At 47.3% G+C, this 1,051,235-nt stretch overlaps 20 protein-coding genes, 1 long non-coding RNA gene and 4 other non-coding genes across 37 annotated transcripts; 13 read left to right on the top strand and 12 right to left on the bottom strand.

Moving 5' to 3' along the window:
* Window positions 1-17,104: 17,104 nt before the first annotated feature.
* CCDC92B (coiled-coil domain containing 92B) lies at window positions 17,105-30,405 on the top strand. The gene is made up of 3 exons (XM_056127875.1): window positions 17,105-17,390; window positions 23,016-23,063; window positions 29,778-30,405. Exons 1-3 carry the CDS (start codon window positions 17,138-17,140, stop codon window positions 30,386-30,388), a joined length of 912 nt encoding a protein of 303 aa, XP_055983850.1. The 5' UTR covers window positions 17,105-17,137; the 3' UTR covers window positions 30,389-30,405.
* Window positions 30,406-44,230: 13,825 nt separating this feature from the next.
* LOC130035937 (non-histone chromosomal protein HMG-17-like) lies at window positions 44,231-44,602 on the bottom strand. Its single transcript, XM_056127876.1, has one exon. The coding sequence runs from the start codon at window positions 44,600-44,602 to the stop codon at window positions 44,336-44,338; it is 267 nt and encodes an 88-aa protein (XP_055983851.1). The 3' UTR covers window positions 44,231-44,335.
* A 1,820-nt stretch (window positions 44,603-46,422) lies between these two features.
* On the top strand, window positions 46,423-65,273 carry CLUH (clustered mitochondria homolog). Of its 4 annotated transcripts, none has more exons than XM_056127853.1 (26): window positions 46,423-46,638; window positions 52,626-52,828; window positions 53,629-53,800; window positions 55,116-55,259; window positions 55,389-55,528; window positions 55,617-55,771; window positions 55,855-55,980; window positions 56,212-56,359; window positions 56,494-56,586; window positions 57,483-58,177; window positions 58,627-58,850; window positions 58,948-59,052; window positions 59,144-59,244; window positions 59,836-59,988; window positions 60,083-60,145; window positions 60,234-60,478; window positions 60,634-60,718; window positions 60,804-60,957; window positions 61,034-61,173; window positions 61,897-61,977; window positions 62,047-62,172; window positions 62,263-62,384; window positions 62,619-62,712; window positions 62,811-62,945; window positions 63,024-63,097; window positions 63,835-65,273. In XM_056127853.1, exons 1-26 carry the CDS (start codon window positions 46,539-46,541, stop codon window positions 64,019-64,021), a joined length of 4,065 nt encoding a protein of 1,354 aa, XP_055983828.1. In that variant the 5' UTR covers window positions 46,423-46,538; the 3' UTR covers window positions 64,022-65,273. The 4 variants fall into 4 exon arrangements, with proteins under 4 accessions (XP_055983828.1, XP_055983829.1, XP_055983830.1 ...); XM_056127854.1 differs by having other exon boundaries at window positions 58,951-59,052; XM_056127855.1 differs by having other exon boundaries at window positions 55,404-55,528.
* A 4,543-nt stretch (window positions 65,274-69,816) lies between these two features.
* Window positions 69,817-131,159, bottom strand: PAFAH1B1 (platelet activating factor acetylhydrolase 1b regulatory subunit 1). Its single transcript, XM_056127870.1, has 11 exons — window positions 130,782-131,159; window positions 99,028-99,238; window positions 88,856-88,940; window positions 88,572-88,646; window positions 87,127-87,333; window positions 82,453-82,621; window positions 79,528-79,630; window positions 78,719-78,947; window positions 77,040-77,141; window positions 74,744-74,900; window positions 69,817-73,658 (listed from the first exon to the last, which is right to left on the bottom strand). The coding sequence occupies exons 2-11, from the start codon at window positions 99,057-99,059 to the stop codon at window positions 73,585-73,587; spliced, it is 1,233 nt and encodes a 410-aa protein (XP_055983845.1). The 5' UTR covers window positions 99,060-99,238; window positions 130,782-131,159; the 3' UTR covers window positions 69,817-73,584.
* Window positions 131,160-175,248: 44,089 nt separating this feature from the next.
* LOC130036340 (small nucleolar RNA SNORA41) lies at window positions 175,249-175,385 on the top strand. Its single transcript, XR_008794376.1, has one exon. It is a non-coding gene; the product is annotated as a small nucleolar RNA SNORA41 (small nucleolar RNA).
* A 41,935-nt stretch (window positions 175,386-217,320) lies between these two features.
* Window positions 217,321-290,889, top strand: METTL16 (methyltransferase 16, RNA N6-adenosine). Of its 3 annotated transcripts, XM_056127867.1 has the most exons (12): window positions 217,338-217,422; window positions 220,511-220,592; window positions 223,583-223,612; window positions 224,733-224,860; window positions 246,563-246,762; window positions 254,633-254,773; window positions 254,982-255,097; window positions 261,190-261,332; window positions 271,966-272,035; window positions 274,471-274,560; window positions 289,914-290,087; window positions 290,205-290,889. In XM_056127867.1, the coding sequence occupies exons 4-12, from the start codon at window positions 224,733-224,735 to the stop codon at window positions 290,826-290,828; spliced, it is 1,686 nt and encodes a 561-aa protein (XP_055983842.1). In that variant the 5' UTR covers window positions 217,338-217,422; window positions 220,511-220,592; window positions 223,583-223,612; the 3' UTR covers window positions 290,829-290,889. The 3 variants fall into 3 exon arrangements, with proteins under 3 accessions (XP_055983843.1, XP_055983842.1, XP_055983844.1); XM_056127868.1 differs by lacking the exon at window positions 220,511-220,592 and having other exon boundaries at window positions 217,321-217,422; XM_056127869.1 differs by lacking the exons at window positions 220,511-220,592; window positions 223,583-223,612 and having other exon boundaries at window positions 217,403-217,422.
* A 22,139-nt stretch (window positions 290,890-313,028) lies between these two features.
* On the top strand, window positions 313,029-329,901 carry MNT (MAX network transcriptional repressor). Of its 2 annotated transcripts, XM_056127866.1 has the most exons (7): window positions 313,535-313,605; window positions 318,530-318,704; window positions 319,436-320,015; window positions 320,674-320,715; window positions 320,901-321,012; window positions 326,256-326,448; window positions 326,548-329,901. In XM_056127866.1, exons 3-7 carry the CDS (start codon window positions 319,540-319,542, stop codon window positions 327,300-327,302), a joined length of 1,578 nt encoding a protein of 525 aa, XP_055983841.1. In that variant the 5' UTR covers window positions 313,535-313,605; window positions 318,530-318,704; window positions 319,436-319,539; the 3' UTR covers window positions 327,303-329,901. The 2 variants fall into 2 exon arrangements, with proteins under 2 accessions (XP_055983840.1, XP_055983841.1); XM_056127865.1 differs by lacking the exon at window positions 318,530-318,704 and having other exon boundaries at window positions 313,029-313,605.
* A 2,923-nt stretch (window positions 329,902-332,824) lies between these two features.
* On the bottom strand, window positions 332,825-375,324 carry SGSM2 (small G protein signaling modulator 2). Of its 2 annotated transcripts, XM_056127858.1 has the most exons (24): window positions 375,082-375,324; window positions 368,461-368,536; window positions 353,541-353,703; window positions 353,110-353,271; window positions 351,931-351,998; window positions 351,686-351,831; window positions 351,229-351,363; window positions 350,651-350,775; window positions 350,203-350,270; window positions 349,838-349,998; window positions 349,555-349,681; window positions 347,734-347,868; window positions 344,114-344,267; window positions 343,321-343,385; window positions 343,086-343,231; window positions 342,017-342,145; window positions 341,584-341,766; window positions 338,971-339,351; window positions 338,652-338,776; window positions 338,252-338,334; window positions 337,803-337,912; window positions 337,108-337,204; window positions 334,573-334,740; window positions 332,825-334,360 (listed from the first exon to the last, which is right to left on the bottom strand). In XM_056127858.1, the coding sequence occupies exons 1-24, from the start codon at window positions 375,136-375,138 to the stop codon at window positions 334,272-334,274; spliced, it is 3,153 nt and encodes a 1,050-aa protein (XP_055983833.1). In that variant the 5' UTR covers window positions 375,139-375,324; the 3' UTR covers window positions 332,825-334,271. The 2 variants fall into 2 exon arrangements, with proteins under 2 accessions (XP_055983833.1, XP_055983834.1); XM_056127859.1 differs by lacking the exon at window positions 347,734-347,868.
* A 1,007-nt stretch (window positions 375,325-376,331) lies between these two features.
* Window positions 376,332-395,862, top strand: TSR1 (TSR1 ribosome maturation factor). The gene is made up of 15 exons (XM_056127860.1): window positions 376,332-376,466; window positions 376,634-376,737; window positions 377,024-377,240; window positions 377,351-377,485; window positions 377,873-378,297; window positions 379,007-379,166; window positions 380,286-380,443; window positions 381,002-381,198; window positions 385,570-385,732; window positions 386,791-386,901; window positions 389,442-389,574; window positions 392,682-392,798; window positions 394,886-395,026; window positions 395,430-395,504; window positions 395,602-395,862. The coding sequence occupies exons 1-15, from the start codon at window positions 376,370-376,372 to the stop codon at window positions 395,778-395,780; spliced, it is 2,412 nt and encodes an 803-aa protein (XP_055983835.1). The 5' UTR covers window positions 376,332-376,369; the 3' UTR covers window positions 395,781-395,862.
* On the top strand, window positions 387,045-387,136 carry LOC130036365 (small nucleolar RNA SNORD91 family). Its single transcript, XR_008794397.1, has one exon. It is a non-coding gene; the product is annotated as a small nucleolar RNA SNORD91 family (small nucleolar RNA).
* On the top strand, window positions 389,704-389,795 carry LOC130036366 (small nucleolar RNA SNORD91 family). Its single transcript, XR_008794398.1, has one exon. It is a non-coding gene; the product is annotated as a small nucleolar RNA SNORD91 family (small nucleolar RNA).
* Window positions 395,863-395,992: 130 nt separating the features above from the next.
* On the bottom strand, window positions 395,993-421,683 carry SRR (serine racemase). 3 transcript variants are annotated; one of them, XM_056127872.1, is made up of 8 exons: window positions 421,530-421,683; window positions 403,817-403,988; window positions 400,604-400,730; window positions 400,326-400,429; window positions 398,198-398,317; window positions 397,849-397,923; window positions 396,675-396,884; window positions 395,993-396,358 (listed from the first exon to the last, which is right to left on the bottom strand). In XM_056127872.1, exons 2-8 carry the CDS (start codon window positions 403,982-403,984, stop codon window positions 396,143-396,145), a joined length of 1,020 nt encoding a protein of 339 aa, XP_055983847.1. In that variant the 5' UTR covers window positions 403,985-403,988; window positions 421,530-421,683; the 3' UTR covers window positions 395,993-396,142. The 3 variants fall into 3 exon arrangements, with proteins under 3 accessions (XP_055983847.1, XP_055983846.1, XP_055983848.1); XM_056127871.1 differs by having other exon boundaries at window positions 421,525-421,683; XM_056127873.1 differs by having other exon boundaries at window positions 421,570-421,677.
* Window positions 421,684-421,726: 43 nt separating this feature from the next.
* Window positions 421,727-705,530, top strand: SMG6 (SMG6 nonsense mediated mRNA decay factor). The gene is made up of 19 exons (XM_056127857.1): window positions 421,727-421,921; window positions 424,441-426,184; window positions 426,693-426,885; window positions 427,692-427,802; window positions 431,776-431,882; window positions 432,349-432,427; window positions 443,584-443,694; window positions 446,591-446,803; window positions 492,657-492,718; window positions 502,945-503,090; window positions 558,446-558,562; window positions 560,395-560,563; window positions 575,571-575,772; window positions 677,238-677,414; window positions 681,876-682,022; window positions 696,154-696,307; window positions 699,949-700,160; window positions 700,443-700,524; window positions 703,900-705,530. Exons 1-19 carry the CDS (start codon window positions 421,834-421,836, stop codon window positions 704,028-704,030), a joined length of 4,245 nt encoding a protein of 1,414 aa, XP_055983832.1. The 5' UTR covers window positions 421,727-421,833; the 3' UTR covers window positions 704,031-705,530.
* Window positions 649,955-650,087, bottom strand: LOC130036349 (small nucleolar RNA SNORA55). The gene has a single exon (XR_008794385.1). It is a non-coding gene; the product is annotated as a small nucleolar RNA SNORA55 (small nucleolar RNA).
* Window positions 705,531-705,746: 216 nt separating the features above from the next.
* On the bottom strand, window positions 705,747-710,310 carry HIC1 (HIC ZBTB transcriptional repressor 1). The gene is made up of 2 exons (XM_056127211.1): window positions 710,163-710,310; window positions 705,747-708,744 (listed from the first exon to the last, which is right to left on the bottom strand). Exon 2 carries the CDS (start codon window positions 708,722-708,724, stop codon window positions 706,580-706,582), a length of 2,145 nt encoding a protein of 714 aa, XP_055983186.1. The 5' UTR covers window positions 708,725-708,744; window positions 710,163-710,310; the 3' UTR covers window positions 705,747-706,579.
* A 10,437-nt stretch (window positions 710,311-720,747) lies between these two features.
* Window positions 720,748-721,912, bottom strand: OVCA2 (OVCA2 serine hydrolase domain containing). Its single transcript, XM_056127517.1, has 2 exons — window positions 721,686-721,912; window positions 720,748-721,549 (listed from the first exon to the last, which is right to left on the bottom strand). Exons 1-2 carry the CDS (start codon window positions 721,852-721,854, stop codon window positions 721,050-721,052), a joined length of 669 nt encoding a protein of 222 aa, XP_055983492.1. The 5' UTR covers window positions 721,855-721,912; the 3' UTR covers window positions 720,748-721,049.
* A 60-nt stretch (window positions 721,913-721,972) lies between these two features.
* DPH1 (diphthamide biosynthesis 1) lies at window positions 721,973-732,361 on the bottom strand. The gene is made up of 12 exons (XM_056128085.1): window positions 732,280-732,361; window positions 729,521-729,673; window positions 729,379-729,442; window positions 727,644-727,765; window positions 727,204-727,361; window positions 726,989-727,110; window positions 724,394-724,462; window positions 723,862-724,018; window positions 723,648-723,748; window positions 722,702-722,780; window positions 722,235-722,375; window positions 721,973-722,100 (listed from the first exon to the last, which is right to left on the bottom strand). Exons 1-12 carry the CDS (start codon window positions 732,338-732,340, stop codon window positions 722,008-722,010), a joined length of 1,320 nt encoding a protein of 439 aa, XP_055984060.1. The 5' UTR covers window positions 732,341-732,361; the 3' UTR covers window positions 721,973-722,007.
* A 4,984-nt stretch (window positions 732,362-737,345) lies between these two features.
* Window positions 737,346-827,971, top strand: RTN4RL1 (reticulon 4 receptor like 1). Its single transcript, XM_056128086.1, has 2 exons — window positions 737,346-737,839; window positions 824,926-827,971. Exons 1-2 carry the CDS (start codon window positions 737,827-737,829, stop codon window positions 826,230-826,232), a joined length of 1,320 nt encoding a protein of 439 aa, XP_055984061.1. The 5' UTR covers window positions 737,346-737,826; the 3' UTR covers window positions 826,233-827,971.
* Window positions 827,972-861,569: 33,598 nt separating this feature from the next.
* Window positions 861,570-921,847, bottom strand: RPA1 (replication protein A1). Its single transcript, XM_056128084.1, has 17 exons — window positions 921,737-921,847; window positions 907,327-907,377; window positions 906,346-906,424; window positions 905,583-905,691; window positions 894,213-894,301; window positions 887,273-887,371; window positions 883,462-883,594; window positions 882,330-882,432; window positions 879,844-879,912; window positions 879,543-879,735; window positions 879,281-879,420; window positions 878,195-878,343; window positions 874,221-874,353; window positions 870,541-870,717; window positions 867,767-867,874; window positions 864,382-864,468; window positions 861,570-862,541 (listed from the first exon to the last, which is right to left on the bottom strand). Exons 1-17 carry the CDS (start codon window positions 921,767-921,769, stop codon window positions 862,437-862,439), a joined length of 1,857 nt encoding a protein of 618 aa, XP_055984059.1. The 5' UTR covers window positions 921,770-921,847; the 3' UTR covers window positions 861,570-862,436.
* Window positions 921,848-922,080: 233 nt separating this feature from the next.
* Window positions 922,081-970,656, top strand: SMYD4 (SET and MYND domain containing 4). The gene is made up of 11 exons (XM_056128082.1): window positions 922,081-922,220; window positions 923,411-923,554; window positions 932,451-932,595; window positions 940,509-940,598; window positions 943,476-944,634; window positions 957,023-957,205; window positions 957,820-957,983; window positions 960,419-960,551; window positions 961,351-961,470; window positions 961,639-961,762; window positions 969,880-970,656. Exons 2-11 carry the CDS (start codon window positions 923,421-923,423, stop codon window positions 970,034-970,036), a joined length of 2,409 nt encoding a protein of 802 aa, XP_055984057.1. The 5' UTR covers window positions 922,081-922,220; window positions 923,411-923,420; the 3' UTR covers window positions 970,037-970,656.
* A 3,142-nt stretch (window positions 970,657-973,798) lies between these two features.
* Window positions 973,799-986,660, bottom strand: SERPINF1 (serpin family F member 1). 2 transcript variants are annotated; one of them, XM_056127271.1, is made up of 8 exons: window positions 986,550-986,660; window positions 982,513-982,602; window positions 979,639-979,837; window positions 978,860-979,015; window positions 978,222-978,425; window positions 976,618-976,760; window positions 974,753-974,963; window positions 973,799-974,181 (listed from the first exon to the last, which is right to left on the bottom strand). In XM_056127271.1, the coding sequence occupies exons 2-8, from the start codon at window positions 982,594-982,596 to the stop codon at window positions 973,922-973,924; spliced, it is 1,257 nt and encodes a 418-aa protein (XP_055983246.1). In that variant the 5' UTR covers window positions 982,597-982,602; window positions 986,550-986,660; the 3' UTR covers window positions 973,799-973,921. The 2 variants fall into 2 exon arrangements, with proteins under 2 accessions (XP_055983246.1, XP_055983247.1); XM_056127272.1 differs by having other exon boundaries at window positions 982,513-982,693; window positions 986,550-986,624.
* Window positions 986,661-999,608: 12,948 nt separating this feature from the next.
* Window positions 999,609-1,007,064, bottom strand: SERPINF2 (serpin family F member 2). 3 transcript variants are annotated; one of them, XM_056127361.1, is made up of 10 exons: window positions 1,006,930-1,007,064; window positions 1,005,606-1,005,672; window positions 1,005,446-1,005,484; window positions 1,005,269-1,005,331; window positions 1,004,851-1,005,052; window positions 1,004,292-1,004,435; window positions 1,004,012-1,004,215; window positions 1,003,245-1,003,387; window positions 1,001,654-1,001,858; window positions 999,609-1,000,617 (listed from the first exon to the last, which is right to left on the bottom strand). In XM_056127361.1, exons 2-10 carry the CDS (start codon window positions 1,005,666-1,005,668, stop codon window positions 1,000,199-1,000,201), a joined length of 1,482 nt encoding a protein of 493 aa, XP_055983336.1. In that variant the 5' UTR covers window positions 1,005,669-1,005,672; window positions 1,006,930-1,007,064; the 3' UTR covers window positions 999,609-1,000,198. The 3 variants fall into 3 exon arrangements, with proteins under 3 accessions (XP_055983336.1, XP_055983334.1, XP_055983335.1); XM_056127359.1 differs by having other exon boundaries at window positions 1,004,851-1,005,055; XM_056127360.1 differs by lacking the exon at window positions 1,006,930-1,007,064 and adding an exon at window positions 1,006,455-1,006,586 and having other exon boundaries at window positions 1,004,851-1,005,055.
* A 655-nt stretch (window positions 1,007,065-1,007,719) lies between these two features.
* WDR81 (WD repeat domain 81) lies at window positions 1,007,720-1,020,516 on the bottom strand. Its single transcript, XM_056127150.1, has 11 exons — window positions 1,016,486-1,020,516; window positions 1,014,295-1,014,402; window positions 1,013,918-1,014,108; window positions 1,013,645-1,013,835; window positions 1,013,051-1,013,216; window positions 1,012,809-1,012,974; window positions 1,011,454-1,012,152; window positions 1,010,715-1,010,860; window positions 1,010,265-1,010,444; window positions 1,008,066-1,009,116; window positions 1,007,720-1,007,801 (listed from the first exon to the last, which is right to left on the bottom strand). The coding sequence occupies exons 1-10, from the start codon at window positions 1,020,192-1,020,194 to the stop codon at window positions 1,008,796-1,008,798; spliced, it is 5,877 nt and encodes a 1,958-aa protein (XP_055983125.1). The 5' UTR covers window positions 1,020,195-1,020,516; the 3' UTR covers window positions 1,007,720-1,007,801; window positions 1,008,066-1,008,795.
* Window positions 1,020,517-1,029,731: 9,215 nt separating this feature from the next.
* On the top strand, window positions 1,029,732-1,034,612 carry LOC130035569 (uncharacterized). The gene is made up of 3 exons (XR_008794246.1): window positions 1,029,732-1,029,859; window positions 1,031,857-1,032,032; window positions 1,033,528-1,034,612. It is a non-coding gene; the product is annotated as an uncharacterized LOC130035569 (long non-coding RNA).
* A 1,350-nt stretch (window positions 1,034,613-1,035,962) lies between these two features.
* Window positions 1,035,963-1,038,054, top strand: TLCD2 (TLC domain containing 2). The gene is made up of 4 exons (XM_056126502.1): window positions 1,035,963-1,036,138; window positions 1,036,318-1,036,400; window positions 1,036,978-1,037,060; window positions 1,037,602-1,038,054. The coding sequence occupies exons 1-4, from the start codon at window positions 1,035,963-1,035,965 to the stop codon at window positions 1,038,052-1,038,054; spliced, it is 795 nt and encodes a 264-aa protein (XP_055982477.1).
* The last annotated feature ends 13,181 nt before the right edge of the window (window positions 1,038,055-1,051,235 follow it).

The raw sequence follows: 1,051,235 nt of genomic DNA on the forward strand, positions 1-1,051,235 counted from the left end.
CATGCATTCACATTTGTACACAGCTCATCACTGCTGCCATACTAGCAGGGATCAGAGATGCTAGAAGTCAGATTGAGTTTTTGGGGACATTTTGTCCAAGCCACCATTAGGAAAATGTAGGCTGGTCCCAGTTAGAGCTTTTGATCATAAGAGGTTTTTTTCCCCATTATTATTTTGACCCACACTCGGGTATACTCAGGGTTTCCTCCTGGCTCTTCATTCAGGGATCACTCCTGATAGGCTGAGGGGACCATATGGGATGCCAGGGATTGAACCCAGGTTGGCTGAGTAAAAGGCAAATACCTTACCAGCTGCACTGTCATTCTAGCACTATGCTTACTCTTACCTACCATGATGCTGCCCACAGATAATTCTAGTATTGGTGGTCACCAGGATTGTCCAAATAAGGAGGCAGGTGACAGTGTTACAGAAATGACCTCCCTTTGGAGACTCTGGCCATGTTATTATCCTGGTCTCCTCGGTTCAGTTTCGGGGCCCTTTGAGGATCTGTAGCTAAAGAGATGGTACACAGGGAGCTCTTAGGATTGGATTGTTCACCAGGGTTTACTGTGGATGAGACTCTCAGGCAACTTATGATCAAAATCCTGGTGTCCGGAGAGATAATACAGCAGATAGAGCTCTTGCCTGGTATATGGATGACCCAGGTTCAATTCTTAGTACTACCTATGATTCCCCAAGTACCACCAGAAGTGGTTCCTGAACACAGATCCTGTAATAAGCCTGAAAACAGCCAGATAAGCCTCCCTCAAAAAGGGGATAGGGGCTGGAGCGATAGCATAGCGGGTAGGGCATTTGCCTTGCATGCGGCCCACCGTAGTTCGATTCCCAGCATCCCATATAGCCCCCCGAGCACCACCAGGAGTGATTCCTGAGTGCAGAGCCAAGATTCAGCCCTGAACATCGCCAGGTGTGACCCAAAAAAAAAAAAAGCCAAAAAAAGGATAATTTATTTTTCTTTAATTTTTTATTAGTGAATCACCGTAGGGTACAGTTACAGACCTACAAACTTTCGTGCTTGCGTTTCAGTCATACAATGGTCGAATACCCATCCCTCCAACTGGGGAAAAGGGATAATTTCTGAGACAAAATGTACACTATTTTGTGGGGGTTGGGCCACACCTAGAGATACTCATGAGCTACTCCTGAGACAGTGCCCATGGGTTACTCCCAGCAGTGCTCAAAAGAACATGTGGTGCTAGGAATTGAGCTTAGTCAACCCAAATGCAAAGTATGTGCTCCATCTCTTTGAGCTTTTTCTCTAGACCTGTACATTCTCCTTTAAAATATTTTTAATATTTTACTTAACAATACTATTAATAATGGCTTCTCATGGGTATAATTCTAGCACCACATCACTATCAATATACCCATCTTCCTACGCTAAGGACCCCACCTCACTTCCCTCTCACCAGTCCCCCAAGTTAATTATGTGTGTCAGTTGCCCCATTATGTTGCCTTTGGATCTTTGTTGCTGCCTTGCTGTGTATCTTTAAGTCCCACAAATGAGAGAGATCATTCATATCTGTCTCTTTCCTTCTGACTAACCACTCAGCATGATATCCTCTAATTCTTTTCTTTATGTGTGTGTGTATGTGTGGTGCTGAAGTTTGAACTCAAGGCATTCATTCTACCATTGAGTCATATCCCCAGTTGCAGGATGTATACTTTTTATACAACTTTTCTTTCTTTACAACTTTTTTGAGGAGTCACACCTGGCAGTGCTCTGGGCTTACTCCTGTCTCTGTGCTCAGAGATCATTCCTGGAGGTGCTCAGGCAAACTGTCTGGAATGCCAGGGATCAAACCCCAGTTGGCAATGTGTAAAGCATACATCCTACCCACTGTACCATCACTCTGACCCCTCTATTCAACTTTTCTTTATTGTTTTGAGTTTAATTTTGAAAATAAAATTTAAGTGTTCAGCATACTACATGAATTGGAGAAAGGATTTAATAAAATTAATTTTTTATTTTTTGAGGGCCATATCTGATGGTCCTAGGGGTTTACTTAGTTCCCAGTGCTTGGAGCCTGGGAATTGAACTGGCAGTGTTCAGGGAATTGAACGTGGACATCCTGCATACAAAGCTTGTGCTCAGCCCACTAAACTATCTCTCTCACTAAACTATCACTAAACTAAGTTCAATTTGGTGGGGATGAAACTACACGTGGCTATACTCAGGGCTTACTTCTGACTTAGAACTCAGGGATCACTGCTAGTGGTTGGAGGAGCCATATGCAGTGCAGGATATTAAAACCAGGTTGGCAGTGTGCAAAGCAACCCCCTACCCAAAAGTTAATTATTTAAAAAAAAGTTAATTATTAAAGTTAATTCTCATCAACATCATGGTCTCCGGTGTCACCGTGTGCCCATTTCTAATATTTATTCACAACTTCAGGCGGCAACTTTGTTCATTATTCTGTATACTGACTCTATTAACCTCCTCCCAAAAGGCAGTCCTGCGTTCCTTGCCCAAGTCCAGATACAAGCTCTGAGTTAACCCAGGGATCTCTCAGCTCTGCTGGCTTTGTCACTTCTGCTTGCTCCTCTGAACAGATAAGCCGGATCAACAGCCGTGTTCTGGACTTCAGAGTTCATGGAGAATCTTCGCTGGGCTCTTAGGATCTCCACACAGAGAAGACAGCACCTTAGCACCTGGGGCCCAGAGAGGTGCGGGGACTCACCCAAGGTCATACAGCTAGTGAGAGGTCTGGGGCGGTTTTCCTGCCAGCCAGGCACAAAGGAGGCTTCCCGAGGCCGGTGTGGCTCGGTGCCCCCAGCCCAACTCTCCCCAGCCCGGCGCGGGGCCCGGGTGCGGCTCCTGCGCCAGCCTGGGGACCGAGGGCGGAGCGGATCGCGGCCTGCCGCGCTGGGCGCTGTCCGCGGTGCTGATTCGCCGCCGCCCGGGTTCGCCAAGTCGCAGGCGGGTTCCCGGGTTTCCCCTCCACTCCCGGCCCAAGGCAGCTCGGCGACTCGCCTGCCCGCCGGGGTCCTCAGGCCTGGCTCCCGGGGCTCCCGGGGCTCCCGGGGCTCCTCCTCCCCCGACCGCCCCCCGAAAGCCTCCCCTCCCCCCGGCCCCGCCCACGGCCCCTCCCCGCCAGCCCCAGGTCCCTCCCCTCCCCCCTTATCTCTCCCACCCCCTGCTCCCCCCTACGGCTTGTTCGCCAGTTCCGGTCACGTTGCTGGCTGTTTACGCCTGGAGCCAGCCCCGGACCCCCTCGTCGGCGCCCCGGAGCTGCCCCCGGCGCGGAGCCCCGGCCCCCCGGCCCCCCAGCTCGCGGCTGCAGCTGATGGCGCCGCAGCCCCGGCGGGCGCTGCGGAACCCCGGGCGCAGCTAGCGCCGGCAGGAGCCGCGCCGCCCCCACCCAGCCGGCCTGACCCAGGCCCGGCCGGCCTGTGGCTCTCTCGGGTCCCGAAGGTGAGGAGGCCTGTGCGGCGGGGGTGGAGGCCGGGGTGGCCCGGGCCCGGGAGCCGCGCCGCCCGCGATCCTGCTCCCCGGGAGGGCTGCGCGGGGCTGGCGCGGGGCTGGCGCGGGGCTGGGCGCCGCAGCGGGCGGGAGCCCACCGGACCCGCGCGCCGCTGGCAGAAGTTGTCTCCCGCCGCCCAGACGGGCCCTTCCTAGCTCTGGCAGAGAAGTCCCCAGCGGCCGCGCTCCAGCCACGGCCGCCTCCCACCACACACTTCTTTCTTTCTACCTGCAGTTCCCTGTCTCCCCAGTACCTCTCCTCCCCGTCCTCCTCCGCTCCTCCACCTCCCTGCCCCCCACCTTTCTGGGAGTCGTAGTCGAGGTTTAATCAGGACAGAACAACACGGCTGAAAGGAGGTGGGGGTCCCGTTTACCATCTACCCGTCCATCCATTCCGTGTCCTCCAGATCCAGAACTTTACTGAGGTTGAGGGTCCTGGGATCCGCGAGGGAGGGTAGGAACCATAGCCTAAAGTATTTGGGGGTCGAGGGGCCCCACAGTGGACAGATCCCAAGACCCCTAAGGTAGGTGGCCCCACTGCTGGCACAGCGATTTCGTCTTGCAAAGTCCTGCCATGTATTTGTCAGGAACGAACTTCTAGTTCCCAACTCCAGTCCCCAAGGCCACCAAGGACTTGGGAATGGGGGTAGTATTTTTTGTTCTTTGCTTTTTGGATCACACCCGGCAATGCTTAGGAGTTGCTCCTGGCTCTTCACTCAGGAATTGTTCCAGGTGGTGCTCAGGGGGCAGATAAAATGCCGAGGATGGAATCAGGGTCAGAGGAGTAATTCTTTTTAATGCAGCTACTTACTTGCCCTGGCGACTCCCTGTTTCACCAACCTTCATTGGTGCTTGGGATTCCTAGAGACAAAAGTCCTGCCCTCAGGAAGCTTGTGGTAGAGAGAGGACGTCAGACCGGGGTGTGACCCAGGACACAGGGCTAGGAGAACACAGAGGTGGGCCTGCAGATCTCCAGCTTTGTAAGGGTCAGAGAAGCCTCCTGGGTAGGTACCACTGGGGCAGGTTTCCTGACCGCAGGAAGCGTGGATCAGCTTTCAGGAAGAAGAGATGGAGGTGGAGAGAGGGAGGGGATGTCCGCGGATCTGGGGGCTTTGTTGGGAGAGCAGAAAGAGGGAGAATCTGAGTGAAGAGGTCAGATTCTTTTATTGTTAAGGGCGTAAGTATCAGACTGAACATCCAGTGGATGTTCCCAGCTCCAGAGCACTGGAGTTGTGTATGTTAGACAGACTCCTTTTATTGAGGCAGGTGGGGGAGGGGGTCTTGGGCCACACCCAGAGGTGCTCAGGGGCTACTACCTGCTCTGTGCTGGTGTGTGGGTGGAGAAAATCAATCCCAGTACTAATGCTCTGGCCCTAGGCAAACTCAAACTTTTCAACCTGTTTTTGTTGTGGGGGGAGGGATCCACAGTAAACACCCGGCTGTGCCCAGGGGTTACTCCTGGCTCTGTGCTCAGGGATCATTCCTGACAGTGCTTGGGGGACCATAAGGGATGCTGGGAATCAAACCTCGGTCAGCCATGTATGAAGACAAGCATCCTATCCACTGTCCTATCTCTCCAGCCACCCCTCCGCCCCCAGTTAAACCTTTCTGTTTTTTGTTTTTGGACCATACCTGGCAGTGCTCAGGCTTACTCCTGACTCTGTGCTCAGCAATCACTACTGGCAGGGCTTGTGGGATCATATGTGGTACCAGGGATCCAATCAAATCTTGGTTGGTCGCATGCTAGGCTATCACCCTAACCACTGTACTGGGCCCACTGCTCTGGGCCCCCTACCCAACCTTGCTAAACTTATGCTTCCTTGTCTGTGGCAAGATTTAGAAATGGAAGTTAAATTGGTCATTGTCCAGTAAACACTAATAACAGTACCAGCCATTTATTATTATTACTTTGAATTTTATTGCCTGTGCACTGATGACTGGTGCATTAGTGACTGTGCTTGTGAGTCTGAAAGGCTGCTTCAGCTCCTGTTCCCCTCTTTCCGGCCCCCAGAGTTAGGTAGCAAAGAGGAAAAGGACATTAAAAGTAAAGACTGGGGAGTGAGGAGTAAAGAAAGGAGTATGAACTGGCCTGTCTTGCATAGTTGAGGCCCTGGGTTCAGTACCAACACCACATTGCCCCTGAGCATCACTCGGTATGACTTCTACAAAAACAACAGAAAAAGTAAAGGAACATCAACTTATCATTTTTACCGTGCTGCTCATATCTAATATAGCCCTGATTATAATAATGTTAAAAATGAAGAAAATGGGCTGGAGCGATAGCACAGCGGGGAGGGTGTTTGTCTTGCATGCAGCCGACCTGAGTTCGATTCCCAGCATCCCAAATGGTCCCCTGAGCACTGCCAGGAGTAATTCCTGAGTGCAGAGCCAGGAATAACCCCTGTGCATTGCTGGATGTGACCCAAAAAGCCAAAAAAAAAAATTCTTCATTTTTTTTTTATGGGTCTGGAGCAGTAGTACAGCAGGTATAGTGCTAGCCTTACATGTGGTTGACCTGAGTTTTTTTTGTTTGTTTTTGTGGTTGACCTGAGTTTGTTCTTAAGTACCTCAAACGGTCTCCCAAGTACCACAAAATGTGTCTTCTGAGCACTGAACGAGGAGTAAGCTCTGAATACTGCTGGCAACATCTCTGATCACTATGTAGAGTGCTAGGACTCTAGGGAGCAAAATTTGAAAATCACTAACAGATTATCCTGAAGATCACATTGAGCCATAAGGAGAATAATTCGGTAGTTTCTGTGGTTCTTGCACACATACACAATTTTTTTTCCCTTGAAAAAAAGCCTGGGGCTAGGGAGTTTGGTCAGTGGTTAACTCTTACCTTGTATAAGTGAGATGAAAGGAAATAAAGAAGGGAGGGGCACAAAAAAATGTGTTGCACTTTATTTAAACACTGTGGTTTACAAAGTTGTTCATGATGCGTTTGTTACAGGCATTCAATATTCCAACACCAATCCCACTACCATTGTGACCTGCACAAAATAATTTTAACAAAATGTGAAGATTTTGTAATCAGAACAATACAAGGACATTTGCTGACTCAAAGAGAAAAGAAACACTAACAGTGAAGTTGAAAGGGAGAGAGAGATAGCTGAAAGGGCTGGAGCATGGTTGGCATTCAGACACCCCAAGTTTTCACTTCCAGCAACACCCAAGCATTGAACTGTCCCAGTCCAGTAGTGGCCCGTGGGCCCACTAACCACTTCTTGAGAGCCCCCCTCCCCCACAAAAAGCAGTTAAAACTGGTCAGAAAAAGTGATGAGGAGACGAAGGCGACAGCCATGCAGATTCCCTTCATACAGGAAACAGGCTTTTCTTCTAGTTTCTGGCTCCTAGTTCTCTCCCAGTATCACACTAGCCAGAGGGAACACTGGGGCAGCAGGTTACAGGGAACGTGGAGCAGACTTAAGGCAGAGGGGTTAGACACCCAAGGAAAATTTAGGGTACAAAAGTGGTTGATCAGCTTTTGGGTAGCAGAAGACTTTTCACCAGTTAATTTGTACAAACAAGCTTACAGTATAAAAGGAAGCTGGAGAGCTAAATCAACAACTTTAGCACATGCTTCCCACATAAAAGGCCTGGGTTCCATTCCTGGCACCACAAGGTCTCAGGGTCCAGCCCTGGATGCCCCCAAGCACCTCTGAGGTAGCCTGAGTATCCCCTATCCCACTGGCACTGCAAGGCCAAAGCAATATCGCATCGTCGGACCCTTGTATTGAACAGCCAACATGGTTGGGCAAGAATCACTCGTGAAGTCCCTAGATCTCTTGAGCACTACTTGGGAGTCCCTTTCCCCCAAAAAGGAGTAAATCAGTGGTAGGAATTATGAAGTTGTAGGGGATGGAGTAATAGCACAGCAGGTAGGGCATTTGCCTTGCACGTGGCCAACCCAGATTCGATTCCCAGCGTCCTATATGGTTCCCCGAGCACCGCCAGGAGTAATTCATGAATGCAAAGCCAGGAGTAACCCCTGTGCATCGCCAGGTATGATCCAAAAGGCAAGCAAAAAAAAAAAAGAAATTTTGATGAGGTTTTAGGTTCAATCCCCAGCAAAACACACACACACGCACACGTGCGCGCGCACTCACACGCGCACACACACACACAGAGAGTATAAAAGAAGCTTCAAATCTCAAACCTCACTCTTTTGGCAGCATCTGAGACCCCCTCTGCAGAACTGTGGGACCGTAGGGAGCAAAATTGGGAAACCACTAGCAGATTACTCTGAAGGCCTTGTTGACCTTTGAGAGATGGTTCTGTACTTTCTGTGGTTCTTCTAACCCAAAGAACTGGAGAGGGGAGAGGCTAGTTTCCTACTGCCAAGTCCGTTGTAGACTAATAGCTATTGGTGAAAAAACTGTGAGTACCCAGAAACTCCAAAGGGACAGGGCAGAGTCAGATAATACAGTAGATAAGGCACTTGTCTCGCATGTGGCCAACCTGGGTTTGATCCCCTGCACCACCTAGAGATCGATCCCTGAACCATGCCAGGAGTAAGCCCTGAGCGCAGAGTCAGGAATAGGTCCAGAGCACAACCAGGTGTAAAACAAACGAAACGAAAACCCAAAAGGACAAACTAGAGACAAATCACTTGAGGGATCCAGATCCCGGGCCAGTCAGCACTGTGCCAGGTGTGAAGGTTTCTGTACCTGACATTTCCTGCAGTTGCAAACCTGAGCATAGAACACACCTCCTGCCAATGTTCCTGATGAGGAAATAGCTGTACCTTTGAACCTGGTGAGCTGCATGTTAAAATAGCTGGAATTGGGGCTGGAACACATGCTTGCATGCAGAAGTCTTGAACTTGGTCCCCAAGCACCAGTGATAGCAGCCCCCAAATATGGAACTGGAAAGTAGTCCCTGAACACTGTTAGGTGTGTTCCTGAAACCAGACAAAAGTGCTTAGAACAAACTATATAAATTATAAACTCTGTATTACAGGTCTTCTTTTTTCTTTTTTTTCTTTCTTTCCTTTCATATTTTCCTTCTTCCTTTTTTTTTTTCTTTTTGGTGGTAGTTTGGGCCAGTTGGTGATTAGAGGAATATATGGTACCAGGAATCAAACCAAACCAGGGCCTTGCACACATAAGGTCTATGCTCTACCACTTGAGCCCTATTCACAACCCCCTTTTTTATTTGTAATGACAATTTTGGGGGGACACACCCAGCAGTGCTCAGGAATCACTCCTGGTGATGCTGAGGGACCATAAAGGTAAAGGTAAAGGTAAAGGCCCTCCCGTTGATCGTCGATTTGCTCGAGCGGGCCCAGTAACGTCTCCATTGGAGACTTTGTTGTTACTGTGTCTGGCATATCGAATACACTCGGTAGCTTGCCGGGCTCTCCGAGAGGGGCGGAGGAATCGAACTCGGGTCGGCCATGTTGGCCGCTTGTAAGGCAAACGCCCTACCCGCTGTGCTATCACTCCAGCTGAGGGACCATAGAGGGTGCTAAAGCTCAGCCACATGCAAGGCAAGTTCCTTAACCCCTGTACTGTCTTCCCAATCTGACAATTTTTTTCAATATACCCTTTGTCAAATAAGGAAATTAAGTAAGAAAATTAAAACAAAGAACTAGGAGTCCTGGGATCAGGCCAGCAGCAGAAACAAACAGTGTAGGCCTGAGGCAGTCAGGGCAGTGCAGAGAGGTGAGCCTTGAGCTGGGTGTGGGGAGAACACAAAGCTCTGATCCTTCTGTCCTTGGCCTGGGCCAGGTTCTCAGACAGCAGCTTCTGCAGCCAGGAAGTTCCAGGAGTGCATTTCAATGAAAAAAAAAAATATATATATATATATACACACCCTGACATTTTCCTGGCTAGGGTCTTCTGAAGCGCATGTAAAGTCACAGACAGAGGTCCGTGCCCTTGTCTTTCTCATTTCCCACCCATCTCCCACCTGCCATCAAGTAAACAAACAAACACTGTCTTCCCGTTGTTCATCAATTTGCTTGAGCGGGCCCAGTAACGTCTCCATTTTAAGACTTGTTGTTACTGTGTTTGGCATATGGGCGAGATACTCTCGGTAACTAGCCGGGCTCTCCGAGAGGGGCAGAAGAATTGAACCCGGCTCAGCCTGGCTGGCTGCGTAGGCAAACACCCTACCGCTGTGCTATCGCTCCAGCCCCATCAAGTAAACTAAACAGTAATATCTAGGGACTGGAGCAATAATATAGTTAGTAGGCCATTTGCCTTGCATGCGGCCCACCCGGGTTTGATTCCCAGCATCCCATATGGTCCCTCAAGCACCACCAGGAGTAATTCCTGAATGCAACGCCAGGAGTAACTCCTCGGCATCACCGGGTGTGACCCAAAAAGCAAAATAATAATAATAATAATAATATCTAAGAAATAATGTTTTCCAAGGTTGTTTGTGACCCAAATTTCTACCCTGAGAAGAGCAACCCCCCTGAGTTGGAAGCAAATACTCAGATGTTTCTGGAAAGGCATAGAAACAGCTGGCTGACTCAACTGGGCACTGTGGTCAGGAGTCAGTCTCCTGGGCTGTGTGGAAAGAGCTCTGACTCCTCAGAAACATTGGCATGTACATTTTAGCAACTGGAACAGGTATGCTTCCTCGTGGCCCTAGACACAGACCCACATGTTTTTCTCTTCCAGATGCACACACAAGAGATTTGAGAGAAAAAAAGATCTTTCCTCCCACCCCCACTCCTGCCATGCACACACACCCCACCACACTCAGGTACATGAACTGACATACAAGCACACACAGCCCAAACAAGACCTCAGTAGTTTACCTGTTGGGGTCTGGAGAGGTAGTACGGTGGGCAGGGCGCTTGTCTTACACATGGCAGACTCAGGCTGCATCCCCGGAACCCCTAAAGGTCCCCTAAGCCCACCAGGAATAACCAGTAAACGGAGCTAGGAGTAAGCCATGAGCCCCTCCCATTGTGGGACCCCCCAAAAAAAATTCACCTGAGTTTCCTGGGTTATGCACCAGTATCTTCGGCTGCTCTCTTGACATCTATGTCTCCTTATTGGAAGTATGAAATCTAAGATACCTTAGCTGAGTCTTACTTTCTCTGTAAATCTGCTCCTTCATCAGTCTGCTCCCGGGTCCACTAATTCACTCACTTGTGCGCTCTGCAAGTATTTACTAAGTACCTTCCTTGTGCCAGATACTGTGAGAGATTGTCAAGGAACAGGAGAAAACAAAAGAGAGTCCTTCATCTTATCTTGCCAACAATCTGGCAGGGGGAAAGAGACAATAAACAAAAATGCAGTATATTCATGCCTGAAGAGTTCCTGGGGGAAAACCAATGCAGATTTAGGGAGTGATGCTGAGAAATTTTTATTCTGAATTAGATGATCAGGCAAATGCCCTGAGATAGAGAGTAGAAACCTGAATAAAGGAAGGAATGGACAAGGAGAGTTTCTTGCTGAAGGGCATACTGTACAGAGGGCATAGCACATCCAAAATCTGGAGCCAAAGGTGTTCTTGGTGGATTTAACAGTCTTTAGAGTTTATCACCGGTAGCTGGAGCGATAGTACAACCGGTAGGGCGTTTGCCTTGCATGTGGCCAACCTGGGTTCGATTCCCAGCATCTCATATGGTCCCCCAAGCACCTCCAGGAGTAATTTCTGAGTGCAAAGCCAGGAGTGTAACCCCTGTGCGTTGCCGGGTGTGACCCAAAAAGCAAATAAATAAATAGAGTTTATCACCAAGAGTGTACTTCGGTCAAGGAGCAGCAAGAAAGTGGAATGGCTGAAGTGGATGAGAACAAACAAACCAGGAGCCACTGTAGGGTCTGATAAGAACATAGGATTTTGTTTTACTCTGATGGGAAATTTTCAGGTGAGGGTTTGAGAGGGGGTTGGGCTGACGTGACCAGATTGCTAAAGGAACTCTGCTGCATAGAAAACCAGGGTAAGAGTGGAAGGCAGAACCTGCTAGGAGGGTCCTGCCATGGCACAGCGGAGGCATGATGGAGGCTCTGATTAGGGTGACAGTCAAACTGATTGGATTTGGATTCAGGATTTGGAGTCCTGTGGGTCCTTCTGATAACTGTAATCCAGCCATCTGGGCTAGCTGTTCAATGAGAAGGTCGAAGGATGTGGTGCTGTTTGGGCCCTGAAGTGCTCAGGATCATTAAAGCCACCCCAGCAGTATTCAGGGACCTCCAGGGCTGGACCAGCAATGTCCAGAGAACCAGGTGGTACTGGGGATGGAACTGACGTTAGCCACATACAAGGCATAAGCTTGTATGTACTTAAGCCATACCCTTGTACTGGCTCTTAGGATACTTTTTCTTTTTTTTAAAATTTTTTATTATTATTATTTTACTTATTATTTATTTATTTTGCTTTCTGGGTTACACCTGGCGATGCATAGGGATTCTCCTGGCTCTGCACTCAGGAATCACTCTTTGCGGTGCTCAGGGGACTATATAGGATGCTGAAAATCAACCTGGGTCGACCACATGCAAGGCAAATGCCCTACCCACTGTGCTATCGCTCCAGCCCCTAGGATAGTTTTCAAGCTAAGAATGACCGGATTTGAAGACAGATTGACTAGGGAATATAAAGAAAGAGGGGAATCAAAGGTGACTCCTGATTTTGGCCCTAGCAAATGTCGGTGTTATGTATCAAAATGGTGAATCGTGGGTAAGAGCAGGTTTGTGGGTGGGATGGGAACTATGCAGTGTTGGGCTTTGGCAGTTTGAGAGCTCTACTGAATATCCGAATGGAGATATTGGGGCCAGAGAGATAGTACAATGGGAAAAGATGCTTGCCTTGTTTGTGGGTGGAACTGGATTCAATCCCCGGCACACCATATGGTTGCCCAGCCCTCGAGGAGTGATCTCTGAGTGCAGAGCCAGGAATAAGACCTGTGTACCACTAGGTGTGTTTTTGAAAAAATTTTACTTTATCAATTTATCATTGATCTACAGTCTACAATTTTGTGAAATTCCAGAAACTTAACTCTATTCGCCAATGTGTTTAGGTGTCACCAGCTCCATAATTAAAAAGACATTGACCCCAGATATGAGAATAAAAAGAAACATAAAGTAAGTGAACATAAAATGATCAAAGTCATCAAAACTGAAGATTTTTTCTATAGAACTGAGCTTAGGGGAACAGGTGGAAAGAAGCAGAGTCTCCGGGGGCAGGTGTGGATGTTGGAATGATGTGTCTGTGAAAAGTATGAGTAACAATATCTTAAATTCCAGTTCCTCAGTAAAGATAGTATTTTAAAAAATGGAGATGCTAGGGGGCCAGAGTGGTAGTACAGAGGGTAGGATGCTTGCCTGGCATGTAGCTGACCAAGGTTCATTTCCTGGCATCCTATATGATCTCCTGAGTACCACCCCTAAGAATGATTCCTGAGTGAAGAGCCAGGAGTAACCGCTGAGCATCGCAGGGTATGGCCCAAAAGAAAAAAACGTTAGCAGTCAGTTGGCTAACTAGTGGAGAGGTAGTTCAGGAATCAGCATAAAATACTATTTATGCCATGGATTGGACAAGATCACCTAGGGGAAAGAGAACTGATGGAAAAGAGACTGAAAGAAAAGAGGCTGAAAACAAAAGGTGAGGAAATGGGAAATGATGCTAGCAGAAAATTGACTGGTAACCCAGGGATCTCCCTTCCCATTCTCATGACCTAACCTAACCCATTACCAAATCCTGTCATTTTTGTCCTGAAAATGCAGCAGAAGCTTCTTTCCATCTTCATCCTATCACCTGTTCTGGGCATCCATCATGTCTCACCTTACCTGCAGGCACGTTCTTCTAACTTTCCTCCCCGCATCTTCTCTGCTCACAGTCTACCTTCCCCACAACAATCAGCATAATATTTTTTGTTGTTGCTGAAGGGATGTGGTGGGGAACATACCTGGTGGTGCTCAGTGAGGGACAGATCAGGGCCCCATTTGTTGGTGTGGGTTGCACCCAGGGCCTCTAAGTACTTTTGTTTGTTTGGGGGCCACACCTGGTGGTATTCAGGGCTTACTCCCGGCTCTGCACTTAGGGATCACTCCTGGCGGGATTTGAGGACCATATGGTTTGCTGGGGATTGAGCTAAGGTATACTGCATGCATGCAAGTGCCTTATCTCTCTGGCCCTAGTTCTTGTTGCTGCATAACAGATTACCATAAATCACATGTCTAAAGTACTGTTTCTAAGGATCAGGTGTCTGGCACATTTTTATTTATTTTTACTTTTTGGGGGGAGGGGTCACACCTGGAAATGCACAGGGGTTACTCCTGGCTCATGCACTCAGGAATTACTCCTAGAGGTGCTTGGGGGACCATATGGGATGCTGAGAATTCAACCCACGTCGGCTGTGTGCAAGGCAAACCCCTACCCACTGTGCTATTGCTCCAGCCTTTCTGGAACATTTTAGCGGGATTGTCTGCTTAGGGTCCTGCATCCTCATCTGAAATCTCTGCTGGGAAAAGATTTGCTTCCAAGACCCTTTAGTAGATTGTCGATAGGATAGACTTCCTCATGGTTATGGACGACATCTGCTTTTCTTGCTTTTGTTAGTCTGATCCCAGTCTCAGCCCTTGAGGTCTGTCTCAGGTCTTCATCCGCCACCCTTCTCACAGGCACTGTCATCTCACACTGCCAACAGCCTCCTTCAGTTGAGGCTCCACCCAGAGTGATCACTGGGTTAAGGCAAAATCAATGGATTTGAGCTCTTAATTACAACTGAACCCTTGATATGTCCTTTAGGCTCAGGAGTGAGCGAGCTCCATCATATTCGTTCTTATACTCAATGGAGAGGCTGCGGAGGAAGGTGTTCATAAAGGGGTATATCCCAGGGCTTGGGAATCTTAGGGATCATCCTAGAATTTACCTTCCACAAGGTCTTGGTCTAAAATTACTTTTTCGGGAACTGGAGAGACAGGATGGGGGGGTGAAGGCGCTTGCCTTGCATGGCCCCAGTTTGATCCCCAGCACACCATATGGTTCTCCCTCCCCAACTCTCTCCCTCCTCAACACCCCCAGCACAGCCAGGAGTAATCCCTGAGAGCAGAAGCAGAAATAAGCCCCAAGTAGCACCAGGTGTGACCAGGAAAAGCTAATAAATAAATAAAACTTCCCTGTCCCCAAATCTAAGATGCTTCTTATTTTATGTTCTTTAGGTTTCTTTGTTGTTGTTGTTGTTGTTGTTTTGTTTATTTGGTTCTGTTTTGTTTGGCTTTGGATCACACTCAGCATCATCATCAGGGGTTACTCCTGGCTTTGCACTCAGAGATCACTCCTAGTGGTCTCAGGGAACCATAAGAGGGTACTGGGGATTTGGGATACTGGAATCAAACCTGGGTCAGCTGTGTGCAAGGAAAGTGTCCTACCTGCTTAACTATCACTCTTACCTCTATAGGTTTCTTTGGTGTAATATCACAGATTACAATTATGTACTTAATGATATTGTTGTTTGCTGCATTAGTTATTTGTCTGATTCTTTCCTCTTCATCCTGTGAACTCTCTCCATGAGAGCAGGGATTTTGTTTCATCACAGTGTCCCCAGAACCATGTTTGGTAATAGCAAATGATTAAATGAGGGGCTAGAGATATAGCGCAGTGGGGAAAGCTCTTATCTTACACATAGCTGACCTAGATTCAATCCTCAGCATCCCATATGATTTCCCCAAACCATGTCAGGAGTGATCCTTGTGACCAGAGCCAGGAGTAAGCCCTGAGCATTGCCCTGTGTGGACTCAAAAACAAAAGCAAAAAAAAAAAAATCGAGGAGCCTAAGAGATAGTATAGTAGGTAGGGTGCTTGCCTTGCACGCAGCCCACCCAGAGCCCAAATCCCCAGTACCCCTTATGGTTCCCCGAGCCCACCAAGTAGTGATCCATGAGCACAGAGCCAATAGCACGCCCTAACACCACCAATATGACCCAAACACACACATACACATAGAATTTGAATGCATGATAAATAGGTAAATTATTCATATTTTTCTTGACATTTTTCTCCGGTTCTCATCTCCTCACTCTTACTAAATTGTAACTTTGTGAGATTTATCTGTTTCATGTAAATCTTAAAATTATTAGCATAGACTTATTCGTGCTATTAATTTTTTAAATTTATATATCTGTAGGCTCGCTTTTCATGCCTGTATTCTCCCTTGCAAATGTATCCTGCTTGTTTGCCCCTATATTTCTTTACTTGCCTATTTCCACTCTGGATAAGAAGCCTGTGTTCTCTCTTGAACACACACATTTCTTTTTTTTTGGGTACTGGGGATTTGGGATACTGGAATACTTGGGAATTTGTTTTGAAAATATCAAAGGGAAGAAATGGGTAAATCAAGATATGAATTAAACAGTTCACACCTTAAATATTTAGAGAAGACATATTGCAAAATGGAAGCCTTGGGAAAAGTGCTCTTTGTTTCTTACTTTAATACCTACAGCAGTCCTAGTATGGCTACCATTAATAACCCTAGTTTATAGGGAAGTGGGGGAAGGGTTCAGAGAAATTATCTTCCCTACCCAAAGTCACAAAGCAGGTAGCTGAAAGAGCCAGGACTTTTCTCAGTTTGAAACCTTTGGATCCCAAAGACTTGGTTGGAGCACTGCATCCACCACATCATTTACTGGCTATGAACTGGAGCAAGTCCCTTCTTGTCTGGTCTTAGTTTCTTTGTGAAAGCGGGTGGTAATACTACAGAGTGTTTGGCAGAAGTGAGATTATGTGTATAAAGTTCCTTAAACAGTGAGTAATGGCCAGTAAATGTAGCCAGTGATTCCCACAACCCAAAGGGCTATCTTCTCTAAACCAAATGGCCTGTTTATTGGTTGAATTAAGTTGAATCTAAGGAAGATGAAGAAAAGTCCTGGAAGAGAAGCCCATGAACTTGTGGTTCTTGGGTGGACCTGCCTGAGGTCCCCACTGAGTCATATCTCCCGTGACTCTTCAAACTATCTTTAAAAGAAATTCTGGGCTGGAGCGATAGCACAGCAGGTAGGGCATTTGCCTTGTACATGGCTGACCCGGGTTCAATTCCCAGCATCTCATATGGTCCCCCAAGCATTACCAGGAGTAATTCTTGAGTGTGTGAGTCAGAAGTAACCTCTGTGCATTGCCGAATGTGACCCAAAAAGCAAAAAATAAAATTAAAAATTAAAAAAAGAAATTTTGGGCTGGAGCGATAGTACAATTGGTAGGGCGCTTGCCTTGCGCGTGGCCAACCCAGTTTCAATCACCAGTATCCCATATGGTCTTTCAAGCCCCCCAGGAGTGATTCCTGAGTGCAAATCCAGGACTATGTCCTGTGTACCACCAGATGTGGCCCCTTAACAAGTGGGGAAGAAATTTGGGGTGGGAGCTGAGGAGATAATACAGCGGGTAAGATGCTTCCCTTGCGTGTGACTGACATGCAAGGTGCAGTCCCCAGCACCACATATGGTCTCCTCAGCACCACCAGGAGTGACCCCTGAGCACAGAGCCAGGAGCAAGCCCTGAGCACTCTTTGGTGTGACCCCAAAAGCTAAATAAACATACTGGGCAGAGAAATAAAGTCATTTTCCTCTTAGTCTATGTTTCTCCATCTGTTTAATGCAAATATTTTGTACCACCCTGCCGGCCCATGTACTTGTTCATGAAGTTTCCACAGGTAAGTAAAAGGAACTGACCACCTTAGCAGAACTTTTTTTTTATCTGATGTCAACAGGACCCCAGCTTGGAGGAGAATGGGGTGATCAGAAAACAGGCAGGGCAGATGGGTCCAGAAGGTATAGGTTCACCTTGTCATCCTCCCCAGGTGGGGCCCAGGCCGGGGTTGCCATGGATACGGTGTCCCTGGAGCATCAGATCCAGAGTGTGCAACGCCACATCAGCTTCCTGAAAAAGGAGCAGATGGCCCTGCTGCGGGACCTGCACCTGGAAATCCTGAGGCTACAGAAACGCTGCTCAGGTGAGGTTCAGGGGAGGAGCTGGGGCACTGGCCTCAGAGGTGCTGTCTCTGTTGGGTGCCCACCAGGAGCCTCTCCATAATTCTGCCAAGTAGTTGCTTATCACCTTTGGAGGGATCGGGACACTTTGTCTTAGAGAGGTGGGAGTGAGCTACAAGTTTCAGAGCAAACAGCTCTGGTTAGGCAGCAGAGGAAAACCTGGGGTCCATCCCAGGGACGTACACTCCTTTTGTACTAGATGTTTATATCTCACCCCCCAGCCCTCAAGTCTGGGGCCAGACAGAGATAGTACAATGGATAAGGGACTTGTCTTGCATGCAGATGACTCCGGATTGGTCCCTGGTGCTGTTTATGGTTTTGTGAGCACAGAGCCCTAAGCACCACTGGGTGTGGCCCCAAAACAAAGCAAAAAAGAAAAGAAAAGAAAAGAAAGAATCCCTCAGTCTGGCTGGGAGATGCTCCAACCTGCAGGTATCAAGATGTGCAGACAGTGGGTTGGAGGGATAGTACAAAAGGTAGCGCATTTGCCTTGCACATAGCCAGCCCGGGTTTGATCCCAGCATCCTGGGATCAAACCTGGGCTGGCTGATCTCTTGAGCCTGGCAGGAATAATTCCTGAGTGCAGAGCCAGTAGTAATCCCTGAACACTGCCAAGTCTGGCCCCAAAACCAAAATACTACATTAATTAAAACTGAGCACTTCCTGATATGGCACAGAATTTTTAGGGGTGGAGGGAGAGAGAAAGCCCACAGGACTTCTCAGGCAGAACACAGGTGCTTGTGAGGTCTTGGGGGTTGGAGCCTAGCTCCCAGCTCCCAGGGGAGGGAGTATTATTATTCCCTGAATGCTCAGTGTGATTTAGATAGAACTGTTATAAGGAATGAGGGTAGAAAAGGCATTCCAAAGGAAAGGAACAATGTGGCAAAGTCCACAAGGTAGGAAACTCAGAAGCTAAAACTCTGAGGGGCCAGAGCAATAGTTCAGAGGGTAGGGTGTTTGCCTTGCATGCAACCAAGCCAAGTTCAATTCCAGACATCCCAAATGGTCCCCCAAGCCACCACCAGGAGTAACTCCTGAGTGCAGAGCCAGGAGTAAGCACTAAGCATTGCTGGGTGTGACCCAAAATTAAAAAAAAAAAAATGAGAATTGCAAAGCATGGTTTGCATGAGGGGCCCAGGTTGAATTCCCAGCACTAGGGTCCTCAAGCCCCCTTGGGAGTGACTCCTGAGATTCAAGTCAAGAGTAACCCCTAAGCACCATAGGGTGTGGGATCTCCCCAAAAAATTTTGATTTGAAGGTCTGAGGTGATAGTACAGTGTGTAGGCCATTTGCCTTGCGCACAGCCAACCCGACACCCCATATGGTCCCCTGAGCACTGCCAAGAGTGATTCCTGAGTGCAGAGCCAGGAGTATCCCCTGAGCATCGGCAGGTGTGACCCAAAAGCAAAAAAACATTGAGAAATACAACTGAAACCAGATTGTGGATGACATTGACAAATACCAGAACAACTGGGAAGTCACTGGACGTCCTGGAACAGCATCCCACTATTTTGAGAAACTGAGTCTGGGAAACCAGAGACATGGGTAGGGCTCTTGGCTTGAACATGGCTGACCTTCGATTGATACCCAGAACCATGAGGAGTGGTCCCTGAGCACTGCTGGAAGCTGCGTCCCCACCCCAACAAGAAAAAATATATATTTTTAAGAAAAAATAAAAACTCAGTCTGGGTATTAGTTGTAGAGAAGATGAATGGTGAGAGTAGGAGGCAGGTTGACTTGTCACGGAGCTGACATGAAGCTCCAGAGGATGGGTGAAAGGGATGGGAAGGGGAGGACCAGTGGGAGGCTGATGAAAGAACCTGGCAGCCATTTCTTTCCTGAGCAGGACCGAGGAAGGCAGCAGGAATGTAGATAACTCCGGACCTGCCTTCTGCTCTTGAACCCCGGCTGCCTTACTTTCGGAGGCTTGACTGATCCAGATGTTCACCCAGGCCAATGAAAGTATAGGCTTTAGAGCCAAGACTCATAAGAAGTCTCAGCTGGAAAGTATGAGCAGGTCATCTAGGGGCCAGGGATGTGGCTGAGTATAAAAGCATGGGCCTGCATGCATGATAACTGGGCTTCCATTTTTAGTATTGCAAACGGGGGGCGGGGGCGGGGGAGAATCAATAGACAAGCAGGTAACAGAAACGCAGCAAAAAAATGTTAAGACAATGGCAGTGTCAGGATTAGAACCCAGAACCCCATCTGAACCATACCTGCCTTGGAAGCTTTCAGCACATTCTCTCCCTAAGATGCTCAGAATTCACTCCCATCCAACCCTTGCTCACAAGAGGCTCCCTATTCCCCACAGGGAAACTGAGGCCTCCAGGGTGCTAGTGACTTGTCTGGCTTCTCTCTCTGACTCCCGGCTCCTGCAGCCTCCTCCAGCTCCATCTACGCATTCAGCTGTCACAGCCCAAGGCCAGGCTGCTTGCAGTCTCCCCCAAAGACTGGCTGGCAGCCCAGGGACTGTCCACCTCTGCCTGACCTCACCTCTCTTTATCGCAAGCATAACTTGAGAAGAAATTCGAGAATTGCACTAGCCACTGAGAGCCTGAGGGTCCATAGCTTCCCTCTTAATTTCTCTTTGTTTTGCCCCAGTAGCTTTTGGTCAGGACAGCCCAGGAGCCAAAGAAAATGTAATGGGGCAGGAACCAGGGGCCCTCAGCCCCACCCCTCTCAGATGGATATGATCCTGCAGCCACTTGGTTATTGATTCAGAAGATAAAAATATCTCCAGGCTGGCCTGAAGCAGTCAGTCCTGGGGCAGAAAAGACTGAACAGGGCCCCCCCTTCCAGTGGCTGTGGAATGAGGAGAACAGGGCAGGCCAAGATTTCTAAAAAGGAGCTCAGGGCCTGAGAGGTAGCTCTGTGGACTGCAGTCACCCGCTTCTCTCCCACTCTCATGCAGGGTCCTCTGAGCAAGAAGCTGGGGATAGCCCCAAGCACTGGGAGGTGTGGGTTCCAAACAAAACAAAACAAAACAAAAACCCAAGATAAGTATAAAGGAGGTGAAAGAAGGATCCAGAGCTTGGAAGGAGGATTGAAGTAGGAGCTAAGGACCTAAGGCGTGCAGTGGCTGCCAAAAGGTGCCGACACAGATGTTCTGGGCGGGCGCTCAGTGACCCGGATGATCACCAGAGCCATCCCTGTCTATTGGAGCCCCAGCTAAGGTCTCGGCTGATTGTTTTCCCTCGTTTAATCCTGGCAGCAGTCCCTTGAGATATGGTATTTTGTCCCCTTTTTTCAGATGGAAAAACCGAGGGTCAGAGGTGCTGTCATTGTCAGGATCACACAGTGTATCTGACCCCTGAGCGTGCTCCCCTAAATTGGGGCGGGCTCTGGCCAGAAGATGGGCTGGTGGGGGGATTTTCTGGTCTGGGGAGTGGCACCCATCTGGAGTTCTCAGTCCCCTGCCCCAACTCCTGTGGTTAAAGGCTGAGCAGAAACCAGTTCACAAGGAGTTAGTGACAGAGCCAAAATCCCTTGCGCCTGGTCCCTGAACTCAGTCCAAGGTCCCTGGGGCTCCATCACAGCCTTGGAGGAGGTGCCAGAAAGCTCTGGGGAGTGCTGGCAGCAGAGTCCTCCCAGAGGCACCAGGGCCTGAGGAGGTTCAGGCTCAGGTCACAGCAGGAGCCCAGCACCTGGTCCTCGGTCACCTAGCAATGGTTGGCTCCCCAAAATAGACACCTCCAGCAAGCTTCTGGTTTCTAGAAATGCCTGGTGAGGCCAGAGGGGTGGGGCCGGCAGGAGGAGCGCCAAGGTTAGTCTTGGACAATTCTGCTTTGGCGTGTTTGCTTTGGCTTTGGTTTTGGGGACACATCCAGCAGTGCTACTCCTGGCTCTGTGCTCATGGATCACATCTAGCAGTGCTTGGAGGACTATATTTGGTGCTGATACTCAAACCACAAGGTGTGCCATTGTGCAGGGCAAGCACCTTATCCCAATCCTGTTTTTCTGGCCCTTGCTTTTTTCTTTTTCTAATTTAGTTGCTGCGGTGCCTGAATGGATCCCGGGCCTCACACAGGTGAAGCCTGCATGCTGTGACTGACCCACCCCCCCAGGTTAGCCTCTGTGGCCACTGCTAGACCCAAGTTCCGGGAGAGCTGCCTCCTCTGCCCCCAGGCTCACACCTCCTCCCTTTGTGAGGACAGGTACAAGGCTTGCCTTGGGGCAGGCAGTTGTGGCTCCCAGGGCACCTCCTGCTTCTTCCCAGCTCTTTTTGTTTGTTTTTGTTTTGGGGCCATGCCCTGTGAGGCTCAGGGCTTACTCTTGGCTCAGCGATCACTCCTGGTAGAGCTCACGAGGACCATATGGGACGCTGGGGATCAGACACAGATTGGTTGCATGCAAGGCAAGTGCCCTACCTCTGGACTCTCTCTGGTTCCCCTTTCCCAGCTCTGGGCCCCTGGTGGAGTTGGGGGCGTAGAGATGAGGCTGGGAAAGTGATCAGACACACGTGGGCAGCTGGGCGCTAACGCTCTGCGAAGACAGGCAGACCGAAGACAGGTGGTGACTGGATGGTGCCAAAGCCCTGAAGAGATTGGCCTGGTATCCCTGGAGTTGATGGGCTCTGCTGCTTCCCAGCCTTGCCTCTTCAGGTCGGACCAAGACCTATGCTGGCTGTGTAACACCAGGTGGCGCTGTCCTCCCTGAAGCCCCTGTGACCTTGTGGAATTCAGCCCCGCCTACCCTGGGAGAGCGGCAGGCTGAGGTTCAAAAAATAACCGACCCGGCAGTACTAGCTGTGGAAGTGGTGAGGCCATGTGTCTTAGTAGCAGCCAGCCAACCGCCCCGAGTCCCCGCCAGTGTCCCCAGGATACACCAGCCTTCTCACAGCCGCCACTAACCCCCAAAGTCTCTGTGCCCCATGCAGTGGAGGACCCCCAAATGACTTGGAAAATGGTAAATGGTTATATATTGGCTCTAAGAAAGGGAGAATCCTGCTCAGCCACAAAAGCAAGTCAGGGTTGGAGCGATAATTCAGTGGGCAGGGCATTTACCTTGCACACAGCTGACCCGAGTTTGATCCCTGCCACCCTGTATGGTCCCCTAAGCTTGCCAGGAGTGATCGATAATTGAGCACAGAGCCAAAGAAGTGAGCTCTGAGCACTGCCAAGTGCAAAAAAAAAAAAAAAAAGAAAAGAAAAAAAGATAGCCACCACAGCTTCAGCCACAAATCTTGTGCTGGAAAAGATCTCTGGACTTTTAATCAGACAAATCAGCCTCAGAATCTTCATGCTGGTTATTTCTGGGCTCTGACTCCCTGGTTCTCTCTCTCTCTCTCTCTCTCTCTCTCTCTCCCCCTCTCTCCCCCCCGCCTCTCCCTTTCCCTCTTTCTCCCTCACTCATGCAAATACACACACACACTCTCACATACACATACACATTTTCTCTCTCACACACTCACACACAAACACACTCACACACTCACACACACACTCTCCCTCTCTCTTTCTCACACACACACACTGTCTCTCTCTCTCTCACACACACACACACACACACACTGTCTCTCTCTCTCTCTCTCTCTCTCTCTCTCTCTCTCTCTCTCTCTTTCTCTCTACTTTTCTCTCCACCGGCAGAACTGACCCATGATCTGGAGATGAGAGAGGCCCAATCTCACCAGCAAGGTAAGAAAAGGATGAAGGATGCATGCTGGGGAGGTGGGGGAGGTGCCCTGGAGCCCGGCATGCCAGCTCTTCCCCACCACTAACTTAGGAGAACCCCAGTCTACACACCGGGATAGTTGCTCCTCGGCTTGGCATGCAGGGTGCAGCATCAGCCCCACTTGTTTCATTAGTGTGTAACTGCAGTACTCCCCATGCACAGCTGGGCCCCAGGCACAAGCATGACTTCTTGGCACTGTAGTTGTAGCAACTCCACTGAAATAATTGGTTACAGATTATTCCTTCACCCATAAAATGGAGGCAGGGGTGGGATGGGAAATGGGGTTGTGGTGTTCCATGAGTATAGAGTTTCAGTTTTGCAAGATGTTCTAATATTCTATTGCACAACAGTGCAAACATAATATTTCTGAACGTACATCTAAAAAATGATTTGTTAGGGGGAATGTAGAGATAGTACAGTGGGTAAGGTGCTTGCTTTTCACACAGTTAACCTTGGCTCAAGCCCCATCAGATCTTGTGGTCCCCTGAACTTCATGAGGAGTGATTCCTAAGCACAGAGCCAGGAGTAAGCCCTGAGCACCACTAGGTGTGGCCCCAAAATTAAAAAAAAAAAGAAAAATTGAGGGGGGTGGCCACACCTGGCAATGCTTAGGGGTTGGTTACTTCTGGATCTATACTCAGGAATAACTCCTGGCAGTGCTCAGGGGACCATATGCCAGGTCTGTCATGTGCCAGGCAAGTGCCCTACCCACTGTACTATTGCTCTGGCCCCAAAATCAAAAATTTTTTTTTTGCTTTCTGGGTCACACCCAGCAATGCACAGGGGTTACTCCTGGCTCTGCACTCAGGAGTTACTCCTGGTGGTGCTCATGGGACCATATGGGATGCTGGGAATCGAACCCCGGTCAGCCGTGTGCAAGGTAAACGCCCTACCCACTGTGCTATCTCTCCAGCCCAATCAAATTATTTTTTAATTTAAAAAAATTAATGAGGCTGGCGAGTTAGTAGAACGAATAAGGTTCTTATCTAGCACACAGCCAACTGGGTTTTATTCCTGGCACCACATGTGATCCCCTGAGCCCTACCAAGAGTGATTCCTGACCACAGAGCCAGGAGTGACCCCTGCCCCCAAATTCAAGAGGCCAGAGAGATAGTATAGTGGGTAAGGCACTTGCTTTGCATGCATTGAGCCTGGATTCAATCCTCAGTACTGTGTATGACCCCCTGCGCACCACCAGAAGTGATAACCATGGGGTGTGCCTCCCTCCCAAAAAATTATTCAGGTGGAGGCTGAAGAAATCTCGCAAAATGTAAAACACAGACCTGGCATACAAGAGTCCCAGGTTCAAGCACCACTGGGTATGGCACAAAAACAAAGAAAGCGGGGTAGAGTGATAGCACAGTGGGTAGAACATTTGCCTTGCACGCGGCTCACCCAGGTTTGATTCCCAGCATCCCAGATGGTCCCCTGAGCACCACCAGGAGTAATTCCTCAGTGCATGAGCCAGGAGTAACCCCTGAGCATCGCCAGGTGTGACCCAAAAAGCAAAAAAAAAAAAGATAAAAAGATTTAGATGTAAATTATTCCTTTTCGAGGAGCACACCCAGAAATGCTCAGGGGTTATTCCCATCTCTTCATTCAGGAATTACTCCTGGCTTTACTTGGGGGAACCATGATTCGGCTGCATACAAGGCAGATGTCCTGCTTGCATTTTATTGCTCTGGCCCCTGGCATTCCATCTGGTCTTCTGAGCCCCACCAGGAGTAATTCCCTAGTGTAGAACTGGGTATTGCTAGGTGTGTCCCCCAAATAAAACAAAATGAAGAGGGGGGCCAGCAGAATAGTACATGCATTAGGGAGTGTGTTTGCTTTACATGCAGCCAACCCATAAATTCTGTTCTTTTAATCAAAATTTAAACCTTATTTTAATGATGGGATTGCTTTGCTTAGATGTTGATCACTTGATCTCTGGGAATTGGAACTGGGACCTGTCTATTGTCTTCAATTGCAAGACACATCACTTGACATGGTCAGGGGCTCAGGAAACACTTGATTAAAAATGAAGAAGGGGAGGGGCTGGAGCGGTAGCACAGCGGGTAGGGCGTTTGCCTTGCACGAAGCTGACCCGGCTTCAATCCCCAGCATCCCACATGGTCCCCCGAGCACCACCAGGAGTAACTCCTGAGTGCAGAGCCAGGAGTTACTCCTGAGGATCGCCGGTGTGACCCAAAAAGAAGAAAAGTAAATGAAGAAGTGGAGAGCCAGAGCCATAGTACAGTGAGTTAGCATATTTGCCTTACATATGGCTGACCTGGGTTCATTCCCTGGCATCTCATATGGTCTCCTGAGCCCAACCAGGAGTAATTCCTGAGTGTAGAGCTGGCAGAAACCCCTGAGCATTGCCAGGTGTATCCTCAAAACAAAACAAAATAAAATGAAGAGGAGTACCAGAGGGATAGTACAATAGGTAGTGTGTTTGCCTTGCATGTGGCCAATCTGGGCTCGGTCCCCAATACCCCGTATAATCCCTTAACCCAGCAGGACCAATCCCTGAGTGTAGAGTCTGCAGTCAGCCCTGAGCACCACTGGGTGTGGCCCACCCCACCAAAAAAAAAAAAATGGAGAAAGCAGGAAACATAATACAGAGAGGTTCAGAGGTTCAGGCACTTAGGTCGTACTCGGCTGACCCCAGTTTGATCCCTGGAATATGGTCCCCTGAGTACCTCCAGGAATGATCCCTGAGCACAGAGTCAGAAGTAAGCCCTTAGCATTTTTTTTTTCTTTTTTGGGTCACACCCGGCGATGCACAGGGGTTAACTCCTGGCTCTGCACTCAGAATCCTGGCGGTGCTCAGGGGACCATATAGGATGCTGGGAATCGAACCCGGGTCGGCCGCGTGCAAGGAAAATGCCCTACCCACTGTGCTATCACTCCAGCCCCCAACCCTTAGCACTTTTGAGTGCAGATCAAACTCCCTCCAAAATAAAGGGGGGTGTCAAAGGGATAGCTCAAAAACCTAGGAAACATTCTTGCATTCAGGAGCTCCAAATTAAATCACTCGAATTGCAGATCCTCTGAGCACCGATGGAAGCAACCTCTGAGCACTTAGTCTGGAGTAGTCCCTGAGAATTAACAAGGGTGGCCAAAAAACAAGATGGGGGAGGGTATGTATATGGCTCAAGTGATAAGAGCACATGTCTTTTTTTTTTTTTTTTTTTTTGCTTTTTGGGTCACGCCTGGCGATGCACAGGGGTTACTCCTGGCTCTGCACTCAGGAGTTACTCCTGGCAGTGCTCAGGGGACCATATGGGATGCTGGGAATCGAACCCGGGTCGGCCGCATGCAAGGCAAACGCCCTACCCGCTGTGCTATCTCTCCAGCCCTAAGAGCACAAGTCTTTTTCTGATTTGGTTTTTATGCCACACCCAGCGGTGCTCAGGGCTTACTCTTGGCTCTGTGCTTAGAGATCACTATTGGTGGGGCTTGGGGCACCATATGGAGTGCCAATGATTGAAGATGATTGAATCCAAGTGGGTTGTGTGCAAGGCAAATGCCCTGCCCACTGTGCTATTACTCTGGGTCCTAGAGCACGTGTCTAGTACATGGAATGCCCTTTTTTTTTTCTTTTTGGGTCACACCCGGCGATGCACAGGGGCTACTCCTGGCTCTGCACTCAGGAATTACCCCTGGCGGTGCTCAGGGGACCATATGGGATGCTGGGAATCGAACCTGGGTCGGCTGTGTGCAAGGCAAACGCCCTACCCGCTGTGCTATTGCTCCAGCCCCTGGAATGCCCTTTTTGACCAGGGAGCATTGTTACTCCCCACCCTTAACACCACTGGGTTTCGCTCCTATTAAAAAAAAAAGAATTGGGGCCTAAAGATTGTATAGTGAGGGTTGAAGTGCTAGTGCAGTGGGTAAGGAACTTACCTTGAGCACAACCAACTCAGGTTTGATTTCTGGCTTCCAGTATGGTCCCCCAAGCCCTGCCAGGAATGATTCCTGAGCACAGTTCCAGGAGTCAGCTCTGAGCACTGATGGACATAGCCCAAAATCTAAAAACAGAGATAGTACGGTAAGGTGCTTGTCTTGCAGGCTGCTACCCGGTTTTAATCCTCAGCTTCAATCCCTGGTACGGTATCTAGTCCCTCAAGTACCACCAGGAGTGACCCCTGAGTGTAGAGCCAGAAGTAAACCCTGAGCAAGGCAGGTATGACCCCGACACAAAATAATAATAATAATGATTTATGATATTAAATTGTTGGTTTATTAATAAAGTCGATGATTTATTAATTTATTGTTTATCTCAAAGGGGCCAGATAACAACCCAGATAACCAGGTATGGACAATTCTATAGCAGCATTCTCTCTACTGTCCTTCCTCTGAAAGAATTTAAGGTGTCTGGGCCTGAAGAGTTAGTACAGAAATACTTGCCTTGCATGCAGCCAACCCAGGTTCAATCCCCAGTACCACATATGGTTTTCCAAGCACTTCCAGGAGTGACTCCTGAGGAAAGAGTCAGGAGTAAACCGTAAGCATGACCAGGTGTAGCTTAACCTCCCAACACTTCCTCCAAAAAAAAAAAAAAACTTATAAATCTTATAGGTTCATCTCGGCTCAAGGCACTGCACCCATGTCTTGGTTTTTGTTTTCTTTTGTGTTTTGGCTTTTGGGCTACACCCAGCAGTACTCAGGGCTCACTCCTGGCTCTGCACTCAGATATTATTCCTGGCATGCTTGCTTGGAGGACCATATGGTGTGCCAGGGATTGAACTCAGCTCGGCTACTTACAAGACAAACACCTTCTCTGTTGTACTATTGCTCCAGCCCCATGGCTTCTATGTTTTTTAAATTTTGCATCATACCTACAGTGCTCCAGAGGGTCACTCCCAGACGTGTTCCGGAATTATCTCTAGAATCAGATCAGACCTGGGCCTCCTCCACATACTGCATGTGCTCAGCACAAGAGTTCTCTCTCTTGAGCTCATACTCCATACTCAGGTTTTTATCTTTGCTCCCAGTAGGCTTAAGAAGCCTTATCTTTCTCTATCCTATCACTTGGTGATCTTCCTGCCCCTACACTGTCAGCTTATCAACCTCTATTCACAACCTTTCAAAGCTGGGGAGGGCAGGGAGGAAGTAGCCGGAGAGTGAGGGGCTGTGACTCTGTAGTAGAACATTTGCTTTTCTGAGGCACGGGATTTGATCCTGGTCATTTTTTTTTAATTGTTAATATTTGTTTGGTTTTGGGCCACAGCCATGCTCAGGGCTTACTCCTGGCGGTGATTAAGGGGACCATCCGAGGTCCCGGGGATCGAATCTGTGTCAACTGTGTCAACCTATGTCAAATGTCCTACCCGCTGTATTATCACTTCAGCCCCCCAAAATGTAGTTTTTAAAAATGTAAGAGTGGACTGGAGAGATAGGACAGATAGGGCAAACGCCTTGTATGCAACTGACCCAGGTTCAATCCGCAGGATTTCATATGGTCCCTGAGCCTTCCAGAAGTGATTTTTAAGTGCAGAGCCAGGAGTAAGCCCTGAGCACTGCATGGTGAGCCCCAAAACAAGAGAAGAAAAAAAGATGCAATAGCCATCAGGGCTGGAGAGATAACACTATGAGTAGGACGTTTGCCTTGGATGCAGCTGACGTGGGTTCAATCCCCGGCACCACATATAGGTCCCCTGAGCACTTCTAGGTGTAACCCCGCCAAAACAAAATAAGATAAAGGAAAAAAATGTAATAGTGGGGCTGGAGCGATAACACAGCAGGTAGGGCATTTGCTTTGCAGGCAGCCGACCCGGGTTCGATTCCCAGCATCCCATATGGTCCCCTGAGCACCACCAGGAGTATTTCCTGAGTGCAGAACCAGGAGTAATCCCTGTGCATCACCAGGTGTGACCAAAATTAAAAAAAGAAAATGTAATAGTGTGAGCATCAAGGCCAGGGCACTGACTTCCCTTCCCCTACTCCCTACACACTCTCTTCTTGCAGGTCCTTATTCTTGATGCTTCTCCTGAAGAGAGAGGACTTTTGCACAGTTGTTCCATTTGAAGCATCCTGATTTCTCCCCTCCGCACTACTTAACGCCTATTCTTCCTTCAGATCCCAGCTCCCTCTCCATTAGAAAAGCCGTCCTGAATGGAAAACTGTAGTCTCCAGCTACAGCCATGCGCTGACCCCCTGGCACATATGTAACCTCATTCTCATTTGTGGTTGCTGCAAACTGAGAGGAAGGCTGTATGTATCCACTGTCATCAAACACATAGGCTGAAGGCTCAGGAAGTAGGCGCCCAAGAGATAGTACAGCGGGCAGGGTGCTTGCCTTGCAGGCGGCCAGCTCACCAAGGTTCAATCTCAGGAGCCCTATGTGGTCCTCTGAGCCCTGGCCAGTAGTGATCCCTGAGCACAGAGCCAGGAGTAAGCGCTGAGCACCGCCAGGTGTGCCCTCCTCCACCCCCTACCCCTCCTGAAAGAAAAAAGAAATCATTTTGGCCCAGGGGAAGTTTTGCGTTTAAGTCGAAACCGAAACAATTAGAAGGAAGGCAAGCTTCTGGAACAAAAGGAAGGCCAACCGTGGGGAGCGAGGGAGAGCGCTCCAGGACGAGCGGCTCGGGAGACGTGCTGGACTTCGTGACGCCGATCGCGGGTCGGGTGCGGGATGCAGGCTGGGCCGGAGGGAACCTTCAGCGCTCCCCTGTGTGTCCCCTTTGCAGAGGCGGCTACCCGGGCGCTGGAGGACAAGTGCCGCGCGCTGGAGTCGCAGCTGCAGGCGCGGAGCGCGGCCAACGCCGAGCTGCGGCGGGAGGTGGCGCAGCGCGAGGCGCTGGTGTCGGCGCTGCGCTGCAGCCTGCGCGCCGAGGAGCGCCGCTTCCTGGAGGAGCTGCGGCGCCGCAGCCACCGCGCCACCGTGCTGGGCACCGAGCTGCAGAAGCACACCGAGGCGGCCGCCTACCTCTCCTGCCAGCTGCGCGCGGCGCGCCAGAGACTGCAGAGCCCGCGCCCCGGCGCCGCCGCCGAGCCCCGGCCTCGACGGCGCGCCCCGCGGGCCCGACGCCCGCCCCCCGCCGCGGCCGAGGCCAGCGCCAAGGGCCCGGGCCGGGACTGGGCTGCCTGGGACCGCGCGGCCGGCACCCCGGACGACCCCGACGCCATGCCCGACCCCGCGCTCTTCCTCTATGCCCGGAGGCCCCCGCGGCCCCGCGCTCGCAGCCCGCGCCCCCTGCCTCCCCAGGAGCCCCCGGACCACGCCGGCCCGCAGCCTGGGCCCTGCCGGAGCCCCCCGGCAGCGCCCAGAGCCCCGCGTGTGACCGGGGACCCGGAGTAGGCGCTGGGTCCGCGGAGTTGGGGGCGTGGGGGTGAGGGGCGCGGCGCGGGCGGGGCCGGGGCCGAGGGCGCGGCCCCAGATACCCTGCAGGGCCGATCCCCCCCCCACCCCGCCTTTTGTATTCCCCAGCGTTTCCGAAGCTTCGAGTTCCCGCTGCCTCGAGGCTGCACCTCCTCGGGCTGAGCGAATGCACTTTTTCTGTGGCGATTCTCGCCGTGCCCATCCTTATCTGCTCCCCACCCTGCCGTTGGGAGGTGTGGGCTGGCACGCCCTACCCGGGGAAAGCTGACAATCGTTGGGCGGGAGGGGAGGCTGGGACTCCGAGTGGGGCAGAGTACCCCGAAGCCTTTCAGCTCCCCCTTCCACCCGCCCCAGCCCCGCACGGCCCACCCTTCCCACCCTTCCCACCGAGCCTGCCTTGGGGGAGCGGCTCCCAACAGAGACTAGAGGTTTGACCTTTTCCTTGGCAGCAACTTCCTCCTCCCCACCCCACCGGTAGGTCCGTCCAGGTGAGCACCCCAGACTTTAGAAGGGACCTTCTCCCAGAGCCCCGGGAGGAAAGGGGCCTCTTGGAAGTTTGCATTCCTGATTTGCTGTGGTGCCTGTGGGCTGGTTTGGGGTACAGTCGGCCCTGGGACCCCCCAGGCTCATTGCATGGGGGAGAACATGAGGATGTCCTTCCCCTCCAATGTGTTGGGAGCCCTGCAGAGCTGAGATTTCAACCGATGGCTCCCGCATGCAAAGCATGTGCTGCTGCCCTTTGAGCTGTTCTTCTCCCCAAGCCCGCTGATGGCGGCCCTTCCTCCAAGGCAGCCTGCGTCCACCCCAGAGAGAGTGGCAGAACCTGGGGGGGAGGGGGGGCGGAGGAGCTACCTGCCACTATGTTCTCTGCAGTGGAACCCTCCAAAGCCTCCAGCTGTCACAAGAGTCTGTGGGAGCAGGCTGGGAAGCTGCAGTCAGCTCCCAGGGTCCCCAGCCCTGTTTACTGGTGCTAACTCTGCCCAGGTTCCTACGGAGCTGGCTGCAAGAAGGGCCTGAAGGTCTTTGGGAAAGACCGTGGTTGAGAGAGCTGAGGGTTTTGCTAGGGTTGAGGAGAACTCTTCCACTCCAGGAATTTCCCCCCGCGCCTCCCCCCCCAAACTTGATAGCGTGGGGGGGGGCAGTGCTCATTTGTCTAGGTTGGGGAGTGGAGTGATGCCAGGTAGACCTCCCCGCCTCCTCCTCCTCCTCCCCAGGACTCCTGTCACTACCAAAGGCCAGAAGTGCTGCGGAAATGCAGCTTGTCACCCCAGCCCAGAAAGACAGCGCCCTGGTACACCCGCCACTGCCCCCCAGCCACGCCCTCCCTGCTCTGAGGGTCCTATGTCACATCCTAAGTGCCTGTGGGGGCTGTCCAGTGGGGGGAGAGGCCTTCACCTCACAAACCCCCCCATCCTGGCTGGCTGGGCCTGGTGCTCTGTCACCCAGGGCTTGGGGAAGGGAGAATCTAGGAGGACCCCCTTCTCCATCATGTCCCCATGAGGAAAATGCAGAACTGCCCCCATCAGCACCGCTCTCATTCTGTCTGTTAGAGGGAGGGAAACCCCCACCTGGGGTCTTGGCCGCAGCCCACAAGGCCCCTTCCTGCCCACCTCAGACCTGCCCCTGGGTGCACAGCCCCCGACGCCCTGATGGCAAAGGTCTGGACACGCAGTGCATTCCTGTCCAACTTGAGCCCCAGTGACGGCCTGGGGTCTCTCCCTGCCCCCCCTTCCCTGCCCCTCAGTCTCTGGTCGTGCCTCTGCCGTCTCTGTCCCCCCCCCAGAGTGTGACTTTGTCCCCCTCATCCTGTCATGCTCCATCCTGATGTAGCCTGTGAAGAAACCTCCCCTCCCTGCTGAAATCCCTCAGTGGGACTCGGGGGTGGGGTGGGGAGCGGCTCTTCCCTTCCAGAGGAGGTTCCCCAGACCCTCATCTCTCATAACCACACTTCGTTGGAGGGACAGTGTGACTTTGTGATGCTGGCCCTTTTGTGGAGATGGGGGAGTCCTCTGTCCACCTTCCTACCCTCTAAAAGCCATAGCTGTGCCCTCTTGGTCCCCCCTCGGCTCTATAGCAATAGCTGTTGTCCCCTCTTCTGAGTACCCTATTACCTAGCTGGCCCCAGCCAGACCCCCACTCCAGGAGCCTCGGGTGGCCCGCCTGCCTCTCCCCAGGAACCCGTCAGCACTCCCAAAGCCTGTCCCTCTCCCAGAGTCCAGAGATAATGACACTTAATTGTTTGTGGGGTGCTTGGAGATCCCCCAGATGAAAGGTACTGAGTGTTGGGGTGGCTGACTCACTGACTCTCAGTTGAGATGGGGGTGTCTGAAAAAGGAAATAAAGCAGCCCTGTCCGCTCCCTGGAACGAGGCAGAGACCTTGCTTCACCCCTGGCCCCCAGTTTGGGAACAGAACTTTTAGTGCAGCATGATTGAAACTGGAGTCAGCAGGGCCCTTGGCCTTAGCACCCCAAACCTTTCCGCCTTATGATCTGGGAATAACTCCGCTTTGGGCTTCCGGCCCTCCCTGTCCCCTCAACCTGGAAGTACCTGCCAAAGGAAAGGCCCTCAGAGGCCCTGGACCCTCTGGAGGAACTAGAAGAGACAGGATGATTTCTCCCTTTCTCCTCTCTTGTCTACTGAGGAAGCCCCATGGGGGTAAGCAGCAGATTGACTTGGACACTCAGGGGCCCCAAGGATGGACAGACCAGAAGGACAGCCGCAATGGGGCCCCCTTCCCGTCCTGGAAGCCAGCAGCTACCTGTGGGCAACGCCAGCAGGAGATTCTGTGTCTCTGCCCCTAACACCCTATCCCCACCCCCCATATCTTACACATAGAGGCTTCATGGGGGAGGGGAGGTGGATGAGGGCCCGGGACAGCACTAAGCAGCCTGTGGATGAGGTGCCAGCCCTGCCAGAGGGGACAACGCGGTGGCACGCGCCCTATGGGCAGGACAGGAATCAGCTCCCAGTTCACTGTTGGCTGTGCTTTTTAATCCAATGCTTTTCAGAGTGTATTCACTCACCCACAGAAATAGAGCCCTTTGCTTTAGGGGTGACTGTCATATGCCTTATTCTTAATAAAAGATCTGAAAAACACCCCAGGCAGATGTCTGTGGTCACTTGCCTTCTCCACTCTGACTCCCACAGCTTGAGGAGAGGAATGGAGGTGCTAGAGGAAAAATATGAGCGCTGCCCCTTCTCCCTCCAGGCCGCCCCATCCACCATCCGTCAGGCTGGGAGCCGGGGAGCAGGCCAGAAGGGCTCTGTGTGAAAATGGCTCCTTGCTGGCCCTGAAGGAATGCGAGGTTCTGTCCTCGTTAGCCCTGTTGGCTGCTTCTTCCTCGGCACCCTCTGTCACCTTTCTCAGAAGCAAGTGTCCCCACGTGCCAGAGCTACACTCTGTTCTCTGCCACTGTAGAGATTGCCCTGGGCACAGCATACTCATTAGTCACAGGATTTTCAGCCTGAACATTTCATTTCACAGGCTGTGTATGTGGGGATGACTTGGCAGCAAAATCAGCTGTGCATACTAATGTTACAGTGGACATTCTGTTTGTTCTTGATTTTTCATGTTTAGGGGATTTGGGGGCTGGGGCTGTACCCAGTGGTGCTCAGAGTACTGTTTATGGGTGTTGGGGATCAAACCAGAGTCCATTGTATGCAACACAAGTACCTTACCAACCTCTGTCCTAACCCTCGAGCCTCATCGTCCTGCTTTTGCCCGCACCCCTTTTTTGGCCAGCAGGACCCATTGCTTCCTTTTGGAAAACTCCCATTTCAGTCCATGTGTTTCAGGGCTTGACCCCACCCTTATAACCCCAGTAAGGAAGTTCAAGTGACTTTCACTGGCACCACTCACCACCCCAGGTTGGGTACTAAGGTAATAGCAGCAAACTAAACAAGAAACAGAACAAACCCTTGGGTGGTTAAATGACAGAATATTAGTTCTGGGGAGGCAGCTTTAGTGTTGGAATAAATGCTTTGGCTGTTTGGGTTCAATCCCCAGTCCCACATGGTCCACAGAGCACAGCTAGGAATGATCCCCCAAGTACCTTCATGTGTGGTCCCAAAACAAAACAAAAAACTTCACCTGTGTTTACACAGTGTCCTTTTTTTTTTTTTCATTTAGGATCCTATTTGGGCCTGGGGGGCTGGTCCAGGTTCAGCCCCTGCCTCCACATGATCCCCTGAGCAGTACCATGTAGAGTTCCCAAACCAAACAAAAACCCAAAAACAACTGAAAAACTGCCCGTGGCATTTCTTTTTCCTCTGTCTTCCCCAATATGGGACACATGTTTTTGTTTGCATGTGCTTGGATTTTGAACCACAGCCAGCACAGTGCCCAGGAAGACATACTGCATCCGGGGATGTCACACAGGGCTCCTTCTCGTAAGGCATTTGCTCCATTGTGTTGATTTACCTCTCTAGCCCTATGACACATTTCTCTTGGTGGTGGTAGTGTTGTGGGGTCACTCTCAGCATTTATCGGACCTGGTAGCACTCAAGGATCACCAGGGCCACAGTCAGGTGCTCTGGGGGTCATGTGTCCTACCAGTTATGTGGCAATCTCATCTCAATGTGGCACAACTTCTGGGATTGTTTTAAATTTCCCTTCCCTTCAGTCCTTTTTGGCTATTGTTACAATTACCAGGTTGAACTCCTGCACTTGTCCCCATGTATGCTGCTCTCTCTGACTCTGTCTCTTTCTGTGTGTCTGCTTCTGTATGTATCTGTTTCTGTGCCTGTCTCTCTTTGTGTCTCTCTGTCTCTGTCTTTCTGTCTCTGTCTCTCTGTCTCTCTCCTCCTGGCTTGGGTGCTCACCAGGTATCACACACTACTGTTGTGCTCACACACACCAGGCTGCCGTGCACCAGAGAACCCACATTTTGTTGTGGTGTTAGAATCCCAAAAGGCAGAACTGCCAGGAATGAGCTTGAAGAACTTGAGAAGTCTAGAACTTCTACTGAGTAATGCCCAAACCATGTAACTTTTTTTTTTTTTTTTTGCTACCAAGAGTATCTTGCCCGCACGCAAAGCCTGGCAAGCTCCCCGTGACGTATTCAATATGCCAAACACAGTAACAACAAGTCTCACAATGGAGACGTTACTGGGCCCGCTCAAGCAAATCGATGAACATTGGGAGGACAGTGACAGTGACAGTGAGACCTGATAGTACTCAGGGCCTCATCCTAGCTCTGGAAGGTGAGGTTGGGAGCTAGGAGTGAAACATGGTGTTGGAACACACCTAGCACCTTGGCACATAATGCCAGGAATCAAACAGTGTCAGACACATGCAAGGAAACTGCCTTTAAAACCAAAAAAAATTTTTTTTAACAAAGCAAGTGCCTTAATTCCTGTACTACCTCTTTAGTCATCATTCTTTTTTAAGATTTAATTTACTGGCTGTACTTAGGGATCCCTCCTGGTGGTGCTCAGGGACCATATGTGGGTATTGAAACCAGGGTCGCTGTGTGCAAGACAAGTGCTCTACCCCTGTATTATCTCTCCAGCCCCTCTCTGACCCTTTTAAAGCTGTTTTTTTGTTTCAGGGGTTGTTCCTGGGTCTGCAGTCAAAAATCACTCCTGGCAAGCTTGGGATACCATGCTGGGAATTGAACCTTGGTTAGCTGCGTGTAAGGCAAGCTCCTTATCTGCTGTAATATTACTCTAGCCCCTTAACATCATTTTTTTTGTTTTTTAGGGTTTTTTTGTGGTTTTGGGGGTCACACTCGACAATGCTCAGGGCTTATTCCTGGCTCTGCACTCAGGAATTACTCTGGCGGCACTGAGGGGACCATATGGGATGCTGGGGATTGAACCCCGGTTGCCCCGTGCAAGGTAAACGCCCTCCCTGCTGTACTATCACTCCGCCCCACCTTAAAGTCATTTTGAAATGGGGTTTAGTTTTTTGCTGACACCAAGAGTCTTGAGTGTCTAAACGCAAGAAGTCAGTGGAAAATTCTAACCAATAAAATATATGGAATCAAATATTTGCAGAGTTCTGAAAGTAAGCATGTGCAGCTGCCAGGACTAAGAAGGTATTTAACAAATAAAATGGTATCTAAACTTGACTTCAGGGACCAGGGTTGGCTTCCATATCCTCATAGCATTTCTTCAGAAATGACTTTCTCAAGGACACGAAATATAGGTGTCAAGAAAGGGACTATAACTTAATACCTGTATTGCAAACCACAACACCCAAAAAAGGAGAAAGAGAATAAAAAGGAAATGTGCCTGCCACAGTAGCGTGGGAGAGATACTGGGATACTGGGAATATTAGTGGTGGTGAATGGGCACTGGTGGAGGGATGGATACTCGATCATTGTATGACTGAAACATAAGCATGAAAGTTTGTAAGTCTGTAACTGTACCTCCCGATAATTTATTTCATTTCATTTCATTTCATTTCATTTCATTTCATCATCCTGTTATTCGTCGATTACCTTGAGCAGGCCCCAGTAACGTCTCTTTCATCCTAACCCTGAGATTATATTCAAGGCTCTTTAGGAGAATGAGACCCATCATTGTTACTGGTATTTGGCATATTTGGTACGCCACGGGGAGTTTGCCAGACTCTGCCCTGTGGGCAGGCTACATTCGATAGCCTGCAAGTTTGTCCAAAGTAGGAATGAGATAATAAGACGTCATAAAAAGATGTCCTGATAAGATGTCGCGGGGCTGCGAATGCGGCCATGCGGTTCTGGGAGCTGGATTTTATAGTCTCTGAGTCTTGGCCGTTGATGGGATTACACGGCGCCAGGGGGCCAGGTGGTGGGTGTGACCCCCGCCTACTGGAATTTGGAGGATCTGGGTGGAGGATGCTCGACTCCAATCCGAGTAGGCTGGGAGATCTCGGCCCCGGAACCCGCGTGGCTTTGTCCCTCTGCCAGTACCTTCATGTGTGCGGAGAGTGGTCTCGGCATGGTGGTGGCTGGTCCTGGAGGTCTTTGGCTGCCGGAGCCCTGGTCAGGACCAGCCACCACCATGCCGAGACCACTCTCCGCACACATGAAGGTACTGGCAGAGGGACAAAGCCACGCGGGTTCCGGGGCCGAGATCTCCCAGCCTACTCGGATTGGAGTCGAGCATCCTCCACCCAGATCCTCCAAATTCCAGTAGGCGGGGGTCACACCCACCACCTAGCCCCCTGGCGCCGTGTAATCCCATCAACAGCCAAGATTTAGAGACTATAAAATCCAGCTTCAGGACGAGAACAGTGAAGTCTTCTGCTCCCGCGCCTGGCTGTTCCTCGCCGGGGCCCATTGGAGGGGAGGGGGTTGAGGGTTGAGCTTTCCTCCCGATGATTCATTAAAAATAAAAAAAAATAGAGGGGCTGGAGAGATAGCACAGTGGGTAGGGCGTTTGCCTTGCACGTGGCTGACCCCGGTTCGATTCCCACCAACCCATATGGTCCCCTGAGCACCGCTGAGAGTGATTCCTGAGTGCAGAGCCACAAGTAACCACTGAGCATCTCCAGATGTGGCCCAAAAACAAAACGAAAAAGAGAGAGAACACAGTGGAAATAGGCAAGCAAAGAAACAGAGATAAGCAAGGGATGTTCAAGGGAGAACACAGGTTGAAGCGCAAGCCCCAGATAGCTTTTGGGAGAAGCTTTTCTACAATTCTTCCAAATGGTTTTTTTTTCTGGAGTTTTGCATACATAAAAGTTAATTTGGGTGTTGTCACAGGAAGCGTTGAACTGTTGCTCTCTTAATCTCATCCCTGGCACTGTTGGTGGTCTCTTCATAAACTCATAGATTCTTCTGTAGCTTCTCCTTTTCAGAGGGGCTCACTCTTCTCTGGGTAAGGTCTTGGATTTCTGCATCTGTCTCAGTTTTTCCTCTCCAAAGAGCTCAGGATTTGCATGTCAAAATAATGTGGTCTTCATGCCTTTGAGCTATTTCAAAGCTAAACAATTTCTTCTTAAGTTTAATTATTTTCCAAAAGTACATTACCAGGGGCCAGAGGCTTAATATAGCAGGGTAGGGTGTTTGCCTTGCATGAGGCTGACCGGGGTTCAATCCCCAGCATCCCATATAGTCCCCTGAGCGCCACCATGACTAATTCCTGAATTCAGAGCCAGGAGTAACCCCTGAACCTCACTGGGTGTGACCCCCCCAAAAAAAGAAAAAAGTACATTACCAGCCTCCCACATCACCACTATACCATCTTAATACAACAAAGGGATCATCTCAGGATCCACCCCCATGGCCCCCTAGGGGGTATTCAATCCAGTCCAGGTCCACATGACTCCAGTCGAAGACAGGGAGGAGAGGTGCAGTGTCAGCATCAGATAACTCAGAGACCATCTATGCAGCCCTCATCTTACAGATGGGGACACCAAGGCCTAGGTCATCCTTTCTCACCTGGTAGTTCTTTCATACAGGTCCGGGGTTGAGAAAGGAGGCACCGTTCCTCTACTATGGTCCCAGAGTCTGGCCAGTGAGGCAAATCACAAAGTTTCGATCCAGGGGCCTGGAGTTCTGATTCTATCTCTGTAATTCCTCAGGGGAAGTCTGAAAGAGAGGGAGGAAACTGAGATGGCAGCGTGTGGGTGGCACTGTCACAGTAATTAGGGAGGTGGGAGGCTTTAAGCAGCCCAATTATGCAGGCTAGGGCTCAGCCTTGATAAGACTCTCCCTGAACTCTCTCTCAGCATTTTGCTAGTGGGGGGCCTCAAAGTGGAGAAGTGGGACCCTTGCCTTCTATGAGACTGACCCAGGTTCCATACCTGGTATCCCATTTGGTCCCTTGAGTCCACCAAGAATCATCCCTGAGCATAAGCCCAGAGCACCACTGGGTTGCCACCTCCTTCCCCCAAATAAAAAACAAACAAAAAAGTGGAGAAGCAGAGGTGCTCTGGAGTGACCAGCCAGCCCACCCAGAGGTTGGGGACCCTGTCATAGAAACCTGCCAAAGAGAAGGGAAGGGATCCATGGGAACCAAATTTTAGGTTCTAAGGCTTTGGGATGGTTAGTAACAAGCTCTGTGGACACACTGGTCACTGGCCCCTATACTGAACAGAAAGCACTTATAGTCATTGACCAGGAGGGAGTCCAGGGCGTAGTACCAGCTGTGTTCTCCAGACTCAGCTTGGTGGGTCTCACTGGGGCATCCTGGAAATGATCTGAAGCTCTGAAAACTAAGGTCAAAGCTTCCTGTACATAAAGGGACCAGCTGCAAGGAAAGCCAGCCACTATAAACCATGATGGGGTCAAAGGTAAAACCCGGGGCTGCTAGCAACTCTCTCCCCCTTCCATATTCTGGGGCACTTCAAGATGCCACTTGTTCAGCCAACAGATGTACGGGAAGCACCCACCCTGCAGCAAGCTCTGGGAAGATGCTGCACTGTCAAGACACATAAGCTGTGATCCTTGCCTGCTCTAGCTGCTACACTCCCCACCTGAGAACCAGATGACTTGCATTGTTGCTGAAAAGGGCACATGCACTTTCTCTCTCAGATGTGCCTCAGTTGGGTGGTCAGCGACACTACAAGGTCATCTTGTTTTTGTTGTTACTGTTTTGGGGCCACACCTGGCGATGCACAGGGGTCACTCCTTGCTCTGCACTCAGGAATTATTCCTGGCAGGCTCAGAGGACCATATGGAATGCTCGGGATTGAACCCGGGTTGTCTGCATGCAAGGCAACTTACCTGCTGTACTGTCTACATGGTCTTCTTAGCCATAACACTATGTATAGGCCATGGTAGAAAAAGCTGGGAAGGGGAATGGAAATGTCTGTGTGTATCGATTCCCAGGTTTGTTGGTCCCAGTGTTAAAACTGAGCTGTGCTGAATGGGAGACAAACACCCAAGAATAGTTGAGATAAGTACCAGGAAGTTCGCTCCACAGTTTGGAAGCCAGTAGCACATGCTGGGAGCAAAAGCAGATCAGATAGAGAAGGGAACACCAAGTAAAGGGTTCTTGGAGGACCCGCTCGGGATGGGAGATATGTGCTGAAAGTAGACTATAGACCAAATACGATGGCCACTCAATACTTCTATTGCAAACCACAACACCCTAAAGGAAAAAGAGAGCAAAAGGGAATGCCCTGCCACAGAGGCGGGGCAGAAGGGGAGTGGGAGGAGGGTTACTGGGAACACTGGTGGTGGAGAATGGGCACTGGTGGAGGCATGGGTACTCGATCATGGTATAACTGAAACCTAAGCACGAAAGTTTGTAAGTCTACAACTGTACCTCATGATGTTTCACTAATAAAAATTAAATTAAATTAAAAAAAAAACTTAAGAAACTCTAAGGGTAATGTGCCTGGCCATCTTCTATCTGCTGCCTATGTCACAAGGGAGGAGACAGATTTGAATATGTGGGGAGATAAAAAAAAAAAAACTGAGCTGTGCTGGTGGCCAGAGCGATAGTACAGCAGATAGAGCGTTTGCTTTGCACGAGGCTGACCTGGGTTTGATTCTCAGCATCCCATATGGTCCCCCCAGCACCGCCAGTAATTCCTGATTGCAGAGCCAGGAGTAGCCCCTGAGCCTCATAGGGTGTGATCCAAAAAGTCAAAAAATGAAACCAAACCCCAAAACTGAGCTGTGCTTTAGATATGAGTTGCATCATCAACATATAAGCACTTTCAACTCCAGCTTCACAGAATTAGGTACAACTCTCCAAACCCTTAGAGTTTTGTGGATACAAATAAAGTTCCTATCAGCAGACTGGGTAAAGAAATTCTGGTAAACGATCTGAGATGTAGCTCAGTAGAAAGTACTTGTCTTGCATGTGTAAGGCCTTTAAGCAGTTCCAGCCTTGGTACTATGGACAAAAAGAGAGAAAGAAAGAAAGAAAGAAGGAAAGGGAGAAAGAAAGAAAAAGAGAGACAGAAGGAAGGGAGAGAGAGAGAGAGAGAGAGAGAGAGAGAGAGAGAGAATTTTGTAGAGGCCAGGACAATACAGTGGGTAGGGCATTTGCCTTGCACATTCTATTCCCTGTACTCCATACAATCCTGCCAGGAGTAATCCTTGAACACAGTCAGAAGTGAGACCTGAGGGCCTCTGGGTGTGGCCCAAAATCAAGCAAAAAAAGAATTTTGACGCAACAACCGCACAATGGAATAGTCCAGCCATAAAATGGAACAGGAAAGTACTGATTTAGGACAATGTCCAGAATATACTATTAAGTAAAAAGAAAAACAAAACAAGAATGAACAGTAGAAGGTACAGCAAGTTCCCATTTGTGACACTAAAGGGAATACATTTATATGTCTATTCATATGCTTTTATAGTCAAAGAATATCAAAAGAAGATAGAATTGGTAAATTTGGTGATCTGGAGTGGAAACTAGGTGGCTTGAAAGAGGTAAGATTTCACTGCATGACTCTTTGTATTTTTTTTAAAAGTTTGAACTCTAATACCTATTCAAAATCCCAATAAAATAAAATTTCTTTGAAGATAGGTAACTAGACAGAGGATGTAGCTCAGTGTGAGGCTCTGGTTTTGATCCCTGGCCCAGAAAGAAGGGAAGGAAGGAAGAAGAAAAGAAGGGAGGGAGTGAGGAAGGAAAGAGAAATAGTATAACAGGCAGGGTGCTTGCCTTGCTCGTGGCTCACCTGGAATCTGATCCCCAGCATGCCACATGGTCCTTCAGCACTTCCAGGTATGACCCCTGAACACAGAAGCCCTGTGAAATGCAGGGCATGCTGCAGAGAGTGTGGCTAGAAACAGAAGGAAAAAAAAGATGGGAAGGAAGGGAGAAAAGAAAGAAAGAAAGGAGGGGGAGCTGGAGTGATAGTACAATGGGTAGGCGTTTGCCTTGCACACGGTTGACCCGGGTTCTATTCCCAGCATCCCATATGGTCCCCTGAGCACCGCCAGGAGTAATTCCTGAATGCAGAGCCAAGAGTAACCCCTGTGCATCTCGGGGTGTGACCCAAAAAGAAAAAAAAAGGACACAGAGAGAGGAGTGAGAGAGGGAGAGAGAGAAATAAATGATTGGGGCCAGAGTGATAGTACAGTGGGGAACTTGCCTTACACACAACCAATTTGAGTTTGATCCCTCATATTCCAGATGGTCCCCTGAGCACCACACAGAAGAGTGATCCCTGAGTCCAGAGAGTGCAGAGCCAGGAGTAAGCCCTGAGCATTGCTGGTTGTGACCACAAAAACAAAACAAAACAAAAGAAAACAAATCCTTTTTACTCTTTAAAATTTTGTCCTGGGAGTTTTTCTCAGAAATCCTCTGTGATTATCTTCCCTAAGGCAGTCAACCAAATCGTCCTGTGGCAGAGTAAAATCACCATCTTCTCCCAATAGCTACATAAGACTGGACAGGTGAGCAGTTTTGTTTTTGTGTTGTTGTCCCAGCTGGTGCTGGGCCCATGGGGACCAAGGCCACACCTTGCAATATTGAACTTGCCATAATGGACTGTAAGGTACAGTTCCAGGGATGGAATCCAGGTCATTATACATGGCAAAGGATGTGCTCTACCACTCGATCCACATTCCATATATTTGAGAATAGAAGCCCCTGAGATTCAGTGGGGGGTCAAAGTTAAGTAACTTACTCAAGATTCCAAAAAGAGACAAGGTTGAGGTTGTGGGATGAAAATTTCTTTCTTTTTTTTTTTTTCTTTTTGGGTCACACCCGGAGATTCACAGGGGTTACTCCTGGCTCTGCTCTCAGGAATTACTCCTGGCAGTGGTTGGGGGATCATATGGGATGCTGGGAATCGAACCGGGATCAGTTGCGTGAATATTTCTAATCCACTCTAGGGTTAGGATAGCACACACCTGAGTGCTACCTACCTTCCTTGTGCCCCAATAGTCATATCTTGACTTCCAGTCCACTTGGGCAACTGGCCTAACTCCATTACTCTTTTTTTTTCCCAAGCCAAATTGTATCCAGCTTTATTAAAGAAATTTTCATAAATAATCATGGTATTTCAGGCAGGACATGGGCAGACAATCGTTAACAGTATACAGTAACTTTCAAACTTTCTTCTTTAATGGCCTACCAGAATCAGAAAGCCACTATAAAACCAATGACGTCTTCAGTTGATGCTCTGAACAGCGGAAGTTTAGAGTGAGGGTTGACATTTCACATTTAGTATGTTGTTTAGTAACTTTTCACAAGCCGACCCTGACTTTCAGGAAATGAAAGAAAAATGGCAGAATGATCAATCTGAAGTTCCACAATCTTAAAAAAGAAACCGTTCTTTTGAGAGCTGCTGTCTCAGTTGGGACACTGCAAAGTCTAGATGGCCTGACATTGTGCTAACCAGTTTTTGGGAGTCCAGGCTCAACATGTCTCTCTGGGGTTAGGGGAGTCAAGTCTATGCTGAAGGTGGAGAGGAAGACAGGACAAAGAAACACATTTTACTTTTTCCCCACCACAAGGCATTGGGTACCAGGGTGGGTAAGATGTCAAGTCAAGAAATCCCTCCTCTTGGAAATCAAGAGGAAGTCTCTCAAAACTAGTGGGGTAATCAAAACAACGATGAGATATCTAACACCACAGAGACTGGTACACATCAAAAAATGAAAACAAAAAACAAAACTTGTGGGGAAAAGTTTTTCCCCAAGGCAATCCAATTTTGGAGACAACATATTAATGACTTAAGCCCTTCCCCCAAAACAACAATGAAGTGTTCTGTGTGCTAACATCATAGCTTTTTTTTTTTAAAGGGGGGGCATACAGAGAGATAGTACAGCCAGTAGGGCGTTTGCCTTGTACATGGCCAACCTGGGTTTGATCCCCGGGATTCCATATGGTTTCCTAAGCATTGCCAGGAGTAATTTCTGAGTGAAGAACCAGGAGTAACCCCTAAGCATCGCTGGGTGTGGCCCAAAAAGCAAAAAAAAAAAAAAAAAAGTAAAACAAAATTCTGCATTTTCATAACACTTGATAAAAAATAGTATTTCAAACTGTACAGTCAACAGAAGTATACAGTTATCAAAAATGCACACACTTCACTTGGTATCTCCAGCACCTTCGGCTTTCTGTGCCTGGTCTGTTTTGGCATCTCCATTTTCTGTAGGGTGGTTATTTCCATCCTTGCCAGCATCAGCTTTCCCCTTTTTCCCTTTGGGTACCTTCTCTCCCTTCTTTGCAGGGGCCTTTTCAGTCTTGGGCTCTGGCTTTGGAGGAGCAAGTTTAGCTGATAATCTTTTCTGTGGTTCATCCTTCACCTTGGCTTTATCTCCGTTAGCATCCCCTTCAGCCTTTCTCTTGGGCATGGTGGTGAAAGCGGCAAGACCTAGGCACTGGACACGGGATGCAGCACTGCATGGGCTTCAGTCCAGGGGTTCTCACTTCTTCACGCTTCTCCTAACTCTATTACTCTTTCATCAGATTCCATTTCTCTAAGTTCCCACATAGAGCCAGAGCATTTCTCATTTCTTCCTAACTGCTTAAGTGCTCAAAGCTTCTCACTGGCTTGGCTTTTCACCATGTGTACCCCAGGACAAAGTTCAATTTTCCTTGCAATTTGTTTGTTTTGGGTCCCCACTGGTGGTACTAAGGGGTTACTCCTGGCTCTGCACTCAGCAATCACTTCTGGCAGTGCTCGGGGAACCATATGGAACACCAGGGTTGAATTCAGATCAGCCACAAGCAAGGCAAGTAGCTTACCAGCTAAACTATCAAATCTTTCTGGCCCCAGTTCTTTGTAATTTATTTTTATTTACTTTTTTTTTTAATAATTTTGGGATTACACCTGGCAATGCTCAAGGCTTACTCCTTGCTCTGTGCTAAGGAATTACTCCTGGCAGTGCTCAGGGCACCGTATGGGGTGCCAGGGATTGAACCCAGGTGAGCCGCATGCCAGGAAAGTGCACGACTGCGGTGCTATCTCTCAGGCCCTCCTTTGCAATTTTAACCGAAGGGACCCAAGGGCCTGCCTCAGCCCATCTGTGCTTCAGCTTCACAGTTCCCTTTACACCCTGGCAAACATCAGGAATACGACCAGTCTGGGAGGTAACTTAAAGAGCTGGAGCTTTGCATGCTGGAGCCATGATCCAGGGCACCCTCTGGTCTCCCTAGCACTGCTGGTAGCAGGCATTGTGGGGGTGTGTCCCTCCTTTCCATTCCTGCAAAAAAAAAAAAAAGGAAGAAAGAAAAGAAAAAGAAAAGAAGAGAAAAGAAAAGGAAAGAAGAGAAAAGAAAAAAAGTAGTATGCCTTATATGCTTTCAATGTCTTTCTGGACTGGTGTATAGAAGAATCTTTCCCCACTCTTTCTGCCTGGAAAACCTCAGCTCCCTAGAAAGACCTCATAAAATATCAACTGGGTAGCATTCTCTGACTTCATATGTGTCCTAATCAAGCCCTAAACATCTAAAAATATATACTGTAAAGTGACCAGAATGAGGTTTTTGAATCTGTCCGTGTTCATTTCCTGCTCTGTGACCTTGGCTTGGTTTCCTGCACAGTAAAATGCAGACCATGAACCAGTATGAAGGTGAGGTCCCATCTGATGGTGGGGTATGTTGAGGTCCTCAGTGGCTCAGGACAAAGTTTGGGTGTGTGTGGGGGGTGCATTTCTGGCACTTCATTACTTTCCTACCTTAACACCTACGGGCACCCCTGGAGACCACACCCCAGGCTACCCTCCCCCTCCAACTCTTTAAGTGAGACACCCCAGCCCCACCCACTTCGGCGGGAAAGCTCGGGGACCGGGGCGCCGAGGGTCACGCTAACTAAGCTGATTAGAGACCGCGTGGCTGTTTGGCAGATTTGCAATAGGAAGCAGAGGGCCACTGGGGGAGGGGACGGTAAACTTGGGCAGTCCTAGACTAGTCTCCACCCAAGGTCAAGGCGCCCGCCCGAGGGCAGCAAACGGCAAGGACGTCTCTTCAAAGCCCCGCCTCCCCGGGGGCGCGACGTCTCTTTTCCCCGAGTCAGGGTACGTCCCCTTTAAGGCGTTTGGGAAAAAACCCCTCCCGGTTGGTGGACGGCCAACGGCGCGTGGCACGTTTTGTCCCTCGCGGGCTTCCGTGGGCCAGGCCGGGCGCGAGGGCGGGGCAGGGGAGCGGCGGTGGGGTCAAAGGCTACAGCGCGCACCACGTGGGCCGGTGACTCCGTCCTTCCCGCAGCGGCCGCGGCGCGCAGGGCACTTGGGTTAGTGGCGCGGCGGGCGGCGCGGACAGCCGAGCCAGACGCCCGCTCCCGCCGCCATGGTCATCAAGACGGACGAGTTGCCGGCGGCCGCCCCGGCCGACAGCGCCCGGGAGCCCAGCCCGCAGACCGGTGGCAAGGGGCGGCCAGGCGCGGCGGGTGAGCGGGGCCGGGGCCGGCGGGCCGCCGGCGGGGAGGCTGCACCGGGCCGAGCAGGCGGGCGGGGCCGGGGTTGCTCGGGGACCGCCGCCTTCTCTCGGCGCGGGGCCGCTTGCATCCTGCCGAGCCCGCCACCAGGCCGCCCCCGGCCTGAAGGTCACCTTCACTGTCGCCCCCGGCTGCGGTCCCGGCTCCCACGTGGGGTCCCGGCTTCGGCCGGGGCAGCGGGCAGCGGCGGGCGTGCGCGGGCGCGCGGGGCCGTGGGGGACATGTGCGTGCACACGGTTTCGGGGTGCCAGGCCGTCGCCGGCCGATGGACGCGGCGGCCCCACCCCCTCCGCGCTCGCACGGGGAGCCCTCGGGGCTGAGGTCACTGACACTCGGTCCTTCGCGCGTCCGCCGCGCCGGGATCGCAGGCGGGACCCGTGCGCGGAGCTGCAAGCCCTGGGCGCGAGCGCAGCTTGGGGCTTCCAGGGCCGGGGTGCGGGAAGAGCGAGAGTTGAAGCGTGTGTGTGGAGCTGCTTCCCCCCCCAAGGGAGGCGTTCACCAGCGTCTCAGCGTCGGTAGACCCGGGGGTCTGCCGGTCTCGGGGGGCAGTGCTAAAACCCTTTGGCAGGAGGAGGTGTTTGTACCAGAACTTGATCATTAACCCGCCTTATTGCGAAAAGTGGGTCAGCCCAGAGTCGCTGTTTTTTAAGGCAAAGGTCATAGATTGGCGTGGAGCTCCCCAAGCTTGCCCCCCCCCCCCCCGCGGGGCGTGCCTTTGGGAGCTGCTGCAGCACTTCTCCCGCGGGGCCGCTTCTCTCCACTTCTCGGGGCCTCCTCCTATCCCTCTTCTTGCCCTGTGACTCCGATGATGGCTTTGGGACTGGAAACCTCCTCCCAGCCCTGCAGTTGTCACTACCAGATCTTCCTCAGAGCCCTTGGCGGTATTCTGCTTCTGTGGTCATTCTGCAGGGGACTAGGAGCTGCCACTCCTGGGGCTACCCGCTGCAGGACTCTGCGTCGCAGTCCTCACTCCAGTGACTGGACCAGTGTTGGGTGGGCACTCTGCCCCATGCCTCGCTGGACAAGGCCGCCATGTGGGCAGCAGGGCCCAGGCTGATGACAGCAGTGCGCCCTGATGAGGCTATGAATCAGCGAGGCGACTAGATAAGAGCCATCCTCTCCATCAAGAGACTCAAAGAGATGGGTCCACTGATTTGCCCAAGGTCACGCAGTGCTTTTGTTGCTGAGGGGGAACATTGGGATTTCCAGGTCATGGCCAGGGCTGTGCTACCCTCTCCCTGAGGAAGCCAGGACCCAGGGGAGGGGCATACTGGTTTGAGTTGTGAGCTGAGAGGGGAGGGGGCCCGATGGGGCTGGACAGGCATCTCTGAGCACCCGAGGGAAGTATCTTTTCAGCCACACTGGGGTTGTGTCTGGGGCACCCGCGTACAGGGAAGGCCCTGCCAGTTTTTAGGGAAGCTGGGCTCATTTGGGGTGCGTAAGGGCTGGACACTGGCTGACTTTTTAGGTCTCTGGGCAGTTGGCACAGCAGGCTAGGAGTTTGGACTACGTCCATCAGCAGTCTGCTCCAGGAAGGTGGGGGCCTTCATGGAGCCCCCATCAGGCTCTTGTCTGGAATCCTTGCCTCAGGACCCATCTCTGGAAAGCGCTTGAGGCCACTTGAGGAGGAGATCCAGCCCTTGGGGGTTGGGGAACAAGGGTCAGTTCAGTCCTTGGGAATAAGCTGCTTTTAGGGGTTAAGAGCACAGGCAGGTTTTTCAGGTTCATGGTGGTGAGTTTCTTCTGCCTAGGGGAGGGCTCCTTGGAGTGGAGGCCCAGAGGGGAGGAGAAAGGGGCCGGTGGACCAGGCCGGGCTGCAGGGAGCTGGGGACCCAGAGCTCCCCACGAGTGGTCCATAGGCCCAGTTGTGAGCGGCCGTTGGAGGAGCCCTGAGCTGTCCTCAGAGTGGAGACTGCTGGGGAGGGAGGGAACGTGCAGACTGTGGAGGCTCCCGGGGCCCACCTGGGGATCCTTCACATGCTGCCTGCCCCCACGGCTTCCCTTTGAAGTTCTGGGTGCCCAGGATGGGTGGTGTGTCTTGGGCCTGTACTTCCTGCTGTAGCCTCACCTGCAGAGACCTTGGCTGGGGCGGGGCCTACCCTGGCACGGTCTCTGAGCGAGGGAGGCCACGAGGGAGGCCATTTCGGAGTGGGAAAGGCGCTGGCGGCCTCTGGCGATGGCCCGCGTTCCTCTTCGGACTCCTTTGTGCAGCCCGTGGGCTTCCTGTACTCCCAGGCTGGGCAGGGCACACCAGAGGAGCAGGGGGTGCAGGGATGGGGGTGGGGAGCTGGCCAGGGGAGATTGGCAGGCAGGCCATTTTGTGTGGGCGTCCTTCCCCTTCAAGAGTTCCACCTTTCCCCTTTCCCTGCAGCCCAGACTCTCAGGAGTGCCCTCTGGGATGAGGGGAGAGGGTGCCAGGCCACCATTCAGAAGCTTGGCAGAGCTTAGCACTGGACCTGTCTCCTGGCTTGGGCCGGAATGGCTACTGTTTATTGGAGGTGCGGGCGTGGAGGGGGGAGTGGCTCCCAGAGGGGTGAGTTTGGGCAGCTGAGTTTTGTTTGTTTTGGTTTTGGGGCTACACCCAGAGGCTCTTCAGGGCACCCTGGGCGTCCCGCGCCCCTGCCTCCTGCACGCGCGGCGGGTGCTCCAGCCCTTGCCTTTCCCCCTTTACCTGACCTGACTGCTTGTTGCCGTGTCCCTTGGGGACAGTTGAGTTGAGCTGTCAGGAGTGCCAAGGCCAGCAGCATTTGCCTTTCCTCGGCGCCATGAGCTGACTGAGGTACCTGCAGGGGGCTGGGCCCTGAGCAGACACAGGCCGTGGCAGCCCCGTGGAGAAGCTTGGCCAGACTCCTCTGGGGTCATTGCCAAGCTGTCTTTCCTACCTTCTTCTGCAGAGGAGTGGGGTGGGGGGGTGTGGGACAAGGGTCCCCACCCTGGGTAACCTCCTTGGGTGAGCAGTGTGTGCAGGGCCCAGACTGGAGGCTTCGCGCCAGGGCGGGTGGGATGGGCAGGGAATGGGGGGAGAGGGCAGTGAGCACGGCCCCTCCTCCACTCTGGTTAGTATGGATGCCAGAGCAGCCCTGACTGGGCCCTGGCAACAAGTCAGAGGCCCTGGGAAAGCGCCCTGGCGAGGCTGGGCATGTTCCTTCTCAGCCGAACGGCCTTCGGCCTCTTGCTGCCAGCTCTCTTTCCCCCAGGGCAGAGACTTGGTTTTCTCCTGGCAGCACGGGGGCTGCTGGGAAGGGAGAACAGAACCTGCCAGCTTCTTGGTGGAGCCGGAGGCCTGGGGCAAAGATGCATTTGTCCTCTGGGAGACGGGGCCCCTCCCCCTGCTGCCAGCCCAGTGACTCTCAGGAAGGGGAGCGCTGCCAGGTCACCTGCAGGGGGCGGCGGGAGTCAGTGGCCCAGTGGGCCACTTGACCCGCGCAGCCGCCGCCGGCGGGCGCCCAGTGTCTGCAGTGGTGGGGTGGCCGCCTCATGGCCTGGGCCCGGGTCTGTGCCAGCTGTTGCCGGCAGCTGGTGGAAGCGGTCCTGCCTGGCCAGCCTGGGGCTGGGGCCGAAGAGAGGACGCCTTTGCTGGGCCCTGCCCCGGCTGGCCAGTCCCTGCGGCCCTTAATCCTGAGGGGCCCAGAAGCTCCAAACTCCGACTCTGGGCTCTCCTGCTCCCCCGAAGGCGTCACCAGCAGTGATCTCCTTCCTGGGGGGTGCAGGGAGGCGCGTCTGAATGCTGACAGCAGCTCCACCTGGGGTCCTGGAGCCACCAGGGCCTCCTGGCCGGCAGCCGCCCTTCTGGCCGACCTTGAGCAAGATTCGAGGCAGGGGGAGTGTGCCCTTCCTGGGGCTGCTCCGGCAGGCCTGGCCCCGCTGAAACCCGAAGCCAGCTCGGGCCCCGCCAGCTGCACGGGGGACAGGGGAGCGGCCGAGGCTGGAATGAGGGACTCGGGCAGTGCCGGCCCGGGGCCGGAGGGCTCCCCGCCTTGCTGCCATGGTGCTCCCGAGCGTCCCGAGCCCAGGAGTCGACTGCCACCGACCGCACCAGGTGGGCTGGGAGGCGAGGGGCCAGGGGCCCCCTTCAGCCATGCCAGGGAGACTTCCAGGGGAAGAAAACAGAAAGGGGAAGGGACGTGTGTCTGGGCGAGCGGGGACGCTGGGAGCCAGCCAGGTGCCTTTGAAATCGGAGAGGGGGTGAATGCCCCCTGGGTCCAGGAACCTGTTTCAGGGTGCTTGGTGGCCGGGTGCTGGGGCCGGCCTCGCCCACCTTCCCTCCCTGTGCCCCACCCTCCCGCGCCCATTCTCTCGGGGGGAGAACAACTGCTTCTGTCTGGCTTGGGGTTTCTGACTTTGCACTTTTAGGGTCTCACGCCTCAACGCTGCTTGCTGCTTCTTGCACCTCCAGGCTTCCCAGGTGCTCGTCAGCCAACTGCACCTGTCTCCAGGCTCCTGTAAAGCAGGGTTCTGTTCTGGCTGTTCTGACCTGGGTTCTTCCTTTGGGGCCCCCAAACGCTCACTTTCTGGAGGCTTGAGGTCGCCGGTTCAGTGTGTCCTTGTGGCTCTTGGGAGTCTCAGTGTGAAGTTTGGAGAGAGCAGGTGGGGCAAGCTTGGTGCCGGTCAGGGGAGTCTCGTGGCGGCAGGTTTGTGGGGGCCACTTCATGTCCCCACGCATCTAACCCAGGGCCTCTTGACCTTGGGTGAGGCTCTGAGCTGAGCTGGGCCTCAGAAACTTGGGGGGAGGAGAGGGCCCCGTATCCGAGCTCCCGGGTCCTGTTTATCACAGCTTGAGGGACTCAGGAGAAAGGGCGGAGCCTCTTCTCTCCAAGTGCCCCTGGGTGCCCTGCCGGGCTTATCTCTGCCCTGGAGGCCCCTGCTCCAGTTTCCCGTGGGCTGGGTAGGACCCACGTGGACCCACACGCGTGGCCAGGAGGGGGCAGGCTGAGGTCAAAGTGGTGCTCCGGGACAGGTGAAGGGAATGTCCCCCGCACCCCCTCCAGTGGTGTCTGGCAGGCCTGGGTTCCCTGGAGGGTCCTTGAGGTGGGGGGAGGAGCCTGGTCCCCTCTTCTTCCCTCAGGGCACCGAAGGGGCGGGGCATGCTGCTCGAGAGCTTCGGGCTCCAGCCATGCTGCGGAGGACACTAGAGCCACGGGCCCTGTCAGGCAGTCCTGAGTGTTTGAGTCAGGGGACAACGCGGCGCTGTCCAGGGTCATTGGGGCAGGCCTTGGAGGAGGCTCACTTCACCTGGGCTGTGACCGGTGGGTGGGATTTGCCTCAGCAGCTGGGGGGCACACGGCCTCAGTGGCCCAGAGGAGGGAGAGCAGATGCCCTGCCTGGCTGCAGACTCCAAGTCCAACTGTCAGCAGAGACGGGGGCCTTGTCAGCTTGGTGGCCTGAGTCTGGTATCTTGTAAGCCCCCGGGCAGTCTAGGTCCTAAGGGATGGTCTGGAGCAAGCATGAGTGGTGGCTGGGTAGGAGTGAGTGAGCTGGAAGCAGTACTTGGGGAAGGAACTCTGTCCCCAGTGCCTCTCTGATGGCCATGCTTAAAGCTTAATGGCCCCCGGTTGTGTGTGAGCTGAGTAGGGTGTGGGGTAGGAGTCAGTTGAGGCTGTGGGGAGGGGGTGAAGTAAGGGTGAGGAAAGGCCCAGGACCACCTGGGGCTTGGACTCCTAGAACTAAGTGGAGCTGAGAGGGGCGAGAGTGTCATGTCTGGGAACGGCAGTGGTGGGCATGCGGCTGAGGCCAGAGGAGCCTTGGGTTTGGCCCACTGAGCACAGGTGACCTGGAAGAGTGTCCAAATGGACACTGGCTGGCAGGTTGGAGGGCGGGATGTGGAGGGGTGATGGAGGCAGGGGGAGCTGGTGGTGCCTCGGGGGAGGACCCAGATGCCCTCGGCTCCTCCGGTGACTGAGGTGGTCCGTCTGACCTAGTGCCTCTCGGGTGCCCTGCAGAGCTGCCGTCAGTCATGCTGCTGAATGGGGATTGCCCAGAGAGCCTGAAGAAGGAGGAGGGAGCTGCGGAAGCACCCCGGGAAAATGGGCTCGATGAGGCGGAGCCCGGAGAGGAGGCTGCTGGCCAGGAAGTCATCGTCATTCAGGACACCGGCTTCTCTGTGAAGATCTTGGCCCCCGGCATTGAACCCTTCTCTCTGCAGGTAAGCTGGGCAGGGGAGGGGGGCGGCCCAGGGAGTCTGGGACTGGGTTGGGGGGTAGAGGAAGCTGAAAAGCCAAGCTTTGCGCATCCTTGTCCCGGCTCCAGTTCACGCAGCCAGTGTGGTGTACACGGGAGCCCTGGTACATGTTGCTGTCCCCTGACCCCTGGCAGAGGATGGCCCTTTTGGGGGGATGTTCGAGGTGGGTGGAGGGAGGTGGGGCTGGGGTCCCAGGGCTCCCCGACCTTCTGCTTGTGTACCCTTGGGTAAGCCACCTCTCTCTGGTCCTTTTTTTCAGCGTCAGCTTGAGGGAGGGGTAATGGGTGGCCTTCAACCTAGCCCAGGGCCTTACAGCATGATAACTCACTGGGAAGCTAGTCCCAGGCCTTGCTTGGGCCTCCTTCTTGGGTCCAGCAACACTGCTGGAGGTGGGGGTGGCGTTGGGTAGGGCAGGGGCAGGCTGCGCCTTCCTCCCTTTTGTTGTCTTTTGCTGATCTGCTTGGGTCTGGCTCCTGGACTGCAGAGTCACTGAGGCTGAGGACAGGGGCTCAGGCGTCTCCTCACATGTGTGTCTGTGTACCCCACACCTGGTGCAGGGGACAGTCCAGGGACAGGACCTGGCGTCTGGAAACCCCAAATTGGGGGACAGTCCAGGGACAGGACCTGGCGTCTGGAAACCCCAAAGTGTGACTCTGGGGTCTTGCAGACATTGATTTAAGGGACTTGGCAGGAGCAGTCTGCCCATCTGCCCGTCTCTCGCCATATGACTCCTCACAGGGTGGTCTCTGCCTTCTCCCTGGTAGGTGTCCCCCCAGGAGATGGTGCAGGAGATCCACCAGGTGCTCATGGACCGTGAAGACACTTGCCACCGCACCTGCTTCTCGCTGCACTTGGACGGCAACATGCTGGACCATTTCTCGGAGCTGCGCAGCGTTGAGGGGCTGCAGGAGGGCTCAGTGCTGCGTGTGGTAGAAGGTTGGTCTGGAGGACTGCTCAGATGAGGATGTGCGGTGGGCATGGCACCCTGGATTCTCTCGGCCTGGGACGTGCTCTTGTGATATGGGACAAAGAGATGTTGATTTTTTTTTTCTCCCTTAAACAAAACAATGTTGGGCCAGGACATGACTTGGTGACACATCTCCTGGTTTGCTGGATTTGATTCCTGACTTTGCAAAGAGGACCCCCAAACAACCATATAGTGCTAAGCAAGGGCTTAATGTCAGCCCAAGTTCAACAGAGATAAGAGTTAAGTTTGGGGACGCCAGAGAGACAGTACAGGGTGTAGGAAGCTGCCGTGCATGAAACCAACTCAGGTTTGATCCCTGGCATCCCATACGGTTCCCCAGCACTGCCAGGAGTAATTCCTGGGTACAGAGCCAGGAATTATCTCTGAGCACTGCTGGGTATGACTCCCAAACAACAACCACCACAAAAAGTTAAGTTTTGGGAGCCAGTAAGAGGGCTCTAAGGATGAATGCACTTTACCTGCAGGAAACCCACATTCAGTTCACGGCACTGCCTGGTGCCCTGAACATTTCCAGGTATTATCTAAATTCACGGGAGAAAACTCCTGTCTTTATGGGCTCAGGATGTGGTTCAGTGGTACAGTGCTTGCCTTAAGTGTATGAGGCCCTGGATTTGAGCCGTTGCACCACAAGAAGGGGAAAGAGGATTGTCTCCTAAGGAGCTGGTGCTTCAGTAGAGAAGCCGGGTCTGGAATGTAGTAGTTGGCTGGGTGCTGTTGGTGTGGTTTAAAATTAATCCCTGAACTTGGTTCCCTTGGGCTGGGAGTCACTTGGCAGTTCTGGGCAAGTCTGCTTGTAGAAAGCAAATATAGAACGAAATTAGCCCTGATGTGTCCAACAGTTGTTGATCATGTCACCTCTCCTCCCCCTCAAAAGAACCTGCATTAACATTCCACAAAACACATGGTTTTTTGTGTTTTGATTGCTATATTTTTTTGTATTTAGTCCTGGAAAGTCCCTGGTGGTGGGCTGCCCCTGGAGGCCCAGGTCCAAGGATGTCGGCCTGTGGCACTGAGGAGCTGAAGACAGCAGGTCTGGGGTGCACGCACATTTCCAGAGGTGCTGCCTCTGCCTCTGGGCGGAAGGGGATCTGCACACTGGTCCCCGTGAGGCAGCAGCCAGGTGCTGGAAGCCGACTCCAGCTAGCGTGTTCAGAATGGCACCTGTAGGCACAGTCGTTTCCTCGTTGACCCACGCAGAGTGTGCCAGCTGCTTGTGGCTGGGTTCTGGGCCCTGGTGACGCCCCGCCCCTCCCCTTCCTGCAGAGCCATACACGGTGCGAGAGGCCCGCATCCATGTGCGCCACGTACGCGACCTACTCAAGAGTCTGGATCCGTCTGACGCCTTCAACGGGGTGGACTGCAACTCTCTGTCCTTCCTGAGCGTTTTCACCGACGGCGACCTGGGAGGTGCGGGCGGCATTGGCGGGAGGCCAGGGGCTGGAGACGGGGCCGAGGGTCAGGCCTCCCACCGGGTGGAGACCCACCAAGGCAGAGAGGAGGAGGTTGGCCCCTGAGTGGCTCTGTGCTGACCACCAGCCTCTGGTCCCTCAGACAGCGGGAAGCGGAAGAAGGGCTTGGAGATGGACCCCATTGACTGTACACCACCTGAGTACATCCTTCCCGGAAGCCGGGAGCGGCCGCTGTGTCCCCTGCAGCCTCAGAACCGAGACTGGAAGGTGGGGCTTCCTCGAAGAGCGGAGCTGGCTGGGCTGAGGGGCCCATGCCCCAGCTGGCCTCGCTCACTCTGCCCCGCCCTGCGTGCAGCCCCTGCAGTGCCTGAAAGTGCTCACCATGAGTGGCTGGAACCCGCCCCCTGGGAACCGCAAGATGCATGGCGACCTCATGTACCTGTTTGTGATCACGGCTGAGGACCGGCAGATCAGCATCACGGCCTCCACCAGGGGCTTTTACCTGAACCAGTGCGTCCCCAGGGGAGCCCATGCTGGGGGTCCGGGAGCAGAGCTTGGGGCGCCCCTGCACACTGACCGCCCTCCTCCTGCAGGTCCACTGCCTACCACTTCAACCCCAAGCCTGCCAGCCCCCGCTTCCTCAGCCATTCCCTCGTGGAGCTGCTCAACCAGATCAGCCCCACATTCAAAAAAAACTTCGCTGTGCTGCAGAAGAAAAGGTAGGCCTGTGCTCCGTCTGCCTGGCCCTGCCTGCTCAGTGTCCCTGGGAGCTGGCCCTGAGGGGCCTTCCTGTGGGACGCTGTCCACTAGATACCGAATGACCCGTCACTTCTCTTGGACTCTCGAGGGTTGGGGCTTCAGGGTGCCGGGACACCAGATCCCGCTAGGACCCAAGAAGAAAGGGGCCCGGGGCCGGCAGCCTGACCATGCTCCTCTGCCTGCACCCCTAGGGTCCAGCGCCACCCGTTCGAGAGGATCGCCACCCCGTTCCAGGTGTACAGCTGGACGGCTCCCCAGGCAGAGCATGCCATGGACTGCGTGCGCGCGGAGGACGCCTACACCTCCCGGCTGGGCTACGAGGAGCACATTCCTGGACAGGTGGACGCCTCCCCCGGCACCCCCAGCCCCTCCCGGGCCGCTCCCTCTGCTTGTTCACTGCGGGTGGTCTGTGGGAGTAAGTGGAGGGACGCACTCTCTGGGCCAAGTGAGCATGTCCTTCCCTGTCCTTGCAGACCCGGGACTGGAACGAGGAGCTGCAGACAACGCGGGAGCTGCCCCGCAAGAACCTGCCTGAGCGGCTGCTGCGAGAAAGGGCCATATTCAAGGTGCGTCAGGGTGCTGGGTGCCCGCCATGGCACAGACACGGGCCATTCCTTCTGACTGCAGGGGCCACCCTGGGCCACCCGCCCTCCAGGGACAGTATCAGCACTCAGAGACAGAGGGAAGGCGGAGGGAGGGAGGGAGGGAGGGAGGGAGAGACAAGGAAAGGGAAGGAAAGAGGGAGGGAGGGAGAGGGAGGTTGAGAGGGGGAAGGGAGGGAGGGAGGGAGAGGGAGGAGGGATGGCAGAGGCGGGGCAGGGGGAGGAGGGGGGAAAATGCTTAAAGTTAAACTTAGGAAATGACCATTGTCCTCCTGCAGGTCCATTGCCTACCACTTCAACCCCAAGCCCACCAGGCCCTGCTTCTATCTTCCCATAGTCTTATCACTTAGTGACAATGGAAATAAACCCAAATGTTACTGTGCCGTAGGCCTTTTAGACAGTATCTCCTATAATCCTGTAAAGGTCAGTGTCATTACATTATAAACAAGAAAACTGGCCTGAGAGGAAGCCTGTCCAGTTCCTGGAGTATCTGGCTGGTCGGTGCGTCCCAAGAGGTCCCAGCCCTTGCATTCTCTGCTGAGCTCTGAGGATGGTTTTTCAAAAGTGGGTTTCTTGGGTTTGGAGCGGTAGTACAGTGAGTAGGGCCCATTGCCTTGCATGTGGCCTATCCAGGTTTGATCCCTGGCATCCTACGTGATTCCCCTAGCCCAACCAGAAGCTGACCTTGAGCACAGAGCCAGGAGTTAGTCCTGAGTGCTGCCGATGTGGCCCCATAACAAAGGTCTGCCTGGCTTAGGCAGGTCCGGCATCCCCTGTGAACGATCTGCCTTTTCCCAAATGCTCCGGGCTGGGCTCGCTCATCCCCCCCTTGGGGTGACCACTCATCTGTGTGCTCCCAGGTGCACAGTGACTTCACTGCGGCAGCCACCCGGGGCGCCATGGCCGTCATCGACGGCAACGTGATGGCCATCAACCCCAGTGAGGAGACCAAGATGCAGATGTTCATCTGGAACAACATCTTCTTCAGCCTGGGATTTGACGTCCGTGACCACTACAAGGACTTTGGTGGGGACGTGGCGGCCTATGTGGCCCCCACCAACGACCTGAATGGCGTGCGCACATACAATGCGGTGGACGTGGAGGGGCTGTACACGTTGGGCACGGTGGTGGTGGACTACCGTGGCTACCGGGTCACGGCCCAGTCCATCATCCCTGGCATCCTGGAGCGGGACCAGGAGCAGAGCGTCATCTATGGCTCCATTGACTTCGGCAAGACCGTGGTGACGCACCCGAGGTACTTAGAGCTGCTGGAACGCACCAGCCGGCCCCTGAAGATCCTGCGGCACCGGGTGCTCAATGACCGCGACGAGGAGGTGGAGCTCTGCTCGTCCGTGGAGTGCAAGGGCATCATCGGCAACGACGGGCGCCACTACATCCTGGACCTGCTGCGCACCTTCCCGCCCGACCTCAACTTCCTGCCCGTGCCTGGGGAGACGCTGCCGGAGGAGTGCACCCGCGCGGGCTTCCCCCGCACCCATCGCCACAAGCTCTGCTGCCTCCGCCAGGAGCTGGTGGACGCTTTCGTGGAGCACCGGTGAGGCCGCCTGCAGCTGCTGCTGGGCTTGACCCGGGAGGCTTGGGAAAGTGAAGAGCCTCGTTCTGGTCACAGCCGCGCCGGGGCCGGGCCTGGGCCTTGGGAGGAGGGAGACTATTGACTCACCCCAGTGAGTGCTGCTGTTCCCGGGGGGCTGGTGGAAGTCACGAGGTGTCCTTGGTGTCCCGAGGCAGGGCCACGGCCAGCGCTGCTGGGAGTTAGTGCTTGTCCGGGTGTCAGCAGAGTTCCTCTCCCACTGCGAGTGCCGGGGGGTGGGGGTTGAGGTGGGGGTGGGGGTGTCAGCCCTTGTCCCCAGCTGTCCTCTGTCAGGCTGGGCCTGCAGAGACTTATGCTGTGGTCCGCTGCCCCTGCCTGGCAGAGCGTGGCAGGCAGTGACGCGTCCACAGATCCTTTCCTGTCCGTCCTCTGATCCTGCCGTCCTGCTGTAGGTACCTCCTCTTCATGAAGTTGGCGGCACTGCAGCTGATGCAGCAGAAGGCGAGCAAGCTGGAGCCCCCCACCTCGCTGGGAAACGGCGAGCCCCCCTCCTCAGAGTCCAAGCCTGAAGATCTGCCGGGCCCCGAGGCGGGCAGTGAGGAGGAGGGCAGCAGTGCCAGTGGCCTGGCCAAAGTGAAGGAGCTGGCAGAGACCATCGCCTCGGACGACGGCACAGGTGGGAGTGCTGTCCTGCAGAGAGGGGGGTTGTGTGTCAGGCCTGGCCTTGGGGGAGACGGGGATGGGCTGCCTCCCAGCTGACCGTGTCCCCACAGCAGACCCGCGGAGCCGGGCGGTGATCCGCAACGCCTGCAAGGCCGTGGGCTCCATCAGCAGCACGGCCTTCGATGTCCGCTTCAACCCCGACATCTTCTCGCCAGGCAAGTGGGGCCCCTGCATGGAGCATGTCTGAGCGCTAGCCTCTGCGGTGTGCCCACCCGGCTCAGGCCTCTGCTCTGTCCCCTCCTCTAGGGGTTCGCTTCCCCGAGTCCTGCCAGGAGGAAGTTCGGGACCAGAAGCAGTTGCTGAAAGATGCTGCTGCCTTCCTGCTGTCCTGCCAGATCCCCGGCTTGGTGAGGGAGGGGCTGCAGGGTGGGTCACGGGCAGCGGCCGGGAACCTCCTGTCACTCCCATCCGGGAGCTGCTAGAACTTGGTGGCGGGGGGTGGGGGGGGCGTCAGAGCTGTACCAGCTGGGGTCCCGTTCTGGTACAAATGGGGTCCCCGACCCAGAGGCCATGTGAGCGGGGTGGCTCTCCTCTCAGTCTGTGTGTGGGGAAGTGGGGGTGCAGCTGACAGGCGCAGAGGCCTCACAGGCAGCGGGTATGAAAGATAAAAGATGGGAGTGGGGGCGTCCTCTTCATCCCAGGCCCCCTGATGACCACTTGCTCCACCTAGCTAAGGCCGCCACAGTGGGGTGGTCAGTGGCTGCAGCTGCCCTGTGCAGCCCTGATGGGAGAAAGAGGCACTGAGCCGCCAGCTCTCACCCACATTAGGGGTGTAGGCTCTGTGCGTCCGTGGGGCGCGCTCAGCCCTGCCATCCTGTGTCCTGGGGCTAGTGCAAAGGCTGGGGAGCCCACTTCCAAGTCCGCCTGGCTGGGAGCTGGGGCCGCAGGGTAGTGGGGCTGGGCGCAGGGGGTGGGGCCTGACCTGCTGCAGCCCGCAGGTGAAGGACTGCACAGACCACGCGGTGCTGCCCATGGACGGGGCCACGCTTGCCGAGGTGATGCGCCAGCGGGGCATCAACATGCGCTACCTGGGTAAGGTGCTGGACCTGGTGGTCCGGAGTCCGGCCCGAGACCAGCTGGACCACATCTACGTGAGTGGGGTGGGAGGGGGCGGGCAGGAGGGGGAGGGGGCTGGGGTGCATGGAGGCCCGGGCCTGAGCCAGACGGCCCTCTGCACCCCTGCAGAAAATCGGCATCGGAGAGCTCATCACCCGCTCGGCCAAGCACATCTTCAAGACGTACTTGCAGGTGCCGCCCGCCCGCCAGCCTGGGGCGCGTGTGTTGGGGGGAGGAGCCGGGCCAGGCATCTCATGTCTCTTCTGTACCTCCCTGGCAGGGGGTGGAGCTCTCGGGCCTCTCTGCTGCCATCAGCCACTTCCTGAACTGCTTCCTGAGCTCCTACCCCAATCCCGTGGCCCACCTGCCTGCCGACGAGCTGGTTTCCAAGAAGAGGAACCGGAGGAGGAGGAACCGGCCCCTAGGCGCGGCGGACAACACGGCCTGGGCCGTGATGACCCCACAGGAGCTCTGGAAGAACATTTGCCAGGAGGCCAGCAACTACTTCGATTTCAGGCTCGAGTGGTGAGTGTGGCCAGGCTGCGCAGGGGTGCGGGGGGAGGGGGTGGTGTGCCATGTGGGCTCCGAGGCTCTGCCTCGAGTCGTAGGACATTGGGAGCCGCGGAGGGGAGGGCTGGGAGGCGGGGGTTCTGCCTGACCCACCCGCCGCTTCTCCACAGCGAGAGTGTGGACCAGGCCGTGGAGATGTACGGCCTGCAGAAGATCACGCTGCTGCGTGAGATCTCCCTGAAAACCGGCATCCAGGTGGGCAATGTTCCCTGGGCGGGGCAGTGCAGGGCGGGCCCTTGGCTGGGATGGGGGCACTGAGGACACCCGTGGGTCCCTGCAGGTCCTGCTGAAGGAGTACAGCTTCGACAGCCGCCATAAGCCCGCCTTCACTGAGGAGGACGTGCTCAACATCTTCCCCGTGGTCAAGCACGTCAACCCTAAGGCCTCAGACGCCTTCCACTTCTTCCAGAGCGGGCAGGCCAAAGTACAGCAGGGTGCGTGGCCAGGTGTGGCTGGGGGGTGGGGGTCCCACAACCCGGCCCTGACCTTGCCTCCCTCGGTGCCCTGCAGGCTTCCTGAAGGAGGGCTGCGAGCTCATCAACGAGGCCCTGAACCTGTTCAACAACGTGTACGGAGCCATGCACGTGGAGATCTGCGCCTGCTTGCGCCTGCTAGCCCGTCTCCACTACATCATGGGTGACTACGCTGAGGTGGGCCTCGAGCACCCTCTGGGCGGTGTCTGCAGGGACCCTGAGCCTGGCCTGGCATGGGGGGACGCGAGGGATGATGGATGGGGCTATGCCTTCACTCCCTGTAGCAGCAGCGAGTTTGGGCCCAGGAACTGGGGCCTCCTTGCCTTGCAGCCCCACTGGGAGGAGCAGGGCAGACGGACACCCTGGGGCGAGTCCCAGAGTTTGCTACACCCGTCAATCCTGGGCGCCGTAACCCCCGCACCCCCCCTCCCCCACCGCCAAGGCCACATTGGGAAAGGAAGTTTGGAGTCTTGGTACCTGGTGCCTGTTGGGGCCATGTGGAAGCTCTCGTGGGTGTGGGGGGAAGGCGGTTCTCGGCGTGCATCTTTCCCTGCTTGGGGCCTGGAGGCTGTGCTGTGACAAGTGCCCAACGGGGGCCCCCCTCCCCCTGCACCCACAGGAATGCTGGTTTTCTTCTCTGTGTGCACTTTTAAGTCTTAGTATTCATACTTAATCTCTAGCACAGTTTTTTTGTGCTGTTCATAGGATGTATTTGCAGAGCTGGTAGGGGGATAAAGGTGAAGACCAGTTGTCACACCCCACTGGGTTGCCGCAGTCACACGGCTGCCCTCTGACCCCACTCCGCTGCTTTTACACAGAGAACAGAAAGTGTAGCAAGGGGCCCAGTTGAGGTGGGGGTGAACCCCTGCCCCCGGGATGACAGCTCCCCTCCTCTCCCAGGCCCTGAGTAACCAGCAGAAGGCAGTGCTGATGAGTGAGCGAGTGATGGGCATCGAACACCCCAACACCATCCAGGAATATGTGAGTAGCCGTTGGGGGGTGGGCTGCAGGGCCTGGGGTGGCCCTGGCCTCACAACGCTGCCCCCTCAGATGCACCTGGCCTTGTACTGCTTCGCTAGCAGCCAGCTGTCCACGGCCCTGAGCCTGCTGTACCGCGCCCGCTACCTCACCCTGCTCGTCTTTGGGGAGGACCACCCTGAGATGGCATTGTTAGACGTGAGTGCTGGGCCTGGACGCGGGTGGTGGGGGAGAGGAGCCATGGTCCCGGGGAGCGCGAGTTGACCGGGACCATCCTGATCCCCCCAGAACAACATCGGGCTGGTGCTGCACGGGGTGATGGAGTACGACCTGTCGCTGCGTTTCCTGGAGAACGCGCTGGCCGTTAGCACCAAGTACCATGGGCCCAAGTCCCTCAAAGTGGCCCTCAGGTCAGGCTGTGCCCAGCTGGGGGAGGGGCCGGGGGCCCCTGGGACTGGGACCCTCCTCTTATCTTCATCTGATTCCCGAGATGTCCTTCCCACTCCTTTCTCTCCTGCGAGTCTGATGGACTCCACGACCTAGAAGGACTGTCTGCACAGCCCCCGCCCTGGGACCACCCTCTCTCCCCTGGACCCACCTGTTCCTCCTTCACACCAGGCCCCAACCTCTTTCCATCCTTGCAGCCACCACCTCGTTGCCCGGGTCTATGAGAGCAAAGCCGAGTTCCGGTCAGCCCTGCAGCACGAGAAGGAAGGCTATACCATCTACAAGACACAGGTAAGCTTCCGGAAGCCGCAGTCGAGGGTAAGATGGGGCCCGTGGACCCCGAGCAGCCCCGATCCCCGCCTTCTCCTGCCACCTCTCCCCCCATGCAGCTGGGCGAGGACCACGAGAAGACCAAGGAGAGCTCTGAGTACCTCAAGTGCCTGACCCAGCAGGCCGTGGCCCTGCAGCGCACCATGAATGAGATCTACCGCAACGGCTCCAGCGCCAACATCCCACCCCTCAAGGTAGGTCCCGAGCTGAGTCAGGTGGGCTCCACCCTGGCCGCTGTCACGCCCTGGCTCATCTTCCCACCGCCCCCTCAGTTCACAGCCCCCAGCATGGCCAGTGTCTTGGAACAGCTCAACGTCATCAACGGCATCCTCTTCATTCCTCTCAGGTGAGGCCCCTCGCCTGCCCCCCTCGCCTGCCCTGCCCCCCCGACCCCCATCTTTCATTCTTTGTCCTCGGGTGGTCTCTGGGCGGAGCGCAGGGTGGGGCGGGCCAGCCAGCAGTGAGCCAATTGATCCCTCTGAACACGTCAATGCCTAGTTGAGTGGACACCCAACTGTGACTCCCACTCCCCCTCTCCGCAATCACAGCGATTGTCTAGGGGTGCTCCTGGGGGTGTTTCTTCTCACTGAGCAGCAATGCTTGACCCTTTTCGTATCAGGACGTCCACATGGCTTCTCCAGCCTCCTGCCAGCCTGGTGCACGGATGGCCCTGAGGGTTCTGTTCTTCTGATGTGCACGCCCTCCCCCACCCCAACCATGTGGCCCCTGCGGTCACTTTTACTTTTTTTTTTTTTTTGCTTTTTGGGTCACACCTGGCGATGCACAGGGGTTACTCCTGGCTCTGCACTCAGGAGTTACTCCTGGCGGTGCTCAGGGGACCATATGGGATGCTGGGATTAGAACCCGGGTCGGCCGCGTGCAGGGCAAATGCCCTACCCGCTGTGGTATCTCTCCAGCCCCTACTTTTCTTAAAGAGGGAAGCACTTGCACTTTTCCCAGCGTGTCTCAGTGACTGAAGCAAAGAGCCTGATCTTGTCCCAAGTAGAAGCAGAGAGGTGAAAGGTGACAGAGGGCCCATGCCCACTCTGACACCCACCCTTCACCCCCCATCCTTCTACTCAGCCAAAAAGATTTGGAGAATCTGAAAGCCGAGATGGCGCGGCGGCACCAGCTCCAGGAGGCCAGCAAAAACAGGGATAAGGCAGAGGAGCCCACGGCCACCGAGCCAGAGCCAGCAGGGGCCCCCGAGGATGCAGGCTCCCCACCCGGGGCTGCTAAGGATCCTTCTTCCCCGAGCTCGCAGGGGTAGAAAGGGAGAGACAGACGGACAATCAGTCAGCTGCCCCGTTGCCCAGTGATCCAGACTCAGGAGACGGGGCTTGCTCTACAGATCGGGAGCGGAAACAAGTCCCCTTCCACGTTTCCAATCCCAACCCCACCCCAGCATCCTCCTGGGACCCCGGCCTGGCCTGCCTGCCCCCCAAAAGATGTTTTGCACTGGTTCAATGAATATACGATGCAGAGGCCTCATTGAAGACATGTGAATGGAGTGTGTGGACATCAGTTCCCAGCTGGGGGGCAGGTGCCCCCTCGGGCCCCCCATCCTCAAGCAGGTGTGTGCGAGTGTCTTGATCCGTCCCTGTACCTGTACATAGTCCCGAGTCAGTTCTGAGTGGATGACGTGCAGATGAGATTTCTCAGGTCATTTGTATGTTTGACATTACGGCTGCTGCTTTTGCTGCCACTACCCCTGGGGCCAGCCTGGCTTCAAGGCCAGGTTTCAAGCCAAAAAGAGGGGAGCTTTTCCTGTGTCCTGGGATGGGGAACCAGAGCTCTTGTGGTAGGCCTGGAGGTTGGGGTGCACTTTAGCTTTGTGACAAGAAGAGAGCCGTGAGAGCTTTACTAATTGTGACTGGGCCTGGCTCTGGCCGGGGCGCCGAGGAGGCCCGGGGGGGCGAGGCTGCGTTCTCAGCCCCCAGTCCCTGCTGCCTGTAGGTCCCGGCAGAGATGCTGCCTACCCACTCCCTGTCCCCCAGTGGGGGGTAGATAAGCGTGGGGGCTGTGGTCTGAATGTATCCTCCCTGTTTTAACCTGAGCTGCCTAACGCACAGTGGGGGTGGGGTGGGTGAGGGGCTGGGGGGAACCAGGGCTGAATCATGGATCCTGGGGAGAAGTCACCAGATACAGGAGGGAATCTCACCTGTTTACGGCCCCCTCCCTGGCCCTGCCACACCAGGCTCTGTGGGTGGCAGGGCAGGGGCTGCCCCAGCTCGCCTCTCCTGCCTGTCTGTGCTGCTTCTCTGTGCCTGCTGATGGAGCCCTAACGGGTAGGGGGAAATGACCACCCTTGCAAGCAAAAGGGAGCTGGGCGGGCCTCTTCTGGGGGCTTTGCGGGGAGCTGCTTTTGGCATGGTCTTGGTCTGCCCAGACCCTGTTTCAAAGGGAGTGGGCGTGAGCTAGCAAGCAGAGCACCCCCACAGCTGATCAAGAACTTTTTCTTGTTTTTAAACCACCACGTCTTCATTTCACATTGGAATAAAGTGAGTTTTTGAAACCTGCTGCCCCAGCCTCTCCTGTGTATTCTGTACGCCTTGGTTGTGAGGGCTGTTGCCAGAAACGTTGCTAGTTAAAGTTTAAAGCCCTCCAGTGTAGGTCAAACTCAAGGTTACTCCAGAGATCCTGCAGTGGGCGGGGTCCCAGAGCCACCTGCCCCTGGTCCCAAGAAGAAAGGCCTCCATGGGGCCTTCTGTGGGGCAGGCTGTAGTGCCAGCCAGGGGCTGAGGGCTGCCTGGAGGTGTGGATTTTGGGACAGTGAGTGTGTCCCTGTCTCTGCATCTGAGTCACGACTGGGGGGTTCTGTTCCCATAATGGGAGTGCTGGGAGAATGGAGAGGCCTCTCATGTTGGTCGTCTTTGCTCAGGGTTTTGGAGTTGCTAGTGACACTGGGGATGGCAGAACCCCGTGGGGCAGGTTGCTTTGGAACAGAGGGTGGATTATGGAAGGCCCCGTCCCTGTGTCTCCTTACAGCTGGTAGCCACTACTCAGCGTCCACTGCTCAGGTAGGTGTGGAGCTTTGGGCTTTTCCCTCCTTTTTTTTGCTTTTGGTTTTTGGGTCACACCTGGAAGCAGTGCTCAGGGCTTGCTTCTGGCTCCGCATTCAGGGCTCAGCACTGGTGGTATTCAGGGAACCTGCTGGGATTTGAATCCAGGTCTGACAAGGCAAGCACCCTACCCACTGAAGTATCTCCAGCCCCATCATGCACCTTTGAATTACATTTTTGAGCACTTGGAGAGGCTTTTGTGTTTTTAGTATATTTTTTTTAGTTTGCTCTGTTTGGGGGCCATGCCCAGCGGTGCTCAGAGCTTACTCCTGGTACTGCACTCAAGGATCACTCCTGGAGGGCTCGGAGGACCATACAGGATGCTGGGGATCGAACCTGGGTCAGCCGCATGTAAGGCAAGTGCCCTACTCCCTGTCCTATCACTCTGGCCCCATCAATTGCCATTAATATTTTAACACAGGTTCCTTGCCCCCATGGTTGTTTTTATAATCTTGCTTCTCTGATCAAGCCTTCCTATAGTCTTTAGCCTATGAAGACTGTTCAAAGCATTTCTAGATATGGAGCAGTATCTTCCTGTCAGTCTGAGTGCCCCTGTTCGATTACTGTCACTTTTCATGGTCGAGTGCATTTCTGCTCTTAATTACCAAATGACAAAGGGCTGCTTTTTTGTTTACTTTTGATTTTTGCATTTGGGCCACACTCAGTGGTGTGCAGGGACATCACCTGGCTGAGCCACACTTTGCTGTATGGTAAGGGCTCATTCCTGGTAGACTTTAGGGGTCCATATGGGGACCATATGCAGTGCTGGGGATGAAGGGCAGCACTCTATCTCTCCAGCCCCTTAAGGGCTGCTGTTTTATGAAGGAAAAGGGTATAGGTGTGAATTACCCCCTTCTCTCAGTTGATGTGTATATCTTTTATCTTTTTATTATCATATTTCCTTTTGAGCTCAGGTGACCTGGGTCTCCCTCCTAGTGATTCGAACTAGTGGTTCAATGCTTGGGCCCAGTGATGTTTGGGGGCCTAGGTTATCCCCAGTAATGGCCCAGGTGATGCTTATGGGACCATGCCAGATATTGAACTAGGGTCAGCCCACATGCAAGGTATGCACCTTAACCCTAACCCGTGCTATCTCTTTGACCCATTATTTTGTTTTATTTTGGGGCCACATCCAGCAATGCTCAGGGTTTACTCTTGGGTCTGCTTTCAGAGATCACTTCTGACTGCTCAGGGGACCATATGGGATGCCAGGTATTGAACCTGGGTTGGCTACATGCAAGGCAAGTGCCCTACCTGCAATATTCTGTGACTCCTAATTTTTAAAATGAACAGTTGGGGGAGTGGGAGATGGCGGCATAGCTATCAAACCTGGGTCTTCACACCCCCCCAACACCCAATCCAGTCCACTGAGAATCTTTACTCCCCAAATCTCAGTCTTTTTTTTTTGCTCCTAGCCCTACACTCAGGAATTATTCCTGGCAGTGCTTAGGAGAAATAGGGAATCTCAGGGATGGAACCCAGGGTGGGAATGTGCAGGACAAGCGCCTTAGGTGCTGTACTACCTCCAGCTCATATTTCACTTTTTTTTCCCCCCTTTTCTTTCTGGGATCTCCTAAATGGTGCTCAGGAGGTCTAGGGGCCCTCCAGTGATTAGGCCTGTTCAAATGCTAAGTGTGCTGCTAGGGCCCAGTTCTGGGGTTACTGGTCACCCTGGTAGGGTGCTTGTCTTGCACACAGTCAAGCTGGGTTCAATCCACAGCACCCCATGTGGCCCCCTGAGCCTTCCAGAAGCGATCCTTGAGCACAGATGTTTAAAAGACGTTATCAGCTCCCCAAACTCATTAAGAGGGGTGGGCACACACACGAGTAATCATCAGGGAATATTCCTGACTGCTCAACAGTGACCCCTAGTGGCGCTGGGAAACCATACATGGTTCTGGGGATTTGAACCAGGATCCTGCTGCATGCCAGGAAAAGTGCCATTAACTCCGGTACTATTTCTCTGCGCCCACCCCCCATACTCCCAACCATCATTAGTGAGAACTGAGAACTGTTAATTGGATAAAAGGAATTCTTTCTCATGTGGCCCATTTCCTCACCCAGACTTCCAGCCTCTAAGCCAGTGCTTCTCAACCTTTCCTGACCCTGACCCTTGCCAACCTTGTTTTCTTCCTGGGGCATTGCCAGTCTACACTGGCTCCCTAGTTTGTGCTGTGAGCCTCTATGTAGTTCTCACATGTGGTTCCCTTAGAATATCCTGGGGGGCCCCTCGCCGAGTTATGTTTGTCTATAAACTACCAAATAAGCATGAAGAATGGGTGTTTTTCCTCTCAAATGAGAAGTGAAATATCCTTTGTAAGACAAGCAAACACTGCATAAGGAAATCAGACGCAGACCACTCAGAACACCCCCCCATGTGAGGAATGAGGAGCCTCCTGAATTGCATGATTGGTATCGTTCTTGCTTCTTCCTAGCATCCACTCGACTCCTTAATGGCCATCCCATAATGGACTTCACAGTGGAGTGTGATGTGATGGAGCGGTGTCAGAGGTGGGATGGTCTTTCCTGCGTTACTGAACACTTTTACTCCTGGGGGGGGGGGGGGGCCGGGGATTCAACCTGAGTCAGCAATGTGCAAAGGAGTGCCTTATCACTGTACTCTGTGGCCCTGGATAGTTAAGACCTAACTTGTTGGCTCTGGAGCGATGGCACAGCGGGTAGGGCGTTTGCCTTGCACATGGGCAACCCAGGTTCAAATTCAGCATCCTACATGGTCCTCTGAGCACCACTGGGAGTAATTCCTGAGTGAAGAGCCTGGAGTAACCCCTGTGCATCGCCAGGTGTGACCCAAAGAGAGGGAAAAAAAAAAAACCCTCCAAACTTGTTGGACCTTATTTCAGATATTGTAGGTCTGTCGCATTTCTAACATTCTCAATGCTGCTGGCTTAGAGAACACTTTCTAGAGGATTCTGGTGTGTAAATAGTTGAGCCTGTCTGCAGATTAAGAACAACCTCAACAGAGACTAACCAAAGGTAGAGCGGCTACATCCAGGGTACAGCATTATTTCTTTAAGGCTCCCCCCCACCTCAACAGATACAGACACAACCAAGAATTTCCTAAGAACACACACCAGTACCCAGCACATTTTGGACAGCTAACTGCATTTTAGAATGATTGCAGTCTAGAACTACCTCTAGGTAAAGTGGATGGGCTCATCTGGATGGCAGCCTAGGAAAACAGGAAGTACAAGCAAACTTGAAGGTCCTTGGAGCACTATCAGGAGTGATTCTTGAGTGCAGAGGCAGAAAGTTTTGTTTTGGGGGCCATCTGTCAGTGCACAGGGATTACTCCCAGTGGTGTTGTTTGGGAGACCATTTGTGGTTGGTGGTGAAGACCAAATGAGTTGGGTTGTGTACAACCTGACTTATGTGCCCAGTCCTGAACGATCGCTATGACCCTAACTTTAAGCAAATTACTTGGGTGTGCTTGTCTCAGGAAAAGAGGGTATCCCCATTAGAAGACAGGAAAACTGCCTTAAGAAAGGCTGTCACTGAACATGTCTCTTCCATGTAAAAAGCATGGGATATTTCAAGGGTGCCCAAAAGACCCTAGTAGTCTGGTTTGGGGGGGGGGGAGCAGGATGATTACATTTCTAAGATGTAAGGTCAATGAGCGAAGAGAATCATCACTAATAGAACAGCAGGTATGTCACTGATCACTAAGAGGGTGAAATCTTTGTAAGCGATATAATGATGTCGTAGTCACTGTTAGAAAGGATTGCTGAGAATGGTTGGGTATTAAGTCTTGGCGGTTCCTAGCTCTGTCTTCCAATCAGGAATGAAAGTGGTCCATAAAGGCAGCAGCACTGACAACGCATTAGTGAAGTCTTCCATCAAGACTCCAATGCCCCACCAACAATTTGCATCTTACTCTTTCCATGGCCACTGCTGGACAAAGTCCCACTTTCTGTTAGGAATCAATTAGGACCTGACTCCAGAAAGCATCACCCCCCTACCCAGCCCCCGCAAAAAAAATCACATCTAGTTTTATAGGCATTTAATAGTTTACCAATTGGTACAATAAGATTTTTTAATATGCAGAAAACATGAATAAATTTTGTTTTACACAGTCTGAGAGCAACAAATCTTACTGTAAAACACAAGAGCAATATTATATACATTCCTTTACTGATTTTTTTTAAATTGTGTCAATATCTTCAGTTAACTCTTACAATCCGGGGAACTGTTTTCTCCAATCACCTCTGCAACGTTCAAAGAATCAATGCTTGCCTTCATGTCAGTGTCGGAACCAACTTTTACTCGAAGATTTTGTATTTCTATCTTCAAGTGAGCTTTAGGGATGCCTGAAGGATAGGCAGGACAAGAAAGCAGCTACTTACATGATATAGTGGAAAGATAAAAAGGCCAGTCAGTCCAGTCATGACTTGTAAATCCACTTGCCCTCCCCCACACCCCACTAGAAAAAAGAAACCATAACCTTCTTCGCCAATTTCTTGCATGTTTCTCTACCAGGTGATTCTTCTCTGCATCATCTAGATCAATATATTGGACTTATATACAGCTGGACAGAAAGAGTAACCATTTTTAAGTGCCTTTTCCTTCAATTTTAACTTCAGTTGCTTCAGGATTTATCAAGCCACCACTGTCAACAAAACAAACATCCTCTACCTTTAAATAGTTTTTCTTTAAATAAGTTAAAGAAAAACTATTTGATGCATTACTTTACCTGGAAGTTCACATAGAAAACAAAGAGGCAAACAGGAGAGCAGGGCACTGACAATAAGGAGACTGGGCTTGGTGATCTAGAGCCAAAGCTTCCAAAGACTACAGCGAGTGCTCCACAGTCTGGACGACTTGCTAACACTAAGGATTTTTAGAGCAGTGCTCTGGGCACACCATTGGTCACACCACACATAGACAAAACAGGACGGTCTTAAGTCTCCTAAAGTGCAAGACGCCATGTCAAAAAGCAACGTTCTCCAACTGATGTCTAAACCAGTTTCCATGGCTTGCACTTTCAAGAGTGCAGCTAGGACTTCTTGGGCACAATATATAGGGTGGCACTGGAATGTTGTTTTAACACATACAAAAAGTCAATAATCTGAAGATGCAATTCTACTAGTTTTTTTAGTTCTTAAATAAGTGGCCGAATTGAGAAAAGTGACAAAGCAGCAGTGAACCTCTAAACCAATTGATAAATTTCTCTACTTACAATCCAAACCAGTAACCTCATCATTGTCCTTATCCCAGGCAAGGCACAGGGTCAGACAGCAGACAGAGAAAACAGGAAACAGGGCATCAAAGAAAGGGCATCAAAGGGCAGTGTCAAACAACAGTGTAGGAAACTTCTGCAAATCGGATTCCGGATTGTGGATGGATCACTCTCCCCCACCCCCTTTTATGATTCAAACAGGGTTCACTACATGTGGATCCATGTTGAGGACCATCCCTGAGATTCAATGTTTGCTGCTGCTTATGTGGAGGAATTATCTGGCAACTCAACTAAGCAGCAGGCTGTGGCAATCTCCCAAGTAAAGATAACTTCTACAGTCTAGAGAGCCACAGTTTCTCCTCCTTGGTCAACAAAGTCACTGCATGCTGCAGGGGAAAAAAATCCAGTGGACAGCAGCTTTGTTTCGGTACCTTTTTTCCCTTTATTGTTCATATTTGTGAGTGATTTCTAGATGTTGTGGCTTACCCTTAAACAATTTGTGTTGCTACATGCTAAAATTGAATCAAGATACAAGACATTTATACATGTACAAACAAATGTTAAGATGCACCATTTCTATGTACTTATGTCTTAAAATAGAATAGGAAATAGCAGCAAACGAGAACAAAGATATCTTTCATAACTTTTGTAGAAAAATCCAGTCAGAACAGCTAAGGGGAAACAAAAAAGACTTCTCAATGTGAGCAGGGTTGTGAGGCAATATTGTCCTGGAAGTTACTCTATTGTATTCAAGGAATTAGCTTAAGTTGTGATTTTTGTCCTCAAAAGAGCCATTAGTTTTAAAACACTTTTCTTTCCAGAGTCATTTCTCAGGAATTACTAAAAATAAGCAAACAAAAAGACACAAGCTAGATATATAAAGCTGCCTCTAGGAAATATATGGCCTAATCTGTGTGTGTCTACAGGACATAATTCTAACCCTTTGTCTTTTTCAGGAACTAAAAGGGACATTTAAAAAATCACTATAATGCAAATGAATAAAATGCAATTCAGAATTTGTTAAACTGTCTTTGTTATTTAATTTTTGTTAACTTTTCAAATAACCTTAAAAAAAAAACTGTTGGTTAGCTAAGCAATGAAATTATCTACTAATAAATCTGCAATGGAATATTTCTTCCCAAAATCAGAGATAAAAAAATTCCCATTGAACTACTTTAACTCTGGATTATAATATGTATCAGGGATGTGTAAAATGCTAAACAGTCAAATTAGGGGGGCAAGGAAGGGAACAGAAGTGGTTTCATTTAGCTGGGAAAAACTCCCACAGAGTCAAGACATAGTTTTCAAATGCGTTTAGGATGAAAAGAGGGTTTATTCTAAAGCATGGTATTCCACAGCAAGATTTATTCTACTTGTATGCCTTAGCACTTCTTCAAAAATACAGGACCAAAGGACATGGAGGTTGTATGTAATAATTTACATGAAATTATCCACTTCTTGATAGGCCCATATACTTATAAACATTTATATATGAACAAAAGGTGAAAACACAGTACATTTTAATGCACGCTCCATTAAACCCTGTCTTTTTAAACTTGTAAATTAAACACATTTCAAATTGTTATCAGATTCATGTTGAAAAACAAGCTTGTATCCTCTCCCATTCCCTTAAAATGGGCAGACATAACCTTTTAATATTTGTCATTATGAAATGCACATTGCACATCCCTAAAATACATCAAAACAAATAGTGATTTGTACCATGACACACTCAATGTAAGATTAAATTCTACTTGGAAGTCACATCACTATACAGTCTAGGAATATATGAAGAACACAACTAGAAGTGTGTCCAGTGTGGAAAATAGAAGCTTAAGAGTATTACAGTGTTTTTAAACCTGTTTACAGCGCATTAAGATCCAAATGAAACAAATGATTTTCTATTAGCTGCTGAGATTTTTCTCATTTGAGATTTACAGTCATTTTCTTACATAAATATACCACAAGCCTCTGCTTAATAGGCTGCCAAAACAAATGTATCCTATTGATTTGGCAAATGTGTCATGACAAAATTCCAATGTGTAATCCCCATTAATTACATAGATGGTTCAGAAGATTTTTGAATTGTAGCCTTATTATCTAACATCCTTAAAGAAGATTTATTAAGCACACTTAAGTGATGTTACATAGATACACATTTCAGGAAAAGCCCTAATAATCACCACTTTTCCCCAAATGAGGCCATCAAGTCAGGCACCAACAGAGAGCAGAAAGGAAAACAGGAATAACCCAACATAAAATGACACTGTCAACTATTCAGTTTAGTGCCCTAATTCAATTTAATCAACTTCTGCCTTCTTAGGCCTGGTGTGACCAATGCCAGCCCAGGTTTTTAAACCCTATGGTACTTCTAGACAACGTATGTAAATTTACAGTATACAATTTGGATTCACCATGCATGAATACTTTGTGTGTAACATTTAATAAGCTCAATCTACATCCAGAATAATTTACATGAAAGGACAATATTTATTTAAACGGAGCTCAATGGGGTAACCATGGTATCATCAGAGTGCATCCAGAGGAAAAAGGGAGAAGGGATCAACTGAGACTCAATCAACGGCACTCCCACACCTTTACTGTTTGATCTACACTGCCAGTAACCACATATGGGGCCGTCTTATGGAAATCTGAAAGAAAAAGAAAAAGCTTATTTTAAAATTAAACTGAGCCAGATACCATTTCTGAGTATTTATTTTTTAAATTGGGGGGAACAGTTACTGGGCCATACCCAGTATTGCTCAGTGGCTATTCTTGGTTTGGTGCTCAGGGGAACCTAACTGGCAGCACCTCACCTCCTATGCCATCTCTCCAGCCTCTCAGCTGAAGACCTCCGGAACCAGCCACAGCCATGCTTAAGACCACTCTCAGATACTATTTTTTTGGGCGGGGGGGAGGGAGTTTGGTTTTGGGTCACACTTGGTGGTGCTCAGAGCTTACTCTTCACTCTTAGCTCAGGAATCTCTCCTGGGGGACTTAGGAAACCATATGGGATGCTGGTGATCAACTTTATAAAATTCCAAGTTCCTGGTATACAACAGAATATAATTATCTGCCCAAGAAAAAGTTTCCTTTGAAACTTACAAATAGGGAAGAAAAAATACCCAGGAGAATGGTTAAGTATCCTTTTCATAATCCTAGCTTCCAAAACCAGTGTGGTACACAGTGAAAAAAAATTACTTTTCATTATAAGTTAACGATGGAGGTTAAGAAAAGGAGTATGCCCTACCCGTTGTGCTACTGCTCCAGCCTCTATTGTTTACTTTTTGGCTTTGGGTCATACCCAGAAATACTCAGGATTACTCCTGACTCTCTACTCAGGATTTCTTGGGGCTGGTACCAGGGATAGATGTTGGGGTTAGCTGCATGCAAAACAAGCAGTGAACTCTCTGGGTCAGAAAAGGAGAATTTAAAAACAAATGGTAAAAATGGTAAAAACAAACTGAACAAACTCTATTAATGTTACATTTACTTCCTTTTCCCCTTTTTGTTTTATGGGTCACCTGGCAGTGCTTGGGGGTTGATCCTTTTAATGCCTGAGAAAGCATGTAGTACTAGGGATTGAATCTAGGCCTCCAATATGCAAAATTTGTCTTCTCTGTGTGTCAACCTAAAAAAACTTGTTTCTTACCTGGAGAAGTTAACAATTACTTAAAACTGTTATGTCTGGTACTCCAAAATCTAATCACTCAGAAATTTCTTAATTCATACATACCCAAGGAGGTAACAAAGTGTTCATGCGCATTGAGGGTCTTCATGCATCGTTTGTTCTTGTAATCCCATACACGTAGGGTCTTGTCATCAGCACAACTCAAAATAAATTTCCCCCCAGAATGGAACAGAACTCCACGTACCCAGTTATCATGACCCACCTTAAAAATAAAAAGTATTTTTAATTAGTAAAAGGAATAAATATTTCTTTACATAGTTTTTATTTTGAGGCCAGCCAGTGGTGCTCCTGACGGTGCTTGGGGAACTAGGCAGTGCCGAAGATCCTAAGGGCCCTACATGCGATGTGTGTGCTCCAGTCCATTGAGCTATCTCTCCAGCCCCAAATAAACTGTTCAAATAATATCTGTGAAAACAGTAAATCACAACCCAAAGAAACTTAAAAAGTCTATGGAATTCTTCTAGGTGAAAGGAAACTAAAGTTAATTAGATGTGATCAATGTAATGTGTGACGCTTGACTGGTTCCTAAATAAAGTTTACTGGGCCATATCTGGCTAAACTGAAGTAATAAAGGACTAGTGGAATAACTGAAGGAAAACTGAATATGTACTATATTGTTAATTTCTTTTCTCTCTTCCTTTGTTTTATGGGTCACCTGGCAGTGCCTTGGGGTTGTTCCCTTTAGTGCCTGAGAAAGCACATAAGCTAGGGATTGAACCTAGCCTCTAATATGCAAAGCATGTGTGTGCCCTGTCCATTGAGTTATTTTTCTGGCCCCAAATGTTAAACGGAGCCTGTAGCACTGTCCTCCCGTTGTTCGTCGATTTGCTCAAGCGGGCCCAGTAACTTCTCCATTGTGAGACTTGTTGTTACTGTGTTTGGCATATTGAATACGTCACGGGTAGCTTGCCAGGCTTTGCCGTGCGGGCGAGATACTCTCGGTAGCTTGCTAGGCTCTCCGAGAGGGTGGAGGAATTGAACTCGGGTCGGCCAGGTCAGCCACGTGCAAGGAAAACGCCCTACCACTTTGCTATCACTCCAGCCCCAGCAAAACATACACAAAAGAAAGAAAATGTTTGCTGCTGTTGACTCTAGGTGAGGAATATACAAATTTACTGGTATATACTAGCTCATTTAATTATAGCCTGTCCCAATCAGTTCCCTTTTTTGAAGTTTTTCCTTTAGAAATAATTAAGAATGTGCCAAAGATGAGGTAACAAAGATGTTTATTGAGGTACTATCTGTAAACAATGTAAAAAAACATCTAATAATATCAGTGCCATTCCTTCTACATTAAAAGTTTGCTATAAAACAGTATGTATGCCGTTTTACTTAAGAAATACTACATATGGGCCACAGTGATAGTACAATAGACAGGGCACTTGCCTTACACAAGGATGACCTGAGTTTGATCCCCACCATCCTATATGGTCTCCTGAGTGAGCCAGGAATAAGTGTGAGCACATACATTTATAGCCCCTAAACTAAAACCAAACCAGGGATTAAACCTACCAGGTTTAATCTGCCATGCCAAACATGCATATTAGTCCTTGAAGATATCCCTCCAGGCCCCCAATCAATTCTTAATGATACTTCTGCTTGTTTCTACCATTATCTTACAAAGAGATACTCAAGCAAGAGCATTTTTGGTTTGTTTAAGGGCCATACCTAGCTGTGCTCAGAATTCCTGACTCAGAGCTCAGGAAGCACTCCTGAAAAGTGCTCAGGGATCAAACACAGGTTGGAGGTGTGCAAGGCATAGCTTACCCACAGTACTATCTTTCCGACTCATGACATGGTATCCAATCTCTAAAAGTTACTTCAGTTATGTCCCAAGTAAGAATGCCCATAATTCCATTCTAGTATTTACATATCCTAATACTAACATCCAAGTGCTCCTAAATGAAATAGAATTTCCAGGTCGAAAAGCTATAGTACCAATAATTTCAGAGAGGTAAAAAATAAGCCAGGCAAACCTAACCAAAACAGATACTAACACTGGTTTTTTAATTTATTTTTGATTTTTGGACCCCACCACATTCCTGGTAGCCGCTAAGGGGACCATAGGAGGCACCAGGGATCAGACCCGGGTTTGCTATGCGCAAGGTAAGTGCCCTACCTTTGGTACTACTGCTCTGACCCCTTTCCTTTGTTTCTGCTATAGGAATAACTTTTATATCACAGTTAACAACGAGATTAAGAAAGTTGAAAAAAATTTTTTATAGAAACCTTAAATCCTGGAATAGTTATTGTTATTTAATAAGATATCACAAGGCACTAAACTCCAAAATGTCTAAGAACAGTAAAGATGCAAAAACGTAGCAAAATTATACCAACTTACAAGGGTCATAAGGCACATGCCAGTACTGACATCCCACATCTTAATAGTCTTGTCTCTGGATCCTGACAGTAAGAATGGTCCAGGTTTGCCACTTTTTTTAGTCTGTAGGGGAAGAAAAAAGGGAGGAATAGTTTTCCAAATCTGAAAAATGTAATTTTAAACAAATAAAAACTTTTAAGAAATACAACCTCCATGTTTTGAAATAAGTACACACTGTAAAACGATAACCAAATCAAGTTAATGAACATATTGCTGCCTCATATAACTATACTCTAGCCTCTCACTTTTGGTGCTGATAACACTTAAAAGAATTTTTTTTTTTTGCTTTTTGGGTCACACTCAGCAATGCTCAAGAGTTACTCCTGCACTTAGGAATTATCCCTGGTGGTGCTCAGGGGACCATATGGGATGCGAGGGATTGAATCCAGGTCAGCCACATGCAAGGCAAATGCCTTTCTGACTACATTATTGCTCCGGTCCCCATTTACAATCTACCTCAGCAAATTTTAACTACACAATACAGAATTTTAAACTACAGCCACTATGTTAGATAGAACACTAGATCCCTAGGACTTAGTCATCTTATTTTTTTTTTCTATTGATGCTGTAAGTATTTTTATTCTTTGTTTTTGGATTTTGGGCACAGAGGGCAGTGTTCAGGGATCAAATTTGGGTCAGGTGCATGCAAGGCAAGCACCTTACCTGCCACACTATCTCTCTAGCCCATTATAAATGTTCTGATATACCACAATAGCACAGGAAGGAGCCAGACAATATTAAAATAGAAAATCTCCTTTTTTTCAGTTGACTCCGTTTCAACAATACCAATAAACAATAAATTTTGTGGCTTAGGACTTCAATAATCAAGAATTTAAAAATGAATTAAACCTGTATATGATGCCTTACCAGTATCAAATTTATCACGTATGGCAAATAACAACCACTAGAGGGAAGTAAGCAAGTTTTTTTTAAAATCTAACTGAGATTAGGGGCTAGAACGGTAAGTGGGGACCAGAGCGATAATATAGCAGGTAGAGAGACTTCCCTGCATGCAGCTGGCCCAGGTTTGATTTCTGGCCTCATATGGTCCCCTGAGCACCACCAGGAATAACTCCTGAGTGCAGAGCCAGGAGTAATGCCTGAGCATCACTAGGGAGGTCTAAAGACCAAAAAATATCTAATTGAGATTACAACAAAGTTTCATTTAACTGGTGGTTAAAAAAAAAAAGTCAGCTCATATAACTTACATAAATAGCTGATACACGTATGTATATTTATAAAAATACCAAACACACACACACACACACACGTATGTATGTATGTATGTATGTATTTTTGGTTTTGGTCTTTGGGCCACACTTGGTGGTGCTCAAGGTTTACTCCTGGCTATGTACTCAGAGATAATCACTCCTGGTGGTGCTTGGGGACCATAAAGGGTGCTGGGGATGGAACCTAATCAGGTTCATGCAAGGCAAAAATCCTAGCTGCTGTACTATTGCTCCAACCCCCAAAGATGCAGATTTTTAAATGCATCCATGAGCCTAAATTAAGAACCAAAAATTATCTTCTGTATGTTACTGGGCCCGCTCGATTAAACTGATGAACAACAGGAGGACAGTGCTACAGTGCAATGCTACAATAACAGCATAAAAAAATCATGAAATGACACATCAAAGTACCTCAGATCCCGTTGCTTCAGAGATGGAAGAATATGAGCTTTCTGGAGCCCAGGAAATGCATTCTACCACATGCTCATGTTCTCGAAGCTCAGCTTTGCATTCCTTTGTTGCTACAACCCACACACGCACGGTCTGGTCATTGGAACAGCTGGCTATCAGAGTGCCGTCCTGATTTGGTCGCACCATACGTACCCATTCTCTGTGACCTGTGAATGTCTTCACACAGTAGCTGTCAAAATAAGTCATAATTTATATTGTGAATGGCAATCAGGGGAATACTTCCCAAAAAGCAATACAACTAGCTGTGCACTAAAAGAGAATGGTACCAAGTTCAACAAATTATATTTTCTGGTAAATTCCTGGTCAATAAAAGTTTTAAGCAGGAAATATAATAAGCTGATGGGAGCATCATTAAGGAAGTGATCAAATCAACAAAATCTAGAAGGCAAAAATACAGATATACTGGGGGTAAAGCATGCTTTACTCATGATGAGCAAAACAAGTAGGATAAACAATCAAGTGCAATTCTAAGCACAATCAAATTAAGCCTTACATGAATGTGACTATTTACATTACATTTCAACTCACAAAGATTACCTAAAAGAAGATCATAGAAAAAATAAGCCATCACAAAGAAAATGACTCTTAAGGACTAAAGAATTTCTTTTGTTATTTCTGTTTCTTTTTGAGGAGACACTTAGGAATCAAAACTTGTGGGCAAAGCCAAAATTATCAGAACAAAGAGAACACAACTTAGATCTTTTATTTAGCATCTCTCTACCAAAACCCTTTCAGCTAAATCTACTTACCCAGTCTGTACTTCCCACATTTTTATAGTTTTATCCCTTGAGGCAGACACTATATGATCTCCATTGGGCATGATGGCTACTGAAGAAACATTATGATCATGGCCTAAAAAAACACATACACAACACAGTATATAAGTGATATACCACACTAAAGGCAACAAAACCTCAATTTACAATGAGATGTAACCATGGAATTTCAACTATCACAGCATCTTTAAATTCATCCACTGGGCTTTATATAAATTTAGTAAGATACTTAGACTTAGGACCATTTATATATAGTCTAGTGCTAGAGGACCTGTCTGGCTAGAGGACCTGTCTGGAAGTCCTGGAATAGATCTCTAGCAACAAAAAGAAGAGGGAAACAAACAAACAAACAAACCTGGATTAACACAAAGAAGTTGAGGACTCAGTAGTTTAATATAAGTAGTTAAAGTTCAATTTAGACTAAACGCCCATTTGTACAGGGGCCTGGAAGAAGGATCAAAGGGCTGGAGCACATGCTTTACATGCAGGAGTCAAAGTACTGCCAAAGGTTAAAACCCCAAGCCCCTACATTTCACCTGTCTTCATTGTTTCAAAATCAGTTTTAGGAGCCTGAGAGATATTTTAAAGGTTGAAGCACACATCTTACACTCATGAGGCTCCAAGTTTCATCCCTGGCACCACATGCCTCCCCACCGCCTCTTGATCCACAGAGCATATGCAGCACACTGTCACTGGGGCCGAGCACTGACCATCAGGCCAATGGTAATGGCCCTTGGGTCCCCTCAAAATAATCAAATAAAAAAGGGAAGATCATGAGGCATCAGTATCACTTGAATATAAACTTTGAATATATGTTTAACGTTTGAATATGTTGATGTTTATATATGAACAACAAAAAACCTGAATTTTCTCAATTTGTTGATTATAAGATATAAGAAAACTTATTAATCAGAATGTATAAAAAAATGGAGTCTTGGGGCTGGAGTGATAACATAGCGGGTAGGGTGTTTGCCTTGCACGCAGATGACCTGGGTCCGATTCCTAGCATTCCATATGGTCCCCTGAGCACCGCCAGGAGTAATTCCTGAGTACAGAGCTAGGAGTAACCCCTGTGCATCGCTGGGTGTGATCCAAAAAGAAAAAAAAAGGCTTAATCCTAGTTGTTGGAAATGGTTTCTGTTGTTTTTGAGTTATAGTCAGCAGTACTCAGTGCTTTGGGGACCATGAAGTGTTGGATGGGGATTGATCCCTAGCCTCCTGTATGCAAGACATGTGTGATAGCTCATCAAACTCTCTCTCTAGCCATGAAAATCATCCTGTAAAAAAATGCGTTGGGGCGAAGCAATAGTACGCCATTTGCCTTGAAGGACCCGGGTCCAATGCCTTGCATACCAGATGTTCCCCCGAGTCTGCTAGGAGTGACTCCTTACTGCACAGCCAGGAGCACCACTGGGTATGGCCTCAAAACAAAGCAAACATTTTTATGAGGCAACGGGTAGGTAGGGGTTGTTCATAGTCTCTGGGGTTTGATCCCTGGCACCCAGATGGTCCTCCAAGCCCCATCAGAAGTAATCACTGAGCAGAGGTGGGAGTGAAGTTTGAGCAGCACTAGGTGTGTAACCCTCACCCCATTACGTAGGAGCCAGACCCAGTGCTGTTCAGAAACCATGTGGTACCAGGGACACAACACAGTGTCTTGAAAATGAGCCACATGCCTGGCTCCAGAACTTTTTTCAAGTTAGAGAAACAATTGTGTTTCTTAGAGCGTGGCTATATAAACATACACTTGATTTTATAAGAATTCAATGAAAACCCAAACATAAAAGCTTGTAACTATCTCACAGTGATTCAATAAAAAAAAAGTAAAAAAGAATTCAACGGAATTCTGATTTTTAAGCTTCTCAAATACAGCAAAATTTTTGTTTTTTTAAGAGGAAAAAACACTCCCTTCATAGTATGCCTTACTTATATCCTTTATGTTATCATGTTACTTATGTCCTAACATCACTTGGATGATGCATTTTTAGCAGCTGAGCATGTTACTTATTCCTTACTTAGTACTTAGTGAGTACCTTCTATGTGCCAGGTACTTAACAAAATATAATTTAGGATCTCATTTTATCCTCACAACAACCCTATGATTTAGGTATTATTATGTCTATCTTACAGATGAAAGAGGTTAAAATAACATTGTGCCGTAAGTAAACAAGAAGCAATGTGAACCCTGAGATCTGATTCCAAAGCTCAAACTCTTTCCACTAAGTGAAATTGCTCCAGGGAGTAGTATCTAGGACATGATCCAGGAAAACAACAATGAGACTATACTATGTGGCACATTAAGATAGCAAGGAAATCTGGGTTCTAGTTTTCACTATAACTGCTTCCTATAGATTTCCATTTCCTTAATTATAAAAGATAAAAAATCCACTTATTTTTTTCCTCAAAGGTAGATGTTCTAGCAACTTTTCATACCCAAAAGTATTTGTGAAAACAAATATTTTATATAAGCCATTAAGAGATTCTTAAACCTTGTTATAGAAATAATTCTAGCCTACTGTGGATTATCTATGTACTACTACATCACATACCTCTCCACCTTCATGAGCACAGAGCTAGGAAAAAGCCTGGGTCCCCAGGTACACGCTAGGCTGGCAGGTAAGGCGTCTGCCTTGTATGCAGACCCAGGATCGTTCCCCAGACTCCCACATGACTTCCCTGAGTAATTCTCAAGTGCAGAGCTAGAAATAAGTCCTGAGCACTATTGGTGTGGCCCCTAAACAAACAAACAAAACAACCAACCAACCAAAAGAGCCTGGAGCCCAAACAAAAAATAAATAAATAAATGTAAGGAACCTGATATCATCAGACGACAATAGCTTTATTTTCTATGTAGTGCTAGGTTAGAAATCAATTTTCAAATTATCCTCTATTCCTTACCATGCATGGTTCTGATGCATTCAAAGCCCTGAAAATCCCATAGTTTAATGGTCATATCTGCAGAACAGGAAGCCAGAAGTTTGCCACTGTGGTCAAATGAAATATCCTGTACAGAGTCTGTATGCCCCTTAAGAGTTCGTTCAAAATCTCCAGTTTCATAATCCCACACCTGCCAAAAAAACCCAGAAAAGTGGTTAACATCAACAATTCCTTGCTCACTTCACTTCACATGTGCAACTCAGCAGACCAGTCTGGAACGGTATCAACTAAATTAATGGCAAGTGACCGGGTAAATGTCCTAAAAATAGGTATCTTCAAGTATAAATTTATATTTATAAAGAATGTTGGTGTTGTGTGTTGGGGGAAGGAGGGAACGAAACTCAGGGCACCACAAATACAAAGCAAGTTCTCTGTTCCTGAGTTAACATATTCCCAGCTCAATGCTGCAACTATTAGATTAGAACTCTAATATCAAAGTTAGTATGTATCATGCTAGTGATCAAACAAAAACAAGTCCTTTCCCTGTGCCACAGCAGAAAACAGATATGAAAATAAGTATATTTAAATATAAAACAAAAATTTCAGAGGTGAACCATAGAGAAGCACTAAAAATGTACGCGACAAGCAGATCTCAGACATCAAAGTCAAGGAAAGACTTCCTAAGATATAACTGTCTAGGAACAGCTATTACAAAAGTTTAAGTCACTTACAAAAGTTACGAACAGATGAGGGCCAGATGTGGGCCTGGCGGTCCCCAGAACTGCCTGGACTAGTTCCTTACTCCCTGAGCAATGGTTAGGAAGCCCAAAGCAAAAACAGAGGCAGGGTTCAAAAGACTGGAGCACAGGCTTTGCATGGCGGATGCCCAAGTTCAGTTGTTGCTGCCAGGAGCACTGAATCCGGTGGACTGAAAATCCAAGTGGTCAGCACTGCTGGGAGTGGTCCCCAAATAAATCAACCAACCAACAAGGACATTGGTCTGAAGTCCAAGGCTTAACCAAAACTGATTCTAATTATAAAACATAAAATAAAACCGCGCATGAACAGCCTCTCTGGCTCCTGATCAAGCTTCATAACAGCCATGATCCCAGAGACTCAGAAACAAATCTCGGAACCCAAAGGCTTTTGGCAGAAATGGTCTGGTCCCTGCAGTAGGTTACCCATGTTGGGCCACCCCAGGTAGGAATAGGTTCCATGCCTTGACCTGTTCCCCCTCCCCGCGCGGACAGTCAGGCTTGGGTCCGCAGTGACGAGACATGCAGGGCCTCACAGAATGGGGGTGGAACCGCCCTTCCTCCCCACCCCAACGAGACCCCAGGTCGCCACCCACGAATGGCCTCTCTGGCTCCTGATCAAGCTGCTTAACGGCCATGATCCCAGATACTCAGGAACAAATCTTGGAACCCACTAGGTTTTGGCAAAAATCCCCCCAGACTTGTTGTAATTTCAAAATTCCAAAATCATGTGGCCACTACTGCAGTCATACGACATCATGTTATTCATAATCAGCAATTGAAAACAAACTGTCTACTGTTGCCTTTTCAGCAGATCTGAGTGTTGGGGGTAAAATCCCAAATAATAATGGTGGGTCCGATGTCAAAATATTGGATATAATCGAAGTAGAGAGAGAGTAATGTGGAAATCATCTGCCCCACAGGTAGGGGGAAGGTGTGGGATGGAGGGTGTACTGGGGTTTTTGGTGGTGGAGAATGGGCACTGGTGAACGGATGGGTGTTTCATCACTGTATGACTGAGACTTAAACCCAAAGGCTTTGTGACTGCTCTCACGGTGATTCAATAAATAAATTTATATAAAAAAAAAAGTGGGGCTGGAGCAATAGCACAGAGGGTAGGGCGTTTGCCTTGCATGCGGCCGACCCGGGTTCGATTCCCAACATCCCATATGGTCCCCTGAGCACCACGAAGAGTAACTCCTGAGTGCATCGTCAGGAGTAACCCAAAAAGGAAAAAAAAAAAGGAAAAAAAAAAGTAAGGTGGAGTTCATGCCCAATTCAATCAGCCTAATCAATGGCTGAATAAAGAGCAATACTCCTGGGGCTGGAGCAATAGCACAGCGGGTAGGGTGTTTGCCTTGCACATAGCTAACCCGGGTTCGATTCCCAGCATCCTATATGGTCCCCCAAGCACTGTCAGGAGTAATTCCTGAGTGCACAAGCCAGGAGTAACCCCTGTGCACTGCTGGATGTGATCCAAAAAGCAAAAACAAACAAATCCAAAAAAAAAACAAACAAAAAATCCCCACGCAATACTCCTACATTAAAAAAAAAAAGGTAAAATAAAAAACAATTCCATGCTGTGAAATCAAACAAGTAGGGATCAAAGAATGCAGCTCAGTAGTAGTGCATATGTTTCACATGTACAAGGTGCCAGGTTTGATTCCCAAAAGTATCTTAATTAAATTTGTTTAACCTCTCCTAAAACTCTGAGATAAGCATTATTTTCACTTTACAGATGGAATAAAAAAATGTACAAAATTTAATTTGCCTGTGATCACACTCATTCTAAGTGACAGGGTTAGGGGATGGAGAGAAAGTATAGCAGGAAGGTGCTTGCCTTGTAACAAAGATAACTTGGGTTTGATCTGAAGCACCCATAGTCTCCTAAACCCTGCCACGAGTAGTGCTTAAGGGCAGAACCAGGAGTAAGTCCTCAGCACATCCATAGATGGGTGTAGCACAATCCCCCCACCCCCAATAAAGGGTAGTGTTAGGACATGAATACAGAGTCTGTTCTTGATCACTAATTATCCTATAAAATCTTCAAATATAAATTAGAAAATGACAATTCAGGAGCTAGTGATATAACGAAGGGTTAGGTCCTAGGTTCATTCCCTGATAAGCAGCACAGAGGGAGAACAAGAATCATTAGAAACAAAGAAGTACTTATTGAGGCTGAAGCAATAGCATAGTAGGTAGGGGCCTTGCACGAGGCGAACCCGGGTTCAATTCCCAGCATCCCAAATGGTCCCCCGAGTACTGCCAGGAGTAACTCCTGAGTGCATGAGCCAGGAGTAACCCCTGTGCAATTGCTGGGTATGACCCCAAAAGCACTGTCGCACTGTCCTCCCGTTGTTCATTGATTTGCAAGAGCGAGCTCAGTAACGTCTCCATCTTAAGACTTGTTGTTACTGTATTTGGCATATTGAATATGTCATGGGTAGCTTGCCAGGCTCCATGTGCGTCCCTCCCGAAGCTGCGCACTAGGTCAAAGAGGACAGCCTTCCCCGAATAGAGATGGACCAGTCTTCGGTCGAGGGTATATGAGTAGCTGCGCTCCCCTGCTAGAACTCCAAACAAGCTCTCAATGACCCCAAAAGCAAAAAAAAAAAAAAAAAAAAAAAAAGTACTTATAAATTAAGTTTAATCACAGAGAAAACAAAATTAATTATAAAATAGTTTGTTACTACTGCAATAAAGACAGCATTTCAAACCTACTTAAGAATGTGCAGAGCCAGGAGTAACCCCTGAGCATCGCCGGCTGTGACCCAAAAAGCAAAACAAACAAACAAACAAAAAAAAAAACCACGTCAACCTCAGGACCAGGGATGTGGCTCAGATGATGATGCCTTGCATATGTAAGCTCTGGCTTCAATCTCTGGGGTGGGAAGCAGGGAGGAAGGCAAAGGACAGTCTACCTCCACTCTATGCCTTATGGTAGCAGTGTTAAGATTTTATGTATTGTAGTATACAAGACTATCACAAAATCAGTAACTTAAATATGTGTCTACAATCACTTGGAAAAAGCAGAGTATTAGGTATATAATTACTTATAAAACACATGACGAACATATGAATTCAATATATATTTTGTTTTGGGGGCCACACCCAGCAGTACTCAGCGGTTTCTCCTCACTGCACACAGGAATATATTCCTGGAAGAGCTCAGGGTATGATATGGATTGTCAGGGATCGAACCTGGCTGGCGACATGCAAGGCAAGTGCCCTACCCGCTGTACTATTTTTCCAGCCCATGAACTCAGTATTTTTTTTTTTTTCAGTTACTGTGTAGCCCAACTCATGGATCACTTGTCTGCAGAAAAACTGTGTAAGGAAGACATTAAAGCATGTTTAATGTGAAGAACATGCCAAGTAGTTCTGGACTTTTAACTCTAGTCACTTAACATACCACTCACAATTTCTTGGATCTCTCTCTCTGGATGAAATTAAAACTCTAGAATATAACCTGAAATAAATCTTAAAGTACGGTTCCCAGAGCCTGTCAGGAGAGCGCTTCTCTCCTCCATGTGCTTGAAATGGCCTCTGATCCCTGTGCTCTCTTCTGCAGTTCGTTCAGTTTCAGGTATTCTACCTCCCCTTCCAATTCTAGCTGGATTGCAGAGCTGTTGATGATTATTAAATAAAAAGAATAAATTCTTCAAACAATGTGATCACCCAATCCAACCCTAACTAAATCAGTGACACACAATCTTATCTAATGCATCAGTGAACTTGTTTTGCAGTCTTTCAGAAACTACAATTAAATTTTATTCTAATTCTGTCTTTTAAGGGTTAGAACCAACTGTGAATTTCAGAATCCCTTCTATTCTTAGTTTTAGTCCTCATTCTCAGACCTTTTCCTTTCTTCAGCAAATTAACTTTCAATCTACTTTTAACAATTATCCTATTGCATATATTTCTATTTTGAAAATATTACCTTAATTGTAGCATCCTCTGAAGCAGAGACCATAACACTGAACACAGGATGGAAAATGACTCGAGTGACTGGACTCCTATGGCCGCTCAATGCATATTTTTCTGGTGGACGGGGAATCCATTCTTTTGGATCTCGTTTCTGACCAAGAGGTCCACCTGACGTAAATTCTTCTTTTGCTTCATTTAGCTTCGATTCTAATTCCATAACCTTGAGAAGAAACAGTTGTATACACATAAATTTCAACAAAAACAATACAATTGTTTAAGGAAAAAAAAAAGAGTACAGATACTACTTTTAAAAGATGCTTTAATTTTGATGTTTATTTCTGCAGTGTCAGGAACAGAACTCAGGGCTTCACACGAGCTACGTGCTCTCCTCTGAGCCACATCCCTGTTGCAAACAGCCTTCATTTTTGACAGAAAACAGCTCAATAGTCTGAGTGCATGCTTTACTTGTCGAAGTGAAAATACAACTCCAACCCCACATGATTAAAAGAGCATTGCAGAGAACAACATTGAAGCACGGAGTTGGGAGGAGCACCCAGCACCAACAGGTGTGACCCCTCCCCCCAAAATAGGAAAAACCCTGCATTTGTTTTTAATCTATGTATACAGACTACCTGAAAATGTTTCAGTGATTTACAAAACATTAATCAGATTTAAATGAAAATATTCATTATTTACCAGCAGTATTTTATGGTATGACAAAAAGGGAAATAGAAAAAATTCGTACAATCATATCTTTTCTCATCTGCTACTCTTGGTGTATTCTTTTCAAATTACGTGTACATTATATAGGCTAATAGTACCAATGTTTATGTAATACTTATGTGCTAGGAACTGTGTGTATGTGGGTTTTTATTTTCTGGGTCACATCCAGCAAGGCCCACATGCTCTTATGTCTCCTGACAGGCTTGAGAACTGAAATCAGGTTGACCATGTACAAGGCAAGCACCCTACCCACTCTATCATATCTCAATGGTCCCTAGTTTTTTTGTTTGTTTGTTTGTTTTGCTTTTTTGGGGGTGTGCAGTGTGGTGGGGGACACATCCCACAGAATTCAGGGATCACTCCTGACAATGCTAGGTTCCCATATGGGATGCTGGGACCAAACCCAGGTTGGCTTCAGGCAAGGCAAGCTCCATATACTACACTAACTCTATAGTCCCTTCTCAGCCCCATATAGATCCATATCCTCTTCCTATCTAAATGCACAAATAAGCCCTTTCAGACTCAATTCCCTGATGTCAGAGTTGTGTTGATTCAATCTAATCCATTCCTAGACTTCATGAATTATCATGTCTGAACAAAAATCTGTCTAGGTAAGGTTTTAACTAATGAAAAAATATTTTTATTTACTTTTCATAATTAAAAACAATACAAAGTATTTTCAGGAAATACGAGAAAGCCCCATAAATAACTGTGAAGAAAAAAAGACTTCGTTACCTTCTTTTGTAATCTAATAACAGATGTCCACTTTTTTTCCAAAAGACCAGCATACTTCTTATCTAATTCTTCATTCTGGGGGGGGGGAAATGACAGTCCAAGTCAGGTGGCCCATTCATGTCTAAGCTCAAATGTTAATAAAGATCTGATTATATATAAATCAAATTGAATGCTAAACCACAATAACCTACAAGATCTGTAAACGATTGGGGTGACTGTTAACTTGACTTCTGAGTGATAACCACGCAAATAACCATGAATAATTGTAAAAAATTAAAGCATACCATATCTAACTCAGCTTCCTTTTTAAAAACTGAATATGCCTCTTCATAGCCATTTGAACGAAGATAATCTGCTATAGCTCGATTTCTGAAAGAAAACAAATTCAAATATTATCAAACAATGTTATACTTTAATTATGATAATAATAAAAGAAAACATTCAAATTCACTTCTATTCTTTTTTTTTGGTCAAGCAGTGCTCAGGGATCATACCTGGCAGAGCTAGGGGACAATATGGGGTGACGAAGATTGAACAGGTGTCAGCTGCATGAAGTATTATTTCTCAGCTGTTCAAATGATTTCTATTTTGAATACTTTATTTAGAATCTCCTGTCTTGGGTTGGAGAGATAGTACAGTGGATTGGGTGCTTGCTTTTGCATGTTGTTGACCTGGAATTGATCCCTGGAACCCCATATGATCCCTTGAACCTTAGCAGGAGAGATTCCTGACCACATAGCCAGTACTAAGCCATGAATGAGCACCACCAGGTGTGGTCTGAAAATCAAAATCAAAATTTAATTTAAATAAAAAAAAATTTTTTAATTCTGCTTTGGAATTGGCAGGATGATTCAAAAATGGCTGGAATACATACATGCTTTGCATGTGGGAGCACCAGGTTTAATGCTTAATGCTGTATGCCTCTGAGTGCTAAGTTCCTAAGCATAGAGCTGGGAACAGCCATAGAAGAAAAACTCCTGTTTTCGGACACTTTTGGGTTCTTTTGGGGGAAGGAGGCTATGATCAACAGTATTTTGGGGCTACCCATGTCCCCACTCATTGTTAGAGGGGCTCCCAAGCAGTGTTCAGAGACCCTGATGGTCTTGTCCAACCACTGGTAGTTCAATGTGAGGGTGTAATGATAAGCATGGCTTTGCAAAGGTCCTGTGGTTCTAGAAATTAAACAGCCACCCAGGCGGTGCATGGGAGCCTCTAAGGCCACAACTGATAATACTCAGGAGAGTATATGGTGCCAGGGTAGGCTTCATGCAAGCCATGCACCCTAACTCTTATATTATTAACTATCGCTCCAGTCACCCAAGGTATTTTTATTTCTGGGTCCCACCTGGTGGTGCTCAGGGCTTACTCCTGTAAGCACTGTAGCACTGTAGCACTGTCCTCCTGTTGTTTATCGATTTGCTCCAGCGGGCCCAGTAACATCTCCATTGTGAGACTTGTGTTTTTGGCATACTGTTGTTATGGGGACCTTGCCAGGCTCTGCTGTGCGGGCGGGATACTTTGGGTAGCTTGATGGGCTCTCTGAGAGGGACAGAGGAATCAAACCCAAGACAGCCATGTGTCAGGCAAACGCCTTACCTGCTGTGCTATTGCTCCAGCCCTGGCTCTATGCTCAGAAATCACTCCTGACAGGCTCAAGGGACAAAATGGGGTGTTGAAGATCAAACCTGGGTGGTGGTATAAGGCAAGTGTACTATAGCTCCAACCCCAATAACCGTAATTTTTTTTTTGAGGTAAAACATAATTTGGAGGTTTTGAAGGGAAGAGAAAGTGGGAGAGCGGAGAGTAATGTGATCAAGAAAGAACGCAGGCTTCTCCAAGGGTGGAGAGAATCCCTACACACATTCCAGCATTAGACACGGAAGTATGAAAGTACACATCTCAAGAGCGGAGAAGTGGGCGCCACATGTGCTTGGCCACGTGGGCTCAAGCACCACATAGGCTTGGGCAGCTATGTGCCAAAAATCGTAGTCCTAATGAAAAAATTTCTTTGTAACAGTATGCATAGTAACAGTAACTGTCAATTATTAATGAAGGTAGGATTGGGAAGGAAAGAACACCACACCAGAGAAGACTAGGGATGGGGGGAGGGTCACAAGCACTTGGGTAGCTAAGGTGAGCTATAATTTTGTTCATCAATAACAGAAATTTAAACACTATTGAAACTCTATCACCTAAAATAATTTTTTTGGGGGGGATTTTTGGGTCACACCTGGCGACGCACAGGGGTTACTCCCGGCTCTGCACTCAGGAATTACTCCTGGCGGTAGCTCAGGGGACCATATGGGATGCTGGGAATCAAACCCGGGTTAGCCACGTGCAAGGCAAACGCCCTAACCACGGTGCTATCACTTCAGCCCTTAAAATATAATTTGAAAAAATTATTTTAAATTCCAACAAGCAGGGGCTGAAGTACAACAGGTAGGGCATTTGTCTTGCACATGGGAGATGCTTGATCCCCAGTATCACATTGGTCCCCGTGTACTGTCAAGAATAATTCCTGAGTGCAAAGCAACCCTCGCACTGCCAGGTGCGGTCCCAAGCTGCCAACAACTGTAATCTTAATGAAATTTTATTTTGATAAAGGAAAGGTAAAGCAGGTTGAAAATAATACAGGAGTTAAGGCACTTGGCTTGTACAAGGCAGACCCTGATTTGATTTCTGTTGCAACATATGATCCCAAGCACCCTCAGGAAGTGATCCCTGAATACTGAGTCATGTGTAAGCCAAGACTGCTGACAGGTGTGGCCCCTAAACCAAACATTCCCCTACCCAAGAAGGGAAAGATAAAGCAATGGTGATGGGCAGCTCAGATGGAGCAGGTGTTTCCTCTCTGCCTACTCCAAACGAACCCCCAGTGGCAACAAACTTCCAGCAGAAAAACCCTGGTACACAGAACCAGGGGGGACTGAAGACTCCAAGTTTACATGGCAGTGGGGGACAGTCTGTCCCTTCCGTCTCCCCGCCCCTTTGGGGTACTATCACACCCATGAACTGCCTCTGGATCTTATAAGCACACCAACGGCCTTGATCCAGAGACTCACAAATGAATCTCAAAATGGATTAGCTCCCTACAGAGATGTCTTCGGACGCCAGCCATTTACAATTTTAGAATTCCAGGAGTATGCGGCTACAAAAGTGGCTGCACAACCTCTCATGATATTCATAATAAGCAACAGAAAATAAATTATCCAGCATCTCCCTGTGGTAGGCAGGCTTGAGCGGTGGTGGGAAAATTTGAAATAATGATGGTGGAAAAGTGTAATGGTCTTGGGATTGGTGTTGAAATATTGAACGTAATCAATTAATGTGAACAACCTTATGAAAATAAAAATTTAACAAAATAAAGCAATGGTGATACATTTTAGGTAAGAATAATAAAGACAGAGATATACAAGATGACTATTTCTTTTTCCTTATTAAAAAGTAAATCCCAAGATCTTGGATAACCTAGCCTTTTAACAATCAATCTCGTAACCTACTGTACGTATGTAAGTTTGGCTTTGAATCAAATAACTTAATCTGTTTATTTCATTAAACATGTAAAAAAATCTTGTCAGGGCTGGAGTGACAGTACAGAGGGTAGGGCATTTGCCTTGCACACGGCCAACCCAGGTTCAATTTCCAGCATCCCAATGGTCCCCTGAGCACCACCAGAAATGATTCCTGAGTACAGAGCCAAGAATGACCCCTGAGCATGGCCGGGTGTGACCCAAAAGGAAAAAAAAATCTTTTCAGCAAACATGCATTTACAAAAACATAGTTGACACCCAGATTAAGAAGCACTGGCCTCCCGTTGTTCATCAATTTGCTCGAACGGGCCCAGTAACTCTCCATCGTGAGACTTGTTGTTACTCTGTTTGGCATATTGAATACGTCATGGGGAGCTTGCCAGGCTTTGCTGTGTGGGCGGGATACTCTCAGTAGCTTGCCAGGCTCTCCAAGAGGGGCGGAGGAATTGAACCCGGCTCAGCTGGACCGGCTGCGCGCAAGGCAAACGCTCAACCACTGTGCTATTGCCCCACCCCACCCAAATTAAGTAGACTACCAAATTTTATATCAATATCTAGCAATCTGTATTGCTGAACTTTCAGGTGAGGCCTTAACATTTAAATTTTTTCTATTGTTTTTTGGGCTGGAATGATAGTACAGTAAGTAAGGTGCTTATCTTGCAGGCTGCTGATCCAGGTTCCATCCTGGCATCGCCTATTGTTTGCCCAAGCCTCACCAGGTATGGCCCAAAAACAAAACAATTTGATTCTAGCACTTCATATGGTCTCCCAACCCCACCAGGAGTGATCCCTGAACCAAGACAGTAGTCAGGAATAAGCTCTGAGCACCACCAAGTGTGGCTCAAAAAACAAAAAATAAAGAAAGCACATTCAGGATCTGGTAAGGATGATGTTCCTCACTGACTTCCCACTTACTCTTCATCTTTTTGCTTGTCTGGGGGTCTCACTTCGCTTAGTGCTGGAGTCACTCCTGATTGTTCAGGGAGTCGTGCAGTGCCAGGGACTGAAACTTGCAAAGCGTGCACCCATCCCTTCTGAATTATCGTGCACTCAGGATCTATCACCCCCCCCCCCCCAAACTGCCTATCTCCAAGTACTTTAAGAATCAGCTGTCATTAAACCCACCCATTAAACCCAGAGCCTTACACATGCAAGAAAAGTATCTGATCTATGAAACTTTATTACAGCAGTCTCAACAGACTAAGACAAAAGATACACATTTTTAAGGACATTTTGATAGCTATTACCAGATTATTCCCCAGGGGAGTTGTACTAATTAAAATTTCTACCACCAGGCATCACATATGGCCCCTGAGTACTGCTAGGGGTGATCCCTGCACTGAGTCTGGAGTAAGCCCTAAGCAAAGCCAGTTGTGGACCCAAAACAAAAATGCTGTACATGACATATACGTAATAAAAGACTACATTTGAGAAACTGCTTTACGCATATTTGGAATCACACCTCTTAAATTTCTTTTGATAGATAACATCTTTTAAAAATATAGAAAACAGAGGGGCTAGAGCAATAGCACAGCGGGTAGGGCGTTTGCCTTGCACGCAGCCAACCCAGGTTCGATTCCCAGCATTCCATATGGTCCCCTGAGCACCGCCAGGGAAAATTCCTGAGTGCAGAACCAGGAGTAACCCCTGTGCATCGCCAGGTGTGACCCAAAAAGCCCAAAAAAAAAAAAAAAAATATATATATATAGACAACAGAGACAATGGGTGAAAACACAAAAGAACTTAGGGAAGTTTATAAAAGTTATTGTCTAGTCCATATTCATAAGTTACAGAAAGAAAAGCAAGGGCTGTTAATCTTTTTTTTTTTTCAAAGTCAGAAGTGCTGATCCAAATGTTTGAAAGATAATAAATTTGAAGTATTTATTTGGGGCCAGAGAGATACTACAACAGGAAAGATGCTTGTCTTGCATGCAGCTAAACGTGGTTCGATTCCCAGCACCATATATAGTCCCGGAGACCAATCCACCAGAAGTAATCCCTGAAGGCAGAGCCAGGAGTAAACTCCGAGTATAGCATGGTATGGCAACAACCCTCCTCTCAAATTAAAAAAAAAAAAAAAAATATATATATATACACATACATACTTTAGAAGCTAGAAAGAAATCTAAATATAAGAAAAGGATATAGGAAAATTATCAAGTAGGTATAATGATGCAAACCATGTAAGTGGTGAAAGATTTATAAAGTTCATATGGAAAGGAAAAGTAATCTAAATGATGGCTCTTTGAGCAGCATTTTTTTTTCATCATTTCATCATCCTGTTATTCGTCGATTGCATCGAGCAGGCCCCAGTAACGTCTCTTTCATCCTAGCCCTGAGATTATATTCAAGGCTCTTTAGGAGAATGAGACCCATCATTGTTACTGGTATTTGGCATATTTGGTACGCCACGGGGAGTTTGCCAGACTCTGCCCTGCGGGCAGGCTACATTCGATAGCCTGCAAGTTTGTCCAAAGTAGGAATGAGATAATAAGATGTCATAAAAAGATGTCCTGATAAGACGTCGGTTCTCGAGCAGCATTTAAGAAGTTAAAAAGAATGAGTCTGGTAAGAGAACCATGTGGTCAAGTGAACCAGGCAATATGGTATCGAAGAGACCATTGTTTAGTAAGTGTAATTTCAGAAATTAGAACTTCAGTTCAGAACTCCATTTGACAAAAAAGTTTCAGACCAACACTGCAATTATGGTGGTTACAAAATGAATGACAGAGATGGGTTTACTATCTAAAGAAGACAAATAATTTAACATGATAGGTCGAAAGTTTAGATACAGGGCATTAATATAACACTGAACCAATTAAGAACAAGAAGTATGCACAAAAATACAGCAAAAAATTAAAACTATTGTTCAGGGTCAGAGCACTTGTATTGTATGCCATAGGCCCTGGGTTCTATAAGTCAAAAAAGTCAAAAAAGAATCAAAACAGGCTGAATAATTGTAGTGCAATCCTCTATTGTTCATTGATTTGCTAGGCCCAGTAACGTCTCCATTGTAAGGCTTGCTGTTACTGGCATATTGAATACATCACGGGTAGCTTGCCAGGCTTTGCCGTGCGGGCGAGATACTCTCGGTAAAGCCTGGCAAGCTACCTGTGACGTATTTGATACTGTGTTTGGCCTCGTAAATAACAGATATAATTTAGTCATACTTCTAGTCACATGTTAGATCAATGATGTGACTATCTAACAAACGATTAAGATTTCCAAGGTCAGAAATTTTTGTAAGCCAACCCCCCAGCACTAACTTACAACTCATTATCTAAGGTAGCACAGGAACTACAAATCAGGCAAATAAAATAAGAATTATTAAGATGAAAGAATTCTTATTGTTGGTTTTCTGACCACAACTAGTGGTGCTCAGGGGACCAAATTTGTTGCTAAAGAGCAAACCCAGATCAGTAATAAAGCAAGCACTGCATTATCTTTCTAGCTAAATTTAAATTTATGTGTGGGGGGGAGGGGGAGAGAAAAGAGAGTAGAGGGAGGGTCACACCTGACAGTGCTCAGGGGGTCCTATGTGGTTCTTGGGACTGAGCCCAGGGATCAGTATTGGTTGGGGTACCAAACGGGATGTCCAGGATAGAACACAGGTGAGCTCCCTGCAAGGCAAGTACCCTACCTGGTATACTATCAGCTACTATCAGCTCCTATCCTTGAGGCTCAGGTATGGCCCCAAAACAAATACATAATATCCTTTTTAAAAGAATGTTTACTTTTTTTTTCTTTGGGTCACTCCCTGCATTGCACTGGAGATACTCCTGGCTCATGCACTCAGGAATTACTCCTGGTGGTGCTCAGGGGACCATATGGGATGCTGGGAACCAAACCCAGGTCCGCCGTGTACAAGGCAGATGCCCTACCCCTGTGCTACTGCTCCAGTCACAGAATGTTTACTTTTAAAAAAAAGTTTCTGGGTCATACTTAATGATGCTCAGAGTTGACACCCGTTGGAAATCAGGGAACCATATTTGGGGCCGGGGATCAGACAGGAATCAACCCAGGTCGACTGTATGAAACGCAAATGCCTTACCTGCTGTTGTATTCTCCAGCCCCAATGTTTACTTTTGGGGGACCTGAGTGATAGTGTAACAGGTGGGAGATTGCCTTGCAGGCAGTCAGCCAGGGTTTGATCCCTGGCATCCCATATGGTCCCTCAAAGCACTGATAGGAATAATTCCTGACTGCAGAGCTGGAGTAACCCCAGAGCATCACTGGGTGTGGACCCAAACCAAACCAAACCAAACCAAAAAGAATGTCTATTTTCTGGGGTCACACCCAGCAGTGACCAGGGCTTACTCCTGGCTCTGCCATCAAGAATCACTTCTAGGGCTCAGGGTACTGCACAGGGGTGCCAGAATCAAATGCAGATTCGCCACAGACAAAACAAGCATCCTACCTGCTATACAATCACTCCAGTCTCAAGAATATTAATTTTTATAGTCAAATATGAAAATAGCTGTTCTGAAGTTGGGGAGATGGTAATGCAGTCCCCCAGCACTGATGGGAGGGGGCCAAAATAAAATAAACCAACAAAATTTAAAGAAAAATTTTTTTTGAATCATGAAATTTGAGAAAAAAAATGAATTAGTCTCATTTTAGCCCTAGCATTTAATTCATTAACACATTTGTCTCCAAGTACTAAGAACATTCTAATTAACAAGGCAAGTGGCACAAAGTAGTGAAAGGATTTAAATAGCTCTACTTGCAGACTCAGTACTCTTTAATTAAACTGAGAAAGACCTTAAAAAACAATACTTGTTTGAAAGCTCAATGCTTATCAGTATCTAAAACTGCACGAATTCCTTATTACAGATCCTAGAGCCAGACAAGTGCTCAAAATGTTAGGCCATGAACAAGATGTCATGGTTACAAGGTATTATACAGGCTGTCTTCTCAAGTGGGTCCAATTTAAAATTATGTTTGGGAGCCAGAGTGAGAACCGAGTGGGCTGAACACAAACATACACGACATGTAGGAAGCCAGGTTTGCTCCCCAACAGCACTAGTCTCCACAGCCAGGAGCAGCCCTGAGAGCACTGCCAGGTATAGCCCGAAATACAAACAAAAAACCTGTTTGAACCTTACTTTTTGGCAGTGTTAGGGACTGAACCAAAGTCCTCCCTATATAAATCACATCTCTGCCTCCGATACTTGGGGACAGTGGATTTTTTGGGGAAGAAACAAGTGCTGAGGAACTGCTCCCAGTTTGGTGCTTGTGGATCACTGGCTGTGTTTGAAGGACCAGGAGGTAACATAAATTGTATTCAAGGTCTCACATGCACTCTACTAATGAGTCATACCTCTAATTCCTATTTTCCTTTTCCTTCCCCTCCTTTCCTCTATTTTCATTCTTTCTTTTCTGTATTTCTTCCTTTCCTCTCCTGGTTTCTAGAAACGCCCAACAGTACTCAAGGCTTACTACTTTGGTAATGCTTGGGTGTGGTGTGGTGCCAGAAATTGAACACCAAGGTGAGTCACATATAAGGCAAGCAACTTACCTCCAGTACTCTCTCTCCAGACCTCAATATATTTATTTTTAAAATAAGAATCACATGTGGTATGGGGCCATGTAGTAGCAAAGATTCAGTCTAAGGCTTGCAAGACAGGTACTTAATCCCCTAGCCATATTCCAGAGGTAGCACAGAGTGAGTACATAATCTGCATGCAAGGTAGGTTCAATCTCTGATACTTCCTGATACCATGTAACACGAGAAGTTACTGATCCTAAAAACTTGACAGAAGTAGAGCCTAAACTTGAAAACTATCTGAACTTTTAAGTCTGTATGTAACTGACTTTACAATTTCCTCTCTAGTCAATAATGTATTCACATTTTCTATTTCTAAGAAAATCAAGTCAATTACATTTTCAAATGGAACATTTTTGTAATTTAGAAGTGATCTGAATTCATTTTACCTTCTGTTCTCATTATTTAATTGCTAGCTTGCGTTTTTCTAATCAGCGGTTGATCTTAATGGTCTTTTCAAAAACTAGCTGTTTTAAAACTAGGTTACAGTTTGTTTTATTTCTCCCATTTGCTTTGAGTTGTTTTTCTTAGTCGGAAATTCTGAGATAGTACAGGGTTTAAGTACTTAGACCCTGCTGATCCCTGCTTGGTACCACATTAAGGTCCTCTGAGCACCACCAGGTGTCACTTATGAACAGAGTCAGAAGTAGGCACCCAGCACTCCTGGATATGGCTCATCCCAGTCCCGCCACGGAAGGCTACAAAATATGTAATGCAATAAAACACTATAAAATAGCAGTGGTGAACAGCAGCAGCATTTCATGCCTCTCTCATTAATAATTTGCATTAAATATTGTTAGTCACCTCATAAAATTTAAAATCTCGAATACACTGGATAATAAAAGATAAAGACAGTAAGGCAAAGCAAAGTCTTTAGCAATCTCATAAAAATTTTCCTTTTCTAATACATAGACTCCAGGTCAAAAAATTCAGAATTACCTGAAAGTACCCACCCATTTTTACCTACTGAATTTAAGACAAGCTTAGAATGAAACATCCAATAAACTACTTTTGGGAGATTTGTTTCTGGGTCACATCCAGCGGTCATCAGTTACTCCTGGCAGGACTCAAGGACCATATGGGTGCCAGGGATCAAAGTTGGTCAGCCACATGAAAGGCAAACTGCCTTACCCACCATTGCTATCTCTCTGGTCCCTGAACTGTATTTTTGTTCTGCTTTAAATTTACACACAGTAAAGTCACAAAGGTAAATATCGCTATGTCAAAGTACAGAAGCAAATTTAAAAATCAAAACTGTCAAATATATTTGACATATATATGTAACAATAGTTTTAATTTTAGAATAGGCATGCCAGAAGTGGACTTTAATACATATTGATTTTTCCTTTATTAAGAGAATTTTTTGAAAAAACAAACTTACAGTTCATCTCGTTGTCTCTGGGACAGCACCATTTTGGCTGCTTATCTGATAAAGTGGTATGTCCCTTCCTGGGAAATCAAAAATGCGTTGTGATTCCGGGATTTCTAATTAAATGTGCCACTGAGTGGCTTCCACACAGGAAGAAATGATTCTTTCACAAGTGAATCCAATTGGTAACCAGGAGATATTCAACAGGTAAGGTTCATTCCACCTAAGGAGTAACAGAGAAAAAAAAAAAGGTTATTTCCTTTCACTTGGAATTTAAAGAACTTCTATTTTTGCAGTATATACTTTCAAATATGAGGTTTATTGAGATCTAATAAGCATGAGATGTTTTCAACATACTATAAAAACCAATGCCAAGTTATGTTAATATTCTTAAATTATCGTTAATAGTCTACAATCACTAAAATAGCATGATCTTTAATTTTTATTTTTGTGTATGTTTTATAGGATAATGGAGGATAAGAACAGTAACAGGGATAAGACACAGGTAACAGGAATAAGACTTAGGATTCACCTGAGATCTGCTGTCCCATGGCACTACCTGGGTTTGAGGGGATGAAGAGTATAAAGCCTTCCACCCCCACCCCCAAATGAGTGAAAATTACTGCTCATAATGTAATGTGTTCATTGTTGAACAGAAAGGAACTTAGGCTTTTTTTTTTCTTTTCTTTTTGGGTTACACCCGGTGATGCTCAGGGCTTACTCCTGGCTTTGCACTCAGGAATTACTCCTGGCGGTGCTCGGGGGACCATATGGGATGCTGGGAATCGAACGTGGGTCAGCCACGTGCAAGGCAAATGCCCTCCCTGCTGTGCTATCGCTCCAGCCCTGCAAATGAGTGAAAATTAGGCAACAATAATCTTTTAAAAAACTATTATTTGTATTGTAAAATGTGCTACTGACTAGCTTCATACCCCCTTAATCAATGTATTTTATGAGAAAACCTTTAATATTATTTCAGTATTTTAACTGGTGTCCTTGGTTAGGGCACATGTCTGTGCATGCTCAGCACATGGCCACCCAGTACCATCAAAGGACCAAACTAGCAACACATCTTCAGGTGAAACAATGGCCTGGGCTGGTCAAAGTATTGTCAGGAATGGTACCCCAACATGAAATAAAGTAGAAATCTGAAAGGAATGTTTTGTATCCTATGTGCACGCATATCAATCCAATTCTTTAATCTAGTTTGTGTATACTGGTATTTCAAAGCTCCTTCTTTACGTTTACAAACACCAAAAAATCCATTTTTACAAAGATTATAAATAGCTCATAAATGTAGGTAAGAGAAAAATCAATTGTTGGTGGTGTGGTGGTGGTAGTAGATTGACTGCTCAGGGATTATTCCTACCTAATAGGGCTGAAGGGACCAAATAAGGTACTGGGGATCAAATCAGGGCAGCCATGGTGTGCAAGACAAGTATAATGCCTGCTGTATTATCTGGTCCCAAGAATTTTTTTTTAAATTTACCCACTGTGAAATTAAAATTATTTATAATTGGGTTTCAGGCATACAATGTTTCAACACCAATCCCTTCCGTGTCCACTTCCCTCCACCAATGTCCCTCTCCCCATTTGCTTCCCACCCTACTTTTACAAGAGGCGCTTTAAAAATTAAAAAAAAAAATTTTTTGCAACATGACTTAAAATACTATTGTAGATGGGGTTTCATACATAACACTCTGCTACCTTTCTGCACCAACTTCCTCCTGGATGACCACTTCTATCCACCACAGATGTGCTCCTTCCCTGTCCTCTCTTCCAGCCCCTCAAGTAGCATGTTTCCTACCTAATACCAGTGCAAGAAACATTTCTTAAGAATTACTGTCCAGAATTACTGTTCATCCATTGACCCAGTTTTATAGACTCATGATTAAACCTCAAGAGAGATGCAAGCCAAGCCACAAAAATTCACAGGTACACGGATCTCCCAGATGTAAACTGTGGGATGCCCTTGGGAGGGGGGGGCGGTAGAGTGCCCAGGCTGCTGATGCCTCTGCAGCTGCACCCACATTTCACAGCTCCTGCCATGCCAACAGCCCAACTCCACTGCTTCACAACTAATCTCTGCAGAGAAGCCATGCAGACGAAAATTCCAGGTATAGAAGTCTTTAGGCTGAGAACTTGGTTCTTCTCAAGTGGGTGCAAGCAGCCTCCCCCTCCCAAGCTACCAAATCCAAACTTATGGAAGCCCCAGCAACCACAACCATCTACAGTTGCTGCTATGTAAACTCATGGCTTAGTTACATATCCTGGAATTTCTGGAGTTGACACCATCAAACTCTACAACAGCCCAGTAGGAGCACACCAAATTAAATGCAAAAGTAACCTAGAAGCCAACTATGCTCAATAAACTAACACAGAAGGCTCCACAAGCAAGGAATAGTTTAGTAAACCCTCAGACCCCATGGTGAGATAAAACAATTTTCACAAATTTTCTTTTACTGAAATTTTTTTTGATAATTCCATTAGCCATTTGGTTCTGACAAGCAATACAAAAATCAATTATTTTGTGCCTCAGCAGGCTTGAGTAGTAGTTGGGATAATGGAGAGGGAAGGTCACCACTGGTGGTGGGATTGAGTGTTGAAATACTGAAATGCCTATAACTGAACAACTTATTATGAACAACTTTATAAACCAAGATAAAGGGAAAAAATTTAAATTATTGTTCAAATCTATTTTATAGGGCTGGGTACATATGTAGCCCAAAAGGCTAGAGCACATGCCTAGCATGCATAAAGTGTTGATTTGGTTTGATCTTTGGCACTGCTGGGGAAACCCAAGCCTCCCACCAAAAAAACTTCCAAAACCCTACCTAAAAAAAAAAAAAATTAGTTTTGCTTATCACATTCAAAATAACAGAACTTCTGGTGTATTTTGGGAAATATATGGATAACCTTATTCAAAATGAGGACTAGGGAATGAGGATGTGGTTCAAAGGTCTATGTTTCATCCCCAGCACCATAAGCACACCCCTACCCTACTGCTAACTGTGGCCCCCACAGCCACAACAAAATCACTGTAGCACTATCTTCCGGTTGTTCACTGACTTGCTCCAGGGGGCCCAGTAATTGTCTTCATTGTGATACTTGTTACTGTGTTTAACATACTGAATACATCACAGGTAGCTTAGCAGGCTTTGCCATGTGGGTGAGATACTCTAGGCAACAAAATCACATTTAAAAAAAGAAAAAAAGAAGGGTGGGATGGGGGGATGGGGGTGGGAGGGATACTGGGATCCGTGGTGGTGGAGAATGGGCACTGGTGGAGCAATGGGTACTCGATCATTGTATAACTGAAACCCAAGCACAAAAATCTGTAAGTCTACAACTGTACCTCATGGTGTTTCACTAATAAAAATTTGAAAAAGAAAGAAAGAAACAACACATTAAACACAAAGGAAACAGACTAATTTTTAATAGTGTAATAGCGTTTTCATGACAGGCTAGGTAATACTGTAGGCACTAGGAGATACAGTGGTGAATGAGTCAGTTAAAGAGGAAGAAGAAACCAAATCCAGGTTTTAAATATGACTAGTGAGTACTCAGAGACACAGAACTGGTTGCATGCAGCTGATCCCAATTCAATCCCAGAACCACTTGGTCCCCAAGAACCGCAGGTCTGCCTCCATAGCAGAGAGAACCCCAAGCACCAACAGGTCTGGCCCAATTTCCTGCCCTCCAAAGTGACGTGTTCCCAATGACAGCTGTTGATTTCAAGGAGATCCTTCTCTGCTGAGTAATTTTACTAAGAATTTTAAGAAGAATTTACCTTATGCTTTTATTTATCTGGTTTCATTTTGGGGCCATAGCTGGCAGTATTCAAAAGCTACTCCAGCTTTTCACTTGGAGGTGGCAGGAAGTTACTCCTGACCACACGTTGAGGAACTGTATGTGGTGCCAAAAATTCCTCCTATTACTTAAATCATGAGCTCCAGGCCAACTGAACTTTCTTCCCAGTTCTACCTTTTTTTTTTGAGGGGGGAGGGGGTGCTTGGGCCACACCCAGCCGTGCTCAGGGTTTACTCTTTGGTGTACTAGGTGATCAAACCCTGACTGGTATGCACCATACCCGCTGGTACTATCACTCTGGCCCTATTGTGTTATTTTTAATGATCCTTCTGACCAGAGCTCAGCTCAAAATGACAACTAAAACAGTCATCATTACCAGTATGTCTAAATCCCAAACTTATTTGGCCTATCATCCCCTTATGAAAATCTACCTTCTCCAAGCAAACAGAAACCCCCTCCCCCAATTAGATCCAAGGCTATGACCCCACCGCCTCACTTCATTTCAGCACCCTGCCAGAGGTGGAAATCACTTTAGACCTTGTAAACACAGGAAAAACATGACTAGGGGAAAAGAGAGAGTACAGCAGGTAGGTGCTTGCTTTGCACACCACTGACCAAGGTTCAATTCCCAGCAACCTATAGCAAAATAGGAGTAAGTCCTTAGCACAGCTGGTTAAGCCCCTCCTCCCCACAACCCCTGCCCCAAACCCTTTCTTCCAAGTCTCAATGGATACTAAGTCAAAACAACTAGGGATTTATACACTCTTGGCAAAAAGTCACAGTACAGTACAGATTTTATGGTGATTTCTCTGAATATCTGCCGCCTTTTATTATCTAAGATGAGGGCAATCCACTGATAGAGAATTCAAGAACTCAAAGTGGAGTAAGTCCATAGCAAAATTTCCTGTTCAAATGGGGGGAAAAGAACAAAGTATTTATAGGATCCAATTCAACCATGGAAGGAAGAGGCTGCTTATAATCAAAACAAACAAAGAGGCTTCCTCTTCTAGCCTGTTCTCCCTTGAACACATATTCCTTTCCTTTTCACATTTTTTTCAATAAAAGCTATCTTGTTTCACTTAGAATACTAGAATGATTAATGATCAAAACTTTATGTGAGAGGGCCAGACATGCAGCTCAGTGATGTAACACCTGACCTGCATGAGAGCAAGGCTCCAGATTCAATCCCTGACATTACAAACAAAACACAAAATATAAGCACACCACAGAATATAAACTCATGTGCTACAGAAATTTCTCATTCAACATATATATACACCATATGGAAAACACCAGGTTTAAAGAGTGGAAAAGACTTGGTCTTTATATTCAAGAAGTTTCATAACCCAGAAACAGGCAACTGTAGCAGTGTGAAAGTGTGACAAGTACATTGCAGAGCAGTGATAATCCTGGCATGAAGCTAAGGATGTAAGCAGGCGCAGATCACAAAATAATCTCATTCCTTACAATTCATTCTGGGGACAAAGGGGAGCTGTTAGAATAAATTTACAATCTAATCTAGTGACAAAGGAGGATTTTTTGTTTGCTTAAAGAAAAATCAGGGACAGATAAGATAGCTCAAAAGGCTCAAGCACATGTCTGCATGGGGGAGGCCTGGGCATGATCTAAGCATGGTCCCCAGAACACCACAGAGTGGAAGGAAGGTGATAAAATACCAGAAAATCCGGAGAAGACCATAAAGGGTGCAAATAATGATAATTATAGATGATGGACTCTACATTCGTGCAGAATAAAGTAGAAGAATTTACCTATCAAATCTTGGAGTTGGTGACTAGATGTGAACAACAGAAGGTTAGAGTAATCAAGGATAATTTTAAGAGATTTCTGGCTGAGAACTACATTTTTAAAAGATAACTTTTGAAAGGGGGAGGAAAGTAAAAACAATCATTCCATTTTTGAAATGTTGAATCCAAAGTATCTGTGAGCTTTCTAGTAAGTAATTCTAACAGAAAACTGCCAAACAAGTCCACTCTGAAGAAAACCTGCTCTGACCACAATAACAAAAAAGACATGGCAATACTGGTAAGATGGCTTACAGAGGGCTGGAGAGATGGCTCAAAAGGCTGAGATGCATGTAGGAGTCCCAGGTACAATTCAGAGCACCACACAGTCCTCCAAGCACCAAGACATAGTGGCTCCCCATAGTTGGCTGTGTGTGCCCACCTCCCCCACAAAAAAAAAAGAAAGAAAACTTTTTGACTTTTGTTTTCATTTTGGCATTTCGGAGTCACACCTCATCCTACTCAGGGTTTACTCCTGACAGGGCAGCGCAGAGGAACCATATATGCAGGAATAAAGTCAGCTAAATGCACAGCAAGTGTATTAGTACTGCACTATATGTCCAGCCCAAAGGGGAAAAAAAAAGCTTTTAAAAAGTCAGTCACAAGGAAAGGGATAGATACAGAAATTTAAAGAAACACTGTAAGGGAGTAATAAATGACCAAAATCCGTAGAACTGGAGAGCTGGTTCAAAGAACTGAGCTCAGAGGGATGAGGAAGCAGGGGAGTTTGGGGTCTTGGTGAAGGGAAATTGAGTGACGCATGAAACTATCACTAACAATGTATGTAAGTCAGTGCCTCAACAAAGATCTTTTTTTTCTCAATTAAAAAAATTTTAATTGAATCACTGTGAGCTACACTTACAAAGCTTTCATGTTTGAGTTTCAATCATACAATGATCGAACAACCGTCCTCCACCAGTGTACATCTTCCACTTCCACCACCAATGTCCCCAGTATCCCTCTGCCCCCCCCCCCCCCCCCCGCAGCCCACCCCACCCCCTGCCTCTATGGCAGACAATTTCCTTCTTACTCTCTCTCTACTTTGGGGCATTGTGGTTTGCAAAACAAATACTGAAAGGCCATCATGCTTGGTCCTTTATCTACTTTATCTACTATCAGCACACATCTCTGATGATTCCTCCAATCATCATTAACTTAATGATCCCTTCTCTGTCCCAGCTGTCTTCTCTCCCTGCTTACAGGCAGGTTTCCAAAGTGGAACAATCTTCCTGGCCCTGTCTCTACTGTCCCTGGGAGTTAGTGTCATATTATGATATTTTATATTCCACAAATGACTGCAGTCATTCTATGTCTGTCATTTCACTTAGTATGATACTCTTCATGACCATCCACTTAAAAGCAAATTTCATATGACTTCATCTTTCCGAATAGCTGCATAGTATTCCATTATGTAGATGTACCAAAGTTTCTTTAACCAGTTGCCTGTTCTCGGGCACTTGGGTTGCTTCCAGATTCTGGCTACAGTGAACAATGCTGCAATGGACATATAGGTGCAGATGTCATTTCTACTGTGCTCAACAAAGATTTTCTTAAAAGATAACTCACAGACATACAGCAAGATGAATAAAGGCCCAGGAGAGACTTGGGAGGAACAATGCAGAAACAGTCTACAAGTGAAGTTGAGAGAAAGCAATTATAGTAGATGTAAAACAGGAAAAGTATGTCACAGAAGCTGGAAGGGCATATCATAAAGGAATAAGCAATGGGTCTGACTGAAATTCAGTATACAGCTCAAATAAAGTAAATGAAAACTTACAGTAAAATGGCAGGAACTTGATTTAACATGGTAAGAAACCATATTTAAATGGGCTTATGAGTGTAAGAACTGAAGCAAAGATGTACTGTAAATAAGAATCTAGCAGAGGCTGTAGATCTAGTTCAACAATTAAAATTTTTTTGCACGTGACGGAGCTGGTTCAATCCCAGCACCTCAAATATCCCTGGAGTGGCCCCTGAGCACCTTCAGGTGTAAATTTATTTATACCACCAACCCTATTCCACTTCCAAAAAATGTCAAAGGTAGGGGGAAAAAATGCAAATGCTGAAAAGCAGATTTTGTTTTTTTCAACTAAGTGAGATGCTTAACTTATTAGCTTAACTGCTAATAAGGGGAGAAGACAGGGAAACAAAGAACAGGGGCCAGAGAGATAGTATGGTGGGTAGGGAGCTTGACTGGTAGGCAATCAACCAGGCAAGATCCCCCGCATCCGTTATGGTCTCCCAAATCCTACTGGAGTGATTCCTGAGTGCAGAGTAAGGAGTAACCCCTGAGCTTTGCTGGGTGTGCCCCTCCACTCCCCAAAAGAAAATGCAATGCCACCAAAGACTGCTAACTGAATTTCTTTGAGAATATGATTAAAAATTTATTTGCTCAAAGAAACACACGATTATCAAAATATTATAAGCATTTCAAGGGGGCTGACAAATCCTTCCAGAAGACATTAGGGGTAGGGGAGAGTTTGCAAAGGGCATACCCAGCAGTATTCCAGGGAATATGTGGTCCTGGAGATTAAGTCTAGGGTTGCTTTATGCAAAGCATGCAAACCAGTCCTTTGAGAAGTCTCCCAGCCCATCCCACCTTTAAAGTATATTTGTCAGTAATTCATAACCTGTCCAAGTGATTTGTATATATTAAAAATTTACTTTTCAAGAAGAGTTTGATTTATTCATTTGTATGTCAGTATCTACATGTTCTTACAGAACACTTTGCCAAAGGACTAAAAACAGGCTTCAGTATGCCTCTTGAATTCTTAACTATTCTATATTCAAACATTACACACATTTATCCGCTACACTAATGCAGCTCTCTTAGACAATGTGTATTAACTTGAGTTAGCACTACAAAACAGAAAAAAGGAAGTAAGAAAAATGGTGGGAGGGGGGTATTAGTGGAGCATTAAAAATTAATTTATGAAACAGGATAGTTAAGTAAATTGCTAAATTCTCACTTTGTTTCAAAGTGTTAACACAGGTTTTACACTTGTCAAAATCACCTTTCTATTATTTCATTAAAAATCTATTTTGGCACAGACTCAACAACAGTGAAAACATGAGCTCTAAATTGGGACCACAAAACTTTGTAATGTGCCTGTCAAGGTGGCCGGCGGCAGTGGCAGGGGAAAGGTCCTGGAGTATGTGAACACTAGTAGAGGTTGGGTGGAGTGATTGATGTTGAAAGATTATATGCCCCAAACTCAGCTATCAATAACTTTGTAAATCACGGTACTTGAATTAAAATTAAAATAACAAAAATAACACAAAAAATTTTATCAGAAGCTAAAGAAATAATACAGAAGGCACTATACCTTGCATGCAGTCAACACTGGTTTGATCTCTGGCACCCCCATATGGTCCCCTGAACCCTGTGCCAGGAGTGATCCCTAAGTGCAGAGCCAGGAGTAAGCCCTGAGCAATGACTGATGGAATCCAAAAACAAACAAAAAAGCTATTCTGTACATTAGTTTTTACCAACTAGCTTATCTAGTGGCTAAAAATAATACAGAAAATAAAGGATGTGTGTGAGGGAAGCCACCTAATTAACAGTGGAAGACAGTAGAACAAAAAAAAAAAAAAAACAGATTTGGGGGTGTAGGGGCACACCTAGTGGGTGCTCAGAGAACCATATGTAGTGCCAGGAATTGAGTCCAGGTTGCCCACTGTGTAAGGAAGATGCCCTACCTCCTACTGCACTACCACTTGGCTACAAATTTATCAGATTTTATAGGTTCAAAAGCTCCACTAAAGATTTTACACAGTAATCAGATAACTAATAGTTCCTTTTCTCATTAAATTTTCACTCAACAGTGCTTTAAAGAAGGTCAGCTGATTTCCTATCCTGCTAGAGTAGCATGAGCTGTTATAGCTCATAATTCTAATCCAAAATAATCTAGGAGGCCCTTGGGCTGGAGCGATAGCACAGCGGTAGGGCATTTGCCTTGCACGCAGCCAACATTGTTGACCCGAGTTCGATTCCTCTGCCCCTCTCAAAGAGCCCGGCAAGCTACCGAGAGTATCTCGCACGCACGGCAGAGCCTGGCAAGCTACCCGTGACGTATTCGATATGCCAGACACAGTAACAACAAAGTCTCCAATGGAGACGTTACTGGGCCCGCTCGAGCAAATCGATGATCAATGCGAGGGCCTTTACTTTACTTACTTACTTAAAATAATCTAATCTAAAAATAATCTAAATTATTTTCCAGATATAGTAGTGAGGCTGGAAGTACTGTCAATCAATAGTGAGTACTTTTCAAGACTAGTTAATTTCCCAGAATTAAATACTGTTTCTCAATATAACGATATGCATCATGATACCATGAAAATATAATTGTTTTTGTTTTGGGGCCACACTTAAGTGATGTTCAGGGCTTACTCCTGGCTCTGCACTCAGAAATCACTCCTGAGCAGTGCTTAGGTCATTCTGGGGATCAAACCCTGGTCAACTACATATAAGGAAAGTTCCCTGCCCACTGTAAGGGCACCAAAAATATAAAAATTTTTACTAGAATTTTTTCAAAATTACTACTCAAATAGAAGATACTTAATTTGTGACCTCTGATATTTTCAACTATTTTGGTCATTTTACCCAATTCTCTTTACGTGAGTCTTAATTTTTTTTTTAAAATTTTTATTAGTGAGACACCATGAGGTATAGTTGTAGACTTACAAATTTTGTGCTTGGGTTTCAATTATACAATGATCACATCATATTTCATTTTCATTTTCAAAAGGCGCTAATACCTCAAATTAGTACCTTTGGAACGGGTATGCCCTCTCTGCCCACTCCAGATGAAACCTCGGTTTTCCAGAAGAAAAACTCAGGTAGGTGGGTTCAAGGACTAAGACTTCTGGCCACGTGGCAGCAGCAGAGATAGACAGTTCCTTCCTGCCTGTCTCCCCGCTTGCTTTGAGTCCAGGCCAATCTCAACACATCAACAGCCTTGATCCAAATGAATCTCAAAATGGATTAGCACCCTACAGAAGTCTCCGGACCCCAGCCATTTACAATTTTAGAATTCCAGAAGTGCGCAGCCGCAAAAGGGGCCAGGTGACCTCTCATGATATTCATAATAAAAAATCTGAAATAACAATAGTGGGAAGGTGTAATGATGGTGGGATAGGTGTTGAAATATTGAATGTAACCAATTAATGTGAACCTTATGAAAATAAAATTTAAAAAATTTTAAAGTGCTAGTATTTTTAAAAAACAGTTGTAAAAAGGAACAAAAAACGGTGTTTATTTTGGAGTTAGATATACAGCTCTACTAGTAGTACATAAGCTGCACGAGACTGAGTTTAGTAATAAATACATAAACTACATTTTAATAAACTAAGATTTTGAGTTACAAAACTAAAATTACTGGGCTGGAGTGATAGCACAGCGGGTAGGGCGTTTGCTGTGCACGCAGCCAACATGGCCGACACAGGTTCGATTCCCAGCATCCCATATGGTCCCCCGAGCACCGCCAGGAGTAATTCCTGAGTGCATGAGCCAGAAGTAACCCCTGAGTATCGCTGGGTGTGACCCAAAAAAGCAATAATAATTGCTTTTTTAATAATAATAATAATAATAATAATGATAATAATCATAATACTGGCACTGAATATGATGAGGTAGCAAAAAAGTCATAGAATTAGAAATTTTATGTTCCCCATCTGCGCATATCCATTTCAAGGTGATTGTTAGTTTCAAGAATGTTCTAAATGCAAACTAAGCTAGATATTCTTGTGAGATATGTGTGCTGAGTATCACTCCTAAAGGTAGTGAGGGGACCATATATGGTGCACGAGATCAAATGTGGGTTGACCACATTCAAGGCAAGCACCTTTAACCCATGTACTATCTCTCTGGTCCTAGATATAGCCAAGTTTTAAGTAGACCAAGAAAAAAAAAAATTGGCTTTGCCCTTTACCATTGACTGGAAGGCTGGAATCCATATTGTGAGATGGTCTGTTGTATCTCTAGAGAGTTAAAAAAAAAAATTGGCAATGCCAGGGATCAAACCTTACACATATAGCGCAAGTGTTCTGCTGATCCAGTGACAGTTTATTTTATGTGAACTTGGTTGGCTAGGGCATAGAACCCAGATACCTGATCAAACAAACATGAGCTTAGCTGTTGGTATGAAAAGTATTTTTCGGATGATGGTGTACTTAAATTAGTGGCTCTGAATAAAGCATTACTGGAGTGGTAGCACAGTGAGTAGGGCATTTGCCTTACATGCTGCCGACCAGGCTGACTGGGTTTGTTTCCTTCGCCCCTCTCAGAGAGCCTGGCAAGCTACCGAGAGTATCTCGCCCGCACGGCAAAGCCTGGTAAGCTCCCCGTGAACGTATTTCATATGCCAAACACAATAAGAACAAGTCTCACAATGGAGACGTTACTGGGCCCACTTGAGCAAATCGATGAACGGGAGGACAATGACAGTGCTACAGTGCTCTCCCTCATTACACAGGTTGGCTGGCTCCATCCAGTCTACTCCCTCAATTTCAGCTTTTTTTTGTGTGTGTGGGGGAACTAGGCCACACCTGGTGGTGCTTGGGGGAACCATATGGGTGTTAACGGTGAGAACCCTCATTGGCCACGTGCCAGGCAAGTACACTACCACTGTATTATTCCTCCATCACTGAACAGTCCAGCCCAATAGACCAAACACTGCCAGGAGTGGCCCAGAGACGCCCCAAACATTGCTTGGGAGCCTCCATCCAAATAATTTTTTTCTTTTTTGATTTTTGGGTCACACCCAGCGACGCTCAGGGGTTACTCCTGGCTCTGCACTCTGGAATTACTCCTGGCAATGCTCGGGGGACCATATGGGATGCTGAGAATCGAACCCGGGTTGGCCACGTGCAAGGCAAACACCCTACCTGCTGTGCTATCACTCCAGCCCCCCAAATAAATTTTAAAAACTGCTTTTTTTGAGATTCATCCCCCTTAGCCATATGGTAGAATTTCCCATTTCTGTTCAAATTTAGGGCCAGAGAGATGACTCTAAAGACTCAAAGGGCTGGAGTATGCACCAGTATGGAGTATGCTGGGACTAATCCCCAGCTCTGTGGTACACGCACACACTCTCCTAGCACAATGCCAGGGGTGCCCCTATTCCCCTAAAAGACCATCACCACCCCTGTAAAGACTTGCCCAACCAGCTTGCTTTCCTTGGGAGAGGGAGGTACCCTCTTTGGTCTCTGCATCATGTACACTTAACCCACTTACTGGAAACCATTACTCAATAGGTCACTTTCTAAAAAGTTTAGTTCTCACAATTAGCACAGAAATCAGTATCATTTAACAGGTGGAACAGGACAAATAACTAAGGTTAGGCCAAGCAACCAAGTCCAATAGCTATGGACTGGCAGAGTCAGTGAAGATTCAGGTCAGGTTTACCCTACCCCACCCCTCAACCCTGCACCCCAACCAGGCTTATTTCTGACTCCCATACCAATGACTGAAGACATCAAGTACACATGATTAATTTTTAATCTGTTTATGTTAGGCTTCCACAAGAAGGGTTTTTTTTTTGAAGGGGAGGAGTTTCTACTCACAAGATAAACTTGAAAAATCATTTCTTTTACTTTCTGCTGTCTCTCATATTCTTCATAACTCCTATATACATATTATTCTTAGTACCAGACTAACGTCATAGTGGTATGAAATTCAACAAATGCATAATAGAACTCACCTTTGAAAGCAATGCCTTGCAAATTAAATAACTGCCATTTCCATGGTAATAGGCCATTATAAAATAATTTATAATAGTACTTCACAGTTAACAAAAAAGTCAAGTGAAAACTTTAAAAAATATGTTGCAAAAAAAAACAATATTCAAAGCTTTATTTTGGGATTTGGGCCACACCCAGCAGTGCTCAGGCTTTTTTCTGGCCAGCCTGGGGGACCATTTAGGTGCCAAGGATGAAACCTGGGTTGGCTGGGCACAAGGCAAGTGACCTACTCACTCTACTATCTCTCTAGCCCTCATAAAGATAATCTTTATATTATTCTAATACGTAATTGTACTGCGGCAGTCCTCAGCTACTTGCACAAAAATGTCAAGCTCACAGCTTTATTTCTACAGTGCAGATTAACACAGAAAAGTGAAACAGGCATGGCTTTAATCTTTCCTTAAAACTCATTTTGTAAACCCCCCAAACCAACCTCATTTCGTTCCATATTAATATAATAGCTTTTATTTCCCGAGAAATATAATGTTCTATTTTTGAACAGTACAGTTCTGTAGCCTGTTTCTTCCATTTTTCTTAAAAACAGAAATATCAGTGAAGTATTTCTTCAGTAGTATACTATAGCACTAGAAATCTGTTTCACTAGGGAGTCATGCCTATCTAATGGACAACTTGACTCGACTTGGGCCAATAGTTGCCATGGGAAAATGTAGGCTCCACTGTTGCCAGAGCAGCTGATTTTTTTCCTGAATGATCCAAAACTAGATATTTTATGCAAAGTAGCTGATTTTTAATTGTCCATAAAAAAGCAGACCATGCAAGCAATGCATAGACAGAAATGCATTTACAGAATCAGATTGGCCTGTATTTTGCAAATGTATAGCCCCAGTCTGAACTAAAAAACCTGAATCAAAATTTAGGAATTTATAACAGGGAGCCTGTCTGTGGCAATCTCAAGCATTTGCCCAGCAAACACTGAACCACAAGGACAAAACTGCTGGCTAATAGGTGAAGCTCTTGAGAGCTCTAGAGTCTCTGAAATTCTTATGCAGGATGAATGATATATAACAAACCAATTTCAACAATATCATCCAATCTATTTAAGGAATAAGTATGACAAACTTTTTGTTGTTGTTGTTAGGATGAACTGTGCGATGCAAGCAAAACCATGTAGAGGGGCTGGAGAGATGGTGAAAAGGTAGAGTGCTTGCTTTGCACCTGGCTGATCCAAGTTCAACCCCCAGTATCCCCCTTATGGTCGCCAGAGCACCACCAAGAGTGATGCCTCAGTGTAGAGCCAGGAGTAACCCTGAGCACTATCAGGTGTGACCCTCACCCCGCCAAAACAAAGGCCCATTTAGAACAATATATAGGGGCCGGCACAATAGTATAATGGGTAGGGTATTTGCCTTGCAGCAGCCAACCCGGGTTCAATCCCTGGCATCCCATATGGTCCCCCAAGCAACACCAGGAATAATTCCTGAGTGCAGTGCCAGGAGTAACCCCTGAGCATTGCAAGGTGCGCTCCAAAAATAAATAAATAAAAGATTTATAGTATAATATTCACATAAATCCTAAGCATCACTATATATAGCTTATGGATACATAGTTGTATAGTAAAAAGTAGACAAAAGAATAATATAACTTTAAAGCAAAAGTTTCCATATTTATTTGGCCTACTCTCTTTACAGAAAATAACTAATACATTTCCCCTACTGCACCCTCTTCCACCATCAGTCCACTCCAGAAGAGCAGTATCACCCACTTTGGAGCAGCATTTCTTAACCAGTAGCCACAAGGCGGCCTTTGGGTTAGTTTAGTACAAGGGGACCACAGGTGAAAACTGCAAAATCGGGGGCCATGATACAAAACTAGGGAAAAGGTAGGATGGGAGGGCACATAGGAAGGAAATAAGGTCAGAGGGGGAAACAGTAGGAAAAAGGTTGAGAAACAGTTAACCACTGAAAATGATGAAGATGGAAGGATGGGAACTGGATGAAACTACAAAGTAAAAAGCACAGATCAACTGCTTGAGTACGGTACTCTTGTTATTATCAGAGAAATGTATAAACCAAATCAATAATGAGATCAAAACACCGGTGAAAATGGTGTAAACATCAGAAACAGCCGGTGTTGGTGGGGACACACTGACAAAGAAAAAACCCTTATATTGGTGGGAAGGTCTCTATGGAAAATATATGGAAACATCTCAAAATTAAAGAGAGAATGCCCATATGTTAAGCAATTCCACTCTCAAGCACCTGCCCCAAGGGGGGGGGGGGGGGGGGAAATCAGTAACTTGAAAATAAAAGCACATCTATGCTCATTACAGGCTGGAATGATAGCACAGCAAGTAGTGTTTGCCTTGCATGCAGTCGACTGGAGTTGATTCCTCTGCCCCTCTCAAAGAGCCCAGCAAGCTACCAAGAGTACTTCGCCTGCACAGCATAACTACCCTTGACATATTTGATATGCCAAAAACAGTAACAAGTCTCACAATTTGTTGCAAGACATTACTGGTACCCACTCTAGCACTCTAGCAAATCGATGAACAACAGGAGGACAGTGCTACAGTGCTACCATGCTCATTACAGTGCATATCTTGGCAAAAGTCAAGATATGGAAACAACCTAAGTGTCCAATGACATATGAGTGGATAAAGCAGTGGTATGCACATTCAATAGAATACTACTCAGCCATAAGAAACGAATTCTTGCCTTTTTTTCCAACTTGAAACTAGATAGATGAGTGTCAGAGGGAAAAAAATAATCTTACTCAAATGCAATACGTGAAAAAAACAAAGCAAATGAATGGATGGCATTTAATGACAACCATCCTTTAGACTATGAATACAGTACTGAAGATTACCAAGTTTGGGGAAGAGAGGATAGAGGAAGACTAGAAGTATTGCCAGGATAGTACTGGCGTTCAGAAGCATAAATAAATGAAAACACGCTGAAAAGACATGGGGGTGGGGGGAGCTGACAATGGATTTTTTTTGGGGGGGGAATGTGCTTTCAAAATTAATCTGGCTGCTTTATGTACTATCCCACATAATTCCTCCTCTTAATCTCTACTATGGCTAATAAAACAGTTTCTCAATTCCATTCAGTCACCCAGTTACAAATCTGAGTTGTTTCCCTCTTAAAACAGTATTCACTGATAATTTCTACCTCCCTTCTCCAGTCATCAACATTGTTTCAAGCACTAAACTTTGCCAGAAAACGTACAGATAACCTTTAAATGTCAATCAGTACTCTTGATTGCCTTCCACATAAAACCTTCACCTCAGCTCAAAACTGCTTGATTTCCAAATCACCTACAAAGAACACAGGAAAAAAAAACAAATTCTATCAATCTGGTCCTTGTGTACTTTTCCAGTTTCTTATCTGTATAGACCTTAAAATCCCCTCACCTACTTTCCAATGTGTACCTCACAATTCCACTTCTGGGTTTTCTGGCCATACCCAGAGCAGCTCAGGGCTTATTCCAAGCTTTGAACCCTATCTGGTACAAGGAATGGAACCCAGGTTGGCAGCATGCATCCCTCCATCCCAGTTCTTCACGTTTTTCACCTGTGTGTGGTCTCTGCTGAGAATGAACTTCTTCATACCTACTGCAGTAATTCATTCAAGATCAGTTAACTGCCACTTGATAGCATACACAATATCACCTCTTCAATCCAAGACCTAGATTCAAAATAGTATAATGTATTTCCTATCAATTACCTCACCAGAATAGAAAAAAAAATTCAAATTCAATTGTTATAATTTAAACCACATTTTTTCTTTTATAGAACTGAATGGCATATGTATTTAAAATTGGATAAGGGGCGAGAGAGAAAATACAGTGGACAGAACTCTTGCCTTGCATGCAAGAGACCAGGATTTGATCCCCTGAATCTGAGATGGTCTCTTAGCACACGACCTGTCTCCCGAGCACCACTTGAGTGTAGTAAAGCCAAGAGTTACCCCTGGGGCTGGAGCAATAGTACACTGGGTAGGGTGTTTGCTCTGCATGCGGCTGACCCCAGTTGATTCCCAGCATCCCATATGGTCCCAAGCAGCGCCAGGAGCAATGCCTGTGCATCGCTGGGTGTGACAAAAAAAAAAAAAAAAGCTACCCAGTATTACTGGATGTGGCTGAAAAATAAAAACAATTATTTTTTCTTCTGACAAATCCTTGGGTATGGATCAAGTGGTAGAGCACATGCCTAGCATCTGAGAGCTTATGTTGAGGTTTGATCCCCAACACCACATGCCCCCCCCAATTAAAAAAATTGCTTTCCTTCAGAAATGAGTAGGTAACAGGATATGAGAGCGATCTGGTCGTAGCATCTGTCATTCCATTACCACCAGGGTTGATTAGGCTGATCTGGCTGGCTAGGCGAGTGTCCCCTTCCCCTTCCTTCACTGCTCCATTTGCATCCCTCCGGATGCTGTGAGCTGGAAGCTGCAAACTTGGGCCTTACCTGAATAGAGAAGCACCATTCTTTCATTGAGGGTGTATAGGTAGCTGTTCTACCCTGCTAGACCCTCCCAACAAGCTCACAAAAAATAACTAGGTAATGGAATAGTCTACTGAAGTGAAAAAAAAATCCAACTTCGGTTATAATTAACAATCTAATTATTTTTTGGTTTTGGGGCCATGACTCTGCTCAAGGTTAAGCGTCTGACCCCTATCTCTCCAGCCACATAATTAAAATATTAATATATTTAATGATGGGCTGGAGTGATAGCACAGCGGGTAGGGCGTTTGCCTTGCAAATGGCCAACAAGGCTGCCCCTCTCTCTCAGAGAGCCCGGCAAGCTACTGAGAGTATCTTGCCCGCACAACAAACCCTGGCAAGCTACCTGTGATGTATTCGATATGCCAAACACAGTAACAATTGTCACAATGGAGACGTTACTGGGCCCGCTCCAGCAAATGGATGAACAACGGGAGGACAGTGACAATGATAATGATTCTGCAGTCACTAAATTTATCAGAGTACTATCATGGTGCCATTATCATTAAAATCTCAACACAAAAGTACATCAAAACAGAGCCAGGAATATAGCAAAAAGTGATGGAGTATATACCAGGCATGTTTGAGGCTCTAAATTTGTCAGTGGCACTGTGTAGTCCCCTCCCCGCTCCCTAAGCACCATCATCCCAAGCACCAAACCGTAAGGTCTGCACCATTGGACCAAGCATTCCTAGGAGTCACCTAAGCCCTCCAGAGAAAACACTGGGGTGGCCCTGCTTTTCAAATGAATAAAAAATAAAATCACTATTTAAGATTTCTGGCTTTGTGGGCTTCGACTAAAAGAGTTTTCAGCCTAATAGCATATCCTCTGAAATTTATATCAACCTATGAAATAGCAGAAGAGTATAAATTTAGAAAACTAAAAGCTACCTCAGGTCATTTGTTCTCATTTTCTTTCTTTTTCTTAGTTATTTAACAAAGATGGTCCTCATTCCCCTGACCCTGAAAGAGCCCCCGATATGCCATTGGGCTACACTAGCACGTGATAGGGATGGAGACATTACTGGAGTCCGCTTGAGCAAATCGATGAACAACAGGGTGATAGTTAGTGATATTTATTTAGGCTTTTTGGGTCACACCTGGTAACGCTCAGGGGTTACTCCTGCCATTGCACTCAGGAATTACTCCTGGGGATGCTTGGGTACCATATGGGATGCCAAGGCCAATTGAACCCAGGTCAGCTGCATGCAAGGCAAACACCCTATCCGCTGTACTATCTCTCTGCCCCCCTTAAATTCTAAAATTAGCTTTTTTAATCGAATCATAGTGAGATACAGTTATAAGATTGTTCATAATTGGGTTTCACTAATTGTTCCAACACAACTCCCTTCACCAGTGTACATTTACCACCACCAAAGTCCAGTTTCCCTCCCGCTCACCCCCACCATCTCTATGGCAGGCTCCCCTCTCTCCCATCCTCCTCCCCTCTCCCCCATCCCCTTTGGGCATTGTGGTTGCAATACAAATACTGAAAGGCTACCATGTATATCCCTTTACCTACTTTTAACACTCAGTTCTTGTCCAGAGTGATTATTTCCATCCATTAATGTCATACTTCTCTATCCTAACTGCCCTTCGACCCCCGCCCCCGCACCTGTAGCAAGCTTCATTTGTTCTCATTTTAATGACATCCCATAAACTTTACCACAAAAGCCTCAGATACCACTAGAATGTAAAGAACGTCTAAGAATCAAAATATTCTGAAAGAATATAAGCTTTAATATGTTAAAGACACCAGAGATATTAAAGGGTTTAAGCTTGCCTTGCATGCAGCTGATTCCAGTTTGATACCCAGCACAGTATATGATCCCCAGAGCACCTCCAGGAGTAGCCCCTAACACCCACGAAGTTCTAGAAATGCAGGAGCTAGAGATGTGGCTGTTACATATATGAGATCCTGGATTCAATTCCTGGTAGCACCCCATATCACCATTGATAAAAAATGTGAAAAGCCTGCACTGTTAAGAGCAAACCTCTGGTACCACCAATACAAAATGTTACACATAATACTTTATGTGGGAGCCAATCTTCACTTGTTTCTCCCTCCTCTACATCCAATGAATTGCCTTGATGTCCCAAATTCACTTCTTTGACTTATATTGTGTAGGCTTACAATCATCACTACAGATGACACCATTATCTCAAATCTAGACAAATTTCTCTAAATCTAGTCCGGACCTATCTAACCTCTACACAGTTCCCATTCCCATTTATTTAAAATACAATCTGAGGGGCTGGAGAGACAGTGTAATTGTTAAGACAACTGTCTGGCACATTCCAATCCATGTTCAATCCACAGCACTCCATATGGTCCTCCAAACCCTGTTAGGAGTGACCCTTGTGCACAGGGCCAGGAACAAGCCCTGACCACTGCCAGATATGGCCCCAGAATAAAAGTAAATAAATACAATTCAAAGAGCTAGAGAAAAAGCTCAATGGGTTGAAGACATGCCTTTGTATGTACAATCCCTGGCACCACAGTGTCCCCAAACACTGCCAGGAGAAACTGCTGAGCACCAAGCTGAGCAGTTCCTGAGCACCACTGGGTGTGGTCCCATAACAAATAAGACAATCTATCACTTCTCTGCTAAATCATGCTGTCCCCTATTTTTATTTAATGTTTATGTGGTTATTTACTATAGTCACCACTTCAATGTTTCAAATGTGTTCATTTACTCTTTACTACTACTTACAAGAATTAAAATGTGTGTGTTTGTAAGAGCTGCTTACCTCCGTATTAATAAAAGCCCACAGTAAGTTTATAAGGAAAAAAAAAAACAAAAACCTGGGGCTAGAGAGAATACACTGGGATAGGTACTTGCCGTGGCACACAACCGACCCAGGTTCGATCCCTGGCACCGCAAATGGCCCCCCCCAGCCCTACCTGCAGTGATCCCTAAGCACAGCACTAGGGGTTAAGCCTTGAGCACAGCAAAGTATGGCCCAGAAACAACAAACAGTTCACAAGATCTTTAATTAGTACTAGTCCTGGCCACATTTCAAGTCTCATTTCTAATCAAACCAAATTTTCTCACACTCCAGTACAATCTGAGAATCTTTAGTATATGTGCCTTCCTTCTCTGTGACTTTTCTGAAAATATTAGGACTGCTGTCTATTTCCTTAGGTGTTTCTAACACTTCAGCAGTTTCTATAACAGTACACTGAATACACCCTGATGAAACAATGCATTTTAATGCCTCATAAACTGTATTAGCATGTAAAATCTTTTTTTTACAAACACAAAAATACAAAATCTTTTGGAACTCAACTCTCAAACAATTAAAGTTACTTTGTTAAAGCACCAGATAACTAAACAATCTACTTTCACCTAACCTTGGTCTTCCCCTCAACTATTTGTTTCTTCATAATATCCTTAGCTCCACAGCCCAAACTTCATATTCTCACTTTCCTCATTTTTCTATGTTTAATTGATTTACTGATTTTATACTTACCCAATCTTTCTCAAATCCTTTCATCCTGTACTGCCACTTAAAATATTCTCCTCACATGTCTATCTGCTTCCATTCACTACTCCATAATTGTATAATCCACAAAGCTGATAGTGCCCTTCTTTCATTTTTGGGGGGCCACACCTGGCAGTGTTCAGGGGATCACATATGGTGCAAGACACTGAACCCAGGTTGGCCACATGCAAGGCCCTACCCCCTATCACTCCTGCCTGGACTGACAACTGCCTAAACAGTAGTTAACACAACTAGGCCTGAACACTAAACCATCATCAGGCCTGCACCACCATCCCAACAGATGGAAGCAGTCCAATATCCCTAGGTCTGCAGAAGAGACTCTGTAAAAACGTTTAAAAGTCAAATCAATTTTGTTTGCTGTTAGAACATAGAAAACTTTTGGTGAGAAAAAAGAGGAACAGGTATATTCAAATAGCAGACTCAAGCAGGTGAAAAAAGGGGACAGATAGCATAGCTGTTAAGGCATTTGTTTGCCTTGCTTGTGGCCAACCCTGAGTTTGATCCCTAGCACTGTATATAGTCCCACAAACACTCCACAAGTAAGCCATGAGCACCACTGAATATGTCCGCAAAACAAACAAAAACAGAGATGCCCTATTTGCTTTCCTGATCCTAACACAAGAGTAATCCTTTCTGTTTTGGAGATTTGGGGAGTTTTTTGTTTTGTTTCATTTTTGGTAAGTGCACAGGGCTTACTCCCGGCGAGCTTGGAGAATCATAAGGGGTCCAGGGGATTGAACCCAGGTGGGCCCTGTACAAAACATGTGCTCAATCTGCTATACCATAGCTTCAGAAATGTATAAAGAGTATTCCTTCAAACAAATCTTCGAACGGGGAGATCTCTAAAATTCCAATACTGACTTTTAATACGTGATTTCACTTAAATGTATTGTTTGAAATGTTTTTTCTCATATACATTTGTTCTCTAGACTATTGATGTGGCTGGTAGTACAGCGGGTAGGGTATATGCCTTGCACGTGGCCAACCTGGGTTCGATTCTCAGCACCCCATATGGTCCCCCACACACCGCCAAAGTAATTCCTGAGTGCAAAGCCAGGAGTAACCCCTGAGCATCGCCAGGTGTGACCCAAGAAGCACAAATAAATAAAATAAAATAAGCTATTGCTAAGTATTTTTTTTCAATGGACTGCAACACACGCTCATTGGCCCAGGTTTGATCCCTCACACTGAGCTGGCCCCCTCAGAGTCCAGAGTAAATCCCCAGCCTCACCCCAAAAGAAGGGATTAGGGGAAAACAAAACTGGGCTGGAGAGATAATAAACCCAGTAGAGCACTTGCCTTGCATGCAACAGAACTGGGTCCAATCCCCACCATTCCATATGGTCCCCCAAGCACTGCCAGGCATAAATCCTGAGTACAGACCTAGGAATTATACCTCAGAATCACTGGGTATGGCCCCAAAACAAAAATAGGAGAGAGCCATAAAGTTCACCTATAGCATATACTTTATATGTGAAGCTGGTTTTGAAACCCCCAAACCTAACGTCCCCCCAAAAGTGGGAATACTTGGGGGTAATATAATTCTCCTCTGGTCGATTTGTTCTAAGTCACAGAAGAAGCAAGAGGACAAAGGGACCCACCACTGTAGCCTTTTAACCCTCCTTCAGAAGTCAACCTGTGGGGCTAAACGGACAGTTCAAAGGCTGGGCACTGCTTTGTATGTGATAGGCCCAGATCCATCCCTAGCACTATATGGTCCCCCAGCTCCCTCTGCCCCTCATAAAGTCAACCTGTGGCAAATGTCGCTACCCTGGTTAAACGGAAAAGAAAATAAATCTGGAGTGCCAAGGCTAAAAGCCAAAACATCATGGGTTCTGGTTGAAAGAGGCAACAAAAAAAAACCCTGCAGATTCAGCATAGAGTCTGTGAAGGAACATGACTTAAAAAAGAGGGCAACTGTTACAGTCTCCATTTCATTTCCTCTTAAGGATACCAAGGAGTCCTTAACGAATGTTCTGGTTTAAATTTAAAAAACAAAAATAAAACCCAACCCTTTGAACAAAAGCTTTCTGATAAGGTGTAAACTGTTATAAATAGGAGAGAAGTTTTACAAAAGAATTCAAATAATATGTGTAAACATTCCCTGCTCTAGGAACTTGACTCACTTCCAAAGTATAGAGGAAGAAAAAAGAAAAATAACTACAGCAGAGGAACTACCAAATAATGAAGATTAAAATCACCAATGATATTTTGTCGTGACATGTAGCCCCTCACAAGATGTGTGTCATCTCTGGTATTTTCCCCAAAAATTCATCAACCCAGTTTGGGGCATTAGGAGACAGCACAAAGGCCTAGAGTGCATGTTTTGCAGTCTCCTCTTTGATGCGTGGTCTCTCAAGCACCACCAGGAGTGCCCCAAAAGATAAGTAAATAGCCTAGTTTTTCAGTATCTTTAAAAACTGTAAAGGTCATAAAAAAGAAGACTTGAGAAACAGACCAAAGGACAATAGGAGGACAATATAACCGATGCAATTTGGTAGCCTAAATTAAATCTAGAACAGAAAGAATATATTAGTGATACAATCAGTGAAATTCAAATAAAATCTGTCGTTTAACAAACAGTATGAAGCAAGATAGAAAAATGTACCGCAGAAAATTAAGCTGTTGGCAATGGGGGAAACTGGTTGCAGGGCTTATATAAATAACTCTGCATCATCTTTACCTCTTTGAAACTTAAAAGTATGCCAATTTATAGCTAATTTTAGGGCTAAAGGGATAGTACAGGGGTTAAGGAGTGTGCGTTGCATGCAGCTAATCCATTAGATCCCAGCACTGCCAATGAGCACCACAGGGTATGGCCCAACCCCGTGCCATCCCCCAAATTAAAATAAAGTATGTTCAAAATATGCACAGGAAGGCCAGAGAGATAGCTCAATGAGCTGAGTGTATGCTTTGCATGCTGGGGTCCTAGATCTGATTTCCCCTGCTCCTCCCCACCACCACCACAGGGTCTCCAGAGCAGAGCTGGGTCTAGTCCCAAGCAGAGATGGGTGTGGGCCAAAAATAATATAGAATAAAAGCCACACAGGAAGGCAGTGAGGCACATGGTTTGCACCCCTGAGATCAGGGTTTAATTCCTGGTATAATGAGCTCCTCATCCCTCACCCCCAGGTATAGCTCTGGTAGTGCCTGAACAGAAGAGCATCCTCCCACACTAGCACTGAACTTAGCACTGGTAGTGGCCTTCAGCCCCCGAAACACTGCTGGGAGCTAATCCCAAGCAGAGAACAAGGTACAGCCCTTGAGTTACACCTGGGTGTGGCCAAAAACCAAACCAAACCAAGAAACTTTTCTGAAAGCATCTACAGGTCTTTATTTAATATTCACAACTACCCTAAGAGTCTAGGAGTCAGATATCATCAACATTATCCTTTTATGGGTAAACAGACAAAAAAAAATTCTTGCTTAAGGCAAGAAAGCTTATAAATTGTGTAATTAGGATTATCATATTCATAATGGTTTTAGCCAATAGTTTAATTTTCTCTAATATTGCTAATTCCATACATTAAAAAAAAAATAGAGGTACATGGACCAATGTAAAACAAATGCTATATTTCACTGCATAATGACTGCACCTTAATTTTTTACCCCAGCACAACTCTATCTTTTTGGTAAGTTCCACGTAATAGTGGTATCCACTTACATTCAGTTCCCCCAAAACTTTTTGGCATAAAATTTGCAACAACTATGCAGTTAAGTATTTGCAGGAGCCCCTGAATCCATCCCAGGTACCAGGCAGTCCCTAAAGCATTGTAGGAAACAATCACCAGGCACCAAACCAGGTAGGCATGAGTCCAAAATCCAAAGAGGAAAAAAATCTGAATAATCAACACAATTCAATGTTAACCTTCACCTTACCTTCGCAGTCTGCATAATTTTGATAAAATAATGAAAAAATGAACAGATAAAATATACACTTTTAAGGTCCAGAGATATAGTATAAGGGTGTTTGCTCTGCACACCTCTGATCTAGGTTTCATCTCAAGCACCAAATATGGCCCCACAAGCCTGTGCAGGAGTGATCTCTGAGTACAGAACCAGGAGTAAAACTGGAACACCACTAGGTGTGGCCGAAAAATAAAAATTTCAGCATCATCATAAATCATACCCTTGATTTTCACAAATCAAAAGTGGATTAAATTACACTGTGCAAAATTTTAACAATGAAACTTCATACAATAGTTTCAAAAATTAAGTTCACTTAAAATTAACTGCATTCCTTGCATCTGGACTGTGCATCAAACTATGGTGCTGTGCCACCCTGGGAAGGGAAGGGTGTCTGTCCCTCTGCTGCCCCTGCCCCTCACGGCAGTGGCATGGTGGCCATCATCTTTCAAAGCCTAATGGACAGCCAGGTGTGAGACTGCAGTGACAAAGCACGTGGGGATGGGGGGAGGAACCAGTCCTGCTCCCCGCCCTGACAAGGCCCCAAGCTGCCACCCACAAACGCCTCCTCCAGCTCCTGAAAGACCATGATCCCAGAGACACAGAAACCAATCTCAGAACCCAGCAGCTTTTGGCAGCAATACCTCCAGACTTATTACTAGAATATCAGAACCCAAAATCATGATAGCGGCCGCATGACATCATATGCTCTTCATAACCAGCAATAGAAAACAAATTCTCTAATGATGTCTTTTTGGCAGGTCTGATTGTTGGGAGAAATTCCAAATAATAATGGTAGGTCTTTTGTCATAATATTGAACGTGATCAACGTAGAGAGAGAATGAAGTGGAAATCTGCCACACAGGCAGGGGGAGGGGTGGGAGGGGGGTATACTGGGGTTCTGGATCAAATGCAGATCAACCCTATGCAAGGAAAGCACCCTATCCAGTGAACTATTTCTCTGACCCAAGGCAAATAATTTCTGAAAAATGCAGTTAACTGTCAATTCTTGCTATGGCGTTTGCCTTGCACGCAGCCAACATGGCCGACCCGAGTTTGATTCCTCCGCCCCTCTCGGAGTGCCCGGCAAGCCACCCATGATGTATTCGATATGCCAAACACAGCAACAACAAAATCTCCAATGGAGACGTTACTGGGTCCGCTCGAGCAAATCGATGAACAACGGGAGGGCCTTTACCTTTACCTTTACATCAGTTCAAAAAAGCAGATAAATCAAAGTGCAAAGAAGACTACAAAGTACAACTGTAACTTAATTTTCTTCTATTTGTTAAAAATTTGATTCATAGTTGAGAAAATGATCCTGAATGATAGAAGCATGTCAGGAGTATAACCCTGGTTCCCTGGGACAGCATAAAATACCTGTAAAAGAAGTATGAACTCTCTCCTTCCCTTAACTCCCAAGAGATCACTGGATGTTAGCTATCACAAAGAACAGATTATTTCTCTTTATATAACCCTGCATTCAATCAAATGCAACAATGTTTTTAATACCACTTTCCTATATCCAACATTAATTTAGTATTTGTTAATTTGTATTCATTAGTACAAATACCTAGACATATACTATTAACTTATTTAATTGATGCAGGCAGTGTAAATAATTTTTAGCACTTCAGAAACTAATGTAAAAATCATTATAAAGGTCTTTTTTCCCAAAGGACTAAGAATGTTTGATTATTAAAGGCAAAACCAATGACTGAAATATTTACCTTGAAATCTAAATACAAATTTTGTACATTTCAATTCTCTCATTCGCATAATGCCAATTTACCTCAAAAAGATTCTGACAAGACAAATGAAGTACCAATTTCGATATATACACAAAATTCTAGGGAAATGTTTGACTATGTCAACTAACAATTTTAGAGGGCATTTTTCGTCAAATATCCTTGTCAAGTATCCTTGACAAAAGCATAGATCAATCCAAACAAGGGTTGATCTTCTAAGTTTTAACAAAAAGCCAGTATCTTTTGGGGGGAAAAAAAAACACTGAATCAAAATAATAAGCATTATAAAACCTGCATCTAACAAGTAAAAAGCACTTCACAAATATCAATTAAAATCTGTAACTGCTATGGCAAAGTTAAAAATTATATACACAAGTTAAATTAAGGTTTCATTTAAATGACTAGCCAAAGTGTCATAACAAATCAGCAACAAAGAGAAACAGTTTTTAAAAAGCTATCATAGGAGTGATTATATAATACAGTATCTTTCTTCAGGAAGTAGATTTCTCAAAGCAATTGGCTGTAAGCAACTAGGAGCACACAGGGATGCATCTTTAGAAGACCAGTAGGCTTCTTTTATCTTCCCAGAACTACTATGCTCAGGGGGCTGTATGAAGTGACAGGCAAGTATCAAACCTGGGGCTCCCACATGCAAAGAATTTAGATTATGGGGCTAGAGCAATAGTACAAGAAGCAGGACATTTGCACTGGAGGATTTCTGGGTGTGGCCCAAAACAAAACAAAAAATTTCAGGCCAGCCTTGAGCCATCTCCCCAGCCCTAAAATAGAGCATTCTTTAAAGTTAAATTTTAAATTGTACTCTAGAAAACATAAACCAGAGCAAAGAAACTCTCTCTCTTTCCAATTGCTCTTTCTTTGTCGTTTCGGGTCACACCCAGCGATGCTCAGGGGTTACTCCTGGCTCTGCACTCAGAGATAACTCCTGGCGGGGCTTGGGGGACCATTTGGGATGCAAGGAATCACTACCTGGGTTGGCCGCGCGCAAGGCAAACGCCTTACCTGCTGTACTCTCACCTTACCTGCTGTACTCTTGCTACTGCCCCAGCACTTCGAGAGACAGCAGTGGGGAAGGTGTCTGCCTTGCAATCGTCCTACCTGGATTCAATCCAGATGCCCCATATGGTCTCTCAAGCCCATCAAGCCAACCAGGAGTAATTTCTGAGTGCAGAGCCAGGAGTAACCTCTGAGAACTGCTAGGTGTAGCCCAAAATCAAACAAAAAAATCAGACATGGCAGGCTTAATTTACAACTGAGCTACAGGCTGTAAGGATAGGGTTAGAGTTGGCTGACGTTCCGTCACTATCACAGGAAAAAGGTCAGTGCAGACATGGATGTGTACACACATATACATCATGTGTACATGTGTCTCATTTAGAGCACAGACTCCCAAGAGCACCACTACGTGTGATCCTTAAGCAGGTTGTGCCCAACCATTTACCAATATATATATATATATATATATATATACAAATTATATCTATATAACTAAGCTTCAGGTCCCTTTGGCAAAAGAGTGCATGACTCACTGCTTTAGAATTCAATGGGAAAGAATTGGAAAATTCACTGATTGCCCCAATGCTTTTACTGTGGATTTGTTTTTTAATACCTTCCCCCATCTTAAGGCTGATATCTTTCACAGTTTTCATATCAATTATAGTTTATTTAGTTCATATTTATTTTTTAAAAAAGGCAATATACATGGACATCAAAACTACAAAACAGAAACTTTAATACTGATTTTTCCATTCCAAAAACATCAAATCTTATAAACTGGTTACGTCTTATATGTGGAAAAACAAGATACTAAATAGATGCACTAAAAAGTTAAACCCACCCAAGGGGCCGGAGTGACACGTGCACCCGACTTGGGTTCAATCCCCAGCGTCCTACATGGTTCACCAGTGCACTGCCAGGAGTAATTCCTGAGTGCAGAGCCAGGAGTAACCCCTGAGCATTGCCAGGTGTGACCCAAAATATAAAATAAAATAAATAAAAATAAATTAAAGGAGCCCACCCAATCTTATTAAAAGCTTATAAATAAGATTATAAAGAATTTCAAAAATTTGTATCCAAATTAAAAGATTCTACCACATGTATCAGAAACACAGATACTTGGAACTGAAGGTCTCTTAACTCCAATTTTTTTAAGCTTCTGATAAGTAATAATCTACCAAAAGCCACAACTCCGTGCTTTTAAAGCTACAAATACGAAATGTGAGATTAACATAATGAATTCCATCTCTAACCTTAGATCTAACTATATGAACCTGTTTCTTAACCACATTAAAAATAACAAAAATGTAAAAGTAAACCATACATTTACAGTTATAAGGTCTTCAAAATCATTAACCACGTGATTTGACATTCTTTTGAAGATTCTTGTTCACATGAAGGCTTGACACAAAACATTAAAGTGACCTACTCTCTCCTGGTAAAACTGACAAAAAGGTCCCTTTTAAAGGACATGAGAAAAGGTTTATATGAAATAAAGTCTGCAACCCATATTATCTCATGCTTTTTTTTACTCATCTTTGATGTTTTTTTAAAAAAATCAGATACACTGTTTTAATACAAACATAAATATCTTACTAGAATTTTGTAATATTTCTACTATTCCTTAGTTTATGCTTATTTCACTGAAACAATTAAAAAACCACGTAACATGGGTGTGTACATATGTATATATACACATGTGTTTGTTTAAAAGAGGACATTGCTTTTTACCCAATTCATCATCACAACTTAAAAGGGGGTAAAAACAAACAAACAGAAAATCTATTTTAAGATTCTGTTCAAGAGAAACACCTTTGTTGTCGTACCAATTCCAATTAGCATCAAATAATCTTACAAAACATAAGCAAGGGGAAGATGCTATGAAAGGGCAACTGAGCATTTCCTTGCTTCGGCTCTTACTCCACCCAGTCTCCTCAGCTCAACGGCTGTTCACACATCTACAAATATTAGCCGATTTTTAAGAACGAAGATGGGGAGTTGGGGGGAGGGGGGAAGCCAGTTGGCTGCACCAAAATCTACAGAAATATTTTGTAAAAAAAGCTGGGTTTCTTTCTGACTTATAAAAGCAATAGCTTTAAATTTGTTTTAGAAGACCACCCTTTTGCACTATCCACACAACGATCATGTGTAAAAAGAGCATAAAGAGATCATTTATAATAGAACACGAAAGAATAAATCATCCTAAATACAGATTTTTAAACAAAAATTTGCAACTGCTGATTATTTTGCAAAATTGTGTCCAAAAAGATACCCAGGAGATTAAAAGCTAATGCCTCAGAGTCAAATCAGAATATTTACAGTAAAGGCTTTTTTATATATTTTGTAGTCACTACAGACATACCTAAGTAGGAAATTTTCCTAATTGAGAGAGGGTGGACCCAGCACCGACTAAGCCCCGCTGCAGAGTGGGAGGAGAGAAGGCATAAAGTGAGAAGATACAGAAAAGAAATAAGGGGGAGAAAAAACTACTGTGGCAAAAGGGGACGAACGACAAATCACTGACATGAAGGGCACAAGCGAGTCTCCTCCACCCTCATTAGCCTCAAGATGAAATTCACACAAAACAACCCACCGCGCCAGATACAGATGTACCGAAAAAAGGCACAAAAGCTTTGTTTCGCCTTCAAAACGCCACGGATCGCAAGACGCGTGTGCTAAAGCAGACGTGGGAATAACAGCTTTATTCTCTCCCGATTGCCTCTCCGGGGGAGGGGACCTCGGCATGACATCGCCCATTGAGAACGAGACCACAAATCTGGTTCTCCTCTTCAAAGGCACGATTTCCTAACCAAGGGGCCGGGTTAGAAACTGAGCTCCAGCTTCCAGGCCAAGCGAAATTTCCCTGCCCTCCTTCCCGGGAGTTTTTCTCGCCAAGTCACCGAAGAAAGGCGAAATAAACAAAATAAAACCGAGGCCAGCAAGCACCTTGCGCTCGGTCCCGGATCTCGCCAGCCGCCGCCTCCTCCGTTCCGGGGCTAAAAGGCGTCCCGCACGCCAGAGCCTTCGCACCTGGGCAGCTAAAGAAAAAGCACGGCGGGGGGTGCCCAGGGCGGTGGGAGCGGCGGCCGCGGGGCCGGGCGGAGGGCCTCGACGCCAGGGCTTCCAGCGTCGAGAGGCCAAGTCCCGCCGGAGAGGCCGGAGGCGGGCTGGGAACGCGGCCCCGGCTCTGGGTGGATGCTGCGGCGGGGCTCGGTGGTCGGGGCGGGGGATGGGGGTGGGGGGTACGACTGGACCACCGCAGCGCGGCGCGGTGCAAGCCGGGGGTGGGCCCTCCGCTCCGGGATCGGCGTCCCCCAAAGGACAGGCGGGCCTGCGGGGGCGTCGAGGCGGCGCGGGGCTGCGCGCGGTGGCCAGCGGGGCCGAACCCTCCGCCCCGAGACCGGAGTGCGGGGCCGCTTTTCCACGCCCTTCCCACCCAGGAATACTTTTCTTGCTAAGTCACCCAGGGAGGGCGAGGAGCCCGAGCCCGGGCGGGCGCGGGTGGGGCCGCGGCGGCCCCGGCACCCCCCCCCCCGGGGCAGCGCCCTCCGCCGCCCGCCCGCCCGCCCCCCCGCCCCGCTCCCGGGCGCTCACTCAACGGCCGCCGCGGCCGCCATTTTGAGAGCGAGGAGAGAGAAGAAGAAGGAGGCGGCGGCGGCGGGGGGAGGGGAGAGGCAGGGAGGGAGGGGACCGGCGCAGCCGCCTCGTCAGGCCGCCGGCCCGGCCCGCAGCCACCCGGGAACGGCGGGGAAGGGCGCGAGGCCGCCTTACCGAGCGCTGCACCGCCGCCGCCGCAGGGCCTCTTCCGTCCTTCACGCCCATCCACGGCGGGGGAGGGGGAGGGAGAGGGAAGGGAGGAAGGAGGGAGGGAGAGAGGGAGGGGGAGGCTGGCGCGCTGGGCCCGGGCCCGGGGAGGGGGAGGGGCGGCCAGCGGGCGGCCGGGCTCCTCAGCCGTTCCGGGGCGCGAACCCAGGCCCGGCGCTCGCGGTGGTGTCGCTCGCGCCCGAGCGCTTCCCCTCCTCTCTCGCTCCGGCTCCCTGGCCCCGAGGGTCGCTGCTCGCTCGCTACCGCGGCCGCCGGACTCCGCCGCCGCCCCGCCGCTCCAGCTCCGTCTGTCACAGGAGCTGCCCCAACGCCCTGACGTCACCGCGCCGCCGCCGCCGCCGCCGCCGCCCAGGACCCGCCGGGAAGGAGGAAGGGAGGGGGCCGGGAGCGGATGGGCGCGCGCCGCGCATGCGCCGGCCGGGCCGGGCCCTGCGGCGCGCCGCGGGCCGTCTCGCCGGTGGGCGGCTCGGGCGGCCCCGAGGTGCCCGGGGCCCGGCCGGCCAATTTGCATACGAGGCCGCGCTCCGAGCGCCCCGCACGGCTGGGGAAAGGTGCTCGGTGCCTTTTCTCCTCGACGTTTGACGGTTCTGGCACTTTACGGACTCGGGCTCGGGGAGCCTCCACGCCCCGCGCCTGCCCTTACACGGCTCTCTCCGCGTCCCCGGGCTAAGCGCTGGCACCGGCTGACCCGGTGGATTCGGTCCGCGCTGCGCCGCAGAGTAAAGCCGAACCGGGATCAGGCTGTGGCCCATTTTGCCCTCCCGCCTCCGGGTTTATTGCCCATTTTCGGGGTCGCGGGGGGTTGGGATTCTGTTTTGGATTGGGCTGGGAAGAACTGTGGAGGGTAGAAGGCTGATGGGAAGCCTAACTGTCTTCCGTTTTATTGTAGATTTTTAACCGGATTTCGCTTTTAGATGTGAATCAGCTATTATTTTCCTTAGTCACACAAACAATCGGAGACTCGAAGTCTTGAAACTGACGTCCAAAGAAAGACCTGGAACTTTATTCTTCCACGCGTGCGCGTGTGCAAGCTGGTGCGTGCTTGCGTGTGCGTGCGTGTGTGCGTGTGTGTGTGTGTTTGTGCTAAATTGTTAGAATATTGATGACAAAGAAATCTTGGAGATTTGCAGTCAATTTATTCCACACAGACATTTGATTTAAAGAGGGTTGACAACGATTTGAATCATTCAATATGGGATTTTCTTTTAATAAGTATGAGGCGTGGTTATCTCATTAATTTGTATTGTCCGTGGAAATTCTTCCTGAAACATAGGTTATTGATCTTATTTCTTTATATAAATAAATATACTATATTTGGGAAGGTGCTGGGTTAAATGAAAGATAAATTGGGATTAATAAACTATTTCGCCAGCAGTGTGACCTTGGCTGAGTTGTTCTCTGACCTCAGTTTCTGTAAAAAAGATCTAAGGGCCAGAGGTGTGGTTCAGTGGCAGAGTACATGCCTTGCATACAGGAGCCCTGAGAGGCATGCCTGGCAAACCCACCCCCCACCAAAAAAATATATACATATGTCTAAAATAAACCTAACGCATAACTACATTGTGAGGCTTTTGTTTAAAAAGAAGAAGATGCTACCAGAGTTAAATATATCTGCTTAGTGGGGAATTATAGGTAACTTGTAACTATTATTGTTGCTGGATCCCAAAACAAATTCCCCATTATCAAGAAAAGTTGTGTCCCTTCTCTTGGTGTTCAAGGGCCAGTTGTCTGGGGAGTTTCAGTTTTCTCCATGAAGGCAAGGAAAGAAATCCAATGCTCTCTGGAAATTCTTTTCCAGGTTGCTCCAGTTAGGTTAAGGAGAAAATAAGGCAAGGAAACTGCTGTGTCCGGAAACAATCAATAAACAAGAAATAAATTACAACCTTTGTTCTACCAGTTCACCCCCAACCCTTCACCTTTATTTTTGCTTTGCTTGGTTTTGTTTTCTGGGAATATTTGGATCAAACCTTGGACTAAGACACTCATAATATGCACTCTACCACAAAGCTGCATCCTTGCCTCGTACAATAATCGTTTCCCCATCCCTCCACCAGTGCCCATTCTCCTCCACCAATGTTCCCAAAATCCTTCCCATCCCCCCCACCCCATCCCCCACCATCCTTGCCTTTTTTAGTTTTAAAAATACTTATTTGTGTAACTTTTAAAAATATTATTGTCTGGCATACACCACTTAATGTTTAAGTAAATAAGTCATTTATTTTTAATGACTTTTAAGAAAACAAAAATTGTCCAGAAATAATCAGAATCACATTGATAAAAGCACTGAAAAAATACAAATAGGTAGTACTGTAAATCTTTTGAACTTTGATTTTATACATGTAGAAGACTAAAATTTGTATTATATATGCAGTAAATTGATTTGAGCTTTTATTACTATGCAGTACTTCAAAAACCAGTAGAATTCTTTTAGAAAGTGTATAAAAACTATCTCCACCAATTATAATTTTTCTGAGCATAAAACCTTGCTAAGTATTTAAATTGCCATAAAGCTATGTGTTATGATTATGTGCACTTTTTAGTTGCTAAGATTAGAGATCCATCTTAATGAAAACTTGTCTACTTAGAATAGGATAGGGAATTATCAATCATAATTTATCAGGACTTGGACTGAACCTACAAAATCCATCCAGGAAACAATAATATTTTGGTTTTCTTGAAAAATATATAAATATCCATTGTACTTACACAATCTAACAATTTCCTCACTCATTTGAATTGAAAATCTTTATTTTTTCCATTGGAAATTTTCAAAATTGAAGCATTCATTTCAATTGATTCAATTAGTTTCCACAATTCTATAAGTAAGCTGACTGATATAAACACTCCAAAAATACTGGTATTGGAATTGGGGCAGAGAGAGAGGTCAGTGGGCAGGGCATTACCTTGCACATAGCTGACCCAAGTCAGCACCCTAAATGGTCCCCATGCCCGGCTAGTAGTGATCTCTGAGTCCCGAGCTAGGAATAAGCCCTGAGCCCTGAGTCTTCGCTGGGTATGGTCCCCAAACAAAAACTCTGCTACTGTGTGATGTCTCTAAAAGTAGCTCCAAAGCAAAAATTTGTTTACAATGACAACAAATGTTAAAACACTACTGTCCTCTATTAAGCTGTCCTCTAAATATAAACAATTGTTCATTTTTTGGGCTGGAGAGATAGCACAGCAGGTAGGGCATTTGCCTTGCACACAGCCAACCAGGGTTCGATTCCTCCACCCCTCTTGGAGAGCCCGGCAAGCTACCAAGAGTATCTCGCCCGCATGGCAAAGCCTGGCAAGCTCCCCATGACATATTCAATATGCCAAAAACAGTAACAACAAGTCTCACAATAGAGACGTTACTGGTGCCCGCTTGAGCAAATCGATGAACAACAGGAGGATAGTGACAGTGACATTTGATCTGCATATTTGATAAAAAGTAATTAGCATATGGTAGGAAGGTAGCTTTCAGGCATATACAGGAATTAAAAATAAGTGAATCAAAATCCATGTGAAAGAATCATGACTCAACTGGCAAGAGACTCATAGGATGAGATTTTAGCTAATTAATTTGTGTGCCTGCATTTGCCCATAGCACAGCCATGTCAGTGAGGACAGGTCTAACTAGACCAGGCATTCTTCACCTTAGCATCATGACATTCTTATGTGTCATGAACATTGGGAAGCCATAGAAGCAAATTAGAGGCATTTGAAAGGAGATGAGACTTTCATCCTGGATATAGAAGAAATATTTAGAAACCTTTAAAAAATATATTGGGGTCAGAGTGATAGTACATCACATAGGGCATTTACCTTGCACATGGCCAGTCTGATTTCAGTCCCTGGCACCCCATATAGTTCCCTGAGCACACCAGGACTGAACCCTGAGCACCTAGTCAGGAGTAAATACAGAACACTACTAGGTGTGACCAACAAAAACAAACATAAATAACATATAGGAAAAAAAATTGGAAATGGGTGGGTTGTATTGTGGTTGTGTGTGTGTATTGCCAGTGATCAAACCCAAGGCCTCACATTGGCAAGGCAGAAAAACTTTTTATGTATTTTATTTATTCTTAAACTATTTGTTGTTTGGGGGCCACATCTGGCTGTGCACAGGGATATCTCCTGGCTCTGCACTCAGGGATCACTTCTGGTGGGGCTCAGGGGACCGTATGTGGTGCTGGAGATCAAACCTGGGTCAGCTGTGTTCAAGACAAATGCCTGCCTACTGCACTATGCTATGCTCTGGTCCCCCTTTTTTTTCGTTTTGTTTGTTTCATTTTTGATTGCTGGATTCAGAGTCCAGAGTGTTAACCATTACACCATGGCTGGAGCGGTAGCACAGCGGTAGGGCGTTAAACACAGTAACAACAAGTCTCAAAATGGAGATGTTACTGGGCCTGCTCGAGCAAATCGATGAACAAAGGGAGGACGATGACAGACAGTTTTTGAACCAGACCCAGCAATGTTCAGGGCTTACTCCTGGGTCTGCACTTAGGAATTACTCCTGGTGATGCTCAGGAGACCATATGGGGTGCTTGGGATGGAACCTAACTTGGCCTTGTACAAGGCAAATGCCCTATCCACTGAACTATTGTTCTGATCCCAGAAATACTGTTTTTAAAGTGATATCATAAACAATACCAAAAAACTTACCAAATTTGGCCAGAGAGATAGTACAAAGGTTTAGGTTTAGCTGTTCCACAACACTAATTCAAATCAAAGAGTCACATATGGTCCACAGAGCAATGTCAGATTTCATCCCTGAGCATAGGACCAGGTGTGACTGAGCACTGCCAGGTATAGTACCCCACCACCATCCACATACACAAAAGACTTAATCTAATTCATTCATACGTCATCATAGTAGGTCAGGTAAGAAGTTAAAGCAAGCTTTCTTTTCCTTCTTGCCCTTTATGACTAAAGCCTGAAGACTGAAATATTCGTCCCCTCCTACAAGACTTTTATCTAAAGGGTTAATTTTGTTTCATATACGACCACTCATTTTTCCATCCAAATTATTGAAGTACATATTAAATATCCCATTATTTAGCTCATTTATAGATTAGTATGTTTCTCTAAAATAAAAATCTCATTTTAAGAACAATGACAAAAGACTGGAGAGATAGCACAGTGGATTGGGTGCTTTTCTTACATGCAGCCGACCGAGGTTCAATTCCTGGCAATCCATATGGTACTCCAAACACCAACAGGAGTAATTTCTGAGTGCAGAGCCAGAAGCAACCTCTGAGCATCACTGTTTATGGCCCAAAAAAACAAAAACTAATTAAAAACAATGACAATACTATTATTGTACCTAAAATAATAATTTATTTATTATAGATCAAGTATATTTTTCCCTTGCTCTTCAATTCCTACTTCAATGAAGGCATGGGGTGCTCAGAAGTTATAGAGAAATTGAACAAGAAATGCAGTTATGCAACCTTCAATAATCAGACTACGTTGGATTATTTTGAGATCTGCCTATAATATTTTCATGGGTAAATTTTAAAATAGTGTAATTTTTTTATCCAATTAAACTATTTTATCCAATTAACATTACTAGTAGAAATGACTTGAGTAGTATGTAAGTGGCAATGTCTCAAGTGGCACATAAAAAATTTTTTATTTACAAAATTTGACTGAGGGAAATTGCATCCGTTCAAAATTATGACCACATAAGGATAATGATGGTAACAGACAACCATAAAGAGTTTTTTTTTTTAAAGTTAACTTTCTTTATAAAAGCAGTACAGGAAAGAACTGGTCCCAGTGAAATTTGACTAAGATCAAAAGAAAGAGCTAGAGAGATAGTAAAGCAGATAAAGCACTATGGCCTATCCAGGTTAGATTCTTGGCATCTTATGTGGTCCCTGTTGCCCCATGCCCTCAAATGAGCTGATACCTAAGCACAGGGCCAGGAGTCAGCTTTGATGAGCACAGCCAGATGTGCTCCCAATCTCCCAAAAAACAAACAAAAATTAATATAGAAAAAAGGGTATTGGTTTAACACTGAGTTTGTTCTGATAACAAATGCATTTCACCTACAATTTTGCTCAAGTTGATAAAAAATACATCTCATGTAAAATTTTGCTACAGCTGACATAAATCTGATTGCATAATTTTGGTTTACAAATACTGTGGCAACAAGTTCTTATGATCAACATATATAAGGATCTTCCCAATGGATATATATATATATATATATATATATCACTTCACTTAATCACTTAACTTCCCGTTAGTCGGCGAGTTGCTCGAGCGGGCGCCAGTAACGTCTCCGTTTGTTCCTGCCGCATGCTAGTGTAGCCCAATGGCATCTGTTCGCTCCGGGAACATGAAGAGCCTCAAACCGATCGTTCATGATCTTGACGAAGAAGTCTGACCATCTGGTAGGTGGGCGGCCACGTGGTCTTTTGACATCCCGTGGAATCCAGTCGGCAACAGCTCTAGTCCAGCGGTCGTCTTTAAATCTCATTACGTGACCAGCCCATCTGATTTTCTACACCTTGGCAAATGAGACAGCGTCCCTGATTCTTGATCGTCGACGGATGTCAGAACTCCAGATTCTTTCTCTCATTTGAGTGAAACGTGATATTCCAAGCATAGCTCTTTCTATTCTTCTTAGGGAGACCTGAATGGCGTTCTCATCTTGTTTGTGTAGGGCCCAGGTCTCTGAGGCATATGTTAATGCAGGAAGAACAGTGGAATCAAAGAGATGTACCCGGAGCCGGAGGTTCTTCGTCCTCTTAGCTATTTCTTCGACGTTCTTGAAGGCGTTCCAAGCCGCTCTCTTCCTCCTGCGCAGCTCGGGTGCCAGGTCATTTGTCATGTTGACCTCTCGACCTAGGTACACATAGCTGTTGCATTCGGAGATGGTCATTCCATTGAGAGTGAATGGGGTGTCAGGAACGAGGCTGTTTCTCATAAACATTGTCTTCGTAAGATTCAGCTGTAGTCCTACCTTTCCACACTCACGGTCAAAGTCGGCCAGCATTTGTGCCGCTTGGCTGATGTTTGTTGTTATTAAAACAATGTCATCAGCAAAGCGGAGGTGGTGTAGTTGCCGACCATCTATCTTCACTCCCATTCCTTCCCATTCCAGTCGTCGCATGATGTTCTCGAGGGTGGCACTGAACATATATAAGGATCTTCCCAATGGATATATATATATATATATATATATATATATATATATATATAATGTGAGCCATGAAGGTAATTTTTAATTCTGAAGTTGCCACATTTTAAAAAGAGAAAAAAAGTTAAAAGAGGTGAAGTTCAATTTTTTTCTGAAACTATTTGAAATTCAGTGTATATTTTACACATACACTATATATCTCCTTGCACACTAACCATTCAAGTGTTTAATAACTGTGTAGCTAGTGGCTCCCATACTACTCATCTAAGGTCCAGGTGGACTGAATATAATTCGAGAAGGTATGGAGTTATGAATGTTAAAGGCAAGTTCTAAAAGCAATAAAGACCATAAATCTGGGCCGGAGCAATAGGACAGTGGGTAAGGCATTTGCCTTGCATGCGGCCAACCCGGGTTCGATCCCCGGCATCCCATATGGTCCCCTGACCATGCCAAGTAATTCCTGAGGAGTAACCCCGGAGTATCGCTGGGTGTGACCCAAAAAGCAGAAAGAAAAAAAAAGATCATAAACCAACAACCTTCAGCTTCCAAGGAGGATTTTGCCAAATTCCCTTCACAGTCCATTCTTTTTCCCTCCCAACTGCTATTTCTACTGCCCGTCCCCTATTCACTGAACAGAGAAAGGAAGGACTGAATTTCAGGCCTCTAAATGATGGCCCAGAAAACCACTAATGCCAAGTTATATTGACATCCTGTAAATCATGGTTTTCATACTTTCATTTTTTTCCTCAAGGCCAATTTTTCCAAACAAAGTATTGTACAGAAATTCCTAAAGAACTCTAGAGACAGTACGGCAAATAGTGCATTTGTCTTGCGCACGGCCCACCTAGATTTGATTCGTGGCACCATATATGTCTCCCACCCCTACCCAGAACCCCACCAGGAGTAGGCTCTGAGCATAGAGCCAAGTGTGCCCCCTCCAACACAAACAAACAAAAACAATGCCCATAACTAAAACCAAGTAAACAGGGATGGGGCATATGATTCATGTGGTGGATCAAATGCCTCATGTGTGAAGGCCCCAAGTTTTATCCCCAGCACTATACGGTCCTGCTGAGGACTATCACGTGACCTTAGCAATCCAAAACACTACTGCTCCTAGCACTGAAGTTGTGCCAGCGCCCCAGGCCCAGACCAGCACCTCTGGATGTGGCTCCTATAAAACAAAATAAAACAAAAACAAAGCATCCCAATTTGTAGTAGAGTCTGGAATCAAAACAGGCACCACTTCCACCATACTTCATAGTCAGGAAAAATTTTTTTACCATCTTAGTGTAGCTCTCTTTATACGTACATACATACATACTGTCCAAACAAACAAACAAACACTGTCCTCCCGTTGTTCATCGATTTGCTCCAGTGGGCCCAGTAACGTCTCCATTGTGAGACTTGTTGTTACTGTGTTTGGCATATCGAATACTCTGGGGAGCTTGCTGGGCTCACTGAGAGGGGCGGAGGAATACATGCAAATATTTTTTTGTGCCAGGACCTCACATGCAAGACATGGACTCTACCACTAAGTCACATCCCTGGCTCACTCTCTAAATATTTATTTATGATATTTGTCATAGAAAAAAATCTTGGTAAACACAAAAAGTTCTGAGAAAGAAAATGAAAATCATAAGTAACCCCACAGTGCAGACACAATGACAATGAAAGCATGGTATATACACATATATCTATATTATGCAAATACATAAGTAAATATTTTTATGTAATCAAGATCTATGTTTTTATGTACTTTGAAATATTTGGGGGATGAGGGAATGTTTGGGCCACACTGGCTGTGCTCAGGACTTCCTCCTGGCTCTAAGCTCAGGTGACTCTATATAGTACCAGGGTTAAAATAGGGGTTAATTGTATGCCTCATCTATGACCCCACACTTTGTAATATTAACATTTTTACCAAGACGAAGGGTTGGAGCAATAGCACAGCAGTAGGGCATTTGCCTTGCATGCAGCCAGCCCGGCCAAGCCGGGTTCGATTTCTCTGCCCCTCTCGGAGAGCCTGGCAAGCTACCGAGAGTATCCCATCTGCACGGCAAAGCCTGGCAAGCTCTCCGTGACGTATTCAATATGCCAAACACAGTAACAATTGTTACAATGGAGACGTTACTGGGCCCGCTCGAACAAATTGATGAACAACAGGAGGACAGTGACAGTGACAATGACCAAGACGTTAAAAATCAGGTTGAAGCTCAATGAACTGGGCATGTGCTTTACATGCAGGAGGTCCAGATTTTTTCCCTGACACCACACGGTCTCCCACGCATGCCAAAAGCAACCCCAAGTATGAAGCTGGGAACGTCACCAGGTGTGAGCCCCAAACAAAGTAAAATATAAATAAATGAAGGTTGAAAATCAACAGAGACTAGAGAGCTAATCTTGCATGCGGCCAACCCACATGACTTATCCCTTCCCTTTTTTCTTTTAGATTTTGGGTCATTCCTGGCAGTGCTCAGGTCTTACTCCTGGCTCTGTGCTCAGGGATCACGCCTGGTAAGCTCAAGAACCATCTGAGATAAAGGGATTGAACCCGTATTGTTGTGTGAAAGGCAAATACCCTATCCACTATACTATTTCTCCAGCCACTCATGTATATATTTTTGTGTGAAAGTTAGTTTTTATGTCTCTGCGATAATTGTCATCAGTGCAATTGCTAGATCACATGGAGTTGCATGCGTTTCTGTTTGTTTTTCAGTCCACACACAGCTGTACTCAGGGCTTACTCCTGTGCTCACTGATTATTCTTTCTCCTTATCCCAACCTCCATGGGTATTTGGGCCACGTCTGGCTGTGCTTAGGGGTTACTCCTGGCTTTGCACTCAGGAGTTATTTGTGGAGGTGTTTGGGGGACTATATGGGACCAACCCGAATCAGTCATATACAAAACAAACATCCGCTGTACTATCGCTCTGGCCTCACATGGATCACTCTTGGTTGTGTTCAAGGGACAGTTTTGTGTGTTGGGGATCAAACCACATTGGCTGCATGCAAAACAAGCATCCTACCTGCTGAAATATCTCTCTAGCCTAGAAACTGCTTGGTTTTTGTGCTGTTGTTGCTGTTTTGGGGCTACATCCGGTGATGTTCCTGGCACTGCACTCAGGAATGTGGGGTGCCTGGGATTGAACTCAGATTGGTCTCTGGCAAGGCAAGTGCTTTATTGCTATACTATTGTTCTGGCACAAGTTACATGCTTTTGTTTATTGTGCTAGAAATCAAACTGAACTCAAACCCAGTTTCGAGCTTTCACATATGTAGGCATGTATTCTGCCACTGAGCTACATTGCAGGCTATCCACGTTTAGTTTTCTATAACACTGCTAGAAGAACGGGAAAAAATAGTTTAAAGAGCTGAAGTGCATGGTTAGCATTTACTGGACCTCAAGTTTGATTCCTGGCGCCACATGGCCTCTTTGTGCATTGCTGAGTGTAACCCTGGTGGGAGACAGTACCACTGGAAGGACCTCCCTAAAAAGACAAATGAAAATAAATATAAATTTAAACCTGTTGTGGTTTTTTGGGAATAGATATACTATTTTATGTTCCTACTAGCAATGTATAAATGATTCACTTTCTCTGAATCCCTGACAGTTTTCACTTTGTCACAAGTTTTTATTATTGCCATTTTTCTATATGTTTATAGTGGCATCTCACTGTGATTTAATTTGCAATTACCAAATAGCTAATGATGTTGAACTTCTTTTTATGTGCATATTTGTCATCTGCATATCCTCTCCAGTAAAATGATTTTTCATGTCTTTTCCCCACTTTCTACTTTTTAAAACTGTTGAACAAAATTTGTTTTCTTTTTGGGTCACACCCAACAATGCACAGGGGTTACTCCTGGCTTTGCACTCAGGAATTACTCCTGACGGTACTCAGGGGACCATATAGGATGCTGGGAATCGAACCCAGGTCAGCGGGGTGCAAGGCAAACCCTACCCGCTGAGCTATCGCTCCAGCCACTAAAACTGTTGAAATTTTTAAACATTTTAAAATATCATTCATGTACCACAACTTTGTTGGATATGTTTTGCAAATATTTTTCCATTGTGTCATGCTTTTTTATGTTCTTTGTTCACAGAGCAAAATATATTTTAATTTTTAAAGCTTAATTATTCCATTTTCCCCTTTATAAGTTACATTCGCTGTATTCCCAAAGATTTCATTTTATATTTTCCTGAAATTACTTTAGCTTTGTTTTGCATTTAAGTCTATGATTCCACTTTTTTTTTTTTTTTTGCTTTTTGGGTTATGCCCGGCGATGCACAGGAGTTACTCCTGGCTCTGCACTCAAGAATTACTCTTGGTGGTGCTCAGAGGACCATATGGGATGCTGGGAATCAAACCCGGGTCGGCCGCATGCAAGGCAAGTGCCCTACCCGCTGTGCTATCTCTCCAGCCCCTATGATTCTACTTTAAGTGAATTTTATTTTCTCCTCTGGGAGAGGTCTACTTCCAGGGGTCACTTCTGGTGGGTCCCAGTGGTACATATGGTGTCAGAGATAAAACCCAGGTTCCGATATGCAAAGTGTATGCTCCAACCCATTGAGCTACTCTCTTGGTCCTCAAGTTAATTTTTGTTCTTATTTTTTTGTGGGGGAAAGAGTTTGGACCACATTCAGCAGTGCTCAGGTTGTGCTCATAAGAGTTAGAGGTAACATTAGTGTTGGATACATGGAAGGCAATAGTGTGCTTTAACTCCTGCTTCTCCAGCCCTCAAGTTAATTTTTCAGTGCTGTGTGAGACTGTGAGACTAATGGAATAATCAATGCTCTATCCTGTATAGTATCTCCAGGAAGTGGCCAGGGGGAGGCTCTACCCCTAGATTCCCAGGTTTGGGGGGGGACATGACCGCTGGGCCAGCCGGGGCGGCCCGGGGCATGGGAAGATGGAAGGAGGAAACGAGGGCCAAGTCAGTTGATTGATCAGATGCCGTTTATTCTATTCTCCCGGCATGTCTGCCCCAGTCTCTCTGAGCCTCCCATTCTAGTCTCACACTTAGCTCATTCCTGTCTCCTCCCATCTTTCCCGCTCACCTCTCCATGCTCCATCTCGTAGCCTGGGCGCTCTCTCTCTCTCTCTCTCTCTCTCTCTCTCTCTCTCTCTCTCTCTCTCTCTCCCCATGTGCCTGCTCCTGTATTCTTCTTCTACATTCTTCTCCCTCTGTCCCCCTTGCTAGTCTCTCCAAACTCCATCTTGCTGCCCTGAGCCCTCTCTTCTCCCTCACCAGCTCTCTTCCCTCTCCCACACCTCTTCTCTCTAACCCCCTGCACTTTGGACTGACACTGCACCCAGTCAGGTAGCCAAATCAACATAAGAAAGCCCTTCCTTACTGCCAGGCTCAAGGGTGGAAACATCATCTAGTATTCCATCTAGTATTTGGAAGGGTATTCCAAAATCCTTTCTGACTGCCCAAGGGCAAAATACCTCTTAATGTACAGCATACAGCCAAAGAGAAGGGCCACATGGAGGGCGGGGATCCACAGCTCCTGAAGAAAAAAAAAAAAACAGGTTCCAAAAAGAGCCGAGATCATCAGGAAGTCCCAGATGGGGTAGGTACCGCATCCCGCCTCCCCCAGATGGAACCCCGGTAACCAGAAGCCTCTACAAGCACAACTCGAGTATGTGGGAACTAGGACTTTTCCTCCAAACATCTCTCTATATAAAAATTGATCCATGGGAAGTAAACCACCCAACGTTTCTCCCTGAAAATCAGAGTTAAGTTTGGAGCATGGCCACAGCCCCAGAAACACAAGGACTTAATGCATAACCCAGCAGCTTGGAGCAGAAAAGTGAACGGACTATGCGTTAATCCAGGCCATCATGTCTGCCCGGAGGGGAAAGGGTGTTGCCCCAGTCGCCCTCTCTTCTCTGGAAAGGAGGATGGCGGCCGCATGGGAGCCTTGTGGACAGCAGGTATGAGCCGGGGTGTGGGGGCAACTAAAACCTCATGGGAAGGGGGACGTTCCGGTCCGTCCTTCACGCCCTACCGAGGTCACCAGTTGCCCCCCACTAGCGGCTCTCCAGCACAGCCATGGCCCCAGAAGCACAAGGACTTAATGCAGAACCTGGCAGCTTGGAGCAGAAAAGTGAACGGACTATGCGTTAATCCAGGCCATCATGTCTGTCCAGAGGGGAAAGGGTGTTGCCCCAGTCGCCCTCTCCTCTCTGGAAAGAAAGATGGCGGCTGCATGGGAGCCTCGTGCACAGCAGGTATGAGCCGGGGGTGTGGGGGTGACTAAAACCTCATGGGAAGGGGGGCGTTTCGGTCCGCCCTTCACGCCCTACCGAGGCCACCAGTTGCCCCCCACTAGCGGCTCTCCAGCACGGCCACGACTCCAGAGCACAGAAACCAATTTCTTAACTATCTGACTTTCAGTAGAAATACTTCCAGGGTCAATAAGTAAAATAGCAGAAATCCAAAACCAACATTTAATTCTTGAACCCAGCTGTAGAAAGCAAATCACTTCACAATGCTTTTTCAGCATGTCTGATTTGGGGGGGGGGGTAAACTCTAAATAATAGTGGTGAATCTTTTATTGAAACAATGAATCTAATCAAAGCAGATAGAGTGTTAACTAGAATTCATCTGCCTCACAGGGACTGGGAGGGGTGGGGGGTGGTTTTTTATTGGGGTTCTTCATGGTAAAAAATAAGTATTGGTAAAGGGAAATGTGTTTGATATTTGCATGACTGAGACCTAAACCTGAAAGCTTTGTAACCTTTCCCACAGTGATTCAATAAATAAATAAATAATTAATTTAAAAAAATACCTCTTAATGTGTTTTTCTCCTTTCCTCAGTCCAATAACTCTATCAACATCTTAAGACTAGTTATTTTTATATGGACACAGTAAGAGATACACTGAGACTTATAAGGCAGCTCTCCTGGGAACATTTTGCCACAGACTCAGACTACAGAGCTTAGGCCATACTAATCTTTCCTAACCCTAGCAGGGTCCAAATCTAGTTTTCACTTTTTGGATCATGACAGCATTTGTCTATGACCAAGCTCTTAACTTATATTTAAGCATTATAGCTCTTGGGTCAGGCCATCTTGATGCCAGGGTAGCACATAGCTTACCACTTACCCTGGTTCTATCCAGTCCCTCGTTGGGACCCTGCCTTTGGGGGTGCTAGGAAGTAAGGGCAGCTGAGGTTTAGGTTGAAAGACCAGATGCCCAGGCAGAAAATATCACTGAGAGTCACGTTACAAAAGCATAGCATATACTATCTTCTTGTGTTCCTACAAAAAGGACATTCATTCATTCATTCATCATCCTGTTATTCGTCGATTGCCTCGAGCAGGCCCCAGTAACGTCTCTTTCATCCTAACTCTGAGATTATATTCAAGGCTCTTTAGGAGAATGAGACCCATCATTGTTACTGGTATTTGGCATATTTGGTACGCCACAGGGAGTTTGCCAGAATCTGCCCTGTGGGCAGGCTACATTCGATAGCCTGCAAGTTTGTCCAAAGTAGGAATGAGATAATAAGATGTCATAAAAGATGTCCTGATCAGCAGGTATGAGCCAGGAGTGTGGGGGCGACTAAAACCTCATGGGAAGGGGGGCGTTTCGGTCCGCCCTTCACGCCCTACCGAGGCCACCAGTTGCCCCCACGAGCGGCTCTCCAGCACGGCCACGACTCCAGAACACAGAAAACAATTTCTTAACTATCTGACTTTCAGTAGAAATACTTCCAGGGTCAATAGGTAAAATAGCAGAAATCCAAAACCAACATTTAATTCTTGAACCCAGCTGTAGAAAGCAAATCACTTCACAATGCTTTTTCAGCATGTCTGATTTGGGGGGGGTAAACTCTAAATAATAGTGGTGAATCTTTTATTGAAACAATGAATCTAATCAAAGCAGATAGAGTGTTAACTAGAATTCATCTGCCTCACAGGGACGGGGAGGGGTGGGGGGTGGGGTTTTATTGGGGTTCTTCATGGTAAAAAATAAGTATTGGTAAAGGGAAATGTGTTTGATATTTGCATGACTGAGACCTAAACCTGAAAGCTTTGTAACCTTTCCCACAGTGATTCAATAAATAAATTTAAAAAAAAAAGATGTCTTGATAAGATGTTGCGCGGCCGCATTTGCGGCCGCGCGGTTCCGGGAGCTGGATTTTATGGAACAAAAAGGACATTGCTCTGAATAAACTATGCAAAGGACTTAGGGAGAAGAGAAAAACAATATTTATAAGTCAACAGAACACAAAGAAAGAAGTTACAAATAAACACAGAGGAATGGGAGCACTGTGATGGAAGCAACCCAATAAACCTAAACTCCTGAGACTTATCACTGTCCTCCCGTTGTTCATCGATTTGCTTGAGCGGGCTCAGTAACGTCTCCATTAGAGACTTTGTTGTTACTGTGTTTGGCATATCGAATACTTCACGGTACCTTGCCAGGCTCTGCCGTTCGGGCGAGATACTCTCAGTAGCCTGCCGGGCTCTCCGAGAGGGGCGGAGGAATCGAACTCGGGTCGGCCATGTTGGCTGCGTGCAAGGCAAATGCCCTACCGCTGTGCTATTGCTCCAACCCTGAGACTATGCAGGAAGGACAAAACAATGTTATCCTACACTATCCCAGTAGTTGAAATGTCTTTTACACATCTATTAGAAGTTAGTTGGACATGTTTGTATGGCTTTCTCTGGGCTAGCTATGCCAACTCATTGATCTAGTATCTATATCTTCAGCAACTCATCAATACTACAGTCTTGGATCACTGTTAACTATACAATAAAATTTCCCATTGAGAGGATGAATCTTCCTTCTTTTTCTATATTTCCAAGATTGTATTAACTCTTCTAGTCTTTGGCACAGCGGGTAGGGCATTTGCCTTGTACGCAGCCAGCCCAGCCGATCTGGGTTCGATTCCTCCGCCCCTCTCGGAGAGCCCGGCAAGCTACCGAGAGTATCTCGCCAGCACGGCAGAGCCTGGCAAGCTCCCCGTGCCGTATTCGATATGCCAAACACAGTGACAACAAAGTCTCCAATGGAGACGTTACTGGGCCCGCTCGAGAAAATCGATGAACAACGGGAGGACAGTCTTTCCATATAAATTGTAGAAAAAATATATATCTACAAAAGCATTCTTGATGGGATCTTAACAATTGTATTGACATTGAGCCTGCATATTAATTTTTGGGGTTTTTTGGTTTTTTTGTGTGTGTGTGAAACAAAATATCTTTTATTAAAAGAAATTTAGAGAGAGATGTGGGGAGGGAGAAAACGAAAAATATGTGTTTTGAGAAAACATGGACTTCTCCAGAGGGGAATAAATCTGATTTGGTTTCATTTGGGGGTCACATTGATTGGAGCTCAGGAACTATTCCTGGCTCGATGTTTGGGGATCACTCCTGGCGGTGCTCTGGGAACCATGCATCGGCAGGGATGGAACTTGAGTCATCCCTGTAGCAAGGCAAGCACCCTATCCGCTTTTGTTCAGCCTGATTAGTTTTTGTCGATTGCACTTACAGCACTAAATAGCAAATGAGTGATAAGAGCAGAAAGGAAAGCATTCAGATGCCCAATGTTAATTATAAGCTTATGCTAACTGTAGGCTTTAGTGAATGTTCTTGAGCAAGTTGAGAATATTCTCCTCTATTCCCATTCTTATGAAAGCTTTTATCATGAAAACAAACAAAACAACACTGTCCTCCCCGTTGTTCATCGAATTGCTCAAGCGGGCCCAGTTATGTCTCCATTTTGAGACTTGTTGTTACTGTATTTGGCATATTGAATACGTCACAGGTAGCTTGTCAGGCTTTGCCAGGCTTTGGCGTGTGGGCAAGATACTCCCAGTAGCTTGCCAGGCTCTCCGAGAGGGGCAGAGGAATCGAACCCAGCTCGGCCGGGCTGGCTACGCGCAAGGCAAATGCCCTACCGCTGTGCTATAGCTCCAGCCCCTTTATCATGAAAGGGTATTAAATTTTGTTGAGTGATTTTTCTGCAGCAATTATTATGATCATGTGATTTTGTTTCTTCTAACCAGTCAATATGGAAGATTATGTTGATTTTTACATTTTGAACAAATTTGCAACCTTGACATAAACTTCAGTTTGTGAGCTGGAGCAATAACACAGTGAGTAGTACTAGCACTTGTCATTCACACGGCCAACCTGGATCTGATTGCCTAGCATTCCATATGGTTCCCAGGGCACCACCAGGAGTGATTCCTGAATGAGGAGTAACCCCTGAGTATCAGTAGGTGTGACCCAAAATAAAATAAAATAAAATAAAAACTAGTTCAAATAATTAAAAATAAGAGAAAAAATCAAAGAAGCTCTGATATCTAATAAAGCATGAACAAACTTGAGGTTATTGTATTAAGTGAAGTAAACAACTAATAAGACTATATATATATGTATATATATATATATCCACTTATATGAGCTACCTAAAGTGTCATAGTCATAGAATTAGAAGAATGACAATTATCACAGACTGCAGGGAAGGAGAAAAGAATAGTTCTTTGGTGGGAGGCCACATCCAGCATAGCACTCTTGGGTCACTCCTGGTGGTACTCAGAGGACTGAGTGGTATCCAGGTTTGAACCCAGGGCTCCAACATGCAAAGTTATACTCCAGCCCTTTAAGTCATATCCTTGGCTTCCCCAAAAAATAGTTCTTTAATAGGCATTTTATACATTTTTGATTTTGAAAGATGAAAAATTTCTGAAGATCAGGTTTACAACAAAATTATAATTAACACTTCTAGATAGTATACTTACAATGAGTAAGAAAATAATTTGTTATTTTACCACATAAAATGAAACACTGGCATCTCAAATTAAGAAATTACATGAAACAATAACACTATGATGAGAACTACTTATCCAACAAACGTTAGGCTTAACACTTGAGGACATATTCAATTCAGCACACATGGGGCTGGAGCGATAGCACAGCGGGTAGGGTGTTCGCCTTACAAGCGGCCAACATGGCCGACCCGAGTTCAATTCCTCCGCCCCTCTCGGAGAGCCCGGCAAGCTACCGAGAGTATTGGATATGCCAGACACAGTAACAACAAAGTCTCCAATGGAGACGTTACTGGGCCCGCTCGAGCAAATCGACGATTGAAATGAGGAAAATACTGTATGATTATCCCAATTAATGACAAAAAATTAACAAATTACCTGATTAAAAACGTTATAATTGAATAAGAATAGGAGGCTAGGGAGATAACACAGCAGCCCAGGGTGCATACTCTGCAAGTGTAGAAACCCTTCCCCAAAGGTGGGCTCCTTCCCCATAAGCACCACTAGGTTAACCCTGGTGGCCTCCTTTAATACAGGGCCTGAGCAGCACCATATTGAAACTCAGGCCCGAGAGTATCTCTGGGGTCAGGAAGACAGTTCAGTAAGCAGAAAAGCATACTTTGCATGAAGTAACCTTGAGGCTTTTGTTTTGGATTAACACCCAACTGTATTCAGCGCTTACTCCTGGCTCTGTCCTCAGGGATTGCTCCAGAAATGATGTGATACCCAGAAAATTTTTATGTTCAGATTTGATGACTCCTCTGGATTTAAGATGCTGACCAAATGCCATGCATTAATTTGTAAATAGATACTCTCCATGAATTAGCCTTCTTATATTTTCAGCCTTTTTCTGAAGCAGCCCCTGTGAAATTCCTACTCTATCTTACAAGTAGAATTAAATACTGAGGACTCAAGCTCCACTCCCTCTGTAGAATATCAGTTCCTGTCCTTGCCATTCGCTGTGATGACAGAATGAAAGATGCATAGAAGCGAGTTGTTACAATGGGACTGATTCATGCTTTGGGAAAAGAGCAAATTGTCACAGAGCAAACACTAGCCCTCTTTTTTCTGGGGACATAGTCATGTTTAGCTGAAAGAATCTTGTCTGGATCCTTCTGATTAATAGATAAGCACCTCAATGATACCACAATATGGGTGCTCCAAGGGATTTCCTAGGTACGCTTCAAACAATCCTGAGGTACCTTAGGAGAATTTGTGATCTTTGAAAAACTAGCAGAAATGGGTTATTTCATTGTTAATTGGGTTGAAGTTTGTCAATTGTTGGTTTCATTAAGAGACCTAATTTGGGGGTTGGAGGGATAATATTGGGTTGGGCACTAGCCTTGCATGCAGCTGACTCAGGTTCGATCCCTGGCATTTCATATGGTCTCCCGTGCACTGCCAGTAGTGATGTCTGAGCACAGAGCCAGAAGTCAGCCCTGAGCACTACCGACTGTATTCCCACCTCCCCTCCCCCGCCAACCCCCTCCCCCCCAAAAAACAACAATAAAAAAACACCCCTTGGGGCTTCTTGGGACCAGAGAGATAATACAGCAGTAGAGGCACCTGTATTATAGGCAGCTGACCGGAATTCAATTCCCACACCACAGTTTCTGGTTTTCCTTTTCCCTCTCCTGTCTTTCCTTTCACCCTACTTCTTTTCCTTTCCCTTTTCCCTTGTTCCTCACCTCTTTTTCCCTTAGAAACACCTTTTTTTTAGAATTTTAAAAAATTTAGTCACCCAGAAATATACAGTTAGAAAGTTGTTCATGATTGAGTTTCAGTCATACAATGTTCCAACACCCATCCCTTCACCAGTGTGCCTTTGCCACCACCAATGTCCCTAGGTTCCCTCCTGCCTGCCCTCCAGCACCCTGCCTCTGTGGCAGACAATTCTCTCTCTCTCATTTTTCTTTTAGGCACTGTGGTCTGCAATATTATTATTGTTACTGAAAGGGTATCATGTGTTTCATTTTACCTCCTTTTAGCACTCAGTTTGTGTCCAGAGTGATTATATCCACCTGTCATCATCATAGTGCTCCCTTCTCTGTCCTAACTGCATTCCTCCTCCTACTTGTGGCAAGCTTCCTACCATGGACCAGTCCTCCTGGCCCTGTTTTTACTGTCTTTGAGTATTATTCACAAACTATGTTTTTTTTAATATCCCTCAAATGAACGCAATCACTCTGTCTGTCCCTCTCCTCCTGATTCATTTCATTCAACATGATACTCCCCATATTCATCCATTTATAAGCAAATTTCATGACTCCATTTTTCCTTCAGCTGCATAGTGTTCCTTTGTGTAGATTTTTTAAAATTAATTTTTAATTGAATCAAGATGAGATACACAGTTACAGAGTGGTTGGGTTTCAGTCATATTATGATGATAATACCCATACCTTCACCAGTATACATGTCCACCACCAATGTACCATTTCCCTCTCACCCCCACCCCCATGGCAGGCACTTTTCTTCTCTCTCTCTCTCTCTTTCTCTCTCTCTCTCTCATTCATTCTCTTACTCTTTCTTTCCTTTGTGGTTTGCAATACAAATACTGAAAGGTTATCAGGTATATCCTTTTACCTACTTTCAACACTCAGTTCCTGTCCAAAATGATCCTTTCTAACTATTATTGTCATACTGGTCCCTTCTCTATCCTTACTCCCCTTAGTCCCATGCACATTTTTGTGGCAAGAGTCCAACCTTTGACCAATTCCACTAGTCCCTGTAGGCACCACAGTTTCTTTATCCACTCATCTGTTCTCGGGCACTTGATTATTTCCAAATTCTGGCTATTGTGAATAATGCTGCAATGAACATAGGAGTGTAGATGGTTTTTCTGCTTTGTGTTTTGGGACACTAGGGTATATTTCCAGTAGTCCCAAGAATGGTATTACTGGGCCATCTGCAAGCTCAATATCTAGTTTTTTAAGGAATGCCCATATTATTTTCCAGAAAGGTTGGACCAATCAGCATTCCCTCAAGCAGTGAATGAGAGTTTGTTTCTCTTCTCATTCACTTCAGCATTGGTTGTTCTCTTGGATAAGAGCTAGTCTTTGTGGCTTGAGATGATATTTCATTGTTTTGATTTGCATCTCCCTGATAATTAGTGATGTAGAGCACTTTTTCAAGTGTCTTTTGGGCATTTGTGTTTCTTCTTTGAGGAAGTTTCTGTTTATCTCTTCTCCCATTTTTTTTGAGGTGCAGAAGATTAGTTTAATGTAGTCTTATTTGTTTATCTCTGCTTCCACTTCCTTGGTCAGTGATGTTTTGCCCGGCAAGCTACTGAGAGTATCTCGCCCGCACGGCAGAGCCTGGCAAGCTCCCCGTGACGTATTCGATATGCCAGACACAGTAACAACAGTCTCCAATGGAGACCTTACTGGGCCCGCTCGAGCAAATCGATGATCAACGGGAGGGCCTTTACCTTTACCTTTTATTTTATTTTTTATTAAAAATTTTTTTAGTAGTGAGACATCATGAGGTACAGTTGCAGACTTACACATTTTTGTGCTTGGTTTTCAATTACACAATGATCAAATACAGTCCCTCCACCAGTGCCCACTTCCCACCACCACGGATCCCAGTATCCCTCCCACCCCCCCATCCCCCCCATCCCACCCTGTGAGTGGTTTTTTTTTTCCTTATAAGATTCTACTAGTGATTTATATATCTTGGATATTAACCCCTTATCAGACGAGTGCTGGGTAAATAATTTTTGCCGCTCCATGACTGTTTCTGTGTTCTGGTCATTGTTTCCTTTGAAGTGCAGAAGCTTCTTAATTTGGCCCCATTTGTTTATCTTAGTTTCCATTTGCTTGGTGAGCGGTGTTTCATCCTGAAGATGCCTTCAGCTTATATATTTTAAAATTTTTTTATTGAATCACCATGAGATAGGGCGTTACAAAATTGATCATGATTGCATTTCATTGCATAATGTTCCAACACCCATCCCTCCACGAGTGTAATTTCCCAGCACCAGTGTCCCCAGTTTCCCTCCCACCCCTTCAAGCCACCCCCCACCCCAGCCTACCTCTATGGCAGGCATTTATCTTCTCTCATTCTCTTTCTCTGTCTCATTGTAGGCGTTATGGTTTGAAACACAGATGCTGAAGACAAATGATATTTTACCTATATTATATTCTTCCTTGTTCTTTTTGTCCATGCTAATGTTTACTCAACTGATCTGAGCCTTTTGTGCAACTTCTTATAGAGAATAAAGTAAGAGGGACCGGAGTGGTTGTATAGCAGGTAAGGAGGTCAACTTGCACGTGGCAGGCCCAGGTTCAACCCCCATATGTTCATCCCATATGGTCTCTTGAATAGTGCCAGGAGTAATTCTTGAGCACAGAGCTGGGAATAACCCCTGAGAAGCACCACATGTGGCCCAGCCCCTATTGTTTCAGGGGACAGTGCTAGGGACCAAACCCAGGACATTACACATACAAGGCAAATATTTTACCACTGAACTACAACCCTGGTCCATCTCTCCTTTGAAATCTCTCTAAGTCCATTCGCTCAAAGACTATCTTTCTATTTCATGATTACTCAACTGATCTCCATTGTGTTAGTCAGTACTCCTTAGTTGTAACAGAAATCTATTTGAGCTAACATAAGGAAAAAGAAGCCATTTTACAATAATAGTGAGGTGTAACAAAGTCTAAGTATGCAACAAGGTACTACAGGGTCTGTAACCAGGTAGAATAAGAAAAAGAAATAAAAGTACCTATTTTATTTATTTTATCTCTGAATATATTTCTCTATATCAGCTTGCTTTCTCTATTTATATCCCCTCTTCTCTACTTGTCAGAAGATGATTGTTTGTATGTCTCTCAATGATTGTTTGTATATCTCTCAGTTCACATGTTAAAATTTTAATCAACTTCGTACTGAATGTGTATTTCTAAGCTCAACCTTCAGTTTCCTAAATTAATGATGTAATCACCAAACTGAGTGACGTATCCCCGCTAGTCTAAGAAGCCTTAGCCAGAGAGGCAAAGTTGTGCAGTAGCAAATGACTCCCAGGATCTCCTATTTCTCAGAGGAAAGTGGTGATGTGGCTAGTGGGTTAAAACACAGAATATGGGGACCTAAGAGATAGGGTAGGGTGCTTGTCTTGCATGAAGCCAGCCCAGGTTTGGTCCTCAGAATACCATATGGTGCCCCCAAGCATCTCCAGAAATGATCCCTGAGCACAGAGTCAGGAGTAAACTCTGAGTACTGACAGATGTGCCCCTGCTATCTATCTATCTATCTATCTATCTATCTATCTATCTATCTACACTTATATTAAGAACAAGATAAGGAATGACTAAATCTGCTTTGAAAGGGTTCAGTAATGACCTCACCCTACATATGAAAATAACCATTTACCTCTGTCTAGACAATGCTGTGCTCTTATCACATGCCACAATCATGATTCCTTGTCTTTAATGCTTCATAGCATTTTTGTTCAATTGGCTATCTTGGATTGGCACTTTTTAATGTTATTTTTGAAGGGAGAAATGTTAGATTTAGTTTATTTTTTTCTATTTGGCCACTAAAATCACAAGTAGCTCATGAATATTTTGTAGGGGCAAAAGAGATAATACAGCAAGTAGAGCGTTTACCTTGCATGCAGCCGACCTGGGTTCAATTCCTGAGATCCCACATGGCCCCCCAAGCACTGCCAGGAGTAATTTTTGAATGCAGAGTCAGGAGTAACCCCTGAGCATCACTGGGTGTGACCTGAAAAGCAAAAAAAAAAAAAAAATTAAAAAGAAAGAAAATTTTGTAAATGGAGGTTCACTGCACAAGACTAGGGGGCCAGAGGAAAGAATTGTTAGAATGGGAGGAACACAGTCCGAAAAAGGTTAAGAAACACAGACTGTAAAAGGTTAAGAAACACTCCTAGTGAGCTTGGAAGACCATCTGGAATCCTGGTGATAGAACTTGGGTTGGCCGTGTGCAAGGCGAATGCCCTACCCACTGTATTAAACGCTCAGGTCCTCCGATCTTGACAGTTTCCTTTGGTCCTTCATATTTCTTGGCTTCATCTAATGGTTCCAATAGAAGTGGATTATCTGAAAACAGTGAAGATAAGCAGATGAGATATTCAAAAATACATTTGGCAAGATGGGTGAGCTTCTTTTTTTGGGGGGGGGGCGCATGCCAGGCTGTGCTCAGAGCTTACTTCTGGCGTTGCACTCAGGTATCATTCCTGGCTGGTTCAGGGGACCATATGCGGTGCTGGGGATTGAACCCGGGTCAGCTGGGTGTAAAGCAAACGTCTCTATCTGCTGTACTATTGCTTTGTCACATATTTGGCACTGTGAATACTGTCATAAAACTCTGTCATGCTAAATTATATATGAAAAATGAAATTCCACTTTAATTTACATTTTTTGGGGGCCCACACCCAAAGGTGCCAGGGAGTTACTCTCAGATCCTTGCTACCAGTGTTTTAGCAATGTTGGAGTAACCGTCAAACCCAGGACTCCCACAAACACTCCAACACTTTGAGGTAGCTTCCCAGTTCTTTACTTTGCATTCTTTATTATGGATATTGAACATTCCTCATCCCAATGTATTTATGATCCCTTCTTTTGCTTGTTCTTGGGGTCACACTCAGAATTTGCGCCTGGCTTTGCGCTCAGGGATCCCTCCTGGGGATGCTCAAGGAACCACATGGGATACCCGAGATGAAAGATGAAACCTGGGTTAGATGTATGCAAGGCAAGCACCCTTCCTTCCCCTGTGCTATCACTTCAGCCCTATTTTTTTTCTTATTTGTTTATACTCTGTGTATTTTTTCTTTCTATTTTTTTTTCTGTGCATTTTTTCTACTGTGGTACCCATCTCTTATTTATTTAGTCTGTGAACTTACAAAGTTATTCAGGATTGTGTTTCAGACAAACAAAATTTCAAACATTGATCCCTTCACCACTGTCCACTTCCTTCCACCAATGCCTCCTACATTCCCATTTGCCTCCTACCCATCAGTTTGTTTCTACCATCAGCGCTTTTCTTTTTTTTTAAAAAAAAAGTTTTTTCACTGTGGTCTAAAGTGCTGTTGCTAATAGGGTTTCATAATAACTATCACTTTCCCACCTTTCAGCACCACCTCCCCTCCCGGTTGAATGCTTCCCTCCACTACAGACATTTCCCCCTCCCTGTCCTATCCCCGGCCCCTCAAGTGGCATGTTTCCTACCAAATACCAGTTCTTATGTTCTGTTTCCATTGCCTTCGGGCATTTGTTACTCCACCATTATGTTCCTTTATATCCCGATTATGAGAGAGATTTCCTGCATCTGTCTCTCTCCCTGTGACTAACTTCATTCAGCTTGATACTCTGCAGATCCCTCCCTGTAGCAGCCAAATGACTATCTTTTCTTATGACCGAGTAGTTTCTATATGTACCAGAGTTGGCTTAGCCAGTCATGTATCTTTTACTTATTTAGTAAGAGAATCTTAGCTGTTTGTCTATAATATTTATCTTCCATTTTGTATTTTAACTTTGTGTATGGTGGAGTTAGGTATAAAGAATTTTTTCAGGAGGCCGGAGCAATAGCACAGTAGGAAGCTCTGACCACTGCCTAGTATAGCCAACAATAAATAAATTTTAAAATTAATATTATTGTGAAGATATTTCTGCTGCATTGTTTTCCCTTAAATTTTTGTTTTGCTTTGGGGTTATACTTGACTGTGCTCAGGGCTTACTCCTGCCTCTGTGCTCAGAGATTGCTCCTGTGGGGATCTGGGGACCATATGGGATGCCAGGGATGGGATCAGTATTAGTCAGGTGCAAGGAAAACATTCTACTGGCTATACCATCACTCCAGCCACTTATTCAATTTTTGGGGGGTGTATCATAGTTTAAGCAGAGATTTTTATAGTGTTAATATGTATTAAACAAAATACCTTTGGAATTGGCTGATGGCTTAATGGACTGGAGTATATGCAGGAGGCTTAGGTTTGATCCTCAGTACTGCATGGTCCCCTAAGCACTAGGTAAAGGCCCTCCCGTTGATCGTCGATTTGCTCGAGCGGGCCCAGTAACGTCTCCATTGGAGGAGACTTTGTTGTTACTGTGTCTGGCATATCGAATACTCTCGGTAGCTTGCCGGGCTCTCCGAGAGGGGCGGAGGAATCGAACTCGGGTCGGCCATGTTGGCCGCTTGTAAGGCGAACGCCCTACCGCTGTGCTATCACTCCAGCCCCTAAGCACTATGAGGAGCAATTCCCAAGCACTAACCCATGAGTAGCCATTGAGTACCACCAGGTCTGGTCCCAGGACCAAAAAAAATCAAGAAAGTAAAAACAAAAATATATGTTTTTTAATCTTCTCTCTCTTGATAATACAGTTTATTGATTTGTTAGCTTTATCATTTCCTTCTTTCTTGTTCCTTTGGGTTTCCCATGTTTTTTGTAATCTCCTACTTCCACTGCTCAGCTTATTTGCTATTGTTATGGGGGCCACACGGGAAAGTACTTAGCCCAGTGATACAGGGAAACCATGGGATGCTGGGAACTGAACCCAGGATACTACTACCACTTGAGCCACATCCTTGCTTTAAAATGCTTAACTTACTCATTTTCTTTCTTTTTTTCTCTCTTTTTTCTTTTTTTCCCTTTCTTCCCCCCCATTTTTTTTTATGGACCACACCTGGCAGTGCTCATTTCTGGCAGGCTCATGACTATATGGGGTGCTGGGGACCGTATGAAATGGTCTGGGTAAGTCATATGCAAGCAACCACCTTATCTACTATACTATCTGTCTAGTCCCCTCTACATCTTTTTTTTTTAGTTCCCTCTACATCTTAACCAGAATGTGTGCAAGCATCACCGTTAAATGAGTACAACCTTTGGCAAGAACCTTACCCAAGGATGTCGGCACTGCAACCTGCTGTGTGATCCTCATCCAAAACTAAAATGTGTGACACCACAGCCAGGCGTGTGTTATACCCAGTCATCATAGCTATAATCATGAAGAGAAAGAATGGAAGGAGGGATCTTTTAAAATTAAAATACAGTCTCTTTTCTCTAGTTATTTAACTATATCCTCTATATTTCAATGTGCCTTATGAGTAAAGTCTGGCAGGCAAAGATATGAGACATTTACTAAAGTTGAGATAGAAAGGGATAATGAATAAGAAATAATTATTCACAAAGTAGCATCCTTATTGTGTGAAAATGCTTCATTGCATTGAATAGTGTGTCTTTTCATTTTAGACTATGTTTCTTTTGCCATGCAGAAAAGCTGTGATTTAAAGTAGTCCCATTTATTTATGTATCTATTTTGTTTCTGTTGTCTTTGCCCATGGAATCATATTGTTGAAAACTCCTTTGAGGTCCAAATCCTAGAGTTTTCTGCATTATATGCTTGAAATCCTGTTATAAATAACTTTGTAGATCACAAAAATAAGGTAGCTTCTACATCTGTCATACATTGCTGCATTATAAACCACCCTTAAGTAATTGGCTGCTCGTGAGTTTCTGCATTGGGATGAGAATCTGATTTGGGCTGGTGTCACCTGGGTGGTTCTCCCCAGATCCTGCCTGGAGTCATTCATCTGTCTGCAGGCAGGGTACCGGCTGGGGAGCCTCAGTTCTATGGTCTCTCTAGAGGGCTAGCTCAGGCTTGTTCACATCTAGATCTCAGTTTCAGCCACAGCCCTTTTGCACAAGCACCTTTCAAGCTTCTGCTTACATCACATTTTGGCCAAGTCCCAACTCAAGAAGTAAAGGAACGATCCCTACTCTTCAGAGGGCGATGCAAAGTCACATTGCAAAGAGATGAGGGGAAATCATTGCACCATCTTTGTAACCATATGACTGCTCATACCATATAGTCAACATCTTTAGTAAATATTTGTTCCATATATTAGGCTTTACATCATTTTCTGGATCACTTGCTCACGTGGAGGCACATCTTTCTGTGCCTCTTCAAGATGTTCTGATTTAGTGGAGAATCATAAGGCAGCACAACAAAGTACCAGCTAATTCAGAAGTAGGAGGGAGGGTGCGTGATTCACACCGGGTGAGGAACAAAGGAGGAAAGTTTCCTGGAGGAAGTGACAGTGAGGAGATTCCTGAGACCTTTTCTTTCTTACCTTCTCATTGAATAGAGAGGGAGTGAGAAAGAGAACGCAGAGAAATGAGATAAGGTTCAGAGTGACAGTACAGCAGGTAGGGCCTTGCATGCGGCCAACCTGGGTTTGATCCCTAGCATTCCATACGGTTCTCTGAGCATCACCAGGAGTAATTCCTGAGTACAGAGCCAGGAGTAACCCCTGACCATCTCCAGGTGTGACCCAAAGGGCCGAGAGCGAGAGAGCAAGAGAGCAAGAGAGAGCGAGAGAGAGAAATGAGATAAAGGATAAGCATGGGTTTTTGGTTTTTATTTTTGGCTCAGTACTCAGGGCTTACTCCTGGCTCTCTGCTCAAGGATCACTCCTGGTGAGTGGCAGGGGACCATATAGAGTGCTGGGGGTTGAAGCTAGTTCTGGTGCATGCAAGACAAATGCCCTATTTTCTGTACTATCTCTCTAGTCCCAATATAATAGAGTAGTTTTCATCAGCTTTCAACCTTCAACCATCCTCCTTTTGCAATTAAGTATGGGATCACAGAATCAAGACGGAAGCCTGAAGGCAAGTAAAATATGCTGGTCAGAAGATCTATTACAGTAGGTAAGACACTTGCCGGGTTCAATTCCTAGCAACGCTTGTGTTCCCTTGAGCACAGTCAGGAGCAGTGCTTGAGCACAGACACAGGAGTAAGACCTGAGCACCACTGGGTGTGGCCCCAAGCAAAAAAAAAACCAAAAAATTTCCAAACTATTTTTGGTGGGGTTGGGCTTCCCAGTCTTTCAATATCATCAGATTACATTGCCCACAAACAATATTTGTCAAAATGATTTTCTTTTGCTCAGCATTGGGTCTGAAGTAAAGTCTTTCTCATAATTCTCAGCAATGTCACCTGCCACAAGTGTCTGGAAGATGGAGACAGTCAGTATCACAGTCAAAACAGCCCCAACCCAAAACGGAAGAAAGAGGATGAAAAATGTAGCAGCAATACTGGACTGAAGCAATAGTACAATGGGTAGAGTATTTTCCTTGCAAACAGCCTGACCTGGGTTTGATCCCTGGCACCACATATGATCCCCTGAGTCCTTCCAGGAGTGATCCCTGAGTGCAGAGCCAGGAGTACACCCTGAGCACTGCTGGGTATGTCTGCCCAAACAAAACTAAATTTAAAAGTAAAAGTGGTAAACTGTATATGGTAGGTGCTCAATAAATGATTCTTGAATTTTAAAAACTGTTTGAAAGAACATATCCATAATTGTAATCTGTGTTTATCTCCAGCTGGTCACTAGAATTTAAGAAGAGCAGTAACTTTCTTAATTTCCTGTACTTACTTTGATAGTGTTTAAATAGTTTACAATGGATAGACATTACCTCTATTACTATAGTTTAAGAACTTTGAAAGGAGGCCAAAGGTCTGAAATATTTCCCTCTGATGTTTCTACTACTACTGCTAAGTCTTTGTGTATATTTTCTGTGTGCTAAGCATTCTGTAACTGTTAAACATATCACTCTGTAAGTGAGGTACAATGTTTTTTCTTGTTTTATGAATCAGGTACCTGAGCACTAGGTTACATAGCTTGCCCAAGGTGACATGCACAAAATGTCAGAGCAACAGTTTTATTGGGTCGTTTGGCTTGAGGATCTTTTTATTATCTTCACATTATGCCCAAATAACCATATTGGTAGGGGAAAGGGAAAAATATTCCCCTAAATCTGAGAGTCAGACCCAAAGAAGGAATCATAATTTATTCAAAATCTTGAATTTTACAGTGAACTTCATCATAAAGTATCTTGTCTCATAATATATGTATACTTGGTTAAAAAATAAAACAATAAAAATTATTTTCTATCAAGTCAAACAAATGCTTCAGGAAGATGCCCCATGACTCTTGTGGGGCTTCAAAAGTCCTGAACTGGGTATATTCAGAGATGTGCTTGAGAAAAATAAAATCAGTTCTCCATTGTCTCTGAATTCTCTGGTACATCAACTAGATCTGAATGTTTTCCTAAGATCCTGGAGGAAAGCAAACATTAGTTACCTTTGCTCTCTATTCTGGTTTCAGTACAGAGGATAACTTCTTCATCTTAAGAAAAGCATACCAAATAACCTACCCTGTGACAGCTGACAGACAGGCCTGCTGGCCCGAAGGTGACATTTCTCTAGCTGATCCCAGTTGCTCTGACTTGGTCAATTCCTGCTCACAGCACACAAGTCACTTTCTAGGATTTCACAAACAATAACAGCTTCGATGACACTGTTCAATTCAACATATGGTCGAAAAGTGCATGGGAAGTGCAAAAGATTATCAACAAGAAGAAAATGGAAATAAGTAGTCATGATGGTTGCATGACATTGTGAATGTAATTAAAGCCACCAAGTTGTATACTTTAAAAATATCTATGGGGGGGCTGGAGTGATAGTACAGCGGGTAGGGCATTTGCCTTGCACGCGGCCGACCTGGGTTTGATTCCCAGCATCCCATATGGTCCCCCGAGCACCTCCAGGAGTGATTCCTGAGTGCAGAGCCAGGAGTAACTCCTGTGCAATGCCCGGGTGTGAACCAAAAAAGCAAAAAAAAAAAGTCTATGGGGACAGAGATAATGTGGGGGTTAAGGCACTCGCCTTGCATGCAGCCAACCCCAGTTCGATTGCTGGCACTTTCATTGTCCCCTAAGTGTTGGGGAGCGACTACTAAACACAGAGCTGAGAGTTGTCCCTAAGCTTTATCAGAGGGGACCAAAAACCCCACTCCACAGCCCAAAAATAGATGTAAAGGTTAATTTCATGCTATATATTTACCACATCTTTTCACCCTCATTGGTTGCCACTTTCCTTCCTGCCCTTTCTTCTCAAATACACTGACCTTCTTATGTTCAACATATGAAGATCTTCTTCACAACAAGGCCTTTCCTTTCATGGGATTTTTTTCCCTTTGTAGGAAAAGCCTTTCCATTTCACTCTACTCCTGGCTCAATCCTTGACTCATATCACTTTCTCAGAGAAGCCCCAGTATGGATCAGATTTCGTGACAGATTATATATGTGTGTGTGTGTGTGTGTGTGTGTGTAGATGGACAGACAGACAGACAGACAGACAGGCAGATAGATAAAGTCACAAATTGCATTGCCCCATTCCCTTAACATAGGAATTTTGAGGGGACACAAGACCATGTAAGCAGCCCAAGCACTAAAAGCTATAATACTTCCAGCAAAGAGTGAATAAAATAAAAACAAATAACGTTTACTGAGTGTCTATTATGTTCTTGAAATGATCACCTAATCCTCAAGAAAACACTTGGAATAGGGGTTCATTGTTAGACCATTGGTGAGAGCAGGCAGCTGGAGTTTAGGGAGCTTAATGCCTTGCTCAAGGTGACAGTGTTCAGAATAAAGGAGAGTGAGAACTTAACCCTGGAGCTGGAGCAATAGCACAGCGGGTAGGGCGTTCGCCTTACAAGCGGCCAACATGGGCGACCCGAGTTCGATTCCTCCGCCCCTCTCGGAGAGCCTGGCAAGCTACCGAGAGTATCTCGCCCGCACGGCAGAGCCTGGCAAGCTCCCCGTGACGTATTCAATATGCCAAACACAGTAACAACAAAGTCTCCAATGGAGACGTTACTGGGCCCGCTGGAGCTAATCGATGAACAACGGGAGGACCGTGACCGTGACCGTGAGAACTTAACCCAGAGTTCAGCTTTAAAATAGGGTCCTTAGCTGTCACTCAAGTCACCCAGGCCAGCTCCAAATCCTCCTGTGCACCTTTAGCAACATAGGCCAGCTCAGCCTAAATCAGCAGACATCATTCATCAGAATTAAATCACCAACCTGTTGAGAAAGAATAGAAGGTAGAGGAGCTAAAAAAATCTCATAAGTCTGCGTTCATGCCTATTAGGATGTCTGTCACTATCACTGTCACTGTCCTCCCATTGTTCATCGATTTGCTCCAGTGGGGCCAGTAACATCTCCATTATGAGACTTGTTGTTACTGTGTTTGACATATTGAATATGTCACGGGTAGCTTGCCAGGCTTGCCGGCTCTCGAGAGGGGCGGAGGAATAGATCCTGGCTTGGCTGGGCCCGCCGCGCGCAAGGCAAACGCCCTACCATTGTGCTATCGCTCCAGTCCATTAGGATGTTTAAAATTTAAAAAACCTTAATCAGTCAAAAATAACAGGGGAGTCGCCCGGCGCGGCGCGGCTTGGGGTGGGGGTTGAGGGGGTGGGGAAAACAAAAAGCAAACAAAAAAATAACAAATACTGGCAAGGATATGGAGAAATTAGGACCCTCATGTGTTGGAATGCAAATATCATAGCCTCTGTGAAAAACAATATGACAAATCCCCCTCAAAAAATTAAGTGTAGATTACCACAGAATCCAGTAATTACACTTCTGGGCAAATACTCAAAAAGAGTGAAAGTGAGACTGAAACATATTTGGGTACCTGTATTTATGACCGTATTATTTAAAATAGTCAAAAGGTGATTATAAGTCAGATGTTCTTTGAAAGAGGAATATATAAACAAAATATGTCTATGTATTTATTCTTTAGAAGGAAGGAAAGTTTGACACATGTTGTAGTAAATAGCAAGGCCCATGTGAATGAACCTTGAAGCTACTATGCTAAGTGAAATAAACCAAACAGGAAAGAACAAATGCACAAATGTTAGATGATCAGTCTTTTGGAAGAGTCCTAGTGCAGTTAAGTTAAGGGAGACAGAAAGGACTACAGAGAAAGGCTTTGGAATTAGTGATTAATGGACGCAAATACATCTGGAGAATGTGAAAATACCCCAGGGATAGATAAGGTGATGGTTGTACAGTAATGTGTAGGTACTTAATACCACTGAACTGGAAACAATGTAGTTAAGGTGGTAAGTTTTGTTATGTATATTCTAGCACATACCATATACAATCATTTTCCCAATGGGAACCTGACTAGGAAGAGTAGGCAAGGAAGAGGAGGTGTGTTTAGGAACTCCTTCAGTCCTCCTTAGGCAATCTGTCTCCAGTGAGATGGGGTGGGAAGAAGAAGCAGTTCTCTAAAACAGGTGCTGTGAATCTGTCCTGGTCTCTGGATTCTCTCCCAGCAAAGAGTCTGGCCCCTGTAGCTCTCCTACCTCCAGCTGACACACTGCTGGCTCTAGTGGGATGTCCAGTGGCAGTATAATTAACTGATAAAAGCATGCCCTGGGCCAGAGAGACAGTACAGTGGGTAGGGCGATTGCCTTGCAAGCAGTGAACCCAGGTTCTGGCACTCCGTATGGTCCCCCTAAGCCCTACCAGGAGTGATCTCTGAATGTAGAGCAAGGAGTAAGCTCTGAGCACTGCTAAGTGTAGCACCCTACCCCACCCCAAAGAGTCACACCCAGGGTCTTTCCTTCCTCTACACACCCACCCTCTGGTGTTAAGAGTGATGCACTACCACTTGTGAAGGGATGGGTGTTGGGACATTATATGACTGAAATCCAATCATGAACAACTTTGTAAATGTGTTTATCACTGTAATTCAATTAAATTTTTAATTAGATAAATAAGCACCACACACAAAAAAAATAAAATAAAAAAATAAAAAGCCTTCCATGAGAAAAAAAAAGTGATGCACTACCTCATCAATCCATTTTCTTAGGAAAGTCCTTTGATGTGGCTCCACCCAAGACAGTCAGAGGTGAAGGGTGTAGGGGAGCCTTTCTGTCCTTAGTCATGGGCCTGAGAGGGTGAGGTGCACCATACTTGTTTCTGTGCCTGACAAAAATGTGGTCCAACCTGGATGAGACCAGGAAGCAGGGATTCACTTGACATCACCTAAGGAAGAGAAATCAAGGTGGGGCTAGTCTAGTGTTCTAGTCATGTGAGGAATTTTTTTTTTTGGTTGGGCACACACCCAGAGGTGCTAAGGGTTACTCTTACTTCTGGTTCCGTGCTCAGAGACCATTCCTGGAGGGTCCAGGGGACCATAATGGGGTGCCAGTGACTGAATCTTGGTCCACTGAGTGCAAGGCAAGTGCCCTGCTCACCATACTATCTCTCTGACCTTGGAAATTTTTTAAAATTCATTTAAATTTTTAGTTCAACAATGCAGGTTCTTTTATTTTTATTTATTTATTTATTTATTTATTTATTGCTTTTTGGGTCATACCCGGCTATGCTCAGGGGTTACTCCTGGCTTTGCACTCAGGAATTATGCCTGGCTGTGCTCAGGGGACCATATGGGATGCTGGGAATCAAACCCGGGTCGGGCTGCGTGCGAGGCAAACGCCCTATCCGATGTACTATTGCGCCAGCCCCTACAATGCAGGTTCTTTTAAAGCTAAGAAGTCAAATCAAAGAAATAGGATTTAAGGAAAAAACAATAGCTCTCTGCTTCCTCAAGTCCAGTGCCACGGATCCAACCACCATAACTCCTCCATTTTAGAGGTTTCTTCAGATTTTCACTACACATATCTAATATCAAGATGATACTGGTATACATTTATTTACTTTGTTTGGGGGGAGTAGTACCTGCTGTGTTCAGGCTTTGGCTCTGAGGAGCACATGCAGTGCTACTCAGGGCTAATTCCTGGCTCTACACTCAGGGATCACTCATAGGAGAGGCTCCAGGGATTGAATCCAGATTGGCCGTGCCTGCTGTACTATCTCTCCAGCTCCAACATACTGGTATTTCTGTATATATATATGTATATATATTTTTTCAGTGCTGGAGATGGTATCCGGGGCCTCATACTGTTACTGTTATTGTTACTGTCCTTCCTGTTGTTCATCGATTTGCTTGAGCGGGCCCAGTAACATTGTGAGCCTTGTTACTGTGTTTGGCTTATCGAATATGTCATGGGTAGCTTGCCAGGCTTTGCCCTGCGGGCGAGATACTGTCAGTAGCTTGCTGGGCTCTCCGAGAGGGGCGGAGGAATCGAACTCGGGTCAGCCATGTTGGCTGCGTGCAAGGCAAACGCCCTACCCTCTGTGCTATCGCTCCAGCCCAGGGCCTCATATATGCAAAGCAAATAGCAAATGCTCTTCCACTAAGCCACATCCCGGCTGGTATTTCTCTAAAGTTCATTTGCAGATATTACCTGTGGACTTTCTACTAGAGAGTTGAGTGTTTAACTTTTACTTCACCTCTTCACGATTTTGTTCAGAGTTGAACTTCATATCTTCATTATTATGATTATGTAAATATTGATGGCAACAGACTCGAGAATACTTTCCTTTTGTTTTCTCTGGGGTTAATTTCCTCTTTCATTGGAATATGTGTCTTCCAATACTCTCCAAGGTCTAAGCAAACCCATTTTAATCTAACTTTCTGCACATGCAGACTGGTCAGGTAATCTCTCAATTCTTTCTTTGGGTGGTTGGGAGTGGGCCATACCTGATGGTTTTGGGGGTTACTTTCTTCTTTGGGCCTCTACAGCCAGCAGAGCTCAGGAAACCATGCAGAGATGGGATCCAATGTGGGCCTCCTACATGGAGAGTTTATGCTTCACCTTAAGTGAGCATTGCTACTCAGTTCCAGCCACTTGGAGGGCCAGAACTATAGTACAGTGGGTAGGGCTTTTGTCTTACAGAGGGCTGACCTGGGTTTGATTCCTGGCACCCCATATGGTTCCCTGAGCATCTCCAGTAGTAATTTCTGAGTGCAGATCCAGGAGTAGGCCCTGAGTGCCTCTGGGTGTGACCCAAAAATGAAACAACAGGTGGGGGGAGGGAGAGAGAGAGAGAGGGAGAGAGAGAGAAAGAGGGGGGAGGGAGAGAGAGAGAGGGAGGGAGAGTGGGAGGGAGGGAGGGAGGAAGGAAATGGTAGGAAGGAAGACATTGAAGACAACAGTGAGAGTACAGACAAGGTTGTCCCATAGGGAAGTCATCAGTCACATGCATCTACTTAAATTTAAGGGGCCTGGGATAGTTCAATGGTGGGTTATTGCCTGTAGTCACTAGTTTGCCGGTTCAAAACTTGGTTTTTAGAACAAGTGGGATCCAGGTCGCCTTGCCGTTTGTTCTGTTTTGTTTGGAGTTTGGTTTTGAATCACACCCAGTGGTGTTCAGGGATTCCTCCTAGCTCTTCATTCAGAATTATTCCTGGCAGTGTTCGGGGACTGTGTGGGATGCCAGGGATCAAACCCAGGTTGGCAGCATGCAAGGCAAATGACCTCCTCACTACACTCTGGCTCTGGCTCCAGCATTGCCACTTGTGACCTCTGGAACCACAACAAAGTGTGTGATTTCTAGAACACTGCAGCCAAAGGCCTATGAACATCACAACCAAGAGTGTGACCCCCCGGAGATCTCGACCAGTATGTGGCCAATTGTACCACCCTTAATCATTCAAACAACAGAGGAAAAAAGTGAAAAATTGGGGGTCACACTCAGTGGTGCTCTGGGGTTACTTCTTGTTTGGGGCTTGGCGTCACTCCTGATGGTGTTCTCAGGACCAAGCCTCTGCATGAAAAGCAGGTGCTTGGCTCCCAGTCTGAAATTTTTTTTGAAAGTTTTTAATGACACCTGGCAATACTCAGGATTTACTCTTGGCTCCGCACTCAGGAATCACTCCTGGTGGTACTTGGAGGACCAGATGGGATGCCAGGGATTGGTCAGCCTCATACTTCAGGCCTTGAAAAAAATTATTTGAAATGGTATCAAGGGTGAAGGGGACAAATGGTTAAGTACCTTCCTAGTATGTACAAGGACCTAAATTTGATCCCTGACACTGCAGAATGTACCCATGTTGACCCCGAACCACCACATTGGAAGGTAAATTGTGAATTGATAGCACAGAAAAGAAAAACATACCCATCATTGTAGAAAAACGCTTATTGAGTTTCACTGGTCTCACAAAAGCCAGAACTGGCGATGAGCAAACCAAATTTAGCTCCTAGCAGTAAAGCATGATGAGTAAGAGGCTAGCCTCTAGAGCCAGAAGCCTGCTTATTACAGGACTGTGGACAGCTTAATCATTGTGCCTCAGTTTCCTGATCTGTGAGTAGAGATAATGATAGTAACTATCTTATATGTTGTTATAAAGAACAAAATATTTGATACCTACAAATTATATAATAATAAGTAATGTTAGTAATTCTATAAAACACTTAGAAAAATACTTAAAATATAATAAGTATTTAATATTTTGATTTGTCTGTTAGTGACTAACAAGTGAAATTAATAATTTTGAAATAAAATCTTAGTTTTCTGGCTTTTTGTTTTTCTTTTACGAGGTCTGGAAATTCTTGGCTCACATTCCAACTGGATTTCTTGTTTGCTTGTTTTGGGGCCATACCACGTGGTGCTCAGAGGTTATTACTGCCACTGCATTCAGGAATTACTCCTGGTGATGCACGGGGGACCATATGGCTGGGGAGTGAACCCAGGTCAGCTGCGTTTAAGCCTACTGTCCTGGCCCTCCAACTGGCTAGAACTGAGTAATAATGCTCAGTTAAGGTGGCACATAAACTCTCCATGCTCTCAAGCTGCCCTAGAGCTGTTGCACCAGCTCCCCTCATACAGGCATCTTTCTCTAATCTGTACAAAGTCATAGTGGAAACTCAGAATTATCCATATAGAGCATCAAGAAATGTCCCCCAGCCTTTTGATCTGCCATGCAGTGCTCAAGGCGCCCCAAATGACTCCTAGCAATACTCAGCCTGGTTTTAAGTGTTGGGCAATGTGATGCTTCTTGAACCAGGTGTGCTGGAGGCCACCAAAGCCACAGCCACTGGAGAATAGAGGACAACACAGTACCAGGGAATAATCTTGGGGCTCCCATACACAAAGCATGCACTCCTGATTTGGTCTTCTCAATTCCATTAAGGAAAGCCTTTAGGGGCTGGAGTGATAGTATAGCGGGTATGGTGTTTGCCTTGCATGCGGCCCTCCCGGGTTTGATTCCCAGCATCCCATATGGTCCCCTGAGCCCCTCCAGAAGTAATTCCTGAGCACAGAGCCAGGAGTAATCCCTGTGCATCACCAGGTATGACCCAAAAAAGCAAAAAATAAATAAATAAATAAATAAATAAAAACCAAGAAAAGAAAAGCCTTTAGGACAAGTGAGCTTACAATGTTGGTGTGGGTAGATTGAGGGGAGACACTCTGGTGGAGGGTGTGGCGTTGGAACATTGTATGCACAAAACTCTGACGGTATTGTAAATAATAATGAATAAAATTAAATAATTTAAAAAGAGGGGCTGGAGCGATGGCACAGTGGGTAGGGCATTTGCCTTGCACGCGGCTGACCCGGGTTCGATTCCCAGCATCCTATATGGTCCCCTGAGCACTGCCAGGAGTAATTCCTGAGTGCAGAGCCAGGAGTAACCCCTGTGCATCGCTAGGTGTGACCCAAAATGCCAAAAAAATAAAATAAAATAGAAAAAGAAAAAGGAAAAGAAGAGTCTTTAGAAAGTAGAATAGCATTAGATCAGTGTTACCTAGTGAAATTTTGAGCTGTAACCCAGACTGTAGATTATTGTGATTCTAAACCTCAACTTTTCAGTGAAGTCTGTTTCATAGAGTTTGGGTCAACGGTATTTGGTGAAATGAAGGCATAAGGAGATCCATAATAATCAAAAATGGAGGAAACAATAAAGACTGAGAATTGTGGAGCATCCAGAAAAATAAGGCCCACTTACAATCTCTTAGGAGTTTTTGTAAGGGTGGACAGCAACATACAGAGATTTGTGACTGAAGTCACTCTATTGGAAAAATTAGTAGAGCATGACATGACCCTCTAAGGCTGCAGTTGGAGGCAACCTCCAGAGACACATTTGGGTCATAGATTCATAAGGCAGGAGCAGAGAATCAGATTATGTGCAGTGTTGTGATTTCCTTTTATTTAGTTGCTTCTATAATTTTTGTTTGGGACATGCCCTATAATGTTCAAAAGATCCTCTGGCTCTGTACTTGATAGTGCTCTAGGCCCTTATGTGATATCAGGGATATAATCAGGATTGACTGTGTGCTAGGCAAGGACCCTAACCCCTGTATATAGCTCCAGCACTTATTTATTCATTTATTTATCTTGCTAAACCCTGCAGTGCTCAGGGACCCTAAGTAGTGCCAAGATTCAAAACATCATCAAACCAGAATGCAAAGCAAGTGCCTTAACTTCTGTACTATTTTTCTCACCCTTTATTTTTGTTTTATTTTTAATGTTGTGAATATCTTTTCATATCATTGTTCTTTGACATCAGTGATTCTCAAGGAGAGGAGAAGTTAAGGCAGAATCAAACTGTGTAGGTGGTTCTTCAAGCTACACAAGTGTTATCAGTCAGATACTAAGTGAAGGAATAATATTATTTCCAGTATTTAAAACAGAATATATCCCCAGCATCCTATGTGATACCCTGAGCACCGCCAGGAATAATTCCTGAGTGCAGAGTCAGATTTAACTCCTGAACATCACCAGGTTTAAAAAAAAAAAAAAGAAACAATGTATTTAACACAAAAATTAGATGATGATAAAATCCCTGGGGAGGATCAAAACTTGCTTGCAACAGGCTGGAGCTTATACTTTGTATATGCTGGACATATGTTGCACGTGGGCCGGACCTATCATACAGCAGGTGGAGTGTTTGCCTTGCATGTGACCAACCCGGGTTTGATTCCTCCACCCCTCTCGGAGAGCCTGACAAGCTACCGAGAGTATCCTGTCCACACGGCAAAGCCTGGCAAGCTACCCATGATGTATTCGATATGCCAAAAACAGTAACAACAAGTATCACAATGGAGATGTTACTGGTGCCCGCTCGAGCAAATCCATGAAAAACAGGAGGACAGTACTACAGTGCTATGCTGGACATATACAAAGTGTGTATTATCCCTGGTACCACATGATCTCTAGAGCACTGCCAGGAGTGACCCAAGAGCACAGAGCTCCCAAGTACTGCATGGTGTGGGGGGAAAAAAAAGCACACACACATACATGAGAAAAGATAGAGTAATTATCTGTTTAAAGTTATTTTCTTGGTGTCTGCCTTACAGGTAGGCTGTGGGGACAGGGTAAGAAGGAGGACTGGCAGGCGCACAGGAAACCGGAACACTGGTGGCAGGAAATGGACCTGGGTGAAGGGATGGGTGATGGAACTTTATATGACTGAGATTCAATCATGAACAACTTTGTAGCTGTATATCTCACTGTCACTGTCACTGTCCTTCCATTGTTCATAGATTTGCTTGAGTGGACCCAGTAACACTGTGAGACTTGTTACCGTGTTTGGCATATTGAATACGTCATGGGTAGCTTGCCAGGCTTTGCTGCTTGGGCGAGATACTCTCGGTACTTGCCAGGCTCTCTGAGAGGGGCAGAGGAATCAAACTCGGGCCGCGTGCAAGACAAACATCTTACATTGATCCAATTAAAAATAATAAGAAAATTTTAAAGTTCTTTTATTTTTTTGCTGGGAGGTGGTTGGTTTTGGCAACACCTAGGGATGCTTAGGGATTACTCCTGTTTCTGCACTTAAGAATCACTCCTTGATGCATGCTGAAAGTAGACTCTATAGACTGAACATGATTGCCACTCAATGCCTCTTTTGCAAACCACAGCACCCAAAAGGAGAGAGAGAACAAAAGGGAATGCCCTGCCACAGAGGTAGGGTGGGATGGGGGGGGGGCTGGGGGGTTGGAGGGATACTGCGATCATTGGTGGTGGAGAATGGGCACTGGTGAAGGGATGGGTACTCGATCATTGTATAATTATACAATGATCTTCAAACCCAAGCACAAAAATTTGTAAGTCTACAACTGGACCTCATGGTGTTTCACTAATAAAAATTAAAAAAAAAAAAGAATCACTCCTTGTGGTGCTCAGAGGACATGCCAGGAATGCCAGGAATTAAACCCAAGTCGGTCTTGTGTAAGAAGAGCAAGCTCCCTACCCACTGTACTATCTCTCTGACCACTGTTTAAAAAGTTCTTGAAAACTCTGTGTACCTGGAAACCAAACCATTTTCCATGGTGTTCAGTCCTATTTGGTGGAGGGCCTGGACAGTCTATTATGTGACTCAGGCCAGAGTTGGATTCAAATCCAAGTGACCCTTGGTAGTCTCTCTGGGCTTCAGTTTCAGAATGTATTCTAATTTTTATGATTCACAGTCATATATTAGGTGGGTGATGATACAAGGGTACTATTACACAGTAGATAAGACAATTTAGAAATCCTGCATTTATGAAGACCATAAGTGATATTATATTAAAGAACTCTAAGAGTCAAGGCCCAGAGTCTCCTGACTCTTACAGGGTCCTTGGGCATGTCACTTGCTTTCTCTGAGCTGTAAAGGAAGAGGCCTGGAGCATGTGGTGTGTAACAGCTTTCCCAGATTTGATATTCAACTAAAGCCCACATTCTAAAGTTGCCAAGAAGGTGCCAACTGATATTCTTTTCTGGGGAAATAAAACAGAAAAAGTAAATAAGTAAATGTCCTCCAATGGGGCTGCATCTGAGAGGTTTCCTGCCTTCACAGGAACCGTCCCTGCCATCCACTGTGTCCCCTGCCCCATTCTCTGGCAGTGGCTTAAGAGCCTGGGCTACCACGTGAGGCTGGACAGGCTACAGGAGCCGGACCTTGACTTCTGCTGACTCCTCCGCAAGCTGGAGGCCAAGGGTTGGAGGCTGGACTTTTTCAGTAGCTTATCAGGAGACACTACTGGGCCTGCCCAGGTGATGACTTGGCAGTGGACTTTGGTTGATCTATCAAATGCCTCAGAAGTGCCACTCTGGCTGGTCTCTTGTCTATGCTAACCACTTATTCAGGGACTTGGGACCATCAAGGTTAGTAGAAGGGCAGACGGACTGCTTCACATAGGAGTAACAAGGGGAAAATCCATATCTTTTTTTTTTTGGGGGGGTGAGGAGGGATCCAGGGGAGGAGGATCTCCCAAATGGTGCTCAGGTAAGAGGGAAGGAGGTGGGGCCTCTGGGAGATTCTCCATTAATCACCAAACTAACACTGGTTCAGCAATTGGTAGGTTCAGCGTTAGTTTGGTTCAGAGATTGGTTCTGCATGAGGAGTCGAGATTGCAGTGCTGCCCGGCCCAACAGTGCCCACGGATTCCACCGGGCCACTGGATGGGCTGCATGCAAGGTATGTGCCTGACTCCTGTGCTGTTTCCGGACCCAAGCCCAATATTCACTTCTGAAAAAGAACATTGGGCAAGGAAGCCTGGTGGGAAGAGAATATGGATTTGTGTAAGGAAGAGGCAACAACTGGAGGAGAGTGGGGAAATTCAGAAATCTAGATAAAACTCCGAGGGGACCAGCCTGGAGTGAATGAAAAAAGGCATGGAGCCCAAGAAATCTATTTCAGGACAGGCACATCTTTATGTAAATAGCGGCTTAAAGCATATGAAATAACATTCCAAATGACCTAAAAACACGTACTAGTCTCAATGCCTTTCCCCCCACCCCCACCCCCCAGTTAAGAAGGCAAAGCACGTGGCTCTGTGATTAAGCACACGCCTTGCCCCATGAGGCCCTGGCCTCAACCATCACACACACACACACACACACACACACACACACACACACACACACACACACACAAAGTATATAAGGTAAGAAAAACAAGAACAAAAGCAGACACCATGGAAACTAAGAGAAGAGAAAGCATCCATAATCCCACCACCTGCTGATCATTACTAATAATATGTAGGTGTTTCCTTCTGGCCTGTTATTTTTACATATATTTACTCAAAATCTCTTTTAGGTGATGAGCATCAGACATAGAGAATCCTCCAGGTGGGACATGTGCTCTGCCCTTGATTTCTATGTCCAGCCCCTACAAGATCAATCTGAAGGGCTAATATTCAGACGAATCTTTCTAATCAGTTCTGTCACTAAGTGCTGTCATAATTTTTTCTTCTAAATCAGTTTGGATAATTGACACTAAAGGACAAGATCATATAATGGATATAATACTTTAACAATTCTTTAGTGCTAGCTTTTGGGGTGGAGGGCAAAGTGCTTTCCAAGCAGTGCGAGGGAGTCCAGGGCCCATTTCAGTCATACTAAATCATGTTTCAATGCTCAGACCTGGTGAGACTGTTCTGCCCGGACCAAACAGTGTTGAAGGTCACCAGTGCTACACCGAACATCATGCAGGGAATCAAAGTGCTGCAGGGCATTGGACTTGGGGCCTCATGCATGCAAGGCATGTGCTTCAGTCCTTAGAGTTGTCTCGCTGGCCTCTGTGTAGATGTTTAAATCACATCTATCTTCAACTATTATAATCATGCTTCTTTGTACCTCCTGGTCCATACATCCTTGCATATCCAATCATATCTTTCAGATTAATTTCCAAAAGAGAAGGTACTACAAAGTCAATGTTTGTTATACATATTGACAAATGTCCCTGATGAAAGAAAGATATCAATTTATATTCTACCACTGGCAGGCATCTGATCCTTGAGAGCTGTTAACAGCTCTGAAACTTTTTTGTGTTAAAACCATGGCTACAGGGGGCGAGAGCAATAGTACAGTGGATAGGGTGCCTGCCTTGCACACAGCTGACCCGGGCTCAACCCCCCGCACCCTGAATGAGTCCCTAAGTCCTATTTAGATGTAATTCCTGAGCACAGACCCAGAATAACTCCTGAGTACACTGGGTGAGGCCCAAAACCAAAAACCAAACAAATAAAAACCCCCAAAGACAACCCAAAGAATGAACAAAAACAAAAACCCATGGCTATATATCTTTGTGTGTGTGTTGGGGTGGGGGTGGGAGGAGTCATACCTAGTGGTAGTCACAGGCAATAGGACTACCCACTGTTTTAATCACTCCAGCCTTCAAGCTCTTTTTTTTAGCCTCAAAATTATACAGGCATTGGGTCAGCTCAATGGTCTGAAACACGTGTCTTGCATGCACGAGGCCCTGGTTTAATCCCCAGCATCACACGCTCCCCAGGAACTCCAAACAAACAAAAAGTCATACAAAATTGTAGATTTTATTAAATATTTAAATGGTTTTATCCCCTTTGTTCAGTAATTCTGCTCTGGGAAAAATATTTTTAGAAAATATCCAAACTACACACACACACACATGCAAAAAGAGAAATAGATGATAGAGAATACAGACTGTGGGGAGGGCAGGGAGGAGGCTAGTTAAGCCGGTTACTTTGGACAACCATCATTGTCTGTGTGAATTTGAAAAGACTCTCAGTTGTGTCAAGACCTTCTCCCCACCTTTGCTCACTGTGAGTGGAGAGACAGGCAGTTCCTTCTGGTTTCTTGAATGATTCCAAAGTTGTCTGAAGGGTGGGACAACATCTGCTTATACCACTCACCTTCAAGTCTTGGATCACACACAGTTGATTGCCCCACCCTGTTTGACAAAGGTTGCTGCTGACATGTGCCAAAATATTTCTACAGCATTATCATAACAATCATTTACGATATGCTTTCACTTTCTCAATACCCATTTTTTGATAAGAAAAAAAAACATACCATAGCTACTGGTTTGAGACTGCTCTTAAGGCGGCTGCTGTGACATTCCTCTGTGGGAAAGAAATTGTTGCCCAATCAAACACCTCTTTCTTGGAAAAACAGAAAGTAGCCATTCACGTGTATGACAAACAGGAGCAAAAAACAAAACAAAACAAAAAAGTTTAATAAGGATAATGTATTTCTCCTGTATACATGGAAAAAGACTAGTAAAACTAAGTAAGTTGCTCAGATAACCTGTATCAAAATACCAGCCTTGACCACTTAGTACCTGTATTGCAAACCATAACACCCAAAAGGAGAGAGAGGGTAAGAGGGAATGTGCTTGCCACAGAGGCAGAGAGTGGGAGGGGGGGGGCAGGAGGGATACTGGGAACATTGGTGGTGGAGAATGGGTACTGGTGGAGGGATGGGTACTTGAACATTGTATGACTGAAACATAATCATGAAAGTTTATGTCTGTAACTGTATCTCATGGTGATTTATTAAAATAATTTTTTTAAATACCCCCCTTTATTTTTTTTTTTTTAGGTTTTGAATTTTGAGCCATACCCCATGGCGCTCAGGCCTTAATCCTGGTTCTGTGTTCAGGGATCACTCCTGGCAGTGATCGGGTACCATATGTGGTACCGGGGCTCAAATCAGGGTTTCAGCTGAAGCAACCCTATGCAAGGTAAGTGACTCACCTCCTGTACTCTCTCCTGTCTCTCAAAATTCCTTTTTAATCTAAGACCTCCTGTCCTCTTTTTGGACCTAGGGAATTTACTAATATCGAATCATAGAAGAAAGTGCACAAAAATATCTGCTTTTGAACCCAGAAACTCCTAATACTTTAGTCTTACAATAGAGCAAGAAAACAATGAAACTAAAAGTGAAAAGGCAGATCTACATTACTAAAGAAGATCTTTTTTGTTTTGCAAATTTATTTAATTTTCTTTTGATTTTTTGAGCCACACCCAGCAGTGTTTAGTGCTTCCTCTCTATGTTGTGCTCAGAGATAATTTCTAGTGGCACTTGGGGGACCATATAGGGTGCTGGGGATTGAACCTGTCAAGGTGCAAGGTAAGTACCTTACCCACTGGACTATCTCTCTGACCCCTTTGAAAAGAGATTTTTAAATGACTCTCCTGGTAACAAAAGAGCAAGCAAAAAACTCACTAAGGAAATATTTTGGGACTGGAGAGATAAAACAGACATTAAGGTATTTGCTTTTTCATGCAGTTGACCCTGGTTTGATCCCCACCAGCACCACATGATCCTTAAGAACTGCTGGGATTGACCCCTGACCAGAGAGCCAGAAAGTAGTCCCTGAAGACTGTAAGGTATTACCCCCAAACGCAAAAATAATAAAAATTTCAACAGTCAATAAAAAAATTTGATGAATTTTACTAGAACATGCAACAGTTGCAGAATATAAATTAATTGTATATTTAGCAGATAACACATTTATAAAAAGTAAAGTGATAATTTATAACTCAATAAGCTATTTTGTTTTGAACATCATAGCTGGTAGTGCTCAGGGTCTAATGTGCTGGGTGTGGGGCATGTACTTACACCCAGAAGTATTTGGGATCCATGTGTTTCCAGAAGAGAATCTGGTCTCCTGCATTCACTCCAGCCTGTTAAACCATCTCTCCAGCACTCAAAGAAAATTTAAAATTCCTACACCAGGGCTGAAGATACAGTACAGCAGGTAGAGTGCTTGTCTTGCATGCCGTTGGCCCTGGTCCAATCTCCAGCACTCCTAATGGTTCCCTGAGCACACCAGGCATGAGCACAGAGCCAGGAGTAAACCCTGAGCACAGCTAGGTGTGGTCAAGGGCAAACATACCAAAATAAAAGAAAACCCAAATCCTACATTGTCACTGTCACTGTCCTCCCGTTGTTCATCGATTTGCTCAAGCGGGCCCAGTAACGTCTCCATTTTGAGACTCTTTGTTACTGTGTTTGGCATATCGAATACATCACAGGTAGCTTGCCAGGCTTTGCCGTGTGGGCTAGATACTCTCGGTAGCTTGCCGGGCTCTCTGAGAGGGGCGGAGGAATCGAACTCAGGTCGGCCATGTTGGCCCTTGCAAGGCAACACCTTACCCACTGTGCTATCGCTCCAGCCCAAATCCTACATTATATAGCATATTTTTATTGATGAAACTGAACTAACAAATCTAACAAAAGAGATCACTCTATGCCTGGAATATTCTAACATGTTTAAATGACCAATTTTTAGTTCTTAATTTTACTAAGAACTCCCAGTGAAAATTTAAAAAATCATCAACAAAACGATAATATAATTATGATGGGCTGGAGCAATAGCACAGCGGGTAGGGCATTTGCCTTACATGCGGCAGACCCAGGTTTGATTCCTCCGTCCCTCTTGGAGAGCCTGGCAAGTTACTGAGAGATCCTGCCCACATGAAAGAGCCCGGAAAGCTCCCCGTGGCGAATTCGATATGCCAAAAAACAGTAACAAGCCTCACAATGGAGACATTACTGGTGCCCACTAAAGCAAATCCATGAACAACGGGAGGACAGTGTTACAGTGCTATAATTATGATACAGCCAACCTTGTGAGATGTAACCACATGAAAGGAAAGTTTAATCTCTTCTTGAATGTATATAATGGGAGAAAGGAAAGAGAAAGAAAGAGAAAGCAGCATGTGGAAGCAGCCACGTCAAGAAATATTTTAGTGATTAAAATAAAAGGAAATAGAAGAAAATAATTAAGAGTAGAATTTAATGAATTAGAAAGCAAATATACAACATAGAATATTAATAAAACAAATGTTACTATTTTGAAAAGCCTGATGCTAAGCCCTGGCACAGTTGAGGGAAAATGAGAGCAATGTTTAAATACCCAATGAATGAAAATGAAAATGAAAAGGTCTACAAATACTTTTTGGGGGTGTATCACTCCTAGGAGTGCACGGTGTCTACTCTCAGTTCTGGGCTTGAGGGTCACTCCTACAGGTCCTCAGGACTATGTGGTACTGAGGATCAGACCAGGGTCTCCTGCATGCAAAGCATGTGTTTCAACTCCTGGATTGACAAATACTTTTAAAATGATATTTTAAGTTTATTCCAATAGTATCTGCATTTGGTCAAAATGGGGGAAATTAAGATAAAAACAAAACTCCTCCATATAAATACAAAAAGAAATAGAAAAATATAAATCTGTTTATGCTTCATGAACAAAACTGAACCAAATACTTAAAAACACTCCCACAGACTAACTCTAGGCTCATATGGTTCTATTTTTGAATTCTATCCAAAAATATTTCTTGTGTGGTTCTGGGGGCCACATCTGGTGGTGTTCTGGTGTTCCAGAGCTATTCTTGTCTCTGTGATCAGGAGTAATCCCTAGTGGTATTCAGGGGACCAAATGTGGTGCTGGGTATTCGAACCCAGATTGGTATCTGTTCTGTCAGGTCCTTATCCAAGGATGTGATTTAAAATATTTGGCTTTGAGGGGAGGAGAGTTCAGAGTTCTGCAGTTAGTACCCTCCGGCCATCACTGATGATTGAGAGTCACCCAGGTCCTGTTCCTCACTCTCTGTCTATGGGTATTGCCATCTGAAATGAGACGTGTTCTCCTACAGTCCATAATACCCACAACTGTTTTTTACTCCCAGAAGGATCTAGGAAGCATAAATATGTCCTAGAAGAAGAACCCCAAGATAGAGGGGGCAGAGGTTATAATATTAATTACCAAAAAGTTAACTATTCAGAAACTGTCAAATTATCTCCGTTCTCTTGGTTTTGTTTTTGGGCACACCTGGCATGCTCAGGGCTTACTCCTGGCTCTGTGCTCATGGATCACTCGTGATAGACTCGGAAACATAAAGGTTGCTGAGGTTGAACCTGGTTTAGCTGCATGAAAGGCAAATGTTCTACCTGCTGAACTATTTCTCCAGCCCATGATTTTTATCTATAAGCAACAAAATCATAAGCATCTTGCTTAGAAATCATACCAAATATGAGCTGGAGCAATAGTACAGTGGGTAAGGCACTTGCCTTGCACACGGTCGACCTGGGTTCAATCCCTGACTTTACATATGGTCCCCGGAGCATGACCAATAATAATTCCTGAATGGGGCCGGGTTTGATTCCCAGCATCCCATATGGTCCCTGAGCACCGCCAGGGATAATTCCTGAGTGCAGAGCCAGTAGTAACCCTGTGCATCAACGGTGTGACCCAAAAAGCAAAAAAAAAAAGGAATTCCTGATTACAGAGTCAGAAATGATCCCACACCAAACCAAAAATAATAATCATGCCAAATACATTATATATAATCATATATATATAATTGATATTCATTACTATGACTACATTCTCAAGAAAATGTCGTCTCAAGAAAATATACTGTATATATATTCTTTTCTTACAGCATTAAGCTAACAAACATTGTTTAGCATTTTCTTGAGAATGTAGTCATAGTAATGAATATCAATTATTATAATCTTATAGAAGCAATCGGGGGAATTAAAGCACATTTAATTATTTGCTCCTACACCAACCAAATCTTGCCAATTTTCTGGGATTAAAATAAGTTTTCTGTGATTTATTTTTCATTCTTTTCTGTCTTTAAAAATAGAATCTTCTTGTGCTGGAAAAGGTGGCAACAATGATGAAGGGAAGCAGGGCACGGGGGAGGTAAAACATTCCTTACAGTTTTTGTTTTTTAATTTAAAAACTTTTTCTTTATTTAAGTACTGTGGCTTGCAGAGTTGTTCATGATTGTTACAGGAATTCAATACTCCAACAATAATCCCACCACAGTTGCCTTCCCTACCCCACTGTTTCCATTTTCCCAACCAACCCCCAGCCTGCACCCTTAGCAGGCATAAAATAATTTACATTTCTTGTTATCACTAAATGGCTAATGAAATTATTTAAAAAAATACTTCATGGGCCTGGAGCAGTAGCACAGTGGGTAGGACGTTTGCCTTGCAAGTGGTCAACACGGGTTCGATTCCCAGCATCCCATACGGTCCCCTGAGCACTGCCAGGAGTAATCCCTGAGTGCAGAGCCAGGAGTAACCCCTATGCATTGCCAGGTGTGACCCAAAAAAATACTTCAGCAAAAAAAATTTGTGAAAATAGTTGTATGTCACCATAGGGACATTTAAGTCTTTGTCTGAGGATTTACTAAGCTCTTGTTGTTAGTTGAGGCTTCTGTGTTAATGTTTTTGTTCATTGAGTTTAGTTGGCTTCTATGTTACTTTCCCATAGAATTTTATGTGCTCCTATTGGGGTGTCAGTATTGTAGAGTTTGGAGGTGCCACACAGCCTCTAATGCACCAGTGCATTCCAGAAACTCCAGAATATTTAACTAGGCAGTGAGCTACATGACTGCTCACCCTCACTCTGAGAAGACGCCACAGTTCTCAGCCTGGAGATGGGTGTATCTGAAGTTTTCAGCAGTTTGTTGTCTCTGCAGAGCTCAGTCATGAGGCAGTGGAGTTGGTCTATGAACATGGCAGCAGCTGTGGAGTGTGAGTGCGGCTGCTGGGGCTTTGGCAGGGCGGGAACTCAGCTAGACCCCTCCCAAGGGCATTCCAGAATTTTTCAGCTGGGAGACTGGTGTATCTGTGAATTTTTGTGGCTAGTTGATCTCTTCTAAGGTTTTTTTGTTTTCTTTTGTTTTTTGTTTTTTGCTTTTTGGGTGACACCTGGTGATGCACAAGGGTTACTCCTGACTCTGCACTCAGGAATTATTCCTGGCAGTGTCTGGGGGAATCATATGGGATGCTGGGGATGGAACCTGGTTGGCCATGTGCAAGGCAAACGGTCTCCCTGCTATACTATTGCTCCAGCCCCTCTTCTGAGTTTTAATCATGAGTCTGTAAAGCTGGGCAGATAAATGAATGTAAATGGTGGCATTTGTGGGATGTGGATGTGGCTGCCAGGGCTTCTGAAAGTATGGGGGCGGGGGGTGGGTAGCTAAAGTTTTTGTTTTGTTTGGGATCATACTTTGTGGTCATCTGGGGCTACTCCTGGTTCAGTGCTCAGGAGTTACTCTTGGTAGTGGTAGGAGGACTATATGGTTCCAGGGATTGAACCCAGATCGATAGCATGCAAAGTATGTGCTCTAGCCTGTTAAGCTATCCCTCTGGCCCAAAACATTTCCTATATTTTTGGTTGTCTATAGTAACCTGTAGTCACCTCAGATATTATCAGGTGAAGTGTTTGCTTCTATTTTACTATGAGTTAAGGAAAGAGTTTCCTGGGCCAGGGAGGTACTGGCTCAGGAAAGTGGGAGAATGTTTACATGGGTGAGACTCTAGGCTAGATCCAAGTGCCCACCCATTCCCAAGAAAAAGGAAATTAAAAAGTTGATTAGAAATTCTGTGATTGTCCACTGACTAAGAAGTAGGAATAAATAACCTCTGAAAGTGAAGTGTAATTTTGTATTGCACTATTAGCCTAGAAATGCACTCACTTTCCCCTCTCACTCAAGTAGGTCATAGATCTTATGAATCTAGTATAAGGTTAGTGATTCCTATTGAAGAAACAGAACTTAAGAAAGGACGAGTTCCAAAAGGAGAGAGATAACAAAAGGGAATGCCCTGCCACAGAGGTAGGGTGGGATGGGGGTTGGGGAGGGGGAGGGATACTGAGATTGGTGGTGGTGGAGAATGGGTACTGGTGGAAGGATGGGTATTCGATCATTGTATAACTGAAACCCAAGCACAAAAATTTGTAAGTCTACAACTGTACCTCATGGTGTTTCACTAATAAAAATTTAAGGAAAAAAAAAGAAAGGATGAGTTCCTTCTGACCAAGGTCAGTTTAATGCTAGTGCTTGCATAGAGGGAAAATCACATTTATATTTTTACTAGCCTGTAATTGGAGCACTTCTTTTAGTTATAAGCAGAAAACCACTGTTGATTTAACAGTATGTATGCCTTTATCAGCATCAGGAATCAGCTGTTTTCATTTCCTATTGTGGTTGCTGCAATATGTTGAAATATTGTGTGCACTATCACTACTTCAAAAGTTGATGTTATTAGATGTACCACTAGGTCTTTAAATGTAACATGCTTTAAAAAAACACATTGTTACAACACAAGTCTGTTTAAAATTTGTTGTTTAATCATACTTTCATATTTCCCTTTAAATCTGTTGGCAGGAAAGAGGGAGGAAGCAAAGACAGCAGTGAGACTGCGTGCAGGAGCACCGGGTCCTCAGGGAGGTGCTTCCGCACCCAGGGACAGAGTCCCATGTCACCATGTTGGGAATGGAAACAGCTGACAGAGCATTGTGACCTGCAGGGACCAAAGCCTGAGGGCTTAATGGTGCCCCCAACAAGATTCTTCTCCAAACTGTGCATATTTAATGAAAATGTGGAACCCCTAAAATTTCCTATATAACAAAGTTTGAGAGATCTGTGGCAGCTGCAAAGGCTTCTCTAGTGACTGAAACACCTGACATCTGTCACAGGATTTATGGTACTGTAAGCATAAGCAGTAAGAAAAGATTCAATACCTGTGTTAAGACTATAAGGTCAAGTCTGGACTTGCTAAGTGTATTGTAATTTAAATTTTTAAACACTCCTTTGTCTCAGCTCATGACAGTTAAATAACTAAAAACAACACACCAGTAATTGGATTGCTCTGTGGCCTTTGCTGGAATTCCTGAATAGTGGCTGTTTCAGATGGGACTGAAGTATAGGAGTTCGCCACCGAGGTGAGGTCAGGTGAAACCCTGGCCTCTCCATTTGCTGCTTTCTAGGTCAAGAGACCAAACTGGGATCCCAGACAACTTCGCACTAACTTCAATCTCTCCTACTTCCATGGGTCTCCACTGATGACTTCAGACCAACTTAGCTGTCTGTCTCATCTTCCATTTCTTCATTTTCACAGATAAATCTTCAACTTATGGACTGAAACACAGACCAGGCCGAGTGCTTCTTCCTTCTTTCTACCTTACCCATCAATTACTTCTTCCAAATATAAGATTTCTATGTGGATGGGGAAGAGGACCAGACCTGCCCCCTCCAACCTTGATGTATAACTTGCTCTCCTACCCCTGCCTCGCCTCCTTCGAATTCTCTCATACTCAATTCATCTGCACTTCTTGTGGGAGAAGGGGAAGGTCTGAGGGAAAGGTAGGGATAGTGTCCAATTTTTACTCTTCCCTCTACCTGACTTTTCTTCTCTACATCTGGGCCTACGTGTGGGAAGAGGGTTTCAGGCCTCAACTTGCTAGATTGTGTAATGGACCAGCTGACAGGTGAAGCAGGCTCCTCCCGCCCCCAGATAATGCAGCTTCATGGGCAGTTTCAAAAGCAACATCTTCTAAGACTTGAGTGTCTTGTCCTTTTAAGGGACTAGGGAAGGGCTAAATAGTGGCTTCAGGTCTTCCGCCTATGCCTCAGCAAGCAATCAGGTGGCAAAGTGATGGAGAGACAGGTGAACTAGGTTCCTAGCCAGTTTCTAGTCCATCTGGGTAGGCCAGGGACCATCCTGGCTTATCCACATGTCTTCTCCACCTGAGTCTTAACTTTCCCATCTTTGAATCAAAACAAACAAACACTGTCCTCCTGTTGTTCATTGATTTGCTCAAGTAGGCCCAGTAACGTCTCCATTTTGAGACTTGTTACTGTGTTTGACATATTGAATACATCACGGGTAGCTTGCCAGGCTTTGCTGTGCGGGCGAGATACTCTCGGTAGCTTGCCAGGCACTTCGAGAGGGGCGGAGGGATCGAACCTGGCTCGGCTGGGCTGGCTGCGTGCAAGGCATACGCCCTACCACTGTGCTATCTTTGAATCAAATGGGTAAAACTCAATAACTTTTAGGTTCCTTTCTATCTCTTAGTGGTCTTTGATCAGGATGTTTCCCAAAATACAATACTCTTTTATCTCACAAGCAAGTCAATAGATTCTTTGGGGATAATTAAGAACCCCCAAAATGGTCTGTTAGTAGGAAATTGTATATTTTATTGTGATATGGTATTTACAATTCTAATCAGGGACAGGGGAGGGTGGCGGGCGGGGTCAAAGGATTGAAGTATGTACCTGGCATGCAAAAGCCCTGGGTTCCTTCCCCAGCACTACATGGTTATTCTAGCACCAGTGGGCTGGTCCTGGTAGACCCTGGCACTGCTGAACCCTAGAAGTACTGGGATGAGTACCGTGGGGAGCAGATCCAGAGTTCCATAAGGACTGTTTGGAGACAATACATATACACAGAATCCTAACCCATCCAGTCGCATAGGTCAAGACTAAAACCTCACCTCTGAAGCTATGCCATCTTCTTAAATGGACCTTTGCATAAGGAAATACAACAGAAGGGAAATGTTCAATGCCCAGGAGAGCTCTGGGCCCCTGCTGAGCTGAGGGATGTTGAGGAAAAAATGGACCACAAAATACAAAAGTAAACATGAGCATCTGATGGAAAAAGAGTGGACTCGAGGCCAGAGATAGTACATAGGTAGGGTTCTTGCCTTGTACACAGCCTACCAGGTTTGATCCCTGGCACCATATATGGTCCCCCTGAGCACCACTAGAAATGATTCTTGAGCACAAAGCTGGAGAAATCTCTGAGCACAGTCTGATGTGGTCCCCAAACCAAAACAAACAGAAAGAAGAGTGGGGTCTTGGCCTATACTAAGGAGAAGAGAAAACAGGACTAAAATTGCTTGTTCAGAAAACAGTGTCCTGAGGACAGTCTTGCTGTCATCAAAGAAAAATGCCATATTTAATTAGACATATTAATTAGCTTGGCTGAGAAAAGAGGTCACCATTTAGTGACAGGTATAGTCTGTGAGAACCTGTCTGAGAAGGCATGTAACAGGAGTTTGCCCTGACCTTAGAATGGTGAGACAGAGGTGGATTTTTATAAGCTTCCATTGGCTTCTTCAGGCCAGACATCTTGTTTCCTAGTCTGTAATACCTGTGGAAGAAATGAAGAATACAGAGTAAAAAATCTTGGGAGACCACAGTTGTAGCTAGGAAATCTCATCTCTCTCTCTCTCTCTCTCTCTCTATATATATATATATATGTATGTATACATATATAACACATGTGTGTATATACGTATATATGTGTACACACATGTATGTATGTATATATATGGGCTTCTCACAGCAGTGCTCATGGCTAACTCCTGACTCCATGCTCAGGGATCACTACTGGCAGCTCCAGGGACCATCTGGGGTACTGGAGATTGAAGCTGGGTTGGCTACATATGAAGCTAGCACCCTACCTGCTGTAGTACACTCTGGCCCCCTCTCAATATAATGTATTTTAATATTAATTTAATTTTAATGCCAAAAACAGTAACAACAAGTCTCACAATGGAGATGTTACTGGTGCCCACTCGAGAAAATCGATGAACAATGGGAGGACAGTGCTACAGTTCAGTGCTTAATTTTTATGGTGCTAGGGATCAAATTCAAGGCCTCCACATGCAAGGCATGTGCTGTACCATGGAACCACATCTCTGGTCCTCTCTCTGTTTTTTTTGTTTGTTTTTTAATTTTAGGGTTATATCTGGTATGTTACTGTAGGGTCAATTCTCAGGGGACAATTTATTTTCCCAGAGGTGACCATTGGAATTTGTTTCACAATCTTTTACTCATTTTTATATTTTCCCATAATAAGAAATAGCTTTTTGTATGGTTTTGTGGGACTTACCAAGAGGTTCTCAGAGGCCCTGGGGACTCCGGTAACTCTCCGCCAACTGGGCAGGTTGCTGGCTGTTGATGCGGTGTTGTCTGGGCCCTGCATGCTGAGGTTTGCTTAGGCGGCCCTAGCCCCACTCAAGGACCTCCAGGGCTACAAAGGGTGATGCTTAGGGAACCACGTGTCACCACAGATCCAACCTGGGTCAGCTACACAAGGTAGCTTCTGGTCTAGTTCTCCAGTCCTGTTGCTTTTTTAGTTTAATAGCATTTTTTTCTATGAAGTATTTTTTCATTCCTCACGTTTCTAAGATTCATTCAAGATGAGGATATAGTGCATTCATTTGTACTATATATAGTATTCCATTGTGTGAATTTACTATAGTGAATTTATTCAGTCTTTTGTACAAGAGCATTTAGAGTCATTGCAGTTTTTGCTCCTCTGAACAAAAATTCAAGGAGCTTTTCTGGGGTATATAGTTGGGAATTAAATTACTGGTTTCTATTGTTTTTCAGAGTGAGTGATCCAAATTATGTTTCACCCACTACAGTTTATATCAAACCACATCCTTGCCAAGAGTTAGTATTGTTTCCTTTCTTTTCAGAAACATTTTTAGGCTCAGTTATCTCTGTGTTAGTGATGGGGGTGTGAGGTAAGATGGGGAGAATTGATTCCCACCTTTCCTTGGCAGAAGTTTAGTGTTTTGCCATTGCTTCCGGCAGGGCTCAAAGGGATGTGCCAAGGATCAAACCTAGGTCCCTACATACAAAGAATGCACTCAGCCTTTTGAGCTATACATCATCTAAAGAGCCTGTGATATTTTTAATGCCCAGAAAACACACCAAGATGTTTCTATGTATTCCTATATTCCTAAGTAACAGAATACGCAAGGGGGGAGAAAAACACCCATTTGTCGGTAGACTATTTGGAACATAAGATCTTTCTCTTTGATTTCAGAATCACTGGATCCTTCTGGAGAATGAAGGCCAGCTAGTAGATTTATAAGCTCAAACTAAACTGAAGTACACTGGAGCCTAGTCCCCTGGGGAGAGTGAAATGTCTAATTAATTTTCTTTCCTATCAGTCTCCAACTCTCCTCCGATTTCTCAAATGAACACTATTTACCTCTTCCACTCAAAGTCAATATTTCTCCAAGTGCAGCTCCCAGCCACCTAATCAGAATCAGCTGGGACGTGTGTTCAAAAAGAAGATTTTCAGAGTCTTCTTCAGATGGAGTTGGATTCTCTGGGGTATAGCTAAAGAACCTGTAATTTAACAAGTTCCCCAGGTGATGGTGTGTACACAGAGGTTTGAGAGCCTTGCAGTGCAGAGAGCATAGCAGTGAGGTCAGGTCAAGGTCATCTCCAGGCAGACTTAGATACTCTTAGGTAACTCTTCTTCCATTAGAAACGGGTTAAGGGTTGGAGTGATAGTGCAGCAAGTAGGGCACTTGCCTTGCATATGGCCAACCTGAATTTGATTCCCAGCATCACATACGAGTCCCCAGTCCTGCCAAGAGTGATCCCTGAGCATAGGTGGGTGTGACCCCCAAACCAAACAACCTTGTAACTCTCCCATGGTGATTCAAAAATAAAAGGAAAGAAAAAGAAACAGGTTGAAACCCACCTTCGCATGACCTTTCCCTTAATTCCACTGACACCCTCATCCCCGACTGCCCTAGTCAGTATAAGGAGACTACTTGAACTACAGCATCTGTGTGTATAAACTATGCCTCCTTGCACTACATGCAGTAAAGAGAAACTAAAAACAACTGTCTGCTGCTAGAGCTCAGGTCAAATATCAAATGGTATATTTTCCCAACAAAATGCTATGCAACTATTAAAAGTGAAATATGGGGGCCAGAGACAAAGCTCAGTGGGTTAGTGCATACACTTTGTATGTTGGAGGGCTGGGTTTGATCTCTGCCACTGCATGGTCACTTGAGCACAAAACTAGAAGTTGCCCCTGGTTGGGGGGTGTGGTGAAGAGAAGGAAGGAAGGAAGGAAGGAAATGACTTTATAGGTTTATTATTGCATCTCTACCATCACCAAATCTTTTAAAACATGATAAATTTTATACTTCGAGTTTTGTTTTGGTTTTGTTTGGGGGACACACCCAGTGGTACTCAGAGATTACTCCTGGCTCTATATTCAGGAATCACTCCTAGCCAGGCTCAGACGACCATATCCAGTGCCAGGGATCAAACCCAGGTCAGCCACATTCAAGGCTCATGGTAGCCACTATACTATCTCTCCAGCCCCAATTGTTTGAGTTTTGTATATGTGTGCATTATCTTTATAAATAGAAAAACACAAACACAGAACAAACATTCAGAAATATTTTCTGGGTTTTTACATAAAGGAGCTAGTTTACTTGCTTGATAACAAAAATCTCTTTAAATTATCAAAAGAAATTTAAAGAGAATGTTTACAGAATGTTTTATCCAGGTTGGAAGGACCTGTGTTTCCAGATTGAAAGAGTTTACTTAAAGGCTAGCACATCAAACACCAAAAGATGCAGGTGCTCCTCACCAAATTTAGTAATAAGAATAAAAAGCAGATCCTAGGAGTTTCCAAAGATAAATAAGGAACACTGGAGAAATAGTACAGGGGTTAAGGTACTTGCTTTACAAAGAGTGGACCCTGGATGATACTGGTTCAAATCTCCCACATAAGATATGCCTCCCTGAGCACTTCTGGGGGATCATTACTGAGTACAGAACCAAGAATAGTCCCAGAGTACCACAGGGTATGAACCAAACCCCATCCCTCACCCCCCAAATTAAAGAGAAACAAGTCAAAGAGAAAAAGCAAGTCAAGGACGAGTATCTAGATCAGAGTGGCTGGGGCTGGAGACAGTACGGGAGCTAAGGCCTTGCTCATGGCTGACCCTGGTTCTAATACCCAGCACCACATTTGGTCCTGGAGTATCACCATTAGTGATGCCTAGGCACAGAGCCAAGAGCAAGCCCGGACAGCACTGCAGAGCGTGGCCCAAAATACAGCAAAGAATTGAAGTGGCTTTTGGAGTACTAATGGAAGCGATGAATATTAGGAGACTTGAGGGGAGATGACTCAAAAGGGATGGGGGCATGCTTGCCATTCTCAGCACCAAATGGTTCCCCAGCACTGCTAAGAGGCCCCCTGCAAGCACTATGATGGGAATGCCCCTGAGTACCATGGAGTGTGGCCCCAAACAAAGCAATAAAAAATAATAAGGAAAAATGATTTCTCTGTCTATCCTAAACAGTTTAGCATGTGTGGTGGTAGAACAAAAACATACTAGGATATAAAGAGCTCTAGTATTTAATTCCCAAGTACACCATTTTTGAATACTCCTGGGGAATTCTGAGTACAAAGATGTGACTGGAACAAGCAAACCATGCACCCTGGAAACGGAACAACCCAGAACACTGGTGAGGGCAATCCCAGTGGGTCTCAGGCATGTTCAGACCCCATGTGGGTGCAGCCAAAACCCAAAATGGGGCAAGAGGATGGGGCTGAGGGATAGATTAGATGTCTTCAGTATAATAACTTCAAATGAGACCAACAAAGGTTCAAATTACCAAACAAATTTGGTATTTGAAAAAACTATTTACAATCATGTGAAAGATTTTTCAGAGAACATTTAAAGCAAAGTGAAATAAAGGTAGATACTAAAACTAAAAAAAACTAATAAAGTGAAAAATATGATAATAGATGCTCATTTCAAGAAAATAAAAACATTTCATAGCAAGAAATACGAATATTGGCATTGTGCTGAATTGTTGACCCTGTTGGCCGAGAATTTCTGGCGGGTTTCCAGACCTCCTGAGTAAAAGAAGAAGGAAGGGAGGAAGGGATTGGGAAAAGAAGAAAGGAAGGGGGAAGGGAGGGAAGAAAAGGAGGGAAGAAGGGAGGGGAAAGGAAGAAAGACAGGGAAGGAGGAAGGAAGGAAGGAAGGAAGGAAGGAAGGAAGGAAGGAAGGAAGGAAAACCCATAATCTGTATGAATAAAACAATAAAAATTAAAAGGAAAATTGGGAGATATAGTAAAAAAAAAACTGAATGAAATCAACACCTCACCAAGGATAGTTTATCTGGCTAGATTATCATTCAAATTCAAAGGAATGATAAAAAAAATTCATAGACAAGCAGCACTTTAAGCACTTTTTGCCTTGCATGTGGCCGACCTAGGTTCAATCCCTGGCATTCCATATGGTCACTTGAGCACTGCCAGGAGTAATTTCTGAGGGAAGAGCCAAAAATAACCCCTGAACATTGTCAGGTGTGACTCAAAAAGCGAAAACAAAAGAAAAGGAACTTCAGTTTCAAAACCAGTTTTGCTGAAAAACACTCAAGAAGTTTCTTCTCCGAAAGGCTAGAAAAATCACACATAACTCTTACAAAATGACAGCAATAAATCCCTCCATATCAATAATCTCAGCGTCAATGGACTGAACTCACCAATCAATAGAGTGGGAGGAACTTTGTGGTGCCACAACAGACATGCAGGCTCAAAGTTAAAGGCTAGAAAACAATCTTATATGCAAACAATGCCTTTAAGAGGGCAAGGTGGGCATACTTATATTAGACAGCATAAAGTTCGAATTTAAAAAGGTTATCAGGAGGTTGGAGCAATAGTGCAGTGGGTAGGACACTTGCCTTGAATGAGACTGACCCAGATTTGATCCCCAGCACCCTATGTGGTCCCTTGGGCTCTCCAGGAGTGGTCCTTGATGGCAGAGCCAGGAGTAAGCCATGAGCATGGGGGGGGCACCCCGCAAAAATAAAAGATAATCAGAGACAAGAATGACCATTTCTTAATCATCAAGGGATCAACACACCAAGAACTCACACTCCTAAACATACATGCTCGGGGCTGGAGCAATAGTACAGAGGGGAGGGCATTTGCCTTGCACACAGCCGACCCGGGTTCAATTCCCAGCATCCCATATGGTCCCCTGAACACCGCCAGGGGTAATTCCTGATTGCAGACCAGGAGTAACCCCTGAGCATCACCAGGTGTGACCCAAAAGCAAAAAAAAAAATACATGCTCCCAATGATGGTCCATCAAAGTATTTAAAACATCTGCTAATAGGAAGTAAGGAGGGAAGGAAGGAGGGAAGGAAGGAAGGAAAAAAGGAAGGAAGGAAGGAAGGAAGGAAGGAAGGAAGGAGGGAGGGAGGGAAGGAAGGAAGGAAGGAAGGAAGGAAGGAAGGAAGGAAGGAAAAAAGGAAGGAAGGAAGGAAATGATATTATGTATTTATTATTGCATCTCTACCATCACTGAATCTTGTAACATGATAATTGTAAGAGACTTTAACACTCTTCCTTCACTTGTGGATAAATAATCCCATCAACGGCCAAAACTCAGAGACTATAAAAACCAGCATTCGCGGCCGCGCAACATCTTATTATGACATCTTATTATCTCATTCCTACTTTGGACAAACTGGCAGGCTACCGAATGTAACCTGCCCACACGGCAGAGTCTGGCAAACTCCTTGTGGCGAACCCAATATGCCAAATACCAGTAACAATGATAAGTCTCATTCTCCTAAAGAGCCTTGAATATAGCACTTTCTTAAAAATCTCAGGGCTAGGATGAAGGAGACGTTATTGGGGCCTGCTCGAGGCAATTGACGAATAACAGGATGGTCGTGATTCGTGATTCGTGAATCTAGGAAAAAACTCAACAAGGAAACAGTGGCCCTGAAGGAAAAAATAGTAGATATGGGCCTAGTAGACATATACAGGACACTGCACCCACAGAAAGGGGAGTATACATTCTTCTCCAGTGTACCTGGAACATTCTCCAAGCTAGACCACAGATTAGGACACAAAATATATCTTCATAAAAATAAAATAGATAGAAATCCTATCATCTATACTCATACTACAAGGCTTTGAAATGGAAATTAATAACAATCAGAAAACTCAAACACTTATAAATTATTCATGACTGAACAACCAGTGTGTTAGGACCATAGTGATAGTTCAATGGGTTAGGTTACTTGCACACAGTAGACCTGGGCTCAACTCTTGTCATCCCGTATGGTCCAAGAACTGCCAGGACTGATTCCTGAGTGCTGAGCCAGGAGTAACCAACCACTGAGCATTGCCTGGCGTGCCCCCAACCCCAATAAAACAATCAGTGGGTTAAAGAAATCAAAAGATTCCCGAAAACAAATGAGAATGAAGATACAAGTTACTATTACATATGGGACACAGAAAAGTGATATGAAGAGAAAAATTCATAGCACTGCAAGTACTCACTATGAAGCAAGAAAAAGTCCACATAGATAATCTAACAGCACAATTTAAGCAGCTAGGAAAATGACCAACAAAAGGAACCCAAACCTAGCAGAAGGAAGAAAACAATAAAACTAAGTAATAAATAAGTGATATGGAAAATAAATGATACAATTCAAAAGATCAACAAAACAAAGAGCTGGTTATTTGAAAGAATATACAAGATTGATAAATCACTAGTAAGACTCATGAAGGAAAAAGAGAAAACTTAATAAACTGAATCAGAAATGAAAGGGGAGATGTCACAACATATACCACAGAAATTCAAAGGATTATCAGGGATTCTTTGAAAAATCTGGTATGGAACTGGATAACCTAGAAGAAATGGATGCAATTTTTGACTCATAAATTTTTGCAGTTAAATCAAGAGGAAACAGAGCACCTACATAGACCAATTACAATTAAGAAATTCAAAAGTATTTACAAAACCAAATTTCAGGCTCAGACGGGTTAACTAGTGAGTTCTTCAAGCCTTTAAAAAACCCTACTCCTGGGCTGGAGCAGTAGCATAGTGGGTAGGGTGTTTGTATTGCACACAGCCGACCCAGGTTTGATCCCCAGCATCCCATATGGTCCCCTGAACACTTCCAGGAGTAATTCCTGAGTACAGAGCCAGGAGCAACCCCCGAGCATCGCCGGGTGTGACCCAAAAAAATAAAACAAAATAGAAAAAGACCTGCTCCTGGGGGTATGGTGCCGCCAACAGGTCAATCTGTATCTGTGAGGTGAGTGCATCAGCAGCCTAATGGTGCCTTTAGATACCCCCAAATTGCTGCTGTGCCTTTGTCCAGACACCAACAACTTGGGGCCAAGTTTACCAAGAAAGTAAATGGCCAAACATTAGGTATGTAGGAGACACACCCACAAATCACCTCTGTCTCAGCTATATAATTGGAGGCAAGACCTTTCTGGTTCCTGATCAAACTGCTTAACGGCCATGATCCCAGAGACTCAGAAACAAATCTCGGAACCCAGCGGCTTTGGGCAGAAATGCATCTGGTCCCCGCAGTAGGTTACCAGCACTGGGCCACCCCAGAGGGGAAAGGGTGCTGTCCCTCCACCTTCTCCCCTTTGGTGGCTCGGTGGCCACCATCCTCCAGAGTCCATTGGACAGTCAGGTTTGGGCCCTCAGTGACAAGACATGTGGGGCCTCATGAGATGGGGATGCAACCGGCCCTTTCCTCCCCGCCCCAACAAGACCCCGAGTCACTGCCCATGAACTGCCTCTCTGGCTCCTGATCAAGCTGCTTAACGACCATCATTCCAGAGACTCAGAAACAAATCTCAGAACCCAGCGGCTTTTGGCAGAGATGCGTCAAAAGTAGGTTACGGGGGTCGGGCCACCCCAGGGGGGAAAGGGTGCTGTCCCTCCACCTGCTCCCCCTTGGCGACTCTGTGGCCACCATCCTCCAGAGGCCATTAAACATTTAGGTTTGGGCCTGCAGTGACGAGACATGTGGGGCCTCACAGGGTCAGGGTGGAGCCAGCCCTTTCCTCCCTGCCTCAATGAGATCCCAAGTTGCCATCCACAAATGGCCTCTCTGGCTTCTGATTAAGCTGATTAGTGGCCATGATCCCAGAGACTCAGGAAAAAATCTCGGAACCCAGCAGGTTTTGGCAGAAATCCCTCCATATTTAATTGTTAAAATTTTGGAATTCCAAAATCGTGCATCCACTACTGTGGGCGTGTGACATCTTATGTTATTCATAACTAGTGCAACAGAATACAAATTGTCTATGGTTGCCTTTTTGGCAGATCTGAGTGTTGGGATAAAATCCCAAATAACAATGGTGGGTCTGGAGTTGAAATATTAAATGAAATCAAAGTAGAGAGAGAGTAATGTGGAAATCATCTGCCCCACAGGTAGGGGGGAGGGTGTGGGGTTGGGGGTATACTGGGGTTTTTGGTGGTAGAAAATGAGCACTGGTGAAGGAACAGGTGTTTCATCATTGTGTGACTGAGACTTAAACCCAAAAGCTTTGTAACTGCTCTCACGGTGATTCAATAAATAAATTTATAAAAAAGAAAAAAAAGTAAGGTGAAGTCCATGCCCAATTCAATCAGTCATGAACAATTTAATCAATGGCTGAATAAATAGCAATACTCCTACATTTAAAAAAAAGACCTGCTCCTAATTCTTTTCAGGTTCTCTCAGAGAGTTAAAGAAACAGGAACCCTACCAAACGGCTTCTACAAGGCAAATATTACTCTGTACCAAAGGCAGACATCACAAAAAAGGAAAACTATAGATCTATGTCACTGATGAATATTGATGCAAAGAGCCTCAACAAAATATTAGCCAACTGAATCCAACAACACATCAAAAATATCATACACTATGACCAACCAGAATCATCTCAGGGATGTAAGGGTAGTTTAATTAAACCAAGTCAATTATCATAATACACCATATAGGTACAAGAAAAAATAAAAACCATATGTTCATTTCAATAGACTCAGAGAAATCATCTGACAGGATCCAACATCCATTTATGATTTTTTTAAAAATCCCTCTCAATAAAATAGGGGTTGACTTGGTATCAGACCTGAAAATATAGGCAGAACTCTCCATAATATTGGAGCTAAAGGCATGTTCAAGGAAGAAATACCACTGACCAAGCAAGTGGACACAAAGATAAACAAGTGGGACTACATTGAACTAAGAAGCTTCTGTACCTCAATGGAAACAATGACTGAGATATAAAGACAGCCCAAGAATGGGAAAAATTGTTTAGTTGACACTCATCTAATAAGGGGTTAATATCCAAAATATAAGGCACTGGTAGAACTTTACAAGAAAAAATATATAGCCCATCAAAAAAGTGGGAGAAGAGACGAACAGAAACTTCCTCAAAGAGGAAATACAAATGGCTGAAAGACACATGAAAATATGCTCTGCATCACTAATAATCAGGATGATGCAAATCAAAACAACAACCATCTCACACTACAGAGACTTAAAAAAGAGAGAACAGTCAGTGCTGGAGTGAATGCAGGGAGAAAGGAACTCTCGTTTACTGATGGTGGGAATACCAATTGGTCCAGCCTTTCTGGAAAACAATAGCAGCATTCCTCAAAAAACTAGAAATTGAGCTTCCATAGAACCTAGAAATACTACTCCTGGGAATATGCCCTAGATGCCCCAAAACACAACGCAAAAACGTCATCTGCTTTTCTATGTTCATTGAAGCACTATTCACCACAATAGCCAGAATTCGGAAACAACCCAAGGGCTGAGAACAGAGGAATGGATAAAGAAACTATGGTACATCTACACAGTGGAATACTATGCAGCTATTAGGAACAATGAAGTGATGAAATTTGTTTATACAGGCATGAACAAGGAGAATATCATGCTGAATGAAATGAGTCAGAGGGAGAGGACAGACACAGAGAGATATATCATACTCATTTGTGGGATATTAAAAATATAGTATGAGACTAATACTCAAAGACAATAGAAAAGAGGGTGGGGAGGTGCAGAGGGAAAACTGGGGACATTGGTGGTGGGAAATGTGCACTGGTGAAGGGATGGGTGTTGGAACATTATAGTACTAAAATTCAGTCATGAATGTTTCGTAATTGTGTATCTCATATTGATTCAATTTTTTAAAACTGCTACAGCGTTCTCTAATTCCTAGTTTCCTCATGGTGAATAAGAGGCAGAATGGGGCTGGAGAAATAGTACAGGTGGGAAGGTACTTGCTTCTGTGCAGCCCACCCTGATTTGATCCAGGACAATGCAACGTTTCCTCAAGCACCACCAGAGATGACTATGAGCACAGAGCCAAGAACAGCACCCCACCCCCATCTTGGCCGGGTGTCACTTCCCTGTCACAACCCACATAGTAAAAAATAATAGAAGTGGGCAATAACATTCTCTCTGCCTTATCTAGTGGCTGTGAAGTCTACAGGATAGACCATTTTTAGCGCCTCGGGCACAGTGTCTGGCTTGTAAACGCTTAGCACACTGAAATCATAGTAAACACAGTCTCATTTTTAAACACCGAGCGACTTAAATTAGCGTTCAGCTCCCGGCTAAACACAGAGGTTTGGAATTGCCCCTCCAGCTCCTCGGACGAGCAGTTGAGTCAAGCTCCGAGCAGCAGAGCGCGTAGGAGGAGCAGATTTCAGGGGAAACAATGTAGCGCTGAGGAAGCTCCTGGTCGGCCAGTTCTCAGGCCTCCCTGCCTCGGAGCGCTTCTGTCCTGCCCCGCGGGGCCCGGCTGCGGCGGGTTGCGGTGGCGGTCGCTGGCAGCCACGGAGCCGGAGGCGGCGGGAGCGCACGCCAGGCCGTGGGTCCCCGAGGGCGTCCGCGACGCAGAGCCCCCCAGGGATCCGCAGGGCGGGTGCTCCGGGCCTGGGCCGCGTCCCTGGGCCAGTGCGGTGTCGGCGCTCGGCATGGACGTTAGGAAGCCAGATAGACTGGAGACACTGACCCGGCCCCCCCAGAACTTCCCAAGCCCCTTCCCACCGGATGGGCTCTGCGCTGGACACCCCTGGACTGTTTACTCACTGTTTCCTTCCACTAATCTGAGATTGTCAAGTGACCGTCCCCCTTCGTTTCAAAGCGTGGACAAAGGAGGCGAAGTGGACGGCTCCTGTGGCTCCTGTGAGCCCGCCGAAGTCCTGGAGGGCAGCGCTGGGCTTTCCTTGCAGGATCCCCAGGGCCGGCACAGACGGCCTCTGCTCTCCCACTCACCGGCTTGAATGCATAATGAACGGTTTTGTGAGAGGCAATAAAAGATTTTGCCCTGCCTGTACAGAGGAAGAGGTGGAGAGCTGTGGGGGAGGCCTGACCCCTTGGTACTAACAGCTGCTAACATCCCATCCACGTATAAAGATGTGGAAATACCATGCCCCCTCCCACTCCCCCACCGTTGCTCTTTGATGTTCAGAGCCTCGCACTGTTTGGGAAGTGGATGTGGCCGTTACCTCCCTTGACAGGTGAGGAAATGGATATTGAGGGGAGTAAAACAGGCCGATGTGATGTTATGCATGATCCCGCTTTCTGGAGCCCGGCTTGTGAGGCTCCTGCGCGAGCCTTGTAGCTATGAATGTATTGGCTGGCATTCTCCTGCTTTTCCTTTTGCTGGCTGCCAAGGGAGAGCCTTGAACTGGTGACTATGGCAGTAGATGGTAGCATGGGGGTCAGGGTATTGAAATGGGAGAGAACAGTTCTGTCGCTATTTCCAGAGCATGTTTGGCTTTTTTGTTCTTCCCTCCCCCTAATTTATGAACGTTCATGAAAAAAAAATCTGCACAATCACCCCTTTCTAACACCATGCACAAAAGTCAAGTCAAAATGGATTAAAGACCTCAATATCAGGCCTGAATGAATAAATTACATTAAGGAAAATGTAGGCAGATCACTCCATGACATTAAAAGTAGAGGCATTTTTAAAGAGTCAATGCTACTAACCAAGCAAACAGAAATGAAGAGAAACAAACGGTACTACATTCAATTAAAAAGCTTCTGAACCTCGAGGGAAGTAGTGAGCAGAATACAAAGACACCCCACAGACTGGGAGAAATTATTTACAATCATTCATCTGGTAAACAGTTAATATCTAAAACATGCAAAGCACTAACAGAGCTGCACACACACATACACACACACACACACACAATCTAACCCTACAAAAAATGGGGAGAAGAAATAAATAGAAACTTCTTCAAAGAAGACACACAAATGGCCTAAAGACACATGAAAAAATACTCTACATCACTAATCATCAGGGAGATGTCACTGTCACTGTCCTCCTGATGTTGCTCAAGTGGGCCCAGTATCATTGTGAGACTTGTTACTGTGTTTGGCGTATCCAATATGACACATCACGGGTAGCTTGCCAGGCTTTGCCGTGCTGGTGAGATACTATCGGTAGCTTGCCAGGTTCTCCGAAAGGGGCGAAGGAATCAAACCTGGGTCAACTATGTTGGCCACTTGCAAGGCAAATGCCCTACCCGCTGTGCTATCACTCCAGCCCTATCAGGGAGATGGAAATCAAAATAACAAATATCATCTCACACCACAGAGACTGGTACTCATTAAAAGAACAACCAGAGTTGGTGTGGATGCAGTGGAAAAGTTATCCTCATGTATTGCTGGTGGGAATGTGACTGGTACAAACTTTTAGAAAACAATATGGACATTTCTAAAAAAAATCTCAAAATTGAGCTTCCATTTGACTCAGCTTCCATTTTGACCCCAAGGACCCAAAAACACAGTGGCAGAAAAGACATTTGCATCTCTGTGTTCCTTACAGCACTACCCACAATAGCCAAAATCTGGAAACAATCGTGTCCAAGAATAGATGACTGGATAAAGAAACTATGGTACATATACACAATAAAATCTTTTCTATCTCGTAGAGCATCTCTTCTATCTCATAGGAGAGATAAAATCATGCGATTTGCTGCTATGTAGATATATCTGGAGAGTATGGTGCTGAATGAAATTAGTCAGAGGGAGCGAGAATGACACAGAATGATCTCTCTCATATGCAGGATATTATGAAACATAATGGTGGAATAACAAATACCCAAAGGCAAAAGGACATGAGAACTCATCTTCAGCAGGAATCATGCCACTGGGGGAGGAGGAGGGTGAACTAAAGAGGGAAGGAAAAATCACAATAATGGAGGAGGGAAATGTTCAACAATGAAACAGGGAAATGTTCAACCAGGAGGAAGAGAGGGAGCTGAAAGTTAGTGTTATGCATGAAACCCTATTGGTAACATTACTATAAACCACAGTATCAAAAATGATTTAAAAAATAAAAAGTGCCATTTATAGAGGCAGGCTGGTAGGTGAGAGAGAAATGGGGTTAGAGACATTGGTGAAGAGAAGTAGACACTGGTGAAGGGATTGGTGTTAAAACATTGGGGTTTCATATGGGGTGCCAGATCAAACCTGGGTTAGAGGTATGCAGGGCAAGCACCCAGGTAGAGTAGAGTAGATAACTGTACTATTTCTCTGACCCATAAAATCAGTGAGTTTGGAGGTACAGTAGTGGAAACCATTAAAAAAAAAGACCAGCAAAAATGAGAATTAAAAATAATATAAATAACCAAAATCGGGATTCAACCCCGGCATTCCATATGGTCACCCAAGCACAACCAGGAGTAATTCCTGAGTGCAGAGCCAGGAGTAAACCCTGAGCATTGCTGGGTGTGACCCAAAAAACAAAATAAAAATAAAAATAAAAATAAAGGGGCTGGAGCAATAGCACAGCAGGTAGGGCGTTAGCCTTGCATGGGTTCGATTCCTAGTATCCCATATGGTCCCCTGAGCACCACCAGGAGTAATTCCTGAGTGCAGAGCCAGGAGTAACCCCTGTGCATCACTGGGTGTGACCCAAAAAGAAAAATAAATAAATAAATAAATAAATAAAAATTAAAAAATAACCGAAATCTATGTGGGACAACATCAAGTGTGATTCATGCCATAAGGTTTCCAGAGGAAGGATGAGGACAAGTAAAAGGGGAGGAAATCTTTCTCCCTTCCCTTTCCCTTTGCTGATGTTGTTGTTCTAATGGCCAAGGGTATTTGTGGTGCTCATACACTTGGTTGTGATGCTTGCTAGGGGTTGACCATCAGGTTGCAGTGCTCATAGAGGGCTCATTTAGTTGTAGTATTTACATACACATTCAGTGGGTACAACCATTTAGTTGTGGGACCCATGCACATTCTGGTTACAGTGCTTGCCAGGGCTCACTGTGAGGTCACATTTCCTGGGGCAGTGCTCACATATCTTCTCTGGTGCAGTGCTAGCTAGGAGTTGCATCTTTAGTTGTGCTCTCACACACTTGGTGGTGATTTGGTCCAAGTCATTTACTGTTCCAAGTGTCTCAGGTTGCATAGCTGCTGGGTACCACAAGCAGAGTTGTCAGGATCAAACTCAGCATTTGTGGCAACATTGAGGATCCAACTTGTAACCTCATGCTTGCAAGCCAGATTTTACAGAGTCTCCCAGACCCAGGGGCAGAATTATTTTTATTATTAAAATAATTTTTGGATCATTATGAATTACAAGGTTACTAGGATATTTATGATTGAATTTTAGGTGGTATTGTTCCAATGCCAATCCCTTCATGAGTGCTCACTACCCTCTGCCAATGTCCCCAAGTTTCCCTCCTGTTCCCCAGGCTGTCCCTGAGGCAGACACTTTGCCACCCCCATTGTCCTAGTGTTCCCTTCCCTAATTTATCTCCATCACCCCTGCCCTAGTGCAAGCTTCCTACTGAAGACCTCGTGCTCTTCATTTCCAATGCCATTGGACACTAGATATTCCCCTGCAAAAGTTTCTTTATATCCCACATATGAGAGAGATCATTCTGAGTCTATATGCCAGGGACAGGACTCTTATTAGAAGAAATAACTGGTCAAGAACTTTACCCAAACTAAGAAAATGGAGTTAGAGTCCGACATTCAGAAAACTCAGAGTTCCAAACAAAATAACCTGAAAACACACACACACACACACACACACACACACACACACACACATGAAAGAGAGAGAAAGAGAGTGAGAGAGAGAGAGAGAGAGAGAGAGAGAGAGAGAGAGAGAAAGAGAGTAACATATAAGGGAACCCCATAAGACTATGAGATTTCTCAACAGAAACTATAGGCCAGAAGGAGTGACTTATATTTACAAAGAACTGAATGTAGAAGTTCTCCAACAATGCATACTTAATTCAGTTTAGTTATGATTCAGATTTGAAGGTTTTTTATTAAATAACACTTAGAAGAATTCATTGCCATGAAACTAACTCTCTGAGAAATATTTAAGGGACTTGGGAACTGAAGAGATAGTACAGAAGGTAGGGCGCTTGCCTTGGATGCAGCCGACCAGAGTTTGATCCCCACCCCACCCGCAATGGTCCACCAAGCCCCTCCAAGAGTGATCCCTAGTTCAGAGCCACGAGTACATCCTGGCATTGCTGGGTGAGGTCCAAACAAACAAGCCCCAAATCCTGCAGTGCTCCAGAGTCTGCATGTTCTGTTACAGCATCATGTGTCCCAGAGAGAGCAGCTGGGACTACATTTGGCAGGTAAGGACTACACTGGGGATCAAACTCATGACCTTACTTTTGCAAGTCAAGCACTTTTTGCCACTGAGCCGTTCCCCGGGAATCTTCCTTTGGTTCTTTTTAGTAGATTTTATTTCTCTGTTGAGACTTCATGTATATGCATTTAGCATTAACATATTTTCCATTCTAGCACTGAATGTAGTTATAGTAGATTTTTGATGTTATGTTGCTTCATTCAGCATTTGGCTTAAATCAGGTTGTTCTATATTGATTTTCTTTTCTCTTCAGAATAGGTCACGTTGACCTAATTCTTTCTTCCTTGAACAATTTTTGGATTGTATCCCAGATAGTTTATGCATTCTATTCTGAGTTTTTTAAGAGGACATTTATATCTTTTTTATAAGGAGATTGAAGTCAGATTATAAATATACATCAACGAAGAATAATCCATATATGCTGAAAATTTGATAGGTATAACAATATCAATTTGGGAAGACAGAAATAACAGCACTTTTGTAATATCATAGTTGAGGGAAAGACATTAGATTAATATTTATTTAATTTTAGTTATTTATCAAGCATAGTCACAAATAATATATTATCAGCAATTCTAATTTATCTAAGATCATAGTATTAATAATTGGCGTTTAGGCTATGAGTAAAATCTATTCCTCTTTAAATATAGATTACAGGGCCAGAGATAGTATTTGGGTAGGGCACTTGCCTTGTACAGGATCAACCTGGGTTGATACCCAGAGATATTGCTGGCACCACATATGGTCCCTCAAACACAGAGTCAGGAGCAAGCCCTGAACACTACCAGGTGTGGTCCAAAACCATAAAAAAAAAAATAGCAAAATAAAATTAAAATATATTACATATAGCTTGATTCCATTATATATTTTCTTTATTTTATTTTTTCTTTTTGGGTCACACCCATTACTCCTGGTTATGCACTCAGGAATTACCCCTGGCAGGGCTCAGGGGACCCCATGAGATGCTGGAAACAGAACCTGGGTTGGCCATGTGCAAGGCAAACACCCTACCCACTGTGCTATTGCTCCAGCCCCATATCTTTTCTTTAATTCGTTTATTTTTGACATATATATTCCATTCTGAAATGACAGAATTAGAGAATAGAGAATAGATTTGTGAATATCAAGAGACAGGGACGATAGGGGGAGAATGGAAAGGAGAGTATGGCAATAAAAATGTCAACACAGGAGGGATCTTCATGAAATCAGAACTATTTTTTATCTTGAGTTAATGTCACTATCCTGATTTTGATATTGTACTATAGTTTTACAAAATGTTAGAGAAACTGGGTTAGCTTAGAGAAAGTGGGTCATAGCTGCATTGGTTTCTCTGTATAATTTCTGCACATGAATTTACATTTACCTCAAAAATGTAATTAAAAGGGCCAGAATGATAGTATGGGTTAGGGCATTTACCTTACACATGGCCAACTCAGGTTCAATCCCTGGTATCCCATCTGTTTCCTCAAGCCCTCCAGGAGTGATCCCTGAGCAGAAAACAGAAGTAAGCCTTGAGCACAGCTGTATGTGATCCCAAAATAACCCCCCAAAATATAATTTTTAAAAAAGCAAAGTTGGGGGAGAAGGCAGTTGGAATAAAGAAAGGATCAATAAGTCAATGATGGTTGGTGGATTCGTTCAGGATGAGAGATACGTGCTGAAAGTAGATAAAAGACCAAACATGATAACCTCTCAGTATCTGTATTGCAGACCATAATGCCCAAAAGTAGAGAGAGAGTATGGGGGAAATTGTCTGCCAAGGAAACAGGGGGAGGGTTGAAAAGTGGGGGCTATACTGGGGACATTGGTGGTAGAGAATGTGTACTGGTGGAGGGATGGGTGTTTGATCATTGCATGATTGAAACTCAAACATAAAATCTTGTAACTGTATCTCATGGTGATTCAATAATAAAAAACAACAAATTTTTTAAAAAGAGCTTAACCAAGATTTTTAAAAAATAATAAAATAAAATTAAAAAATTTTAAAAAGCAAATTTAAGGGACCAGGAACATAGTTCAGTAGCAAAACATTTGTCTTACATATGTGAGGCTCTCCCTGAGCTCAATCTCCTGCACCACATACAAAAATTCTAAACAAAATGCTAGCAAATAGAATTTAATAGCATATTAAAAATATTTTATATCATGACCAAGTGTAATCCATTCTTGGGATACAAAAATTCATTAAACATTTGTAGATCAATTCATCGGCAAAGCCTGGCAAGCTCCCCGTGATGCATTCGATATGCCAAACACAGTAACAAGTCTCATGATGGAGAAATTACTGGGCCCGCTCGAGCAAAATCGGTGAACAATGAGAGGACAGTGACAGTGACAGATCAATTCATCAATATACCACACTAACAGAAAGGGTAAAACTAAATAAATAATTATCTCAATTGAAGCAGCAGGTCCAGCATTTTTTTCTAATTTTTATTAGAAAATAAACAAACTTGGGGGAAAGGAAACTGCCCAACAAAGGGTATACGTGAAAAGACAACAGCTAACGTCATACGCAAAGAAGAAAAGCATTTCCTTCAAGATTAGCAACAATAGTGCTGGAAAGATCACAGGGATTAGGGCATTTATCCTTGCGTGCAATAAACCTGATTTATCCTGGGTGCTGCATTTTGTCTCCCAATCATTGCCAAGAGCGATCCCTGAGCACAAAGCCAAGAATAAGCCCTGAGCTTAGCTGGGTGTGACACCACCCCAAAAAATTAGCAACAAGACAAGGATGCCCACTTTTGTTACTTCTGTTCAACATGGTACAGGACTAAACAAACAAGAGAAAGGTATCCATACTGGAAAGGAAGAAGTAACATGATCTTGTTTATACTGATATGAGGGTTTTTTTTTTTCTGTCTCTGTGCTCAGAGATCACTCCTGATGGGGTCCAGTGAACCATTAGTGTTAAGGATCAAACGAGTCAGCAGATGCCTTGGGTCTGTATAAATCTGTACTATCTCTCTCGCCCTAAGATGATTTGCTTATGTGTAGAAAACTACAAATAACTGTTAGAATTAAAAAATAAATTGGGGGGCTAGAGCACAGCGGGTAGGGTGTTTGCATTGCACGTGACCAACCCAGGTTTGATTCCCAGCATATGGTCCCCTAAGCACCGCCAGGAGTAATTCCTGAGTGCGGAGCCAGGAGTAAGCCCTGTGCATAGCTGGAAAAAAAAAAAAAAAAGAAGAAGAAAAAAAGAAAAAAGAAGAAAGAAATTTGGCAAAGCTGTTGAATACTGGGACTCAGTGGCTAAAGACCTTCTGTCTCTTTCAAGCCAACTCCCTGGCCTGGTTGGTCTAGATCTTAGTTATTCTAGTATCATGGGGCTGGAGTGATACAGTGATACTACAGTGGGTAGGCCTTCTGCATTTTATGAGGTTTGAGCATTGGCATTCCATATGGTTCTCTGAACATGCCAGGACTAAGTTCTGAGTGCAGAGCCAGAAGTAACAACTGACCATTGCTCGGTGTGACCCTTGAACAAAAAAAGAGTTATTCTAGGATCAGAGAGATAATACAGTGGGCAATATATTTGCCTTGCACGCAGATGACCTAGATTCTATCCCCACCACCAGATATGGTGCCCCGAACCCCAGTAGGAGTAATCCTTGAATAAACAGTCAGGGGAAAACCCTGAGCACTACTGTGTGTGGCTTAAAATTTTTAAAAAGTTTTTTCTTGCTGGAGCAATAGCACAGCAGTAGGGTGTTTGCCTTGCGCACAGCCAGCCCGGCTGAGCCAGGTTCGATTCCTGCGCCCCTCTCAGAGAGCCCGGCAAGCTACCAAGAGTATCTGACCCACACGGCAAAGCCTGGCATGCTACCCATGATGTATTCGATATGCCAAGCACAGTAACAAGTGTCACAATGGAGACGTTACTGGGCCCGCTCGAGCAAATCGATGAATAATGGGAGGACAGTGTTTGTTTATTTCTTGCTGCCTCCTCCTCCTCCTCCTCCTCCTCCTCCTCCTTCTCTCTCTTCCTCCTCCTCATTTTCTTCCTCTTTCTTCCCTTGTATTCTGAGAGTTTTTTGGGCCACACTTGGCTGTGCTACTGGGTATCCCTGGCTTTGTACTTGGGGGTTGCTCCTAGTGTTGCACAGGGGGCCATTGGGTGCTGGGGGTTGAACATGGGCCTCCAGCATGCAAAAGATTCACTCAACCCATTGAACCGTCTCTCTGGTCGCCTTTCTCTTACTCCCTCCCCTTTGTTTTATTTATGTACCATGATTTACAATAGTGTTAATTTAATAATATTGATTTTGGATTATAATGTCACTGCACCAAACCTGCCACCTTAAGGGACCATATCCTTTCACTGTGATCTCTAGGTCCCTGCCTTCTACTCTTTCCCATCTCATTAGCAGATTCAGTACCATAGGCATATTCTCAGGGTCTGCTTTCATTGACTGTTGTCTGACCCTTACTGTGTTTATTCTTACTTCATATATGAGTGAGATCGCTCAGTATTTTTCCTCCTCCCTCTGACTCACATTACTCAGCAGGATAGTCTCCAGTTTTATCCAAAATACAGTGAGCCTCCAGATTTCATATTTTCTTACATCCAGCTTACTTTCTTACTCTCTGGCTATGTGAATAAAGCCAGTCCTAATGGAATGTGAGAAATAATGTGAAGCAGAAACATACCCCCGAGTTAAGGTTTCCCAGACCAGTGGTTGGTAAACTCATTTTGTTAAAGGTCAGAGAGTAAATATTTTCAGCTTTGCAGCTATATAATCTCTTGCAACTCTTCAGCTCTATCACTGTGTTTTGAAAGTTGACATAAAGTATGAATAAAGGCCAGAAGATAACTCAATAGCCTGAGTGGACTGAGTAGGTACTCTGCATGAGGGATGCCCAGGTTCAATTCCTACCACTGGATGGTGACCTGAGTATCTTTGGGAATGATCCCCAAGCACAGAGCTGGAAGTCGCTATAGAACACTGCTTGTGGTAGCTTAAAGACAAAATAAAACATAATTAAATTAGATTAGGCCTGTCTGCTGTAGTTTACTGACTCTCATTCCTGACCAGTCAGTCTGCTAACTGAGGGCTTGTGAATAGTCACCCCAGACCACTGAAGTCTCAGACCACAGAGATCAGTAAAACTAGCCAGAACAGAAAAAAAATGCCTCATTGATGAACAGAATTAGAATCATTAATGGCTATTTACTTTTGTTTTGTTTTGGCAGCACACCCAGCAGCGCTTGGGACTTATTCCTTATTCTGTGCTCAGAGATCCCTCATGGCAGTGTTCAGGAGACCGGAAGTGGTGCCGGAGACTCTGGGTAGGGGAATGAACCAGAAACAACCATATTCGCAGCATGCACCTTCTTGCTGTACTATTTCCTGGCCCAGTGTCTGATTTATTCATTTAATTAATTATTTACATATTTTTGTGGGTCATACCCAGCGATGCTCCCAGATCTGCACTCAGGAATCACTCTTGGAGGTACTCAGGGACCATATGGGATGCCGGTGATCAAACCTGGGTCAGCCACCTACGAGGCAAATGCCTTACTTGCTATACTATCGCTCCAGACCCAGTGTCTTCTTTGAAGTCAAGAAACTTTAGTATGGCTTGTAACACAGCAAAAGTTAATCAGCACACTAACCTTTGATACCAATGAATCTTACCAGTATTTAAATTATTATAGTTTACTGAACATTTTAATAGTTTTCATTTCATTAATCTGGTGTATTATAATGCATATTGTGGTTATTTTATCATGCTTTTCTGTGATTACTTATGTACTTGAGCTTTTTTAAAACTCTATGTGATTGGAAATGATATAGGATTTTTAAAAAGTTTTCTATTCATAACTACTTATCATTTTAGTATTGGGTTATTTTCTTAATGATTCCTTGAGACTTAGAAATTAACCATTTTACACACACACATATATTGCAGATATTTTTCTCCTTCTATTGTCTGTTATTTATAGACCTTTTTGTTATACAGAGGCGTGTGTGTACGTATGTGTGTGTGTATGTGTGTATGTGTGAGTTGTTAGGGGTGACACATAGGCCCCAGGCACAGATGGCCTGTGCTTCGCTTTTGAACCATACACCTAGCTCTATATTGAGGTTTTAAACTTAGCAAGAGGCCATTCTATGCATGGATTAGATCACTGAATTGATGGATAGTTTTGAGTTTTTGAAATGCTTTCCCCTATATCCCTCTGGCCCATCTACCTAACCCTGTCTTATTTAGGTCAAGAAGTGCCATGCCTCTAAAACATCAATGTACATACTGCTATTGCTTTTTATTTCAGGAAGGCATGTACTTTCAACCTGTAACAAAAATATTTGTAATTTCCAATACACTGTGGTATTTTCTGTTTTTGGGGTGTTTATTTTATGACCATACCTGGCAGTGCTCAGGGCTTCCTTCTGGCTCTGCACTCAGAAAACGACCTTTTGTGGTGCGTGGGAGACCATCTGGGGTGTCAAGAATCAAAATGGGGTCAGCCATTTGTAAGGCAAGTGCCATACCCACTGTACTATCTCTCCAACTGTGTAATTTTATTTTTTCCAAGTGGAAAGCATTGTTATTGGCTATTCTTTTCCATTTTATTCTACAGATGAACTTCAAAATCATCTGCAGTTCCCTAAAAAAGTTTCCTGTTATGAGAATGAGACCGAGAAGTTAGCTCAAGTGGTATAACACAAGCCTAGCATATGTGGAGTCCTGAGTTCAACCCCTGATACTGCATGCCTGCCCCGCTGAGCACTGTTGGCAGAGCCATGGTGGTCTCCTAACCAAAATGGCATGGCCAGAAATGGCTTGGGCACCACCATCCCCAGCATCACTGAGTATTGAGCCTGTAAAGCTAAAACTCTTGACATTTTAGGGTTTTGTTTGTTTGTTTTTTGTTTTTCTTTTGGGACCACACCCAGCAATGTTCAAGGGTTTCCTGATTCTGCACTCAGGAATTACTACTGGCAGTTTGGAGAACCTTATGGGATGCTGGGGATCAAATTCAGGTCAGCTGCATGCAAGAAAAGTGTCCTACTCACTGTGCTATAACTCTGACCCTAAAAGTTTCACTGTCACTGTCCTCCCGTTGTTCATCGATTTGCTCGAGCAGACCCAGTAACGTCTCCATTATGACACTTGTTACTGTGTTTAGCATATCCAATACGTCACAGGTAGCTTGCCAGGCTTTGCCGTGCAGGCAAGATACTCTTGGTAGCTTGCTGGGCTCTCTGAGAGGGGTGGAGGAATCGAACTTGGGTCTGCTGACCTGGCCGTGTGCAAGGCAAATGCCCTACCCGCTGTGCTGTAGCTGAATGTCTGTAGGCTATTAACATCATGGTGAAATCTCAACAAGCTCTCTCTTGCTCTTCAGTCAATATTGAAATGCAAACGAAACTTTCAGTCCAAGAAAGTAATCTGGGTACACACAGCATTAAGTCTCCAAACAGGAGACCTCGCCCTAATGACAGCCCCGGAGTAGAAAGCAGAGAGGCAAGGGGAGCTCAGGGTCCAGAAAGGAGACATAAAGAGAGGAAGCAGTGGCTTTGAGATTCACAGCGGGTCTGGCCAGTTCCCTGGAGGACGTCCTTGAGGGTCAGTGACTCTGAAGAGACAGGCCACATGCTCAGGGCCAGAGCGAAAGCAGCTAAGATGCAGTGTGCTTATGAGCTAGGGCTGAGGCCCCCCGCTTCATATCAGTTCTACTTGCCCCCCAAAACCCCCCAAACCTCAGAAGGTTGAGACCCACCAAGATTTCAATGTTGCAGCTGAAGGAAAGGCCAGTCTTCTCCCTGGGAGGTGCTTGTGACCCCCAGAGGGAGAGATGTGTGACAGTGGCCAGGAAACAGGCTGACCCCCAATCCAGCAACCCTAAAAGTTTAGTTATTATTATTTATTCTTTTTTTTCTATTTTTCAGTGTAGTTTTTTTTTCAAATATTTTGTTCTATCAGTGGCACTATTTCTGGGTTTTAATTCCATTATGAAGAGTATTAATTGCATTTTAAAAATTAATATTTTGGGGCTGGAGCAGTAGTACAATGGGTAGGCCTTGGGTTCAATCCCTGGCATTTCTTATGGTCTCCCGAGTCTTGCCAGGAATGATATCTGAGCACAGAACCAGAAGTAAATGTTCAACACCGCCAGATGTGGTCCCAAGAAAATAAAAATAAATAAATAAAAGTTAAAAGTTAATATCTTAAAGGGGCAGGAGGAATAGTACAGCAAGCAGGGCATTTGCCTTTCATGTGTCCAACTCAAGTTCAATTCCCGGCATCCCATTATGGTCTCCTGAGCTCCACCAGGATTGATCCCTGATCACAGAGCCAGGAGTAAGCCCTGAGTTCTGCTGACTGTCCATAGTATAATTGCTAGTACTCTGGACTCTGAGAACTGCTGACCATGCCCCTCTCCATTAATAGCTTCTGTTTTATGGAATTTAAAGTAGGAGGGAGATAATCAGGTTTTTTTAGTTCCCTTTATACCCCCATCTATTATTTTCAGTTTCCTTTATACCCCCAGCTATTAATTTTTGAAATTTACTTTTCAAGTTTTTAAAATAGTTTAGCATGACTTTTAATGATAAATACATTATTATTTCATCATAATAATTTCTCTGGCTTTGGAGTTTCCACTTTTAGTCTTGGTCTGCTGTTTGTGCCGCAGAGACAAAAAACTCAGCTGCAGTGGTGGCTGGTTAATTAAGCACTTTCAACTGGTAAAGAGTCTGTATTAAAATAAATGTCTATGGAGTTGAGGGGCCAGAGTGATAGCACAGTGGCTAGGGTGTTTGCCTTCCACGCGGCCGACCCGAGTTCAATTCCCAGCATCCCATATGGCCACTCAAGCACTGCCAGGAGTGATTCCTGAGTGCAGAGCCAGGAATAACCCCTGAGCATTGCCGGGTGTGACCTCTCCCTACAAGAAAAAAGCAAAAAAATTTAAAAAAAAAGAAAAAGAAAAAGAAATGTCTATGGGGTTAGAGAGATAGTACAACGAGAGGGTGCTTACTTTGCATGTAATCGACCAAGGTTCGATCCCTGGCATCTCATATTGTTCCCAGAGGACTTCCAGGAGTAATTCATGAGTGCAGAGCTAGGAGTAATCCCTGAGCATTGCCAGATGTGGCCAAAAATAAGTAAAATTCAAATATGTATATATATACATATATGTATATACACATATGTCTATATGGTGCTGGAGAGGTAGTACTTGCCTTGCTTGCTGCAGAATCTGATTTGAATCCCTGGCATCGCAAATGATCTCCTGAACACTGTTAGGGTCATTCCTGAGCATAGAACCAGGAATAAGCTCTGAGCACTGCCGGGTGCTCCCCCTCAAAAAAGAAAAATAATAAAATATGTTTATATTTATGAACATATATTACTTCAAAGTGACAGTCATATCCTGCAAAACCTAATTTCATAACCCGTGGCGTATCAATATGTCAAAAACAGTAACTATGACAGGTCTCATTCCCCTGACCCTAAAAGTGCCTCCAATCGTTGGGAAAGACAAATAAGGAGAGGCTGCTAAAATCTCAGGACTGGGATGAATAGCACTACTGGCACCCGCTCGAGTAAATCGACGATCAATGGGATGACAGAGATACAGTGATATGATAAAGACATCTTTCCAAACTCCCAAAATGCACTGTGGTGAATCGTGGATTTTTAATCCTGCCATTTAAAGCAATGTTCTGCATTTGAGATTTTGTGACTGGAAACGTTTTACAAAGAGCTCATCTTTGGAATTAATTTGTGTTCAAGACCAGCCCAACCATCTGAATCACTTTCTCTATTTAGACATGTGAACAGTGAAAATGGCAGAATTCAAAGTGGAGCATAAGAAACAACATTCAGGGGGCTGGAGAGATAGCACAACGGGTAGGGTGTTTGCCTTGCATGCGACCGATCCCGGTTCGATTCCCAGCATCCCATGTAGTCCCCCGAGCACTGCCAGGAGTAACTCCTGAGTGCAGAGCCAGGAGTAACCGCTGTGCATCGACAGGTGTGACCAAAAAAGCAAAAAAAAAAAAAAAAAAAACCAAACAAACAAACAAAAAGGAACACCATTCAGATGATTTTTTTGTTTGCTTTGCTTTTGGGCTACCGAGAGTATCTCGCCCGCAGGGCAGAGCCTGGCAATCTCCCCATGACGTATTCGATATGCCAGACACAGTAACAACAAAGTCTCCAATGGAGACGTTACTGGGCCCGCTCGAGCAAATCGATGATCAACGGGAGGGCCTTTGCTTTTGGGCCACACCTGGCAGTGCTCAGGACTTACTCCTGACTCTTCACTGAGGGCTCAGAAGGCTGTACAGGTTGCCCAGGATTGAACCTGCTGGGCTGTGTGCAAGAAAAGCACCTTAACCATTGTACTATTGCTCCAGGCCCCCCTTCAGATGACTCTTAAGACCCAACTCACCACTGTTCTGGGAGAGTTTGCCAGAGCCTCCTTTTCAGACCTGAGAGAGCAGGGGAAGTTTAAAACAAATAAGTGTCAACACTCGGAAGGTTTCTGTGTATGTCCGTTAAAAACCTGATATATGTAGAGAACACAGATGGTGACAATACTGAACATGAAATATGAGATCATTGGTTCTTAGGTACTTGAAGCACAGAATTGCATCCAGAAATTATAGCTAGAAAAAAGAAAAAAAGTGGGGATTGGGACTAGAAAAAGCAAGGAGGAAAAATCAGGCAGCATTTGCTTTTTCTTCCTTTTTATAATATTCTCTGTGTGTGCTCTGTCTTTCACTGATACACACACACTCTCTCTCTCCCTTTCTCTCTGTCTCTCTCCTCCCTCCCCACCTTAGGTGCTAGGGATTGAACCCAGGGGATCAAACCCCTATAGGCACTCAGACATGCAAGGCAACTGCTCTACCACTGAGCTTTGCTCGGCTTTGTCCACATGCCCAGTCTTGCTTTTACCTTTTTATCAGGTGCTTAGGGCCACTGCGGCCAATCCCAGCAGAGCTTGGTGTGGCGTGGACTAGCTGTGATCAGGTTGATGGTTCTCCCGGACCACCAGGGTTCCCTTCATTGGTAGGGAAGAGGGAGAGCATGAGTTGCTATTGCGAGGAGGCTGATCACAAAAACAAAAGAGCAAAAGGTCCTGGAGATAGCTCAGTGACAAAGGTGCCTTCCTGGGAAGTGTGAGGTTGAGAATTCCATCCCCAGAACCAATCCACGTATGGCAAGTACAATCCTGGCAACATTTGTCCTGTGGGATCACTGGCAGGCACTCAATAAAGTGTGTAATCTTGGTGCATCGCAACAAAGTGTGTCTCACTACAAGATTCAAGTGTGCAGCCCTCAGCAAACATATGTGCAAGCATCACAATCCCATGTGTGAGTATGGGGACCAAATGTGTGTGACCACCAGGCTCCATTGCAACTGTATCACTGTCATCCCGTTGTTCCTCGATTTACTCGAGTGGGCGCCAGTAACATCTATTCCTCCCAGCCTGAGATTTTAGCAGTCTCTCCGTACTTATCTTTCCCAATGATTGGAGGCTCTTTCAGGGTCAGGGGAATGAGACCCATCATTGTTACTGTTTTTGGCATATTGAATACGCCACAGCGAGCTTGCCAGGCTCTGCCTATGCGGGCAGGATACTCTTGCTACCTTGCCGGGCTCTCCAAGATATATATATATATATATATATATATATATATATATATATTTCTCTGTACGGTTTTGTTGCCTACTGTCTGAATCCCATCAAATATGGTGTGGTAATTATGGAAAATGGGTAGGAAGTGTCTAATGTGTCATGCAGCTGCAAAGTGGCCACGCGGTCCAGAAAGTGGCCTGGAGTGTGGTGGCCATTGGGTAGTGGAGGTCAGCTGTCAGGGCTGGGTCCCTTGGGGGTGGAGGGCTCTCACCCGCAACAACAAACATTGCAACAAATGGTTTCCACAAAGTTTGCTACATGTATTTAAAGGAAACAAAATGGGCCCAGGAGATGGCTAAAAGGAATGGAGCACATTTCTATGCTTGGTGGAACCCTGGGCTCCATCCTCAGCACCAAATAGCCCTCGGGGCACTCCTGCACCATCAAGCTTAGAGTATCTTCTGAGTATGCTGGGTGTGGCCCCCAGATCAAAATATATAAATAACAAAAGAAAGACAAAATGGAGTTTCATTCCAAGGCAAGTGGCTGGAGAGCAGGGGGAGAATGTTCTTTCATACTCAGATAGAGAAGGGAGCACCAAATAAAGGGTGTTGGGAGGATCCTCCCAGGATGGGAGAAGCATGCTGAAAGTAGACTATAGACCAAACATGATTGCCACTCAATGCCTCTTTTGCAAACCACAACACCCAAAAGGAGAGAGAGAACGAAAGGGAATGCCCTGCCACAGAGGCAGGGTGGGATGGGGGGGTGGGGGGTGGGAGGGATACTGGGACTTGTGGTGGTAGAGAATGGGCACTGGTGGAGGGATGGGTACTTGATCATTGTATAACTGAAACCCAAGCACAAAACTTTGTAAGTCTACAACTGTACCTCATGGTGTTTCACTAATAAAAATTAAAAAACTTTTAAAAATTAGAAAAAAAAGAAATTGTTGGTTGTGCGATTAATGTGGCTCTTCTGAAACTAAGTTTATGCCAAGTAGGAAGGGGTAAAGGACCAGAGAGATAGCTCAATGTGCTGAACACATTCCTGGCACTTCATGGTCCTCTGAGTACCTCTGGGAGCACAGAGCCAGGCGCTGCTCCTGAGCACTGCCAGATGTACTCCAAGAACCAACAAGAAAATAAATAAAGCGGGGGAGGTGAAACTCTAAACTAGAAAGAATAAAAAAATCATTAAAAATGACACATGAACTTTTGCAACAAATCTTCCCCACGGGTAAATCTCTTACCCTAGGAGGACTGAAGGCAGCAAGCAGGGCCTACACATAAACTTCCAGCTTGACTTCAGATCTGTAGTTACAGATAGATACAAGGCGTTAGCTTAGTTGTTTACTTTCTCTAACTTTGGTTGGGATGAGGTGAAGTAACTGTCCATCTAAAGTAACTGTGTATATCAATTTGTTACAATCTGCTATAATGTATAGTTCAAGAAAACTTCACCAGGGACCTGAAAGATAGCATAGCTGGTAGGGCACTTGCCTTGCACTCTGCTAACTGGAATCCCATCCCTGGCATCACAGGTACTCTGAGAGCTGTGAGGGGTAATTCCTAAGGGAAGAGCCAGGAATAACCCCTGAGTAACCCCTTAGCATCACTGGATGTGGCCCAAATACCCAGAAGAAAGAAAGAAAGAAAAAAAAAGTAAAAATCATTCATATAGTGCTGGAACCAAGGAAGAGTTAAAAGTTTGTAAGATTGGGGCTGGACCAGTCACACAGCGGGTAGGGCATTTGTCGTGCATGCAGCTGAATCAGATTCGATTTCCAGCATCTCTTATGGTCCCCCAAGCACTGGTAAGAGTAATTCCTGAGTGTATGAGCCAGGAGTATCCCCTGTGCATCGCCAGGTGTGACCCCCCCATAAAAAAGTTTGTAAGATTCAAACCCTAAAATTTCAGAGCAATCATCTGTACTGTATGTATAAATCCCTAAGAGACCCTGAGGTGACTCCCTAACAGATTTTGGGATTTACACCCCAGAGTCTAGTAAAGTAAAGGTAAAGGCCCTCCTGTTGATCATTGATTTGCTCTAGCTGGCCCAGTAACGTCTCCATTGGAGACTTTGTTGTTACTGTGTCTGGCATATCCAACACTCTCGGTAGCTTGCCGGGCTCTCCGAGAGGGGCGGAGGAATAGAACTCGGGTCGGCCATGTTGGCTGCGTGCAAGGCAAACGCCCTACTGCTGTGCTATCGCTACACCCCAGAGTCTATGATGGCAAAAAGTATGCCCTGACCCTGATCCATATAGACAATTTGCTCCCGTGTGAGGTATGAAGTTAAGCCTTGTTGATATATGTCTGTAAACCATATTTTGTTTTAAATATAAATTTAAAACTATAATCTTGCATAGTCTTACCTGACACTTTGGAATGTAGTTTTAGAGTATAACTGCAACCTCAGTATCTGAATCATTTGTGGAACAGATTAGAGTCCCATGACCCATTGTGATTCCTGTGCCCATCATGATGAAATAAACTTTTGTTCTATGTATCTTGTCTATCTCATCGAGGTGCGATGAACTTGGGCATAACAACCCAAAATATAGTAATTTTTTTGCTTGATTCTAGGCCACTGCTCAGTGCTTACTCCTGGTTCTGTGTTCAGGGATCACTCCTGGCAGTGCACCCTAGTGGGTGCCAGGGACCAGACCTGGGTTGGACATATGCAACGCAAATATCCTACCCATGTTATTATCAGCCCAAACTACGATTCACTTTTTAAAATGAGAATGCCAAGAGAGTAGGTGTGTGGGTGCTAAGTTATGGTGAGACATTGGCCAAGGTATACTAGGTGTAGGTGTGGAGTAGAAACATGGTCCAAAGCTCTGTTATTAACAATATTGCAATGTCTGTTACAATAACCCAACAGTTTTCTTGTTGTTGCCATGACCACACACACATTTGATTTGTGGTGAGCTGACACTTAGTTGTGGCATCTGGGTTCTTAAACAGCAGAGTCAGTGGATTGTACTCAGGGGTGTGGGACAGCCCAATGCGTTGAACTAGTGACTTTACTGGCCTCAGGCCTGTGTGGAGTTGCTTTTGACACTGGATTTGGGTATTTTGAAAGTCATTTAGCATTTGTCATAATTATAACATGGGCACACTAATGCTTATCTTCTTTTGCTTATTTATTTTAGTTTTAAGGCCATATCCATACGCTCAGGACTTACTCTTAGCTCAGTGCTCAGGAATCACTGCTGGAAGTGCTTGGGCTCATAGTGCCAGGATCCAACTAGGATTGGCAGTGTGTAAGGCAAGCACCTTACTATCATTCTGTATCTCCGGTCTCTAATATTTGTCCTCTTTTAGATGATACAAATTAACATACTTGAGTAAAAAATGAAATTAAATGTACTTGTTAGATTTTCAGTTAGAGGCAAATGAGGAAATAAAAAAAGTGAACTTGAAAGCAGCTTGTTAGAGTGTACTTGGGTGCTTGTCCTCAAGTAGTCATGATTCAAAGCAGAGACTTGGAGACACCAAAATGCAGTAGAAACTCTGAGGAAAGAAAAGAAAAGATAAAAGCTGAGGCATAGGGTATCCTTAAGTAGAAAGCCCAGGTAGGTGGAAAACAATTTTTTATATTCTCTTTAAGGGGTGGGTGAACTCTGGATTGGGTTAAGGCATTCGAGATGGAAAAATAAAGGGACTGGGAAAGATGAGGATATCTGAAAGGATTATTTTCTTTATAGCCTGGGTGCATATACCGGGCTCATTCTCAGAAATTTTTCTCTAGGGTCAATGTTATAGTTTTTTTTTTGAGGTGGGGGCGGTAGGGGAAAAGGGTACTCTGAGGTACTCATCCTAGGAGTGCTCAGGGGACCAGGGTTGGAATCAAGGTTGGTCGAATACAGTACAGGGCCTTCACCCCTGTACTCTCTCTGGTCCTAAGATCGTTCTTTCTTTTAATCTTATTCTATTTTTCTCTTGTATTGGACTGCTCTATCAGTCCAGAAGATGTTAAGACTAGAATTAATATTTCAGACTCCTTGTTCTTCTTCTGTAAATGACTCTCCTATTACCTCACAGTTTTAGCTGCAGTGGTTAAATGACACGAAGCAGGACGAGAGACCTGTTGCATGATAAATACTAATAGGTTTCCAGCAAATCCAAAAGCAAACCCTTCTCCCACCCTTCTTATATTCCACACCCAAACCCCAGAAAGTCATAAAAACCAAACCAAACCAAACCAAACCAAACCAAACCAAACCAAACCAAACCAAACCAAACCAAACCAAACCAAACAAAACAAAACTGTGTTCCCTAGCAGATTTCATTCAGACGTTCCATTTACTACCACGCCCCCTCTCCCGGCCAAAAGGAGACCACGCCCAGATATCGCGACAGCTCCTTCTTTAGGAAGACTCTGGTACAGGTCGCGCGAGAGTTACTCGCCCAATCACAAGGCCGGGTAACTTCCTAAGATGGCGGCGTCCTGAGAGCGTAACATCTGCGTTTCTAGGATCTTCGCGCTGCGGGTGGCTTAAGACTCTCCGGTCGTAGAGGTTCACGCCAGGGTAATAGTCTGGCAGAAACTTTGATCTTTGAGGTGAGTCACTTCATACCGTCCACGCTGTTTGCGGGTTCACTAAACCCACGGATTACACACATTACTCACTCCCTTAGCCTGGGCCAGAGGCGCGGATTTATGGGTCGAGGAGGGAGACCTGACGTGTGTCTGTGTGTGCAGGCGCGCTGCGAGCGTGAGTGCGTGTTGGGGTGGTGGAGGATTGAGGGGTAGGAGGTAGCGAATGGCACGGAGGTCAGTTAAAAATAGGAAGCTGCCCCGGAACTGAGGGGGTGTAGAGAGACCCAGAATTAAGGCGGGAAAGCTGAGGGGTAGATGAGGTCGTGGAAGTAGAAGAGGGAGAACTGACAGGGAAGATATTGAAGGGATAAATCGGATTTATGAAGGAAGGCAAGAGAAAACGGAGACGAGCGTTGAAGTGGGGTGGATATCTGTAGAAAGAATTCGAAATTCTGAAGTGGAATCTAGGCTGCTTTGTATTAAATAGTAGTTGGGGGGTTCTATTGAGGATCTAGGGAAACCAAGGAAACAAACTTAGGAGCTGGGAAAGAGCAAACAGTCAAAACCCATGCTTTCCTGGTACACTACTTTGGCTCTCGGGACCGATTTGATTGGCGTGGAAGAAAAAACTCCTCGGTCGGAACCTTTCAAAAGCCAGGATGGGGATTACTCTTCAAGAGTGGGTGTGAACTCCAGCAAGCATTTACATCTGATTGGAATGACTTGTCTACAATTGATGTACTCCCGATTTTTAAACCAGTTGACTTGTTTTGAACATTGAGATTGTTTTCAGTCTTGCTGTTATAAATGGCGCTGCACTTAAGAAAAAAAAAAAGAATGGGTGTGAAGAATTCCATCGGATTTTTGCACCAAATACTAAGCTCCTGCATTCTCACCTATTTAAGCCTCTGGAATGCCGCAATTACATCATATATAGTATATTTTCCATTATGAAGCTAACTGACAGGACACTTTTTTAAAAAAAAACAAGATATGTGAACTGGGTCAGTTCTTAGTTTTGGGGCCACAACAGGCAGTGTTGGGGCCTCCTCTTGAGTTTGGGCTCAGGGATCACTCCTGGCTCTCTGCTCAGGGGGACAATATGGGATGCTGGGGACTGACCGGCTTGGCCCAGTGCAAGGCAAAGGTCCTTCCTGTTGTACTATCTCTTTGGTCCCCAGATGGTAAGTTTTCTGTGGAAGACTGAAGCTAGTAAAGGAGACAAGGGTTTTGTTCATTTGCTGCACAATTTAGGTGGAGGTGCTCAGGAAAGGCTTCAGTGCCTTCCAGGCGACTGTCCTGGGCTCAGCCCTCAGTATCTTATATGCCCCCCAAACACCGCCAGGAGTAATTCCTGTGTGCAGAGCCAGTAGTAATCCCTGAGCTTCACAGTCTGTGGCCCCAAACAAAAAACCAAACAGAGAGTATTTTTTGTTGTTGCTTGCCAAAATTCCAAGAAAGGAAAGTGGTTTTCTTGTAACTTTTTCTTGGGTGATCTGATGTGCCCTACTTTTATGTTCCCCTCTTCCCAGATCATTTATAAATGGTATGTTAAGGTTAGAAATGTGGAAAATATATACAGTGAATTTCTGTGGTAATGTGAGTGGCAAAAGGCATATAGTACATTTGGGGAAATGCATATAGTGAATTTTTGTGGTAATGTGAGTTTGGTGTGCTAAGGAATTTCCAAGTGATTACAAGTGATTATTTAAACCCACCCCCAGTTATTCATACAACATTCATACAGTAACTTTTTATTGTATACCAGTTACTGGGAGGAAGGTACAATGAAGAATATGATTAATTTGCGGGTGTGTGTGTGTGTGTGTGTGTGTGTGTATGCAGAAAGGTCTGAAGTCTGAAGAAACTGCTGAGTGCTTTGTAGTGTATCAACTAGATCTCTGAGTACATGGTGTTAGTAAAAGCTTGCCTGAGGAAATGGTTTGCAAGGTGTGATTTGAAGGCCTGCCTACTGGGCTGGGCCTTTGTGAAGTGAAGGGATGGTGGAAGTGTGAGGAGAGTCTGGTAAGCAGTATGAACAGCAGATGGTTGACCAGACTGTGAGGCTGCAGAGAAAATATCTGGTGCATAGCGTAGGAGGGGAAAATGAACAAATGAGGGTGGAGGGAAAGAAAAGGTATATATGCCTTGTTGGTGATTTTGGATTTTGTGAGGCTAACTAACAGCTTTAGAAAACCTCTAAGGGGCTTATAAAGGAATGTTTAGATGTGCATGGGTTGGGAGGACTTACCTGTTGGGTGAAGAGTGGATTGTAGATGCCAAAGAGGTTATAATGAGATCAGTTAAAGACTTAAAAATAATCCAAGAGATAATATAGGAGGTAATGCGCTAGCCGTGCACTCAGCCTGCCAGGTTAGAATCCCCAGCATGGTATATGGTCCCTCAAGCACCGCCAGGGTTCATTCCTGACCACAGAGCTGCATGGACTAAGTACCACCTGTGTGCTCCCGTCCTGCCCCCCTCCCCAGTTATAATCTAAGAAAGAAATAATAACCTAGCTAGAGACCTGGAATCATGAAGAGTGAAAAGTGGATAAGGTCAAGAAATAATTAGTAGGCAGAATGTTTAGGGCTGTATATTTGGAATGGCTGAGGCAGGGTGAAAGGGTGCTAAAGATTCTGGTTAAACAACAGAAAGACAGTGGTGTCAATAAACAAAGTAGGGAAGAGAACCAGTTTGAGTTGGATATAAGTGCATAAAGTATTTTTGAGCTACTCAAACGTTAAGGCTGGTAGGCAGTTGAATATGATTTGTGAAGTTCTGGTGTGAGACAGTTCATTTTTGAAAATGGCTGTTAGATTTCCAGTGTAGGAAAATATCCACCAAAACCTATAAATGAAAGCTGTTTGTTGCTAGGAGATAGGGTTTAACTGACCATTTATTTCTGAAGAGGATAGTAAAGAGGGGGAGAGATAATCAGATGAAGGGAGGAAAAAACATTGTAGATCAAAGAAATAAGCTGTGTAAAGATCCTTTTGCCAGAGTGGAGAGACAGAAAGCAAGATGGTATGACTTAAATGCTGAAACAATTGGTGTAGGCCCTCTATGAATTCTAAAGTAATGTGGTTTTAATTTTATCCTGAGTCAGATTTTCAACACGTGGGCAAAGAAGAGGACGTAGAGATTTGTGTTTAGAAATTATTGCTGGAGCCGGAGAAATAGTACAGCAGGTAGGGCACTTTCTTTGCACGCAGCTGACTTGGTTCGATCCCCTGCATCTCATATGGTCTCCTAATCCCACCAAGAGTAATCCCTGAGCACAGAGTCAGGAGTAAATCCTGAGCACTACCGGGTGTGGCCCCCAAACAAAACAAAATAGAAATTATTGCTGCCAGATGGAAAAAGGAATGGAGAGAATAAATTGATTTAGGGAGACCAATTTAGAAACCGTGACTGTCTCTAAATTATCTAGGCTGTCTTGATAATGATGGAAAATCCTCATTCTGGTGATTTCTTGGGATATGTGAGTTACGGAGGACTATCAGGTGACCCCCTAGGTTTCTGGCATATATAGCACCTAAAGAGCAATGTTTAGGTGAGTACTCACTACAGAAAATGTGGAAAATGAAGAACGAAAGTAAAATAAAAATGACCTACCACCCAAGGATACACACTAACATATTTTTAAATTTCTAGCTGCTTAAAAATTCACCAATTTACACAGTAGCTTTTTCAGTATGTATTTCTTGCTGTCGATGCAGTAACTCTTTTCTGTAATCTGTAGGAAGACACAATTTTGCTGTTTTCAAGCATATTCTATTCATCATCATAAATAGATCCTCTGTCCGTTAAACAGTAACAGCATCTCCCCCTCCCTCAACCCTGTGACCTCAATTTTATTTCATACATGTATGAATTCTTATACCTAATCTAAGTGGGTTAATGTTTTTCCTTTTGTGCATGACTTTTCACAGCATTATTTTTAGGGTTCGTCATATTGTAGTGTGGGTGAAATTTAATTTTTTTAAAATTTTTTTTATTTTTTGCTTTTGGGGTCATACCTGGCAATGCACAGGGGTTACTCCTGGCTCTGCACTCAGGAATTTCTCCTGGCGGTGCTCAGGGGACTATATGGGATGCTTGGAATCGAACCCGGGTCGGCCGTGTGCAAGGCAAACAGCCTACTCGCTGTGCTATTGCTCCAGCCCTGTCTGGGTGAAATTTTTTTAAGGGAGGATCCCTCCAAGTATGCTCCAGTTTTGTGGGGGTCTCTCCTAGTGATGCTTGGGTATCCGGGCCTAAAGCCATGCCAGGACCCAAGAATGCAGAGCTTCTTGGACCCAGTGGTGCCAGGAACCACCAGGGCCAACCCTGGCAGTTACTGGGAGCCTCTGGGTTTACTGGCAGTACTCAGAAGCTTCCCAGGCTTTACCCAGTAGAATTCAGGGGGCTTTGGTGCTGGAGTTCAAACTCACGTCCTGGCCCTTGTGAAGCATGCATCCCTGACTGCTGAACTAGCTCTCTAGCTTCCAGAATTTCAATTTTTGTTGCTTTTGAGTTATTCTGCAATGCTCAGGGGCTACTTCAGGAATTTTGCTTAATCGTCACTCTGGTGATTGCTGGGAACCATGCAACGACCTGACCATGCTCCAACCCTCTGAACCATCACCCTGATCGGGGAAGTTCACACACACACACACACACACACACACACACACACACACACACACACGCGCGCGCGCGCGCGCGCGCGCGCGCGCGCGCGCCACTTTTGGATTTTGTTTTGGAGCTACACCCAGTGGGGCCAGTGATAGTCCCAGGGTTCCTGCAGGCAAAATATGCGCTCCAACCCCATGAGTAATCTCCCTACCCTATGTATACCACACTAAGATCTGTTAGATTCTTAATAAACCTCTTATCTTTTGTTAGATTCTTGATAAGCCTCTTTTCCTGATAAGCCATCAGGAAAGATGTTTTGACAAAGAAACTGGAAGTAAATGTTTCAGAGCTAATTTTATCTGATATATATGTATTGCCTTGGGGCAGCACATCACAATGTGATTTTTTACAATTTACAGAGCATTTGATATACATGGAGAAAGGGGATGCCTCAAAGATTGGGAAACTTCACTTGGGTTGTGAAGGAAGGCCTCAGAATTTCTAATAGCGATCCTGCCTATTGCTAATTGTGTCCCTATACACTTGGCATAAAATAAACTTGTTTACTTCAGAAGTGCTATGGGTATTTGCTACCATTTTAAATTTGTATATAGCCCAGTGGTAGGGCATTTGCCTTGTGCACAGCCGACCTGACCGACCTGGGTTCAATTCTTCTGCCCCTCTCAGAGAGGCTAGCAAGCTACTGAGAGTATCTCGCCCACATGGCAAATCCTGGCAAGCTACCTTCGATGTATTCAGTATGCCAAACACAGTAACAAGTCTCAAAATGGAGATGTTACTGGACCCGCTCGAGCAAATTGATGAACAACAGAGGACAGTGGCAGTGATACTTGGCATAAAATAAACTTGTTCACCTCAGAAGTACTATGGGTATTTGCTACCCCGTGTAACTTTAAAAACTGCATTTGGTATTTAAATTTGTATATAGCCCAGTGGTAGGGTGTTTTCCTTTTGCGCGGCCGACCTGACTGACCCGGGTTCAATTCGTCTGCCCCTCTCGGAGAGCCCAGCAAGCTACCGAGAGTATCTCGCCCACGCAGCAAAGCCTGGCAATCTACCCGTGATGTACTCGATATGCCAAACACAGTAACAAATCTCACAGTGGAGATGTTACTGGTGCCTGGTTGAGCAAATCGATGAACAATGGGAGGACAGTGACAGTGATTTTAGGTTGTATCTACTTTATTGGTTGGAGCCATAGCACAGCAGTTAGGGCATTTGCCTTGCAGGTGGCCCACCCGGGTTCGATTCCTCCGTCCCTCTCGAGAGCCCAACAAGCCACCGAGAGTATCCCGCCCGAACGGCAGAGCCTGGCAAGCTCCCCGTGGCTTATTCTATATGCCAAAAACAATAACAACAAGTCTCACAATGGAGACGTGACTGGTGCCCACTCGAGCAAATCTACTTTATTGGTTATTGTGAGATTTGCTGCTTTAAGTATTAGTGTAGAAATCGGTATTTAAATCCCTGTTTTCAGTTGTTTGGGGGTTATGCAGTAGTAATTTTATACTTGACTTTTTTTCTTTTTTTTTGGTACCAGGAATTCACCTCAGAATCTTATGCCTGCAAGGTAAGTACTCTTCTGTCGGGCTTCATCCCCAGTCCTGTGTTGTTGTTGTTTTTAAACTCATTTAAACGCTGTGGTTTATAAAGTTCTTCATAATACATTGTTTTCATCAGTATTCCCATACCAGTCCTCCCTCCATGTGACCTTTCCTCCACCAGTGTTCCCTGTCTTCCACCCAGCCTCCTTCCTTGTTAGCAGGAACAAAATAATTTATTTTATATTACTGTTACAACAAAATAACTAACGGAATTTTTGAAAAGTTCTTCAGTAAAAGAAAATTTGTGAAAATTGTTATATCTCACAGTGGGGTCATTAAAGTCTTGATCTGAAGGTTTTAATAAGCTGTTGCTAGTTGAGCCTTCTTTGTTAATTTTTTTTTTGAGCATAGTTAGCTTCTACTTTCCCATCTAATTTGGTGTGCTCCTACTGGTCTGTCAATATTGTGGAAATTGGAGGTGTCACCCGGCCACATACACAGCCAAATGCTGCAGGAATTCCAAAACTGGGTCGATAAGTTTCAGTGGTTTGATTTGGCTTAAATTTCACCTGGTTTTATATTTAACTTTTTATAGTAATACCAAACTTTTTCTGTAGCAGTTGTGCCATTTCATTTTTATATTACATTGCACAAGGACTGCAGAATTCTCATATCCTTGTCAGTGCTCATTACTTTTTTTTTTAACCTTTTAGTTTTTATTAAAATTTACTTAGATATGAGGGGAGAGAAAGAGGAAGAACGTGTTCAGCAGAGAACACGGGCTTTTCCAGAGTGGAAGAGAGCAAGGAGTAGACTCAAGAAAGTGAGGTATGTGTTCAAGGGACTTGAACACAGGCTTTAAAGGCAAGTTTTTTTTTTCATTTTTCTCTTTCCTTCCTTCCTGAGTGCAGAACCAGGAGTAAGCCCTGAGGATTGCTGTGCCCCCAAAACAAAACAAAAAAAAAGAAAGTTTTGAGAGGTGTTTCCTTGGTGATTAATGATAGTGAGAATCTTTTCATGTACTTATTTGTTGTGAACAACTTAAAATTTATTTTTTTACGTGTTTGGTGAAGATGCGTTGCCGTGACTATTGACTTGGCAACCACTTATACTGACCCTTCTGCTCCTTTTTTTTTTCTTTTAAAGATGGCTCTAAGTAAATCAATGCATGCAAGAAACAGATACAAGGACAAACCACCAGACTTTGCATATCTGGCATCCAAATATCCAGATTTTAAGCAGCATGTTCAGATAAATCTTAATGGAAGAGTGAGGTAGGTAATGGGTAAAGAATGAATGAATACTAGGTTTGATTATGTTCTGTTGTGATTTGTTTGTTCTGGTATGATTTGAATCATCTCCATGTGGAGAGAAGGGTACTGAATGGATAGTGGACCTGAACACTGACCCTATACATTGCATCTAACTTCAGACAAATCCATCTAACTTTGGACAAATCACCAACCTTTCTGGGTTTCTACTTTTCTCTCTCTCTCTAGTATACCCACCACCCCCTTCACTCCCTGCCCACCCCACCCAGGTTTTCTACATTTTTTTAAATTTAATTTTATTTTTATAAGATTGTTCACAATAGGGGGCTGGAGTGATAGCACAGCGGGTAGGGTGTTTGCGTTGTATGCGCCCGACTGGAGTTTGATTCCCAGCATCCCATATGGTTCCCTGAGTACCGCCAGGGGTAATTCCTGAGTGCAGAGCCAGGAATAACCCCTGTGCATCGCTAGATGTGACCCAAAAAGAAAAGGGAAAAAAAACGATTGCTCACCATAATTTAGTACATTCAACATTCCAATACCAGTCCCATCACCATTGGACCTTACTCGTCAACATTATTTTGAACCACTACCAAAGCCTGCCCCTATAGCAGATCTTAAATAATTTATTTTGTAGTGCTTGTTATTAGTAATTCTCTAAAGGTGATCAAAAAAGGTTTCCTTATGAGAAAGCATGTGAAGATTGTTGTATCTCACTCTGGAGCCAGTGAGCCCTTGTATAAGAGATTACTAACAGGGTTGAGTCTTGTGTGCTAATATTTTTTTAATTGAGATCGGTTGCCTTCTATTATGCATCCTATTCAATGTGTACTACTCCTGGTACCTCAGTGATATGGGTTTCTACTTTTTAATCTATAAAAATGAGAGGATTAGAAAGCTCAATCAATAGGAAAGGAGGTAGGGCACTTACCTTGCATGCTGCCATCCTAGGTTGGATCCTCAGAACCCCCCCGCAGCCCGCCAGGAGTGATTCCTGAATGCAAAGAAAGGAGTAAGCCCTTAGCACTGCTGGTTGTGGCCACAAAACAAAAAACAAACAAAAATTGAGAGGCTTACTCCAGTTGCTTTTATGTTTCCTTCTGGTTTATAAAACAAGCAATTTTTTATGCGCAATTATTGTTTACGCAATAGGGGTTTCAGAATAACTGTAGAAACTTTAGTATTGTGCTCTAAAACTTGATGCTTTCTAAGAATCCAAATTCTTTTTTTGTTTGTTTATTTGGGTTACTCTGGGCTCTGCAATCAGGAATTACTCCTGGAGGTGCTCAGGAGACCATATGGGATGCTGGGAATCAAACCCAGATCACCTGCATGCAAGGCAAGCACCCTTCCCACTGTACTATCTCTCTAGCTCCAAGAATCCAAATTCTAATTTTAGTGTGTGCTTACTTTGTTTTGAGGGAGGAAGATACTTGAAAGTTCAAAACTTCACATGGGCTAGAGCACAGCATATACTGAGAAATCTTAGAAACCCTCAAAATCATGAAACTTAAAAAATACACTTATTTTTCTGGGAGCTAGTCCTTAGTTTTATCAGATGCTCAAAGGAGTATGACATCCTTTCTCCTTTAAATACACAGTAGTTAAGATAAGTTGTCCTAGAGATATGATCTTCAGGCTTTTTTTTATCTGCATCTTTTAGAATGAAGTAGGTATTATAAGTACTTGTACAGCTTACTATGTTGCTATATTGAATATATTACATTACATTAAATATAATACATATAAAATTAAAATATGCATTGTAGCACTGTCCTCCCGTTGTTCATTGATTTGCTCGAGCGGGCACCAGTAACGTCTCCATTGTGAGGCTTGTTACTGTTTTTGGCATCTCGAATACGCCACGGGTAGTTCCCCAGGCTCTGCCGTGTGGGTGGGATACTCTCAGTAGCTTGCCGGGCTCTCCGAGAGGGGCAGAGGAATCAAACCCTGGTCGACTGCATGCAAGGCAAACGCCCTACTCACTGTGCTATTGCTTCAACTTCTAGAATTAAAATGCACTTAAAATAATGGGATAGTCTAGTGGGTAGGATGTTTGCCTTACGTACAGCTGATCTGGGTTTGATGCCAGGTGCCCTATATGATCCCCTGAGTACCGCCAAGAGTGACCTCTGAGTTCAGAGCCAGGAGTAAGTCCTGAGCACTGCTGGGTTCCTTAGCACATTTAAATACATTTCATAAGAGTAAAATACACTTAAATAAGACTTTTGACATTTTCTTTGCATAATTGAAAAATTCATATTTGGGTAACTTACTTTGGAGATTCCCCTCTCCAAGCTAGAATTGGTAGTAATTGTTTTTTAGATCATCCATATCATTGTCCTTAAATTTTTGTTTAATAATTATGTATGTGTATATTTATTCTGATAGCTATGGAGCAGGTACATTTTTGTTCATTTCCGCTTTTTTTTTTTGGGGGTACTTATCTGTTGATTAACTCTTGTGCTGAGTTCTAGGAAGACAATAACTAAGAAAGCCATACCCATGTTTCAGGTTCACTCTCTAGTGGGACAAGTGGACAAATAAATGCTTATTTTTTTAGTGTGGCTGAATTTGTAGGATGCATTGCAGAATCATATTGAAGGGTGGGATTTCAAGAATAATTTGAAACAGAAGCAATAATTTGGCTCTCTGAAGAATGAATCGGAGTTAACTAGGTAGAAAGAGAAATGTTGCAGGCAGATGGAACAGTGTGTGCAATGAACACTGAGTAGTGCTGAATTGGAAACAGTATGCCATTATCCTGGGCAAGTGGCAGAGATGGGAATAGAGAGAATCATGTTTCTTTATAATATCCACTTAAGGCTGGCTCAACAGTAGAGCTCTTGCCTTGCTTAAATGAGGCCCCGGGTTTGATACTTGGGTCTGCACAAAATAAAAATAAATAAGATCCCTGAGTGCAGAGCCAGGAGAAAACCCTGAGCACAGCTGGGTGTGGCCAAAAAAAAACAACGAATTTTAAAAAAATAAATAAAAGGCTTATTGGGGGGCTCTTTCAGGATCAGGGGAATGAGACCCATTACTGTTACTGTTTTTGGCATATCGAATATGCCACGGGCTACACCAATTCACCATTGGGCTACACAGTCACAAAACAGGGACAAATGGAGAAGTTACTGGCGCCCACTCGAGCAAATTGATGAACAACGGGACGACAAGTGATACAAGTGAAATAAAAGGCCTCCAATTTATCTTAAATTATTGTCTTCAGGATTTTTTTGTTTGTTTGTTTGTTTGTTTGTTTGTTCAGGGGTGGTGAGGTTTGGGCTTATTTTGGAGGCCATACCTGTTGGTGCTCCGGGCTTACTCCTGACAGTGCTCAAGTACCATTTCTGGTGGAGGTTGGGTCCTCATATGCAGTGCTGGGGATCACACCCAGGTGGGCCAAGTGCAAGGCACGTGCCTTACCCATTTTCTTGTCTATCTGGTGCCCCAATCCCAGAGTTAAAAGCAGGGATATAACATGTTCATGATTGTTTAGATAGGTCCTTCCGTTGTTCATCAATTTGCTCAGCGGGCCCAGTAACATCTCCATCATGAGACTTGTTGTTACTGTGTTTGGCATATCGAATACGTCACGGGGAGCTTTCCAGGCTTTGCGGTGGGGACGAGATACTCTTGATAGCTTGCTGGGCTCTCTGCGAGGGGCGGAAGAATCGAACCCAGCTCGGCCTTAGTGCAGTAGGCAGCGCGTTAGTCTCATAATCTGAAGGTCCTGAGTTTCGATAGGTGTATTCTAGAAATGAAAGATGAAATAGGGAGAAGGGCAACAAAAAAATTGTAACAGAATGAAAAATAAAAAATATTGTATCATTGCAGACAATCATTAACAACTATCTAAAGAAGCCGAATGGGGCTAATGTTTATGAACAGTTAAGATAATTTTTTAAAGGAAAATACATCCCCTCTCTCCTATATATTAACCAATCACATATAAGCTCTTGTTGCCCCCAGTTTAAAAAAAAATAGTTTCTCAAGCTTACTTTATCTCCTTCCCATCCTTCAGAGACAGATTTGTTTTTCCCTGAAAAACATCTTAAAATTACTTTTGTTCATTTGTGTATTTGGTAAAGCAACATATTTAATCACTGTTCTGTGTGGCCCTTATTTTTAAGAAAATAAAAAGAAATTACTTGGCTGGAACACTTCTGTTGCAGTCTACTGCTTTCCTGATTTATTGAGTTATAAACATTAGAAAAAGAAAGTTATTATTTAGGGGAGGCCCTAGCAGTGCTTGAGCTGCTAGTGCTGGAGGCTTCTGGGGCAACATGGTGCAGAGGCTAGTACTTAGGGCCTTGAGTACAAGGGGTCTTGCTTGACTCCTATGAGACATTTTCCTAGCCTTGAGAAAACTTATGTAAATGTACATTTGTATGATACATTTATACAAGCTGATACAAATATGTATATATGTTGAATTATGCATTAGCTATACAAATAGCATATACAGACTTTATAAATATATATATTGTGGGCATATCTATATATCTTCTTTTGTTTTGGGGGCCATACTGGGTAGTGCTTGGGACTACTCCCAGCGTGATTCTCAGGGTTTGCCTCTAGTGGTCCTCAGAGGACCATATGGCATTGAGGGTTGAACCTGGTTGTTTCAGATCTCAGTCATCTCTCTGGTTCAAAATTATGATTTTTATTAGGTGACTGGACTATTGTTATCTGAAAAAATGTGAGAACCTCCTAAAAAATCACTCAGTAAATAATATGATTACTAAATACATAATACAAAAAAGGAATATGAAACACAGGGTAAAGGACATGTCTCAAGAGCTGAACTGTGTGCTTTCCTTGTGGATGCTCTTAAGTATAATCCCTGGCCCCACAACGTCACCTGAGCAAGGGTGTACCTCCAAACAACCCTGGTGTGACCCAAAACAATGCAAACATTAGAAAGCAAAAATGAAAGAAAATTAATAATTTTCCAGATTCTAATTGTAAAACATAATTGCAGCAAAAAAAGATCCCCTTCACAATAGCAAACTAAACAGGCAGAAATTTGGCAGGAATCACAAAGACTATTTGGGCTAAATAGCAGAATTTCCTTTAGGTACCCAGGGGAAGAGATGAACAGACGTAAGGACATACAGTAGTTCTGAATGGGAAGAGTCAATGTACTAAAATTTCATTTCTTCTCAATCATAATTCCTATAGAATTTTGGGGAGAAAAGTGACAGGTTTTCAAGGCCCAAAGAAAAGATGCTCAAAGAAAAAAGATCACCAAAGTGAGTATCAGAGAGGTAGATTAAAGAATTGGAGGGGCTGGAGAGATAGCACAGCGGGTAGGACGTTTGCCTTGCATGCGGCCAACCCGGGTTCGATTCCCAGCATCCCATATGGTCCCCTGAGCACCGCCAGGAGTAACTCCTGAGTGCAGAGCCAGGAGTAACCCCTGAGCATCGCCGGGTGTGACCCAAAAAGCAAAAAAAAAAAAAAAGAATTGGAGCACATGCTCGGCATGTGGGGGACCTGGATTTGATCCCCAGCACTTCATGGCCCTTTGAGTTGAGCGTGGATCTGGGTGTGACTCCAAATCAAATGGAGAGGTAGAGAAGTGTAAGTGAGTTGGTTTTCAGGTAGAGATTGAAATATATTGTTAAGTTAGTGTAGTTGAAATATTTGTATGAAACTGGAAAAAAAGGCTATCGTCTGGCACAGGAAGACATTGGAAAACAAACATATCTAAACAGAGGATTGTAGGTTCAGGATAAACAGTGGAGTGAGGGCCAGAGATATAGCACAGGGGTTAAGGTGCTTGCCTTGCAAGTGGCTGACCTCAATTTGATTCCAAGCACCATGTATGGTCTCTGAACATAGAGCTGAGAGTAAGCCCCGAGCATTGCTGGGTGTTTCCCCTAAACCAAAAAAACAAATGTAAATAAACAAAATAGCGGGTCGGATTCCTGCCTTTTTACTCAGTAGTGCCTTCCAGAGGGAGTACAGAGTGGACCAGGTGAGTCTTTATCAGTCCTTACTTCTGTATATTTCTCAAAATATTATTATCTCACAGTGCTGTTAGAGCCTGTGAAGTAAAATACTCTTTTTTCATATAAAATCTCTGTAGTATAGTGGCCAGAGAGATGGTACAGCAAGTAGGACTCTTGCCTTGCATGCAGCTGACCTGAGTTCAGTTCTTGGCATCCCATATTGCTCCTTGAGCACCACCACCAGGAGTGATCCCTGAACACAGAAGCAGCAGTAGTTCCTGAGCATTGCCAGGTGTGGCCCCTCCAAAAAAAAAAAAACAAAAAACTATAGTATATAGAATAAAAGGTTATTGCATGTCATTAGGGATGGGACTAAGAGTGATGGATTACTTTTTTTTTTCCCAAATAATGGATTTTTAATAGATGCACTTGGGACAACCATGGGGAAGAATTAGATTCCTTTTGCTATATGTTACACAAAATAAATTCCTAATAGTTATACACACATACACTCACACACCTTTTTTGGGGCGGGGGTCGCATCTGGTAGTATTCGGAGTTGATGCTGGCTCTGTGCTACGGGATTGTTCCTGGAGTGCTCAGGGATTCATATGTGGTATCAGGGATCACCACATATCAAGGTTGGTTGTATGCAAGGCCATACCTATTGTACTGTTACTTTGGCCCCATCAATATGTGTATTTTTTAGTATTTGTTTGTTTGGGTTTTGGCGCCACATCCAATGGTGCTCGGGGCTTACTCCTGGCAGGCTCATATGGGATGCTGGAAATCCAGCCCAGTCCGGCTGCGTGTAAGACAACACCCTACCTGCTGTACTATCACTCTGGCCCCATATTTTTAAATGCTACAAAAAATATAGGTAAATGGCTGTAACTTTGGAGGTAGGTTTGAGGTTTCAAGGCATACTGCAAGTATAGGGTTCCTAAAAGATAGTTTACAGCAAAAACTCAGCTTGGAGCATCTGCCTTAAAGGCATGATGCTGTGAGTTTGTTCCCTGACACCTTCTCACATGCTGAGAATGAGCCTGGCAGTCCAACGGAGTATGTGGTCTCCAGTGTACTGTGACCAGGTGTGTGTGAGCACCGTAACTGGATATGTGTGCCCTCACACCTTAATCAACACAACTCAGTGTGTAACCCATGACTAGTACTGTTTTCTAAGTATTTGAGCCCTGCCACCAAGTGTGTGACCCTGGGTAAGTGTGCTAGTACCACAACTGAGTATGTGGAATGACTTCCTTGAAGCAACAAAAATGAAAGGAACTGGAAAAGTAAAAAAAAGAAAGAAAGAAAGTTTAAAAAAAACAGCATTGTCTTTTAGAAAATAAAAGGATGAATGGATGGACAGATTCAACTTACAAGAAGTGAAGATTTCTTGTAAGGGATGTGCCTTAAGAGACCATGGGCTCAATCCCCTATTACTGCATGACTACTTGAGCACCTTGGGTGTGGCCCTGAAAACAGTTATAAAATAAAACGAAGGAAACTAGAGCACATACCATGCGTGTGTGAGGCTCTGTGTTCAATTCCTGACACCACCAAAACCCCCAAAAAGACTAAAAACATTATCTATCAGGAAATTACTAATAGTAAAATATATCAAAACTGAAACTTTTATAATGTATGGCAAATAGTCAAGCTTCATTAATATTGAAAATTTTATAGGATAGTATGAAAAAAAAAGAAAATTTAATAGATAAGGTTAAGGATAAAAATTAGCTACAAAAGAGGAAAGAAAAATGAACCAAGTTGGCAAAGAAAAATACAGCATCAGTGATAAAAATGGCAGGTGGCCGTAGTGGTATAATACTAATGAACCTTCAGAGTTCTAAAAATCATACTTAAGTAGTATACAGTTGAGAGTGCTTTCCCCAAGACTGTCTAGAAAGAGGAAAACAGTAAGCAATAAAATATGCAGTATGTGGCTTCTTACTGTGCAGTTCCCATGTATTGGTATATAATGTGATTAGTGGAATGGATGTTGTAGGTTATTATATAGGTTCATTTCAAACCGAAAACTACGAGTATTGCAATCAGAGTGATGGGTTGAGGGTTTTTTTTTGTTTTTTTTTTTCCAATAGGCAAAAGAAATTTAAAAAAAAAGGGGGGGGGGATTAAATTTGAGGGGATGGGAAGAAGGTGAGGCAAGCTTGATGAGAAACCCTTTGTTTTTCTTTTAGGGAGGAGGAGTTTGGCCTCCACCCTCAAAAGAATAGATGTTTAGGCTCAGTGCTCCGGGATCTCTCCTGGCAATGCCCAGAGGACCGTATACAGCACTTGGGTAAAACTGCTGGTCAGTGGCACTCAAGGCAAGCACCTTAACTCCTTACTATCTCTCTAGAGGTCCCTTGGGGGTTTTTTGTAGGGGGGAGTTTTTTGACAATGCTCAGGAGTTCCTCCTGGCTCTGCGCTCAAGAATTATCCCTGGCAGTGCTATATCCCAGAGGACCATATGGGATGCCAAGATCGAACCTGGGTCAGCCTCATACAAGGCAAGTGCCCTACCCACTGAACTATCACTCTGAGCCCCCCTCAGTTTTTCAAAATTGGAAGCAATGTGAACTTTTATGTGGTTGGCATTACAGCTTATTTAGACGGGGACCTGATGAAGGGAGAAAGGATCGTACTTTTCTGGAATAAATGGTCTAGCTGCTCCTAGACATTATAACTTTCTTGCTTTCTTATGTGGTTGCTGATGATCGGTTTGTTTTGGTTTTGGCTTTTTCCCCCCCATTATTTCAGAGTTGGCAGTGGAAAGGTTTATTGGAAAGTAGAAGGAATAGGAAAAGAAACCCCCCAGCCAGGGAGTAATTTAGTATAGGCCTAAGTTGGTTGTGATGATTGTATTAATAGAATATTCTTTTAAATTAATTTTTTTTTTACTTTTTATTTGTGGTTATCTCCGTTTCTTTATGCTTATAGTAGTATTTTTCTTTATGCTTATAGTAGTATTTTTCTTTTTTGTTTGTTTTTGGGCCACACCCAGCTAGGCTGAAGGCTTACTCTTAGCTCTGTGCTCAGGAATCACTACTGATGGTGCTCCGAGGACCTGATAACCACAGGTGGTACTCAGAATTGAACCTACTGTAAAATTTCTCAGGCCCCAGTAATTACATTTTCATTTGTATTCTTTTTTTCTTAGCTTTCTGAGACTGGATTTCTTCAACTGAGAGAGTATAAAAAAGGCATACTTTGAGTGGTTGTCCAAAAGGTTAACATGAAAAGTGGCCTAGTACCTTATAGATATTTAGTGAATATCTGCTGTTATTAAAACAAATGGCTTTGCTAAGAAGATAGGAATTGCTTATAGCTTACAACGCCACTGATTAGTTTTTAAATCAAATCCCCAATATTGAAGGCATTTCCCTTTAGACTCTGACTAGCATTTTTAGCACTGCTGAATATCAATAGAAACTAAAGCTGAAATATTGATGAGAGACTTCAGCCTTCTTGTTGTTATTGTTGTTGTTGTTTTTATTGTTACATGAAATTCAGCCTCTGCAGTTTTAAAATGGCTATTTTTAGGGTGGATTAGAGTTGGTCTCCTACTAAATTCATCTGTATTGGCAATACTGTATTCATCAGTGGCAAAGCAGGAATCATTCTGGGGAAATGGAAGTGAGCCTGGACAATAGACTATTATGTGAAGCCGGGTGTGTTAAACAACAAAGACTGATGGAATAAATTACTAATTTCCATGTGAGAGCTAATTTTAGTTCCTGTGCCTTCCTGTGATCTCAGAAATGAGACTGAAAAAAGATCTTGCCTGTGTTCAGAGTTTTTGAATGTCCCAGGGTGCTAAGATGACCTAGTTATTTAACTAGTAAAGTTGAAAGACTAGACTTTGTTCTACAAAAGTATTCCCAACCCCCAGATAAATGTCTGTCTTCTTTGAAATAAGAAAATACTCTTTTTGCCAAGTCTATGAATCAGCTCATCATTGATTTTTCAGTTTATGATATTTAATTAGATTAGCCTATGCATGATGGCCTACACATTGAGGATATGGTTCCTTACTAATAAATTCTTTTTTTTTTAAATTTTTTTTTATTTATTGAATCACTGTGGGAAAGGTTACAAAGCTTTCAGGTTTAGGTCTCAGTCATGCAAATATCAAACACATTTCCCTTTACCAATACTTATTTTTTACCATGAAGAACCCCAATAAAACCCCACCCCCCACCCCTCCCAGTCCCTGTGGGGCAGATGAATTCTAGTTAACACTCTATCTGCTTTGATTAGATTCATTGTTTCAATAAAAGATTCACCACTATTATTTAGAGTTTACCGCCCCCCCAAATCAGACATGCTGAAAAAGCATTGTGAAGTGATTTGCTTTCTACAGCTGGGTTCAAGAATTAAATGTTGGTTTTGGATTTCTGCTGTTTTACTTATTGACCCTGGAAGTATTTCTACTGAAAGTCAGATAGTTAAGAAATTGGTTTCTGTGCTCTGGAGTCGTGGCCGTGCTGGAGAGCCACTAGTGGGGGGCAACTGGTGGCCTCAGTAGGGCGTGAAGGGCGGACCGAAACGCCCACCTTCCCATGAGGTTTTAGTCGCCCCCACTTCCCCGGCTCATACCTGCTGTCCACAAGGCTCCCATGTGGCCGCCATCTTTCTTTCCAGAGAGGAGAAGGCGACTGGGGCAACACCCTTTCCCCTCTGGACAGACATGATGGCCTGGATTAACGCATAGTCCGTTCACTTTTCTGCTCCAAGCTGCCGGGTTCTGCATTAAGTCCTTGTGCTTCTGGGGCCGTGGCCGTGCTGGAGAGCCGCTAGTGGGGGGCAACTGGTGACCTCGGTAGGGCGTGAAGGATGGACTGGAACGACCCCCTTCCCATGAGGTTTTAGTCGCCCCCACACCCCCGGCTCATACCTGCTGTCCATAAGGCTCCCATGTGGCCGCCATCTTTCTTTCCAGAGGGAGGAGGGCGGAAGGGACCAACACCCTTTCCCCTCCAGGCAGACATGATGGCCTGGATTAACGCATAGTCCTTTCACTTTTCTGCTCCTAGCTGCTGGGTTCTGCATTAAGTCCTTGTGCTTCTGGGGCTGTGGCCGTGCTGGAGAGCCACTCATGGGGGTCAACTGGTGACCTCGGTAGGGCGTGAAGGACGGACTGGAACGCCCCCCTTCCCATGAGGTTTTAGTCGCCCCCACTTCCCCGGCTCATACCTGCTGTCCACAAGGCTCCCATGCGGCCGCCATCCTTCTTTCCAGAGAAGAGAGGGCGAATGGGGCAACACCCTTTCCCCTCTGGCAGACTTGATGGCCTGGATTAACGCATAGTCCTTTCACTTTTCTGCTCCAAGCTGCTGGGTTCTGCATTAAGTCCTTGTGCTTCTGGGGCTGTGGCCGTGCTGGAGAGCTGCTCGTGGGGGGCAACTGGTGACCTCGGTAGGGCGTGAAGGGCGGACCGGAACGCCCCCCTTCCCATGAGGTTTTAGTCGCCCCCACACCCCCGGCTCATGCCTGCTGTCCACAAGGCTCCACTTGCGGCCGCCATCTTTCTTTCCGGAGAGGAGAGGGCGAATGGGGCAACACCCTTTCCCCTCCGGACAGACATCATGGCCTGGATTAACGCATAGTCCGTTCACTTTTCTGCTCCAAGCTGCTGGGTTCTGCATTAAATCCTTGTGTTTCTGGGGCTTTGGCCGTTCTGGAGAGCCACTCGTGGGGGGCAACTGGTGGCCTCGGTAGGGCGTGAAGGACGGACCGGAACGCCCCCCTTCCCATGAGGTTTTAGTCGCCCCCACACCCCCGGCTCATACCTGCTGTCCACAAGGCCCCCATGCGGCCGCCATCCTTCTTTCCAGAGAAGAGAGGGCGAATGGGGCAACACCCTTTCCCCTCCGGACAGACATGATGGCCTGGATTAACGCATAGTCCGTTCACTTTTCTGCTCCAAGCTGCTGGGTTATGCATTAAGTCTTTGTGTTTCTGGGGCTGTGGCCGTGCTCCAAACTTAACTATGATTTTCAGAGAGAAACGTTGGGTGGTTTACTTCCCATGATTCACTTTGTATATAGAGAGATGTCGCGCGGCCGCATAAGCGCCCTCACGGTTTTGAGGAAAAGTCCTAGTTCCCGCATACTCGAACTGTGCTTGTAGAGGCTTCTGGTCACTGGGGTTCCATCTGGGGGAGGCGGGATGCGGTACCTACCCCATCTGGGACTTCCCGATGATCTCAGCTCTTTTTGGAACCTGTTTTTTTTTTTTTCTTGTAGTCCTTCTCTTTGGCTGAATGCTGTAAAGATGGCGCTGGAGGGCGGGCTGTGGGCGTGACTTCCGGAATCTGAGGTTACCTGGGAGTTGTAGTCCCGGCAGATGTGAGGAAAAGTCCTCGTTCCCGCATACTCGAGCTGTGCTTGTAGAGGCTTCTGGTCACCAGGGTTCCATCTGGGGGAGGTGGGATGCGGTACCTACCCCATCTGGGACTTCCCGATGATCTCGGCTCTTTTTGGAACCTGCTTTTTTTTTTTTTTTCCTTCGGGATCTGTGGATCCCACCCTCCATGTAGTCCTTCTCTTCGGCTGAATGCTGTCTTACTAATAAATTCTATGTTCAAGTTCAGGGCTCCTTAAATTTTTCAACCCCCAAATTCTTATATGACCATGGGCATATCTGTAGCACTGTCCTCCCGTTGTTCATCGATTTGCTCAGGCAGGCACCAATAATGTCTCCATTGTGAGACTTGTTGTTACTGTTTTTGGCATATCGAATACGCCCCAGGGAGCTTGCCAGGCTCTGCCGTGTGGGTGGGATACTCTCGGTAGCTTTTGGGCTCTTCGAGAGGGACGGAGGAATTGAACTCGGATCAGCCGCATGCAAGGCAAATGCTTTATCCATTGTGCTATCGCTTCAGCCCACCATGGACATATAGATACATAAGTATAAGTAGACAAATTAAACATTTATGATAGTAAATTCATCAAAATTTTTTTATTTTGCAACAAATGGCAGGAGAGGGAAGGGGGTTGGGCTGTACTTGGCTGTGCTCAGGCACTGTTGCTGGCTCTGTGCTCTAGAGTGACTCTTGGGGGGGTTGGAGAGATAGCACAGCGGGTAGGGCGTTTGCCTTGCACGCGTTCGACCCGGGTTCGATTCCCAGCATCCCATATGGTCTCCTGAGCACCGCCAGGAATGACTCCTGAGTGCAGAACTAGGAGTAACCCTTGTGCACCGTGAAAAAAGAAAAAGAAAAAAAAATAGAGTGACCCTTGGGCATGCTGGTGGTCTGTATGTGGTGCCAGGGATTTGACTGGGATCTGCTGCCTGTAAGATAAAGCACCATACCTTCTGTACTATTTTTCTGGCCCTCTGTGGCCCTACATCGTCTTTTTATCATTAAAAAATAAATGCTCGGGCCAGAGTGATAGTACAGCAGGTAGGGCGTTTGTTTGCCTTGCATGCGGCTGACCTGGGTTCAATCCTAGCATCCTATATGGTTCAAGCACCGCCAGGAGTAACTCCTGAGTGCAGAGCCCATCGTTGGGTATGACCCAAAAAGAAAAGAAAAGAAAACAAAACAAAACAAAAAACCAAAAACCTATAATTAAATAAATGCTCAGGGGTTACATCTGCTCTGCACTCAGGAATTACTCCTGGCAGTGCTTGGGGGACCATTTGAGATGCCAGGATGGAACCCAGCTCATGTGCATGCAAGGCAAGCACCCTATTTATTGTCTGTACTTTTGCTCCAGCCCCCTACTTCATTACTTTTATAGCAATGTGATTTATCCTCAGAGTCAAATCATGAGACCCAAACATAAAAAGGTGCCTGTCAAGATGGCAGGCTGGGGATCAGCGGGTAGGAGAGGTAACCTGGGAACTCTGGTGGAAGTAAGTAGACACTGGTGGTAGGATTGGTGCTGGAACATTGTATATTTAAAAACCAACTGTAAAAGACTTTGTAAATCAGAGGTTCAGAGTTTCAATAAAATAAAAATTTTAAATGTGATTTTATATATATATGTATATCTGCTTTATAATTTAATTTTTTTTAACTATTTCAAGAAGGAGCCATGAATGTAGCTCAGTAGAACACCCCACCCCCCACTCCATTTAAATCTTTGTTTCAGGCTTAGCTTTTTTTTTTTTTTTTTATAGCATAGTTTATTGTAGTTGGTTTTGGCTTTGGGGTTTTGGCTTTATGATTTAAGCTGAGTCCTGGGAGTTTCACTTGTTTATGTTTATTTTATTTTATTTTACTTTGGCTTTTTGGGTCACACCTCATGATGCTCAGGGGTTAATCCTGTCTCTGAACTCAGAAATCACTCCTGGTGCTGTTCAGAGGACCATATGGGATCCCAGGGATTGAACTCTGGTCAGTCATGTGCAAGGCAAATGCCCTCCCCGCTGTACTCTAGCTCTGGCCCTGTTTATGTTGTCTTAAAATACTTTTTCTTCTCTCTTTTTTCATCTTGAGCTTTTTTTAATGTTACTTTCCTTTACCATCGAAGTTTAGGGTGAAAGGTTTTTTCTCAGCTTTTCTAGTGTTTTGTTTTGACTGGGGACATACCAACTCTGCTCTGGGCTGTTCTTCCAGTGGTGCCCAGGTTGGGGACTGCACAGTGCTGGGCCTCACGAATGGGAAGCAAGTGTTCTACTCAGCCGCACCCCAGTCCCTTCCTAGCATTTTTAGTCTCTGGTTTTTGTCTGTCTCTTTCGAGTGACCACAACCAGTGGTGCTCGGGCGCTACTCTGAGCTCTGCTCAGGGATCACTCCTGACTGTGCTTTCTTCAGGGCACCACGCCAGACATCGAACCCAGAACTCTTGTACTCAAAGCATGCACTCAGCCAGCAGAGCCATTTCTCGGGCTCCTAGAGTGCCTAAGTGTATTGTATACTTATCTCTCATGCTTCATTAGTCAGCTCTAGAGAAATATTTTGATCTCACTCATAAAGATGAAGAAATAACTCACTTTACTATCTTTTCCTTTTTGTTTCCCTCCTGAATTTTAATCAATTTTTATCATAGTTTTAAAATAATACATTTCATTATATAGTTCAGTCACTTTATTATTAAATCATTTAGAATACCCCCCCGCTTTGTCATTGGTGTTGAGATGGGACTAAGCACACACCTCGCTGGGTGCTTGCAAATTTTTTTCTTCCTACAGTGCCAGCTGGGCATCACACATCAGGTTGCAATGCTCATGTCCTCAGCTTTGGTGCTTCCCAGCGTTTGCCTTCTTCTAGTTGTGGTGCTCACCATTGATCACTGTGATCCTCATACATGTACTTGCCAGAGAACACACTTCCTGGCCGTGGTGTTCATCTATAGTTTTAGTTGTGGGCCTTGTCAAGGATTGTCCCTTTTTTTGTGTGTAATGCTTACACATTCATGGTCATGGTCACGGTCCTCCCGTTGTTCATCGATTTGCTCAAGCGGGCCCACTAACATTGTGAGACTTGTTACTGTGTTTGGCATATAGAATACATCACGGGTAGCTTGCCAGGCTTTGCCGTGCGGGCGAGATACTCTCGGTAGCCTGCCGGGCTCCCCAAGAGGGGCGGAGGAATCGAACTCAGGTCAGCCATGTTGGCTGCGTGTAAGGTAAACACCTTACCCGCTGTGCTATCGCTCCACTTACACATTATGGCCAGGAATTGGTTACAGTGCCAGGGTCACAGTCAGCAGAGCTCTCATGCCCAGACATCAGAATTGCCCAGATGATGCTCTGCACATAGGAATCGGGAGGGAGAGGGGGAAGGGAGAGAGGGAAGGGGGATTTGAGCTTATGGTTATATACTTGGAACAAAGAACTATGAAGCAACTCTGAGACATTGTACTATTCCTTTGAGCCCCTCAGTCGTTTAATCTTAGTTGTCTGGTTAAAGTAGGTTTCCCAGGGAGACCCGCTAGATAACTTACAGGGCTAGTGCACATGCTTTGCATGTAAGTTCAACTCCTGACGCTGCATGGCTCCCCTAGCACCACCAGATGTGGCCCTCCAAAACCAAAACACCAAAAATAAATGCTGGTTGTTAGTCCTTTCGCCATAGTTTCTTTTGTCTCTTGTTTTGTCGTAAAAAAAAATTTTTATTAGAAAGTTTTTCACAAAGATCATAGGAATCTCTTTTTTTTTCTTTTTAATTTTTAAAGTCCCATACATTTCTAGGATATGCATTGGTATTGCTAATTCTGTGTTGGTTTTCCTAGAAGCATAGTGAGCATAGTGAACTTTTTGGTTTTAGAAGATTATCTTGAATCATTTCTCTGATAGTTGTTTACTCCATTGGTTCACTAATTCAAAAATACCATGGGAATATTGAAGGCATCTCCATTATCTGCCTTGCTCGGATTTTTTCTAATTTTCAAAAACTTAATGTTTGGGTCGGAGTGATAGTACAGCAGGTAGGGTGTTTGCCTTGCTTGCAGTCGACCGGGTTCAATCCCTGGCATCCCATATGGTCCCCCAAGCAACGCCAGGAGTAATTCCTGAGAGCATGAGCCATGAGTAACCCCTGAACATCGCTGGGTGTGACCCAAAAAGAAAAAAAAATAATGTTTACTTTCATGTTGTTTGTTGAGATACAGTTAACATACTATAAAATTCATCTTTAAATTAATTGATTTTTTTTAGTAATTGACAAAACCTTGTGTAATCATCACCAATCTTAGTCTTGAATTCCATTTCATTTGCATGCATACTTCTTAAAGTCTTGTTTCCTTTTCACTGTCACAGGAGGATATGATTTCAGTTTGTCCCATGATTTGTGATTGTAACTTAGATCACTTGATTTTGGGTGGCATCCATCAGCTGTCTATATTAAAGTTACTGTTTTCTTTGTAATTTATAATTTGTTGGGGAATACTTTGAGAATGTATGCATATTGTTGTTAAACTTCTGTTTGTTTTCGTTTTGGGGATTGTTCCTGAACATGTTTAGGGGCTACTCCTGGCTCTGTGTTCAGTGATCACTCCTGGTGGTGATTAGAGGGACCTTATGTAGTGTCAGGGATCAAGCCCAGGTGCACTGTGTGCAAAGCAGGTGCCTGATTTGCAGTGCACTTTTTTTTTCAAAAATTTTTCTGCTGCTTTTTAGTTTCCATTGATGGCTCGTGTGTGTGTGTGTGCGCGCGCGCGCGCGTGCGTGCGTGTGTGTGTGTGTGAATATTTTTAGGTTTCTTTGTGCTTTAAATTTTTTAGTTAATTTTTTAAAAATTATTGAAGTGCTGGGGGTATTGATGATTCTTAAATTGAAACAATAGGTAAGGGGCTGGAGCAATAGTACTATAGGTAGGGCCCTTGCCTGCAGAACCAGATTTGATTCCCAGCATCCCATTAACCCATATGGTTACTTAAGCAGTGCCAGGAGTAACCACTGAGCATTGCCAGGGGTGGCCCCAAAATCAAAAAAAAGGAAAAAAAAAAGAAATATTAAGTATGAGCTCATGTTCTTTTATTAATTACTAATTAGTGTATAATCCCTTATTAACGTTATTCCTGATTTGGCCATTGGAGGCTCCCTTTAAACTGACCCATGAGCAATTAATTTGTCCCCATCTTCTTGGAGCACGTTCTATTTTCTGATGCAGCAAAATTTTCTAGGCTCTTCCTGTACTTTTCCTACTGCAAAAAAGTAGTCATTCATCCAAGGAAATCTGATTCATTTTCAGTGATGAATATGATATTTGGAAATCAAGACCTAGAACTAGATTGCTTCTCATTCCCTAGTACTTTAGTCATCTCTGCTACCCCAGGATTCTACTACAGTCATTATTATGTCAGGGTTCTGACGTGGAGTATGTTGTGGTTTTGTTCTTCCATTTCCTCCCCAATGCATTAGTATTTGGAAACATTCTTAGGTTGACCTTGGACCTCTGACTACTTTTGGACTAGTCCAGTTACCTGAAAATTCTTAAATGTTGGAGGAAAGTGGATGTTCAGGTATAGGGTGCAGTTTTTCTGTGGACAGCGAGCATATATTATCTCAAAATCGGGTCCTGCCCTTTTCACTAATTCTTTTGCTATTAAAGTTATATTTTTCTAAACTAAAATTTAAAAATGTTAATGTAGGTATGGCAGTTAACAACCACTGCTTTTATATGTTCCTTATTTTGCTTTTGGGTTTGTTTGTTTGTTTTATTTTGGGGCCACACCCAGCAGTGCTCAGGTGTGCTGGGGGACCATGTGGGATGCCGGTGGTCAAACCTGAGTTGGCTGCATGTAAGGCAAGTGCTGTACCTACTGTACTATCTCTATAGCCTGAGTTTTGTTTTTTTCTTAATATGTGTTCAGTTTGGAGGGCTGGAGCGATAGCACAGCGGGTAGGGCGTTCGCCTTACAAGCGGCCAACATGGCCGACCCGAGTTCGATTCCTCCACCCCTCTCGGAGAGCCCGGCAAGCTACCGAGAGTATTCGATATGCCAGACACAGTAACAACAAAGTCTCCAACGGAGACGTTACTGGGCCCGCTCGAGCAAATCGACGATCAAGGGGAGGGCCTTTACCTTACCTTACCTTATTTAATATTTATTGCAAAAGAATAGTTTAAGGAATCAGGCTGTAGGAAAATGGAAATGTTTACTCTTTGTAGCTTTGTACCAGTTCTTTGTAGAGTTTTTACCTTATGAATCCTTACTATATCTAGTTCCTTAATCCTACAGAAAGAACCTGAGATTTATAGCAGAAGCAAAAAAAAAAGTTTTACATTTTTCCCCTTTTGTTGTTGCAGTCACACACCCTGATGATGATACTTTTGCATATTTCAGTTGTGGTGCCCACACACATTTGGTTGCGTTTGCTGGAGATCACACACTTTCCTGTGTTACCAGGGATCCCAACAGGCAGTGTCACTGCGATAACACTGGGCCCCTGAGAGTAACATCGAAAGTCACACTTGCAACCTCATCCCTGCGAGGCAGATGCTGGCCACTAAGCACTCCTCAGGCCCCTGCAGTTTATGAGTATTTGATTGCAAGACCTATCAATTTGGTTGTTAGAGTCCAGGTTTCTGAACTTGCCTATTAGAATATGTCAGTTGTGCATGACAGAGGTAATTGGGTCTATAGTACCTTTCTGGAATTTCCATTTTAGGAATGTGGCTAAAGTGCTTTTGCTTCAGACATCTGATAATTTTCCAAAGGATTAATCACTTGATGACCAAGAAGAGAATAGAAGGATAAGATGCGTTGGGGTTTTTGTTTGTTTGTTTGTTTTTAAGTGTTCTTGTGTGCTCGGTTCCCTTGAGTATCTGGTTCCGGAAGCTCAGCTAAAGGCATGGAGAGTCACTGCCGTCGGCGAGAGGTTCTCACAGTTTGAATTCAGGCTCGGCCCTTGTTTACTAGGCTAACTTGTGTTCTTGGCAGAGAAACAGAAGGGTTAGTCAAGCAACGAGATACAAATTCAAATCACTAATTTTCCACCTCCTTTCCCATTAACCTTTTCCTCTCAATGAACTCTCTACCACTATTGGTTATACTGGTTATATTTTTCAAAATAGGCAAATTTTATAATAGCAAGGCCAGAAAAAGAAATGAATGGTACTGCATAAAAGTTTTAAAGCAATCACAAGATCATACAGTCAAGGAACACACAAGTATATTTATCTAATATTTGGTTATCAAACAACTGTGGAATCTGTCAAGATGTGTTGAGACTCTTCTCTGCCACTCAGCTTCCTGCTTTTAGGAAGGCTCCGACTTCCCAACACCCCATCGGACCCTCTCTTCATGGGGAGTGAAGTCAACTCTCCTTGAGCCCCACTTGCCCCTTGGGGGCACCACAACAGTGCTCAGGGCTTACTCCTGACTGAACTCAGGAAAGGTTACGTTGTTTCTAAGCAGCCTTGTAAAGACACTCATGTTGACCCCTCGCAGCATGAGGCTAGTCAGTGCTGGCCCCAGACGGGAGCACTGGCCAGGCAAGCCATTCACAGGCTCTCCCCAGTGAGTGAATCTTCTCCCCCCGAATTGAATTTTCTGAGACTTTTAACATGGCATTCATTTGCTTCCCAATATAAAAGCAGTCGGTGCCTTTTCTCCACAGAGAAGTGGAAACCCAGCTAATAAGCAGAGATTTTAAAAAAATAAAATGATGAATTAGCCAGTCATCCATTCACTAATCCTACCAGTTTTTGATGGTGAGATGCTAAGCTTCAGCTTTTTATCCAGAACACACCTGTGTATGAGCCTGTACGCATGTTCATTCCTATGTAGAGACAGTGTGCATCTATATGCATGCCTTTTTCCTTGACCTGATTAAGGCACCATGATTTATAAAGTTGTTCATAGTAGAACTGTTTCAGGCACACACTGTTCTTTCCACTATGTGCCCAGGTTTCCTCCTGCCCCCTTGGTAGGTATTGAACAAATTTACTATATGTTGCTTGCTACAACCAGAACTTAAAGGAATGGAGACCTAGCTATAATAAAATACAGCAATAAAATTAATTTTGTATTGTTTGATTACTATATGATTTTAACGTACGTAAGGGGATTAAAATCACTTAATATAATAAGAATACTGCCTTCTCTCATTTACATAAATATGTTTTCAATTCTGGCATCTAAAATATATTGCATTAAATTTTATTTTGTAGTCTGATCTCTCGGGCCAGAGCAAAAGCACAGTGGGTAGGGTGTTTGCCTTGCATGTGGCTGACCCGGGTTCGATTTCTCCGCTCCTCTTGGAGAGCCCGGCAAGCTACTGAGAGTGTCCCGCCCACATGGCAAAGCCTGGCAAGCTACCCATGATGTATTCAATATGCCAAAAACAGTAATAACAAGTCTCATAATTTGTTGTGAGACGTTACTGGTGCCTGCTCGAGCAAATCTATGAACAACGGGAGGACGGTCCTACAGTGCAGTGCTTGTTTTGTTTTAAGATTTTTTCAGTAGCATTTTAACATCAAAACAATTAAAATGGTACACTTTTGCTTTTTGGATTTTGAGCTACATCAAGCAGTAGTAGGGATTATTCCCAGCTCTGTGCTCAGATATGGCTCCTGGCAGTGTGTGGGGCACTGCAGTGATCAGAGATTGAACCAGGGTAATGTGCATGCATGCACCTTGACCTCTATACTCTGTCCGGCCCCATAAATATTTTATACTGCCTTCTCTCTACATTCAAGTATAATTTTCAGAGAATTCTAGTGTTACATGATGTTAATGATAGTAGAAATAGCCGGAATTTATAAAGTAGTTACTAAGAAGTAGACATTATTCTAAGTGCTTTCCTCATACTACCTCCCAGTAGCTCTCTATAGCATAGGTACTATTAATCTCTTTTTGAAGCTGAGGAAGTAATCTTGTAACTTGTCCTGTCAGTCACATAACTGAATAAGGAGATAATCATGTAGGAACTGAAATAGAGGCACTCTTGTTCTCTTTGTGCCATGTGGAATGCATTGTTTCAGTTTGTGTTTTTGATGCTGTACCCTGGGGTCACTCCCACAAGTGCCTGGGGGATCCTGTGGTGTCGGTGATGAAACCCAGGCCTCCTGCATGAAAGCTTGCTCTCTCGGCTGTTTTGCTATCTCTCCAGCACTCAGATGCAATGTTTTAATGAAAATATTTTGTTGCTCATGTTCTTTGATTGTCTTTAACATATATGTATATATGCCACAGTACTGAATCCTCTACAAAGCTTTCTTATGTTTATCTCTTATGAAATTCAAATGGTATTTGCTATTTTCTGTCCGCCATAGAACTTGTGCAGTATAGCAGATCTTACTAGTCAATTCTACTTTTTTTTTTTTTCTCCACCTTAGTCTTAATTTTAAAGATCCTGAAGCAGTTCGAGCTCTGACATGTACTCTTCTGAGGGAAGATTTTGGACTTTCTATTGATATTCCGTTGGAAAGACTAATTCCCACAGTTCCCTTGAGACTCAACTATATTCACTGGGTGGAAGATCTGATCGGTCATCATGACTCTGACAAAAGTACTCTCCGGAGAGGAATTGACATAGGTACTGACATTTATTTATGCAACTAACTGTAACTTAAAATTCTTTTTTGTCCTAATTTAACTTTCTTAAATTTGCAAGGTCAAGTTTGCCATAACCGTCTCTTCTGAGCATCTGGATTGTGTGAAAGAATCTAGTTAGAGGGGCTGAGAGATTGTAGGGTGGGTCAGGTGCTTGCCTTACACACAGCCAACCCATATTTCATCCTTAGCACCCCATATGGTCCCCCTGAGCCCACCAGGAGAGATGCCTGTGAGCAGAGCCAGGGATAAGCCCTGAGCCTAGCCGGATGTGGCCCCAAAACAAAACAACAACAGAAAAGCATCTAGTTACAGATATTACTGATCTTATTAGCTATAGCTGGCCTTTTCTGCTATTGATTTCTTTTAAGAGGAAGGGATTGTCTGCATCAAATCTCAAGAAAAGAAGTACAGAATGGCAACGGGGGAGAGAGTTTCCAGAGCTGGAGTGTGTGCCTCACAGGTGCTGTTCTGATGCTCCTGCTGCTGCTGCTATGACTAGAGCAGCATCTGTGCTTGGCCATGATGCTCACACATTAGGTTGTGGTGCTCAGTTAGGGTTCAGCTCCTTTGCTTGTGCTGTTTGCTGGGAGTCACACTCTTAAATTTGATGCTTTTGCTCAATCTTGCTGTGGTGCTTGCCAGGATTGCTGTGGTGTTCACACGCATACGTGCCAGGGTGTGTACTTCCTGACTGTGAAGCTCACATTCTCTTTTAATGGTGGTCATTGAGGGTTGCATCTCGTTAAGTTGTATTTCTCACACATACCTGCCTGTAATACAGCTGGAATCTGATGAGAGATAGCAGAGCTGCCCAGGCCCACATTTGACACATATGGCACCACTGGGCGTTGAAAACACTCACATGTACAGGGCAGGCACTTTATTTTTCATTTCTACTCTATTTTTGTTTAGGGGCTATGCCTGGCAGTACTCAATGCTTTCTCCTGACTCTGCACTAAAGGGTCAGTACAGTCTAAGTGACAGTCTCTACAGTAACTCCTCAGCTACTCTCTATCCTCTCTATTGCTTCTGTAGTTCATGTACCAGAAAATATGCCAAGGTTCATTATCTGATCACTTCTTTACTACTTTAAAGTGGTAAGGGAGGAGCGATAGCACAGCAGTAGGGCGTTCGCCTTACAAGCGGCCAACATGGCCAACCCGAGTTCGATTCCTCCGCCCCTCTTGGAGAGCCCGGCAAGCTACCGAGAGTATTCGATATGCCAGACACAGTAACAACAAAGTCTCCAATGGAGATGTTACTGGGCCCGCTTGAGCAAATCGACTATCAACGGGAGGACCTTTACCTTTGCCTTTTACCTTATCTTTACTACTTTAATGTTCTGCTATTGCTGCTCTGATAGAAACCTTGATAGGAAACTAAAATCTTAATCTGGCCTATTAGAATATCTGTTGTCTGCTCTCATACCTCTCTGTCTTCTTTTATACACATTAGTCCAATGCAGCATCACCACATAGGTCTCTATATGTTATTCCCTCGGCCTGAGACTTCCTTCACTTCCACCTTAGTAAATCTCAATTATATTGTAGTTGTCAACTGTCCTTATTTTCATTATTTAATTATTTGGTTTTGGGGCCACACCTGGCTGTGCTCAGGGCTTACTCCTGTTTCTGTGCTCAGGGATCACTTCTGGCAAGACTCATATGAAGTGCTAAAGATCGAACCTGGGCCAGATGTCTCAGAGCCAGCGCCCTATCCACTCTACTATCTCTCTGACTTCATGTTCTTATTTTCTTAGGAAAGCCTTTTCTGATCTTCTAACATGACATGTTTGATTCTTATTTTTTTACTTCTTGGGGAAGCCATACCCACTAGTGCTTGGGCAACTTCTAGCTCTGTTCTTGGGTGTCATTCTCTGCAGTTTTGGGGGACCTTATGGTTCTGGGAATCAATCCTATGTCTTCCACATGTAGAGTATGTGTTCTGCCCTTCAAGCTGCCTCTCCATCCCACAATAGATTTCCTAATTATGAGCTTCAGAAAGCCTTATTTCTGGGCAGGTAAGATAGTACAGCGGGTAGGGCACTTGGCTTGCACGTGGCCAGCCTGGGTTTAATCCCCGGCATCCCGTATAGTCCCCAAACACCATGAGGAGTGATTTTTGAGTGCAGAGCCAGTAGGAACCCTGTACATCACCAGGTGTGCCCCCCAAAAAAAAAAATAAAAAAGAGGAGAAAAAAGAATACAAAGACTTATTCCTTGTCTTTTTGTTTTTGATTTTAGCATCTGCTCAACCCATTAAGATAACTCTTTGTGCCCTTGATTGAAATCTTTTTAACCATTAGATAAAAAGCACAAGGCCAAAGGCCAAGCAGTAGTACAGAGGCTTAGAGTATTGGCTTGCACAGGTTCAACCCAGGTTCGATCCCTGCCATCCCATATGATCCCCCAGCACCGCTAGGTGTGACCCAAAAAGCCAAAAACAAACAACCGCAGGGCCTGGTTTTTTTTTTTTTAACAGGTTGGGGGCACACATGTCAATGGTCAGGGGTTACTCCTGGTTCTGCACCTAGGAATTACCTAGGAATTACTCTTGGCGGTGCTTGGGGGATGCTAGGGATCAGACTAGGGTCAGCCTCAAGCAAGGCAAGGACTCTCCCTCCTGTACTATTGCTCTGGCCTATTACTATTTGCTTGCTCTAATATTTCATGATCAAGAAAATTTTCACACACATAATAGGTATATAATAAATAATATATTGAATGATTCATTGACTAGATTCAGCATTCAATTTTTAAATAAAGCATGCAACATTCTGACTACCCCATGTAAATGTAACCTTTGTATAAAAATAAAGCCCTTTTGTGTGTATTGCAGAAGATTGACTGAAGGGTATATAAAAAAGTTGAGAATACATTTGATACTAATTTATTTTATTTCTGCCCCAAATGTTCTAAAATAGCGCATGGGGATATAGGAGGTTAATGGATTTTCACTCTTCACAGGGGCACTCTTGCTGGAATCATATTCATTCTAATTAGGGTTTGATATAAATTCTTCCCCCAGACTCTATAAGTTTGCTCTAATTCTATAATTATAAGCTTTCCATTTTTATCTCATTGCAATGACGACTCATTTCTAAGTTATTTAGCTTCCTGAGTGAATTAGATGTTAGAACACAAGTCCTTGGTTTTTAAAAATTGAGAAATGACATCAAAACCACAATGTTAGTACTAAATTAACCATGTTAATAAAGTTGATGACATCAGGGGTGAGAAACTGGATCAAGGTGTGACTCAGTGATAGGGTGGGATTCGTCCCTGGTACCAATTGTTTATTTCCCCCGACTTCTCCAGTGTCAGAAATGACCCCAAATAACAAGCTCCACTGAATCTGGACCAAAAATTCAACACCACTCCTCCCCCCTGCCATCCAAAAGAATGAGAATATTCCAGCACCTGTCCCTTCACCATGTACATTTCCCATCACCATTGTGCACAGTTGGAACATTATATGACTGAAACCCAGTCATGATCAACTTTGTAACTGTATCTCACTGTGATTCTTTTTTTTTTTTTTTTTTGCTTTTTTGGGTCATACCCGGCGATGCACAAGGGTTACTCCTGGCTCTGCACTCAGGAATTACTCCTGGCGGTGCTCAGGGGACCATATGGGATGCTGGGAATCGAACCCGGGTCGACTGCATGGTAGGCAAACGCCGTACCCGCTGTGCTATCACTCCAGCCCCTGTGATTTAATCTTTTTAAAAGAATGAAAATATTAATGAGGAAAGAAAAACACAAACAAGCAAATAGTTCTTTAAAATAATTTTTTTTTTTGGTCACACCCTGGCTCATGCACTCAGGAATTACTCCTGGCAGTGCTCAGGGAACCATATGGGATGCTGGGAAACGAACCTGGGTCGGCTACGTGCAAGGCAAATGCCCTCCCCTCCCCTGAAAGAATTCTTAGGTGGTAGGTATAAGATGAGCCTGAGTTAATGTCAGTAACCTCCACCTTTTCCAATTAGATCTTTCGTGAAACCAAGATATAATTGGGGAAAGCACACCTGGTATGACTGATATGGCAAACTTCTAGGCCTTTAGTAGAAACACAGGCTTTTCCATCAATGATTATCCTCACATCAGGGAGAATGCTCATATCATAAAGGCCAGAAAGAGGACCAGAGTGATATTACAGTGGGTAAGGCATTTGCATTGCACACATCCCACCTGGGTTCAACCCCAGCAACCCATAAGGTCCACTGAGCACTGCCAGAAGGGATCCTTGAGCACAGAGCAAGGATTAAGTCCTGAGCAGCACAGGGTGTTGCCCCCCAAAACAGAACAAAAAACAAGGGGAAAAAAACAGTGCTGGCAAGGATGCCATGAAAAGGAACTTTCGTTATTCACTGTTGGAATTTTAATCTGGTTCAGCTTGTATGGAAAACAATCTGGAGACTCTCAAAAAGCTAAAATTAGAACCACCTGTCATCCAGTAATTCTGCTCTTTGTTGGTATCTATTCCAAGAACACAAAAACACTAATTTGAAAATACATGTGTACCCTTGTCTTCACCATGCTGAAAAAGCCAAGATTAAACAGCCCAGCTGCCCAAAGGCAGATGAGTAAAGGAGAACTTTATAGTATAAAGGCCAGAGATGATGCTCCCAGTGATACAGCAATGTGCCTTGCACGTTCAAAGGATTCATCCTTCTCACCACATGGTTTCCGCAAGCAGCACCAGAGGTAGCTGTGGTGGTTTCTGATCTCTGTCAGCCTTCTGAGCACTGATCCCCCACAATAATAGCAGCAACAGCAATGAAACAGTTTTGGACCGGGGTTATGACTCAGTAGTAAAATTTCACAATTGCTTTCACAAGACCCTGGGTTTGATCTCCAGTACTACACACATTCAAAGAACAGCAGAGGCCAGATGGATTCTATGGTGGTACTTGCCTTGTAGGTGGCCAACCCAGATTCAGTCCCCAGCACCACACATGGTTCCTGGAGCTCCACCAGGAGGATGCCATGAGCACCACTGAGTGTGGCCCCCAGACCAGGGTGGGGGGACCCAAAAACGAATGGACTCATTCTCCCCCCGGAGATTAGCTCACATCTCAACCCAAAATGTGTACTCTTGGCTTTCCTCTCTGGTAAAGTGCCTGTTCTCTCCTCAGCATGTATCTCTGCTTCTGTCCTCTCATTTCTTAAATAAATTTCTTTCTTTCTTTCTTTTTTTCTTTTTGGGTCACACCCAGCAATGCACAGGGGTCAACTCCTGGCTCTGCTCTCAGGAACCACTCCTGTTGGTGCTCAAGGGACCATACGGGATGTTGGAAATCGAACCTGGGTCGGCCGTGTGCAAGGCAAACGCCTTACCCGCTGTGCTATCACTCCAGCCCCAAGTAGATTTCTTTTAATAAAACTTTTATATCACCAAAAAAATTTTAAAAAACCGGGAAGAGAGATTATGCTATGTTTACACAATGATGGTTTATTGTTCACTTACCTGAAAAGGTAAAATTTGGGATTTTGCTGCAGAATGGCTAGAACTAGAAAGGTGTCATGTTTGGTGAATAAGTCAGAAGGAGAAAGGCAAATACAAGATGATCTCATTCGTATGTGATGCATTAAAAATCAAAGCAAGGGTATAGACAATGGCCAGTGAAAACAAACCTTTAGACTCTGGTAACAGAATTGAGGTTGCCAAGTGAGGGAAGATGGAAGTGGGAGGCTGGAGCTAGAAGGAACTAGGGACTGTGGTAGAAGAATATGGACACCTTGGTGGCAGGTGTGGTATAGTAACTTTTAGCCCTAAAGCATCATTATTAATGCTTTTGTAAACCATGATACCGTAATAATAATAATAAAAAAACAAAAGAAATCATAGTACATGATATAGAGACATAGAGGTGGTATTCTGACTTTTTTTCCTTTTAAATAAGTTTTTCAGCATCTTATTGGCCAAGATTAGTCAATGGGTATAAAAATAGCATTTGTAAGTTAGTATGTAACCCAATTCATGGTTAGGGCTTTTACTTCCAAGTTTACAATCAAAGCTTGGTTGTCTTAGTGCTTTATGCCTGGAATATTTTTCACTGAATTTTTCCCTTGAAACGATGTGGCAAAGTGTGTGTGTGTGTGTGTGTGTGTGTGTGTGTGTGTGTGAGAGAGAGAGAGAGAGAGAGAGAGAGAGAGAAACTACTGGCAGTGCTCAGGGGACTATATGGGATGGTGGGTGTCAAACCCAGTGGACCAAGTGCAAGGCAAGCACTCTACCTGCTACACGATATTTCCAGTGCTGACAATATATTTTCTTTGTTTGGGGCCACACCTGGCAGTGCTCAGGGGTAACTCCTGGTTCTGAACTCAGAAATTACTACTGGTGGGCATGGGGGACCATATGGTGTGCCAGAGATCAAACCCGGGTTGGGTTGGCCATATGCAAGGCAAATACCCTTCCCACTGTACTATCGCTCTGGCTCCCCAAAATATTTTTGATCCACATCAAATATCTTTCTAGATGTCTAAGAAATGAATCATCTTTAGAGGTTTTTGGTTTTTATTGCCAGGGTTGTAGGGGAGGAGTTTGCGCCAAACTTAAGAGTGTTCGGGGGCTACTCCTTTTTTTTCCTCCTTTGAGACCATACCCAGCTGTGCTCAGGACTTTCTCTTGGTTCTTTGTTTATGGATCACTTCTAGTGCACTCAGGATCATGTGGGGCTCCTGTTATCTAATCTGGGTCCTCTACATGCTAGGCAAACGCTCTATGCCTCTATGCGCTGTACTATCTATCTCTCCTCCCTCAGGGCCTCTTCCTGGCTCTGTGGTCAATAGTGATCTTTATATTGCTTGGAGAGTGATGTGATGCTGGGGGTCAAACCAGGTTTGGGCCATATACAAAACAAATGCCTTATCCTCTCTCTCTCTTTCTCTCTCTCTTCATAACTCTCTTTTTCTCTCTCTCTCCCCTTCCCTCCCTCTCTCTCCCTTCTTTCCTCCCTCCCAACTCTTCTGTTTTCAGAGAATGGGATGTTCATTGATCTAAATTCCTTGATCTAATCCAGAGCTTCATCTGTGAGGCATGTTCTGTACCACCCACCTATACTCATGGTCTCTAAACAGACTCTTTTTTTTTTTTTTGCTTTTTGGGTCACATCTGGCGATGCTCAGGGGTTACTCCTGGCTCATGCACTCAGGAATCACTCCTGGCGGTGCTCGGGGGAACATATGGGATGCTGGGAATCAAACCTATGTCAGCCATGTTGGCTGCGTGCAAGGCAAACGCCCTACACGCTGTGCTGTTGCTTGCTCCAGCCCCTAAACATACTTTTAACAAAGTAAATCATACTGAGTTTGGAAATTTTTCAGTAAATTTGTCTTTTTTTTTTTTTTTGCTTTTTGGGTCACACCTGGTGATACACAGGGGTTATTCCTGGCTCTGCACTCAGGAGTAACTCCTGGCGGTGCTCAGGGGACCATATGGGATGCTGAGAATCAAACCCGGGTTGGCCGCGCGCGTGCAAGGCAAACGCCCTACCCACTGTGCTATCTCTCCAGCCCCGTCATGTACTCTCTTATTACCAGCACACTTTGTTTTAAATAACTTATAAAACAAGAGAACAGAAAGAGTTCTGTTCTCTAGGAAATTTATATCTAATTCTGAGGCAAACTGCTATACATGAAATGACTGGAGAATGCAGTAGCCATAGTTCTGTGTATAATCAGGTAACAGCTTGTGTTTTAAACTGTTAGGGCTCTAAGAATTCTAAGAATGACTTTCTCTTTTGCCCTCACCCCCACTCAACCCAAGAATGGCAGTTGTGCTTTCTGTTCTCACCTCTTTTTCAGCTATTCACATTGTGTTTTGCGTTTTTATTTCACTAGGTACTGGGGCCTCCTGCATCTACCCTTTACTTGGAACAACTTTAAATGGCTGGTATTTTCTTGCAACTGAAGTCGATGATATGTGCTTCAACTATGCAAAGAAAAATGTAGAACAGAATAATTTATCTGATCTCATAAAAGGTTAGATCTGCTAAATATATAATGCTTTTTAAACTTTATTAATAACCTTTTTGATTGGATACAACTCACCTTTTATTTATATATTCAAACTGTGTTCATTAAAGATTTGGTAGTTTGGCTTTGCTGTTTTGTTATAAAAGTAAATTACAGACAGATTTTGAAAACTACCACAGAATAACAGGTTAACATTTCTTGTTTTTTCTCCTAGTGGTGAAAGTACCACAGAAAACACTTCTGATGGATGCTCTTAAAGAAGAATCTGAAATAATTTATGACTTTTGCATGTGCAACCCTCCTTTTTTTGCTAATCAGTTGGAAGCCAAGGTAAAATATCTTCTATTTTAAAGTAATTGAATATTAAATTATCTTTGTTTGCAAAGAGAGGAGCAAAGAGCGACTTTTATTTTGGAGCCTGTATCAGGTACTTCAGGTATCAAAGACCCCCAAAACCCAGTTCAGGGCTGAGCGATAATACAATGTGGCTAGGGCATTTGTTTTGCGTGCAGCCGACCTGGGTTTGATCTCCGGCATCCCATATGGTCCCCCAAACTCACCAGGAGTGATCCCTGAGCACAGAGACAGGAGTAATTCTGAAGCATCATCAGGTATTACTCAAATGCCTACAAAATAATAATATAAAAATAAATAACAGTTCAGATTGACTTAAAAATGAAGAAAGCTCCTTGTCATTTCTTTAGTTTTTTTTTTTTAAGCCACATGCAGCAATGCTTAGGACTAACTCTTGGGGTGTACTTAGGGGTCACTTCAGAAAGGACTGAAGGATCATATGGGGTACTAGGGATCCTACCTGAGTCAGCAATAAGCCAAGTGTAATAAACCTTTCATACTGTTTCCTCTTCCAGTTCCTTGTCTTAGAGACATTCAGAGATAGTACAGACTTGATGAACAGTTTGCTCAAGAAATATGATGTGGGGGCTGGAACGATAGCACAGTGGGTAGGGCATTTGCCTTGCACGTGGCTGACCTGGATTCGATTCCCAGCATCCCATATGGTCCCCTGAGCACCACCAGGAGTAATTCCTGAGTGAAGAGCCAGGAGTAACCCCTGTGCATTGCCGTGTGTAACCCCCCCAAAAAAAAACCCCCAAAAAAAAACAAAACAAAAAAAGAAAGATAATGTAGGCTGAGGTTTTCCAGATTTCTCTTGGGTCTAACCTGGTCCTTGGTTATTTTTTTTCTCAGGCTAACTTACTTGTGACAGAGTAGTAACTCCTGTATTGGGTTTATTGACATGAAAAGGAAGTTATTGTTTTGTTTTGTTGATTTTTAGACCATAGCTGACAGTTCCTAGGGACCACTTCCAACTCTGTGCCTGGGGGTCACTTTGTGCTCAGGATACCATCTGGTGCTTGGGGTCCAACCCCAACCTTTCCTTGCATTCAGCTCATTAAGCTGCTGCTCCAGTCCCCAAAGGTCATTTTTATTGCCACCTGCCGCTTGTTAGTAAATAAATATTGATTTGGTCTTCATAACTTAAGTTTTTAAAGTGATTTGCTCATGAATATTGAAAGGTACCCTGGGTTAAAGTAACTAACCTGGGAGACTGGAGCGATAGCACAGCGGGTAGGACTTTTGCCTTGCAAACCAACCAGTTTGCAAAGGCCGACCCAGGTTCAAATCCCAGCATCCCATATGGTCCCCTGAACACTGCCAGGGGAAATGCAGAGCCAGGAGTAACCCCCGTGCGTCGCCGGGTGTGACCCAAAAAGCAAAAAATAAATTAAAAAGATCGTTGATAACCTTGCATACATATTCAGTGCCCTTGGTTTTTAACTTGTTTTCCTCTTGAATAGAGTTCTATTAATAGACTCACGGTCACGGTCCTCCCTTTGTTCATCGATTTTCTCGAGCAGGCCCAGTAACGTCTCCATTGTGAGACTTGGTACTGTGTTTGGCATATCGAATATGTCCCGGGTAGCTTGCCAGGCTTTGCTGTGCGGGCGAGATACTCTCAGTAGTTTGTCAGGCTCTCCGAGATGGGTTGAGGAATCAAACTAGGGTCGGCCATGTTGGCTGTGTGCAAGGCAAACGCCCTACCCGCTGTGCTCTCGCTCCAGCCCATTAATAGACTATGAATAGTAATAAAAAGGAAGGTTATATGCTTAAATATTTTTTTAAAAAATGAGAAAGTTTTTTTCTATATTTAAATTTACCATTGTTATGTAATACTATATGCTTAGGAATATAGATTCACACCTTGATAACCTTGGTATATGTATATATTATACCACACCCACCACCAAAGTTCTGATACCTTTCACCATAATCAGATTAATCCTCCTCTGTAGCCAATCTTTTTTTTTTTTTCTTTGTAGGGAGGGGGTTGTTTAGGCTACACTAAGTTGTGGTAGGGCTTACTCCTGGCTCCTGACTTTGCTCTTAGAGATCACTCCTGATGGGGATCAGGAGACCATATGGGTCTCCAGGGGATCACGCATGTGTTGGTCAGATGCAAGGCAAGCACCCCACCAGCCCTTCCTTCCCTCCCTCCCTTCTTCCCTCCCTTGCTTCCTTTCTTCATTCCTCTCTTCCTCTCCTTCCTTCTTCCTCCTCTCCCTCCTCCCTCCTTTTTTTTTTTTTTTTTTTTTTTTTGCTTTTTGGGTCACACCCAGTGATGCTCAGGGATTACTCCTGGCTCTACACTCAGGAATTACTCTTGTTGGTGCTCGGAATTCTCCTGGAGGGCTCATGGGACCATATGGGATGCCAGGGATCGAACCTTGGTCAGCCGCATGCAAGGCAAATGCCCTGCCTGCTGTAATATCTCTCTGGCCTCCCTCTCTCCTCTCTCCTCTCTCTGTCTTTCTCACTCTCCTCCCCACCCATATCTGTCTGTCTCTGTCTCTGTCTCTCTCCTTTCTCTGTTTGAGCCATAGGGCTTATTACTATCTCTGTGCTTAGTGATAGCTCTGGCGGGCTTGGGGGACCACCTGGGTGTCAGGGATGGAGCCTGGATCAGCTATGTGCAAGGTAAGTCCCTAAGCCACTGTATTCTCTCTCTAGACCCTCTTGCCCCCTCTTGACTAAGTCTTGCCCCATCTTTCCCATAAATTATAAAATCACTCTAATACCCTAAAAGCTTTATTTGCATATTTCACAATAAATTTCTTATGGATTAATTTTGGTAGGTTTTTGTGTGGCAGGGATCCAGGAGAGGTACAGAACTGTAATTCTAGCAACATTCTGATTAAAACATAAATTGTGACTTTTAGAAATCTAAATTGCGGGTCAGAGTGATAGTACAGCTGCTTAGGAGCTTGCCTTGCCTGCAGCCGACCCTGGTTTGATCTCTGACGTCCCATATGGCCCTGTGAACCCTCCAACAGTGAGCACAGAGCCAGGAGTAAGTCCTGAGCACCACTAGGTGTGGCCCAAAACAAAAACAAAAAAAAACCCTAAATTTTAGGGATTGGATATTTAGCTTAATTGCCTGAGCACATGGGCTGGAGCTATAGCACAGCGGTAGGGCGTTCGCCTTACAAGCGGCCAACATGGCCGACCCGAGTTCGATTCCTCTGCCCCTCTCGGAGAGCCCGGCAAGCTACGGAGAATATCTCACCCGCACGGCAGAGCCTGGCAAGCTACCCATGACGTATTCGATATGCCAGACACAGTAACAAGTCTCATGATGGAGACGTTACTGGGCCCGTTTGAGCAAATTGATGAACAATGGGAGGACCGTGTCGACTGTGTCGGCCTGAGCACATGCTTGAGCACTTCCAGGAGTGACTACCCCCCTAACCAATTCCACCCAGCCCAAGTAAAGTCAGGAGTATTTTCCTGAGCACTGCCGGATATGAGCCCTTCCCTCCATGAAAAAGAAAGTAAAAGAAATATAAATTCTAGGGTCTCATTGAGTTTAGTGGTTAAAGGCGCCTAGTCCCAGAAGCTCTTTTCTGGAACCCTCAAACACTCCCCTGAGAGTGTGTGCAATCTCTTATACGACCATAGCTGAAGATGTAGGAGCACTGTGACAAGGAATACAATTCCCAGGAAGCAAGTGCCCACGCCCTTGGCAAGCCCTAAAACCAGAAATGCACTCAAGCCCTGAATCAAAAAATAAATAAATTTTAGCCTTCAATTAAGATCAATTGTAGGAACTAAAATATCCACATTTGGGGTGTTAATTTTTTATTTCGTTCATGTTTTGGTTTTGGGACCGCACCTGGCAATACCCGGGGCACCTTATGGGGTGACTGAGATCAAATCCTGGTCAGCAAGGCAACTGTACTATCTCTTTGGCCCTGGTATTCTTTATTTGCTTGTTCGGATTTTGTTTTAGGGTCACACCCAGCTGTACTCCCAGTTTACTTCTGGGAAGTCTTTTTTCTGGCTGTTAGTTGAGGGATCACTCCTGGCAGTGCTCAGTTCCAGAGATCAAACCCAGGTTGGCAATGTGCAGGCAAGTGCCCTGCCCGCTGTACTGTCTCTGACCCCTGGATATTGGTTTTAAACAGTATCAGGTTACAACACAGGTACATAAAAGAATACATCCCTGTGGGCTGAAAAGGTGGTACAAGCGCTTGCCTTGTTTGCCATGAAGCCTGTTTTAAATCCCTGAAGCTAGAGGTCTCCTGAGCATCACCAAAGTTCGATTACTCCTGAGCAAAGAGCCAGGAATAGCCTCAGGGGGTGTGTGTTCTGCACCCTGCCTCGACCCCCCTCCCCCCTTGACCTTTAAATGAGCTCATATGGTGCACAGAGGTATTTTGTGAACGTGGCTCTCAGGCACCTGGAAGCACAGGGCGATGGGGAGAAGGGTGCCCGTTCCTGACTCCATGCGAGTTCATGATCTTTTTCACCAACCTTTTTCACTGAACGTCTTCCATAGTGAAGCAAGTATCGTTCTTTAGCAAATTCTTAATTTCTTTCCATTGTGTGACTATATCACATTTTACTTATTCATCAACTGATGGACATTTGGATTTTTTTCCACCATTTTTTTCATAAATAATGATGCTCTGAGCATTGGTGTGCAAGTGTTTATTGGACCTGTTTTAATTTTTCTTGGTTGTATACTTAGGAGTATATTTACTGGATCCTACATAATTCTGCAGTAATTCTGTTTTATTAATGAACTACTAGACTTTTCCAAAGTGATTGCATCATTCTCATTCCAGCAGCAGCTGTATATGAGAGTTTCAATTTCTCTACAAACTTGTCAATATTTATCATCTGTCTCTTGATTATAGCCATCTAGTAGATATAAGGTGCTATTTCATTGTGGTTTTTTCGTTCTTTGTTTTTTTTTTTTTTTCACACCAGTGGTGCTCAGGGCTAACTCCTGGCTCTGCACTTAATGGATCACTCCTGGCAGGCCCATGAGACCATGTGGAGTGCCAGGTATTGAACCTGGCTGGGCGGTGTGCAAGGCAAGCGCTCTACCCGCTGTACTATTGCTCCGGTCTTCATGATTGTAATGTGCATTTCCCCAATGACTAATGATGTTGGACATGATTTTATGTTATTTCTCACATATATATTATATTTAGATATTTTCAAACTCAAAAATTGTTACCGTCAAGTGTAGCTCACGGTGGAGCACTTTGCCTTGCATGTGAAGACCCTAGGTTCAATTCCCCAGCACCATACACACATAAAATACTGTTTTGGGGCCAGGGACCCTTCCAAGCAGTACTCAACCAACTGGGTTCGACATGCCGGTGCTAGTGCTTGAGGATACAGATCTGTTGAGGCCTTGTTGTGCCTCCAGGGCCACCTGGTAGTGTTTGGGAACCTCCGGGAATATACCTATGGGTGCTCAGGGGTCCATGAGGTGCTGGGGATTGAACCATGAGCATGATCCTGGGCATGCAAAGCGTGGGTCTCTGGTCTTTGTACGCTCTCACTTGCTCTCTGCCCCCCTCCCTCTCTTCCTTTCTCTCTTTTTCTCTTTCTTTCCTTCTCTCCTCTCTCCTCTCTCTTTTTCTCTCTCTCTCTCTCTCCCCCCTTCCCTTCCTCTCTCTCTCCCCATCTTTCTCTCCCCTCCTGCCTTTCTCTCCCCTCCCTTCTCTGCTGATTTAAAACTTTGTTTATGTGTTCTGGATTCAGGTCCATTATTTTCAAACATTTTCTTCCTTTCTGTGGATTGTCTTAACTTCTTGAATGTGTCCTGTAATGCTAGACTTTTTTATTTTGAGTCATGTCTAGTCCAAGCTTGTGAAGATTTACTCCATGTTTTGAGTCATATCTAGTCCAAGCTTGTGAAGATTTATTCCATGTTTTCTTTTATGAGTTTCATAGTTTTAGCTTACATATTTACATCTATTCTGAGTTCATTTAAATAGTGTGTGGCATAGGAATAGATTACTTTGTGAAATTCTTATAACTAGATTGTGGACAATGACTTAGTTTTTAAGATGTCATTTTAATCAGTATTTGTTACTATTGTTTAGGGAGTAAACTCTAGAAATGCTCGAAGGCCTCCACCTAGCTCTGTAAACACAGGAGGCATTACAGAGATCATGGCAGAGGGAGGTGAATTGGAGTTTGTTAAAAGGATCATCCATGACAGTTTACAGCTTAAAAAAAGATTAAGGTAAGTTGGTTATTGCAGCATGGGAATATTTTCTCCTTTTGTAATTTCAAAACCATGCTAGTTAGATAAATCTGCTCAAAGTAATTCGAAGACAGATGAAACCCAAAAAGTAAGTAAGTTCTGTAGTTTGCCAAGCCCCTGTTCTGACTATGGTCTCATATGAGCCTTTCATTGATTTGTGTTTCCTGTAATCATCTAGACACAGTTAGAAAAGAGGAAACTACCATATGATTGCGTTGCTCCCATTAATATGGTCCTATGATGGGACAAAACTAATTCAAATATGGCTTTTGATTAGAAAACAGATGGGTTCAAATCTGTCCCATGAACCAGAATAAATTAGTCCTGGAAGCAATTTATGTTTTTGGAATCGGTCTCCCAAACAGTGACAGATGCGAGGACATCTAACTGTCAGAAGCTTAATGAAGGGAAACTGAGATCACTAACCAGTTCCAATGGAGATTTAAGGCTGTTGTTTCTTTTTAAAAGCTAATTATTTAAGATACCACACCTGTCATTAAGCAGCATAAGGTTTTCAAAAGAAGCTATTTGTCTCACTTGACTTCTTACCCTCCTCAGTGTTGTTGAAATGATGAACTGAATGGTAGGTCACAGCTAAGAAGATTTTCCACCTTGGATTTAGCTTTGGGACACAGGGATTGTTTTTTAAATTGGGATAAAATGCACATTATCAAATTTATTATCCTACACAATTTAAAGAATGCAGTGTTATATGCAGTGACATATTTGTTCACAACTTGTTCCAGAACTCATTCTTTTCTTGTAAAACTGAAACTATGCCCAATAAAGAGCAGCCCCCCTTCTGTAACACACCCTCTCCCCCAGCAGCCCCTGGCAACTGCCAGTCTGCTTGTCCTCTCTCTGAAGCTGACTTTCCTACATTCTTCATCTTAGTGGAATCAGGCAATTTTTGTCCTTTTGTGACTATCTTCTTTCACTCAGCAGAGTGTTAGCAGGGTTCACCCAGTTAAAAGATATATCAGAATATCCTTCCTTTTTAAGGCTGTATAATATAAACAGTCTGTCATATGCATGTAACCATATATTGTCTATTAATGTGTTGATGGATTTGAATTGCTTTTTACTTTTTGATTATTGTGAGCAAACATAGATATATAAATATCCAAAACCCTACTTTCAGCCCTTTCACCTGTATCAGGAGTGGAATTACTTGCTAAGAAAGGCAAACACAGGTAGTTGGGTTTGTGTTTAGCCAGATACTTAATGCTAGAGCTAGGAAGGTAGCTCAGACGGCTTGCACGCAGAGGCCCTGGGCTAAATCCCAGGTACCACATAGCCTTTCACTATTAGGCCTGGTGGCCCCAGCAGCACCAGCAGTGGCCTTGGGCTCCTCGAGCGCTGCTTGCCCTCCATCGCCTACCTCTTTCAGACCAATAAGCAAGATCATCCCAGGCTTGGAGAGATAGCACAGGAGTTCAGCTGCTTGCCTTGCACGTGGCTGGCCACATTTGACACCCAGAACTGCACATGGTTCCCAAAGCACTGCCTGGAGTGACTCCTGAGCTTAGAGCTGGGAGTCAGTTCGGAGTAGAGCCAGGTACTGTTCGAAAACAACTAACCCAAATATATATTCTAGGTAATGGCTTGAAAACTCTAGGCCTTTGGTAAGAGGAAAGGGATAGGCACCCAGGCAGTGCTCGGGGGGCCACATGATCACCTGCAGTGATACTTGGTCAGCAGCTGCATTGTTCAATGTTAGGGCCTAAGGATGTGGGGCTGCTTGGGTCCAGTGGTGCTGGGGACACTAGAACCACCCAGAGGAGCTCGTGGGCCTCTGGGCCTCCGGGCCTCCACGGCTGTATTCAGTGATACTCAGAGACCGCGTGATATTGGGGTTCAGTCTCACTCCTACACATGCAAGGCATGTGACCCTGATTGCTAAGCTGTCTCTCAAAACCCCTTTCATTGTTTTTTTCCCTTGTGTTCTGGTGATTGAAACCATGTCTTATGAATGTAAGGCATGCATTTTGTCATTGAGCCATATCCTGAACCTCTGAGCATTAATTTTGTAGTGGAAGGGCCACACCTGGCAGTGCTGGGCACCCTGAGCCCACTGCCCACAGAGCTGGGCCCAGCAGTGCTTGTGCCACTTGGTGCCACCAGAACTTGCCTCGCAGTGGTGGGTGGAGAGGCTTGTAGTACCAGGAGATTGAACTGGGGTTTGCATGTGCTAGGCATGTGTTGTGCTGCTCAAGCTATCTTCCCAGTCCTGATCTAGGTCTTTTGAATTTATTGCTGTTTTCTCATTGGTAAAATGGGATTTAAAAAAACTAGCTACCTCAGGGGTTGGAGTGACAGTGTAGCAGTTAGGGTGCTTGCCTTTCACACTGCCAACCCAAGTTTGATCCCTGGCACCCCAGATGGTCTCCCCAACTCCACCAGGAATAAGTCCGACGCGCAGAGCCAGAAATAAACTCTGAACACTGCTGGGCATCCCCACACAGACACACCCATCAAAAAATAGCTACCTCATAGGGTGATGTATGAGAAGAATCCATGTTTGATATAATGAATAATAATAATTGGATCATATCTTACTCCTTTGGCAGGGGGTGAGGGGATTGGACTATACCCAGCAGTGCTTCAGGACTACTCCTGGCTCAGTACTTGGGGGTTACCTCTAGTGCTTCTTGGGAGACTGTGTAGGCTTGGGGATAAAACCTGGGCCTCCTAGGACCAGAGAGGTTGCATAGTGGGTAAGCCATTTGTCTGGCCTGGAGCCAGTTGTGGTTCAGCCGTGGCACCACATGTTGTCCCCAAAACCTGGGATCCATCTTGCCTCCCTGACTTCAGAGCCAGGAGTAACCCTGAACACTGCTGTATGTTGACACCCCTCCCTACCCCACATCAAAATTTTTTAAAAAGCTAGAGAGACAATACAGCAGCTAGGGTGCTTGTGGCCAACCCAGTTTCAATCCCTGGTATCCCATATGGTTCTCCCAAGCATTGCCAAGAATAGTATCTGAATGCAGAGACAAGAGTAATCCCTGCACATCACCAGATGTGGCCCAAAAACCAAAATAATAGTATCAATAGAGAAACCTAGTTGATGCCACCTTGACTGGATGGTCATTTTATGTGGCACTGGAAAGGACAGAACAGTACCGCTGTGCCCTTCACGCTTGGACAACCTGAATCCAGATAGGAGGAAATTCACACAGACCAACTTGCTGGGTTTTGTCAAAATAAGTCTTCAGAAATATTAAGGTCAGAAAAGTAAGAGAAGAACTGTTCCAGATTGAAGGAGACTGCAGAGACTTGACACGTAAATGAAATGCATGATCCTAGATTGAATCTTTCATCAAGGGAGGAAATTGCTATGACGGATCTCATTGGGATAGTTGGTATAAAATCTGAGTCTGTACTCTATTTTAGATGATAGAATTGTTGTGAATATTCCATTTTCTCGGTTTCATTATTCAGTTATGAAAGAGAATATCCTTGTTTTTAAAATCTACATGCCAAAATATTTAGGTTTGAAGGGGCACAGTGATGACTGTAGTCAGATAACTCAAATGCTTTAGGAAAAAGCATCCACACAGATTTTGAGCAAATGGGAGAAAATGTTAATTGGTGAGTCAGGGTGAAGAGTATACTAGAAATATTTGTACTAATCTTGCAACACTTCTGTACATTTGAAATTATTTCAAAATAATTTTCTTTGAAACCTACTGTCTCAGAGGAATTACTAACTGCAGCAATAAGTAGAGTGCTACTTTTATTATTAAAAGAATATAATGGATTTAGAGTCTCTTGGGTAACTAGATCTTTTGTTCATTTTTTTTTTCCTACTTGCGTTTTGATTAGTTGTCACAAAATGCCTGTTGAGAGTACCTCAGATCTACTGGATAGGGTTTTTTTTTCCTCTTAAAGTGAAGCTAAAATAGAATTTCTAGTACATCCAGTTACATCTGCTTTATCTATAAGACATATATCACTTGCAGAGAACTATATATTGATGAGATTAAACTTGAAAAGTTTTACCATGCAGTATTCAAGGTAAAGTAATAAAAAATTAAATTCGGGGCCAGAGAGATAGTACATTGGGTAAGGTACAAGATAGTACCTTGTACACAGCTTACCTGGGTTCAATTTCAGCACCACATATGGTCCCCCACGCTCACCAGGAGTGAATGGCCCAGAAAAATCAAAACAAAGCAAATTAATTAAATTGTCAATAAAAAATTAATAGCCTATGTTAAGTATCAGTGACATTTAACTATTCAAACCTTTACTTAGCTGGATATTTACTTTCCCTCATTTCTTGAGGAATTTTATGCTTTTTCCTCTTTTCTGGACTACTACTTGGCTTCTGGTAACTTTTATCCAATCTATTCAGTATTGCTAGCTTTAATTTTTGGTATTTGATTCACACCTGGCAGCTTTTGGGGCTATATCCAGTGCTTGGTGCTCGGGGAACCAACCAGGGATCCAACTTGGAACTCCTGCCTAAGATGCATGTTCCAGGCATTCGAACCATCTCCCAGCCCAGGGGATGCTGATTTTTAAAAAAAGTTATTAACCTATTTTACTGATACTATATGAGCACCTAATTTGTCTTAATTTTTTTCCCCTTTATCTTGTTCATAGCATACCAAAGGATTTTAACTCCTGGTTAATAAAATCTGCGTCTATACCCTCTCTTCTTAAACAAAGCATATTTTTCTTCCATATTTCCCACCCCCACCCTTTGACCACACCTGCCGGTACTCAGAGCTTACTCCTGGCTCTGTGCTCAGGGAGCAAATCCCCGTTGACCACATGCAAAGCAAGTGCCCTACCCTTTATCTTTGTGCTTGCTTTACATTTGGTTGACCGTGGTTTGAATCATATCACTGAATCCCCCAAGTACTGCCATGGGTTGCTCCTGAGCATACAGCCAGGAATAGCCTCTGACTACCACATGTCTCAAAAAAAGCCAAAGGGGGGAGGGGTGAGCCCCAAATTTTAAACATCCTCTCCAAAAAAGAAAAATCTAAGAAAAATTTCTAAGATAAGATGGTACAGTTGATAGGGTGCTTGCCTTGCATGTGGCCGACCCAGGTTCAGTTCCCAGCACCACATATGGTCCCCAGGCCCTGCCAGGAGTGACCTCCCTGAGCACAGAGTCATGAGAAAACCCTGAGCACCATGTGGTCCATGGTTACAGGCAAAAAAAAAAAAAAAATTAAGAAATGAAAAACTGAACATGTGCTTGGTTAAATTGGTTAATGTGCTGTTTTTAAAAGCAGTATAATCTTGTCATATTTTTAAATAATTTCCTTAATACTGTTAGGTTGAACAATATGAAATCCCAAGTTTCCACCTTTAAAAATGGCAATTTTATATGGTTTTTAACAACATGCATGAGTGGTTTTAGAAGCCACACACCAGCTGATGAAGGAATGGGGATTGTAACATTGTATGAGTGAAACCCAAGTCCTGAACAACTTTGTAGCTTGGGCGTTCTGTCCTCCCATTGTTCATCTATTTGCTCCAGCGGCACCAGTAACTCTCCATTGTGAGACTTGTTACTGTTTTTGGCATATCAGATACACTAATGGTAACTTGCCAGGCTCTCCTGTGCTGGCCTCTTGGTAGCTTGTTGGGCTCTCTGAGAGGGATAGAGGAATGGAACCCGGGTTGGCCACGTGCAAGGCAAATGTTCTACCCGCTGTACTATTGCTCCAGCCTGAACAACTTTGTAACTGAAAAAAATAATAATAAAGAGCAATGATAAGTTATTTTAAAAGGAACAAAAAACATGTACACATTGACTGTCCCTTCTCTTTTTTGTTTCTGTGAACAGGATTCACACACAGTTGCTTAAAGCTTCTCAACACACTTTGGCGGTGAGCCTTGGCTCAGCTCACTTTTAGTATTGGTGCTTAATGCACATTTTGGTTACAGTAGTCTCACACTTGATAATGGTACTCAGTGTTCCCTAGGGACCAGGCTGTTATGTTACAAAAGTTTTCCCTGTTCTAGACTTTCATAAAAGTTAAATCATAGTGGGGCGGGGGGCGGGGGGGAAACAGAGAGAGTGAGTTTCTGGTTCTGTTATAAATTTTAAAAAAGAAATTTTTTTTTTGGGTTACTCCCAGTGATGCACAGGGGTCACTCCTGGTTCATGCACTCAGGAACTACTCCTGGTAGTGCTCCGGGGACCATATGGGATGCTGGGAATCGAACCCAGGTTGGCCGAGTGCAAGACAAATTCCCTACCCTTTGTGCTATTGCTCCAGCCCCTATAAATTAAAATTTTTATATATTATGGTGTTTTGATGTGAAAAACTTTTTTGGGGGCCACACCCGGTAATGCTCAGAGGTTGTTCCTGCCAGTGATCAGGGGACCATATGGGATGCTGGGGATCAAATCCAGGTTGGACATGTGCAAGGCAAATGCCCGACCCACTATACTATCGTTCCAGTCCTGAAAAATCTTTTCTTGCTGGGGTGAGACTACCCTTCTGTAGGTTAGTCAGTTCCTAGGAAGGTGAAGGGACGGCCCGAGCTTGCTCCTTCCATGCAGAGTAAGTGTAGAGCCCAACTTGCTTTGTCTGGCTTTTACACCGTGGCACATAGTGGTCCTTTGCCACCATTCTGGGGCCAAGTGCCGGAGAGTGTGAAGCCACCAGAGTTCACTGTCCTCACTCACACCAGCTCAGCCTGACTGTTCCTGCCCAGCCTCCCTTGTCCTGAGGAATCCCTGCCAGAGCTTGCGGTCTAAGGGTTCCTCTCATTTCTGGCTTCTCCCCGACCACCCTGCTGTCTTTGCGTGGGGCCTCTGTCTCCTCTTAAGGCTGCACCTGACCATTTCCTTAAGGAACACACTCCAGACTTTCTTGAAGCTTTTGTATCAGTCTTTTCTCCTATCTCATTATTAAGTAGCATAAGTGATAGGGATATACCTCAGCTTGTTACCCCATTCACTTCGTTCATGGGTATTTGGTCATTTCAGGTCTTGGCTGCTATAGATCAGACTTCTCTGGGTGCTGGTGAGGTGACTCATTGAGGGAGAGAGAGAATGCCTGCATGTGTAAGATCCTAGGTTTAGTTTCCAGTACTTCAAGACAAATAAAACGCCTCCTTTGAACATTCCCTCCTAAGTCCGTGTAGACTTAACATTTCCTCAGCCTTAAGTAAAAAGACCTAGGAGCGGGGGGCCAGGGAGACAGCACAGTGGGCTGAGCACATGCGGTGCTTGCAAGAGCCTCTGCTTCAATCCCCAGCTCTGCGTGTGCTCTGGGCACTCCACTGGGAATAGCACCCAAGTAATTTTTTTTGGCTTTTGGGGTCACACCCAGTGATGCACAGGGACTACTCATGGCTCTGCACTCAAGAATTACTCCTGGCAGTACCCAGGGGACCGTATGGGTTGCTGGGGATCAAACCCAGGTTGGCCACGTGCAAGGCAAACCCCTACCTGCTGTCCTATCACTCCAGCCCTCCCAAGTATTTTCAGGTTGAATCACATCCCCATCCCAAAGTCTAAAGGAAGGATGCCTGTGTTAGGTTGGCCAGAGTATTTTCAAGTGACTGAAGTATTTTTTTTCTTTTTCTTTTTGGGTCACACTGGCGATGCATAGGGGTTACTCCTGGCTCATGCACTCAAGAATTATTCCTGGCATTGCTTGAGGGACCATATAGGATGCTGGGAATCAAACCAGGGTCGGCCGCATGCAAGGCAAACGCCCTACCCACTGTGTTAGTACTATATGAAATTTTCAGTTGATACCATTGTATGTTTGTTACACGTTTTAAATTTATTCTAGGGGCCAGAGAACTAGTACAAGTTAGGTGCTTGCCTTATATGCACCTGACCGGGGCTCAATCCTGACACCACATATGGTCTCCCAGACCCCACCAAGAATGATGCCTGAACACAGCAGAGTGGTGTGTGGCCCCCCCAAAAAAACTAAGTAATAAAATTGATTCTAGTGACTGGAGATATAAGACAAAGTTTAGAGGACATACCTTGATATGCCCAACTCCAGTTGGGAATGAATGCCCAACATCACATGTCCCTCTGAGCATCACTGGACGTGTCCATGCAAGCGCCTTGAGCACTGGGGTGGCCTTGCCTCTACGAGGCCCAAACTGTGCTGTTTCTCTGGGCTCTGGCATTGGACTTTCCTGCCTGGTTGGCAAAGAATTGTCAGGAGTGACCCAGTCCCCTGAGCACTGATTGGGAAGGGCCTCCCTCTAAAAGAAGTCAGACAATTTTGTTGTTCTTTTTTTTTATTTTTTTGTTTGTTTGTTTGGGCCATACCTGGAGATGCTCAGTGGTTACTCCTGACTCTCCACTCAGAAATTAATCCTGGTGGTAGTGCTCAGGGGACCATATATTATGCCAAGGATCAAACCCGATCAGCCACTTACAAGGCAAATGCCCTACGCACTACACTATCACTCTGACCCCCAGAATTTTATTACTCTAATGGACGTTTAGTAATGTCTTATTCTGGTCTTAATTTGCATTTCCTTGATGAGTAGTGAAATGAAGCATTTTCCAGTGTGCATGTTGGTTATTCTTTGCCTGTCTCTGATGCTTCATCTTGCTCTCTAGTTATTTCCGTTTTGTTGTTACTAGGGTTTTTGAGCCATACCTGGAGGTGCTTAGGGACCACGCATCTGGCTCTACTCAGAAGTGACCCCTAGTGGTGCTGGAGAACAATTTGCAGTACAGGGGATCAAACCAGGGTCGACCACGTGCAAGGCAAGCACCTTATCCCCTGTACTATCATAGACTATACAAACCTAGATTTATTTTTTAGAGCAGTTCTAACTTAATTGTAGAATTGAGTGAAACTCCGATTCCCATATACCTTTACCCCTTATTCGTGTGAAGCCTCTCACCAAAGTAAGACATTTGTTACTACTCTGATATTTCACTATCACTCAGTCCATAGTTTACCTTTGGGTTCACCCTTCGTCTTGTATGTTCTGTAGAGCTGGACAAAAGAATATACATGATAGTATCATGTAATCTTTCTAATTCTTCTTCCTTTGTGTGGAGTTAGGGATTGAGCCCAGGGTCACATGTATGCAAGGTATACACTCTACCACCGAGTGTATAACTGGACTTCATCTATTATTTTCCATATGTTGATTTTTACAAGGCATATGTTCTATCACTGAGTTACATCCCTGGGCTTCGTTCATATTTTCAGAACTGAAAATTTATTTTTAAAGTGATGTTTTTATAAATAACATAATAGTTGAGTTTTTCTTCTTGTTTTGTTTTGGCCGCAGCAGGCAGTGGTCAGATCTTACTGCTGACTATGTGCCCTGGGATCACTCTTGTTGTTGTTTGGGGGATTACATGCAGTGCTGGGTATCCAATTAGAGTTGACCACGTGGAATGCAATCACACCCATGAATTTCCTTTCTCTTTACATTTTTATGGTTCGGGGGCCACACCTGGTGGTGCTCAGGGCTTACTCCTGACCCTGCACTCAGTGATCACTCCTGATAGGGCTCAGAGGACAATATAGGGTTCCAGGGATTGACTCTGGGTCAGTCATTTACAAGGCAAGAGCCGTACCCAGAGAAACAAAATGTCCGGAGCTAGATTTTGCTTCTTGCTCTTGGCAATCTGTTTTCTAATTGGTATATTTAGATCATTTGTGATAGTAATTCTTGTTATACTTTGATGACTCTCATAAATATGGTTACTATTTTCTGTTTGTTGCTCTATTTTTACTCTTTATCTCCCACTCTTTTCTGCCTATTGTGAAGTATTGAGCATTTTTTGTTTGTATTGTTTTATTTTACAGTGCTGAGGATTGAATCCAGATCTCATGTATGTGAGGCATGCACTTTACCATGAAGCCACCTCCCTGGCCCTGTTGAGCATTAATTTTTGTATTCCATTTTTCTTTCCTTTACTAGTATATCAGTTATTCTTAAAAAATAATGTGGGGGGGGCAGAGAGATTATACAATTGGTAGGGCTCTTGCCTTCTGTGAAACTTGCCTAAGTTTGATCCCCAATACCCTATATTATTCTCAAGCCCCCCAGGAGTGATTCCTAAGTGCAGAGCCAGGAGGAATAAGCCCTGAGCATTAGCTAAGTGTGGTCCAAAAAACAACAACAACAACAAAAATCATAACCACTGGACTGGAAATATTGCTCAAAGGTATGGAGTTCATGTTTTGCATGTAGGAGGCCTGAGTGTGAGGCCTGCATTCAATTTTCCCCCAGCACCACCGTGAGTGATCAGCTAATACTGAGCTAGGAGTAGCCCACAAACAAATAAAAAGATAAACGTATACACAAAACTGAGGGGCCAGAGATAGAAAGTAGGGTGCTTGCCTTGCCCTTAGCTGACCCAGGTTGGATCTCCAGCACACCATATGGTCCCCCTGAGCACAAAGCCAGGAGTAAGACCTGGTTTAAAATTAAAAAAAAAAAAATCAAGGAAAAAACACATACATAAAACTGAGGTTAACTAGGTGAGAGTGGGATGAGAACACTGGCAGAAAGGGTCCAGGAGACTGGTAGAACTTTATTTGCATCTTGGTGGTGGGTCTGGTATGGTATATCATCTCCTGAAACAAAAACATTTGCATTCCTATGAAGTGTTTTACCAGTCTAACTTTCCTTCTAGGTGGTACAGCTGTATGCTGGGAAAGAAATGCAGCCTGGCTCCTCTAAAGGAAGAACTTCGTATACAAGGGGTAAGACTTGATCATTACCTTCCTGATATATCTACTTTCATGGTTGTTGAAATACAAAATTTTTCATAGCACAGCGGGTAAGGCCTCTGCCTTGCATGCAGCCGATGTGGCCAACCCGAGTTCGATTCCTCCGCCTCTCTCGGAGAGCCTGGCAAGCTATCCATGACGCATTCCATATGCCAAACGCAGTAACAAGTCTCACAATGGAGATGTTACTGGGCCCGCTCGAACAAATCTCTGAACAACGGGAGGACAGTGACAGTGACCTTAAAACTATAAGCATACGTTTATATATTTTTGCTGTTTTGTTTTTGTTTGTTTGCTTTTGTAAGTGTGAAAGGGATTATTTTGAGATTATTGAAATAAAGCCCTTCTTTCAGTTCTAATAAAGAATAGGTTGGGAAAACTGAATGACTAGAATATTAGAGAGAAACCAGAAAATTGGGTGTCTGCCTACCACTGACTCACTTTGGCTCTTAGCATTGAAGAAACTGAAGGCTGTAAGTTAAGCCTACTCCAGGTCACATGGCTAGATATCATAGAAGAGCTCAAAGTAGAGCCACCTCAGTTCAGAGCACTTCCTGCTGTAGGGCTGGAATGAAAGTGCACAAGAAATCAGTCCCTGGTTTCTGTTTTGAGAAGTAGCTCACAAGCAAATGCTCTCCCTCACCCACCTCCCAATTTATGATGTTTTGGCGTGAGTTAGTGTGAGCAGTAGAATGACTTAAGGAAAGGTCAGTGGTAGAAACCAAGCTTATGATATCTCATATCAACTTTCTCTGAGTCCAGTTTATCTCTGATATACTCTTCATCTATTTTTCTAACACTTTTTTTTGTAAAAAATAAACTTTATTGGATCCCGTGAGATACAGTTACCAACTTTCATGATTACGTTTCAGTCATACAAGGCTCCAGCACCCATCCCTCCACTGTGCACATTTTCCACCACCATTGTTCCCAGTGTCACTCCTGCCACCCCCACCCCATCCCACCCCCTGCCTCTATGGCAGGTACTTTCCTTCTTACTCTCTAATTCTGGGCATTATAATTTGCAATACAAATACTAAGAGGCCATCATGTTTGGTCCTTAGTTTAGTTTAGTTTCAGCACATATCTCCTATCCCAAGCAATTCCTCCAATCATCATTTGCTTAGTAGATGAAATCCCAACTGCCTTTTCCCCCAGCACATGGGGCCGGCTTCCAAACTGTGGAATGATCCTCTTGGCCCTTGCTTCTACTGTCCTTAGGTGTTAGTCTCCTACTCATATTATGCTACTTTATATTCCACAAATGAATGCAGTCATTCTATGTCTATCCCTCTCTTTCTGACTAATTTCACTTAACATGATACTCTCCATGTCCATCCACTTATATGCAAATTTCATAATTTTATCTCTTCTAACAACTGCATAGTATTCTATTGTGTAGATGTACCAGAGTTTATTTAACCAGTCATCTGTTTTCGGGCACTCGGGTTTTTTCAAGATTCCTATTGTGAACGGTGCTGCAATAAACATACAGATGCAGATGTCATTTCTGCTGTGTTTTTTTCATCTTCAGGATATATTCCCAGGAGTGGTATTTCTGCATCATATGGGAGCTCAATTTCTAGTTTTTGGAGGAATGTCCATATTGTTTTCCAAAAAGGCTGGATCAGTCGGCATTTCTACCAACAATAAATGAGAGTCCCGTTTTCCCCGCATCTGTGCCAGCACTGGTTGTTCTTGTTCTTGTCGATGTGTGCCAGTTTCTGTGATCCAACACCGTTTTTTGTTAAAATTATAGCCACTGCAAAATAGTTCTTCCCCCCTTCACCACCCTGAAATTTGAGAGGCAAAAGGAAGTCGACATAGAAGTGCTTAGTCAGCTTTTGGAACTCTTCCAATGGGGGTGGGAGGTGGGGATTTTACTCTTACGGGCCAGAGAGATAGTACAGCAGATAAGGCACTGCTTTCCTTGCACACACCCACTGCCCAACCTAGGTTCGATCCTTAGCACCCCATATTGTCCCTGAACCCTGTCAGTGGCCCAAAGCAAGGGAGTGGGGAGGTAGAAACCTAGCATTTTACTTGTTTCAGGTGTCCTATATTTAGAACTTGAAGCCCATACTATAAATTCTCTCATTTTTTTGTTTTTGGTGGTGTTGTGGATCAAATGCAGGTCTCATGCATGCAGATCACACATTTTATTTTTGAGTCACAACTGTGACCCTCTAGTGTTTTATGGGAACAAAAAAACACACGTTTGTTGGGAAATGATTTATTCTTTGATATTTTCTTTTATTTCTTTTTAAAGGCAGCTACATATAGCTTTGAGGAATAGTTAATATTCAACTGAAAAAGAAATACCAGTGCAATTTAATGTGATACAATTGCAAAGAACATATTGGTGGAACGATTTCAGTTAGATGAGATGCTGTGTTTGTTGGTTTCAGGTTCCCAAAGTCACCTTCACTGAATTTTGTCAAGGTCGGACAATGAGATGGGCTTTAGCTTGGAGTTTTTATGATGATGTAACGGTACCTGTAAGTACAGAATTTGCTTTGGCTTCTTTAAGTGAAAGCACATTTAGTAAGTCATTAATGAACTGAATCAGTGGTGTCTGTTTCCCTGAGGTTTACCCTAAGTACTTATGTCAAAATGGAATGTTGTTGTAAATAGAAAACAACAGAAAGGGCCAGAGAGAACTTCCAGTTCTTGGAAGACTGATCTGGAACTGTTCTCCACGGGTTTAAGTGACAGCGATTCTGACTCAGCAAACAAATGACTTGGAAATGTATTTTTTTACGATTAAAAAGTGCGTTAAGGCCAGAAAAGATAGTACAGTGGGTAAGGTACTTGCCTTGCATGAGGCTGACCTAGGTTTAAATACAAAGATACATGGAAGACTGGGTAGGACAGCTTGTAGAGTGCTTGCCTTGTGTGATCCCTGTCAAGAGTGATTCCTGAGCACAGAGCCAGTTGTGATCGCCAAAACAAAAATGAGTAAATGCAGTGACGTGTGTGAAGCATTCAGGCAGCATCTCAGTGCTCTGATCTCCTACATCTTATCAGTATTCTGCACGCAGTGCTCCTCCTTACTAGAAGCCTACATCACTCTTTTGAACACTTAACAAATGCTGAGCACCAGATATTGACAGTCATGCCTATGGTGCCACCAGTGTCTCACTGGCCCAGCATGAAATACCTCCCAAACTCCTGAACATTCTTGTTCCTACTATTCATTCCAGCACTTAATCATATACAACTTTGAACCAATACTTCATGTCTTTCTTTCCATAAAGCGAATTATCAGACCAGATAGGTAGCTCAGTGGGCTAGAGCACAGGTGTTGCAGCTGGAGCCTATGAGCAAGCCCTGAGTACTGAACACTGAGTACTTGCTGAGCAACCCTGCTCAACAAAAGCTTATCATGTGGGGTAGAAAATCGTTGAGAGTACAGGGGGTAGGGCACCGACCTTGTGCATGGCCAACTTAGGTTCAACCCCTACCATCACATATAGTCCCCCAAGCACCACCAGGAGTGATCCCTGAGTACAGAGCCAAGTGTAAGCCCTGAGTACTGCCAGGTGTGACCTAGAAACCCCAAAAGAAGAAATGATGTCTTGCTTCTTTGTTATAATGGAGAACACATTAAGAAAAGGAACTAAGAAACAAGGGGTTCTTAGTTTGGTTTTGCTCAAAGTTCAGCTCCTTAACTTTTTTTTTTTTCTTTTTTGGGTCACACCCAGCGATGCACAGGAGTTACTCCTGGTTCATGCACTCAGGAATCACTCCTGGCGGTGCTTGGGGGAACCATATGGGATGCTGGGAATAGAACCTGGGTCGGCCGCGTGCAAGGCAAATGCCCTACCCGCTCTGCTATTGCTCCAGCCCCTCAGCTTCTTAACTATTGCATTTTTTTTAATAGCGGAGTATGTGGCCTTGTATAGTACTAGTTTTCAAACCATTTTCCTAACAACAGAATCTTTTCAGTAAATAAAATCAATGCATAAATTAATAAAAGCAGATCAACTCTTAGTTAAAATGAGACTTGAAGTCCAAAAACCAACCTGACCTACCCTCAACAGTCATCCCCATTTGACACTTACATAGAATCCCTAATCTACCTAGAATTAGTTTAAAAGTGGGGAGAAGAGGTGGAGCCATAGTACAGTGGGTAGGGTGTTTGCCTTGCATACAGCCAACCCGGGTTCATTTCCGGCATCCCATATGGTGTTCCAGCACCAGGAGTGATTCCTGTGTGCAGAGCCAGGAGTAACCCTTAAGCATTGCTGGGTGTGACCCAAACCCCCTCCCCACAAACAAACAAGCAAAAAACCCAACAACAACAACCCTATGGAATAGTAAGGGGAAGAGTCTCAGGAGTCCCAAGCTCTGACATTAGCAAAGTTACCTTAATCAGTTTGACACCTTCTCTGCAAAAACCTCCCAGTGGTTACTCCCTAGACAGAAAATTCCAGACTTAAAGGAATGTCCTGAACACAGGAGAATACAATTTTAAATCAGAGTTCCTGCACAAAGCTCATTTTAGGTAGATTATCACTAATAGATACTAATTAAACAGATCGGGGATTCTATGTGGGTGCTACAGGGGATGACAAATGGGGTGAGTCCAAAGCACACCAAAAGCGCACAATTTATGAGAATCACATTATTCTCCCTTTTCCTTTTAACAAGTGTCCAAATCCTGAAAGCAAAGCAAAAGTAAAATAACACCTTGAACAGCTAATTAGAAGAAGCTGAAACAGTGGTTTATCTTAAGTGGTTTACTAAAATTCCCTGAAGAACAGGCCTTGGGACTGGAGAGATAGTACTTTGGGTTAGGTGCTTGCCTTTCATGAAGGTAATCTGAGTTTGATCTCCTGTATCCCATTTGGCCGGTGTGGCCCCGAAGCAAAAAAACCAGGAAGAACAACATTAGCCCTTAATGGGACTGGGATGATAGCTCAACAGGCTGGAATGCATGCCTTCTAGGCATGAGACCTCATGCTTAATTGCTGGCACTGCATTGCCCCTCAGTGCAGCTCTGTATAGGCCTGGAAGTCTCCAAACACTAGCAGGGTAGCACTGATGGCCTGCAGCACCACTGGGCCCAAGCCACATAGCATCAGCTGACCTGAACATTGAACTGTCCAGCTTGTTTGGCCAATTGTCTGGTCGAGTATTACCAGGAGTGGCCTCTGGCCTAGTTGAGCATTTCTCGGAATGCCCCCAAAATATAAATAAATAAATACATATCCCTACAATACGTTTCCTTATAGTCATCATTAATCTGAAATGGTTGTATAAGAATTCTTTCAATGCTAGAGCACATCTTTTCATTTCTAAAATGAATCTAGATCAGTGCAGTGGGCTTACTGAATGCACATGACTCATGTTAGCAGTAAATTAGAATTTTCAACAGAAATGAATCAGTAGCCCTAAGTTGTGGGATGCGGTGGTGAGGAGGGGGCGGGGCGGAGGGGAACTAGGTCAGTAGTTGTGTTTAACTACCTGTGGTCCTTAGCTTCCTCTCATCATCCTCCCTCCCACAATCCCAGCCAGAGCAAGAGAAGAAAGGTAAACAGTTCCAAGAACAAGCTGAAAGAAACCTAGATAGAGGGAAGGAGAACCAAGAGGACGGCTCTAAAACCTCACCGCTGCCGTCAGCACCCCTGGGAAAGCAGTTGCTGATCAAGGGTACCAGTGCTAAGAAACTGTTGCTGGGATACCTCGAATCAGAAATTGCCATTTTCCCTGCAGCTGTTTTAAGTGCTGCTAATGGAACACTTGGGAATGCATTATTAACAGCTGTGGATTGGGGGTAGTGGTGGGGAGGGACCAGTATTCTGGAATGAGAAAAACCAGAGGCCCTTAGCAAGAAGCATTCTTGGATGAGCAAGGCTAAGAATGGCCCTCAGAAGTCAAGGAGACCTAGGTGGTTCCTTTTCAAAATAAGCTGATTTTGCTAACACAGTAGTGCTCTTTGACTTTGTTCTAAAATAGCTACCAACCCAGAACATTAAAGGGCAGCTCTGGTCTGTGAGATGACATGGAGAATGCCAGAGCTCACTATCTGCTCTCTGCCTGCAGTATTAAGAGACGTGGGAAGCAAGCAAAACAGCCCTTGCGAGGATGCACTTCCACGCTGCTGCAGTCATGGTGTGGGCATGGGGGCAACCCAGAGCATTTCTGGTGGCACATGGAATTCTAGAACAGTGGTTTTGAGTGGCCCGTGGGTGCTGCCAGTCTGTAGGTATAAAAACCTAGAATCTTGGTTATTTTTGTTGTTTTGTTTTAGGGCTGGAGCGATAGCACGGCGGGTAGGGTGTTTGCCTTGCACGCGGCAAACCCGGCTGACCCAGGTTTGATTCCTCTGCCCCTCTCGGAGAGCCCGGCAAGCTACTGAGAGTATCTCGCCTGCATGGCAAAGCCTGGCAAGCTACCCGTGACGTATTCGATATGCCAAACACAGTAACAAGTGTTACAATGGAGATGTTACTGGGCCTGCTTGAGCAAATTGACGAACAACGGGAGGATAGTGACAGTTTTGGGGCCACACCTGGCTGTGTTCAGGCTTTTCTCCTAGCTCTGCTCTCAGGGATCGTTCCTGGCAGTGCTCAGGGAACCATATGTGGTGCTAGGGATCCCTGTGTTGGCTATACATGCAAGGCAGGCACCTTATCCACTGAATTTTGTCTCTTGCTCAAAGAGCCTAGCTTCTCAAACTGTGGCTCACAACCTCAAAACTTAAAATTTTGTTTAAAAGATTTTTTCTTTAGACTTATTACCAACAAATGTTGGTAATTTGTAGACCTATTCAATATACCAGTCTCCCTGGGGTTCTATAAAATTTTCTCAGACAAGGGATGGGACAGATAGCTCAAAGGGCTAGTACAAATGTTTTGCAACTAGAATGCCCAGATTTGGTCCTTGGCATCAAATGTGGGAGCAGTGCTTGAGAAACTTTCCAGAGTAAATTTAATAAAAAAAATTTTTAAAAAAACATCTTTTTGGAGGCTGGAGTGATAGAGCAGCAGGTAGGGCGTTTGCCTTGAACACAGCCAACCCAGGTTCAATTCGCAGCATCCCATATAGTCCCCTGAGCACTGCCAGGAGTGATTTCTGATTGCAGAAGCAGGAGTAACCCCTGTGCATTGCCAGGTGTGACCCAAAAAGAAAGGGGAAAAAAAGTATCTTTTTGGGTTGGGGATGTGGCTTAGTGGTATAACACTGTCCTTGCATATATAAGACACTGGGTTCAATTTTCAGCACCACCAAAAATGAGAGAGAATAATTCTTTTAACCTGTGAGTATTTTATTTTGTTTTTGGGGGTTTTTTTGTGGGTTTTTTTTTTTTTTGGTGTGGGTGAGGGGCAAACCTGGCAGTATTCAGCAGTTACTCCTGGCTCTGCACTTAGGAATCACTCTTGGCTTGCTTGGGGGACAATATGGAATGCCAGGGACCGAACCTGGGTCTGTCGCATGCAAGGCAAGTGCCTTACACTGTACTATCTTTCTGGCCCCTAACCCATGAGTATTTTAAGTAGAAATCTAGATATTCTATTATACTGTACAGGGAGTCTAGGCTTCAGGGAACAGGATATTCAAATTTGACTGGGGAACATTTCACCCCAGCAGCATACTAACTGCAGAGTATAGGGTGAACAGGCTCTATTCCGCATTTGAGCCCCGACTCTCAGAAACACCTTAAAATTGTCTGCTTCTGTGCATACTTTTAATCTGCACCATGAGAAGCAAAAGAGCCTAGAGACTCTTAACAGTCACGATGACTCTAGAGGAGCTGGAGTAGATAGGACACTTGCCTTGCCTGCACCTGACACCACATGTGGTCTCCCAAGCCCACCTGGAGTGATCCCTGAACACAGAGTCAGGAGTAAGCCCTGAGTACAGCCTGGTATGACCCCAAAGCCAAAGGGGGTGTTGGAGAAGACTTTGTAGAGATTAAGATTAACTAAGAGCTTTGGAGAAGAGCACCAAAATTTTTGTTTGGTTATTGTATTTAGAACCAGGCTATGTATTTGGAACCTGAAGGGCCAAATATTAGGCTTCCTCTAATACTAGAACAAGAAGAAATAGGTAGGCACAAACTTTCCATGGTCCGGCTTGTGCCTTTTGATAAATAAAAACAAGTTAAAATCATCCCAGTATATCGGGGCTGGAGTGATAGTCCAGCAGGTAGGGCGTTTGTCTTGCCGACCCAGGTTCAGTTCCCAGCATTCCATATGGTCCCCTGAGCAACGCCAGAGTAATTCCTGAGGGCAAAGCCAGGTGTGACCCAAAAAGCAAAAATAAATAAATAAAAATTAGCCCCACATACTAGTTTATCCTTTATGGTTAGTATTAAGTAACAGGTGGTGTTGAGGCAGGGGGGTGGGACCACACCCAGCAGTGCTGAGGGCTTATTCCTGGCTCTGTGCTTAGGGATCAAACTGGGTTGATTGCATGCAAGGCATGTACTATACCCATTGTATGATCTCCCTATCTCTAGAGTTTGTTATGCTTGTACTTCTCTGAGTGCATTTCCAAAGTGTCAACGTAGCAAATGCACTCAGAGCCCCGTCTTTCCTATAAATTTGCATTTCAATGTAGAGGCTTGATCAGACACATACTTAATAAGCGGGTTGTGGCGTGATGAGACTACCCTTTTTCTGTTTGTTTGGGGGCCACATATAGCGGTGCTCTTCTGGCCACAGCTGGCAGTGCTCAGGGAACCATATATGATGCCGGGATTTCCACCAGTAGTGTGCTCACAGACACACACACTAGGCAAAAACTACTTTTTGAGTGTATCTGGTATAATTGCTGAAGAGGTACATATGTTTGAGTTTATATTCTTCTATTTCTTTATTAACTGAAACTGATTTTTCCAGTTTTTTTTTTAAACTTTATTTTGTTTGGGGGGCCACACCCCCAGTGCTCAAGGCTTATCCTGTGCTCAAGGATCATTCCTGGCAGGACTTGTGGGATCAAGTGTGGTGGCGTGCATAGAACCTACGTCTGCTACGTGCAAGACAAGTGCCTTATCCACAGTACTGTCACTTCAGCCCCTTCTGTTTTTAGGGACCATCCCAGTGCTTCCTTTCTGACAATTTGGTGCTCAGGGGCCACCAGAACTATACCCAGTTGTGCTGCGGGCATGTCATGTTGGTTGGGGATCAGTCTCAGAGCCTTGCAGATATGCTAAGCAATAGCCCAGCCTCTGTGCACTTTTAAACACTATTGGTCACAGATTGGGTTCCATCTTTGACAATGGGATGTTTATTCAGTTACCTCTTTTTTCTTTTTATCGTGACTGTGATAGTGTGGTATCCTCCTTGCTTTCCAGCATGACAGGCTAGTCCAGGTCCACATTTTTCCCATAGCAGACCTGGAATCATCCGTATCTCCAAGACCAAGAACCTATGATTCATTTTAGTGGGAAGTAGTTATTTGATTTATTTATCTGGACACCAGGTTAATCGTTCTTGGGTTGATCATTATTTCTAGATTTTTCCAGTGGCTAAAACTAAAATTTACCCTCTCCTTTTGGGGGAGTGGGGGGCCCACACCAAGCTGTGCTCATGGACCACTCCTGTCAGTGCTCAGATGACCATATGTGGTGCCAAGGATCATACCAGGATCTACCACATGCAAAGCAAGTGCCTTAGCCTGCCTGCCTCTTTCTTTCCTTCTTTCTTTCTTTCTTTCTTTCTTTCTTTCTTTCTTTCTTTCTTTCTTTCTTTCCTCCCTCTCTTCCTCTCTTCCTCCCTCCCTTCCTCCTTCCTTCCTTTCATTAAGCAGGAAGCTTTTTATTGAAACTTACTTAGATGTGAGGGGAGAGAAAGGAGAAGCACATGTTTGAGAAAGAACACAGGCTTCTCCGGTGGAAATAAGCAAAGAAACAGACAAGCAAGCGAGATACTTGTTCAAGGGAGTACACGGACTTAAGAGTGAACTTTTATTTTCTATTAAATTATCAGTTGGGGCATCAAAGAGATAGTACAGTGGGTCAGGGGCTTTCCTTGATGCAGCCTGATCCTGATTCAGTTCCCAGCACCCTTCATGGTATGGTTCCAGTGTAGCTCAGAAGCAGAGAACAACAAAAAAGATAATTTATCAGTTGGTGAGTTGATGGGGTGCTTGCCTTACATGTGGCAGACCAGGGTGTTTGGGGTGAGTTGTTTTGTTTTGTTTTGTTTTCACTTTTTAAAAACATTTAGTCATCACGAGATACACAGTTACAAAATTGCCTATGATTGAGTTTCAGTCATACAATGTTTCAGATACCATCCCTTCACCAGTGTAAGTTTCCCCACCATCAGGGTCCCCAGGTCCCCAGTTTCCCTCCTGTCTCCCTCCACCTCACAGCCTGCCTATGGCACTTTTCTTCTCTCTCTCTCTCTCCCCTCCCCCACTCCCCTTCCCCCCCCACTGTGGTTTGCAATACTGTTACTGAAAGGTTAACATTTTACCTCCTTTCAAGTACCCAAATCTTGTCCTGCATGATCATTGTCACTGTCACTGTCTTCCCGTTGCTCATCGATTTGCTCAAGCGGGCCCAGGAACGTCTCCATCGTGAGACTTGTTGTTACTGTGTTTGGCATATCGAATACACCACAGGGAGCTTGCCAGGCTCTGCCGTGCGGGCGAGATACTCTCGGTAGCTTGCCGGGCTCCCCGAGAGGGGCGGAGGAATCGAACTCGGGTCGGCCATGTTGACTGCGTGCAAGGCAAACGCCCTACCCACTGTGCTATTGCTCCAGCCCTGCATGATCATTACCAACTGTCATTGTCATGGTGGTCCCTTCTCCAATCGGAGCCCATCTGGAGTGATCCCTGAGTCCAAAGCCAGAAATAAGCCCTGAACCCTGCTGGGGGAGGCCCAAAAACAAAAACAAACAAAAATTTATTATTTGGCTACCTATTTTGTCCATTGTAAAGTTCTAGTCTATTAATCTTAGTTTTCAGCCATACTGACATAATTGCTAATTTAATGATACATGAAGATTTAAAATCAACATTGCTACCAACAAAATTATTTGTGAAAATAGGTTTTTTTTCATTTCTTTAGTCCTATGGACTGTTATGATGAATTTTGAAGTCATCAAGGCTTGCTTTTCAAGCCCGTGTTCTCCCTTGGACAGATATCTTGCTTGCTTATCCATTTTTTTACTTGCCTTTTCCACTCTGGAGAACCCTATATTCACTCTCATATAGTACTTCTGGGGGAAGGGAGGTGGGAGGGAAACTGGGGACATTGGGAAACTGGGAAAATGTACACTGGTGAAGGGATGGGTTATGGAACATTGTATGACTAAAACCCAATCATGAACAATTTTGTTGCTTTGTATTTCATGGTGATTCAATTAAAAAAACAAAAAAGTAAGAACAAAAGCACTTAGAAATTTAAGCCATTAGAAAATGGTTCTATAAAATAAAGACACAATTACAATTAAATTTTAAAAATGTACTTCTCCCAGGGCTGGAGTGATAGCACAGCGAGTAGGACATTTGCCTTGCACGTGGCTGACCTGGGTTCGATTCCCAGCATCCCATATGGTCCCCCGAGCACCACCAGGAGTAATTACTGAGTGCGTGAGCCAGGAGTAACTCCTGTGCATCTCCGGGTGAGACCCAAAAAGTTAAAAAAGAAAAAAAAGTAGCTCCCTTTATCTCCCCTCACTTTTTTTGGGGGGGAGGCGGAATCAGGTCACACTCAGCGATGCTCAGGGGTCACTCCTGACTCTGCTCCTGACGCTGCTCAGGGGACCATATGGGATGCGAGGGATCGAAACTAGGTCAGCCATGTGCAAGACAAATGCCCTACCTCTTGTACTATTACTCCGACCCCCCTCACATGTTTCTAAATAAAATTTCAATAGAAACTGTGGGCTGGAGCGATAATGCAGTGGGTAGGGTACTTGCCTTACATGTGGCCACCTGGATTCGATTCCCAGCATCCCATAGGGTTCCCCACGCTCACCAGGAGTAATTCCTAAACACAGAGCCAAGAATATGTCCTGAGTATCGCAGTTGTGGCCCAAAAAAACAAACAAATCTGATGATTATTTTAAGCAGTAAGTTGTCATATTAAAGTAGCAATAGAAGTGCCCACTGGTCTGTTAGTAAAGAGGCTGCATCTTTGATTAAATAGTCTACTACATGACAGCAGAAATGCTTCCTGTTCCTTGAGGCTGATGAGTGGTGAGAAAATCTTGCTGTCCATCCCAGCAGCTAGTTCATCAAAGCAATGAGCCGGTGACTACATGCTCAGTTATCTCTAGTCACTGTCTCTCCTTTTCCTGCAGGTACTGGGAGAACTTAATGATTTAATGCCACTTGGCTTTGTTGAGTGTTTTACTTAGCTCTTATTCATAAGCAGAGCTTTAGCAGCAAAGCAGAAGCTATCCTGATTTGTGTCAAATTACATCTCACCTGAAGTATCTTGACTAATTGTACCAGAGTTGGGATTTAAGAAATATACAGACATGGGGGCTGGAGGGATAGTACAGTGGTTAGGAAATTTGCCAAGCTAGGTTTGATCCCTGCGCCCCATATGGCCCATTCCTGTAAACTAACTGCTTTTTCCCAATTTATGCTTCCATTTTAATGATTTTTACATAATAACAGCCCCCAGCCCTGTTGAGTAGTATTCACTGAATCCTTGTCATTCAAAAACCAGGAAAAAGGGATTTGCACTTCTCTACCGTCATCTTTTATATTGTAATTCTAGCTGGGTACATTTTTTTTTATTTTTTAACCGTCATTTTTTAGCACAGCGGTTGAGCGTTTTCCTTGCACGCAGCTAGCCCGGCCAAGCCAGGTTTGACCAAACACAGTAACAACAAGTCTCAAAATGGAGATGTTACCGGGCCCGCTCGAGCAAATCGATGAACAATGGGAGAACAGTGTTTGTTTGTTTGTTTGTTTGATTGTTTTTTAACCTTCAAGCTACTGAAGTAGCTACTGAAGTACTGAAGAAGCCTTGCCTGCTAATATTTATTCTGACACTGAAAGGAGTACTTTTACCCCTGGTTTGGGGGCTTAATCAGCCATTGCTAACTCCTGGCTCTTCTCAGGGATCACTCCTGGTGAGGTTCCAGGGCCCTTCGGGGGTGCCAAGAATCAAACCCAGATCAACTGTGTGGAAGGCAGTTGCCCAACCTGCTGTACTTGCTACCAGTTCCCCAGCTAAGTGATTCTTTTTGATGGGGCCACACCCAGAGTCCTCAGGGCTAATTCCAGTCTCTGAGCTCAGGGATCAGTCTTGGCAATGGTACCATGTGGGGCACTGGGGATCAAATCCAGGTCTGTGGCATCCCGGGCAAGTGCCCTTTCAGCTGTTCCTATTGCTGCTGTCACCCAACTACTATAATTTATTCTGGGCCCTGCCTACCTACAAAAATCTGAAGTACAGATAAGATGACGTGGCTGACCAAGCACAAAAATTTGTAAGTCTACAACTATACCGCAAGGTGTTTCACTAATAAATAAATTAATTAATTAAAAAAAATTAAAATAAAGAATCTGGAAAAAAAAGATGACATGGCTGATTGTTACAGCTTAGCTAGCTTAGTTAATCTTTTTTTTTTTTCTGGTTTTGGTTTGGGGGCCATACCCAACAGTACTCAGTTAATCCTTACTTAAAAACATTGCTCTATGGTAGAGTAAAACTGAACAATTCTGGGGCCAGAAAGCTATTGCAGGAACTGAGATGCTTATTTTGCATGTAGCCAAATCAGTTTGATCTCTAGCACTGTGTCCCATGCACATCACTGGAAGGCCACAGGGTCCAGAAGCAGTTTTGCACTAACACCCCCATCCCACCCCAGACACACACACAAACTTAGATAAAATAATTCTGAGAATATAATGTGCGTGTGTGTGTTAAAACAACTCACTGAAATTTTTCCAAACTTTTCAGATTTTGTGTATTGTAGTAAAAGGGGATGCTTTGATCATCCTTGGCCCTAGTATTTAGAGAGGAGAGAGACAGAGAAGAAATGAAATCAAGGGGGAAGAAGAGATTAATAAGAAGTAATGGACTAACAGGCATCAGGGCTTCGCTATACCAGTGATATGAGTGAGGAATAATAACCATGTACCCAAAATACAGATTCAGCAGAACTGAAAACATGAGAACTAAGTGGGGTTGTTGGGCAGGGGGCAGCAGTGCTTACTTCTGGCTTCCTGCCAGGGTGCATGCAGGCTAAGCCCCTTAACCCCTGTACTATCCCCTCCGGGCCCTCAAAATGATGATTCTCGTTTGTGGACAAAATACTGTAGGCCAGTTATCTCACAGCAGAGGGGAAGCACAGCAGTTGCTAGTTGGAGTTTGTAAACACAAATGATTATCACAGAGCCAGGAGCAAAGAGCAGCTGTTCTTTTTTTTTGGGGGGGGGGGGGACAGCTATTCTTTGAGCCATATTTGTAGGTAATCTTTGATGTTTTGGTGTGAGGTCAAGGGTACCTTGTTTGCATGACCTCTCCATGGAAGCAGCCCTGAATGTTGGGAAGTTGAGTGGAGAATTGGACTGTGTGCCCCCACCCCACATTCTACTACACATCACCATCTCTCTTCCTCCCAATCAGGGCCAGAGTGATATTATAGCAGGTAGGGTGCTTGCCTTGCATACAGCCAACCTGGGGTTGATTCCTGACATCATATATAGTCCCCAAGCACCACTAGGTGTGACCCCAAATTAAAACAAAAGTAATAATAACTTTGGGGCCAGAATAATAATGCAGAGGGTAGGACATTTGCTTAGCTTTTGGCAGGGTTCAATCCATATAGTCCCCCAAGTACCACCAGGAATAATTAATTCCTGAGTTCAGAGCCAGGAGTAACCTCTGAGCATCACTGGATATGACCCCAAAAGCTAAATAAATAAATAAAAACAATAACTTTGAACTCTGTAGTGCAAAGTGAAAGGCTCTCAGTAGACTGGTGGGATTTTTTGTTTGTTTGTGTTTTCGTTTAACACTGGGTGGTTTAGTAATAAATACTTAATGTCAATGTAAATTTTTCTCATCTTGCCTGAAACTTTAAACTGAACAAGCTCAGACTCAGACTGAGTTCGCTATTCATTTCTCAAGAGTAGATTCTTACTCATACACACACCCTTAGTATTTCTTCTGGTGTTCATTAATTGCTTATGTAGAAAGTAAGTGTAGAGTATTTCTTTGTTCTGAGACTTCAACTTTTCTAACAGAATAAAGTGGCTCCTCTTAATGTATAGTGTAGACTGGGGGGCCGCTGGTTCTTGTAAAATCTCAGTTATTGATCTCACGCCTTTGGGTGTGTGCAGATCCTCCCTCACTGTTTCCAGGTCAATTCCAAGTGAGAAGCGTCTTGTCAGTTTCCTTTATGCAGAAAACTATCTTCAAAGCTGACTTTCTATGCTTTGAATCTTTCTCCTAATAATTCTCACCTAGATTTTGACCCAGACCTTAAATTTTACTCCCATCTAAAAACAAGTTTTGAGGACTGGAATGATTAGGTAGAGTATTTGCACGAGCTGACCAGCTTTAAATCTCCACCTCCCCACATGGTCCCCATACCCTGCTGCAAGTGATGCCTGAGTGCAGAGTCAGGAGCACAGCTGGGCGTGGCCCGAAAGGAAAATTTTTTTTAATTTTGATAAATGTTGTCATTACCTGGGCTAGAATGAGAGTACAGCAGGCAGGGCACTTCCCTTGCAATTGGCCGATCCAGTTTCCATCCCTAGCACCCCATATAGTCAGTCCACTTAGCACCACTTGGTGTGGCCAAAAAAAAAACAAAACCAGATTATTATTATTACTTCTTAATAACAGCTAACTCCATACGTTTTTAAAATGGTGTATGAGTCCCCCTAGTGGGTAGTATGTAGTATGTGATTCACCTTCCAAGCTTGAAATAGGTGACAAACTCATCATAGAAGCAGCTTTCAAATCCACTGTCCCCAGTGGTACTCTCTCCCATCCTTTCCCAGCTGAGAGACAGTGCTTGACTAAACTCTGGTGTGGTCCTGATAGCCAGTTATCCAGAAGCCATCCTCCTCTCTAGGATCCTTGGGCCAGGCTGTTCCTAGATAGTGTCTAAGCCCCCGCAAGTATAAACAGACTAGAAGTTAGTGGTTTTGGTATAGTTTTTGTTTTTAGGGCCCACCCCTGACCAGCTTCAGGGACTACCAGATCCACACATTCCAGTGCTCAGACAGTGCCGGGTTTGAAGTTAGAGCCTGTACATGCTAGGCATGTGCTCTGTCTACCACTCGACCTCTCTCCCCTAGCTCCACATGGAAGTTGCTTTTCAGCCATGGGTTTTTCGTTGTTGGGTGGGAGAGGAGGGGTCAGAGTAGGGGATCACACCCTGAAGCACTCAGAGCTTACTCCTGGCTCTGCACTCAGAGGTCACTCTTGTTGGGATTCTGAAGACCATATGAGTGCCAGGTATCAAACCCATATGCAGCTGGAGCGATGGCACAGTGGGTAGAGTGTTTGCCTTGCATGCGGCCAACCTGGGTTTGATTCCCAGCATCCCATATGGTCCCCCAAGCATCGCCAGGAGTAATTCCTGAGTGCAGAGCCAGGAGTAACCCCTGTGTATTGCCAGGTATGACCCAAAAAGCAAAAAACTAAATAAACCCATATGCAAAGCAAGTGCCTTACCTGCTATACATTCTCTCTGACCTTACCCATGAAGGGGTTTTGTTTGTTTAGTTTTTGTGATTTTTTAATTTTGTTCATTTTTTTTGGGGGGGGCACACCAGGAGATGCTCAGGGGTTACTCCCAGCCTTGTGCCCAGGAATTACTTCTGGCCGTACTCGGGAACATATGGGGTTCTGGGGATTGAACCCTTGCTGTGTGCAATGCAAGCTTCCTCCCGTTTGTACCTTTTCTCTGGCCTCTTGCCATGAAGTTCTTTACTGTAAAGAATACAGTATGCCTTGAGTTCCCACAGAAGAAAAAAATTATACATGCTTGCTTTAGGCATGCATAACTGGTGGATTAAAGACATTCAGTCAGGAAAAGGAGCTATACACCAGAAACCAAGAATAAAGGCAGCGTGGTATGGCAGAAAGAACCTGGGTTTGAGATTGAGACCTACTTTGCAATAGCTAATTTTGTGAATTTGAGCTGATTAATTAGTATCTCTCTATTTCAGTTTTCCCTCTGTAAAATGGGGTTGTGATAAATGTGTTTTGTAGATTATTTTAAGTATGGAAAGTGGGGGCAGGACAGATGGTACAGTAGGTAAGCTGTTTGTCTTATATGTAGCTGACTTGGGTTCCACCCCTGACACCCAGGAGTGATCCCTGAGTGCAGAGTCAAAAGTAATCTCTGATCACTACTGGGGGGAGGGAAAGAGGCAGGTGTGTTTTGGGGAGTGAGAGCATACATACAATTACCAGACATATTGCTCACTGGTAGAATGCATGTCTGCGAAAACCCTGGGTTTGATTATGTGGGGCAGGGGGAGAAATGGAAGAAGAGGTAATAAATATGTAAAGGTTTTTAGGTTTTTTTTTTTAGTCCTCTGTAATTTCCATGACAAAACTCATGGAAATGTTTTTCCTCTGTGTTTGTTATAGCACTGCACTGTTCTCCCATTGTTCATCAATTTGCTCAAGTGGGCACCAGTAACGTCTCACCACAAATTGTGAGACTTGTTGTTACTGTTTTTGGCATATTGAATACATCATGGGTAGCTTGCCAGGCTTTGCCATGCAGGCGAGATACTCTCAGTAGCTTGCCAGGCTCTCCGAGAGGGGTGGAGGAATCGAACCTGTGTTGGCCATGTTGGCCACATGCAAGGCAAATGCCTTACCCGCTGTGCTATCGTGTTTATTATAATGCTTAATATTTGGATAACTTTTTCCTTTTCCCATGCCTTCTTTTTCTTTCAGTCACCACCAAGTAAACGAAGAAAATTAGAGAAACCAAGGAAACCCATTACATTTGTAGTATTGGAATCTGTGATGAAAGAATTATCTCTCAAGTCCTCGTCTTTGGGCTCCGAGGCAGAGGAAGGCATAGTAGTTGTGACAACCTGGATCGAAAAAATTCTCACCGATCTAAAGGTACCCATTTAAGCACAGTGAAGATGTACTTATAATCTACCTTTTTTTTTCTTTGCTTTTTTAAAGGTGTTTTGACAGAAAATTTTCTCTAAAAAAACTATTTTGTTCTGCAAACAGGTCCAGCACAAAAGAGTTCCCTGTGGAAAGGAAGAAATTAGCCTTTTCCTAACAGCCATAGAAAACTCCTGGATTCACTTACGGAGAAAGAAAAGAGAACGTGTGCGACAACTGAGAGAAGTTCCCCGAGCTCCTGAAGATGTCATCCAGGCCCTGGAAGAGAAAAAGGCTACCCCCAAGGAGTCTGGCGGTAGCCCAGATTTGGCCAAGGGCACCCTGGAGAGTGCCCTGCGTGGGCCTGCCCTAGCTGAAGGTCCACCCGCTACTGCAGAGTGCCATGGTCCGCACCAGGATTTACTTTCCCAGGAGGAAAACCCAGAGCCCATGGAGGATGAAAGGAGTGAGGAAAAGGGAGGGATGGAGGTTTCGGAAAGTTGTAAAGGCTCTGGTAATGGTGCCCAGGACCAGGAGGCTTCTGAGCGGTTCAGCAACCCAGTGTCTGAAAAAGGAAACCATCTCCAAGGAGTGGCTGGACATTACCTGTTTAAGTGTTTGATAAATGTTAAGAAGGAGGTGGATGATGCCTTAGTTGAAATGCATTGGGTTGAGGGTCAGAACAGGGATTTGATGAATCAGCTTTGTACCTATATACGTAACCAAATTTTCAGGGTGGTTGCTAGTTAACTCGAAGCATCTTGCCCTGTCCGGACTACGATTTTCTATAAAGCAGATTTTTGTGGCGTGACCTGTGGGGTGACTGGAGAAATTCTACCATTAACCCGCTGGTAGCAATATGTAGAATTATCTTTAAAAACAGATACAGGGGAAGGGGACCAGAGAGATAGTACAGGGGATAGGCTACTAACTGGATAGGACCCCAGTTGAACCCCTGGCACCACATATAGTCCCCTAAACACTGCCAGGATTAATCCCCGGAGCACCACTGGGTGTGGCCTAAACTCCCACAAAGGAAATGGCAAAAGTAGATATAAATCAATCCATTATAAATAGAACCCCAGCCCCCCCCTCTTTTTTTAAGTTATAGGGCATTGTATTATGATAATTCAGAAGGAATAATTATGGTTATTAGTATCACCAAAAAATATATATATATCTAAGGAATTTAACCCAGACCTCTACTGATCTCCTTCGCTTTAGCCTGGTCCTCAGAACCCGAGAGAGGATACCTTGAAGTTGATCAAAATAGCACAGATTTCTGACTGTTGGTGTCACCCATCATTGTCCATCCTTCACTCCCTTCCTCCCTCCCTCCCTTCCTCTCTTTCAGCCTTTGTTCCTTCCACCACACCACGCGGTGCTCAGGCCTGGTTCTGCACCCAGGGATCAATCCTGTTGGGTTCGGGCAGACCATATGAGGTGCCAGGGATTGAACCCAGGGCAGCCTCGTGCAAGGCTAGTGCCCTATCTGCTCTACTATCGCTCTGGTTCTTCCCTCCCTCCCTCCCTCCCTCCCTCCCTCCCTCCCTTCCTCCCTTCCTTCCTTTCTTCCTTACTCCTTCCTTCCTTTAACTTAGTGGTACCTGGAATCACACCCAGGGCTTCACACATGCAAGACATGTGCTTCACCACTGTATCCTCTGCCCTGCATGTTTATTTTCATTAACAGTCTGTAAAATATGTGTCTCACACACCTTTTTGAGAAGGGTTGCTTTCTTCTTCTCTGAATGGAGACAGTCCCTGGATAGAAAGCGGTTTACCTTCTTCTAATCAACTCTAAGGTTAACAGTTTCCCTCCAGGTACATAAAGTTAATTTTGCCTGCATCAGTCCTGAGAAAGGAACTGGGCTTGTGGTAGGGCATAGGAGAGTCAGGTAGAGAGATCTTAGAAGGCCAGGATGAAGGGCCAGTCTGAGGAACACCTGGCAACATCACATTACTGACTCACGTCTGTTTTGACGTTACTTATTTCCTAACAGAATTAAGTAAGAAAAACTCCCAGATAGGGCTAGAACATAAGAGCATATAGCTAGCTCCTTACTTCCCTCCTTTTGAAAGTACTGTAATTGTTGCCATTTATTTTATTGTGAATGCATGTAATTTGTTTTGACATTTGACGATGGTGCTTTGTTTTAATACGATTAATCAGAATTGAAAATTTTCAATCTTATTTGAGTCCAGGACTGGAGATAGCATTTTCTTCACTTTAAGTTGGTAATGACTGATGATAGAGGCACCTGCCTTGCACACAGCTGACCCAGATTTGATCCCCAGCACCCCAAATGGTCCTCAGAGCCCACTAGGAATGATCACTGAGCCAAAAACCAAGAGTAAACCCTGAGCACAGCTGGGTGTGGCACTAAAACAAAAACTAGTCTCTGATTCATAGCCAGATAGCTCAGGACTAGAGTGCATGCTTTGCATGTGGGAGTCCTTGGTTCAAATTCCTGCCACTGTACATGGTCCCCAAGCACCACAGGAGTGACCTGAGCACTCTGGTGCTCACGACAAGACAATACAAAAAATCTGATTCAGGGCCAGGGATATAGTTCAGTAATAGTTCACTTTTCCTTACATGTGTGAAGCCCAAGGTCCAGTCCCCAGAGCCACAAATGAAAAGAAAAAGAAAATTTGATCTGTTGGCAGACAGATCGTAGTTGATCAAATAATGCATTTTGTTCCTTTATAATCCTTTCTGTTAATGCTTACCTGTCAGCATTAGAGAATTATGAGGTCCAGTTAACTTAGACCTCATTCTTTTTTCCCTTTTATTTAGTAAGACTTGCTTTTATTGCCATGCAGTCCAACAAACATGAGTAATTGCCACATCAATTCTTTTATTCAGTGACAGCGTAAACACTCACACATTCTGAAATAAAAGAGTTGGTATTTAGAAGCAGGTCTCTTCGTTTTTGTTGTTTTGGGGCCACACATGCTCAGAAGTTACTCCTGGCTCTGCACTTAGGAATCACTCCTAATGGGGTTATGGGGGACCATATAAGATACCAGGAATACAACCCAGATCAACCATGTGCAAAGCAAGCACCCTACCCGCTCCGGCCCTGGTAGCAGTTTAAGGCTGTTCCATTGCAGAAAAGTCCGGGGAAATGCAAATCCCACTCCTTATCGTAACTTTAATTCTCTTGTTACTTTGGTCTCTAAGTACATCCTGCACAGTGCTACATTAATTAGGGTTGCATTCAAAAGCATTCATTTCATTTCCCAAGTCTGTTAACCCAGCGATGCTCAGGGGTTACTCCTGACTCTGCACTCAGGAATTACTCCTAGCAGTGGTCAGGGGATCATAGAGGATGCCAGGGATTGAACACAAGTCGGCCACATACAAGGCAAGCTCCCTGCCCGCTGTGCTGTCTCTCCAGCCCCTGTCATCTTCCGATTTTTCTGTGATTTTGAAATACTACAATTCTGTGATATTCGTTTTCTACTTCTAGTACTTCTACTTCTACTTCCTAGCTGGTATCCTCAGTGTTAACTTCTTGGTTACACAATCCTCATTCTTCCCCCCCTCCCCAATTTTTTTTGGTTTTATTTTTGGGCCATACCCAGTGGAGCACTCAGGGCTTCCTTCTAGCTTTGCCATCGGCAATTACTGCTGGTGATGCTGGAGATGGAACTGGGTTGGCCTCATGCAAAGCAAGCACCCTACCTACTATATTATCTCTCTCTAGTCTCCCAAACCATTTTCTTAACTGCTGTTGAGTATCTATACTTGCATGTTAGCTCTCTTCTATAGCCTGAACTCACGCCAAAGTGGCCTTCGCATAGCTTATTGACATTCGTAATAGGGCTTGTGATTGTTTCATTATGTACGAGGCATATCCAGTATTTAACGAGCTTTTTGGCATCTGGAATATTTTCAGTCACAGCATTTAGTATGGTTAGTACTTCTTTTGAGTCCCCCTCACTCATCAGGTTGAGGGACTCAGAATGTCTTGTTTGCTTTTCCAGTAGTCTTTGTTCATCTTCTGCCATTGTAATCTAAAAGGAGCTATTTTTACATTCTGTCCTATACGTTCAGACTGATTACTGAGCCAGTAGGCCTTTTCAGCATTCTTCTTTTGCCACCTTTCTATTCATTTAGGTGATATTTTCTCTCTTCTGGGCTTTCTTTGAGCAAAAACAACCTATCATCAAGAGTTGCTTTTGCAGTAGTATGTCTACTCTGGTTAGTGGTGTTTTTGTTTTCATTTGTTTTGGTCTTAAGGATACACACAGTTGTGCTTAAGGCTTACTCCTGGCTCTGTGTTCAGGAATGACTCTTGGTGGGCCTCATGGGACCATATGCAGTGCCAAATACTCGATCTGGGTTGTCTGTGTGCAAGGCAAGTGCCTTACTTGCTGTACTATTGCTGCAGCCCCCTAGATCATTCTGTATCTTTTCCTTGCGCTCTGACTGCCTTCAGTCAATACGTTACATATATGTCACTATAAATTGCATGAATTTTTTTCTTTGCTTAGATCTGCATAGTATTCCATTTTATATATATATACATGTATATATCACAACTTCTTGATCCATTCATCCATAGTTGGACATTTGGGTTGTTTCTATATCTTGACTATTATACTAAGTGCTATAATGAACATGGGTTACATATATCCTTTCAAATTAGTTTATTTGTGTTTTGGGGATAGATGCAAAGAAGTAGTATTGGTAGGTTGTATGGAGGTTCTGTTCCTGTAATTTTGAGAGATCTTTTGAGAGATCTTCATATTTTCCTCTTGAAGAGGTTTTTCGAAAAGAAGTAATCTTAGATTGAACATTTTGGCCTCAATAAGATTCAAAGACAAGTTTCTTATTGGCATGTTAACATCTTGCTTTGTTTTTTTGTTTAGTTTTGTTTCTATAGTTGTTCCTATAGCTGGTTTTTTGTTTTGTTTTGTTTTTTATGATTTTTTAAGGTGAAATGCTTGGTTTAAAGTTATATATTGAGGGGCTGGAACAATGGCACAGTGGGTAGGGCGTTTGCCTTGCACACGGCTGACCTGGGTTTTATTCCCAGCATCTCATATGGTCCCCTATGCATTGCCAGGCATGACCCAAAAATAAATAAATAAATAAAGTTAGATATTGATTTTTGGGATCATCTTTAATTGGTAATGGTAGAGTTTGATTATTATCCTCAAAATTCTGTGTATCAGTAGTTTTGGTTGAACTGCACTTATATCCTTAAAAGGTTTTATAGTAATTTTTTTTGCTTTTTGGGTCACACCTGGCAATGCTCAGGGGTTACTCCTGGATCTGCACTCGAGTTAATCCTGGCGGTGCTCAGGAGACCATATGGGATACTGGGAATCGAACCCGGGTCGGCCGCGTGCAAGGCAAACACCCTACCCGCTGTGCTCTCTCTCCAGCCCCAAGGTTTTAAAGTAATTTTAAAATTTTTTTCCACTGCTATATTTTTGCTTCCTGTAGATCTGAAATTTTCTTCATTCGCCTTTTATTTTTACTTTTTTATTGAATCACTGTGGGATAGAGTATTACAAAGCTGTTCATGATTGGATTTCAGTCATACAATATTCCAACTCCCATCCCTTCACCAGGGTACATTTCCCAGTGCCAGTACCCTTAGCTTCCCTCCCATCTCCCCCTACCCCTACCCCCTGCCTGCCTCTGTGACTGGAGCTTTCCTCCTCTCTCTCTCTCTCTCTCTCTCTCTCTCTCTCTCTCTCTCTCTCTCTCCCCCCCCACACACACACACACCTCCTACCCTTTTTGGGCATTGTGGTTTGCAATATTGATAAGGTATTGCAAAATTGATACTGAAAGCATAACAAGAATATCCCTTACCTACTTTTAATCCTCATTCATTAGCCATTTTGTTTTAAGTTTCAAATTTGTCTTTTTGTGGATCTGGTCCTTGGATATTATCACTCTAGTCTTGCCTCAACAATATCTGATTTTTAAGAGATGTTTCTTGATTTAGAGTCCCAGAGTCCCAATATTTTAATGCCAGTTTCCAGATGACACTTAAACTGAGAATCTCTGAGGCCTGCACTTGTCTCCCCATTTCTGTTCACCTGACTCCAGACTTCCTTCTTAAAACATGTTTCCAGGACCAGAGAGGTAGCTCAGGAACTGGAAGAGTGCTTTGAATGCTGTGCCCTAGGATTGGCTCCCTGAGGGCAGAGCCAGGAGTAACCCCTGAGGACCATCAGGTGTGACTCTAAAACAACAACAAAAGCTGTTAATTGGAATGTCAGGGCTTAAGAGGAATGCCTCTAGAAAAGGAGCTTTTTGTTGTTCTCTTGAACTTTAGGTATTTATTCATTGTTGTGTGTGACTTGACACTTTGTTATATCATCAACTTCAGGTTCTGTTTAGACTGAAATCTGAGCATGGTGTGAGATCTTGCTCTCTGAAAAGATGAGGCACTGAGGAAAGCTTCCTTTCTTCCTCCTTCCTTCCTCCCTCCCTCCCTTGCTTCCTTCCTCACTTCCTTCCTATCCTGATCACTTAAGCTACTCTTTTGAATAGTGACTGTTGGTTATAGTAGAACACTAATTACCCAGCATATCTTGGCAACAGCTCTACCCTCAACAAAAGATACAGGGGGTTTCCTGTATAAAGGACCATATTGTTCCTCCCAGTACAGTGAAGATGGGGCTGCAGAAGCGAACCAGCAAGTATTTAACTCAGTCCAGGCATATCTAGAACAATGCCCTCAACTTCTGTGCTGGGCCACAGTTATTAGAAAACACAGTGATCTGGGGGCTGGAGCAATAGCACAGCGGGTAGGGCATTTGCCTTGCCCGCGGCCGACCCGGGTTCAATTCCCAGCGTCCCATATGGTCCCCTGAGCACCGCCAGGGGTGATCCCTGAGTGCAGAGCCAGGAGTAACCCCTGGGCATCGCCGGGTGTGACCCAAAAAGAAAAAAAAAACCACAGTGATCTGCTGCTTTGCTTAAAACGGCTAGTCTAGCACTGGAGAGATAGTACAGGGTAGGTTGCTTGCATGCATCGACCTAGGTTCAGTCGCAGCACCAAATGTGGTCCACAGACCCCACCAGGAATGATCTCTGAGTGCAAAGCCAGGAATAAGCTCTGAGCATTGCCAAGTGTGACCCAAAAATGAAAAAAGCTTACTGCCATGGACTAAAATGCAGAAAAAGTGCCAGTCCACCTGTGTAAAAGAGGTTTAGAGCGCTGGTCTAGAGGATTGTCTCCGAGATTATTTCCAAACGCCCTGTGGACATGGTGTCCCCTCTCAGTTCCCACATGTCCCACAGAGAAATCCTGTGAGATTGAGAAAGAAACCAGTAACCACCGAGACTTGGAGTGTTCCTTCCTGTGAGATAATCCTCTCATGCTCATCCATAGCATTCTGCCATGCTTAATCACCTCTGATACCTCACCTTTGATTCATCTGCTCTGCCAGGGTCTTCAATATTTTATACCCACCTAACAACCCCTCTTTGGGACTGGTGGTAGAAAATCACAGTGCCAAACCCAAATCCAGTTTCCTCCACTTACTTGAATTATGACGGAATTTTAAGGTCATTGGGTTAAGTGGCAATATCTGGTCGTCTACAACAGCGGCTGGCAGAAGAGACCCCCCTTTGCTCCTGGTATGTTTGGTTTTGGCTCCATAATTCATGCAAAGGTGCTCGTGCATGCAGGGCTTCTACTTCAGCCCATTGAGCTGTCTCCCCAACCTAGGGGAGCTTTCTCCGGCAACTTGCCATCTGTTATCTTGCTCCACTTCTGTTGCTCATTTAGCAAGTAGTTGATAAGTATTTATTGTTTGCTTTAGTATAAAAGGGCAGAGCATGCTCAATAAAGATCTGGAACAGTGAGAGTAAGAGATAGCAACAAAGTTGAACAGGATCCTAACACAATCACTCTTGGTATGTTAGTGTTTCCTTTCAGCCTCTGTCTAGAGAGAGGGTGTGTGGATTTAACAATTAGTCATACACATGATGTATATCCATTTTTACGTTTCACTTTTTTTCATTTAGCATTCCTTAGTATAATGCAGTGTATTTATCCACATTCTTCCCTATTGAAATTGTTTTTTAGGTTTAAAATTAGCCCTTTTTTAAGTCTGATGCTTAAAGATTCCCAGAGAATATTCCTCTGAGTAACTAGAGCAGGGGTGGGAAACTTCCTGCAAAAGGCTCTATATAAGACTGGCAGGAGGGGGCTAGAGAGAGAGCACAGGGTAGGGTGTTTGCCTTGCACACAGCTGACTTGGTTCGATCCCCAGCATCCCATATGGTCCCCTGAGCACCGCCAGGAGTAACTCCTGAGTGCAGAGCCAGGAGTAACCCCTGTGCATCACCAGGTGCGACCCAAAAAGAGAAAAAAAAAAAGACCAGCAGAATCCTGCGTCTGACCCAGGTATGTGTTAGACACCTATGCTTCCTGTTGGCTGCCCATCACCCATCTGCCTGTATTGTGCAGCCTGCGAGTAATGTTATAAATGTCACAGTTGCCCCTGGCAGAAAGTATGTTTCCCAACCCTGAATTCCAGGCACCAAAGATTTGTGTTGTGCATCTGTATGTGCTTCAGTGTTCCATGTTTACAGCAGCGATTTCGTAGGTATTAAGCTAATGCTTAAAATTTTAGGGTATGTGGAGCTGGAGCAATTGCACAGCAGGGAGGGCATTTGCCTTATACACAGCCAACCCAGGTTCGATTCCCAGCATCCCATATGGTCCCCTGACCACTGCCAGGAGTGATCCCTATGCATCACCGGGTGTGGCCTAAAAAAATTTTTTTAGGGTATGTGAATGAAGTTTCCACTTAGAAAGCTGTGGGTGCACTTTTTTTATCTGAATTTTTTTTAATTGTTTTTTAATGAATCACTGAGATACAGTTACAGACTTAAAAACTTTAGTGATTATGTTTCAATCATACAATGATCAAGTACCCATTTTCCACCATGCTCCACCAGTGTCCATTCTCTACCACCAGTGTTCTTGGTATCCCTCCCGCCACCCCCATCCCATTCTTTCCCGCCCCCCCCCCCCTCCCCGCAATCGCCTCTGTGGCAGGTGCATTACCTTCTACTCTCCTTTGGGGTGTTGTGGTTTGCAATACAGGTAGTAAGTAGCCATCATGTTTGGTCCATAGTCTGCTTTCAACATGCATCTCCCATCCCGAGTGAGCACTCCAAGCATCTTTCATTCACTTAGTGAGTGATCCCTACTCTATCCCACCTGCCTTTTCCCTCAGGATGTGAGGCTTGCTTCTAAGTCACGGAGCGATCTTCCTGGTGTGGGGGCACTTTTTATAATTGGAAGCTTGTTGCCTTGTCTGGAAAATTTGCTTATTTCTAAGGAGAGAAAAACATTGAAAACAGTTTCAAGAGTCATGAAAACACTTTTGAAAGATATCTAAAATTTGGGCCATGGATGTGGCTCAGTGGTACTTCCTTGCATTGTGGTACATCTTTGCATACTTGAAGCTCTGGGTTTAAAAAAGTTTGTTTAAAGACAATTCTTTGAGGTACTGGGGAGGTACTACAAGGGCTAAGTGGCTGACTGACTCTGGTTTGAATCCAGGCACCACAGATAGTCCCCCAGGCACTTCTAGGTGTGACCCCAAAACAAAACATTTTTCTGGGGACCATTGTGATAGTACGGTGGCAGGGCACTTGCCTTGCACATGGCCAACCCAGGTTCGATGCCCAACATCATCCTTATGGCCCTTCAAACACCACCAGAGTGAGTGATTCCTGGGTGCAGAGCCCTGAGCATTGCTGGTTGTGGCCAAAAAAAAAAAAACCCAAACTTTTTTTTCTTTAGTTAGCACAGCGGGTAGGGCCTTTGCCTTGCACGAGGCCGATACGGCCGACCTGCGTTCGATTCCTCCACCCCTCTCTGTAGCCTGGCAAGCTACTGAGAGTATCTCCCCCACACGGCAAAGCCTGGCAAGCTACCCGTGACGTATTCGATATGCCAAACACAGTAACAAGTCTCACAACGTTACTGGGCCCGGTCGAGCAAACGATGAACAACGGGAGGACAGTGACGGTGACAGTTATATGTATACTTTATAATAAGGTAAGGTAAAGGCCCTCCCGTTGATCGTCGATTGCTCGAGCGGGCCCAGTAACGTCTCCATTGGAGACTTTGTTGTTACTGTGTCTGGCATATCGAATACTCTCGGTAGCTTGCCGGGCTCTCCGAGAGGGGCGGAGGAATCGAACTCGGGTCGGCCATGTTGGCCGCTTGTAAGGCGAACGCCCTACCCGCTGTGCTATCGCTCCAGCCATACTTTATAATGTGATTTGTAAAATATATGTCCCTGGTATTGGGAAACTGTCATGTTTTTTCTAAGAAAGTAGGTTATTGACACATGTCACATAACACTGAGTGACACTTATGTGTATAGTATATATTTATATTGATGGATTCGTTTGGAATTGAATCTTTGTTATTATCTAGAATTCTCTTCTGATTGCTGGCATTTGGCTTCTGATACCTTGATAAATGAACTGGGAGCCGAAACTAAACTTGTTTTCCAAGGAGAACTAAAGCTACTTTTGTTCTTTGGAATCTGCATTACTTCCAGCAGTTTGGCTTTTTCACTGTATATATGCCTGACTGCTCATGCACAGAGCATGGCTGCTTCTCCTGACAGTGTTGACTTCTCCGTGGTAGTGTCAGCTTAATAGTTCATGGTGATTACTTCAAACTTTAATATAGGGACTGAGGCAGACCAGAGCTATAGTACAGCGGTAGGGCATTTGCCTTGTATATGACCAATCCAAGTTCAATCCCCAACATCCCATGTGGTCTCCCAAGCACCTCCAGGAGTAATTCCTGAGTCCAGAGCCAGGAGTAACCCCTGAACATAGCTGGGTGTGACCCAAAAAGCAAAATACGTGCATGCGCGTGCGCGCACGCACACACACGAACTGAGGTGATAACTCAGTGGATTGAACATATGTTTTGCAAGCAGCAGACCGAGGTTTGAATTCCTGGCAATGTCTGGTCCCCCAAGTACAACAAGGAACAACTTCTGAGCTCTGAACTCAGAATAGTCCCTGAGTCTCAGTGCCTCCTGCACCAACCAACTCCCACAAAATAAAAATAAAAACTTTAGTATATATATTTTAAAACTTGGGGGGCTGGAGCAATAGCACAGCAGGTAGGGCATTTGCCTTGCACGCAGCCAACCCGGGTTCAATTCCCAACATCCCATATGGTCCCCTGAGCACCACCAGGGGTAATTCCTAAGAGCAGAGCCAGGAGTAACCCCTGTGCATCACCAGGTGTGACCCAAAAAGCAAAAAAAAAAAAAAACTTGGAAGTATCTCTTTTGATGAAATAAAAATTTGTGATGTAAGCTCACCAATTTGTAATCTCTGACAAGAAAACTGGAGTATGAGAGCTGGAGTGATAGTACAGAGCGTAGGCATTTGCCTTACGCTGGGTTTGGCTGATCTGGGTTTGATCCCTGGCATCCCATATGATCTGAGCACTGCCAGGAGTGATTCCTAAGTGCAGAGGCAGGGAGTGGCCCAAAAACCAGAGAACAACATTAAGTGTGGGAAAGGTGCAAAAAGCCTTGGCTTCCTCTTCCTTGTACAATAACAGCAGTTCCGGCTATAGCCACACGGGGGCATCATTGGCCCTCTTTTCAGTTTTAAAGTCCTTTGCATTAGCTGTGGCAGTAAATAAAACTGTCCTTGTTTTCTTCTTGAAAGATAAATATTTTTATGTAAACAAGTACATGTTCTTCTAGCTAAAAATCTTAGTTTGAATTTAAATTTTTAAAGCCTTTGGACCTACCCTATAGATTTTTTTTTTGTTTAATGGGGTTTTTTGTTGTTTTGTTTTGGGACCTCTCCTGGCTGTACTCGGGGCTTGCTTCCTCCTGTCTTTGCACTCAGAGATGGTGCTTGGGGAACCTTAAGAGATGGAAGGAATCGAGCCTGAGCCAGCCGTGTATCAGACTAGTGCCCTGCCCTCTTTACTATTGTTCTGCCCTCTATACTATTGTTCCAACCTTACCACCTTAGAGTTTGTTTGTTTTGTTTTTGTTTTGTTTTTTGTTTTTTTTTTTTTTTTTTGCTTTTTGGGGTCACACCCGGCGATGCACAGGGGTTACACCTGGCTCTGCACTCAGAAATTACTCCTGGCGGTGCTCAGGGGACCATACGGAACGCTGGAAATTGAACCCAGGTCGGCTACATGCAAGGCAAATGTCCTACCCGCTGTCTCTCCAGCCCCATGTTTTTGGTGTTTTGTTTCCCTTTTGGTGAGGGGGATTGAACCCACCAGGAGCACACATGTGGGTCAGGTGCCTTCCCATTAGCGACATCCTCACGCTGCCCTTTTTAAGTTTCCACAGCGTCCCTGCCCACCATCTTTTCTCATTTTCATCTTTTCTCTTTCCCTTCCCTTTGGCTGTTGTTACTGTTTCTGAGATGATGGGGTTACACTTTTGGCTGTGATACAGCAGAAATGGCACAGCAGGAATCTCAAAGAGCAGTGCCAGCTAGGTGGCACTCATGTGGGCAGTGGGCGGGTGTTGGGGGACTGAGGGATTGAGGTAGCACTGGGCCTCAGCCCCAGCCCTCACTAGTTGTTTTTTGTTTCTTTTCAGTTCTGCCACTTAGAATATATCTTGGTTGTCAGGTTGTATCAGTCATAATTTTGTGTCAACTTCTTACTGCTATTTAATTGGGACTCTGCAGGGTGAAATGTTTAGTGATCTTAAACAGCCAGCACCTTTCCTGAGGATTTATGCTCCAGGAAGAGTAATAGATGGTAGAAAGATTGTTTTGGGGGGGTTGTGTTTGGTTTTTAGAGCACCCCTTTAGTGCTTCAGGGTCACTCAGGATTCTGTCTGGAGCTCTCCCTGTAGTGCTTGGGAGACCAGGTGGTGCCAGGCATGGAAGCAAGCATGTTTTTGTGGCACATGTCACATATTTGCACATTAGGAGGGACAAGGTCCAGTTTGGAAACCTAAGGAGGACTGAGGGAAAGTCTTTCAGAAGGAAAATCTAAAAGGTCCAGTGCCGTACAGAGGTGAAAAAAGAATGTCATCACATTATTTTGCAGGAAAGTTGGTGCTCAGGAAAAGGGGGCATCGAGGTTGGTTTGCTGAACTAATAATAGTTTCTTGTACTAACCCAGTAACAATGAATAGAGACTTGCTAGTGAGAATTCATTGGCCTCTGCCTCCTGGAGCAGGACAGTAACGGTCCAGAGCCTTCCTGTGCCATGAGTACCTATCTCCTAGTGCTGGTGGCAGCATGGTGCTGGAAGCCCAGAGTGGGGTTCCTAGTCCCAGCAGCTCCCCCCTGTGTACAGTCATTCAGCTCCTCTGCTGTGACTCACCCAAATGACTAAAACAGTGGTTTGTTTTTTTAATTGCTGGTTGGAATGGCTAATGCTGCCTTTAGAAACTGTACTTTTACTTTGGGTGACTGTGTTGTGACTGAGTAAAGGCCATACACGTCTAGGTGCCCTTTAGCCTATCAGTGTTTCTCAGTCAAAACAAAATCATCAAGGACTCGAGGTTTTCTTTAGGGAAGTGGCGGTTCACAGGAAGTGGGGGGAATTGAGGTAGGAAGTAGTGGGCCAGACAGGCGTGGCTTCTATGCTGTACTCTTAAGAGGGCAAGAAATAGATCAATCCAGATGCTTTTCAAACTACCACCCAAGGGGGATGGAAAAGATAGGCAGGCACACCTGAGTGCTCATCAACCCTGGTCTCCATCCCAGGCTCTTTATAGTTTAAGTCAGTTGCAGTAAGCCGTGGCTTTCTCAGAGAGATTTCATCCCAGGATTGTTGCAGCAGTGAAGCAAAAGAAGTTTGAAAACACCAGTGGAGTATGGAAACAATGACTTAAAACCTCTGAGTTATTAACTTGTGATCAATAAACCTCCTATAAAGGGGCAGAGTGATAGTATAGCAAGTACGACATGTGCCTTGCACACAACTGACCCAGGTTTGGTCCCTACTGCCCTCCAGGAGTGATCCCTGAATGCAGAGCCAGGAGTAAGTTGAGCGCTGCTGGGTGTGGCCCAAAAAGGGGGTGGGGGGAAGGAAAATAAAGAGACTCAAATGAAAAGGCTGATAATTCACACAGGTGTGTAGTGGGCCACATTTGACCATAAGCAAAACCCAGGTTTTCGTGTAATGGGGGGAAGAACAGGAGACTTTGGTGACCTTCTTACCAGTGGTCTCATTTAGAAACCATACGAAGTGCTGTTCCTGTGTAGTAGTGTGAAGAATGAGGAGCTCCGTGAGCTTCGGTGATCTGCTCCAAGGTTATTCACAGCCCCAAGTCACAGAAATGGAATTTGTACTCAAGTCCAGAGAGTTGAGACGTGGTTCTTGCACCAGACCTCAAGGTTCAGGGCCAGCGCGATAGTACGGTCGGTAAGGCCTTTGCCTTGCACAGAGCTGACCTGGGTTCAGTCCCCGGCACCACATATGATCCCCTGCTACTGTGATTGGCCTCAAAACAAAAACCAAAAATCCCTAATCTTGGTTCATTTCAAGTGCTATACCTCGGATGGAAATGAACTTTTCTGCTCATAGGGAAGGAAATTTCAATTATGAAGACAGAAGAGAGAAAAAGTTTTTTTGTTTTTATCCATCATAGTTTACCCCAACAGGTAAGTTTGTCTGGGGCCAGAAGGATAGTTCAGCGGGTAGAGCATTTCCCTTGAACGTGGCCGATCCAGGTTTGATCCCTGGCATCCCACATGGTCCCCCAGGCACTGCCAGGAGTAATTTTTGAGCTTAGAGCCAAAATCTTTTTTATTTGTTAGAAAGCAGATCTAAATATTTTACTTACTGTATACAAAAAATTGATGTGCATTTTGATCTTGCCAAAGAAGGCAGCATCTTGTCAGGAAAGCAGCACGTCATCTCTGCAGGTAGGGTGAATGAACATGTGTAAATCCGGAGGAAAGAAAAGGCTGTGTGCCATCTGGTGCCCCATTCAAGTAGTATGGCCCAGGAGTCTAGACTAGAGCCAGGAAATTCCCAGCTGGGGCAGTTGGCACGCCCCAGCAGCCAGCCAGCCTCCAGGGAAACGCGGCTTGAGTTGCTGCTGCCCAGAACACTGCTGAGCTGGACCCCTTCCTGGGACCGTGGCGGAAACGGTGGCTCTTGTGAATTTGCTGTTGCAGAGACAAGCTCCCATATGGTTTGACAGAAACATAATTTGGATGTTTGGGGGATTTTTTTTTTTTTGTACCAGGATTCCTCTTTTCAAGGTCAAGTGGGAGGATTTATGGACCAAATACTTGCCTGTTATTTCAGTGAATTCTAGGTGAGCACTAGTAAGGAATTTTCAGTCACAGAAGGAAGCATTTGTCTCTTATACCAGGGGCCAGGCAAGAAGACAGAGAGCTCGTTCCCTAAGAGGAAGTAGCTTTGGTCATTTCCTGCTAATCACTGCTATTTAAAACTAGGTGCCTGGGGGCTGGAGCTGTGATAGAGCAGGAAGGACGTTTGCCTTGCATGCAGCCGATCCTGGTTCTATCCCCGTTATCTCATATGGTCCCCCAAGCACTACCAGGGGTGATTCCTGAGCAAGGAGTAAACGCTGAGCATCAGCAGGTGTGACACACCCTCCCCTAACCCCCACAAAAAGAAAGTAAAACTAGGTGCCCAGTGTTATTTTTATTTTTTGAGTGAAATTGTAGATGAGGATCACACCTGACTGCTTAGGGCTTACACCTGACTCTATGTTGATGGGACCCTGTATGGTACTGGGGATTGATCCCAGGTCAGCTGTGTGCAAATCAAGTGCCTTAACCCGTTCCCTGCTCTGTACCTCTGTCTTCAACCCACTATTTATGAAAAACCAACTCATGTATTTGTTGCTTTTACTTTCCTAACGCATTCAGCTGTTGGAGCCTGCTGTGCAGTCCACCTTCCTTAACTAAGAGTTCTTCCTTTTGTTTTTCAAGGGGAGTGCTTGACCACACCCAGTGCTCAGGGATCATTCCTGTTGATGGGGAGCAGGGGATCATATGGGGTTACAGAGATCATATCTGGGTTGGCTGTGTGCAAGGCAAGTGCCTTACCCGCTCTACTGTCTCTGGCCCAGTTCTATTTTCAAGGGAGAATCTGAAAGTTTTATTCATCTCCTTTGCTCTTTTCTTACACACACTGGCTGACCACATCCATTCCCTTAACTTCATCTGCTGCTCAGCCAGGCCTTTATCATGACCAAGTGGGGAGGCCTTTCCTAAACACCAAACATTTACATTCCCTGGGGTGGTGTCTCTGCCAAACAGACACAGTGTGCAGTAGGCTACCCTGTCTCTTGGATTCTTTCTCTTTGTTTTGGAGCCATACCTGTTTTTGCTCAAAGGCTCTTCCGGCTCTGACCTCAGAAGTGTCCCCTGGCAGTGCTGAGGGACCAAATGGGATGCCAAGATTGAACCTCAGTAGGCTGAATGCAAGGCAAGTGCCCCCCACTCCACCCCACCCCCACACACACCTGCTACACTATCTCTCCACCCCCTCCAACCAGTTGTTTTGTTTTTTTTGGGGGGAGCAGAGGGAGGCCAACACTCTGCAGTGCTCAAGGCTTACTTCTGGCTCTACACAGGCATCATTCCTGGCAGTGCTTGGGCGACTGTATGTGTTATTGGATTGAATCCCTCAGCGTGCAAGGCAAGTACCCTCTCTGCTGTAGTACTGCTCCTGCCCAGCTTTACATGTCTAGAGTAGCACAAAAACCAAGTTCATCCCTGATTTGATCCAGAGCATTAAGTTGGGAGAATCCCCTGAATACTGCTGGGTGTGGCCCAAACCCCCATCCCCAAGTCAGGGTCAGATATTTTCATATTTATACATATTTATGTTAATATTTCCTATTTACTGTTTAAGATGCTTTAAGTGATTTTCTTTGTTCACTTTTCTATCCAGGAATTCTTTGTTACTGAACTGCAAGGAAACATGCTGTGAATAATCCCTCAGTGCTTCTGTTTCTGTCCTTGGCAGCTTTTCCAGGGCTTACATAATCAGATCTGTCATGCTATGCCTTTATCTTCTCTTGGTTTGCTTTTACAGGTAGAACCTCCTTCCCCGCCCCTGGAGCACTGTCCCAGGTGCCTGATGGCCTTTGTGATAATCTGGTTCTAGGATGGCGCTCCCGGGTGTAGGCAGCAGTGGGCACTGCTGGCTACTGAGCATCAGTTCTTTGCTCAGGAGGCTGATCTCGGGATTTGAAGTGATCTGGCAACCTTGTTCTTAGGTGTGACCTTGAAGTGCTGGGATAGGAGAACTATGTCTTCCATGCTTCCTAGATTGCATGCCAGCTCTCTGTCCCATCACTACACCCTGTCCCCCCTCTCAACAGTGTGCTTTTGACTCACATTGAAAGACACCGCCGCTCATCGGTTTGCCCATTCTTACTCCTCTCCTCCGAATGTTTCACTCTCATAAAACCACTTTTTCTCCTTCAAGGAGTAAGTGAAGTCCTTGCCCTTTCTCTTGGGCTCGCCCACTTTGAACTGCTTCCTCTTAACCCACCTTCCAGGCTGCTTAGCTGGATGAGCCTCTTTGGTTTCTCAGAAAAGCTCCGAGTGCATGACTCCTCCCTTTTTACTCCTGAACTGCATTTCTTTCCTTATTACTCAGTGTCCACGCCCAGGGCGGTTGGCTGGATTAATACTCCGCCCCCTTCCCCAATCACCTTTTTCAAAAAGGCAAACACATGAGCCATTTAGATTCTCCCTTAACTCCTCAGACTGATTCTCTTTCTTCACCTCACTCATCAGCGAGGTTTATTTAGTGAGCATCATCAAGCAAAGTTCATGATTGTTCCTGTCAGGAGGGAAGGAATTATCTTCCATTGTTGGCCGTTCCTGTAGAGTTCTTAAGGATCCGCTCCTCCAGAGGGAACTGTCTCACACCGTCCAAGGAGAACCAGCCCCCTTTTTACCCCAGCTGACACTGAGCTACTTTGTGGCCTTGGCTAAGACCGTTCAACTCAGTTATCTCCACTGGTGCCATTGTGACATCTTGTGAGGCAACAAAGAAGGGAAAGGACTGGATGGGAGGTGGAACCTAATTTTACCAGTTTGGTAGGTTCCAGAGGGGCCTTTGACTGCACACAGCCAGTAGAGGCAAGTTGCTAAAGATTTGGGTGGGGTCTCTGGGCTCCAGGGAGCGCATGGAGAATTAAATGATTGTCCACAGGATGCATTTTTCTGTCAGAGTAATTCAGAATCCTGCTCAGCATTCACACTAGGCTTTTTAGGAATGACGTTCAATTGGCTAACCTTAAATTCATATCATTTCTTTTTATCATAGTAGCAAAATTACCTGAGAAGCTAACCCACTGAAAGTGTCTCAATGCCCTTGGGGATCTTTATACAGTTGATCTGTTAGGCTATGTCCAGTATGGTGGGAGATTTTTGTTTATTTGGGGACAGGGGGCACACTTCCCAGTGCTCAGGAATTACTCCTGGCAGAGCTCAGGGAACCATATGGTGTGTGGGAATTAAACCCAGGTCAGCAGTGTGCAAAGCAAGTGTCCTGCCTGCTGTACTATCACTCCAAGTATGGTGGGAGAGAGCAAAACTACCTGTTCCAGGTATTGCTGTGGTGCTGAGTTCAGCTGTGTGACCTTATACTCTACTCTGACTTACCAGAAGTCACCTGGCCTTGACAGCAAGGATTCCTAAGGCAGTACTTGGCACTTGTTAGATACACAGTGACCAGTGAAGTAAATGTTATTTCTGTGTCTCTTCCTCTCATAGCTTTCTCTCTCTGCTCATGTTTTCATGATGATGGGTTAAAAACTAGTTACATTAAAAAAAATAGTTACATTAGGGGTCCCCGAGCCATAATACAGCAGGCAGAGAACTTGCCTTGCATGCAGCTGACCCCAGTTTGATCCCCAGGACACCAGATGGTTCTCTGAGTCCATCAGGAGTGATCCTAGAGTACCACTGGGTGTGGCCCGAAACCCAAAAGAAGTTACTTAAAACAAAATTACAGAATGTGAAGAGTTGAGTCTGAAGAATTAGGACATCTGGGATCTACTCTGATTGCCATGCATTTGGCTTTAGCCCCTGTCTACCATTTCATTATCTTATGCTTCCTGGAGGTCAGAGAACTGTTTTCCTTAAGGGTATGGGGCTGTGTACACATACACATACGCACATACACACATACATATGTAATGCTTCGTTGTGGCAAATGGGTGAGTGTTGGGGATTGGGACAGTTTCAGAGGGATTTGAAATGGACATTGGGATATGCACTCATCATCACGGTCCTCCCGTTGTTCATCAATTTGCTCGAGCGGGCCCAGTAACGTCTCCATCATGAGAATTGTTGTTACTGTGTTTGGCATATCGAATACGTCACGGGTAGCTTGCCAGGCTCTGCCGTGCCGGTGAGATACTCTCGGTAGCTTACCGGGCTCTCCGAGAGGGGCGGAGGAATCGAACTCAGGTCAGCCATATTGGCTGCATGCAAGGCAAACACCCTACTGCTGTGCTATCGCTCCAGCCCGGGATATACACTAAAACTGAAAATACAAATCCTCTCATTAGAAAGCTGAGTGTGACGGATGATCCAGATTTCCTCTTGCCTTGTAGGTTCTAAACACCTAGAAGTCATTCAAACAAAATTTAGATAAAAACATTATTTCTGTTAACTGTTACCTAAATCCCACTGTCCATTCTCCCAACCGAAGAAACCATAGTTGAGGGAATAGACTCCAGCAAGCAACGAGAGGACTTGAGAAAGCCTTCCTGAATCCTTGCCTCGCATCCCCTGGCTTCTGTCCCCATATAACCCAAATAGAAGATCATGTAGAGCCAGTGAGGCTGTTTGTTTTAAATAACAAGCATCTCTGCTAAGCTCTAAAGCAGATGGGGTACTGGAAGTAAGAGACACACTGCCATCTGAATCAGTATTCACCCCACTTTCATCTCCTGTTTCCCTTCCCCTCTCTTGAAGGAAAAGATGTCTTCAGAATTGCTTTTCAGAGGGTGGGCAGGGAAGGGGCCGGGGTCAGGGGTCAAGCAATAGTACAGCCAGTAAGTTGCTTGCCTTGCATGTGGCCAGTGAGGAGGGTTTGGTCTCTGGCACCCTGTGGGGTACCCTGAACCCACCAGAAGTGATCCCTGAGCACAGAGCCAGGAATAAATTCAAAGCCCCGCCGGGTGTGGCTAAAAAAAAAAAAAACGAACAAAAGTATTGTTTTTCAAAGTTGTGTCTTCTGGTCTCTGAGAAGAAGTGTCAGAAAAATTGTTTTTGTTTTGTGGGGGTAGACACCCCGGCAGTGCTCAGGACTCTGTCCTGGTTCTGTGCTCTGGTCATGCCTGTCAGTGTATGGACCATCTGTGGTGCCAGCAGTTGAACCAGGGTCAGGGCCAAAGTGGCTACATGCAGGGCAAGTGCCTCGCCTCCTATACTGTCTCTTTGGCTGTGAAAGTCAGGGCTATACAAGTGTCCCAACAACTGAAGAGGGTATCTGACCCCAAATGAAGGTTAAGATGGGTTCAGGTCACTTTTCTTTTGCAGAGTGGGAGGGCTGGGGGATTTGGGATGGTATCGGTGGTGGTGGACCTGTTTTCAGCTCCTTACTCAGGAGTCATTTCTGGTGGTGCCAAGGATTGAACCTGAGTGCCAGAATGCAAAGCATGCACTCCCGCCCTTTGAATACTCACCCCAGTCCCTAGATATTGCCTTTTATTTTCAGTGGGGCCATTCCATTGCTAGGTGACGCTTAGCCTGGCAGGAATTGATGGCCACCAGGGGCATATGCAGTGGGGGGTGGGAGCGGGAGAAAGGGAGATATTTGGTACTGGGGGCATAACCAGGGCCTCTCACATGATGAGTTCTACCACTTGGACCATATGCCCGACCCCTGCATACTATCTTGAAGCACCCCATTCACACTCGTGCAGGTGGCAGGCATTGCTCTCCCAGGAAAAGGATATTTGCCAGGTGGAAAACTGAATTTTGTTTTCATTACCTGCTGTTTTCATCATAAGCGGTTACTGTGGCACAGGGCATTTCTATGTAATGACTTCTTCATGCCCAGCCACAGTTGCTGGAGCATTAAATGGGCAGTGATAAGAGTTATCTGTTGAATGGTGTTGGGAAACACTCTGCCATCCCCTTCCTCCTGTTCAGAGGTTCATGGTTTCCAGAATCTGCAGATTTTTATTTCCTACATACACTAGACCCTGCAATGAAAGGAGCAAGGCCAACAAGCGTGCATTGCACCAACTTTCTATGTGTCTAGTTCCCTAACTAGTCCCTGGAACAGGGACATGCAAACAAGATCGGCTGCTTTGGCAGATGACCTGTCACTCATTGTTCCTCATAAAAGGTTTCCTCTCTGGACTTGCATAGTGAAGCCAGAGCGTGAAATCCTAAATTCAACTGATTAGCAAAGAAAGGAACTGTGGGGCCAGGATTAAGGGGCTGTCGACCCTACCCTGTCACTGGGATAGCGAACTATACCCCAGGGTGCCGGAAATGTGCCTTCAGCAGGTGAGTGCTGGTACCTACTAATAATTACCAATGGGTTTTGTGCAGTCTTCACCAAAGGCGAACAGCAGGGTTTCTGGTGAAGATGTTGGTGGCCCCAATCGTTATACGTTAAGCAGTCTCTAGGGCTGCTTCCTTATCTGCAAGACTTATGGGAAGATTTGGGCAAGCTGACGCATAGGTCTAACGTTCTGATCCTGTCCTTTGGCCAGGCGCCCCCAAACACTACGACAAGAAGCAGCGGTAAGGTTGCCAGCCGGGATCCCCGCCCTCCGGGCCTAGCACGGGAGCGGCCGGGTCTCCGCACCCCGCCCACGGCCTCCTTAACCGGGCGCGGAAAGCCGGCCTTCCGCCCTCCACGTTGTTCCCTATTTGTGCCACGCCCCCTTAGACTAGGCTTCTAGACTCCGCGTCTTAACCTCCCCCGCCGGGGCCCCAGGAGTCAAGGGTGGACTGTGGAGTCTCCGCCCACATGAGATAAGTGTGGACAAAGAGTTTAGGAGGAGGAAAGAATGAGACTTGACATTCAAGGGAGGACAGTGAAAAGTAAAGGGTGGGTTAGGGCACAACTGCGGAATTTCCCCCTTCAGCGTCCTCAGCTATATAGTTCATCGAGTAACCCCATCCGCACACGAGAATGTGACCCTGTTAGACACTGGCCCTTTAAACAGAAGGCTGGCGGCGCGGGGTGTCCATGTGGAGCTGCTCCATGCCGTGTTGTCCTGTCCGCCCATTGGCCCCTGGCCCGATGACGTCGCCTAATAGGATGCGAACGCACTGCGGGGGGAGGAATGGAGACAAAACACGGACCTGGATCACGACTCCGCTCCCTCCGCTAGTTCCTTGGCAGCCTCCTGCTGTCAGCTCCGCCTAGGGGCGGATCCGGGGGGGATTTGCGACAGCAGGGTAGTTGCAGGAATTAGATCACGTGTGGGGCGGGGCGGGGACTCGGTCAGTCTTTGCCTTCTCTAGGTTTCCCTGCCCCGGAATCTCCTTATTTGAGCTATTTCACTTAATCACTTAAGTGAAATCACTCGGTCAGTCTTTGCCTTCCCTAGGTTTCCCTGCCCCGGAGTCTCCTTATTTGAGCTATTTCACTTAATCACTTAAGTGAAATCACTCGGTCAGTCTTTGCCTTCCCTAGGTTTCCCTGCCCCGGAATCTCCTTATTTGAGCTATTTCACTTAATCACTTAAGTGAAATCACTCGGTCAGTCTTTGCCTTCCCTAGGTTTCCCTGCCCCGGGATCTCCTTATTTGAGCTATTTAGGTCTTGAATTTCCCAACCTTCCCTCCTGCAAGACAAATTTAGTTGTGAATGGCCTACAGACGTAGCCCTCGCTCAAGCTGTGGCTTACAGTCGGGGCGGGGCGAGGAGGGAAAGCGGAAACGAGGGGCTCGAACGCGATCGATCAGTCCCCACCCAGGCCACGTGTGCTCGCGCCGTCTGTAGTGGGCAGGGCCAGGACGCTTAGGACCCCGCCCCTCGCTTTCGTGAGGCGCCGCGGCCCAGCGGGCGGGGGCTCCGGTCCGGGCTTTGGCTGCGGCCCCGGTGTAGTAGCGGGGGCGGCGGCCGGGGGCAGCGCGGCTCCTTCCCTTGTTGTGTGTGTCGGTGCCTCCTCGCCATCTTGTTGCAAAGCCTTTTCTTGTCGGCGGGACTCCCGGGGACCGCGGGGCGGGAGGCATCCAAAGGGAGGAAGAGAGGGAGGGGAAGGAGGGAAGCAGTGCCGCCTTTTTTTTTTGCATATTTTTTTCAATTTGCAAATTCTATTTTGCAAATATTTTGGGAGACATTGATTTTTCTCCCCGTGCTCCCCCGTTCTTCCCTGCGGAGTGAGCTGCGCCGCCCAGCCCTGTCGCCCCCCGGAGGTGATCCCTCCCTCCTGCCTGCCCGCCAGCCTGACCTGTGCTCGGCTTGCGGGCCGCAGTCTCGGCCCCGGCGCGCCCCCGGCTGCTCTCGGCGCGATGAGCATAGACACGCTACTGGAGGCGGCCCGCTTCCTGGAATGGCAAGCGCAGCAACAACAGAGAGCACGTGGTGAGCGGCCGGGCCGAGCCCCTGGGGCTCTGGGGAAGGGGAGGCGAGCGACCCGGTCCCCGAACCCACGGGAATCGGTGGGCAGGACACCTTCCTGGTCGATCCGTGAAGCCGGGCAGCGCAAGGCTCCGCTCAGGAGCCGCTGCCTGGGGAGGAGTGTGGTGGGCAGTGAAATTAATTAATGAATTCATTAACATGCTGCAAGGGACCTGGCTCCTGTGGGCGCCACCCCGCTGCCTACCACCCTGTGCATCTTCCGCGGGGGGCTCCATACGTGTAGGTCAGCAACACCCTGGGTAGAGCTGAAGATATGTGAGCCGGGGGATGGGGTGAGGAATGGTATTGCGTGGAGGCGGCAGACCCGCCTGTGCGTGCGTGTGTGTATGCACGGGGGCTGTGTGATGTGAGCCTTGAGCCAAGCGGATGAACGGACGTGTACATGGGCGAACGTATAGTGCACACAAGTGGGCGTGTGTGTAACCGAGTGAGGGGGATGGGAATTACTCTACGCCGAGCAACTCCCCGGCTTTCCTGGCCGTGGGGAGGGTGCGGGGGGCGCTCCCGGCAGATCTACGCGCCTCTTGGGCGGAGGCGGCCTTTGCAGAATGAAATGACATCGCGTGTCTTATGATCCTGGCCAGCCTCGCCTAACCCCGCCTCCTAGAACTGGGCTGGGTCGCGGGTCCGGGGTTTGGGTGAGAGCTGGCGGGTTAATGTCTGCGAAATGGTCCGCAGGTCGCTGGGGGTAGCCCCCAGCCCCCCTTTGCTGCGCCCCACTTTAACCGGTATGGAATGTGGCGTGTCTGCGCGTTCCAAACCCGCTCTCGGCTGGAATGTTGCGTGTGCCTGCGTTCCAAGCTCGTTGGTTACACCAGGCGGTGACGTGTACGAACCCCGCCTCCGACCACGTGCACGGGGGACACTCCCGCTGGGGACGGCGCGGCCAGGCCCCGCCTCGCCGCCTCGCGCTCGGCCAGGGGCGGGGCCTGGGCGGAGCCTCGCTCCGGGTTGGGCCCTGGCTTTGGCCGCTGGGCATCTCCCTGGGAGAGCCTTTGCCCTGCGAAGGAGGAGCCAAGCTCACCTGCCGGTTTCCCCTGAGCCCCCTTGTTTTGATCTTAGGGCAAGGGAAGCGCTTAGGATCCCAAAGCAACGAGACCTTTAGAGCTCACACATTCCCACTGATCCTAAAAACGCTCTCACCAAGATCTGCTGGCAACACCCCGGGTTGGCCGCGTTGTGGGATAAGCCTGATGGAAAAGGGGCAAGCTTTGATGTTCACGCCCCACTGGTGAAGAGACTAGAACTTTAGATATCTCTCATTTCCACTCTCCCTTGGGGCTCCCAGCTTGGGCATGTTGCAAAAATAAGGACTGTTGGGCATGTTGCAAAAATAAGAAAAGCTCCGTTTTCTCATCTTTAGCGAGGCCCGCAGCCCTAGATTAGTGCAGTATCAGGGAACTCCCGTCCCCTCCAACTCCCCCTTCACAGCCCTTCGACTGCGTTGGTGGTGGTGAGAGTGCTTCGCCCTCCTTTCCTTTTTCTCTGCCTATTGTTGCTTCAATGATGAGTCATGCCGGAGGTAGTAGTGTGTGTTGTGTGCGCGCGCGCGCTCCTGCAGCGCGTGCCTCTGCCGCCGCCGCCGCCGCCGCCGCTGCCGCTGTCGCCGCTGTCAGGGCGGGCGGGGAAGCATTGGGGGCAGGCTGGCGGCTCGAGGCGGAGAAAGCGCGGGCCGCGGTTTCAGTAGGTCTGCTGGCCTCTCAAGGTCGAGTCACTCCGAATAGGAGATTGGGTTTTGTGGAAGTGATGGGCAGGGACTGCTCACCAGCCGACTGGAGCAGGGTCAGGCAATGAGCTATGACTGGTGACCCGGAACGTCCTGCTGAGGGTGTGGGGGGGGGGGAGGGTTGCAAGGATTGAGTCTTCACCTGCTGTCACCATCAACACCTGACTACTGTAGTACCTAATTTGACTCCACTGTGTCCCGGATATTGTATATGCTTGAACCAGAGTGACTCCGTGTTACCCCAAGGGAGTGCTCACTTCACCTTCACTTTACCCCCAGGCAGGTGTCCCTTCAGGGAGAGGGTAGGCAACACCCACTGTCATATCCCTCACCCTTTCCAAGATAAGTGAGACCAGTGCTGGCCATTCAGGAGGACAAGGACCAGGTGTGCAGCATTGTGAAAGCCTGGGAGCTCTGCCCACTTTCAGGTGGGCACTGGGGGGGCAGAGCACTGCACTGGGGCTGCTTTAGTTACAAGGGCAGTAAGTTTCAAGGGGCCTGGAAAACCAGGATCACTCCATGAGCTCTCGGATGCTTCAGACCGGACCTGGCCACAGCAGTTTTATCCATATGGCTTTGCCCTTGTTGAAGTTCTGTCCTCTGATTTAGAATGGGGAAACTCAGGGGGGCGGGGGGTGCTTTCCCAGGGTGATCAGCGGCTCTGAATGAAGCTCTTCTGCCTGTGCCCGGCTCAGTTTCAGGAGTGCTTGTCCTGAGCTGCACAAGCCAGTTCCTGTGAGTGAGAGGGCCGAGGGGAGGACAAGGCCAGCCTGGTGGTCGGCAGAAGACCCTGGTCACTTCTGGCGTCATGGAGATAGCACAAATGGAATCCCCTCTTTGATAGGAGGGAGTTGAACGTGTCCTCCGGCTTACTGGGCCCAGAGCCATCTTAGCCCTTGTCTTGAGCATCTATGGAGAGGGGAGAATTCCCGTGAACGTTCAAGGCCTCCTGTAGAGAACTCTTCAGCCCTGTGCCTGCTGATACCTGGGCAACAGCAGCGTGCAGTGACTGAAGGGAACCAGGGATAAGCCTGGTTCAGGAACCATTGCCCAGTTCTCTATTCCAGCCCTTGGAGGGGCATGCTAAATTCACTGCGGAGTCCCTTTGAGCAGATCCCAGAAAGGTGCCAAAATAAGTCTTGTTCATGTGAGAGAGGAAGAGTGCACCCAGGAGTGCAGCTGAGTGTTCATTTTAAGGAGCATAAACACAGTGGTCCTGAGAAGCACCCCAAGGGACCACAGTTTACTCCCCACCTTTGTTTCCTTCTGCCCAGGCTGCAGAGAGAAAGTTGCTATTCTGTATTTTTGGTTTTTGTTGGGGTCCACTCCCGGTGGTGCTTGAGGCTTACCCTGGCTCTGTCACCCCCTGGATAGGCTCAGGAACCAGAGGTGATGCTGGGGATAGAACTTGGGTTGGCCAGTGCAAGGAAAAAGCCCTAACTGCTGACTATCTTTCCAGACTCCACCCACCCACCCACCCATCTGTTTTGGTTTTAGTTTTGGCTGGGGATCACTGCTGGCTAAGCTCCTGGAACCATGGGATGGGGGTGGATTTGCCAGCGATCAAAACCTGGTTGGCTTTGTGCAAGGCAAGCACCTTACAACATTATCACTTGTTTTCCAACATTTCTGAATGAGCCAAAGTGGGCATGGAGGTGGCAGCTTTGGTGGGCTGAGCTGGTCTGGAACACCCTTTCTTGTTCGACATCAGACCTTACATTCTGATCCTAGTGTGATCGAGTTTGAGTTCTTCCTGGCACCTGTGAGTTATACCCTCCAGTCTGTAGAAGAGGGCATTTAATGAGAAAGAGGTTTACATCTCCTTGGGGTAGGGGGCGTGGTGCAGTTACTTCCAAATATGCAGAACAAGGCTGGAATAGGGTATTTGCCTTCCACAGGTTCAATCCCCAGCATTTCTTATGGTCCCAGGTACAATCCCTGGCATCCCCATATGGTCCTCTGAGTATCACCAGGAGTAATTCCTGAGTGCAGAGCCAGGAGTAACCCCTGAGCAAAGAAAGAGAAAAACCAAGTATGCAGAACATGAGATTTTCTTTCAGTGCAGTATGCCAGGCTCCTGTCCTTGAGGTTAGGGGCCCTATGTTCCCCTGCTTGGGGGAAAGTGAAAACTTGCCCCAAAGCCAATGAAAATGGGGCTTCTGGCTTTAGACAAAATAATGGAAGAACAGGGCTGCTAAGACTCCAGCTTCTAGATCTAGTCTTGAGACTGGAGTGAGGGAAGATAATTGGGGGCTCCCAGCTTGGCTGTGAAGAGTTCGCAGCACTGTCTATGGAAAGCCAGAGCACAGAGAGGTGATTTCTCTCGGGCTGTACAGAAGCCAGCGCTGGCTGGAAAAGTCTGGGTGAGGAAGGCCTCGGCTCACTCGAGCAAGCCTGCACCAGCCTGCCAGCTCCCCTTCCTGAAGGGCAGGGGAGATACGGAAGAGGCCCAGGCTGACCAGTCCAGCCCTTGAACTCTGGCTGCTGGGAAACCACTGAGTGCTTCCCCTCTCAGAACACTCCCCCTCTACTTCCTCTTCTGCTGCCTGTGGGAGGGCGGGTGGAGCTGCCTGTGTTCTAGCCAACCTGGCTCTCCCTGATTGTTAACTGGCCCAAGAGCCCTGAGGTTTTCTGGGATCCCCTGAACCCAAAATATCTGTAAAGGACTTGAGAGGTGCCCGCCCCAGAGACCACTTACCTAATTTTGTCCCCCCACCCCCAACACACACACACCCTCCCTCTTATGGGGTGGGGTGTTTGGGGCGTGTCCACCCAGCCACTGAGCTGACTGTTCTGTTAGTCAGCAGTGTGGCAAACCGAGGCAGGAAGGCAGGCTGGGGGACCCGCCTGCACCCTGGCCTGGGGGCTGCAACTACTTGCCAAGGTTCCTGATCAGAATTTGGAGCTAGGGGACCACACTGAAGGATGACAATGCACAGCACCGAAGGGGGCGGGTGGGCGGGGGCAGGGGTGGGGGAGGTGCCCCAGGAATAGGAGGGGCTTCTCTTGACCTCTCAAGTCAGCTCCTGAGCGGGCTTCACCCTCCTCTTTGGACTTCAGTAGGGTACAAGATTGTCAGACCTCGTTGCCCGCCCCTGTAGAAAATCCAGCTTTCCTTTTATCTGCCTCATTCCTTTGTAGTTTGTGCTACAAACTTGCTGCTGGTGAGGATGTGGGGGATTTGGAGGAAAATGAGTTCAAGAACCGAGGGCAGAAGAAGAAGTTTTCTGTCCGGTCTCTGAGGAGACCAGGAGCATTGGGATATAGCCTGGGAGTCCACAGACCTGGCTCTGGTTTCCTCATGTGTGAGCTGATGGTAATGCCCTGCTGTGTGTGATGTGTGTGTGTGTGTGTGTCTGTGAACTAGTGCAGTGGTTTCAGTTCCCCATGTGTGATGTGTCTGCATGTGTATTAGTGCAGTGGTTTCAATCTTTTTTACACCTGCAGACCAGCACCACTCCTCAAACTGGTTGAAAGCACTGGGTTAGTGACCCTGTGTTGGCAGAGCCAGTGATGCATCTGCCAGGTGGTAGAACTGGCTGGGTCTAAGCCCCAGTCTCAACTGAGTGACCCTCTGCAGGTCACTTGACCCTGAGCTGCTTTGGTACATCTGTGAAATGAAAAGTACTGTTTGCCCACTAGGTGCTCAGTAAATACTGCTGACCCTGGAGCAATGTTCTCTGTAGCCCTCATTTCTCCTACTGGGGCCTGTGAGGTCTTTTGTGAGCTGGCCTCAGCCCACCTCATCACTCAGCACTCCCCTTAGCCTTGTTGCTCCTGGCCCTCTCTGCTCATCACCTACCTCATCCCTTGGCCTTTCATAGTTCCTGTTACACCCCCACCCCCAGGCCATGAGCTCCCCGAAGGCAGGGACAGGTCTGTCTTACTCAGTCCTCAGCGCTTAGCCCAGTGCCTGGCTGGGCATAGGTGGGTATTTGTGGTCGCTGAACATTGGCTGGGATAGGGCTAGAGGATGGGTTGGTCAGAGGACAGGGGAAGCTGGACTGTTAGCCTGCCTGAGATTCCCCTTGTGTTCTCTCTGCGTAGAGGAACAGGAACGGCTTCGCTTGGAGCGGGAGCGAGAGCAGGAGCAGAAGAAGGCCAGCAGCCTGGCCAGGCTGGCCCATGCCCTGCCCTTGGAGGAACCCCGCATGGAGGCGCCGCCCCTGCCTCTGTCCCCGCCTGCACCCCCGCCAGCACCCCCACCCCCACTTGCCACCCCCACCCCACTGACTGTCATTCCTATTCCAGTGGTGACCAACTCCCCGCAGCCTTTGCCCCCACCACCTCCCCTGCCACCCACAGCTCAGCCATTGCCCCTGGCACCTCGCCAGCCAGCGCTGGTTAGCACCCCTGGACTCAGCATTAAGGAATCTGCCCCCCTGCCCACCAGGCCACAGGTGCCCCCACCTGCTCCCCTGCTGACAGACTCTAAGACCACGGTCCCACCCACTGGCAGCCCCAAACCTTTGCAGCCCCTCCCCACGCCCATCCTGACCATAGCGCCACACCCTGGAGTACAGCCCCAGCTGGCCCCCCAGCAGCCACCCCCACCCACCCTTGGGACCCTGAAGCTGGCACCCGCTGAAGAAGTCAAATCCAGCGAACAGAAGAAGCGGCCTGGGGGGTGAGTGAGGGGTGGCCGAATCCAGTTCTGTGGGATAGAAAGAACACCCAGCCCCTGGGCTGTATGTGCTAAGGTAACTCCAGAGCTAGCCCTTGGGGGGAGAGGGGTAGCTGTAGGACAGCTAGCAGGGTGCTTGACTTGCATGTGGCCGACCCAGGTGCAATCCCTGGCACCAAGTGTGCTCCCACAGCACTACTGGAAGAGATCCCTGAGCACTGCTGGGTACGGCCCCAAAACAAAAGAACTAGCCTTACAGAGCCACCTCCTCCCTCCCCTACCTAGAAGGGCCCTCCTCTATATGTGAACACATTCTCACTCATAGTCCCCCGGAGTAGGGCAATGTTCTCAGGAATCTGTGTTTTCTCACATTCCCCCTCCCTACCCCCCATTGGGTCTATGACATTTCTGTGCCTTTGGACTGAGTATTATTGGCTTATGGGCCTCTAGGTGACGCAGGTCTCTGCTGTTTGATTCCCTGGAGCCCGTCTGTGCCCTCCAAGGGTGCCTGTGCCACCACGCAGGGCAAGCATCACTCACTGCTTGCTTTTATTGAGAATATCAGGAACAGAAAAAAGCCGTGGCCTTGGGGAGGGGCGGGGGCAGGAAGGCCGCCTAATCAGACCCTCCTGCCTGAGCCTTCTGTCTGTCTGGGTTTCAGGATCGGAACCAGAGAAGTCCACAACAAATTGGAGAAGAACAGGTGTGTGTGCGTGTGTTTGTAATTCTGGGCTCGCCTCTCCCAACATCTGGGCCTAGCGCCACCCCTAGTTACCCCAAAGCTCTCTGGAGCCTTCCTTCCCTGCCCCTCCCCCCTCCCCCCACTCCATCCACCCCTGGCCTCCCGCCCCGTGCGTGCCAGCTGACCGCGCTGCTCCCTTTCCCCAGGAGGGCCCATCTAAAGGAATGCTTTGAGACCCTGAAGCGCAACATCCCCAACGTGGACGACAAGAAGACGTCGAATCTGAGCGTGCTGCGGACGGCGCTGCGGTACATCCAGGTATGGGGGAGGGCAGGCGGCCCCTCCGAAGGGCGGCGGCGACGCTGCTGCAGCGCTTCCTCCGGCTCCCGCCCGCCCTCCTCCCGCGCCGGCTCCCCCGCCCGCCTCCACGCGGGCGCCGAGCACATGGCTCGGCTGACGTCAGCGGGGCTCCCCGCCCGGGAGGGGGAGGGCGCGTGCGCAGCCGCGTTGTTCCCCTCCCCCTAGCCCCGCCGCCCGCCCCCCCTCGCTGCTCCGTGTCAAACCCGGGGCCGGCCCATCCTTCCTGCCTGCCGCTGTGCGGGCGCCCGCGGGGGAGGAGGGTGGAGCAGCCGGGGCGCGAACCCGGATTGCGCCCGACTGGGGGCGGGGAAGAGCTGGGCGTGGCTGCTTCCACCCGGCGCCGGCCCCTCCACCAACACTTTTCCCTCCGTAAGCATTTCTTCCAGAACTTACGCCTTGAGGTGCCTACCCTCCCAAGTGGGTTAAACCTGAAGGGGAGCCGCGCCTCTCGACAGCTCTGGGGTCATCGAAACTATTTCGGTTTCGCTCCCATTGCCTCGGGGTTGGTTTTTTGTTTTAAAAAGAAGCCCGTTGGGGCTGGAGCAGTAGCATCGGCGGGTAGGGCTTTGCCTTGCACGCGAGCGACCCGGGTTCGAGTCCCAGCATCCCAGATGGTCCCCTGCGCACCGCCGGGGTAATTCCTGAGTGCATCGCTGGGGTGACCCAGAAAGCAAAAAAAAAAAGCCCGTCTTGAGGGTCCCCCGGGCTGTGTCTCGCCCCTTTGGGCTCCAGGCTCCCCGCCGCAGCGCCGGGGGGTGGGCGCCCGCCGGAGAAGACAGTTGCCATGACTGCCCGAGTTTCGGTTTCCCTGGAAACGGAGGGAGGGAGGGAGGGTTCCGCGTGCCGGGAAGGAGGCCGGGGGGGCGGGGGGTGGCGGGCGGCCACGCTTGGCTGCCGCGGAGACGGAGTCAGAACGGAGCCTGTGGGGAGTGGGAGGGACTTAGGGCGCCGGCCCGCGCGGGCGGGAGCGGGGGCGCGGGCGCTTCAGGGTCTCCCTGTCGGAGCTCTCGGGACGCTTGGGGGCTGGCCGGCGTGGGACCCGTGGGAGCGGGTGGCCTAGAGGGTCCGGCCGGGCGCCACCCCTCCCCCCGCCCCAGTTGCGGGTCACAGCCCTCAGGTAACCCGAGCCTGACTCGCCGAGGGCGGGCGCGCCGCTTCCCGGCCGCTCCCCGCCGGCGGCCCCCTCCGCGTCTCCCGAGCGCGCGCCGTTTGCCCGCCCTCCGGCCGAGGGGGAGGGGCTGGCGCGCCTCCAGGTCGCTTCCCGGCATCCGGGCGCGCGGATTGGCGGGCTGGCCGGGGGGCGGGGCCGGCCGCCGGGGGAGGGCGCGCGGGCTGGGAGTGACGCAGCATAGCCCGAGCCGCGTGGGTGCGCGCGTGCTCCCGCTGGGGCGGGGCCTCGCCTACGGGCTCTAAGGTCTGGTAGTGGGTACCGGAACAGGTCTTGGGGCTTGCGGGGTTCTTTGGAGGCTTACGTCTGGAGCTAGTTTTTGTTTGCTGCAGGATGTGGGTTTGTTTGAGTATCAGTTACATGTGGACTGGGAGCAAATCTCTGTTCTGATTGCTGTGACTTGAGGATCAGTTTTTTCTTGTCTGCTGCATTAGTGCTACACAGAAAAGCATAGTATTTTCTCAATAGGGATGTTAGAAAAATAGACAATACAAATATTATTTAGAAATAGCACAAAACGGCAAGTTAATTTTTCGATACACATGCTTTGGAAGGGGAGCTTTGTATGACATATGGGTTTGAAAAAAAATCAGAAATGCAGACTCAGAACCAGTAGTCTTAGGACATGAGCCCAGTCTGAGTAGGAAACAAAATAGGCTGTCTATAAGAGATGATTTATCCTGGTTCTGGCAATGGAAACAAAAAACTTGAAAGGCTAACCATAAATCTTCAACTTCACTATTTTATTCGTTCTATTCATTCAGGTATATTTGGAAAGCCCCGTGCTGATTCACTCCCAGTGCATAATGTTTGTTTAAATATCAACAGTTTTTTTAAAGCTGCATATTGGGGCTGGAGATGTTGTAGGGTTAAGGCATTTGCCTTGCTCTGAGTGGACCTGGGTTTGATTACTGACTCCAAATTCTATCTCACCCCAACCCCCAGCCTCCCCCAGAATGATCTTTGAGCACAGAGCCAGGAGTAAACCCTGAGCATTTCTGGGTGTGGCCCATCTCCCAGCCTCCAAGAAAAGGCTTCACATAATTCTGAAAAAAATGGCAAAAAAGTGGTTATGCTGTGAAATGTGGTAGGTTTGATCTTGTGACAGAGGGATTAAAAGCAATGAGAGCAGTGCTGTAGGGACAAAGATGGAAGGATTTGGGAGAGTGAGGGAAGTTGTTGAGGAAATTTGAGCTGAGGCCTCATGGCCTCTCAGCGATCCAGGCAGAGCGGAGAGAATAGAATCCAGTGCAAGCAAAAGTTGTGTAGCAAGACAGCGCAGAATGCTGTTTTAGAGGCTAAAAATAGTTAAAAGGGCTGCCACGCCAGGATGGCAAACTCCATGGAGCTGAAAGAGGTATGCATCAGGCTGTGCCCAGCGAGAGCTTTGGTTGTGTGTGGAGGTGGGAAGCTGTGAAAAGGCCGTGGTTCCCCCAGCCAGACCCAGAGTGTTAGGGAGTGGATGTATAGGGGTAAAGAATTTGAAGGAAACCACAATGGACAGAAACAAGAGCTGGCGAGTAGTTCGTTACTGAGCCACATATTCAGGTAGATTTAAGAAGGAAATGGGTTTAAAGTAAAGCAATTTGAATAAATAGCAGTACTCCTACATTGAAACAAATAAAGTAAAGCAATATGGACTAAAGTTTGATTCTGGGAAAACTTTCTAGGGGCCTCTTGGCCCATGGAGAGGCTTCATCCAGAGGTTTCATTTGCCTTCCTCTGAGTGGACCTGGGTTTGATTACTGACTCCAAATTCGATCTCACCCCAACGTTGCCCCAGCATCCCCCGGAATGGTCTTTGAGCACAGAGCCAGGAGTAAGCCCTGAGCATTTCTGGGTGTGACCCATCTCCCAGCCTCCAAGAAAAGGCTTCACATAGTTCTGAAAAATTGGCAAAAAGTGGTTATGCTTGATGGGGAGGGGGAGAGTAAGGGGAAATTGGGTCTCTGTTTTTCCAGCAGAAACTGGGGGAAAAGCAGGCTGATCTCATAGGTTGATAGGGCTCTGTGTGGCCTGGGACCAGCTACAGATGTATAAAACTTCCAGGCATCAGACCAACGTAGGTTCCAGAGTGTGGTGGTGCGTGGGTTCTGTGGGACAGGTACTAACAGTTTGAAGTACTTCTCTTTCACTACTAAAGTTGGAAATAAGATTTTAGAGCCACAGGAGTGACAGTAGGTGGTACTAAGGGGGTACTAAGTAGGTGGACTTGAAGACACAGCAATGCCCAGTAGGGACAGTCTATTCCCAAGATGCCAAAGGAAATGCTGTGGGGATAAGTTGAGTCTCAGGGACAGCTGTGATTCTCCTGTGAAGGGGAGGGAGCCCCTTCCCCCAGGTTAAGGCCCTGTGCACTGCGCTGTCATGAGCAGCTGTAGGGGCAGGGAAGAACTAAGCATTGAGTTGTTTTCATTTTGGGCTACTCCCCACCATTGCAGCCTGGCAGGGGCAGTGTTTCTTGAAGGAATGAGAAAACAGAACACTTCGGTCATATGAGCCAGTGTGGACTGGGTATTGCCCCACTAAGTAACTGTTCAGGTGTGTGGGACTGTGCTGAGAAGGGTGGGGCTTGGACAGAACAGCAGGAGGAAGTGGTGCCTGGCCATGACGGTCCGTGCTTGGAAGTGAGGCGCTCAGGAGCAGGTTGGGTGCCAGCGGACGGCAGCTGGGCTGGATTGCCCACATTAGCTGGCAGCTCCAACAGCGGGAGCTCCAAGACTTGGATGAGCTGCTTTACTGCAGTGTCAGTTAAGTCATGCAGGACAGGAGAGATCTGGAAAGGATCTGAGAAATGGGACATGAGATGCTGTTTGGTGGAGCTGCTAACAAGCCTGTGGGAAGGGAAACTGGAATCTTTCTGATAGAAGGTTCCAGAGGCATGGCATCTGGTCTGTGTGAGGGAGTGAACCTGTGGGCTGGGGAAGAGGTTAAGAAGAAAAGGTTCTCTCCCTGAGTTCTTAGTCAAGCGAGGGACCTCAGCATCGCACTGTTAGAACAACTTGAATCCTGGGGGGTGGGACTTGACGGTTCTCTCGGGTGCTCAGGGTGGTATTGAGCAGCCGTCTCTCTCTCAGTTTGGGCACCAGGTTGCGTTTCAGGCAGATGATGTTCCCACTCCAGTCCTACCACCAGTGTCCACATCCCTCCACCACTGTCCCCAGGTCCCTTCCTGCCCCCAGCCTGTCTCCAGGTTCCTTCCTGCCCCCAGCCTGTCTCCTTGATAGATACTTTTTTTTTTCTTTTTGGGTCACACCTGGCGATGCACAGGGGTTACTCCTGGCTCTGCACTCAGGAATTACCCCTGGCAGTGATCAGGGGACCATATGGGATGCTGGGAATAGAACCTGGGTCGCCTCATGCAAGGCAAACGCCCTACCCGCTGTGCTTTCTCTCCAGCCCCAATAGATAAATTTTTAAGTAATTATGGTAGTTCAATCCCTGCTAGTAGCAGTGTGGAGAGCTCTGCCGGTGGTCATTGTAGCTCCAGTCTAGGTGTGAAGGGAGGAGGGGCTCAGTGGGGAGCAGGCCAGATTGGGGGCAGTTCAGGGTGAAGCCAACAGCTTCTGGGGATCAGATGAAGGCAGGTCAAGGAGGTGAAGTGAAAGGTCGCAGAGTCTGGTGAGTCATTCTGAGGTGACAGTGGAGATGATGAATGGTGGGAAGGAAGAAGGGAGTATCAGGTTTCTTTGGGAAATGGGTTCCATCGGTGGCTGACTGAGTGGTGCTGGGGGCCTTGAGCATGACCTGAGGGGTCTTAGCCCTTCTGTCCTCCTCAAGGAATGGATAGCAGAGAGGGGCCGAAACCTTGAGGACAGAGTTGATGTGGAAATGTGGGGGAGTGACCTGCGCTCCCTTCACTGTCCCCCGCCCCTCCCCCACCTCCAGCCCACAGGCAGTCCCCAGCATGCAGGGCCACCCTGAGGCCCGGGGCACCTGGAGGTTAGACCTCCTGGAAGGGGGCTGTTTGACACCCACGGGGCCAGATGACTGCTGCTCAGGGAATCCTGCTGTCCCCTGCCCTGTTCTCCAGTCTCTGAAGAGGAAAGAGAAGGAATATGAGCATGAGATGGAGCGGCTGGCGCGGGAGAAAATCGCCACACAGCAGCGGCTGGCCGAGCTCAAGCACGAGCTGAGCCAGTGGATGGACATGCTGGAGATCGAGCGCGTGCTCAGGCAGACCGGCCAGCCCGACGATGACCAGGCCTCCACCTCCACCGCCTCTGGTGAGCCGCGCCCCCCAGCCACCGTCCCTCCATTTCTCCACCCTTTTGTTTCTCGGGCCCTTCTGACCTGTCTCTGTCACCCCCCCTCCCCCCCAACAGAGGGTGAGGACAACATAGACGAGGATATGGAGGAGGACCAGGCCGGCCTGTGCGCGTCTAAGCTGAGCCATCGCCCTCACCCAGAGCTGTCGAAGCCGCCGCCCAGCGCTGCCCCTGTGCCTCTGCCCCCCCATCCGCACCCCCATTCCCAGTCTGTGGCCCTGTCTCCTGCCCACCTGCCCGGGCCGCAGCCACCACAGCAGAAGACATCACTGCCGGCTCCTCCTCCCCCGCCAGCTGCCCCTGCCCAGACACTGGTGCCCGCTCCAGCCCATCTGGTGGCCACAGCTGGGGGAGGCTCCACGGTCATCGCCCACACGGCCACCACCCACGCCTCAGTCATCCAGACTGTGAACCACGTGCTCCAGGGGCCGGGTGGCAAGCACATTGCCCACATTGCCCCCTCGGCCCCCAGCCCTGCTGTGCAGCTGGCACCTGCCACACCCCCTATTGGCCACATCACAGTGCACCCTGCTACCCTCAACCACGTGGCCCACCTTGGCTCCCAGCTGCCTCTGTACCCACAGCCGGTGGCAGTGAGCCAGCCCGTGGCAGTGAGCCACATCGCCCACACCCTCTCACACCAGCAAGTGAATGGCACAGCCGGGCTGGGGCCCCCAGCGACCGTCATGGCAAAGCCCGCTGTGGGGGCTCAGGTGGTGCACCACCCCCAGCTGGTTGGCCAGACAGTGCTGAACCCTGTGACAATGGTCACCATGCCCTCCTTCCCGGTCAGCACACTCAAGCTGGCTTGAGGACGAGGCCACTCAGAGGCCCCCCAGTGGGGGCAGGGAGGGGGACCGCTCCCCCACTCTCCCACCCACCAGCTCCACACATTCCAGCCAGGCCCACCCCACCCCACCCCACCCACCTCTAGGCCTCTGAGGGGAAGGGGGTGCAGAGACTGAGCCAGGGGAGGGAGGGGCTGCCCCCGGGAGCTAGGCACAGGGCAGGGGACCCCCCCACTGCACTAGAACTTGATAATGAGATTCTCGGGTGAACAGGCTGCCTGTCTGGCCTGGCGCCAGCTCCGGTGCCGTTCCCGCTCCCCACCCTCTGCCCTGCAACCCATGTGATGTGGACCTGTTCTCTGGCGCCCTGCCCTGCCCTGTCCGCCTTCCTGTGCTGCTGCTGCTATTGCTCTAGCTAGTGAGGGCCTGAGTCTCCACCTTCTCTTCCCAGGCATTTGGAGGGGGCAGGGGGACGGGAGCAGAACTCCAGCAGCTGGCCCTGGACAGCTAGAACGGCAGGGGCCCTACTCGGGGCCAAGTGACAACTTCTAGGAAGTGGCTGATCTGGGGGACCCTCCCCCGACGGGGGCTCCCCATAGCAGAAACTAGATGGTTCTCTGCAATAAACCAAACCCAAATTGTTGCCAAGTTTCCAGAGCCCCCGCCCTCCCCCCCAACCCTTAATTGCTGGGCGCTTGACCTTAGTAGGGCAGGCCCAGGGTGGAGTGGAGAGGGAGAGGTTCTGCTCCCCACTCATCCTTGGGGCCTGAGTCTGGAAGAGAGGTGCTGACTGGCTTTTGGCTTCCAGGAGGCAGAGGGGAGGGGTCCTGTCTGCATCTGCTCCTGGGTTCACAGGGCTCTGCTCTGTGCCAGGGGTTTAGGGGAACATCCGCAGGTGTCTCCTGTAGCCTGAAAGACAGGAACCAGCGTCTGGTGTGAGTTCCATAAGCCTGAAGCCTCACAATTGAGGCCATCACAAAGCTAAAGCCCAGAGGTCTGGCCAAAGCCTCCCAACCTCTTCTCAAACCGCCTGGGCCCTGGAAAAGTGGGAGCAAGGCTGGACCATCGAGGGGAGCTGACGCTTCGGCCCAGCTTCTGTCTCTGGCGTCATTTTTCTTGAGACCTCCCTTTCCCCAGTGGGCCCTTCTAGGTGTAGCCTCCTTGGCAGGCCTCTGGGTCAAGGGCAGGGCTGAGTGAGCTCAGAAGGTATGAGGGCATCGGGGGTAGGGGTGCTGCTCTCCCTGCCTCGCCTTAGCACACAGCTCTGACTTCTCTTCCTGTGTGGCTGATTATGACGAGTGGCCTTAGGTGTCAGGCACACTCAGCTCTCCACGTGAACACAAGCCCTCCAATGGCCTTTCCTTGGGAGGAAGTGAGTGTCGGAGGTGTGAGGTCTGCGTGGCCTCAGAATCCCCTCAGGTGTGCAGCAGGATGCCACAGCTGGTGCTACTGTGAGGAGACTGATGCCTCCTCAGGCCCTGTCTGCACTTGCCTGGCCCTGGAGCATTCCCAGGAGCCGTTCCCTGGAGTGACCTCTGCTGGCAAGGGAAAGAGAGCTTTTGATGCCTTAGTGGCCTCCAGGAGGGACCCCTGTACCTCCCCAATGTGGCACTCCCACCTTCCAAGCTAGCTGCTTCCTGCACCCGCAGCCAGCCCCGCCTGCCACCCTGGTTCTTGGGGGAGCTGGTTTTGCTTCCCCAGTGTAACAATGGTTAAAGAGCAGAGGGGCCAGTCAGAGACCTGGCGACCTTGCCCTTCCTTTCATCTCTCTTCTTGCATCCTAAAGCCCTTCCAGAGTGTCAGCCAGATGCCCCTTGGGCCTGCACAGATACCTCATCTGCCCGCCCCCCACCCCCGAGCCATGGGGGCCCCCAAACTAGTGCCGAATGACTATGTCCAGATTGGTGATGATGGGTGTTGTTGCTGTTGTTTTGTTGTTGTTTGTGAATGCTGTGACGCTGTGTGCCCAAGAGGGCAGCCTCGGCCAACCTTTCATTGGGCATCTTCCCTCTGAGCTGTCAGGACCACATCTGTCCTCGCCCCATGGGACTGCCTGCCCCTCCCCGCCCTTGCCCTTCCAGCCTGGGGGACACGCGTGCACATACACACACACATCTTACCTCTCATGCGTGTTTTACTTTTTGATGTCTAGAGTGGCTCACTGGCTGGGAATCTTTACCTCGGGGAGAGGAGGAGATAGTTCCAGGGGAGGGGGGGAGGCAAAGAAGGGCAGGGAATACCTGGAGAGGACTGGGGGGTCACCGTAACCCTTGCTCTCTCTAGGAACAGCTTCTCCCTCCCATCCCAGGGTCCCACCCGTCCCCCAAAGAGGTGGCCCTTGTTTACAGTGAGGACTCGGTCACTGTGTCTCCGTTTCCTGAAATATAAACCGTAGTGACCCCAGACTGTAGAGATTTTTATGTGTTTGGATACATCTGCTGTGTGGGAAAAAAAAAAACTACAAAAACCCTAATTTTGTACATATTGTATTTTTACTATTGAACTGTATTCTAGTGGCTGTTCATGCTCCAAGACTTTAGGTATTGAGACATGAATACTACCCATGTAATAAGCACTTGCCTGGAATAAAATATAAAACTGAAATAAACCTGCACTGAAACCTGAGCAGGAGCTGCCAGCCTGCAGCATCTGGGTCATTTTGTTACAAAAAGTAGCCCACAGAGCTCTTTGTGGAGAGGCCTCAGGTAAGAAATCGCCTGTCCCGGCCCTGCTGAGGAGGTGCGGTGGGGGGACAGGCTTCAAGCGGCTTCCAGTGGGCTATTTTAGAAAACATCTTGAGAACCTACCAGTTTTAATCGCCATGTTCAACCCTCTGAGAACTGCAGTTCTCATCTTCCTTATTCTTTTGCAATGCTTTATACTTCCTCAAACCATTCCTACAAACACTATCTTGTTTCATCTCAGTTGCAGAGTGAGGTAAATAAACCCAGAACTAGCCCTTTCTGGTGGACGAGGAAGCAGGTTTGGGGTGACTGGCTAGTTCATAGCAGAGGCCCTGTGGAGCTGGTCAGATCTCAGCATGGGGCAGTGCCCTCCCGACACTGACCAAATGCTGCCCCACACAGGGACCTTCCATGGGGTCGGGAGAGTGAAAGAAAGTTCCAACGGGATGGTGGACGGGTGCTTCCCGGGAGTATGTACAGAAGGAAAAGAGATTTCCCGAGAGGATGTACATTGGATTGTAGTGAGACCATGTCACCTAGGGGACTGCGGGGGTTCCTTCCAGGGAAAAAGTTATATTCTAAGCTGTGCCTGGAACCATCTCTCTCCAGTCTAGAGAAGAGCGCCTTAGAAGTGGGGCTGGAGTGATAGCACAGCAGGTAGGGTGTTTGCCTTGCATACGGCCCGACCCAGGTTCGATTCCCAGCCTCCCATATAGTCCCCCAAGCACGGCCAGGAGTAATTCCTGAGTGCATAAACCAGGAGTAACCCCTGTGCATCGCTGGGTGTGACCCGAAAAGCAAAAAAAAAAAAAAAAAAAAAAAAAGTAAGTGGGGAGGGCTGGAACAATAGCACAGCGGGTAGGGCGCTTGCCTTGCATGCAGCCGACCCGAGTTCAATTCCCTGCACCCCATATGGTCCCTTGAGCACCGCCAGGAGTAATTCCTGAGTGCAGAGCCAGGAGTAACACCTGTGCATTGCCAGATGTGACCCAAAAAGAAAAAAAAAAGGTAAGTGGAGTACAGGGAAAGAGGGCAGGAACATTTAGCAGGGTCTAAATAGAGATAGTGTATAACTATAAAAGGCTGTTCCTGCCTCTCCCACCCCAACCCCAGCTTTTCAGTAGGGTTCTACTTGCAGCGGATCCCCAAGAAAAGGGGGAGAGGGGTAGTAATGGCTATCAATATCTTGCATGTGAAGTCTGCAAAGGCAGACTCCAGAAAGACCAGGCGCGTGTCCCACCCTCCCCCATCCACTACTCTGCAAGCCAGGAGCCCTTTCACTGGTTAGATGCTGGCTCCCTCTGCTGGTAGCTGCAAGAAGGGGTTAGTCCCTTCCAAACCTGGAATTCAGGCCTAAGGTTAGAATTAGTGTTTCCTAAGCCCTCATAAAGTGTTAGCACTTTTCAGCCCCGTGACAAAGATGAATAGTGCTGGAAGTGATCACCTGAAGTCTATTACTTTATCATGGGACAGGCAAATCCCCTCTCCTCACTCAAAGGTCAGTTCCCCCAGCTCAGCTGGAGGCTGCAAGAGAAGGACCTTGGGCCAGGGAATGAAAACAAAAATGCCAAGTATGAATCTAGGTGCTTCTGTTTGCCAGCTCCTGCTCTGCAGGAAAGAGAATCACTTCCTGGGTTGGAGGGTTCCCTGAGATACTGTTTACAGTGCCCTACTTGCTCCTCTCTCCTGTCCGTAAACACTGCTCCCAGCCTACCCCTTCTGGTGGCTGTAGGATCCCTCTAGTCTTAGAAGCCCAGATGCAAATCTGGGAAATACGGACACCTCTGGCTAGAGCAGGGAAGAAGTGAAAGGAATATGCGAGGGAACCTGGCTACTTCCAGTCTAGTTTTATCTGGGATTTTTGGTGAACTTTTTTTTTTTTTTTGGTGAATTTTTTTTGTGTGTGTGAACTTTCAAGCAGTGGAAACTCTGATTACACTAGGCAACAACATCAATTAGGAAGTAGAAAGTTTTTCCCTTGGTAGGCAAATTAGATTTCCTAATCCCAGAGCTTCCTGTTATCAATTGATTCCCTTGCTTGGACGGCTCTTACTGAGTTGACAGCAGGCCCTGATGCCAAGGAAACCAGTGCCCCTCTAAGAGACCACATGCTGGTGACTTGAGCCATAGGTGATGGAGCAGGAGCCTCTGGGATGAGGGAAGGCAGGAAACCGTTACTATAGTTGGGTTCTTTACTACTCCAGTAGGCTTGACCCTCCTGACACACCCCAGCCTGAAGCAGGTATTTCAAAGACAGTGCTCAGGGGGCAAAACTCAAAGGTCAGAGGAAAAGTTCTTTCCCCACTGGCTGGAGAGGCCTGGAAACTCCTGCCAAATTCCAGAAAACTACAGCTTGGCTGGAAAAGGTAGGCTAAGGCTGCTACTTGAAGGCAAGATGCCTGAAAAGGTACCGAATTCTTGGGGTCTGGTTATCAACCTTCCCCGACCAGTCCTCTACTCTCTTCCGCTGGCTCTATTATACTTCTTCATGGGTCTGGCCCTGTTTTCCATCTATTGGCTAAAGTAGCACTGTAGCACTGTCTTCCCACTGTTCGTTGATTTGCTCGAGCGGGCACCAATAACGCCTCACAACAAATTGTGAGACTTGTTGTTACTGTTTTGAATACGTCATATTGAATACGTCACGGGTAGCTTGCTAGGCTCTGCCATGCGGGCGAGATACTCTGTAGCTTGCTGGGCTCTCCAAGAGGGGCCGAGGAATTGAACCCGCGTTGGCTGCGTGCAAGGCAAACGCCCTACGCTCTGTGCTATCGCTCCAGCCCACTGGCTAAAGTAAATCTACAATATGCCGAGTTACTCACTCTCTAGTTTCAGCCCACAAATAGCCCCGAGAGCCTCAAGCATTGCCAAATACTGTGTTTATTGGTTTGTTACAATGAAGAGTATAGTTTCTGAGCAAAAGAAAGAAAAAAAAATACAAATTTTCTCACAAAACCACTGAGTCGCTAAGGCAGGCACACAAGGGCCACCAAGTTTAATGGAGACCCAAGGACACACAAAGGTCGGCAATGGGGCAGACTGGTTCCCAAAGAGGCCGTGCAGTGCCCAGGGGTAGGGGGAGGCTGGGGAGGCCGTGCTGGATGCAGAAGGGCTGCTCAGCCCTTTTTCCGGTTTCTCAGATACAGGGAGTCTTGAGACCTTAGTGGCAGAGTGGCCTCACCCAGGGACCTAGCCTGCACATAACAGGAGGACGTGGGGATGACGGAGCAAGCAGAGTTCCTAGGTGGGGAGTCAGGAGCCAGGCCCTTCCTAGCAGCCCTTCGAGTGAGCTCCTCTAAGTGGATTTCTGGTCCCTGGGACTCTTGACATCCCAGGGAAAACGTGAGGTCTGGCTCCTACCAGGGCAAAAATAGGAGACCCAGACATCACTCACTTCTCAACCCCATGGGCTCAGCAGATGCCTGGGAGAGCTGTCCCCCAATTCTGGGGCTGTCCCTGAGAGGAGGCTGAGACAGGACTAACTCCCTAAGGAATCACCCTAGGGTTCCTTGGAGGCAGCAAGGCTCCCACTGCATTCCAGTGTCCTCCAGCTGGCAGAAATGTCACCTCTATTTTCAGGGATGCATATATGCATAAAGCAAGGACAGGGTAATGAGCATGAGACTCATACTGGGGGGTACACTGGACGGGCTGGAGCAGTGCAGGGGTTCACCTCAGGTGAACAAAGGCAGTTGGCAGTGCTGCTGGGTGGGCTGCTCTCTCTCAGGACCCACATCTGGTTGCCCTCAGAAAGCCCTGAAGCAGGTTCGGTCTGAGCCCAGGACTGACTCCTGAGACTGCAGCCATCACATTGCCCCGACTGGGGTGGTGTGCGCACACACTCTGGGCCTGCAAAGGGACTCTCAGGAGAGGGAGCAAGAGCCCCACCATCTACCTCACCCTGGTCAGGTGGGGCCCAGGCATGCAGCTACTGCCCTGCTACCTCCAGTAGCGCCGCACTGACCAGGGAGAGACCAGGGGGAACAGCCACGGTTGAGGCTGCAGGTGGCAGTGGGGCTAGATCAGGCCTTTCACAGGGAGCAGGTGTCTCCCTAGGGAGTTGCTCTCTGAGGTTGGTCTGACCCATAACGGCCCTTACCTTAGGGCATTCTGACCCAGCCCACCCTGCAGGGCTAGCACTGCCTGGAGTCAGACCCCAGGCTCACAGCACTTTGTTAGGAACACAGTTAGGCAGGCATAGTTGGCTGAGGGCCAGGGCAGTCTTTGCTGTAACCCCCCTGCACCTCTGTGGGGTCCAGAGACCTGGATTCCCAGGCTCTGACTAGCTGCCACCTCCTGGCTACAGCTCTCATTTGTTCTCTATGAGCATCTGCACCTTGTGGACGAGGTCCCTGGCAATCCGCAGGATCTCTTGGGCATCGTGACGCTCGGCCCGTTCTGGGGAAGACAAGGATAAATGTGGGGATGCTGTAGTGGGGATAGTGGCTGGAAAGGGGCTCCGGTAGTGTCCACCCCGCTTTGTTTGCATCTGTGGAACCCCAGACACCACAGGAAAGGAACTCAGTATTCCCTCATCCCCGCCAACCGGACCAGAGTGGAGGCCCTCAAAGGCCTTCTGGGGCAGCCAGGGGAGCCGGAGCAGTTCCTACCATTGAAGAACTTGATGATGTCAGTGAAGTCCATATTGTTGTCACGGATAATCTCGCGGTAGGCTTCCACCAGGGCCAGGGCAATGAACAGGACGAAGTGCTCTGATGAGATGTGCCGAGCTGCCCAGATCACCTCCCACACGGCAAACACATCCTCATATAGCAGCTCTAGCACAATAAACGGTGAGGGCTTGGGTGGCTGCTCTCAGGCATCCAGATGCACCACAGGTGCAGGTGCAGAGGAGAGCTCCCGGGGCCAAAGTCCGAGGCTTCTCCCAGTTACACACATCCTGGTCTGAAGGGGCGTGTGGGGTTTGGGCCAACACCCTGCCTTAACTTTTATTTACTTATTTATCTACCTTTGGGCCACACCCAGCACTGCTCAGGCTCTGTGCTCAGGAATCATTCCTGGTGGTGCTTGGGGGAGCATAGAGAGGATGCTGGGGACTTAACCCGGGTTGGCTGCTTGTAGCCTTCTAAAGTGTACCACCTCTTCTGACCCTGCTTTCCCCTGCAGTTTAATCCCTGGATACAGCCCTCTGGCAGACTCCACACCCATTCTCTTCTTCGGTTTGATCTGCTGTGGGTTTTGGCCCACACCCAGCTCTTGACAGGGCTTATTCCTTGTTCTGCACACAGGGATTACTCCTGGCAGGGCTGAGGTTCTGGGAAACAACCTGGGTGAGCTGCAGGCAAGGCAAACACCTGACCTACTGCACTGTATCTCTGTCCCGTACCTGTACTCTTGTTGGCTAAGGCAGCCCTTTAGGTGGCAGGAAGATAGTACAATGAGGAAAGTGCTTGCCTTTGCATGCAGCAAGGTTTGGTCCCCTGAGGCCCACGAGTGGTCCCTGTGCAGAGAACCAGGAGTAAACCCTGAGAATAGCCGGTGTGACCTCCCCAGCCAAATAAAAGCATGTGTTCATTCAAATATAGCAGCCAATCTTGATGGTATTTGAGGAGATATGTGGTGGTAGGTCTGTGGGGTACCGGGGATCAAATCTGGGTCAGGCATATGCAAGGCATGTGCCTTACCTGCTGTATCATCTCTCCCCCGCCCCTTAACTAAGGATTTAATTGGTTTTGGGGACACACCTGGCTGTGTTCAGGGTTTACTTCTGGCTCTGTATTCAGGCATTCCTGGGGGGTGGGGGGCACAGGGGGCCACACAGGGTGCCAGTGATTGAATCCAAGTTGGATATCTGCAAGGCAAGCAGCTGACCCACTATACTATCTCTCCAGACCTCTCAACTAAGAATCTCTTAAAAGGCTGGGGACTGGAGAGTTCACTGGTAGGGCACTTGCCTTGTATGCAGCCACTCAGGTTCAATCCCCAGCATCCCAGATGGTCCCTCAAGCACTGCCAGGAATAATATACTGAGTGCAGAGCCAGGAGTTACTCCTGAGCATCACCAGGTATGGCCCAAATAATAACGAAAAACAAAGAAACCCAAAAAACAAAACAAATCTTAAAATATATATATAAGGCTGGGTCCGGAGCTATAATATAGCAGGTAGGGTATTTGACTTGCACACAGTGACCCAGGTTCAATCCCCATGATCCCATATGGTCCCCCAAGCCCTCCAGGAATAATTCCTTAGTAAAAAAATATTCTTGGAGCCGGAGCGATAGTCAGTTGATCTGGGTTCAATCCCCCGCATTCCATATGGCCACCCAAGCACCGCCGGGGTAATTCCTCAGTGCAGAGCCAGGAGTAGCCCCTAAGCATTGCCAGGTGTGACCAAAAAACAAAAAAATAAAATAGAAATTATTCTTACTCAGAGCCAGGAGTAACCCCTGAGCATCATCAGTGTGGATCCAAAATCAAAACAAAGTAAATGAAAATAAATAAAAAATTAAAGGCTGGGAGATAAGGAATCCTGATGGGCCCCAACCACCATTTCTAAATACCTCTGGATTCATACATACATGTGCGCATACTCACGTGCGCGCGCGCGCACACACACACACACACACACACACACACACACACACACACTTAGGAGTGCTGGGCTGAAGAGATAGTATATGGGTTGAGGTAGTTTTGCTTTATTTGCAGCTGACCCTGACTTGATCCCCTGCATCGCATGGCCAGGAGAAACCCCCAAGCATAGAGACACGAGAAGCCCCTGAACACTATAGGATGGTATTCTCCAAATCCCTGCCTACTCAGCATCCCGCCCCCCTCCTCAATTAAGGTCAGGCCACTGGCATTTCTATAAATCTCCCTAGGTAGTTCCAAAAGACAGCTGGGGTAGGGGCCAAAGAGTTAGTACAGGGATTCAAGCACTTGTATTGCATACAGCCAACCAGGGCTCATTACCCAGCACCCCATTATTGTCTTCTGAGCACAGAGCCAGGAATGATCCCTGAGCCCAGACCCAGGAGTAAGCCCTGATTACTGCTGAAGTGTCTCCCCCAGCTCCACAGACACCATTAAAGAAGAAAAGTACAGTTAGAGTTGAGAAACACTCTGTGAAAGAAGTATCTCCAACTGGCTGGGACCCCAGCTCACCATTCAACTGGCTTCTTACCTCTCTTAAAATCGAGCAGAAACCAGCGGTAACAGAAGTAGAAGTGGGTGTAGTCTCCGTTCTGATGCATCAGTTCAAACAGCTCTGAGTCGAGAATCTGAAGTGTCGAAAAGGGAACCAGACTGACCCTCTGCTGCCTCTTTGGGCCACCCTAAGCCGGAATCCCCAATAGCCTGACAGCTGGCACACACACACAGGAACACATACTAGGATTGACACTGTGCTCTATGCCCCACCTGTCTCTCAGGAGTGTATTCTTTCTGAAACAATAACAGTTTCCAGGTGTTTGACTGCATCATCAACCCTACTATTTACCAGAATGTTCACAGAAGCATTCACATGCTGGCAATTCCGCCCAAATTTTGATATTGAGAACAGCTTTTTTTTTTTTTGCTTTTTGGGTCACACCCAGCAATGCTCAGGGGTTACTCCTGGTTTTGCACTCAGGAATTATTCCTGGCGGTGCTTGGGGGACCATATGGGACGCTGGGAATCAAACCCGGGTTGGCCGCGTGCAAGGCAAATGCCCTATCCGCTGTGCTATCGCTCCAGTCCCACAGTTATATTTTTAAATGAAAGAAATTAAACTTATATATGTAAACGACACTCTGAAATGCTCCCCGGGCTCCCTGTGGATGATGGACAAGCCCAGTGGTATTATTTCATGTGATCACATACCCAAAGGCAGAGCTCACCTGGATAAGGGAGCGCATGTTGGCAAAGTGGGTATCCATGGCACCTCCATTGGGGAAGTTCTGGCTCATCCTCTTCATGAGATGGCTGAAGCAGCTGTAGGCCAGCTGATCTGTAGAGAGACATTTGTGAGGCAGCAGGACAGAAGACCCCAGCACCTCACTTCACAGGGGGTATCCTGTGGCTCAGAGGACAAGGCTGGTTTTAACCCCACCCTTCTGGACCCAGTGGTCCTTTTATTTGGTTCGGGGCCACAGCTGGCAGTGTGCGGGGACTACTCCTGGCTCAATTTTCAGGGTGCTACCAGTGGTGTTCAGGGAGTAACTCTGGGGTTCCCACATACAAAGCATGCACTCTAGCCCCCCTGAGTCATATCCCTACCCTCTAATTTCTTCTCCATCAGCTCAAACCCAATTCCATTTTGCAAATACCTCTTCAGCCTGTCCCTTACCGTTATCCAGAATGACCAGGAGAGGTGCCAACAGGTCACACATGCCCTGCACATAGCCCATATCCAGATGCTCCCACACATAGCTGATGGGAATGATAGGAAGAGTCATCATGGGGGAACACCATTCCCTCCCCAGGGACCCTGGGGAGACCATCTGGGGTGTGATGAGAACCAATTATCACCCCTTCACATATTAGTGAAGGAGTGATATATTCCCTTCACATATTAGTGAGGAAAATCAGCTAAGGCTTTCTGAAGAACACGGTAGAGGCTGAGAACTGAAAGACCTCCAGGAATGCTGAAGGGTGAAGTGGGGCACAGTAGCTGACTGTGAGGGGGAGACATTCTGACCCAGTGAGAGGAAAAGGGGGCGGGTCCCTGCCCCGCCCCATAGTGGCACCTGCACATGATGTCTCTGAGCCGCTCCAGGTTGGGGGGTGTGAAGTACCAGTAGTTGCGGTCACATCGCTGTACGTCCTTGTCTATGCGGTGCAGGTTTAAGGCCACAGTGTCCAGTAATTCTATCTGAAAGAGTAGAGGGCCCTCAGGGTGGAGCTGGAGGTCAGAGGTGATACCCAAATATAGGAGTGCAGCAAAAGCAGGGAAGTAGGGACTGAGATGAGGCTGAGCTCAGCGCCACCCTCCAGGACAGTCAGGGCACCCTCACCTTCCAGCCCGCCAGCCTGTCCCCAGCCTTGATGTCAGGAACATCTACATACAGTGTAGGCAGCAGCACACACGGCTGCAAGCTCCTCCCCGGCTTCCAGCTCACTGGCGCTCGAGACCTTCTCCTGGGTGGGATCATGGGACTCGGAGAAAACGTGGGCCGCAGGGCCTGAAGCATCGGGCTCCCCACCGCCATAGTCTTCTTCAAAGCCCACGCTCTGTCCCTCATCTATGCTTGACTGGATGCCTGAGGCCATGGAGTAATTGCGAGAGGAAGGCAGCCCGGAGTCTGGAGAGTCAAACTCCACTGACTGCTGCTGCTCCACCACAGCGGTGCTCGGGGGGCCCCCTCCGGGGGCTTGCTCAAGCTCCACTTGGGAATCTTCAGAGCCCGGGGGCTTGGGGGGCTCCAGGTCATCCACAGAGATAAATACCTGATGGGAGTGAACAGATGGAGGGGTCACGTCTGTACTGTGGCATCTTACCTCAGTTCTTCTCTCCCTTCCTGGGGGTCAAATCTGCGAATAGGAAATTCTCTTCACACCATGATTCTGCTGCCAGGCCTCAGACGTTTCGTCCCCCATTGCCAGGCTGCCACACAGGCAACCAGGGGAAAAGAAATCAGGCTCTCAGGCCAGAGGTGGATGGTCGGCCCAGCTACGGGATGAGATAACATGTATGATTCCCGTCAGCTGTCCTCAGCCTGTTTGCCTATATTGTTTGGCCCATGAATGAGGTTATAAAATCTCCAATGGCCCCCTCTTCAGGTCTCTTCCTGGAGCATGGGAAAATTATGAAGTTGGGGGTTGGAGAGATAGCATGGCGAATAAGGTTCTTGCCTTGCCTGCAGCTGACCCGAGTTCGATCCCCAGCATCCCATATGGTCCCCCAAACGTAGGAGTGATTCCTGAGTGCAGAGCTAGGAATAAGCCCCGAGTATGCCAGGTGTGACCCAAAAACAAATTTAAAATAAAAGGAAAAAAGGAAACTACAAAGCATAGGCTTCCAGGGCTACTGCAGGGCAGGGCACCCGGAGGCCTGTGCGTCAGTGGCTGGTGATGAGAATGTGACTATACACACCACTGCCAGCTGCCTGAGGCCAGGAGAGCTCCTCAGTGGCTCTGTGTGGGGGCATAGGCAGTCTTGGGGAAAGTTGCTAGGGAACAAGTTCTTTACTTCTAGTACTAAATGTTCAGCAGAAGGCGGGAAAGTTCAGTAGCAAGTACAAATCAGCTATACTTTTTAAAATAAGATAAAGGATGACCTGACACAGCATATGGTCCCCTGAGCACCACTGGATGTGCTCCCCTATTACCCCCCAAAAAATACCCATGGGGTTGGAGAAATAGTATAGGGATAAGATGCTTGCCTTGTGGGAGGCTGATCCTAGTTTGGTTCCTAGTACTGCTTATGGTCCCCTATAACCAAGAGAAACCCCTGAGTACAAAACCAAAAGTAGCCCTTGGGCATTGCTGGGTATGGTGCCAACCCCCAGTTGCAGTCCTACCTCCTTTCCTCATCTTTTTTTTAAATTAGTCATTTAAATCTTGCTACAACCTGAGTTTCCTGATAGGAGGATTTAATAAAGTAACAGAATATACATTATCTAAAGTGGCAATTTCACAGGAAAAAAAAACAGGTTAGTTTAAAAATATCCTTTAAAATCCTTTAAAATATATGTATATATCTCCTTAAGGAGATGGGGTTGGCATGTGGGAGATTCTGGTTTGATCCCCAATACCTTACATGTCATGGTTTCTTGAACACCACACAAGAAACAGCTCAACAGCCGCAGAAAGTATCCTTACAACTGACATTACTCCCCCAGGGGCTGCAGAGCCACAGAGTGCCATGAATCCAATCTGAGGCTCCACATACAAAGAACATGCTACAGTCCTTGAGTTGTCTCTCCAGCTCCTACACTGAAAGTTTTTATCAGCTCTAGTTGGGCCCAATAGCTTGTAGTTTGGGACTTGCTATTGGCCAAAGGCAAGAAGTGTGACCCTAGGAAGAACAATATAGGCTCTGACCCGGCGTCTGTACAGTCAGTTCTCTCAGGTGATAGAAACACCTTGGTGATAGTGTTTCTTTGCCAGTAGATACCTATAGAAACTTTCATTCTAAGTGCTTCCCTGGTCACCAGCCAATGGCTGTTGAAGTTCTGTACTAAGGGTAACACTGAGACAGATCGCTGAGGCCCAGAGATGGGAAATCACTCATCTTCTCACAGGAAAACTAGGACTAAGGGGCTGGAACCATAGTACAGCAGGTAGGGAACTTGCCTTGCTCTCAGCCAACCCAGGTTTGATCCCTGGCATCCCATATGGTCCCCTAAGCCCCACCAGGAATAATTCCTGAGTGCCGAGCCCCAGGAGTAACCCCTAAGCATCACTGGATTGACCCTCCCCCCCCAAAAAAAAAGCCCAAACAGAAAAGCAGAATACAATGCACTACCTCACTTTATTCCTACAAAACCCAGACAAACAGGTAGCAGGGGAATAATCATTCCAGTCTCCAGTGGAAGAAAATGATGCACAGACACATTAAGTCATTCTCCCAAAGCTCTACTGCAGCAAGAATTAGAGGTCGAGCTCGTACTCAGGGCTCCTGTAAATATAATCCTGGCACACCCCGGCCCAAACCCGCCCAGGTCCCGCCTGGCTCACGTCATTGCTGATGGTGGAATCTCGGTGGATGAGGCGCTGCACGTGGCTGTCAATGCTGCTGCCCGAGGAGAACTTGGTGAGTGTGGCTGGGTGAGCCTCCCGCTCCCGCTGCCGCACAACTGCTTCGCAGGCCTTCCACTCTGCCAACACCCGCTGGTACCTGGCTGCCACTGCTGTGTCCACCTGTGTGCGAACCACACACAGCCCATAGGGGCAGGGGCGCCCAGCCTTCCTCTGCAAGGGACAGCTGGGTAGGGTCAGGTCCCAGGGTGAGGAGAGGGAGGCGAGTGTCAGTGAATCTAGGCTCCTCACGGAAAGCTAGAATTTTCTGCCTCATGTCTTTCTGGCTGGGAAGAAGCTGGGCTGTCTGGGCCCTCTCCCTGGGGTGCCCTGGCTCTACTCCCCATCTCCCAGGGGAACAAGTTCCCCTTACCTGCTCCATCTCCTTCTTGGACATGCCAAACTTGTAGTGGCCAAGCAGAAAAGGCCAGACGTCCTTGCGGATCTCATGTTCCACACCACCGCAGTACACCTGCCGCAGCAGCTCCAGCTCCTTGTAATTCTGTGGGAGCCAAAGACCAAAGACTGTGTAACCCCTGTGCTCACAGCAGACCTTTGGGTGGCTTCATCCAGTGGAAAGGTGGGGCTAGACAAACTGCTGTAGGCCGAGCAAGCTCTGCTTTGATGTGGTCATGTTCTCCCCACCCCGGATTCTAGTGGAAAGAGGGTCACTTCAGCCCTCCTTCCTTCCAGGGCAGGAAACAGAGCCCAGAGAGATGCAGAATTCTTTTTTTTCTTTTGGGTCACATCCAGTGATGCTCAGGGGATACTCCTGGCTCTGCACTCAGGAATCACTCCTGGCAGTACCTGGGGGACCATATGGGATGCTGGGGATTGAAACCAAGTCAGCCGTGTGCAAGGCAAACACCCTACCCACTGTACAGCTCTGTGTAGCTCTGGCCCCCAAGATGCAGAAATTTGCCCTAAGCTGTGAAACAATGGAATTAGCCCCTTCTCATGGAAGCTACCAGGCTAGGTGTCTGAGATTCTGTCATGATTAGGGTCCTTCAGTGCCATCCCTGACTTGTCAAGCTGACCCCTCACTAGCTCAGTTTTGGAGAGGACTCCCCAGGAGTGCATGGGGACCATCAGAATTACACCCAGAGGTGCCTGAGAGGTGATGTGGAATGAGGAACTGAATTCTGGGTTTCATCTTTGCAATGCATATACTCCAGCCTTGGAGCCTCTTCCCAGAGGCTCTGTGTGCACCTGGTCTGAGACCTGCTCCTGGAGTAGGCTGCTTTGTACTCAGTGTCTCAGGCCCCCTTCCCATCCCTCGGAGTCTGCACCTTTTGTCTCTGTTTGAGGGCCGCATCCAGCAGTGCTCAGAGGTTACTCTCAGCTTGGTGCTCAGGGGACCATGTGAGAGCCAGTGATCAAACCCAGGCCTCCTGCATGCAAAGCATGCGCTCCAGCCCGCTGAGCTTTGTTCTCTGGCCCACCTTTTCGTCTTTCTGGTACTTGCTCCACACGTCCTTGGTGAGGCCTCCGGAGGCCCCTGGGGGGCATGCGGGTGGGATGATGTTGTGATGCACCAGCGCTGACAGGTGGGTCCGCACTGTGGACAGGTGGCGGCAGTATGCCAGCCCTGTGGGGGTCAGGGGTCAGGGGAGCAAGGAGACTGTGACCACTGTGCCTGCCCCTTCCCCCACCCTCCCCACCTTAGCCCACACTCACAGCCGTAGAAGGCCCGGGATACAATCTGCCTCTTCATGCTCTCACACAGTAGCCTGAGGGGCAACCTGTGGAGACAACCTGACTCAGCAGGGTGAGGAGGATGAGGGGGACATTCTGGTGCAGAAGGCAGGCCAGGTGCTCCCTCCCCTTGCCACTGTTGTAGCAGACTGCTTTGGGACCAGCCTGGCTTCCAACCCTCCAGGGACCTCAGGCAACTAACCTCACTTCATGTTAGTGAATCTGGGCTCCCCATGGAAAGTGAAGAGAACCATCTTAGGGTGATCGGTAATAACAGAGTAGTTTTTGTTGTTGTTGTTCTTTTTTGTTTGTTTGTTTTAAAGGCAAAGCAGCAGGCAGAAAAATATCAAGTGCTGGTTGACAAAGGGCACTTGCACAAATACCATATACAGCCTGGCACACGGCAGGTATCCAAGTACCTGTTGTTTTTCCCCAGATATAAAATCTGACGGCAGGACATCCACATGAGAAGAATTAAGAACCTACTATACATCAGGTATAGCTCTAGGCACCCAGATGGTCCTCACAGGTACTTGTTGAAACAAGTAGGGTTATTCCTGATTTACAGGTGAAGCCACTGAGGCTCTGAAACATAGTTAACTTTCTAATACTACACAGGTAGCAAATGTAAAATTCAAACCCAGGTAGATCCAAACCAAGGCTGCCTGGTTCAGGGAAGTGAAATAGCCATTAATGACAGGAAGGCCCACAGGGAGCTATTGTGACAGGCAAAGAGGCCTACAGGGAGCTGTTGTGACAGGACCTGCCCACTCACCGGTCCGGGACACAGTTGCAGTGGCTGGGGGTAGCATACGGGGAGCTACTGGTGGAGCAGGAGAGGCAGGAGGAGCCCTGGTTGCACAAGGGCTCCAGGTGCCACACTGGCAGGCCAGGTCCAAAGCCTTGCATCTCGATCATGTCGCCAGCATCTGAGGGTGGAAAGGTAGGAGAGTGAGGACTTGGAGGGCCTCTTCTCCCATGCACGGTGCACGCCCACCTCTGTGCCAGAGCTACAGCATGAAGTTACCCATGAGTGGAAAACCACAGGGGTGGTTCCTGCCTGGTCCCGAGCCCAGAGATGGAAATGGTAGAAAGAGAGGGCGCCTGACACTTCCCTGCCTCCCCCTAGTCTTTCTGCATGTGATAAAATACGTTGAGTCATGGATGATTACGACTGTTCTCTCCGGCTTGCTCTCAGAAATGGAATAAACATTCACTTTTCTAGAATGAAGAGAAAGAAAGAGAAGGAGCAACAAAAGTCTGAGCTCTCTGACATGCCACCAGCAAGTTTAGCCTTTGAGGATTCACCCTGGTCCTCCTGGACCAACCAACTAAGATTTATAGAAAGGTGCCGGGAAGGTTACAAACCTTCCTGTGCCAGGAAGTCTCCACTCATCAGTCCCTGAGGATCACCTGTCCCTGAGGCGACCCATCCCACTCTGCAAACCTCATCCCCCAAAGGTTCTAGACTTTGCCACTAGTGACTACAGGAGAACCAAACTCTGGGCCCAAGCCAGGTGCTCCTTCCTGCTGCCAGTTCACATTGGGCCTTCCTGAGTTCTCCCCACCTAGCCTGATACTCAGTGCACTGACATCCTGCACACACAGTGAGCTGAAAGAAGGACAAAACTCCCAGGGCTGCCAGGTTGCTGCGAGGATAAGGGAAGAGCCTGGGCTGTGCCACCATCCAGAAGAATGTGCCCAGGGGCAGCCTCAGCAACCAGCTCAAGGGACACGGCTATGGCCTAAGCAGACAGAATCTTCTCAGACAATCCAGCTGCTCTGAATGAGAACTCAAGAGCCTTGAGAGGTTCTTAGGGACAGAGCGTGCAGGCACTGGTCTTGGAGGGGAACTCTGGCTAGTTCAGTAAGTCACAAAGATGAAGCAAAGAGAGGGCAGGAAGAAAAAGGATGGGAGATGACTTCAGGAAGGAGGGAGAGAACAAAGAGAGAGGAAGAACAAAGAGCGAACTATGTATGTGATGAAGAGACCTCTTTCAAGTGGGTTTTTCATTTTTCCCTGTGAATCCTGGCCTAGGCGCTGGCCTGTTAAAATCTGGAACAGACCTAGGCCTGGTTTCTGTGGGACCCAGACTCCACCTGGGTGTGCCTTGGAGTGTGCCCTGTCTTAGCCTGGGGCTCTTTTCCCAGATACTTCCCTACCCCCACCCCGCCCTTACCCTAGGCTGGGATTTTTGTAGAAATCTGGCCCTTCAGCTCCACCACAAAGCAAATGAAGGGAACATACTTGGCAAGGAGGGGCTGTGGCTCTGGGCATGAGGGTTTAGAAGCCATGCCCAAAGGAAGAGGAGGGAAGGGACAAGTACAGGTGGGTGAGGCATGTGCCCAGCCCAGGCCCCTGCAGCAGCAGAGGAAAGGCCAGTGGTGGGGCAAGCTGGGTGGGAGCAGGCCCAGCCAGGCAGGCAGCAGGCAGCAGGCGGGCAGGCAGGGGTCGGGGCGTGGGGGGCAACAGGGACGGGGGCAGAGGTTGGGCACACAGGGAAACAAGCTCATGCTCAGAAAGCAGGGCCCATACAAGGCAAGTCTCCTGGGTCAATGCTCTTCACCTTAATTCTCCAGGAAGGAGCTGAACCAGCCAGCCTTGAATACTGTCTCAGAATGAACCCAGTGCAGACAGCTGGAACTCTGGTGTTACTGGGAGAGGGGCAGCAGGCTAGATGGGGGCGCAGGTGGGGGTCTGCTGGGCCAGCTTGGACTCTGACTCTCTCCTCTGAGCATGAGGAAAGTCTGAAGTAAAACAATCAGGGTGGTTGAACCCCACAGCCCCTAAACTCCGAGTGAAAGGCGCCTGGCCTGGAGCAGAATTAGAGTGAACAGCATTTCTGCTCTGGGAGAAGACAGCAGGACAGGGTCAGGGACAAGGAGGGGAGAGTCTGGACACCCGCCACTTGATTCACATGCACAAGTCAAGCATGTTGCAGGTCTCAAAAGCAATGGCTAGCAGAATGGACTCAACAGTGTTGTCATTATGGACTGGGGTGGAGCTGGGGCTACCACACCGCCTCTCATCTGCCTGCCAAACTGCTCTCAAGTGTCCTCGCTGTTCCCAAGGGACCCTGTACTGGGTTGGTCCGAACTCCAAGTTTCCTGAGAAGTTGCCCAGACAAGCCCTGTGGCTTGTAGGTCACTCTATTCCTAGAGACCCTCTGAGCCTGTAGGTCACTCTAGACCTCAGCTTTAAATCAGGGGTGGGCTTGCTATGCCCAAGTCTCCCAAGACAGGGGGTTCTGTGGGGCACCCCCAGTGTCCAGTCTGACTACCAATTTGTGGACCAAGAAGGGGCTCCTGGCCTCCCCTCAGACTCAGCTTTCCCACACCGCTCAAAGTCTGTATTAGCACCAAGCTCGGTAAGCAGGGCACCAGATGGCAAGCTGCGTGTGGGCAATACTATCAGTCAGGCTCCCGTGTTCCCACCCAGGCCTGGCTACAGTCTCCTATGGCAAGGCTGGGAGAGAATGCAGCTATGTGGTGGGTAAGAGGGCAGCTGAGCTGCTGAGGCGAGGCAGGGGTTGTGCTCTAAGTCAAGGGCTTGGTTGCCCAAACTTGGGGAAACCCAAGGTCAAGGAAATAGGCTCTTTGGTAGAACTTGGAAGCATAAGGAAAGGATTTGGCATATTCTTAGTCATATTCTGGCTGGAGCAGGAAAAGGAGAAAAGAAATTAATTCTGTGGCATGGGAATGGAAAGTTCCCCTAAACTGTTAGAGGCTGACCTTAGCTTCTTCATCATCAGTCTTCCCTTGAGCACCCCAGCCTAGTCCAGACTGGGTCCCTGGTTGATCAGTCTCTTAAAAAAGCTAGGATTTGACCAGAGCAATAGTACAGCGGGTACAGCATATGCCTTACGTTCTTTCTGTAGTGTCACTTGATCCCCTGCTTGACCCACACAGACATGCATGAACTGTCCAACCCTACTCAGGCCCAAGAAGGGCCTGATCCCAAACTCTGATTTGATTAAATCTAGAATCAGAAGCACAGGATCCCAGGCAGCCAGTGAGCGGGACAGATTCTGTCCTGGGCTTGCCATTATGACACCCAAGAGGAGGAACCGGGCTCAGAGGACCACTCGGGGTTCCCAAGAAGCAACTGATAAGACTTTCCCATTGCAAGATCTTCCTTCTCTCCTCAGGCATAAATCCCTCTCCATACAGAGGCACTGGGGACACCCAGAGCTACCTTCTCTTGGCACTGCACTGTCTTCTCTTCTTGCCAGCATCTCATTTCACCCTCTGATCTTCCTCTGTTAGAGGGGATCCACCCTGAGTGTGAATCCCATAATGCCAACACTGCCATTCGAGCCCCTGTGGTGGGTGGCAGGGGCGCCCAGGGGGGAGGACGGGGGATGGGATGGGTCAGGAGAGGGGAGGGATAAAAACCTTTCATCGGATTGGGAGCTGTGAGGTTCCGCGAGCAGATCATTGAGAGCATTGCGTGTAGTTTATCTTCCTCTTCCTCATCATCGTCCACCGAGGCCGGGCGGCTGGCCGCTAGGTGGTGGTAGTTAATAGTGACTGCTCAAAGAAAATATCAAGAGAAGCAGAGGCATGAGGACCCTGCTCCCCAGAGTCCCTTCCTTGGGGGAGTGAAATGGAGTCTGGGCCACCTTGAGCCTGAAGGGCATGAAGAGGGGAAGGGGAAGTGGAGAGCTCTTTCGATGACTTAACCGGGAGGAAGGAAGATCTAGAGGTGCTCCGCTTTTTGGAGGAGGCCTCAAAGAAGAAGAGAGAAAGAGAACTGAAGGGGTACAAGGGCAGTGAAAGGAGGGGATCAAGTGAGGCAGGCAGGCAGCTCAGAAGCTCACCAGCTCTGGCTGAGCCTGGACACAACTGCTACCAGGTGGACCTTCATTAATTCTTCACTTTGGTCTGCTGGACCAAATCTCAAGATTACTCTTAATCCTTTCCTTCAAATTGTAAATCCAGCCTTCCCCAAGGATTTTCCCAGAGCGGCTTCCAAGGATTCTGAGTTACCAGCTGGATCTTAATGCCTTGATGCCCTAGCTTACCCTTAAGGAAAGTGGTCCTTCCTTGAAGTGATGAGAATTGGGAAATGCTAAGGCCTAAAGAAGGGAAGCACTGACTGAGTAATCTAAGCTGAGCTGCATCTTGAGATTAAATGTCATGTTTGCAACACATTCTGGCAAAAGATGTACCTCCTATAAGGCACATTTAGCAGAGGAGGGGAGATCACCCTGTCTCATGCCCTCCAAGCTGTTGGGGCCACTTGTACTGTGACCACGTGTCTGCAGTCAGGGTAATCTGTCTGCTAATACAGAGAAAATTTGTTATCAATGTATTGCACAAGTTATGAAATTAGGGAGCAGGTGAGATAGCTGGCAATAAATGCTCTGAGCTGGCCTTATCCCCAGATCAGTAAGCTAGACCCAGAGCATCTCACAAGCAATAGCAGAACTATGATCAGAAAAGAATCCTGGTGTTGGCAGAAAACTAGAAATGGGTACTCATGGGCTCAGAGGTATGTGTCCAGGACTATAAGGGCCAAACTACCTTTCAACCTTAGCACCCCACTCCTTGGATACCTCCATATCTCTCCCCTTCAGATGGCACCCCCAAATCCTTTCAAAATTCCTCTTGTGAGTAGCTGGTTTGACCTTGGATAATTGGCAGAGCCAGTGGACAATTAATGCTATCCCCCCAAAAAGCCCCAAGCTCCCACCAGGAAGCTCTGTGGTGAGCAGACAAGCTGAGGAGAATGGGTATTCCTTACCTTTTATTGCTAATCTTTTTTTCTTTGTTTTCTTTTGGGCACAGAGATTGGGTCAGACCCAACAGTGCTCAGGGGCTACCCCTGGCTCTGTGTTCAGGAACTGCTCTTGGGTGGTGCTTGGGGGGGACCATGCAGCACCAGGGATTGTACCTGGGCCTCCTGCATGTGAAGCAAGTGCTCAGACCATTGCTCTAACTCTCTGACTCTCCTGGAGCAGGGCATGAAAGGGTGGCTAAGAGAATGAAAATTTAGAGAAACACAGCTAGGTGGAAGAGCAATTTTACAGAGGGATGATTAACAGTAGGAGGGGCGGATCCAATTAGAGGCTAAGCTATGACCCTCTCCACTTGGTCTGGTCAGCCGACCTGTCTGCCACCCTCCGAGGTGACAGTGCACCCACCCCCACCCCCACCCCTGCCTCCCTGAGCATCTTTCCATCCTCTGCCATGCATGAAGTTTGGGACACTCACTGTGCTCGTGCTTGTGGCCTGGGTAAATGATCCGGAACACATAGTCTGTGGCCCGCCCCATGCCCATCTCCTCCACGTCCACAGACCGCATGCTGCTGCGTTTCCGGAGCTTGGGAAACACCTTCCCCTGTGGAGGGCGGGGTGAGGGTCAGCCTCTCCAAGGAACAGCCCATCAAGAATTTCACTGAAGGCTTCTCTGAATCGGTACAGGGAGAGAGGGACACAAAGAAGCCCCCACCCCCACTTCCTCCCTACACCCAGAACCCCCCAAACCAGGAAGTACCTTTCCCTGCTGGGTCCAGAGTGGGGGCTCCAGCTGTCCTCGAGGCAGAAGTCCATTCTCCAGGCAGGACAGAAAGGACAGCAGGTGGCCTCCCTGAGGGAAGTGCAGCGGCGGCCTCTGGATGCCATCCTGGCTGACCAGCACGAGTGTGCCGCCACACTCTGTGGGGTGGGGGGAATGTGGGCTCATGAGGTTGAGACCTCCTGGCTGTGATGACAGCCAAGCTGCACAGGCTGGGAAGGACAACAGTGGGGATGAGTATGCAGACAGGAAGAGGACAGATGTGTAAGGCCACACACAATAAAGAGCTGGGAAAAGACAGTCTCTCTCCCCTCCCCCCTGTGCCCAGGATGAGGGAGGCTCACTTTGCTGGTGGCAGTGGATGCAGACAATCTGACTGAAGGGCACAACCAAAGCATAGTCCCAGTAAACGCTGGAAAGGAACCAGAGCGGTGTCACTCTCTCCCAAGCAAGACCTGCCATCCTGCCTTCCTTCCTCAGCAACCCCAACACCCATACACCTGTCCTGAAGGAAGGATGACCAATGTCACGATGTGACCTCCACCAGTCCCTGTGCTTGTCTTCATGTCACCGTCCAGCAGTCTCAGTTGCCTAGAACTTGGCACCAGCAAACTGCTTCATGCCCAGGCCTGGCCTGATCTTGGAAAACGTCAGACACTACCCGCGCAGCCTCTCCCTCCAATTCTTCACATCTGCATTCTCCTGGAGCAGGATGACCTCCCCAATCCCTGCCCATGGTGGCCAGCCCTGCTCCCTCCGCCAGCCACTGGGCGTGAATGTCAATGCCCCTACCTCTTTTCCAGCTCCGAGTCCCCCAGAGTCCCATTCATAAGCTGGTTGGGGGTCCACTTCAGAGTCAGGCTGTCTGCAGACTGGTGCAGGGAGAGGTAGCCAGGGACAGCCTCCATGTCTTCCTTCTGCAGGGAGGAGACACACAGAAGACAGGCTGTGAGGACTGAGGGAGGCCCCTAGGGATGTCCTGTGAACAATGCACTCAATGAAGGAGCAGGGGAGTGTGTGTGAGAGCTGTCACAGGCCCTGAGCGGGGCTAGGCTCAACAGGAGAGAAGATGAGCTCTCGCAGATGTGGGTCTTTTCTCCCCTGGAGGCCAGCTGTTCTGGGCCAGCCACATCCAACCTGGATATTCACTCTGCATGCAGGCTGTCATTCCTGGCCCTGGACAGTTTAGTCAAAAGAAATGCCATTGCTGGGCAGCAGAGCTCAAGGCTGAGCGAGAACACAGAGAACAGTGAAGAACATCCAGGAACCCTCTTCCATCTCCTTAGTCAAGTCCCAAGGAGAAGGACAGATAGCAGGTCCCAGTCCCGGGACCTTTGAAGAGTGAAGAAGTGGGCATTAGGCTTTCCTACCGGCTGTACCAGCACGTTGTTCTTGCCATAGAGCAGCCGTGTCCTCGAGTTTTGATGTAGGGACTCGACATACTCGCGGGCACAGGCGGCCAGTCTGTCCTCTGATGTGCTGCCACTTGAATGCCGCTTCCGGATCTGTGCAGAAAGCCACAGCTCAGCCCACAGTCCAAGGGAAATGAGCCTTGAGTATCAAGAACCCAAAGCTTCCATGCTGACTCTCTAGAGCTGACCTCGGTCCTCTGCAGCCCTGAGTTTGTACTTAGCTACCCTCTGTTCTGCAGCTCTGTGCTCCTGGTATTTATATGAGTGCCAGTAAGAGGGAAAGGGCCTCCTGAGGCAGATGGGGCACCTCCAAAGACTGCCTTTGTCTGCAAGGAGCCTGGATGCCAGGCTTCCCTCCCTAGAGGCTCAGGGGCATGACCTGGATGAGTACAAGGGCAAGAAGAAGGACACCTACTCCTAGGGCTGGGCGCTTTGCAGGGGAATCCTGGCGATTAGGGGGACCCCGGATACGGTGCCTCTGGACCAGCTCATCAGCAGAGGGGTCAGTCCAGTAGTGATCAGCTGTCTTGAGCTTGGTGTACTCCAAGGCACAGGGTCCCACTGTGGAGACAGGGATATCCAGCTCCGACAATGCCCCCTTAGTACCTGCCCCAGACCACCCCCTAGGCCCAGCATAGGCCTCTCTGCTCTTAGGCTCACCTAGAAGAGAGGCCAAGATGGGGCCAAACACAGGGTCTGCCAGTAATGCCTCCTTCTCGTAGTATTTGCTGCCAGGGAGAGAGACAGGGTGATTTCTGAGTCTTCCAGAGCCATTCCAGGGCACATCCCACAGAGATCAAATTCATGTGAGTCATCAAGAAGAAATGAGGGAGGAGGCTGGAGCAATAGCATAGCAGGTAGGGCATTTGCCTTGCATGCGGACAACCCAGGTTCGATTCCCAGCATCCCATATGGTCTCCTGAGCACCGCCAGGGGTAATTCCTGAGCGCAGAGCCAGGAGTAACCCCTGTGCATCGCCGGGTGTGACCCAAAAAGAAAAAAAAAAAAAGAAGAAATGAGGGAGCCAAGGAGATATCTGGAATACATGCTTTGCATGCAGGGAAACTGGGTTTGATCCCCAGCACCACAGCCCTCTGAGCACTGCCAGGAATTATCCCTGAGTACTGAGCCCTGGGTATGGCCCGAAATGAAAGAAAGAAAATAAGGAGAGGAGACAAAAAGGGGAAAGGAAGGGAGGGAGGAAGGGAGGGAGGGAGGGAAGAGGAAAGGAAGGGAGGGAGGGAGGAAGGGCCAGAAAGATAGTACAGTAGGTCAGATGTTTGCCTTGCATGCAGCCATCCCAGGTTTGATCTCTGGCATCCTATACGGTTCCCAGAGCACCACTGGAGTGATTCCTGAGTACAGAGCCAGAAGTAAACCTTGAGTATTCCCAAAGATGGCCCCCAGACCAATAAATAAATAAATAAGTAAAGTAAAGGCCCTCCCGTTGATCATCGATTTGCTCGAGCGGGCCCAGTAACGTCTCCATTAGACTTTGTTGTTACTGTGTTTGGCATATCGAATACGTCACAGGGAGCAGATACTCTTGGTAGCTTGCCGGGCTCTCCGAGAGGGGCAGAGGAATCGAACTCGAGTCAGCCATGTTGGCTGCGTGCAAGGCAAACGCCTTACCGCTATGCTATAAGTAAAGAAGTAAATAAAGGAAAGAAGGAAGAAAGGGAAGAAGAGAAATAGAGACAAGTAGGAAGAAAGGCGAGCATTTTAGGATGCCTACTGCAGTCTGTGCTTTGTGGGTTCTATGAGGAAGACAGAATGTCTATGAACTGCTGTGGCCAAGCATGCTGTCAGGTGGGGCTACTTGGGGAAGAGGAAAATCACCTGCAATTCTCCACCAGGTACTGTACAACCCTGTCGAGCACTTTTTCGATGAGTGCTGTGCGTACCCATATGTGTTTCAAGGCCTGCAGGCTGAGGGCTGGGGCCTTCCCACTGGCAGAACCCTGTCTCCTCAGGGTTTCCTGGTTGCTCCCCGAGGGTTTCCTGCAAAGAGGGAAAGGGCATCAGGAATGCTAGGGCCAGCACCGGGAACAGGTTTGGTGCTGTAGGTAGGAACCTGGAAGATTGACCAAAAAGTAAGAATGGAGGCTAGGACAGGGCCTTGTGTCTGGAAGGGGCCAATCCCCAGCCTTGGGCCTGCTCCTCACCTAAGAGGCTGGGCAAAAAATGGGCCCAGAAAGTCACCTAGGAAGTGGCAAATGTTCAGGAGAAAGAACAGAAGGAGGAGTGGAAGGGGTTGGTCTATGGCTCACCTGCCCTCCACTTGTTGCTGTAATTCCTGCACTTTGTGACAAATCTTCCCAGTAACTGGGCATGTCTTCCCCACCTTGGTGAACAGGGCTGCCATCTTGTCACTTCGCAGAAAGCCAGCTGCACGGCGTCTCAGCTGATGCAGAAGGCAAGCCTCTACCGCACCTGGATACAAAGGGAGAGGGGAAGTGGAGGGAGGGAGGGAGGGAGGGAGGGAGGGAGGGAGGGAGGGAGAGAGAGAGAGAGAGAGAGAGAGAGAGAGCGCTCAACATGTTTTGCATGCAGGAGGTTTAGCTTGATCCCTGGCACCACGCAGTCCCCCCAAACACTGCCAGGAATGGTCACTGAGCACCATGAAGTGTGCCCCCACAAAAAAGAGGGAGTCCAAAGAGATAGCTCAACAGGCTGAGAGCATGCTTTGCATGCAGGAGGGCTGGGTTTAGCACCTGGAAATACATGATCCCTTAAACACTGTTGCAAGTGACCCCCCCAAAGAGAGCATAGATCCCCAGAGCATTGCTAGTTGTGACTCAAGCCTCCTCACCAAAATAATAATACCTGGAAAGGAGGGTAGAAGGAAGAAATTTACCCTCCTCTTTCCAATACCTATGGAGGGCAGAGAGGCAAGGACAAACCAGAACCATTTAGAACTGGAGGAATGATTCAATCTTAGAACAAGGAAATACACTTTGACCCTCTTCTAAACACTTTCTCCCTGTCCCTCTGCTCCTGTCCTGGGTGCTCCTTTTGGGACTGTGACACGCCCTCCCTCCTCTGGGAAGGTATGTTCAGGCCTCCAATAAGTAGCATACCCCTAGGGCTGTAAGGACCAAAGCTTCTGGTGACTCTTTCCTGACTTCAAGTCACCTTGTAGGGACATGCAGCCAGCAGCCCTCCTGGGGAGCATGAAGATGTGGTTGCTAAGGAACGAAGCTCTGGAGAAGGAACTAAAATATTGATGAAGCCACTGCAGAGATCAGACCTGCCAGCTTCCCTGAATTATTGATGAGTTCAGCAGCTGAAAGTTAGAGATTTCTATTTTCTCTGCTGGGAGGGCTTCCTTTCATTCATTCATGTTTTTAGGAGCTGGACTAATTCCCTCTGGACTGCTTACCACAGACAGACCCTGCGGAAGGAGAGAAGGGTTTGGTAGGGGAGTGTAGATAGCTGCCGTGAGCACGTCTAAATTCTAAAACTAAAAATATAAATATGTGTGTATGGGGGGATGGGCAGAGGAGGGGTAGAGGGCTATCGTCAATATTGGGGCCAAGATGATTGTTTCACAAGCAAGGCATTTGGAAACTCAGATGGTAAGAGATCTATTCACATCACGGCAGAACTAGAACCCCTGGCCCAAGTCCCTATGCTCATGGGTAGGGGCTGGGGGTAAGAAGGAGACAGACAGCACAAGTGGAAGGAGATTTGCCCTTTCCTCCCACAGTACCCTTTTCACACAGGTCTTGAAAACAGTTGTTTACTGGTGTTAGGATGTCAGACAAAATACTTTGGCATAGTCATTCACTACCTTCAGGAAACTTGGGAAATTGATTTACTGATCTGAGGCTCAGTTGTTTCATTTTGTAAAAATTATTTTAATTTAAAAATTGAGGGGCCAGGGCCAGAGTGATAGAAAGATGGGGAGGGTGTTTGCCTTGCAAGCGACTGATGCAGGTTTGATCCCTGGTATCCCACATGGTCTCCTGAGCACTGCTGGGAGTAATTCCTGAATGCAGAGCCAGGAGCATTGTCAGGTGTGACCCCAAAATCAAAACAAATAAGTAAATCATTAAAAAATTAAAACAAAATAAAAATTGAGGGGCCAGAGTGATAGTATAGTGGGTAAGACATTTGCCTTGCAGGTGCCCAGCATCCCATATGGTTCCCCGAACACCACCAAGATTGGTTCTTGAGTGCAGGACCAGGAATAACCCCAGAAGCCTGGTTGGGTATGGCACAAAAAGCTAAAAACATTTAAAAATGAAGAACCAAGGAGAGGGATTGGGGGTCACTTGACAGTGCTCAGAGTCTACTCTTTGCTCCGTGCTCAGAGGACCATATGCAGTGTCAGCAACCAAAACAGGGTCAGACAAAAGCAAGTGCCTTAGCCCTTGTAATACTCCCTCTGAACCTACAAATTTTTACTGCAGTTTAGGTAACTTGGTTAGAATCGTGTTAACATTTGCTTTGATGTACACATTCTGTGCTCTTTCATCACCACCACAGGACCCTCCACCACTGTTCTTATGTCACTTCTAATTCTCCTCTTCCAATCACCGCCCATCTCCCCCACAATTCTTGTTTTGGGGCCACACCCTGCATGACCAGTGTTTGGGGATGGAATTCATGGACCCACTTGATGCCAGGGTTTGAACCCCACGCAAAACATGCACACTAGCTCTTTAAGCTATCTCCCCGTCCAAAACAAAAAAATAGTTTTTTATTTTTTGGATGTTTTTGGCCACAACCCTCAATAGTATTGAAGTCACTCTTATCTATACTCAGGAAATACTCCTGGAGGTACTTGGGGGACAATATGAGATGCCAGAGATTGAACTCTGGTCAGCTGCAGGCAGGGCAAGTACCATACCCACTGTACTATCTCTAAAGCTCCCCAGATAAACAATTTTAGTGGTGATTTCCAGCTCGTTTCTAAAATGCAGGTAAAAATAAAGATAGAATTTGTCTTCCATGATTATTTCTTTTTTCTTTTTGGCTTTTGTTTTGGGACATTCCTGGCTCTGTATTCAGGAATTGCTCCTGGCAGTGCTCAGGGGACCAAATGGGATGACGGCAATTGAACCCGGGTCATTCATGGGCAACGTAAATCCACTGTACTATTGTTCTCTCCCCTCCATGATTACTTTCTAAACCCAGTCTTCATCTCTTATAACATTAATCACAACAAACCTGACGGGGGCAAGATAGAATATAGTGGGTAAGGCTCTTGCCTTGCACATGGCTTACGTGGGTTCAATTCCCACCACCCCAGATGGTTCCCCAAGTCTCACCAGGAATGATCCCTGAGTATTCAGAAGTAAGACCTGGAGCACAGCGGGATGGCACAGAAACAAAACCTAACGGAGATCCCATTTCTCTATCTGTCCCCCCCCTTCCCTTCCCTGTTGTTACTCTTGCAGGTTGCTGTGGCTGGACACTTGACGCTCACACACCTTGTTGTGGCTTTTCAGGGGCCACCCTTGTTGTAGCACTGGGGCTGCTACCAGGAGGGCCAGAGGTTACATTCGGCATCCCAGTGTCTCCACTCCCCTGTTCCTAAGAGAATGGCTTCTCCACCCTCCTCCTGGGCAGCCTATGATCCTCTACAGCATTTCCTCTCTTGGCACCAGCATTGAGAAGTCCCAAGCCTTAATGGTTAGCATTTGAACAGGATATGAAGAAAAAGTGAGTAGTCAGGAATTTACAGGGATCAAGGTCCTGCGTGTCAGATTCTGTATCAGGGGTCTTACATATTAGCAAGTCTTCAAAGAACATCATTTTGTTTAATGTTGTCTAATCATTGTTATAACATCGACAAGAAAAAAATAATCTTGGCCTGTTCTGAATGAAACATGATGAGGACCTGTGTCACAGTTTTACTTAAAGTCAGTGTCCGACAATCTTTGATGTTAGCTAAAAAATTAATGTACTTCCTCTCATTTCACACTAGTCCTAAGATGTATTCCCCAGATCACGGAGAGTGCGCTCCAAGGGATAATAAGCACGTGCTTTGCATGCTTGAGGCCTGGGTTCGATCCCGAGCACTGCATAATCTCCTGAGCACCTTAGGGAGTACAATCCCAACATTTGGGGAGAAAAGTTTTGTCTGGACTTTTTCAACTTGGAAAGTCCACATTAGAAAGTCATTGGGACCAACCTGGAAACTGCCAGTGCAGCACCTCGGAGAGGGAATGCAAGGCAGGACCCCTCCTGCTCCCGGGAGCTTCCTCCCAGGGCTCGTCCCTTTAAATCCATGCCATTTTGGGGGGCTCCCATCCTGAGTGGGAAAGAAGCAGCACTGAACAGAGCGGGGGGGGGGGGGGGAACAAGTGGCACCAGTCCTGTAGGGAATCATGTGCCTCTGAGATGTGACTAAATGCTGGGATAATGAGTCATTAGCCTTCCCACCTTCCCCAGGCAGCTAGGCTGGGAGCCTGGGAATGGGGGCAGCGGCAGTCCCAGCCCACTCAGACTCACCCACATAAGCAGCCTCTGAGCATAAGCCTTAGGGTCCTCTGGGCGTGAGTGGAGCATTCCAAAGAATTACTGAAAGTAGGGGATACTGAGAAGCCCGAATATTACTTCCAAGCCCCTGATCATCCTAGCATCCCTAAATTCATTCTGTGAAATTCAGTCAGGCAATGCCTGGTGGTGGGAGAAATTCCTCTCAACCTTCTACTTTCCAAGTAAAGGAGACAATCCTCTACGCCAGACATCCTTAACCCAGTTCCCACTTGGGTTTCTTGGCCAATGGTAGTTCAAACTACAGTTGCCCTTTCCCATTCCCACAGAGCATAGGACATGAATGAAAAATGTTATTGTAGCACCAGAGAGATATTTCAAAAGGTGCAGGCTTTGCAGGAAGGAGGCCGTTTGATCCCCAGCACCATATGGTCCTCTTAGCACTGGGAAAGTAGCTACTGAATATTGGGGGAGGAGTAGCCACTGAGCATGAATCATTTGATTCTCTATGTTTAAATTTGTGATCGGAGTGATAATACAGTGGGTTGGACACTTGGGGATGACAGGGGCTGCTGAGGACTGAACCTGGGTAGGGTGTGTGCCATACAAACTCCCTACCCGCCGTACTATCTCTCCAGCCCCTAGCACTTTCTTAATATTATCAAATTCCTTAATTTTTTTAAAGAAATTTTTGTCAGATATTCCAAACACTTGGAAATGTGAGTTCCTGATGAAATTCTGAAGAAAGCTTTATAGGGAAGGCTATGATAGTGCTCCCTTAAAGGAAAGTAGCACTGTAGCACTGTCCTCCCGTTGTTCATCGATTTGCTCGAGCGGGCCCAGTAACGTCTCCATCATGAGACTTGCTGTTACTGTGTTTGGCATATTGAATACGTCACGGGTAGCAAGCTACCGAGAGGATCTCGCCCGTACAGCAAAGGAGAGTATATATAAAAAATAATTTTAAAAACAAAATGGGGAGGCAGATTTTTGTCATATTGGGTGATGTTCAGGGATTACTCTGGCTCTGTACTCAGGAATTACTCCTAGCAGTGCTCAAGGGATGTGGGGGATCACAACATTAGGGTCAGCTACATACAAGGCAAGCACCCTACCTGCTATACTAACTCTCTGGCCCCTCTTAAATCTTTTTTTGGAAATGAAATTTTTTGCTTTTTGATCACCACCCGGTGATGCACAGGGGTTACTCCTGCCTCATACACTCAGGAATTGCTCCTGGTGGTGCCCAGGGGACCATATAGGATGTTGGGAATCGAACCCGGGTAGGCCGTGTGCAAGGCAAACGCCCTACCCACTGTGCTATCACTCCAGCCCCTGGAAATGAAAATTTTTTGAAAAATGAAACAGTGGTATACGAGAGTACAAATATTTACATTTTAAGGGTACAATGTTATATTTTCATTAACCTTCTAGGGTAGATAGCCCACTTGTTTAATGAAAAGTCAGGATGTGAACCCAGGTCTGTCAGATTACAAAGTTTCAGCTACAGATCACCACATGTTTTCAGCATTCCCTTAGACAGGACACAGGGGACCAAGTTCCCCAAAGAGCAGGCCTTCCTTCTGACGGGATGATTTGCAGATGGAAGGCAGAAGTCAGGTATCCAGGAAACCAGCTGTCCCTTCAGTGCAGGTGGGAAGAAGCAGAAGGAATTCCTGTCACTGAAGAAAGACCTAAAACTGCCCGGAGTCTGCATCTCTGAATGTGCTAAAATATCTCTGGCTGCAACATTCCAGGTGGGAAGCAACCCTGCTTCTCTCCCAGTCCATTAACATCTTGCCTTCCCCAGAGGTGCTCACTGCAGCCTACCTCGAAGCTAATGAAAGCTGCTCAGCAACAGAACGGGTTCATAAAGCCCTGATGTGGCTCCCAGCTCACAGACTCCACCCCTGTCTCCTATTACAGCTCATTCCTAGCCAGAAGCAACCCGCTGGATGACAGATCAGAGCTGGAGAGCACTGAGGGAAAAAGAATCTGGAAACGAAGGGAAGGCCAGGCCTAGACTACACCCCGAATACCTCAGTTGAAAGTCTGCAAATCTACTATGCCAATAAAGGAACCTCTCAGAAAATCTTGTAAAATCTAGCTCTCTCCAGCAGAGGTTAAAATCCAACCAGATAGTACACAGATTGAGGCCCTTGTCTCGAAGGTGGCCAACCCTAGTTCAATCCCCAAGTACTATATATGGTCCTCTAAGCACTGCCAGAAATGACACCGAAGCAGGAGTAACACCTGAACATTGCCGGGTGTGGCTCCAAAATAGAAAAACAAAACAAAAAGAAAGTCCAACCTCAGCATCCAATTAGAATTGAGCAAACAAATATTACCAGAACTGAACCAGAAAGGAAGACATGCCAGACAAAGAGGCCTCTCTTGTGCTCATGGGGTGTATCTAAATTACCTGAGATCCCTTAATAGGAAGAAAGCAGCTTTGCCCATTTGAAACACATGTATTACCCTACAAATGCAGAGATAAAAAGTGAAACCTTGTACCATCTGCTGTTTAACTCTTACCTAGAGAAGCCAACAAAGATTAAAAGCACCTTAACTACTATGGGAATAGAGGAGTGGCAGGAGAGAGCCCATGTAAGGAGGCTCAAGAAGCCACAGGGAAAATAGGAAGCATTAATCTGTGGGGCTATTTGTTTTGTTTTGTTTTTTTTCACTGGTTTTTGGTTCATATCCAGCAGTGCTCAGGGTTTACTCCTGGCTCTGTGCTCAGGGATTACTCCTTGGAGGGGCTCAAGGGACCACATATGGTGCAGGGAACTGAGCAAATGTCAGCCACATGCAAGGCAAGAGCCTTAATCTCTCTGGTCCTGTGTGAGTTTTTTGGAATTATTTTTGTGTGTATGGTATTAGGGATTGATACAAGGGCCCCACTCATGCAAGGAAAGCACTTTTCCACTGAGCTGCATCTCCAGTCCAGGAAATATTAATTTGATTCAACAATAAGTTTCTACATTAAAGTTCAAAGACCATATTAATGAAGCTGGGGCTGGAGAGATAGCACAGCGGGTAAGGCGTTTGCCTTGCATGTGGCAGACCCAGGTTCGATTCCCAGCATCCCATATGGTCCCCTGAGCACCGCCAGGAGTAACTCCTGAGTGCAGAGCCAGGAGTAACCCCTGTGCATCGCTAGGTGTGACCCAAAAAGCAAAAAAACAAAACAAAAAAACAAAGACCATATTAATGAAGCAAAATAGAAATGATATACTTTTCTTCTTTCTGGAATCCATACCCTGGCGTGCTCAGGGAACCATATGTGGTGTTGAAGATCAACCCCAAGTCTCTCACATGCAAAGTACACATCACACTTGGTGCATTGAGCTATCTCTCTGAACTAAGCTAGAAATCTTGTTGTGGGGCAGAGGGTTAGGGCCAAGCCCATCAGAGCTCAGAGAACCATATATGGTGCTGAGATTTAAACTAGAATTTTTTTTTTCTTTTTGGGTCACACCTGGCGATGCACAGGGGTTACTCCTGGCTCTGCACTCAGGAGTTACTCCTCGAGGTGCTCAGGGGACCATATGGGATGCTGGGAATCGAACCCGGGTTGGCCGCGTGCAAGGCAAATGCCCTACCCGCTGTGCTATCTCTCCAGCCCCTAGAATTCTTTTTTAACTTAGCAGCATGCAAAGCAAGCTTTGGACATCTTTTTAATCTTAAAAAATTAAAGGGATCAGAGTGATACTACAGCAAGTAGGTGTCTGCCTTGAATATGACAGACCCAGGTTTGATCCCCAGCATCTCATATGGTCTCTTGAGCCCACCAGGAGTGATCCCTGAGCACCTTCTGGTGTGGCCCCAAAACAAAAAACAACAACAACAAAATAGGGCTAGATGGGGCCAAAGAGAAAGTACAGCAGGTAAGGTGTTTGCCTTGCACATGGCCCAACCCAGGACCACATATGTCCCATGAACCCTGCCAGGAGTGATTCCTGAGCTCAGATAGTACAGGGGTTAAGGCTGCTTGCCTAGCATTCTATAGACCCTGATTCAAATTCCTGGCATCACATATGGGACCCACAAGCACCATCTGAGCACAGAGCAAGGAAAAGTCCCTAAGCACCCCTGGATGTGACACAAAAACCAAAACCAAACGCCGAAAGTCATAACAATGGGGCTCAAGAGATAGCTCAAAGGACTTGAGCCCATGCTTTACATGTGGGAGGCCTGAGCTCAGTCCCAGGCACAGGGAGAGAGATCTCCTAAGCAGAGTGTTGGGAACGGCCACTGAGCACTGGCAGATGTGCCCCCTCAAAAAAATAAATTAGGGGAACAAAGATGTGACCATGGAACCTTCTTTACAGTGTTAGGTTTGTTTTATTCTCAAAGTCATGCCCTCTGCCAGCAGTCAACACAGGTCCTGATCCCCTAGGTTCTGAAGGCCTTTTCTCTTAGAATAGCACTCAGAGAACTCCTCTCTATCAGGTGGGGGTTGCCAGCAAAGCTTCCTTCCAAGGTTTATACCGGCAAGGACTTGACCAGCATCTGGATAGAGGGGAAACCTAACAAGATTTAGCCCAAAACCCAAATCAGAGAAAACAAATAAAATAAAGCTACTGGGGCCTGAGATATATAAGGGTTCTAAATTAAATTTAATTTTAATTTAATTTTATTTTGCTTTTTGGGTCACACCCAGCGATGCTCAGGGGTTACTCCTGGCTTTTCACCCAGGAATTACTCCTGGCGGTGCTTGGGGAACCATAGGGGATGATGGGGATCAAACCTGGGTCGGTCGTGTGCAACACAAATGCCCTACCCACTGTACTATCACTCCGGCCCCTAAATTAAATTTTTTTCCAGATTTTTTTTTAATGACACTTTTATTTTTATTTATTTGTTTATTTTTACTTTTTGGGTCACACCCAGCAATGCTCAGGGGTTACTCAGGAATCACTCCTGGCTCTGCACTCAGGAATCACTCCTGGAGGTGCTCGGGGGACCAAATGGAATGCTGGGAATCAAACCCGGGTCGGCTGACCATATGTGATGCTGGGAATTGAACCCAGGTCAGCTGCATGCAAGGCAAATGCCCTACTCACTGTGCTATCGCTCCAGCCCCTAAATTAAATTTTAAAATAAAATAAAATAAACCAACTTCCGGACTAAACATTCCTAGAGCTGGAGCAATAGTATAGTGGGTAGGGTGCTTACTTTGAATGTGACTGACCCAGGTTAGATCTCCAGCACCCTACATGGTCCCCCAAGCCATGCCAGGAATGATTCCTGAGTACAGAGCTACAGAGCCAGAATTAGTCTGAGCACCATCAGGTATAACCAAAAACACCCAAACAAACAAAAACACAACTACTTTACTTCATTGAAAAAAAAAATTCTCCCTCTTTTTATTTAGATCTCACGTTTCCAAGCTCCATCTAGCTTTGTACAGCTGGCAGTTACTTTGCTAACAGTTCCCTCAGCGCCTGAGTCCTGAGCCTAAGAAGAGGAAGCAAATTGGAAAAGGCTTGCAGACATCTTTTATTTGGCCCACACAATCATTTTTTTTAAAACTGGAATTAGTTACCAACTTTTTTTTTTTTAATGTAGGAGTACTGCTATTTATTCAGCCACTGATTAGGCTGATTGAATTGGGCATCAACTCCACTAGTTAAGAACATTTTTAAATTGGAAACTTTCTCTGGAGAGAAAGCTCAAAGCGTTGAGCACATGCTTTGTATGCAAGAGGTTCAAGTATGGATTGCTTAAAAAAAAAAGAGAGAGAGGGGCTGGAACAATTGCACAGCGGGTAGGGCATTTGCCTTGCACGTGGCCAACCAGGGTTCGATTCCCAGTATCCCATATGGTCCCCTGAGCACCGCCAGGGGTGATTCCTGAGCGCAGAGCCAGGAGTAACCCCTGAGCATTGCCGGGTGTGACCCAAAAAGCAAAAAAAAAAAAAAAAAAGAGACAGACAGAGAGAGAGAGAGAGAGAGAGAGAGAGAGAGAGAGAGAGAGGTCCAAGTGTCATTGCCAGCACTTCATGGTTCCCCCAGCACTGTTGGGAGCAACCTGGAGCACAGAGATAGGAACAGCCCCTGATCACCGCTGGTTGTGACCCCAACCCCCCTCCCCCAAAAATAATTAATTTGAAAAAGTAAAATAAAACGGGAACGTTTCATATAAAAACTCAGGGTTCTGATTTTTCTTAAAATAAAAGGGATGTCTGAGATAGAGTACAGGGGAGAAGGTTCATGCCACAAATGCAGCTAACTCAGGTTCAACTCAAGCACCTCCATGGTAGCCTGGGAAACCCCTGGAACTGTAGGTATGGCCCTCAAAGGACCTCATTCTCAGGTCCTTGCATGGAACCTTCAGCCCAGCTGGATAAGAATTATAGGTAGAGGGCCAGAGTGATAGTAAAGTAGGTAGGGTGTTTGCCTTGTATGCAGCCATCTTGGGTTCAACCCAGGCATCCCATAAAGTCCCCAGAGCACCACCAGGAATAATTCCCAAATGAAGTGCCAGGAGTAACCCCTGAACATCGCTGGGTGTGACCCAAAAAGAAAGTAAATAAGAGACAGAGAAAGAAAGAAAGAAAGAAAGAAAGAAAGAAAGAAAGGAAGGAAGGAAGAAAAAGAATTACTGTTAGGGGTCCCCCAGGCAATCTGAGCATCTCCAGTGGGCCCAAATTAAAAAGATGACCTGGCCAACAGGTTCAATTCCTCCGCCCCCACCCTCAGAGAGCCCGGCAAGCTACCGAGAGTATCTCGCCCGCACGGCAAAGCCTGGCAAGATCCCCATAATGTATTCAATATGCCAAACACAGTAACAACAAGTGTCACAATGGAGACGTTACTGGGCCCACTTGAGCAAATCGATGAACAACGGGAGGATAGTGCAGTGCAGTGCAGTACCTGAGATAGTGTAGGATTAAGGTGCTTGCCTGCATGCAATTGAGCCTGGTTCCATTCCCAGGCACCATACCATCATCTCCCAAGCACAGAGGTGGGATTAACTCCCAAGCATGGGCAGGTGGCTGCAAAACTCAAAAATAAATAGTATTTTTCAATTAAATATGGGCCCATAAAAGAACTAAAAAAGAAAGAAAAAATTAAAGAATGGATTTAGAAAAGGAGACAAATAACTAAGGAATAGAAAGATCATACAGAAGGTAAGGAACTTGCATACAGACACTTGACCCTGATCATTGTTCGATCATCTCTGGTATCTCAAATGGCCCCTGAGCACTGCCAGGGGTCTCCTGGCTGAGAGGGTAATTTTTTCTCACCCTACTCAGCCTGAATGTGAGACACGCCCTGCCTCTCCCATTCTCCGATAGCCACCCACATGCACAGTCCATGCACAAGATGTTTGCAATATTTTATTGCTTTCCTTTATGTTTGTTGTTATTGCTTTGGTTTTGGTTTTTGTTTTGGGGTCACACCTGGCAGTGCTCAGGGCTTACTCCTTGATCCGTGCTCAAGGATCACTTCTGACAGGGTTTGGGGGATCATATGAGAATCAAAACTGGGTCAGCCACATGCAAAGCCAGCACCCTACCCACCACATTATCATAAGTTCTAGCCACTTATTTTGTTTTCTATGTCTGCTCTATGTTCTCTGGAGGAGGTTTAGCACCACCACATACATAATTGGGCCACCAGCAGAGCCCTTCTGGTGCCAATGACAGATAGTAGCTGAAGTCAGGGAACAAAGAGAGATTGAAAAGAGAAAATTTCTAATACTCTTCAAAGCCACTTACTATTAAGAGTAGCAGGCTTTTCTCCTACTATAGTTTCTGCCTGAGCAAAGGTAAGATCAGACAGCTCACTATAACCCTGGAACTCATCAAACTGGGGAAATTCGGCCAAAAAAGAGATAATGGAATCTTTAGTTCTACAACCTAGCTTTAGGCTCATGAGAAGAAAAGCAGACATTTTCTGAGCTCTTATAGTAGTAGAAAATCATATCAATCCCTTGAGATGGTAACCATCTCCTTGCCTTTTTTTAACTCTCTTGAGCTTTTGGGCCACACCTAGCAGTGCTCAGCAGCTACTCCTGGGTCTGCACCCAGGGGTCACTGGGTCACTGTTTTTGCTCAGAGAATCATATATGGTGGTAGTGATCAGATCCAGGTTGGCAGGGTTGGCAGTATGCAAAGTGGACGTCTTAACCGCTGTACTCTCGCCCCCAATTCAGTACCCATTCTTTTAGAGGAGCAAACCAAAAGTGACAAAAGTTAAAGAAACTGAGGCCACATAAATAGCTCAATGAGCTAGAGTGCATACTTTGCATGCAGTACGCCTGGGTTCAGTACTGCATGGTTCCCTGAGTACCGCCAGGAGTACCCTCCTACACCTAAGCACTGAGCTGAAGGAGACCCTTCCCCCATCAAATGGGAAGATTTTGTTCAATGGGGCCAGAGAGCTGGTACAGGGGTTAAGGTGCCTGTCTTGCACATGGCCAACCCCAAGGACCACCACATATGGTCCTTGAGCACTGCCAGGAATGATCCCCGAGCACAGAGCCTGGTGTAAAGCCTTAAGCAAAGCTGTATTATAGCCAAAAACAAAACAGATAGACAAAAAAATTGAAAGTGTACATGACAACTTAAGATGTAAGCAGATCGCTCGCCCCAACTGCTTTCTCTCTTCTCTGCTTTATTTTCCTTCACAGCTACTTCTCTACATATTGCTACAGAATACACTTACACTTACATTTTGTATCATCACAAAAAGTATCCCCTCCGCAAAAAAACTAAGAGACAGTCCATTTTGTTACTGTTTGTCTATTTAGAAAGAGTATGCTTAACCTGTTCCCCTCAGTGTCTGCTGCTAGACAGAGAGGGAGGGCAGATCTCACTGCCTACCACACTGCTATGGGGTTCCCTTCCTGCATCTGTTCCTTGGACTCCTTTTCTCAGAAACGTATGGCCTCTTATAAATACCAAAATTCGATCTCAAAAGTCAGCATAGGGAACAACACAGAGATAGCAAATGGCTTCTTGTTCCTTCAGAAAGGGTATTAAAAGGTCGGCTAAATTTTTATTGATTAGAAACGAAACTTTGTAGTTAGATTTTCTTTTTCTTTTCTTTTTTTAAAATTAAGTATAGTAGTTTTTATTTTTAAAAAATTGCTTAGAAAGATATTAAAGGAGCCAGAACAATAGTACAACTGCTTGGGCACTTGCCATGCACACGGCCAACCCAGGTTCAATCCTTGGTACCCCATATGCCTCCTGATATGGGTGATGGGATTAGTGTGGTTTTTTTTTTTTTGCTTTTTTGGGGGGAGGTCACACCTGGAGATCCACAGGGGTTACTCCTGGCTCTGCACTCAGGAGTCACTCCTGGCGGTGCTCAGGGGACCATATGGGATGCTGGGAATCGAATCCAGGTCGGCTGCGTGCAATGCAAACGCCCTACCCGCTGTGCTATCTCTCCAGCCCTGGGATTAGTGTTGAGAAACTGTATACTTGAAACTTGATTATAAATAGTTTTATAAATCATGGTACCTCGATTAAAAAAATTTAAAAAAAGAAGATGAGGGACTGGAGTAATAGCACAGCGGGTAGGGCGTTCGCCTTGCACGTGACCAACCTGGGTTTGATTCCCAACACCACATATGGTCCCCCAAGCACTGCCAGGAGTGATTCATGAGTGCAGAGTCAGGAGTATCCACTGAGCATCACCGGGTGTGACCCAAAAAGAAAAAAAAAAGATGTGAGAGAAGAGTGAAAATATGTGTTCAAGAGAGAACACGAGTGTCTCCAAAGTGGAAATGGACAAGCAAAGAAACACAGAGACAAGCGAGTAAGGGAGAACACCAACAGGATCGAAGAGGGAACCTGTAGTCCTACACCCATACAGGCAAGAGTCTTCTTATTTGTGGGAAGGGGCTCGGGACACACCTTGTGGTGCTGAGGAGTTATTCCTGTCTCTGAGCATAGGGGTCACTCCTGGTGGTGCTCTGGATAACTATCATATGTGGTGCAAGGGATCAAATAGGATTTGGTTGTATGTAAGACAAGTACCTTATCCCAGTGCTGTTCTCTCCAGAACCCCCCTCTTTTTTGGGGGGGTCACACCCAATGGTGCTCAGGACTTACACCTGGTTCTGCACTCGGGTATCAACCCTACCAAGGCTTAGGGATCCACAGGAGGTTGCCAGGATAGAACCAAGGTCGGCTGTGTGCAAAGGAAGTGCCCCAACCGCTGTGCCATCTTTCCAAGTCCCAAGAGGTTTTCTTTCTTTCTTTCTTTCTTTCTTTCTTTCTTTCTTTCTTTCTTTCTCTTTCTTTCTTTTATTTTTTTTGATCACACCCATCAGTGTTTAGGGCTGACTCCTGGCTCTGTGCTCAGGGATCACTCAGCAGGGCTTGGGGAACTATACGGTATTCCAGGGATTGAACCCAGGTTGGCTGTGTGCAAGGCAAATGCCCTACCCATTGTACTATCACTTCAGCCTCTATTTAAGATATTTAGGTCCTGGATATCCACTCTTTAGTAGGTTTGTGAAGAGGTCTAAGAAAATTTCAAGAGCTTCTGAGTTGGGACAGGGATATAGCTTAGTGGGAGAGCACTTGCCTTCCTGGGTGAAGTCCTAGGTTTGTGTCCTAGCACCTCGAAAGCAAATGAAAAGAGCTTCTGAGCAATTCTGATTTGCAGTAAGAGTTGAGATTTGTTAAATTTAACAACTCAAATTTCCCCAGTCCCAGCACAGTGTTCTCAATTCTAACCTTCCTCCTACTAACCCCCACTCCCCTTCATCACTTACCACACAGAGCAATGATGTGGCTGCTATCTTCATGTACAAACTTCCTGGTGACAGCCTCCTCCATGATTTGCTTCACCTGTGAACAAATGGGAAACATTGTACTTATTTAGTCTGATCAATGGCCTCTGGAAAATAAATAGCTTGGTTTTGCATTTGTGGTCTGAGTTCAAACACTTGAGGAAGGGCCATGCCATGGAAACAGAATACAGGATGCTGCTTGCTCAAATGTACTGAGGTAGAGAAGGATCTGTGAGCAAATGCCTAATCCTTTAAGGACAAAGAGGTTCAGTACATATTAGAAGTAAACAACCCGTGACACCCGTTTTTCCCCTTCTCTGAGGTTAGAGCAGATCCATTCAGGCCTCAGAGACACTCCCGCATGCTTAAAAGTCCAGCCATATTCTATTTAGGTAAAACACTCATGCTTGGGTTGCAACTTGGATAGAAAAGCTTACAGCTACCTTATATGGTGAGCAGTAACATACTTTCTTTTATTTTCTTTGGGGGGGTAGTGGAGGGGGATGTTGGGCCTTATCCAGTAGTACTCAGAACATACCTCTGCCTCTATGATCAGGGATTACTCTTGCTGGGGGACCATATGTGGTACCAGGGAACAAACCAGGGTTGGTTGTATACAAGGCAAGCACCTTACCCACTGTACTCTCTCCAGCCCCACATTTTTAAAATTTTTTGCTCAGGCATATCTCCAGAACCAGCCAACCATGCTGAGACCACTCTCCACACGCATGAAGGTACCGGCAGAGGAACAAAGGCATGCGGGTCCCGGGGCTGAGATCTCCAAGCCTGCTCGGATCGGGGCTGAGCATCCTCCACCCAGATCCTCCATCTTCCAGTAGGCAGGGGTGACACCCACCAACGTGTAATCCCACCAATGGCCAAGACCCAGAGACTATAAAACCCAGCTCCCGGGAAAAAGTCGCGGTCTCGCGACATCTTATTATCTCATTCTTACTTTGGAAAACCTGGCAGGCTACTGAATGTAACCTGCCCAAATGGCAGAGTCTGGCAAACTCCCTGTGGTGTATGTACCCAATATGCCAAATACCAGTAACAATGATGGGTCTCATTCTTCTAACTCTGAGAGAGCCTTGAATATGGCACTTTGTAAAATCTCAGGGCTAGGGTGAAGGAGACATTACTGGTGCCTGCTCGAGGCAATCGACAAACAATAGGATGATCGTGATCATGAACTCCTGGCTCTATACTCAGAAATCATTCCTAGCGGGATAGAGGGATCATATAGGATGCCTGGGATCGAACTCAGGTAGGCTTCACGCAAGGCATGCACCCTTCCCACTTTACATTCTCTCTGGCCTCTCCAGCCCCACCTTTTTAAGAAGCACATGGGGGAGGGGGGTTGGAGAGAGAACACAAAGGACTTGCCTTGCATGCAAGCTGACCTCAGTTTGATCCTTGACATAGCATATGGTTCCTTGAGCACTGCTAGAAGTGGCCCAAACTGTCCCCACTCCTCAAATAAAAGATAGCATCTAGGGATTAGAGAGACAGCTCAATGGGTGATGCCTGTTTTGTATGGAGGCAGCTTAAGTTCCATCCCTGGCATTCTCCTAGCTCTGCAGGGAATGACCCCCCCCCCCCGCCCCACCCAACACAGAGCCACGAATAGTACCACACCACCACTTAGTTATTAATTCCTCCCCGCAGAAAATCTTTTTAAAAATGCAAAAGGGGCTAGAGCAATAGCACAGCAGGTAGGGCATTTGCCTTACACGCAGCTGACCTAGGTTCGATTCCCAGCATCCCATATGGTCCCCCAAGCACCGCCAGGAGTAATTCCTGAGTGCATGAACCAGGAGTAACTCCACTCCTGTGCATCGCTGGGTGACCCAAAAAGAAAAAAAAAACCCACACGGGGACACAAGAGACAGGAATGTGATTTACTGACAGAGCATTTGCCTTGCATACATGAAGCCCTGAGTCTGATCCCCAGTACCTCAAAACTAATCATCCCCCCACAAAAATTTAAGCATTGGTATGTAGTAGAAATATAGAAAAGGGTATATATCATAACCAGTGATGAATATTCACTGAACCAAACAGTGATAAATACTGAACTAAACAGTGTTCAATGTTCATTGAACAACAGTGAAGCCAGCAGCTAGAATAAGGAACAAATAACCATCATTTCAAAGCATCCCTTCCCATTCTGCCATCTTTCCTTACAGTCACTTTTTCTCACTATCCTTGTACCCACTATCCTGGCTTTTACTTTTGGTTTTTAGGGCCATACCTGGATTGAACCAGGGTCAGCTGCACACAAGGCCAGCACCTTTATTCCTGTACTATCTTTCTGGTTGTGGTCTTTTTTTTTTTGTTTGTTATATGGTATATATAATATATATGCTTTATATATATATATATAATAAATAGATCAAACTACCCACCATGACCCTATAGCTACAAAATGGCAAAACTGTTCAATTACAAAGTTGTGATTTAGAAATGATACTATCTATGTACCCAGGGTTGCTTCACTATCTCAAAGGAACATAGTGTTACCGGCTCTAATTTTGAGTAGAGATTTTTGAGTGGCAAACCTCATATGACTGCGCATGAGTGGAATGAGCCTCAGCAGCTACATTCAACACTCATCAAGTGAGACAGAGAAACCCATCACTTTTGGTCCAATGTTAAGTTGCTGTAAAAATCTGTGACCCGCCCCTCCCACAGAAAAGGGAGGTGTGGACCCAGTTTAAAAAAAAACCCATGTTGAAGAATTTCCCTTCTTGCTACACTATTTCGGTTCTCCAGACTTCTATTAGCAGGCCCTCAGGGCCCCAGAGGAAACAGCTAATTTCACACTCCTCATCACACTAAATGTCTTCTAACTTCCAGTTTCTGGGTCAATTCACACACAAAGAAATGTTTGTAAGAACAAGTTTCCTTAGGAGCCTCGGCCTGAGAAGTTCTGCTTTCAAATATTCCCGCCCTCACCTCCCTCTAAGAAGGAAGGAAAGTTGGTAGTGGTCTTTATAATTCTTTTCTTTATTGTTGTTGTTTTGGGGCCATACTTCGGGGCGTACTCCCGACTCTATGTTCAGGGATCACTGCTGGTGAGACTTAGGGGACTACGTGGCAAGCTGGGGATTGAACCCAGTGCGTTGTGTGCAAGGCAAGCACCCTATCTACTGTACTATCTCTCCGCTCTCTAAAATAGATAAAATCAGTGTGCAGTATTCATGACTGGGTTTCTTTTGCTACCTGATATGTGAGGTTTATTCATGTGGTTTGTAGTCATAGAATATAAATTCCCCATCGTGTTAACACATTACAATTTGACTGGTAGTTTCTGATACGGGGCTGATAGGAGAAGTGCTCTAATTCTTTAGATTTGTTTCTAGGCAGATTCCTATGTACATATCTGCTGTATATGCTCACAGCAATACTGAGGTGTAGTCGCTCTCAACATTTATTTATTTATTCTTTTGGGGTCACACCCACCGGTGCTCAGGGTTGATTCCTGGCTCTGCACTCAGGAATTACTCCTGGTGGTGCTTGCAGAAGTAAGTGGGATGCTGGGGATTGAATCTGGGTCGGCCATGTGCATGGCAAACGCCTTACCCACTGTACTACAGCTCCAGTCCCTGCGCTCAACATTTAAGTCAAGCACTTCTGATGTTCTAGGCAAATCTGCCACGAGATACTAATACTGGACACCAGAGGAATGATTACCTGAGACTCCACCTAACTGTTCTGCCCCTATTCATAATGTGAAATGCTACAGATAAAAGTAAGGACTAGCTTTTAGTCTGCAATTCAGACATAAGGCATGCAGTATCCTTAAGCTATTGGTCACAAGCCCCTCACCTGAGGCTTCACAGTTTGAAAGGTGACAGGGCTATTAAAGCTTGGGGAGGATGAGGGAAGACCTGGAGGTTCTCTGATGGAATCTGCTCAGGTTTATCCATTAGGTAAAGTGGGATCAGATCGATTCTGCCCTTCAAACTGTTAAAATGCTTCCTAGATTACTTCCCAAGGGGTGTCTGCATTAAACAGAGCATAACATCACAGCTCAAAGACTTGTAGGCATCTGAAATAACCGATTCTGTGGTTAGGAGATAGAAATGTCCCTAGGAGCATACCAGAGGTCATTTATGAGAGTCCAAACCTTACTACAACTATCTCCTTGTCTCTACTTGTAGGAAAGAATATGTATCTCTCAGAAGCATGTGCTGGAGGGGCAAGAGAACTAAGAATTTAGATGAGGGCCAATTGTTGTCAATAATATACAGACAATATGTTTACATAGCATGTTTGCATGTATACACATGTGTTTATGTATATATGTGTATATAATATATACGAAGAGAAAGAGGTACAGGGGAATGTTTGGGGCATACCCTGTTGTGCTAGGGGTTTGCTCCTGGTGGTGCTCAGCGTAACATGCAGTGCCAGGGACTGAATGAAGACATCTCGAATGCAAAGCATATACTAAGTCCACTGAGCTAACTTCCTGGTCCAGTGTGTAGCATTTTGGAACATTTTTCACATTTGTTTATGAAACACTCTAGGATTGGTTACATACAGCCTCCTAAGAACTGAAAGAATTACTAGCTCTTCAAAAATATTTCCTATTACCCCTAACCTGGGCTGGAGCGATAGCACAGCGGGTAGGACATTTGCCTTGCACGCAGCCAATATGACCGACCCAAGTACGATTCCTCCGCCCCACTCGGAGAGCCCGGCAAGCTACTGAGGGTATCTCGCCCTCACGGCAAAGCCTGGCAAGCTATCCATGGCATATTTGATATGCCAAACACAGTAACAAGTCTCACAATGTTACTGGGCCCGCTCAGGCAAATCGATGAACAATGGGAGGACGGTAACAGACAGTGACCCCTAACCAATCCCACATTTCGATCACATCAACAGTCCTAGTGTATCTATCCACAGTTTGAAGATAATCACATTTTCTTCTTGTTTATATTATTCATATACGTCTGTCACTCGAATGTTTGCTTCCTCGGAATAAGTGCTGAGATTGGACTGAGATTTCTCTTCCATTAAGGGAGACCATGGTTGGGCTTAAATGCTGATTTCATAAGCCTAAAAACAGCCTGAAAGCTGTTCCTCAGTCATTTCACAGCAAAGACCGGAGGGAGACCAGAAGGTGATTGCTTCAAACACATCTTTGTCAACTACGGGAAAGATACAAATGTTAGGGCTCAGTAGCTATTGTTAATGCAGAAGAGTCATCTAGAGCTTTCCAGGATTTTATGAGAACCCACAAAACAAAAACAAACACTGTCCTCCCGTTGTTCATCGATTTGCTCGAGCCCAGTAACGTCTCCATTGTGAGACTTCTTGTTACTCTGTTTGGCATACTGAATACTCTCAGTAGCTTGCCAGGCTCTTTGAGAGGGCCGGAGGAATCGAACCCAGCTCGGCTGGGCTGGCTGGGCGCAAGGCAAACGCCCTACAGCTGTGCTATCACTCCAGCGGCATCATCTTTAATTCTGAAACACTAGGAAAGGGTGAAGGAACCAATATAGCTTCAATGTTTATATACTGGGTAGATTTCATGATTTGTTTAAAGATAAAGAAGTTGAGATTTTGAGATTAAGTAATTTACTCAAGATAATTCAAGACTCTTCAAAAGTTTATGCATTTCCAACAAATCTTTCTGTCAGCATGATATTGCTGGCCTATTTTCCAAATAATCACCATCTACTGTGTGTCAGGCACGAAATAGGATAATGGACAAAACAGAGGGTTCTCCAGCATTCTTGGAGTTTAAGTATCTGGTAGAAAACAGCCATTTAGGTAGGGTGGGAGGAGTTCAGGGCTCCACAGGCCTTAACTCATCCTAATCCATCTATGGATTTGAGCTCCCAGATAGGGTGAGTCATACATATGCCCCCCGCTCCCCCCCCCGCCCCCCGCAGTTCCCACTAAATTGAAATTGGCTTCTGCGCCGGGTCAAGGTAGACGTCAAAGGCCGTTAATAGAGGAAATTATTCCTTTTCTCTTTCCGCCATGGGGGGGGATGGCGGTAGCTTCGCCTCAAAGGGGGAACAAAATGAGTCTTAGAACCCATTCAAAAAAGAAAGCACCCCCAAACCCTGCTGGTCGGAGGATTGGGAGGTGGGCGTGGAAGGAGAATCTGTGAGCTAGACAGTGAACCCAGTGGCGACTCAGTTCCCAGAGGAATACTGGAGTGCAAAACGCCGCTAAACCCCAAATCTTCCCTCCAGCCCCTTAGGGCTGCGCGGGGTCCCGCCCCCTCCCCAGGCGCGGGCAATGAATGAGCGCCCGGGTTCCCCCAGAAATCGCCGCCACCCCTCCCCCGGCCCCGGTCTCCCGGCGCCGCTGCCGTCACAGGGCGGGGAGCCGTGGGATCTCGGAGCAAACAAGTCCCCCGACACCGACCTAACCCCTGGGGCCAAGGGGGGCTGCCCGGAACCCGGCGGGAGACGGAGCTGCGGCCCGTTTGGGATCCGCCCCCGGCCGCCCGGGCCCGGAACCCAGAGCGCCCGGCCGCCCCAGGCGGGTGGGCGCGAACCTGTCCTCGCCCGGGGCCGCGCGCGGGGCCGGGACGCGCACCCTCGGGGCGGGGGGTGGTCTCCGCCCCGGCTTTACCTCCTTCTTCACGTTCCACAGCAGTTTCTCTTTGACCGCGTCCTCCGCGCTGCCCATGGTGCGGCGGCTGGCGGGAAGGCCGCGCCGAGCGGACCCCCGAGCCCCCGCGCGCCCTCGCCGCCTCCGCGCCTCTCGGCTCAGCGCCCCACGCGCCAGGCGGAGCCCCCGCCCGCCGCGCTCCCCGCCCGCCGCGGCCGCCGCAGCCGCTGCCCGGTGCTCGGCTCCGCAGCCATCTTCCGAGCCCCGCACAGACGTCAGGTGGCTGGCCCGGCCCCTTCCCACAGCGGGGGGCGGGGGGACAGCCACGGCGGGGGTGGGGGAGCTGTCGGGGCGCGGGGCGGGTGCGCGCGCGGGGAGGGCGCCGCGGGCCCGGGCGCGCTCCACCGGGTCGCTGTCATGACAACGCGCCCGCGCCCGCCCCGAGGGCGCGAACCCGCATTGTGAGCGCGGGGCCCCGAGGCCGAGGCGAAAATCCTTCGCGCAGGACCCGCCTCGACCCGGCTAGACGCCCCCTGACTGCTACGCGCTCCTCTTTGCCAGCCGAGAGCCGGGGCGCCCTGCCTCGGGAGCGTGGCCACCGGGAGGCCATCGTCGGTCTTCAGGCCGAGGCCGTTGCTCCAGCGCTTCCCTAAGCCCTGGACCAGCCGGTCGCCCCCCGTTGCAAGCTCCTGGGAGGGGGACCGGGAGCCTCGGTTGGCCAAGAGTAGGGGTCGTCTAGTCCTGCCTGATTTAGGAACTCCGTGGGAAGTGGCGCGGGGAAGGCGGAAAGGGACCGGCGGGAACTTATTCGGAAGCTGTGAAGGTGAAAAATAGCGCCTTCCGTGCGACTCGCCTCGTAGACTGCCTAACGAGGGAATTAAGAGGGAGCGAAACGGGCGCTCAAAGTGACAAACACCTGCTGCTGCATCTGAGGCGTGCAGCACTTGAATCACGGCCAAGAGGAGGGGCTCAGCCCTCCCGCACGAACTGAGACTCTTCCGAGACGTTCCCCTAAGTGCTGCATCGTGACTGCGCGCGCACACACGCACACACAATAAACAAACGGGGAGCAAACATTAAGAGCCTGAATCTCGAGCCCACATCCGGCTTCTAAAAAGCCCCTAACCGCAGACCCGCGTGGGAAAAGTTTGCACCGCGGCTTTGCCGAAACGCTGACGCTGCGCTCGCAGAAGCGGAGAGCGGGACCCTCGCGAGAGTACGAGGAGCGCCCCGCCCCCCGTGGAGGAGACCGGAAGTGGGACGCCAGCCCGGAAGTAGTGTGGAGTTGCTGCCGCACGTGAACGCAAGCATGGCGGCCCATCGCTCCGGGCCGCTGAAGCAGCAGAATAAACCTCACAAAAGCGGGCGGCATCGGAGTCGCGCATCTGCGCAGCAGGACAACAAAGGTGAGGAGAAAAAGCTAACGGAAGGAGGGCTAGTCTATGTTAGACGCTTCTCCTCCTGCCCAGAGTGCGCTCGTCCGGCGCGAGCTGTTAATTTGGGAAGGGAAAGGCCGTCTTTCTGGGCCTTCTATGATGCCCGGCGCGATAATCTCTTCTGATTTGGTCCCCAGGACGTCTAGCACCGAAAACCTTGAGCAAGAAGGTGAGAAAAGAGCTCAGCAGAGTAGACCAGAGGCACCGTGCCAGCCAGCTCCGAAAGCAGAAGAAGGAAGCGGTGAGAAGAGCGGGAGTTGGGGGCATGTTGTGATTTCACAATCTTTCTAGGTGGGAATACCTCGAAGTAGAAAATGTGGCCATGGCAAGGAAGACTGATCCCAAAGCCCATGCAGGCAGTTCTAGGCTCACGTTCGGTCATTCCTTTGACTCGTGCTGTTGCTGATCCCCGCCCCCCCCTCCCGCCATCCCAACTTGAATAAGACATGCTGATTGTCAGGGACATCTGTATCCTTGAAAATGCCCATATATGATTAAGTACTAACTTGAGTACATTCTGTCTTCAGGTTCTGGCAGAGAAGAGACAACTAGGCAGCAAGGATGGTCCCCCGCATCAGGTGTTGGTGATTCCCCTGCACAACAGGATTTCTTTGCCGGAGGCCTTTAGGCTGCTTCAGGATAGCGACACTGGAACTGTGCACTTGAATGCTTGGGGAAGCACCAACTTCATGCTGTTATGCCCTCGCTTTAAACATCGATGGTTTTTCACATCTGCAAGACCAGGTTTGGGCTTACAGTGCTTTTGTTGTTACGTTTTAAATAATGCCATGTTTTTCAATATGATATGCTGCTATCAATCACCTCTCCCTACTAACTTTGTCTTCTATCTCTAGGGGATCTGCACACTGTGTTAGACTTGGCTAAAGTGGCTGACACCATCCTGTTTCTCCTTGATCCGTTAGAAGGCTGGGACAGCACAGGGGATTATTGCCTTTCCTGCCTCTTTGCTCAGGGCCTTCCCACCTACAGTAAGTGAGTTGGGAGTATTGAATTAACCGTTAATGTGATTGTGCCCCTGTATAATTTGCCAAACCCTGTGCCTGACACTTATTACAGGAATACAACTGTATCTTGTATGAACTATTCGTATTTAGCTGATGGTGGATTTTACATGTATGGCCTAAGTTGGCCCATTTTTTTATGGCTCTGTGATGCTTGCTTTTTATTTGGGATCCCCTTGCCCAGAAGAAAAATAGAAAGTTTGGTTTTGCTGTGAAATTTCAGTAGGATAGCTGGGTTTTGAGTTTCCCGGTTTTCTTCTTGATTCACAAATGAACTGTTGACTTGTCTGCTGTGAACTGCACAACTTTGGTTATTGTGAACAGATAATGAAACCCTTTCTCTTTTACTCACAGCATTAGCTATCCAGGGAGTTTCTGGCCTTCCACCGAAGAAACAAATAGATGCCAAGAAGAAGCTAAGTAAAGCAGTGGAGAAGCGCTTTCCTGATGACAAACTTCTCCTGTTAGACACTCAGCAGGAGGCAGGGATACTGCTGAGGCACTTGGCTAACCAAAAGCAGCGGCATCTTGCCTTTCGAGATCGACGGGCCTACTTGTTTGCCCATGCTGTTGACTTTGTGCCTGGTGAAGAGAATAACTTGATGGGGACCTTGAAAATCTCAGGTTATGTTCGTGGGCAGAGTTTGAATGTAAATAGCTTGCTGCATATCATTGGACATGGTGATTTCCAGATGAAACAGATAGATGCCCCTGTGGATCCTTTCCCTCTTAATCCTAGAATGACCAAATCCCAAAAGAACCCAGCTGTAGTGATGGAGGTAAGATGAATGATCGTTCTTCAGATTTGTACAGTGGATTTACGTGTAAACTGGTGCAGGATGAGAACTAACTTTAGGAAAGGTCATCTATTGACCCAGGTAAGTAGTGTAGTACCTGGAGATGAGTAGTAGTTCAAGGGAAACCACCTAAGGCATTTGCACACATGACTGTAATGCAAATCACCTACAGATATGTTGGTATGTCACGTTTATCCCATATATTGTAGGATGCCTCATGTACATTTGACTTGAGTTTGTAGAAGACAGGCAGAATGTGGGGTTTTTTTTTCTTGAATTAGCTTAATTAGGTTAAAAAATGTCAAGCACAAATGGCAGAGGGGGGAAATGAAGTATTGAAGTACCAACCTCCTGTGGAAGCTGAGAAAGTAAATTGGCAAATTTCACAGGGGAGATCAGATGTAAAGGTTTTTGAGAAGTATGAATGAGTTGAAATCAGATGAAAGAGTATTTAAAAACTGCATAAATCTTAGGAAGTTACAGATCAAAGGGTTTCTTTGACGAAACTAGCTTGGAGAGAGTAAGGTAACTAATAAGTGCAGTAGCAATGAGAGAAGATAATGAAATATTAACTCTTGATAAGTCTTTTGTTTCATCCTATTCATTCATCGACTTGGGGACTAAATTATCTCTTAGCTGACTATGCTAGACTTAGTAGGTTTTTGGCTGATCAGATGCTCTTGGTTTTCAGATCTGTGCTACAGATACAGTGGCTGATATGGAGGAAGATATTAAGATTCTGATGAAGGCAGATCCTAATAGACAAGAATCTTTGCAAACAGAGGTTATCCCAGATCCAATGGAGGGGGAGCAGACTTGGCCCACTGAAGAGGAATTGAGCGAGGCAAATGGTTGGTACTAGCACACTTACTTGTAATTCATCTTGTTAGGTAGAGATTTTGTGTAGTTCCTCACAATTAGAACCCTATACAATGAAGTAAAATGTAGGTGTGTTTGGAAGTCTGTCTTATGTCTTACACCCCCTCCTGCCCCCAAAGCTGCATATATTTTTACTGAGAACCACCAAAAACTGTTTTTGCTCTTTTTTGCGGTGGGGCAGGGTTGGGGCCACACTTAGTGGTTTTCAGAGGGCTTAATCCTGGCTCTATGCTAAGGTGGTACCAAGGGTTGAACTGAAGTTGGCTACATGCAAGGCAAGAGCCTTAATCTTTGTACTTGTCCTCCATCCCCAATTTTGCTTTATTTCTCAGAATTCCTAGTTAATGAACAAGGAAAATGGCTCAGGGTGCTGGAGTGCATTCTCAGTATCGTGGAGCCCCATTTTCAATGCCCTGTACCTCATGATACCCAGAGCCCCTCGAGGTATGGCCCTAAAGCTAGGAAAAAAGTTCTTATTGTTGTTTTTTTGTTTGTTTGTTTGTTTGGCCACACCTGGTGATGCTTAGGGGTTACTTCTGCACTCAGAAATTTGTGCTGGCTATGCTTGGGGGAATAGGATGCCAGGATTGAACCCTGGTCAGTCACGTGTAACAACAAGTGCCCTACCCACTGTACTGTTGCTCTGGACCCTGTCTTACCATTGTTTTCTAACAAACAATAAACAACTTTGTATTCCTTGCAGGCTTTTGGGAGGGTGAAGGGAGGTACACCTTTAGTATGCTTGGGCAGATCTCAGCTTGACACCCTAGGGACCATTTGGTGCCAAGAATTAAGCTGTGACAAGCTGCATGCGAAGAATATTCTGCAGCCCTTTGAGCGAAGGCAGCTTCTCAGGCCTGTTTGCCATCTTATTTAGTTGTATATTTGTGCTGCCAATTTTGAGATAACTAAGTAAAGAAAAGGCCCTCCCGTTGATCATCGATTTGCTCGAGCGGGCCCAGTAACGTCTCCATTGGTAAAATCGAGATAACTAAGCTTTAACATAATTTTGTCATAGTGTTTGTTAGTTTCCAGCATTGGCGGCAGTATTTAGTATATTGCCTAATTAAACTTGTCTGTGCTTTTGATAGACCGTTTGAAGGAAAGATCCAAGGTGGTTAAGAAGGTTCCCAAAGGAACATCCAGTTACCAGGCTGAATGGATTTTGGATGAAGACGGTGAAAGTAGTGGGGAAGGAGATGAAGATGATGATATCGAACATGAGCATTTTATGGAAGAGGAATCTCAGGTTAGGAAATTGGGCCTTTTGGCTACACAGCCCCAAATACAAGGCAAAGTACAATCCTTGAAGGTGAATGAGATGGGATGTGCAGGATGCATGGTTCCCAGGAACGAGGCTTGTTTTATGATTTCTATTAGAATTAAATTGGTGTGGCCTGGACATCTGGTAAGTTCTTTTTTCTTACCTTAATGGTCTTGGTTTTTGTGTACCACCTAATGGTGCTTTTGAACTATAGTAGCAATACTTGGGGGACAGTGTACCAGGCATGGAAACTGGGTTTCTTGCTTGCAAAGCATGCACTCAACCCACTAAGTAAACTATCTTTTAGTTTGACTTGGTTTGGTTTGGTTTAGTTTAGTTTGGGGGCTACCTGCAGTGTTCAGGGCTTGCAACTAGTTCCGCGCTCAGGGATCGAACCCTAGTTGGCTGCGTGCAAGGCAAGAACCCTACCCACTGTACTGTCTCTCTGGTCTAAGTAAGTTATCTTTATGGCAATCAGCTTAGTGGCCTTCAGGATAGAAACGTCTATAGGGTTCATTCAAACTATAGTTTTTTATTTTACAGGATGAGAGTAGTGAAGAGGGAGAAGAGGAGCAATGTGAAACAATGACCATAGGGGAGTCTGTGCGTGATGATTTGTATGATGAGAAAGTGGATGAGGAGGCCGAGGAAGAAATGATGGAAAAATATAAACAAGAAAGACTGGAGGAGATGTTTCCAGATGAAGTAGATACCCCCCGAGATGTGGCTGCCAGAATTCGGTTAGTCAACAAGTACAAAATTAGTCTTGTTTGTTTGTTTATAGCTTTTTTGGACCACATCCAGTGATTCTCAAGGGTTACTCCTAGCTCTATGTTCAGGAATTAGTCCTGGCAGTGCTCAGGGGACCATATGGCATGCTGGATATCAAAGCCTGATCAGATGCTTGCAATGCAAACAACCTACCCCCTGTAATAGTTCTCCAGTCTCAGCCAATCAACTTTTACTTAAAGCTTATGCAGCTATGAATTGTGGCGGGTTAACACAAAAAACAAAAGACACATTACCATTAGTCCTGATTCTATTTGAGAAGGTAAGCTATCCATAATTAAAGCAGTAATATGTAAATGAATTCTAGACTGTGTAGTCTAATGTTAAGTACATTAATGAAGAAAAAAAATTCCAAGGTTAATTAGCAAAAGTTTCCTATAAGAGCTAATCCTGGGGCCAGAGCAATAGTACAGCGTGTAGGGTGCTTGCCTTGCATGTGGCCTATCCGAGTTCAGTTGTTGGCAGCTCATATGGTCCCTCGCAATCCCTGGCATCCATCCCATATGGTCCCTCAAGCACTGCCAGCAATAAATTCCCGAGTGCAGAACCAGGAGTAACCCCTGAGGCATTGCCAGGTGTGGCCCCAAAACAAAAGAAAGTTAATCCTCAGTTGAAATAGATAAATGTTTTTGAAGATAGATGCATGGAATAGAAGAAGTAAAAACACAAACATGTAGAGCATGAGGTCTTCTCTGGAGGTCAGTTGAATTAAAATTAGAGTTTATATAGGGGCAGGAGAGATAGCAGAGCAGGTAGGCTGCTTGCCTTGCATATGGGCTACCAGGTTTGAGTCCCTCTGGGAATGATTCCACAGCACAGAGCCAGGAATAAGCCCTGAATACTGCTGGGTATGATCTACAAAAAAAAAAAAAAAACCCTAAATTTTATATTAAGTATTATAGAGTTTAGGCTTTTTGTTAAAATTAAATCACCATGAGATAGACTATTATGAAGGTGTTCGTGATTGGATTTCAATCATACAATATTACAACACCTATCCCTCCACCCATCATTGTTACTGGTATTTGGCATATTTGGTACACCACGGGGAGTTTGCCAGACTCTGCCCTGTGGGAAGGCTACATTCGATAGCCTGCAAGTTGTGAGACCCAATGATGGGTCTCACTCTCCTAAATAGCCTTGAATATAATCTCAGGGCTAGGATGAAAGAGACGTTACTGGGGCCTGCTCGAGGCAATCGACGAATAACAGGATGATGAAATGAAATGAAATGAAATCCCTCCACCAGTGCACATTAATTTCCACCACCAGTGTCCCCAGCTTCCCTCCCATCACCCTTCTCTTCCCACTTACCCCCTATGGCAGGCATCTTCTTTCTTACTCTCTCTCCTTTTGTGCATTATGGTTTGCAATCCAGGTGCCAAGAGGTCACCATGTTTGTTCAGGGTGTTCAATATTTTCATCAGGAATGTGCAGCTGGAGTAGTTTCTTTTAATTGGGTGGTAGCTTTGGGGTTTGGATGTGACTGCCAAGGTTTCTGGAAGTATAGGAAGGTGACAGGTGGTAGCCTGAGAAAACCTGGAGATTTCAGTCACGAAATCCACATACCCGAATTTTCAGCAAATTAATATCTAGATGAGGTTCATCCCAAATGGTGGAGTCTGGTTAGAAGTATTTGGTGATTTTGGATTGTGGAAGCAAGTGGCTACCGAGGGCTCTGGGTGGGCCCCAGGTTAACCAGCCCCCCCTCCAATCTATTCCAGTCTGTTCAGCTTTGAGCGGATCCTAGATTCCCCTCCCGTTGTTCATCGATTTGCTCGAGCGGGCCCAGTAACGTCTCCATTGGAGACTTTGTTGTTACTGTGTTTGGCATATCGAATGCGTCACGGGTAGCTTGCCAGGCTCTGCCGTGCGGGTGAGATACTCTCGGTAGCTTTCTGGGCACTCCGGGAGGGGCGGAGGAATCGAACTCGGGTCGGCCATGTTGGCTGCGTGCAAGGCAAACGCCGTACCGCTGTGCTATCGCTCCAGCCCGGATCCTAGATTAGCTGGCTTTTATTCTCTTTCAAAATTTATTTATGGGTCTCTGGAACAAGGTTGATAAATGACCTTGTATGGTTGAACCAGAGGTGGTTTGTGGGCATGGCTCCCAAGTGCCTAATTTTAGGAGGTTTAGTTTCTCGGAAAACTTGGTCCTGTGTTTGGGGCAGAGTTTGGCCAAAGGCATTGTGGTCAATTTGGGGTGTCAGGAAGACCGAGGGCACCATTAGACTGCTGATGCCCTGGTGCTCCCTCTCTCCCCCCTCAACACACACCTGCTGTGTCCCAGTTGATCTGCTGGTGGCGCTGGGCCCGTGTGGCAGTGGCAGCAATGGCCACAGCAGGGACCAGGACCGGGGCCACGACTGCTACAATTCACAGCTCGGGTACTCTGGGTGGTCTGTAGCTACCAGTCTGGCTGCACCTGACCAGGAGGCACATGCCCTATCCTCAGTCTCCACATAGTTGGCGCTTAGGGAGGTTTTTCTCTTCATAATAAGCTGCGGGTGGCACTGGTGGCGTGGGCTGGTCCAGGGAAGAAATGGTGCTGGGAACACCTTGCCAGCAGCCAGTTGCCTGAGCCAGCCTCTCATGGCGGAACTGGCGCCCCCTCAGCTCCACAACCCGCATTCTTTTGTAGTCCCAAGGTGGACCCCAAGATTCCCTCTCATTCACAGAAACTTCTGCTGACATGGTGGCTGGCTGCCTGTAGGACTCTGGTAGCTCTGGTAGCTCTGTCATCTTCAGAGCCCGCATGATGCTCAGGGGTTACTTCTGGCTCTGCACTCAGGAATTAACTCCTGGAGGTGCTCGGGGGACTATATGGGATGCCGGGGATTGCACCTGGGTCTGCCGTGTACAAGGCAAATACCCTTCTTGTTGTACCATCACTTTGGCCCTGAGAGAAATTATTTAAAGGGCACTTATGCAGAAATTTTATGACCTCAATCAGTCCCGCTTTTCAGAGCGCTGAGAGCTCTGATGCCTGCTGCCATGCCGCCTCCATCTTTTCTTCCCTCCGGTAATGGTTTTTTGAAGCTGGGGGTCGAACCCTGGACCTCACACATGAAGGCAAGTAGGTGCTTTACCACTGAGCCCAACTCCTCAAGGATATTGTTTGCTACAATAACCCCAATAAGTATTTTTGCATTTTTTAAAGTGTAATTTTCATTTTATTTCCCCCTACAGGAATTTGTCTTTAATCCTCAAGGCCTTTAGCTGTTCTACATGGGCTTTGGTGGAGATTTGGAGGCAGCACCCACAGGTCTAAATCCCTGTGGTGGTGTTTGGTCCTTGTAGGCTTCATGAGAACAATTGCTTACGACCTTGGCATGAATGGCACAACTCACACAGTCGTGTAATTTCATGTACAGTTTTGAAACATCGAAGGACCCTTGCTTCGAAAATGCCTCACAGCTGTGGTTGACCTGCCTATGCTAAGAGGTCACTCCTGGCTCTGCACTCAGGAGTTGCTCCTGGCGGTGCTTGGGAGACCACATGGGATTTGAGGGATCGAACCTGGGTTGGCTTGCATACAAGGCAAATGCCTTCCCTTCTGTACTATCGTTCAGTTCCCCTCTATGATCTTTTTTTTTGGCTTTTGGGTCACACCTGGCAATGCTCAGGGGTTACTCCTGGCTCTGCACTCAGAAATTACTCCTGGCCGGACTCTGGGAATCATACGGGATGCTGGGGATCGAACCCAGGTTTGCTGCATGCTTGAATGTGAGGCAAATGTCCTCCCTGCTGTACTATCACTCTGGTCCTCCGTGATGTTTCTGATGATGAACTAATAGACTTGTCCTTGGGCATGGTTGGTGCAGCAAATTTGCTGCTGCACATGCCCATGACCCTTTTTGGCTTGTTTGTTGTTCTTTTTTTTTGTTATCAAGAAGAGAACACAAAAGAGGCAGTATTTTTGTTCTTGTCAGTAGTGAGCTGGGGCTTGGGCCTTCAGTATTATAAGCTGTTCTGGATTGTGGTCTTGACATTCGTTTTACAGGATGAGAGTAGTGATGTGGGGTTTTTTTTTTTTTCTTTCTTTTGGCCCCAGGGATCAACCCAGGATCTCACACTTGCAAAGTCTGTATTAGCATTTAGGGACATGCTCAGCCCGTAATACTTTTTTTTTTTTTTTAATTTCTGTTTTGTTTGGTGTTTTTGAGCTACACCTAGCAGTCCTGGAAGGGGGTACAGAAGGAGATGTCACTCCTGGCAGTGCTTGAGGACTGTGTGGTGCTGGGATCCAACTCTCAACTTCACATGCAAAGCACATGCCTCATAGAAGCTTGCCTATTTCTCTAAAATCTCCTGTATCTTAGATTTCAGAAATACAGAGGCCTCAAGAGCTTCAGGACATCACCGTGGGATCCTAAGGAAAATCTTCCACGAGATTATGCTCGGATCTTTCAATTTCAGAACTTTACTAATACTAGAAAACGCATCTTTAAAGACATTGAGGAAAAAGAGGTTGAAGGAGCTGAGGTAACCGTTTTCCTCTGTGGTCCCAGTAACATGCCATTGCCAAGGTGCCTCCTGCTTTACTCCTCTTGGCATGCACACCTTACTGCGCATAGCTGAATTAGAGGAGCCTTGTGGTCGTTGAGAAGAGTGGTGTTGGGAACAAGAGGGAACAGAAAGTCTGGTGGTCTAAGGCATACTACCCTTCATATTTCTGATCTCATCAAATTGAGGATTCTTGGGGATGGGGTGGGCCACACTTAACTGCTCAGGGCTTCTGAAGGCTCTGCTCTGGGATCACTCTTGGCAGTGTTTGGGGCACCTTATGTGGTGTCGGGGATAGAGCACAGATTGACCACATGCACAGCCACTCTTTATCCCCTGTACTATTTTTGGCCCAGTAACTTAAAAAGTTTTAACTGGGTAGTTGAATTTGTGAAAGACAATTTGGAAAGGGGAAGGGTTGACTTTAAAGTAGTCTGAAAGAGGGGCTGGAGTGATAGCTCAGTGGGTAGGGTGTTTGCCTTGCACACAGCTGACCCGGGTTTGATTCCCAGCATCCCATATGGTTCCCTGAGCACCGCCAGGAGTAATTCCTGAGTGAAGAGCCAGGAGTAACCCCTGTGCATTGCTGGGTGTGACCCAAAAAGAAAAAAAAGAGAAGAAAAAAAGTAGTCTGAAAGATTCTGGAGGTGTATTGGAGGGGGGAGCCACACTAAAAGTGCTCAGAGCTACTAAGTGATCTTGCTCTGGATTCACTTTAGGCATTGCTTGGGCAAACAGTGGATGCCAGGATCTTAGCCCAGACCTGCTACATGCACCGCATGTGTCCAGCGCATTGAGGTATCTAAAAGGTAGTCTGAGATATTTCGAATATATTTGAAGGACTACATCATGGGCCGGAGAGGTTAAGCTGCTTACCTTTAATGCAGCCCATCCTGGTTTGTACTCTGGCACTGCCTATACTTCTTCTGCGCAAAAGCAGAAGTACCACCAGGTGGAGTCCATTTCCCAAAACCCAAAAAGGAGAAGTACTGTATTGAAACCTTCCAGGTAACTGCTTGGTTATTTTCTCTTGGCAGGTTGGCTGGTATGTCACACTCCATGTCTCTGAAGTGCCTGTCTCAGTGCTTGAGTGCTTTAAGCAGGGAAATCCCTTGATTGCATTCTCCTTACTACCTCATGAACAGAAGGTAAGTTAAGAATCTTGTGGGAGCTGTGAAACTTATAGTCAGCTTTGTCTGAGTTTCTAAAATTATAAATAAAAATTATTTCTGATTGACACTTTACTCAAACTGGATATAAAAACTCTGCATTTAGGATTAAGAATCGGGATAAGAGAAGTCAATGATGGTTTCATCTAATGTCTGAACCTGTCTGACGCATCTCAATGATGCAGTGTTTATGGTTTCTGAGACTTCTCTGTATTAAGGATGAACTTGTCAGGTGAGCATTTAACCAGATTGAGAGCCTTAAATTCAAGATAACGTTTGCATCCTGCCAACCCTTATTCGAATGAATCCCTGGCACCAGAGTCCCTCAAGCACCACCAGAGATGACTTCCAGTTACAGAGCCAGGTATAGACTCTGATCACCACCAGGTGGCCTAAGAGACACCTTCTTCCCCCACAAATAGGGGTCCGAGCCAACTTCTGTCTTGGTGCCCAGCAGTTATGGTTGTAGGATAGCATGAGAGAGCTCCGGGCCTGGGTCATTGTGAGTGAAGATTTGTGAAGAAAGACTTGGTGAATATAAATGGGAGATGTGTGAATGAGTGACTTGATGCTGATAGTGTAGCAGGTGTTGAGCTCTTGCTTGTTTTACATGAAACATTGAATTGTCCAGAGGGTACATCAGACTATGAAGATCAGTCTGTGTTATAGTTTGTATGCAGGTGTTGATGGGAGGGGAAACGTGACTATTTCTTATCTATACTCAATCATAGCTTAGCACTGACAGAGTGCCAGTTCTCTCCCCTCCTCCTGCTAGGGAGCAAAACCCAGGCCCTCCTTACACTTGGTATGCAAGTGCTCTACCACTGAAGTACATCCCCAGTAGCATTACAAGTGGTTGTGTTTTTGTTTTTGTTTGTTTGTTTTGTAGGGGTGGTGGGAAGAACTCCACCCAGTGGTGCTGAGGGATCACTCCTGGGAGTGCTTTGGGTACTTTATGCACCAGGGATTGAACTAGGGGTCGGATGCATGCAAGGCAGGTACCTTATCCCCTGTACTCTCACATTAGTTCAGCATTGCCAGTTCATTGAGGGGGAAATGGGCACACAGTTGGCAGTGCTCAGGGCTTACTTCTGGCTCTCGATTAGGGATCACTACTCGCAGGGTTTAGGGAATCATAGGTACCAGGAATCGAAAAGGTCTACTTCAAACCCTGACGTTGCCAATTCTTAAAATTGAAACTAGGCTAAGACTGGAGGGATAGGATATTACATGGGTTAAGATGCTGACCTTGCTGTGCCTGACTCTGGTTGAATCTGTGGCATCTCATGGTCTCCAGTTTTGCAGGGTGTGACCCAACCCTTCCTCCCCCACTTAAAATAAGACAAAGAAAAGAAGCCAAGTATGTGTGCTTGTTCTTCAAAGTGGGGGCAGGGGTAGTGACCAGAGCAATAGTACCAGTAGGAAGTGCACTTGCCTTATATTAAGCTCACCTGAATTTGATCCCTGGCTCCTTGAGTGGCCTCCCTATGTCCTACCAGGATTGATCCCTGAGCACTTCTGGGTATAGCCCAAAATAACTATATATATACATATATGCGATAGCACAGCGGGTAGGGCGTCCGCCTTACAAGCGGCCAACATGGCCGACCCGAGTTCGATTCCTCCGCCCCTCTCGGAGAGCCCGGCAAGCTACCGAGAGTATTCGATATGCCAGACACAGTAACAACAAAGTCTCCAATGGAGACGTTACTGGGCCCGCTCGAGCAAATCGACGATCAACGGGAGGGCCTTTACCTTTTATACATATATGCACTTAGCACTGCCAGGAGTAGCCCCAGATATAGTTAGGTGTCACCTGAATATTACAACTACCAAAAAATATAGTGTGTGAGGTGGGGCTGGAGCAATAGCACAGCAGTAGGGTGTTTGCCTTGCGCGCAGCCAGTCTGGCCGAGCTGGGTTCGATTCCTCTTCTTGGAGAGCCCGGCAAGCTACCAAGAGTATCTCGCCCTCACGGCAAAGCCTGGCAAGCTCCCCGTGACGTATTCGATATGCCAAACACAGTAACAAGTCTCAAAATGGACGTGTTGCTGGGCCCACTCGAGCTCGAGCAAATACATATATGCATCTCGCTCTATATATATTTTTTATTATTTTTATTTATTTATTTATTTATTTTGCTTTTTGGGTCACACCTGGCGATGCTCAGGGGTTACTCCTGGCTCATGCACTCAGGAGTTGCTCCTGGCTGTGCTCAGGGGACCATATGGGGTGCTGGGAATTGAACCTGTGTCGGTCATGTTGGCTGCGTGCAAGGCAAACGCCCTACCCGCTGTGCCATCACTCCAGCCCCTTTTTTAAATTTTTAACTATAGGTTAGGGTGGGAGTTGAAGAAATAGTACGTACAGCAAGTAGGTTGTTTGCCTTGCATGAGACCAGCCTAAGTTTGAACACTGACACCACATGTTGTCCCCTGAGTACTGCCAGGTGTGGCCCAAAAGTAAAGTTGGTGTATTCTATTCTTCATTAATTTCTGTTTTTACTGCTTGGATCCCAGATGTCAGTGTTGAACATGGTGGTGAGCCGGCATCCTGGCAACACTGAACCTGTGAAAGCGAAAGAGGAGCTGATCTTCCACTGTGGGTTCCGCCGCTTTCGAGCCTCGCCTTTGTTCTCTCAGCACACTGCAGGTAACCTACATTGGGGAACCGAACATGGTGGGCTACAGAAATCAATTTCAAACTGTAGGTCTCTGGCTTAGGAGTATTTCCAGTATTCTAGTACTCTGGCTTATTTATTTTCTTTTCCTAGTACTCTGGTTTAGGAGCCAATGATGTGTTCAGAATGTCTGAACCTGTCTGAAGCATCCAGAATGATGAAGCATCTGTGTGCTGCTGAGGCTTCTTTGCCATAAGTTTTTAGGTTATATATGTATATAATTTTTAAAACTGTTAACACCATAGATGATAATACTGTTGATAATAGGGTTTCGTGCATAACAGTCTCTCACCACTTATTCCCCCAAGAGTTCACTTCTTTCTACCATTGTTCCACTGGCCCCCCCACCCCATATAGAGACTCTACTGAAGAACAGTTTTCAATTTCTGTTGCCTTTAGGCATTTGTAATTCCCCTTCGGTTTCTTTATATCCCACTGTGAGAGAGAGAGTTCTATGTCTTTCCCTCTCCTTTTGACTAACTTTACTCAGCATGATATGCTCCAGATCCATCCATATAGCAGCAAATGGCATAATTTCATCCTATACCCAACAGTATTCCATTGTATATGTGTATCATGGTTTCTTTATCCAGTCCTCTTTTTGTATACTTGGATTGTTGCCAATTTTTTGCTGTGCTAATAGTGCTGCATGAACCTAGGCGTGCAGATCCTGTTCTGAATAGTTTTGGAGCCTTTGGGGTAGGTGCCCAGAAGTGGAATTGCTGAGTTGTTTTGGGAGCCTGATTCCTAGTTTTTTTGTTTTGGGACCATACCCGATGATGCTCAGGGGTTCCTCTGAGTCTCCACTCAGGAATCACTTCTGGCAGTGTTTAGTAACCATATGGGGTACTGGAGATAAAACCCAGGTTGGCGTCATACAAGGCAAGTGCCTTTACTCACTTGCCTTACCCCCGATTCCTAGTTTTTCAAGGTGCCCATTTCATATCGTTTTCCAAAAGGGTAGACCAGTCAACATTCCCAGCAGGGAATAAGGGTCCCTTTTTCCCACACCCACACCAGCACTGGTTGTTTTTGATCTTTGTGATGTGTGCCAGTCTCACTGGTGTGAGATGATATCTTAATATTGTTTTGATTCGTATTTCTCTTACGATTCATGATGCAGAGGTTTTTTGTTTTGATTGTTTGCTTTTGATTTCTGGCCAATACCCAGTGGTGCTCAGGATTGACACTTGGCTCTATGCTCAGGGATTACTCCTGGTGGGGCTCAGAGGACCATATGGTTCCAGGAATTGAATTTGAATCAGCTGCATGCAAGGCAAGCACCTACCTGCTGTATTATTACTCTGGCCCGGGTGTAGATTATTTTTTCATTTACCTTTTGGCCATCTGTATATTTTCTTTGGGGAAGTTTTTGTTCATCTCTCTCTTTACCACTCCCCCTCTCATTTTTTTTCTTGTAAAGTACTACAAGAAAAAGTGCTTTATTTATCTTTATTTATGTTCAGATGAATGATGGGCAAATATTCTCCCAATCTGTTGGAGTGTCTTCTTTTTTTTCTTACTTTAAAACAATTTTTATTAAAACACCCTCCAAGCCTGCCTGTGGGGTAAATTTTTAATTATGTTCATCCTATTTTCATTGTGCAGAAGTTTCTTAGTTTGATGTAGACCCATTTGTTTATCTTTGCTTCTCTTTGCTTGGCCAGTAGCATTGAATCAATGAAGATATCTCTAGCTTCAGTATCATTTTTCCATGAGTTTTTGTTCCTGAACAGTTTCAAATGGGTATTATCTGCTTTACAAATTGTGTATAGCTTGGGGTTAGAGATGGTATAGCGAATGGCAGGCACACTTGCCTTGCAAGTGGCTGACCTGAGTTTGATCAGCATCCCATTGGTCCCCCCTGCACTGCCAGGAGTGATTCCTGATGCAGAGCCAGGAATTACCCCTGACCATTGCTGAGTGTGGCAAAAAAAAAAAAAAAAAAGTATACCGCTGGAAAGATAGTATAGGGGTTAAGGCACTTGCCTTGCATGGTCCCCTGAGCACTGCCAAGAACAGCAATATCTAGTCATAGAGCTAGGAGTATCCCTGAGCTCCGCCTTGTGTGGCCCCCAGAACAAAAAAAAACAAAAAACTTTTCTGATAGGAATGGGTTATATATTTTTATTGTAGAGGAGCAAAAAAAAATAGAGATAATTTTTTACTGTTGTTTTTTTTTTTTCTCCCCACTTAATTTAAACACTGGTTTACAAAGTTGTTCATGATGTTACAGGCTTCAGTATTCGAACACCAATCCTACCACCACTGTCACCTTTCCTCCACCATGGTCCCCATTTTCCTAACCACCCCTCATGCCTGTCCTCGTAGCGAACCCACAGTAATTTATTTTATGTTGCTTCTTACCAGTAACAGCTAACAGAATGATCAAAAAATTAGTTCCGTAGAAAAAAAATTTGTGAAAACTGTTTTATCTCACCATCGGGACATTAACTCCTTGTGTGAGGTTTTACTAAGCTGTTGTTGCAAGTTAAGTCTTCCCTGTTAATGTTATTATTAGTTGACACTGGTTAGCTCCTGTGTTACAGTTCATCCATTCTGGTATGCTGGATGTCAGTGTTGAAGAGTTTGGTTAGACGTATCATGTGGCTGGGAATGCAGTTAGTTGCATGCTTCAGAAAATCAGAATATTTAACTGGGAAGTTAACTGGGCAGTTGAATATTTAACTGGGTCTGGCTGCCAGGTCTTCCAGAAGTACGAAGACGTGTAGGGAGGTTGCCTACCCCCACTCTGAGAACACCTGAAATTTTCAACTGAAGAGACCTATGTACCTGGGTTTTTCTAGTGGATTATGTTCTCTGATGCTCAATCCCAATGTGGTGGGGCTCAGCCAGAGGCATGAGAGCACCTTTAGGGTGTGGGAGCAGCTGTTACGGCTTTGTTTGGAAAGAGACTTCTCCCTGCCCCTGCATGGCAGGAAAATATTTTGAGAACTAGATGGGGTAAACACTGGCTGTCTTAGTTTTAAGAATTGTAGTGTTACAGCTTTTCATAGATTTAGATCACCTGTAATTTCTCAGTGTTTTGACTTTTACTTTGTAACATTTATCATGGCAGCGGATAAACATAAATTTCAGAGGTTCCTGACTGCTGACACAGCCCTGGTTGTAACAGTGTATGCCCCAATCACTTTTCCTCCTGCATCTGTACTGCTTTTCAAACAGAATAATGACGGTAAGTTAAATTTACAGAGGTATGATTCTGTTTCCTGTTTGTAGACATAGGAGACTCATGAAATGAAGAAAGTAGTGATATTTTTCAATATATTTCCCATAGTCACTCATTTGGCAGGAATGACAAACAAGTTTTATCTTGCTTGCAAACCTTAACTAATCTGCACAAGCTGTTCAGAGTGCTATATTTAGGATAAGTTCTCAGGATAGGGGCTGGAGAGATAGTACAGGGTTAAGGCACTTTCCTTGCATGCAGCCCTCCTTGATTCATATCTCTAGCACAGGGGCCAGAGCAGTAGTACAAAGGGTAGTGCATATGCTTTGCACGCAGCTGACCTGGGTTCAATCCCTGGCTTCCCATATGATTCCCCCATGCACCACCAGGAGTACTTTTCTGAGCTCAGAGCCAGGATTAACTCCTGAGCACTGCCAGGTGTGGGGACCCAAAACAAAACAAGAACCAGAAACTGGTGACTGGAGAGATAGTACAGTGGGTACAGCACTCGCCTTGCATACAGTCAGCCTTGGTTCAATCCCCGGCATCCCATACAGTCCCCCAAGCACCTCCAGAAGTGATTTCTGAGTACAGAGCCAGTCAGGATTAAGCCCTAAACATTGCTGAATGTGTCTACTCCCCACACACACACTGTTCTGAGGATATGCTCAGAAATATTATCACTTAGTAAATTTTTTTATGGTTTTGTGTAGGATAACACTGTTCTGTCCTTCCTGCATAACCTCAGGAATAGTTGATAGTTTATTGGACTGAGGAAAAGAGAAAAACACCTTAAGAACTATCTTGCCCTTGAGCAGTCAGGAAGGGCTTTCTTATGTTGATTTGGCTACCTGACTGGATGGAGTGTCAGCCCAGACTAGAAGGGAGCTGGAGAAGGAGAGAGCAGGGCTGAAAGATGGACTACCGAGAGACTAGCAAGGGGAACATGTGCTTGAGAGAACCTAGGCCTTCCATAACATAAGTTCTTCTATGGGATAAACTTCCTTGTAATAAACTGCCGCTAAGATCAACCGGCCTGGCCCTCATCTCTTCCTTCATCTGCCCTTGGCCAACAGCCGTCCCGATGCAGGCCACACACAGTGGCTCTAGGGCACCGAACGTGGGACGGTGAGATAGAGCCGTCCAGAGAGCCCGCGAACACACAACCTTCTGCGTGCATAGTTTTTTACAGTTTTGTTTGTTTTTATATGTTTGCTTTTTGGATCACATCCAGCGATATTCAGGGGTTACTCCTGGCTCTGCACTCAGGAATTACTCCTGGCAGTGCTTGGGGAACCATATGAGATGCCGGGGATCAAACTAAGATTGACTGCATGCAAACGCCCTACCCACTGTACTATAGCTCCAGTCCCATCACTTACTAATTTTTTTTGCCATTAACCCAATAGATTTGCTCGAGCGGGCCCAGTAATGTCTCCATTGAAGACTTTGTTGTTACTGTGTCTGGCATATCGAATACTCTCGGTAGCTTGCCGGGCTCTCCGAGAGGGGCGGAGGAATCGAATTCTGGTCGGCCATGTTGGCCCAATAGAGCACCATATTATATATCCTTTATCCCTTTTTTTTTGTTTGTTTGTTTTTTTGCTTTTTGGGTCACACCTGGCGATGCACAGGGGTTACTCCTGGCTCTACATTCAGGAATTAGCCCTGGCAGTGCTAAGGGAACCATATGGGATGCTGGGAATTGAACCAGGTCGGCCGTGTGCAAGGCAAACGCCCTACCCACTGTGCTATCGCTCCAGCCCCCTATCCTTATTTTAAAATTAAGATTTTTTTTTTCAAATTACATAGTTTTTGTTGCAGGTTTTGAAGGGAATGAGGGAGAGAGTGGAGAGTAACTTGCTCAAGAGAGAACCCAGGCTTCTCTGAGGGCAGAGAGAGCCCCTGCACACATCCCAGCATTAGACATGAAAGCATGACAGTGAACATCTCAGGAGGGGAGATACAGGTGACACGTGCTCAGGCACATGGGTGCAAGTAGCATATGCACCTACTGTCTTACATGGATCTTACATAGGTCTTTCAGATAACTACAGCAATAAACCAAATCTTCACTCTGCTTTTCCTCTTAGGAATGCACAGTCTCATTGCCACGGGCCATCTCTTATCAGTGGATCCAGACAGAATGGTCATCAAAAGAGTTGTTTTAAGTGGTCATCCTTTCAAAATTTTTACTAAGATGGCAGTGGTACGCTACATGTTCTTCAATAGAGGTAAGTATGAAGCTGGGACATGATTGCCTTTGTGGTTTGAAGGTTGGGTGTGGTTTTGTTTTATTTTTGGCCATAGTGGGCTGTACTCAGGGCTTCAGGAATCACTCCCAGCAGTGCTGGCAACTATGTGTAGTGCCAGGGATTGAAGCTGGGTTAGCTACGTGCAAATCAAGATCCATACGCACTGTACTATTGCGTTGGCCCTTGAAGGTTGGGTTTATGTTTTTGTATTAAAGTTTTTATCTTGGGGCTGGAGAGATATATAAGGCACTTGCCTTGCATGTAGGCAGCCGGGATTTGATCCCTTGCATCACATATGATCCCTTGAGTACCACTGGTTGTGACCCCAATAACAAAAACACATAAAAGTTTCATGCTGGTCTTCTATGTATTTTATTCTAAGATGATGTGCTGTGGTTTAAACCAGTGGAACTGAGAACAAAATGGGGCCGAAGGGGACACATCAGAGAACCTGTAGGTAAGAGAATTTTCCCAGTGCCACTAAGTGACTTGCGTTAGGGGATCACCACTTTATTCTAGAGCTTTAAATTTTGACTGCTCTATTTTCGTTCTAGGTACTCATGGCCACATGAAGTGCAGTTTTGATGGAAAGCTGAAATCTCAGGACACAGTGCTAATGAATCTATATAAACGAGTTTTCCCTAAATGGACTTATGATGCATATGTGCCAGAACCAGTACCTTGGGTGAAAAGTGAGGTTTCTTCAACAGTGCCTGAAGTGGACATGGAGTAATGGATTAAGTGGGATTCTATCATTGTTGTTAGTTAGCACTCACAACTGTTAGTTAGTTTGTGGGTACCGACAGACTGTTTGGACAAAGTTTGTGTTTTCTACCTTATCCTATAGTTCTTCTGTCCCTTTTTGCAGAGTAACACTTTATGTCCATGACAAGGTGTTTCTGATTAGTACAGATATTTTTCTGTTCCTACCATGTCAAAAAGAAGGAAAAAACACTTAAAGATTTACTGAAATATCTGACTACAGTTAGGATTTTGAAAGCTGTTTAAGCAGAGAAGATAGGAAATTGATTGTGACTAGGAAACAATTTGCAAGTGTCTTAACATTGAATCCCATCTCTGGTTTTACATTATCAATTAAACAGAAACAGATTGATAAGGAACTGGCCTTTCAGCCTCCTTTACCCAAGTGAGGGAAGTTAAGTCTACATTTCCACCACTGAGCACAATACAAATGTTCTTCACTTCTGGAGAAACTGTTTGAAAATGCTGAGATAGCACAGCAGCCATACCAACAGCAGCTGTTGGTTCAATAAGCAGTTTCATTCTTTCCCACACCAGCTGGGTTGCATGCTGTTGGTACAAAGCAGTAAGAGTTAGTGAATGAGAGAAGAGGGGAGAGTCTGCTTCTTGGTATTTTATAAGGCCCAGATGAAGTTAAAAGCCCAGTCTGTTCATTTTTACTGCTCTTACTATGTGTTTGACAATGGAGCAGGGCTTTCCCCCACCCCCCACTTCTGTCTTTTAATTTTTCTACTGTTCAGAGTAGTTATTCTATAATATCCAGGGCATCCTCCCATATGTCATGAAGGTCGTCTACACAAAGCCCTGTCACTCGGTTGCTAGGAAGTGACACCATTTGCAGTTTCCTTGACTGTCAGAACCTCACCTTAATTTCATCCTCTGTGACAGTGAAGACATCATCCACAAGGTCCCTTATAATAGGCCAGGTGTTTAAGCCAATGCTAGATTTGACACCATCTGCTACAGTTTCTGGAGGATGAACGTTGGGAGTCAGCTCCCCTTTCAGCTTGGACTGATAGCAGTCATCTGCATTTAGGGGTTCAGCAGCATACACCTTCACACTAGGTCTTAGCGCCTGGGAAGAGGAACAGTAGACTTCTTAAAGCTAGCCACAACATTTGCTTGCGATAGAATAGGAAGTGGAGACAACACTTTCTGTTTTTGTTTTGGGGCCACACCGAGAGGTGTTAAGGGATCACACCTGGGAGGGCTCAGACTGCCTGTATAGACCCTAGGTCAGTCACGTGCAAGGCAGTAACCCTGCCCACTGTTGCATTGCTTCGAACCAGGTAACATATTTCTTCCTTCTTAATAGGTGATAGAACCTTCAAGCACTTTAAATTGTATACCTAATGCTTCCCTTCGGTTGCCTACTATTATATCTGTTTCTGTGGAAAAGGGTATATTTGAAAAGAATATCGCCTGGTTTGCATAGTAGGTGAGAATTTAAAGAAAGGATGGATTGGAGAGTTTAAAGCTTTCTGTGCCTACAGTTACAGTGTTAAGAAAAGGGTTGTGGGGCTGGAGCAATAACACCAGCGGGTAGGGTGTTTTCCTTGCATGAGGCTGACCCGGGTTTGATTCCCAGCATCTCGTGGTCCCCCAAGCACTGTCAGTAATTCCTGAGTGCATGGATCAGGAGTAACCTGTGCATCGCTGGGTGTGACCCAAAAAGCCAAAAAAAGAAAAGGAAAAGGGTCATGAGGTCCAGAGAGTAACCATAGTGGATCAGGCACTTGCCTTGCATGCAGCTGACCCAAGTTCGATCCCTGGTACCACATATTGGCTCCAGTGCCACCAGAAGTGATCTCTGGTTATAGAGCCAGGAGTGAGCCCTGACCACTGCTGGGTATGACACAGAACAGCAAAAGGCATGGTGCGGGGGGGTTGGGGGGGTTCCACCCCAAATGCCAGGGGATGAATGAAAAAAGTGTCAATATGAGGGAAATGAGGGTGCTAGAGAAGCAGCCTCAGTATACTATGATGTAAAATAAAATGTTTTATTCTCAAAATGAGACTTTCTCCAAAAGTTTTCTCACCTTAATTGTAATTGCTATTCCGGCAACCATTCCTCCTCCTCCTACAGGTACCACCAATGCATCTACCAAGGGAACCTTTAGTTAGAAAAATAAATTATTATTAGCCAGTTTTATATAAATAATAAAACAATTGATCCTAGAGCTAGCCACCAGTTTTATCAGTTGCTAAATAAGAACTATAGGAGTCAGCAATAGTATGCAGCTGACCTGAGTTCAATCCCTGGCATCCCATATGGTCCCCTGAGCCTGCCGGGAGTGATTCCCAAGTGCAGAACCAGTAATAACCCCTGAGCACCATCAGGTGTGACCCCCAAATTTTAAAAATAAGAATTATAACTAGGCTTTTTACCTGGTTCAGCACTTCCAAAGCAATTGTCCCTTGCCCAGCTATCACTGCAGGCTCCTGATTGGGATGTATCATGATGCCTTCTGTTTCTTCCATAATTCTTTTGGTAACATTTTCCCTGGACTGAAAAAATTACCAGCTTAAAGGTTAGCAAATTAAATTCAGTCATTAACACTTTATTAGTCATTTTCTGTTTTTATTTGGGCCACTGTCTGGTAGTGTGGCCTTATTCCACTTTGCTTAGGTACCATATGTTGTGCTGGGGAACTAACCCAGTTCAACTGCATATAAGGCAAGTGCCTCAAAGGACCTAAGGCAAGTATGCCCTGTGCATAGCTGAGTATGGACCAGAAGCAATGCTGTTTTATTTTGGTTTTGGTCTATACTCAGCTATGCACAGGGTATACTTGGCTCTGCTGGCTCTGCTCAGGCCTGTCCTGGAGGGCTTGCAGAGCCCTTAGGGTGCCAGGGTTAGCTGCATGCACTCTGTCTGCTGTACTATCTCCAGCCGCATCTCTCAGATTTTGTTCAGGTATGGGAAATAGTCCCTGTTCAGGGGCGGAATGGTAGTAAGGTAGGTAGGAAGCTTGCCTTCCCATGTGGCTGAACCAGGTTTAATTCCTGGAAACCCATGTGGTCCCAAATATTCTTCCAGGAGTGCAGAGCCAGAGGTAAATCCTGAGCAGCGTCAGTTGTGACTCAAACCCTCTACTCTGAGACAGAAAAATGGGTCTGGGCTCACAGTACAGGGGCTAGAGCATTTGCCTTCCAAGTGGTGGACCCAGGTTTGATCCTCTGCATCTGATAGGGTTCCCTAGCACTGCCAGAAGTAACCAGTGAGCATTGCCAGATGTGACCCAAAAAGCCAAAAAAGAAAATGGGTCTGAAGGCCACAGTACTGTAGCCTAGCTTAGCTTGCACGTTTTAAATCCCTTTAGTTCAAATCCCAAGTGCCCCATAGGGGTGAAGCACAGTCTAGGCAGATCTGTTTGAGCTTGGTAGCTGTACTACCTGTCCCTGCCACTATAGCAAGGAGTGTTAACACCACAGAGGAGTGCAACCCTGGTTAACACTACCACTTAAAACGATGTACAATGATTGGTGGTGGGAGGTGTGCACTGGTGGAGGGAATGGTGTTGGCTCATTGTGTGACTGAAACCCAATCATGAACAGCTTAATGGTCATGGTCTATCTTGTGGATATTCAATAAAAATTTAAAAACAAAAACCCCTAATAAATGACCTGCAGTGGACCAGAGTGATAATACAGCAGATATGTTGCTTCTGTTCCACCGGGCTGACCAGGGTTCAATTCCTGGCATCCTCTGTGGTCCCCAAAACCAAAAATAATAAGATGCAAGCACCATGTACAACCCCTGGTAAGCACCACAACCATAATTTGCCTCAGCTAAATTCTAGTCCTGGCAGGTCAGTGTGTGAACCCACAGCCTGATGGCTGAAACCCTAATAAACACCGGAACTAAATATGAGCACTATGGCCAGCCAGTGCTCGAAACAACAAAATAGGCTCACTTTGGTGATGCTGGGGCTAGAACTGTAGCTGCACACATGCCAACCTAAAAAATTCGATAAAGGGTGTCGAGCTGGAAATGTAGCTCTTTTTGGTAGAGCATTTGCCTTGTTACGGCCCTGAATGTTATTCCCAGCACCAAATGATAGCCCTGAGCATAGGAGGAGGTAGCCCAAAAATAAATGTCTTGGCCCCGAGTAAAATGGCCTGAGCACATACTTTTCTGGAGCATGTTCACCCAATTCTCAGCTTCCATGGACCTGCCTCACAACACTGCTAGGTGTCACCCCTCCCAATTTTTTTGGGGGGTGGAGAGTAAAAGTTGCCATTTACTGAAATAGGGAAGATTAGAAGATGAGCATTACTGGGGAATAAGGTCAGGAGTTCGGTTTTACTTGTGCGTGGCGCTGGGGATTGAACCTAGTACCTCTCACATGCAAGGGTGCAAGGCAAGTGATATACCACTGAGCCACATCCCTGACCAGGAGTTTGGTTTTAGATACTAAACAAGATGGCAATTACGATACTCAAGTGAGAGACTTAAGCTAAAAAGTTTCACGTGGCATATTGTTAGGTTTGAATTAAATACTGCTCTCCTCACCTCATCACTTTGTTCACTGTAGGCTATGAAGGCTCCATAGGCTTGTATTGCCAGCTTTTTACAATTGGGAGCTGTCAGGGGCACCACAATATAAGCAGGAATCCCTGGGAAGGAGAAACATGATTAGCACAAGTAAGGAGAATTTATGATCGAAAACTCTGTTCAGTTGCCTGTAATGAATGATACAGAAGTTTATTTGCCATGGCTATTGTTACTCACTGAAAGTATTTTCCCACTCCTTGGCTCAACCTACCCATAATTTCTGAGAAATCAAGTACCTTCCAACTTGGCAGCATAAGCAAGAGCCTGGCCATGGTTTCCACTACTGTGAGTAACAACGGCTTTGGGCTTCTCTTCTGAAGTGGCAGAAACCAAAATTCTGATAGCATTCAGGGCACCACGAATCTGAAAAAGGGATGGTGAATTCATGCACTTAAATTTCTATGTTTTGTATTTGGACCACACAGGTGGTGCTCAGGGCTTATTCCTCACTCTGCACTCAGGGATCACTCTTGTCAGGGCTAAGAGCCATCTGGAGTTCTAGGGATTGAACCCAGGTCAGCCATGTTTAAGGCAAGCTCTCTGCCTTCTGTACCTTCCAGCCTCTCCCCCAAGGAATTTAAGTTTCTCCTCAAAAAGATCAAGGAACTTTTCTACATTTTCCAATTCTAGTTTTGGGTGTTTTTCCCCCATTTCTTTTCGGCCACTCCCGGTGGTGTTTAGGGCTTGCTCCTGGCTCTGCATTCAGGAATCACTCCTGAGAGACACGGGACTGAATGGGGTGCTGGGGATTGAATTTAGGTTGACTCAAGGCAAACCTCCAGCCCCTCCTGTTTTTGTTTTTGGTTTTTGGTTTTTTGGCTGGCTCTGGACTCAGAAATTTTTGTGGCGGTGTTCAGGGGACCATATGGGATTGCAGGGGTCAAACCCAGGTCTGCTACATGCAAGGCCTTACTCACTGTACTATTGCCCCAGCCCAGCTCTTTGTTTGTTTTTGTCTGGGGACTATACCCAGCAGCACTCAGGGCTGATTCCTGGTTCTGTGCTCAGGGATCATTCCTTGGGGTGTTCGAGGACTGTATGGGGTACAGGAATTGAACCCAGGTGAGTTGTGTGTGAAACAAGCTCCTTATGTATTATACTGTCTCTGATTCGTATCACTAAATCTGACTGATTTTTACTTTTTCATAAATTTGGGGTTTTGGAGTTCACCTTACAGTTTTCATTAGCTACTCCTTGCCCTGTGTTCAGGAATTACTCCTGGCAAGATTTGGGATACCATATGCAGTGTCAGGAACTGGGGTTGGCCACATTCAAGGCACATGCCTTCACCTCATCTCTGACCCTGATTTTATTCTTTAAATATCACTTGTCTATCTTCTATTTTGGTGAAGCCACATTTTTCTACTTATCAAATCTCAACTGATTCTGTGTGAAAGATCATTGTCATCTAATATTTTCACTAGACTATAAAGGTTATCTTTTTCTTGGCGGGGGGGAGCGAGGGGGTTGTTTCACACCCACTGCACTGATGCTGCATGGGAAATCCTGATGTTTGGCGAATCATATGCAGTGTTTAGGATTGAATTGGGGGATATGTCATATGCAAGAGAGATCCCCTAACTCCCATATTCTGTCCAGCACCTGACTGCTTATTTTTTTATTTTTATTTATTTTTTTTTACACAAAAGTCCTCCTGGGGGTCTATTCCACTGAGAAAGTGACATTTTACACACGAAATCATGGACAGACAGATGGGTGGCAGCAGGTCACGGAGCTTCCTTATGTTTTTAAAGATGAAGCACAAACTATAAGCTGAAACCCTTCTGGGGGAGAGAAGGGGCCTGGGCCCAGATACATATGCAGCATGACATGTATCCTATCACTGACTTTCTCACTGTACTGCATCTCTCTGGCCCAAGTTACACAGCATTTCTAAAAGGGATCAAATTATAGTGGTTTGCTACATTAAAATCTTTCTAGTTCCCTTCCTACCAGGTTAGGTCACCTTTTAAGCATGCGGGTACCTTTATCTGTAGGGTTTTTTTTTTTTTTTGGTGGGGGGTAACACACTCAGTGATGCTTAGGGGCATCTCCTGACTTTGTGCCCAGGGGTTGGCCCCAACTGTGCTTGGGGCTCAAACTTGGGTCTCTTGCAATCAAAACATCACTGTCTGTTGACCCATCTCTCCAGTCCAACACGCTTTTAGGGTTGGACGGACGGAATGGGCAATACCCATAGTGCTTGGAGGATTTGGTGTTGGGGATTAAGCCCAGGATAATGCACTAACATCCCTCTGAGCCATCTCTCAGGTCCCTAAGATCCACTCCCTGATTTGGCTAAAAGTACTCATCCTCTGAAAGTTGGTTTTGACTTTTTGAGCTCCACCTGGTGGTACCCAGGGGACAACTTTCAGCTCAGTGATGGGTGTGGGGGCACTTCCAGCAGTGTTCGGGTAAGTGCTAGAGATTGAACTCTGTGCTCCTGCATGCCAAGCATGACTCTAGCACTTTGAGCTGTCTCCCACTTCTGCATCTGTACCAGTTGGATCAAACAGTACTTGGTTCGACTTTATGGATCTTATTGACAAAATTAGTCTCTTTAATCCCCTCAAACAAAAGATATAAAATATTAATATTTTATATCTTTTTGTTGAGGGGACATGCCACATCTGATGGTGCTTGGGGTGCTCCTCGTAATGCTTGGGACTGTGTGGTACTGGGAGTCCAGCATACAAAGCATGTACTCAGGGCATTTCTCTGTCTATATCCCCTTTCATCATGAGACACTTCTCACCAACCTGTTTCTTTTTGCTTTGGGGTTTTGGGGATACGCCCAATAGTACACGAGGGGTTAGTCCTAGCGGTACCTGACGGCTGGGGGAGTGGGGACCATATACAGTGCTGGGGAGTGGTGGACCAAGGTCTGCTACATATAATGCAAGTGCCCCCTGTACTATTTCTCCAGTCCCTAAAAAAAGTATCTTAAAGGTCAATTAAGAGTTAGAAAATCCAGTAGTGCCTCTTGGTTGTTCTCAGCGGACCATATGTGGTGCCAGGGAACAAACACAGGTTGGCTGCTTACAAAGCAAGGCAAGGCAAACTTACTTTACCCTCTATACTACCTCTCTGACCCTTAAACTGGTTTTATACAGAGTAATCACTCCCATTTTGTCTTTAATAGACCAGGCTGATACCTTTATCTCATTAGTTATCTTTAGTCACTACAAGGTACCGTTTCAAATAGCTTGTCTTTCTTTGATAATTGTATGATTACCCTAATGAAAAGAAATTTTGAGATTGTCTTAAAGTGGCTCAATAATACTATAATGTTTCCTTGATCAAAGGAAATGTTCTATAGTCCCTTTTCAGCATAAAAGGTAATAATTTACTTCTACCTACTTCACTGGGTAGACAGGTGGATCAAATAACTTTATACATAACATATTTTAGAAGGCAAAAATGTACCATCAAAAGGGGTTGGTTGTTACCTTAAAAGATCCTGTTTTCTGGAAGAGTTCACATTTGAAGAAAAGATTGCGCCCTGTTACTTGATTCAAAATGGAGCTTGTTAACACTGGTGTGAGGTGGACAAAATCTTGAATGTTGATAAGAGCTTTTTCGACATCAGCAAAGGAGATGCAGTACTGAGGATTCATGGTTCTGAAACCCAGGAATAAGGAAGGGGATCAAAGCAAAACCCGAGACAGTGTATTAATTGGAAAAGATTTTGAAAATGCAAATCATAAGATATACAACACTGGCCTGCATTTCAGCAGACCATATGTGGTGCCAGGGACCAAACACGGGTTGGTTGCTTATAAGGCAAGGCAAGCGTGTTCTCTCTTGAACATATACCTCTATGTCTCTTTACTTGAGAGAGAGAGAGAGAGAGAGAGAGAGAGAGAGAGAGAGAGAGAGAGAGAGGTTTGTTTTTCAAGTCCGTGTTCGTGTTCTCCCTTGAGCATGTATCTCACTTGCTCACTTGCTTGTCTATTTCCACTCTGTGTTCTCTCTGAACACACTTCTGGGGCCAGAGTGATAGTACAACAAGGTAAGGCATTTGCCCTACACACGGATGACCCAGGTTCAATCCTCAGCATCCCATATAGTCCCCTGAGCATCACCAGAAGTAATTTCTGAGTACAGAGCCAGGAGTAACCTCTGAGCATTGTCGGGTATGACCCAAAAAGACAAAAACAAAACAAAAAACAACTTCTCTCTCCTCACATCTTTCTAAGTAATTTTCAATAAAAACTATATTGCAAGGATCAGAGCAATAGTGCAGCAGGTAGGGCTCTTGCCTTGCATGCAGCTGACCTAGGTTTAACCTCTGGTACCACATATGGTCCCCTGAACCCGCCAGAAGTGATCCCCAAATGAAGAGCCAGAAGTAAGCCCTATTGTAAGCACCCCCTGCCCCCAAAGACTGAAACAATGGTGAACTTTAGTGTCAACTATGGACTTGAGATGGTTCATAATCATAATATGGTATGGGTGTGTGGGCACATCAGTTGAATCTGTACCTGTTCATCAACTTGACTGTGAACCTTCACCTTCTCTAGGAAAAAAATTGCTTTGTGTGTTGTGTTGTTTTTAGTGAAGCAAAATAGTTTTGTTTGTTTGGGGGCTATACAGGTGCTCAGGGCTTACGTTCTTCTGCCTCTGCATTCAGGGATCATACAGGCAGTACTTAGGTCTTAGTTCTGGCTCTGTGTTCAGGGATCAGTCCTGCAGAGTTTGTGGGACAACACGGAATCAAACCTGGGTCGACAGGATTCAAGGGAAGTTCCCTACCTGCTGCACTACCATTCCATAATTGTTGTATTCAGTAACTCCTATATATCTCCATTTTTCTCTGTTTCTTTTTATGGTAGTACTGGAAACCATACCCAGGACTTCATCTATGCAAAATGGTTGACTTCATTCTCAATTTTTTTGGCCATACCCAGTGGTGTAAAAATCATTCTTGGAAGGCTCTGGAGACCATATGGAGTGCTGGGGATTGAACCTGCATTGGCCACATGCAACTTACTACCCTTTTTACTGTTGCTCCAGTCCCAAGTATTTGACTTATTCTTGTTGGAGAGCACTGGGTTGTCTTTGCTGCTCCTGCAGGGAGCTTAAGGTCTATTGAGCCATTCCTACAACAGAGCAACTGAGGCACAACTAGTAATCCTATATTGCTTTTCTCTTTCCTTTATGTCATTTGTATGGGGCTTATTTAGCAATAAGCTTTCTGTATACACACAGGAAGACAGTTGATGCTATGCTATGTAACATGGAAGTTAACTGACTCAAAAATAATATTTACTTCTAGGCATCTGTATTTACTTGACTTAAGCCTCAGCTGCCCTTAGTTCGTAGCACTCTAAAAGCAGGGTCCTGATGAGAGACTGATGGATCCAGGGCAAGCTGTGAGCTACCCTGGAATGGAAATGGGCCCAGCTAAGCGCCATAATACTTAACTATAAGTTAAGAGCACAGTCATGGACAAACTCTGTCATGACCCAAAAGAGGTAACTGAATAAGGACCCTGCTGGGATTAGGAAGACTAACCTGGTTTGAGGACTGTGGTCTGGAATATATAGAGAGATGTCCTTGGGAAGAACCAAACTTTAAACTTAATATATCTCTTACTGTGCTCATACAAAATGGCATTGCTAGAAATATTATAAGAAGTAAATTTACTATGACTATTTAAGTGGATTACTAGCTGAGGAAAGAAGAAAGCAACACACCCTAAATGGAATCCTGCTCTTGAGCGAAATCTCCTAGTAATCTGAGTAATCTCTTCAGATGAGATTTTGTCCTTGAGTTAATTTACTGGAGGAATGGTTTTACCTCTCTTTGTTGATTTGTTAATGTTCAACCCCACCTTTGTATCCCCACCCTACATGATTTCTATATAAACTATGCTAAAAGGGACTGGGGAGGTCAGGTCAGATGGTTAGAAGTCAAAGGGTAAGAAGGTTGGGAGAAGTCAGAAGAGTACAAGGTTGCCAAGGTTGCAAGGTCATTAGGGTCACAGGGTTAGAAGAGGTCAGAAGAAGAAACCAGAGACTGAAGAAGACAACGGCAGGAGACAGAAAGTGTGAGACAGAGCACAACAGCATGGATACAAGACAGAGGACTTCAGAGCATAATGCCAAGGTTAGAAGTAGAAGAGTGAAGTTAGAAAAGGACAGACTACAAAGACTGGAGAGACTGAGACCAGAAATGGAGACCAGAGGAGAGACTACAGAGATGAGAGTCAGAGACTAGACAGACAGAAAAGCGCACAACGGCACACACAGAAGCAGAGCACAAAGGAAGAAGATAGAGAGCACAACAACAAAGAGAAGACAAGAAGACAAGGAGGAAAAATGAGACTTTGGAGATTTTGAGGTCTGTGAGGAGACTAGGATGATGGAACTCTGATGACCGAGACTATGGCTGTAACAGACGACTACAACTGCGCCGGAAAAGGAGAGATCAGACAACGCGGTGGGGGGGGGGAGAGGAATATGTCCATCGCCCATCCTTCACCCATCCTCCCTGAAGAGCCTAGGGAGTCTGCTCCCAGCCCACGGAGTGCCGCCTCCACATCCTGCCTGTGCCCGGCCTGCGAGCGGGCCAACCTTCGCCACAGCCTACTGTTTTTTTTCCCCACCGTTTCTTATTTCTTATGTATCCTGTGTTGAGTTGAGTTGTGTGAAAACTCAACAATCTAAGCAGTATCTCAGCCCCCATTTTTTATTACTTACATTGTAGTATTTCTTTCTTTCTCTTGGGTTTTGGGGCCACACTCAGTGGTATGCATGGACTATTCCTGGATCTGTGCTCACAGGGATGACTCCTATAATGCTTGGAGGACCATACACAGTGCCAAGGATTGCAAGATTGAACAGTGGTTAGCCAGGTACAAGTCCCTATGCTCACCGTCACTAGCTCCATTATTTAATTTAATTTATTTTATTTATTTATTTATTTATTGCTTTTTGGGTCACACCTGACAATGCACAGTAACTCCTGGCTCTGCACTCAGGAGTTACTCCTGGCAGTGCTCAGAGGACCATATGGGATGCTGGGAATTGAACCCGGGTCAGCCACGTGCAAGGCAAACGCCCTACCCCCCTACCCGCTGCGCTATCTCTCCAGCTCCTGCTCCATTATTTAAAAAAAATTATTTGTTGTTGTTACTGTTTTGGTGCCACACCCAGGAATGATCATGGATTACCCCTGACTTTGCACTCAGAAATTACTTTTGGAGGTGCTCAGAGTACCATCTGGGATTCCAAGAATTAAACCTGGGTGGCCACATGCAGGTGCCCTAAACCACTGTATATTACCCTGGAAATATTTTTTCTTTTATTTTTGCTTTTGAGATCATACCCAGCAATACTCAGGGGTTCCTCCTAGATCTGCACTAAGGAATTACTCCTGGAGGTGCACAGGAGACCATGTGGTTGTCAGAGATCAAACCTGGTTGGTTGCCTGCAAGGCAAGTGCCCTACCATCTTTTTCTTTTTTTTTTCATTTTTTATAATTTTATTTATTGAATCCCCGTGAGAGCAGTTATAAAGCTTTTGGGTCTAAGTCTCAGTCATACAATGAAACACCCGTACCTTCACCAGTGCCCATTCTCCACCCCCAACAACCCCAGTATACCCCCATCCCACACCCTCCCCCCTACCTGTGGGGCAGATGATTTCCATATTACTCTCTCTCTCTACTTTGATCACATTCAATATTTTGACACCAGACCCACCATTATTATTTGAGATTTTACCCCAACACTCAGATCTGCTGAAAAAGCAACCATAGACAATTTGTTTTCTATTACTGGTTATGAATAACATATGATGTCATGTGGCTGCAGTAGTGACCGTGCAATTTTGAAATTCCAAAATTTTAACAATTAAATCTGGAGGGATTTCTGCCAAAACCTGCTGGGTTCCGAGATTTGTTCCTGAGTCTCTGGGATCATGGCTCTTAAGCAGCTTGATCAGGAGCCAGAAAGGCCATTCGTGGGCGATGACTTGGGGTCTCATTGGGGTGGGGAAGACAGGACCGGCTCCACCCCCATCCCGTGAGGCCCAACATGTCTCGTCACTGTGGGCCCAAACCTGACTGTCCAGTGGCCTCTGGAGGATAATGGCCACCGAACCGCCAGGGGGAAGCAGGTGGAGTGACAACACCCTTTCCCCCCTAGTGTGGCCCGGTGATAGTAACCTACTGTGTGGTCCAGATGCATTTCTGCCAAAAGCCGCTGGGTTTTGAGATTTGTTTCTGAGTCTCTGGGTTCATGGCCATTAAGCAGCTTGATCAGGAGCCAGAGAGGCCATTCGTGGGCGATAACTTGAGGTCTCGTTGGGGTGGGGAGGAAAGGACCGACTCCACCCCCATTCCGTGAGGTCCAAAAAGTTTCATCACTGTGGGCCCAAGTCTGACTGTCCAATGGCCTCTGGAGGATGACGGCCATCGAGCTGCCAAGGGGAAGCAGACGAGTGACAAAACCCTTTCCCCCCTGGGGTGGCCCGGCGACAGTAACCTACTGTGGGGTCCAGACACATTTCTGCCAAAAGACTCTGGGTTTCAAGATTTGTTTCTGAATCTCTGGGATCATGGCTGTTAAGCAGCTTGATCAGGAGCCAGAGAGGCCGTTCGTGGGCGATGAGTTGGGGTCTCGTTGGGGTGGGGAGGACAGGACTGGCTCCACCCCCATCCTGTGAGGCCCTATGTGTCTCGTCACTGTGGGCCCAAACCTAACTGTCCAGTGGCCTCTGGAGGATGGTGGCCATTAGGCCACCAGGGGGAACAGACCAAGGCACGAAACCTATTCCTACCTGGGTTGGCCCAGCACCAGTAATCTACTGCAGGGACCAGACACATTTCTGCTAAAAGCCACTGGGTTTCAAGATTTGTTTCTGAGTTTCTGGGATCATGGCCATTAAGCAGTTCAATCAGGAACCAGAGAGGCCATGCCTCCAATTATATAGCTGAGCCAGAGGTGGTTTGTTTCTTTTGTTTCAGAGGTGGTGTATGTGGGTGTGTTTCCCACATACCTAACTTTTGGCCGTTTACTTTCTTGGTAAACTTTGCCCCAAGTTTTTGGGGTCTGGCCAAAGGCACAGCAGCAAGTTTGGTGTATCTGGAAGTCTGAAGGTGCCATCAGGCTGCTGATGCACTCGCTTCACAGGTACAGATAGACCTGCTGGTGGCACCATACCCCCTGTATTATCTCTTTACTCCCATATTTTTATTTACTTCTTTATTTAGGTTTTGAGGCCACTCCTGGTGGTACTCATCACTCACTACTAGTTCTGTGTTCAGGAATCACTCCTGGTAGAGATTAGTGGTGCATATGTGTGCTCGGGATAGAACCTGCATTGGGTACATGCAAGGTAATGTCCACTGTACTCTCTCTCTCTGGGTCGCCCATTATTATTATTTTGGTTTTGGAGCCACACCCAGTGGTGCTCATGGTCTGCTCCAGACTCTGCTCATAGATCACTCCAGGCTGCTTGAGGGACCATATGGGGTTCCAGGCACTGGATCTGGGTCAGTTGTGTGCAAGGCAAGTGCCTTACCCGTTGTACTCTCTCCCTACCCCATTATTTTTATTATAGTACTTAAACATTTCTCTTTGTTATTAGTTTTTATGTGGCTGTACTCTGCTGCCGTACTGTACATGTGGCTTTTTGTCTACATAGCAGGGATATACTGGTGGTGCTCATGAGCTACTCCCAGTTCGATGCTCAGGAAATCATGTGGTGAGACTGAATTCAGGCCTCCTGCATGCAAAGTATGAACCTAGCCTCTCTCTCGCTCTCTCCTTCTCCCTCACTCTCTCTCTTTCTCATCCAGCAACAGAAAAAATATATCCATATATTTTATTTTTCCACGGGGCCTCTGATGGGGTCACATCCAGCAATGCTCAGAGTTTACTCCTGGCTCTGCACTCAGGAATTATTCCTGACAGTGTTCAGGGAACCGTATGGGTTGCCAGGTATTGAACCTAGGTCAGTCATGTGCAAGACAAAGCTCCATATTTTCCAATTTAATTTTTCTGGTTTTTGTTTTGGGGCCACACCCGGTGGTGCTCAGGCCTTACTCCTGGTTCTGTACTCAGTGGTCACTCATTGTGGTGTTAGCAGGACCATATGGGGTGCTGAGGATCAAACCCAGGTCAGCTGTGTACAAAGCAAACACCCTACCTGCTGTACTATATTGCTCCAGCCCAATTTGTATTGCTCCTACAAATTTACAATTTACATATTTTTGGGGGGGACACACCTGACTATACTCGGGTTACTCCTGAAGGTGCTTAGGGGACCACATGGGAAGGTGCTTAGGGGACAGAACTCAGGTCGGCTTTGTGTAAGGTGTGTCTCCTAATCACTGAAATATCTCTCTGGTCCCCATTTTTATTTTGGGGGCCACACCTGTGTGTGCTCAGGCTTACTCTTGGTATTGTTCTCAGGAATCACTCAAGGTGGTGCATGGGATACCATGCTGGGTACACAAGGCAAGTGGACTGCTGAACTCTCTAGCTCCCTCCAGTAATATTTCTTTTGGGGAGGCCATATCCAGTGGTACTCGGGGCTTACTCCTGTCTCTGTACTCAGGGTTCACTCCTGGTGGGCTCAGGGGACCATATGAGGTGCCCAGATGATCAAACCCAGATCAACCATGTGCAAGGCAAGTGTCTTACCCACTGTACTATCAGTCCAGTCCCTCTGATAACTTTTTCAATGATTTCATAGTAGTGTATGTGAATTTTCTACATCCTGAATTCATTTATGTACTTTTAGCAAAATCACCAAATTTAGTTTAAAATTAGTATAAAGTTGTGCATAGTAATATGTGTCATTTTATTCATATTATTCATTTATATGTAGTATTCATTTATACACCACACTGAACACCTTCTATATATTGAACTCTAATTAGGCCAAAATGATTGTACATTGGGTAGGGTATTTGCCTTCCAAGTGGTGGACCCTGGTTTGATCTCTGGCATCCCATATGGTTCCCTAAACACAGCTAGGTGTAGTTCCTGAGTGCAAAGCCAGGAATAACTCCTGAGCATTGCTGGGTATGGCCCCCAAACAAACAAAAACCCCAAAACTCTTTGGTGTAACTACATACTGTTAGAAAAATAGACTTAAGGCTGGAGAGTACAGAAAGTAAGGTGTTTGCCTTGCATGTAGCTAACTCTGGTTCAATCCCCAACACCACTTATGTATGGTCCCCCTGACAAGTGACCTCTGAGACTAAATCAAGAGTAAGTAAGCCCTGAGCACTGCTAGGTGTGAACCAATTCCTCCCCCCACCCTGCCTCACCGCTCTCTTCACTTCCCCAAAATAGGCTTGTGGCTAGAGATAGGTCAATGGGCTCAGTGTATGCTTTGCATGCAGTCTTGGTTTGATCCTTACCACTGCATGTAGTTCCAGAGCACTGCTAGGAGAAACTCCAAAACACAGAATCAAAAATAGCCAAGAGAACTTCAGAGTGAGGCCCCAGATCCAAAAGAAACATTTATTCTGCCTTCATAGTTTGGTTGAGAGTTGTGTAATATGTAATAAACAATTCAAAATATGTTTGCAAATGTTGACAGATGACTTTGGGTAATTGTTACGATTTCCTATACTTATATAGGAGACCTAAGGATGGTCTAAGGTGTAGGAAGGACCCCAGGGGTGTCAGGGGCTACTCCCAGCTGGATGCTTGTGGGTGGACCTTGGTGGTTATATGATAGGGGATCCAACCAGAGCTCAGGCATGCAAGGCACAACCTCCAGCCCATCAACTATCTCACCAGTAGCAAAAGTATCTTTTCAATTTATTGAATCACCATGATATCCAAAGTTATTCATGATTGAAACCAGTAGTAAAACCTGAATAGGAGGATGAACAAGCAGAACAGAGGGAAAAGTGTTTCAGGTAGAGTTACTATACATTTTGTTGCCGTTGTTCATTTATTACTGGGTGCACACCTAGCAGTGCTCGGGGCTTATTCCTGGCTCGTGTTTCTGGCCCTATGCTCAGGGATGACATATGGTGGTGCTCAGACATATGTGGTGCTGGGGGATGGAAACTCAGATTTGACATGTCCAAGGTAAGCACCACCGTACTCCCTTTAGTCCCAAAACTAACACATATGTATGTTTTAAGGAGAAGGCTTTAAATGTTTCAGGTAGACACACTAACACTTTGAAGGCTTTCAAGAGAAAAAATCTTGGAATATTCCAGAAACTTGTGTGACAGGGCCAGAGAAATAGTACAGTGGGTAGTGCACTTGCATTGCATGTTCCTGACCAGGGTTCAATCCCCAGCATCCCACATGGTCCCTTGAGCACTATCAGGAATAATTCCTGAGTGCAGAGCCAGGAGTAACTTCTGTGCATTGCCAATTATGGCCCCAAAACGAAGTCAATGTGTGTAAAAATAGCGATGAAATGAGAGTTGATACAAGAGTGAAGTTGGCAGGTTCCAGATTATTCAGGGACCATGACTAATACATTTTTTTTTGTCATATCCATCTGTGTTGTGGGGGGCAGGGGCTGGAGTGATAGTATAGTGGGTAGGACATTTGCCTTGCATGTGGCTTACCAGGGTTCAATCCCCAACATCCCATATGGTCCCTTGGGAATTATTCCTGAGTGCAGAGCCAGGAATAACCCACACCATTGGCCTGGGTGGTAAAGGTAAAGGTGGTAAAGGCCCTCCCGTTGATCATCGATTTGCTCGAGCGGGCCCAGTAACGTCTCCATCGGAGACTTTGTTGTTACTGTGTCTGGCATATCGAATACTCTCGGTAGCTTGCCGGGCTCTCCGAGAGGGGCGGAGGAATCGAACTCGGGTCGGCCATGTTGGCTGCTTAGTAAGGCGAACGACCTACCGCTGTGCTATTGCTTGGCCTGGGTATGACCAAAAAAAAAAATACCCCCCAAAACCTCAAAAAACCCACAACACCCCCTCCCCCACCCCCGCCCCTGCACAAACAAACCAGCTGTATTTAGTGGCTACTTTCAGTTCTGTGCTCAAGGGAGTCCTAGTGTTGCTGCAGGACACTGTGGTGCCAGGTAGTAAACCCCCAAAATGTGCATCTAGCACTCTGTACTCTGTCTGGCTCATGGTCTTTTTTGAGGTTATGTGTGTGGTGCTTTGGGGTACATTCATCGGTGCTCAGGGGCTATTCCCAGTTCTGTGCTCAAGGGAGTCCTAGTGTTGCTGCAGGACACTGTGGTGCCAGGTAGTAAACCCTCAAAATGTGCATCTAGCACTCTGTACTGTCTGGCTCATGGTCTTTTTTGAGGTTATGTGTGTGGTGCTTTGGGGTACATTCATCGGTGCTCAGGGGCTATTCCCAGTTCTGTGCTCGGCAGTGACCCCACGTGGTGTTTGGGGGAATCGTATGTTCTGGCAGGTATTTAATGATTGCGTGCAAGGTGAATTCCCTGCCTCCAGTACTATCTTCCTGGACTTTGGTGTTTTTTTTTTTCCTTAAAAGCAATGGACAGGCCAGAGAGGTAGGACATGGATTAATGCCTTATTATTTCACAAGCCAACCCTAGTTTGATCCTCAGAACAACATAAGGTTCCTCAAGTAGCCCAAGGAGTGATCCCAAAGCATAGTGGATTGCACCCTCCCTTCCTCTGCCAGCACCCCCCCCCTCCGACTAAAAAGTAAATGACATGTTAGAACCATATTTTCAGAAAACCACTCTGGTTATGTTGTGGTGAATGAAAAAGAAACAGCAAACAGGGATCTAATTAAGTACTGAAGTTTCAAGGTTTCCATTACATATGCAAAGAAAAGTGCACTCAGATTTTGGGTCACACTTAGCTGTGCTCGAGTTTACTCCTGGCTGTCCTCTGTGACCACAAAAGGCGATTCTCTAGGGACCATACATTGGTGCTGGAGATCTAATTGGGGTTGGCTTCCTGCAAGGCAAGCACCCTTAACTCCTATTTTTTTCTTTAGTCCCATGTTATTGAGCTTTCTGTCTGGTTGTGACAGCCCAGATTATGTATGGGGGAATATAGGAGGAAAATGAGGAATATATGAAACTCAGAGACTTTGTAAGCAGTAACAGTCTGACTTGTAAAAAAGAATCTAAAATTGTTGAGTTTACCAAAATATTAGAATTATTTCCTTGGTTATTTTTTGGTGGAGAATATCAGCTGTGCTCGGGGTTTACTGTTGGCTCTGTGTTCAGGGATTACTGGTGATGTTGGGGATCAAACCAGGTAAGCTGCATACAAGGTACATGCAGGAAACCTATCCAATTTCCCTGATTCTTTCTTGATTGCATCATAAAAGCTAAAAGGTTAAGGATAATTATAAAATACAAGGACTGATAACAAAAAACTTGAAGTACCATAGTCGTACTGACATGAAAATCAGCAGGGGCTTGGGTAGGAAAGTGGAGGTAGAAAAGATACATTTTGGGGGTGGGAGAGAGAGTATAAACATTAAGGTTTTTTGCCTTGTATGCTGCTGACCCTAGTTTGAATCCCTGGCATCAAATAGTCCCCTGAGCATTGCCAGAAGTGACTGAGAGCAGAGAGGTGAGATTAGCCCCTGAACACTGCCATATGAGGCCCAAATACCAAACAAAAAATGCAAAACTCAAATGGCCAACCTTAAAAGATGCTCAGTAGTTATCACTAATGATTAGCCAAGATGCAAATCAAAAAAATCACAATGACAGGTCTGACACATGCTTTGCATATATGAGGGCCAAACCGCTCCCGCCCCCCCACCCCCGAAACCAAAACATACTCTCCTTATACTTATTAGGTTTACTGCTATTTAAAATAGTTTGGCAGTGACGGGAGAGGGGGGGTGGGAGTGGGAAGGGAGGATGAAGAGATAGAGTAAGGTACTTACCTTGTCCATAGCCAAACTGAATTCAATCTTTGGCACCCCAAATGGTCCCAAGCCTACCAGGAGTGATTCCCTGAGCACAGAGCCAGAAATAAGCTCTGAGCGTCGCGATGTGTGGCCCTCTCAACACACATAAAAAGTTTTGGAAGGGATGTAGAGAAATCATAATGAACCTTTGTCAACCTTTGTGCATTTATACAGGAAAAGTAAAATGGTAGTTACTATTTTGGGGAGTGGGACAGGGAGGCCAAACCCAGCTGTGCTCGGGGATTACTCCTGGCTCTGTGTTCAGGGATCACTCCTGGAGTGGATCAGGGATTAAACCTGGGTTGATGCATGTAAGGCAAGCACCCTACCTGCTGTGCTCTCTCCAGATCTAATGTAGTTACTATTGAAAACTGTATGGAAGTTCCTCAAAAAAAAATTAAATTAAATCTAGAATTACAAAGTATGCCAGCAATTCCAGTTTTGGATTACACACCCTTGCGAGTTGAGTCTCAAAGATGTATTTGAATATTATGAACACAGCATTATTTACAATAGCCAAAAGGTGGAAGCAATTGAAGGAATTATTGACAGATAAATGGATAAAGAAAATGTACACACACAATGGATATTATTCAGCTTAAAGGTAAAGGAAATTCTGTTATGTACAAGAATAAAGAGGATATTCTTCTTTTGTTTTGTTTCTGGGCCATACATTGCAGTGCTCAGGACATACTTCTGGTGATACTGGGGATCAAACTTAGAACTTCCACATGTAAAGCAAGTGTTCCAGCCCTCTGAGCCATCTCTCTGGCCCTTCCATGCTCTTCAGCAATATTTTCCAACCAGGAGCCATATGACCCTCCTGTGGGCCTCAGGGTATTCCAAGAGGACCAGAAATGAAAATTGGGAGCGGGGTGAGGGGGAATGGGGGATGGTGATGGTACAAGATAAGGAAGTCAACCAGTGAAAGAGGGGGCTCATAGGAGTAAAAAAGGTTGTAAGGGGACCACAGTCCTGCTCTAGAGGATATTAGGCTAAATGATCTAAGCCAATCAAACACACACACACACAAAACCCACATGGTTTTACTTATGTTGCCAGGAGCAGACAGAAATGGAAGTTGCTTGATGAGCAGTTTTAGTTTTGCAAGAATTCTAGAGATTAGTTATATAACGATATGAATGTACTTAACACCATTAGACAGCACTTAAATCTCAGTAAATTAAAAAGTATTAATGCTATTTATGACTCTGTGTGCAGATGATTTGTTTTTTGGACCACACCCAGCAATGCTCAGGGGTTACTCCTGGCTTTGCGCTCAGGAATTACTTTTGATTGTGCTTCGGTGCCATATGGTATGCTGGGGATCAAAGCCGGGTCAGCTGTGCAAGATAAGGCCTTATCTGTTATATTATGCTTCCAGTCCAGTGTATAGTTTTTTGGTTTTTTTTGGGGGGTGTGTGAAGTGCAGTTGGATGGGAAGAGCACAACTTTCAATACTCAGGGACCACACCTGGTTCTGTGCTCAGGGATCACTTCTGGCTCTATGGTCAGAGGTTACACCAGGCAATGCTCAGGGGATCATAAGCAATCCTGGGATTTGAACCGTTGTTGCAAGGCAAATAAAGGCAAGTAACTTAACCTCAGGGGCTATTCCTGGCTCTGTGATCAGGAATGACTCCTGGCAATGCTCAGGGGATCATCTGTGATGCGGGAAGCCAAACAATTGTGCATTCAAGGCAATGCCAGTACTTAACCCCTGTACTATCTCTCTGGCCCCTGTATCTTTATTTTTAATGTGGTGTCAGGGATTAAATCCAGGGCTTGCAGATGCAAAACATGTATGTTCCTGGTCCCATTACATTATATGCTACATGTATTTTACTACTATTGAAAAAAAGATATTAGGTCCGGAGGTGTATTATTTGTGGGAGAGAGTATATCTTGCAAATGTAAGATCTGGGTTCAATTTTCGGCACTGTAAAATAACAATAAATAAATAAAAACACACCAAATTGAATGAGTATAGAGATTATAATTAGGACCATTGATTACAAGAGACAGAACCCCAACTTGAACTGGTTTAGGCACAAGATGAGGTTGATGAAATTCACTGGCTCATGGTATCCAAGGACAGATGACCCACAAAAATGGCAGGAATATGGAGCTTCAAGGAAAAATTAGAACCAGTAACTTGAGTTTCCAGGATTCTCTCTTTTTTCACCTCTGCTGCTTTCTGCATGTCGACTTCAATTTTTTCATTGCAGACCAGTTGGTTCCACATGACAGGACAGGTGGCTGTTGACAGCTCCTGTATTTTACATTTTTATGATTTCTACAGTGGAGAAGGATTTTCTCAGTTTTAGTTAAAAAAAAAAAACAACTGATGGGTCCCTGCTGGCTTAGGACCAGTGGGCACTTATGAGGACATTTAAGACAATAATATGCAACAGTCAGAAGTTTTTACAGAAATATGAAGAATGATTTCTATAACAATATTAATTATGCACATTTAAAACACATACATATATAAAACAATACCGTAACATTTTTCAAGGTTACATGTATCTTTAAGGAGAGAAACACTGGAGAAGAGGCTACCATTCCACCAGCTGAGCTACTGAAAGGACAGAGCAGGAACAGGAATGAAGGGAAACAAGGTAAACTGAGAAAGGTCTCTGATGACAGTGTGAATCAAACAGTATCACTGCCTTAAATCCAGCAGAGAATGAAAGACAGAAGCAAATATAGTGTAAGAAAAGAGAAATAAGTAAAAAAGAAAACAGAAAGTAGGAGAGATGGCTCAAAGGGCTGGAGCAAAGGGTTTGCAAGCAAGAGCCTTGGGTTTGATCCCTGGCACTACTTGGTTGCCTGAGCTGCCAGGTTTGGCTCCCCTCTAAGACAAAAAACAAAAAACAAAACCACACAAACCAACCAGGGACTGGAGTGATGGTACAGTGGGTAGGGTGCTTGACTTGCAGGCAGTCAACCTGGATTTGATCCCTGGCACCCCATATGGTCCCTGAGTAATTCCTGAGTGCAGGCAAGAGAAAGGCCTGAACACTGCTGAATATGGCCCCCAAATAAAAAATAATTCTGTCACCCCCCAAAAAAGAAATCCCAAAAACCTGACAAACAAAAGTAACAAAAAACCTGAAATAGATTTTTTTTTCTGTTTTTATAGCTAAATACTTTGGAGAGTAAAAGGAGAGAATGTTGAGATTAAGAATTCCATAGCTCTCCACTATATGATACATATCCTGATACAAGAGTGAATGGAGGGAAGGTAGGAGAAAGAGGTGTCAAGGGTATCCCCTGGGTTTTGATTTAGATTTAATTTATTGATAAGCCAGGTGAAGGGACTAGAGAGATAGCACAGCTGGTAGGGAGCTTGCCTTACATGGGGCTGACCCAGGTTCAATTCCTACCATCCCACATGGTCCCTTGTGATCCACCAGGAGTAATTCCTTAGTGCAGAACCAGGAGTAACACCAGAGCATTGCTGGTGTGGCCACCAAACAAGAAAAAAAAGACAAGTGAAGTTAGTATACTAAGAGGAAGCCTGAGACTGATGAACTATGTTTGAATTACTTATGAGATCTCAAAAAAGGACATCCTTTAAGTTCTTTACGGCCAGAAATTTGTCTATTTTTCTTTATTTGGGTGAAGGGGTTTGGGCCAAACCCAGCAGAACCCAAGGGTCACTCCTGGTGGTGGCCAAAGGGCATATTTGTTGCCAGAGATCAAAGTGAGGTTGGCTATGTGGAAGGCAATTGCCTCAATCCTTGTACTTTCTCTTCTGGCCTTCAAATATGTCTATTTTAATGTCTTATTTCTGAATGATGAGTTCTTCATTTTATCTTGTTTTATTCTTTGTTCCCATTGCTGATTTTCTCTCTCTTTCAGTTTCCTTTTATCTTTTATTTCTACATTTGTTGTTTTGTGACTACTTATTTTAAAACATCTTTTTTTTTTCTTTTGGGTCACACCCAGCAGTGCACAGGGGTTACTCCTGGCTTTGCATTCAGGAGTTACTACTGGTGGTGCTCAGGGGACCATATGGAATGCTGGGAATCGAATCTGGGTTAGCCGCATACAAGGCAAATGCCCTATGGGCTGTGCTATCACTCTAGCCCCTATATTAAAACTTTTATTTATTTATTTTTTCTTTTTGGGTTACACCTGGCGATGCACAGGGGTTAATCCTGGCTCTTCACTCGGGAATTACTCCTGGTGGTGCTCCGGGGACCATATGGGATGCTGAGAATCGAACACGGGTCAGCCGCGTGCAAGGCAAACGCCCTTCCTGCTGTGCTATCGCTCCACCCCCCAAAAAGTTTTTTTTTTTTTAAAAAATTTGGAACCACACCTGGCAGTGGTCGGGACTTACTCCTGGCTCTGTGCTCAGGGATCACACCTGGATGGGCTCTGAGGACAATATGGGGAGCCAGGGATCAAACCTGGGTTGGCCATATGCAAGGCAAGTGCCTTGCTGGCTATGTTACGCCTCCAGCTTACTCTTTTTGTTGGGGGGGGGGTTGGGAGGGTAGTGGGGGGCACATCTGCTGGTACATAGGGATTATTTTGGGCTTTGCACTCAAGAATCACTTCTATCAGGCTTGGGGGACCATACTGGATGCTGGGGATAGAAACCAGGTTGGCTACATGCAAGGCAAGTATACTACCTGCTGTACTATCACTTTGACTCCATCCAGTCCCAAGCCTTTACCATCAAATCCAATCTCTTCAACAAAGAAAATGTATTTTGGGGGCAGTGACAGGATTTGACCCAAAGCTTCACTCAGGCAAGGCAGTGCTCTACCAGTGATGCACATACTCAGTCAAGAAATAATTTTGAAATAAAAGTGTTCTTCACACTTTTTCTATTTCTATTAAAATTACATATGCAATAAAACTGTGTTTTGCTTAGATAAGATAGATCCTATTATCCTATTCTATACACTGCTCTGCAACAGTCTTTAAAACAAAATTTTACAATACTTTTTGAAGATTTCCATGCCAATGCTTGTTTTCAGTCTAAAAGTCAGAAGGTTTTGTTGCAATACAGGTCTAGCATGCTATCTTTTCCTTACATTTACCTAGTATTTCCTGAGTCTTTCGGATCTGAGGGTTGAGTTTGTCTTAAAATTTTCTATCAGCTAAGAATAATTTTCTTTGAATTATTGCTCCTTCTCAGTCAGTTCTTGTCATCTTTTGAATTTCATCACCTTGTCATTTTACTTTACCATCTTTGAAAAAGAAAGCTTGTCTCCATTTTCAGTGTGAAAATGAATTATTTTTTTTAACATTTTCTCCCTCTGTTTCACGAAGACTGCCATTTGCTCTGATCAAATAATTTACTCTTCGTTTGAACTGTTAAATATTTGCATGTATCTGCTGACTTGCGTCTACATTTGCTTAACCTGCTGAAGTGTCTGTTACATAATAGGAACTAACCCAGCTGTCAGAGATTCTCAGAAACTTCTAGATCCAGACCAAGAAACTGATTAACTCCTCGATGGCGTATCGGTCCAGTAGACTCCCAACAAACTCAAGAGCAAAGGTGGGGGGGAGGCGACTTGGGGGAGGGAGCTTCGCCATATTTCTGAACAAGAACGGGGCATTATCTGACCGCTCCTAGGTTCCAGCAACATTTTATTTTTTGCTTTTTTGGGTCACACCCGGCGATGCCCAGGGTTCACTCCTGGCTCTGCGCTCAGGAATTACCCCTGGCGGTGCTCGGGGGACCATATGGGATGCTGGGAACCGGAACCCCGGTTCGACCGCGTGCAAGGCAAACGCCCTATTCACTGTGCTACAGCTCCAGCCCCCTCCAGCAACATTTCAAAGACGGAAGTAAATTCTCTAAGAACCCACGGTGACACAAAAATTCCCAGATCGATTTAGAATGCCTCCGGATTCACTTCCCACAACTCCTTCCCTTAGCAAAACTCATTTATAGCAGATGAAAAAGAAAAAGAAGCGAAGCCCGAGGGCGCAGTTTGCCAGAAGGGACTCGGATACTCGGGGACGTATCAGCTATGTCACTCGAGGCAACTGACGAAGGTTCGAGTATTCCTTTACTCCGCGGGGAAAAAGGGGGAACACAAAACTAGAACTGACAAGCTCTTTCGGCCCTCGCGGGGCAAGCCCCGGGCACGAGTCCGGCCGGTGGCGGATGACCCTGGCCTCAAAGACGGGAGGCCGGACCGTGGGGCGTCTCCGTTAAACCGAGCCTCCGACCTGCGCCAGAGTCCTCCGTGGCCACCACCACGGCGGCCACAACGGCCAACGCCGCGAACGCCCGCCTGCCCCGGCCAGGCCTCGCCTCACCTCACCTCTCGGCCGCCGAGCCTCCCGGTCCAGCCTCAGGCTCACCTTGCCCGACCACGCTCTGCGCACGCGCGGCGCCCGCCTCCGCCCGGCCTAGCGCACCGGCGCTTCGCGTCCGCCGGCGGCCGAACGTGCGTGCCGCGCGCGCTTTTCCTCCCAGCGCGGCCACCGTCGTTGAAGGCGGAAAGGCGGGAGGGGGCGGGGAAAAGGGTGGGAGGCGGAGGAGAGCGCGCACCGCCCGGCCGTCGTGGTTTCCTGGCTGCGCGCGGTGGCGGCGGAGTGGCTGCAGCTGGAGCAGCAGCCGCGAAGATGGCGGAGGGGCTGGAGCGGGTCCGGATCTCGGCGTCGGAACTACGAGGGATCCTGGCCACTCTGACCCCGCAGGCCGGGAGCAGAGGTGAGTCGCGCCGCCCCGCTCCGGGGCCGGGCCTGCCCGCCCCGCCTCCCCGGCCCTCTCCACCTCCTCTTCCTCCTCCCGGCGGTGCCCACGGTACTCGGGTGTCCCCGCCCCTGCGCCCCACAGTGGGGGCGGGGGGCGAGGGCGGGCTTCCGCCGCGGTCCTGCCCGAGGGCTGGCGTGGAGTCCTCGGGCTTTCCCAGCGTGGGACCCCTCCGTGAGGACCCAGCCCGAGCTCCTGCCTCCGCCCCTTCCCTCCGCCTCCCTCCCCCACTCCGCCCCGCGAAGGTGACTGTTCCCCTTTGCTCCTGCTCTCAGAGTAGCCGTGGATTCGCAGCCTTCAGCGGACACGGACAGCCCTGGGGTGCCGGGGTCTGGTGGAGGTCTCTGGCGTGTCCTGATCTCACGGGACTCCCCTCTAGGCCTATCCCGCCATCTCTCCAGCAGCGCTGGCGAGAGGAACCGGGGGAAGTTCAGATGATAGAACGGTTGACCCCCCCCCCCCCCCCCACTGGCTTCTGAAGGTTGTGCTCCAGGAGGCTTCCGGGATCCCCTTGAACGCACCTGACACGCGTCGGGCTTCAGCTTGTGTGGGAGCGGTTTGTTTCAGGATGCCCACCTGCGGCTTGAAGTCTCCAGCTTCACCGGGAGAGCCCCACGGAAGATCGTAGTGCCACACTCTTAGGCAGTGGGCTCTTAGGCAGTGGGGTTGTGTAGGATGGTCGCTGTGCTGGTGCAGGTCCGCGGCCCAAGTCTGGGGAGTTAGTTTTCATTGCCAACGAATTGAATTGGATTCAGTCAGGTTCCCTTTCCCCTACTCCAGAAGAAGTCGTAGTAGCGCTTCTCCTGGCCCGCTTCACCCACGTTGCACAAAGGCTGCTGAGGCTGAGCTGTTCTGGAGCCAGACAGACTGTTTTAACTCTCTTCACTTGGTGAAGCAGTCTCTTTCAACCTCTGAAAAATACTGAAGTGATAGCACTGTCTCGCGCTGTTCATCCAGCGGGCCCAGTAACGTCTTCATTTTGAGACTTGTTACTGTGTTTGGCATATTGAATATGTCTCGGGTAGTTTGCCAGGCTTTGCCGTGCAGGGGAAATACTCTCGGTAGCTTGCGGGGCTCTCCGAGAGGGGCGGAGGAATCGAACCGGGCTGCGCCCAAGGCAAACGCTCTGCCGCTGTTGCTCCAGCCCACTGAAGTGATATCTTTCTCATTAGAGGTGCTGCTGGAGGAATATGATTCTTGAGGATTTCGTTTGAGTTGGTGTTTATAGATCAGTCATAGGGTCTTACCTAGCATTCTTTTTGAGTACTGAGTAATCACACTAATTTCTGTTATTTCCCAAAGGACATGTTTGGTGGCTATTTGTAGTAGGCTCTCTCCTTCATAGCGAAAGATAACATACAAAAAATAGATGCTTGCTTCTCTGTCATTCAGCAAGTTCATGGAACCTGGCGAGTGGTGCTGAACTCTCGTAAGCTTCATACTTGAGTGCCTCCGTCCTGAGTATTTTGAGAGCATGTCACAGTACTTCCATCATCTTGCAGGGAAAGCTCCCTCATGGAACTTTTTCCTTTTCATATTCCATCATCATAGTAGCAGTTAGTCTCAGTATTCTAATGATGATAGTCTGGAATGACTCTGCTGGCTGCTGTGAGAGCATTGGTGAGCATGAGTGGAGTTGAAGAATGTGAAAGGAACTGCTTCTTTCTGTTAGCTTCAAGAAGAGGTATGTGCTGTTGGATAATTGGTATAAAGAAGAGGGTTGTTTCAGCCAAGTTCAGAGACTGGAGTTGTAAGTTTTTTCTTGAGAGATGTCCGGAACTGTGGTTATGCATGCCCCCTTCTCCCTCCAGCTCACCTCCCATCCCTGCCCCATTCCATTAATATGTTAAAAGAACTTAGCCACCTGGAAAAATGTAGAGGCAGAAGAACAGGTTAATATGGGTACAAGAACCATGGATACATGGTTCTCTCATAAGAGAACCATCAGTGCTGAAACAGATGTCTTTTATTCTGACAATGATGAGTAGTTTGGGGTCTTAGGCATCTGAATATCGCTTGAGTAGGCATATGCTTCCTTTCCCTCCATTTATGTAATTGTGCTGGTAGTTCTAGTACAGTTAAGTTCTTAGGCCTGTCAGTTGATCAACAAATACTGTACACCTAGTAGAATCTTTTCTTCTACGGAAACTTTGTTTATTGTCCACTAATCTTAGCCCTTATTTTATTTTTGTGGCAGTTGAGCCACACCCAACGGTGCTCAGGGCTTACTCCTGGCTCTGCGCTCAGGGATCATTCTTAGTGGGGCATGGAAAACCACACGTGGTGCTGTGGATTGAACCCATGTTAGCTGTGGGCAAGACAAGTACCTTAATTCCTCTCCTTTCTCTTTGGTCCCAAATATTAGTATTTTTCTTCGTAATTCTTGCTTGACTTTTCTGTTAGTTTGCCAGAATGATCTCCTCCCACTCCCTTCCTCCTTTATTTTAGTCTACTCTTTGCTTTTTCTAACATTACAGAAAACATGAAGGAAACAAGGCAACGTAAAGATAATAGACGTCCAGATCTGGAAATATATAAGCCTGGTCTTTCTCGACTAAGGAACAAAATTAAAATCAAGGAACCCTCTGGGAGTGATGAATGTAAAGATGAAATTGTTAATGACCGAGATTCTTCTGTTGTTGGAAATGGTACACAGCTCATTAAAGATGTTTGTAAGGATTTAAACAACCAACAGCAAAATGGTCCCGTAGAACCAGAAAACCTTCGGGTACAGGATTCCTTTCCTAGGACTGCCGGACAAGAGGATCGAAGTCTAAGAATTATCAAGAGAACTAAGAAACCGGACATGCAAATATATCAGCCTGGAAGGCGTTTGCAGACTATTACCAAAGAAATAAATAGCCGAGTAGATGAGGAAGAAATCCTTAACCAGGTTGAACAACTGAGAGTGGAGGAAAATGAGAGTAGGGCAAATATGAAAGAGGACACTGTGAATAAACCAGACAAAGATGAGGCAGAAAAGAACCCAGACAATGACAGAGTAAGACTTGCTGTAAAGGGAGAAAAAGGAAAGAGGATTGAAAAGGGGGGTGAGGGGGTAAAGAAAGTGACCGATGACCCTGCACAGGGGAAACCTGGTTCTGCAAAGCGCTATTCCCGCTCAGACAAACGAAGGAACCGGTATCGCACTTGCAGTACCAGTTCAGCTGGGAGCAACAATAGTGCTGAAGGGGCTGGCATGACTGATAATGGATGTCGCCGCCGCCGTCAGGATCGAACCAAGGAAAGACCCCGGTTGAAGAAACAAGTATCTATGTCTTCAACTGACTCTTTAGATGAGGACAGAATTGATGAGCCTGATGGGCTCAGGAGGAGCTCAGAAAAGAAGAAACCTTTAGAAAGAAGTTGGTCTGGCCGGGGGGAGGGCGAGCAGAAAGGCAATGGTAAAGAAAACCGAGGCACTCTTCGTGTCACTTTTGATGCAGAAACCATGAACAAAGATTCTACCACAATCAAATCAGCCAGAGAAGTTGTGGAGAGGATAAAGCCTGATAAAGCCATGAGCATTGCTGGCAAGTCTGAGAAGCAGGAGAGCAAAAACCTGAAACAAGAACTTCGAGGTCGTGGGCGTGGCATTTTGATTCTGCCTGCTCATACCACTCTATCTGTTAATTCAGCTGGTTCTCCAGAATCTACATCCTTGGCACCTCGGCTTTTATTTGGATCTGGTAGTAAAGGATCTCGGAGTTGGGGTCGTGGAGGCACCACACGACGATTATGGGACCCTAACAATCCTGATCAGAAACCTGCTCTAAAGAGCCAGACACCTCAGCTACATTTCTTGGACACCGATGATGAAGTGAGCCCTACATCTTGGGGTGACTCACGACAGGCTCAGGCATCTTACTATAAGTTTCAAAACTCTGACAACCCTTATTATTACCCCCGAACACCAGGCCCTGCCTCCCAGTATCCTTATACAGGCTATGGTCCTCTACAGTATCCAGTGGGTCCTACGAATGGTGTGTATCCGGGACCTTACTACCCAGGCTTTCCAGCTCCATCAGGACAGTATGTTTGTAGCCCTCTTCCTGCCAGCTCCTTGAGTCCCGAGGAGATGGAGCAGCACATGAGGAACATGCAGCAACAAGAGCTACACAGGCTTCTCCGGGTGGCTGACAACCAGGAACTGCAACTCAGTAACCTGCTCTCCAGGGACCGCATCAGTCCTGAAGGCCTGGAGAAGATGGCTCAGCTCAGGTATGGTGTGTTCTGTCCTTACTAAAAGGAAATAGGGATAAGCTGGAGGAGTTTAGGCTCCTCTAACCGATAGAGGTTGAAACTGATAGGCCAACACTGGGTGTTTCTCACTTGGTGTTTCTATCAGAGCCATGCTTGGGAAATGAGCAGAAGAGAAAATGATGTTTCTGGTTCTTGAAATGATTATGCTCAGAGTTTCTTTAAGGAAAAAAAGAGCATGGAATTAGGACGTGGTAAAGGAAAGACTTTCCAGAATTCCAAAAAATGAACAACAGCTAACTTGCAAAGATCTTATTTCCACTGTTAAATTTAGGTATAGGCACATGGGGAAAAGCTAATTTCTAAGATATGACTCTTTTTAGAATGACATTCTGCTCTATGGAATGAAAACTAGAGTACTCTACCTGGTGTGGCCATTTGGATTTCCTGTCAAGTAGGGTGTTATTTTTTTTTTTATCTGAAGGAAGCTTAAATAGTGGGTTTAGCATTTGCATGTATTTTATTTCAGAGCTGAACTACTGCAGCTATATGAGCGCTGTATTCTGTTAGATATTGAATTCTCTGATAATCAGAATGTGGATCAGATCCTGTGGAAGAATGCTTTCTATCAGGTGATTGAGAAGTTCAGACAGCTTCTCAAGGATCCAAATGTTGAGAACCCAGAACAGATACGGAACAGACTTTTGGAGCTCTTGGATGAGGTAAACCTTCATTGTCTGTAGGCTAAAGAATTCAGCATCTTGTAGTTGTTATTAGACTTTTGTCACTAGAAATGCTGGGTACTAGAAAGACATTGACAAAAACTGCATGTTCTGTTTTTGGGTTTAGATCTACCCTTCTCTGTTGCTTCCTTGAGGCCATACCTTATTGACAATTTTAGTTCTTCTGTTTTTTTTTTTTTTTTGAATTTGTGTGTTTTGGTCACTGCTAGCAATGCTCAGGGGTTATGCCTGGCTTTGCACTCAGGAATTACTCTTGGCGGTGTTTGAAGGACCACATGGGTTGCTTGGAATCAAACCCGGGTCAGTCAAGTGCAAGGCAAATGCCTTACCTGCTATACTATCACTCTGGCCTCATCAATTTAAGTTCTGAGCTTGCAAGCTTTTTAAATGTCTTTGCGGGGGTAAGGATAATTGTGTGTGTTCATATCTTTTTAAACTATGGAGAGGCTTATGCTATGCATTTGTTTTGTACTTATTTATTGACTGTTAAATGTAAGTGTCTATATGGAGTGGGTAAATACTAACCTGTAAATGTGTTATTTGCCCCAGTTTTTGGTGGGTAGATTTGATCAAAAGGGACTGATTTTATTCTTTTTTTCTTTTTTGAGCCACACCCCGTGTTCAGGGCTTATTCCTTGCTGTGCATTCACGTATCATTTCTGGCAGGGCTTGGGGGACCATATGGGGTGGCAGGAATTGGACCTGAGTTAGTTGCATGCAAAGCAAGTGCCCTACCCATTGTACTATTCTTATAGCCCCAAGTTACTTAATTTTTCCCTTTACAGGGTAGTGACTTCTTTGATAGCTTGCTTCAGAAGCTGCAGGTTACTTACAAGTTCAAATTGGAAGACTACATGGATGGTCTTGCCATTCGCAGCAAGCCATTACGCAAGACAGTAAGCCTTTTTCTTTATCTTACAGATAAATATGTATGTGTGTGTGTGTTTTTTATGTGTGTGTGGAGGGCTGGGCCACACCCAGTGGTGCTTGAAGGTCATTCATAGTGTTCTGGAGGGACTGTGTGGTGCTGGGGATTGAACTGGGGTCCATTTAATGCAAGGCAAATGCCTTATCCTCTGTACTGTCTGTCTCCTTTACCTTATATTTACTCATCTATTAGTGAGCATTTATTTAGAATCAGGTGTTAGGTGCAGTGCTGGGTATTGAAGTTAAAGGAATAAAAGTTTGTTTTGAGAATTACAAGGTAATATCTGAAGTAAACTGATCATGGCATATAAAGAGCCTTGAAGGAGGGGCTGGAGTGGATGGTACAGTGGATGGAGAGTGGCTGTGACCAATCCTGGCATCCCAACTCCCGAACACCACCAGGAGTAATTCCTGAGTACAAAAAGGAGTAACCCCTGAGCATCATCAGGTGTGAGTCAGAAGCCAAAAGCGGCCCCCCCCCCCCAGAAAAAAAAAAGAACCTTAAAGGAGCATAGAGAGAAGTGGATTTGATTTAGTCTGGTGGGCTCAGGTAACTCTAAGAGATTGTCAGGTTGACTTTAATTAGGATCAGAAGTGGCACAGGAAGGAAAGAACCAGGTCTTGGAAAAGTGCAACAAGTTAAATATGCTATTTGTATTTTTTTGTTTGTTTGTTTGCTTTTTGGACCACACTCAGTGATGCTCAGGAGTTACTCCTGGCTCTGCACTCAGGAATTACTCCTGGAGGTATTTGGGGGACCATATGGGATGCTGGGGATTGAAGCTGGGTCAGCCACTGTACTATTGCTCCAGCTGCTGTTTGTAACGTAGAGTTGAGAACAGGAGGCAGAGTAATGAAATAGTAAAGAATAGGTCATAAACTCTAGTATGTTACTTATTTTTTGTCACACATGGTGGTGCTTAAGGCTTTTTCCTGACTCTGTGCTCAGGGATCACTTCCAGCAGGCTCAGGGACCATATGTGGTGCCAGGGATCAAATCTGGTTCTGCTGTGTGCAAGGCAAGCACCCTACCTGTTGTACTATTGCTCTGGCCCTTCTAGTTAGTTATGCTGAAGTCTGGGGTCATTCTGAAAGCTCTGAGATAGATTTTTAGCAAGTGGATAGTATAGTTTTCTTCCTTTTATTCATTTTATTTTTTTTTTTTCGCCTGTTCTTTTTTTTAACGTCTTCCATTCCTCTTTCTCTTTGTTGTAATGGCAGGGGTTGCACACACCCTTGACTGTGGTGCTCTTACATTTTAACTGTTGTGCTTGCACGTTTGGCTGGCAGTGTTCAATGAACTTTGACTCCTTTAGTTGTGTGCGTGCACATATGCTTGCTTGATCTCACACTTTCATTTGAGACACACAGGTTATGGTTGTGCTCATTGGGGATAACCATGATTCTCACATGGCTGCTTGCTAGAGGTCTCACTTCTTGGTCTTGGTATTCACATGTCTTTTTAGTTGTGCCTACTTTTTATTTTTTATTTATTTTTTTGCTTTTTGGTTCACACCCGGCAATGCACAGGGATTACTCCTGGCTCATGCACTCAGGAATTACTCCTGGCGGTGCTCAGGGGACCATATGGGATGCTGGGAATCGAACCCGGGTCGGCTACGTGCAAGGCAAGCGCCCTACCTGTTTTGCTATCGCTCTAGCCCCTGTGCCTACTTTTTAGTTATGGGTTGCACCGCTTTTATTGGTGCTCAGTGGCTGCTGTATGACCAGAAATGTTTTGCAGTGGCAAGGATTGCAGATGGCATGAGTGCATAGTTTGGACAGCAACTTCCAGATCCTCGCTTGGCACATATAGGAACCCCAAGATTTGAACTCATGCTGATACACTTGAAGGGCAGGTGCTCTAAGCCACTATGATGCTTTTTTTTGTTTGTTTTTTGTTTTTAAGCCACCTGGTAATACTCAGGAATTACTTCTGACTTTCACTCAGGAATTACTCTTGGCGGTGCTCTGGGGACCATATTGGATGCTGAGGATCCAATCTAGGTCAACTACGTGCAAGGCAAACATCCTATTTGCTGTACTATTGCTCCGGTGCGGCCAGTGTGTTATTTTTTTGGGTCCTTGTTTATTCATTTTTGTGGTGCCAGGAATTAAAACTAGGGCATATGTCCTGCCATTGAGCCAGCTTTGTTTTTAGAGCAGTCTACTCTGGCAAGTGAATGGATTTGGATCAGGGTTGGGTAAGAATGGTAATAATCAGAAGCCTAGGGGCTTATTTCTGCTGCAGTACAGGGGACCATATAGAATTCTCATTGACCACATGGAAGACAAGTGCCCTTTCTGCTGTTCCATCTCTCTGGCCTGGAACAGTTGACTTTTCAGTGTAGGGGAGGGGAGGGAAACAGATCCGACAGAGTTTGGGATACTCCTGGCATATAATTTAGGAGTAGGGGTTGCCCTCAGTAGTATTCCATGGACTTTGGAGTGCTGGGGTTTTAACCTGGGTCTTCTGCATGCAAAACATGTTTTTAGTGAAACAAGATAGTTTTTATTGAATGAAATTTGCTTAGAAAGATGTGTGAAAAGTGAAAGAAAGGAAATACATGTTCAAGGGACAATATGGGGTTCTGCGTGGGGCCGGAGAGATAGTACAGTGGGTCAGGGACTTGCCTTGCACATGGCTGACTAGGGTTTGATCACCGGCATCCTATATGGTCCCCTGAGCATTCCAGGAGTTAATTCCTGAGCACAGAGCCAGGAGTAACCCTTGAGCAGCACTGGACGTGGCCCCGAAACAAAACCCAAAGCAAATAGAAAGAACGTGGGCTTCTTCAGAGTGGAAAAAGTTAACAAAGAGACAAGAAGTGAGATACACGTTTAAGGGACAACATAGATTTGAAAAGCAAGTACACATACTAACTCTTTGAGCTATCTCCCTCGCCTAAACTATTGTTTACAACATATATTAGTTTATAATTTGCAATGCTATTTTTATACTTGTTCTCTCCTGCTATCCTGTGAAATATACATTTTTATATTCAGGTGAAGAAACTGATTTCTGGAGTCACAAAGACCTAAATTTTTTCTGCAACTTCTTTTTTTGTTGTTCTGGAGTCACATCAGACAGTGCTCAGGGGTTACTTATTCTTGGCATGGTGCTGAGTGGTGTGGTGTGGGGGTTCACTCTCTGGCGGTGTTTAGAAGATCATACAGCACTGGGAATCAAACTTAGGCCTCCAGCATGCAAAGCTTTGAGCTGTTTTCCTGGTCCTTAAAATTTTGCATCTGTTACATAAATCTCCTGACTCTTACTTTCAGAATGTTAACTTTCTCTGCAGTCTGCTAATCTTTCCTTCCTCTCTTCCTCCCTCCCTCCATTTCTTCCTTTCTTCCTTCCCTTTTTTCTTTTCTTTCTTTCCTTTTCTTTTTTGGGTGTGTGTGTGTGTGTGTGTGTGTGTGTGGGAGGGGGCTACACCTGGGGCTGATCAAGGCTGACTCTTGACTCTGTGCTCAGGGATTACTCCTAGCAATCTCTGGAGATGATATGGGATACTGGTTGACTGTAGGCAAGGCAAGCTATACTATTGCTCCAGCCCCAGCACTCTGCTAGTCTTTCTCAGTAAATTTTGATCACATGGTTGGCTATTTTTTTTTTTTTTTGCTTAAGATTAGACTGAATGCTTTGTTTTGATGAGGACCACTAGTGCCTTATTAGTGCTGCTTTGTCATTTTTGTTTTTGGCCACACCTGGCTGTATTCAGGGCTTATATCTGACTCTGTGCTCAGTGACCACTCCGTGTGGGGCTTGGGAGACCATATGGGGTGCCAGCAATTAAACTGGGTTGGCTGCTTGTAAGGCAAGTTCCCTGCCCGCTGTACACTCTCTCCAGCCCTGCTGTCATTTGATTCCATCTTTGTTCTTTGAAACTGAAGTTAGGATTTCTTGGGTATATTATTAACTCATTGTTTCTCTTGAAGGTGAAATATGCCTTGATAAGTGCCCAGCGATGTATGATTTGCCAAGGAGATATTGCTAGGTATCGGGAGCAAGCCAACGACACAGCAAACTATGGGAAAGCACGCAGGTACTTTTGCTTATTGTTCATTGCCTTTCTTTCTTGTGTCGCCATTTTTTTTTTTGTTAATTTTGTTTTGTTTTGCTCTTTGGGTCACACCAGTGATGTACAGGGCTTTCTCCTGGCTCTGCACTCAGGAATTACTCTTGGTGGTGCTCGGGGGACTTTATGGGATGCTGGGAATCGAACCTGGGTTGGCCATGTGCAAGGCAAATGCCCTACCCACTGTGCTATTGCTCCAGCCCCTTCTGTGTGGCTTTTACCTAAATCTTTTATTTTAAAGAGCAATGGGTCAGTTTAGATGCCTTGCATATGAATGTTTTACAGGTGTCCCTGTTGGTCTCTGTAGTCATGCTTTTATGATGCTAGGGTTATATCTGACACTCTGTTTTACATTTTAAGTAATAAGTCTGTCATATGATAAATTGGGAAAGAACTGACACTAGCATTTAAAAGAATGTTTTTTGTATTCCAGTTGGTACCTGAAGGCCCAGCATATTGCTCCCAAGAATGGGCGGCCCTATAACCAGTTGGCTCTGTTGGCAGTATATACGGTAAGAAATCCTGTGGACAGAGGAAGTGATTTTCAGGTTATTTCATGTAGAAATCTGGATTTCATTTAGAGAGTAAATCAGCTCATTTCATCTGATCATTATGGCCCCAGAGAATAGCTCCCACTTTTTTGTTTTGTTTGTTTTTGGTGCTCAGGACTTAACTCCTGGCTTTCTGCAAGACTAGTGCTCCACCCTGCCAACCTACCTGTTACTCTCTTTTTCGTTTGCTTTGTTTTTGGACCACACCCAGCACTACTCAGCTCACTTTGTTTTTGGACTACACTCAGCACTACTCACCCTGACTCTCAGCCCAGTGGTCATTCTTCGCAGTGCTTGGGGACCGAATGTAGTGCCAGAGATTGAACTGGGTTGACTGTGTGCAAACCCACAACCTGTGTACTATCTACCCAGCTTCTCCTTTTTTTTCCCTAAAGGTATGTTTCAGAGTCTTTTTTTTTCTCAGTCATACAATGAAACACCCATATCTTCACCAGTGCCCATTCTCCACCACCAAAAACACCAGTATACCCCCATCGCACACCTTCCTCTTACCTGTGGGGCAGATGATTCCACATTACTCTCTCTCTACTTTGATTACATTCAGTATTTTGACACCAGACCCACCATTATTATTTGGGATTTTACCCCAACACTCAGATCTGCCGAAAAGGCAACAATGGAAAATTTGTTTTCTATTGCTGGTTATGAATAACATACGATGTTGCGCGGCTGCAGTAGTGGCTGTGTGATTTCAAAATTCTGAAATTTTAACAAATCTGAAGGGATTTCTTCCAAAACCTGCTGGGTCCTGAGATTTGTTCCTGAGTCTCTGGGATCATGGCCATTAAGCAGCTTAATCAGGAGCCAGAGAGGCCGTTCATTGGTGGTGACTTGGGGTCTTATTGGGGTGGGGAGGAAAGGGCCGGCTCCACCCCCATTCCTTGAGGCCTCGCGTGTCTCATCACTGCTGGCCCAAACCTGACTGTCCAATGGCCTCTGGAAGATGGTGGCCACTGAGCCGCCAAGGGGGAGCAGGCGGAGGGACAGCACTTTTTCCCCCCTGGGGTGGCCCGGTGACAGTAACCTATTGCAGAGACCAGACACATTTCTGCAAAAGCTGCTTGGTTTTGAGATTTGTTTCTGAGTCTCTGGGATCATGCCATTAAACAGCTTGATCAGGAGCCAGAGAGGCCGTTTGTCGGCGGCGACTTGGGGTCTAGTTGGAACGGGGAGGAAAGGGCTGGCTCTACCCCCATCCCGTGAGGCCCCGCATGTCTCATGACTGCGGACTCAAACCTGACTGTCCAGTGGCCTCTGGAGGATGGTGGCCACTGGGCCTGCTAGGGGAAACAGACCAAGGCACGAAACCTATTCCCACCTGGGGTGGCCTGGCACCCGTAACCTACTCCAGGGACCAGATTCATATCTGCCAAAAGCCGTTGGGTTTCAAGATTTGTATCTGAGTCTCTGGGATCATGGCCATTAAGCAGTTTGATCAGGAACCAGAAAGGTCTTGCCTCCAATTACATAGCTGAGCCGGAGGTGGTTTGTGGGTGTGTCTCTCACATACCTAACTTTTGGCCGTTTACTTTCTTGGTAAACTTTGCCCCAAGTTTTTGGGGCTGACCAAAGGCACAGCAGCAATTTTGGGGTATCTGGAAGTCTGAAGGTACCATCAGGTTGCTGATGCACTCACCTCACAGGTACAGACTGACCTGCTGGCGGCACCATACCCCCTGTTTCAGAGATTCTTTAGTTTGAATTTGTCTTTCATCTTATTCTAGTCTGGAACCACTTTGTTCTTTTTCTTGTTTGTTTTTGGACCACACCTGGTCATGCTTAGGTGTTACTTATGGCTCTGTGCTCAGGGATCACTCCTGGTGAGCTCAGGGGACCAGCCATATGGGGTGCTGGGAATCCAACCTGTGTCAGCCATGTGCAAGGTAAGAGCCCTTTCTGTAGTATCACTCTGGCCCCCAAAGGTAAAGGTAAAGGCCCTCCCGTTGATCATCGATTTGCTCGAGCGGGCCCAGTAACGTCTCCATTGGAGACTTTGTTGTTACTGTGTCTGGCATATCGAATACTCTCGGTAGCTTGCCGGGCTCTCCGAGAGGGGCGGAGGAATCGAACTCGGGTCGGCCATGTTGGCCGCTTGTAAGGCGAACGCCCTACCCGCTGTGCTATCGCTCCAGCCCCCAAAAACCACTCTTAATTGTTTATAAAACTACCAGTTCTCTTTTGGTGGAAACATGAATCCAGGTATTCTGGTTCCTTTTTTGAACTTTCGTGAGGATGGCTTAACCCACATCCAAATAATTTTTTGCTGTTGCTATTGTTTTAGGGGTCACACTCAGCAGAGTTCTGGGCCACTAGGAACACCTGCCATATTGCTGAAGTTAGAGGGCATTTGGTGCCAGGGATTGAACTGAGAGTTTTATATATGTAGGACATGTGCTGTGTTACATGAGCCACATTCCTAGTCTACTTGTTTGTGATTGGGGCCACACCATGCTGTGCTGAGAACTTACTCCTGTCTCTGTGCTCAGGGATCACTCCTGATGATGCTCAGGGGACCACATGAAGTACCAAGGATTGTACCCCAGTCAGTTGCATGCATGTCTTACCCAATGTGTTGTCTCTCTAGTCCAGCACTTTCTGTTTTTGACCTGACTTCTGGTCTGGATCTTGTTCCCTTGCCTATCCTATTGAATTACATTACTCATTTCTAGAAGGAAAATAAGACATTTTAAACCTCTTTTCCTTAAAGTCTTCAACTAGCCCTCACTGGCCAGAGTCTTGGTTCCTTTTTATTCACTGTCACTCTTTTTAAAAAATTTTTGGGCCACATCCATCTGTGCTCAGGACTTTTTCCTGGCTTTGTGCTTCGCTGCCACTCCTGAGTTCTAGGGACTATGTTTGGTGCTGGAGACCTAACTGGGGTTGGCTGCATGCAAGGCAAGCTCCTTAACCCTTGTACTCTCTTTCTGACTCTGATGGTTTCTGGGCCATATCAGCCTGGAGTTCAGGGGACCATGCAGTGCCAGAGATTGAACCCAGGGCTCCAGATACAAAGCATGTACTCTAGGGGCTGGAGTGATAGCACAGCAGGTAGGGCGTTTGCCTTGCATGCGGCCGACTCAGGTTCGATTCCCAGCATCCCATATGGTCCCCTGAGTACCACCAGGAGTGATTCCTGAGTGCAGAGCCAGGAGTGACCCCTGTGCATCACCGGGTGTGACCCAAAAAGCAAAAAAAAAAAACCCAAAAAAACAAAAAACAAAAACCAAAAAAAAAACCCAAAAAACAAAGCATGTACTCTAGCCCATTGGACCATCTCCCCAGGTCAACCAACAAGTAGAAAGTTTTATTTTCATAAAATTAATTGCCTTTCCCCAATTTCTTTGGCTAACATGTATTTATTTTGTTTCTGGTTCACACCCTGTGGTGCTTAGAACTTACTCCTCGGTCATACCTGGGGTGCACGGGGGATCATATGAGATGCAGGGAATGAAGCCTGGTTGGCTGTGTGCGAGGCAAGCGCCCTACTTGCTGTACTGTCACTCTGGCCCCTTGGTTTAATATTTGTATTTATTTCAAAATGGTTATTCAGTTTGGTTATTCAGTTTGGTTTTTGGGCCACACCTGCTAGTTCTCGGGTTAGTCATGACTCCGTGCTCAAAAGTGACACCTGGTGGTGCCCAGGGGATTGTATGTGGTACTAGGAATATGCTGTAGCTACATGAAGGCAACATGTACCATCTTCCCTATTTCACAAACTTTTTTTTTTTCTCCTTGGATTACACCTGTGTTTGGTGATGCACAGGGGTTATTCCTGGCTCTGAACTCAGGAATTTCTCCTGGCGGTGCTTGGGGGACCAGATGGGATGCTGGGAATCGAACCCAGATTTTCTGCGTGCAGGGCAGATGCCTTACCTGCTGTGCTGTTGCTTCAACCCCTATTTAACAAATGTTTTAAAGAAATTCCTAATGATTGTGGACTAAAATTATTGATTCAGTAATGTAATTTCTGATAAAAGTTTCTTCAAATGTATTGATTCTTTTCTTTCTTTTTTTCTTTTTTGAAGCTTTTGGGTCACACCAGGCAATTCTCAGGGGTCACTTATGGCTCTGCATGCAGGAATTACTCTTGGCGGTGCTCCGGGTGACCATCTGGGGTGCCGGGTCAGGTTGGCTGTGTGTAAGGGAAGCACCATATTTGCTGTACTATTGCTGTGGCCCCAGTAGTGTGTTTTTTCATTCCTATCATTGTTTCTTATTTTTCTTTAGTTTTTGGACCACACCTGGTGTGCTCAGGGGCTACTTCTACCTAATTGCTTAGGGCAAATCAGGAGTGGTCAAGTGGGACACTCAGCAGCTAGTCATTGTTAATTTTGTAGGGCAAAAAGTTTAGTTTTATGTAATCCCTTTGTTCATTTTCTTCTTCTTTTTTTTTTTTGATTTTGTATTTGGGGGCCATACCATGGTCTGACGTGTATGCAAGTGCCCTTGTCTCTGGAATATTACTGTTTTTCTGACCTCAGCCCGAATCTTGTTTATTCTTTTGGCTTTTCGTTTTATTTGTTTTGGGGCCAAATCTGGCAGTGCTCAGCTCATGGCTTCATCCTGGTTCTGTGCTCAGAGATCATCATTATTGGCTGTGCTTGGGAAACCATATGGGTATTAGGGATCAAATTCAGGTCTGTTCTGTGCAAGGCAAAAGTGTTTTGGGGCCACACCTGGCAGTGCTCAGGGTTTACTCCTTGTTCTGTGCTCAGAGATCACTCCTGGCATTGCTCTGGGGATTAAACCTGGACAGGGTACATCTAAGTCATCTGCTGCATTAGCTCTCTGGTCCTTGACTCTTTTCCTTCAACACTGTATAGATCATTCTGGACTTTTTCCATTTAAAAATCTGTTGGTGTCTACAAATTATGTGAGTGTGAGATGTATCTCTTTGTGGTTTGATTTGCATTTTCATAGACTAATAATTTTGAGTATCTTTTCACATGCGTATTGGCTATCTGGAGAAATATCATTCTTTAGCTAGTTTCATTTTAAAAATTAGGGAAAGGAGCTGGAGCAATAGCACAGTGGGTAGGGTGTTTGCCTTGCACGCGGCTGATCCAGGTTCGATTCCCAGCATCCCATATGGTCCCCTGAGCACCGCCAGGAGTGATTTCTGAGTGCAAAGCCAGGAGTAACCCCTGAGCATCACCAGGTGTGACCCAAAAAAGCAAAATAAATAAATAAATAAATAAATAAAAATTAGGGAAAAAAGAGACCTGAGTGATAGTTCAAACGACTGGTGTTCATACTTCTTAAGCAGAGGTCCAGATTTGATCTTTAGCAATTTCATGGTCCCCCAGACACCACTAGGGAAGACTCTAAAAAAGTCTTTTTTTTCAGGGGTGGGAGGCCACACCCAGCAGTGTTCAAGGGTTACTCCTATCTCTGTAATCAGGAATTACTCGGACCATATGGGATGCCGGGGATTGAATCTGGGTCACGCCGCATACAAGGCAAACACCCTATACCCTGGCCACCTAAAAATATTTTTTCTAAATTCGTCACTGTGAAATTATGGTTACTTGTGATTGGGTTTTAAACATAAAATGTTTCAACACAAATCCATTTGCCAGTGTCTCTTTCCTTCCACTAATGCCCCCCTGACCCCCAATTTGACTCTTACCTACCAGTTTGCTTCTATGAGAGGCACTTTATTTAAAATTTTTTTTTCTCCTTAAGGATTCCTCCGACCTCAAACCTAGAAGAACTTTCTATTATTATTTTTATTATTATTATTTTGTTTTTTTGTGTCATACCCAACAATGTTCAGGGGTTACTCCTGGCTCTGCACTCAGGAATTACTACGGCGGTGCTTGGGGGTCGATATGGGATACTGGGGATTGGACCCAGGTCGGCCACGTGCAAGGCAAACACCTTACCCCCTACCCATTGCCTATCACCCTGGACTCCTAGAAGAACTTTTTATTTTTTAATTTTTTAATTATTTTTTATTTTTATTTATTTATTTATTTTTGCTTTTTGGGTCACACCCAGCGATGCTCAGGGGTTACTTCTGGCTCTGCACTCAGGAATTACTCCTGGCAGTGCTCGGGGGACATTATGGGATGCTGGGAATCGAACCCGGCTTGGCCACGTGGAAGGCAAATGCCCTACCTGCTGTGCTATCCCTCCAGCCCCTTATTTTATATTTTATTTTAATGTAGGAGTATTACTATTTATTCAGCCATTGATTAGGCTAATTGTATTGGGCATGAACTCCACTAGAAGAACTTTTTAAAAATAAGTTTTTGTACTGCGTTATAATACTGTTGCTCATAGGGTTTCATAAACTAACACTTTATTGCCTTTCAGCATCATCTCTTCCTGGTTGAATGCTTCCCTCCTTGTCCTATCTCCCAGCCTCTCAAGTGGCAGGTTTCCTTCTGAGAGCCAGTTCTCATGTTCTTTGTTTCCACAGTGTATGAGTATTCGTTATTCCACCGTTATGTTTCTTTATGTCCTCCATATGAGAGATCATTCTGTGTCATTCTCTCTCCCTCTAACTAACTTCACTCACGTGATCCTCTCCAGGTCCCTCAATGTAGCAGTAAACTGCATGACTTTATCTTATGACTGAGTAATATTTCATTTTGTGCATGCTTGTGGTATATTTCGTATTCAGGATAATGATTACCTTGAAAAAGAAAATGAGTGTTAGAGTAATCAGATTAAGGATTTCAGTTGTACTGATAACGTTTTATTTTTTAAACTGGGTAATGAACTTTTTCTTTTTTTTTGATTTTTGGGTCACACCTGGAAGTGCACAGGGGTTACTCCTGGCTCTGCGCTCAGGAATTACCCCTGGCGGTGCTCAGGGGACCATATGGGATGCTGGGAATTGAACCCGGGTTGGCCGCGTGCAAGCCAAACGCCCTACCCTCTGTGCTATTGCTCCAGCCCCTGGGTAGTGAACATTAATAATTTTTAAAGCCTAGTGTGTATCTGGGTGGAGTGATAGCACAGTGAGTAGGGTGTTTGCCTTGTATGCGGCCAACCCTGGTTCGATTCCTCTGTCTCTCTCAGAGAGCCTGGCAAGCCATCGAGAGTATCCCACCTGCACGGCAGAGCCTGGCAAGCTCCCCATGGCATATTTGATATGCCAAAAACAGTAACAACAAGTCTCACAGTGGAGACTTTCCTGGTGCCCGCTCGAGCAAATCGATAAACAACGGGAAGACAGTGCTGCAGTGCTAAAGTTAGTGGTATAGATAGGATTGCCATAAATTGGAATGATGGAAGTAATTCCTACTTGGGGAGGTGACAGGTTAAATGGCAGAGCACATCTGGCCTGTGTGATGTCCTGTGCTTGATTGAAGCACCCCCACTCTCCAGTACCATCAAGTGTAGCCTGGGGGTCCCTGAATACCATTGAGCACTGCCTGCTGAGCGCCAACTCAGGATGAGAATTGCTGTGACGTAGAAACCCCTCCTCCCCCCTTTTCCTCCCCTCCAGGTGCTGTGGCATGTGCCTTCTATTAAAAAACTTGCTATAATGTTGTATCAGATATACTAAACAATGCGTGTCACTTGAGTTTTAATATTTTAGAACACAACAAACACTGTCCTCCCGTTGTTCATTGACTTGCTGGAGCGGGCCCAGTAACGTCTCCATTGGAGACTTTGTTGTTACTGTGTTTGGCATATCGAATATATCATGGGTAGCTTGCCAGGCTTTGCTGTGTGGGTGAGATACTCTCAGTAGCTTGCCGGGCTCTTCGAGAGGGGCGGAGGAATCGAACCTGGCTGGGCCGGGCTGGCTGTGTGCAAGGAAAACGCCCTACCGCTGTGCTACCGCTCCAGCCCATAAATATCTCCATTTTATAAATGGAGATTTTTGCTCGAGCGGGCCCAGTAACGTCTCCATTGGAGACTTTGTTGTTACTGTGTCTGGCATATCGAATACTCTCGGTAGCTTGCCGGGCTCTCCGAGAGGGGCGGAGGAATCGAACTCGGGTCGGCCATGTTGGCCGCTTGTAAGGCGAATGCCCTACCCGCTGTGCTATCACTCTTTTTATTTATTTATTTTGGGTTTTGGGTCACATCCATTGGTACTCTGGAACTGACTGGCTCTGCTCAGGGATCACTCATTCCTGGGGTGGGTGGAAGGAGTGGGGCTTGGGGGACCATGTGAGATACCAGAATTGAATCCAGGTTAGCATGCACAAGGCAAGCACCTTACCTGCCAGCAGCATATTCTTGATACCTCTTACTACCTTTCTTTAGAATTTTATCTCACTGGCCTCCATCTTATCCATTTTTAACTATATTGTAGTGTAGTTTAGTTCACTGCTATATAACCAAATCTTCAAAATTCTCATTATCATGCTACACTAAAAATTTTTAAGATATAAATTGAGATTTTTAAAAATTTTATAAAATGAGGTTGACCTGCTTGTGGTTGTACTTAAATGGCAAGACCACATTTACACTTAGGCAAGTGACTACAGAGCTTCTGCCTTTAACTGTTCTAAATGAATGCAAAAATTAAAATTTGGAAAATGAGTAGACGTTATGGAAAGACAGAAACTAGTATTATTTTTATTTATTTTTTATTTTTTTCCAGGGTTGTCAGTACGCGCGCTCTCTCTCTCTCTCTCTCTCTCTCTCTCTCTCTCTCTCTCTCTCTCTCTCTTTTTCTCTCTTTATTAGTAGGTGAGGTAGGTACAGTTACAGGCTTACAGAAACTAGTACTATTGATGCATTTTGTGTCTTTGTGTCAGAAAAAGAGGGTAAAAATGTATTTGAAGAGATAGGAAGTCTTTTGTGATAGTCTTTTCAACTTCGCTTTACTGTCTTTCTCTTTTCTTCTTTTGCCCCTTTCCCCCCTTTTTTTTGATAAAATGGACTTTTTTTTTTTTATCATATCCCCTTTGATTTTTATCACACCCAGTTGTGCTCAGGACGCTTGCTTCTTATTGTGCTCTGGAGGACCATATGTGATGCTAGAGATTGAACCTGGGCAACTTACCTGCTGTATTTTAGATCTGGCCTCAATAGTGTACTTTTTGAAGTACTTGCTGAATTCATTGAGTGATCGATCATTTTATATTTCCTTTTCTCAGCAGAGTCAGCATTTTCACTAAAAAGTGAACTTGGGGCTGGAGGGATAGTACAGCGGGTAGGGCATTTGGCTTGCATGCAGCTAACCCGAGTTTGATTCGCAGCATCCCATTGGTCCCTTGAGCACCACCAGGAGTAATTCCTGAGTTCAAAACCAGGAGTAACCCCTGTGTGTGTGACCCAAAAAGAAAAAAAAATAGTGAACTTATGGCAGGAATGATACTGTTTTGGGTAGGGTGCTTGCCTTGCACATGGCCAATGGGGTTAGATCTCTGACATCCCTTATTGTTCCCCTCAGCCCCGCCCTATCAAGAGTCATCCCTGAGCATCTCTAGGTATGCCCCCTTCCCCCCACCTTTCCATCCCGGAAGGAAGGAAGGAAGGAAGGAAGGAAGGAAAGAAAATGTGAACTTAAGCAGTCAGAACTAGATCTAACTCCTGGCTTATGACCCAGAGAGCTGACTCAAAGGGCTGGAGTGCATGCCTGATATGCACGAGGTCCTGGATCTGATTTTCTTACCATATGGCTTCCTGCTCACTTCCAGCACTTCTGGGGAGATAGATACCCAAACACAAAGAACTGGCATATTCAGGATTTGATCTTTCTTGTTAGTCAAGTTTATAATCTCTTCTTTTTGTTTGTTTTTGGCTCACACCTGGAGGTCCTTATTCCTAGCTCTGTACTCAGCGATTGCCCCTTAGCTTGTGGCTATATGGGGTACTGAGGATCGAATTTGTGTTGGCTTCTTGCAAAGCAAGTGCCCTACTCACTGTACTATCTTTCCAGCCCCCCCCGCCTGCCCTAGCATTCTTATTTTTCTTTTTCGCTGAGGATTGAACCTGGGTTGGCTGCGTGCAAGGCAAATACCCTACCCACTGTACTATCATTCTGGCTCCTGCCCTAATGTTCTTAACTTTAGAGTTTATATTTATGAAATTCTGGTCACTGTTACCTCACAGTTTTGGTCATTAGCGTTGCCATTGTTATTTATAATTTTAGTTTTGGATTTGGGGGCCACACCCATCTGTGCTTGGGAACTATTTATAGTTCATTGTTAGGTTTTTTTCCTGGTGGCTCAGGGTTCCATGAAGTGCCAAGAATTGAAACCGGGTTTCCTGCAATGCAAAGCATGTGCTCCAATCCTTTCTGTGAGCTATATCCCAGGCTAGTCTTTTTCTTTTTTTTGAGAGGGGGCACACCTGGTAGTGCTCAAGGGTTAATGGGCTACTCCTGCCTCTGTGCTCAGGGGTTATTCCTGGTTACTCTGGAGACCATATGAGATGCCAGGGATCAAACCTGGGTGAACCGCATGAAAGGTAAGTGCCCTACTGCCATATTATTTCTAGCTCCACATTTAATAGTTTTTAAAATAATTAACTTCACTGAATAGTAGTACAGCCACTAGGGCACTTACCTTGCATGTGGCCAACCCATGTTTGATTCCTGGCACTGCATAGGGTCTCCCAAAGCTCTCCAGAGTGATCCCTGAGCACAGAGTTAAGAATAAGCTCTGAGCAGCAAAAACCAAAAAATTAAAAATAGATAAGCCTTTTTTTCCTCCTTAGAAACCCAAACATTGCCTCTTATATTTTATGAGACTCTTTATTCTCTTCTCCCTTATTCTGAGTACTTTGCTCCTAAATATTGCCTGTACACTGTAGTATGCTATGCAAGAAGGGATCTCTGATGTCATTATCTCGGATTCTCCCATGGATAGCATCCTATTTTTCTTTTTTTTTCTTTTTTTTGGGTCACACCCAGCGATGCTTAGGGGTTACTCCTGGCTCATGCACTCAGGAAGTACTCCTGGAGGTACTTGGGGGACCGTATGGGATGCTGGAAATTGAACCCAGGTTTGCCGCGTGCAGGGCAAACGCCCTACCTGCTGTGCTATTGCTCCAGCCCCTCATCCTATTTTTCTTATTGGACTTCCTCACAGCTTGGGGCACAGATGGAGAAAGATAGAATTTCCTTTGTCAGCTGATTCAAGTTAACTTAATATGTTTCTGGCTTTTTTTTTTCTTCACAGAGAAGAAAGCTTGATGCTGTGTATTATTATATGCGCAGTTTAGCGGCCAGCAACCCTATCTTGACTGCCAAGGAGAGTCTCATGAGTTTGTTTGAAGAGACCAAACGAAAGGTGAGTGGGGATGCCAGCAGAATCACTCCTTCCTAGAAAAATGTTTTTCTCTGTGCCCTGTTTCCTTAGTGATGACTAATGTCTTTGAGGGGGTCCCATTTGGGTGTGCTGATAGAAACTCAGAACCTGAACAAAACCAAGCTGATTTTGTTTTCACTGTCACTCTCATTGTCCTCCCGTTGTTCATCGATTTGCTTGAGCGGGCCCAGTAACATCTCCATCGTGAGACTTGTTGTTGCTGTGTTTGGCATATTGAATACGTCACGGGGAGCTTGCCAGGCTTTGCCGTGCGGGCGAGATACTCCCGGTAGCTTGCCGGGCTCTCCGAGAGGGGCGGAGGAATCGAACTCGGGTCGGCCATGTTGGCCGCTTGCAAGGCAAACGCCCTACCCGCTGTGCTATTGCTCCAGCCCGATTTTGTTTTATTTTACTTTAATTTTTTAATATAGGCACCATGATATACAATGCTGTTAATAGAAATGTTTCAAGTGTACAGTGTTGCTATACCACATTCACCACCAGAGTACCAGTGTCCCTCTACCACTGTCTTAGGTCCCTTCCAACCTCTACTCCCTTGTAACAAATCTCAGTCAGTAGGCTGCCTCTCATGATGAGTTATCATTTGCTGCTTTTTAATACCTTACTATTTCTTTACCATTACTCTTCATGAGAGCGATCATTCTGTCTCTCTTCCTCTGATTCCATGTGGCATAATACCCTCTAGTTTTATCTACATAGCAGCAAATTGCAGGACTTCATCTTTAATTAATTAATATATTGATTTTGTTTTCTGGTATTGGGGCTGTACTTGGCCATGAGCAGGGCTTATTTCTGGCTCAGCACTCACGGATCACTCCTTATGGTGCTCAGGGATTATATGGGGAGCCAGGATCGAACCTGAGTTAGATAGGTGCAAGGCAAACATATTGCCCACCGTTCTATCACTCCAGCCCTTATCTTTCTTCTTTTTTGAACTTAATTTTGGTTTTGAGACATTCTTAGTGGTACTCAGGACTTACTCCTAACTTTGCACTCGGGAATCACTCCTGGAGGGACTTGGTACCATATAGGATGCTGGGAATTGAACCCAGTTGACCACATGCAAGACAGACATTTTACCTGCTGTATTATCTCTCTAACCAGCATATTATAGTTGCTTTATCTACTTTAATGTTCTTAGGTACTTGGATTACTTTCAGATTTCTTTTCTTTTCTTTCTTTCTTTCTTTCTTTCTTTCTTTCTTTCTTTCTTTCTTTCTTTTTTGTGCCACATGTTGTGGTACAGGGCTTACTCCTGGCTCTCTACGCAGGGATCACTCCTGGTGGGGTTGAGGAACCATATAGGATGCCAGGGATCAGACCAGGTTGGCATGTACAAAGCAAGAGCCCTGCCCACCATGTGATCGCTCTGATCCATGTTTCTAAATATTTTTTTTTATAAAACTTTTTTTTTCTTTTTGGGTCACACCCAGCGATGCTCAGGGGTTACTCCTGGCTCACGCGCTCAGGAATTACTCCTGGTGGTGCTCGAGGGACCATATGGGATGCTGGGAATCGAACCCAGGTTGGCCATGTTGGCTGCGTGCAAGGCAAACACCCTATGCTCTGTGCTATCGCTCCAGCCCCCATGTTTCCAATTCTTTTTTTTTTTTTCTTTTTGGGTCACACCTGGCGATGCACAGGGGTTACTCCTGGCTCTGCACTCAGGAGTTACTCCTGGCGGTGCTCAGGGGACCATATGGGATGCTGGGAATCGAACCCGGGTCGGCCGCGTGCAAGGCAAACGCCCTACCCGCTGTGCTATCTCTCCAGCCCCCCATGTTTCCAATTCTTGACTGTTGTGAATAGTGCTATAATAAACATAGGAATGCAAATATCTTTTCAAACTAACAGTTATGAATTCTTGGGGTAGATGCCAAGAATTGGAATTGCTAAATTGTGCATAGAAGCTCAATTCTTCTTCTTCTTCTTCTTCTTCTTTTTTTTTTTTAAATTTTGGGGGATTGTTTGGGGTTTGGGCCACAGTCGTCTGTCTTCAGGGTTTACTCCTGGCTCTGTGTTTCAGGGATCACTCCTGGTGTTTGTGGAACTGTATGCAGTGCTGGGAATCAAAAAGCACTGAACACGTGCAAAGCAAAACACCTTACCTCTTACTGTCTCTCTAACTTCTCAGTTCTTAATTTTTAGAGAAGTCTCCATACTATTGTTCATAGAGACTAAACCAGAAGACATCCCCCCCAGCAGTGCATGGGGGTTTCTATTTTCCCACATCTGCACAGTTACTGGGAGTTTCTGCTTTTTTTGATGTGTGGCAGCCTTACTGGTGTGAATGATTATTGAAATTATTTAGGTGATCATTGTTGTTTTGATTTGCATTTACTTGATAAGTAATATTTTTAACTTGATATGAGTATTTTTTATATATCTGTTGGCCATCTAGATGTCTAATTTGAGACTGTGTTCAGCTCCTCTTATAACTTTGGTTGTTTTGGAAGGTATTGGGGCACACCTGACTGCTTGGGGCTTAATTCTGGCTCTGTGGTGCTAAGAGATCGCTTTTTGGTGGGGCTTGGTGAATCATATGTGGTTCTGGGGAATGAACCGAGATTGACTGCATGCAAGACAAGTTTGGCTTATCCGCTGTGCTGTCTCTTTGGTCTCGCCTAATTTTTTTTTTCTTTTTGGGTCATACATGGCAATGCACAGGGGATACTCCTGGCTCATGCACTCAGGAATTACTCCTGGCGGTGCTCGGGGGACCATATGGGATACTGGGAATCGAACACGGGTTGCCGCGTGCAAGGCAAACACCCTCCCCACTGTGCTGTCGTTCCAGCCCCAAAGTACTCCTTTTTATTAGTTGAATATCAGGAATCTGAGCTTCTCTGTTGTACAGGCAGAACAGATGGAAAAGAAACAACATGAGGAAATGGAATTGAACTCTGACCAGTGGCGGAAAGGAAAGAGGTCTACTTTCCGACATGTTGGAGAGGACACCACTCGTCTGGAGATCTGGATTCATCCATCCCATCCCCGCTCCTCCCAAGGCACTGAATCTGGAAAGGATTCTGAACAGGAGAATGGGCTGGGTAGCCTGAGTCCCAGTGAGGTAAGTTCCAGAAGCTGATGTAATGAACCAATTTTGAGTCCCTAGGACGTACAGACATTCCCCACTGATTACAACAAATCATTTAAGGCTCTCTTAATGTCCTTGTCAGTTTCCTCTTTGATTGCCTTTTTCTTTTCTTTTTGGTTTAGTTGAGCCACACCTGGTGGTGCTCTGTGCTTGAGTAAATTCTGACAGTGCTCTTTGGATCAGATGTAATACTGGGAGTTCATGCCAGAAAAGCATCTTATCTCCTTTACTATCTCTGGCCCACTTTTTCTTTACTGTGTATTCCCCTCTCTCACCACAATGTGGCACTATAGAATTTAGTAAAAGTAATTTTTCTAAATGAAAAATTCTATAGTGTAGGATGAGAAATTTTTGCTGTTCTAGATTTGGAGTCCTCAGTATAAAATTTCAGAGTTTTGGGTGGGATTTTATATTTATGGTGAGAGATTACAGTTGTAGGGAAACTTAGAATGCCTTGAGGAGTGAAACTCTTCTTAGAAGAGTGTGTAGAGATGGGAAGCTAAGACCAGAGTTTTTTTTTTAACTTATACTTTACTAACACATGATTAGAATAGTCTTAACATTTATGGTATTGATATTCCTGTGACCAGATCTTGAAGGTCAGTAAATAATTTTATGACGTTAATAAGGAGTATTGAATAATTTAGTTAGGGAAAAGATTTAATATGTATTTTAGACACCTAAGTCATACTTTGTGAAAAATTAGGACATGATAAGACTAGAAATAAATGGAGTTGGAGGTGCCATAATCAAGGGAACTGTGGGAAGGATCTGAATAGGAAAGGTTTCAGAGATGTGAAGAAGTGAATAGATAAAAAAATATATTAATGTGAGGCCAAGTGATAGTACCGTGGGTAGGGCATTTGCTTTGCATGTGGTTGACCCAGGTCCAGTCTCCAGCATCCCATATAGTCACCCAAGGACCCCCAGGAGCGATTTCTGAGTGCAGAGGCAGGAGTAACTTCTGAGCACTGCTGGTTGTGGTCCCCTCCCTCCTCCCCTTCCCCCCATTATAAAGAGGTCATATATTAATAAGATAGAATCCAAAGGACTTGGTTGGATCTGAGAAGCTGCGGGAGAAGAGAGAATCAAAGGCAATACCTTGGGTTTTGGCATTTGAGGAATTCATTAGTTTTATAACTTTGTATTTTCAGCCATAAAACCTCACTGCCTTTTTCACTTTAAACCTGCTTTCTGAGGCTCAAATTACCTTCCAGTTTTGTTGATTGCTTTTTGGTCATAGCCGGTAGTGCTCAGGGGCTACTTCTGGCTTATTGCTTGGGTCACTGGTGGCAGTGATAAAGAGATCATGCAGTGTTGGGAATTAGCCTGGACCATATGTGTTCAGAGCATGAGCACTAGCTCTTTGAGATGTCTACGAGATCTGACCTCCCATATTCTTTTTTCTTGTATGCCCAGAAATTCAGCTTGTTTTTTCTGTTTTTTTGTACATAGTTAAAAGGGTGAGATAAAAGGATTTATTTGTGTTCAAGTTTTTGAGTGTTAGACATTGAGGAGCCAGAGATGTTATTTTTGTTGTTTTGGCTTTTCAGTGTCACGGATTGAACCAGGGCCTCACTCATGTAATGCAAACACTTTACCACTGACCTCTGCCCCCAGCTGTAAGGAAATCCAGAGATGAAAACAGCCAAAAATGGGTCTTGGGGCTGGAGAGATATCACAGTGGGTGGGGCGTTTGCCTTGTGCGCAGCCGAACCGGGTTTGATTCCCAGCATCCCATATGGTCCCTTGAGCACTGCCAGGAATGGCTCCTGAGTGCAGAGCTAGGAGTAATCCCTGTGTATCGCCGAGTGTGACCCAAAAAAAAGCAAAAAAAAAAAAAATGGGTCTTAATACTGTGAACAACTTTATGAAAATAAAATTGAAAATTTTTTAAAAAAACCCATTCCAGTTAAGACAAAAGGTAAATACATGATTATAATATATAATGCATAGTTTTAATGCAGTTTGGCAAATGCAGACAAGGATAACCTGAGAGACTCTGGGCGTGGTTAGGGAGGACTCGATGAAAAAACATTTTGCAATTGAAGGAAGAGGCTTAGAAGCTTGAAAGAGGCAAAAAGACTGAGGTAGTTCATTATATAGTTCATTATGATTAGAAGTTAGGATGTGAGAAGTACTTATGCCTAGGTAACTTGCATCATCCTTTTCCCCTTCCTTTTTACCTCTTTTTTCCTCTTCCTTTATACCTCTAATCAATACCAAGAACTCTTAAATCTGTGTTCTAAATATAAGTTGAAATCACCTCCCCTTTTTCTCTTTTCTTTTTTGGAGGGAGGGGCACACCTATTAGTATGTACTGGAGCTACTGCTAGCTTGGTGCTTGAGGGTCATTTCTGGCAGTGCTTGGGGACTCTTGTACAGTACTGGGTATCTAACCTGAAACTCTTGCTTGCAAAACTTGTGCTTCAACCCTTTGAACCCACCTCCCTGAACCCCTCCAATTTTTTAATCTGTTACCACCATCCTAATCAAAATTACCATCATTTCAGTGACCTACAGACTTTCCAAATGATCTTTTCACGTTTTTCCTTGTCCTAATTAGACCTTTTTTGTTGTTGGGCCACATCCAGCTGTGCTCAGAGCTTACTCCTAGCTTTATGCTAAGGGATCACTCCAGGCATTGCTTGGGGAACCATATGGGGTGCCATGGATTGAATTTGTCAGTGTGCAAGGCAAGAGCTGTACATGCTATACTATCTCTCCTGCCCCACCGCTATTAATATTTGATGGAGTTCTTGATTTTTTTTTGCATTTTTTAATATTTTTTATTTTGGATTTTTTTGTTTGTTTTTGGATCACACCCAGCAGTTTTCAGGGGTTACTCCTGGCTCTGCAATCAGGAGTCACTCCTGATGTTGCTCGGGGGACCATATGGGTTGTTGGGACTGAACCTGGGTCTGCTGCATGCAAGGCAAAGCCCTACCCATGGTGCTATCACTCTGATGCCCAGTTTGCTTTTTTAAATGACATGCAGTTCTATTATAAAGTAACACATTACTAAAATGCATTGTGTTCTGCATAATTTCGCCATAGAAACTGCAGAACTTATAGTGAAAATAGGATTAGGGGCACAGCACAAAAAAATCTTCCTTTGTTTATCAGGTCATAGCCAGCAGTATTCAGTGGCTACTCCTAGTTTATCACTAAGGATCACTCTTGGCAATACAAGGATCAGCCTGTGCTTGTTTGGAATTGAACTGGAGTCAGCTGCATGCAGGGCGCATGCTTTAAGCTCTCTGTACTCTCTCTCTGGTCCCATCGCCTCTTCCTCACCCTTCCCTTTGTTGATGTTGCATTGACTGGGTGTTGCACACTTGCCTGGCTGCAGTACTTGCCATTTTTTTTGCAAGGGTTTTCTTGGAAGTCAGATCAGATTTTGGTGCTTGCACAGTCTTGTTCACTAGATTTTGTACTCTTCTAGTTGTGGTGCTTACACATGGCCTGTCTTTGTTGAAGAACGCCAGTTATACTTGTGAAGCTTGCCAGGGTCCCTACAGTGCTCACGCATGTACCTGCCAGAGGTTAACACTTCTTGGCTGTGATGCTCACACTTCTTTTCAGTTGAGTGCTCACAGGTTTCAGAACCATCTTTATGGTGCTTATATACTCCTGGCTGGTATGGCCAAAAAAAAAAAATCGGCAGCACTGGAAATTACAGAGATAGGCAGCATTTAAGATTATAGAGAGCAGGGCAGCTAGGTTCAAATAACACAACTGCCAGGATTGTGCTTGGGATGTGGAACACCAGCAGTTTGAATTCATAATTATAAACTCAGGGAGGAGCTCTAAGCCACTGTACTATTATTCTTCTGAGCCCTAACTTATATTTTTTCATATTTATGTATGTATGTTGATTTAATTTACAAGTGTTTTGAGTTTTTTGTTTCTATTTGTGATTTAATTCCCACCTTTTTTTTTTTTTGGTGGGGGAGCACACCTGGTGTTGCTCATGGCTTATCTCTGCTCAGGGATCACCTGCCAATGAACCATATGGGGTGCCAGAGATCAAAAGAGATTTGCTGGGGCTGGCCTGGCTGAGCCAGGTTCGATTCCTCCATCCCTCTCAGAGAGCCCTGCAAGCTACCCAGAGTATCTCGCCCGCACGACAAAGCCTGGCAAGCTCCCCGTGACATATTCAATATGCCAGACACAGTAACAACAAGTCTCACAATGGAGACATTACTGGTGCCCGCTCGAGCAAATCGATGAACAACGGGAGAACAGTGCTACAGTGCTACAGTGCTGGGGCCAGAGTGATAGTACTGCTGGTAGGGTGTTTGACTTGCATGCGGCTGACCCAGGTTCGATCCCAGGCATCCCATATGATTCCCCAAGCACTGCCAGGAGTCATTCCTGAATTCAGAGCCAGGAGTAAACCCTGAGCATTGCTGGGTGTGACTCCAAAAGAAAAAAATGTTAAAATCTAAAAATAAAAAAATAGAGATTTGCTGTGTGCAAGGCAAGTGCCTTACTCATTGTATTAATTCCCACTTTGGAAGCATCGTGATCTGAAAGGATAGTTGGTATGACTATTATTTTCTTGATTTTTATGGAAATGTTTTATGATCCAGTATGTGGCCTGTAACCCATGTGCATTGCCGGGTGTGACCTAAAAAGCAAAATAAAATTTTTTTGAGATATAACAAAATTGAGATATAACACTTCACTGTATAGGAGCTTTGAGATCTGCGACAATTTGGTGACTTGGCACTTTGATGAAGTTCAGTTGTGTTTCTAGACACTTTCTATGTCTGAAGCTGTTGCGTGTGGATGCTGGATTCTGCACCTTGAGGCAGAAAGGGGAATCTGCCTACCCCCAAACTTCAAGGCTTACTCCTGACTCTGTGCTCAGGGATCATTCCTGGAGGGACTTGGGAGACCATATGGGGTATAGCTATATACATCCTACTGTACTGTCACTTCAGTCTTGAATCTTAAGTGCTTTTCACATCATGGATGTGCCTTTTGCTACACCTCAGAACCTTTGGAAATTAGAAAGGAGTGCTGCTTAACATACAAGCTATTGTTGATAGTAAATTATTGAGTATATTATAGGGCCAGGGATTAGACTCAAAGAACTGGAGCACATGCTTTGCATATGGGATGTTTAAGTTCAGTCCTTGACATGGCATTGTCCTCCTTGCTTTACTGGGAGCAAACTTCAAGCCTGCTGCAAGTGACTTCCAAGCACCATGCTGGGCATGGCTCCTGAGCACCATGGTCCCACAAATAAAATCTATAACATGACAAATGTGAGCATACTATTCCAACATTGAGAATGGTGAGCATCTCTTTTGGAATTGCTGAGGATTGGGGCTGGAGAGATAGCACAGCGGGTAGGGCGTTTGCCTTGCACGTGGCCGACCCGGGTTCGATTCCCAGCATCCCATATGGTCCCCTGAGCACCACCAGGAGTAACCCCTGTGCATTGCCAGGTGTGACCAAAAAAGGGAAAAAAAAAAGAGGAATTGTTGAGGATTTTTTTCAGATTCTATCTATTGCTCTGTTGTCTTTGTTCTGAGTAGAATAAAATACCTGTCTTCTAGAGAAGAATGGTTCAATGCAGAAGGCAGACAATGGTAAGTGTTCTCTCTCAGCTTTAGTGAGTCATGTGCTGGCATGATTTGGTTTACTGTTCCTAACTTTTCTCCCAGCCCTCTGTGACTGTCATACCTACAACATATTTGGTGCTGTGAATAGAAAATCTTTCTTTCCCCCTTCCTTTTGGGATGACCAGGGACTCATAGTTGGTTCCAGTGCTCATGTACTGGGACGACCAGGGACTCATAGTTGGTTCCAGTGCTCATATACTTGGTTGTGGTACTTAACACATTTAGTTGTAGTGCAGAGGTTGCACACTAGTTGTGGTGCTGATGTTGCAAATGGCAGTGCCACAAGATTTCACTCAGTGGTATGGAGCAGTGGTTAGGGATTGATTCCCAGCACCATATGCACCTTCTTTACTCCCCCAGCACTGCCAGGTTATCAGTACATAAACATGGCTCTTGTGGGGAAGGGTATTTGGGCCATATCCAATCTCAGTGGTGCTCCTGGTGAGCACCTGGGATTACTCCTGGCTCTGTTTAGGAGTCACTCCTGGTAGTGTTCAGGGACCATATAAAGGTGTCAGGGACCTAACCCAGGTCAGATACATGCAAGCCTGTACTATCTCTCTGGTCCTACATAAACTTTTTTTTCCTTTTTGGGTCACACTCAGCGATGCACAGGGGTTACTCCTGGCTCTACACTCAGGAATTACTCCTGACGGTGCTTGGGGGACTATAGGGGATGCTGGGCATCAAACCTGGGTCAGCAGCGTGCAAGGCAAACATCCTACCCGCTGTGCTATTGCTCCAGCCCCCATAAACTTGTTTTAATATTTCTGTTTAAACTGTCTTATACAGGGCTGGCGAGATAGTACAGTGGGTAGCGCATACCTATTGTTCTCTGAGCACCACCAGGAGTGATTCCTGAGCACAGAGCCATTAGTTTGAGCATCACTGGGCATGATCCAAAAACAAAACAAAAAAAAAGAAAAGCTGTCTTATTCAGGGCCAGTATATAGCTCAGCAGTAAAAATGCATGCCTTGCATGCATGAGGTTCTGAGTTGGATCCCTGGCACTGCAATTTAAAAAATAAAAGGCCAGGGGCTGGAGCGATAGCACAGTGGGTAGGGCGTTTGCCTTGCACGCGGCCGACCCGGGTTCGATCCCCAGCATCCCATATGGTCCCCTGAGCACCGCCAGGAGTAATTCCTGAGTGCAGAGCCAGGAGTAACCCCTGTGCATTGCCGGATGTGACCCAAAAAGCAAAAAAAAAAAAATAAAAAATAAAAGGCCATATTTAATGTTATTAATTAACATTTTTCTTTTCTTTTTGGGTCACACCCAGCGATGCTCAGGGGTTACTCCTGGTTCTGCACTTAGTAATTACTCCTGGTGGTGCTTTGAGGGACCATATGGGATGCTGGGGATCGAACCAAGGTTGGCCGTGTGCAAGGCAAATGCCCTATCCACTGTACTATCTCTCCAGCCCCTAACTTTTATTTTTTATTTATTATTATTATTTTAAATATAGGAGTACAGCTATTTATTCAGCTATTGATTAGGCTGATTGAATTAGGCATGAACTCTACATTACTTTTTTTTATTCAGAATGTTCATCTTTTTTTTTTATTATTTTTTTTTAATCACCATGAGATACAGTTACAAAGCTTTCCTATTTGAGTTTCAGTCATACAATGATCAATCACCCAACCCTCCACTAGTATATATCTTCCACCACCAAGAACCCCAGTATCCCCCCCATTCCACCCCTCCCCCTGCCTCTATGTCAGACAATCTCCCCCATACTCTCTTTTGTATTGCTTGTTATGAATAGCGTAAGATGTTTCTTTGCTGCAGAGCAGCCACTTGCTCCTGGAACTCCAAAATTCCACATAATTAGGATCTGGAGAAATCTCTGCAGTGATCTGCTGAGCTGCTCAGTTTGGAGATTCTTTTGTGTGTCTCTGGATCTTTAAGTAGCAGCTGGAGGCAGTTTGTGGGTGTGACCTCTAGGTTCCCTTGGGGAGGTGAGGGGGGTAAGAAAGACTGGCCCATCCCCTATCCCTTGAGGCCTGGAGTTTGTCATCACTGAACCTGTGTACTTGCACTTCTCATTAGGTTCTGGAAGTTGGTGGCCACTGGGGTTTTTAGGGGCCAGGTGGAGGGACGACTCCTGCCCCTGTCTGAGGCACCCTGATGAAGTTGCCTTTGGCTTAAAGTCCAGAGGCATCTCTGTAGCGAGCTGCTTGGTTTGGAGATTCTTTGTTGTGTCTCTGGATCTTGTCCCTTGTTTCCATCTTTTCCAGAGAAATAAACTACTGGCATATGCCCTGCAGAGCGCCATGCTGCTGACCCTAACTGAGGTTTTTGATCTCTTTCAAGATTTATGGGTCTCTGAAATAAGGCCAATAAAGGAACTTGTATAGCTGAGCCAGAGGTGGTTTGTGGGTGTGGCTCCCACATACCTAACTTTTTGTCATTTAATTTCTTGGTAAACTTGGCCCCAAGTTGTTGGATTCCGGCCAAAGGCACAGTGGCAATTTGGGGTATCAGGAAGTCTGAAGGCACCATCAGGCTGCTGATGCACTCGCCCCGCAGGTACAGGTTGACTTGCTGGTGGCACCATAACCCCCTTAACTTTTTTTTTTTTTTTTTTTTGCTTTTTGGGTCACACCTGGCGACGCACAGGGGTTACTCCTGGCTCTGCACTCAGGAATCACCCCTGGCAGTGCTCAGGGGACCATATGGGATGCTGGGAATCGAACCTGGGTTGGCCATGTGCAAGGCAGATGCCCTACCCATTGTGCTATTGCTCCAGCCCCCCTTAGTTAACTTTTAAACTAATAGCAGTAGCTGTATAAATCATATCAGACAAAATTTAACATTTTCTTTTTTCTTTTTTCCTTTTTGCTTTGTGGGTCACACACACCTGGTGATGCTCAGGGGTTATTTCTGGCTCTGCACTCAGGAATTACTCCTGACAGTACTTGGGAGACCTTATGGGATGCTGAGGATTGAACCCTGGTCAGTCATGTGCAAGGCATACACCCTAACCTCTGTACTATCGCTCCAGCCCCAACACATTCTTTTCTGTAAATAAGGCACATCAATCTGTTGTGCTTAGGAATGCTAGACAGTATTTCAGCACTACTCTTGTGGACCATTTTAATCTGCAAAATTACTAATAAAAGCACAAAATGTGAAAATCGTGGCCCTAAATAAAATATGCTGTACGTTTTAAGAGTTTAAACAAGAAAGCAGGGAAGTTATGTTGCCTAACTTTAGGTAGTTATGTTGCCTAACTTCAGGTAGTGGGTAATATATGTATCAGACCATTTAAATACTTAGCTACTCTGCACATGTCTTGTAACTACTCCATAAATACCATCAGCACTTATTTTGGTGTCATTAATTTTTAATTAGTAAGCGAATTCCCAGATAAAGGAGACTATATTGTGTGTGTCATGAGGGTTATTTGGTAGTGCAGAAGCACAGAGAAGGCTATGTCATCAGCTTTTGTGTGTGTGTGTGGGGGGGCGGCAGTTTGCAGCCACACCTGGTGATGCTTAGGGGTTATTCCTGACTTAGGAATTACTCCTGGCATGCTCAGGGTCTTTATGGGGTGCCGGGGATTGAACCAGGGTTATCCGTGTGCAAGGCAAACGCCCTCCTCGCTGTACTTCACTCTGGTCCCTGTCGTCAGCTTTTGGAGGAAGTGTAAAATGTCATGAAAGTCAAAGGAGAATGAAAGTTTCCTGGAAACGTTAACCAGGCACAGTGTTCCAATTAGAGGGAACAATATGAGCAAAGACAGGAAGTTTGACACAACAAAAAGTTAGCAGGATGCCGTACTCTGGAATTTGGAGTATAACGTGAGAAAGTTGGAATGGGAAGAGCTCGAGTCTTCTGCAGGAACTACTTTCTCATTTGGTGCTGTTTTATGGGTAGGGAGTGGTCAGTAGCCCTGTTCCATATAGTTACTTCTGGACTCAGGAAATAATTTGTTTCTGGAATTTCTTGTTGATTTACACATCTTTGTTGTTCTTTCTGTATTATTTGTTTTTCTTTTTGGGTCACACCTGGCAATGCACAGGGGTTACTCCGGGCTTTGCACTTAGGAATTATTCCTGGCAGTGCTCAGGGGACCATATGAGACAGTGGGAATCGAACCCATGTCATCCACGTGCAAGGTAAACGCCTTATCTGCTGTACTATCGCTCCAGCCCCCTTTGTTATTATTTTAACCAAAGAAGTACCGTTTCATTCTTTACATTTGGTAGGGTAGAAGGAGAACAGGTGTATAAAGGGTACTTTTTCTACTCCCCTTTCCTTCCCTTTTGTAGTTCTGTCATTGTTGCTGTGACCAGGGATTGCATACTTGTTGAGGTGTTGATGCTTGTATACTTGGCTGCAATTTACCTGGTTGTGCTCCATGAGAGTTGCTCACTTATGACTCTGGGGTTACAGTGGCAGTGCTGGAGGTTACACTCAGTGATGTGGGGGCAGTGCTAAGGATCAAATTTGTGGAACCTCATGCATGTTAGTGATCTACTAAAGAGCCACATGCACAGGCTCTTTAATTGAAATTTTTTGTTTTTTGGGGTCTTTTTCGCCCCCACACAGTGATGCTCAAGGGTTGCTTTTGGCTCTGGGCTCAGTAGTTACTCCTGGTGGTGCTCAGGGGACCCTATGGGATGCTGGGGATTGAACCATGGCTGGCTGCATGCAAGGTAAATGTCCTACCTACTGTATTATCACTCTGGCCATTTATTTATTTATTTATTTATATTTATGTAGGAGTACTGCTATTTATTCAGCCACTGATTAGCTGATTGAATTGGGCATGAACTCCACCTTTTTTTAATAGTTTTATTTATTTATTTTTCGTCTTATATTATTTATTGAATCACTGTGGGAAAAGTTACTAAGCTTTCAGGTTTAAGTCTAGGTCATACAATGATCAAACACCTTTCCCTTCACCAGTACTCACATTTCACCACCAAGAACCCCAATATACCCCCCTCCCACCCCACCCAATGCCTGTGAGGCAGATGATTTCTGCTTAACTCTTCTCTACATTGATTACATTCATCATTTCGACAAAAGATGCACCATTATTGTTTAGAATTCCCGCTCCCCCCCAACAATCAGAATTGCTGAAAAGGCATTGTGAAATACTTTGTTTTCTATTTTGGGTTCCGAGATTCATTTCTGAGCCTCTGGGATCATGGCACCATACCCTTGGGACTCTGGCCCTTTAATTGAATTTTTTGCCCCACAGTTTTTGTTGTTATTCGCAGAGTGTTTTAGAAATTCTGAACTGAAATATACAGAGACACAAGTACCATTCATTCCCTTCCTCCTCCCTCTTTGGAATCTCATAGCAGAGCTGTCCAGATCCCCTTAATACTTGGAGGTGTGCCTTAGGGCTTGCTGGGCAAGCAAGCCATCTTCCAGTCTTTGTGTCTTGGTTGCTTGAGGAAATTATTGATGGCTTAAATTAAATAGTTTCCCACCCCCCTTTTCCATTTTGGTGTTTGCATTGCCTTAACATTTATAAAACCAATAAATGCTTACTGTAGAACGGTGGGTAGGGTGCTTGCCTCACAACCCCCCTTACCCCCCACCACCCCCAAGCACTGCCAGGACCATGAGTAAACCCTGAACATTGCTGGGTGTGGCCCAAAACAAAAATAAAACTTTTTTTGGAGGTGGTGGTGGTGGGATGGTGTTGCTCTCAGTAACTAAACCCAACTCAGTGTCCAGAAGTCACTCCTGGAAGTACTTGGGAACTATGCAGTGCTGGGGATCAGACCCAGGGCTCTTGGATTAGATCCAGGGCTCTTGGATACAAAATATGCACTGCATCCTGTTGAGCTGTTTCCATTGCCCATTACTGTGAAAATTTTGAAGATGCAATTAAATAGTATATATATTTTTACCAATTAGAGATGATCACTATATTAACATCTTAAGGTGTGTTCTACCCATATACTTACATAGTACACAACATTTAGAGTGAAATATCTCAAGTCCATTAATCTGGGAACTATTTCTTTCTTTCTTTTTTTTTTTCTTTTTTTGCTTTTTGGGTTACACCTGGCGATGCACAGGGTCTACTCCTGGCTCATGCACTTAGGAATCACTCCTGGTGGTGCTTGGGGGACCATATGGGATGCTGGGAATCGAACCCGGGTTGGCCGCGTGCAAGGTATACGCCCTACCTTCTGTGCTATCACTCCAGCCCCAATCTGGGAACTATTTCTCTTTTTGTTTTTTTTTCCTGGTACTGTTTAGCAAACTCAGTTCTCAGTTCTCATGCATTTAAGTCTTGCAATTTACCACATCCCTGGATGATACTCTTATTTCTTTGGGCAGTATTATTAATTTGATGGGATGGCGGTGGTGGTGGTAGTTTGGACCTTACCCAGTGGTACTCAGGAGCCATTACCAACTCTCTGCTCTGGGATTGCCCCTGGTTGTGCTGGGGACCATGTGATGGTGGAGTCAGTTGCCTTAACCCCTGTACTATCTCTCCAGCCCTAGATCAACACACTGGTGTCTGTTTCCTGCTGTAATGAAATTGTACAATTAGCGTGATACTCTAATCTTTTCTTGCTCACAAGTAATGAGAAACTTGGTAGTTTCTTAGGTCACATGAATAAGGAAGTGTGAGTTCAAGAAAAATTAGACATAGTCATTAGATAACTCAGAGGACTCTATGCAGGATACTCCTATTTGACTCTGGCACCGCATGTTCCCCTGATGACTGCTGGGAGCAACCCTCATCACTGAAAAGTAGTTCCCAAGCACTGCCAGGTGTGAACAAAAAACAAAACGACAATAACAAAAAAGAGAAGAGTTAGACATGTAAGAGGAGTCATTGAAATTTTTGGAAAATTGTGGGACCAGCAGGTAAGGCATTTGCCTTGCATGTGGCTGATCTGGGTTCAATGCCCAGCAACCCATATTGTGATCCAAGAATGGAAGGAGTATGCTCTGCAATCTTGCTAGGAGTAAGCTCTGAGTGTTGCTCAAAAAAATATAAATCTTTTCAAATTTCTGATGATTGAATCTACAGGGTCTATTTCATGGGAAACATGCTTTAATTAGAAATAAATTGAGGTATGAGGCTCAGATTTCAGGGTAGTTTCTTAGGTCACATGAATAAGGAAGTGTGAGTTCAAGAAAAATTAGACATAGTCATTAGATAGCTCAGAGGACTCTATGCAGGATACTCCTATTTGACTCTGGCACCTATTTGACTGAGGCTTCTGGGCATAAAAAGTGACTTTCAGGGCCCAAGAGATAGTACAGCGGGTGGGTCATTTGGCTAACTGATCTAGTTCAATATCTTGGCACCACATATGGCCCCTAGCACTGCCAGCAGTGCTCTCTGAGTACAGAGCCAGGTGCTCCCTGAGTATAAACCCTGAGCACCCCTGACTGTAGCTCTAAAACAAAAGCAAAAAAGTTGTGACCCTTGGACCTTGAAGCAGTAGTACAGCAGGTAGGGGGCTTTGCCTTGCAAGCAGCCAACCTGGGTTCGATTCTTAGTATCCTATATGGTCCCCCGAGTTTGCCAGGAGTCATTCCTGAGCACAGAGACAGGAGTAAGTTCTGAGCACTGCCAGGTATGATTTCTAAGCAAAAGCAAAAGTTGTGACCTTATTTAGAAAGCAGGATTATAGTTGAAGTTTCTGGGTAGTAATATTTCTAGGTTAGTAGTAAGATTGAGAGGCCTAATAGATGAATAGTTGCTCTTTTAAATATTTTTTTTTGGAGCGTGGTTTGTGATACATCTGGCCTTGCTTAGGGATTACTCCTGCTGCACTCAGGAGTTACTCCTGGTGGTGCTATAGGGACCATGTGGGATGGTCCAGGTCATCTGGTGATTGAATCCAGGTCAATCATGTGCAATACCTACCTGCCTACCTGTTATACTATCTCTCTGGCCCTGCCCTCTAAAATATTTTAATGAAAACAAAAAAATTTTTGTTGTTGTTTGCTTTTGGGTCACATCCTGCTAGTGCTCAGGACTACTCTGTGCTCAGGGACCAGTTCTGGTGGACTTGGTGACCAAATGAGGTGCTGAGGATCGAATCAGAGACAGCTATGTACAGACAAACACCCTACCTTCTGTTTTATAGCTCCAGCTCTAATAAAATGTTTTTCAGTAATACTTTGTATTTACATATATGATTGTTCTCATTTTCTTATATTAGTGGCATATTATAATTCTGTTGTTCTCCTTTGACTTTTCCCCAGCTATGCTAGTATAGGATATCTTTTCTTGACATAGTTCCATCAGGAATGACATTTTCTCTTGCTAGTGGCTGGCAGCTTGGTAGCTTTCATTAATTTTGTCAGGTTTCTAAGATATCTGAGGTAAGATAATATAGAGAAAGGGGACCAGAGGAGGGGGGTATAGCAATTAGGGCATTTGTCCTCCATGTGGTTGATCTGATTTTGGTCCTTGGCACCGTATCTTTACTGTATGGTCTTGGATTCTTTATAAATGATTAATCAATATATGGATTTATTTCAGCTTTTTCCTTTATATTCCATTCATCCATATGGTTCTTTTTGTTTAACTACTTCTGACTTTGCCTAAGGGACCATATGGGATGCTGGGGATTGAACCAGATTGGCTGCATGCAAGGCAAACGCCCTACCTGCTGTACTATTATTGCTCTGGCCCTGTTTCACATCATTGTCAGTTATTTTTGTTTATATTTCAGGGGTGATTTCTGACACTCCCTGACCTTTCCACACCTCACTGGGCACCACCCTGGTGGCCCTCTGGCACCACAGGGTGTGGCTGTCACAGGAATTAGGAACAATTAGAAGTGGTGAAAGTAAACAGCCTTGTATTGTTCCTGGTATTATTTTTTTTTGGACACTTTAGCAGTGCTTATGGGACCATGTGGTGCCAGAACTTTAACCTGGACCGCCTGTATATGAAGCATGTCCAGGAGACTACCCCTTTGAGCTATCCCTGTTCCTGATTAAAAAAAGTCATGTTTTTCCATTGCATATATTAGCTGTGGATTTATCGCATGTGGTCTTTATTATGTTGTGATGTTTTTTTATCCCCATTTTCTTAAATGACAATTTTTAGTCATAAATGTTTGCTGAGTATTGTCACATGCTTTCTCAGCTTCTGTTAATACTGTGATTTGGGGGAGTGGGATGTGGCCACACCTGGCTGTGCTCAGGGCTTATTTCTGGCTCTGTGCTCAAGGATCTATCCTGGTGGTACTTAGGAGACTGGTGCTGGTGATTGGTCAGAGGCTTGCTGCATGCAAGGCAAGCACCTACTCTTGTACTTTCTGTGCAGTGCAATTTAGTGAATTTTTCCTCTTCTTCTTTTGATAGGTAGTTGGTCACTTTTTTTTTTTCTTTTGGTGCCAGGGACCTTACACATGCAAGATAAGTGCTCTAACTCTGAGCTATATCCTTAGCCATAGGTATATAGTGGTTAGGGTTTTTTTTTTTAATTTTTTAAATTGAATCACTGTGAGATATACAAAGTTGTATTGGGTTTCAGCCATACAATGTACTAACACCTACCCCTTGACCAGTGTATTTTTCCCATCTTCAGTGTTCCCAGTTTCCCTCCTGCCCCCCCAACCCCAGCCTGCCTCTGCCTCAGCTTGCTTCTATAGCAGTCATTTTTCTTTTTTTTTTTCTTTTTGAGTCACACCCGGCAATGCTCAGGGGTTATTCCTGGCTCTGCACTCAGGAATTACTCCTGGTGGTGCTAGTGGGACTATATGGGACGCTGGGAATTGAACCCAGGTTGGCCATGTGCAAGGCAAACACCTTACCCGCTCTGTTATCACTCCAGCCCCTGTCATTCATTTTTCTTCTCTCTCTCAATCCTCTCCTCTCCTCTCTTCTCTTCTTCTTCTTCTTCTTCTTCTTCTCTCTCTCTCTCTCTCTCTCTCTCTCTCTCTCTCTCTCTCTCTCTCCCCCCTCTCTTCCTATTCTCTCCTCCCTCTCTTCCTCTTTCCTCTCTCTCCCTCCTACCTTTGGCATTATGGTTTGCATGGTTAGGTTTTTGTTTTGTTTTGTTTTGTTTTGCTTTTTGGGTCACGCCTGGCGATGCACAGGGGTTACTCCTGGCTCTGCACTCAGGAGTTACTCCTGGCGGTGCTTAGGGGACCATATGGGATGCTGGGAATCGAACCTGGGTCGGCCGCTTGCAAGGCAAACGCCCTACCCGCTGTGCTATCTCTCCAGCCCCTAGGTTTTGTTTTTAAGGTATTTAGTGTTTTATATTGATATGTTGAGCTATTCTTGTATCCCTGAAATAAATCCTTCTTTGTCATAATATACTATCCTTTCAGTGTGTTGTTGAAGTCTGCTTAGGTGTTTTGTTTTGTTTTGAGGCCACACACAGTGGTGCTGAGGAATTACTGCTGGCTCTGCACTCAGGAATCACTCTTGGCACTCTCAGGGACCCAAATCTGGCTTGGTCTCATGCAAGGCAAGCACCCTACTTGCTGTACTGTCTTTCCGGCCTATTTGCTAGTATTTTGTTGAATATTTTTGCATCTGTGTTTATTTGAGATTATTGATTTGTTGCTCCTTTTCTGTGATACCTTTACTTATTAAGGAGTCAGGGTAATGTTAACCTCAAAAAATGTCTTTGGAAGTATTTCTTCTTAGCTTGAGTGGTGCCACACCCAGTGGTGCTCAGAGGCTACTCCTAGCTTAGTATTTGGAAATCACAAGGTGCTAGGGATAACATACTGCAGAGTTGCAAGGGTCAAACAGCAAACTGCCTGGATAGTACTTGCTGCATGTGGGACACTGGAGATTTATGCCTACTAGGAAGGGTGCTCTAAGACCTTGCACCCACCCTCCCTCCCTCCCTTCCTTCCTTCCTTCTTCCCTCCTACCCTCCTTCATTTCTTCCCTCCCTCCTTCGTTTCATCCTTTTCTTCCTTTCCCTCTCATTTTCTTTCCTTCTTTCCCTCCCTCTCTCCCTATCCGTCCTGTGCTCAGGGCTTACTCCTGACTTTGCACTCAGGTATCACCTCTGATGGTGCCCAGATGGCCATGTGGTATTCTGGGGATCCAAGTAAGCTGTGGGCAAGGCAAGCACCTTACCCACTGTACTATCTCTCCAACTTACATTATATCCATTCTTAGCTCTTTTTCCCTTTTATTTCTTCTGTCCACTAAGCTAAGATGGATTTCTTATACTTGCTATTGCACTTTTTGCTGTAATGACAATATTAACAGAAGCTGAGAAAGCATTTAACACATTGGTTATGGTGCTCACTTTGTTGTGGTCGCATACTTGATTGCAGTCCCACGGCATTCCTGTCTCTTACTACTTTTTGAAAGTTGAAAATCTAGGTAATCTATAAGTATAGCTGTAAAATCTTATCATGCCAAAGGTTCACGGGCTCACTGGATGGGTCTTTCTTACCGCCTGCGTTCGGTGCTCTTGAGCCCTGTGTGTGGCTGGATCAGGACGGCTGTTTTTTCTCTCAAGCTTGAGCCCCTCTTGCTCTGACTCTCTCCTCCCCGAGCTTACAGTCTTAGTTTATATAGCAATCACGTAAGGCGGTGACATAAAGGTGGGTTGAATATTGACAAATCAACAAAGAGAAGTAAGACCACTCCTCCAGGAGATTAAGGATAAAATCTCATCTAAAGAGATTACTCCAGATTACTAGGAGATCCGCTCAAGGGTGGGATCCCGACAAGGGTGTGTTCTTCCCTCAGTTAGTAATCTACTTAAATAGTTGTAATAAATCTACTTCTAATATTTCTAGCAATGTCATTCTGTATGAGCACAGTAAGAGATATAAACTTAGTTTGGTTCTTCCTGAGAACATCTCACTATACATTTCGTAGTCCTCAGGCCAGGTTAATCTTCCTAGCTCCAGCAGGGTCCTAGTCTCGTCGTTACTTACTTTTGGATCATGACAGCATTTGTCCATGATCATGCCCTCAACTTATAGTTGAGTATCATGGCGCTTTGGCCTGGCCCAATTTCGATGCTAGGATAGCTCACCGCTTGCCCTGGGTCCATTCAGTCCTTCGTCGGGACCCTGCTTTTGGGGTGCTAGGAACTAAGGGCAACTGAGTCAAGAAATCAGATTCCCAGGAGTAAATATTATTCGGAGTCAATCAACTCCCAAGTTACAAAGCATAATATTAACTGTCTTCCTGTGTCCACACAGAAAGGACATTGCTTACAATACAAGTTCAGTGTCCTTAGATGGGTGTGACCCAATAAACCTAAGCTACCTGAGGAAGGACAAAAGAGTGTTATCCTACATATAGTGATACCTGTCTTTTAAAAATCACTATAAGGGGACCAGAGCCTACTCGTATAAGTGAGTGGGGAACTTGTCTTGTACGAGACCAATCAGATTCAATCCATGGAACCATATATGATCCCCAAGCACCACCACCAGGAATAATTTATGAATGGAGAGCCAGGGGTAAGCCCTGATCACCACTGGATATGGCCCCAAAATCAAAATAAATAAAATCACCCTTTGTTTGTAAGATTGTTTTCCAACGTCTTATGTTTAAAGCTTTTATTTGTCTTGGAAACTAATATATATTTCCTATAGACCCAAGAAGTTTTTTTTAAATATCAATAACAAAAATATTTAAAGAACTTTGTTAAAAGTTAGTAAAATTTAAAAAAATATTTTTAATTGAATCACCATGAGCTACAGTTACAAAGCTTTCATATTTGAGTTTCAGTCATATAATGATCGAACACCCATCCTTCCACCATTGTACATTTCCACCACCAGTGACCCCAGAATCCCTCCTTTCATCCCCCTCCCCATTCCATCCCTCCCTCTGCCTCTGTGGCAGACAATTTCCCTCTTAGACTCTCTACTTTTGGGCATTATGGTTTGCAATACAGATACTGAAAGGCCATCATGTTTGGTCCTTTATCTACTTTCAGCACACATCTCCCATCCTGAGTGATCCTCCAACCATTATTGACTTAGTGATCCCTTCTCTGTCCCAGCTTTCTTCTGCCCCAACTCATGAGGCAGGCTTCCAACCATTGAGCAATCTTCCTGGCCCTTGTCTTTACTGTCCTTGGGTGTTAGTCTCATGTTATTTTATATTCCACAAATGAGTGCAGTCATTCTGTGTCAGCCCTTCTTTTTCTGACTCATTTCACTTAGCTTGATATTCTCCATGTCCATCTACTTATAAGCAAATATCATGACTTCATCTTACCTAACAGCTGCATAATGCTCCATTGTGTAGATATACCAAATTTGCCCAAGAAGTTTTTTTTTTTAAAAAAGAAAAAAAACTTTAGGCGGTCAGCCACTGTACATCTTTTAATTGATGAGTTCAGATCATTAACATATAAGGAAATTCTTGAACTATAAGTATTGTCACTATTATTTTTAGACATTTTCTGAATGTAAAAGTAAAAAAGTAAAGGCCCTCCCATTGATCATCGATTTGCTCGAGCGGGTCCAGTAACGTCTCCATTGGAGACTTTGTTGTTACTGTGTCTGGCATATCGAATACGTCACAGGGAGCTTGCCAGGCTCTACCGTGCGGGCGAGATACTCTCGGTAGCTTGCTGGGCTCTCTGAGAGGGGTGGAGGAATCGAACTCGGGTGGGCCATGTTGGCTGCATGTAAGGCAAACGCCCTACCGCTGTGCTATTGCTCCAGCCAAATATTACGAATTAATGAATGTATTAATTCATTTTTGTTTGTTTTGGGTCACACGTGGTGGTGCTGTGCTATCGCTCCAGCCAAATATTACGAATTAATGAATGTATTAATTCGTTTTTGTTTGTTTTGGGTCACACTTGGTGGTGCTCAGGACTTACTCCTGCCTCTTTTCAGGAATCACTTCTGTGGGTCTGAAAGGTACCAAATCGGGTACTGAGGGTCAAATCTAGGTTTGCCACATGCAAGGCAAGCACCCTATTGGCTCTGTTATTCATCCGGCTTGAATACGTTATTCTTTTGTCTTTTTCATATTATTTTCTCTTGTACTTTAATATCTTTTGTGTTAAGCTTAAGTACCTTTTCCCTCTGCCCCTCTTGTATAATTTTTGCATCTTACTGCTTTTAGGTGAGACACTAAGGGGGAAGCAGTGCTTCAAGCTGACTTTTTTGTTTGTTTGTTTTTTTCTTTTTTGGGTCATATTCGGCAATACATAGGTGTTACTTCTGACTTTGCACTCAGGAATTACTCCTGGCAGTGCTTGGGGGACCATATGGGATGCTGGGAATCGAACCCGGGCCGGCCTCATGCACGGCCTATGCCTTCCCTGCTGTGCTATCGCTTCAGCCCCAAACTGACTTCTGAGTAACTCTGGGCTCTGTGCTCAAGGATCACTCCTGGTGATGCTTGGAGACATATGCAGTGTTGAGGATTGAACAGGGTTTGGCCACATGCAAGGCAAGAGCCTTAACCCCTGTTCTGTTTTTCTGGGCTGTGGTTCTTCTTTTTCTTAGACGCTCTCTTACAAACTAAGGATAGTGATTTTATTTCTGACTCCGCAAAGATAGATGTGAATGTTTATATTCTTGCATTTTATCGAGAGTTCGGTGAAGTAAACATTGGTCAACAAAGGAGCACAGTTTCACTGGGATACCCAGGTCAAGTGACCTATACTACAGAATAGTCACAAATTCATCTTAATTGTATTTGCTTTTAAAAATAACTTAGGCAGGACCATTTCTTCAGATTCATTATTGGTCTTGTGCACCACAGCTGCTGCCATTGCAGCTACCACTACTACTGTTTTCTGCTGGGCTGGAGAAACCATACAGAGGTTGCAGCACTTGTCTTGCACACACTGCAGCCTCAGCAGTCATTTAGATCCTGGCACTGCATATGTACTCTGTGCATTTGAGCACAGAGCCAGGAGCTGCCTCTGAGCACTGCTGGGTGTGTCTTGCCCCTCCCCCACCAAAAGATATCTTTTTGGTGTGAGTGGTCAGCATCAATGTGTCCACTTTCCTCTTGTTCCTCTCTGCCCTTCCCCAGGAACTATGTAGATCAGGGCTTGGCTGTAGAAGGCCTACTTCTTTAGGGAGGGTGGTCTGCTTCTATCCTTCCGAGTTCTAATTTCTAAAATTGTGCTGTGAATGTTTGGGTGTGCAGTTCTAGAACTTAGGAAGCTCAGAAAAGCTTTTGACCTGAATTTCCTCTGGATATAGTTAGCAATAATTTAATTCACGGGGACAGAGAAAAAAATGAGTCTCTGCTAGTAGGTATATGTTTTACCTGTGGTAAGTTGATTCACTGTTCTGTAATTATATTGTCATAACAAAACAAATAAACTTAATTTGGGCCATGTAATAATAAAAATTTTCTCTCTGTAAGGTGAATACCATGCAGCTTTTTGGAGTCACCGTGGGAATATATAACTTTAATAATGTGCCCTTTAAAATCTTTTGGGGCGGCTGGAAAGATAGTATTGTGGGTAGGGCACTTGCCTCGCACATGACTGACCCTGGTTCGATCCCTGACATCCTATGTGGTCCCTGTGTCTCACCAGAGTAATTCCTGAGTGCAGAGCCAGAAGTTACCTCAGAACATAGCTGGTTGTCACCAAAACCAAACAAAAAAAAATTTCCCCACTGTGGTGTCAGGAAGATTGAACTCATTTTTTTTTTTTTTACTCCCTTCTCTTTTTCTGCAGTTGTTTTTATGATAAAATAACATTTGTTGTTTTGCATATGGCTGAGGGTGTTGCATATGCTTGGCTGTGTTACTTACACACTTCTTGTGGTGCTTGCTAGGACTTGCACTTCTGTTGCTTTGCCCACAAACATGCTTGCTGGGGGTCACACTCAGTTATGGTGTGTGAACACATTTTGATTGTAGTTCTAGTCAGGAAAGACTGTGGTGCTCACATAGGGCTTGTCAGGAGTTACCCACTTTTTTTTCCAGTTGCGATACCAGGTGTGTGTGAACATTTTAGTAGTTCACATTCACCTGGCTCTGGGCTGGAAATTGCACCTACTGTTGTGGCACCACACCTACTCAGCACATGCAAATGACACCGAGGATCAAACTTTGCAGCTAACATCTGTTGTTAGCTACTCCCTTGAGCCTCCTGTTTGGGCCCCAAGCACCTTTCCTCTTTAAATTAGCTGGCTATATTAATTCCTATTATATTCTTCTTCCTTTGAAAGTAATCTTTTATGAATTGAGATTTGGCATCATGTGATGACAGTAGGTCATAAAAGCCTGATTCTAGTGGGGCAGAGTGATAGCACAACTGGTAGGGCGTTTGCCTTGCGCGCAGCTGACCTGAGTTCGATCCCCAGCATCCCATATGGTCCCCCAAGCACCGCCAGGAGTAATTCCTGAGTGAAGAGCCAGGAGTAACCCCTGAGCATTGCTGGGTGTGACCCAAAAAGCAAAAAGAAAAAAAAAGAAGCCTGATTCTATAAGACACCATAGGTGGATTCTCTTTTTTCCCTTAGACTATAAGAAAAATAGTCTCTCTCGTCCCATTTTTCCTTTGTTTTAGGAACTTCTTCTGATTGTCTCTCAGGGTTTTTTTGTTTGTTTGTTTTTTGAGCCATACCTGATGATGCTCAGGGTTTACTCCTGCTGCTGCACTAAGGAATTACTCTTGGTGGTGCTCAGGGAACTATATGGGATGCTGGGGATCAAACCAAGTTTGACCACATGCAAGGCAAGCACCACATCTCTTCTCTCATTCCAGCCCTTTCCCCCTTCACCCTACCCCAGTTTCTTACTTTAATCTTTGTTTTACCTCCTGCATATAATTTTAAATTTACCTGGCAAGCTACCCGTGACAAATTCGATGTGCCAGAAACAATAACAACAAGTCTCACGATGGAGATGTTACCGGTGCCCGCTTGAGCAAATCGATGAACAACGGGAGGACAGTGCTACAGTGCTTTAGAAAATTAAAAGGGAAAAAAAGGCTTAGTGAGATAACACTGAAAGTCAGAACTAGGTCTGGATATTTTAGATATTGATGATGTAAAATGTGCTGTGAGAAGCAGCCTTTAAGAGACAAGGACAGGGCCTGCTGGCCAGGCACTTCTGGACTCTTTTTCTCTTTGTGGTTGGCAGTAAGTGGAAGTTTCTCAAAGTACATTGGTCCTACCTACAAACCCTTAAGGCCCTGTATGACCTCGGTCACCAAACCACTTCAGGGCTTTATTTTTATCCTAGCCGTTTTGTTTCAAGATGTGAGGTTGGTTTCTTTCCTCTAATACAGCAGAGTTCTGTAGGGGAAAGAAACAGAGTGCCAGGGTGCAGTTGAAACTGGTTAAACACCAAAACCACACTTGTCGTCTTTCTGGGCTTGAGACGTGACATAAACCATGCTGCAAACACCGGCTTCCACACTGTGAAGAAACCTCTTTAGATACTCACTTTGCTTATTTTTTGTTTTGTTTTGTTTGTAATTTTAGACAAGTAAAAGGTAGAAGAAAATGAGGTATCCCCGATTCGTTCTGTTTTAACAAGAAATCTAATCTAACAGCAGACTCCTGTTTAAAATCCATTATTTCCCAACTTAAAGTTTTTCATCTTCCTCGGGGGTGTTGGTGAGAACTCTCTATACTCACCATGTCTCAGGAAATCGGATTACCAACATATCCTGTTCGCGTGCATCTGTGTATTTTGTGTTACCCACAGGCCACTTTCCACCCCACGTGACCTTTAGTTACCATTCGGAAAGTCAGGACCCAGATACCAGTCAGAATTTCCAGACGTTGGTTTGGTTTAGATATTTTAGAAAATGTTAACACTAGTAATTTTAAAGAAACTTTGTGAGTGGCATACATGGTGAATATGAGCTAATCTATCCTAAAGAGAGCGGGAAAGACAGTGCCTTTGCGCCTTCTAGTAATGTGTTTTAAAGGAGTACGAAGATGCGCAACATAAATGCAAGAACTGTTTAATTGATTAGAAGTCACTCACACCTCTTAGTTTTTAGGATTTTAAGGCAAAATTCTGAAGCTTTTACTGCGTGCTTGAAATTGTACACGCTTGTGTAGTTTATAAGACATTCCATCACATCTTAATCAGAATTTCCATATAAAGAGACTATAATGAGTCAGGTTACGCTGTAGAACAGTACATAAAAAGTGCCAGTGGGGGTTGTGGAAATGGCCTAAAGGGACAGAGAACAGTCTTTGCATGCAGGAGCTATGGATTTGGCATCATATGATCCCATGGGTACTGCTGCTAGTGACTCCCAAAGGGGAGAAGATGCCATTGTTCTGGTTTGTTAGGTTCTGGTTTGTTAGGTTTTTTTTAAAAAAAAATTGTTCTGGTTTGTTAGGTTTTTTTTTTTAAAAAAAGAATACATGTGACAGAGATAGACGTGGAACTACAAGGCCTAAACTACTAACTCTATGACCTTTAACAGAAAAGTTTGCCAACCACTCCTCCAGAAGCTATGAAGGTAGGTTCCAAATGCCCCCTCCCCCTCCTTTTTTTGGTTACTGGAGGATCCAGCCCAAGGCTTAACACATGTAAGACAAACTGGAGTGATAGCACAGCAGGTAGGGCTATCTTGCATGCCTTGCATATGGCCAACCCAGTTTCAATTCCTTCGCCCCTCTCGGAGAGCCTGACAAGCTACCGAGAGCTACCCGTGACGTATTTGATATGCCAAACACAGTAATAACAAGTCTCACAATGGAGACATTACAGGGTCTGCTCGAGCAAATTGATGAACAACGGGAAGACAGTGCTACAGTGCTATCTGCAATGAGTCAGATAGAAGATAGTACCATAAGCACATGAAATGAGGGCATTACTGCCTTTTTCCCCATTTTATTTATTTGGGCTGGAGTGGTAACACAGCGGGTAGTGTGTTTGCTTTGCACATGGCTGACCCAGGTTCGATTCCTCCGCCCCTCTCAGAGAGCCCAGCAAGCTACTGAGAATATCTCGCCCACACAGCAAAGCCTGGCAAGCTCCCCGTGACATGTTTGATATGCCAAACACAGTAACAAGTCTAACAATAGAGATGTTACTGGGCCTGCTTGAGCAACTTAAATGAACAATGAATAGAGAAACAAGTTTAGAACTCATGTTTTTATGGCCTAGGGATGAACCATATTGAAAGATAATTTGAACTAGAAAATAGGAATAGACATAGTTTTCAAAGGAGCAGAAGAACGTTTCATTTAATAGGGGCCAGAGTGATAGTACAGCAGGTTAGGCGGTTGTTTGCCTTGCAGGCAGCCAACCCAGGTTCAATAACCAGTGTCCTAAATGGTTCCCTGATCCCCACCAGAAGTATCCTTGAGTATAGAACCAGGACTAAGCCCTGAGTCAGCTGAGTGGCCCCCAAAACAAACAAAAAGATCACCTTGGGGCTGGAGTGATAGTACAGGGGTTAGGGTGCTTGCGTGCCTTGTACACAGCTGACCTGGATTCAAACTCCAACATCCCTTATGGTCCTCTGAGCCCCACCAGGAGTAATTTCTGAATGCAGAGTCAGGAGTAACCCCTGAACATCTCCAGGTGTGGCCTCAACACCCTGACTTCCTCCCCTCCCAAAATTTCATTGAATGCATTTAGTGAGTAAGTTTATAAGCTTGTTCACCTTTCAGGATTGTTGAAATCAACATACAGTTTATGACAGGTTTTGCTGTTGCCCATGCTTTGAAAAGTATGTTTATCTCTGTGAGAGGAAGAGTGGCAGTCTCTTGACTTCAGTGTCCTGAGGATTTTGAGATCTGTAAGAATTTGTATGGTGTGCTTGAGAGACTTATTCAGAGCCAATGTAAAGACGTAGTTTTGGCATCTTGTGAAGAACCTGATACCTAGACTTAAGCCAGAACTCTGGGGTTAGAGAATTTTCCAGCCTGGGAGAGTTGACTGAGAAAAGGCCTTCTCTGGCTTCTCACCAAGTTAGACAAGGGAGCAATCAGCTGCTGAGTTCCAGCCAACTAGAATGTATGTGGGGTGTACTATAAATCTTCCCTTAGGATCCATTGCCTAGTCTATGAAGACCTTCCAAATAAGAATAATACCTTTACCCTGTATCCTTATTCACTCTGCAGCTGTTTTAAGAATAGAGTAGTGAGGTGTGTTACTGTGGGAACAAACACATACATAGTAACATACTGCCTCTTGTGTGGGGTAAGAGATCTTAGTACCCTTGTTATTTTCCTCATGTTGTTTTCTTACCAATTTCCTGTATTGGCTTTGTTTCTGAATATGCTCTTGGGAGATGTATTCATAGTTCTACGATTCTGCAATTCCTTTCTCCTCTTAAGACTCCAGAATTTCATCTATCTCCTCTGTTTTCACTGTCTTGGATGTGATGTTTGGGCTAAGATCGTGAATATGAAACAGTTGTTTTCTTGGCTCATGATCTTTCTCCGTTCAGCAGCCTGTTTAGCTCTAGGGGAAACTTCAGGTTTTTCTCCTTGGAAGATTTTCGTTTTACTCATAAATTTTTAATATTGAAGTTACTACTCAGTTTTATTTTTCCCTAGTTTTAGTATATGGACTGTAGACCAGAGGAACTTAAAATTCTATAGAGACTAGTTATATTGCTTGAGTCCTTGTAAAATGTATTTATCACAGTTTTTTTTTTTTTTAAAAAAAACCACATCATGCAAGTGGTTGTTGGTTACACCCAGTTTGATGCTGGGGTTTGCGCCTGGCAGGACCATCAGGTCCTGGGGATCGAATCTGGGGCTCCTTTATGTAGAACATGCAATCCAGCTCCTTGATAAGCTATCACCTCCCCACCCCTTCACCCACATCTTTATTTTTAAGAGCTTGAATGATTTTTTTCAGTTGTTTGTCCTTTTCCCTACTGACCCTAAGTTCAGTAAGCATCTACCGTGCTAATCACTAGTGGTCTCCCCTATTGTTTTTTCCATGTAATTCATGCCTGGAACCTGATAGTACCTAGGTGATATGCTGGTCCCTAATAGTATTGCTTTCACTAAGTTATAGTTTGGTGTAAATCATCCACCTATATTAACACAAATAAAGTGAAGAGGCCTAGTATTAATTGCTGATTATGTGCATTATGTGATGATAGATTTTTGGAAACACAGGAGAATTTTTTTTACTTTTAGCATTAGAGATAGTTTTTCTGTGTAGGTTTTTTTTTTTTAAATCATTAAATTTGTTATTCAGAATTACTTGTTTCAAAGATCTGAGGCAAAGATATAACATTTACTTGTACATTTTTTGTTGTCTTTTACTGTTACTACTGCTACTTGCTACTGTTTCTACTACTGCTACTACACTATTAGTGAACACAATCTTTGTCTTTCTCATGAAAAAAATTATCTTGGAACCAGAGAGATAGTATAGCAGGCAGGGTGCTTGTCGTGCACACAGCTAACTCGGATTCAATACCCAGCACCCTAGTTGGTCCCCCAAATACCACCAGGAGTGATCCCTGAGCTCACAGAGCCAGGTAAGCCCTGAGCACTGCTGGATGTGGCCCCCAAAACAAAACAAATTTATCTTGTAAACAGCATATAATTTTGGCACTGCCTTAAATAACTGTTTGGGGTTTTTTTTTTAGGGGTGTTCCCTAGAGGTGCCTACTAGGCATTGTGGTCATCACCCAGTGGGTTTTCAAGGTGATCAGGGCCATACATTTGTGCGGCATGAGGTGCCAGGGATTAACTTATAAACTAATGCATGCAAGATCTATGGTCCAGGGCCAGAGCGATAGTACAGCGGATAGGTCTTTTGCCTTGCACATGGCCAACCTGGGTTCAATCCCCAGCATCCCTTATGGTCCCCCAGACACAGCCAGGAGTAATTTCTGAGTGCAGAACCAGGAGTAAACCCTGAACATCGCTGGGTGTGGCTCAAAAAGCCAAAAAAAAAAGGGGGGGGGAGAAGATCTATGGTCCAGCCCTCTTAGCTCTCTCACCCTTATAGTTTCATATGGATACTTTTCTCCATTCTCTTGTTATTTTGTTGGCGTATGATTTGGAGCCATACACAATGGTGCTTAGTGCTTACTTTGGGCTCTCTGCTCAGCTGGTGCTTAGAGGACAATATTCAGTTTCAGGGATTGAACCTGGGCCACTGCATGCAAGGCAAGTACCTAGTACTATATGACCCCTATTATTTTTGTTTGTACAATTGTAAAACCTCTTTTTCTTATTAGTCATCTCCAGGGGATCCAAGTTCTTTCTGACCCCTTTCAGGTTATATTTGTAAATATTTACTGAGTTCTTTTCTTTGTTAATTCTTTTTTTTTTAAACAACTATTCTATTTATTTTTTGGCTTTGGGGTCACACTCAGTGATGCTCAGGGGTGACTCGTGGCTCTGCACTCAGGAATCACTCCTGGCAGTGCTTGGGGGACCATATGGGATACTTGGGGGATCGAACCTGGGTTGGCTGCATGCAAGGCAAATGCCCTACCCACTGTACTGTCACTTCAGCCCCTGTTAATTATTATTCTAAGCATTGTAGATGGGAAGGTTAATAGTATTGATACTTCTCTCAAAGATAGGAAAAACGGGTATAGAAATAAGTATTTAGCAATAAATGCTACAAGAGTAATTACAGCAGTTTGTACATTTTGCAGCAGTGGTACAGAGAAAAAAAAGATTAACTAATGGTGAGTAGTGGAAGCTACTTAGAAAGTCGTGTCCTTAGTTTTAAGGATGAAATTCTTTAGGTAGATGTGGTTAAAAATTTTTTTGGCAGGAAGAACAGGATGAATGAAAACATGGTGTGGTGAGAAAGTATGAGCTATTGCTTATGAGTTTTCAACCAACAGTTTCATTAGAATATAATAGGCTGTGTATGGTACAGATATCCACATTGATGCTATTTGGAATGACAATTCATCACAAAGTAGATACTTTGGACTTTTCATTTGGCCAACACTAAGAAGTCTATCCTTCAAATACTTCTCTGTTTTATTTTATGCATTAGTAAAGATTGAGTCATTCTAAAATCATGCCTTCCATCATTTGGGGAAGCTTTCTGAGCCAAATCCAGCTTGGTTTAAGAATAAGTTATGTTTTGTGTTGTAACCATTGGCAATAATTCCTATTCTTTTCCTTCACATGCACAGTAGGACTGCAACTACTGAAGCATATGGAAAAGAGGTGGGTGATACCTTCGGTGGATTTGCATTTTCTGAGGTATTTCTTGGTAAAGATGTTGAAATCTTGTTCTATCTGAGGAGATTTTGAGCTGACTTGTGCCTCAAACCTCTGGAGCACTAGGTCCTAATTTGTAAAGCAAAACTCTGTGTAAATCAGTTGACATTTTCTCTGAGGAATTTATTTGGCAGATTTTCCTTTAGACTCTGAAGATACCTGTAAAACATTATAGCTTTTTTAATACGTCAAAGTGCCATTTGTCAGAAGTTTGAGTAAGGAAGTAGTAGTTGCCATTGGTAATCCCAAGAAGCTGGCTCTAAAAGCCAGTGCAGAACTAGAAATTAGATCTTCTCACACTCCTAAATTTCTTACTTCCATGAACTCATTTCTATTGTTTGTTTGTTTTTTGGGGGGCTATACCAGTTGTGCTCAGGGCTTACTTACTCCAAGTTCTGTGTTCAAGGATCACTTTTGGAAGGGCTTGAAGGACCATATGCAGTGTTGTAGATTGAAGTTGCATACAAAGCAAATTCCCTGTCGGCTGTACTGTCAGCTCTGGACCTCAGTAATTGGTTTTAACTTGTACTACTCTGGTTATTTTCTTCTGTTCTAACTCTAAACTCATATTCTAAAGAAATTAGGAGAAAGTTAGTGCTCTGTTTTTCCTGCTTCCTGGAATGACTATTAAGATAGATTATAAGGCGCCAAAGTTATAGTATAGCGGGTAGGGAAATTGGCCAACCTGTGTTTTACCCCAAGCATCCATATAGTCTCCCAAGCCAGCCAGGAGTGATATCTGAATGCAGAGCTGGAAGTAACTCCTGGGCACTGCTGGATGTGACCCAAAATCCAAAGGGGAAAAAACAAAAACTAAAAAACCCCAACAAGATAGGGTTTTTTTTTGGGGGGGGGGTTCAACCTGGCAATGCTCAGGGGTTACTCCTGGCTCTGAACTCAGAAATTACTCTAGGCATTGCTTGGGGGACCATATGGGATGCCGGCGCAAGGCAGAAGCCCTACCTACTGTACTATTGTTCTGGCCCAACAAGATAGATTTTAACTGTGGAAAGAGGATAAGAAGAGTAAAGATAATTTAGAAGGTAGAGAGCTAGATTAAAGAGAGAAATTAGCTATGGTTTAAAAACTTTTTTCTTTCAAACTTTTGCTTTTATTTTTTTCCTTGGGCCAAACCCAGAAATGCTCATTGCTTACTCCTGGCTCCGTGCTCAGGGATTAAACCCAGGTCAAAAGCATACAAGGCAGGTGCCCTGCCTACTATACTATCTCTCCAACATTTCTCTTTCAGTTTTTATTTAGGCATCATGATTTCACTACCAAAGTATCAGTGTTCCATCCACTCTGTCTCAAAGTTTTCCCAATTCTTACACTACTTCCTTGACAGACTCAGTTCTATAGGCCAACTAAGTCTGTTAGCATTGGCCTTTTATTTTTCCCTTACTATGTTTATTATTTCCAGACTATATTCCACATATGAGAAAGAACATTTTGTATTTGTCCCTCTTTCTCTGACTCACTTCATTCAGCATGACACCCTCTAGTTCCATTCATATTGCAACAAATGGCTGTGACTTTTTTTTTCTTTTTTGTGGGGGGGGTTTAAAACTGGCAATACTCAGGGGTTACACCTGACTCTGCACTCAGGAATTACTCCTGGCAGTGTTTGGTGGACCATATGGGATGCCAGGAATTGAACCAGGATTGGCCGTGTGCAAGACAAACGTCCTCCCTATACTATCGCTCTAGCCCCCACCTATGACTTTTAAACAAGATAGTTCAAGGAGCTCTGGAGGTAGCTCAATGGCTTGATCCTTGGCACCACGTGGTCTCCTGAGCACTAGTATGACTCCAAAAATCAGAGGCCATAACAAACTAAAAACCACTCCCACCTACACCTCCCCCAACCAGCCCCCAAAGCCTCAAGATACTCTGGGAACCAGCGCAAAAAAAAAAATATGACTGATAAAAAACTAGATGGAAGCAGACCATTCTTTCAGTCACAGTGAAACTGAGTCTCTCACTTAAAATCTGTGGTTTTCAGTTTAATGTTGAATGAGAAATCTATTTGAGAGAGAAAGTGACATCATGGCCTACCTGCTTTTAAAGACGTTTGGACCCAGCTTGGGTTATGGAATTCTACGTGGTATGTTCATAGCCTTTAATGTTAAGGCAAATGCCAGACTATAGCAGGTCATGTTTCCTATGTATGACTTTTTTTTTTCCCCCAGGGGGGTGGAGGGGCAGAGCACATCCACCGGTATTCCACGGTTGTTCCTGGTGGTGTTTTGGGGACCATGTAGAGATCAAATCCAGACCTTCTCCTGCATGCAGATCTGTGCTCCAGCATGTTGAGCTTTCTCTCTGGCCCCTACGTGTGATCCATTTTTTATTTTAACAGTTCTTTTCTCTCTTTCTGCTGCTAGTGCCCACGAGGGTAGAGGTATTTGATAAAGAACAGATACAGAAGTTCACATCCAATCCTGGATAACCATTTTTAACTGAAACACTTTTCCTAGGAGTTGATCACTAGAATCCTTCCCTTATTTGGTGCCTTGTTTAAATAGGAAACTCAACACAAAGTTGCCAGAGATCCCTGTATACTGGTTACTTGCTTTCTGGTGCCCACAGAAGTTTGTGGCCATATCCTTTTGAAATGAACTGAAGTTTCGTTCTCTTGGGTTATTTGATTGATTATTTTCCAGGTTTTTTTTCTGTATTGTGGCAGGCGGGTAGGCAGATAGCTATGTTTTCAGATATTTTCTCTCGACTGCTGACAATCCTTTTAATGATAGTATGTGAGTGCTCCTCTGTTCTTTCACTTTTGTTTGTGTGTTTCTGTGGGGGGAGAGGGCAGGGAGGGGGCACACCTGGCAATGTTCAGAGCTTATTCCTGCTCTGTGCTCAGAGTTCACTCCTGGTGGGCTCAGGAGATCATATGGGGTGCCATGGATGGAACGTTGTACAAGGCAAATGCCTGTTCTCTGACTCTTGAACCTATTTTCTTATTAATAGGGAAGACTGAATTTATTTTTAATTTATTTTTTTTTCTTTTTGGGTCATACCCAGCAATGCTCAGGGGTTACTCCTGGCTCTGCACTCAGAAATTGCTCCTGGCGGTACTTGGGATACCGTATGGGATTCTAGGTATTGGATCCAGGTCAGCTGCATACGAAGGCAAACATTCTGCCTGCTGTCTATCACTCTAGCCTCCTGTGGATTTGTTTCTTATAAAGCATTATATTCTAGCCTTTGAAGTTGCTACCATGGTCCTCCTGCCCCCGCCCCCCCTCCTGGTTTTTGGGCTACACCCTGAAGTACTCAGTACTTTAGTCTACCTGGCTCTTGACTCAAGAGATCACTTCTGGTGGGGCTTAAGGGATTATATGGGGTGCCTGGAATTCAACCTGGATTATCTGCATGCATTTATTTTTAAATTTTTTGTTTTTAGGCAATGCCTTGTGGTGCTCAGGGGCTACTGGTACTCTTGGCTCTGTGCTCAGTGGTCATTTCTGACAGTGGTCAGGGGACCATATATGGTAGTGTGGATTAAACTGAGGTCTGCCACATGCAAGGCAAGTGCATTAACCCCTGTATTCTCTACATCCTCTTTTACTTTTTTTTGGGGGGAGAGGGGTCACACCCGGCGATGCACAGGAGTTACTCCTGGTTCGTGCACTCAGGAATTACTCCTGGCAGTGCTCAGGGGACCATATGGGATGCTGGGAATCGAACCTAGGTCGGCTGCGCGCAAGGCAAACCCCCTACCCGCTGAGCTATTCTTCCAGCCCCCTACATCCTCTTTTAAAACTTTTTTTTAAAACAGAGGGCACACCCACTAGTGCTGGAATTCACCAGGGCCAATCCCAGGGATTTAATTTAGGACTTCACGGCATGTTACGCAAGTGCTTAAGCACCTGAACTGTCCCTCTGACCACTTGGATTTTATTCTTTTTTTTTTTTTTTCCCTTTTTGGGTCACACTCAGCGATGCTCAGGGGTTACGCCTGGCTTTGCATTCAGGAATTACTCCTAGTGGTGCTAGGGGACCATATGGGAAGCTGGGAATTGAACCCAGATTGGCCTCGTGGAAGGCAAATGCTCTACCTGCTGTGCTATTGCTCCAGTCCCCAAGGATTTTATTCTGATGTTAGTTGTGGTCTCTTTTCCAATCTCTTGGACTGGAACATAGTGAATAAAACTGTTACTACTCAGAATCAGAGCCTTAAATCCATCATGACTGAACTCTGTTTTCCTGTGAATACTTTTGTCTGTGTTTTTAAAATATCTTTTAAAAAGATATTTAAGTTCTTACAGATAGAAATGACTGTGATACTTCCCTACTATATATATATATATATATATATATATATATATATATATATATATATTTGCTTTTTGGGTCACACCCGGCGATGCTCAGGGGTTACTCCTGGCTCTGCACACAGGAATTACTCCTGGCAGTGCTCAGGGGACCATATGGGATGCTGGGAATCGAACCCGGGTTGGCCACGTGCAAGGCAAACGCCCTACCTGCTGTGCTATTGCTCCAGCCCCCTTCCCTACAATATTAATGGTAGTACTGCATGTTTTTCCTAATGATTTTTTTTTGTGCATATTATTTGGTTGATCTAGTTATCACTGTCTTGTTTACATATTTTAATAGGTTCTTCAGTAATCACTTATTGAATTCATACTAAATAACAAACATAATAATCACTTAAAAATCTTTTAAAAATAAATTTTGTTTGTAATTGGGCCATACCTGGTGGTGCTCAGGGTTTACGTGAGGACTCTGCTCTCATGGGTCATTCCTGGAAGAACTTGAGAGACCATATGTGGTGTTGGGAAATCAAAGTTTAAGTTCTTTCAGATAGAAATGGCTGTGATATGGGTCAGCCTCATACGAGGCAAGTGTCATACCTATGATACTATCTCTCTAGCCCTAGAATATTTAAAAATGTTATTGGAAGAAAATAAGAATACCCAAATTATTTCTAAATATTAAATCAGTGTTTGATTTAGTTTGTCTTTTTGTTTTGATGTTTGGATCATACCCAATAGAACTGAGGGATTTTCCTGTTTTAGGGCTTGGGGCGTGGGTGTGGGTTTATTCCTGGTAGTGCTCAGGGGACCATGTAATGCTGGGGGTTGAACTGGGTCTTGGCATGCAAAGGATGTACATTCACCCTTTGTGCTATGTCTTTTGCCCTCAGTCCTTTTTTTTTTGCCACACCTGGCAGTGCTGAGGGTTTACAAAAATAAAATTTTGGTCACATAATCTCACAGCTCAAGTCCCTAGGATACTCGTAATATCAAACTCTATTCTTAGTTTTTCTTCTCTTCCCTTTGTTTTATGGTTATTTTTTGCAGTGACCAAGGACACTTTGGTTGTCATACTCTCGCACTTGTCGTGGTATTGGAATTCCAGTGGGATTGCCCCGCACTTGGCATGTGGGGAAGTGCTGGAAATTGAGTGTCTGTGCTCATTTTTGCTGATGTTCTACCACTGCCAAATTCCAGGTCCCGAGATTATTTTGTTTTTTGGTCACACCTAGCTCTGGCCATATGCCTGGCTCTGAACTCAGTTATTACTCTTGGTGGAACTCAGGGAACCATATTGAGTGCCAGTGGTTGAACTCAGGTTGTCTGAGTTCAAGGCAAGTGCCCTACCTGGCCCTGTTTTATTTTATGGCCTCCTAAGCTGTACTCAGAAGATCTGTGGGCCTGACCCTCCTGGCAGTTCTTAGCCAACCAGACTTCACTTTAAAGTGAGGACCCAAGAGGTGATGCTGCTTGGTTCTTGTGGTGCTAATGCTCATGTGGTGTCAGGAATCAAACTAGGATTGACTTCATGCATATCATGCACTTAAAGCCCTTATATCTCTCCAGCCTCAAAATGAAATATCGCTTTTTTTTTTTTTTCAATTTTTGAGGCACGTCTGGCAGTGCTCAGGTTACTCCTGTCCCTGCACTCGGGAAGTGTTTCTGGCAGAGCTCAGCATATGAGATACTGGGGATCGAATCTAGCTTGGCCACATGCAGGGCAAACACCCTACCAGCCCTACCAGCTGTACTATTTCTCCAGTCCCTGATTAGCTCTTTAACATGAACTTCTGAAGATTTGTCCACAGTCCTCCCATGTTTATAACATTCTTGAAACTGCCACATATGTAGTATCTTCTCTAAAACTAATTAATTTTTATTTTGGGGCCAGACCCGACGTTGCTCAGGGCTGATTCTTGGGTTTGCACTCAGGGATCACTTCTGGTGGGCTTGGGCTTGAGATGCCAGGGATTGAACCTTGGTCAGCCACATGCAAGGTAAACACTCTACCTGTTGTACTATTGCTCCTTCCCCCTGATTAATTACCTTTAGATTTCAACTCGGGAATCTTTTCCTTTGATCTCTGATGCTTCTGCTGTGGAAATTTACAACATCCTGTACTTCCCAATGTTGATCCACAAAATAGGGAATATTGCTGCCTTATATACAGTGTCCTGTATAGATGTTCATTAAGTTTTTGTTGAATAAGTAAATGAATGGGCAGAGTGTGAAAAGAACCTTTATTGATTCATTCATTTTGAACAGTGTGTTCAACCTTTCTTTTTGTAGCCCCCCTTTTAATCTCGTTTCCTTCCTGTGCGCCCCCCCACCCCCGCCCCTTACTGATTGGCCTCCTCATTCTCATCCTATGGCTCTCCGTTTATGCGGTTTGCACCTTTGGTTACTGGGGTCATATGGCCCCCCTCTAGTTGAGAAACACTGATTTAAAAGATGGGTTTGAGTTTATATATGTGCCTTTGGAGCAGTATTTTCTGGTTGTCCACAGCATCAGCAAGTGAGAGATTCATCCGTTTTCTTCCTTTTTCACTTTGTGCATTACAATCTTGGGGTGTCCTGGCTCCCCCACTACCCAAATAGAAGGATGGCCATGAGTTCTCAGGCACCTAGAGAGATGAGTCAGAAGGCTCATTCAGAAAGTAACCTAGTCAGAGCAACAATGTTGCCCTCTTGCTGAACTTTCTCTCTGTGTACCTTAAGAGACTAAACTGGTGACATTTTGGAGCTGTTGCTGTGGATTGCCAGACTGTAGCAGTGGGATCATAAACCTTAATCTGGTTTATGAATAAACTTCCCCTTGATAAGGAATGCTTGGGGATGTCCAGTGGTGCTCTGGCCTAAGTGAAATCTTTATTGGCCTCGGGTGTAGTTTCCACCCAGTCACTTAGTTTCACAGTGTGTCCAAGTTGGAAACCTGGAGAGCCCCATTTATATTTTTTCTGTCTTCCAGGGCATTTGAGTTGAAAAGCTTTGAAAGCCAGCAAGTTTTTTGGCTTTTGGTGTTTTTTATATTCTCATAGATTAGAATGGTGTTTGTTCAGAAACTGGAAAGAGGGACCCTAAGCAGTAGTACAGGGTAGTACTATTTGCATTTGCCTTGCACTGTTTTGACCTGGGTTCAGTCCCCAGCATTCCGTATGGTCCCCTGAGCAATACCAGGAATAATTTCCGAGGGCAGAGCCAAGAGTGACCCCTGAGCATTGACTGGTGTGACCCCACCTTCTTCAAATTTAAAAAAAAATAAAAAAGGAAAGAAAAGTTGGATTTAACCATAATCATATGTATTTGGATTTTTAATTGGAAGACACACTGTAGATTGGTGCTTCTTCTGTAGTGGTAGGAAGTAGTTAGGTATCAAAATATTCTGGTTATGGGTATATTTTCCCTCTCCTTTTTGCCTCTCAGCTCACGTAAATCTTTGCTCTGGGGGGTACATATATAGGGAAGCTTTCAGATGTGGTATAGATGGAAAATGTTTCAAGACACCCAAAGTTATAAATCCACATATGTAGCCTAGGTATCAGCAGATTTTTTTTTCTGTGAAGAATCAGACAGTAAATTGGTATTGGAGAGATGGTACAGTAGATAGGGCACAAATATTTTAGACTTTTATGCCATATACTCTGCTGTGGCTGTTCTACTGGTGGAAAGCAACCACAGACATCATGTAAACAAAAATGACTGTAGGTATCGGCGTGATGGTACAATGGGTCGAGCGCTTGTCTTTCATGCAACCAACCCGAGTTCTATTCCCTGCACCCCATGTGGTTCCCTGAGCCCTCCAGGAGTTATCCCTGAGCATTCTGACTGTGGCCCCAAAACAAAAAAAGAAGCATTTTAAAAAATGTCAGTGTATTATTTATGAACATTAAAGTTACAAGTGCTGAAGAGATAGTACAGGAAGTAAGACCCTTATCTTGCATGTGGCTGATCTGGGTTTCAATCCTTCTGAGTACCACCAGGGGTCACTTCTGAGCATAGTGTAAGGAATAGCTTTTGAGAACTGGGGGGCATAGCCTAACATCCCCTCCCCTACTTCATATAATTGCTATGTACCAAAATGTAGCATTGTAGCACTGTCCTCCCATTGTTCATAGATTTTCTCAAGTGGACACCAGTAACGTCTCCATTGTGAGACTTGTTACTGTTGTTTTTTTTTTTTTTCCCTTTTTGGGTCATACCCAGCAATGCTCATTGGTTACTCTTGGCTTTGCACTCAGGAATTACTCCTGGCAGTGCTCAGGGGACCATATGGGATGCTGGGGATCAAACCCCGGTCGGCCACGTGCAAGGCAAATACTCTACCCGCTGTGCTATCGCTCCAGCCCCTTGTTACTGTTTTTGGCATATTGAATACGTCACGGGTAGCTTTCCAGACTTTGCCGTGCGGGCGGGATACAAGTATCCTTAGCACATAGGCCATACAATAGGTAACAAGATAGATTTCATCCAGTGAGATTTAGTTTGTTGACCCTTGATCTGTCTCAGTGAATATCCCAAATCTAGGTCTGTTTCAGAACTACCATATATATTTGTTTTGTTTGTTCTGTTTTGTTTTGTTCTGGCACCACACCTGGCACTACTTGAGGGTTTACCTCTGACTCTGCACTCAGAAATCACTTTTGGCGTTGCTCAGGGAAGTATATGGGATGCTGGTGATAAAACTGGGATTGACTGCATGCTAGGCGAGAATCCTACCTGCCAGTCCCAGAATTACCTTATAACTTTGATTTGTTGAGACCATGGAGATAGCCCAAGTGGTAGAACCTTTGTTTAAGTTGTGTGCAATCTTGATTTGATCCTTGGAACTATATGACTGCCTGAGCCTTCTCTCCTTCCCTTCCTTCCCCTGACTTGGTACTCAGGAAACCATGTAGCAGCAGGATAGAACCTGAGCTTTCTGCATGCAGAAGCACATGATCTAATCCTTGAGCTATTTATCTGGCTCTTGATTCTTTTCTTTATACCTAGTCTTACTTTTCCTTCATGAGAGCCAGTCAGGTATTCTCAGCTCAGCTGTCCTTGTTGTTGCTATCTGGGTTTCTTGGATCTCGCCAGTAATTTGACATTCAGCCTAATTACCATCTGGTCTACTGGCTTTAAGTAAGAAAAATAATGAAGTAATAAGTAGTTGGAAGATGTGGCTTTTAAGAGGCACATTTTACACTTGAATTCGTAGGATAAAATGAATGGTTATATAAATAGGATATCTCTCTGTGGGACTTGTTTTTGATTATCAATTGAGCTGTCATCCTGTTCAAAGTGTTTAGGGGGTTGGCAAACTAAAAGTGAGGCGTTATTGCCATTTTTTTTCTCTACCTCAGCCTAATTGTGGCTTTCTGGACCAAGTTTGTTCTTTCTACAAAGTCTTTGATTTTTTGTTTTTGTTTTTTGGTGATTGGGCCACAGCCAGTGGTGCTCAGGCCTTACTCCTGACTCTACACTCAGGGATCCCTCGTAGCGGGCTCAGGGGACCACCATATATAGTGCTGTCGATCAAACCTGGGCTGGCCATGTGCAAGGCAAACTACCCATTGTACTATTGCTCTGGCTGTCTACAAAGCCTTTGGGTCATTCTTGCCTGTGTATATATATTTTACATATGTATATATATTTTTCTTTTTTTTGCATTCTTAACATCTCCTGGCTCTGCACACAGGATTTACTTCTGGCAGTGCTTGGGGAACCATATGGGATGCTGGAGATTGAATTCAGGCCGGCTGTGTGCAAGGCAAATGCCCTACTCCCTGTGCTATTGCTCTGACCCCCTGCCTATACTTTCTTTCTCTGTATTCAGAAAGTGGAAAACTAAAATTCCTAATGAGTAATTTTCATCTCTACTGATATTACATTACAGACTTAATAATACAGTTTTCCACACTTTGTGTGCTTGAAACTTTTCTCATTAAAGTTTTTGTTTTTTTTAATTTGTTACCATTTAAAAATCTATAAGTTTCTAAATTTACGATTATTTATAATTCTTATTTAGTTTTGGTAACTTGTTTACAGTGGTGTTAATATTTACAGTTAATATTTACCAAAATGCCTAGTATCCTTCGCCATGTCTTTATGTCACTTCTACTCCACATCTTCATCATCTCCCCTTCCTCCTCCCCCATCTGCTTTCCTTCACTTTTTAAAAATGATTTCTTTAAATCTCACTTCCCTCAAAGACTGGTTGGCTGAATATAGGGACAGTGACTTTAAGGGAAACAGTGCATCTTGACACCTTCCTTGTAGGCCTTGTCTTAGAAAAATTTGGAGCATAAATGGGTAGTTGGCAAGTTGGTTATGCATTTGTTTATCTTTTTCACTTGGACTATGTTTCCTTGGCTTTGGGAACGATGTGTTGCTACTTTGCTCTGGATCATACCTGGCATAGGAGTACAGGCAGCGTTACCTCTGGGCCTACATCCTTCTCCACCCTTTGATCTCAGTGCTTTAGAGTGAAAATCCATGATCTTTGATGCCACATTTAGAATATTTTGGACATTACTAATAGGTACAATTGAAAGTATGCTGTGTCATAGCTAAGAGAATAGAATTCCCTTTTTAAGACTCAGCAATGTTGTTTTAAATGGCATATAACGGTAAAGACGTTCTGTTGCCGAAGAGATAATTGTAAGGACTGGAGCACATGCTTTACATATGGGAGTTCCAGATTTCATTCCTAGTACTGTATTGGTCCCCGAGCATTGTTGCGAGGAAAATCCTCTCCCTATCCTGCACCAAACTGGGATAGTTCCCGAACACCTCCAGGTATGGTCCCCAAACGAAGAAAATTAAATTGAAGACATTCTAAACCTATTAAAGAATGATAATTTATGTTTCTGAGACACTTTTCAATGCATTTTGCAATTCCTCTTGGGAGGGGGTCTCTGGGACTAGGTGAATTCTAAATAGTATTCAGGAGGCTTAAGATTGACTACTCTAATTCTTTTTTTTTTCCTTTTTGGGTCACATCTGGCGATGATCAGGGGTTACTCCTGGCTTTGCACTCAGGAATCACTCCTGGCGATGCTCAGGGGACCGTATGGGATGCTGGGATCAAACCTGGGTCAATTGCGTGCAAGGCAAATGCCCTATCCACTGTGCTATCGCTCCAGCCCCAACTACTCTAATTCTTGACCCCATTGTGTGGACCCGAAGTTCACTTCTTGGGATCAACAGGGCCACCCCAACAGTGCTCAAGGGCAACTAGGCTATACCCAGTAGTGACTGGGGGATCATGCATTGCTGAGCATGAAAGGTATGCTTTCATGCCATCTAAGTTCTCACTTCCTCCTGGAATTTCTTTTATTTTCACTTTATCTTTTTGTTTATCTATGGGCCATACCTGGCGATGCTCAGGTGTTACCCTTGGCTTTGCACTCAGAAATCATTTCTGTTGGTGCTCAGGGGACTGTATGGGATGCCAGAGCTCAAAGTCAGGTTGGCCTCATGCTAGACAGGCAGCCTATCTGTTGTGCTATCTCTCTAGTCCAATAAGGCACGTACTTTACCACTGAGGTATACCCCTAACTTCCTAAATTCATCTCTTAAGGTGCACCCAAGAAACATTTTAAGTTTTGGTGACAGACAGATTTGAAAGAATTAAAAAGAATTGGAAGCAGATAGATAGTCTTACCAATAGGGGAACAACATTTTTTCTTTCTTTTTTTTTTCCCAGTAACTTGAGTCATTAGTTACAGGCATTCAATATTCTAACACTAGTCCTACCACCATTACTTCCAGTTTTCCCAACCACCCTTGAGTCTGTCCCCATAACAGATCCTCAGTAATTTATTTTACATTACTTGTTATAATTTGCTAAAAGAATGATCAAAAAATGTTTCTCAAGAAGAAAATTAGTGAAGATTGTTGTGTCTCACCATGAACTTCTTATGCTCTTGTGTGCCCATCTTCAAATAAAAGACTCACCAGAAACTTGGGTTTATTTTCACATTTTGAAAAAAAATCCAGAATGATAATTCCTGATTACTAAGATGTTATTACATGTTAAGCTTTCTGTGTTTACATTTTGTTAATGGAGATTGTTACCTTCTACATTACATCCCATCCAATCTGGTGTGCTTCTCCTGGTTTATCAGTGTTACAAATTTTGAGAGCTATAAGGCAGAAATTGTGGCTATGCTCTGCAGGATGTCCAAAATTTCTAACAGGGTGATACAGTTAAAGTTAAATTCTTAACTGACTGGTAGCTATGGGGCGTGTGCATGAACTGCTGGGCTTCCAAAGTACAGGGAGATGGGTGAGAGGTAGCCCAGCCCAACCCCTTGAAAGCTGGAGATTTCAGTCACAAAACCCACATAACTGAGTGTTTTGTTTAATTTTTGGATGAGGATCAGCCTAGCAGTGACGTCTGCCAGGAGCATGGTGGCGATTGTGGAATATGAAGTTTTTTGGCTGCTGGAGATCTGTTTGGGCGGGTGCAGGGGCTTACATGGCCATGATCTTTTACCAGCCATGATCCAGAGACTCAGAAATTAATCTTAAAAGAGATCTACACGTTAATCCATGCCACCATGCCTGCCCGGAGGGGAAGGGTGTTGCTCCCTTCTGCCCTTTTCCCTCTGGAAAGAAAGATGGCAGCCGCTTCGGAGCTTTGTGGAAAGCCAGGCATGAGTCGGTTGTGGTGGGGCGACTGAAATCTCATGGGAAGGGGGGCGTTCCTGGCTCGTCCTTCACGCCCTACTAAGGTCAGGAGTTGCCCCCCACAAGCCGCTCTCCGGCTCGGCCATGGCTCCAGAGAACAGAAACCATCTCATAATTATCTGACTCTCAGCAGAAATACTTCCAGGCTTAATAAGTAAAATACCAGAAATCCAAAATCGCGCAGCTGCAGTCGGCTATCGCGGCCGCGCGACATCATTTGATTCTTGTAACCAGCTGTAGAAAACTGTGGGTCAGCTGTGGGCAGAGAAAATGAAGTTAAAACAGGAATAATGTGTGTGTGTGTGTGTGTGTGTGTGTGTGTGTGTGTACATATGATTTTAATAGAAAAGTGGAAAGAATACATATATATAACTTTGAGATTTTTTTTGCTTTTTGGATCACATCCGGCGATGCACAGGGGTCACTCCTGGCTCATGCACTCAGGAGTTACTCCTGGCTCTGCTTGGGGGATCATGTGGGATGCTGGGAATCGAACTCGGGTTGGCTGCATGCAAGGCAAATGCCCTAGCCACTGTGCTATCGCTCCAGCCCCCATCACTTTGAATTTTAAAATAGTTTCTATATCGTATCTTTAGAGAAATTATAAGACTGTTACAAAGAACACCCCTATAGCCTACCTTCCAGATCCTCTTGTTAACATTTTGCCACTTGTTTTTCATTTTATTAGAGAGAACATTCAACTAACAATGAAGTTACATCATGCCAAGCTTGCTTTACTTGTCGTGCATCAGCCATTAATATATAAATTCTATTTCCACTGTGTAGAAAGACAAGATTTGGGGGGTGTGTGGGATGGTGGGCATACCACAAGATGCTTAGGTCTTACTCTTAGGAATTACTCCTGACTGTGCACTCAGGGATCACTCCTGGCAGGGCTTTGGAAGACCATATGTAGTGCCAGGGATCAAACCAAGATTAGCTACTGGCAAGACAAACTCCCTTCCTGCTGTGCTCTCACTCAGTTGCCTAAAATCCCTCAGCAGAGTGACGAGTTAGGACTTAAACAGAAGTCAATTTGATGGGAAAATCCAGGTTTTTGATCATCTGTATTTATTAGTAGATCCAGAGGCAAACATTTTTGTGTGTGTGTGTGTGTGTGTGTGCTAAATATTTATTAAAAACTCAAAGCAGTACTCCTACATAAAAAAAAAAAACTTAAGAAAACAACTGCTGTTAATGTCACATCTCTGATTAGGTACAAACCAACTACCTTGTTCCATTATATTTTTATTTTATCTTATTTTTTATTTTCATAAAATTGTTCACAATAATATACTACATTCAGTATTTTGACACCAGTCCACCACCATCACACCTTCCTACCACCATTGTTTTGAATTTCCCACCACCACTCAACCTGCCGAACAGGCAGATGCTAGATAATTTATTTGTATTGCCTGTGAATAGCATAGGAAGCCGTGTGGCATGAGAGCGGCCCTGTGCTCCTGGAAATCTACAATTTTAGATAATTAGAAATCTCTGCAACTAGCTGCTTGGTTCCGAGACTCTTTAGTTTGTCTCTGGATCATGTCCATTAATGAGCTTAAATAGTAGCCGGAGGCATCCATGGTCCCCTTGGGGGCGGGAAGATGGGAAGGGCAGGCTCATCCCCTGTCCCATGAGGCCTGGAATTTGCCGTCACTAATCCTGAGTACCTGGTCTTTTCACTGGGTTCTGGAAGATGACAGCCACTGGGATTCCTAGGGGGCAGGTGGAGGGACAGTGCCTGCTCCCGTCTAAGGCACCTCAGTGAAACTGGCCTGGCACAAAGTCCAGAGGCATCTCTGCAGTGAGCTGCTCCATTCCGAGATTCTTTTGTGTGTCTCTTGATCATGGCAGAGCCCTACGTCTTATCTTAGATTTCGCTATTAGTGGTATAACCATTAACAGTTTATTTTGCAGCTGTGCGTGTGTGTGTGTGTGTGTGTGTGTGTGTGCATGGAACCTAGTATCCCTGGTCTGACTCATTTTAGGTTATTTTCAGTGAAGTACCTCCTTTTTCTCAGTTAAAGTCAATATCGTGAAGACCAGGATAGTCACCCTCTCTGCCCCCTTCCCTACCCTCCCCCCAATCGTGGTGCTTGTTGTGGATTGTGCATTAGATTAAGGTGTTCTTACCCTCAATCTTGGTGCTCACCAGGAGTCACTTGTATTATTCAGACATGCTTCAGTGAGGCTGGAGAGATAGTACAGTGGGTAGGGCTCTTGCCTTGCATGCATCTACCCAGATTTGATCACCAGCACCACATATGACACCCCTCCCCTCCCCTCCCTGCCAAGCCCACCAGGCGTGATCCCTGAGTGCAGAGCCAGGAGTAAGCCCTGAGCACCACTGGGTGTGGGCAAACACCCCATCTTTGCCTCCCCCCACCCCCCACAAAAGAAACGGACCCCAAGACATGTACATCACCAGGGGATGGTATTCCTGGCTATGATGTTCACGCAACTTTTCAGTTGTGGTATGTGCATACACTTGACTATGGTGTAGCCAGAAATCATCTGCTATGCTAGGGATCAAAGACAGCAGAACTGACAGTATCATGCTTATAGCATGTAGTAGCCTGGGGGTTGTATTTCTGGCTTCATGTGTGCAAGATTGTGGATTAGCTATGGATCTATATACCTCCCCCAGCTCTTTATCTATATAAATCAGAGTTTTATTTAGTATTGTTTTCATTTTTTTCATTTCATCATCCTGTTATTCGTCGATTGCCTCGAGCAGGCCCCAGTAACGTCTCTTTCATCCTAGCCCTGAGATTATATTCAAGGCTATTTAGGAGAGTGAGACCCATCATCATCAGAGAGCCCGGCAAGCTACCCAGAGAGCCCGGCAAGCTACCAAGAGTATTCGATATGCCAGACACAGTAACAACAAAGTCTCCAATGGAGACGTTACTGGGCCCACTCGAGCAAATAGACGATCAACGGGAGGGCCTTTACTTTACTTAGTATTGTTGATTAATAATAATTCTAACTAATTTAAATCTAATAATCTAAGCAAAAATAGTAAAGTTTGCATGTAGTTTGCTTGTTGAAGTCATTGATGAAGAGATCGTGTACTTTTTTTCTTGCACCTAGTTTTCATATGAAATAAATTACTGTTTGCAAGGGATTAACCAGAGAATTTTGTTTCCTGGGCAAAGTATCTATATGCTGTTTGGCTTGCATATAATTTCCTCGACTGTTTCTTGACCTAACCATCCCTGTGAGTTCAAGATTCTTGACCTTTTCTTCTTCTCTAAGCATATTGATTTGAAGACCTGAGACGATGACAAGGTTTGCTCTGTGTTTGGAGCTGTATTCTCCCCCCTCGCCCCCGTTTTTCTCAGGGGCGCTGTCCCCTCAATTTTGATAGTAGAGTTTTTAGAACCTTGACTTAAGATTGTAAATTGGTACCACATAGGCCAGCTAAGGTTGACAGGTTTTGGACTTACTGATGTTTAAATTTTAATTCAATTTGTAGCCAATAGTCAGAAGCCAGAGAATTTTTTTTACATAGAAACTCAGCTTCATCTTTTCATCTCTTCTTAAAAGGGAAAAAAAAGATAATTCATGATCTGCCCAGAGCACTTGACTAGTAGAGTGGAAAGTTCTAGGTTGTTACATTCCTCATCTTGTTTCATAGCTGGTCTATAGATGGCTCTTCTATCTTAAACTTGTTTGAAAATCTGGAAGAAGTATACTTTGATGAAGTATTTAATGGTTTTGCTTTCTTGGGTAAAAAGAAAAACTAAGAAATAAGTTCAAGAGCTTCTCTGAAATTACTCTTTCCCCAGTTCTTTAAGTATTTTATTTCCGTCATTAGGGGACCAGAGTGGCTCCTAGATGTCAGAGAGCTGCAGGCGTCTTCTGCTGGTCATAGGTTTATTTTCCTCTTTATGGCGTCATCGTCGCACCCGAACCATGGCCAGCAGAGGGTGCCATCCACTCACTGAGTCTGCTGACATTTTGGCTCAGCTGAGCAACAGCTGTTGGGCATGTGCCCCAGGTCTGTGTGAGAGTTTGGGCATGTCCATTTGGTTCCCATCCATAGTGCCCACCCCTTAGACCCTGGCCAGGTTATTGTGTCACTAGGGACTCTGTTCAGTAACAGGAAACTGGGGAAAGTTTAATTGTTTTCTCCTTTCTCTCTTTCCCATGCAGCTGAACAAAAGGTTCATCCTCAGTTTTCTCCATGCCCATGGGAAGCTGTTTACCCGGATTGGGTAAGTGTGCAGGATGTTTATTTTATTTTCCTACATTACAAGTCATTTTGGAATTTAATATTGTTAGCAACTAGACTGTGTTTGTAACTGAGGGCACAGGGTGTGAATTCTTAGAGGCCTCCACCTTCTCTTCCCTTCCCTCACTCTCCTGCTGTGCTCTGGAGTCTGGGAAACATTGCTCTCTGTTCCTGTCTCTTCTTTCCCTGGCTTTACTGAGATCCCTGCCCCCCTTCACCTCCTTTAAACAGTCTTTTCCCCACCCCCACTCCAATCCCTCTGGGTTTTTCTTTCCACTGCCTTCCGGCTTACCCCCTGGTGAACTCTTCAAGGAAGTCAGGCGCAATCCCTGGGTACAGCTGCTCAGTCCTCCTTGGGAGAATACTGTCCACCAATTTTCTTTTAAAGAGCAGAGCAATGTTTCCTTTTTGCCAACATTTTCCCTTTCCTTATGAACTATTCTGTTTCCATTTGTGCTTAGGTTCCCGCACCATACTGCTGATCTTAGTAAATACCAAGTTTATGGTTCATGGCTTACCATGATGTACATATAAATCTCAGGGAAGGTGGTATATGTGACCCATTAAATCTCTGGAGAGAGGAAAGTTTTGTGTATTCCTTTTGTTGTAAAAGGTGTAAAATTAGTGATGCAGAAACCTAAGCAGTGCCCACATGCCAGTTGGAATGCGCTGAATGCCTCTTCAGTCCAGGAGAGGCATAGGAGACAGTGCTTCCAGGCAGGTCTTCTACTGCATTTCAATATTTTCTGAGTTTTGAGTTTTATTGTGAGCTACCTTCTGAGGTTTATTTAGATCAGAGACCCCTCAGTTGTCGTCAGTATTTCCTTTTCACTTTCTGTCATAACCTGTCTAGGTTACTCTGTAATTCTTTAGGTTTTCTTAGTGGCAGTATGAACTGTTTCAATTTCTGTTTAGTCTTGTACTAAACTTTTTTGTGGGGTGGGCTGGGGTGGGCGTGGGCTACACCTGGCAGTGCTCAGGGGTAATTCCTGACTCTGCACTCAGAATTATTCCTGGCAGGATTCAGGGAACCATATCGAGTGCTGGGGATCTAACCCAATTCAGCCACATGTACACTACCCTCTGTACTGTCACTCAGGCCCCATGTTTATAGTATTTATATATACAAAATTACTGCATACCACCACCACCACCAAGTATTATTTGTTGGTTTTTGTCTTTTGGGGGACCAGCCTGTAGGCGCTCAGGCGCTATTCTCAGCTCTGTGTTTGGGGGTCACTCCTGGCATTTCTTTTTCTTTTCCTTTTCCTTCCTTCCTTCCTTCCTTCCTTTCTTTCTTTCTTTCTTTCTTTCTTTCTTTCTTTCTTTCTTTCTTTCTTTCTTTCTTTTGCTTTTTGGGTCATACCCGGCAATGCACAGAATTTACTCCTGGCTCTTCACTCAGGAATCACTTCTGGCGGTGCTCAGGGGACCATATGGGGTGCTGGGAATCGAACCCAGGTCGGCCATGTGCAAGGCAAACGCCCTACCCACTGTCCTATCGCTCCAGCCCCATCTGGCATTTCTTGAGGATCACATGCTGGGGGTTGAACCTGACCAGCTGTTGAGCTATCTCTTTTGCCCTGTACTTTACTTTTTTTAGTTACTAAAATGCTTTTTTTCTTTTTTTAGTAACATTGTTCCATGAATGGTAAATTAAAAAGTAGGCAAGGGCTACAGTGATAACCTTTACTGGGTAGTCTTGATTTTGATTTGATTTGGGCAACATGGAGTAATGTCATCAATGCATTTCTATTAGTAGAAATAAAGCAAAAGTAATTCACTTAGGGGGGCTGGGGAAAAAAAAGTAATTCACTTAGGAAAACTAAACTAGTAGGTGTGGGTCTTGGAAAGATAGTACAGTCGGTAGGGCACTTGCCTTGCATGCAGTTGACATGGGTTTAATCCCTGGCATTCCATATAGCCCCCTTGAGTTCCACCGGTTGTGATCCCTGAGAGCAGAGCCAAAAGTAAGCTGAGTACTGCTGTGTGTAGCCCCAAAACCAAAAGAAAATGGGAAAAAAAGGAAAGAAAAGAAAAAAACTAGGTGTATCAATATCTTCTTATCTCATCAACATGTAAGCTCTATTCTGGTAAGACTGTTTCTTTAACACTTATTTTCTGGTGTCCAATATATAGTGGTTGCTTCAAAAATACTTGTGAATGAATGAGTAAATCAATTTAAAAAAAAACTGGATAGATTATGAAAATAGACCAGAGGGAAGGATATACTGTTCTTTCGCAAACTATAGTATTCTCAGGTTCTTCATTAGTGTGTAATGCTAAGTTGCACGTGGAAGGTGAATTTAGGGTTGAGGAAATAGCCCAAAAGATTGGAGCACATGCCTTTTGTGTGGGAGACCCAGAGTCAATCCCTAGCACCACATCATCTCCTGGGGAGTAGTGGTGATGGTGGCCAAAAGCAAAACACAATGAAAATAAAAGGTATGTAAGATGACATTGACATCATTTTATTTTATAAACAAATCCTAGCAGGAAATATAATGTGCTGTACTTAAAAAGGCACTATGCTTCATTATTTAATATTTTGTAGCATTCTATCTCTCCCTCTCTTTTCTTCCCCCCTCACCTCCCACCCCCATCTTCATTTCTCTCCCTTAATCCTGTCTCTTAGTTTTGCAGTGCTGGGACCTAAGTCCAGGACTGAACTAAACTATACATCTCTACATGTAAGACAACAACACATGCTTTTTTTCACTGAGCCACATCCCTGGACCTAGTTCTCATTGTAAAAATCTTTCTTTTCCCTTACTACCTTTCCATTCAGTATTTTTTTTTTTTGCCCCCTCATTTCCTGCTTGTTCTTTAAAGTTCATGTTGCTCCAAATCGGAATATTTCAACTTCTGTACTATTGATAGTTTGAATTTTACAGTTCTTTATTATGAGGGATATCCTGTACATTGTAGGATGTTTAGTACCTTTTGTCAAAGCCTTCTACCCACTACATGCCAGAAGCATACCCTCTGCTTCCCTATCTGTGATTCCTTTGTTCCCCTATTTGTGACAATTAAAAATTTCTTCAAATGTGCCGAATGTTTCCTGGGTGGCAGAATTTTCCTGGTTTGGAATAACTGAGCTCTATTACAGATTTGGGGACTTAAGCAGTTATAAATCTTAATCCTGAATGTAGCAAAGTTTCACATAAATTTTTATCAGGTTAGCTTTAGAACATTTTCTTCTTTTAAAATTCTTGTATTTAGAGCCCTGTTAATCGGATGAAGAACCACAATAATTATTAAAAAATTGCGGAATGAAATTTGAGAAGGAAAATTAATCTTAGCAAAAATTAAGGTTAAAAACGTTTTTCAGAGACAGCTATCAGTACCTTAACTGTGTTTAAATATAAAAGAGTTACAACCAGGTACTCTTGATTTTTATGAGATAACGGCAAGAAAAAAGTAGTTTTCAGTTGCAGCTTAAGATATTTGCATTAGATGTAAGAAAATTTCATGGAGGGAAGATCTTTGGAAATTTCTTTTGGGAATATTTAAAAATAAGTATTATCTCATTTGTCAATAAGTTACATGCTTTAATTCCTTTTTTTTCTTTTTTTGGATCTCAACTATTTCTGAATATGACATACTCTGTTGGCAGAAGGATAAGACCAGTCTAGTTCCACCTTCATAGAAAATGAATTATAGTAGTGTGCACATGAGGAAAATGTAAATTCTAGGCACTACAGCCCTTCAACAAATATTCTTTTTATGCTGTTATGCTCTCTTAGAGGTTAAAGAGAATTGAGCCCCATATTTATTCTGGAAAACAGAGAAAGCAAGAATGTTTCTTTTTCTATTGAAAAAAAGTTATAGAAATCTGTAAGACTAGAAAAGCAATGAGCCTAAGCCCCACACAACATCATGGACAGTTGCCTAATTACTAAGAAGATGTGAAATGTGGGAGGCGTTGAAAATGAATTAGGAGTGAGGAGATTGTAATGGGGAGCAGCTGAAGACACATCACTGTTTTTTTGAGAAAAACCCCAACATTGCTCTTCTGGTTTTTGTCTTCTGTATTTAGTGTTCAAAGTTGCATCGGATTACTTAGGTGCCTACTATGTGTAAGTTGAATTTTCTCTCAATATCCAGTGGAAAAAAAGCTTGTGTTAAAGGGTTCCAAAAAAAAAAAAAGGTTTTTTTTTTTTTTGCCATTAACCAGATACAGAAAGAACTTTGTGTGAAGTCAAAACCTCTCTGATGGGGCTGGAGCAATAGTACAGCGGGTAGGGTATTTGCCCTGCACACGGCCAACCCGGGTTCGATTCCCAGCATCCCATATGGTCCCCCGAGCACCGCCAAGAGTGATTCCTGAGTGCAGAGCCAGGAGCAACCCCTGAGCATAGCCGGATGTGACCGAAAAAGCAAAAAAAAAAAAAACCAAAAAAAATAAACAAGAAAAAAAAAACCCTTCTCTGGGCTTCATTTTCCTTATTAGTTGTTTAAATGGATGATTGGGGTCAGAGAGATAGTATAGCAGGCAGGGCATTCCCTTGCCCTAAAACAGAAAGAAGGGAGAGAGGGAGGGAGGAAGAGAGAAGGGAGGGGAGAAAGGAAAGAGGAAATATTATATTCTGTAGTACTGTGATCCTTACACCCTCCCTACCTCCCCATTCATTTCTGTCCTGTAACACAGTTTTGTTTTTGCTACTGGGTTGCTTTCTGTATTGTTCAGTTTTTTAAAATTCAGAAGTTCAGGAGGCCTGATTCTTTTCAGTTGGGCCACACCCAGCTGTGCTTGGATCGTTCTCTTAACTCTGTGCTCAGAAATTGCTCCTGGCGGTGTGTGCGTGAGCATATGAGGTGCCAGAAATCAAACATGGGTGTACCAGGTGCAAGGCAGGTGCTTTACCTGCTATTCCGTCTCTCCAGCCTGGCCCAAGTATTTTCTGCGGAGAATGTTGTCTAGCCCAGAGTGTTGCTCTGCATATGAGAGGTTGGGTCCTGCCTGTTAAGTCACTGTCTGAGTAACTCCCCAAATTAGGTGCCAATGTTACCTGAAAGGTAGCTTTCTTGAAACTGCCATTCATATGAGTCAAAGGGTCTAGAGATCAGCTCAGAAAGCAGTTGCATAAATCAGAAACATTTATCCTTAAAATCATTGTATCATATGTAGTTTTAAAGGGTAGAGAGACAGGATTTCTCTCAAGCTCAGGAAGAAGACTCAGTGAGGGGTGCTACTTGGTTCCTGATAAACACTTGCTTTCCTGGAGAGAGGCAGACCAGACTTGCACTTGGACTCCACTGAGAGAGGTCAGGAATTCAGCAGCCTGTAGACTTTTGATCTGGGTCAAAAAAAGAAAAAAACAAAAATTTTGCTTCTGTTATTACCTTAAAGATAACACTTTAATTTTCACTTGCTTGCATACACCCATTGATTGCTAACTTCTGAGTCTGTTGGAATTCAGTAATATTCTGGGTTTCAGAATTTTTAAATAGAATGTTTCATCTTGATTCATTTTTATTATTTTCTTGATTTTTCTTTTTTTCTGGGTCTCCCTAGTAGTGTTGGGGGCCTCCAGGGCTATAGTCAGTGGCGCTCTACATAAAGGTCATGTAGTGCCAGTGATTAAACCTAAAACCATGTATGCCATGTGCTGCAGGCATGTGCTGCACACCTTTGGGTTATCTACTTTGGTCCTTGGTTTATTTTTAAAATTAGAATTTTTGTTTAATTGAATCACTGTGGGATACACCGTTTCAGCATTGTTCATGATTGGGTTTGATTTGTACAGTGTTCCAACACCTGTCCTTTCTCCAGTGTATATTTCCCACCACTAGTTTTTGCTGTTCAAGGTTGTCCTCTTCCTTCCCCTCTTCCCTCTCCTTTTTCTCTTTTCCTCCCCTTCTTTTTCTCTCCCTTTCCTTTAAGGTATGGAACCCAGATATGGCAAGTGCTCCACTGCCGAGCTGCATCCCTAACGTTGATGTTACCATCTTTTTTTGATTTGTCTCTTCCTCCTACTTTTCCTCTTTGGCTGATGTGATGCTGCTTCTTGGCTAAATTTTTACAAGTTTACATATTTACAAGTTCAAAATATTACATATTTAATATATTATATATCTCCTTTAAAAGATTAGCGTTACAGGACTGGATAGTACAGCAGGTAGGGTGCTTGCCTTGTAAGTGGCTGACCCGGGTTCAATCCGTGGCATCCTATATAGCCCCCTGAGCCCCACTGGGACTCATTTGTCAGCACAGAGCCAGGGGTAAGCCCTGTACATCACCAGGTGTGGCTCAGAGGTGGTTTTTTTGTTGTTGTTTTTTTTTTTTAAATAAACATTACATGGGCTGGAAACATAATGCAGAGGCTAAGGTACTTACCTTGCAAGAGGCTGTGATCATCGCAGTGGTTCAAGTCCTGAAAATGGCACTTCATACAATTCCGCAAGCACCACCAGAAAAACAGCACAACACAACAAACACCCCCCCAAACACACACAAACACCCCCCCAAAAAAAAACACCATTGCAATAATGCTAAATTCTGTCTTCCGCCCTCCTTCTCTTGCTTCCTGTCTCGTTGTTCCATATTATACTTACTCTTGGCTCTATCTAGGGGAACCATGTATAAGTGCCAGGGATCAAACCAAGTTATTGATGTGCAAGACAGTGTGCCTTAACCAATGTAATATCTCTGGCCCCTGACATTTCTTTTAAAAATAAAATTACCCTTTTCTTTGCTGCTGCTGTTGTGATGATGGAGGCTTGCACTTGTGTGGTACTCACACACTTGACCAACATTTTTGACAAGAGGTTGTGTTCATTTTGTTGCAGTACTTGCACACACTTGGCTATGTATGGCAGAATGTGGTCACACTGGAGGTCTCAGAGCAGAGTTGCTGGGATCAAGCTTGGTGCTTATTGGGAATTACACTCATGGATTCAGGCTTATAAGGCAGGCACTCTACCACTGAGTTACTGAGTTATACCCCCCTTGTCCAGCTAAGGCTAAAATGTCTTTCTTTCCTCTGTGCTCCCCAAAGAGATAATACAAAATATCAGAATAATATATGGGCCAGGGATTTGACCCAGTGGTAGAGCACTCACGTTTTATGTGTGAGTCCCAGTTTTGATTTGTAGTACTGTACAGTTCCTTTGCAGTGATTCTTTAACACTTTGGATGTGGCCCCCTGCCCAGAGAACAGAAATCAGGATGTATATTCTTCAAGACCTTTTTGTTTTTGCTTTTGCTTTTTTGTTTCTGGGTCATACCCAGCAATGACTAGGACTTACTCCTGACTCTGGTGGGACTTGGGGGACCATATGGAGTACCAGGGTTTAAACCCAGTCTGCTGTGTGCAAGGCAAGTGCTTCCCCACTGTATTACTGCTCCATTCCCACTTCGAGACCTTTTTTTACTGCATTTACACCTCACCCTTTTTACTGCATTTTATGAACATATATGTATCCATAAAAAACATAATTATGTTTCATGTTTTTTCCTGAATAAAATTTGAATGCTATCATTATCTCAGTTTTATTATGTTCATTTTGTAATATGGGATGCAGCAGAGATTTTCTCAAAGAGAAATGCCTAAAGCTACGTATAATTTGTTTGTTTTGTGGGGATGGGGGGGGTAGCACTCCCAGTAGTGCTCAGGGATCATTCCTGGCAGGATTCAGATGACCATATGGGGTGCTGGGAATCAGACATCCACCCCATGTCATCCATGTGCAAGGCAAGCACCTTCTCCACAGCTACATGTAATTTGAGGTCAAAATCAGACTGCATTTGGCTATGAAATTGGCAACCAGAAACTTCATTATTGAACTCTGAGGAAGTTTTTATGTGTATCCCTCAGTTACTGCCTAACAAAGCTGATCTTGTTTGGGTAGATTCAACTTCTCTCGTATCTCAGAATTTAAATTTCTCTAACAAACTGATGAACATTTGATTTTTTTTTCTCATTTGAATCATATTGGGCTAGTTGAAAAGTAAAGAGATTTTTTTTTAAATAGCTTAAAAAGTGAATGTTTGGCCTTATGCTCATTTGAGACTTCAGTCTGATCTAGGGAGTATTGATGGATCTGTTTCAGTTCCTGTTCCCGGGAAGAGGCTTCCTCAGACACAGCTTCGAAGCAAGACTGTCCCACATGACACTTCTGTCATGTTGTTCTGTGCTGGCTCTCTACTGCCTTTCAACACGGAGACACATGTCTCTGAAACTTGCCCAGCGTGGCTGCTTTTCAAGCAAAGTGAACTCTGCTTTTCTCGTAATGAGAAGTGCTAGCCCCCCTCCCCACCTCCACCAGAAAGAGTGCTGCACAGTGTCAGGATTTAAAATGAAACCTTTGTTATAGCCCATGGGGGAAAATGGAGCCAGTCCAGCCTCAAGACATATCTCTCTCTGCCATTCCAAATCTTCCAAGAGTTTAAAGATTCTGAAACTTTTGGGGGTGTGGGGGAGAGGGCTGGAGGGTTTTGTTGTGAAGCTGGGAGAATTACATGTAATGGAACTCTGCAGAAGTGTGGGGGAGGGGGTGGCAGGAGGAAATGTATGACAAGTTTTGTGCCAGTGAGAATGAGGACAGCTAGCAGAGAAGGGAACTGCAATATAAACTGTAATTGACCCATAGTTGTGGCGTGACTTCTGGGTACCAGAAGGTGAGTAATAGGTTGCCATCTAAGAGTAAGGAATGAAGATTACTAAAATGCCACAAAGCACTGGAGCTTTCTCTCTCTTTCTCTTCTTTTTAAATTTTTTTTTGTGATTTAGGAAAGCTACTATTTAATGGGGAAAGAGACAATGTTTGGGTAAAACTGGAAGTACCTACTCTAGGACTTGAAACTGTTTCATATCTTTGCAAACTGTTCTCTTTCCTGTGGCTTTCCAGAAGCTATTTATTAATCTTGCCTAGAGCTATACCTCACCCCACACCCCAGTGTACCACAAGCAGTTTATTTGTTGCAGGGTGGTTGAGGGATGGTGGTGGCTTGAAGATGGATAAAAGATACTTTGCTGACCGTGGATTGTTCAGCATGGCCCCAAGGCTCATGCCTGGCTTTTCTCTCTAGCACCAAGTTCAAGTTTACTTCTTTGTTTCTGAGGACTTCAGCTGTGGTTTGTTCCTGTTGCCAAAGGAACTGCAGGCATGCACTGCTATTTGGGATCCAGTGGCCACATTTGGCAAGCACTGGTTTCAATGACCTCTCTTTAGGAGCCCTAGGTCACTTGCTGGATTTCTACCTCCCTACTTTACAGGCTCTTCCTGTATTGGGAGTGGCAGTTGGCCAGGGCATTATATTTCCACTGGCCTGAAAATATACAGGCCCTGATGAACAGAGGCCTGTGAGAGGGAGTAGGAGAGCAGCACCAAAACAACTGAAGCAGATCATTGAGGCCCTAGCTTTAGGAAATCTTCAGGGAGAAATTTGTGATTCTTAGATGGAGCAGTTAGAGTGATAGTACCTAATAAGATAGTCCCGGAAATGTTTGTTTAATCCTTGAGAATACTTAGATTCGTTTTCAGAGGTTTATTTTTTATTTTTTAAAATTTTTTTAATTTTTGAGTCATACCCGGCGATGCACAGGGGTTACTCCTTGGCTATGCACTCAGGAATTACTCCTGGCGGTGCTCAGGGGACCATTTGGGATGCTGGGAATCAAACCCGGGTCAGCCACGTGCAAGGCAAAAGCCCTACCTGCTGTGTTATTGCTCCAGCCCCTCGTTTTCAAAGTTTTAATTGAGATAACGTGGTTTACAGTCATTTTAATGTTTATGCTTATGGCATATAAAGTTAGTACACCACCAACTCTTTAGATTCTTTAGATTTCTGAGTCTTGTTTTGTATAATGCAGTTTTCATACCAGAGATTTTAGGAATATGTCTTAGAACGTTAAAGAAATTTTGTTTGCTCTTTAGAAAAAACTGATTGTTTCAGAGAGAAACTGATTTCAGCTTGAATCTAGTTATTGCCAAGGGTTAGGAAATAGCATACCAAAGCATAATAACTCATAGCAATTTATCAAAAAGTTGAGTTGTTTCCATCTCTAAACCTTGAGCACTTTTTTCTCTTAAATTTGTTTACATCGTAGGATCCCAGAAAGGTCTGTGAAAGTCGTAAAGAAACACTCTAGGTGCTAATTTTCTGCTTTCCAAGAGAAAAGATTGTGGAGATCAAGAGTGAGTGTATGTGTATACTAAATACTCTTGGACATGTGCCTTACTGATGGGGTCCTGTGCTTGTAGGATGGAGACATTCCCTGCAGTGGCTGAGAAGGTCCTCAAGGAATTCCAGGTATTGCTGCAACATAGTCCTTCTCCTATTGGAAGTACTCGCATGCTGCAGCTTATGACTATCAACATGTTTGCTGTACACAACTCCCAGTTGAAAGGTAAGGATCGTCCAGTTTTATCTGTCAGTTAAAAGAGTGATCTGGATTCTTTACTCTCTTTCCATATCATGACACACACAGTCTTCCCAGTTATTTCCTACTCAATCTTTAGCGTTCTCTCTGCAATCTGTATGACTCTACGCTTGGGTGGGATGAAAAGAGAGGATCATGGGTATTGAGCTTAATTTGTGAATTCAGAGATGCTGTTGCACATCTGTCCATGCTAAAGGCAGCAGCAAGGCCTCTTGGAGGCTGCAGACCCAGAGCCTCTCCAGAGCCTCTCCCTAGGGAGAGGCATTGCTGAAATGTTTCATTGCAGAGACCATACGCTTGGCAGGGATTGGGAATAGCTGTTTCTGGACTCATGTACCCTGTTTGTTCAATATGGAAAAGTCTGGTTCCCTATGGGATATCCCCTGTGGGAGCCTGCCAGAGACTAAAAACAGAGAATTGATGAGCTTTGGTGACTCAAATCTGGAAGCACAGAAAAAATCACCAGGCCCAGAATTTGTCTAATATACTAATGTGTATTCTGAAATGTTTTTATGAACACTCTAGATTTTTTTTTTTTATAGTGGACCTGGGGTGGAGGGGTGGTTGGTGGGTGGTTGAAGGGATGAAGTAATTGGCATGATTTTTAAAGTTTTCTGATAAAGATGGATGTTCCTAAGGGTCCCTTTCCTTTACACAAGTTAGGTGAAGATGGTGTGGTTTGACTTAATAGAAATATGTAGAAATTGTAATAATGTTTTGTTTTAGTTTGCAAAGCATGTATTCTATCTTTGTGAGCCATCTTCCTAGCCGAGATCTGTAGTTTTAGACAGAGTCTGTACAGTTTTTTTTGTACCCTTTTTTAGGACTGTCTCTTACTTTGAAGTTGATTTACTTTTCTTAATTGTGTTTAGGGGTTATGTGTGAGCTTTCTGGTTATGGGGGAATTTTTCCCCTAATGAGCGGATTTGCCACACTTTTTCTTGAAATCTGACCACTGAGACACTGCAAGATCTTTTGTTTGTCTCTTCAGGTTTTCAATCACCTTGGAATTCTAGAGGAATTTTTCTTCTTATACCTACTACAGGTTTAGATAAGATTTCACAGGCATAGGTGTAATTTTGAAGTTTGCTTATTATTTTTGAGATTTTTAAAATGGAATTGAGGAAGCCCAAAGTTCTGATGAATAGTGGTGGTTTCCAGGAAAGAGGAAATAAAGTTTGTAAAGTGCTGTTGTGCGAAGTTCAAAGGAGAGAGAGAGGGAGTCCTTTAACCTTACTTTGTGGGTTCTTCTATCACAGACTGTTCTCAAGAAATGGGGTTTCTAGAGGTACCATCCTATTCATTTTTCTACCTCCCTCTAATAACCTACAGAGTTTAGTGAGCTGCCTTTCAGAGCTACAGCTTTTGCCAAGGTGTTGTTCTAGTGGTCTCAGGAGATGTGAATATGAAGGACCTGCAGCTCTTCCCTGGAAAGCATTTGTTGTCAACAGCTTTTGCTCTAAAAAAAAATGAATACCTTGAACTTTTCACAAGGCATCAGTGAGTTTTCTTGTAACTCTTGTTAAGTCAAGGCTAAGGAAGTATAGAAAAAGGAGTGAGGAGGGTGAGATGGTAGGACCAAAGAAAAAGGGAAATCTGTGGTTCTCTTGGAGACGAAGGTACGTTTTCTAGGAGGTTGGTCATAGTGAGGATCCACTAACCAGAAAGAAGCATCACAGCCTGTGTTTGAGACCCTAATCATCTGGCCCTGTCATGGCTCTCACCTCCACGAGGCAACTAGGGCTGAATGTAGCATAAGCTGAGGTGGTCAGGAGCTCCAAAGGGTGTTTCAGGGGAAAAACAGCCTGGACTACAGGATATAACACTCAACTAGGACAGAGAGCTCTGTGGATGTGCTGCCAAGTACCCGGTGTGCAGCTGAGGCAGCCGTCCAGACCCCACTGTGTGGGCTGCCATTGGGAGAGGGGTGAGCAGAGCACTCAGCAGGACTGGTTGGTGGGAAGATGCACTTTTCCATTTCCCAGCACATGAGTCATCTTCTCTGGGCCCCTGTGCCGTGCTTGCACGGACAGTGGCAAGAAGGGGGTGTTGTGGCTGAGTAGCAGCATCTGTGCCGGGGGTGGAGAGGGAAGAGGGTTGGGGAGAGGGTAAAGATTTAAATCCTTCACTAATCAGCAGCAGTTTGAATCACATTTTTATGAGTAAGGAAGTGATAAATCAGCCCTGAGTGTTCAGCCCCCAATTCCTGTCAGTTAGTGCCCTTCTAAAGGCTTCTCTCCAGGCCAATCTGTATACTGTCAGAGTTGCCACTCAGCCACATGGGTTCCTGGCTGTCTGGAACTAGGAAGCCAGGGCTTGATATTTCCTGGCCCTCCCAGGTGCTTGGGGTCTGTATTGATTTGGCAGTCACTGCAAATTATAGAACATCTGGTCCATCATTTTTCATTCCATTCCTTTGCAGACATGTCCTTCTGGGTGGGTGTTTATGTATGTCAGATTTTGAACTCTGTAGAGAAGGAGCATTCCATCCTGATGCAGAGGAGATCTGTGGCCCCCAAAGCGCTTGGGATCCTCTTAGTCTATGCCTGAGCCTTCCCTGGAGATATGTTATGTAAGGAGGGTGATTTCGAAGTAACAGGGAAGTTCTTACGAAAAAAGCATATTCTTTATTTTCCTCTAATTCACTTTTTGATGTTCAGAGCTGTATAACTATCCTCTTTTTAAAATACTGAGTCTTGTCATGAAATGATAGTTACTGTACTACAATATGGTTACTTTTCAAATGTTCTTTCCTTGTAGACAGGAGAGATAGAACTTTTTAAAAGTTTTGGCCACCTCACAAGGCAACGTGAGGGGGAAAAACTTAGATGATACTGACAAAAAGAAATCTTAAATTCTTTTGCTAGATTATTATTTTCCCTGGAGCTCATGAAGGCTGAGGTTGTGAGGTAGATTTGTACCCCTCTCCCTCAATTTCCCTCCTCTCAGTAGGGGAAAGTAAGTTGAGTTATGCCACCTCATTTAACTAAATATACTTTCAGGTCTTGGCAGTGATCTTAAAAATCAGGGCTGTTAGTGGGAGCCCTTTATCTGCTCTCATATATACCCCATGCAGAAATCCTATTTCTTGGGAGCTACAGTCTAGAGTTCTAATACTTCATACTGAAGTAACTGGGGATAGATAAATTTGAAGAATTCTTAGTCCTTAGCATAATGCCTGTTATTTATTAAGCACTCAGTAAGTATTTATTCAATACATGGCTGAAGAAGGCCATAGTTCTGGGCAGCTCTCGTTGAACAGTATGTTCCTTAATGGCCATTCTCCAAAATTGTCCTTTGGTGAATGACGGGGTGGTGATGAGATAGGTGGTTCCCAGAGTGATGTCACAATTGGTAATCTCTCTGTAGCATTCCTGAGCCTGAAGGGAGAAATGAGGCCTTCTCCACGTGTCTCAGCATTTAACACTTCAGTAGCCATCTGATTGGCTGCCATGTTGCTGGAGGGTGAACTATTGATCTAAACCACAAGTACTTCAAGAATTTTAATTTAAAAAAAAATTCTGTAATTTAAGGAAACAAAACTCTAGTTTCTTGAAGAGGAATAATTGAAGCAACATTGTGGTAGGGCATCACTGAAACCCCATTGCATCCTCCATCTGTGCCCAATTTATTCCAATCTGGCCTCCCCCCCACCCCACCCCTTTCCTTTTCTCCCCCTTTTTTCCCTCTCTTTAAAAAAAAAGTTTTATAATTCCTGGAATCAAAACCATCTCAGGCACACACTGTTTTATTTTACAGTATTATTGGATTATACTTCCTATAAATCATTGGATGTTATTCATTGGCCACCACTGCAATAACTTCCCTTTTCTTTGCCCTAGCCCCCTCTTTTTCCTCTTTCCCTCTTCTTTTTCCTCCTTTACCAGTTCATGATTACAGTAAGTCATCATTTAGGCCTTGCAGAAAATCTCTGGTGGCAGCAAGAGGGCACCCAAGAGATACTTCTCATGTTTGTTATTGGTGCTCCCTGCTTATAGGGACTTAGGAGCTGAGACTCGGGTAGGGACTGGACTGGCATTCCTTTCGTCCTCTTTTGTACTTGCTCTTACGTTTAGGTTTTAATTCAGAAGGTACAGAATGCCTCTAAAGGGATAGAGAAACGCAACTATGTACTCGGGACTGATGGGGCTTAACTCAGATGGGGGGGATAACTGATGGAATCTCACAACTTGATGGCATTGTTGTGTGTGGAAGTTAGGTTTAGTTCAGACATTTGATTCACAACCAACCCTAGAAACCTTTAATAAACCAGTTTTCTCTATTATAATTTAAGCATCTTATCTAAACAGAGTGTATCAATACCTAATCCTCTGCTTGTCAGAAAAATTGCGAATGAAATCCACCTTTTATAGAGGATAGGTCTGAAATTAGCTGTATTATAAATTGTCCTTTTCATCCTTCCTGTTTCTTTAGTAGTAGAAGCCCTTGGCATTTTTCTCCGTAAGGATCCAATAGATTTCTTTTTTTTTTTTTGCTTGTTTTGTTTTTTTGGGGAACTGTACCTGGTAGTGCTCAAGTTTTCTCCTGACTTAGGGTTCACAGATCACTTCTGGTGGTGCCAGGGAGTGAGCCTGGATAGGCCACATGCAAGGGAAGTTTTTTGCCCGCTCTTCTATAACTCTGGCTTTAGATCCAGTAAGTTCCTGTGGTAATCCATATTACCTAACCTTAATTTTTAGGATTTTTCAATTTTGATTAAAGTAACAAAGTACTAACCTGGCCAACAAATTCTTTGAGAAATAGATTTAAGGATCAGAAGAGACTTTAAATCTGTTTAAAAGATACGTCAGATGAGTACAAATATTTTCAACTCTGTCTTCTGTCTCTGAGGGAGATAGAGCTATCAAGAGGCTTCTATGTCTTTTCTCTTCAAAATTCACTGAGAGGAAAAAAAGGGACCTTTCTACCTTCCTGACTTTGAATTCTAGGTTCCTTTTTGTTTTTATAGTACATCTGTTAGTGAAGCAGTGGAAAACTTAAGAAATAACAAAACTTAATCATATCAATTTAGTAATACTTTATTATAAACTTAGAGTTAGGCCTCTTGTGTCTCTTGAGGAAATTGTTTTTGCCCTGAGGTGATAGTGTGGTTCTGCATCTGTTGCATAGAATCACATTGTTGCCTAGTAGCTACTGTAGGCTTGATACCTCCGCTGGCTTTTTTTGTAACTACTTGTATTGATTGGTTGTTTTGTTGGTTGGTAGCCTTGTGGAGAAATCCCACTGAACTACATAATTGGTCTTTATAACTTCTCAATTAAAAAAAGTTTTTTTCAAGGATGAACTTATTGTGAGATAATATTGAAGTTAACATTGGTAGCAGTATTTACAATTTTTAAACATTAAGTAAGTAAGTAAGTAAAGGCCCTCCCGTTGATCTTCAATTTGCTCGGTTTGCTCGAGTGGGCCCAGTAACGTCTCCATTGGAGACTTTGTTGTTACTGTGTCTGGCATATCGAATACGCTCGGTAGCTTGGTAGCTTGCCGGGCTCTCCGAGAGGGGCGGAGGAATCGAACTCGGGTCGGCCATGTTGGCCGCGTGTAAGGCGAACGCCCTACCCGCTGTGCTATCGCTCTTTTTATTTATTTATTTTGGGTTTTGAGTCACATCCATTGGTACTCTGGAACTGACTGGCTCTGCTCAGGGATCACTCATTCCTGGGGTGGGTGGAAGGAGTGGGGCTTGGGGGACCATGTGAGATACCAGAATTGAATCCAGGTTAGCATGCACAAGGCAAGCACCTTACCTGCCAGCAGCATATTCTTGATACCTCTTACTACCTTTCTTTAGAATTTGCTTCTCCTCCTCCTTTTGCCCCATCCAGTATTTCTTGGTTTGGTGCTTGGTGCTTCCTGGTAGTGCTAGGAGACCTTATGTGGTGCTGAGGATTAAACCCAACTTCCTGTATACTAAGCATATGCTTTTAGCTTGTTGATCTATGTCTCTGGCCCTTTTTAAGTTTATCTTGGGGGAATAAAATAAAAATCTAAAATTTTAAATGAGAAGATTCAGACCAAATATCTACTGTTGAATATGCAGAGGAAGTAGGGTATGGGTTGAGGAATAAATTGTACTTTGGACCCCAAACGAGTTGGTCTAGGGGGAAATTGTAGCCTTTTAGAGGTAATGATCAGTGAGAGCCACTGAACAACTTAACAATTCATAGTTGCTGCATATGTGTTCTCATTTGATATATTCTAACTACCCTCAGAGATGGGTTGGACACATACTTTATGTCCTGTTTTAGAGATGACAAACCTGTCAGAAAGGTTAAGATTTTTAAGCAACGCTTCACAGCTAGTAAATTACACAGAGGTCTCAGAGGGCCAGTTTTATACATTGAAAGATTTGGGAACAGGGGAGAAGAGATTAAAACAATTCTATACCTAATTGAAACAACTGAAGAGTGCACACAATTTCTACCTCACCCATTCCACCCCAAGAGCAGCTGCTGTTCTTTGAAAAGAAAACAATCCTTGAGTTTGATCTTAGAAAAGAGTCAGTTAGAGATGACATTGGGTAGTCAGAATTCTGCCAGATTGCTTAAAGTTCAAGTGGTTCTATAGGTAATAAACTGGCAGAATGATATGACCTGGGCAAACCCAGGCTCTTCTGTCTGGGGTTCATATTTGCTCTTGTTGTGCATGAAGGATATTCTCTTTTAATGAATGTATTGCTCATGACCACTCGGAAAAAGAAATGTTTCGTCTTTCTCTTGTTTAGTATAAATAATTGTGTCTCTTTTTTCTTAATAACTTTTAGGAACATTATTTTTGTTGTTTTCCTTTATTATTATTATTAAGGTAAAGTAAAGTAAAGGCCCTCCCGTTGATCATCGATTTGCTCGAGCGGGCCCAGTAACATCTCCATTGGAGACTTTGTTGTTACTGTGTCTGGCCTATCGAATACCTCACGGGGAGCTTGCCAGGCTCTGCCGTGCGGGCGAGATACTCTCGGTAGCTTGCAGGGCTCTCCGAGAGGGGCGGAGGAATCGAACTCGGGCCGGCCATGTTGGCCGCGTGCGAGGCAAACGTCCTACCACTGTGCTATTATTATTATTATTATTATTATTATTATTAGCCACATAACAGCAGTGCTGTGGGCTTTCTCCTGGTTCTTTGCTCAGGTGGTTAATCTTGGATTGGCTGCACTCAGGGGGCCATATGCAGTGTTGGAAATTGATTCTGTTTGGATCTACTGAGTGCAAGGCAAGAGGCCTTACCCGCTGTACTCTCTCTCTGGCCCCAAAACTTATTTTTATTTAAAATTTTTGAGCCACACCAGGCAGTGCTCAGGGGTTACTCCTGGCTCTGCACTAAAGAGCTGTTCTTGGGAGGTACTCAGGAGACCTAATATTAGATGCTGGGAATCGAACCCAAGTTGGCCATGTGCAAAGCAAATGCCTTACCTGCTGTGTTTTACCTTTCCAATCACTAGTTTTCCTTTTTTATTTTAGGGAAGGGACACACCTGACAGTGCTTGATGGGTGTCGTGGTGGTGTTTGGGAGACCATGAAGTGTCAGGGATTGAATTTAGGACTTCTGTATGCAGAACATATGTGTTCAGCCTTTTGAGTTATCTCCCTGATCCATATCCATTCTTCTGTTTAAAGCTATTTCTCTTTGAAACTCTTATAGTACTATTATGTACTATATATTTTGTTTTATATAGACCATTCTGTATTTTCTTTATTATGGGGTCAGGGGTTTGCATCACATCTGGCAATACTCAAGGCTTACTCCTGATGATGTGTTCAAGGATCACTCTTGCCAGTGCTCAGAGGACTATACTTGGTGCCAGGGATCAAACTGGTTTCAGCTGTCTACAAGGCAAGTGCTTAACCCCTGTGCTAACTGTCCCCAACCATCCTATGTTTTAAAAAAGTTTTTGAGACAGTTTGCATATATTAAAATTCATTAATTTTCAATTTGTGTTTCTATGAATTTGATCACTTTAGACACAAGTAATTACTTATCACTAGATACAGAAGATTGCCACCAGCCCTTAATACTCCTTGGGTTCTCAATTCAGTTGATCTCCATCACTCCTGTGGCCTCAGGGAGCCACTGGTCCACTTTCTATCACCGTATGTCACATGTCTATTTTCTAGAGTTTTTGTTTAGCTAGTTACCAGTCGGTAAGCATTTGGTTTTTTTCTAGTGTTTTTTGATTATGAATAAAATTGTCATGAACATTTGAAAGTGTTTTTCTGAACATCTGGTTATGGTTCTGTTTGTTAGTTTTTGTTTTATTCTTGTTTGTTTGGGTAGCACACCCAGCAGTGCTGAGTGCTTACTCGTTGCTTTGCTCAGGAGGCACTCCTGGTGGTGCTTAGGGGGACCATATGTGGCACTGGGGATTGAATCAGTCACCTGCAATGTATGTACCTTAACACCTGAACTATCTCTCTGGGTCCTTAATGTTTTATTTCTATTTGATAAATACTTAAGGATGACTTCTCTGGGTCATATGGTAAGTGTATGTTTAACTTTATAACAAACTGCTGAACTTTGCACCTAAGTGGTTGGGCCATTTGACATTCCCTTCAGCAGTTGTGTGAGTGTTCCCTTTGCTCTGCATCCATGTCAACATTTAGTATAGTCGCTTTGTTTTTAGCTGTTCTGGTGGATGTACTATTTCATGATGGTTTTAATTTCTCTTCCCTGATGAGTTAGGAGAATGAGTGACTTTCCATGTGTTTACTTGCCATTTGTATATTTTATTTGGTTCCTAATATTTTGTACATCTTTTAAATCGAGTTGTCTTCATTACTAAGTTTCAAGTGTTTGCTGTGTAATCTAGTTATAAGTTTTATCAAAAACATTTTCTCTAGTGCTCTCATTCTTTTGTCTATTTTTTCTTTTCCTCCTTTAAAAAAATTTTTTTTCCCCCACACTTTGCAATGGTCGGGGTTACTCCTGGCTCTTCACTCAGGAATCACTCCTGGCAGTGCTTTGCAGATCGAACGTAGGTCAGCCACATGCAAAGCAAACACCCTATCCACCATACTATCTCTCTGGCCCATTATTTTTCTCCCTTTTTCTACTTTTGCATTTTTCCCATTCTCTTTTATTTTTTGTGGTTACCTTTTCTTTCAGTGGTTACCCTGTGTATTAAACTATACACATATACCTTGCCAAAAATTAAAAGTCAGCCCCTTCGCTTTCTTCCTAAATAATATAAATACTTGTAGGGATAGTGAGTAATAACCAGCTATGTTCAGGGCTTACTCCAAGCAGTTCCTTGGAATCATCTACAGTGCCTGGGATTGAACCAGGGTCAGCCACGTGGAAGTCAAGTGCCTTAACCTCTTTACTATCTGTCTTGCCCCTGTAAACACTTTTATATTGTGTTTAAATTTAACTGTTGGTCCAGAGTGATCTTGGCAGTGGGTAAGGTGCTTGCGTTGCACACAACTTGACCTGGCTTCAGTTGCCAGCACTGTATGTGGTCCTGTGAGCCCTGCCAGGAGTGATCCCTGAGTGTAGAGCCAGGAATTAGTCCTGAGCATAGCTAGATGTGGCCCCCAGACAAACCAAAAAACCCAAAAACTGTTAAGTTAGTGGTAAAACACTAAAATGCCTCACATTTGTAAGACCCTAATTTAGTCCCTGGCACCATTTAAAAACAACTTAACTTAAAATTCTATTTTTTTCCTTCCTATATATGTTGGCAGGTATATTAACCAGTTTTTTCTTTTTTTACTAAGATAAACAATTAGTTTTTGTTTTTCTGATTTTCATTGCTTTTATAGTAAATATTTAGACTCTTGTAGGTATTACTTTTTATTCTTTTTTGTATTTCAGACCCTTACTTGTAATCATTTTTAGGTTGAAGTATATGCTTTAGATTTTATGTAGTCATTTTTTTTTGGGGGGGGGGAGTAGGTGTGAAATGCAACTCCAGACTCACACATGCAGTGCATGTATTCTCCCACTGAATCACATCTCCATGCAAAATTTAGTGAAATTCTTTGGTCCACAAACTTTTTAATGTCTATTTCAATGCCTGTTGTCACTAGTAGCATTCTGTTATTATTTTTATTATCAGAAAGCAGATTTAAGTTATTTTACTGTTTCTAGCACAGTGGTAGGGCGTTTGCCTTGCACGCAGCCAGCCTGGCCGAGCCGGGTTCAATTCTTCCGCCCCTCTCGGAAAGCCCAGCAAGCTACCAAGAGTATCTCACCTGCATAGCAAAGCCTGGCAAGCACCCTGTGAAGTATTCAATATGCAAAACACAGTAACAACAGGTTACAACAAGTCACAACAACATAGCAAAGCCTGGCAAGCACCCTGTGACCTATTCAATATGCTAAACACAGTAACAACAGTAACAACAAGTGGAGATGTTACTGGGCCTGCTCGAGCAAATCGATGAACAACGGGAGGACAGTGACAGTGACTGTTTCAAGAATTTCATTGCTTTCACTAATTTTTGCCAATTAGTGATCAACTGTCAGTTTAGTTGTTTCTTTTCAGCTTTTTTTTTTTTTAAGGGTGTAGGGAGGGCCGGGAAGCCACTCCTGGCAGTGTTTGGAGTCCTTGCAGTGTGGAAATCAAACCTTTGGCTACTATATGCAAAGCTTGGCTCCAGCCCCTTTTTGTCTGCCTAGTTTTTGATGTTGTTTGTGGGTGGGGAAAGTGTGGACCACACCTGGCTCTACTCAGGGCTTACTCCTGGCTCTGGGCTCAGGGATCACTCCTGGCAGTGCTCGGGACTGTATGCAGTGCCAGGGATTGAACTAGGGCTGGCCACATGGAAGTTGAGTGCCTAATCACCTATATTATCTCTGAGGCCCTACTTTATAAAAAAAAGAAAAAGCAATCTTGGTCTCCGCAATCCCAGTTTGATTTTGATACCTCCTGGTTCCCTCAACACTGGGAGTAGTCCAAGCAACACTGGGTGTAGCCTTAAACCCCTCCCCCCCAAAATAATTATTTTAAAAGTTAAAAAGTATTCTCCCTGGGCACTTTTTGGATCTTTGGGCAGGGTGGGGGTGAGGTGGGGTGGGGTTGGAGGGCAGTTGGGAGCACGTGGTATTCTGGGATATTCCTGGCTGTGTGCTTGAGGGCTCAGTTCTGTTGTTGCATTGGGGACTGCAAGGTCATAGAGACTGAACCTGGGCCTCCCACGTGCAAAACTTATAGTCAGTTCTTGGGATTATTTCTTTGGCCTTTTGGATCTTTTTCTCTTCTGTTGTGATGACTGAGTGTGCAAGCACTAACTTGATTGCAGTGGTCACTCTTTCAACTATGCTGTCTGAGGGTTGCAAATTTAAGTTGTGGGGTTGCACATATCTGACTGCGGGGCCAGAAACTTAGTACTTAGTTTTGGCATCAGGAATTACAGCGTTGTCGTTGGGCCACACTAGTCATGTGGGGGCCAGGGAATGAACTTTTGTTTCTTGTGCCTGTAAGGCAGACACTATGCTGAGCCATCTCTGACACCCCCTTTTATTTTTAACTCTTGGATATTATATTATGTTTGTTGTTACAAAATCTAGGGGGTCATATGCTTGGTTGCAGTGCTCTCACACTTAGTTGTATATCCCAGGGTCACATACTGTGCTTTCGGGAATCATAGTGACAGTGGTGCCAGGGTTTAACTCAGCCCTATGTTTTCAAGGCAGGCACTTTACAACTGAGCCATATCCTTGGACTCTTATGTTTCACCGTTTTAATGATTCTTATCTTTTTAGGGGGTTGGGGAATGGCACACCCAGGGATTCTTAGGCTTTTTCCTGACTCTATGCTCAGGGATCACTCATAGTAGGGACCACATGTGATGCTGGGGATCATACTTGGGTCGGTCACATGTAAGGCAAGTGCCTTACCCACTGTCTTATCTCTACAGCTCCAGAGGAATAACTTTTAAGTTACTAACTCATCAGTGAGTTTAATAATCTTATAAGAAGATTTTAAAAATACATTTTTTCAGGGATCAGGGAGATAGCCCAAAGGACTAGGACACATACTTTGAATGCTAGAGGCCCAGGTTAAAGCCCCGGCACCAGGGCCTCTTAGCGCTGGCAAATGTGGCCCGTAAACAAAAACAAAGTTCAACTTTTCCCTCGGTATTGTTATTTGCTTGGGATAGTGGGTTTAAATACTAGAGGAAATGCTGTGACTTCTATTCTCTTTTGCCCTCAGACTTCTGCTCATTTTTTAAAGTGTTGAGAGAGAGAGAAGTGCTGTGGGGGGAAGTGGATAGAGAGAACAGCTATAGAGGCAGGCTGGGAGGTAGCAGGAGGAGAACTGGGGACACTGGTGGTGGGAAATGTGCGCTGGCAAAGGGGTAAATGTTGGAACATTGTATGACTGAAACTCAATCTCAAGCAACTTTGTAAATGCGTATCTCAGGTGATTCAGTAAAAACAAAACCAAAAGGTAGCTGCTGCTTCAATACTTAAGGTCTTTTTTTGTGACATATGTTGTTTCTGGGCTTACCTTTAAAATATTTTTATAAGGAATGCTTTTAAAAATCTGTTCGTTATTGAATCACTGTAAGTCACAAAGTCATAAAGATATTTGTCATTGAGTTTCAGGCATACAATGTTCCAACACCAATTTCTTCACCAGTGTCCACTACCTTCCATCAATGTTCCCAGTTATCTGCCCGCTAGCCTGCCACTTGCCTCAGTGGCAAGCACATATGCCCTTCACAATTGTCCTTGGACTCTCTTCCTTAACTTACCCTACAACCAGTGGCAAACTTCTACTGAAGACCATTCTCCTGCTCTTCATTTTTATTGCCTTCGGGAATGTGATGTTTCCCCTAGAAGTTTCTTTATATCCCACATATGAGAGAGATCATTCTGAGTCTGTTCCTTTCCCTCTGCTCAACATGATACTTTACAGATCCATATAGCAGCAAGTTTCATGACTTAATCTTTCTTACAGCTGAGTAGTATTCCATTGTGTCTATGTAATTTCTTTAGCCAGTCATTTGTTCTTGGGCTCTTGGGTTGTTTTCAGATTTTGGCTATTGTGAATAGTGCTGCAATTAACAGGATAGGAGTGCAGCTATCTTTTCTTATTTATACCTTTTGACCCTTAGGGTATACTTCCCAGTGGTGGAATTGCTGAGGTATATAGAAGCTCAATTCCTAGTTTTTTTAGGAATTTCCATATTGGCTTCCAAAAAAACTGGACCAGTCAACATTACCACCAGCAGTGAATAAGGGTCCCTTTTCCAAACATCCTCACCAACACTGGTGGTGGTGGTTCTTTCTGAAGAGTGCCAGTCTCTCTGGTGTGAGTTGATATCTAGTTGTTGTTTTGATTTGCATTTACCTGATGGTTTTGTTTTGCTTTGTTTTGTTTTGGTGACACACCCAGTGATGCTCAGTGTTACTCCTGTTAGAGCATTTTTTCATTATGTATTTCTTCTTTGAGGATGTTTCTGTTCATCACTTCTCCCCATTTTTTTTATAGGGTTGGATGTAATTTTCTTGTTGACCAGTGCTTTATATATCTTGAATATTAACCCTTTATCAAATAAGTAGTTGTAGTAATAGACGATAAATAGTTTTCTCCCAGTCTGTGGACTATTATAGTATTCTAATCATCAGAGTTTTTATTTATTTATTTATTAATTTGCTTTTTGGGTCACAGCTGACGATGCACAGGGGTTACTCCTGGTTCTGCACTCAGGAATCACCCCTGGCGGTGCTCAGGGGACCATATGGGATGCTGGGAATCAAACCCGGGTCGGCTGCGTGCAAGGCAAACGCCCTATCCACTGTGCTATTGCTCCAGCCCCTCATCAGAGTTTTTAAATTTTATTTAAACTCCATGCTTTACAAAGTTGTTCATAACACAGTTATTATGGGCTTTTGATGTTCCAACACTAATCCTTCCACCTGAGTAACCTTCCCTCCACCATTGTCCCCATTTTCCAAGTCTGCCCCCTTAGCAGGCACACAATAATTTGTTTTTTATTGCTTGTTACAACCAAATGACTAAATGAATTATTGAAAGTACTTTAGTAAAAGAAAATTTGTAAAAAATTATAACAATTACAGCAGTCTCACCACAGGCTGTCAAGGCTTTGTCTGAGGATTTACTAAGCTGTTCCTCACTAGTTGAAACTTCTATGTTAATGTTTTTGTTTGTTGAATGTATTTGGCATCTGTGTTACTTTGTCATCTATTTGGTGTGTTCCTTCAGTACTGTGAATTTGGAGGTGTCCAGAAACTTCAGAATCTGTAGAACTGGGAAGAGTCGGCAGAGATTCTTAGTGAAGTTGCTGGCATGGCAACAGCAGTGAGTGTAAGTGTGGCTGCCAGAGCTTTGGCAGGATTGGAACTCAGCCTATCCCCTTACCAAAGATGCCCCAGTGTTTTCAGCTGGAGGGATTGATGTGCCTATGAAGTTTTCAGATGCTTGACTTGCATCATTTTTTTTTTTAATTCTCTCTTTGGGTCACACTGGTGATGCTCAGGGGTTGCTTCTGGCTCTGCACTCAGGAATTACTCCTGGGAGTGCTTGGAGGGTCCATATGGGATGCCCAGGATCGAACCTGGGTCAACCACGTACAAGACAAACTCCCTACCCGCTGTACTATTACTTTGGTCCTTGACCTGCATCTTGTTGGAGATTTAGTTTGTGAATCTGAGGAGCAGGACCTGTGGGTGAATTGACTTTGTGGAGGCTATGAGTGGTCTAGTCATCTTTTTTTGATGTGCAGAAGCTTCTTAATTTAATGTAGTCCCATTTGTTTATCTTTGCTTCCATTCTACTTGGCATTTCATCTTTGAAGATGCCTCTAGCTTCAGTGTCATGTAAAGTTTTACTTATATTTTCCTCTAAGTGATTATGGATTTAGGTCTGATATCGAGGTCTTTAATCCATTTTGACTTGACTTTATGGCATTAGAAAGAGGCCTAGTTCATTTTTTTTTTTTTTTGCATGTGGCTGACCAATTCTCTCAGCACCACTTGTTTAGAGGCTTTCATTGGGGCTGGAGCCATAGCACAGTGGGTAGGGTGTTTGCCTTGCAAGCGGCCGACCCGGGTTCGATTACCAGCATCTCATATGGTCCCCTGAATATCACCAGGAGGAATTCCTGAGCGCATGAGCCAGGAGTAACCCCTGTGCATTGCCAGATGTGACCCAAAAAGCAAAACAAATAAATAAATAAAAGATTTCCTAGCAGGAAAGCTATTTAAAAAAAAAAAGAGGCTTTCATTGCTCCACATCATATTTTTTGATCTTTTATCAAAGATTAACTGACCATATACCTGAGAGTCTGTCTCTAGATTTTCTAATCCATTGATCTGAGGGTCTGTTCTTATTTCAATACCATCTAAGGAAGTGCTCAAAGTACGGATTGCTACCTTGAAGTACTATGAGGAAGAAAAGTAAAAAGAGGCAGAAGTAGGCCTGCAGCTGAAATATAGAAACTAATTATTACAAAAGACTATTAGCTTCATTCCTGGAAAAGAGTGCTCTCTAGTTTCAGCCACATTACACTACAAATTTGGTGAACACTCTGGCCCATAAAATCTTTTCATTAGTCAAGGCACTCTGCTTTTGTTCTTGACTACTGCTGTTCTTAAACTCTTTGGTTTGCGTGTGTGTCTTGGTTTCTTTTGAGGAGACAGATTGTCATATATTTAGGAATTTATTTACTGTAATTGGAGTTATCTGGTTTCTTTGGCTCCCTCTTTAGATATAAGACTCCCATCTTGAAGAAGCTTATTTCAGAAAATGCCCATGTGATCTCTTGCCCCAAGTGCCAGCAGCAGATGCAACAATTGACACGCTGCAGGGAATTTCCAAATGCTGGGCAGGTTTCTGAAATCCAGACACGTGCTGTTCACACTTTGGCTTCTGCAGCAGGGATCAGTGGTTGAAAGAGGGGAGGGCCTGCCAGGGGACTGTAGGGAGAAAGATCTTATAATGCTTGCCCAGGGCTTAAGGCTGTGTCAGCTTTCTTCATCTCTTCTCCAGCTGGTGTTGGCAGGGTAGAGTAAATCATTTTAGAGTGGTTATGAGCGAGCTCACTGGGGGCTTTTTGAGGCATACCTGTGACGTCATTCTATTATCACGGCTTGTTCTGCATATCCTCCTCTCGCTTCTCCCCTGAGAAAGGGTGATGCCCAGAATTCATGCCAGGGCAATGAGCAGATAGAAATGCTTGGCAGTCATTGTTTTGAGTCGCCTGCAAAGAACACAGTTATAGGCCATTGACACATTCTTCAAGACTGCAGTTGAAGGCAGGAGAGTGTAGAGGGCTAGGGACTTGCCTTGCACGCAGTGAATCCAGGATTGATCCCCAGCATTGTATATGATCTTTTAAGCATTTTCAGGAGTGCCCCTTAGCATAGAGCCAAGTAAGCCTTGAGCATAGCCAGATGTGCCCAACCCTTGCCCCCAAAGGATTTCACATGGGAAAAGAAAACCTTTTGAATACATCTTCAACATGAAAAGAGGCTTCTCTTCAAGCCCATATTCTCCCTTGAATACACATCTTGCTTGTTTGTCTCTATATTTCTTTGCTTGTCTATTTTCACTCCAGAGAAGCCTATGTTTCTCTTGAACACACTCTCCCCTCTCTCTCCTCTCCCATCTTTCTTTTTTAAAAAGAATAAGAGAAAGAATACTGAAAGAATCAACTTTAAGTGATTCTTAAAGTGATCTCTTGAAGTGATCTCTCTTGTTCCACTTGCCTTCCTCAAATCTACACACACACACACACACACACACACACACACACACACACACACGTGCTTTCAGTAACAGTGATTTGTTTTATGGGTCACACTTGGCTGTGCTCAGGAATCACTCCTGGCACGACTCACGATCATACACAGTGCTGGAGATTGAACCCAGGATGACCGCAAGTATAAGCACCTTACTTGCTATAATATCTCAGCAGTGATTCTTCTAAAAACATTAGATCATGTCACTGTTCAAATTCCTTTCCTGGCTTCCAGTTCACTCAGTAAAGGCTCTAATCTTTATAGGACAAGACATTCCTATATAGAACTTTTTTACCTCTTTTAATTACTAATTACTAATGTAGTTGTGAGCATATAGAACAGTCTATAGTGTTCTTTTTATGTATTTATTTATTTATTTTTTGGGGTCACACCTGGCGATGCACAGGGGTTACTCCTGGCTCTGCACTCAGGAGTTACTCCTGGCGGTGCTCAGGGGACCATATGGGATGCTGGGAATTGAACCCGGGTTAGCCGCATGCAAGGCAAACACCCTACCCACTGTGCTATCTCTCCAGCCCCCTATAGTGTTCTTTTTAAATATATTTTGAATTTAGTTTATCAAGAAAAAAGTTTGGCAATATAAAGAAAATTATTTCGGTTCTGCTTTGGGCCAAGGGTTGGGGTTCAGGATGGAAACATCTGAAATATGGTGGTGGGATTGGTGTGTGAATATTAAATGTAATCATGTTGTGAACTACTTTATAAAAAATAAAGTTCAATTTAAAAAAAAAGACAAAGCAAAAAAAAAAATAAAGTTTGGGGTTAGAGAGAGGACAGCAGGTAAGGTGCTTGCCTTACATGTGCCAACCCGGGTTTGATTCCCGGCACCCCATATTGTCCCCCAACACCACTGGGAGTGAACCCTAAGTGCTAACCAGGAGTAAGCCCTGAGCACAGCTAGATTTGAGCCACCCTCCAAAAAAAAAGTCAATAAAGTTTGGAGGTTGGAAATGGGAATGTGACTCAGTGGTAGAGCACTTGCTTTGTAGGTGTGAGACTCTGGGTTCAATTATGATACTGCCTAGACTTACTACTGACACCAAACCATGAGTAGACCCTGAGTACACTGGGGGGAAATGCAAAAAAAAAAAAAAAAGGAATAGGAGCTGGAGAGGTAGTACAGGAGGTAAGGCCCTTGCCTTGCATGGGATCAACCTTGGTTCAAACTTCCAGCACCACATATGTTCCCCTGAGCATCACAAGGGATCAATCACTCCTGAGCACCAGCGTGGAATAGCCTCTGAGTATCATCAGCTGTGGCCCCAAGCCTGAAGGAAAAAAGAGAAAGTTTTGGGGCCTGCAAGATAGTTCAGTGACATAAGGTGCTTGCCCTGCAAGCATAAGGCTTTGGGGTTAAAATCCCTAAACTCTAAAGTGCTTACTGTTATAAATGCTGAAGCTATCCTGATAGTCCCAGCAAGAATGAGCCTGGAAAATGGTTCGATGGCTTCACATGCACCCGGGATAGCATGAGTTCTGAGCTTAAATAATCAATGCCCAGCCTACACTGGGTGCTCAAGGTTAATCCTAATCAACTCACATGGTCTGGGATTGCCTGAGGAGAAGAGAACTTTGTCAGCAAATCAGGTTGGGCAGTGAAAATTGAAAAACAAGGTCAGGAGCATCCATTACCTGGGTCATTGTCTACAATCTTTCTTTCCTTTTTCTATTTTGTTTTCTTTGCTTTTTTGGGGGGTGAAGGGAAGGGGGCACACACAGCATCAGTGCTCAGGGCTTGCTTCTAGCTCTATGCTCAAGGGTCTCTCCCTTGAGGGGACCATATGGAGTACTGAATCTGGGTCAACCACATGCAAAGCAAGCACCCTACCTGCTGTACTGTCTCTCTAGTCCCATCCTGGTGTTTTCTTAAGATAACAATTCTGGAACCACGGAGATAGCTCAGAGGGCTGAAGTTGCATGCTTTGCATGTTAAAACTGAAGGTTTGATTCTTGATATTACATGGTCCCTCTGAGCATTGAGCTAGGGGTGGCCCTTTTAGCACTGCTGGGCATGAAGCTGCCCTCCCCCTCTTCTGCCCAAAAAAACTACATTTCTGAAAATATATAATTTTTAAGTGCATGTTTTATATCTCAGCATTAACTTTTCTCCTGCACCGAGGTGCTCTCTTGGGGAGCAGGGGTTTGGGACACACCTGCTGGTGTTAGAGGCCTACTCCTGGCTCTGTGCTTGATGGCTGCTACTGGAGTTGTCTTGAGGACTATGTGCTACAGGAGATTGAACATGGTCAGCCTTATGCAAATAATACTGGATTTTTAAAAAATGCTTGATTTGCTTTTTATCCCCCTTGTAAGTTATAAAATTTTTGTAAACATGTTTAATGACTAATATTCTTCTGAATATGTAAGTATGTGGTGTCGGTATCAAACTATGGTCAGCTACATTAAACACATATTTCTTAGCCCCTCTACTATCTCTCCAGCCTCTCTAATGCTTTTGATACATGACGCTGAATTTGTGTGTGTGTGTGTGGTGCTTGGGAGTCAAATCCAGGGCCTCACACATGCAAGGCAAGCACTCTGCTACTGGGCTATATTCTCAGGCTTCATTACTTTCTTCTAAGAGATTGTGCCAGTTTATACTCTACCAGCTGTGTTTGAGAATGCCCAGATACCATCTCTTGTTAACATTGAATATATTTTAATGTTTTATGGTTCTTGGCACAAGATAGACAAACATATATTTGTTGAATAAATGATAGAAGAGAGTAATTTTTTATATATATAATAGACTATTTCTTTTTAAAAGGAGTTTCAGGTTCATAGAAAAATTGAGTAGCAAGCAGGAATTTCATCGATTCCTGCTCCCAAAAGGCACAACATTCCCCACCGTCAGCATCCAGAACCAGAGTCATGTATTTGTTATTCCTGAGGAACTTATATTGATGCTTTATATCACCCAGTTCACGGTTGGGTTTGCATTTTTTGATTTTTGTTTTGTTTATCATGAGGCCTCACCCTGTCATGCTCAAGATTTATCTCTCTGATCCCTGGTTGGTTTAATTTTGGTAGTGTACATTCTGTTGGCTTGGGGGGCCAGAGAGATGTATGTTGCTGTATCCATACCCATATCACTTGATCACTTGACATCTCATTACTCATCAATTTGCTCAAGCGGGTGCCAGTAACATCTTCATTTGTCCCTGTCGTGTGCTAGGGTAGCCCAGTGGAGTCTTCTCACTGCTGGAACACGAAGAGCCTCAAATCGTTTGTTCAGAGTCTTGACAAAGAAGTCTGACCATCTTGTAGGTGGGCGGATACACGTTCCTTTGACGTCTCGTGGAATCCATTTGGTAACGGCTGTAGTCCAGCGATCGTCTTCAAATCGCATTACGTGTCCAGCCCATCTGATTTTTCAGTGCCTTGGCAAATGAGACAGTCTCCCTGATTCTTGATCATCAGTGGAGGTCGGAACTCCAGATTCGTTCTCTCACTTGAGTGAAGTATGATACTCTAAGCATAGCTCTTTCTTTTTTTTTTTTTTTTAGATTTTTATTAGTGAAACACCATGAGGTACAGTTGTAGACTTACAAATTTTTGTGCTCGGGTTTCAGTTACACAATGATCGAGTACACATCCCTCCACCAGTGCCCATTCTCTACCACCACTAATCCCAGTATCCCTCTCACTTCCCATCCCCCCGCCCCACACCCCCCCTCCATCCTACCCTGCCTCTGTGGCAGGGCATTCTCCTTTGTTCTCTCTCTCCTTCTGAGTGCTGTGGCTTGCAAAAGAGGCACTGAGTGCCAGTCATGTTCAGTCTAAAGTCTACTCTCAGCACGCATCTCCCATGTTCCCATTTGATTCAGCGATACCACTCCTGGTAATATATCCCAGAGAGGCAAAAAAGTATAGTCGAAGTGATGTCTGCACTTGTTTGTTCTTATAGCACTGTTTACAATAGCTAGAATCTGGAAAAAACCTGAATGCCCAAGAACAGATGACTGGTTAAAGAAACTTTGGTACATCTACACAATAGAGTACTATGTAGCTGTTAGAAAAGATGAAGTCATGAAATTTATATATAAGCATAGCTCTTTCGATTCCTCTTTGGGAGACCCAAATAGCGTCTTCATCCTGTTTTCGTAGGGCCCAGGTCTCTGAGGCATATGTTAGTGTAGGGAGAATGGTGGAGTCGAAGAGATGTGCCTGGAGCCTGAGGTTCTTCATCCTCTTAGTGATTTCTTCTGATTTCTTCGATGCTCTTGAAGGTGTTCCACGCCGCTCTCTTCCTCCTGCGCAACTCAGGTGCCAGGTCATTTGTCATGTTGAGTTCTCCACCAAGGTACACATAACTGCTGCTTTCGGAGATGTTCGTCCCATTGAGAGCAAATGGAACGTCAGGAATGAGTCTGTTTTTCATGATCATTGTCTTCGTGAGATTCAACTGCAGTCCGACCTTTTCACACTCACAGTTGAAGTTGACCAGCATTTGTGCCGCTTGGCGAATGTTTGGTGTTATTAGAATGATGTCCTCAATGATGCGGAGGTGGTATAGTTGCTGACCATCTATCTTCACTCCCATTCCTTCCCATTCCAGTAATAAATAAATATATATATTGCTTTATAAATATATATGTTCTGTATGTGTATAAAATTCTAGATTCTAAGGTACTCGCCTTGCTTGTGCCTGATTTGGGTTCAGTCTTTGGTATCTCGTGATTCCCAAATAGTGCTAGAATGGGTATGACCTAACAACCCCCAAACCAAAAACATCCAGTTGTTTTGACCTGTATCTAATAATACGAATCTACCATTGTGATATACAGACTAGTTAGTTTTACTACTCTAAAAAAATCCTCTTTGCTCTTGCAGTTCATCTCTCTCTCTCTCTCTCTCTCTCTCTCTCTCTCTCCAATCTCTGACAGCTCCTGATATTTTTGTTGTGGTGATGGCCCTCGAGTTGTGTGGTGCTATGACGGGGTGGGGGGGGCATGTAGTATAAGTGGTCATCCCCAGGGTCTCAATGCACATAAGACTTTATGTTACCATTTGAGCCACTTCCCTGGCCATCCACTGGACACTTTTTCTTTAGTTTTGCCTATTGCAGGATGTGGTGAAGTTGAAATCATACAATCAGATGCTAGCCTTTTCAGTTAGCCTCTTTCATATAGGAATATACATTTAAAGTTTCTGCACGGCTTTTCATGATTTGGTAGCTCACTTCGCTTTTGCATTGAATATTACTCCATTGTGTGAATGTATAACAGTTTATTTATCTGTCAACCTACTGAAGCATATCACAGTTGTGTCTAACTTTTGGCAGTAAAGAGTAAGCTGCTATAAAACATCTGTGTGCAGATTTTTGTATGGATATAAGTTTTCAGCTAATTTGGAAAAATATCATGGAGTGTGATTTCTTGATCATATGGTATGAATGTATTTAGTTTTATAAGAAACTGCCCAACTGTCTTCTTTCTCATTTTTTTTTTTAAATTAACATTTTTTGTTCTGTTGGGTCATATCCACTGGTGTTCAGGGGTACTCTTGGCTCTGTGCTGGGGGTTGTTCTTGGCAGTGACTGGAAGGGGATCTGGGGTTGAATACAGGCCTCCCACATACAACGCATGTGCCCAGTGGGCTGTCTCACTGACTCTCATTAGTAGTTTTACTACTCTAAAAAAATCCTCTTTGCTCTTGCAGTTCATATCTCTCTCTCTCTCTCTCTCTCTCTCTCTCTCTCTCTCTCTCTCTCTCTCTCTCTCTCTCTCTCCAATCTCTGACAGCTCCTGATATTTTTGTTGTGGTGATGGCCCTCGAGTTGTGTGGTGCTATGGGGGGGGGCATGTAGTATAAGTGGTCATCCCCAGGGTCTCAATGCACATAAGTTTCAAATTTCGTATCTTTGTTAGCTGTTTACTTTTTTGGTGGAGAGCTTTCCAGTGGTGTTGGGGCTGAAGAGCCATAGTTAGTGATGCTCAACCCGATGGTACAGGCCTCAGAGATGGGCTGGTGATGTGATGCCTGGCCCAAACCTGTTAAAGTCACACCATCAGTTCTTGGTGTTGGCTGAGGATGATCCAATACCAGAGGAAGAACTCGGAGCCTCAAGCCCGTCGGCTTGTACTCCAGCCCTGAGAGGTATCTCCCTGGTACCTAAGTTTCTTTTCTTTGATTATTGGCAAGAGAGTAACTTTGTTTTTTTGAGGGGGGATTTGGGGCTCAAAGGAGCACTCTTGATTCTGCACTTAGGAATTACACTTAACAGTGTTTGGGAGACTGGATGGGATGCCAGAGATTGAACCCAGCTTGGCTGCAAGCAAAGCAAACGTCCTACCTGCTTTATTATCATTCCGGTCTGAGAGTGAACATTTTTCTTTTCTTTGTTAACAATTTATATCTGTGAATATAGATTTCTGCTCATTTTCCTATTGTATCTGATTTACTTGAGCTTTATAGGTCATTATAGTAAGTCCATTGTGTATTTGTCGATCCCCCCCCACACACACTCACATACACACCCCAACCTCCCCCCCACACACACCTGTTTTCTTTTCTTTTGGTTTTGGGGATGCACCTGGTGGTGCTCAGGTCTTACTCCTGGCTCTGCACTCAGGGATCACTCGTACTGGCCTCCAGATACCCCTGCCTGGCTCCAGATACTATATTAGGTGCAGGAGATCAAACCTGGGACAGCTGCAAGCGCAATACTCACTGTGCTATTGCTCTATTTCCTTATTGATAATTTTATTTGCCTTTGATTTTCGTTTTGTGTGGGCCTCCCAACCAGTGCTCGGGGTTCTGGGGAACTGCTTCTAGCTATCATCAGCTGGACTGGTGGTTCAGTGCCAGGACAGAAGTATCTTGTGCTGCTCTGGTTTAGTAGTGCTGGGAAACACCAGAGCTATCCTAACAGTGCTCAGGGACAACCAGTGCCACACTCACCTGTCTTGGGGGCCACCAGGATGACACCCAGTGATTTTCTGGGATTATGTGCACGTGGGATCAAACTGGAGTCAATCTGCATGCTTTGATTGCTCCCCTGTCTCTTGTGCTATCTCCCCAGCTCTGCATTTGATTTCTTATGTTTATGGTTTGGATTTGTTTGGTTTTGGATTTGGTGCCAGGGATTTGAACCCAGGGCAAAGTATATGCCCTGCCACTGAACTATATCCCTAGTCCCAGGTTTTTTCTTAATGTTTAAAGTTGTTTTTAAAATAAGAATAAATATGCCATTCCTCTTTCTATGTGGTTTATTCCACTGATCTTCATTTTTAAAAGGTCTTTCTAATTGATATGTTTTCACCTAGTTTTGCAAATTTATTTTCTTTTCTATCAGTTGGAAACTAGTACAATTTATTAGGTAATTTCTCTCAATTGCTGAGATGTGAAGAATCTTAATTAATTTAAATGACAACACGTGAGAGTAAAATTTTATATTAAGTGTACAAGTTACCAGGACCAGAGAGCTAGGTTAATGGGTTGAAACACATGTTTTGCATGTGGGAGGCCCAGATTTGATCCCAGCAGCACGATTCCCTATGGACTATGAAATGGGACCCCCAAACCAAAAGCTAAAACTTTACTTTCCCCCTTTTTTCTTATCCCCAAAGTATGGGGACCACTTTGAGGATAATAGAAAGTCATAATTGTAAAGAAATTCTAACTAGTTAAATAATCCTCTTTGAAGCCCTGGATGCTGCTTTTCAAGGGAGAACAGAATAGCTCATTCAGCTATTGTAGTATCTGTTGAGTTTTTGCCCCTGCTTTGAAACCCTTAAAGGCAAGGAGAGTTCTGTTGGGAAGTGGAGGGAATTTGTCTACATATGTGTGCTATTTCTTTAAAAGAAAGTCTTACGGAAGTGATGCTGTAGGGAACATCTGCACTTGAGGCTGAGTGGAGAGAGCGAGATGCGCTGCAGCTGGTGTAAGGCCCTGGCAGGCTGAGGCACTGCTGTCTATGGGGGTTTACTTCTGTCTACATTGAAACATGGCCTGGGAGGGGGTTCGTGGCCTGCTGCCAGCCTCAGTTAGCCTGCCTTCTCTTTCCTCTTTCCTCCTCAACGCCCACCCCCCCACCCCCCATGCTTTAAAGTCACATTTCCAGGCCAGACGTAGAATTAATCTCTGGGCACTTCACATTGCTGGCAGCTGAAAGCAGGATGTGGGATCTTTCTTTTTTTCTCTTTCTCTCTGCGTCTTGGCTGACTTTTTTACCTCTCGAAGAATTTGGAAGGCCGTGAGATCCCTCCCCCCTCCCCCCCCAAGTACTGTGGAGTTTTTCAGCACGCTGATCACCCTGCTGCGGCTTCACCCTAATAGACTTCATATGTTGATGCAGTTGACATCAGTATCAAACTATTTTACATGTGATCTGGTGTATTTCCTGAGGAAATCTGCAAGATATTTATTAAGAACTAATAAAATAAACCTCTCCATGAGTTTTTAGGTAGTTTTCAATTTTTCATGTCTCTCTCGTTTCCTCTTATCAATGAGTTGCTATTTTCTCTTTCTACTCTGACCATCGCAAAAGGAAACAAAAATAAATGTTTTAAACTGTTCCTGAAGGGACACAGAAAGAATAGTTCTGCCGTGATGTATCAGCCGGGGCTGTATTTTTAGTGCAGCATTGTAGAAACTAAAAATATCCTGTTATAGTGGATCCTTTTTATAGGTCTGTGTGTGTGTATGTGTGTGTTTATAATGTTGTACGCACAAGTGCCTTTGTGCATCGGCAGCCACTCTTCTCATTACAGCTGGACTCCATTAGTTCCTGAAAATTAATGTAATCCCAGTTAAGAAAAAAATTAATTACTCTACCAGAGCTGCATTTTGTCCAAAGCTAGTGTTAGCTCCCTAGTTGGCAGCTTACTTTGAGAGGCTCCAGGGGCCCATGGAGTTGTGGCTTTGGTATCAGAGCATTTGCTAGAATTCTTCCCGTCGAGAACACTCTTCAGTTCTTTAGGGTTAGACATGTGGCATGTGTGTGGAGAGTAAGTGCAGACCTCTCTTCCTCCGTGAAATGCCATGTCCCCAGTCTAGTCATCCCTGGAAGGGGTGGCCACCATAGGTTTGCCTCACCTGCCATAGCAGAGCTTACTTATTGGGATGCTTTTAAAAAGAGATTCCTTGGCAAGGTTGATTTTCATTGTTCTCTGGAGGAGAAACAGTGTTTTCAAAGTTCAGGGGAGATATGGGGTTTTCCTGGGAGGGTTCTTCGTGCGCTATTAAGTATGGTAGTCATGTTTTGTCTCTATTTTTGCCTAAGATTGAACTCACTTGTTTAATGCACTTTTAAAAAATAAATGAGAGTGTCAGAGTTGACTGCTGGTTTTTAGTCAGACTTCTCAGCACCAGCCCTGGATGAGGGGCTGATTGACTCAATGTGTGAGGATTATTTCCAAGCTTTGTAATCAGTGTTCTGGGATCAGGAGCAGGGCACAACCCAAAAGTTGTTGCAGTCGGCCTCGCCCTCAGATACTGCTCTTATGCAATTGCTTGCATTCGTCGTCGTCGTCGTCGTGGTCGTAGTTGTTGTTGTTGTTTCTCTTTGGGGTCTGGACTAGAGTGGAAAGATAAGAGTGAAATAGGTGGGAAGGACAGTTTGTTTCCTTCGTGGTCAGACTCCCCAGGCTCCCTGCTGAAAGTCCAGCCAGGATCCATCTGTCTTGGACTGTAGTTCTTTTTGTCTTCTGAGCTGAGGCTTGGGGAGCATAGGCCTCTGCAGCTCATGACTGGCCTCCCAGAATGCCTCGATGGCATAGATTCTCACAGTGCTCTTGAGAGCAAAAACAGCGCTAGTACCTTCTTATGTTTGGAGTTTGAACCACATTTGAGCGGTATTCAGGGCTTATTGCTGTCTCTGAGCTTAAGGAATCACTCCTGGCGGGGCTCTGAGGACCATATGGGTATCAGGGATTGGACCCAGGTCAGCTGTGTGCAAAATAAGTGCCCTGCCCACTGTACTATCTCTCTAGCCCTGTTAATGCCTTTTTTTTTTTCTTTTTGGGTCACACCCGGCGATGCTCAGGGGTCACTCCGGGCTCTGCACTCAGGAATCATTCCTGGCGGTGCTCAGGGGACCATATGGGACACTGGGAATTGAACACGGGTCAGCTGTGTGCAAGGCAAATGCCCTACCCACTGTGCTATCACTCCAGCCCCATTAATGCCTTTTTATTTCTTCTTGAGTAGGGACTCTGAGATTTGTCTGGAGCTTATATTCTCTCCTGCTGGTGACTCTGGGTCCTCCTCCCTCCCTCCCTCCCTCCCAGCATCCCCTTGCTGACAGTTGGTTGAGCTTTTGCCTTGCTGTACTTGATCCCCAGGCAATATAGTTCAGTAAAAGTAGTAATTGGGCTTTTAGAAATTAATTTTATTAGTGAAGAGAGTTTGTAGGTAATGGGCTGTAATTCTAAAATAACTAGTTTGGAGATTTAATTAAAAAACAATTTTTTTAAAGACCCATTTTTACCAAAGGCAGTGGGCTTGTCATTTTGAATTCTCAGTTGAGCCGAATTCAGATCAGGTCCTGCCATGTGATCCATGGTAGACTGTGCTGTTAGGAAGACGCAGAGCAATGTTCCTTGTTGTTACAGTCTGTTCAGTGCCCGTCCTTGAGGGTGTTTTACCCTGGCATTGGAAAAAAGGAAACCTTATTTTCCAAGAACTCTGCTCTCTTTCTCAGCTTGATAAGCATTTAAAAATAAAAGCTCCACAATTGAAATTGGCAGTGCATCCTCATTCTTTTGTCTCTCTGTTTATTTTTTCCCCTCATCCCTCAACATGTGTGCTACAGCCCATGGTTATTACACCCTCAAGAATGATGGCCTGGAACTCAGCACACTTGCACCAAGGTCTGCCTGCCCTCCATTTGTCTGAGGCTGCCTGAGCCACCAGGGCCTAGCACTGAGAAGCCTGGGGGATCAGCCTCAACAGCTCCATCTGTGGCACATTTCCCTTTCTCCTGAAGCTGCTGCCTGGAATTCTTAGCGTCTCAAGAATCCTTATTGTCAGCTCAATCTTTCTTGTTAGTTTTTGCAGTTAGCTTAGTTGATTTGTTTACCTCTCTATTGGAGAAGCTGAAAAAGAAAGTGCTTTGGCACTAATCAAGAGCAGCCCTGGCTTTTAAAAATTTCTTCTGAGCTAAGATTTTATAGTACTGACCTAGGAAGAAGAAAAACTACTGTAGCTTAGGCTAATGTAATGTCCAGTTTTCCCAGTTTATGAATGGACATTACACCTTTTTATTCAATTGGTATAAATGGAAGTTTAGACTGAGGGCTTACTGAACTCTAAGTAAATTCAGGGCTTACTTCTGGCTCTGTGCTAACGGATTACTCCTGGTCCTACCCACACGAGGGACTGTATAAGTTGCTGGGAATCAAACTCTGGTCAGCCACATGCAAGGCAAATGCCCTACCCAGTGTATTATCTCCCATTTAGTCAGTAAATTTTAGCATCACTGAAGCTTAAATGATTTTATTTAATTAATTAATTAATTTATTTATTGCTTTTTGGGTCACACCTGGCTTTGCACAGGGGTTACTCCTGGCTCACACACTCAGGAATTACTCCTGGCGGTGCTCGGGGGACCGTATGGGATGCTGGGAATTGAACCCGGATCCGCCGCATGCATGGCAAACGCCCTACCCACTGTGCTATCATTTCAGCTCCACTTAAATGATCTTAGAAAAAACGCATTTAAAAACAACCCACTCACGAAAAATTAATTCTTAGTCTAGAAATGTAATGTTTTTTTAAGTCAGGTCCAAACCCTGTCCTAAGCATTGCATGCAGATTCCCCTGGAGTCATGCACATGTGACCTCAGCATTGCTGTATCTCTGGCTCTGTGACAAAGGACTGGCCTTCCTCCTTGAGTAGGTCCTGGCAGAGCCAACTTTGAAACATCATGTCACTTGTTTTAGCATTTCTGGTTATTATTACTTAATTGATTGAGTCAGAACCTGGAGTTCATTTTTGGTGGGGTGTGTTTTCAGGTTCGCACACATCCCAGTTGATGCCTGTGAAGGGCTGGTACTTGATGTAACTGAGTAGGGTGTTACTTCAGGTTAGTAGTCCTTGTTTTTGCTTGGCTGGTTGGGCTGAACCTGGTATTACTGTTTCCTCAAGAATATTTTTGGTTGAAAAGTAAAGGTCAGCAGTTCGCAAGTGCTGTACCTAAAGCCAGCTCTGTGGTTTGTCTTGTGCCACTGGGCCAGCAGCACTGCACCCTGATCAATTGATCTGCAACAGTATGAGACCATGAGCAGCAACTGCCAGACAAAACTCCATCTCACCCCATTTCCCTGCCCAACCTGTCTCTCTGCCCAGATCCCCTTACTTTTCCCCTGTATGTCTGTCTCACTCTTGGTTATATGTTTCACTTTTTTGGGTCTATCTTTTTCCATCTCCCTGTCTCTTTCCATAACAGTTTTTAATAATGTTTTAGTTAGTTCCAGCCTTTTCCCTGAATGGATCCCATTGGAAAATGCATTTGAAAGGAAACAGTTATACACTTCCCTTCCTTTGAAACTCTGTTGGCACCTTTTCCAGTGCAGTAAACCATACAACATGTATTTTCAAAGTTTCCAAATACAGACATGCTGGCGTTAAATTTATGAAAAAATATTTTATTCAGCTGTATGGTAACTATGACTTTCAGAAATGCTGATCAGATTTGAAATTGGTGCTGACTTTTGGAACTCAAATGGGTTTTCATATGTCTGCGGGAAATATAGCCACACTGGCTCTTGAGGTGTCTGCAGTGCTTTATGCATTGGTCTCTGTGGGTTGGGCAGGAGAAACTGGGACTAGAGATGTAGATATGGGGATCCCCCAGGCACGCCCAAAGGAAAACAGGGAAAGTCAGTGAGTCATTGAAGAATACTGCCTAACTGGGTTTGGCACAGATGCAGAAAGCAGATTTCTCCTATTCTCCTGAACAAAATTTTTTGTTTACTCCATCCAAGTACCTGGTCAAATAGCACCTGTTTATGTGGCATGTTGTTTAAGGTGTCATGGTACAGGAGCATTTATTTATTTGTATTCAAGGCAGTGATAATATTGCTAATATCTACAAGTTACTATTTCACTTCTCTGTTTAAGAAAAATATGTTTTTGGCCAGGGGTGAGGGGGACCGGGGTGGGGGGTATGGAGCAAACCGGCACTGCTCAGGAGTTACATCTGGCTCTGAGCTCAGGAATTACTCCTGGTGGTGCTTAGGGTATCATATGGGATGCCAGGAATTGATCCCACGTCGACTCGGTCCAAGGCAAGCACCCAACTTACTATACTATCTCTTCAGCCCCAGCTTCTCTGTTTTTACACCTATGGGAGAGAAATGTATTCGAATTAAATATCTCTTTGCATGACCATGAGTTTGATTTTGATCTGTAAGGATGAAGATTTTTCTCAAGAATATCACAGGGAATAGTCTTAAAGAAGCCTCTTGAAAGAGAGTTTCTTCCAAATTGCTCGAGCATCTGAATTCTGAATTCTGAAGCTTACTTAGGTATATGTATGACATGTATCATTTAGCTTCCTTGGCTTATGAACCTGATAATTGGTTTGCATCAGCGCATTCTGGTAGATCTGTGCCTTCTGTTTTAGGACAGAAGCTACTAAAGATGACTGAACAAAAACTGAGTAGCCTGCAGGCCATGTGTCCCACTTTATTTCAATTAGCAAGGGTTTACTAAGCATTTGTTACATATCTTAATTTTCAGCTTTTTGGGAAGCATTTGCTTTTGTTGACTGCAAACTTTCTTGAATATTTTCAGTAGTGTAACTGTATTCTCTCTCTGCTCTCCTCTTTATCCCTTTCTTTGGTCTTTCCTTTCTCATTCAGTTTCTTAAATGTCTGCAGTAAGATATTGCCTTGGCCTTCTTTGCAGTCCTGTCCATTCTGATACACTATAAAACCTCATGGTTTTAACTGGATTGTTCTTAAATCTCTTTCCTGCCTAAATCTTTTTCTTGAGCTTTAGCGCGCATTTCTGACTTCTGGATATTTTTCACCTGGAATTTCAAGCTTATTAAAAATTCTTGGGCTGGAGAGAGTGTAAAGTGGGCAGGACACTTTCTCTGCATGTGGCTGACCTGAGTTCAATCTCTGGCACCCCATAAGGTTGGGATACCAACCTTGCCAAGAGTGATCCTTGAGCATAGAGTCAGAAGCCCTGAGCACCACCGGATGTGGCGTCCCCTCAAAACCAATTCATTCTTGGGTTCAGATAGTGTATAGGAGGTAAGATACTCCTGAGCTCAGGGGAATAATTCATCATAAGCATCACGTGGGTATGGCCCCAAAATAAACGAAACAAAACAAAAAACTGATTCCAGCATATGCTTAGCATACAGGAGCCCTGGATTTGATCCTTACTGCCACATGGCTCCCTGAGTTCTGGAGGGAGTAGTCCTCAACCCTGTACCCAGAGTAGCCCCAAGTACCATCAAGTGTAATCCTTCAGAAAGAATTTTGATTTTTCTTATTTCTCATTTGTTTCTAGTCAGAGTTCCCAGGAAACAGAATTTAAGATGGAGATTTTTATTCTCTAGGAAGTCGTTAGAGAATGTACCTGAGGTGGGGAAGTTAAGAAGAATGGGTAAAAGAGAGAAGTCTAACTTCTCTGCAGCCATGGTCAGATTTAAAAGGAACTCTGGAGCTGAACTTTTGGAGCAGTCCCATGTCAGATGAAGTAAAAAAGTGAATCTTTTTTACTCTCTTGCAAACTCCCATCAGCCAACGAGGGAGTGAGTTATCCTAGAGGAAAGCATAGTGATATTAGGAAACATTTCTTCAGTTAAGAGGAAATCTGCGAGAGGGATCAGCTGAGACCTGTGCTTTAATCCTGGAGGGAATCTGAGTGGTGCCCAAATCTTTTACCGCCTCCCTAGTTCTTCCTGTGGTACAGTATTAGTGATACTGATTCTAGTGGTTTGAGACAGTTGAAACTTTACTGTTTCTATTTTTAAGGTTAGTTAAAATTTCTCTCTCTTTTTTTCCCCTTTTTTGGGTCACACCCAGCAATGCTCAGGGGTTACTCCTGACGGCGCTCAGGAATTACACCTCGCGGTGCTTGGGGAACGAACCATATGGGATGCTGGGAATCGAACCCAGGTCGGCCTCGTGCAAGGCAAACGCAAGCTACCGAGAGTATCTCGTCCACACGGCAAGGCCTGGCAAGTTACCCGTGACTTACTCAGTATGCCAAACACAGTAACAACAAGTCTCACAACGGAGATGTTGCTGGGCCCACTAGAGCAAATCAATGAACAACCAGAGGACAGAGCTACAGTTAAAATTTACATAAAAGGGGCTGAAGCGATAGCACAGTGGATAGGGTGTTTGCCTTGCATGCGGTCAACCCAGATTTGATTCCCAGCTTCCCATATGGTTCCCCGAGCACCACTAGGAGGAATTCCTGAGTATAGAGCCAGGAGTAACCCCTGAGCATCGCCAGATGTGACCCAGCAATCAAAAAAAATTTTTACATAAAACAATAATATACATATTTGGAGGGCACACCCACTGGGACTCAGGGCTTACGCCTGATTCACTCAAACCTCAGGGATCATTCCTGATAGGGCTCAGGAAAGCATATGTAATGCGGGGGTCAAACCCAGATTGGCCGCATGAAAGGGAAAAAAATGCCTTACCAACCCTGTGCTATCTCTCCACCCCTCCGTAATGTACACATTTTAAATGTTTAGGATTTTGTGTTGAGTGTGTGTGTGTGTGTGTTTGATTTTGATTTTGTTTTTGAGGCCACACCCAGCAATGCTGAGGGCTTACTCCTGGTTCTGCACTCAGGAATTACTCTTGGCAGTATTTATGGAACCATATGGGGTGCTGGGGATTGAACTCGGTCTGTCGTACCTGCTGTACTATTGCTCTGGCCACTGAAGTGTTCACTAAATCACTTAATCACTTAACTTCCCGTTAGTCGTCGATTTGCTCGAGCGGGCGCCAGTAACGTCTCCATTTGTCCCTGTCGCGTGCTAGTGTAGCCCAATGGCATCTGTTCGCTCCGGGAACATGAAGGGCCTCAAACCGATCGTTCATGATCTTGACGAAGATGTCTGACCATCTGGTAGGTGGGCGGCCACGCGGTCTTTTGACATCCCGCGGAATCCAGTCAGTAACAGCTCTAGTCCAACGGTCGTCTTTAAATCTCATTACGTGACCAGCCCATCTGATTTTCGACACCTTGGCAAATGAGACAGCATCCCTGATCCTTGATCGTCGACGGATGTCAGAACTCCGGATTCGTTCTCTCATTTGAGTGAAACGTGATATTCCAAGCATAGCTCTTTCTATTCTTCTTTGGGAGACCTGAATAGCGTTCTCATCTTGTTTGCGTAGGGCCCAGGTCTCTGAGGCATATGTTAATGCAGGAAGAACAGTGGAGTCAAAGAGATGTGCCCGGAGCCGGAGGTTCTTCGTCCTCTTAGCTATTTCTTCAACGTTCTTGAAGGCGTTCCAAGCCGCTCTCTTCCTCCTGCGCAGCTCGGGTGCCAGGTCATTTGTCATGTTGACCTCTCGACCTAGGTACACATAGCTGTTGCATTCGGAGATGGTCGTTCCATTGAGAGCGAATGGGGCGTCAGGAACAAGGCTGTTTCTCATAAACATTGTCTTCGTAAGATTCAGCTGTAGTCCTACCTTTCCACACTCAGGGTCAAAGTCGGCCAGCATTTGTGCCGCTTGGCTGATGTTTGGTGTTATTAAAACAATGTCATCAGCAAAGCAGAGGTGGTGTAGTTGCCGACCATCTATCTTCACTCCCATTCCTTCCCATTCCAGTCGTCGCATGATGTTCTCGAGGGTGGCACTGAAGAGTTTCGGTGAAATGGTATCACCCTGCCGCACCCCTCTCTTGACATCAACGATCACTACTGAAGTGTTCAGTTTGAATTAAAAAAAAAAAAAGACCTACTGTGATGCCTGAGATCAAATCCAGGAACTCACCAATGTGGGGCATGTACGCAACCACTGAGCCATATTACCAGCCCTCATGAGTTTTGATAAATGCAATCCTCTTGTTTTCTTTCTTTCCTTTTTTCCCCCTTCTTTACTTTATTCTGGTATTTATGTTGAGATATAACAAAAATCTCTTAAAATAGCTTGAATATAAGGGAAATATCAGGTACTTGGGCAAAAGTCCAACTAGGTATCAAACTCACAGCTCACTTTTGCAAGGGGTGTGCTCTACTATTTGAGCCACATCTCTGGACTTTGTGTACCAGTTTTGTGTTGTTGTTTTCTTTGTTTTGTGGAGGTGCCACACTTGGTGCTGAAGGGCTACTCCTGACACAGTTCTTTGGGGTCGTTACTGGCAGTGGTTGGGGAACCATGTGATGTCAATATTTAGGTCTGCATGTAAAACAGTCCCTTAAATTATCCCCCCAGCCCTGCATATGTTTGTTTATTTGTTTTTATTGTTAGGGCTGGAGCGATAGCACAGCGGTAAGGCGTTTGCCTTGTGCGCAGCCAGCCCAGCCAAGCTGGGTTCGATTCCTCTGCCCCTCTCGGAGAGCCTGGCTAGCTACTGAGAGTATCTCTCCCGCACGGCAGAGCCTGGCAAGCTACCCGTGATGTATTCAATATGCCAAATACAGTAACAACAAATCTCAAAAAAATGGAGACATTACTGGGCCCGCTCGAGCAAATCGATGAACAACGGGAAGACAATGGACAGTGTTTTTGTTGTTATGGGAACCACTCCTGGTGATTCTATTTGTTGCAGGGAATATCTCTTAGATAACTAAGTAATCTAATCTTGAACATTTAGGTTGTTCGCTGCATTTTTCTGTGTGTAGTGGTGAATTTCCTTATTTGTATCATTTTTACACATCATTTTTACCTCTCATTTTTCACCTGTTTAGTTTATAATTTAGTGCATGTGTGAATCCTATTAGACTTCAACTACTTGAGAGCGAGTTCTTGTTTGATTCATCTTTGAAGGCTGAAAATCTATGCAAGGCTTCCATATTGTAGCTGATTATTTGAAAAAAGTAATAAATTGATCTGTCAGTAAGTGAGGTACTACTCTAAGCAGATCTGTTCTGATGACCAGTTTCTTTAGTAACGGCTTGAAATTTTTTGGAGTCTGCACTGAAAACCCTGCTTCTAGTAGAATTTACTGACAAGTAAGGGAAACTTGATAGATGATAAATTTATGGTAATCTTTGGCTAGGACAACTGTGAGCCATGTATCTTGTATTAGTTATGGATAGAAATAGTTAAGGTTCTTGTATCTGGCTGACCTCATTTCAGTCCCCGGCACCCCATAGGATTGATTCTCTGAGGATCACCAAGGAGTGGGCCCTGAGCATAGAGCCAGGAGTAAGCCCTGAGCACCTCTGGTTATGCCCCTCTGTCCTGGGGCGGTGGGGAGGGGGAAAGAATATTTCAGTCCTTAACTCAACTACATATAGCACTTGACACTTGGTTTTTTTCTGACCCTTAGTCTCTCTGTTACTGAATACAATGTGTATATTAAGTATCAAGGATTTTTCTACTTAAAAGTTTCTTCAGATCCTTTTGAAATTAGAATGGTCATTTCATCTATTATTTTAATTCAGCTTTAAGGACTTCTTTTTAGCGAATTATTTTATTTTTTATTATTTATTTATCTTTTGAACCATATGGCTGTGCTTTGGGGACTATGTGATCGTGGGGATTGAACCCAGTTCTCCAGCCCTTTGAGTTATCTTGGCAGTCCTCTTTTCTTTTTAAAGTTATTAAAAACTTTTCCCCTTTTCCTCCTCTGTTGCAGCTACTGCTTCTGCTGCTACTTTGATGACCAGAGTTCACATACTATTTGCCAGGGATTACACTATTCACAAATGCACTGCACAGCTCTGGGGTGCACTTTTTGGTTGTGGTGTGCCATAGATCATATATTATGTATTGGCACCAGGATCCCAAACAGCCATGACACTGGGGTCACATTCAATGTGTAGGGCAGTGCCTGGGATAGAACTCAAAGCCTTTCGCCTACAGACTACATGCTTTACCCTTGAACTCTTAGGCACTCTGATTTAGGCATTTTCTTGGCACTCTATACATGCCTGTTAGTAAAATATTCCTGGATCTGATTTTGGAAAAACATTTTAAATATCTTTTATCTTGCTCTACAGGTAAGTTTTTTTTAAGATATCTGTGTTTCATATATTTTTGCCTTTTTGGGGAAGGAGGGACACACTTGCAGTGCTGGGGATAAATCCTGGATATCGTCAAGGAGCCCTGTGCTGGTAATCTGACCTAGAGTTCCTGCGTGCAGAGGCAGGTACTGCAGCTCTTGGAACTATTTCACTTGTGTAATAGTATTTCTTGGGTGTCTGGGTTTTATTATTTGTTTATTTTGGGACCATACCTGGCAATGCACAGGTGTTACTTCTGGTTTTGCATTCAGGAGTCACTCCTGGCAATGCTTGGTATGTGTGTGTGGTGGGGGCCGGGGGCGGCATATGGGACATCGGGGATCAAAACCTAGTTCTGCCGCATACAAGGCAGGCCCCCTACCCTCTGTAGTATTGCTCCAGCCCCTCTTGGGTATCTTTTAAAGTCTACTATAAGCCCATGTATTATGAAGACTTCCTTTTAATTTCACTGTTTTTGTTTTTTGGTCCATACCTGGTTTTGCTCAGGGTTCACTCATGGCACCTCACTCAGGGATCACTCCTGGTGGGCTCAGGAACTATTTGGAGTGCCAGGAGTAAAACCTGGGTCAGCTGCATGCATGACAAGTGCCTTACCTGCTGTACTATCTCTCTGGCCCCCATGAAGTCTTTTTAAAAAGATGATTGCAGGGGTGGGGGAAAAGGACTGAAGCACCCTCTTTGCATGAAGGAGACTTGGGATATTATTCCCAGCATTGCATGGTCTCCTAAGCTATTACCAGGAGTGACCCCTGAGCACCACTCTGAGCATGGTCTCAGAACAAAATAAATAAATGAAAGATTATTGTACACTTTTTTTTTCACACAGTATCCCTTACAGAGACTCCATATTTTAAAAACAATTATTTTAGAACTTGGTGCTGAGAAAAGATTTGTTTTTCCTGAGGAACTGATATACTTACTCCTTTCCAATAATGACAAATCTACAATTGTTGGTGTCTCCTTTTTTCCTTTGACTGCCAGGAAAGCAGGCAGATTTTAAGTTCATTCATGGCAGACTGTTAACCCACATGATTGACATATTTGTATTGACCTTTTTCTTAGTCCTGATCTTTTTAAATGTAATTTCATTTGCCTTAGGTTGATACAGATTATCTGTGGAGTGAAATACAAGAGTAAATATTAAATGTATAGTTTAAAACAGTTTGTATAGGTTTCACTGAGTATTATTGATAAACTAATCAGCCAACTGAACCTTAATTTGAAAGGACTATTTTTAAAGAGATGGCATTTCTAGAACTTCTGAAAAGGGGATATCCTTGATGGGGATCTAGTCACTTTCATTGTATTAGCTTTCTCAACTTCTTCCTTGGCATGATTGCTTGTTTAGTTACCTTTTGTTTTCTTCATCAATGGGATGAACCCCAGCAGTGCTAGGAAGGTCAGCATTCCCTGCCAGCCTGGTGCTCAGTGGGGCAGCTCAAGCCACCCAGGCTGTACCGTGAAGTGCTGGGGGGTGGGGGGAGCATGCAGTGCCGGGGATCAAATTTAGGGCATCACAGTGGCAAGGTACATCTTCTGTTTCTTGAATTCTGTCCATGGCCTGTTAGCTGTTACTTTGTTTATCTCTTTTCTATTTTATTTTATTTTGGGCTTTTGGGGCAAACTTGGCAATATTCAAGGGCTGTTCCTGGGGGCAGTGCTCAGGGGAACGTTTGTGGTATTAGGGTTGACTGCATATAAAGCAAACAAACATATTAACCCCTATATTACCTCTTCAGCACCTCTCTTTTCTATTTTAAAGCTACATGTTCCATAATCTCACATATGTGGTATATAGAATAACAGGACATAGGAATGCAAGATATCAAAAATGGGAATACCTAGATTGCCCTGGTTCCTAGATTATAGAAATCAGAAGGGCTATTGGGAAGGAAATTGAGGGGGGAAGAAGATGTGGACAGGAGGCAACAGGAACAGAGGTCATGCGCCTTGGGCACATCTGTGATATATAGGTGTGGTGTATCTGTATAGCTAAACTGCAGAACCAACATCATGGAAAGCAGGAGATCTGAACTTAAAACGTGCCTGTCAAGGAGGCAAGTTATAGGGTGGGAGGGAACCTGGTTACATTGGTGGAGAGAAGTTGACATGGATGGTGGGATTGTTGTTGGAACATTGTATTCCTGAAACTCAATTATGAGTAATTTTATAAATCACGGTGCCTTAATAAATAGTGAGGTAAAAGTAAAGGCCCTCCCGTTGATCATCGATTTGCTCGAGCGGGCCCAGTAACGTCTCCATTGGAGATTTTGTTGTTACTGTGTTTGGCATATCGAATACGTCACGGGGAGCTTGCCAGGCCCTGCCGTGCGGGCGAGATACTCTCGGTAGCTTGCCGGGCTCTCCGAGAGGGGTGGAGGAATCGAACTCGGGTCGGCCGTGTTGGCTGCGTGCAAGGCAAACGCCCTACCGCTGTGCTATAACTACATGTTCCTCCATGGATGGGGTTGGATGAAATTATTACTTATTGATGTAGTCTGATATTGAAAAGCTTTGAATAACTTTTTGCTGTGGGGAGGTGCTTTTTGTTTGTTTGTGTTTGGGCGCTATACTTTATGATGCTAAGGGGAGAGTGGAAGCAGGCTCTCCAGTTCTGAGCTGCAAGTGGTGCAGAGGTCGTTGTACTCTGCTGTTCTATACAGGTTGTTTAAGGTTGCTCCCAGTGTTGCATGGAGGACCCTGTAAAAACAGGGATTTGAAGCCTGCACCCCAGCTTGTGGAGCCATTTCCCCAGCCCAGAATAACCTTTGAATGTGAGTGTCTAGAGCAGAGCCAGATACATGGACCTCTCTGGGTATTCACAAAGAATCTACACAAGCGTTGTCTTGGCTTCATTGTTCAGTACAGACTCTTCAGTGTTGTTTGATGACTCTAGGTCTTTGTATTGTGGAAACTTTTTGTGAGTAGTCAAAGCTTCTGTTTCTATCCTTGGCACCTCTCTGGCCCTAACTATCTCAGAATTGCTTTATTTGTGGCATTGTTTACAATCTCTTGTCAATTTTTTAAAAACCCTTCAGGAAGCCATAAAATGAGAAGAACTTGAGTAATCTGTTCAGGGGAAGCTGAGCACTTCTCTGCTTTACCACCTGCCGTATCAAAGGAACTTTCTCTGAATCAGGATGTCTGCAGGCATTATCTCTCATTAAGTTTTACTTGAGGCCTAAAGGCCTTGAAATTTCGTACCAACATAGGCGGGTTTCAAGTTGTTTGTTTAAATCAGCTGCCAAAACTTTGCTTGCTCTTTCAGAAGGGATGCAGGTATACCAGTTCTTTTCGCCTTTGCAGTAAAAGCTTCCTTCTAGGTTGGCTAATGGACATGTCTCTTAGGAAGTCTCCTCTCATTGTTCAGAGGTCATTTCTGGCTATGTTCTGGGGGACCCCTTAGGGGGTGCCTAGCTGTGGATTGAACCAAGTTGGTGACAGTCGAGTCCTTATTACTGTATTATCTCTCCAACCCCTTTCACTTCTCCGCAACCTCATATAACTTCTGACACAGGATACCCCAGATCTGAATTCTTAGACTTACATACTTGATAAAATTAAGAAGCTGCCACTTCTACTCTTCCTTTGCTTCCTCTAAATACTGGGATAGAGTCATACTTTCCCAAATGTCTGGCAAACAGTAGAAGCAGAAACTTTGTCTTGTAGGATCCACTTGTAACTCCTGCAAATGAAATAGTGGAATAGCAGAGTCCACTGCTGGCCTCGTTCCTGAGGGACACAACTGATGCTAGCAGGCCGCTCTGCTGGCAGCCGCTCCGCTTCCCAAAGAGGGCACATGCATTCGAATAACCCTGGAATAAGGCAGGACATTCTGAGTGACAGAATTACTAACCAGGAGACAACTTGGATAGATATAACCAGAGTGTATTTTGACTATTGCCTTTTTTGGGGGGATAGGAGTCACTCCCAGAGATACTTGGGAGTTACTCCTGGCTCTGTGCTCAGGAATTACCCCTGGTGGTGCTCGGGGAACCATATGAGATGCTGGGGATCAAACCCAGGTCAGAGCGTGCAAGGCAAACGCCCTACCTGTTGCACTCTCTCCAGTTCAAAGACGAGTGTGTGCTTGCCTTTTTCCCCCTCCCTACACTCCAGAAAATGTATACAAGTTTTCTTTAAAAAAAATAATAAATAAAAATTGCTGTGGGGGCATTCTCAGTATTTGCCTGGCCTGGTGGTTTGCTCAGGCACCTCCACCCCCACTCCCAAGTGGTTGCTTGGGAGGAGGGGATGTTATTACGAGGCAGGCACTGAGAATGAAGATGCCATGCAGTGGCAGTAATGAAATCCGGGCCACACACACACACACACACACACACACACACACACACATATGTCATGTGCTTACCAGTTAAGCCACATCCCTGGCCCAGAAGTACTGTATTTTAAAGTACGTTGGTATCTCCTCAAAAAAAAAAAAAAGTTAAAAAAGTTAAGCACTCCTTTTATTTATTTATTTATTTTAATTCAATCACAGTGATGTACACAGTCACAAAGTTGTTCCTGATTGGATTTCAGTCATATAATGTTCCAACACCTGTCCCTTCCCCAATGTACTTTTCCAACCACCAATGGTCCCAGTTTCCCTCCTGCCCTCCTCCCTGCTCACCCCCTCCTCCCCACATCTGCCATTGTGGCAGACACTTTTATTCTCTCTCTCTCTCTCTCTCTCTCTCTCTCTCTCTCTCTCTCTCTCTCTCTCTCTCTCCCCCCCCCCACCCCCACCTTGGGCGTTATGGTTTGCAATACAGATAATGAAAGGATATCAGGTATATCCCTTTACCTATTTTCAACACTCAGTTCCTGTCCAAAATGATAATTTCCAAATATTATTGCCATGTTGGTCCTTTCTCTACCCTAACTGCCCTTCGACCCACACACAGTCTTGTGACAAGCTTTCAGCCAGTCCTCATCCTCCTGGACCCTGTTTACCCTGGCCATGGATATTAGTCTCATTATATATATATATATATATATATATATATATATGGGTATAGTCATTCTATACCTGTCCCTCTCCTGACTCATTTCACTCAGCATGATATTCTTCATGTTCATCCATTTATAAGCAGATTATATGACTTCATTCTTCCTAACATAAGCACTCCTTTTAGAAATGTTTTCTCATTTTACTTACAGAGAATAGAAATGGTTTGCTCTCTGTCTTGCCAAGATGTAGTGATAGAGCCCTCAGGACAATTTTTGACCTTAAAGCTACATGTAAAGAAGGAAATGCTGCCTTCCAGAGAAGGCCTAACAGTTCTGGAGATCATTTTCTCACCTTCAAAATTTTGGTAGCAGTTATGTTGTATTGCTATTAAGAGCTTTGGAAGTCAAGCAGGTCAAGGTTTGGAATTCTCCACTCAGCTATTTATCAACTGTGTTACCTCGATGAGAAAAGCTGACTTACCCTCTCGAAAGGTTATTTTCCTAGTGTGGGTGCCAGGGTCTGGAGTGAGAGTACAGTGAATAGGCTTTGTATGCAGCCAACCCAGGTTTGATCACCGACATCCCATATGGTCCAGTGAACCTGCCAGTGGTGATCCCTGAGTTTAGAGCAGGAGTAACTCCTGAGCATCAGCTAGGTATGGTCCAAAAAACCAATAATAAGGTGTGGATATGGATACCACTAATTAGGAATTTTCTTAGTGTCAAATCAGGTAATGTAAAACACCTTGTGTAGGGCCTTGGTATATGATAGAAACTCACTGGATATCCGGTTTTCTAAATAAAATCCGCTTCTACTTAATCGATTCTTAAAATTTGAAGTGTTGAATCAGAACGATGACCTTGTAAATATCACGCAACTGTTTTTTTTTTTTTTTGGGTTTCACCCCCCCTTTTCTTCTATTCCCGGTGGGCACTGGGATCCCCAGAGCCATTCACAGTGATACTTGGCATAACTCGTGGGCCTGACTGTTTTGCTGCTCTGGTCAGCAGTATCATGGTCTTCAGGCCCAACTCTACTGTGGGGTCACCAAGGCCAGACCCAGCAGTACTTGGGGGGATGGAGTGGAGTGGGTCTGCAGTATTGGGGATGAAACTTTGAAGCTTTATGCATGCCAAGCATGCACTTCAGCCCTTTGATCCTTCTCCTCTAGTCAGCTTTTGTTTTAAAAATAATCCTTTTAACAGTTGTATTTTAGATCACATCCTTTTAACTGTTGTATTTTAGATTATATGTTTAAACTGTGCTATTTGGTGAAGTTTTATGTATGTATACATTTATGCAGCTACCCTCACAGTTAAGATACTGAACATATTCACCCCAAATTTCCTTTAAAGAATTCTTGTAATCCATTTTCCCTGAACCTTTTACTCTCAGTCCCAGGCATTCACTGCTCTGCTTTTTGTAATTGTGGATTACTTTGCATTTTCTAGAATTTGAAATTTGATGAAATGTTTTTGTTTCTCCCCCACCATACCCCTGGTTTCTTTTTTATGGGGGGGGGGTGGAGGGTGGTAAGCCCGGTGGTACACAGGACTTATTCCTGGCTTTGTGCTCAGGGATCCCTTGTGGTGGTGTTGGGGGACTGTATGGGGTGCCAGGGATCAAACCCAGATCAGTTACATGCTAGGTAAGTGCCTTACCCGGTATACTATCTCTCCGGCCCCGCACCCCTGCTTTTTGTTATGACTTCTTTACTCCATGTAATGAGTTTGATGATCATCCATGTTGTTAAGTGATTTGGTAGTTTGCTCCTTTTTGCTGCTGATTAGTCTTTTGTTGTGTGAATATACCACAGGTTGTTTATCCATTCTCTTGTTAGTGAACCTTTTTTCCTTCAGTTTTTGGCTGTTTTGAATAAAACTGCCTTGAACATTAAATTGTAAGTTTTACGTAGACATATGCTTTCATTTCCTTTAAGTAAATCTTAGAAGTGGCATAGCTGGGTCATTTGGTGTTTCAAGTTTCTTGTGGGAGGACAGTGGTAGGGAATTGGAACTTTTGGGTCAACTCATGGGGTATTAGAAGCTGTTTCTGGCTTGGTGTTTGGGGGTCATTCCTGGGAGTACTTGGGAGATCATGTGGTGTGGGGATCAAATCTGGGGTCTTGGGCCAGAGAAGGGCACAGAAGGCTTGCATGTGGCTAGCCCCTGTTTCAACCCCCAGCACCACATGTGTACATATGGACCCTCTAGCACCACAGGGATTACTCCTGAGCAGAGCCAAGAATAGCCCCCGAGTCCAGCTGAGTGTGGCTCATTCCCTCTCATCCCATCCTGACCCCCCAATTAAAAAGAATAGGTCCCTTGAATGCAAAGATAGCCCTTTGATCTGTCTTCCAGGCTTCAGGTTTTTCAGATTTTTTACCTTTTTGTTTGATTTGGTTTTAGTTGTGGGTATCCTCCCACATCTGTTTTTAGGGTTTGCCTCTCGCACAATTCAGGGGAACTGTATTGCTAGGGATCAAACTTAGTCTCAGGGTTGAAATAGTACAGTAGGTAAGGCACATGCCTTACACTCAAGAATGTGGCCCCAAAACAAACAAAAACCTGGGTCTCCTATATACAAATAATGTGCTCAGCCCTTTGAGCAATCTCTCTGACCCTGGCTTTTTGTTGTTGTTATTGTTTTGTTGTTTGTTTTTTAGGGCCACACCTGGTGGTACTTGGGTTACTCTGGGCCAACTCAGGGGGCCATTTGGGGTACTGGTCATCAAACTTTGGTCTGCCTCATACAAGTCAGGCAGTTACATCCTGTCACTCCAGCCTTTCTCTGACCCTGTCTTGACCTTTTTTGGGGTGTGTGTGGGGAGCATTGTGTCATACACCACAGTGCTCAGGGATCTCTCCTGGCAGGATTTATGAGACATATTTGGTGCCAGGGAGGAAACCCAGGTTGACTGTGAGCACAGCAAGCCCCCTACCCACTGTACTAAAGACATTACTATATGATTTATATCCCAAAGTACAATGTAAGAATTCTCATGACTCCACAACCTCACTGATACTTGTTATTGCCTGTCTTTTTAATGTGCCAAACTACTTGTGTGGTTTTGTATTTTGGTTTTTTCCTTTGTTTTAAAGCTTTTAAAGCTTCTCTCCTGGGGATGTGCTTAAATTTACATCTGAAACCAGAATTCCTCCTAGAATTCAGACTTCTAACTCCATAGGACACATATATATTACCTTGATCAAGATCTGCACCACTGTTGCATAGGTCTTGTACAACTCTCCCATTCTTTTTTTTTGCTTTTTGGGTCACACCTGGCGATGCACAGGGGTTACTCCTGGCTCTGCACTCAGGAATCACTCCTGGTGGTGCTTGGGGGACCATATGGGATGCTGAGAATCTAACCTGGGTTGGCTGCTACAAGGCAAACGCCCTACCCACTGTACTATCACTGCAGCCCCAGCTCTCCCATTCTTTCTCAATCACACCCAACCCACATCCAATCCTTGAGTCTAGTTCCCTTCACAAAGTGTACCTGTTCTTTTGATTTACTGATTTCATTTTTTATGAACCCAAATGAAAGATAATTAATATGACATTCAGAGGTATAACTGCTTTTTTTAAAGGGTTCTGAGTTATAGTGGTTAGTATTTTTTTTGCCATACAGAGAACAAGGGCAATGGGTGATAAACAACACTTTTTCTTGACATGCTAGAATCTTGAGAACCTCAGTTCCATCAGCTCCCCACAAAGCAGATCAAAGTTCTTTGGGTGGTAGGTATAGAATTGTATTTGTAATTTAGATTTTGCATTTCCCTAATGACTAAGAGTTGAGCATTTTTCTTTTTTCTTTTTTGCTTTTTGGGTCACACATGGTGATGCACAGGGGTTACTCCTGGCTCTGCACTCAGGAATTACTTCTTGCGGTGCTCGGGGATGACATGGGATGCCGAGGATTGAACCCGGGTTGGCCGCATGCAAAGCGAACAACCTACCCACTGTACTATAATTCCAGCCCCAGTTGGGCATTTTTCATATGCTAATTTACTCTTCTTGTTCTTCTTACAGTAACAACAAAGTCTCCAATGGAGACGTTACTGGGCCCTTTCGAGCAAATCCACGATCAACGGGAGGGCCTTTACCTTTGGGGCTGGAGCGATAGCACAGCGGGTAGGGCGTTTGCCTTACAAGCGGCCAACATGGCCGACCCAAGTTCGATTCCTCCGCCCCTCTTGGAGAGCCCAGCAAGCTACCGAGAGTATTCGATATGCCAGACACAGTAACAACAAAGTCTCCAATGGAGACGTTACTGGGCCCGCTCGAGCAAATCGACGATCAACGGGAGGGCCTTTACGTTTTTTTTTTTTAATTTACTCTTCATTTATCTGTATTGCGCATTTTTGGTTTAAGTTAAAGAGTTCTGTATACTCGTTATGAATTGTTTGACAGTTATATGCCTTATAGATACTTTCCAGCAGAAAGAAACTTCTCTCTGTCTTCACTTATCATTTATTATTACTATTATTATTGGGGGGAAGGGTTGGACCACACTAGCAGTACTCACTCCTGGCTCTGTACTCGGGATCACTCCAGGAGATGCTGCGGAGACCAAGTGCGATGCTGGGCATTGAACTGGAATTGGCTGCATGTGAAGCAAGCACCTCAACCCCTGTTCTCTCTCTCTAGGCCCCTCTCTTTTTACTTATATATTTTGAAAAGCAAGGGGTTTTATTTTGGGGGGGAGGGGTATAGGGGGATTGATTCTGAAGGTAGCTCAAAGGGCTGAAACATTCCTGGCATGCAAAGGTGCTGGATTCTTTTTTCCAAGTATTGTATGGAGTGACTCTGGGTTCCCCTGAGCATTGCTTGGCTAAATTCCCCCTTCTGGCTGAAAAGAAAAAGAAAAGAAAGTATATTTTAGTTTGATGAAATTTCCTATTTGTTTCAAGTTTGATTTTATTTACAGTTTTATTGGTATTTGGGCGGTTTAGCTTAGTAATTGCAACCAGTGCTACCAAAAGAAATCTTAATGTCTATTTGACTATCATTTCATGTTGTATACTAATGTCATGTTTCTACACCCAACCATTTAAAGTAATAAAAAGTGTGTCAAAGATACTTCAATTTTATATATAAAACCCGATCTGAGTAATGGTCCAATGCCAAGCAGCATCAAAAGTGCACCAACAGGGGCCGCTTGAGTTATAGTACAGTAAATAGGGTGCTTGCCTTGCACACAGCTGACCTCGGTTCAATATTCAGCATCCCATATGGTCTCATGATCATGGCCAGGTGTGGCCCAAGACACTTACCCCCCAAAATATGCACACATGGGCTTGCTCTTCAAGCCCTTGTTCTCCCTTGAACATACATCTTGCTTGCTTTTTCTGTGTTTCTTTGCTTTCCTATTTCCACTCTGGAGAAGCCTGTGTTCTCTCTCGAACATATATTTCCCCTTTCTTCCCTCTCACATCTTTCTAAGCAGGTTTTGTTGAATTAAAAACTATTTTGCCTCACTTTTTAAAAATGCACAAGTGGTTTCATTTATAAAGAAAACCCTGTGAAGCTCTTAGTTAGCAACTTTCCCCTAATTGCCCATATTTGAAGAATGCACATACCATTGTTTTGAGATTTATACCTTTACTTAGTTTTTGAAGCAGCAAGAACATGTTCAAACAGCTCACTTAGCTTCTGCAATTCTTTCTTGTCATCTTTCTTCACTTTCTCATCACCTTTACTTTGTGCCACTTGACATGAATTTTACTGATCTGATGAGTCAGAGCCTTGATAATGAAGTTTCTTGCTTTAGTCCTTATTTTTTAGATGAAGTTCTGTCTTCTGTGAACTTTCTTTTCTTTTTCACTATTCTGTTTTTTTTGGTCTCCTCTGGTGGTTTTTTTCTCAGACCAGATAAAGAACCACACAGCTGGGCATCTAGGCAACCAGGTGGGACAAGATGAATAAAGGACTACTGCATTTGCACAGAATCATTAGCTAACTGGAAAAAACAAAAACAGAAACCTACAAATGTCCAAGAAACCCTTTCTATGAGGAGAATATTTCTAGAATCCTATAAAAATATCTAGATTAGATCATTTTGATTCTTGTCTTCCTTTATTTGCTTTAACCCTTTTGTTTTGAAATAATTATAGTGTCATACATAGGCAGTTGTAAAAAATACATGATAAAGTTTTAAACCTTTATCTCTCTTTCCTCAGTGTTAGTGACTTTTGTTTGGTTAGTTGGTTTTGCCTTTTAATGCACATCCAGTATGCTCAGGGGCTACTCCTAGCTTGGTGCTTGGGAACCCTGGCTCTTGCATATAAAACGTGCATTTCTTCTAGCTGGTTGAGCTATTTCCTGGGTCTCATCTTGCATAGCTTTCATCACAAAATTTGACAGTGGTATGATCCACAGACTTCATTCAGATTTCACTAGTTCTCTATGCACTTGTTTGTGTTGTTTGTGACTCTCCATGTAATTGTATTACACAAGTAGCTTCATATGACTACTTAAACAATCAAGATGCAGAACTGTTACTGTTACTCCTCTCAAGAACCTGAGGTCTCAGGATCCTCTAGAACCTGCCAAGATTTATCAGTGAGAGTCAGAACCATCCTTGTCTTCCTCTAGCCCCACATCCGAATTCCTGCTTTCCCTTTATCTGTATAATTACATTATTTCAAGAATGTTATTTAAATAGAATCATACAGTACGGAGCCTTTCGAAATTGACTTTTTTAGTTCAACACAATTCCCTGGTGGTCTACTCAAGTTCTTGCATGTGTCAGTAGTTCTTTTTATGATGTAGATCTTCAGCACTTTGTTTACAGCCATTCACTCATTGAAGGGCATTTGGGTTGTTTTTAGTTTTAGGCTGTTTTAAATGAAACTGTTAGAAATATTTGTGTACTAGTTTTTGTGCAAATAAGTTTTCGTTTCTCTGGGATAAATGCCCAGGAGAACAATTGCTGGGTCATATCATAAGTGCATTTTTAGTTTCAGAAAAAATTGTCAAACCTTTTCCAGAACGGCTGTATTATTTTATATTCCCATCAGTAATGTTTATGTGATCTAAATTCTCCTCATTCTAGTCAGATTTTAAGAGTTGTTGCTTTTTTAAAAATTCTAACCATTATAATGAGGTATAGTAGTAAATATGTGCTTTGTAGAAATACTCTGTGCCTAGTTACAAGGTCTTAATGTATCTTAGTTACCGTTCCTGGCAACTGCGGAGCATGTAATTTATAGTTAGGGTCCACACATGAAAGCAGCAAGTGTGCCTATATCTACTGTTATGAACATTGATCATTTCATGAACCCCTATCTGATGCTAATTTTTCAAAAACTGTGGAGGCTTGACATAGTCCTTGTCCTCAAGGTGCTTAGAATTTTACTGGGGAAATATGCCATATGTATAAAAATTCCAAGAGGAGGAACCACTTGTAAGTTCTTAAGGCAGGGGGTAAGTAGGGTAGATAGTAGGTGCTCCAAACAACTTTCTCTTCCTGGATTTTGTTTCCTCTTTTGTACATTGTTCGGCAAGGTGACTTCTGAATGTAGCTGATGAGCATGTGTAGGGGTCGGAGGGGGTGTATACAGATTTCAGGGAGGGAAATCATGTGGGACTATGTAATTAATTTTTATACTTTCCCCAGTAAACCATCGACCCTTTTTATGATGTCATGAGGGATTCCTTAATTTTGCAGCTGCTTCCTGATTACGTCAGAGAAGAGCCTCTCACCCCACAGCCTGGAGCTGCACTCCTACAAGAATTGGAAACAAATGAAGTGCTGAATATCTAATGGCTTCCACAGGGAGAACCCCCTCAGATTTCCCAGGCCTCCTTAGGCAAGGTCTTCCTCAAGTATTTCTGACCCCCTGAAGTGTCTTTGTTCTGGAAAGACAAGACTGGCTCTGAGCCAAGTGGTGGGAGCCTGGGGACTCCCTGATACATACTTCCCTAGCTCCAGGTGTTTTGCAGTCCCAAATTTCTTCTTTCTTGATCTCATTTGGTGGGTGGTATATCCTTCCTGAGGTCTCAGGATCCTCTAGAACCTGCCAAGATTATCAGTGCGAGTCAGAACTCTCACTAATCCAGTGACTTCACTGTTCTGTGAGTGAACCCTTTCCCCTCCCCACAGTATCTTCTTCTCTTGGTTTTCTTATTTCAGTTTTTCATGTGTTCACTCTTTCTATTCCCTCTTCCTCGGCTCTTATAAGAAAGATGGTACATTTAATTGACATTATAAAGCTTATGAAGTGTTGTCGGGATAATTCCCCTACCCCTTTTGGGTGTTTTTTTTTTTTTTTGGCTTCTCCCATCCTGGTGCTCAGGAGTCCAGTGCTGTGCCAAGGATTAAACAGGCAAAGTGTGTGCTCTGACCCTTTGAATTATCTCTCTGGTCCTATAATTTCTCTTAATTCAAACAAGCATTCAAAATTCATTCAGTCCCAACTGGACTCCTCTGTTACCTTTTTCTAGTTACCCATATGTATTCTAAATACTTTAAATAGGTTAGTCTTTATAAAACACTCATCTCTGACTTTGTTTAGAAACCATGAGTGAGTTTCTTCCTCACTGCCTATTGAGCCAAGTGTGTGTGTTCCTTTTTGTGGTACCGTAGACGCTGTGCTGTGTAGTCCCCATTACACATGTGGTGGTTAAACATAGAGTTTGCATAACGAGCCTGATGTATCTTGAATGTCTTGCTAGTGCACTAAGTTGGCCCTCCATCCTTCCAGTGCTATATTTGTTCATCATTTGCCACCCTGCTCAGAAGGGCTCTTTTCCACGAAACCACCTCAGCTATATGCTAGCCAGTGTGATAGAAAGCATATTACTTTTCATCTTTGGGAGGAAACAGAGATCTCACAGAGATCTCTTAGGGGGCTGTTCCTGACTCTGTTCAGGAATGACTCCTGGTAGTGCACGAGGGACCATATACAGTACCATGGATCAAACCCAGATCAACCGCATACAAAGCAAGTGACGTTCCTCCTTTACTATCTTTGCGACCTTACTGTCATCGTCTTTATAGCATAAAATAGTCTTGAATTATATTACTTGGGGATCTATGTCTTTATCCTCATTAACTTCTTACAGACAGGATTCTGTTTTCCTTTACATCCTCCATTATAAATATTTATGAAATAAGTTACTTTGTAGAAGTATCTTTCTTAGGAGGTTAAAATTTTCTTTTCCCTACGTCTAGCCACTGGAAAAGATTGTCAGTTTTACAATCATGGAAAAGCCAGAGGAGTAGCAAGCATGAAGATAGGGATGGAAACATTACCTTTCGTGTTTCTTTTTTCTTATTTTACTTTGTTTGTGTTTTGGGGCATATCCATTGGTGCTCAGGACTTATTCCTGACTTTGCACTCAGATCACTCCTGGGTGGTGCTTGGGGGACCCAATGGGGCATGGGAATCAAACCAGGGTCAGATACGTATAAAGAAAGCCTCCTACCCACTGTACTCTCTCTGGCCCCACGTTCCCTCTTGTTTTGGTTATACCAAGACTGTAACTAAACTTAAACTCCTCCTGTGTCTTGCCATTGTACATAAATACTTTCCTTGGGTATACTGGAGCCTGATTTTTCTGACTCATTCATTCTACTCCTTATGGAATAAAATGATGCCGAACATGGACATCTCTGCTTGCACTCTGAGATTTTGTCTGATGCCTGTACTTCTGCCTCCACCTTTTCTTCAGCAAGCAGCTTCCCCAGGGAATTGTATGGCTCAGACAGCAGTAGGGAAGCATCTGAAGATGCTCTCACTGCCCACTTCCTGTAGACAAGGAGGTTTGGGTGAGCTGCTCAGGAACTCTGCCAGCCCTATGTCTGACTGATGACTGACTCATGAGAAAAGCAGCCTTATGTCTGAAAGATAAGAGCCAACAAATCACCTCCAGGTGGTATTAGTTTGGAAGTGACTGGCCTTTTCCTCTCTTTGGGAGGAGGTGGTGGAGCGGGAATCAGGGAATAAGAGGTCTTGCCTACATTTTTCTCCAGCTCTTAGTGAAGCTGCTGGACAGTAGATTCTCTGTTGGAATGGAAACCCCAGTGAATCCCTTCTGCTGCTGACTTAAGTGTCACCCATCCTGTACCTTGCCTTTATTACTCTTCTCATTCCTTAGCCAGGAAGCTAGTTGTATGCTTCAGAGGAACCCTTCTTATCCCACTGCTGCCAGATTTTTCTGTGACCAGGCAAATCTCCCTTCCTCCCCCTTGTCCCTTCCTTACTGGTTTCCTCCAAAACTCTCCCCTACCCAGAAGTTGTTCAAAAGCAATGGTTCTAAACCACTTGTCCCTTGACTGGGCTTAAGGCATGCAGGTAGGCTGGTCTCTCTCTCTCTCTTCCACTCCTCTTCCCTCTCTGCCCCTCCTGCCTTACTCCCATTTCCTGCAGGAGGATGCTTTGCCATCCTGGAGCCGTCAAGCACAGCTTTGCTTTGGCAGCACCAGTGCACACTCACTGGTGGGAGAGGGGACGTGTTTATCACTTTTCCTGGAGATTATCTGTTTAAGCACTTCTCTGACAGTTACAATAACAAGGGCAGTGTGTTGTGTTTCCCAGCAGAAGGACACTTGCTGTTGAAAGATGTATAGCACTAATTAGAAATACATAACATCCGGCCACATGGCAGCCTTCTCCCGGCCGCTCCATTTCCTGATTTCATACAACTTTGACGACAGTTGGTTTATGTTTTCCATGAATATGTTCTCAGAAAAATAAGAAAGTCACCCTGTTACACAGGATTAAGAAGAACACTTCTGCCTGAGTAGGAATTTTATCACTGCAATAGAAGAAACTATGGTCACCTGCCCAGGCGAGAGCACAAGGGAAGGGACAGAACCAAGTTCAGACCTCAGGTGACTTTCTTGGTCAGAAATAGGAATCCTTACCCAAAACCACCCCCCTCAACCCTTGAGCAAGCCTGCTTTTGGAAAGAAGGGGAAAGGCTGTTTCACAATGTTAATGAGTTCCTCAGCTCATGTCAGTCTCCTGCTACCTGACACAAAGCCAGAGGAACCCAGGCAAATACCAAGGCAAACAATGCCTTTTCCTTCCCCACCCCACATCACTTGTTGGTCTAGCCCAGTCCAACTCGATACACACACACACACACACACACACACAAACACACACATGTACATACACACATAGTAAATGCTTCTCAAGGAGTAACACCTTGTGGTTTTTAATACACAGAAGCCTAAACGAGGCAAAGAATATCAAGAATATCTCCTAATGTCATTTTTCTCTCTGGAGGAACTGGGTTCACATTGCCATGGTTACTTGAGCAAATAACTTTTTTTTAAATCTCCTGGCTAACAGATCCTAAGATTTCAGGGACCTTGTTTTATTTGTAGCTATGTTCAACATAGTATCTAGCACAGGTCCATGACAGGTACCTGGCAAATGCTAGAGATAGCCTTGAGCCATGGAGAAGGGTAGATTTTCCACAGAATACTCACTATAAAATACACAGAGGACTGATCCCCAGATCATTGTGATAGTACCTACTGTTTGACCAGTAGATAGAGAATAGAGCAGCTTCTTGGTTAGTACCTCCCTGTTAGAATAGACACCAAACAGGTCCCTTCCTAGGAAGTGGGCAGGGATGAAAGGGTTGAGGTGACATAACCATGACCAGTAACGGAGTAATCGGAACACTGCTTTCGACTGCTCTTAGAGGAGTAGAACTCTTTCAGACCTACCACGAAAAGGAGTATTTGTTTCTACCCAAATTATTGCAGGGATCTTAAAAAAGGAGCCGTCCTGGACTCCCCATAGACCACAGATTTCATTGTTCTAAAGCAGTTCTTAATTCATTCTCCCCCTTAGAACTCTGGAACTCTTAAGAAATAATCTATCCTGAGATAATCATTTATCAAAAAATATAAATGGGTATGGTGAAACTAACCTCGCTCTGCTACATCTTAGCAATCTTGTCCAGGCAACAAGATCATATGGTAGCATTGTGCTTCTTAAAATGCCAGACTCTTACAGCTAAGATATCCTCCTTTATCCATTCTAAGTACCTTCTCTATGTAGATAACTTCTGTCCAGATCCTTGTTGATGAGAGGACACTTGTGTACTCAGTGTGTCACTACCAAGATGTGCCTCAACTCATCTCTATCTGTTCTGGACTCGCTCCGCTGTTTCAGGGTCGCTAATTAGAGGCAGGCTTCCGGCAGTGCTGGCAGAAGCTTGGACTGAGCTGGGGTGGTACAGTGCTGCTGCCTGGGGAAAGGGGGCCGATGGTAGAAGTTCGCAGCTTTTCGCGGAATGGCTGTGTGTCTTCCTGCTTTCTAGCCTCCCTTCTTGGTTCTTGGGTGCTTGTTTTCCGTCTGTCAGAAGTTTAGGACCTTACCCAAAGAAGAATGAGAGTTGTGATCTAATCATACGAATTGTTACTGCTTCCCACTGCCTGTCACAGTTGAGTTGCAAAGTTAGAAGATGACATTTGGGACCAGCGGGCATCTGGAAGGATGGTGGGAAAGCCACAATAGAAGAATTGCTACTCTGATGCTATTCATATGTTGGGGCCTTCTGAGCAGCAGCCTGTTCCTTCTTCCAGGGTTTCCTAAAGTGGTTTGGGGCTGGCTTTGTATACTCCAATCATGTTTGCTCCTGTGGTGAAGACAGTGAGGAATAACTGTGGTTGTGTAGCATCTCCTCGAGTAAAGACTTTAATTAGGCTTCATTGACAAGACTAGTGTCAGTGAAGAGAGAGGGCTCCCCATTGGCTCATGGAGTTAAAATTCAGGCAGGGACACAGATCAAACATGTGGCTAAATTATCCTTTTAGCACTTGGAGATTCTGGATTACAGAGGGAATTAACAGATTAGCTGCTGCCAGAGCCATGAACTCAGCCTCTGATTTTATTTTGGAGTTTATATCTGTCACCTCCTCTGAGGCAGCAGGTGGAACTACCGTCTTCTGTTTGTTTCCAGTTCAGCGGTGGGTTTAAGTAGCTGTCAGGGAGGGTCACTGACGAAACAGAGGCGGGGTAGAGCGAGAAGGGAGAGGAAGTAAAGAGAAAACACGCACTTCCAAAGAGTAGTTCTGAGAGGAAGGGATACTAAGGGGTGTGTGTGTGTGTGTGTGTGTGTGTGTGTGTGTGTGTGTGTGTGTGTGTGTGTGTTCTGCCAAAGAATAGCTCTGGCCATGGTGACTTCTTTCTCTATAGCCAGAAGGAACTTAAGTTAAGTGAGGGGAATGGGTGCTAGTATTAAATGTCAGATCATCTTCTTCTCCTTCTCCTTCTTTTCCTCCTTCTCCTTCTCCTCCTTCTCCTCCTTCTTCTCCCCCTTCTCCCTTTTCTCCCTCTTCTCCCTCTTCTCCCTCTTCTCCTCCTCCACCTCCTCTCCCCCCCCCCCCCGCCCCCGTCCATCTTTTTCCTTTTCTCCTTTCTCTTTTATTTGGAGGAAGTGGGTTTTGGGCCATTCCTACTGGTACTTAGGGGACTGTGCAGTCCGTTTAAGTGTCTCTCCAGCTCCCAGGTTTCTCTTTAGCACAAGGGGAAAGAATTTATGAAACAAAAGCTAATCATGTTTATCACATGCTATGCACCATTCTTTATAAAATTAGTTCATTGGTTCACTATCACTGTCACTGTTCTCACGTTGTTCATTGATTTGCTCGAGCGGGCCCAGTAACGTCTCCATTGTGACACTTGTTACTGTGTTTGGCATATCGAATACGTCACAGGGAGCTTGCCAGGCTTTGCCGTGCGGGCGAGATACTCTTGGTTGCTTGCCGGGCTCTCCAAGAGGGGAGGAGGACTCGAACTCGGGTCAGCCATGTTGGCTGCGTGCAAGGCAAACGCCCTACCTGCTGTGCTATCTCTCCAGCCCAGTTCTTTGGTTAAAAATAAGTTATTTCTAAGTGTCATGTATGTTTTCAGGAAGAATAAAGAAGAAGATAGAATTTTTTACCCCCCAGGGCAGGGCTCAAGGGGCTCTGGTGGTTCAGTGCAAGGAATGTGGTGCTGCTCATGGTGTGAGGACTACCAGGGTTATTTATATTCAGCAGTTCTCAGGATGCATGGGATTGCCAGAAGTTGAACCCAGGTTGGCATATTCCCAAGCTCCTCAAGAAGATCACTTTTAAATTTTATTTTTAAAATCTTAACTGATGGTTGAATCCTACTATTTATATTTTAGAGATATTAAGTATGACTTCTTTTTGCCATGGCGTAGTATTATCAGTAACTAAAAGTAGAGTCTGTAGCTCTGACTCAGGCTGCCCCAGCACGGGCAACTGGTGCTTGGGTTGTGATATGATATAGAGCTGATATAATCACTTTCTGAATGCTTACCCTTATGCCTAGGATCAAGGTAAGTGTTTTACCTGCATTATTTTATCTTAACATTATAACTACAACTCCTTTGAGAAAGGGAATATTACTCCCCTCAATCTTGGATGAGGAAAAGGGTCTCAGTAACACCACCTAGTAGGGAAGAGTAGCCCTCAGACTACTGACAGGGTGCCATTTGCCTCTCCTCAGACTGCTTCTCCGAGGAGTGTCGCTCTGTGATCCAGGAGCAAGCTGCAGCCTTGGGCTTGGCCATGTTTTCTCTCCTGGTGCGGCGCTGCACCTACTTACTTAAGGAGTCTGCCAAAGGTAAGCAGCTGAGGGGCGTCCTGACTGGTGTGCTGTGCAACTTCCCAGGCCTTGTCCAGACAGGCCTCAGAATTCCATGTCGCTTGCTCTGTATCATCTTTCTCTATTCTCCGTTCTTCTGATTTCCCTTCTTTTGTTCACCTAAAAAACTCCCACCTCCTTTTGCAACTTCCAGGGCCCTTTCCTCTTTGAGGAACTCCTTCCTCCTTCCTCTCTCCTATTGTAGTTAGAATTGATTTTTCTCTGTATCTATGAGCTTCTACAACTTTAAAAAAAAAAAAACCTTAAAAAAGTAAAAAAGGGGCTGGAGTGATAGCACAGCGAGTAAGGCGTTTGCCTTGCACGCAGCCAACATGGCCAACACAGGTTCGATTCCCAGCATCCCATATGGTCCCCCGAGCACCGCCAGGAGCAATTCCTGAGTGCATGAGCCAGGAGTAACCCCTGAGCATAGCTGGGTGTGACCCAAAAAGCAAAAAAAAAAAAAAAAAAAAAAAGTAAAAAAGCCAGAAAAGTAAGTTTCCCTTTTTCTTCATAAGGGATGTTTTGGTTCTCCTTGACCTTCCCCACCCCCCCCATGTCCCTTTTTGTCTGTCACCTTGGTGGGTACTTTAACCACTGTGTCCCAGCCAGTTGGGGGTGGGGAGAGAATCATAGCAGGGGTATTTTTTAACCCTTGGGTTGAGTGGCATCCCGTATCCTTTAAAACTGACCTGAGAATTCCAAGCCCGATTGTTGAGAAGTGTGAGATAGGACTGAAGGTTTTCAGCTTCTCGGTCCTGGTGAGTCATAAGGCCCCTCTGAAATTCCCCTGTCATAGCAGCTTTATGAAAACTGCCAGTCTCTGGGACACCTTTGTGTTTTGGAGGAAGGCTAAAGTTAATTTTAAAGTGCCAAACATATTATTAAGAACTCTTGAGGTTAGAGAGATAGTACAGCAAGGTAGAGTGCTTCCCTTGTTCGTGGCTGACCCAGGTTCAATCCACAGCACCCCATATGTTCCCCTGAGCACTGCCAGGAGTGATTCTGTAATCTGGAATGGTCTCCCATTTTTTCTTTGTCCTTCATGACCTAGACTTTTGTTTTGGGATCATACCTGAGGTGTTTAGGGGCTACTGGCTCTGCTCAAGACTCACTCCTGGTGGTGCTCAGGGAACCAAGTGTGGTGCTGAGGATGGAATTGGGGTTGGCTACATGCTGACAAACTCCTTACCCACTCAGCCATCTCTCTAACCTTACCTTGACATTTTGGAAGAATATAGACTGTTTATTTTGCAGAAGAACTATTAGTTTGGGTTCTCTGTTATTTTCTCATAGTCAAGTCCAGGCTATACAATTTTGTTTTGTTTTGTTTGTTTATTTTGTGGCCACACCTGACAGTGATTACTCAGGAATCACTCCTGGCAGTGCTTGGGCAACCAGATGGGGTACTGGGGATTGAACCTGGGTCAGCCACGTGCAAGGCAAACACCCTCTGGAGTGTACTGTCTCTGTGGTCCTAGGCTGTGCAATTTTGATTGGAACGCTGGTGCTATCTCACTACTGGAGGAAAGCTAAAAAGGGTGGGCTAGAGGCCAGGGTAACAACTTCAGCCAGGCCACAGGTGAAGCAGTATTGGCTGTCTGCAGGAGGGAGCAAACCCAGTGCACTCGTTTTCTCTTTGTCCTGCTTTTCAGAATCCTCTTAGGTGCTGGCATTTGTCCTTCGCTTCTGGGCCCAGCTCTCCTGTGGACTTGGTCTCCCTTCCCTAAGAGTTTGCTGCCGTCCCAGCGCCCCAGGCCCACACGGGCCTCAGCAGACATAGGCCCAGTTTTCACCCTTTGCCTCTGCAGCTCAGCTGTCCTCTCCTGAGGACGAGGATGACCAAGATGACATCAAGGTATCTTCCTTTGTCCCGGACCTGAAGGAACTGCTCCCCAGTGTCAAAGTTTGGTCAGATTGGATGCTCGGCTACCCGGATACCTGGAATCCTCCGCCCACAGCCCTGGATCTGCCCCCACAGTGAGTCAGCTTGCTCATTCCTTCACCACTGCTGGCTGTAGCCCACCTGTGCTCTCCCGACTCCCTAGTCCTCCTCTTTGTTCTCTCTCGCCCACACTCTCGGCATTGGAACTTTTGGTTTTTCCCTTCCTTGAACTGTTCTCTTTCCCTGATGATTTGGGTTAATTTTAATTTTGTCTGTTCTCCTCCTCATCCCTCAGATTTCCTTATCTCACCCCAGGGTTTACTCTTGTTTCGTTTTTCATCCTTAACTCTCGAGCACTCATTCACATTACATACTGTGAATACTATATCTGCATTTCCCCCTTAAGTCTGGGTGTTTGAGGAACTGTCTCTTTCTTTCTTCTTCTTTTTTTTTTTTCTTTTTGGGTCATACCTAGGCTGGAGCAGTAGCACAGTGGGTAGGGCATCTGCCTTGCATGCAGCCAACATGGCCGACCCGAGTTCAATTCCTCCGCCCCTCTCAGAGAGCCTTGCAAGCTATTGAGAGTATCTCGCCCACACGGCAAAGCCTGACAAGCTACCCGTGACGTATTCGATATGCCAAACACAATAACAACAGAGTCTCACAATGGAGACGTTACTGGGCCCGCTCGAAAAAATCGATGAACAATGGGAGGACAGTGACAGTGAGTCATACCCGCCGATGCTCAGGGGTTACTCCTGGCTTTGCACTCAGGAATTACTCCTGGTGGTACTCGGTGGACCATCTGGGATGCTGGGAATCGAACCCGGGTCGGCTGCGTGCAAGGCAAATGCCCTACCCACTGTGCTATCTCTCCATCCTTTCACTTTTCTTTTTTCTTATAAGGACAACATCTGGCAGTGCTCTAGAGAGTCATGTGGCACCAAAGGTCGGACTCAGAGCCTCCTTGGTGTAGTATATGAGGGGTGAATGCTTCCGCCTTTCTCTACTATTCATTTTATTCCTGTCTCTTTTAGCATACCCAGCTACCACCTACTGTCTGTTTGAGTGCGGTGCCTGTCAGAATATTTATTGGTATTCAAATGTATGCATTTGGGTATATCTGTGTAGATTTGTTTTTGTTTCTGTGTCATTTCTTTCTTTATTGAAGTTGTGGTAAAATAAAATTTAGATTTTATTTTATTTTGGTTTATTGGGCCACACCTTCTGTTGCTCAGGGCTTCTCCTGGCTCTGTGCTCAGGAATCACTCCCCTGGCAGGGCTCAGGGGACCATATAGGATGCTGAGGACTGAACCCAAGTCAGACACATGCAAGGGCAAGAGCCATACCCGCTGTACTATCTCCCTGACCCTAACATAGAAATTTTACTGTATCATTTATTTGCCATGTTGTTTTGTTTTTTATTGGGTTAGTGTGATTATAAGTTTTTCATGATTGAATTTCTTTTTTTTTGACTTTTTAAAAAATTTTTATTAGTGAAACACCATGAGGTACAACTGTAGACTTACAAATTTTTGTGCTTGGGTTTCAGTTATACAATGATCGAGTACCCACCCCTCCACCAGTGCCCATTCTCCACCACCACTGATCCCAGTATCCCTCCCACCCCCATCCCCCCATTCCACCCTGCCTCTGTGGCAGGGCACTCCCTTTTGTTCTCTCCATGATTGAATTTCTTATTTGCAGTGTTCCAACACCAGTCCCTTCATCAGTGCTCACTTCCATTCACCAGTGTCCCAAGTTTTCCTCCCACCCACCACCTGCCTCTGTGGAAGGAGGCTTTTTTATTTTCCTCTTAGATTTTGTAAGATTTATTATATTTTTACTGATGGTATCATGCATATCACTGTAATGTTCCCTTCCCTGCCTTATTTTCCCCTACACCCCTCACCCCAGTGGCAAGTTCTGAAGGCCAGTCTTGTGTTCTTTGTTTCTTTTGTCTTTAGGCATTTGTTATTCCCCTACTATATTTCTTTATATCACATATATGACAGACCATTTTGGGTCTGTTTCTCTCCCTTTAGCTTCATCCAGCCTGATACTCTCCAGATCATCCATATAGCAGCAAATTGCATGCCTTCACCTTTTCTTAGGGCTAAGTAATATCCATGGTGTATATGTATCATAGCTTCTTATCCAGTCATCTCTTCTTGGGCACTTATGTTGTTTTCAGATACTGGCTGTTGTAAATAGTGAGCAGTGAGCATAGGCATTTTTGCCATGTTTTTAAACACTTCATAGGAGACCACTCTCAGCCATACTTAATCAGCTGGTCTAGACAGGTGTATTCTAGGACCTAGTTGTTTGGGAGGACACCTGGCCATGCTTAGAGTCCACCAGGGTACATCTGACATTACTTGGGAAATCACAGTACCAGTATCAGACTTGGGGCCTGACTCCTGAACTCTTTCCATTGCCCATCTTAGCTATTTTAAAATACAGTTCATCCTTGAGGAGTGTAAGAGTTTTTTGAGTCTTCCCGCCCACGTGTTTTTTGGGGTCACACGCAGAGATGCTTGGGGGTTACTCCTGGTTCTGTGCACAAGAATTACTCCTGGCAGTGCTCAGGGGACCATATGGGGTGCCAGGAATCAAACCCAGATTGGTAGATGCCATACCCTAGTCTTTTCTCTTTTTCCTCTAGAGCACAGGAGTTAGAGGTATAAATTCCCTGTTCTCTGCGGTGAAAAATGTGTATGTATCATTAACTGCCTCAAGACTTAACTATAGTTTTCCTGGGTATGTATGGGGAATTGGTTTCGAGACACCCCTATCAACACCAACGATCTCAGATGCCCAGGTCCCTTGCAGTTGCCCTTCCTGTCTTCAGTTCTGCATTCGTGGATTCAGCTTTTGCAGTTGATAGAATCCCTGAATATAGTATGCTGATATAGAAATACACATGGTCCTGGGGCTGGAGCAATAGTATAGCAGGTAGGGCATTTCCTTGCACATGACTGACCTGTATTTAACCCCCAGCTCCTTGTCTGGTCCCCTGAGCACTGTCAGGTGTGATCCATGATCACAGAGGCAGGATTAAGCCCTGAGTACTGCCAGGTATGCCCAAAAACAAAAAGTAGAAATACACATGGTCTCACAGTTCAAACATGGTATTATTAAGGTTAGTTGTGTGCCTATTATATTTATGCACACTCAGTGGCTTAATATATTTGAACTTTCATACAGCCATGGATAGCTGTTTCACATGTCCATATCTGTATATCTGTACACAATGCCCGTATCTGTATATCTGTACACAGTTATATTTCAGTGTGAACCTGAGTCTGGTTGTGTATATATCTGAGTGTCTATCTGTGAGTATGCATGTGTGATCTGTGGTTCTTTAATATGAGTTCTTTGGCATGCCAAAAGCATATATTTCCACATGTAGGTATCTGTTTACTGTGTCAAAATGTGTGTGTGTGTGTCTGTCTGTCTCATTTACCTCTGAATGTGTGGGTTCTCTTTACAGGTAGCCTCATGAGGGGTCAGTTTGAACGTGTGCTTGTGTCTTCAGCTCTCTGTGTCCATGGCCATTTGTGTCTAGTTCTGTGTTAATATCAGTCTATGTCTGCTTTGATCCTGCCCTTGTGTCTAAGTCTGTCTATGTCTAGTGGGAGCATGTTTTACGTGTTTCTCAATAATTGTGTATGTTCATTGCCCCTGTCTGAGACTGGGTCTCTGTATGGGATTGTGTCCACCTACCTCTGACAACTTTACGTCTGTAAAGTGTTTTGCCTGTCTTACCTGTTTCCTGCCTATTGCCCTGCCTCACTCTGTCTTATCTGCCTCTCTTTATCTGTTTCTGCGCTTTCTGTTCTATGTCAGAGGATAGCAAACTATGTTCCATGAGCTAAAAAATCATTTATATTTTTAAATAAGGTAAAGGCCTTATTTAAAAATATAAATGATTTTTAGATTTTTAAATGGTTTTTAAAAATTAAAAGAACAGTGTTTCAAGACTTGTGGAAAAAATTAAATGAAAGTCAAAATTCAGTGTGCATTAAATCACACTGGAAAGTAGCCATGCTTATTTGTTGACACTTTTTTTATGGCTGCCTTCATACTCTAGTAAAGGTAAAGGTAAAGGTAAAGGCCCTCCTGTTGATCGTCGATTTGCTCGAGCGGGCCCAGTAACGTCTCCATTGGAGACTTTGTTGTTACTGTGTCTGGCATATCGACTACTCTCGGTAGCTTGCCGGGCTCTCTGAGAGGGGCGGAGGAATCGAACTCACATACTCTAGTAGGAAAGTGAAATAGCTGCAATAGAGACTGTATGGTCAGCAAAGCCTAAAATACTTATTAGGCCATTTCAGAAAAAGATTGGGGACTCATGATCGGTAACCTTGTTTCCATATGTTCATTCTTTTCTCTGTTAGTGTCTATGTGTGTACACATTAGTTCTTTAACATAGCTACATGTGATACCTATCATCTCTGGTCAACTCTGTTGATTCTCTCCCTCACTGAATTTCTCTCTCTTCCTCTCCCCATTTTCCCTCTTCTCCCTCTCCTGTCTTCCCCCTTTCCTCTTAAATGTGATCTCCTCTAATGAGATCTCTGGCAGGTGTAGTGCACACAGCTCATCCAGGCTTTATGTTTTGTATATGTGTGTTTATGTGCATTTGTGCGCGCGCACACACACACACACACACACACACACACACACACTTGTGTTTGTATTTTCGAACGCTCATCCATACTAAATGTATCATCAGTTTTCTAGAGCAGCTTCACTAAAAGGGAGAAAATTCTGGATAATAGATTATGAAGATCTTGGTTTCTGCTACTATTTCTAGAGAATAGTAAGGTGTATTTCTCTGAGCCTAGGGCCAGCCCTTCTGAAACTTCTAGACCCATGTGTGATCTGCAGAGGGAAGACTGAAACGGAGTTTTCTGGCCAGTAGTTGTAGATGCTTCCGTATAGAGTATATAGTTTTACTCCCTCTACTTTCCTTCCTCAGATTTCTTATTCCTCATCCAAAGACATTCCCTCCAAACTGTTAAGTCCCCTTTCTGCATTCTCTCCCATCTCTAGCTCTAAGCAGGTGATACCCATGGCATTGAACAATTCTCTGCATTCTTCCTATGAACCCTTCTAGGTTTCCAAAATATAATCAAGGCCAAGGCCTCATGAGCTAGGTTGCCGGGCAGCTGGACAACAGAAAGGAACAGACGTTTCTTCTGACCCGGGTGCAGTTGTTTCCTAGCTTTTTCCCCAAAGAGTTAATGTGTACAGTTCAGACTTTTCAGGCTATTCATCTATAATGCTGAGTGGGCAATTTGCAGCTTTAGAAAATAAATGATAAGGAAAGGGTTCAGCTCTCCAACTCTCTGAAGCCACTGTTTCTGAGCATGTGCAGGAGTCACAGAGCATTTTTCCCTTCCTCTTGGGGAGTGGGAATGCAAACCATTTGTCACGGGAACTTCGGCCTTCCCTGGCTCACCTCACAACTAGAGGTCCTTTACATATGGTCTACCCTGTTTGCCCACATCCTGGGACATAGGCCTGTTAACTCATCTGTGGCCCGCCCATCTCCCTTCATCCAGTCTCTCACTCCCTTTGACTTTGTTTGGCTGAGGAAATGGAAAGCTCACACAGGAAGTGCTGGGCCTCATTTGCTTGAAGTGCTGAGTCTGTTTTCTCTTTGGATGCTGCTGCAAATGGCCCGTTGCCGGCTTATGTGAGCTGCTGCCCATCTTTGGGCAAGGGCTCAGTCTGCAGCTGGGCACGTGGTTCAGACTCTGGCTATCTCAGCTGGGCTTCACCTCCTGGGCTACAGAGAGACAGAGGGGGTTGGGCCACTAGAATGAAATTTGCTTGTTAGTTTTTTCAAATTTTTCTTCAGAGGGAGAGCAACCCTCACCAAATAATATTGAATCAACCCATTATACTAGTCCCTGTAACTCTGGGCACTACTTGCTCTCTAACAAAGCTAGTCTAGTCTAGAAAAATCAGTTTGGTAGAGAATAGAGCCCTCTTCTGTGCTGTCTCTGTTGTTAGGCTCGGCAGTTAGTATTCTCTGGAGTGCAAATTTAAACATAAAGAGGGGCCTTGCTTTTATGAAGCTGGACCCCACCATGGTTTGATAGCTGTACAGTGGTAGATAGAGTATACGCCTGGATGGAGTATAAACCTGGCCCCCATCACCTAATAACCTTCAGATCCAGACTCTGGGATAGTAGAATAAAAACTTACCTTCCTTTTTGCTAGCTTGTATAATAGTTACTGAGTAAATAATTATGTTTGAAAGGTTCACAGGGTAAGGTGATTCTGTGGATCTAGAGGTTGCATCTTATATAAACCCATAATACTGTGGGTCCCTTTCTTTTCTTCCCGAGAACTTCCCTTTCTTTCTTTCTTTCCTTTTTTTTTTTTTTTATCAAATCCAGGGCCTCACACTTGCTCTACTGCTGAGCTACACCCCTGGCCTGGAGCCTTTTAAAGCCATTGGGAATAACATTCTCCAGATAGTTCTATGGATGTCAGAACAATAATCCCTCTGACACTTTTTGGGTCCTTGTGCTGATCTTCATTTTGGGGAGGGTTTAGGAACGCTCTCAGGAGACTCAGAAGGAAATGACTGGATTGCCTATGTTTCAGTTACCCTTTTTTCCAGAACCCCCCCCCCCACTGTCAAATTATTTCCCTGACACATTTGCTCTCTTTTTTCATTCTTGTTCCTTTCATTTGTTCCCTCTTTTAAAATTTGTACCCTCTTTCCTACTACAGTTAAAGAAACAATTCAAAGCATCTTTCACTTCCCTAAATTCACCACTAGAATGCCAAAATTCATCATTCGTTTCCTTGGTTTTCTCTTTATTCCATGTCTTGTTTCTGATCAAATCTGTTCTCTGGCATTAACCAATTCAACATATATGAAATATTTAGGATGACGGTGACAGAACATCACTGACACTGAAGGGTGATAAGGACAAGATAGCAATGCCATTTGTTATACTCAGTGTTTATGCTAGAGTTGGCATGTAATATGTTGACTTCCCATTTGTACCCATGTGGGATGGTAGGAGGAAGGTCTTATATCCCTGGAGATATTGGTACAGAGGGCCTTAGCAAGGTGTGGCAAGTTGTCGAAGGTCACTGTAGAGATCATGTAAAGCACTTTTTCTATTTAAAACAGACCACCAGGTTTGGAGGTCTATTAGTGTTGGCTTGAGAGAGGAGCACAGATCCCAGTTTTTCCTATAAGCTCTTGTTAGAAAGGAGAGGCAGCTGCTTCCCACTTTACCAAGTAAGCACGAGGAAAGTTGTGAATGTCAGGTGATGGAGAGGAACAGAGCAACAAGCATCCAAGAGACTGAGCAGAGTGACCTCTCGTATCCCAGGACCTTTGGCAAGGCCAGGGCAGTGGGACAACCTACCTCATTTCATACTCTCCGCTGAAGCCAAATTTTCCCTCATCTTGATCTCTAGTTCTCAGTAAGTGAAAGAGTCAGGGGACTTTGAGAACATCCAAACCTAGCCCAGCTGTGGCAGTTGGTTTATTGCTTTCAGCTGGTACTTGAACCCAGGTCCTGGTCTTGGAGGTTTTCCCAGGTTTAATCCCCAGAGCTTTCTCTGCAGCTGTATGACACTGCGCTGACCCCGAATGAGGATAGGAAAATAGAACCAGTGCCAAGCCAGAGTCTCTTTTTCATTTGGAGTCTGGCTGTCTGCCCATGACCAGGGTTACATAATGGGAAACATAGCTGGGGCTCTGGAGAGCCCGCGTTTCACCAGGCTGCCCAGACCTTCGCATTCTGATGCTATATATCTTCCTAATTGTAGCTCGGATGCATTTATCACACTGTTGGATTGGAGGACTGTTTTTTAAAAAAAAACAGGCTCCAGAAATTCCTGGACTTGGTGCTTTTCCATGGTTTGTCTTGTATAGTCTGTAGAGCATGCTGTAAGTCTTATAGGGAGCCCTCTGTGGTACTGTCGCAGAGATATGTTTAGGGTTTGCAGTAAGCTCATTTGCTTAGGGAGCCTACATGTAGGCTTCTGTAGACAAGATAGGAAATCTGAGTTTCAAAAAACAGCTAGTTCACTCGTCCTCATAGGGCAAATTTGAAGTAAGAACTAACCCCAAGTCTAATCAGCACCCCTTCAAGGACGCTTAATACATCTTCCCTAAAAGGGCATTTTAGGAGGTCACTAAGTAATAGTCCATCAGCACTTCCCTGAAGGAAGTGGTGGTGACTGTGGGAAGCCCCTTTGCTACCCTGGCTCCCCACCCCGTCTCCCTGGCTCCTGGTCGGGCGTCAGCACTGCAGCCTGGCACCAGGGGGTTCCTCTTCCTCCAAGTGCTGAGTGTGGGGTGCACGTGATCTGTCCCACGATTGGAACCTCTGTCCCCTCCCCACTCCTCCCACAGGACTCCTTATGAGAGGAAGGGGTGTTGGCCTAAGACTTTAGTCTGACCCCAGCGGGGTACAACTGACCCCAGGGAGAGTACTTTCCAGCTCCGGGCTGAGGTTATTCGGGTCCAGTGTGTGCTAAACTAAGAAGATGTGTTGGAGTGGTTACAACTGAAAATTCAGAGAGGCAGGAACCGTGAGAATCCGCACCAGGGAGGCCGCTGAGGGCTCCACTCATGCTGTGGCGATGTTGAGGTCCCCCGGGGGCTGCTCTTTCCCAAACAGAGTGCTGATGGGTTTAACATACCATAATGATATGACAGAGGGTATCCATAGGAGTGTAGCTCGAGAGAACTGAAATCAAATGAGGCATCTATCTGGCTTAGATAGATGTTGAGAGAAGCATACTAGAGGTGCTCCAGTACTTGGGAAATCCTGGAATGAGGTTACTGTGACCTGTTTTGGCAGTAGAGCTCCAGCTGTACAGCTTAGAACATGGGGTTTATATTCTTAGAATAGCGCAGAATGACTGAGCTTCAGAGTTTGATTTGCCCTATAGGGTAGAATTCATTTAACTTGGGCACTCTTTCAAGAGCCCATGTTGACTTGTTTGTATAAACCAGAAAGGCAGAAGGGATCATCTTTAACTGAGTTTTATATTCTTTAGTTGCCATTTAATAAGCAGTTGTTATTCTTGGAGAATGGTTTTTTGCTGTCCATGTCTTAACTCCAGTAACAATGAGCTCTGACACCTTTATCTCTTCTGTGTATCATGGTGAAACCTGGAAGATTCTTTGTAGTTCCTAAATCTCCAAGAGAGCTACATAGATTTCTGCCTCCCCTACCCCCTTTTCAGACCCTTTGAGCTATCTTGCAGGAGATGCCAGCAGAACCAGATCCTTCACTCTCTGAAAACAGATTTGGCCTGATATCTTAGCTTTTCAAGGGCAAGTATTGTAAGACCAGATTCTGTTCTTTTGTTTACTGGGGGGCCACACCTAGCAGTGCTCAAGGGCTTATTCCTGGCTCTGTGTTCAGGGGTCACTCCTGGTGGGGCTCAGGGACCATAGCATTGCTAGAGATCATCTCAGATCTGCCACATGCAAGATAAGCACCTTCACTCCTGTACTATCTTTCCTGTCCCAAACTAGAAAATGTTCTTTGGTGGGGGTGGGGCAGAGGAGGGAGGTGGCACACCTGGTGGTGCTCAAAACCAGGTCTTATTCCTAGTTCTGCACTCAGGGATTCCTCCTGGAGGTGCTCGGAGGACTATATAGGGTGTGGGGGTTGAACCGGGTCAGCTGTGTGGAAGGCTACCCGCTATACTGTTGTTCCAGCCCCAAAACTTTTTTTTTCTGTTTGGGTCACACCCGGCGATGCACAGGAGTTATTCCTGGTTCTGCACTCAGGAATTACCCCTGGCAGTGCTCAGGGGACCATATGGGATGCTGGCAATGGAACCTGGGTCAGCCGCGTGCAAGGCAAACGTCCTACCTGCTGTGCTGTTGCTTCAGCCCCTGGCCCCAAAACTTTTTTTAACCTCCACCTGCCTTACTGGATTTGAGTTTGTGCCTACTGTAAGAGTCTCATGTTGTCCATGAATCCTATGTGGAAAGTTGGGAGCTAGACTATAACAGCCCATCAGCAGACAAGTTTTATGAAGAGGACGTTGCATCTCTTAGAAGCCTTTCTCTTGTATGGCCTTTTGTCTATGTGTGCAGTCCATGGGCTTTCTATTTTTCAGCTTCCTTATGCTTAGTTTCTCTTCATCTTGGCCATATTTCCAGAGCTCTTCACCCCAGGATCCAAAAGACCCAACTCGTTTTCCATCTGTACTACTTCTCTGATCTTCCATAACTCCAAAACACAATGCAGGGCTTCTTCTCACTCAACTCTTTCCGGGTTTGTTCTGCAGCTGTGGAGTTTGAATGTTAGTGTTTAAACAAGCTGGTATTACACAGGAAATGGCCACCTCCACAGGCCCCTGCAGGCTTGTAACATGGGGTCATTGTACTTGATATTAATCACCAGTCAGCCCGTTCCCCAGTAAAAATACGAAGGGGTGTGTGAGGACTCGGTCCTCCTAAGGTTTGCCAGAAAGATGGTGCGAGCTCTGGTAGGGCCTTAGCACTCCACTCTTTCCAAATTGTCCCCCTCCATTGGTCCCGCCCCGGTGGAACTTGCAGAGAAAGATTCTACCTGACCTCTTCCCTATAAAGCTGGCAGATCTGCCTTTCTTTCTAAGTTCTAGGAAGTGTGGTATAACTTGCCTCACATATCTCATACTTGAATCTTTCGGAACATGTTGTAATTGAATAACATCTTGTATGAGAAAACTCCAAAATTGTAGAAACACAGAAACCTCCTAGTCTGCCTAAGATTAAATGGGTTTCTCAGTTCCAGAGACTGAAGCTGCTTTTCTATTGCTGTTTTCAGAACTAACCCCTTCCTAAAGGGTTAATCTGATTCCCCAAGTCAATATCCCCCAAACAACCAGCCAAGAGTGTGTGTTGGTTCATTTCTGTGAAATGTGTTTCCCCAGTCACCTGGGCCGGCCTGGGCTGCATTGTATCGGCCAGCAGCTGCACTACACTCAAACTGACAGCTACATTAAACCTTGGAATTCTGAGGCAATAAAAAGTAAATTAACTCTTATTTTTTTCTTTCCTGGTAGAGTAAGTGAATGCATGTCTGTGGGGAAGTGAGTGAGCCTTGTTCCTGAATGCATACCTCTAACTAGCCACTCCTTTTTGTTCCAAACTAAGATCTGGTGATCAAACTCCAGCAAGGGGTCTGCTTTCCTGGTGTGTGTGGTTCTGTGGGGTTGGGCCTCTGGGTCATCCTGCAACCTCTGATTCCTGTACACTAACCACTTCATGGGTGCTGAGAGCCACCATTCTGAAAGCCAAAAACTGACTCGCTGGGCACAGTTTCACATTCTCTGACTGCTTTGTGTCTGCGTGGTGAAAAGCACACCCTAATTTTACTGGGCTCAGAAAGTCCCCAAAACATGCCTTGGAATCAGAACAAGCCCAGTGTACTCTCGAAGTGTCTATTCTGAATTAATGGTTGGTTGAGAGTGTCTGAAAAACTTTTCAAGCGGTCATTTCCCAAGCACTTCCATAGATTGGGAACTGTTTAAAAGTCATAGACGACAGAATTTGACTTTAGTCTTCTTTCTGCATCCGCACCAGCCTTGACTCCTTTAGGACCCAAGGACTGTGGTGCATTGAAGGTTGGTGGAAGTTGATAGGCCCTCCTACTAGGATAAGGTACTACAGTGAAAAAACTTAGGTTTGTTCCCTTCTACTCAGACAGGAAACTCTAGGTTCACCCACAGAACTTACTTTTCAGCCTAGAGGTCTGATTGAGGTAAGTAAGGGTGATGTATTGACCAAGTTTCAGGAATCACATCTTCCTTTTGCAAATATCTTAATTTCTGAGTTTAGACACCCCCCGCCCCCCCCCACCCCCCCCCCCACACACACACACACCCTTAGTTTCCTAACGCTGTTATAGTCCACATTCACTGTAGAGAGTTACCATGTAGCTTGTGACTCTGGGTTAGTTGTGTTCATGTTCGTGGTGCTCAGTAAGAGATAATGATAAATTGTGAAGTGAGCATGGGCAATCAATCCCACTGCGATACCGAGAAAAAGAGGTAACACAGAATCAGAGTTCAAAAGACCATTTGAAAAGAATTCAAGCAGAAATGGCCTTCTGTTGAAGAGTTTGGTGTGTTCCCTTGGTTCTGCTTGGTCTAGCTTGGCACTTGGTCCATTTTATTTTTCTGAGTTGGGAACTCAGGACACTTCCTATGTCTTTTGGCATTGACTACTGTCGTACAAATCAGCACCGGGGTAGGAACTCTCATCTATTTCATTTTTGCATTGAGTCTTAAGGTTTTGGCACAAGGTGGGTGGTAATGGGCAAAAGGCAGATGTGGGCAGGGGTCCCTAGTGGTGGCCAGTAATCTCTGGGAGGAGTCAGTTTTGGTTTATCTGAGCCTTAGGGAACAGGAGAGCATGGTAATGAGAACCACATGGTACCACATATTTTTTCGTCTTGGATCCAAGATGGTAGGGGTGGGAGGATGAGAGAGGGAAGTGGGGCCTCCCACTGTGGCAGCCGTGGGTAATTTTCTGCCGCCTCTCCCTGGCTTGGGATGCTGCTACCCACACCCCCCACCCCCAGCTATGTCCTGCAACAGCCTTGACCTGCACAGCACCAACCAAGGCCTCCAAGCCAAGAATTCAGCTGGGAGACTTTTCACCTTCTTCCTTCTCACTGTCGTCTTTCCTGTTTATTTTCCAAATTGCTGCTCTGCAGCCGAGCAGTGCCTGTTGGCCAGAGCTCCCCAGCGCTGTGGGATTGAACTCAGGCAGTGGGCTCAAGTGGCCAGCAGGGCACTGGGGGAGGAAGCGGGGAGCTGGAAGAGCCTCCCTGAGCGTCTCCCATGGGCAGCGCTAACCTCGGAGGCGGCCCTGAGCAGCCCTATCACATCCGGTGCTTGTCTCTGCAGCCGGGACTGGAGGATAAACTATCAGAGCTGTGGGGCAGTGCATCATTCCTCTTATTATTTTCTTCTCTGCAGATGGGGTCGTGGAAAGTTCAGTTCCTTTTAACCCTCAAAGTTCTGTTTATTCTACAGCTGGTAGCCTGAATGCCGTGTTTCCCATTACATCACAAAGGGGCTCAGGCAGATCTCTGCACAGAAACGTGTTGCAACTATTTATTTTTTTCCATATTTAAACATTTTTGACAGCCAAACCCAGCTGAGCCAAAAGATGGAGCTTTGTGAATGAGTCTGGTTGTTGGTGTCTGTGCAGAGAGAGACTTTAGAAAACTCTTGTCCCTCTGTCCCTTTGGTGATTCTTCCAAAACATATGCTTTTTCCTAGCAAAGCCTGTGAAGTGAGTTACTTCTGCTGTACACGTGTGTTGATTATGTGCCGTTGTGTGATTAATGGGGCAGTGTTCTGCCTGGTTCCCAGGACACTCTTGAAAACAAGATGTTTCATTTCATTGCCTTTTCCTAGTGCCGTGATTACAGTAAATAAACTAGTGTGAGCTCCTCTCACCTGGGTCCAGTCAAGGCGTCCCCACGCTTCAGTCCACTTTCTCCCCCTGCATCACCTTCAGTAGAATGTTCCTTGAATGCCCTCTTTCCTACTATCTCTCAAAGGTGTCTAGCCTCCAGGGAAACAAATTGCTAAGATCTGAGGCCCCTCCCAAGCATTTTTGGCTCATGCGCAGTAACTCTTCTGGGAAGATTCCAGGATTTCACTCACTGGTATGGCTCTCTTTGCATCTTTCCTCTTGCCACGCCACTTCTTGAACCTAATTAGAAAGCCTTTCTTCATAATTCTCCTATGTATCTCACTCCTTCTGGAATACAGCTTAATATCCATAAGTTACTTTTTGTCCCAGACTTCCTAGTTTGGTGGTCCTCTGGAGAAGAAAGCCAAGTTTGTAGACTTGGCAGGCCCTGGATCTGACCACAGTTTGGCCATTTGAGCTGTGCCTTGGGCAGGCAAAAAGAAAACTGTGAGTTTCTGTAACTCCCACCAAAGCAGGGATCTGAATAACCATAATAGATTTTTGACAGATGATGCTGACAGAGAAATGAATCTTTAAAAAATTTTTCTTTGTTGTTCCTGGCGTTTGAACTGGGCATAGACAGAATTTTGATTTTTATGTATTTTTTTCTAGTTTAGTCAGGTTCTGGTGATAAGCAGCAAGGATGACCAAGTTTGCTTGGGATGAGGGATTTTTGGAAACGTGGACCTTTGCTTTACTAAAACTGGGACAGTCTCAGGCAAATGGGAGTGGTTAGATGTTCGTTTATTAAACCTTCCACAGCTGAGAGAAAGGAGAGGGAGTGAGGTGATCAAGACAATACTGATACTGATTCATCTGCTAAAATGCATGGAAACTTTACCTTCCTGGGAGGATCTTGACTGGACAGGAATAAAGTTTTTGTTGGGTGTGTGTTTGTTTTCCTGCTTATATAGGAAAAGATTTTTTTTAAGGCATTGTTTGTATATTGGTGGCAAGGGGGAAACAGAACTTTCAGTGTTGTGACAGCCCCCACAGTTGTGCAGAGGTAGAGAGATAGGTACTCTGTAGCTGTCTTATGGCACTGACTTGGTTGGATGGCAGTGCAGATTCTGGGAGCTGCCTAAGGCACTGGGTTTCTATAGGATGTTTGAGAAAGTGTCTCAGGCACACTGTCTGGAAAAGCGACAGAGCTGCATTAGGCAACTGGTTGTCTGAATTCTTTTTCCTTTCTGGTTAGGATTAAGAACTCCTTTTAATCAATTTCAACCATTTTTTAAAATGGAGCAGGCATACACCAGATTGCAATAACGGAAATTTTGTATCTAGTTTTGGGGTAAGATTTCTTGGCAGATGCCAACATTAAACTTTTGTCACAAGTTTCACCATTCACATAAGTGCTTAGAATATTTCAACTGGTCCTCTTTTTTTGTTGCTGTTGTTTGTTTGTTTGGTTTGATTGGGGGCTTCATGTGGTGGTACTCTGTTTACTCATGGCTCTCTGCTCAGAGATCCCTCCTGGTGGTGTTTGGGGGACCATACGTGGTACTGAGATCTAACTTAGGTTGGCAGCTTGAAAGGCTAGTGTCTTCACCCTGGCATCTATCTCCAGGCCCTAACCATTACCGTTTAGTGGCACTCATCTTTTCTCTCTCCCTCACAGGGTTGCTGTGGACGTGTGGTCAATGCTGGCTGATTTTTGTAACATACTGACTGCCGTGAATCAGTCTGAGGTGCCACTGTACAAGGACTCGGATGATGACCTCACCCTTCTTACTCTGGAAGAGGATCGACTTCTCTCTGGCTTTGTCCCCTTGCTGGCTGCCCCTCAGGACCCCTGCTACGTGGAGAAAACCTCGGATAAGGTCAGCTCCAGGCCAAACATCCCTCCCCATTCACCCCTCCTCTTAATTCTCCAGACTTTTTTATTCTTGGGAAGTTTTCTGTGCAAACGGAACATGATTAAGTCATTGAGAAGGGTGTTAAGGGAAAATATCGACCTTTTAGCCGTTGACATCCAGCTCTGTGTCCTGAAAAAAAAAAAAGCCCTCTCGACTTCCTTTGGTGTGTGTGTGTGTGTGTGCTCGCTGGCATGTTGTATATACGATCATTTCCTCACTTGTTTAAATAGTGCAGCTTGTGTTGGCAGTGCTCTCACTCAGCTCCAAATGGTTTGCATCATGCTTAAAGCACCCTCCTTCCTCCCCCCTCTCCTCCTTACCCCCAGCCACAAAACTCTGCACTAGGAAAACAGCCAGGGCTTTTTCCCTTCTCTAAGGAGGAGAGTGATAAATAGGTGACTAGAGAGAAGCAGACACCATGTGTTAACTTACAAAAAAAGCTTTTAGGAATATGAAGCATTCCCCACAGCCTGGTTTCTATTTTTTCTTTCTCTAAGGATATATTTTAACCTGAACTCTTTTTCTTGTCTGTCTGTTTATAGAAAACAAAGCGCATTGCCTGTTGCCCTGGTGGGGACTATGGAACTCATAGTCTCTGTTTAATAGTTAGATCTTCAACCAGGTGTGGAGAGTAGGGTCCCTTCTGCTTCACATTCTTGTATAATGGTTGCTCAGACGGGGAAGCAGCACCCTTAGACCCTGGGAGCAGAGTCTCTTGCTCTGGCCCGGGGAACCCTGGGATTGACCTTTCTTCAGAGTTATTAGCTTCGTAATCCCCTAGAGAAAGGCCTTTGGGGGAAGAATCTACAAATGGCTTCTCAGGAGGAAGTGGATTTGACCTAGATGAAAATGTAGAGAGACAGAGGTTGGTCTTTAGTAGTTTTTTGGTTTAGGTTTTTATATTTGTTTTTAAGTCAAATGGTAAAAATAAGTTGAAGACATTAAATTGTAATTAATTAAAAAAATGTTTTCTTAGTAGAAAAGAGTACATGAGCATTATACTCTTTTACAGGTAGAAAGAAGAAAAATTTAACCATATTCCTTCTACCCAGAGTTAGCAGTACTGTTTCTTTGCTCATAATATATAATCATATTTAATTTCTAAGATACGTTACATTTGGCATTTTTATAACAAAATTGGGACTCATATATACTATTTATAATCTCTTTTCACTTAATGTGTTGGAAATGCCAGGGATTGAACCTAGGACCTGATATATGTGAAGCGTGCACTGTACTATTGAGCTATGTACCCATTCTCACTATTTTTTTTAATCACCATTTTCAATAGTCTAATTTGGACTCATTTCTAATGATAACAATATTGTCTTACATAATTTCTTACAAAATTTCTTTAACCAGTCTTTGCTTTATTGAACCAAAGGACTGTTCTCAACTTTTTATTGACTAAAAGGACTGTTCCCAACCAATTTAAACTGTGAATTGATTCTTTACAGCCAGATTCTTTACATACATTCCCTTTGCTTAAATTTTTGTAAGCAGATAATGGTTCTAGACATTGACATATTAAAAACCCACCCACTATGGATACTTCTAATGACTAATGGATCTTTGGACTATGAGAGCTTCTCTTTTCCAAGAGGAATACTTGTTTTTTGCTCTTGCAATGAAAATTTGGAATAGCATTTTGCTCTTCTTATCTCATAAGGGGATAAGTTATAGTATGTGAAAATGAGGACAGCTAAAAACAAGTTTACACTTTTAAAAGATCCAAGTTAGGAGAATTAAAAGAGAAATGGGATAAATGGCTATGACTTGGGCCAGAGGGTCTTATTCCTTTCTTCTTCAGTGGTTTCAAGATAGTTTCGACTCCTGGTCCTTTTGATTATTGGGTCAGCTGTGCAGGATGAGGAAGGTTCTGCATACTTAGTTTCATTCCTGATTAGCTTCATACTTTCTGTGCTTTCTTTTCTTAGCTCTCTGAACTTTGTTGACAGTATGTGATACATATATAATATATGCATGTATTTTTCTAAGTATGATATGCTTTGTATACATTACAATACATATATAATATAGCCAGAGAACACAAGACTGGCAGTCTATCTTCAGGCTGTGGTGGTGATTCATAGACTCCCTGGGACTGTTGCAGCTTATTTAGACTAAGGTAGGTCTCCACTTCAAGGATTGTGAAATAGATGTGAGACATAATGTCTCCAGATTTTGTCTCATTTTCTCTCCCTAAACTTGTTCTTTCTTTAGTTGTCCCATATTAGTAAATGCCATATTTGCCTTTTGGGTGGCCTGCCTCAAAATTCTTGGTTTTTGCTTTTGGGGTACACCTGATGGTGCTCAGGGGTGACTCCTGGCTCTACACTTAGGAGTCACTCCTTGTAGTGCCCAGGTGTTATATGGGATGCCAGGATAAAACCCTTGTCAACTAAGTGCAAAACAAATGTCTTACATGCTGTACCATCTGCTATTCATGTTTGTTTGTTTCTTTAACTGCAAAATTAGTACAAATATAATTCATTCTGAACACTACAGCTTTATTTGATATATTGATATTTGCTATATGGAAATGCCTTTGAGCTGATTTCTCTAGTTCCTCTCCCCTCCTAGTCTACTTCAGCAGAGCACCTGCAGTGGTTGGGGACACAGGAGGACATACCTGACAATGCCCAGGGACTACTCCTAGTTTGGTGCTCTAGGGTTGCTCCTGGTAGTACTCAGTCAGTTCCCACTGACTGGGAATTGAACCTGGGCCTCCTAAATGCAAAGCATGGGCTGCATGCCATTTAACTATGTCTTTAGCCCCTGAAGTGATTTTTTTTCGGTCACGGTCACAGTCCTCCCATTGTTCATCGATTTGCTCGAGCGGGCCCAGTAACGTCTCCATTGGAGACTTTGTTGTTACTGTGTCTGGCATATCCAATACGTCACGGGGAGCTTGCCAGGCTCTGCCGTGCGGGCGAGATACTCTCGGTAGCTTGCCGGGCTCTCCGAGAGGGGCGGAGGAATCGAACTCGGGTCGGCCATGTTGGCTGCGTGCAAGGCAAACACCCTACCCGCTGTGCTATAAGACACACCTGGTAGTGATCACAGGGGCTAATAGCTCTCTGCTTAGGGGTCACTCCTGGTGATGCTTAGGGGACAGACCAATCATATACAGTGCTGGGAATTAAATCATGGATGGGCACATGCAAAGCAAGGATCTTAATTCCTGTCCTATCTATCTGACTCCTGGAATGATATTTTTAAAAAATCAGTAAAATCGTGTCACTTCTCTATTATTAAATAGTGCTCATCTTATTTAGAATATAAGCCAGTTATTGGAGGGGTAGTGTTTGTTTGGTTGGCTAGTTTTGGTTGGGGGCCATGCCTAGCTGTGCTCAGGACTTACTCCTGGCTCTGTTCTCAGAGATTACTTCTGGTGGGCTTGGGCAACCATCTGTGGTGCTGGGTATCATGAACCATAGTCCACTGCATGCAAGGTAAGCACCTTACCCCTCTTAACCATTCTACTTAACTTAATTTGAAGTATTCTTGCTATTCCACAGATAAATCTAGGACTCATGCCTAAGAGTCTTTGTATTTGCTCTCCTCTTAATCTGAAGCACCAGATCCTTGTGTGGCTGTCTTACTCCCTTCTAAATGTCACCTTGGGGGCTGGAGTGATAGCACAGCAGGTAGGGCGTTTGCCTTGCATGCAGTTGACCCAGGTTCAATTACCAGCATCCCAAATGGTCCCCTGAGAACCACCAGAAGTAATTCCTAAGTGCGTGAGCCAGGAGTAACCTCTGTGCATAACTGGGTATGACCCAAAAACCAAAAAAAAAAAAAAAAAAAAAGGTCACCTTGTTAAATTGTTAGGCCTTCTCTAGCTCTCCTGCTTAAAATGATACCCACATTTCTTTTCCTTTTTCTCTGCTTTATTCTTTATGGTAGGAAAAAATAGCATCTGAATATTTAGAGTATTAGTACCTAGACTTAGTAATTCCATGCATCATTCAGTCCTCATTGTAAGCTTGCCAAGTAGGTATTGGGACCTTCATTTTATAAAATAGGTTACTAAAACTCAAGAGAAGACTGAAAAATGATGACAAACCCATATGGGTCATTTTCATGACTAACCCAGAAGATTAGTGTGAATGTATTAGATGGAATCTTAATGACTTCTTGAACTTTTAGAAATATGAGAAAGATAATTATTTTCTCTAGTTTCTAGTATACACACCTAAGAAATGTAAAATAGGTGCCAGGGTGGTAGTACAGTGGGTAGGGCATTTGCCTTGCATGCAGCTGTCTCGGGTTCAATACCCAGAATCCCGTATGGTTTCCCAACCACCACTTGGAGTAATTCTTGATTGCAGAACCAGGAATAAGCCCTAAGCATTGCTGGGTGTGGTCCCAAAACAAAGCAAAACAAAACAAAATTAAAATATCATGAGGACTCATTGGTAGTTTCAACAGGAACAGTTTTATTGTAATAGTGATTAACCAAACATTTGGTTCAGACTTGAAGATCATTCAACAGATACTGAGCATGTCTACATTACACTGTCACACACACACACGCACACACACATACAACATAAAAGATCCAGGCATATAAGACAAATACCTTCTAGTTTGGGACAGTGTAGCATATTTAGCATATTTTAAAGATGTGAGAAGCAATGTAAGTTAATTAGAATCTATAATGAAAGAGGAGCTCTGGAAATTTTGTTGATCTGGTAGTATCTCAATGAAGGTACTGTTTCAAGAATATTGATTTGTTGTTAATATATCATTGTTTTAGGGGCTGGAGATATAGTACAGTAGGTAAGGTGCTTGCTTTGCATGCAGCTTACCCAGATTTGACCCTTGGCACCCAGTATGGTCCCCAAGCCCTGCCAGGAGCGATCCTTGAGTGCAGAACCAGGAGTAAGCCTTGAGCACTGCCTGGTATGGTTTCAAAGCCCCCAAATAAAACTCGGTACCATTACATTCCGTAGTAATGTTACATGGAAATCTGATAAGTAGAATTTCCTTCCTTCCTTCCTTCCTTCCTTTCTTTCTTTCTTTCTTTCTTTCTTTCTTTCTTTCTTTCTTTCTTTCACCCTCCCCCCTCCCTTCCTTTCTTTCTTCCCTTTCTTTCTTTTTGGAGACCATACTTGATTATTCTTGACAGAGTGCTCAGGGGACCATGCAGTGCCAAAGGTCAAATCCAGGGCTCTTTCATGCAAATCAGGCGCTCCAGACCTTTGAGCCATCTCTCCCGCTGCTATATGGGAGTTTTAGACCTTCCTAGACTTGTGGGCTGTTCTGACAAGAAGAAATTCCATCCTCTGATCACTTCCTTTTTAGTGTGGATAGTTTACTTTGGACCTCTGAACTGTGAGTAGTAGTGAAAAACTTTCCAAGAGGTGTTCTACACTTGCCATACGTCCTTACCCTTTAATAAGGCAGAGTAAGAGTAATGTACCAAAAGATGGTTCTCATCTAATTCCCACAACCTATCAAAAGTTTACCTTATAAGGCAACAAGGCTTTTGCTGAGGTTATGGGAAGAAGATCCTTGACTGTCCAGGGGGGTTAATGTTGGAACAGGATCCTTATAAGGAGGAAGTGTCAGAATCAAAAAGGGTCTGATAATGAAGCCAGAAATCAGGTGAAAGGTAGATTGGGAAAAGAGTAGTTTAGAGATGGCATGAAACTGGCTTTGAAGATGGAGGAATGCTGGAAAAGTCAGGAACTATTATCCTAGAACCTAAACTCTTTTGTTTTAAGTCATTAAATTTGTGGTAATTTGTCAGAGCATATATATATATATATATATATATATATATATATATATATATGGCAGAGTGAAAGTACAGTGGGTTGGACATTTAATGCCTTACACATGACTGACCTCAGTTTGATCCCCAGCACCCCATTTGGTCCCCCAAGCCCCACCAGGAGTGATTCCTGAGTGCAGAGCTAGAAATAAGCCCTGAACACAGCTGGATGTAGCCCCCAAACAAAAAACCCAAATTACTCTAGTGCTTTAATATATCAATTACTGCACAATTTATAAATCTAACTCTCCAAATGGACCATTTTACATTCAGTTATCTTTATGCCTGTGCTAAGGATAGGTCAGAACTGGGTGTTCTTTTGGTTCTAGGATAGTAATTCTCTCACTTCAGTATTCATCGGATCACAGGGAGAGCTTGTTGGAAATACCAATCGCTGGATGCACTCTCAAGTTTTTATGATTAATGGGAAAGAGAGATTAATAGTTTTGGATTTCTAATAAGTTTCCAGGTGATGCTCATGGTCTGGGCTCCTCACTTTGATAACCTTTGCTTTTGGGAATTCGGTAGCTGCTAGTTATAGATACCAGGAAGAGATCCCCCCACACACACACCGGTGTAAAATAATAAAGATTTCAAGAATAGTTTTCCTAATTGCATTTCTACTTTGGAATATAGAACCATATTTCTCAACCCTTTTCTCAAGTTTGGCCCCCTTCTGACCCTGTATTTCATCTGTCCTATTAATTGGCACCCCGTTAACGTGATTTTTCACCCATGGCACTCTTTAAATACCCTGCAGTCTCAAAGGGAGCCATGAGGAACCTGCTCAAGAAACGCTGATGTACAGCACATATCTGAGAGTTTATATACTTTCACCTCCATAGCTTTCTGAGCTTTTCAGAAAAAGTGTGTGTGTATGGATAGATAGATTGACAGACAGACAGACAGACAGACAGATCTCCAGAGTATTATAAATACATTTTTCTAATGAACTAGGAAAACATTTCCATGATATATGAGTTGTCTTGTTCTGCTTCCCCAAGAAAGTTCAGAGCTTTGGTTGGAGCAATAGTGCAGCAAGTGGGACTTTTCTTGCACAGGACCCACCCAGGTTCAATCCCTGACATCCCATATGGTCCCCGAGCACCATCAGGAACAATGCCTCAGTGCAGAGCCAGGAGCAAGCCTTGAGCATTGCTGTGAGTGACCCAAAAACCAAGGGGAGGAAAGTTTTGAACCAATCAATTAACTTAGAGCTTATCACGACTAAAGCATTGTTTAATATTTTGTTTTTGTTTTGGGGGCACACCCAGCTGTGCTCAGGGCTTACTTCTGACTCTGTAACCAGGGATCATTTCTGGCAGTGCTCAGGAGACTGTATCCAATGCCAGGGATTTAACCGGTGTCAGCTGCATGCAGGCAAGTGCCTTAACCCAGCTGTCCCTCTGGTCCCATGTATTAATGCTTTATGCTACCTCATTTAAATTGCAGAAAGGCCCATGCGTATTTGAACTGTAGGAAGAACTTGCCCAGAATGACACATCAAAGATTGAAGGAATCAGTTCTAGCAATTCATGTTTAGAGCACACAATTAAATGTCAGTATGGAATAGTTGAGTAACACCACTTAGAGTTCTTTTATTTTCATTGGGAGTTAGATTTCTCACTAGCTTGGAAACTGTTGGTCTGTTTGAGGGAGAGACCATCTGATTTCCCATACTAGTTCCTAAAGATGAACAAAGAAGCATATGGGGGCAGAGAGATAGCCAACATGGAGGGAATGTGGCTCAGTGGCAAAGAATATGCCATACATGTTTGGGAACTTGAGTTTGATCCCTAACACCACATGGCTCCTCAAGGGTCTTAGGATGTTACTCCTATTTCAAGGAAGTAAAAGTCCATATTAGGGGAATGGATACTCAAGTTGAATTTATCTTCTTTTCCCTGAGGTTGAATAATTTTTAATCTTATAATGTCTGGTTATAAAGATGCTATTGTCTAGAATGTAAGTCTCAGAAGAGGGAACCTGATTTTTTATTGGCAAACTCTTGGGAATGCTCATACAGTACATTGACTATATAAGCCCAGGATGATCTGCATTGTTTGGAAGTGTGTTCATGGACAAAAACAATCTATAAAGTAAGGGTAGTGCAGCATCTAAGGATCGTCTAAAGTTCAGAACACTGAACTTCAAACTTGAAGTTAGAGTTGCTTATACATGAACATTGACTCTTGGAGTTAACTGATGGGAATAGCATGCAAAGGAACCTTGAAGATCGGTGAGGTAATCATGCCTGGTGTATACACACACACACATACACACACACACACATATATGCACACACATATTCAGCAGGTCCTGTAATAATGTCATTTTGTTCAGTATCATTTCAATATAAAGTTTATGAGAGAAAAAACAGTTTCAGCTGACATTGAGGGAAATAATGATGTTTCAGAACCTGTTTTCATTATATGTTGTTTTACTTAACATTGCAGTTTCAGGAGACAGCTCAGAGTACTGAGCACCTGCTTTGTACATAGAAGATCCCATTCAGAGACCCCCATTTACTCCCCTCTAGGAGTAGTCCCCAAGCACCAGCAGGTGTGACTCAAAAAAAAAAAAACAGAAAACCATTGTTCTTTTAATTATTTTATCAACTATAACCTTAAGAGAGAACTTACTGTACATGTCTTTTGCGCAATGCTTCATTGTTGGTGGTAGCCAAGGGATATAAACAAGGTGTTCAAATCTCATCACTGGGAGTACTGGAATTCCCAACTCACCTATCCTTATGTGGTGCCCTTCTGTTAAATGTTCTACTCTCAGCTCTACTCTCAGCCTCTAACAGCTGCCATCTGATAAGCGTCTGGTGGTCATGACCTACTTCTGTATAGCCTTCACCTTCCTATTCATTGAGGATTCTCACAAGGACTTGGGTACCCTTTCTTCCTGTTTGTTTCCTTACTGGCAGATTTCAGCTCTTCAGCTGCCTGAAATTGTGCTCTTTGCCTCCTCATCTCAGCAGCACTTCAGTAAGTTTCTTGGGCTTCAACAATCTGTGTCATGGTTGGGATATTATCTCCAAGCTGAAAAACTGAGCGGTCACGGACTTATTTCATGATTTTTTTTTTCTCTCAGGGATTATAGTTTCTGCCTAAGAACAATTGCCTCATGTTTTTTGTTTTTTTGTTTTTGTTTTTGTTTTGCTTTGTGGATCACACCACCAATGCACAGGGGTTACTCCTGGCTTTGCACTCAGGTGGTGCTCAGGGGACCATATGGGATGCTGGGAATCAAACCCTCAAACCCTCAGCCGCCTGCAAGGCAAACGCCCTACCTGCTGTGCTATCGCTCCAGCTTGTCTCATGTATTTTATAGCTGTTTGTAGTGGGAGGAAAGTATAGTACCAGTTACTCTATCATGGTCAGAAACAAAAGAATTGTTACTAACAGCACCTCCCCTTTTGGTTTTGGGTCACACCCAGTGGTACTCGGGGCTTACTCCTGGCTCTGCACTCAGATATCACTCCCGGTGGGCTCAGGGGACCATACGGGGTACCAGAGATGGAATCCAGGTCAGCCATATGCAAGGCAATTGCTCTACCCACTGTACTGACCCTGTTAATTTCTTTTTTTTTTTAATTTTTTTTTATAAAGTAGTTCACAATAGCGATAGCACAGCAGGGCTGGAGCGATAGCACAGCGGTAGGGCGTTTGCCTTGCACGCAGCCAACGTGGCCAACCCAAGTTCGATTCCTCCGCCCCTCTCGGAGAGCCCAGCAAGCTACCGAGAGTATCTCGCCCACACGGCAGAACCTGGCAAGCTCCCTGTGACGTATTCGATATGCCAAACACAGTAACAACAGTCTCCAATGGAGATGTTACTGGGCCCACTTGAGCAAATCGATGATCAACAGGAGGGCCTTTACTTACTTACCTTAATATTCAAACACCAATCCCACCACCATATTTCAGGTATTTCATCCCATACCCCAATCCCTGCCCAAAAGCAGTCACGGTCACGGTCCTCCTGTTGTTCATCGATTTGCTCGAGTGGGCCCAGTAACATTGTGAGACTTGTTACTGTGTCTGGCATATCTAGTACGTCACGGGTAGCTTGCCAGGCTTTGCCGTGTGGGCGAGATACTCTCGGTAACTTGCCGGGCTCTCCGAGAGGGTGGAGGAATCGAACTCGGGTTGGCTATGTTGGCTGGGTGCAAGGCAAATACCCTACCCACTGTGCTATCCCTCCAGCCCCCAAAAGCAGAACCAAAATAATATAATAATTCCCTCAAACGTTGGTTGCCTCTTACTTTGAATCCCATCAAAAGCGGTGCAGTACTCTTGGAGTATGGGTAGAGTGTGTGGTATGTATCCAGGAAAAGGCTCACTCGTGGGTGAGGCTTAGCCAAGAGTGTAGAGAACGGCTGTGAGCATGGCAGCAAGTAAGTTCTGGAGGTTTTCGGCTGGGGCTGGGTCCCTTGGGGTGGAGAGGGGTCTCACCCACCCCCTTCTGGGGCGCCCCGAGTGAAATAGCCTGGCATGGCATCTGGTAGCATGGTTATAGCAAGCGTCATGCTATGCTCCTTTCTGGGAGAGAAGGACATGTGATCTGGATGGTGACCGATGACAAGATTATCTGGCTCCAACCAGGGTTGGCTTAGGGGTGTGACTGCTGAGTCACCAGAGACCAAGGGGGAGAGGCAGGGGGAGTGTGGGGGCTTAACGGAGACTGAGGGAGTGGAGAGCGTGGGGGTGTAACGGGCAGAGGATCTCCGTTCCCAGTCCCATTGAACCCAGAGTTCTCAGTCACGAAGTCCCCCCATACCTGGGTTTTCTGGGGGTTCACTCGTGGGTGAGGCTCATCCTGAGCTGTTAATTGCGTTTTCTATTCTCTCTACAACAATGTTAAATAATAAAAAATGATAGAAAAAGAGTACAGGTTACTCCATTCCAAAGAGGTTGTTGTTAACAGTTTGGTAGCTATATACACATGTACACACGCGCACGTGCACACACACACACACACACACACACACACACACATTTTTCTGATAAAATTAAAATGCATGCTATATGTACATACTTTTGGGGGGGCACACTCAGTGGGGGGCTACTCATAGTTCTGTGCTAGAGGATTGATCCCAGCAGTGCATGGGGCACCATGCTGGGCACCCTACATACAAAGCTTGTGCTCATCTCATTGAACTTTCTCTTCAGTCCTGTATGCATACTTTCTTTTTTGCTTAATCTGCCTTGAAAAACATTTCAAACTTTTAAAATTGGTACATATGAATATATGCTAATTTTCAAATTACATCACTTTCTACTTCAGAGTTGCAATTTATCCAAATGCTTTTTAGGTAGTATTTAGATATGTCCAGTTTTTTTTGTAAATAGTGCTGCAATCAACTTTAAAATCAAATTGGGGGTTGGCAGAAAGATAGTACAGAGGGTAGGGAATTTGCCTTGCATGTGGCCAACCCAAGTTCATGCCTTGCATCCCATATGGTCCTTTGAGCACCACAAAGAATAATTCCTGAGTATAAAGCCAGAACCTTTGGGCATTGGGTGTGCCCACCGCACCCCCTTCCTCCAAATCAAATATGTACTTAGATCATTTCATGTTTGCAGAACTTTTTGTTTTATTTTGTTTGGGGGATGCCTCCCCACCAGTGCTGGAGACCTCCCAAGGCTACTTCTGGCTGTACTTGGGAAGCCATCAGTACCAGGAATCAAACCCGCGGCACTGAGCATGCCAGACTCTTTCTACAAAAGTTATAGCACTTTTTCTGTAAAATAGATTCCTACAGGCATATTTTTTTAAACTTTTTTATTGAATCACTGTGAGATAGACAAAGTTGTTCATGATTGGATTTCAGTCATACAGTATTCCAACACCCATCCTTCCACCAGTGCACATTTCCCAGCACCAGTGTCCCTAGGTTCCCTCCCATCATTCCATTACTGGCAGAATTACCTTGTCAAAGAATAATCATGTTTCCTACTTTGACAAATACTGCCAAAATGTTCTCCAAAAGAGATAGTTCAGTGTATTGACACATACTCTGTCACTGAGTTCGGCGTCCATTGAGCATTGCATGGTTGAACTCAGAGCTAGGAGTAGCTCCTCAGCATCTGGGTATGGGCACCCCGCCCCCCCAAAAAAAACCGAAATAAACGAAAAATGATCTTACCAATTTATGTTCCCATTTAACAGTATATATATATGAGTTTTTTCTTAATACTTTTAGTACAGTAGCACTGTAGCACTGTCCTCCCATTGTTCATCGATTTGCTTAAGCGGGCCCAATAATATCTCCATTGTGAGACTTGTTATTGTGTTTGGCATATCGAATACGTCACGGGGAGCTTGCCAGGCTTTGCCGTGCGGGCAAAATACTCTCCGTAGCTTGCCAGGCTCTCCAAGAGGGACAGAGAAATCGAACCTGGCTAGGCCAAGCCGGCTGTGCATAAGGCAAATGCCCTACCACTGTGCTATCACTCCAGCCCTTTAGTACAGTATTATCTATAATTATTTTCGATTTCTGCCATTAGTCTGGATTGAAAAGTTTCTCATTAAATTGAGGTCTCAAAAAAGAATTTCCTGTATATTTTTTTGTTAGTATTTCTTCCTCTGTAACTTGAATATTTATGGCCTTGCCATTTTGTTGTTGTTGTTGTTGTTGAGTTGTTTATTATTTCTTGGGTTCTACCCATGACCCTCTTCCCCGAAATAATTTCTATTGATTTGTGGATATCTCTATATATCATAGTTTTATTTTTATATAGCAGATAATTTTCTTGGTTCTTTGTTTTATAGTCTTATTTATATTTTTTACAATATTCATTTCATCTTTACAGTTAGATATTTTTTGTTCTATATGATCTCTGAACTTTTTTGTCATGCCTTCCTTTTCTGTATATACACCCTCACTCTCCCTAATTGTTTAAGTTGATTTCTCTAAAAAGAAAGTCTGTTTATTCCCATTTTTATTGATGCACCATGATTTGCAATGCTGTCACTGGTAGCTCCATGCATACACTGTTAAAATACCCACCCCAGCAGCACTGCAGTGTAGGCTTACCGCCACCTCTAGCTCTATCGCAGTGACTCTCTCCAGTAAGCTCGCTTCCATGAGAAGGAAGTTTTGTGATTAACAGGATATAAAATGATTTGCCCAGGCTTCTATTTTATTTTTTGGCTATTAAGTAGGCATTGCCTTTTTTTTGGGCATGGGGGTCATACCCAGTGATGCTCAGGGGTTACTTCTGACTCTGCACTCAGAAATTACTTCTGGCGACATTTGGGGACCCTATGGGATGCCAGGGATCAAACCTGTATCAATCACGTGCAAGGCAAATGCTCTACCCACTGTACTGTTGATCCAGCCCCAAACATTATCACTTTTAACTGCTCAGTAATAAATTAAAGAATTGTAATCATTTAGAACAATGGCTTTTGAAGCTTAATATTTTTATGGACAATTTTTTGTGATATTACTGTTATTGACAGGAAAAAATGCATCTCTAGCAGCTGAAGAGCAAATTCCAATGTTTCTTAACTAAATTCAGAAATAACCTGATAAAAGAATGTAAAACTTCATTTGTAATGAATGTATGCATATCAAGCACTAGATTTTTTTTTTGTTCTTTTTTCATGCGTAGACACCACCTCAATGTGAAGAAGAAAATAGTGGGAAATTGATCTTAAGTCTAGAATGCAGTGGTAAGCATGGTTCGCATATGTGCAGCAGAAAACTTTGGAAGGCTGGAATTGCACAATGAGTGTAGATTGAGCAATGACTTCATAAGGCATACACATTGGCAGGGTGGGGGGCTCTCCTTCTCTCTTGTGCAATTAAGGAACTCCAGAGCTGTCTGAATAGGGGATTTCCTTTTATTTTTTTTCATGCCATTTTGAAATTTCACTTTTTTCTTTTATTTCATTTTTATTCTTTCAATTTATTCTCTTAATCCTTATTTTATTTATGATTTTCTTTTTTTTTCTTTCAAAGAAAGACAGTAATTAGATATCTCCCTTCCATGATGATTAGAAATGTCCAGGTTTGGGACTGGAGAGTACAGCGGCTAGGGCCCTTGCTTGCACACTGCCACCCTAGGTTTGGTTTCCAGCATCCCTTATGCCACCAAGCATTGCCTGGAGTAATTCCTGAGTGCAGAGCTAGGAGTTACCTCTGAGCATTACTGGGTGTGTCTCAGAAACAAAGAAAAAGGGGGCCAGGTTCTACAGGTTGTGGGAGGATAATTGTCGCTGGCTCAAGTATTTCTAGTTTAGTTTCTTCTCCCAAATGCAGTGGTCATCTGGTTCTGAAAGTTTGCTTTTTTGTGGTTTTGTTTTTTATTTTGTGCCCACACCCACCAGTGCTCAGGGCTTACTCCTAGTTCTGTGCTCAGGGATCACTCCTGGTAGGGCTGGTCGGGGGAGCTTTCTGGGGTGCCTAGAATCAAATCAGCTGCTTGCAAAGTAAGCCCCCTACCAGTTGTACTGTTGCTCCAGCCCTTGTAGTTCTGGCTCTTTCAAAATGTTAACTAATTAGTTCTCATTCTCTGACTTCTCAGTACTAGAGTTTTGCAGACTTAGTAGTGAGTATTTTGAGGTTTTCCCTGTTTTGTTTTTGATGGCGACCAACACCTCCTGATGAAGATCAGCTGCAGACTGTGCTAGAAAATAAAGCCAAACTAAGCTGAAAGCATTGGAGCCAACCAGTAAGAGCCAGAACTATACAATACTCTCCGCCTGCCCCCCCCCTTTGGCAAAAAAATTAAATACACAAAAATCCCTTGTTTATTGCCTTCTTCCCTTTTGTTTGCTCAGACACACCCAAGTCAGGTAGTTCTCTGTCCTTATCTTCGTGCTGGGAGCACCAGAATCTCTATACTGTCATTTTTGTTCTATTCCAGAGGAACAAGAGAGGTAGTGGGGCCAGAGTGCCAGAAAATCAGAAGTATGTGGATTTCATAGCCGCATGTATGAGTGTTTGTGGGGCAGGGAACTTCTAATAGAAAACATTTGTGTTGCATCGAAAACAGAGTGAAGCCTGGTTAGAGTCTGTCTGCTCTGTCTGTCAGTCTGTTCCCTACCCGCACTAGTCATTGTTCTCCTGGGAGTCTCTGGCGTATTGTGGTTTCTTCTGCTTTTGCTAGCCCCTGATCTTGCCAGAGTTTTTGTGTCACGGGTGGCCCTGTTTGCAGTTTGGAGTGAGACTGCAGTATGGTGACTAATGGCTTTGAAGGCACTTAAGCCCCATACTGGCTTGGAGACCCTTTCTAGGGTGTGCCAGAGGAGGGGGAAGGGTCTTCAGCACAGACAGTGCAAGAAGCATGCTTAGACACATACAGATGCTTTCTGTGTTCCTGCCCTTACTGCTAGTAAAGCACAGACCTGAAAAATGGAGACAAGAGGGCAAGGCTTGCTGTCAGGGCTTGCCATTTCATTTGTAAGTGCTCGTAAGGGATGCACCTGTGTGTCCCAGCTTGTATCTCACAGGCTGATGTCACTCAGGTTGTGTGGCTGGATCCCCTTTAGAAAATACAGTAAAGAACGTGCTAATTTCCCCGAGGATATCTTGTCACTCCAAGATATGAAGGACCTGTAATTTGAGATGTTCCCCCCTCCTTCACTCTCCTTTAAATTCATATTTGCCCATTCTTTTTAAAAGATAAAGAAACAGAACAAAAGTAAAAAATAGGCAGCGGCTCAGAATTTTCTGGGTCCCCAAGAAGGCACTTTACCAATGTGGTTTTTACATTTTCAAGTTTCTTGGCTGGTTTGTAAGATTGAGCAGAAATGTTCCTTCCCCTGATAACAATGCATTCAAATGCAAGATCAGGACTGTGTGGATTAAAACCAGACGGTGGATGATTAATATTTTTGCTTATGGAGGTGGACATGGCAGCTTCCTCCATTTAAATGAGAAAGCCCTTTTCTGCATGTGTATGTGTGCATTCCTTTAAATGCTTGTGGTCTTTGAAAGTAGCTAAAATTCTTTACCTTAATGATAGTAATCACCAAGTACCATTTTCAGTCTCTTACCTGTAGCACTCGTGAAGTACTAGAAACAGAAGTAGAGATGGGAAAACAGTCCTTAAAAAGGAACTGGCCTGGGGCTGGAGTGACAGCACAGCGGGTAGGGCGTTTGCCTTGCACACAGCCAACATGGCCAACCCTGGTTCGATTCCCAGCGTCCCATATGGTCCCCCGAGCACCGCCAGGAGTGATTCCTGAGTGCAAAGCCAGGAGTAACCCCTGAGTATCGCCGAGTGTGACCCAAAAAGCAAAAAAAAAAAAAAAAAAAAAAAAAAGGAACTGGCCTGTGTTCTCTTCTTTCAAGAAAGCAGTTGCTGTCTCACCTCTCCAGCTATCACTGTGACATACACACACTGTTATTTACTGCACCTTCCCACTCCCTGTACTCCTGTTGGCTTCCTTCTAAGAGGAAGTTTTTCTGTCAAAGGTATATCTTTTGACACCCCATCATTTTGTTATTAGATAACAATGACATTAAAATAAACTATTATTACAGGTATATTTTACTTTTTTTATTTACCTTGTTAAAAACAAAAGTTGCCTCCTGAAGAATACCTTTAATTAAAACGGCTGGAGAGAATAGTATAACTGACGAGGTGTTTGCTTACACGAGGTCGACCCAGGTTTGATCCCCAGCACTCCAGATTGTCCTGCAGGCTCACCAGGAGTGATCGCTCAATACAGAGCTGGGAGTAAACCCTGCGAACCCTTGGGTGTGGCTCAAAATCAAACATACCCAAACCCTCCAAAAAAAAGAATACCTCTAATTAGAGGTTGGCAGGTGCTTGTTTAAAATATATTTACAGGCTCAGAGAGATAGCTCAGAGGACTACGTGCTTTGCATATATAAGGCTCTGGGTTTGATTCCTGACACCACTAGCCCTACCCCATAGGATGTTGCCTCTGTAACTCTTTGCACTATATTGCCAAGTCCTCGCACTGAATTCATTTGGCCCGCACTGCAGTGCCAGTTACATCTGGTGCAGCCAAGGGGCTTCAGCACGGTAGATGAAGCATGGCCCCCCACCCCAGGGGGGGAAATATATATATATAATGCATCTGTAGGCATTCATATATATCTATAAGTATCCAAATATATCTTCAGAATTTATTTTTACTAGGTTTTATGGACATTAACCCATTCAGGCCAAAGCCCTCCTGAGTTGGTCAAGGCTTCTGACTTAATTTGAGGATTTTCAAACTTGCATATACACTTTGCCCTTTGTAAAAACAGCCTTCTTCTCAAATGAAACAGTTACTGAAAATGAGTAGGAAAACCAGACTTAGTATCTCTTTTGTGTGAATAAAGATTAAGTTGTCTCTGAAACATTGAAAAATTTGAGGGACAAAGAGCATCAAAGTTTCCTTTTATTTCAACAGAAATCTGGCTCTGTTTCATGTTACTTCAGTTTTAGGATGAGAGTGGGCTCTATATCATCCCTGTAGCTCTCAAGCTGTGTGCGTTCCCTGATATCACCGTCACCAAATGGAGTCATGTTACTTCAGTTTATCCCCTGCCTAAAGAGCAAGATCTGCTTGTTGTTTACATACATTAAATCTACGCAGTATATAGTTGCCACCACAATCAAGATACAGAATATTGAGGTCAGAGAGATAGTCCAGCAACCATGGTGCTTGCTTGCCTTATTTGGCAGACACAGGTTTGGTCCCTGGGATCCCATATGGTCTCCTGAGCACCACTAGGCGTGATTCCTGAGTGCAGAGCCAGGAGTAAGCCCTGAGCAACACTGGGTGTGACACAAAAATATTGTCACACACATACCCCCCCACAAAAAAAAAAAGATACTTTTTTTTCATCCCAGAGAGTAATTTCATCCCAGAAATAACTTCTTCCTCCTCTTCCTGCATTCCTGTCCCAGTCTCTAGCAACCTCTGGTCTATTTCGTCCCTAAGTAGTTTTAATTTTTTTTTTCTTTTTGGTCACACCCAGCAATGCTCAGGGGTTACTCCTAGTCCTGCACGCAGGAATTACTCCTGCCAGTGCTTGGGAGACCATATGGGATGCCAGGGATCGAACTTGGGTCTGCTGTGTGCAAGGCAAATGCCCTACCCGCTGTACGATCGCTCTGGCCCCAAGTAATTTTAATTTGCATTTCTCTAGTGGCTAGTGATATTGAGCATCTTTTCCATGTGTTTTTTTGCCACTTGGGTATTTTTGACATAATATTCTTAAACTTTTGCCAATACACATGTTTTTATGTGGGTTTTGCTGTTATTGTTGTTTGTTTGGGGGCCACATCTGGCATTGCACAGGGCTTTTTCCTCACTCTGCTCAGGAATCACTCCTGGCGGTGCCCAGGGGACCATGTGGTACTGGGGATCAGTCAGATTGGTTGCATGCTTAAGGTAAGCATCTTTCGTGGTTTGTACTACCTCTCTGGCCCTACCTATTTTTGGGGGGTAAGGGGGTCACACCTGGCGATGCACAGGGGTTACTCCTGGGTCTACACTCAGGAATTACTCCTGGTGGTGCTCAGGAGACCATGTGGGATGCCGGGAATCAAACTCGGGTCAGCCGTGTGCGAGGCAAATGCCCTATCCGATGTGCTATTGCTCCAGCCACCCTACCTATTTTTAAATTCAACTGTTTTGTTTGTTTGCTTTAGTTCTAAGAGGACTTTATACTATCTAGATGCCAGTTCTTTGTTAGATATTTATGAGTTGCAAATATTTTCTCTCGCTTATTTTTTCCCTTTACAGGTCAGTTTTTGACTGATGAAATAGTGAAAGCTAGAGGATTTAGGCATTCTTGATTAAAAAAAAAAAAGAGTAGGTTTATAGGCACATTAGTCAACAGAGAGGAGGCAGGCCAGAGCAATAGTACTGTGGGTAGGGTGTTTGCTCTGTATGTGGCTGATCTTGGTTTGACTCCCGTGACCACAACCAACTGTGACACAAAGACAAAAAAAAAAACATAAAAAAAGAATAAATAAAATAGGGGGCCAGAGTGATAGGTAGGGTGTTCACCTCGCATGTAGCCGACCCAGGTTTGATCCCTGGCATCCCAAATGGTCTCAGGAGCGCTGCCACGAGTAATTCCTGAGTGCAGAGCCAGGAGTAACCACTGAGCATCGCCAGGTGTGACCCAAAAAAAGCCAAAATAATTTAAAAAATAAAAATAAAAGAACACGAAGGGTGAGTCAAGATAGATGAAGCTAAAGAGATATAGTACATTGGGGGGCTGGAGCAGTAGCACAGTGGGTAGGGCATTTGCCTTGCACGTGGCTGACCCAGGTTCAATTCCCAGCATCCCATATGGTCCCCCGAATACCACCAGGAGTAATTCCTGACTGCAGAGCCAGGAGTAACCCCGTGCAATGCGGGGTGTGACCCAAAAAGCAAAAAATAAAATATATTTTCAAAAAAAAAGAGATATAGTACATTAGGTAAGGTGCTTACCTTACACATGGCCAACCTGGGTTCGATCCCCAGCACCGTATATAGTCCCCCAGCACTATAACTAGAGCCATGAATAATCCCTGTGTACTGCCAGTTGTGGCCCCAAAATAAATGTAGCTGTTAGAAAAGATGAAGTCATGAAATTTACATACAAGTGCTATTACATGGCAAGTATCATGTTAAGCGAAATGACTCAGAAAGAAAGGGATAGAAATAGAAAGATTTCATTCATCTGGGGAACATAAAGTAACCAAATAGGAGACTAACACCCAAGAATGGCCGAGATTCGTACCAGGAATTTTATTCCATGGCTTGGAGGCCAACCACACATGCTAGGGGAAAAGGGAGCTCAGATAGAGAAGGGAACACCAAATAAAGGTGTTGGGAGGATCCTCCCAGGATGGGAGAAGCATGCTGAAAGTAGACTATAGACCAAACATGATTGTCACCCATTGCCTCCTTTGCAAACCACAACACCCATTAAGAGAGAGAGAACAAAAGGGAATGCCCTGCCACAGAGGCAGGGTGGGATGAGGAGGATGGGGGGTGGGAGGGATACTGGGATCCGTGGTGATGGGAAATGGGCACTGGTGGAGGGATGGGTATTTGATCATTGTATAATTGAAACCCAAGCACAAAAATTTTTTTTAATTTATTTATTGAATCACTGTGAAAGGTTACAAAGCTTTCAGGTTTAGGTCTCAATCATGCAAATATCAAACACATTTCCCTTTACCAATACTTATTTTTTACCATGAAGAACCCCAATAAGACCCCACCCCCCACCCCTCCCAATCCCTGTGAGGCAGATGAATTCTAGTTAACACTCTATCTGCTTTGATTGGATTCATTGTTTCATTAAAAGATTCACTATTATTTAGAGTTTACCCCCCCCCCCAAATCAGACATGCTGAAAAAGCATTGTGAAGTGATTTGCTTTCTACAGCTGGGTTCAAGAATTAAATGTTGGTTTTGGATTTCTGCTATTTTACTTATTGACCCTGGAAGTATTTCTACTGAAAGTCAGATAGTTAAGAAATTGGTTTCTGTGCTCTGGAGTCGTGGCCGTGCTGGAGAGCCGCTCATGGGGGGCAACTGGTGGCCTCAGTAGGGCGTGAAGGGCAGACCAAAACGCCCCCCTTCCCATGAGGTTTTAGTCGCCCCCACACCCCCGGCTCATACCTGCTGTCCACAAGGCTCCCATGCGGCCTCCATCTTTCTTTCCAGGGAGGAAAGGGCGAATGGGGCAACACCCTTTCCCCTCCGGACAGACATGATGGCCTGGATTAACGCATAGTCCTTTCACTTTTCTGCTCCAAGCTGCCGGGTTCTGCATTAAGTCCTTGTGCTTCTGGGGCCGTGGCTCTGCTGGAGAGTCACTCGCGGGGGGCAAATGGTGACCACGGTAGGGCGTGAAGGATGGACCGGAATGCCCCCCTTCCCATGAGGTTTTAGTCGCCCCCACACCTCCGGCTCATACCTGCTGTCCACAAGGCTCCCATGCGGCCGCCATCCTTCTTTCCAGAGAAGAGAGGGCGAATGGGGCAACACCCTTTCCCCTCCGGCAGACTTGATGGCCTGGATTAACGCATAGTCCGTTCACTTTTCTGCTCCAAGCTGCTGGGTTCTGCATTAAGCCCTTGTGCTTCTGGGGCTGTGGCCGTGCTGGAGAGCCGCTCGTGGGGGGCAACTGGTGACCTCGGTAGGGCGTGAAGGACGGACCGGAACGCCCCCCTTCCCATGAGGTTTTAGTTGCCCCCACACCCCCGGCTCATACCTGCTGTCCACAAGGCTCCACTTGCGGCCGCCATCTTTCTTTCCGGAGAGGAGAGGGCGAATGGGGCAACACCCTTTCCCCTCCGGACAGACATGATGGCCTGGATTAACGCATAGTCTGTTCACTTTTCTGCTCCACCAAGCACAAAAATTTTTTTTAAGTCTACAACTGTACCTCATGATGTCTCACAAATAAAAATTTTAAAAAAAAAAGATCAAATTATACAGGAAGCAAGAGAGATAGTATGGTGGTTAAGGTATTTGTTTGCGTATGGTCCTCTCTAGTTCAGTTCCTGCACGATATATAGTTTGTTCAGAGGAATAACCTGTTATCATCACTGAGCATCACCCCAAAAGCCAAAAAGAGGGGGGGCTGGTATGTTTAGATTGGACCCTATAAGAAATCGAGTTGATGGGCTGGAAATAGCACAGCAGGTAGAGCGTTGGCCTTGCACGCAGCCGACCCGGGTTCAATTCCCAGCATCCCATATGGTCCCCTAAGCACTGCCAGGAGTAACTCCTGAGTGCAGAACCAGGAGTAACCCCTGTGCACTGCCAGGTGTGACCCAAAAAGCAAAAAAAAAAAAAAAAAAAAAAAAAAAAAACAAGTTGAAAAATTTTTGACTTAGTTTTTTCAATGCCTGAAACTTTTTAAAACCCTCCCCTCATTGCAGTCCCATGATGTAGATTCTGGGTTTTTACTGTTAGTTGGGTTCTTTGATTCCTGCCATCCCTCCAAAACTACTGAGGCCTCTCTAGCTCTTCAGACAACAGTAGAGTACTCACTCCAGAGGGCATGCTAGTCTCTTACCCAGAGTATATTCCAGACTGTTCGATAAGTAATCATTCCCGAGCTATAAAGTGATAGCCTCCAAGGAGTCATCCACTTGGAAGAGCTTCTTTCATCTCCAGCTGGACTCTTTTTCCAAACAAGCATCAGCAGAGCCTGTCGGGACTCTGCCACATAGGGTTCTGCCATGAGAAACAAATTGGCAACAACAGGCAGCCGCCCCCTGAGGCGGTGGAATTCAGTTCTCAGAGCATACATTAAATGTAGATGAATATTTATTTATCATAGTACTCTTTCATGTTGCATGGACTTCTTTCCATGGGGCAACTCACTTAGGTATAGGGGAGAAAATAAGTCTTGTCCCATGGACAAAAGTAAAAAAGGGAGCATAAGTGGAATATCTAGCTCACTCCTAGGTCTTTTTGTTAAACAACTAACATTGTCACTGACTATACCCTAGCTGTTTCTTTTCTATGATTTGGATCATTAGCGCTGCTTGTGATGGTTGGAGGAGGCCTGTGGTAGCCCTAGAGGTCTGTTCATTACTCCAGGATAGTACAGTCTGGTCAGGGCTCTCCGGCTTCTGACCCTAATAGGAGTGATGTCTGCAGAGAAGAATTTCTGACCCTTCACTAATCTCAGTTATTTGAATGCCTTTTTATAAACAAAGCATGTTTTAGGCAGGCTTAGTTCCCCCCCCCCCCTTTTCTGCTCATATAAGTACAAATTTCTCACTTTACTAAAGACAAATAAATTCAATTAAAGATAAAACTGAAATGTGGTATAATAGTTCAGGATTTAAAAATAAAGGGAGGAGTTAAAATAAGTTCTGCAATCAATCTGTAAATGTGGAATCTAAGGGAAATGATCCCATCTGGAAAACTGTACCAGTGGTGCCGTGGCTGGTTTGTGGAGCAATGCGGATCGCAGAGTGAAAAAAGACCCTGCAGTCTTGAAAGATGACAAGCTCCTTAATTGATGTCCATTTCAGCTGGTACTGTGCCAGCTTATGTTGGCCCCAATCCAGCGTTCCTGTAATTTGGGAGCCAGGTGTGAAGCATTTTTGTTCTATCTTGTTCCACAGCATCTACAGAAACCTCATGCATCTCACTTGAGGCAGTAGCACTCTGTAGGAAACAGATGTATTTATTGGTAAAGGTGGAAGGAAGTGTCACAGCTGTGTTGTAGACATTTAAAATACAAACACACACACACACACACACACACACACACACACACACACACACACTCTTCTTACCCTTACTCAAATGAGATCTGGGCTTGAGAACTGGGGAAAAGAGTATTTCACAATTTCAGAATGTGGTATGATTATCAAATACCGTAATGACTCTGTTCATTTTTGATTTTTCAAAATACATATGGACTGGAGCGATGGTACAGCCGGTAGGGTGTTTGCCTTACATGCGGCCAACCCAGGTTCGATTCCCAGCATCCCTATGGTCCCCCGAGCACCGCCAGGAAGCATGAGCCAGGAGTAACCCCTGTGTGACGCTGAGTGTGACCCAAAAAGCAAAAAAAAAAAAGTTATTTTTTTTAAAGAGTTATATTTTATATGGGCAAAGATAATAGTGATATGCCTTGTAGCTCTGGAAATAGCTAATGCAATTTGAAGAACATCTTAAGAATTAGATCTCATCAATTCCATAGCATCTAAGAATCAAGGAATCATAATCTTTTTGTTTGGTTTTTGGGGCGCACGCATTGTGCTCTGGCTTATTCCTGTCATGTGTTTAGTGATCACTCCTAGAGGGCAAGTCTCCAGCCCTTCTCTTTTTGTTGTTATTGGGCCACACCCAGCGGTGTTCTGGGGTTACTCCTGGCTCTGCACAGGAATTTCTCCTGGCTCTGCACAGGAATTACTCCTGGTGTTGCTCAGGGGACCATATGGGATACTGAAGATCAAATCCGGATCAACTGCATTCAAGGCAAGTGCCTTAACCCCTGTACCATCTTTCCAGCCCAAAGTCATAAACTTCTGAGATTATCTATTCCTAAGTAGGTGGAAACTTAACTGTTACCTTAATCAGTACATTGGAAAACTCCAACATTTATCCAGTGCCTTGCTATTAGGCCATTGACGCTCAAGAGTGTACATGCATTTGACCTAAGAAAGTTATTCTTCTCAGAATTCAATCTGTGTTCCTAGCCTTGGACTAAACTGAATATTAAATAAAGAACCTTCTGCCTTTCAGGATTACAGATATGGGGCCAGAGGAATAGTACAGGGGTTAAGGCACTTGTGTTGTATGCAACTGAGCCCACTACTTAGGGTTGCCATTATAGCCCAGGGGCCCGGAAAACAGGATTACAAACTTGAGCAGGATCCTCACTGTGGGGATATTAGAATCCTGTGGAAAGAGAACCAAAAAATGTTAGAATTGTCACTGGCTTATGTTTTGATATAAGTTGAGTTTTAGCCTTCTAGAACGGAGAGCTAACCCTTTCCTCCTTTTGGAGGGGGGGTATTGGGACAAGCAACAGCTTCTAAGTGGTGTTTAGGAGACCCAAGGGACCCTGCAATTGGTCATGAGTCACGGAAAGGATCTGAAGATGTAGTCCTGCTCGGGCTCCACAGTGCCAGAATTGCCCCGGGCACCCTGATTGTGTTAGGGAGCCTCCAGGACCATATCCAAGGGTGCTCAGTAGATCAAGTGGTGCTAGGGATGGAACCAGAACCCCTATATTCTCTTTCGAACAGTCACACTCAGCAGTACTTCCTCTGCACTCTGAACTCAGGGATCACTCCTGGCAGTTCTAGGGACCATATTGCGTACCTGGGATTGAGCCTGGATCAGCTATGTACAAGGCAAGTCTCTCATCTCCTCTGTCCTCTCTCCTCTCCCCTTCCTCCCCCCCCCCCCCAACACACACACACACACCTGGCTGTGCTGTGGTTGTGTAAGCACTGGCCCTGTGCCAGGGGGTCATTCCTCGTGACGCTCAGGGGACCTTGCAGTGCTGGGGATTGATCGTCAGCCTCCCTTGAGCAAAGCATGTACTTCAGCTCCTCAGCTCTTAGAAGCCCCAGCCCATAAAAAAAAGACAACTGAAGGAAACCTTGTTGTTCCTTTTAATAACTCAAAATCTACTCCAGACTGAACTAAACGGATTATCTTTGGCCTTGAGAATCAGACAGTGAAGTCAAGGAGTAACCTACAAACCTCCCTCGGTTGGGTTTCACTCAGAATGTTCCAGGGTCACAGGGCAGCCCTGAGTTCACTGGTAACTTTAATCTGTTCTTCATATTACAGATTAAAACTACCTGTAAAATGCCTATGCCAGATGCACAAGAGGGTAAAAACCTTATAAGAAAGTTTTCTTTTATGGAAGTCTTATTCTTTATAGCAGATACATCCCAATTTTTAATTTTTTAAATACATATATAATATTTAAGTGTACAGTTCTGTGGCATTAGATTCATTCATTATTTTGTTGTCACCATCATCATTCATTCGTGCTTTAACAAAAAATCTGTCCTTTTTTCATCTTCTACAACCTTATTGCTGTAGCAGTTAAGAGTAACTCAGTTTCTTCCTTCCTCCATCTTCTGGCAACCACCATTTTACTTTCTGGCTCTGAATTTAGCTACTCATGAGAGGAATTTTTCAGTATTCATGGCTAGCTTATTTCACTTAATGTCAAAGATTCATACTGTTGAAGTACATGTGGTATTGTTCTTTATACTTTTTTTTCTATTCCACTATCAGCAGTGCTCAGGGGTTACTTCTTGAAGTGCTCAGGGTATTACTGTGTGGTGCTGGGGATAACAGAGGCATGCACTCCAACCCATTGAGCTGTCTTTCTGGTCTGTTCTCCCTAATTTTTAAGATATACACAGGTGTATACACATATATATAGATATACGTACATATATATACACACAAATACATACATATCTGATACCACCTTTTATTTATTGATGGAATTTTTGGTTGCTTCCACTTTCTGGTTATTGTGAATAATGCTTCTGTGAACATGGGTGTACAAATATCTGTTCAAGTTCTTGTTATCTCTTATTTGGGACATATCTAGGATGATGTTACTGGATTATGTGGTAATACTAAATCTAATTTCTTATTCTAATTTCCATATCATTTTTCTAAGGTAACCAGCTGTACCATTTTATCTCACTGACAGCATAGGCACAAGGGTTCCAGTTTCTCCACATTTTCACCAATAAAAACTTGTTATATTTTGTTTTGTTGATTGTTTATAATTATGATTCCTAATAGGTGCAAAGTTACCATCTCCTAGTCATTTTCCTTCAGAGTAGGGTTGGTGTCACACACAGTGGTTCTGGGCACTACTTCCATCTTGGTCTTGGGTGTTGCTCTTCGGGGTTGCTCCTGGCAGGGTTTCTGCAGTGCTGAGCCTTGTTCACGTACACTCCACCCTTGTAACTCTCTCCCAGACCCCTCATTTTTGAAGTTTTGATTTGCAGTTCTTTAATGACCCAAGGATGTTGAGCATCATTTCATCACTTTATTATGTTTACTTTTGAAATACAATTTCTGAGCGGGAGCAATAGCACAGCGGGTAGGGTATTTGCCTTGCATGCGGCCGACCCGGGTTCGATTCCCAGCATCCCATATGGTCCCCCAAGCACTGCCAGGAGTAATTTCTGAGTACATAAGCCAGGAGTAACCCCTGTGCATCACCAGATGTGACCCCCAAAAAAAGAAAGAGAAAAGAAAAAGAAATATAATTCCTGCTTTTTCAGTTAATTATCCTTGAGAAGATTGAACGTTATCTTTTCCCCTTTGAACCAAAGGAAGGCAGGGTGGAACAAAAGGTGTCAGATATGTACTCTGATCCAGATTGCAATAGTGTCATTGTCTGGTTTTGGATAATTCATTTAACCTCTGTGGCCTTTTTCTCTTTTTCAGTAAAACTAGGAAACCTGCTCTCTCCCTGTCCAACTAACTCCAAGAGCTATTGTGAAAATAAAAAGTTATCATCTATGAAAATATTTTGTAAATATTTTATAAAAATGCAATGTAGATTATCATCCCAGGCCATTAAGTTAGCTGATCTAAAATTTTTCATCAAACTTGGAAGCAGGACAAATTTACAATCATTTTGTCTTAAGCAAAGGCTATAGCTCTCTTTAGAAGTTGAGAGGGAAAAAGCTTTACTTATTTGCTCATAGTTTATCATCTCCCACCATGGTGCTCATTATCTCCTGAACTCAGGGAATCAGAGTATTTGGTGTAATTTCCCCAAGCAGCCCCAGTGGGACCACAAAATCTCATCACATTTGTTTGGTGCTATGAATATATTAACCTGATCATTTACACATAAATTAAGTTTATTTTGTAGTCAACAGGCTTTTACCACGTACTCTAGGTCAAGAACCAACTTTCATCTTTCCACATACCTAAATTTCATATAATACATATTTGCATTATTATTATCTAGTATTGTGAGCTTCTGTATACATTATTTTTGTTTCATTGAATCTTATGTTCTATGCCCTTTGCCTTGTTACTTTGCTTCAGCAGAGAGAAATTTTTAGTGATATCTGAACAACTAAAAGATATAAAACATTCATTGAGATTTAGGATTGTAACACCATCTTTATTGATGAAAGTTACCCCCTCCTCCCCATGCACACATATTCTAACTTTGAGGTAGATGTACCCTTCAAAACTGTTTTGGGACTGGAGAGCTAATACAGACATTAAAGGCACCTGCCTTGCAATCAGCCAATTCTATTTAATCCCTGTCACCACACATGGTTCCTTGATCCCCATCAGAAGTGATCCTAAGTACAACAGCAGGAGGAAGCCCTCAGCACTGCTGCTGGGTGTGGCGCAAAAGGGAAAAAATACCACCTAATTGATTTACTATACCATTGTCCAGTTTAGTTCAAAATGGGCCAGAAAAGATTTTCCTTCTAGTGACTGCCAATCCAAAGGTGTAAGCTACATACATTGGTCTTTGGGAAATTTTGCAAGAAAATGGAGATTTCAACAAGATTTTGTCTAGTGTGCTTGGGGTAAAGTGTAGGAATGGGGTTGCCAGAATCAAATACACAATACCTACAGTACCTTACGTATTTGAGGCCTAATGCTCAGTGTCATTGAACCACATCCCTGACCCCAAGACTATCTCACTGGCTAGAGAATTACATTATCAAAGTCATGATGTTCTTCCTGTAGCCGCCTTCTGAGCTTTCCAAGTTTGTTTTTGTTTTGGAAATACTCCTGGTGGTGATCAGGCCTTACTCCTAGCTCTGTATTCAGGGATCATTCCAAGTGGGGGTTGGAGGACCACATGGGGGACCAGGGATTAAACCTGGGTTGGCCATGTGCCAGGCAAGGACCCTGCATCCTGTACTCTCTCTCCAGCCTCTATTCAACTTATTTTATTATTTTTAGATTTTTTAAAGTTTAATCATATATACACAGTTACAAGGTTATTCATGATTCGTGATTGGGTTTCAGTCATATAATGTTCTAACACCCATTCCTTCACCAGTGTACATTTCTCACCACCAGTGTCCCCATCACCAGCATCCCCAGTTTCCCTTCCCCCCTACTGCTTCTATGGCAGGCACCTTTCTTTTCTCTCTCTCTCTCTCTCTCTCTTTCTTCCTCCCTCCCTCTCCCTCCCTCCTTTCTCTTTCTTTCTCTAACTTATTTTGATAGGCATAGATTTAATATATTTATGTACAGGGTCCTGGTATATGCCCCTCAGTGGCCTTTTGTTTGTCTGTGGGGCCACACCTGGTAGTGTTCATGGGACCAGGTACAGTACAAGGAATTTAACCTGGGCCTCTGCACCAGCCTGTTGAGCTATCTCTCCAGCCCCAAGTTGGTCAGTGATTCAGAGCACTTGCCTTTGTTGTGGCGAATTGCATGATTTTGTTTTCTTTTTTCTTGTTGTTCTTTCTTAGAGATGCATAGTATGAACAGTTGCATATCTGTTGTTTTAAGTAAAAAAACCAAACTCATTGAGGTTTCTCGGGAGTTCAAGATGCCGCTCTGCTTAACGTTCATTGATTTAAAGAAGGCCTTTGATTCTGTTGAGACGGAAGCGGTCATTGAAGCCCTAGCCAATCAGGGCATTCAAGCCCAATACATCAGGATCCTCCGTGAGCTGTATTGCGGATTCACTACCAGGATCTCACCATTCTACAAAGAAGTGATCGTTGATGTCAAGAGAGGGGTGCGGCAGGGTGATACCATTTCACCAAAACTCTTCAGTGCCACCCTCGAGAACATCATGCGACGACTGGAATGGGAAGGAATGGGAGTGAAGATAGATGGTCGGCAACTACACCACCTCCGCTTTGCTGATGACATTGTTTTAATAACACCAAACATCAGCCAAGCGGCACAGATGCTGGCCGATTTTGACCGTGAGTGTGGAAAGGTAGGACTACAGCTGAATCTTACAAAGACAATGTTTATGAGAAACAGCCTTGTTCCTGACGCCCCATTCGCTCTCAATGGAACGACCATCTCCGAATGCAACAGCTATGTGTACCTAGGTCGAGAGGTCAACATGACAAATGACCTGGCACCTGAGCTGCGCAGGAGGAAGAGAGCGGCTTGGAACGCCTTCAAGAACGTCGAAGAAATAGCTAAGAGGACGAAGAACCTCCGGCTCCGGGCACATCTCTTTGATTCCACTGTTCTTCCTGCATTAACATATGCCTCAGAGACCTGGGCCCTACGCAAACAAGATGAGAACGCCATTCAGGTCTCCCAAAGAAGAATAGAAAGAGCTATGCTTGGAATATCACGTTTCACTCAAATGAGAGAACGAATCCGGAGTTCTGACATCCGTCGACGATCAAGGATCAGGGACGCTGTCTCATTTGCCAAGGTGTCGAAAATCAGATGGGCTGGTCACGTAATGAGATTTAAAGACGACCGTTGGACTAGAGCTGTTACTGATTGGATTCCATGGGATGTCAAGAGACCGCGTGGCCGCCCACCTACCAGATGGTCAGACTTCTTTGTCAAGGTCATGAACGATCGGTTTGAGGCCCTCCATGTTCCCGGAGCGAAGAGATGCCATTGGGCTACACTAGCACGCGACAGGGACAAATGGAGACGTTACTGGCGCCCGCTCGAGCAAATCGACGACTAACGGGAAGTTAAGTGATTAAGTGATTAAGTAAAAAAAAAAATAAAGCACTTGCCTGGTGGTCATAAAGGTTTAATTCTTGATGCCATCATATGTGCTGAGACAATCCTGACAGCCACAGGGTATGGGATCCCCAGCAAGGGGGAGAAAAGACATGGACACACACACACACACACACACACACACACACACACACACACACACTTTTACACTTTTGTTTCCAGAACCAAGAAAGTGCTCCTAAGCAAACAGAAATTGCTACTAAAGAAGAAAACAATTGTTTCCTATGCTTTTTTTTGGTTTGGGTGGTTTTTACTAAAGTATAATACTTATTTCTAGAGATTTTTGAAGATCTTTTTTAACTTGATGCTTCTTGGGAAAAGATGAGGTGGTTTCGGGCCATCAAAGCAATACCTCTCTCAGCAATACCTTGCCTATCTGAGCAGGCTGGACCATTCAGTGCTGTGGTCTGGCAGTGTGGTGCTCCTTGGGACCAGTAGTGTTAAGGGTTCCCAGGGCCTTACCAGGCAGTGGTCTAAAGGACGTGAGGTACTTGGTGCCAGACTTGGGGACTTATAAATGCAAGGCTTGTGCCCCAAGCCTTTGGGCTGTCTCAACAGCCTGATTTTTATTTTTCCTGTACTCTGTCACTTTCTGAAAATTTGAGGGATTTTTGTTTGAAAGCCACACCCAGCAGTGCTCAAGGCTTATTCCTCCTGGCTTTACGCTCAGGGATCACTCCTGGTCCATATGAGGCACCAGGGAATGAACCCAGACAAGCAAAGTATAAGGCAAGGGCCTTATCTGATATGCTCTCTCTACAGCCCCACTCTCTGATATTTTTTTCACTTTCCTTTTTTGTTTTTTGGGCCACATCTGGCGATGCTCAGGGCCTACTCCAGGCTCTGCTCTCAGGAATCTCTCCTCATGGTGCTCAGGGGACCATCTGGAAACCTGGGTATCAATCCCTGGTTGGGGGCATGCATGCAAGTGCTTTATCCACTGTTCTATCTCACCAGCTCCTCTCTGAATTTTTTGAAATATGTTTCTGAAAACAACAGCAACAATAAAAGGCATCTAGTTTTCTGGACACGGCTATATTTGATAATATGCTCACTGTATCACTTATCACTGTCCCATTGTTCATCGATTTGCTCGAGCGGGTGCCAGTAATATCTCCATTCGTCCCAGTTCTGAGATTTTAGCAGCCTCTCCTTACTTGTCCTTCCCATGCTGCCGTAATGGAGGCTCTTTCAGGGTCAGGGGAATGAGCCCCTTTAATGTTAACTGTTTGGGGCATATTGAATACGCCATGGGGAGCTTGCCAGGCCCTGCTGTGCAGGTGGGATACTCTCGGTAGCTTGCCAGGCTCTCCAATATCTCGAATCTCAGATACTCCTATATCTCGGATAGTATGTTAATGATAATTATTTATAATAATACTGATTCTCAGTAGCACTGGCCTCTCAAGTACTGCTCAGGATACTCTGATGATATTTGGTCATCTGGACCAGACGCGCCAGTGCTGTGCAGGCCTGGCAGTGCCAGGGGCCATTCTCAATGGTGTTTATGGGCCTTCAGGGAGAACTTGTCCCCAGTGAGACTTGTAATAATAGTATTATTAAGGGTATGAAATTGTGTATCACAGTGTGCCAGCTACCATATATGTTAAACATTTCATCTGATTTCTTCCTTAAATTCCTATATCAACACTTGGGGCCAGAGCTGTAGAACAACAGGTGGGGAGTTTGCCCTACATGTGGTTGACTCAGGTCCTGTTCCTGGCATACCATATGGTCTCCCTGTGTACCACCAGGAGTAATACCTGAATGCAGAAGCAGGAATAACCCCTGAGCATCACCAGATGTGCCCCTCCCACCCCCAATGCCCCTCCAAAAAAAAAAAATTCCTACATCAACCCTGTGAAAGGTATGATAGAATCAGGAAATCAAAGCTTTTTGTAGAATCAGGAAATCAAAGCTCAAAAAACTGTCTTGCATAAAGTTCTACTTTATTGAAAGACAGAATTGGGTTTGAGCTCCAAATTCCGTAACTCCAGCATACTGAAATACCTCAAAGGACTGGAATGCATACTTTGCATGCTAGAGACCCAAGTTCATTTCCCAGCACTGCTTGGTGCCCCAAGTAGCACTGGGTATGCCCCTCACCTCAAATAAACCAACAGAAACAAAATCCCTAACTTCAGCTACTAAAAGTATAATCCTTCATCTTGAGAAAGGTGATAAATTTATGTATATTGATCTGGGAAGATACCCAAGAAACATTGTCCCATTTTAAATATAAAATATATATTTATAATTCAACTTTTAAGAGAAAAATGATATATAATAAAGATTTTTATTTTACTTTTTGGAAGCTGCAAATGAAACCAGCAGTGGTTACTCTATAGAGGAAGTAGGGATTTAAGAAGAGAGAATGTTTTATTTAACTACACCAACTTTTTTTTTTAACTCTAAAAATGCATTGTTTTTATAATAAAGCACAGAATGGTTTTCAAAGAAACATACTTTTTTTTTTGGCTTTTTGGGTCCCACCCAGCGGTATTCAGGGGTTACTCCTGACTCTGCACTCAGGAAATTACTCCTGGCAGTACTTGGGGGGCCATATAGGATGCCGGGGATCAAACCCAGGTTGGCCATGTGCAAGGCAAACGCCTTATCCCTGTACTATTGCTTCGGGCCCCAGAGAAACACTTTAACCCCCTCATTTTTATATGAGATTGAGACTCAGAGAATTTAACAAGGTTTTTCCAGTTTTAGCACACAAAATTTACCCTATTAATTGAAACAACTAACATACTGTGAGATCATGCATCCTGGGCTGGCATGAAAATAAGAAATCCTCAGATCTTAAAAGTCAAAGAATATGAGATCCCTGAAAGTGAGTGAGTGTGAAGGCTTGTCTGATGATTTTTGTCAAATCCTCAAGACTCTGAAGTTTGGTTTATTTAGTTTTTGTTTTTTCTTTGGTTGGTTTTGGGTTTGTGCCACACTTGGCTTACTCCTGACTCTGCACTCAGGTATCTCTCTTGGTGGGGTTCAGGAGACCATACAGGTGCCAGGGATTGAACCCAGGTCACCTACATACAAGGCAAGCACCCTACCCACTGTACTATTTCTTCAGTCTCTGATTTATTTTATTTTTTCAGTTAATTTATTTATTTTGTGGAACATACCCAGAGGTACTCAGGGATGACTTCTGGGTTTTTGATGGTGCTCAGGGAACTCTACAGTGTTGGGATCAAACCAGGCTCTGCCATGTGCAAAATATGTGCTCAGTCCTTTGAGCTATCTCTCCAGTTCTGGGGCGGGCGGGGATGGGGAGACTTGTTTTGTGGGGATAAATCCAGAGTTTACACATGTGAAGTATACCCTTTGCCACTGAGCTGCATATCCAATCCCTGAGCATACAGTTTAAAAGCTGTTTGGAGGAGGGCCAGAGAAATAAAAGGCATTCCTTGCACATGGCCACACTAGGTTGAATCCCCAGAATCCCATGTGATTGATCCCTCAAGCCCCACCAGGAGTTATCCTTAAACCAGAGTAAGTCCTTAGCACCCCAGGGTGTGGCCCCCAAACAAAAAAATATAATAATAACTTAAAATAAGAGAAGCTGTTTGGAATTTGGGGAGGAGATGTTTGTTTTGTTTTAGAGGTACACCCAGTGATGCTCAGGAATTACTCCTGACTCTGCACTCAGGATTTATACTTTTTTTTTTTGCTCTTGGGTCATATCTGGCAATACACAGGGGTTACTCCTGGCTCTGCACTCAGGAATTACTCCTGGCGGTGCTCAGGGGACCACATGGGATGCTGGGAATCGAACCCGGGTTGGCCGCATGCAAGGCAAACGCCCTACCTGCATGTTATGACTTTTTTTTTTCTTTTTGGGTCACACCTGGTGATGCACAGGGGTTACTCCTGGCTCATGCACTCAGGAATTTCTCCTGGCAGTGCTTGGGGGACATATGGGATGCTGAGAATCAAACCCAGCTAGGCCGTGTGCAACGCAAACACCCTACCCACTGTACTATCGCTCTTGCCTCTCAGGATTTATTCTTGACAGTACTTCCAGGACCAAATAGAATGCTGGGGATCGAATTGAACCCAAGTCAGCTGTGTGCAAGGCAAGTGCCGTACCTAGTGTGCTATCTCTCTGGCCCCACTATTTGGAATTTGAGAATAGACTAGGCAGCCTAGGATTTACCATCACCGCAGAATCATTGGAAACTCTCTGAAGCAAGAACTCCAAAAGACCTAGGTACTCACTGTAAGGGTTATGAAAGAATAAACTTTCTTCAGAATTCATGACCATACACTAACTGTCCCATGGCTTTAAAACTAAATTCATACTGCGTATGAATGCTGAAGAATCTTAAGCAGATAGTTTAATCTAAAATGATATCTCTCTGGAAGAGTCCCAGTGTGACTGACAGAAGTAAAGATAAATCCTCTCAAGAAAGTCAACTTCAACTCAGTTTTCAGTGAATTCCCATGGATAAAGTTCTATGTAAATCAGCCCACAATTTTTACATACTAAGAGAAAATAATTGTTATTTCCAGTAAAACATATCCTTTAAAGAAGAATGTTTAGAGAAACAAAAACATATTTGCAGAGATTTGTGCATAGGATTCATAGTAGCTCTATTTTTGATAGCCTCAATCTGAAAACCAAAATTTCAATCAAGTAAAGTAGATAAATAAATGTATCACAGTTTGATACATATGTACTGTGTATCAAATACTGTGTATCAAGTACTATGGAATACTACTCAGCAGTAAACAGGGATGAAATATTAATTCAGTCACAAAATCTTTATGTTGAATAAAAGTAGTTTTATAAAAAAGAATAAAAAGAATGCATACTATATGATTATATTTATAAACAATGCAAACAACATAGTGATATAAAGTAGATCAGTGGTTGCCTATGAGTGGGTTGAAAGGAGGAATGGGTCACAGAAGGATAATGAATATGTTTACCATCTTGTGATGCTTGTTTGTGTGTGTGCATATATGTGTGTGTATATGTGTTGTGATGTACATATACTAAAGTTTACAATAATCATCACTACCTAATTACAGAATGATTTTATTACCTAAAAAAAAACCTCATTTTTATCATTCTTCTCTCTTCCTAACCCCTGGCAGCTACTAATCTAGTAGTTTCAGCCTCTGGATTTAACTATTCTGGATATATTATACAAAGAAAATTATGTAGTTTTATGTAGTTGATCATATCTGATATTTCACTTGGCATAATGTTTTCAAGGTTTGTGTTGTATGTGTTAATACATTTTTTTTGTGGCAGAATAATATTCTATTGTATGAAGTTCCATATTTTGTATGTCCATTACCAGGTGAAGGACATTTGAATTGTTCCCACAAATGTTTGTCTAGACACTTGGGAATATATCTAGTAGTGGGATTGTTTGGCCATGTATGGGTATGTAGCTTGTGGGGCTGAAATGATAGCACAGCGGGTAGGGCATTTGCCTTCCACGCAGCCAACCCAGGTTCAGTTCCCAGCATCCCAGGTGGTCCCCTGAGCACCACCTGGAGTAATTCCTGAGTGCAGAGCCAGGAGAAACCCCTATGCATTGCCAGGTGTGACCCGAAAAGAAAAAAAAAAAGTAACTTCTTGTTTAACCTGTTTTGTTTTGTTTTGTTTTGTTTGGGATCATACCCACCTATGCTCAGTGCTTACTCGTGGCTCATGGATCACTCCTGGTGGGACTAAGAGTGATAATGGAGATCAAACCCAGGTTCGTGGTGTGCAAAATAAGCACATTACCTTTATGCTATCTCTTGGGCTTTCTGTTTAATTTTTCTTTTTTTTTTTAATGTTACTTCCAGTTTATTTATTTATTTATTTATTTATTTCTGTTGGCACTTCGAGAAATTACCAGATTACCAGACTGTAACATTTTTCATTCTTAACAGCTATACCTGTATAAAGGCTCCATTTCTTCACATTTCAACATTTCTTCTTGTTTCTTTATACTAGGTATGAAGTAGTATCTGTTTTTGATTTGCATTTCTCAAAAACTGATGGTGTTGAGTATTTTTCATGTGCTTGTTGGCTATCTGTATGTTTTCTTGTATTTGTTTTCTTGTTTTTTTTGTTTATTTGTCTTGATCACATTGACTGGTACTCAGAAGTTGCGCCTGGTGGTGCTCAGGGAACCCTGTGGGTACTAGGTATTGAACTGGGGCTTCTGCTTATAAAGCATGTGCTCCTGCTCATTGAGCAGTCTCCCCAGTCTGTGTATCAGCAGACAAATGATTTGCAAACATTTCTTGACAGTCTGTATATCAATTGTCTTTTCACTGTGTTGAAATTTTTTGTTTAAATGAAATCCAATTTGTGTGGGGTTTTTTGCTACATGTAATTTAGTATTATAAAAAGGGTTTTAGTGTAAAAATTGCTTATTAGTTTTGGGTTATGGTCAGCAGTGCTTAGAAACCACCAGGAGCCTCCCCCAGTGATGCTTGGGCATCCAATTTGGTATCAGGGACATAAAGATGCAAGGCAGTTGTTGAACTACATCTCTAACCCTTATAAAGTCATTCTTCAGTGGTAAAATCTGGTAAAGCTTATCGCCGAATATCTTTATTAAAGAATTTCTTTTACCTAGAGTATATACCTCGAGCAGGCCCAGTAACGTCTCCATTGGAGACTTTGTTGTTACTGTGTCTGGCATATCGAATACTCTCGGTAGCTTGCCGGGCTCTCCGAGAGGGGCGGAGGAATCGAACTCGGGTCGGCCATGTTGGCCGCTTGTAAGGCGAACGCCCTACCCGCTGTGCTATCGCTCCAGCCCTAAAAAGGTAAGGTAAAGGCCCTCCCGTTGATCGTCGATTTGCTCGAGCGGGCCCAGTAACGTCTCCATTGGAGACTTTGTTGTTACTGTGTCTGGCATATCGAATACTCTCGGTAGCCCTGGAGCGATAGCACAGCGGGTAGGGCGTTCGCCTTACAAGCGGCCAACATGGCCGACCCGAGTTCGATTCCTCCGCCCCTCTCGGAGAGCCCGGCAAGCTACCGAGAGTATCTCGCCCGCACGGCAGAGCCTGGCAAGCTCCCCGTGACGTATTCGATATGCCAAACACAGTGACAACAAAGTCTCCAATGGAGACGTTACTGGGCCCGCTCGAGCAAATCGACGATCAACGGGAGGGCCTTTACCTTTTACCTTTTAGAGTATATACCTCAGAAAACTGTCTTCAGATACAAGAATGATTTCCTGTGATAGTAAGTAATTATAAGATTGGTTCCCTAAGGATTATAGCGGGACCAGAAATAGGGTACAGAGGGCAAGGCACTTGCATTGCATGCAGCTCACTTGAGTTCAGTTCCTGAGCATCACTGGATATGGCCCCAAATCAAAAATAAATAGCAACAACAAAAAGTTATAAAGTTGTAAATTTCTTGAGCTCAAGGATTGATCTTTGAGGACCTTAGAAACTGACTCCTAAGGTCCTTATAGTCTCAGCTTTAGAGTTTACTATAACATAAGATAATTACTACTTAAAAGGCATTTTTCAAGCTGAACATTATCTTACTATAATCCCCATACATAAGAGAGATTTCTTAGAAATATCAAAACTCATTTTTTCTTTTTCTTTTATTTTGTTTGTTTTGGGTGCCACAGCGTTGCTTAGAGGCTCTGCACTCAGGGATCACTCCTGGCAGTGTTGAGGGGATCATATGGAGTGCCAGGGATTGAACTCCAGTTTGCCGTGTTCAAGACTAGCACTCTACCCACTGTACTATCTCTCCAGCCCCTTCTTTTTCTTTTCTTTCTTTCCTTGCTTTTTTTTTCCCTGGTGTGCAGGTGTGGGATGGGGAAGTGGTGAGAGGCTTCCCTGCAGTCTTCAAGGAACTTGAAGAGATCAGACTCTAGCCCTTTGAGCTATGCTGTGAGAGATCAGACTCTAGCCCTTTGAGCTATCTCCGTAAGCCAAAGCCTGCTCTGCTTTTCTGTTTTTCTGTACGTGAGATACATCTTCGTGTACTTGAAGTTCCTGTTAGGACTGGCCCTCTCTTTCTTACTCTCCCTCTCTCTCCCTCACTGTCCTTCTCTCCTCTTTCTCTTTTCCTCTTTCCCTCTCTCCCTCTCCTAGCACCAGTCCCTTCACTAGTTCCATTTCCTTCAGCAATGTCTCCAGTTACCCTTCTGCCCCATCCCTGGTCTGCCTGTATGGTCTGCCCTAAATATCCCTTCAGACGTTCACTGGTGACATATTTTACCTGTTCCTGACTGTTGCCTTGCCACAAGTATTTTTGAGTACTTGAAATGTACTCAAAATGCACTAGTGAGAACAAGAAACAGGAATTCTAATTTAACTTTGATTCCATGGAAATAGCCACATATAACTAGCAGCAACAATATTGGATACTCCAATTCTAAAGTCATTCTTTTGGCCAGATTACTGTGAACCACTGGTTTCAAATTGTAGTGCTTAATTAAATAAGTATGAGATTTACCTGGGAACATGTTAGGCATGTCACTGAAGGTAGAGATGACATTCTCAACAAATTCTCCTGGTGATGTCAGTGCACTGACACTTGAAAGCCAATTCTAATTTTTTTAAGGTTCCTGTTAAAAGCAGTGGGAAGACATGGACGTGCATGGGTAGCAATTGAAGTTTTAATGGGGACGGGAGAAAGCTCAACAGGCTGATTGTATATTCTGCATGCAGTAGTTTGATCCCTGGCACCATACAGTTTTTTAGTACCATGGTGAGTGACCCCCAACATAAACTGAGTATAGTAATCCTTTAGCACCACAAGGTATGACCCCCCCCTCAAAAAAAAACCAGAAAAATTCAGTGTCAAAAACAGCTTAAACAACAATACTTTCAGAATATTCTGTATGTTATAAAATAAATAAAATGTAGTTACTGAGAATTGGGAGACAGGGAGTGGGCCCCACTGGTGGTGCACAAGGGCCATTACTGGCTTAGGCTCAAGAGTAACCCCTGGCAGTACTCAGGAGACCATAATGCGGTGCCCAAAACCAAACCAGGGTCACAACAGAACCAACCATTTGCAAAGCAAGTACCTTACCACCTGTAATATCTCTCTGGCCCCAATATAGTGAATTTTTATAAAAAAAAAAAATTGGGGCTGGAGAGATAGCACAGCGGGTAGGGCGTTTGCCTTGCACGTGGCTGACCCGGGTTCGATTCCCAGCATCCCATATGGTCCCCTGAGCACCGCCAGGAGTAACTCCTGAGTGCAGAGCCAGGAGTAACCCCTGTTCATCGCCAGGTGTGACCCAAAAAGAAAAAAAAATTTAAGTACAAACTGCAGTTCAAAAGGGAAAAAAAGGAATTAATAAGATTTGCCATCTAATCACACGCAGAATTACAGTACTGGAATTGGAACCCTGAGCTTTGCTCTCAGCCTGGTATGATTTTTATCTGTCAGGCTGTTTCATGAAAATAAGCTCTATTGTTGGGTTTGCTGTCTCACAAGAAAAAAGTTTGATTCCATGGCACATATGGCTTAAGTCCAAAATGTTCACCTACACACTTTGGATGAGAGGAAGTTCCTACCTCTTTCATACCACTTTTTTGTTGTTGGGGTGCTCATAGTCAAACCCATTGCCCTGGCAACACCTTTTCTTTTAAGGTTTAACATTAAGCCTTTACCTGTATGGTTATCTTTCTTTCTTTTCTTTTAATTCTTTTAATATGATTGTTGTCCTCTTATGCTTGAAACCTAGAAAAGGAGCTGACTTGTTCTGTTGCTGGCCTTGAGCCAGATGTCATAACTTCAGGCAGTGCCACGCTACATATCTCCAGCAGCTTGAAATGGAGAACAGAGTTAGAGATAAGATCAGCAGCTTTAGGTGATGGCATTGTTTCAAATAAACCATGCATGACCCAAAGCTTCCACTTCAAATGGGGAATGAAATTGCTTCATCCTTTGACAGCTTGCTCCATGAAAGAAATTTATCTTTGCTTAATTGCTTTAGATCCCAAGAGACTACATACAGTAATTCCTAGGAGATAATTATATCAAAATTTTAAAGTATGTGACTGTGGACGTGAATATTGCAAGTGCAGTGGACAGGGAGGCAGAGCAATGGGGAACTAAAGGTCCTGGCGAACTTGCTGGTAGGTTTCAGGCCTCATTCTTGAAGTTCCTTGGGTCCCTTAGACCATTTGTTTTCTGTGTTTGCTGATTGAGATATAGAGTTCTTGGATATTCCTGTGCTGCTAGGGTTAAAGTATCTCATCTACTATTCATGTGGCTGGGCAGCATTTTGCTCTTAGTCTTCCAAAAGCAGGGAGGGATCAGGCTGCCTGGCTGGCTGACTTCCGGCTGTATGTCTTCATCTAGTCTGGCTGGGCACAGTCTGTCTACACTGTGGGCCAGAGCCACTGGGGGTTCCGGTCAGTGGCAGCTGAAAACCAGCAAACTTGTTGATTTTAAAACATGACTATTTAGATCTTAGGGATAAACTTCCTGTAGATGGGGACAGACTTCTTAATCTAGGCTTGTTTGAATTTCCAGGCCTCCTTTTCCTGGTCTTTATAGATGAGACTAAAGCTTCCATTCGGTCATTTTTACTAATCCCACTACTACTTGCCTTTACCCTGTGTTTTTGGGTTTTATTTTGTTTTTTCCTCTTCTGAAATTTCAGAATTTTTTCCCCAACCCTTACTAAATTAACTACATCTTCATGTTGCTGAATAACAGCTCCTAGAAAGACCAGAGGTATTTTATGTGTATGGACATGCTTCTCGTGGTTCATCTTTCACCCCTCTGTCTACATGTGCTTTTAAGATTTCACACAGATCATTAGCTTGTGAGCTCCATGAAATACTCTCTTAAAGACATAACCAAACATCTGGTGTAGTGCAGCAGTTTTCCTGTGGGTTTGGGAAATGCCTCCTATATGAGTAAGAGCCTGTGGGTATGCTGTATGATATGGGCTCATGGGCACTTCTGCCCTAAAGAGAAAAGAATTTGACTTGGAGGTTCAGGGAACTTTTGGGTCCTGAACTTAAGATCAATGAATATCTTGAGGCAGCAGAAAATAGGGTGACAAAAAACAGGTAGTTAAAATCAAGCAAGAATATAAAGATCCAGGGGCTGGAACAATAGCGCAGCGGGTTGGGCATTTGCCTTGCACGCGGCCTACCGGGTTCGATTCCCAGCATCCCATATGGTCCCTGAGCACCGCCAGGAATAATCCCTGAGTACATGAGCCAGGAGTAGCCCCTGTGCATTGCCGGGTGTAACCCAAAAACAAACAAAATAATCTAAGGATCCAGACATTTTCATTTCCCATCAAATTCTGTCCAGGCCAAGTTCTCACAAAAGTAGTTATCTTAAAGTAGTTTTTGTCCCTGCTTACTTAATAGGGTCAGCCATGCTCCTCAATCACTTACAGGAGCTTTGCTTTTTCTTTTAAGCTCCTCCCCAACATACCTGACAGCTATAATGAGTAAGCTAATTTGCATTTGAAAAAGGTCATACTGGTATGCCTCTAAGGGAAATCTGCAGCAAGTACTGTCACATCATTTCTTGGATTTACATCAAGGAGTTTTTAAAGAAATTACACTTTTGCTCACATCTAAAACATGAGCACCTGAGTAGCAGCCTGGAGGGGTCACCAGGGTCAGGCTGTTCATTGTAGCATGTGTCTTTGCAGCTAGAAAAGCGTAAGTCTGTATTCGCACCCTCTTCTTCTAAAGCTGCTTCTCTATTCTCTATCAGCATAATAGGAGAAACCTCAAAGAAGATTCCCAGTCAAGTACAGACAGACAGATAGACAGGCAGGCGCGCGCGCGCGCACACAAAAAACACACACACACACATATACACACGAGACTAGGGTTTGACAGAAAGATGTAATAAACCCATAACCCTTTGTAGAGTTAAGTTAGCATTGTTAAAAAGTACTAGTCATTCATTAGAAGTTAAATCACCTGTAGTATTATTTTAGATAACTTGCCAACCCTCCCCCCATCATGAAGTTAATAATTCCTCAAGTTGACAGCTTATTTTGACAACTTTATTTATTATACCAAGTCTTCCATGGTCAGTAACCTTGCTTTAGGCCATTTCTTTTAGTTTGATCTCCTAGGATCAAACTGGGATTTTTTCCCTCTTGTTTTATTTAATTAAAAGAGCATATTAGACTTATACACATAAATACTTAGCAAGAAGGATAATTGAATTTAAATATTTTTAGACGTTTACTAACAGGACTTCATTTTATGGTGTATTCCATGAATCTAGTTAATTTGGTATGTTCAGTAAAACTTTACCCTAAGGCATTGTGTGTGTTTCTTGGGGAAAAAAAAATTGTTCCTTCAAGAAGGAGATAAATAACCACAAAATCACAAATGATAAAACATCTCCCCTGGGGGTATGGTGCTGCCAGCAGGTCAATCTGTACCTGTGAGGCAAGTGCATCAGCAGCCTGATGGCACCTTCAGGCTTCCAGATACCCCAAACTTGCTGCTGTGCCTTTGGCCAGACCCCAAAAACTTGGGGCAAAGTTTACCAAGAAAGTAAATGGCCAAAAGTTAGGTATGTGGGAAACACACCCACAAACCACCCCCGGCTCAGCTATCTAATTGGAGGCATGGCCTCTCTGGTTCCTGATTGAACTGCTTAATGGCCATTATCCCAGAGACACAGAAACAAATCTCAAAACCCAAAGGCTTTTGGCAGAAATGTGTCTAGTCCCTGCAGTAAGTAACAGGCGCTGGGCCACCCCAGGTGGGAATAGGTTTCGTGCCTTGACCTATTCCCCCTGGCGGCCCGGTAGCCGCCATCCTCCAGAGGCCACTGGGCAGTCAGGTTTGGGCCCACAGTGATGAGACAAGCGGGGCCTCACGAGATGGGGGTGGAGCCGGCCCTTTCCTCCCCGTCCCAACAAGACTCCAGGTCGCTGCCCACAAACGGCCTTTCTGGCTCCTGATCAAGCTGCTTAATGGCCATGATCCCAGAGACTCAGAAACAAATCTTGAAACCCAGCTACTCTTGACAGAAATATATCCGGACCTTGTAGTAGGTTACTGTCGCCGGGTCACCCCAGGGGGGAATGGGTGCTGTCTCTCTGCCTGCTCCCCCTTGGCGGCTCGGTGGTCGCCATCCTCCAGAGGCCATTTGACAGTCAGGTTTGGGCCCACAGTGACAAGACACGCAGGACCTCATGGGATGGGTGTGGAGCCGGCCATTTACTCCCCACCCCGAGACCCTGAGTCACCGCCCACTAAAAGCCTCTCTAGCTCCTGGTCAAGCCGTTTAATGGCCATGATCCCAGAGACTCAGAAACAAATCGTGGAACCCAGTGGCTTTTACAGAAATGCGTCCAGTCCCTGCAGTAGGTTACCGGCACTGGGCCACTCCAGGTGAGAATAGGTTTTGTGCCTTGACCTGTTTCCCCCTGGCGGCCCAGTGGCCGCCATCCTCCACAGGCCACTGGACAGTCAGGTTTGGGCCCTCAATGGCAAGACACATGGGGCCTCACAGGATGGGGGTGGAGCCGGCCCTTTCCTTCCCGTCCCAACAAGACCCCAGGTCGCTGCCCACAAACGGCACTCTCTGGCTCCTGATCAAGCTGCTTAACTGCCATGATCCCAGAGACTCAGAAACAAATCTCAGAACCCAGTGGCTCTTTGCAGATATGCGTCCGGATCCCGCAGTAGGTTATTGTCACCAGGCCATTCCAGGGGGGAAAGGGTGCTGTCCCTCTGCCTGCTCCCCCTAGGTGGCTCGGTGGCCGCCATCCTCCTGAGGCCACTGGACAGTCAGGTTTGTGCCCTCAGTGATGAGATATGTGGGGCCTCACAAGATGGGGGTGGAGCCGGCCCTTTCCTCCCTGTCCCAATAAGACCGCAAGTCGCTGCCCACTAACAGCCTTTCTGGCTCCTGGTCAAGCTACTTAATGGCCATGATCCCAGAGACTCAGGAACAAATCTCGGAACCCAGCAGGTTTTGGCAGAAATCCCTCCAGATTTAATTGTTAAAATTTTGGAATTTCAGAATCATGTGACACTACTGCAGCCATGCAACATCATATGTTATTCATAACCAGCAATAGAAAATAAATTGTCAAAAAAAAAAAACCCCACAAGGCTTTAAGGGCATATCAAGAGTAAGTTAAGAAAAAGCATTTTAGCGTAGATATTAAAAAGAAATTGCTATCACTACAAAGATAATACGACAAGTAGGATACTTGCCTTGTACAACCCAGCTTCCATCCCCAGCGCCCCGTGTGTCCTCCAGACGTTACCAGGAGTGATCTCTGAACAGAGTCAGGAATAAACCCTCAGCACCATAAGGTATAGCCTAGTAATAATAACAACAACAAATTGTAAGAAATTAAACAGATCAGATAGGAAAAAGGAAACACATGCTTTGCTTCTGTTTCCTATCTCTCACTCTATAGGTTGCACTCTGCCGTAACAGAGGTTGCTGGTCGAGGGAAGGGCCAGGATAGTACAGCAGAGAGGGCACTTGCCTTTCGGGTTCAATTGCTGGCATCCTGGATGGTTCCTTGAGCCTGCCAGTAGTGATTCCTGAGTGCAGAACTAGGAGTGACCCCTGAGCATCACTAGGTGTGACTCCCAAACAAAACAAAAACATGAACAGAGGTGAGGGCCAATACATATAATCAAATTTAAACAAATTTAAAATTTTTTAAGTTTAGTTTTCTGTTACAATAGCTATATTTCATGTCATTAATAACTGTGACTGATAGCTACCATATTTTTGGTTTTGTTTGGGGGCCACACCCTGTGATACTCAGGGGTTACTCCTGGCTCTGTGCTCAGTGGTCACTCCTGGTGGGCTCAGGGGATCATATATGGTGCTGGGGATCGAACTTGGTCAGCCACATTCAAGGCAAGAACCCTACTCATACTGTTGCTCTGGCCCCTACCATATTTTGTTTTTAAATACAGAAAACTTTTACCAAAACCAAGTTCTGAGCTGGAGAAATAGATGAGAGTATTAGAGTATTGCTTCACATTCAAGAGACCTAGATTTGATCCCTAATACCATTTGATCTCGCAAGCACTGCTGAATGTGTCTTTTCTCCTCATCCAAAAAGTAGACTCAAAAACTTAAAATTCTGTTAACAACAGCTGCTTTGTGGTAAAGTCAAAAAATGTGACTGGGAGCCAAAGAGAGAGAGCTCAGCAGACCAGAGCACACACTTTGCATGCAGGAAGTTCAGGTTCTGTCCCCAGCCAACATGGTCCCCCAAATACAGAGCAGGGAGTAGTCCTTGAGCACCCCGGGTGTGGTAAAAACAAACAAATAAAAATAAAAGATGGATTCTTTTTAATTTGTCTTTTTGTATTTCTAATACATCGGTCCTTTTCTCAATCTTGAGACTGGGAAAACATGTGACATGATTTGGGCTTTTAGAAAGATCATATCCCTAAATTCAAGTAGAAACTTGCAAAAGAAGATTGTGATAGATATTAGTTGTTGATAGAGAATTCACAGGTTCCATTTTTGTATCTTGCTAGTAATAATTTTTTTTTCTTTTTGTGTCACACCCGCTGATGCACAGGGGTTACTCCTGATGCATGCACTCAGGAATTACTCCTGATAGTGCTCAGGGGACCATATGGAATGCTGGGAATTGAACCTGGGTCAGCCACGTGCAAGGCAAATGCCCTACCCGCTGTGCTATCATTCTAGCCCCAGAAATTTTGTTTTTAATATAGTTTCCTCCTTTATCTTTATTTCCTTTCCCCTTAATTTAGTGGTTATAGCTGTGACTGGTAAGGGTACCACACATTTACTATTTCATGTGTCTTCCTCTTGAATGCCTCATAGATATATAACCTTGTCATCTCTGCAAAGATTATACATCACCTTTTAAATTATTATAATAAGCTTGATTTCTGCCATTTATATAGCAGTTTATTGATAAGTCACAGAAACAGACAGTGGGCTGCAGGGCATGCTTTGCTGGAGGCCCATGATCAGTCCCCAGCACCAACCAGGAGATGCCTCAGAGTACTGAGCAAGGAGCAGTTCCAGGCATCACCAGGAATATCCCTGCGCCCAATTCAAAAAAACAAAATAAAATGTGTATGAGCACATACTATTTATTTGTCAGGCATTATTTGTGGTGCTTTGCCGTGCAGGCGAGATACTCTGGATAGCTTGCTGGGCTCTCCGAGAGAGGCGGAGGAATCAAACTTGGGTCGGCCGTGTTGGGCGAGCTACCCATGACGTATTTGATATGCCAAACACAGTAACAAGTCTCACAATGTTACTGGACCCGCTTGAGCAAATCGATGAACAACAGGAGGACAGTGACAGTGACTTGTGGTGCTAAGAATTCAGAGGGTGTGGGGGGGATACTAGGGATTTTGGTGGTGGAAAATGTGCACTGGTGGAAGGATGAGTGTTTGATGATTGTATGTCCAAAGCTCAAACATAAAAGCTTTGTAATTATCTCACGGTGAATCAATAAAAAGGGGGGAAATAATAATAATAATAGTAATAAAATTAGGTTCTGAATAAAAAAAAACTAATATGGAGTTCATACCCAGTTCAGTCAGCTTAATCAATGACTGAATAAATAGCAGTACTCCTGCAATTAAAAAAAAAATAAAAGAATTCAGAGTAGTAAATAGGGGTCTGAGCAATAGTACAGCAGTAGGGCATTTGCCTTGCATACGGGTGACCTGGATTTGATCCCTGGTATCCAATATCATCTCCTGAGTAATTCCTGAGTGTATCACTCAGTGTATTGCCAGGAGTAACCCCTGAGCATCACTGTGTGTGACCCAAAAAAGGAGGGAAAAATCAGCGGCTGGAACGGTGGCAAAGTGGGTAGGGCATTTGCCTTGCACACAGCCAACCCGGGTTTGATTCCCAGCATCCCATATGGTCCCCTGAGCACCGCCAGGGGTGATTCCTGAGTGCAGAGCCAGGAGTGATCCCTGTGCATTGCTGGGTGTGACCCAAAAAGAAAGAAAAATCAATAGCAGATAAAGTTGAAAAATGTTTAAAAAAAAAATTCAGAGTAGTAAGGCAGACACAGTCTCTTACCTCATATTCTCTCTAGCTAAAGAATAAGCAATCACTTCACTTAATCACTTAATCCCCGTTATTCATCGATTTACTCGAGCGGGTGCCAGTAATGTCTGCATTCATCCCGGTTGCGTGCTAGCGTAGCCCAATGGTATCTGTTCGTTCTAGGAACATGCAGAGCCTCAAATCAATCATTCAGGGTCTTGACGAAGAAGTCTGACCATCTTGTAGGTGTGCGTCCACGTGATCTTTTGATGTCCCGTGGAATCCAATCAGTAATGGCTCTAGTCCAGCGGTTGTCTGTAAACCTCATTACGTGTCCAGCCCATCTGATTTTTGATGTCTTGGCAAATGAGACAGCGTCTCTGATTCTTGAGCGTTGACAAAGATCAGAACTCTGGATTCTATCTCTCATTTGAGTGAATCGTGATATTCCAAGCATAGCTCTTTCGATTCCTCTTTGAGAGACTCGAATAGCGTTCTCATCCTGTTTTCATAGGGTCCGGGTCTCTGAGGCATATGTTAATGCAGGAAGAACAGTGGAATCAAAGAGATGTGCTCATAGCTGGAGGTTCTTTGTCCTTTTAGTTATTTCTTCAACGTTCTTGAAGGCATTCCAAGCCGCTCTCTTCCTCCTGCGCCACTCAGGTGCTAGGTCATTCATCATGTTGATTTCTCGACCTAGGTATATATAACTGTTGCATTCGGAGATGGTGGTTCCGTTGAGAGCGAATGGAGTGTCAGGAACAAGGCTGTTTCTCATAAACATTGTCTTCGTAAGATTCAGCTGTAGTCCGACCTTTCCACATTCACGGTCAAAGTCGTTCAGCATTTGTGCCGCTTGGCTGATGTTTGGTGTTATAAGAACGATGTCATCAGCAAAGCGGAGGTGGTGTAGTTGCCGACCATCTATCTTCACTCCCATGCTTTCCCATTGCAGTCGTCGCATGATGTTCTCGAGGGTGGCACTGAAGAGTTTTGGTGAAATGGTATCACCCTGCCGAACCCATCTCTTGATATGGATGATTACTTCTTTGTAGAATGGTGAGATCTTGGTAGTGAATCCACAATAGAGCTCACAAAGGATCCTGATGTATTGAGTTTGTACGCCCTGATTGACTAGGGCTTCCATGACCGCTTCTGTCTCAACAGAATCAAAGGCCTTCTTTAAATCAATGAACGTTAGACAGAGCGGCATCTTGAACTCCCGAGAAACCTCAATGAGCTTAGTAATCGTGTGGATATGGTCGATGGTACTGAATCCTTTTCGGAATCCGGCTTGTTCACATGGTTGTCCTTCATCTAGTGTTCTGCTAATCCTATTCAGGATGACTCGAGTGAACAGTTTGTAGACAACAGACAATAGGCAGATTGGGCGATAGTTGCCAATGTCGTGGATGTCTCCCTTCTTGTATAGTAGTACAGTCCTGCTGGTTTTCCATTGGGATGGAACCTTGCATTCAGACAGGTAGCGTGTGAAGAGCCGAGCCAATGTATTGATGAGTACTGATGGTAAGTTCTTCAGGTGTTCAGGTCTGATCTTGTCTGGGCCAGGTGCTCTTTGTTTCTTTACCGACGAGATGGCATGTTGGATTTTGGAAGGGAGAACATTGGGAACGACATATCCATCATGTGGTATGTGGTATGTGGGCAAGTGGATGTGGCTATTAAAGAGATCTGAGTAGAAGTCATGAATAATCTTCTCCATTGCCCTTCTGGAAGATGTGATAGATCCATCATGATGTCGGAGGGCAGTCATCTTGGTTTTTAGTTGGTGAAGGACAGGCGGGCATTACGAATGCTTTTCCCAGCTTCTGCCGCATCTACCAGCACTGCTGCTCTCCTGTTTTTGAGGTCATCCTTGATGGCTTCTCTGCACTGTTTTGCCAGTTCGGATGTTCGCTTGTGGTTGTCTGAGGCATGTGCCAAGCCACGTTGGCGAATAAGTTCAAGAGTGTTCGAAGAAAGGTGGTTTTTTGTGGTTATCTCTCTCTTGGCATTCCTCGCACTATCATGGAGGTGTTGAATCATTCAATCGTATTCCTCATCAATGTTGTCAATGACGGCATCTTCCCATGTTGCCGCAACAGAGCCAAAGAGCTCCCAGTTGGTGGTTGTTCTGGGAGTCCTCTTCTTAAACCTTGCATTCTTTTCTCCTCGTTCTGTGAGGTAGAATTTTGCACGAAGAAGACGGTGGTCTGATCCCGTTTGGAATTTTGGGACAACAGCAACATCGGTTAGGCAAAACCGCCGATTGAATATGATGTGGTCTATTTCATTGTGGAACCGTCCATCGGGAGAATCCCATGTCCAACGTTTAGATTCAGCCTTTTGGAACTGTGAGTTACCATGGAAGGTTTTGGTTGACATGATGAACTCAGACAGTCTGTCACCCTGTTCGTTCCATTCTAGGCCATGGGTCCCGATGTGGAGTTCATCGACTAATCTTCTTGGTCCTTTTTGAAAAAGGACCAAGTTTTTAAAAATTTTTTTAAAATTTTTAGTAAAGTAAATTTTTAAATTTTTTTAAATTAAAAAAAATTTTATAATAGTTTAATAGTTTAAATATATCTTATATATAATAAATTAAATAAATTTTAATAAATTAATTTTAATTTTAACAAATTAATTTAAATTAAATAAAATTAATTTTAATAAATTAATAAATTTAATAAATTTAACTTAATAAATTTATTAAATTAAAAATAAATAAAATAAATTAAATATATAAAAAATTAAATAAAAATAAATTTTAATAATAGTTTAAAAAAAGAAAATTCAGAGTAGTAAAGCAGACACAGTCTCTTACCTCATATTCTCTCTAGCTAAAGAATAAGCAAACAATAAATAAATAAGCAAAATTAATTTATCTTATTTTACCCTAGCACTATAGCACTGCCCTCCCGTTGTTCATTGATTTGCTCGAGTGGGCAACCAGTCCTATTGTGAGACTTGTTGTTACTATTTTTGGCATATCAAATATGCCACGGGTAGCTTCCCAGGCTCTGCAGTGCAGGCAGGATACTCTCAATAGCTTGCCAGACTCTCCCAGAGGGACAGAGGAATTGAACTCGGGTCAGCCTCGTGCAAGGCAAATGCCCTACCCACTGTGCTATCGCTCTGATCAGTCACATAACCTTGTTCCAGTACCTACTATTTTGTTTTTTTGTTTTGTTTTTTTTTTAATTTTTATTAGTAAAACACCATGAGGTAGTTGTAGACTTACAAATTTTTGTGCTTGGGTTTCAGATACACAATGATCGAGTACCCATCCCTCTACCAGTGCCCATTCTCCACCACCACGGATACCAGTATCCCTCCGACCCCCTAACCCCCCATCCTACCCCGCCTCTGTGGCAGGGCATTCCCTTTTGTTCTCTATCCTTTTGGGTGCTGTGGTTTGCAAAAGAGGCCTTGAGTGGCACTCATGTTTGGTCGATAGTCTACTTTCAGCATGCTTCTCCCATCCTGGGAGGATCCTCCCAACACCCTTTACTTGGTGCTCCCTTCTCTATCTGAACTGCCTTTTCCCCCAGCATGTGCGTACCTACTATTTTGGACCACAGCTTTACTACTATCCTTAAAGCAGAAAGACTGACAATGAGTAATGATCATAAACAGGCTGAACCTCCATCCTTACAACACGTTAGAACTGTCATGGTAACTGATTCTAATCTCTACCCAGTTGTTTTGGTGGATCTTTTTCCACCAAAACAATTGTATGTAGAATAATCTTTAAAAATTATTCTTACATAAAGAAATATAGAGGTGTCTCTGTTTCTTTGCATGCTTTTTCCACTCTGGAGAAATCTATGTTGTCTCACATATCCCATGTCTTTCTGACTTCCATTTAAAAAAAAAAAACTACCTTGCCTCTCAACACACACAAAAAACAGGAAAGCTTCTTCAGCAAATAGTTGGGAAAATTAGATGGCCATGAGCAAAGGTAAAACTGGATCCCTATCTCACACCATCCATGGTGAATCAAAGACCTTGAAACTAGATCAGAATCTGTAAGATACATTGAGGTTAAAATAGAAAGAACTTTCTAGACTCTGAACCTCAGAAGTATCTTCAATGATTTGATTCTATTGACAAAATTAAAAGAAAAAGAACTACCTCAAACTAAAAGGCACCCCAGAGGGGGATGGGTGAGCCCACCATCTGACACCCGCCCAAACAGCCCCAGCAGCCAAAAACTCCATAACCCAATCGCCACCATGCTCATGGCTGGATTCCATAGGTTCAGGATGAGCCTCATCCAGGAATGAATCTGTTGAAAAACTCAGTTATGTGGGTTTTGTGACTGAAATCTACAGATTTTCTTGGAGTCCAGGATGGGCGACCTCCCCCCATCCCTCTGTTCCTCCGGGAGCTTGGCAGTCATGCCTATGAACTGCCTCTGGCACCATATGAGCTCATTTACCAGCCATGATCCAAAGACTCATAAATAAATCTCAAAAAGATCAACAAGCTGTAGAGATACTTTTGGAACCCAAAGTCACCATCCAGTTAAAAATTTTAACTCCAGCTGTATCACCTCATGCAAAATTTTAGAATTCCTAGAGCAACATTTCAAACTCTACACCTCTGATATACCAGGAGTAGCACTCCACATTGGATGGGATGCAAAGTAGAATGCAATCAATCTCAATTAAGAAAATATTAACACAAAAGGTTTAACCTGCAACAACATATTAGTAATCTCTTATACAAGGGCATACAAGTAATCTTATACAAGAGAAACAAGTAATCTCTCCAGGGTGAGATAAAGCAATCTTCACACACTTTCTTCTAAGGAAATCTTTTTGATCAAATCTTTTTGATCAAATAATTCGTAACAAGCAATACAAAATAAATTAATTAGGGCCTGCTATTGGGGCAGGCTTGGTGGTAGGAAGGTGTAATGTGGTGGGATTGGTGTTGGAATAAAAGGTAAAAAGGTAAAGGCCCTCCCGTTGATCGTCGATTTGCTCGAGCGGGCCCAGTAACGTCTCCATTTTAGACTTTGTTGTTACTGTGTCTGGCATATCGAATACTCTCGGTAGCTTGCCGGGCTCTCCGAGAGGGGCGGAGGAATCGAACTCGGGTCGGCCATGTTGGCTGCTTGTAAGGCGAACGCCCTACCGCTGTGCTATCGCTCCAGCCCGGTGTTGGAATATTGAATGTAATAAATCATCATGAACTTTAAAAAGCAGAATTTAAAAAACAAGAAATAAAGAAGCAGAACAAAGAAATGCACAGTATTGAATGATTGCAAATCCTGCCTTTTATTACAGAATGGTGATTCTGAATGGGGTTGAGCTAGGGGGATGAAGAAGTAAACTAGGAGTGACAAGGACAGTGGTGAGGCACTTTGGTAGTGAAAGTTCACTAGCTTTGATATCAAACTGAAAGCATTAACACTATTGCAGCTGTGCTGCCTAAACTGTAATTAAAAGTTTGCAAAGATAAAGAAAAATACGAGAACTAACAAGCCCCTGGGTGGTAGCCCCATCAGAGTCCCTATCCTATCAGTCTGGAGTAATCCAAACAAAGCATTGTATCTGGAAGGGCAGGTCATAGAGATGGGCCCCTTGTCACCTTGTCCCCACTTTTTCAGGGTGATATGCTGGCCTTGTTGGGGAACTGCATGCCTGCGTGAAGTCACAGTTCACAACTAGTACCAGGAGCACTGAGGCTTTTGTGACCTCAGCATCTTCAAAGCTTTCCTCTCTAGAATCCTTTCCTGAAAGAAAACATGGGTCAAACTAACATGAAAATTCCAGAAAGAGTATCTCCACCCTTGTGCTTTCAGAGGAGGCACTCATAAGATTGAAACACAGAGACAGACAGGTAGCTCTGCTTAATATATATTTATTTGTGGGGGCTGATAGATAGTGTAATGGATACTTGTATAGAGCACTTACCTTGCATGTGCCCAACCCAGGTTCAATCACTTGAACCCCGTTTAATCCTGAGCCCACCAGGAGTGATCTCTGAGCACAGAGCACTGCCAGATGTGGCCCAAAAACCTGAGTGTGTGTGTGTGTGTGTGTTGTGTGTATTACTCTTTCATTATGCCTGCTGAATCCCTTCTCTAAAAACTTCCATAAAGGTATTCAGTATCGAAATTCGTTGAAACTGTGTATCATTTTAAGATATATACGTGTTGTGTGTTTGTGTGTGTGTATATGTATCTATAAGCAATATATTTTTGCATGTTTATACACATGGCATACTGCTGCTTTGGTTTACTTTTTCTTAGAGTCTTTTGATTCAGTTTATGCATAGTTATATTTCTTTTAATTGATGTATAATATATAGTGATAGAGTATGAACACACTGCAGTTTATTCCTATCAGTGCTTACATTTTTGATTGGGGGTTAGAGGGGGATTGGTTTGGGGACCATATCTGGCAGTGCTCAATGGGTATTCCTGCCTCTTGCTCAGTAGTGCCCCCTAGCAATACTTGGGGGAACATATATGAAGCCACAGATTTAAACCAGGGTCAGCAGAATGCAAGTTAAGCACCTTAACTTCTGTACTCTCCCTCTGGTCCAGATGAATACTTCTTTTTGCTACTGCTAACAATGTGTTAACGTCTTTGTGCTAATGTGTGAGTTTCTCCATGAATTATATCTTGCACAGGGGTTAATGCACTTGATTTGCTTGCCACCGACCCTGGTTCAAATCCCCTGTCCCATATATAGGTCCCCCAGGCACCTTCAGAAGTAAACCCTGAGCACTACCAAGTGTGCCGAACCCTCCCTCAAATAATAATTATTTTTATTATTATATCTAGAAGCAGAGGACCCAAGAGTCCAGAATTCAAGGCACTTACCTTGCATTCCACTAACGCTGGCTCCCATTCCCATCACTACATGTGGTCTCCCGGGCACTGCCAGGGTTCACTCCTGAGCACAGAGCCAGGTCTGGTATAACTCAAAAGCCCAAATTTTAACTTAATTAAAAGTAAAGAATTATAGTAAAGCAGAATTGCTACACTAGGACCACACAGAGATAGTACAGGAGTTAAGGTGTTTGCCTTGTGTGTGTCTGACTCCAGTTAGCTTCTTAGTCTCCTGAGCACCACAAAGGAATGAACTTGAGCATAACTGAGTATGTCTTAGTCCCCAGAAAATTTCTACACTGGAAGCCTGGTCACCATTAGCTTTACCAAGTTGATAATACCAATTTAAGATACCAATAAAACACAGATTCCAAATTTTCACATTCTTATCAATTTTAGTCATTTTCAGAATTAATTTTGCCAGTTTGATGGCAAAATTTAAATCATTTGTTTCACTTTTTAATTTTTTCCATTATTAGAAGTAAAGCATTTTTTTCATGTTATTGGCTTCAGGTTTTCTGTCTGTCTGTCTGTCTCTCTCTCTCTCTTCTGTTTTTTGGGTCACATCCAAATGCGATGTTCATGGGTTACTTCTGGCTCTGCGCTCAGGAATTATGCCTGGCAGTGCACAGAGTTTACTTCAGTGCACTGGGAACCAAATGAGATGCCGGGGATTGAACCCAGGTCAGCCACGTGCAAGGCAAGTGCCTTACCCACTATACTATCACTCTAGCTGCAGGTTTTCTCTTTTTTTAAAATTCTACACTTATATTTTATATTCATTTTATCTTATTTCGTTGGTTCTTTCTTGGAATGAGGGCTTACCTGCAGTGCTCATGGATTACTTTCTGCTTGGTACTTAGGGAATGCTCCCAGTAGTGCTCAGGAAACTGTTGCCCTGTAGCACTGCACAGTAGTACTGTCCTCCCGTTGTTCATCGATTTGCTTGAGTGGGCCCAGTAACGACTCCATTGTGAGACTTGTTATTACTGTTTTAAGTATATCGAATACGTCACAGGTAGCTTGCCAGGCTTTGCCGTGTGGACGGGATACTCTCAGTAGCTTGCCGGGCTCTCCGAGAGGGACACAGGAATCAAACCCGGGCTGCGTGCAAGGCAAATGCCCTACCCGCTGTGCTATCACTCCAGCCCTATTGAGGATTAAATCTGGGACTCTGGAATATACAAGTATGTGTTTCAGCCTTTTGGTCTATCACCCTGACCACTGGTTCTTCTTTTTGTAGGTCAAGATATGAAACCTTGGTCAGCTCTGTACATTTCAAATCTCCCAATCTAGAGTTAATTTTTTTAATGTATAGTGTTTTTATTGCATAGAATTCATTTTCTGATAAATTTATCAACTATTTCCTGTATGGTTTAATATCTTAAGGAATTCTTCCTTGAGGCCAGAGATGTGACTCAGCATCACAAAAGAGAAAGAAATCAGATTTATATACTTAACAGTTTCTACTTTTGTGTTTTTGACATTTTCTATAATAAAATTGTTCTAACTAAGCCTCCTGAAATCCATTTTAGTGACAGATGTACTTAGTTTTATTATCTATAAGTTTTGTAGATTAAGTAATCCATTTACCCCACCAATAATATGTGGAGGTTAAGGGATTACTTTTCTCTATAATTTTTCTGTAACACTTTGTCATTTGATCTCCTTTTGTTTGTTTTGGGCCATACTCGGTGGTGCTCACAGGACTAGCCCTGGCTATGTGCTTGGGGATCACTCCCAGAGGTGCTCATGGGGACCATGTGAGATCAAGGACTGGAGATCAGATCTGGACCTCAAATGCATAGCATGTGTGCACTCTCCCTCGCGCTTTTTCTCTCTCTCTCTCTCTCTCTCTCTCTCTCTCTCTCCCCCCCTCCTCTCCTCTCTCTCTTCCAAGAATTGCTTTTGTACTTGAGGAAATAAGCAAAAGAAAATATACCCACCCTGAGGTCACAAGAATATATACTTAATTTTTTCCTTCAAAATATTTTATTTTACTTTATATATTTAAGTCTTTGATCCATTAGGAATTTATTTTTATAAATCCGGTTTCTCTAGACATTGGTCAGGTTCTAAGTTCTCTCTCCTGTTCTATTGATTCAATATGAGTCACTCTCACCATTCTCATTTATATCTTTAAAACGAGTTAGCAAGTCTTTTCTACCATCTTATTCTTTTAAAGAATGTCTTGGCTCTCCCTAGTCTTTCTTCCAAATGAGATCAACTCTTCAAATTCCACCAAAACTCTGTAGGGATTTTCTTTGTAATCGTACTGAATTCAAAGATTAATTTGGGGAAATTTGCCATATTTATAATATTGAGTCTTCCATCCATGAAAATGATATACTGTTAATTTATTCAGGCCTTCTTTTATGCCTAATGAGAATATTTTTGTAATCTTTTCCATAAAACCCTTATACAGTTTTTATTGCTAATTTGAATATTATATTTTCTAGTCAGCTATTAATGTCATAAATATGAGTGTAATTTTTTATGTTGATCTTATATTTACCAACCTTTCTGTCATTAGTTCTAATGAAAGCAGCCACAACAAATCTTTTTTTTTTCTTTTTACAGTCTTTAATGCAATGTTTCTGAAGTCACCTTATTTGCTGTGGATTTTTTTGTTTTTGTTTTTTTATTTTAGACCCACGCCTAGCAGTACTCAGGAACTAAACCCCATTCTGTGCTGGAGGGATCATGTGGTGCTGGGGATCAATCTTGGGGTCCTGCAAATCATGTGCTTTAAAAAAAATCATGTGCATCAGCCTTTTGAGATAATCTCACTGACCCAGTCATAGGTTTCTAAATATCATCAGGTTAAGGATAGTCCCTTCTGTTGTTTTGCTGAGGTAAAGTAGAACTGTTGTTTCCTTCCTAAAATAGCTCAGTGTGTTCTTATTCTTACTTTCCCAGCTCCCAAATAAACATAGTCTTAACCCTTAGTTGTTTTATAGGATCTGTATCTTACTTTCCATTAGTTTTCTTAAAATGACAAAGATGGTTAGAAATGATCACTCTGGATAAAAACTGCATGCTAAAAACAGGTAAAGGAACAAACATGATAGCGTCTCAGTACCTGTACTGCAAAACCATAATGCCCCAAGGGGGCGGGGGGGGGGGTGGGGGGAAGGGGGGAAGAGAGAGAGAGAGATGGAGAGAGGGAGGGAGGAGAGAGAAGAGAGAGGGGGAGGGAGGAAAAAGAGGGAGGGAGAGAGAGAGAGAAGCACTTTAACCATTGTAATATCTTGGTTTTCTTTTTTTGCTTTTTGGGTCACTCCCAGCGATGCTCAGGGGTTAATCCTGGCTTTGCACTCAGGAATTTCTCTTGGCACTGCTTGGGGAACTATATGGGATACCGGGGATTGAACGCGGGTCTGACACATGCAAGGCGAACACCCTACCTGCTGTACTATCACTCTGGCCCCCTGTAATATCTCTTTGGGTCCTGGCAGTGGCTGAGGATCTTGTGCTATTGGGGTTCAAACCTCGGCTCTCACATGCAAAGCATGCACTCAGCAGTTGAGCTTTTACCTCACCACTCTCCCTTCAACTTTATATTGATGGAACAGTTCAAGGACTTAGGAAATAACATATCAGAATTTGGGGCAGAGAGGACTAATCTGGTAGTAATGTTTAAGAATAAAGAATAAAAAGCAAGAGACCAGATAGGGACAGCTATAGTATCTAAGACTGTGGTCATGAGAATCTAGCTTAGACTAGCAGCAATACCAGAGGAAAGGACAGATATGGGAGCAGCATTGTGACTAAACTTGGTATTTCTTTGCAGATAAAGAGGTTAAAATAGGGAAGAATCTAATATCTTTACGACATTTTGTGACTGAGCTAGAAGATTTTAACTTCTGTTGATTGAAAAATGGGAATGTTGGAAAGAAAACATTTGAGGTTGGAAATTCTTAAGGAGATATTTGCTGATCACCTCTGTACAGCCTCCAGGATATTATCCTGACAGCTCAGTCAGGGAATGCTTTTTCTTGAGTTCAATGCTGGTAAAAGTGACCAGATAGAAGGGTGGAGGGTGGAGAAGGAGGGGAGGGAGGGAGGGGACAAAGGAAGGGATAAGGTTACCAAAGGGAGGAGGGGTGTTGAAAGGGTGGAGGACTGCCAGTGGACTATGATTTAGAGTAGTTGGCATTGGTGATGGGTTTGATATGGTAGCAGTGTGCCCCTAAAACATAATACAGGGGCTGAAGCGATAGCACAACAGGTAGGGTGTTTGCCTTGCGCGCGGCCAACCCGGGTTCCATTCCCAGCATCCCATATTGTCCCCCGAGCACCGCCAGGAGTAATTCCTGAATGCAGAGTCAGGAGTAACCCTGTGCATCACCAAATGTGACCCAAAAAGAAAAAAAAAAGAGTACATAATACAAGTGTGAAACACTAACTCAGTGAAAAAAATTAAAGAATACATTTTTAAGAAGAAAATGTTTGACTCCTACACCCATATATAAAACTGAGTCCTTAATTTTTGGGACTCATAGTCTTTTAGTCTTTAGTTCCTAAGAAAAAAGGAATAATAACACCACTGATTTATTTAGTAGTTTTGAATATTAAATGAAGTAAGGTAAAGGTAAAGGTAAAGGCCCTCCCGTTGATCGTCGATTTGCTCGAGCGGGCCCAGTAACGTCTCCATTGGAGGAGACTTTGTTGTTACTGTGTCTGGCATATCGAATACTCTCGGTAGCTTGCCGGGCTCTCCGAGAGGGGCGGAGGAATCGAACTCGGGTTGGCCATGTTGGCCGCTTGTAAGGCGAACGCCCTACCCGCTGTGCTATCGCTCCAGCAGGTAGAATATTATATACCTAGAATATTATATACCTAGAGTAATATGTTTCAGTAGGACTTTGTGCTGAAGTGAAAATATTCTGCACTGTATCACCAGTATGAGAGTCATTCACCCATATGAAGCTTATAGGCATTTGAAATGTGGCCTGGTGCATCTGAAGAAATGACTTTTTTTAAGTTGTGGTAAGATATATAAAAAATAAATTTTGCCATTAAGTGTATACAATTCAGTATAACTAAATATAGTACAATCATCACCACTATTCATTTTCAGAATTTTTTCATCATTCAAATCAAACTTTATCCATTAAGCCAAAAAAAAACCTTTTCTCAGCTGATGGTAACTTGTAATCTACTTGTTCTCTTACTGTTCCAATTTGAGATGATCAGATAAATAGTATCATACTATTACTATTCTTTCTCCTTTTGTATCCACTTAACATAATGTTTTTAAATTCTTGCCATACTGTAATCTGTATCAGATTCCTTTTTATGGCCAAATAAAATCCTAATTTATTTATATTCTATCTTTCATTCTATATTTATATTTCATTTTTATATTCTATTTTTCATTTCATCATTGGTTAACTTACAAACAAACAAAAACTGTCCTCCTGTTGTTCATCGATTTTGCTCGAGCAGGCCCAGTAACGTCTCCATTTTCAGACTTGTTGTTACTGTGTTTGGCATATTGAATACCTCAAGGGTAGCTTGTCAGGCTTTGCTGTGCAGGTGAGATACTCTCGGTAGCTTGCGGGCTCACCGAGAGGAGTGGAGGAATCGAACCCAGCTCCGCCAGGCTGGCTGCACGCAAGGCAAATGCCCTACCACTGTGCTATCACTCCAGTGCCTGAGATTAAACCCAGGTTGGTGGCATTCAAGGCAAATGCCCTACCCACTGCACTGTCTCTCTGGTCCCTGTTCTTTTTTCACATTGTTTCAGTTATGGTGGCTTTGCATATGGCCAACCCCAATTTATTCTCCAGCACCACATATGGTCTGATCATTATAGTAGTGATTCCTGAACATAGAATCAAGAGTGCCCCTGAACATTGCTGCATGTGTCCCTCCCAAGCAAAAAGATTGTTTTGGTTATTTGGTGTCCTTTGAGAATGTGGCTCAGTGGTAGTGCCCTTGCTTTGCATGTGTGAGCCCCTGGATTGAGTTCTAATATTACCAAAAGATTATTTCTATATGAATTTTAGGATTTTTTTTCTTTCTGCAAAAGTCCCATTGGGATTTTGGTGGAAATTTTATTGATTGTGTAGATCAATTTGGGTAGTATTATCTTAATACTATTAGCCGTCTAGTCTGTAGACATAGGATTCATTCTCTCACTGAACCTAAATTTGTAGTTATGTTTTAGCCACATCTGGCCAGTTGTTACTTTGCTGGACAATATTCCTTAGAGAATCATCCTCAGATTTTTTTTTTCCTGTTTTGAACATTGGAGTGTAGTGACATCTGCAGAGACCTCTGAGTACCTGAATCATCATTGATACCAGTGTGTCTGTCTGAACCGTGGCTAATGAGGTGCACAGGAGGGTCAGGTCCCTTCAGGGGATGGCCACAAGCAGACTTCTGTTTTTCTTCTAAAACATATCTGGCTTCTTCCAAATCAAAAGAGATTCAAATGTTAATTTAATTTTTTTTTTTTTTACTTTAAGAAATTAGAAAGAGGCCGGAGTGATAATACAGCAGGTAGGGCGCTTACCTTGCAGGCAGCCAATCTAGGAGTGATCCTTGAACACATCCACTCGTAAACCTTGAACACCACAAGTGTGGCCAAAAATAAACACAGAAAAATTAGCAAAAGATAGGTTTTCTGCTATCCCACAGAATGGATCTTTTTCTGCCTTTTTTCTATTTCTATATAAGTAGTGACTATGGTGCCCAAAATGGAATGTTCTAAAGGAATCTCTCTCTTCTCCCTCCTTCCCCCTCCTCTCCTCATTTGTCTCTTTGTCTTTGTCTCTCTCCCTTCTTTCTCCCCTCCCATCTTTGTGGGGGGGAGGAGTGATGGGGGATAGCCACACCTGGCAATGCTAGGGGGGTTACTCCTGACTCTGCACTCAGGAATTACTCCTGGCAGTGCTAAAGAACCATGTGGGATATTGGCCACATGCAAAGCAAAAGCCTTACCTGCTGAACTATCTCTGGCCCCTCCCTTCCCATCTTTTGTTGGTGGTGCCAGAGATTGAACCCAGAGTCTCACACATGCAAGCATTGTTCCACTGAGCTACATGTTTCACCCAAGAAATTCTCTTTAAGGGCTGGAGAGCTAGTACAGTGAATAAGGTAATTGCCTTACACACAACCAATGCATGTTCAATCCCTAGCACCCTATACGGTCCCCGAAGCTTGCCAGGAGTGATCCCTGAGCAAAGAGTCAGGAATAAACTCTAGTCATCACCAAGTGTGACCCAGAAAGAAAACAAAAAAGAAACTCCCTCTCCATGAAGATGTTGGTTATTTCAAAGAACTTACATCTTCTTGACATCTCTCATGCTATCTGTTATCAAGGGAATTTTCAAAGTTCCTTTTAGATACCAGTAATTGTATTCCCAAATACATTTTCTTTGAGAGTTAAGTAGTCAAGAAGCAGACCTGGCAAGGCAGGGATGGGGGGGAGGGGGGTGGGAGTGCTGCTGGAAAGATAGTACAGCAGGTTAGATTCTTGGCTTGCACATGGCTAACCCGGATTCAATCCATGGCATCCCATATGGTCCCCCAAGCGCCATCAGGTGTGAGTCCTGAGTGCAGAGCCAGGAGTAACCCCTGAGCATCACTGAGCCCCCGCCCCCCGCCAAAAATAAGCCAGTTGGGGCTAGGGAGCATACCTTGTGCGCAGGATGCCCAGATTAAATCCCTGACACTGCATGATCCACCAAGCACTGAGTTATGTGTAAAATACACACAAGTTCAAGGGGGGAAAAAAATCAAAAAAATAATGAAGAATGAACATTCTACACTGTGATTAATTGATTAAACTAGGATATTCCCTCTTGTGTCCATCTTCTCTTTCTTGTCAGATAAGAATTGTTGAGAGGGAGCCAGGGATGTAGCTTAGCAATAAAAGTATTTGTATGCATAAGACCTGGGTTTGATCCCTGTCACTGGGAGAAAAGTTTAAAAATGTAATAGAGAGACTGGAGTGATAATACAGCGGGTAGGGCGTTTGCCTTGTACATGGCCGACCTGGGATCAATTCCCAGCATCCTATATGGTCCCCTGAGCACCGCCAGGAGTAATTGCTGAGTGCATGAGCCAAGAGTAAGCCTTGTACATTGCCAGATGTGACCCAAAAAGAAAAAAAAAAAAGGTAATAGAGCTCTGTCCTTAGTACTGTTTACATCAGTCTACCTACCTAACTTCCCTCCCTATTATCCTCCTAAAGGTTCCCTAGGGAGGTCAACAGCTCTCAGCATTAATAGAAAAACTTCATAACTTCATAACTTCTTACAGACCATCAGAAATAGCTCTCAAGAAAGAAGATGCCTTGCACATACAGGAGCAGTGTGTTCCTTTGTGTGTGTGTGTGTGTGTGTGTGTGTGTGTGTGTGTGTGTGTTGATGGATTTTCTGGGTTTGGTTTGGTTTGGCTTGGGGACCACACCCGGAGGTGCTCAGGGTTTATTCCTGGTGCTCAGGAATCACTCCTTGCGATGCTTGGGGGGACCATATGGGATACCAGGGATAGAACCTTGATCAACTGCATGCAAGGCAAATGCCCTACCCACTGTACAATCTCTCCAGATCTTGTTTGTGGTGTTTCATTTCAACATTGTTATAACTGACTTACAGAGGAGCCCTCTACCCACTTATAGACTAAAATTGGAACTTTTATTTCCAGTTTGACTGTAATCTGACCATCCGCTTCTCCTGAAAAGAGAGTGGAACATTTCTTTATGTTTAAAGAAATGGACTACTTTAGTAGCTATCCAGTTCTCAAAAAATTCTTTTTCTACCTTACTCTACTGCCTTATAGCTTATACTCCATTCTCCTACTGACTCCCTCATTATGTCGAGATAACCCATAGCCTCTTTATTACAGCATTTGGTGTTTCCCACACTGATGTTGCTCTGTCACCACTTTGCCAAAATGCCAGTGCTAACCACTTGGGTGTTCTGGTGTCAGAACTTACAAGTGTCCCAACTGTCCCACCCAGCTTCCTCAGTTCTCTTCTTTCTCTCCTGGGTTGTTATCCTGGAATGCTGTTCCTCTTGGATTTCAGTGTGTGCAGTCTTACTTGGGTGGAGCTTTGAGCTGTTCACAGGAGTGCTGGTAATGTCTGGCCTTCAGTACTGCCAAAAGGCAAAAAGCTGGCGTCTTCTCAGTTTAAAGCACATAGTTGGATTGCTAGGGCAGTGTTAGATGGAGGGTGGAGTGAGCAAATACCACTCTCTTCCTACTGTGTTTTCAGGAAATGATTATAAAGCAGCTATAAGTGCATAAGAAATCAAAAGAATGCATTGGCATCCTCACCCCCCCAAAAAAAGATTAAATCAGTCTCTTCTCTCCCTCTCTCCCTCTCCTTCCCTCCTCCCACCCTTTTCTCCTTCCTCCTTCCCTCCTCTTAGGCTCTATCCCAGATCCACACCCTTATTGTTCAAGCTGGGCTTGACTTTGGTAGTATTTCACAGCAAAAGGGCTTTTGTTCAACTGTCTCTCTTTTCTTCCCTTGAAGAGAACTTGGCTGTAGCCTGCTGAACGAGAGCTGAACTTTTCCTTTAGGTAAACTGTGGGTTCCACTTCCCTGTCTTTTCCCCTCCCAGGAGGAGTGTGGGCAGAGGCATATAGAGGGGAGGAATAGCCCGTGCCAAATCTGAATCCCTCAGTTAGGGAGTGGAGTTTCAGAACTAGTTGTAAACTGTTCACAGAGACAGTTGTCAACGGAAGGAGTTTGGGCCAGCTACAAAACCCACTTTTTCCTTCCAGCTTCCTTTCTCCCTTTTGTTGCCCCTCTGCTCGCTCCCTCCATGGGGTTTATGGCAAATCTAGGAACTTTGACTGGTGTCTCATAAAGTGATAGATTTTGCTGTGCAGAGTAGACCATCCCTGTGCTGCCCCTCCCGTCTCAGCAGCTGTTTGCCACTGATAGAGGTGGCGACTGAGGCTGTGTGTGTGGCCAGACTCAGTGATGAGCCTCCCACCCAGGCCTGGGGAAGCCCTCAGCCAGTGTGGTTCCTGTGGCAGCAGCCAAACACACCAGAGCTCCTCATACCTTCAGGGCTGCGGTGTAACAGCCAACTTTGTGCGGTGGCATTGTTTAGTATTGGTTGACTTGACTTCTCCGTCCCCGCCCTCTGTCTTTAAAAGAATCTGGCCATCGCCCAGTAGAGAAACTGGCATTTTGCAGAGTGGCTTCCTGCCACCGCTCATAGTGGGAGCCAGGACCACCTTCATCTCTACCCTCCTACCCGTGTGGCAAAAGTCCTTTCTATGCTAAGCCTCCTGTTGTGGGGTTTCAAGTTGCCTATGATCAGGACATGGCTATCTGCCAGGTTATCTGCCCAAATAAACATTTATTGTTTACAGGAATGTGTTTCAGCAGCTGTGGCTGATCCCACTGGTGAGATCCTCTTATTTCTTGAGGTCTGAAGTCAGTCATAGGGCTGAGGTATCCAGATACAGAACTGCTGGAGCTTGACAGACTCTTAAGTGACCAGCCATTTGTAACTTAGATGAGCCATTGCCCCTTCCCCATGCTCTGTCTGCCACAGCCACATTTGTCTTTCAGTTCCCACCCCTACCCCCTAGATATTGAAACTACCTCACCATTTTCAGTAGCCATGGCTTCTAGAATTTTAGGGTTGATATAAAATCTGGTAGAAGCAAAAGCAACTAAAGATTTTTCTCTAGCTGGCCAAACCAGCATTCTGATACATCATAGCCAAAAAACCGTTCAGTGATGGCAATAGAAATGAACACAGAGATTTTTTTTTTAATCCAAACAACTGTTTCCATTGCATCCAAATGTCTTTTTTATCTTGGTCATATACTAGATTTCCAAAACTCTATTATACTCAGGATTTTACCATGAGCTCACATGTTGTCAGCATCTAATTTCTGTCGTTCTCATTTATTTGCTTTATTATGTCTGTCCATCTCTTTCTGCATTCATCATCAATTTTCTTTTCTTTTTTGGGGCTCTTTGGGTCACACCAGGTGATGCTCAGTGGTTGCTCCTGGCTTTGTACTCAGGAATTCCTGACGATGCTTGGGGGACAATATGGGATGCTGGGGATTGAACCCGGGTCGACCACAGGTCGACCACATGAAAGATCGCCATACCCGTTGTACTATTTATTGTTCCAGCCCCACTTTCTCTTTTTTGGTGGGGAGGGACACCCAGTAGTGCTCAGGGCTTACTCCTGGCTCTCAGGCATCATTCCTGGCAGTGCTCAGGAGACCATATTGGGTGCAGGGATTGAACTTGGGTCAGCTGTGCACAAAGCAAGTGCCCTACCATCTATACTATCTCTCCATTCCTGATTTTCAACTTTTTTGAGCTATCCCCATTGGCCTTCGTATTTATAAGAAATTACCAAACTACCTTCAAGGTAGCTATACCATTTTTTATCCTTACAAAACTGTTGCTCCTGGGAGCTGGAGCAATAGCACAGCAGGTAGGGCATTTGCCTTGCACGCCGCCAACCCGGGTTCGATTCCCAGCATCCCGTGTTGTCCCCTGAGTACCGCCAGGGGTAATTCCTGAGTGCAGAGCCAAGAGTAACCCCTGTGCATCGCTGGGTGTGACCCAAAAAAACAAAAACAAACAAACAAAAAAACTTGCTCCTTTTCTTCACTAGTATTTGGTAGTATTTGTCTTGGATTTTAGTTCTCCTCTCATAGGTATTCATAATCACTGTCACTGTCATTGTCCTCCCGTTGTTCATCGATTTGCTTGAGCGGGCTCAGTAACGTCTCCATTGTGACAATTGTTACTGTTGGCATTTCGAATACGTCACGGGTAGCTTGCCAGGATTTGCTGTGCGGGTGCTCGGTAGCTTGCCGGGATCTCCGAGAGGGGTGGAGGAATCGAACTCGGGTCAGCCATGCTGGCCACTTAGTACCTTTATTCTTTATTATTCTTTTGATGTGAGGAGGATGAGATGGTATGAGCCGCTCGCAGTAGTTCTCAGGGAACCATTCAGTGCCAGTGATTGAACCTGGACCTCCTATATGCCAAGAATGCTCTCAGCCCATTGAACTATCTTTCAGGCCCTCTCTTTGTTATATTTATTTTTATTTGTTGATGGGTCTGAGTTAGCATTTAGGCCATTTCTGGAAATATTCAGCTGCTACTTCTGGCTGTGTGCTCAGGGATCATTTCTTGCCATGCTTAAGGAACCATATGTGATGCAGGGATCAAACTGGAGTTGATCACATGCAAGGCAAGTGCCTTAACCCTTGTATTCTCTGGCCCTCAGTGTTTTAATTTCCAGTTTCCTAATGATTTGTCATATTGAGCATCTTTTCATTTGCTAATTTGCCATATCTAGTTTAGTGAGGTGTTCATTCAAATGTTCAGATATCTTGGCCTTTTTTAAAAAAAAAAATTAGTATTAAGAGTCACTAGTTGATTTGTGTGTATTTGTGTGTGGTGCAGGAGTATGTGAGTGGTATGTGTTGTAAGTCTCATACATCTAAGGCGTGTGCATGAAGAGTGAGCCACATCCCCAGCCCTGATTTTGCTGGGGGGAGAGATTAGTGGGAGGGCCACACCTAGCAGTGCTCAGCACTTACTCCTGTCTCTGCACTCGGAAGTCACTCCTGGTGGGTCTCAGAGCCAGGGCTCAAATCCAGATTGTCCATGTGAAAGGAAAATACTCTAACCACTGTAATAATCCTCTTCCCCTGATTTTTAAGTATTAAAATGACCTGGCTTAATTTGAGTAAAACCCTATTCTCTGTGTTAGATTTGCTAATATTTTGGCAAGTATCTTTGTGCTTTTGCTCTTAAGTGATAATTTTGTTGTTGTTGTCTTTGTTATATCTTGTCACATTTTGGCATTAGAATTATGCTGACCTTATTCATTGACTTTGGAAAGTTCTCCATTTGCTGAAAGAGTTGTATTGGTATTAATTCTTTGAATGTTTGTTAGAATTTAATAGTACTATATTGATCGAGAATTTTTTTCCTTTTTTTATAATTTTATTTATTGAATCACCATGAGAGCAGTTACAAAACTTTCGGGTTTAAGTCTCAGTCATACAATGAAACACCCATCTCTTCACCAGTGCCCAAAAACTCCAGTATACCCCCCATTCCACACCCTCCCCCTACCTGTGTGGCAGATGATTTCCACATTACTCTCTCTCTACTTTGATTACATTCAATATTTTGACACCAGACCCACCGTTATTATTTGGGATTTTACCCCAACACTCAGATCTGCCAAAAAGGCAACTGTAGACAATTTGTTTTCTATTGCTGGTTATGAATAACATATGATGTTGTGTGGCTGCAGTAGTGGCCGCGTATTTTGAAATTCCCAAAATTTTAACACTTAAATCTGGAGGGATTTCTGCCAAAACCTGCTGGGTTCTGAGATTTGTTCCTGAGTCCCTTGGATCATGGCTGTTAAGCAACTTGATCAGGAGCCAGAAAGGCCGTTAGTGGGTGGTGACTCAGGGTCTTTTAGGGACGAGGAGGAAAGGGCTGGCTCCACCCCCATCCCATGAGGCCCCTCGTGTCTCATCACTGAGGACCCAAACCTGATTGTCCAATGGCCTCTGGCAGATGGCGGCCACCGAGCAGCCTAGGGGGAGCAGGTGGAGAAACAGCACCCTTTCCCCCCTGGAATGACCCAGTGACAGTAACCTGCTGTGGGGTCTGGACTCATTTCTGCCAAAAGCCACTGAGTTCTAAGATTTGTTTCTGAATCTCTGGGATCATGGCCGTTAAGCAGCTTGATCAAGAGCCAGAGAGGCCGTTCGTGGTCAGCGACTCGGGGTCTCGTTGGGGTGGGGAGGAAAGGGCTGGCTCCACACTCATCCCATTATTTAATAATATAAGTTTGTATTCAGCAGGGGAGACCTAGGCACTTCCCACTCATCTCTGATCATGCTTTTCCTTGACATCTTTTTTTTTCTAATATTAGTATGACTTCTCCAGCCTCTTATGTTTATTATTTTCATGGTATATTTTTCCCAATTCATTTGATTTTAACTATTTTACCTTATATATGAAATACATCTCTTTTCTCCCCCCTTTCCCTCCCCTTTTTTGTTGTGGTGGTAAATGAAGGTCATGCACTTGAATGCACTATTGTATATTTTGTTGCAGTGCACTAGAATTCATACACACTTGTGATCATAGTACTTCTTTTTATTTTCTACCACCAAGAATTTTGCAGCACCAAGAATCATATTAGGAGAATTCATACACACTTGTGATCATAGTACTTCTTTTTGTTTTCTACCACCAAGAATTTTGCAGCACCAAGAATCATATTAGGAGAACCAAAGATTGAACTCACAGCCTCAAAATTGCTCGACAGGCACTTATCACTTAGACACACATCCCAAACTCTGAAATGTGTCTCTTCTTGGAAATATATAACTTGATCTTACTTTTCGATCTATTCTACTTTTCCATGGAGTATTTAGTTTATTAACATTTACTTTAATTAATTTTGTAATTGTATTTAGATTTATAGTTTTGGGGTAGGAGTACTACTGTTTGTTCAGTCATTGATTAAGCTGATTGAAGTGGGCATGAGCTCCACATTACTTATTTTTAAAATATTTTTATTTGGATATCTGTGAGATGGACCATTACAAAGCTGTTCATAATTGGGTTTCAGTCATATAATGATCCAGGTCAGAGTGTCTGTTTAGAGCATTCAGTGTTTGTTTTTAATTTTTTTATTTTAATGAATCATTGTGAGATACAGTTACAAATTTACAAATGTTTATAATTACGCTTCTATCCAACAGTGTTAGAGTACCCATCCCTTCGCCGGTGCCCATTCTTCATCACCTGTGCTCCCGCCAGCCTCACTCCTTCCCACCCACTGCCTCTGTGGCAGACACATTCCCTCTTGCTCTCTCTCTCCTTTTGAATGTTATGGTTTGCAATATAGGCACTAAGCAGCCACTTTCAACACGCATCTGCCATCATGGGTGATCCCTCCAGCCATCATTTACTTAGTGGTCTCTTCTCCATCCCACCTGCCTTTTCCCCCAGCACACGAGATCAGCTTCCAAGCCATGGGGCCTCCCTCCTGACCTTTATCTCTACTATCCTTAGGCGTTAGTCTCCTGTTGTATTACTTCCACAAATGGGTGCAGTCATTCTGTCTGTCCCTCTCTTTCTGACTCATTTCACTTAGCATGATACTCTCTATGTTGATCCACTTATATGCAGATTTCATGGTTTCATCTTTTCTAACAGCTGCATAATATTCCATTGTTTAGATATACCAAAGTTTCTTTAACCAGCCATCTGTTCTCGGGCACTCGGGTTTTTCCCAGATTCTGGGCATTCAGTATTTTTATTGGGACAGTAAGGCTGGAGTAGCTTTTTAATGGGTGGAAGCTTTGGGGTGTGGATGTTACTGCTGAGACTTCTAAAAGTATACTTGGAGGCAGGGGGAGGTAGCCCATCCTGACCCCAAGAAAGCCTGGAGATTTCAGTCACAAAGCCTGCATACCAGAATTTTCAACAGATTATGTCTCCTGAGATGCGGAGCCAGGCTGAGGGTATGGCGGCAATTTTGGATTATGGAAGCAAGTGGCTGCCGGCTACTCTGCTTGGGTGGGCACCAGGCTGACCCACCCCCTCCAATTTACCCTGGTCTGTTCAGCCTTGTGAGGATCTGAGATTAACTATGAATTTTGATCTCTTTTGAGATTTATTTATGGGTTTCTAAAGCAAGGCCAGTATTAGGTTAGTATAGCTGATCCAGATGTGGTCTGTGGGCATGGCTCTCATGTACCTAACTTTTGGCCATTTAATTTCTTGGAGCGATAGCACAGCAGGTAGGGCATTTGCCTTGCACGCAGCCAACATGTTTGTTTGATTCCTCCACCCGTCTCGGAGAGCCCGGCAAGCTACCGAGAGTATCTCGCCTGCACGGCAAAGCCTGGCAAGCTACCTGTGATGTATTCGGTATGCCAAACACAGTAACAAGTGTCACAATGGAGACGTTACTGGGCCCGCTCAAGCAAATCGATGAACAACGGAAGGACAGTGACAGTGATAGTAAATTTCCTGGTTAACTTGGTCCCAAGTTGTTGGGGTCCGGCCAAAGGCACAGTGACAATTTGGGGGTATCAGAAAGCCTGAAGGCACCATTAGGCTGCTGATGCACTTGCCCCTCAGGTACAGGTTAACCTCCTGGTGGCACCATACCCCCTATAGTTTTTTTCTTATTCTAGTTTTGTTTCTTCCCACTTATACCACTTTTTTATACCTTTGAATTTCCTTTCTGGGGTTACTTTAGATATTCTTGTTAAGGGTTCTATTTTAACTTGTTTTTTGGCTTTTTATCTGTGCTTCTGTAGCTTCTTTAGAATAGGTATAGGATGTAGGATACATCCTCAACTTTTCACCTGTATTGTCTCTGTTGTGCCACTTCACATAAAATATAGAAACTTAGTAACTCATTGAACTCCATGTGACAGTGCTATGGAGTTGATCTGGTTTGGGGTTTATAAACATGCAAGGTTTAGTCCTACTGATTTTTGTTCTGTACTTGTAGTGGTGGGGAGGGGAGCCGGGGGTTGGAGAACCTCACCTGGCCATGCTCAGGGGTTACTCCTGGACCTGCACTCCTCAGGGGACCATATGGGATGCCGGGGATCAATCCCAGATTGTCGGCATTCAAGTCAAGCACCTTCCCCACTATAACCATCTCTCCAGCCCTAGTCATACTGATTTACTGTTAGCAAATTGAGTAACACTGAAGTTCTATGCTTATGAGAGTGGTCATATATGATAAAGTACACATAATAAAATTTAATTAATTCAGAGCTAGAGCACTTACCTTCCACATGCAAGGTCAAGGCAACCACACACAATTTTTTTTAATTTTCATTTGTCTTTTATCTTGTTGCTTTTGGTGTTGTGTGCAAGATAGTGTCATAAAACTTTTTTTATGTTTTTGTTTTCTTCTAAAAATTTATATTTCAGCTCTTTCATTAGATCTTTGAACCATTTTGTTTTTTATGTGTTGTTAGGTAAAGATCCAACTTCATTTTTTTTTCTTTTTTGGATTTTGGGCAACACCCGGCAATATTCAGAGGTTACTCCTGACTGCACTCTGGAATCACTCCTAGTGGTGCTCGGAGGACCATATGGGATGCCGGGATAGAACCCAGGTCAGTTGTGGGTAAGGGCTTTACCTGCTGTACTATCTCTCTAGCTGCCAACTTCATTCTTTAGCATGTGGATATATAGTTCTCCCAACACCAATGTAAATTATTATGGTTTTGCTTTGTTTTAATTGTGCTGGGGGCAGAATCCAGGACCTCGCACATGCAAGACAGGTGCACTCCACCACCAAGCCACATCCTGACCTCCTTTTATGAGAAAAGGTCATTTTTATGTCCTCCTTTAAAGATGTCTTCACCAGATGTAGGTATTTTTCAGCACTTTAAGTATGTTTATCCATTGTCTTTTTGTTCTAATGGGGCTTCTGTCAATAAGAACCTCGAACTTATGCTTTCTGGACCTCTGGCACATACTTTGAATGTGCTTAAGGATGGTAAAGTTTAAGGGCTGGAAAGGATAGTACAACAGGTAAGGTGCTTGCTTTGCATATGGCTGCTATATCCCCAGCATCCCATATGGTCCTAATATTCTGATTAGAATTACATTCACTTTCTTAAATTTTTTCAATCTTATTGAAAAATCTCTGACATTATAAGATTTATTATTAGAATAAAGTATTCTTTGTTTATCGATTTTCTGTTTGTGTTTCTTTATTAAATTTCTTGCTATAAGCAGAAGTTTCGGTTTTTAATTTTTTTTTTCTTTTTGGGTCACACCTGGCAATGCTCAGGGGTTACTACTCCTGGCTCTGCACTTAGGAATCACTCCTGGCGGTGCTCGGGGGACCATATGGGATGCTGGGAATTGAACCCAGGTCGGCTGCGTGCAAGGCAAACGCCCTACCCGCTGTGCTATTGCTCCAGCCCCCTAATTTTTTATTTTTAAATGATTTTGGTGGTGCTAAGGATTAAACCTAGTGCCTCATACTGGAAAGCAAGTGCTCTACTACTGATCTACATGAGTGTGTTTTTTTTTCCCATTACACCTTAAAAAAGATACTTGGAAAGTCTGTCTTTTTTATATTACATAAAAACTTTTACTTTTTGTTTTGGTTTGGTTTGGGGCCATATGTGCTGCTCAGGGGGTTATCCATGGCTCTGCACTCACCTGGAGCACTTGGGAACTGTATGGGATGCTGGGGATCAAACCCAAGTCAGCCACATGCAAGGCAAGTCCCCTTCCCACTGTGCTGTCTCTCTGACTCTCTTACGAAGCTGATCACTTTGGGTTTTCTAGATAGATTCACTTCAAGCAAGTACAATTTTTTCTCTAAGTCATACATCTTATTTCCTAAGAATTATATCTGTTTATATTTTGCCTCACTGCCATAACTAACTTTTAGAAGCATTAACTTATAATACTCATACTAAAATTTTTTTAAATTTTATTTATTTTTGGTTTTGGGGCCATACTTGGCTGTGCTCAGGGCTTACCCCTGGGTCTGTGCTCAGGGATCAGTCCTGATTCTTGCTCAGGGGTCATTCCTGGCAGTACTTTGGGACTGAACGTGGTATCTGGGATTAAATAAGGGTTGCAGCCAAAGTGGCAGCATGAAGGCAAGTGCTTTATCTCCTATGCTATCTCTCCATAATGTTACTGTTACTCTATTGTCACACCTGCCATGCTCAAGGTTAGGGATTGACTCCCAGCCTCCCGCATGCAAAACATACATGGAGCCCATTGTGCTATCTCTCTGGTCCCTGTACCTGGTTTGCTTTTTGGATCTGGAGTACAGGGTAGGGATGGGAGGCGGAGTGCCTCACCTGAAGTACTCAGGACTAGTGCTTAAATGCAAGGCACACACTCCAGCTCTCTGAGCAGTCTCCCCAGCCCTGTTCTTGGGTTCTGTTTTTTATTTTTGCTGTTCATTTTTTGTTGTTGAAATTCTCAAACATACCAAAATGAATCACTCTGTACCTTGAGCGAGAATTATCAACATTTTTGCCAATATTTTTCTCAATTACTTTGCTTGTGCCCCTGCCAAATTTTTGTTTTTCAAAATTAAAAAAAAAAAGTATTTACCATTCTAAAAGAGCGATATATTTCTCTAAATCGCAAAATGTTTTTCCTCATAAAGTCTCCATAACGTTACTATATATATCAAGTGATAATTTGTTAATATCAAATAATCCATTTTCATATATTCCAGATTATTTCAAAAATGTCATTTTAATAACAGGTATGTCAGAATTAAGATCCAATAAAAGCTTTATACTGTGTATTTGTTCCCTCTTGAAGGTCTAAAAGTCTTTTTTTTTTCTTTTTGGGTCACACCTGGTGATGCACAGGCGTTACTCCTGTGTCATGCACTCAGGAGTTATTCCTTGCAGTGTTCAGGGAACCATATGGGATGCTGAGAATCGAACCCGGGTTGGCCACGTGCAAGGCAAACACCCTATCTGCTGTGCTATCTCTCTAGCCCCTAAAAGTCTTTTAATGTCTAATTGTTTCACCACTCCAGTCTTTTGCTGTAATTCATTTTCTAAGATACTTTCATTTAAAAACCAACAGCAGGGGCAAGAGTGATATAACGGGTAGAGCATTTGCCTTGCACGTGGCCGACCCAGGTTCGATCCCCAGCATCCCATATCGTCCCCCGAGCACTGCCAGGAGTAACCCCTCAGCATCGCCAGGTGTGACCCAAAAAGTGAAAAATAAAAAACAAAAACCACCAACAACAATGTTCTCTTGGGGGACATGGAGAGAGTTGGGCCACACCCTCAGCAACTGTTCTTGGCTCTCTGTTCAGGAGTGACTCCTAGCAGTGCTCAAGGAACCATACACAGTGCCAGGAATTGAATCAAGATGTGGAGTTTTGTTCTGGTTTGGGTTTTTTGTGTTTTGTTTTGTTTTGAGACCATACCTGGAAATGATCAGGTCTTACTCCTAGCTCTGGCCTCATGGATCTGAAGCAGTTACATGCAAGGTGCCTCACATCCCATGTTATATCTCTCCAACTCTATTCTTTATTCATTCTAAGAGAGAAAATACTACTTACAGTCTTTGCTTGTCTAAGAATCTTGTTCCTGCCTTGTACATAAATGACTAGCTGGTGTTGGGAAAGAAAAGTCTGTCTGGGGCCAGAGAGATCTTTCTTTCTTACACACGGCTGACCCAAATTCACTCCTTGAAACCCCATATGGTCCCCTGTGCCTGTTAGGAGTGATTCCTGAGTGTAGAGCCAAGAGTAAGCTGTAAGCACTACTGAGTGTGGACCCCCCAAAAAAATAAAATAAAAAGATGAGTCTGGCTTTCTGATTTTTTTTTTTTCAAAATGTGGCAGAGTTGTAAAGACAGGCCTGAAGACAAACGGTATGACCTATCAGGATTTCCTCTGCTGGTACTGTAGCACCATGTGTCCCCACACCAGCATGAAGCAGAAAGGAATGGAAAAGATCTAAATGCTGGAATTTTTTCTTATAGAGTGATTTTTTCCCCCCATTTTTATTGGAAGTTAAAAACCAAACCAAGGTATGTGTGGGCCACAGATGACAGTCGTCTGGTAGGTATGCTTTCATTCTGAAACCAAAAAAGGCACTATTGATACCCTTGTAGGATCCATTTTTACCTTTTTAGCAGTGCCACAATACTGCCACAGTATGCATGACTCTTAATCTCTGTTGCTCCAATGTAAGGTCATTAATGGAGTATTGCTGCAAGGTCTCATCATTGTACTTTACCAAACAGGTAAAGGGTTTAACTTCAGTTGTCCTTTTCTTCATTCCTGTCCCATCTGCAGTTAGTGTGACAGAAAATTGACTATATTGGGTATATAATTATCTAGTGGTGATAGATGTTGGGTTATTTTTTTCACCCCAGTCAGTAGAAAACTGGAAAAGTAAATAAAATAATTAGAAATATACTTAAAACCATTCTAATACTGGGACCCATGGTGGTGGGAAATGGGCACTGGTGGAGGGATGGGTATTTGATCATTGTATAATTGAAACCCAGACACAAAAATTTGTAAGTCTACAACTGTACCTCATGATGTCTCACTAATAAAAATTTAAAAAAAAAACATTTTAACTGTAAGGCATAGTTTTTAAAAGTTATTTCTAGGAGCTGGAGTGATAGTACAGTAGGTAGGGTGCTTGCCTTGCACACAGCCAACCCAGGGTTTGATCTTTAGGACATCATATGGTCCCCAAAGCATTGCCAGGAGTGATTCCTGAAAGCAGAGCCAGGAGTAAGCCCCAAGCATCACTGGGTTGGCCTCCCCCACCCCACCAGAAAAAAAAAATTCTAGGCCAGGAAAACGAAATTGCTCAGAGGGCTAGAGTTCATGTGTTGCAGGAGGCCTGGGTTTGATCCTCTATACAGTATAGTCCTCCAAGCACTGCTGGAGATGACCCTTGAGCACTGGTGTAACTCCCAAGCATCACCATTGTGGCCCAAAGAGAAAAAAGGAGTTTCTATCCTGCCAAGTCAAACACTTTAAGAGTCTCTATTCATTTTATTTTATAAGTTTTTTTTTTTTGGCTTTTTGGGTCACACCCGGCGATGCACAGGGGTTATTCCTGGCTCTGCACTCAGGAATTACTCCTGGCGGTGCTCAGGGGAACCATATGGGATGCTGGGAATCGAACCCCGATCAGCCATGTGCCAGGCAAATGTCCTACCCGCTGTGCTATCTCTCCAGCCCCATTTTATAAGTATTTTATTTTTTTTAAAAAATTCTCTTTGTTTTAAGGCCACACCCAGTGGTCTTACTCCTGGCTCTGTGCTCAAGGATTACTCCTGGTGGGCACAGGGCGCACCATAAAGGGTACCAGGGACCAGACCACAGCAAGTCAAGCACCCTGTCCATTATACTATCTTCCTGGCCCCCCAAAGTGAGACATTCTTAAACACTGCTTATGTGGGTCTATGTCTGTGATGTTTTTCATAATAAATAGCTCTGGTACTTTTCCTATGGGCTGGAGCGATAGCACAGCGGGTAAGGCGTTTGCCTTGCAAGCGACCAATATGACCGACCCGAGTTCGATTCCTCCGCCTCTCTCGGAGAGCCCGGCAAGCTACCGAGAGTATCTCGCCCGCACGGCAGAGCCTGGCAAGCTACCCATGAAGTATTCGATATGCCAAACACAGTAACAACAAGTCTCATGATGGAGCTGTTACTGGGCCCGCTCGAACAAAATCGATGAATAACGGGAGGACCGTGACCGTGACCATGACTTTTCCTATAAAATTCAGAAAGGAACAGTCTAGTGATTCATGCATATGCCTTCAGGTTGAGTCTCAACTCTGCAATTTGCTATCTCCTTCACCAGACCCACTTTACACGACCCTCACCACCTTGTGTCTGCTGCCTGATTTTCAGTTAAACCTTTGCCCAAAGGCCCAGTAAACTGCACTGCAAAAGGTAAAGACAGTGACCAAGGAACTGGAGGTAGTGCAGTGATAGCACACTTCCCTTATAGACGGATCACTCTGATTCAATCTCCAGGATCCCTTATGGTCACCTGGTCACAGTATGGCCCAAAAATAAATAAATAAATAAAATAAAAATTACCTTGCACAAAGCTGACCCAAGTTCAGTCTTTGGCATCCCATATTGGTTCCCTTAGCTTGCAAGGACTGATCCCTGAGTGCAGAGCTAGAAGTAAACCCTGAACACATCTGGAAATGCCCCAGAACAAAACCAAGAAAAAAAAAAGCTACCTGGTAATCTTGCTATCTAGATAAAAGAAACTGACTGTGGAATTAGGAATAACCGGAACGTTATGCTCTTGTGCAGCCAGAGCTCATTCCCAGGGCAGCTTTTTGAATATCCATCTGGGGAATAGAAACTGTTTCACATATTCATATAACTCTAGTTCTTGTCACAATTCTTAGGAATTGGTAATTTTTTTTTCTTTTTGGGTCACACCTGGCAATATACAGGCGTTACTACTGGCTCTGCACTCAGGAATTACCCCTGGCAGTGCTCAGGGGACCATATGGGATGCTGGGAATCGAACCCCGGTCGGCCATGTGCAAAGCAAACGCCCTACCCGCTGTGCTATTGCTCCAGCCCCAGAATTGGCAAATTTTAAGAATATCCTATCAGAAGTTTGGAATTCATTATGCCTGCTCTTTTTGTTTCTTTCACTTGTTTGTTTGTTGTACATTGCTGTGAATTGAACCCAAGGCCTTGCGGCCTTACACATGCAAGGCAGACAGCACTCAACCTCTGAGGCATGTCCCTGACCCTGTTTTCCTTTCTATCATGTTAAAAGTATGTATAATTTTAAATTTTATTTTTAATTCTCTCGGACAGAGGTTCCCAAGTCAATTTGGCTTCCCCTCACCCCTTCTCAATTTTTGGTTTGGGTCACACCCTGGCAGCGCTCGGGGGCTGCTTCCCAGTTTGATGCTGGGAGACCATGTATTGCCGGGAGTCACACCCAGATGTGGAAAAAACCCACAGGTCCAAGAACTGGATGAAGAAACTGTGGTACATATACGCAATGAAATATTGCTCGGCCGTAAGGAAAATTAAAGTCATGAAACTTGCTGCTACATGGAGGGACCTGAAGAGTATCATGCTGAGTAAAGTTAGTCAGCAAGAGAGACCAACACAGAATGATCTCTCGTGGGATGGAAAGAAACATATTGGTAGAATAACAAATACCCAAAGACAGTGGAAGCAAAGAACATGAGAATGGTATTCATAGGAAACATGCCACTTGAGGGGCTGGAGGGTAGGAGGGTAGGACAGGGGCGCGGGGGGAACGTCTATAGCAGAAGGAAGCGTTCAGCCAGAAGGAGATGATGCTGAAAGGTGGGGAACTGTTAGGTATGAAACCCTGTCAGCTACAGTAAACCACAGTGCAAGAATATTTTTTTAAAGGCAGACTGGTGGGAGGGAGGCAAATGGAGGGAGGATAGGGTGGGGGGTGGGGTGACTGGGAATTGGACATTGGTGAAGGGATGGGTGATGAGAAATTGTGTGCCTGAAATCTAGTCATGAATAACTTAGTAATTTCATGGTGACTAAATTTTGAAAAATGAATTTTTTTTGCTCTTTGGGGGGGTCGTACACAGTGATGCACAGGGGTTACCTCTGGCTCATGCACTCAGAAATTACTCCTGGTGGTGCTCAGGGGACCACATGGATGCTGGGACTTGAACCCGGGTCAGCCGCATGCAAGGTAAACACCCTACCCACTGTGCTATCATTCCAGCCCTCTAGTTAAGTTTTTTAATGAGAAAAGAATCAAAGCCAGGGCTCCCAAATGGAAAGCATGCATTTCTTGGGGCTGAAGAGATAGTACAGTGGGTAAAGTGCTTGCCTTGCATGTGGCTGACCCAGGTTCAATCCCTGAGCACAGAGCCAGGAGTAAGCCCTGACCACCGCTTACTCCTGACTCTGGTGGGGGGGGGATTAAAAGTGTGCATTTCAGTTCTCTGAGCTATCTTCGTGCCCCTTTTTAAAATTTATTTATTTTTGTATATGTCTGTGATGCTGAAGATTGAACCCAGAACCTTACACATGTGAATCATGAGCTCTGCTGCTAAGCCTCATCCGTCCCCAGCCGCTCTACCATGCCTTTTCAGAAAACAAAATCACCCCTACCGTTTGCATCTGATGCTATTACTGCTCCCAAATTCGGGAGGGATGGGTAGGGTTAGCAGTTTTGCCCACTTTATACTAGAGGAAGGGGGGGAATATTTCATTTTCATTTCTTTTAATTTTGTTATTGGGCCATACCATGTGATACTCAGTCATTACTCCTAGCATTGAACTTAGGAATTATTCCCAGTAGTGCTTGGGAGACTATCTGGGATCCCAGGAGTCTAACCCATTGGCCCTGTGTAAGGCTACCTCCTGTACTATCCTGCAGCTATGAAGTTACACTGTAACTTTGTAACTTGAAACTCAAGAACTTGGACTTTTCAAAAATAGTGATAATTTTTTTGAAAAGGAAAGAGAGCAGTGATAGAAAATTTTATCTAGGAAGACCGTAAGCCTTTCATTATCAATACCTTCCTTCTTTCTTCAAGGTATTAGGACTGATCAGGGTGCAGGGCAACTGATACAGAGTAGAAGTAAGTCACAACTAAAGACATTGGCACGCCTATAAGAAATTTAAATAACAGGCAGACATATAGAGATTTGTAGATTTGTACTTGGTGCCAGCTAAACCACAAAGAAGATACTACATTTATGGTCCAGGGAAGTTAAATATTTGTGGTCAATTTAAAATTCAACATAAAACTCCCGTCTGTGATGGAAGCTGTCCAGAAAATGCATGGAAGGCGTGCAAGTTATATGAACTCTCCACAGGGCCTCTCACCTGGATGAGCTGGAAGAGACTATTCTTCCTCCACACTGGCTAGTTGGCAGCCCTTTCTGGGAGGGAAAGAGCACCCTGCCTCTCCAGTTCTTTATCCAAGAGACGCACTCTTAAGTCCTCTCTTCTTTGTGGTTCACTCCTTCACGTCTGATTAAATGGCAGTTTAGGAGCCATTTTTCAGCTGTCTTGTATAAAATAACTTTATGTAAGTTATATATTATATTCTGACTGGAAAGATAACCCAAGGAACTGAGCGCATGCTTTGTATTCAGGAGACTTTGGATTCGATCCTTAGTACCACATGGTCCCCTGAGCACTGAGTTGGGGGTAGCCTCTGAGCACTGCTAGGAGTGGACCGAAATAAAATTAGTCAATACTTTCTACCACCTCATTACTCTATCCATCTTTATTCTTTTGTTGTTGTTGTCATATTTCCCACTACTTGTCCTATTTATTTAGTTTCTCAGTCCCACAAGAATGTTAAATTCTGTGAAGGCGGGGCCATTTTTATATTCACTTCTCTGTTCCTGATGACTTGAATAAAGCCTTCTCCACATGGCAAGTGGTTAATAAATATTTATTGAATGAATTCAGTGGAATGACTGTGTTTGAATGTTTCAGGAAGTACTGTCTAGGGAAGAAAAAGTTATACTCTGTTGACTGTAAGATCAGCCTGAAACAGCTCTAGCTTATGACTTTCTGTTCTGTGCTAGCTATGTATGCGCCCACATAAGGTACCTCATAGAGTACTAAACTTAAGATATTTAAGGCAACTGGCTGGAGCTATAGCACAGCGGGTAGGGCATTCGCCTTACACGCGGCCAACATGGCCGACCCGAGTTCGATTCCTCCGCCCCCTCGGAGAGCCCGGCAAGCTACCGAGAGTATTCGATATGCCAGACACAGTAACAACAAAGTCTCCAATGGAGACATTACTGGGCCCGCTCGAGCAAATCGACGATCAACGGGAGGGCCTTTACCTTTACCATACCAAAACATAGAGTTACAAGAAGAGATTGAATTAACTCTGTTTAATTTTCACCACAGAAAGTGTCCCCATGAACTCAAGCAGTAGTACAGTGGGTAGAGCACTTGCCTTGCACATGGCCAACCCAGGTTCGATTCCCGGCATCCCATATGGTTTCCCCAAGCCTGCCAGAAGTAATTCCTGAGTGCAGAGTCAGGAGTAACCCCTGAGCATTGCCAGATGTGAACCCAAAATAAGAGATAAGGAAGGAAGGGGGGAAGGGAGGGAGAGAAGGAGGGGAGGCAAGGAAGCAGGGGAAGGAAGGAAATTATGTGTTATTCATCTAAATTTAAAGTATACTCTGTGAAAATGGGTTCCTAATAGTCCAGTCCTTATATTTCAGTTAAGGATTAAATGACATAACATAAATGAAAATGCCATTATTTTAGACCTGGGAATAGCCAGCAGTAGCACCTCTATCACAGAAGCCTGAAATCCATAAGACTTGAATTCCAACTGGCACTGCCCCACATGCCCAAGCACAATCCCAGCCGCTGTACTGTTTGGGATCCTCAGAAATACAACAAAAATAAGTAGTCTCCAGTGCACTGCCACCAAATGTGTAGAGACCCAGATGTTGCAGAAACAATAGAACAAAGGAGGAAAAGAAAAATTTCAAAGAAAAAAATGCTGGGGCCAGAGCAATAGTACAAGCAGATAGGGCATTTGCCTTTCACACAGCCAACCCAGGTGCAATCCCTGGCAGCCTGCATTATCTCTGGGCACCACCAGGAGTAATTCATGAGTGCAGAACCAGGCATAACCCTTGAGCATTACGAAGTATGGCCCAGGTCCCCTTATCATCTTCCCCCCTCAAAAAAAAAGAAAATGCTTTTTAATTTAAATTTTTTAAAAAGTCTTTTAAATGAAAGTATGTCTTTCATAGAGGAGATGACTTCAGATAAATAACCAGAGCCAGCCAAATGCTAAACCAGATTCTCCAGGCCAGAGCTGTAGTACAGCAGGTAGCGTGCCCAAGTTCTAGCCCCAGAACCCAATATGGTCTCCTGATCACTGCCAGGATGACCCAAATAAAACAGATTCCCATGCATCTTTTTTTTTTGCGATTTTTGTACATTTTATTTTCATAATGTAGTTTCATAAAATAGTTTGAATGTTATCTGTAATGAACTATTGTGAACACTAGTTCATTACAGATAACATTCAAACACCCCACTGGTGAGCGTCTTTCTATCACAGTAAGAGGGAAGTGTGTGAAGGTTGTTTTATTTCATTCTGGAGCCTTTTAAGCCATATATAAGAGAATACAAGCAAGTATGTTAAAACCAAATAAACGTGTGTCACTTTAGGTGCATCAGTGAGCTAGAGTTTAAGAGGCCAAGTGCCCACAAATGTGGCCATGTGTTCCAGGAAATATTGCGTTGCTCTCTTCTGGGAGCTTTAGTTTATAGTCTCTGGCTATTGGCCATTGATGAGATTACATAGCCCTGGGGGCAGCTTGTGGGTGTGACTGCCAAGCTACTGGAAAACTGGGGAGCTGGGTGGAGGAGGCCCAGCCGCAATCTGAGCAGGCTTGGAGATCTCAGCCATGGTCCTGCATACCTGGGTTCCTCTGCCAGTTCCTTCATGGGTGAGGCTTGTCCAAGCGTGTGGAGAGTGGCCTTGAGCCTAAGTATCTTTTCGTATCATGCCGTTTCTGTTGCTGTCTAATTAATAAGAATTTCCTTAGAGCTTCCACCATACCTGTTTTCTTCACTTTCGGGTATGGCATCTTGCAGCTCTGGATATAGAAAAATTGTTAGGTTTGCTTTTTAGACAAAGATTTAGGAGCAGCCCACAGCTTGGAAACTGGCCTCATATGCTGCGGGGGAAAGGCAGCTGGGGTAGAGAAGGGACCACTAAATAAATGATGGTTGGAGGGCTTACCCAGGATGGGAAATACATGCTGAAAGAAGACTATGGACCAAACATGATGGCCACTTAGTACCTGTATTGCGAACCATGACACCCCAAAGGACAGAGAGAGTAAGAGGGAATGTGCCTGCCACAGGGGCAGGGGGGGAGGATGGAGTGGGGGTGGCAGAAGGGATACTGGGAACATTGGTGGTAGAGAATGGGCACTGGGGAGGAATGTGTATGCGATCATTATATGACTGAAACGTAAACATGAAAGTTTGTAAGTCTAACTGTATCTCACGGTGATTAATTTTAAAAAAAAAGATTTAGGAGCAGCAAGAAATCAAACAGGACTCAGTTTGTAGGCAGGTATGTTTTATCCCAGGATTCTCCTGTGAGGCATAACCTCAATGAAGACCTTGTAAGAATAAACCTTAAAAGTTAGTGAAGAATAAGCAAAACACCAGTTTGGATGTAAAGTCATGCTCTCCTGGGTTTCCCAGTGTTTCTCACACCAGCCCCCCTTCTGTAACCTTCTTCTAACACACACACTTAGCCCTGGCATATAGTTCCATGAACTTGGGACTTGGCCCCACCCCCACCACGCTCGTTCACTTTCTATCTTTCTCTGCCCCCATCCTTTGACTGTTCAGTTTCATTTTCCACATCCTCAGCCTCTTCCATTTCCAAATTAAATAACCCTCACCAGTGACTTGTTCCATCAGAGCGGTTTAAGAACACAGGACAGTGAACTGAGGTTCAGAAGGTGCTGGTAAAGCCAAGACAGTCCTTCCTAAAGAGGCCCAAGATAGCTTTGTCATCAACTCCCCTAGAAATTCACAGCCGGTGAGCAGAAAGGCTGGCAGTTTGGGTGGTAGAATGTCTCTTTAACACTGTAATCCTCTAGCAGCTAGCAACTAGTTCTCACATAGATTTACAAGTCAGAACCTGGAGCTGGATAGATTGCATACTTCGTTTTCCATAGAAGACAGAGCACTTTGTAGTTGGCATTACTCCCCCACTTTTTTACAGCATGGAAGCCCAACAGGAAATGGCAGTCCTATTTGTGTTTTGGATTGTGGTTTGAGTCCTTACTGAACCCCTTTGTGAACTCCTGGAAAGGTCTAGATCCCTGCCCTGCCTGACCTGAAGGGCAGTATTCCCAGCTGTCAGCACATCCTTGGGAAGAGGGTGAACTTCAGATGCCTATTAGAAATCCTGCAGATGAGAGAAGACCCAGAATTTCACTCTTTCTTTCCTGTCAGCAAGGACATGTAAGTTTCCTGTCTGCCTTGTCATCAGCTTTGGAACACTTTCCTCCTCTGTATGCAGTGATCTGTGAGCGGCTCCATTTATTATCCCAGCACTCCCTTTCACTTTGTCGTAATCAGATGGGTCTGGTTAATTTTTGCCCTGTGACAAGCCGGCCTTTTCCTTGTCCTTGCAGAGTCGTTCCTCTGGGATTTAGGACCTCTCTGACCATAATCTCCTACTCTTTCCTTCTCTCTCTTCCCTTTCAAACTATGGTTCACGTAAGTAGATTCCTCTGAGGTCACCAAGGAAGGTCAGTATGTGTCATTTGCCAGTGTAGGAATCTTTTTCCCTCAGTAAGCAGAGTTCCCTTGAGAGACCCCCTTCCTTCCTCCTTTCATTAAAAACGATGTTGGTGGTTATCTGCTTGAATTCAGGCATAACTGAGCAGGGAACAATGGCATGTTTGGAGTGGTCCAGCCAGACAAAGGGAAGTTAACTCAGCCAGAGAGAGCAGACAGTTGAAAACTTTCCTTGGAAACAACAAAGAAGAGAAAGAGATGGAGTGGAAATAAAAAAAAATTCTGAGGCAGGAAGCTTAATCCGAAATCATCATCTCTTTTCTAAACCAGGTCTTCCTACTGAAAAGTAAGCTAGTCTCTCCTTCTTACTCACATGTTGCTTTAAGATCAAGGATTACTAGAGAACAACACACACTTTGCTTACATAGTAAGTTTCTTGGATTAACAGATTTGTTGATCTTTTGGATGCCAGATGGGCAGAGGGAGCTTTGATTTGATTTGTCTTGTTCCTATGTTCTCTAATGAACTTTCCTCTCTATGCTGCATCCAGAGTTCAAGGCTGTGTAGTGCAGAAAACTTTCTGAAAACTCTCATGGTTTGGATTTTTGGTTTTTGTCTTAAGGTCTTTTAGGTCTCTAGCAATCACTAATTTCCTTCCCATATCCATTCAGCTTCTCAGTTAATCAGCTTAGATCTTGTCCTGATGTTTTCACCATACTGGGAAATGCAGTGAACTGGAATGATCAAACTCTGTAGAAGAGGTGCTGTGAAAAATGTTTAATTGTAGTATCTGTTTTAACCTTGGTTTAGCCAAGCATCTGTTTGTTCAGTTTGTGTTCATCTAAATGCAGATTTACCAGAACTGTTCAATTTGTCCTGGGGATGGACAAGACCTTTCAGTGAGAAGGAATTGGAGTCTCTCTCTCTCTCTCTCTCTCTCTCTCTTTCTCTCTCTCTCTCTTTATTTGTTTTGGGGTCTTATTGAGCATAATCAGGGGTGACACTTGGTTCTGTGCTCAGGGATCACTCCTGATGGAACTGGGAGCCATATGCAGTGCCAGTTGTTCAGAGTGTGGTCAAAGTTAGTGCAAGTCAAACATCTTAACTCCTTTATTATCTCCCAGGTCCAAATACCTTTCTCTAAAGGTCGTTGTGCCCTTTGCAAGAATATTGTTACCTTTCTAAGAGGTCACAAATTTTGGTGGACTGAACTCAGACTCTGGAGTAAAACAAACTGGGTTCAAATCCCAGCTTACTGGAAGTTTATTTCCTCAGAGCTTCGGTTCCTCTTCTTTCTTTCTCACAGGATTATTGTAATATTCGAATGAAATAGCATAGTCTAGTAACCATTGAGTCACCACTTCATCTCCACTAAAGAGTTCCCAGAAAATGGGGTATTTTAGCCACTAAGTGATCAGCAAAAACTGCAGAGGAATGAAATGCTGTTCTACTTGCCTCTACCCTGAACCTCCTTAAAAAGCTTTGGCATGCCTTTGCATTTTCATTTCTAAGATGTGCCCTGCCCTGGGTTTGTTCAGTTCCGTTCCCCCCACCACCCCCACCCTACCCCCCTCCACTTATGAGAATTATTTCATGATCAGTACCCAAGGGCTTTAGAACATCTGGATGGTGGTTCTCCTACAAGGCAAGCCTGATTCCTCTCTGCCGCCACGCCGCAGAGGCGTTGCTGACAGACTGATCTCCAGGGACCACTCCTTACCTCTTTGCACCTTGGCTTTTCTTAAGGGGCCCTTCCTGGCTTTGGAGCCGGTGAGAAGTTAATCCAGAAAGCTTGTCCTTAGCCTCCACAGAGCTCATAGGTTTGGCTTGTACCCACCAAGTGGCCTAGAGGGAGCTACAGGGTGTCAGATACAGCCATGGGAAAGAAACAGCTCACCAAAAAGAAAAAAAAAAAGCCTGGTGTGTGAGCCAGCAGCTCCCTGCTGCCTGCTGGAGCAGACTCCATGAGGCCGCTGACAAGAGTCTTCAGAACACTAAACAGGTGATTAAAACATCAGTATAAGGCTTTCCAAGCCTTGCAGAAAGCCAAAAACTTAGTTTGGACACCAACAGAAATTTTCCGCTCTGGAGCTTTATAAACTGGTCTGCTGTTTCTTCCTCTGCTCCGTGGCCAGAGGGGAGTTCTGTGCTAATGATTCCATAAAACCCTCCAAGTCTTCTTGAGTAGCTTATCGTCTGAAAAGAATGTATACCACCTTTTTCTATCAGGAATTTATCCAGCCTCTCACTGTTAGTTCAGATTCTGAATCGTTATTCCTTTCAGAAAGGCCAGACCATTCTTGGCACTGTCTCTTTTAAAAGAGAGTTGAACTCCAGCATCAAGGTCAATGGCAAACTGTCTTTACTCTCCTCTGTGCCAAGATGACTGCCCAGAATCATAGAAACCTTTAGGAATGGAAAGAGAACTTCGGAATCATCTACATTTTGCAAACAAGATTCAGCAATTTGCCCAAGATCATCCAGATTTGCAGAGCATGAAGTGAACTTTCCTCTCCATCAGTGTGGGTTGCTTGTTGTTTTGGGTCTTGGGTCACACCCAGTGATGCTTAGGGGTTACTCCTGCCTCTGCACTCAGGAATTACTTCATTACTCCATTACTCCTCGTGGTGCTCAAGGGGATCATATCGGATAGCAGGGACTGAACCCAGGTCGGCTGCATGCAAAGCAAACACACTACCCATTGTACTGTGACTCAAGCCACTAGACCAGTGTTTCTCAAAGTAGTTCATAAAGCCTTTGGTGGTTGAGGGAGTTGGGGGGGGAGGGTGGGCAGAGCACAGCAGGGTGCTCTTGCTCAGTTAATGAAGATAGATTTCCTAGAGAATGCTGAATGATTGGTTGGTTTTGATTTGGGGCCACACCCAGCAATGCTCAGGGATTACTCCTTGCTTTGCACTCATGAATTACTCCTGGCAGTGCTCAGACCATATGGGGTGCTGGTGATCAAACCCGGGTTGGCCACATTCAAGGCAAATGCCCTCAAGGCAAATTATCGCTCAACCCTGAATGATTTTTTTCCTCTGAGAAAGGAGGAGTTAGATAAATGTGGTAACCTCTGCACCAGATCCTGCTTTCCCCTGACCCATGGCTTGTCCGCTACCCAGAAGGACTAAAGCTCTTGCTGCACAAACTAGCAGCAAGAGATTGTCTGCTTGAGTTTCTATGTTAAAGTAACTTTTTCTGCTTACGCAAATAATTAGCATAATTTGCCTCACCTAATAAATGCCCTGGATCCTTCAGAGTTAAGGCCAGTTAAAACACTAATAAGGCACAGAGGCACATGCCAGCTCACCCACTTACTGCTGCATGACCTTGAAAAGTTACTGCATGCTACTGTGTTTCGATTCCTTCATCTGTAAAATGGGCATACCAGCAGTGCCTGCTTCACAGAAGTGTGGGACTTAGATGAGTTACTACCTGTAGATCTGTTGGCACTCTGCCTGACTTGTAGCTTCCATTTACTAAATTATTCATAGCTCCCAATGGTAATTAAAGGTCACTAAGGTTTTCTTATGCCCTAGCAGACCCCCCTCAAACTCCCCCGAGAAGCAGCTCCCATAAGAGATAAGGATAGAAGACTAGTAAGTCATCATATCTGACTTCAAATCTCATTTAACTTTCTGGTATTTGTTTCCTCATCTCTATTACGATCTAACATACTGATATTTTTCATAGGTTGCTGAGAACTTACTGGATTTTTGTTCTTTTGTTTTGGGGTATATACCTGACAGTGCATGGGGCTTACTTCTGACTCTGTACTCAGGAATCATTCCTGGTGTAGAGCTCAGGGAACTGTATGAAGTGCCGGGGATGGAACTAAGGACAGCCACGTGCAAAACGGATGCCTTAACCCCTGAACTATATCTCCACACCAGCTTTCTAGATTTTTACAGTGCCATGAAAAAGTGTAATATACTGTGTTTTTACACCACAGCAAAAGTTGTGTTGTGCTTTCAAGAGCAGACTAAAATTGTGACAACCTTCACCTGGCCTTCCGTGCTTTAATGCACGCGACCCTCAAACTTTAGTGTCATAAATATCTGGAACACTTTTTTAGAATGCACATTCCATGGCACTGTCCCAGAAACACTGATTCATTTAGGCCAAAAGAGAGTCCAGGAATCTGCTTTAAAAAAAAAAACTGTTTGGGGGCCAGAGAAATAGTGCAGTGGCCAGGGTGCTTGCCTTGTACCCAGCCTATCCAATTCAGACCCTGGCACCGCATGTGGTCCCCCCAAACACTACTAGGAATGATCCCTGAGCACATACAGAGCCAGTAGTAAGTCATGAGCTTTGCTAGGTATGGCTCTCCTCCCAAAAAAAAAGACACTTCTTGGTGTTCATAGATAACAAAAACAAACAATTCTAATATTTAATAAGATTGTTTTGTTGTCAGCCATTTGCCTTATACTTTTTTCAAAATCTATGGATAGACTTTTTTTTAACCTATTTATTTACTTTTAGCTTTTTGGATCACACCTGGTGATGCTCAGGGGTTACTCCAGACTCTGCACTCACAACCATATGAGATGCTGGGGATCAAACCCAGATCAGCCTTTTGCAAGCCAAACACCCTACTCAATGTACTATTACTTCAGCCCCTATGAGTAGACTTTAGTTAGCTTTAGCTAGCAAAGCTTGTCTTGTTTCTAACTATGAGGCATGGACCATGTTTGATACCAAGGTCTCTAGGTATAGGACCTGAAAATGTAATTTTTTTTCTGAGTCGGGGATCAAACCCATAGCTTCACAAATGCACAGCAAGTGCTCTACTGCTGTACTAAAATCCTGGCCTGAAAAGGCAACCGTAAGTGGCTTTATACCTCAGCCCAGTCACAGAGAAGTTTCTCTGTATCATTTATTTTTTAATGTACTATGATTCTCAATATGTGGGTATGATTTTTTTTTTTAGCACATGACATCAGTGCTTTGAAGAGCATAAGTCTCACCTCTTGTTGAGGAATGGTGTACCTTGCCTTGGGGCAACAGCCTTCAGTGAAGACAAGGCAAGACTTGCCCAGAGCTTGGCTTCTTAGAGTATCAGATTTCAAACTAGAAAGTCTAGGCAGCCTGTCAAGAAAAAGCACCGACCCTCCTGAGCCTGAACATCTAAGGGGAGCACCACCCAAAAAAATCACATCTCGAAGTCCGTCTAGTATGTCTGTGTTGCACAATACAAGGAATATGATTCACATAATATTTATAGTATGACTGGCACCCTTCCGTGATTATAATATCCTGGAATTGCCACCTTTCTCCCATCAGTCATCTGTGTTGTCTAAGGACTCGTAGTGTTCTTTGATTTCTGCAGACATAAATACACACACACACACAAGCACACACACGCTTACATTGATAAGGAAGATATTATTTAGCCACCTATATGTAAACAGTTTGGAGGCTTATTGATTAGCAGCTCAGATGTGTCATTAGTGCAAAGTGATGAACAACAAAACGAGTGCCTTCCCCCACCACCACCCCCACCCCCATTTGTATAATTGAGGTATCTATAACAGAGCAAGGAGGAGATGATTTTTTCTCTGCTGCCAGATTACACATGGATACTTACTCCAGGAGACACATTAGCTTAGTGAAAGTCTTAGTGAAAGAAAACCAAGATATTCAGGAGACAATTGAAGTAAGGAATAGTTGAAGGAAGTGGGACTGTTTAGCCTAGAGATGGCATCATATAGCAGACTTCAGTTAACCTGAGGTCAGTCAGGTAGAAACAAAATTTAAATAGGTTTTGTGGTCCCAGAGAGAACAGAATTGGAAGTCCTTAGATTTAGGCTTAAAAGGAATAGGCAATTCTACCAACTAGGAAAGTCCAGAAATGGAGTGGTCTTCCTAATAGGAAATGAACCCGTTTGAAACTGAAGACGGTTAACAGAGTTCTCATTCCCATGGTCAGGACTTGGAAGTAAATGGGGATGAAAATTTGTTAATGCAGTTAATGGTAAAAATTATATATCTCTTAAATACTCAGTAGAGATGATTTTAAAGATCTCCCACAGTCTTAAATCCTTTCCTCCTGAAATATTCAAGAAATGGAATTTTATAGAGGAGGTTCTAGTGTGGTTTTGAACAGTGGTTAACTATAGTATATGAATAATACAGATGTCCAGGACTGCTAATAAGGCCAGAGAAGATGAATGAAGTGTGGACCTAACCCACAGTTGCTGGAGTACAACTGTGAACCAAGAAGTCAGTGTGGAATCACTGTACAATCCCTTTCCTAACTAAAGCTTCTGTGAAGCCAACGACTTTATGTACTTTTTCCCCATCTTGTGCCAAAGATGTCTGGTATAGCCCCTACCACTTAGTGAAACCTTGAGAAAAAATTGTAGACTAGGCTGACAGACAGTACAAAAGTTTCTTGAAAAGAAAATGAATTGATAGGGCTGCAGAGAGAGTGCAGTGAGTAGGACACTTACCTTGCATGTAGCCGATCTGGGTTTGATCTCTGACACCACATATGGTCCCCCAGGCCCCACCAGAAGTGATTCCTGCGCACAGAGACAGGAGTTGCCCTTGAGCATTGCCAGGTGTACCTCTCCCCCCCCCCCAGAAAAAATAAAAAGGTGAGGGGTTCGAGTGATATACTCAGGGAAGGCATTTGCCTTTCACATGGCTGGCCCAGATTCAATCCCTGGCATCCCATACGGTCCCCCAAGCTGGTCAAGAGGGATGCCTGATCAAGTACCCATCCCTCCATCAGTGCCCATCCTCCACCACCATGGGTGTAACTGAAACCCAAGCACAAAAATTTGTAAGTCTACAACTGTACCTCATGGTGTTTCACTAATAAAAATATATTTTAAAAAAAAGAGTGATCCCTGAGTGCAGAAATAGTAGTAATCACTGAGCACCACTGGGTGTACATCCTCTCTGCCCCCGCCCACAAAAAAAAAATGAGTTGATTTGTATGTTTGGGAATATCTGTGAAATCTCAAATACAAGAAAGAGCAAATGACATGCAGGGAAAGAAGGTTGCTTGGGTCTTAGAATTGAGAATTTGGAGGAAATAGCAAATATCTGATGGGGAGGAGTAAGTGGTAAGGGGTTTGTATACAGATTAAGAAAAATAGAGATTGGGATTTCATTCTGTAGCAGGTCTGAGTCCAAGGGAGTTCTCTAACCTGAGTGCCTCAGGGCCCATTAGCTTAAAATGAGTAAAGAAAGGGAAGCAGGATTAGAATCCTAAGTGCTGTCAGTAAGGTATTGAGGTTTGAGGGGGAATTTATTTCACAATACTGGGAGCCTTTGATGTAACCCAGAAGTTCCCAGACTTTTTTGGCCTGTTGCCCCTTTTCAGGGAAAAAAAAATCAGGGGGCAGGAATAATAATAGTACAGTGGGTGGGGCATTTGTCTTGCATAGCTGCCAACCTGGGTTTGATCCTCGGCACCCCATATGGGTTCTTCAAGCACCACCAGGTGTGGCTCAAAAAACAGAAAAAGTGAGGGGGGATGTGGCGGGGGAGTGGAATTAGTATATATACCTCTGAAAATCAAGGTATGTACACTTCCTTTTTTTTGTAATCTTGGGCCACACTGAGCTATCCTCAGGGCTTAACCCTCCTCGCTCTGCATTCTGGAGTGACTCCTGGGGGAACTCTGGGATCGTATGGAGTGCTGGAGATCAATCCCTGGTCTGCCACATGCAGGGCACACACCTTCCCTGCTATACAGCTCAAAAAAAAAAAAATCTACCTTCTTTACGCAGACAAAGTATGTCCCCTCCGACCCCCGCCGCAAATCATTCGGTTCACCCACTCTGGGAAATACTGATGCAGATAATCAGAATGCGACACCGCTAGCCCTCCCTCCTGAGTGGAGTGGGCATTTTGCTTTGTTGTTGTTTAACCCTGAAGTCCTATAACAGGGCACACAGTAGGCACTTAGTGAATTTTTGTTGAACTGAACATTGGTTAAATTCATTTGAATTTGTTGAATGCTACAGGTGTCTCAGAAAAGGCACTTTTTCCACTTAACACATAAAATAAAACTAGGAATAGATTTGGTAAAGAAACAATACAAACTAAGAGATGATCTCCTGCTCCAGCTTTCTAAAAGGCAAATGAGAATGTGACTCAGAATGACAGGAGCTCTAAGACATACAACTAACAGGTGATGTAGAAAAAGACTGAGACGGGAGGATGTTCATCCACGGGGGCTGAGCTTGTAGCCTCCCCTGCTGGTTCAGTGCAGGCCCCAGCGCCTGTGTTTGTTCCAGGTTTCAAACCAGCTGAAGTCAGACCTGCAAGGCTTGTGTTGGCAGTGCCAGTCTCCGCTGCCAGTGTGGGTGGCTGCTTTCGGGGCACCCTGCAAAGGAAGCAGGTTGGACTGCCGCCTGAGCGACTACGGTCTGCAGTTTGCGATTCTCAATGTACTCACTGTTAAGAATGAACTGCGCTTGATAGCTGAAACACAAGTTCTAGAATACTTTCTTTCCGTGAGGGAATGGTTTGAAAAAAGAATAAACTCTACTCTTCCCAGGAAACCCCAGACTCCTTTCTGACTTTATTCAGAGTGTGCAAGCTCAGGAAATGGAAATTGGTAGGAAATAGCATATAGGCAGTGGGCTCATCATTTCTGTAGTATTGAAAAATTGTGCCGAAGATTCCAGTAGGTCTTTGTTGTTGTTACTGTTGGAAGTTGTTTTCTTTTGGGACGGTGATATTTTTCTTGGGGTTTTTTTGGGTTTGTTCTAGTTTGGGGGTCACACGTGACTGCGCTCAGGGCTTTTGACTCTGCTAACACACAAGGCCTTGGTACTAGTTGAAGGGGAATTTCAGACCTTGCACACCTGGCAGCCCTAGAAATCAAACTCATAGCTTCACACTTACAAAGCAGACCCTCTAGCCATCATCATACTTAATACCTGAACTCATTTCTGACTGGTTTCGTTGTGTGTGCAGTGCGGGGGGGGTGGAAGGGGGGGCCATACACATCTATGACACACCCTGCCTTGCTCAGGCTACTCCCTTGCACTGTGGGTACCCATGCACAGTGTACATTCAGTCCATTTAGCGGCCTTTCCAGCTCACAAGCCCAGTCTCTCGCCAGACCCTTGTTGTTTCAACTTGCCTTTTCCCAGCATGGACCCGTTCTTCTCCAAGATTATTTCCCCTCTCACTGCCTGCCAGTGTATGCTCCATGACTTCTCTGTTCTCTGGACTGCCCTTCCACTGTGAACATCATCACCCACTCAGCAGCCAGCTACCTGTGCCTTTTGGATACTTCTGAAGTAATGAAACTGTTCTCTCCATACACACTCGCCTTGCACACAAGTATCAAATATGTCACATGTGGCAGCTCTGGAAATCAACCTCATAGCCTCACACTTATAAAGCAGACCCTCTAGCCCGTCATTCCTCAGGAGACTTAAAGTCAGTGTGCCCACATGCACCCTCACTCGGAATTGGATGGGACGGACTTTTCAACCATTCTGAACAGGCATCTGTGCCTTGTCAGCTGATTGATAAATTCCCCGATTGCCACATCCCCTCTGCCGAGAAGAAAGTATGGCCAGTTGTGATTGTGACTGCTTTCGTTTAGCCCATGATATTTAGCATTTTTTTGTGTGTTGCTTGAAACCCTTAGCTGGGTGTCTCCCACAGCAAAAAGAACCGGAAGAGGGGCCTATTCTTTGCTACCTTGCTTAGAAACGAGGTTCTACAGAGGCTAGAGAGATAGTACAGCTGACAGAACATTTGCCTTGCACACATCTGACCCAAGTTTTAAACCCGGCACACCATATGGTTCCCTGAGCACCACCAAGAACAATTTCAGAGCCAGAAGTAAGCCCTGAAGGGCTAGAGTGATAGCATAGCGGGTAGGGCATTTGCCTTGCATGGGGCCAACCTGGGTTTGATTCCCAGCATCCCATAAGGTCCCCCGAGCACCGCCAGGAATAATTCGTGAGTGCATGAGCCAAGAGAAACCCCTGTACATCACCAGGTGTGACCCAAAAATTTAAAAATTGAAAAAAAAAAAAAACAGAAGTAAGCCCTGAGCGTTGCTAGGTATAGCCCAAAAACTGAGGGGGGGGGGGGGGAGAAAGAAAGAGAAAAAAAGAAAGAAAGAAAGAAAGAAAGAAAGAAAGAAAGAAAGAAAGAAAGAAAGAGATTCTACAATGTGGAAAGGAGACTTCTCAAGCTTTCTGTGTCAAAGTAGAGGCACTAATTGTGGTCATTGGATTTTTGTTTTGTTTGGGGCCACTGCCACCAGTGCTCAGGCTTGCTCCCAGCTCTGCTGTACTCAGAGACCACTCCTGGCAGGACCCAGGGAACTACATGGGGTGCTGGGCAGGTGTCCTAGCCACTGTTCTGTTATTCCACCCCTGTTGTGATCATTTGTAAACTGACTTGTTCTCCATGAGTAGTAACAGAGTGAGGCTGCCAGGACCCAGTTTTGTTCTCTGATCCTCTGTAGCTTTCTAGCATGATCTGGAAAGTGAAGGAATAGGGGCACACAATTGGGAGCAATGAAATCACAGTTATCTTACATACATGTAGTGTGGCCAGAAAATAAGCTCGTTGGAATAGATACATGCCTTGCATGAAGGAGGACCAGGCTTGACTGCCAGCACCACCAAGAGTGACCCCTAAACATCAGGTACCAAGCCGAGAGTAATGTCTAAGGGCTGCCAGCAAGGTGTGTGGGGTAGGGGGAGCCACACCCGGCAATGCTCAAGGGTTACTCCTGATTCTGTTCTGGAATCACCAGGGTGCCAGGGATCGAATTGGGATAGGCCACCTGCAAGGCAAGCACCCTGCCTGTTGTATTATGTCTCTGGCCGCATACTTTTTTGAAAGAAAGAAAATGAGGACTGAAGAGATAGGATAGTGGGGAAAGTGCTTGCTTTGCACACAGCTGACCTGGCTTTCCCCACACTCCATACGATATCCCAGAAGTGTTCCCTGATCTGGGTGTGGACCAAAAACCAGGGAGAAAAAAAGAGAGAGAGAGAGAGAGGGAAAGAACTGAGATCCTGAGACTAGGGAGAAGTGAGTCCACTTGCCTTGCATGTAGCCAGTCTGGTTTCAATCCTCGGCACCTCATACCTCAGCACCCCCAGTCCCATAAGGAGTGAGTCCTGAACACGGCCCAGTGCAACTCAGAAATGGAAAAAAAGAAGGAAGGGAGGGGGGAAGGGAAGGAGCAGACACTGGAGGTGAGGACAAGACACTGGTAAACAATATGCCCAGAAATTGCAGGGATGTGCTGCATCCGGCACAGGAACCCAGGCCTTTTCTCCCGCTTTGCCATTCAGCATCAGCACAGGTTATTCCTCTCCTCACCCTCCAAGCCTTGACCCTGTCTCACATTACAAAACCAGTTTCTTCAGGTCCACTCTGAAGTTTTGTCTCTCTCCACAATTTACTGTCTCAGAGGGATTGTGCGTCTCTGTGGCCAGTTTCCCTCCTGCCTTTGGCGTCTGCTCCCTGCCTGGAAGCCCCTCCCCCTCAGAATGTGAATAGACCATTTCCTCTGTCCTCCTAACTCCAGAGGATTCCCCGTGTCTGAACTTCCATTGGCAGACCTCCTCTCAGACTGACCCACGCTTAGCCACCAAAGAATTCCCCTACTCATCCTTCAGTCCGTGAGAGTGAGTCGTGAGGTTCTCCGTTTGTAAAAGCACTTTAGTCTGAGTTGTTTCTTGTAGCTAATCCTGCCGGCCTGGCTCATTAAAGATGATAATTAACCCATTGCTAATTGACCTCAGAAGCCAGCCAAGCATCCTGTATTTTACCAGCCTTGGTGGTGGATTTGTAGGCTATTTTAAGATTTCTTAATAATCTCTACATTACCCCACTTTCCTGTCTGCATCCTATTTGCTCTAAGAACATTCTGTAAAATTAACAAGCTATAAAGTTTGATTGAAGGTTTCAACAAATGTGAGAATAATTGGCTCCATTTAAAGAAACAAGAAAAACAACCTGTAAACTTGAGTTTGTAGGGGAAACCCGTGTGATTTTTCGCTTTCAGCCAGCAGAGCAGTAGCAAGAACTTTTTAAGAGCAGAAAAAAAATAGAGCTGGCTGATAAGTGCAAGTTTAAATTCTTGATTCTCCTAAACCAGAAATTTTTAAAAATTTAATAACCTGGCATTATAATATCTGTATCTTCTTCGAAACTTATTTTCGGGGAGGCACACCCTGCTATACTCCTGGCTTACTTCTGACTGTGCTCAGGGATCACTCCTGGCTTTCCTCTGACTGTGCTCAGGGATCACTCCTGGCAGTGCTCAGGGAACCACATGGGGTGCTGGTGATCGAACCCAAGTCAGCTGCATGCAAGGAAAGTATTTTGCCCACTGTGCTGTGTTGCCGACCTGATCCATGAAACTTACTTGAAAAATATTTTCTCCAGAGAGGCATTCCTTAAGTGCAGCAGTTAAGGCACTTGCCTTGCAGGTGGCGAGCTTAGGTTCTATCCCCTGCGCCACATATGGTACCCCAAGCACTGCCAGGAGTAAGCCCAGAGCAACTTATCTCCCCACCCCCCGATAAATAAATAAATAAGTGCTTGTCAAGGGGCCAGGAAGAGAGTACAGTGGAAAGGGCTCTTGCTTTGCATGCAGCTGACCCAGGTTCAGTCCTGGCTCCCCCATAGGGTCTAGGTCTCCAAGTATCTACCAGGAGTGATACCTGAGTACAGACCCAGGAGTAAGCCCTGAGCACCATCAGGTGTTACCCCCAAACCAAAACTTATCTGTGTATCAAGAACCAAAAGCCCTGGTTCAGCTCTCTGATCCTTTCTGTTCCTTTCCTTGGGGGCATTAGACCTCAGTATTCAAGAGTATATCAGTCAGTGGTGCCTGGCTCTCAGTTCCTTCTCTCTCTCCTACCCTCCCCCACCTTCCAGAAGATACATCACTTAGATCTCATTTTCTGTTCCTTCCTGGGTTTGTCTGCCCAACCTAGACTTGACACCTCCCCCACACACACACACTTTGAGGGACTGTGGAAAGTAACCAGTTTTCTGAGAATACCATTTCTCACTTACATATTGCCCCATCAAAGATACTCCAGACCTGTAATCCAGCCTGCCTGCTCTCTTCTCTCTTGACCTAAAGGCTTCTTCCTGCTTTCCTCAGAACCTAACCTTTTGGGGCCAGAGCGATAGCACAGCAGGTAGGGCATTTGCCTTGCATGCAGCCCACCTGGGTTCGATCCCCGGCATCCCATATGGTTCCCCGAGCACTGCCAGGAGTAATTCCTGAGTGCAGAGCCAGGAATAACCACTGAGCATCGCCAGGTGTGACCCAAAAAGAAAAAAAGAAGAACCTAACCTTTTGCTTAGCTGCAACCTCTACTTACCCTGTGCATACATGGTATGTTTAATCTCTCTCTCTCTCTCTCTCTCTCTCTCTCTCTCTCTCTCTCTCTCTCTCTCCCCTCCTCCTCCTCCTCCTCCTCCATTCCCCCCTTTCCCCCCCTCCCCCTTCATTCCCCCCCTTTCCCCTTCTCTCTCTCCCTCTCCCTGGGACAGATCAGGCTTCTGTATCACCCTGCCACATCTCACTTTCAGTTTTCCTTTCAGCTTGGTTCTTGCGTGTAGACTTGATCCGAGTGATAACTGGAGCCCAGAATTCAGAGGTTTCAGTTCCCACTGAAGGGGCAATACTGCCTTAGATGGTTTTCAGGGGAAGGGGAGGGGACTTTCTCTGACTGCCTTTTCTCTGGCCAAACACTCCAGTTTCTTTCTAAAGCTGATGATAGGGCCAAGAAGATAGTTCAAAAGTCATGGAGTGTTAGGCCTCAAGTTCTGTTGCTAGCACTGCAGGTTCTTCGCATCCCCAGGTGGTCTACAAGCACCACTAAGGCACTCCTATTAAATAAATAAAGGACTTGGGACTGGAGCGATAGTATATCGGACAGGCACATACCGCCAACCCCGCTTCTACCCCCAGCACCTCATATAGTCTTCCAAGCACCTCCAGTAGTAATTTCTGAATGCAGAGCCAGGAGTTACCCCTCCAGGTTGACCAAAAAACCCAATAAATAAAGAACAAAGATGTGATTGTGTGAGACACACTATGTCCCACTTGAAATACACCTAGATTCCCCATCACCTTTGTGCACTGTCTTCTTCCAGAAGGGCCAGGACTGCCCCTGAGAAGGTAGAGTCCCTGGTGCTCCAGGGGATTCCCTAGCCAGCAGCCCTTTTAGCTGTTTCTTGCCTCAGTCTAGATCATCCTGTTAATAATTGTCCAGGAAAAGGGCCCTTTCTGCCCAGCTCTTCTCTGGAGAATCTAGATTGCCCAGAGCAAAAATGTACATACCACTTACATTCTGTTTTTCATTGCTATAGAATGGAAAAATGTACTCATGAACAGAGCTCTTGTGGGGATTATGTCATAGACTTCATCTGGACTCCTTTCTCTGCTAGCTGAGAGCCTAGCTTTGACCCCTCTCTTCCCTAGCCAGACAAAGATCATCTTGGAGAAGCTCTTTGTGGGTGGTGTGAAGGGCTTCTTCTGTCATGGTGTTTCAGATTAACTACATGACCCCAGTTCGAGCTCGGGAGGCTTTGTGTAGAATATTCCTGTAATCTCCTATAGAAGTCTTGGATCACGGGTACTGTGGTTTTTCTCCCTGCTGGATTTCAGGCAGATCAGTGGGCTATGTGGAGACAAAAGATTTTTCTGTCCTTCCAGGCAAGTCTTCGGCTTTCTTCCTCTCAGTTCCTCTCTCCACTAAGTAGTTAGAACCCATTCCTGACACCCCAAGTAGATACCTAAGATATCACAACATTTATGGTTCTCTCTGCCAGTTAAGTTCCAGAAGAGAGGCCTCTTCTAAACAGCGAGGTGGCTTTTCTCCAAAGGTAGGGTGCTTTTCAGCTCTGAGCACCAGCTGAGACCCCACTAGACGAAAGCCCTAAATTTTATTTTTAAATAAACCTACCCAGCAAAACTCAGGGCTTACTCTTGGATCTGCATTCAGGGGTTATTCCTGGAGGTGCCTGGAGAACCATAAAGAGTGCCGGGGATCAAACCCTGGTCAGCTGCATTTTTAAGACAAGTACCCTGCCCACTGTCCTGTCTCTCCACCCCCGTAAAATCTTTCGGAAGATCAACCATGTGTCCTCTTACCCTCCAGGGGAATAAGATCCCAACAGACAAACTTCCAAAGGAAAACTAAGTGCTTCTAAGCAGACACGGGATGAGGGGAGACTTCTTTTTGCTTTTGTGTCTGTGAAAATGACAGTTCCTGATCCTCTGAGGATGTGCCACGGGCCGGCTCAGGATGTCTGCAACCCTTGGTCCCTGCTGTGCCTTGGAAATCCCCATCTCCAGGAGTCTCACGTCCACACGTGTGTCCTTTCTCCCTTATTGGCCAGGAATTGTGCCTTCTTCCTGAGCCATCCAGCCTGCCCGAGCTCTGACAGCAGGAAGTCTCCTGCCTGCCCATGGGCACCTCTCCTCTTCCGTGCACATTGCTGTTGCCGTGCTCAGCAGGGGTGTCTGCAAACCTCTCACCACTCAGATAATGCCAGGACCCAGTGGAGGCTTTTTCCCTGTCCACCTCTCATCCCTCAGCCCCTGCCCCCACTCCATTCACCGGCAGTAGCCTCACACCAGAAAGGAAAGGCCTGGACCCATTACATAATTCTTCAGAGTGCAAGCAGTAGCTGGGGCAAAAGGTCAGAGGTCGTGGTGGGGTCAGGTGGCTGACACACACTGTAACGACAAGGTGGTTAAAATTAGACCACAGAGAGGAAACTGGCAGTCTTGTGGAAATGCAGAAGTTTCCTCTGCAAGTGAGAGGCTGGGGATGCAGGGAGGCCACTGTGCGTGCTGCCTGCCAGGCTATTACTCATTTCAACTCTGTTCTTTAATGCCTTTTAGCCCCTGCTTCTGTATTTCTAACCTTCCTCATCACATGTTTGATTACACGCAATGGAACCCATGATAACCTGTGCTGGTTCAAGGAGAGCCTTCTTCCTCCTTCAAGGGGTTGAGCCCAGGACCAGGCACCCCAGACTGAAAAAGAAGCCTTCTCTGGGTCGCTGAGCGCCTGTTAGGTCTGTCTCTCCGATGTGGGCGGTTTAGGTGTCTCGCCTGAGATGCAGGCCAGTAATGCTACCAGTACCACTGGTAAGGACAAGCAGGGACCACTCACTCCTCCGCGGGGAGAGTATCAGGTTTGGCTAGAAAAGGTGGCCGAGGATGGAATCTAGGAGCTGCAGTTGGCTAGTGCGTGTTGAACTTCCCGTGACTGGCTGTCAGGGTAGTACTCAGTTCCCCAGTTTCCTAAAGGGTTGGGTCACACCTGCCACATGTGCTCCCTTCTGACATGACAGAGTTTCTCCGTACATGGCAGTTCTCACTGCAAACCTCCTGTGTGTCCTATGTGGCCCTCTATCCTCGGCACCAGTGAAGTATAAAAAGCAGGAGATGGAGTCTTCACCACCAAGGCGTTCGTTGTCCAGGTGGAGGTAGCATACAGACCCGTGAGCAATCACGAGGAATCCGCCAAAGAGAATCTCCAGTTTTTCACTCCGTGATCAGACACAGAAATCCCTACCACATTGAAGAACAGCCAAGCGTCCAGGGGCAAGGGGACCCCACAAGTGAACTAGAGTCATTGATGATGAAAGGGCTGCCGCCCTGTCCTTTATCTGGTCACTGGAGTATGCTTTCCTATGTGGGGTGACCTTCACCGTCTTCATCCAGCAAGACCCCTTCCTCCTACTTGGTGAGGCCTGCCAGGGGCCAGAGAGGAGGAGACGGGCATGAGAGGGTGTAAGCCAAGCAGAAGACTTTGAAAGTGAGGGCATGCGTGTGGTCTCAACTGGAGAACCCTCGTCAAGATGACCATGGAAACCTCATCTGAGACACTTAAAAATGTGATGATTGCTCAAGATATTGAATTTCATTTCAGCTAAATTAGCCCCGCTTCTCTAACAGCCCTGGCTTATGTGCTGATGTGGCCACATGGGAGCAGGGTGGTGTGCACCCCGGAGAGGCAGAGCTTTGGTGAAACACCCCCACCTGCTTTGCCTGTCTCCCCTCTGACAACAGTTTCCTGCCTGACCCGAGTCTCTTGAGCATGAGAAGCTTGTAGGTGGGGCAGGAACCTGTCAAGGGAAGACCAAAATGATCCGTCTGAAATGAAACAGCCAAGAAAGCCCTCATCATTCATAGTGCACTGAGGCTCGTTTTCCCTGTTGGGAGTCTGGAGAGAGGGGAGCGAGGAGAACGATGGGGGGTGGTGGTGAGCACGCCCAGAGAGCCGTATGCCACGAATGCCGGCGTTTTGCACTCCACCCTTCCTTCTACCAATTAGATACCAAACTAAGAAGAATTTCACTTCATTTGTTATTTTTTTGTTTTGTTTTGGGGGGCCACACCCAGCAGTGTTCAGGGGCTATTCCTGGCTCAGTGCTTGGAGAACCATGCATTGCCAGGAATTGAACCCTGGGTTTCCAGTATGCAAACCAGATGCTTTAGCTCTTGGAGTCATCTCCCCAGCTCTTACTATTTTCTTTGTTATATTATCAGTTATTTTTATTAGATCAAGACTTCAGTAAAAAGGTAAAGCCACAGAGGGCACCTGTCATTGGTGGTGGTGGTGTCTACTACCCCAGAGATGACCTAGGGAGATGGTGACTTTGTTCCTTTAAAATCTTGGTCCTCAGTCTACCTGTGGCCTTCACCCACACAGTCTCTCCTTCCCTCATGCTGCCTCCCTTGGTCAGTCCTTGGACACGGTTCTCATGTGCCCTTCAGCCGACAGTGTCTCTCCTCTCTATCTTCCTTTACAGAAAAACACTGTTTTCTTCTCTCCCTCTCACCCTGTAGGTTATTGCAGCCGACTGCAAAAGGGTCACAGTGCTGAAGTATTTTCTGGAAGCCCTTTGTGGACAAGAAGAGCCTCTGCTGGCATTCAAGGGTGGAAAATATGTGTCAGTGGCACCCGTCCCAGACACCATGGGAAAGGAAATGGGAAGCCAAGAGGGAAAACAACTGGAAGATGAGGTACTATGCGGGAAGAGCCCTCTGTGGCAGAGGGAAGGCTCCTCTCTCCTCCCCCTCCCCTGCCCCCAGCCCTGCTCTGCCATGACTTTGGTTTCTCTACCCCTGGTTATTTATAACTCCTCAGCAGTGTCGAAGTTAATGGACTGGCCAGTTTCTCGAGAGTGCACTCTGCTGGTGCCCCTTCCTGCCAGTCCCACCCCAGTGCCTCCATCTCTCTCTCTACTACGAGTTCCAGATGCTTCTTTTTAATGTTACATTGGAGGAGAAGGAGGGAAGGAGTTTAATAATGTGCAGCTCTGGAGGCTTAGGAGAGGGAGGGGGATGGCGTTAGGGTTCAGGCTGAGGATCAAGTTTATAGATGTGTGGAGCTCAGAGCAGCACAGGCCTGAACTCCAGCCTCCAGCACACATACAGGAAGAGCTGACATTGCTGGCCCTGGGTGGAAAATCACCCCCTCCCCCAGTCTGCCCTCCCTCCCTCCCTTCTGCACATCCTGATGTGATTAAGGAATTCGCCTCTTGTTTGTTTGCCCTTGGTTGTTCCTGTAGACCTTGCTTCACTTTAGAGCCCACGCGTGCACATGCACACACGCGTTCACCAGTGCACCCACTCAGGCCAAGCTGGCAGGGGCCCTGCCATGGGTATATGGATCTTCCAGGGGGGATTGTTGATATGGGTCTGTGTATGCTGGGTTTGTATGTCTGTTTAAATTGCTCACTGCTGCCAACTTCCCTGCTGTCTGTGCGCCCTGAGAAAATGTGAGTATATGATGGTTCAGTGCATGTATGGATTTAGCATCCCTGCCAGCTGCCCTGCTGTGTCTGGGTGTGGGTAACTGTCGGGTGTGTGCTCACATAGCTCACTTTTGCCTGAAGATTGACTACGTTTGTCTTTTTTTCACCCCACAGTGTTAAAGTCAGAGGGAACTTAGGTGGGAAGAACATGGGTCTTGGAGAAGGGACGGAAGTAATTCTAGCCAGAGGCCAGGTCACCCATAGGCCAACACAGTCATTTGGCCCGCAACAGTCTCAAGTGCCTGCTGGAGCAGGGTGGGGTGCAGGGATGAAATCAGCAACAGGCCAAGGAAGCCAGATGTCAGCTGGAAGCTGTCGTTTATGATCTGAAGCAGTGATAGAGTGGCCACCTTTGGTTCAGAGTCTTCAGAGCAGCAAAGTCTTGGACTGGCTGGAGAACCCCACCCTGGCCCTGATGACACAGGGTTTAGCTTCCAGGACAGAGGTGGTTCCAGGGATAAAGCTGAGCCCATGATTCCAGACTCTCCAGATGAAACCTGGGCAGAGAATAATGGGAAAGAATGAGCTGTCAGTCTGGGAGGAGGCAGTTGGATTACCATAGCTGTGGGGTGTCCGTGCTTCAGGCAGAGCAGAGCAGTGCTCCCTGAGCCTCAAGCTCCAAGTCAGGAAGCATGGGTCAAATTTGTTCTTGAACCAGAAGGCTGAGGCAGGCATAGAACAGAAGCAAGGCCAGCTCAGGAAGGTTTCTGTAAGAGGTATCTTCTACCAAATTCTGCTAGGCTAGAAAGGCCCGGGAAGAAGGGCACAGTGTGAAGACCAAGGAGGGTTCTCCACCCTGCCAGGAACAGACCAGCTGTCCATTCACAGATCTTTCGTTGTGTCTCACTCACTCTCCCTCCTTCTGAGGCTGATTGACCAGACAAAGGTTGTGACCCATATACCACACTGCCCACTTCTTCCTTTTCCCACGGGCTCTTGGGTTCCTTTATGTTAATGGCCCTTGGGAAACCCTACCTATCCTGGTCTGTGTCATTTCATAACCCTGCACTTCCCTGTTCGCTGTGAGAGCTGAGCAAACCGACCAGTCTCACTTGACCTCCTTTTGACCTTTGTCAGGCTCCCTCCAAGCCCTGTGATAATCCTGGTATCCCTGATGTGAGCAGGTAGAGACACTGTCCCCCCAGACCAGTCAGGTGTCCTGTTTGATTCACTCTGGTCCAGGTTAACCCCATCAACAGGGAGGATAGATGTAGTCTTCTTCCTTCCCATGGCCTGGGCCTCTCTGGAAGTGACCCCTGAGACACCATAGTCTGTGGGTTGTCAGCTGCCTGGTGATTGTGGACAGCACGCTAGACTCCTCAGACTTCTTAGGACAGTGGCAGTTCTAGCCCCACCCTGAGATCTCATCTCTTGCTAAACTCCGAGACTGAGTCATTTAAGCTGATTAGGAGAAAGGAAAGAGGTTTCCTCAGACATCAGTCTTCCTGCATAGAACAGAGTCCAGTTCCTTAGGAATGCCTGTCTTCCCAGGACTAAGGAACTGCCTTGCTTTCCGCCAACCACAGTTTGATCCCCAGTGCCACCCATGTTCTCCCAAACTCAGCCAGGAATAAGCCCTGAAAACTGCTAGATGTGACCTCAAAACAAACAAACAAAAAAAAAAAATTTAAAGCACCTATCTTCCTATGCCTAGATTTTGCTCCCAAGATAAGCATCACTTACCTACCCGTATACTGTACCAACCATTTTCATCCAGGAGACTACCACAGATGGTCGTTTTTTTTCCTTTTTGGGTCACACCCGGCAATGCACAGGGGTTACTCCTGGCTCTGCACTCAGGAATCACTCCTGGCGGTGCTCAAGGGACCACATGGGATGCTGGGAATCGAATCCGGGTCAGCCGCGTGCAAGGCAAACGCCCCACCCACTGTGCTATCACTCCAGCCCCACAGATGGTCTTTTTAGGTGAACGATGAAGAGGTGAGGGAGATAGTTCACACACACTCTAGTGCGTGCTTTGCATCTGAGAGGCCCAGGTCCAATCCCTGGCATCACATAGTACTCAAAGCACTGTCAAGAGTAGTCCTTAGGCACTGCTAGAGGAGAGTAGTCTGTGCCACACAGGTCCTGGGTTGAGTTTGTGGGATGCCTAGCAAAGGTGAGCCATTAAGGGCCAAACCTGGGCTTTAGTGTCATTGGGCTTACTGTCTAGAGTCAGGACCCTCAGCCTATGCTGCTTGCACATTTTGATAAGTGTACAGACATTGTAATCAGATGCTTTAAGTAGATTCCCTGTTCTGCCACTTACTGGCCTTGTAACCTTGAATAAGTCATTTAGTTCTTTATTTATTTATTTATTTATTTTTTGCTTGTGTTTTCTTTTGGGGCCACACTGGGCTATGCTTAGGCTCTACACTCAGGGATCACACTTGGCAAGATTCAGGGGAACATATGGGGTGCTTGGGATTGAACCTGTATCAGCTGCATACAAGGCAAATGCCTCACCCAGTGTCCTAGCTCTCCGGCCCCACCATTTCACACAATAGATCTTGGTTTGTTCCTTTATAACTAGCATTGGTAAGATTATCTAATTTATAAGTTGTTGCAGTAAATGTGCTAATTTCTGAAAAACTCTCAGCCCAGTACCTGGCCAATAATAAGCATTCAGTAACTTGTAGCTTTATTTTCATTATCACTCTCATTATTATCATTCTGCTTGAAACAAAGCAATCTTCATGTCTTGCAAGTATAAGACTTTGGATTAAATCCCTGACACCACACACACACCAAAAAAAGCACAAAAATTTCTCCGTGTTACCCATGCTAACCCTGTCTCTCAAGGGAAGCTCTCATGGGCAGCTGCATGTTCTCTTCTGACCAAAGCCAAAAGGGAGAGAGGGAGGGAGGAATGGCGCCTGGGACCACCCGGGCAGTGGTTGCTCCTTAGGAGCTGGAGCTGCAGACAGGGAGGTGCCATCCCTGGGGAACACTCCACCAGCCTGGCAAGAGACTCCATAAACTAACCAGCCATCTCCTACTCTTCCCTTACCCCATGACAGCAGCTGAGCAAGGTCATGTCATGTGAATTCCTCTAACAGGAATTCCTATAACAGCATCCCCCACACCACCAAGCTGTGGTCTTAAAAAGAGCCCAGGGCAAGGCCTGCTGAGCTATAGCATCTGCTCCCTGACGTTGTCTGGGGCAAAAGAGCTTCCACGCCTAACTCCCAGCTGTTGGCCAGAATTGATTCCTATCAGATCGTTAGCATAAGTTAGTTTAAAATGGGTGGTTTAACTTTCCCTGTTGTTTTCCCCTTTGGTGATCTCAGAATGAAAGTAGGCCCTTCGCTTGATTTTAGTAGGTGTATGCAAAGAAGAATGAAGAGTGACATGTGTCAGCATGGAAGCGTATGTGAGTGATCCTGGTGAGGATCTATGACTCTATAAAAAGAGCCCTAGAGTACAAAAGGGGAGCAGTGGGGTGGGGAGTCGGGAAGTGGAAGCTTCTATCTCCCACCCCCACCCAGTGGATACACACACACACACACACACACACACACACACACACACACACACGTTGGCGCTTTTTGCAGTGAATGATTCAAAAAAGCATGAAGTGGGTATTCTAGAAGAACAGAAAGATGGGTCTGGTAAGTGCCACGGGCTCATAGTCTTCTCTTTCCCCGATCTGCTCCATCACCCCCAGGAGGAGGATGTGGTGATTGAAGACTTTGAAGAGGATTCAGAGGCTGAAGGCAGTGGCGGTGAGGATGATATCAGGGAACTTCGGGCCAAGAAGCTGGCTTTGGCCAGGAAGATAGCTGAGCAGCAACGCCGTCAAGAAAAGATCCAGGTGGGACCTTGCTTGAGTTGGTGACTCACGTTCAGGTGATGGCTATATAGGATATGAGGGGGGGTATGAGCACACAGTCAGGATGAGGAGGATCCTCTCAAGAAGAGTCTGACAGTTTCCTGTATAATTCACCTCATTCTCACTAAATGCTGGCAACACTTTTGGTACCTGGAAGCACCCTCCTGGGTTCAAGACAGAGGCAGGTTCTCAGGGAATCGGAGAAAGTTTCTCCCCCAGGGTTCAGAGAGATAGGTCAACAGTCTCAAGTACACACTCTGCAGCGGGAGACCCCTGAGCATAGAGCCAGGAGCAAGCCCTGTATATCACAGTTATGACCCAAAAATAAAAGCCAAGAAGTTTCTCCCCCAGTGATCATCTGTGAATGTGTACTACACATGTAGCAAATTTCACACAGTTTCAGAGGATTCAAAGTTACAATGAACCCTAGCCGAACCTTATCCTAGAGAAGCCATGGATTCTCCATCGAGAACTGCTGTTCTCAGGGAAGTCCTGTTATGGCCTCAAACTGCTTGTCTAGATGCCCAGTATTATTACTAATGCCTCTGGACAAGACTCCCTCAGCCATCCCAGAAAGAAACCACACAGTCTCCACACAGGGATTCTTCCAGTACCTGTGAACTATAACTTCATTTCAGCATGTTTTTCTTTAGTTCTTTTGGTTGAATGGAGATTTGTGGCTACACCCAACACTGCTCAGGGACTGCTCCTGACTCTGTGCTCAAGAGTGACTCCTGGTGGTTCTTGGGAGACCATAAGTGTCAAGAATCAAACCAGGATCAGCTACATGCTGATGTAAGACAAGCTCTTTTTTTTTTTTAATGTAGGAGTACTGCTATTTATTCAGCCACTGATTAGCTGATTGAATTGGGCATGAACTCCACCTTACTTTTTTTTTCATAGTTTTATTTTTCGTCTCATATTTATTTATTGAATCACTGTGGGAAAAGTTACTAAGCTTTCAGGTTTAAGTCTCGGTCATACAATGATCAAACACCTCTCCCTTCACCAGTACTCATTTTTCACCACCAAGAACCCCAATATACCCCCCTCCCATCCCTCCCAATGCCTGTGAGGCAGATGAACTCTTCTCTACATTGATTACATTCATTGTTTCAACAAAAGATGCACCATTATTGTTTAGAATTTCCCCCCCCCCAACAATCAAAATTGCTGAAAAAGGCATTGTGAAATACTTTGTTTTCTATAGCTGGTTATGAGAATCATATAATGTTCCGCGGCTGCTATTGTGGCCACGCAATTTTGGATTTCTGCAAAGAGCCAGATAATTACAAGATTGGTTTCTGTGCGTCTGGTGTTATGGCTGTGCTGGTGAGCCACTCGTAGGGGGCAACTCAGGACCTCGGTAGGGCATGAAGGACAAGCCGGTTCCACCCCCCTTCCCATGAAACTGCAGTTGCCCCATCACCGCCGGCTCATACCTGGCTTTCCTATAAGTTTTGAGGCGGTGGCCACCTTGCTGCTGGGGGGGTGGGGGGGATGGAAGGGAGCAACACCCTTTCCCTCCCGGGGAGGCATGGCACCATAGTTTAATGCATGGTCCATTCATTTTTCTGCTGCAAGCTGCCGGGCTCTGAATTAAGTCCTTTTGCCTTTGGAGCCATGGCCGTGCCAGAGAGCTGCTCGTGGGGGGCAACTCTGACTTTGGTAGGGCATGAAGGATGAGCTGGTACCATCTCCCTTCCCAAGAGACTACAGTTTCCTGTCACTGCCAGCTCATACCTGGCTTTCCAATAAGCTCTGAGGTGGCAGCCACCTTGCTGCCGGGGGCGGGGGGGGGGGGGGGGGAGAAAGCCAGAAGAGAGCAACACCCTTTCCCTCCCGGGAGACATTGTGCCATAGTTTAACATATGGTCCATTCACTTTTCTGCCACAAGCTGCCGGGCTCTGAATTAAGTCCTTTATGCCTCTGGAGCCATGGCCGTGTATGTGGTCCAGATGCATTTCTGCCAAAAGCCGCTGGGTTTCCAGATTTGTTTCTGAGTCTCTGGGATCATGGCCATTAATCAGCTTGATCAGGAGCCAGAGAGGCCATTTGTAGGCGGCGACTCGAGGTCTCGCAGGAATGGGGAGGAAAGGGCCGGTTCCACCTCCCCATCTGGTGTGTCCCCGCGTGTCTCATCACTGCAGACCCAAACCTGACTGTCCAGTGGCCTCTGGAGTATAATGGTCACCGGGCCACCAAGGGGAACAGGCCAAGGCACGAAACCTATTTCCACCTGGAGTGGCCCAGCGCCAGTAACCTAACTGCAGGAACAGGACACATTTCTGCCAAAAGCCTTTGGGTTCCGAGATTCATTTCTGAGTCTCTGGGATCATGGCCGTTAAGCAGTTCTATCAGGAACCAGAGAGGCCTTGCCTCCAATTGTATAGCTGAGCCGGAGGTGGTTTGTGGGTGTGTCTCCCACATACCTAGCTTTTGGCCATTTACTTTCTTGGTAAACTTTGCCCCAAGTTTTTGGGGTCTGGCCAAAGGCACAGCAGCAATTTTGGGGTATCTGCAAGTCTGACGGTGCCATCAGACTGCTGATGCACTCGCCTCACAGGTACAGATTGACCTGCTGGCGGCATCATACCCCCGACAAGCTCTTTTAAACTCTGTATTATCTTTCTAGACCTCAGCCAACTTTTCTTGGTAGCTCCCTTAGTCTGTTCTCTTGCACTATAAGCTCAGGTCAGACAGGGAAGAGCAGTCCCAGTTCTCGCCCCCCCACCCCACCCCCATTTAGAATTAGCTACGTGCATAGGGAAGCCGGCTGGCCTCTTTAGGAACAGTCAGTTTCAGCTCTCTCTGCAGCTAACTCTCTCCTTTGGTATAGGACTTGGTGGTATTTGTGGTCAAACAGACCTGGTTACAATCTGGGCTTTAGCTTTACCTCTTGCTAGTTTTTTCACTTTGGGCAAATTAGCTTCTTAGAGCCTGTGTCTGTGTCATAAAAGGAAAGTGGTAATAGCGTCTATCTCTTACAATAGCTCTGAGACTTTCAGGAGACAGTATATGTAAAGTATTTAGCACAGTGTGTGCACACACTATAAAACTTCCTAACTGACCACTGTTGTCTCGTGTTAGTCTAATTACCTGTCACAGATCCCTGCCTTGAAAGGGGAAATGAATGCCCATCAGGATTCATCTGTCTTTAAACATACTCATTTTATCCTGTTGGAATCAAGTGTTGCTGCCATAGTCTGTGTAAACCTCTATCATTGCCCACAACGCCGTCTCATCCTTAGGCTGTTTGTTTTTATGTTTCCTCTCATATTTCCCAAAAGTTCTTTTTTTTAAAAAAATGGTTTTGGGGTTTTTTTTGTGTGTGGTTCACACAGCAGTACTCCTGGCTCTGGGCTCAGGGATCACTCCCGGTGAGGCTCAGGGACCATATAGGGTGCTGGGACTCAAGCCCATTTGCAAGGCAAGTGCCCTGCCCACTGTATTCTCTCCAGCCCCTCCTGCTGATTTCTTACCATATTTCTCATGCATTCCCTTTTCTCTCTGTGCCCAGTGTCAGTGAAGTTATTCTAGTTCAGGTACTGATTTGGATTGTAATAATCAATCCAAATCCTTTGCCTTACGCAACTCCACAGGGTGTCATTTTCCTTATAGTTTGGGAATGATACCTTCTGCAGTTGTGTTCTCAGGGGCTCCTTCCATTGTGGTGCTAGGGTATTTCTCCATACCAGAAATGGACCCAGACTTCTCACAAATAAAGCATCGGTTCTTCAGGCTATCTCCTAGACACATACACTGTCTCTCCCCCCTCCCTCCTCCCTCCTCCTCTCTCTCTCTCTCCTTCCCTGCCCCCTGCCTTCTCTCCTCTCTTTGCACCATATCCCTGTACCCAGAGTGTTCCCAGTGGTGCTGGGGACATAGGCGATGCTAGTTTTTCAACCAGGCCACAGCTGCAAGCTAGACAAGCCTTAACCTTTGTGCTCTCTCTCAGGCCTGGCATCCCCACCCCCCTCCTTTTTTTTTTTCAGTAAGGACCATACCCAGCAGTGTTGTAGCTATGGGTTGTGCTACAAGTGGTCCTCTCTGGTGTGCTACGTTCAGTGCTCAGAAGCCCATGGAACCAAACTCACATGCTAGGAGCCTCTCACATGCTAGGCATGTGTCCCGCCACTTGAGTCCCATCCCCCGCCCCAGTCTCCCTTCACTTCACTGCAGCCAGTGCATCTTATGTGTTTTCATCATACTCTTCCCAAAGGAGCCTCTTCTCTGCTCAGAAAACATCAGTGCCTTTGGCTAATGAAGTCTAATTCCTTATTATGGTATGTAAGGCTTTCTTATCTTCCCAAGCTAGACGTTTTTCGAGCTGCTTCTCCCATTCCCCTTGAGCCCTTGCTTGCTGCTGTATGACTTAAAGACAATTATATAACTTTCCAAAGTCTGCTTCCTCAACTGTAAAATGAAAGTAGTAGTAGCATCTGCCTCAGGAAGATGGCGGCATACAAGTGACTGTTTATAGACACTAAGCCATTGCTCCCTGGACGTATCACCTTTCTCTCTGCCCTCTGACCTGCCTCTGCCCCTGCCTGCTTTCAGGTCTGTTTCTGTTTCGTCCTTAAACCAGTGAACCCTTTTTCTACTCCACATGTCCGTTACCTGTTCATCCTGTCCCCTTTCAGTCCAGAGACAAAACTCCATCTCCCCAGTGAACCCTTCCCTGATCCCCCTTGAAGGAACTCATCTCTCTCCTCACCGTTCCTGTGGCACCAGTTATCCTTCATTCGTGAAAATTATATGATGTCTCATGTTACAATTATTTCTGGACTTGTTTCCCCTGTCTGCAGCTCAGATTAGTAAGTGTAGTCAGAGGACACAGGAGTGAACTGTGAAAGTTCCATCCCGGTGGGGAGAGTGGAGAAGCCAGTGATTCAGAGTGTGAGCAAGCATTGCTCCAGAAAGGGAGTACAGGATGCAGTGGATGCATGTGCTGCCCAGGCCTTGCTGACAGAAGTGCTCGGTCGGCCTCCCCGGTGACAGGCAGCACTGTACAAACAGGAGCCCTCGTGTGAGAGTAGCCTCAGAGCCCTCGAGCACCGCTGCCCCGGAAGCCCGTTCTCTCTGCCTGCTCCTTCTGAAGGGGCTGCTCAGTCCCAGGTGCCCGGGACCCGCTGTGGGCCCTTTAAGAGCAGGCCCCACATGCACTGCTGATGGCAGCCCTGCCTCCTGTCAGCCCTCTTCCTCCAGCCCCAGAGCCACAGGAGGATTTCTCAGCAGAGGAAAAATTCCCCCCTTCCTACTCCCCCTCCTCCCTGCTTTAATGCCCGGGGCCCTTCACTTCCATAATTCTTCATTTTCCAGCCTTGAACGTAAGCCAGACACATCTGTCTGGCCATATGCGTGAACCCTGGAGTCTGTGCCGAGGTGGCTGTAAAACAGGGCCGGTGAAGGCCCTTCTGGGAGAGCGCGCACATGTGTGTGCCCTCGGGCCATTGGCTCCCTGCCCAGAACCACGGGGCTGCAGTGCTGCAAACCCATGTTAACCTTTTCTTATTTTTCCTCTTTTTGTTTAATTTAAGGGGGGAAAATCCCAAGGAAAAGGTATAAATTGTCCTGGGAGTGGGGGAGAGGCTCCTAGCTTGAGAGGCCATTATTGTTGGCAGGTACCTGGGTCACACTAATACAATAAGGAAGAGAGGAGCATCGAGTGAATTAAGATCGGAGAGATGGACTGTAAATTACACTGCTCTGAACTCCATCAGTCTCTAGGGGCGCTAACCGAGAGGTGTGAGGCGAGTCCCCAGCTCCCAGCGCCTTTTACAGATGCAGCAAAACAGGAACCACACATGTTTGGGGAAAGGGATATGAAGATGGGGTTGGGAAAAAATTCTCCTGGCCCCCATGATGGCTGTAAAGTCCAACTGAGATCTGGGATTGTAGCCACACACCCCCCACTCCGCTTCCCTACATCCACCTAGACCCCTGGGCCTAAGCTCATCTGTGGGGCGGGGAGGGAAAGCCCGGCCTGCTCTTCAGCTGTCCCTCCCTCCTTCTGGCGTTGCACATAGTCTGCTGAGTGGGCCTAGTAGAGGTCAGAAGAGGGGTGTGGGCACTTGGACCTCCACGGCTGGGGCTGTGGCACCCACGCAAGCCCCCGGGTGTTAGGGAGCCAAGTGTGTGCACCCGAAGGTTTGCCTTTCCTCTCTGCGAGTTTTGCCTGTTGCCTGAGATTCTCTGTAGTGACTTGATTCTGCCCACCTTGCTGCTTTCCACCTGAGTCCTCTTCACTCCCGGTACCATTCCTGAGAGGTGTCCAGAGCCAGAGCAAGGTGATGGTTTGTCTGGGAAATTGGTCAGAAGTGTTTCATTCCTAACCAGGCCCGCAGAGCAGAGCAGTCACTGAAAATTCTCCTCCAGGCATGAGGCGTGGCCTCTTGGCACCTCTACTGGCCCTGGCCCTGTGAATCCCCCGCCTCCACGAGGCTTTGCTGTGATTTGTGCTGCTGTCGGGTGGGGTCAGGTTTCCTGAGCAGTTGCAAACATCCCACCTGAAACATAACAGGCTCTTCCTCTGGCCACAGCTATTGTTTCCCTCCGTATTATGGCCACAGTCTTGCTCTGTAGCCAGCAATGACATGTGTTCTGAAAATAGCTACACTCCTCTGTCCCCTTCCCGCCCACCCACCCTCCTGAAGATGCAGTCACTCCTTTGTGGTGGCCCCAGGAGTTTCACTCTAAATATAGCTGCAGCCCATTCACACTGCCACCCAGCTGGGGGTGGGGGGGGCACTGTGGAACAATGGAGCCTACACAGAGCCCCCCACACCTGTATGGAAGCTAGCGGAAGGCAGACACTCAGCCCTGGCTCCTAGCTGTCGGAGACAGGGTGGGAGCCAGTGTGCTACCAGGCCAGGGGCACGTTCACGCTAGGGCAGGAAAGCAGATCAGCCTGTGGAGCTGGGCAGCCGCCCTCCTGGGTCAAGCGCATTCCCCAGCCCATCAGCCTGCTTGCAGACTGGTTCTCCAGCTGTTCCTGCCCCCTGCTCTCACCTCCAGTATCCTTGGGCTCCTCTCTTCCTGCAGAATGGTTAGCTAGAACACCCTTACGGAGTTCTTGAAGCAAGCTGAGCGGTTTCCTCCTTAACCCTCCCAGTCCCTGTCTCAAAAAAGGGCAGGACACCATGAGCATTCTCAAAACAGCAGATGAGATTCAGTCAGAGTATCTTTAAAGTGTGCTTCAACTCAGATTCTGTGATTTAGCTCATTTTCTTTATATAAAGAATCAAATTCTGTAGTGGGTGTGGTGAAACTACAAGAAACACATGATAGTTTCTTTTTTTCTGTTTTTGTCTTTGTTTTTTGGGCCACACCTGGAGGTGCTCAAGGTTTACTCTAAGTCTGCACTCGGGGGTCACTCCTGGCATGCTCAGGGGTACATGTGGGTTGCCAGGAATTGAACCCAGTCAGCCATGTACAGAGCAAGTGCCTTACCCACTGTATTATATCACTCCGGCCTCAAAAAATGTAGTTTCTGAACTCTACAGTCTAGTTTGAAAATAAAAGCAGTCCTCAAAAAACAATAATTAGAAGCAACAAGCAAGTCATCAAAATCAAAACTTTTTTTAAGCGGGGAGAAGCTGGAGAGATAAGACAGCAGGCAGGCACTTGTATGCATCTGATCTGGGTTCGATCCCCAGCACCCAGTCTGCTTCCCCCAGTATCACCAAGAGTGATCCCTAAGCTCATACATAGCCAGGAATAAGTCCTGAGTGCCACCAGGTAAAACCCAAAAACAAACAAGCCCCTCAAAAAAACCCTTTTTTGAGGGAAGTGTTGGCCACACCTGGCGGTGCTCAGAGCTTACTCTTGGCTCTGTGCTCAGGATTCATTCTTGGGGGTGCACAGGGAACCATATGCAATGTTGAGAACCAAACCAAAATGACTCAATACAAGACAAATGCCATAACCCCTATGCTATCCTCCAGCCCCAAAGCCTTTTTTCAAAAGTGAGGTTCTATGCTTGGTACTGCAGAGTGCCCCTGAGCACTACTGGGAGCAAACTCTGAGCACAGAGCTGGGAGGAGTCCCCAAGAACTGCAGGGATTAGCCCAGAAACACCACCCCCCTCAAAAAAAAAAGTATTATTTAAATTCTGTGGAACTGATTGTGAACACCAGATATCCTAAACAGAAACTTTGCTATGAGCAGTCCATCCCAGAGATGTTTGCCTGTACTGTCTCCAGGGAAGCTGGTAGCAGTATCTACTTTCTAGAGCAAAGGTGCTCCCTGCTCCTGCTGTCTGCTCCCTTTGATTTCTCCAGCTCAAGAAGGAACTCTCTACCTGCACTGTTGGTGGTTTCTCACCAACTATTCCTATTTTTTATTTCACTTCCATTTTTCATTTTTAAAAAATATATTTACAAGGGCTAAAAAGATCATTCAGCAAGTAGGGTGCTTGCCTTGCATGCTGCCAACCCAGGTTTGATACCAGGCATTCCATTTGGTCCCTTGAGCACCACCAGGAATAATTCCTGAATCCAGAACCAGGAGTACCTCTGGGCATCGCCAGGTATGTGCCACCCCCCCAGCAAAAAAAAAAAAAAAGATAATAACATCCATAGGGGCCAAGGAGAAAACTCAAATTAGGCCACATGCCTTGATGTATGAGGTGCTAAACTAGAACCTCTACTTGGCACAATGCATACCGTGACTCTTAAAAAAAAATGAACTGTTCTCTACCTTATCCCATCTCACTTTGGGTTCTGCTCCTTCATGGTTTCCCCAGAAAGCTACTCTCCTGGATATGTAGAGATGAAAAACTCAGCTAGGCAGGAAGAAATAATGACATTTGATACATTTCTGATAAGTTTCTAAAACTTCTAATACATTTCTAGCACTTTGCTTGATACTTTCAAGTACAAGGTGAATGTGGAAGTTCCTGTATTTCAAAACTTCTCACTTCTGATGACGGCATGACTCTGGCCAGAGGTACCAAAGGAGAGATGATTCTCTCACCCAGCAGAGGGGAGGGGAAGCAACCTCACTCCCTGAGGAGCAGAAGGAGCACCTAAGAATCCCCTTTCTTCATCTTGCTCTGCGTTGGAACGTGGCTTCTTCAAGTTCCACAGCTCCTGTGTCAGCTGATTGCATTGCCTTTATTTGTATTCTCAGTTTCTCAGTTTTTTGGGGGTTTTTTTGTTTTTTTTTTTATGGATTCGCATCCCTAAATTATCCCCACTATCCAGAAGGAATTTAACCTGGGAGCCCATGCCTGTTAGCTTTCTTGTCAGGTATTATTGTCTGTTCTTTCTTTTTTTTGGGGGGGGGTCACACCCAGCGATGCACAAGAGTTACTCCTGGTTCATGCACTCAGGAATTACTCCTGGCGGTGCTCAGGGGACCATATGGGTTGCTGGGAATCGAACCTCGGTCGGCTGCGTGCAAGGCAAATGCCCTACCCACTGTGCTATTGCTCCAGCCCCTGTCTGTTCTGTCTTTCCAGTTCCCTGCCAGCTTGCTCAAGGATGCTCCCATCCTCCAGAGGTGTTAGGTTAGTTAGCACCTTCCAGAAATAGAATTACATCTTTTGGCCGTACATTATAACTTCCTGGTCCTTTTTTGCCACCAGTCCGAATCAGGGTGTTCAGACTTTCCTTCAGCTCCCGGTTTGCGTATCTGAGGACCACTGTGGCACACCCTGAGCTGCAGACAGAAGGCGTCCTATGGAGCACTCCTTCCGGGCCAGCTCGCTGGACTCCGGGCCAGGGCCAGTCCGTCTGAATCACAGCATTCCAGTTGTATCCCCCTCACCCCCACCAGAGGCTGCTCCAGCTTTTTATTCATACAAACAAAAATAAATCTCACTACCGGCCTCTGAACTCCACAGCAGCGTGCTTCCCCCTTCTCCCCAAGTGTCCCATGGCTGTGAGTGGGGACTTGGCACTCTCCCCACCAGCATCACTTTTTCACTCCCTGCGCATCCTGTGTCCTTCTCTCACCGTGCGACCCAGAGATCAGAATGGGACGTGACGGCCGGCACAGGCGCCGTGCACAGCTGCCAGGAATCTGACGGGTAAAATCTGGAAAAGTTGGGAGGGCAAATGCTAAACACACACACACACAGCGCCACTCAGAGAGGACCGGAAACACAGACCCACGGAGGAGGCCTGCAGACTCCCGGCCCCTCTTCAGTCTGCCGTTGTTTGAAGGGAATGGGGCCAGTCTCATGACCCGGGTACGACCCTCGCCCCCCAGAGACCCACGCTGTACCCCAGGAAAAAAAGGGGCAGCTTCATTTAATCTCTTGAGACTCCTTGGGGGCATGTGGGGAACAGGAAGCAGTTGTGTGGTGACTCACTGGGCAGAACCAGGTTAAGGGAAGTTGTCTTCGGGCGTCCCTGGGACCGGATGATGGCAGCACAGCTCCAACCACCCTCAAAGAACTTGACCCCGCATCACCCCCAGGGAACCAGCAAGGCTGTGGCCTCTTCACCTTTCTGGCCCTGAGCCAGAGCTCAACTCCAAGCCTTGCCTGGACTCTTCCTAGAGGTTTTTCTACCCTGCTCAGAATAGGTTCCGTTAGCTCCTAAGCCCTGTGGCCACCTGGCTTAAAAGCACTTAAAAGCACTTTTGCCTGTTGCCAGCTGCAGCCCTCTGTATTTGTCATTGTTGTTTTTGGGAAACCATGCAGCATCAGGGATTGAACCCAAGGCCGCACAAAAGTAAGGCATGTGCTCTGCCTTAAGCCACTTCCCAGGCCCCTGCTGCCAGCTCAAAGGGTAGTTTGATACAAGGGCTGAGGAGCTTCTTATTCACATAACTAAGAAACAGCAGCCAGTTCCACTTCCTTAGAGCCAGACTAATGCTGGAGTGTCATTTCTCGAAGCAGACTTGCCCAGAGCTGACAGGACGGAGTGGAGCAGTGACCGAGGCAGTGTGCAGTCACGTCCCTGACTCTCAACACAGGTGCCAGCTCCCAGTCCTCCCAGTCAGGATCAGTCCATGCATTTTCTGCTTCTCTCGCTCAGATCTGGGTCCTTTACTGTACAGTTGGCTATAGAACACCAGGCTATGAAAAAATGTATAGTAAGAATGTGAGGAGACAGAAGAGAATGGTTAACTGAACCTGTGCAGGGACTGTTTCCTGTTCTTAAGACATGCTTGAGGGGCCAGAGCGATAGTACAGTGGGTAAGGTGTTTGCCTTGTACGCTGCCTACTTGGGTTCAAACCCCAGCATCCCATGTGGTCCCCCACACACTGCCAGGAGTAATTCCTGAGTGTACAGCCAGCCATAAACCCCGAGCATTGCTGGTGTGACCCAAAAAGAAAAAAAGAAAAGATAAAGGCTCAAGCCAGGCCGGAGCAGTGGTACTACTACAGTGGGTAGAGTGTTTGCCTTGCACACGGCTGGCCCAGGTTCTATCCCCTACACATATGGTCCATTGAGCTCACCAGGAGTGATCCCTGAACACACAACCAGGTGTAACTTAACACCCCCTCCCTCCCCCTCCCCGAAAAAAATGATCACGCCACGGTGATAAATGTCTTATATGACATTTATAGCTCAATTAAAAAAATAATAATAATACTGTTAAATGGCCAAGCCAAGTTTGATGCATGTATGTTTGACAGTCCTGTAAAATGGGACAGTAACCCAAGTCCCCTGGGAAAGTGGCCATGGGTACTTTCCCCTCATGAGGGGAGCTCAGTAGAAAGACCTCAGCAGACTGGGCCTCTCAGCCACATTTCTCATGCCTGCCAACGTCCTGTGGTCTGTGCCTTCCACCAGCTGTGGTGGCAGTGGCAGCCACCACTTACTCATAGGGAAAGGTCCCCAGCAGGTCACAGAGAAGCCACCCCCAACACTGAAGGCATGCCCTTTCAGTTTTACTGTCACTGCCAATGAAACCTCAGCAGTCTTCTTCACCGGCTGTTGGTGGCCACAGCTGAGGCACTGGTTCCCGTCACAGTTGGCACGCACATCTACTCCCCCCACTGCCCTGTGCATGCATCTGTGTTCTGCAAGTTGGTATGCGGAGAAAGGCCAGGAGAGGGCGTGACAGTCTGGGACCTGCTTGCCTGCCCCTTGTCAGATTTGTGTTGGCATTTGCTCCTGGTTTTTGGTTCTCAGAGGAGGAAACAACACAATAGTGACCATGTTCTATAGTGACAGCATACCCAGAGCCTTATCTCAGTCAGCTACTGTGTGTTAAGACTCTGTCAGATGTGACAAAAGTGGGTGTCGAAGGGCCAGAGAGATCATATCGGGAGAGATAGTGCTTGCCTTCCATGAAGCCAGCCCCAGTTTGATTGCCAGCACTGCATATGGTCCCCTGAGCCCTGCCAGGAGTGATTGCTGAGCACAGAGCCAGGACTAAATCCTGCACACCATCAAGGTACTGCCCCACCCCCCACAAAAACTGGACTGTGACAGATGTACATGGAACTTCCCTGAAAGATGGGAACATCCATATGACTGACACTCAGGCCTTGTCTCTTCCCAAGTGTGTAGTGGAGGTACTGGTTTTAGAAAGACACAGAGTTTGATTAGTAACATTAATCAAGAGAGGACTAGGTTATTGAATCCTTGATGCCGCAGATATCATTGCTTAAGAGTTCAAAGCAAGAAAGGAAAAACAAGTTAATTTAAAGAAAAAATGTTGAGGGGCTAGGAAGGATGGATGCTTTTATACAGGGGTCCTGAGTTTGATCCCTGGCTTCACCTGGGTTCCCAAGCACAATGTGGTGTAAGTACCAGGTGTGACCTCAAATCAGAATAATGGGGCCAGAGAGATAGTCCACTTGGCAAAGAGCTTGGATCTGACCCAGGTTCAATCCCTGCATGGTCCTCCGAGCACCTCCAGGAGTGATCCCTGAATACTGCCAGGTGTGGCCCAAAACAAAATGTAGAAAAAATAAATGAGGGAATAAGATTCAAGTGGTCAGGCACAGCATAAAAATAAGTTGAGTAAATAATAGTATAACTTGGATATAGTTGGAGGAGAAACCCCAAGTAAAACACAAAAGATAACATTTAGGAAACTGAGGCCAGAATGATAGTACAACAGGTAAGATGTTTGCCGTGCCTGCAGCCAGCCTGGGTTCAATCCCCAGCATCCCATATGTCGTCGTTTCCCCCCCACTCCCACCCAGCACCACCAGGAGTGATTCTTAAGTGCTGAGCCAGGAATAACCCCTGAGCTTAGCCAGGTGTGACTCAAAAAGCAAAAAAATAAATAAATAAAAACACATTTAGGAATCTGCTTCATGGGGGACAGGGGACGGGATGGGATGCTTATCTGATCAGTCTGAGTATTACTCTTTCCAAACATGAATCTGATGATTCTGATCCTGGCTGATCACATTGTAGACTCTTGCTGCTTTGGGAAACTTTGGCATTGTTAGTTGTTGGCATCACTTTCTTTGGTGTAATCTTCGATGCTACCTTTTTTTTTCTCTTCTAATCATGTAAAAGTAGTTAAAATAATTCCTGTTCAGGACTGGAAAGATAATACAATGGGTAGGGCACTTGCCTTCCGTGCACTTGACTCAGGTTTAATCCTCGGTGTCTCATATGGTCCTGTTCCCCCAGCACCACTGAGAGTTAATTCCTGAGTGTATAGCCAGGAGTAACCCCTGAGCATCACTGGATGTGATCCAAAAGACAAAATTTAAAAAATAATAAAATAACTCCTGGAGCATCATATATATGGGGTGGGAAGGGAATAAGAGGAAAAGAGAAAGACTGAAGTGAGAAGTATCTTGTTGTTGTATAGATAAACCAGTTTCATACCCAAGGAACCTAATTTGTTGTTCATGTTCAGCCCAAGGTCTTCATTTATTTTGTTTTTTTTGTTTGTGTGTGTGTGTGTGTGTTTTAATACCCTCAAGGTCCTTTCTCAGTCCTCTGCACAATTTTAATCATGCCCCACTCCCTGGGGCCATTTGGTCTATGTTGATTTTTACTGCAGTGGTTTGCCTAGCCCTTGGGCCTGTCCCTCAGGCCTGGCTGGGCTGGCTGTGGGGAGAGTGAGGAGAAGGGGGGGGGGGGGGCGCATGGGGTGGACAGGACACTGACACACTGTGGAGTCAGGGCTCTGCTCATCCAGTTCCTGCCACTCACTCTGGCTCACCATTCTGTGTCCCTGTAGGCTGTCCTGGAGGATCAGAGTCAGATGAGGCAGATGGAGTTGGAGATCAGACCCCTGTTCCTCGTACCAGACACCAACGGCTTCATCGACCACCTGGCCAGTCTGGCACGGCTGCTGGAGAGCAGGAAGTACATCCTGGTGGTGCCCCTTATCGGTGAGTCAGGCCAGAGCAGCCCTGCACGTGCTCAGCAAGCCCCTCCGCACACATGCCCCTCCGTCTCAGGGCCAGGCAGGCAGCGCCCTGGTGTGTGTGTGAGACAGGATTTGCAGGGAAGTGGGGGAATGGGTGGCGCAAGGAAAATTGTTTAATAATCACAGGAGTTCAAATTATTACAGCTGATCCGTGGCTTAAACTGCTTGAGCAAATGGACTCCTGTGTCCCAGCAACCAGAGGCTGCCTGAGCCCAGCCCTTGTTTTTATCCTTATAAAGCTTGCAGTAAAACAGCAAAGCTGGTTCCCGTTATTGGTAAACACTCAGCCCTGGCAGATAACGGCAGTGCTGCTGGGTGGTCTGGCAGGGAAGCTGGGAGGATTTTGAAGTGGTTAGATGCCTTTGGTCTGATTGTCTTGTAGCTTTTCATGATCATTCTGTTGGTTGGAGGTAGCATTCTTCTGGCCAGTGTCACCCTAAGGCCAGGCTGACAGAAACCTTCCAGAGTAAACCCTTGGCTCATGCCTGTGGATTCCTGTCACTTGGGTTCTTACCACTGTCTGGCCATTGGTGCTGGGGCAGGGTCAGCATCTCAGGACCCAGCTAGTTTGCATCTACCCTAGGAGCAGAGGGAGCCCAGCTGGTCTCCCTCCACGGACTGTCTAGGCACCCCCAATTCTTGGAGCTCTGCACTGGCCAGTCTCAGGCTGGGTTCTGGGCTCCGGGCTCCTATCAAGTGAAGGTGATACAGCGACTGTCACTATTATTAGTGAAGGGGGGTAGTTAGAGAGATGGTTGCACAGCCCAGACTCTCAGTGTCCCTTCCTCCGCAGCCACGATTTGGAGCACGTTCAGGAGCCATGTCCTCTGGAAGGGCTGCCAGACTGGCAGTCTGCCTGCCAAGCCACCTCTGACATGCATGCCAAGATGTTCCACTGGGCCTTCCCTCCCAGTCCCAAGTGTCTTAGTGCCAGATGAGGGTGGAAACAAAGGGCAGGAAACATCCGCCCCTGCACAGGCTGTAGAACCCTGGGGGGTTGTGGGAAGCACGTTAGCACCACCTGAGAATGTTGGCACTGAAGCAGCCCCCGTCCCGCCTCCACCCGCCCTGTCTTCCTTCCCCCTCCCCATGTGGCCTGGCCAGAACCTCCTAAGCCCAGGCCCACAGACCTAAGGGAAAGGTTTGCTGTTCTTCAGAAGTTGAGCGGCTTCTCTCTGAGACAGAGCAGCAGGACATCAAGTTACTCCAGCTTTGCCACCTCCCTCGCTGAATCCTGCAGTGGCATAAGCTTTCAGGAGACTTTCACAAGGACGAAAGTGAATTGATCACTTTTGGGCTACACGCTCAGGAAATGTTCTAACAGAGAGGTTAGCCGGCATGTCAAGAGCCCCCTGAGACAAACTTGAAATGAGACAGTACCATCCCAGGCCAGCAAGGTTTTTATTTCAGTTTTTTTGTTTGTTTGTTTGTTTGTTTTTGGGGGCACGCCCTGCAGTGCTCCTGGTTCTGTGCTTGGGAATCACTCCTGGCGAGGCTCGGAACCATATGGGGTACCAGGAACCAAACCCAGGTCAGCCACGTGCATGGCAAGCGACCTCCTGATCATGCTGATTGTGCCCGACTTTTTGTACTGCGTCTCCCTCCTTGTTCTTCAGGTATCAGGGAGAGGCAGGTTGCAGCAGTTGGCCTTGAGTAGAGGGAGATGCCAGATTTGGTGGGGAGAGAGCCAGGAAGGGACAGAGTCCAGTAGTTAGGAAATATGCCTCGCAAGTCCCCGACCCAGGTTCAGTCTCTGGCACCCTGTGGTTCCTTGAGCACCGCTGGGTACAGCCCTGAAGGCCCTCAGCACTGCTGGTCTAGCGCAAGGAATCAGCACCACGTCCTTGGGCCAGGCCCTTGCATTAAGCCATTGGTCCAGTTGGCTAAAAGAATAAGCAGTGGAGCCCCTGAATCCCTGAGCACCGCTCAGTTGCCATCCTCACCCCACCAAAAATGGGAGTGAATGCCCAGGGAGTATATAAAAGTCAGTAGATGCCCCCCAAGGTATATCAGGAAATGGTAGCCTGGTTCCAGCAGGCCAGGCCAGCGTCTTGAGCAGGGCCCTGGACTCACAGCAGATGCAAAAAGAAAGAATTCTGTGAGGCTTCCTGGGCCAACTCCTACCCTACTCCAAGCACGAAGGGTTAAGGCAGCCGCTTCCCTGCTTGTTTCTTGTGCTCTTTAACCTACTCCATGCTCCTTCACCCTGACCCCCGCACTGAGAAGCCCCGCCTGGTGCAGAAGCACAAACAAGCTTCCCCTTTGAAGCCTGTTTAGTTTGGAAGCAGGAAAGCAGATTTTGGGATGGAATACCAGTTTTTCCTGTTTGATGTTCTCTCTGCTGTACCATACAGCTCCTCAGCCTCAGCCATACATTGTGTGAACATTGCAACCCCAGGTTGCTGAAAGCCTGTGTGCATGTGTCTGTGTGTCTGTCCCTCTGTCTGTGTCTGTTTGTCTCCATGGGCTCTTTCCAGAAAGTATTCCTGAATACTCAGACAGTGAGTGCCAGGCTCACCATGGAACAGCATGCTCATGCCGACTCCCCGAGCCATGAATCATTACACTGAGGAGAGGCCTCAGACCCCAAACTCTCCCGGAGCCCCCAAGGAGTGCATATTTCCCACTTGACCTCAGGCTTTTGGCTGGAATTTTGGAAAGAATCTTCACCAGAAAATGAAGCTGTGTCCCAGACACATAGGCAGACAGGCGCGCACAGGCGCACGTGCAGTATCAGGAGGCAGATGTGCCAAGGGCATGGACATCGGGACTACCAGGGCCCTTGCAAGTCAGCCTGTGACCACAGCATCCCACTGGGTGATGTCCTTGCATACTGCTGAGGGTGGGGCGGGGAACTTTGCCCCTTTTGAGCAGCTGTGTTTAGGGGTACCCTCATGGATAAGGAAGAATGCCTCTTCTCCTTTCCATACCCTTGCTTCTCCTGAGGGATCCTTTCAATTTGATCCTATAGCTAAGGAATGCAATAGCGGGGCCAGGTTTCTTTCTCTGAATACAGCAGCTCCAGAAAATCCTTATAAGATACTCCCAGGAAGAAGCTGTGGGCCCTGGGGGAAGAGGAAGGAAGGGAAGAGTCAACCGTGGACTCAGGGACACAGGCTGCAGAGATAGTGCAGCCGGTAAGGGGGCTTGCCTTGCACAACGCCAGCACCCCACATGGTCCTTCAGCATCCCGTGTGCTTCCCCAGCACTGCCAGCACTGATCCCTGATTCTTTCCAAAATTCTTGCCAGCACAGCTTCTTGTGGCCCCAAATAAACAACAGCAAAAAGTTTAGGACGCTTCATGAGCCAGAGAGGTAGGACAGCAGGCAAGGTGCTTACCTTGCACACAGTCAGCCCTGGTTATATCCCTGGCACTACATATTACTCTTCAGCACCTGAGCACAGAGCCAGGACTAAGCCCTGAGCACCGCCAGCTGTGGCCTTCAAACAAAACTGTATGGGACACTTGTGGCCCTCTAGATTCCCAGTTACTCTCGAAGACCCCTGTGGGGTAGGGTGGATGCTTAACCTGGGAAGATGAGACACAGGGTACTGATGGAAAGCACTTGAGCTATTAACCTGTGGATACTCTTTCTCATCAGTGATCAATGAGCTGGACGGCCTGGCCAAGGGACAGGAGACAGACCACCGTGCTGGGGGCTATGCCCGTGTGGTCCAGGAAAAGGCTCGGAAATCCATCGAGTTCCTCGAGCGGCGATTTGAGAGTCGAGACTCTTGCCTCCGGGCTCTGACCAGCCGTGGCAACGAACTTGAATCCATTGCCTTCCGCAGTGAGGACATCACTGGCCAGCTGGTGAGAGCCCTGTTAGGAAGGGCGAGCCCACAGCCAGCCTTCATAACAGGGCCTACAGGAGGGCCCGCCTGACATGTGGGCCGGGGGGAGGCAGCCAGAAAGGAGGCTTTCCTTTCCTTGTGCTGTAGATTCCACAGCACAGAGGGACGCAGCCCCACAGGGCCTCAGCATGTGCGGGAGGGACTCGGGTGTGGCCTCCAGCACCAGAGGCAGAGGGTACCTGTGCTGCCTCCTCATGGCGCCCCCTCCTGCCCGTGGCACGTCTCACACGGTCTCTTCCAGGGTAACAACGATGACCTGATCCTCTCCTGCTGCCTCCACTACTGCAAAGACAAGGCTAAGGACTTTATGCCCACCAACAAAGGTACTGCAGTTTCGCCTCTCCCAGGGTGACCCATTCCCCTGCCCCCTTGTGTCTCACTGCCCCCAGCCCTAGAGGTTGGATCATTTCACCAGTTTTTAGCTGGGGAACTTGGAGAAAAACCTAAGGCTAGCCCAGTGCCCTTCTTTCCTGGAAATCACATCTCCCTGTCCCAGGCTGCCTCCTTCCCCCAGTCCACTCCCAGAGAAAGTTCTAACCCTGGGCCCACCAAGGCTGGGCCTAGTCCCAGAAGTCAGGCTCTAGCACAGTGGGTAGGGTGTTTGCCTTGCACACGGCCAACCCAGGTTTGAGCCCCGGCATCCCATATGGTCCCCTGAGCAATGCCAGGAGTAAATCCTGAGCACAGAGCCAGGAGTAACCTCTGAGCACCACCAGGTGTGACCCAAAAAAGAGAAAGAAAAAACGCTCTAGGCGGTGAGCTTTCCTCCCCCAGTGCATCCCTTTCCTCTCGTGTCCTCTGACAGTGAGAATGTCTTTTTCTGTTTGTTGTTTGGTTTTTGTTTGGTTTTCGTTTTGGTTTTGGTTTAGGGGCTGTACTGGTCAGTGTTCAGGGCTCACTCCTGGCCGACTTGGGAGATTGAACCCAACTTAGCCACGTGCAAGGCAAGTGCCCTACCTGCCGTCCTATTGCTCCAGCCCCAGTGAGAATGTCTTAATGATAGAAGATCGACCTCAGTCTGACCATGGTCTCCTGAGCCCAGCCCTCTGCAGCTCGGAGGAGGCCCATTTCCAGCGGTTGTACCGCCTTTTTGTTGGCCATGTTCACTCTGTCAGTTCATTCCCGAATGTTTATCCTGGATCACACCAGGGCAGAGGGACTTCCCCAGCATAGTGGATCTTTTCTTCCTGTTTCTGTGGTTGCTGTAGTACTTTGGAGACTGTCTGGAGTTAGGGGCAGGTACGAGTTTAAGCCCTCAGCCGAGTTACGGGATCTTTTTGGTGAGCAGAATCTGAGCAAAGCCCACCTTGGGGCGCTTGCGGGGGCTGGAGCACCTCGCCCTCAGCAGAGCTGCCACCCCTGCCCGGCCCCTTAGAGGCCAGAGTGTGAGTGCTCCCTGCCTGCCTCCCCCGGAGTCTGCCACTTGTCTTTTGGGCAGAATTCCTTGGGCTTCTTGCTCAGTATCATGTGCTGAGCTCCTCTTGTTTCTGTTTGGTTTCTGGCTCCCTACATTGTCTCTTTGAGTCCCTGTTGCCCACCCTTCTTTCTGGTCATTTACCTTGGCTGCCCTGGGCTGTCTCTCCCTGCTCTTCCCCCTCATGGAAGTGTAACCCCTCCCTCTCCCAGAGCAAAGTATCTGTAAAAAGCTGGTAAGGAGTCTTCAGTCAATGGCTGTGTTTTTGAGGGGCCCACCCTGCTGTGTGGCTTGCACAGTTCTGCCCCTGAAGATTCACGTGGTCAAAAGGCTTCCTGGCTGGTCAAGCCTAGCACCGTGGGCTCTGCTTCTGGGCAGCTTCCAAGAGGGAGCAGGGGACAGGGGGGCAGAAAGCTTTGTTGGGAAGCAGAGTTCTGATACTGCTCGCAGCCCCACCCAGGCATTTTGACTTTGACCCTGTGGTCGCCCCACCCCGTATTTCACCCCAAACAGCCTGCAGGAACCCATTGCCATCCTGGGGACCGCCCCTATCAGAATTACATCAGCAACGGCTGGTGTAATCAAACTCCATTTGTCAGTGTGAATTCTTAGCAGATTAACTTGTCAGATTCACAGAGAAACTATCACCAAATGTTTATGTGTAAACGATGTTTGAATTTTAAAATCATGTGGATTATGGCGGATGGGGCCTGACAAGATGACAGTCTCTGGTTTCTAACAAAGTGAAGTTACCAGTGTCAAAACAGAGGATGTTTATTGTTAAAAATGTCTCAAAGTATCCACAGAAACCCCTGCAGACCCCTGCCAGCAAGGCTGAGCCTTGGTTAACTGACCAAAGGCCTGGAACTTTCCTGCTCTGAGTCCCAGGGCCAGAATGGTGGGGCTGCAGACAGACTTAGGCAGCCAGCTGGGAGCCCCACATAACACCAGCACCACACCACACCACACCCCCAAACCACATTCACACACCCCAGAGGAGCCAGGCCCAGACAGTCAAGCGGTTTGAAAACATCCCTTTCCCCATGGCCGCCATCTTCGCCCTGTGCCCACCACAGCCCTGCACTTCCCGCCGTACCTTCTTCCATCGCCCTCTTTCCTGTGCCCACCATTAACCCTGAAAGCCTCTCTCTCCCCCGCTGCCCCAAACTCCTCCAGAGGCTTGTAGCCACCTCCTAGCCACCTGCCTGGAGCTGCCATGTCTGGAAGTGCTCGGACCTGGTCGGACACTTGCAGGCCCCCAGTCCCATGGGACTGACCTGTCTGCCCAGCCTCGTAATGGAAACCCCCCTCCAGGGGTCCTTCGTGGTGTAGGTGGGGCCTCCCTGGGAAGGAGGGGAGAGTCAGGTGTGAGTAAACGTCCCTGGTTTAAATTTTCCCCATACATGGAAAGGTTAGGAAATTGGGGGAATTCATCCTGCTCTCCCCCCCAAATATCTAAAAAGGGAGCATGAATATTAATACCATAAATCACAGTGACTAAATAAGTTTTTTAAAAAAGAATGAGGATCAGGTATTTGTGCCAACATAGATCTTTAGAATATATAAAAACTGAATAAAGTATGTCTAGTATGATCATAATGTTGTGGTGGGGAAGGCTTATGTAACAAGCATGCATACTTGTAAATGTGCAGAAAGACATCTGGAAGCACACACAGATCTCCCCCGGGGAGCAGGACAGACACAGGAAGGGAACGGGGAGGTGACCCTCGCTACCCCTGCTTTCTGCTCTTCTGTACTGTCCCAGGTTTTCATCATGTGTGTAGATTATTTTTATTTGAGAGGAAATTAATTTGTTGCAGCCTCAGGGGCAGCCATCGTGGCACAGCTCTGCCAGAGACCTTTGCCCTGCATTCCTCAGAGTGCCTGTCCCCTTGAAGCTTTGGGTTCACATGTGTCCATCTTTTGTTTCCTGCGTCTTGACTAGTTGAAGTGCGAGGGAAGGGTCCGCAGAGTGTTGTGAGTCAGTCACGCCAACAGGAGTGGAAGGAGAGGTCCTTCTCCTCCCTTAGTCCAGACACAGGGGGTGGCAGGTCTGGGGAGGTGGGGGATTTGGGCAGCCCCCCAGCTCCCCAGTGTGGCTCTGTCTTAGCCAGGAGGCTAGAAACACCTCTAGCTAATTGTCCAAAGGAGGGAAAGACCAAGGAAGAAAATGCTTACCCTCTAGCCCCATCCCTCTGGGAGCCGTGTTCCCTCCAGAGAGAGAGGAGGCAGCTGGTGCCTCTGTCCCCTGCCTCACTGAAGTCCTGCTCTCTCCTGCCGACAGAGGAGCCGATCCGGCTGCTGCGGGAGGTGGTGCTGTTAACTGATGACCGTAACCTACGGGTGAAGGCGCTGACGAGAAATGTGCCTGTGCGGGACATCCCGGCCTTCCTCACGTGGGCCCAGGTGGGCTGAGGGGGCCGCACCAGGGCCCACCCCTGTGGAACCGTTCCTGAGAGGCCACCAGGCGACTAGTGTAGCACAGAAGATGCCCACATGCCTGAGCCACCAATCCACCCAGAAAATAAACCATCCTCTTCCAACCCACGCCGTGGCCATGCTGTGGGGGAGCTGCTCCTCACAGAGCCCCTCCCAAGGGTCGGGCGGAAGATGCTGGGATCCTCCTGGGCTGCCAGGATTTAGCAGGGAGGTGGCTGGCTGCGGTGGAAGCAGGTGGGCCAGCCACACGGGCCGCCCCTGCTCTCGGCCTTTCTCCCTCCTGCTGTCTAGTTCCAGAGCTGGGGAAAGGACTCCTCCGCCAGGGACTCAGCCACTGTGCAGGTGGAGATGGGGCTTTGGGCTTCAGGTTTCCATCAGGTGCAGGTGAAATCCCAGGTCCCTTTCATTGTTTTTGGATGCCCTGTCCTGAGTGTGTAAGAGGCTTTGGCCATGCCACAGAGAGAGTCCCCAGGGTGGTCTCTCCTGAGGTCCAGTTCTCCCGGGGGTCTCCATTGCGTTCTGGACACCCTGTCCTAAACAGCAGCCCCGGTCCCCCACCTCTTCTACTCCACCTTGACCTCAGATACACACACCCCCCTCCTGCTGCTTTTCACCCTACCCGTATCAGCGCAGATCCTTGCACTTGGCCGCTGTGTTGCCCTTGGACAGTCAGGAGTCCAGAGGGAAAGAAGATCTAATCTTGGGCCCATGCTTCCTGGGTGGCCTTTACCTGCTCCCTCACCCCTCATTCTTCCTTTTGCCCTAGTTTCACCTTCACGAAGTTCCTTCATTCTCTGTCAGTTCTCTCTCCTGTCCTGCCCTTCTCCCCTAAAGTATCCCCCTCACCCTCCTTCCTGTTCTGGTCTTCACTCTATTGGTGGTCTCCTCAGTTTCCTCCCTTCAGTCCCTTGCCAGAGGGATTCTCACACCGAATCTTCCTCTTGTACCCATGGCAAGTACCTAATAAAGCTCTTCTACAAACCCTGGCCTTGCACAGGCCTCAGTGGCCCTAGAAATTTCCAGAATTGTACAGCCCAGCCTGAAGGGAGGATGGGCCAGTGCCTGGGAGGAGCACTGTCTAGCTTGGGGTCTTCACCATTTCTAGCTTTGCCTAGAAAAGCTTGACACGGGGCCCTTTGCCTCTTCAGCTGGCACCTGTGTTCAGAGCCTTACTCAGAGGTTTCTTGCTGGGGAACTTGGGGTTGGACAATACATTAGAGGAGCAGCCAGAAGTCAACCTTAGTGGGACCAGTGGGGGAATCCCCCCGAGCCTTCTGTCTTGACTGTAGACTGTACATCCCCTGCCCACAGGATGGCAGCATGGCCCAGTTCTGCCAGAACGAGGAGGGACTGTGCCAGAGCACCAAGGCCAATGGTCTGGGTTCTGAATCCTCCCAGGGCCTCAGAAGAGTGTGCTGTTTGGGGCACAAGGTCCCCAGCCTCGCCTCTCCCACAGACGAAAACGGGTGGGTGGGCGGGGGTGGGGTGGGAGACCGGACTCTCCGTGTGTCCCATTTGCAGCATTGGTTTTGTTTCCTTAATAAATTTTTAGTTAATGAAACATACTGACCTCTTGCTGATCTGTCTCTGGGGCCAGGGAGGGAAGACGCCCCAGGCCCTGTGCGAGGGAACCAAGTCTGGCCCCTCTGCCCGCCCTGGGACCGCGCACCCTGGTCTTTGTGCAGGGGAAGAGAGCAGCGGGGCCGGGGTCACTGGTTACTGCTTTATTGCATTTGGTTCGAGTATAGAAAATGGAAGCGGCTCTGAAAGAGCCTGTGTACAAGGTAGGAAATATACAAATGAGTAGGGAGCTAAAGAGACCAGATCCAGCCCAGCTCAGCCTGGGCTCAGGATGGGGGGCCCCGGGGGCGCATGCAATAAATATGGTCCGGGACCCCAGGGAAATGGGGACACCACAAGAGTGAGAGACCAAGAAGGCCACGGCTGTCTCCTCCTCTAAGAGGAGGGAAGGGTTGGCCCTGGGGCTAGTGCCACTTGTGCAAAATGAGGAACTTCACATTATCAGTCCCGGGGTGTGCGGGAGCGGAGGTGGGGGGCCCCCTCCAGCCGGCTCAGTCCCCTCCCCACTCCCCAACTCTGCCCCAACGCTCCGACCCCCGCGGGGAGATTCACAGTGAGAATGGGTGTGGTCCCAAGGGCCGGAGGTAGGGCTGGGAGCGCCCCAACAGTGACACCCTGCCCCGAAAGCAGCACAGAGCCCGGGGAAGGGGCCAACGAACCACAGGAAGAGGCGGAGTGGGGCTGGGGGTCTCCTTTGGTCAAAGCTGATATCAAAAATATAAATCTCCCTTCCCCCATCCCACCCCCGACCCGAGGTTTCCCCCCAACCCCGGGCTAAGGCACAAAGCAGTGAGGCCAGGTGGGGCGGCGACGCTGCCCGCAGTCGCTACTACAGTTGTCCGGACGGACGCAGAGTGCCAGCTCGCTGCCGCCGCTGCTCCCCGGAGGCGCAGGCGCGGGCCCAGGCCACGCCGCGGCAAGGAGGCGGGCCAGCGAGGGATGCTCTAGGTGGGGGAGAAACGGTCGATGGTTCGGCCGTCGGGTCCAGCGGCCAGGTGCGCGCCCTGGCTCAGCACCTCGGCGGCCTTGTCCGGGCTGAGGCCCAACTCTGCGGTGAACTTTGCCAGCGGGTAGAGGCTCTCGAGCGCCACCTTGGGGTCGTGCAGGAAGTGCGTGGTCTGCGCCAGCAGCTCGGCTGCTGCCGCCTTGTCCTGCTGCTTCAGGCTCAGCTGTTCAGCCGTGAGTCGGGCCACAGCAAAGACGCCCTCGGGGAAGTCGAGTTTGCCCTTGCCGTCGGGGCCAGGGACGCCAGGAAGGCCCCCCAGGCCCGCCAGCGCGCCGGCCGCGCCGGCCGCGCCACCCACGGCGTGCATCTTCATGTGGCTGATGAGGTTGCGTTGCTGTGCGAACTTGCCGCCGCACACCTGGCACTCGTAGGGCTTCTCGCCCGAGTGGATGCGCATGTGCTCGGTGAGGCGATACTGACGCGTGAAGCGCATGCCGCAGGCGTCACAAGCAAAGGGCTTGAGGCCCAGGTGGCTGCGCATGTGGCGCGTCATGGTCCCGCGCTGCGTGAACTTTTTCCCGCAGATGGTACACGGATAGGGCCGGGTCAGCCAGTGCGTCTTCTCGTGCTGCCGCAGCGTGGCCGGGTCCTTGTAGCTCTTGTCGCACGACGCGCAGCGATAGGGCCGCAGCAGCTCACCCAGGCCGCCAGGAGCCCCAGGGACTTTGTCCCCGCTGCTTCCAAAAGGGGGCCCTAGGCCGGCGGCCCCCGCGGCGACCTCAGCCGCCTCGGCTCGGCCATACAGCGCCTCCTCTTCCTCCACGTGAGCTTCCACGTGTGCATTCAGCTGCTCGGAGCTGGGGAAGCCCTTGCCGCACGGGATGCACACGTACAGGTTGTCGCCGAAGCTCTCAGGTTCCCCGTAAGCCAGGTGCGGGCACGGGTAGCCTTCGAGGTGGCCGCCGGGCGGGCTGGGGTCCTCGCTGCTGCCCGTCTCCTCGCTGCTGCTCTTGTAGTCGTCGCCGTCGGCGCCCGGCCCAGGCCCGTCCAGGCTGCCCGAGTAGCGTGGCGGCGGCGCCAGGCCGAGCGGAGGACCCCCGGGCGAGGAGGCCGGGTCCCCGCCGCGCTCGTCGCAGCGCTCGCCGGGAGACCCGCGCTCCCGGACCAGCTCCTCGCCGTAGCCGCCCAGGCCGGGCTCGTGCTTCATCCAGCGGTACAGGAGGCTGGGCCCGTCGGGGCGGCCGTGGGGCTCGGGTCCCGGGCTGCCGCCGCCGCCACGAAACGGATCCGGGGGCGGGACGGCCTCCTCCAGCTTCTGGAAGGGCAGCGGCGGCAGCGGCGGCAGGGCGAGCGGCGGTTCCTTGTAGCCGACGGGGCCGACGCTGGGAGGGCTGTCCGGGCGCGGGGGCAGTTCGCGGTCTCCCGGCGGCCGCTCGGGAGGCGCAGAGCCGGGCGGGCTTTTCTTGGACAGGTCCAGGCCACAGAGAGGGGAGCAGCGGCGCTCCGGGGCGCAGAGGGCGGAGGCCGGCCCCGGGCCGGAGGCGTAGAGCTCGGCGCAGTGCGTGTTCACCGCGGCTTCGGGACCCGACGGCGGCTCGGCGGCGGCGGCCGGCGGAGGCCCGGCCGGGGACGAGTAGCAGGTCTGGATGACGGGCGTGGCGGCGCGCAGTCCCCGGCCCGGCCGGCCGTAGGGCGCGTAGCCGCCGCCGCCGCCGCCGCCGCCCCGCAGGTGGCAGTACTTGCCGTGGCGCTTGAGGCGCTTCTTGCACAGCGCCACGAGGTCGGGAATCTGCAGGTAGCTGGCGGCGGCCAGGACAGCTCCCAGGCTCGGCTCGGCCCCGGGGGCCACGGCCGCGGCCGCCGCGGCCTCGGCGCCATCCGCCAGGCGGCCGGTGTAGATGAAGTCCAGCACCAGGCGGAACACTGCCGGGCTCACCATGTCATGGTCCAGATTGAGCAGGTTGTCGTGCACCACCAGGGACTTGAGGTAGGCGCTGCTGGCCGCCAGCACGTTCTTGTGAGCGCGGAAGAGGGCGTTCTGCACCACGATGATCACGTCGCACAAGAAGCCCTTGGTGCGCTGGTTGTTGAGCTGCAGCAGCAGCTGCCTCGAGTGGCCAGGCGCCTCCATCGTGTCCAGCATCGTCTGCCCAGCACGCTCTCCTGCAGGGACAACAGCAGCCGGGTCAGAGGCGCGCCGAGCCCTCGCTGCCCGCGCCTGAGCCCGCGCGTCTCCCCTCCACTTCCCCTTCCCCGCCGCCAAGCCGGGGCATCGGGGCCCGCGGCCTGGGCGGCCTCCGGGAGCGGGAGTCCGGCCCGGCCGACCCAGGCCAGGAGCGGCCGCAGGAGCCGGGCCGGCAGGTCAGGCGGGACTGCTCCGCGTCGCCAGGCCCCCGTGCTGCCAGGCGCGCAGGCTGGGTTCTGGGGGCTCCCGGGCAGAAAACTTCCTTCGGGCAAAGTGACCCTTGCGGAGACGGTTACCCGATTTGAGGAAAATGTCCGCTTCAGGAAAAGTCACTCTGGGCGGAGGCGTTTGCCCAAGTTGGGACTGAGGGAGCCGGTCAGAAACGCCTCCCGCCTCGGGAGAAGTCACCCAGTTGCGGGGAAGGGATCCGCAGGAGGGGAGCGCGGCGCCGCCCGGCCGGGGGCTGTCAGGCCCTCAGCTGGGGGCCCAGGCGGCGGCGGCCGCGGGGAGGAGGCAGCGGCTGCCGTGGCGGGCAGAGCGCGAAGGCCGGCCCCGGCGCGGGGAGGGCGTTATATCGGGGCAGGAGGCTGAGGCAGGAAGCAGGTGGGGGGGAGGGGGGAGCCACGCAGCTCCCAGGGGAGGGAGGGGGCAGCGCCCCGGGCGGGCACGGCGCGCAGCCGGCAGCGGCCCTGACCCCGGCCTGCGCCCCACCCGCGGCCCGGCCCGGCCTCCCCGGCCCCAGCCCCGCATCCGCGGGCCGGCGCCTCCCTCCCCAGCTCCCCTTGGCCCCTGCTGCGCGGGAACTTCGCCGCCCAAACTTGGGGGAAAGTTTCCCAACTTCAGAGCGGCCCGGAGGCGCGCGCCGGCCCCATCCCTCGGTTCCCAGCCTTCGCTCTCGGCCCCATTCGGGCGGACGGGCGGCCAAGGAGCCGCGTCCAGCCCTGAGCTCCCCCGACCGCGCTCTCACCCTCCCGACCCCGACCCCCGCCTGGTCCGCAGGGCCTCGAGGCCCGTTACCTGCGGCCGCCGCAGCCCAGCGGGGCTTCCCTCCCCGCGGCGGTGGCAGCTCCTAGCCGGCGCCCCACCCGCCCCGCTGCCAGGCGCCGAGCTGTGCCAGGGCAGCGCCCCTGCCAGCCCCGCCCGCCAGCTCCCCTTCTCTTCCCCTCGTCTCTCCAGCCCATGTGCGGGCAGAGCCGCCCCGACCGCTGACCCCGCCGTGAACCCGGCGCAGACCCGCGGCCTGGACGTCCTGGGCGTTCGAGGGGCGACACGCCCCGATCCCTGAACGCCGGTCGTGTCGGGGCGCCCGCGCCTGAGGATGCGCCCGCGGCGGCCAGCGCGCACGGACCGTCTGTCCGAGTGCACTGCCCTCCCCGTCTCCAGCCTGCGGACCCACCTGGGGGGCATGTCGGAAGCCCCGGGCCCGGCTGCCGGTGGATCCAGGGGGGGACGTGGCTGCGCTGCGCTGCCCTCCGCCCGCCGGGCCCCCGGTCGGTCTGTCCTGCTGCTCCGTCCTCCCCGCGTCCTGGTCGCGTCTCAGCTCCGCCGCGCTTTCCGCACACTCTTATCTGGAGCGGCCGGGGCCGGCGGGCGCTGCTGCAGCTGTAGCGCCACCTCGCGGCTGCGCGGAACTTTAGCGGTACAGAGGCGACGTCCCAGAGGCGCACCTGGGGTGCCAGCTGGACCGCAGACCGAGGGTCTGTACACAGGTCTGCCCTCCCAGACGTGTTCATCAAAACCTGAACGTTCCCCTGTACCTATTTCTAGATTTTCACATTGCCCCAGTTTGGAGACGCCCTGCCCGTAAGGAAGGGAACTTGGGTGTGGGGCGGGGGGCGGGGAGAGCAGTAGATGGTGTGATGGAGATTACGGAAAGCGAAAGCCTGCGGGAGAAGCAGGGAAACAAGATCCGGGAGACTCTCCTCAGACATTCCTGGATGGGGCTGTCACTTGCACCCGCCCCCCTATACGTTCACTCACTCAGCCACATGGGTAGGTGTGCACCGTTTGCTCCCACACCCTCTCCAGGCACCGACGCCGAGGGGCGCTGCTGACATTTGCATTAAATACACCCAAGACCCGCCTCTGCTGGGGTTCTCCAAGGGGAACCAAGGGGTTCCACGCAGGAATCTCCGTGAACCTGGGCAGAGACGTTACCGCTGACTTTGAGGTATCGAAAGAAACCCCTGGACAGCCTGCCGGAATTATCTTGGCTGAAGCGAACCCACCATTCAGATAACCTGTCACTCGTTTGTTCGGAGGGGCTGCTTGTACCTCTATGTACGTCTCTAATCCACCGCCTCGCGATTAAGATGATAAGAGGGCCCACACCCAGGCATCCCCCAAAACCCTGAACCCCACGTGAATGTCCGGTTCGTGCAAATGACGCCCATTCTGGGGAGGAAGCGAGGGAGGAGGGAGGGAGCACTGGAGCGCGGGCGCTCTCCTGGCAATTCCGGAAGTGGCCCCGAGTGGCCCCGCGGCTGCTTGAGGCCTGTGAGCTCTTCGCGACCCACGCTCCGCCTCCTCCCCGCATCTCCTGACCCCCACCCACACGTGGGGGTGGGAGTGGGTCCCCGAGAACGCCTGCGGCTTCTGATTGGCTGCGCCTCCCCCAGCGCCCCGCGCCAGAGTCTGGGGCGCAGAGTTACCATAGTAACCGATGAGGTTCGCCCCGATCGCGTCTCTCCGAGGCCTTGGAGAGCTTAGCAACCACGCAGAGCCACTGGGCGAGTGGGGGCAGCGCCCACCGCCCGGCACCGGCTCCTACGGCCGCACGCCCCCGCAGGAGCCAGAGTGAGTCACTCGGCTCCAGCGCTGCTGGTGAGGACACGCGCGGTTCCGACGAGACACCAAGGTCTCGGGCGCCCCCGCGAGGCTCCCTTTCCTCCGCAGACGACTTCAGGACCGCCAAGATATGGCTCGGAGAGCAGCCGGGCCCTTCTCATGATCACAGCCTGGAGCCTTATCCCTTTTCCCCTTTTCCGTCTTATCGTCTCCTCCTCCTCCTCCCCATCGTGTCCTCATAAGGGGAGCAGGTTCCAGGAATAATAATGGGGGCTCCGGAGCTGCGGGGTTCTAGGGGAGATTGCCCATGACGTGCTGTGGACTAAGCTCCCCCCACAAGGTGCTACTTGAGCTGGGCTTTGTGTGATGAATAGGAGTTCTCCACCGGGCCAGGAAGGCATTCCTGGAGAAAGAACCACAACAGAGCAACAAAAGCTTTAAAAAAAAAAAAAAAGTGGGTGGGGTGGGAGGGGATATGGCTCTAGGAGGCCAGATCCAAAGAGTCCTGGCCAGTTTCTACTGTAGTTCTCTCTCCTCTTCACTCCTTTCCTCTCTTTTCTTTCTCTTTTCTACTCTCCTCTCTCTTCTCTCATCTTTCTTCTCTCCTCTCCTCTTCTCTCTCCTCTCTCCTCCCCTCTCTCCTCTCCTCTCCTCTCCTCTCTCCTCCTCTCCTCTCCTCTCCTCTCCTCTCTTCTCCGCTCCTCTCCTCCTCTCCTCTCTCCTCTCCTCTCTTCTCTGCTCCTCTCCTCTCCTCTCTCTTCTCCCCTCTCTTCTCTCTCCTCTCCTCTCTCTTCTCTCCTCTCTTCTCTCCTCTCTCTTCTCCCCTCTCTTCTCTTCTCTCTCCTCCCCTCTCTTCTCTCCTCTCCTCTCTCCTCCTCTCCTCTCCTCTCCTCTCCTCTCCTCTTCTCTCCTCTCTTCTCGCTCCTCTCTCTTCTCTCTCTGTTTTTGGTACACACCAGGCTCCGCTCAGAGTTTACTCCTGGATCTGCGCTCAGGGGTCACTCCTGATGGAGCTTGGGGCTGAACCCAGGCTGGCCACATGCAAGGCAAGCATCCTAAGTGTTGTACTATCTCCCCAGCTCCTCTTTTCTCCTCTTCAGATGTCCAGTCCACTTTTCAATATGGAAGCCAATCACTCCAGAGTCAGTCGTGCCCACATTTACGTTTAGTACTAAGGTTTCTTGCTCCTCACTTGAGTGCACTGCCCTTTGCTCCTACCCTCAAGTGTTTTTTGTTTGTTTGGGGGCCACACCTGTGGGGCAGTGCTTAGGGCTGAGGCATGGTTCTTCACTCAGGGATCACTCCTGGCAGGCTCAGGGGACCTTATGGGGTGCCAGAGATCAAACCAGGCCGGCTGCGTGCAAGGCAAGTGCCCCACCCACTATTATCCACTCTGCCGCCCAGCTCCCAAGTAGTATGGGAGCATCCCACAAACCTGCCTCCAGCCCCCTGCCCTCCTGTGTACTCCCCTCCTCTCTATCCAACTCCCTTCCGAGTTGCACCTGCCCTGCCTGGCACAGTCCCTCTCCAGCCCAGTTCAGCTTTTCTCTCTGAACATGCCCTTCCCCACTTCACTGATGGAGCTGCGCTGGGCCAGCATCTCGTTTCTCTGCTTCTGTTCAGCAGCTCTGGTCCACTCCAGTATAGGTCCTTCCTGCCAGTTCTGACCTACAGGAATTTGAACTCCTCCAGGAAGTGGTTTCTGCCAGATATAGGTTAGAGCCCCCGCTTGGCCACGTTCTTGTTCTTATTCCTCGAGCACCTGCATATGAGCCCCTCTTGCCTTCTGTAATGACCATCATTCCACCAAAGGATCTAACTGGTATTCATAGGGTGCCAGCCTGCGCGGAAAACTGGCGTCATACTCCTTCCCCGACTCCTCATAGAAGACCCCTATTCTCATTTCCGGGGACTCCAAGCCACCCTCTTCTACTATTCTATCTTCTCTAGGGTGTCCAGCTCTCACTGGTACGGTTGGATTCTCACTGGGCCTTCCCTCCCCTGTCCAGCCTTCTACAAACCCGGGGCTTGACTTAGACCCCCGATTCCTCTTCCTCCATTCCCGGGATACCACCGCTCTCCAGAGCGTGGAGACCCCGTTAGTCGGCCCAGGTCCCTTTCCTGCCCCCAGACGGACGGTGATGACACGAATATGACCACGGGTATAAGTCCGCCCGGGGGGCATCCTGTGACGTCACGGAGTCTTCGGGTACAGGAACTGAGGAATGGGAGCGGGGGCGGGGGTGCACCGGCAAGGTGGAGGCGCCCATTGCACACCCCTAGGTGTCCCGGGGTGAAGAATAGTGAAACACACAGCGCGCCTCCGGGCGCACCATCCTCTCCACCTAGCCCGCGGTTCCGGAAGCTTAACCCCTTGAGGGCCGCTAAAGGGGGCGCGGGCACCCCCTCCCCACCTCTGCTTCCGTGCGGCGTCCTCTCTCCGCTCCCCGGCGCCTCCGTCCCCATCCCATCAGCCCCCCCTCCCCGCCCCGCGCTATAAATAGCCGCTTTTCCCGTTTCCTAAATTCCCTGCTGACGTCGGCAGCGCGTCAGTGTGTAGGAGCTGCGGCCGCATGAATGAGCCGCCGCACGAGTACTACGCGCGCCTATAAAAGCCGCCGCGCCAGCCGGACTGCGGGAGGCGAGCGGGCGCGGGCGCGACGCGGCCGGCAGGTAAGCGGGACTGGCCGGCAGACGGGCGCCGGAGGGACGAGACCACGCTCGGGCGGGCGAGAGGAAGGAGGCCGGCAGGAGACAGGTTGGCGGGTCCTCCGGGGTGGGGGTGGGGACTGTGGGGGCTGAGGCTTCCCTCGCGGCGCGGGGACCCGGCGCCGGAGGCGTCCACCGCACCCCGTGCAGCACCTGCCCGCGCCGGGCAGCCACGCAGCCACTTCGGACGAGCTCCGGACCGAGGACGGAGCCCAGAGTTCCCGCGGCTCTTCCTGGGGGGCTCCTGCGCCATCCTCCCAAGAAAGTGGGGCGAAGGTGCGGGTGCCCCAGAAGACGCGCCCCCCCCTCTCCCGCATAGCGGTGACTCAGCCTCGCTGCCCCCGGCAGGCTGGGCAGCGGCGCCCACCTGCCCGCCGCCCGGACACGGCTCTCTCGGGACCCCCCCGCTCCCCCGCCCGCGGCTGGGCCGCCCCCTCCCTGTCTGGCCCCGTCTGGCCGTCCCGGGGCGCCCCCGGTTCGCAGCGTCTGCGCGAGGAGCTGTTCCCTCAGGACCAGGCGGAGGCGGGGCGCGCACCGCCCCCCCGCCCCGCCCCCGCCCCCGGAAGTGCCTCTCCACCGGGGCGTCTTTGACGTCACAGGGTCCTGACGTCAAGGGCCGCGTGCCTGCCCAAGAGCCCCGGGGTCGAGGAGGGCGGGAGGCGCGGGGGAGGAAGAGCTGCGAGCTGCGGGCGACCGGGGCACCCGCCCGGGCAGCGCGCCGGCACCTTGGCTCTAGACTGCTTACTGCCGGGCCGCCCTCAGTAACAGTCTCCAGTCACGGCCACCGACGCCTGGCCCCGCCCCCGGACCGCGCCCCCGGCCGCCCGCCGCGCCCCCGGCCCGTCCGACCCGGGCCCCGCCCCCGCGGCCGCTGTCCGCGGTGCTGATCCCGCGCGGGCTCCGCCAGGGACGCCTCCGGTCCCGGAAAGCGGGGTGGGCGCCGGCCGGACACACGCCCCAGCGGCCCCCCGAGCAGCCAGCCCCGCGCCGCGCGCCCCCGCACGCCCCCGCACGCCCCCGCCCCCCATCCTGACGTCAGCCCGAGCCGAGCCGCCGCGGTGCCGTCAGCGGCGCGCGCCCCGCCCCCGCGTCTCCAGGGCAACCGTGGCTTTCGATTGTTACTGTGGGAACCGGAGGTAACAGTCTACAGCCATGGTCGCCCCGCAGCACGCCCACGCGCCGCGCCGCGCCGCGCCGCGCACTGCCCGCGCGGGATGGAGGAGACCCCGAGCGGAGGAAGCGGAGGCGGTGAGGTCGCATGGGAGGGGGCAGCGGCGGGGGGATGTGGGGTGGAGGGAGGGTGAGCTGCTCCCGGGTCTGTCGGCTGCGCATCCTCCGAGGAAGAGAAGGAAGCGCCTGTGCCGTGCGCTGGGGCTGGGCGTCCGCCTCAGGGACGGACGACCCTCATGAGGTATTGCATCCGGGGGTAGGGAGAGGAGAGGTGGTTCAGGGATTGGTCCTTTGAATCCTTTTGTTTTCCTTGCTGGGGCTGTGTGTGCGGGGTGGGGTGGGATGGGGTGGGGGGCTGGAACTTGAAGGGAAAGTTGGTTGCCTCCTGGGGACTGAAAAGGGAAAATTTTCCTAAGTAAACCACAACCTAAGTCCAGGAACCCGTATCGGTACTGGTACTGGCAGAGAAAAGTGTAACCTTTGAACCCTTTTCCTGTTGAGGTCACATTGCCCCTCCTTGGTTCCCACACCTGAGGCAAGTATGTTTGTACAGTTAACACCCTCCTCTAATGCTTCGCCTGACCATGCTAGTAGCCGCACCTCAATCTAGGTCTGGAGTCCAGCTTGAGAGCTGAGCAAATAAACCCTAATGAGCAGTGAGCTGAGAGGCAGAAGCCCTGTCCTGTTCGTGAAATGCAAACAACACCCTTTTTAGAAATAATTGTGTGTTCACCTCCCATCACACATTGCAGAGGTTGGACATTGGCTCTGGACTTCCTGGGGACAGTGTTCAGAAACGTTAATGCAACTCTGCCCATCTCACTTTTCTTTACTCCCCATGGCTCTTGTCTAAACTACTTATTGTTATTTGATTGCAGTGCCAGGGATCAACGCCGGAACTCATACACATAAGGCATGCACTCTAATACTGAGCTGCACCCCAGCTTCTAAAATACTTCTGGGGGGGACCCAAGACTTACAGTGGGTAAGGACGCTTGCCTTGTATGCAACAGACCCAGATTTGATCCCCAGTATCCAAGAATATCCCTAGTGCAGAGCCAGGAGTAAGTAACCCCTTAGCACAGCTAGATGTGGCCCCAAACACCAAACAAAACTAAGTAAAATTGTACTTTACTTTGGGTTGACACCCTACACTCAGGTCATGCAGTCTGCACTCCAGCCCTTTGAGGTATCTCCCTTGCCCTCTAAGCTGCTTCTAGACAAGTAACTGGTGATTTGACAGCTAGTTCAGTGCCCACATGCTGGCCCCTCGTACCCAAGAATTTTGAGGTCTTTGACTCTGGATTCTGAAGTCCAGTGGACATCTTCAGACTGATTGTAGTGTTGCCGGTAGGAAACTTCATTTCATAAATGGATTCGTTAAGGGATTGTGTTATTTTTAAAGTTTTCTGTAAAATGAGATAGTTTCTTTCATTTCTTTCATAGGCTTGGTAGGATCAAAAAGGATACTGTAAGTAAAAACCTTTCAAAACTGCAGAATGCTTTTCTTTTACAGTGACATGGATTGAACCCAGCGCCACACATTCCCAAGACACGCACTGTACTGCTTAGCTGCTTCCTCAGCTGCCATGCTATTTTGACCTTAAATATTCTATTAGACTACTCTCCATTTTGTGAGGGGGTGATGGCATTGGAAGGAGTCCCAAGCTTTGGGAACTTGGAATGAACAGGAGTGGTTGGCATATTGCTCTGAAATAAGTAACTGGGGCTGTTCTTTGTTAAGGGTCTCTCCTCCCAAGAGCTCTAGGAATCTAAGGTGGAGTAAGAGGTGGAAAAGGAAAATAGAAACAACATTTTCAAAATATTGAAAGGAGATCGAGTCTTCTGCAGTTTGAACCCAGAAGTTGATGGAGGTGGAGGAGTGGGCAGAGAACCAACTGTCCAGTAATGAGTTTCTTAGAACTATTTAGTGCATCTCACCCCAAGCTACTTTATGGATTAGGTGGGTAAAGCCTAGACAGGATGAAAGGAACAAAAGTGATGGCCTCTCTGTTCATCATCTACCATGTTGCAAAGAAACTAACTGGTAACATGGAAGTTAATGGATCTGAACCCAACACTGGTAAGTTATTTAGCCTTTCTTCCTATTCCCTCACGTATTGTGTAAAATTATTGAGTTTCCTCTGGGCTGCAGAAATAGCTAACAGCCTTTGCATGCGGGAGGCTTGGGTTCAAGTCCCAAGTATTACTATGGCCCCCCGAGCAATGCCAGGATCAATTCCCAAACACTGAACAAGGAGTAGCTCCTGAGCATCACCTGGTTTGGGTGCCTCCCCCATAAATAAGGTGTTAAAAGCTCCTTAAGGTAGAGATTAAATTAGTCAGCCTTAAAGCTGGCATCATTAGCATCTAATAATGATATTCCTATTTTTACCCTTTAGTTTTATCAGGGCAAGGGAGATAGCTCAAGTAGTAGAGCACTTGCTTTGCATGTGGGAGGCCCCAAGTTCAATCCCTGGTTCCTCATGTCCCCTCCCTCTTACTTTCAGCACCATTGGCTGTGGCCTTGGTTTCTTATCTTTCATCCCACCCCTTACAGAACCACCAGGGCTGCACAGCTGGGCCAAGTTAAAGACCTCCGGGGATGACCCCTATTTTAGAAAGAAAGAAAGGGGCCAGAGTGATAGTGCAGCGCGTAGGGCATTTGCCTTGCATGCAGCCAACCCGGGTTCAATTCCTAGTATCCCATAGGGTCCCCTGAGCACCGCCAGGGGTGATTCCTGAGTGCAGAGCCAGGAGTAACCCCTGTGCATCTCCAGGTGAGACCCAAAAAGCAAAGCAGAACAAAAACCTCAAATTATTGCTCCCTCCCACAGTAGAATGTATGAAAAGACAAATTTACCAGAAACTTACTTTCTACTTGAATGCAGATGTTTTCAAATATTTGCATGCAAGTGATCAAGGACAACATGAAAATGGATTCCTAGGTCCCAGTAATCAGATGGGTCTGGAGTTGCCCCCAGGAACCTAGTCTTACCATGAATCCTGAGCTGTAAGTATTTCACTCTGGGAGAGTGAGAATTCCACTGTGTAAGTATTCCACTCTGGCTGGGAGCTAGGCATAACTCCCTATATTCTCCTCTTTTGCTTTTGCCCTGGCTGTGCTTGGATGACCTCGTGGCATCAGAAATTGTACCCAGGCCTCACACTTTATGTACCTTACCACTGAGCCATGTGCTCTGTGCCCCCTGCATTCTCTGTTGTGGCTGAGGGCTTGAGGGAAGCTACTTTATTTGCTGGAAGCCAGTGGAACAGGTTTCCTTCTAGCTTGAACATTTTATGATTCCCAGCGAATTCTCACCCCAAGTAGTACCTAGCACTGCTGTTCTGTCCTTTTCCTTCTGATTTTAAGCCTTGTGTTAAAAATCCATTCCCCAGGTCAGAGCAATAGTATGGCGGGGAAGGCGTTTGCCTTGTACACTGCTGACCCGAGTTCAATCCCCGGCATCCCATATGGTCCCCCAAGCACTACCAGGAGTAATTCCTGAGTGCAGAGCCAGGAGTAACCCCTGAGCATCACTAGATGTAATCCAAAAAGCAATAAATAAATCCATTCCCCAATATATAGCATTCCTTCTGTCTCAATTTTCACAGTAAGCAAAATAGCAGCAGCTGACGTACATATCATTCCCACCTCTTGGGACCTTACTAAGGGGGCAGGTGGCCTGTGAATGCCATGAGGCCGCATGAGCTTTGAAGAGCAGCAGCATCATGTCCCGTTTGAACTGTTTATGGTCACAGAAGTCAGAAATCCAGTAGAAAGAATCCAGACCATTTCAACATCTCCTCCTCTTGCTAAGGGAAGAACCCATTTAAAGCACCCACAAGAAGAGACAGACAGTAGCAAAGAATTCCTACTCCAGGGGCTGGAGCAATAGCACAGTAGGTAGGGCGTTTGCCTTGCACGTGGCCAACCCGGGTTCGATTCCCAGCATCCCATACGGTCCCCTGAGCACCGCCAGGCATAATTCCTGAGTGCAGAGCCAGGCAGGAGTAACCCCTGTGCATGGCCAGGTGTGACCCAAAAAGCCAAAAAAAAAAAAATTCCTACTCCATGCCCCACTTTCTGTACAAAGGTCCAAAACCCAGTCATGCCTGAGCGGGTAACTCCAGTTTTCTCTTGTCATTCATGGACCACTGTTATTCAGAGTGAAGTCAGAATTTCAGTTAATTTAGGTTTAATCAGTCTGTTTAAGAAGGGGGTGGGTCACAGGACTTAGGTTGTATCTCTAATCCTAATTCCTGCTCTATTATTAAATAGCGCATCCACACTTGAGAGCCAGATAGGGCCCCTTGCGATCTTCCAGAAAGAAAAGGGCTGGTCCTAATGTTCTGCACAGGTAGATCAGTGTGGGGACAGGCGGAAGAGAAGCGGCTAAATCAACAGTCTTCCAATAAAGCATTGTCTTAATTGTATTCTAGACCTTATCTATGATCTTTATAAAGCGGCATAGTCTCAGAAACTGTAAATGGGGTTATTTGGAAAATGGCTGCTTCTCTGCTTTTGGGGGCATCCAAGTGACCAAACACAACTCTCAGAGATCAAGATGAAAGAAGTAAAACTTTTTTTTTGGGGGGGGGGTCACACCCGGTGATGCACAGGGGTTACTCCTGGCTCTGCACTCAGGAATTACTCCTGGCGGTGCTCGGGACCATATGAATGCTGGGAATTGAACCAGGGTTGGCCACATGCAAGGCAAACGCCCTCCTGCTATCGCTCCAGTCCCAGAAGAAAAAATTTATTTCTAACGTGGCTTAGGCAGAACTTTGCAGGTGACCTCTTTCCAAAATGTCTGCTTTCTTCTAACAAAGAATTTCTGTAAATTTTCCCGAGAGCTTCCTTTCCTTTTTTTGGCCACAACTGGCAATGTTCAGGGATTACTCCTGGTGGTACTCAGGGAACCATATGGGATGCCAGGGATTGAACCCTGGTCAACAGCAGGCAAGGCATATGGCCTACCCATTGTGCTTTGCTATCCTGACCCTCCTTTCCTTCATTTAAGGACTTAAGCCCTCTAACAAACAGGTGTTCATATCTCTGTAGATGCATGGTCTCGCCTGGGGACCCGCCTAGACACTTCCATGCTTGATGCTGCCAGGAGGCTGTGTGCAGGGTCAGAACCTACACTTCTGGGGCAGGGAGGATGGCTTAAAGGGTTGGAGCACATGCAAAGAGCCATGGCACCAGAGCAGCACTACATCCGTGGTGGAGTACCTTGGGGGACCCCCCAAAAAGAAAAAAGAATCTTGACTTTTAAAAGAAATTTTCTGTTTGACAGGGAGGGAAAAAATCGTGCAAATTCAAATTAGTACTTTATTGTGTGGCAGTCACAGTGGGGCAAGCCCCTTGGTTTTCCCATGGTAATCTCTCATTCAGTGTCTGCTGGCCTTTTTTTAATCAGATGCCAAGGCCAAAATCTATTAAGACCATCTGTATCTTGGAATTAACGCGTCTCTTCATCGACGATGAGAAATACAGCAGTGGAAGTCTCAGTGCAGGGGGCAGGGCGCCTGCAGGGACTATAGAGGCTGCCCCAGGTCACGTGGCCACCCCCCAGGAACAAGGGACCTGAAAAAGCAGAGGCATTTACTTCTCTCACCCTGCAAACTGGTCCAAAAACTTGAGGTAGGCCTGCCGCTGGGGCGCAGCCGCTGGAATGAAATGGCCCCCGGCGTGGGTAAGGGTGACGGCCCCGGGGAATCGGCTAGCCAGCCGCATGCTCTCCTGCGCGGGGATGACTCGGTCCGTGTCCCCGAACACGTGGAGGGAAGGCAGGGCGACGGGCGCCTGCAGGACGGGCTCCTCCAAGTCCAGGCCTCGCGGGCAGAAGCCCGACACCAGGATCAGGAACCGCGGCGCGGGGAAGCGGGCGTCTCCCGCCTGGCCCAGGGCGCACACCAGGGCCGCGAGCGCGGCGCCCTGGCTGAAGCCGAGCAGCCCGTCGAACGGGCCGAGCCGCCGCAGCGCGCCGGCCACCGCGGCCAGCGCCGCGTCCAGCCCCCGGCACGCGGCCGGATCCTCCAGCGCCGCGAACTCGTCGGCGTCCGCCTCGGAGAACCACCAGCCTCGAGGCTGCTCCTCCGGCGGGCAGGGCTCTGTGGCGACACGGGGCGCGGGGTTAGGGGGCGCGGGTGGGCTGGAGGGAGCGGGGGGGGATCGGGGGGCGGGGGGTGACCGCGACCCGGCGGGCGACACACGCGGCCGTGCGTTTCCGGGCGGGGCTTCTCTCACCAGGGCCGGGCCCGGCCGCTTCCCGGACCGGGTGCGGGCCGCTGAGGCACACGAGCTCGGCGCGGCCCCGCAGCGCCTTCCGCAGCGCCCCCGTTTTCTCGCGGAAGCCCCGCTCGCTCTGCCGGAACCCCGCCAGACACAACACCCGCAGAGGCCGCGGCGCAGCCATCACGCCAGGCACGGGGCCGGGGCGCCGGAAGCGGCCCGTCCCCGAGCGGAAGTCGACGACGCGGAGGCGGGGCCGAGGGCGGGCGCGAGCCGTGGGCGTTGCCATGACAACGGGGCGGGGGCCGACGCGGATACCTGCGAGAGCCCCAGCCTCTCAAACAGCGGGAGGTGGCGCCGCCGCCTTGTCTCCGCAGCTGCAACTCTCACACGCCGGGGCTGGCGAGGGGCGCGTGGGCCTCTCCTGCACCTGAAGTCACAGATTTTCGTTAGGGTACGCCCCGGCGACATCCTCCACCGGGTCTGGTGCATTTCTCGTGGCGGCCACAAGGCGGCAGCCTTGGCCCGCGTTGCCAGAGGCCCGGCCCCGGAGTCCCCGCCTACCTTCCCCACGCGGGGCTGCCCGGGAGCAGGAGGGAGCCGGTCCCTTCCGTGGTTCACTGTCCAGGGCCCCAAGGAGCTGCTGGCATAGAAATCCATTGGGTAAGGCTCCTGCCAGGTAATGTCCCTTAGGGCCACCGCCGCCTGGGAAAGGAAAATAACATCTGTCGGCACAGAACGTTACGGTTCAGTCCTTCTAAGAACCTACTGTCATTTTTTGTGCTGCTGGGGAAGAACTCAGGGCCTTATGTACACCAGGTACGTGCTCTAAAACTGAGCCACATCCCCAGCCCTGGAAGGCTCTACTAGTCCCCATAACACAGGAAGGACCAGGCCCAGAGATGTTAAGGCATTTGCTCAAGGTCACACAGACCCCAGCTCAGCCATTAAGTGCCCGGCCACACCTGGTCCTCAAGGGAACCAGGTGCAAAGCCCACTCTCTTCCACGGATATTCAGAACTCGATGTTACCTCATAGGGCGTCAGCAGTGGCTTGGGGAAGGCTGTGCCCCAGTCAATGGAGAGGCGTGGACATGCCACCTGCACCCACCTGTGAAGGGAAGCCAAATCAGAATCAAGGTGTGACAGATGGCTCAGTAGCTTCAGGGCTCAGACCATGAATTTAACCCCCTGAGCCACCTACACTGAAGGGATCCTAACATTCCCCCCACTTCTGGGAACCCCAGTGAGGCTGGGAAAGGGGAGGGATAATGATTGTGTGTCCCCAACATACCCCAAATACATACTCTGTATTAATTCTAAACTAAAAATTCACCTATTTGAATAACACTCAAGTGTTTCCTGTTTTTTCCATTCACCCAGTTTTCTGGGAGCAGCTTCAGTTATAGACCAGAAACAAATTCTGGGCAAAATGCAGATGGCAATCAGCCCTCAAACTCATCTCACACAAGACAACCATGATGTGATCAGGGCCAATGAGCCTCAAAGCCCTAACAGGACTGTGACCCACACTGAGGGAAGCCACAACTGGAAAAGTGTTCAGAAAATTCTTGTAAGGCCCCACACAGAGGTGCTCAGGGCTTACCCTTGACTCTGTGCTCAGGAGTCACTCCTGGTGAGGCTTGGGACCATATGGTGTGTCAGCAATTCAAACCGGAGTTGCAGCCACCAGAGTCACATTCCAGGCAAGCCCCTCACCTCCTGTACCACCTCTCTGTCCCTGGAACACACTTTGTATGCAGAAGTCCCAGACTCGACCCTGAGACCCCCCCAAGCACTACCATAAGTGACCCCTACACACCACATCTGAAATAGCCCTGAGCACTGCTGGTGTGGTCCCCAAGCCTCCCAAATAAACTCAGGGTCATGGAACAAATTGCACTGACTCCAGCAGGGCCTAGATTCGAAGCTGCTTTAGCCAGAGTGAAAGCTCGCGAGGGAAGATGGAGCCACTTACACATCCACTTCCGGGAGCAAGCTCAGCTTGCTGGGGAAGATCTCCGAGAGCAACAGCCTCACAAAGGGACGTCCCAAGGCGCGGAGCCGGGACTCCAGGTGCTGTGGGGAGAGGGCAGCGGGGCAGAGGTCACTATAGCCAAGCAGCCAGGGCTACTCCCTGAGCCCACCCATCCTCCCAGCTTCCCAGGAGGCCATCCCCAACCAGCTCAGACCTCCAAAATCTTGGGGCTTCCTTGGCGGCCCAGAGTGCCCAGGATCAGGCCCCAGGTTTGAGCTGTGCGCGCGGTGGTGATGGCTTCTTGGCGATTGGCCTGCATGCGTGGGTGGTCATAGTGCTCCCTGCTCAGGACTTTGCTGTATGGGTCATAGCTGGGAAAGAAAAGGCATTCAGGGCCCTAGATATGACTACCCACAGACTCCAGCTGGACCTGGCTCCTGGATTTCAGTCCCTGGCCTGACAAACTTTTGGGCTCCAGGCTGGCCATTCGGAAGAAGCCAGAGCAGAGACAGCTACAGGGAAGCTCCAGCCATTGGAGAGGCAGGAGAGGGAGGAGGTTTCATTTCTCTGAGCATCCCCGGGCAGGGGAGGGCTCTGCATGGAGGCAGATCCAGGACATAGGTGGTGAGAGCCTTCGGGTGGGGGGCTGAGAAGCGCTCAGGAATTAGGACGCTCTAGCTAACTGAGGGTCTTAGAGGCAGGGAACCCCGCCTCCTCCCACACTGGCCAGTCTGCGCAGCCCGTACCGGTAAGCAGGGATGGTTGGGTTGGCGATCATGACAGACTCCAGATGGAAGCGGCCGTCTCCCAGGTATCTGCAGGGGGAAAGGGACTGTGAATGGGGCGAGCAACGAAGCAGCAGGAACTGGCTTGAAGAGCCAGAGGGTGAAGGACTGGGCTGGTGGCACTGCTGATAGGTGTGGACACTGGGACATGGCATCCTTCTACCTCTTTTCTTTTTTTCCTTTTTGGGTCACACTCAGCAATGCACAGGGGTTACTCCTGGCTCATGCGCTCAGGAATTACTCCTGGTGGTGCTCGGGGGACCATATGAGATGCTGGAAATCGAACCCGGGTCGGCTGCTTGCAAGGTAAACGCTCTACCCACTGTGCTATCACTCCAGCCTCTTGAAGCCTCTGTTTCTCACATGAAAAATCAGGAGTGCGGGCCAGAGTGACAGTACAGTGGGCTCGGTGCTTGCCTTGCACGTGGCTGACCCGTGTTCAATCCCCAGCACCCAAGATTGTCCCTGGAGTCTGCCAGAAGTGATCCCAGAGAGCAGAGCCACGAGTAACCTCTGAGCACCACCGGAAATGGCTCAAAAAACAAAAATTAGGGGGCTGGGACACTAGTACAGTGGTAGGATCAGGTGTTTGACTTGCACATGATGAACCCAGCATCACATATGGCCAAAAAATAGCCCAATTGTATGACTGAAACGTAGCACTAAAGTTTGTAAGTCTGTAACTGTACCTCGTGGTGATTCATTAAAAATTTTTAAAAAGCCCAAAACAAGCAAACTACTCAAAAATTTAAAAAAGAAAGTCAAGGGGGTCAGAGCAATAGCACAGCGAGGAGGGTGTCTGCCCTGGACATAGCTAACCCCGGTTCAGTCCCCAGCACTCCATCTGATCCCCAAGCCTGCCAGAAGAGATCCCTGAGCAGAGCCAGGGGTCAGCCCTGTGCATCCGTCATCCCACCCCTGCCACCAAAAAAACCCCTATTTTGTGAGTTTGAAATGGAAGAGCATGCACCTTCAATGGTTAGTGCAGGGTCTGTGGGCTGCGCTGTGGGAAAAGCGCGCGGAGACAACACTGACACTGCTCAGGGCTCAGGAGACGCTAATGGGATGGGGGGGGACAGTCTCTCCCTGCTGGCGCTGGGCACAGCGTCCAGGGTGTCATCTGTGCCATATGTGAGGTTTCAGACAAATGTGCATCCAGTTCCTGAGCTGTAGCTGGGTCCTGGCCCTCATGCCTATGTCCCAGGCCTGAGCAGAGCAGCCACCACAGGTAACTTCAGTCCCAGCAATCTTCCAACCTACCCTCTCATTGCCGTTTCCCCATTTTCCAGAAGAGACCATTGAGGTTTAAGGATGTTAAGAAATGTGCCCAGGGGGCCACAGTGATAATATAGCAGGTAGGGCATTTGCCTTGCATAAGGCAGACCCAGGTTTGATCCCTGGCATCCCATATGGTCCCCCAAGCACCACCAGGAGTAATTCCTGAGTGCAGAGCCAGGAGTGACTGCTGAGCATTGCTGGGTGTGACCCAAAAAGAAAGAGAAAGAAAGAAAGAAAGAAAGAAAGAAAGAAAGAAAGAAAGAAAGTGCCCAGGGTCGAAGAGAGTGCAGTGGGGAAGGTGCTTTGCCTCCCATATGGCTGACCCTGGTTCAATCCCCGGCACCACCCAGAGTGACCACTGAGCACAGAGCATGGGATAAGTCCTGAGCACAACCACAGCCCACAAACCCAGAAAAAGGAAAAAGAAAAAAAAGAAACGTGCTCAGCATTCCTCTGACATTAAGCAGCAGGGCTGGAAGCTCATGGGGCCCTTGACTGTGGTGAGCATGTCCCAGCAGCCGCTGCCCCTGACGGGCCCTTCCCGGGCCAGAGACGCTCGAGCAGGGCGGGCACCCACCATGGCGGTGCCTCCTCTCTTGCTTAGGACACCACGTTTCAAAAAGCAGCTGACACTTGGGGTGTCCCTCCTTCAGCGCATACTGTGCACCCCCCTCCCGCCCCCAGGGCTCAGCTCCGGGCTCCGAGTTCGGCAGGTGCAGACAGTGGGGGCAGGGTGGAAGAGGGGAAGTGTGGCAGGGAGTGTGTGGGGGCGGGTCCTGTGCTGGGGACCTCCGTGTTTCCCAGAGGTGAGCCTGAGTCCGGGGAGTGCCTCTCCCTCCTCCCTCACCATGAGCTGGGAACGGGGCTCCCCTCCTCAGTTCAGCCGGGGAGCTGTCGGCTCTGAGGCTGGCTGCATTCACACAACATTAAGCATTTCCATTACCTAAAATAATTAGGCAGCAGGAGACACGTTGCTCCTGCTTGTTAGCTGTCCGGATGCTAAATTAATGGGGCTGCAGCCTGGGCGCGCCCATCCATCTTCCCCAATTATATTCCCGCCCTCTCCAGCCCCTGTATCAGGCCCTCTGACTCCCGCCCCTCCCAGGATGTGGCCCTCTGGACGGTGGACAGGGACAGGGAGGATTGGGAGGAGGGGGAGGAGACCTAGAACCCACTTGGGGGTCAACCAATCCTGTGGGTTGACCTTGAGCAAGTGGCGGAGCGCTTTTAGACTCAGTTTCCCCTCCTGCCCCAGGGGTCCCCCCAGTGCTCACTTACATCACAGCCTCCACCTCTTTGGGCAGGCGAGGGGAGGTGCAGCCCAGGATCTCCCCTGGCGACAGGGGCTTGCACTGCGGGACACTCACGCGGTACTCGGCCTTCAGCGCCTGTGCGGCAGCCTGCAGGCAGACAAGGGAAGGGAGCACACGGGCACCGGACACGCGGGGCAGGGAGGGGGTCCCAGGAACGGTTCGGGGAGCGGCTGCTCTTACCTGCAGGGTCGACACAAACTGAATGGTGCTGACTAAGGCAAGGGCACTGGCAGGGGGGAAGGTGAGGCGGACCGAGTCCAGCAAGTGGGCGGTGTCGATCCGGATGTCCACGAAGACGTACAGCACCCGGAAGTCTCGAACTGAGGTATCCATGGGAACTGGGAGGAAGCCGGAGTTTGAGGGGACTCAGTCTGGGAAGGCAGGAGGGGCTGGGGGCCTGGCTGTGGCTTCAGCCTGGGGCAGTCATGGGTCCCTGAGGGGCTCCTGTCACCCGGCCAGCACCCAGTAGTCTTTCCAACACCCGTACCTGGGACCGCAGCTCCGTTTCCAAAGGCAACCAAGTCCCCACCTGAGTAGGAGGGCCCAAGGCCACCCCCCAGAACCAGAGGGTCCCTGTTCCTTGCTGAGAGGAGGGTTCCAAGGAAAAGGGGGGCAGGTACCCAGGCAGCTGTGGCCGTAGTGCACCAGGAAGTCGGCGCCCAGGGCCCTGGCGGTGAAGTCGTCCACACAGCAGGCCCCATAGGTCACGTCACCCATCACCATCGCTTCTGCCTCCGTGAACCTGTGGGCAGGGGAGGGGGAGAAGGGCCCGCAGGCTGAGCAGGGAGGGGGTCACTCAGTGCCCGGGCGCTCTCCCTACCCCGCCCAATCCCTGGGGCTGGCAGCTGCCACTTCTGCCAACAAAGAGTAGGAGGGGCCCAGCTGCTACCTCCCCCAGCTCTGGCAGCAGCTCCTGGCACCATGCTGGATGGAGACAGTGTCTGCGCACCCAGATTCCTCTGCCTGGGCGCAGACAGCAGGGGGGACCCCACCCCTCGGCCTGGCATGCAGCTCAGAAGCAGGCATCCAGGGCCAACAAGTCTCGGCCCCCCAGGAGCCTGAGTGAGTGCCTCCCCCCATCCCACCCACGTGTCAGCGCCGTGGGGGTGTGGGCATGGAGGGGGGGTGGTTATGCGCATGGAGGAGGGGTGTGGGCACACACACGGGGGTGAATTGGGCAGGCACTGCGGTAGGGAGGAGCACGCACACAGAGGAGGGAAGTGGGTGCACAGGGGGTGGGGCTGGAGAGGGGCATCCACGTGGGGGATCGGGTGGGCTCGCGCGCGGGATGCGGGGTGGGCACACACTCATGGAAACAGAGCCGCCCGGTCACTCCCCAGACCTCCGCTGCCTCGTCTCAGTCACGGCTGTGCCCAGAATGGGGGGACCGTGCACAGCTCCCCCGCAGCACATGGCGCCGCCCACGTGCCTGTTTGGCGCCTCGGGAAGATGGGCTCTGGCCAGCACACTGCCGGGATCTGCTGCCAGGCCTGAATCACGGGGGAGAGTGGGGGGGCTGCACCCCAGAACACAGCATAGGAGTGGAGGAGGAGGGCCAGCTCTTCTCTGACTGACCCCTGGGCGGGCTGGGGGGAGGGGTTCTGGTGGGGCAGGCCGAGCAGCCCCGCCCCTCAGCCCCTCTTCCTCCCGCATCCCCCAATCAAGCTGTGCGGGGAGCAGATTCTCCAGCTCCTTAGGATGCAGCCCAGGCGTCTGAGTCAGCCCGAGCACTTAATTTTTTATAGATTAAAATGTATGCAAATTGGCCCGCGCCCCAGAGAGCATCCCCCAGGGGCAGGAGGGTGGGAGCGGGAAGGCGGCTGCGGGCGGCGGGAGGAGGCGCGGGGGGGCGGGGCGGCAGCAGGAGGTGGGAGGTTCCCATCACGCGTTGACCTCCCCTTTCTCCGTCCCCCTCCTTCCCCGCGGCTTCCAGATGGCTGAGCCCCGCCGCCCTCCTCCCCGGGATGGCTCATTGTTTGAAGAACTTCAGACAGACGGAGGCAGGAACTGGAAGCCTCGTCCCGGGCTCTTCTCTCCCGTCGCCAGCGTCCCCTAAACGTGCCCGAGTTTCTCCCTAGCCAGACTCCTCCGTGACCGCCACGCCCAATTCAAGGTCAGCTCGGAGAATTCTCCTTGAGCCCAGCTCTGAAGACACTGACACGGAGGCGAGGCTCCTGCCCAGCCCTGGGGGGCTCTGAGGGGAATCGTAGCAGGCCGGGAGTTTCCTTATGCGTTTTCCTAGGTCGAAGGAGGGCAGGGGCAGAGAAGCTCTGAAGGGTGAACGGATGCCCACAGGCGGGTCTGGGATGGCCAGGGGATGCTCTAAGCCCAGCTTCTTCGGGCCCCAAGCCTCACCTCTCTAAGATATCCACAATGGTGCAGGCGAAGAGCAGGAGGCCTTCAGGCATCTGCAAGGCCACTGGAAGACAGAACAGAGAAGTGAGAGGGGCCTGGCAGGGCCTCTGCTCCACACTCCAGCTCAAGGCTTGGGGCTCACCTTTTTTGGCCTGGGCCTGCTGGATCCTCCAGACAGTCTTGGGAATCTCAAAGTTATAGTTGGAAGGCAGGACCTGGATGGCCGCTTGCAGCTGGGGGTTGTTCAGGATCTCAGGGGGGATCTGATTGGCCACACGGCCTCGAAGGGGCTGACCTACGACAAATACAAAACCTGAGTGGGTGCCTCACCTGGACCTGAGCCAGACCCCGCTCATCGGGCTCCCAGAAGGTTTAAGGCCCAGCTTTGGTCCCCACCGAGCTTCATCCTGAAGTTGCAGAAACAACCTGCTAAGCCAAGAAGAAATCTACATGATTCATTTCCGTGTTGTGAGATTATTAGAATTACACACTAAGCCCATAAATTGGACACGGGTCACCCCTTGTCTCATGTAAGCAAAGAGGAGAGAGGGGACTGAAGGGCAAACAGGAAAAAGTTCACACAACAGTTCCCTGACAGAGAACAACCCTGAGAAAAAGGAGAGCCCAAGAAGTCGAGGAAAACACCCCTCCTCACCCAGTCGTGGGAGCGCCTGACCTCCTGAGACCTTATAGTTATGAGATTTACAAGGAAAATATTTATGAGCACTCCTTTCAAACATACCCTCCTTACTGACGATGTCTGCACTGATGAATTCTATACTCTTCCCTCTCCTCATTTAAAAGGAAAATAAGTTCCCTAGCTTCACTGTTCTATGCCATGTCCCACCCAAAGAAAGATGGAAAGAACAGACTCTCATCAGAACTGAGAGCAAACAGGTTAAGACAGAAACATTTACCTGGCTTTATAGGGGCTAACATTCAAGTGAGAGCAAATGCAGGAAAACTTGATTGAACCTCAAAGGGGGGCGGGGTGGGAGGGGGATACAGTGGAGTGATAGTACAGAAGGTACGGCATGTGGCAGACCTGGATTGGATCCCTGACATCCTATGTGGCCCCCAAGCACCACCAGGAGTGATCCCTGAGTGCAGAGCCAGGAGTAACCCCTAGCATCACTGGGTGTGCCCCCCCCCCAAAAAAAGAGAAAACGAGGCAGAGGGAAACAGCACAGGGGTCAGAAACTTGTATCTTGCACATCTGATGCCCCGTTTGATTCCAGGAACCAAATGCCTCCCCTCCACCCCCCACCTCTACCCCCAGTGGTACTAGTTGTGGCCCTGGGCAGCACCAGAGTTTGGAGTTGAGAAGACTGATAGTCTGTGATGAGCCCCCGCACAGCACAGGCCTTGAGTCCCGCCAGCCCCACTGGGCAGCTGTCAATCCACACCTGACATCCACTTGTGTGTGGCGCAGGATTTAACCCCCACCACCTGATTTCTCGGGGAGCCGTGGACTCAGGCTGGAGTAAGGAATTGCTCTTTTCAGGAAAGAGACAGAAAACAGTACAGGACCCCCCACCAGGGGTAGCATTCCTTCCAGTCTGTCTGTCTAGTCCCCAACAGCTGAGCATTTAACCATTGGGCTTGACTGGTCAAGTATGGCAGGAGAGTGGCCCCCAGCCCCCTGAGCACTTCTTGCTTGGTTCCGCAAAGTAATATGAAACAGTATAGCCCATAAAACAAGGTAGCAGCCCCTAGCTCAACATCTTACCGCCACAACGGAGTTGAGCTCGAACCTAGTATCTTTTTTTTTTTCTTTTTGGGTCACACCTGGAGGTGCTCAAGGGTTACTCCTGGCCCTGCACTCAGGAATTACTCCTGGCGGTGCTCAGGGGACCATATGGGATGCTGGGAATTGAACCCGGGTCGGCCGGGTGCAAGGCAAACCTGCTGTAGCCTGCTATCTTTTTAGGAGCCAGAAGGAAACGTGACAAGGCAAGATATTCAATTTATTGAATACAGATTTATTGAGCCTGTACCCTGTGGCCAAACTTCTTCTAGGGCCCCTTACTAGGATAAGATTCTTCCAAATCTGAACCTCACCCTCAGCAGGGGAGTGGTTATGGCGCTGGTGCCGAATATGGAAAATCAGGGGCCCTGAGACCAGATTTGATTTTTCAGTTTGGTTGGGGGAGAGTCACAACCAACAGTGCTCTGCGGTTACTCCTGCGGCAGTGCTTAGGGGCCTCTCCAGGCTGGTGCTCTGGAGACCATGCAGTACCTGGGGATGGAACCCCAGATTCCCACACGCAAAGCATGTGCTCCTGCCCATGGAGCCAGCTCCCAGTCTTCTGAGACCAGATCTGAATGTTATCATTGCTATGGTTTTTGTTCAGAGGAACTGCCAAGCCCCGCCTCCCTGGTCCCCTCATAGAAACTGCTCTCACGGGCCCAAGTCCCTTGTGCTCCTGGGGTGTGGGAGCCGCTAGTCTTAGCAGCGCAACTCTTCCCCAGGGCCAGCCGGCGCCTCCTCCTTCATCACGGGGCTGTGAGCTTCTGTTTGCATCCGTGCGCCTCCGTGGCTGAGATCCCTGCGGGAACGCGCGCGCTCTCGTGCCGGCCTCTCGCGTGCGGTTGGGTGGGTGCCCAGCGCGTGCCCGGGCCTCGGGCCTCTTCCGGGCAGCCTCCCCGCGCGGGGAGCTCGTCTGCCCCTGTCCGCCCGTCCAGTCGGCCCTCCTCGTGTCTCTCCGAGCATCCGGGACGGGGTAAGAGCTAGGGGCTCCTAAGACGAGCGGCTCCCGGTCGCGCCCTCGAGGCGCAGAGAGAGACGGTCCCCGCGGGCTCCAGTGACAGCTGCCCAGCGCTGCCTCGGCCCTGACGTGGCTTGGGTCCCGGTCCTCTCCCGCGACGCGAGGTCCAGAGGCCGCAGCTGCTAGCACCCACCTGTGCCGGGGCCGTCTCGACTGCGCGGCCCAGCCGCGCCCGCCGCCACCAGCGCCGCCATCGCCGCCTGCCCACGTGGGCACCGAAAAGGCAGCGCTGGAAGATGCCCGAGCGCGCAGGCAGCGCGGTCGATCGCCGATCGGCCGAGAGGGGCGTGTCCCGCGGGGCGGGGCTCTGAGCCGTCCCGGTCTTGGCTGGACCGTCTGGACCCTTGGCGGGCCCCTAGCGGTGTCGCCCCCTGCGCTGGCACACGCCCAGCGACTCTGTCTCCTGTTCCTCCCTCTCGACCCGAACCTGGTACGACTCCACTTGCCAACTCCCCGCCCAAGTTCTGCCGGCAGGGTTTTTTTTTTTCTTTTTTGGGTCTCACCCGGAGTTGCACAGGGGTTACTCCTGGCTCATGCACTCAGGAATTACTCCTGGGGGTGCTCGGGGAACCTATGGGATGTTGGGAATTGAACCCGGGTGCAAGGCAAATGCCCTATCCGCTGTGCTATTGCTCCAGCCCCTGCCGGCAGGGTCTTGCGGGTTTCCTCCCACAAGCTCTCCCCTCTCCCCTCACCACTACCCCATCTATGAGCAGAGGACCCTGTGCAGGTGGGACCAAGTTCCCCACCTTGAAGATCCCACTGCACCCGCCGACACTGGACAGATTCAAGAGCGCTGGGGTGCCCTCGGCACCTTAGAACAATGTGGCATGCACAACTTGTGTAGACCTCAGGGGAACAAGTCCAGGGGTAATTCTTTGGGAGGGTGGGGCATTCTGTCCAATGTTTGCACTGCAGAGGTCGGCCTTCAGGCCTCTAGCACCTTCCTCCCGACCAGTGACACCCCCCTCCCCCACCCCCAGGCTCCTGGCATTCCCCCTGAAGGCCAAGCAATGAGATAGCCTTGACCTTTGGAAGAGCAGGTACCTACAGAAGTGGACTTCAGCAAAATCTGCCCCAGAGACCAACAGTGCCCAATCACTATTTGCCCACCCAGCCCTCTGGCACCATCTTCTTTTCTGCAGAAGATGTGAGCACTGCTGGCCCTTTAAGGCAGCTCTGTGGCCTCAGGCTCCCCTGGAGGCCCTCCCTGCTAGGAAACTCCTAATTAAGGTGCTGGGAGAAGTGAAAAACAAGCAGCCAGGGACAGGCCCTTGCCTGGGAGGCTGCCCGAGAGGAGGAATGGCTGAGCAGGCTGGGAATGAGCAGTCAAGTGGAAGACCAGAAGGGGTCAGTGCTCTACCTGCATACCACTGACCAGTGTTCTTAGATACTCACTTTGGGGTAGGGAATGTTGCCTACATAAGTCTCAGGACTAGCCCTCACACCTTTATTGAGGGTCCAGCTTGGATTTTATCTGCCCAGGGTTCCTTGAAATCCCTGCAGAATTTCAATTCCAGGAATCCCCTAAATTTAGCCCCTTTCCTTTGAAGCTGCTAAGGCCGAAACCATGGGCAACCTTAGCTCTGGTTTTCAGAGGTGAGTTCAAGACATCTTTGTTTCTTTTCTCTCTAAGCCTCCATTTTTCAACTTTCCCTTCAGTCAACTCTCAGTTAACACTCTAATCACCCTTGTCAAGATTCTTTTTTTTTTTTTTTTTGGTCACACTCAGCAATGCTCAGGTGATGCTCAGGGCTGACTTCTGGCTCTGCACACAGGCAGTGCTTGCGGGACCGTATGGGATAGCCAGGAATCAAACCCGGGTTGGCCGTGTGCAAGGCAAACGCCCTACCCGCTGTACTACTGCTCTGGCCCCCTCGGAGGTGAGTTCTAAAGGGGAGAGATTAACTTCAGAAGAGCAGGGGCTTCCCCCAGCAGGTACCTGGGCCTTTTGGGCCTTTCCCTGGGCGGAAGTAGGGTCAGATGATGAAGACTTCCCCACTCCTTCCTCATAGCATCGCCAAGTCTCTGTGCCCGATGGACCACCCTGCTTCCCACTAGGAGATCTGGTGGCATCCAGGAGAACTAGACCTCTGGACAGATGTGAAGGTGTATCCCGGGGGCCCTGCAGTGGAGACGTTGGGATCTGCCATTTAGCTTCTTCTGAGAACACCTCCATCTGTCTGTGGGGGGTCTCCCTGCCTGAGTTACTCAGCAGTCTGAGTAATTACTGCCTGACAAGAAGGCAGCCACAGTGCACCCCCACACTACACCACACCACCAGCCTACGTTCGCCCCCATCCCCTGGATGGACTCCAAAATCAGTACCCAGCCCTCCTGAGGCCTGAAATAACTTTCCTTCTCACACTCTCCCCCAGTCCCAGCCAACTTTTGCTTAAGATGTTGGAGTTTGTGGGGCAGGAGGTCACAAGGGGGCGGTGCGGGGAGGTGGAAGGATTGGCACGCCCTGATTCAGGTCCACGCTTTGCCTCTGACGTGCTGTGTGATATCGAGCAAGTTGTTCAACCTCCCTGGGCCTCAGTTTACTTATGGAAGGCCTCTAAAGCTTGGTGGTGTGGAACTCAGATTTAGTATCTACTTGGCATGGCTCTGGCAGGGTGTGAGACCAGCCCAGCCCTGTCACTGGTTGGGATGAAAAGAATGCCTGGGGTGGGGGGGGAGGTGGCTAGAGAGATAGTACTGAAGGGAAGGGGCTTGCTGTGCACACAAGATTTGATACTAGGCACCACAATGGATACCCAGGTCTCCTGAGCCATGCCAGGAGTGATCCCTGAGTACAGAGTCAAGAGTAAGCCCCGAGCACAGCTGGGTATAGCCCCCAAACAAAAACAAACAGAAAAAAATGCTTAATTTGGACCAAGGAGATGACTCAAAGGCCGAAAGCATGTCCTTTGCATGTGGAAGACCTAGGTTCCACCCCCAAGCATTGTCAAGCGTTGCCAGGCATGTCCCACCCCCCAAAAAAGAATGCTTCACTTTATGTTCTCATGTCAAGATGAAACAATCTCCTCAACCATTATAAAAGATTGTTAGGAAAGAGTTGGGCCACACCTGTATGTGCCCAGGGCTTACTCCTGGCTCTGTGCTCAGTGATCATTCCTGCCAGTGCTGAGAGGGACCATATGTGGTGTCAGGATCAGCTTTCCCTACTTTTTCACTCTCCCCCCCACCCCCCCGGCCCCACCAAGGTTTTTATTTATTTAATTATTTTGCATTTTGGGTCACACCCGTCGATGCACAGGGGTCACTCCTGGCTCTGCATTTAGAAATTACCCTGGCGGTGCTCAGGGGCCCATATGGGATGTCGGATCAGCCAAGGCAAACACCCTACCCGCTGTGCTATCGCTCCAGTCCAACAAAGTTTTATTATTTTTTGCTTTTTGGGTCGCACCCGGCAATGCACAGGGGTTAACTCCTGGCTCTGCACTCAGGAATTACTCCTGGCGGTGCTCAGGGGACCATATGGGATGCTGGGAATCGAACCCTGGTTGGCTGTGTGCAAGGCAAACGCCCTACCCGCTGTGCTATCACTCCAGCCCCCAAAGTTATTTTTTAAACTGCAAGCATGTTTACATTTTCTCCTTCCTGGAATGGATATTTTCCCTTTCAGGTCTGATAACTCGTCCCTCCCCGCCCAACCTAACTCGAACAGCATCTCTTCTGAGAAAACTTCCTTCTCCATCCTTCACAATAGAGTCCACCCATACTCTATCTCCTCGTGTCACTTTTTTTTTGAGGAGGGGAGAGGCAGCATATCAGGTGGTGACTGGGGGCAACTCCTCTGTTTGGGGGACTTTGTGGTGCTTAGGGGATCACACTGCTAATCAAACCCGAGCCTTCTGTATGAAAGCAGGATAGCCAGCCCACCAACTTATATCTTTCCTGCCCTCCTGTCATGTTCCAAGATGGCTAGTGGTATTTTCCTTCCCCACTATGCCAGAAGTTTCTGGAAGCCCTGCACAGTTAGTTAAAAACTGGAGCACCAGTGTCATTGAATGCAAAGACAAATGTTGCTGGTCGTCTTTTTGCTTTCTTCCTCTCTTGCCAAACATTTCTCCCTAGGAATCATCCAGATCAAACTCTCATTTCAACTGGACATCACCTGCTCAGAGGCTCCTTGCCTGACCCTTCTATCAGCCTCAGAGGAATTTCTCTCGTTTTTCTTCCAAGCACCGACTCATGTACCTCGTGGACTGTAAGCCCCAGGAAGGCAGAGACCTTGCCTTTTTCGATGACCACATCCCCAGAAGTGGAATGCCACACATAATGACCCTCAAGAGTGTGAAATGAGGGATTTTGCCCATTTCCCCCTCAGAGCCCCTCTTTTCCCAAGCCAGTAGGGGGTGCTGGCCTCCACGTACGTTTCATCTCGGCTGCCCTAACCCTTTCAGCCCAACCGACCTGCGGTGGGACCCGCGTTCTAGGCGGTGCCTCCATCTTCCGCGAAGCCCGGGGCGGGTCTTGTGGACCGAGACTCGGAAACTCCCCTAGGCAGCGAGAGAGAGAGCCCCCCAACCCCCACTCTTCGCGGTGGGCCCTCCTTCAGTTCAGGATTTGCGACGGGACCAAGGGAGATGTAGACCCGCCTGGGGACACACCGCACCTGTCCTCCAAAGAACAGTGTCCTGGGACGCGGATGCGCGGCGCTGTGTCCGCGGGAGCACTCCCGGGCAGGGAGGAGCCGTCGAGCCTCCCAGGAGGAAGGGGGAGCCAGGCGGGAGAGAAGATGGGCCAGGGGTGTGGACTTGTGGTCGGGGCTCTGGGGATGCGGGGCTCCTGTCCCAGCTGAGCGGCGGAGAGCACGCCCGTAGCGGCTTCTCTCTGTGACCTCCAGCCGAGAAGGGCGAGCGGGCGGGGGTGGGGCTACGGGCGCGAGCTCTGGGAAGCCCGTGGGCCCCGGAGGGTCTTTGGAGGGGCCGGAGGGGCGGCGGGGGGCCCGGGGCGGGGGCCTGGACCCGCGCGGGCCGAGGATCGTCCCGGGGGGCGGGCGACGCGCAAACACCTTGGGAGGCGGCGCCGCGCGGCTGAGCGCGGCCGCCCTGGGAATAGGACGGCGCTCGGCACCGCGAGCTGAGAGCACTTTCATAAATTTTGTATGGGAGGCGCTCCGTGAGCGGGGGCGGGGAGCGGGAGGGAGGGAGGGAGCGAGCGAGCGAGGGAGGGAGGGAAGGAGGGAGGACGAGAGGTGGGGGAAGCCGGGGGGAGGAAGGGAGGCGCCCCGCTCGCCGCTCGCTCGGTCCTGCAAACGCGCGCCGGGCGCTTTCCCCGGAGCTCGGCGGAGCGTGCGAGCGCCCTTTTGCAGCAGTCGCGGCTGCCCGAGGGGGCGGAGAGGAGGGGGCCGGGGGCCGGGCAGCCGTGGGGGGCGGCGTCCCCTCTCAAAATCGCCTGCAAAGTGTTCGGGGCTGCAGAAGCAGGCCGCCGGTTCCGTGGAGCAAACCGCTCGCCCCGCGGTTGCTGGTGGGTGCCGGTGCCCTCGGCGCGGGGCTCGGGCTCACCATGCCCCTGCGGGGCCGGGCCGCCGGACACGAGCAGATTCTTGGCTTGCCCCCGCCTCGACGCGCTCGGATTAGCTGCAGCCGGCGGCACCCGAGGATTTGAATCCGGACCCGGGGAGGGAGCACGCTTAGGCCGACCTCGGAGTGGCGGCCCCGCGGCCAACATGCTTCGCAAAGGTGAGTTGGAGCCGCAGGGGCAAGTTGGAGTTAGATGAGCGCTCGGAGCCGAGCCACGAGCCCCGGAACCGCCGGAGAACTGCTGGGCGCCGGGCTCCGAGCCCGTGGGGATGCGGCCCCTTGCAGGCAGGCAGGCGAGCTTTGTGGGGACGCGCCCGCCGAGGGGCTGCTGCCGGAGCTCAGCCCCCGTCGGTGGCGGCTGGGAGACGAGGAATTTGCTCCGTGCATCTAGCGGCCGGGCCTTAGGAGCTGATTCGGCGCGGTCGTTTGGAGACTCTGGTGAGCTGTCCGCGGTGGAAGCGGAGCCGGCCTCCTGGGGCCTCCGCTTTGCCATTATAAAGTTTTGCACTTGCGGGCTCCAGACCCTGCGCGGGCACACGCCGCCCGCCAGCTCGGCGCTCTGGAGGGGCCGGGAACGACCCGCGCTCGGGTGCAGCCGGCGGTCAGCCCCGGCCCGGCCGGGGCGCTCACCGCGCGCTCTGGCCACCCAGCGAGGCCGCGGGACGCGGGAACCTTCTCGGCAGCCCCGCCTTTGGTCCTCAGAGCCGGGCTCGGGCTACCCAGCAGCCGAGGGGACTGGCTAGCGCCCGGTGTCCGATTCTTCAAACTTCGCTCCGGCCGGGAGCGGAGGGATGCGTGCGAAGGCGGTGACCGCGCCCGCAGCGTGTGCCACCGGCGCTCGACTCGAAGAGCTACGGTCCCGCGAGCACCTTTCGGCGAGCCCCCCACCCGCCCCACCCCCCACCCCGGCAGCCGGGCTCGCTGCCGAGCGCTGCAAAGTTGGCGCGGGCGCCGGGGAAGTCCCGCCGCGCCCCCACGTGGCTGCTGCGCGGGGAACTGTCCCCGGGGCCCGTGGAGGGCAGGTGACCGCGTCGGGAGCCCGCGGGTCCCGCCACCCGTGGACCCGACTTCTCCGCCTGCCTTTTTGCCCTCCGAGTTCCGGGCGGGCGGCGGCGCCCCCTGCCCAGCCTGGGTTGCTGGCAGGCCCGGGCGGCCGGGGGAGCTGCGGCGCCGGCGGCGATGCTGCCCGGGCCCAGCGGGAGCGGCCGAGGCGGGAGCTCAGGTAGCCGAGGGGCCTGATCCCTGAGCTCCGCGCTCCAGCCTTAATCCGCCCCTGTTTCCATGGCAACAGACCGAGGTGTCGTAAGCACAGGATTGTGACCTCACAGTAGGATGGGGAAGGAGACAGCGGGCTGGGGGCGGCGGTGGAGGAGAAGCGGACCCCCCAGGACGGACTAGAGAGGAGTGGATGTGGGGGTGACTGAAAACCAGCGAAGCAGGTTGGACAGGTGCGTGAAGAAGCCGCGCCTGGTTCACTCTGCGAGTTGTGGTGGTCGCTGTGGTGGTTGCCCCCGCTAGTCAGGCCCGCCGAGGAGCCCCAGAAGCCCCCCATCTCAGTTTCACAAACTTGGGAGTGACTTGTGCCCTTCGTGGAGGTGTTTGGTGAGGTGGGGGCGGCGAGGGGCTGGGACGCTGAGTGCCTGGCACTGTGGTGTGCGGCGAATCTGTGTGGCTGCTGGAGAAACCACTCTCTGGCTACATCCTAGTGTCCTTTCCCTGCAGGAAGGGACAGAAACTCAGCTCGGCCTGCAGCGGCGCTGGTCAGTGTCTGCACACAGCGAGGCCTTGTTGGGGAGTTGAGCTCAGGCCGGGGTCTGAGACTCCAGAGCAATGTGCCGGCTGGGAAAGGCTTCCCTACGGGGATGCAGGTTGGCCAGAGGAGAGAGGACCTGCCAGCTCACTTCCTTTTGGGTCTTTTGTCTTTTGAGGTAGTTTCCAGTTAAAAATGAGCCACCGAGCAGCCCACACAGCATGTACTGGGGTGGAAGTGTCCAGAGAGTCTCGAGCAGCCTGTCCCTCCCTTGGCCAGAGGCTTGGCTGGGGATGAGCCCAGTGCATGCTGGGGCCGCTCCCGGGAGGGGCAGGCTTGCTTGCCATGCTCTAGAGGTGGCCACTGGAGGCTTGGCAGTCACGTGTGTTTGACACTCGGGCTCTTTCCCCCTTCCTGAACAGCATGGCGGGCAGGAAAGGTTCTATCTACAAAGATGTTTCCACATGGATTGGCCTGATGGGGACAGCAGAGACCCCTGCCTGGGCAGGGCAGGGCCCCTCTGGCTGGAAGTCAGCTCCTGGGACAGGGTTTTCTGGGTAGGGTTCTCCCTCAGCCCTGATACTCATCCCTGAGATTTTTCTCTCTTGCACCCTTCTGCCGGTTACACAGACTGTGTGGGTTGTAGGTTTGTGTCCAACGTGATGGTGTGCATGGTGCTAGGCCAAGGGAGGCAGCTACTGAAGTTTCTGCTCCCTGAATTGTTCCCAAAGACTCCAAACAAAAATGTGGAGGAGCAGAGACAGAGACAGAGACAGATAGGGAGGAGGAGGAGGAGGAGGAGGAGGAGGAGGAGGAGAGAGAGAGAGAGAGAGAGAGAGAGAGAGAGTGTTACCGTTTCCAGCCTGTCAAGTGCAGAGCTCTGTATGGGGTCTCAGGCCTAAGGGAGTTTCATAGTTTAATTATGATTTGGGAAATAATTTAATAGAAAAAAAAAAGAAAGAGTAGCCTTTCTTGATCTTAGGAGTAAAGAGAGGAGGGGAAAACCTCTCTCTCTCTACTCATGGTCTTGACAGCTGAGTGCTTTGGGGAGACTGGAGCCTCAGTGAGGGGAGGTTTGGGATCAGAGGGTCATCTCTGATTTCCTTCCTCCCTCTCTCCTCTCTTTCTCCCTTTCTCTCTCCCTCTCTTCCTCCCTCCTTCCCTACCTCCCTCTCTTCCTCTCTCCCTCTTCTCCCTTCTTCCCTCCTTCCCTCCCTTCCTTCCTTTTCTTTCCTTCCTATGTGTCTCCCTTTTTCCTTCCCTCTCTTCCTTCTTCCCTCCTTCCCTCTTCCCTTTCACTTTCTTCATCAGGGGTCAAATCCAGGGCCTCATATGGACAGGACCAAGCGCTCTACCACTGAGCCCTATTCCTGGCCCCTCATTTCTTATTTCCGCTCGGGTGCTGTCAGCCAGCAAAACAGGAGAACTCGGTGCCGCCTTGCATCCTGTAATGAGCCGTCTCTCCTGGCCTCAGCGGCACCTCCGTGAACCTGAACAGTCCTGAGCTCAGTGGCTCTTGCTGCTGACAGTGCGAGAGGCTCCAGCAGCAGCTCTGCCTACTTTTCTATCCCCTGGCCTACCTCGGGCAGAAGTGGGGCTATAAAAAGCAAAGCTCTGGTCAGAGATGAGAGGCAGGCAGGCAAAGGAGGCCCCCAGTCACCCAGCAGCATCCAGGAAGGAAGGGCGGCCTGCTGGGGGTTTGCTTTGCCAGAAGTGGACTGCTTAAGGTCAGGATCTATGGTTTTCATTTTTAGAGCTATAAAAACAGAATGCAAATCAACAGCCTCTGGGCTAATACAGAACCTTAAAGTTTTTGTCTTGTTAAGCAAGGAAATAGAGTGCCAAATAGGCTTTGTTAAGTGGCAGTCTAATTAATAATTTAAAATCTTGTAGCTGTCTTTCATTAGAATTTATCTGTACATCAACCACAAAATCAGTCAAACACACTCATTTATAAGTTAATGCCACCCCTGAATAATTCAGCAAGAGCTAGATTAGGGCCTGCAACCCCATAAGATGCATTTTGTTCTTTCGTTTCCATAGCCAGATGGGCCAGACTGGGGACTGGGTTGGGCCTGTTTGTGGGGAAAACGAAAAGCAAAGAGAGGGGGTGCCTGGCTGACTTGAATCCAGGGGTTCCCTACACCCGCAGTTCTCAGCCCTGTGGGTGACCAGGATGTCCTAAGGGGCCACAGGTGACAATCACATTAATGAGAGGGCACAGCACAGGACTTGGGGGAGGGGGTGGGAGAATGGCAGGAAGGGGAACCACAAGAAAGAGACACAATGGGGAAAGGGCCGTGGCCGGGAAAAGCTGGAGAAACGCTGAGCTGGACGATGGAGAGGCCCCCTGGGAGCAGGCACCGTTTCCCACAGCCCAGCTACTGCGGCCCGAGTTGACTAGAGGAGAGGAAGAGAGGCAGCTTCCAGGGTTCCTCTGCAGAAGGAAGTGTAGAAGGGGAACCCTCAGAGGGGAGCTGACTGAGGGTTGAGATAGGAGGATTATAAATCTGTCAGGTGCAGAAGTGGAGTTTTAGTCTCCCCAGCCCCAATTCCATCCTGCTCAAGAAGTTCCTGGGCTTGAGCAAAGTATTGCTGCTGGGGCATTTGCCTTGCACACGGCTATCTGACGGGGCTTGATTTTGGGTGTGTCACACCCCCTCACACACAACAAACAAACAAACAAACAAGCCAAGAAATTGGTTCCTGTTGGACTCCATCTTGCCAGAAGAGTTTCTTCTCTGGGTACTTTGCGGCTTTTCTTTCCACAAAGCTCATGCTCCTTAGAGTCAAAAAGAGAAGCCAAAGCAAAAGGAGGAGTGGTAGGGGACACCCCATCAGAGAGGAGAGACAGGATTTCTAAATAAAACCCTAGCAAATGTTTTCTCATCAGTAGCCAGAATAAAAGCAAGGAAAGCAGAGTTCCTCTCGTGTGAGGAGACAGTGTGGAATTGTGTTTGAGAGTTTGGTTCTTGTCATGCCAGCTGGGAGGCCCTTTTCTCACTGCAGTTCTCAGTCCGTTTTATTTGTCTTTGTCTTTGTCTTTTTTTTTCTTTTTGGGGCCACACCCATTGATGCTGAGGAGTTACTCCTGGCTCTGCACTCAGGAAACACTTCTGGTGGTGCTCAGAGAACCATATGGAATGTTGGTCATTGAACCTGGATCAGCCTCTGCAAGACAAATACCCTACCCGGTACTATTGCCCACCCCCACCCCCTTTAGGTTGTTTTCTGTGACTCCCAGCAGGGGCATCCTGGCTTCCCGACTACAGATATGAATCCTAGAGTCTCAGCCCACCAGCCTTGAGTCCTTTAGAGAGTTAAGTGGCTCTGTTTATGGAGACCAGTTAAATCGCTGGAGCAGACAGTGGACTTGGTGCCAGCAGAGGTTTGGAGCCAAGTTGGAAAAGAGAATGTCTTGTTAGGAAAAGGAAAGGGTAGGGGAAAGGGTGGGTGTTTGCCCCTTGACCTGTGACCAACTTGACAGCAGATGGGACCCAGGAGGGAAGCTTGTGGGCTGAGTCCAACTCCGAGCTCGGAGTCTGGGCCCTGGAAAGGACAGAGCAGAAGTTCAGTTGCAGGAGACAAGAAGGAGGGGGGCACGCATCACGAAAGATGTCAAGAATGGATCTGTTTGGTACCATCTGCAGCAAAGTAGTGGTTAAGGTTAAAGCAGAGAGGAGATGACAGGAGGGAACAGATGGCCAAGGAAGCAAAATAGCTGGAGAAACGGGAGCAGAATCTCCAGGGACAGCAGAAGGCAGGACCTTTGCATCAGAGAGAGCTGGAAGCAGCCTTTTCTTCGGGGTGCTCTGGCCAGGCCACCCTGGCTTGAAGGGAGTCCAAGGGAAGAGACAGGGCACCTCAGGCGGAGGCCTTCTCAAGGCCTGGGAGAAGACCTAGGGGGCAGCAGCGCCAAGACTAGGAGACCCCCAGCAGAAGCCTCCTCAGGTATGATGGACCGCAGGAGGGGGGCACAGCCTGCTTTGGTGTCCATCACCTGAGTGAGCTGGGGTTGCCCCTGCAGGCACTCCTAGCATGCCTGCTCTGATCTGGGACGGGCACTGCCAAAGGGGGAAAAGGCTGTTTCTCCCCTGTGAGGGATGCACTTACCCCTCCCTGCTCAGGTGCTGACAACAGTTACAGAGAATTACTGATATGGTGGGGAGGCGGGCATAGCTCAGTGACTAAAGCACTTGCCTTGTAAACCTGAGACCAAGTTCGAGCCCCATGAGCACCCCACCATGTGCAAATGCTATCCCAGCAGCTCTGCGGTTTGGGATTTCTGGCACCATTGTTACCACCAGGTGTGTGTGCGACAAAGGGGAATTAGAAACAGTGGATCCAGTTAAGGGAACTCTATGGCTTAGTTCCTCAGCATTGTTGCCCTGCAGCATAGGTCTCTGCCCGAACTGCAGGACAGACCAGGAAACAGGTCCAGAATTGAACCCCCCTGCCTTGGGTCACATGGTGGCACAGAGTAATCGAGTTATAATTCTGGGGTCTGTTGGCCACTCATGTGCTTTTGGTATTTCTGCCTCACTGTCCTGGGCCGTTGGCCTTGATTTATATGATATATATATCTAATATAAATGCATATATATACACACACATACACAATATGTCATAAATACTATCACTGTCACTGTCTTCCCGTTGTTCATCGATTCGCTCGAGCGGGCCCAATAACATCTCCATTGGAGACTTTGTTGTTACTGTGTTTGGCATATCGGATACGTCACAGGGAGCTTGCCAGGCTCTGCTGTGCGGGCGAGATACTCTCGGTAGCTTGTCGGGCTCTCCAAGAGGGGCGGAGGAATCGAACTCTGGTTGGCCATGTTGGCCCCCTCTCAAGCACGTGGTAGACTCCAGGAGCATGAGCATCTCTGTCCTCACCCGTAGTTCCCCCAGAGCAAGTGGTGTGTCCTTCCTGCCACCCTAGAGCCTGTATGTGCAAGGCAAACGCCCTACTGCTGTGCTATACTATGCATTATATATATGACGTATATATATATTATATATATATATATATATAATCATGTATGGTTTAGAGCCACACATGGCAGTGCTCAGGGGTTAATCCTGCCTCTGTGCTCAGGGATCACTTCTGGTGGGCTCCGGGGGACCATATGGGTTGCTGGGGATTGAACCTGGGTTGACCATGCAAAGCAATCACCCTCCCCTCTATATTACCGCTCCAGCCCTGATTTACATGATATTTGATTTGCAAGGTGCCGGACACTGCTGGTGCATTTGCTCATGACAGCTTCCGGTAGGTCCATTCACTGCCTACCTGCTGTTTGTCTGCCAGGAGTCCCTCATGCCACAGTCTCAGGTGTCCCCTCCTCCTGCTCCCCCTGTGTGTCTGGGCAGACCCACCCCTCACCTGCTGTCTCAGCTCTGATTTCATGGCATCTGTCCTACCTGCTCTTGTGCCCTTGAGAAAGTCTGGGCCCTCCCGGGGCTTCTCTCCCTGCTGTCCTTCCAGACTCTCATGGTGGACTTGCTAACGCGGTCACATCCCACACAGATCTGTGGTTGCCCATGGAGCTGGCGCCCTGGAACACGCTTGCCCAGGAAGGTGAAGCAGTGGACTGTGTAAAGCCGCCCCTCCACCTAGGCCAGTCCACCTCATCTTGGGGAGCACGCTCCAGAGTCATTGGAGGGTCACTGCAAGACTCCGCTGTCCTTCATGGCCGGATGTTTGGCTGCTTTGACCAGGGTTGGGCTCCAGAGAGGCCAATGCTTGGTGTAGTTTGGAAAAGAAAGAAAATAAAGCAGAGAATGGAGCTGATCTCAGGGTGTAAGTGAGCAGACGGCCATCTCCGAGGGAGGCGCTGCCCTGCACACAGTGGGGGGGGGGGGGTGTCTGATATTTTGGATGCTGCGGGTGTCTCTGAGCTGGTGGTTGCTGTCTTGTCAGGGAAGTTGGGATCCAAACTGCAAACGGAGGCTGCTCCCTGATTCAGAGCCGCCGCTGGCTCTGGGTGCTCTGTGCTGGCCCTGCAAAGGATTGAAGGATGGACAGTGTGTGTGTGTGTGTGTGTGTGTGTGTGTGTGTGCGCGCGTGCAAGCGCACTCACACATGTCTGCCCATGCCCACTCAACCCCCCTCTCAAGCACGTGGTAGACTCCAGGAGCAGGAGCATCTCTGTCCTCACCCGTAGCTCCCCCAGAACAAGTGTGGTGTGTCCTTCCTGCCACCCTAGAGCCTGTATAAGCTCCCAGCATCCACAAAGGTGCCTTAGGTGGGGGGGTCCCTTGAATAGGCGGATGGAGCTCTTTCAGATGGACCACGTGTTGAAACAAAGCTGGGTGCGGGTGTGTGTGGCTTGCCCAGGAAGGGGTGTCAGATTTCTGCCAGAACACAGACACTGGAACCCTGCAGAGAAGGTACCGCTTGGCAGCTTCCAGAAGTCAGTGGCAGGGCCAGAGCTATCATATGGCAGGTAGGGTATTGGCCTTGCACGCAGCTTACCTGGGTTTGATCCCCGGAACCATGTTTAATCCTGGGCCTCGCGTATGGTCCCCAGAGCCCTGCCAGGAGTGATCCCTGAACACAGAGCCAGAGTAAGCCCTGAGCTGGGTGTGGCCCCAAGACAAAAAAATAAAACAGAGAAATCAGTGCCACCATGGTCAGTGTGGGTCAGGAGGAAGTTGAGCAAAAGTCACCCCAAGTCGTGAGAAAAGTGGAGCTGCGAGCTCAGCCCCCTGAGGAGGCCGGAAAGTTTGCTCAGGCCTCTGGAATGGTCTGTCGGGCCCAGCACCTGAGCCAGCCTGTAGTGGCGGGGCCTTCATATCTGCTCAAAGAGAGATTCATGGGGCCCTGGGGGGGAGATTGGCATTCTTCTTACGATGATTTATTTATGGGGGATTGGACAGTGGGGGTGGGGGGTGGAGGCTAAGGTGCCTCTGTTAATGAGACGCACACAGGCAGGAAGCCTCGCTCTGCATTTGACATTTAGGGGGTGACTCCTACCAGGAGCGCCTTTTTCTTTCAGAAGGGTTTGCTTTAATGTTCTATTCATGGGCTTGCAGGAGCTGGAGAAGGAAGGAGTGTGTGGTGAGGGTGGGCTTGGGCCTGGGGCTGGCTGGCTTGGGGCCATAGGGCCCGGGGGTCACTGGGGCAGCCTCGCTCGGGTGCCGGGGAGAGTGGCTGTGCCCGTGCTACCAGCAGCCAGTTGGCAAGAGCTGCATGTGGCCCTGGCTGCGTGGAGCTTGCGCGCCCGTCTGTCTCATTGCTCTTGGGCTGCTGCGTTCTGCCCCTGCCAGCTGCCCTGGGCCTCCCTGGGCTCCTGTACCCACCCTCTGTGCCCACTGTACTACCTCGGACCCTCTGTACCCTCTGCTACCTCATATCCCCCTCTGTTACCCTGTACCCCCAGTGCCCTCTGTATCCCCTGTGCCCCCGTTACCCTGTACCCCCTGTGCCTTCTATCTTTCCCTGTTCTTCTGTGTTGGGAAGAGGACCCCAAACTTGGAGAGTGGGGCCCCAGATAGCCCCTGTGCTGACACTCTAGAATCCGGGCATGTTCCCTCCCCCTGACTCTGTGCTCTCTGTACCGGGACTAACAAGGCTTGGTGGCTTTTCAGAGGTTTTGAGTTTCTTCAAATGATGCATAGTGTCAGAGCCCAGGATAGGAAGCAGATCAGCATGGGGGGGTCAGAACTATGGCTTGGAGCCATCTGGGCCTTACTGCAGCCCCTCCGGGTAGGGGGCTGTGGCTCCCCAGTGACCCCTCTTAGCAAGTCCAGGCTGGTAGGCCCCCCACGGCCTGCAGCCTGGAGGAAGAGCCCCGCACTCGCCTCCCTCTGCGCCCTCCTGAATCTCGCCTTTGTCTACCTTGAGCCTCCTGGCCTCTCTCTGCAGGCTGAATGTTCAGCTCTGCTCCCATCCTCCCTCTGTCCCACCTCTGGCTCGATGCTGACCCCCTCCTCTGACCCCCTCCTCAGACCCCCTGGGAACCTTCCTGTTGGTGTCCCAGCAGGCAGCTGTGGGTCTCCTATTTCTGTGACTGCCCCTTCTTAGTCCTCTGGGCCACATCTACTTCCTCTCTCCCTCCCCCAAACAAGCCTCCTCCCCCAGCGCTGGGTCTTCCTCCCTGGACTGTGGAGAGAGCCAGGACAGCCGGGGGCTGCAGTGCCCACTTGCAGCTTGCCTCCCAGCTCATCTCTAGCTGAGATGTGGCGGGTGAGGTCCAGGACCGCCATCTGTGTGACACAAGCCCCCCCTTTGCCCCTCCCCTGCACTCACCCAGGCCCTCGCCCCACCTGCTTGAGACCATGCTCCCATGCTGGTCCCCATTGGTGCATTTTGAAGAGCAGCCACTCTCTCCCCCCTACCCCCACCACCTCCCCTCCTTGTCCCTCCATCTCTTCAGCCATTCCAGTTCCTTGCTTGCCTTCACCCGGTGCAGGCCACGGTGTCACCCACCCCGACCTCATCCCTTTGCACTTAAAAGCCTCCTTTGGGACAGTCCAGGCTACGCAGCTGGACTGTCACCTCTCCCCCTCCTGCAGCTCCCACTGTCATCTTTCAGGACTCAGCTTGCATATCCCTTCCTCTGGCAAGCTTTCCTCTTCCTCCTCTGACCGGGGAGGGCTCCTGGATGTCCCCTGGCTCCCCACCACCTACTTCCTTGTTGTAATTCAATTGATTTTAATTAGCTGCCTACTCCGGGACCAGGGGGTCCATGAGGAAGGTTGGTTCTCTCAGCCCATCCCTTAGAGTTGCACTTCAGTCCTTTCACTTTTGTGGGCAGTTGGCCTGTCCAGGACGCCACGTCCTCTCCCCTCTCCCGGGCAGTGAAAAATCTCCCTCGGATCTCGGTTCCCTCCACCACCTTTCAGCCAAAGATTCTCTCGGAATACAGCCTGAACCAAAGATTCGAATACAAGTCTAAAGTCGTGTGAGGGCTCCTTGGAAATGCCAGTAGGCCAGAGGGCAAACGGGGATGTGAGACAAGAAGATAGAAGTAGGGCCAGAGAGTTAGTGCAGTGGTCAGGGCCTTGCACATGTATCCAAGCCTGGGTTGATCCTTGGCACCACACACTGTCCCTGTAGCCCCTCCAGAAATGATTGCTGAGCACAGAGCCAGGAGTGAGCCCTGAGCATCGCCGGGTAGGGTCCCAAACGAGCACACAAACAGAAGGTGGGAAGGAGGTTAGAAAGCGAGGAAAAAGTTCAAAGCCTATTTGTATACAGAAGCCAGGGTTTGATTCCCTTGTCCCCCAGACATTGCTAGGAATAGCAATGCCACTCCAGGAATAGTTCCTGAGAGCGCCAGCCCCCCCCCCCCCCGGAAAAAAAAAAGAGAGAGAAGCTTTAGTGATGTAGCTCAGTAATAGAGCATTTACGTGTTTGCATGTGTGAGGCCAGGGGGACATTCCCCAGCACCCCACCAAAAAAAGAAAACAAAAGACCACCACCAGTAGGACCAAGTCATAACGAGTACTTGGTGAAGCACTCAGTCTCGTTGGGATGGTTGAGAAGGTGACAGCTGGAGATCACCGACAGCGCCAGTGTGAGGGAAGACCCTTGGGCCCAGAACGCAGACTCTGGTCTTTGGAATGGGCTGGTGTTGGCCAGGACTGTGGACAGTCAGTCTCTGTTACAGCCGGGGGCCCGCTGTGCTCTGTGCCCACCCTACACTCCCTGTGGGAAGGGAGAGTCACAGCGTTATCTCCTGGGGCCTCCTTACTCCCTGTTCCCATCCGTGTTATTGAGCCATCAAATTACTCAACCCGAGAACAGCCTCTGTGTCTTCCCAGGAGCCAACCGAAGCACTGTCCCACACAGAATAAAAAAGAGCACATATTGCCATTCGGTAAATAGTACGGGATCAATAATGTCAGAGTTTTTATGAGTTAATTGGAAATGTTGATTGAATGATTGTATTCTGAAGTTGGAACCCAAGGCGCTTGGTTCAAAAACCTAATTTTTAAAACTGTCCTGTGAGCATAAGAACAATTAAATCATGAGGGCTTGGAGAGATAACCCAGGGGGTAAGGCACTTACCTTGCTTGCAGTTGCAGCTGTGACAGTGTTTTGGCACCACATAGGGTCCCCCAGCACACAGCTAAGTATGTCCACTCCCCCCCCCAAAAAAAAAAGAACCGCACAAAGAACAAATCATAATAACCTTGGGTTTAAACCGGGAGGCTGGAGTGTGACAGTGGTCAAGTACATGCCTGGCATGTGTGGTTCTTGTTCAGTCCCTGGGACCCTTCTCGCCACCCCCTACCCAACACACACATGAACGAGGGTAAAAGAAAACTTATTACCAGGCCCTAGGAGGATTTTTCTCAGGAGGAGGCCATATTGCAGAGTCTTGCAGATTTCTCTGCCAGTGCAGAGAAGGCAGATGTGACTAGCCTCCGGTCACAAACAAGGACACTGGTTCCAGGAGGCTACATGGCTGCTGCCTGACCCCCTCCAGGCCAGCCACCTTCCTCGTTGGTTGAAGACACATCAGTCGGCCAACTGGACCACAGGGGACGCAGGGCAGGGCAGGAGTGGTGCATGGAAAAGAGACAGCGTGCTTGCTTGGAAAAGTTTTGGGCTGCACTTGGCAGATTTTTATGGAACAAAATTTACACTATCGATTCCATGGCAAATGCAAACCTCTTGTGGACACTCTGGGCTTCAGAGAGCTGAAATGTTTAAATGAGGCTGAACAGGAGGAGATGAAATTGCCCGAAGAAGCTCAGGTGGTGCCAGGGTGGGAAGACTGCCTCTTTTTGTCTTGTCTCCGGTCTGTGCAAATGACTCGTTCCTTGGAACCGCTTCTCACAGCGAGGTCTGGGAGTTGTTGCCCAGATCTGCGGTTGAAATAGAATCTCTGAGTGGACGGAGAGAGAGGCCAGGGCGGTTCACAGGGTCCTGCTGGGGAGAACGCATCAGCCAAAAGAGAAAATTTACCCCCAGATGGTGGGTCTCCATTGTCCCTGGGGTCGCCTCCAGTAGCAGTGCTTAGCAACTTTCTGTCATTGGCCCAGGCCCCTGGCAGTTGCTAGTTCTGCTTTCCAAGGGCAGTTATTTTGTTGCTGTTTTGAGCCACCCCTGATGGCACTCAGGGCTTGCTTCTGGCTCTGTGTGTTCTGGGATCATCCCATCTGAGGACCACATGGGGTGTTGGGGCAGCGTGTGCAAGGCAAGTGCCTACCTGCCGTACTATCCTGGCCCCTCGCAGGGCAATTTTGATTGTAGGGAGACAAGGTGGCTGGTGGGAAATGAAGTGGTTTTAACAAGGTGCGTGACGCACTCCAGAAGCGCCCCAGAAGTGGGCACTCCACAGTGGCAGCCTCTCTGGGGTCCCTCCCAACGCTCCTGGCCTCCCTCCCCACCTCCTGCGGCTCTTGCCTCACGGGCGCTTCCACAGCTGCTAACCTAGCACCAGGCCCAACGTAGCCACGTGGCTCTTTGCCTCATTCTTGGTATTCCCAGCTACACTTCCTGGAAGGAAGACTTCAATAAACCATCCATGTCAGACACTCTAGGTCACGTTCACCTGTGGATTACCTGTCCAAGGATGAACCGGTCACCCTTTGTCCTGTGAACCAAGAGGCTTGTGGGAAGTCTCTCCCCACTGGACAAAACACTTATTTAACAGCTATTTCCAGTCTGCCTGCAAGCGATGACGAAAAACCAAGTCCCTTGTTTGTGTGGTGTTTCGTTTCTGCTGGGGGAGAAAGACAATGGACAATAAACAACATTCACTAGTGAGGGTAGCCGCTAGGCAGAAAATGTAAAGAGGGTTAATTAGAGAGGGGAAAGCTGCGCCTTAGAGATGGGCTAGGCAGACACCCTGATAAATGACCTGTGAACAGAGCTTAAGGGAAGGGAGGGAGCTGCTTCTGGGGAGGAGTCTCAGTGGAGGGGACAGGACAGCAAGAACAAAGGTCCTGAGGCAGGAGTGTGCTTAAGGCAATACCGGGTACCTCTGTACTTGGGACTGGGGGAGGCATTTGGAGGTAGAGCCCATGGACAGTTTCCAGTTTTTCTTTGGAGAAGAACAGACCTTGGGAGTAGCCCCAGGTTCACCAGCCTCTTGGGGAGGGGATGCCACAGCGGGAGAGGGGGAGGAGGATGCAGTATTGTGGTTTTGGGCTCTCTCTCCCCTTTGAGCTCAGACTTCTGTCCTCGGCTGTTAAGGTGGTTAGGTACTGTTGAGTACAATGCTCAGTCCTTCCCTTGTATTGCAGAGCCCAGAGAACAGACTCAGTTTGGTGAGTGGTCTTGTCCTTACATGTGGCCTCACTTAAACATCAGCCATTTCTTCCCAGAGCACATTTTTTTTGAAACTTCCCAAATAATGCAGAAAAACACTGGAAAAACCATGGTTTGCCAAGAAAGAAGAGAATCATTCTTTTCCCAGGAGCTAACCAGTGAAGTGTGGGGAATCCTGCCCAGGCCACTGGGGCACCCTTCGAGGCTTTCTTGCATACAGGCAATAACGCCCTATCTTGTTGACTTAATAGTAGATTTTCAGAGTGGTGATTCTAAACCTGTTTGAATGTTTGCAAAAAGCTCCATTGTGTGGCTACCAGTCCCCCTGGGTTGTGGATGGAAACTTTCCAGCTGTTTTGCTGTCAGAGACTGTGTCAGGACTAACATTTGTGAATATCTTGGCCTTTTTTTCCTTTTTTAAAAACGTGTCCTAACCAGAGAAATAGTACAGTGGGCAGGGCACTTGCCTTGCACACAGTAGACCTAGGTTCAATTTCCGACACCTCAGGTTCCCTGAACACTGCTAGGAGTGACCCCAGACCACAGAGCCAGGAGTAAGCCATGAGCCCTTTTATTGAGTGCGACCCAATAAAACAAAACAAAACATTTTAAACAAATTTTAGGGACTGGAGAGATAGTACAGCAGGTAGGGCTCTTTGCACATAGCTGACCGGAGTTTGATTTCCATTACACCATATGTGGTCTGAGCCTGAATGCAGATCCAGGAGTAAGCCCTGAGCATCACTGGGTGTGGCCCCCAAGTAAACAATTTTTTTTTGGCTTTTTGGGTTACACCTGGCGATGCACAGGGGTTACTCCTGGCTCTGCACTCAGGAATTACTCCTGGCGGTGCTCAGGGGACCATATGGGATGCTGGGAATTGAACCTGGGTCAGCCATGTGCAAGGCAAACGCCCTCCCCTGGATTGTGCTATCAATCCAGCCCCCAAGTAAACAATTTTTAAAAAATATTTCCCTCCCTGTCAGGATCACCTCTGCTACTTAACTGGGGATTACGCTCATGGCCTCTCACTTTCCCTCAGCACTTCCTAAACCACCGAGCACCTTGTGGCCCCCCCTTTTTCTTGGTTCTAAATAATGGAGGAGTACTGCTATTTGTTCAGTCATTGATTAAGCTGATTGAATTGGGCATGAACTCCATATTACTTTTTTATTTTATTGTATCACCGTGAGACAGAGTTACAAAGCTTTCATGTTTGAGATTCAGCCATACAACGATGGAACACCCATCCCTCCACCAGTGCACATTTTCCACCACCATTGTCCCAAGTATCCCCCCCCCACCTCACATGCATACACATCGCAGTCCTCACCCTGCCTCTATGGCAGACAATTTCCCCAATACTCTCTAATTTGGGGCATTAATTTTGCTTGAATTTTCCCACTAACATTCAAACCTACCTGCCAGGGCCAGACACTAGATAAAATATTTTCTGTAGCTCATTTCAAACATCACAAGAGCTCCCGGTGCGATTGTAGATGTAAATTTCTAGATTGTAAATGGTTGGGTTCCAGAGACATCTCTGTATGGCACTAATCCATTTTGGGATTCAATTGGGAACCTCTGGGCCAGGGCTGTTGGTGTGCTAAGATGGTGCCCAGAGGCTCATTGTGGAGATGGCAGTCAGTCTTCTGGGTGGGCGGGGACCTGGGGCGGGCAGGACAGCCCAGGTTCTCTGCCGCCACACGGCCAAATGCTCAGGTTTAAATGCTCAGCTTTTCATTTGCTGGGCTGCACTGTGTTTTAAAGGCCCTCAGCTACCTTTTAAACTTCTCTCCAGGGATCACAGTGTGACTGGGATTGGTGATGTGGCTCAGTGGTAGAGCACTTGCCCTGTACGTGTGTGGACCTGGCTTCTGTCCCTGGCCCTGCAAAAAAAAAATAATAATTTGGGGGCCAGAGGTACAGTACAGCAGGTACGGCGCTTGCTACCTACCTATGGCAGGCCGGGGTTTGATCCTTGGCATCCCATATGGTTCCCTGAGCACCGCCAAGAGCCTGAGTGCCAAGCCAGGAGTAATCCTTGAGCCCTGTTAAGCGTGGCCTCCAAATATGAAGCAAAACAAAACAAATTAATTGTCTTTGGACCAAGGAGATAGCTCAGAGGGCTGGAGTGAATGCCTTGTATAAAGGTTCTCCAGGCTTAATCCCTAGCACCACACGGTCCTCTGAGTACCACTAGGTGTGGCCCCCAAACCAAACCCAACCCAGGCTGTTCTGTTACCTCAATAGTACATGCAGGGGCTGGAGAGATAGCACAGCGCGTAGGGTGTTTGCCTTGCATGAGGCCGACCCGGGTTTGATTCCCAGCATCCTATATGGTCCCCTGAACACCGCCGGGGGTAACTCCTGAGTGCAGAGCCAGGAGTAACCCCTGTGCATGGCTGGGTATGACCCAAAAAAGAAAAAAAAATAGTGCATGCAGCAGCTCTGGAGTTTGAACGCACAACCTTGTGCTGGAAAGTGCTTTAAGCCTCTGAGTCATCACCCTCCTTGACCTGTGTTTAGGTGGGCTTCAGGGTAAAGTGGGGAGAAGAGAAAGGAAGAAAGACCATGGTTTCCCCCAGGAGCAGGGAAGGAGCATGGTGAGAACACTGTGAGGCCCCTTGGGTAGGTAGGCTTGACACTCCCCAGACAGCAGCAGTCAGATCTGAAGGTCCCTGTGCTTTAGAGTTCTGCAGTGTGCGTGTGAGTGTATGTGTGTGTGTGTGTGTGTGTGTGATTATATGTGTGAGTACTTGTTTGTGTGAATGTGTGTGCCTGAGTATGTGTGCCTGTAGTGTTTATGTGTGTGTGCACGAGTGTATGCATGTGGGTTTGTGGCAGCACGTGTATGTGTATGTGTGTGCATGACGAGCTTGCCTAGATCTGCAGTGAAGCAGAAGGTATGGGGGGAGGGAGGAAGAGGCAGTAGTATTTGTTGGATCAGGGTGGCTTATGGCACCAGGAACTCCTGAAGCTCAAGTGTGAGGAGGAGCATGTGCCTGTTTCTGATTTGAACCAGGGGATTTATATGACTTTGACAGATTTCCAGGCTCTTTCAAATTTGATGCTAGAAGGAACTTTAGGACTCAGCTGAGAAGCCCGAAGGCCCAGGTGACATGCTGGTATGTCCCATGTCTCAGCACTGGGAGCTACTGGTGTGATTCCACCACATGTTCAGAGTCGGGAAAATGGCCCAAAGGACTAGGTTCGATCCTTGGCACCGCCCCTGAGCTCAGCAGTTTACCCTCATTCCCAAACAAGACTCTAGCCAAAACACCCCAAGGTGGAGCTGGAGAGATAGTCCAGTGGGCAAGGTACGTGCCTTGCACGTGGCTTATCCAGGTTTGATCCTCAGCATCCCTGAGCACCACCAGGAGTGATTCCTGGGTGCAGAACCAGGAGTAACCCCTGAGCATTACTGGGTGTGGCCCCCAAACAAAACCAGGACCCCTCTCAGCCTCTCCTCACCACAGCAGGGCCCACTGTTGTTGCTTGTCCAGTCTGTTGGCAGTCCTTGCTGGGTAGAAGCTTCCAGCTCCCACACAAGGAAGGTCCCGGTTGCAGGTGTGTGTGTGTGTGTGTGTGTGTGTGTGTGTGTGTGTGTGTGTGTGTGTGCCAAACCTTCACCTCCAGGCAGTGTGGTGGAGCTTGCTAGCTCTGGCCAGACCCAAGTTCAGATTTCAGGAATCACCTTTCTCTGATCTTGAATCTGTCATCTCTATACTAGGGCTAAGGCGGTTCCTCCTTCGTTGGTGGTGATGCCTTTGTAGGTTGCTGAAACTGGCTGGTAAAGCTCTTGGCTCTGTATCGTAACCCAGAATGGGAACTCCATGAATGCCACCTGCACCTCAGTCCTCAGGGCGGGAACTTCCTGTGTGCCCTTTGATCCTCCATCCCAGGTGTCCTGGCTGAGCCCTGTGAGTGGTTCTGGAATCTCAGGACCCCTGCGTGAGGAGAATCAGCTCTCTGCTCCCTGACCAGGGCCGGGGGTTAGGCTCTGAGGCAGAGCAGGGGGGCTGTGGAAAGCGTTTTTGGCTGACTTTGAGATGACACTGAAGGCCTCCCCGGAACAATGATGTTTCTTCCCTCAAGCCCTGCTCCAGCTCTGCGGCCTTTCCTTGTCTCCAAAAATGGGGCCTCCCAGTCAGAAAGGAAAACCAACCCCCCACCCCCAGGGCTTTCGTCTCGAGGCCCGTGTTTCTCCTCCAGTTCCTCTCAGACTTATTTCTGGTCTGCTCAGGTTTTTCCTGTCGCCTCTGGAAATGGAGCCAAGTGGATGAGAGCAAGGATCATGGAGCCAGACAGACGGGAGTCGGGGCCCCAGCTGCTGCTTACCACTTACCAGCCGCCTGGCTTCTGCCAAGTGCTTTCTTCCTTTGGGCCTCAGTTTTGTCATCTGAAAAGTGGGGCCAGTGCCACCTGCCTCTTGGGGTTGTGAGAATTTGTCACCACAGGGAGAGTGCCTTCCTGGCAGGGGGCCAGGCCTCAGTGGGACCCAACAGCCATGTATCAAGGCCAGCCAGCTCTGTGGGCACTCCTGGTGCCAAAATGGAAATGCCGGCCCTCTTCTCCATGGCTTCCTCCCCCACCTTTGTCGTCACTGTAGATGCCACTCTTGGCTCTGTGGTCCAGCTAGCCCGGAGACAGGACCCAGGTCATAAGAGGTGGGGGCTGGGCCCTCTTACAGACTGTGTGGGTATATTTAGTTTAGTTTTTTGGTTTTCTTTTGGGGTCATGCCTGATGGTACTCAGGGCTCACTCCTGGCTCTGTACTCAGGAACTAATCCTGGAAGGCCTCAGGGGACCATTTGGGTGCTGGGGATGGAACCTGGGTCAGCCACATGAGAGGCAAGTGCCCTCCCCACTGTACTATAGCTCCGGCCCCTGTCTGGGTATCTTGACACCAAGCTGAGGACTGGCCCTCTTCACCTGGGCAGGTACAGTCCTGGGAGGATTACGGTATCCTGAGTGCGGGCAGTGCCCCTGGGCAAGGCCCTCTGAAGTCCGGGGTAAGTGCTCTCCGCGCCCCTCAGGAGGAGGCGGCAGAAGGAAATCGATTCTTCCTCTCACTGCCTGAAAAGAGCAGCCACGTGGGGCGAGGTGTGCTATTGGTGGGGGGTCCTGAGAGAGCTGGGAGGGGGGTGATACTTGCCAGCTGGGCCCCACCTGTGCAGCCCAGAATCAGGGTACTGGCCTTTCCCGAGCTGCCTCCCTCCCTCCCCTGGCATGGGGTACCAGCTCCTGTGCAGGCTCTGCCCCCCTCCGGTCCCCAGACCTTCCAGCCATCCACTGGGAACTGGCCAGGACGCTTTCACTAACAAGCTAGGCGCGTTCCAATCTGGATGGAATTAAGCCACAAATAAAAGAAATTCTAAAAAAAAAAGAGGAAGGAAAGGCAAGGTAATAGTCCTCACACTGACGGTGCTGCAGTGTCTGCCGGGACCTCAGATCTGGTGCTATCTATTTTTTAATAATTGAGGGTAATAAATATGTATTTCTTTCTCCTCACCCCCCACCCTCCCCAATCCTCTGCAGCTTGTCAGCTCTCTGTGTCTTGCCTCTGATCAGGCCAAGTCTTCCCCAAGCAAAAAAAAAAAAAAACCCTTTAAGCAACAAGGATTAAAGCCTGAAAGTAGGTCTGCTTGAGATCCCCCCTTCTCCCCCTCCCCCAGGCTTGGTGGGGGGAGCCTCCAGGAGCCACTGAGGACAGGGTAGGTGGGGGTGCGCAGTGCAGCATTGGGGGTGCAGTTCTTTCTCCTCCTGTTCTTTCTGCTGTGACTCTGGGCCAGCTTGGGGGGAGCCCAGGCCCCGAGGAGAGGCTGACCCAAGAACCAGGGTCCCCATCCCCCGTAGCCCAGGATACAGAAAGAAGGGCTAGGGTCTCAGACGGTCCCCACTTAGCGTTGCAACCTGGCCTTGTGCTAGAGGGGCCTGGGAGCCAATACTCAAGTTTCAGTTTCTCTAGCCTTAAAGTTGGGAGCATCAAGGAGGGGTTAGATAAGCTCAAAGCAGCCCAGTCCTTAGCACATAGAAAATGCCACATAGAGTGACTAAGGCATTTGTCTTGCACATGGCCGACTGGGCTCGCCAGGAGTAATTCCTGAGCACAGAGCTAGGGGTAACCCCTGAGCACCATTGGGTGTGGCCCGAAAGAGTAAAACAAAAACCAAACCAACCCAAAATACAAAAAAGAAAAAAAAAGCAACATAATTAATGAAATAAATGCTATTCTTTTTTTTTAATTTTTCAATTTTATTTTTATAAAGTTGTTCACAATAATTCATTGCATTTTGTATTCGAACAGCAATCCCACCACCTTCCCACCACCATATTTCAAATGGTTCTACCCCAAATCCCAAACCGTGCCCCCCTAAACAGAATCGGAACAATTTGTATTGCTTGTTATGAATAATCCGCTAAAAATGGTCCAGTAGAGTTTCCTTAGAGGAAAGTGTGTGAAGATTGTTGTATTTCATCCTGTAGCCATTAAGCCCTTGTATACGAGATTATGAACATGTTTGTTAAAGGTTGAGCCTTGTATGCGCATATATATACATATATACATAGACATATATATATAGTTTTCCCCCCCATGAGATTGGTACATCAGTGGTGCAGAGTATGAGAAGTCACACGCCGGCAAGTGTGGCCGCATGCTCCAGGAATTCTAAAATTCCTGGATTCACTCATGGGTGGGACTCATCAGAGCCTGTGGAGAGTGTCCGTGAGCGTGGCAGCAATTAAGTGCTGGAGGTTTTGGCTACGACTCTATTGGGGCGGGGAGGGAAACTCATCCATCGCACTCCGAGTTGCCTAGCATGGGGTCTGGAGGCATCTCTGCAGCTTGTCGTTCTATGTTGCTCTCTTCTCAAGTGCTGTTCCTTTTCACCAAGTCGGCTGAGCCTCGGAGAGACTGGCCATAGCTGCCCCACCTCATGCACCCCCAGTTCCCATGTGCTGCAAGACACACTGGCATTTTAGGCGTGCCAGCGTTCTTAACGCCCGGAAAAGGGGCTGGAACCCAGGCTGGTGGCCAGCAAGTGGCAGACCGGAACTCAAGGTCATGCCTCTCCTGCTTCTTGCCACCTTTGCTTCCTTCCTCCCCACTCCCTGACTCTTTGGGTAACATACAAACAATGCTCGGGGGTTACTCCTGGCTCTGCCCTCAGGAAGGAATCAACTTAGGGGTGGCTGCCTGGCGGTGCTTGGGGGGCCATATGGGGTGCTGGGGATCGTACCTGGGTCGGTCACATGCAAGGCAAGCGCCCTCCCCCCGTCCTGTTGCTCCTGCCCCAACTGTTGGCTTCCTGACGGAACCCAGTATCTCAGGCCCTGGGTCCAGGATCCAACACAGAGAGGGCCTGGCTTGGCGGGGAAAGGAGCGCCCGGGCAGCTGTGGCTGCTGCCGGGCAACCTCCCCTGCCCACAGAGCCGCCAGCCTCTGCAGTTCTGCTGAGGCAGCAGCGAGGCTAGTGGGCCTTCCTTTCTCCCTCTGTGCTGGGCACGGGTGCACTGAGCTGCAGGTGCAAGGCCCTGCTCCCCTGAACCCTCCCCGGCCAGCCAGACCCCCTGGCCTGCCTCAGTGGCCAGTGCTGAGCCAGGAGACAGCTCAACCACCCCCCCTACCCGCCCCCAGTTGCCTGCCCCCCCCACCCCCAGGCCTACTCAGGCTGCTCTGGGCCCTGAGGCGGGAGCTAGGCAAGGCGGCCAGGCCGGAGGGCAGGAAAGCTGGGAGGGAGGTGGCTATTTATAGCAGGCTTTGCTTTTGTTCCTTTTCCAGCAAGGCTTCTCTTTAAATAGGAGCAGGGCTGGAGGCTGAAGCTCATCCTCAGCCGCCCAACCTGCGCAGGCGTACACGCCTGTGTGTGTGTGTGTGTGTGTGTGTGTGTGTGTGTGTGTGTGTAAACACTTGGGCATAGAGGCACATTGGGGTGGGTGTGTGCAGGGATGGGGTGAGGGGTTGGTTGGCTCTGTGTGTGTGCACTGTCTGTGGGGCCAGAGAGGGGTGTTCTTTGTTTAGTTTTTCTTTTGGGACCACACTCAAGTGGTGCTCAGGGTTTCCTCCTGGTTGTGGGCTTAGGGGACCATCTGTGGTGCTGGGGATCGAACCTGCGTCAACTGCTTGCACTCTCTCTCCAGCCAAATGGGGTGTTCTTGACGTGTGGAGCGTGTGCTGATGCTTATGCATGCACGGGGCAGGGGATTTATATTTATACACATATAAATGGATTTACATTTGTGGGCATGTGCCGGTGGGGGCAGCCACCCCTAAGTTGGTGAGTGTATGCATATAGGTGAATCATGCACAGTCATGGAAAGATGGGGTCCGGGGCAGGCTAGTCTGTGTGTAATTATGCGTGTGGGGTGTGACGTGAAGGGTTTTCTGGGATAAGGGTACATCTGTGGAATGGGGTGTTAGAGGGTGGTTCCTGTGGACATGTGGGTTTTTCTGTATATTTGCACAGCGCACGCCCACCCATGGAGTTCTGGGGCTCTCAGCATATATTCAGCAGAGGGGTGGGCCGGGGACAGCGGAGTGGGGGGAAGGAGGGGCAGGGCACTATGACAGCTGCCCTAAGGTGGAAGGAGAGTCAGGAGCTGTGTGAGGAGGCTGCTCTCCCAGCAGGTGCTGAGAGCCCCCTTTTCCTGCTCAGAGCTGCCAGGTGGGTGAGCGCAGGGCTCCAAGCTAATGGCACACATGCCCCGGACCAAGTCAGCTGGGGAGGACCCCCGATTTGGGGGGCTGATCTGGCCTGCTTCTACCCTCTGCACCTCCAACTTAACATGTAAAGGGAACCTCGGTGGCCTTTGGGGATCACACTCTCTAGTGCCTTTGTGCTAGGAAAGCAGCTTAGCAACTTGTGGGGGTCTGGTCAGTGGAGTCAGGGTCCTGCCACCCTTCCTGGGTCACTTGATGTAGGATGGTTAGGTGGGAGGAAGAGGGTCTTCATACAGACCAGGAGGTTGGGGTCCCCTGACAATGGAACACATTTTTCTGGGTGCAGCGACCCCACACACACATGCTGGGTAACCCAGACATGTCGGCATCTACCTCAGGGGTCAGACAGGGTGGTCCTGACTACTTTGGGTCAGCTCCGGCTGGGAGGTGGGCTGCAGGCAAGCTGGAAGAGGGGAGCACCCAGCCTGGTACCGCCCGGGCCCCTGGGCCTGCCTGGCCTTGCCAGCAACTCAGATCGATGCCACAGCCCTCTCCACCCCCACCCCCAAAGGCCAAACAAAACATAGTAAATATTTAATCCGGGCCTGGGAGCCAAAGAGGCCGCCCTGCCCCCTTCCCAGCGTCTGGCTGCTCTGGGAGCTGGTAATGAGTGCACATTGGCAGGGATCGATGGTGGCCAGGGTCGGTGGGATGGGTGGCGTGTGCCGTCCCCTCCCTCCAGCCCCAGACCCTCCTGTACCACCCCCAGGTTTTCTAAGACTTCCAGGTGTGAACCTCCCCAAATTGGTCTCAGAGGCCCTGTGCCAGCTTGGAGAGGCTGAAAGGGGCAGCTTCCGGGAAGAGGGCAGTGGAAAGAGGGACCATCCCAGCACCCTGTTGGTGCCTGAGCCCCTGTGGGACGAGACCCCTGCTGGGCCAAAGCCATGGAGAGCCCTTAGTGGGGGCAGCCCCAGAGCCAGTGGGGTGGCTGGCTGGACTGCTCTGTCCTGCTGTATTCCAGCCTCCTGAGCATTGCCCGGGAGACGCCTTGCAGGCTGCTCATTCATACATGAGGCAGACACTTACTGGGTGCCAGTCACAGGGTACCAGGCAGGAGACAAGTCGGAGCCTGTGGAGAAATCGTATTCTAAAGGAGGAAACAGTGAACAAAAAAACACATACAGTCATCTCAGAGAGGAGCTGGAATTTGTGTAGAGAATCAACTCTGATATGATACTGAGATGCCTGGGTAGAAGAGCACGCGCCGGACACCTGGGTGGTCAGAGAGCTGAGCCCTGACCAGGGGTTCGGGCAAGAGCAGCGCAGGGGGCTAGCAGCAAGTACAAAGGCCCAGAGGCAGGAAGGGGGTAGACTTTGGAAGACTTAGTCAGGAGCAGCGGGAGAATGAGGCGGTGGCCCTCCAGCAGGGCTGCAGGCTGTGGGAGGAGTTGGGTTTTGTTCTAAGTGCAGGGCAAAGGCATTAGGGGTTTTAAGCTGTGGAATGGCCTGATCTGATTTACATTTTTAAAAGCTTCTGTTGGCTGCAGTGAGGAGAATGGAGGGTTGGGAGCTAAAGAGTGAAGGCAGGAAGTCCTGATTGGGAGGGGGTGGGTGAGGATGAGGATGTGTTAGTGGAGGGAGGGGACACTGGTGCCCAGCCTGAGTGGTACTACTGGCCAGTGGCTCCCAGGGTGGCTGGACTTCTTGCTTCTGGGTCCTCTCCTGAGGGAGCAGAGCTGAGTCCTCGAGCTGCCCCATCCTTCCCCGGGCCAGGCTCCACAGTGGGCAGTCCAGGAAGTTTTTTTAGGAGCATTAGAAAATGTTGACATGTTTTTTGAAACAATTTCAGATCTGATATCTCTGCCAGATTGAGTTCGTAACCAGCTTTATTGTTTAAGCCTGCTGGGATTTCATCAAAGGCCTCTGCTGTTTACCCAGAACCATTTCATTGGAGAAAACAGCAAACAGACCTGCATTTCTATCTGATTTCACTTTTTTCCCTTTTCTCATGAATTTAAGTGTTTGTGAAAAGCAAGGCTGATAAGGCAAAACAGCAAGCCTCACACTCAGAGGAGGGGCCCAAGAAGCTCAGCAGAGGCTTAATAACAGAGTCGGGCAAGCTGGGGGCCGGCTGCCTCCCCCACCCACCCAAAAGCGGGGAAGGGGGGAGATGACGGTGGAGAGAGATACTGGCCCCAATTTCTAGGCCATCTCCTGGTGTCTCTTGTCTTTCCCAGCTTCCAGACTATTTCAGACGCGGGCAGCAATGAAAGCCTGAACATCAGCCCTCACTCGCTAAGCAGTGGTGAGCCAAGCTCGGAGATGGTGACACAGACCCGAACTTTCCTGGGGAAAGGATGAGTGAGGAAGTAGGGCAACTTCAGTGCCAGGAAAACCGAGCTTCCTGGTGTATAGACAGGGCCCGGGAATCAGGGCAGGCCAGGGCAGGGCCCAGGATTCCCTCTCCCTCCCCTGGACACCCCCTACCCTGAGGCTAGCACATTTGGTTCATAGGATGGGAGCCTTGACCCAACAAGTGTCAGGCCAGCAGACAGTCACCGGCCCCGGCCCTGAGCTTGCCTGGGGAAGGTGCTCTGAGAAGTTTGAGTTTCTGTGCCTTGCTCAGATGCTCGAGCGAAAGCTAGTTAAGTGCACAGGTTGCTTGGCACCCGGGCCATCTTTTACCAGTTGTACATTAGACCCACTTAGAAGGTCAATCGATTTGAACCAATTAGCAAGAGGATAAGGACTTGTTTATCTTTAACTGACTGTGGATGTTGCAGGGAGGCTTCTGAGGGTCAGAAGCCCCATTTCAGCCGCATAACCTCTGTGCTCTCCTGAACTCCTCTACACAGCTGGGAGTCGGCCCCCTCTCCTCTGGGATGAGCCCCCAAAGGTGCCAGGGAAGGCCCCAGGCACCGTGCCCCCAGAGTCCATTCTAGGCCCTTCTGCTTATGGGGGCTCCCTCCCGCTGCCTTTTGCAGACAGCAGGACTGTCCAGGGGGCTGCTGGAGCCTCAGGACATAGCCAGTCCTCCTGTGAGTGAACAGGCAGTGGGGCCCCTGCCCTGGCTTGGGGAGAATTCACCGACTCCTCAATGGCCTCCACATGCACTGAATCTTTGTAAGCCCCTCCTTTACCATCCTTCCCCCCTCTCCACCTCCTTGGCAAAAGTCTCATTCTCATTGTTTTTGGGCGGTGCTCAGGGCTTACTCCTGACTCTGTCCTCAGGGATCACTCCTGGTGAACCTAGGAGACCATATGGGTTGGCTGTGTGCAAGGTAAGCGTCCTTGCCCCCTGTCTTATCATTATGGCCCCCAAAGTCTCATTCTTTTTGCCACAAGAGGAAACTGAGGCTGGCAGGTGGCTAGTAGTAGTGTCTGCTTGTGCCGTCTGAGTGAGTCAAACTCCCAAGATTCGGTTTCACGTGGTGGCCCAGTCTGAGCTTGCCCTGAGACTAGGTAGAGCCAGGGGCTTCTTCCACAATACTGGGGAAGTTTCTGGGTCAGGGAGAGGATGAAGGGGGTCCTTTAGCCCTTTCTGGCCTGAGCTTCTCGTGGGCCTTGGAAGGCCATGTCTGACAGGCTGGGGGCCTAGTGAACCTAACTGTTCTCTGTGGCTTGAAATGCCCATCACCCCCACCCCACCCCGCCCCCAACCCCCGGCCAGAACCTGGGCTCCTCCCAAAGCCCCAGAATAGCTGCAGGAAGGCCTGGTCATCTCTCCAGCTCTGGCACATTTCCTTCTCAGCCCCTCATGCCCGTTTCTGGAATTCCAGCGCAACACACATGTTGGAGACAGCAAAATCTGCTTCCTTCCAGGGCTGGGCGGTGTGAGCCACGGAGCAGCGCGTTGGATTTTCTGGCAAAGACGTTTTGAATGGAAGTGTCCCCAGGAATGCGCAGTTCGGAGGGGTCAGTGGTGGGGTATGTGGGGTCCTGGGGAGGCCAAACTCTAATTCCAGTTTTGCTGTGCTGGCTCAAAATCATTGCCGAGTTCTTGGGAAATTGCTTCGGGCCTCACAGCATTTTCCTCTTAATAGCCTCTGTGGGGGCGAATCCTTGACCTCTGAGGGTGGGTTTGATTTTTTTGGAAAAGGCCAAAAGTAATTTGAAGCCCTGTGCTTTAAGTAAAGGGGATGAGCCATTTGCAGAAAGGTTTGTTTTGTTGCTGGGAATTTTCTTCTTCTTCTTTAGGCTCAAAATCTGAGGGGACCCTGTAGGGGTGCAGAACCTTCAAAGGGGGAGTTGGGGTTGATTCCTCCGCCAGAGGGCAGGAGAAGGAATTGATATTTTATTGAGCTGTTGTTATGTTCCATACACTTTACATATATTATCTTAACTGCCTGAAATCATTTTTGGAATAAGGCCAGTCTATAAAAAAAGACCATAAATAATTTATTATCTTTCTTACTCTGCATAGAAATCCTCTTTGCCCATTTCATAGGTGAGGGAATTAGGGCTCTAGAAAGTTCAAGGACTTCTGGGAGTGGCAGAGCTTTGGAAGTACCAGCCTCAGGATTTGAACCCAGGTCTGAATGACACCAAACTCCAGGCCATTTTCCTTTTCCTTTGTTTTTCTGTGTTGGGGCCACATTCAGTGATGCTTGGGGGCTATGCCTGCCTCTGTGCTGGGGGTTGCTCCCAGGAGTGCTCAGGCACTACGTGGCACTGGACTTGTTTTAGCCCACTGGAGTCTCAAGGTTGATTTTCTTTTAGTTTGATTTTGGGGCTACATCTGGCAGTCGGTGCCGGGGGTGAGGGTTTCTCTTGGGGGACCACGTGGTAGCAAGAATCAAGCTGGAATCTGCACATGCAAAGCATGTGGGCCAACCCTCCAGCCCTTTCCCCAGGCCTGGTTCTCTTAATATTGTGTGAGTTCTAATGTACCTACCCTACTTTCCTTTGCCCCCAATAACACACAAATTTAGTTTCATTATGTCACGGTGACATCATTCGGGCTGTACTCGGTGCTTTAAAAAGAAAACAGGTCATGAAGGAGTCGTGTGCGGATGAAATGCTGACTGTGTGCTGTGGCGGACATCGTCAGCGGGTGTCAGGGGATGTGTGGGTGACAATGGCTCGGCATGAAGTATGGTGTTTATTAGGCCCTGGCAAAGCCTCAGGAGTTCCAGATGCCAAGCAGTGATAAGTGGGAACTGCCTGTCTCAGCTCTCGGCGGCTCCAAATGCTGAGCAGGCTTCCAGTCTGAGCTTCAGAAGCCACTGGACTCCTGAACCAGGCAGCTCATTCAGGCCACTGGCAAGACAGGGCTCCCTTTGAAAGAGGAGCATATGGAGAATAACAAGGATGATGATGATGATGATTTGCTTTTTGGGTCATACCTAGAGATGCTCAGGACTTACTGCTGGCTCTGCACTCAGCAACTACTCCTGGTGGTGCTCAGGGGGACCATATGGGATGCTGGGAATCGAACCCGGGTCGGCCACATGCAAGGCAAACAACACCCTACCTGCCGTGCTATCACTCTAGCCCCTGTACCGTACCCTACCCTGTACCCTACCCACTGTACCGTTGCTCCAGCACTGAAAATAATGAGAATTATTATTATTACCCCAACCTCTGGTTAATGGTCACGATTAGTATTCCAGTGGAGCATCAAGTGCCTGCCCTGGTACTAAAGCCCCTCTTGTTCGACTTGGATCCTCTTCCTACTCCTTTTGTTTGTCTTTGTTGGTTTGTGGGCCATCCCTTGTGGGACTCAGGGCTTACTCCTGGCTCTGTGTTCAGGGATCACTCCTGGCAGTGCTCAGGAGACTGTCTGATTGAACCCGGGTCTGCCACGTGCAGGGCAGGCAGGTGGTTTACCTGCTGTACTAGCTCTCCAGGCCCTCTTCTGTATACTCTCAACTTGTTGGAACATGTCCGCCATCTGAGGTCTCAGCTGAGTTCTAATTGCATAGGTTGACTTTCAGAATCCAGAGGGACTCTTTGTCTGTGCAGTCTTTTTGCGGGGTTACTCCTGGCTCAGGGGACCATATGGGATGCTGGGAATCGAACCTGGGTTGGCCGCGTGCAAGGCAAACAATGCCCTACCTGATGTGCTATCACTCCAGCCCCTGTCTGTGCAGTCTTGACCCTTGCTCTGATGTGGCTGCTTATCCGCGAGGGATCCCAGGGGTGGCTTTCTGTGCAAGCAAGGAGGGAAGGTCATGGTTCGGCACATACCCCTCCTCTCCTGAAGCCACAGCTTCCACGCTGGGCTGGCTGGCCACAGCCCATCACATCTCTCTGAGTAGATCAGTGCCACATCAGTGAGTTGCTCTCACAGCCCTTCCACCTGTGGGCAGAAGGCACTGCGCAGCGCCCGGTACAATGGGATTCTCTGCTCCAAGGAGTGGGTGCTTTATGTGCGCCGGCATGGCATGGATGCCAAGACATACTGCTCAGTGAGGAAGCAGGGTAATATGCCACGCGACCATTTGTGTTTTAAAAAGAAAGATATACTTGGATGTGATAGAAATTTTCTGGAAAGGCACAAAGAAACTGTTAACTGTGGGATGCTTCTGAAGAAAGATACTGGGGACTGGAGGTCTGAGAAAGGAAAAGAGACTTATTTTTCACTGTAGACCTTAATTTATTTTCCTTATTCTGTGCATGCATTATCCTTTTGATTAAGAAGAAAGGCGGGGTGAGGTGCTGGGGATACAGCCTTTTATGTGTGGGGCCCTGGGTTCATTTCCTGGTACCAGAAAAAAAAGTAGAAGAAAGTGGGTGGGGGGAGCTTTGGTTGTTCGAATTTGGGGCCACACTTGGCAGTGCTTAGGGCATACCTCTGGTCCTGTGCTCAGGGACCACTCCTAGAGGTACTTGGGGCACCATGTCGAGTGCCAGAAACAGAACTAGAGTCAGCTGTGACAAGGCAGGCAGGCACCTTATGCTTCACTATTTCTCTCGCCCAGTCAGGGGAGGTTTGATAAAGCAAATCCCCAGGCATTATCTGACTTTCTCTGAAAACCACCTACTTTTTCTTTCCCTTTTTGAGCCAGGTCTGCTGCCCCGACTTTCAGGCCATTATTTCCTCTCCCTTAGTCCCAGCCCATGCCTACCCCACCCCCAGGCGCCCATTACTGCCTCTTACAGGTACTTAAAACCTACCTTTTGCCTTCGAATACAAATAACTCTAATCTGGTGTGAAGGCTGAGCTTCGCTGCACTTACAGAACAGACAAAATCGGCTGGCACCGAGATGCTCGATAAATGTTTGCTGAATGGAATTGAATCTGCGACTCGGTTGGTTACACTGAGCAAGGGACTAATTGACCAAGGTCAGACTCCAAATCCACATAGTTTGGTTCTCTCTGAATCCAGGGCCTTTCCCTGGGTGCAGTCAAAAACTTGCTCTGATGTGTCTGCTTGTCACAGGGGAGCTGCCGAAGGAAGAGGGTGGGTGTGGGACTCGGCGCCCCCATCACATAGCCTGGATTCACAGCTCAAGGCCAGAGCAGGAGGATAATGGGGTGATAAGAAGGTCCGGTTTGGGGGCTGGAGCATTGCACAGCGGGTAGGGCATTTGCCTTACACGCGCCGACCCGGGTTTGATTCCCAGCATCCCATATGGTCCCCCGAGCACCGCCAGGAGTAATTCCTGAGTGCAGAGCCAGGAGTAACCCCTCTGCATCGCTGGGTGTGACACAAAAAGCGAAAAAACAAAAGGTCCGGTTTGGGCAAGAGTCTGACTCAGAAGTGGTCACCAACAGCTCCATAATTCGAAAGTTAACCAGCTGGGGGTGGGGGCAATAGTACAGTGGGTAAGGCATTTGTCTGGCACACAGCTGACAGGGTTTGATCCCCAGCATCCATATGGTCCCCTGAGCACTGCGAGGAATGATCCCTGAGCTCAGAGCCAGGAGTAACCTCTGAGCATAGCCCCAGACAAAAACAAATAAACAAATTAGCCAGTCTGATTTTGTTTCAAGAACTTTCTTGTAGAGATAGAAAGAGATGGAATTCTGGGCTCAGGGTAATAGTGAATTGTTGCCTACTGTTGTATCAACCCATAGACTGGGAAGTTACTATTTAGCAGGTCTTTTTCTTTTTGGTAGGGGGGTCCACACCCAGCGATACTCAGGGGTTACTCCTGACTCTGCACTCAGGAATTACTCCTGGTAGTGCTTGGGGGACCATATGGGATGCTGAGACTCAAACAACCCAGGTCGGCCACGTACAAGGCAAATGCCCTACCTGCTATACTATCGCTCTGCCCCCTTAGCAGGCATTTTGGAGGAAAAATTAAGGCATGCTGTAGTTGGTTGTCTCCACAGACTCTAAGGTGTTGCTTTTTAATATTTATATTATTGAGAACACAATTTTCCATTTCGTCTTTTATGCTTCTTTGGAGGCTATACTTGGTACTGCTCAGGGGCTATTTCTTTTTTTTATTTTTTATTAGTGAAACACCATGAGGTACAGTTGTAGATTTACAATTTTTTGTGCTTTGGTTTCAATTATACAATGATCAGATACCCATCCCTCCACCAGTGCCCATTTTCCACCACCATGGATAATATCCCCCCCACCCCCATGCCCCCATCCCCCCCTGCCTCTGTGGCAGGGCAATCCCCTGTGTTCTCTCTCTCCTTTTGGGTGTTGTGGTCTGCAAAAGAGGCATTGAGTGGCAAACATGTTCAGTCCATAGTCTACTTTCGACATGCATCTCCCCTCCTGGGAGGATCCTCCAAACACCCTTTATTTGGTGCTCCCTTCTCTATCTGAGCTGCCCTTTCCTCTAGAATGCCCGGCTGGCCACTAAGCTATGGAGTAATCCTCCTGGTGCTGATCTCAGCTATTCTTGGGTATTAATCTCATATTTTGTTACTTTATATCCCCCAGATGAATGCACTCTTTCTATATCTATCCCTCTCTTTCTGACTCATTTTGCTTAGCATGATACTTTCCATGTTGTATCACTTGTATGTAAATTTCATGACTTCATCTTTTCTAACAGCTACATAGTACTCCATTGTGTAGATGTACCAAAGTTTCTTTAACCAGTCATCTGTTCTTGGGCATTCGGGTTTCTTCCAGTTTCTGGCTATTGTAAACAGTGCTGCAATGAACAAACAAGTGCAGATGTCACTTCGGCTATACATTTTTGCCTCTCTGGAATATATTCCCAGGAGTGGTATTGCTGGGTCAAATGGGAGCTCAATTTCTAATTTTTTGAGAATTGTCCATACTGTTTTCCAGAAGGGCTGAACCAGTCGACATTCCCACCAACAGTGAAGGAGTGTCTCAGGGGCTATTTCTGACTTGGGGTTACTCCTGATTGCATAGCGCATCATGTATGCCAGGGGTCAGACTTGGGACTCTGGCATGTAAGCATGCGCTGTAGTCCTTTGAACCATCTTCCTGGCTCCCAGATATATATAATGTGTGTGTGTGTGTGTGTATTTGGAAGCAAGATAGTTTTTAATTGGAATTTATTTAGAAAGATGTGAGGGGAGAGAGAGAGAAAAATAAGTGTTCAGGAGAGAACATGGACTTCTCTGAAGTGGAAAAGCAAGCAAAAGCAAAGACACATAGAGACAAGCAGGTGAGACACATGTTCGTGGGGGAACATGGGCTTGAAGAGCATTTTTGGGGGCACCTGGCAGTGCTCAGGGGTTACTCCTGGTTCTGCACTCAGGAATCACGGAGTGATTTGGCAGTGCTGGGGATTGATGCTGGGCGGGCCACTTGCAAGGCAAGCACACTACCCATTGTACCTCTCAGTTAGCCTTATTAAATGTTTAGTTCTGTCACATTAAAAACAATCTCATGAGTATGTAATCATAATTATCTTTTCTATTTTCTTTTTGTTTGTTTTGGGCTATACCCAGCAGCTCTAGGGGCTACCCCCAGCTCGGTCTTAGGGGACCATGCTGGAGACTGACCCCTGATCTCCCTCATGCAAAGCATTGTACCAACCCCTTGAACTGTGTGTTCTTCAATTATCATTTTGTGTGTGTTTGGTTTTGTGTGTGTGGTGGGAGGCACCCAGTGGAGCTTAAAAGCTACTCCTGATTGTTCTTTTTTTTTTTTTTTCTTTTTGGATCACACTCGGCGATGCTCAGGGGTTACTCCTGGCTCTGCACTCAGGAATTACTCCTGGCGGTGCTCGGGGGAGCATATGGGATGCTGGGAATCAAACCCTGGTCGGCTGCATGCAAGGCCTTACACGCTGTACTATCACTCCAGCCTCTACTCCTGATTGTTCTTGTGGCAGTTCTCGGGGAACATGCACTATCCTGGAATTTCAACCAGCATCACCACATGCAGGGCAAGTGCCTTGACCACATGCACTATTTCTCTGCAGCCTCCTCCATTTTTTTTTTTAGTTTGTTTGTTTGGGGGCCACACCCAGCAGTGCTCAGGCGTTACTCCTGGCTCTGCACTCAGGAATCACTCCAGGCCGTGCGTGCTGGGGGAACAGATGGGATGCTGGGGATCAAGACATCCAGGTTGATCCTTGGCCTTTGCTGTGCTTCAGACTTCTATACTGTAGCTCCTGGGGTGGATTCCCGTAGGCAGATTCTTTTCCTTTGGTCTCTGAAATCATCTACAGGCACAGGAGGTCCAGTAGACATGAGGGGAGGTGTCATGGAAGGTTCTAGAAACAGAGGTGTCGGTAATATGGTGCTGACATTTCTCTCTTTTTTCCCCTTGTCTCACAAATCCCCTACCATGAAGGAAGGAAGGAAGGAAGGAAGGGGTCTGTGTTCACTGCTTGTAACCCTCAATTCATTTTTGAAACAGACCCCTGTGCCCTTGTCCCCTGAGACTCTCTGGCTGGTTCTCGGTGGTTGGTGCTGTCCTGGAACCTTTGTCCAGGCTGTGACCCAGCAGTCCAAGCCGCTGGGTCACAAAGGCCCCAGGACTCCTTTGAGCTGCTCACACCAGAGCTTTCTTGTCCCAGTGAGACTTGTGATGAGGAAACGTTTGCCTGCTAGCACAGTGAGTCAGAAAGTTTGATATGCCTCTCACCAAAAAGAAGCCTCTGCGTCTCTGGCCACATTAATAGAAGTGTCCAAATCTAGGACGGCGAGGGCCCCACCTGCTCTGCTCCCTGCTGAGCCCACTGAGTCATCCTCTCCCTCCTCATCTTTCACCAGTCAAGTCCATTGCTTACATTCTGCCTCCCCCACTGCCCTTCTCCTCTTCCTGGCCCCTACTCTCCCTCTCCTCTCTCTCTCCCCCTCTCTCCCTCTCTCTGTCTCTGTAACTCTCTGTCTCTCTCCCTCTCTCCTCTCCCTCTCTCTCTCTCTGTCTGTCTCTGTCTCTGTCTGGGCTGGAGAGATAATACAGGGGCTAAGGTGTTTGGCTTCATGTAGCCACCCCAGCAGCACATATGGTTCCCTGGGCCCCACCAGGAGTGATCCCTGAGCACAGAGCCAGAAGTAAGCCCTGAGCACCTCCAGCTGCAGCCCTCAAACAAAGCAAACCAAACCAAGCTATTTCCCACTTTCCTTCCCATTCTTTTTGTTGCAGTGCTGGGGGTCACCCCCACTTGATTGTGGTGCTCGTGCTACTCACGCGGGGCCAGGAATCCCAAATCACTGCTGAGGTTTCACTCAGCGTTTCGGAGGGTGCCAGCACCCACACTCAGCCTCACACCTACCGGGCACTAAGCTCTCTCCGGCCCCTGCCGCTATCACGTCTCCGGGTCGAGCCATTGCTGGCGTCCCTGTTGGTGCTCAAGCTTCTTCCTTGTCTCCCTGGTCCTCTCTGCAGACATGCGATGTTTGGGAATGCAATCTGACTGAACTCCTTTGATGGCTTCAAGTCCCCCCAGTGATTTCCTGCCTCTCTGGCAACAGAAGCCCCATCTTCTAGGAGAGCTTCCAGGCTAGTGTGTGCCGGGCCCCGCCTGCCTCGTGTGCTGACTGATTTCATTTCCTCATCAGGATCCTTGCACAAGCAGATCTTGCTGCCTGCAGAGTTCCTGTCCCATCCCTCACCTGATAGTCACTTCTCTTCTAAAGATCAGGTCAAAGGCACTTCTGTCACAATTCCTCGAGGCTTTCAGTTATATGGACCCACAACCTCCCATGCTTATTTGCGCATTGAACAGATATCTCAGATCACCCAGGGATGGCAGGGGTGGAGTGAGGGTGGGGGAAAGGGCAATAGTACAGCAGGCAGAGCTCTTGCACACAGCTGACCCAGGTTCAATCTCCAGAACCCCATATGGTCCCCCAGCACTGCCAGGAGTGATTCTTGAGTTCAGAGCCAGCAGTAAGCTCTGAGCACTGCTGGGTGTAGCTCAAAAACAAACCAAAACTAAAATAAAATCACCAGCAGGTGCTGAGAACACCGTGGTGAGCAAAGAAAGAGGCAGCCTTCTCTCAGGCAAGGCAAACTTTTTTTGTTTTTGTTTTTTCTTTTTGCGTCACATCCAGCGATGCTCAGGAGTCACTCCTGGCTCTGCACTCAGGAATTACTCCTGGTGGTGCTCAGGAATGCTCTATGGGATGCTAGGGATTGAACCTGGGGTTGGCCCCATGCAAGGCAAATTCCCTCCCCACTATACTATCGCTCTGACCCCCGCAGCCTTCTCTCATGGAGGTCACACTGGGGGGCCGGGTGGGGACAAGAAAGAGAGTGGGGCAAGAGTGATAGTACATAGGGAAGGGCATTTGCCCTGTATTTGGACAGCCTGGGTTCGATCACCAGCATCCCATATGGTTTCCTGAGCCCACCAGGAGTGATGCCTGAGTACACAACCAGGAGTCACTCCTGAGCACCGCTGGGTGTGGTCTCTCCCCCCCAAAAAAAGAGCAGCTGGGCCAATGAGGAGCTTGGGGAGCAAGGGCTGGGAAGGGAGGACTGGCCATTTAAAATGAGGTACTCAGGGACAGAGTGATAGTACAGCAGATCGGGCACTTGCCTTGCACGTGCTGTGTCTTTGGTAGGTTCCAGGAACAGCAGGATGCTGATAGGGCACAAGGATGGAGGGCAAAGAGGGGGCAGCATGGTCAGATCATGCACGTGGGTGTTGCTAAATTTTTGACTTTGTTTTGGCCAAACCCTGCAGCACCCAGGGTCTTCTCTCAGCTCAGTGGTCGGGGTCACTGCTAGTGGTGCTGGGCGAGCCTGCAGTGTCAGGAATCGAATGTGACTCATGCATGCAGAGCATGTGCTCCAGTCCACCGAGCCATCTCCCTGGTCCTGTCAGTGAGGAGTCACTGGAGACTCTCTTTTCTTTCTTTCTTTCTTTCTTTCTTTCTTTCTTTCTTTCTTTCTTTCTCTCTCTCTCTCTCTCTCTCTTCATTTAGGAGTACTGCTATTTATTCAGCCACTGATTAAGTTGACTGAAGCTGCCATGAACTCCACATTACTTTTTTTTTTAACTTTTTATTGAATATCAGTGAAATAGACCATTACAAAGCTGTTCATGATTGGATTTCAGTCATACAATGACCCAACACCTGTCCCTCTACCAGTGTACATTTCCCACCGATGTCCCCCGTTTCCCTCCCACAGTACTCCAACACCCCACCCCCCATCCCCAACCTGCCTCTATGGGAGGCAATTTTCTTTTCTCCTTTTTCTTTCTCTTTTCTCCTTTGCCTTTTGTGCGTTATGCTTTGTGATACAGGTACTAAGAGGTTATCATGTTTGTTCAGGGCATTCAGTACTTTTATCAGGAAGGTAAAGCTGGATAGAAACTGAATGGCAGCTTTGGGGTGTAGACGTGACTGTGACTGCTGAGGCTTCTGGAAGGTGGGGGAAGGTAGCCCATCCCGACCCCAAGAAAGCCTGGAAATTTTAGTTACAAAATCTGCATATCTGGATTTTCAACTGGTTATATCTCCGTGAGATACAATATTTCTGAGATGGGGGCTGGAGCGATAGCACAGCAGGTAGGGCATTTGCCTTGCATGTGGCCAACCCAGGTTCAATTCCCAGCATCCCATATGATCCCCCGAGCACCACCAGGAGGAATTCCTGAGTGAAGAGCCAGGAGTAACCCCTGTGCATCGCTGGGTGTGACCCAAAAGAAAAAAAAATTCTGAGACAGTGAAGTCAGGCTGGGAGTATGATGGCAGTTTTGGATTATGGAAGCAAGTGGCTGCCAGGTGCTCTGCTTGGGTGGGCACCAGGCTGACCTGTCCCCGCCCCCTTCAATTTACCCTGGTCTGTTCAGCCTTGCATGAGTCCAAAATTAAGATTAACTATGACTTTTAATCTCTTTCAAGATTTATTTATGGGTCTCTTAAGCAAGGCCTGCAGAAGAGCTTACATGGTGGCTCTGGGGTTTGTTCTTGGGGGTGATTGCTGGTGCTTCCAGGAGTATACGGAAGTTGGGGAGGTAGCTTAGCCGATCCAGTCACAAAACCCATGTACCCAAATTTTCAGCCGATTATATCTAGATGAAGTCATCCTGAGACAGTGGAGTCCAGTGGAGAGCATGGTGGTGATTTTGGATTGTGGAAGCAAGCGGCTGCTCTGCTTGGGCAGGCTGATCCACCCCATTCCAATGTACCCTGATCTGTTTAACCCTGATCGGTCTGAGATTAACTGAGTCTTTTGATCTCTTTGGAGATTTATTTATTGGTCTGAAGCAAGACCAATAAATGAGTTTGTATAGCTGAGCTGGAGGTGGTTTGTGGGCATGGCCCCCACATACCTAACTTTTGGCCGTTTAATTTCTTGGGAAACTAAGTCTCGAGTTGTTGGGGTCCAGCCAAAGACACAGCAACAATTTGGGGGTATCAGGAAGCTGATGAATCTTCATGATTCCAGCTTCATGGTATCAGCTGATACTATCAGGCTGCTGATGCACTCGCCCCACAGGTATAGGGGTGTGGGGTGACACGACACCCCCAAGGCTCACTTTCAGTGCTGCAGTGCTGCTCAGGCCCAGGGTGTTTGGGGACCACTAAAGCTGTACCTGGAAGTGCTGGGGACTGGGGAAGGGGGTTAATAGGATGTCAGGGGTCAGACTTGGGGGCCTCCTGCATACAAGACATGTGCTCCAGTCCCCATCTGCATCATTTGCCCAGTCCCTGGAGATTTAAACTGGAAAGGGTTCATATAAATGGAAGATCATCATGACTACCACACGGGGAAGAAGCTTCAGGGAAAAGCAGAGGAAGAGGACTAGGAAGGCATGAGACTTGCAGAGCCCCAGACAGGAGAGGCTGTTGGGGCAGGCTGGTGTCTAGAGGGCTCGTGTCTCTGCCAGCTACTGGGGGTTGTGATCAGTCAAGCCTGTCTCTGAGGGGCAAGTGCATGTGGACAAGGATTCTGTTCCCTTTCTGACTATGTTTCTGACTCTTACCTGCACCTGGCACATACTTTTTTTTTTTTCCTTTTTGGTTCACACCCAGTGATGCACAGTGGTTACTCCTGGCTCTACACTCAGGAATTACTCCTGAGCACTGCCAAGAGTAATTTCTGAGTGCAAAGCCAAGAGTAACCCCTGTGCATTGCCGAGTGTGGCTCAAAAAGCCAAAAAGAAAAAAAGGGGGGGGGGCACATTGGAAACTGCACGAACCAGACAATTGCTTGTCCTGAGAAGAGATTTGGGAGGGGCTGGGCAGATAGTACAGCAGGTAGGATTCCTACCTTGAATGAATCTGACCCAGGTTAGATTCCCAGCTCCCTACATGGTCCTTTAAGCACCACCAGAAGTGATTCTTGAGCACAGAGCCAGGAGAGAGTAAGCACTGATCGCAGCTGAGTGTGGTCACAACATCCGCCCTTCAAAAGAACGAAATTAATATCTAAATACCTGAAAAATAAAAAACAAAAACACTGTCCTCCCATTGTTCATCCATTTGCTCAAGCGGGCCCAGTAATGTCTCCATTTTTGAGATTTGTTGTTACTGTGTTTGGCATATTGAATTTATCACAGGCGAGATACTCTCGGTAGCTTGCTGTGCTCTCCGAGAGGGGTGGAAGAATCAAACCCGGCTTGCTCGGGCTGGCTGCGTGCAAGGCAAATGCCCTACCGCTGTGCTGTTGCTCCAGCCCTGAATAATAGCTACTGTTATTATTTATTTGGGGGGCCACACCCAGGGTGCTCAGGAATTACTCCTGGCTCTGCATTCAGAAATCACTCCTGGAAGATTTAGGGAACCATATGGGATGCTGGGGATTGAACCTGAGTTGCTGTGTGCAAGGCAATCGCCCTACCCTCTGTACTATTGCTTCTAACCTATTTTGGTTTCAAGGCCACATCTGGCAGTGCTCACAGGCTACTCTTTGCTCAGTGCTTGAGGTTTGCTCCCAATGGTGTTCAGGGGACTGTGGTGTTCAGGGAAGGGAACCCAGATCTCTTGTACACAAAGCATGTGCTCAGTCCATCTTTTGGCCCTCATAGCCCTTACTTTACAGATGAGGAGGCTGAGGATGAAAAATTTCTCAAGGTCACACACTTAAATAGCAGTGGAGACAGGACAGGCAGCCAGGCCAAGGGGGTCCAACAGTAGCACCCGGTGGGCAGAGCTGAGTCTGAGGTCAGTCCATCAGAAATGAGTCCTATTTCTGCAAATTGTTAGTGGTGGAACTCCAGTAGTTTCTTAGGGCTGCGGGAGCTCATTGGTACCAATTTAGCAGCTGAAAATGGTAGGAATGTGTTCTCACTGTTCCAGGGGTTAGAACTCCCAAATCCAGGTGTTGGCAAAGCTCTACTCCCTCCATGTCTCTGGGGGACAATCTGTTCCCTGCTGCTCCCAGCTTCTGGGAAGGAAATGCCTGGCATTTCCTGTGGCTGTTTCTCTCCGCATTGCTTCTGTCTTCATGAGGCTTCTCAGTTCTCTGTCTTCTGATGCTTACAAGAACATTTGTCTTTAAATTTAGGGCCCATCTGGGTATCCAGGATGATCTCATCACAAAATCCTTAATTAATTACATCTGCAAAGATTTCTTTTTCAAATAAGCTCACATTCACACGTTCCAGGGATTTAGATACGGACATACCTTTTTTTTTTTTCCAGTGGGAGGGGAAATGGAGGGCAAGGGCACCTTCCAGTCCACTCCAGGGACTTTGGGTGACCCAGTTAACCTCTTTGAACCTCAGTTTGTCACTTGTAAAGTGGGGGTGTTAATAGGATTTACTTCAGGCAGGAAAGATAGCTCAGAGATTAGAGGCAGAAGAGATAGCTCAGAGACTAGAGGCAGAAGAGATAGCTCAGAGACTAGAGGCAGAAGAGATAGCTCAGAGACTAGAGTGCATGCATTGCCTGCAGGAACTCTGGGTTTGATTCCTGGCAATGCCTGGTCTATCCCATCCCCTCTAGAGCACCAGGCTGGGAGTAACCCTGTAGCACTGCCGCGTGTTGTTACTTTCAGAGTTAGAGAGATACTCCAGGAATTAAGGTGCACATGCCACTGATCCCAGTTTGATCCCCAGACCACATGGTTCCTGAGAATCTGAGGACCCCAGAATCTGGGATCAGATTCTCAGGAGTCAGGGTGGCCCAGTAATCCCTGGCACTGTAGGGCCCAGGCAGCACTGCAACCTCTGGGCATCGCATCGCTTCACAGGCCTGGTTCCCTGAGGATCACAGCCCTTCCACCAAAGAAAACAATCCCTGCTTCATAGGGTTGGCATGGATTGATCTGAGTAATTCTTTGTCCTGATGACTCTCTGTTCTGGGGTCACACGTGGTGATGCCCAGGAGTTACTCCTGGCTCTCCCCTCAGAAATTACTCCTGGTAGTGGTCAAGGAACCATATGGGATGCCAGGAATTGAACCTGGGCATGCAAAGCAAGCACCCTAGCCACTGTACTATCTTTCTGATGACTCTTATCCTGGCCCCCGGCCCAGTCTGGTCTTCCTGTGGCCTTCTCCCAAGTGTCCTTCTTCCCAGGTTAGTTCAGGTGAGCACAGGTTCACTCCCCTCACCTGAAGGAGCAGAGATGAGTGCTTGATGTCTGGATGAACAGAACTGCCACGCTGAAGTAGAGCGCCCCCTGCTGGTTCTGTAGCCGGGGCGGCTCATTTTGTGTCGGCAGAGTGTGGAGCCCCCTTCCTCCTCTCCTGAACTAAGAGGCAGGAGGGCCTGAGGAGGTTTCCTGCCAGTCACCCTCTCACCTGGGCTCCGCCGCCTAGGAGTTGGTGATGGTGATTGAGAGCTGGAATGTGAATTGCAGAGATGCACGCCTCCCTGTCCACCAACATCCCATCAGCATCTCATTCCCTTACCTGGGGCTCCTCCAGGTCTCGTCTGGTGGATTCTGCCGGCAGAGCACCTCCTCAGCGACATCTATCACACCTGCTCTGTGACAATGTAATTTTTATCTCTGGTTGTTTATTTCTCAGATGGAACTACTTGTAAATTCCAAGAAGAAAATATATCCCTGTGTGTGACAGAACCAGCCAGAGAGATTAATCTGGGCTTTCAGAATGGAACTTCAAACTCGGTGCCTGTGTCCAGTCATCACCCCAGCCAGTCTTGGTACACCCCTCCCCCCCTCCAACCAGAAAAGCGGCATCCCAGGATGGGTCAGGACTTCATCCAGAGGGATGGAACAGGGTCCTCAGTTCTCACCTGCTGGCAGCTAGTAAACCCTTGGACAGAGAGTGGGAGGCAGGTGGCTGGAAGCCAAAGGTACAAGAGGTGGGAGAGAAAGACATATTTTCAGGTTGGAGAGATAGGGGTAGGGCGTTTGCCTTGCATGTAGCCGACTTCTGTTCAATCCCTGGCACTGCATACAGTCTCCCAGGCATTGCCAGGAGTGACGCCTGCGTACACACCCTGAGCACTTCTGGGTATGGCCCAAAGCAACCTCCTCGTCACCACCAAAAAAAGAAAAAAAAGAAAGGAAATTTGTTTTCCAATAAAATATTACAGTTAGAAATAAGAAAAGAGAAAGGAAAAGAAAACAGATGTGTTTCAGTGTTTTGTGCTGGGATTTTGGACCATGCCAGCTGTGCTCCAGTCTTTCTCCTCTGTGCTCAGGAATCACTCCTGGCAGTGCTCAGGAGACCATATGAGGTGCCAGGGATTGCACTCAAGTTGGTTGCTTGCAAGGCAAGCGCCTTACCCCTTGTACTATATCTTCAGCCCCCACTGGCGATGCTCAGGACTAGCGCCTAGTTCGGTGCTTAAGAATTACTCATGGCTGGGGCTGGAGTGATAGCACAGTGGGTAGGGCGTTTGCCTTGCACGCGGCCCGACTCGGGTTCGATTCCCAGCATCCCATATGGTCCCCTGAGCACGGCTAGGAGTAATTCGAGTGCATGAACCAGGAGTAACTCCTGTGCATTGCTGGGTGTGACCCGAAAAAAGAGAAAAAAAAAGAATTATTCATGGCAGGCTCAGCGGACCTGCCATGAATGAGGTATGGGGCTCTGGGGAGATCAAACCCAGGTCATCTATGTGCAAGGAAAATGCCCTACCCAGTGTACTATCCTTCCAGTTTTCAAAAGAGGTATTTCAAGGCAGAAAAACCAGGGTAGGAAGAAGGTGGGAGCAAAGGTAGGGTTGTGGGGTTATGGCACAGAATCATGCAAACCTTGAAACTTTGAGGGAAGTTTCTTATCCATATCCTGACAGAAGACCTTCTTAAATTGAGCAACACGCAAAGGTGCTTAAGGATTGCCTGGGTGGTGCGGAGGGTGGCACCAGGCCTCCAATCCTGTACTCTATCTCCATGGCCATAGAGATTTCTTACTTTTTGTGGGGGGAGAAGGTGGCTAGGCCACTCCTGGCAGTGCTCAGGGCTTACTCCTGGCTCTGTGCTCAGGTTTAACTCCACAGCACTTGGGGAACCATATGGGATGCCAGGGATTGAACCCAGGTTGGTCACGTCCAAGGCAAGTGCCTTACCCTCTGTGTTATCTCTCTGGCCTCAGAGAGGTTTCCTAATAGGTGAAATGGAATAAAGAATATTCATCCAGAGGGAGAAGACAGACATCGATGAGCTCGCTCAGCTGTGGTATGCAGAGAAACGAATAAAGGAGCAGATTGTACTTATGGCAACCTTGGACTTTAAATACAGAACTTAAGTGCCAAGCTGTGGGGGAGGGGACTGGAAGGAGTAGACTAGAAGTGATGACCAGAGAGATAATACAGCAGGTAAAATGCTTGCCTTGTATTCCACTGACCTGGGTTCTAGCCCTGACTTCAGATTAAGTCTGGGTATAGCCAGGTGCGGTCCAAAAGTAAAACAAAAAGACAGTGGTGGAGGGTCTTGGGCATTTTGGTGGGAGTGGGGTGCAGTCACTGCGCAGTAACCAAAGCATAAGCGTCAGCACTACTGGAACTGGACGGATAGTGCAGCATTCACCCTGAACAGGCATCCCATACGGTCCTCCAAGCACTACCAGGAGTGATCCTTGAGCACAAATCCAGGAGTAATCCCTGAGCACTGTCGAGTATGGCCCCAAAACCAGACCAAACACGCACGCACACACATTAACACTATTATAACCACATTACCTCATCTACAATAAAACCCTTTTTAGTTTGATTAAAAATTGTAATATTCACTCCACAGAGTCAAGAGAACTAAATGAGCAAACTTGTGAAAATGTTTATTGCATGAAATGGGGTTACATAACTTTTTTCTCCCATTGTTATCCACAGTGGTCAGGGATTTGAGAGGAGGGGTGCTCAGGTTTGCAGACCATGCAATGTGCAGAAATAATCAGATGTGGGCTGGAGAGATATTGCATGTGCTTGCTTTCACATGACCAATGGGGTTCAATCCTCAGCATCCCATATGGTCCCCCAAGCACTGCCAGGAGTAGTAAGCCCTGAGCATCGCTGGGTGTGGCCCAAAAACAGTCAAAAAAAATTCAGATGTTCAGACTTGGGAGGAATTTAGAGAAAATTCTAGGCAAAGTATGAGGAAGTAAAGAGATTTAGAGGCTGGGCGAGACCCAGGCTCCTGCCTGACACCATTGAACGAGATTGTATAGCACTACCTTTGTGCCAGGGACCTGCTAAGCTCCTTGACTCTTGCTGTCCCCTTGGGGACCAGCCAGTCAATCATGCTCCTGAATAACAGGCCATGTGGGGTATAAGATGAAGAATTTCGGGGCTGGAGAGATGGTACAGCCAGAAAAGTGCTTGCAGCTGACCTGGGTTCAATCCCCAACATCCCATTTGTGCCCCAAGCACCGCCAGGAGTAATTTCTGAGTCCAGAGCCAGCAGTAAACCCTGATGCTCACTGGGTGTGACTCAAAACAATAATACAAACAAAACAGATGAAGAACTTCACTGGCTCTGACACTGATTTTAGGTTGGGGGAGGGAGGCACGGGGAGCTGCCCTCCATGCCCACCTGCATTTGGGGTAGATGTTGTCTTGATGGTGGTGCATATTATGATCTGGGGGCTGCTTGACCTGAGGGCCTTGCCAAGTCTTCTACTTCCTGCTTGGTGCTGTGGTCACTCCAAACCCCCAGCCCTCTCCAGAGCATATCTCCCATGACGTGGGGGGCAGGGTGTGGATGGAGGCACTCCAGGTTTGGGCATTCTGAGCAGAGTTTGTGGAACCCAAAGCTTATAGAATTTGGAGACCCTTCTATTAAAAAGGAAAAAAAGGGACTAGAACAATAGTACAGCAGGTAGGGCTCTTGCCTTGCATGTGACCGACCCGGGGTTGATCCCTGGCATCTTATATGGTTCCCTGAGTACTGCCAGGAGTAATTCCTGAGAGCAGAGCTAATAGTTCTTTGAGTACCGGGTATAGGCCATCCCCCAACCCCAAGTAAATAAATAAATAAAAAGTAAAACAAGTCATGAAACTAGAATTAGGTGCAAGGCCAACAAGAGGAGGGGAGGGTGTCAGGCAGGGTTGGGGTTGGAGGTTTTGCTACTATGGTGGTAAATGGCCCCCACTGGTCTCCTTACTACACAGATCTCCTTGGAAGTAGAACCGGGGGGCCTAGTACTCTACTACTGTCTGCTCACCCCTCACCCCAGCTCAGCAAGGTGCTTGGTGCCCCTACATCCACTTTTAGGAGTCCCCCAAAGGTGGACTTGCCCTGGCAGTTTACCTCCATTCAGAAAGAGAAAAGGGAACTTCCTGGGGGGTTCCAAGGAGGGCACCAGAGCCTGTGGTGCTACTGTCCCAGAGTTTCTACTTAGAGCAGAGGGTGGGAGGCTGGGTCAGGCTCCGACCTAGGGCGAGAGCACTGGATGGTGGAGATTCAGGGTGCTGGGTGCGGTCTGACCTCAGCCTGGCCTTATGTAACATTAAATCAACACCCACTCAGTGGTACCTGGGCTGTGCCTTGCATAGACAAGCTCAGAGCACCCAGCTCGGCTTGCTCTGCTGTGACTGCTGGGAGCAGGGGCATGGTGGGGAGATGTGAGTGTGGCCGCCCTGTGGACCTCTGAGTCCCAGGGTGCCACCTGGGGCCTGGAGACTAACGCCTCCTTGTCAGGGTGTTGAGAAAGGCAGGGATTCTACACATGGAAAGCCAGTCTGGCCCCGTAGTGGATTTTGGTTTTGGTTTGTTTTGGGGAAGCCACACCCAGCTCAGAGTGGTTCTGCTCTCAGGGGTCCTTCCTGGCAATGCCCGGAAGACCATATGTGATGCTGGGATTAAACCTGGTTTGGCCACATGGAAGGCAAGTCCTGTAACAGCTGAGCTATCTCTCTGCCCCAGGCCAACCCAATGGTCAGCACCAGGAAATCCTCATTTCCTGTTTTTTTTATTTTTTGTGGGGGTCACACCAGTGATGCTCTGGTTACTCCTGGCTCTGTGCTCAGGCTTACTCCTGGTTGTGCTCGGTGGTCCATATGAGATGCCAGGGATGGAACCTGTATCAGCTTCGTGCAAGGCAAATGCCTATCCTGTAATCCTCACCTTTTTTTTTTTTTTTTGGCTTTTTGGGTTGACCTTGCAATGACTCAACTACTTTCAGACTCTCGGAGAGCCTGCCAAGCTACCAAGAGTATCTCGCCCGCACGGCAAAGCCTGACAAACTACCCATGATATATTTGATATACCAAACACAGTAGCAAGTCTCACAATGGAGACGTTACTGGGCCCGCTCAAACAAATCAATGAACAATGGGAGGACAATGCTACAGTGCTTTTTGGGTCACACCTGGCAATGCACAGGGGTTACTCCTGGTTCATGCACTCAGGAATCATTCCTGGTGGTGCTCAGGGGACCATATGGGATGCTGGGAATTGAACCCGGGTCAGCCGCATACAAAGCAAATGCCCTACCCGCTGTACTATCACTCCAGCCCCTAATCCTCACTTCTTGTTACCCGTTTGGAAGCTTCCTGCTCCTTGGATGGCTCACCCTGTTCCCTCCAGCATCCTTGAGACTCTCCTTTCTGGCAGGTCCTCGAGCTTCCTGGGAGAGGAGTGTTTAGGCCTGAGACGTGGGCAGAGCTCTTGGCAGTGCTCTGGGCCACGTTGACAACACCAGGTGGGAGGCAGGCCTGGCAGAAGAGAAACAGAGAGCTGGGCAGGGTGGGAAGACGAGACATTGATGGGAAAGAGGGAGGGACAGCCCTCTCTCACCCTCATTTCCCTAACTTCTCCGTTTCATTTTGAGGGTTTTTTGGCCACACTCAGAAGTGCTCGCAAGCTCTTCCTGGCTCTGTGCTCAGGAGTGATCCCTGGCAGTGCTGCGGGGGACCATGTGTGGTGCCTGGGATGGAACCAGACTTGACCTGTCCAAGGCAAGTACCCTGCCCATTGTCCTCTCTCTCCAGCCTCTCCCTGACATCTCTGGAGAGATGGACCTGAGCCATGGGGTGAGGCCAGGATGCAGGCGGCCTAGTTTGCACCCCCCCTAAGAGGGCAGGATTTTGTGCCTGGTGCCCAGATAGGTGGCTCCAAGTCATGACTCCTCACTCTGGCCACCCTGACCATAGCTGTGTCCTCTGGAGCACCCGCCCAGTGAACCCCTTCCTTTCTTACCCCGCACGGCACCATTACGCAGCCTGCAGGCAGGGATGGGGCCAGCTCCGGGTCCCGGGGAAGCCCTGCCACATGCTTCTGATAATAACTGAAACAGGTTTCTGAGTAGGCCTATTAATATACCCTTTGTTTGTTTATTTTTGATTTTGTTATTATATATTTTTTACTGTAAAAGTAATATGTGCCATCTGTGGAACATGTGGAAAGGGTAGGAAACTATGAAGAAGCAGAGGAGTGGGGGGAACCGAGGCATCAAGGCAGGTAATTCATGGTAATATGTTGGCTTTCCATTGAGAGGCAGAGATGATTTTTGAAGGCGGGGGTCCTCCCATGCCCTGCTAAGGGGCCCAGAGGCCACTCCCAGTGATCCTTAGTCAACCAGGTCTGACAGTTCAATGCCAGGGCCCGGCTGCAAGGCAGAGCTTTGAAAACCCCACGTACACAGCTATGTCAAAAGCTGCCCAGGAGTCCCTGGATTAATCTAAGAAAATACATCTGAGCCAAGTAGATTTGAAGTACAGGGATTTGGAGGCACCCCCAGGCCAGGGAGCATGGAGTTAGTCTGGGCTGTCAGTCCCTGGGGCTCAGCCAGGCTTCCCAGGAACCCCCCGGCAGGCTGCAGGGGGCTGCCTCGGTCCGGAGATTTCCTCTTCCCAGAAAACTCACACACTTCCCCGGGGGGCTCTTTCACACTTGATCTGCCTGGCGGCAAGTGGAAGGCAGTGAAGGGTGGAGGAATGCAGGAGGGGAGTAGGGGTTGTGTCCACTGAGAAGGGTTGCCCCACAAGGCTGGCATCCAGGGGCTGGCTGAGCTGCTTCCCCCATTTCCTTTCTGGTGGAGTGGAGGTGGGGTGCGGGGGGGGGGGGGAAGGACCTAGCCCTGTCAAGCTGCATGAGAACAACAACCCCTCTGGGAAGACGGGCTAATGAGGACCCCTGGACGTGTCAGGAAGGGAGAGACAGGGAGTGTCCCCTCATCCTTGGTAAGGATGATTGCAGATAGCACCAGGAGGTGCAAAGGCAGGGTTGGGAGGGCCCGAGGGGCAGAGTGACCCAGAGTCCTTTACTGACCCCTCGCAGGTTACTGTATGGAGGGATGGGGAAGCTGAGTGCCCTGGATGAGTCTCCCCGGCATCTTTATGGCTTTTGTTTGGGGACAACTGCTTTCTAGTCCTAATGGAAACTGTTTCCTTGAGATTCCCTGAGGTCTGAGGATTTGTCAAGCACTATGCTAAACATTCTGGGTGTTAAGTTCATGGGCACAGCCGTGCTGAAAGTGGGTGCTGTTCTCCCCCACTGTCAGAGGAGCGAACAGAAGTGATGTGACTGGCTGAAGGTTTTGTCATGAGCTGGAGTCCAGCTCCCTAGCAGGTCTAATTCCCTCTCCTGGCAGCTGGTGCTGGCGCAGAACCCACCCCACACTGCTCCCTGGATGGTTATTGTGGGAGTCCAACAGTGAAATCCTCCAGGGGCTGCTTCTCCATTAGCACCTTCTTCAGGGACAGAAGAAAGTATTTACTTGCCAAAGGAGAGTCCAGATCCCAAAAAAAGGAGGTGCCCTCAGTCCCCATGCTATGGGTTTCTCTGAAAGACTGGGTGGGTGCACGCCAGAGTGGGGCGCACGTGCGGGTGCAGGTGGCTGGCTTGCACGGGGTCAGGGCACTTGGTCACTGGATCCTGAGCTGGTGACCCAACACCGGATAGGAACAGCCCTGGAGGCAGGGACAGAGGTGCCAGGGGACGGCCCCCAAACCTCACCTTCCCCCATCCCGCAGCTGGTAATGGTTCCTCCTCCTCTGAGAGGACCAGAGAAGGTCAGGAGGCCAGGGAGGGGTTTGGGGGGAGGCAGAGTGGCTGCGGCTGCTGAGGGATGCGGGATGCAGGATGAGGGATGCCACTGCGGGCTCACCCCGCCCCTTTCAATCTGGGCCGGCCCCGCGGGCTCTGGTTGGCTCCCCCGGAGCGCCGCGCGCCCTATCACACACCTGCACGGTTGCCAGGCAACTGGGGCCAAGTAGTAACACCTTGGCGGTGAGAACCAGGATGGTGTTTTATTTCCTGACTGCTCCAGGTTTCTCCTTAGAAGTTGTGGATGGAAGCGTTTGGTTTCTCTCTTCAAAGTGACCCCCGTGTCCAGAACCCCCACCATTCCCCGCCCAGTCCAGGGTTTCCTCTTCAGGGTTCCTCGTGGTTCACTCCTGGGACCCAAGGACCCAGGGGAGCAGGCTTGGGGTGTCTCTCCGCGGCTCCTTCCCGCATTTTGGGCAGGCCTTTTTCAGGAGTGCCTGCGGGGGGTGGGGGCGGCTTCCACCTGTAAGCCCCACCACTTACACCCAAGCGCACGCGCATCCTGGCAAGGGCAGGCGCCAAGGTCTCAGGCCTTGGATGTGGGGGGTGGGGGCGGGGCCTGGCTCTGGTTTACAAACAGGTTGGTATTTGGGTGTTTCCCAAACCCCAGTCTCTGCCTCACACCTTCCCACTGTCTCTGCCGTCTGTGAGCCACCTGCACTATTTTTTTCACTTCTTTCTCTTTTTGTATATTGACCCACTTTAGCTTAAATAAATGTATTTAAAAGGGAAACTTGATAACACTTCTGTAAACAGAGTCTGGGTATCACTTACCATAAATAGAAAGTAACTGCAGAAATAAATACAGAGGAAAATGTTATTAAATTGTAGCACATGGAGTCTGATCTGGAAGGGCCATAACAAAATAACTGCTTATTAAGCACTTAAGCTGCACCAGGCACTGGCTAAGCACTTTGCACAGATGAGCTCATTCTGATTTGCTCTAACATTTTGCAGATGGAGAAACTGAGGTTAGACATGTCAAAGGCTTTGGCCCAGGGGCACAGAGAGCCGCCCCAATGGGGAGTGCCCCTTCTGGACTGGACGTTCAGTCATGATCTCTAAGTTGCCCTCTGGCCCCTGCCCTAGGTGCTGGGCAGGACTCTCTCCGGGATGGGCAGTGATTAGGGTCCCTGCTGAGGTAAATCAACAGCCCTTTATGTTTGTTGTTTGCCTGTTGGGGGAGCTAATGCAGTGGTGCTCAGGGATCATTTCTGCTGGAGCTCAGGGGAGGTTGTTGAACTAGGGCTGGTAGTCTGCAAGGCACATCTCTTCTGCCCCCAATAGCCCTTCAAAGTGTCTCACTGGAAGCCCAGGTTGGGGCTGGAGATAGTGCAGCAGGTGTACATGCCTTGCATGTGGCTGACTGGGTTCAATTCTAGGCCTCCCATATGGTCCCGTTTGCCAGCAAGGAGTGATTCCTGAATGCAGAGCTAGGAGGAATCCCTGAGCATTTCCAGGTGTGGCCCAAAAAACAAATACAAACCCAGTAAACTCAGGGTCCACGCCCAGGAAGGCCAGGCCACTGCCCCAGGCCGCAGTGCCGCTGGGTGACAGGGCCAGGTCCCTTGTCGTGCCAAGTCCTGCTTGCACACTCAGCCTCACACAGAAAGAAGAGTCTTTGGTTCTCAGCAGAATTCTCAGCAGAACAGGGCCTTCCCCTCTTTCAACGATTCAGATCTCCACCCAGGGAAAATGGGTATTTGTCCAGCCCAGCCTGGAGTGTGATTAGACACCTCCTCAAAGCCCTGTCTGGTCTCTGGAAATGTGACCTTCTTTGGAGGGGAGCGCCCCTCGGGCCTCCCCACATATCAGCAAGCTTCCAGCACCCGTGGACAGCCATGCTTGTTTGGCTTTCTTATCTGCCTTCCTGGAAACATAGTCCATCATCTCCTATCAAAACGAGCGACTGCATTTCTCACTCCAGAGCTGCCTCGTTCTTACCTGCAAGAGAGAGAACAAGGGAGCCTTTGGAGAGGGAGGAAAATCATATGTTATTTTTAAAAGGCATTTTGAGTGAGTGCTGAATAGAGTTCAAGAAAATTGCCTTAAAGACCTGCTCTCCATGGGGATGGCATTTCTCATGGCTCCTAAGTATTTGGAAACTTAATTGTACATTTGTACAGGCTACTGTTTTTATTTCTTTCTGGTCTCCGAGGTGGGCTTTGAAGATTGTGCTCGCTCTGTAATGGTTTTCTTTATCTCAAATAAATTTCCACACACCTGCAAGGAAGAGCTGCTTGAAAGAAACGGTGTCAGAATCGGCTCCCGGTTTAATAAATCTGCAAATGGAGCAAATGAGATGACGTGGCCTAGGCTGGCCCTCAAGCCTCCAGCGCTAGGCTCCCGCCTAATCTTGGACCCACTGCCCTTGCCATCCCCCACCCCCAGGCTCTCTGCTGATTCTTTGACTTATAAAGCCTCAGCCCACAGCTCAGATGTCGCCCTTTCCCACCCCAAGCTGGAAGTCAGTCAGTGTGGGGGAGACCCATTTCTGTGTGGGTGTTTAGGGCCTTTTAGGCCAAGATGCTAATAAGAGGCTTTCAGGTTAATTGTCGAACCGCTCGCCCTCTGCTAAGTATTTGCTGAGCCTCCCTTCCTTCCGTGCCTTCTGAAAGAACTGGAAGGTTTGCTTCAGGACTCGACTGTGTAGTGCGCAAGGTAAAGGTTAGCTTGTGATGCTTGGAGTTACAGCCGGCCAGTGTTTAGAGGACCTCAGCTGTGTGTTCCCCCACCTCTGAGCCTCTTTGGCGTGTTCCGTAAAAATAGGGTCTGGAAGGCTTGCTCTAGGGAGCAGGGTGACTGAGTCTGAATGCAGACTTTTGAAAATTTTTGGTTTTGGACACTGGCCGTGTTCAGGGTCTTCTGGCTCTGCACTCGTGGATCTCTCCTGGCAGGCTCAGGGGTGGGAAGCTGGTGATCAAGCCTCGGTCGGCCACAAGCAAGGCAAGCATCTTAGCTTCTGTACCATCTCTGCAGTCTCTGAATGCTGGCAGCACCACCAGCTGGGGGAGGCACTAAGGATTACCCCTTGCCCCTCCCCATGCCCGGAGGCTGGCCTGTGGGGTCCTCAGCCTCTTTCAGTTCAGCCAGTAGAGCACTGGGGAAGAGTACTGAGGTTGTCCTCTCCTTCCTTACAGGTTGGCCCCACCTCTGCCTTGCACATCCTCTCTGCACAACTTCTAGCTTCTGGGTTCTGATTTCCAGTCTCTTCTGCATCCTGGACTCCCTGAGCGTCCCACAGCTTTGGCACTTTGTCTAACTGTCCTTAAATGATATAATAACAGCTAACCAATAGTGACCCTGGGCTGTTCATCTCTTGAACCTTGCCTGTCAGAGAATTTCACTATGGAAGTTTGCTTGTGTGGCTGCAATGAGTGTTTGACCCAGGGCCTGAAGAACTTGCCCTCGGAGCCAGAAATGATCAAGGAACAGTCAGTCATGTCTGTACATGAACCCTGCCCTCTGCTTTTTGTCCATGAGCTTGGCCCTGCTGAGTGGTGGCCGGGCTTAGGTGGAGGGTACTGGGGAGCAGAATCCATAGAACTCAAGAAGTTGGTCTCTGTTTCTCCCAGAGCCTCCAACTGACCCATAGAACCACATTTCCTTGCATCTTTATTTAGTGTTGGTAGGAAGCAAAGCAGCCACTGATCTCAAGCAACATAGTGTGCCCTGAGGAGCAAAAAGAAGGAAGGAAACATTGGACAGCGGACAACCCACTAGCGTGCCAGGTGTGGGCAGGCCTGAGCGTGCTGCTGAAGCCGTGTCCTGGCTATTCCTCAGCATCCGGGAGCCACATTCCATCCATGACAGCCTCTCTGGAGTCTCTGGGTTTGAGAATCCAGGACTCAAAGGAAAGTAGGAAAAGAGGTCTGGAGAGGAATAGGTGAAATGTTGGACTTGGTCTGAGCGCCTGTTTGGGTGGTGAGGAAGGGTGGGACATCTCTGCGCACAGGGATAGAGGACACTGCTAGAACTTTCTGGAGAAATGTGCCTTCTCTGCTGGAGAGGGAATCAGCTTGGGGGAATGGAGCCTCAGGTGAAGACAGTCAAGGGAGCCAGAGTGATTGCACAGTGGGTAGGGCATCTTCCTTGCATGGAGCTAATACGGGTTCAATCTCCAACACCCCATACGGTTCCCTGAGTCCTTCTGGGAGTGATACCTGAGCACGGAGCCAGGGGTAAGCTCTGAGTACCTCAGGGTGTGGCCTCCCCCACCCCCCCAAAAAAAAGACAGAAGGTAAAGGGGAATTTCAAGAGTGGGACTAGAGGCAAGAAGGATCTCAGGGGCCCAGGATGAAGGGAGAAATCCATATGTTCCAGGGGTGACCTGAAATTCAGCAGGGAGCAAGGGAGGAACCGGGAGGCAGAGCTAATTGAAGCTTAGAGGCTCTTGAAGCTTAGAGGCTAGGAAAGACAGAGGAGATAAGACTTTGGGAGCTTTAATGAAGAAAAACATCTGTTTTGTTTTGGGGTCACACCAGTGATGCTCAGGGAGTGCAGTGATTCTTGCCTCTGCACTCAGGAATCACTCTTGGTGATACTTGGGGGACCATATGGATGCCAGGGATTGAACCCATATTGACCATGTGCAAGGCAAGCACATGGCCTGCTGTACTATCCAGCTCAGCCCTGAAGAAAAAGCATTTTTTAATTCTGGGGCTCTAACCCAGGACCTGACACCTGAAAGGCCTGTGTTCTATTCTTTGAGCCATCTCCTTGTCCCAGAGGACGATGGTTTTTGACCTCAATGAATTTCAAAATAAAGTTATTCATGAATGAGATTCAGCCATACAATATTCCAACACTAATCCCTTCACCAGTGTCCTCTTCCCTCCACCAATGTCCCTAGTTTCCCTCCCGCCCCTCAGCCTTCCTCTATGGCAGCCACTCTATATCTACTTCCAGTTTTCTGTCTCCTCAGAGTGACCAATGTCATACCATACCCTTCCCTGACCTATCCCCTTCTGCAGTGGCAAGCTTCCTACTGTAAACCAGTTCTATTGCTCATTGTTTCTATTGCCTTTGGGCATTAGTTATTCCCCTATTATGTCTTATTATGTCCTGCATATGAAGAGATCATTCTGTCCCTCTCCCTCTAATTTCACTCAGTATGATACTCTCCAGATCCATCCACGTAAAAGCAAAATTGCACAACTTCACTTTTTCGTAGGGCTGAATAATATTTCATTGTGTAATATAGCTTTTTTTTTTTCTTTTTGGTTCATACCCGGCGATGCACAGGGGTTACTCCTGGCTCATGAACTCAGGAATTACTCCTGGCAGTGCTTGGAGGACCATATAGGATGCTGGGAATCGAACCCGGCTCTGCCGCATGCAAGGCAAACGCCCTACCCGCTGTGCCATCGCTCCAGCCCCCTACCATAGTCATCTGTTTTTGGGCACTTGGGTTGTTTCTAGGTTTTGGCGATTGTACATAGTGTTGCAATGAACATAGGAGTGCAGATATCTATTTTGCATTTGCTCTGGGCCCATGAGGTATATTCCCAAGAGTGGAGTTGCTGGGTTGCATTGAAGCTCTATTTCTAGTTTTTTAAGGGATGTCCATATTGTTTTCCAAAAAGGCTGGACCATTCGACATTCCACCAGTAGTGAACAAGGGTCCCTTTCCCTTACCAACATCCTCACCAACACCAGTTGCTGTTGTTCTTTCTGGTAAGTGCCAGTCTCTGTGGTGTGAAGTGATATCTCATTTTGATTTGCATCTCCCTGTTGATTACTTTCATGTGCTTTTTGGCCATTTGTATATCTCCAGAGAAGGAATATTTATTTATTTAGGTTTTTGGGTCACACCCAGTGGTGCTCAGGACTTTGTGCAAGGCAAGCAGCTACTTGCTGTATTCTAACTCTGGACACAGAGAAGGAAATTTTTATTTGTTTATTTATTTATTTGCCTTTTGGGTCATGCCCAGAAATGCATAAAGGTTACTCCTGGCTTTGCACTCAGGAATTACTCCTGGCGGTGCTCAGGAGACCATATGGGATGCTGGGAATCGAACCCGGTCAGCCGTGTTCAAGGCAAACACCCTACCTGCTGTACTATTGCTCCAGCCCCAGAGAGGAAATTTTTTGCTTTTTGGGTCACGCCCGGCGATGCTCAGGGGTTACTCCTGGCTCTGCACTCAGGAATCACCCCTGGCGGTGCTCAGGGGACCATATGGGATGCTGGGATTCGAACCTGGGTTGGCTGCGTGCAAGGCAAATGCCCTACCTGCTGTGCTATCGCTCCAGCCCCCAGAGAGGAAATTTTTATTTTATTTATTTATTTATTTATTTTTTTGCTTTTTGGGTCACACCCGGCGATGCACAGGGGTTACTCCTGGCTCATGCACTCAGGAATTGCTCCTGGCAGTGCTCGGGGGACCATATGGCATGCTGGGAATTGAACCTGGGTCAGCTGCGTGCAAGGCAAACACCCTACCCGCTGTGCTATCACTCCAACCCGAGGAAATGAGGAAATTTTTAACCTGGGGAAATTATAGGGTACAATAGTGTACAGACTTGTCTGTTCTCAGTCCCAGTGCTATTTCTTAGTTGCACATTAAATCTTTATTTTTTTTTTCCCAATTCAGAAGAGGTTTTTTTTTTTTTTTTTTTTGTGGAAGTGGGGTTTGGATTGCACCTGGCAATACTTCTCACTCAGTGCTCAGAGATTACTGAGGGACCATATGGGATCCAACTAGGGTCAACTATGAGCAAGGCAAGTTCCTTTATGTCTATACAATCTCTCTAGCACCAGAAGAGATTTATTTAATTTAATTTATTTATTTAATTTTAATTTAATAGGAAATAGATTTATTTAATAGGAAAGAAAGGAGGAAAAGAGAATGAGAAGGCTCCCATCATATGGGAGGGGTCTACTAAGAAGAATTCCCTTGTTCCCTAACTTTCTTTTGTGTGTGTGTAGGGGGAGGGTTGGCGGTGGGTGGTAGGGGCTATTCCTGGTGGTGCTCAGGGAACGGTTTGTGGTGTAGGGGTTTTGAATCAGGGTTGTGGCTGCCATAGCTGCCTGTGAGGCAAGTGCTCTGCCCCTGGGCCCCCTGCCCAGCCTGCAAGTCAGGTAACGGTCATGCAGAGCTCATGGTCCTGGCCGCCGCCAAGAGCTCAGGAAAGGGCAGTGGTCATTGATGTCAGGCAAAATTGGGAGTGATGACAGCAGAGGCACACTTCTCCAGAGAGGGGGTCTCCTGCAGTTCTCCTGAGATTCCCTAAGGGGTCTCTGATTTAAAAAAAATGTTAAGCACCACTCACTGCTTGAGAGGTTTAAAAATAGAAGAGTGTGAAGCAGCAGAGAGTAGCGCTGTGCAGACGAACGCGCTGTGTGCCTGTGTGCCGGGGGCAGGGAAGCCAGGCGGGAGCCTTTCTGTCTGGCTGGCGGACCCCCCACTCATTTACTTGATCCTAAGCCGTGCTGTGCACTGGCTTCCTGCTGGATGCCCAGGGCCCAGAGACCAAGACCAAAGTCAGCAGGAAGCAGGATGTGCGGCTGCCACTCTCCGAAGGAGACCCCCCCACCCCCACCCCACCCCACCCCACCCCCACCTCAGCCTCTTGCCATAGAAAAAGGGATGAGGGGCTGGAGCAATAGCATAGTGGGTGGGGCGTTTGCCTTGCACACAGCAGACTGGGTTCGATTCCCAGCATCCCCTGAGCATCGCCAGGAGAAATTCCTGAGTGCATGAGCCAGGAGTAACCCTTGTGCATTGCTGGGTGTGACCCAAAAGGGGAAAAAAAAAGGGAGGGAATGGTTTCCTCACTGCAGACTGGGGGGGGGGGGCAGAATTCCCTTTAATTTATTTATTTATTTTTGGGCTGGAATGATAGCACTGCGTGCAGCTGGCCCAGCTGAGCCGGGTTTGATTCCTCCGCCCCTCTCGGAGAGCCCGGCAAGTTACCGAGAGTATCTCGCCTGCACGGCAAAGCCTGGCAAGCTACCCGTGATGTATTCAATATGCCAAACACAGTAACAACAAGTCTCACGATGGAGACGTTACTGGGACCGCTCGAGCAAATCGATGAACAACAGGAGGACAGTGCTACAGTGGTGTGGGACACTTAGGAGTGCCTCCTGGCTCTCTGCTGGAGGTCATTCCCAGCAGTGGTGAGAGACCATGTGGCACCAAGGATCGAAGCCCAGTCTCTTGCATGCAAAGCCTGTGCTCGAGCCCTTTGAACCATCTCCCCTGCACCCTTCCCTTCATTGTTGTTGTTGATGTTGTTGGGGTGACGAGAGGTTGCATACATGCCTGGCTGTGATGCTCCCACATTGTTAGCTGTGTTGCTCACCAGGGTTGATGGCATATCAGGTTGGTGCTCCCAACCTCCTCTGCGACACTCTCCCTCCGAGGTTTGTGGTCCTTTCACTGTGGTGCTCACACATGTGCTGGGGGGAGTGGAGCAGGGCTCACACTCTCAGCTGAGGGACACAGTTATGGTCATGTTCACCCTGGGTTGCAGTTACTGGATGAAGTGGTCTCACACTGTTAACAGTAGGGCTGCCAGAGACCATTTTTGTCTGTTGTTTTTTTAGGCCACACCCAGCTGTGCTCAGGAATCATTCCTGGTGGGACCATATGGGCTGCGCCTTACCTGCTGGACTATCGGTCCAGCCCAGGACCCTCTTTTTTGTGGTGCTTACACATACCTGACTAGTGTGGCCAGAAATAGGCTGTGACATGATGGAATCGCAGACATCAGAGCTGCCAGGCTCAACAGCAGAAGCCTGGGTGACACTCTAGGGTCTGAACTCACAGACATAGATTTGCAAGACAGGTGTCCTTAGGCACTGCATTCTTCCAGGCCCCAGGGTTCTGCTTTTGTTTGCTTTGTTTTGGGACCACATCCAGCGGTGTCCAGGCGCTACTCCTGGCTCAGTGCTCAAGGGTAACTCCTGGGAGTGTCTGGGGACTATGCAGTGCTGGGGATAGAACCCAGGACTCTCACATGTAAAGCATGTGCTCCAGTCCTGTGAGTCATCTCCCTGCATCCCTGTTCCCCCACCTCCACCCCCTGCCACTGCCCTGAGTTCTTTTCTTTTCTTTTAAAATTTAAGCTTACTCTGGCTATGTGCTCAAGAATCACTCCTGTGGTGCTTAAGAGACCATAGGCAATGTCAAGAATTGAACCCTGGTCAGTTGCTTGCGAGCAAAGCACCTTAATCCCTATACTATCTCGCCAGATCTCTGCCCCTCCTTTTTAAAAAATTTTTATTAGCGAAACACCATGAGGCACAGTTGTAGACTTATAAATGTTTGTGCTTGGGTTTCAGTTATACAATGATCAAGTCCCCATCCCTCCACCAGTGCCCATTCTCCACCACCACTAATCCCAGTATCCCTCCCACCCCCATCCCCCATCCCATCTTGCCTCTGGCAGGGCATTCCCTTTTGTTCTCTCTCCTTTTAGGTGCTGTGGTCTAAAGAGTTTTCATTTTTAGTTTGGTTTGTGTTTTAAGGACACACTCAGTGGTGCTCAGAGTTTACTCCCATCTTTGTCCTCATGGATTGCTCCAGGCGGTGCGCTAAGGTCCAGATGGGGTGCTGGTGGTTGAGCCAGGGTTGGCTGCATGCGAGCCAAGTGCCTTACCTGCTGGACTCTCTCTGGCTCCCCGGAGTTTCCATTTTTACTGGCAGTGCTCCGGGCATACTTCTGGTTCTGCACTCAGGGATTGGACCCAGGTTGACGAGGAGCAAGGCAAGTCACCTACCCTTTGTATATCTCTCTGGCCCTTTGTTAGTTTGTACTGATGTTTTTTTTTTTAAAATCAACTTATTGAATCCCATAAATTTACAAAGTTACAAAGTTATTCATGACTTAGTTTTAGGGGTAAAATGTTTGAGCTCCCATCCCTTCACCAGTCCCCTTCCCTCTCGGGGCTCATTTTGTATTTATTTTTCAGAGTTCCGTTTTTTACAGTATCACTGTATCGCTGTCATCCCGTTGTTCATCGATTTGCTCGAGCAGGCGCCAGTAATGTCTCCGTTCATCCCAGCCCTGAGATTTTAGCAGCCTCTCCTTACTCGTCCTTCCCAACGGTGCCGCATTGGAGGCTCTTTCAGGGTCAGGGGAATGAGATCCATTATTGTTGCTGTTTTTGGCATATCGAATACACCACGGGAGCTTGCCAGGCTCTGCCGTGTAAGAGCAATAGCACAGGGCTGGAGCCATAGCACAGGGCTGGAGCAATAGCACATCAGGTAGGGCATTTGTCTTGCACACGGCTGACCAGGGTTCGATTCCTCCATACCTCTCGGAGAGCTCGGCAAGCTACTGAGAGTATCTTGCCCACACAGCAGAGCCTGGCAAACTCCCCGTGGCGTATTCAATATGCCCAAAATAGTGACAACAAGTCTCACAATGGAGACGTTACTGGTGCTCGCTCGAGCATTTTTATAGTATAGACTGGAATATGGACCAGTCCTGTGACTTGGGTTATCCAGTAGCTTGCCAGGGGGCTGAGGCCAGGCCAGTTTTGGCCCCCTGTCCTAGGAAGGGTGGCTGTCTCCTGTGAATTTGGTAGACCTGTTCCGCCCTATAGGAAGTTCAACTGTCCAGCTGGAGATCACATACAGGGACTGCACAGAGGAACAAACTAGGAGGAAGGCAGCCTTCGGGGGTGAGGGGTACAGGAAAACAGGAGGGGCTGGGGCAGGGCTGAGGAGGGATATCCAGAGTAGGTCCCCCAGGGCATCAACTAGGCACGTCAAGGGGGCTGCAAGGGGTGCTTGCCCCGGGTCACAGGGCATGGAAAGTGTGGGATTGAGGCATAAGTGAGCATCTGTGTATGGGGTGGGTTGGATTCCAGGTACTGGGACTTGAATGGGAAGCATCTGGTACAATGATGGAACTTTCTAGCAGTTTGTCCAGGCTGAGAAAGGAGCAGGGGAACAGTGGGTAGAGGGTGGGAAGAGGTTCCCTGATCAGCAGGAGAGGCTGGGTCTGTAGGCAGAGAGGGAGTAGTGGGGAGCAGGGGCCGTGTGGAGAGGAAGGGCCCCCAGTCAGGAAGGCAGCTGTGAGGAACTGGGGCCTTGGGTGGATCAGGCTGACGGTTGTGTGGATTCACTTTGTGTTGCTTTCTGTGTGTTTGTCTTCGGGGGCAGCCAATCAATTGCTTGTAAAAATCTCCCTTCTTACCTCTGGCAACTGATAACCTAGCAGCCCTCAGACAGGGCAGCAGGGAGCTGGAACCTGGGGGCTCCCTGCTGGGCCTGCCCTTTCCCCCACAGCTGCCCCCTGCCCCAACCCACTTGCCCATCCATCTCCCGTTTTTGGTGTCGGCTTGGCCCTTGGAGGTCTCTGTACTGAAAGCAGATTGGAGGGGGCTGGCGAGGGCGTCCAGGGGTTAAGGTGCTTGTTTTGCATGTGGTTGACCTGGGTTCAATCTCTGGCACTGCATATGGTTCCCCAGGTCCCTCCAGGAGTGATCCTGAGTACAGAGACAGGAAAGCGGAGTTAGAGTGGGGGGGACAGTAGCCCCGAGGCCCACATGCTAGAAGGTGAGGGGTCAGGCCCACAGGCCAAGGGTTGGGATTTAAGGAGAGAGGGTGGGTGAGGAATGACCGGAGAGGGCAGGGGAAGAGGGCACTCCAGGACCCCTAGAATAGAGCCAGGGCAGCCACACACTGGCCTGGGGACCTGCTAGGGTCACATGGCTGGTGCCAGTTTCAGAGGGCCACCAGGAGCCTGGCCCGGCTCTCTGCTCAGTGTGTCTTGGCTCTATGAGTAGATGTGGCTGTCATTGAGGCTGGGGCCACACACACAGAGCCCCTGAAGACAGACCCTGCCGCACATCCCAGAGACACCCCCAGGTTAAGAAGTTCCGCTAGAGCCAGAGAAGGCAGCAGCCAAGGGAGCCCCTGAGACACCCCCCCACCCCATTTCTTTAACCTCAGAGAACCCCTTGCCCCATCCTCCTCCTTTGCTGTCTCTCCCGTCTGTCCTGCCATGGCTTGAGTGCTAGTTTCAGTCACCCTGGTGGGGCTTGTTCTTGACAGAGGGGGGCACATCCTGGGGATGCCCCAGGTACCAGCTCCACAGCACACCTTCAGAGGAAGATATTCCACCAGCACCCGTTGTGCGAACGACCCCCCCCCTTCCCGGCCTCCTCCCATCTTACCGGGAGTCGCGTGTGGCAGGGACACATGTCATCGTGTCTCGTCAAGCTGGAATGCAATTAGGCGGCGCTGGGAAAGGTTTGGTGTGTCTCCTGGGAATGCTGGAATAATGAGCCATCACAGAGGCCCGAGGAGGTTGGTGGGGGCTGCTGACCTGAGCTGCCGGCACCGATCATTCATTAGCTCCCGAGGTGTTCTCATCCTGGCTGCCTACACCTGCTGGCTCCGTTCCTGGGCAGGAAGCGGGGCTTTGTGGAGAGCCTGAAAGGGTGCTCTGAGCTTTGAAGCAGGCGCAGGGAGCAGGAGAGAGAAGCCATGTCTTTTCATCCCTTTTAGAAGAATTTTCCTTCTGGAGAGGGGCCTCCTGAGCAGTGTTCGAGGGGCTTCTGGGGGCCAGTCCTGGTGACACTCTGCCCATTGGGCCAGATGGCTCAGTTTAGGCCTGGTGTTGAGGCACTGCTCAGGGCTCGATGCTAGGGGCCACCAGAACCACCACTGCAGTGCCAGGGACCTCCAGGGCGGTACCAGGTGGAACCTTGGCATGCTAAGACTGGAACTTGGGTTCTTGCACAGGCACAGTGTTCTGGGGTCCCAGAGCTATCTCCACGGCCCCAGGTGCCACTGTCCTTCCTGGATAAACTGGGCTGAGGTGGGCAGAGAACTGCAAGGTGGACCAAGGAGCAAGAGCTGAGGTACGTGTTGGCTGTGCACTGGGTGGTGTGGAAGGCAGGAGAGATCCCCTAGCCCAGCCCCTGTGGAGTCATGAGGTCAGACCGGCCCACCCAGAAGACTGTTGTCCGTCCCGCTCCCCTGTAAATGGAGCTGGGTAACCCTTCTGCAGACCCCTGGGGGAGCTGAGAAGACCCAGGGAGACACTGCCTGGCCCCGGCTGCACAAACCTGTTATAGCCCTTTCCTTTACCCTCAGGTCTGACTTGTCCCCATGCAGGACCATTCTGCCCCTTGGCACATGGAGGAAAACTCTCCCGACCCCTCCCCATCTCCGGAGAGAAATCTCCTAGGGAACTCGTGCAGCGGTCGTGGCCCACTCATAGCGACTCCTGGGGGAACCAACTCCTTTCTGGACCCCACCCCCACCCCGAAGCAGACACCTAGCTCCTTTCTCCCCTCTCGCCCCCCTTTTTTCCTTCTCCCCATCTCTCTCCTGCTCTTCTTGCTTCCTCAGCCCAGCGATCCTCCTGGTTGGGGATCTGCTACAAGAGAGCCTCTGGGTGTTTGCTCTACCCAGAACCGCCTCCCGGGGCTCACAAATTCATGGGCACTGCTGGGCTGCTGTCTCCTCCCTGCCCCGCCTCAGGGCCAAGCAGAGCTGGCCAGTGCCTCCTTCCGGTAGTGGAGGGACAGTGACAGTACCCTCGTTGGGCAGCTTCCAGGACCTACCAGGGCCACTTCCTAGCCGGAGTCCCTGGGCCCTGACACTTAGTTGTCTCCTCCAATCACTGGGGATCCTGGAGGCTGCTCCGCCCTCTTCCCGCTACTACCCGCCCCCAAAGGGCGGAGTCATGGGTCGGGAGACACGCCCACCCTAAGCCCCGCCCTCCACAGAATTCAGGACAATCTCTGAATTCTGCCCACAGATCAGTGCCAGAGGTGAAATGCACTTAGGAATGTTTTTCTTTAACAAAAAGGCCCCTCCCGTTGATCGTCGATTTGCTCGAGCGGGCCCAGTAACGTCTCCATTGGAGACTTTGTTGTTACTGTGTCTGGCATATCGAATACTCTCGGTAGCTTGCCGGGCTCTCCGAGAGGGGCGGAGGAATCGAACTCGGGTCGGCCATGTTGGCCGCTTGTAAGGCGAACGCCCTACCCACTGTGCTATCGCAACAAAATGTATTAAAAATACTGCCATTTTGCTAGAACAGGTGTTTGCATACTCAATAAAGCCAACATTCTTTTTCACACGGAGTCTTTGAAATAGCCACAGCTCAGGTGTGCAGGAGTCACCTGTGGACATTAACTCCACGTGGCCTTAGACAGTGATTCTCTCTCTCTTTTTTTCTTTTTGGGTCACACCCAGCGATTCACAGGGGTTACTCCTGGTTCTGCACTCAGGAATTACCACTGGCAGTGCTTGGGGGACCATATGGGATGCTGGGAATTGAACCAGGGTCTGCTGCGAGCAAGGCAAACACCTTACCCTCTGTGCTATTACTCTAGCCCCTAGACAGTGATTCTCAACCTTTGTCTGACCTACAGGTTACCCCCGCACCTCATGCCATGGTCCCCCATTACACAACCTCCACCTGTGGCTCTTGGGATGTCCTGGGGGCTCAGAGGAGGCTAGATGGTACCAGCTGAGAAATGAATGCTACCTTAGGCCACACTTAGAACTTGAGACCTTGAAGTTCTCTGCTCGCACCATCTAGCCTGTTTCTGGGGCCCTTCCCCAAGAGGACCCCTGAATGTAGAGTGTGCCTGGTAGGACAGGGCTGAAAGCCAGACTTGCCTCCAAGGACAGACCAATTCCCCTGAGGTCTGCTTTCCTTCTTAGCTTGCATCTGTTTTTATCCTAGAGGCCAGGTGATGGGAAGTGGGTGCAACGGAGGGCAGCCGGGAGCTGGGGGCCCTGGAGCGGCAGGAGGCTGGGACCTGCATGGCAGCCTGGTTAGACCCATCTGGCAGCAGAAGGGGGGGGGGCACCGCAGTCCACAGACAGGTTAATGACTCCTGCCTTGCGCACAATTGAATTTGCCATCCTGAGCCTCCTGGCTTTGGGGAAGGACCTCTCCACAGGGCTTGGGTCAGCTGGGTCTGATTCAATCAGGAGAGATGAAGGGGCACAGCCCAGACAGATGACCCAGCACCCCAAGGGGCTGGGGACTTAGCCTGGCAATATGATACCAGGAAGGCCCACATGGGAGCCCCCCCCTAGCCCCTCGAGACACCTTTGACAATCATCTGCAATATGCATATGCATTACCACCCTTGACTTCCCTGTGTCTGCCTTTAAGGTTGCACTCATTCTGCCTTAAGGATGAGTCAAAACCAGAAAGGGGTTGGAGAGATAGTACAGTGACTAGGCATTTGCCTTGTAAGTGGCCAACCTGGGTTTGGTCCCCAGCATCCTCTGGGGTCCCCAGAGCCCCCCAGGAGTGAGCCTGAAGCAGAGCCAGGTGTTGTCCAAGAACAATAAATAACCAGAAAGTGAGGGGCTGGAGAGATAGTAGAGGGGTAGGGTACTTGACTTGCACAGGGCCAAGGGGTGTTTGATCCCCAGCACCCCATATAGTCCCCTGAGCCCTCCTAGGAGTGATCCCTGAGCTCAGAGCCAGGAGTAATTCCTAGCATCACCAGGTGTGGTTCAAAAACAAAAACCAAACCAAAACCCAAAACCCTAGGAAGCTTTGAAACAGTCTGTTTTCCTGTATCTGTGCTAGTGTTCAGTACAGGCTAGGACTGAGGTGAGGGAAAAGAAACAAATGAAAAAAAACAAGGTTATTTCTTATCTCTAGAGTCCTTAACTCTTAGGGCTGGGGAAATGGTTCAAAGGGCTATAACAGGTGTCTTGCATGCAGGCACTCCATGTTTGATCCCCAGCATGGGACCACAAGCACTAAACCTGGGGTAGCGCACAAGTGCTACAGGGTATGACCCCACAAACAAAAACCAGAACACCCAGAGCAGGAAGGACAGTATAGACAGTATAGTGGATCAGGTGCTTACCTTACCTGTGGCTGACTGGGTTCAATTTTCTTTTTGTTTTTCTCTTTTTGGGTCACACCCAGCAATGCACAGGGGTTACTCCTGCACTCAGGAATTTCTCCTGGCAGTGCTTGGGGGACCAGATGGGATGCTGGGAATCGAACCTGGGTGGCCACGTGGAAGGCAAACGCCCTTCCCACTGTGCTATCACTCCAGCCCCCTGGGTTCAATTTTCAATATCCTATCTGGTCCCCTCAAGGCCTGCCAGGAGTAATTCCTGAGCGCAGAGCCAGGGCAAAGCCTAGTGTGGACCTTAAGCCAAAAATATATAAAACCCCAAAACCCAACCTTATATCTTGTGTCAAATTCAACTCCCTGGCTTACACTTGGCCTTCACTGTGGGAAACTGGTGAAGCAATCAGGACGAATTGCAGATCAGAGACTTGGTGCGAAGACAGACGTGCTCGCTCAGGCCTGCAGGCCTTTGCCCATCAGGTCCGTCTGCCCAGAATGCCTTCCTTCTCCTCTCTGGAGGCCAAACACATTCCTGTTGCGCTGCTTCCTTCCTCCCTCATCCGTGTTTTTTTTTTTTTTTTGCTTGTTTGTTTTTGGGCCAGACCCAGCAGTGTTCAGGGTTTACTCCTGGTTCTGTGCTCAAGGAACCACAGGTCTGCCAGGGATGGAACCCAGGTTGGCATTGTGCAAGGCAAGAAGCACCTTATTCGCTGTACTACCTCTCCAGCCCCTCACCCATGTTTCTAGAACATCATAGCTCCAGCCACAAATAATCGAATGCTTCCCAGATGCCTGGCACTGTCCTGGGACTGGGCACATCAAGGGAGCAAGTAGATTAGGGAAAAGACAACAGCAGTTAAGTAGGACAGTGGGAGAGTGTTAAAAGCTTTGGAAGGCAGGCTGGGGTGGGGGTGGGTGGGGTTGTGCTTGCATAATCCAGAGTGACAGGGTGGATGGTGCCTCTCTTTAGGCCGGGAAGGGAAGGAGGCTGCAGGAAGGAGAGGTCCTGCAAGGGCCTGGGGCAGTGCTAACACTCCAAGCCAACTCAGGTTATCCCTTAGTAGACTATAGACCAAACATGATTGCCCCCAATGCCTCTTTTGCAAACCACAACACCCAAAAGGAGAGAGAGAACAAAAGGGAATGCCCTGCCACAGAGGCAGGGTGGGATGGGGAGGATGGGGGGTGGGAGGGATACTGGGACCCGTGGTGGTGGGAAATGGGCACTGGTGGAGGGATGGGGACTTGATCATTGTATAAAACTGAAACCCAAGCACAAAAATTTGTAAGTCTACAACTGTACCTCATGGTGTTTCACTAATAAAAATTTTTAAAAAATCCTGACGAGGCAGATCTAGAGACAGGAAGCTGAGGGTGAGGTCGGGAGTGACTACTAATAGGGAAAGGGTTTCCCTTTGGGAATATGAAAATGTTCTAGAACTAGAGGCAGGGGTCACATAACGGTATTTTTTGTTGTTTTTGTTTGGGGGCCACACCCAGCATGCTCAGGGGTCACTCCTGGCTTTGTGCGCAGAATTGGGGCTTGGAGGACCATATGGGATTCTGGGATCAAACTCAAGCCCAGTGCAAGGTAATCGCCCTACCTGCCGTACTACCGCTTAGGCCCACCTTGTAAATGTACTAAATTCAAATACCGCTGAAGTGTACACTATGAAATGGAAAAAAACAGTCTATTTGATGCTAAGTGTATTTTACTTGGGGGAGGACCGCACCTTGTGATGTTCATGATGTTCATGCCTTTCTCCTAGCTCTGTGCTCAGGCCTTAGGCGACCCTATGGGGTGCTGAAGATTGAATGCTGGTTGACTGCATGCAAGGCAAGCGCCCTATCCACTGCACGATCGCTCTCTCTCCTTTTTAAAGGACTCCCAAGGGAAGAATATGGCCTTGGAACAGAAAAGTTGGTCCAGCTAGTGATAGGGAGGATGGTAGAGTCTAGGGCCAGAGCCACAGGGTCGACATAAGGACGCTGTGGGTCCGGAAGAGTTTGCATCTCATTCTGTGCAGTGGGAATCTGACCCTGGGTGCTTTCAAGTGGGAGCGTGGCAAGATGGCAGCACTTGCTGGGTTTAAAGATCCTTGTGCGCAGGTAGGGCGTTTGCCTGGCATGCGGCTGACCCGGGTTTGATTCCCAGCATCCCATATACCCCCCCCCCCCCCCAGCACTGCCAGGAGTAATTCCTGAGTGCAGAGAAGGAGTAACCCCTGTGCATCACCGGGTGTGACCCAAAAAGAAAAAAAAAGATCCTTGTGATCCTGGTATGAACCTTGGGAGCAATACCAGTGACACAAAGTAGGGAGAGGGCCAGGGACTGGCTCCGTGGTAGAGCACAGGCCTTGGATGTGTGTGGCACTGGTTTGATCCCTGGCCAGAGCAGGGAGAACAGTGTGTGCATTGGGGGTGGAGTGACACGAATGAGACTTTTTTCCTCTTTTCCTTTTGGGGTGGGACACACCCCGCTGTGGTCAGACACCACTCCTGGCGGGTATTGAGCCTTTCCCGCCGTGCTATCTCTCCAGCTCCACGGAAAGGATTTCAAAGGTGGAACCTTTGAAAGACAATTAGGGAAAGGAAGAATGAGGTCTACAGCTTCACCTTGAACAACCAAGAGATGGAGTTGTGACTGAGATCAGGAAGGCCGCTGTGGGCAGCATCATTAGGGCACTGAGTTTGCACTAGGCTGGACCTTAGATACCTGCAGGTGTGGCTGTGTGGGCAGGTGTGGCCGTATCGGGGGAGCAGAGAGGTGGGCTGACGGGATCAGGACACAGAGACACATCTGAACATCCTGACAGAGGTGAGCTCCCTGTGGAAGAGAGAAGGTCTAAGGGTGGATTCTGGGCGGGGGTGGGGGGGAGGTATAGGGGTGGAGACAGATCTGGAAGAGGAGGAGGGCAGGCTGGAAGGGCAGCCAGCAGAGGAGCAGAGAACACAGCAGAGCCCGCGTGCGAGAGATAGTACAGTGGGGAGGGCACCTGCCTGGCACGCAACTGACCCTGTTTTTTTAAATTTATTTTTATTTATTTATTTTGGCTTTTTGGGTCCACACCCGGCGATACACAGGGGTTAATTTCTGACTCTGCACTCAGGAATTACTCCTGGCCATGCTTGGCGGGGGACCATATGGGATGCTGGGAATCGAACCTGGGTCCGCCGCATGCAAGGCAAATGCCCTACCCGCTGATTCTTGAACAAATGGCCAGAAGTAAGCCTTGAACACAAACAACCAGGTGTGGCTCAAAGAAAACACATTAAAACGTGTTTTTAATAACAGAAAATAGCAGAGCCCTGTTTCTGGGGTGAAGAGAAGAAACCTTTCAGAAGGGGTTGGGGCGGGTGTAACCAAGGCTTGCTCGGAGGTTGAGCTGATGAGAAACACAAAATCGCTCAAGGGGTTTAGAGATATGGTTTGGGGCTGGCCCCTCTGATGCCCTGAGCGCCCAGAGCATGGTAGGTGCTTATTAAAGGTTGGAGGGCTTGAAACAATCCTGGTTAGCCCCATGTGGCATAGTGCCCACGACACACAGGGCTTCAGGCCAGAAACTGAGTATCAAAAAAAGTGAACAAGGGGCTTGGGGCCCCAAGGAGCCCCTGTGGGGAAAGGCTGGGGAGTTCAAGTTCTGCCAGAATTCCGGTTCACCCATCAGCGCATATGGAGAGGACCTTCCCTCCACATCTTTTCTCTTTTTTCCTCTTAGAGGTGATTCATATTTCAATATATTCCAGCTGAAAAAGGATCAGATTTTGAGCAGGTGGTAAGTCAGTACACGGAAATTTGATATATTTTGACTAATGCAGTTTGAAATTTGGAAACTGCAGACAATTTTATTCAAGATCCATTTTTATACCAACTCATTATTGGGGGGAAAAAGGCACAATTTCAGGTTTCTGAGGAGGACGGGTGAGCCGGCCTGTCACCAGCCAGACCGTTAAGCAGGTCTGACCCGCCGGCCTGCCTGCCAGTGCCCGGCTGCCCGTCGCGCCCCGCACATTCTGGCTGGAAAGGCTTTCTTTAGCAACTGCTTTCAAGTATCCCCCTGGGGTTACCAGTCCAATTTAATCTGACCTTCAGCCCCACCTCTGTCGCCCCAACTCCAGCAAGTCCCTGGGGCTGGCACTTAAGACAAGTTTTGTGATACAGACTATGGTATTACACAGAATTTCCACTTCCTTCCCCATCTGCCTTGTCCATTTCCGTGGGCTCATGAGTGTCAAGCATGAGGAGAGGAACTAAACAATGAAGCCGGGGAAGAAGGAAAATTACTGGCCAGGGAGTAATGCTCAGACCCGGGAGGGAGGCTGGGAGAGGGTCTCTGAAGGGGCGGCGGCGGCAGGAGAGCATGTGCTTAGGTGCCAGAGCGTTTGCCTCACCTGTGTGAGGCCCTGAGTTCAGTCCCCCAGAAAAATAAATTTTTCCTTTTTTTTGCTTTTTGGGTCATCCCTGGCAAAGCATAGGGGTTACTCTTGGCTCTGCACTCACAAATTACTCCTAGTGTTGCTCAGGGGACCATATGGGATGCTGGGAATCAAACCCGGGTTGGCAGCATGCAAGGCAAATGCCCTACCCACTGTGCTATCTCTCCAGCCCCCAATTTTTACTTCTTGCTGGATGTCAGAGCAATCTTTGAATCCTGGCTCTGCCATCTTGGGCACATTTCCATTTTTGTTTTGGTTTTGTTGTTTTGGTTTGTGGGCCACACTCGGCTGTGCTCAAGGCTTACCCCTGACTCTGAACTCAGGGATCACTCCAGGCATGCTTGGGGGATCATATGTGGTGCCAGGGATGGGATTCAGGTTGGCCACGTGTGAGGCAAATGCCCTACCCACTGTACTATCGCTCCGGCCCGTGTGCCTCCACATTTGGTTGGCCTTATTTTCCTCTGGGTGTATGTGGATGCCCAGAATGGGCAGGTCTGACACACAGCGGGGTCTCCACACCTGTTTGCTTCCCCACCTGGAGATCTCGCCCTTACACAAGGCAGCTTTCCTGTGTCAAGTGGCTCACGGTCTAGTGGGGGCAGAAAACAAAGAAAAGGGCATCACAGCATGTTTCCTGGGGCAGGGCTTCTGGAAGAAACTTCTGGAAGGGCCTTTGACTCAACACATCTGATTTGGACAAAGAATGAGGTTTTTGGACTAGAGAAACAAGAGGCCAATTTGATTTAATTCCTGGCACCTCAAAGGGTCGGTCCCCTGAGCCTGCCTGGAGTGATCCCTGAGCACAGAGTCAGGAAGTCAGGAATCAGCCCTGGGCACCATCAGGTGTGGTCCAAAATTAAAAAAAAAAAAGAAAGAAAGAAAAAGAAAGATATAAAAAGCTTTCCCCAACATTGGTTTTCACTGGAACTGACTCTTAAAAAAAAAATCACTAGGCGCATTCACGTGGTAATGAACTGGAGCTCTGACAGGTATACTGTGAAGTTCCTCACTCTGCTTCCCAGGAGGCAACTGATATTACCAACTTTGCCATGGTAATTTATGACAGTGAAAAATGAGAAACAATCTAAATGTTTCATAGATAAATAAATTATGAACTGCCCGTATTGTACGATACTCTGCAGTGTCTAAAAATTATGTCTGTTGCCACACACTTTTGGTGGAGGGTGGAGGGGCTTCCGGAGCAGTGCTCAGGGCAGCAGGGGGCGTGGGTGGGGGGCATCCGTTCCCTGCAATGCTCAGCCCAGCTGTGTGGGCCGGATGATTCAGTGCTTGAGCCTGGTGCTGTGGTGCTGTTCCATCTGTGCAGTGCTGCAGGCCACCAGAGCCACACCCTGGTGCTGGGGATGGAGAGACCAGGCGATGCTCCAGGGACCATGGAGTACCAGAGAGCAAACTCAGGCTGAGCACATGCCTGGCATCGGTGGCATCTCTGTGAACTACCCCCTTGGCTCACCATACTTTTTTTTTTTTTTTTGCTTTTGGGTCACACCCGGCGATGCACAGGGGTTACTCCTGGCTCTGCACTCCTGGCTGGGTGCTCGGGGGAACCAGATGGGATGCTGGGAATCGAACCTGGGTCAGCCGAGTGCAAGGCAAATGCCCTACCCTCTATGCTATCGCTCCAGCCCCTCCATACATTATTTTTGGAGCACACCCAGCCATCGGTGCTTAGGGCTTAGGGCTTACTCCTAACTCTGTGCTCAGGGAGCACTCTTGGCAGGGCTCAGGGAGGCATATGTCTCCTGTCTACTGTATACTTTTTTACTTAACACTGTGTTGCCTCTGACCTCAACCCTCAGCCTATGCTGTTCCGTCTGCTTGCACCCGGCAATCCCACTCTCAGCCCTTACCCAAGGGAGCCCTTCTCAATCCTCAGGCTTTTCCAACCCCACTGACAGGGGGCAGAGTCCCGCCATCCTCCTAACTGCATAGACCTCTGCCTGCATGCCTCCTTACAGGGTGGGGTTGTATGTGAATGTGGGCGCTGCATGAATGTCTGCTTCCCATCCAACCTCAGTCTCCAAAGTGGGGTTCACCTGCCTTCTGGAGTCCTCCCCACGCCCCTCAGTCTGCTTTCATGCAGGGTCTTGCAGATGGAGACACCTGGGAAGTTGGTGAATGAATGAATGGTCTCAGCTAAGCAGGAGACACAAGACACTGAGCTGCTTGTATAGCATAATCCCACTTTTATTTCTTTACATAAAAAGTTTACTTACATTTTCTGTGTCCCCACATAAATGCAGGAAATGTTGAAAGAAGGTTCAGCACGCACTGCTCGGCGTGGCTGTCAAAGGGTGGGATTGGACTCATAGCTCCTTTTTACTTCACTGCCATTCATGGTTTTCCACAATTGGCAAGTATTATTTTCAAAGTGAAATAAATGAAGAGTGACTTTCAAGAAAAGCTTCTGGAGAGAAATAGGGTTTTGGAAGCCAGTGCTGAGCACTCCCTGGTCAGAGATCCATGGCAGGGCTCAGAGACTGGTGGGTGCTGGTGGCGAGTCCCGGGGGAACTCTGGGAGGAAATCCAGTGCTCAGGCGAGCGGGAGGAGGAGGTGATTCAAGGGCAGGGCCTACGACTCTCAGCTAGACTCTGCGGGTATCTTTCTTCCCCATGATTTATTTCTTTAATTAGTAAGTACGTGCATCAGCATATAGTATATATAAGGTATAGAGAATAAGAAAATTAATACCCCTGAGCCCATTGCTCATTTGCTTGTATGTGTGGTGTGTGGGGGAGGGGGGCTTGAGCTGGGGACTTTCAGCAGGATCGTTTCCCGTTGGGTGCTGGCGACCTGTAGTAAGTATCAAAGGTCAAACCCTTGCATGTACAAAGCATAAATTCTAGCCCTTTGAGCTACTTTCCCAGAAGCCCTCTGCTTACTTATTTATTTATTCGGTTTTCGGGCCACACCCAGTGGTGTGCAGGGCTTATTCTTGGCTCATCTTTCCTGATGGAGCTCAGGAGACCATATGGGGTGCTGGGGATCAAACCCAGACTGGCTACGTGCAAGGCCTTACTTACCCATTGTACTTTCTCCCCGACCCATTGCTCATTTGAAAACAGAGACTAGAGCAGGGAAGATAGCTCAAAGGACAGGTGAGCAGGCTTTGATGCTGTAGGCCCAGGTTTGATCTCTGGTACCCCATAGTTTCCTGAGCACTGCCAGGCACAACCCTTAAGCACTGTGCTAGGAGCAAAGTCAAGTGTGGCCCCAAACACTCCCTGCACCCCAGTATACACTGAAGCAAAAGAGAGAGACTAGCATAGACCTTTGGAGCATTTCTCGCAGGCTATCTTAGGCCATTCAGGAGGGATCCTGTGAGGGGTCTCAAGAAAAAGGTCTGTGAGGCGAATGGTAAACTCATTTTTCCTCTTAGTCATGAGGTAGTACCCAGGCATCTGGGCGGCTAACTTGAACCTACATTTCCCCCATCAGGTCACGTTGGCTAACTATAGTACCAGGTTTCTTTGCTTTTGGCTAGTGCCTGGGACTTACTAGCAGTGCTCAGGGCTTACTCCTGGCTCAGGGCAGTGTTCAGAGCTTACTCCTGGCTCTTGCACTCCGGGATCACTCCTGGCTGGCTCAGGGGACCATATGGAGTGCCAGGGATCAAACCTGGCTTGGTCACATGCAAGGCAAGCACCCTACCCTCTATATTATCACTCCAGCCCCAAGAATTCAATCTGGTAAATCTTTCATTTATTTATTCACTGGGTATGCACAAATGATGTGGTACAGGCACAGTCTGGTGGTGGAAGGAGGCGACAGAGTAGAGAGTGGGTGAGGGTGAGAGGGGGCACACTTAGGAGGAAGGAGTGTCATCTCAGAGAAGGGTTCCTGTTCCAGCTGCTAGCTGAGCTGTTCCCAGGATGTTACCCTTCAGTTCTTAGAAAGAGAAATCTATTCTTCCTGGCTCAGCAATTGTCACTGGAAAGTGTGTTGGCTGATAGAACATTAAACTAAACTCGAAAATGGACTGTAGATCCAGGCTTTCTCCATCTTTTTGCTGTGTTGTCCTTAACTATCTGGCTTCGGACTGCACGCTTGTGTCCTCAAGATTAAGGTTCTTGAGCCAGAGAGATAGTACAGTGGTTAGGGCATTTGGCTTGTATGGGGATGACTACCCTCAGCACCAAAAATGGTTTCCCAAACTCCACCAGGAGATGCCGAGCAGCCCAGACCTGGGAGGACAGCACCCAGGGTGTCTCAGGGTTTGGATGGAAAGGCCCAGCTGGACAATGTCCTCACCACAGCTCCTGGGTGAAGCAGCAGCAGGACTGTGAAGGGTGGGGAGTTGCTGCTTCCGGTTACTGTCATTCCTGAGGGAGTCTGCGCATCGCGCAGGGGCCCTTGGTTGACTCTGGCAGCCAGTGGGAAGCGGGGCTCTTGAGGGAACTTGGGGAGATGCTCCCACAGGAAGGCAGGAGGAGGGGAGTCACTGAACTGAGTTGATTACTGCAGTGTGGAAATGTGGGGAGCCAGATCATGAATGGACACTGAAGCCAGATACAGCTGTAAGGACCTCACCCCTGGAGGAACCTTATTTACAAGCGACAGATACCAGACTGGTTTACATAAAAAGCAGATTCACTGGAAGATGGCTTTGGGGCAGTTGTTAGAATTTCCCAGATGGTTGGCGGTGCCCAGGCATGAGCTATGCCCCCACATGAAAACAGACACCTCCAGCATGTACCGCCAACGTCCCTACCACCAAGGATTCTGCCACGGGCCCCATTCACATAAGCTGGGATTGTGCTTGGTCCTGGCGGTGCTCAGGGGTGACTCTTGGCACTGTGCTTGGGGCATATGCTATTGCATATTGACCTATCTATCCCTTTTCTTTACTTATTTTTGGGCCAGAACCAACAATACTCAGGGTTTTCTCCTGCCTCTGTCCTCAGGGATCACAACTGGTGGTGCTCGGGGGGCCATATGTGGTACTGGGGATCAAACTGGGAATGACTGCATACAAGGGAAGTGCCTTAACCTCTGTACTACCTCTAAAAGCAAGCTGGTAGTGGTGGTGGTGGTGGTGGTGGTGGTGGTGGTGGTTTTGGGGGAAGGTTGGGGCATTGCTTTGGAATCATCCCTGATGGTTCTCGGGAGACCATATGTGATGGGCCAGGGATCAAACCAGGGTCAGCTAGTGCAAGGCAGGTGCCTAACACAGATAAGGGTCCCTTATCTGCAACATTCACTTCCAATTCAGTGTCGGAGGAGGGTGTGGGGGAGCAGATCCTAGGCCCTGAGCCTCGCCCAACCTGCCTGGGAGGCTTAGGTTGAGGTTTTGACCTTTCCCACCTCATTCTCCCTTAACTGGCCCATTTCCAAACTGTAGGAAGAGGGTCTAGCAGCGAGATGGCCCACACGGGACATATGTGCACAGCACATGATCCTGAAGCCGTGTGGGGAAGACTGAGATGGAGAAAGCTGAGAACTGTGTGTCTGTCCCCAGAGCCAGCCTGGCATGGTGCCAGGCCCAGAGGAAGGGGGAGAGTAAATATTTGTGGAGCTGAATGTGTCTCAGCAGGGGAGTGATGAGACCTGTCAGGAGGGGCCAGAGTCCCTCAATCGTCCAGCAAGAGGCAAGGACTGAGACTGGAGTGTGGGCACCGGAAACCTGGATTTGCCCATGTCTGCATCCATACCCCCTGGGCTCTGCCAGGCGTGGGCAGTGCAGTTTCCCAGGGTCCTCAGTACCTGTTTCATTCTCCTTTCTCCTCAACCCCCCACCCTCAGCCCTATCTTCTCTCTCCTCTGATGACTGCCATTTATTTAGTGGAGAAAAGCTACAGGAGGCTAAGCCTTCCGCATCCATTTTCTCTCTTTCCTTTCTTCTTAAGTCTTGCTCATGGGCAAACAAACGGGCTCTAATTTCCCATCTTTGAAAGCTAACAGGGTCCAGAGATGTGGCTCAGTGGTAGAGGCATGCCTCAGAGGGTGAGGTCCTGAGTTCCATCCCTCGTGCCACAAACTAAATCAGGAAAAAAACAAAAAACAAACAAAGACTGATGTTTAATCATGCAGGGAAAAAAAAAAAGGCAGGACAGCACCACAGGAGTGATCCTTGGAGCACTACCAGGAGTCATTCCTGAGCACAAAGCCAAGAGTAGCCCCTGAGCACCACTGGGCATGTCCCCCAAAAGTGAACAATGCCCCTGCACCCCAAGCCTCTCCAGGTCCTGCCCATTTCCCTACCATGTCACAGCAAAACTCCCTGAGTAAGAGGGTGGGCTGCTTCTGCTCCTGACTCCCCAGGGGGAGTCTTCCCTATTCCTCTGGGGCCAGGCTGGACCATGGGCCTGACTGACCAGTGAGAGGGAAGCAGGGTCGATGTGTGTCCCAGGGAGCAAGCACCCAGCCTCTGTTGTGGAGAGCCACTGAGATTCTGGGGCCACCTGTCCCATCAGCATCCCTAGTAGATCCTTGACTTGCACAGTACTGTCTACCTGCCCTTTCTCACCTGCCAGCCCTGCCATCCCACTGCCCCATATGTCTGCTGCCCCCGCATTTGCAATACCACCAGTTCCCTCCATGCTGCCAACTCTGTTGGACATCTCGCCATTCACTCATGAGTTCTGAACAGCGCTCTCGCTCTTGGAGTTGACTACCCCTCCCTCCTGGAAATGCTCTCAGCTTCAGGAAGACCACACTTGTATATATATATATATATATTTTTTTTTTTTTTGCCACACCTGGCAATGCTCAGGGTTTACTCCTGGCTCTGCATCCAGGAATTACTCCTGGTGGTGCTCAGGGGACCATATGGGATGCTGGGGATTAAAACTGGGTTGGCTATGTGCAAGGCAAGCACCCTACTTGGTATACTATCGTTCCAGCACAAAATAGTTTGCTTTTGTTTTAGTTTTTGTGTCATATCCAGTATGCTCAGGGTTACTCCTGGCTCTGCACTCAGAAATTACTCTTGATGGTGCTTGGGGGACTTTGTAGGGTGCTGGGGATAAAATCCAGGTCAACTGTGTGTAAGGCAAGTGTTCTACCCACTGTACTATAGCTCCAGTCTCTAACATCACACTTCCGCTCTCTGTCTCTGTCTCTCCCTCCCTCCCCCCTCTCTTTCTCCAGAGCTTGAGCCCAGACCTCCCACATGCTAAGCATGTACTCAGCCCTCTGAATTCTGCCCCACAACCCCCGCCAGCCCAGGCTCTCTTGACTCTCACAGGTGACCTCACTCATTCCCACAGATGGAAATACCATCTCTATGCCAATGACTCCCAGGTGTGTCTCACCTCTGGGCTCCAGTTTTGTATATCCACCAGCAGCCTGGCATCACGCACTTCTCAGAGGCTCCCCACACTTGGTCTCTCCACCTGAGCGCCTTTTAGTTTGTTTCTCAGCCACATTTGGCAGTGCTCAGGGCTTACTCCAGACTCTGCACTCAGGAATTATTCCTGGTGAGGCTTGAGGGACCATATGGGATGCTGGGAATTGAAGCCAGGTCAGCCCTGTAAAAGGTGAGTGCCTTCCCCTCTGTACTATTGCTCCAACCCCAAGTTCAATTTCTTTTTCTGTTTTAAATTTAACTTTGTGGGCTGGAGATAGGTACTACAGTGAGTAAGGCACTTACCTTGCTCAGGGCTGACAGAAGTCCAATCCCTGTCACTCTGAGTACTGTCAGGAGTTATTGCTGAGTACAGAGCCAGGAGTAACCCCTGAGCATCGCTGGGCTTGCTCCCGACCAGAAACTTAACTTCTTTTTTTTTTTTTCATATCCCCCCTTCTCTTCCCTTTGTGGTTGTGATGCCAGGGGTGGTGCCATAGGTTTAGTTCTTGCACATTGGGCCACTCTGCTGAAGCCTGTTGGTTGTAGGGTTCACACATATGCTGGCAGCACTCACACACCTGGCTGTGTGTTGCTGCTGAAAATTGCTGGCAGCACCAGGGATCACAGAGAACAGAACTGTCAGGATCCTGACTGGCATGTGTGGGGCACTGGGGATTGAACTCGAAATCTTATACTGGTGAGGCAGGTGTTCTAAGCCAAGGGCTTTTTAGACCTTTCCCACTAGCGACCCCTTTACACCAGAGAAATGCAACACGGGCCCGTGCTGCCAGAAGCACTTAAGATTCATTATGCATTTGATTTCAAATTAAATTTTGGTTTCTGTCCCTTCAGAAACCTTTTACTGTTGCCACACTTGTGTGTTCCCCTCTGCTTCTAATGATGTCACCCCATACGGAGCCCCAACCCACAGTTAAAGAAGTTAGGCCCTAAGCCACCAAGACATTCCTTTGGGCCATGGAATTCAAAGTCTTGCCTAACTGAAGGATTTGGGGGACAGGCTCAGAGTGGGTGATCAGTGTTATCTGAGCTGTGCACAGAGCCCTGGGCATCTTTCCCTTTAGAACATGGAGGAAAGAACATTCTGGAAGGAAGGCTCCTGGTAGATCTTCCTACCTGGCTTCACCAGGGCCAGATTATGTGTCTTGCTTGCCCTGCCCTACTCGGCCTTTGGGTGGGTTCTCTCCGTGATCCCTCACCCTATCCCATTCTGCCCCAGGGTCTCCACATCTCTCCAAGACCCCCTGTGCCAGCAGGTTAAACAAACACTTGCAGATGAGCCTGCCTTCCCCCCGCTGAGGCTCCCTGGCCCCCAACACAGGGAACACCCCCTCAGTCTCCGTGTGCTGTCAGTGGCGGGTGGATCCCAGTTTGTTGTGGTTTGGGGGTGGGAATTCGCAGCCTCAGCAGAAGAGGGCTGAAGACTTTTCTAGAAGGGAGAGTGTTGGGAGACCTGGAGTTGGGATGCCGCAGGTGCTGGGGCTCCCATATTGGAGAGGGAGAGGCCAGGGTGACAACACAGTGGGTAGGGCCTTTGCCTTGCACTCCACTGGCCTGGGTTGGATCCCCGGCATCCCATATAGGTCCCCAAGCCCCTCTAGGAGTGATTCCTGAGTGCAGAGCCAGGAGTAAGCCCTGAGCACCACTGGGTGTGACCCCAAAACAAACCAATCAACCAAGCTAAGAAGGGAATTTGAGTGATAAGAATTTGAGTGTTGGGGCTGGAGCGACAGCACAGTGGGTAGGGCGTTTGCCTTGCACGCAGCCAACCCGGGTTCGATTCCTAGCATCCCATATGGTCCCCTGAGCACCGACAGGAGTAATTCCTGAGTGCAGAGCCAGGAGTAACCCCTGTGCATAGCCAGATGTGACCCAAAAAGCAAAAAAAAAAAACCCAAGAATTTGAGTGACATAGTTCCTGAGCCCAGGAACTAGGTGACAGTGCTCTAGACTTTCTGCAAACACTGGCAGCTGCAGCTTGGGCCTTTCTTCCTCCAAGTGCCAGGGATCAAACTTGGAGCCTCACTCACACCAGACAAGTCCTCCATCCCCTGCTCAAGATTTGGTCACTTGGGATGGGGATGGATGAACAAGGAAAGGGGGCAAAGAAAAGAGGTCCAGACCTTGTCCCCTGCAGGCTAGAAAAATAGTACAGTGAGTAGGGCATTTGCCTTGCATGTGGCTGACATGGATTTGATCCCTGGCATCCCATATGGTCCCCTGAGCCCACCAGGAGTGATCCCAAAGTGCAGAGTTGGGAATAAGCCCTGAGCATGGCTAGGTGTGCCCCCCAAACAAACACAATACAACAACAAATCCCTTGCCTCCTGAATGTGTCTCAGGGGCCACTAAAGCCTGAGATGGTGGCTTTGAACCTTGGAATTGAGCCCCAACTGGGCATCTGATCTGTCGGGTCCTTCTGAGACAACTCTGGGGAAGGCAGGGATAGGATGGGGCCAAATCTAGGTTCTGCTGGAGATTGGGGCACCATGAGGAAGGAAGCAGTAGCCCCTCTTAGGCCAGTCTTCACCCTTGAGAGCAGCCCCCATGCACCTTGCCTGAGTTTCCAACCCCCACGTCCCAGACACTGAGACTTGGAGGCTTGGGGGTCTATCCCAGGTTATCCTGCTGAACTGTGTGTCCACTGGGTCTGGGCCCTGCAGAACGCAGGCAATCTCAGTGAGGCAGGGTAGTGCCAGCGAGGGGAGCCTCAGGTTGTTCCAGCAAGTCCCCCTCCCCACCCAGAACTGGCAGACCTTGTGGCTCAATTAGCAAGGCTGCGTTCCAGTCCAGTTGGGCTTGCTGAGGTTTGTGGGCGCGGGGGAGGAGCTGCAGCAGATGAAAGCTGTTCCGGGAAGGGCTCACCCACTTCCCAGGACGGCTGAGCCGGCTGAGCCGGGGCGTGCGGTGGGGACCTGGAGTGGGTTCCTAACTCAATGTGTTAGGACAGACGGAGCTTATGGCGAGTAGATGTCCCGAGGAAGCATGCCTCTCTCCTCGGAAGGGCTGGAGTGGGGTCTGAAGAAACAAAGCCACCCCCACGTGCCCAAGCAGGTCTCACGGTCTCACGTGTGGACACACACACACACACGCACACACACACAGAGCCGTGGAGGCCCCCCCTCCCCCGCTCGCTCTGACCTGGATGATGTGGGTGTCTGGGAAGCCCACGTGCTTCGCACCTGCCTACCCGGTCCCTCTCTTGCCTTCGCCCAGAGATACTGGAAGCTGGGGAAATTCAGCCCTGCCCCCAGATATGGTGACTAACTGTCCTGGCTTGTTGGGGGCTTACAGTTTTAGCTCTGAAAATCTCAGTGTCCAACCTACCTACCTGGCCCAGAGCTCCCCTTCCCTGCCAGAGACAGGTGGGGGTGCCCTGATTTCCTCTCCCAGGCCTCAGTGCTGGAAAGAACCGGCTGTGTGCCAGGTCCTGGGGGGGGGGGGGGGGCTGCGTGGCGCACCAGTGACATGGGCATGTCATTCAATAACATGGAGAAGTGTGAGATAGACTGGAGAAAGTCAGACAGGGAAGGAGTTGGCTTCTTTATGATGATAATGATGATGATGACGCCAACAATAATGACGATGACGAGGAGGAGGAGGTTTTGGCGCCACACCCATCGGTGCTCAGGGTTTGCTCCTGGCTCTGTGCTCAGGGATCACTCCTGGTGGGCTTGATGGGACCACATGGAATGTTGGGGTTTGAACCCAGTCAGCCATGTGCAAGGCAGATGCCCTAGCAGCTGTACTATCACTCTGACTCACGTTTTATTACATTTTTTTTTCTTTTTGGGTCACACCCGGCAATGCGCAGGGGTTACTCCTGGCTCTGCACTCAGGAATTACCCCTGGTGGTGCTTGGGAGACCATATGGGATGCTGAGAATCAAACCTGGGTCTGCCACGTGCAAGGCAAATGCTCTACCCGCTGTGCTATCGCTCCAGTCCCATGTTTTATTACTTTTTAAAGTTTTATTTATCTGATGATTTATTTGGGATATCTGGGACTATACCCAGTAGTGCTGGGGACCGTTTGCATGGCTGTACTTGTGGGTCGCTCCTGGCAGTACATTGAAGACCGCATATAGTGCTGGGGATTGCACTGGGGTCAGCCACCTGCAAGGCCAGTGCCTAATCCCTGCGTTATCTCTGTGAAAGGGTCCTCTTAAGACAGATGGTTCTGGCTGGGTTGGGACATGGCTCAAAGGACTGAGCATGTGCTTCGCATGCAGAAGCTCTGGGTTTGATTTTTGATACTGTGTGGAACCCTGTGCACCTCTAAACACTGAGCTGGGAGAGCACCCTGGGCACCAGATTAGCTTTTTTTTTTAATTTTGGGTCACACCCAGCGATGCTCAGGGGTTACTCCTGGCTCTACACTCAGGAATTACTCCTGGTGGTGCTTGGGGGGCCATATGGGATGCCGGGGATTGAACCCAGGTTGGCAGTATGCAAGGCAAATGCCCCACCCACTGTGCTATCACTCCAGCCCCAGACTAAAGCATTTTCAATTAAGCAGACTTTTCTGGTAAGTTCCGCAGGAAGGACTTGAAAAGAGGACACTGGAGATGGGGGACAAGAGGCCTGCAGGTCTCTGGAGAGGTGCTCCAAGCAGAGGAAGGGCAAGTAAAGGACTCGGGGCAGGGCCGCCTGACAGATGAGGGGAGAGCCGAGGGGGTGGACAGGCCTCTGGACCCTCCTGAGACCCGTGGCTCTTAGCTGGGAGCCCCACGCTGGCACTGAGGGTCACTGCAGAGTGAGCAGGGGTGAGGAGTGAGGGGCTTGGAACAGGAGGAGATGGTATGACTCAGGGGGGAGCACTGGTGTGAGAGGCAGATGGAGTCCAGCTCGGATTGCAGTGGGCTGACAGGCTGACAGTGTATGGGGGAGAGATGATATTACAGCTCTGAGCCCCTGGTCCTGAGCGAACACAACCAAAGAGCCGCCATCCCCTGAGATGGAGATTTGAGGCAGGAGGCTTTGGGGGGGCGGGTGTGAGGGGAGCAGCGGCTTAACTTTGAATGCCTTGTCTTGAACAGATGCGGATATGGAGGAGATAAGGGACATGCACTGAAGTGTTCGTACCTATTTCACAGGTGCGGAAAGTGAGGCTCACACAGGCTAGGGCACATGTATGTTCAATTGAGGATCTGGGGGCCAGAGAGATAGTACAGTGATCAGGGCACTTCCCTTGCATATGGCCTACCCAGGTTCCATCCTTGGCAGCCCGTATAGTCCCCTGAGCCCACTGGAGTCATTGCAGAGCCAGGAGTAAGCTCTGAGCACTGCTGATCGTGGCCCCAAACCAAAAAGCAAAAAAGGAATTAAGGTGCTGTTGGGGATAGAGAGAGAGTACAGGAGTTGAGGCACTTGCCTTTGGATCAGATCACCCTGATTTGATCCCCAGCACTCCATCTGATCCCTGGGCACAGAGCCAGCAGTAAGCCATGAGCACCGCCAGCGTAACCCCCAAACCAATAAACGAAGAAATGCATAGAGGGCTGGCAGTCACAGCCCCCAAGCTTCAAGGCCTGGAGTCTCCCCACTGCCCCATGTCTGTCCATGGGGGCAGCTTGACCTGGGCCTGGCTTCCTAGCACAGGGCTGGGCCGGGCTGACTTGGGGGACACCCACCAGGAAGCAGCCTGTGCCTGGGTGCGGCACAGAGGGACAGTGCCAAGTGGCCGGAGGCGCCAGCAGCCCTGTAAGTGCAGCTGGCCTGGCCTGAGGCTGTTATCTGACCAGCAGAGCCATTGGGTTAGCATCGATTGGCTTCCCCGGGAACAACTGGTTGGGATGGGGCAGGGGAGGGGTGAGCTCGTCCTGTGCAGGGCGGAGGCGCTGCTGCAGAGGCAGAAGATGGGTTCTCAGGCTCCTCAGCCGCCAGAGCCTCAGAGAGCCCCTCCAGAACTCCCCAAGACTGGGGGGCTCAGCCCTCTGCTTCTCTAAGTGGGTGCAGGGGGAGGCAGCAGCTGGTGCTGGCTGACGGCTCTCAGATCACGGGGAGGCCTGAGGCCTTGGGGTGGGGCTCTGTCCTGCCCTCGCTGAACCCGAAAACCGCCTGTTGCCACCCCCAGCCCCTGCCATGAAGTGTGGATCACCTGGATTCAATCCGTTGGGTGAGGCCCACAGAGAAACCCACACCTGTGTGCGGGGTCAGCAGTGTCCCCAGAAACGCCTGCCCAGTACTTTAATTTTTTTTTTTATTTTAGAGGCCAGCAGGTAGGGCATTTGCTGTGCACATGGCCGACCCGGGTTCAATCCCAGCATCCTATATGGTCCCCCAAGCACTGCCAGGAGTGATCGCTGAGTGCAGAGCCAGGAGTAACCCCTGAGCATTGCTGGTGTGCCTCCCCGGCCACCCCAAAAAAAGCAACTTTTAAACTTTTAGTTAAAGAGCTGGGATTTTTAATGTTATTGATAGTTGGATTTAGGCATATTCTGTTTCAACACCAATCCCATTACCAGTGCCAACTTCCCTGCCCTAGCGCCCCATGCTCGGTCACCTCACTTGCCACCTTGACAGGAGCATTTCGAAGTTCGGTGCTTGCAGCTTAGATCTCCTGTTTCAGTGTTTGGGCTTTAGATCTAAACTGTTCTACTCCCCCACATCATCAGTATAACCAAAGCCCAATCCTCATTACCGTTACTTCCCTTTCTCATCTTCTTCCTTTCCCCTTGATTTCTTTTCACTTCTTTTTTCACCTTTCTTTCTTTCTTTCTTTCTTTCTTTCTTTCTTTCTTTCTTTCGTGGGGAACACACTCGGCTGTGCTCAGGGTTTATTCCTGGCTCTGCACTCAGGAATTGCTCCTGGTGGTGCTTGGGGGACCATATGGGATGCTGGGATTGAACCCGGATCTGCTGTGTGCAAACACCCTCCCTGCTCTACCACTGGTTCAGCCCCACCCACTTTGAATTTTTTCCTTCTCTGCCAGATACTTTCTGAGCATCTCACAGGAATAATGGGGAGGGGGAGGGGGAAAGGGAGGGAATAAGGGAGAGAGAAAGAGAGAGAGAGAGAGAGAGTGAGAGAGAGAGAGAGAGAGAGAGAGAGAGAGGAGAACAGGCTACAGCCTTACATATCCTTCACCAACCCTGGTTCAAACCCCTGGCTCTGCCTATTGTCCCTTGAGCACAGCCCCCATTTTATTTGGTGCCTCCCCCCTCTCCCCCCCCACCCAATTTAAGAACCTGGTGCTTGGGCCAAGCTGTAGCTCAGCAGTGGAATTCTTGCCTTGCATTTGTGAGACTCTGGGTTTGATTTCTGGCACTGCTCTTCCACCCCCACCCCCCCCACAAAAAATCCCAAACCTGGCACTCACTTAGGGTCCATCCTCCCTGGAGAGCTGCGGGGGTAAGTTGCAGGCTCCTGCCACCACCGTGCCCATCCGGCCTGGGCCTTGAGCAGGGGCCCTGTCTGTGCTGATCCCACAGAGCCTCTCTGCCCTTCCTCCCCACCAGTGAGCTCCTTACACAGCCACCTTGGCAGCCCTGGCTGTTTGGAAGCCAGTGGGCGGGGAGTAAGATAGACACGCAGTGCCTTAGCACATACTGTTCCCTCTGCCTGGCACACCCTTCCCAGCTGTCTCAGGAGGCTCCCCCTGGGGGTTCATAAGCACATCTGACCTGGGGACCGTCTGCTTATGCTCTGGCCTCTCCTCAGCCCCTGTCCAGCAGGGGGGAGGTTTAGGTGTGGCAGGATAAGGACGCGAGGACAGCAGCCCCCTCCTTTGCTGCCACTCTGCTGGCAGAGGGCGTCATGGAGGAGGTGTCTGCTATGACCTCTGTGGACATGCCCCATTCTTTCGCAGGCCCCAGCTCCCTGCGACACACACTCCCGACTGAGGGCCCGGTGGATGGGTGTGAAGGAAGCGTGAGAGCGGCTGCAAAGCCTGTGCGAGCTCAGACATGCGGAGGCAGGGGCTGGGAGCAGCACTCTGGCTGTGTGCTCCTGGTCCCGGGTGGCGAGAAGAGCCAGAGGGAGGCTGGGGAGGGGCGGGGGGGAGACGCCTCTTTAGCCCCAGCCCTCAGCACAGCTCCCCAGCCGGGAGGAGCCACAGGAAAGGGGTTCACAGTTCCGCCACAGAAACGCAATCCCCGCTAATTTGCCATCTTAAAATGCACAGCAAAGACACCAGCCTCATTGTTAGCGCATTAATCAGCAATCAGCCACTGGCCAGCATCCCCCCACAGAGGGGGCCTAGGAGGAGCCCAGAGGCTGTGGTGCCAGCCTCCCTGGGCAGGTGCTGATCCAGGGCTGAGCCCCCACTTGCTTAGACAGGGTGTGCCACAAGTGGTTAGGGCGAAGGGGGTGGGTGGGGGTGGCCCAGGCCCTGGAGATGGGGCAGCTTCCAGGCAGGAGACGAGAAGCCCACTGAGAACCGTCCCAGCAAGAGAGGGAGTCGGGGCTAATGCCAGGGTGGCCCCTGGCATCTGTGAGGTGACTCCAGGCCCCTGCTGGGGTTCCTGCCTCTTGGGGCCCCTCTTAGGGGGAGGGCAGAGGGCTCCTGCTCTTGGGCACCCCCAGACTTTTCCTAAGTGCAGACACATGCTGAGAGCCAAGTCCTAGTTTCCATGCAGTTTGCTTTGCCCTACGCCCCGCCCCACCCCCCACCAGTGGTTTCCCCTGAGGGTTTTTTTGGGAATCATTTCCCAAAGTCCCAATTGCAAGCAGAAGGGGTATCTCCCCAAATGCCAGGCCTGGAGGGTGTGTGCAGGAGAACCATCCCCCAGCCCCTTCCCACACGGGCAGCTGTGGGGCTCCGAGGAATGAGTCCATGCGCTCTGTAAACTCCTTAAGCCACACACATGTCAAGGGGATTTCCCAGAGCCAGCCCCGATCAGCCGCCCCACCTCCACCCCCTTCCCCACTTTCCTGGGCCCTTGCAGCACCCTCCCCACCCCCCCACCCCAGATCCTGAGTGGCACTGCTCTCGTCACCAGAGAGTGAAGGAGGCCTTAGGGATGCTGCTGGCTAGGGGTGAGCGCCCAGCTGGGAGAGGTGAAGGGAGCCGGGATGACTGGACCCCCTCCCACTCTTGCTGTTGGGGGACCAGGGCAGAGGACAAGCTCCTGAGACCCAGCTGCTAGCCCCTGCAGTGGAGGGGGGGTGGCAGGTGAGACCCTAGTCTCCAAAGGGAAGGGGTCATCTCCTACTCATGTCACGCAGTGGGAAACTGAGGCTAAGGAAGCCACAGCCTGGAACCTGGCCCCCGTGCCGCCGAGGCACCGCAGGGGTGGCAGAGAGTGGCCCGACCCAGAAAGAGTCCTCACAGCTGCACCGCCCGCCACCACTGCCGAGGTCATAATTGCTCTGAAATCGCAACCGAACCCAATTATGCAAAAACCAAATTATGTGCAATGATTTTTATGTGTTGGAAACGTTCGGTCGAAGCTGGGTGATTACAGGGGGACAGGAAGCAGCTGCCACTCTCTGGGAGCCCATAACTCCCAACAGCTGGAGGCTGTCACTTATTTATGACGCTGGTGCGGCCCCAATTGTGGGGGGCCGTGGCAGCCGTGGCCCCACTCAGCCGGCTGCCGGGGCCAGTGCAGGACTAGAATTGGGGCCTGCCCGAGAGCACCGAATCCTAACCACTAGACCACCAGGGAACTTTGGGGCCCGCTTGAGAGTGACTGGGAACCGGGTTCTCTCTTGCACTTGCTGGGGCAGCCCAGGGCTAGAGTCAGCCAGGCGGCCCCGGGGCCCTGGCTCCCCCCAGAGGCCGGAGGGGATGAGGAAGGAGGCCAGTCTCTTCAGCGACACGCTGGCGGCCTGGGCCTGCGGGTGGGAGTCTGCGTGCCAGAAGTCTGTCTCCTCCCTAGCCACGAGCCTGCTGCACTGCCTAGGACAGCTGCGACCCTAGGAAAAGGCAGGTAATGACCATCGTCCATAATGAGGCGGCTCAATAATGAGCACGGGGCTATTATCCGACCACAGGCTGGACACATCCGAAAATAAATTATTTTAAGGATCCATTTAACGAATGCCTAATTAATGCCCAATTAGAGGAAGCTACAGAGGAAATACTCCGGACAGTCTCGAGGCAAGGCCGGCTTTGCAACCTTGGTCTGAGAGCAGAAGTGGGATGGGAAGCAGGGAGGGGACTGGAAGGAAGATGGAAATGGGAGGGCACCTCAGCCTGGCAGCCCGGCCGCCTCTCCCATGCTCCGCACGCGTGAGTCCCCTTGGTACGTCCTCATGTGAGGTCAGCATAACTCTGGAGAGGCGGGGTGTGTCCTGGAGGACGCAGGGGGCCTGGAAGTGAGACGTCTGCTGAGATGAACTTGGGTGTCACGCATGCACGACTCGCTTATTACGGGGAATCATTTAAATAAAGAGACACCTCAGGACTCCATGTGAGATTCAATTCTCTTTGGTAGAACAAGAGTTGGAAGCGGCGTTTGTTCACACAGAGAATGGCAAGTAAGTGTCGGTCCTGCTGGGACCAGAACATGAGGCTGCTGCCCCATTTAGGGGTTCTGAGCCTCACCCCACGTGGTGGGGGAATGGAGTGGGAGGCAGCAGATGTGACAGCTGTGGGGTGGAAGCAGGGCATCCGGGGGCAATCAGAGCCTTCACCCAGACTCACACCCAGTAATCAAATCAGATGGCGGGGGTAGTGGTATGAGGCCCAGATGGGGGTCTGGCTTGGGCTCGAACTCTCCCTTATTTTGGAAGGGTCACACTCAGGGGTTCTCAGGGGTTACTCCTGGCTCTGTACTCAGAGATCACTACTAGTGGTGCTCAGGGGACCATGATGGTGCCAGGGATTGAACCCTGGTCAGCCCCACGCAAGGCAAAAAACTACCCATGGTATTATCTCTCTGGCCTGAACCCTGCCTTCTTTCCATTGAAAGCCAGACCCTCAGGATGCCACTATCTCAGACCCCTGAGCACAGTCAAGACCAGGACAGAGGGGCCAGAGGGAGAGTATAGTGGGTAGGGAACTTGCCTTGCACTCAGCCGATCCAGTTCAATCCCTGGCACAAATCCCAGTCCTCTGAGCCTGCCGGGAGTGAGCCCTGAGCACAGCCAGGTGTTGCTCCAAGACAAAAACCCACAAAAAAGACCAGGGTCCTGGGGCTGGAGCAATGGTAGGGTAGGGCGTTTGCCTTACATGCGGCCGACCCAGGTTCGATTCCCAGCATCCCCTATGATCCCCCGAGCACCGCCGGGAGTAATTCCTGAGTGCATGAGCCAGGAGCAACCCCTGTGCCTCGCTGGATGTGACCCAAGGAAAAAAAAAAAAGACCAGGGCCCCGTGCCCTCTCTACCCACCGTCTGTCTCCAGCCCCTGACCTGGCCATGCCTTCTCCCCGCAGGGTCCTGTGCGGAGCTGCTGCTGCTGCTGCTGCTGCTGGCCGGGGAGCTGCCCCTGGGTGGCGGCTGCCCGCGGGACTGTGTGTGCTACCCGGCCCCCATGACGGTCAGCTGCCAGGCGCACAACTTCGCAGCCATCCCCGAGGGCATCCCGGAGGACAGTGAGCGCATCTTCCTGCAGAACAACCGCATCACCTTCCTGCAGCAGGGCCACTTCAGCCCGGCCATGGTCACGCTGTGGATCTACTCCAACAACATCACCTTCATCGACCCCAGCACCTTCGAGGGCTTCGTGCACCTGGAGGAGCTGGACCTGGGCGACAACCGGCAGCTGCGGACGCTGGCGCCCGAGACCTTCCAGGGCCTGGTGAAGCTGCACGCCCTCTACCTCTACAAGTGCGGGCTCAGTGCGCTGCCGGCCGGCATCTTCGGGGGCCTACACAGCCTGCAGTACCTCTACCTGCAGGACAACCACATCGAGTACCTGCAGGAGGACATCTTCGTGGACCTGGTCAACCTCAGCCACCTGTTCCTGCACGGCAACAAGCTGTGGAGCCTGGGCCAGGACACCTTCCGGGGCCTGGTCAACCTGGACCGGCTGCTGCTGCACGAGAACCGGCTGCAGTGGGTGCACCCCAAGGCTTTCCACGACCTCCACCGCCTCACCACCCTCTTCCTCTTCAACAACAGCCTGGCCGAGCTGCAGGGCGAATGCCTGGCCCCGCTGGGCGCGCTGGAGTTCCTGCGCCTCAACGGCAACGCGTGGGACTGCGGCTGCCGCGCGCGCTCGCTGTGGGACTGGCTGCGGCGCTTCCGCGGCTCCAGCTCCGCCGTGCCCTGCGCGACCCCCGAGCTGCGGCAGGGCCAGGACCTGAAGCTGCTGCGGCCCGAGGACTTCCGGAACTGCACCGGGCCGGCCTCCCCGCACCAGATCAAGTCGCACACGCTCACCACCACCGACCGCGCGGCCCGCAAGGAGCACCACACGCCGCGCGGCTCCGCGCGGGACAAGGGCCACCCGCACGGCCCCAGGAAGCCCGGTAAGAACTGCACCAGCCACCGCAACCGCAACCAGGTCTCCAAGGCGGGCGCCGGCAAGCAGGTCCCCGAGCTGCAGGATTACGCCCCCGACTACCAGCACAAGTTCAGCTTTGACATCATGCCCACGGCCCGGCCCAAGAGGAAGGGCAAGTGTGCCCGCAGGACCCCCATCCGCGCCCCCAGCGGGGTGCAGCAGGCCTCCTCGGGCCACTCCCTGGAGGCCTCTCTCCTGGTCTGGATACTGGGCCTGGCGGTGACGCTCCGCTGACCACACCTCCCCCAGGGCGCCAACACCCAGCACTGCCACACGTCCACCAAGGAACAGAATTTCTTTTCTTTTTTTAACAAGTGGAGGATCCACTGGGTTTCAGGCAGCAGCTGGTAGAGGCTCTGGCTGCTATGTGGGCCCTGCCCGGAGGATTATAAACCCAAAGTGTACAGTTCTGGAAGGGACGGGTGTGGGCCTCACACACAGCCGGCCCGGCCAGCCCCCGCTGAGCACCCACGGACAGCAGCGAGCCGGCAAGGCGGTCCAAGTCAGGCAGAGGGAATCCTTCACGTGCAATGACAGGACTGTGCTCCCGGGAGCTGGGCTCTGGGGTGTCCCAGTCCTTTGGCGAGGTCTGGAGGGCCCCTGCCGTTCCCAAAGGAAGCAGGACTGGGAGGGGAACAGACCGAGAGGCTGGGCCAAGCAGCCATCTGGGTGCATAGGAGCTGGCGCCTTTGGGCTCTTGCTGGAGGCCGCTCGGTCACCTGCCCTGAAACCAACCATGTGTCACCTGCAGTCCCTCCCTCGGGGGTGAGGCCTCTCATTCCTGACGTCTCAGGCAACCCTGGCCGACCCAGGCCCGAACGCTGGGCTCCAAGAACCAGTTACCAAAGGAAAGGTCGTCAGAGGCTGAAATTGAGAGCTTCCCGTGGAACGAAGTTCTCCCAGAAGGTGCAGTTTTATAACTATGTCCACTTATATATACATATATATATATACACACACACACTCACAGATGCACAGACCCCTCCCCACACCCTTACCAAATTATATGTCTTCTCATGTTCATAAACTATATGGAAAACTATATCTGCTGAACTAAGCATTGTGCTGGTGATTTCTAGTGAGAAGAGAGATAGAGGATTTGTGTTCAGAATCCAAACGTGGGCCCCATGGAACCTGGGCTGGCCAAGGGGGCCAGTGGGGAAGGGTCAGGGAGAAGGAGAAGAGGCAGTGGGAATCACTTCAGGGGACCAATGTTCTTAGATGTTCAGAGCATCACTGGTTTTTATATGCAACACGAACCCATCAGCCACCCCTGGCATTCCCTGGCCTGGTGAGATCGTAGCTGTTGGTGTTAGATTGAGGGCAAGAAGCCGCTTGTGGGTGTTGGGCAGCCAGGCCAGGTGGATGGCCTGGTGGGGAGAAGCAGACGAGGCTGCTGGTTTGGGGGGCCAGCGGGCATTAGGCAGCATTCACAGTGTTAGTCCCCTCACTTGTGCCGTGCCCTCTGCCTGGCGTGTTGCCAGCGATGGTCTGGCCAGGCCAGGGAGACTCTGAGTATGAGCCCAGGCCTCAGCACAGCTCCTCTGCTGACTCACTCCTTAGGAGTCTTGGAGGAGACCCCAGCCAAGGCCCTGAGTTGGGTGGTGAGTAGGAAAGTATCCAGTGGCCTTAGCAGAAGGGAAAGAATGAGTGAGCATGTGGGGGGACCCTTCAAGAGCCATCCCAGATACCTCTGCAGAGGCCTGGTCCCCCAGGGTCCTCCTGAAGATGCCAGAAGTAAGCAGAGGTTAGGGGTTAGAGGTTAGGCCGAGTGCAAGGGCCAGGCTGGGGATGGAGGTGTCCAGGCAGGGTCAAGGTCAGTGGCGCTGCTGTCTGGGACTCAGGAGGGCTCCATCTCCTTTGCGCTTTGCACAGAGCTGAATCCCCCACCGGAGAGAGGTGTGCAAGGAGCAAGAAATGCCGAATCCAATTAAGAGAGACACATAATAACAATAAAAACTCTTGGACAAGAACCTGCGTTCTCATTTCCTTGCCCTGCATTCCTGAAGGGGTGGCAGATCCCGGGCTCTGGTGAGGGTGGGCGAGGATGGCTGGGCACAGCTCTGAGAACACAGCAGATTTGTTGGCAGGAGGAAGCTGTATGGGACCAGGGCAGGGTGACTCACTGCAACTCGCGTGCCTGTGCGCGCCCGCGCCCGCACACTTGGTCTCTGTCCCGCGTTTCTTCCGTCACCCGCGCACATGACTCACTTCCATGCTCTGGCTGCACCCGGGTTGGTGCCATCACTGCAGGGTCGTCTCTGCTGCCTCCTTCCTGACCTGCTCCCAAGACAAGTTGAATGGCAGCTGCTGGCTTAGGAGCTGGGAGGAAAACAGAGATCAGATCTGGGGAATCAGAGGGGTTTCGAGAGGCCAGGGTCCACCCAGCTGCACCTTCCTCTGGCTTCAGAGAAAGGAAGCAAGCGGAGAACATGCTTCGCCTGTGGGAACTCCAGGTATGGTCCTCCAGCACCACATGGAACCCCAAATCCCCCAAATCAGCAAAACCCAGAAAGGAACACATCCCCAGATGGAAGCTAGAAGGCTGTGCTTTTCAGCCTAGATGAACAAGCCTTCTCTCACATAAGACTGCAAGGAAGACTGCAAGAGAGATAACACAGCGGGGAGCGTGTTTGCATTGTGTGCGGCTGACCGAGGTTCAATCCCTGGCATCCCATATGGTCCCCTGAGCACTGCCAGAAGTAATTCCTGAGTGTAGAGCCAGGATTAACTTCTGAGCACTGCTGGATGTGGGCCTGACCCCCAACCTCCCAGAAAAATAGAGACTACAAATGAGCACTCAAGGCTGGCCTGGCAAGGCAGAACCAACCAGCAGGCCTCGGAGGCTCCTTGGGGTTCGGCCCACTCTTCCCGGGCCAGAGCCAGGTTCTGACTGCTCCTTCCCAGCAGAGGCTGGTATGATGCGTGCTTCGTTTCCAAGTGTAGACAGTCTCCGTGGGAAAATCAAAAGTCCGAGCACCTTATTAAATTTTTTAAAAAGACTTAGTAAGTGCTCTAGCATGGGAGTGAGATGTCGGCGGGAGGAACGCTGATGTTTTATAAATGATGCGCCCGTCAAGAGCAGTGCAGTCTGGCTGCCCACTGTGATGAGAGGCTGGCCCCGGTGCCCCGGGTGCCAGGAGTATTTTTAGTAGCTTTCTCCTCGAGGCTCCCCATCACTCAGTGGCTCATGTGCCATCCGGCTGTGCGATGGGGCCCTGATGGCCTCATTGCCCCAATCATTGGCACTGGTGGGAGAGTCAGGGGTGAGCTGAGGTCTCCCCAGACCCCTCAGGAAGGTTCCAAGCAGGGGGCTGGCCCTGGGAATCCTGCCTCCACCAAAGCTCAGCACTTCCTCCAGGGCCTGGCAGGGGCGGGCCTCTTCCTCCCTCATCACTCTCTCTCTTCCATCCAGCCACTGCCCTGTACTGCAGGGGAGGCCCAAGGGAAGTGTGGGTTGTCACTGGGTGGTCTCAGTGTCACAAGCTCCTCTTGTGACTCCAGAACTCAATGGGCTACCTACCTTTCATTCAACAAGTGTGGCTCAAGCCCCTGAGGGGGGCCAGAGGAATAGCACGGGGATGGAGAGCATGTGGGCATGAGTTTGAACTCCAAGTGTCTCACATACGCCAAGCATGACGCTAGCAACTCCAAGAACGGTGGGTGATCCCCAGTGCCACAAGCAATTTTTCTCTTTTCAGTTTTTTTTGGGGGGGCCCACACCAGCTAATGTTCAGCTACACCCATGGCTTTGTGATCAAGGATCACTCTTGGGGAGCCACATGGGATGCTGGAGATCAAATCCAGGTTGGCTGTGTGCAGGGCAAGCACCCTACCTGCTGTACTATCTATCTCACGGGCCCCTACACATGATTAATTTTTTTGGCTTTTGATTTTTGGGCCACACCCGGAGATACTCAGGATTATTCCTGGCTCTGCACTCAGGAATTACTCCTGGTGGTGCTTGGGGGACCATATGGAATGTCGGGGATTGAATCTACGTTGGTGAGTACAAGACAAACACCCTCCCCGCTGTACTAGCACTCTGGCCTCTACAAGTCACTTCTAATGGCCCCATAGCCAGTCATTTCTAATGGCCCCATAGCCCCAAGCACCAGAACAAAGCCATCACCCCTGGCGAACCTCGCAACCAAAGAGACAAGCAAGCGCCACGGCCGGGAAGTGCAGGCGCCACCAGTCACGCGTGCCAGCACCGCAGTTAGACAAGAGCTCACCCTGGCGAGCATCACGGCGGGCAGCGGGTGTGGCACCCCGTGTTTGTCACAGCTAAACATGTATGAGCGAGCGAGTGTCACAGCCAGACACAGCCCCTGGTCATCACAACTTCAGTGACAGAAAACAAAGGGAAAGGAGCAGGGGGAGGGAAGGACAAAGGCAGGCTCTGGCATCGTGCTGGGGGTCTGGCAGAACACGAGGAGGCCTGGGGCTGGGAGGCACTGGGACAGGGGTGAGGTCCCCCATTCAAGTCCCCCTCCCTGCTCTACGCCCAGCTCTCTGAGCATGTGGGTGCCACGGTGGCATGCTGGCCAGTGTCCCTCAGCAGAGGGTTCTGTCAGGGCCGCTTGCCTCTTGCACTCAGCCGGTTCTGCCTCTACAGCCAGCAAGCTGGAGCACTCCCTGGAAACGGTATTGGGGGTATTGGGCCAGAGTCCTGTCCCCAGACACCTGCTGCTTCCGCACTCAGAAAGGCCCCTGAAGCCACCGCTTCCTTTGTCCACTGCCTCCTCCCATCCCTGCAGCCCTCCCCGCCCCTGGCTTCCAAGCACGCTGCCCAGACACCCTCTCAGCACCCTCTCCCCGGCAGCTCGGGCTGATCATTTGCAATCCCCAATTACATCTCCCTCTTTTCTGCCAGGGGAGCCAAGAATCCCATTTAGCAAATGTTTTCTCGTCACCTAACTAATCATCCAGCACTCTGTCACCATGCAAATGGGGTTCCAGCCATCCTGTGGGCAGACGTGGGGGCCGCCAGGGCGCAGGAAGGACGGCTTCTTGGTGGATGAGCTACCGGCCTGGGTCAAAGAAAATGAGTGTGCAGGGAGGGCTCACCAGAGCTGGCTGGAGCCTCAGGGCTCCACAGCTCCCCGCAAACCCTCCCTGGCTCTCACCACTCTGCCAAGCTGGTCCTTCCTCAGCACCCAACTCCCCATGCCTGATTCAACAGCCCTCGGGAGATGTCAGCCTTTTTCTCTGAGCATATTTTCTAACAGACCTGGCAGGAGCTATGGGCAGGGTGGTCCCGCCACTCTACTGTGAAGGCCTCTGACCTGGCTAGGTCACTTTCTGGCTCTTAAGTAGGAGTTCAGTCATCACTCGAGGCCATTGTCATCAATCCCCCACTATCATCGTATAATGGACCGATTTTCTTTTACTTTCTGTCTACTCAGAAAATATCTCAAGAACCCTTGATCATGCATTAAAATATCCCTTACAACTCTCTGCTCCATTTCTCTTTCTGCTCCTCTAATTGTCCCTTTTAACTCACTGCACTCTCAGTATAAATCTCCCGGCCTTCTCCTTGTCAGGCCACTAATAGATACACACTCAGAAAAATACAGAAACATCTATTGTTGGCTAAAGAACTCACTGCACCATCAAGGAGCCCAGGGAAGAGGGAGGCTGGGGGCAGTGGCACCCACCAATTCTCTGCCCAATTTCCTCATCTTTCTCTCCTAGGGGGCCCCAGGGATTAGAGGAGTCTGTGGTTCGGGGCTAAAAGTTCACTGGGCTAAAGGACCACAGATGTCCCTGAGGAGAAAGAGAAGCAAGGAGGTGACCCAATGGGCTGGATGGCATGCCCCAGGTCCAGTCCCTGTGGCACCACATGGTCCCTGAGCATAACCAGGAATTAACCCCGAGTATTGATTCAGGAGTAGACCCCAAGCACCACCAGGAGTGAACCCCAAGTATTGATCTGGGAGTATCAAGTCCATGCGCACCATCACAGGTGAACCCCGAGTATTGATCTGGGAATAGCCCCTAAGCATTACCAGAAGTGAATCCTGAATATTGATCCCGGAATAGCCCCTGAGCAACGCCAGGAGTGAGCCCCGAGTATTGATCCAGGAGTAGTCCCGAGCACCATCAGGGATGAACCCTGAGTATTAATCCAGGAGTAGCCCTTGAGCACTACCAGGTGTAGCCCCAAAGCCAAATGAGAGCAAGAAACAAGGCTCAAGGGTGCCCCTCTGACAAAGCTGCCGAAGGCGGGACAGGGACAGGGCAGCCCCAGTGCAGTGCTGGTATCCCTGAGAGCTGGGCCTCAGCCCCTCACCACAAGAAGTGGGTCAGCCCCGCCGTCTGGGCTGCGGCGGCCCGCCCTCTCTCCAGGCAGCTCCCGTTTCTCATTAGCGCTGTAAGTTTCTAAGCACCGGGAGGGAGGGGCTGTGCCTTTTGTCCCGGATTTCTGTGTGGCAGTGTGCACACTAATGGCACGTCTACACCGCTGCAGGATTCGACACTGCAGCCGCAGGGTATGCTGGGGTCACGGCGCATTTCCCCCACCCCCCACCCCAGCGCCTCGCCACCCCATCCTCCTGCACCCAGGGAGCTGGCACGGGGCGGGGGGAGGGGTGCAGTGAGGGTGGGAGGCGGGAGCCTTCCAGCCTTGGCTTCTGCGGCTGGCTCCCGCTCAGGGCCTCAGAGATGAGAGAGGAAGTGAGCGAGGTATTAAGCTCTTCAATCTCTGTAAGAGCCATTTCCCAGGAGGTAGACTGGAAGGAAGAAGGAAATCACGCGCTCGGGGCCTCAAAAGTGGCGGCCGGAGCTGCTGCATGCCATCGCCCCCTCCCTGGCTTCAAGGCCACCAGCACCCCTCCCCCGCCCCCAACTCCAGTGAAGCTGGCTGGAGATGCGGGTCCGAGAGAGATCTGAGGCGTCGTAACCAAATCTGATGCTGGCGGATGAGGGTCCAGCAGGGCACACCCCAGCGAGCAGAGAGGTGGGCACATGGTCAAGTGGACCCAACGGGGCAAGGGAAGGCGGAGTTGGTGGAACACCCCAGGGGGTGTGTATGGAGAGAGAAAGTAAACCTTCCAGGGTCTTGTGTGGCCAGAGGCAGAGCAGGGTGTCCTGCAGACAGACTGACTGAGGGCTGGACAGACAGGCAGGCATGACAGGGAGACACTTTGCACTTGTACACACACCACTCAGCCGCTGCATCCTGCCGCCTCTTGCCTGAGCAGGCCTGGGACAGGCCACCATGATAAGTAAGGCCGGCAGGGGGACCAGGCGTGCCCCCGTTCGCTCGCGGTAGGGACAGTGGGCAGCAAATGGAGGGAGACTCCTTTCTAGGGTCCTGAAGGGGGTAAGGAGAGGAGCAGAGGGTGCATGCGCCAGCGATCGGCCACCAGGGACCAGGTGAGTGGGTGGTGACAGGCAGATCCGGGCCCTGGTGTTGCCCACTGAGGCGTGACCCTGGTGCACTCTGTCATCTCCCAGTACTTGGAGGCTTTGAGGGTTCTGGTGCCTCTGCCACGTGCCGCCCGTGGCCGCCTCCGGGCTCTGGGTTGGCTCCATCCTGCTGGCGGGCTGCATTGACATTCTCCCTCCACGCTGGGGTCACAGGGGTCTCCAAGGTGTTTTTCTTCTTCATCCCAGCGCCTGAGCCTCCGAGGCCCGAGGTCCCTGACCCCTCGTCCCAGACTGCCACCCAAGAGTCTCTCACTGTTTCATCTGTGTCATTTAAAGTGCCGCTGAGCGTCTGGCACTTTGCAAATCTAAGGAAAAGGCTCTCCTGACTTTCACACCCTCCCCCTTTCCCCCTTCCCCCGGCCCCCAGGCTGCCTCCTGGCTGCCCCCATGCACACATGTCCACACAGGGTGACAGTGGATGCTGGAAATTGCTGGGGCACATTTGCAGTCCCAGACCCTCCGTTCAGACCCGTTGGTCTACTGTCCGCCAAGCACCCCAAACACCTCCTTCCCCCACACGCAGACCATCAGGAAACCTTCTCAGGCAGGTCCAGCTGCATCACAGCCTCAGGGGGTGAGGAGGGCTCCCTACAGCCACAGGCAGAAGTGCTTGCCCCCCACCCCTCCCCAGGCTCACTCCTCCTGCCTCCCTCAGACTTCAGAGGAGAGGCCCATCTCCTCTCCTGAGGCCAGTCACAGTGGAAAGGAAAAGCTACTTAGAACTGGGCAGAATTTTTTTTCCTTTTTGGGACACACCCAGCAATGCACAGGGGTAACTCCTGGCCTCCTGGCTCTGCACTCAGGAATTACTCCTGGCAGTGCTCGGGGAACCATATGGGATGTTGGGAATTTAAGCCAGGTCGGTCACATGCAGGGCAAATGCCCTACCTGCTGTACTATCACTCCAGCCACGGGCAGAATTCTTGTGTTTGTGTTTGTGGGCCATAGATGGGGACACTCGAGGGCTGGCTCCGAAGAGGTGGGGGGCTCATTCCCAGTGGTGCTCAGGAGGCCACATAGTGCTGGGCATCAAACCCAGGCCTCGATGCACCCAGTTCTTCTCTTCCTCTTCTTCCTCTTCCTCCTCCTCCTCCCCCCTTTTCTTCCTCCTTTTATTTATTCTTCTCCCCCTCCTCTTCCTTCTTTATATTTTTCCTCTTCCTCCTGGGGAATGAGCCCAGATCTCATAAGCCCACATTATCATTGAGCCAATCCCTGGTCCCCTGTGTTTTAGGGGGGCCACACCTGGTGACACTCAGGGCTTACTCCTGGCTCTGCGCTCAGGGATCACTCCTGGCAGGCTTGGGGTGTCAGGAATCGAACCTGGGTTGGCTTCATGCAAGGCAAGGGGCTGTACTATCACTAGGGCCCTTTTCATTGTTTTTTTTTTTTTTTAAAGCCCTCATAGACATAGCCCTCCTTCCTCCTAACTCTCCTCCTGAGGAGATTTTGGGAGACATGCACTGCAGTGCTCAGGGCCTATGCTCAACCCTGCTGGGGGGTGACTCCTGGAAGTGCTTCAGGAGCCATGTGCTGCCCAGATCAAGCCCAGACTCCCTGATGCTTGTGAAACCAGCTCTCCGGCTCCCCAGCGATATCTGACTCCCATCCTCATCCTACAGACAAGGAAGGGGATCTCTCAGTTTTTCACACTGGAGCTTTTGAGTCTGAGAGGACGGCCCTCCCCAGTTCTGTGCATCCTTTTCCGAGTAGAAATGACTAGAACTGTAGCACTGGGGGCAGCCCCGGATTACACTGTCACAAGCAGGACCCCCACCATGCCACATGAGCCATGGCTGAGAGAAGGACCACACTGGGGGAACAATATTCATTTTCCACACCCAGGCATTGCATTTCAGAACAGACTTGCAGAAACTGAAGGAAGTCTGAGCTACCTTCCTCCTTTCCCTCTGTTCTCATGACCCTATCACATTCCCAGTTGAAGTTCCTGGGATCATGAACCCAGCTGAGGGCGCCTTCCCGCACACCTGCTTTTTTGCCTTCCTCCTCACCAAGAGTAAGGGTGCAGGAAGAGAAATTCTTCATGCTAGCCAGGGCTGTTTCTCCACTAGTTAGGCAGATGCTCCTGGTCCTGTTTTATTTTTTATTTATTTATTTATTTATTTATTTATTTATTTATGGGGATTGGGCTCATGCCAGCAGAGCTTACTCTTGGCTCTGGGCTCAGGGATCACTCCTGACTGTTTTCAGGGGACCATATGGGATGCCGGGAATCAAACCTGGATTGGCCGCATACAAGGCAAGTGCCCTACCCACTGTACTATCTTTCTGTCCCTTGACCCACGTTTTTTCATAGAATCCCATATGAAGTGCAGCAGACTCCAATACAGAGGGCAGAGAAGGCACTCTGGCCCCATCAAGCACAGCGCCCACCCTGAGTGGGGTGGTGAGGGTTTCTCCTCATGTGAAAGGAGAACTGTGAGCTAATGGTGACCAGGAGCAGACTATCAAGCCTTCAAGGACCCTCGAGGGCTCCTAAGCATCTCAGATGAGCTTCTGGGGCAGCATTCAGATATATGAGGTACACTGGAGATTGAACTCATTCCCTCAGCAGTCTCCTGCTTCACGGACAGCATTGTCATTAAACTCTCAGCCCCAGTGGCTGCTTTTGAAAAACAATTATTTGAGGGCTGGAGAGATAGTACAGGGGTTAAGGCTCTTGCCTTGACTATGGCTGACCTCAGTTCCATTCCTGGCACCACATATGGGCCCCTGAGCACTGCCAGAGGTCATTCCTTAACACAGAACTAGAATAGCCCTTGAGTACTGCTATGTGTGGTCCAAAGCCACCACCAAATAATTCTTTGGGATCATGGAGATGGCTCAAAGAACCTGGAGCACATACAGGAATCCACAGTACAATCTCAGGCTTCACATGATTCCTGGTGTGTCATCAGGTATGACCCCAAAATAAAACAAACAAGTTGAGGTCAAAGCTATAGTACAGTGGGTATAGTGTTTGCCTTGCACTCGGCTGACCTCAGTTTGATCCCCAGCATCCCATGTGGTTCCCTGAGTACCACCAGGAGTGATTCCTGAGTTCCGAGCCAGGAGTAACCCCTGAGCATTGCCAGGTGTGTTCCCCTCACAAATAACAGTAAGCACACCCTCCAAAACCACAATGGGGCAGAAGAGATAAATCAAAGGGCATGAGTTCGAGCAGAACTTGGGAGTCAAATGTTTGAACCATAACACTGTTTGTACCCTCAAGCACTTCAGGAAACAACCCTCAAGTCCTGAGCCAGGACGAGCCCAAACACCACAGGGGGTGACCCAAAACCAAAAATAAATTAGTAAATAAAAACAATATTTTCTGCTTAAGCAAGTTTAATAATCAATACTTGGCCTTGACTTGAGTGTTTTTGTGAGCCTTGGGATGGTTCTAAGAATTTGGATTGTCTTTTCATTGTTTTTGATCATTTGAGAAATTAAAATCATCAAAATAATTTTCAGCCAAATAAGTCATCTTGCTTTTGGGGAATATTTTTGTAAATTTTAAAATTTTATTCCAACTTTTTTTAATGGCCTAATAGCAGATTGACTGAAAAAATGAGAAGGCAATCGCAATGCTTTCAAATTGCTCCTAGAGGCTGGAGAGCAGGTAGGGTGTTTGCCTTCACATGGATATAACTTGGAAGTAATTATAGATTCTATAGACTATAAAGCCCAGCTCCCGGAAGCAAGTGGCTGCATTTGCGGCCACACAACATCTTATTATCTAGTTTTTACTCTGGAGATCCTGGCAGGCTACCAAAAGTATCCTGCCCACACGGCAGAGTCTGGCAAGCTCCCGTGGCGTATTCAATATGCCAAAAACCAGTAACAATGATGGGTCTTATTCTCCTGACCCTGAAAGAGCCTCGAATGTGGCACTTTCTAAAATCTCAGGGCTGGGGCTGGAGCGATAGCACAGCAGGTAGGGCGTTTGCCTTGCACGCAGCCAACATGGCTGACCCGGGTTCGATGAGCACCGCCAGGAGTAATTCCTGAGTGCATGAGCCAGGAGTAAACCCTGAGCATTGCCAGGTGTGACCCAAAAAGCAAAAAAATAAATAAATAAAATCTCAGGGCTAGGACAAAGGGGACGTTACTGGTGCCTGCTCGAGGAAATCGATGAACAACAGGATGACAGTGATACACTGAATTATAGAAAGCCATTCCCTCCTCCTACCAAAAGGTACAGGGGGATCCCTTGTGCCTCACTTACTTTCCCCTGTGATAATATCTTACACAGATGCATATTTTGGAGGGAGCCACACCCTGAAATGCCCATGACTTCCTGGCTCTGTGCTCAGGGACCACTCCGGGTGGGCTTGAGAGACCATATGGGGTGCCAGGGACTGAATCTGGTCCGCCATGTACAAGACAATACAGTGCCTTATCCATCATTACATTGTACTATTTGACCCAACGTGGCCAGTTTTTATCTCGCATATTTCTGAATGAACTTGTGAGGTCTTAACTGTAAATTCATCAATTTCCGTGTTCTTGATGAGATAAAATTTCTTAACAATTTCAATGCTCTTGATGAGAGTCCATGTCAGAATTGGGAGAACGATGGAGGAGTATGTACATAACCCGCAGCGTTCGATGGAAGGCCTCTGGTAACATGCAGGTAAGTTTCGAGAGCTGCGTGTTCCATCCCCTGAAAGGTTAGAAACCACCAATGTAGGCTGCGCTGAATTCCAGTAATCTCAGGCGGTATCCCTGCAGTTTCTCGTCCTAATCCATAGGTGGCGCTCTGCATTTGCGATGACGTTGACAGTTAGGGCAAAGTGGGAATGAAGAACTGCAAAGGCTGTGGTGGAAACATTCATTCTTAACCAAATCTGCTCTAACCGAAAGACTGAAAGGCTATCCGCCCCCTTCTCAAAAAAAAAAAAAGAGAGAGAGAGAGACAGCAACAACATTTTATAACCATGCTCACTGTTTCCTTTCCATTCAAAAAAACTGTGGCACTAGGCAGAGAAGCAGAGCTTCCTGGAACTGTGATTTCCCAGCACTAGTTCGAAAACCAGGAAAAGCTGTGATGGCCATTTTGCCGATTTGCAATGAAACATTAATGCAGCCAGTCTTTTATTAAGCCAAATTTATTTAATCTAAAGATAACCCTTTATTCTGAAATTGTGTCCCTGTTTTCAGTTGGGAGAGGACTTCTAAAAGGGTTTCTTTTTTAAATTTAATAAACTAATGATGCATAGCAGCTACTTGTTCCTCAGTGTTTCTAGTTGGCCAAATAACATGTTGATAACATTAGACCCTGAGTAAAGAGGACCACTAGGATAGACCTGACCTTGGCTAGGCCTTCTAAAGTCTTTCTGGATTCTGGAATTTTACTGTTCTGGAGAAGTCTATTTGTGTAGTATTTGCCTCACACTCTCTGGTCCCAACCTAACCCCTCTCAGGCCTAGGGACCTGCTTACCTGTGTCTGTCCCTTCCCCCGCTTCCTTCCTCTTGATTACCTGCCTCTCAGTTATTTGCAGACAATTATCTGCAATAATTAACCAATTATCCTTAAAGACTATTATACTCTTCCATCAGCAAACATTGATGTTCTTTTCTAGCTTTTTTTTTTTTAATGAAACCAATATTAGGGAGACACCTTATTTACATAAAGCCAAATGTTAAAGTTTTAGAATATGAACAAGGGACTGGCTGCTTGGGGCTGATGATCGAGGTGGAAAGGATTCGGGAGGGCTTTTTACCTCTTGAAACGAGAAGAGCAGCTTTAAAAGGTAAGATGCCCAGGGGACCTGGTACAATGTGCAGCCTGCCCGCCCCAAGCTAATGAGATCTAAGAGTATCAATGCAGTGAGCTCAGCCCTGCTAGTAAAATCATTCAGAAGTGCTGCCCTCGCTCTGCGCCTGCCTCTTCCTGACCACAGCTTAAATCTCCCCCTGGCCACCTCTGGAGACCTCCAGAGCTAATCGCTTCAGGGAGCGTGATTGAAATGTGCTCCTCACCCTTGGCTGCTCATAAAAGCTTTATCCTGGGTGAAGGCAGAGCCCGAGTGAACTGAGGCCGCTCCCAAGTCTGCAGGCCAAAGGTGCCGCTGAGGCAGGAGCCGGGTTTACGGAGAGAACTCCATCACAGTTGTTGTATTCAAAGGGGGAGGGGGGACTGTGATTTTATGATTTTTATCTCCTCCAAAGTACACCTCTCTTTACCTCGTGGCTATTTACACTTGACTCATTGTGGGCAAAACAACAGCAAGATGCGGTTTTCTCTCAAAATTATAAAAAAAAAAAACTCCAAAAAAACAAAAAAGCCCACTCTCTAGCCGGCTCCTGCTGGGTTTATAAAGAGCTGTTTTCTTTCTGAGCTCAATGGCCTGGTGGCTCTAATCTGAAATTTCTTTTTAATCATAGCAGGAGTCCCAATTAGCGTGTTGGGTAATCTTTCAAGTAGAACTGGGGGTTCCGTGACCAGAGAGAGCAGAGGAAATATTGTGTGTGAGGCCCCAAGGACAGGGCTAGAGCAGGCAGAACTGGTGGGCCTGTGTGCTCGCTGTGATGTGGGGCGCGGGACTGTGTGCAGGCTGGGACCTCAGGGCACCGGTCAGGGGAGTCGCTGCTACTGATTTGGGGGGTTGCCCTGGGTTAGGGACCTTCAGCCTTCCTGATCTGCGAGCCAGAGTGCAAACACACCGTACATGTCCCTATACCCACCCATCGGCTACCAGGGGGCACCAAACTCATTTGCAGGGCAGCATGCACAGAGTTCAGGGTGCTCGTCTACCTTCTGCGAGAGGGGCCTCACTCAGCAGGCACCAGGGCCCAGTTTTGACCTGAAACTGCCGTGACCTACTTTCCTTTGTTGTTGTTTTTGGAAGTGCTGATGTCAATGCAGAATTCAGCAGAGAGGCAGAGTGCGAAAGGGAGAGAGGGAGAAGGTGGGGGGAAGAGCAGAAAAGATGAAGGGGAGAGACAGGAAGGGTGGCAGCAAGAGAGCGTCTGAGATTCATAATGGTGGCCATAGGAACGCTTACTCCCAGGCCCCCTCAGCTGACCCGGGGCCAAAGAGAGCACAGTGGGTAGGGCACCGGCCTAGCACATGTTGGACCTAGGTTCGATCCCTGACACCACATATGGTCTCACAAGCCTGTCGGGAGTGGTTCCCGAGCACAGAGCCAGTAGTGAACCCCGAGCCTCTAGGTGTGCCCCCCCAAACAAACAAAAACACCAACTGCAGCTTCCTGCCCAGTCTGCTCCCCATCGGGTGCACAGGGCTGAGTGGGTGCCTAGGAAGGCATCCCCAGAAGCGCCCTCCCTTGGAGAAGGAGCCACAGGGTCTCTGGGGGCCTGGAGGTGCTGTGTGTGCACCCCCGCCCCCTGCCATGCCATCAGTGAGCCACCGGAGCCACGGCCGCCCTGACGCCAGGGACTTGGCAGAGGCTCCGCGCACTTGCTGGGACTGCAGGAAATTGGTCTTTGGGGATGCGCAGGCAGTTTCCTCTGCTCACTTGCTCCCTGGTAACGCACAAGACAGAGCTCCGCTGGCAACTTGCCACCTCTGGGCACCAGTTCTCAGGCGCCCCTGGAGAGCTGCAGGGCCCCAGGGCAAGGAGAGCTCAGGATGGTCCAGGGTGTGGCAGCAGAACCCCAGGAATTCACTCCCAGGTGCTCTCCCCAGGTCTAAATTCCATCCTTTCCTCACTGCGTGGCTTTCCCAGGCTACAGTCAGACTTGAACTCTGGACCCTCTGGTCCTGGACTGACAAAGACTCTGGCACTTGCCAGCTCTTTGCAAAACGCAGCTGCTGTGCCTCTGCCTGCTAGGGGCTGCTGAGAGGACCAGCAGCACCGGCGCTGCCTGGGCCGAGTTCTGAGCCCCTTCTTACAACACTGGGCCAGCAGATTCTCTATTTGCGTTTTGACTTTGGGACACACCCAGCGGTGCTCAGGGCTACTCCTGGCTCTGCGCCCAGGGGACCATATGTAGTGCCGGGGATCGAACCAAAGCTGCCTGCATGCAAGACATGCGCTCGGTCCATTGAGCTATCTTTCTGGCTCAATGGATTCTTAATGAGGAGACCATTTTAAATCATGTTTTCCAGAAGCCTAAGGCTATAAGCCTCCTGATTACACAACATGTTTCCCCTTCCAAGGTTTTCTTCTGTGCCACAGGGACCCCTTCCAGAAGGAGATGGAGTCCAAGCAGAGCGCAGATTCTCTCCCACTCCTTGGCTTGGATCTTTGGTTCCCAGACAAGTTTGCCGTGTGATTCAAATCATTCTTTCCTGGGGCCAGAGAGATAGTACAGCGGGTAGGACACTCGCCTTGGGGCGGAGCCAGGTTTGATTGCTGGCATCCTAGATGGTGTCCCGTGATCTCTGAGTACAGAGCCAGGAGTAAGCCCTGAGCGTCCCTCGATGTGACCCAAAACAAAACAACAACGACAAATTATTCTTTCCTGCTCCTTATGCACATACATTTTCCAGGTAAATAAATACACAGAGCAGACAAAGCCCTCCTCCTATGCTGAAATTAGCCCCCGAAAAATAGGTTACCTGACAATTTCTTGCTTCTTAAGTGGAACATGATCTAGTGGGGGAAGCTCCAGACAGCGGCTGAGACCGCTACCTTCTACTCCCAACTTCCTGCCTCTTGCCCTCGCTCAGTCCCTGGGTTGAGAGCCAGGATAATAAGTGCCTCCACCTCCCACCCTGGGTGGGCTGGTGGAAGGTGTAATGAATCAACGTCTGAAGCACTGTGAAGAGGCCAGGTTCAGGATGCTGTAAGTACACAGCACCACCAGCCACCTCTCCAATCTCCAGTGAGCTGATTTATTTACTTCCCTTGAAAGAGACAACAATCATCATATTTACACTTCAGGCTGCAGCTTCCGCATCTCCCTCTAGCACCCCTCCCCCGCTGCTGCTAAGGACTCCACAAAAGATGCCTCCTTTCTGTGGAAAAACAGAAACAGTGCTCTCCTGGCCTTGCTCCTGTGTAGCCTGCACAAGCTTCTCCCCAAAATCACCTTCTGTTGCTCTGCCTCCACAGTCTCTCCATGGGAGCATGACCAGACAAAAGAGGATTTCCGGGTTTTTGTTTTGTTTTGTTGCGGGTGGCGGGGAGTGCACACCCAGTGGAGCATGGGTGCTACTCTCAGTCCGTCACTCAGGGGTCAGTCCTGTGGTGTTCAGGGAGGCATATGAGGTGCTGGCAATCGAACCTGTATCTTCCACATGCAAGACCAGTGCTCTAGTCCTTTGAACTGCCTCTGTGCCTGAAAGAGACTTCCTGGGAGTCAAACTTGCTGATCACGAAGCAGCGGGAGGAGAGGCACATGGACCGTGCCAGGTGGGCGTAGCATCTAGGAAGCTCAGGGGTCCTGGACCTCCTTTTTTTGTGTGCAGGGCCCATATCAGGGAATAGGCCTGGTCCCCACACACCTTGCAGCTCTCGCTGTTCTGGGTAACCTTCGATTTTCCACTTCCGCTCTGACTTTTGACAGCTGCCTTTATTCTCCACAACATTCTGTGTTTGTTGCTTTCATACAGCCAGAAAAGAATATTAAAAGGCATGTGTGGGGGGCGGGGGGGGGAGAAAGTGAGAAAGATTGACAAGGGTTTTATTTGTTCCAAGAATCAGAAAAGCCACTGCCCCTCAGACATCCCAGCCTGGCCGGGAGAGTCTGAGACAGTCAGTGTTCTACATCCTGAAACAACACGGCCCAGTACGAGAGGTCCATGGGCACCAGCTGCCCAGAGCAGGATAAATGTGTCCTCTCTCCTTCGAGCACAGCCCAGGGACTGATTCCCCGATACTGATGTGGGAAAGAGATGTCAACGGAGGTCCCCTAAAGAGTGATGTCTCCATTTCCATGCTAATCCTGCTCTGTGTAGAGAAGCTACACATCTTTCTGAGAAGCAGCCAGACCACCATAGCTCACAGAGGCTCAGGCTAGAGGTGCTGAAGATCTCCCCAGAGAAAGCAATGGGCCAGCGTGATGGCTGGGTAGGCAGACTGCAATTTCCTGGCACTCTGGTTCCCTTCATACAGTCACCTCCAGACCTCCTGCAGGCTAGCCTCTAGTTTCTAGAAAAACTGTGTTGGTTCAAGCGTGTCCCCAAAGCCATATCACTGCTGGGCCATCCAGCCTCTCTTCCCTAGTGCTTCCCAGATCAAAACCCCCAGACTCGTTAACTGAAAACTTTGCTGAGGGAACAATATCCACTGAGCTGCAGAACACGGTGCCAACGCTTTCATTAAAGTGTCTTTCAATGTGAAAATTCACTGTCAGTGACAATGGGCACTTGCTTGCTGCCGGTTTGAAATAAGACGTGGGAGAAAGAAGAGGAAAACAGCTGTGTCCAGGTCAAAGCAGATTAAATTTATGCCAGGCAGACTGTGGCTAAGAGCTGTGAACCACATGCTGGCTCTGTGTGTGTGTGTGTGTGTGTGTGTGTGTGTGTGTGTGTGTGTGTTGTGTAGATTTTCAGAAACGTCCTTTCTCTGGGTGAGATGCTTTATCATTATTTTTTTTTTTTTGCATGGGGCTCAAGCCATTGGCCCTGTATTCACTCATGCTGGGGCTCAGACATCATTAAGCAATAAAACTCTCACTACTACGAACACAGCCCAATTGTACCTGAAGTGGAAGGAAATGGATGCAGAGCCAGGAAGCCTTTGGGGGAAGAGAAGAGTGACTAGTGCAGAATTGAGAAGCCCAGTGGAACATCCCCAGGAGTGAGGAAGCCCTGCTGTTCGTGGAAACTTGAATTTGCCGGCATTGTGCTGACCCAGGTGAAAGTATACAAGAGAATACAAGGTGGCAGAACCAGCTTTGCTGCTAAAACAACTGCCCACAAACTGTGGGGCTGGGGGCCAGAGAGATTGTACAGCTGGAAAGGCACTTGCTTTACAACTTGCCTGACCTGGGTTCAATTCCCTGTACCCCAAATGGCCCTTCCAGCATGCCAGGAGTGATCTCTTAGTACAGAGCCAGGAGTAAGCCCTTAGCACCTCTGGGTGTGGCCCCAAACAAAACAAAACATACACATACGCACACACACACACACACACACAATTGCAGGACTGAACACAGCTATTCACTCTCTCTGGTTCTTGAGGCAGAGTTTCACAGTGTCCATAGGGTTGTTTTCCACTGGAGGTTCACAGAAAATGTGTACCTGGCTCTCTCTGTTTCAGAGAGTTTCCAGAAGCTGTTGGTACCTTGGCTTCTGAAAGCAGAATTCCAGTCTCTGCTTCTGTCTTCACATCACCTTCTCCTTTGTGTACTCTAAATCCTTCTCTTCTTCTAAGGACATTTGTCATTAGTTTCAGAGTTCATTCTAATGCAAGTCCATTTTATCTTGAAAAACTTAACATAAATATATCAGCAAAGACCCATTTTTAGTTTCTGTTTGTGGGGAAGTCACACCAGGCAGTGCTCTGGGTTTATTCTTGACTCCGTGCTCAGATGTCATTGGCTACATTCAAGGCAAGTGCCTTAACCCTACACTATCTCCCTGGCCCTTGGGGATCCATTTTTTTCAAATAAGATCATATTCATTATTTCTATTAGCGATATCTTTGTGAGCAGGGCAAGATGGGGGGAAAGCACCATTCAGATCACCTGATGGCTTGTGTCTTCTGGAGGACTGTTCTGGGATTTAATTCCTGGAGCAAGCCCACCTCTCACTCGACCCCTGCCTGCTGGATAAATTCCCCAAGAGCCCTGAGACATTATGATTTTTGGTTTCCACACCTTTATTATCATTTTCCATCACGGAGTATGACTCAGCCCTCAGCCCTGGCCTCCCTGCGGTGCCTGAGTGGGGCCTTTGCAGAGCATGGAGGGGAGAAGGGAAGGGAAGGACCAGGCCAGGGGTGCTGCCTCTGCTCTGTGCCATACGGAGCTTCTGAGTGGAAGGGCCAGACTCAGGGCTCCCCCGGGGGCTTTGCAAATGTTTGCTAGCATTTTGTGAGTGAAAAAGGGGTGAAAGTCATTATATTTGAAAGTGACCTGTTATGTCAGCATTTAGTCATGATAATTAGAAAATATTTTTTTCTGTTGACTCCAAACCACCCTTCTTAATGCCTTTCACCCACTGTTCCCAATTTGCCTTCAGAGAAAGTTACCACAAAGCCCCCAGCAGGGGCCTTATTTTGATCTATTGAGGGAATGAAAATCCCCTCTACTAGGGGCCAGAGAGACAGTACAGAGCTAGCCTTGAATGTGTCCCATCTGGGTTAGGTCCCTGACCCTTCATACGGTCTCCGGAACCCCTTCAGGAGTGATCCCTGAGCATAGAGCCAGGTGTAAGCCCTGAGCACTGCTGGGTATGGCCCAAACACACACACACACACACACACACACACACGTAAAGAGAAAGAGAGAGAAGAATACGCAAGAACTTCCACTAGTTCAGTTCTGGTAAAACAGTGCTAAGTTGGATGGTAAGTTTGATTCTTGGCATCACCCACACGCCTTCCTCACTGAATGCACCATTAATGGCGCTGCTGCCTGTGATCCCTGGATCCAGTCAAACATGTGACCCTGGAGAGCAGTGCAAGCGTGTTTGACGTCTCATCATCACAGCAACAACTGCAGGAAAGGATGGGGAGGAGGGGGGATTCATCACTAGTTTGGGTTTTGAAGACCACCCAAAGGCTTACTCCTCACTCTGCACTCAGAGGTCACTCCTAGTGGACTCAGGGGACCACATGTGCCAGGGATCAAACCTGAGTAGGTGACATGCAAAGTAAGCACTCTACCCACTGTCCTATCCTTTTTTAAAAAAAAAAAATCTAAAAAAATTTTTTAGATTTTGGGGCTGGAACAATAGCACAGCGGCCAACCTGGGTTTGATTCCCAGCATCCCATATGGTCCCTCGAGCACCGCCAGGAGTAATTCCTGAGTGAAGAGCCAGGAGTAACCCCTGTGCATCGCCAGGTGTGACCCAAAAAGCAAAAAAAAAAATTTAGATTTTATTTTCATAAAAGTAGTTCACAATAGTTCATTACAGATAATATTCATACACCAATCCCACCACCAAGCACCTTCCCACCACAATAAGAGATGTGTGAGGGTTGTTGTATTTCATTCTGGAGCCATTTAAGCCTGAACATAAGAGAATACAAGCAAGTATGTTAAGAAAACAAACAAACGTGTGCCACTTTAGGTGCATCAGTGGGCTAGAGTTAAAGAGGTCACACAGCCACAAAAATGGCCGCGTGTTCCAGGAAATATTGCATCACTCTCTTCTGGGACCTTTAGTTTATAGTCTCTGGGTCTTTGCTGTTGATGAAATTACATGGCGCCAGGGGCAGTTTGTGGGTGTGACTGCCAAGCTACTGGAAAACTGGGGATCCAGGTGGAGCAGGCCCAGTCCCAATCCAAGTTGGCTTGGAGATCTCAGTCAAGGGTTCCCTTGTACCTGGGTTTTCCTGCCAGTCTACTCTCTAGTGAGGTTCATCCCATCTTAGGTGATTCTGCCTGTCCTATCCCTTTGTCACCAGGGATTAATTTTTTAAAAGAAAATATCTCCCAAGATGTCCTAGGATACTGGCTACCAGGACCGACCTCTGGAAGGAACGCCAGGGGTCCCACATGTCTTCGTGCATACGCCTCCCTGCCTGCTGGGGTGGGGCCTGGAGCTGGGCATGGCTGCCCTCCCTGCTGCAGAGGAGTCTGAGGTCAGGTCAGTGGGAATGTGCTTGCCTTGAATGTGACGTTCTGATCTGAGACCTCAGCTATCTCCCCACCTCCACCTTCCAGCTGCCTCTCCCAGGTGAGAAGGAATGTCCTGTGCTTCCGGGCCAGGAAGTGGGGGGAGAGATGAAACACCTCAAAGGAAGGTGAGGATGAAGGTGAAACTTTAGTCTCACTTTTCAACTAAGCCATCAGGTTTTTCATCAACTTATCTGAACATATAGTTCAGTCACATTTGGTTAAACAACATACACACAACCATTGTTGGAGAAATGTCAAGAATTACATCTCACAGACATGTACGGACAATCAAATCTTTGAGCAGGGGCCAGAGTGATAGTACAGCGGGTAAGGTGCTTGGCACGTGGCCAACCTGGGATCAGTATCCAGCACCCCATATGGTTCCCCAAAGCTGTCCAGAAGTGATCCCTGAGAGCAAAGCCAGGAGTACGACCTGAGCACTGCTGGGTGTGGCGAAAACACAAACACAAAAACATACAAACAAAACCCAACTTTGAGCAGCCCCAAACAGATGCAAAACTTTTTAAGTCTCTTCCCGAGGCACATGACAGAGGTTTGAAAAGGAATTCATGTTGCTAGATTGGTTGACTGGCTCACAGAATAAACTGAATAAACTCAACCTGCAAAGTCTGGTTCACAGAGTAGGAAATGGAAAAAATATTATTGGGGCTGGAGAGATAATATAGGGGCTAAGGTGTTTTACTGGCATGTGCCCGGCCCCGGTTCTATCCGTGGCACCACATATGGTCCCATGAGCACTTCCAGGAGTGATCCCAGAACATAGTACCAGGAGTTAGTCTTGAGCACAACCGGGTGTTCCCCCTCTGCCCCCAAATGGTCTCTCACACACTCGTGGAATGTTAAAGATTTTTCCTTTCCTCCAGTCATTGCAGATGCTCCTCCCTTCTGCCCTCTGCAGAGGGGAGACTGACCATAGCTTCGCCACAGGGTTAGGATGTCAGGGAAAGGTTTGCCCTGCAGGGAGTCTGGGTGAAGGCTCAGCTCTCCTCCCCTCACCGCCTCCTTGGTAGACAGTGGAGGAAACTCATGATCACTTTGACAACCTCAGAGTTCCCCCCAAAATAGGCTGATTTAAAACCAGCACAGTGTTGAGCAGTTGGAGGAAAGAGGGGAGGAGAGGCGGGAGCCTGGCAGGACCAAGAAAGGGCAACCAGGGCCACTGATGCTGCTGGCATCATGCTCAGGTCAGACACTTGATTTCACTTTCCACCAGGAAAGCAGGGGATAAGGGCCTGAGTAATAGCACAGGGGGGAAGGGCATTTGCCTTGCAAAGGCTGACCTGGGTTCAATTCCCAGCATTCCATATCATCCCCCAAGCACTGCCAGGAGTAATTCCTGAGTGCAGAGCCAGGAGTAACCCCTGAGCATCACTGGGTGTGACCCAAAAAGAAAATAAAAAAGCAGGAGATAAGCGAGAATGGTGTCCTTCATGGATTACTCCTGCTCTGCACTCAGGAATCCTCCTGGTAATGCTCGGGGATCATATGGGATGATAGGCATGGAACCCAGGCCTGCTGTGTGCAAGAAAAATGCCCTACCCACTGTACTATCGCTCCGACCCCTAGGTGGGTTCTTTTGGGGGGAGTTGTTGTGGGGTTGTTTTATCTTGGAGGTGGCTGGGTGGGTGAGCATGTACAGTGATGCTCAAGACTTACTCCTGCTGCTCTCAGGGATCACTCCTGGTAGGCTAGGGGGATGATATGGGATGCCAGGATGCCAGGGATTAAACCTGGGTCAACCACATGCTAGACAAGCACCTTATTCAGTATTGCTGTACTGTCTCTCCAGCCCCAAAATGTTTTGAAATGAAATCTTTTTTTTCTTTTTTAAGTTTTTGCTCAGGGTTTACTCCTAGCTCTGCACTCAGGGATAACTCCTGGGGATGCAGGGAACCATTCGAGATGCCAGGAATTAAACCCAGGTTGGCCGAGTGCAAGGCAAGTGTGCCTAATCCACTGAACTATCTTTCTGGCCTCTGAAATGAAATGTTCTTGTCACTTGCAAGACCTCTTCCTTGGGACCATGCTTGACCTCAACAATATCAATGTTGGCGTCAGAGAGACCTGGAAGGTAGCAGCAATGGGTCCCTCTGGTATGCCCATAGTTAGACTCTTAGAAGCACGTGCTTCTCTGAAGTCATGTTGTCTAATGAATGAAGGTCAACAACTCAATAGTGGAAGAAAGGGCACTGAACTTTACTCTGTCACTTCTTTGCTTCTAACTGAATACTTTGGAGATTGCATTGCTTGCCTATAAATGCCAAGCGTTCCACTGATGGTGGCCACCTTCATCCCTTTTGCAAGTCCCATTGGACACAAAAATATGGAACAGTCATGATTCTGTTCAAAGACTTCCATTGGCCGGGAAGATCGCTCCAAGAACTGGAAGTTTCTTGTGCAGAGACCTGGGTTCAATGCCCTGCACTGCACGGTCCCCCACACCACGTGGTGTCTCCATCCTTCAAAAACTAAAGAGAAAAAACAGAAGAGAGTCTGGAGAGATATACAGCAGGTAGGACATTTGCCTTGCGTGCAGTCAACCTGGGTTCTATCTGTGATACCACATATGGTCTCCTCAGCCTGGCCAGGAGTGAGCCCTGAGCACCACTGGGTGTGGCCCCCAAAACACCATAAAACAAAAAAAGAAAGAAAAATTCTGATGGCTTTCTAATTCCCACCCAGGAGGACACCGGCTCTTGTAGCAACAGAACCTAGAACTTGGCTCCCTTCAAGCCGGGGAGAGCCCTCCTCTCAGAATTCCTTGGAGCCCACACTTCCGTTTTGAGGGGGGCACTCTTCTCCAGTACGTGGAAAAAGGAAGAGTAGAGTTTTGCACGGTCATTTTTGTTACCGTAATGCAAGCCTGGAAATGATCACAAAGAGAAAATAGGAAAATATGCCTCTTAAAAAGAGCGGAGGCAAATTATTATAGCAACTGAATCCTAAAAGGAATTTTTCAAGTAAAAAATATGGCTCATGTGAAGTTGTTATGGCAACTGACATTTAAAAGTAACTGGATTTGGGCAAGTTTCTTCCTCCACCCTCTCTGCAAAGTCTTGCAGGAACTTCATGCTAAAATTATGCCTTAATTTTAATTAGCCAAATAGGTCATAAATATAGCTTATTCCCCAATCCTAACTGTTTCTACCCTGCAAGCAGCTGATCTACTAATGAGAAAATATTTCTACAAAACCCCGCTTACCATTAAAAAAAAACCCTATCCAATATTCTTCTAATATAATTTATCAATTTAAACACATTGCATAATGTGATATTCTGTAGCATTCCATTAAAATGATAAATAGCAGCGGGAGGGGGGAAGAAGCCAGAGAGTAAGCGTATTGCGAGCCGTGTAACTGTATTTAAATAGCGCAGGCCATTGTAGAGGAAAGTACTGTCCGTCCTCAGACACAGTCTAACCCCGCCACATACCCTCAACTGGAAGGGTATTAATAGGACACAAAGGGGCGGGGGTGGTGGCGGCAGGAACTGACTGGCAACTTCAGAAGAAATAAAATTTCTATTAGGCTTTGTTATAAGATTACATCAAAGCAATTCATATGTTCTAATCTGGGGAGAGGAGAAGCAACTACTTGGGGTGTGTGCCTGGGGGCTGCCTCAGTGTATTGAACCAGACAGTTTGCATAATGAACAATTTTCATTCAATCAGGATCTCAGCACGGAGAAGCTCCCACTCCACGGCCGAGCCCTGGCTCCTGGTTTCCATTCTCCCAGCTCCCCCTGCTGGAGAAACAGCAGTTAGCAGGGACAAAAGGACGCAAGGGCAGGATTTTCCAAGCCACTACTCTAAATTCCGCAAGGTCTAAGAAGCCCAAAGTTAGGGACCTGGACAGGAACACCCACTTTAGAATCAGAGGGACAGGAAGGGCCTCGGTAGACACCAGGGGCCCTTTCTGTGTTGAATTTCTGTAGGAGGCTGCCAGGCTCCAGGAGCTGTAACCTGAAAATCTTTGCCCTTTTCATTATTTACTAAATTTGGGATTTTAGAAATTGCTGTTTGCATTCTGGGCCAAACCTGGGGAAACTGAGGTTGCTGGCAGTCCCTCTAAAGGAGGCGTCCTAGGATGTTGGGGGAATGTGTTCACCCTTTAAAGCACCAGGTGTCTTCCCTGCTCCCCTCCCCCACCAGGAGTTCTTCCTACCTGACTAATCAATCATGCTTCAAGTTTCCCAGCTTTTCAGGTCTTCACAAGGAAAAAAAATACAAACACCCAAACGGAATTGCACTTTCATGCACAATGAAAAACTTAAAAGCTGAACAAATTGTCTTTTGGAAAATTGGCACAAAGCACACTGGCTTAGAGGAGGGAAAGTCCTGGGTGAGCAGGCTGCGCCAGGACTCGGGGCGGCGGCCTAATCCCCCTTTATCCGAGGGTTTAGCCCGACTCCCGCCGCGCCCAGCCGTGCAGCCGCAGAGCGGCTATGCTCCACCTGGCTCCGGCCCCAGCGCGGCCGCGCCGGCTGCTCTCCGTGGGGAGACGGCGCCGGGAGGGGGAGCGCCGTCAAACCGCGTGAAACTGTTTTTGAAAACCTGGGATGATCATTTAAATGTTTAAAATATGCACATGGTAATTCAAAACTAATTACCCTGAGCACATTTGAAACATTTCTGCCATCGTCTCTGGATCCTGCCTAGAGATTGTGTGCCACGGCTCGGCTCGCTCTGGTGTTTCTATAAACTGCTCCAGTGATTTTTCACTTCCAGGCTAAATCAGGCAGCCACCCGGGCCCTGCCTCCCGCCCCTGGTTGCCCCTTCCCCGAGGACCTGGAGAGGAGATGGCACCCCAATTCCCACGAGAGGCATTTGTCATGTTCATATAGTTCTGGCTGCCAAATCATTGCTCTCATTGCTGTTCATAATTGTCATTTCCATTATTTAATTTAGGCGCAGATGACCTCTCTCCCCAGCCCCCCCGCCCCCACCTATCACCCCCTCCTCAGACTCAGTGTGTGGCTGCCATTCACTGGCTCATTCAGGTGCATCCAAAAGTTGCCTTTCCCACCACATCCAGGGATGGAACAATAGCACAGTGGGTAGGGCGTTTGCCTTGCACCGGCTGACCTGGGTTCGATTCCCAGCATTCCATGTGGTCCCCTGAGCACCGCCAGGAGTAATTCCTGAATGCATGAGCCAGGAGTAAACCCTGAGCATTGCCAGGTGTAATGCAAAAAAGAAAACAAGAACAAAACAACAACAACAACAAAAGAAACCCAAACCCAACCCACCACATCCAATTCAGTTACTTTTTCCTGTGAATGGGAGACATTTTCAGGAAGGTAAAGGGGTGGTCAGTTGGCCTCGTCCACATGCTCTCTTGCAGCCAGAATATAAGCAGGCCAACGTGCTTATCTATCGTAAGCAAGGGCACACCCGCCACATGCCACACGCACAGCATGCTGCCTCCCCCACTGAGCAAACCCTGCTTACACAGGACTAATTAGACCGAGGCAGATCCTGAAGCAAATTCATTTCCCCATTTTCCAGAATAAAATGAGTTTTCTTCCTTTGGGGGCACTAAACCAGCATGCCAGTAACTAAGAGATGGGAAAGGAGGGTGATGTGGCCAAAATGACCTCAAACTCCCCAAGTTTACTCAAGGAGACTGACCTCAGCTGGACAGCTGCGATTGGAAGAGACACCATTCTACAAGAAATGAGCCATCGGCTTATAAATATGCCCCGGAAACAGACAGATGATGGCTGGCTCCTTATTAGTGCTTACAAGATGCTGGTGGCAGGCTCTAGACATTTAGGAATACAAAACTGGGTTAGATTCCCACAGCCGGCTGAAGGTTGACAGAGTGATATTACCAGGTTTAACCAGAGCTATTAAGAGACTCTTCATTATCCCCACACTGCCGCCACCAAAGTTATCACATGAACCATAATGCAAGGGAGAATTTTCATTCCATCAACAAGAGAGGGAGCCAGTCTATCTTTGTCCAAAGAAAATGAGCAGCCCAGCATGAAGCTTGTGAAGAATCGAGTGTACAACACTCCAATAACATCCCCTGCAGGATTTCCTCGGCTATTCCGTTGGCGAAGCAGAGCAGGCTGCACAGGAACAATCTTCACAGTAGCGGGCTTGCCAGGACAGCAGCCAGGGAAGGTCGATGAAGACAAGGACACTCACTGAGACCTGCATGGCAAGGTTCATGCGCCCAGGGGATCTAGGTCCAACCTCCCTGGGGTCACGCGTGGCGCCTGCTCTCTGCCGCCTGCCTCCCTGCCTACGCGACTGTGAGCTGCTCCTCGGGCTTCAGATGGACTTTTCTTCTTCCTTCCAATCATTTTCTCACCTCTTGCGCGACAACTCACACGTTTTGCGCCGGCCCCCACCAGACTCTGCTCCCGCCTCTCCAACGCCCTCCTATCCCCCCACCCCACCCCAGCACACAATCTGCTCTGCGCCGCTTTTTGTTCTTTTGACGGTGGGCCCTCCCCTCTTAGTGACTATTTTGAGAGAAGGGATCAATTTGGGTAGTTTCATTGCAATTCGGGTGACATCTCAAATCAGGGTTTCACTTTAAAGACACGCCGAAGGCTGGAGAGATAGTACAGTGGGTGGGGCTGATCCCCAGCAGCCTAGAATGGTCTCCCAAACCTTCCAGGAGTGTTCACCGAGCACAGAGCCAGGAGTAAGCCCTGAACACAGCAAGGTTTGCGTTCAGAAAAAGACACCCTTGATAGCTATACTGGTTGGGATTTTTCCTCCCCCAATGCTTGGAGGCTACTCCCAGTTCTGCACTCAGGAGTTGCTCCCCCGTGTGCTTTGCACGACTCCAGCCCACTGGGCTCTTGTGGTGTTTTCTGGCTAGTTAGAAGAGCCGAAAGAGGATGCTGGCCTCCCCCCAACCCCCAAGCAAAAATGCACCCCTCATTCAGATGTTCCTGGCAGCCTATAACTTGCCCGAAGCCAGATGTATTGCTCCGGCTGTAAAGTGTATCTTTTCTAAGCCTCCCTTAAAAGCTACCACTTGGCAGAAGATCAAGTTAGAAGTGCAGGATAGCAGGTGATGGCGAGGGTAGGAAGGGGTGGGGAGAGCAGAGCGGGGTGGAGCGAATAATTGAAGCTCCGAGAACTACCAGCTCAATATTTAACCTAACTGGTAATTTGCTGTGACAATTACGCCGCGCACAGAACACTCCTCCTATGCAGGCATGGAGCTCTCTAATTAAGAGCGCTCTGCTTTGCCTGGCCGCCTGCACTTTAATAACACACACACACACACACACACACACACACACACACACACACACACACTGAGGCTGGGCTCCAGGAGCTAAAGGTTCTGTTAGGAGGCCGGTGCAGCCGGCACCGTGGCAGCCCACCCGTAAGGACTGCTGCTGGGCTAGCCACCTAACACCCGTGACTCCCGCCCAGACGAAGCACGTTCAGGCTGCTCGGCACAGACCCCTCCGACGATGGACAGGCATCTTTCTGAAAGCCAAGCGTGCCTCCACTGCAAAGCAACACGCTTTCCTGCTGGTCTCTCCAGCCGGGAAGGCCAGGCCTGGGGTGAGCCCTGAAGAGGCAACTTGAATAAGGATTTCCACGAAAATAAAAAAGTGCAGAGCCACGAATCTTCTTCTGAAAGAGGGAGCAGAAGACAGGGCCCAGAAGACGTCCCCAAAACATCTTCCCCACCGGGCGGAAGACAAAGCCGTGGGATTCAAGTCACCGCACTGAAGAGGGATGCAGCCCCTCTTCCGAGTGGACTGCTGGAGCCATGGACCGTGGCTGCCAAGACAAAGCACTTTCTGCTTAATTAGTGGCTCCTGTATGGAAGGTTTGCTGCCTGGTGAGAACCCATTAGAGGAGAGCTCATTTCGAGGATGCACCTTCTCCTGCTATTCGCATTTGCAAATAAATCGCTGAGAAGGAAATCGCGGGAGTGGGAATACGGGGATGCATGAGCTAGAAGAGCTGCTACAAAGACTGGCCTGGCCTTCCAAGCCCAAGTGCTGAGCGGCTCAGCTTTCCCAGGCAAACAGAGAAGCCACTAAAATTTTGAGGCCAATAGAAATGACCTCTGTTCCTGGCTGACTGAAGATATAAATAAACTTCAACAGGAGCAGCAGTGTCGGTGGAGTGAGAGGAAGGAGGCGAGTCCAGTCAGGGCTTATTTTTTAAAAACCCCAGTTGTTTCAGGTTTGGGCATTCAAGAGCACAAAGCCGCTGCTCCCGGCTGGCTCCATGGAGTCACCCAGCAACTCGGTGAGCAAATTCTGGCAAGGCGGCTGCACCAGCCGAGTTAAATATAGGCTGCAGGATCTGCATGTTACCAGCACCGGGATCTTGTCTGAGGAAGCTGTCATTCTTAATGCAAGTGCAAACTTCCAATTACCAACTGGGTAATCCACTGGGGAGCAGGCCTGGTTTTATAAGAACAGCTCACAATTATTAAGTTTACATGATTATTTTTGAATTGAGTATCAACATTTCTCCTGAAGCTGGTAGGAGGAAGTGTCGTTCACTCCCAACCCTCACCTTCATTCGGTGCTAAAGAAAACCTGGCCTTCTGGAAAAGTCCATGCTTTGGGTGAGAAATGTGGCTCAAATGGTATCGACAGAGCGAGCAGCAGGCTTGTATAAGGCCCTAGGTTCAGGGTGGGCACCAAATGGTCACCAAGCACCAATGGGTTTGGCCACCAAAAGAACAATGAAAATGACAACAAAGGGAATGGTGTATTCAGTGATTTATCAGCGGTTCAGAAGGAGGCGGCAGGAGGTGACAGCTGAAAGTTTGTGTGCAAGTGACCATGATTTACCCAAGTCTCCAACTAACCAGCAAGCCACAACTCTTAGGTTAAGCCCAGTGCAAGAGTTGGGCTTATACAATTTCTTGTGCACCAATAATGACCCAACATTATTCAGGAAAGGGCCAGAGACAGTACAGTGAGTAGGACTTTGCCTTGCAGGTAGCTCACCGACCTGGGTTTGCTCCATGAACCACACATGGTCCTCTGAACCCATCAGGGATGATTCCTTGAGCACAGAGCCAAAATGAAGGCCTGAGCACCGCAGGGTGTGGCCCAAAAACAAAACAATTATTCATGGGCAGAAAGGAAAACCCCTATCTTTTTGGTACTGTCCTCCCAACTCCAGAGCATTTACAACTTCAGCTGTCAGTGATGAAAATAGAATGAATGACTGAGTATCAAGAGTCACAGGCCTTCCATGAAAATCAGACACTCCAACCTGGACAAAAATTACCAAGGACACCACTGGATTCTTTTTTTTTTTCTTTTTATGGGGGGGTCACAGCTGGTGATGCACAAGGGTTACTCCTGGCTTTGCACTCAGGAATCACTCCTGGCAGTGCTCAAAGGACCATTTGGGATGCTGGGAATCGAACCCGGGTTGGCTGTGTGCAAGACAAATGCCCTAACCACTGTGGTATTGCTCCAGCCCCACCCTGGATTCCTTGGGAGACCTTTCTCAGTGATGCAGTCGTCTCAGGGACCCCTCAGTGGCATCGGGGCATGGACCAAGGACCTCACATATGAAAGGCAGATCTGCCACCTCAGCTACATGCCCAGTGCCCACAGACACTGTGTTTGAAGCGCCAGGTACCATACCAGGCCTCACCCATGCAAGGCCAGCACTCTCCCACTGAGCCACATCCCCAGCTCTGTGAACTGAATTTCACTTATATTACTGCTGAACTTCAAGCCTTGCTCTACACAGACCAGTTTTGGGGGACAAGGTATCTTGATTTTAAAGTCACCTTGAAAGAGGGTACGACAGTCAGACAATGAAGTTAAGTTCTATATACTTTTCTCAACTAGCTATAATCATCAAAGACAAAAATAAAATCAGTATGAGGAAGCGGGTCAGAGGAAGCGGGTCAGAGGCCATTTCTACTACATTCACAAAACGCAAGAGGATTTAAGCCCCTTCCTCGCCACACCCCTGTGGCTGGATTAATCGCCGGGTGCTGATGTCGGCCTTCCCCCTCTTTCCCCGACATTAATCTGGCCTCTACTACACTACAGGATTGTTACGCTGCTCAAATTACCTGCCAGTCCGTGATGGCAGAGAGGGCTTGAGGTGTTATCACTGGACTAGGGCAAAGATAAATAATCAGAGAACCTAACAGAACAACAGAAGCCAGGCCTTCTCTCGGTGGCACAAAGAATCAATGTTCCTGCCCATCAAATGTTAGTAACAATTAGAAAACTATACACATCCGGCCAAGGGGAACTGACTCAATAAACTTACATATCCACCAAGCCAAAGACCAATTAAAATTAGGCAGACCTATTTCTATCAAAAGAGAAGTATCTTTCTTCTAGCACTAGGAAAAAGTTACGGATGGGCACAAACACGAACTATCCCAGTATGTAACATGTTAATTGTTTTTGAGAGGCCTCTCCCAGGGATGCCGTCTACTGAGGAAACTGGGGGTGCCCTGTGGCCGCACCCAGTGATGCTGGGGACCAGTGGAATAGTGCTGGGATGAAACCCAGGGCTTCATCCATGCGAGGCTGTCACCGGAGCTCTCTCTATGTACCAATAATTCTAAGTTTGTATTTCTAAAAAGTGGTGAGCTGTTCAACTGGATTTGCGAGTTGGGCTTATGGGTAATTCTTTACTTTTCTGGGGCTGGAGCGATAGCACAGCAGGGAGGGCGTTTGTCTTGCACACAGCCAACCCGGATTCGATTCCCAGCATCCCACCACATGGTCCCTCGAGTACTGCCAGGGGTAATTCCTGAGTGCAGAGCTAGGAGTAAACCCTGTGCATCGCCAGGTGTGACCCAAAAAGCAAAAAAAAAAAAAAACAAACAAACAAAAAAAAAAACCTTCTGTTTTGGTCACACCTAGCAGTGTTCCAGGGGACCACGTGCTGCTGGGGATTCGTGCACATATGCAAAACTCTGGCCACCAGCATACGAAACACATGTACCACATGCATCAGTGCACAGCACTATCCTGCTAGCCTGTGGTTATTTTTTTTCTCATTTGTAAGTTTTATTTTTTTATGTAAATTTGGATAACTTGTGTAAGAAATGATCAATAGCCTCAACAGTCTCCATTTCTTTCCTTTCAAAACCAGATACAAACAATATTCAATATCAGCTTTAAAACATGTCTGCAGGGGGTATGGTGCCGCCAGCAGGTCAATCTGCACCTGTGAGGTGAGTGCATCAGCAGCCTCGTGGTGCCTTCAGATTTCCAGATACCCCAAAATTGCTGCTGTGCCTTTGGCCAGACCCCAAAAACTTGGGGCAAAGTTTACCAAGAAAGTAAACGGCCAAAAGTTAGGCATGTGGGAGACACACCCACAAACCACCTCCAGCTCAGCTATACAATTGGAGGCATGGCCTCTCTGGTTCCTGATCGAACTGCTTAACGGCCATGATCCCAGAGACTCAGAAATGAATCTCGGAACCCAAAGGCTTTTGGCAGAAATGTGTCCTGTTCCTGCAGTTAGGTTACTGTCGCCGGGCCACCCCAGGGGGGAAAGGGTGCTGTCGCTCCGCCTGCTACCCTTTGGCGAACTGGTGGCTGCCATCCTTCAGAGGCCACTAGACAGTGAGGTTTGGGTCCGCAGTGATGAGACACGCAGGGTCTCATGGAATGGGGGTGGAGCCGACCCTTTCCTCCCAACCCCAATGAGACCTCGAGTCATCGCCCACGGATGGCCTCTCTGGCTCCCCATCGAGCTGCTTAATGGCCATGATCCCAGAGACTCAGGAACAAATCTCAGAACCCAGCAGGTTTTGGCAAGAAACCCCTCCAGATTTAATTGTTGAAATTTCGGAATTTCAAAATCACGCGGCCACTACTGCAACCATGCGGTATCATATATTATTCATAGCCAGTAATAGGAAACAAATTGTCTACTGTTGCCTTTTCGGCAGGTCTGAGTGTTGGGGTAAAATCCCAAATAATAATGGTGGGCGTGGTGTTGAAATGTTGAGTGTAATGGAAGTATTGAGAGAGTAATTTGGAAACCATCTGCCCTACAGGCAGGGGGAGGGTGTAGGATGGGTATACTGGGGATTTTGGTGGTGGATAGTGGGCACTGGTGAAGGTACGGGTGTTTCATTGTATGACCGAGACTTAAACCCGAAAGCTTTGTAATTGATCTCATGGTGATTCAATAAAATTATAAAAAATGGGAAAAAAAAAGGCGAAGTTCATGCACAATTCAATCAGCCTAATCAGTGGCTGAATAAATAGCAGTACTCCTACATAAAATAAATAAATAAATAAAACCCATGTCTGCAGCTCAGGTTTTCTCAAACAAATGAAAGAAAAACATTCTTTTGGAAAAAACACAGATTTCCAAGTGTTGATAAAAGCTGAATCTACCAAGAGGCCAACAGTGGATTGTAAGATGAAGAGTTATCAAACCTTAGACATGGGGTTTGGGAGTGGAGAGATCCTCTCTGAAAAAAAGGAAATGATCAATTCCCCAGGACAGAGTAGCCTGCTAACAAGTGTAAAGAAGGAAAGGGGACGGAACAACCTGTTTCATTTCTATAAATAAAACCCTGGGAAGGCATATTGCCAAAGAAAACACAAGTCAATATAAGCCTTTCCATACGGGCTGCCAAACTTCACTTTTAGACAGTATATTAATTATGTAGTCAATAACCGTGGGTTTCATTAGTGTATTAAATACCACGATCAATATTATTTATACTTTTTGAAGACAGGCTGCTCAGGAACACAAAGTGGGGGGCGGGGGAAATTTTTGACCCTGCAGTTCAAAAAGTCAGAATAGCACACGAGAGACCAGCAAGGCTTTAATAGAAAGCATAAAACACTGAAAATATGGACAGAAATCAGATTATTGCCTCCTCCTCCTTCCCCACCTCTTTTGCGATGATGCTGGAGGGAATCCAAGAACCATTAAAATTAAGGTGAAATGATTAGATTTTTCCCTTAATTGTTTCACGCGGATGTCATGGTGCACACAAAATAAACATTGATCTCTAAGTGAAAGATGAGAAATAGAACAACTGAACAGCCTTTCGAGGTAAACTGGATCCGGGAGAATTTTAAGAACCGAGGGCCAGAATCTATTTAGACAATCCTTGGGGACCTCAATCTCTTAAAAGCACCAACAGTGGAGCCAATTTCTGACGCGATTCTACTGGCAAACTGATTTTTCAGTAGAGAAATCTGCTAAACATCCTCCCTGGAGGGAGGTTCTTCCCCACCCCCGTGGATTTCTAATCACATCCCATGTCCATGTCCGGTTGCATCACCCGGCCATTGAGAACTTGACGTGACCACGACAGTGCTTTGGAGTTGTCAGGTGAACACGGCCAGTCCAGCCCTTCCTGGGGGAGACAGGAATCAGGGCGAGGATGGCGTGCCGAGAGCACGAGACACAATAAAAGACTGGTTACTGGACTGAGAGTTAGATTACCACTTCCAACCCTCAATTTGTCAATCCACGATAGTGTTGAAGGCTGTAATTTCCTAGTCAATGCTTTATAAGCAAGGTCAGACAGAAAAGTGCTTCATAAAAACCGTTGCCTTAGCCAGAGAATCCAAGTGCAGCCCAATGACCATCTTCTGAGACTGTGTCCAAACAATGAGTGGGTCTGAGAGAAGGGCCCTCAGTGACTTGAGGTGTAAAATCAACCTGTCTAGAGCTGGTGATGCCTCTCGCTAAGAGGAAGGCAAAGGTTGAACAGAAAGGCACTGATGCAATCTTTTTTTTTTGTTTGTTTTTTGGGGTCACACAGGGGTTATTCCTGGTGCATGCACTCAGGAATTGCTCCTGGCAGTACTTGGGGGACCATATGGGATGCTGGGAATCGAACCTGGGTTGGCTGCGTGCAAGGCAAACACCCTACCCGCTGTGCTATCGCTCCAGCCCCTCTGATGCAATCTTATGCACGAGGGTCTGCCAAGGACCTCGCCAGCCCACCTCTGCATAGATGAAAACCCGGCACTGCAACTCTGCCTGGCTACTTGGGGACTGACGGGCAGCAAATGACGAAAGAGCTGGGTTGCAGCAACCAGTTAGATAATGAATACGATTAGGAACACACAGAGGCACATGCTCTTGCTGACTGCAAAGCCTGGTAGCGTAATTACTATTTTCTTACTAGCTCACTGTCTGTACACATTTCAAAGTCTGCTTGGTGTGTTCAGCTGCTGTGTAAACATCAATAAAATCCCAAAGTGTCGGATCATCAGCATTCCCGGGCACAATGGCTTTTGGTTCATAATGTTTCCTCTCTTTAAGATATATTTCAGTGATACAAACATTAGGAAGAGTGAACTGCATGTCTTGGACTAATCTTTGAATTCTGAAATGAGTTAACATCTCCTTCAAGTGAACATTTATTATGAAGCCTAATTAATTGCTTTCCAGTACCAGAACCCTTTGCAGTCAAAGAAAAGTGGCATTCACAGTGGAGAATATACTGTTTATCAAGACAAGTCAAGAGAAACGAAGGGCTTCTCCCTTAAACTTAACTTTAATCAAGAAATGAAACATACAAATGCAAGCAGTATGTACGGGAAAGTGCACTCAACAACGAGAAAACAACATTAATTGAAGTGAAAACTAAAGCAATGCTTTGTAGTTGCCTAGATATCCCCGGGGGACAGCAAGTCAATGCTTATCAGCCTTCCTCAGAAGAGACAATTTTGATTAATGTCAGACCCATCTGACTCAGCCTATTAAACCCTGAAGGAAGGATATTCTTCAGATATAAAAGATAAGCCTTTGATTAATAATTCCACCGTATTGCCATTCTAAGCATTAACGACGTTCTGGAACCTCTAGAAAGAACGAGCTTTTGAATTTCAGAAAGACAGGCTTCTGAGAACACCCAGGTTCCACACAACCATTTCTCGGTTCTCCCTCCTGAGAAGAAACCCAAATTGGGAAGGGGTCGCCTCGGGGGGCAGAGACCTGAGTTACATAAAAATTTATTTCCTCGATACGGATTTAGGGTGAGTGAGCAGTCACATAATTCTTGCTATGAAGATTATGGAATTAAAAAAAACCCAAACAAACAAAAAAACGGACAAGGGCTTGAGGACAAAGAGCCTGACTGGTACCTAACTGCCGCCCGACCACCCGCGCCGATGGTCTGTCCTGCAGCCACCAGAGCCTCTTTTCCTTTGCCTCCCACTGGTCCTAAGAGGCAGAGAAAGGACGCGGCTTAGTCCCCCGTAAGGAGGCTCTGCCCACTGAGTAGCAGGGGCACGGAGGAAATCAATTCCATTTCAGTTCTTTCTTCTCAAGCTCCTGTCCGCTCGACCCAGCTCTTCTCACATGGCGGCGTTTCTCCTGATGCTCGTGATCAGCCGTCTGCTGTACTCTCGGTAGTCCACGGGCTTCACATCCATCACGGTGGCCTTGATTCTAGACTCATCCTGTAGAAGAAAAAAGCAGTTTGTGAGCGTGCCCTGGAGCAGCGGTGATAACACCGTCTGGTTTATCAACGAGCCCAGCATTACAGACTACAAAAGCATGTTGAATCCAGAGTTTAGGAGTTCCAGTGGGGGTGGGGGGAGACAGGACCCAAAATCTCGTGGGCCAGAAAGTAGACAGATCTTTCCTTTCACACAGGCCCTTTTCAAACTCCTTTCTGCTTGCTCCTAAATACACAGCAAACTAGATCCGAAAGAGATGGACCGTGGTAGGCAGATCGAATTCAGTGGCTTCTCTCTGCAGAGGCAGAAAGAGGAGACCAGAGAGAACCAGTGACTTCCCTCGAACCACACAGCCAGTTCTTGAAAGCTCGTTTTTCATTTCTAGAGCAGCTCAATGTGGTACAGAAGGAAAAGCACCTGTGGCAGAGGAGGAAGATGTGGTCTCAGCTACGTCTCAGTTCTGGGGTGCGGGTTTGTGGTAGGGGTGGGGAGGGGAGAGGCGGGGAAGGCTGCTCTCTGCACTTCATCTTCCCTGGCCACACTCCAACCCATCCGGTCCTCATTGCATCACAGAACTCTGAATTCCTACTGCATCCGCCACTCACAAAAACAAACTTGTAAGTACTATAGTATCACTGTCATCCTGTTGTTCATCGATTTACTCGAGTGGGCGCCAGTAACGCCTCCATATGTCCCAGCCCTGAGATTTTAGCAGCCTCTTTACTCTTCCTTCCTAATGAGTGGAGGTTCCTTCAGGGTCATGGGAATGAGACCTGTTATTGTTACTGTTTTTGGCATATCAAATACGCCATGGGGAGCTTGCCAGGCTATGCTGTGTGTGGGGGATACTCTCAGGTAGCTTGCCGGGCTCTCCAAGAGGCGCACCGGTCCGGTCCGGTCCTGTCCTCCCGTTGTTCATCGATTTGCTCAAGCGGGCACAGTAACGTCTCCATCATGAGACTTGTTGTTACTGTGTTTGGCATAGCGAGTACGTCACGGGGAGCTTATGTATATTTTTCTCTCTGACTTTTTGCCTACTGTCTGTACCCCATCAAATATGGTGTAGTAATTATGGAAAATGGGTAGAGTGTCATATGACACTTATGATAAAGCAGCTGCGCGGTCCAGGGACATATTCACTACAGTAGGACCTAAAACCCCCTAATGCATAAACCCCGGGATAAGCAGAGGTGCTGAGAGTTCACTTTTCATTTATTTCTATCCAGGGATTAAACAGAGCTTTTAGAGGCAGAGGTGAAGGATGCCCAGAAGGAAGCAAAGAACCCAAGATGAGAAGATATATGGAAGATGAGAGTCCACTGGACAAATGATCACTCTTTGTCAATAAACATAAAAACCTTGAGGGTTTTTGTTTTTGAGGGGTTCCTAGGGCACCACACCTTGTGATGCTTTGGGCTTACTCCTGGCTCAGTGCTCAGGAATCTCTCCTAGTGGTGCTCGGGGACCATGTACAGTGCTGAGGATTGAATAGGGGTTAGCTGCATGTAAGGCAAATGCCTTACTTGCTGTACTATTTCTCCAGTCCCAAACCTGGAGGTTTTAGCTGAGGCGGCTACATAGCAAGTTCCTCCTTAGATATCTGTGACACTAAAGAGACATATCACCTCTCAGAGTCTCGTCTGAAAATGGGGATGGGAATGGCACCCAGTGCTGGGGAAATTTAATGTGTGATCAACACACAAGCCTGGGAGTTTCACGCTGGGCACGGTTCGAACAACGAGGCTGGGAGTGGGTCACAGCTGTGGTGACAGCAGCTGTTGCCTGCTCCAACCCTCGGCAGCCCTGGGGGAAGCCCGGCGGGGAGGCTGCCCTCACTTACATTGTATGTCTCGAGTTTGACCCTGATCTTGAATGTGAAAGATCGAAAATTGGCATTCTGGAAGACTTCCTCAAACGCGTGTTCATTCTGCAAAGAAAAAAACGTTAACATGTGTAGGCATGGAAACTACGGGATCACCGAAAATAGATCTGTAAGATTTTTGGAAACACTGAGAGAAATGTGAGAAAAATGATCCAACCCAGTCATTTGAAATTACTTAGGAATGACTAATCGATAGGTGATACTTTGTTACATAAAGCTGTTAAAGCAGAATCTTACTGAAAATTAAAATATTTTACCCTGAACCAGGCTGTTTCATTTGGGGTGAGGTCCCCTCCCCGCCCCAACGAGCCAGCCCTGGCAGCTGAAAACCTCTAGAACTCACCCGCTGCCATGCTCATGGTCACTCTACACACTCAGACAGGACTCACCCATGAGTCAGTCTATTCCTGGACCATGCGGCCGCGAATGCATTCTTTACACCACTGATAAACCAAGAGTAATGCACCATATTTGATGGGGTTTAAAGTAGAAGACAACCAATCATAGGCAGAAATATATTTTTACAGATATCTACTCATCCATCCATCCATCCATCCATCCATCCATCCATCCATCCGCCCATCCACCCACCCGCCCACCCACCCACCCATCCATCCGTCCGTCCGTCCGTCCGTCCGTCCATCCATCCATCCATCCAGCTCAACCTTTAACAACATGTTATTAATCTCCGGCTCCTGCCTGGGAGAAATACTTTCCTCTAAGAATCTTCACACACTTTCTTCTAAGAAACCTTTCTTGGATCACTTCTAGCGGATTATTCATTACAAGCAATACAAAATAAATTATTCCGGTTCTACTTTGGGGGCAGGGTTTGGGGTTCGGGATGGAAATATGGTGGTGGGAAGGTGTAATGGTGGTGGCATTGGCATTCAAATATTAAGTGTAATCAAATATTGTGAACAACTTTATGAAAATAATAAAAAGAATAATAAAATATTTTACCCAGAGTAGTTGTACCTTCACAGACAGGAAATAGGACAATGATTACTGGGGCGGAGGGGCAGGGAGGGTGGAATGGCAGCCATCACTCAATGACTGAGTTTCAGTCTGAAAGGATGGAAAATTCTGGAGACAGACGGCAGTTGTGACTACCCAGCAATGTGACTGCAAGAGCCACTGACCTTATAAAAACCAGAAATGAACTGGACCCTGTCACCTCAATTACATAAAGTAAAAAGGAGGAGTGCCTGAGAGGCCAGGAATGTAGGTCAGCAACAAAGCGCTTAGTGTGCACGTTGTGAGGCCCTGGGCTCTATCCTAACATGCGAGAGCACTCGAATGCACGCACACCCTCCTCGCCATGGACATGGACACACACACACACACACACACACACACACACACACACACACACCTGCACGTACACCCTCCCCACCATGGCAGACACACACGCACACGCACACACACACCCCACACGCACGCACGCCCTCCCTGCCATGGCCACACACACACATGCACGCACGCACGCACGCACCTGCATGCATGCACACCCTCCATCCCTCCCTGCTCTCCTCTCGCCCTCCTGCATTCCCTGGTCCCCCCACTCCCTCCCCAGTGAATTTTCTAGTATGATATTTTACTAGAACAATTTTTTAAAAGCCCCGAAACACTTAAGAAAACACACTTCTCAACCCTCAAAGCTTGTGATGCAACACATCTAAGGCCAAGTGTCTTCATCATTAATTAAAAGCCGAGAGCTGGGGAGATGGCAAACAGGGCTGGAACACAGGCTGTGGCTGTGGGGTGCCAGGCCGGATCACCAACTACGTAGGGTCGCTGAAGCACTGCTGGATGCGGCTCCGACAACACACCAACCAAACAACAGAAACACTCAGGAAAAAGGTTCAAATTTCATAGATAACGTATTATTTTAGCTTCTGTATTGAGAGCTGATTTTTTTCCCGGGGGGATCACACCCGACAGACAATGCTCAGGGGTTACTCCTGGCTCGGAACTCACAAATTACTCCCTGGCAGTTCTGGGGGACCGTATGTGATGCTGGGGATCAAAGCCAGGTCAGCTGCGTGCAAGGCAAATGCCTTACCCGCTCCAGCCTCATTACTGATTTGTTGAGCAAGTAAAGAAGTTGGGTGAAAAATTAGGGAAGTATTTGAAAACAATCCATCCTCTCCCTCTTTCACCCAACTACTATCTAATCTTACTAAAAGCCTGGTAAATTGAGTGGGATTAGAGAACGCATTTTATATAAACACACATAAAAATAAACAGCTCTAATCAGAAAAAAAAAAAAAGACAACCCACCACTCAAACATTAAAAACATTAGAATTTAGTTCCTATCAGCCATGTGTAAGCTTGGCAAGTCACATGGAACATGAAAACAGCTTTCTTATGCAGTAGTCTTATTTATTTGTTTTTTGGGCCACACCCGGCGGTGCTCAGGGGACTATACGGGATACCAGGGATCAAACCCAAGTTGGCAGCATGTGAGGCAAGTGCCCTCCCCACTGTACTATCTCTCCAGCTTCCAGAATTCTCTTTAAAAAGAAAAAAGCCAGTTTACTTTCCTTTCCCCTCCCTGACCACCCCAGTGGGTTTTCAGATACGTAAATACAACAATGAGTCTTCACAAAGTTATACCAGCTGCTGTTATTCTTCTAAGATTGGGGAAAGCTTGGCGCATAGACTCCAGCAATCTATGGTTCCTAAGGGGAGAGTGACTATATTGTCTCATTCAGCAGCAGTAAAAATAGTCAAATATAATAATGTCATAAAAAATCCTGAAAAGCTGCCTCGAGTCTTAAAATCTGATATGAAAAGACCAAGAAAAATGGAGAAAAGAGACCGTTACACTTTAAAGTCAATTCCAGTCATTTCTGTAGAAGTTTGTTGGAATTATGTCTAGCGATCTCATGGACAAAATGATAGAGGGGGAAGGCAGAGACACAGGAATAAATCTTATTCACTCGCTGAGCGCACCCTCGGTGTGCTGGGGCCCTGCTCTCAGCCCCCTGAGCACCGAAAGTCGTCCAAAAAACTGTCACTGTCCTCTCATTGTTCACTGACTTGCTCGAGTGGACCCAGTAACGTCTCCACTGTGACAATTGCTATTGTGTTTGGCATATCGAATATGTCACGGGTAGCTTGCCAGGCTTTGCCGTATGGGTGAGATACTCCCGGTAGCTTGCCGGGCTCTCCGAGAGGGGCGGAGGAATCGAACTCGGGTCGGCCACGTTGGCCGCTTGCAAGGCAAACGCCCTACCGCTGTGCTATCGCAAACAAACAAACAAAAGAAAACAAAAAAGAGAAAAGAGGCGTTACTGCCTAGAAACTATTAGAGCGCTAATGCAAGGTGTGGCCAACCTTCTCCTTTAGCTCTCCAAGGTAACCGGTGCTCTGCCCGAGGATAGCTTCTGCAGACTCCTGGAAACAAGTGACCCACTGGTTGTCATGAAAATCAGCAATGTTTGCCTAAAAGACATAACATTGTTATTTTAGCAAACACAGGAGAAGAGGAAGACACAATCAAGAGATAGGGGGTGGGGTGGGGGTAGGGGAGATAAACTTTTCCCACTCATGAAGACAACTTCCAGGAGAACATTTATATTGTAACTAGAGGTGCTATCTTTCTAAAGGGCCTGAAAAGTGACACAGTTACAATTTAAGTCTGGACTGCAACAGGAAGACAATATGCTCCTGGATGAGTGATTTTAAATCTTGGTAAAGATAAGAGTTTACTCAAAGCTCTTTCTGAGGGAATCCAGACACATTAAAGGGACTTAGTACCCCTAAAGCCTGCTAGCGTGTGCCTTGTTTTTGCCCCCCCTTTTTGCGCAGGGGAGAGGAGTGAGAACCACAGTTGTACTCCTCAGCAGAGGTCAGGGATCACTCCTGGTGGTGCTGGGGGACCCTACGGGGCAGTGGGGATGGAACTAGGGTGAGCTGCGTGCAAGGCAAGTGCCTTAGCTGCTGTACTATCTTCATGGCCCAGGACTGAAATGTTTCTCCCTTTCCCCTTCCCTCTGGGTTGAAGCAATAGCACAGCACATAGGGCATATGCCATGCATGCGGCCGACCTGGGTTCAATTTCTCTGTCCCTCTCGGAGAGCCCAGCAAGCTACCAAGAATATCTCGCCCACATGGCAAAGCCTGGCAAACTACCTGTGACATATTCGATATGCCAAAAACAGTAACAAGTCTCACAATGGAGACGATACTGGTGCCCGCTTGAGCAAATGGATGAACAGCGGGAGGACAGTGCTACAGTGCCCCTTCCCTCTGTTTTGTTGTTGTGGGGATGTGAGCCACTACCACTTTAGTGGTGGTGACTGGGCACACTGTGGATGCAGCAAGTGTGCCTGTGTGAGACCCCGCTGTATTGTGGCACTGGGACACACACAGCCCAGTCTCCACCACGGTTGGGGCGGTTGGGGCTTTGGAGAGTTCCCTGGCCTGGGGCAGTGCCTCAAGGTTCTACAGGAGACTTAGTAAGCCAGGACTGTTTCTCTGAAACTCAAACTGTACATTTTCCCATCGCCAGAGGAGGTGTTCTCTGGAAGGCTCGGCCCCTGTGAGCATCCCAGGCAGCACAAACTAGGACAGGAATGTAGTTCAAGGGGTAGAGCGTGTTGCTCCCCCTCCACACCAACTCTAAAACTATTTAAAAAAAAAATCGCAGTTCACCCTCTTTCTATACAGCTGCAAAGGATACCCAGTCTACATGGCGAGAGCAGCAACATACTAGGTACCTGTCAAACATTTTTAGGCATCTGGGGCCAGAGTGATAGTACTATGAGGAGGGCGTCTGCCTTGCATTCAGCCAACGGGGTTTGATCCCCAGTGTCCCATATGGTCCTCTGAGCACTTGCCAGGAGTGATCCCTGAATGCAGAGTCATAACCCCTCAGCACTGCTGGGTGTGGCATTCAAACAAAACAAAAACAACCATCTTAAGGCTTCTGCCAATCTCCTAGGAAAACCAATGTGCATTTTCTTGTGTATTATTAGAATCACTTGGCACTGTATAGCACTGTCCTCCTGTTGTTCATCAATTTGCTCAAGTGGGCACCAGTAATGTCTCCACTGTGAGACTTGTTACTGTTTTTGGAATATCGAATATGTCACAGGTAGCTTGCCAGGCTCTGCCGTGCGGGCGAGATACTCTCGGGAGCTTGACGGGCTCTCCGAGAGGGGTGGAGGAATCGAACCGGGGTTGGCCCGGGTCTGCTGTGTGCAAGCGCCCTACCCATTGTGCTATCACTCCAGCCCATAATCACTTAACAGTACCATTTTTAGAAAATGGTAATGTTTTCATTTGAAAGGGTCTTTTGCTATTCCGAGGGTAATGCTAGAATGACACCCTGTGTTGGGGGGGAGTGCCAGGGGACAATTCCAGAGTCTCACACTTGCAAGGCACATGCCCCACTGCCTCTGGAGTCACAACTCTGGCCCACACTCTAAGTGCTTTTAAAGCAGAAACAATTGTTACCATGAGAAAAGTCACAATCCTGAATCAGCATGCTGTCCCATTCCTCAAGCAAGCCCAATTTAGGCTAGGGGGAGGATTATCTGTGAGGAAAAACCCAAGTTTCGGCTGTGCAAGTTATCACGTGGCTGCTCTCCAGAAAGGCCATTTCAAATTCATTTACTTAACAGTTGGCAGGCTAGTGACACTGATGCAGTAACTGCCACATGCTCGAGGACTGAAATCACCCAGGTAGCTGCACACAACTTTTCAGTGTGAAAAATAGCTTTTAGTCAAAAAAAAAAAAAAAAAAAAGACCACTGTTTTAAGTTGAGCGAAAATCTCTCCCTTCTGTAGTTATAGGATAATGAACTCTTTAACATCTACTCAGCTGAAGTTTCCCCACCATTAGTGATCTTGTTTTTTACCACTGCTTCCACAGGGACTCAAGAAACCAGGGGCCAGAGCGATAGTGTAGTGGGTAGGGCACTTGCAAGGTTAATCCCAGGTACCACAAAAGCTCCCCTAAGCTCGCCAGGGATGATCCCTGAGCACAGAGCCAGGAGTGAGCCCTAAGTCCCAAGCACAGCTGGTGCTGCCCCAAGCCAGCCAACCAACCAACCGACCGACCAGCCAGAGACACTACTATGTTTTTATTTACTCCTTCTACTTACTGACAGTATCATGCGATACTTGAAATTCGGAAATTCACGGTCACACTTTTCACAGCGGTATAATCCATTCTGCTGATCGATCACTTTTTTATTGCAGTCTGGAGTCGGGCAGGCCTGGTACATACAGTTCTCTTTGCGCAGAAACACCACTGTCGCCACAGAGCTAAAATAGTCTGCCTTCAGAAAAAGACACAAGACCAGCCTACATTTAGAATTAAACTCAGAGGCAGCCTGGAGCTTGCCCTTCCATATAAGCGTGTTTATATATGCCAACTCTAAAGATCACAAGATGAATGCAGGGAACATTTCACTCTGTGTTCGTTTTAGAAGTCAACTGCGAGGACTACAAAAGCCAGAAAGATAATAAACCAATTTTAAGAAACAACATTTCTTAACAAGAAGAGTTAATTCTAGACTTAATTAAAGCTGAAAGAGGCCATTAAAAACAAAGACTGCACCTCCTGTTCTTCTGAAGGGACCTAGAGAATTCAGAGCAATGCAGTAAAATCTAGAGTGCTCAGGTTCGGCCATTCCTCCCCGTCTTCCTTTGTTTTGATTTGAGGCCACCCTGCCTGTGACCAGGGTTTACTCTTACTCAGGGATCCCTCCTGGCGATGCTCAGAGGATCATGTGGGATCAAACCTGGGTTGACGGTGTACAAGGCAAGTAAGTGCCTTACCCACTGTACTATCTTTCTGGCCCAATAGAAATTAAAGGGGGGCTGGAGCGATAGTACAGTGGGTAGGGTGCTTGCCTTGTACGCGGCTGACCAGGGTTCAATCTGTGGCACCCCATATGGTCCCCTGAGCTCCCCTGCTAGTAATTCCTGAGTGCAGAGCCAGAAGTAACTCCTGAGCATTTGCTGGGTGTGACCCCGAAAGAAAAAAATCAAAACTGCCCTGCAAAAGCCACATAATTAGAGGAGGTTGGGATGATGTGGTGGCAGAACATGCATGAGTTTGATTCCTGACACTATAAAATTAAAAACAACAACAACAACAAAAACCACACACACATAAAAACCACAAACAAAACCTGCCTCAAAGAGAGTTTCAGGGCCAGAGTAATAGCATAGCCAGTAAGGTGTTTGCCTTGCACGAGGCCGACCCGGGTACAATTCCTGGCATCCCACAGTGTCCCCCAAGCACTGCCAGGAATAACTCTTGAGTGTAGAGCCAAAAGTAACTCCTGAAAACTGCCAGGTGTGTGCCTCCACGGCTTCCCCCACCAAAGAAATTAAAAAAGATGTATGAAAAAAAGTAAGGAAAGCATTTTATACATGCAGGAGGCCTGGCCGGGTTCAATCCCCGGTACCTGGCACTGCTGGTCTTCAGGGCCTTGTCAGGAATGACCCATGAGCACAGAGCCAAAAATCAAAATCAAAATCAAAGCCAAACAACATTATAGGGGCTGGAGAGATAGTACAGTGGGCCGGGAATGTGTCTTGCACACAGTTGATCTGGGTTCAATCTCCGGTACCCCATATGGTCCCCTGAACCCCGCCAGGAATGATCCCTGACCAAGTCCTGAGTCCAGTAGTAAGTCCTGAGTGCCACTGGATATGGCCCCAACTCCAAATCAAACACCCCTCCCCCTCAAACAAAACAAAACAAATCCATTAAAAAAAAAAAAAAAGAATTCATGGGCAAGCAAGAGGGGGGACCAACACCTCAGGCTCCACAAGCCATTTGGTCATTCTCTGTTGCAGCTACTCAACCAAGTTGTTGCGGGGCGAGAGTGTCCATCAACAAGATGTAAATGAACTGATGTGGCTGTGTTCCAATAGAACTCTGTACACATTAGCAGGTGGCAGGCTGAACTTGGCCTGTGCCAGTTTGTCAACTCCAGGATTAAAAATGCAAAATAATGAACTAAGTGACTTCTAGGTGGAACGTGAGGCTGGGGCACAATGGGACACCAGGGCTGCACCCAGAGCTCTGGGGGCCATGTGCGGTGGGGCTCAAACTTGGGCTTCCACGCGTGCAAGGCACGCACGCCAGCCCTTTGAGCTAGATTCCCAGCCCCTTCCTTTGCTTTTTAACTCTCACCAAAAATCTGTGCAATTTTATGGTAAGCAATTCTTCTCAGTATACTAAGAGCCGGGTCAGCAATCTCCAGGGCTTCCCATTCTCTGAGACTGAAAGAGGCAAAACAATAATGTAGGTAACAGGGAGCTTAGATGAGTCCCTAAATCTTGAAGGCTCTGGGTTGGGGCATGAAGCTGGGAAGGAACTTTCCTTGCTTCACTTTCAGATATTGTCCAGATTCCAAACATGACTTGAAAGTTTGGTACAAATAGGGATGCTCTGGGTTTGATTTCTTTCTTTTTTCTTTTTGATGGGTCATCCTGGAGGTACCAAGGGCTTCAGGGCGATGCCTGTGACACTCAGGAGACCAAACCAGGGTCAGTCACAAGCAAGGTACGTGCCTTAATCCCTGAATTATCTCTCCGACCCCTGTTCTTACTATAGATTTATAAACTTCTTTTACATTTAAGATGAATTCAGTGAAAAATGGTGTATCCCCCACGGATACTCCCAGAACAGGACATCACAATGTTTTATTCTCAAAAAGCCGCAGAGCAGTCAGAGATTGTGACAATGATGAATTCACAGCACAGCAAAATGAGACAGTAAGGAACAAAACCTGTACTGTAGAATAAGAAAATTATAAAGCAGGATTTGCCTGGTGGGGAGCATAAAGGAGAAATGAGATCTACATTTCGGGGGGTGGAGGGGCCAAGAAGTATCTCAAAGGGCTGGAGCACATGCCTCACATGCACAAGGCCCTGAGTCTGTTTGTTTTCAGTGATGCAAGGTAGTTTTCATTGAACAGAACTTGCTTAGAAAGATGGGAGCAGGGGAGACGGAAGAGCACGAGCGTAAAAGAGCAAGCAAGCAAGCAAGCAAGCAAGCAATGACACACTGAAAGATCCAAGCTAGAACACGTGCTTGAAGGACAAGTCATGGCCCCAAGTTTGATCTCAGACCCCACAGGGCTTCACAAGCATCCCTAGATCTGGTGGGCCCAGAGCAGCACTGTAGAATGGGGCTAAGTATCTCTGGGGATGACCCCCAGGCTCCCTGAAGAATGAACCCCCCCCCTCCCCATTAAATATGGAACTGTTGGCAAGACACAAGTTTAGATCAAATAGGAGCATCGTTAAATAACAGTGACGGGAAGCTGCAACTGAAGGTCGATAACAGCCAATTCTTGTCACTGAACACTGACACCTCCCAGCACACAGGAAGTCAATATTCCCATCGGGGAAAGTGCTTGTGAACTGCCCGACTCCAGGCGCTGTGCGTGACGAATGCTCAGCGTGAGTCTCGTCTTCCCAAGCAGGCTTGGGGTATGTGGGCCTGTCAATGGCACCAACAGTCACAGAAAAGAAGTCAGGCCTGGAGGGAGTACTTTATTCTAAGTCACAGTTCGGCGAGAACCACTTCTTTAAGATTCCCCTAGGCTCAGTCAATTTTCTAAGTCAGAGTTCTCCACATTTTTCTTCCTTGATATAAAATAAACGCTGACAGTCAACTCTGCCAGCAATTCTCAACCATCATGCTATGCTCTGGTCAGGGGCCCGAGAAAGAATCTTGGCTGGGAGTTAATGTCTGGCCATGGGTATCAGATATCACAACCCACGTGCTTCTGGGAAGAAAGTCAGGCGCACGAGATACCTTGTCTCCATGGCCCAGGTTCTCCGATTTAACTTCGTATAAGGTTTTCCAGTTGGTGCTGCTCCCCACTGTTCCCCCACTCTTGAGATCAGAGATAGACACACCATCTAAGGTTTGTCCCTCTGAGTCAAACCTGAAAAATAAACCAAAAGGACTGGATTGAGGCACAGAATCTACTTAGGGATTATGCCACTTGTTTATGGCCAGATTTAAGCTAGGAACTTCTTTGTCTGTGTGCTAAGTCTAATCAAGAAAACAATGACCTCTTTTTATTGCAGCTGCTTTGATGCCCCCCAGTGGTCAAGACAGTACTAGGCCAGGGGCAGAGCCCAGGGTCTGGAATGCACAGGGCCCTGGGTTTGATTCCCAGCCCACTTGGCCTCCCGAGCAGGACCTGATATAGTCCTGGTGGCCCCAATATCACTACGGAGGTCCCCTTCTTAAAAAAAAAAAACAAAAACAAAAAACACCACAAGACAGTGCTAGAGTACACAGAACACAGCGGGGCTGGAGTGATAGCACAGCAGGTAGGGTGTTTGCCTTTCACGCGGCAGACCCGGGTTCAATTCCCCTGTCGCTCTAGGAGAGCCCGGCAAGCTACCGAGAGTATCCAGTACGCATGGCAAAGCCTGGCAAGTTTTCCGTTGGCGTATTTGATACGCCAAAAACAGTAACAAGACGTTACTGGTGCCCGCCCGAGCAAATGGATGAACAAAGGGAGGACAGTGCCACAGTGCTACATTACTGGGGGTCATAATCCTGAGGAACACAGGGGCCCAGGGGCTATTCCTGGAGATGCTCGACCTGGCAGCTAACTTTGGTGCTCGGACCAGCAATGCTGGTCACCAGGGCTGTTTCCGGTTCTGCTGATGAGCTGGCGAGGCAAGGCAAGCAACGCCAAGGGCCGAACTCCGGCTCTGTGAACTCCAGGCTGAGGTTCTGCCGCCTGAGCCTTTTCCCAGGCCCCCACAGAGCGAGCTCTTAAATTTGCCCTGCATAGCAACAACACCACAGGGGCCCACGCCTAAAAACAGTCAGCCAGCAAGTCAATACCAAAAAAAGCAATCATGGAAATGGCGTCCTTCTCTCCGTTGCCAATATGTTATCATCACTGTCAGGGCAGAAAGGGTCAGCGTGCTGTAACAGCGTAGCAAAAATGTTTCAGTGGTGAAAGAATTTATAAACCTGATATAGAATCCACGGAGTATATGGCCCAAAGCAATTTATTAGATAAAGTAACTATGTCTTCTTGCAGATTTATTTTCTTAGAGAGGTTTTACTTAGGGCAATGTGAAAGTCAAAATCAACTTAGACGCTGATAATACTTCTTGATCACCCATCAGTTTATTTCGTTTTGGGGCCACACTTGGTGGGCCTCTAGGTCTCCAATACTCTGTATTTAGGGCTGACTCCTAGGGAGTGCTCAGGAAAGCAGGTGGTGCCAGGGACCAGACCTGGGTCCTCCTGCTTGCAAAGCATGCGCTCGACTCTTTGAGCTCTCTCCAGCCCTGATCATAAACCAGGTCATATGAAGAAATGGGCAGAAAGGGGTCCAGAAATCTGCTTGTGACCTGCAGCCTGCAATTTACAAAACACTCGCCAGTGTCATCCCAAAGGAGGGTGACTGAAAGCTAACCACACACGGAGCAGGCTCGCTCAGGAGGCCATCTCACAGAAGGATGTCACCTGGAGCTACAATCGCCTTCTCAGTCTGTCAGGTTAGTGGCTAGATCCATCAGAGGGACAGCAGCGCCCATAAATCTGCTTCCCCACTACTAACGACACAATTTTACAGCTTTAAAGACTGCAAGGAGGCATTTGCCACCAAAGACAGCTCATGAAGAGTCATCAGAGCAAGGAGAGAGCTCTCCTTTCACTAAAAATTCCGCTCTCTGGGGCCAGAGCGATAGCCCGGTTGGCCGGGTGCTTGCTGCGCATGGCAGCAGACCCAGGTGTAATTCCAGGCACCACCCAAGGTTCCCTGAGCACCACCAGGAGTGATTCCCTGAGCACAGAAGCAGAGGGAAGCCCTGAGCACAGCTCTGTGTGCTCCCCCAAATCTCCCCCAAGTCCACACGGGGGGCTGGGAAGATGGTTCAACAGGCTGAAGCACACAGCTGTGATGCATGCGGGACATACAAGCTCAATCCCTGGCACCGTCTGGTTCCCTGAGTACCACTAGGCACCGCCCCCAAGCCATTAAAACACAAATGAAACACCACAGTTATAACAAAGAGCTGAACTGTTCCAATCCTTCCCAAGGTGTGGGATGTGCACTGAACTTGAGCAAAGCTCTCATTTTATCCTGGTGACAGTCTCGTCTTTGTGGTGAATGGGACCATGAATGGTCACTAACAAGCAGAGTGTGAAGTCCTTGGGCTGGAGAGATAGAACAGGGGCTCAGGTACTTGCCTTGCCTGTGGTCAACCCCAGCTAGATTCCTGGCACTACATACTGTCCTTTGAGCAGTGCCAGGAGTTGACCCTGAGCACAGAGACAGGTGAGACCCCAAGCCCCCCGCCCCTCGGCCCTAAGCAAGAAAGCCCTGGCATTCAATTAAGCCAATCCAGGCTCCAGAGCCTGAAAGGGAAAATAAATAAATTAAAAATAAATTAAAAAAATCAATAACAGTGACCAACCAAAGTGGTACGTGTTTCTGGTAAGACTATTAATAGATCTTCAATGGCAGCTACTAGAATAGTTAAATATAGATCCGCGTATTCATATGCCTGAGGTTGGCTTCATGACAAGAACAGTCCAGTCAGTAGATAGTGCATGTAACTTTAAATCCTGGTCCACATGAGCCCGTAAACCAAGTAGAGAGTATATAGTAAGAACTAATTCTTAGGGCTGGAGCAACAGCATAGTGGTAGGGGTTTGCCTTGCATACGACCAACCCAGGTTCGATTCTCAGCATTCCATATAGTCCCTCGAGCACTGCCAGGAGTAATTCCTGAGTGCAGAGCCAGGAGTAACCCCCCTGAGCACTGCTGGGTATGACCCAAATAGCAAAAAAACAGAAACAAAAACAAAAACCCAAAAAAAAAAAAACCCCCCAAAAAAACAAACAAAAAAACCCAAACAAACAAAAAATCCTCATTCTTGGGAAGGGGCACTCACTTGGTGGTGCTCAGGGACTATTCTAGGTTCTGTGCTCAGGGACACACGTAGTTTTGGGGATCAAACCTGGGCTATGGCATGCAAAGCAGACCCTCAGCCCTTTGGGCTCGCTCTCTGGCCTGAGAGCTAATTTTTTAGTTACTTAAACCCCGAGACACAGCTGGAAACCAGCATACTTGCCCCGGCTACTACAGTTATACAAATTATTTAAGCCTGAGCTAGTGTTTTTCCTGACCACATCAATTCTTGCAAAGGGAGCTTCAAGTCTGAAGTGCTCTTTTAAGGCAGAGTTTTAACACCCTAAAAAGCTAGATACAGTGAGGAGATTTTAATAGGCTTTTCTCATCCCTTAAGTGCTTTGGGAACAACAGCATAATGCCAACAAAAGCCCATTGTTCCCCCTGCACTTATCAGAGTGGAGTGAAATCACAAAAGAAGATGCAATCAGCACCAAAGATCGCCAGAAGGAAAACTCCCTCCCCCCCACCCCGCAGAAGCCCAGTAAACCTGGGAAAGAATGATGCCCTCAAATTTACAGCCCTTCAGCACACAGTTGCTAGAGCACGGCCCTCCCCCTGCTCTGCCAGGGCCCAGGTGGGCACACAGCACCTCCATTCTGTCTCCTCCAGCAACCCAGGTTTGTCACAGGATTACAGGTTTGTCAATGTGGGACCCCGTAAGCCAGCCTCCCTCTCAGAAGGAACGATGCCTCCAAGATATATAGGAACTGTTTCCGTTAGAAGTAGGCCCTCTGCTCAGCAGCCAGCTCACATACTGATCATAAACACTAAAGACCCAGCGCTTCTCAAAGTCCCGGCTCAAATGGGCCCTTTGTTCAGTCCCACAAAACCTACCAGCCACGAAGCTTATAGGCCTCTGGGATGTCAGGATTCACAATGATTGTGCTTGAAGATAGGACAGAGAGGCTCCGGCCACCAAAATCAGACAATCTGGCTCCTTTGATAGCCATCACAGGTTGTCTAGAACCATCAAATTTATCAGCCTGTGGAACAACACAAACATCAAATACAAACAAGTGTCACCCACAGGAAGAACACGGGACAGTATCACAGAAAAGAAAAACAGTCAATAGCAGGGCACACGCAATAAACAGTACATACTGTCCACAGAAGGCAAACTCACATGTGAGAATCTGCTCAGAGATATAGGGCAGAGCGAATTTGTGAAGAGTATGTCACTAGGTAAACACAGAAACCCAAGCACATCTCACAGACGCAGAATATAGAATGACTGCATTCATTTGTGGTATATACGTATACATACACACACACACATAAATATAGACATAGATATATGGGGTAGAAGAATAACATGCACGGCCAGGGAAACAGAGGTTGGGTGGACTGGTCAATGGTTGGAACTAACCACAAGTGTGTGTGGGGCTGAGGGTAGGTTAGATAGAGAAGAGATCAGTATGACACTCATAGCTGGAACGATCATGCTGGACAAGAGCTGAGGGTTAAAAGTAGGTAAAGGATATTCTGGATAACCTTTTAGTATCAAGATTGCAAACCATAATGCCCAAAAGGAGGGAGGGAGAGAGGGAGAAAGGAAGAGAGAGGAAGGGAGGGAAGGAGGGAGAAAGGGAGAGAGAAAAAAGCACCTGCCATAGAAGCAGGCAGGGGGTGGGGGGTGAGGGGGTGATGGGAGGGAACCTGGGGACACTGGTGCTGGGAAATGTACACTGGCAGAGGGATGGGTGTTGGAACACTATATGACTGAAATCCAATCACGAACAGCTTTGTAATGGCTTATCTCACAGTGATTCAATAAAAAAGTTAAAAAAAAAAGAAGTAAAACAGACAGGGTTTTACTTAAAGAAGTAAAACATTTACAAATGTGTCTTAAAAGGAGACCACACAACTCAATGGACAAGGCAACCATGGACGGGGTGCTCGGTGGCTCAGGTGAGTACTTACATCCTCACCCCACAGGGTCGTACACACCACCTTCCCTGACGTGTCCATCAAATAAATATTTCTCTTAGAAACTTCTCTGTTGTTGGACTTCACCGTGATTTTGGTGGCATCTTCGCAGCTCTTGCAGACCCCAATTATGTCTAAAACACAGGCATCAGGTCTTAGCAAGGCTCTCATTCACCCAGACCAAAGGTGGAGCAGTGGGTGCCGTCAGGCTGCTGCCTCCCCTCGTGGTCACCACCCTCGGTTCATACAGGCTTACCGATGAGCGAGTCTTTGGGCTTGTTCTCCAGGTCATCAATCCCTATAAAGTCAAACTTAACTGTCGGCAAATGCTGGCCGTCTTCACAGGGAACTACAGAAGTGTCGTTGTTGAAGGTCATCTCGTAGTCGTTCTTAACAGCTGAGAATTGTTTGTTGGCGATCTTCAGGTTGCCCTTCGAGAAGTAATAGACCTGCGAGAGAGACCAGCCATGAACATGGCAGAGTCCACGCAACTGCTCACAAACACAGCCACTAACACCCTACACATTGACAATGAACCAGACTGGACACAGCCATACCTTGTTCACATCAATAAGGGGGAAGAACTTGTCCACTTGTTCATTGAAAGCAGTAGCTCGAATTTCACCCTAAAGAAACATATATGAGAGGAGGTCAGAATTGTAGCACTGTAGCACTGTCCTCTCACTGTTCATCGATTTGCTCGAGTGGGCACCGGTAACTCACAACACGGTCACACACATTTAATCCATTAACCCTAATGAAACGGATCGAGTTAGAAATAGCCACAAAAGCAACCACTTCCTCAACAGCCAGGGCTGGGGCAGTACACTACAGTGAGTGAGGCAATTGCCTTGCATGCAGCTGACAACCTGGTATCCGAAATGGGGCCCCTCGGGACTGCCAAGAGTGATCCCTGAACCCAGAGCCCGGAGTTAGCCTTGAACATCGCCAGGTGTGGCAGAAAACAAAAACCAACAAAATCCCAAACCCCAACGATGAATTTAATATTCTAACAACAAAAACACAACACTTCTGAATACCAAGGGGCACGATTGAAACCCACAAGAAAATGCTGAGCCACAGTGAGTCACCAGCTTCCCTTACGTTTTTGTTCGTCAGGAGGAATTACCTCATCGCCAGACTCGCTGCCAAAAATGTTAGAATATTTTCAAGTTGCTTGTGCTTTTGATTTTCACTGTTACGTTTGCGTCAGTCAGAATGCTACAGATGGCTCAGAAATTTAAACGGCTAAAATGTTCACCCCTCTGACAGATAACATAAATATTAGGTTAAAATAATCTAGGATCTGATAATTAGTCAATACAGTCGGGCTATGAGTCCATCTCCCAAAACCAAAACCCAACCATCTATTTTTCTCTTTCTCTTAGCAGTTTGAGTAAAAAAGGAAATATACAGCACTCTGAAAAAAATAAAGTCTGTATTAGGAACTGAACCAGGTCAGCTACATTTAAGCCCTATTCCTAACCCCAGTACTTGCTCTTTGGTCCCTACCTACGTGCTCTTTGTTCTTGGGGACTGCTGGAGTTAACCCTGGGACATTAGCATGCAAGATACTTGCTCTACTACTGAGCTGTAGCTTCAGCTTCACTGCAATTCCCAACACCTCAGAGTTCCCCAAATAATGCTGTGGGCGGCCTGAGGACCCCTGAATACCATTGGGTAACCCCCAGCACCACAAGGCCCTTGCACTGAAATCGCTGCCTGAGTTGGTCCAGAAACACTGAGTTGGAGGGGAGGCTGAGACTCCTGAGTATCCCTCGAGACCCAACAAAACAAAACAAATGAAACAACCCTCGACCTCTGAAATAGGACAGAGAAGCCAGTGAGCGCTCCAAGGGGTGAGCCCATACCTTGCATGTTGGAGATGCAGATTCGCTCCTGAGCACTGCCAGGAGCACCCCAAGGAACAACCTGTGAATGAACCCCAGCACTGCCAGGTGCAGCCCCACACCAAAACCAACCAATGAAAACCACAGAAACGGCTGACAAGCCCCCCCCCCTTTTTTTTGCTTTTTGGGTCACATCCAGCAATGCTCAGAGGTTACTCCTGGCTGTGCACTCAGGACTTACTCCTGGTGGTGCTTGGGGGACCATATGGGATGCCGGGGATCGCACCCGGGTCGGCCACGTGCAAGGTAAATGCCCTACCCGCTGTGCTATCACTCCGGCCCCCTGACAAGCCTTTTTAAATATTCCTCAACTGGGAGATTTTGCCTTTGCATCATGCATTGGTTTTTAAGTCAAGTGTTTGCACAGCCCAAAGAAACTCCCATAAAAGCATTCCCAGTTCAGGTCTAGCCCGGGCTTGGCTGCCGCCCAAAACTCTACTGGACACATAAACAACATCCCATCTTAATGGCGTCCACTGAGGCTGCCAGCAAGCCCGACAGAGTGTCTCTGGTTTCCACTGTCTGAAGACACGAGAAGACACTTAGGCATGAACTCCTGTAGGTGCTGTTGCAGAAGAGCAAGAATTTTATGTATGACCTTTTTTTTTTTTTTGACTCAGCATCTTGATTTAAGGAGAAACCATTTCTCTGAATTTCTGGACACTTCCATCAATGGCTCTTCCCCTTCTAAAGAAACCCTAACAAGTTTAGTTTTGCTAACTTAGCATGGTTTTTTTTTTATTAGTGAAACACCAAGAGGTACAGTTGTAGATTTACAATTTTTTGTGCTTGGGTCTCGACTATACAATGATCAAATACCCATCCCTCCACCAGTGCCCATTTTCCACCACCATGGATAATATCCCTCCCACTCCCATCCCCCCCATCCCCTGTGGCAGGGCAATCCCTTGTGTTCTCTCTCTTCTTTTGGGTGTTGTGGATGTATGACCTTTTATCCTTTGCACTCAATACACCTGAGGACCACAAGGAAGGGGGGAAAAACAGTAACAAGCAGGTTCCTCTCCGGCCTATTCCTCGGCAGTGAGCTTTTCTATCTCACAGATCCACAGGGAGATGAGCCCGTTAACCCTCGGAGTTAACTACTCCCATCTCTCCACCTGACAAATACTCACAGTTTCATCCACTAGTTCCAGGGAAAAAAGTTTCCCCTCCCCTCGGGAATTGCTCCAGGTGCGGATCTGACTTTTGTTGGTAACCCTTGCACAAATAGTCCACCTAAAAACCAAGCAGATCACACTCATGTTCAAAGTCTTGCTTGGATGAGATCAGAAATCCTATCGTATTGCTAAAGCCTTTCTTAAGCATATTCCATTTTTCAGTGTCAGCTGTATTTTAATTTAGCTCATCAAAACTCTAAGGGGAGACATAGGCTTGACAGTTTAAAAAATAAGCAAATAGTAAAACTACAGGTGATTTCTCACAAACTCATCTTCCTGTCAAATAAGCAAATTTATAAACTCTCCCTTCTCCAAAAAAAAAAAAACATCACCAAGGCAACAATATCCCCTTAATGAAAAGTTCTTAGGTAGAAAATGCAGTAATACCAGCAATTGTTTTCGCCATTATTTTCAATTATGGGAACTGATGTAATTGGTGTCAAATTTCTGTCTCATTTCTACAACACACTAAATATAAACGCAGGATTATGAAGCCGGGTGTTGGTGAGCCACCAAAGGAAAATGCAATAAAGCGGTTTGATAAGACTTCTAGGTTTCTAACATTTGTACCCATTAATCCCTGAAGGGGAAAGAGAGAGCGCTAGAGAGACATAGGGGTTAAGGTGCTTTTGCCTTGCATGCGGCTGACCTCGGTTTCTATCGCCAGCACCCCAAATGGTCCCCCCAGCACCAGGAGTGATCCCTCAGCACAAAGGCAGAAGTAGTTCCTGAGCACCACAGGCGGTAGCTCAACCCATGCCACCCCCTAAAAGGAGAAAACCCATTTTGCGTGTGTGGTGATTCTCTTGAACTCCACATACAAATAACTCAAAAGCCCACAACAACCCTTTTTTTTTTTGCTTTTGCTTTTTGGGTCATACCTGGCGATGCACAGGGGTTACTCCTGGCTCTGCGCTCAGGAATCACCCCTGGCGGTGCTCAGGGGACCATATGGGATGCTGGGAATCGAACTCAGGTCGGCTGTGTGCAAGGCAAACGCCCTACCCGCTGTGCTATTGCTCCAGCCCCCCACAACAACCTCTTAAACTGTGAAAGTATACTCTGAACGGACTCTGGAATCACTCACTTGGACTGGTAAGGTGTGAGACTGGCAATGGGCACCACCTTGGCCTGGGTGCCACCGGGAGTGCTCATTACACTGGATCCTCCGGATTTTCCAAATATCTTTGAGGCTCCACCTGCCTTGGTTGCAAAGGTGCCTGGGGAAACAAACAGAGAGGACAATCATAACAATCATAATTCTACTTAAATTCTGTAAGCTAAATTACTGAGTAATCACTGGTGAACCCATACAAAACAAACAAAAAACCCCGCAAGTTTTTCTTTTTTCAATAACCAAGAAATAGGACATCAAATGGAAATGGAAACAGGAAGGTAAAGAAGCAATCTAATATGAAAGCTGAACACACAGGAATTCACCATAATGTTTGCTGATGTCAAAATGAGTAATATATTATATATATATATATATTTTGCTTTTTGGGTCATACCTGGCAATGCTCAGGCATCACCCCCCTGGCGGTGCTCGGGGGACCATATGGGATGCTGGGAATCGAACCCGGGTCGGCCACTTGCAAGGCAAACGCCTTACCCGCTGTACTATTGCTCCAGCCCCAAAATGAGTAATATTCTTTTTTCTTTCTTTTTTAAAAAAATTTTTATTAGTGAAACACCATGAGGTACAGTTGTAGACTTACAAATTTTTGTGCTTGGGTTTCAGTTATACAGTGATCGAACACCAATCCCTCCACCTGTGCCCATTCTCCACCACCACTGATTCCAGGATCCCTCCCACCCTCCATCCCCCCATCCCCCCTGCCTCTGTGGCAGGGCATTCCCTTTTAGTAATATTCTTGATGGGAAAAATAAAAACCAAGAACAGTAACACACTGCCGTCAAGATAATAATGAAGCAAGTGTACAACCTCCTTAAACTTTTTTTTTTTTAATCTATTACTGGTCGGGAGAGGAGATTTAGTGGGGGTGGGGTGGAAATCAGGGGCCAGAATAATAAGGGTGCTCGCCCTGTACATGGCTGACCTGGGTTTGATCCCCAGCATCTCATATGGTTCCCCCGAGCATCAACAGGAGTAATTCCTGAGTGCAGAGCTGGGGTAACTCCTGAGCATCATTGGGTGTGGCCCAAAAACAGAAACCAAAATCAACCTTTTAGACTGGTAACATAGCTGGTACACCACTAGACACATAAGGAAAAAAACAAAGGGCCAGGGATGGCTCAGTGGTAGAGCACTTGCCATGCACGAGTGAGGTCCTGGGTTTGTTCCCAAAACCACTCGCTTTCTCACCTGCTGGCACTACCAAAGCAACTCATGAGCTCCCAGTCAGAAGCAGCCCTCAAAACACATCTGGGTGTGGTCCAAAAGCAAGAAAGTGAGAAAGGAATGAAAGTTAAGCAAGGGCACAGGAAATGAACCACGAGATGAGGGCCATCATCACAGAGATGTCCCCTCGTGTGTCCTCAGGCAGACAGCCCTGTGGGAGAGCACCTGCCTGCATGGGTGACACCCTGGGGCTCGGACCCAATATACCCCCGCAAAAAAAAAAAAAAAATCATCTCAAAACACGCCCTCCGGAAAATCCAGTCCTCAAGGGGTCTATAAAACTGAAGAGCATAGAACTATGGGAGAATCAGTCCGGGGCTCAAGACAAACGCTGGCCGGTGACCAGGAGCCCTGTCTCCTAAGCCTGTCTTGCCCGCGGAGAGAGCAGGCCACTAAAGACGAGCTCCTTGATATGCACACGGTTTCTGTGAAATTTCAATTTCCCAGTTCAGAGAATATAATCTAGTCCCGCGATTTCATATTTACTAAACTCAACATTTCTTCGGAATGAAATTTGGCTGGAAACACACATCTACTACTATCCAGCATTTATTTATTGAGTTTCTGCAGCATGTACCACACTATTCTAGGTATTTGTAGCACTTTGTAAAAATACACACAGACTGTCCCAGATCTTAAAATTTTCTATTTTAGCTGGGGCATCAAGAGAGACAACTACAGATACACAGTAGTAAATAATTACCTTAAAATTATGCAAGGAAGCACATGTGCCTTGTAAAATACGAGTGTGCACATACTTCCTGATGGAAGCTGCAGACAGACAAGGTTTTTGGAAAAATTATCTGGGGGCGGGAGTTGGAGGGAGCAGGATAATATTAACATACAATTTGTATCTCAGCCTAAGGAAATCACTTTTCTGTTATTTACCATTTTAAAATCCTCTGTCACCAACTTCCTTCAACAATAATTTAAGATTTGTATATAAATAGACCTACTTTTTTTTGGGGGGGTCACACCCGGTGATGCTCAGGGGTTACTCCTGGCTCTGCACTCAGGAATTACCCCTGGCGGTGCTCGGGGAACCATATGGAATGCTGGGAACCGAACCCGGTTCAGCCACATGCAAGGCAAACGCCCTACTCACTGTGCTATAGCTCCAGCCCCTAAACAGACCTACTTTAAAGGAAGACAGAAGAGAGATACTGCAAGGAAGAAGATAAAACATCTCAACCCAGGGAGGAAAAAGTCCTGTGTCCTGAAACATTAGTGACGTCAACCTCACTTTTCTTAGAACCTTAGCACTGAAAAATAGAAACTAATAGGAGAGGAGATAGTGTCTGTGAAGCTGTGACAGAAAAAAAAAAAGCCCTCTAAAAATAAACCCAACTAACTCAACGAATCCCAATTTTCAGCGGTGACTTCCCAAACCCAGACGTTTATCTCATGCCACAGCCAGCAGGCACGGAGGTTACTGGGGCCAGGGACCCTAAATTTGATCCTCAGCACCAGAAGGCCCTTGTGGCCCTCAAGGACAGTGCTTCTAAGCCCAGTCTCTCCTGGTGTGGCTGCTAGGCATCTCAGCACTACTGAGTGCGGTCCCTATGGAAAAAAAAGGGGGGGGGGGGAGATAGGTCACTGGAGTTATAGTACATTGGGTAGGGCACTTGCCTTGCACAAAGCAGACCCAGGTTCAATTTAGGACATCCCATATGGTCCCCCGAGTAACTGCCAGGACTAATTCCTAAGCAATGCTGGGTGTGACCCAAAAATAAACAAACAAAAAAATATTTGTATCCGGTTGGAGAGAGAGAATAGAAGTCAAGGCACTTGCCTTACATGCAGCTAAGTCCTGGCACAGCATATGAACCCTCAGCAGTGCAACATGTGGCCCCCTCAACACGACTGGGTGTGCCTCCCCCAAATCACATCAAATCAAATCAAAAAGGTACGTGAGTCTAGTCAGGAGTTTTAAAAACCAAGGTATAGGAAAGTACAAGATAAGTTGTCTTCAGAGAATAATAGCACATTGTTCTCATGTTTAGAAAGGACATAGTAAGTATCTTTAAAAGACTGTAATTTCATTTCAGTCACTTACTTTACAATAAAATCTGGAGGAGGGCTGAGGAGACAGAGTAGCAGAGCCACAAGCTCTGCAGTCACTGGGGCCTGAGCCCAAACCGGGGTACCACAAGCACCAGGCCTGGATGGCCCAAGTATCCTTGGGAACGGTCCACAGGTGGCCCGAGCATTGCCTGGCACTCCCCACTCCCCGTTCCTGCACCGTCCCCAAATTGGAAGAATTCTTTGCAAGAAAGAAACCTTCATGAATGGATTTTTTTTGCTTTGGGGCCACACCCAGCAATGCTCACGGATCACTACTGGCCCTGCTCTCAGGAATCACTCCTGGCAGTGGTCGGGGATCGAACGCGGGTCAGCTCAGGCAAGGTAAGCACCCTCCCCGCTGCACTGTTATCTCCAGCCCCATGAATGGAATTTTGAAAACTCCCTTTAGTTCCAGATTAAATTTTCACACATCACTCAAACGCTTGACACAGCTCTTATGTGGCCATCTTACCTGTTCCCGAACCCTCGTTTGGCTGTGGGGGCTTGCTGGCAGGGGGATTGGCTGCTGAAACTGCGGGGGGAGCAGCCTGCTGCTGCTGCTGTGCGTGTCCTGGGATCAAAAGAGAAAGTTCATTTTAATGCAAATAATGTGGATTAAAGATTTAAACTTAAGTAGGTGAAAATACTCTAAAGTCTAATTTTCTTATTTGTCAAAGATTCACAAGGGTCAGAATTCACGCAGAGGATCCAACTATGTACAGTGAAATTTGCTAGGGGTTCACTTTTGTTTTCAGTGCATAAAGGGTTGGCTCCATTTACCTTTCACCTGCTTATAATTGATAGCTTTCAGTTTTAATGAGGCTCTCCCCTAAAGTCTGGCCTATTTCTCCAGCGTGAACCTGAAGTAAAGTCACTGGGCTGGATCTGTGACACTGCCACTATTTCCATAGCAACAAATCGATGTCATCAACAGAACTGTGTGTTCACGGCGGGACCTATCAGGAAAAAAGCTGGGTGGTAAGAAAAACCTAAAAGCAGTTCAATTGTCTCTGAAGTGCTCCTGCTTCAAAGGAAAAGGAGACCTTAAGAAAGAATTCCACCCTTTCCCCCCCAAACAAAGCAACCTTATTTTGCAACTGGTTAGTGGAAACAGCTGAAAGAGGCTTCGGTAGTGCTAGTGAACTGTCACAGCAGGGAGAGAGGAGAATGGAGTTCAGAGGCAGGTGCGTTAAGGAAAACAGGAAGATTAAAAAGGAAAGAGGGGAAATGAACGTGTCTCTCAAGCAGAAACAAACGGCACAGCATTACAGAGTTTATTTGCCCTTCATCCGTTCTGCCAACGACAAAGTGTTAAAGCTGTAAAAATACACCTAACTTTAAAATAGATGTATGGAATCTGATTTTGCCTTTATGATGGCCACAAAAAAAGCAGAAGTCAGCTTAATTTGGGCTGTTCCCCAAGGCTGCCTGAGGCACACCAGCAGCTGGAGCCGTTTCCTAGAGAGCCTGCAGAACAGACGTGGTGAGCGCGGCAGGAAATGCTGCTTGCCCCCTCGTCTTGGTCTTTTCCAATGACCGGATTTAGTTCCTGCTGGGTTTTTCCAGGGCCCTAAGTCAACTGGGCACATTATACACCAATTTCATTTCCTTCTGCCAATATTACGCTTAACTGGTACAACTAAATGAGAGTTAACTGTGCCATTGGAGTGAAATAAATTTAGCATAAAATTAAACAGGTTAAATAGGGTTTTGTGTATTCTTTAGCTCTCCCTATGGAAAATTTGAGAGACCATATTTTCATAGGCAAAAAGAGAACCTCGATTATTGGCAATGACTGTTGGTCTTTGTGTTTCCATTATCTCTGAATTTACAAAGCACCGTATAAAATGGCATGGGAGCCCAAAGAAACAGCTGAGTGGCTCAGAGTATCTGCCCTGCAAGCATTAAAATCTCAAATTTAATCCCCTGTGTCACCACAGGGGCCAAGTGTGATCCCAGCGGCTTGGCTGTCTGGGACCCCTGGCAGGAGAAGCAGTTATTTCTGGCCACCCGGCAGCCAGGTACGTGTAACAGCATGACAAAGGGGTGCAACTCCCAGCAGGTACCTACTGTGGCCATGAAGTATAGCCCCGTGTGTGTGAGTACGACAGCAGCCCCCAGCAAGCACCGCACCAAGATGTACAAGAGAACAGCAGAGTGATCCCCGAGCACGCACCTCCCCAAGCGCCCAGGTAATGACCCATAAGGGCAACAAAGGGGACGAGGAGGATCACAGTAAAACAACAATGGTTGGAAAAGTTACCTATTTACCTAGCCTAAGGTCACCAGTTTGACAAACAAATGGGTTATGATTTCTTTCTTTCTTTCTTTTTTTTTTTTTTTTTTGGTGAAGCAAGGTTGTTTTTGTTGAAACTTCTTTAGAGAAGTGTGTTAAGAGAGAACACAGGCTTCTCCAGAGTGGAACAGGCAGGCAAGCAAAACATGTTCCAAGGGAGAGCACAGGCCTGAAGAGAAAGTGCATCCTGATTTCTTTTCAGCAGTAACTAACATGATGGTACATTTTAACCATCATTGGCATCTTAAATTCAATAAACAATATACTTAGCAAGACTCTAAGTAGGCCCGATAATAATAACATTAACAGTGGTTATTCCTTCTTTTTTTTCTCATTGCTAGGAATTGCATCCAGCGTGTCACACACTCCAGGCATATGTTCTACCACGGGGTCACCCCCCCCCCCCGGCCCAGTGACATCATTGTGGGGGAGAGCAGGAACATGGGGTTTGGGTCACACCTGTAGGACCCAGGCACTAATCCTGGCTCTGAGCTCAGGAGTGACCCTTGGCAGTGCTCAGAATACCATAGACAGTGCTGGGGATTTGGACTGGATTGGCTGCAAGCAAGGCAAGCACCTGAACCCTTGTACTAGTTCTCTGGCCCCACAGTCATCATTTTTTTGGGGGGGGGGGGTGCATTCAGGTACGAAGATAATGGATAATGCACCGTTTCATTTATTCCTCAGCCCTCTGATATCGATGGCATCCTGGTTGTGTTCCAGCAACAACTGCCCTTCATATCAGAACACACATAGCTGCTGTCCACAAGAGCTGAAACTGGCATATAATTAAAAATGTTGTTAAAATCCCTTATGTTTTTTGTTTTGTTTTGGGGTCATGCCCGGCGATGCTCAGGGGTTACTTCTGGTTCTGCGCTCAGGAATTACTCCTGGCAGTGCTCGGGTGACCATATGGGATGCTGGGGATCGAACACAGGTCTGTTGTGTGTAAGGCTCTGGCCTCCAAAAATCTCGCTAAAATCTGAAATTAAACAACAGTACTGTGGACAGGTAGGGCATTTGCCTTACACACAACTGACCCTGGTTCGATCCCCAGCATCCCACATGGTACCCTGAGAAATGCAACATGTAATTCCTGAGTGCAGAGTCAGGAGTGACCCCTGATCACCACCAAGTGCCCCCAAAGAAAAACCTAAAATGAAACCCCTGAAAAATAATGCCGAGACTCAGTTCCTGCTAATCTTATGTGCCACCTGCAAGTCAAGCCATTCCAATAAGATTGATTATGGTTATGCTTTTTTTTTTTTTGAGGGACGGGGCGCCCACATTTTGGCAGTGCTCAGGGATCATTTGTGGCAGGGCTCAGGGGACCATAAACAGTGCTAGGGATCTAACCCAGCTCAGCACGTGCAAGGTAAGTACTCTATCCACTACTGTCACTCAATCCCCAAGGTCATAATTCTGAATACTTTTGTACTGAGCCAACTTTTTATGGTTCGCTCTGACCTAGGAGGGACATTTAAAAGCAGATTCTGGAGGATCAAGTTACTCATACTCGCACCCACTAGTCTATCATTGTTACAACTGTAAGTGGTATATGAGTCATCAGCTGAGCAAAATTAGCTAACAGACAACAGAATAATTAAAAAAACCCAAAACACCCCAGTTTCCACTAGTAAACACTTTAACCAAAACAACTACAGAACTGCAGAGTTAATTTAATAATTACAATTTCATGTTGGCAGAAATGGACAGAATCAGGCTGAAAAAAACCCCAACCACTACCTCTCAATACGGAGTAAAACTGATTAAGTATGTTGTAAAAACTTTAAGCCTAATTAAAAGATCAGAAAAAGTTTAGGGAAATAATATATAACCAATAAAATAGACATTGGCAAAAAATAGTGGTACACATGGAAAATTTAAAATAATATGATAGTGAATGAGATAGGACTTGTGTGAAGCTTTATTTCTCATCTTCATAAAATTATTTAAGCATCATTATGCAGCGTGGTACCAGTGCCATACACCGCCACCTACAAACACAGCTTGGCGTTCCTCCACCTCTCCTCCCTGGCCTGGAGCTGGCAGTGGACGTTACTGGTTGCCTGATCCAATCACAGGTATAGGTTCCGACTCTGGTTCCCTACCACCAATAACAGCCTGCTCTCACCATGGGCAGTAAGGTGCTTTCTCTGAAATATACTGCAGTCACCTCAACAAAAGCCATTTTACACCATGGTCCAAGTAACAATGTGGCACTGAACCCAACAGAATGCGATTCAACAGCAAACAGTCCTGAGCAGCAAAGCCTCTGGCTCCTCTGCACTTCACCACACCCTGAAGTGGAGGGGGCTCCCGTGAAACGTACTGAGACAGAGGAACTGTTTCCCTAGTTACAGACTTCTGACTCTTTAGTGGCATTTCTCTTTCAACCCTTTCATCTCCATCCTAACCTCAACTACCTGCCTGTATATAGAGTTATATATTACAACTCTTTATTTTCTTTTGTTTTTAAACGAAAGCCTCTCTCCCCAGCTATGTCCCTGGCCGCATGACAGCACCCTTAATAGCCACAGTTCAAAAACTTGCCAATATCTGTCAATAAAGGACTTGTTCAAATATGAAATAGCCACAATATAGAACTCTACAACTGTTTCTTCTTTTTGAAACAAAGAAAGGCCTCTAAGTATCTCCAGGCTGACGTTTTTTAAAAAGCAGGCAGGGGGCCAGGGGATAACTCATCTAGGTGGAACATATGTCTTGCTTGCTTGCGGCCCGAGTCTGGTACCCAGCTGCACAGGGAGGTAGGAGGGTGGCTCTGGAGCAGCTGAGAGCTGGAAAGGTGCTGCTTGGTCAGTCCCAAGCACTGAGCCAACAGGCCTGTGCTGCCTACGTCCAGAAGCGGCCCCGGTGTAAAGAGAAAAAGGCAGGGGCTGGGGCACCGGGTGAAGATGCTGGCCTGGAATGTGGCCAATGGCATGGTCTCCACCATTGCTGAGAGCGACACCTGAGCACAGAGCCAGGAATGGCTCAATTAGCACCCAAATCCCCCCCCCCCCCCATGGCTGACCCAAGTTCGTTCCCGAGCACACCATACAGTTCCTGGTGGGTATAACCCAGAAAAGCAAAGGAGAGAGAGAAGGGAGCTGAGGGGGAGGAGGAGAAACAAAATGAAGGGAGGAGGGACAGGGAGGAGGTGGAGGAAGGGAAGAAGAGGAAGCCAAGAGTACAGGCTTGGATGTGCAATGCCCTGGGCTCAACTCTAGGCAGTCAATCAACAGAGAAATCTTAAAATGAAGGATAAAAAAGCAGCAAGATACTGTACATGGTATTAATCTCTTTTTTTCCCTTTAGGCTTTCTGGGTCATACCCAGCAATGCTCAGTGCCCTACCCCCTGTATTTTCTCTCCGGCCCAAGAGGGGAAATGTTTCCAACGCCACTGCCCTGGCTGCCCAAGAAGCACGTGGTTGTGTCGACGAGCCACGTGTGATCAGGAGAGGCGGCAAGGGACACACAGGGGCTTCGAGCGCCTGCACTAAAGCACAGATCTGGGAGCTCAGCCCGAGCGCAAAGCTGGTAGCTCTGCTTTCACGCCTGGCTGCTCTGGGACTTCCAGCCACACTGTTCTCGGGTGTGTCTAAACACCACCACCAAGCGGGGTGTGATCCCCAATGAGCACTGCAATTAAAAGATACATGACTGCCATGACCAGGAAGTCTAACCCTGGTGAGTGAGCACAAGTCTTAGCATCACAGCCACCCTGTTAGGCTTAACAGCCAGAATATATAGCACCACAGCTAACGAGTGCGGCCCCCTGCGACCAGGTGTGCAGAACAACCAAAGGCATGTGATCACAGGCTGTGGAAAACTAAATGTCATCCCTGGTCATCACAACTGCAGCAGTGGCAAAGAAAGGGGGAAAGCCCACTGGGGACACAGATAGTTCAAAGGGATGGAGTCTATCTCTTACAATCACTGAGTTCAATGGCCACTCTGCCCCCAGCACACTGTCTGGGTCTGAGCATCAAACCGTCAGGCCAGTATTACTGGAAACCGTCCCAGGGCTCCCAAGGACTGCTAGAAAGAGCCACTCAAACATAAATTTTAAAAAAGGAAAGAAAATAAAAGTGGAGGTGGGGCAGTGAGACAGTAATGGCAGAAAAGGCACTGCCTCGCACACACAGGGTTCAAAGCCCAATACAGCATATAGTTCATTGTTATGCATCCCACCAGGAGAGACCCCCGAGTGCAGAGTAAACCGTGAGCACAGCCAGGTGTGACCCAAAAGTTTCTCCTTTACCCCCAATAAGGGAGGAAAGAGACATATTAGCAAATATATCAAACATTTAAAACTGTCTTAAAAGAACGGAAAAACAAAAGTAAATAAAGTGAGTGCAGACCCATGGGACACCAACAATGGACAACAAAAGGATGAGGTTCAGAGAGCTTCTGAGTAGGCAGACACATGGAGGGGCAAGTTGGGTGCTACACCAGGGGAATGGGAGCTCTGCGTCCCTTTGTCCTCAGCATCGCTTCCAAGTGGCTGATTCGGAGTCATAACAAACGGTTATTCTTGGAAGTGAATTGCTTCTCAAGTTCTGCAAATTAGGCTGCTCCAGCAAATTAAGCAAACCAGGAAAGGAGGGGTGTGTGTGTGGGGGGGGGGGGTAGGGGGGCGCCTCCTCTCGTTTACAGCTAGCTGGTCAGAAGCATGGGGACAGTCTTGACTTACAACTGGCCGCCAAAGTGAGAGGAGTGGGGACAAGGAAGGAGAGAGTCTTTTGGGACGGAGCCTTTACCTTACAGGAGCTAATAAATCCAGACAGCACCCACTCCTGAGCTGAACTGTCCACAGAAAATTCAACCATTGAGCATGCAGTTTCCCTACCCCCAACACTATATCTGGTCAACAAGTGCCAGGGTTATAGGCACGGATCAACAGAGGAGTGCTTTTTACCTTCATGGGATTTTACTATCATTTCTTCAGTACTTAAAACAGATAGAAGAACCTGATTCCTTCCCCACTATCCCCCAATCACTAGCTTTATTAAGATGCAATCAAAATCCACCTGCCTTTTGAATCCAAAAGGTAGAATTCCAATTTTATAAAGGTGCTCAAGGTACGGCTCCAAATTATAAAAAGAATTTTACCTTCATTGTAAGGTACTGGGTTGCCAATCTTTGCTCCAACTGCGTCAGCTGATTTTAAAACATCTAACTCCATCAAAATAATGACTCTCCTACATAGGCAAGAAAATAGAAACAAGTTAGAGAAAATAAATTTACAAGTCCTTCAAATGAGTTATTTAGAAAAGTTTTCCCCCAATAATCATTTTGATAAAGATATTTCTCTATGTCAACTGCTTTTCATTACTGAATAACTTGAGAAATGCATGATATCAATACCTACATAAATATTTCCCTTAACATTTCACTGCATCATTATCAAGGCTTTTTATGATTGCAGAGTTTTCATTATCATCTAGTTCCTTAATTAAAATGCAGTGTCCTCGTATATACCTATCTTCAAGGAGCAAATGACATGATAAGAATTTAAATTATTAAACACAAGAATACATGACACAAGAGAGGATGTTTTCAGAAATATACTTAGTTAATAATTATCTTTTACCAGCGAAAACCAATATGATCAGATTTTTCAAATGTACTTATTATCTCGGCTGAAGCGACAGCACCGCAGGTAGGGTGTTTGCCTTGCACGCGGCCAACCCGGGTTTGATTCCTCCGTCCATCTTGGAGAGCCCAGCAAGCTACCGAGAGTATCCCACCCGCACAGCAGAGCCTGGCATGCTCCCCGTGGTGTATTCGATATGCCAGAAACAGTAACAAGTCTCACAATGGAGACCTTGCTGGTGCCCGCTGAGCAAATCGATGATCAATGGGAGGACAATGCAGTGCTACAGTGCTACTTATTATCTAGGACAAGAGTGACAGGATAACAGGTAGGGTGCTTGCCTTGCACATGGCTGAGCTGGGATTGATCCCTGGAACCCAATTATGGTCCTCGAGTCCCTCTTTGAATGATACCTGGACGCAGAGGCAGGAGTATGCCCTGAGCACCACCGGGAGTGCCCCCTCCCCACCAAAAAAAAAAAAAAATCATTATCAAGGAATTTACAGACCTCTGATCTTTTTTTTTTTTTTTTTTTGCTTTTTGGGTCACACCTGGTGATGCACAGGGGTTACTCCTGGCTCTGCACTTAGGAATTACCCCTGGCAGTGCTCAGGAGACCATATGGGATGCTGGAAATCAAACCCGGGTCGGCCGCGTGCAAGGCAAATGCCCTACCCTGTGCTACTGCTCCAGCTCCCTCTGATCTATCTTAAACTCCGATTAAAACCTTTCAATAACCTTCCAGCAACTCTAAGCTGCAGATAACCCCCTTTAAAGCCTGGCCTGGCTGAGCTCTTGCCAATCAATCTGCCTTTCCGTGCGGATCTGCTTGGACTGTTTGGTGTGCCCTCTCTTGCCAACACACCACTGTATAAGGCCGCACTCTGATTTTTTGTTTTGGGGCCACAACCTGCAGGATTCGAGGGGCCGTAGGCACAACACAAGGCAAGTGCCCCGACTTCTGCACTATCTCTGCGCACCCCCCCACCCCCCCGCAGGGCAGCTTTCTGACTATGCCCATCTTCTCTCATCCTGTCGTCTACAGTCTCATTTTCTGGCTCTCATCTAAAACATCAGCTTAAGCAACACTGCCTTCATCTTTAGTTTAAGATCAGCTGTCCGTTAGGCTTCCTTCTCTGTATATGATTTCTTCCCTTCAAATCTCTTTCCTTAGGTTTAATTAGTATGCCTTCCCATGTAATTACGGATTATACAGTTAATATGTCCATTTGAGATGTTTTAATTATATACTAGTTATTCCTTTGGTTCCCTGATTGTACTTTCAGCAAGGGCAGGTACCCTCCCAATGCATTATTAATGTGGCGACTGGTCTTTAAGCTGCTGTTCAACACACACTTAAATGAAAATGTCATGCTCATGCTTGCATTTTACAAAGTACTGTGATATGAAGAAGGAATCCGAAGGGAACACTGCAGGAGACAGGGAGACAACAGAACTTAAAGAAAGGATGCACTAGGGTAGTGGCAACGGAAATTTAACCACACACATCTGTATGCACACACAGAGAGGGGGTGCAGAGGGTCAGTGCTTGATTTGCATATGGCTGACACTGGTTCAATCCCACAGTGTCAGCCATGTGCAAAGGGTTGTGGGGCCATAGTACAGAAGGCAGGATATTTGCCTGGCAGAAGCTAAATGGCGTTTGATTCCCAGCACAACATATGGCTCCCCAAACAGAAAGTAACAAAATAGGAGACCAACACCCAAGAATAGCCGAGATAAGTACCAAGAAGTTTACTCCATGGCTTGGAGGCCAGCCACACACGCTAGGGGAAAAGGCCGCTCAGATAGAGAAGGGAGCACCAAATAAAGGGTGTTGGGAGGATCCTCCCAGGATGGGAGATGCATGCCGAAAGTAGACTATAGACCGAACATGATTGCCACTCAAGGTTGGGAGGATCCTCCCAGGATGGGAGATGCATGCCGAAAGTAGACTATAGACCGAACATGATTGCCACTCAAGGCCTCTTTTGCAAACCACAGCACCCAAAAGGAGAGAGCGAGAACAAAAGGGAGTGCCCTGCCACAGAGTCAGGGTGGGATGGGGGACGGGAGGGCTACTGGGATTATTGGTGGTGGAGAATGGGCACTGGTGGAGGGATGGGTATTCGATCATTGTATAACTGAAACCCAAGCACAAAAATTTATAAGTCTACAACTGTACCTCATGGTGTTTCACTAATAAAAATTAAAAAATTATAAACAAACAAACATATGATTCCCCAGTGCCCCAGGAGTGATCCCTGAGCACAGAACCAGGAGCAAGTGCTGAGCACCACTGGGCATGCTCCCCTCCCCCCCCCAAAATTAACCCCCTCCAACCAAGAACACAAACACTGTAAACTGTTTATCCAACTAAGAAACTTATGCATTTGGATAAAGAGCAACAACCTGATTTCCTCAATAAATAGTGAGGAAAAAAAAGAATTCAAAGAGAGGTTTTTTTTTTTTTTTTTTTGCTTTTTTGGTCACACCCGGCCATGCACAGGGCGTCACTCCTGGCTCTGCGCTTAGGAATTACCCCTGGCGGTGCTCAGGGGACCATATGGGATGCTGGGAATTGAACCCGGGTCAGCCGCGTGCAAGGCAAATGCCCTACCCGCTGTGCTATCGCTCCTGCCCCCAAAGACACTTTAAAGACTATTATAGTGTGGGGGCTGGAGCGATAGCACAGCGGGTAGGGTGTTTGCCTTTCACCCGGCTGACCCAGGTTCGATTCCCAGCATCCCATATGGTCCCGTGAGCACCGCCAGGGTAATTCCTGAGCGCAGAACCAGAAGTGACCCCTGTGCATTGCCGGGTGTGACCCAAAAAGCAAAAAGACTATTATAGTGTGGATTTTACTTTGGATCCAAATTCAAATAAATTTGAATTTATACACAGAAGCACACACATGAACGGGTGGATACTGAACACAGACAGGATATTTAATATACCGATATTAAAAAGGTATTTTTAAAGAATCTCTTATCTTTGAGATACATACTAAGATATTTACAGATCAAGAAATATAGTGTCTGAAATCAATTTGAAAATTACGGAAGTCAAAAATAATGTAATAAAACAATAAGATAAATGATAAAAAAAAATTACAGAAGTTTGGGCCTGAGGTTATAGTACAAGGTGCTTGTCTAGCATTTGGCTGGATCTGCGATCCTGGTTTGAATTCTGGCATTACAAACAGTTCCCTGGTCATTGCCAGCCATGGCCCCCGAGCACCACAAGCTATGTTCCCAAAACAGAACAGAAAACAAATAAACAAAAAGCCAAAATTAAAGAAGACAAATGTAAAAAGGATATAGATATAATATTGGGCACCGGGTGGTAATTTGAGACTGAATGATGGGATGTATGGGGGACACACATATGTGTACTCACACATCTATATGCACATAAGCTGACCCTGGGCCACACCTGGCAGTGCTGGGGACTGTGCTTGGTCCTGGATGCCAGGGACCAAACCTGGAGCTCCCAAATGCAATCCAAACACTTTAACTCTTTGAGTTACCTCCCAGGCTTGATCCACACACACTTTTTAATCTACTTGAACCTTGGAAACATGCTAAGAGGAAGAAGCCAGACTTCATATCAAATATTCTACATGTTTAACATTATATAGAAATTGTATTTCAATAAGCCCTTTAAAATTTTTATTTATTATTGTGTTTTGGGGTCACACCTGGCAGAGCTCAGGGCTTATTCCTGGCTCTGCACTCAGATCATTCCTAGTGGGCTTGGGGGACATATGGAAGCCCAGGGATCAAGTCCGGGTTGGCCACATGCAAGGGAAGCAAACTACCCATCATACTATCTCTTTGGCCACAAGACTCTATTTATTTACTGCTTTTTGGGTCCCACCCAGCAATGCTCAGGGGTTACTCCTGCTTCTGCACTCAGGAATTACTCCTGGTGGTGTTTGGGGGAACCATATGGGAGGCCAGGGATTGAACCCAGGACGATCGCTTTGCAAGGCAAATGCCCTACCTGCTGTACTATAGCTTCGGCCCCCAAGAATTAAAAAGAAAAAAAAAATTACTATATAACCAGAACTTATATATGGAGAAAAAGCACTTAAAAACTCAAAATTTTTGGAGAAGGGCCAGAGCAACAGTAAGCAGGTAAGGCACTTGCCTCACATATGGCAGACCTGGATTCAAGCCCCAGCCTCCCATACGGTCTCCCGAGCCCACCCAGAGTGATTTCTGAGTACAAAGACAGGAGTAAGCCCTGAGTACCACCAGGTATGGATCAAAAAACAAAAGGAAGAAAAGAAAAGAATGGTTCCCTGAGCACTACCAGAAGTAATTCCTGTGTGCAAAGCCAGGAGTAATCCTAAGCATCGTTGTGTATGACCCAAAAAGTTAAAAAAAAAGAAAAGAAAAAGGAAGAGGAAGACATCACCAATAAATTACTAAAACACTGAACACATGACACTACCTGGAAACACTATGATAATTCTAATTATTTGTGTTGGTGCGAATGTGGATGAACTGGAACCCTCAAACAGTGCTAGTGGGAATGTAAACTGTTGTAGGTACACTGCACAAAATGTTCTGGCAGTATCTCAAAAACTTTCATTCTAAGAGATGGGTACTTGATCATTGTATAACTGAAACCCATGCACGAAAGTTTGTAAGTGCACAACTGTACCTCATTGTGTTTCACTAAAAAAAAAAACTTTCATTCTAAAGTTACTAATTTGTCCTTGCAATTTGTCTCTGGACAGAAACATGTACCCACAAAAACATGTACATAAAAATCTACAGCATTATTTGTAATACAAAAAATAGAAACAATACCAATATCCAAAACATGGGTAAATATAACACAACATATCCATACCATGTTTGGTTATAATTAAGGGACCAGAATTAAGGGACCAGAGAGAAAGTGTAGGGTTAATGTGCTTGTTTTGGGTGTAGCTTACCCTGGTTCCATCCCGACACCACACATAGTCCCCAAACACCACCAGGAGTGGTCCCCGGGCACAGCAACAAGAGTAAACCCTGAGTACTATCAAGTGTGGTCCAAAAGGGAAAAAGAGGGAAAAAGCACTCACATATCCTACAACACAGATGAAAAGCAAAAACCTTTAAAAGAAAACATCTGGGGCTGGAGTGACAGCACTGTGGGTAGGGCGGTTGCCTTGCACTCGGCCGACCCAGGTTCGATTCCCAGCGTCCCATATGGTCCCCTGAGCACTGCCAGGAGTAATTCCTGAGTGCAGAGCCAGGAGTGACCCCTGTGCAACGTTGGGTGTGACCCAGAAAGCAAAAATAAATAAAGAAAAGATCTTTTTGGGAGTTGGAGCAATAGCACAGCTGTTACTTATTTTTTGGCTTTTGGGCCACACCCAGAAGTGCTCAAGGCTTACTCCTAGCAGGTCTCAGGGGACCATATGGTGTGCTGAACCTGGGTCGTGTGCAAGGCAAGCACCATACCTACTGCACTGTATCTCTCTGATCCCAATACAGCTTTTCCTTTAAAAAAAAAAAAGGCTGGTACTATGACAGAAGCAGACAAGAAATGAATGGAAAGGATTGCAAACTCATAATCTAGGTTTAGAATATGAAATATTCCATAATATGGAATACCAATCTCTCTGTACTAACTTTGTGACCAATTATTAATTCTCTGCATAGCTATCATTAAAATCTCTTCGGAAACTTAACTCTTCATACTCCTACTCTCCTGCTCAAAACCCAATTGCTTCTCATCACACTCAGAATAAAATCTCATCTCAATAGTGGGGCTTCCAGACTCCCCAGGATATGGGCTATTCATCTGGAAAAAACATTGTTTCTCCTTGTCTGACGTAAAATTAAACCACACAAAAAATTTTCAAATAAAAATAAGAATATGAGAAATAGTACAGCAGGTAAGGTTCTTGCCTTGCACGTGGCCTACCAGGGTTCAATCCCCAGCATCCCATATGGTCCCCTGAGCATGGCCAGGAGTGCAGAGTCAGGAGTATTGGGCATGACTCTGGGCATCGCCAGATGTGGCCCAAATACAAACCAAAACCAAGTAAACCACAGATTATCTCAGGGGGCTACAATGCATGCCTTACATCTGCAGAGCCAGAGTCTGATCTCCAGCACTGCATGGCTCCTCACGCTCCACTGGGCACAACCCTGGAGGCCCCCAGTAGTGCCATGGACCACAAAAGCCACCACCAGGTGCTCAGGAGCCATGGCTGTATCTACAATGCTCAGGAGGGAACAGTAGTACTGAGGATCAAATCTGAGTTGGATGCACACAGGTATGTGCCTTAAGCCCTGTACTATCTCCCCAACCCCACTACAGTTGACTTGAATAATCTTCACAAGTAATTGAAAATATATTAAAAAAATCTGGGTCAGTAAACTTCCTAAGCAAGATTCTACATTCAGAAGCCATAAAAGGAAAAATGGAGAACTGACTACATTAGAAAAAAAACCGACTTTCACACTGATCTTGAGACACCCTAAACAGACTATATTAAGTCTTCAAAATAAACAGTAATCTTTTCTAAAAATAGTAATAGCCGGAGTGTTGTCAAGGTTAAGGGGAAACATAGCCTTTTTAAGTAACAGCTACATATAAATAGCATTTACATACCATGAAAACCATCCTTTAAATATATTAATTCCATGATTCAGTGGTAGAACACTTGCCTCTGATGGAGGGGCACAGGCTCGCGCGTGTGTGTATATGTGTGTGATTAGTAAAAGCATCATCACACCACTATCATCCAACTTCAGATCATTTCTGTCACCTGAAACCCAAGAGTCCTATTCCCAATGGTGATCACCCTCTATCCCCCGACCCATTTCTGTTCATATGGGTTTTCCTATTTAGAAACAGGCGCTTTGTTACGACGGGTTGGAGGCCTCCCAAGTGGTACTTAAGGAATGTGCCAGGAGTTTAGGCCCTGCAGCATCAGTGACCACAAGGACCACATCCGCAGTGCTCAGAGGACTCTGGGACTCACCCAGTAGTACTCAGGCGCTACACCCAGGAGTGATGGGATGGGTGATAAGTGCAAAGCCCTAAAAGAGGTACTCCTCTTCTTTTTTTGTTTTTGTTTCGGGGTCATACCTGATAATGTTCAGGGCTTACTCCTGGCTCTGCACTCAGGAATCACTCCTGGTCATGCTTAAGGAACCAAAATGGGGTGCCAGGGATTGAACCCGTGCCAGGCAGGCGCCCTACCTGCTGAACTATCGCTCCGGCCCCTGAAAGAGGCACCCTTACATAATGCTCCTAAGTATGTCAACCAGAAAACCTGCCAATCATATGATCTTTGACCTCGTAACACTAATCCTGGCAGCCAACTTTTCAGAAGAAAACAGCATAAGTACATAAAGCAATGTATAAAGATAACTGCTTAAAGCCCTGGTTGGACTAACCTTGCACAGCTATCAAAAATCACTTTTGTGTAAAAAGAAAATATTCTTAGGCATCAGTCCACATGTTCTGGGCAGGGAAAGAAAGAATCTAAGGGAGACCACCATGAGGGGGAACAGGCAAAGCCTGAGGAGTGGGACTCTATCCCTGTTTAGAGAGCTTGAAGCCCACATTTTGGTTTTTGGGCCACACCTTGGCTGGGCTCAGGGCTTACTTCTGGCTCTATGCTCAGAAATCACTCCTAGCAGTGCTCATATGTGATGCCAGGGATCAAACTTGGGTCAGTCACATGCAAGGTGAGTACCCTACTGTGGTACTATCACTCTAGCCCCTATGAAGCCCAAATTTCTTAACCACAGCAAAGCTATCCACCCTCTCCCATTAACTGTTCCCTGAAAGACAGAAAAATGGACAGAAAACATCATTTAAGCAGTCAAAGACAGCCTGGAACAGAAGGTAACAACTGGTCCCATGTGAGCAGGTCGGCAAGGCTCTATACCCGGTGTGCACTAGTCGGAATGAATATGAAGTCTGGAGAGCTGTCCGCATTAACCAGGAGCAAGACAGAAAGCAAGGCCAGCAATCGTGAGTGGGTGAAAGTGAAAGGGATGGAAGTGGAGACACTGTGAGAATCCAGTCTTGAGGAAAGGGTTTCCTAACAGTTGTTTGAAAAGACCAAGATTAAAAAAAAAAAGCCATAGATGACGTGAAACAAGGGACTAAGAAAGAAAAGGTAGAGGGCTGGAGCAATGGGACAGCATTTGTGTGTGCCTTGCACGCAGCTGACATAGGCTCAATCCTGGCATCCCATATGAGCAGCATTGGAAGTAATTCGTGAGCGCAGAGCCAGGAGTAACTCCTGAGAATTGCCGAGTGTGACCCAAAAAGCAAAAAAAAAATAAATAATTTTTTCTTTTTAAAAAAAGGTAGCTTTTGTTAAGGGGAAAAATGTGAACAAAGGTATTATCATTATATTATATTGTTTAGATATAACACCAAGGAACAGAAAAAAGTTACTGTGTATAGTGCTTAAACAACAGAAATTTTCTTTTGATTTTTCATTGACTTACCACTGGCTTCCAGTTTTATGAAATTCTGGGGGTTTCCAAACTCATAACGCTGTGTGTGTGTGCGCGCGCGCATGTGTGTGTGTGTGTGTGTGTGTGTGTGAGAGAGTGTTTAACACTCAGAAACCAAGTAAGTGCTAAGCAGCTGGGATATAGCTCAGTGGCAGAGTTCTTGCCTTGCATGTGTGAGACCTTGGGTTCGATCCCCAACACCACACACATACACAAAAAAGCTTCTAGGTTGCAAATAATCATATCCATCAGCCATCTACCTCTTAATCTATCTAAAGTCTTGAGTTTATTCTGATGCAACATTATAAATTTCTCCCTTAGCCAATTCTAACTGTCCCCAATAAATGTATGGGCCAATTTCCCTCCACATATAATCAACATACTGCAACTCCCAAGGTCGCATGCATGGATACCCACCCACCTTACAACGTTCTGGTCTACTTCAAGGCCACTGTGACCCACTATAAACAGCAGCCTCCTCCCCCAACACTGGTTCTGATTCATCCCACATCAGGTTTCCCTACTCCCAGCAGATACCTCCCTGATGCTCCTGAATTCCTTCCTCAGCCCATTCAGTCTCCAGCAGTGTGTCCCGACTGCCACCCCTGCCCCCGGGATGTCCTCCTCGCTCGCCCAGTATCCAAGAGCCTCATCCACCTTCTCCCACACAAGTTCTCTGCACCCACTCACAAGATACCACCCCACATCAACCCATACCAGAACCCAGCTCTGACACCTGGATCAAGGTCACAGCCCTCCTCTCCCCTGCAGACCTCTAGTTTGCTCAGCTCCACCTAACAGCTGTGGACCAAATGACCCTTAAAAGGAGAGAGGGAAAAAAAAATTTATGTATCATCACAATAGAACAATTATTTCTACCTTTCACTAGTGACTGATTAATCAGCATTCAGAGATTATCTGAAATAGCTATCACTAAATGGTGATTTAATTCTTTCTGGGCTGTATAAATCTTGGGACATTTGCAGTGTGTATGTGTGGGGGTTACTGCTTAAGTTGATTTAAAGTACAATTTAATTAAAATCATCGTAAGCTGGGCTGGGGAGACAGGCAAAGATTTCATTACTGGCACTTCACAGTCAAACCCCCTGCACTCTGGGAGCGACCCCTGAGCACCAAAACAGAAGCAGCTCCAGAGCACTGCCAGGTGTGGCCCTCAAACAAATGAACGAGTTGGGGACTGGAGAGGTAATTCAAAAGGCTGGAGCTCATGCTTGGCATGCAGGAGATTCAGGTTCCATCCCTGGCTCCGCACAGTCCCAACGTCACCAAAAAACAATCTGAGCACTTAGCTAAGAAAAACCCCCGAGCATAGCATTAATCAACTATCTTTTCTGCTTTAAGTTGAAAAGTCTCTATTTTCAGTTTTTCTTTTGTTTCTGGTGATGGGCATTGACCCAGGGCCTCATCTATGTGAAGCATGTGTTCTACCACCGAGCTAAATTCCCAGCTAGTAGCTCTTTTTTTTGGTGGTGGTGGCGGGGGGAGTCAGGGAAAGGGGAGAGGAATCACTTCCTGCAGTGCTCAGGGATTACTCCTGGTGATGCTTGGAGGAGCGGGAAACGTATGTGTCGCCAGGGATGCTTTGCATGTGAGAAGCCCAAGACTGATCCCCAACATCACATGATTCCTCAGGGGAGTAATGCCCCCAGTGCTGGCCAATAAAAATTTTAAAACAGGGCTAGAACAGAGATAGAATAGCAGGTAAGGCACTTACTTGGATTGCATGCGGCCAACTCAAGTTCAATCCCTGGTACCCCACATGGTCCTCAACACCCCTACCAGGAGTGATTACTGAGCACAGAGCGAGGAGTGAGCTGTGAGCACTGCCAGGTATGGCACAAAAAAACCATAAGTGAAAAAAAAAAAAAGAAAAGCAAAATAAAGAAGATGCCATTGGTGAGGCCAAGTGAACACTGGCGAAGAGATTGGAACATTGTATGCCTGAACTCAATCATGAATAACTTTGTAAACCACAATGCCTCAATCAAAATTTCAAAAATGATGCTTTAGGGTGTGACTCAGTGGCGGAGTACATGTTTCTGGCACTTTCCTCATCACCCTTCTGGCTCTGCACTCAGGAATCACTTCTGGCGGGACTCAGGGAACCAGATGGGATGCCAGGGATAACTTTCACCTTATAAGTAGAGAAACTCACCAAAAAAAAAAAAAAAAGCATCATTCTCCACTCTGCTTCAATTCTACTGCTCTGAAACTTATCTCTACCTTTCTCTCCCTGTGATGCCATATTCAGTCACTTGGAGGCTCATCACTGCCCTTTTTTTTGATTTTGACATCCGGAGAACCGCTCTGCTCAAAAATTAATCTCCAATCAATAACACAATATGCAGCAGAGAAAAAGACAAAAACAGGACATACCTTCCATCTTTTAGAGTGTTCACAATGAATCGGTTAATCTGGCAAATACAGTTGCTAGACAATAGTTCCTGCTCAACAAGAGAGTTCAACTGTGTTGCCAACATGAAAGCTGCAAAGCACAGAAATTAGATCAGTCTCTAAAACATTTCAATCATAACAATATAAAAGATGATGAATCTGTACAAAGAAAACCGCCTTAAATGTGTTGCTGAAATTAAAACTACTCACATTCTGCATGGTTAAAAAAAAAAGCCTGATTTTCTGTGCACTAAATTTGCTGCAGCCCTGAAATGTTACTCATTCTTAAAGTCCTCCAAATCATTTCTTCCTTCATTCAGGTTTCATGACAAAGACTAAGAAATGTTTGCTAGGTCTTTCTCATTGTGACTACAAATAGGAAGCATACAAGCTGCAAATTACCCCCTTTCCCTTTTGTGAAGCTTCCGACAAAGAAATAAAACCTCAAAAAGATAAGTATAGGACAGCTAAACCCATCATATTCACTAAATGTCAATATCACCCTGAGGGAAATTAATCAAAGAAAGCATAGAGCACCAGTTAGAGAAAATTAATTAAGCCAAGTGGCAGCTTTCCACTAGATCCAGTTTACTGTTAGCATGTTCTCTGCCAACTGCAATTCTGTCTGAATGAAGAGCCAAGCAAATGCAGAAATTCTGAAATGCCTCAAATTACTGCAATCAAGAGTTGGGTGTGCTTTTATTATTTAATATGAATTCCTGCAGATATACATGATTATACTTACAGGACAAAGTGTTCACTCCATCACTCATAAGCAGTCGATAACGGGGTGGACTATTCCCTGTAGTAATAGGACGAATGTTCTAGAATAGAAAATTTGATTCGTTAGCCAGGTTCCGCCCTGTCCCCAGAGACAAGCAAAGATAATGGCAGGAGAGTAGGTTTGCCAGCAGTTCAACCTAAACTGAATTACTTGCCCATTCTCTTGACACCTAAATCCAAATAAAAGAAAATTGGATTTAACGATTCTCCCACTAGCCTCTCTCCACTAACATTATTAAACATAACACATTAAAAATAAAATAAATTGCCAATACTTACGTGTTCTTTCTCCTCTACCCAAAGTGTGCTGAAAATCAACTCTAATAAAACATATAACAAGTTACCAAATATATGGAAGGTACTGTGCAAGAATCATGCTAAAAATATGAGGGGAGATGGTACAACGGGTAGGGCACTTGCCTTGTACACGGCTGACCCAGGGTCGATCCCCAGCATCCTGTATGGTTCCCCAAGCCCCATCAGGAGTGATCCATGAGCAGAGAGCCAGGAATAAGTCCTGAGCACCACTGGGTGCAGTCCCAAAACCAAAATAAGTAATCAAAAAAGAAAAAAAATCCTTGTCCTGAAGGAGCTTACAGCTGAGGTAGACATCAGAGGTAGGTGGAGGTAAAGCTGTGAAATGTACCCCGAATGGAAGAAGATCAGAGACAGATTTCTGAAAAGTGAAATATGGAAAGAGCCTCAAGATGACTGGCAGTTGACTCTAGGAGAACAGGTAAATCATTGGCCCTCTGGATCAAAAACTACAGGTATGCCTGAGTCAGGATTCTGCTTCTACTGACTCCTTCAACTCCTTGAATATTTTTAGTGAACGAGGAGAATTTCCTAAAGGAGACAAATCTATATCCTTCACCAAATGCAATTTGTAATTAAATGTAAGCTAATAAAAAAGGTTGAACACGAAACATCGGCAGATACTCACAATGACTTGGAGGATGGGTTTTATAGATGTATCTCCCTGTTGCATTATGGCCTGAAAGAGTAAAAGTATACAGTGAGATTATTAATCATGATTAAAACATGACATATTTTTCATTTGGTATTAGGTATTTTCCAATTGGTATTTGGAAACAAACCACAGGTAACTTTTTTTTTTTTAAAGAGTCCCTTTGGGGCTCATCAACTTGAAATCTACTCTAAGATTTTCACTCTAGACAAATCATAAAATCCTTAAAATGGGAAACATGCTCACAAACAAAGAGACACTGATGACAGCTGAAATACTGGCTTCACATCTGTACTCATTATTCCTAACAGCACATTAATTTATAGTACCCATAGGAAGGGAATTAGATAATAAGCACGGTAAATGCTTAAAACAGAATAGCATGCAGCCTTAAAGAGACATTCTTGATACAATTAATGGATGTCTCCTGAGAGTGACTGGGTGAGGAAGGGATACATTTAGGAGTAGCACCCACCGATCTCTTTGAGTTATTAGGAATTTGTTCTAGAAACTTGTCAATTATCAGTAAGATCAAAATTTTCACGACTCCACTTGTGAAAAATTTTAATAGCCATTATGCTGTCATGTGAACAGAAACAATCATTTTCTTCATAAGGAATAACTAGTCCATTACAGGTTAATCAACATCACACAACACCAAATCTATCTGAAGATAATGAGTGGTCACAGAGTGCCTTAGATTCAGCTATGTCCTTAATTTCTCACTCTAAAGTTATTAGGCCAATGTAACTCTGGGACAATTTTATCAGCAGATAGACATCCTTTTCATTCTTTTTTGTGATATCTATATCACTGAGTAACGTCTCCATTGGAGACTTTGTTGTTACTGTGTCTGGCATATCGAATACTCTCGGTAGCTTGCCGGGCTCTCCGAGAGGGGCGGAGGAATCGAACTCGGGTCGGCCATGTTGGCCGCGTGTAAGGCGAACGCCCTACCCGCTGTGCTATCGCTCCAGCACTGGTCTCTAACAGAGCAGTGAGATAATTCGAGAAGTAGAGGAAGAGGGTAATAACTATTCTAGAAGAAACATTTGTCTTTAGATTTAAACTTCTCAATTAATTCCTGGAGAGTTGTCCACTCATGCCTATCAATCAGATAAACTCCTGGACAAAAATTAAGTAATAAAAGCTTACAGGAGAACTGAGGTGACTCAAAGTGCTGGTGAAAATAGGAAAACCCTCAACAAACATTTAGGAAAGGTCTTTGCCACAAAGATTTTGGGAAACACACCAATCTAAGAAGGAAAATTTTTATCACCAAACTGATCCCAAACCCCAGTTATAAGTTAAATTACTATTGTCATTTTTAGTAGTGCTGGGATTGAGCCTAAGGCTTCACATACGTAAGGCCAACAGCTCATTCTTTCAATGAGCTACAACCTCAGACTAGTGCCTTTGTTTTATAGAAGCCATCAGAAAAAAAATAAATAGGAGTTAAGAAATGCTTGTAGGAGCAGACTGGGAGGGATGGGAGGAAAATGTGGACATTGGTGGTGGGAAATGTGCACTGCTGAAGGGAAGAAAGTTGGAACATTGGGTGACTGAAAATCAACTGTGAATAACTTTGTAACTGTACCTCATGGTGATTCAATTTAAAAAATTCTTTTAATTAATTTTTAAAAATTGGCTGTCTGAATCAGAGCTGTAGCTCAGTAGTGGAGTATGCATCTTGCATTTGTGAGGCCCTACCTTCAATCCTTGGCACCAGACACACCACACACACACACACACACACACACACACACACACATATCTGAGTTTGCTTTTGCTCATGCTGACACCTGTTATACTAGCTCTTTCAACAAAACTGAAAAAACTAGACAAAATAGACAAACTGTTTTCAAATATCTACCTGCCAGTAGGGCAAGACTGATTCCTGAGAGAAGGGAAACAAATCAGATGAATCCAAGTCATTACCCCGGCTTTCTTCAGAGGCATTTTCTGGGCTGCAGTGAAGGAGCTAGAACACGACAGCCCTGCTGAGCACAGACCAGCATTCAGGGAGAGTGAGCAGGATTTGTGCCTGCAGAGCACGAGAGGGAGAGAGTGTGCAGAGAGGCCTAATAACCCACACTGGGACCCCCTCGCGCATCTGGCTGAATTCTAAGTTGTGCACCACATGGAATGAGACACCACAACAGCAGGCATAGAATAAGAACATGCCTTATTGTACTTCACAGATACAAGTCTACTACCCATTTTCCCAACAATATGTTCTCCCTGTTGGCAACAATTAAGTGTATATAAACATACATACACACATACATGTATTTTACATAATTCCACTGCACACTTAATATGCCACAGGATAGGGGGCTGGGGAGACAGTGTAGCAGGTAGGGCAGTTGACCCAGGTTCGGTCCCCAGCACCCCATATGGTCCCCAAGCCCCACCAGGACTGATCCTTGGGAACTTACACAGAGCCAGGTGTAAGTTCTGAGCACCTCCAGGTATCGTCCCAAAACAAAAACTATGCCACAGTATAGTATAAACATAATTTTTATATGCCCTTGGGAGCAAAAATAATTGTGACCTGATTTGTTTTTGGTTTCAGGCCACACCTGGCAGTGTTCAGGGGCTATTCCAGCTGGGTGCTTAGGGGTCACTCATGGCAATGCTCAAGAGGACCCTGCGGGGTCAGGAATTGAACCCATGAGCTCCAGCTGTAGAGTAAGTTCTCTGGTATAAAACTTGTTTTATTATATAGTTTACCACAGAGGTTTGGTACTGAGTATCACCTCCACAGTAAGCATACTTCAAGTTATGTATTGGGGCGGGGGGGGAGATATGCATTAGAGAGCTATAATCAAGAGAATTTCCTAGAGCTCACACAGGCTGGAATATATCTGAAAGTTCCAACTAGCCTGAGAAGAGCGAACTGAATAAACAACTGACGTTTTCAGTAGATCCCCGAAATGTCATGGTTGAGAAATAGGGTTAAGCTAGTCCCAAAGTAAACACTACGATCAACCCATTTCAGTCCCAAAGGAAGCAGCTTGATCTTTAAATTAACAAGCTGACAGAAGTCAATATTCTTTACTGCAGACACTGAACAGTGTAACATTTTTAATACCAAGTATCTAGTAAAAAAACAGACAAAAAAATCATTAAACAAATTATTATCTGAAGGCAGACATTCTAAGTCAAAGATGTTGTGTGTGTCTGAAGGAATAAGGCAGTTCTAGGGGAAATTTATAAATTCAAAATTTCAACATATTGAAGAACACTTTCACTTCCTTTACTCAAAACAATGAAAATCTTGCTGAAGAACTAATACAAATCATTTACTATTAACAGATTACTGTCGGTCAGATGTCAAGTGACTGAAAAAAACCACAGTAGTGCTTGGCTCAACCAACTGAATCCAGGCTGACACCTCAAAAAGAACACGTTACTACCTCTTAGGAAAAATTCTACTTTTGTAGAATCTTACCCAAGAATGGATCTGTGAACAAGGATGGTCTTATAGTTTGGTTAGTATTTACTTGGCATCAGTATCACAGATCATTTAAGATCTTTCAATGACAAGAAACATTGTATTGTATCTTCAAAGTGTCAAATTCATTTCTGAAACTCACAGCTTATCCAACTGTGCTGACATTTTCACTGACAGTGCAGAGCAGTGGTGTAAAATTACCGGGGACTTAGCAGTTACTATTCTAGGAGGCACAGTACATGTGGAGGGTTATGGGAATGTAGGAGAGATTTCATTAAAGAAAGTGCTTGATGAAGCAGCAACGTTATTTATTAACCCTCTGATAAAAAATTTACTACTGTCACAATACAGCAAGCATGCAAAAAATTATTTCTGTTGCGCACTGAAGAACTGCTAACTTGAAATTGTTTGAGTTAATGGCTGAACTAGCCACTTTCTGATTTTTTTGGTTTAGGGCCCATACCAGGCAGTGCTCAGGGACTATATGGGGGTACCAGGGATTGACAAGGCAAGCACCTGGCCCACTATACTATCTCTGTGACCCTGGAACATAATTTTTATCTGGAAAGGCAAACAACAATCTATGCTTACTCAGATTTGGGAATTTAGAAAGTATTTCCTCAAAAATAGCGTGGGACTGGAGAGATAGTATAGTGGGCAGACAGATGACATGGGTTCGGTCCTAACACCCAATATAGTCATCTGAGTCCCTCCAGCAGTGATCTATAAGCAATGCAGGGGTGTGACCCAAAACACAAAACAAAAAAAAGAAACCAGTGATAGTAGGGTATTTGCCTCGTATGCAGCCAACCCAGGTTCAATCCCTGGCATTTCATATAGTGCCCCAAGCCCCACCAAAAATGATCTCTAGCACAGAGCCAAAAGTAAGCCCTAAGGGGCAACCAACTGGGGTTTGATCCCCAGCACTCGATATGGTCACCCCAGAGCACCACCAGGAGTAATTCCTGAGTGCAGAGCCAAGAGTGACCCTCAGGCATTGCCTGATGTGACTCAAAAATGAAAAAGCAAACACAAAACAAAAAGTAAACCCTAAGTATCACCAGGTGAGAGCCTCCTCCTCTCCCCTCCAAAAAAAAAAAAAAAAAAAAAAAAGAAGGGAGGGAGGCAGGGAAAAGGTCACTACCAAAAGACTGGAAAATGTAAAAGGGCTTATTATCAATAACAAAAATGCTTCTTTTGGGGGCTGGAGCATTAGCACAGCAGGTAGGGCATGTGCCTTGCATGCGGACAACCTGGGTTTGATTCCCAGCATCCCATATGGTCCCCCGAGCACTGCCAGGAGTAATTCCTGAGTGCATGAGCCAGGAGTAACCCCTATGCATAGCTGGGTGTGACCCAAAAAGAAAAAAAAATAGAAGCTTCTTTTGGGACCTACCAAAGAGATAGCTCTTTTTTTACAGAAATTACTCTTGGCAGTGCCCAGGGGATCATATGGGGTGCTGGAGATCGAAACCTGGTCAGCTGCACATGGGGAAAGTGCTCTGACTGGGGCACTCTCTCCCCGGCAAAGTCACTCATCATTTTATTCAATACAGATATATAAATAGAGAGCCTAGAGTCGCACCCACAACCCACAGCTGTCGCCATGCCAATGGTCCAACTTCACTGCTTCACAACTCGTCTTGGCAGAGATGCCAAGTCCATGAAAATTCCAAGCACACTGGTTTTTGGGCTGAAAACTCTGGGGTCTTTTTGGAGGGAGGGCAGGTAGCACCCCCCCTCCCCCAGCCACTTCTGGAGGCCCCAGCAGCCATACCCACAAACCCACAGCCACCATCATGTTCTACAGATCCTGGAGATCCTGGACAGCAGTATAGAAGTCAACTAAGTTCAGTAAACAAAAACAATGAACACGGAAGGCTCAACTAGCAACTGTTTATAGTAAAACCCTTAAGACAGTAATTGCCCCTCTGTGAGATACAACAATTTGTACAGTTTTTTTTTTTTACTGAAGTAGCACTGTAGCACTGTCCTCCTGTTCATCAATTTGCTCGGTGGGCACCAGTAACGTCTCTGTTGTGAGATTTGTCACTGTTTTTGGCATATCAAATATGTCACGGGTAGCTTGCCAGGCTTTGCTGTGCGGATGGAATACTCTTGGTAGCTTGCTGGGCTCTCTGAGGGGGCGGAAAAATCAAACCCGGGTCGATGCAAAGCAAACGCCCTAGCCACTGTGCTATGACTCCAGCCCACTTATAAAAATCGGGGGAAAACCCTCTTACATATATGGAACACTTTTAACCTGTCAATATCTAAAATTAATCAATTAAGGAAAATAAATCAGCAGTGTAGGGATGGCCAGTGAAATCCAGAAACTCGGCTCCAGAACAGAATCTAGGCATAATCTCCTAGGAATCCTCCGAATGGGAGGTGGGTCGTTACCTCCCCTGCCTGACTCCATATTGGTCTGATTCCCGGCTATGGTCAATGGCATGCAATGCCACATAATTAATTCCCAATTCCTAGGATCTAGGAAGCCTCTTAGTATCCGCTGCATCTCTTTTTCGGACCTGGGAATTCCATATGAAATCTGAGCTGGGCTGGAACAATACTCAGAGATCAGGGCACTTACCTTGCATGCAACCGACCTGGGTCCAATCCCCTGCATCCCATATGGCCCCCCAAGTCTGCCAGGAGTAAGCCCTGAGCATCACTGAATGTGCCAGGCCAACCCTCTCAACCCTGCCCCCCGCCCAACCCAGTAAATTCTTCTCTTGATGGATAAGAGAACCACAAAGACAGACAACCCATGCTACAACCAGACCAACTGCCAGATGAGCAAGTGAAGTAACCAGAGACCATCCAGCTTAAACTAGGCTGCACCGAGAGGGGCCTCAAGCCCGATACACAGAAGAAACCATCAGCAAAGCACACCACAAAAGGCCAACCAACCAAACTAGGGTAGGGTGGGCGGGGGAACTGTCTCTGCTCTAAACCATTATGCTTTGTGATTGGTGGTGAAGTCAGAGATGGCTGATTTACACATCGCCCATGGAGAATGCTATTGATCCTTAGGTCACACAGAACATACTAGCTCCAAGACTGCAGCATCTTTGAAACAGGGATGCTTGCAGGACTTCTGGATATCTAGACTTCCATTAGGACCCAAGCAGAGGAGAGGACACTGGGGTGTGGTCACTCTGAAAAGCTCTTGTGTGCAGCTGTGCCCAAGGGCCTTGATGGATATAAAGTCACAGATTCTCGCCCCCTATCAAAGATGTGATATCTGCCTGAGGTCCTAGAAAAAGACCAGATTAGACAGAAATAAAGTGAAAAGCCAAACCACATTCACCATTACCACCAGCATCAGCCGGAAAGAAGCAGCGCTACTGACTGCACTTCCATTCAGGGAGAATGCCTCCAGCACCACGCTCCTCTGCACCTCTGCCCCATGTCTTGTCACTTTTAAGTCACTTCTTTACCTCTCACTGGATCCTCTGTAAAGGGGGAGAATGGCTGCTCCCACCTCCATGAGCCGGGAGACTGAAACGCACATGTGTGAAGTACTGGGTGCTGGGCCTGCCACAGAACAACTATTAGTTTTCTTCATTATTAAGTGATCCCTGAAATTCTCTAGAGGAAGTCAGAGGTGAAGGAGCACACTCTTCAGGAGCACTGCCTGGATCCCAGGCCCCTGCCTTTGGCTACAGTCGCAAACTCTCCAGCACCACGCGACAGGACTTCAACTAGCACAGAAGGTCAAGTCAGGTCCCTCTTCTGGCTTCCAGTCCTCCGCAGCCGGGCTGGGTGGTCACGGAGCCACAGGGGTGAGGATGGTGCCAGACAAGATCCACCGAATGGGACCCACACTGAGCTGAGCTTTCCCAAGGCTCCCACTGCCCCAGTCCGCTGCAGAAAGCGCCATTCCACACCTCTCCCCCCAACACCCCCCAACCAAGGAGCCCTGGGCACCGCCACATGGCCCCACAGTGAGAATGTGCCGTCTCTCCCATGTCTGTGGCCTTCCCTTCCCTGCACCCATCACTGTTTCACATTCTCCGTGGCCTTCCCTACACCCTCGTCACTGTTCCATGTTCTCCGTGGCCTTCTTTGTACTGTCATTGTTCACGTTCTCCATGACCTGCCCTGCACCTTCGTGGCTGTCCCATGCTCTCTGTGCCCTTCCCTGCACCCTCATCACTGTTCCATCCTGTGCAGCAACTGGGCCTTCTCCCACTCTCACGAAAATCATGACATTATCCAAAAACAACACAGGGCCCATTTTACTGGGATTTAAATGTTCACTGGTATTGAAAACTTTTACTGAAGTATTTTTCAATAATTCCATTAGCATTTAGCTGTAACAAACAATAAAAAAAAATTATTTTGCCTGTTTAGGGGGCAGTCCTGGGGGGTGGATGGCTAACTGGGGAGAATGGGGGACACACTGATGATGGGATTCGTGTTGAAACTTCGAATGCCTGAAACAATCGTACTACAAACAACTTCATAAACCACGGAGTTTAAATAAAATATTAAAAAAAAATTCAAGCCTACCTGTACCATGACAGTGTATAGTTACCATGGTAACCCATGAAAGTAGCCAAAATATGATCAGATCCTCAGACCCCATCAATCCCCATCCATTTGAGGAGAGGAGGAAAAAGGAAAGCAGGAAGTGTGAACCGACAAAGGGCCAAAACCAACAGGGCATCAGTGTTCCCCTTTGGCCCCTGACTCCCTGTGCTCACAGGATTGTTTTTGCTCGTTTCCTAAACACAACTTTATGCCCTTGCTTCCTTTAAGTATGTACTTGCTTTAGTTCTTGTTCTCCATGAATTTCCTTCTTGGGGAGGAGAATCAGTGTATATGGATTAATTTTTACAAAAGGTGCCAACATAATTCAATGGAACCCTAGTCTTTTCAACAACTGGTGCAGGAACACCTCAGTATCATTATGGGGGGAAAATTAGGTACCATATATTTCGATATATTTTTAAAATTGTAATTATTATTACTTTGGGAGCCACACCCAGAAGTACTAGGGACTTACTCCTGATTCTGCATTCATGGATCACGTCTGGTGGTGCTCAAGGGACCATGTGGATGCTGGGGGATTAAACCCGGGTTGGCCCCATGCAAAGCCAGAGCCTTACCCACTATATTATCTCTGCAGCCCAGTACCATACATTTTTTTAATTTTTATTTATTTATTTATTTTTTGGGTCACACCCGGCGATACAAGGGGTTACTCCTGGCTCTGCACTCAGGAGTCACTCCTGGAGGTGCTCAGGGGACCATATGGGATGCTGGGAATCAAACCCAGGTCGGCCGCATACAAGGCAAATGCCCTACCCGCTGTGCTATCTCTCCAGCCCTGATACATTCTTTTTAAAGCAGAAAAAAACCTATAAAACTTTAGAAGAAACACAGGTGAACAGATTTATGACTTGATTTGTGGATGAAGAAGTATGATTTCAGAAAAGAATTTTTTAAATGAATAAACGGAGCAATAGAACAGTGGGTAGTGTACTCGCCTCGGTGTGACCAACCCAGGTTCAGTTCCCAGCACCCCAGAGTCCCCTACTAGGAGAGATCCCTGGGCACAGTCAGGAACAAGCCCTGAGAACTGTCAGGTATGGCCGAAAACAAAAACAAAAGCAAACCAAAAATAACAGGGGTCAGAGATTGTACAGGCATTAAGGCACATATCTTGCATGATCCCAGTTGGATTCCCAGCACCAGACATGGTCCCCTGAGCACTGCCAGCAAGTGATCCCTGAGCAACACTACGTGTGTGCCCACCCTCATATCCCCCCACAAAGAAAGCTATTCTTCAAATGATACAGCTAAAAGAATGAAAATACAAACTTGGACTGGAAAAAAAATGAGGCTTACATTTAGCAAAAGACAGATTAAAAAATTTTTTTATTACTAAGAACACAACTCTCGGGGCTTGGGGCACTGCAGGTAGAGCGTTTGCCTTGCACGTGACCGACCCAGGTTCAATACCCAGCATCCCATATGGTTCCCTGAGCACCATCAGGAGTAACTCCTGAGTGCAGAGCCAGGAGTAACCCCTATGCATCGCCAGGTGTGAGCGCCCCCGCAAAAAAAGAACACAACTCTTCGAATGAGCAAAATGTATAAACATGCATTTCACAAATGATGTCATGCAAGTGATAATAACCACATGAAAATATGCTCACATTATTTGCCATCAAGGAAATAAATTAAAAACATAGATGTTTTTAGAAATCAGTCAGAAAAAGACAAAACTAAGTGTCGCGTCGGAGCAATAGCACAGTGGGTAGGTAGGGCATTTGCCTTGCATGCAGCCGACCTGGGTTCGATCCCCGGCATCCTATATGGTCCCCCAAGCACCGCCAGGAGTGATTCCTGAGTGCAGAGCCAGGAATGACCCCTGAGCATCGCTGGGAGTGACCCAAAAATAAAAAAAAAAACAAACTAAGCGTCACCGATGATACAGAACAACTAGAATTCTCTTAAGGGCTTTTGGAAAAGTTTGGACCATTTCTTATAAAATCAAATTTGTCTTTATGGCCCAGCAGCTGTATTCCTAGATATTTATTCCAGAGGAATAGAAATATTCCTACAAGTGGCTTATACCTAAATATTCATATATTCATATCTCTCAAAAAAAGGAAAATAACCCATATGTCCAATAGTTTTTCAGACAATTGAGTACTGCTCAGCAATTTAAGAGATGGAAATTACTGACTCATTGCGAATAAGCCTCAAAGGTTACCTTGCTAAGAAATTTGCTAAACAACGCGTACACAAACTGGTGTATATTATTATATTCCATTTATATTAAATTCGGGCTGGAGCGATAGCACAGCGGTAGGGCGTTCGCCTTACAAGCGGCCAACATGGCCGACCCGAGTTCGATTCCTCCGCCCCTCTCGGAGAGCCCGGCAAGCTACCGAGAGTATTCGATATGCCAGACACAGTAACAGCAAAGTCTCCAATGGAGACGTTACTGGGCCCGCTCGAGCAAATCGACGATCAACGGGAGGGCCTTTACTTACTTTATATTAAATTCAGAGGCAATCCAGGGGTTGTCTCAAGTGTGCATCAATCTGTCAAAACTCAAACTAACTCAAACTAAGTAAGTGTTTGCTTATTCTGGGGCTACACCCTGCTGAACAGGGTTTACAAGTGACAGTGCTCAGAGGATTATATACAATGCCAACCGTACAAGGCAAGGGCTCTTTTTTTTTTTTGCGGCACACCTGGCAATGCACAGGGGTTACTTCCTGGCTCTGCACTCAGGAATTACTCCTGGTGGTGCTCAGGGGACCATATGGAATGCTGGGAATCAAACCCGGGTCTGCTGCGTGCAAGGCAAATGCCCTACTCGCTGTGTTATCACTCCAGCCCCAAGGCAAGGGCTCTTACCCCTGTACCTCTCTCGGGCCCAAAGAGATTTATTTTATTCTATGAAGTTAATTTAAATTTCAATGAAGATAACCTTTGTTTTGTTTTGCTTTTGTTTGGGGGCCACACCCAGCAGTACTCAAAGAGCTATACCCTGGTTCAGTGTTGAGGGGAACCACATTACTGGGGTTGCAAAGACTGCACAATTCAGCCTTTGAGCTATGAGGCCCAATGTAGCATGTTTTAATGGGGGGCAGGGTGTTCTGGAGTTGTAGCAATGCTCAGGGCTTACTCCTAAATCGAACCCAGTCAGATCAGCTGAAGGCAGGCAACTTACCCACTGTATCTGGCCCCAGTGTAAATAATTTTTGTTGTTGTTTTTGGGCCATACCCGGGGGTGCTCCAGGCTTACTCCCAGGTCTGCACTCAGGGATCACTCCTTTCAGGAATAAGGGGGCCATCTGGGATGTCAGAAATCAAACCTGAGTTGACCACATGCAAAGCAAGCACCCTACCCTCTGTAATCTCCCTCCAACTCTGCAGATAATTTTTTTTTTCTTTTTGGGTCTTACCGGCAATGTGCCTGGCTCTGCACTCACAAAATTACTCCTGGTGGTGCTCGGGGGACCATATGGGATTCTAGGAATTGAACTCGGATTGTAGCATGCAAGGTAAATGCCCTACCCACTGTGCTATCGCTCCAGCCCCTGTAGATAATTTTTTTTTAAAAGGTAGTTGCTGGGCTGGAGAGATAGCATAGCGGGTAGGGCGTTTGCCTTGCACGCAGAGGACCCGGGTTCGATTCCCAGCATCCCATATGGTCCCCTGAGCACCGCCAGGAGTAACTCTTGAGTGCAGAGCCAGGAGTAACCCCTGTGCATCGCCAGGTGTGACCCAAAAAGAAAAAAAATAAAAAATAAAAGGTGGTTGCTTCTGAAAAACAGACTGGCAAAACATTACTAATTTCATTAAACACCCTCTTTCTAGAGAGATAGTACAGTGGTTAAGGCACCTGCCTTGCATGCGGCCAACCAGGGTTCAATCTCCAGCATTCCACATGATCACCTGAGTCCATCAGGAGTGATTCCTGAGTGCAGAGCCTGTAAGTAACCCCTAAACACTGCTGGGTGTGACCCCAAAACCAAAATAAACAAACACCCTCTTTATTTTATTATTTTATTATTATTTATTTTTTGGGCCATACCTGGTGAAGCTCAGGAGCGGCTCTGCCCTCAATAATTACTTTTGAAGGTGCTCAAGGGACCATATGGGCATATGGGATGCTGAGAATTGATTCCAGTCAGTCACATGCAAAGCAATCGCCCTACCCGCTGTATTCGACCTCTCTGGCTAATCTTTTTTGTTTGTTTTTTGATGTGTATTTTTGTTTTGGTTTTTTTTTGGGGGGGGGGGGTTGGGGACCACAATCCTGTAATGCTGGGAATCAAAATCAGTGTGAGGACTAGCCCTTTAAACTATCTCCCATTCCCCATCCCCATTCCTAATTTTTTACCCTTATCCCATTTGTCTTAAAGGCACAAGGTGATATCTATTAAATAAATTACTACAATCAGCAATCACTTTCCAAGTGATTAGGTAATTATTCTTAATTTATTTAAATATTCACTCAACTGCAACTGTTCTTCCCCTTCATGTTCCTCTACCTCAAGCATCTCTGCTTTTAAAAATGTGCATCTTTTATTCCAGTTTAGGTGACATGATTACAATAGCACTAACCCACCATCAAAATGCCCAAGACCTTCCATCACTGTCCCTATTTTATCTGCAGTCTAATCTTCATTCCCTCCAGCTGCCACTGTCCCCAACTTCCATCTTCTTCCTGTGTTACTGTGCACCTAACACCAACACTCCTCTAGCTACCTATGTCGGGAAAAAACACACATAAGGGCTAGAGCAATAGTACAGCTGCACCCCATATGGTCTCACGAGCACTGCCAGGAGTGATCCCTGAACAGAAGAGCACCTGTTTTAAGTAAGCCCTGAGCACCACCAGGTGTGGACCAAAACAGAAAACAAAACACACACATAGTTTCAAGGCCTCCAAGAACTTCCAGTGCCATGGGTTTCCAATGCAGTGGAGAAGTCAAATGGTAGCTGGCATTATCAAATCAACAAATTGTAAAATTAATCTGTGACCATCAATAATACGTAACTAACAAGCGCTGAACACTTCTCAGGTATAGGCTAAGCATTTTAAATATAGCAATGCACTTAATTTTCCCATGTAGCTATGCCGTAGCTACTAGCTATCAGTACCCTTATTTTACAGGTGAGATTTCAACATGCCATCCAAAGTCAGCTAATGTTAATGAATAGGAATTAGATTATCAAAATAAAGTAGAGTTGGCCCAGAAAAGCTTCTCTAAAGAATTATGCCCTAACTAAAATTTAAAGATTGTTAAACCAGGCATAGGTTTACACTAACTAGGTAAAAGGCAGCGGGAAAAGAATTTCAATCGGTCTTGTAAAATGCAAGAGCATGGAGAAACATCCAAAACGAACAAAATAAATTTTAAAAAAAGGAAAGCTGGAAAGGAAGCAAGAACCACTGGGAACTAGCAATAGTCTAAAGAGGGCATGCTGAGTGCTAGTAGTTCAGGAAGGAATAGGTATAAACGTGGTCAGCACGCTGACAAATTTGGGGTAAGTCATAGTACAGCAGGTGGGGTGTTTGCCTTGCTTGCAACCTGAGATACTCGGGCACCAGAGCCCGCCACAAGTGATCCCTGACCACAGAGCCAGTAGTAAGCCCTGACTGAGCACAGCCGGTGTGCCCCCCCCCCAAAAAAAAAGTACTGGACAAATTTAAGAGATAGTCAAGAAAGTGAAAATACACAGGGCTTAACGGACTGCACATCCAAAGCGAATTTGTCTTGTGTGATTACTCAGTTTCTAGCTAGCATGACTGTAGGGATAACGGGTAATACCACTCATCCAGATAAGTCAATTTTATACTTGGGAGTTATCAGAAGATCAGAGAAATTAAATAACTGTGCTTTACAGAGTCGGGGGGCGGGGGGGAGAGAAGAAATATGTGCGTAATTGACACGAGGGTGGTAATGGGATTGTTCCGGGGAAGGAAGAACCCTTTCTCAACAAAAATATGCAAAGCGGGACCTGCAAACGGGACAGGCAAGCTAAGCCACAGAAAACAATGTTACCGACAAACTCCACCGCGCCTGAGAACCCGCAGGCGCAGAGAGGAAAAGCGGCAAATTAGCAACTTAGAGGCTCTGCTCAGTACAACCGTGGTTATTTCTACGAGCACCGAATAACCGATCGAAGCAGGTTAAGGGCAGGTGAGTAAATGCGACTGCAGACAACCGAAAACGACCCAAATCTGGCCCCGGGAAGGGTCAGAAGATGAGCCCGCGAACACGGGCGGGAGAGGAGGAAGTCGCGTATTTCGTCCCGTTTTCTCAAGCCGCAAACACAGGCGCGCACTTCGGAAACTAGGGGGGGGGGGATCGGTGCGGGACCCAGGCCCGCGCAGCCGCCTGCCCCAGGCCGCCCGCGCCCCGCGCCCCGCGCCCACCGCCAGCTCACCGCCAGGGCGCCCTCGCTCAAGTGGCCCGCCATGGCTCCGCCGCGGCGACTCCCGCGCTCCGGCCCCGCGCCGCCCGGCCCCGCCACCGCGACCCGCGCGCTGCCAGGCGATTGGCCCGCGCCGCGGCGTCCTCCCTTCCCGCCTCCGGACGTGCGCGGGCGCGGGGCGGGCCTAGGGCCGAGCTGCGAGCGCATTGGCCGGGGCGCGGCGGGAGGTCCGTGTGACCCGCCCCTGAGCGGTTCCGGGCCGGCGCGCGCAGGCGGGGCGCGGGGCCTCGGGGCGCGCCAAACGGGAGGCGGCGGGGCGCCCGGCGTGCCGGACGCGCGGTTCCGGGGACAGGCCCGGCCCAGCCCGGCCCGGCCTTTGGCTGCAAGGGCAGGTAGCCCTGGGACAGACGTGTTTGACGGGCCCGCTGCTAAGTGTGATGAAAGTGCTAAGCGCCCCGCGGTGTCAGACTAAACGTGGCGTGGGGAGGCCTTGCAGGTAATAAGAACTGATCCCAGTGCTCGGAGAGCTTGACGTGCAGTGGGAATTTTCTCAGAGAACGGCCCTAATTCAGGGTAGAATAGTTCAGGGGTCAGAGCCTTTGTACAGCGGGTAGGGCGCATGCCTTGCACGCTGTCCACCCGGGTTCTGTCCCCCAAACCTCCCCACCCCCTGCACCAGGAATGCTCCTTGAGCGTTGGGCCAGCCCTGAGCACTGCCCAGTGTGGTGAAAAATAAAGATACAGGACCCGAGGAAAACAAAACTTGCTGGAATCACAGATGGAAAATCAGGAAAGGCTTTCGTGGAGGAGGTGCCATTTAAAATAAATTGTACGGAGTGTGTCAGTTTAGAAAAACTGAATAATAACGCATGCAAAAAAGTAGATGGAATAGCCCGGGGAGCTGGGAATAGATCAGGCTAGCAGGGTAGAAAGGAATAAGTAAAACTTGCCTTTAGAGAGTAAACCAGGGGACAGAGGAGGAAAGGTAATGTTCACACAGGGCCTCTTGATTCGGAATACTGTTGAGTTTACGGCAAAGGAGAATTGTAAGAACTGGAAGTGGGAGGGGAAGAAGATATGGAGACAAAGTATGACACTAGAAAGATTGCCAGATAAACCGTGGCGGTCCTAAAAGGAGGACTGAAGGAGATTATGTTAAAAGATAAAAATACTCGTAAATAATTGTAGAATTGGGTGGGAAAGAAAAATCTGGCTGCCTCTAAGTGTCCAAGTGATTAGGGCATCTCTTCAGTTTAAGGGATGGTGTCTAACTGATATATATCTAACTGATAGTGTCTGATGGTAAGCACCAGTTAGGGGCCAGAAAGATAGTACAGTGGGTAGGGTGGCTGCTCTGCAGGTGGCCAACCAGAGTTCAATCCCTAGCACCCCTTGTGGCTCCCTGAGCACAAGAGCCAAGAGTCAGCCCTGAGCACTGCCAGGTGTGACCCAAAAACAAAACAAAACTAGCATGATGCCTGGAATAAAGTAGATTGTCAGTAAGCATTTCTGAATAAAAAATGGTTGGTTGACAGCCTATAGCTCACGCTTCCTCTGCCACATAAACCACAGGATGGCTGGGGGAAGAGAGTTGTTCTTGTTTTTCTTACTTGCTTGAACCAAAAAAAATCTTGATTTTTTTTTTTATAGAAGTCTAAATTCCTTATTTTCTTTCTCATTTTACAGATAAAATAACATGGAGTTGCCGGTGGAGGAGTGGAAATCTTACATACTTGAGAAGTGGTCTGTGCTCCCAAAGTCTATCCAAGTCAGAATTTCTACAGCAGAGTCTTTGAGCGACGTCTTTCATCACTCCTCTTTGCTTCTCCAGTAAGTGCATGGAAAGTTCTACCAGGCATATTTTGATCTTGAAAATGTCTTTTTTTTTGTCATTTGTTCTCAAAAATATTTTTTGGGGTGTGAGAATTAAGTTCAGTTTTTGTATATATTTATATTTGTCCTTGAATAACTTTGTTTATGGGTCAGGCCAAATGTGATGTGAAGTTTTGTTTTGTTTTGTTTTTTTACCAAAATAAATCAGATCTGTCCTGTGAATGGTGTGGGGTAGCCCCTAGGCCTTGAGGTGCACCTCATGCCCATCCCTCCACTGCCTTTGGCCAGAGGTGGCACAGCAGGAAACATGCCCTGTTTCATATTTGGGGGCACTTGGCAGTATTTGCTGTTTCCACAGTTTTTGCTAAGCTACTTCTAGAACAGAAGGTACCATTTAACTTTTTCAGTGTTATATTTCAATAATCACAACTTTCTATAGTTACTAATAATAGTGATTATTTGTATAATCACTAGGCTGTGAACTTTGACCTGTCTCACCAGGTTTTCTAGCTGCATGAAGAAATTTGGGAGAGGGGTTCCCTAGAAGTGTTTGGGGGCTCGGGAACACTGATGATATTTAATCCTGCTGTGCAGGCCTGACAGTGCACAGGATCAAGGATATAGTGCTGCTGGGACTCCTAGCGAACTAGGAGACTTAAGGGTCACCCAGGCCATGTCCCAGGGTCGCCAAGACCACACCCAGCTGTACCTGGGGAAGGGGAATCATTCAATTCTCAGAGCCTCCTGAATGCAAGATTTATTCTTTTTTTTTTTCTTTTTGGGTCACACCTGGAGATGCACAGGGGTTACTCTTGGCTCATGTACTCAGAAATTATTCTCGGCAGTGCTCTGGGGATCATATGGGATGCTGGGAATAGAACCCGGGTCAGCCACGTGCAAGGCAAATGCCCTACCCGCTGTACTATCGCTCCAGCCCCTGAATGCAAGATTTATGCTCTAGCCCTTTGAACTGCATTCCTAACCCTAGAAATTCTTTTTTTTTTCCTTTTGGCATTTTGGGTCACACCGGCAATGCTTAGGGGTTACTCCTGAATTTGCACTTAGGAATTACCCCTGACAGGCTAGGAGGACCATATGGGATACCAGGGATCAAACCCCAGTCGGCCGTATGCAAGGCAATCCACTTTACTATTGTTCCGACCCCAAGCCCTAGAAATTCTTTTTTTTTTTTAATTTTTTTGTTGAATCGCTATGAGATGGACCCTTACAAAGCTGTTCATGGTTAGATTTCAGTCATACAGTGTTCCGACACCCATCCTTCCACCAGTGTAGATTTCCCAGCACCAGTGTCCCCAGTTTCCTTCCCATCATTCCTCCCCACCCCCAGCCCTAGAAATCCTTAAGTCACTAAAATCTGAAAAGGAATTTAGAGTTCATATTGGTTTTACTCCAGGAGTTTTCTAATTCTCTGGTTTTTTTTTTAATTTTATTTCTTTATTTTTCCTCTTAGGGATGTTTACTGAAACACCATGATTTACGAAGTGTTTATAGTAGAGTTGTTTCAGGCATACAACATTTCAGCACCAATACCACCTCTACTGTCCCTTTCTTTCTACCATTATCCCCAGATTCCCTCCCACCCCATAGCTTGTCCCCATGCCATTCATGTAACAAACTTATTTCATATTACTTGGTCCAATGAAACTTGAAAGAATGGCAAAGAGTTGTCAGAAAATAAATCAATAAAAGTCAATTTGTGATCATTAATTGCTACAGGTTTTTAACCTTTCTTAATCTTGTAGAAGACAATCTTGTATGTACCATTGGTGAGTGCCATATTCAATGGCATGTGATGGTAGGTTTCTCCTGTCCTTTAAAGGAGCCCTCTTAATGCTTGCAAAACTGGTTTCAGGGCTACAGATTCCCTAAGGTGTTGTCTGTCTGTGTAGCTCTGCATAGTTCCATCAGATCTGAATGATGCAAGCTTGATAGAGTATTCTTGGTGAGGTCTTCATTTTGTTGCATTTTTGTGTTGTATTCTTCCATATTCTTCTGGCTTGTAGAGTCTTATTCTGCTGTACCTCTTCCGGGATTTTCTTTCTTTGTATATAAATTCTATTTTTAATCTTCCTGAATTTGACATTCTGTCTCTATCTTTGGATTTAGTCATTTTGAGTGTCTTGGAGTTTCTAATTGGGTCTGTTTTCACTGGGACCCTCAGGCCTCTTGGATCTTGGTGCCTGTAATCCTCAACTCTGGGATGTTCCTATTCATGATTCCTTTAAATATTGTTTCTTCATCACATTTGCCTTCAGGGACCGTGATGATTCTTTTTTTTTTTTTTTGCTTTTTGGGTCACACCTGGCGATGCACAGGGGTTACTCCTGGCTCTGCACTCAGGAGTTACTCCTGGCGGTGCTCAGGGGACCATATGGGATGCTGGGAATTGAGCCTGGGTAAGCCGAGTGCAAGGCAAACGCCCTACCCGCTGTGCTATCTCTCCAGCCCCGGGACCCTGATGATTTTTACATTGTTCTTCTTGAACTCATTGCATAGTTCTCTGGGGTGCTGTTCTTTTTTTTTTAGGCTATTTTCTACCTTTTGCTGTTTCAGAGTGGTTTTCTTCTTCTCGCTGGAGCTCCTAGATCTTATTGCTCAGCTTCTGTTATTCTGCTATTCAGAGCTTCTATTGACTTTTTTAATCTCACCTACCATGTTCTTTATTTCTGTTACTTCTGACTCTTGATAGTTTTTTTTAGTTCAACTCTCATACTTTCTTTTGCTTTGCTGACTACCTGTGCTATCATTTCTTTGAACTCACTGAACATCCTCATCATAGTGTCACCAAAGACACTGTCTGAGGATTTACCAGTGTGTGATATTGTTTTTGCTCATTGATCTTGGTGGACTTTTATGTGTCTTCCCCATTGGTTTTCTAGTGTTCTTGTTGTGCTGTGGTGAGTCTTTGTAGTTTCCCCTCCTGGAATATGCTCAGGGATTAAGCTGGAGTTTGCTCTCTGTCTTCTCTGCCTGTCCTCACAGAATGCCAGAAGAAAAATTGCAAGCAGCATGAAATTTGTTGAGTAGATCTGTCCCAATCACCTCTAATCCTCTTAATTACATTATTTTTTTTTCTTTTTGGGTCATACCCAGTGGTACACAGGGGTTACTCCTGGCTCTGCACTCAGGAATCACGCCTGACTGTGCTCAAGGGACAATATGGGATGCTGGGAATCGAACCCTTTTCGGCCACATGCAAGGCAAATGCCCTACCCACTGTGCTATTGCTCCAGCCCCTTGATTACATTCTTTAGTAAAAGTATTTTTAGGGGAGGTGAGGAGACTTGAGGCCGCACCCAGTTTTGCTTATGGGCTGTTCCTGGCTCTGATCAGATTGACCACTCACCCTGTTTGGTAATGTGATGTGATGCGATGCAGGGTTAACAGCATGCAAGGCAGAGCCGTAACCCCTGTGCTGTCTCTGGCCCCTTAAGATGAGCTAAATAAAACATTAACTTTTGGACTGACTACAAAACCAATTAAGGGGTTATCGGAAGGGAAGGGAGAAGTAGAAGGTGTCGTGTACATTAGAGCCCATGTATTATGAAGAATACAAGTGGACTTTCAGTGGGAAACTTAATGAATTTACATGTGATATTCTTGTTTCTTTGAAGGCCTCATGCACACAAGGGATGTGCTGTATTGCTAATTGCTTACATGTATACTTATAACGTAGTATTACTTCAATTAAAGCAAAAATAAGGGGGTCCAGAGCGATAGTGCAGCGTCATATAGGATGCTTGCCTTGCATAGGGCCCACCTAGGTTCAATCCTCAGCACTAAATATGGTCCTCCAAGCCCTGACAGAGGTCAGTCAGTCCTGTGAGCACCACCAGGTGTGGGCAAAAAAATAAAATAATAAAGCAGGGAAACAGAATGTGGCTCAGTGATAAAGTACATGCTTAGGATGTCCACCTTGAAAGCATGTGGTCAAAAGTTCAGGCCCTAGAGCTGCCACATATGCTGAGCATAATCCTGACAGTGATTCCTGGTGCTGCAAAAGATTTCTTATTTTCGACTTTACTGTAGCCAGGAATGCAAAAGCCCCACACCTGCTGAGCGCTATAATCAGTGTGCTCGAGCACCACCACTGAAGGGAAGCAGGCGCGGGATGCACCTGGGCCGGAGGGTCAAGCCCCACAACCAACATGTGACCTTCGGCGAGCTCCACAGCCAGACTGACTGTGTGTGGTGCCAGGGCTGTTCACAGCAGGCATCTTCCCCACTGTCTCTTTTCAGCCCCCTATTTTTTTAAGTGTGTGTGCGCACATGGATGTGCCAAGGGTCAAAGGCATGTGCTCTGACATTGAACTATCCATGGTGTGTTTTCATATAAATTGTCTGTCACATATTTCCATTTATAGGGTCGGGGTTGTCTCTGTTTTAGAATATTCTGCTCAGCCTTTAAATTTTAAAAATCTCATTTGTCTTTGTTTCTTTTGTTTGTGTGTCAGAGCACCATCCTTGGTGGTGTGCAGGAATCGCTCCCAGGTGCGTTCAGGGGACCATGTGGTGCCAAGGCTCAGACCCAGGGCCACCTCATGTGCTGCCTGTCTCAGACCTTTGAGCATCACCCTGGCCCTTAACACTAACATTTTAAAATAGTTCTGTGTTTCAGTTATCTTTAATCCATCTGAAATGTGTTCTTGTATGTGACATGAAGAGGTGGGATTTATGTGTATTTTTGGAGGGGGATAGTTTTGTGATCACTCCCAGTGGTGTTCAGGGCCCAAATCTGGTGGGATTAGGGATTCAAACCAGTGCCACTGCAACCTCTTGAGTTGAATGCCTTATTTGCTGTATTGCCTCTCCAGCCTGGGGAGGTTCTGATTTTTTTTTGTTGTTTTCTTGTTTTGTTTTGTTTTTTCTTGTTTTGGGGCCATACCCGGTGGTACTCAGGGCTTACTCCTGGCTCTGCACTCAAGGATGAGTTCTAGTCAGCTTGGGGAACCACAAGGGGACTGGGGGAGAGAATCTGGATTGGCCAAGTGTTAGGCAAGCGCCCTACCTGTTGTACTACCTCTCCAATTCAGAATGTTCTAATTTTTATCTAGACAGATAATTTTCCCACAGCATTTATTGAATAGCTCTTCCTTTCTTCCTTTCCCAGTGCTTCAGTATGGGTTTTATTTTGGCTTTTTTTTTTTTTTAAGGGACTAAGAGGTGTTGATAGAGGAACACATCTGGCCATGCTCCGAATTTATTCCTGGCTCTGCACGCAGAGATCTCTCCTGGTAGGCTCAGGGAACCATATGTATGGATGCTGGGGATTTAACTCAGACAAATGCCCTACCTGCTGTACTGTCACTCCGGCCCCTCAGTTTGTATATATTTAATTCTCCCCATCTATATATTTGTTTCTAGACTCTTTTTCTGTGGCCAAACCAGAGTTTTAATTATTATTATATTTGTTTTGTCTTGTTTTGTTTTGTTTTGGGGCCACACCTGGCAATGCGCAGGGCTTACTCCTGGCTCTGCGCTCAAGAATTACTCCAGATATAAATTAACAGAATGGGAGACTAACACCCAAGGATAATAGAGAAAAGGACCAGGAGGATTGCTCCACGGCTTGGAAGCCGGCCTCACATGCTGGGGGAAAAGGCAGCTCAGACAGAGGAGGGACCACCAAGTGAAGGAGAGTACGCTCGGGATGGGACATGTGTGCTGAAAGTAGGCTATAGACCGAACATGATGGCCACTTAATACTTGTGTTACAAACCATAACACCCAGAAGGAGAGAGAATAAAAGGAAAAGTGCCTGCCATGGGAGGTAGTGGGGGTGGGGGGGTTGAGGGGGTGGTGGAAGGGGTACTAGGAACATTAGTGGTGGTGAATGGGCACTAGTGAGGGATGGGTACTTGATCATTGTATGACTGAAACATAAGCATGAAAGTTTGTAAGTCTGTAACTGTACCTCATGGTGATTCATTTAAAAAAAAGATTAAATGATAAAAAAATTAAATAAAATAAAAAAAATTAAAAAAGAATTACTCTAGGACATGTTTGGAGGATCATTTGGGAGGCTGGAGATCGAACCCAGGTCATGAGCATGCAAGGCAAATGCCCAACTCGCTATATTATCTCTCCAGCCCCTTAATTATTATAATTTCTGCATTCAGGGATCTCTCCTGGCAGATTCAGGGGACCATATGTATGGGGTGCTGGGGATTTTTTTTTTTTTTGCTTTTTGGGTCACACCCAGCAGTGCACAGGGGTCACTCCTGGCTCTGTGCTCAGGAATCACCCCTGGTGGTGCTCAGAGGACCATCATATGGGACGCTGGGAATCAAACCCGGGGTGGCCTCGTGCAAGGCAAGCGCCCTACCAGCTGTGCTATTGCTCCAGCCCCCTTTTCTTTCCTTTTTTTTTTTTTTTTTGGTGCTGTGGATTTTTATATACAAAATCATATTGGAATTTTTACATTTTCAAATGACAAGATACTCAGGTCAAAACAGAAAATGTGTCCACTCTGAAACTAGCATATCCAAGAGCAGTCTTTTTTTCTTTTCTTTCTTTCATATTTTGGGCACTCAGGGCTTACTCCTGCCTGGCTCTGTGTCAGGGCTTATCCCTTCCCCAGGTTCAGGGTCCCATATGGAGGGGGGGACCACACCCTAGGTAGGCAAGCACCCAACCCACTGTACTATCAGTCCAGCCCCGTCATACGTTTTCAAGTAGTGTTGTATTCAGGATCCCAGAAGACGTCTTTAGGCTCTGAATCCAAATATCTGGTGGATACTCTTAACAACTGACAGCCTTGGACAAACCCCAGTAGGTTCATAATTACAAGAAAGACACTATCTTTCCCAAGAGTTTTGGCCCAAAAGTTTTGGGTTGAACTTCTATCAACTGAACTTCGATTACTTATATGTCCATCCCTTCCACGAAAGGTACATATGTGTTCATCCTACACCTGGCAATGCTCAAGGGTTACTCTTGGCTCTGCACTCAGGAATTACTTGTGGCATTGCTTAAACCCAGGTTGGCCACATGCAAGTCAAGTGCCTTACCCTCTGTACTCTCTCATCTCTTCAGTGAAAGGTGTGGGGCTCTTCTGAACCACCAGAGCTCTGTCACATGTCACAAAATTGTGGTCAGACCCAGCTCAACCATAAGACATGGCTTCCCGCTGAGCTTCCTTCTAGCTCCACAGTAGAAGCAAGGAGCATTCTCAAGTAGCAGGGGTTAGTGCAAGTGTGACTTTGCTGTCTGGTTTGCCAAATTCACTGAAGTGCAGCTGTTATCTTTTTCAGAATATCTTGGCTTGTTTTGTGGACATTTGCCCTATTTGTAAACTTTAAGATTAGCTTATCAAGCTTCATAAATTAAAAAAAAAAACCTTTTTTTAAATTGGAATTGTGTTGGATTTGTAGATTCATTTAGGGAGAGTTGACATCTTTTTTTTTTTTCTTTTTGGGTCACACCCAGCAATGCACAGGGGCTCCTCCTGGCTCTGCGCTCAGGAGGTGCTCAGGGGACCATATGGAATGCTGGGAATCGAACCCGGGTTGGCCGCGTGCAAGGCAAACGCCCTACCTGCTGTGCTATTGCTCCAGCCCCAAGAGTTGACATCTTTACCATATTAAATCTCCTCATCCCTGAAAAGGGTTTGTCTTGCCATTTGTTTGTGGCTTCTTTTATGTCCCTAAGTAAATTTGTATTGTTTTCTCTGTGTAGATCTTGTACATTTCCTCTTCGACTTATTCTTAGTTGTGTAAGGTTTTTCTTGTTATTGTAAATAAAACCTTTCTTTCTCCAATTACATTCTCTAACTGGCGATTGGTGGTATGAAATAAAATCCGGGCGGGGGCTTGTGGGTTATAAGGCACTTGCCATGTGTGCAGCTGACCCCAGTTCAGTCCCTCGTACCGTGTCACCCCTGAGCACCACCAGGTGTGGCCAAAACATCCCCCCAGGGAAACAAAAACCAAAAACCTAGGGGCTCAAAGGGAGTTATCTCAAAAAAAGTTTACGCTTGAGGCCGAAGCGATAGTGCAGTGTGCTTGCTTTGAATGCTGCTGACCCAGGTTTGGTCCCCAGAACTCCATATGGTCCCCAGAGCACAGTTAAGAGTGATCCCTGAATGCAGAGCCCGTTTCTTTGTTTCTCCAGATACCCATATTTAATTACATTCTCTCTCTCTCCGCCCTCTTTTCCACACTCCCTATCTTTTTTTTTCAGCCATTCACTCAAGTATTTCCAGCAAAATTTAACTGAGGAATACTCCTCAGTGCAAAGATTCTGTGTATTACATAATTTTCTACATTCAGGCTTTTTGTTTATGTTTGAGCCCCACCGGACAGTGGTCAGGGTTACTCCCAGCACGGTGCCCAGGTGGTCACTCCCCAGCTATGTTTGGGGATCTTTGGTACCCGAGATTGAGCCTAGACCCCATGCAGGCAAAATTTTGACACTTCAGCCCTTTGAGCCATCTCCCTAGCCCTGTAGGCTTCTTTTAATGTATTATCTAAAAAATTTTATTGGCCAGTGATTATAAGTTAAAAAAATTAGTGGCTGGAGTGATAGCACAGTGGGTAGGGCGTTTGCCTTGCATGCGGCCAACCCGGGTTCGATTCCCAGCATCCCATATGTTCCCCTGAGCACCGCCAGGAGTAATTCCTGAGTGGAAAGCCAGGAGTAATCCCTGAGCATCGCCGGGTGTGACCCAAAAAGCAAAAAAATAAATAAATAAAATAGCATCCTGTCCTCTACACGGAACTCCCAGCCCCTATGTAGGAGTACAAGATTCCTCCTGCCTGCCCTAGTACGTACCACATACAGTCTCCCTGTGACCCCTGACATTATAGGAGCTTCAGAACGCCCCTTGAAATAACATGTTTGTCCTTTCTGTTTGTTTCTTTTTTTCATAAAGACCTGAAGATGAGATGTTTTTGAAAAGACTTTCTACAAGTTACCTTGTGGGAAAGGACCCTGACGCTCCTCTTTTCTACAGGGAACAAGGGAACAGAAAATTCCAAGAGAAAGATTATGTGGGAGCCGCAGTGCTATACTCAAAGGTAAGGTCCTCCCAGCTCGGCCAGATATCAGCTCGGCTCATCTGTTTCTACACTTCAGCAATGCATCATTTGAGGGGGGGTGACAGGGCAGGGAATCAGGGTGCCTGCCAAACAGTGCTCGGGGCACCTAGGGGCCAACTGGGCTGGTAGTTCAATGTGAGGGCCCAAGTTTGTAGTGCTTTAAGGGTCCTGTGGTGCTGGGAACCACCAGGATCACCCTAACGGTGCTGGGTACCTCCAGCATATAATCTCCCAGGACTATATCCAGCAGGACCATCGTTATATCCAGCAGTATGTGTCGGAGGCCTGGGTGCCTACCCTAGACTATCTCCTGGTCCCCAGTGCTTCTTTTTCAGGAGATAGGGTTTTTTTTGTTTTTTGTTTTTTGTTTTTGCTTTTTGGGTCACATCAGCGATGCTCAGGGGTTACTCCTGGCTCTGCACTTAGGAGTTACTCCTGGCAGTGCTCAGGGGACCATATGGGATGCTGGGAATCAAACCCGGGTCGGCCGCGTGCAAGGCAAACGCCCTACCCGCTGTGCTATTTCTCCAGCCCCTGTACAGTATGGTTTTATGTGAGGATTTTTTGTTTTGGTTTGGTTTGGTTCGGGGGCTGCATCCAGCAATGCTCATGCCTCCTTCCTGGATCTGCACTCAGGAATTACTTCTGGTGGTGCTCGGAGGATCATATGGGATGATGGGGATCGAACCTGGGTCAACCCCATGCAAGGCAAGTGCCCTACCTGCTGTACTATCTCTCTCCAGCCCCTAGTTTTATGTATCCTTTGTGGATTGGATTTGAATAAGAAAATTGAGGCTGGAAATATGACTGAAGTCATAAAACACATGATTAGCATAGTCTAAGGCCCTACATTTTGTCTCTATACCACATGGCTCGATCTCAGCCACACCTCATCGGCCCCCAGACATAGCTGAGCCAGATGACAGGCACATCCCTGATCTCTACCAGGAAGGACCCCCGGGTCCCAGAATTGACAGGAGTGACACCCGCTTGAGAGAGAGAGAGAGAGAGAGAGAGAAGGAAAGGAAACAGATAAAATTCTGCTCTTGATTTTAGTTTGCTGTAGTTGAAATTATGTGTCCTGAATTTTGATATATTGAATTTACTTAAACTTTCATTCCTATATTCCTTCAGATAACTTATTGCTATAAGATCTAACAGACCTCTTGCCCTGTCTCACTCAGTCTGTCAGATCTCATTAAATTGTATGTTTTTTTTTTAATGGTAAAATCCTTGGTTTCATAATCTGGATCTAGACAAAAACTAGTTTTGGCTAACCACGGTGTTAGCTTACAACCAGCATGACTTAAATTCTCAATAGAAAGGAAAATAAGGGATGCAAGAATAGTACCACAGGTAGGGTGCTTACTTTGCACACTGCTGACCTGGGTTTGATCCCCAGAACCCCATATTGTCCCCCAAGTACCTCCAGGACCGATCCCTGAACAAAGAACCAGGAGTAAGACCTGAGCACCTCTGGGTGTGACCCAAAAGAAACAAAAAAAAAGAAAAAAAGAAAAGAAAAGAAGCTACATCACTGCAGTCCAATTAAACTTCATTTTGAATGTTGTCAAAGGATATTTAGAATTATTTGGTGCCAGATTTTGAGAAGGAATAGTGGCTATTAGTAATCTGTGTGTTTAGTCCTTTGTCATGTTTTTTAGTAATGTCCTGCCACAAAAGAAATCATCCTATTGGGGCTGGAGCGATAGTAGAGTGGGTAGGGTGTTTGCCATGTATGCAGCCAACCCGGGTTCAATTCACAGCATCCCATATGATCCCCCAAGCACCACCAGGAGTAATTCCTGAGTGCAGAGCCAGGAGTAACCCCTGTGCATCTCTGGGTGTGACCCAAAAAGCAAAAAAAATCATCCTATTGTTCAGATATGAGACAAATAATCAGATAAGCCTGAGGAAGTCTGATAAGAGAAAAGAGACTCACTCAGGGGCTACTCAGTAGCTCAGTGCTCAGGGGTTGCTGTCCAGGCCTCTGGCACACTCAGCATGTGTTCCAGTGCCTTGAGCTCCTCGCTGGCCTGGTTTGATTCTTTTAAAACATTCTCCAGAGGACTCGGTGCTAAGAGTGTATGCCCCACATGTGTGAGGCCCTTGGTTTGATGCCCAGTGCCCAAACAAAAAGCCATGGAGGGAGGCCCCTCAAACATTTGAATATAATTACGTGGAATGTTGCTCTAGAAAAGTGAAGTGAAAACTGAAGGCAGACCAAAAAGTGCAGGTTTGTTGTGACAGTAGAAGGTGGGCCCCTCCCTGGCGAAGGTAGTGTTCAGGCCATGATGGCAGTTGGCAATTTTCTACAAACCTGCAATTTTCTTCCTTTTTCTGAAATAAGTATCTGGTGTTTTTGTCTGATTGTGGGTGTGATATGTGTGTATTTAGAGAACAGCAAAAAGCATAAAGAAAAATAAATGACTCTCATAACCAACAATAGGCAGGGTTAACATTCATGTTCATATCCAGCCAGCCAGACTTAATCCTCAGAAAATGTTTTTTCTTTTACAAAATTGAAATAATGCTGTACTTTACTGTCGTGTATCCTGCTTATTCCCCCTCAACAATTTACTGTGACCATTTTCTCATGTATTTTCCTCATGAATTTTCCACTCGAACATGATTTTTCCTGGCTGCCTTCGTGTGCCATTGTAGAGAGCTCTCCTTGATTTAACATTGTTCTCAGAGACTTGCAAGCGCGCATCTTCCTATGTAAATATTTGTACTCATTTGGTTATTTCCTTAGAATAAATTCCTGGAAAGGCAATCAGTAGATCAATTGAATATATATGCACATGTATTTAAGGCCTCCGGTACCTGATGCTCACCGGTTCACTGAGGTCCTTAACATCCCTTCTAGCAAGAGTATAGAATTGTAATTCTCTCTTTATCCTCAGCAATACTGGAACTATTATTATCATTCTTATTTTTTTCCATTTTTTTTTGTTTGTTTCTAGATCACACCCAGTGGTGCTGGGGAGCAGAGCAGGGCTACTCTTGGCTCTGTGCTCAGTATTCTCTCCCAAGGGTGCTCGGGACCGTAATGTGCTGGAAATTGAACCCAAGTCTTTCACATGCAAAGTCTGTGTTCAGCCCTTTGATAGGGGATATCCCTCATTATTTCTCCTCAGGTTTTTTTTTCTGTTTTTGAATAGAAAATATATTTGTGCATTTGCAGAATGAGCGTACACATTTTGATTTCCTTCCTCATCTCCAGTCTCCTTGTTTCCCACCTGTCTACCTTCCCCAGAGGCTGCCAGCAGCATGAAATGTCTCTTTCCAGTGGTACCTGTGTTTGTGAATATTTATGTATTTATATTTGCTTATAATGATTGCATATTCATTTCTGTATTTATATAGAGATTCTCTCTCACTCTGCATACTCTTTGCACCTAAAAATAGTCTGTCTGTTCTGTCTGTCTAGGACATTTTTTTATTGTAATGATGGCTTGCTTTCTTTTCTTTTCGATGTAAGTGGGGCTGGGAATTGAATCCAGGGCCTCCCATATGCAAGGCAGGCACGCTGCCACTAACTGCATTCCCAGCCCCCAAGTAATGAATGATACCAGAAGACCAGTGCATCAGTAAATGAAGAGCTTCCTCATTCTTTAGTATCTCATTCTTTAGTATGGATTTATAATCATTTATTACTCCAGTGTCCTATGGAGCAGTATTTAAGTTGTTTTCTAGCTTTTACTGTAGCACTGTAGCAATGTCCTCCCGTTCATCGATTTGCTCAAGTGGGCCCAGTAACGTTTCCATTGTGAGACTTGTTGTTACTGTGTTTGGCATATAGAATACATCACGGGCAGCTTGCCAGGCTTTTCCGTGCGGGTGAGATACTCTTGGTAGCTTGCCAGGCTCTCCAAGAGGGGCGGAGGAATCAAACCCAGGTCAGCCGGATCAGCCGCATGCAAGGCAAATGCCCTACCTGCTTCTATTTCAAATAATTGTGTGGTAAGAAATTTTGTGTTATATTATTGAATTATATAATACTATATTATATTATATTATTGAGTTATATGATACTGTAGTATTGAATTTTATGATCCTGTGCAAATCAGCAGTGTCAGTGTCCAGTAGTCCTAGGGAAGGAATTACTGGGTGATTGGAGATACAGATATTTATGTTGAAAGATATAGATAGGCAGATGGATATAGAGATAAATTACCTTCCATAATCATACCAGTTTACATTCCCACTAGCAATATCTCAAAATACCCATTATCCCACTTCTTTGCCAATTTATTGTGCTGTCGATTTTTGTCATTGTGATAAGTCAAAAATAATATCTTAGTGAAATTTTAATTTGCTCTTTTAACAAATTATGAGTGAGACTGAGCATTTCTTATGTTTGAAAACTGTATTTCCCATTAGACTATCTGTTCATATCTTTTGTTTATTTTTTAGTAGAATTATTGGTTTCATTTTATTGATCTGTTGGAACTGTTTATAAAGTAGAAAAGTGGACCCTTTGCCTGTGATCTGAGTTGCAAATAGTTTTTCCTTTTTATTGTTTTTGGGGGGGCTTCCCAAGCAGTGCTCTGGGCTACTTCCAACAATACTTGGCAACTTGGGCCAGAGGGATAGTACAGCAGGGAGGTGCTTGCCTTGCACACAACTGACCTGGGTTCGGTGCATAGCACCCCATATAATTTCCTGTGCCTGTCGGGAGTGGCCCCTGAGCACAGAGCCAGGAGTAAGCCTTGACTACCACTGGGTGTGATAATAAAAAAAAATTTTAATAATAATAAAGTAAAATAGATTCAGCCGAAGAGAAGGACAACATGGAGGGTGGGATCCACAGATCCCGAAGGAAAAAAAAAAAAACAGGTTCCAAAAAGAGCCGAGATCATCGGGAAGTCCCAGATGGGGTAGGTACCGCATCCCGCCTCCCCCAGATGGAACCCCGGTGACCAGAAGCCTCTACAAGCACAGCTCGAGTATGCGGGAACTAGGACTTTTCCTCCAAACCGCACGGCCGCTTACACGGCTGCGCGACGTCTCTCTATAAACAAAGTGATCAATGGGAAGTAAACCACCCAACGTTTCTCTCTGAAAATCAGAGTTAAGTTTGGAGCACGGCCACAGCCCCAGAAACACAAGGACTTAATGCATAACCCAGCAGCTTGGAGCAGAAAAGTGAACGGGCTATGCCTTAATCCAGGCCATCATGTCTGTCCGGAGGGGAAAGGGTGTTGCCCCATTTGCCCTCTCTTCTCTGGAAAGAAGGATGGCGGCTGCATGGGGGCCTTGTGGACAGCAGGTATGAGCCGGGGGTGTGGGGGCGACTAAAACCTCATGGGAAGGGGGGCGTTCCGGTCCGTCCTTCACGCCCTACCGAGGTCACCAGTTGTCCCCCGCGAGCGGCTCTCCAGCACGGCCACAGCCCCAGAAACACAAGAACTTAATGCAGAACCCAGCAGCTTGGAGCAGAAAAGTGAACGGACTATGCATTAATCCAGGCCATCAAGTCTGCCAGAGGGGAAAGGGTGTTGCCCCATTTGCCCTCTCTTCTCTGGAAAGAAGGATGGCGGCCGCATGGGAGCCTTGTGGACAGCAGGTATGAGCCGGGGGAGTGGGGGCGACCAAAACCTCATGGGAAGGGGGGTGTTTCGGTCCGCCCTTCATGCCCTGCCGAGGCCACCAGTTGCCCCCCACTAGCGGCTCTCCAGCACGGCCACAACTCCAGAGCACAGAAACCAATTTCTTAACTATCTGACTTTCAGTAGAAATACTTCCAGGGTCAATAAGTAAAATAGTAGAAATCCGAAACCAACATTTAATTCTTGAACCCAGCTGTAGAAAGCAAATCACTTCACAATGCTTTTTCAGCATGTCTGATTTGGCGGGGGGGGGGGGATGGGGGAGGTAAACTCTAAATAATAGTGGTGAATCTTTTATTGAAACAATGAATCTAATCAAAGCAGATAGAGTGTTAACTAGAATTCATCTGCCCCACAGGGACTGGGAGGGGTGGGGGTGGGGTTTTATTGGGGTTCTTCATGGTAAAAAATAAGTATTGGTAAAGGGAAATGTGTTTGATATTTGCATGACTGAGACCTAAACCTGAAAGCTTTGTAACCTTTCCCACGGTGATTCAATAAAGAAATAAAAATAAATAAAGTAAAATAATTTTTTAAAAATTAAAAACAAAACTCGGCAACTGAGGCAGATGGTTCAGTGCCAGAACCTGAAGATACACAGTTGCTCAGGTTCTGTGGTGCCCACGACCACCAGGTCACCTCATTGGTGTGCTCAGTGGCCTTCAGGGCTATATCCAGAGGTGCTCTGGGAGCTGATAGGTGCCAGGGTTCAAACTCCAGTCCCAAAGCATGCAAAGCATGTGCCCCTGACCACTGAACTATCTCCCTAGTCATTTGCAGCTCCTTGTTTATGTTTTAATATGGGTTTTATTAGTTTCATTTTTAAGAATTTGAGGCAGATGGCTGGAGCGATAGTACAGCAGGTAGGATGCTTGCTTTGCATGTGTCTGACCCAGGTTCAATCCCTTGTACCCCATATGGTCCCCTGAGTCCACTAGGAGTGATCCCTGAGTGCAGAGCCAGGAGTAAGCCCAGAGCACTGCCAGGTGTGGGACACCCCCCCCCATAAAAAAAAAAAGAATTGGAGGTGGAGTTGGGCTCTGGAAATAGGGCTCAAAGGGCTGGATCATAGGCTTTGCTTGCAAAGTCCCTGAGTTTAGTCCCCAGACCACAAGATCCCTGAAGTACCACTAAGTGTGGCCCTGGGAACCTTCAGCATCCCTATGTCCAACAGTACTGCATTAGCAGGCCAGACATGGACTCTTGAGGCCTACGCTGTCAAGCCACATATCTATAGTAATGCCCCTCATCCCAGGCTTCCTGAGCATTGCTGGGGAGCCCCCAGCCCAAGAAAAAAAATTTTTTTCCTTTCATTTTTTCCTTCAAATCCTAGTCCTCATGCCTACAAGGCATATCCTCTACTAAGCCACAGTCCAGCTCCTAGTAAAGATTTGTTTTGTTTATGTTCATGTTTTTGTCCACACCTGGTGACCTCTTAGGGCTTACTCCTGGCTCTGTGCTTGGGAGTCACTCCTGGTGGGCTCAAGGGACCATACACAGTGCTGGGGATCAAACTCAGGTTGACCATGTACAAAGCGGGAGATAGTAGCTCCTATACTATCTTTCAGTTCCCCAAATTTTTTAATTTCTATGTGGTTAAGCTGAATTGTCCTTTGGATGTTGTGTCTTAGTTATAAAGGAATTTCTCAGTCCAACATCATATTATACTAGACCTATAGTTTCCTATGGTGTGCTTCTAATTTCATATTTCACATTAAGATTTTGATCCATTTAGAATTTATCCTAATGAAAGGCTTATTGTAGAGAACCAACTTTATTTTTCCCCATGAGCCACCAAATTATCTTGCCAGTGGCTTAAAATGACAACATCATCATTATTATTATTATTAATCCTTGCCAATTTGGTGATAGAAAAAAATAGTCCTTTTCTGCTTTCATTTTTATTCCTTATTTGAAATAACAGTTTATTTTCCATATGTCACTAGTGTTTCTTTCTTTTGTAAATTTGTTTGTGTTACTCTTTGTTATATGTTGATTAGATTATGCTTGCAATATTTTCCTCCTTTTTCATCTACCTTTAGTGTTAAAATTTATGTCTAAAACTGTGCCAGATACTGCTGTCTTCAAAGTGCGTTGAATATTTATGATCTTATTTGATCTTCACAGATTTTCTAGAGTAACTAAAAATGAAATGCCCACAGAGATGTGTTTAACTCCCGATTTCATGCAGGCTTTAATGATGAAGTCTCTATTTCCTGGAGGAAGTACTCGAAAGCAACTCATTTTCATTCATTTAACCAGCACATTCTTTTGCAGGGAGCATCACACTCGTGGCCTAACACAGAGCACATTTCACTGTGTTACGCCAATCGTTCTGCAGCCCTCATGCACCTGGGTCAGTTCGAGGTGAGTATCAGGAGGGCCCCTATGATTGGAGGGAGCTGCTGGGGGCGTCACTCATGGACTAGACTCGTCTGGGTTAGAACGCCAAAATGAGACCATGGTGCAGTTGATTCACTTGAAAACAAATTTTTTCCTCCCAAATTTGTTTTGTTTTATTCTTTTGTTTTGTTTTGATTTTTTGGCTTTGGGGGGTCACACCCAGCACTGCTCAGGGCCGACTCCTTGCTCTGCACTCAGGGATCACTCCCAGTGGTGCTCGGGGGACCATGTGGGGTGCTAGGGATCAAACTGCAGAGAACTGCATACAAGTAAAGCACCCTACCCACTGGACTATCCCTCTAGCCCCCCAAATTTGGTTTGGTTTTGTTTTTTGTTTTTTTCACTCAGTCCGCTGTTCTGAAGTGATCATTGAACGTGGTGTTGGCCAGCAACAAAGAGTTCTGTCCTGTGGCTCGGTATTTCTCAGCGGCAAGGTCAACTGTGAGGCGTGTTGCTAATGATACTTCAGGTTCTTAATATCTTACATTTTCCAAACATTTATTTGTTTGGGTTTTTGAAAATAGGTATAGTGTGTTGAAGACTATGCCTATGACAGTGTAGCTCCTCCTCCTCGGTACTTTGTGTGTGAAGGTGCACTGAATGCTCAGGCAGTAGTGGCGGGCTTTATGTGGGGAGCTTTCTTCCCACTTTCTCATTCAGATTTAAGAGCAAGCTCTAGAGGCTGGAGAGATAGTACAGATAGGGCATTTGACTTGCACATGGCCACCCTGGATTTGATCCCCGGCATCCAATATTTGATCCCCAACATCCCATATGGTCCCCTGAGCACCACCAGGCATAATTCCTGAGTGCAGAACCAGGAGTAACCCCTGAGCATTTCCAGGTGTGGCCCAAAGCAAACAAAGAAACAAACAAAAAAACAAGCTGTAAAATGATATTTGGGGGTTGGAGAAATAGTACAGCCAGTAAGATATTTGCCTTGCACATGGCCATTCCAAGTTCGATACTTGGATATGATCCTCCGTATGATCCTTCAAGCCCTCCAGGAATGATCCTTAAAAGCAGAGCCAGGGGTAAGTTCTGAGCACTGCTGGGTGTGGCCCAAAAACAATAAAGTAAAGTGGTATTTTGTTATACTCATTTTAGAAGTTCACAGTTAAGAACATCAAATGGTCTCAATTCATATTTATTATCCTATTAAACTAAGAGAAGAGCAAGAATATAACTCTACCTCTATATTAGAAATTTGTGGACTACAGAAGGCATCAGTTAGAAAAATTTGCAAATATCTAATCCCTTAGAGCATCTCCATATTGGTTATTTTTACCACCCACATTTTATTTTTTAACAGTCTCTAGAATTGAACGCAGAGCCTCCTTCTTGCAAGGCAAATGTTCTATCACTGAGCTATATTCCAGTCACTCTTTATAGCACTTTAACTATATAGCCTTATTTCACTCTTAAAATAACTTTCTTAAAATTTAAATTTCTTTTTTTTAATTTAAATATTCTTAAAATAACTTGCGAATTTTTACTATACCGCTTTTTCACATGCGAAAGCGAAGATTGAGAATAAATTCACTTGCCCAGGGTCACGGAGCCGGTCTAGTCCATATGGGAATGCAGGTCTGTTTGATTTCCAAATCTGCCCTCTTCACCATCATGCCGTAATTATTCTCTCTGTCATCTTTTTCCCCTCTGAAAACAGGAATATTTGTGGGATGGGAAGAAGAGTGCAGAGGAGAAGTGCTTGTCTTGTACACAGCCAAGCCAGTTTCAACCCCCAGTGCTCCATGGTCTCCTGAGCACAGAGAAGGGAGTAGCGCCTGAGCATCATGGTTGGTGGCTCAAGCTCCCCCAAATAAGAATACTTAATAAGACAATTAAGCAGTGTGGCCTAAACATATCAATAATCTTGTCATTGAAAGATCACATAATAGACAGCTGGATGTAGCTCAAATACTGGAGTGCATGTTTTGCATGCAGAAACCCCAGATTCGGTCGCTGACACCTCGTGGATCATCAAGCACCATGAAGTGTGACCCAGAAAGAGAGATAAATGGTCACATAACAAGATATGATTTTTATTTTTATTTATTGGGGGTGGGGGGACTGGAGCTATAGCACAGCGGGTTGGGCGTTTACCTTGCACGCAGCTCACCCAGGTTCAATTCCTCTGCCCCTCTCAGAGAGCTGGCGAGCTACCGAGGGTATCTTGCCCTCACGGCAAAGCCTGGCAAGCTACCCAGGACATACTCGATATGCCAAAAACAGTTACAGCAAGTCTCACAATGGAGATGTTACTGTTGCCCACTCGAACAAATCGATGAACAATGGGATGACAGTGCTACAATGGATTTATTTGGGGGGGGTTCTTTGTTTGTTTTGGGGCCACATCCAGCATTGCTCAGGGGTTACTCCTGGCTCTGCACTCAGAAATTACTCCTGGTGTTGCTCAGAGGACTGTATCAGATTCCGAGGATAAAACTCAGGTTGGCTCCATGCAAGGCAAGTGCCCTACCACTACACTATCTCTCTGACTCCCAAGACATAATTTTTTAAAAAAATAAGCTTGGGAAGGCCAGATACATCAGGTAGCGTGCTTGCCTTGCACACAGCTGACCTGGGTTCAATCCCCAGCATCCCATGTGGTTCACCAAGCACCACCAGGAGTAATTTCTGATTGCAGAGCCAGCAGTAACCCCTGAACATTGCCAGGTATGGCCCAAAAACAAAAAGAAGGAATAAGCTTGCCACTATAATTATTCCATTATTTAATAATCCTAAACTTTTCTATAGATTTTTTTTCCATAAGATTTTTTTAATAGCCGTTGAAAAGTCGAGGCCAGCTCTCATTTGGGACCTCCTTTCTGTTCTCAGACATGTCTCGAAGATATCCTCAGAGCCCAGAGGCATGGGTATCCAGAAAGATTGCAACCCAAGTTGATGCTGCGTAAGGCAGAGTGTTTAGTGGCCCTCAGAAGACCACAGGAAGCCAGCCAGACGATCCGTGATCTTGAAAGTAACTTCACCACTAAACCAACCCTAGCAGCTTCCCAGTCTCTGCAGAAAAACCTCTCTCATCTGAAAATGAAGATTCTCGAACAAGAGAATCTCACAGAAATCTTCCCGAGAGCTCTAACCAAAGCCTGTGAGAATCTGGATCTAAGGGAAAAGAATGAACAGATTTCCAGTGCCTCGTCGTCTGTCAGCTTATGTACAGACCCTGTCAAAGGCCGCTATCTGGTGGCCACCAAAGATATCCTCCCAGGACAGGTCCTGGTGAAAGAAAGGGCTTTCGTGAGTGTCCTTAACCCAGGAGAAACGACTCTGCTACATCATAGCCTCGAAAGTCAGTTCGATACTAGAGTTACCAATGGGGACCTCTACTGTCACCGATGTTTGAAGCACACCTTGGCCACGGTTCCCTGCAGTGGGTGCAGCTATGCCAAGTACTGCAGCCAGGAGTGTCTGCAGCAGGCCTGGGAGCTCTACCACAGTGTTGAGTGCTCCCTAGGGCATCTGCTTCTCACACTCGGTGTCTTTTGCCATGCTGCCCTGAGGTTGACTCTTCTTGCTAGGTTTGAAGATGTTGGCAAAGCCATAAGGATACTTGGCAGAGAGGTTCCTAACAAGGACAGCTGTTGCCCTGAAAGCAAGAACCTGGTGAGAACACTCAGTTATCACCTGAGACGGGAGAGCGAGAGAAATGACAAGAGAGTTCAGACTCCAGTTCCTGGCTGCGATCTCAATGGGAAGTACGAAAATAACTACAATGCCGTCTTCAACCTTTTGCCTCACGTGGAAAACCATAGCCCTGAGCACAAATTCCTCTGTGCGCTCAGTGTTTCTGTCTTGTGCCGGCAGCTGGAAGTGTCCGCCTTGGGGACACTCCCAGCAGCTCAGGAGTCCTCCAGGCCAGAAGAAGCTGAGCCGGCAGTCTTGTGTCCGGAGCTGACTCTGTGGGGGGTGGCCATGCTGAGACACATGCTGCAGCTACAGTGTAACGCTCAGGCAATATCGTCCATACGACAAACAGGTAAGGGGGCTCCGTTGTGTTGTGATGAGCAGAGGGTACCCACCTTTGGCTGTTGTGGCACTCGCCCCAGGCTGCACATGTGTGGTGGCAGGGCACCAGGCATTGCACACGTAGTTGTGTCCACAGGATTGTGTTTATGTGGGATGGGGCTGCCACCAATGCCGTTGACTCGTAGCTTCATGCTCTCAAGGCAGATGCTTTTCCATCAGACTCTCTTTGGGCTGCCTCAGTATTGCTCTTTTGACCTGGCTATTGTTTTTATTTCATTTTATTTATTTATTTATTGCTTTTTGGATAACACCCAGCGATGCTCAAGGGTTACTCCTGGCTCTGCACTCAGGAATTACTCCTGGCGGTGCTTGGGAGACCATATGGGATGCCGGGGATTGAACTCGGGTCAGCCGCGTGCAAGGCAAACACCCTACCTTCTGTGCTATCACTCCGGCCTGATATTGTTTAATTGTTTTTTTTTTTTTTTGCTCTCTTGGGCCTCACCTGGCTGTGCTCAGGGCTTACTCCTGACTCTGTGCTCAGGAATCACTCCTGGCAGGATTTGAGGGACTATATGTGTTGCCAAGGAATTGGATCCTGGTCAGCTGCATGCAAATCAAGCACCCCACACACTGTACTATCTCTCCAGGCCTCAACCTAGCTAATGTTTAAAGAGAAGGAACGATAAAGGAAAACAGCATTAAAAAATGGGGGCCAGAGAGATAGTATAGTGGGTAGGGCACTTGTCTTGCATGCTGCTGACCCAGGTTCAATTCCCAGCATCCCATATAGTCCCCCAAACACCACCAGGGGTGATTTCTGAGTATAGCGTCAGGAGTAACCTCTGAGCATCACTGTGTGTGGCCCGAAACCTTATAGAGAGGGAGAGAAAGAGAAAATTTAAAAAGTGGATGAGGGAGCCAGAGCAATAGTATAGAGTGTAAGGCACTTGCAGAGCCAGGAATCAGCCCTGAGCACTGCTGGGTAAGTCCAAAAGCAAAATAGAATTTAAAAAGGTTGACCCATAGCACCACCAGGCCCATGCACCTAATCTGCAGCCCAGGCCAAGAGTCACCAGGTGAGGACCCCCCCCTCCCTTTCCCCTCCTCGCCCCCCACTCCCGGCTCCCAGACACTGCTAGGAGAACCTTCCCCATCTCCAAAACTGAGTAAGGGGGTGGGATTGTGACTCGAGGTAGGAATTCTGGGTTTGACCTCCAGTACAACATATTCCTGCCAGCACTGCTGGATATGGCCCCACTCCTAACAAAAATAATCACTGTATCACTGTCATCCCGTTATTCATCGATTTGCTCTAGCGTGCGCCAGTAACATCTGCATTCGTCCTAGCCCTGAAATTTTAGCAGCCTCTCCTTACTCGTCTTTCCAACGGTGCTGCATTGGAGGCTCTTTTAGGGTCAGGGGAATGAGACACATCATTGTTACTGTTTTTGGCTTATCAAATACGCCATGGGAACTTGCCAGGCTCTTCCGTGCGGGCAGGATACTCTCGGTAGCTTGCTGGGTTCTCCCGAGGAGGAGAACTAGACTATAAGAGTCTCCTGCTCGAGCCAGGCTATCTTCACCGGGACGTCTCAGAGGGGGCGGGTTGAGTTTCCCTCCCCACACTGAGTAGAGCCCCGGCAGCCGCAGACCTCCATAACCCAGCCACAGCCATGCTCAAGGCCACTCTCCACACGCTCGGATGACTTCACACATGAAGGAACTGACAGAGGAACCCAGGTGCGCGAGTCACAGGACAGGGCCTCCTCCACCCAGACCCCCCATTTTCCAGTAGTGAGGCAGTCATACCCACAAACTACCCCCAGCACCATGAAATCCTATCACAGCCAAGATCCAGAGACTACAAATTAAAAATCTATGTAGACATTAAGGAATCAAAAAGATAATCCAGTAGATTCGGCACTGTCCTTGTATGTGGCTGACCCCAGTTTAAATCCCTGGTACTACATAAGATACCCTGAGCACCACCGCCACCTCCCCCCAATGAAAGAAATAAGAGGGGCAGTGCAAGGGAGGGGGCAGGAACGACAATAAGTAATACACATTTATAAATGGGGAGCATATAGATAGCTGAAAATGCATGATTTCCATGCAAGGGGCCCAAGTTTGATCCCCAGCGCCAGATGGTTCCCTCAGTACCACCAGCAGCCAGCTATAAGTACCACCAGGAATAGCCCCCGAATACCACCAAATTTAAATTAAATTAAACTAGGAGCCAGAGCAATGATGTAGTGAGGTGAAAGCCATGGTTTACATCTAGGAGACTCAGGTTTGTGATTCCCTGAGCATCTCCAGAAGTCCCCAAACAATGCGCCAGCGGTAACCCTAATCACCGCCAGTGTAGCCCAAACAACAAAAAGTGAATGGAACGAAGAAGGATTGAACTGTGATACTGAGGCAGAAAGCCCTTGTGACCACTTGGGACTGAAGGTCCCAGAAAGGCAGTAGCCCAAGAATGAAGCTTCATTTAACAATTTAACAGGCCTGTTACCTGGAAAAAGGCGGGAGGGTGGGGGGGGGGGGGGGGCGGGCAGGTTGTAACTCCCTGCAGGGAGTCAGGGAGTCTTTTATGACCATTTCTTATTTTGTGCAAAGCAAGGAAGGATTTAGAAATGAGTTTTCTAAGGAATGAGAGACATTTTTTTTCTCCCAGAACACTTTATAAGGTTCTATCCAGGGGCTGTCACTGCAATTGTAAACTGTCCTGGCTTGGGTAGGGAATCATTTATCATGCTAATGTATTATAATTAGGATATAATGAAAGAAAGTGGGTCATCAGGGAGGGAGGGGAGAACTGGCCTGCATTCAGTGTCTCCAGATACCATAATCTTGGAGTCCGTTGGCATTGATAACTTCCAAGCCAGTCCTGAGATCTAGCATAGGGTTTAGCTACATGACGAATTGGTGCAAGACCACATCCTAGCTAGTTCCCTGTCTCAAAAACACAACCACTTGTCTTTTTTTTTTCTTCTTCTTTTTTGGGTCACACCCAGCAATGCTCAGGGGTTACTCCTGGCTCTGCACTGAAGAATTACTCCTGGCAGTGCTCGGGACCATATGGGATGCTGGGGATCGAACCCAGGTCACCCTCATTTCATTTCATTTCATTTCATCATCCTGTTATTCGTCGATTGCCTCGAGCAGGCCCCAGTAACGTCTTTTTCATCCTAACCCTGAGATTATATTCAAGGCTCTTTAGGAGAATGAGACCCATCATTGTTACTGGTATTTGGCATATTTGGTACGCCACGGGGAGTTTGCCAGACTCTGCCCTGTGGGCAGGCTACATTCGATAGCCTGCAAGTTTGTCCAAAGTAGGAATGAGATGATAAGATGTTATAAAAGATGTCCTGATAAGATTTGCAGCCGGTTCTGCGCGGTTCTGGGAGCTGGATTTTATAGTCTCTGAGTCTTGGCCGTTGATGGGATTACACGGCGCCAGGGGGCCAGGTGGTGGGTGTGACCCCCGCCTACTGGAATTTGGAGGATCTGGGTGGAGGATGCTCGACTCCAATCCGAGTAGGCTGGGAGATCTCGGCCCCGGAACCCGCGTGGATTTGTCCCTCTGCCAGTACCTTCAGGTGTGCGGAGAGTGGTCTCAGCATGGTGGTGGCTGGTCCTGGAGGTCTTCGGCTGCTGGAGCCCTCCGGCAGGTCACCCTCGTGCAAGATAAATGCCCTACCCACTGTACTAATGCACCAGCTCAACCACCTGTCTTTTGTTATGGTTTTGTCATTGGTCCCACTCTGCATTGTCAAAGGAATAGCTTCATGCCTCCTAATTTAAGAGAGGTATGAAGAGGATATGTCTGTAAAGTACTTACTAGTTAAAAATCCAACCACCTGGCTGGAGATCGAGTACAGCTGGCAGGGCACCAGCATGGAGCTGCCCTGCATTTGATCCTCAGAACCCCATATGGTCCCCAGAGTCCTGCCAGAGCCAGGAGTGAGCCCTGAGCACCCACAGTTTGTGCAGGTGCTGCAGCTCCGCATAGTGTATGCAAGCCCAGCACGGACACTGCAGTATCAATACAGGGAAACAGGAGTGGGGAAGAAGTGGGAATAAAATAAGGTTAAGAGCGCTATCACTGTATGTTGTTGTGTGTGTATGTGTGTATATGTGTATATATATATGGAAAACTGAAACAATAGACCAGATTATATCATTGAATTGGGCATCAGAATCTGTTTTTTCTTTTGTGCTCGGGGTTGGTTGGCTATTCCTGAACTCAGGAAAGACCTCTGGTGTTGCTCAAGGGACACATGCTGTGATGGAGATCAAAATGGGGTCAGCTGCATGCAAGGCAAGGACTTTATCCCTGTTCTCACTCTGGCCCCAAGGCATCAGAATTTCAACTCAGTCTTGTGACTTTGTTTCCGTCTCATCTCTATTCATTGAGAATCTTTTTTTCTTTTTCTTTTCATTTCAAAAAAAAAAATTCCAGCAGTACTGGCAGCCTCTGTGGAGGTCAGGGCAGCTATTGAGGGGTGAGCTCCAGATCCCTGCCAGCCGAGTCCTGCTTCCTGAGCCAGATCTTGTAGCCAAGCCTGTGGAAGGTAGACGTGGAGCTTGGCTGCAGCCAGCATCCTGGTGTCCACTCTGATGGAGCTGCACTGACCCAGATATGAGGGACGGAAAAGAAGTGGCCTGCACAGCATTTTCCTCGCCTGTCCTCCAATTTAGCAGATGTTTTTCAGTGCAGTCAGTTTATTACATTGTCCTCCATGTTGTAATTAATTCATTGAAGGGAGTAGCTAAAGTTTAACTAAAACTAGGACTTATATACGGAAATATTATTTAAATGTGACTTAACCAAACTACACCACTTTTTTTTTTTTTGCTTTTTGCATCACACCTGGCGATGCACAGGAGTTACTCATGCACTTAGGAATTACTCCGGATGGTGCTCAGGGGACCATATGGGATGCTGGGAATCGAACCCTGGTTGGCCGCGTGCAAGGCAAATGCCCTACCCACTGTGCTATTGCTCCAGTTTCTATACCTGCTTGTTCTTACAGTCCTCTCACATTAAGAAATCTGGGATTTTGCAAATTTCTGTTGACATGTTTTGGGTTTTTGTTTGTCTCCATTTGGGGCCACAGTCCTGGTGCTTTGGGGCCACTCCCTGCACTGCTCAGAGGACCCTGTGCGGTGCCTGGAACTGAACAAGGTCCAGCTGTGAAAGGCAAGTGCCTTGACCCCCGTACTATCTCTCCTGTTGCTCTTTGTATGTTTTCACCTTTTTTGTTTTCTTATTTTCAGTGTTTGTTTTGGGGGCCACGCCTGACTGTGCTCAGGGATCACTCCTGTCAGTCTCTGGGGATCATATGGGATGCTGGGACTCTACCTCAGGTCAGCTGCGGGAAAGGCAAGCGCCCTACCTGCTGCGTTACCTCTTTGATCCCTGTAGCTTTTTATCTTTAGTTTCCATTTAGCTACCAGGTTACAGGGTAGATAGACATTTCGCTCGGTGTGTTTCTGGACAGTGCTCTTCCGTATCCGGAAGCACACAAAGCATCCAGAAGTAGCCCTGGCTTTATCCCGTGGCGCTACAGAGCCGCACTGCGAGCGCCTCCCCTCGCTGCCTCTCAGAGCCACTGCTGTCTCCTAAGACTACATCTGTTGAGGACTCTTCCAGGATTGTGTTTTCCCTGTGTATATTCTCTGTCATTTAAAAAAAATATATTGTTTTCATTTTGTTTTGTTTGTCTGAATATAAAAAAAAATTGTAAATGGGGCTTTCCTATTACAGTAGGGAAAAGTTTGAAGCTTTTTTGAGTCTATCGGGCTTTGCATCTAAAGCAATAGAAGACACAGAAATGATACAAAAGGAATCTGGGGAGATGACTCAGAGGGTTTGAGCAGATGCTTTGAGCCTCAGGTTCAGTCCCTAGGTTGGCTTCTCAGCACCCCATGGTTCCTGGAGCACCACCAGGAGTCCCAAAACCTCAGGCTTTACCACTAGCCTCCTGGCCCAGCTGGCCCAGTATGGAATATCACTAGGAGTTATCCCAGCCTCCCTGAGCACTGTGTGGAGAGCCCCTGCACTCCTACCCCCGAAAAGCCACAGAGCTGTGGAGGTAGTTGACTTGCCTCATATGTGTGAGACCCTGGAGTTTAGCAGGGCATTCCCAACTAAATTAGTAATAAGAGAAAACCATTCATAGAGCAGAATATAGGAAGATGAAGCAAGAAGAATCTATAATAGAAAACATAGGGGGCCAAAGAGATATTACAGGGGTTAAGGGATTTTTCTTGCATGCAGCCAACCCCAGTTCAATCCTTGGTGCCACAGATGATCCCTCCAAGCACCAACCAAAGTGATCCCTGAGCATAGGTGTGACCCACAAAACAAAAAGTAAAGATAGGGAATGTGGTGCTGCCAACAGGTCAACCTGTACCTTCAGGGTGAGTCCATCAGCAGCCGATGGGGCCTTCTGGCTTCCTGATACCCCCAAATTGCCACTGTCCCTCTGGCCAGACTCCAACAAGTGGGGGCCAAGTTTCCCAAAAAACTTAAACAGCCAAAGGTTAGGTATATGGGAGCCACACCCACAAACCACTCTGGCTCAGCTATATAAGCTCATTTATCGGCCTTGATTCAGAGATCAAAAGCCACAGTGACTCTTGGACTCACACAAGGCTGAATCGACCAACGAGGGTAAATCTGAGCAGGGGCAGATCGGCCTGGTGCCCACCCAAGCAGAGTCCCTGGCAGCCACTTGCTCCCATAATCCAAAATCAACACCCTACCCCAGCCTGTCTCCACCATCTTGGGGTGGACCTCACCAAGATACGATCTGCTAAACATTTGAGTATGCGGGTTTTGTGACTGAAATCTCGGAGTTGGGATGTATTACCTTCCCCACCTCCCTATATTTCTGACTCCTGGAAGCACCTACAGTCACCCCCACGAACCCTCTCCAGTGCCATGTAAGCTCTGCTACTGGCCTTGCTTCACAGACCCATAAATAAATCCCCAAAGAGATACAAAGGTGCAGCTAATCTTGGACCTGTGCAAAACTGAACAAACTAGGGTAAATCAGAGGGGAGTAGATCAGTCTGGTGTCCACCCAAGTAGAGCCCCCCAGCAGCCACTTGCTTCTACAATCCAGAATCACCGCCCTGCTCTTGCCAGATTCCACCGTCTCAGGATGGACCTCACTGAGATATGATCTGCTGAAAATTCGGGTATGCAGGTTTTGTGACTGAAATTTCCAGGCTTTCTCGGGGTCAGGATGGGCTACCTCCTCCCAACTTTCTGTATTTCCAGAAGCCTCGGCTTGGGAGACAACACACACACACACACACACACACACACACCAAACCCCCCCCCCTTTTTTTTTTTTTTGCTTTTTGAGTCACACCCGTCAATGCACAGGAGTTACTCCTGGCTCTGCGCTCAGGAATTACCCCTAGCAGTGCTCAGGGGACCTTATGGGATGCTGGGAATTGAACCCAGGTTGGCCGTGTGCAAGGCAAACGCTCTACCCACCGTGCTATTGCTCCAGCCCCAAACCCACTTTTTTTTAATCCCATGTTTTTATTGCCTTTCCCTCTTCCTTTCCTTTGTTATTGCAATGACCAGAGCCACACATTCAGTGGTGGGTAGCTATGCTCACCTAGTTGAGGTGCTTGCCCAGGTCCATTCCATGATCTTCTGGCCCTGACACATTAGTCAATTTCAGTTGCCAGACTCTCTCTCTCTCTCTCATTCTTTCTGTCTCTATCTCTCTCCTCTTCCCTCCCTCCTCTCTCCTCTCTCTCCTCTCCTCTTCTCTCTCTCTTCTCTTTCTCCTCTTTCCTCTCTCCTCTCTCTTGGAGCAACACCTGGCAGTGCTTAGGGCTTACTTCTGGCTCTGTGCTTTGCGGTCACTGCAGGTGGTAATCGGGGGACCATATGCAGTACCGGGGCCATACCCAAAGGCACGCACCTTACTTGCTGCACTCTCTTCAGCCCCCACCTCTCATTTGGAAGTGCTCACACACTTGGTTGAGCTGCAGTCCCCGGGGATCACAGACTCGAGCAGCCGACATTACACTCAGGGTCATCAGGGATTTGGATTCCTCATGCACTTACCAGACAGGTTCTCTAATCGCTGGCCACCATACTACTATCTACCCCTCCAGACCCCTGTCAGTTTTTTCAAGGCACTTGATTCACAGGACAGCAGTGCCCTCCAGGAAAGTCGTACCAGTTACTCACCGGCAGTGTTCACTTTCATTTTTTAATTCAATCTAATTTTGTTTTTGTCTGCTCGTATTTCTAATCTTATTATATCCCTTTTTTATTATTTCTTTGGGATTCCAACACCTCCCAGTTTAGTGTTCTCATTGAATTTCATTAGCAGCTGTTTCATTAGTAGCACAGGAGAAAGATTAGAGTGTTAAACTAGGATAGACTTTAACAAAAACCTATGAAAATGTATGTTGTTATCTTTACGTAAGTCCTGTTTAATCAAAGTGGCTCAGAAACCTCCTTCTGGGACTTATCGTCAGGACAGTCTAGGCCCAATGATCTCCTGGACTCTGGTGTATGTGCTTGTCTCTCCGTGGGAAAGGCACATGGGTGATACATGTGGCTGTCCCTACTGTGCTTGATAAGGCTCAGTGTGCACATCTGTGTGGCTGCAGATCAATCAACTGCCCTTGCTTTTACTCTCCTGCAACTAGGAATCCACAGCCTTCAGTTTGAGACCTTGATTACTTGATGTATAAACATATTTCAGGCAGAACAGTGGGTAGGGCTCTTGCCTTGCACATGGCCAACTTGAGTTTGATCCTTGGAACCCCTTATGGTCTTTCCCCCTGGCCCGCAGACGTGCCAGGAGTGATCCCTGAATGCAGAGCCATGAGTAAGTTCTGAGCACCACTGGGTGTGGCCCCAAAATTAAAAAAATTAATAACCACCTTCATGTTTTTCAAAAGATCTGCCAGAATGGGTTTATATTGGAGTATAGTAAATGAGTCTTCTCCCCCCCCCCTTTTCTTGAATCTCATTTTAAACGTGCTAGCTATATTAGCATGGTGCACTTGTTTAAATAATCATCCCCTCTTTCATGTTTTAGGCACAGAATGTCACGCATTAAGTTTGGGTGATAGGGTACATACATAAATTCTTTTTATTACCTCAACTAATAGATGAGGAATGTAAAATATTGAACAAGTTTTTTTTTCCCAATCAATACTTAATTTTTTAGAAACAATTAGAGACTCAACTCTGGCATAAATATGCACCCCACTCAGTTCCTGGGCCTCCTTCTGTTAGAGGATAATCTATAAATAATTCACGAAGCTGACATTACTCACTGTATTGTGATCATTTCTTCTGGGAAAATTTTAGCAACTGTTCTAATATAGATTGCCAGTTATCAGTAGTTGGGAATGCAAGTCAACTTTTAATTATGCAGAAGCTGATTATTCAGACTACAAACTGTTCATGCCCTGTAATTCTCCTTCCTGCTGCCTACCTTTTAGCATTTTCACTGCTCATTAGCACATGTGCCAGAAGGTAGGCATTGGACAAGCAGGGGGGGAGGAGAGGGAAAGGGAAAATAAAATCAGTTAACCACTTTAGAAGAGCTCTGATGAAAGATTTCAGTACAATTTGTAGGATTGATCAGAATTGAGTCATTTGGATTCCCTGTGAACATTTTTTAATCTTTCTATTTTTATCCTTCAGAGCAACAAATAATAGAATGCTCTTCATAGGGACAACATTATTCCTATATTTAATGTTTTCCTTTCTGGAATATTTTTACATGGCAGTTCATGATGTTTTCTCTCCTCATTCTATTTTTATCCAGACTACTCTCTTTCTTGAGTGATTGATATTTGGCATATTTCACAATCTGATGATTTTCAAAAAAGAAAAGGAAGCTTTGCCTTTTAGTTCCAGTATCTTTCGTATCTCAATTTTGTTGGAAATAGCACTTCCTCATGCTTAACCCAGAGCTGCTGCACACGTGCCAGTTTTGGTGCCCAGGATTACCTATACATGTTCCTGGGATTTGTGTGGCTGTTCCGGAAACCCAAGCTGGGATATCATCTGCCCAGGAACCTCTGGTTAAGTGAAACCTTACTTATTTATTTGTTTGTTTGTTTGTTTTTGGGTCACATCCGGTGATGCTCAGGGGTTACTCCTGGCTTTGCATTCAGGAGTTACTCCTGGCGGTGCTGGGGGGACCATATGGGATGCTGGGAATCGAACCCAGGTCGGCCGCATGCAAGGCAAACGCGCTACCTGCTGTACTATTGCTCCTGCCCCCTTAAGTGAAACCTTAGAGCGTAGTAAAACTTAGGGTGCTAGTGTCTTTGTTTGCCTAAGGCTGTTCTTCTTGTATAATGCTCTGCCTCCTTCTCTGGGCTATCACCTGTCTCTCGTTGTCCAAATACCTCCCTCTTACCGAGACTCTGTGTGCTATTGGGGAGAGAAACTGAATAATGAGCCATTTGAAACAGTCGGTCTGCAGATGAGCACGGAGAACTTATGCATGAATCTAAGTGCAGAAATGACTTCTTCCCTTGGAGGCCTTTTTTTTCCCCCTTCCTAATTTTCAAACATTTTGTTAAACTACTTGATTGTGGGGCTGGAGTAATAGTACAGCGGGTAGGGCATTTGCCTTGTTTGTGGCTGACCCGGCTTAAAGCCTCAGCATCCCGTATGGTCTACCGAGCACCACCAGGAGTAATTCCTGAGTGCAGAACCAGGAGTAACCCCTGAGCATTGCCAGGTGGACCCAAAAGGGGAAAAAAAAAACTTACTTGGGGCTGGAGCAATAGCACAGCGGGTAGGGCGTTTGCCTTGCACGCAGCCAACATGGCCGATACAGGTTCGATTCCCAGCATCCCATATGGTCCCCCAAGCACCGCCAGGAGCGATTCCTGAGTGCATGAGCCAGGAGTAACCCCTGAACATCGCCGGGTGTGACCCAAAAAGAAAAAAAAAAAAACCTTACTTGATTGTGTTTCAAAAAAGGGAATTAGCTCAAATACTAGCTGGGATAGACCTAGTACAGAGCAGAGTTCCCAGTGAAAACTACTGCTGACCAATTTTCCATTGGAAAATTAGGCAAAAGGAATACTGATTTGGGGGCTGGAATGATAGCACAGTGGGTAGGGCGTTTGCCTTGCACGCAGCCGACCCAAGTTCGATTCCCAGCATCCCATATGGTCCCCCGAGCACTGCGAGGAGTAATTCCTGAGTGCATGAGCCAGGAGTAGCCCCTGTGCATTTCCAGGTGTGACCCAAAAAGAAAAAAAAAAGGAATACTGATTTTTTTTTTTTTTTTTTGCTTTTTGGGTCACACCCAGTGATGCACAAGGATCACTCCTGGTTCATGCACTCAGGACTTACTCCTGGCCATGCTTGGGGGACCATATGGAATACTGGGATACTGGAAATCAAACCCAGGTTGGGCCACATGCAAGGCTACCACTCCAGCTCCAAGAAATACTGATTAAAAAAAAAAAACTAGATTATAGGGTTGAAAAGATAATAAGCAGGTAAGGGGTTTTCCTTGCGTACAGCTGACCCAGGGTTGGTCTCTGGCATTCCACATGATCCCCCCAAGTACTGCTGGGAGTAATTCCTGAGTGCGGAGCTCAGAGTAACCTCTGAGCCAGGGTTAAAACAAAGCAAACAAACAAGCAAAAGCTAATGTATAAACCTGTTTAACTTGGGATTCTAAGTAGCACTGTAGCACTCTCCTCCCGTTGTTCATCAATTTGCTCGAGCGGGCACCAGTAACATCCCCATTGTGAAACTTGTTGTTACTGTTTTTGGCATATTGAATATATCACGGGGAGCTTGCCAGGCTTTGCCATGAGGGTGTGATACTCTCAGTAGCTTGCTGGGCTCTCGAGAGGGGCGGAGAAATCGAATCCAGGTTGGCCGTGTGCAAGGCAAACACCCTACCCGCTGTACTATCACTCCAGCCCAGGATTCTGAATAACTTATTTTATTAAGCAGCCAAGTAAATTAAAAGCACTTGCATTAAAGTCTCCTGGATACCGTCTCTACAGGTAGTCAGGTTTCTGTAGCCTCATGACCGTTCCAAAACCGTCTATCTAGAAGGCTCCCTAGTGATATATTTTTCTCTTCTAATCTTTGTGTTTTTTTTTTAATGGTATGGAGACACAATGGCTAGGTTCTGGCATCCGGCGGACTTTTCTTGTGCCCATTTGCTTTGCTTCCTGGGGGCCAGAGCCTGCTGGCGAGTCACGGTCCATCTGATTCACGCTGGATCCGGCTGTGGAGCGGTGACTCAGATGGGCTGTAGGCCCAGCGGCCCAGCTCATCTTCTGAGCACAAACGGCACAGCCAGGACGAACGCCCTGACACATGTCCCCTTTCATCTTCCTGTCCTTTCAAGGATGTAATGAGAACATCGTCGCCGACAGCAGGCAGGTCCGCCTCGCCACAGGTGTCTTCCCAGTGGTCAGCCTCCTGAACCATTCCTGCAGCCCCAACACCAGCGTGTCCTTCCTGGGCACTGTGGCCACGGTTCGCGCATCCCAGAAGATTGGGAAAGGGCAGGAGATCCTCCACTGCTACGGTGAGGCTCCAGCAGCATGCATGCCCCCACCATGTGTGAGGAAGAGCCTCGCCTGGGATGCGTCACCAGTGTTGGCTTCCATGAGAGGAAACACAAACTTGGGCCTCCCCTCCCCACCCCTACCCCCTCCACAGAAAAACCTTCTTAGGGGTTGGAGCAATAGCACAGCGGATATGGCACTTGCCTTGCACTCAGCTGATCTGAGTTCTATCCCCGGATCCATATGGTCCCCTGAGCACTGCCTGGAATAATTCCTGAGTGCAGAGCCAGGAGTAACCTCTGAGCATCTCTGGGTGTGGCCCTCTCAAAAAAAAAAGACCTTCTTAGCAGGGTCCTATTTTTTCTATACTACTCTATACCCTGCTACCTAATTAATCCCTGTGTAAACTTCCCGTCTGAAAATGAACTAAGAATGATGACATTTTGACTTCTTTTTTCATCCTTCTCCTGCCACTTGGGAATAATGTGTGCCTTTATCTAGTTCCACGATTGTTTATGTGAAAAGTCCCTGTCAGATGATGAATAATTAACCAGACCCTCTCCTGAGCTGAAGTTCCTTCAGCGGTGCTTGACTCTTTTGCTTTGAACATTGGCCAAGTAAGGTCTCCCTGCAGGGCCTCACGAGAGCAGGATGGGCGTTGCGGAAAGACAGCGGAAGCTAAGGTCTCAGTATTTCTTTGACTGCGGTTGCCCCGCCTGTCAAAAGGAGAAGCACAGCCTCGCTGCAGGGCCCAGGTGGGAAGCTTTCTGTTGTCACCGGTGCAGAGCACTCTTGCAGGTAAATCTCTGCCCTCTTCTCCTGGAGGCCAGGCCAAGGCCATAAATCTCTAAGAGGAAGCTGTTGGGACTTAGCAGTGCGAGAGTACTGTGACCTCTTCCCTTCCAGCCCACCCTCCCCACTTACATTACCCCCTGCAGGAACCTTGGTGCAAGGCTGCATTTAGGATTCCTCTTTCACTTGCAAATAGCAGGAAGTACCACCTAAACACTGGCTTTGAGGGTGTGTGTGGTGGAGAGGTTGGGAATTTATTCATGCGGTATATTGAGTATTGGTCTGGGAGATAACTCAAGTGGTAGAACAGGTGCTTAGCATATGTGAAGCCCTGAGTTTGCTCCCAGCACCCTTCTCTGCTCTGCCCCCCGCCCCCAGCACTGCCAAGTGTAGCCTGCATGGCCCCCAGGCATCCAACCATCAGACCACACTGTTGAGCTGAGCATCAGCATCCCCATTCCCCTTCCATTCCAACATACTCCCCCCCCCCCCGCCCCCAACACACACACCTCAGCACCACTGGATGTGGCACCGAAGAAAAAGGAAGATGCCAGACAGATGTGCTTCTGATACAGCCTGATCCACGGACTCAATGTCCCCAAGACCCATTTTTTTTAAATACCAGTTTTTAGTTTACTATTTTGTTTGGTTTTGGAGCCACAGCTGGCTATGTTCAGGATTATTCCTCACTCTGTGCTCAGGGCTCACTTCCGACAGGGCTTGAGGGATCATATGTGAGACAGCCATATGCGAGGCAGGCGCCCCCCCACTGTACTCGCTAGCCCCTATGACCCAATTGTTTTTCCCTACCTCTCTTAGCTTCATTTCCCCAACTCCATCCTCACATTGCCTTTCCTCCTTTTAGGGAAATAGAGGGGGGTTGGGGCCACATCTGGCATTGCTCAGGGAATACTCCTGGTAATCTTGTCAGGAGCGATTCCTGGCAGTGCGTGGGGGTCTGTAGGTGGTGCTGGAGACTGAACAGGGTTGGCTGCATGCAAGGCCTTAACACCAGTACTATCTCTTCAGCCCTAGGTTCCTCCAGGGCAGCCTTGTAGCTGCTGGCGGCTTCAGTCTCTTAGTCCCTCTGCCTAAGAGGTTAAAAACAGGTGCTGTTCTGAGATCTGGACCAAAATTTCACTGAGGGATTGGAGCAATAATACAGTGGGTAGGGCTCTTGCCTTACAAGCAGCCGATCCGGGTTCAATCCCCAGCATCCCATATGGTCCTCCAAGTACCACAAGGAGTGACTCCGGAGTGCAGAGCCAAGAATGACCCGTGAGCATTGCCGGGTGTGCCCCTCTCCCCAAAAAAAGTTTCATTGTGTTTTATTATTTTTTAATTAATTTTGTATTGAATCACTGTGAGATTTATGTTATTCATGATTGGGTTTCAGTCATAAAATGTCGCAACACTTGTCCCGAACCTGTGCACATTTCTTGCCACCAGTACCATTGTGTTTGACTAACCTGATGCTCATACCTGAAGGAAAATCAGAGCCGCGTCATTTTCTTCTCCCTCTTTGGGAGAGAGGAATGAACAGACAAGCGGCATGTGCTACACCTTTGGCTGCCAGCACTGCCCACAGGAGGGTTGGTGGGTCCTCAGGAGAAAGCAGGTCGCCATTGCCAGAGGAGACCATGGGTATCAGCTGCTAAGGAACAGCAGATACCTACCTGAGCAGATTTTTCTCATCAATGGATAGGGTATTCTTGGGAAGCCATCAGTCACTCTGGATGATGGTTAATTAGGACCCAGTTAATTAGGAAGCTGAAGTTACAGGGCCGAAGAGATGGTATAGCAGCAGGTGGGGCGCTTACCTTGCACATAGCCAACCTGGATTCTATCCCCAGCACCCTATATGGTCCCCCAAACCCTTCCAGGGGTGTTCCTTGAGGCCAGAGCATTGCTGGATATGGCCCCCACAACAAAAAAGTCTCAACTTGCAGACTCAAAGTCAAATGTGATGAGACTTCACCACGGATCATTCCTACTGGTTTTCTTAGGTTTTTTCATGATCACTAGAAATGTGTCTGTCATCCAGAGTTCTGTCCCCAGAGAGAAGTGTGGGGTTTTAAAGAGAAATTTTGCACTCTGCCAGTTTGGTTGCAAAAATTATATTTCCTAGCAGACTAGAGCACATGTCTTGCATGTGAGAGCTTTGGGTTTAATACTTGGCACCTCATGGCCCTCTGAGCACCATCAGGAAGTGAGCCCTGAGTACCCAGCCAGGAGCATCCCCTGAGCACCATCAGGCATGGCCCAATAAAAGGAAGGAAGGGAGCCGGTAGGGAGGAGGAGGCTCAGTGGGCTTTGATCTTGGGGTCTAACTGCAGTCTTTCCCATCCTGTCAGAAGAATAGATCAATCAGATAGCATGAGCACATGCCGTGTGACTAGCCCACTCTGGTGCAGGAATAAAGACCAAACTGACTTCCACAGGGAGGTGATGTTCTTAGCTGTGGCAACTCATCTTGTGCGGAACCAGTCAGGCGCGATCACCTCATCGCTCGCTTACAGAACCTCCGGCAGCAAATCAAGATGGCCAGGAAGCTCCTTGGAAATGGTAAACTAGGTGAGACCAACTCCCTGCCTTGATCCTCCAGTCCTTTCCATTCTGAGATCACCTTGGACTCAGAAAAAAAGCTCAGTGATGGTTGAAGAGTTGAATTTAATTATCCCCATGCCAGCCACAAGATGGCTGTGTAAGCCAGTGAGACCAAACCCTCACCAGCTCACATGTTCTTGAAAAGGGGCCAAATGATTTCAGCTCCCGGTTCCCTACGCATCAGATAGCTAGTTAAAGTGCCCTGAAGGGTGATCGCTGACACCCATGAGCTTGGAACAGTCCAGAGGTACGGTATCATTTTATTTTGATTCCAGGGCTAATGACCAGACTTGAGAGGGAGAATATTCTCTTCTCATCAGGGCCTCATCTGTCTTCTAGAGAGCAGCGGGGCATGTTCCAATGGAGAGACTTTTTTTCCCCAGAAAGGGAATTGTAGAACTCCTCATTACCCTTGAAAACTGCCTGAGAGCCTGCCATTGTGAGAATTTATGTTTCCTGCTTTCAGAAAGTTGACCTTTCCCTCAGAATTCAGGGTCAAAAGAAATAATAACCACAGTGGAATGTGGTCACTCCACTTTAAACTGCAGTCAGACCCTGGGTGGGGGGGTGCTTTCCTGGCGTCCTTTTCTGTGGGAAGAGGACGCATGAGGAACCAGGAGTTCTCTGGGGACAGACATTGTGGGTTGGTGACAGCTGAGGAGACAGAAGCAGGCGGCTCGATTCAGCCTCACCAATGTAGACAGTGCGGACTGAGCTCTCCTAACTTGGGCTTTGTCCCTAACAAGGCCACTTTCCTTTCTAGCAGTTGAGCAAGCCATTGGAGTGTTGCTGGGCTGCCAAGTTGATGCAGAGAGCTTCCTGTACCTGGAGCACACAACCGTGGGGGAGATCGCAGATGCGCTGGCCCAGGCCTATGCTGCCTTAGGTACTGCGTGAGTTTGAGCAACAAACCCGCTGGCGTGTGTACTTGTGACCCAAACCTGTCTGCCTTTTAGCCGTCTGCTGTCCCTCCCCCTTAACCCTCCCCACCCTGAAAAGTTCTCCATGCTTGATGGTGGTTCTTTGCCAGAACCAGATTCTTCTTTCCTGGCAGGGGACTGGCAGAAATCGGCCGCCCACCTACGGAAGAGTCTCCAAGTGGTTGAGGTTCGCCATGGACCATCCAGTGTTGAAATGGGCCATGAGCTCTTCAAACTGGCCCAGATCCTTTTCAATGGGTGAGTCTTTCTCCTGGTGCTAGAGCTCGGCCAGGATATGCTGCCGCACCTTTCATTAGACTCTCCTGCGGCTCTCCTTTCCCACAGTGTGTTTGAGCATGTTGAAACTCACGTCCCCTCCAGGAGAGGGCCTTCATTTCTGCTTTCACTGGCAAACTTGAAGCTCTTGAATTTCCTTCTGCAAGTCTGTGGAAAGCACCTGGCTCTAAATGGGGTTTCTTGGTCCCCTGGGAAAACTGGCCCCACACACCCACTGTCAGAGTAGTTCTTCCCGGTCCTTGCTGGGGGATCTCATGCTCAGTACCTCAACTCTAGGGCGCTTTCTTTTTCCTGACTCTGTTCCTTTCAGGTTTGGGATGGGGCACAATGGAAGCAGAGGTCGGGCCTCACCCCGTGGTGCTCAGACTGTACCCATAGCTCTGCTCTGGGGTAAATCCCCACTGTGCTCGGAGACCATGCAGTACCAGGGATCAGACCCAGTCCTCACATGGACAAAGCATGTGCACCATCCTTTGGAGCCATTTCCATGCCCAGTTCTGTTCTTTTTGTTGTTTTGGGGTCGGGGTGATTCATTGACAAAAGTGCATGCCTCGCAGTATGTGAAACCTGACTCTGGGCCCCTGCACACAAAAATAATAAAGAAGGCACCAGAGAGATGCTCAAAGGACTGGAGCGCGGGATTTGTATGCAGGGCCTTGGGTTTGTTCCCCAATACCATACCATCCCCTGGGACCATCCAGAACTATCCCAAGTACCACCAGGGATGGTTCAGAAACAAAAACCAGACATTCTGTGTTAAATTTTTGGTTTGGTTTTGTTTTATGGCCATACCTGGTGGTGCTCAGGGCTTACTCCTGACTCTGTGCTCAGAAATCACTCCTAGCAGAGCTCAGAGAACCATATGGGATGCTGGGGGTTGAACCTAGGTCAGCCACAGGCAAGGCAAGCACCCTGTCCACTATACTGTCTCCCCAGCCTTGTGTTAAAGGTTATTAAATAGGATTAATAAGTAAAAGACTCATCCGCTTTTGTAGCTAAGATCATGGGAACTCCCTGATCTCAGTATGTCTGGATGGACTCTTCTGCCTTGATAAAGCTGCCTTGATAAAACTGATGGGGCCGGAGTAATAGTACAGAAAATAGGGCGTTTGCCTTGCACGTGGCTGACCCAGGTTCAATTCCCGGCATCCCACATGGTCCCCAAGCACCACCAGGAGTAATTCCTGAGCGCAGAGCCAGGAGTAACCCCTGAGCATTGCTGGATGTGACCCAAAAAGCAGAGAAAAAGAAAGAAAGAAAGAAAGAAAGAAAGAAAGAAAGAAAGAAAGAAAGAAAGAAAGAAAGAAAGAAGGGAAGAAAGGGAAGGAAGGGAAAGAAAAGAAAGAAAGAAAGAAAGAAAGAAAGAAAGAAAGAAAGAAAGGGGCCAGAGAGACAGCTCTAAGGTGTAATTCCCCCCAAAAAAATGTATTTGAAAGAGGCCTGGAGAGATAGTACAGTGGATAGAACACTCACCTTGCATGCACCCAGCCTGAGTTTGTTTTTCGAACTTGAGTTTGAGCCCCTGCATCCCCACCAGGAGTGACTCCTAAGTGCAGAGCCAGAAGCAAGCCCTGGCTTGGTGGTCACACCACCAGGAGGTGTGACCCCTCAAAAAAAATTAAGTATTTTAAAATTTGATCATAAGATGCGATGAAGGAGATAAGAAGCTATATGCTCAAGGGACAGTCAGTTCTTTTCTGATTTGTTGTGTTACATCAAAACATTGAACAGAAGTCCTAGTAGAGCCATTTGTATGACTGTAGATGTTATCATACTGAAGAGTTGCTGTAAGAATCAACAAGGACATAAAAGTAATTTCTGGGATGGTTTCTCAACTTTAACTGAAAATTTGTTGAAGATATCACTGGCACTGGCAAAACAATGCAAATCTTGCTTTTCGTGATCAAAAGATGATCATGATTGTAAACTTGTTGATGAAAGGACGCCTCAAAGTGCTAGGTATGACCAGACTTCATTGGGTATGAAATTTCAGACAAGCTTGTCATAGTCCCCTGAATCCACCAGGACTGATTCCTGATCACAGAGCTAGGAATAAGTCCTGAGCACATCTGGGTGTGACTCAGAAAACAAAAATTGAATTATAAAATGGGTCTGGAGAAAGCCAAGCACAAAAATTTGTAAGTCTACAACTGTTCCTCATGGTGTTTCACTAATAAAAAATTTTTTTTAAAAAAAATTGAACAACTATTAAAAAAAATAGTACTGTAGCACTGTCCTCCTATTGTTCATCGATTTGCTCGAGCAGGCTCAGTAACGTCTCCATTGTGATACTTGTTGTTACTGTGTTTGGCATATTGAATACGTCACGGGTAGCTTGCCAGGCTTTGCCGTGCGGGCAAAACACTCTCGGTAGCTTGCCACACTCTCTGAGAGCAGTGGAGGGATTGAACCCGGCTCGGCCAGGCAGGTGGCTTGAATTGCAAACGCCCTACCGCTGTGCTGTCGCTCCAGCCCATAAAAAAAATAAATAAAATAAAATGGGTCTGGAGAGATATCACAGTGGGCAGGGTGCTTGCCTGGATTCAATCCCTGGCATCCTATGTAGTTCCCTGAGCATCACCAGGTGTAGACCAAAAACAAAAATAAATAACCCCAAAATAAAAAGCTTAAAAAAAAAGTATTACTTCTGTGACCATGTGCTCAATAGAGCTTATTGCAAGCATCAGCTAAGAGTTTCATCTGTTTCATATTTTAGGTACGTCAGTTGCTCCATTCCTGAATTCTTTATTGTTACTATGAACCTCTAGACTCAGTTCCCTTTGGGTGTATTGTTGTTTGACTCAAAAGAATGAAGAAGGGGGCTGGAGCAATAGCACAGCGGGTAGGGCATTTGCCTTGCACGCAGCCGACCTGAGTTTGATTCCCAGCATCCCATATGGTCCCCTGAGCACCGCCAGGAGTAATTCCTGAGTGCAGAGCCAGGAGTAATCCCTGTACCTCACTGGATGTGACCCAAAAAGAAAAAAAAAATTTAGTCTACACAACTAGTGAATGGAAAGATTGACATTATATCTAGGGCCAGAGAGAGTACAGTGAGTAAGCCGTTTGCCTTCAAAGCAGCTGAGCCAGGGTCAACCAGTGGCGAGACGGTTGGTCTTCCAAGCACCACCAGGAGTGATCCCTGAGCACAGAGCCAGGAGTAAGCCTTGAGCACAGCCAGGTGTGGCCCAAAAACTACAACAAAAAATTCTATCTGTAAGAAACATTTAAGGGGAAGATAGGTGAGTTTTCCCATTGGTGTTTTGTTTTATGTATTTAGGCAGGAACAGGAAAGAGTAAATGTTGCTCAAGGTGCCACAGTGTGTTTAGGAAAGAAGCAGTTTGAGCATCAATGACAGCACCTAGGAGGGCTGTTACAACAGAAGGCTCATGTATCCTGCAATTATTTCAGTAATGTTTCAGTATTAGTAGCTCTATTTTCCTGCTTGTTTGCATTATAGCCAGTGAATCTTTGTCAACACTTGGTTCCTTTTAAATACAAATCATTAAATTCCAAAAGCACTTTATCACTTTTCCAATTCTTTTTTTTAAAAGTTAAATAAAATTCAAATTTTTATTTAATAATTCATGTTTCATTCAATAATTCATCCAGTTCCCATCTGGTAAGAGTGCTTGCATGCTGTCAGGCAGCTGAAAATACACTGCATTATACACAATTAGGCCAAATGCTAACCATGTTCTTGTAATAATATGTTGATTTTTTCAGTAGCTTTGTTGGGGGGTTTGGTTTTGTTTTAAACCATTTTTATTGAGACACCGGAATTTACAAATTTCAAACCAACCTAGGTTCAATCCCCAGGCATCCCCTATGGTCCCCTGAGCACTGCCAGGAGTAATTCCTGAGTGTAGAGCCAAGAGTAACCCCTGAGCATTGCTGGGCGTGACCCAAAAAGGAAAAAAGAAAACTTCAAGGGGAAAATCTAAATAGGCCTGTAAAAATACTAAGTGTGTTTTATCCTAAGAAGGGATAAAATATTGGATCTGGCAGGGCACTTGCCTTGCACACAGCCTACCCAGGTTTGATCCCCAGGACACTATATAGTCCCCTGATCCTCACCAGAACTGATCTCTGAGCGGAGAGCCAGGAGTAAGCCCTGAGCACCAACAGTTGTGCCCTCCCCCCCAAAAAAGAAGGAGAATGTTGGCTTGATATCGGGGGAAATTTGGTTTTGGTTTTGGGGGCCACAGGTGCTTATGGCTCACTCCAGGCTCTGCACTCAGGGATCACTCCTGGTGGGTTCAGGGGACCCTATGGAGTGCCAGGGATTACCAGGTACAAGGCAAATGCCCTAATTGTACTATCTCTCCAGTCCCTATATTAGAAAAATATTATATTATTGATACTGCTTAGGTATCTGCATTAATAAATAAAAGATAGTAATAAAAATCTCTATGGATGTAAAAATAAAACCTCATCAGACATAGAACATTCAATATAAATGAGACGTTAATTCTTTATTAAAAATGTATAAAATTCAAGCTAGGAGTAAACATGCCTTTCTTAATCTAGGAGAGGGCAACTATGAGTGAATTCCATACTCAGTGCCACATGCTGGGAAGTTTGTCCTTTAAAGAAGGTCCTTTAGGGGCTGGAGCCATAGCACAGTGAGTAGGGTGTTTGCCTTGCACGCAGCCAACCCGGGTTCGATTCCCAGCATCCCATATGGTCCCCCGAGCACCGCCAGGAGTAATTCCTGAGTGCATGAGCCAGGAATAACCCCTGTGCATCGCCGGGTGTGACCCAAAAAGCAAAAAAGAAAGAAAGAAAGAAAGAAAGAAAGAAAGAAAGAAAGAAAGTCCTTTAGGTGCCAGAGTCATAGTATAGCAGGGAGGGCGGCACTTCCCTTGCATGCAGCCCACCCAGATTCAATTCCCAGCATCCCACATGGTTCCCCAAGAACCCCAGGAGTAATTCCTGAGTGAAGAGCCAAGAGTAATCCCTGAGCACTGCAGATGTGATACCCCCCCAAAAAAAAAGAGGGGGCTGGAGCTATAGTACAGTAGGTAGGGCATTTGCTTTGTACGCAGCCAGCCTGGATTTGACCATGCACATCCCGTATGGTCCCCTGAGCACCACCAGGACTGATTCCTGATTCCTGAGTGCAGAGCCAGGAGTAACTCTGAGCATCACCAGGTATGACCCAAAAAGAGGAAGGGAGGGAGGGAGGGAGGGAGGAAGCTTGCCTTGCTTCTTGCAAAAGTAGTTTTAAGACTGTGAGTTTCCTAAGCCATGTCTATGAAGTTGTGTATCATTCCATCAAATATGAACAACAACCTAGTTGGATGGAGTATTCTTGGTGAGGTATTGATTTTATTCCATTTTTGTACTTTATTTCTCCATTCTCTTCTACAAATATATGAGTCCATAGAGTCTCATCTGATAGGTTTGCTGTGGATTTTATGGGCTTTTTTTTTTAACATGAGTTCTGTTTTTGTTTTTTCTGTTTTGTTTTGTTTTTTGGGGGGTCACACCTGGAGATGCTCAGGGGTTACTCCTTGCTCTACACTCAGGAATTACTCCTGGCTCAGGGTGCCATATGGGATGTCAGGAATCAAATCCAGGTCAGCCACATGCAGGGCAAATGCCCTACCCACTGTAGTAGCATACCAGAGCCTGACCTTACTGCTTTCAATATCTTGTCTCTGTCCTTTTCATTCTGAGCATAATGTGTCTTGGAGTTTTCCTAGTTGAGTCTATTTTCTCTGGGACTCTTTGGGACTCTTGTATTTGGTTGTCTGTATTCCTCAGCTATGGAAGTATATAACTACAAGTTTAACTATTCTTCATCAAATTCGCCTGCCTAGTCCTTAGAGACTCTGTTGGTTTTTATATTCTTGAGCTCTCATCCCATAGTTCCCTAGTGTGCTATTTGTTTTTTTTTTTTTTCAAACAATTTTCATCTTATGTTTTCTCTATCTCATCTTGGAGCTTTTCAGTGTTTTTCCTCAGCTGCTTTATTCTGCCGCTCAGAGCTTCTAATGACTTTTTTAAAAAATATTTTTATTAAATCACCATGGGATAAACAGTTACGAAGTTGTCCATGATTGGGTTTCAGTCATACGATGTCCAGCCATACAGCACCATGTTTCAGCCACACAACACTCATGCCTTCACCAGTGTACCTTTCCCACCACCAGTGTCCCCAGTTTCCCTTTTTCCTTTAATTTTTTTAATATCACCTACCATCTTCTTTATTTCTGTCATTTCTACATAAAGTTTCCTCATTTCTGCTCTCATACTGTCTCATGCTTTGCTGACCACCCGTGCCATCGCTTCTTTGAATTTATTAGACATCCTCATCATCATGGTGTCACTAAAGGCATTTTCTGGGGTTTTCCAGAGCTGCTTGGTCTTGGTTGTGTCTTTCATGTTATTGTTTAGCTCACTGAACTTGAAGGACTTTTACGCAGCTTCCCTATTGGTTTTTCAAGTGTTCCTGCTAAGGATGAGTCTTTGGGTTTCTTGGGGAGGTTGGGTTGTTTGTTTGGTTTTGGGATCCATCAGTGTTGAGAGGTTATTCCTGGTTCTGCACTCCAGAATCACTCCCATTGGCAGGGAGTGCCAATGGGACCATTTGGGGTGCTGGGTCAGCCTGTGCAAAGCAAGGGCCCTACCCACCACACCATCAGCCCCCTGAAGTAGACGTTGTAATTAGATTCCCTGGAAGACTCTGTGGATTAGGCTGAGGGTTGCTCTTTTCCTTCTCTGCTCGTCTGCACCCAGTGACAGGAAATATAACTGTGAGCAGCATGAGATTTGCTGGGACTATCTGTACTTCAGGAATAGAACTTCACAGTGCTTCAGAAGCTGTGGCAGAGGTCAGGTGTGGAGGCTGCTGCAACCCAGCCAGAAAGGAGAGTGCCTGCCTTCTGCGGAGTGATGTCAGCCAGAGACTTACCTCACCGGCAAGGGGGAGCCTCGAGCAGACATTCAGGGGTTGTGGTGTGGGACCTCTACTGTGGCGCAGGTTGGGTCATTCTTCCAAATTTGTTTTGTTTTGTTCTGAGGCCACACCCAGCATTGCTCAGGGCTTACTCCTGATTCTGGTCTCAGGAATCACTCCTGATGGTGCTAAGGGGACCATATGTAGAGCTGGACCAGCCGCATGGAAAGCAAATGCCCTACCCACTGTACTATCCCCCAGTCCCTACTTTGCCTATTTTTTTATTCAGCTATCCTTAAATAAAGGCTGTCTCTTTAAAAAGGAAAAAAGAAAAGAAGAGATTATGACTGATGGCGGTCCTGCTGCTGAGACTGAGGTTGCCCGTTTGGGCTGAGAGGGACTGTCAGGGATGAATAATTAGGTAACAGGCACACTTGGTTACTCTAAAAGGAAGCTCCCCAAGTTGACTTTAGTTCCATTTTGTTTTGGGAACCACACTCAGCAGTGCTTAAAGCCGACTCCTGATTCTGTGCTCAGGGATCACTCCTGACGGTGCGCGGGAGTGATCATATGGGATACTGGGGTTCGAATCCAGTTGCCTGCATGCAAGGCAGGTGCCCTCCCCACTGTCCTCTCTCCTGCCTACTGCCACCTCGGGTGACTTTTCATCTATCTCTTTGGTTCCACTTATGGCCAGAGGGTCCTCAAAGTCACCAAGAATAATTTGGAGAATGCCAAGGACTTGTTCTAAAATGTTTTCAACTCTGACCGAAAATGCTGACATTGTAATTAAATGAAGGTTCCTAAGTAAACCTTAAGCTATGTAGCAGATCAGAGGCTGCAGAGTAACTCTTTCCTAGCTTCCTGAAATATTTCTGCCCTTCTGTTGGTTTTGGTTTAATCTGTGGGCCTTCCCGGCAGGGCCACCCCTAGCCACACACAAGAGGCCACAGGCTAGCGCCGAGCGTACACACAGGCCCTTTATCCTTTCTTCCCACTTTATTCTCAAACGAGGCCAGGCCCAGTATTTGCGGCAATGTCCTATCTGCCCTCTGGCATGTAAGATCCTTGAAGACAAAAACTCTGGCTTGTGCCCATGCGTTCCTCCCGGGGTGAGGAGGCCTGGAGCAGCACCTGCCAGCTTCATGTGCGCATTCTCCTCCTTTGTTTCAGATGTGCCGTCGCCGAAGCCCTGAGCACAATCTACAGGGCAGAGAAGGTCCTGCTGCTGCACTGTGACCCGGGGGATGATGAGATCCAGGAGCTACAACAGATGAAATCCTGCTTATTGGACCTGCCCCCGGGCCCTGCGTCATTGCAGGCAGTGTAGTCCCTGGGGATGCAGGCCCACAGTACAGTAGCCTGAGGAAGGAGAAGGGAAGGGGTCCCGTTGCTGCTGAGCCGCCAAGAAGTACAGGACTCAACGCACACTCCTTGCTTTGTGTGTGAGAGGAGCAGAAAAGGGGCCCTGAAAAACAGTGGGTCTGGAAAGAGATGTTCACCTATTTTGAGGAACGTTTCCTGAAATAGTTAACTGCCTTCCAGTAAAAACCCCCAGTTCCCAGAAAAGACTGAAAACTAGTATCTAGAGAGCCAAAGCCCTTTCAAGGTATTTTAGCTGATCTGCAGCATCTGGAAAGGAGCCTGGGGTTTTGGCTAGACTCCACCTCGCTCAGTGATGATGGTCTGTTTCCCCGGAACATTCCTTTGGTTTCTAGTAGTAATGAAATGGTGTGTACCACTCCAGTGGGAACTTAAACGCTTACCACTTGTATTGTAATTGAAAAATAATTATAAAGCAAGAAATCACTGAAGCGCTTTACCTCCAGAGACACAATTTCATTTATGATATCTAGCTTCCTTGCATCCTTTGTTTAAACTAGTGGAGTATGAATTGTGAGTCGAGAAATAAATATGGGGCCATTTTATTGCTGGGTAGTGTCTGCCCGGGATGGCAACTCGAAGCTTGTTTTCGACCAATTTTTTCCATCTTTATCATCGATATTTCATTCTATACTCTTGGCACACTCACTGATGAGACACTTTGCTTTTATAACACGTATGCCCACTTTCTGAGTTCTATTTATTAGCAAGCCTGAAAGAAACAACGTTTTTCAACCAGTGTTTCCCAAGCTGGCAAGCGAGATGTAGACTGCACAGGGGCTGGGCAGGAAGCACAGAGACTGGAGCACATGCCCGGTGAGCGCAGCCCTGCGGGAAGCCACAGCACCACCGCGTGTCTCCAGCTGTTACCAGGTCTGGCCTTGGTGATCCCCAGCACTGTGAGAAGGGTCCCCCCCCAAAAAAAAATATATTGCGTGGGTACTGAGAAGTGGAAGAAGCTTTCCAAAGATGCCAAGTATGCAGGCCCTGCGGACTCATGTTTCAAACTTAAGACAGAAGGTAAGAACAATCTCTCCCATCTGGATGGGGAGCCTTGGCCCCATCCTACTCCCGAGACTAGGCTTGAGTCTGACCCCTATAACATCACCACTGGTGTCTGAGAGGTTCAGATGAATTGGTGAGAACGAATGCCACGTTCAGGGGCCAGAGAGATGGTACAGCAGGTAAGGCACTTGCCTTACCAGGTTCAATCCCCAGCAACCTCCGATGGTCCCCTATGGCTCCTTGAACCCTGCCAGAAGTGATCCCTGAGTGCAGAACCAGGAGTGAGCCCTGAGCACAGCTGAGTGTGACCCAAAAACCAGGGGAAAAAAGAAAAATGCCAAATTCACACTGCTGATTTTTTTCTGTTTGCTTTGACCCAGGATTAAACCTGGATCAGCCTCGTGCAAGGCTGTCCTATCCCATACTGTTTTGAGAGCTTGTCTACCCTGGCCCTTTGGTTGCCATAGTATTATAGTAGGGGGCGGGGTAAGGGGAGAGTGGTCCAGGGGTTAAGGTGCTTACCATGCACACAGTTTGATTCCTGCCACCGCATGCTTCCCTGAGCATGTCCAGGAGTGACCCCTCGGCACAGCCAGGAGTAGCCCAGAATCTTATTTCCCCCCCTTTAACTCACTAAACAAGGTAGTAGCCAGTGAGATATTTTTAGCGAACAAATTAGTTCTGGGGGCTGGAGAGTAGCATAGCGGGCAGGGCGCATGCCTTGCACACATCTGACCTGGGTTCAATCCTGGCATCCCATATGGTCCTTCAAGCCCGGACAGGCGTGATCCCTGAGTGCAGCCAAGTGTGATCTAAAAAGAAACTAAATTTTTTTTTCGAATTTAGTTCTAGGGTTATTCAGTTTGAAAGGCTTGTTATGTTTATTTCTAAAAATTGTTTTTGCTGAGGGGCTGATGCAGTAATGCAGCAGGTAAAGCTCCTGCCTTAGATACCGCTGACTTGGGTTTGACCCCCCAGACCACATATGGTCCCCCACGCACTGAAGGAGTAATCCCTGAGCATAGAGCCAGGAGTAAGTCCTGAGCAACACCAGGTGTCACCTGCCCCCCAGATAATAGGGTTCTGTTGGGGGCCAGATTGATCGCTCAAGGGCTGGAGCACATGCATTGCATGCAGGAGACCCGGGTTCCATCCCAGGCACCACCAAGAGTGACCCCTAAGCATTGCCAGATGTGACCACAAAACCAAAGAATACATAAATAAGGATTAATTTCCCAAAATTACAAATTACCTCCCTTATCATTCCATGTGTTTCCCTCTTGTCGTATGACACCAGCTTGACTGGGGGGTAAAATGTAGTGCATTGAGCTATGAAAGCGGGACCTCCCACTCCAGGGCCAGGCTCACGCTGCACACTGCCGACCGCTCAGTGTTGGGTCGGGTCCGTTTATTCCCAGTCACATGAGGGTCTGGTAATAAGGGAAAGAACGAAGGAGAGAGAAAGAAGGAAAGAGCTTTTCCCACTCTGGAGAAGCTGGCATTTTCTCTTGAACACGTTTATCTTTTCTTTCTCTCACATTTCTCTTTTCATTTTCTTTCAGTGAAAGTTATTTTGCTTGAGGCCAGAGAAATAGTGCAGTGAATAGGGCACTTGCCTTGCACAGGGCTGATCCCTGGCACCCGATATGGTTCCCCGAGCACCACCAGGAGTGATCCCTAATGCAGAGCCAGGAGTACGCCCCGAGTACTGCTGGGTGTGGCCCCCAAAACAATACAAAACCAAAAATATTACTTTGCTTCAGGAAGGAATGGAGGGCGGGAGGAGAGGATGGAAGGAAGGAAGGAGGGAGAGGAGGGGGAGGGAGGCTATCTACAGTGGATATGCCTAATTTTCAGGTTCTTAAGGCCAGTGTGTAAGATTAGCATCATGAGCATCATGACCACCAGATAGCTTCAGTGGTAGCTCCTTTATCTGACAGCTCATACAGAGACATCCCTGTCCGGAACAGCAGCCCCATCACTGCTAGCTGCACCCCCAACTGGCTGCTTGCTGCTCCCTCCCCTCTTCATTATTCTCTGCCATTTTCCAGTCTGATCTCTGCAGTGACCCGTATTTATATAGACTGCCTAGCCCTACCCTCACTGATTCTGCTCTCTGATCGGTCTGTTTTATAAAAATGACCATCAGATCATCTTGATTATCTGTTGTTCCCCCCCCCCCACACACACACACACACTTCCTCTGTAACTGAAGAGAGGAAAGAGAAGAAAGGAAGGAAGAAAGGAACATAAGTCACCTAAAGTCTCATTTAAGCACTATTGGGGGAGGAGGCACATGGTTGGAGGGCAGGAGACGGCTTTTTTTCTTTTTGGGTCACACCCAGTGATGCACAGGGGTTACTCCTGGCTATGCACTCAGGAATTACTCCTGGCAGTGCTCAGTGGACCATGTGGGATGCTGGGGATTGAACCCAAGTTGGCCACGTGCAAGGCAAATGCCCTATCTGCTGTGCTATTGCTCCAGCCAAGGAGAGTGGAACAGTGGTCCTAGCAGATAAATACCCCTTGAGCAGCCAGTCACTCCCTCATTGCACAATTCCAATAAGCAAACACTCTTCTAAATAGTGACTCTCTATAGAGTTCAGATAGAAATTGCCTCTAGTTACCAGCAAATTCCGAAAGGGTGATTTACTGTCTAGTATACTTACACCTTGAAATACAAGGAGGAACAAAGTCAGAAAAATGAGGATAAAAAGTACTTTTATTGCAAAGAGTATTGAAACATAATAGGCAGCCTTCAGGTAATATATAATCTGCCGCGTCTAGAATGCCGTGTTCTAGAGCATTCAAACATTCACCTGGAGCATTAAGCACCCCTGGGATCCAGAATCTTGCCTATGAAGAGAAGAGCCCCTGTGTCTGTGTCCCTCAGTACAAAGATGAAAGGCTGGTTAAGGTGATAGTCCAGGGGGAAGGTGAGGCGGGCAGGCTGGAGCCCCGGGCTGGGCGCAGCGCCTGCGCCATCCTCATTCCACTCAAAAGCAGCCCGGTGCTCCACTTGAGTCAGCTTAACAGGTTTGCCTGTGATCTTGCTGAAGTCTGGTGACTCAAACAAGGACTGTAGCTCTGCGGAGATGGAGAGAGAGTTCCATTAAAGCCAGGTCTCACCCAACACCCCAGAGAATGCAGTCATGGTTCTTTGTTGTTGCTCTTTGGAGGGCCCACGCCTTGTTGTGCTGAGGGGTGACTCCTGGCCCTGTGCTCAGGAATCACTCCTGGTTGCCTCGGAGGACCATTTAATGTGATGTGTTGGCAATTGAACCCAAGTCGACCACCCAAGGCAAGCACCCTCCCCACTGTACTATCTCCCCAGCCCTCATGATTCTTTACTCCTAATCCCCAAGAAGGTAAGCAAACTCGAAATAGAGAGAGACCTCTGAACTCGCGCGTGGAGATCTGGGTTGGCAAAGGGCTAAACTTGCTTGCCCGAGAGCACATAGCAGGTGAGGCTGAAGTTAGAAACCAGGTCATGAGGCCTGTCTTGGGAGGGGGTATTCTGAGTTCCTGCCATTGGCTCACAGGGCTGAGGAATGGGACAGACAGGAGAGTTCAACCTTCCCTTTCACCTCTCACAGTCCTGCTTAGCTGGGCAGGTGGCCCCACCCCTTCCTCACACAAAAGGGTCTTGCACACATACTCATCTCCTGCAGGCCCTTGGTGACTTCGCCTTCGTAACTCAGCTTCAGCTTGGGGATGGTCAGGACGGCCTGAACAGTTTTCAGTTCTCGGTCGATGTCATGAATGAACTCAGAGGTGAGACTTTCTTCTATCATGGTCAAGTTCTGGGTTACTCTCAGAGGCAGGAAGAAGATGATACTCATGCTTCCGCTCAAGGGCAGCTGAGCAATCTGCAAGATGGAGAAGGGGGGGGCTGGTCCCTTGAGAGCCTGGGATGGACACACTCCAGGCTGCTTTCTCTTCCGCAGGCCCCATCACACTTTCCCCATACCCCATCTTTTGCATAGTTGTCCCTCTAGGCTGGCAGCAAAGGTATCTTCCAAAACTAGGCCATTCATTGTTTTTTCTCACTGTAACCTAATACCAGCTGAAGTTTCCCTCAGAAACAATTTCCTCTTGTGGTTCCAAAGCACTGGAATTGAATTCTACATTTGTGTTTTCTCCCTGTGTTTGTCTGCTAACAATTGCTGATTCTCTGGGGTGAAAAAAAGGGTGTTGAGGATTAAAGCACAAGAATGGGTCATTTGTCCCTACTGTATGGGACAAAGGATGTCAGGAACCCCAAGAGTCCTTGAAATCATACACAGAAACATGGGTCTGGGTAATGCATATGTAATATTTCCCTCAGATTTTTGTTCGATTCTCAAAGAAAAAAGTTAAGAGCTATTGAATCAGAGTGTCATGTCTTGAGTGCATGAGACCCAGGTTCCATCCCTGGCCCCTGAGAAAACCACCACCACCAGGAGCTACTGAATGCCAGCTGTTAGCTGTACTAGATGCTCATCCTGTTCCTCAGAAATGTGTTTTTCATAATTATATTCCTTGACTCATAATGCTCTTCCCTCCCAAGAGTCAAGATAGTCCTCACAGGGCCCCGAGAGATAATACAGCAAGTAGGGCACTTGTCTTATATGTGACCAACCCTGGAATCATATATGGTTCACACCAGGAGTCACACCAGGAGTGATCCTTGAGCACAGAGTCAGGAGTAAGCCCTGAGCACCACCAGGTATTGCCCCCAAAATTACAAAGTTCTCATGCTGTGCATTTGATATTATACCAGGTAAGTTATGGATGACAGGAGAAAGCCATAGGTTCCCTGAAAACACTCCTGAACCTTCCAGACTTCTTCCTCCCACTGACGAACTTCCCATAATTTTCTGTGAGTTCACTTTCATACATACAAACATAAACTACTGAGCCCTGTATAAATTGTTACACTAGTTTGAGAGAAGCAAGGGGTTTTGAAGACAGAAATCTGCCCTCTCTTCAGGTTCAAGCACCTGCTCACACCTTAGTTTTGCATCAGCCTTTGTCTCAAGTAATTGACCTTTGAGCTCCTGGGAACAGCAGCAATTAGTGGTTTCCTTTGGAATTCTAGAAAGATGTGGCCAGAGCATAGCAGGTAAGGTGCCTTGCATGCAGCCAACCCAGGTTGAATCCCCAACACCCCATATGGTCCCCTGAGCCCACCAGGAATAAGCCCTGAGCACTGCTGAGTGTGACCCAGAAATACAGAGTGAAAAGAAAACACACAGTGATGCTTGATCTTTGGTGCTGTTGGGAGCAGAATTTTCAGAACTACCCACTTCACTTCCTTTTGAGAAAACAGAAGATTCTCAGAATCTGTTAACTTGCTTAAAGTGACTGACCAGGTGAAATGGAGACAGCTGTCAGTGTGCACTCTCGCTCTCTCTCTCTCTCTCTCTCTCTCTCTCGCTCTCGCTCTCGCTCTCCCTCATCATCATCATCATCATCATCATCATCATCCTATTCCAGCACACTTTTCTATCTTGGGATTCTCCCCCACCCCACCCCGCAGACCTTGCAGTTGAGATCAGAATCCAGGCCATAACGTATGACAGCTTTGGGGTCCGACATCATGGGGACTCGTATTGTCCTCTCCTCGTCCAAGTGGAAGTCCGCCAGAGAAGTCTTCTTGTTGTCAAACTTGGTTACCCACTGCCCTGGAATGAAATAGATGGTGTGTCCTGAGCCCCAGGAGACCAGAGAGGGCGGGAGCAGGGCCTTGGGGCAGGGAAGGAGTCACTAGCAACTGTCTAAGGGTGAGAGAAGTCTGAGCTCTCAGCCCGCAATACATCGGGATCCGAACCACTGTGAGAACCCCTCGTGCCCTCCACAAACAGAGAAGAAGCTCGTCAACTTGACTGCTTTACTGGGTTACACAAGTCCTGCTCACCTAGAAGAGAAGCAGATGGGGCTCCATTCTACAGTGTGAGGTCTGGGAGGCAGGAAAGACCCGGGGAGGTCAGCCCAGGAAAGCGCTGGTGCCACAGCGGTGAGGTGATGCATAAAATCACATGGGGACTGACAGGCAAGCTCCTTGCTGAACCCTCTGCGTGCCTCTCACTCCCTGGAGAGATCAGTGTCTCGGTAAGAAGCCACTGGGCGTTTCTCTTAAAACCACAGGGTTGGAGAAATATAGTAGAGCGGGTAGGGCATTTTCCTGGCATGCAGCCGACCTGGGTTGGATCCCTGGCGGCACATATGGTTCTCTAAGCCCTGCCAGGAGTGATCCCTGAACACAGAGCCAGGAATAAACCTTGAGCACCTCCAATCGTGGTCCCCACAGCCCCTACCGCCAAAAAGCTGAGGAGTCTGGTCTTGTTATTGCTGATTGCAGAAGCAGTTACAAATCTGTTCTTTATTTTTCTTTTTTAACGGAGGGAATGTTTGGGGGGCCCACCTAGTGATGCTCTGGAGCTATTCCCAGTGTTTTATTTGGGGACAGGGGTCACTCGTAGCAGTGCTCAGGGGTCCACGTGGTGCTGGGACCTGAACCTGGGCCTCTTGCATGTAAAACATGTGCTCCAGCCTGCTGAACCGTCTCTCCAGTCCTGCATATAAGCTTTGGAAGGGGAAGTTGACTCAGCCTTAACCTGCGTGGGGCTGGCCTCCCTCTGGGTCTGTGGACTGTCCTGGGCAACGCTGTTGTTGGAGTTCTAACCAGGATTTACTGAATACCTGCTGTTTGCTGGGCACAGTGCCAGGGTGGGTGTGCAGATGGGACTGTTTAACAGACTTTCTCAAAGTCAGCAACAGTCCCTGGTTGGAGATAAGAAAATAGGCCCATGAGGGCTGTGAGCTTTGTGCAGGATGCAGCCACGGGTAATCCGGTAATCACAGACCTGGCCTGAGCCTGTCCCAGTCGGGCCTGGATCCGGAGAGTGCTGCCCCCTACAGGCCCAGTTGCTGCAGTGCCTCCGCCCTTTGCTGATTGCTCCCCCCAAACCTCCAGCCCTCAGCAGGCTCTCAGCAGATCTTGGCCTGAGATATGAAGCCTCAGACCCTCCTGGGACCGTGGCTTTTTGGAGCATGTTGAATTGGGTTCTCAACATTCCCCACCTCCCAGCTTCTCTGCCGCCCACCACCAACCCCTGACTCCAAGAGAAGGGGTGAAGCCTCACCCTTGAAGTAGGCCACCCCAACAAGGAGAATACTGATGCCACTGGGCATCTCGCGTGTAGACCTCGCGACCTTCCCCTTCATCTGGGCTTGCACCCAGTTGTTCATCTCCTGCAGGTCCAAGCGAGGATTGCCCGTGAGGATGCGCGGCCTGGTCCCATAGGCCTTCTCCAGGGGTGCAACAAAGCTGGATTTTACCCGAAGCTCTGGAGAGAGACGGAGTAGAGGTTAGGAGCTCAGAGAACACACAGACTTCCTTTCCAGGGAGCGAGCCAGGCATGGGATCCAGCTCGGCAGGCTCTGACTTCCTGCCTGGCATCTTCCTGGGACTTGCCAGGACTCTGTGCCAGCTTCCCTGGGCTCCAGACAGGGAACAACAGATTTTGCTTGTTGCTATTTCTCTGCACGTTCCTGCCCTCCCACAACCTTCCTCTGTCTCCCTCTCACACTTCCTCTTTCTCATCCTCTTTGGGCTCACAGGGGCACTTCTGGCCCACAGGAGCCAAACCTGTCCTAGGAATACAGATCTAGTGTTTTGATTCAGGTACAGGCACGCACACATGCGCACACACACACGCACGCACGCACGCACGCACGTGCAAATGCCCCACGAGGATCCCAGACTAACAAAGCCACTCACTCCTCTCAAAGACAATCCGGGAAGCACTCTTGAGGTTCTTCTGGGGGGCAGTGACTGCAGCAAGGAGTTCCTTGTAGGTGCCATGGATGTCTGGGTTGCTGATCAGGTCATAGTAGAGGGCCCGATGGATGCTGGACTCCGTCCGCTGCTCCGCACCTGCCAGACACCCAGAGGGGTGAGCTCGCCCCTCCCCAGCACCTCCCAGGCACCCTGTCTTCCTAGTCTGTGTGTCTGCTGCTATTACAGACACATTCTGCGCGGTCAAGGGAGCTGAAGACAGTAAGCTAAAATACATTTTCCTGAATCGGTCAAAGGCTTGGGGCCTGGAGAGAGACAGGTGGGAGTGTAGGGTACCAGGCTTGGGGCCTGGAGAGAAAGAGGGAATGTAGAGTACCAGACCCTGCTTCCTCTTCCCATCACTGACCACATGGCCCCCAACACCCACTTATGAGTTCCCCGGGGCCTCGGCTGTGACCTGAGGGCCGCAGCCATGTCTGTCTGCAGAGGATTCCATCTCCAACCCCGCCTGCTGATTGGCTTCAGTAGTTCACTTCAGGGATGAATGAGTATGAAGTTACCAAGGCATCGGGTGGTTCTCGCCCCCTACTGATGAGGCACAAGGGGTGACTATGCCCAGTCCTGGAAGCCCACTTTCCTATGCCAGGCCCTCTAAGGAGGCTCTCCCTAAGCTGGGTTCCCTACAGCCTCAGAGCACCCGATAGGCACGAGGCCGCATGACTGCTCTGAGCGGCTGGGCCTTTACACCTTGGGACACTCACCCAGTGACAGGGCAGAGAGCGCAGTGGCCAGGCTGAGTGGGGACAGGAGCACGTTGGCGGTGGGGCTGCCACTAGAGCGCACGCGGTACAGGTCGTAGCCAAAGTTGGACACGGCGGCGGCCAGCTTGTTCACCGGGACCTTGTAGAAGGGATCCTCTTCCTCCACAGGCACCCCCGTGGAGTCAGGGGCCAGGGAGCCCTGGGTTTGAGTGCAAGGACCAAGGCAGACAAGAGGGAGTCATCACAGCTATAAGTGGGATTGTCATTCTGGTCCCGAGGGAGTTTCCTGCCTTACTCTGATGCTGGAGGGGGGTGCTCCCTGGGCAGAGACAGCCCAACAGAGAAGAGCTGGCCAGGCTCAAACACAGGGAATCTGGGGGCTAGAGCTATAGCACACCGGGTAGGGCTTTTGCCTTGCAAGTGGCCGACCAGGGTACGATACCTAGCATTCCATATGGTCCTCCAAGCACCGCCAGGAATAATTCCTGAGTGTAGAGCCAGGAGTAACCCTGAGCACCGCCGGGCATGACCAAAAAGAAAAAAAAAAAATGGGGAATCTGTGTACCTGAGACATACTTAAAAAATTATATATATATATATGTATGTGTGGTTCAATTACTAGCACCTCACAATCCCCTGAGCACTGCCCAGAGTGACCCCAAAACAAAAAATTAAAAGGAATGGAGCCCGAGAAATAGGACAGCAAGTAGGGCGTTTGCCTTTCACATAGCTAACCCAGGTCTGATCCTCATCACCCCAGATGGTCTCCCAATCTCACTAGGGTTGATCCAAGATTGCAGAGCCAGGTGTAACCCCTGAGGAACACGGGGTGTGACACCTCCCCAAAAAAAGGAAAAGAAAGGCGCCCCCAAGAATCTTCCAGACCATCCAGTCCTGCTCACTCTTTCCCCAAGATTCTCCCTGGACCCTCCTTTCAAATGGCCCCGCTCACCCCATTTTCATGTTCTGGTCAGTTATCTCCTCCTGCACCACAAACTTACCGATCCCCCCAGTTTTAGCCACTGCAAAACCATATGCCAGGCTCTCTGCTAGTCATTCTCACTTGACTTCATACTTGATGTATGTGTCTGAAACCCAAAAGACTAATAAATGTAAAATGTCCTTGCTGAGTCTTTTATATTTCTACCTAAGATTTAGGAGTTCAGTGGGGGAAAATAAGTATGTGGCCACACTGGGCCCAGAAGAATGGATCTTGTGGAGGGTGGAGAGTACGGAAACTTATTTGTTTTTGTTGTTTTTTAATACTTTTATTTTATTTTGGGGTTTGGGGCCCACACTTTATGGTGCTTAGGGCCTTGGTGCAATGATTACTCTAGGCAGTGCTTGGGGGACCATATGTGATGCCAGGGATTGAACCAGGATCAGCTGCCTACAAAGCAAGTGCCTTATTCCCTGTGCTGTCTCTCAGACCCCTTCTGTTTGGCTTCTGTTTGCTTGTTTGGGGCGCTCGCTTGACGGCACTCTGGAGTACTCCCAGTGTGTTGCTCAGGGGCCACCCCTGACAGTACTCAGGGGACCATGTGGTGTTGAGGATTGAACCTGGGCTTCCTTCATGCAAAGTATGTGCTCCAGCTCTTGAGTGGTCTCTCCGACCCAGAAAGAAGTTTCAGTTTCTGTTTTTGTTGGTTTGGGGGGCGCCACATCTAGCAGTGCTCAGGACTCTGCTGTGAGATCACTCTCGTGGTGCTCAGGGGACCATATGTGGTGTCAGGGATCAATCCTTGGTTGGCTGCCTTAAGGCAAGTACCTTAGCCCTGTACTTTCTCTCCAGTCCCACAAAGAGTTCTTTTAAAAATCAAGTTAGGGGGACTGGAGCGATAGCACAGCAGGTAGAGCATTTGCCTTGCACACGGCCGACCTGGGTTTGATTCCCAGCATCCCATATGGTCCCCTGAGCACCGCCAGGAGTAATTCCTGAGTGCATGAGCCAGGAGTAACCCCTGTGCATTGCCAGGTGTGACCCAAAAAGAAAAAAATATCAAGTTAGGGGGGCTGGAGCAATAGCACAGCGGGTAGGTCATTTGCCTTGCATGCAGCCAACCCAGGTTCGATACCCAGCATCCCATATGGTCCCCTGAGCACCACCAGAAGTAATTTCTGAGTGCAGAGCCAGGAATAACCCCTGTGCATCACTGGGTGTGACCCAAAAAAGCAAAAAACAAAACAAAACAAAAAATCAAGTTGGGGGCACTGAACCAATAGTACAGCAGGTAGGGCATTTGCCTTGCCTGTGGCAAACCTAGGTTCAGTCCCCGGCATCCTATATAGCCCCCCTATACAACACCAGGAGTAACTCCTGAGTGCAGAGCCAGGAATAACCCCTGAGCGTCACTGGGTGTGACTCAAAAAGAAAAAAAAAAATCCATGTTAGAGGTAGGAAACCAGAGGCTCCAGTCAAATGACATGTTTGCAGTGGCACAGTGAGTGAGAGGCAGTCAGCAGCAACCTCAGAATCATGCCAACATCCAGAACCCAGCGGTACTTCAGCTGCCAGAGTCATCACCTGGGCCTCACGGGCCTCTGATCTCAGAAGCGCTGAGGTCTTTCCACAGACCTTGTCTTCACTTGGCCCTGCCCGGAGCAGCACCACTGTTGGAGACCCCCCAGCAATGCAGAGCTGCTCGGAGAGGTCTGTCAGGACAGGCCTGAGGTGGTTAAAGTGTTCGCATTGCACTCTGCAGCTCTGAATTTGGCCTCTTTAGGTAACTGAGAGACACAACATTTTCTTTATCTTGCTGATGGGGAAACTAAGGCCTATCTAGATGTAAAGAGCCTGAGGTGGGCCAGGGGGTGGGGTCCGGCAGCCCGCCCTGCCTCCCAGAATGCACCCCTCACCCACCCCACCCTACTCACCTCCTCTGGGCCACCAGCAGTGTCCTGGCAGCTGCCATGCCCCAGGAGGGCTCCAGTGCAGAGCAGTACCATGAGGGCCCGCATCCTGGCCTGCAAGGAAGCCGGGGGGTGCGGGGGGCAGCTGATGGCTTCTCCCCCCCTCCTCCAGCCCCCTTAAAGTCTCTAAATATCGATGTTTTCCCTTATAAAAATGGAAATCAAATTATTCTTGTTGGGAAGAGCATTAGATAAGACAGTGTCTTTGGGGGCGCATATGCTGCCTGAGCCCATGTGCTGCTTGCGCCCACGTGGTCGAGTACATGTGGTACCCAAGCTCATGTGTCACCCACATCTCCCCTCTTGAGATGTGTACTTTCATGCTTTCGTGTCTAATGCTGGGATGTGTGTAGGGATTCTCTCTGCCCTTGGAGAAGCCCGCAGTCTCTCGAGTGCATTACACTCTCACTCTCTCTCTCTCTCTCTCTGTCTCTCTCTCTCTGTCTCTCTCTCTTTCTCTCCCCACATCCCCACCCCCCAAAAAACACTCCAAATAAAATCTATTTTGCTTCAAAAAAAAGGACAGCGTCTTTGGGGGGCTGGAGCAGGTACTAGGGCACATGCCCTGCACACAACTGACCCAGGTTGGATCCCCTTCCCATATGGTCCCCCAAGCCCCACCAGGATTCATCCCTGAGCACAGAGTCAGGAGTAACTCCTGAGCCCTTCCAGGTGTGGCCCAAAGAACAAAACAAAAAAAAAAAAAATGAAGACGATGTCTTTTGAGTGCTCAGCAGTACCAGGACTGCCAAGCTTAATGGTGATCCAGAGCCAAAAAGGGTCTCCCTGCAGCGGGAGCCCCAAGGCCCTTCTCCCCAGGGACCTCACCCTTATCCCAGAAGGGATAAAGTAGCTCCTATTTCCCTATGGTCATATAGCATCCCACCCTTCTAAGCAAGGAGACCTCATTCCTTCCCTAGCAGGGGCCTTCTCTAACCAGCTCTGGAGTGGCCCTGATAGCAGAGAGGAAAAGGAAATGGGGGCTCCACTATCCTCTAGTCCCCTGCAGTCATAGCTCAAGCTTCAGTCAGGATGGGGGGCGGGGGCAGGGGGGGAAGGAGGGAAGCAGCTAGATCAAAGATTAGATCTTTGGAGAGATCAGCCAGGCCCTCCAGCAGCTCCACATTCTCCATGCACATTGCTGGTTCTGGCATTTGTCATCCGTCTTCCTCCACAACACACAACACACAAAACAGACTCTGGGGCCAGATTGTTACTATAGCAGATAGCGTACTTGCCTTGCACATGGCCAACCTGGGGTTCAATCCCCAGCACTTCACATGATCCCCCCCAAGCCTGCTAGGAGTGATCCCTGAGTACAGAGACCAGAGTAAGCCCTGGGTACCGCCGGGTGTGGCCCAAAACCAAACCAAAACAAAACACAGAAACCTTCATTATCCTTCCAGAGAGCCAATCAACCCCCGCCTCTCACACACATACCAACATACCAACACACATTCTTCTCTCTCTCTCTCTCTCTCTCTCTCTCTCTCTCTCTCTCTCTGTGTGTTTTGGGGACACACCCAGTGGTGCTCAGGGCTGACTCCTGGCTCTGTGCTCAGGGATCACTCCAGGTGGAATTCAGGGGACATCTGTGGTCCTCTGGGTCGACCCCCAGGCAAGTGCCATGTCCACTGTACTAACTATCCAGCCATTTTATTCCACATACTTCTCTTACACCTCCATACAAATAGAAAACTCAGTAGGGCCACATGTGATTTGTGCCCCAAGTCCTGAAAATGAAGACTAATAATGCACTCCAGGACACAGCTCAGGTGCTGTTTGCAGCCTCTCACCAGCAGTTCGAACTACACTGCTGAGAGAGAAGAGAACAGAAGAAAACACTGCCTCCCGGAGTGTGTGCAGCTGACTCAGGACTGCCCGTGGGGGGGACCAGCCTTCTAGAGCCCCATCCTGAGCCTGTGTCTCTGACAGCGAGTCTCAGCGGCTGCTCAGGGAGCATTTCAGCTGAAACAACAAGAACTTTCTGCTGGGCAAGACAGGCACCTAAAACCCATCGGGACTCAGCCCCCAGCCAGCACCCCTGACCCCCGCCAGCCCCCAGCCAGGGCTGGAGGAGCCTCTAGGTTTATTTCGTTTGATTTTTGTTTTGAGGTCACACCTGCTGGTGCTCAGAGCTTACTCCTGGCTCTGCACTCAGGGACCATGCCTGGCGGGCCTTGGAGGCTCATATGGAGAGTCAGGATTGAACCTGTGCCGACTGTGTGCCAGGCAAATGCCTTTTCCGCTCCAGCCCCACCCCTCACAGCTTAGTTAGCAACTTCAAAGGCATCGGAATTAGGACCTGTGAAAGGCCAGAGGGAAAACAGGACCCTATGACCCAGGGGGAATGAGTTGGGAGGAAGCAAGAAGGGTCGTCCTGGCTGGTGTTTAAGGAAACTGTTTAAATGCACGGAAAGGTGGGTACTGCTTGGTGGGGGTCCCTGCCTAAACTGAGCCGCCAAGATGAGGCTGATCACTGTCACTACGGGGTGGGCTGAGGAATGAAGGGGCAAGGAAGGTTCCTGGCACCCAAAGTCAGCCCAACCCAGCAGTGGGGCACTGGTCTCAATGGTCCCTCTCTGACTGCAGCCACATCGCTTAGCAAGGAGGAAAGGGAAGAGAGATCTGAAGCCAAAGGCCACAGAGGACAACGGAGGGCTCTGCACACATGGCCCCTCTGCACACTTCAGTTCTAGCTGGTCGCTCCGGGAGCTGGAGTGGGCAGGCAGCCACGGGCTGGCAGGGGCACAGACACTGGGACGCCTCCCCATCCAAAGGGCATTATCTAAACCAGACTTGTGCCCTGCCAGGTGGAGGGGGCACCTGGACAGAGCTTCTGCTAAGCCAAGGTCAGACCTGACTCTGCCACATTAGCCAGATCAAAAGACATGAGCACTGAAATCTGGGGTTCCTGCCTTCCAGCTGCGAGGATGCGTTTGCGCCAATGCATGTGTTTCGGATTAAACCGGTTTGTGAGACAAACGCCATCCCCTCCTCCTCCCACAGCTGCTGACGGCAAGCTGCACCCTGGAGGACCTCTGGCACAGTGCAGGGAGGGGTCCACCCTGGCCCTGGCCCTGGAAGAGAGCGTCCAAGAGGATCCCCTCCAGATCTTCCTCTTGCCTGGTGACCCCAACAGCCCTAGACCCCAATCCTTCATTCAGGCCTTCCCCTGACCCCAGAGAGACCAGCCCGAGTAGACGCCCTGAACTCCCCGTCCCTCCCACTCCAGCCTGGCCAGACACTGATGGGTTTCTGGGAAGCTGCAGCTGTTGCTGGGCTGGGACCCTGGCCGCTCCTTGCTGTGGATTGCCCCAGAGGGCTGGGAGGGTGTGGGCCTCCATTCGGTCCAGCACTGGCCGCGGCCCCCACAACCGCCTACATTGGCTGTGCTGAACAGGGGTCATTGTGTGAAGCCCAAACCCCAGTGGCCTCCCAGCTTTTATTCAAAGCAAATTTGGTCATAGAAAAAAAAAATCCCACCCTTTTTCTTGGCTCGGATAGAAGGGTCCAGCTGTCCTCCCTCCTCCAGGGCTCCCCACAGCGCCCAGCAGCCCAGCTGCACTTGGCAGCACTGGAGAGTTACCTTTGAAATCAGCACCGGTTGATGGAGAAAAGGCTGCTGGGCTGCAGGATGGGCTGTCTCCCTTAATCTCACAGGGGAATGGGCCTGCCCCCTCCTCCCCTGGGAAGCCCCTCAGCGGTGCTGTCCGAACCTGCCCCAGCCACTCAGTTCTCTGCATCTTCCCCACAGCTGCCCCCTGGCCTCATTCAAGCCTTCCCAGCATCTCTCCCAGGGGTGCAGGGAGTCTGGGGATGAGAGAGCCTGGCACGGCCCCCCACATTCCCTCTGCCTTCTCTCGTCTATTTTCTCCCAAACTGTCTCTTCACCCTTTCTCCCATGCACCCGCTTTCTCTGCTCCCCGCCTGAGCCCCGAGGCTGAGTCCAGGGATCCTCGCTCCATCGTGCAGAGGGACAGGACAGGGAGCGGTGTTACCTGTCAGTGCTCTCAGCTGCGCCCAGCCTGGGTTCCTGGAAGGACCTCTGGCACCGAGGGGCTCCCTGAAGCTGGAGCTTTTGCCGCCTCCCAAGCCCGTCCAGCAGGCTTCAGGTTACAGCTGCCTCTTAAAGCGGCCTGCGCGCAATTTGGATTCTGTGATTGCATCATTGTGTGCGGTTAACGTTAACCCACTGCTGCCCTTCCACCCCCCACCCCACAACAAGCTCACATTCATACATCAACTCCTCCACCTGACTGCCCTCCAGGCTCTCTCCTCTGCCTCCTGGACACCAGCCTGGGTGGAGAGATGCCATGGGGAAGAAGTGGTCCCCTGAGGCCTGAGAGGCTGATCAGGACAGAGGAAACAGGCTTCTCTGGAGCCTGGGCTCTAGCACTAGCAGGTTTGGGGCAAGATGATTTTTCGTGTCCTTTCTCCCTCCCCCACTGAAATGTGCCAAGAAGGGTCTGGGATGTCTGTATTTCTTTATAGCCCTGAAACATCGTATCTACAGATCAGAAAGGGCAACACCTTGGGGCTGGGGCCATAGCACAACGGGTAGGGCATTTGCCTTGCACGCAGCCGACCCAGGTTCGATTCCCAGCATCCCATATGGTCCCCCGAGCACCTCCAGGAGTAATTCCTGAGTACAGAGCCAGGAGTAACCTCTGTGCATCGCCAGGTGTGATTCAAAAAGCAAAAGCAAGCAAGCAAGCAAGTGAGAAAAAAAGGAAGGAAGGAAGGAAAGAAGGAAGGAAGGAAGGAAGGAAGGAAGGAAGGAAGAAAGGAAGGAAGGAAGGGAGGAAGGAAGGAAGAACACCACCTCAGAGGAAGAGCTAGCCCAGCCAAGGGTGCAATGCCCACCAGGCACCATCCAGGTTAACCAGGGAGGACACTCAGAGGTTTAGGAACTTACAAAGTGATTGTCAAACTAAAACCCCGACAGGAAAATAACTAGGGAATAAAAACAAATATTTTTTGGCAGTGTCAAGAGTGCAGTGGTCATTCAAGACACATATATGTTTTTAACCATGGGGGTGAGCAGAGAGAATGAGTATAGGGGCTCAGCTGCTTGCCTTAAATGCTGCTGACTCCAGTTCACGGTCCCTGGCACCTGAGCCCACTGGGAGTGATCCCTGAGCACAGCCGGGTGTAAGTCCTGAACACTGCTGGATGTAGTACCCCCCATAAAAATCATGAGGACAAGACTATGGACCAAACGTGATGGTTGCCTGTTACCTATATTGCAAACCACAACACGCAGAAGGAGAGAGACAGTAAGAGGGATCGTGCCTACCACAGAGGCAGGAGGTGGGAATGTGGGGGAGGGGGCGGGGGTTGGAGTGGAGGGAGGGATACTGGAACATTGGTGGTGGAGAATGGGTACTGGCGTAGGGATGGGTGCTTGAACATTGTTTGACTGAAACACAATCATGAATGTCTCTGAGTCTGTAAATGTATCTCACGATGATTCATTAAAATTAAAAAAAAAATCATGAGGACAGTTGGGTCATACTCTGTAATGTTTGGGGGTCGTTCCTAGCAGTACTTAAGGGACCACACAGCACTAGGGATCAAACCAGAGTCAACCACCTCATTCCAGGCGAGTGCTGAACTCCCAGGCACTCTCTCCAGGCCCCATCAAAACAATGTTTTAAGGAAATGTGCCTTGTTTAAATTGTGAATAATTATAAGTGCAAAATATACATTAGATTTGAATATTTATATGAACAAAGACTATAAACACTCTCATTAATGAGATAACTATCTCATTAACTATGTCATTATACTGATTGCATATATTGGGTTAAATTAAACATTATTAAACTTTTACCCATTTGGGAGCAAAGGATGCAGCTCAGCAGTGGGACACTTGTCTTATATGTATGAGGCTCTGGTTTCAAGACAAGGGAAAAAAACACTTTCAACTTCTCACCTATTATCATGGCTACCGGAAAGCCTTAAATTACATATGTGGCTCACATTAATTTTTATTAGATAGGCCTGCTATGTAAAGTATTATGGAAACAATTAAAATATATGAGACTTTACTTAATCTTAAGAGTGAACTGATGAGGTTGGAGAGATAGTACAGCGGGTAAAGCGTTTGCCTTGCACACGGCTAACCTGGGTTTGATCACTTAACTACCTCCAGAAGTAATTCCTGAATGCAGAGCCAGGAGTAACCCCTGAGCATTGGTGGGTGTGTCCCCCCCCAAAAAAATGAAAGGGTACACAACACTCAAAAGGAGAGAGAGAACAAAAGGGAATGCCCTGCCACAGAGGCAGGGTAGGATGGGGGGATGGGGGTAGAAGGGATACTGGGACCCACGGTGGTGGAAAATGGGCACTGGTGGAGGGATGGGTATTTGATCATTGTATAATTAAAACCCAAGCACAAAAATTTGTAAGTCTACAACTGTACCTCATGGTGTTTCACTAATAAAAAAATGAAAGGGTGATTAGAGGGATGGAGAGAAAGTGTAGGAGGCTAGGCACTTGCCTTGCACATAGCTGACCTGGGTTTGATCCCTGGTACCAGTATGGGGTCCAAAGCCCCACCAGTAGTGATCCCTGAGCACGAAGCCAGGAGTAAATCCTGAATACCTCCAGGTGTGGCCTCACCCTCAAAATAAAGCGACTAGAGCACTGAAGGACAAACCACAGCACATCCTCAGATCATTGCATCAAACAAGAGCCCAGAGAGCTTAGCTGGATGAGAATTGCTAAGAAGGGAAATCCTTAAGCCCTCTGAGCACTACTTAGGAAAGAAAAAGTCAATGGGTAAGTGGGGGGTGTAGGGAGAGAGCTCAAAGGGTTGTATTGCATGCTCTGCTTGTGAGGACCCCAGATTTGATCTCCAGCATCACTGAAAGTGGCTACAAAATAAAAAGTGAATAGTAAGGACCTAAGGACAGAAAGGCCTGTAGACACCTTTCACTGTGGACAAGTTAAAACTAAGATCCCTCCCTCACACTATCCACAGAATTAGGTGGATTCAAGATTTTCTGTTTCTAAAGTGTTGTAGCTAAAAATCAAGGTCTCGCATACACATAGCATATGCTCCACCAATGATCACATCCTCAGCCTAGAGATTTGAATGCAAAAAAACAATATATGCTTTTTGCAGAAATTTTTTTTTGGCGGGGGAACGGGGTCTCATTCAACAGTGCTCAGGGGAACATAGGTAGTACTAGAGATTGAACTAGAATCAGTCGTGTGTAAGGCAAGCACTTCAGCCCTGGCACTATCCCTCCAGTCCCAGGACAGTCTTTAAAAACAGGGGTCACAGGACTGGAGCTATAGTACAACGGGTAGGGCATTTGCCTTGCATGCAGCCGACCTGAGTTCAATCACCAACATCCCATATGGTCTCCTGAGCACCACCAAGAGTAATTCCTGAGTGCAGAGCCACAAGTAACCCCTGTGCCTCTCCAGGTGTGACCCAAAAAAGCAAATGAAAAGAAGAAAAAGTAAAAGAAAAAATAGGGGTCACACCCAGAGGTGTTGGGGGGAGCTGGAGCTGGGCTCTAATTCAGTATTTATCACTTGCTAGATTTTCACTCTGCCTCTGAACTGTCTCCTGGACCCTTCACAAATACTTGTTCCAACTTGTTTCAAATATTTTATGTATTTTTGCAGAAACTTTAAAAATGGTTTTTATTTCAATTACTTGGGTTTTTTTTAATAGGTATTCAGTTAATATAGCTCACAATGAAATTAAAAAAGGAGACTAGGGTTCTGGGAGACAGCTCAAACAGTAAGAGCACATACTTTGCATGCCAGAGACCAGGGTTTGAGCCCCAGAACCACATGGTATCCCTAGCACCAAGATAGGAGTAACTCTTGAGTATTGCTAGCTGTGACCCCAAAACAACATAAAAAAATCAGAAGATAATTACTTAATCCTTGAGGGGAAAAAAGATAGGAGACATCACTTTCCCCAACTTCAAACTATAGTGATTAAAACAGGATAGTACTGGAATAAAGACAGACCGTCAGATCAATGGAATAGAGTTGAATATCCCAAGACACACACCCTCAAGTCTATGATCAATTAATCTTTATTTTTCTTTTTTGATCACACCCAGCGATGTACAGGGATCACTCCTGGTTTTGCACTCAGGAATTACCCCTGGCGGTGCTCAGGGGACCATATAGGATGCTGGGGATTGAACCCGCGTCAGCTGCGTGCAAGGCAAATGCCCTACCCGCTGTGCTATTGCTCCAGCCCCCTATGATCCATTAATCTTTGACAAGGGCACAAAAAAAAACAAAGTGGAGCAAGGAAAGTTTCTTCAACACATGATGCTGGGAAAGTCGGCCAGGTATATGCAAAAAACTGAACTCAGACCTCTCTCTAACACCATTAACAAAAGTCAAATCAAGATGAATTAAAGACCTTGACATCAGACCCCAAACCAGAAGGTACATAAAGGAAAATGTAGACAGAACTCTCCATTACATGAAAGGTAAAGGCATCTTCAAAGATGAACAGCATTGACCAAGCAAGTAGAAACAAAGATAAACAAAAATGGAACTACATTAAATTAAGACGCTGGGGCTGGAGCAATAGCACAGCGGGTAGGGCGTTTGCCTTGCACGCGGCCGACCCAGGTTCGATTCCCAGCATCCCATATGGTCCCCTGAGCACCGCCAGAGGTAATTCCTGAGCACAGAGCCAGGAGTAACCCCTGTGCATTGCCAGGTGTGACCCAAAAAGCAAAATAATAATAATAATAATAATAATAATAATAAATTAAGACGCTTCTGCACCTCAGAGAAAGTAATAACCAGAATACAAAGACAGCCCACAGAATGGGAGAAACTATTCACCCAACACTCATATTCTAAAAGGTTAATATCTAAGATATACAAGGCACTGGCAGAACTCTACAGAAGAAGAAGAAGAAGGAGAAGGAGAAGGAGAAGGAGAAAGAGAAGGAGAAGGAGAAGAGGAGACAAATGAGGGGCTGAAGCGATAGTACAGCAGGTAGGGCACTTGCCTTACACACGGCTGACCTGAATTTGTTCCCCAGAACTCCATATGATCCCCTGAACCTTCCAAAAGTGACCCCTGAGCACAGAGCCAGGAGTTAGCCTTGAGTACTGTGGCCTAAACTCTCTGTCCTACCCCCTCCCCCGTCCCATGCACAGAAGACAAATGAAATGTATTCCTTTTGTTCTACTCTCTTGAGAGAGCTGATGTTAATCTTTTTCCTGTTTATCCATGCAGAGATATTTTTGTGCTTCAAAAAATAAATACAGGGACAGTGGATGTGGCTCAGCAGTATAGTACGTGGCCTGCATTTGTTTAATCTGTGGCATCACCAAAATAAATAAACACACACATCTACCACAAAAGAATTTGTAAATGTTCTAGAAGATCCTCTGTGATCGCTCAGTGGTAAGATTTTTTTTTCAAATAAGACATCAAAAGAAGTACAAATTTGGGGCTGGATGGGCTGGGGGAGTGATAGCACAGTGGGTAGGGCGTTTGCCTTGCACACGGCTGACTCGAGTTCTATTCCCAGCATCCCATATGGTCCCCTCAGCACCGCCAGGAGGAATTCCTGAGTGCATGAGCCAGGAGTAACCCCTGTGCAATGTTGGGTGTGACCCAAAAAAAAAATACAAATTAGAGCTGGCAAGACAGCAAAGCAAGGAGGGCGCTTGCCTTGCACTCAGCCAACCTGGGTTCAATCCCTGGCATCCCACATGGCCCCCTGAGTCCCACCAGGAGTAATTCCTGAGCACGAGCCAGGAGTAAGCCCTGAGCACAGCCTTGCATGCCTTCCCCACCCCCCAAAAAAGAGTACAAATTATAAAAGATGGATATCACTGTCACTGTTCTCCCGTTGTTCATCGATTTTCTCCAGCGGGCCCAGTAATGTCTCCATCATGAGACTTTGTTGTTACTGTGTTTGGCGTATCGAATATGTCACAGGTAGCTTGCCAGGCTTTGCCGTGCGGGCGAGATACTCTTGGTCGCTTGCCGGGCTCTCTGAGAGGAGCAGAGGAATTGAACTCAGGTCGGCCATATTGGTCGCTTGCAAGGCAAATGCCCTACCCGCTGTGCTATTGCTTCAGCCCAAAAGATGAATATATTTAGCACTAAAATTTAAAAAATTGTTCTAGAGGCCTGAGTGATAGATAATACAGTGAGCAGGGCACTATCTTGTACGTGGCTGATCCAGATTCCATCCACAGCATCCTATATGGTCCCCCAAGTCACACCAGGAGCGATTCCTGAGTGCAGAGCCAGGAGTAAGTACTGAGTATCACTGGGTGTGGCCAAAAATACAAAAACAAAAAAAGAAAAAGAAAAGCCCACAGACTGACTCTTCCATAGTTCATAATATGGAATGATGTTGTTACTCTCCCTTAGGAATAAAAAACTGTGGAGGGGCCACGGCAATAGTACAGCAGCTAGGGCACTTGCCTTTAGCTCTTTTGTTTTTTTGTTTTGCTTTTTTGGGTCACACCCGGCATTGCACAGGGGATACTCCTGGCTCATGCACTCAGGAATTACTCCTGGCGGTGCTCAGGGGACCATATGAGATGCTGGGAATCAAACCCGGATCAGCCGCGTGCAAGGCAAACGCCCTACCCGCTGTGCTATTGCTCCAGTTCCAGGGCACTTGCCTTGCATGTGGCTGATCTGGGTTCGATCCCCGGCATCTTATCCTGAGCACTGCCAGGAGTAATTCTGGAGTGCAGAGCCAGGAATAAGTGCAGAGCATTCCCGGGTGTGGCCCAAAAGAAGAAAGAAAATAAAAAAGGAAAAGTTTTGTGGAAAAGTAGTAGAAATGCATGAAAATAAACTCCAGACGGTGATGATGAGAGCAGAGAAAGGAACAGGAAAGGAATTTGGGGTCGTTGCTAAATTGGGAATGTTTATTTCAGGCCACACAGTAGCATTTGGCATATTCCCTGTACATCCTATTTCACAATACACTATAATGAAGACTTCTTTCTTCCCTTGGGGACTGTGAAAGGAGTTTAGATCCCACCTGAGACCAATCTGATCTTCAGTGATCTTGCTCCTATAGGGAGCCCCACCCCCACCCCTACCCCACTGTACCCCAGTGAAGGATGAGTCACATCTTTCAAGCCTCCTCTTCGGAGCCCTTATTTTTGTGTGTGATACCAGGGATCATACCCAGAACCTCACACACATAGGCCAAGTTCTCTACACTTAGCCATATCCCTGACCCATCATCCTCTTTTACCTTTCCTCTTGTTTGACTTCCCAAGTGGTGCTCTGGGCCTGGGCACCACTACCTGCAATTTTCACTCTAGCAGTACTGAGCAGGCCGCTGATGTGGAACTGCAGTGGTCCCAAAGGGCTGGGGGCCACCAGTTCTACACTCAGCAATGCTCAGGGGCCCATGTGATGCTCTGGATTGATTCTTCAGCCTTGTGCATGCCAGGCATGTTCATCAGCCCCTTGAGCTGTCTTCATAGCCCCGTTTTTTTTTTCTTTTTTCTTTCTTTTTTTTTTTTTTGGTAGTGGGGGGGGCATTGGGCCACATCTGGAGGTGCACAGGGTTTACTCCTAGTTCTGTGCTCAGAAATTACTGCTGGTAGGGTTTAGGGAGAGAGGCTGTTTTCACTCAGGGCGCCCCAGAAGGGGGCGGGTGAGAGCCCTCTCCTCCCCAAGGGACTGAGCCCCAGCAGCCAACCTCCATTATCCAACTGCCACCATGCTCCAAGCCAACTTTTCACACACTCAGGCCAAGCCTCACATATGAATGAACATATTCCTGGACCAGGCGGCGGTGAAAGCGGCCGCGCAACACATTATAAGATACTCCCTACCCATTTTCCATAAATTACCACACAATATTTGATGGAGTTCAGACAGTAGGCAACAAATCATAGAGGGAAATATATATATATATATACATATATACATATATATATATATGGGCTGGAGCGATAGCACAGTGGGTAAGGCATTTGCCTTGCACACAGCCAACATGGCCGACCCGAGTTCGATTCCTCCGCCCCTCTCGGAGAGTCCAGCAAGCTACCGAGAGTATCTCGCCCGCACGGCAGAGCCTGGCAAGCCACCCGTGACAAATTCGATATGCCAGACACAGTAACAACAAAGTCTCCAATGGAGACATTACTGGGCCCGCTCGAACAAATCGATGAACAACAGGAAGATAGTGATAGTGATAGTAATATATATATGCCTCTCGGAGAGCCTGGCAAATATATATATATTTATATGCATATAAATATATGTATATATAAATATAAATATATATATATGCCACCCACACAGCAGCCTGGCAAGTTACCCGTGGCATATTTGATATGCCAAAAATAGTAACAATAACGGGTCTCATTCCCCTGACCCTGAAAGAGCCTCCAATATGGCAGTTTTGTAGGGAAAAACAAATAAGCAGAGGCTGCTAAAATCTCAGGGCTGGGATGAATGGAGACATTATTGGCACCCACTCGAGTAAATCGAGGAACAACAGGGTGACAATAATACAGTGATACAGGATTTAGGGGGGGTATATGTAGTCTTTGGGTTCTAACCTGAGTCAGCCTTGTGCAAGACAAGCGCCCTACCTACTGCACTATCACTCCAACCCACCCAATTCTCTTTTTAAGTAACACTGCCTTGGGGTCAGAGAGAGAGTTTAGGGATTAAAGTGCATGCCTTCCAGGAGCGATCCCTGACCGCAGAACTAGAGCCTGAGCACAAGCCAGCTAGAGCCCCAAATCCCAAACACTGCCCCAACAGAGACACTTCCTTCATGTCACTCTCCCCAGCTATTGCCTATTCTTGAGTCTCTCTCTGACCCATGCTGGAAGGTTACTTCCTGCTGTATTTATGCTCTCTCTCTCTCTCTCTCTCTCTCTCTCTCTCTCTTTGCTTTTGTTTTGTTTTGTTTTGAGGCCATACCCAACAGTTTTCATGGGTTACTCCTGGTTCTGTACCCAGGGATCACTTCTGGAAGGCTCAGGGATCACATGGGGTGCTGGGGATTGAACCCAGGACGGCCATGTGCAAGGCAAGCGTCCTACCCGCTGTACTATTGCTCTGGCCCCTCAATGCCCTGTGTATGCCCATTCCCTTCTCACCCCCGCATCTGCTGCTGGACCACCTCTTCTTTACAACTGTGGTTACCAAGCTCACAGGTGACATCTGTCTTGTCTACCTGCTGCTGCAAGCCCTGCCCTTGGCAGCAGGCAGCAGGGCATTCCTCCTTCAGCCCCTGTGAGATGCCGAGTCCCTGCTGCCCCTATGTCTCTGCTGTATCCCCACTGTCTTCTCTGCTATGATGTTGCTTCTCTCCCATCTCCTTTGCTGCCGTGATTCCCAGCTCCCATTCCTTCGCTTCCTACCTCCCCGCTTAGAGAATTTCTTCCAGTTTCATGACTGCATGCATCCTTACACTCCTCAATACCATCCCAATGCTGACCAAAATATTCAGTGGGCATCTTGGACTTAGGTCAAATAATTTCTCACCCAAACACCTCAAAGAGAGAGAAGGTGTTAATAACTGAGTAGGGCTCCAGACAGAATTCAAACCATCTCAGGCAAACAGAGCCATCTGTTCATCCTGTATCAGCACAGTGTGCATTTCAGTCAGAGCACCTTCATGGAAGTCTGGTCATTCTTAAAATCTGTCCCTTGGTCCTCAGAAGTGGACCCAAGGCTTCCATGCCAGAATAGAGAAGAGGCTGGTGGATCTCATGGTGATGATGATTCTCTGTGGACTTGGATGAGGAGTAGACAGTGGCTCTTGATGGGCCTGGTAGCCAACAAGCAATCGATTCTTTTTTTTTTTAATTTTTTAATGAATTACTGTGAGCTATAGTTACAGACTTACAAATTTCCGTGCTTACGTTTCAGTCATACGATGATCGAGTACCCATTCCTCCACCAGCGCCCATTCTCTACCACCAATGTTCCCAGTATCCCTTCCACCAGCAATTGATTCTTGAGGACATGCAAACTTGAATGATTTTTTATGACAATGTCATCTGATGATCCTGCCCTGACATTGAGTGTGTGTGTGTGTGCGTGTGTGTGTGTGTGTGTGTGTGTGTGTGTGTGTGTGTGTGTGTTTGGGTCAAACCCAGCAATACTCAAGGATTACTCCTGGCTTTGTACTCAAGAATTACTCCTGGTGGGCTTAGGGGACTATCTGGGTGCAGGGGATCAAGCCCAGCTCAGCTGCATATGAGGCAAGTGCCCTACCCACTGTGCCTACCCCCTCCGGCCCATCCTCAGGATAGTACCAGCAGCTTTAAGGAACTCTGGGAATCACTGACACTGGGAGAAGGTGAGTTAGGAGAGAAGGACGGCTCCCCTTCTGCCTAGACCTTTTCATCCCCAAACATGAGCAGCTTCTACCCTGCCTTATATAAGTGAAGAAATAAAAATAAAATAGGTCCCTCACGCTGATTTCCAGCTCAGTAATACACATTTTCATAAAATATTCTCTCTTTGGTTTTCCAGCATCCGGGATTGAACACAGGGCCTGCACACATGCTGTGCATATTCTCAACCACTGAGCCTTGCCCAGCCTTCCTTTTAACCCAGGAATTTGTTGTTTGTTTGGATTTTGGTTTTTTGAGCCACATCTGGAGGTGCTTAGGGCTTACTCCTGGCGCTGTGTTCAGGAATCACTCCTGACAGGACTCAGAGGACCATATGGGGTGTCCAGGATCAAACCAGGTTAGCTGCATGCAACTATGTCTCTGGACAATCTTTCTGGCCCTGAAGCCCAGGAATTTGAGTAATGAACCTCACCATCCTTGAACATTTCTCTGCCTCACCTCCCATACGATCTCTTCAGGAATTCTAAACTACCTACAAAATAAGTCTGAATTCTGTCACTTTCCTTCATTTCCACAGCCAACTCCATGGGCCAGGTTGTCTCTCTCTTTTCCCCCACGATCTTGTATCCACACTTGCACTTTAAGAACCTCTACAATCACTTTTCCACACAGCAACCACATCAGCCTTGGAGAACAGAAATGACAGTCCCTGACAGTTCAGTCTCCTGTGGGAAATAAGCAAGGCCATCCCCAATTGAAAACAGGAAGTGGAAGTGGAAGGAAGGATTCCAGACACTAGAATCTGATTCCTTTAAGGCCAGATTCAAAGGCAGGAAAATCCCATGCGCTGTTAGTCGTAGGAGAGGTGAGGACTCTTCCTGACTGGGGTGTTGGTTACAGCAGAGTGTTTGGTTCATGAAAAAAAAATAAGCATTAGACTTACATACAGGTGTGACTTTTTGGCATGCAAGTTTGGCATTTGGCATGCACGTTTGAGACAGTTTTCCTTCATTCCTTCCTTCCTGCTACCTATCCTCCCTTTCTCTCTCCCTCCCTCTCCCTGTCCCTCCCTCTTCCTCCCTTCCCCCTTCTCTCTCTCTCTCTCTCTCTCTCTGATATCTCTTATCTTTTGGTCATGCTGGGCATCAGATCTGAGCCTCCTGCACCCCATGTCGGCGCTCTCCTTATCAAGTTCCTTTCTGACCCCGCACTCTTCTTAGTGCAGAGCTGGCTGGATGGCACTCCCATTTTTGGCACTGCTTCATACCTGGATGTGACATGGCTGGCAATCACTTGCTGTGTCAGGGAACACAGACAGCAGAGCTACCCTGGGCACCAAGAGCAGAGCGACTTGGATTGTGCCCAGCCCACGTGGGACATCAGTGATTTTAACGCATGATTCTAGCTTGTGAGGAAGGCACTCCAGCCCCTTGCAAGAGTCCTCTGGGCCCACAATGTATTGTTTGCTCATGAAAAATCAACAAACAAACAAGAGCAGGGACTGGCGAGATAGTACAGTGGTCAAGGGTCAAGTGCTTGCCATGCACACGGCCAGCTTCAATCCCTGGCACCACCTAAGATCCCCCAAGCAATACCAGGAGTGATTCCTGAGTGCAGAGCAAAGGATTAACCCTGAGCACCACTGGGTGTGGCCCCCAAACCAAAATCCAAAAACAGGGGCTAGAGCGATAGCACAGCAGGTAGGGCATTTGCCTTACACGTGGCCAACCTGGGTTCTATTCCCAGCATCCCATCCTATATGGTCCCCCACGCAGCACCAGGAGTAATTCCTGAGTGCATGAGCCAGGAGGAGTAACCCCTGTGACCCAAAAAGAAAAAAAAAAAACAACTAAAAACCAAAAATAGAAGTGAAGTGAAACAAACCAAAATCACAGACTCCCAAAGACTTCAGTCCCATTTCTGACGCCTTCTTCCTCGCTTGTTCCCCTCCTGCTCATCACGAAACGTCCAGCACACTTGCACACTTTCTGAACACCCCCTCCCGCCAGCTCCCCGGTGCGGTGCTCTTGGCTGAGATCTCCAGCTGAGATGCCATCTCTGCTGCCAGCCCCTCCCCAGGGAGCCCTTTTCTCCACCTTGCCCTGGATTTCCTGCTCTCTTCCCCGGCTGCTTCCCACCTTCTGATCCAATCCACTTGCTACTGTCCTACCCAAATTGCTCTCAGTCTCTCTCCCTTTCAGGGAGACCAGTAGTGCCACCACCTGGACCCCCCTGCTCACATTCACAGACAAGGGCCCACCCACGTGGACCCTCAGACTCCCCCCAGCCCTGTGCCCATCCCTCCCCCCCATCACTTCCCCAGATCTTCAGGTGCTGACAGCCTCCAGCTGGAGCCCAGCACTCCCGCCGCCTGCCCCCCGGCTGGCGGGCGCCAGTTTCTGGCAGAGGGGCAGGCGTGTAATTAGAAACTGCGCCAGCTCCTTAATTGCCAGTTCTTCTCCCAAACCAGGAGGCCTGTGCTATTCTCAGCCGCCCTGGAGGCCATTTCCCTGAGGCATGCGGAGAGGAACGGGCTGAATGCAGAGCCTGGCTAGGTAGAGGCGGCTTTGCCAGAAGGAGCCAGGCTAGAGGGAGCTGCCTGGTGGAGAAGGGCTGACCAGTGGTTAGTTCAAACATGGTGGGGGGGGGGGGCTGTAGCCGCCCCTCTGGGCCCCCCTCTGCACCTTCTCTCCTCCTTCTCACCCCACCCTTCCCATCTGAGCCCAGAACAGTGACATGGAGACAGCCAGCTCCATTCATTCTTTATTCAGGTGGCATAAAAATCACTACAAAAACTTTACAAAAGAGAGCAAAGGGACCCTTCCCTGTCAGCCTCTAAGACCCCACGCAGAGGAGGAAGACACGAGAGAGGAGGGCAGGGCACCCACCCTGTGGGGGTCTGTGAGGGCCAGCAGGGAGACTGAGGTGCTGGGGGTCAGACATGATGATGGAAGCAGCTCATATGGCATGTCCCACCTTCATGTCCACAGCAGAGCCAGGTTGACCTAGAGGGTCCGACCCCAGGCTCTGCCCCGCCACCCCGAGGATGTCTCCTTGGCCCGGGAGAGCAGCCCATAACCCCAGCCCTGCCTCTCGGGAAAACCCTCATGGAGGTATTCCAGCTCAGTCAGGGAGGAAGACCCCGCTGCCTTCCCGACCAAAGTGGAGCCACTCAGCCCCAGTGGGCACCTCCGCCCCGGCCCCAGCCCCCCGCTGAGCCCCGAGAAGAAATGACTCGGGATCACGGCCTTCGGCTCCCGCCTTCTGCCAGCCAGTTTGGAAAGGGTCCCAGAAGTTGAGAACCCCAGCCAGGTCTCGGGAAGCTGGCGGCCCCTGTCCCTCACTTGGGGCTGCTGGGCTCGGGGTAATCCTCCTCCATGCGGGGCATGAGTTTCAAGATGCGGTCGAGGGACTTGTCTCCATGGGCAAACACTTTCAGGAGGTGGTAGATGTCGTCATCCCTGTCGCTGGGGGCATCCTGCTGTTCCTTCCGCTCGGGCGATAGGCTGGGGCTGGGGTTCCTCACACTGCCCACGAAAAGGGGCAGGCCCGTGGTGTCCTCCAGGATGAAGAAGAGGAAGGGGCGGTTCACGCTGAACGCCGACAGGGACATGCGGGACATGGCGGTGCCCGTGGCGGCCGCCGCCTCCACGCCCACCTCGCTGAGCTCCAACGTGGACTGATGCTGGACACTGGACACCACCAGGCCCTGCTCAGAGATCCCCCGCAGGTCTGGGGCCTCAAACAGCTCCTGCAGGCCTGGCAGGGCAGGACACAATGGGTCAGAGCCACCTTCACAGCCCAGCATGCCTGCCTCCTGGCCAGGGACGATAAGCCCACAAATATCTGGTTGGCTCCCCACTCTACTTTTAAATGTCATTCTAAGAGTCACTTCCTCCAGGAAGTCTTCGCAGATGCCCTGGCCCTAAGCCCCAAAAGGCACCTCTTCAGTGTTCTCTCAGGTAAACTAGAGATAAGCCTCCTGACTAGTGAGTCATGGTGAAATGTAGGCACCTGATTCCTCTTCTGCTTACCACATTACACTGAGTTCTTTGCCCATGGTGGACTCTCAGTACCGGAATGGACTAGCTGCTTAGCAAACATTCTTGGGGAAAATACATGACACTCCTCAAGAGCATGATGCTCTGGTCAGAGCGATAGTACAGCTGGTAAGGTGCTTGCCTTGCATGCAGTCGACCCAAGTTTGATCCCCGGCATCCCACCGGGTGCCATGGGCACTGCCAGGAGTAATTCCTGAGTGCAGAGCCAGGAGTAACCCCTGAGCATCGCCGGGTGTGATCCAAAAGCATACAAACAAACAAAAAGATAGCATGATACCCCTTGGGGTCGGAGCGGCAGAATGGTGGATAGGACGCTTGCCTTGCAAGCAGCCAAGCTAGATGTGATCCCCAGCACCCCATGTGGTACCCCCAAGTCTGCCAAGAGTGAGCCCTGAGCACAGAGCCAGGAGTAAACTCTGAGCATCACCCAGTGTGGTCCTGAAACAAAGTAAACAAAAAAGCATGATATCCCAGCTTCTCCACCTGCCTATTCTGAGACCCCCAGGGAGCGGCCATTCCAGCACCACTTACCCCCTCCCCGACCCCCATCTCACACAGCACCAGGATTCTCTGCAGTGTGCAGGCTGCGCCAGTCCTTTTCCCTGAGTGGCCCCAGACCACCCCAGGACAGAGCCTGTCTCACATCCCTGGGCCCTAGGTCAGGACACAAGCCTCTCTCTGGGTCAGCCCGCTGCAGTGGGCCTCCTCCTGCTGCAGGCCATCCAGCTCCTTACCCAGCTGGCTGAGGGTGGCCACCAGGTCCAGCTGGTGTTTGAGATGCAGCTTGGGCAGTTTGACCTTCGTGGGCCTCTCCCGCAGCAAGGGCGGGTGCAAGGTGTCCCAGCTCAGGTTGGCCAGCACCTGGGATACGTTCCACTCAAAACGGGTGGGCAGCAGGACCACGAAGCTCATGTTGTTCTTAAAGGGGAAGTGAGCCACCTGCAGACAAGGGAGCAGGGCGGGTATGAGAGAGGGCTCCATCACCTTCAGCTACTTCCTTCTCTGCGGGCTATGTCACACTTCCTGCCCGTGTGGCAGGGGACTGAAAGAGAAGTGCCTTCAAGCTTGAAGGAAGGTTTCTCTCTTCATCTGCTACCAGCCAGCCCCAGGGCCAGGGGGGGAGCGTCCTGCTGTCTCAGACACCTCCCTGGGCTCAGTGGCCTGGATGGTTGGTTTCCAGGCAATTCTGCCGCAAAAGGAGATGCTCTCCCCAACCTTTTCCCTGCAACAGTGAATGGGCCCACGTGGCTCTCCCTACGATGGCTTGGGGCATGAGTTCTTGGGAGTCCCCAGGAACTGGATTCTGCAGCAAGACTAGGGCCCACTGGCCTCTGGGATCTGTGACCCCATGGCCTGCAGGCAGCAGGGCTCCTACCAGTGGGAAGAGGGGGTTCACATCTGTCAGCCTAGGCTGCGTGCAGAGGACAGAGGAGTCCTGGCGGGAAGGGAGAGTGTGTAGGACACAGTGGGAGGGAGGGAGGGTGCCGTGGAGAGAGAGACAGGCGTCTGGAGAGACTCTGAAGAGAAGCTGGGATGTGCTTCCCAGAGTGTGGAGGGTCACTGTGATGATGTCACACAGCCCTGTGAGACACCCAGCACTGTCCTCTCAGCCACAGTTGAGGGGCCAAGGAACAGGCTGGGCCGGAGGGACCACAGTGAGGCCAGAGTAAGGGAATGGCTCCTGCCAGTGCAGACCAAAACAGCCAGAACCAGCATCAGGACGTGGGTGAGCAGTTCAGATGGGCCCTCCCCAGGCAGGTGTGGCTCGGGGGGCCTGAGAGCTGGCTCTGTGGCTGCTGGCAGGTCCCTGTATGGTCCCACAATCCATGGGTTCTTATAAAAAGATCCCAAAACCTAAGGCCATCTGGTTCTCAATTCTCCACCCATTCTATTTAAATAGAGACTGTCCCAATCAATAAATCGTCATTTTTTTTTAAACTCTTGTCCTTTGTAGCACTTAACACTTCCTGAAATCATTGTGGTTTCTATTTGCTTAGGTGCTGAGTGTTTTCCTCCCTGAGCACAGTGATCTGGTCTCCCCTGCGCTCCACTGAACCCCTAGTGTTTAGAACAGAATCTGACATACAGAGAATACCCACTATCTTTTGGTTGTTGAGGGAACACCTAAGAATCTGAGGCCTTAAAAATTAAAAAACAAAACAAAACAAAAAACACAACTGAGGCTTGTGTACCTGGAAGAGGGCAGAGTGAGCGTTCTAGAGTTTCCTGTGCCCCCCTATCTCCCACTCCCCACCCCCCCACGTCTTCCCCACAGGCTCTGCACTCCCTCCCTCCACCCAGGTCCAGCCTGGGCACCCCAGAGACCTGTATCTCAGGCTGCTCCAGCAGGAACCAGCGCAGCGGGTAGGAGTGGGCCTGCATCATCTCCACCTGCACCATGAACTGCTCATCCAGATGGAAAACATCCCTCTTGGTGAGGTTCGGGTCAAACTTGCTCCTCCAGAAACCTGTATCCAGCAGAGAACGGGGAGCAGGACTGCTGGGCCTGGGTCATCCGTCTCTTCCCCATCCCACCTAGAAGCCACTCGGGATGAAAAGCGGCAGTCAAGCCCCCAGGGGTGCAGAGCGGAGAGGTCTTCCCTGCAGCTACTGGGAACCTGCACTCTGATGGCCCAGAGGTCCCGCTCAGCCCTCCTGGCCCTGTGGAGGAAGAGGGACCCTGGGAACTGAGCAGGGACAGGGCAGGGATAGGGAATGAAAGGGAGGGGACAGGAAGGGGGAACAGGGCGGGGAACAGGGTGGGAACAAGGCAGTGATAGGGCGGGGACAGGGTGGGGGGGCAGGGCAGGGATAGGACAGGGACAGGCAGGAATAGGACAGGGAGGGGCAAGGATAGGGCAGGGATAAGGGGGGATAGGGCGGGGACAGGTGGGGGTGGACAGCGCTAGAACGGGAGGGTGGGGCCGGGCCGGGCCGGGGCCAGGGCCTGTGGGGCGGGGCTGGGGCGGGGCCAGAGCGGGGCCGGTCCGGGCTGGGGCGGGGCGGGGCGGGGCGGGGCGGGGCCAGGGCGGGTGCAGTCCCTGGTGTCCAGGCGGAGGTGGGTGCGGCTGGGTTGAGCTAGGGGTCCGCACCCTGGAAGTGGATGGCGTTGAGCAGCAGCAGCACCGTGTCCTGCGGCAGTTCTGAGAGGAAGTTCTCGATCTTCCCCTCTGTGGCCTCCTTCACCCAGTGGTTGATGTTCTCCAGGTCCTCCCCCTTCCTTCCCGTCAGGCTCACGGGCTTTGCGCCAAAGATCTGTTCCGACTGTTCCAGGAAGTCCTCTTTGATGGGGAACCCTGCACAGAAGCAGCATCGGCTCAGCCCGACACCCTCGCTCCCACCCCAGGCGCTCGCCAGGTAGCCAGCACCCACCTTTCTTCAGGTACATCCTGGCAGCCAGGCGGAGTGCCCCGGGCCCCAGGTCCTGGCAGAGGTGGCTCAGCACGGAGGGGAGGCAGGGCTCCGAGTCCACGCGCAGCACCTGCAGCAGCCTCTGCAGCGTCTGGTTCTGGGCACCTGCGGGCACCGCGCAGGCTGGGACCCGGGCTGCAGCCCCGGCCCACACCAGGCCCACCAGGGACCCCGCGTGCGGATCCGAGGGACAGGACTCCCCAGTGTACTTCCTGCTCCGCAGCTGACCCTGGTGGTCCCCTCACCTCCACCAGCCACCTTCCCTCGTGCCACCCACCAGGAGACGTCCTGCCCTGTGCAGACACTGGACCCAAAACACCGTTTGCAGATCCCCAACCAACACGCGGGAATCTGACTTACGGAGATGGTGGTGGCCTGGGGCTCTGTGTTCCAGGGCCCCCGATCGGGATCTGTGAGCCCAAGGGCCGTGCTCCCCGAACCCCCCAGTCCCTTGTCCTTGGAGAGTGAATTCCTGCTGGCCCCCCGGCTCTGCTAGTCCCAACAGGGGCGGCACCAGTACCTAGCGTCAGATGAGACAGTGCCAGGGCCACGCTCAGAGGTGACAGGATGAGGTTGGGACTGTTGGATGTTTGGGCCACCAAGGAGAAGAGGTCTGTGGTGAAGACCATCATGGCCTGCGCCAGTTTGCGTATCTGTTCTGGGGTGGGGGGCCCCTTGCAGTTTCCTGGGGCCCTCTTCAAGATATTGCGGTCATCAGCCTCCTGCTGGGGGTGGGGGGAGAACTGAGCAGGAGTCCGTGAGGTCAGGGGCAGCTCCCCCCCCCCATTTGGTTGAAATTGTCCTGCAAGGCCCCCATGCCTTGGGCTTTGTCTTAGTTGAGACAAGGCAGGAGAGGGAGAGTCCCCTGGAGGAGGGATACTGGGGCCCCTCCCCCACCCTCAAGCCCACCCACTCGCCCCCAGCCCACCTGGTTGTACCTGGTTGCCCAACTTGAGGAAGGTGAGAGGGGACAGCCTCTCCTGGGTCTGCCCGAGCCCGTGCTGAGGAGAGGAGGAAGCAGGTGGAGAAGGACGCTTCCCCCCCCGCCCCCCGCCTCCACCCACAGGCCCGAGGGGGATGCTGCCCATTCCACGTGCACCAGGCACCCCAGGTACCTGATAGTTCAAGGGCTGCATGGCTGCCACAGGAGAGAACTGTGGAGAAAAGGGACAGGGAGAGGCAGGCAAAGCCCTCAGAGCCTGAATCTCCAGGAACTGCACCAGCTCCGGCCCCAGCAGCCCAGGTCCTCCCCACCCCCGGCAGGGACACTCTTACCGCTGAGCAGAGGCCTTGCAGGCAGGACAAGCTTAGCACCAGGAGCCCCGGGAGCGGCGCCATGTTCCTGTCAGGGACAGAGTGCTCAGTTCCCGCCTCGCCCCACACCCACGTGCGCCCTGGGACGTGGTGTGCTGCCCAGGGGCGGGCCAGGCGGGCGGTGCAGCCCAAGCACAGTTCCATGGCTCTCCGCTCTGAGATAGTTGCCCCTTTTTATATTTTCTGATTTCACACACACACACACACACACACACACACACACACACACACACAGGGGTAGGGCGCTCGCCTTTCACGCGGCCAAACTGGGTTCCATCCCTGCGCCCCTGAGCATCACCAGGAGTAATTCCACAGCATAGCCCAGTGTGGCCCCCGAAAAACAAACAACAACAAAAAGCCCCAAAAGTTCTGATTCTTCCAGACTTGGAGATTTGATGAAAGATAGGATTGACTCCAGGCTCTGCCTCTGGCCCCGGGGGGCTTGGCTGGCTTCCTGACCCCTCAGGCTTCATGTTGGCTCACACAGCCAGGCCAGTTGACTCAAGGAGCCCCTGGCCCCTGTCTCTACCAATACCAGCACCATCAGGTATGGCCTCTGTTCAGGCCATTAGATAAAAAATAAACAGGTCGGGGCTGACCAAAGGGCTGCTTGTTTGCAACAGACTCCGGTTCACTCCCCGGCAAGTTCCCCAAACACCAGGCTGGGAGCAGCTTCTGAGCGCCACCAGGGATGACCAAAAGAGAAAATACAAAAATAAATAAAATGGCACTAAGCGTTCCTGACTCCCACGTGGACAGTGAGTACCATAGGAGCACAGTTTCTGTAAACCCCACCAGAGTCAAAAGCACCTCTTCCAGGAAGCGAAGGCACCTGTGCTCTTGGGCTCCTCTCCCAGGACCCTTTCCACCCTGTAGTCTGCAGGGCCAGCCTTTTCCCTCGGCGCTGGTGCTATCCAGAGTGGACAGGGCTGGGGGGCCCAGGAGACTGGGGGTTGCGGGACAGCACCAGAGGGTGGCCCTGTTGGTCAGGGCAGAACCCAATGAATGACGGGCAGAGCGACCTTTGGACTTAACGGGAGTCACTGGCCTGCCTGCAGCAGGTCCCCCATACCCCCGCTGCCCCTTTCCCAAGGCCGGTCTTTCTGGAGGATTTCTAGAATTCCACCTCTACCACACAAGGCCCCAAACTAGGCTTGGGCTCCTGGCAAGAAAAGCCCCCCAGGCCCCACCTTGACTCCTCAGACCCCAGGAGTCTGGAAGAGTGCGGCCCCCACCTCCATCACGTTTAGCCCAGGCCTTGGCAGCGAGGTGCACAGCCCCCTACCTCTTCTGCCTGGGAGTCGCTGCCAGCCTCCTCCTTGCTGCCCGGCACGCACGCTGTCGCTCTGGCCCCACCTGGATGCTCCCCAACCTCTGTCCAGGCTCCTGCCAGGACAGCCGGGCCCTCCCTCCCACCAGGACCTTTGCTCTGGCCAACCCCCGACCCCAGTGCTTTCTCTTCTGGTAAATATTGACCTGCGCATCCGGTTAAACATTGATACTGGGGCCAGAAGCCCCTTTCCCATCAGTGTGCCTCATCCTGGAAGTGACCCCCGGGAGCTGGGCCCCACCTGAGCTAGAGAAAGGAGGGGCTGGAGACAGTCGAGGCTGTCAGGAGCAGAGGGACAGACACCTGGTGCCGTGGCAGGCTCCCCAGACCCGACCAGCAGGGCTCAGGCTCGGAAGAACCACGTGACGTGCGTCAGGGCACGGCTGAACTGAAGCACACCAGGTTCCCGCTTCCAGCATGCCAGTCCCTCTTCCCTTACTGCCGAGAAGCAGGAGGAGCGGGAAGGGGAGGCCAGCACAGGCCCAGCCCTCCCACCCTGTCCTGGTTGGCTGTCCCCAGGCTGGATGCAGAAGATGGCCGGGCCAAGGCCACTCCCTGCTGCTGTCCCAGCCAGCCATGTGTGTCCTCGGGGCTCTGCAATGTGGCCTGTGGCAGCATCGACAAGTCTCCCTCTGCACCAGAGGAGCCCGAGCAGGCCACCAGGCCCCCCACCCCATGCCTTGCCCTCCTCTCAGAGCCCCAGAAGCTGCCAGGACCCACCTTTTCCCATCCTGGCACCGTCCAAAGAAAGCCTCATGAGGTCAGGGATGTCGCTTAGTGGAAGGGCATCTGCCTGGCATGCACGAGAGCCTGGCCTCCACCCCCTACTATAGCACTGTCCTCTTATTGTTCATCGATTTGCTCGAGTGGGCACCAGTAATGTCTCCAGTAATGTCTCCATTGTGAGACTTGTTACTGTTTTTGGCATATTGAGTACGCCACGGGGAGCTTGCCAGGCTCTGCCATGCAGGCGAGATACTTTCGGTAGCTTGCCAGGCTCTCAGAGAAGGATGGAGGAATCGAACCGGGGTTGGCTGCGTGCAAGGCAAATGCCCCTACCTGCTATGCTATCGCTCCAGCCCACCCTCCACACCGCAGAAAAACACCCAGCTCTCCTGGCGTTCCATGGCTTTCCCGCAGGATTTATTGGTTATATTTACATCTATTGCAAATGTGAGGAGGCGGCAGGGCCTGCCCCAGACCTCATCTCTGGTCTGGAATTGGGGCCCAGGAGTGCTCTGGGAGAGACCTGAGATGCAAAGGATTCTTCTCACCCCCTTCTCTCAGGGCTGTGGGCCACCTCCCAGGGATGGAGGGCCGGGGCGGGGGGCCGCCTCCTCGGCTCAAGGCACAAACACTGTGGTGGGGGGGCAGGCAAGGCAGAGGGGTGCTCCTGCTGGGCACCAGCCGGTCCAGTCCACCTCCCTCTCCCGCTCTGCCCTCTTCTTCCCATCTGCATTCCCACCCTGGGCAGGGCCAGGCTGGGTTAGACTCCAGCTCGAGGCTCGTAGCTCCTGGGCTACGGCCAGCTCTCGGGAGCCTGGCAGCCCCGGGTTTCTCTGTCCCTGCAGAATGAGGAAGACAGAATCCAGCTGGGGAGGGGGCGTCTTGGCGGAGAGGAGCAGGGCCGGGCCCATGTCCCCTCCCTTCCCAGAACGCCCCTCTCCCAGGTGGACACAGCGGGCAGAGCGCAAGGGCGCCTTCTCCCGGCTTCCTGCCGGCAGTACAGGTCCGGGGACTGGTCTGGAAGCAGCTGCAGGGGGGAAGCGGGGAGGGGAGGTTAAAGGGAGGGGTGTCTGCTCATCCCCACCCCCCCCCAGTCTAGGCCAAGAGGCGGATGACGCCATTGTCCGAGCCCAGTAGGAGGTGCCGCTTGGTGGGCAGCAAGGCCAGGCTGGTGAGTGTGCCCTTGAAGTTCTCGGAGCTGAGCTTGGTGGTGGCCTGCGAGGGCGGCTCGAGCAGCGAGCAGACACCAATCTTGTTGGCCACAGTGCCAGTGACCACCTCGTTGCCGTAGAGGTCGAAGGTGTGGATGGGGTCGGAGGCCGACTTGTAGTGGTGCGTGGGCTTCTGTTCCAGCTCCTTCCACACGGTCAGGGAGTGATCGGACGAGGAGCTGATCAGGACGCTGCCCTCCACGGCCTGCCCAGGGACAGCAGAGCCTCAGTGGGGCCTGGATGCTGACCCCTCCCTGGTCCCTGGCACATGCCCAGCCCCAGGGTCTTCCTGATGCCTCCCATAGTTCCCAGCAAGGCAGTGCCCTGAGTGTGGTCAACCCCCCCACCCTTGCCCCCGGCGCAGCCGCCCCACAAGCATCAAATTAGGGGGTGAATCAGTGGTGAGTCAGCCTGGCCATCACTGTAACTAAGCACTCAGTCAGGCCTCACCGTAGTCCGTCTACAGGGGACTGGAGCGACAGCACAGAGGGCAAGGCGCTTGCCTTGTACATGGTAAACCTGGGTTCGATCTCCAGCACCCCACGTGGTCCCCAAGCCCTGCCAGGAATCAGCCCTGAGCACTGCCGGGTATAGCCCCAAAACAAAACAAAACAAAAAAAAAACACTATGAGGTAGCTGCTGTCCCTGTTTCCACTTTACAGAACAAAACACTGAGGTTCAAAAAGATCCAACAACCCAAGCAAGGTCATAGGGCCAGCAGGTGATGCCGCCGAGTGACACCCAGGCTGGATCTAGAACCTCCTTCCACAGTCCCAGAGAACTGGAGTGTAGGAGCAGCTCCAGTCCAGGGTTCCTGGAGAAAGGACCCCCCCTGGGAGAGGCCTAGGCAGCTGCCTCCACCACTGAGAGAGCCCGTCCCTGGGTGGAGGACCCCCCCCCCCGTTCCTCTCTGGTGCCTCCCCATGATTGGGATGACCATGATTGGGAACAGGGCAGCCAGCAGGATTCCCGTGCCAGACTTGGCCCTCTCCCGCATAGGGCAGCCCAGCAGGGGGCATGGACTCTGCTCAGTGGTCTGGGGGCAGTAAACAGTCGCTCAGCTGAGCTTTATTTAACCTGCGCTGGGTCACGGACACAGCCCGACCCCTGATGGTCCAAGCAAGACAAATATGGACAAGGGTTACTCATTAGAACAGCCCGGGGAGCAGCAGCGTCAACTCGGCCCCCAGGCCTCCGCCCCCAAGGCTACCTCCTGCCAAGCGCCCCCACACCTCACATCCCCCTGCAAAGAAACTGGCCCCACCCCTCCCTGCCTGTGGGTTCTGGGGCGGGGGTCAGGGGGGACCCGGTTCTGCCCTGAGCTGGGGAGGGGAAGGGGAGCCGGGGCATCACCTTGATCTGCAGGATGTCCCCTTCGTGGGCCGGCCAGCCTCGAAGAACCAGGCCTGTGCGTGTGTCCAGAAGCACCATGAAGCCCGAGGAGAAGCCGGCCACGACGCTCCGGCCGCTGGGGCTGACGGCCAGGGAGCGGACAAGCCCAGGGTTCAGCCCACCTCCCAGGCGGAACTCATGCTGCGGGAAGGGAAATACGGACGCTGAGGCGGCCCCACACTGCTCCCCGCAGACCCGCTCGGTCCCCAAGTCCACCCAGTGGAAGAACTAAACCTTGGTTCCTGCCCGCCCCCCCCCGCCCTGGCCCCATCCAAAGGCCAGATGGCCACCCCCAGGGTCTGCTGCTGCCGCTGCTGCTGGCAGGTCTCCCGAGACAAACGATGCCCTGGCCCTCCAGCTGGGGTTGCTCCTCCCGACACACCCGAGCTCAGGGCACTGAACACCCCTGACCTGCAGGCCAGGCTTCCTGCAGTCCACAAAGCGCAGAGTGGAGTCTGAGCTGGCCATGGTGATGCTGGTGTGGGGGGCGGGCATGAGCGCCACCGCTGTCAGGGGCATCCGGCTGTCTGAGGGCTCCACCGTGCGGATGGTCTTTCCTGGGAAGGAAGGCGGGCAGGGTCAGCAGATCTGGGTCCCAGCCATTGCCGAAAGCGCCTGCCTCCCCCAGCCTCTGGCCTGCTCCCTTCCTGCTGCCTGGATTCCAAAAGCCTCTGGTCCCCACATCCCGTGTCTACGGCCAGACAGCACTTCCCCCCACCCCCCAGGAGTAGCCTGGTCTCCACACCACAGTCCCTCCCCATTATCTGCAGTGCTGCTTCCCCACCCCTTCCAACCTGATATCCCACCCCCCAACGAAGATACATGTGAAGACTCAAGCAAGCAGCTAAGGAACGCAGCACACGCTGCAGGCTGAGCCAATCTCTCTGTGCGATCACTTCCCAGACAGCTGCTTCAACATGGAAAACGGGATCTTCTGATGCTAGGCAACTTGCTCCAGGCCACTCGGCCAGGGAGTTGGTAGAGTCGACCCAAAAGCAGGTGGCCTGGGTTCAAGGTCTGGCTCTTCTGCGTAGTCTTGATGGGCATACTCTGGAACTACAGAGTATGCCCACCCCGCAGACCCCCTGCCCGTGTGGCCCTGGTCCCAGGCCGGCAGCCTCACCACGAGGCTCCCCGGGGACCCACTTACCCGTGAAGGGGTCCCAGACATGCACAGCCCCGTCACAGGTCACTACACACTGCGGGGCCTCCAGCTGGCCAGCGAAGAAGACGCTCTTGCGGTGCTGGGCATAGACGAGACGTGGCGACGTCTCGCTCGTGCCATCACCTGAGTTGTAGAGTGGCCAGAGGCGCACGGTGCGGTCCTTGCTGCCGCTCAGGAAGAAGTCCTCGCCACTGAGCGGGGCCACGCACTTGACGGCTCCCGAGTGGCCCGGGAAGCTCTGCAGGCGGATCTGGTGGAAGTGGAAGTGGGCGTCGTGCTGGCTGACGCCGATCTCGTACTGCCAGTAGGCCAGCCAGTTCCCGCTCAGCCCGTGCGCGCTCCGGGGCAGCTCCCGCTTCAGGGCGTTGTCCTCGCTCTCGCCGCCCAGGCCTCCGCCGCCAACGCCCGCCCCGGAGATGGGGCCCAGGGGCCCGGGGCTGTCGGCCTGGGAGCCGCTGGGGATCTGGATGCGGTTGCCCACTAGCACACTCCCAAAGGTCCCCGAGTGGCTGTCGTCCTGGCTGCAGGCCCCGACCGGGTGGGGGTCCCACTCGGGGCCCGTGCTGGGTGCCGTGGGCTCTGTGCTGGCCAGGTTGTGGCCGCTGGAACTGATGCTCTCCAGGTACAACCCCGCCAGTTCCCCTACCAGTTCGTGGTTAGGGATGACTTTCTGGATGATGTCACCTGGATGGGGGAGGGGGGTTTCCTGAGACCAGGGGAGACCTTGGGCAGCTGCCCCCTCCTGGCCCAAACACCTGGGAACTACGGGAGACAGACCCGGGATGTGGGAACGCTGGAGATACGGTTCTTCCTCATAAAACCGCGTTTTCCCCAGCAGAACGTGGCTTCAGGGTGTACTCAAGGCCCCTTCTGTGTGCCTGGTTCCTCTGGGTGTCAGGAGAACGGAAGCAGGAGCTTCCTGCCCTGACTTTAGAGGGGTGAGACATCTGCAGCCAAGGGCAGAGCACCTGTGTGGGGTCACGCATCCCAGCAGCCCAGACTCAGGCGTGCAGAGGACAGCTTGGTCCCGGCAGGAGGTGCAGGGGCCCACTTCTCTACCTTCCCCAGGGTCCGTTCGCCTCCTCCACCAACACTTGTGTCTGTTTACTCAACCCCTGGGACTCAGGTTCTTAGACCAGACCTAAGGTCTTCAACCCCCAGTAAATGGCCTACTGCCAGTCCACAGGTATGAAAAGGCTGAAGAAGGCTGAGCAAGCTACCTTTGCTCTGGCCCAGAAACTGGGACTTAATACTAGCTACTAACTCGGTGGTGGGGTGGGAAGAATGCGGGGCCCTCCCCGGGAAGGGACAGAGCCACGAGGCATGAGATGGGGCAGTACCCAACAGGCAGGAGAAGGGCACGTAGATGGTGTACGCCATCTCCAGGGTGAACACCTTCTGCAGCTCGTCCAGCAGAGTAGGGTCCACCAGCCGCTGCTGCCCGTCAGAGAAGGTCACCTCTGGCAGCTGGCCCTCTCCACGGCCTGCCGAATCCAGCTTCAGATCCTGTAGCCAGGAAGTTCCGGGAGTCAGCCCCAGCTATGCCCGGGCCCTGCCCACCCTGCCAGGCAATGCTGCCCACCTGCTTCTGGAGCTCGTGCAGCTGAGAGAAGACCTGGAAGAAGGTGGCCACGGGCTCACTCAGGTGCTGTTGCACCATCTCCTGTCCAATGCGCAGGCAGATGAGTGCGATGAGGCTGATGGTCTTCACACACAGCACCGTCCGGGCCTGAGCCCCACTCGGGAAGCTGGAAACAGAGCTCATGGGGCCCGGTCCGCCACTCCACAGGCCTCGGCCAGAATCGATGCAAAAATGGTCAGAGGAAGCAAGTTCCCAGACCCATGGGGCTAACCCAGGTGAGGAAACTGAGGCACGGGAAGGTGCAACTGGCCCGGGGCACCACACAGCTGTCACGAGACCCTGGACTTTTTTTTTTTTTTTTTTGCTTTTTGGGTCATATCCGGCGATGCACAGGGATTACTCCTGGCTCTGCACTCAGGAATTACTTCTGGTAGTGTTCGGGGGACCATATGGGATGTTGGAAATTGAACCCGGGTCAGCCACATGCAAGACAAACGCCCTACCCGCTGTGCTATCACTCCAGCTTCACACCTGGACTCTTAACAGGGCCACTTGACTCTCCCAGACCCCTCCCCAGTAGCCCCCTCGGCGTACCCTGTGACAAGGGAGGTGAGGAAGCTGAGCACCGGCAGCAGGACCTCGTGGCTGATGCGGGGCAGGATGTCCATGAGGGTGGTGTCCGACAGGTACACGATGATCTTCTGGGTCAGCGTCACAGCGGCCAGCAGCCCCGCCTCCTTACGGCTATTAAGTCGACTGGGACTGGAGGGCCCCCCCAGGGCCACCTAGGACCACAGGGCAGATGAGAGCCAGGCCCGGAGGCCCTGCCGCTGCCCGCCCCCAGGGCGCCTGCGCTGAGATACTGACCAGATAGCTGATGTAGGGCAAGTACTGGTAGGTGAGCACGGGCTCCCCGTACAGGCGCGCGATGTGCAGGAGGCAGCTGAGCACGGGCCCTGACACCACGTCACCCAGCACGGGTCTCTTCTGGTAGATGTTGCCAGCACTCAGCGGGGGGCTCTCTCCACTGCTCACCGTGAACTGCTGCCGGGTGGGCCCTAGCCAGGAAGGGCACCACCTTGAGGAGCTCCCAGAGGGAGGTGGGGAGGCTCACCCGGGGGCCGCCCACTGCCCTGATGGGGAACCCAGCGCCCCACCAGGGGCTGGCTGAGACAGAAAGGGAGTGTCCCCAGAGGGCAAGGGCCCATCTGGTAGACCCCGGCCGCACAGACTGCAGGACTTACCCACGTAGCATGACGTTAGCAGGCGCAGCAGGTTCCGGGCCACATGGCGAGAGGCAACCGTGGGGCCGAGCTTGGCAGAGAGCCAGCGAACCGTCTTGCAGGCTGTATCTGCAGAGCACGAGCGGACCTGAGCTCGGGAGATAACTGTGGCCTGCCCCTCCCGTCCCACAGACAGGGGCACCTGCCCCAGTCCCCGCCCCACCGTGCACTGAGCAGAGCAGGGTAGTCTGTGGGCCTCTGCTGCGAATGACAGCCCCCAGGCCTCTGCTCTCCCCACAACCTGCTCTCTGCTCCCTCTACTCCCAATCCTCTCAGTCTAAATATATTAGCCTTGGGCCGGAGAGATAGCACAGTGGGTAGGGCATTTGCCTTGCATGCAGCCGACCCGGGTTCAATCACCGGCATCCCATATGGTCCCCCAAGCACCGCCAGGAGTAATTCCTGAGTGCAAAGCCAGGAGTAACCCCTAAGCATTGCTGGGTGTGACCCAAAAAGCAAAATAAATAAATAAATATATTAGCCTTTTGTTCGGGGCGATGGGGAGAGGCTACACCCGGCGATGTTCAGGGCTTACTCCTGGCCCACACTCAGGGATCACTCCTGGAGTGCTCAGGAGCAACGTATGAGATGCTAGGGATTGAACCAGGGTCAGCCACATGCAAGGCAAATGCCCTGTCTACTGTACTATTGCTTCTTCGGTCTTTCCAAACACTTCTGGTTTTGGGATCACACCCAGCCATGCTCGGAGGTTACTCCTGGCTCTGCACTCAGAAATTACTCCTGGCAGTGTTCAGGGCGCCATATGGGATGCCTGGAGACCAAACCTGGGTCAGCTGTGTGCAAGGCAAGTGCCCTACTGCTGTACAATTGCTCTGGCACCCCACACTCTGGCTTTCCACTGATTCAAAGAACCATGACAGGGCCAAGGATGTGGCTCAACTGTTGAGTTTGATCCCCAGCACCACAGCCTCATAAGCACCACTGCATGTCATCCCAGGGCCGAGCACCAAAGCCCTGACCCAGGTCCCCTGACTATCGCTGGATGTGACCCCTATTTCACAAAGATAGGATAGGGCTGGTGAGATAAGAACAGGGGTTAAGGTGCTTGCCTTGCACATAGTTAAGCTCAGTCTGATCCACAGCCCCACATATATATGGTCACCTGAGCCCCACCAGGATGACTCCAGAGAGCAGAGCCAGGAGTAAGCCCTGAGAATGGCTAGGTGTGGCCCAAACTGCCTCCTCAAGCAAAAAGAGAGTGAAAGAGCAAGACAGTGCAAGTGAGAGAGAGAGAGAGTAAGGCCTGAGCAACAGCAAAGCAGGCAGGGCATTTGCCTTGCACATGGCTGACACACAGGCTAGATCGCCGGCATCCCATATGATCCCCGTGCAGAGCCAGAGTAACACTTGAGCACTGCTGGGTGTGACCCAGAAGCCAATTAGAGAGAGAGAGAGAGAGAGAGAGAGTACAAGCAAAGTGAAGAAGCACACAGGGGCATCTCAGAACTGTATGTGCACAAGTGGGTCCCTTTGCCTGGAAATGTCCATCCTACTGCAGACCTGGCGACCCTGACTTCCGTGGTTAGCTGCACAGGGCCACTGCTGGTGGTGGGCTTCAGGAGGTCACATGGTGCTGGGAGTCAGATCAGGGCCTCACTGATGCAAGGGATCGGATCTACCACTTGAGCCACATATTCAACTTAGCCAGTTTTCATTAGTGACCTCCTACTAATCAGCCCTCCTTTCGAGAAAGCCTTGTTCACCCCTGAAAACTAGACCCAGACCTTTGGCACATCTCGCCAGGCTCTCTCTAACAAACAGAACCTGCATTAGGTCAAGACTGTCTACTGTATGACATCTCCTCTCCTAAACACATGTTCTAGTGTGCCAGAGTGACAGTACAGCAGGGAAGGGTCTTGCCTGCATGCATCCAACACAGGTTCGATCCCTGACACGCTGTGTGGCCCTCCAACCCTGCCAGGAGTGATCCATGAGCTCAGAGCTGGGAGGAAGCTCTGAGCACCGTTGGGTGTGGCTCAAACACCAAAAGTAAAACTAAATAAACACTCCCAGGGGACAGCCCAGGGTCTGGGTCATGCATCTGAGTGACCCACCGAAGGCCACACAGGGAGTTCAGCAGATTCTGCTGAAACAAAGGTGTCTGAAACCCACCTCGGGGCTCTGGACTCACCTAGAAGGATCTTCTGCTCTTTGTCCTCTGACTGCTCCGTCAGCGGTTCCTCTTCTTCCTCCTGGTCTGTCCCGCCGCCGCCAGTCACCACCGTCTCCATGGACAGCACCGTGTCAGCGAGAGTGAGCTCAGCCCCCCCAGGGCCCTCCTCCGGCTCGCCCTCGCCCTCCTCCTCCTCCTCCTCCAGCACCACGCAGCCTTCCTCCTCCTCCTCCTCCTCCTCGTCCTCCGATCCCTCACTCTGCTTCAGGTCCTGGCTGCTGTCACCCGACCTGAGGCTGCTCTTGTCCAGGGGTGCGGCCCCCTCGTCTGCCACCCGCTCCTCGCCCAGAGAGGTCTCGCTGGTGCTGCTCTTGTCGCTCAGCCGGCCGAGACTCACGGCCTCGGCCTCCTGGGGCTGTGGAGATGCAGTCACATAGAGGCCAGTCTGGAAGTCCTCGGTCTCGGGGAGGTCAGCCTGGTCGCGGAAGCTGACGCCAGACGTGTAGTCCGGGAGCCCCAGGCCTGAGGCGGCAGCCGGCTCCTCGTCCATCTGAATCTCCTCCCCGAAGGCACAGGAGCTGGGTCTGGCCCCGGGGAGCTCGTTCTCTTCGTCCTCAGCAGCCCCCGTCAGGCCCTTGCTCTCCTCTGGGGAGGCCTCCACCCCGGCCAGCACCTGTAGGACGTGGGGCAGCAGGTGCACGAGGAAGGCCTGCAGCCCCAGCCGCACCATCAGCTGGGCCACGAAGCAGTCGGTGTACAGGTAGAAGCGGCCGTGGAGCCGGCAGGGGCTCTCGTAGGCCCCGATGAGAGGCTTCAGAAGGTACTTATTGGCATTTTTGGGGCCCAGGGCCTTGGCCACGGGCTCAAAGAGATACCAGGCTGTGTAGACGGCCGTGTGCTCCTCGGACATGAGGGACAGCACAAAAGGCAGCAGGATCTCCAGGCCCTCGGGGGTGATGTCACTCAGCACAGCACCCAGATGCTGCCACAGGCTGAAGACCAGCTCGCGGCCCTGGGCCTCGTCCTCCACGCGCCGTGACTGGTACAGCAGGATGAACTTGTGCAGCGCTGGGAAGTAGGGGGGAAAGGGGACCACAGAGCTGAAAGGGCTGAGGAGCTGGGTCGGGCAGGGGGGGGGCAGCCCCTGGGAGATGGGTCTGTAGGCAAACAAGGGGTCTGGCTTGTCCTGGGGACCCACGAGACCTTCAGGTCCGCTCAGCTGCAGGAGCACATCCAGCACGGGCTGAAGAGACACAGGGATCTCCTTGGGGTGACGCGTGCAGAGTCCCCGAACCGCCTCAAAGCGCATCCACAAAGGCGCATCTGGTTGCAGCGTTCGGACACGGGTGGCAAATACCATCTCGGCCAGCAGGACCCCCAGCGCCTGCATGTCCCGGTGGAAGAGGTCCCGGAGCTGCACTGGGGAATGGAGTTGGGGCTTCTCTGCCGCCTCCAACCGGCCCCCGAGGCCTTTGGTCAGGAAGTGGCCGAGTTTCTCCAGTTCTTCCAGAGCCTGCAAGGGGTTGAAGCCCTCTGGGAGAAGGATTTTCCCCTCCTCCCCGTCCCCCAGGTCTGCTCCCGTCATTTTGCTCCTGCGGCTAGGACGAGAGGCAGAGGCCACCGAGAAAGAAAGGAGGCCCGGGGGGCCCTGAAGGGAGGTGGCGGAGGAAGAGGAAGGCGAGGAGGAGGCGGAGGGGCCCAGCTGGTCAGCAGCTTTCCCGGCTAGGGCGATGGAATCCAGAGCTTCAGTGGCCTGCTCCAAGTCATCCTCCCCTGCCACCTGCCGGTCCCTGCTCCAACCAGTCACACACGGGGTAGCCTCCAAAACCAGTCTACCGGCCCCGTTTGGAAGCTGTCCTGGGAAGTCCTCCCGGCCAGTGCTCTCCTGGATGGTCTGGAACAACAGCCTGGGGATGAGTGGAGGCTCAGGGGCCAGGGTAGGTGCCCCGGCCAGGCGCCGGGGATGAGGCTGGTCAAAGAGCTGCACCACGCCAAAGCTGGTGAGGTGCGTGTGTGCGTCCACCAGGTGCAGACACACATTCTTCTCCTTCACGGCCTCCTTGCCCTGGAGCTTGTAGCCGAAGGTGAGATCGATCCAGTGGTGCAGGTCCTGCGACACCTCGCGGCTCTCCAGCAGTGCCCGGTGGGCTGCCACAAACTCCTGGCCAGAGCTGCACCAGGACGGCACGTCCAGATCCGGCATATCAGGGTGGATGGAGCAGAAAATAGAGGGGTCGGTATAGAACTCGGGGATGCATTCGTCAGGAGTCCAGTTCTGCATCCGCTCCATGCTGGCGGGGTACTCGTGGGGCTCCCACTGAGCCCTCACATGTCCGCAGAGCACGGAGCGGGGTGTGCGCCGCGCCTTGTACACATAGTAGGTGATGTCCGAGAGCACGTCAGAGATGTGGTGAGGCACGTGGGGGGGCTCCCCACCCCCAGTGCCACCTGCGACGAACGCCTGCCGCGTCATCTCATAGGTGAAGTCCAACTGCTTGTCCCCCTTGTTGAGACGGAACTTTGACTTGCACAGGTCCCGGAAGCGCCCGTGCGGTGTGGTGAAATCCACCACCCAAGGCAGCACAGGGTGGTAGTTGGGGTCCCCCTGCCGGCGTCCCGCCAACCGATTCAGCTGCATGAGGTAGTGGAAGTTGCTGATGCGGCCGTGAACCCAGTCCAGCACAAGGCCCCTGAGTTCCTCCTGGCAAGTGACACTCCCAACGGTCCGTTCCCCTGAGTCTGCAGGCTTAATGGCCGGCCCGGTCCTGCTTACCGGGATATCCCGGTCCTCATCCTCCTCAGGCCTCTCATAAGCACTCAGGTCCAGCCGGAGCTCACTGCACAGCTTCTCATCCACTGCGATGTGGTACAGAGATAGGGCCCCACAGGCAAGTCCCTGGCGGTGACAGGCCTCCATGGCCCGCAGCACGCGGAAGAGAATGAAGAGCACCTTGGCTTGGCTGTTAGTCAGTTTGGCAGGGCTGAAGGTGACCACATCATGCAGGGAGAACTGCATGTATGGATGGAGTACGTAGAGCATCTCTGGGGATTCCAGCAGGGCCTCAGCTCTCAGAAGGCTGGGACAGGCAGGGCTGCCCCGCGGAGGGCAGGAACCATCTCTGATATAGGATGGGCACGGAGTGGCTTCCCCCAAGGGCAGGAACGGGCAACCATAGACCCTCTGAAGAGCCTGTCGGACTGAGTCCAGGGCAGGGCCGGCCAAGGGGGGAGGACTATGGCTATAGGGCTGCCCGTAAGTCTGATAAGCATGGTGCCATAGGTTCCGGTAATTCTGGGCAGCCACATCCCGCATGAAGCGATTGAGGGTCTCCGGGCTGCCCGAGACGTCCTCGGGGGGCAGGCCACCGCCCAACGGGTAAGCCAGCCTCCGTTTCCGCAGCCCGTGCACCTCCACACGCGTCCAGCCCGGAGGCAGCCTCTGCACTGAGCGCTGCAGGAGTGTCCTGACTTCCGCCTCGCCCAGCCCCTCGGCCCGGGGACAGGGGCCCGGGGGCAGCCGGCGCTCGCGGATGCTGGCCAGCCAGCGTGAGGGCACGAGAGCCACCACGTGGGTGCCTCCTGGGGCCGGGGCCAGCTGCCGGGCATCGATGTTGAGGTCCCGCTCCACTCTCTGGAGCAGTTCCTGCATGTCCGGGTTCGGAGGCGGGGACCATCCCGGGGCCGCCGCGCTGGGGGCAATTTCCCGCCGCTTGCTCCCCAGGGCCATCCCCTCCAGGACACCTGGGGGCAGCGCGGGGCGGCGGCTTCCGGGGTGCCGGGCCCGGCGCGCTGCGCGGGCCGAGGGCCAGGGGCCGGGCCGGGGGCGGCCGGGGCGCGCAGGGGCCGCAGGACGGGAGAGCGGGGACACCCTTACCCCTGCGCAGGGTCCGGCGCTCCAGCGCGGCGCGGCGGGGCAGAGGCAGCGGGGCGCCAGCGCCTGGCTCCGCCGCGACGGGTCAGCTGACGCAGCTCACGTGACCGCCCGGCACGGAAACAACCGCACGTGGCTGGACTGGGCGCGCCGACCCCGCCTCCCGCCGCCCGCCCGGCTCCGGGCCCTGCTCCCGGGCCCCCCAACCCCCTCCCGGCCCCGGCCTGCGGCGGCCGCTCCCCCTCCCTCCCCGCCGCGTCCCGGCCGCTCCGGAACGCCCCGCGGAGGGAGGGAGGCTCCGTCCAGAGACCCCAGTTTTTAACGATCGGTTCTGCCTCCCCCTCCAACCTGCTTTTACAGAGGCGACCCCTGGGTCCAGTATAACTCTCCCTCCACGACTGGGGGGCTTGTGGATTCAGATTCTTTCCGCGCCTCCTTTGGGTGCTAGCGCGACAGTACAGCGGGTAGGGCGCTGCCTGGCACATTTCCTATGATCCTCTGAGCCTGCCAGGAATAAGCCCTGAACACTGCAGGGTGTGGTACCAAAAGAAGGAAGGGAGGAAGGAAGGAAGGGAAAGCAACTTGGAACTTCCCCGGGTTTTGCGGAAGAGACCCCAGAGCACCAGGCGGGGCCCCACTGCACCTCAGCACTGCAGGGTGTAGCCCAAAAACAAAAGGAGCTTTTAATTTTCCAAAACATTGCATGGGTAATTTTCATTCGGGCCCTCACAATAAGCCCTCTGCGAGGCAGGGAGAGCTTTTATTACTGTTTATAATTTGCAGTGGTGATAACCAAGAGCCACCACAGACTTGGCTAAGTGATAAAACAGAGACTTGCTGCCCTGGGGCCCTTCCCCCCCCCCCCCCACACACACACACACAACTCCTTAAGACCTTTCTTTTAAAAATCTTTTTTGGTTTTTAGACCACACCCTGCGATGCTCAGGACCTATTACTGACTCTCAGAGATTGATCCTGGGGATATCAGGAGACCATATGGGTTGTCTGGGATCAAACCCTGGTCAGCTGCATGCAAGGCAAGCAGCCTACCTCCAGCCCCATCATTTAAAATAAAAATGCTCCATAGCTCAACGGGCTGAGCACATGCATGCTTTTGCATGCAGGATGTCTGGGTTGGGAACATAAACATACACATATGCATGAGCTGGTATGGGAACATCCCCCAACCCCCTTCAATTAGGAGGGACATATGCACACATACATGTGCAAACACGGACCAGCATGAGCACCTCCTCTGAACAGAGTTGGGAGTAGCTGTCAAGCACAGCAGGGTGTGACACCAAAATAAGTAAGAGAGATTTAAACTTCTGGGGCTGGAGAGTGCTCTTCAAAATGCAGGAAGTCTGGGGGCTGGAGCAATAGCACAGCAGGTAAAGTGTTTGCCTTGCGTGCAGCCGACCTAGGTTCGATTCCCAGCATCCCATATGGTCCCCCGAGCACTGCCAGGAGTAATTCCTGAGTGCATGAACCAGGAGTAACTCCTGTGCATCGCCGGATATGACCCAAAAAGCAAAAAAAAAAAAAAGCAGGAAGTCCCAGTTCCGGCTCTGGCACTATAGAGATCCAGGAGCAGCCCCTGAGCACCATAGGATCCTCCCTGCACCCCCCAATTTATTTTAATAAAAATCTAGGCCATCTAAGAGAAGTGGCCCAGAAGCTTGGAGTTCTTGGGAGGAAATGTCTACGGCCCACTTCCTGTTCAAAGGTCTGCAGCTGCCTTGAGGCTGCCCACTGTGGTTAAAGCTTGCAGACAAGGTGGCTGGGGGGAGGATGCAGGAAGGAGCAGACCCCAGAGAGCTGATCCCCAGAGGACACAGACCCTTCAAACATCTTGCTGCTCATGCACCTGCAGAATAGTTTAGACTGTTTTCCACAATGAAATCACAGGTTCAGGTTTGAGCCTTTGATTCCTGAGTCTTGCTGCTAGGAAAGTTGGCCTCAAGCAGAAGCTGGTTGTGGAGGGTTCGAGGGTACAGAAGGGCACTGAAGGGAAATGGAAGTGTTGGGACCAGGAGGCTGGCTCAGTGGCAGAGTACCATAAATCCCACCCCAAGGATCCTCGGCACCATAAAGTATGCGAGCTCTAGTGCACCTCCTTGCAGAAACAACACAAGGAAGGGAGGGAGGATCCTCCAAGGGGCCGCTGGATTCCCGTGTGCTCAGTCATGCCACTCCCTCCAGCAATGGCTGACCACCATCCATCATGGAGCATGGCCCAGGAGCCAGGCCTCAGACTAAGCACTTGCATTCTTATTTGGTTTCATTCTTACCACAACCCTAAGAAGAAGATAGATATTTTGTGTCCAAGTAGAATAGTTTCATTTTAGGAAAGTATGAGAGACAAAGAGATGAGGAAAAGAGAACATGGGCTTCTCCAGAAGAGAAAAGTCATCGTACACATCTCAGATTAAGCTGTGGGTGAATCTCCAAGATAGAGAATGCTTGCCTGAAGAAAATATTTTACCTCATTTTAGTTTAGTTTTTTTTTTGGGGGGGGGGGCTAGGGGGGCGGAGGAGTGGAGACACCTGGCAATGCTCAGGGCTTACTTCTGGTTCTGTGCTCAGAGATCACTCCTGGTGGTATTCAGGGGATTTTATACCAGTGTTGGAATCAAACCCAGGTCAGCTACATGCAAGGCAAGCACGCTACCTACTGTACTTTAGTTCCGGCCTCATTTTATCTATTTTAGCATGGGGAAGTTGATTACTCTTGGTGACCTGCCTCCGTTCACAAATCTAGGCGATGGCAGAACCGGAATTCAAACCCCACCCATCTCATTCTAAACAAATTTTACTTTTGTTTATTTCATTTATTTTTATTTTGGGGCCACACCCCACAGTGTGCTCAGAGTTTACTCCTGGGTTTCTGCTCAGGGATCACTCCTAGTAAGCTCAGGGGACAGTATGTGGTGCCAGGGATCCAACTCAGGTTGGCTGCTTGCAAGGCAGTCGTCCTACCTCCTGTACTATCACTCTGCCACCCCCTTGTCTCATTCTAATACCAATGTTCTCTCTACAGCTTAGTGATGTATTTTTTTTTCCACCTAGGAAATGGTGTATCTTCATAATGTCAACTCCCCAAACTTAGTCTGAGAACCTAAGGCCAGAGGATGAATTTTGATTAACAGGAAGCAGTTTCTGCTTCTCGGTACCAAGAAAATTGTGTCACTTGATTTTTGCTCCTCTAAATTTATCTAGTCCTAGCAGGCATTAATTTTTCTTTCCGCAAGTCTGTGTGTGCCCTGCCCTCTAGTGGCTTTTATTTGCAATGCATCAATGACCTTGAGTGTAACTAAGCTTAACCTCTTCAAAATTCTTTCCTTCCCTTGAGTAGGGATGCCCTTGCTGGGTCCAGTTGCACTGAAATATTGTTTGTTTTTGTTGTGGGGGTCATACCAGAGGTGCTTAAAGGCAGCTCCCAGTGTGCTCCTGGGGACCGTGCAAGGACCTTGGGATTATGCTCTGGGCCTTTGAGCCACTAGGGGCTCTGCACTGAGTTGGGACATGTCACGGTCCTCCCATTGTTCATCAATTTGCTCGAGCGGGCCCAGTAACATCTCCATCGTGAGACTTGTTGTTACTATGTTTGGCATATTTGACTACGTCACGGGTAGCTTGCCAGGCTTTGCCGTGCGGGCAAGATACTCTCAGTAGCTTGCCGGGATCTCCGAGAGGGGCGGAGGAATCGAACCCAGCTCAGCCGGGCTGGCTTTGTGCAAGGCAAATGCCCTACCGCTGTGCTATCGCTCCAGCCCTAGTTGGGACATGAGGTGGAGAGAATGATACCTTTCTCTTCCTAACCTCTAAAGCTATGGTTTACGCTTTATGACTTATTTCTGATTTAGTTGTCTATGGTGAGACCCGGGAATCCAATTTTTTTTTTCTGTGCCAGGAATCAAACTCAGGGCCTCACACATGGCAGGCAAGGAGCCTAACACCGTGCCTCACCTTAGGCTCAGGAACCTGAATTCTTATTTATTTTGGTTTGGGGGCAACACTTGGCAATGCTCAGGCCTTACTGCTGTCCCTGTGCTCAAGGATCACTGTTGGCAGGGCTGAGGAGACCTTAAGTGTTGCCAGGATTGAACATGGTTGATGCATGCAAGGCAAGCGCTTTACCTGCTGTACTATCCATCTGGCCCAGGAATCTGAATTTGTAACAAATACCCCAGGTAATTTTAACGCAGGTAACTTGAAGGCTATCTCTTGAGATATGTACATATATAATATACATATATGTGCATATATATACACATGTGTAACAGCTTTATTAATTTAATTATAATTTATTTTATTAATTATAAATTAATTTAGAGGGTTTTCTGGGGGTCACATCTGGCGGTGCACAGGGGTTACTCCTGGCTCTGCACTAAGGAATCACTCTCAGTGGGGCTCAGGGGACCATATGATGCAGAGAGATTGAACCTGGGTCACAGATACGTGCAAGGCAAGCACCTTACCGGCTGTACTATCATTCCAGCCCCTCTGTAATAGCTTTATACCCAAATATTCCCTAAATCCCAGTCCAAGCACCCTGCACTATGGGGGATCTGGGACCAAATTATCCATATCCCTCCATCAAACTCAATATTGAGTTTCTTGGGACCTGAGAGATAATACTGGAGGAAGGTACTTACAGCTGGCAGACCCCGGTTCAATCCCAGCACTGCATGTGGTCTCCTAAGCACTGCCAGGGGGCACTCCTGAGCACAGAAACAGGAGTAGTCCCTGAGCACTGTTGAATATGGTTCCCATGGGGGCCATATCCAACAGTACTCATCTCTCATATATATGTATATATAATTTATTTATATATGCACCATGAAGCCTAGGTTTGGCCCTTGGCAACACATAATCCTTTGAGATTATGTGCTGCCACTGTATATATTTATATATGTATATATACATATACATATATATATATATAGAGAGAAATTCTTGGAGATTGGCTGGTTCTGCCCAGCAAATAGCCAAAATGAGTGAATTTGTCTCTTGATGATCCGAAAAGGAGAGGAGATTCATTAATGGTCCAGCTGATAGGAACTGTGTTGAATCAGGGCTTCTTTGGGGGCAGGGTGTGTGTTTGGGTCACACTGGCAATGCTCAGGGGCTTGGTGCTTGTGACTTGCTTCTGCTGGTGCTCAAAGGATTATGTGGTGCCAAGGGCCAAATCCAGGCAACATAGTGCAAAATGTGCATAAGGCCCCCGAGAGCTCCTCAACTTTTCCACTGGTGACCCCTTTTTGCCTGAGAAGTTTTTACATGACTCCAGGTATATGAATCATAAATTTATCTTAAAACAGATTTTGGTGCCCCCACCTTATCGAAAGGCCCCATATGGGGTCATGATTCACAGTTTAAGAAACTTTAAGAAGTGCTGGAAAAAATACATATATGGAAAAAAAAAGAAGTGCTGGAGCTGGAGTACAGAGAACAGGATGTTTGCCTTGTACACAGCCGACCCAGATTCAATCCCCAGCATACCATGTGTTCCCCCAAGGCCTACAGGAGTGATCTCAGATCAAAGCCAGGAGTTAGCCTGAGCACTGCCAGGTGTGCCCCCACCCCAAAGAAGCTAAGTGCTAGATGTTTCAAACTTAATTGGGTTTTCAATTTGTTCTGTTTTTGTAGTTCTTAGGTCACATCTGAGTGTTCAGGGACTACTCCTGGCTTTGTGCTTGGGTGGGGTCAGTCACTTCCATGGGTGCTGGCAGGGACCATCCAGTCCTGGATCAAACCAAGGTCAGTACATTTGAGCGAGGGCCTTAACCCCTATCCTATGTCTCCAATCTTCAAACTGAATATTTTTTAAAGTTCCAACAATAGGGGGGACTGGGATGATAGTACAGCAGGTAGGGTAGGGTGTTTGGCTGAGTACCATCTATGGCCAAAACAAACAAATTCCAACGACAGGGTCAGGCTCGGTGGTAGAACCATTTCTTCCTTGTGTAAGAAAGGCACCCTCTCCCCCACATAACAAACCACAATAAAATGAATTCTGAATTTTATTTACTTTACTTTTGGGCCATTCCCACCTGTGTCCAGGGCTTACTCCTGGCTCTGGTTCAGGGACAACCCCTGGTGGGGGTTGGGGAACTGTATGTGGTATTGGGGATTGAACCAGGGTCTGTCCCATGCAAGGCAAGTACCTACACCCTCCAAAATCTAAATTTTGTATTCACTGACATGTTTATGAGTAAAGTGAAATCCACAGATGTTGAGAATCTTCAGGGCCTTAGAGACAGTACAGCAGGTAAGTTGCTTACCTTGCATGCTGCTGACCTGGATTCTAACCCTGGCACATCATATGGCCTCAGCTCCATCAGGAGTGATCCCAGAGCCAGGAATAAGCCCTGGGCACTAATGGATGTGACCCCGCGCGTGTGCGCGCACACACACACACACACACACACACACACACCCCACAACACACCAAAAACAAACAACCTAAATAGAATCTTCATGAAGTTTACAACTGCTTAAGAGCTAGAATTTGTCTAACTAGGTGGGAAGGAATTGGCCCCCCAGGGATATATGGTAATGACTGGAGACTCTATTGGTTCTTAGAATGAGGAGGGAAGGGACTGGAGCAATAATATAGTGAGTAGGGGTACTTGTCTTGCTTTGGGCTATAAGCCCTGAGCACCTCTGGGTGTGGCCTAAAACACACACACACACACACAGAGATGCACGCTCACGCAGGCACACAGGGTGGGGCCGGAGAGGGTATTTGCTAATGGCACCTCATTGTCTACTAGTCTACGGATGTTTCTAGACATGCTACTATGTAGAAAATAGTCACCACAAGAAACCAAGAAACTACCCAAGTGCTGGAGACAGCACTCACCTTGCATCTGGCTTACTGGGTTGAATCCCTGAGACCTCACATGGTCTGCTGAGATCCGCCAGAAGTGATCCCGGAACACAAAACCATAACTAAGTGCCCCCAACTTCCCCCCTCCCGCCCCAAGAAATCATCCAGCAAAACTATCCAGAGCACTGAAGCTGAGAAACCACAGACTTCAAACCTGAGCTTTGCCCCTGTAGCATGGAAGGGGAAGGGAGTGAGAGTCAGTTAAGCAAACTGGAAAGAGGCCTTGGGTGGGAGTTGCCCGACTGCTATGCAGGGCTCTGGAGAATGGAGAATGGGGGAGCTAGTGAGAGTTCTTTCTTCCAAGCTTGGCCAAGGCCCTGCTCAGTTTCTCTCAGCCTTGCCAAGTCAGTTCTGGGACTTCACACTAAGATTGTCCTGGAGTGACCCTGACTCCCTGGTCAGGGCTGGGACAGGAACACTTCCCTGGGGTGTTTTTTTTTTTTTTTGCAAGAGTTCTCAGCCAAAGCCCCTGGTTGCAGGGCACAGAGATAGCAGAGACGCGAGGGCACGGGCCTTGCACATGGCTAACCTGGGTTTGATTCCCCTGGCACCCTATAGGGTCATCTGCCAGGAGTGACCCCTGAGCACTGCAGGGTGTGGCCCACCTCCAGCCACTACTGGAGTAAATGGGGCAACTCAAGAAAATCTCAGCAGGCCCAAGTCTGGGGAACAGAGAGGAGGGGGCAAGAATCTGGGCAGCAGGAGTGGGAACCGCTCCTCTAGGCTTGGGCCTCAGCTTCCAGGACCTTCCAGAGTCCTCATTCCTGAGGCATCCACACCCCAGCCCAGCGCAACACTATTCTGAGTGTCCCCAATACCGGCCTCCCCACTAGACCAGGGAGGGCGGGTGTGAGCTGACTCTGCCTACAGGAAATACCTAAAGTTCCAAGCCCAGAACCTCTGAACAACTACCCAGCAGATGGGGGGAGGGGAAGGAGTAGAGTTAGGAGGGGAGGGGAGAGGATGAGTCAAGAGGGTGCAATCTGGTCCCCCATATTTGGGGTTCCAGCGCCCAGTCCTCACCTCGGGAGGGGGTGGGGAAGGGGATGGCGCAGAGCCAGCCTAGAAGTGGATGTGGTAACAGCTGATTCGTCCCCTGAGGTCACACTTTCCAGTAACCAGCTGGGGTGGAAGGCAGGAAGTTTCCTTAAAGGCACACTGTTCGGAACGGAACGCAGGCTCCGCGTTCTGGAGCTCCTAGGAAGTAGAGCAGGCGTCACCGGCGGTTTTTAATGCACACCTTTCTCTCCGGCTTCATCCGCCTGGCTCGGCGACTCTCTACGCTCAGTTGGGAACTTGTGGGGAAGTCCTGGATCTCGGGCCTTCCAATTCCTCTCTCAAGGGATGTTCGGGACGCTAGGGCTACGCTGGAGCGGGGGGGGGGGGGGGGGGAGGTCCAGCCATGCCCCTTTAAATGAGCGGTTCGGCCGCTTTTGCCAAGTCATCGAGGTCCTTTCCGTCGGTGCCCATCCCCCGCCCCTCTTGGGCTCCGATTGGTCCCGGGGGGGAGGCGCAGCCTCTTCATTGGTCCCCATCTCCCAACGTGCTTCCCTAAGTAAGGCCTGGCCAGACGGCTCCGGAAGGGCGGGACAAATGGGGGTCCCTGGCAGCGCGTGGGCTTAGTGGCCAGTGGCACTTTGGCCCATGGTTACCAGTAAAGTTTCCGACCACACATTTTCTTCTGTCCTCAGCGGGAGCTGTGCTTCGAATCTTCCGTTAGGAAGTGGCTGCTTGAGATGCTCCGTCCCTCGACTGGGATGAAACTGAGCCGAGGCGGGTCTGAGATGCGTCGAAGCGCCTCTAAGTTAGGAAGGGCCCCCCGAGGAGGGGCGGCCGCATCTCGCTAGTGGAAGCTGGCACGAGGCGAGATGGGCAGTCCCTCGGCCGCTCCCTTACACCCTCGGCTGTACAGCCCAGCCCTGCGCCCTGCTTTCCGCTTCTGCCCCCCTCCCGGTGCTTGGCTTGTTCCACCTTTCCTTAGAGAACCGGCGCGTACTGCAGAGGTCGGCGAATCCGTCTGGGGGTTGCTAAAAGCAGCAGTGGCAGCCCCCAAAGGGAGGGGCCGTGCCCCTTTAAGGACTCGGTCGGCTGAATTCCGAGACGAGTTTAAAAATGCCAACTCACAGAGCGCGCGGGATTCTGGGAGCGAGCGCCGGGCCGGGAACTACATTGGCCGGTATGCACTGCGGACGCCCGCCTTGACTTCCTTCTGCTCTTTAGGACCAGGCTTTGACGTAGCACTCCCCGAAGCCAGCCGCCCGGGCGGAGGGCCGGACCGCACCTGTCCGCGCATTGGCCGGCCGCCGGGCTGAGGGGCGGGGCTTAGCGCGGTTCCCCTCGCTGAAGGGGTGGCCTCGTTGCCAATCAGAGCTGAGCCGGCCGGGGAGGCGGGACCGGAGTGGAGTGCCGGCGGCCCCCGGGGGGTGTGGCCACGCTGCCCGGCGGTGGGCGGTGATTGGCTCGGGGCGGTGCACTCGCAACTCGTGCGTCACGACGCCGCCAGCTGATCGGAGACAGGAGCCGGTGTGTGCTGGGCGCTGGGAGAGACAGCGCCGCCGGCCGTGGGGGACGGACGCACTGGCTCGCTCCCCTACCCTCTGCACCCCTCCACCCCACCCAGCACCAGGTGGGTGTGAGCTGGGGGTCCCGGCCGCACAGGAGGGGGACCGTGCTAACGGGGTGTGAGGGGGAAAGTGGGGGCTTGGCGGCCACACCCTGCCCTTCCGGGGGAGGGGAGAGAGGGCGGCGGGGGGCAGGGGCGCTCCCGGGAAGAGGGGCCGGGACTGGTTGGAGTGGCATGTCAGGAGATTTAAAGGAAAGAGTTCGGGACAGGAGTCGTGGCGGACGGGCTTGCGGGTAGCTGGGGGGAAGATGAGGGGCCGAAGGACTGGGGGCGCCCAGCGCCGGCGCCCTCTGGTCCAAGGATACGGGAGTTGGCCTCCCAGCTTGGGGAGAATCTGGACTAATTTGGGATCGGGGAGTTGCTTTGCCTTTCCCGGCACTCACTGGTCGGGAGCCAGTTGAACGCTCTGGCAGGGAAGGGGTCTCTGGGCGGGCCGGCCCCTCCTGTCTGCCTCCTGGAGATGTTATGTAAGTGGGGAGGGGGAAAGAGTAGGGGGCGGCGAGGCAGGGCCTTATGCAACTCGAAGGTTAGGATTTCACCGCGGTGGGTGGAGGGGAGCCGGCAGGAGGAGGGCCTGGAAACTCTGTAACACCCCCCACCCGCCCAGCCTAACTGACCGTCTTGGGCAGAGAGAAGGTCACCTCTGCACCTCCCCCCAGACTGTTCGGTTGTGGGGCCCCTAGCCCTGACTTGGCCCTGACCGCCTGAGAAGCGGGCTGGCCGGGTGGGGCGCCTGGGTTAGTCATCACTGGGCTCCCTCGATCCCCACCTCTGGCCAACTCTTGGCCCCTCCCCGTGGCCTCCGGCTAGGGTATCGCCCCCACCTCCCTCCGGCCTCAGTTCGCAGCTCCAACTCCTTTGGCCTGTCATCCTGTCTGTCAGGCTGGGATAGGAGCTGTCAGAGTGCCAAAGGGTTGATGGAGCAGCTGGTCAGAGGGTCAGTGCCCTGGGCCACCCCGCCCAGCAGCCAAGGGCACCTGCTTGGCACAGACTCTCAGCCTCCGGGTTCTAGGGGCTAACAGAGCAGGCTCAGACTGAGGAAGCTGCTCTGGTCACCTAAGGAACAGAGGGGACCGCAGAGTTCATGCCTCCCGAGAGGATTTGGTCATTTGAAAACCTCCCACCCACACCCTGATCTTTCCAGCGCTCGAGTACAGAAATTTCAAGGACCATCTTGGCCCCAAGTCCGGGCCATGCCCTTGGGCAGAGTCGGTACAGACCGTCCTTCCGGGGCTCCGGGTCCTCAAGCCTGCCACGCCCCCAGCCCCCTCCTTGGGCCATGCTGCAGGGCCCCGGCTTTTCCTGCTGATTCATGCGTTGGAACTGTGGGGGCGGGGCTTGGAACTTGGAACAAAGTTCAGACATGGAGGGGCCGGCAGACAGCCTGGAATTCATACCAGATGTACCCGGAATGCGCAACCGGAATGCCTGGCATTTGAGAGTCCTGGGGAAGCTGCCCAGCCACCCTGCCCATACCTCCCGCCACTCCTGCATTTGGTCGCCTTGTTTTGTCCTCACTGCCGCAGGACCCTCTGCCGAAGGTCTTCCAAACTTGACACCTCCTCCCTTCCTGACTCTTCCCCTGATGTAGGCCCCCAAATTCTTCTTCCAGCTGGACTGATCACTGAACTCACAATTTGGGACCTCACGTCCAACTTTCTGCCCCTCTCTGGAGAACCCGCAGGCAGGGTGTGTCCTGGCTACTGCCCTCTCCATGCTGAGAAGGGTGGAGGGCCCCCTTGTGTAGCTGCAGTGAAGTGGGTGAACGCAGGCCTGGGTTTCTGGAGTCTTCAGTTCTAAAAGGAGCAGAGGGAGTATATCTAGCGAAGCAAGTGCTCCACACTGACGTCAGCAGCTCCTGCCCACCCAGGGAAGGGCCAGGCAGCCTTCATTGGAAAATTAAGCCTCTGCTGGAGCTAGGCTTTGATGGCTACTGGGACAGGGTCCTTGTGCTCTGCTCTGCTCAGATCTTTCCCTTTTTGTCTCCCTTTTCCTTTTAGGAGCCGGTACCTCCCATGTCCTCACCTGGCTGAGCCGCAGTAGTTCTTCAGTGGCAAGCTTTATGTCCTGACCCAGCTAAAGCTGCCAGTTGAAGAACTGTTGCCCTCTGCCCCTGGCTTCGAGGAGGAGGAAGAGGAGGAAGAAGATAAGGAGCTGCCTTTCCCTCATCTGGAAGGTGATAGAACTGGGGGTGGGAAAGTCTGAACAGTGTGGGTGATGATGCCTATTGAGAAAGGGGAGCCTGTTTAGTTGGTTTATTTGGACGGAAGGGGAAAGGCTATACCTGGTGGTGTTTGGGGAACAGATGGTGCTAGGAATCAAACCTGGGGGTCTCACATTGCAAAGCCCTTTGGGCCATCTCCCAACCCCAAGCCATGTTCAACTAGAAAGCCTCTACTCAGATTTTCCCTGAAGGACAGCAGTTTTATATTAGAGACTTTGGCTGAATTGGGGAGTAGATGATTCTAACAACCCAAAGTTTATTAGTCTGTGTAAGTAGGCAAAAAGGGATCATGGCAAATTCTGTCTACTCGCTTTATGTAGGGTTGTTTTGTTTTGCTTTTGGTTTTTTGTCACACCTGGCAATGCTCAGGGGTTACTCCTGGATCTGTGCTCAGGAATTACTCCTTGCGGTGCTTAGGGGACTATATGGGTTGCTGGGGATCGAACCCAGGTCAGCCGAGGCAAGTGTCCTACGTGTTATACCATTTCTCCAGCTCCCTGTAGATTCTTTTATGACCATCGTTCCTGACTCCCCATTCTTTCCTTGACCTTTCTAGGTGAGGTCCTCGTTAGGGAACTCCAATCTGAGTAGTCTGTTCTGCCTCTCCTATATTTCCTTTGACTGGCCCAGCCTGATGCACAGGGAGACTGTGAGGACCCTTTAGATCTCCTGCCTCAGCTTCTCTGCCTAAGAAATGTGGAATCATCCAATCGAGTACACAAGAGGGAGTCAAAGTCCACTGGTGCAGACTCAGCCTGGGCTCTCCTGCTGTGGGTGGGCACGTGACAGCTTTCTCATAGGCCGTTGCCCTCACCCCTGGAGCTGGGGGGCAGTGGCATGGTTGGGTAAGAGTTAGGGTTAGATCAAAGCAAGGGGCTAGTAGTTGCATAATCTACACCGTTCTCCCACCATGGGAGGGGGGCCTCAGGCTTCCTCCACTACCCAGGGTAGGACTGCAGCCCCTTGTCACTGTTTCTTCCCTTGCTTCTATTCTAGTCTGTGAGGGCCAGAAATGATCCCTTCCAGCAACCCGCATCATTAGACTTGGGGAAGTCATACCCCCTTCAGGGCATCAAGCAGTGTAAACCTAGTTCCCCCCAGCCTCTGATCCAGCCTCACGGTTGGGCTTGGGTGGTTCTGCCTTGACCTAGTCTCCCTGCCAGAAGTAGCCAAGTTCAGGGGCGACAGGAAGCTATTTATTCCGTTTGTGGAAAGAGGTGTGCAGGGGGCTAGGACTCATACTTCATGTAGGAGTAACAGAGAGTGCAGGGTGGAGGTGAGAAGTAGACCTTTGAACCCTGCCTTTCTGCACCCTAAGTTGGCTGTGTGTGGGACTGCGGATGAGGGGGTGGGTAGACCGAGTATGCTCATAGGCTGCAACAAAGATCACTCTGTCCTTGGACATTGCTTCCGTCCTTTCTCCCCCTCCTTGCTTTACTGGACACAGTGTCTTCCTCCAGCCCTGGGTATGTGACTTTGTCATGGAGCAGAGATGAGGAAGAGCAGCCTGGGGAAACAGAAGCAGGCAGAAGACCAATAAAGGACCAGGCATCCTGCAGAGGGACCCATAAATAAAGGCCAGAAGCACGCCAGCAGGGGAGGACCACCAGCCTCCATCACCACGGACAAGCCTCCAGCCATGTATTTCATTCATCACCACCTTTTCTGGCTCCCTCGGAGCTCTGGGACCCTGCTAAAGTGCCTTGTGACTCCATCCTCCTTCCACCTTTCCCCGACCCTGTCATTTATATATACGCAGCTTCATGGAGCAAGAGCCAGCTGCGAAGGGACAAACACAAGAATTTCCTAGAAGAAAGTCAAATGATTAAAACCATGAAAAATGTTTGTTTCATTACTAATTAAAGGAAGGCAAATAGGATTGAAGGCATTTCCTCATAACAGTAACAGAAAACGAGACCCAGTTATTGGCAAATAATTACTAACAAGTCCATTCACTGCCTATGGGAGGTTTGAATATACCTTTCTTGAGTGTTAATTTGGTAATATGTGTGAAATACCCTAAGTTTTGTATGGCCTTTGGCCTAGGACGTCTACATTTTGGAATATATCTGAAGAAAATAATTAAAGATTTAGTTATAAGATATTCATCTCAGCATTGCAATAGAGACAAATGGAAAGCAACTGTTTAATTAGGAATTCATCTCTTTTCTGCTATAATGGAAATTTGCAATAGGGGATTGCTTAAGTAAATTATTATATATCCAGCCAGATGGTGGAGTACTGCACAGCCATTAAAAGTCCTGCAGAAGAACATTTGACTGGAAAGAAAAATGTTCCTTGAATATTAAAAAGGTTATAAAATAGTATGTATTCTACAATTGCTTTTTAAAAATATGGGTGTATACTTGTCTACATCAAGCATAAAAAAGACTAAGGGCATACTCCAAAATGTTACCAGTAGTTATTATCTTTGAAGGGTGGAAAAAGTGTCATTTTCCTCTTTGGTTTTTCCTTACTATCCAAATGTTCCATATTATGTATGACTTTCATGTAATAAAAAACGTAAATATTCGTGTCATTGAAAGTTTTTTGGAGAGGCGAGTGGAAGGATGAGGGATGCCCTCAGACCTCAGATTATGGGGTTTTGGTGGAGGAAGGGGGATGTGAGGATGTTTGAGGGAGCCTGTAATGATTTATGAAGTTCTTTCCTTATGAGTAGCTGGGATCTACCCTCTCTGCATACAGGAAATGGCTCAGAATCGCTGCTGGCCCTTGGCCACTTAAGGAGGTGTGGAGCTCAGTAAGGAAAATGTGAAAATCCATCTCAGCACACTTCCAAGAATGGGGGTGGGGATGGGGTACATTTTCTCTTCCAAGCTGAAAGGTTCTAGAATCCTAAATGTTCTGCTGCTAGAAGCAAGATGAGCCTCTTTATTTATTTATTTATTTATTTATTGGGGGCGGGGTGCTCAGGAATCACGCTGGCGGTGCTTGGGAAGACCAAATAGGGTGCTGGAGATCAAATCCTTGTTGGTCTTGTGCAGGGCAAGCATCCTACCCAAGGCACTATCGGTCTGGCCTGAGTAAGGGTCTTTTATTCATCCCCCATATAGAGATAACCCCGAGTGACCTCTCCTCGACGCCTCTGATGGGGAGGAGATTCTATCTCCACTGGGCCGAGGGGAGGGTACTTTTCCCAGGGAGCGCTCCGGGGTTCCCTTTCGCCTCCACTTCCTAGAGACCAGACTCTGAAGCCATCGACAGACCTCTCGCCCAGAATAGGTTGGGGCTCCCAGAGTCGCTGCTCCAAAACCAGGGCGGGAGGAGGGGGGCTGACTCCCGGGCAGAGACGCCTCCTCCCTGGCTGCTAGAGCCCCGCGGGGAGAGTGCGGGCAGTGCCGAGGCGAGGCTGAAGCAAGAGGGCGTGGGTTTGCGCTGGCCTCTTCGGGTGAGTGTGGGCTGGGTGGGTGGACTGCCGGGCCGTGAGAGGTCAGCCCAGGAACGGTGAGAGTTAGTGGGGCGGGGCGTCCGGGCGCGCCGAGTGCGAGGAGCAGCCCCCCTCGGCAATCCAGAGGGGCTCAGAGCGCGCGCCGCTGGCGGAGACCCCGGTCGGCCCCCCGGAAGCGCCCCCTGGGCCGGGCGGTCTGCCCAGGTGCCCCAGACCCCCAGCTGTCCACGCCGTGCTGGGGCGGGGCGCGATCGGTTGCCGTGGCTCCAGGGGCGGTGGCCCCGCGCCTGCTCCAATCGCCGCCGGGCGCAGGGACCCGGGCGTGGACCAGTCCTGGAAAAGTTCGGCGGGTTCCGAGGGCGGGGCGGGGGGAGCCCAGGGACCCGGCCCCGCGGGACAGCGGGCGCACAGTCTCCGCAGGGGGCGTCGGAGCACGGAGGACTCTTCCAGACCTCGCCCGGCCGCCGCCCACCATGGAGCCCCTGGGGCTTCTCACCACCGGCGCCTCCTTCGTCGCCTTCCGAGGGCTGCACTGGGGGCTTCAGCTGCTGCCCACGCCAAAATCTGCTGCTCGGGACCCTTGGAAGTGGCGCAACATCTGTGTCTCGCTGGTGCACAGCCTGCTCACCGGGGCCGGGGCGCTGCTCGGGTGCGGGATTTAGAGGTTGGGGAGGCTCGGGGTGAGGGCGCCGAGGTAGGAGGCTGAACGCAGAAGGGCCCGGCGTGCGCCGGTAGTATCCGGGCATGGACGTGAGGGGGGGCGCACGCGCAACGGGAGGCGGGGAGCCGGAGCCGCAGGACCCTGACGCTGACCCCCATTTCCTTCAGGCTGTCACTCTACCCTCGGATGATTGCCGACCCGATTCGTGGCCACCCGCCTGGGGCCCTGGTGCTGGTGGCTGTATCTGTAGGTAAGTCTGCAGGGAAAAGTCTGGACTCGTTTTGGGGGAGGGGACCACCTACCCAGGCAATTCCAGTCCCAGTCACTCTCCTCTGCCCTTGTTAAAGATTGGGGGAGGGCTGCCAGAGCGATAGGGTAGTGGATAGGGCGCTTGCATTGCACTCAGCTGACCCAGGTTTGATCCTCAGCATTGCATATGCTCCCCCGGCACTGCCAGGAGTAATTCCTGAGCAGAGAGACTGGAGTAACCCCTGAGCACCTCCGGGTGTGAACCAAAAACAAAAACACAACACAGACTTGGGGATCTTGGAGCTGGAGCATTAGTACAATGGGTTGGGCGCTTGCTTTGCATGAGGCTAACCCAGTTCAATCCTCCAAATCCCATGTGCTCCCTTGAGCACTGTCTCAGGAGTGTATGCCTGCATGCAGAGCCAGGAATAACCCCTGAGCATTGCCAAGTATGGCCCCCAAACTAAACAAAGATCGGGGCGGCCTTTTTTGACCTAAACTAAACCGAATAAGTAAATAAGCTAGTTAAATTAAATAAATAAGCCTTAACACCACTGTCGTCTTCTTGCCACCCCCAGGTTATTTCCTGGCTGATGGAGCTGACATTCTGTGGAACCAGACTTTGCGTCAGGCCTGGGATCTTCTCTGTCACCATCTGGTGGTGAGATTCTGGGGGAGGGGAGACTGAGAGGAAGGCATGTCTAGTGTGGGGCTCCCAATCCCAATCTCTCCTCCGCTGCCTGGCCTCGGGGATTCCAGAAACTCAGATCCCAACCCTGGGCTGAATTGGAGCCATAGGCTTGATTGCTGTTAGCACTGGGAGTGTGAGCACTGCCCACAAGGTCTGGATCTCCGCTTGTGACTAATGGCAGCAACGTTGAATATGGAGCTTTTCTGAGAAGGGGAAGAGGATGAATGATAATGAAAGGACGGGAAGTGGGGGATGGGACGGTGCAGCTGGGGGACTCAAGTGGAGACTCAGGTCCACCTCAGCACCACAGCAGCACCCAGCCTCGGGTCTGGTTGTTTTAAGGCCTTTCCGGTTCCCAGCATAATGATAAGCATAAAGGTTGGGTATTGGGGGGCTGTGTGTGCCATGTAGTGCTTTGGGTGGCCACACTTGGGCACTGCAATACTGGGACGTTATGGGCGGCAGGTGACAGAACACCCTTGACCCCTGACATCTGACCCTGGTCCTCCAGGTAGTCAGCTGCCTCAGCACCGCCATTCTGTCCAGTCACTACGTGGGCTTCTCTGCGGTGTCTCTGCTCCTGGAGCTGAACTCGGCCTGCCTGCACCTGCGGAAATTGCTGCTGCTTTCTCGAAAAGCCCCATCCCTGGCTTTCAGCATGGCCAGCTGGGCCACTCTGGTCACTCTAGTCCTCTTTCGCCTAGTGCCCCTAGGGTGGATGTGTCTGTGGCTGGCCCGGCAGCACCGAGAGGTGCCTCCTGCCCTGGTTGTCCTTGGTGTCGTGGGACTGTTCACTGTCGGGATCATGAGTATCGTACTGGGTGTCCGAATTCTGATCAGCGATGTCCTGAAGTCTCGACCTCACCTGTCCGTGTCCGGGCACAAGAAAATTCCAGGTATGGGGGCCTGTTGTGATGGTGAGCGTGTCGCCAGAGATGTGTCCGCTTTTAGCATGAGAGACTAGTGAGGAGCCTCAGGCATCTCCTCCTGCTGTCCTGGGGAGGTAAGAACCACACAAGAAGATGGGAGTCTCCAGTGCACAGTCCCCCATGGCTGATTGGATCTCCAGTATCTCAGTTCCTCTTCCAGTCAATTCCTCCCTCTCTCCCCTCTTCTGAGAGGATATGATGAGACTTTTGGGGAGCAGGGGTGCTTGGGCTCTTGGTGACACAATCCGGTCACCACATCACTGCCGTTTCCTGCAAACCAACTTGAGATACAACCAGTGCCGCCAACAAGAGTGGCAGGAAGTATGAAGCTGGATGAAACCACCAGTGGAAACAAACTATTTCATGTGGGGTCCAGGAGGAGGGCTTGGGTTATTTATACTCAATGCTGTTCAGGATTTACTTCTGGCTTTAAGCTTGGGGATCACCCCTGGCGGGGCTCAGGGGACCATATGGGGTGCCAGGAATTGAACTGGAATCAGCTGTGATCAAAGCTGTGATCAAGGCCTTGCCCACTCCTCTACTGTCTCTCCAGCCCAACTCTTAGAGCATGGACAGAAGAAGACAGGTGAGATGAGGAGCAGGGAGGGTCTGAGGGAGGAGTGACCTCTCTGACATTCTGGCCACTGGAAGCAGCCCCAGAGTGCTCCTTGTAGACAGGAGTGATGGACATAATAGTTGCCAAGGGCAAGAAGAACCTGGGCCCCAGCAATTGCTGCTGCTCTTTCCAGTTCTCAAAGCCCCACCATTGTGTTTGCATGTAGCTCCACTCCCATGGCCAGAATCAGCCTTTTTAGTGTTTTTAGTATATTGTGACCTTTTCAAAGGAAAATGCAGTTTCAGTTTTTGGAAGGTTGATGGTGAGGCCACACCCGTGGTGCTTAGGGACTAATCCCAGCTCTGTGCTCAAGAGTCCATTCTTGGCAGTGCTCAGGGAAACCATTTGTGGTGCTGGGGATTAAACTGGGGTCAACCTCCTGTGAGGCAAGTGCCTTAACTTCTATATGATCTCTAAAATGCAGCCCTGAAAATGCAGACTTTTTTGGGGGGTGGGGTTTGGGCCACATGCAACTGTGCTCAGGGCTATTTTCTGCCTCTGTGATCAGGGGAACATATGTGGTGCCAGGAATTCAACCAGTGTCCACCTCATGTGAGGCTGGTGCCTTGCGCCCTGTATTATCTCTCTAGCCTGTAAAATGCAGACTCTTCAAGGAGTGAGCTTGGAGCTGAGACAGTCTTCTTAGAACAATACTGAAATCCAGAGCTTTCGCAAGGCCTCGAACACCAGGTTCTAGGTGACAGGGCAGGGTCACCTCGACTCAGGCTCACAGGAGGGTGGGGACAGACATATAATGCAGGTTACGTTCTCAGGCTGCTGCAGGAGTAAGAATTATTTGACTTTGGGGCTGGAGCGATAGCACAGTGGGTAGGGCGTTTGCCTTGCACGCAGCTGACCTGGGTTCTATTCCCAGCATCCCATATGGTCCCCTCAGCACCGCCAGGAGTAATTTCTGAGTGCAGAGCCATGAGTAACCACTGAGCATCTCTGGATGTGACCCAAAAATCAAAAAAAAAAAGAAAAAAAAGAATTATTTGACTTTCCTGAGACTTGTTCAATTGTTTGCAAATTCCACCTTCCGCCTCCGCAACTACACAGTAGTACACCGAAAGATATAACTCCAAGTCCTTCTCAAAGAAAATACATGAGAAAAAGCAAGAGACAGGACGATGGGGGCCCCCAGACTACTCCTGGTGATTCTTGGCCCACCAGTTCGTGCAAGGTACAAGGATGTCGTTGCTGGTGGAAGCTCCCCTGGGTGACTTATGCGAAGTTGTGGGGAGGGAAGTAGCAGCCTCGAGAAGGAAATCTACCACTTTCTCTTTGTTCACCTGAGTCACTCTTAGGAAACCACCTGGGTGATTTAGGACTGGGGAAAATACTGCGGTGAGCCCCTGCATGGTACAGACGTAATGTCTCACCAGCCCCAGGGGGCAGCTGTCAAGTTGCACTTGAATCTACTTGTCCTGCTCGGCGTGGGCATGGGATATGGTCCCTGCCACCCAATTCCTTTTCTTCTTTTTCTTTTTTGTTTTTGGGCCACACCTAGGAGTGCTCAGGTTTTACTCCTGGCTCTGTGCTCAGTAATCACTCCTGGTGGGACTTGGGGGACCATATGGGGTGCTGGGGATCGAACCTTGATTTGGCTGTGTAAAAGGCAAGTGCCTTATCCACTGTACTATCTCTCTGCCCCCCCATCTTGGTTTTATTACATCCCAAGAACTCATTGCCAGGGACCTCCCTAACTATCTGCCTGCTTTGGTATAATGCTACTCATGCTCTATGCAGTGCTGGCAATTACCAGCTTACCCTGGCAGTGCTGGAGAGGGGGGGAAGGGTGACACCTCTAGGACTAGACCCAGTGGTGCCAGGGATCAAACTGAGGTTAGCTGCACCTCAAACCCCATACTATCTCCCTGGCTCTGAGATTTAAAAAAAAAAAATATATATATATATACATACTTCCTCCCAAAAATCTGAAATAGTGAACTAGAGAGAATTCAATAGACTGAATACATGTTTTGCATATGGCACCCCCAGTTAGATTCCTGGCACTGCATAATCCCCACCCCCAATATTGCAGAACAGCGACCTCAAGCATCCATGGGCATAACCCAGAAAACAAAACCAACTGAAATAGAACAAACAACATGATACAGAAATAGGTTGAAGAGCAAATAGAGACAAATATTTGTTGCATAGAAGAAGGAGTGGCAAAGAGATGGAGGGTGAGACACAGCATCCTTGGCAGAGAAACTAAGAGACTATGGGAGCTGCTAAGAGGAATCAAAATCATGTAATTGGTAAAATGATGATAAACAAGGAGGACAGAAAAAAATGGAAATGAAGCTAGCTGGAAGAGACCTCGAGGTGGAAAGCACTGTCTTACAGAAATAATGAGTGACAAGGAGTGCTGAGACTCGGGAGAGAAGGCGGCTTGAGGTAGATAGGGAGAGGAGAGAAATGGAGAGGAGGGTTAGCTTTGTCAAGGGAGCTGAGAAGCAGAAAAGCAGAAGGTGGAGGAGGCAGTTGATGGAAAGATTCATGGACATAAAAAGAAAGCTGGAAGCATGTTGAGAAGGAGATGTGCAGAAAAGCCAGGGACAAGCAGATGCAGAGCAAAACACAAAGACAGGTGGACAGCAGCTGGTCAGCAGAGACGGATGGCAGAGGTGAGGAAAAGGCAGAAGAAGGAATGTAAATGGAGATCAAGAATAGGCAATGGGGGGCTGGAGCAATAGCACAGCGGGTAGGGCATTTGCTTTGCACACGGCCGACCCGGGTTCCATTCCCAGCATCCCATATGGTCCCCTGAGCACTGCCAGGAGTTATTCCTGAGTGCAGAACCAGGAGTAACCCCTGAGCATCGCTGAGTGTGACCCAAAAAGAAAAAAAAAATAGGTAATGGGACTAAGCAGGAAAGGGAGAGTACCAGAGTATTAAATACCTAAAGTGGGGACCAAGAAACAAACAAACAAACAAATAGGGGGAAAAAACAGAGATAAAGCAAGATAAAAGGGGACGTGGCTCTGTGGTAGAACAGATGTTTTACATGTGTTGATCCTGGTATCATCAAGTGTCATCCCTGGCCCAGCCACAACAAAGAAATGACTGAGACAGAGAAGTAAATGATGTGGTCGGAGAGATAATATAGCAGATAAGGTGCTTGCCTTGCACACAGCTAATCAGGGTTCCGTTGCAGCATCCAATATAGTCCTGTGAGCACTGCCAAGAATAATTCCTCAGTGCAGAGACAGGAGTAACCCCTGAGCATAACAGAATATGCCCTCCCTCAGAACAAAAAAAAAGGAAAAAGAAATGAGAGAGGGAATTATAAGATATCCCCCTCACAAATTTTAAAATTTACTTGGAGGGGCTGGAGCAATAGCACAGCGGGTAGGGCGTTTGCCTTGCATGCAGCCGACCTGGGTTCTATTCCCAGCATCCCATATGGTCCCCTGAGCACCGCCAGGGGTAATTCCTGAGCGCAGAGCCAGGAGTAACCCCTATGTATTGCCGGGTGTGACCAAAAAGCAAAAAAAAAATAATAAAATAAAATTTACTTGGATAAGATATTCCCATCACAAATTTTAAAATTTACTTGGGGGTAGACAATCCCCATCAGTGCTCAGGGCTTAACTTACTCCTGGTTCTGGGCTCAGGTGTCACTCCTGGGAGAGCTCAGCAGTCCGTGTGTGGTGCCAGGGATCACACCCAGATCATCTGTGTGCAAGACAAGTGCCCTACCTGCTGCACTATCTGTCTGGCCCTGCCATCATAAAATCTTTTTGTTGTTGTTGTTTTTTGAGGTTTTATTTGGGGAGACATACCTGGCAGTGTTCAGAACTTAGTCCTCATTCTGAGTTCAGGGATCATTACTTGTGGGGCGCGGGGGACCATATGGGGTACCTACGCACTTGTACTCTCTCAAACAACTTTCTCTCCTGGTGTCCAGCTGACACTGCCTGAAGACAGGGATGAATTTTGATGTTATTGAGTAAGTTTGTCAGGGATGATGTGGCCCAGACATAGATGATGGGAATCAATAGAACTGATCTCAAGTTCTAGAAAACAGAATCACAAAAGGCAGAGATCGGCAATTGTTCATTTGATCCAATGGGGTGGATCCCCACGGAGTGCCGTGCTCCTTGAGACTACCCCTGAGTCTCCTGAGCTAGTGCCTGACTCCTGTTTCTCTTCTGGCAAACCAGACAGGCTTTCCTGGATGCAGGAAATTGGCATTTGATGGTCTCCGAACAGGCTCCCCATCAAAAATTAGTAAACTGCTATGCAAATGATTGCATCAGTCTTTTGTGAATGTGTTGTTCTGCAGTCTTTTTTTGGCTCCAGAGGTATCTTGGTTTATAATGCAGTGTGGGCTTGTGAAAGCTTTGCTTTGGAAAGGTGTTCTGTTGGCACAAAGGTTTTTGAACCACACCCAACTGTGCTCGGGGATTACCCCTGACATTGCTCAGAGGGACCACAAAAGGTGCTCAGGATTGAACCTAAATTGGATGCCCTGCTTACTGTACTGTCACTCTGGGCCCAGAACTAGGGCCCTAAAATGTTCTAAGATCCCTTACTACTTAAAAAAAAAAGCTACTTTATTTAGGAGAGAGAACTTAAGAGAATCGATTCAGTCAAGGTTGAGTAATTTTCAGTAACCAGAGTTGAAACCAAAAGCGTGTTAGAAAAATCTGTCTTTTTATGTTTTCATTTGGAGACCTCATCCTGCAGTGTGTGGGGGCAACTCCCATCTCAGTGCTTAGGTACTCCTTTTTTTCATTTGTTTCTGGGCCACATCTGATGGTGCTCAGGGATTACTCCTGGCTCTGAGCTCAGGGATCTCTCCTGGTCAAGCTCAGGGACCATTTGTGTGCCGGGATTGAAACCCAGCTGGCTATATGCAAGGCAAGAGTCTGTCACTGTATTATCACTCTAGCCCCCACCAGGAACTACTTTTGGCAGCGCTCAGGGGACTGTGCAATGCTGGGGACTGAACCCACAGTGTCTACATAAAAAACTTGCAATCCAGTCTTTTGAGCCATCTCCCCAGCCCCCCAAATAAATATTGAGTTAACAAGAAAATTGAAGGGCTCAAGAGATAAAAGGAAATGTGGCTCAGTGGTAGAACAGATGCTTTGCATGTGGACTATCTGTACTATCTCTGCAGCCCAAATATTACTTGTTTCTTGTTGAGAGCAAGGAATATATATCTGTATCTGTATCTACATCTATATGAATGAATGGAGTGTATGAGTGCAGGAAAATCTTCACATATTGTTCCTCCCTAAAGAATCAGTAAAGATGAAGGTGCAATGCTGCAAGCAGGTCAACCTGTACCTGCAGGGCACGAGTGCATCAGCAGCCTGATTGGGGCTTCAGGCTTCCTGATACCCACAAATTGCCACAGTTCCTCCGACGGGACCCCAAAACCTCGGGACCAAGTTTCCCAAGAAATTAAACAGCTAAAAGTTAGATATGAGGGAGCCACACCCACAAACCACCTCTGGCTCAGCTATACAAACTCATTTATCGGCCTTGCTTCAGAGACCCATAAATAAATCTCAAAAGAGATCAAAAGCCGCAGTTAATCTTGGACCTGCGCATGGCTGAACAGACTGGGGTATATCAGAGGGGGGCGGGTCAGCCTAGTGCCTGTCCAAGCAGAGCCCCCAGCAGCCACTTGCTTCCACAATCCAAAATTGCTGCCATGCCCCTGGCCAAGCTCACCATCTTGGGAAGGACCTCACTGAAATATAATCTGCTGAAAATTTGGGTATGCAGATTTTGTGACTGAAACCTGCAGGCTTTCTCCGGTTGGGGTGGGCTACATCCCCCTACCTCCCTGTACTTCTGGAACCCTCGGTAGTCATGTAGACGCCAAAAGTTGTCACCCAGTTAAAAATGTCACTCCAGCCTTACCTTCCTGATAAAAATACTGAACATGATGACCTCTTAGTACCTGTATTGCAAACCATAATGCACAAAGGGAGAGAGAGAAAGAAGAAAAGTGCCTGTTATAGAGGCAGGCTGGGCAGGGGGAGGGTGGGGCATTGGAAGATGGTGGGAGGGAAAGGGGGACTTTGGTGGCGGGAAATGTACACTGATGGAAGGATGGTGTTGGATCATTATATGACTAAGACCCAATCATGAACAACTTTGTAATGGTCTGTCTCACAGATATTTAATAAAACTTTTTTTAAAAAAGAATCAGCAAAGAGCCTGAATGACAGTACAGCATGTAGGGCACTTACCTTGCATGCAGCCAACCTAGGTTCAATCTTCAGCATCCCATATGGTTCCTTGAGCCCATCAGGAGTGATTCCTGAGTAACTCCTGAGCACTGCTGGCTGTGGCCACCAAAGCAAAAATAAAGTGTGTGGGGGCTTGGGGTACGGGGCAGGGGAAAAATGGAGAAGGGACACAAGTGTTATCAATATGAGGTCGATGGGAAAGCTAGTGGTCTGGTCTCGTGCGTTAAGCACTTAAGTGGAACAGTTATTGTAGAAATCATGTAAATGCCACGATACTCAGAGGCCAAGAGAGACGCTAAGAGGTATGTAATCTCCGAAGTAAAACAAGTCTTTCAACTACAATATGGGTGAAGCGCACCCTTTCTTTGAAGGGCATGTGAGGGGAAGGATCTGTAGAAATAGAAAACCCACGTGTGCAAAGAATGTGGTAAAGTCCAGTTGGAGAGATAGTGTAGGGCTTGGACATGGCTTTGCATGAGACTGACCAGCTTTGAATCCTCAGCACCACACACAGTCCCCTTAGGCACCACCAAGAGTCACTGTTGAGCACAGAGCCAGGAATGGCCCTTAAGCATGGTCAGGTGCAGGCCAAACTGACCCCCCACCAAAAAAGAAAGCATCTGAGAAAACCTCCATGTACTCACAAAGTTACTCAACATTTGAAAATTCATTATGGGAGAGAACTTTCTTAAAGTAAGGAAGGTGGGGAGCTTCCTGGCACTGTGCAAGCTGTGAAATCACAGGCAAAAGTGCACCCTGGAGAGAAAGCGTGTGTGTGCGCGTGTGTGCATGTGTGTGTATGTGTGTGTGCACACGTGTGTATGTGAGCAGCGTGTATAATCTTCAGACTTCCTCCATCCCTGTGTAGATGCCCCAGAACACATGCTAGAGAGAGTTGTGTGAAAGCAATGTGATCCTGTCTTCAGCAGTGTGAGGACTCACAGAGAAGTCCTATGAATGTCGGTGCAATGGGAAAGTTTTCAGCTGTCACTTCCTTCAGAGATGTGAACACATATGAATGTTTATTCCTCTGACTGTAAGGAGTGTGGGAAAGATTACAGTCATTCCTCATTCCTTGAAAGGCATGTGAGGGGCTGAGGCTCACTGGGTTGGAACACATGCTTCATGTGAGGAAGATCAGGATTTGTCCCCAACATCATATGTTCACCTAAACACCACCAGGTGCAAACCCTGAGCACTGGGCCCAGTGGCCCCCAAACAAACAAACAAACAAAAACTCCAACCATGTGTGAATTCACACTGGGAAGAAATGCAATGAATGCCTGCCATGTGGCAAAGCCAGCAGGTGCCCTTTGCAGGTAAGCACAGGTGGGGTGATACGATGGGGTAAGAACCTGTGGCTGCCAGCTGCGTGGGAGAAACTCCAGACAATCTCAGTGTCTTCCGAGTTAGATGAAGCAGGAGCTGGGGCGATAGTACAGCGGGTAGGGCATTTGCCTTGGGTGCAGCCAACCTAGTTTGATCCCCGGCATCCCACATGATCCCCTGAGCACTAAAACAAATGCTTATTTGTTTTGGGGGGCTACACCTGATGATACTCAGGGGTTACTCCTGGCTCTGCACTCAGGAATCAGTCCTGGCAGTGCTCAGGGGGACCATATAGGATTCTGGGGATCAAACCCAGGTCTCCCACATGCAAGGCAAATGCCTTACTATCTCTCTGGGTCCAAATGAAAAAGTTTTAATTCAAAAGAGTATCCAGTTACATATTACAAAACAGCAGGGTTAGAGAGATTTCTCAAAGGCTAAAGGACTTGAGCATATGATTTACATGTGGGAGGCCTGGGTTTGGTCCCTGGCGCCACATAGTCTGTTGAATACTGTTCAAAGGATACTCTGGCTCTGTGCTCAGGGGTCACTCCTGACAACGCAGGTGCTCATATGCAGTGCTGGAGCTCAAAATGGGGTGAGCCACATATATGATAAGCATTAATTTTTATACTATGTCTCTGACCCCCAAACTTTGTTTGTTTGTTTAAGGGCCACACCTGGCTGTGTTCAGGGATAACTTCAAGAGGACTCACTCATGAATGACTCAGGGACCATATGGGCTACCAGAGACCCAACTTGGGTTTGCTATGTGCAAGGCAAGTGTCTTACCCACTTTACTATGGCTCCAGTTCCAAACTTTTTTTGTTTATAAAAAAAAAAAGGAAAAAAAGAGGTCATAGGCCTAGAGGAATCTGTCAGTGGTTAAATCAAAAAACATAAGAACTTTAACTAGGGGCTGGAGTGATAGTACAGCAGGTAGTGGGTTTGCCTTGCACATGGCTGATCCAGGTTTGATCCCCAGCATCCCATATAGTCCTCTGAGCACCTCCAGGAGTAATTCCTGAGCCTATAAAACCTAAGTGTTTTATTTAAGCACACTTGTCTCATTTGTGGAGTCAGAATTAGAATCCAGGTCTTTGACTCATTTCATGGATCTTTCTTTGCAGGGGGAGGGGAGTGGGCCACACCCGGTGATCAAGAATGACGCCTGCCAGTGCTTGGGGGACCATATGTGGTGCTGGAGGGGACCTGAACTGGGGTCAACTAAATGCATGGCAAGTACCTTAACCTCTGTACTCTCTGGCCCCAGGGATCTTTCTTTACAAATTTTGTTCCTTTGTAGAAAAATGAAGGATAATCTTCAAGGTAAAAACAGGAATCAGTTCAAAAGTGAGGGTCAGTCAAGTCAGATAAAAATATCACTAAAGTGGTATTTATAAGTCAGGATGCTTCAGTTTGAAAGCCGTTTGAAAGGTTTCTCTGTGCCAACTATTGGTTTCTGTACTTTTCAGGAACGCCGTGACTGTAGGACACAGGCACCTCTTAACTCTCCCCTGCAGATCTGAGCACCACTTAGCCTCTGGTCAGCACATTATTTCCCCGCCACTAACCCAACAGGGGACAAACCTTTTCTTGCTTTGCTACATCTCCAAAAAATGGCCACAGAAGTGATTCTCAGATTCATGACTTCTTAGTTTTGTTGTTGTTGTTGTTGTTTGGACCACACTCACTGATGCTCAGGGGCTACTCCCACTTGGCGTCCCTTCAGTGCTAGAGATGGAACATGGACCTCCTATACAGATGCATGTGCTGTGTCTGTTGAGCATCTCCCCAGCTCTATGTGAATCATTTATTTTATTTTTACTTTATTTTTTGGTTTTTAGGGTTTACTCCTTGCTCTGCACCACTCAAAGATCACTTTAAGAGGTGCGTGGGGGAGCATATTGAGTACCGGGGTTAAACCCTGGTTCATCAGGATGCAAGTCATGTGCCTCACCCACTGTAGTATTTCTCTGGCCCCTGCAGGAGCTCTTTAAGCTGAAAAAGGTTGAATTTTTGTGGGCTCTGGGAATAAAAGGGGAGATTGTGTAGTGTAATGTGAGGGTCTTTGGAAGGTGCTTCCTGTCTACCACCACCAACTCCCCAAGACAGATTCCGGGATAGAGTCTGTCATTCCAGGGACAGTAAATGAGTGCTTTGGGTTAATCTTTTCTCCCTCCCTCAACCACCTATTCATGTCTGTCAAAGGGCTTCTCACATCCACAAACTTGACTGCTCAGCACTGCTCATCCTTAGGCTGAGAGCCTGGCACAGTGGCTCTCTGCTCCAGATCCCAGGCAGTTGGGCAATGCTGGAAGAGGACCAAGCAGTCTGAGGAACTGGCGTGCCATGATTCCTGCTGCTCTTGGGTAAGGCACTTGTCTTGCACACAGCCGAACTGGATTCGACCCCCAGCATCCCACATGGTTCCCCAAATACGACCAGGAATAGTTCCTGAGTGCAGAGCCAGAGTAAGCCCTGAATATTGCTGAGTGCAGTCCCCAAACAAAACAAAACAAAACTTTCTGCTGCGCTGGCCTTGCGTGGCACTGCTACTCAGCTGTTTACTTGCTCCTCTCATCCAAACATTTTTTTCCTCCCTCCCATTCCCCTGACTTTATGTTCTTGTGATCACTAGGGGTCTCCTATACGTGATTTGGTATTTGCTGGACTGATGTGCTCAATAGAGATCACACATGGTGTGTGTGTGTGTGTGTGTGTGGTTGCTGGGTCACACCCGGCACCTGGCAATGCTCAGGGCTTACTCAGGCTCTGGACTCAGGGATCACTCCTGGTAGAGCTCGGGGGACTACATGTGGTGTTGGAGATTGAATGCAACTCAGTCGCATGCAAGGTAAGGTTCTTACCCACATGTACTGTCACTCCAGTCTGCAGTCACACACTTTTGTCAAGACACAGAAGATCACAAGCAACAAGGCTGCCAGGATCACACTCTGGCATGTACAGCAGTGTTAGGGATCAAACTCATGAACTTTGCGTGCAAGACATACAATTTACCAAGTAACCACAGCCCCAGATCCCCCAGGTTCAAACTCTTGTTCTTCTTTTCCTAACTCCATCTCTTCAGGATATTCAGATGTTTCCACCTAAGGTAGAAGATGGGGCGATGAAGGAAAATGCAGGTAGGAAAACAGGGGGTGAAGCCTAGGGCAGTCGTAGAAATATTTTTTGGGCACAGTTGAATTTTTTTTGGAGGGAGGAGCACACCAGGGATGGTCAGGAGTTATTCCTAGCTTTACATGAAGGGATTACTCCTGGCAGTACTCAGGAGGATCATAAGGGAAGCTGGGGATCATACCTGGGTCTGCCACATGCACAGCAAGTGCCCTGTCTACTGTACTATCACTCCAAACCCACAATTGAATATTTTTTCCCAGTTGAATATTTTTAATTCACTAAAAGCGCCAGGTAGAGAAATAGTACAGTGGATCGAGTTCCCACTGTTGGAAGCTTATGAACCAGCTGACCTAGGTTTCATTCCTAGTGTCCTATATGGTTCCCCCAGCACTGCCGGGAATGATCCCTGGGCACAGAGTCAGGAGAAAGCCCTGAACACCACCAGGTGTGAGCTAAAAAAATAACAAAAACGTTACAAAACAGTTTGGGGAGATAGCTCAGAGGGCTGGAGTACCTGGTTTGCTTGCAGGTGCCTCAGGTTCAATGTGGGCACTGCTTGGTTCCCACCAGCAACACCCACCCACGCCCCAATTCATCCTAATGTTGCATTCTGCTTGAAAAATCTGTTCCTGTCTTTTTTTTTTTTTTCTGAGAGTGGTGGTGGTTGGGCCACACCTGGTGGTGTTCAGAGGGTACTTCAGTTTCCGAGCTCAGGGATTCCTGGTGGTTTGGGAGGGATTATATGATACCAGAGACTGAATTCATATCTCCTGAGCCGTGAAGGCCCTTCTCAGCCCTATGCACCCTCTTTCTGGCCAATTCCTGGATTTCCTCTCCCCCTTCTTTTGGGGCAATGCTCTGGGGTTACTCCTGGCTCTGTGCTCAGAGGTCACTCCTGGTAGGTTCAGGGGATCATAACGGGTGCTGGGGATTGAACCCGGGTTGGCTGCATGCAACACAAATGCCCTACCCACTTTACTATTGCTCCAGCCCGAGGGAGGGCAAGATGAGTACAAAGTGCTGACTGGGAAAGACCTCCAACCAAAAATACTTTAGATCACAACTCAGCTTTGAAGGAGAAATAAAGAGCTTTTCAGACGAACAATAAAGAACTGTGTTATCACAAGACTGGCCCTCCAAGATATGCTTTAAAGAACTTATATAAAAGGAAAATAAACTCCACTTGGAGGTAGTAAGACACTTAAAAAGTGTGAAATGTGGAAAGGAGGAGCATAATAATGGGGACTCTATTTTTATTTCACTTAAAACTTTTATTTATTTTATTATTTATTTTATTATAATTTTAATCTTTTGGCTACACCCAGCTATGCTTGGAGGTTACTCCTGACTCTGCCTCAGGAATCACTTCCGTGGTGATTAGGAGAATATGGGATGCTGGGGATTGAACCTCTTTCGCAAGTGTGCTGTACTTTTGTTCCAGTCCCTCTCTGCCCCTTTTTTAATGCTTTGTTGTTGTTGGGCCTGAACTACACGCAAGGGTGTTAGTGAGGTCATGCAGTGCCAGGATAGAATCTGGGGCCCCGTGAACACCAAGCATGTGCTCCAGCCCTTTGTGTGTGTACTCCTCAGAGCTCCTCTCTCTCTCTCTCTCTCTCTCTCTCTCTCTCTCTCTCTCTCTCTTTCTGTCACTCTCTCTCTCTCTTCCCCTCCCTCTCCCCCCTCCTCTCTCTCCCCCACCCTTTCTTTTTAATTGTTTGTTTGTTTTGGCACTGGCCTAGTGCTTCCTAGGTGCTTCTCCTGGCTCTGGGCTTGGAGGAGACTCCCATCTCTCTTTTTATAAGGTATCATCGGCAGTATGATTCAGGGGGCTGCCAGAGCTATACTCAGCAGTGCTGGGTGGTCCATGGTGTGGTGCCAGAGATCTAGCTCAGGACCAGGGGCCTACAGAGTG

This window comes from Sorex fumeus, unplaced genomic scaffold (genome assembly GCF_029834395.1).
Source record: "Sorex fumeus unplaced genomic scaffold, SorFum_2.1 ptg000063l, whole genome shotgun sequence".
NCBI classification, from domain to species: domain Eukaryota; kingdom Metazoa; phylum Chordata; class Mammalia; order Eulipotyphla; family Soricidae; genus Sorex; species Sorex fumeus.

Excerpts from the sequence above, each read along its gene's own strand:
- CLUH (XM_056127853.1), top strand. The coding sequence starts at position 46,539 with ATGGTCATCAAGACGGACGAGTTGCCGGCGGCCGCCCCGGCCGACAGC. Across the intron at positions 52,829-53,628 it reads TTGAACCCTTCTCTCTGCAG|GTGTCCCCCCAGGAGATGGT; the intron begins GTAAGCTGGGCA and ends TCTCCCTGGTAG. Across the intron at positions 59,989-60,082 it reads ACCAGCTGGACCACATCTAC|AAAATCGGCATCGGAGAGCT; the intron begins GTGAGTGGGGTG and ends GCACCCCTGCAG.
- SERPINF2 (XM_056127359.1), bottom strand. The coding sequence starts at position 1,005,668 with ATGGCGCCGCTCCCGGGGCTCCTGGTGCTAAGCTTGTCCTGCCTGCAA. Across the intron at positions 1,005,485-1,005,605 it reads TGCAAGGCCTCTGCTCAGCG|TTCTCTCCTGTGGCAGCCAT; the intron begins GTAAGAGTGTCC and ends TTTTCTCCACAG. Across the intron at positions 1,004,216-1,004,291 it reads CAGGATGTACCTGAAGAAAG|GGTTCCCCATCAAAGAGGAC; the intron begins GTGGGTGCTGGC and ends GCTTCTGTGCAG.
- HIC1 (XM_056127211.1), bottom strand. The coding sequence starts at position 708,724 with ATGCTGGACACGATGGAGGCGCCTGGCCACTCGAGGCAGCTGCTGCTG.
- LOC130035937 (XM_056127876.1), bottom strand. The coding sequence starts at position 44,602 with ATGCCCAAGAGAAAGGCTGAAGGGGATGCTAACGGAGATAAAGCCAAG.
- RPA1 (XM_056128084.1), bottom strand. The coding sequence starts at position 921,769 with ATGGCGGGCCACTTGAGCGAGGGCGCCCTGGCG. Across the intron at positions 887,372-894,212 it reads CCCAGTACCTTACAATGAAG|GACACGCACAGCAGCAGCAG; the intron begins GTAAAATTCTTT and ends TTTTGATCCCAG. Across the intron at positions 883,595-887,272 it reads AAACGAGGGTTCGGGAACAG|GCACCTTTGCAACCAAGGCA; the intron begins GTAAGATGGCCA and ends TTGTTTCCCCAG.
- SGSM2 (XM_056127858.1), bottom strand. The coding sequence starts at position 375,138 with ATGGGCAGCGCGGAGGACGCGGTCAAAGAGAAACTGCTGTGGAACGTG. Across the intron at positions 349,999-350,202 it reads CATCCACTGCCACCAGCAAA|AGTGTGGCGGCACACTCGTG; the intron begins GTGAGCCTCCCT and ends CCCACCCCACAG. Across the intron at positions 339,352-341,583 it reads ATTCCACCATCAGCAATGAC|GTATTTATCTCTGTGGATGA; the intron begins GTGAGCCAGGCG and ends CACTCCCATCAG.
- OVCA2 (XM_056127517.1), bottom strand. The coding sequence starts at position 721,854 with ATGGCTGCGCCGCGGCCTCTGCGGGTGTTGTGTCTGGCGGGGTTCCGG. Across the intron at positions 721,550-721,685 it reads AGCGGCCGGGCCCGGCCCTG|AGCCCTGCCCGCCGGAGGAG; the intron begins GTGAGAGAAGCC and ends GTGTCGCCACAG.
- SMYD4 (XM_056128082.1), top strand. The coding sequence starts at position 923,421 with ATGGAGTTGCCGGTGGAGGAGTGGAAATCTTACATACTTGAGAAGTGG. Across the intron at positions 923,555-932,450 it reads CACTCCTCTTTGCTTCTCCA|ACCTGAAGATGAGATGTTTT; the intron begins GTAAGTGCATGG and ends TTTTTCATAAAG. Across the intron at positions 961,471-961,638 it reads CCAGGCCTATGCTGCCTTAG|GGGACTGGCAGAAATCGGCC; the intron begins GTACTGCGTGAG and ends CTTTCCTGGCAG.
- CCDC92B (XM_056127875.1), top strand. The coding sequence starts at position 17,138 with ATGTCAACAGGACCCCAGCTTGGAGGAGAATGGGGTGATCAGAAAACA. Across the intron at positions 17,391-23,015 it reads GCTACAGAAACGCTGCTCAG|AACTGACCCATGATCTGGAG; the intron begins GTGAGGTTCAGG and ends CTCCACCGGCAG. Across the intron at positions 23,064-29,777 it reads GGCCCAATCTCACCAGCAAG|AGGCGGCTACCCGGGCGCTG; the intron begins GTAAGAAAAGGA and ends TCCCCTTTGCAG.
- METTL16 (XM_056127868.1), top strand. The coding sequence starts at position 224,733 with ATGGCTCTAAGTAAATCAATGCATGCAAGAAACAGATACAAGGACAAA. Across the intron at positions 246,763-254,632 it reads CCGGAGAGGAATTGACATAG|GTACTGGGGCCTCCTGCATC; the intron begins GTACTGACATTT and ends TTATTTCACTAG. Across the intron at positions 255,098-261,189 it reads CTAATCAGTTGGAAGCCAAG|GGAGTAAACTCTAGAAATGC; the intron begins GTAAAATATCTT and ends ACTATTGTTTAG.
- SMG6 (XM_056127857.1), top strand. The coding sequence starts at position 421,834 with ATGGCGGAGGGGCTGGAGCGGGTCCGGATCTCGGCGTCGGAACTACGA. Across the intron at positions 427,803-431,775 it reads GCAAGCCATTACGCAAGACA|GTGAAATATGCCTTGATAAG; the intron begins GTAAGCCTTTTT and ends TTTCTCTTGAAG. Across the intron at positions 700,161-700,442 it reads AGGACATCACTGGCCAGCTG|GGTAACAACGATGACCTGAT; the intron begins GTGAGAGCCCTG and ends GGTCTCTTCCAG.
- SRR (XM_056127872.1), bottom strand. The coding sequence starts at position 403,984 with ATGAATCCTCAGTACTGCATCTCCTTTGCTGATGTCGAAAAAGCTCTT. Across the intron at positions 398,318-400,325 it reads ACAGTGAACAAAGTGATGAG|TCCAGGGAAAATGTTACCAA; the intron begins GTGAGGAGAGCA and ends TAATTTTTTCAG. Across the intron at positions 397,924-398,197 it reads CTTTGGAAGTGCTGAACCAG|GTTCCCTTGGTAGATGCATT; the intron begins GTAAAAAGCCTA and ends TTCTAACTAAAG.
- MNT (XM_056127865.1), top strand. The coding sequence starts at position 313,533 with ATGAGCATAGACACGCTACTGGAGGCGGCCCGCTTCCTGGAATGGCAA. Across the intron at positions 313,606-319,435 it reads GCAACAACAGAGAGCACGTG|AGGAACAGGAACGGCTTCGC; the intron begins GTGAGCGGCCGG and ends CTCTCTGCGTAG. Across the intron at positions 321,013-326,255 it reads CGGCGCTGCGGTACATCCAG|TCTCTGAAGAGGAAAGAGAA; the intron begins GTATGGGGGAGG and ends CCTGTTCTCCAG.
- PAFAH1B1 (XM_056127870.1), bottom strand. The coding sequence starts at position 99,059 with ATGGTGCTGTCCCAGAGACAACGAGATGAACT. Across the intron at positions 88,941-99,027 it reads CAGAGACAACGAGATGAACT|AAATCGAGCTATAGCAGATT; the intron begins GTAAGTTTGTTT and ends GTTTTCTTTCAG. Across the intron at positions 78,948-79,527 it reads ATGTGGGAAGTACAGACTGG|CTACTGTGTGAAGACATTCA; the intron begins GTAAGTAGATTT and ends TTATTTTGACAG.
- WDR81 (XM_056127150.1), bottom strand. The coding sequence starts at position 1,020,194 with ATGGCCCTGGGGAGCAAGCGGCGGGAAATTGCCCCCAGCGCGGCGGCC. Across the intron at positions 1,014,403-1,016,485 it reads AGAGCAGAAGATCCTTCTAG|ATACAGCCTGCAAGACGGTT; the intron begins GTGAGTCCAGAG and ends CGTGCTCTGCAG. Across the intron at positions 1,014,109-1,014,294 it reads GCTAACGTCATGCTACGTGG|GGCCCACCCGGCAGCAGTTC; the intron begins GTAAGTCCTGCA and ends CTTCCTGGCTAG.
- SERPINF1 (XM_056127271.1), bottom strand. The coding sequence starts at position 982,596 with ATGCGGGCCCTCATGGTACTGCTCTGCACTGGAGCCCTCCTGGGGCAT. Across the intron at positions 979,838-982,512 it reads CTGCTGGTGGCCCAGAGGAG|GGCTCCCTGGCCCCTGACTC; the intron begins GTGAGTAGGGTG and ends ACTCAAACCCAG. Across the intron at positions 979,016-979,638 it reads GCTCTCTGCCCTGTCACTGG|GTGCGGAGCAGCGGACGGAG; the intron begins GTGAGTGTCCCA and ends GGTGTCTGGCAG.
- TLCD2 (XM_056126502.1), top strand. The coding sequence starts at position 1,035,963 with ATGGAGCCCCTGGGGCTTCTCACCACCGGCGCCTCCTTCGTCGCCTTC. Across the intron at positions 1,036,401-1,036,977 it reads GCTGGTGGCTGTATCTGTAG|GTTATTTCCTGGCTGATGGA; the intron begins GTAAGTCTGCAG and ends TGCCACCCCCAG. Across the intron at positions 1,037,061-1,037,601 it reads TTCTCTGTCACCATCTGGTG|GTAGTCAGCTGCCTCAGCAC; the intron begins GTGAGATTCTGG and ends CTGGTCCTCCAG.
- DPH1 (XM_056128085.1), bottom strand. The coding sequence starts at position 732,340 with ATGGCGGCGCTGGTGGCGGCGGGCGCGGCTGGGCCGCGCAGTCGAGAC. Across the intron at positions 723,749-723,861 it reads GAAGCCCCAAGATTTTGGAG|CACCTGGAGTCCCGGCTCCG; the intron begins GTCTGAGCTGGT and ends CTCTCCCCACAG. Across the intron at positions 722,376-722,701 it reads CACTGCTGACGCCCTATGAG|GCGGCGGTGGCCCTAAGGGA; the intron begins GTAACATCGAGT and ends TTCCTTTCCCAG.
- TSR1 (XM_056127860.1), top strand. The coding sequence starts at position 376,370 with ATGGCGGCCCATCGCTCCGGGCCGCTGAAGCAGCAGAATAAACCTCAC. Across the intron at positions 395,027-395,429 it reads CTACATGTTCTTCAATAGAG|ATGATGTGCTGTGGTTTAAA; the intron begins GTAAGTATGAAG and ends TTTTATTCTAAG. Across the intron at positions 395,505-395,601 it reads ACACATCAGAGAACCTGTAG|GTACTCATGGCCACATGAAG; the intron begins GTAAGAGAATTT and ends TTTTCGTTCTAG.